This window comes from Lissotriton helveticus, chromosome 7 (genome assembly GCF_964261635.1).
Source record: "Lissotriton helveticus chromosome 7, aLisHel1.1, whole genome shotgun sequence".
Taxonomy (NCBI): domain Eukaryota; kingdom Metazoa; phylum Chordata; class Amphibia; order Caudata; family Salamandridae; genus Lissotriton; species Lissotriton helveticus.
The window spans coordinates 1,262,935,804-1,264,048,102 of NC_136068.1; the positions used below are offsets into that span (position 1 = coordinate 1,262,935,804).

At 46.2% G+C, this 1,112,299-nt stretch overlaps 2 protein-coding genes and 1 long non-coding RNA gene across 4 annotated transcripts; 2 read left to right on the forward strand and 1 right to left on the reverse strand.

The window, feature by feature from the left end:
• The first annotated feature begins 69,228 nt into the window (after positions 1-69,228).
• Positions 69,229-95,010, forward strand: LOC144767324 (uncharacterized). Its single transcript, XR_013598150.1, has 4 exons — positions 69,229-69,267; positions 73,006-73,110; positions 81,452-81,507; positions 94,600-95,010. It is a non-coding gene; the product is annotated as an uncharacterized LOC144767324 (long non-coding RNA).
• Positions 95,011-130,372: 35,362 nt separating this feature from the next.
• Positions 130,373-925,499, reverse strand: ACSF2 (acyl-CoA synthetase family member 2). The gene is made up of 16 exons (XM_078654457.1): positions 924,630-925,499; positions 706,014-706,209; positions 669,537-669,665; positions 663,842-663,895; positions 646,317-646,435; positions 586,755-586,917; positions 585,735-585,833; positions 569,115-569,263; positions 462,450-462,541; positions 403,994-404,070; positions 261,104-261,211; positions 198,579-198,730; positions 186,777-186,918; positions 177,965-178,075; positions 137,999-138,067; positions 130,373-132,720 (listed from the first exon to the last, which is right to left on the reverse strand). Exons 1-16 carry the CDS (start codon positions 924,710-924,712, stop codon positions 132,670-132,672), a joined length of 1,794 nt encoding a protein of 597 aa, XP_078510583.1. The 5' UTR covers positions 924,713-925,499; the 3' UTR covers positions 130,373-132,669.
• On the forward strand, positions 319,287-381,446 carry CHAD (chondroadherin). Of its 2 annotated transcripts, XR_013598814.1 has the most exons (5): positions 319,287-320,076; positions 351,742-351,905; positions 352,235-352,380; positions 370,268-370,326; positions 381,320-381,446. XR_013598814.1 is itself a non-coding variant. In XM_078654458.1 (3 exons), exons 1-3 carry the CDS (start codon positions 319,300-319,302, stop codon positions 352,374-352,376), a joined length of 1,083 nt encoding a protein of 360 aa, XP_078510584.1. In that variant the 5' UTR covers positions 319,287-319,299; the 3' UTR covers positions 352,377-352,383. The 2 variants fall into 2 exon arrangements, 1 of the variants encoding a protein (XP_078510584.1); XM_078654458.1 differs by lacking the exons at positions 370,268-370,326; positions 381,320-381,446 and having other exon boundaries at positions 352,235-352,383.
• Positions 925,500-1,112,299: the final 186,800 nt, after the last annotated feature.

The window sequence follows — 1,112,299 nt, forward strand, 5'->3', positions numbered from 1 at the left end:
TCGAAGTCCCTCGTCAGTGCTTGTTTTTTTTTTGCTTTCACTACGTTCTTTCATTTTATTATGGCGCACTTGCACCTTTCTGTTGTGCACTGGGCACCCAAACATCGTTTTTAGGTTTCGCCTGGCGAAAACTTTTGTAAACAAGTATGGAGCTTTCTCCCGCCTCTGTCTTCCATTGGCTAGCTCCATAAATGGAGGCTAGCCATTGGAAGACAGATGTGCCCGTCATTGCCGGAGCAGATTCGTGGGCGTTCCCGCGATTTTTACTCATCCCACCACTTTCCCTACGTCATGCGGCGGTGGGCGGTGTTTTTTTCTTTTCTTTTTCAAGCCATGTTTTTGTCATTTGGTTGCCTGTGGTCTCCGTGTTATGTCGTGCTTGGCTCGAGGCTGTCTCCGTCTTCCGTCAAGGCCCGAGATTTAGCTTGTTGCCTCCTCTTACATTAATCACACTCAGACCTTTAGAACCTCTAAGGATATGAACTAGAAACAAAATCTGAAGAATTGAATTGCTACATTAGCTTGCTTAGGAGGAAAAACTGAAGCATTGAAAATGTTTTGCTTACGAAATCGTGACGTCGTGGCTTTAATGCGGCATGTAAGCAAAACGCTCCTCCCGGCTCCGCTGTCAGCTTTTGGAGACCACACCTTCGTCGTCGGCTGGCCCGCCGATCTGCCTGCAATAGATGCGCCGCGGCCGCCATTTTGAAAGATGGCAGCTCGGCGGTCGCTTCTCCACCGCCAGCGGCACGTCACAGCAGCCTCCGAGCCCCGCGCCTCCCTCTCAATGTGTTTGTGATGCCGCCCCTCTCCGCTTGCCGACACTCCAGCCCAGCCTGCCTTTTCCACGCCGCAGAGGACCCTGCGAGATCTCCGCACCCACAAGAGGCAGGTGAGGGAGGGGCCGCGAGGGAAGGGGGGAATTATATGGGGGTGGGGGCTGTTTCGTGCTGTTCTCCATTACTGCCAAAGTACGGGATAAACAACCGTACAGGACGGTGGCTCTTTCGTTCGGGGGCCTACTACTCATTTCTGCGAGTGTAAGTGCACCTAGGTTTATGCGCGAGTCCGGTTTACTCGACTCTGCTGGAAATATGTAGATTACTGGGGCTCACACATCATCCCCTGTTCTTTTCCCCTTCCCCAAGGGGTGTTACAGTGTGGGGATGGTGCAAGTACGGGACACGGGGCGGGGCTAACTCTCAATGGTTATAGGTAACTTTCTAGGTTTAATGTGCTCGAGGCATCATCCTTCGTGACCACACAATGTTCAGTGCAGGCACTTGTCCACTGGATTTCTATTGAGGTGACCGGCTGCCATGCTCGTACCAGAGAGTTATCGCATTTGCTTGTGGGATATAGTGACTAGAAATTGACAGTGGTAGAATTTCTCGATAGGTATTACTTGTAGACCACACTTATGTTTCTTATCAGACCTGATGTACTATGGTTGACAGCGCAGCATTTTTAAGCAGGTATACGCATGGACAGTGCCTGCGTTTCTTAACTGGGGTGCTATACTTCTCAGAATGAGTGGTATTAATTACAAGAGATGGTACATCAAGTGGCCAGATGCTAGACGTACTAACAAACACAGTGTAAGCACAGCTCACTATACTCTGTACAAGTAATGGGCAAACAATGTGGTAACGAGGGGCAGTCAGCATCACTCCACTGACCTTCATTAGCTCGGTGGGTTACTGGAGGGGCGCGCTGTGCGGGGTAGGGGGGTGCATGACAAGCTGCCGCCTGCTGTCTGTCATATGGTTAAGAGACGCGCATGTGCGCACTGCTCCAGAGTGTGTGCTCCAGAGTGTGTGTGTTTGACTGCTCCTGGGTGTGTGTGTGACTGTTCCAGGGTGTGTGTGTATGTGACTGCTCCAGAGTGTGTGCGTGTGTATGTGACTGCTCCAGAGTGTGTGTGTGTGTATGTGACTGCTCCAGTGTGTGTGTGTATGTGACTGCTCCAGTGTGTGTGTGTGTGACTGCTCCAGTGTGTGTGTGTGTGTGACTGCTCCAGTGGGTGTGTGTATGTGACTGCTCTGGTTGTGTGTGTGTGTGGGGCTCTGGGTGTGTGTGTGTGGCTCTGGGTGTGGCGGCACTGGGTGTGTGTGGCTGGCTCTGGGTGTGTGGGGCTGGCTATGGGTGTTTGTGTGTGGCTCTGGGTGTGTGTGTGTGTGGTAGTAATTGCTGTCTGCTGAGCTCGTCCGTAGGGTACAATAGTTCTCACATTTGTGAGAGATTAAGCTATTGGCAATGTAAATGACAATGCCATTTATTTATCTGTTTTCAAAACCAACACATAAATACAAATTGTGTCATTTACAATGCCAATAGCTCTAACTTCTCCAAAGGCGAAACCGTTGCATTGTAAATGCTTGTTTATATTTAAATTAACAACACTGCACGCTATTTAAATTAACAACACTGAACGCTCGACAATGGCGCCTGCCTCCTGCAGCCCCCTCTCGCCCCAGATGCTGCTCTTACAAGTACAGTCAAATATTTTAGTATTTTGCTTCCACTTTATAATGGCGCCCTCGCGCCTTTCCTTTGTTGTGCACCTCATAGTTGTCTTTTTTATTTATTTAAATTAGCACGGTGCATGCTTAACAATAGTGCCTGCAGTCTGTGTGCGCCCCCTCTCTCTCCCGGGCGCCAAGCTTTAGATTACATATCAGTATTAAAGAAAACTCTACTCCCGAAGAGTTTGAGATCAAGGAGAAAGGTCATAGTAAAGTTGTGCTGCTTTTCCTTCTAATCGTTCCAAACCAGACGAGACCGCTATTTAAGGGTAGTGCAGCGGGCCTAACGTAGCAGCCTGCAAAGTGAGCTTGTAGTCAGCAAATATCATGCTATAATATTACGAAAATAGCTTGACTGATAAAATACTTGTTACGTATGGCTGTGGTTAAGCTGTGCTCAAAGGTCAAAATCATAATGACCCAGAGTGTTTAAGTGTTTTCTGCAGAGCATCGCGTGTGATGTGCAAATCTGTGTAAGATGGTTCAGTGGAATAATGTATTTGTTGCGTGAAGGACACACATTCACACGCTAGTAAAATAGCACAGTGTGTTATGTTCCCGTTGTGACCATCTGAGTGATATCTGTAAGGCGTACGTTTGGAACCTTGCATGTTTAGCTCAATGGTTTGATAACATGTGTTCTATTGATTTGGGTAAAAGTAAACGTACTTTATTATGTTCTAAAAATAGCATGTATTGTGTTCTAGATAAATAGTAATGATTAGCGTAATTACACATACTGCTTTACCTTCCCACTTTTCTTACCTCTCGTCTGACTTGCACCAGGTGCTAGGCTCGAGTGGCAAACTCTGTTCCCTTACTTTTGAAACTTACTCTCAACGAACATATAATAAAGTTACACTTCAGACAAAGAGAATTTCTTGACAAGTGAGGCATTTAGATATGGGTGTTGGCGAGAGAAATATTCTTTAATCCCTCCACAGGATTGCTGAATGTGCGCCTCATGTTTTCTGGTGTCGGAACACTGCACCAGGACACAGTGGTTATGGGTCTCTGAGAGTGGCAAGAACCTGGTTTACCCTTATAAATAGCTGCTGTACCAGAATCCGCATGTGCATACTAAAGCATGTTGGCCCTTCTAATGTACTAAACAATCAGTGGCCTATATGGAAGTTGAGTCTTGTAGATTGACCCTTCTAGGAAATAAGAAAAGAATGGTAAACTTTGTGCCAGCTCTAGTTATTTGCTCTTACATATAAAAGTCAAAAGTGAGGTATCAGCCTCTCATTGAATAATTATTAAAAACTAGCATTTTGTCATAATTGCGAAGGGAAAATTAAATGCAAATTTGATGACCAATGTTTCAACAAACGTACGTCAGGAAGAGCTGTGTGAAGACTACTAGGCCATGGGCTCTGATATGTATTCTGACTTGACCTGCTGTGTGTCGTGAGCAGCAAGTCAATTCAGTTCAGATTACTGCCCCGACTCACCAGATCCATTTCTCCCTTTCTTTTAGTACCTAGGTTTGAGTGCAGTAGGGGCAGGACCCCAGCTTGAAAGGTGTAACATGCCACTCCATGTGAAGACACTGTTGCTATTGGCATTGTAATTATTTGTTAATTTTCTAAACAGATACATGAAAGGTATTGTCATTTACAACGACAATAGCTTAAACTCTTCCAAATACAAGAACTATTGCATTTCAAATGCTTGTTAGTTTGGGGGTGGGAACGCCTTCTTCAAAGGGAAAGGAGAAAGGTCCAGAGAGGGATTTAAAAGGAAACAGGGAACGGCATAGTTCCTTTCCCAATATCGCTGCCACTATCTCGAGTTTAAGGACTGATTTGCAATGGCAACAGCCCCAGGCATTTTGGGTGCCTCTGATCCGATCCCAGAGGTGATATGTCCTTCATGTGAGAAGTTGGCCTGATATATGATGCTCACTAGTTCTAGTGATCACCTTGTATCAGTCCAAACAACCCTTATGGTGATTGGTTGTAAGTCAACCTTATAGACCAGCTATCCTAATGGTAGCATGGACAAAGCAGTCTTAGGCTAAACTCTTTTGGCATGTGAAGCCAGCTGTTTTACCACAATATAACCCCTTGAATACCAGATGAAAGGACACCACACAGGTTGTTATGAAAATAAACAGTATATTTATTAATAACAAACACCTCTGAACTCTTTATGAGGTCAGAGGGCTAAGCACATGACAATCTCTTAGGAAAAATACGTTAAGTTGCACGAAATTACAATGGTGCCCTAGAGGCACGGCAAACCATATACTAAGTAAGTGGAATGTGGAAGTCGATAGAAGAAATGGAGCTGTCCAGAGACTGTAAGATCGTTGTGACCACACTACACTAACTTTAGGTAAGTAATAGGAGGCCCACGGAACGCGTGTGGAGAGTGTGAACTCACACGCGAGATGCGTAACAACGTCTATGGACAGTACAGTTCAAGTTAAAGGTAAGTACGGACAATCCTGACTAGTTAGGACTAAAACGACTGTGGAACTGGACACTAGGACAGTTAAACTACCCTTGAGCACCGAAATGCTCTCGTTACCTCACCCACGGGCTGCGGGTGCATAGGTGTCAAAGTGTGTCGGGTTCTCGCGTTAAAGTCTATGGAGCCTGGAAGAAAAGATGCTGCAGGCGACCAGGAGGAAGATGTCCGGTGCGATCCAAGGGTGGACCGGTGAAGAAGAGGACCTGAAAGCAGAGGGGACAGTGTTCAAAGTCACTAGCCAGTGACCGGTGTGGAACCAGGAAGGAACCAGATGTCGTCGTCGCGATCAGGTGAAGAGTGGACGCTTGACTCTGCAGCTACGTGGACCAGGAGGTGTCTTCGATGACCAGGATGGAGGCACGAGCTGTCCCACGTAGGCTCTCGCTGTCGGCGGTGTCGGATCTGGGATTGGAGTCAACAGGCCTTGGCAAAAGCAACCCACGCGGTGAGTGGAAAAGGCGTCTGGTACGGACTAGGAGAATCCGGGGTGCCCCTCTTTTGGAAGGGAGCAAGGGCCAGTCTGGAGCAACCAGACCAGCAGTGAAGATTTCAAGGTTCGTCGTCTAGGAGGCCACTAGCCAGCCGGCAAGTGACCAGACAACACGTCGAGCAGCAAACAAGCAGAAGGGCCCCACGCAGATCTCGTGGAGGCTGGAGGGCTGATCTTCGGTGCAGGAGCTGCTCGGGGCTGGGGATTCTCAATCCCCAAAGCACTTGGTCGAGTTTACCTCGGGAGTCGTGCTGGAAGCGAAGTGCAGTTTCTTTCAAGATGGCCGGTCCCACGTGTCTCGTCGCACCCACGGGTCTCAGCTTTGCTGCAGATGTGAGTTGAGGTCAGAGAGGTCTGGGAATCCGGGTCTCGTCGGGCTCTGAAGTCTGGATCCTCGAGGGAAGACGACAAAGTGAAGCCGCTGGACGCTTGATGGTGCCTGCAGTTGCAGGGTGGACACTCCTTGCCCACAAGGGAGATTCCTTCAGTCTTCTGTGGAGCAGAACGTCGAAGTCCAGAGTTTCTTCTTGTAGAGTAGTTCAGGATTAATCTAATTTGGAATGGCACCAGCTCCTATCTTTATTCTCCTAAAGGGGGCTGCACCATTGACTAGGTCCCTCCCCTGGGTGGGACCAGGAATGGGGGTTGCTACACCCCCTATCCTTTGTCCGGTTTCCCGCCAGAGCTGGGGCCGGGATTCCCCAGTAACTGGTTTGAACCGGTGTATGCACAGGACACCTTGTGTGCCCCAGGCATGTCTCATTCCTACCTCAATACACAAAATCCTGTCTGGGGTGGTGCTAGCACCTCCCAAGGCAGGAAACCCTTTTTCCAGGCCTCCCTCACTGGAAGGACTCCCAGCAGCAGGAGGTCAGACTTGTGTCTGTGGTGGCAGCATCCATTTTGTGATTCCAAGGCTCGAGTTAACTTTAACCGGGGTTCTCAGGTACATACATGTCGTGCCCCTCTAGAAGGGTGGAATGCTACCCCCGTTGCCAGAATTGGCGAGGGGGTAGTATTCCAATTCGTTTGACACCTTACTCGACATGTTTTGATAATGTTATACCAGAGTTAGCATTTAACCGCGAGGTTGAAAATGCACTTAAGAGTATATGGTATAGCGTTATCATGGAACAGCTATTAGGACTTGGTTCCGCAAGCTGCAGACGGGCTCAGCTCATGCCAGAGCACCATCTCACATAATTCCAAGCACTCTACCTTCAGGATTGTTAAGGCCTGCCATAGGAGTGACTGATAGGAATATACGTGTCCATTTTAGGGTTAGATATAGGTATACTATATCTACAGCAAAGGGTGTTTACACCACCTTGCCCCAGCTGTCGTGCAGCCAGTTGTGTCAGTTTTAGATGGCCAGCCAGGGGTGGCATAATACATGCTTCAGCCCCTGGTAGGCCCTGGGTACGCCTATGCCCTGGGCACCTAAGGTGCACTGTACAGGGACTGATAAGGTGGCCCAGTACCAATTGGCAAATGCACCTAAAGTACATGGTTGTCAATTTAGAAAGAGAACAGCTAGGCTGTGGGTCTGATTAGCAGGCCCACAGCCAGGGAAAGTCGTAAACCAGTGAAGCAAAAAGCAAAAGATCTGGGGTGACCATAGGATTGCAGACCCCACTCTCCTACATAACCCCCCCCCCCAAACTTAGGGACATTAAACTAACCTTGACCAGGTGAGTCTTCCTGTTCTAAGTGGAAATACCTGGAGAGACCATCTGCATTGCCATGGTCAGTCCCTGGTCTGTGCTCCACTGTAAGTCCATCCCCTGTAGGGAAATGGACCACCTAAGAAGTTTGGGGTTTTCACCCTTCATCTGATTTAGCCATAAGAGGGGCTTATGGTCGGTCTGAATCTTGAAGTGAGTTCCAAACAAGTATGGCCTCAGCTTCTTCAGGGCCCAAACCACAGCAAAGGCCTCCCTCTCAATAGCTGACTAACGTTTCTCTCTAGGGGTCAGCCTTCTGCTTATAAAAGCAATAGGCTGGTCCTGACCATCAATATTCAGTTGAGATAGAACAGCTCCCACACCCAACTCAGATGCATCTGTTTGGACAATGAAGGTTTTGGAGTAGTCAGGACTCTTGAGAATAGGTGCAGTACACATGGCCTGCTTTAGGTCATCGAATGCCTTCTGACAGCTAACTGTCCACTGAACTTTCTTTAGCATTGTCTTGCTTGTCAGGTCATTAAGTGGTGTCACAATGGACCCATAATTCTTGACAAACTTCCTATAGTAACCAGACAGGCCCAAGAAAGCTCTGACCTGTGTCTGGGTGGTTGGAGGAGCCCAGTCCTTTATGGCCTGTATATTGCTCTCCAAGGGTTGAACCTGGCCTCCACCTACAAGGTGGCCCAGGTACACAACCTGACTCTGCCCTATCTGGCACTTGGCGGCCTTGATAGTGAGCCTGCCTTTTGCAGGGCCTCCAAAACTTTCCTCAGGTGGATCAGGTGATCCTCCCAGGTGGAGCTAAAGACAGCAATATCATCTAGATATGCTGCACAGAAGTCATCCAACCCAGTGAGAACTTGGTTCACCAACCTTTGAAAAGTGGCAGGTGCATTTTTCAAACCAAAGGGCATCACCGCAAATTGGTAATGACCTCCTGGGGTAGAAAATGCTGTTTTGGCCTTGGCATCCTCAGCTAACCTGATCTGCCAATAACCAGCTGTTAGGGCAAATGTACTTAAGAAAGTTGCAGAAGCCAACTTGTCTATCAGTTCATCGGCCCTAGGTATTGGATGGGCATCTGTCTTAGTGACAGCATTGAGACCCCTGTAGTCTACACAAAACCTCATCTCTCTCTTACCATCCTGGGTGTGAGGTTTTGGCACTAGAACTACAGGACTAACCCAAGGGCTCTCTGAGGGTTCAATGACTCCCAATTCCAACATCTTTTGAACTTCTTTCTTAATGCAGTCCCTGACGTGGTCAGGTTGCCTGTAGATTTTACTCTTGACAGGCAGACTGTCACCAGTGTCCACCTCATGGGTGCACCAGTTTGTCTGACTGGGGGTCAGTGAGAACATTTGTCTAAAGTATTGAAGAACCTGTTTGCAATACTCTTGTTGATGCTCAGAGAGGCTGTCAGAAAAGACTACACCATCTACTGACCCATCATCAGGGTTCTGAGTGAGCAGGTCTGGGAGAGGGTCACTCTCTTCCTCCTGCCCCTCATCTGTGGCCATGAGCAAGCCCATGTCCTCCCTGTAGACAAAAACCTTGAGCCTGTTTACATGAAGCACCCTGTGGGGGCTCCTGGGAGTTCCCATGTCTACCAAGTAGGTGACCTCTCCCTTTTGCTCAATGATTGATTGATTGAATAAAATTTATATAGCGCAAAACAATAACCCGAAGGCATCAAGGCACCTATGGTATGGGGTATGGTATGGGGTCCAGACTATTTGTCTTGGAGAGCAGCTGGGGCCACTGGCTCCAACACCCACACCTTCTGTCCTGCATGATACACAGTTAGGACAGCCTTTTGGTCATGCCAAGCTTTTTGAAGTTCTTGGCTGGCCTCAAGGTTTTTGGATGCCTTCTCCATGTACTCTGCCATCCTGGAGCGGAGACCAAGTACATAGTCCACTATGTCAAGTTTAGGCTTTTTGAGAGGTAACTCCCATCGTTCCTTCACAAGACATAGGGGTCCTCTTACAGGATGCCCAAACAGAAGCTCAAAAGGGCTGTAACCAACCCCCTTCTGTGGGACCTCTCTGTAAGCAAACAGGAGGCAGAGTAAAAGGATGTCCCATCTTCGCCTAGGCTTTTCAGGTAACCCTTTTATCATCCCTTTGAGGGTCTTGTTGAATCTCTCAACAAGCCCATTGCACTGTGGGTGATAGGGTGTGGTGAATTTGTAATTCACACCACACTCCTTCCACATTGCAGTCAAGTATCCTGACATGAGGTTTGCACCTCTGTCAGAGACAACCTCCTTAGGAAACCCCACTCTAGTAAAAACTGCAAGTAGGGCCCTGGCCACAACAGGAGCTGTAGATGGTCCTAAGGGGAATAGCTTCTGGGTACCTGGTGGCATGATCCACTATCACCAGTATAAATCTGTGCCCAGATGCTGTTGGGGGGTCCATTGGTCCAACAATGTCTATCCCCACTCTTTCAAAGGGCACCCCCACCACAGGTAGTGGTATGAGGGGGGCCTTTGTTGTGCCACCTGATTTGCCACTGGCGTGACAGGTGACACATGAGCGACAAAACTCTTTAGTGTCCTCAGACATATGAGGCCAGTGAAAGTGTGGGGCAAGCCTGTCCCAAGTCTTGTTCTGGCCTAAGTGACCTGCAAGGGGAATCTCATGGGCTAAGATGAGGAGGAAACCTCTAAGAGACAAGGGGATGACCAGCCTCCTGGTAGCACCAGGCTTGGGGTCTCTTGCCTCAGAGTATAGGAGTCCATCATCCCAATATACCTTATGGGCACCCACCTGTAGCATTCCCTGCAGCCTCAGCAGCAGCCTGCTGTCTGAGGGGTTCAAGAGAGGAGCAGTCGAATTGGGCCTGTCTCAAGTCTGCCCTGGAAGGTCCCCCTGTCCCAAGAAACTCAACCTGTTCAGGTTCAAGCTCTTCTAGGACAGTTCCTTCTGGGGTCTTTGGGTCAGCCTCCTGAGAGGGCTGATCTTCCACCTGAGGCAGGGGGGAAGGCTCTGCCTTAACCCTACCATTCCCTCTCTTGGGTAGTGTCTGGTCCATTCTTCCAGGATCCAGCACTTGTTCAGCTGGGCATTTCTTGGCCTGTGACCTAGTCACAGCAAGGACATGTGAGGAGAGACCTAGCATTTCTACATGAGTCCTGTACTCCACATCTGACCACAGTGAGGATTCCAAATCATTGCCCAAAAGACAATCTACTGGGAGGTCTGAACTAACTACAACCCTTTTGAGGCCAGTTACCCCTCCCCAGGAGAAATTAACAACTGCCATACTGTGATTGGTAGTGACATTGCTAGCATTGATCACTAGGTAATCTGAACCTAGCATGATCTGGTCAGGGTCCACAAATGTTGGTGTCACCATAGTGACACTGGCACATGTGTCCCTGTAGGCCTGAGCCATCTTTCCATTAATTAAAGGCGTTTGCCTGTATTTGCCCAGAGTACTAGGACTTACAGTAGGGGTCATATCCATGTCCCCAGTACAAACAAGAACTGCCTGAGTAGGTATTCTGACTAAGTCAGAATCCACCTCAGTTCCCAGGGTTAACCAACTATAGCCTTGGGAGGTACACTACCACTACTAACTGTACTAGGGGGTGCAGGTGTCTTAGGGACAGTAGTGGTAGGAGTTTGGCCTTTCTCGGTGCACTCACTAAACCAGTGAGTCTTATTTTTACAGTATTGGCACCATGGTTTCTTAGGACCATCATTCTTCTTCTGTTGGGAATTTTGGGACCCACCCTCCTTAGGTTGTTGGGGCCCTGTTGAAGACTTCTGGTCATTTTGCTTATTCTCATTACCCTTCTGGTCTGCTTTCTTCTGGCCACCACCCTGGTTCTGGTTCTGCTGCTTGACCCTTGTCCTGACCCATCTGTCTGCCTTCTTTCCCAATTCTTGGGAAGAGGTCAGATCTGAGTCAATCAAGTGCTGATGCAACAACTGGTTCTGACAATTATTTAAGATTTGCTCTCTCATAATTAGATTATACAATCCTGTGTAATCAGTAACTTTACTACCCAGTAACCAGCCTTCCAAAGCCTTAGTGGCACAATCAACAAAGTCAGTCCAATCTTGAGCCTGAGTTTTCTAGGTGTCTCTGAACATTAACCTGTACTGTTCAGTGGTTAAGCCAAACCCATCAATCAGAGCAGTTTTCAAGACTTGGTAATCATTAGCATCCTCATCTCTAACAGTGAGGAGCTTGTCTCTACCTTTACCTTCAAAGGAGAGCCACAATATAGCTGCCCACTGACTCTGGGGTACCTGCTGTACTTTGCAGGCTCTCTCCAAAGCAGTTATCCACTTGTGGATATCATCTCCTGTCTGATAGGAGGGCACTTTTTTACTCAGGTTTCTAGTATCAAAACCCCTTTCTCTAGCCCTAGGGATATTGCTGCCACCAGTGGGGACTACCCCACTCAACTGTTGCTCTCTAGCAAAGGCAAGCTTCTCTTTGGCAAGGGCAAGTTCTTCCCTTTGGATCCTCAGATTAGCTTCCTTCATCTTTGCTTCATGCTCTCTCCTCTGAGGGGAAGTCATTCTCCTCTGAGAAGATGCATGAGAGTGCACAGATCTATTGGAGTCCCTAAAAGGAGATCTATCTCTCCTAACCCCAAAGTTAGGCCTGCTAAGGGTCAGCACTGGGGGTCCCCCAGTTCCTTCCCATTGCATGTCTAAGTTGGCCCTGGTTAGTCTGCTGACTACTACAGGACCTTTGTCTGCCTCATCCCCAGAGGGTTCCTCCTCCTCCTCCTCCTCATCTACATCTTCTGTTTCAGGGAGGTCTGGATCACCACGAGTACCTTCTAAGGGGGGCATGCTCCTATCTGGATTTGAGGGGTCTGTGTCAGCAGCCCTTCTTGCATCATATGTCTCTAAGAGACCTAACAGAAAAGGAGTGGTAGGGTTAGAACCCTGTTTCAATTTCTTGGAGGTACACAATTGTCTCATCTCCTGGAAACTGAGAGCTGCATATCTGGAAAGGACCTGTGGAGGGTCACTAACCACTAGGGGAGTCTCTGAAGTCTCTCCATGGGTAGACATGCTTTCTAGTGAGGTGTAAGTGATGCACCTACCTACACTATGGGTTTTCCTACTGATCCCTTGCTAAGAGTTGTAGTCAGGGTGTGCTAGGCCCTTTCTACTACAACAGCTGGTTCAGTAGAACTCAGAGTATTTCTAAGCTTGTTATATGTACCTATAGTACCTTATGTGATCTTTCAAATGATATTTCAAGATTATATTTGATAAAAACAACAGCAAGCTCAAATCCCAACCGCTGCACACCAATGTGAGAAGTTGGCCTGATATATGATGCTCACTAGTTCTAGTGATCACCTTGTATCAGTCCAAACAACCCTTATGGTGATTGGTTGTAAGTCAACCTTATAGACCAGCTATCCTAATGGTAGCATGCTCAAAGCAGTCTTAGGCTAAACTCTTTTGGCATGTGAAGCCAGCTGTTTTACCACAATAGAACCCCTTGAATACTAGATGAAAGGACACCACACAGGTTGTTATGAAAATAAACAGTATATTTATTAATAACAAACACCGCTGAACTCTTTATGAGGTCAGAGGGCTAAGCACATGGCAATCTCTTAGGAAAAATACGTTAAGTTGCACGAAATTACAATGGTGCCCTAGAGGCACGGCAAACCATATACTAAGTAAGTGGAATGTGGAAGTCGATAGAAGAAATGGAGCTCTGCAGAGGCTGTAGGATCGTTGGGACCACGCTACACTAACTTTAGGTAAGTAATAGGAGGCCCACGGAACGCGTGTGCAGAGTGTGAACTCACACGCGAGATGCGTAACAACGTCTATGGACAGTACAGTTCAAGTTAAAGGTAAGTACGGACAATCCTGACTAGTTAGGACTAAAACGACTGTGGAACTGGACACTAGGACAGTTAAACTACCCTTGAGCACCGAAATGCTCTCGTTACCTCACCCACGGGCTGCGGGTGCATAGGTGTCAAAGTGTGTCGGGTTCTCGCGTTGAAGTCTATGGAGCCTGGAAGAAAAGATGCTGCAGGCGACCAGGAGGAAGATGTCCGGTGCGATCCAAGGGTGGACCGGTGAAGAAGAGGACCTGAAAGCAGAGGGGACAGTGTTCAAAGTCATTAGCCAGTGACCGGTGTGGAACCAGGAAAGAACCAGATGTCGTCGTCGCGATCAGGTGAAGAGTGGACGCTTGACTCCGCAGCTACGTGGACCAAGAGGTGTCTTCGACAACCAGGATGGAGGCACGAGGTGTCCCACGCAGGCTCTCGCTGTCGGCGGTGTCGGATCCGGGATTGGAGTCAACAGGCCTTGGCAAAGGCAACCCACACGGTGAGTGTAAAAGGCGTCTGGTGCGGACTAGGAGAGTCCGGGGTGCCCCTCTTTTGGAAGGGAGCAAGGGCCAGTCTGGAGCAACCAGACCAGCAGTGAAGATTTCAAGGTTCGTCGTCTAGGAGGCCACTAGCCAGCCGGCAAGTGACCAGACAACGCGTCAAGCAGCAAACAAGCAGAAGGGCCCCACGCAGATCTCGTGGATACTGGAGGGCTGATCTTCGGTGCAGGAGCTGCTCGGGGCTGGGGCTTCTCAATCCCCAAAGCACTTGGTCGAGTTTACCTCGGGAGTCGTGCTGGAAGCGAAGTGCAGTTTCTTTCAAGATGGCCGGTCCCACGTGTCTCGTCGCACCCACGGGTCTCAGCTTTGCTGCAGATGTGAGTTGAGGTCGGAGAGGTCTGGGAATCCGGGTCTCGTCGGGCTCTGAAGTCTGGATCCTCGAGGGAAGACGACAAAGTGAAGCCGCTGGACGCTTGATGGTGCCTGCAGTTGCAGGGTGGACACTCCTTGCCCACAAGGGAGATTTCTTCAGTCTTCTGTGGAGCAGAACGTCGAAGTCCAGAGTTTCTTCTTGTAGAGTAGTTCAGGATTAATCTAATTTGGAATGGGACCAGCTCCTACCTTTATTCTCCTAAAGGGGGCTGCACTACTGACTAGGTCCCTCCCCTGGGTGGGACCAGGAAGGGGGGTGGCTACACCCCCTATCCTTTGTCCGGTTTCCCGCCAGAGCTGGGGCAGGGATGCCCCAGCAACTGGTTTGAACCGGTATATGTATGTAAATAACTTAAGATTTACTGCTCAATATAGTACTGAAAAAGTGTAATTCCTAGATCTTCTAATAAAAAATCAGAACGATGGCCTAGAGGTTGATTTATATGTGAAGCCTACGGCACGCAATACGCTATTACATTTTCAAAGCTTCCACCCGAAAAGTCAGCGTGAAAGCATCCCCTTCTCTCAATTTTTGACGGTCCGTAGAAATTGTACCAACCTCATTGACTACGATAGGCAGGCATCGGTTATGAGTAAAAAGTTTCTGGATCGTGGTTATCCACATCGACTTGTGAGAAATTCTTATAAAAGAGCGCGATTTTATGATTGCGATGCCTTACTAAGAACAAAAAAACCAACTTGTCTGTGTTACAAGACATTCAACCCTGGATGAACGCATTAGACAACTGATTAATGCCAATTGGCATATTCTGAATTGCAATCCAACATCTAAAAATAATTTGGCCAAGCCCCTTTTTGCACATAAAAGGAATAAGAATATTAAAGACTATATTGTCCATTCTAAATTTGGTAAGAAATCGACCTCCCTTGGATCCAATCAACGATCCTTGACAGATAATCTTCCAGTACGTGGAACTGTTAAGTGCTCAACATGTAAGTCCTGCACCAATATACTTGTTGGTGAACATTTTTCACATAATGGCTTTGCGACCAAAGCATGTGAAATATGGAAGTGTAAAACAGCGAATGTTGTGTATTTTCTAAAATGCCCTTGTGGGCTAGGCTACATTGGGGAAACTTGTAGACCTATCCAGATACGACTCACAGAACATCGATCTGCAATCAGAACGAAAAAACTTTCAGCACCTCTAGTAAAGCATTTCTCAGAGAATAATCATAAAGCAGAAGACTTCCAATGGCGCATCCTTGAAAGGATTAGGACACCTGAGAGTAAGGGTGGATGCGCCATCCGAAAAAAGAAAGAAGTCTACTGGATTTTTGTACTTAACACTTTTAAACAGGGTCTGAACGGAGAGATTCCGTGGGAAAATGCGATATTTAAAAAAATATATATGACATATCATTATGTCATATGAAGTCTAACATGCGACATTGTTATGATATTACACACAGCAATTAGAGCTCTTGATGTATTATATCAATTTATGTTCATGTTATTCACTGTCTTGGTTTATTTTTGGAATTCCCAAGTTACTCTGATATACTAACAATAATATTAAATACTAAAAGATGTAAACATGAAGTGACTGGTAATTCGATTATAAATTGGATTTATTAACACCATTATTTTAATGTTGGATGTTGGTCGGAATATGGTGGTATTGAACCCCTGGACGGCTGAGTGTAGTTCGAGCACGGAGGGGCTGCGCCGGCTCCTCTACTCTAACGTAGGGCGGCTTTGAAGCTGCTGTAAGTTGAACGTTATAAAGTTATTTAACTGACCCCGGCTCCTTTAAATCCGCATATCTTAATCTAATGATCGCAGCTGTTCGTAATTAGCTCGATAAGATGTAAAGTCAATTCTGTCCCTTTAAACTTTGAGGTGGGGAATAACACGTGATCGCTGAGAAAAGTACATTTAAAGCCGGTCGGGTTTAAGATAGTTGTTGCCATTTTAAACCGCCAAGAGGACGCTGTCAGCTATCTTCTGTCCAGGCTCGCTGAGGGTCTCATCTCGGTAAGTGACAAACAACGCGGGGCTAGGATTAGACGCCCTATTCTTGGGATAGGAGGGGGCGTTGATTAGAAATCATGAGCGGTTTCCTATTTTCTGTTTATTCTTGTTACACAGACTCGTCCACTTCGAACCTGCGTAACAGCGACCAGCTCTAACGGACGAAGTCCAATTTTAATATACATCGATGCCATCTTTCTATGGAGTAACTTGAGTGCATTATCTTTAACCTGAGAATTATCGTTCACGGTTAGTAAATATTGTATGGCCATTACGAAATAGGCATCTGTAGTAGACATGTAGAGCTATATTCATGAATCTGTGTCATTGTTCTTAGGTACCTGAATTAAAGTGAATCGTTTGACTCCATTGAATAGAGCGTTACCGGCCGCCTTGTTGAAAACATAAGGATTATTACTATATCAGTGTGAGGATTACTAAAAAAGGTAAACTGGGCATATATCCCCATTCAATTAACCTTGGCAAGCGATTTTGTAGTCCATGATTTATACATATATCTGTTGTCTATCTATCTGTCCCCTAGATATAATACGAGCAGGAGACAAAACACAATATCGTGAGGAAAATTTATTTATAATCGCTACCGCTTTAGTCCTGCTGAATATGATTAAGGAAACAATGACTGACTAATTTTAAATTGGTGAGTGCAATAGAATAGCCCCCCTTTTTTGAAAGGATCAATATACAATCTTCATCTTTAGACTCTACAATTCAACTTCTTTGCCTTTAGAAACATCATAATTATTTCTATGTTTGCTTCATCCATTAGGTGCAGATTGGAATAGCTACAATAAGGCTGTGCAGTTTCGTTTTATAAAGTTAGACCATCACTATATCGTTGGATGGTCATTAAAGGCAACATCTGCTATTTTTAAAGTAAGTTTTCTATAGGAATGACGAGTACGTCGGTATAAGTTAAAATGGTAGGACATAGTAACCTGACTCCTATATGTACCTTATAGTAATGGATTCTTTAGAAATGTTGTTTCTAGCGGTAAGCCAGGCATCAGTCATCCAGATGCCATACCGTTTTGAAATTTAGTTGGGGGTGTCCTACGGGATTAGATAGCCTCCGCTTCAACAGTACATCCTGTTACGATACATTGCCTGTATAGATTTTTTCATCATTTGATTATGGTAATGATTCACAATAAGAGAATTAAGATCTCTGAGGAATCATCAAATGCAAATGCTCATTCAATCGATTTTGGTTTAATATTGTGTATATATTATAAACTTTGTATGTTATGATTGCTAGATCACAAAGAGAAAAAGGATGCATTGTAAAGAGATGGGAACAGTCATTTAGATAAAGAGGTATATAACTAGTTTGCAACTGATTAAATTATTTTACTGTAAATAGAAAAATAGTTATAATTTTTATGTTTTCTTTCAGAAATATTCGTGGCTCCTGAAGAAGGCGTTTGTTCAACGCCGAAACGCGCGTAGACACTTATTAATGCCACTAGTTGATTTTAAATTGATTGTTTTGTTTAAGTTGTTCTTGATTTTATGTAACTAATTGTGTATTATTGATTTTGTGTTGTATTTGTATGATATGAATTCTCCTTTTTATACATGTCTAAATTAAAAACAATATAATTTTTTAACGGGTTTGTGCCTCTGTTGTTCTCCCTTATTGCAATCCTGATTCCCTCTATGTTGTTATAGAATGCCTAGGTTTTATACACACATTTTGAACCGGTGTATGCACAGGACACCTTGTGTGCCGCAGGCATGTCTCATTCCTTTCAGGCCTCCCTACCTCAATACACAAAATCCTGTCTGGGGTGGTGCTAGCACCTCCCAAGGCAGGAAACCCTTTGTCCAGGCCTCCCTCGCTGGAAGGACTCCCAGCAGCAGGAGGTCAGACTTGTGTCTGTGGTGGCAGCATCCATTTTGTGATGCCAAGGCTCGAGTTAACTTTAACCGGGGTTCTCAGTTAGATACATGGCGTGCCCCTCTAGAAGGGTGGAATGCTACCCCCGTCGCCAGAATTGGCGAGGGGGTAGCATTCCAATTCGTATGACACCTTACTCGACATGTTTTGATAAGGTTATACCAGAGTTAGCATTTAACCGCGAGGTTCATAATGCACTTAAGAGTATATGGTATAGCGTTATCATGGAACAGCTATTAGGACTTGGTTCCGCAAGCTGCAGACGGGCTCAGCTCATGCCAGAGCACCATCTCACATAATTCCAAGCACTCCGCCTTCAGGATTGTTAAGGCCTGCCACAGGAGTGACTGATAGGAATATATGTGTCCATTTTAGGGTTAGATATAGGTATACTATATCTACAGCAAAGGGTGTTTACACCACCTTGCCCCAGCTGTCGTGCAGCCAGTTGTGTCAGTTTTAGATGACCAGCCAGGGGTGGCATAATACATGCTTCAGCCCCTGGTAGGCCCTGGGTACACCTATGCCCTGGGCACCTAAGGTGCACTGTACAGGGACTGATAAGGTGGCCCAGTACCAATTGGTAAATGCACCTAAAGTACATGGTTGTCAATTTAGAGAGAGAACAGCTAGGCTGTGGGTCTGATTAGCAGGCCCACAGCCAGGGAAAGTCGTAAACCAGTGAAGCAAAAAGCAAAAGATCTGGGGTGACCATAGGATTGCAGACCCCACTCTCCTACACTTCAGACCACTTTAGTCCACACCCCCGTCCAACATCCCACCTAACAGCCCCCCAATGTGGGGCAGGGAGTAGGACTGGGTCTTCCTGCCTGGTCCTTTTGTATGTATATTTGTGCGAGTGTGTATATACTGTATGTGTAAGCATATCAGTGTGATATGTGGGTGCTTGTGTCTATATGTGGGTATATGTATATATGCTGCGTGTGTGTGTTTGTGTACATTGCGGGGGCATAAGTTATTGTTAGTTTAGGTAACTATAACTGCTGAATTTCAATGGTTTTGTACAAGTGAAATTTGAGACTCATTATAATTTCCCTGATGCTTTTGGTTTTGTCAGTGAATAGATAAGGTTTTTTTTAATTATATTTCAAAACTATAACGTCCCTGTAACCTTTGTCTTTTTTCAGTGAATTTCTATGGTTTTTCAATGTTATTTCATGACTATAACGTCACTGAAACCTTTGTTTTTAAGTGAATTTCTAAGGATTTTTAAATTTTATTTCCTGACAGTAACCTGTAACCTTTGAGAGTGAGTGTTTGAGTGAGTGTCTTATTTGCTACTGTGATTAGGTGTGAGAGTATCTGAGCGGGTCTGTCAGTGGGCGCGTGAGTGTCAGAGTAGGTCTGGGAATGGCTACATGAGTGTGCCACTGGGTGTGTGAGTGGGTGTGTGAGTGTCTGGCTGGGTATGTGAGTGTCTGAGTGGGTGCATGAGTGTATGAGTCAGTATGTGACTGGGTGTCAGCGTGTCTGAGTGGGTTTGTGATTGCCTCCATGAGTGTGTGAGTCAGTCTGTGAGTGGGTGCATGGGCCACCCCTACCTGAGCCTTAATTTGCCCTAGGAACCCATCCCCTGGGGCTAGTTCCTATAAAAAGGGGATGGAGAAGCGTGGCCTCCCTCACCAAGCCATAAAATGCCCCATTCACCTGGGCCAAACGCAATTAAATAGGGGAGGGGGCATGCAGTACCCCTTCCAGAACCTTCTTGGGCCAAGGGGACCCCAACACTGAGGCCAAAATCTAAGGGGAGGGGACGTTCAGCCACCCTCCCTGCACCTTAATAAGTCCTGGGGACCCCATCCCCAGAGCCAAATACAATAAAAAAGGGCAAGACGCGCCATGGCCCCCCGAGCATTCTTGGGCTCTGTGGACCCCATCCCACGGGGCCAAAAATCTAAGGGACTGGGGGCTTACAGCCCCCTCCATAAGCCTTATTAGGCCCCAGGAACCCCATACTCTGGGGCTGTGAGTTTTCTTTTTCTAAAGGAGATCGGGCCGTGCAGCAACCCCTCCCCGAGTCTTCTCAGGCCCCGGGTGTGGTAATTTAGCAATGATTAGGTTAAGCATTAGCAGAAGTCATCTTGTATTTAGAGACTATCTTGTCCGTTTTACGGAATCCATTTCGTATTTCTGTCGGACATTTTGTTTGCCATGTGCTCTGTCCTACTTTCCTGTTAACTGCTCTTGAAATCTGCCTAGAGACAAGATATATTTATGCTCTTCTGCTTTGCACATGCTCAGTTGAGCATGCAGCTGTCTCCAATTTGTAACTGTCAAGATGTGTCCACCAGAATTAGCTAACTGTCAGCCCTTCCCACTTGTTGCTAGCACACTCTCTGTATGACCTTATATGTATTTGAAACCAACACTCTTTGCCTTGTACCGCCTTCATTTCAGCACCTGTGTGGGTAAAAAAGGACCAAGCTCCTTCCAGTCAGTGTGCTACCTCATACTATACCGAAGGGTGTTGTGTGAATGTAGTTCCACCTCATGAGGTTTAATAAACTCTGTCTTTTCTATTCCAGTTTCTGTGCCAACTTCTTATTATTGGTCTAAGGACTCTAAGCAGAGAAGGGCGAATCCCTTGCACTAGTAGGCCTGGCTGAGGCTTGCCTCCACAAATTGGCGCTTCCAATGTGGGGCTCATCGGCGACTTGGATGCCCGAAGGACTGGTCGAGATGAAGGATTGGACTCTCGCTTTGGACGTGATCACTGCCGGAGGAGACCCGAGTCTTGGCATCCACTGCGTTTTCCCTTTATTTCTGATCTGACCATCCAGGTGTCGCCGGTCCTCGACTGAGATCTCTTCTGTTGATTTGCCGTGCAGTGACCGTTTGGTAGAATTGAAAACTTGGCAGTAGGAACCTGGAAACCATTTGATTGGTAAGAGCCGTTTTGCCGCACTTGCTGTAAATTTGATGCCTTGGATTAGCAAGATAGTTTAGAAACGCTTACTGTGGCATTGGTATATGGAATTGTCCAAATATTGAACTCGTCCTATGAATATATATATATATATGTGTTGCAATACATATAGGCAGGTAATGAGGAGATTTTTCTCTACTTCTAAGAATATTTGAACGGTGCAAGGTACGAAGAGTACTTTAAGCGCTACTTTTGATTATAATACTGCATATTTTGCACTATTTTTGGCATGCCTGTTTCCAGCACACTTCGTAAGATGTGTTGCTTTTGTAGTGGTACCAATTTGAGAATCGATGAAGCACAACCGCCCCCTCCCCCAGAGGGGACGCCTAATAGAGACATGCATATTAAATATGGTATTTCATCCATAATGTACAGCACATTGTGGAATAAATACACCCGCAAGGATCCTGAGTTGCGTTGGCCTATGCATGGGTCATTTGACTTGCGAAAGATTCAGTATGTGGAGCAACGGATGTTTAAATAACATCATATTATGTCAATCGACGGATTTTGAATATAACTTTGTAAATATATTTGTATGTTCCTCTTTCTTCCTTGTCTCTACTAAGCACTTTACATTCCTCACCTTATGCACGCTCTCTTTGGGCAACCTATAAACTCTTTTATATAGAGATAGTGATGAATGCAATGAATTAAAATTGCTCCTGAATTTGTAATGATTGCTGTTGCTTTCTCTTTATTCCGTATGAATTATAATACATTGATTGTACAGGGTTGATCTGTGAGACATATCCCATAACTAAGTGAATTTTTTAGGATGTTTTGATTTATTCGATTCTAATGAAAATATTGGTTGAAGACCATTGTATTTGAATATTGTTGAAAACCCAGGTCTTTGACTTTTTGGGTCACCCCATTTCTGATAATGGTTAAGCGAAAGGCTAGGCAAGCCATGTTTGACTGTGTGCGAAAGTGGGATAAAGAAGTGCGTGAGCGAATGAAGCGTGAACAGGCCTTTATTGAAAAAGAACAGCGTAAAAGTGTGCATGCGAAAGCATTAGAAATGAAAAATAAAGAGATTAAAGAAATTAAAGAAAGGGAAGATAGGGAGCGTCAGTTACAGGTAAATGGCCAATACGCTATTCGTAGGCCTCTTAATCCTATTCTTAATAGACCCCAAGATGATTCTCTCTTATTAGATCGTTGTCCACCTCCGTATACTCTTCCCTCTGCTCCTGATGAGTCAGATGAGGACTCTACTACGAAGCAGGATAAAGCCCGAGACACTCGCTCAATGTTACATACCGAACGTTCCTCTCAGATTAGATCTGCGGCGCGTTAAGCCGATCGTAGTACTAATACTGCTTCTGAAATCTTAGATACTATTCAGAATTGATCGGAAAGGGAACAAAAATATTTCACCGAGATATTTGCTGGAGAGGTTCTTGAGCGATTTAGGAAATATTCGGTGGAAGTAGAGCCAGATGATATAGCAGCTGATTGTAAGCAATTACGTGAAGGTTCTTTTGTCTTCTCCCAGGTGGCTGACACAATCAGATGCTTGGTTAAACTACGTGATGAAGCAGTCCGTTAGCGGGAGGAGAAAAAGGAAGCAGATGCAGCTGAACAAACATCTCGAATCAACATGGCACGAGCTCCGACGCTTGAAACAGATAAGAATGTTGTTACTGTGAAACCCATGCGGGAAGCCGCACCTTTATATGTTCCTCCTAAAGGAACAGGCACAAGTGATGATAAGACTTCTATTGACGCAAAAGGGTATTTTATTTATAATTGGGTTTACACTCCTTGGAATAGAGCAGATGTCATGGCTCTTAAAAATGCATTGCCTGATCCGCGAAAGAATCCAACAGCTTTTTATGAAGAAATTGAGGGTGCCATTAGCTCTTGTACTATGACTTTGTCTGACATTGATTTGTTTTTTTGATTAATATTACCACCTGATATGTGGAGAACTGTGCGTAAAGTTGATGATCGTGTGGTATTTGGGGCATCATGGCCAGATATAGAACAATTAGATAAAGATAGAGAACCTGCACAAAAACCGTGTCAGCTAATTTGAGATCTTCCAGCAGCTATCTTGGTTAAATTAAAGACAATTATCCCCCCTAAAAAGATAGATTGGACTATGTTAGCGTCTTGTAAGCAAAAGATAGATGAATCAGTTTCAGACTTCTTCACACGCTTTGAAGAAGCATTCCACGATTTTAGTGGTCAGTCATTGACAGATGACACGGGTAGGCATCTGTTTGTCGATAAATATGTCACAAACCTTTTGCCAGAAACAGCTAGTCGCCTAAAGGCGAGTGAAAGTTCATGGACTACCTCCTCTCCGGTTTCTCTCTTAACTATGGCTCAGTATTATGAACGACAAGAATTAGAAGTGAAAAGTAAGGAGGGTAAAAAATCTAAAGAGTTAAAAACGAAGGTTATGATGGTTCAAGCTTATGGCCCACCTTCTAGAGGTAATAATAGAGGTGGACGTGGATCTTATGGTTCGTCTTTTCCTCCCTATCCTCGTGTAGATTTGTCTGTTGATCAGTGTGCGTATTGCAGACAATTCGGACATTGGATTTCTAATTGCCCAGTGCTACGTGCTCAGCAGGGTTCACGTGGTCGGGGACAAATGAGAAATCGTTCAGGATATTCAGGGCCTAGAGGAAATACAAATGATTGTGCTAGGTTTGATGCTAATACACGTGGACAAGAGGGGGCAAATACTTTTGACAGACGGAATCAATATCAAATGTCCGACTATGAGCCGTCTAATTTGCAAGATTCTGCTTATGCATAGGATTGCCTAGGATGGGGTAAGGAATCAGTTGAAGTTCCAGTAGATCAGAAGGGTCCCTACTGATCAGTTTCTGGTTGATAAACACTTGATTCCAAGGGCTCCCCTGTCTGGCTTGACTATTACATCAATAGGTTTTGATGGAACATCCACTCTTAGCCCATTGTCACACCCACTTGCACTCCATGTTGATAAGTTTACTGCTCCATGTCCATTTTTGCTTTCTCCAAATACACCAGATAACATTGTGGGTCTTGACATGCTCAAATATTTTAGGGCCACAATATGATGTTCTCCGTAAGGAGTACGGGTTATTTTCAATGACAACCTCCCCATGATTGAGAGATCTTGTATTGTTAAAGAGGACATTGCCCTAGCTTCACTCCCTAGTACTTTGTGGGCTACTTCAGACACTGATGTAGGACAAATGATTATTCCACCAGTACATATTAGTGTCAAGGAGGGTGCTATACTGCCGAGATTGCCTCAGTATAACATTTCTCGAGAAGGAGAAGAAGCACTTACACGTATTGTACAAAATTTGATTAAGGTGGGAGTGGTGGAAGAAGTTCCTTATAATGTCTGCAATAGTCCGATTCTTCCCATTTTGAAAAAAGATACTGACACTAAGATTTATAGATTTATCATTGATTTGAGAGAAGTCAACAAGATTGTAGTACCACAGTACCCTGTAGTGTATGACATAACGACATTGCTTACCCTGGTCCCTCCAACAGCAACTACATTTTCAGTAGTGGATTTGAAGAACGCTTTCTTATCGATTCCTATTCATCCTGATAGCCGATATTTGTTCGGTTTCACTTTGAATAACAGATCATACAGATTTTGTAGGATTCCTCAAGGGTACACTGAGAGTCTGAGTATTTATAGTCAAGCCTTAAAAAGACAACTCGATTCCTTTATTTTGCCTGAAGGAGTGGCTCTCATACAATATGTCGATGACATCTTGTTGGCAGCTGATACACCTGAGCAGTGTGAAAAATCTACTTTGTCCTTACTTTCTTTTCTTGCGACACATCACCATAAAGTATCATGGAAGAAATTGAAATATTGTAGACCGAAGGTGACCTATTTAGGACACCTTCTGTCTAAGAAAGGCTGTGTACTGACATCAGATCGCATTCAAGCAATTCTAGACACTCCAGTACCTTCCACACAGAAAGAGTTTCGTGCATTTATTGGTTTAACTTCATTTTGTAGGCAATAGATATTGGGTTTTTCAAACATTGTTAAACCATTGCTAGCACTTTTGACTAAGAACACTCCGATTCCTCTTCCTTGGACAGATGAATGTCAAAATGCCTTTCGCCAGTTGAAACAAGCTCTTTGCTCTGCACCAGTGTTAGGCCCACCAGATTACACGAAGGCCTTTACACTCTTTGTACACAAGATAGATTGATGTGCATTGTCAGTTTTAGTACAGACACACGGTGACAAGCAGGGTCACTGTGCATATTTTTCTGCAATTCTTGATCCCGTTGCTCGTGCGTTGCCTGGATGTTTTCGTTCAGTTGCAGCAACAGCTGTGTCCATACGTCAGAGTGAAGGGATAGTTTTGTCACACAAACTGTTGGTGCTAGTACCCCATGCAGTAGATGCCCTTTTGAATCAGACTAAAACTCAGCATTTAACTAGTGCAGGATACGACTTGACACTGTTAGCACCTCATATTACATTGAAGAGGTGTGCCACACTAAACCCAGCCACTTTGTTGCCTTATCCTGCGACTCAGTCTCAATTAAAGGAGCCTCATGCTTGTATATTCCTTACTGAGGAACAGACAAAGGGTCGCATTGATTTGCAAGATATGCCCCTTCCAGATATTGATGGGGAGCTGTGGGTTGATGGGTCCTGTTTAAAGTTACCGGATGGCACAACCTCAGTTGCATATGCAATCACCACACTTGAAACAGTAGTAGAAACAGCTCGCATACCACAGAAGTCGGCTCAAGCAGCTGAACTAATAGCTTTGACACAAGAGTGTGAGCTTAGTACTGACTTATGTGTGAACATTTACACAGATAGCCGCTATGCTTTTGGAGTGGTTCTAGATTTTGGCCTACTCTGGAAGGAAAGAGGCTTTCTTACATCCCACGGGATGCAGATAATGCACGGAGAATTAGTACATAATCTCTTGACTGCACTTACACATCCGAAGAAAGTTGCCATTATGAAGTGAAGCCCACACAAGAAGATCACTGACAAAATAGGACAAGGAAATGCCTTTGCAGATCGTGTAGCTCGTGAAACTGCAATACAGCGAAGCACTACACCTATGTACGTAGTAAAATCTCAAGCTGAACGTTGGCATGATGCTAGAGAGGAAGTATTGGATATACAGAGATCTGCCTCTGTGGAAGAACTTGAGCAGTGGTCCAAAGAAGGAATGTTAGACGATGAGGGTTGTTGGCGTAACAAAGAAATGAATACATGGAAATTGCCTGCAGCCTATTTACAACCTATGGTTCAAATGGCACATGGGCTGGCACATGTTGGAGCTCTAGCAATAACTAAATTGCTTACACAATATTGGACATCGGTTCTAGAGGTCTTGGCGAAGGTCTCGGGTGGGTACTAGATCTGGACTTGAGCTCTTGTCTCCTGGGATTAATCCCCAGAGACCCCAAACGGAAGGTATGCAGGCGATTCCTTGTGCTGGGCCTGGTTACGGCCCGACGTCGTATTGCAATCCACAGGCTGTCCCCGCAGGGCCCGAGGTTGCAGAAGTGGAGGGAGGACCTCCGGGAGTGGGCATTGACAGAAGAAGCGCACATGAGGCACACTAGAAGAGATGGGAAGCTACCTGAGGTCCTACAGGATTGGGGTGTGATGTTTCAGGAATTGGTGGGACTAGATGCCCCATTGACACAACACAGCCAAGATTCCACGAACACGGGACGGGAGGGAGACCGGACCCAGGGTGGCGGGACACACGATGACCCAGCATTGTAAAGACATGGCATTGACCCAATCTTTTTCCTTTTCTTTTGTTGACATCTTTCCTGCGTTCCTAGACCCGGCAGCGGAAGGGGGGGAATTTGGGGAGGGATTAGGGGTTGGGAGTGTGGGGGGGCAAGGACGAGCTCCTACGTTATCCACTATTGTTTTTCTGGATGAGGTAATTGGACAAGTGGTGGATGCTGCACACTTCATTATACCCGCCATTGTTATAGGTGGATTTTCATGCATAAGGCGACTCTAATGTAAGTAGTCGGTTTCAAATGTGTGCACTTCTTTGGTGCTCTGAATTGATATAAGAATGTAACCTTGCCATGTTATCTTTGTTCAATAAAGGTTTTGAAAACTTTACAAAAAATGCTTACACAAGTCTGGGAGCATCCTGAAATTGCCAGCACAGCTAAAAGAGTGGTACAGTCCTCTTTGATCTGTTGGCAGTACAATCCTGGAAAAGGGACACAAACTCCTACAGGAGGGTTTGCTACACCAACCGCACCTTTTGAAGTTTTGCAGATGGATTACATCCAACTTGAACGCTGCAATAATCTAAAATATGTCCTAGTGGTGGTATTTGCCTTCAGTAAATGGATAGAGGCGTACCCTACAAAGGATAATACTGCTCTTACCACAGCATAGGTGCTTCTGAAGAAATTTTTTCCTAGGTATGGTGTTTGTAAAATTTTGTGGAGTGACAACAGACCTCATTTTATTGGGCAAGTTGTTGAGTATGTCCTGAAAGGGTTAGGGATCAAACAGAAATTCCATACAGTCTTCCACCCACAATCAGCATGATTGATGGAAATGTATAATGCTACCTTAAAATTGAAGCTGGCGAAAATACTGGCTTCCACGTCCCTAAAGTGGCCGGGTGCATTGCCTTTGGCACCGTTGTCCTTAAGATCAGTACCACACTCACGATCAGGTCTTACACCGTATGAGGTAGTATTTGGAAGACCTATGAACATTTGGGGAGTTCCTAAGCCACGCCCCATACATGATGTACCTTGTGTTCTGTTGAATGATCATTTGGCACAATTAACTGACAGTTTGACCTCTATTCATCAACAGGTCCGGGAAGTTCTACCTGACAGATCTACAGGTGAGACCCATGACCTTCGTCCCGGTGATCACGTGATGATAAAGGCATTCGACAGATCGAACAGCTTGGAGCCGAGGTGGCGAGGTCCGGAGCAGGTGCTGTGGGCTACAAGGAAAGCAGTTCGAGTGACGAACCAAAAGAATTGGCTCCACACCACGCACTGCAAGCGTGTATCGCCTACCTTGGCGGAACCTGCTGCGCTGACTGACGATCGAGAAATTCTGGAGACGGAGAAAGGTCAAGCTATCTCATCTGACAAGTCTATGGAAGTCTTCCCGGACCACACGATTCCTGGAACATCGCGATACAATTTGAGACCGAGGAAAGAATCTGCAGTTTTGAACGTGACTGGTTGAGCTACCGCCCTGGGTTTGTGAAACAGAGAGCCAATGAGGCGGGGGGGGGGATCAGCCCTGCATTATTATTATTATTATTAAAAATTATTTATAACGCGCACTATCACCATCGGTTTCTTGGCGCTCAATTAGTGTAGCTGCATTAGTGTAGTGACACCAGTCTTGGCCCGTGGTGAAGAAATCAATGGCTACCCAAGGGATAACAGAGCTCCAGTGATTGTTTTCATCAGGTTCTTAGAAAGATCGAGCATCGTTGTCATTGAAATGAATAATAGGGAAATTATTTGTGCTGTAGGGTTTGTTGTTGCCCTGGTGGTTCTGGCAATAACCACTTGGTTCATTGAGAAAGCAGTTCCTGCTCGACAGCTTTTTGTTGCAACTACTCCAGCTCCACTGGAGCATCAATACTACACTCTTCCTTATCATGAGCAGAAACATCGACAGTCCTATCTGAATAACACATTCATTCAGATGTTGCATCATACCCATAATGCTACAAATACTACCAATTGTTGGATATGTGGCAGTGGCGGTGCGTCCATTGGGGCGTTGGGGCGTTGCCCCACTAGCCATGGACGACCGCCACTGTCACGCATTGGTTTTCGTGCGATTATCAATTTAAGAATTAAAATTATGAGCGCACTCGTAGTGTGTACTAGAGCCCAACAGAATCATGATCGGACGGGACATCATTGCGGAAGGGTGTGGGGGCGCGCCTGCGGCGGCAGTGAGGGAAAGCGTGTGCGCTATGACAGCGCACTGAGCCAGCTGAGCAGAGCAGAAGGAAATAGTGCAGCAGGCAAGTCATTTTTATGACTTGCCCAGGCATGCGCACACACGCAGGAGTACCTTCTCTCCTCCTCCTCCCCTAGCAGTCAGACAGGCAGGGACCCGGGTCTCATTATGGGTAGTATTAGCCCTGCTCTTAGCCAATCCTGGCGCAGTTGCGCTGTTAATGCTGCGCCAGGATTGGCTGAGTTACCGCGCAGACTTCAGGATGGTGCCGCGCGTGGGTGGTGGCTGTGCTCAGTGCTGCCGCACTGTATGGCCAATCACATATGGCCGCTCCCCCACCGCTCCAGCGCTCCCTGCTAGTGCTGTACCCTCTGCCTGCTGCCCCTGCCGCTGCTGGAAGTTCGAGGCCCTCCTCCACCCGCAGGCTCCCGCGTGCGCCTCATCCCTGGTGGCCCAGTGGAGGGCGTGCCCGTCTCTCCCTGCCTTTTTCTCCCCCTCCCACACCCCACATCCCTTTCCCGCCGCTGCGTCCCCTGCGGCCCCGCCCCCATCCTCTCCCATTCGCCTCCCGCCACCCGCCTCCCGCCTCCCAGCTGCTCCTCCCTCCCTCCACCCTTCTTAATGCAGGCCGCTGCGCGACGAGGGTGCGAACCTTGACCTGTTCTCAGGCCAGGTCGCTCTCCCCCACCGCTCCAGCGTTTCCTGCTAGTGCTGTACCCTCCGCCTGCTGCCCCTCGCCGCTGCTGGAAGTTCGAGGCCCTCCTCCACCCGCAGGCTCCCGCCTGCGCCTCATCCCTGGTGGCACAGTGGTGGGCGGTAAGTATTTAGTCTGACCTTTTTCCTCCGTCTGTTTTCTTTCTCCTTGATTTCCTTTTGTATCTTACCACCTGCTTTTCTGCCTGTACTGTAGCTGTATTCTGCCTTTAGTCTTTGCGTTGTGTTTCTCTTTGCCTTGTTTTTCTCACTGCCTGTTTGTTTTCTAGTGCCCGTCTCTCCCTGCCCCCCCCCTCCGCCCCCGCATCCCTTTCCCGCCGCTGCGTCCCCTGCGGCCCTGCCCCCATCCTCTCCCATTCACCTCCCGCCATCCACCTCCCAGCTGCTCCTCCCACCCTCCACCCTTCTTAATGCAGGCCGCTGCGCGACGAGGGTGCGAACCATGACCTGTTCTCAGGTCAGGTCGCTCCCCCACCGCTCCAGCACTCCCTGCTAGTGCTGTACCCTCCGCCTGCTGCCCCTCGCCGCTGCTGGAAGTTTGAGGCCCTCCTCCACCCGCAGGCTCCCGCCTGCGCCTCATCCCTGGTGGCCCAGTGGTGGGCGGTAAGTATTTAGTCTTACCTTTTTCCTCCGTCTGTTTTCTTTCTCCTTGATTTCCTTTTGTATCTTGCCACCTGCTTTTTTGCCTGTACTGTAGCTGTATTCTGCCTTTAGTCTTTGCTTTGTGTTTCTCTTTGCCTTGTTTTTCTCACTGTCTGTTTGTTTTCTAGTGCCCGTCTCTCCCTGCCTTTTTCTCCCCCCTCCCATCCCCCGCATCCCTCTCCCGCCACTGCGTCCCCTGCGGCCCGGCCCCCATCCTCTCCCATTCGCCTCCCGCCACCCGCTTCCCAGCTGCTCCTCCCTCCCTCCACCCTTCTTAATGCAGGCCGCTGCATGGCCGCGCCCGTCTGCTCCTGGACCGCGCCCAGCGCCAGAACCCCTGGCCCCCGCGCACCCCACCGCACCAGACCCAAACACAGCTATGACGCCGACTCGCTCCACACTCTCAACACCGGCCGAGACCAACAATGCATCCAGGCCGCCCCGAAACGCACCCACGGACCCTTCTCCTGCCGCAAATGCAGCTTCACCTGCAACAGAGCCACCAAACCATCAAGGACCAGACCTAATCACCTCCGCTGCATACTCCTCAACACCCGCTCCGCACGCAAACACGCGGTCGAACTCTGGGCCCTAGTCATCAACACCACCCCGGACGTAGCCTTCCTGACTGAGACGTGGTGGAACGACTCCTCGGCTCCAGACATCACCATTGCCATCCCAGACGGGTACAAGATCACCCGCAGGGACCGCGCCAATGGCATCGGAGGAGGAATTGCTATCGTCCACAAATCCACCCTCAAGGTCACCACCCACGCAGACGACACCCTCCACACTGCCGAACACCTGCACTTCCAGATCCACACCGACCCCAACACCATCCTCAGAGGGACGCTCGTCTACAGACCCCCCGGACCCCGGGCCCAGTTCAGCGACTCCATCGCCGACCTCGCCAGCACCCACGCTCTCGCCTCCACGGACTACATCCTCCTCGGTGATCTGAACTTCCACCTCGAGAACAACAACGACGCCAACTCCGCCACACTGATCGACAACCTCGCCAACCTATGCCTCAGACAACTCGTCACCACACCCACCCAAGCCGCCAGCCACACGCTGGACGCCGTCTTCACCACAAGCACCCACGTCTCCTTCAACCACACCACCGAACCCCACTGGACAGACCACCGCTGCATTCACTTCACCTTCAAAAAACCCGCCACGCACCACTGCACCCAACAGCTGCCTCGCCGCTGCTGGAGCAAAATCACCGAAGACCAGAGGACCACCACCCTCTCCCTGAACCAACCCACCGAGCCCACCAACCCGGACGCCGCAGCCCGCAACCTGAGACAGTGGATCGAAGACTGTGCCAACACCCTCGCCCCACTGAAGAAACTCCCCAACAACCACGCCAGCAAGAGAGCCTCCTGGTTCACCGACGAGCTCCTGGCCTCCAAGCGCGCATGCCGGAAACTGGAGAAGAGATGGCTCCACTCCCGCACACCGGACAACCACGCAGCCCACAAGGACGCCACCCGCAGACACCACCACCTCATCAGATCAGCCAAGAGGTCCTCCTTCAAAGAACGACTGGACAACAACACACACGACTGCAAAGAGCTCTTCCGCATCGTAAAAGAACTCCCCAACTCCAGCGCCAACGCCAACGACATCCCGCCCTCACAGAAACTGCGCGACTCCCTCGCCAACTTCTTCCACCGAAAGATCGCTGACATCCACGACAGCTTCAACACCACGACCGACCTGACCGCACCAGACCCCACCCCTCCTGCGAACACCATCAGCACCAACCTCCTGACCTCCTGGTCCAACGTCTGCGATGACGAGACACGCAAGGTCATGAACTCCATCCACTCAGGATCTCCGACGGACCCGTGCCCGCACCACATATTCAACAAGGCAGGCGCAGCCATCGCACCCCAACTACGGAAGGTCATCAACATCTCCTTCGAAACCGCGACTTTCCCGGAAAGCTGGAAGCACGCCGAAATCATTGCCCTCCTCAAGAAGCCCAAGGCGGACCCCAAGGACCTCAAAAACTTCCGGCCCATCTCCCTGCTCCCGTTCCCGGCGAAGGTCATCGAGAAAATCATCAACATGCAACTGACCCACCACCTAGAAGACAACAACATCCTGGACCCATCCCAATCCGGATTCAGACGAAATCACAGCACCGAGACAGCCCTCATCGCCGCCACTCCAGCGCATCCAAAATGCCTCCGCCCGACTGATCGTCAACACACCCCGCCGCTGCCACATCACCCCCCACCTGAGGAACCTACACTGGCTCCCCGTCGACAAGAGGATCACCTTCAAACTCCTCACCCACGCACACAAAGCACTTCACAACGCCGGACCAGCCTACCTGAATAGCCGACTCAACTTCCACACCCCCATCAGCCAGCTCCGCTCCGCCAGCTTCGCCCTCGCCATCGTCCCCCGCATCCAACGAACTACCTCCGGCGGCAGATCCTTCTCCTACCTCGCCGCCAAGACCTGGAACACCCTTCCTACCCACCTACGTCAGACCAAAGACCTACTCGCCTTCAGAAAACTCCTCAAGACCTGGCTCTTCGAACAGTAGCGTGCCCTCCGCCCCCCTCAGCGCCTTGAGACCCAAACGGGTAAGTAGCGCGCTTTACAAATCCCCCTGATTGATATGGCCATGACAAGCCATGAAGAGGTGATTGGCCGCTGTGGGCACGTCACCGCGCCTGGCGTCGCCCACAACAAAACAACAACTACGAGTCACGAGGAGAGTGAGCGCGTAGAGACCTCGTGACTCAGACCTCGTGACTGCTGCAGTCAGGGTCCTTCGTCATGATCTATCCCCTGTGAGTCGTGACGCCGGAATGATGAGAGTGACACAACAATTCTCTGTCTTCCTAAAAACATAAGTTTTTTTGTGTACAGTGGATGTGCGGTGTGCGTGTGTGTGGTGTGTGGGTGGCACTGCGGCATCTGGCATGTCATGATGACTTGATGCGGAGCAAGCCGCTTACTAGGCCTTCCTGAAGTGCCTTACATAAGTTACGCTTGTGCCCGGGTTCTAAGATCGGGAGGGAGCATACAAATTAAACACAACAACAACTAAACTTCGGAACCCCCGCATACATGCTCATAAAGTGACTGAGGAAAGTATATAGAATGGGTATTATCCAACGCCCGGAGGGCCGAAGGAGACCGCTGCTTCTTGTAGGGGGGAGGGGGAGGGGGGTGAGAAGGACTGGCTGAACATGAGAGGGGACGTGTTAGCCGAAGGGCCCCAGCTCCTGGGGCGGGGGGCTAGGGATCAGGACCGGGTCCAGATCTGTTATTTCTAGAAGAGGTGACGTGACCCCATGCGCATTATTACAGCTTCCGTTCAGGTTTTTTCCAGCCAAACGTGTATATAAACGTGCAGTTTTCATGATTAATAGGTACATGTTACATGTACCTTTGAATACATGCAGGCCCGGCTCCAGGAATTTTTATTTGGGTGGGCCAATGATGCATTAGGGTGGGCCACTGCGGCAGTCCTGGCCGGCATGACTCGCGGGGCAAGGGAGAGGGGGTTCATCCAGGGCGGGGTCACGCGGGGTGGTGTTTAATTTAATAATAATTATTATTAAAAATAGTAGCTTACCTTTCTGCTGGCTGGGTCCCACGTCTTCTCGGCTCCTGCTCTTCTGCCTCTGGCAGGAACAAGATGCAGGCAGCCTGGCTCCCTCCCCAAAGACAATCACAAGGCTGCAAGCAGTGTTGTGATTGGTCAGGACACCACCCAGCCAGGGGCTTATGTGGAGGCCATGTTCTCTATGCAGGCTGCATTGCAGCCAATGCAGCCTGTATGGAGAAGGACAGAGTGGGCATGACTAGTTTGGGCAGCCCCAGAGGGCCGACCAAACAGTTTTTGTGCACTCGTGACCTGACCGTTAATTAAAAAAACAAAAACCGAAAGGGCATGACAGGGCCGGCTTTAGCACTAATGCGAAAGTCTTGTTTGGCGCCCCACCAATGACCTCTTCATCCGTAGATACCATTACTACCACCCTCCAACAGTGCCCTTCATCCCTCTGTAGCCCCTCTCTCATATGCATTTCATTTGTTGTATAGCGCTACTCATATCAGTGTAGGGTGTCACTGTACTTCACATCACACACACATTATACAGAGATAATGAATGATGCAAGTAGGCAAATCAGTCTATAAGGAATGTCACATAAGCCAATGAGGATTAGAAAGTGTAGGACTCACGTCATCCATACTGGTGGGCAGTATATTCTAAGAGGGTATGGTCTGGAGAAGCACAAACTCAGGATTTAAAGTATACCCTAATGGTTGGTGGGTTAGCTTTACTAATAAAAATGTATATCCGCCCAAGCTAACTCTTTTTAGCAACATTAGAATAATGAAAGACTGAGGAATTTCTAACTATATCGCAACACAAACAAAATGTGAAGTTCTAACTAAACCATTCAGGTTTGTATGCAGCTCTTTGATGACAGTTCTTAGGTCACTGTCCTATGTTAGGATCGTAACTTCTGAACTGCAAGTAAAACAAGAATCACTGTGACAAAGACAGTAACCCACTGAGCTATCCACATAAAATACAGTTTATCTGCAATTCAAAACTACCAACAAAGGATTGCTCTCCAGTAGGATCAGTAATCATCAGTTATCTGGACATTTTTATTGTTTCCTTGCATCCATGGTCAATATAATGATATAAACAATTTAAATGAAGCATACACAAAGTATGTGCCCTGCTCGACCTTTGCAGATTTTAAAAATAAGAACAAATAGTCACACATTTTCTTTCCTACTTTGTGCATAGAACTCTGCCTCACCGTTGGATCTGATAAGCAGCTGCAGGGGCCACGAAAGGTGAATTAGGATAAACAAACTTTTTTTCTCCAGCACAGAATAGAAAAGGAAATATCCAAGTTACCAGTGTCATAAAAATAATTTGTCCCCTTGGCCATACCCCTATTGTGCCTGCACGACACAGCCCACCTTACTGAAAGGAGATGAGTTATTGGGGGTGCCTGTGAGAGAACAGAACAGGAAGAAATTAACGTGGCCATTTTCTATCGGCCTTCAAGCCATCACTGCGAGGGCCAAGAGTTGGATTGGGACCAGAAATACGCCCGGGCACCCAATAAAAAAGTGGCCCACATTTGCAAATTGCAACCTTTTGAGAAGCATTGACTTTTTAGTATGAGGGGGGTAATTTTATGAGAATGTTATGGTAAAGAAAGACTTCTATTGTTTATGTGGCCAGTGACATTGGTCAGGACTGAAAAGTCCATTCCGCTGAAACTCACTCACTCTTCTCCTGACGCTCATCTTGAGGTCCATGAATCACCCGTATCCCATGCTCCCCTTCATATCTCTTAGCCCCCTCCTGTCTATTAGGCCATTATTCGTATACACCCTGATGAAGGCAACAGATGATGAGCCAAAACGTTGTGTAGGAGGAGGAAGGAGTACATGATCAAACATTTGGTCTCTCAGAAAAACCATAATAGTTTCTGTGGTGGTCCTCCTTTGACTGAGGTAATTTAAAAGCTGCACTGCGGTGTCACTAGGGCCCAGGAAACTCGCTGCCAAGGTAATCTGCTGTCAAAGCCTCTAAATTATGTGCCACATCTCAAAGACCAGCGAGGAGGCAAGGAGATCGGGTGTAGGCGTAGAGGAGGGAGCACTCCTTAATTACATGCTTGACCAAAGGGGTCTCTCCTCCGAACTCTCCTATGGGGCTAGTAGGTCCCATCAGTTAGGGCGTTAATTTTAACCACACACACGGCGGACTGTGAAAGTGTTCACCCCACCCAGTGGAACCCTCACCAGCGTAGCACGGTAAGGGCGGAGCCCGTTTTTCAGCATAGGTCCTGATGAATGCCACAGACCCTTAGGGACCAGCAGGCAGAAACATGTTGACCTTCCATAACACGGTGGGGGGACAATGGAATCCCCAACACACCAACCACTGATTTTAATCACCATATAGCTGCTAGTTACATTAAAATAAGTATGGCATCTATAATAGATTTTTAATCTCACTGTTCTGTAAGGGCCCCCACTTAGTTTAGAAGTGCATCCCTGTCTCCAGGTGTATGCCCGCCCTCTATCACACCAAGTTTTTAGAGGGCGAGGACTGGTCAATGATGAAGCATGACACAAGGTGGTGTGTGAGACCAGTCCTTCACTTTTTGTGAGATACCCACACTCACAAATTGATTGTTACACACCTTAGCACTTAGGTCATCGCACTGGGAGCGGCTCTTTTTGTGTTAAACAGTATACGTTGGAGGCTGCCTAGTCCTAGCACCCGTGCCTCTAATTCCCCCCCTCAGGTATCCCCTGAGGTTTTGTGGTTAACCACATCTCAAAGAGACAGGTAAGCGGGGTTGGGTTCTGGTTAAATTCTGAGTTTGAGTTGGGAGGTTGGTAGAGCACTGAGGATGCCATGCCTGGCCAGCATGAATTGGAGTCGGGCCATCCATCCACTGCGAGGAGGGATGGAGGGAGCAGAACCCTGTTTTTTGCCCCCAACACTTCCTGTTCCAAGGGGAGTGAAAACTCTGGCCCGCAGTAGCAGCACTTCCCGTGGTGAGGCCTCACTGTCATACCCTAAGGCAGAGGTCTTCAAGCTTTTTTGCTCTGAGCCCCCCTTACCCAGAATATTTTGAAGTCGCGCCCCCCTCCAAAACATTATGCAAAGTCTTGGGTAATTGTGAGGGTTGGGGCTGAATGATGGGTCTCTTCCCGTGTATCCTCTCAATTCACCTGAAAGTACATCTGCATGTAAACAGAGGCCACGTTGGCTGGGGTATGGGGACTAAGGCGCCCATTTTGCAAAGACTTCCCCTACCCTTTGGTAAAAAACAACCATCCCAGATGTGTTGATGGGTACCTGGAGGTACCTCTCTGTGAGAGTTTAAGGAGGGGGTCTAATGTGATTTAATTTATGGAATGACTTGAAGCATCATGATGACAACAAAAGAATTCTTTTTTAGAGGCAATGTAAGGTTGTTGAGTTTGAAAAATTGTAGTTTTAATGGTCATAAAAATGTATGCAATAGGTACAGTCTGGTTAACTATTACTGCTATGTATTCTTTGAAAGTACTTGTTTTATCTTATATAGGGCTGCTGGAATTATGAGACTCTGCAGCCGTCATATTTTTCACATAATTATGTATTTGCCACATAATCCACCACGTGCTGCATAACATGCAGATTTAAAAAACAATTGTTTGAAGCTCCAATGGATCAAAAGTTACTAAAAAACACGGTGACGTGTTTGCGCGCATTGGAAGCCATTTTCAAAGGGTAACTGGCCAACTTTCAGTGGCTTATTTCTGTATTTGGCTCTTAAATTGGTACCAATGGGGTAAAATCTTTGCCCAAACAGTACTACCAAGTAAAAAAAGTCAAAATAATTAGCTTATACTAGTAAAAAAAATGTGCTGCATTATACTGCATAATTTGTCTATTGTGCTCCCCTTCCACATAATTCCATTGGCCCTTATCACATAATCGTTGTGTGGCAACCTATGTTATACAGTGTTTATTACACGTTTAGAATAATGCCCTACATATTCACATTGCTTTCTGTTACATGCTGGAACCGCAAAACTATATAAATACTCATGTCACTATTATGCACTGCACAATCCTGGATTTAATTTTGTGACAGTTCTCAAACAGACATCTTCGGGGATCACATTAACCAAGTTTCATGATGTGCGTGTCCCATCAATTAGTTTAATGTGCATTTAACACCTCATTACTCACTTGTAGGCGTGAGCATTATTTTAAGTGCAGTTGCTGAACGTGTAAATAGAACAAAATACTTATCAAATATTGTGTTTTTAGAAAAGCTGTTGACTTTAAATGAAGACAGCCTAGAAACGCAAAAAAAAAAGTTGCTCTTCGAAGGCCATCTTCATTCTTCAGTACTTAAAAAGGCATTTACGCCCTCCTTGGACTGCCGCCACTGACCCACAGTTTGAAGACCTCCGCCCTAAGGCCAGGGCAGGAGCTTCCACCACAAGCTGCGACTGCTGGGTTTGGCCCATTGTCATTCTATATGTGATAATGGGCCGCGATAATCTGTGCTGGGCTGCGCAGAGGCTGCAGCTGCATCTTGAATCGGATCAGGAGAGCCAGCCCGAACACTGATGGGGGAAAAAATGGCTCACATGTTTGGGTGGGCCAGGCTCATATTTGGGTGGGCCTGGCCCACCCGGCCCACCCTCTAGAACCGGGCCTGAATACATGCAGTGCACATACACAATCTGAAATGAGCGACAGGCACAGGTGGTGGCTGTAATCTATTACAGAAAGGCTACATGTCCATTCCCATAAACAGTGCGTGCTGCTGCTGCTCTGGGCATTGTTTACACAAATAGTAGCCTAGCCCCCTCCTCCCCCAGCTGCAGAAGGTTGAACAAGCCCCCACCTGACATGAACCCGACGGTCGACCCATCATGCTAGCCCAGGTCTTTGCATGTCCCGGTTGCACTCGCCCGCCCCTGTGCCTGCAGCGGTGCCGATCTGAGCACATTCCTTTAGGTTAAGTTAAGTCAATGGAAAAGATTCGGACCAGGCCTCGGCTCGGGGCGCCGGCCCGGGCGGCATTGAACAGCGATGGGGAGGCGAGGCGGCGCGGCGGCAGGAGTCTGACTGGTTAAGCGCCTGGGCCTAGCCCGCTGGAGACAAATCACGACACGACGACACTCCACACATAAAAATAACATGTTGTTGGAGGCGCACAGCTAGGTGAAATAATTCGCAAGTCCAGAAGTTACTGCAGCAGAACAGGTGCCCCGCCCGCAACATGCATCCGGTGGACGGGGAGCAGTAGACAGGAGTGGAGGAAGGATACAGGCCTCTCCACAGTAGGGTGACCAACTGGCATTGGTGCAAATTCAGGACGGTGAGTGTAAAAATTCAGGACAAAGGGTCAAAATTCAGGACACAAATTCAGGACAGGAGGTCAAAATTCAGGACAAAAGGTTAGTTTTACAGACACATCAGAGGTCGCGCAATAGTATATAAGTAAGCCCAGCCATTTCCAAACATATTCAACCATTTGCAAACCTATCCATCATGTATCCTTCCATCTATCATTTCACTCATCCATCCCTTCATCCATCCCCTCATCCATCCTTTCACTCATCCTCCATTATCCATCCATCCATCCACCCTTTTACCCTACCCATCTGTACACTTATCCATCCACTCTTCAGCCCATCCATCCATTCACTCATCCATTCAGCCATTTACCCTTTCACCAATCCAGCCATCCTTTCACTTACTAATCCTTCCACCCATCCACTCTTTTAGTCATCCATACATCCGCCCTTTCTCTCTCCATCGACCCTTTCACTTAGCCATCCTTCCTTCCATCCATCCATCCATCCATCCATCCATCCATCCACCCACCCATCCATCCATTTACTCATCCACTCATGAATCCATCCATTGACCCTATCACTCATCCATCATTTCACTCCTTCACACATCTATTCATCCTTTTGTCCATCTACCCTCCCTTTCACTCACTCATCCATCCTTACATCCACCCTTTCACTCATACGTCCATTCATTCACCCTTGCACTTATCAATCCATCAATCCATGCATCATTTCACTCATCCACCTACCCACCCATCATCCACCCACCATCCACCCACCATCCACCCACCCACTCATCCATCCTTTCACCCACCCCCTCATCATCCATCCATCCACCCTTCCCCTTATCATCCATCCATCCTTCCCCTCATCATCCATCCTTCCCCTCATCATCCATCCATCCATCCATCCATCCTTTCACCCACCCATCCATCCATCTTTCCCATCCATCCATCCCCTCATCCATCCATCTATCCCCTCATCCATCCAACCTTCCCCTCATCCATCCTTCCTTCCTTCCCCTCATCCATCCATCCCCTCATCCATCCATCCTTCCCCTCATCCATCCATCCCCTCATCCATCCATCCTTCCCCTCATCCATCCATCCTTCCTTCCCCTCATACATCCATCCCCTCATCCATCCATCCTTCCCCTCATCCATCCATCCTTCCCCTCGTCCATCCATCCTTCCCCTCATCCATCCTTCCTTTCATCCATCCTTCCCCTCACCCACCCATCCATCCAGTTATCCTTCCCCTCATCCATCCATCCTTCCCCTCCATCCATCCATCCATCCTTCTCCTCATCCATCATCTTTCCCCTCATCCATCATCCAACTACCCTTCCACCCATACATCCAGCTATTTACATTTTCTCTCCATCCTTCCCCTCACTCATCAATCCATCCATCCTCTCTCATTATCCATGTATTCAATCTTTCATTCATCCATTCACCCTTTCACTAATTCATCCAGCCATTCACCCATCCCTTCACTTACTTACTCGCCCACCTTTCCATATTAATTTTGAGCTGAGCCCTTTTGAGAAGAGGCCCATCAAGAACTTCACCCTCGCTGCAGGGGCCGTTCCAGGACTGGGACAGAAGCCACCCAGGGCGGAGACAGGATCCACCACAGTGGGGGGACAAGAGCCATCACATGCGGGGGTGGACTGGAGCCACAACATGGGGGGACAGTAGCCATCACAGACGCTGTGGACTGAAGCCACAACATGGGGGGACAGGAGTCATCACTGAGGGGAGGGCAGGAGCCATCACAGGAGAGGGAACTTGATCCACCAGGGTGGGCACAGGGGTGGGCATGCAGTATTCTAGTATCATCTTGGGCTCCTCGCCCCCTCCTGCACAAGACAACGAGAAGACAGGCTCTCTGTTCAAAATGCCTTCCCCCACTGTGATGTACAGTACTTACAGGAGATACTCTAAGAGAACTGATTGAACTGATTGTCCTCCATACTTTGTTAATCAGTGTGGGTGCGATTGTGCCATTTCTTTATTGTATTACATTATAGACTGCATGTTTGAAGAACCGAGGTTTGCTTACAATTTAGTGACAGCAATTAAGCTCGGTGAAGAGAAGCACATGCTGCCTCGGTGTAATCAGGGGTGTAATCTGGCCGAGTCTAGGATGTTTGGGGCCCTGGGTAGAAATGGAATGTGTGAGCCCCCCTCTAAATAGCAGAGACATGATGCATTCAGGGCTGGTTGCATGTGAATAGATGTCGCTGCTCCTGAACCTGCAGCCCCTCCCTCTCAGTCACCTTCGAAGCACCTCTTAACAGGTCATCAAGGGCTAGAGGTGTGAGGGTTGCCATCCCGCTGTGCCTCTCCAATGCTGCTGAGTATCTGAGGAGCTTTGGTGCAGCATCGGAGTGAAGAAGGGAGGTGGGTGCAAGCTGTGCCGGCTTTAGGGTGAACAAAGCGATACAAAAGGGGATGATGGACGGAGCGTTTGAGCAAATCAAACACTCACCCCCAGTCAACTGATCTGGGTTTAATCCATCACCATTCTTTAGCCCACTCAGCCATCCCATTTCAGACATGGCTATATGCAAATCAGTCTGACCCTGTGCCTCATGGGAACAGTCCAGCCCGAACTGCCAAGCCATGTCTTCCCTGGACCGGAAACAAGCTTCCGAGGACCGGTTTCTGGCATTCCAGCCGTCTTCAGCCCGGCTTGCTTGAATCCAGTGGCAAAGTGAGCAAGGGACTCACGTCTGAGCATACCCTGTCACACTTATGGCGGCCAAAAGCGGTACAAAAGGGGGTGGTGATGAACGGAGATGTTTGATTGATTCAGATGCTCCGTTCATCACCACCCCCTTTTGTACCGCTTTTGGCCGCCATAAGTGTGGCAGGGTATGCTCAGACGTGAGTCCCTTGCTCACTTTGCCACTGGATTCAAGCAAGCCGGGCTGAAGACGGCTGGAATGCCAGAAACCGGTCCTCGGAAGCTTGTTTCCGGTCCAGGGAAGACATGGCTTGGCAGTTCGGGCTGGACTGTTCCCATGAGGCACAGGGTCAGACTGATTTGCATATAAAGGAAGAGGTGTGGCGCCGCGGCCAGGGCGACTGACTCCGGAAGCTGGGGATCACGGTTCGATCCCTGGCACCGGCGGCAGATTAGCCCAGCACCCTGTGACTCTGGGCAATAGCTTGCTTAATCTTCCCGACGGCCCCCAGCGCCTAGAGACCCTAACGGGTGATTGTGCGCTTTACAAATGTGGATTATTATTATTATATAGCCATGTCTGAACTGGGGTGGCAGAGTGGGCTAAGGAACGGTGATGGATTAAACCCAGATCTTTAGACTGGGTGTGAGTGTTTGATTGCTTCAGATGCTCCGTTCATCACCACCCCCTTTTGTACGGCTTTAGGGTGAGGCAACCGGTGCCCTGTTAAAATGACGGACAAATGGCGTTGAAATTACTAACTGTCCGTGAAATTTACGGACGGTTGGTCACCCTACTCCACAGGAGGGGTGAAAGGCGGGTTAGGTTACAGTCAGGTAGATGTAGAGAGTCAGGGAGTACACTGCTTTGAGGTGGAGGGCCGGCAATGATTTGCACAGAAGAGGGTGCTGTTGTTGTTGATGACAGCTGAAAGGATGGGGCCAGTTCATGTGGAGAGAAGGGTGCTGGAACTGGTGACAACTGAGAAAGCATGTGGACTGGTTTAAGTAGAGAGAAGGGAGTTGGGAATGCTGACAGCTGGGAGGGTGTGGACCTGTCTAAGTGGAGAGGAGGGTGAAGGGACAGATGACAGCTCTGTGAGGATATGGACCGGTTCAAGAGGGTAGAAGGGTACTGACACTGGTGACAGCCGAGAGGGCAGGAAGCAGGTTAAGTAGAGAGAAGAGTGCTGACACTGGTGACAGCTGAGAGAGGGCAGGGGACAGTTGACGCAGAGAGGAGGGTGCCGACACTGGTGAGCAGTCTCTCTTCAGTCGCATTAATCGGAGTAGCAGTCCCTTTGTAGAATCAAAGCTAAAGGATGGGTATACGCGACACTAATTTATGCCTGTGCACTAAAAATTATGTATATATTGCTCACAATTAGCTATATATGTGAACTGAGGTCTGCATTATGTGCGCGCCGAATGTTGATGTATATTGAAGTATAGTGTACAGCAGCCCTCTTATTAACAATAAACATCTGTTATTCAGCTCCAAGATACCATTGGCTGAATTTGCGCTTTTCAAATATACGTTATGCTACTTTATGAGTGCAGTGAGACATAGTATATGTTGCCTACGACCAACATTCTGAAAATAAGATTGCCTGTTCGACTTTGTCCGCTCTCACACTTGTACAACTACTTATGCTTTTTTAATGCCATTACCACAGGAGACAACAGTAGAAAAAAGAGCACCACACCAGGGCACAGGTAATTGTCACCACTGTCCTCTTTTAAGTCTGCCACTAAGGCAGCATTCAAGGGAAGCCCTTTCTCTCGTCTTGACTTTAGGACTCTCCGACGGGATAACAGAGGTTATGAGGGGTCATGGGAGGAGGCACCCAGCTGATTTATGGTGAGACCCGGCTAAGGGTGAGATCCCGTTTGTCCTAGGCCAGACTTGGCAGAGGACTCTGCTGTGGGTGCACATATCGCAGCTTGCTGGATGCATGCTATGGGTTCAATTTGGGCTGGTCTGGGAATAAAAGCTATCTTGCAAGGCTAGCCTATGATCCAGGAGATCAGTCAGTGCTATGTTGTGGGTTGTGTAGAGGCTGCACAAACTTTAATATCAGGGAGATTGGGTGTGTTTTTATAGGCTTGCTCAGGACCTAAGTAAGCAGACATGTTGTTCTGGGATACTGTCCCGAGATCCGTGAGACCTGGCTGCCTGTATGCTACAGGTCGTGTAAGGGCTGCAACCACCAGACTGCCCCAGAAATGGGGAAACCTAGTATGCTTTCGGGGACTAGCTAGGCAGATTGCCTTATTTGAGAGACTGCCACAAGAACAGGGAGACCGGGCTCTGTTAATGGGTGTGTATCGGTCGCATCCAACAGTGAATGGTGAGTCTTTGTGAGCGCAGAGTGAGTTGTGTGGCTGAATGAGTACACTGGATAAGATGTATGCCCTCATGAGTGAGGGTTGAGTGGTGTGAATACACCGGATGAGTGGTATGCCCTTATGAGTGCAGGGTGAGCAGCCTACTTTTGTGAGTGTAGGGAGAGCGAAACAGTGTGCATCTTTGAGTGCAGTGAGGGGTGAGTGATTTTTGTGTGAGTGCAGGTTGAGCAGTGTGCCTGTGTGAGTTTAGGGTGAGTGATGTAGATGGGTGAATGAAGGCTTAGTGATGTGTCAAGGAAGGGTGAGTAATGGGTCTATGAGTGCTGGGTGAGTAATGTGGCTATGTGAATGCAGGGAGCGTGATGTATCTGTGCAGGTGCAAAGAGACATGTCTGGCTACTCCCAGAGATGTGTTCTCCAAGCCACCTCTTTCTCAAATTTGCTTGAAAATGCACCATTTGCCCACTTTTTTTCCCAAAATGCTCTTGAGGGGGGAACCCCCCCGAACCCCTGTAGGTGGTTCGGGCTCGCCTCAGTGCAGTATTTACGCCCACCACTTTCAAATGTCACCAGCCACCACTGGTATGTGGGATGATACCTGCACACCAGAAGAAAGGAGGAACACCTTTTATTCTTCTACCTTTTTCCCATAATTATTCATGCCAAGCTTGGTATGCCCTTTTGTTTGCTTATGGAAAGCCTTCAGTAGGTGGAATCATTTTTCAATTAAATAAAGAATGTTACCAAGATGAAAATGGTTATCCTCAAGCTAAAGGGACTAAATGGGAATGGGATGAATACCAACCGGACAATATTTCAACACCATATGTCTTCACAAATGTGAGGAATATGAAGAACATTGGACCCTTTGTGATTTCTGTAACCAGAGCAAAAGCAGATTTATGTATTGGCAGTGCTGGGAGAATTCCCGTAGGACGAAGTGAATGTATAACTACGCAGAACATTGAGGGTGTTAACAATAGTAGTTATATTATCGTCACACAAAACCTCAATTGTGTGTGGTAATAAAGGATATTATCAATTACCTGTTGAATGGTCAGGGGTATGCTACATATGATTTTTGTTACCACCTGTGTTTTTAGCACCTGCATCATATCATCTTGACCTGAAACTATACAATGATATTTCTAAGAATAGATATAAACGGACAACAAGTACTGACGAGGTTGACCAGACAGACACCCCTTTGCAACAATATGTCGATTTCAATTTGGGTTTGTTTTTCTTTGTGGGTGCTGCCTTGAATAGCAGAAAGATCAGACAATTGACTCGTGCTGTGGAAGCTGTAACCAATCAGACAGCTATGGCACTTGGGAACATTACGGAAGAACTGCAAATTGCAAGAATTGTAGCACTCCAAAATAGGATGGTGCTCAACATGATTTTGGCTGATCGAGACATCATCGGTAGCAGTTGCTACGTCTTTATACCTGACCACTCACCTTCAGTTTATGACGCAATCTCTAAACTGCATAAGATTGCTGTAGACATTCACCCAGACACTGGTACATGGACATTTTCAAACTGGATATGGACACTTTTTGTTACTTGGGGCTGGAAGCTACTGACTATTCTATGTGTACTACTGGTGATACTATTTACATGCTGTACTTGTATACAATGTGGTCCCGTGATTTGCTCCATGTGCACCACTGCTTGTACACCTGCCAAAAGAAATATTACAAAAGAACAACAAATGCTAAATAGTGAAGTTACTGAGATGATGAACATCAATGGACAGAATGCAGATCCAGATTACCCTAGACAGACGAATGTCTTCAGCAAATGCTAAAAGGGTCGTCTGTGGTAATGTGCTCTGTCCTACCTTCCTGTTAACTGCTCTTGAAATCTGCCTAGAGACAAGATATATTTATCCTCTTCTGCTTTGCACATGCTCAGTTGAGCATGCAGCTGTCTCCAATTTTTAACTGTCAAGATGTGTCCACCAGAATTAGCTATATGGCAGCCCTTCCCACTTGTTGCTAACACACTCTCTGTATGACCTTATATGTATTTGAAACCAACACTCTGTGCCTTGTACCGCCTTCATTTCAGCCCCTGTGTGGGTATAAAAGGACCAAGCTCCTTCTAGTCAGTGTGCTACCTCATACTATACCGAAGGGTGTTGTGTGAATGTAGTTCCACCTCACGAGGTTTAATAAAGTCTGTCTTTTCTATTCCAGTTTCTGTGCCAACTTCTTATTTTTGGTCTAAGGACTCTAAGCAGAGAAGGGCGAATCCCTTGCACTAGTAGGCCTGGCTGAGGCTTGCTTCCACACGGGGACTCCATCACCCAGGGCTGTCCGTTTTTTAAAAGTGGAGGGGGGCCACCTTATTAGGTCTATGTGATCCCACCCTAGGGCCGCATTAAATTATAAAGCAGAAGGGGGCAAGCTTACCCAAGCCATATTATGCCCCACGGAGCCCATTTCCCAGGGCCTTATTTTATCAAAAAGGGGAGGGGGGGCTGCATGACCCCCTCCCAGAACCGTCATAGGCTCCAGGGACCTCAGTCTGTTTTTTGAAATGTGGAAGGGGCTCGCGGTCTGGCTCCCCAAGCCTATTCTGTCCCCATACCCTGGGTCCTCCATTATTTATAGGTGGGTGCCGCAGTGTCCTTCCGGGTCACCCACCAAGCACAACATTTGGGGCAGCAGGGGGAGCCCCAGGGCCCCCACAGCCCCAGCCTGCTTCCCGCATGATGCAGGCGCCAACTTTGCTACAGTCCAGAGGGAGCAGGTATTTATGCTGCTCCTTCCAAGAGGGAGCCTTATGTTTTTCTGTTTCCTGCCTGCATCAGTGCAGGTAGGGAAATAGAACACAAGTCTGCTTCCAGATGGCGGGAGCATTTTTAATGCTCCCATTGGCTGAGAAAAGTCTTAGTGTTTGGAGCACACACAGGTTTCCCTGCCCACAGAAGTGCGGGCAGGAAAACATCTGTGTGCTGGCGATGGGCTTCTCAAGAAACAGTAAGTGAGTCAGACCCCACAGATGGGGTTCCCGGAGCCATTAAAGGGTCAGGAAAGGCGGGGTGCGTGACCCCCCTACCTTTTAATTTTAATGACAGTCATAGGTCCCCAGGGCCTTTTTAAGGCTCTGTGAGGGGGGACATGAGCATCCACTCCTTATTATATACATTGGATCCCGGCATAATGTCCTCAGGCCAAAAACGGCTTGTGGTGGGAGGCATTGCACCTCTACCCTTATTAAATATATTGAGCCCCATGGGATTTAGTCACTGGGCCAAAAACATCTTGAGGAGGGGTGCAAAGCACCCCCCCCCTTATTAAATACATTAGGCCACGGTGATGGGGTCCCCTGGGCTGGAAATGGCTCGGGAGGGGGGCGTGTCTCCTCTCCTTAAATATACCCGGCCCGAGCAGATGGGGTACCCGGGCCCTAAAGAGGTTGGGGGAGGGGGGTACTTAATGACGCCCACCTCCCCATATATGTTATAAAAGGGCAACCGCCATAGGACTACTGTGCGATTGCAGTGAAATTGTTTTTTTCTTTTCATATTGGCCCTGGGGGCGGAGGGGGTCCCTCTGAATCCCCCATGGGACCTGGAGGGGCAGGATAGACCTACCCTGTCCCCTTATATCCGTTTACTTTAACCTTTAATGGTCTTTAAGTCCTATAATGGCTGCCAGCAACATTCTCCTTCCCACGATAGTCTGACTCCTGCAGGAGCTATTTGTCCCAATGGGAAAAAAGCTCCCCGGGCCATTCAGGATGCTCTATTTTTAAACTGACTCTCCCTCAAAACTCTTGAAAGACTCTCGTAGACCCAATAGTATGGATATACAATTATTTTTGAACCTTAAATCAATCTGCGGACCAGGATCTAGCTTCCCTCCAATTTTGGTGTAGTTCCGTTCAGCAGTTTTTGCCTTAGTGCTGCCTGTAGAAGTTTATGGAAAATTAACTTTTTTTACCTCACCTTTTTTCTTGGCCGATCATCCTGAAATGTTGCTGAGGTGAGCTTCCTAATTTTTGGAAACCTCGCAAAAGTTCATAAAAAACACCTTCTCTATAGAAATCGCAGCTGGGTAATATAGTAATATATTGCCTTACATATACTTGCCATGCGTGGTTGCGTGGTGAAGGCACCTGTGTGGTAAAGGATTGCATTGTAACTTCATACATTATAATTTGGAGAGTGCAAGGTTCGATTTGGAGTTATGGTCCATTTGCTATTGTGTTGATGTGGACTTAAAGACTGCTACTGTTGTCCAGCTGAAAACATTGGATTTCAGCACTATCAGTGAAATCGGTGGCAAGTGGGAGTGCAAAACATGACATTGAGGGTATTAACCCATGATTGCACCAGTGCCCAGCAAGTGTGTATCTAGATCACTAAGAATTCAGTTATGGAAGGATTTAGTTTGAGGTGGTGGTAAGTCATCTATGATTGAAATCCAAGACTTTTGCAAGGATTTTAATGTCAGTTGGAGAGTATGCTTTCATATATAGCTGTATGCTGTCTGTGTAGAAGTCATATGAAAGGTCAGAGTTTTGTACCAAGTGGCTTCATGTAAAGGTCAATGAAGGTGGATGAGAACATAGATCCTTGTGGGACAACTTGTTAGATTAGTGAAGAGTTTGAGGTGGAGGTCAAGATTTTTAGAGATTTATGGGCATATTTATTATAGGTGTTGCATTGCACTGCGCCACGCGAAAAGATGCAAGGCATCACAAAAGCTACACTGAGATTTATCAAGCCTCCCAAGGTCACATTGCACAGGCCTGTGTGGCTTGGTAAATTTAGTGTAATGCAAGGCAGCGCAAGTCAATGCCTTGTGTTACACTGCATGGTGAGGGTGTTACATGGATGGAGCATGGGTGTTCCGACACACCCACCCATGTATTCTGATGAATTCCCAGATTTACCAAAAGTGGTAGACCAGGGAATGCGTCTGAATTTTACCCCTTCCCCCAAAAGGTGCAATGTGGAGAAATATCTTTATTTCTCCTCATTGTTTCCTCTTCAACAGTGTGCTGCAGTTTGTAGTACACTGAGAAATTGGAAAATGCTTGTGAGGCCTACAACGCAGGTACCCTTGCATCATGGTGCAAGGGTGCCTGCGTTGGTGCTAGGCAGCACATTGTGCGCCAGCGCAGGCAGAGAGCAGGAATGCGCCATATAATGTTAAATACGGTGCATTCCTGCCCTCTCCCTTTCACTCAGCAGAGCAAGGTGGCTTACTCTGCAAAGGTTTGCTAAATATGCCCCTTAGAGTGGCTAACAAGGAATGAGAATCATCTCAATACCACCCCTCTGATGCCCATTCTTTAACCAAGGATCTTTAGAAGTGTAGGGTACTTGACGAGAGCGAGAAGGCAGGAATCATCTTTGTCTAGGATAAAGACCAGGTTGTCTACAATTTGAAGCATTCCAGTCTCAGTGCTACAACCGGTCCTGAAACCTGCTTGGGAGATATTTAAGAGATTGTCATTGTCAATTCATTCTTTCATTTGGCTTTCACTACAACTTTCTACTGCCTTGGCTAGGAAATGTAAGTTGGATACGGGCGGGATAGTTATTAAAATGTTATGTGTCAATTCCCAGCTTTTTCACAAGGGAGGGACATGATCAGTTTTGAAGATATCAGGCATTGCCCCCTACGATAAAGAAGATTTGATTAGTTTAGTCCAGATTGGTATCAGAAGGGTGCTATTCTCTTTGATGAAGGTGGCATGTATTGGATCTTTGACGCAGGAGTAGGATCTCAGTTTAGCAAAGGTTTTGCTGAGGTATGATTCTTAAATCTCTTTGAATTTAATGTAGGTAGTGGAGTATTTCACAATTGGTTTTCCCGTATCACAAGTAAAAGGTGACGGTGAAAGAGAAAGTTTTATTTTGTCAATTGTGTCTCTAAAGAAGGGGGCCTAATTTTCACAGTTTGTGTCTGGTTATTATTGGGGAGGGAGTAAGTTGAAGGATTTGTGGAATACCTTTCCCTCTCAACTAGTACTGCACCATTTCCTACAGCTGAATCCTAATATGGTTTTGCTCAACTACATCTCTTTCACATGCTGTTCTCTAAGATGTTAGTTAGTCTCTAGTTAAATTAATTGTATATGTCAGTGGTTATCACAAGGATCAATCTTGTAGAGTATATCTTCCAATTTCTCTGTGTACATTTGTGTGCCTATTCAGTATGGCGCGCTACACCCCTAGAAAATCTGCGTGCCAGTGGTGGCCCGAAATGTTGGATAGATCGGGGCAGTGTTAAGCTCAATGTCTATGAAGTAATGTGTCCCTAGAGACAATATTCAAAACACCATTTCAAAGTACATGCAATGAGAATGGATTGACTCAAAAAGGGAGTTTGAGATTAGGATTTGGAAAAAACATGTAGGTTAATTAAAGGTTAAAGTGTAATACAGAAATTTGAAAAATGCAAATGCAGTAGCAATCTCATTAAATTACATGGAAAGCATTTGCCATAAAGACTCTCAATAGTAGTAAAAGTACAAAATAATAGGCAAAATCAAAATAGACAAATTCTCAAATGAGTAGAAAATTCATTAAGAAATCAGACAGCATCCCTAGTAGAGACCAAAAGAATCAAGTGTTTATATATAGTTTCCTCTCATAGAGAATCACTAAAACTGTCAGCATAGTATGTTCATTGTTCCAACAAATCATACTTTCTCATTTTTAAACATTACGTAACCTTATCACCTTAGCACTAACCAACTACATGAATATTGATTGCCCCTTCTGACGTCTGAGGTGTTGGAACAAACTAGTTACATAATCAACAGAGAACCATTGTGAATGTATGCAATACTGTGTGTTAGCAGGAAAAAACTTAGAAGATGCTACAAAAAGCTACCTCTAGCGAGTTCTCCGAGAGCAGGTTGTCATACAAAAATAAACAATTCACACCTTGCTGCATGTACTGTCAATTGAGAAATATAAACACAGAATGAACATCCTGATTCGGCGTCCTCATTAAATAAGATGACTTCCAGCCCTGAATGACGTCTAGTTAAATCGAATCCTGAAAAGCACGCGTGAACACATCATAATGATTTTGTTTTAACTGCATAGCGTCATGTCAGGATTCATGTGTGAATGTGTAGCGCAACTGATATGAATGCCCGTTTTAGTTCATACACACAAACACTCCCTCACTAGTAATTCATTTATCATAAATCTTGTTTTCTTTATGATGTGATGTGGTCTACGCTATGGAAAACCTCAAATAAATAAGGAACAGATGTACTAAAAAATTGGTTAGAAAAGCTGATTGCAAATTGTGTACTGACTTTCTCAAATAGCCCCAAGTTCCTAGCACTGGTTCCCAAAAGGAGTGGGTATGATTGGTTTTGTCAGTCCTCAGCTCAGGGCTGAGAAAGTAGGTGGATGGAACATTTCTTTAAAAGATACATTCTTCAGCTCTCAGCCTTGGGCTCAAGAGGTGGATGGGTAGGACAGTCACGTATTTTATTAATTGTTCTGAGTTCTCCATTAGCACCCAGGAGATTGGTGCATGCAGCAGTTTCTGTACCAGATGAGTTCTGCAGTCCTCAGCACAGGCCAGCACTGGGTGGACTGGCCTGAAATATACATGTATGAGACAAGTTTTAAGTCCTGATCTCTGGGCCTGAAGAGGGTGTGGTGGAACATGTATTTATGCTTTAACGTTCAGTGCTCAGGTGTAGTGTTCATTCAGGAGCTGGTGTTTACACCGGTTTATGTATGGCTCAGCTGCAGCTCGGTTTTATATATTAGGCCAATTCTTCAATTCTCACCTTAGGCTTCTGGGCGGGCTGGTTAATTAGTTGATATCTGAGATGTGGGCTTGGACTGGGATTCCATACCATAGGAATATTCTAGACGTGCTTGACTAAAAAGCCAGTAGGTGATATTTGTTGTGCGGGATGCACTGCCAGCAAAGCAGGCTTGTGGAAAGAGGCATGCATTCACACACACACACACTGCCTCTCTCTCTTGCACTTCGATCTCTCACCCCATTCAATAATTCAATTCAGAATTCTTTAGTGGACAATCCTGGAAAGACATGCATGAGTCTTGAATTGTGATTTGTGAATATGGCAAATAGTCATTCCATCACTCACACACACGTAATTTCACTAGAGATTAATATCCAATTAAATATTTTATCATTCTACCTGCAAGCACACTTTAGACTTGATATTTATACAAGCCAGGAAAATGTTGCTGTTAACCAATAAAACTGCGGATGCATGGAATTAATTAGCTTAATGGGCTCCTCAAAAGGAATTTGGGGCCATATTATCAAGAAAGTGTGATACATTATCGCCGCTTTTATCGGCAGGAAACTGCCGCTAAAGCAGCGATAATGGGCTTGATAATAGGCCCTTGTGAATTCCCATAGAAGCCCAGGTTCTGGTGTTAACCTGGGCTTCTATGGGAATTCACAAGGGCATATTATCAAGCCATTATCACCGCTTTAGATGCAGTTTCCTGCCGATAAAAGCAGCGATAATGTATCACCCTTTCTTGATAATATGTCCCATAGTTTCCACATTATTTCAGCTGATTCATGTCAAGAACGGAGGCGAGGATTATTCTTTTCTTTCTCCTCTAATTTCTCCAGTAGCCATGGGATTTTCAAACAGTTAGCAACTACATTTACCAAGAACCACAGGGAAAACAAGTCAGCAACATTCCCACCCTGAGGCGGCTGGCATGCAACGGGGGTAGTAGGGGTGAGAAAAACCAGGCAAAGAAAACAAAAAACAGTTACCGCTTCTGACAGCCGCGTCTCTCCTCCACTTTTCTGCCGACGTTCCACAAAGGACATAGGCACCCGCCCATGATCCAATCACAGGTCTGAGCGCCATGGTTCGGCACTCAGACAGGGGATGGGAGTCTGGTCATGTTCCTCACGAGGTTGTGTAAAGCAGCCTAGTGGGGCACATGCAAAGTGCGCATGCACAGTTAGGGTGTGCACACCACTCTTCCCCCTTGTGATCCCAGCCCTACCCTGCCCTAATCCAGCCCCACAGCTAACAAAAATAAAATGATAACAGGTATTCTCATTTCATTTTTTATTTTTTTCACTGCTTTGAAAGCAGTGGGGCAAAGCTCCCCCGCCTTAGCGGAGGAGCCGCTCCTGTTCCCGACAATCACGTTCATGGAATGTCCATAAAGTCCCCTTTCTCTCCTCATGCCCCCTCTTCCTTTTGCTGCCGCAGATAAGTGCTCACGGTCACCTCACGTGGGGAACTGAGTCTTTATCTTCTTTATTACTAAGGGTGTGTGTAATCGCATTACTGTTTTTTCAGCTACTAAGCGCTCTCTTTCACGACGGCGGGAACACTTCGGCGCTCCTTATGTGGCCAAGATTTATTTCCAGAAGTCTCGGTGAGACCGAGCGCGGAACGGTCATCTAACTGCTAGAGGGTGCCCACGTTCCGCATCGTAGCATGCTGGGATGTACACTACTCTCTGCAGCCGGCGTGGTTGTCTCCACACTATTTACTTTCCTCAGCATTGGACCACAGCACCGCAGTGTCTTTGAGCTTGTCCCGACTACACCTCTCGGCCCCTATTATTCTGCTGGTCACCCAGACCTCAATTGTGCCCTCATTATGCAAGGTTCACACAAGTCTGAAATAGATGAGGAATCCCTTTCAAAGTCTTCTCTGGGCTGACAATTTGTTCGAGGCTGTAGATGCCTCGATCTATAAGGCAGTAGCCTGGGTGATGGCCCCCTTGAGATATGATCATGGTGTTGATGTTGATAGTTTTGCCAAGCTCAGAAGTGCTTTCTTGGCACAACGAGTTTCTGTAGAAGGACAGAGCTTGGAATCCAGAGACACCTGATGCCTAGGGGCTCCCCGCCCACTACCAGATCCTCTCAATGGGGATGACTGCCCAGCAAACTCTGATGGTGGCACTGGGCACAATAGGCCCTGGTGCCCTTCCCCAATCGCTCCTCCCAAAGATCCCGGCAATGGCACCCAGGCTACGATCTCCGATATGTCTGAGCCTGATGATATCCTCCATCCCTATTCCTCGGATTGGGGAGATAGTGCCAGACTATGTGGTGGGGTGACCCATAAGCTGCTGGATAAGGAAGTGCCCTGGCAGAATTTCCTCATCCATCGCTGCATGTCAAAATGGTGCTCACGCCCGAGATCAATGCACAAATGGCCTCCTTCTAGACAAAATGCATTCAAGGCTTGAAGAAGGGCATTGACCGTTCCTGGCTGTCAAGCCAAGATAAGCTTTTCCATATAACTGGTCCCCTTACAAAGATTCTTAACACAGCTGAGAAGGCCAAGGAAATGAGCTCCTTGATACCTCCTGATATCCTCTCGGGTTGGGCCCAAAAGGCAATTATCTTCCTTGGCAACAATAACTGTGCCCTCTCTAATGAAGGATGTTGCTCACTCCTTATCAATGTTCCTTCAAAATTAGGAGACCTCTCAACATTAGACGCCGAACCAGTGTCGCAAGGGGGTCTTTTAGGGGATTCCTTCATCAAGGAGCTAGGGAAGTTTGTAGCCACATTCACTTCTCTTGACAAAGCGTAAACCTCTATGAAAAGGATTTTTAACCCAAAAGATTTTGCAGGGGTCAGCCATGGTAGAAAGGGTGCTTAGCCAACCGCTTTTCCCCTCGAGCCCCCACCAGAGGTCAAGGTGCTAAACAGGACCAATGGCAAGACTTGTCCAGCTTTGGGGGGTTCTTCCCCTCTGTCTAGAGGCTTCCAGAGACAGAGGTGTGATAGAGGCCACCTCAAGAGAGTCTTCTTCATTCTTACTGGTTAAAGGTGGGAGGCACACTGGCAAATTTTGTCCACAACTGGCAGGCCCTTACATCAGATGCCTGTCTTCTCCAGACAGTGCAATGGTTCCAAAGAGAATTCTTCAGCTCACCCGTAATGAGTTTACGGCCTTGACCTCTTTCCTTTTTTGCCACCCTCGTACAAGACGAGATTTCAGCCCTTTTTGTAAAAGGTGGAATCATTTCCACCTCTGTCCATCAATGCGGTAATAAACCTAAGGGAATTCAATGAGTGGCAGTTATTCCGCCACTTCAAGATGGAGGGTATTCACCTTCTCAGGAACCTCCTGAGGTCGGGTGACTAGGCCTGGTGACTAAATGACTCAATTGGACCTAAGAGACGTGTACCTCACCATTCTCATCTAGTCTCTGAACCACAGATTCCTGCAATTCATTTGAGGACTTCCGACCATGCAAAACTCTCACCAAAAAAGAAACTTCCCTGTGTCAGATCACACGACTGGTCCCACCCTGTCACCATCAATACAAGCCATATTCCCAGGACCCCTCCACTGCAGGGCCCTTTAACGCCTCAAAGAACACCACCTCAGGAAGGGACTCACATACTCATAGAAGGTCCTCTCCAGGGTAAACAGAAGAGATAGGCTGGTGTTTGTAAGTGGAGGTGTGAAATGGGAGACCCACCTTCGTCTCAGCCTGGACCTCATCATCGAGTCCGATGCCAGCAGAGAGATCAGGAGCACTCAGTGTGGTGATTTTTCCACAGGACGAAAGTGGGCTTCTTCAGAATGACACCTACATTTCAACTGTCTTGAGCTCTTAGCCGGCTCTTTCACAGTTCAGTGCTATACCAGGGACAGAGTCCAATCCAAAGTACGTTTGAAGGTGCACAATGTCGCAGTGGTGCGATATGACAATCATTTAGGGGGAACGGATCCACAGCCCACGTAAAACTTGCCAGAACCTTCTAGGAATTCAGCCTGGAGAAGAATATCACAGTAACTATAGAGCATTTGCTGGACAGATCCAACGCAATCATAGACTGGCAATTTTGAGACTTTCAGGATACAAGCATGTGGAGCTACACCAAGCAATTTTCAACCAGCTCTCAAACTTTTGAGGCCCATTCACGGCAGGACTCTTTGCCTCCAGACAAGATCATCAACCTCACAGTTGCTTAAGCTGGAGGCCAGATCTGAGCACAACTGTGACGGATGCCTTCCTACATTATTGGACCAAAGAACATGGCAACGCCTTTCCTCCCTTCTCTGTGCTGATATGCCTATAGACACAAGTGAGGAGGCAGCTGGTTGGTGTTGTGGTGATGACTCTGACTTGGAGATCTCAGGTATGGTATCTAGTTCTGATGGAACTTACCCAGGATTCTCCAATCCTTCTGCCATCTTGCCCAGATTTTCTTCGGGATCCCCTTGGGGAATCCTCACCTCCTGGAGATGTATGGCAGTTTACATTTAATGGCCTGGAGAAGTACGGGGTATGGATGTAAAGTTCCTGGCCTTTTGCGGCAAGCTCAAGCTCTCCTTCCCAGAGCACGGGCAAACAGGACGGTTAAAAGATATAAATCTGCATGGTCATGATGGCAGGATTGGTGAATGTAGAGGAACTTGGATCCAGTGGAGTCGGAGTTTGTCAGTATCCTGAATATCCTTGTAACCATCTCGGAACAAGGTATTCTTTTTCACTCTGACATGTCACCTGGACACACCCTTATTGACGGTCACCCAGTGGGTGAACACCCACTTCACCACAAAATTGAGGAGCACAAAGTTTAGAAAGTCAAGAGACATTTTTCAGAATGTATTCATTATTCATAACAAACCATACGACACCAAAACCATTAGTTAAAGTGCAATACTCAATTTCTTCCACATGCAGGTTGTTTTTTCATCGTCTTTATTCGCACAAATCTTCAAAATGTTTGGATAAAACAAGATGACATATCCAAAACAAACAGCCTATGCGTTTCGTCCTGATTCACATGGGACTTCTTCAGGGCTGTCAAACATAAACAGACACAAATATAGACAAGACATTAGGAAAACAACCAAACTAAGTACACTTAATATAAGCACAACTTCATGCTGAATAGAGTTGTTATTCCATACAGACATTTTAGACCATTAGTTGATTAGTGGTCATTCTTTCAATTAATACATCAGAAGACAAAATTGAATTCTATACACAAAACACAAACAAAACATAAACACACTTGTCCTAATAAGTACACCTTGTACATGGACAGATTATTTTAAAACAACAACGTGCATGTACATATATATCTGTGACGGGGAGGCGGGTCCCTCGGATATCGACACGGATGTTGCCTTGGACTGGTGGTCCGCAGTACCGTTGACCCCCCTTTCTGTCCCCCTTGCACAGACTGATGCTTCAGACCCAGGGGAGTAGTTTCCAACAGAAGGCGAACATGCGTGGTACCGCCCGGAGGAAAAGGAGCAGGGTCCCTTTAACCCTGGACTACAGGACGTCATGGCCCCGCCCCCTGAGAGCGACGTTGAGCCAAAAGGCGGAAGAACCTGCAAGAGAGCGGACGGCGTTTCCCCGGAGGCGGAAGGAGTGTTGCAGTGGAGACGGAGAGCGGACCAGACGAGCGTTGGAGAAGAAGAGGAAGGAGACGAGCGGAGCCCAGCTGATTACATCAAGCCAGGAGGCCATCGACTCGGCGACTCGTCCTGCCACGTTCCCTCGGGAGGAGCGTGGCTGACAAATGTACGGGGCAAAGTAGCGGGCTGGGTGGGGCGTAGCGGCCAGCCGAACTCCCTATAGCCTGTGTAAATATTGTACAGCCTCTGTGCCCCCTCCCCCTCACGAGCACTGCAGGTTTTGTAAATAACAGGGCACTTGGTTTCCCTCACTCCCGGCCCCAACAGTCCTGTCAAGGACGCCCCAGTGATTTCCTTTTTCTTTTTTCCAACGGTCCGGACGGAGAGCGGAGCCAGACCCCGACGACCCAACCCGCTGCCAAGACCGGTCAGACGGACCCAGTAGAACATCGGGACGGCTTCAGTCTGGAGTACTCAGTTTTCCCAAGAGGAGTCAGGACGGAGCCAAACGAGTTCGCCAAATTAAGAGTGACTAGCAAAAGGCGGAAAGCCTATTTAAAAATAAAACCCTCTTTACGTGCACTATTTCCTGACTCTGTCTCGGTTGCTACTACTCCCCCTGACCCTGACCCTTTACAATATCCTTATTCCCCCAAAAATGTCCTACACCCTTTGTTATAGTGCACTAAGATCTGCACAAGGTTCCTACCAGACACCTCCCTCAACTCTAAATTCCTTCAAGTTCACCTAACCATTGTTTCGCTGTCTCTTATTCCAATTGTTAATAAAAAGCAATGAGATTGTACTTGTATCTCATGTTACACAGTGGGTGAATCAATAAACTCCACCATTGTTATAATTACATCCTCTCTGTAGCACCATAGTTCAAGCAGAAATTACCACCCACCTCAAAGCATGAAGACAAAGCAACTTACCAGCACCTATTATTGCAGAAATTCTAACCTCAAAGATCACGTGCATGTTTAGCCCTCTGCGTGGAGCTTGTGGAGCTATTATTATCTCCAGATGAAATCAAAGGGGATACACTTATATTCCACTCAGCAGTCCAATCCAACATAACCATAGTTCTATACACACACCAAGATCCGCCACCAGAAAAACCTTTTACCTCATATGCTTGCTCTATGCGTTTAGCACATATTAGCCAAACCAAAGACGTTGCCAATTTTGTTTGCGGTGGCCTATTCACTTTCCCGCTGTCAATAAAATACAACCATGTTACCCTCATATCATTCAATAAAATGAAGGCCTGGGCTTATTTTATAAACACTCACCGTTCCTTAAATTCTAAAATCCAGGCAGTCCATATGTCTTAAAATTCAATTTCCATCCGGCATCAATTTAAACGGCCCCTTCTCGCGCACATCTGCTCCCCAAGAAGCGTGTGTTGCCTCCTTAAGGAAAAAACATGCCAACAGTCTCTACTATCTACGTAAATGCTCAGGTTAAATACACCATTGGTAAAAAAAACAAATTCTCTAATCCGTACATTCTTTGGACACTGCAGCCACTACCATTAATTAGTAACTTCACTCCACAAGAGTTAATCCATCCTTTATAACCTTATTCCAAACACGGGGTGAGAGCAAGTCATTTTCTCTATCAACGCAAGACGCATCCTGCATTCTAAAATCAAGACGCTCCTAGAGTTAAATTCACATCTTGATCCCACCGGTGTGTCCAACAACACACAAAACGATATAGCCGTGGCACCCTCCATTTCAATAAGGGCGCTCACGTCAGTGCGTTTATAACACTTCAAGGCAATGTAAGGATTATCCAAATACATTTTTTGCATCGTGCCAGCCCACCAGTCTCTGCATGTCTGTCTTAATGTAAACACAACCCTTCCTGGCCATCTAAAAGCTTTTAACTATGTCGGGCGCCAGTAGTTCCATATTAACGACCACTATTGCTTACGTTCATGTTCCACACCCCGCAGATACGCACTTTCATCTTGTGTCCATTACACTATGTCTGCGTCTGTCTACGGCTTCTCAGTATCCCTTAAAACATAACAGCGTGTCATTACTCTACACCGTCAGTAGTTGTAACTCACAACACGCTCAAATCATCGTGTGGTCAATAGAATTCACCCATTCTTTAGCCATACTCCCAGCACTCCCTCAGCTAAATCCGGCACCATTCATCAAGACTTTCCATCCAACTCACCTATTCCTCTCAAAGAGCAGCAGTCAGTGGTATCCTGGTCCAAACACCCACTAGTCAGGAAACTACTCAGAGGCATCGGTCTCTCATTAGCTCCGGAATCTAGGTACTTCTCTCTTTGGGATGTAAACAAAGTCCTAAATGTTTTCCTTTCCTGGTAAAGAAATAAGTATATGTTGAGGAAGGAACTATTAGCAATGCTCCTCTGCTTAGTACCCTGCAGGAGGTTTTCGGATGTCAGAGACCTCGATATAACAGGTAGAGTATTTTCTCCAGAGGGGTTACGTTTAACATTTATAGACAGACAAGCAGCAGGCCTTTGCTCAGCAAAGCCAGAGACAACTGCTAATTTCCATCGATAAGCATCACAAATGAGTTTCTTCCCAAACCGTAGCCAGATGGGTATGATGGATCATGCAGGTTTCGACACAAATATTTTTTGAGTGCACCCTGCCAAAGGGGCCATGGCTTCCAAGACTTTTTCTTAAGGCGCCAGACTAGAGGATATCCTGAATGTGGTGGATTGGCCCTCTGACTCGACTTTCATGAGGTTTTATTTCAAACCAGTGGTCGATGTTGCCACATTGGTAGTCAGTAAGCTCTAAACGAGCATAATCCTCACCTCTGGTCCTGGCATGGAATGAAAAAGTTCCTAGATATCAGAATGGAATGTTTCAATTCTATTAAGGACATGAAGTCATGGATTATCCATTCTAACGAGCCAAGACGATCACCCCACCGTGTACACTCCTGGAGTATATGGGCAGAACTTGTTGCCAGTAAGTAATTTGTGTTGCTATATGCCTCTTCCGTTGCACTTTGTCAAACCATGCTTATGACAAGCTATTGCATGTTGAGCTCATACATATTTGTTCTTTGTGGATGCTTTGAATCCTGATTTCCTATGAGATGCTGACGGGAAGAAGTCCCATTCTATAACGTCTTCTATGTCCTTCATAGGAAACAAGTTGGCTAAGCAAGAGAAATACCGGCACACTGAGCGACATTTGAGGGGCAGGAGAAGAGAAAAGGGACTTTATGAACATTACATGAATGGGATTGGCTGGAATTTTGTTCATTTGTTTTCTCTATGGTTCGTGGGAAATGTAGTTGTTAACTGTTTGAACAATCCAGGGCTGCTGGGTAAATTAAAGGAGAAAGAAAAGCTGTTGTTGTATAAGCTTTATTCGAAACAATTTTCATAAAAGCACATGACATTTAAAACAGTTACACAATAATACATAATAACAGTAAAAAGACATTAAACTTACAATGCAGCTCATACAATATTGCATACAAAAACCATTGATAAAATATATTACATTAACCGTTGTTAAAAGAAATCCCTAATTACATAATTTTCCCCAGTGCCCGTCGTCTAATTGCCCAGGCCCAGCCTAGGTATTTGGCCACCCCTATGACTATCGAATCCTGGGTAGTTGTACATAAGATTCTTAAAGCCACAGTACTATCGCGTGTCCCCAGGTTTTTGCATACCGGCGTAAGCCATTTAGCCCTTGGTTTAATATAGGCTTGACATACGAATAGGAAGTGGCCTATGCTCTCTTCGTCAGTTTCACATGCAGGGCATAAGTTGTTCGTCGATTTATTCCAGCCAGCTGTCATTTTCTTCAGGGGGATGGATCCTGATCTTAACTGGAAAACCAATTTCCTATCCGTTGGTACCGTGATATTATCCCAATAATTTTCTAGGGCAGGTAAAATTTTTGACTCCAGAAAGCGGCCAGACATAGAGTCGGTCCTTGTGTCTTTCAGCAATTTAACACCCACCCAATCCCAGTACTGTTTTTTTAGGTTTTCCTTGCTAGGGAAGATCTCTCCCACGGGATTGTTCCAAAGATTTGAGAACCCTAGGTTGACTAGCATAGACTTCAGATGTTTTAACCATTTTATCTTGTGGAAGGTATCTTCCTGGATTATCCACAGAAAGCCCTCCGCATATTGTCTGATTTCTGGGGTCGTCCAGAGGCGCCTCCAATAAAGGACTGGGCGCAATCGGGCTCTATCTATGATAGAGCGCCTACCCAGTTCCAGAAACAATGGAGTTAGCGGGGTGCTCTGTGGAAGTCCTGTGATCCCTCGCAGAAACTTATTCTCAGAAGTCTGTAATGCCGCAATACTTTCCCAGGCCCATAACTCTGCGCCGTATAATGTGGCACCCAAGACCTTTGCGTCATACACCATAAGTGCGGGTTTTATAGGCTTTGTCTTAGATTTACGGTGCTCGCCCCTAAGGGCACCTGAGAGCTGCTGGTGTCTAAGGACCACTTTGTCCACGTGATGTGCCCAGCCAGTACCCTCTGCAATCTGAACCCCCAAATACGTGAATTCCGCAACAGTATCTAGCCTGCTGTTATTCAAGGTTACTTTGGGGTGATTCCTACGGCCAGATGAAAAGGCCATTAATTTTGTTTTTCCCACGTTCACCTCTAGGCCATGTTCAACGCAAAAAGCATCGAAAATGTTCAATGCGCGCTGCAGCCCCATAGGGGTCTTAGGTAAGATAAGAGTGTCGTCAGCGAACATCAGGATAGGAACCCTGGTGTCCGCTAACGATGGGGCATCAACGCTAGCCTCCAACATTCTCTCAACAATCCCGTTGATAAATAACGAGAACAATAAGGGGGCCATGGAACAGCCCTGCCGGACGCCCCTTTCCACTGGGAAGTCCGTAGTTGTTTCCCCGCTTCCTCCCCACTGGACTCTTGCAAAGTTGGACTCGTGCAGTCGCATGATTAATGTAAGCAGATCTGCGGGAATCCCCATCTTTTGCAGAACCGACCATAGCTTGCACCGGGGGACTAGGTCGAATGCCGCCCGTAGGTCGACAAACGCGACGTACAGGCAGCCCCTTCCCAGTACAACAGTCTTCCACCGCAGTATGGTGAACCGAAAGACCTGGTCAATGGTACTGGTTGCTCGCCTAAATCCAGCTTGGTATGGAGAAAGGGCGTTGTTGTTATCAACCCAGTCCATAAGCTGGTTTGTTATCATCCTCCCAACTACTTTCTGCATAGTAGCTATTAAGCTTATAGGCCTATAATTAGCAGGCAGCGAACGGTCGCCCTTCTTGTGTATAGGGATAATGGTTGCGCCTTTCCAAAGGTCTGGGACCACTTCCCCCTTTGCCAGGGCATTTGCTACGAGGAAGGTGTACCTCGCCCATCTTGTCACATCATATTTAAAAATGTCAGAGGGAATCCCATCTGGGCCTGGGGCCCTCCCACACTTCACAGTCTTGATGGCAATTTCCGCCTCTCTAAGAGAAAACAGATTATCAGTTGCGTAAACAGGTATTATACTGCTCGCCACCGTAGGATGATTATCATTGGCATACTGTGGTCTAAAGTAATCGACCCAAGCGTCTTCTGCCACGTTGTTATCAGGCTTTCCGGGACCAGCTCCTCTACCCCACTTAATGATTTCCCAGAACCTTCTGGAGTCTTTATTACCCGAGGCCTCTTTCAGTTCTGCCCAGTGGTCTTCATCCCATTTCTTTTTCGCTAAATGGATGGCCCTCTTGTACAGTTTCCTTTTCTCTGTTACTGCTTCACGGTCCCTACTCCTTATGGCTTGTCCCAGTTCAAGTCGTGCCAATCTACACTGACTATCAAACCACCTACCCACCTCTTTAGCTTTCTTCACTTTCCTATTTTTGGTGAAGAAGCACGGTCTTAAGAGGGAAAATAACTCATTATGAATTTCCGCGATGCCACTATCTCCTGGTACCACTGGGGCCGCTGCTTCCATTGCAGAAATTGCACTGTCGACCACATTGTTAATGAAAATCATAGTAACCTCATTTGCCACTATTTTTGGCCATTTTAACCTGCGTTCGTCATTACTCATGACCGGGATGTCATCATTAGTTTCGGAAGAATTTCCCACCCCTGCATTCCACCACCTGTGAATCACACAGAGGGGGTTGTGATCACTTTCAACCCTAGGCCTAATGGTCATATCAACAACTCCCTCCCACAGTCGGAGACTACACAATATGTAGTCAATTCTGCTCCTGTTAATACCATTATCGTAGGTGTACCCACCCTCCTTGTCCCCTTGTGTCCTCCCATTGAGTGCTCTTAAACCATGTTCCATACAAATACCATTTAGTATTAAAATCTCTTTTGTCCATCTCTTAACAGGTTTTAAACATAGAGAGGGTACTCCCCAAAGCTTATCCTCTTCGCTCCCTAAAGGATCCTTTGTACAGTCCAACGGTTCAAAAGTCCTGTTGAGGTCTCCTGCTATTATCAACATACTTTCTTGTGACATAGCCTCTATGGCAGCAGATAACAGCTCTAAGGTGGGTGTATTAATTTCATTATTACCTCTCACATAGACATTATACAAATCTATTGGGGGACCCTTGCCTGTAGAGATTCTTAGTAATTGTAAATCACAACTACCCAGGTCCAACATTTTGATATTAATATGCAAATCTTGTTTAACCCATACAGTAAGGCCTCCCTTTGGCCGCCCTCTTCCACCTTTTTGGGCTGGTATGCAATAGTTTAGATAACCAAAACAAAAAAGAGAATCGCAAGCCCAGGTTTCTTGGAAACAGCAGATATCGTACCCATTTATAAAATTCACCCAAAATTGGGAATCCATCTTACTGCCCAACCCTGCAATATTCCAGGATAAAAGGGTACCAATACTAGCCACAGAACCATCAAAGTTGTTGGTATTAAGGGATGCTCGAAGTGGCGTTAGACTTCCAATAGAATTGATCGGCCTTTCCCCTACATCCATGCGATCTACAATCATGTTATCATTCTTTAGCGGTGGTACATTTACATTAGAGTTTGAAATTACTAAACTGGAACCACTTTCTTCAACCAAATTCCCCGTCACCATATTATCAGACATTTCGTTTACACTCATAATATCAACATTAACGTCCCCAGCCATTGTTGGCACATTATAACTCTCCCACTTCCCAGATGTACTGGTATGTCAATATCCCCATCCGGGGTCCTGCCATCCTACACAAGAGTTGTGATTTGTGTATTTGTTATAGTTGTGACCAACTAAAGGAGGTAATGGAAAATTGGCTGGCCATGGTACAGTTGGGAGTATTAGGGGTTCGCTAAGCAGGCTAGTTGTTACACTACTGGATCGGGGGTAAAAAAAGGTAAGGTCTACAATTCCAATACCTCCCTTATTTATTCCCCATCCCTGCCTAGTTATCCATCCCGCCACCCTAGGGTCTTGGAAATTGACCACTATACAGTCTCCACCCAAGGTTTTCGCTGTGTATCCCATCCAGTCTATTCTCCTTACCCCTATGATTAGCCCATCGATGTCACCAGGCAGAGGACGATTGTCCTTTAACCAGTGCATGGTCTTGTTTTTAAGCGTCTGGAAAGTTTCTCTCTGCCCTGGCGCTAATGATGGTACATTTATAAGGACTGCTACATAGGGGAAGGAATCAGGTGTGAGATTAATCGGGGGTTTTCTGTAAGTTGGCTTTACTAAGGGAGGCGGGATAGATGTAGGAAATTGAGGGACAGGTTGGGAGGAGAGCTTCAACGCCTGTTGCTTATTATTTTGTTGAATTGGTACTAAAATATTATCTACCGCAGGGCGGGCATTAGCCCTATTCCCTCCCACCTGAGTGTTTGAGGCAACTTGTATGCTAGTGGTTGCTTCTGCAGTTGGCAGTGCTTTGTCCACACTCGTAACAATTGGGGGATTTAGTACCTGCTGTGTTGAGGACTGTGTATGATGTATTATGGTCGGCTGAGTTGAAGCAGAGCCGACTTTCGATTTGTCCGATTTTTCTGACGGTTTTGTAACTACTGCAACTAAGGATTTACCTTGCTTTGGGGGTAAAGGAGAGTTATTTTGAGGCCTTCTTCCCTTTTCCTGGTTAACAGGGTTATTAAAAGCCTGGGGATTTATCCTTGCATCCACCCCAACATTCGCTTTAATCAGCGATTTTGTAGAATAGAAATTGTCTAATATAGACTGCTCAAAATGATTAAGCCTTTCTGTGAGCTTATTAATTCTATCCTCAATAGGGTTAAGCAAGGATCTTAATAATTTTTCCAACTCAGGGAGCACATTTACGATTGAGAACACATTATCATTATTTGGTACGGTGGAATCGGTACCAGAGTTGACTTCTGTATCTTGCCTGTCCAAGAGGGCAAGATTAGTGTGTAAAACATTTTCTACACTCTCAGTTTCTTTAATGACAACCTCTCCAGTGTTCACGAATTTATATAACTTCCTGTGCTTTTGCGGTGGTTTCGCCGCCGTTTTACATCTCCTAGCTGGTGCTGATCTTTTCCTTTTAGACCCCAGCTTGGATTGGGCCAATATTGCCTGTGCACCAGAGTCAGGGAGCATAGTAGACTGAATGTTACTCCCGCAAGAGTTATTTGATTCTGTTGCAGCATCCTTATTTCTTGTTTGAGCTTGGCCCTCGAAGAATTCAGTTGCAATAGGAAGGTTCAATGATGACAAGGGGGTCACCAGGGTGGGGTACGCCAGATTTGGGAGTTTGTCAACAGAATTCTTAAGTAACTCTATGGACAATCTGCGCTCTGCGCGCTTCTCAGCTAGTGACAGCTCCTTGTCAATTGATAATGAACGGCTAAAAAAGAATTTATCTAGGGGGCCAATTGCTGATGGGGCATCCTCGACCGGGCTAGTTATCAAGTGGCTAGATACAGGACTTATCGATGTAGACGTTGCCATAGTCAGCATCAAGCTCAACCACAATGACACTTACTGTAGAAGATACGGTCCGTCAGGAATAAGGGGGGTGGCCCAGCCCGGCCTCCTGCGGCCCCGGACGGCCACAGACGGTCCCGCCCTTGTCCCGGGCTTCTCCCGGCGCCCTCCCGCGACGCGGGTGTCTCGGTCCGTATTATTTCTTATCAGTGCCAGTCATTGGTCAGTGGACAGGAGGGGTGTGGCCAGCGGGGAGAGCAGCCCAGGTGTGAGCAATGGGCGCGCAGGGGCTCCTGGATACTGGAGTCCCTACCTGTGCTCGCAGCCCCGCCGGCTCCTCTGCCTGCCCGCTCCTCAGCCGTGTACCTCTACAACCAGCAGCCCCAGATGGCCAGGCGCTGCGGGACCCGCGAAGCGGGTCCGGCGAGGTGAAGTCACAAAAGCGGTGAAGCGGTGAAGTCCCAAAAGCGTCTCAAGCGTCCCTGGAGAGGCACACCCACGGTCAGCAGCACGGTCAGCAGCACGAGCGACTGCAGAGAAGGATTAAAAAGGGATTCCACAGGTTAATGGACTCAGCCCGATTTTCTACTCCAAGGCGGGGGGCGTGGCCAGCGGGGAGAGCAGCCCAGGTGTGAGCAATGGGCGCGCAGGGGCTCCTGGATACTGGAGTCCCTGCCTGTGCTCGCAGCCCCGCCGGCTCCTCTGCCTGCCCGCTCCTCAGCCGTGTACCTCTACAACCAGCAGCCCCAGATGGCCAGGCGCTGCGGGACCCGCGAAGCGGGTCCGGCGAGGTGAAGTCACAAAAGCGGTGAAGTCCCAAAAGCGTCTCAAGCGTCCCTGGAGAGGCACACCCACGGTCAGCAGCACGGTCAGCAGCACGAGCGACTGCAGAGAAGGATTAAAAAGGGATTCCACAGGTTAATGGACTCAGCCCGATTTTCTACTCCAAGGCGGGGGGCGTGGCCAGCGGGGAGAGCAGCCCAGGTGTGAGCAATGGGCGCGCAGGGGCTCCTGGATACTGGAGTCCCTGCCTGTGCTCGCAGCCCCGCTGGCTCCTCTGCCTGCCCGCTCCTCAGCCGTGTACCTCTACAACCAGCAGCCCCAGATGGCCAGGCGCTGCGGGACCCGCGAAGCGGGTCCGGCGAGGTGAAGTCACAAAAGCGGTGAAGCGGTGAAGTCCCAAAAGCGTCTCAAGCGTCCCTGGAGAGGCACACCCACGGTCAGCAGCACGGTCAGCAGCACGAGCGACTGCAGAGAAGGATTAAAAAGGGATAAAGAAAAGCATAATCTTCACCTTCATGTCCTTAATAGAGTTGAAACTTTAAGTGACGATAGCTAGATATTTTTTAATTTGTGCACACATCTTTGAGGTTGTTCTTTGCAGGCAAAATGTACCTGATTTGTGAATGTGGCCCACTTTGTGCAGTTTCTCGACAGACAGCTTCAGCTGCATACAGTACTACATAGAGTGGACTTTGGGACAGCCCATTACTCATGACTGGAAGCCTTTCTTCTGTACCTCCATTCCCTGCTCTTTAATGGATCCCTTTTATCTATATTCGTGTGTTTGGCCCAAATTTTAACCCGTTTCTTCTTTACCCTGAGTCTTGATTGGATGAGGTGTATCTTTCCACTACTGACATCATGGAACAACGGTTTTCATTTTCACATGTGTTCTCTTATTTAGCACTCTATGTTAGTGCATGTTCTTGCTGTCTCTTCTATATTGTGAGCACTTAGTGTGCTTGCACTCTTTCCTTTTCTTCTCAAACTCCCGCATCCTGTATCTCCCTTCCATCCTCCCGCCGCATACCGGCTAGAGATGGCCTTCACTCCTCCATTGTGTGCCAGATGCTGGATGGAAGTCTTGTTGAAGTGCTGAATGTTGTCTCACAGCACTTTCCTGCAACTCTTTATGCCCCAGTTCCCTAGTTCACCCCCTCTTCCACTGGCCGGCCCTCACAGCTAGCTCACCACCTCTATTGGCTCTGCCAGAGCCAATAGAGGACACTTATTGTGAAGGCCAGCCAGCATGAAAATGTATTCTTATGCATGTGATGCAACGGTGTGTGGGACGCGATGCAGAAGCCATTTTGAATGTTAGTTGCTACTCTGCATGCTACAATGTGACATGACGCTTGCAAGTTTGAAAACGTTGGGGCTTATTTACAAGCCCCTTGCGCCTCAGTTACGTCACTTTTCCCCGTGTTAAAAGTGACGCATCTGGAGCGTAAGGGGCTTGTAAATAAGCCCCTTTGTTTTCTATATTTTCACACTACATTGTTTTACACAATGTGGCACCCATCTTCAAAATATATGAAAGAGACTTTTAATGTGGCTAGTTGCCTCTTCTGTACGGAACACTTTAAAAGCACCCAGCACTGAGAAGACCAATGTTGGCGACCACAAAGCGCTGACAGTGGGAGGCCGGCTTTGCCAATGCTTGTATTTTTTTGGTTTCAAATCCTGTTTTTTGTTCAAGTTTGATGAGATGAATCACGGTGGGGAGGATTATGGAGCAATTTCAGAAAATATGTATGATATGAAGTGTGGCTCCACAGAACAGGACCCCAGAACGAGAGAAGCGCAAAGGGGAAGTGAATTCAAACGGAGGTGGTGCTGGCATGGTGGATGGGGTAGGAACTAATAACTAAGCAAGGGTGTAGCTGGCACCCATCTGAGTCCTGAGAGAGCTCGAGGCACAAAATGGTTCTGCTTTGAATTGGCAGCTGGCGCTGTGCGACACTGACTAGACACAAACTTTGAGGTTTTACTCAGTGATGGTCGTGGGAATTCCTTCTTATAAGAGGAAGAAGTACAGGATGTTTCAACATCCCGGGCGATACGGGCCTCGGTTTTGTGACGCAGGCCAGCATCTCTACGTCTGTGGGGACTCCACTCTCAGAACCCGCGTGCCCTTATAATAAAGGAGCGCGAGAAGCAAGACAGCAGAGCGGAACTCACACTTGGAAGGTAAGAAAGAGACTTATTTTTTCAAAGGGGTTCAAGTGTGTCATTTACGGGGTTCTAAACAGTAAAAACAAGCAAATGGGAATTATAGATAGAGGCAGCAACAGTAAATGTGACCCAGTTGGTATCATAATACTTTACTTCAACCATTTTTGGCAGCTACTGGAACTGAAGAACATGCAGCTAAGGGCATTCTCCTATCGGCACAGTACTTGACTGTAGCAATGCGATAACTTGCTTGCTTAACTTTTGGAATGATCAATTCTGCTTCATGGTAGCAAAAATCAATGTTTGCATTTTGCTTACGTCTGCATATATGCCAACATGCATGAACAATGAAGAGGGAAACTTTGAAACAAATTAGGAGATTTTTTTTTTATTTCAAAGTATTTTACAGGAATCAAAGAAGTTTTAGGTGGAAGAAAGCTACAATATTATAGGCTTCGTGGTGCAAAACCAAAGTGTTGGCATATGCTATATAAATGCAATTACAATACAATACAATGTGTATTTGTCGGTTTAGACAGAATGATTGATTGTCACTGGCATAAAATACCACTTACCGTTGCACAAAAAAGAGCAAGGCTGCTCACCTCTGCAAATATGCGGTGTGGTAATAAGTACAACAAGGCTAGGCGCTAATCTGCACAGATAGGTGTTTAATTCGCAAACAGACTCGGAAAGTTAATAACGGGTCCTGGCATGAGGGCACTCAGAGCAGAACGACAAGGCAGGGGGCCTTGGGGCCCAGGGGGGAGGGCAGTGAAAGGGGAGGGCAGGAAGGGAATGTGGGGGAAAATACGAACTGGTCCTGACACTGCGAGTGCTTTAACTGGGGCGCCTGCACTTAACCCTGGCAATGACAACAAACGAGTGGGGAGTGTGATATGCTATTTATTGCCATTATTAGGTATCTGTCGGGCTCTATAGATAGTGTATATGAAAATGTGCAATGTGATATGCTTTTAGCACCGTGGTTGAGTGTGAGGAGGAGCCATGATTCACGAGAGAGGGGCAGCCTCCCTCCTCTCGGACCCTCCCTCAACGATGTTAATAAATAGCATATCCCACAAAGTGGACCTGCGTGTATGGTTTCTGCAAGCTGTGTTTTTTCATGTGCAGCCGTTATAAAAAAAAGATAAGTAATCATATACAGAGCATATGGGATTAAATTGTGTAGTGAGACAGAATTACACAAAACCTAAGATTCGTGAATAGGACCCCAGATGTTTCCCTCCGTCAAAGAGTTTTAAAATGGAACCTGTGATACAATAAGCTTTGTTTCCTCATGTTAAGCTGTGCTTTGGCAATAACTTGGAATTTGACCATTGCTCTAGAGTAATAAATGAGTGAAAGTATGTTTATTAGTACACTTTATGAGGCACAACTCTACGTAATAATAATAATACCAGCATTTGTAAAGCGCGCAGCTATCTCCGGAGAGGTGTCCCAGCGCTGGAGGCAGTTGGGAAGATTAAGCGAGCTATTGCCCCGAGTCACATGGTGCTGGGCTTACCTGCCGCCGGTGCCGGGGATCAAACCGTGAACCCCGTGGTCCGGACTCGGGTACCCTGGCCGCTGCGCCACACCACTTACCAAGGTTTTAGTGGGGTATTTGTTTTAGTGGGTGTGTGGGAAGCATGGGGGTGATCACACTGTGAAGAGTGTTTAAGTGAATTGTCATGATAGGATGCTGGGTTGATTTTGTGATCCTAGAGTAACAGTTTTAGGTCCTCATTTAAAAGAGGGCTGCGCTGCCAGAGCTTCACTTTTAATGACGCTCCGTGGCACAGGCCTCTCTCTCCATCATATCTATGAGACAACGCAAAGCCCCCTTGCATGGTTTTGCATGGCATCATAGATATGGAATAAGGCAAGGCAGCGCAAATCCCTGCCTGGCCTTACTCTACATCAAGGAGGCGTTCCATGGGCGCCGCAGTGGGTTTTCCCATGCAACACCCATGGGTTTTGACACATTCACAGATTTACAAGGATAAGTAAACCTGGAAAATGTGTCAAACTATGCACCTCACCAGGGGAGGCGTAACAAGGAGAAATAACTATTTCTCCTCATTTTTTCCTCTTTCTATGTGTGTTGCATTGTGCAGCCCACACAGAAAGAGGAAAACGTCATGGTGCTGGGGTACTTGCGTTGGTGCTTGGCTGCAAATTGTGTGCTGACTGATAGTACAGGAATGCACCGTATCTTGTAAATACGGCGCATTCCTGCCCTTTCGAATTGGCATAGGGCAGTGAAGCAAGAAGCCTTGCAGCGCTGTCCCACGCCAATTTCTTGTAAATGAGGCCCATGGTTTATTGTTTTGATTGGTCTTAATTTGTCAGTCTTTCTATAGTTCTGATTTGCCCAGGTCAGAAGAAAGGATAATTAAACGGAAAAAGAAAGTAAGAAAGAAGGATAAAGAGGTAAAAGAGCCTACCAAAAGACAGAGAAAGGTTAGCAGATGAGACAGAAAGAGAAGGGAAGGGAGAAAAAGAAAGAGAAGGGAGAAAAGGAAAAAGGAAGAGAAAAGTTGAAGAGAGGACTGATAAAGAGAAGGGGTATGAGAGAAAGAAAGAACATTGGAGAAAAAAGACAAAGTAGGGAATGAAAGAAAATGTAGATGTTTGGGGATGTGGAAAACGAATGAAGGAAAAAAAGAGAATGACGAATGAAAAGTGAGAATTTAAAATAAAAGAAAATAAATGAAAGAGAAAAGAGCAAAAAGAATGGGTGGAAGACACACTAGCAGAGGTAAAGGAATACAGGAGTGGGGAAAGTCAAAGAAAGGGAGAAAAGAAACAAAAGGGGGAAGGTAGGAGAAATGGGAGAAGAAATAATTCGGAGAAGAAAGTAAAGAGAGAAGACAAATTTGAGAAGACAGAAAGGTGAGAAAAACAGGAGAAGAAAGAAAAAGAACAAAAGATATGGAAAATGAAAAGTGAGGGGAAAAGGACAACAGATAGGGAAAGAAAGGAAGGAGGAAAGAAAGAGAAGAACAAATGAAAGAAATAGAATAAATGAGAGAAAGAAAGGGAGAGGGAAGTGACATGTAGGACACTAAAAAGAAAGAATACTTTGAAAGAAAGGCTCATATTGTAAAAGGAACAAAGAATATGAATAGGTTGGAGAAAGAAGGAATATGAAGGAATTATGATATTGGGAAGAGAAAGGGAGGACATGAAAACTTAAACAGAAAAAAGAAAAGAAAAATTAGGAATGAACCGAAGAGGTAAGAAACAGTTTAAGAATAAAAAAGTAAAAATGAAAGAAAGTGAAATAGATAAGGAAAGAAACAAGTATGAGAAAGAAAGAGGGAAAGGCATGGAAAAATAAAGAAAGAGAAAAGGCAAAGTAGAGATAGAAAGGCCAAGTGGAACAGGAAGAAAGAGGAGATGTACAATGGAATAAGGGTAGAACGGGAAAGGAATATACAATTTTCAAGAAATATAAAAGTAGAGAGGGCAATAGAAGGGTAGGGATAAAGACAAACAAGTGTGCAAGAAGGAGGATGCAAACTGTGTGAGAAACAGTTTAGTGTGAAAATAGTGAAATAGAGAGAGAAGAGAGATAGAGATTCAGATGAGGGAAGTTGGGAAAAAAAGAAGCAATTAGGTAGAGAGTGACTTACTTACTGCCCGTCTTTCTGACTGGTACCAATGGCAGCAATTAAGTTGTGTCTTGGGCAAGTTTCTGTATTCTGCCACAGCTGTGGTTCAGGGTCTTCATTTCTGTTTCCACAGTTCACCTCCAGATGTTCTTTGGCCTGCTTCTCTTCTGTTTGCCTTCTGGGGTCCAGTGGAGTGCTGTCCTTGTGACGGAGTCTTGTTCTCTTCTGAAGGCTGAAGGTGCGTCCAATAAACCTCCATCTTTTTCTGATAATGAAGGTGTCCATGCTCTCTTGCTTCCATCTGGTGAATATGTCCCAGTTGGAGATGGGTCACAGCCAGAAAATGCACAAGATTCTTCTTAGGCTACTGATATGGAAGGCAGCCAGTTTGGGGACATCGATTTTCATCATCAGCCAGCAGCATTCTGATCCATATAAGAGTGTGCACAGAACACAGCTCTGTTAAACCTCTAGCTTGGCATTGGTGGTGTAATGAGCTGACCTTCATACAACATTCAACATTCTGAAGGCATTCCTGGCCTTGTCCAGTCTGCTCTTGATGTAATTTCCTACCTTTCCATCATGTCTGATAGTACTGCCACGTTAGGTGAACTCTTCACTCAGGACGAGGTCTTCTCCATTTACCTTGATTGGTGAAGAGTTTGGGATGTTGAGTGGCACAACCTCTGATTTATTTGTGTTGAAGTGAGAGTTGGAAATGAGAGGGAAATCCCAAGACTGAGATGACTGTTTCACTGATACAGATTGTGATGGCCATTCTAGGCATTATGGTAGCCTTGGCTTAAGCTGTGCCTGACTGGCACATTGTGGTAATATTATGTATCATCCTGGACATATTTGCCATGATGATGTCAATGGCATAAGATCACCCTCTTTGGCATTTGTGAACAGTCAAGTCATCAAGATTTCCCCTTCTTGCATAATGTTGGCATTCAGGTGATATGGTGGCCAAGACATAAAGTTGTTTTGTTTGGCATAATGTGGGTCTTAAGGGCACTTAAGAGACTCTGACATAAGGCAGCGTGTCTGGGGATACTGTGTGGTGTTTATATACTGGAGGACCGGCTTAATTTTTCTATGCATTATGGTGGCCCTGGCATGAGGTACACCTCACTGGTACATTGTAAGCATAATCCTGGCCACTCCTAGCATAATGATGTCCCTGGCATAAGGTGGCTTTCCTTGTCAATATTGTGTCACCAAAGACAACAGATAGTCACCCATGCCTTCTGATAGGCCTCTTGTCTGATAGGCATCTTGACATAAGCTGGGTATCTCTGAAACTGGCGGGTAATATAAGCATCTCTACATTCTTTTGAGGTAGAATATTTCTATGTCAGACGGTGGTCCACATAAGTACGTGATGAAAATTACCAGATGGTATTTGGGAAGCGTACTTGTAGATTTACTACAAATGGAAATCATGTTTTTCTGTGTAGGGCTGGAACTATTTAGCCAATACCTTAGAAATATGTATGTCTCAGGAAGTGTCAAGTTGATTTTTGAGGAATTAATTATTTTGTATGACTGCCATAACATTACAGATGAATCAGAAAGCTTTTTGTAGCCTCAACAATAGCTCAAATGTCTGAGGATATCAGACCTGTCTGTTTTGAGTGACAGGAGTGGTGTTTACTGACATAGATTACAATGCATCTTTTTATATTTTTAACCTGCCTACTTTCAATTTACTTTTATCGGGACGGGATGGGAACATGCAAGAATATGGAAGGTGGAAATAGTGAGAAATGCCATATACATCTTTAAACCTATACCAATCCTTATGAAATTGCATACCATCATTACTTGAATTTCCTCTACAGCCTACTACTTTTAGGACACGTTGACGTGAAAGTGAAATGGAAAATTCTCTGTATTGCAACCATTATTACTAAGTTTTTAAGAGGGTGGCGAGGGAGACAAACTTCCCTTTAATGACAGACCTCATTTGTCCCTATTTTTGGATAAATATTTTCTGGAGAATCCCAGTGCCAAATGATTGTAGCAAAGTTTGGGCACAATTGCTTTGGGCCATTAATGGATTCACAATTGCACATATCTTTCCAGCCATGTCTAGACAAGAGGTCACTGCAAGTAAGGTTCAGATCAAACTGTAATAAACAAACCGTCCCCTCCCTTCTCTCTGCCCCTGGACGTGCCGTGGCTTAGTGGGTCTTTTATTGTCAACTTAGGAAATGGTACATACTAATGATGGAGGATAGCGACCTATGCCGATACACATTGTCTAAGATTTTAGACTCCCCTCCAGCGTCTCATGCAAGGGAATCTGCGTGTCGTTAGAGTGAAGTTCCTCACAGCAGGTGGATGCGTCACATACGTTCCCAGGGGGTATGTGGGGTCTCCTCAAAGGAGGGGGAATCTGGGTGTTTCAACTCTGTCACCAACGCTTCCCATGCCATCTTTAGAGCCTGGTTGAGGGTATTCTGAGTGACACAAGATCCATCAGCATAGCACTGTGGCCTTTTTCCCTGCCCAGTGCTCTGTAGTGTGCATGCCCCCTAGCAAAACCAGACCGAAAACCAATAGCAGCCCTTGTAGAATGTTCAAGCCAGTCCCACACTTCAAGTGGCTTCTACTAGAATGAGGTCTTGTAGCCATTATGGGGTTATGGCTGGCCAAACCATTTCAAAAGTCATCTACCCTGTTGGCAAATGGTTAAATGCTGGAGTGGTCATATGACCAGTCCGGCACTGCCCTCTAATTTGAAAATGGTACCCGTTCGGAATATTTTGACTACCAACCTCTGTTATATTCCGCATAGATACCATAATATGGGCCCCGGTAACTTCATTTCCCTTCACCTATATTCTTTCCTCAATTACACTTGTCACGGTTTACAGGGACTGACCTTTTACCTAGATACAACACTGCATTCAGAACACGGTGATCTCTTACATTATGCATGAGGATTCTTGGAAGCACAGCAGGATGACCATCTCCTGTGTAATATCTATGTATAAAGTTAATGCCCAACGTCATCGTTAAGCCGACACAGTAATAAAGCGAGGTAGGACGACTGGGGAGACGTATGGGTATATATACATCACATCTTGCTAAGATAAGGCAGAGGAGACCGAGACTTCCCGGTCGACACACTGACCACAGACGCTGAGGTTCCTGCATGCAGATACTCCAGCTCGCAGTGGAATAACATCCCTCGCGGGGTGTCCAGCTCGAGACCTGAACACGGTCCCATAGTCTCTCACCCCAGGTAATGGGGTTGACTAAATCCTAGAGGGATTCTTGGCTTAACACACACATGCTAGGTACATTTAGGTACATCTAGTTAGGGAGGCATCGTAGGAGTACGCATCTTTTTATCATGTGTTTTATATACTTGTATGTATTCATGATTATTGTAAGATGGTAGAGTTATACCATCCCTTTACCTTTTTAGTACTGCTAATCATTTATATCTTATACTGTCTAACGGTTGTTGCAGCTCCTCTGTTCTACACCAGAATAACAACTGTTCAATAAATACTTTTTGAAAACGCACAGCCTGTTATCCTGTGTATATCGCTGAGACAGACTAAGTAAGCACGAGTGACTGAGCGAAAAATAGTATATTCTTTCGGCTGTCCTGAGGGATCAGGGTTGTCATGTTCAATGGTTGCCAGGAACTATTCTCTCCTTGGTAAGAGGAGATTCTTGTGGCACTGTGAGCTAGTTGGTGCAAGAGGCCAACATACCCGGTTGGGGTGTTTAGAGTCAGTCTGCCACCAATCATACAATGTATGCTGTCCATACAATGTATGCTGATCCTGTATAATTATTATAGGAACTATACAACAGCTCATCCATGAGCTTTGGGCTCATTCATTCCCAATCCCTGTTAGACAAGTAGCACTTAATGCTGCACAAAGACAGTTGAATGTTTGGCTTTGGTGGTTACGCTCTGCATTAAATAATCAATATTAAGCTCAGCATTTTCTTTTTTAGTGGACTGTTGGATTGCACATGTCCCTTGGCAAATTTATTATTGCTAATGACTCAGGATAAGGGTGCGAAATGAAATGCTAAATATCAGTTTGCTTGCCAGTTTCTGTACTTCTCTATGTAAAGACTAGCTTTGTGCTTTTTAATCATTTGATATTAGCCCACAGGTATTGTGCTTTGTCCTTAATTAATAGCCCACTCCTCTGATAAAGTGTTGTAATTCTTCTTAGGTCATGCCCATGCATAGACAGTCAACATTTTTCCTCCTACTGTCCAATGATAAACACATCCTTTCACTGAGACTCGGTATTAGCAACAGAGACCGGGTACTCTAAAAAACTGGATCATTAATTGGGTTGGTAACTACCCACTTCAAGTAATAATTATAAGTCTTGTCAGAATGAACCCTCAAAGTGCAAAAGTATTTATGAACTGCCAAAACAGTTATAAAGTTGAAATACAAAACAATAAAAATCCCAAACTGAATTAGAAAAATAGAGTACATTTTAATGCGAAAAATGACACCAAAATGACAAAACTCCAATAAGGGGAACTGGAGAAATTAATTTTTAACGTTTTAAGTAGAAATAGCAACAAAAAGCACAAACTGTTAATGTTAGTCAATGCTCGCGGTAGACTGAGACCTAGGTGCAATATGAGGATTATTGCAATGAATATAATAAATAAATAATAAATAATTAATGTAATCAACTAGAGAGAAAGGGTCAGAAGGACACTCTTGTACCCCTCGATATCAACATTAGAAAACAACATAAGAGTGACCACATCAGTAAAAGCAGAAATAAGTCATGGATTAGTGACAATGCATACCACCAAGACAAGTACAGAAACCAAATAGGGGTAGGTTACGTGAACATGCAAGGTGAAAAGAAAAGAACCCTCAGGCACCCACAAATGTTGGTAGCCATTGTCTTCATTGGGTTCTTTTTTTGAAGGAAAAGTATCAAATAGTGTGATATAGAATAGTGAGTTTAAAAAGAGTATGGACTACACCTCGATCAAAACTTTATTACGAAGGTAGTTCTAACTCTGTTAAAACAAGTGAAGAAAAGCGGACTTATATGTGGTTTGGTTAATTTGAACCGTCAAGTCCTAAAAAGAAGGTCAACATGTTTCTGCTGGTGAGCCAATAGTCAGCTCCGCATTCGTCAGGACCAAAAGAATTACGTCCTCACTCCATGGTTGGCACACACTAAGGTGCCAATACCATATGGAGTGGGCAGATATACAACCTTGACTGTGCCACTTGCACGAATGTTGTCTACTACAGCCTCTCCGAAACATGAGAGACAGGAAAATACTCCTCAGACAGGGCGCGCCCCTTGGGCTAGTGGCAGGGGGAAACCTTCACGTCCAGGCCCTTCGCTCCTGGACGACCGCCCGCCTTCAGACCTATACTGGCCACGTCCACTGCCCGGATCTTTATTGCGATGAAGCACGGGTCAGATACAGCAGCCAGGTTTGTCTTGGTCAAAGATTTTGCCTTCTGCCTTAGTCCTGTAAGTCCCAATCCAGCTCAGGTCTACTATTCTAAACCCCATCCCCAGGACCTTACAGGAAGCATATATAGACTCACAGAGTGTGAGGTAGGGGCCAACAGAAGGGCCAAGTCGAGGTCCAGTTTCCTCTGGTCAGCTGGGTCATTCCAGGAAAAGGCCTCTGGCCGCTTTTTGTCTCATTATATCCCATTAGGAGGGCAGCCAAATGAACCTTGAAGTCCACTTCTTTGCCCTGGGTACAAGAGGAAGGGGTCCAGTCCTTCAGGGCTCCTGTCAGGTCACAGACAACAGGTACCCTCCTCTTCTGATTGTCAGCATATTCAGCAAGTGTTCTAAAGTGGGTGTCCGGGTGCCACATGTATGCCTGACACCAGTTAGTAGGTGGGAATGACTTCTGGGCAAGCCCTATCAAATGGGGTAAACATTTTCAGGGCCAGCCTTACCCATTGTGTTGTTTTTTTTAGCTAGCAAAAGTCATCAGTCATATTGAACTTGGGCTCTGATGGCTGGGTGTGTGGGGAGTGTACTATAGTTATCCGAGTGTCCTCCCAAAGCTAAAAGTACAATCCTATTTGAGGCAGCCACTGTACCCCCAAAAACCAAACCCAGTGGCAGACGTCTGGCAGGTCAAAAGCAGAGTCCTTCAGCACCCAAACAGTGAACCCACAAGAATTTTCTTGGCATTCTGTTCTCTCCCCTTCCAAGTGTGCCTCAAGAGTTATATGTGAACACAGCAGACATTTCAAGCAGGATTTTAGAATCAAGCTGGATTTGACACTAGTGGTAAATTTCCAACAGTTAAAGTAGTTAGTCACTGTAAGGAAATGTTAACATTACGTTTCTACATGCCCTATTTTTTAAATACCGGTGCACTGCATTGTGAGTGACTTTTTAACATTTAAAAGGATAGTTTTGACCTATCAAAAGGGTTTGTTTTGACAAGTCGGATTGCAGTTTCTACAATGCTGCAGTTAGGCTGCAATGGTAGACCTGTAGCCACATTTGTAGTGCTACTGTAGTGGATGGCACAATAAGTGTTGCAGTCCACTAGTGACATTTAACTTACAGGCCCTGGCTACACTTTGTACCATATACTATGGACTCATAAGCAAGTTAAATATGTTTAAAGGGGAGCACAGGGATTTTACTATTGATTAGCAGCGTTCTAAAGCCAGCAAAATTATAGGAACCAGCAAAAGGCAAAAAATACAGGCTGATCGTTCAGAAAAGGCGTATTTCCTACAACTCCCCTATAGAAACAGCCTGAGTACCAGAAGTTGTGAGTGCCAGTCTCTCCCATTAAGGAACCCGTGCTCCCAGTGAGTGCAACTTGATTTCAGTAAATGAGGCTTCCAGTGACAGGAGTACGGATTAAGGAGATTTTTACTCTGTCACATCACTAACAGTAATTAGGTGAACCATGAGCAGATAGTGTTTCTGACAAAAACTATTAAAGATCATTTGTTACGAAGGTATCAAGTCTAGATGCAATACAGCATGAGTTCTCTGTCACAAAGGGTTGATCAAGTGTTATTTTCAGTGACTTGGGTACTATCTTCAGCAGATAAGAAACCGTCATCAAAATAGTGTAATCTAATTTATTAGCTGATTCCACTCCATTACAAAGTGAGAGAAGTGAATTAGGTCTACACTGAGTACAAAGACTTATTAGTCTCCCACAATTCATGTACAGATCTCCTTGCAAAGTCAATTCAAAAGGATTCTAGAGAAGATATTAAAATTCACATCAAGCAATAAAATTGAACAAAAGGAGCCACAATCCATATTGTCTTTTTCCTTCTTCCACAAAAATCAACGAAACAAAGATCCTCTCGGACTGCCAATGGTGTCTTTCAACTTGTGCTATAGGGATCTTCCAATTCTGTACTGATGCACAGCAGGCCCTTCTGAGCAGGCCCTTCTTACTCACTGTGGAAGTAGAGCTGGCATTTCCGGTCTGTACTGAAGCAGAGCAGGTCCTTCTAACTTTCCTTGAATGCCCAGGGGGACACGTTTGTGGTAAAGTAGTCATTTTCTAGTGCTGCTTCGAAGCAGAGCAGCCCCCTGTGTCTTGGTAGTGTGACAGAGCAGGCCAATTGGGCACCCTTTTGAGGTAGAGTGGCCCCTTTGGTTCTGTATTGCAGTAGACTGTTACGAAGAGACACTCTGGTAAGTTTAGATAGTTTTATTTTCTATCAATGAACAGCCCCCAATTCCAGCTGCTGTCTTGTCAGTTCTCCAGGAAGTAACAGATCTTCTACCAAAGCATATTCCCACTCAGATTCTTGGATAGCAGATTCATTGACCCAACAAACATTAACAGTATCAGAGTCTGCTGCATCTCCACAACACTCAATAGGCAATCTTGATAAACACACTCGTCACCAGTGTTACAAAGAGACACTCTGGTAAGTTTAGATAGTTTTATTTTCTATCAATGAACAGCCACCAACTCCAGCTGCTGTATTGTTAGTTCTCCAGGTACAGCTATCTCACACAAGACTATACCATGGAGATAGAACAGACAAATACATGCAGCCTCTTTGAATCATTACAACATAGAGCTGACCCATTTGACCATAAACTGAGATACAGTAGGCTCCTCCGGCTCGGTATTGTGGTTTATCATAGGACAGCAGGTTGCTCTGGCTTGGTATTGTGGCATAGATGGTCCATTTGGCTCCTTATTAAGGTAGAGTGGATTCTCTTGGATCTGTTGTGCTGCAGAAAGGGACCTTCTGCCTTTAATTGTGGTAGGGTGGGCACATTTGGCTATAAAACAGGTCCTTTCGTACCTATTGTTCAGTAGAGTGGTCATTGTGGTACGTTCTGGAAGTAATAGCTGCTCCTTTAGGTATGTGAGGCCTTATTAAAGGCCCTAATGGATCAGCGTAGCTTCCCTAGGTATGGCTGGAGCCAGAAAAGCAACTGAAGCTCTTTAGCAAGAAAGAGAAGGCTTGGTTGAGTGTGAAAACCAGATTACATACCTGTGTTAGTGATAGTCGCCGCGTTGCATTGGCTGTGATCTGTAGAATGTTGCTCTGATAGTAATCTAAATCTATTACCAATCTTTTTCAGATGAAAAATTACTCCAGGAAACACTGCAACATTTTAAGGAGGCGAAACATCCAACAGTGAGTATATACTTACTGCTACCTTATTAACACATACCCCTACAGCATAGTGCCCTGACTAACATATCATGCACTTTACTGCGTCAAATAAAACACACCCTGTAACCTACTGCACCATGTAACATACAATGGGGAAGTAGTACTCTAAGAAACAAACACCTTACAGTATCAAACCTGAGTAGGACACTGTAGGAAGTACTGCCAGAGTAACACACAGTGGGTACAGTACTGCCTGCCTAACATTTAGCATAATTCAAAGTACTTTCAAAGTAGTGCACATTAGGATGAATACAGCTCAAGTGCCAAAAAGTTTGCAATGCAATGGCAAGAGTAGTACAACTGCTGCAAAGTGCTGTGTAATCGCGAGAGTAGTACAAATGCTACAAAGGACTGTGCAATGGCAAGAGCTGTACAAATACTACAAAGAACACACCATTCAAACTACTAACATGAGTAAAGTGCTTAACTCAAAAAACTGCCTGAGCCATTGTTCAAAACATCAAAACATCAAAACACTGCTCAAAAATATGTTAGATTACCTACTATTTGCAAAGAACACAAATTCCACTAGTGTGGCATCATAGTGCTCAAACTACCAAGAGCAGTCACTGGCAGGTTTGTGTGTGTGAATGTGGCATGACTGATGTGGGAAGACCTGGGTGTGACGCGGGAAGTCCTGACAGTTGGTCTGGCCCTGTCACGGCGAGTGCGCTGCTGGTGTTATGCATGTCAATGTTTTAGTATGTGAGAAGGGATAGAGTGCTCTTCATGCAGTTCTATGGACCTGATCGATCAATCGTCATACGGTGGGTGTGCTATCCAGTTGTTCTGACAAGATCTTGGCATCCGGCATCAAAGTACACGAGATCTGCCTGGAAAGCACACAGAACCCTCAGTACAGACACATATAAAAAAACACAGGTCAAAACACATCAGGGCACGTAGCTCAACATACCATTCATGTAATATCCTAATAGTGCAACGTGCTGTCAGGAAACACACCATTTAAAATACTGCCCCAGTAACAAAAACGGTTTCAGGATCCAATATGCCCCATTGAAAGTACTGTTCCATGAATTGCTCAAGAAACATTTTGGAACACTGAGGGTCAGGTTTAACACTTATTCATGCAGCGCAGTGTGCAGCGGCCACAAATGCTGTGCTGAGTGAAAAGGAGAGAGGAGAAGAGCACCATATTGTCAGAAATATGGCACTCTCCTCCCCTTTCCCTAGCACTGGTGCTGAAATCAGCTGCTGTGCTCCTCAGAGACACCTGTGCGCCATAGTGCGAGGGTGTCACTGTGAGTCAAGCATAAGATAGCCTTCTGGTACAAAATACCATGCTTAGACACCTATTCCCTCTTTGTGTGTGTGTGTGCTGTAAAGTGCGGCACACATGCAAAGTCAGAAAAGTAAGGAGAAATGAAAGCTTCTCGTTCCTTGCAACTACTTCAAAAGGGCGCAGTTTTCTGATGCTAAACCCTGTATACTTTATTCAGTAAACAGGGTTTAGAGTCAGAAACTTGGGTGGTTGCATCGGAACGCCTATGCACCACCCATGGTATGCCCCTTGGCACTAAGTAATGCAAAGCAGCACTATGTGTTACTTCTCGTTACTTTCACATTATTTCCAGCACTAAACAAGTTTAGTGCTGGAAAGTAAATCGGAAAAAAATATTTTGTGGCAATTCACTTTACTTTTGTGATGCAAACACGGCATAAAATCTTAGTAACTCTCACCCTGAAAGAGCAATATACACAGTGTTCATTTACATACATATGGCACACAATTAAAAGTACTGCCAGAGTAACACACAGTTCAAAGTACTAGAAAAACAATTCACTCTTCCAATGCACTGTTCAAGTAACATACACATGTCTTGAGGTACTGTGATGTGCACACACTGATAATGGCAAAGTAACACAAACTATTTAAAATACTGCACATAGGTACTTTGCAAAGTACTTTACATACTGTACAAAGTAGTTCAGTAATTGAAATAGCAATCTCAATTTATATATAATACATTATTTAACTATTAAAATAGAAATCATTGAACCATTTTATATTAATCAATCCCAGCAAAACAATATTAGAATCTAGCAGAGAAATGTAAGTATATGCAGAACTTAAAGATGTATGAATTTTGATTTATAGCTCCAGACACATAAAACATGACTGTAGGGTCCACTATTACCCTTTCCATTTTAGCCTCGCCGACCCGCTGCATTCCGTGAGGTACATTATAATAATGAACTTTCATTTCTGAACACAAGTGCCACCTTTACATAGGGGACTGATGCAACATTTATTTTCTCATCTACTACTTGGTACCCCTTATTTATAGCTGAATGAAAAATGCCTTTGCTCTCTTCACTTGAATTATACGATTCCATGATGGCTGCTGTATTTTGAGTATAATTATGTAATTACCACTCCTGCCACATAATCCTCTATCTGCTGCATAATTTGCAGATTTCAACAAAAAAATTTGATTTTAGCTCGAATGGATAAAAAGTCAGTAAAATATACACCATATCTGGTGCATCACAGTTGCAGACCCTTTGCAATGGTTAACTGATCACCTATAGTTGCTCATTGCTGTATTCAGGTGTTAATCAATGTACACAAAACAATGATGGATGGATAGATTGGACCCAGTCATATGCAAATCAGTCCAGCCTAAACTGCCAAGCCAGGTCCTCCCTGGAAATGAAACAAATATCCTGGGACCGGTTTCGGGGTATCACCCATAATCAGCCAGGCTAGCTGGAATCCAGTGGCACAGTGAGCACGGGACCCATGTCTGGGCATACCCGTCTCACTTAGGGCAACTTTAGCAACACAAAAGGGTGATGTACCCTACCCACTTAGGGCGCCTATAGCAACACAAAGGGATGATGGACAGAATGCTGAACATTGTCATACATTCACCCCCAGTGAAGAGATCTGGGTTAAATCCATAGTTTGTTGGCTCATCATTCCACCCCGATTTGGACCCAGCCATACGCACATCAGTCTTGACCCTGTTCCCCCCTGGAACGGTCCAGGCCGAACTGCCAGGACAGGTCCTCCCTGGACCTAAAATTTGCATTCCAGGACCGGTTTTGGGGTAACACCAAGATCAGCCATATCCAAATCCATACTCCCTTTACTACATAACTCTACCTCACCTGTCTCCCTTTGCACATCACTTCTCTACTTCCACTGCACCCCCTTTATCATTCTACCATCTACTTCTACTTTCTTTTGATCTGGTTTCTCTCTTTACTTTACGACTCCTCTCTCTTTCACTCTGTCTCTGTACTTCACCTCTCTCAGCCCTCTCTTTACCTTATCACCCTCTAACTCACCACATTCTCTCATTCCACTCTCTACTGCACGTCTCTTTTATTACCTCATCTCTCTCTTACTAACTAACCTCTCAATTTACCTCGCCTTTTGTCACTTCACCCTCCACACCCCTTTCTAACCGTGTCTCCTCTAACTCATCTCTAATTACCTGATGCCTTTGTTACCTTTCTATTTCTACCTCTTTTCTCTATTATTGCTTCGTTTTTCTCTCTCATCTCTTTGAACTTCTTATTATGCAACTCATCCTCTTTACCTCTACCTTTTTGCCCCTCTTCTATATCTTCCCTTTCTCTAACTCACCTCTATCTCTCTCTTACTTCAGTTCTCTCTATAACTCATCTCTCTCTACCCTTCAGCCCCTCTACCTTTCGCTCTGCCTCACCATTCTCTCTCCCTGATCTGTTTTTCTTCCACAGCAGGGCTTGGTTCCTAACCTGTGGTCCAGGGGCCCAAGGGCTTCTGCTATGCATACAGAGCGAGTCCGTGACTACTTAGAACATTAAATAATATTCACAGACTCATAAAGTGCATTTAAATGAAAAGCAAAATTGAAAATTTGAAGTGTTAAAATGTCCTGTAACTGTGAAGGAATTTGAAATTGGAGGCTAAACATTAAGTTGGCATATCTCATTCTTTCTCTTTCCACCTCCTTTTTCTCTCTTTACCCCATGCCGCTCTCTGCCTCCTTTATCTTTGTGCCTCATCTCTATCTTTACCTCCCATACCCCCATCCTTTACCTACCTCACCACATTGCTCTTTTCCTCCAGCTTACTCAGAAGAGCTGGAAATGACTACCTAGTCAGGGAAGTGTACACCTAGGAAGAGGAGAGGAAAAGCAAGGGAATAGAAGAGATGTAAGGAAGAAGAATCAGATTTGGCTCGATGGAAAAGGGTGAACATCGTCTGATTTTTCACTCTTGCAGCAACAAGGTCAATTGTGATGTGGTCTTTATTCATGATTCCAAGTATCCGTCAATAGAACCTACATTCCAAGCGCTTTGTGCCTTGTTCTTATTATGCACTAATCCACTAAACATTCACAAAGTCACCCTTCTCAGACACTTCCTAAAGTGGGAGGAAAAGCTGGTTAGACATTGGATTGCATGCAAACTATTGCTTCGGCAAGCCCAAAAAACAAATGGCTTTATCAACGCGTGTTCAAATGTCTTTTTGGCGCAGTTTGGGTGATCGATGGGGCAGCTTGAAGGTTTAGCTCTTTGTGCACGACCCGGTTTCCGAAATAACGTTTAAGGTGTAATGCAATATTACTTGGCATCACGAGGGCTTGGACTAGCTGAAAAATAATGTTGTACTGAACAGGACCCCCAAAATAAGTCTTGCCCGGGGCCCCAATCATTTTTACGATGGCACGGGTTGAAGCTTAGGGACACACATACAAGACAGGAAAACTGTCATAAGGGACAATTCCATACGTTTTTATAAGACCCATGCACAGGTTACTGGGTCAACTAGTAAACGGAATAAAGAAGTAAGGGACGAAAGTATAGAGGGGTAAGTGACCAAAGAAAACACAGAAGAAGCGTCATCGGTCCTCCCGTCTGGAAATTGTACTTTAAATTCAACGACCTTTTACTGATCTTGCCACTAGGGGGCAGACGTTCCTAAGAGTTATGAATAGAATACTCCGGAAATATAAAGGGAGCATAAACACATTGTCCAGGTGCGAGTGGAGGATGGGGCATTTACCCTATGGATGACAACCCGTCCAAGTATTCTCAGATAACCTGTTGAGGGAAACTAAGCTGCAGCATGCGCATTATGAAAGAACCGTGCTCTCTCACAAGTCGACCATCTCATGTGAGAACCATTTGTGAGGGGCGCGCGAGAAAATATACTATGTCAGTCTTAAAAGTGGAAGAATGTCCGACACGGCCTTGGTATATATTTTTTTACTTTGTAACTTCCCTTTTCACGTGGACATTCATACTTTGTCACTAAGTGGCTTCGGACAGCTCTTTTTTTTTTTTTTTTTTTTTTTTAATAAACATCATATTAGGCATTTCAACAAAGTAAAACATACAATAACAAAGGAATAGGGCAGACGGGAAGCAAAATGCCTTACAGTAAGTTCCAGTTATCACGTTTCAGTCTGACAGATGGAAGAAGTACTCCTCCCGTTCAAGTGTTATGAAGCAACGTATGGTGTGGCCCGTCAGAGGAATAGTGTACTTTAATATTCCAAATTCAGATGAGGTGGTCAGTTATCAGTTTTTTTTTTAGTTTGGATGTGAGCATCTGGTGACCATAAAAGTCTTGATTTATCATGGGCGAAATTTTGGTAAAGAATAATGTTGTCTGCGTTCTTAAGGAAGCGAACCCATGCCCCCCAGGTGTGGGTTAGATATAGGTTTGAAATCTTTCCAATCACAAAGGATCGTTTTTAACACCCAGTGTGAGTAACAACTCAAATAGAAGTAGTGCAGTTGTGTTGAGTGGAGTGGGGTTGGGGAGAGCCCAGGCGCCTACCGCGATTAACACTGGGTCCAGCGATACCCCGCAGTGGAAGATGTCTTTGATAGGTTTGTTGATGTCTTCCCCATATGACTTGAGCAGGGGGCAATAAAAGATCATGTTCTCAAGGTCGCCCACTTCTGATGAGCAGTTCCCACATTTATATTAGTTAGAGCTTAGCTGGAGTCCAAAATGTTCCATGTCGTAACCCGTCTTTGCCTTGGAGTCTGATTTGAGATGTCTTACTCTTGGTGGCATGTTTCCAAATCAGCCACCAAATGTTATCAGTTAGGTGGGAAAAGCCTTCCCTATGGCAAGAGTCTGACCACCTCTTTTGATATTGATGAATGAGGTCAGTGCTTTATTCCTGGAAAATCCTGTAGATGTTTGAGGCTTGATGAGTTTGGGTGGGTAGAGAGGCAGATTTTGTGAAGATACTTGGGGGTTGAGAGTTTCGGAAGGGTTGCAATTGATCGCTACTTTGAGTTGTAGGAAGTTCCAAAATTCTTTATTGGGAATGCCTGAAGATACTTGAAGCAGGGAGAACGGGATGGGTTTGTCTTTTTTTTTTTGTTTTTTAATAACACATTTTATTGTTTTTTCGTGATACCAGCTGGGCAGACGCCCTACATACATACACTGGCACCAACATAATCCGGATGTATACAGTTGGTATATATTATTAACTGCAGTAGACACATAAAACGGCAGTTCCCAAACCCATACATTGGGACCATATTTTCCTGTTTTTCCGGAGGTAGCCTCGCGCCTGGAACACTGCCAGCTCAGCGCCCATACACCGGTCTAGGTCTGTTCTCCATTTCCCCACCGTCGGGGAGGGGGGGGGGGGGACACACATTTCCATAACTGAGTGATGTCTCATTTAGCGATTGTGAAGGTCAGGAAGAGCTAGTGCTGTTTATACCGGCTCCCCACTATCCCGTCAGTGCTATTTAATAGGAACAGTTTTGGGTCGTATGGGAGATCCCAAGCTAATACCCTGCCCAAACATGCAGAGACATTACCCCAGAAGGGCTGTATAACTGTGCAGCTCCACACTGCGTGTATAAAGGTTCCCTGGGCCCTCTCACAGTGTAGACATTGGGGAGACTGAAGAACCCCCATCTTATAGAGACGGAGTCTTGAATAGTATACCCGGTGTACATATTTGAATTGGATGAGTCGATATCGGGAGGACACCGCTGCTCCCCAGGGGCTAGCTATGGGCTCGGCCCAGTCATTGTGCGTTAGGTCTGGTATGTCGTCCTGCCACGCCCTTCTAGTTTTATGCAGTATTGTTTTTAATTGTGTTGTTAAAGTCTAGTAGACCTGTCTGATTTTATGTGCATCCAGGTCCTCCATGAGGAGATGACCTTCAAGAGGATGAAACTGTAGCAAGTTATCCAGAGTGAGGATGGTGGGGGTCAGGGCATGGCGCAATTGAAGGTATTTATAAAACTGTGACTTGCGCAGCTGGAATTCCGCCTGCAGCTGCTGGAGGGGTTGTCTTTTTTTATCAAATCCTTTATGTATAGAATATTGCACTCAATTTTTATTAGTGTGTTGGGCCAGATAGAAACACATGAGGAATGTTTCGTTCAAATTGAGCAGAGCTTGTGTAGGTGTTTTACAGCAAGAATTGTGTCTCTAAGAATGTTTAATGAATGTTGTGTTTTAAAGTGGTCCATTGAGACCATCGAGAGTGCCGCAAATGGTCAAAAGAGGTATTTCTTATATTCTGACCACAGGGGAGGCGGGAGTAGGGGCGTTGGACTGAATTAATGTGTTGAGTGTTCAAGTAGGAAAGCCATTTGCATTCTACTGATGTTGGGTAGACCCATTCCTCCTTTCTCTTTACTAAGTAATAGGACTGTGGATGCCATTCTGGGTTGTTTATTACGCCAGATGAATTGAGTAGTATACGCGTTTAGAGTTTTGAAGAAAGAATCTGCTAATTGGATGGGGAGCATACTGATGATAAACTTCACTTGTGGGGTAGTTAGCATTTTGGTGCATTCTAGTCTGCCTCACCACATCATGTGTTTGGGGGACCAAGTTTCAATCAGGTCCTGGATCCTTTGCAGTAAGATGTTTTCAGTACGTGTGCAGGAATCTGAGAGAGGTTTACCTAGATGTAAGCCTAAGTATTTCAAGTGGAGCTTTTGCCATTTGAGATCTGTGTTTTTGATAATTGTGGGCGTGCAGAAGGTGTTGAGCATGAACAATTCTGTTTTCTCTTTGTTGAGTGTGTAGTTAAAGGTATGGAAGTAGGCATTGATTAGATTGAGGATTTTGGCCATAGCCATTTCTGCTTCCTCAGAAAAGATGAGGACGCTGCCCGTCTAGGCTGCTACATTATGAGTTGTGGAGCCAAATGGGATGTCTGTGATGATGGGGTTGTGACGAATTTCCAAGAGGAGATGTTCTGTGGCCAGGAGGAATAGCAGTGGTGAAAGAGGGCACCCTTGCCTAGTTCCCTGTGAGAGACAACATTTTTCAGAGAGGGAGCAATTGGCCCTGACTTTGGCTGAGGGGTTGTCATATAATACGAACACCATTTGTTCAACGGAGGGTTGAAGGTTACATTTTGGAATAACTGCTCTTAAGAAAGGCCAGGAGACATCATCGAAAGCCTTTTCAGCATCCATGGCCATCGCCGAGGATATATTTCAAACATGTGCAAATAATCTTATGTTGTCACCGGCCAATCTCCCTTTTACGAAGCCCGTTTGAGAGGGGTGGATTAGAGATGAGAGGACTTTTTCCAAACTTGTGGCAAGGATTTTTTCCTATATTTTACAATCTACGTTGAGTAGAGAGATTGGTCTGTAGTTTTTGGTGTCTGACTTGTCTTTACTATTTTTGTGGTCGCTACTTTGAATTTGTGGACAGCTTCTTTGATTTATTTTGTAAGAATTTCAAAATGTGCCGTGAAATGAGAGTAAAGCCATTGTGATCATGGAGGGGAGCTGCAAGACCATGCACTGTTAGTAGCAGTAGAGCAACCCTTGACTAGGTGTATGTAGCTCAGTCTCACACTCAACTTTAATGAAATGTGTGCAGGTCATCTGGCTTCAAGGTACAGTGTCATTTTCATAGGCCAGTATTAAGACACTTGCCTCGTATACAAAACCCAAGCGTTGATGTGCCTCAAGTTATTGGAACGTGTACTGTTTTGGAAAGCAAACGTGGGGTATGATTACATTATTTCTGCTGGCGACAAAAAAATGGACAACTCTTTGTCAAGTACTTCAAGAATTCCTCTTAAAAATTGCTTTTTGATCCTAGTGCTTTTGTAAAAAAAATCTTTAAAAAAATCATAAAAGGTACCTTTGCGTCTTCTGTGTTTCAATTTTTGGGGAAAAAAAGCCCCTGAAAATCTCCTTGGAAGAGTAGGGCTTGCTTGTTTTGTTTCATACTATTCAAGGCAGTGGTTTACGTCCCACAACCCTTTAATTTCAGTAGCGCCATCACTTAATTTATGGGAGGGCTGCTGCTTGTTTCCGCCTGAGCTCAACCAGACTTCTGTTATACGTTTCCTGCCTGTGTTCTCTCTGACGAAACCTGCTTTGTTGCACTTCAGGGAGTTTATAGGTATTTTCTTAGGCACTATATGCACACCATGCACCCCGGCACCTTTAAAGCATCAGGAGCAGAGCCAGAGGTGTAGACTCAGGCCCATGAGTGACCCAGTGCGGATACCTTGTTTATTAGCACCGATAAATACCGATACCTTGATGGCTGGTATTTACCGGTTTTCAGCATCCATATGAAGAATAGCATCTGGATTTTCGTACACTCCTCCACAAAATCCTCGAAGTTTTCGGCATTTAGTACTTCTTAAACTTTGCTGGGTTTGAGCTGGAAAAATTTAACCTGGGGAGTCGCCCCAGGGGCGTAACTCAAGCGCCTTCAGGGCAGGAGAGAGTCCCCAATCTTTCAGGCCACCCAACACTTCAAGCAGCCCCCATTCGATCGTAGGCTGATGGACAGCAGTGAGATGCGGGAGACCAAGCGACCCCTCTTCATTATTTCCAAGGGGTCGCCATTATTTTGCGGCATGCCACGAGTTGTACAATCGGAGCAGGTAACTAGATTGTCGTAAAATCAGGCACACTTAGATCTGTGACACCCCCAGAAATAGGAGTATGCACCGAGGTGGCAATTTATTAGGTCACTCATAATAAGGGCCCTAGTAGAGTGTAAGAGGCTGCAGCAGGCAGACTGATGGGGACTATAGATGGATGCCCCTGGCTTCACCTGACCTTAAATATCGGTGTGGCCACGCCTCTCTAAAGAGTGCAATAATAGTGCCTGAGCAACGGTGGAGGTGGTGACTGCAGACAGAGCTGCAGATGACAGGAACATGGGCAGAATATGTTGGCCTACTGGTTACAAACACACAAGCACACACGCGTCAGGTTATAAAGTGTAAATATGTCATGACAAAGACTGAGCTTGAGACTGCAGATAGTGGGCAGATGGCAGGAACATCGCTAGATTTGGTGGACACATAACACACACACGTTTGTCTATAAGGTATAACTACAGTATTGTAGCAAAGACAGACGTGGAGACTAAGTAGAGTCTATGAGGGATGTATGACATTACAACGCATGCTTTTACCACGCATGCCTTTACATCGCAGTTTTTACAACGCATGCTGTTACAACGCATAGCGCTAAGGGGTGCTGGATAGTGAATAGTTTAATTTACTATTCCAGCTCCAGTCCCCGTGGATAGTAGGGAAGGTGTTGGATAGTAAATTAAATCTATTCCCTATCCTAGAGCGCCCCCCAGCGCAATGCGTTGTAATGACATGCGTTGTAATAGTTGCGTCGTAAAGGCACTGCGTGGTAAAAGTTACGTTGTAAAGGATGTTCCCCGTCTATGAGTATAGCAGAGACGTAAATGTGAAAACTAGGTCGGCATTTTGACTCTTATTTTTGTCTCATGTATATTTAGCGTTATGCATGTATATATATCATCAACACACAAGCACAAAGGCAGATTTAACACACTGTATCCCCTGAGAGCTGTAAAGCACCAGGAGCAAAGCCAGAGGTGGAAACTAAATAGAGCCCCTAAGGTTCCAAGAGACAGAAAGATGGCCAGATGAGAGGCGTCCAGAGGTCCTCATGCCCCATGACTCACCATGCAATACGTTTCATGCAATAGTGTGTTCAGAGTTAGAGCAGAAAGCTAACAAACTATGGAGATGGGTATATGTACAAACAGAAAATCCTACTACACCTAAACCCAAAATGAAAGCAGTAAGAGTGTAACTTGATATAAGGGCATCGCAGTGCTGCTTACCCAAGTACATCCATGCATACACTCGGGCACCCTCTCTTCATTATTGGTAACCTGCCCAATTGTTTCCTTTGGCTTCTTGTGGGCCTCCTAAAAAACATTTCTAGTGATGCTTTGACAGGTGGCCAGCCCATGAAGTACACTGTGTGCTACCCGTGACCCTGTGTCAAAGACATGCGAAGAATCCCTCCATGTAACAATGACACTGTGAAAAGTCCACCATGCATCGCTCAGGCTTTGAGAGCTCTCAAGTTTCCCAGTCCATGCGGTAGTAGCTCATCCAGTCCATTTCTTCTGTGTAGTCTGGGTTTTGCAGTCCTGTTCATCCCAGAGGCGCAACGAAACTTGAGGGGACCCCACCTGCACAGTACATAGAGGGGACCACCACGCTCCAGAACAAGTCAGGAGCTCTCAGCTGCCACCCTTGCACAGTGCCAGAGGGGTCCCCCTAGAGAGCGGATCCCCCCGCACCGCAGGGGCTGCTCGGGCTATTGTTCCGCCACTGGGTTATCCCTACAAGTTCTAGAATGCAAAGAAACCATCTGATCTTGATGACCTACACACTTGTGGGAAACTTGAGTGCTCTGGAATTTGCCAAGTGATGCATGAGTAACATACAAGTACGAGTGCATTGAGGCAGCAGGCCCCTGTAAAGCACCACATACACACGGTCATCACATTTAATAAACAAAAAACCGAAACATTCCACAAACTTATAAGTGGGACTATAATTTTGTATTGATTCAACTGAGGGGCACAGAAGGACTTGTTTGACAGCACTGACCAACAGAAGGAAGACAGTCAAGATGGCACTAGAAGGAATTAAGTGCAACCCTTACACAATGTATGAGCTGTTTTAACTAAATTGCTTTCTGATAAGGTCTAATAATTAATTCTGCACCAAAAAACATGAAAACCTGCCTCCCTATGTAATGAGTTTGCCCACCAGGCAAGTTGTTAAAACTTGCCAAGAAATTTGGTGAAAGAACAGGACTGTCCTACTGAACCTAAGACACCAGGTCATGCTCACTTTGACTGCCCTTACTGGTATTAAGAGACTAAATTGGCACATTCCACAAAGCTATGAGACAGACTAAATGTTAGACAACCAAAATCGGAGTTATGGAGCTTACGCCATTTCGTTAAGACTACCTAGCTAGAGGAAGACATTACTGACATCTCAAGCTGCATATGAGTAGCTCATTTAGCTTTTTTGCATTTTGGAACGCGAGTTTTGCCTCTATAAAGTTAAAAGCAGAGCTGAAAATGCTAAAAGGAAATTATAAAATAAAGACTTGATAAGAGTACATATGTGCCTGCAAGATAGAAAGAGGAGAGATGTACAAGGATCCATAAATGAATATTTGCCTTTGCTAGAATATAGAAGCAAAAAAAAATATACAGAGCCTCTTTTTGAAACATGATGTTAAAGTTTTGCCAACTCAACATCAAAAGAAAATAGTGAAAACAGTGTTTTCATTAAATATCCCTCGCTTCTCTAGCACGAGTGGAGGGTCAGCTGAGGGTCTTCTCAGATGGTAATTAGCTCCTCTTTACATCCTGCTGTGCTACTTCAATGAGACATTTCATAACTGCAGGGGAGTCTTTAAAAACTGTACAATACCATTATAAGGAACAGACACTATGCAAAAGAGTCCCGTCATTTAACAAAGATACTTTGCAAAGTGCTGCTTTGAGTGGTAACAGAAGTGCGGGTCTTAGAACAATAGCAATGTGTTTATTTCCGCTACTACATTATGTGAATGCCAGGGTATTGCTGCTTGCACCTTTCACCCTTGATGAGAGTAGGGAGTAGCTGGGGAGGTGATGGGCCTAGGAGTTTGACAGGGAGATGTAGGAGTGGGGAGAAGACTAGTTCTTGGGGGAACCAAGGGTATGCACCTCAGTAAGTAACTAACTCTTGTGTCTTTGTTTCCATCTCTTCCATTAGCCAATGGGCCTACGAACTGTATGCCGAGAAAAGGGCTCTGCGTTCTACTTCCATGGGTAGAACCCCATGACCCTGAGCAGAGTTCTGATACCTCTCATGCTGGAGCGGACTATGCCAACAACTGCCTGCCGCCCCCAACGCGACTGCTAAGACCCCACGGCAACCGGAAGCCAAAGAGGGGCCTGTTGCGTCCACCAAACTGGAAGAGCATGGGGCGGGGACCTGTGGGTGGAAGAGACGGTATCTGGACAGCAATCAGGGCGTGGAGCTGTGGAGGATGAGGGATGAAGCCACAACCACCAGCCCCCCTTACAGCACCTCATGGTTGGGAGGCTCCCGCCAGTTGACTCCTGTAAAATGCAATCCCAGTGATTGGATAGTTGGCCTCCTCTGCAATGTTTATTATCACAATAAAATAAGCATGAATAATCTCTGTGCCCTAATGCTTCCAGGGGACCTGTTAAAACATTTTTTTACATTCTTTTAAAAAATATTTTATTTGTTTTTTTAGTTTTACATGTAGAACAATATAACAAGCAGCGAAAAAGACCATATTTCACATCGAAGTTTATCAACAGTCTCCAGTGAGAAGTGTCTCTGAACATGGTACGGTATCATAGCATGAGGATACATTGTGAGGAATACAGTGCAACATAGTCCAAGTCACAAAGCTAGTCTAGTGCATATAAATCATAGCCACACTTGGCTGCCACAACTCCTGCACAAATCAACACGAAACACACAATTGTTACTCCTCCGCGCCGAACTCAGAGTCAGGGTCCTGAGTCCTCACCACCATTACATCTGTCTAGTAGGAGCCCCCACGCTGTCACATCAGCAGCAGCTTTTTCATCAGTGCAAGATAGGCGCAGGTGATGCTCTTCTGCCAGCCCCTACTCAAGCACATCTTTAAGCCAGAACGACACCTGCGGTGCTGAAGACCCTAACCACCCAATGGCCACTCGCCGCTCAGCCAGGAGGAGGGCAAGCTGGGAAATCCTGTATGGAATCTTCCGCCCTTTGGGTCTTGCCAATATACCCAGGAAACAGGCTGTGGGAGTAAGAGGGATTATGAGGCTGTAGCCTCCTCAATCTTGGGCACCACTCCCCTCCAAAACCCCTGAACTACAGCGCAGGCGCAGGCAAGATGTAAACATTGTATGTATGTATGTATTTAGGATTTGTATAGCGCGCAACTCACCCTGGGGCATCATGGTGCTGGCTAGAGACTGGACCACTGCTGTCGGAAGATTATTAAGACCGGATTTTTTAAACAGAAATGTCTTCGGGTGTTTCTTAAAAGTGCCATACTGCAGGATGGAACGGAGAGCCAGAGGTAGCCCGTTCCAATATCTGGGAGCTAGATAGGAGAAGGATCTCCCTCCAGTCCGAGTCCTCCGGAATCGTGGGATTTGTAACAAGTTCAGCGAAGACGATCTCTGTGTCCTACTGGGACAATATTTGACCAGTTTAAGTTGAAGATAGCGAGGACCTTTGTTATAGAGAGCCTTATGGGTTAGGCAACAGACCTTAAAGAAGGATCTCTTTTTAATACTGAGCCAGTGCAGCTCTCTGAGCAGCGGAGCTGATGGCGAGCCAGTCGGGCGATTTAAAATCATTCTAGCGGCTGTATTCTGGACAATTTGCAATTATGCCCGCAGAGTCTCCCCTGCTTCTGCCAGCAGGGCGTATCTGTAGTCCAGCCGGCTAGTTATCATAGCCTGTACTAGCGTCTTGCGATGGGAAATGGGTATAAACTGAAGGATTTTCCGAAGAAGGCGGAGACCATAAAAGCATGTGCTGGTTGCACCCTCAGCCTCCCAATGCGCACACTTCGCTGCTTTAGTGGGATCCTTCTTATTTAGTTGAAAAAGGGTCACATACATGTGGTGTAGGTAGTTAAAGTGCAGCAGTTTAAACCTGCTATTACAGGAGACAGTCCTTACCAGGTCACAGGGACACACACCCAATCTGAATCCGCGATGGGCTCCTCCAGCTCAGTCTCCCACGCCCGCCGTGCCTTATAGGGATGCTTTATCGTGTCCGCCCCTTAAGAGCCGTATGCAAGAGGGTGATCTGGTGTCTGCCCTCCCCCCATCAAAGCAGGCCACCCAACACCTGGGAAGGCTGCAGCACCACTGGGAAGATGCTGCACATCTCCCTCACCATGCTTTCCAGCTTAACATAGTGCAGTAAGTGTCCCAGGACTATTTTGAAAGCCTCCTGTGCATCTGGGAAGGTAAAGAAATCCTTGGCTGGATAAAGGTCTCCGGCCAAACAACAACCACGCACCCTCCATTGGTACATCGACATAGCCAAATCGATTGCATGAAATGGTGCCAGATCCCTGAGACCCAGTTCTCTGTCATAGGTAGCCCTGCAAAGCACCTTCTTAACCACCATTTTCCAAATCGTGGCTTTGTGCCTCCCTAGATACGGTATGGAATGCTCTGAACGCCCCACTCGCATTAGCAAACATGCCAATGTGCCTTCCCCAGGCATGTCTCGGAAAAGCCTTTTTCCCCCCAATTGTCAAGCTCTGCAAGCCGTCGAGCGGCATCCTGTAGATGCACCGTGAAGTTATTGAGTTGTTTTCAGGGAGCACCAAGGTGTTGTCCTCCATGTCCCTTTTAAGGACCAACATAGCTACCCCGCTCCATCGTCCGGCCCAAATTAATGAGACCAACTGGCTGTTTAGCTTGTGGAAAACCTGTGGTCCAAGCGGAAACAGCGAATTGTGTCCTAGATAGAGACAGCTTGGAAGGAAAACCATTTTGGTGACTGCCTCCCTACCCATCACCCACAAGGGCAATTTTTCCAGAACCCGATCGATCCTGTGAGGCCCCCCATGACCCTAACCACACTCATGTACTGGTGAGTGGCCTCTGTGTGCATAACCATGATGCCCAGGTATCAGAAACTCTCAGTCTCCCAACGAATCGCTAGGTGAGTAAGCTGCTTATGAGGAGTCACCTAAAGCCTTCCCAGGGGGAAATAATAGCATCTTCCGGACATTGACCTTGAAGCCGGAGACCACGTCACAGTCAGGCAGCAACCCTATCAGGAGCAGCACTGCCGCTCCAGGAGAATGATTGTAAATCAGGGTGTCATCCGCATATTGCAAGATGATATGGTTGGAGCTGCCCACCCAAATGCCCCATGGTTTCAGCTCCCTGCATAACAATAACGTCAAAGGTTCAATTGCAAGAGCGAAGAGGAGCGGGGAGAGAGGACAGCCCTGCTGAGTACCCCTTCCCACTTCTCCAAGCTCCGAAAGTGCACCCCTACTTTGATGCGAACCCCTGGGTCTGTGTAAAGTAATCGCACTCAGTCTCGAAAAACAGGCCTGAAACCCATTCCCTGCAACACCGCCATTAGATAACCCTGGTATTGAAGGCTTTCTCCAAGTCTATCGATACAAGGACCAGTTCCCAATCGTCCTCCATAGTCTCATGTAACACATGGGTAAGCCGACGGATGCTGAATGCTGTACTGCGAGCTTGCATAAACCTGCCTTGTTCTTCATGTACCAGTCTCCCCCTTCCAACCATAACTCCTTCCAACCTCAGCGCCAGCAGTTTACAGATAATCTTAACATCTGAATTAAGCACAGTAAGTGGCCTATACGAGGATGAGTCCACAAGATCCCCACCTGTTTTTTTCATGCATGGTGGGCAGAAAGATCCCTTCTTTCTGAGCTTCAATAAGGACCTAGCACCTTTTCTCTGAGTTCCCCAAAATAGGTCTGAAAAAAATTCTACACAGAAGCAATTTCGGCCAGGGGCTTTGAATTCATTAAGGTAACCCTGGGCCACTCCCAACTCCACCAAAGTGACCGCCCCATCCAACTCTCACACACAATCGGTCGTTAGGCGTGGTAAATCCACTCTGCAAGATCCTTCTCCGCCACACTCAGACGACCAACCGCACCAGCTTGATACACAGCACAGAAATGCGCCCCATGGGTATGCAGGATGTTCTGCTGACTCATCACCAGGCTGCCATCTGACGCGTGAAGATGCACAATGGGGCTTCCAGTTCATGCGCAGAATCCAATCCCGCTGCCTGTGCAAACATTGGTGATACGTCTTTAGAGTACATTTGTCCTGGGTGTCGCAGAGTTCCTGGACGGCAAGCTGAGTTCGCATCATCTCGGCGGGCGGCTCTGCAGAGCCCTCTTTTGACTTATGAAGATCAACTAAGAACTGCTCCTGCACCTTGATATCTGCCTCCAATTGCCTCCGGACACCGCATGTGGTGCCTATGCATGCCTTTCTCATGACCGCCTAGAGAGACTTCCACTTAGTAGCTCTAGCGATTGTGGTTCCCCAATTAATAACTGAAATAATTAGTGAGTCTGGTCGCTAGTGATTCCCTACAGACTGCATCAGTCAGGAGCTCTAGAGGCATGCACGACCTCCAACCAAAGTAGAGGCTTCCGCCCCATCGCAAGCAGAGCAGCACCGACACATGATCAGAGAGTAACCGCCCCAAGTAAGTGACCGTGCGCAGCCACAATGGGTCCACCCCAGCCATCAGTAGGTGGTCCAGGAGGCTATAACTGCTGTGTGCAAAGGAAGGCAAGTGCATTCAAGGCACCTCCGATTACAGCATGCACCACCCTTGCAGGAATCTCAGATTCTGCATAACCAAGGCATGCGATCTAGTCATCAGTGTCTTTGTCCCTTATTTTGGTGGTTGCTGATCCCTTCCTCCATCCAGAACACAACATGACTGGGGACCCCATATTGCCCTCAAGGACTTCCGGCATCCCCTCATAGAAGTTCATGTCTTCCACATTAGGGGCATAAGTATTTAGAATTGTGATAGCCTTACCATCTAGAGTGCCTTGGAGCAGGAGGGAACGCCCCTCAGTATATGCTTCACTGTATGTGTGATGAAAGGGAAAACCAGGTGCTATCCAAATTGCTACTGCCCGGTATATGAGGAGTAAGTTGTCAAGAAGAGCTGCCCCCTCCACTTGTTTCCCAGCTTTCGAGATTCACTACCAAGAAGATGGGTTTCCTAAAGGCAGGCTATCTGCACCGTGTTACGACTTAGATACCAGTGTACCCTATACCGCTTGAAGTAGCCCTTCAATCCCCTTACATTTCACATGACAATATTCTTACATTCAGCCATCAGGAGAAGTAATCCATCCCCCAGAATCTGGTTGCACCCCCCCGACCCCCACAGGGTGAGCCAATCCATAGACCCCATCAAAAGAGACTTAGCATTATAGCATTTCATTTGCACTGCAACTAGAAATGCACCCTCCACAAAACACAGAGTACAAATCAAAAAGGCATGCCCAACTCCCCCCACCTGGTATAAACAGTAAACCATACTGCTCATCCATTCGTATCAATGCTGTCAGGTCCCGCAGCCTAAACCCACCACACGCAACCATGGCCTACCACTACTCGTAGAAAGGTCTCCCTGAAGCCCCAAACTAGGTGCAATGCTATACCAATTGACACATTGAAGAAAAAAAACATCTTTAGAATGCAAGTAGGAGTCTGATAGAACTCCATCCACACTCCTGACAGGATGCCTTCACCTCCCTCCCCCTCAGGAGGAAAAAAGGAGAGGTAGACATAAAGCAACACTGAATCCTCATTCAGGTAGCAGAGTCACCAATGACCACGGCCGCCGCAGAGTTAGTCAGGTCTCCCTCCGGGCTCAGTGCATCCTTACGGGAAGCCAATGCCATGGTACCATCACCCTGACTGACAATCCTTAAAGGACCCTGACTGCCGGGGCCCGAGTCTCACTGGGCACAGGCTCTTCAAGCTATCTTCAGCTCTGGATGTGCGCCCCTTTGTCAGTACGAGATCCAGTTCTCAATGAGCCCACTTTGTCTCGTGGGATCTTGTCCCACATCTCCAACCACAGTCAAACGTCTTCTGGTTAGTCGATGAAATTAGACTTGCCCTCCAAGAGTACCCACAGTCTGGCAGTATATAAAAGCATGTACCGGAGACCCATGGATCTCAGCTTACTCTTAACCTCCACAAAGCTTTTCGATTCCTCTGTGCTATGTTCGTGCAGTTGAGGTTAACAGATATCTTGTGATTTTTTTAAATGGGCATTAGCAGTTTCCCGGGCCAAGTGCAGGACACTCTCTCTATCCTTATAGTACAGGACACACTAAATGATGGCCCGTGATGGCACCCTCAGCCAGGGGGAGGGGGAGCAGGAGTCACCAACGCCCGATGCGGCCTTTTGATGAGAAAGAATGAGGACAGCCCAGTGGGCTTCAGTGTGTCCTGGAACCAGCGTTATATCTCCGCCTTATTCCCCTCGGCCTGCTCAGGGAACCCCAGGAGTCGGAAATTGTTGCGACAGGACTTCCCGTCTGCATCCTCTACCTGCACCTCCGGGACCCCAGTTTTGGATGTGATAGTAGCCTCTTGCCTTATGAGCGAATCCACCTCAGACTGAAGTTCGTCAATGGACCCTTCAGTGAACGAAACCTTATCGGATACCTTTCGGAGATCTCTACAGAGGAGGTTCACCTCAAAGGCCACAGTTTTGATGTTATCTTCGAACACCATGCAGGAGCCCTGAATGGCTGCAAGGGTTTCCGCGTGTAAGGGCTCTGCAGCGGGCAAGTCTGGCACCCGGTCACCATGGACACCACCTTGTCGCATCTGCTGCACCGAGGAGGGTACCTGTGTAGTATTGTGTTCCATAGTGTTTCCCTGATGGGGGCCAGACTGTTTGTTTCTTCCCATGTGGAGGGCCAGGGAGACCCGACATGGAAGTTGCTGGGCCAGCTGATGCAGACTCTCCCAAGGCCACAGCACCTTCTACTACACTTGTCTCTGTACCAGTCCCTTCATCAAGTCCAACACAGGCACCAGCTTCCTTCGGGGCCCTCACTACTACCACAAGGGATATGAGCAGGGGACCAGGGTCCAGGGGAAAGAGTAGAATGTATACAAACACCCCAACATGTCAGGCATGTCTCCCGGTGGGAGAAGGCAGTAGGCTAGAGTGACACCAGAAGCCCCCTTAGTCCAAGCGCAGGCCCCCACGAGCAGCGCTGTGTACATTTTGTCACCCCAGCCAGTTTCAGGGGGGAAGGAGAGAGGAGAGGGGCCACCAAGCCTGAGTCCATTGGAATACGACCCCTGCAGCGACATCAGTTAGATCCTACCCCCCCCCCCACCCAGGGCTGCACTCTCCAGAAGTCAAGTATGGCACAGCATTACCCATGGGCCCCACGGACAGGATCAGGAAGATAGAGGGCTTCCAATCCACCCAATTTGTGGCGGTCAGTGGACCCCGATGTATGGAAGCCCTAGCGACACAGTCCAGGCCCTCCTGGCTGCTCCACTAGTCCGTGAAGTAGAAGGGGGGACTGTACCACAGACGCACCCCGAAATGGCCCGTCTTCCAGGCAAGAAGATCAGGGGCCTCAGACCGCGGCCGCAGGCAGCGCTGCTCACCCGCCCCTCTCCCGGTCACCAGGAGCTCTGCAAGCTCACTCAGACCGCAACCGATGATCATCAGGCCCGCTAAACGCCAAGGCAATCCCCACTCCTGGAGCAATGACACCGGGTGAAGTACAGCAGCCCAGGGGTGTGGGAGTGCACCGGCAACAAATCCTGAAGCTGCTACCCCGTTTGTGTAGCAGCAAACGGCAGGATTATGAAGGATTCAGTTGGGTCGATGAGGAGCCATTTAGGAACGCGTCCTGTCAGCCATCTTGTGCGGCCACTGCTGTTAGGGATGAAGAGTGAGCAAGTGAGGCAGAAGGATGGGTCACTGGAAAGAGAGAGAGTGTGAGGAGGCCTTAGAATGGGAGACAAGAGTGACTGTTGGATTGAGAGGAACAACAAAGAACATAACAGACTAAAAGACTGAGGGACAAGAAGTGAAAGCTATGGAGCAAGATGATTCAAGTTAGAGTGACAGAGCAGTTAGGCTGCTGGAAACAGCTTTTTTTTGCAGTTGTGCCATTTTGCTACATTTCGTATCAGCTCATTTTTGACTAGAAAGATATTTTTAACACTGTTGTATCTGCGTGAACCCTGGAAGGGTAATTTCGCATCTGGTTACCCTGTTGCGTGTGAGACGGCAGAAAGCAAAAGTAAGAACGTGATAAAAAGCTGAATAATAATAATACAGCATGAATTCCTTGCAGGCCCACCACTACCAGGCAGTCTAGGCAATCAAAATGAGTAACATTATATAATATACTGAACGGATATCCCAAAGTGCATTCCCACAGACAGCCCAGCAAGCAAGCATTCCAGCTTAACTATAATTAAATGAAGAGAACAATACAAAATCAGCTACTCAAACTCTCCCACAAGACCTTTCTAGTCACAGTTTCAAGCCTGATACAAAATACCCAGACCTATGCATCTAAACTAATATTCTCCACTCTGGAACAATCCGCATATGCTCAATCTGCAATCGCTCATTCCCAAACTCACACACATTGCAGGACAAACTTAGATGTCATTTTTGGAAACCCTGATCTAGTCACATGCCAAAGGGTTACAAATCGCAAAGCTTCCTGGTGCAGAACAAACAACCCTCAGACAAAATTCGCCTACACAGACATATCAGAATGTTCAAGTCAACAATCAAAAAAGCTAAAAAGCAAACAAGCTACCACTCAAGCAGAATCCACAATGCCCCCAAAAATACTTTTTTAAAATACTGAAAGAATTAAAAAATTCAGATGCTCTGAAGGAACCCATCTTGCAGGAATTTTGTCTCAAATTGGAAACACATTACCCAGCAAAAGCAAACATATTGGATTCGTATTTGTCACACAAAATCCTTTCCCTATAAGCACCTCCAGGAGAGGGTTAACACACCCTCTACACTCCTTCTAAGGACTACAACCAACTCCTACCAACTTCAGCGGCCATTCCAGGCAGAACATTAATCAATAATCCCTTAAAGTAGGGAGTTTTCCAGAAGACTTAAAAATGGAATACATACAGCTATTATTAAAGAAAACAAACCTGGACCCTCAAGACTCCAACAATTACAGACCTATATCAAATGGACTAATCCTAGGCAAATTTATTATGGGAGTATCCTTCACTCACATGAAACAATTCATTGACGAAAACTCCCTATTTTCTGACTTCCAAACAGAATTCCATCCAGGAAGAGACACTGATTCAGCCCTAATCTTCATCCAGAACAACCTTAAAACAGTAGACAGGAATGGGGTTGCACCACTACTTTTCTAGGACCTATCAGGTGCCTTAAAACACAGTGGATCCCTAATCCGAAGAATAGAGGAAACTGGCATAGAGGGTGTAAATGTAAATGTATTGCGATTTATATAGCGCACGTATCACCCGAAGGCATCAAGGCGCTTGCCTTGGGAACCCGTCCTGGTATTCCCCTGTGAGATAACCCCAGCAATGTATGCACAAGGTGAAAGCCAGGCATCCCGCCGCGAGGGGCCGTAGTGGAGATTAAGCAAGCTATTGCCCAGAGTCGCAGAGTGTGAACCCGTGAGTCGAGTAGGCACCGAGAATTATCGAGTCCGTGGAATTTTTGAGCCCAAGACCCGCCGAGGCGGGGAATTGAACCCTGGTCCAGGACCGATCTCTGCTTCCGGGTCTGCCGCCTCTAACCCCTGAGCCCCACTTCTCCACGAGAGGGTATCACTCTCACTTGAATCTCATCTTACCTACACAATAGAGCAACTATTATCCATAGTACTCCTATCACATCTAAACCACAGAGCTTAAAAGCATGAGTCCTTCAAGACTGATCAAGGTCTTTAAGTTCACCTGCTGAAACTACGCAGATACTTTGTAAAATGGATAGCACAAACAACATTGCAAACTATAAAATCTTCAGTTGCCTCAGTCCCATTGTCCAGTGGTTGACATGGAGCCACTTCAAACTGAATGCCTCCAAAAGTAAAATACTCTCCTGCCAGGGGATAGGGATTGAGGGACAAAGTAACATGTGAAAGCCTCTCTCGACACTTAATAGGAGACACAAGACTAAAATGCTGGGGAAGATGCTGTAACCGCCAGAAGCTGTCAGTTGTATCATGAAGTATAGTTATCACATTGGGGAAAAAATGGTTAAATGACAAGTGGGCAGAAATTGTTAAATTGAATACTCCGAAAGACACAAAAATAAAAAGGAAAAAAGACTAGATAAAAAGGGCAGCTGCGGAACAGCCCGATGACTCCACTGGGCATAGGTACAGGCGAACGCACCTCCACAGCAGGTGGTGGCAGAATGGATAATGCAAGAAGGAGATCACTCCTTTGGGTGTAGCAGAAGAGTTGTAACTAGAGGGGGGAGAATAATATTGCACTGTATAAGTGATAAGTCAAAAATTCGCTAATTTGTAAATATAAGAGATGTACACGTGGTGCCCTGGCGGGGTGATGACGTTGCTATGTGTGCCTTTAAAATAGTATTACAATGATCCTATTTTACCTACTGTCAATAAAAAAAATTAAAAAAATACTCTCCTGTGGCGACTGGAAAACCTATGGTCCTCTCTGTGCTCGGCCTGATGATCTAGGACCACCACCAAAAATATCCAAGGAGGTAAGAAACCTTGAAATTACCGGGGGCTTCAAGCTGTCCATGAATGCCCAAGTGGATAAGCTATCCAGATCAACATTTCTTACTACAACAACAATCTCTCTTGTCCTATCAAAACTAGATTACACTAATGGGCTAAATCATAGCTTACCTTTATTAATCATGACAAGATTATATAGAATTCAGACCTCTGCTGCCAGACTGATACTACATGTAAACCACAAGACATGTCTCCCCTGCTTTAAGGGCCCTCCACTGGTTACCAGTTGCCAGAAGATCCTCGTTCAAGCTGCTTTGTATCACCCACTTGGCAATATATGGCAAATGACCACTTTTCAATAGGAAAAAAAATCACAAAATGCATCCAACAAAGGAATCAACACTCTAGACTGGCTCCTGCTCTCAAAACCCAACATACAAGAAAAAAATACAAGGACGTTACATCTTTCTCTGTGCAAGAGAACCATCTCAGTTTCAAGTAATAAAGAGTTGGTTCTTCCCCACATGATTACATTATGCTCAACAATGTACAGCAATGGTCAGAACAAGACTCTAAAACAGTAAATGACATAAACATAACATAACACATAAATATGCAAGGCATATAAGCAGCGCATGGTGGGGGTGCAAGTTATAGTTCTTTCAGTAAACTATAACTGGTGTTTGTCAGTGTTTTTTTGCATTGAAAACATGACTTCATGACAGCCATTTTCACCTAACTATAACTTCATTTTAACCTTAGGGTTATCTGAGTGAATGCTATTTTTTTAATGGCAAATAAGAACTTATTACCTTTCCTACTATAACGTTACTTTAACCTTTGATTTTTCATTTTTTTTGCTAAAGTAAAATCTTATTACTATACTAGTTCCTGTGGGCAGCTAAACCCGCCCACACAGTGGTTGGCCGTGCGTGGCGTGGGGTGGGGAGCAGGTAGGGCACTGTAGCCCTCAGAGCCAGACCTCAATTATTATTATTATTATTGTAGCTTATAGAGCGCACAGCTACCTCCAAAGGAGGTGTCCCGGCGCTAGCAGCATATGACAGGGGGAATGGCTGGTCATCTAATGCTAGGTGAGACCAAAAAGCCAGGTCTTCAGACTCTTCCTAAATTCAGTTTCTGGCTTGGCTTTCCGAATGTGCTCAGGCATGGAGTTCCAAAGAGAGGTAGTTCTGACAAGGAACGAGCGGCTGCCCAGCCTAGCTTTTGCAAAGCGTGAGTGACTAAACATTCTCGATGATTTGACCTTAAGACCCTCATCTGCTGGTATTTTTGGAGTCTCTCCCTGAGGTATTGAGGGCCAGTGTCCCTGGCTGCTCTACAGGCGAGAGTCAGTGTCTTAAATTCTATCCTCATTTTGACAGGTAGCCAGTGCAGGCTGCGGAGGTGGGGGGAGATGTGGTGGTGGAGTGGTACATTTCTGATAAGCCTTGCTGCCGCATTCTGGATCATTTGTAATTTCCTTATTAGGTGGGCTGGGAGACCCAAATACAGGCTGTTAGCATAGTCCAGCTGGTACGTGATCAATGCATGAACCAACGTCTTCCTACAGTCCATAGATAGGAAATGAAGGAATCTTCGCAGGGACTTAAGGCGACTTGACCTATCTGGGCCTTGCATGAGGGGGTGGAGTCAAATTTGAACCCCAGATTCCTAGCAGAAAAAACTGGAAGTAGGGCAGGGTTGAGTTCTGATGCCCACCAGAGGTCAGCTTGTTGAAAGGGACGGCTGATTAAAAAACAGGACCTCTGTTTTATCAGTGCTCAGCCTCAAGCAATTGGCAGTCATCCATGATGAAATATCAACCAGAACATTGTTTGAAGTTGGTAAATGCTGTCTCAGAGTGATCCCTGAAAGAGAACACAAGCGGAGTGTCATCGACATACGAGACAACACTCACACCGTACTGCTCAACTCGTGAGGCAAGGGGTGTGAGGTAAACATTAAAAAGAGCCGGGTTCAGAGCCGAGGCCTGTGGAACTCCGCAAACAAGCGGGCAGGGGGAGGAGATATGGGGCAGAGAAATATTTTCAGGGACCAGCCTTCAAGAAAGGAGCGGAACCAAGTTAAAGTGGTACCCGACACTCCCAGATGAGTGAGCCTCTATAAAATGATCTGTTGTGATACCATGTCAAAAGCTGCGGATAAGTCTAGCAGCACTAGCATTACACAGCTGCCCTTATCCAGGGTATCCCTTATCGTTTCCGATACTTCAAGCAGAGCTGTCTCTGTGCTGTAGCCTGACCTAAGGTCAGACTGGGAGTCATGTAGAAGTTTGTTAGACTCTAAGAACTCTGATAGTTGTTTCTGCACTTCTTTCTCAAGGATCTTGGCCGGTGCTGGCAAGAGATTGGCCTAACGTTCTTCAGTTCTGCAGGATCTGCGTCCTCCTCATTGAGGATTGACTGGACCAGTGCTGTTTTCCAGATGGAAGGGTAGGTGCCTGATACCAGAGACGAGTTCCAAAGCAAGTTTAAAGAGGGATTGAGTAGTAGGGCCAGCAGTTTAAAAAACCTAGCTGGGGAGGGGTCAAAAGGAGACCCGGATTTAGTTTTATACAATTCAATGAGGGAAGATTCAGGACTGAACGGGCGAAATTCAGACCATACACCTGGATGGCGGGGATAGAAAGTGGTGATGCTGCCAGCCCAGTCAAGGGAAATGAAGAGTAGATAGTCTGGATTTTCTCCTGAAAAAAAGATGAAGAGTTCTTCACATAAGGTAGAAGAAGGAGCTATGGTACTTTTCAAAGTCCCTGGATTAATGAAGCCCTGAACAATCCTAAAAACTTTTTTAGTCGAGTTGTCAGAGGATTTAATTTGATTAGCGACATAATCCCTGATGGTGTTACACTTTAGTCTTTGAAATCTTTTAAGTGCTAGTCTCTATGCACTCTTGGCATCAGCGTTATATGTTTTCCGCCAAACCCGATCAAGTTTCTTGCAGAGGCTTTTCTCCAAACTCAGTTCAGTTGTGAACCAGGGGACAGAGGGTTTGTTTCTAGCCAGTTTCATGGATTTAATAGGGGCTACTCTGTCTACAGCTGACATAACCCATTGATTAAAAGTGAGGGCTTCACAACTAGGTTCTCCCGTGAGCAGCAAAGGGGGGTTTAATAGTGCTGGGCCCATTACTTCAACGGATACTTTCCTCCAATTTCTTCTGTCTTCGTATTCTGGTCTCACAGAACTCTTACAAGTGGTAGTGGTCAAGTTAAAAGGAATAAGGCTGTGATACGACCAAGTAAGGGGGACCGGGTCATCAGTTTTTAGGGTATGAATATTGGAAACATGAGATTTAACATATGACCGGCCACATGGGTAGGCATAGAAACTATTTGATTGAGGTTAAACCCCTTAAGGGGATTGGCCAGCTGGGAGGCCAGGGTGCAGCGATCGTTGTCCATATGGACATTGAAGTCGCCCTGGACTATAAGGTTTGCATGCTTCAATTAGAAGTCTGCGATCAAATCGCACAACTCTAGCAGCTCTGTGGATATAGAGTTAGGGGGTCTATATACCAGTATACCAGCAATAGAGTAGGTAGGGGAGATTTTAATATTGAAGGACATGGCTTCAATCCTTCCAGTGTGTTCAAAACGTTTATGTGATATCCCCCAGCTGTTTCTCATGATCACAGCAAGCCCACCCCCATGTCTATTGTCAGCCCGATTAACTGTGGTTATTTTTTAGCCCTCTGGAATGGCCAGCATTATGTCGGGGTTAGAGCTATCTCTTAACTATGTTTCTGTAAGAAATAATGAGATCCCAAGAGTTTGATTCCAGTGAAAGCCAGACATCATCTGCATGTTTGGGAAGAGATCTGCAGTTAATTAAACAGACTTTGATGTTGCACTCTGTAGTTGAGATCTGAGTTATAGAAGGTGCTGCCATGTGAGTGCCCTTACCAGCGCTTCTCAAGATCCCAGTCCTATCAGACGCGAAGGAGCATGACTCACAACGCAGTTTCTGGCCATGTAACTCGTGTTCCAATGCACAGAGGTCCCAGCGCGTGGGCGTAGCACAATCAGCTGGAACCATCTCATAGAGTTGCTCCCTAAACCATACGATTCTTGTACCAGTGTTGGGCCGGGCAGCATGGCTGGCGCTGGACGCGGATGGGCACAGACGGGCTTGCCTTAGGCGCGTCCGCTGGCCCATCTGCTCGTGTAGGAGAGCGTGCGGCAAAGTAGCTACGCCCACTCCAGGAAGCAAGTGGTGTCAGCTGAGGAATTGGTTGTCAGACCCACACACCACACAAATGGCACCCGCCGCAGTGGACCAGGACGAGGAAACAGGAATTGAAAACGAGGAAACAGAGATATCACTGTGCAAAGTGACAATGACCACAAGCCAGCTATTCAAGCCCAAGAAGGGCAGCAGCCAGAAACCTGGACAGCAATAAGTGCAGCTGAGACCTCCACAAACTACAAATCAAAAGAAGAATTTTGATTAACTAAAAATATGTGCAACAAAAACAAGTACAGTGGAATTTCGTTTGGCCAAATATTACCGCTCTAGATCAGCAGATCCATTTCACACAATACAAAACATGGCAGGCCAGTTTTTGCACGTTTCTCGAAAATATATTGCCCACGGAGCAGGACCAAAGAGTGGAAACATATGGAAAACCCAATATCTGAGGCAAAAAATGTACACACAATTACAGGCACACAACTTAACCACCCCATATTCATTATAGATCACCTTCGACACAAGGCTTTAATAATACAAATACTTTCCTACCGTCACATCTGAGCAAGCTGATTAACAAGCTGATTAACAATACAAGGTAAAATAAAAATGGCAAAATCCTTTTTTGAAGAACATGGTTATTGGAAATCCACCATTCATGGGGCCACCGACGCTTGAGCAGATATGTTTTTTTTAAAGCGAGAATCGGTCCTCGGCTTAGCAGTGGCAACCTTTTACAGTCTTTCATATATGCTGGGTAGATTTCTAGTTTCAGGTGGTGGCAGTTTACTAACAGCATATCACACACACACACGCACACACCACACAATACCAAAGGACATATAACAGTATATATGTCCTGCCTTTAATTAGTTGGTCCCAAAGAGGCTGCATTTTAAAAAATATTACCAGGTTAATACACTTGCTGCAGAGATAATTTTGTGTCCAGCAATTTTAAGGGGATAATAAAAATGGCAAGAAAACTTTGATGGTTAATGCTCTTGTTGGTGTGATCTATGTCTAGTCATAATTTCCACTCCTAAAGTAGTATAGAGGATTGATGCGCCTGTTGTAAAGCACATTGTATAACAAGCAGATCACATAATTGTATTTTATGTACATGGGTAAGTTGGTTACTGCTTTTGACACAGAGATCATTTTGTTACTCGCAGTTCATAAGTTGCAGTCCTTCTAGTGTAGCACAGTGATCAATTTACCGGCATCAAAGGAGTTGCAAACTCCAAGCCCGGGTTTAGAACCTTATTGTTTTTTTCACAATTTGTAGTTTCATATGGTTGCTAAAATTGGTTGCTTTGTGTAGCAATAAAGTGTTACTCGTAAAGAGAACCCCAACCACTGTATTACGTTTTATAGCTTGACTTTTTGTTTTTCCCCGACCATGCACTTTTAAAAATGTAATGCCTACCAGATCAGTGAGATGTTAAGAATTTGTGAGGCCCTCGGCAATACATATTTTGGGACTCCTGTTTAAAACAATATAAACATTTATAACCCCCTTTCGGCTCTTTCAAGCCCCCGTGATGGCAAACCATAACAAACAACATATTAAACATTCAGTGACAGATATAAGCAAAAACAGCCGAAACCACAGGCTGCTTGATAGCCGCCAGTCAAACAGTATCAAAAGAAAACTTGAACAATGCATTGATAAAGCCAATCCATCTTTAATTTGTATCTGCATACTTCTACTTGCTACAACATTTTATGTGGAATTCATTGTATAACTAGCTTATTGTTCCCACTGTAGGAAACATGCTAAAGGTAACCTGTTAGATAGTTAGTCGACTATTGCATAATACTGAAATGCTACTGGCAGTCTTGTGCAATTGTTAAAATCACAGCGGTGCTTTGAAAATGTTCACCATTCCATGTGTTAAAATGTAATAACATCCTTCTAATTTCTCTTTTCCTCCCTTATCACTTTTCTCCTCTGTGGATGTGTGCTGTTCTATGGCCATGCAGTTACCTATGAGCTTGATTAGTAAGAGACATGGGATGGGTCAGTATACAGGAGATGGACAGAGACATAAAGAGAACAGCAGAGTGAGGGACATGAAGTAGAGGGAGAAGGGACTAGAGATAGAGATGATGGAGAAAGAAATGTGAGTTAGGGAGAGAAATAAGGCAAACAGAGACAGGTGAGGTAGCCAGAAGGAAAGATAAAGTTCAGTAAAAAGAGGAAGATATCCAAGAAAGAAGGTTAATGAAGCACACCCTAATTTCAGTTATACAAGATCTTGACAGCCACAAGAATGTGAGATCAAATTGATTTATGTTACACATATATGTACACAATGTAGTTAATGACATGAATTGATCCAAAATTCCACCAGGAGAAGATGACCAGGTCACGATGCTTAGATGCATAATTTTCTTTATTTCTTGTTCTTTTGAAACTTATATTCAGATGTAAGATGCAGCCAACACGTGTTTCGTCTGTACACAATTAGTACTTAGACTTTCTCAAGGCTATGATGCGATCCTTTAAAGATTCATTAATCATGTTGTAGTTAAAACATCAAGAAGAAGTGTAATGGGAGAAAATCCACACAGCAGACAATCTATAACTGGAGCAATCTGGTCCAGAACAACCAATATTGCAGCGTGCAGGTATAAGGGACCGATCCTTGTTTAGTCGTGATCTTCAGAAGTACGAGGCATAAATGCATGACAACACGGCTCCCTGAGCACCCCGCTGTATTTACAGCAACCTTATACCTAATACGCGCCTAACTTTTGTGATTTTAGACTTATCCTTGTTTTGATGTGTGGTTTTCCCTATTAGGGAACACTACAACAAGTCTGCTCTTGTGTAAAAAGAGGAAGATGTAGGTAGAGAAAGCGAATAAGATAACTAGGAAGGTTTTAGAGACAGAGATGGGGAGGGGAGGCTGAGGAGAATAGTACTCCAAAGGGTAAGGTAGAGAGAGAGGTAATGTAGAAAAAAAGATGAATTAGAAAGAGCTAAAGGCAACGTGAGGTAAACAGAGAGATGAGGTAAAAAAAGAGATGCAATGTAAAGAGAAAATATAGAAACGGTATAGAAAACGTTGCAGATAAAGAAAGGGAGAGAAAGAAGGAGAATGGTAGTAAGAGAAATATGATGTGGAGCAAAACAAGATAGCCAAGAGACGTGAAATAGACAAAGAGATGAGGTTTATATACAAATGAAGAAATGTGAGAGGAAGAGATGGAGAGGTAAAGTCATCTAAGTCATGAGGTTGATAGAGTTAACTGGGATGGAGGGGATGAGTTGAAATAGAGAAGGATGTGCAAAAAGACATATGTGTATGAGTGAGAAATAGACAGTGAAAGAGAGAGAGGAGTTGGTGATGGAGATAAAGGGGTAGAGTTAGAGAAACAGAGATAGCCAGATAGTAGTAAGACATTTAGCAAGTCGAAGGAAAGGAAACAAAGGGAGAGTGAGAGATAGGGGAGGTGTAGAGGCAAAGGAGTGGACTAATGATGTGATAAATTGAGAAGTTAGATAGTGAGAGAGAGTGTAGCGGAGTGGAAAGAAGGGAGGTAGTGAGGTTTAGAGAGAAACAGGTTAGAGAAGTGAGGGGAGTGGGGGAGTAGAGAAATGGCTGAGAGAGAGGTAGACACACGGAGAGAGAGCGATAGGTGGATAAAGATAGAGATGAAGTTACATGAGAAGTGAAGTTGATAGAAGAGAGATACAGGGAGGTCAGGTGGAAAAAGCAGTGAGCAAACAGAGAGAAAAGCGTTAGATAGAGGGGATCGAGAGTAGTAGATACAGATTAGGCACACAGAGTGATAGAGAAGGGCATGGTCTAGAGAGGTAAATGAAGATGATGCCGAGCGATGTATATTGAGTCTATTTAATAGACGTCTGGTGGACAAAGGTGAGGTAGACAGCGATGAGCTAGGGAGAGAGGATGAAGCACATAAAGTAGGAGTGCTGGAGAGATTAAGAGAGAGGTAAAAGAATTGAGGTGAAGTAAGGAGAGCGAAATAAAACTGAAAGATTCAATGTAATTGCCATTACCTGCTTGTGAGTGTGCAGGTGAAGGCTGGGCAGACCAGGCCAGCCATGAATACCAAGAGGCAGATTTATCATTTGTTAGCGCAACCACCAAAGCTGTTCTGCTACTTTGCACAAGTTGGAGAAGGTATTGCAGAGTCACATTTATTAAAAAACGGGCCTGCTGTTGTTTACTACTTCTCTGCCTGGCGCACAAACAGGCTGCCTTATGTTTGGCACAATCTTTGCATCATGGTGCAGAGGTGTGAGTGTATGCTATATAACATTGGATTTGTACTGGAAGCATACTCTTATAATCCTATACTATTTTTAAACATTCCACATGTTAGAAGTGTGCTGTACAGTGCGGTACACAAGCAATGTGTGGAATATTTGGAGAAATTAAAACATAATTCATGTTAGAGCTTCTTTCAAGGAGGCTACTATTTTACGCAAAGCCCAATGTGTCTGTGTTAGTGGTTTGGGTTTTGTATCAAACAGTATTTGTGCTTGAGCTAATCTGCACAACTTACATCCGGGTAATGCCCCCTTGACTCAAAGTCGTGAAAAGTTAATGCCAAACTTAATTTGTAGTGATAAAAGGGCACCTTTCCAGTGCAATTTATTTTTGCAAGAGTTTGTCCTGCTTTGCATCACTTTGTGTGACTTTGCCCTGGCCCAAACTCTTGGTAAATCTGGCTGAAGTAGCTGTTAAGAAAGTTAAACAAGTCAAGTTCGAAAAAGAAGCTTTTTTTAAGAGCAACGCTATTATAGCAGGAATTCTACTGTCGTGTTCCCCGACCCAGGAACACACAGGAGACGGTAGGACGTTCCAATGTAATCTTTATTAGATCATTACATATATGCTTGCTGTCCGTCGTTGCCCTCCGACCTCTTGCTCCGAAGTCCTGATCCTAACTGACCCTTGGTCCCCTCCCCTGACCGGATGTGGTATCCGGTGTCCCTTGTCCCCACCTTGTGTCCCAGGGTCCTAGTGCCATTCCCCACGGCACGACATCTCCCCCCTTGTTGTGAACAAAGGAAAGAAAGAAAGAGAGAGAGAGAGAGAGGGAGAGAGGGAGAGAGAGAGAGAGAGAGAGAGAGAGAGAGAGAGAGAGAGAGAGAGAGAGAGAGAGAGAGAGAGAGAGAGAGAGAGAGAGAGAGAGAGAGAGAGAGAGAGAGAGCTGGATATGTGCGAACAGAGTTCCATCCTTCCTACATGTGCTTGTCCAACTATCGTCTCTCGTTACATCTCCGCAATCAGTCTCTTTGTCTTCTTGCACTCTCTTCTTGGTCGTTGTTCTGTGATGTCCGTTGATGATTCTGTTGGTGCAGTGTCTTCACTCTGCTCTTGCTTTGGTGTCTCTTCCTCCTTTATTTTTAGTTCTCTGAAGTGGGAGCTGTTTCGCGTGATGTGATATTTGCCCACTGATGCTGTGATCATGGGTCCTTTGACTTCAGTCACTTTCAGAGGTTCCTTTGCAAATGCGCTGTCCGACTTTTTTCACTTGTCTCTGTCTCACTAGCACGGGGTCTCCTTCTTTAATCGTTGTGCCCTTCGCGTGTCTTCTCTGGTCAGCATACGCCTTCATTTTCGCTTTCTGTTCCTTGTCTCTTGTCGCGATGTCCTTTTGTTCTGGATGCTCTGCCTCCTTTAGCTGTGGCAATCTTGTTCTGCTTGAGCGCCCTAGTACCAGGTCTGCAGGGCCTTTTCCCGTGGAGCTGTGTGGTGTGTTGCGATAGTCCCTTAGCACCTGGCAGAGGGCCTGTCCATTTGATATTTGCATCAACTTTGCTCTCTGTATTGCCTTCTTGATTGTTCCCATGAACCTCTCTGCCATGCCGTTTGCCTGCTGCCACAGCGGCGTTATTCTTCGGTGATTTATTCCCAGGTATGCCATGAACTTCTTGAATTCCTCGCCAGAGAATGTCGGGCCATGGTCTGTCTTTAGTGAGTGGGGTGAGCCCCACGCTGCGAATACGTCATCTAGCACAGGCAGGGTCGCATTTGCTGACGTTGATGCTACTGGTCTCACTATTGGAAATCTTGAGTACTCATCTATGATCACCAGCAGATAGCTCCTGTTTCTAGGGGCCCATAAAAGTCTGCTGCCAGCTCTGTCCATACTGCTTTTGGTAGTGGAGACATTTGTAGTGGTTCGTGCTTTGATGGCGGCCCTGTTATTTGGCAGATGTGGCAGCGCGTCACCGTTTCTTCCACCATGTTGTCTAGTCCCGGAAACCATACTTTTTCCCGCAGCATCTTCTTTGTTGCTACGATTCCTCTGTGTGATTCATGTGCCAGCTCCACGGTCCTTTTTCTCAGTGTCCTGGGCATCACTATCCGTGTGCCTCTCATTATTATTCCATTTCCGCATTCCGATAGTTCTTCACTTACTCTTTTGAAAGCTAACAGTTCTTTTTCTACCCCTTTTTCCACATGACTGTTGCTGTTTACATGTCTCCATCGTTGCTGTTTGGTGATCTTCATTGATTCCTGCATGGTGTGGTCTTGTTTTGTCTCTTCTTGCAGTTCTTCCAATGTGAATGTTGTAGGGGTGTTCAGTTTTAGTGCAAAGTTGAGGTATTCTTCTGCCATTGTTGTTGCTTGAGATGCCTGTGGCAGAGGGTGCCGCGACACATAGTCAGCCGGGTTGTGCTCTTTTCCTGGCTTGTGAATAATCTTGAAATTGTAGTCCATGAGTCTGATCCCCCATCGTTCTATCCTGGGCGGTATTTTTGCATTTGGATTTCCATAAATTGTTGTGAGCGCCTGGTGGTCTGTTATGATTGTAAATGGCTTCCCGTAGATGAACATGTGGTAGTGTTCGCAGGCCCATACCACTGCCAGACTCTCTTTTTCTGGTTGCGAGTATCCTTTTTCAACTTCTGACAAACTCTTGCTTCCGTATGCCACTATTTGCCTTGGGGAGTCCCGTCCTTGTTGGTGCTGCGCCAGTATTGCTCCTAGTCCCACTGGGCTGGCGTCTACCGTTAGTTCGGTGCATAGTCTTGGGTCAAAATAGGCCAGATGATCCACTGCTGTGACGGCTTGTCTTATTTCCTCGAATGCTTTGCTGCATTTGTCAGTCCACAGGAAACTTTGTCCTTGTTTTGTCAACTCTCTTAGTGGTGCGCTTACAGTGGCAAAGTCTCTTATGTACCTTGCGCAGTAACTTGCTAGACCAAGAAATTACCTTACTTCCGCTACATCCGTTGGTTGTTTTGCTTTTTCCAGTGTTTCCACCTTGCTGTGGTCCAGCCGCATTCCTTTCCTAGAGAAGATGTGGCCGAAGAAGACTAGTTCATTCCGCCCTAGTTCGCACTTGTCTTCATTTAGCGTTAAGCCGGATTGCTCCAGGTGTGAGCACACTTCTCTTAGAGCTTTGTCATGCTCTTCATCTGACTTGCCGAACACTAAAATGTCATCGCTGTAATTTAAACTGTTCTTTATTGGCCTTATTATCTGTCTTATCGTTTCTTGAAATATCTCTGCCGCTGATGAGATTCCAAAGCTCAACCGTTTGTACCTAACCAGACCTAGGTGGGTGGAGAACGTTGTGATATACCGAGACTGAGGATCCAGTTCCAGTTGGTGGTACCCTTTACACAGGTCCAGTTTGGAAAAACGCCTTGTGCCTGTGAGACAGCTGATCATGTCGTCTAAGTGTGGCCCAGGATGTCGTTCACGTTCAAAGGCCTTGTTCGGTATCCTCATGTCTACACATATTCTTATCTTTGAGGTGTCTTTCTTTGGAACAGCCACGATTGGCGATACCCAGGGTGTCGGTCCTTCTGCTGGTTCTATTATGTCTTGTTTTAGTAGTGTTTCTAGCTCTTCTGCTACCTGTGGCTGCAGATGTATTGGCACTCTTCTGTGGTGCTGGGCGACTGGCCTCACTGTCTCGTCAATGTGCAGTGTTATTTGTCGGTCTTTCAGCTTTCCTAGCCCTCTTAGTAGCTTGGGGTATTCCTTCAGAATGTTTTTCTTTTCCAACATGTTGTAAGTCATTGCCATGAGACCCATCACTTGAGCCATGACGTTAGTCAGTAGACATGGTGCTGGGATGTCTCCTTTCAGTACGTGTATCTCTTCAGTTGTTTTTTGATCTTCGTATGTCAGCTCTTCTTTGAATTTTCCCATGTTTGTCACTGGTCTTTTGGCCCCCCACGTGAATACTCTGACTCGAGATGGTTTTAAAATCGGCTTCTTTTCCATCTTGTCATATTCAGAGACACACATAATGTTGCATGTTGCACCACTGTCCAAGACAAATTCGGCTGCATGTGGCCCGACCTTGATGTTCACTGACTCTGTTTTCTTTATTTTCTTCTTGTCTATCAGGCATATTCTTTCATCATCATCTTCCTCGTCTGTTTCTGACTCTGCGGTCATGAGGTATAGTCGTTCTGTTTTTTCTTCTTCTTCCTCTTCTTCAGATTCTCCTGATGAGCTTCTTGCCCCTGTCTCGACATGTCTGATGTGCCTGTTGGTTGGCATTCGTGCTCTTCCCGGTCTTCCTCGGTCATTTCTGAATTGCCTCCCTTGGCACACACTGGCATAGTGATCTCTTCCATTGCATTTTCTGCAGGTCTGGCCGAAAGCCGGGCATGGGCCTCTGTGCGGGAACTCTAGTCCGCATCTGTAGCAAGTTCCTTCCGTCTGTTTTCTCGCCGTCTGGTCATTTTTGTATTTTCTCCAGCTTCCTGAGCGGTTATTCGTCATTCGCTGAATCCGTTCTGTGCCTCGTCCTTTGCCTCGTTCCATTTCGTTTGCGTGTTCTGTCGCCCTGGCTTCAGCCCGCCCTAGTGCCAGAATGTTTTCTAGTGAGATCGGCTCCTTTAGGATCCTTGTGCGAAATTCGATGTCACGACAGCCTTCGATGATGCGCAACCTTATTGCCTGTTCATTGTCGAATTTGTCGAAGGCTCAGTGAGTCACCAGCTTCCGCTATCTGGTTGCGAAATCATCCAGAGACTCTTCCGCTTGTTGGAAGGCAATCATGAAGGTGTATCGTTCAAAGTCAACGTTTATTTGCGGATCAAACTTATCCGTTAAGCACTTCTTTAGTTGGTCATAGGTGGCAATCTCTTCTTTCGGCAGAGTTACCATTAGGTCCTCCACTTCATCTCCTACTAGGTTTACAAACAGGCGTCTCATCTTTGCTTTTTCCTACATCCGTAGCTTCCGCGTAGTTTTCGAATCGTCTGATCCACTTTTCCCATCTAATTCCTGTTTGTGGTTCAGAGAGGCTGAATGGTAGTAGTCTTCTGTATTGTGCACTTGGTTTTGGGTCTGCCATTCTTTTTCTTTATTTGCTCTTTATTCTTTGTGTCCCCTTTAATGTATTTCTTCTTTCTTTTCACTTTACTTTTATCACCATTTATTTTCCCTTTATCCTTTCTTTCCACCTCTTTTGTCCTTTCAGGTCACTTCTGTGACTTGTTTTGCCTTTAATCCTCTCTTGTGTTACTCTTTTGCACCTTTTCGTGCTTCCTCGCGCTTTGCCTGGCCTCAAAATGGCCGCCGCGCTGTTCCTCGCTTTCTATTGGCTCTTGCGCATGACTTAAAGATGGCCGCCGTTGTTCTCGCGTTGTTTCCTGTCCAATCGGGACGCTGCCTGACTTGAAAATGGCCGCCCGTCTATTCTCTGTTCCTATTGGCTCTCGCGCCTGTTCCTAAGATGGCCGCCGAGACTCTCGCAAGAGCTCGCGCCGATTCCTTTTAGTCTTCGCGCTTTTTCTCGGCGCTTACCGGTTTACTTGGTCTTCTCTCTGCAGCGCTTGGGGTGGGCTCCCACGTCGCTGCACGTCTTTGCACAGCACTTCCTTCTTCTTCTCGTCACGATGCGATCCAGGGTGGGCTCCTAGTTTAAAATCGCGATCTTTCTTCGTCGGTGGGTCCCGAATCCCGTCTTCGTCGCCAGATGTCGTGTTCCCCGACCCAGGAACACACAGGAGACCGTAGGACGTTCCAATGTAATCTTTATTAGATCATTACATATATGCTTGCTGTCCGTTGTTGCCCTCCGACCTCTTGCTCCGAGGTCCTGATCCTAACTGACCCTTGGTCCCCCCCCCTGACCGGATGTGGTATCCGGTGTCCCTTGTCCCCACCTGGTGTCCCAGGGTCCTAGTGCCATTTCCAACGGCACAACATCTACTTTCCCAACTGCTTTAACAGAGGCCCCTTGGAAGGTGGGGGACCTGGTCAAAATCCCACTTTGCCCATGCCTTAAAACATCTCTGGTACTGAAGATATGCAACTCCTACACCTTGTAAGCCTCATTTCCTGTATATTGATTGAAAGGCTCATTGAAAGACTCATTGAAAGGCCTCTCACTCCCAGCAAAGAGCCCTCTCATTTCTTACTTTTAGGCAACTTATGTCACCATAGCTTGTGCTGACAGTCCTGCCTGGTGATCTTGTAGCCAGTGGGGATCGCTGTAGTGATGTCGGGCACAGAGGTTGAGTTTAACCATGTTTCCATGAGGCAGATCAGGTCCAGAGCATGATTGTGCAGTAGGTCACATATCTTCATGGCGTGCTTGGTGACCAAGCTGGTGTTGAGGAGCATGCATGTGAGTGTGGCATGTTTTATGGGTGGTGTTTGGTCTGTGTGAGCATGAGTGGGTGACTGGTTTATTTTGATGTGAGCGAGTGGGGTGCTATTGGTGAAGGGGTGGTGTTAGGGTGTGGGAGAATGCATTACAATTTGCAGGAGGTACATGTAAATGCTCCTTCAAACCGAATATGTATGAGTCATAGATCAATCTAACAAGAACAGAAGCAAAAAGAATAAAAAAAAGAAGAATATAGAAACAAAAGAGACAGGTCCTTAGCGAGTTGCCCATACTTCACCGAAAACGTGAAACTAAAACAGTACTGGGTACAAATTCAATGATTCTCCAGTGAAGAACTAGACTGGTTCTGAAGGTATGTACAAGGCGGTTTCCAGTGTTCATACAGCCTTGAAAAAGTCACTGCGTGCCGAAACACGTGTCAGCTGTTATTCAATATCAAGAACTGAAGAACGTGAATTTTGTGAAACATACATGTACTGAAGATCATTGTAAACAAAAGGGTATCCCCTACTAAGCTCAATCTAATTCTAGTCACTACCTTCAAGCAACTCTTGCGGACACTCATTTACTCACTGTTCTCAAATCACTGAACTCATATATATGCAAAAATAGTCCACAATTTATTATGTTGATTCCCAATGCATGTACAAAAATACTTAAAAACAGTTGAAAAGGATAAATGCTATATATACCATCATTACACATATTCTCACCTTGCCATTTTCTTTACATTGCTATACTGGTTCAATATGACCTAAAAAACATATCACACAGGTATTCTTTGTTATAATGAGATCTTTGATTTAACAAAAATACAGGTAAGCATAAAGAGAAGAACACAGTTGTATCCAGTTATTGTGGATATTTTCATTTTAGTTATACACTCCTTGAGAGTGCATGTTTTTCTCTTCTTCCTCTGCACATTGCTGTTGCCCTTTTGTCGTTTCCCCGTCGTTGCTTCCCCCGTCATTGTTGTTCCATCATTGCTTGCCATGTTAGTTTATCCCTATCTCCTGTGTTTTGCTTGCCCTCACCCACATCACATCCCCTTCCAAGGCTTATCTGATTCCTGACAGGGCGTGGGCCTAGTAAGTGTGCTCTGTCAGGGTTAAGGTATAGCTTGGCAATAACTACTTTCTGTGTGCTGGCTGTGTCCGCGTGGTCTCTGGTTGCCGACTGTATCCAGGTAGGCAGTGGGTTTCCTGTGGTAGTCTTGCCCTGCCACATTGCTGTTCATGGAGGCTGGTGAGTCGCCCCGTATGCAGCAGGACTCCACACTGTCCTTCACAATTGTTCACCTTCCTTTTCTTTCACTTCCCCCTCCTGCACTCTTTCCGGGGCCGTGTCACACTTATTCTTACAATTCCCACACTGTGCTGCTGAAGGTTTAGGACTGAGCATGTACTTCCTCTGTGTGTAATCTGCCCCCTCCCCCGTAGTTCCAAGTTTTAGTTCTATTATGTCTTCTTAAAAAAACATTTTTCTAAATGCATTTTGAGTCATTGCAGATATAAGTACAGGTCAACTCCCTTCGCTCGAGTGTCTGCCTAAGTGAATACAATAGTCCTACATTATAATTCACATGACGTCGCTGGACGAAGGACAGAGGAACTGACGTCACTCCTCTGTTTTCCAATTTAAAACACCACGCACAGTCACGTAGCACAAATGGGTATGTTTATACCGCTCTTTTCTTCCAGAGATTCATGTGTTAGATCTTAGCACTGAAGCTATTCAAACAAAACATCAGTGGGTTGAGCACTTACTGCTGACATCTTTCTGACAGGTGGGTTCACAAGGTTCAGAGCCTGCCATTGTCTTCTCAGCCATCTTGAGCTTTACGAGGCTACTGAGAGTACCAGATTAGATTGAATTGGGGAGATTTTTATCTGGCAGCCTCCCTACTCCAGTTACTGACCCCATGTAAACTTTTTGCAACGTAGTTCAGTCATGTTGCTTAACTTTGACTCACTGCTCCTTGACCTGGACTGAAACAAAACTCGAGTTTCACTTACAAATATAAAACCCCAAATTCACTGACCAGATAGAATAGCCCTATATCTGATCTCAACATTCAAACAAACATATAACATTCTTGTTAGGTTTTGCTTGCATAGTGCTTGCGCTGTGCTTGTTTGGTTTGTCTTCCACCTTTTACCTACTCTCCCCGTGGCTGCACCGATTTCAAATGTGCCTGGACACTGCACGTTTTTTTTCTTTGTTCTCCACCCTTTAGCTAATATCCCTGCATTATATTACCACCAATGTCTGTATGATTCAATAAACAAGTCATAATGCTTTTATAAGGTTTTAGTAATTTAAATTGCATAACTGCTCCCCAAGCTAAAACTTACAATAAAAAAGTATATTAATCATAGAAGCAAAACCTATTGCAGTTATCAATGCTTGTTTGATGTGTGTTATGGGGTGTATATGGAGAAAATAAAAGATTTAATAAAATGACTAAACAAAATGTTCTCTGGACTCGGCGAGAGTACCTCATTGCTGGAAAAGGGCTAATGTGGTCCCTCTTGAGAAAAATAAATAAATAAGCTGTCTGCTAACTTTGAGGTCTTGTTCAACTTCTGTTCCATTTCACTGCTGCCTACAGCCTCTAAAATTGTGGGGAAATTAGTTAATGCTCAACCGTCCTCTTATCTGGAAGATCACTCCCTCTTTCATTTCACTCAGTCAGGCTTCAGTCAATGTCACAGAGCGGAAACAGCTCTTATGGAGATCACAGAGACTATTAAAATCATGTTGGACAAAAGGGAAAGTGCCGCCCTCATTTTACTTGATATAGCGGCAGAATTTGATAAGGTGTCACATCTCATTTTATTACAACATTTCTCGGAGGTTGGCATAAGTGGGACTGCTTTGAGATGGCTAAAATCTTTGCTAGTGGGAGGGAACAAAAAGTGTGGCTTGCCACTTGTTTGTCATCAGCAAAGAAGCTGGTCTTTGGGGTGCCCCAGGGCTCTTCTTTCAGCTCCACGTTGTTAAATATCTTCTTAGCACCCCAGGCCAAATTAATAGAATCCGACAGCTTCAAGACGATCTCTTATGCTGATGACATTCAGCTGCTTTTGACAGTGGATCCCTCTTCATCCACTGCATCTGATGAGTTTAAAGCTTGCCTCTGTCCTTCTCTGCAATGGCTAGTAGGGAGCCACCTGCTGTGTGATGCTGACAAAACCGAGATTCCCCTGTTTAGCCATGTGAAAGAGCAATGGTTGCATAGCTGCTGGCCTAAGGATCTGCCTCCTTTCCCTGGTCCCTCTTCACTAGCCAGGAATCTGGGTGTAAAAGCAGAAAACAATCCCCTCTGTTGCTGGCACCTGTTTTTCCCTCAGGAAGTTCCTGGATCTCTTGTCATTAAAAACCCATGAGATAGTGGTCCATGCTCTTAGAACTTCCGAAATGGACTACGCTAACAGCCGGTATTAGGGTCCCACCATCAGTCTTCTAAATCCCTATGTTTGCCCACAACTTTGCTGGTTACCATCCCAAGGTTTTGCCAGGTAAGAATTGGTAGTCAGTCTTTCGTGGTATTGGCTAGTGGGGAATTAAACCAGCTACCACTTTCTTTCCGGCAGGGTCGTCGGACTGGGACAGAAAATAGGACAGGGCACTAGAATAAAAGTGACGTTCATTATCGAATCAAGTGGCCCATATTTGCAAACAGGGCAGTTTTGAATTTGTAATGACACTGTCTATAGGTGTTTCGCAAGGTATGGGAGGCTGGATGCATTTATGTTTGCTGCAGGCGATGTTTTTGGTAATACTGGGGAAATCAACAGTAAAAAACGGTCTACCAGACCATAAAACAGGCCCACAAACTTGAAAAACAAGCATTGGCATAGCCAATAGATCTCGCCTTTGGGACCTTGTAAGTAAAAAACAAAAAACTGAAGTGAAAGACTTCACGTTTACATTTACTTCGTATTTAGGATGCAGTAAATGTAAACGTGAAGTCTTACACTTCAATTTTTCTTTTTTACTTACAAGGTACCAAAGGTGAGACTTATTTGCTAAGCCAATGCTTGTTCCTTTTGGCAGCCTGCCTCCGGGAAACTATGTTGCTATATTGGATTAGTGGATTGTCTCCTGGGGGCAAAATAAATGGAGGGACACCAGCATCTACAAACACTTCCACGCCGGGACAGGGCTTCACATGATAGCATCTGCTTCGCCGATAACGCGATCGAGTGCGCATGAATATCGATTGGAAATTATTACCCATCTGAACACAAATGCAGCACACAGTACAGTACAGCGCATGAAAACATTTACAGCTGGGAGGACTGCACAGAGGAAAATGATGAATAATTAGAGGGCAGAAGAAAAAGCATTCTTGTGGAGGGTGAGGTGTTTCGTGGTGCATTACTCAGAGTACGCTGCTGGCATTTTGCAGTTTACTCACACTGGAAAGCACTTAAATGATTCATCATGATTATTTATGAGAAATAAGTAAATCATGCTTTTAAAAAACAACCTATTAGCGAGACTATGTAAGACCAAACTTTCATTCCATTCCCACGTTCTTAAATACATGAGCCAGCCTTTGTGGAGTCCATTACACCCTAGGAGTCATGTTCCTGTCCCAGGGGGGAGGAGGGCAGATGGCGGCAGCTTCCCAGCTCAGGGAGAAGAGTGGGAGGGGGACGGCCAGCGCGCGCAGGAGTAGCCCTCGGCCATCTCCCGGGACCGGAGAAGAGGGAGCGAGGAGTGCAACAGTGGAGCAGTGATTGGAGGGTGAGAGTACGGGAAGGACCCTTTGAGCAGGGAGAGGGCACGAGCATGTAGGGGGGTGGAGTGACCTGCCAGCAGAAGCAGCAGAAAGAACCTGCTCAGGAGAGAAGGGTTGGCAGCTCCCTGGCAGGACAGCGTGGGTTTGCCTATAGAGAACCAAAAAGCTGCAGGAGCTTCAACGAGAGAGGGGGCATGGAGGAGGGAGGGAAAGTAGAAGACAGCCGCAAGAAAGGACAAGCCTGTCACACGCTCGAGTTGCTGGTAAATGCATGGAAAGAACAAGCCCGGGAGTGGTGCATGCACGCGCAGACTGGTCATTTTCAAGCACTGCACTCGTGCTTGTGGCGCGCCCCTGCTTGCTCCCGCAAGGTGAATGCCGCCACAAGCATGAGTATGTGCTTAAAAATGAGCAGAGCGACGGCTAAAGGTCCTCCTATGCAGCGCATGCACGCTGCGTAAGCGAGACCTAAAAACTTCCCACACATTGATCTTTCAGACCAGCACCTCGGGCACTGCCTGATTGCCCTATAGGCCAGGCTGACCCTGCTTTACAGCCTATTTCACATGAGCCGTCTTTTGGTAAAGTTCTAAACCCTCATTTCTTTTCAGCATATGAGCACTGTTGCACCTATCCTTATGTTAAACCTATTAGTGCTGGTACATTCCTTGGAGTAGCTGTGTGCTTTATAAATTCCTTCAGTCATTTACTCATTCAAATGCACGTAAAGCCTGCAAACACAACATCAAACACTTTTATTGTCAAGACCCATTACTATTAACAACAAAAGCACAAAAAAAACCACCACAATCAATACACAATAACAAATCGACCACCATGGAGAACTAATGTTCCACATCATGCCCAGACATCCCACTACAATACACGAAAACCAGTCATTCCATATTACAAAACTCCTCACGTTCAACACAACCGGCCATCTTCAACTCACTAGCTACCTACCACTTTTGTAACACACAATCCTTTGGACAATCATCAACCAACAATACACTTTCATCAGACAGCTTCAAGTGTCAGTGACTTTAGTGAGATTTCAGTCTATAGGCACCTAGTAACTTATAAGGAAAAAAGCAACAGAAGGTCGAATTTTCAACAAAGTAATCAATAAAAACACAATCTAGATCAGAACTCTATAAAGCACATCAAATCACTATCAACACATAATCCACATTACGCCATTATCCAAGCACAATCCTGTAAAAAATGTGTCAGTCTTTGAAATTCCAGAGATTTAGGGCCACGGTTTCTTCATCGGAAAGTAAGAAATGTCTGAAAAGTCCCTCCGGGGCATGGCGCACACTTCCAGTACCGGCCTTCTGGATCTCCAGGCTACCCATCTGCACAAAGCCCCAAAACTGAAAAAAGGCAAAAGTACTAGATTTCGAGGTTATTCGTTTATTACAAAACCTGCCCATGTTCTGAATGGTGTCCTAAGGGTAGCATGCCTCCATTAAAATATTTAATTATACAATCCATTCTTTTACAAAATACATTTTATTTGGAAACATGGCACATTTATTTTGGCAAAAATCATGTCTTATTTAAGGTTATGTTTGCAAAGGAATTTGACAGTCCACTCCATAAAGCGAAATAAACAAGTGCAGGGTTGAGGGGGAAATCGATGTAAAACTAAGAGAAAAAGGGAATTAGAGAATGAAAGACAGAGGCCAAAGGAGAACTAAATAAAGAGATTTAAAGGGATATTGGAAGAGAGAGCTAGAGTGCGGTCTTTGGTTGTAGCAGATGCATTCACTACAAGGACCACAGTTTAACCTTTTAACCGCGGCAGAAATTCCGCAGCGGTGCGGGTGCTTTATAGCGTGGGCGTGGTTCGGACGGCCCCCGTCCATCCTCCGCCCACGCCCACCGTGACGTCGGATGGCCAGATGCACGCAAGGGGTTAAAGGCATGCATACAGGTTTGAATCTCACTCAGCAGGTCAACTCAGCCTTTCAACCTCCTGACATCCAAACAGCGAGCAACATTAGTTGGGAAACAACCATCTGTTAAAAGCACAAAGCGACCTTAAGCGGTCATTGTGTGCTTTGCAAGTAGACTGTAATGCATAGGTCTTCAAACTGTGGGGCGCGCCCCCCTGGGGGGGGGCGCGCCCCCCTGGGGGGGGGCGCGCATTTACCTTCTATTATTGCTTTCAAGCGCCAGTCGTCTCTTTCAGCCCGAGCTGCTGCAGCCCCAGCTGCTAGGGGCTCGGCTGAGAGTGTATGGAATCACAGTTCTTTAACCCCTTCCACGCTCATGACGAGCTGGGCTCGTCATGCAGTAGCCTCCTGCTACGCTGATGACGAGCCCAGCTCGTCATGAATAATGGTGTTCATGATTTCCCAGCACAGGGGAAAAATCCCCATAGCATTCAAGGTGTTAAAGGCCAATGGCGCAACGATTTTGGAGGTGGTGGGGAGTGGGAGGGGGGCTAATTCTTCCAGCAATAGGAAGAGTGGAGATTCAGGGGCTCTAAGAAGGGGATGAAAACAAGGTCTCATTAACACGTAAATGGTCTTTTAAAGACCTGTGAAGTACTCGGGTGCGCTGGCAGCTCCAAAACTGTCTAGCTGTCTCAGCCAGGACTTGGGAGTTACACCATCAGTGTTGCCTTTGGAGCCTGGCAAGTGAGAAAAGAGTAGAGCCGGGAGTTGCAATTCTTTCACTTTGGTTTACGGTCGACATCGAATTACAGTGCAGTGAAGAATGGGCTCGGTTTCAGGTAATTTTTGTGCATGACATGCAATGTACTTCAGCATGTTTTAAACCCACACACCGCTGATTTTATATGTTTTTTCAGCGTATAGTTCAGAAGTTGGTTGTTACATCAAGCTGTCCCCAGCAGTTTGACATTGCCGTCACTGCTCCACTCGTAAGTCATTTTTTCAGGTTCTTTTTAATCCATAACTGAAATAAGGTGCCAATGGTGACACACACACAAGGATTTCATATTTTTTCCACAGATTAATTTTTTCCTGTAGTTGTGTCGCCTACATTTTTTACTTGAGTTTCACCATTTGTTACAGCCCTCCAGTAAGTTGTTAAGTGAGGTGCACACGGGTTTTGTGCCGGTTCGCATGCAGTCTCAGTGGCTTATGACTTACTTGTTCACAGGGTTTTAGATAGAGGGCATGCTCGCTGCTTCTTTTCACAAATTCGGGCATGGTGCACAAAATCACAGCTCTATTTTCTTGGTATTGCCTTGGGTTAAATACATACAGGGTCTGTGCTGGCACTGCTGGACATGTTAAACGATCCATCTTAAAGAATTCAAATGATATCAGCATTCTATATATGGTATGTTTATGTATGTTTCTTTATTCCTACAGTGTCCCCTGAAGAAGGGATTTGAGTTTAATCCCAAAATGCATTGGGCATGGCTATGTAACTTCGGAACACCAGTGAAGTCATATTATTTGTTGAAGTTTTTGATTTTGTACAGCATTTAGTTAAATGCAATGATCTTATTTTGCACATGTTGACAATTTTTATTTAAATGAACAACAAAAAAACATTTCTGTGATGCTGGAATAAGTATTTTCAGATAAATGTGAGGTTTAAATTGAGTTTTTTAGCACTGGTGATTTCATTGTTGATTAAGAATGTGAAATATAAATACATTTAATCCACGCTGTGCATCCAGCACACTGGTGGTTTTCCACCAGAATTCTGCTCAGACGGGGCTGACACACACGACGGGTGGGTTTGGGGGGGGCAGGGGGTTGAGAGCGCTGAAGCCCTTTGAGCCCCTGGGGCGTTGCGCACCTGATGTGAAGGCAATTGTATCCCCAGGTCTTAGTCAGAAGCCCCTTTATGGGCGGCACCCTTCTCTGGTCAAAATACACCACTGAGTCCAGCAGCTACCTCATCCCTCTGGCCTTCGCAACTGCAACTTGTCAACAGAGTATGCCTTTGTCCCGGATTTCTCTTAACTCTGATCCACACTTTATTGAGTAGCTGCGCGCTTTACAAATACAAATACGCAATCCCATAACACTTTGGGGACCCACCTGCACCCACAGGGTGAGTCCGAACTGCGACCCTTTGCAGGTCGAAACTGGTCAGACAGGCGGTCCTGTATGCTTAAGGACTTTGACATGGCTGCCGCCACCGATTCAGATACTGTCAATTCACACATGATAAAATCCGTGCCAATAACATATCTTACTGTTGTGTCTTGTCTCAGTACCCATGCTCTTCAGCCATGTCTGTTTGGATGTGAGTGACAAAGGAGGACTATGGATTATCAGTGTTCAGCAATGCAATCAGACCCCACAGCCCAAGCTGCTGTTGAAACTTGCAGGGAGGGCTGAGATTGAAACGGGACAGCTCAAAGGGGAGAGTGCCCACTGGAGCTCTCCTCAATCCATGTGACGTCTAAAACCGGAAGTGGTCCCTTCTGCTGCAACATGTGCTGAAGCGATCAGTGTTAGGGTTAGCCCTGGCTGGGAGCCTTAGCCCCCCCAAAGTTCAGGTCTAGTTGAACCCCATGTTGCTTCCCACGTCGGAAGTGCGTTTCACTGCAAGGAGTTTACAATGGTTGTATCCTTCCTGAAGATTCCATTCTCTGGCAGGTAAGAGTGAAGAGCTGTTTGTATTATTTTTTTAAAGCCTCGGTCCTTTCCCCTTCGTCCCAATACTAGTGGGAACGTTGGATGTTTCAAGGAGGAGCGGATTTTGCATTATTGCCGTAGGTGCTGACTTTGGTTTTGGGGACCCGGGTTCGAGTCCTGGTATCGGCTCAACATCTTGTGATCCTGGGCAAAATCACTTAATTTACCAGTGACTTACGAAAAAGGAATTCGACCTTGATTAAAGTCACTGATGCTTTTTTAACATGTTCCAATCCCTAGAGCTGAGTCCACAAACCTAATATAACAAATATTGTCAAGTATGCCTATCATCTGTCCTCGCTTCTTTGTAGACCAAATTTAAATGTTTTCTTGTGCAGCTATTTCAGCTTTGGAAGGCAATCTTCTTTATAAGCCAACTCTGCCAACAAATTGACTCTTGATGCTGCTAGAGAATAAAGATGTATATATCCTCTTGAATCACTTATATCACATGTGTATGATGTAAATGTCCCCAAGGCCTTCTTGGAAAACTGTGGCTGGCCTCCTACTGACATGGCAACACCTGGCCATACTCCACATAATCATGGATTTTTTAATTGTGTCAGAAAGCATGTTTTGTGGAACTTCTTTTTCTGATATCTTGTTTAGGGGCAAGGATGTGGCACAACAGCCAGAGCTGATGACTGTAGAGCTGGGAAACCAGGTTAAATGTTTGATGTCTGCTCAACATCCTGTGATTCTGGGCAAATCACTAAATCTCCCTGTGCTTACAAAAAATGAATGTGTGCTTGTGTAATGTAAAAGATGCTCCTGTAAAGCGCTCCAATACCTTTGGGTCATGTTCGCGCTATATAAAACTGAACAAAAATACATTACAACATTTTGTGAGCACTCCTGTTTCCAGGCACTGCTCAAGAATGGAAGTGGAGCACAACCTAAGGATGGCAGAAGCAAGAATCCATCCACACATTGTCTCTGTGGAGAAAAACATGCACTCCCACACCTGTATTTTGGGATTGTTTTTGCTAATCTATCCTAAATGTTGTGTTTTATGTGAAAAATAAAGCACCAATCAATTTTTTTATGCTAATTGTTTTCTTTTCATTTGAACTTTAAAATAAGCACAAGCATTACAAAAACTTCAGTTTACGAAAGACTCTTACTTTATTTAATATTATTTGCCCTATACAACCTGGGCTCTGTATGAGGGAATGGCCATCAATGATGCAGAGTACCAGCTTCCAGAACTTTTTTATCAGGTGGTGGTGGGGCTCGACTTGTAAAAAGGTTTGATGGGGTGGCTCGGCCGACAAAAGTTTGAAGACCTCTGCTGTAATGTGTTGAAGCTCAAATAATGCCTACAGCCTCTGTGAAGCCTGTCGCCAGGTGCTGTTGCACCTTCATCGTTGTGTCATTCAAAGGTACTGTGCATCCAGTAGTGTGACTGACGGTGACGGGACAAGAACTGTAGGTTCTTGGGGTTGTCAGTCAATCAACTTCACTAAAATGATTCCACTACAAGCCTTGCTATTTGCTTTTCATCTGAAAGTTTTCATAATGGGACACAATATTATTGTTTTTACTAGTCATGGCTGGGCTGCAGCTATGTATTCATGATGGGATAGAGATGTTGTTTCTGAAAGAGCAACGACACACAGCACGATGGGTTAGAAGTCCAGTGTTCATGATGCGCACAATAACTCATGTTCTGCCATTAGATACTAAAGAAGTACACGTGATAAATGCAGTGCATTATGAAGCTTTACTCTCAAGTGGTCCATCTGGGATGACAAGCACGTCAAATTCTGAAAGGCCATTACTGAAGACTTGAAATGTGATCGTTAGCATGTCCATTGCTTGGAGGGAATTGACCCAATCAGAGTAGGAAAGGGAGAGGTGGACCGAAAAGCATTTGATGGGATGGGAAGCTATAATCTGCACAGCATCTGAATCAGAAGACATCCTTTGTATGGATGGGGGCAGAAAAGTATAGAAAGGGTCATGGGAAAGCAGGAAAGGAAGGGATAACAGGATGAGGTTGTCAAATGGGGATTTTAAAAGAGGAGTGAATGTAGTAAAAATGGGTGAAAATAAGGTTGGGAGAATGATAGTTTATGGTTGCGAGTAGGCATTGGTGGTAAATTCTTGATTATTCTGGCAGCAAGATGTTGGTACTACAATGAAGGGTTGGTTAAAGAGATTGGGCTTCTGGTCTCTACATAAGTGTTAAAGAGATGGGACCTACATCATCAGGACAGGATGAGGGTTCCGTAACCTTGGAGTGGAAGTCCAATGACTACAGAAATTCATAGATCTGGTGACTAAGGAGGAGAGCTGGTTGTAGTTAATCAAACCGAGAAGGATGGCTGGTGCTATGACCACTGACCACAGGAAAAAGAAGACCGAGGGTACCCAGCTCAATAAGGGGAGCAGAAATGAGACCTCACACCAAAGGGTCACAACAGAAGCTAGGACTTGATATAACTGTTGATGGATGGATGGATGCCAGACCAATGTGGATGGCAGATATTACAATCACTGGACAATAAAAAGGGCGGATAGAGGAACCTCGGTTCATTGAGGATGGTAGATGACATGATTCTATATGTATTCGGTATTTCTATAGTGCGAACCATGCCAAAGGCAGCGGAGCAAAACATGATCAAAGGCAAGCTTAAAGCCAACGAGTAAGTGGACAGGAAGCGGAGTTGTGGATGAGTCATACATTGTAATGTAGTTTTCTTTTATAGAGGTGAGTCTTCAACTCTTTCCTAAATTGGAGCGGCATTCGAGTGGTGCTTATGGATACGGGGATGCTGTTCCAAAGAAAATTGCAGACTGTGAGTACTTGGAGTAATGAGGAAGAAGTGGCATGTGCGCCAAAGAGGATGTCAAAAATTGGGGGCACTGATCAAGGGTGTGGCAGTTTATTGTATTTCAGATAAAAAATGGACAATAGTAGGTGAAGCCTTTGACTAAAAGGGATGGCATACTGTGGCCCCTGAGACTGAAGAGGACAGCAGTCATATAGCTTCTGCCCAATGGGTAATGCAGATAGTTGAATTTCAGAAGCACACATACCAGTACCGAAGGCTAGAGGACTTGGGAGATACCCTGCATGTGGTCACTCCACCCTCTCCTGAGGTTATCCTCCAATGTTAACTTGTCTGAAATGTGTGCCTATTTTTGTTGTCCAGAGAAAGCGCTCTCCACAGGAGACCTTTTTATTGCATACTGGCTCTGGGTAAGGAACAGCCTATTTCATTGAGTTAAGAAAGTCTTAATGGTGGTTTGGGGCCCACACAAAATAAGTGAAGCCAACCAAATTGACAGGAGCACGGGGGCAACCAGACTCCATAATGTCCTCTAAATAGCATCATTAAACATCCCTCAGAGATTCAGTGTCTTCTTTGCAATCTCCTTCAGTTCATACTTCTTCACCTGGAACAAAGGAAGAAAGAGTCAGGGTGCAAGGAATAGAATTCTGTGACATACCCCACTCCCCACACCAGAAAATTAATGCAGACTATCTCAAGATCCCCAATATTCCTCTTCTAGCATGAGGAAGGAAGCTATCTGTGCTACTACTCGAATTGTCATTATTGGATGCAGGCAATACTGTTAGAAGACCTCTGCCTTTTCTGTTCAAGATTCAAGCTTACCCTGTTGCTGGCACTACTGTTGTGTGCGCGCTTGAGCGGGGATAACTGCATTGCATTCTTATGAGTTTCACTTGTTGTGTCTGAGGAACGCTTTTACCACAGATGTATATATTTTGCAGAAGTGAAGCTGTTTCACTGCTGGTGTCTGTGATGCACCTGTGATTTGCACGGAAAGCTCAAAATACTCGTAGGGCCTGCTTTACTCTTCTGCTGTGAAGGACGTTTGCAATGCTGCTGCCTGTGCAGGTTTTTTGTATGTGAGACGAAAGGCCTCACTGTTCTACCCCTACTGTACTTGTTGTGTTAGGGAAGCCTCACTGCCCTTGCCCCTGCCTTACTGATCTGCATACAAGGAAGACTCGCACTTGTAGGGCCACTTCTGTAATTACTCTGGGAGAAGGAATGGCCATGCTGCTGCTCTAAAGCATAGACATGTGGGGAGCGTGTATGAACACACTCCACTCCCAGGTGCACTGCTCATAAGGATATCAAATCCAACGTCATTTTAAACCATTTCACCTCTTCACAATTTAGACATTATTCTTCATTATTATTTTAACATTATGTTCTTGTCGCTTTTGGCCAATCCACATAATACTCGTACTGTATTTAAGAAACTTCTCGTATTTCCATGTGTCCATCCGGACCTCTTTTGAAAATAAGATCTTAATACACTAGATTGTTCAGAGCAGCAATCTTTTATTTCATTTAGAACCCAATGCATTTCGGGCTATGGTCCAGCCCTTCGTCAGGGGTAGCTGAAAATGGACAATTTTAAGCAATGTATTATTTTTGGATGGTATCAATATTATTTACAGCCATTTTTTAAAAAAACATCTTAAAATAACATTTTCAATACAAGCGATCTTATACCCAGTGTTACTTAATATTACATACATCAATGCTACGTGAATATATGAAGCACATCCTTGTCCCAATCCTAAATTACGTGCATAAACAATGAATTTAACTAAACTTACATCACCCTAAAATATCTATTCTGTCACACATCGGGGAGTTTTCTTTACCAGGCGCTTAAAAACTTGTTTGACATTACGTTGGAAACTCAACATTAAACGGTTGCTTTCACAAATTATTTCTACTCGCTTGTGCACTTATCAAGGACTACAATCATTTTGCCTTTCATGCTCGCTAGTACCGTACACATTAATCTTTTACCCTCTTAGTGTGTCTTAACATTAAAAAGCAACCCCGTTCTCGTGCCTGTCATACCTGCTAATTTTCTCGTCTCTTTCAGCTCGCGCTTCAGATGTTTTTTTTAAAAATGGCTGTAAATAATATTGATACCATCCAAAAATAATACATTGCTTAAAATTGTCCATTTTCAGCTACCCCTGACGAAGGGCTGGACCATAGCCCAAAATGCATTGGGTTCTAAATGAAATAAAAGATTGCTGCTCTGAACAATCTAGTGTATTAAGATCTTATTTTCAAAAGAGGTCCGGATGGACACATGGAAATACGAGAAGTTTCTTAAATACAGTACGAGTATTATGTGGATTGGCCAAAAGCGACAAGAACATAATGTTAAAATAATAATGAAGAATAATGTCTAAATTGTGAAGAGGTGAAATGGTTTAAAATGACGTTGGATTTGATATCCTTATGAGCAGTGCACCTGGGAGTGGAGTGTGTTCATACACGCTCCCCACATGTCTATGCTTTAAAGTAGTGTATTCGGGCTTGCACAACCCAGGGACGCACGCATCTGGTTGAAATTTTCTAGTTTAAAGAAAACGGACTGAAACGGATGAATAACGGAGTGCGGACCACCTACAATGTTCATGCTGCTGCTCTAACCACACATCTGAGTGGGCAGGTGCAAGGGAAACTTGTCTTGTTGCTTCCCACTCCATATCTGTTGTGTGTGAGAGAGTAGCTTGCACTGCTAGTGGATGAGCTCCACCTATTCAATGTGTGACAGAAGCTCATGGGTATAGAGTGGGTTGTGTCTCTCCCTCTTTACCATCCCTCACTTCCCCTGCTGTGTTTAAAGCTTGCAGTGCTGCTGCAGAGGCTGTACCATGGTAACATGGCATGCGTGCAACCTGGCACAGATGCTACTGTCTGTGAGGGAAGCTTGCACTGCTGCTGCAGAGGCTGCACCATGTTAACATGGCATCCGTGCAACCTGGCACAGCTGCTAATGTCTGTGAGGGAAGCTTGCACTGCTGCTGCAGCGGCTGCACCATGGTAACATGGCATGCCTGCAACCTGGCACAACTGCTACTGTCTGTGAGGGAAGCTTGCACTGCTGCTGCAACGGCCGCACCATGGTAACATGGCACACGTGCAACCCAGCACAGCTGCTACTGTCAGCGAGGGAAGCTTGCACTGCTGCTGCAGCACCATGGTAACATGGCATGCGTGCAACCCGGCACAGCTGCTACTGTAAGCGAGGGAAGCTTGCACTGCTGCTGCAGAGGCTGTACCATGGTAACATGGCATGCGTGCAACTTTGCACAGCTGCTGCAGAGGCTGTACATCTTCGGTTGTTTATTGTGTCTTGCAGACTGTCTGTGAGGGAAGCTTGCACCGTAGCTGGCTATGCTTTAAGAGTGAAATACATGTGTCCCTGTTGGTGCCACAGCTGATGTATATGTGAGTGAAATGTGTCCTGCAGCTGCTTTCTGATGCACATGCGTCACATGCCTGAGCCGCTCTCGCTCCGTGTGTGACAGAAGTTTACATTACTGCTGCCTGAGCCGCTCTCGCTCTGTGTGTGACAGAAGTTTGCATTACTGCTGCCTGTGCCGCTCACGATCTGTGTGTGACAGAAGTTTGCATTACTGCTGCCTGAGCCGCTCTCGCTCTGTGTGTGACAGAAGTTTGCATTACTGCTGCCTGGGCCGCTCTCGCTCCGTGTGTGACAGAAGTTTGCATTACTGCTGTCTGTGCCGCTCACAATCTGTGTGTGACAGAAGTTTACATTACTGCTGCCTGAGCCGCTCTCGCTCTGTGTGTGACAGAAGTTTACATTACTGCTGCCTGAGCCGCTCTCGCTCTGTGTGTGACAGAAGTTTGCATTACTGCTGCCTGTGCTGCTCACGATCTGTGTGTGACAGAAGTTTACATTACTGCTGCCTGAGCCGCTCTCGCTCTGTGTGTGACAGAAGTTTGCATTACTGCTGCCTGGGCCGCTCTCGCTCCGTGTGTGACAGAAGTTTGCATTACTGCTGTCTGTGCCGCTCACAATCTGTGTGTGACAGAAGTTTACATTACTGCTGCCTGAGCCGCTCTCGCTCTGTGTGTGACAGAAGTTTGCATTACTGCTGCCTGAGCCGCTCTCGCTCTGTGTGTGACAGAAGTTTGCATTACTGCTGCCTGAGCCGCTCTCGCACTGTGTGTGACAGAGGTTTGCATTACTGCTGCCTGAGCCGCTCTCGCTCTGTGTGTGACAGAAGTTTGCATTACTGCTGCCTGGGCCGCTCTCGCTCCGTGTGTGACAGAAGTTTGCATTACTGCTGCCTGAGCCGCTCTCGCTCTGTGTGTGACAGAAGTTTGCATTACTGCTGCCTGGGCCGCTCTCGCTCCGTGTGTGACAGAAGTTTGCATTACTGCTGTCTGTGCCGCTCACAATCGGTGTGTGACAGAAGTTTGCATTACTGCTGTCTGTGCTGCTCACGATCTGTGTGTGACAGAGGTTTGCATTACTGCTGCCCGAGCCGCTCTCGCTCTGTGTGTGACAGAAGTTTGCATTACTGCTGCCTGAGCCGCTCTCGCTCTGTGTGTGACAGAAGTTTGCATTACTGCTGCCTGGGCCGCTCTCGCTCCGTGTGTGACAGAAGTTTGCATTACTGCTGTCTGTGCCGCTCACAATCGGTGTGTGACAGAAGTTTGCATTAATGCTGCCTGTGCTGCTCACGATCTGTGTGTGACAGAGGTTTGCATTACTGCTGCCCGAGCCGCTCTCGCTCTGTGTGTGACAGAAGTTTGCATTACTGCTGCCTGGGCCGCTCTCGCTCCGTGTGTGACAGAAGTTTGCATTACTGCTGTCTGTGCCGCTCACAATCGGTGTGTGACAGAAGTTTGCATTACTGCTGCCTGTGCTGCTCACGATCTGTGTGTGACAGAGGTTTGCATTACTGCTGCCCGAGCCGCTCTCGCTCCGTGTGTGACAGAAGTTTGCTTTACTGCTGCCGCTCACGATCTGTGTGTGACAGAGGTTTGCATTACTGCTGCCTGAGCCGCTCACGATCTGTGTGTGACAGACGTTTGCATTACTGCTGCCCGAGCCGCTCTCGCTCCGTGTGTGACAGAAGTTTGCTTTACTGCTGCCGCTCACGATCTGTGTGTGACAGACGTTTGCATTACTGCTGCCCGAGCCGCTCTCGATCCGTGTGTGACAGAGGTTTGCACTACTTTTGCCTATGCTTAGCCTAATTGTGGCGGATGCTTGGGTGACTGCTGCCCATGTTGTACTCATCCTGTGTGTGCAATGGCAGCATGCTCCATAGTCCCAGGGCTCCCATTGTGACAGATGTTTCAATGTTGCTCTGCAGCTGTGTGTATTTAGAAACACTAAAAGTGTGCTTGTGGGAGTGAGAAAGAGAGAGTGAGCACCAGAGAGAGATGCCTCAATGCTCTTAATTTTGCCACTGCTGCGCCTACTCTGCGTGTAACGATTGTTTCCCCTACTGCCTGTGCTGTGACTATTCTATGCAAAAGGTACCTGTTTTGAGGGTGATGGTTTGTTTGCCCTGATGTCTGTGATAGACCTGTCCTGTATGTGACAGAAGCCTGCTGACATGATGCTGCTGCCGTACAGTGTTTGTGAGGGAGGTCTGTGCTAATGCTGCCGGTGTGCATCTCTCCTTTGCGTGTTTGTGAGTGAAGCTTTCCTCGGTGCTGCCTGTGCTATGCCTGGCAGTGCGTGTGGAAGAAAGCTTGAGCCTGCCTCTGCTGCCTGTTTGTTCCACCTGTGAGGGGAGCTGGCCCTGCTGACGCCTGCGGTGCTCGTGTTCCTGACGGCTGCCCACCTTGCTACTCCCCCTCCCAAGCATAGGCCTTCCCCTCCTCCCTTTGGTCATTCTTACCTTTCCAGACACGGTGAGTGGAAACGAATCAAAAAATAACACATATCGAGGGGTCTTGAAGTGTGCGATCTAGAAAAGAGAAAAAAACAGCTCAGTATTTCCCTGGAAGCACACACAAGCAGTTATAAAGCACCCACCAGGACCAGCCCTAGGATTGTTGACGCCCTTTGCAAAACGGAAGACAAGAGTCTCTTCTAATTTGCATGTGAAGGAACATCACAGGAAAATACATCATAGGAAGTGACATCACAGGCCCACTAATATTCTTTTGCATCATTGAAGTGAGGCAACTGCTTGCGTGTAGATATCAGTAGAATGAATGAGAATATAACATCCCAACTAAAACAAGTCCATATATTTTAAAGCTCTGTTGGTAGATTACATTTGTGAAATTGGATGGAAGCGCTGGGCACAGGTTTCACGAAAATGGGTACTTTACTCCGATGTTCATTGTTGTTCAATGTTAGCTGATTACACGCACCTCTCTGTAGGCAATCTAAGCTGCACAGAGGTGACCTACTGAAGAAACACATTCTTGAAGTGCCTCAATGAAGTGGTAGTGGGCACTCAGGAGCATGCGCCAGATCTCAGTGAGCAGGGCACACAACAAACAACTTGGCACAGGCTTGTTTTCTGCAGAACACCTTATAGTGGTTATGTATTGAAAAACAGACCCAGCAGGCCCAGGAATGTGATGCTGAAAGGCGACATGGACAAATACGACTACTGGCTGGTACAGGATGAAGCGATAGGAAAGCTTGCATGGTGTAGGGATGGGGCAAGCATGAAGATTGCGTGTTGTAGGGATGGAGCAGGCAGAGAGTGGGTGGTGTACGGATTGAGCAGGGAGATGTCAGTGTAGTGATATCGCTAAGGTTGCTTTAGTGGAGGAGCAGCTAGAACTGCCTAGGATTGTAAAAGGCAGGCAGTCTTGGGTTTCCTGGCATCAAGCAGCAGGGTTGCAAATGAAAAAGAACCGCTACCAGTGCATGACTGCCCCTACCCTGCGGCCTTGTAGCCATGGCAGACCCCTATGAAGCCCAGGCAAGGGAGGCTACTCCCCAGACCCTCCTAGCCATGATCTTGCAGTGCAAGTCCAAGGGGAGGGGGCCACCCCTCCCGAATATCACTCATCGGAGGATAAACAAATGCATGTTTTAGTCTTCATCGTACTTCTGCATTGAAACAATTTGTCGTAAAATTCGTGAACTAATGTAGCTCTGCAGCAGTTCACGATTTGCACCACAAATGAGAGGTAATTTGTCAGTTTGAGCTCGGATAAGACTGGCGGCACTTAACTATTACTAGTGCGTGGAGCCTGGCTAGATGGTCGTGGGTTGAGGAAAGGTGGGCGCTGTGCCAAGTGGCGCACAAACAAGGAGGCATGTAGTAACTGAGGGACTCCATTTAAAGGAGGTGTGTTGGTGCAGAGATGAAGTGTTGTGCTGCAAAGAATGGATGTGGCAGAGAGGAGGGCACGCCACAAAGAGAAAGGCTAACTCAATCAATTCACTTAGCAATCTGGTACTTATAGTTCTGCAAAATTAGACTTGGTGCGCTACTCATGCTTGATGGAAGGTATCTCAAGAGCTCTATTCACATCAACACACAGCATCATTATCAGACCGTTAAGTAGTTTAATCAATGAAAGTTTTACTCCACAAACATTAAAAGTTCTATTCTGCGGACTCTTGTGGTTATTTCCTACTTCACTGGGCAGCCCAGGTAGGTACCAGGGTTCTCAGGTGTGGCATGAGCGAGGGCTCATTCTATGAGGAAAAGTATATGTTGGGTACAGCTGCCCCACAGGCAACCTATCACACCCAAATAGCAGAGGGTGTGCAACCTTAGGATAAAACGTTACACCCAAAATATGTAGCAGCTTAGTTCATAGCATGTCAACGTTTTTCAGTTTAACTATTTGAAAAGTCAGCAGTTTGGAAACTACCATTTCGATGTGTTGATGTTTTATAGAACTTTACATTGTTCAAAAGGTGTGCCTCTCTGGAACTAGCAACAATGCCAAGAAGAAATTTGTAGGACCATTCACAACATGTCAATCATTTGACATATAGATATCATCCATAGGCCGCTACAATCCTGGAAGTGAAACACATGCAGCTTGAAACCTAGTGGGCCCTTCGTCTGGACATAGCAGCCATGACCACGTGCTGTGCGCCCAGAAGAGCCCCCCCCTTTCTGCAGGGCTCCCAGAAATGGTGTAGGATTGCCACCTGACTGCTATTTTACCAGCATGGCCTGTGTTTTTTATATCCATACTTGCAAATAACTCAAAACGTTTTCACCAAAGAACCCTAATATTATCAATTGGGACTTCTCACCCGCCTTGCGAGGAACACCCTTCACACACTGATAGGCTGCTGGTTGTAAGAGAGGGGGAGATTCCTTTGATCAGGATGGTCTCCTAGACTTTGCACACATTCAGTCGAACTATGATATTCCCTCTACTGCGCATTGGCAATACCTTGCCATTAAGCATTGGGTCACACAACCCCACATCAGACCATATGCCTGCCGACCGCTTACGCCTTTTGAGAAGTGTCTTTTAACCCGTGTATCAGATAAAAGCCTACTGGCAGAGATCTATGCCTTTCTTAACACCCCAGGAAATAAACCTATCTCATCAGCGCAGCTGCGATGGGAACTAAGTGTGAATGTCCCTTCACCCCCATGGAGTGGGCATACATTATGCACGAGCGCGCTCATCTGCCTGTTGTGTTGGATGTAAAGAAACGCTCTTAAAAATCACCCACTATTGGTATTATAGCCATGCCACACCGGCTACATGAAGACCAGATAGGGATGGTCAATGTTGGAGACACTGTGGTCAACGAGGGACAGTGACCACATTTTATGGCACTGCTCAATACTCCAACCCTTCTGGTCTGAAGTACTCTCTCACTGCTATCAATGAAATGTAAAGCACAGATATACCTCATTTCCCCAATTACATCCTGCTGACATGGCTGGACTGGCCGTAGCAGGTAGCGGGCACCGGGCGTTTTCCCCGGTGGGCCGGAAGGGTGGGGGCCAGTTTTGGACCCGTGGGGGCTCTTTTTGTTAACGGGGCCAGTTATGTAGCAGTGCTGCAAAATCAGCCCCTTGTAACAAAAGCACAGCAGCAGTGTACACCTACCCCCCCTCACCCCGGGCCAGTCAGACGTAATTGCCTGGTTTGCGATCCCAGACAGACCCTGCCTGCTTGGAATTTCCAACGCGTTAACTTACCCGCTACGCTCAGCGAGTGGCTGGGCTATCACCCTGGCTCTTTGCGCCGCCAAACAAGTCATCTTGGCCAAATGGGGGAAGGATACTATTCAACGAAGCTAGAGTGGTTGCATAAACTTTAGACTCTCTTGGGTATGGAGAAACATAAAACATGGGGTACCCCGAGGAAGCCTTGGAATTAACTGAGCTACAGGGACGGTTATGAACACCCCATCTAGGGGAAGAACTTCATTCACAAAAAATGAAGAAAATCAATAAGTAAAAGACGCCTCCCTAAGTGTCCAATACAAGTACAAGTTCAAAGACAGATACACTGCATTGGCAGCGGCAGCGAGCCGAGGAATAAATGCAAGAGTGGATGACTTTAGGAGAACAGCAGATGGAAATCCAGAATTCTACGCCGATAGGCACAACGCCTACAAGAGGAACACCAAATGCCCTGCCTACGTGACCCCAAGAACTGCAGGTGAACTGTAAGAGAGAAATAAGACACTGTACAAGCTGGCTGATGCAGGTATTATACTTTCAGCATTAAGCACCTGGAACTTTGAAGCCAGCACATAGATAATAAAGCTGCCAAGACTGTGATCACCAAGGAATATAGGGATTATTTGTGATTGACCTTTTATTACTTATGAAATCAAATGTGTTATTCTGTTGTTTAAGCTTTACTATGCTCAAAGGCCTATGCCAAAAGCTTTAATAGAGAGCTCAACTGAGCACAGATATGCAAGTGTATAAATAGACAGATGGGTAAGCAAGCAGACAGAAGAGCACCTGGATGGATGGGCGTGTGAGTGGCTGGGTGAATAAGCAAGCAATGAGAAAAGGGTGAGCAGATGAACAGGAGAGTGAGATGCATGGATGAGTAAGAAATTTGTGAGTGAGGACTTTTAAGGATAGATAGTAAGGGAGTGGATGTGTGAATGGTCGGATGAATGAGAGAGGATAAGCTGTTTACATGTAATCCTAGTTCTCCTTCAGGGGAATCCCTGTTGAAAAGGTACACACTAAATTGACCAGGTCATGTGAGGGATCCTGTAGCATTTTACTAAATACAAATGTATAGCTTTCTGCTAGAAAAGGTAAATTGCCTCTTAAAAATAAAACAATTTTCCTCATTTAAAAAAATAAGTTATTTTTAGAACTAATTAAATATCTCAAAAAGATAAAGAGCTTGTACCATCATCATCATCAAAATATGTTTGTTTTGGATTAAAAATCCATCATAACACAAACGTCAGATCAACGATTCATAATCAGATAAATATGTTAAAAACAACAAAAAAGGAAAATAAGATAAAACTACATCATTCGTTATAGCCACAGTTCTTACCCGATATCTAGAAGGGGCTCACTTAAAATAGATCTAAAAAGGTTCCCAAGGCTTTCCTCATCCACAACGCTGGTTTGTCCGCTGCACCTACATAGATATGTTTTTGTCCACTAAGCCTACATGGATACATATTTTACAAGCAGTAAGCAGGCACATTGCTAAGCTGATCACTTCCCTTGTGCCAGTTTTTAAAATCCTCAGTGCTAGCTGGGAAGGTCTTAAGCCCAACAGTTGGCACACAGGGAGGATCCATTTCTTCTGAGGCCATCTAAAGGTAGGGTACATGACGACAAGGTGCTCAATAGAGTCACGCCCAACATTACCCGTTGGGCAAAGGTGGTTCAGATTACTTAAATTCCTGCAACTCCTTACAAAGGCAGCCACTGGGAGGGTTGCATAATGAACCTTCAAATAAAGCTGTCTAGGGAAAGAGGCTTGTATGGAATTTAAGGAGTCCTCGTAAAAAGGGATAATCTTGTGGTCTAAGAACTTATCTGTTTGGTTCCTGAGGAACATTTCCAAATATACTCTCCCCAGAAATAATCCCTTCACCTGTTTCTGATTGACTGCTTCGATATATTAGCAGCCTCGTCGGGATTAGCCAACAAGGTTTCGAAAGCAAGGGTTTTAAACATGTTCTTTAAGTATGAAAATCGATGGGATTCTCAATGATCTGGGGAGGATAGTAATTCTCCAACAGAAGACCTATACATGTCCAATTTGGGTGTAGTCAAAGCCTTTACCCAAACAAGAGGGTTCTAGACTGGCTTGTAAAAGATATTGGATCCAATCCCATGTCCAGCAACAAGGGGAGAATTGGTGTGCTGTGTGTCCATCATCCCCTTTTGTATCGCTTTGTTCGCCCTAAGTGTGGCAGGGTATGCTCAGACGTGAGTCCCTTGCTCACTTGGCCACTGGATTCAAGATAGCCTGGCTGATGAGGATTATGAATCCGAAACCGGTCCCAGGATGCTTGTTTCCGGTCCATGGAAGACATGGCTTGGCAGTTCGGGCTGGACTGTTCCCATGAGGCACAGGGTCAGACTGATTTGCATATGGCCATGTCTGAAATGGGGTGGCTGAGTGGGCTAAAGAATGGTGATGGATTAAACCCAGATCAGTTGACTGGGGGTGAGTGTTTGATTTGCTCAAACGCTCCGTCCATCATCCCCTTTTGTATCGCTTTGTTCGCCCTAAGTGTGGCAGGGTATGCTCAGACGTGAGTCCCTTGCTCACTTGGCCACTGGATTCAAGATAGCCTGGCTGATGAGGATTATGAATCCGAAACCGGTCCCAGGATGCTTGTTTCCGGTCCATGGAAGACATGGCTTGGCAGTTCGGGCTGGACTGTTCCCATGAGGCACAGGGTCAGACTGATTTGCATATGGCCATGTCTGAAATGGGGTGGCTGAGTGGGCTAAAGAATGGTGATGGATTAAACCCAGATCAGTTGACTGGGGGTGAGTGTTTGATTTGCTCAAATGCTCCGTCCATCATCCCCTTTTGTATCGCTTTGTTCGCCCTAAGTGTGGCAGGGTATGCTCAGACGTGAGTCCCTTGCTCACTTTGCCACTGGATTCAAGATAGCCTGGCTGATGAGGATTATGAATCCGAAACCGGTCCCAGGATGCTTGTTTCCGGTCCATGGAAGACATGGCTTGGCAGTTCGGGCTGGACTGTTCCCATGAGGCACAGGGTCAGACTGATTTGCATATGGCCATGTCTGAAATGGGGTGGCTGAGTGGGCTAAAGAATGGTGATGGATTAAACCCAGATCAGTTGACTGGGGGTGAGTGTTTGATTTGCTCAAACGCTCAGTCCATCATCCCCTTTTGTATCGCTTTGTTCGCCCTAAGTGTGGCAGGGTATGCTCAGACGTGAGTCCCTTGCTCACTTGGCCACTGGATTCAAGATAGCCTGGCTGATGAGGATTATGAATCCGAAACCGGTCCCAGGATGCTTGTTTCCGGTCCATGGAAGACATGGCTTGGCAGTTCGGGCTGGACTGTTCCCATGAGGCACAGGGTCAGACTGATTTGCATATGGCCATGTCTGAAATGGGGTGGCTGAGTGGGCTAAAGAATGGTGATGGATTAAACCCAGATCAGTTGACTGGGGGTGAGTGTTTGATTTGCTCAAACGCTCCGTCCATCATCCCCTTTTGTATCGCTTTGTTCGCCCTAAGTGTGGCAGGGTATGCTCAGACGTGAGTCCCTTGCTCACTTGGCCACTGGATTCAAGATAGCCTGGCTGATGAGGATTATGAATCCGAAACCGGTCCCAGGATGCTTGTTTCCGGTCCATGGAAGACATGGCTTGGCAGTTCGGGCTGGACTGTTCCCATGAGGCACAGGGTCAGACTGATTTGCATATGGCCATGTCTGAAATGGGGTGGCTGAGTGGGCTAAAGAATGGTGATGGATTAAACCCAGATCAGTTGACTGGGGGTGAGTGTTTGATTTGCTCAAACGCTCCGTCCATCATCCCCTTTTGTATTGCTTTGTTCGCCCTAAGTGTGGCAGGGTATGCTCAGATGTGAGTCCCTTGCTCACTTGGCCACTGGATTCAAGATAGCCTGGCTGATGAGGATTATGAATCCGAAACCGGTCCCAGGATGCTTGTTTCCGGTCCATGGAAGACATGGCTTGGCAGTTCGGGCTGGACTGTTCCCATGAGGCACAGGGTCAGACTGATTTGCATATGGCCATGTCTGAAATGGGGTGGCTGAGTGGGCTAAAGAATGGTGATGGATTAAACCCAGATCAATTGACTGGGGGTGAGTGTTTGATTTGCTCAAACGCTCCGTTCATCATCCCCTTTTGTATCGCTTTGTTCGCCCTAAGTGTGGCAGGGTATGCTCAGACGTGAGTCCCTTGCTCACTTGGCCACTGGATTCAAGATAGCCTGGCTGATGAGGATTATGAATCCGAAACAGGTCCCAGGATGCTTGTTTCCGGTCCATGGAAGACATGGCTTGGCAGTTCGGGCTGGACTGTTCCCATGAGGCACAGGGTCAGACTGATTTGCATATGGCCATGTCTGAAATGGGGTGGCTGAGTGGGCTAAAGAATGGTGATGGATTAAACCCAGATCAGTTGACTGGGGGTGAGTGTTTGATTTGCTCAAACGCTCCGTCCATCATCCCATTTTGTATAGCGGTGTGGTAGGTTGAGCAGCTGTCTCGTAAATGATTCTCTGCCACAGATACCTCCTGAATACAGGAGTGACCCCACAATTCAGCTCTATGTAAAGTAGCACCCTTTGCTTTTTATTTATAGAGTTCTAAAGCTGGAGTTGAGTTCCTAGACTTAATTTTCCTAGCCATTTTAAGGATTGACCCCGACTCTTGCTGGATTTAAAGTGTACTCTTGCTTATCTCTGCTTTCCAGCTAGAATTTTGGGACAAGGTCCACCCCAATAGACAAAGTTGCGCACACGCTCAAGGGGGGAATTACTGGCCACAAATCTTACAAAGGTAGGCCTTCATGCATTTAATTTCATACATTTCGTTTTAGATATATTTAACTTGAGGTCTCACTCTGAACAAAACAATATATAGCAATTTAAGATCTCTTGCACTTTGAGTTTAGGAGATAAGCAAATTATCGTCTACAAATAGCAAGGTTTAGATTTTTATAGGGCCATCGTTGTATGGAAAGTGTATCGCTTTTGCTAGGTCAATTCTAGGGATGATAGGTATAGTCTAGTGGCAATGGCGCTTCCCTTGATTATCGGTGTATCTGTACTGCAATATTAGTGTGTTATGGTGCTTAGGGAGAGGTCATCATCCACAACCCCATCAACCAGATCTCCGCAAGAAATCCTATAAGCTTGTGACAGTATCCTAGCACACATAGGCCTCTTTCATTCTGTTTATGACATATATACACAAAAGACAGCAGTAATCTTTCTTCCCATTCTTTTTCTTTTTCTTGATTCCAGTTGTTGTTGCCAACGCGTGTTTCATCGCTAACAGGGTTGGTCACCCGCGACTTCGTCAGGGCTGTGTGACTGGAATATAGAGTATCTGGCCTCCCGGCAGGTTGTAATTCCGTCCCGGCCAATGTAGTAGCCTGGGTGAAGATTAGGTTGTCCTATGTAGGTTATTCAATACTCTTGAGTATATCTTCACTGAGTCTTTAAAGAGCAAAATGGGAGTCAGCGGTACGCTGTTAATTTCGTCGTCCTCCCCAGTTAATCACACTGGTTAATTAAAAATCCTTATTCCAATTCCGGTGGCGTCCTTGATCCCGAGTACGGATATCGCGGCTCGTATGAGTGGCCAGGTCATTTATACACAGCGTGAAAGGTAATGGGGCTTGTACGCACCATTGTCGCACACCCTTCTCTATCTCAAACGCTTCCGTCAATTCCCCTTTCGGCCCCTATCTGACACAAGCAGAATTAATCTCACGATCCTTATGATGTTATCTTGGATATTAGCTGGGATGCCTAGTCTGACTAGAACTTCATTTAGCTTCCTTTCTGGGAGCCATGTAGAATGCAGATTTAAAATCTACGAAGATTATGTGGAGATTATCGTCATCAAACTCTACTGTTTTCCAATATAGGGTAAGAAATTTCAAAATTTGATTCAGGGTGGTACATTTTGGCCTAAAGCCTGCTTGTAGATACACAAGTATATTGTTAAATCATTGTACCCAGTCATTCAGCTTGCCTAGCAAAAAAGATAAAAGATTTTCTGAAGTCCATTTAGGAGACTGATAGGCCTAGAGTTCCCTGGATTATTCCATGACCCCTTCTTAAAAATTGGCACAATCTTAGCATTGCGCCACGATTTGGGCAGCAAATGGGATTAAGCAGTCCTATACTGTGTATTAAACCACAGATTTGGGTTGGTACGACCCCTCCCTCCACATGTCGGGGCTCTAGATATCCGGTTTCTCAACCCAGCAAACAAATCTTCATGCATTTTTATTATTAGGTTTGGGTCTGTTATATCATCTGATAGCTAGGTCTTCTTTTCAATAGCATCTGTCCCCATCAAGTACACCGGCTTCTAGAGATCCAAGTGTGTTTCCACAAATGACCATTAGGGTTTTTTTAATGATTGGAGGGGACTGCATTTCCTGATAGAGTTGGTTTTGTTACAGTTTTACCAGGCTCAACCAGCCCATTTAGTTGTAATACCAGGGCATTATGGTCAGTGTCCTCATAGTCTTTCTAAGACCACCATATCAGACATACATGGCCAAGTGTGTAGGGATAATAAAATGTATTCAATTCTACTTGAATTCAATTCTACTTGAGCTACTTGATTGTTTGAAGGTCATAGAACCGTTCTGATTGGAATGGGATCTACCACTGCAGGCTCTTAGCCCTTATCTTAATGTGATGCCCAACAACTGAAGAGCCAAGGTGGAGATTTTCCTTTAGGGAGGGAATGTCTAACTGGGATCTGCCATTGGGCGTCTTCCTCATCTTTTAAAGACTGAGCACAATTACCCAAGGTTCGTATACCACATTAAAATCACCTGCAACAATCATGTACGTATCAGGATGCAAGGAGCTTATTTAGTTTTCTAAAAGTGCTAGAGTAGGGTATTCTCTAATTACACTCTGGGGTAAATTATACACGTTTATTTAAAGAAAGGCCAAGTATTTCCGGAAAGAAGACTAGCAGCCTGTTGATGGTGCAATTTAACACATTTTACCCAAATTACTAAACCCCCTTTCGGCTGGGACAAAGCTGGACAATATCAATTAGAATAGCCACAACTAAAACAAGGTTCCAGGGCCCAAGTTTCTTAGAAAACCCACATTTTGTGTTGATCGACAAAAAGGCCCCAATAGACATCATTTAATTTCGTTTTTAAACCAGCAAAGTTCCATAAAAGAATACAACATGAGTCACTTGCTAAAGCCTTCAGTGTAGAAGTAGTAGGGATTCCTTGGCCATCAATGTCTGACATATTTGAGTGCCCGAAACTGGGCGTTAAAGAGGCAAGGTTACTAGAAGAGAGTGATGGGGTTCCAGTCAGTCAATCAATTTCTTTGAGTGGAGATGAAGGAGGTCCATGTGCCTCTGTTGGATCTACATGGGGGATGGCTCCCTGATGTCTATTTCCATGGTCGGAGCATGTTCTGTTTGTGAAAGCCTGCAAGATTACGTTTTCTGAGGGGTCATGTAGTGCACTTGTGAAATCATTTGCAGCTTTTGCCATGGAAAGTTGGTCACTACTATTTTGGAATGGTGGTTGAATAATGTTAAATGGATTGACACTACTGCATGTATTCACAAGAACTTGACCAGTTTAAATTGGATCCCAGAGTCAGAGGGTGGCAATGGTCGAGTTTCCATGGCAAAAGACCATTTACAATGGCCTGGTCTCACAATCATCTTGATGTTGTCATAGCTGCAAGAGTTTTTGGACAAGCATTCTGCAAAAATAATATCTGATCGAATCAGAGAAAGACATTTTAGTTTGCGGTGTATCCCATGTATCACCTTGTTCAGTGGCGATTCCGGGCTTTCCTTCGGCAGGAAGTCAATCTAGGGGTCACTGTCATATAAAGAGCAATTACCAGGCTGGTATGTGCGAAATGCCAGCAAGACCATCTTTGGACGGAGCAGTGGAGCACTCACTGTTGGGCCATGGCTTAAGGCACAGACGTGTTGCTGGATATCGGGTTGAGTACCTAGCTGGATGCTGGTTGAGGGTGGGAAAAAGATCTGGGAATTAACATTTATTGGCATATTTTGTTGAAATCACTTAACAATTCCAATACTGGCCCTATCATGGATATTTTGGAGTTGGTAATTTTGGCTTGCTGCCTCTATGGAATAACTGGGGTGCGGGAGGGGGTTCTTTAGACTGAGAGTTAGATTTGGGCTAATTTGGGTAATTTTTTCTGGGGTCCAAGGTGCTTGTAGGCCCTTGACGAACCCGTTCCCCTGAGATTGCCCCAAACTAGGGCATCCACAAAACTGGGAAGCTTGATTTTTGGCCTCACTGTTAGACCTCACATCATTGGTGTGAGCCTCCCTTCCATTTTTGACGGATTGCCTCCTCTGTTTTGACCTATTTTTGCTGGTTGTATGTTTTGGGCCCTGTGCCACAGTGCAAGTGCTCCCTATGTTAAATTGATATACCGATTGGATTCCATGATTGGCTTATTTGATCTACTGTCAGCCCCTAGTACAGTGCACCGTGTGTGTCCAGGGCTTGTAGAGCAAATGCTGCTGGTGGGCTTGCAGCACTGGTTGTGTCACCCACAGAAGCAGCTTGTAAAGTATGTCTCAGGCCTGACATTGCAAGGCCTGTGTGTAGTCTGTGACTACCATGTCGACTTGGCCAAGTGCACCCACTTGCCAGTCCCTAAACCTTCCCATATTAGACACCCCTATGGTAGGCCCAAGGGCAGGGTGCATTGTAAGTATAAGGTAGGACATGCTCTGATATGTGTAGCATGTTCTAGTCGTGAATTACAGCCATTTTCGTTTTTCACTATTGAAGGCTACCTGTTCTTATAGACTAGAATGGGCAGTGAAGATTGTACATCCCTACAATCCTAACTGACTCAGGGAACATGGTAGAAATTCGAGTTTAGTATGCATGAACTCAGAATAATAGAATACATCTTTTAGTAAAGTTTATTTTAATATTCTGTGTTTGCAAATACCACTTTTAGAAAGTAATTATTTGCTTGCCTAACCATTTGAGCCCGCCTCTGCTGACTTGTGTATTCCTTGTCTGGGTTTGTGTGTGACAGGGCTGGGGAAATTCCAGGAGACAGTCTGGGACAGCCCAGTGGTGAATAGGGAGATTTACCTCCAGTTGGGAGGGGGAGAGTGCACCTGGGACCTGAATAGGGCTGGGCCTTCCCTCCACAATGCTGGCTCCACCCCCTGTGGCTTGTCTGATGTCTCTGCCCTGCACAGTGAAAGGAGAAGGGGAATCCTGTCAACAGAGTGCTCCAGAGCTGCATCTTCCCTCCCCTGTGCTGGCTCCACCTCCTGTGTGGCGTCTGATGTTTCTGCCCTGCACAGTGAAAGGAAGAGAAGAGTCATGTAAACACAGTGCTCAGGAACTGGTTTGAACTAGGCAGAGGCCTCTCTGCCTTCAGAGAACAAAGGATTTTGGGGTATAAATATTGGGACCCAGTCCCACAGACTTTAGATCACTTCTGGAACAAGAAACCTTTCTGCCAAGGAGAAGAACCAAGGAAGCTGCAGGAGTTTGGACTGCCCCTCTGCCAGTGTGCTGTTTGCTGGGTTGGCCTGCAGTGGTTACTTCATTGCCAAGGGAAAGGAGAAGGAACTTTGTAAGGAACTTTCATCTACAGAATATTCTCCAAGGGCTTGAACTGTGCTTGCCTCCTGCTGAAGTCTCAGGGCCAAAAGACTTCACCCCCAGCTCCCTCCTGAATTTCCTTGCTGGGAATTCGGACTCCAGTCACTTGCGTGCAGCTGGAAGCTGGAAGCGCGACGCATCGAGAAGAAGCGTGTCGCCGCCGCAGCTGAAATCATCGCAACGCCGGAGAAGCGAGAGTTCGTCGCATCTCCCTGGAAGCGTGTGTTCATCGAAGCTGTCTGCTGTCGCATCGCCGGAGAAGCGCGACGCATCAAGAAAGCTGTCATCGCATCACCGGAGAAGCGCATTGCAGGGCCTGTCGCGGCTCCAAAGTACAGAGTCGTTGCAAGGCTGCCAGGGCGTCATCGCATCGACGCATCAAGGGCGCCATCTTCTCGCATCGCATCGCATCAAGGCGCCATATTGCGCACCACAACAGGTCGAGAATCTACGCATCATCTCCACACCGGTAAGGCTCACGACGAGTACCCTACTCTGCGCAAGCATTGAGGAAGGACGCAACCGTTCCCCCGGGTCACGTAACCGACGCATCTCCCCTTCTGCGAGCCTTTTGTTTACTTTGCGTGCCGCATCCAAGCACTTTGTTGAGAACTTTGTCGCATTTACCAACAACTTGAACTAAGAGACTTGTATCATCCTTTAAGTAACCTTTAGTATAGTATTGTGGATTTTTGTCATCTGTGGTCTTGTGTTTAAGTCTATATAAAGAATACCTATTTTTATAAAACCTGTGTTGTGTCCATCTGTAGTGCTATGACTGTATTACTGTGTATATTCACAAATGCTTAACACACTGCCTCTGAGATAAGCCTGTCTGCAAGTGCCAAGCTAACACGGGGGTGAGCAGGGGTTATTGAGGAGAGTAATCCCCTTGTCCTGACTTAGAAGTAAGGGTGCCTATTTGGACAAAGGTGATAACCATTGCCAACTAGAGACCCCAAGATCTAACACTCACCCATCCACAGTTCTCTCAAAAGGGCTTCATAATTTACTACCAGTTCTTGATTGAGTCTATAGATTTCCTTGACCCCACATCCAAGTGCTTACACAGCCTTCCTCAAACTTCCACCTCTGCTTTAATAGACTCAGGGCTTTCTAAAGCTGGAGTCCGAGTGGAGCCTTTGCCCTCAGCGTAATGGAGCGTGAGGGTTTTCTCGACCAGGGTAGCGAGAGGGGTGTAACGATTAGAACAGTTAATATTGGGCACATGGCACTCCTCTTTTTTTGGCATGTTTGCATATTCCCCTGAGGGGGTATTCACCATGGGGTAGATGGATCGCCTGGTTCAATAAAACTGGAAAGGCCTGATTTGCCTAACGCAGTACTTGCACTTTTCTTTTGGCCAATTGAAGCTTCCTTGTTTTCCGTATTTCCCTTCCTAATCTCTCCTTTTAAATAATGAGTAATTTTTGGATTTGCACCATTCTCTTTAGGTCGAGTCGAATCGTTACCCAAGATGCCCTCCACCTTCTCTATCAGTTTGTCGACAGCATCAAGGGTACAATTGCCTGCTGCATGTCACTTGGCGTTCTTCACTGTATGACTTAGCCCTGAAGAGTTCAGCCGCTTTCCTTTTCCCCATTAATCAGAAACTTAGATGTACTCACAGGAATGATCAAGAATGAAGTCTTAGGGTCTGGTGGCAGAAGAAGAAACCAAGAGAGGTGGTCCCGCCTCTTCCTGTCAATGATGGGCGCAAGATGCACTCGCACTTGGCTCGGGCTTGGCCCGGGACAGCCCCCACGCGGTAGCGCTTTATAGCGCGTCAGTCGGCAGCAGGAGGTAACTGCGGGAAGCCCCTCCTCATGAGGCAAAGATTGTCCCTAATGAAGTTCTCCAGTGTCAGGCGGGCAGGGACCCCCAGGACTCTGTATACCATGCCGCGGGAATCATGGTATCGATTTATAGCATGTCACACGGCAGCAGGAAGCAGCTGTGGACAAGCCCCTCCTCACAGGGCAAGGTACTGTGGCCAATGAAGTCCTCCAGTGCCAGGCAGGCAAGAACCCACAGCAGTCTGTGTCCTGCATCGCAGGAGTAGTGGTAGCGCTTTATAGCGCATCAGACAGCATCAGGAGGTGGCTGTGGGCAAGCCCTTCCTCATGGGATAAAGTATTGTGGCCAATAAAGTCTTCCAGTGTCAGGCAGGAAGGAACCTCCAAAACTCTGCATACCGCTTGTACCGATATTAACCATCTTTGTTAAGGGAGCAGAAAAATTAAATCAGACATAAATGATAAGAATAAGGTAAGTTAAACATGTAGCTTATAGTGGCTTTATAGTAGATAGTATGTTAATTAAAAACTACTACAGTGACATCTGATTATATTTAGAGTAGAGTACAGTGTCACAGATTGGAGTGTTGTCGAGTGGAGTGTCAGAGTGGAATATGGTGGAGTTGAGTGAAGTGGGGTAGAGTAGAGTGGAGTGGCGTAGAGCAGAGTGGTGTAGAGGGGGGAGTGGCATAGTGTGCCATGTCAAAGGAGAGTGGAGTGGTGGGTCATAGAGTAGAGTGGAGTGGCATGTTATAGAGTAATGTGTCATAGAGTGAGAGTGGAGGGGAGTGGAGTGCCGTACAGTGGAGTGCTATGTCGTAGAGTGGAGTGGCATGTCGTAAAGAGAGGCGCTGAGTGGAGTGGCATCAAGTAGAGTGGCATAGAGTGGAGTAAAGTGCTTTAGAGTGAAGTGGCATAGAATGGATTAGAGTGGAATAGAGAGTCGAAGAGTGGAGTGGTGCCCAGTAGAGCCGAGGAGAGTGTTGTAAAGTGGAGTGCCATACAGTGGATTGTGGTAGAGTGGAGTGCTGTAGAGTGTGGTAGAGAGGAGTGGCATAGAGTGCAGTAGAGTGTTTTAGAGTGAAGCGCGGTAGAGTAGAGCACAGTCTGGTAGAGTGTAATAGAGTGGAGCAGAGTGGAGTGATGTATAGTGGAGCAGAGTGTGATACAGTGAAGTGGCACAGAGTGACGTAGAATGCAGTGGCGTAGAGTGGAGTCGCATAGAGTGAGATAGAGTAGTGTGTCAGAGTAGAGTGAAGTAAAGTTGCATAGAGGGAGTTGGGCAGAGTGTCGTAGAGGGTTGTAGGGAGGTGTAGAGTTAAGTGGCATAGAGGGGAGGGGAGTGTATCATGGAGTGTCATGGGTCAGAATTGAGTGACGTGGAGTGGCGTACAGTGAAGTGATGTCTCAGAGTGTCTTAAGTTAGAATGGAGTGGCGTAGAGTGAAGTGGCATATCGTAGAGTACAGTGGAGTTGCGTTTCATAGAGTGATGTGTTGTAGAGTGTCTTAGAGTGGAGGTGCTCAGAATGGAGTAGGATAGAGTGGAGTGGCATGTCAGAGTGAAATGGCGTTTCATAGAGTGGCGTGTTGTACAGTGGAGTGGCATCAACTGAAGTGCGTCAAGTAGAGTGTCACAGAGTCGTACAGAGTGAATTAGAGTGTCACAGAGTGGAGAGTCATCGAGCCTCATAGTGTAGAGTGTAGTAAAGTGAGTGCCATTGAGGGATGTGTTGTAGAATAGAGTGATGTGTTGCACAGTGAAGGGCATCTACTGAAATGCGTTGAGTAGAGTGGCTGAGAGCAAAGTAGAGTGTCATCGAGTGAAGTGTTGTCGAGTGGAGTGTCGTCGAGTAGAGGAGAGTGTCGTACAGTGTAGTGTCAGAGTAGAGTGTCATGTTAGAGTCTAGGGCGTAATATAGAGTGGAGGGGTGTGTCATCCAGTGCAGTGGAGTGGCGTGTTATAGAGTGGTATATAGTGGAGTGGCATGTTGTAGAGTGGCGTGTTGTACAGTAGAGTGGAATGGCATGAGTGGAGTGGCATGTTGTAGACTGGAGTGGCGTATCCTAGATCTGGGTGTCAGTGTGTCTTAGAGTGGAGTGGCATAGATTGGAGTGCCATGTAGTACAATGAAGTACCCAGTTGTAGAGTGGTGAGGCGTATCGTACAGTGGAGTGGCATGCCGTACAGTGGAGTGGTATAATGTACAGTGGAGTGGTATGGCGTACAGTGGAGTGGAGTGCTGTAGAGTGGCTTCTAGTAGAGTGCAGTGGGGCGTCAGAGTGAAGTGGCATGTCGTAGAGTGGTGTAGAGAGGAGTGGCATAGAACGTAGCTAGGTGCGCACCGCATAGATCATATAGATGCTGCATACCATTAAAGCTTTATCCAACAAGAAGAAAATGCACAGTTACCCAGAGTAAAAATTATATTGTTAAGACAGTTGACATTAAAGATGAGTGAAGGCACACCAGAGGGAAATACTCCTTTTCGGAATTTAAAGGGCTCATACACCCAGCAAGCTAGGTGTCATGCTTCATCATATGGCCTTTGCCCCTCGTTGGGTCGGCGGTGCAACACCCAACAGACACCCATAAAGGGGCTCTTTGCCGGGGATCTTTTATTCCTGCCGTATGGTGTAGTGGGGGTGAGGGCCCTAGGGAGTAGGGGTGAGTTAGGTAGACGTGCTCAAGTGATGTTTAAAACAGGTTGGATAGTCCACAAAAACCTTTAATGAAGTGGTAACCCACCTGGGTTAAAAACAAACAAAGGCTTGATGCGGCCCAAGGGTCCGCTAAAGCAGTCACCTACTCTACTATATGGTCGACATGTTTCATGCTTGGGAGATCAAACTGATACTCTGCAATTCTTCAGGACCAAAAATGGTGGAAACTATCTACACTACTAGAAGTCCAAGGGTTAATCTAGTTCAAAAATGCGCCTAGTTCCGTCATGTGGAAACCCGCCTAGTGTTGGAGCGAGTCCTGTCACCATTGCCCTCGGCGATGAGACATCATGTTGCTGATGTCCTCCTTGCTCCACGAGCCACACCAACCTCCTAATCGCGCTCCCGCCGGGGATTCGGTGCTTGTCATATTTTGGTTCTGAACATGAGCTACCAAAGCAGAGAGGCATTAGAAAACAGCAAACAAATAAGCTCTGGTCATCAGTAACGAAAAAAGCCCAAGCATGCTACTGTTTCTACTAATTAAATTTATAAAGACCAAAGAGAGAACTATTAAAAGAACAGTATGGTGAACATAACTAGGATTCAAGCACATTTCTAACTAGCCAGCCTAGACCAAGGCACTCATGTCCAACGTAGCTGCATCCTACGTAGGCCCGCTTCTATAAAGCAATATCAACCTTTGGGGACATAAATAAAAATTGGAATGAAAACACTGAATTTATGTAGGGAAATGTTACAGCATACAGCACTAAAAAGAACATAAGAGAACTTTTGAGTGATATGGTAACCGTTGCAAAAAAACAAAAAAGAAAACCTTGCAAAAGCTCCTTAGAATTAAACACGTTGGCTGATGGAAGGCAGCAATTTAAAACCAACTCTAGTAACTAGGTACCACTTCACAATGCCATTATGTTAAAAAAGAATGGTTAGCCACCAATAGGAAACGGATCTCGAAATTCCTTAAACAGCATCAAACCTATCTTTTAAGCTTTTTAGCCGGGACAGTTTAGAATTCAATAAACAGGATTACCTTTTCACATTTTATTTTCTCACGTTAATGATCCGCTCTTCACAAGAAAATTCAGTAGTGACGTGACATATCTATCTTTATGGCTCAAAGTGTCTAATTTCAAAATTGTCTGATTTTAGGTGGAAAATCCAGGTGCTTTATCCGACTCACCTAAATGACACTTGTTGAAACTTAATGAAACTCAAGCCAAGCATCCACAGAGCATTAAGAATTGCCTCTCAGCAAACCAGGTAACACACAAAAACGCAGGGCAATAAAACAGGAAATCAAATTAATAAATGGAGCATGTTTACTTCATTTTTTGACTTCTCCACGAGTAATCAAAATCTGAAGCTACTACACCAACACTAGGTTTATGTACGTTTTTAAAGCACTTCTGAACTGACCAGGCAAATTCTTTCTTGCCTTCCCGGACACTTGAAACAGAACAGAATGTTGGAAGTACATCAAAAACAGGCCAGGTAAACAAACTCTGGCATGCAACTTTGAAATGTTTTCTTCAGCACTGGATCTTTCATAGATCCAAATGTTTGAACTATCCCCTGATGTCAGACTGGCAGCTTTTAGCAAACAATGTTAACACAGCAGCATTCACTTACTATCATACCACACTGAGACCGCCAAAAACTATAGGTAGTCTATCCACTTTATTTTATAATTTGAAGTTCAGCCAATCAGATGAACAGACTTCCATTCCGTCTCGGTGCTCAACTGCTCAGATTTTCTACGGCCCATCTAATAAATAACTCCGTCATGGCTGGTCACAATCCCAGCTGCGAAAGGAGGAGGGTTATGCCTGGGGCTAGCTATCATCTTATATTTGGATAGTAATCCTCTGTTCTTCTCCAGAAATGCTTTTTTCGACCTAAATTCTAATTGTTGTGTCTGTTTTGTTTATCCTCCGCCAACCTAAGCTCCTTTTTTGTGGTTAGGTAGGCTGATCCCAGAGACCGACTTTTCAGCCCTTGTGATTCTTAGGCAGCCAGCAAAGAGTATTTAGATTATACTAAAGCAAGACATTCTACAATAGAAAAGGAAAGCTATTAGCCTTATAGCTGCTACCGTGGGCCGCTGAACGTTCGGAGCAACGCGGCCCCGCCCACTCTTTGGAACGCCCAGCACTGCCCCGAAATAACGGCCGCAGCTAAGGAGTTAATAGCACCGAAGGCACCTGGTGCTGAATCTGTCAAGCGTGCTCCCGTATAGACCACTGCCAAGAGCAAGAAGTGAACATTGGATCCTGCCTCCTAAGTTCCTGCCAAGTCATTCTCAATCAGTAAGGTGCCTTTTAGCTGTGCCTTTGAGGACCAACTTTTGGTGAAGATGACAAGCCTCCTAACACAACCAAGATCCGAAATACCAGCGATGGACCATGCAAGGCTCTTTCGGAGTGGTCTCTCAACCCTTCTTCAACAGCAACATCCCCTTCATCCACACACTGATGATCAAGAACACTTCATCATCAACAGTCTTGTCAGAAAAGACTTATTGCCAGCATCACTGTTGTTGACAAACAAGCTTCTTTGTTCAGAGAATAAGACTCTGTTGACAACAAGAAATATGGCGTCAATGACAAAGACCACATCCACTATAATCAAGACCACTTGGACTACGAGCAAGAAATTTACAGCGACCCGAATGCTGATGATGGCAATCCTCATCAACAACTCACTTTTGACATATACATTGTTGATCACAGTGGCACCAGGTATCACATCTGCACCATCAACTCCACCGTTGGTGATATATCTGACAACTGTAACTTCCTCAACAAGAATGAGTATGACACCTTCAACAATACTTACTGTACCCTTGCACATCAGTTTTGTAGAGTGAGCCATTCCTGTACAATTGTTTATTTCACTGATTTGAATAATACGGGATTATCCACCAAGGCTACTAAATAATGAGTTCCTTTTCACTATATTCACCAAGGAAAGACAGGAGCAGGATTTAATGCAAGAAAACTCTGATGAAGATGATGAGAGTCAGTATGATGTATTTTGAACAGTGGAAAGACACTTTTGAAGCATATTTAGAGGCCATCGATGGTGACACGTTTACCTCTACAAAGAAAAAAGCTCTTTTAATTTACAATCTTGGCACAGAAGGTAGAAACATTTTGAAAACCTTGACTCTTGAAGTTGTCAGCACTACTGTTAGTGGTGGCGATACCGGTGATTCTCTTCTGATTGATGACTATGCCTCTTTGATAAAAACTCTTGATAAAAGATTTTCTCCCAAAAGGAATGTGGTGCTTGAGCGTCATAAGTTTCTTCAACGTGCTCAATCTCCTGGTGAATCTATCGATGACTTTGTGGCAGCCCTTCGCATACTTGCCATTAACTGTAATTATAGGGAGTTTAGGGATGAAATCATACGGGATCAGCTTATCGAGAGAACCTCTAACAAAAAGATTCAAGAGAAACTACTTGCTTCTGGTGATCCTGACTTGGAGACTGCTCTTACTCTGGCCAAAAGTATAGAGCATTCTCAATTTTGTGTTAAAGAAATGAGTTCATCCTCTTCATCTGCATCCTCTTCAACTGCGGAGGTGAAACTTTTGAACTCCAAACCTCCTCCTAAACTCAAAGCTAGTGTACCCGCGCCTAACGTTACTTGTCCTGCTACAACTGGTGTTCCATCCAGAGCTAAATCTGTGCAAAATGAATTGGTATGTTTTTGTTGTGGCAGTAGGTCGCATTTGGTTTCTAACAAATTTTGTTTTGCCCTTAACCAAACCTGCTACAAATGTGGGAATGAAGGTCATTACTCTAGGATGTGCAAAGCGAATCCTGCAAAAAAAAAACATTCAAACGGTGAAAACTATTTCTGGAGAATCTGATGAAGAATGCTATGAATTATTGATGTTGTCTTCTTCTTCTCATGAGGCTGGTGTGGTTGAACTATCTTCTTTGTCTGGCCTCCGGAAAAGAAAATCCCCTTCTTGCCTTATAACTGTGAATGGGGTTGTCTGCAAGTTTTGGCAGATTCTGGATCTCCGTTCACCTCGTTAAACCATGCGGATTTTAGAAAAAATTCTGGTGTGCTTTTGGAACCCTCCAACATTAAGATTTTTGCTTATGGTGGGAAAAAGGTGGAAGTGCTGGGAAAGTGTTCAGCCGAATTGAACTTTCATGCTGACCATACCACTGGTGTGGTATTTGTAGTCAAGGAGGGTGCGAATTTGTTGGGGTGGGACGAGCAAGGTGTTTTAAATATCATTGTGGATCCCAACCATCCTGATATGGTAGTATCCCGCAGTGCATTAGGTGAGTTTTACTCTTCCTCGTCTGCAGCACCAAAGGCACTGACTGTCTCTCAAGTATCGAACAATAGGGGGGCGGAGCTAGCGAGCGAAGAAAATGGCCGCATAGTTCCCGGGCTCCGCCGGCATCATCACCGATCCTGCGAATATCCTGCACAAACCTAACTCTTTGTACCCCCCTGACACCCTCGAGGGGATCGGAGCAGAAGCGGACCTGTGGGGTCTGCTCAAAATTTGAATCTGACCGATAAAAGGGACGGGAGCCGGCTTGCTTCCAAGAGCGTGTAGTGGGCCTCAGACCGCGGACTCTGGTGCGCAGAGCATCCGTGGTGCGGACAGTGGCGTGCGGCGGCAGAACGCGATAACGGCCCCTCCGGCGGATTACACCTCGACCGGCGGCACCTCCGGACTAAGCGGTAGTTGGTAGCGGACATCAAGGGCCAGCGGAGACCCCGGACACAGCAGCTGGGACGGGAGGAGAGCGGAGGTGAGCCAGTCCAACGGAACGGGGAGGACTCAGGCTGCGCCATTACACCAAGGCAAGTGTGTGGAGCTGAGGAGGCGGCGGCAGCGCTGCGGCGCGGAGTGCGGCACCTGATACGGCTCCGGAGAGAGATATTACACAGCGGCCCTCTCTCACACACGCACTACGCTTGGAGCAACAATTTTGGTGCTCTTATGCACATTGATCGCCAGTGATTTAGTGGATGTCGGTTCTAGTGCCTACTCGTCACGGGCCATACCTGTACCTCCCCTGTCAGCGGTGGCTGCCCTGAGTACATTATACACCCGTTCTCTGCCCACGAGGACTTGATCGCCCGCCATATTGGGGGCGCACACACACGCAGGCCTCATAGCACCGCAGCCTAGCAGAGCGGACCGAGTGTGGGGTTGGCGCGCCGAACTCAGACACTGTGCGTATTGGGCACCGAGTGGCTAGCAGGCCCAGGGATTGGCGCCGAAGAGGACTCGATTAAGAAGTCATCACAAAACGCTGCTGACCATGGGAAAAGGCGACAGAACCCAAAGTAAGCTTCCCTTCTCGCAGAGGCGAGCTCCAGTGCAAAGTACTCCGACGCAGCGAGATGATGAGGTACGCACAGCGACTCCCCAAGATGAAAACTCGGACATTAAAACGATGCTCCGCTCTATGGAACACAACATCCAAACAGACATAGCGGCGCTAGGGTCCAAAATGGACGCCATGTCATACCGAATGGACCGCATGGCGGAGCGTTTGGACAAACACTCGGAAAGGCATGATATGGCCGAACGGCGACTTACAGAGGTGGAGGAGGCACAAACGGACCTGGACACGGCGAGGCGGAGGGCGGACCACCTCATAAAGACTCTGCAGGACAAAACGGAGGATTTGGAGGTGCGGTCGAGGCGCTGCAACCTCCGCATTACAGGGCTGCCAGAGACAACACAGACTGGGAGGATGGAACTGTTCATTGAACGGCTGCTCACTACGCTACTGGGTGACGGAGTGTTCTCATCTATGTTCGTTGTGGAACGCGCACACCGCACACTGGGCCCGAAGCCTAATCCGGGCCTACCACCACGCCCAATTATAGCTAAACTATTGAATTATAGGGACAGAGACACTGCACTGAGGCTGGCAAGAGATAAAGGAGAACTGCAATTTGAGGGTTCAAACATCTCCATATTCCCAGACTTTACGGCGAGGGTACAGGAAGCACGCAAACACTTCGCCCGCACAAGAAACGTCTTAGGGAACTGGGCCTAGACTACGCAATGTTATACCCAGCCAAATTACGGGTGAACAGACAAGGCCACTCGCATATTTTCACGGACCCAGCAGTCCTACAGAAAGCTTTGAAGACGTGGACGCGAGAGAAGACGGATGGACAAGCTGAGCAACGGCAAGAAGCGGAATCGAGCCGCCTTGAAGAGCAAGAGTGATCCGAATCTATGTTGACTGGAGCACAGTGAACTCATGGGAGTGATCCTTCGTGTCCAAGACCACGGCAGTTTACCTCGGATGCGAGACTCACTGATGAGCAGGGACAGATAAGTGGGGCTGGGGACTGGACATAGGGAATGATTAAAACTGGAGTGCTCGCGGGTCCCAAGCACTGGGGAGGTCTTGGACGGGTGTGGTGCGGGCGGGGTAAGGGGATGTTTATAGCAATGAGAGGGCAAGGGGCCCAACACAAGGATTGCGAGGGACTTACACTCATTGTCCTGAGGTTTGGTGCATTTACACGTTCCTGATGGTGCAGGGCGGAGGGAAGGAGGCCGGGCAACAGAGTCGGAAGTTGGTCGTTTGGGTCGTGCCGGCTGGCTACCTTTACCTCTGAGCGTTACGCACATGGGAATGATTTACTTGTTGCTGGGGAGGGCTGGGTGGGATGGGATTCTGCTAGGCCAAATTGGGGCGGGTCTGCTGTGGGTGGTGGGGGGAATGTTGGGGTTTGTGGTATTCGAGTTGTTATTATGGTTGATTGATAATGTGCTTTGCCGAGTTTTACGGAGAAATCCCATTGTGTATGCTGCTGTTGCTGCCTCGCCGAGCCAATTGCTTGAATGTGCCCCTACAGTTCGCCTGAGTCCATCACATACTTTACTTACAACTCATCCTGGCAGATAGGAATGAGACTGATGAACTCGCATCATTGAAGAGGTCGGAGCCGGCCCAATTGAGAGTTCTGACATGGAATGTGAGAGGCTTAAACGACTTCAGGAAGCTGCGTAAGGTCCTTAGCTATTTGCGTAGACATCATATAGACCTCGCTCTCTTACAGGAAACCCACTTACCGCTGACCAGCAAGATGCTCACTCACAAAGGTTTGGTGGATTGTAGTGTAGCGTCGGGCTTCACCACACACTCAAGGGGGACACTCACTTGGGTTAATCCTGGCTCCAAACTCACGTTAACGACCTTGGAGACCGACACTAAGGGTAGATATGTACTCTGCAGGTGCAAGGGTAGGGGGCTAGATTTCATGGTGGTGAATGTGTAAGGCCCCAACTTTGACTCCCCGGAATTTTACGCAACGCTAGCCCAGAAGTGCAGGATGTATGATTGTTCTGGAATGCTCTGGGGTGGGGATTTCAATCTGGTGCTCGACCCGACTCTAGATAGATCAGCGGGGCCCCACAGGAGCCCGTCGGCGGCTGCCACGGTGCTACAGACTGAAATGGTGCGCTTGGATTTAATAGACGTTTGGCGCAGCAGACACCACACTAGAGGGGGGTACACGCATTATTCCGCCTATCATGAGATATACACAAGAATCGATTATTGGCTCACAACACAGCTCCTATCAAATAGGGTGAGGGATTGTCGGATTCTGCCACGAACGCTGTCTGATCATTCTCCTCTCCTCCTGATTCTTGAGCTACCGACGCTCAGGCTCCCCCCCTTCACGTGGCGCTTCCCCCCGTATTCCTTACTAGACGAGGTGTTCAGGGGTGAACTCGCAGATGAGATTGAACATTTCTTTGACACTAACGTGGGCTCCGTGGAAAGCTTTCAAACATTGTGGGAGACGTTTAAGGTATATGTGCGCGGTGTGGCGATGGCCAGACACTCCAGTGTCCTTAAATCTATCAGACAGAGGCTTCAGCATCTAGAAACACAGCTGACAGAGCTTGAGCGGACACAGCAGGCTGACCCTGAGGGGGATGCGCTAGAACGGATTAAACAACTGGTGTCAGAATATAATTCGGAAGCAGACAGGGAGGTCCAACACATGGGTAAATACGCCACAGCACGCACTTATGGTGAGGGTGAGAGGCCTGGCTCCTTACTGGCTAATTTGGTCCGCAGCGAACAACGGCAGCTTATTGTTGGTGAATTAATATCGAGCGCGGGAGAGGTCCTCACCGACGAAGAGCAGATAATTGAAGAGTTTCGACAATACTACTCCACTCTTTACGAATCCAAATCTACCGGGATGGAGGGGGCGATCGACGATTATTTAGGCTTTATCAAAATGCCACAGCTGTCTAACGCACAGAGAGAATTCCTGATGATGCCTATTCAGAAGGAAGAAATTGTGGACGCGCTAGATAGCATGAGATCTGGAAGTGCCCCGGGGGCTGACGGGCTGACTGTAGGCTTCTACAAGGCCTTCAAAGATCAGTTGATACCCTTCCTCTCGACACTGTTTGACGACATATGCCTGGAAGGTAGTATGCCCCCATCCATGCGGGAGGCACTCATTGTCACTCTCCTCAAACCAGGGAAGCCCTCGAATGAACGGGGATCGTACAGACCCCTCTCATTGATAAATGTCGATGCGAAACTGTATGCAAAGGTGCTGGCGACGCGCCTCGCTCTCTTGGCCCCGGAACTGGTTGCTCCAGAACAGGCCGGCTTCATTCCTGCTAGGAATCTCACATATAACATACGTACGGTGCTGGGGACAATGCAGCACGTGAAGCCAGAGAATAAGGCGTTGGCAGTATTTTTAGACATGGAGAAGGCGTTCGATTCTGTCGAGTGGCCCTTCATGTCGAGAGTGCTGGGGAAGCTGGGCTTGGGTGAACCCTTTTTACAAATGATAGGAGCATTGTACTATAAACCATCGGCCAGAATTCGACTGGGTAACAGAGTAACGGAGGCGTTTGCAATAAGCAGAGGCACCAGACAGGGCTGCCCCCTCTCCCCATTGCTATATGCACTAGTAGCGGAACCTCTGGCGTGTGCTCTGCGAGAATACCATAGCCATGAGGGTATCAGCTTCCCTACTTACAAGATCTGCATATCCACGTATGCAGACGACACCCTCTTATACATCAGAGACCCGGAGCTCAACCTTTCCCCGGTACTAAGGGAAGTAGTACAGTTTGGAGCACTGTCGGGACTTAAGGTGAACTGGAATAAATCAGTGGCATTCCCGCTGACCCCAGTGACGAGCAAGTTTGGGATGGATTATCCGCTACAGTGGTCAGAGGACCCGGTTCAATACTTGGGTATACAATTGCATCCGGATCCGGATATTCTGGTGAGGGAAAATTATGGGGTGGCATATACTAGATTGTCCGAAGATGTGGATAGATGGTGCAAATTGCCGTTGTCCCTGTCGGGTCGCATCGCACTGATGAAAATGGTTGTCCTCCCGCGGTTCCTATTCCTGTTTAATAACATTCCGGTGACCCTCTCGAAGGCCTTCTTCAAGACACTGACGCAGGTCCTCACACGGTTGGCATGGGGGGGCAAGCAACCGCGAGTGCAGTGGTGAGTTCTAATGCTCCCGTATGAACAAGGAGGTTTAGGGGCCCCGGATCTAGAAAGATACTATAGGGTCGCCCAGGCATCACATTTGCATACTTGGACACACGGGGATCGCAATATCCCCCATGTGATTCTGGAGACTCTATTTACTGACCCCCTCCCTCCGCCGGCTACGGTGTTTGAACCGGCTCCACGACGGATAGGCACGTTGGACTTCATCACCGCGACAAACCACGCCTGGCATTCGCTGGCCAGGGGACATGGACACGAAATACTGTACTCCCCGCTTGTCCCGATAGAATGGGCTGTCTGGCTCTCGCCACTGCGAGAGAAGGGGGTCATACGCGCGCTTCAACAATTAGGCATATTCAAGCTGGGGGATCTGTTCAAGGACGGGACGGCAATCACCTGGATCCAGTTGGTCCCTCCTCAGACACCAGCCTCGCTGCTGCAGCGTTTCCACTTTCACAGGGTACGTGCGGCGTTACAAGCCCTGCTGGGCTCGAACATGCAGGAGCCTCCTGAATTGCCAGAACTTACATACGTTATTAAAACCCCGTCCTCCGGCCATCTCATCTCCCGACTGTATAGGGCCGGCCAACTCGGCGGGAAACAGACTCCTTCCAAAGCCCGATCGGCATGGCAGCGAGATCTGCAGGCGGAAATAAGCGATTCAATGTGGGAGTACTGCTGCCGCAACACTAAAGGAGTGTCACTTAATGCTCGGCATCGACTCATTCCGACAATCATCGGAATGCGAGCGCTGCCACGCCCCGGTGGCGGACTTCATGCATCTCGCGTGGTCCTGCCCGGGCATCAACAAATTCTGGGCAGACGTTTTTGAGGAGCTGGGTCACATACTGGAGACCGAGCTCCCAGTTGATCCAGCGTTGGCGTTGCTGGGATATTCCAGGAGTCTCCCCCCGGCGATGCGTCGCCTGGCAGATATGGGGCTGATTATGGCCCGACGTGCAGTAGCGCGGTGCTGGATGCGGGGACCGCTCCCGACAAAAGGAGGTTGGACCAGAGACATGCTGTATGGTTGCACCCAGTCACAGCTATATAGCGAGCTCCTGCCCCCTGCCAGTAGACCAAAAAATTTCTGGGATCTGTATCTGACCTATGTTGCCAATAAAGATACCGCGGAGCCGGAACAGGAGGAGACGGAGGAGAGGCAGGAAGGGGCAGAGAGCACTGAGGATTAGGGGTACAACACAGTTGGATTGAGTGACTCGTGAGGGCCTGGGTGGGATGATAGATGAGACTCCAGGGGCTTTGAGGGGGCTAGTGGACACGCGACACTTGAGAACTCTTACTAATGGTCCGCATGCAGAGCGGGGCGATCAGGCGGGGGAAGGAATTGTGGAGGGGGGCGGGCGGTGGATGGGGTGTTCATTGGGTGGGCGGGGAGGTGAGGCGCTATGGCAATGGGTGTGAAGTAGAGGCAAGCACTGGGGCAGTTAAGGAGGGAGGGGCGGGGTTAGGAGGGGTGTTTGTATGAGGGGTTACAAGACAGGGATTAGTTGACGGACAGGCACACTACACTGACATACCCCCGTCCACATAGTGACGTTGAGAACGCACCACCTGAGGGAAGCGGGGACGGGGCGGGGAGGCTACAATACCTTTGGAACGTTAATAATGTAGTGGTATAGAGGGACTGTGGCTACCTAAACTTGGGGTGATGATATACTGCTTGATTATCTGGTTCTAATGTGATAGGCATTGATGTTCCTTTCCATTGCTGCCGGCCTCAGGGTTGTAGGCGCAGAGCTGTGTGTGTGCACTGAAAGCAAATAAAAGTTTATAACCCAAAAAAAAAAAAAAAAAAAAAGTATCGAACAATAAGTGGGCGCTGATGTTCCCAGAAGTATTTAGTCGGGAGTTGGGTAAACTCAAGGGTTTTCAACATCGGATAGTTTTGAAAGAAAATGCCAAGCCCGTTGCCCACAAGGTACATAAGGTGCCTTTGAGTTTACGTCCAGAGTTTAAGAAAGAGTTGGAACGTCTGTGTGCTGCAGGGGTGATCGAGCCAATTGAGGGTTCTGAGTGGCTTGCCCCCATAGTTTTGGCACGGAAATCTGATAAATGCTTGAGGATGTGTGTTGACTTGCGCAATCTCAATGCAAACATCTTCCGAACATCAACGAGATGTTAGCTACTCTAGAAGGTGCTAGATTTTTTGCTTCTCTCGACATTTCATCTGCGTACCACCAGATCGAGCTGTGCCCAGATTCTAGACACCTCACTTCTTTTGTAACCCCAGAGGGTGCTTATCGTTATATCCGCATGCCATTTGGTTTGGCTTCAGCCTCGGCTGTTTTCCAGAGGCTGATGAACAACTTATTTAAGGATATCCCCGGTGTTGTCTTTTTCCAGGATGACATTTTGGTCCATGGCAAAACCAAATTTGAGCATGATGAATGTGTCAAACTGATTCTGAGCATTCTAAGGTCCAGTGGCCTAACTCTGAGGGAGGATAAGTGCAAATTCCTCCAGGACGGCGTGGACTATCTGGGCCACCACATTTCCCATAACGGTGTTGAACCTAAGGTCAAGATCATTGATGCTATTCAGAATGCTCCTATTCCCGTGAACAAGGATCAGCTTCGTTCATACCTTGGTTTGGTGGAGTATTACTCGAAATTCGTCAAAAACTTTTCCTCCAAGATTGCTGCCATGCGTAGTTTACTTAAGAAGAATGTTAAGTTCGTTTGGGACGATGATTGCAGTAGCAATTTCAATGTTATCAAGCAAGAAATTGTTGGTGCTCGCCCACTGAAACTGTTTAACATTAATGATTTATGTGTTCTTTCCACAGATGCTAGTAATGTGGGCTTGGTGGCTGTTCTCATGCAGAGAAGGAGTGATGGCCATGAGGAAACCATTGCTTTTGCCTCCAGAACTTTGAGGGGTGCTGAGGGGATGTATTCCACCATAGAGAAGGAGGCTTTGGCAATGTGGTGGGGTGTTTTACATTTCAAGAATTTTCTCTTGGGAAACAGATTCATCTTAAGAACTGACCACAAGCCTTTAGTTGACTTAGTCACGACTAAGGGTGGTGGTGGGGCTACCCCACGCATCTCTAAATGGCAGTTTAGGTTGCAGGAATTTCAGTATCAACTTGAATATGTAGCTGGGGCGAAGAACTTAGTCGCTGATTGCTTATCCAGACTTCCCCTTTCCAACAATGATGACAGTTTTAAGTGCGATGACTTTGTGGTGGTTTGTGCTGTTGGTTCTTTGAATGACTCTGTAGGTTGTGCTCTTTCTGAGCGTGAGTGGTTGGAGGGGATTGCTTCGGATGCGGACATGAAGGTGGTCATTGACCTTTTGTGCATGGTGTGGCCGTGTGATAAGGATTGTCCTCCTGAAATTATTCCTTACAAGAGAGTTAAGGATGAGTTATCCCTGGTGGATGGTATATTATGAAGAGGGGGGTTATTGGTCGTTCCTTCTTCTATTTGTTGTAAAATTCTATGTTTAGCTCATGAAGGTCATCCCAGTATTCGTTCCATGAAACGCAGAGTGAGGCAAGACTTTTGGTGGCCGTCTGTTGACAGGGATGTTGAGCATTTTGTTCACGATTGTTGTGAATGCATAGTTAGCGACAAATCACAGGTTACTCATCCTTCGCCTGTTGAACCCATTGTAGTGAACAACATTCCCTGGTCCAAGTTGGCTTTGGACATTGCTGGACCCTATGGTCTCATTGGTACCACTCCTAAGTATGTTCTGGCGTTAGTTGACTATATGACTAAGTGGCCTGAGGTGAGGTTCGTGTACTCTATCAGTTCATCTGTAGTGATTAGGTTTTTACAGGACATTTTTTCCAGAGAGGGTTTTCCTGAGGAAATAGTATCCGATAATGGTACGCAATTTTCAAGGAAGTTGGGATCAAACATATTTGTACGTCACTTTATCATCCCCGCAGCAACAGTTCGGTTGAGTGTTTCAACTGTGGAGTCAAGAAGCACCTTCAACTAGCCTTGGTAAATGGTTTACATTGGAGTCAAGCGGTTGGTGATATGTTGTGGGCTGTGAGGACTACTCCACATGTTTCGACTGGTGTTGCTCCTTTTACATTGTTGCGGTGAAGGGTTGCTGGTTCCAAATTAAACAAGGAATCGATGTCTAGGAAAGTTGTGGATGATGCATGCTTAGGTGCTGTAGCTGATGTCAGAGCTTTGGTCCAGAAAAAGAATGACACTAGATCGGTTGTGGTGTCTCCATCCAAGGTGAAGGGGGGTGATTGGGTAAGGATAAAGAAACCTGGTTTTCTCCGCAAAGGTGAGTCGCGGTTTTCTTCTCCCAAGAGGGTGTCTGTGGTGAAGGATAGTGTTGTGGTGTTGGATGATGGTAAGGTTTGGAATAAGAATACGGTTTCTATTGTGCCTAGTTCCATGATCGAGAGTGTCAACAAGCGGTTAGGGGTTAATGTTTCTTCCACTTCTCCTAGTGTGGGTGGAAGGGTTGTGTGCGTTCTGCTGTTCCTGCCTCAAACCCACTGAGGACAACCTCCTCTAGAGCCAGATCTGTTCCTGCAAGGTTTCATGATTATATGATGGGGTAATGTTGTCCTTATCGCTGTGCTATTGTTGTCTTTATTTGTTATTTCCCTTGTTGTTTTTTCCTTTTGCTTCTGTTTCTCTTTCCTCCTTGTAGCTTGCTTCCATCTTTTCCTTTGTTTTCCTTTGTGTAGAAAGGGAGGTGTGTTGGGATTTGTCTGGTGTTTGTTTTTTCTTGTGCGCGCTCTGCATTCTCCATTGGAATGTTCCCTGCGTGGAACACACATGGAGGTTCTGGTCTCGGCAGTTGCTGCCGGGGAGACGCTGTGGCTGGATGCTAATTAATGCCCTCCAACTTACCTGACGTTTGGGCTTACATCATTTCAAAACTCATAAGGATATGTACATTCAATTAATTCATGATGATGACTTTCAGCATGAGGAAACCTATATATACCAGCATGGCAATAGATGGAGCTACAGACCCCCTATTGATGGTATCTGCTCCACCATACGTCCAAGTGCCAGCCGAGCTTTTGGACTTATTGAAGAGTATGTTTAAAAGATAACGGCTCCATGGTACCTCACCCATCAGTGCCAATGGTACTGTCACCTGTGACTCCTCAGTTTCCATCGTCTTCTACACAATATAACCCAGTCATTGTTCCTCTGCAAAGGTTCATTTCTAGTTGGCCCATTGTATGAACATCCTTAAGACACAGATGACTACTTTCCAGATTCCAAAGGTGATATTAGTAAGGAAAAGAGTACTGATGATGATCAGGGTGATAGCAACATGTCCTTTCTGGATGACCATATGCGTATGTGGGCTGCATATACCCCTTAAGAAATAACTCATCACGATTCAGTTCCTCACAATTCTCCACTTGAGATTAAGGATGAAAGTAAAGACAATTGTGATTTATATTTTAAAGATAAAGCTAAGAAATCCATCAGATCTATTCATATCGTAGACTACTGTTAGGAAGAAAGTCTAACTTATACGAGGAATCCAGCCACAATCTCAACATTTGGAGCTCCAGTAGAGAAAAAGTATAAGCTACCTGATACAACTGCTGCCAGTTTCTATAATCAAATTATGAATTATTCAGACAGCTCAACTGCGGTGCAACATCATTCACTCAACACTACAGATCCATGCACAGTATTCCCAGACAGGAAAGGGCACCAAGTGGACACCATAGGCAAGCATGTTAAAGTATTTGCAGCAACACTGACAAAGATTGCTAATGCCTGAACCATTGTATAATACTATATTAGAGAACTAAGGCACTACAACTCTGTTCTCATGGACAGATTGCCAGATGACTCCCAGTCTCAGGAAAAGGTTATCTTGAAGGAATGAGAATCTGAACCGTCCGCTCTTATTGATACCTTATTAAATGTCTCCAAAAGTGCCTTTTGCCAGTTGTCAACAGAAGCATGTCTATTAGCTTTGCAGCACATCGCTTAGATCTGAGGTGCAATCTAAGGCCCTAGTAATGCCCCCTGATGGGGAGCACCTCTTTCTTAAATGTGCAGTGAACGCCTTACAAGTCATCAAGGTCAATACTGACACAACGTTTCTTTGGGCGCTTTTCAAAATTACCAATGAACGGAATACTATGGCCAAAAAGATGGTATTATTAATAGTCTAATCCAATTAAAAATAATGTTACTATGGGCATAATGGAGAACATTACTCACAGTAAGGAAAGCACCATAAATCATCCAGTAAACAACAATGGAAAGAGCAGAGAGCCTCTAATAGCTAAGGCTAAGATTAAGCTTGTCAAACTTAACTCCTTGGCTTGCTGCCCCTTTGGACATCTATACTGTTGGGGGAAAGATACTGGTGTGTCTCCTGACCTGGCCAACACCACTTCATATTCTGGTATCCCCTTCCAATAGATTTTCTTTCAAGGCCATGTCCTCAACCCTTAAAGAAAGGAAACAATCTTGACCTAGAAGCTTTGCATGGAGAAATCTTACATTTCCTCTACAACAATGCAGCACAGTTAGTTGCGAAGGCCCTGCGAAATCGAGGGTTGTATTCAAGAATCTTCCTTTTCAAGAAAAAAAACAATCAGGAAATGGGGAACTATTTTAGAATAAGAGCGATCCACAAAATTCATCAAGAATGAAGGCTTCAAGATGGTGAGGACGTTGGATATACTTTAATCCAAGAATGGAGGGGATCATTTTGCACTCATACACCTAGAGGATATATATTCCTTGTTTGTCATAGAAAATATCTAAGGTTTAATGGTCAATGGTCAGATTTATAAGGTCAAGATATCAAAAGGCCCTGCTGTGGATGGGATTGCTTGTGGTCAAGCTGGACGTTGCAAGGGAGTGGAAAAGGGATGGGGCCCGACCTTGGATTTAAGATTTGGAAAGACTGGGCAGAGCATCAGTGGATTTACAAAAAACCCTGCACACCCAGCCCATGGACACAACAAATTGCACTCCAGTGAGCCTACATTGCATTTAGGTCTACAGGAAAGATCATTCTGCACTCCACCTTTTTAGGTCGAGCCTAGAGCCGTGCTCATGCGCTGCTTGCGAGACTTTTAGTAAGGTACTTTAGAAAGCTCACCAAGCTCACCACACGCTCGTGTGTTTTTTTTTCCCCGCACAGGCTATTGGGCTTTGCCAGGGTCTTTCCAAGAAAGACAGCACGCAATTGGGCAAAGGCGGGTGCATGTCCCGTCTTTGCTCCGCTCACCGGCTATTGCTTGCGGTTACCCGCACGGCCGACATCTGTTTTGAATTATTGTGCACAGGCGCGATAATTGAAAACAGAGAGGTCGCTGTGGGGCGTGCGCGCGCGCCACTCGCATGCTTGTTTTCTTTTGCTTCCATCATTACGTTACAGTTCTTATTTTTGAGTCCACTAAATGTGTCAAGGAAGGCGGCAGGAAACCTCACGTTCTCACGTTGATGTACCCGTGTACTGTTTGCTCTCTGCTTTTGTGTGCAATCTAATCTGCCTGCTCGGTAATTTAGTTCACCTGCTGTGCTTGATTGCGCTGTTTATTTATGAAATGCAACAGTCCTAACAACAGACCCGGAGGCATCGGGGTGCTTTCATAGCACTGTCCAGGCCTTGTACAAGAAGGGGGGATGCAGGGTGGGATGTTGGATGGCGTACAGTAAGGGTATGGTCCACCAGATTCAGGGCTGTCACCTGCCCACCTCTCTCACCTTCCCCCCATTCCCGTCTTTCCAGCTGACCCATTGAGTCGTTTCTCCGATCTGTTTTTTTGCACTAGCACCACGCCTGATCCCGAATTTGTCTCTCGTACCCCTTGCCACAATTTCTCTGTCATGTCTATCAATTTTTCTACAGTTGGTGCAAACATTGGCATTTTATGGTGCAGGTCGGAGGTGGGAGTTGATTATGTCAATCAAATGGCCCTAAATCCTTAAATCCCGTTGCCTGCTTTGGTTGAAAACGTGTTAATCATTTGCTGTATTCGTCCAGTGTAATGACCATATGTGGCTTCACTATGGTTACCGAGCACAATGAACCATCTCTCGTTGCCTGACTCGCGTAGATGCTAATTATCAAGTTCTTGTAGGCGTTATCCCTAAAATGTATATATTAAAATGCGCCTGGACGTGCATATAAAGAAACGGGCGCAGAGGCAAACTGTCACCCTTTGTCTGCCTCCCAAGTCTGTTTGGCAGCAGAAACAGAATACGTGCAAGCGGAATATTTGAAATATGATCTTTCTGCCTACAGAGAAGCCTCCGAACATATCCACCATCCATTGTCAACAATGAGGGCCAGCCAAGGCTGTGTAGTGACTGGGTAGCTGGGGGGGCATGGACAGTGGGGTGCTCATTAAAAAAAATCTGGTTGTTCTCATTTAACATGGTAGGCAGAAACATGTGCTTTTGTTGTTGTCTGCATTCAAAACAGAGGAGGGAAACACGCCATGAGATGAGGGACACAGCAGAAAGGAATGATTTCGCGCCATTGTGATCAGAGGCTGTACGGCCTTTGTCCGTACTTGTCAAAGGATGGACACACATAGGACATGTTGGGTTTGGAAAATTGGGCACGTATAAAGTAGAGATAAATAGATGTACAGTTAAATAAAAAATGTTATCAACACAAAGGGCAAAAGAGAGCGATATTTCATGAAATATATGTTGTATCCATTAAATACATAAAAGATTCTGAAGGCTTCGTTTTTCGTGTCCTCCTTTTAGCAGACCGTACAATGGTGCGGCGCTGTCCTACAAAAAGAGCATGGGACAGGAGCGCGGTACCTAGAGCCTTCGATACAAACATCACCAATTTGAAGGTGCAGCAGCTGTTGGCGTGCGACATAAAGATGGTGGACCCCCGCCCAGACGCCCGTCTTTCCTTAGTGAACAAAGAAAAAAAATGCTCTTCACCCCAACATAGCCTACGATGTTAAGCGTGAAATAAGGGAACTCGAGCATTACTGACTAAAAAAATACGAAAAAAACAAACGTATTTAATTTATAAGCTTAGGTGCATACCCTTGGGCCAGAGTTGTGGATCCGAAGCGAAGACCTACTGTATTATCAATTTATTTTCTTATATTTATCATGTAGCGCTTCACAAAGCGAGTTGTCATTGCGCAGTACAGCGTTTTACAGACGCACACCAGATGTATGCCTGCAACGCCATCATTCCAACTGAATAACTGCGCAGCCCAGTGCATCTTACAAACATTGTTTAGGTGTTCTTGGCTGCACGGCATCCAGAGGCAAACTGAAGGACTCCTGGACAATCCAGACACATTCATGCAAACATATATTCATTTTTAGGTCTCGCCTGAGACAGCCAATGCGCTGTCTCTTCGAGAGACGTTTAGTAAGTGGCTTTTAAAAGTGCCACCTGAGGCTTTTCTTGGCCTCAAGCTTGCGTTCACGAGCGCGTGCACGCGCGCAGCCGCCATCTGTCTTTCCTCCATCTCGCCGTCATGGCTCATAAAGCACAGCGCTCTCCCAAGCGCCTCGCTCTGCCCTTCCCCACCTCCTTGTCAGCTTCTCTTAGTACAAGCTTCGCGCGTCGCGTGGTCTATGCTTGTTTTATCTAACCAGCGCACTCCATCTCCTAATGTTACAACCTCACCGACCTAACAAATACACTGCAGTTTCAGTCCCTGAGCCCTGTGCTCGCTCTTCAGAGTGCAGAATGTAAAAGATATTTTAACGACGCGTAGGATTTTATATTAAAATAATGATGTCACTCAACACCACAAAGCCCACCTTGATCACCCTGCTTTAAGGTGGTAACCCGAGAGGCAGTGCAGGCAGCGGGCCAGAATAAAGAGACCCTTCTTCGGCTGTTACTAAAGTAAGGGCAGGTGGGAAGGTCACAGTTGTTAGAATACCTTTATTATGACCCAACAAACGTCAAAAGAAACTGCGCAGATTGCGTTTTTTTCATGAGCAAAAGTCTACTACATCCACATGCCCCTAAAAAAAAAAAACTCTTGTTGCAGAGAATCTCAGATTTTTTTGCATTTACTTATCCTCTGCAAATTTGTAATTCTGAAAGCAGTTTGGCGTTGAACTTAATGTCAAACGTTCTGTTCTTAAACCGCCACAAAATGTTGTATTGAATTAAAGGGGACACCCAGGTCTTGATAAAGCTGCCTCAAAATTAAATAAAAAGATGGCAACTTTTGGGGACATTTTGTGCAAATCCACAGTGTATGCAAGACTTTCCATGAAGAAAGCTGTGTGACAATGGCTGTGCATTCCCATGGCAGGCAGTAAATGTGTGCACTCACAAGTCTCCTCGAAGCGCTAGCCACCCTTTGACGGTGCCTCATGCAGACGCAGGGACTCGGTGTTTAGTGTACTTCGCTCAAGCACTAACACAGCCCCTCTCTGATAGTCGTTGTTTTCTCTGTTGAGTTGTTTGTTGTGTTTTCTTCCCACGCGGGTGCTGGCCTCGCTCTGACAACTGCTTTTTCACATGAGTTGCGCTCCTCCGGGCCTGGAATTCTCTAGACCCTTCGAGTAGAATAGAGGCCCGCCTGCATGGTTTGTGCCCGGGAGCCCCTCCAAGTCGAGGTGGGTAAAGCGCGGGCCCTGTTGAGCGTTTTAGGTGGAGATCTCATTATATACTCTTTTACCTTGTTAATAGGTCTGGGGATCATTGTTTAGCACTTGAAGGTAATCAAACTATGCTTTGCTTGAGAAAGTTTAGTCAGCTTTTTAGGCGCCTCCTTTTGATGTTTCTCTGCTTTTGTCGTGACACATTGCCTGCTGAGCTGCTTTCGGTTGTGTATTTGATCACTCTAGTTTGTTACTTGGTGATCATTATTGCTGCCCTAAGTACAGTATCCAAAATTGGAGAAAAATCGACTATTCATATATAATTCGAAGAAATGGAAACAAATGTGCCCTTTTTGCACTGCTGCCCATGTTCACTGTTGCCCCCTGTATAGTGTCCCTTTTCACGTGGTGATTTATTTAATTGGTAACCCAGGGTGTTTCCTAACATAAGGTATTTTTTTGTTGTTGCAGTTTTATATAGCGCAAACTCTACCCGAAGGTATTGGAGCGCGTTACATGAGTACACATTCATTTTTGGTAGGCACAGGGAGATTAAGTGATTCGCCCAGAATTATAGGATGTTGAGCTGATGCGTGGTATCAATTGCCTTTCGCACCAAGGACATTGTGCTGCATAACTAAATACTTATAAGGTCCCAAAAGCGAGACCAATTAGCTATGCCAATGCTTGTTTATTATTTTCAAGAAGCCATAGCGTTGAATAAAAGCTGGAGGTTCATACCGTGCTTAGATGACTGAAGCATCCCCCAGACTGTGTTTTTCGCAGCTAACTGTAAGTAGAAGGGGCCTTCTTGATGAAGATTACATACTGATTAGGAAACAATCAAGTTATTCGGCTAATCAGTTTTAAACCAATTAGATGCACACATGGCCGTTTGAAATGGAGCCCCAGTGTGTTTGACAGGCCAAGTGGAAAATCTGCCTGCTTCAGGGTCAGGCTGGTGACAGTATGTAAACACGGGCATGAGAAGGCACTATGCCACTCCAGTAGAATAACTCTCACTAAATCAGTGGTGGCAGCTGAACATGTGCACAGAGGTGGCAGCTGAACATGTGCACGCACACAGATAATTATTTGCAAATAACTAAGAAAGATAGTGTGAGCAGTTTGGAGGAAAAACACGTCTAAGATTAGGGTAAAAGAATGAGGGATATAGAGTACATGATAAAGGGAAGTACGAAACATGGTGTTATGGGTTCGTTCGTTGGCTAGGATTATGGTTATTTAAACGTTTGGAAAGTGGTAACACTTAGGGTTACACCTTAGGTTTTGCGATTTATTGGAGAAAAAATACTATGGGTATTCACACCTGTAGAGAAAAAGAACACTAAAATGTTTTATTACTTTTCCATTTCCCTATTAAAATATATTCTCATTAAACGCTTCTCGATTTGTACTTACTACTTAAAATCTTCCCCCTTTTTTTAGTTTTGGTAGCCATGTTTTCAAAACTTCCCACTGTCCCATCGTTTTTAATCCGTTGCTTTTAATTCCTCTCTTCCTCCCAGTGTTGCTTTCAGTTCTCTCCCACCCTCCCATCGTTGCTTTTAATTTCCAAATGCCACCCAGGAAGAAGAAGCGTGCAGCTGAGCCAAACATGTATTCTTGAATCACACTGCATGGCCCAGTATGTAGTAATTGTAGTTAATCCATAGCAGCACATGGTCCAGGATAGTGTGCTGCATGGCTAAACAGTTATAAGGTCCCAAAGGCGAGACCTATTGGCTATGCCAATGCTTGTTGTACATGCAAGTACATTGCTCAGAGTGTAATTATGTGATGATAATGATGATTTATATGCATGTCCTGTATCCTATGTGTCTGACCTAGCCTTGGTTTTGTTCTGTTTTGTTCAAAAACATAATAACATATTTTTTCAAAAAAAAGAATTATCAGTTCAATACCCTTGCATTGGGCCTCTACACAAGTCCATGAGTCTTTACAAAACAGGCATATCACCTGTAGCAGCACATGCATGCCATCTTGGGGTGCAAGTCTTCCATTATTTGGCAACCCGCACATCTAGGTACCCAACAAATCAGACTGACATTGGACATGGTGACATCAGTTTTTATCCCTGCAACTGAGATGTTGTTTCTAGGAGCACAGATTTATTTTGGATAGTTGGAAAGTGTTTCCCTCACAAGAAAGAGGCTTGTGATGGATGAACCAAGCCCGGATACTGATGCAAAAATCCAAATTGCAGCAGGCAAATTCAGGATACTACTACGAATGATGTATTATAGCTTTTCTTTAACTACCTCTAGGATGCTTGTGAGTACATTCAGATTTTCAAAATCCACAACTGCATTTCACAAAAGATGCCAATCTGATTTGCTGAATGATTACTGAGGATGCAGGGAATAATTCAAGCATGCAACTCTATGAAAGATACCAATGCCGGAGGAGTGTAGTTACAGGAAAGCAACTATTTTCTTACGTGGCTTTTCAAGAAAAGATTTAGCTGTATATGGGATGCTGGAGAAGTTCAAATGCTTACATTGTCTTTGCAGAAAGCCTTGACTTCCTCAGCAGTGCACTCCTGGCCGCCTTTCAGCCTTAAACAGGCACAGACCTCTTCTCCCATCCGCTCATCGTCTATGCCAACCACCTTGGGAGGAAGAGACAGTTGTCAGTCAAGGACTTCACAGACAACTCCATCCACAAATAATTATTTCTTTCAAATATACATCAGCACAAATGCAGGTTGTCCTTCCATCAACATTACATCTACAAGCAGCTCCTTTGATGTCTGTAATGTCTGCCTGTTTTGTACCTACATTTGTGTACAGTACTCTGACACCAGTGACGCCTGGCTTGCACTATACAAATAAATACAGCATACCGGTGTACAGTCATAATATCGAGTCAATTATTTCGACTGGACAGAATATCGAGTAAAAAATATAGAATGGACATAATATCGACTAGACATAATATAGACAACAAAAATATCGACTAGAGAAAATTAATATCGAATAGAATGGACATAATATCGAATCAAAAATATAGAATGGACATAATATCGACTAGACATAATATAGACAACAAAAATATCGAATTTAAGGTAAGTTAATAATAATTTTTATTTTTTGTGTAATATAAGTCTGTAGCGGGTTGTGGGTTTATAGGGGAATAGGGTGGGAAGTAATTTAATTCTAATTAATTAAATATGTTAATTTATTTATTGATATATATTTAGAATTAATTGTTAATTAATTATTAATTGGTAATTAATTAAAATATAATTGGTAATTAATTATAATTGATTAATTGATAAATATTTTAATTTTAGTAATTTATTTTCTGTAGCGGGTTGTGGGTTTATAGGGGAATAGGGTGGGAAGTAATTTAATTATAATTAATTAAATATGTTAATTTATTTATTGATAATAATTTAGAATTAATTGTTAATTAATTATTAATTGGTAATTAATTAAAATATAATTGGTAATTAATTATAATTGATTAATTGATAAATATTTTAATTTTAGTAATTTATTTTCTGTAGCGGGTTGTGGGTTTATAGGGGAATAGGGTGGGAAGTAATTTAATTATAATTAATTAAATATGTTAATTTATTTATTGATATTTTTTAAAAATTAATTGCTAATTAATTATTAATTGGTAATTAATTAAAATATAATTGGTAATTAATTATAATTGATTAATTGATAAATATTTTAATTTTAGGGTTCAGGGTCAGTTTTCAGTTTTTGGGTAAAGGGGTATTTTTAGGGTTCAGGGTCAGTTTTCAGTTTTTGGGTAAAGGGGTATTTTTAGGGTTCAGGGTCAGTTTTCAGTTTTTGGGGTAAAGGGGTATTTTTAGGGTTCAGGGTCAGTTTTCAGTTTGTAGGTAAAGGGGTATTTTTAGGGTTCAGGGTCAGTTTTCAGTTTTTGGGTAAAGGGGTATTTTTAGGGTTCAGGGTCAGTTTTCAGTTTTTGGGTAAAGGGGTATTTTTAGGGTTCAGGGTCAGTTTTCAGTTTTTGGGGTAAAGGGGTATTTTTAGGGTTCAGGGTCAGTTTTCAGTTTGTAGGTAAAGGGGTATTTTTAGGGTTCAGGGTCAGTTTTCAGTTTTTGGGTAAAGGGGTATTTTTAGGGTTCAGGGTCAGTTTTCAGTTTTTGGGGTAAAGGGGTATTTTTAGGGTTCAGGGTCAGTTTTCAGTTTGTAGGTAAAGGGGTATTTTTAGGGTTCAGGGTCAGTTTTCAGTTTTTGGGTAAAGGGGTATTTTTAGGGTTCAGGGTCAGTTTTCAGTTTTCGGGTAAAGGGGTATTTTTAGGGTTCAGGGTCAGTTTTCAGTTTATGGGTAAAGGGGTATTTTTAGGGTTCAGGGTCAGTTTTGGGTTTTTGGGGTACAGGGGTACTTTGTAAAAATAAAGTAAAATTACATTTAAATTACATTTATTTAATAAAATTAAATTATATTAAATTATATTATAATATTTTTTATTAATTTATATTCAAAAAATTATTATATACTTACCAATACTTATGTTGTAATGGTATGCGTTGTAAAGGTATATGCGTTGTAAAATCTTGCGTTGTAAATGTATGCGTTGTAAAAGTTTTTGCGCTGTAAAAGTTTTGTTGTAATGGTAGGCGTTGTAAAAGTATGCGTTGTAACGTCATACATCCCTGGAGTGGGAATAGTAATTTTAACCTCTACGCTATCCAGCGCTTTCCCTACTGTTGCACCCACTGGAGTGGGAGTAGTAAATTTTACCTCTACGCTATCCAACACTTTTGCTAATGTTGAACTTACTATAGTTGTAACAATAAATTTTAAACATTTTCTAAAATGTTATATATGTTTATTTAATAATATGTTTAAATATATATATATATATATATATATACATATATATATATATATATATGTGTGTGTGTAATTTTTGGTGATATAATTTTTTTAATTATATAAATTATTTATTAAAATTATATTTTTTTAATAATTATTTCTAAGTTTATATTAAATATATTTATTACTATATTAGTTTTAACTTACTTTTAAGACATTTTAAAAAATCGATATTTTGACAGTCTATATTTTTGTAAGTCGATATTTTGGAGTCGATATTTTGGTACTTACCTGTTTGAAGATAGGGAGTCGATATTTTGTCAATCGATATTTTTGACTCGATATTTGTGTATCTCGATATTTGTGTCGTCGATATTATGTCAGTGATCCCAGCATACCATACAAAGAACTCCTGGTGCATTGCGTCTGTTCTAAAACCATAACATACAATGGACTGAGCCGAGCAGAATAGCATAAATTAAAAATAATTCCTGGTGTACTGGTCATATCTGCATGCAAACAACAAAATAAACTCTTGGAGAAATATGTATGTTCCTAATTACATGGAATATATCCAAAAAAATGGGAGGTACCCCTGTGATCTGTGGCAGGGAAGGGGGTGCAGTAATAGGACAACAACGAGATCCCTGGCTTTACGTGATCACTGTCACCAATAACCGAGAGTTTTCCTAGTGGACCAGATGTATTTTCAGGCAAACAATAATATATGTTTTTCAAATATTGGACTATTTAGGCAAAATGTAAACAGTTAGACCCATAAAATTATTTCTACACAGACGAAAATATCAATCAAACAATTTTTTAGATAATATAAAAAAGTTTTCAAATTTTATTATTCCACTCCCAAATTGGGTTACAATCTAACATATAAAAAAACCATCATGTAATTTATGCATCAAAATTAGAATTTAAAACAGTAGTCAAAGTTAAAACAGTAGTCGACGCAGCGTTTCGGTGCTTTTTTTCTTTTTGTCACCTTCTTCAGGACGTTTTAAAAAAACAATTGACTCCAATAGCTCTATGAATAAAATAAAAATATTTCAATTTCATTTCTGTGCAAAAAGAATTTCACCTATTTGCCTAGTCTCAAATGTCAATTGATTCTATAAGTATAATCTATTCGGCCACACTCATCAAAATTAAAACTCTCACTTTATCTTTAGGAGCATCCATTTACACATTTCTTGTGAATGCCCTATGTTCAGTAGTACTTATATAAAGATTCAATCACACACTCTTCTATTGTGCTTTATAATACATATTTAAGGCCTGACTATATGGCCTGTTCACTCTACCTGTTTTTGTGTCAGCGATTGGTTGCAAAAGAATTACTTTCTGCGAAGTTTCAGCACATATTGTTAGTGGCTCAGGCACCTCAGGTTTCCTTGAGCTCTGGAAATTAATCAATATAGAATAATGGCTCAGTAATAGTATTCTAAATGTCTTATCTAGTGTTACTCATGACCGAATCTATATTAGTACCCTATTACCTTTCTTTTGGAACAATGTGCTCTTCTGATTACACGGAGGAGCCACCGTACAATAACGAGAAGTAATGTAGTTTTTATGGTTTATGAGCCTGGAAAATACAAAGGATGTTTGTTAATTAAATAAAATAACCAGTCTGAGTGATTGTTATTCTACTCAGTGCTAGATACAATATACTAACCTTTTTTGTAGATAAAGGTTACTTCATTAGCAGAGCTTAACTCCTGCACGTTTGGTCTATAGAGGTTTCTTCATATTTTGTTGTGGAAGCCACTCTATACTGGAGATAAAAAGGACCATTTATGCTTTCACTTTTTTAATTTTTTAAGCTTTTAAACTTTTAAACATGATGATGTACACATCTCGATTCATTCCATTAACATTGCCCAAGTGCGCAGATTGTTATTCAGTGCATGTAAACACTGGGTCGAATTAATGTTGTTACAGCGTGTGCGTCTTTTTTCTATTCAGTCCGATTTTGTAAGCTCGCTTATTCCCTTTCATGTAGGCTCCACGAGTTTAAAGGTTAAGGGTTTAGATACTCGATCCCTGCTTCCTACTCGATTCCCAAGATTGGGGTCTATTAATTATAATTCCCTATCACTGGGTTTGTTCTTACCTTTGGGTCGGATTTCGGCCTCCCTGCTCCTCCGTGTTCGCGTCTTCTTTAGGATTTCGAAGAGTCCCGTTTGGACGCTCTACCTGTGCTTTTAAGGTCTATGGTTACTATTGACCCGGAAGTGCTTTTTTATCAATGGTATCGAGTTTTCTAAAATAATCAAAAATAATATATTAATTGTCGACATTGTTAAAGATCAAGTCGACGACCTTTTTTTTGTATATATGTAGTGGTGGTTGCCACTGAAACGAGCGCGAGGGAAACCGGAAGTTGGTATCACTCGGTATTTTCATCAGTATCTATTCGGAGATAGTGTCCCCCAATTCTTTAAATTTAAGTATATATATAGGGACCGCAACGTTTGATATTCGTTTTTAATTTTAACCAAGCTCTATATTCGTTTATCTATGGTATTAATGAATACATTTTTAGTGTCGGCCATCTTGGAATGGGCTAATTTTACGAGTAAATCTCGAGGTGTCAGTTTAAGTTCAGTTTTTGACTAGCGATCTATATGCTGTGAGTCCTAATCATATTTCCACTCATATGTAAACCATACAAATCCACCATTGAATAAACAGTTTTTTACAAATTGATTTTACCCATATTGACATTTGTCGATCATAATGGTTTTACAGTGTCTGTTGCTGATACACGTAATTAATTTCCAAGTCTCAGGAAAGAAATACAATCACTACAATATATTTCTACTCATTTAAAAACCATACAAATAATCAAATGAATAAACATTATGTTAAAAGAGTGATTTTATCCGTATTAACATTTATAGGTCTTAATATTCTTAGAATATCTGTTACTGGTACACGTAATTCATTTCCGAGTCTCAGGGAAGTCCATATCTAACTTTGTGTAATGGCTCCCTATTGTATTGCGACATCATATGCTTCAATGTTTAACCAATGACATACAGATTTCTCCCATCCTGGGATATATTCCCTGGGGATAAAAACCCTCACAATCTACATTCAAAGACTAGCCCTGTGTTGGTCATAACAGAGAGTGGAAAACAAACAAGATCTGATGCCAATACAGAGGTTCTGAATGCCCACAGGATCGATATCTAATTTATAGAATTAATCTCTCCCATTCGTCCCTATTATTTAAACCGGTGCGAAAGGAGTTGAATAGGGACATGTAGAACTGCTCTCTCTTTTTTCTTTTATTGTCTACATTACCACCTCGGGTGTTCTGTGTGATGGCCTCTAATACACACCATTTCAGATCTTCTAATTTGTGGTTGTGTGTTAACCAATGTTCTACCAGGGGGGCCGATTTCTTTTGGGTTCGGATGGCAGATTTATGTTCAGTAATTCTTGTTCTCACTTCTCTCGCAGTTTCACCTATGTATACTTTGTTACATGGGCATATGATCATGTAAATGAGGTTTTTAGTTCTACAGTTCACAAAGGTTTTAATTTTGTGTTCTACTCCATTGTGCCGAACGGTATTGTCTTTAATCAACGATTCACAGTTTGAACACATATTACAGGCAAAGTTCCCAGTGGGGAACGGAGTATTATTGATGGTATTTTGATGATTTCGGGTCTGTTCTTTGAACGTATGGACCAAGCTATTTCTGATTGTTTTGTTTCTTCTGAAACTAAACATAGGTTTAGGGATCTTTTCCCCTGGTCTATTATTCAGTAACGTCCAGTTACGATTAATAATGTTTTTAATTTTGTTGCTGGCTGAACTGTAATTAGTTACAAAAATAAGTTTATCTCGAGTTTTCTCTTTGATGTTTTTGTCATCATGTTTTTCAAACAGTGAATCTCTATTGAAATATTTTGCGCGCTTGTATGCTCTTTTGATCAGATTCTTTGGATAGCCTCTCTGTCTGAGTTTGTCTGATAAGACATCTGCATGTTTATTAAAATCTCGCATACTTGTGCAGTTTCTTCTGATGCGTAAGTACTGCCCAAAGGGTATATTGTCCTTTTGGCTACTAGGGTGGTTACTTCTATAATGTAATAGTGTATTTCGATCGGTCGGTTTTGTATAGAGGTCAACTTCTAAGATACCACCATTTGATCTTATATTGATGTCCAAAAATTCTATTACTTCTTTGTTATAATTAGATGTAAACTTCAGATTTTTATCCCCTAGATTTAACCATGTAATGAACTCATTGAGCAGCTCTATCGTGCCAGACCAGATAAAAAAAATATCATCGATGAATCTTGACCAGTGTGTAATATTTTCGCTAAATGGAGCCAGTTCATTAAAAATATGTTTGTCTTCGAATGCCGCTACATAAAGGCAAGCTAGACTTGGGGCACAGGTGGCCCCCATGCTGGTGCCTTTGGTTTGTTTATAAAAATCATTTTTAAATAAAAAAATATTATTTTTTAAAATAATTTTGGCACAGTCTATAATGAATGTAGCGTGATGATTTAAATCTGCCGAATCTGTTTTTAGGAGGCCCTCTAACATCTCAATGGTGTCGTCTTGCGGGATGTTTGTATAGAGGGCCTCGATATCTAGAGTCACCAGCCATTGTGTGGTCACATCGTATACTAAGCCTTCAACTTTCTGAATCATACAGGTTGTATCTTTTATATAAGCTTTCTGCTTAGTTACGATAGGTTGCAAAAATCTATCAATATATTTGCTCAAAGGTTCGGTTACAGAATTTATTGATGACACTATGGGTCTCATGGGTGGATTGGTCATACTCTTATGAACTTTTGGAAGTCCGTAAAGGGCAGGAATTATTGGTGCTTCATTCTTTAAAAATTTGTATTCATCTGTGCAGATGACCTCATCTTCTCTGGCGTAATCAAGGAGAGTATTAACCTTCTTCACCAAGGCGTTCCATTCTGATCTACTTGAGGAACAATAGTGTTCTTTATTATTAAGTAAGGCCCTCATTCTATTGTCATAATCGTCAGAGTTCATAAGGACAATACTTCCCCCTTTGTCCCCTGGTTTAACTGTCAGGAGATCATTCTTTTCTAGGTTTTTTAAAGCCGTTCTTTCAAGGGGACTTAAATTATTTACGTCCCTTAAGGGGTGAGTTAAAAGTTCTGCAATGTTGCTTTCAACTACTTTTTCAAAAAGGTCTACCTGTTTATTGACCATCCCAATGTTGGGAGTCCAAGTAGATTTTGCTTTCAGCCCAGATTTATTATGTACAGTTTCTTGGGGAGATTTGTCTCTAAAAAAGTCCTGTAATCTGATTTTCCTAAAAAACCCTTGAAGGTCTCTCTCTAGGTTATATTTATTGATTTTGCTGCTGATTGCGAAACCTAAGCCCTTTTCTAAGACTTTTTTTTCTGTTTCTGTCAGGACAGTGTCAGAGAGGTTTATAATCGCGGCCTTATGATTTAGTCCCATTTTGGTTGGCTCCTGGTGTAGTACCTCTTCTGTTGTTGAGGTTGAGGGAAGGACTTCCCTCTCCCCCTGCCTCTCGATTGGTTGTGCTGATTTTGGTGGTTCCCTCGACCACGTTGCCCTAAAAAAGATAGCGAGTCTCTACTTGGTGTTGATGTGGACTCACCTCCTTTTGTTCTATCTGTTGTTTTGTCTTGTTCAGAGTCTGTACTTGTGTACGAAGAGTCTGACCAAGTTACACGTTTTTTTGGGTATGTACGCCAAGCTTGTTGCCCCTGGTTTCTATATGGGTAATACCACTAGGAAAACTCTCGGTTATTGGTGACAGTGATCACGTAAAGCCAGGGATCTCGTTGTTGTCCTAATTACATGGTACACCATTGAAAAAGTTATGGAGTCTGTTTCTGACTGCCTGACATGGTATACAACAAACTACTGGTGCTTTGATTCTGTCCTTTCTGCATAGCACGCCGTACAAACACCTGGTACATTAAGTCGGGCCATAACAGCAGGACATACAGTGCATAGAACTTGTGGGGCAACAAGTGTGCTCCTAAATGCTTGGCATACTATACTAAGAATTCCTTATGCAGCTAGCATGCTCCTAAATAGATGACACACCAAACAAAATACTCCTGTCACACCGAGTCTCTTCCTGGCTGCGTGGTTTATGATAGAAAAAACGTCTGGTGCACCAAGTCTGTTCTTACCACTATGGTTTACCATGTAATGAGCTTGTGATGCACGAAGACTGTTCCTAACTGCACGGCATGCTCTACAGAAATCTACAGTCGCATAGAATTTGCCCCCGACTGAATGTACAATACAAGGAAAGTGGCGTGCATGAATCTGCTCCATTCTCCGTGGTGTATCTTACACCGTACTACTGGTGAACCGAGCATATTCCTATCTGTGTGTCATTCAACTTTGTATCATGAAACTGTCATTTCAAATGGCCATCAGGCCAGCATCAGAACATAAATGAGGAAATGTGCAAAGAAGCTGAAGGAATCCCCTCGCTTTTCCAGACCTGTGCTTCATCGATCTTAGGGTGCGTGTGTAGAAACTGCTCGATCTCTGCTGGATAGATGTTCTCGCCACCTCGAATAATCAGGTCCTTAATACGCCCGACAATTTGACAGTAACCATACTTATCCAAGGTGGCAATGTCCCTGAAAAACAAACAACAGCATGAGTAAAGGTGGACTGCACCACTGTATTCTCAAAGAAACACATTACCAGTAGAACCATCATATTCACCAATGAACACATCCAAACATGGTAAACTATATCAAGTTTGCAAGCACAGCAAGGGATAACTCATTGTTACCACAGATTACATCACTCTTCCATACACCATCACACTTATAGCATGACCATACAAGATTCTGTTTAACATACACCACGAATATGATCCTATGAAGCCAATACAGGGTCCTCGTCAAAGCAACTGAGCCCCAACCCATTGCCTGCCATGGTCTAGAGAGAGGGGACTGCTGGGATTACTGTGCTGTGCAGCAGAGGGCCTGCTGAATCTTCTTGGTGGAAGACCACTTGCCTGTGAGCACTGGGCAGTCAGCGATGCCTGTGCTGGACCGCTGGACCCAGAGCCCATTTGCCGAGTGTCGCAAGCGATTCAGATTCATGAATCTCCAACACTTGATTCAGCCCATCCATTTGCACATCCGGCCACCGCCTGGACCTCTGCTTCCCTATATGTCTGGGTTGCCACAGATGTTCCACAATTTTTCTGTTGAAACTTTCTAGACACTTTAATCCAGCTCGGATGCATCTTGATAGGACTTCCTGGTTGGAGGTCACTGAGGGTCTCAAGAGGTGACGTTATCACTCAGGACAGAAAGGTAGGTGCTCCTCTGTGGACCTCACCCCTCCCTTAATCTCCAACACCACATGCTGAGGTCTGTCCCACCTCTGGGCTGGCACTATGGGAAACCATTTTCAAAGGCTCTGTTCCTCTTCACCGTCAAGCTCCTGTCCAAGTTCGCCATTGACACAGGCTAGTTAATATAATATTGTGTGTTCTTGGTCTCCTGGGCCCCCTCTCTTGTGATTCTCCCAGTTCCCAGTACAGATTACTGGGTACTGATGATTTTCATGCAGTTACATGCAGAGTTTCCTCCATTCTGTAGAGCAAATGCACTTTTCTGCATCACTGAAAAAACATCTCATTCTCTTTTCATGTGCACTGAATTTTCAAACAAACGATTGATGAAATCGTCTACTACAACTGCCAACCATTATTGGAATCTTTGCTGCAACGAGAACCCTTCTGTGGGAATACGCAAAATGCTTGCAAAATGTTTCTTACGTCTTTAGAAGACCACTGTCCGAGTTGTGACTTCTACTTTTGGAAAGCCAGCAGATTGCTAGAAATGAAACTAACACTCCCACAGCAACTTCTCTGCTAATTTTTTAATTTGCAAATGTGTTTCTATCATCAATTCTTGTATACATCGCACACCACAACCCCAAAGCATTAGACTGTATGCACTCTTCTCATAATAGATGTCAAATATTTTTTTCAGTCATGATTTGTCTTGTTTTTTAACTGCATAATGCTTCAAAAAGTAATTGACTTTTGCACGAAAATCATCATGCTATGTCTTTTAAAAAACAACCAATGCAATTACAGTCTTTGTCATTATTGCTGTTCACTGGGGTAATTGCACATTATCCATTTATACGTTCTAAATTCTCTATACGTTATTACAAGTCTCGAAAATCAGCCCTCTTTTAAAAGTCCTTATGTCTTATTTCAGCAATACAAACCTTAAATCATTCTGGCTTATGCATGTTTGGGACTATATAATACAAATTAAAAAAAAGATATATGCTCTGGCTGTAGGCGTCTTCAAAATGACCCCACAGTACATTATGGAGACGCTCAGGAAGACACAGACAGACTCTACAACAAGCATTTGCAATGCAATACGTCTCGCATTCATGTGAGATTGAGCTATTGGCATTGTAAATGACAATGCCTTTTATTTATGTTTTGCGTTTTAAAACATAAATAAAAGGCATTGTTACTTACAATACTAATAGCTTATACTCTCGCAAATGCAAGACCTATTGCATTGCAATCCAATAAAATCCAGTCAAAAGCAATATCCTAAACTTGGTACTAGATACAACAATCACTTTTATACAACTAGAAGATCCTTTAAGAAAGTTTTTTCTTTGGCTCTATTTTCGGAGAATATACCATATCCATCTTCGAAATCAGCAACCCCTACGGCAAACCAGCCCGTATACAGCGGGGTTGTCCCAAAAGCCTGCATGCATGCATTCCTTCTCAAGCCTAAACCAGCAGCATGGTCCCCAGTATGCCTCGTGCTTTGGTATGACATGCATGTTCACAGAGCAACATTTTTCGTTGCTTTAAATTATTATTTTTTTATTTGGAAATAAAAATATATATGACAGCTGCAGATCCAAATTTGAAGGAATGCTTTGCTTTAACACAAAAAAAAAAAATGAAAATGCTTTCCGAAACACTGTGTGTGTGAATGCCTTTTAGATCGAGCTTGTGTTAAAACCGAAGAGGAACAAACTGTGTATTAAATGCAAGGGGCACTATTTTAGAAACGTTCAGAAGTGTCCAAATAGGTCTGCAAGACTGCCTGCAACCACAGAGGCAACATCAAAAGGAATTAAGAGAGTGCAGGTTTTATTTTTGAATACATGCCTTTAGCCATAAGATGGCTTTCCCATACAAGACATGGCATTGTTTGTAGTGCCCCAATTCTCTTCCTGAATGTCGCACACACTTACTTCTCAAGGACGTCATGCCTGCCTTGCCGCTGCTCATCTTTCTGTTGTGCACTTCCAAGCCCACGATCTGGTGGCATGTGCTGATGGCAAGAAAAGGTGCAGCCTCCCCCACCAAAAAATAGAGCCCTACCTCATACGATTGGGATCTGGAACAATTAACTTTTGGTGAAGAAAGAAAGTAAGAAACAGAGGAAAGAGCAGACAGAACAACGAGAGCACATAAGCATTATAGATTAGTCATCAGCTAGGCTGGATAAAGAGACAGAACTCATGTGAGTAGAGGCAGAAAGTAAAGTACCAGACATAAAAAAGAAAGAGCAGATAGGAAGAGGAGAGACAGCAGCCAAGAAAGGGACAAGTCATATAAAGGAAACCGCCTATTATGAAGATGGAGAAAGCAGCCAAGCAGGTAAGAGAGACATCCAATGGACAGATAAACCACGCATGCAAACTCCTAGAATAGCCTTTGCCAGGCTATACTCAAAGGGACTGAGGGATGCCGCTTCCCGCGAGACACTGCATTAAAACGTCCAGCGCTTGAAATGAAAACATATGCACTTCTTAAAGTAGTGTAAACAGAGAGACGCCTGACAGCACTGACCGGACAAAAGCTGCCTCAGCCACCAACTTTAGAAACCATGTTATAACGGTGGGCATTTCAGAAAGAACTGAAACTTAATGATGTTATTGCTAACAACCGCCTCGTATTTGGTATCCATAAATGTGACTGATGAGTTTCCCCCAAACAACACTATGTGCAAAGCGGAATCCTGAGCTTCCACCTGCCACATGCTCTCGACCACTGTCTGTGCAAACGCAACAGTGCCTTGGCTGAAACACGCCTTAAAAGTAAGCTTCAGATTTACTACAGGGAAAGCGTGAAACAAAGCAAATACGAGCCGGGCATACCTGCACAAACGGCTCCTTGCCCGCCCCAGCACAGTAGATAATTTTAAGGTTGATGGGCATTGTCCGACTCCTCATGGCTGCAACGGAAGCGTTGCTGTCTGCACTACGTTCCTGGTTGTCTGCAGACATATGTTCACCGTGCGCGCGGTTTCCTCATTTTCTGAAAGCACTTTATAGGATGCAAACTGTGTTTAACCAGGCCTGAGGCGCCACACGAAAACAAGCAAAAAATAAATAAAACGAGACACGGCCTGCCGGCCGTGAAAGTGAAAGTACGGCCGGCCGGCCGTGAATAATTAGGGGAGGAGCAGCCAGGAGAGAGCAGGAGCGGAGGCGCCAAGCTGGGGAACAGATGGCTGGCGATTTGATGATGTGCACGCGCATTTTAGCTCAATGCGCATGCGCATTGACCTAAAAGCGCACGGGCACAGCATCAAATCGCCAGTCGAGTTAAACTCTTGTTTAGGTCCCTATAGTCTCGCTCCGCTCAATGCGCATGCGCATTGACAGGCGAGACCTAAAAAGGACTTAGAAGTAACGAAGGCGCAGGCGGAAGGCCGCAGTCGGACCACCAGACCCCAGGAAGAAAAGCATGAGAAGGAGAAGGATAAAAGGAGGATGTGGCTGAGGAACAGTAATGGGACAAGAGGGTTTCTCCCTTTAAAAGACCCCAGATTGAAAAATGAGCATTCATCAGGTTAAATTTATCAACATTGGCGATGCGATGTAAAAAAACCCCCAAAAACAGTGACATTGATCCTTAGGTTTAGGGTTGCTGGGCAAGATTCGGCCTGAGAACAGACTACATAAATCCTTAATTTACACCTACGTAATGGTAAACCTACCCTCACATCCTTCATTACTGCTCCAGCCTGTTTTTCTCAAACTACATCTATGCACTTCCTGGGTTTACACCTTCATTACAGATCACCCGGTTAGAATACCGCATTCCTCAAACTCTTTGTAGAGCTTATCATGCCAATCAATGTTATTCCACCACAATTCAAACATCCATCTAAAGGATTTCACTATTAAGTAAAAGGAGAGAAATGCCACAAAAGGAACATTATCATTGTATAGCCACTGGTTTGAGCATTAGGCTATCCCTTTCTCAGCCACTGCTTTTGCTCTTCTATTTGGATAATCAACATAATCTCGAAACACCTAAAACCTCTCTAAACGACATTCCACTCTGCTTCATGTGACCAGCACTCAAGGTTCAACTTTTGAGAAGCTACTCAATTATCTAATGTGAACTCTCCACGACAAACAAATCAATCTTAGAGCCTTCATAAAATTAAACCTACTCGACCTTAAAGCACTCACATTCAACATACAAGCACCTTGGTAGCCCAACAAACTCGATCTCCTCAAAAGATAGGGGCGACATCTTCAGAAGAGTTGGCAGCAGCTATGAAGATTGAATCTATAGCACCCGTCATCTCCATACATAAAAGAAAAAGTTACTTACCTATAACTACAGTTCGCCAGCATTGGTATTTTTAATAGATTCAGATACTTGAATTATTTCTCAGTGTCATGACGGGAATCCCCTGAAGTCAATGCTAACAGAACAGTATTCCAATACAGCAACAAACATTTAAAACAAATTGAAAACCACTACAGACTACAAGTTGCTCTTCCACCTCATTTTATAACCTGGGGATTGGACAACCAGGAGAGGGGTCCAGAGTACCAACTGTCACAATTTCATTGCTTGTATCTGGAAGGTATTGGTAGCTTCAAGAATGTTGGCAGCTCTCAGATTCTCTTCTGGTCAGTCAGTCTGTGTTTCAATGTGAATCAAGACAGGTAGGTCTAAGTTTTTTTAAATTCTGTCGCATCTTGTAGCCATCCTGTTTCTCCAACATTGATTAATCTAACTGCACAGTTCTTGAAGGCTGTCCTTGGCAAGACCCTCTATTTTAGATAGACTTTAGCCCATAGAAACTATTGTGGTCTCAATGGCGATCACCTAATTTTTCATGTTGGCAGTCTACTGTAAATCCAAAAGGCCGCCAAACTCAGTGTTGCCTCATGAAGCATGCCTTCCACACAGCAGTCAGCTGAATCAGAGATCAATGTTTCCTTATCGCCTGAATGCAATGACTGGCAAATGCCTTTTTGGAGTCGTGGGTGACTAATTTTTTTTCTCTGGGAGCCACACATTATCAGGAGACAGGATCTGGTCATGTGGGAAGCCAGTGCCCTTCTTGTAGAAATCCTGTAAGCATTTACTTCAAGAGCAAGAGTTAATACTTTTTCTAGTCTCTACATGGCCGGGTACCTTTGTTTAGGAAGGACAGGAAGCCTCCCCAGTGGTGCTGGTGCTCTACTACAAAGTCTATTCAAGCCTCCTGCCAAGCAGGGCTCCCTGTTATCATACGATCAGCACTGTAAAGCAGTATTCACCAAGCTGACAGCAACCCCTCCTTCTAAGGCCGGTACCCCACGAAACAGGCCTTCCTCTGAATTTCTTCACTCACCAATCTTCTTTTTCAACATCTCATCATGAGCCCTAAGGATGTTGCGTGCCGGGCTGCACAGGGAAGATCTAGGCCAGGGGGCTAACTCATCCATTGCAAAATCCAGAAGGGTCCTTTTAACTGCAGTGTATGAAAGGCCAGACTGCTTTGCTCTCATTAAAGGCAAGGGCTGCAATGCTTACACATCCTGTTGAGTTTATTGTGGTTCAAGGCATGGGGTGCTCCAGTCGCATTAGGCCCTCCAGAGCTTGCAAGTCTGCTCCAGCCATGGAACCAGACTTTCTCATTCTCACTGCCAATGGACCCTCCTCACTCGCGGAGCTGGGAGCGGCTTGAAATTCTCCGTTTAACCGGTCCCGCAATTTTGCCTGCTCCCATTACAGCACTCCATTTGTGTTGCCAGTCACAGCTCCCTGCAGTTGCAGCAGCGTTGGGCAACTCCCCTCTGCATACGGAGACTCTTTTCTTGTCTGTGCTCAACTTCAGGGGCACTGAGCACAGTGCAGCAGTCCTCACCCTGGATCTGGGTGACACTCCTGAGCAGCCAGCGATGAAGTCTCCTAGCCAGCACTTGTGTCATCCACCACCACAGGTACAGACGACAGAGTCACCCATCACAGCACTGTAGGAATAGGCAAGCTGCGCAGTCACAACTTTTCACTCAATGGCCCAGCACTTAGTAGTTCCATCGGTACGCCTCTGCCCATAGCCTCCCCAAAACCCAAATGACACACAGACAAGTATATTGGGATGAAGAAGTTGCAGGTCTATTTGTAATACAAATAACATGATGGGTTAACTGACAGGCGACCCCCTAGACCCCGCAACCCCTTGTTGCAGGGAGCCTGAAGTTGAGCCAAAGAAACAGACACCAGCGGCAATAGCCCGGTGTGGTACCTGGGAGGATAGCTCCTCCCACCGATGGACCTATCGTCCACCCACCCCACCCTCCGGACAAGGGAGAGTTAACTCACACCTTCCCCATCCAGGCGGGGCGCTATCGGCAAGCCCTGGGTTGGTCAGGCTTACAACCGCCCTAAGGACTAACGGGGCGCCGTCGAAACCAAGTCCCCAAGAAGGGCCCCTTGGATTATGTATGACTCTGCACGGTGCATTTCGCACTGGGGCTTCAGGTCCTGTTCTTGCGCCTGTCCTGTATGGGGATCGCCTTGTACCTCATCCACAGCCCTGGGCGTGGCAACCGCTGCGCCCAGAGCCCCCACTACCTAGCTCCCTATTCTCCTCTACTTGCATCCTTCTGTTTCCAGCGCTTCCCCTAAATCTAGTAGGAATATTGCCATGCCTACCTTGGACAAATGGAGCCCGTCAGATTCCCAGCAACCAATGGACTTAGCATGCAGCAGGCCGTGCCTGATGAAACCCACCCCTCGCATTTCTGCAAATTTCGCATAGCTGCGTTTACGCGCCTGCTGGTAACTTCCAGCGCATCATGCGAAATCGCTCCATGCCATAAGGGTCTGGGAGTTATTTCCGACCACCATACACTGCACGATCCCAGCTCACTGCTCAAGATGCTCAGGTCCTTCCTCATTGCATCCAACAGACGCCTCTTGCCTAATGCAACCAGATCATTCCCCCCTAGGTGCACCACTAAGATGTTTGGCGGCCGCCTATTCTCCTTCAATGTCCTACGCAGCGTTGTTAAGAGCGCAGACCAATGCATTCCGGGGAGGCCAAACCATGATATACTAGTGTTGGTGAAGCCATGCTTCCAAGTGACTGCATTCACCCATCTTGCCAGTCTTGCGACATAAGAGTACCCCATCACCCACACCTCTGTTCCTGCAATGAAACACAATGGTTTGCAAGATTATAGTTTATTTGACACTTACAACTACTGCAAAGTAAAACAACCACCAAAACGTGGCAACTGTAATCTAAAATTCAAACTGTACAATAAACCAAAAAAGGCCACATAAACCGTGGCATATGTAAACATGTTCTTTCGTCGCCTACTTGTTCCCTACCGCAGTTCTGATCAAAGGGCGTATTGCACCCACTGGTCTCACATATCTTTTGTAGCAGTTGGAGTCCCACCACCCTACCCTCTTTATAGCCTCAGCCGGCATACCTTCCTTGAAGGCTGTGGTGGCAGCCCCTATCCTAAAAGAGTGGGAGCTGTACTTGGCCCCCCTATTTGAATAGCCTGCCAAGAATAGGCACCCCTGCATCACATGCTCCACATGGTATTTTGTGACCGGGGAGCCGTCTGAATGTATCAATAGCAGCCCTTCTGTACATGGGCGGCAGGACAAGAAGGCGGCTAGCAGAGCCACCGGGCAGTAGCTGTCGTTGCCCAGGCGATGCAAGGAGGTGTTCCTACCCCTGCCTAACTGGTCTGTCTTCGAGAATTGTAAGTATATTTCCACTGATTCGGCTGTAAGACGCACATCCTTCATCTGCAGGGCCCTAGAGTTCTTCTCCTTTTTGGAGTGAGCCACCAACTCCCCTATTCTAAAGGCTCCAAAGAACGCTAGGCTGAATGTCACTTCGTAGGCTGAGTGGGTGACCGTGGGGAGGGCGTCTAGCATATTTTTTAATGTCTCATAATCAATGGGGGCCCTTTGGTCTACTGATTTAGGCATCACTCTCGCCCAACCTTTGAGCGCTGCCTTGGTCGTAAACAATGTGGTGGGGTCCTTCTGACCTAACAGCCTGGCATGGTGCCCAATGGCCGACAGGTGACCAGCCATCCACGAGCGGCTCTTCCCCTCATCTTTCGCCCAAATCATAAATGCTTGCACCCTGTCAACCTGTATTGAAGCCTCCTGCTCACAAGGGCCCATAATTTCACAAAATGTTTTTACGTAAGTCTGATATCTTCTCATAGTCTGGGGTGCCAGGGACAGCTCGCCTAGCTCTCTAATGCGCTGCGCCACCGCAGCAGGTGCCAGAGCTGAGCCGGGAAAGGTGTCATCTCCTCCCTCGCTCTTGGCCAAGCCTCTCGAAACCGCTGCCAATGAAAACGTGAGAGAGCGTCACCAGCCGTGTTCTGGACTCCTGGGATGTGTCTAGCTCTACATTCCACGTTATTGTACAGACATACTTTGACTAACTCCCTAAGTAAGCATAATACAAGCGCGCAGGAGGCTGACTGGGTGTTGATGGCTTGGACCACAGCCATGTTGTCAGACCAGAGGACCACCCTTTTCGCAGTTAGCAAGGCAGGCCAAAGATGGAAAGCAACTACAATCGGGAAAAGTTCTAATACCGTTATGTTGGCAGTTATCTTTTTCTTCCTCCATGCGTTGGGCCATTTCGCTGCGCACCATTCCCTGTCGAGGATAGCGCCAAAACCTACCCTGTCTGACACGTCTGTAAACAGCGTCATCTCCTGGCTGCTGGTCCAGGGGTCCCTCCATATGACAGAGCCATTGAACTACTCAAGGAAATCCCCTCACATCTTGAGATTCTCCTTAACCCCCATGCTCAGCCTCACTTGATGATGTCTGCGTTTTATTTTGGCAGCTGTCCTGGCTAACCTGCGCGCAAAGGCTCTGCCCGCTGGAATCACCTTGGTGGCGAAGTTTAATTTGCCATGCAAGCTTTGTATATCGTCCAGTGACACCTTATCTTGCCCCAGTATTGTACGGATCTGAGCTGCCAGTTCGGTGACTTTGTCTGCTGGAAGCCTAGCCTCCCCTGCCCTAGTGTCAATCTCTACGCCTAGGAAAACTAATACCTGCGCTGGCCCCACTGTCTTCCCCGGGGCAAGTGGTACCCCCAGGTGTTCAGTCACTTCTTGGAATTTTGCTAGTGCCTCTGCGCAGTTTTGTGTCTCTGCTCTACCAACAAACAGGAGGTCATTTAGATAATGAGTCACGCTCTCAACCCCTTCTATCTCTTGGAGTACCCACTGGAGGAAAGTGCTAAAGGCCTCAGTGTTGGCTGCTGGGATGGACTGGCAGGAGGCGGAACGCCGACTCTATGTCAGCTTTAGCCAGCCAGGCCCCTTTGCCAGCCCTGCGTACCAGGTCCATGGCCACATCGAATGAGCAGTACGAAACAGAGCACACCCCTTCTTCCAAGTTGTGGTTGACCGAGTCGCCTTCAGGGTATGACAGGTGGTGTATCAGTCTGAATGCCCCAGGCTCTTTTTTGGGCACTATCCCCAGGGGGGAAGACTATGAAATTGGCGAGCGGGGGCTGTGAGAAAGGACCCGCAACCCTCCCCAGTTCCAGTTCCTTGAAAACTTTCGCTCTCACTACCTCAGGATTATTTTTAGCTGATTTCAAGTTTTCTGCATCCCGTGCCATTGGAGCCCCTCTGTAAGGTATGACAAAACCTTCAGCAAACCCTCCCAGGAGCAGTCTCCCATCTAGTCTGTTCGGGTATTTATTCAGCAGGGTGATTAAACGATCCAGTTTTATAGGTGAGGGCTCATTCACTGCATTGATCTGTTTGGCTAACCGGCTGGGGGGGGCAGTACTTGTGCAGTTCGGAGCTGGTGAAGGCCTAGTGGGCAGCGGTTGTGAGGGGGAGGGGGGCCGGGGGGTTTCAGGCGCGCCTATGCTACTTGTTCTGCCAAGACCCGCCCCTCCCCCCGTACTGACTACCTTGCTTTTGTCCTTTGGATGTCCTGCATGCTCCTGCCTGATGTTGCCCTCCACAGTTGCTACATGTGTGTGTGAACTTACAGGATTTCCCCCAATGGCAATGCCCACTATTGAACAATCTGCATGACCCTGCGGGAGACTTCCCACTTCCCCTTCTTTGACCTCTCCCCCTTTGGCCACCCCGAAAGGGCGGAGTGCTGTGCTCAGCGTGAAGCGTTGTGTTGCTCCTTTCAGGTGCCGCTACCTGCGTTTCCTGCCCCTTGCTGTTTGTCGCCACGCCTTGCAGCGCCCTGGACCCCATATGGTCCATCCACAGTTGCACTTCCTTATGATCCCAGCGCATGTTAGGCGATTTGGACATTTTCTTCCTGAACTCCCTGTCATAATTCAGCCAACCTATGCCCCCCCACTTCTTCGCCTCGTTATGGATTAATCTACCGTACTGGACCGTCACCCAGCACTGTAGGAATAGGCAAGCTGCGCAGTCACAACTTTTCACTCAATGGCCCAGCACTGAGTCCCATGGACTGCTGAAGTTCACCTCTGTCGCAGCAGCTGTAGATATTTCCTTTGTGTGGCCGGCCGCAGTTTCCGGGTTCATTTCGGGGGGTGAGGTCCTCAAAAACGGAATGGAGCACCACAATCCATCTCACTCCATGCCCCAGTAGGCCACGTGCCGATCACCTGTTAATCAGTTTATATTCCAACACTGCCTGCTGCTTGTCAAATTTCTGCTTAGCAGCAATTCGCTTTGAATAGTAATGAACATGTAATTCACTACATTAAAATAAAAACCCTTGTTAATTACATTTCTGTCTCATGTATATCATTTTTGGCCACACACACCTAACCCCATTCCCATTAGCATCTACATTTGTGCATTCATCCTATGAGTGTGCATAATCATATCCAAGGAGTAGCAAACATTAGCAGAACAGACCCACTATTAGTTTATATCTGAAATGCTTGAACATTTTACATATTTCATTTTGCAACTAATATTTTAGAAGATTGTAAAGCAGGGATTTGCTTTTTCTATTTTGCATTGGGGCAGTTCTACTTACCCAGTTTTATACCAGTTTCCTGGGGTGAATGTTTCTTTAGTTTTCTCCTCATCGTCCCAGTATCCCAACATGTTGCAGTAGCCTCGGATCAGGATCTCTCCAGGGGCGTTCAAGGGTACGATACGACCCGTATTTGTGCACACAACCTTCGCCTGGAGAAAGAAAATGTCTGAGTCCAAGGCTAATGATTTGCACAGATCATTCCATCGCCGGCTGTATCAACCACCCCAATCCCACATAGTCAAAGTAAGGCCTGCTCAAAAGAGGTAACCCTAGACGAATGGCGTCAGGGTTCCTCGTACCCTGATCATCTTAGTAGATTACAGTAAGTTTTCTGACTCTCTGATAACTGCAGGGGATCACTGTCAGGCTTTCTGGATCACTAATGACAACAAGAACTTCCTCCGTGGTCGCCCTCACAGGCAAAACGTTCGCATTGAAAGAAGTTGCAACATACACTATTCCATAAGAACACTTTATTGAAGAAGAGACAGACCAACTGAGGGAGTGACAGAAGCAGCATCTGCATAACACCAAGCTTCTTCACTTTTAAGCGCACACACAATCCATTCTCACTCCACCCATGCACTCTACGTTCACACATTCCACACGCACACATCACCGTGTAGCCTAAACCTAGACGATCCCACTACAGAAGCTTTAATTAGGAATGACATCAAAAAAAACCTGCTCCTCGGTGGTGGGGAGAAGCCAGAGGTAATCTTTTCATTATCATGTAGCATTTCAAGGGTCGAATAAGATAGCAAGGTTGTATAACCACTGACATCCTCAAAAAGGAAGGGGAAAACAGACGACCTCAATACAGCTTTCATCTCTCCTTAAAAACTGGGTACCCGAGAGCCAGCCCAGTAGACCAACAAAGAGATACCTTCACATGGGTGCAACCCTCTAGTAAATACATGGTTACTCCAATGAGTTTAGTGTAATCAGTGATGGTGAGGATTGCTGGCGGTAAGTCTCAAACTACAAGATCTGAGGGTCACTAGAAGTTGCCACTCTGATGTCAGTTCAATAAGCTTGAAAAAGTATAGTTTGAAACCGACCACAATTTGTGCAATCTGCTGCATGGTTGACACACCAGCAACAGGGACATCTTAAGGATTTTGGGGGCCCTGGGCCAAGCATATTTTGGGGCCCCTGTTCAGAACAGCTTTGAATTTAGGATCCAATTTCAGCTCTTTCATGCACTCCTTCACCTTGTCACTGACAGCGCACTGGCACTCTTACCCACGTTCTTAGTGTGTATACAATACATCTAGTAGTCCGGGATAGTGATGTGTGTTTTCAAAATTGTAACATAGCAGCAGCTCACTTACATTACTGTAAACAATCTCCGTGACACCCTCCCTCTCATTTCTTATATGTGAGGTCCTGTTTTGATCTAAAAGAAACTTTTTTATGGATGTTGCATGAATCAAACACATGATTATGCAAAGTGTCTGTAATACATTCTCACACATCACCCACATTAACAATAAACTAAAGGAAAATGATATTTAAAACAAGTTTAATAATTATTTTAAGGTCATCAGGACAAGACTCTGCAGAACGCAGCTGGCTCTATCAGGGAACCCCTTGAAATGCTGGGACCCAGGCCCATTGGCCACTTCACCCATGCTTTAAAACTTCTCTGAGCCAGGAAACAAGATTACCAATCTGCTTGTGAAAAGGCAGTGGCTGGTTAATTGTTCTGTTTAAGAAGGGTATAAGTGAAGGTACTCTGAAAGATATCACCCGATGGAGCTCCTTATTGTGGGTATAGGTGTCCTGGACAGGCCACATACTCCGAGGGAACATACTAGTTCATTAGACTTAGGATGCCTGACAGGGTGAGGGAGAGGTGTGGCGCAGCGGCCAGGGTGGCTGACTCCGGAGTGTGGGACTCAGGGTTCGATCCCCAGCGCCAGAGGCAGATCAGCTCAGCATCGTGTCACTCTGGGCAATAGCTCACTTAATCTCCCCGACTGTCCCCGGCGCCTTGAGACCTTTACGGGTCATTAGTTTGTGCTTTACAAATACAAGGTTACCTCACGCCAAGGGGACAGGGAGCAACTGGAGGGTGATAATGTGAGAGGAGCAAGACAGGCTAGATTTAAGAGCGATGAGTGGGAGATCCCTAAACTCTTGCCTTGTTTCATAGGATTTTCCCATTCCTCTTCAGTGCTGTTAGACTGGCAAGATAAGTGCATCCATGCAGGACAAGAAGGTCTACATGGATTCCAGTTAGAGTGAGGTGAACTGTTTAAAGCACCACTACAAACTACACAGCCTCTTGGTGCTGGTCTGATTCTATTCTATTCCCTTCCAAGCCAAGGTTATTAGGAGAAATAATGATGCATTAACAGCTTACTATGAAAGGGTGGGGCAGAGGCGTTTACTAAAGAGCAGTTCAAGGGACATTACATAAAGTAGGTCATGACGAGCATTGTTTTATGATATGGTCCCTGTGGCTGCTCGACGCACAGGGAATGGGATATAGAAGGTTACAATCTGATTAAGGTGGCTGGGAATACTAAAAACAGGGATGTGCATACCAAATATACACATTGCAGAGTCATCATATGTATCGGTGAAGACAGATATCTGGGGGAATTTGGCACAAGTCCATAGCCATGAATTGTACAATAGGGTTGATCTAGCAAAGGCCAACATTATTCCCCAACTCATGATAGTTGCTACGTCTCCCACCAATCCGGATATTAACATTACATATCACGCAAAAATGTAGAGTAATGGAAACCACCAACGGAGCAGAAATGTGCCTTGTTGAGGATCTAATCTTATCTAGACGATTTGTATAGCGCATGGCTATCGCGGCTTCCTAGGTTTTGCAAATGTGAGAGTCAGGGTGGGTCACCCTCTGTGTTGGAGGGGGACATCACCCACAAATCTGAAGCCCTTAGTGTCTTGGGCATAGTTAGGTGTATTCCTCCCGTTCTATGTTGTCATTGTATGTAAGTGGTAAATGGATTACATGTTGAAAGAAATTTGGCCACCCAGTCCCTGATGATGGCTGTGAAATGTTCCATGGCATAGGGGTTCTATACCTTTCCCCACCACATATTTAGCAAGGGTGCCTGAGGTTGCTTTCACATCTGTGCTATGCACAGTTGTGCTGCTAGGAGTAGGTGAAAAAAAAGTCGCCCTTGCGAAGCCGACTTGGGCAAGAGCCTATCTGCTACTGGATCGCTGTGCTGGCACTTTTTTAGCAGGATTGCAGTTTGTCTCCTTTCCGATTGAGTTGATGGAGGCTATTTAACCAATACTCAAACAACCAAGCAGGTCTCGCTGCCAGTGCTGCCGCTCTTCTCCCATCCGATTTAATCAAAGTAGCTTATTTAAATACAACCCAAACAATCAAGCAATTATATATTTATTTGCATTTTTGGGTTAATGCAAATCTCCTATAACCATTATGGTCCTGATGATGGTCTGATGCACTGCTGACATTTGAGACTGAAACGTTGACAGCGTTTTCACTTCTTACATGTAAATTCTTGGATTATAGCCCCTCAATCAATTTTTATCTACTTTATGTATACTTGATTGATGTATGAAGGTTTTGCTTTTAATGTATCCTATGCTTTCCGTTACTTGCAGCATAAAGAATATTTTATTTTCATAAATTTGATATTGGTATGCCTGTTCCCTTTTCTGATTGATTCATATTATTACTAGGGCTCCCGGTTTTATGGTATTTTAGTTATTTTACATTTCCGTCTGTATTTATCCATTTTTATGTTGTGTTTTCTTTAACAATGAAGCTGCAATGGGTATTTTTCCACATTTATTTAACTAATAAATGCACACTTACATTTGAATATCCAAAGGATTTCAGCAGTATACAGTTCAATAGCTTTTTCTGAAAACACTTTCATTGTAGAATAGCATAAATAACTGTAGATCTGCACTTAAGTAAGCTTAATTAGGAAATATATTGTCTTTTTTCATCTCCTCTACCTCTCAATCTCTACACCTAGTAACCTGGCACTCATAGCTGACAGTAGAAAACAAGCATTTACAATGCAATGGGGTTCGCCTTTGGAAAAGTTAGAGCTATTGGCATTGTAAATGACAAAATTTGTATTTATGTGTTGGTTTTGAAAACAGATAAATAAATGGCATTGTCATTTACATTGCCAATAGCCTCTGCAGTCACTCTGCAGTCCATAGCACTCCATAGCACTCCCTAGTCACTCTGCACTCCCTAGCACTCCCTAGTCACTCTGCACTCCCTAGCCCTCCCTAGTCACTCTGCACTCCCTAGCACTCTGCACTCCCTAGCACTCTGCACTCCCTAGCACTCCCTAGTCAATCTGCACTCCCTAGCACTCCCTAGTCACTCTGCACTCCCTAGTCACTCTGCACTCCCTCGCACTCCCTTGCACTCTGCACTCTGCACTCCCTTGCACTCTGCACTCCCTTGCACTCTGCACTCCCTAGCACTCCCTAGTCACTCTGCACTCCCTAGTCACTCTGCACTCCCTAGCACTCCCTAGTCACTCTGCACTCCCTAGCACTCCCTAGCATTCTGCAGTCACTCTGCACTCCCTAGCACTCTGCAGTCACTCTCCACTCCCTAGCACTCCCTAGCACTCTGTAGTCACTCTGCACTCCCTAGCACTCTGCAGTCACTCTCCACTCCCTAGCACTCCCTAGTCACTCGCCACTCCCTAGCACTCCCTAGTCACTCTGCACTCCCTAGTCACTCTGCACTCCCTAGCACTCCCTAGTCACTCTGCACTCCCTAGTCACTCTGCACTCCCTAGCACTCCCTAGTCACTCGCCACTCCCTAGCACTCCCTAGTCACTCTGCACTCCCTAGTCACTCTGCACTCCCTAGCACTCCCTAGTCACTCTGCACTCCCTAGTCACTCTGCACTCCCTCGCACTCCCTTGCACTCTGCACTCTGCACTCCCTAGTCACTCTGCACTCCCTTACACTCTGCACTCCCTAGCACTCCCTAGTCACTCTGCACTCCCTAGTCACTCTGCACTCCCTAGCACTCCCTAGTCACTCTGCACTCCCTAGCACTCCCTAGCATTCTGCAGTCACTCTGCACTCCCTAGCACTCTGCAGTCACTCTCCACTCCCTAGCACTCCCTAGCACTCTGTAGTCACTCTGCACTCCCTAGCACTCTGCAGTCACTCTCCACTCCCTAGCACTCCCTAGTCACTCGCCACTCCCTAGCACTCCCTAGTCACTCTGCACTCCCTAGTCACTCTGCACTCCCTAGCACTCCCTAGCATTCTGCATCTCTGCACTCCCTAGCACTCCCTAGCACTCCCTAGTCACTCTGCACTCCCTAGCACTCCCTAGTCACTCTGCACTCCCTAGTCACTCTGCACTCCCTAGTCACTCTGCACTCCCTAGCACTCTGCAGTCACTCTACACTCTCTAGCACTCCCTAGTCACTCTGCACTCCCTAGCACTCTGCAGTCACTCTGCACTCCCTAGCACTCCCAAGCACTCTGCAGTCACTCTGCACTCCCTAGCACTCTGCAGTCACTCTGCACTCCCTAGCACTCTGCAGTCACTCTGCACTCCTTAGCACTCCCTAGCACACCCTAGCACTCTGCACTCCCTAGTCACTCTGCACTCCCTAGCTCTCTCTAGCACTCTGCAGTCACTCTGCACTCCCTAGCACTCCCTACCACTCCCTAGTCACTCTGCACTCCCTAGCACTGCCTAGTCACTCTGCACACCCTAGCACTCCCTAGCACTCCCTAGTCACTCTGCACTCTGCACTCACTACTCTGCGGGTGACAGTGCTCGCCATGTCGGCCGCGTCAAAGGGGTGATTGTGGTCGCCATGCAACTCATGTCACAGCGGCGGGTGACAGTGCTCGCCATGTCGGCTGTGTCAAAGGGGTGACAATGGTCGCCATGCTGGCCGTTGCACAGGTGGGGACAGTGGTCGCCATGCCGGCCGTTGCACAGCTGGTGACAGTGGTCGCCATGCTGGCCGTTGCACAGCCGGTGACAGTGGTCGCCATGTTGGCCGTTGCACGGCTAGTGACAGTGGTTGCCAAGCCGGCTGTGTCACAGGGGTGACAGTGGTCGCCATGACGGCTGTGTCACAGCTGATGACAGTGGTTTGAATGCCGGTTGTGTCGCGGCGGGTGGCAGTGCACCCCATGCCGGCCGTGTCACGGGGTAACAGTGGTCTGTGACAGTGGGCGCCATGCCTCCCGTGTCACAGCAGCAGGTGACAGAGCTCGCTATGTCGGCCGTGTCAAAGGGGTGACAGTGGTCGCCATGCTGGCCGTTGCACAGCTGGTGACAGTGGTCGCCATGCTGGCCGTTGCACAGCTGGTGACAGTGGTCGCCATGCTGGACGTTGCACAGCTGGTGACAGTGGTCGCCGTGCGGCTGTGTCACAGCGGCGGGTGACAGTGCTCACCATGTCGGCCGTGTCACAGCTGGTGACAGTGGTCGCCATACTGTCCGTGTCACAGCGGGTGACAGTGGTTGCCATGCCGACCGTTGCACAGCTGGTGACAATGGTCGCCATGCTGGCCGTGTCACAGCGGATGACAGTGGTCGCCATGCTGGCCGTTGCACAGCTGGTTTCAGTGGTTGCTATGCTGGCCGTTGCACAGCGGGTGACAGTGGTCGCCGTGCTGGCCGTTGCACAGCGGGTGACAGTGGTCGCCATGCCGTCCGTGTCACAGGGGTGACAGTGGTCGCCATGATGGCCGTCTCACAGCTGAGGACAGTGGTTGCAATGCCGGCTGTGTCACGGGGTGACAGTGGTCCGTGACAGTGGGCGCCATGCCTCCCGTGTCACAGCTGGTGACAGTGGGCGCCATGCCTCCCGTGTCACAGCTGGTGACAGTGGGCGCCATGCCAACCGTGTCACACCTTGCGTACCCCGTTCTTCTGTTTCTGGATGTGTACTGTTTTTGGCCGAGATTGTAAACAGATCCGACACTCGCTATAGAAAGCTCTTTAGCGGATCAGCCTGTGTAATGAATTACCGCCAAAAAGCAGGTTTTGTGACATTAAAACAACAAAAAACGGAGCAGGATTTTCAAGGAATTCAGGCCCTAGACAAGGAGAAGAAGAGATAAGCTGTGCAAACAGGCAGGCATGTCTTGTAAGACGCAGGCCCCTTTAAAGTGCCCAAGAGCAAACATGCTGGGGGTATTGTGAAGACACAAAGCACACAGGAAGGCCGGCTCCTGCCTGAGCCCGGCTGCCATTAGTCATCACAGGGGCCAGTGCTCGGAGCTCGGGGCCCCCCCCTGACAATGACTTCTGCAGCTGAGGTCAGCCCCCGGCCCCCTGTTTGTTCACCAGGGCAGGCCGAGCCGCAGGGAGGCTCATTTAACGCGTCCCCCCAGGGTGGGACACAAAGGCCCGAGATTGGAGGGGAGGGTGTGTGTGCAGGGTGTGGGGGGCGGTGTGGGGTGGGGGGGCACTCACCTGGTTCTGCTGCTCTCTGACAATGTACTGGGGTCACCGTCTCAAAAGACGGGGTGAGGGCGGCGGCCCTGCCTGGGTGGCATACTTACAGTTCCCCTCTAGCGCTTGTTAACACAGTATGTTTTTCCCAGGCACTATAAATAGCTGATAATGTTTCTCTCCTTTTTAATGACACTCTGGTTGCAAAAGCTTAATAAATGGAAACCTGGGGCGAGAAACACGGCCCTTTTATCAGTTATTTATAGTGCCTGGAAAAAATACTGAGGTTGCAAGCGCTATAGTAACACAATTTATGTTTATAATACTTAGTATACATTTTTTTTTATTACAATCTTTATTGTCTGTATTAGTTGTAATCCTGGCTCACATCTATTGGCCTGACTGGGCAGAAGCATCAGAACACACGGTTTGTGAGGGGAAAGCTCAGGAGTGGATGGGCACGTGGGATCTCGGAGGGCGGGGGGGGCAAAGGATTCCGCTGGTAATCAAAGCCCTAGGGTTTCAATAGAAGCCGCTCCAGTCCAGTCCATATGACGAGAGATGGAGGCCTAGGGAGGAGAGAGGGGCAGATAAACAAAGAGGCCAAACAGTGAATGTGCATAAGATTGACGGGCACATGGACAGCGGGAGGGGGGACGGGCACAAGGACAGCGGGAGGGGGGGCGGGAACAAGCTCACGGACAGCGGGAGGGGGTGGGAGCGGACAGCGGGACATCGCGCAACCCACCCCTGCAAAGGACACTTCCGAAATGGCGAAAACAAAGCTTAAAAAAAAAAACACGCCCACAGCCGCATGACGTGGGCAAAATGCAAAAAACTGTCGGGAACGCCCACGAATCTGGTCCGGCCATGACGGACAGATCACTGTTCCAATGGCTAGCCTCCATTTATGGAGCTAGCCAATGGAACAGAGAGGCGGCACAAACATCCATACTGTAACTCATAAGATTTTGCCTGCGCGAAAGTCTGCTGCGCAGCTTTCGGCGAGGCGAAACCTAAAAATCAACCAGTGTAGGCTATTTTCTGTCAATTTCTGTAGATGAAAATAAATACAGACAGGAAAATTAATAGTTTTCTGTCTGTATTTGCCCTAAAAAATCAGAAAAACGGATGACTGGGAGCCCTAATTATTATCTTATTATTAACTTGCACTTTAAGATGTATTCTGCTTATCACCATATTGGGATATACAATGTATTTCTCTTTAGATATTAACCTTTTGTTTGAATGAATCCCTTAGTTTTTTAAATCTAGTTGATACCCAAGCTTGCAAGGAGTGACTGGGTTGCCCTTTGGTCTGTTGTCCAAGTAAAAATACCATGCAACATTTCAGACTGATATCGAAGGCTGCCTTTGGAGATTAAGTGCATAATATTAACGAAAAGAAAGAAGTTGCTATACTAGCTACACGCCCTAGTGTGTAGCAAAACTCGCAGTTAAATGCATTTACCAGGTGTGTCCACTTACGCATATCTTGGACGGATGTTAAGGAAACATGATGGGCAGTAATCAGCATCAAAAAAATTCCAGAACGTTACTTTATTTGTTAATGTCCATTTGGATTTTGTTACTTATTTTTACATTATTCACCAGACAGCCTATTCAAAATATGTTTGGCTCCGTGGTTAATTAATATAGTAACCCAAAATGAATCCATATGCGGTCCACAAGCCATGCCACTGGCCTTTGTGAATTTACGTGTAATAATCTTTTATCCATGTGATGTCTGGCATTAACACAATGACAAGGTTTCAGAAGTACTAAGTATATTTGAGAAATAAGGGATAACATTAAGGGCAAAGGCGTATTGATTTGGGCAAGATAAAAGATAGTATTTAGGGCACACAATTACTGGACGAGGCATAAAACAAAAAGAAGATATGGTGAACACTTTATATAAAGTTCAGACACCTGTCAATAAAGAGGCATTGTGTTTCTTTTTAAGAATGGCTGAATTTTAAGAAAATTTGTGGACCGTGTCAGTGAAGGCTCATGCCATGAGGGTTCAACTAAAGAAAGGGTAGGAGTTTGAGTGGAAAGATGAATGTGAGAAAAGTTTCCAAAGGATCAAGGAGGTACTGGAAGAGTGCACCCTCTTTAAAAGCATTTGTGCATGGACAGAAATGTATTGTTACTATAGCTGTCAGTGCTAAAGATTTAGTGGCAGTGTTGTCTCAACTTCAAGTCAACGATATGAAAGAATTTAACGCTCCTTCTCAGGAATGGCACCCAGGACCTGGAATGCACTCCCCCCTGAAACCAGGCTTATCTCCTCCACTGCCTTCTTCAAGAAAGAGGTGAAAGCCATCCTTATGGCCAAGTTCACCTGAACTTTATTGCTGTTGGATCAGAGACTTTACACCGCTTGTGTAACACTGGCTACCTCATTGTCTAACGTCTAATGATATCATTTTCTGTCTTGATTGCGAGCCTCCTATACTACTCACCCACTACCTATTACCATATTGTACACGTTAGTTTGTTGAAACTGGATGTCCCTACCCATGGTCTCTCAGTAACTATTAGAAAGTGGTATAAGCCAACCTTATAGCCTAGCTCGCCTGATCTCTTTTATAGTTGGACCAAAGACTCTGTACTGTCTTATATTAACGTTTATTTGACTGTTTATTGTTACTTTATCAGCACATGAAAGCTATGTTGAATATTATACTGTACCTAATATTAAGCTTAGTCACCCTCCGGTTCACCCCCTGCCTCTGTGAAGCGCTCTGATATCTGCAAAGATCTTGTTCGCGCTATATAAAACTCTGAATAAATAAATAAATAAATAATTTACCATAGCATTTGCCTCCAGAGCACTAAAAGGGCATGAATGCAATTATTCCGTCATAGAGAGGGAGGCTTGGCAGTATACTGGGCCATTTACGAATTTAGAAACATTTTATGTGCTCATGGGTCATCAACCCCTTCGCAATTGTTTTTATTTTTTAAAGAAATGCGTAGATGTGATTTCGACTAGAAAACATAAATAGGTTTTCAGCTGCCAAAAGTATACGTTTAACGTTCATTATCTTCCAGGGGTGGAAAATACGACAGCTGGTACTATGTGAAGATACCAAAGAACTGAATAAAGACGAAGCTGGTGAAAGAGGACCTGTCAGAAAAGAATGCTTGGCTCTTCCGTGATTCAAGACTGATTCCTACAACAGGTCTGAGAAAATCTTTATTTGAGCGTATGCGCATCCTCAGGCACAAGCTCCTTGTGCACCAGTCAGTGGTCACAAATCCATCCAAACTTGTGATCAATTATATATGACACAACAGTCCCCATCCGACATTCTTGCTGTGGTTGGTTGCATTGTAGTGTACATGTCTGCGCTTTTATTGCAGAGACAGCATACATTTGTGCCAGTCTTGTTTCCTATGAAGAAATGTTATCACTATAAGTCTCCTGACCACCAGCAAGAGTAATGCGACCGGGCATCACGCCTATTTCAAGATTTTTGCCACAAATCCCAATAAGAGAGTCTACAGTGAGAGGTCTATAGTGTCATCCAGAGTTTTAAATACAGTGTCAATGACTTCCTGCCAAAAGGTGTTAATGTCTGGGCAGAGCCACGGAAAAGTATGTGTGCAGGTACCAACACCGTTGACATGCAGGGCTTTTCGTGTCGTCAAACCTACGCATTCGTACCAGAGGGAAGTACAAGCAGTTTGCAGTGCAACAATACTGTGCCAATTTGCATATAACAGTACTGCCATATACCAATGTCTATTTCCATCTCCAAATCTTTCTCCCAAGGTCTTTGTGCATGATGTGTTTGTCTTCCAAACATTTAGGAATGCAGTGTATAATTTGTAAAACCCATCTCCTGCAGTCAGGGGAAGAACTCAGTTGAGTGAGTGATAAATAATTGGATGGCTCCACTGGGAAAGCTTGAAAGGCCATTTACAGAGCCTGTATCAGTCTCTAGTGTATGAAAATATTTAGTGTTGTGCTTCTGTTGGTAAGGATTCAGAGTCAGGAATTTCCCTTCTACTTACAAATGACCTAACAATGTTATACCTCTACCCCTTACTGCATTAACTTCTCCCTTTTCCATGGTAGGGGGGCAGAGGGACCTTGGAATATTTCAAAGTGGGATGGCTGAAAAATAGAACTGCACATTACCCGCTTTCTCGCTCATTTCTTTCCAAGTCCAGGTGGTACACCGGACCGTTTGTGACTTGAGAGCAGGCTGAGAAGTACACTTGAACGAGAACCACCCCAAACTGTTTGTGAAGTTTGAGACAGTGGATCCACATCCCCGGTCTAGAAAATGTACAAAAAGTAGGATTTAAACCATTCAACTTTGTCCCAGTTACAAGTTATTCACCAAACAAGGGGGTGCTCTGAAGAGTCCAGGAAGGACTGCAGTATTACCAGGGCTGATGTCTGCCTGACAGCCAGTCTTCTGAAGTCTGCTCTGCTCTCACTTTCTGGTGAAGATGTGGAGGGTCTGTCTAGCGCCTTGAGGCCTGTTGAGAGCCAGAACAAGACTCTCAGGATCCGCAAAAGGAGAGACTGAGAAGGAAGAGAAGCTCAGTGTGTCCCTAATTTGGGGAATAGCTGTAGAAAGTGGACTGTGTGAAAGTTCCCCATGGGAAACCTTTGCAGCAAGTGGGAGTTCTGGACTCCATACGTGGCTTCAGTTCATCAAAAACGACACCAAAGGATGTGTGTGTGCCGTTGCAGCCACCGTGGAAGACAATTCAGGACTGCCACTTTCGACAGCATGTGGCTGCTTAGGGGAGATCCGATAGGCCTAAGTAGGCCTCAACTGCAAGGAGCACACACCTGCAGACACTTCTGCAGAGAGAGCACCTAACCTGCCGTGGAATTTGTCTGCACTGAACCAGAAAAGGGCCACAACTGCCTTGCCTTAGAATCCACGTACATCAGCATCACTACACAAAAGTCTACTGAGCTGCATTTGTGTGTTCCATCAAGAGGCCACGGCATGACTTTGTACTGCAACTGTAAAAGAGACAACGTGTGAGTACTGCAGATCCCTACTAATGACCTTAACAGATTATTGCAACTAGCTGATGCAAGCACTAGCACTTGAAACTAATTCTGAACACTAACCAATATAGGGATAAGATCAAAGTGACTGAATGAACATTTATCCTTTTAGGTTTAAATGGTCAGTCACTTTGATCTTATCCTAATAGGGCCTAATACACGCCTCTGCTAGAGACTGCTGGAGGATTGTAATGAATAGGATCACCCAAAGGGAAAGAGAGCTGAGGAGGGGGAGTGGCACCCACAGGAGGGGGAGAACCATGATCAGGAGGGAAACCAATATTTTCAATTGGATAATGTAGTATTCTGCTCTGCTGTGAGATTAAAAGTACCTTCTTTCACAAAAAGATGAGCACTGGGAGGGGCATTGAGTTATGGTGTCTGTTGGTTAATTGTTGAGCTCTGAGCTCTTCCCCCACACTCTACCTCCCTGGTGACACTGGCTGCTCTCTCTTGCTACCCTGAAAGGCAAGTGCACAAGAGGGTTGCATGTGGCCACGTTTGCAGAGCCACAGCAGGACAGGCTCCTGGACAATAGTGACAAATGACCCCAATCACATCTGCTGGGGCGCAAGTGACCCCTGTCTGCATTGTGGCCCCTAAACAGGGTCTGAGTATTGGCTGCAAGTGGCGCGAGATCTGCCAAAGCCATTTGTTCCAACTTTCTTGAATAGAATGATCTGATCAGCTTAAGCACCGCATTACCTGCACAGTGCAATGGCAGATAGAAGGTTGATTTGACACAATATCCCTAGAACAGTTAAGATCTCTGTGTTTAGAGAGATGATGGAAGGCTCCCAGAAACGACGATTGGTAGATCCTTGTTAGTTATGTTAAAGAGCAGTTCAAGAAACTTGGCAACAGGGAAGAAACTATGATAAACTCTGCAGAGGGTGTCTTGTTAAGAAACTTCAGTAGCAGCTTCCCTCCCCTCAGCGCCTTGAGCCCCTACGGGTAAGTAGCCGCTTTATAAGTATAATGATTGAAGGAGGAAGTGCTGGCCACTTAGCACAGATTTTCCGAAGACGCTGCCCACACCCCTAGAATATCTCCACATTTGTTTTCCAGTATTTCTCGAGGACATCTTCTCCCCTACTGCCCCTCCCGGATTTCAAGGGTATCCCTGTCACCGACTTCTAAAGTTGTGCCCTTGGGTAGGTTAACTCTAACAGAGACCCTGAGCTTGCAGTTGGCTCTACAGAAAGCTGTGGTGGAGGAAGAGAAGGACGAAGAGTTCAAGGGGGAGAAATTGAGATCAGCTCAAGAGGAAAGGAGGTGGGAGAAACAGGAGAGATCGGTCTATGAGGAAAGGGAGTGAGAGGAAAAGGAATGGGGAGAAAAATAAATAAACATTCTTAAATGGACTAGGTTTCCCCTATGTGATTAATAATAAGCTGTTTTTGTTGTAAGTTGTAGCTTGCAGAGTAGTTGTACAATATAAGTTACAGAAAGTCTGTTAAAGTGTTATGACTTGTTTATGTTCAAAAAGACAATGCATTGTGCTGTTACTAGAGGTATAGTGCAGGTACAGTGCAGGTAAGTAATAGCAAAAGATTGAAAAATGAAATTAAAGAGGGAAATAATAGAGTTCATTGATGTAATAGCAATATTATGTGTTTAGAGGAGTTCTGACAACTTTTGGGTCTGATGCCACTGCACCTGTTGCACCATTAAATCATGCCCCTAGTGCCTGCAAGATAACTGCATCTGTGACTGCCTGTTTAATAGTGCGATTTAGCAATATTTGGTGTTTAGAGAAGTTATGACAACGTTTGGTCCCGGTGCCACTGCATCTGCTGAACCATTCAAATCATGACCCTATTGCCTGTAACATAACTACACTTGTGATTGCCTGTTTAGTAGTAAAATATTGCAATATTTAGCTTTAGAGTGGTGTCTAGAGCTTTGGGCCCCGGTGTCACAGTACCTGCTTCACCATTGAAATAACTGCACTTGTGACTGCTTATTTAATAGTTAAATATAGCAATATTGGGTGTTTAGAGGAGGTTTGACAACATTTGCCCTGGTGCCACTGCACCTGCAGCACGATTGAAATAATGGCCCTAGTGTCTGCTAGATAAATGCACTCATGACTGCCTGTTTAGAAGAACAATTTAGCAATATTCTGCATCTAGTGGGTGTGCCTAGAACTTTTGTCCTAGTGCTACTGCACATGATGCACCATTCAAATCATGACCCTATTTCCCGCTAGATAAATGCACTTGTGGCTGCCTATTTAGTTGTCAAATATAGCAAAAATAGGTGTTTAGAGGAGTTCTGACAGCGTTTTAGCCCTGTCCCACTGCACCTGTTGCAACATTCAAATCATGACCCTGTTGTCTGAAGTAACTGCACTTGTGGTTGCCTGTTTAGGAATACAATATAGTGTTATTAGGTGTTTAGTGGGGTGCCTGGAGCTTTTGGTCCTGGTGTCACTGCACCTGATGCACTATTGAAATCATTAACCTAGTGCTTGCTAGATAACTGCACTTATGACTGCCTGTTTAGTAGTAAAAATATATATAAGAAACAAAAGGATCCACCCTAAGACCGATGTATGACCGTGTTCTCCCCGACTACGTGTGTTTCCTACAGTGGTGGAAAGCACACAGCTTTGTTTAAATACCACTCACACACCAAAAGGACCCTACCGGAGTACTTTCCAAATATGCAAAAGAACCTGTGCACATTTATGTGGACAGCCAGCATATTTTGGAATAAGATCACTTGTTGTGCGCAGACACTGAATGAGGTGTCAAAGGCAGGAACTTGGAGCTGTTTGCTCACAGAAAGTAAAGCAGTCATAGGAAGCATGTCTGTAACTGATCAAACAAACTGAGTGGATGAAGGAAGCTCTGATCAGATGGTTTGAGCTGAAACCATCTTGGTATTGTCACATATTCAAAGAAAATAAGAGAGCGGGTGGTGTTGCATTTGAAACTCGGATTCATGATGTGCTGAGTGAATGGAATTAGCAGGTGAGAGGGATGGAGTCCAAGCTTGTTCATATCCTAAACCAGTTAATTGCAATTGCGTGACTCAGGCAGACAAGCTCTGCCCACTTAAGCAATATCGGTCACATTTCAAAAAGAAGGACCCAGAGACACTTGCAGTGTTAGCTAACCAGATTAAAAACCGGCTGAAGCAGCATGGGTGTAAGCCAAAGGAAGGAAGAAACTCCCAACAGCTTGGTTCCAAACCAAAGGATAAGGACAAGGTAGGAACACAAGGAGAAGGGAGGGTGGGAAGGTTCTTCCAAGCCCTAAGTAATTACTTGACACGAGATGGAAAATTACAAAAGATACTGTCAGGTTAAAGGCCCTGTTCCAGCTTCACCAAAATAGCAAGTGTGTTGACTGTGAGTTAAGGGCCCTGAGAGCTCTGTTACACTCAACATAGTAACAATGGACATTTGGGAGACGGACTATGATGCCCTTAAGAAAATTCAGGCTTGTATCACTGGGAGGAAGGTTTCTGACCTGAGGAATACAAAGGCTTATGTGACTATAGGTGTGAGGCAGTTTCTCAAACCAGAGGATATTTTCCCTGGTGCCAGTGGTACAAGCTTGGTAGCCATGGGGATGACACTGAGTGCCACCTGCTCAATTTGAGGTAGAATTCCACGGCATGATGCCCATAATCAGTGTAGAGGTGTGAGAGATGCAAGATGGTGGATATCTGGTAAGCAATGATTTGATTGTCCCTGGTTTAGTACCAGGAGCCTATATGGCTTGGACCACGTCTGCAGGGTTGACCAGTACATAAACTAGACATCAGTCTCAGGTAGAGACTGAGACTGCTCTGCTTTTGCAATCACCAGAGAAACATAGTGAGCAGATCAGGGCAGACTGTGAAGGCACAAGCCGTGGCACCCATCACCTCTGTTGAAAGGATAATAAGACACCTGAAACAGACCAGGCGTTGGAGCCTGGGTCACTTTCAGAGACTCTGGGTCTGTTAGCTCCTGGAGGACCCATCTAGGAGGTGTTCTACCAGGAGCAAGCTAAGTGTCCTATGGGGACCCAGGAACAGGTCATTAAGGGAGTGGTTTATAGGCATTGTATTGGATAGGAGGATAGAATGTTTCACAGTGATTCCACGAATCCTGGGCCAGAAGTCAGCAAGCAGTTAGTGGGTTCTTTAGTGCACTATCATTGGCCCACCTACTGTCCTTACTTGGGCATAGGAAAGATCCAGGATAGGTGGCTGAACTCTGTTTTACTGGACAAGGATGTGCAGATATAACGAGAATTGATTCCAAGCCAAAGCGGTGGTTGGGATACGCACTCTTGATTTAAGAAGTTTGCTCCGGATTTTTTGTTGGTGGGTGGTGCCCGTGGGGTTAGACCCCCTGTACCAGGGTTTGAAAACAATTGATTTGATTGCACTGCTCCCTCGAGAACAGTGTCTCCCCAGAGCACTCTGTGTTTAGTTCAATGATGTTTCAATACACGTATATGAAGTTCATTGCGTTTTTATTATCGTTTTTATCTTTTCCTTTATATCATGATATTTTTCTGATACCATATTAGCTCATTTGGCCCAATGCATTTCGGGCTGTAGCCCTTCCTCAGGGGCCATGTACATTCCTGTAAAGTAAGCAAGTACAGTTTCATTTCACTGTCACATCTTAATATGTAATACATTCAGCTTTCAACATTTATAAACATGCAGTTTGAGAGAGATCACGTATTAATAATTTCATTTCTAAAGAAAATGTTCAAAACGATATGTCCTGACACATTGGTTGTGCTCGTTAATGTCCATGGGCGTGCTGTGCAAGCAAGTTGTGCGATGGTCACACCTATGGACCATATTAAAAAGTGGTGTTATTGTGAACAAACGTGACTATTGTTAAGGATAATTCAAACCTTGTCTGACGTCTGGGCTGTCCGTTCGATGACAGTTACCGCGGGTGAAAAAACGAGTCTGCACGGAGAAATGAGAACAGAATGAGAGAATCGTTCTGCAATGCGACTTGCTGATCAGTACGTTACACTTTCAAGCATTCTCTGAGATTGTCCGGCCCAGTAACGGGACTTACCAAGAAGAATTCTATCGCGCGTTCTATGTTCCTCGTTCAACGGCGTTGAACACATTCAAGATTACCGCGTTCTAAATGGACGTTCTTAAGTCACCTGGTTCATGAAAATGAATTACGGCATGTGATAGGTCTATTTCGTTTGATGCGGTCAGTTGTATGCGTCAAGGTTTCTAATGGGTGGTGTCTTGGTCACGTGTGTAAACACAGAAACTGGAACGGTATGGGTCTATTGGAGAATGTTAATGTACGGAGTGTAATCGATCACCCTAGTGACACACATTATTCGAAACTGTTTTCAATAGGCACATGAAACGTACTACGAGTGAACACAATGTTACTGTTTTTTGCCAGTGACTTTTTAGGACATATTTCAAAACATCAAAATTAAATAAAATTGCCGAGAGGGCTTAATGAACGATTGGAATATAGTTGTCATTTATAGACCCTTGGAAGAGTCTTATCATCAGCAAATGAAAAACACATATGTGTAATTTTATTTATTCAATTTTATTTAATTTTGATGTTTTGAAATATGTCCTAAAAAGTCACTGGCAAAAAACAGTAACATTGTGTTCACTCGTAGTACGTTTCATGTGCCTATTGAAAACAGTTTCGAATAATGTGTGTCACTAGGGTGATCGATTACACTCCGTACATTAACATTCTCCAATAGACGCATACGTTCCAGTTTCTGTGTTTACACACGTGACCAAGACACCACCCATTAGAAACCTTGACGCATACAACTGACCGCATCAAACGAAATAGACCTATCACACGCCGTAATTCATTTTCATGAACCACGTTACTTAAGAACGTCCATTTAGAACGCGGTAATCTTGAATGTGTTCAACGCCGTTGAACGAGGAACATAGAACGCGCGATAGAATTCTTCTCGGTAAGTCCCGTTACTGGGCCGGACAATCTCAGAGAATGCTTGACAGTGTAACGTACTGATCAGCAAGTCGCATTGCAGAACGATTCTCTCATTCTGTTCTCATTTCTCCGTGCAGACTCGTTTTTTCACCCGCGGTAACTGTCATCGAACGGACAGCCCAGACGTCAGACAAGGTTTGAATTATCCTTAACAATAGTCACGTTTGTTCACAATAACACCACTTTTTAATATGGTCCATAGGTGTGACCATCACACAACTTGCTTGCACAGCACGCCCATGGACATTAACGAGCACAACCAATGTGTCAGGACATATCGTTTTGAACAGTTTCTTTAGAAATGAAATTATTAATACGTGATCTCTCTCAAACTGCATGTTTATAAATGTTGAAAGCTGAATGTATTACATATTAAGATGTGACAGTGAAATGAAACTGTACTTGCTTACTTTACAGGAATGTACATGGCCCCTGAGGAAGGGCTACAGCCCGAAATGCATTGGGCCAAATGAGCTAATATGGTATCAGAAAAATATCATGATATAAAGGAAAAGATAAAAACGATAATAAAAACGCAATGAACTTCATATACGTGTATTGAAACATCATTGAACTAAACACAGAGTGCTCTGGGGAGACACTGTTCTCGAGGGAGCAGTGCAATCAAATCAGATATAACGAGAGACATGTCCCACTGTCCAAATGAGTTGTAAGAAATCATAAACTTTTCTGTAACTCTAGTTCTCCAGAGTTGGTTTCTTTCATTAATTCACATGTTTGAATAATTTCCCAACATCAGGTCGGAGAATCACTGATAGCTTTAAATAGAAGTAAACAGTGTTAACATGGGCCTAGCCCCAACAACAGTGATTGTTTAGTAGCACATTCGCTTAGTTGAAATAATCTAAGCTTCAGTGAATGAGGTTCAAGCACTGAGCTCACAATCTCAAGAAGCCACCATAGGTCACATTTCATAGCACAAGTGTGAATAATACAAGTAATAGATAGTGAGTCTCTGAATGGGAATATATGTAAGTAGCATTGGATCTTCCATAGATTCCATAGTTTGAATCAAAACAGCAAGCAGCACACTGAATTTGAAGAAAGTGGAAGCAGGCTCTCTTTTACTGAAACAGGTTGCATAAAACTGCTTGACCCACTGATGAGTTGGTAGCTACACTGATATCAAGGCAATAGCGCTTGGTGGAAATATACCTGCTTTTCCACATCGCTGTGTGGTAAATATGTTAAAAAGGTACTTTAGGGGGCGTGGGTTGGCGCCCGAGGGTGATGGTGGCAGCCGAGTGACGCTCCGCGGCTCACCCGGGAGAACCACAGCTGCAAGCTGCTCTTTTCCTGTTCCGAAACCAGAGAAGACGTCGGAAGATGCCGAGTCTAATCTGGGGCGCTTATTGACTTCTTCGACGAACTTTGAAACTTCAAATTGATGAAGTGAGTTATCGCGCTTCCGTTTTTGTTACGGCCGTCATTTTAAATCACTCATGCAGCGTTATTTTTGCTCCTGAGAGCTTCTCCACAACTTTTCTGCTTATGGAAATATTTTATCAGCAGGGCACTTTCGCTACACAAGAACTCTTTCTGCAGTCACTATGCTTTTCAACACTTGTTTAAATTGAAGTGCTATATTCACCATTCTCATTATTTCCTGAGGAGCGGCCATTTTGAAGCACTACCATTATCTGGTATATTCCACCAAGTTACATATGTTGCAGAGAGGTATCATAATAACCGCATGCTTCATTTTTTGCATACCAAGGTCTGAGATATTTCTATAATTCCATTTTTTGGTTCCCTTCAAGTTGGAATTTCCCATTTTACTGCTGCCTTTCATTATCTGATTCCTGTTTCAACGCTGATGTGGCACGCTTTTGAACAGCCATTTTACCTTCATTGAGCTTAATTTTTCTATGCATTCAGTGCACTGAAGGAGTATACTACGTTTTTCCCCATTACTACATCGCTATTTGTGAATCTCTCACTGTACTGTGTTATCCTCTAATTTAGTGAGTACCAACGAGGAGTGTGGAATAGTTTTATGGGCAGAACAAAGGCATTGTATCCTTCATCGTCTAAACCAAGGCGCATTTTTGTAAAAAACTTCAAAGATCTTTTCTGAATTTTCTAAAGTTGGGGACTCTTTGACGCCACCTGTGCAGGATTCAGATTTTACAATGGAACCTGCTCTTACTTCAGGGAAATCTAACACCAAGCAACTGAAGAAGGATCCTCCATCGCCTCCTAAACAAGCGTCGCTTGTCTCCAAGGAGTTATTACTGGAGGAAATTAGAGCTCTACGTCCTTTTATGGAAGAGACTAATACTAAACTCCAAGTCTTAACTGATAACTGGTCACAACTTGAAATGAGACTTTCTTCAGTTGAGCAAACGGTCACTTCTTTGAAAGAATCCTGTGCTAGCGTCTCTCATCTTCATTCCCAAGTTGCGTGGCTCCAAAAGCAGGTTGAAGATTTAGAAAATCGCAACAGACGGAACAATCTATGTATTTACGGACCAGGAGAAGGAATAGAAGGATCTGACTCGCTCACTTTCTTTAAATCCTTCCTTCCTAAAATTCTTCACATGCCAGAAGGCACAGTTTTTAATATTCAGCGGGCTGATGGAGCACATTTCATCTGCAGTCAGGCATTGTTTTATTTTTGTGCTACAGACAGACTGCATTTAAATTGCCACGCACATTTTGGTGCAAGTTAAAAACATGGCACATGAAAAACATGAAAGTGAGGCCTATTCAGTCTGAGATGCTTTTGCTGAATTAACATGTGTTTTTTGCAATGTAGAGAAAAGTGGCCTTTTTACCTTTGAAGATTAATAGAATGTGTTTCTCTCTTCCCAGCTCATTCCTTGCAATCTAAATTCACTATTTCTGTCTTAAAAGACTTTGACTTGTTGCATATTTAGATAAATATTTTCAGTTAATAACACCTCTTTTTATAATGTGTGTGAATTAATAATGCACCAAACACTACACAGGGGCTAAATGTTTTTTTGCATTAAAAGCTATCTAAAACACTAAAGCATGTGGCTGTGTGCGCTGTATTGACAGAGTGCACTGTATTAACTGTGTGTGCTTTTAAAATTTACACTAAAGCATGAAAATGCTATTTTGCACATTGCACATTTTTGCATGTTGTACACAAATTAGAAAAAGCAGCTTTATACTAATAGCTTGGCTAGGTAAACATTTATAAGGGGTATTAGTATGGAGTTGGGAAACATAATGGGCTGATTTACATGAAATTAATATTCTCTTTGTGGTTCTTTTATTTTTGGGGCCTAAGAAAAATGGCTGCCTGTGAATCCAGCAAGGCTATGACATGCAATTTTACTGAAAAGGGAGCATGCGCAGACTGAGCCAGCTCTCCTCATGACAAGAAGAAGTCAAGGACATTTTAAACTGTACATTCTTGTGATTGTGCCAATGTACCAGTTAGTTAAAAGTGTCCATCTTACTGCGCTGTGAAAGGAAGGAAGGAAGGAAGAATTAGAATGAAACATTTTTCCTAGTAAATGTTGCAAACATTTATAAATGTATTTTAATAATTTGCGCTTCTTTTGTTAAAACTGGTAAAGTCAGGTTTTTAGAATGAGTCAGGGTAGTGAGACCTAATGCCATCATGACTGACCAATCACGTACACGTTTTCCTGAAAATGAAACATCTTTGTGTAGTCTGCCAAGAATTAGAGTATAAAATAATGACCTCTCTGAAGGAGGGGCTGGCTTTCTCAGCTCAGCTGGCTTCTAGGCTCATTAGGGGGGTGTCTGAGCTCTTGAGAGAAGGAACAGATTAGGCCAGACATCCTATGGGTTAGGTACGAGAAACATCCCGGGAGATTGCTGAAGGGCGGAGTTTGCGTCCGAGGAGAGTCAGGGGGAGGTTTCTTGCTTCCACGTCATATTTTGGCACTGCAGGCCACATTCCTTTGAGGCCTTGTGAAGGGCGGGCTGTCTCACTCTTTGCTTGCTCTTTAGACACAGACAGTAGCAGAGAGTGCAGTGGATCAGGATAGAATTAGATGCTAAACTTTAAGTTTATGCTTTGACTAATTAATTAGGTCTAAAAAGATTTAATTGATTTATGCATTTATTTCTCTTAATGGGAGATTTTTGCAAACTATTAAATTATTGATTAGCTTTGCAAGACTATTTTTCTTAGAAACTCTTTAAGAATTTTGACTGATATTTTGCGCCACATTTTCTTTCCTACATGTTATGCTTATATGCAGACTGTAATGTGTTCTTTATTAATGCTATTTTTCCTGTTCTCCAAATTCTGTAACCTGATTGATATTTTACTAATGAATAAAGGGTCAGAGACAAACTTAACTTTTGACTAGAAAATAAAACCCTTTAAAATACTCAACAACTCTCTTTATTGGCTTGAATAATAATTGCAGTTTTTACTGTTCATGATTATTTAAAATCTCCTGAAGGTAATACATGGTGTGAAGGGCCCAACACCTTTTCAGCGGTAAATTAGAGGTAGCATGAGGGTTTTACATTGAGAAAATACCAGAAGAAATTACCGCTCCATCCGTTTTTGGTAAGCAGAGGATGGTCATTATTGATTAGTTTGGTGATTAATGATTATTGATTTCACCATCAACTATTCAACTAATGGATCATTGACCTTAAGAAGGGAAGTAAAATAATTGCCCAAGTTAGATAAATGTCCAAGTCCTGATTCCTGACTCCCATGCTCAGAACCTGAAGACTGGCAAAGCAGTACTGGAAGGTGATGCAAGAAGTGGTGTGAGTATCAATAGGGTTGTGAAATGTTGTTAATATGCTAGCATGTATTTTTGAAGTGTTGAAAATATTACGTTTTTTATTGTTAGTTAAATTTTGCTCATTTTGAATTGATGGTGTTATTGATTATATTGGTAATTTCACAAGACATACTTTTTTGGTTATTGATTACATGTTTTAACTCTTCATGTTAAGTTAGTGTCTTGTTCTATGTTGTCTGGAACACGTAGGCATGCACACCTGTGGAATCCCAGGAAGGAATAGCGGGTGGTAAATGGAAGCCACACTGCACTGAGGTTACTCGTCTGTTGGAATAACACTGAAAAGCTAGGTAGGGCTGGCAGTGTTAAATTTGGGACTATTTTCTGTGTGAGTGATTGATAGCAAAGAGTTCGCTGGTGAAACTTTGGCCTAAGATATATCCTGAAGGATAAGTCCAAAGGAGTAGCAGGTTCTTCTGAGCTTGAGTGACAGCAAAAGGGTTCGCTGGTGAAACTTTGGACTAAGATATATCCTGAAGGATAAGTCCAAAGGAGTAGCAGGTTCTTCTGAGCTTGAGTGAAAGGTAAGCGGAAGGGATTTACCTGCAGTGTTTGAAGAGTAAACGGAAAGTCTTACTTTGTGAAGGGTAAGCGGAATGTGTTACTCGCAGTGAATATAAATCTATCCTTTATTTAGCACAACAGACAGAGTAGTGAATGTATTTATGTTGTTACTAACAGAGTTATTGATTAAGAGAAATATTGCAGTAAGATTTTGTGGAGGGTCAGTGGAAGGAGTAAAACTGACTAAAATTGAGACTGACAGCTTTGGAGAAAAGAAATTGCATTGAACTATTGCAAAAATGAAAATGTTTGAAGGTTTAAAGAAGCTGTTAGGAGGTAAAGTGAAAAATTCGTTTTTTATTGGTGATGCTCCTGAAGGAACACCTGTGCATTTTATGTCTACCAATTTGGGACAAAACACATGTATGTGGGTTCACCAATCGTGCAAGATTACTGAAAAAGAAGATGCTTTGAGGTTTCCAAAGGATGGTACTTTTGAATTGCAAATTATTGACAAATTAAGGGAAGTGTTATGTGAAATAAAGACACAATCTAAAGCTGCACAATTTGAGGCCTTAAGCCTGTGGGAAAAGACAGCAAGAGAGAAAGCAAGTGAGGATAAAAAGGTAAAGCACCAGATGCAGGAGAAGAAAATTAGTGATGAAAAAGAGCTTCAAATAAATAATGATTCAGGGGATGAAAAAATGGATGCATTGTTAACTGAGTGTCCACCACTTTATGTGGTTCCCATGAAAAATACTGAAAATAGTGCACCAGTAAATACTACAGGGGTTACTGCTTCTGTTGAACAGAGAGAAATACAGACTGAGAGAACTGTGCAGACATTTTATATTGACCCATTACCTGTTAATTTAGCACTGACAGTGATACCTCCAGGTGTAACTGCTTCAAATGTGACTGATTCAGTTTAAGAATTACAAACTGCAGATGCACAGATAATGCCTAGAAAAATTATGACTGTCCCAATTAATATGGTCCCTACTGAAAAGGTTCAAGGAGCTGCAGAATCAGTGATTTTGCCAGGGTTTATTTCACAAACTCAGAATTCACAGATTAGTGAACAGAAATTACCCCAAGCACTGAAAGGTGAGGGAACAATGGTATTTACAACTTCTGCAGCCCAGGATAAAATAAATATATTTTAAAATGGGATTTTTCAAACCTGCTTTGAGGAAGCAGCAGTAATTAAAAAGATAGAGAACATGAGGAGGAGCCAAGACGGCGGCCAAAATGGCCGCATAGAAGCCCGGCTCCGCCGCTCGCCCTCGCCTTCCGCCCCATCCTGGCACCGATCCTGCATCCCGATTGCGGCCGAATGCGGCTGAACATCTGTGGAGTGCGGCGATATCACTCCGGCACGAAACCTATTCCTGACGGCCGAGATCCATCGCCCCAAACTTTCCGGCCCTGGCAATGACTGGGCCGGGACCTTGCGTGACGCTGCAGCCGGTGCACGGCTGAACAACATCGGCCCCGAGAGACCATCTTCGCCCGGTGAACCGGACCGGGACTTTCGATTGGAGCGGCCTGAGACGGCTGATCGGGGATTGGCGCTGGCACCCCAGAGCAGCCCAACAACGAATTGCGCCGTCGCCTGCCATTAATCGCGCGCTCGGCTGCACCTACCGACATACGAACCGGCTTCGCCCCACCCCATGGACTGCCGGCGACCGATGGATATCCCTACGGTGTTGCTCTGAGTGAACACTCGGTTATGCCCGGCGAGTGCTTTGCAACGCGGTGGGTGTTTTCTGTTCCCGTATGTGCCTGTAGAGATCTGCTAGTGCGTAGTGGACGGCGATTGATTTCCTGGCTGCCGGTGGGGCTTGCTTCTTTTCCTGCTCTGGGGTCCCTTGCATGAGCGGCGCACCACTCTGACCGGTGCGGGGGCGATGGATGGGGCTATTGTTACATTTGTGCTACAAATTGATTTTGAGGCCGGCCAGGAAGGTTGTAGGCCCGTGTCTGTATGCTTTTGTTATTCAATAAAGGTTTTAAAAAAAAAAAAAAAAAAAAAAAAATGATAGAGAACATGGGAGAACATATTAACACAGGTCCTGAAAAAGAGAAACAGCTTAGTGTTTTAAATTCAGCATTTGAACATGGGGAAAATAACAGTCCTTGCTGTTTAAATAATGAAAATGTGAACCAGTGTCAGGAAAAAGAATTAATTTCCCTGAGTAAGGAAACAGCTGCATGTGCATTAACTACACATAATGGACTGACAGATTTGGCTCAAAAATATGAAACTGATGTTTCAGGAAGTTTTCCATTTCAGAAAAGTTTCAGGGTACACATGGATGATGAAGCAAATGAGAACATGTGTTCTTCAGAAATGCAATTGCACATTGCAAAAATAAAATATCTTTTTAAATGCAATGGCTTTGAGAAATTAGGAGACAAGTGGGCAAGAAAACATGAGAAGAAAAAGAAACCACCAGACCTAGCAAGGAAAATGGATAAGGAAAAGAAGCCACCAGATTTAGTTGAGAAAAATAATATTCAGAATGAGGGAGAAGCTTTTGCTTACTCATTGAGAGAAAAGGTGGGAGAAATGTATGTGCATATGCCACAGAATAAAAGTGAATTTGCAGCATTTCTGAACATAATCCCACAATTGAGAGACAAACCTATGCTGTGGTACCCACAAATTGATGGATTTGATGAAATATTAAAAGAGTTGTGCATTAATTTGGAAATGTTCTTTTACATTGCCTTGCAAACTAAATTGTGGTTTGAATCTAATGTTGTTAAAAAGCCAGATGAAGAGACAATAGAAAGGGTTTGCATGAATGTACCATCATTTTCTGTTACGGAGGAAAATATAGCAGTGATTTATTTCCTAAAGGGCAGAGTGCCAGCAAAGGATGTTGATTGGGTACAGATTAAAAGAACACAGGATGGAAGTAAAGGTGTTTTGGTTTGTGCAAATTTAGGTATGGGTGTTGTACTGCTGGAAAATGTGTCCTTTTGCCATCTTCATAACAGATTTGAGCATTGGATGAAGAAAAATAAATTTAAAAATGATGCACAAAAACATGGAGAAATGCAGATTTAAAATGTGCCAGCTAAGCAAATGCAAATGTCAGTTCAGAAACAGGTACCAATGGCAGGAAGTTTTCAAGCACAAATGGTCCCACAAAATATGGAAAATGCTAAAATTAATTCAAATAGGTTGTCCAGAGCAAATGTGTATTATTTCCAGAGACAAAATCAGAACCCAGTCCAACAGGTTGCTCTGTTTGCAAATGAGAGTTTTAATACTCATAATTCTGAATTTACCAAGTCCATTGTGAAGGCAGTGGAAAGTACAGATTTAGTTACAGGAGTTTTAAAGAAAGAAAATACAAACCCAGAATTAGAAAAATGTGCACCAAAATTAGGCCCATTTGAGAAAAATTGCAAAGTTGTTGTCTGTGACTCAGGCCTAGCAGGAAAACAATTATATTGCAAATTAAGCAGCACAGATTACTGTACATCAGATAATGTTCATTTTCAGATTCCTGAAGAGGATGTACATTTTAAAATGGCCCAACAAGAGACAGCTGTACCATTATTTTCAGAAAAGACAGTTGAAAAATTACCTTCTGCTTTGGAAAAAATAAAAAACACAGAAATAAGAGAGTTCAAAGAGAAGGATGCCAGATTAATAAAATGTACAGAACATGTCTTATTAAAATTAGAACCAGATGGCATGTATTCAGGAATACCATCAGTTGCAGGAATTTTACCAATAAAATGATTTTTGATGCAATTGATTGGAAATTTGTGTAACTTTCTGATCACAGGTTCACAGAAAATAAATGGAAATAACAGAATAGTGCAGGAGATTAAAAGCATATTTTTCCATGTTGTCCTGTGGTACCGAATCCAGCCAATACATTTTTTCACATTTCATGTGCTGAAGAATGGCTTACTTTTATTGATGTTTGCAAAGCTCATGTCACAGTGCCATTGCATGACAATAGTCATTGTGGGTATACAGTACGACCGGTTTTTCAACCCCGATGACACCTTTCTATGATCACAACCGTTTTATTTGTTTAAACGGACTGGATGGTGTAGACTGACTGCCCCCAGCACTAGATCCCAATCTTCCCTCCTCTGACAATGGGTCTATTGCAACATCTGTCGGTAGTTCCACTCCTATCCCTAGCCTTGCTACGTCCTTTATTGTCCCGGCGTACCTACCCCCCCAGGGATTAGGTACCCTAAATATTAACCCAGCTACAGATTTGGGCCAAGGTTCGATAGTTGTATTACCCCCCACTCTTTCTCAGGTGCATATAATTCCGCAGGGTGCTCTAACAAAGGCCTCTGCTGTTTCTCCTGTTTCATTGGTTCCCCTAGTTGTCAACAAACCTCTAATTATCACTGCACCAGCGCCCATTAAACTTTCCCCTTGTTTATCTGGTTTTAAGTATGTTAGTTGGAATATTGCAGGATGGAGTCGGCAAATGTCATCCTTAGGCTGGAGTGAAACCCTCTCTGACTTTGACATCTTATGTTTGCAAGAGACCTGGGCAACTACTGACATTAACCTGGATGGGTTTGTGTCATATAACAATTTGGCACTAAGGTCAGGTATGGGTAGGGCTAAAGGGGGGTTAGTGATTTTATTGTCTGTGAACCTCCCAGTCTGTATGAAATCACACCAGCCTGTGGGTCACCACTCCCAAATCTTAATATTAGAAAATGTAAAGGGCCATGTAATAATGGTGATTAATCACTATAATAACTTGTTTGATGCTTCTAATACTGCAGTGGTGGAGGAGTTGGGTTCCGCCTTGAGCAAACTCCGAAGAGATATTCACAAACCTATTGATATCATATGGGGTGGGGATTTCAACCTACGTACCTGTCCCCATTCATTTACTAGAATTTGTGGATACGACGGGGACAATGGGGAAAATCGGTCACATTTTGTTCACTCACCTTATGGTGATTCTCTTAATTCCCTTATGTTAAGTATGGACCTTATGATTCATCCCCCGGCTGTAGATGCTGATGGCAAACCTGCTCCAACTTTTGTAGGACTAAATTCGGCTTCTGTTATTGACCACCTATTGGCCTCTACGCACCTTGTCCCTTTTTGTACGGTCCCCATTGTCGCCGACCTTGGAAGTAGCGACCACAATGCTATTACCATGTCCATTTCTGCTTGGGGTCACCAGATATTAGTCATCACCTGTTAATTGAAGATGTCACTCCTTGTAGACGGAATGGTATCCGTATAAAGTGGTGCTTGGACAATTCTGAGAAGTTGCAAGCTAAAATCCTAGAAGCTGGGTTTGCCGAAATTTACAAATGCTTAGATTCTGAGGCCTTTTGTGGGTGTATCATAGCTAATTTTGTCGAACTCGGCATTGTTATAAAAAGGTGTCTTACTATTACCAAAGCCCGAATTAAGAAGCAAAATGTGGGTTGGTTTGATGGCATGTGTACCAAATCCCTGCGGGAACTCAAGCAGGCTTTAACTAAACATCCCAGAGACAGGGAGGCTATTAAATCCCTTAGACTTACCTACAAAAACAATCTTGTACGTAGGAAGCAAGAGCTTAGGGAATTAGCCTGGGATGCCCTGAATCAAGCATCGGTATTACGTGACAGTAGGCTATTTTGGTCTACGGTCAACAGCCCCTTTCTTGCTAATGAAGAGGTCCCTTTACTGTCAGCCCAGGTTAGTGAAGCAAATTGGGTTGCCCATTTTTCTGGAATTTTTAATCCGCCCAGGGAGGACTTTGTCAGCTCCCCTATCCCGATGTCTGAAAAGAGGGTCCCGGTTGACCTGTATAAATCCAACCCGACTCTTTGGAGCCCACTCCTGACGCAGGTGTTTAATGCTTCAGTTTTGGAGAGCACACCACCTACCTGGAGTGAATCTATAATTCTACCTATCTACAAGAAGGGAGATAGAGGAGAGGCTAAGAACTACCGCCCTATCTCCCTTCTTGATTCCTCCCTGAAGATCATGAGTAGGGTTCTCCTGATGAGGCTGGAGGAATGGGCAGAGGAAAATAAAATTCTGAATCCCAATATGGCTTCCGCAAAGGACTGGGGACAACAGAGCAGTGCATTAATCTTGACCTTCTTATTGGAAAGTACACGAGAGCGAAACAGGGCTCTTTATTTCTCTGTTTCGCTGATCTTTCGAGTGCCTTTGACCTTGTGGACCATAACTTGTTATGGTCCACATTATTGGGTATGGGTGCTCCCCCAGCAATTATTCACTTCCTGGCCAGACTTTACAATAAGTTATCAGCCCAGATCCGTTTTGGCCGGGCAGGTGAATGTACAGAGAAAATTAAGGTTAAATCAGGCATAAGGCAGGGCTGCGTGCTGGCCCCCCTGCTATTCTCCCTCTTCATTAATTCTATAGAATCTGAACTGAAGATGGTACAGGCTGACTCTCCCCAGGTTGGTGGCCGCTCTGTACCAGTCCTGCTTTATGCCGATGACACGGTATTGCTCTCGCGCACTCCAAATGGGCTTCAAAAATTAATGAATATCTTTTATAATTTTATTAATGAGCGAAAACTGAAAGTTAATAACTCCAAGTCTTTTATTATGGCTTGTGGTAAACGGATGAAATCTTTAATGCCGTTCCATTTTAATAATCATAAAATTGAGGTGGTGGACAGATTCTGCTATCTTGGAGTTACTTTTAATAATAAAGGGACTTGGGCACAAGAGATTTTAAATGTTAACGGTAGGATGGCTAAAAGCTCCTCCGGAGTTTTTCAATTCGCAGCCAAGCTTGGTAGTCGCCGCATGTTAGATATCTATAGGCATAGGTGTGTATCTATTGCACTTTATGGTTCTGGTATCTGGGGCTACTGTCAGCATAGGGAACTGCAAGTCACCGAGAATGGGTTCCTTAACCCCTTCAGCGCTAATGACAAGGGTAACTCGTCATGGACTTTCCATTGATTTCAATGGAAAGTCAATGGAGCTCGTTGAAGACCCTTAGCAGCCAAGTGGTTAAAAGACTCCTTTGTTTACCCCCCTCGGCATCCATTGAACTGTGTCATAGCGAGGTGTGCATGAATTATCTAACGGACTTGATGGGATTGAGACCTCTAATGGTTTGGAGGTCAATTTGGGCTAAAGACGAGACTGACTTTACCAGGCAGATCATTCTAGATTGCCTTAAATTGGACAAAGCCCACAAGATTCCCTGGCTAAATTATGTCTCTTCTTCCTATAGTGATGTTTTTAACCTGGACATCGTTAACGACCCCCATTGTGCTGTTTCTGTATCCAAAAGGGAACTCAAAAATGTCTTTATTGGGACTACATCTGACTTACGCAGAGCAAAGTGCAGCTCCATGTCTACTTATGTATTTTATTATTCTTATATGTTGGAAGACAAGGGCATGCCTATGTACCTTAAATTTATAACCAAGCAGTCACATCAATTTGTTCTTACGAGGTTTAGACTTGGTATTGTACATAACTTAGTGGCCTTCCCAGTGATGAAACTACATAGTCAATCCCCCTGCCCCTGTGATGGCCAATCTAGGCAAAGCACTTTGCACTTTATGCTTATTTGCCCACTTTACATGCACCTTCGCCGTTACTACCTTAGACCTGTGTTTTTAAAACACTCTGTGTATACTACAGCCCAAGCCCTGAAATTGTTATTTGCACTTGATTCTGCAGATATCTGTTTTTTTACCGCTACCTTCTTACTCAAAGCTGTTTCGTATAGGAAAAGTCTGGTGTTTTAATACTTTTTAAATTCTCACACTTCTGAGTTATTGTCTTCACTGTAATGTTTGTATCGTGTGTTTTTATATTGTATGCTTTTGTGATTGTTTTTAATAATTGAATAAAGCTTTGAAATTGAATTGACAATAGTCAGGAGTACTGTCAAAAAGAAGATGAATACTTGGGACCCAAAATTGGAAAGGGAGGTAGAAAGGTGTCACCAGAGAGGGTGGAAATGATTTCCAAGAAAAATCCACCTCAAATTCAGAAAGAAGCCAGGACATTTTTGGGAATGGTTAGCTGCTGTAGAGAGTGGTTACTACACCTTTCCCTAGTGGCTAAGCCTTTACTGAGGCTGACACACTCAGGTGTGTCTGATCCGCTTCCATTGGACAACAATTGCACAACAGCATTCCTAGAGTTGAAAGAGAAAAAATGTCGCGCCCCAGCACTAGGAATGAAAGTTTATTTTAAAGAAAATACACTAATTTGCAGTGAGAGGGAGGGCTGCGCTCTCTCATTGCCTATTGGAAAAGATGACTGTATTCAAAGGTCTGTGATGTATTGCCCAATGACCTTTGACCCTAACTTCACAGAAATGTCAGCAAATGAATTGGAGTGTGATGAAACTGAATATGAGTGTCTAAATATCATGAAAATATGCATAAAGCCAAATTCAGACTTTAAGGATGAACGTCTGAGTCAGCCCAACAATGTCCATTTTGTAGATGGCCCATGTTTGAAAGGTGACACATTAAAAGCAGCACATGCTGTGCTCCTTATACATTATGTTGTCAAAGCTTCATGGCTTTTAGTCATTACCCCAGTCCAAAATTCAAAATTGATTGCCCTTACCATAACATGCAGTATATCTGATCAATTGGGAGTCACTGTTGTCATGGGAGAGAGAAATGCTAATTCAGTTGCACAAATTTGTGTTCCGTTAGCATATACATTCAATGGAATCTTCCCAGTTGAATTAAAAGAGGCTCTAGAAAATGTTTTTGAAGCAGCACAACAGAGTTGTATCAGAACTGTTTTTGAGAAAAATGACAACTGCATAGTGGCAAATGTGTTATTGCAAAGACTGATGCCCAGGTATAGATTGCCAGTTTCTCTGAAATCAGATCATAATGAGCTTTCAAAGATAATGAGTGCAGAACAACAGATTGGACATGGAATGGATTGTAGCTATCTGCTCGAAGTGTCAAGCATAATAAAGAAACACAATGGCAGCACAGAGTTACCTTTTGCAAAAGACTGTGTTTCAGCATCACCAAAGTGGCTTGAAAATACATATGCAAATGCACTTGTGGAAAACACTGATGAGAACACTAGCCATTGCTGTGTAGGTCTGGTTGATGTACAGTGTGCAGTTTCTCACCAGATTGCCACTGCAACACAAGATCTGCATAATGGATGGGGCAACGGGTTTGGTCTGAGAGATGCTGTTATGAAACATCTGAATCTGATCAAAGTGAAAATAAGAGTGAAAGGCCTTGGTTGAAAAAGTGCTAAGGATTGATGGTGCTCTGTCAGAGTTTCTCAGCATCTAAGTAGTCTAATTTGCATGGAAAAATGTACAGAATGCCACGCTGTATGAGCCATACTGATGGCAAGCTGATGACAATGAGCAAAGAAATGCTGAAACTGTCTTGTTGAATTACTTTTTTATTATTTTAGTTACTTATTTTAAAGAAGACTAACTGTTCCAAGAAGCTACTTATAGATCTCTGCACTAAAACATTTGAGCTTAGCTATGTATGATCTGATTACAGACCAAACTTGTGTTTGCCTTAGAAATAGAAGTAACATTGTTATATGCTCAGCTTTTGCAATTAAAAAAAATAGATATATATTGTCACTTGTGAAATGAAATATGTGTGATGAAGTATAAATCATATTATTATGATTTGAATCATCAGAAGGGTGGATTGATGGAGCAGATTTCATCTGCAGTCAGGCATTGTTTTATTTTTGTGCTACAGACAGACTGCATTTAAATTGCCATGCACATTTTGGTGCAAGTTAAAAACATGGCACATGAAAGTGAGGCCTATTCAGTCTGAGATGCTTTTGCTGAATTAACATCTGTTTTTTGCAATGTAGAGAAAAGTGGCCTTTTTACCTTTGAAGATTAATAGAATGTGTTTCTCTCTTCCCAGCTCATTCCTTGCAATCTAAATTCACTATTTCTGTCTTAAAAGACTTTGACTTGTTGCATATTTAGATAAATATTTTCAGTTAATAACACCTCTTTTTGTAATGTGTGTGAATTAATAATGCACCAAACACTACACAGGGGCTAAATGTTTTTTTGCATTAAAAGCTATCTAAAACACTAAAGAATGTTGCTGTGTGCGCTGTATTGACAGAGTGCGCTGTATTAACTGTGTGTGCTTTTAAAATTTACACTAAAGCATGAAAATGCTATTTTGCACATTTTTGCATGTTGTACACAAATTAGAAAAAGCAGCTTCATACTAATAGCTTGGCTAGGTAAACATTTAGGGGTATTAGTATGGAGTTGGGAAACATAATGGGCTGATTTACATGAAATTAATATTCTCTTTGTGGTTCTTTTATTTTTGGGGCCTAAGAAAAATGGCTGCCTGTGAATCCAGCAAGGCTATGACATGCAATTTTACTGAAAAGGGAGCATGCGCAGACTGAGCCAGCTCTCCTCATGAAAAGAAGAAGTCAAGGACATTTTAAACTGTACATTCTTGTGATTGTGCCAATGTACCAGTTAGTTAAAAGTGTCCATCTGACTGCGCTGTGAACGGAAGGAAGGAAAAATTAGAATGAAACATTTTTCCTAGTAAATGTTGCAAACGTTTATAAATGTATTAAATCATTTGCGCTTCTTTTGTTAAAACTGGTAAAGTCAGGTTTTTAGAATGAGTCAGGGTAGTGAGACCTAATGCCATCATGACTGACCAATCACGTACAAGTTTTACTGAAAATGAAACATCTTTGTGTAGTCTGCCAAGAATTAGAGTACAAAATAATGACCTCTCTGGAGGAGGGGCTGGCTTTCTCAGCTCAGCTGGCTTCTAGGCTCATTAGGGGGGTGTGTGAGCTCTTGAGAGAAGGAACAGATTAAGACATCCTATGGGTTAGGTACGAGAAACGTCCCGGGAGATTGCTGAAGGGCGGAGTTTGCGTCCGAGGAGAGTCAGGGGGAGGTTTCTTGCTTCCACGTCATATTTTGGCACTGCAGGCCACATTCCTTTGAGGCCTTGTGAAGGGCGGGCTGTCTCACTCCTTCCTTGCTCTTTAGACACAGACAGTAGCAGAGAGTGCAGTGGATCAGGCTAGAATTAGATGCTAAACTTTAAGTTTATGCTTTGACTAATTAATTAGGTCTAAAAAGATTTATTTGATTTATGCATTTATTTCTCTTAATGGGAGATTTTTGGAAACTATTAAATTATTGATTAGCTTTGCAAGACTATTTTTCTTAGAAACTCTTTAAGAATTTTGACTGATATTTTGCGCCACATTTTCTTTCCTACATGTTATGCTTATATGCAGACTGTAATGTGTTCTTTATTAATGCTATTTTTCCTGTTCTCCAAATTCTGTAACCTGATTGATATTTTACTAATGAATAAAGGGTTAGAGAAAAACTTAATTTTTGACTAGAAAATAAAACCCTTTAAAATACTCAACAACTCTCTTTATTGGCTTGAATAATAATTGCAGTTTTTACTGTTCATGATTATTTAAAATCTCCTGAAGGTAATACATGGTGTGAAGGGCCCAACACCTTTTCAGCAGTAAATTAGAGGTAGCATGAGGGTTTTACATTGAGAAAATACCAGAAGAAATTACTGCTCCATCAGGGCACATCGGCTTGGTCGTCTACCATCCCTTGCTTCATCTTCGCAAAAAAACGAGAGGAGTCATCCTATATTTTCTAGAATATACGGATTTACTGAAAGTACTAGCAGCTGTTAAATCCTCCCCGAAAATCAAATGGTCAGGTTCCTCTCTGTTTTTTGTCCAGGATTATGCCAAAGCCAAGGCTAATCGACGCAAGGCTTTTCTAAACATGAGAGCTGAGCTTCGCTCGATGGGAGCCAGATATGGACTTTTTCATCCATGTTTATTCAAAGTCACATATAACAACAGAACAACTACGTACGAAGACCCGCTGCGATTGCAAAGTTTCATAAACTCTCATAAAACATCTGCGATGGATTCTTCTGGATCGTCTTCTTCATTTACTGGTTGAACTTTATCGCTGTTTCTTTTTAATATGTTATCTGAATTCTTTGGTTCATCTTGTTTAGCATTTTATTTTTAAAAGGTTTGCTGCTCACAGTTTATGTTCATATCTATTTGTTAACTATCATTGTCATCATTATTCACTGCTATCGTTGTTTTTGTTTACTCCGTTACGTCTTCCTAACTTTTTATTCATCTCCTTCACATCCACAAGTTTCTTGTCTTATGCTGTCTCCCTGGTTTCCCGGTTAGCCGTCCCTGGATGTGTCGTCCATCCCATGTGGTTTCATCCCCCCTCCTTGTTTACATGTTCTTTCCTCATGTAAGTACATCTTACTCCGGACCTTACACCTCACTTTCACTCCCAATTCTACCTTTATTTCTTCTCTCCATTGCTATCCTTCTTTTCCTTTCAGGTGTCGGTGATATCCTCTTTCTTTGTGATGCTTCCATTCACATCAACTCGTATTCCCGATTTGCATATGCCATTGTTGTTGATACTTCCCAAATTCTCTTGTTCAACTCTTCTCATAACTTTGCTCCTACTCGCTTTCCTTTCTTATATGAATATTTGTTTTATCTTATACTATCTTCCCTATACTCTTCGTTTCCTTTTCCAGCTATGATTATTACCTATATGATACTTTCTCATGTATGTTTTCATGGTTTGAATGTTATGGTTCTTTATTGTAGGTTCTTGTTATTTTTTTTTTGTTTTCCTTAATCTTATATGCCGTTAAAGTTAGTTTCATGGAATGCTAGAGGTCTCCACTCTCCCATTAAGCGACAAAGAGTACTTTCTCATCTAGCAAAATTGAAGGCAGATATAGTCTTTCTGCAAGAAACCCATCTTACAGCAGATGAATCATTAAAATTAAAAAAAGGTTGGGTTGGTGACTTATTATATTCTAGCGGGGATGGTAAACGAAATGGGGTTATGATGTTATGTCGCGAATCCCTTTCCTTTAAACTCATCTCACAAGACTCTGATACAGACGGCAGATGGCTCAATGTCAAATTATTGCTTACGGATGTTCCAGTCTCTTTTTTCATTGTCTATGCCCCTACTGGTGGTGACGCTTCATTTTGGCTGTCATTAGCCAAGCAAATTACACTCCATATGGAAGATAATTTTATATTGGTGGGTGACTGCAATCAGGTTTTTGACCCTTTTATAGATCGGAATTCTAAAGTTTCATTTATCCCTAACAAAACACATAAATGCTTTGATCATACGGTAATGCAACACAAACTTTCGGATGCCTGGAGATTATGTAATCGACCACGAGGGAATACACTTTCTATTTCCTGATGCATCATTCTCAGTCACGACTTGATTATTTTTTTTATCTCACATAACCTTTCTCAAGCACTCACCTTTGCGGAAATTGGCCCTATCTTATTATCTGATCATGCCCCTATATCGATTGAATTGGACATTCTACCTAAAATTAACGGTCCCAGGAGATGGCGTTTTAACAACTCTCTCCTTTCAGATCCTCAATTCTCCTTATCTTTTAAAACATTTTTTGACGACTACTTTCTCCTAAACCAAGATGATTCCTTATCTCCCTCAACTATTTGGGATGCTTTTAAAACCTCCGCAAGAGACTTTATTATATCTTTTGTGACAAAGAGATGACTGCTGCCCGTACTATCACGCATTCTTTATTTCAGAGAATTAAGACTGGAGCATTCTTTTTACACATCTAATTCGAAGGATGTTCTCAACTCCCTTATAAAAGCTAAATTGCAGTTTAATAAGGAGTCTACAGACAATGCATAGTTATATTTACTGAAATCGAGTTCAAATTGTTATCGTGGTAGGAACAAAGCAGGTAAACTTCTGGCTAATTATTTAAAAACTAAACAGAACAAAGTAAATATTGATTCTATTTTTGATGATAATTCCACTTTAAAGTTCAAAGACGTAGAAATCTTAAATGAATTTGCTTTATTTTTTTAAAAACTGTATTCCTCTGAAATAGACCCCACAGATCACACACTTTCACACTTCTTCACAACCATTCAAACACCTCGACAGTTATCTAAAGACCTAGCGCCACTGGAAACTAAGTTAACTCAACAAGAACTCTTGAATGCACTCAAACATTTAAAAAAAGTCAAGGCCCCTGGTCTAGATGGATTTACTGTTGAGTTCTTTCTACAGTTCTCTCAGTTATTATTGCCCAAATTACATCTCTTAAATAAATCATTCCAATCTTCGGGACAATCTAGTAGTACATTCGCAGATGCCCATATATGTTTAATTCCTAAAGAGGGAAAAGATCTGAAGTATTGTACACATTTCAGACCTATCTCGCTTCTTAACATAGATTACAAAATTTTCTCCAAAGCATTGGCACTCCGATTGGACCATTACCTTCCAAACATATTAGGCAAGGAACAGTCTGGTTTTGTGAAGGGACGGGTCATACAAGACAATACTAGACTCTTCTTCAGCATCCTTTCCAAAGCTCCGTATTTGAAACATTCCCTCGCAGCCATAGCATTAGATGCAGAAAAAGCATTTGACAGAGTTGAATGGCACTACTTATTTTATACCCTTAAATGGTTCGGTTTTGGGACACATTTTATTTCCCTAATTTCATTGTTATACTCTAACACTCATACTGCAGTCTCTGCTAATGGTTTACTCTCATCTTTTTTTTTTTTTTTTATTGTCGCAAGAACAAATATAGACAATATCCACAAAGTGCTTGTATTTGTGCCTACAACCCTGAGGTCGGCATAACGAAAGCTGCATAATTACAATCGTTCAGTATAAATTCCGCCCCACTCAGGCATGTAGCAAAGTAATGATGAGGTATTGTGTGTGAACCTCGCGAATACAGTAGTCAAGTATGTGCTGAAATCTTGCATTTTGTATACAACTTACAACTTGTAAAAAACTTAAATCGTGACTCAGTTGTATCCCACAGGACTCGCATCCTTCAGTGCGCTCTATACGCTACTCCAGAGTGGGTCCCTCCCACCAGTCAACAAATACCAGAGCCTCCACCCAACCTCCCCTCCCCGTTGCTCCCGTTGCATTGGAAGAGGTCTGTGCCCAATGTGCATGGCCTCAGATACAATCTCTGGTCATCACTCAATGTCTTCCTCCCCTTCTGAACTATCAATTTCATCCTCCGGCAAAGGATCACAAATGTCCCCTCTGTAGGTGTTCCAGGGCTGCCAGAGACCATTCCATTTACGCGGGCTGGCTCTTGATTGGTATACCGCCCTCTCCGTCAGCATAAGCATGTCCATATTTCTACTCCATTGTGCCAGGGTGGGGAGTTCAGCTGACCCCCATTTCTGTGCGATATCCCGCTTGGCAGTCATGAGGCCTATCGTGACCCACAACTTCCCGTAAAGAGGCAAATCAGTAGGTCCCCACACATTAAGCAGGCATACCCGTGAGTCTAGTGTTAGTGAGGTGTTAAGTGTTTGTGCAATGGTGCGGAGCACTCGCTGCCAATAACCTACGATGCTGGTGCAGTGCCAGAGTGTATGGATAAAAGTACCTTCCTCCCCGCATCCCCGTAAACAATATGGGTGATCCGCCCTCTGTAACTTATGTAGAGCGATTCTCGTGTAATATATCCTATGTAGGATTTTCAACTGTACCAGGCGGAACCTAGCTGATATTCCAGCCTCCCGTGGGGAGGCAATAGCAGCGTTCCATTCAGTGTCGTCGAAATCGCCGACGTCCTCCATCCATTTCTCTTTTAGTTTCTCCAAGGGGTCAGGCATGTTATTAAGTAGCTTACGGTAAGTCAATGAAGTCGCTTTCTCTTGCATAAAGTCTGTAAGCAGGCGGTCTTCGAGTGGTGAAGATTCTGGTGGTGTAGAGTCCTGAGGGATCGCTGTTAGGAGGGCATGCCTAATTTGAATGTATCGAAAGAGTTCATTGTTTCCCAATTCATATTGGTCCTGAAGGGATGCAAATGAAATTACCCCCCCTCTGGACCACATGTCTCCCACCGTAGAAATCCCGATGTTATCCCATTGGGTAAAGCCCTTTGTGTGCCTCAGGTGCGCCAGTGCTTTGGAGTCCCACAGTGGAGTAAGTTTCGTAATGATCCCTCCCCATCGTAGTCTTGCGTGTGCCTTGTACCAGAGCTGCACGGTATGTTTAGTAGGCCCAATCAATTTCGTTGCTACCCCTTTGTGATACAGTGGTGCCAGTAGGGTGTGGGTGCCTAGTTGTACCCTGTCCGCCTTAAACGCCGGATCATTTTGTGGGGCGTGTATCCACTGATTAATAACCTTTAGTTGGGCCGCCCAGTAATATATTTGTACATTAGGCAGTGCTATCCCGCCATCGAACCAGCCCCTGTTAAGCTTTACGTGAGCTATTCGCGCTGGGCGATTCCCCCACAACAGAGTCGATATCAGCGCCGTCACCTTCTGAAAGAAGCTGGCGGGCACGAGCATTGGAGTATTTTCAAGTATGTATAAAAAACGAGGCAATGCCATCATTTTGAATAATGCTGCTCTGCCGAGCAATGTTAAGGGTAGCTCCTTCCAGTGTTGTACGTCGTTACGCAGCCTCACGAGAGGGGGCTGTAGATTAAGAGTAATGAAGTCTGTGGTCTCTCGGGTGACATGTATCCCTAGATATTTAAAGGAAGCGCCCGCCAGTGCCAGAGGACAAGTCTCCGGTAGGCCCGGGAGCGGTCCCCTAAGCTCGTAGAGTGTCGATTTCGACCAATTGATAGTGTAGCCGGACAGTCGCCCATGTGAGTTGCACAACGTGAGGAGGTTCGGAAGGCTATATTCCAGGTCGGTGAGGTAAATCAACATGTCGTCCGCGTACAAGGACACCCTATCTTCCCAACTATCTTCCCATTTAATCTCCTTCAATAGTGGCGTCTCTCGAATTGCAACTGCCAGTGGTTCGAGGACCAACGCGAAAAGGAGGGGTGAGAGCGGGCAACCCTGTCTCGTCCCTCGCGCCAAACTGATCTCCCGTGATATATGCCCATTAGCCACCACCCGTGCCACTGGGTCTTTATACAATAGTTTGATCCATGCGATAAAGGTGGGCCCAAATCCCTTGCGGGAGAGTACTGCGAACAGGTAGTTCCATTCCACCATATCAAATGCCATTTTGGCATCTAAGGACAGTATGGCTGCCGGTTCCTGCAGCAGTGGGGCTCTGGCCAATATTCCCTGCACTCTACGAAGATTCAATGCCGTGCTCCGGTGTGGCATAAATCCAGACTGGTCCGGATGGATCAGCTGGGTTAAGCACGACACTCTCATCTTTTTTTAACCTTGGTAGAGGAGTACGTCAGGGATGTCCCTTATCTCCCTTTCTTTTCAATTTAGCCCTCGAACCGTTCCTCTCAAGAATTCATCAAAACACAAAGATAACTGGCTTCCATTCTACCACGTCTGATGTTAAATTGGCAGCTTACGCTGATGACATTTTACTTTTTATCTCTAACCCTAATGAATCGATCCCAGCCTTTTTAGAAAAAGTTCGATCTTTTTCATTAATATCAGGTTACAAGTTAAACAATAATAAATGTGAGATCCTACCCTTAACTAAATATACCTATATTGCTGACTTCTCCACTACTAATTTCACCTGGAAACCATCTTCAATTAAATATTTAGGCCTTCATTTCCAGCGACTATAAAAGGTACAGTCACGCTGTGCATGAATAACTGCATCCGAAAACTTACAGAGCTCACTAATAAATGGCATCCTCTCTATCCCTCTTGGTGGGGTCGTTTAGACACCATTAAAATATACTATTTCCAATATCCCAGTTTCTATTTCTAATAAGTTTTTTAAATCCATCTCTTCAGTATTATCCTCCTTTTTATGGAATAAAAAGAAACCACGCATGTCCACCTCTAGGTTATCACGACCTAAGGCTGAAGGTGGAGTCAACTATCCAAACTTTCCCGCTTATCATACAGCTTTCCTATTACGACAAGCTTCATATTGGATGAATGATTCTGAAAGAGATTATTCCCTTTGGGCTTTAGTTGAACTCTCATTCCTTTCTCCTTTCTCATTTCGAGAATACCTTTCTTTCTCTCGCAAGCCCCAAACACTTTCTACTCCATTATTTAAGCTTACCTCGAAATTGCTAAGTCTTATTTTTCCCTTACTATACGACACTCCTGAATCATTTCTGAACGTACCCATTTGGCACAACAAAACTCTACTAATCCATGACAAACCCTTTTATAGGAAAACCTGGAGACAAGGAGGCATAATATGGATACATCAATTATTTTCGAACTGAGAATTCATTCCATTTTCTTCGTTAAAACAGCTATATGCTTTACCCACTGCATTCTTGTCCAAATATCAGATACTTCGTATAGCTGTGCTTGATATGTACATGCAACTACAGAATAAACCCCATCGCGTTCCTTCTACCCCCATGCACACGGAATTATCCACTCTTTTACATACTAAACCCAAGGCATCTACTTTGTATACTTTTGTACGCTCCTTTCCCACTCTACGACAAAAATCGAACGCTGAAGAGATGTGGGAAAAAGATTTCAATACAGTTTGGCCTCTCTCTCTATGGAACAGTTTGTGGATTAAAATACGCAAATCTTCAAGATCAGCCAGCCTAACGCAAACTATGTTTTATGTCTCCTCAGACTTTGCACAAAAGATTTCCTAGCACACCAGATACTTGTTGATCCTGCACCTCTCCAAACGCGGATCTACTTCATATCTTGTTCATTTGTCCGTCAGTTTATAGTTTTTGGAAGCAAGTCTGGCCCCAAATCAACCGAATTTTTGACGCACATATCCCATTTTCCTTACTGAACATTTTCTTAGGTAGCCTTTCCTCAGATTGGAATACTATTTTTAAATAATTGACTTGTTAATTGTGGTTGCTTTTCAACAAATTACAAGGAATTGGAAAGACTTGATGAACATTTCTTTCAAGGCCTGGTGGTATGATGTCTGCCATAATCACAGAATGGATACATTTTCCAATACACCCACATCAATTGCTACGAAAAGACTTCAACTATGGTTACCAGTCACCATTTTCTTTGATACCTCTGCAAAAGAAACAGTACTTGCTGACACCTTCTCAACAAGAAGTACTCAAACCTCCTTGATTCCTCTAATTGTTTTTCCATTATTTTAGTATCATATTTTTTTATATTCTCCTGTTCATTCTCTGTAATGTAATAATTGTATCATTAATTTTTACTCAAATATTTATGTTGGAATATTGATGTACTTTGCTTCTTTCATGTTAATTCACATGCATTGTATAATGACACCTCTTTATCACTAAAAAAAGCCATATTTCAAAACAAAAAGAAAAAAAAAAGAAAAAAAAAGGTGCTTTAGTGTAGAACACAACTGCTGCCTCCCTTTATCTGCCTTGATGAAGAGGGGTAGCCCTACGGTGGCAAAATTGTATCATGGATGACAATCAATGGGCGATTTCCGGTTTGGACATTAGACGGCCTCTGACTGGATGGGCAAAGCAGACAAATAATACAAAAGTATTTAGTTCTTTCCATGTAGAGACTGGCGCACCTATAGATATCCAGCAATTGCAAAGACTTTTCAGCTAATGTGGATGGGTTGGGGAAAAGGATTGAAGAATTAAGTTTCTTAAAGTGAAAGTCAAATGGGACTTCGGGTATGAATTTTGGTTTGGTGCGCAAGATGACTGTTTGTCATAAAAAGGAGGTAAAGGCTTGTAATTCGGCAGGTCTCTTTGCAGAAGTGAGAGCCAGCAACTGCACAATCTTCCACAGGATGCATTTCAGTAGTGCTGTATTAATTGGCTCAAGAGGAGGCAGCATCAACTGACTAAGCCCCGTGTTTAACAACCATGGCACAGAATGGCACTTAAGATGAGTGACCCTAAAATGTATCTTTGTGAATCCTATGACGATTCTGTGGGAGACTGTTAGACCTGTCTGCCCTTTGGGTGGTCCCTCCTATTTTTTATTTATTTTGTCCCCTTTTTGCCTCCAAGTATTTCTATTTTTTATTTTATGACCACCAGAATTTTTCTTTGCTCTTGTCCAGGCGGGCTAGGTGTCCCTTGATACTTTCATCCCATTTGCTCTGTGGGCCTAGTTTCCCTCAGGAAAATCACAGTTCATAGAGACCTAAAATGGTGGCTGGCAACTGACAAAACTGTCACTTCAGTGAGGCTGAACCATTGGAATGTATGTAGAAAGTTCTGGAATCTTCCAGCACCTTCCAGAGGTCAGGGTCCAACCTATAAATAGTCCAGATCTAGGGCGGCCATTTTGTGATGACCAGAGGGAGCTTGAGGGGAACCTGAGTAGGAGTGAGGCGATAGAGTAGAGAGATAGGCGCACTGAGAAGGGCTAGATTGACCCCTGGGTCGGCTGTTCTACTTTGAGGACGTCATCCCCTGTCTACCGACCGAGCCCTACCGGGATTTATCTCCCTCAGTTCCCAGAACCTTTTTGGTGAAACACTTGAGAAATTCGTAAGGAAGCCTCTGGTTTAGGATAGACTGTCTAATTTGATCTACCTTAACCTTTTTCCCCCTCCCCCCCCGCCTTAGTGATCCTACCTGAACTGTTGCTTTGGAAGAAGGTAAGGGCTGGCCTGGTAAATCACTGTACTTCTCCCCTGGGGTTCGTGACGCTGAAACGAACACCGGAAGAAATCTGCCGGTAGTGGCAGCCCACCGAAGTCCCTGTGGTCAGACCGCTACTGTTGTGACAGGGTCCCCCGCTTAAGAGACCCAGCGAGGAGAGCCCGGGTTGAGGACAGCAGGATAGCGGGGCTGGAGAGAGGCAGCGGGTGCAGCGTGTGACGGCCGGAGTGAATTTAGAAGAAGAAGGAGGCCGGCCGGCGTGAGCACACACCCCTCTGACGCCTGCAGTGAGGGCGGGCCGGGTGACTGAAATGAACGCGGAAGCAGAGCAGCGGAGCTCCGACGCAGCCGGCTGTAGGAGGCTTGAGGCGTGGGAGCCGGAGCGGTCGTAGCGCTTCTGACTTGTGACTGAAGGAAGTCGGTGACCGAAGGACTGGCCGGGACGAGATCCAGAGTACCCGGTAAGCCGGTGAGGTGACGAGTGGGGCCCCAGAGCCTGAGTGGGCCTCACCAGTACCCCCGGAACTGTGGTGGGAGGAAAGAGACTAGAAGCCCCATTTACCGGCGATAAAGAGTCCAACAGACTATCGTCAGCAGTTCAGAGTGAGCAGGGCTATTACCGTAGGCAGGAAGGTGCGAGACGCCAGGATACCTCAGCTGGGTTTGAGGAGTGAGAGTTTCTGGCATATATTGAGCAAACTGAAAGACGAGAGACTAGGAGAACGGCAATATAAACAGAGCTGATCAAGTGAGACTGAGTAAACTGGCAAGACGTTCATACACGCTTCCTGGGCAGTTTAGATAGGTTGGGCCAGAACGATTAAGAAAACACTTTAGAGACAAAGGTTTACATGCATCTGTAAGAACATCTTGCCTGCCTAGTTACCCGAACTGTGAGACCCCGGTGAACCAGTAAATATACTTTGAGAGGGGCCATTGAGACTTTGAAAGTATTGGATACCCTTGAATGTAATACAGAAGACAAACTGATTTACTGCTAAAGATAAAAATTGTGCTAGAGTGTGTAAGTTAGCCTATGTAAGAACGTTTCTATCTTCCACAGGTTATTGTACTGTAACTGGTAATGCTGAAAGAAATGTTTTAACTGAGCCACATTTGCCTGGGAACCAAAAGTCTAGGAATACTGGGGAAGTGTACAAAGCTGGTAATCTAAAAAGTGATCTTAACTGTAAATGTGATACCGAATTTGAACCTCTGCTAAGAGTCATAAGTGAACCAAAATCTTTTATAAAAGGAACCGGTATTTTTCAAATTTGGTGTGGTGTCCTTATTTTGCTGGTAAAGCGCTGGGTTACTGTGGGTGAGATTGTAAGCACTACACAATTGCCTTGGAGTTCAGCTAGAACCGCTTTTTGCCAGGCTACCCTATGTAGTCTAGAAAATCTAGGTCTAACATAATTGGTGTCCAGCGGTGGGATGACAACTGTGCTTGCGTCCACTCAATAGTAACTTAGTATACGCCACAGACCTACACCTGAAGTTTTCTCCTGGCGGACTCCCTAATTATATTTTTGTTTTTCCAAATTTACTCCTGGTGGTGGGTGGAGGTAGCTTCTAATTACCCTCTAAACCAATTCCTTTCAAGTGGCTGTCCCGAACTCTCATTGGCAAAATGGAATTTGCTCTGGAAGAGTTAGAGACCTACACTGTGGCTCAACTCCGAGAGTTTTGTCAAAATATGGGAGTGTTCTTTAAGCGTGGTGCTAAGAAGGGGGAACTTCAGACCAGCTTGAGGGCGTGGGTGGCAGCGCACCCAGAGGGGAAGGAGGAGGAAGAGGAGACAGACCGGGACACTGTCATCGGGGTAGATGGATTGTTCCAACCTAAAGTGGGGAACCTATTACCGGGTCCTAGGACACTTTCAAGGGAGGGCAGCAGTGTCTCTGGAAGAAGCTTAACCGAAGCTGAATTAGCTGACCGGAGGGAGAAAAGACAGCTGAAGTGGGAGTTAGCCCGGTTAGAAAAGGAGAGGGAGGAGCAGAGGATGGCTCATGAGTTGAAACTCAGAGAGTTAGATCTCAAGGCCCTGCAAGTAGGGACTTCCAATTCTCCAAATGGTGGCAGCGAATCCAAGGATTTGACCAGGGAACCCAGACCTTATCTACCTAAGGACGTAGTCACCAGCTACAGCGCAGGGGATGACATTGCCAAGTGGCTGGCCGCCTATAAGGTCTCCTTAAGAGCCCATGGGATACTGGAAAAACACTGGGGGGTGGCTTGTACAAATACATGCCTCCTGCAGGAAGGGATACACTATTGGCCCTGGAGCAGGGAGAGCAGACCCACTACCCCACCATGAAAGTGGCGCTGATCAAGAAGTTTGGACTGACCCCAGAGAAGTATCGGCAGAAGTTCAGGGGTAGTCACAAATTAGGCACACAGAATTGGGTGGATTTCTTGGACTACACAAAGAAGGCATTAGAGGGTTGGGTACAAGACAGCGAGGTGAGGGACTATGAGGGGTTGTATGACCTTATTCTCAAGGAGCACCTACTCGAGAAATGCTTTCCCGAGCTGCGTCAACACCTGGTGGACAGCAAGCTGACCAACCCCCGGAAGCTTGCTGAGGAGGCGGACATCCGGGCAAGTACCCGGGTGTCCTCAAAGGGGACTGGAGGGGATTCCCAAAGGACCGGACAGGGCGCCCCCCCAGAAGAAAGAGGGGGGGAGATAAAAAGCGGGAGTTCTCAAAAGGCCCCCAAAACAGTTTCCAGGGAAAGGGAACAGGATTCACCCCTAAGGCTAACCCGCCCAGAAACCCTCATCCTGGCCAACGTCAGCAGCCAAGGGTTGTCCACTGCTTTGAGTGTGGTGGTGTTGGACATTATAAGGGAGATGTCAAGTGCCCAAAGAGACCTCCCACTCCCACTGGAGGAAAAGCCCGGGGAGTAGCTAGTGTAGTGCTCGGGGAGGAGTTGCACTTAGATAAGGGGGGGAGTGGGCGGGTGTCACGTTAGTGTCCCTGGGAGATCGGGAGATGGTTCCTAAGATCCAGGTGCCCTCCAATACTACAAAGTATGAGCAATGGGTCACCATCAATGGCCAAAGAGGGGAGGCTCTGAGAGACACAGGAGCCAGTATGACTATGGTAAGGAGTCAACTGGTGTCTCCGGAGCAAGTGATTCCACATGTACTCCACCCCGCCGCGATGGCTGACGGTAGATTGGGCCACTACCCTGTGGTCGAGGTTCCCTTTGAGTGGGAAGGGGTTGCAGGTTCACTTCGAGTTGCCGTAAGCCCTGCCGTGCCAGTCGATTGTCTGTTGGGAAATGACATGGAGCACAATACTTGGAAGGAGGTGGAATACCGGACTCATTCGGAGATGCTGGGTACACCTGACTGGGCCTGTGCTAGCACAAGGTCCGCGACTACCCGGAGGGGGAGTTCGCTTGGGCTGGAGCCTGGAACAAGGGCCCAGCCAGCTGCCAAAAAGGGAAAGAACCGAGGGCAGGAGAAGCCTGCCTCGGCTTCCACGCCCCATGAGACAGATCAGCTACCTGCGGTGGTGGATCAGGAGTCCGTGGAGGGGGGACCACCAGCTTAGCTAGGGGATGCATGGGGGGCGGTCCGCCCCAGGCGGCACTATTGTGAGTGCGGCCGCCGCGCGGCACTGGCCAGTTGATGCGCCCTTATAATTTACAAATAAATTATAAAGGCCACCGAAGTGCAAGCGCTGCGCCTGCTTGCCAAAATCGACCCTGCCCCGAGGACCCTCAGTTTTGTGCGGTGCGCGTCACATTCAAGAGCCAAAATTGTGAAACAGAAGAGGGAGGGCGGCTTCGTCCTGTGGGGATCATTAAAAGGGTTTACTTTTCACTGTTCTGAAAGTTTGAAACCGAAACTGAAGCAGGGACGACTTCTTCGTACTGACGTCACAGGGACCGGTCTGTGTCAAGAGACAGGGGAGGAAAGAGGGTGAGTAAGCGCCGGCGGCAGTTATTGGTAGTTTGGTCAAAGTTTGGTCAAGTTAGGCTGGAATGGAGGAGCTCGCTGCTGCTAGAACCGCCGACCAGGAGGGTGAGTGCAGCCTGCAGCCTCTCATCAGGGGCTGCTCGAGTCCAAACCGGAGTTTGACCGAGGCCGCTGCAGTGCCAGACTAAGAGTAAACTGGTGCCTGCAGCCAGCAGCCTCCCATCACTGTACCACGGGCGTCTGGACCGGACCACAGCCGTGGCTGCCAGAGTCGAATTTGGGGCCTGCAGCTTCTCATATATGCCGCATACCGCCCTGCCTAGCTGCCACTGTGTCCGGTAATGTAAATCTCAATTATATTTAATTTCTACGCCGTCATTATTTTCACTGCTGAGATTCTGCTCTGCGACCCGTACTGTGCTCGGCTTCAGAGCTTTAAGTTCAAAGGTCTCGAGGCAGTACGGGCGGGCGTGTGACCTTGCCAATGTCAACTGACATTGGTCAATAATCAATGTGACCTCCTCTTCCTCGGCGAGTGAAATGTTCTTGTCTGGCATTCCATTCACAGGGTCAGTGTTTTAAATGAGGAGGGATTCATTCTTTACTTGCACTTCTTAAATTTAAAAGAGAGTACCTGCACTTTTTTATCAGGGTCCAATAATTTTAAAAGGAGAGTCCGGCTCTTCTTAGTAGCACACAGGTACGCTGGAATAGTGAGCACATACATTTTTGTATTTGCATTGGAAAATCATCCTGGTAACTCAGACCTCTGTGTGGTGCCAGAGAAGTGTTCAGCTTCACTGCCGTGTTACACGTCATGGACACCCAGTGGAAATGACATAAATCTGTAGAATTTGTGCCAGCTTTTGATAGCATAAAACGTTTAATTCTAAAGACCAGCATAATACCATTTGACACTCTAATGATAAATGAGCTATTTGCCTCGTCATTATACAAAAAAATGGGTCAAATGGAGCACGAAAGAATTGTATCATATTACTGAAAGGGACAACAAAGTCCATGTTGAGGCTCTGCTTCTAGTAGCTGAATATCAATGGGCAATATATTATAAGGCAAGCTGTTTTCTTATCGAAAATAAACGCTAAGCGCCAAAGCTGAGACGGTGAGTTGCAGTCAATTCTAGACTACGGGAACACTGCCAGCAAGCTCTCTTGCACTCCTGTCCAAAAACACTCGCTAAAGAAGCTCTCTGCCTCAGCCTGGCACTGCAGGGAGGACTTTCTGATCTGTGCAATGGGGCATTTTCTTTGAGACAGTGAGCAGGGCTAAGATACCTTTAGAACTTCTCATGTCTCAAAAGGGTCTAATTTTTAATATTTTGAGTCAAATGGCAGTTGAATGTGACTCATAAGACTGGGACCTTGTAGCACTAAACGTACACAATTCACTATTCGCCACTGCACCGACTAGGATTCAGTTCTGTGGCTCTCTGGTGCAGTGCTTTAACTAATAGAGGTCCCAAGTGGAGAGCCCGGACAGGCCCCCAATTGTACCATTCCATTTCTGGTGTTTAACGACAGTTTAAAGATCTTCTTATAATTTATTATTGCTCCAATGGGGGTAATTTGTGATATTTATATGTTTTCTTCGTCTTCATTGCTTGATTATGCTCACGAGAAAGTGTCACTGATAGTTGTTGAATTTCACTCATAATTACACTGAATGTATGAAAATGTCACACATAAGCAAACTGAAACCTTGGCAGCTATGTCACATTCCTGAATTAAGTGCACACATGAGCAGGATAGAGGTTTGTAAAAGCTCTGAATGGATATAGTGACTGTTTTCTATTTCCCCTTTTAAAGCGTGGCAAGGGAAAATGCAAAAATCATCGGGCTATTCTCTTCATGTTATTGTGATCGAGGTTAAAGCAAATAATGCTGCCTGCAGCGCACGCACCACGGTGTGCGACGTACCTCAACGTTTGTGGTGCGTTTGTCAGGCAGTTATTACTGGGTTATGGCTGTAACTTTAGTAATCATGGCAAAGTCTCTTGCCTCGTTTCTCTTAGCTGCCAAAAGCGGAATTCCTTTTAAAGCACTAAGTTATTAAGCACAAAAAGGATTGAGATGTAACGCAAATCACCCCGACATGGCACGCGCACCCCTCAGCACATTGAATCCCCTGGTAGCGCGTGCATGAAAGTTTTTGCCCAAGTTAATTTTCTCTATGGGCACACGTCTTTCCCTTGGGCTGTTAAGCAGCATGCATGCCATGCCACCAGTCTGCATGTTCCAATATGAAGACATCTGCTCTGACGTCAGCCTGTGCCCACCTTGACCTGTGCTCCTTCCTGTCCAGCACACGGGTAGGCACTCACTGACGCAGGCGCGCACTGACGTGTTCAATCCTCAACATGGAGCTTGATCTGTTAGGAGCCTGCCAACAGGCTAGGGTACAAGTCAACAGCACATGAACTCTACCACGTGACTAGTGTACAGACATGTGCCTTGAATCAAAGTATTTGGGGGAAACTATTTACTAAATATCCTCCGTTTCATGCTTGAGAGTCACTTTCAAGCCATTCTGTCTATTTCAGAGGGGATGAACACACAGATGATGAAAAAAAGTATTGAGGTGCGGTGCAGATTTCAGTAGCCAACACCGTCCCCCATTAGGTTCTTTTGAACACCGCATCCTTCTTTGTCCCATGCTATGTCTAGTTTTGCTTCCACATCCCAAGTGTCTCTGGGGCACAGTTGGGGAACATCAGATCTTGTTATCCTCTCAAACTCTTTTTCAAATAATTATTCTCTATTGCAGATGAGGGCGTGTTGGTAAAACAGAACACCCCCATGAGGAGCTTGACACCCTCTCTGCTCCTCCTCTTACATACTACCACAGGCCTCACTGCCCCAAGCAGAAGCCTCCACTGCTCCTCTTTGGGGATGGCTGCCTATGGGGGTGGTGAGCAGAGACGAAACAGACAGAACAACAGGGACATAAACAGTGCCACAACAGGTCAGAATGCTTCCAAAGATCTCAGTGCTCTCTCAGTAGAATTTACCTTTTCGGTAAAGCTTGCATAGAGAGTGAGGCAATGATATTGTATACTGGCACTGACTGAATGGTGCCGGAGGCAGAGCCATTCTTCGTTGGAAACTCAAAGATTCTACAGATTAAGTTCTTTTTTTATAAGAACATTTTATTGGCATTTCGCTTGACAAGACCATACAATAAAAGGGACAACAGTTACTCCACAAACAGCAGAATAAAACCATGTCAGGCTTATATTACGGCGTCTCCCACTCCTCCCCACTTCTGACAGACTAACAAAGCAGCTGAGCTGCTATTTGATGGATAGTGAAGACTAAAGTAGACCTGAGTGTACCCACTTTGCTTAGCACTTGTGTTTTAGGCAGGCTTCAGTGCTTTAAATGGGCAGGTACTGAGTACCATAACTTTTTTATTTTGAGACAGAGAGTACATGCACTTCTCAAGAGTTACGTAATACGTTTAATTGGAGAGTACCGGCACTTCTCAAGAGTGACGTAATATGTTTAATTGGAGAGTACCGGCACTTCTCAAGAGTGACGTAATACGTTTTATTGGAGAGTACCAGCACTTCTCAAGAGTGACGTAGTACCAGCACTTCTCAGAAACAAGCATTTACTCTGGTACAGGGTGCCTGCTCTTCAATTTTTCCATTTCTAGCTTTGGAAGGCATAGGTAGGTAACATGCCTCAAGCTACTGTACATTTTCCAAGGACGAGCACAGGAAGTGATTAGTTTTTGCTTGTTTCGTCCTAAGTTCTTTCATACCCAATTCCAGAGCCAGAGCTCAGCTTAGCAGGGGGCTGCCTGTGAAGGAGAAGTTGTGAGCTTCACCTGACTATTAGCGGCAATACCACGTGTCTCTCAGACCTCTTTCAGGTGCTTGCTGTCCTTTTTCCCCAGCACCCCCTAGGGGGCGGCAATCTGAAGGATAGCCCCGGGCGCCACAAGCTCTAGCTACGCCCCTGGGGGGGACTTGTCTCCCTGGAGGACCTACGCATCCCTGCTGAGTGGCATGCGGAGGGAGGGCCTAGCAGGGAGGAGTTTTGTAAGGGCCAGAAGGAGTGCCCTACCCTTGAGGGACTGAGGCGACAGGCCGAAGCCCAGGCAGCAGGGAACGTTGTTGGAAACTACCAAATTTACTGGGAGGACGGACTCCTCTACAGTGAACCTAAGGCACCTGTGCACGGTTCGTCACGGGCCTTGGTTGTCCCTCAACGTTACAGAGCCTTTCTTTTAGAATTGGCTCATGAAATTCCCTTGGCAGGACACTTAGGTCAGGACAAGACCTTTGCCCGGCTTGTCCCCCACTTTTACTGGCCTCAGATGAAAGTGGAATCCGACACATACTGTCGGACATGTGTATCCTGCCAAGCCAGTGGGAAGACAGGGGTGAAGCTGAAAGCTCCCCTGGAACCACTTCCTGTCGTTAGCACCCCCTTTGAAAGGGTGGGCATCGACAATGTGGGGCCACTGGATCCACCAACTACAGCTGGTCACAGGGTTATCCTGGTTCTGGTGGATCACGCCACACGGTACCCAGAGGCAATTCCTCTGAGAACTGTTACTGCACCTGTAGTGGCTAGGGCCCTGATGGGGATCTTTACCCGAGTGGGTTTCCCCAAGGAGGTTGTGTCCGACAGGGGGACCAACTTCATGTCAGCGTACATGCGGGCTATGTGGAAGGAGTGTGGAGTTACCTACCGGTTTACCACTCCTTATCACCCCCAGACCAATGGTCTGATGGAAAGGTTCAACAAGACCATGAAAGGCATGATAAGAAGTCTGCCTGAGAGCCTACGGAGGAAATGGGACGTCCTCCTGCCCTGTTTGCTGTTTTCCTACAGGGAAGTGCCACAGAAAGGAGTGGGCTTCAGCCCCTTCGAGCTTCTCTATGGGCACCCTGTGCGTGGACCTCTCAGCCTGGTGAAGGACGGATGGGAGAAGTCTCCCAGGAAGCTTCCCCAGGATGTGGTGAGCTACATGCTGGCCTTCCGGAGCCAAATGGCAAAGTTGTGGAAGCAAGCTTCTGACAACTTGGAAGCCAGCCAAGCAGTGATGAAAGAGTGGTATGACCACAACGCTCACCCTGTGGAGTTAAAGCCTGGCCAGAAAGTGTGGGTGATAGAACCTGGAGAGCTAAGTGCCCTCCAAGATCGCTGGACAGGCCCCTTTGAGGTGATGGAAAAGAAGGGTAAGGCCACCTACCTGGTGGATCTTAAGACCCCTCGACAGCCCCTATGGGTGCTGCATGCCAATCGCCTCAAACCCCACCATGAGAGGCCCGAGGTCATCTTGATGATGGTGACTGATGGAGCAGAGGAAGCGGAAAGTGAGCCCCTCCCTGATCTCTTTTCGTCTCAGGAAAAGGATGGGTCGGTGGAGGGAGTGATTCTCTCCCCATCCCTAACTCCTGAGCAGCGAGACGACTGCCGCCAGGTCTTGGAGCAGTACTCCTCGTTGTTCTCCCTTGTCCCGGGAAGGACCCACCTGTGTACCCATGATGTGGACACAGTAGACAGCCCACCAGTGAAGTCTAAGACCTACCGGCTGTCAGACAAGGTGAAGGCCAGCATCCACAGTGAAGTTACAAAGATGCTGGAGCTAGGAGTCATTGAACCTTCTAGTAGTCCCTGGTCCAGTCCAGTGGTTCTGGTACCAAAAGCTGCCCCACCGGGCACCACTCCAGAACTAAGGTTCTGTGTGGATTACCGGGGACTGAACTCAGTGACCAAGACTGATGCACATCCGATCCCCAGGGCGGATGAACTTATTGACCGGCTGGGAGCTGCCCAATACCTAAGTACCTTTGACCTTACTTCAGGGTACTGGCAGATCTCCCTTACAGATGGAGCAAAGGAAAGGTCAGCCTTCTCTACGCCTGAGGGCCACTACCAGTTCTGTGTGATGCCCTTTGGGCTCAGGAATGCCCCTGCCACTTTTCAGCGGCTGGTGAATCAGGTCCTCTCTGGAATGGAGGCCTTCTCCGCTGCTTATCTGGATGACATTGCCGTCTTCAGCAGCAGTTGAGAGGACCATTTGTGTCACTTACAAGCTGTTCTCCAGGCCCTGAAACAGGCTGGCTTGACAATCAAGGCCAGTAAATGTCAGATCGGGCAGGGGTCGGTTGTGTACCTAGGCCACTTGGTGGGCAGGGGAGCGGTGCAGCCCCTCCAGGCAAAGATTGAGGCAATCATGGCCTGGGAGTCCCCCAAGACCCAAACTGAGGTCCGAGCTTTCCTGGGCCTCACAGGTTACTACCGTCGCTTCGTGAAGGGGTATGGCACTATTGTAGCACCCCTCACTGAGCTCACATCCAAGAAACAACCTCGACGGGTAGTCTGGACGGAGGCTTGTCAGCAAGCCTTTGAGAAGCTGAAACAAGCGATGTGTGCAGCACCGGTATTGAGGGCCCCGGATTTCCCCAAGGAGTTCATTGTCCAGACAGACGCATCAGAGCATGGCATTGGGGCAGTGTTATCGCAACTCAATGAAGAGGGTCTGGATCAGCCTGTTGTCTTCCTGTCTAGGAGACTGCTTCCCCGGGAACAGAAGTGGAGTGCAATAGAGGGGGAAGCCTTTGCGGTGGTATGGGCTTTGAAGAAGTTGCGGCCATACCTGTTTGGCTCGCACTTCCTGGTTCAGACCGACCACCGACCCCTTCATTGGCTGATGCAAATGAAGGGAGAGAATCCCAAGCTGTTGAGATGGTCTATCTCCCTACAGGGAATGGACTTCCGGGTGGAACATCGGCATGGAGTGGACCATGCCAATGCAGACGGTCTCTCTAGGTATTTCCGCCTTAGTGATGAGGACTCCCAAGGGGTTGGGCAGCTCTCCCCACTTTCAGCTGGGGGGGACGCGTGTTAGACCTGTCTGCCCTTTGGGTGGTCCCTCCTATTTTTTATTTATTTTGTCCCCTTTTTGCCTCCAAGTGTTTCTATTTTTTATTTTATGACCAACAGAATTTTTCTTTGCTGTTGTCCTGGGGGGCTAGGTGTCCCTTGATACTGTCATCCCATTTGCTCTGTGGGCCTAGTTTCCCTCAGGAAAATCACAGTTCATAGAGACCTAAAATGGTGGCTGGCAACTGACAAAACTGTCACTTCAGTGAGGCTGAACCATTGGAATGTATGTAGAAAGTTCTGGAATCTTCCAGCACCTTCCAGAGGTCAGGGTCCAGCCTATAAATAGTCCAGATCTAGGGCGGCCATTTTGTGATGACCAGAGGGAGCTTGAGGGGAACCTGAGTAGGAGTGAGGCGATAGAGTAGAGAGATAGGCGCACTGAGAAGGGCTAGATTGACCCATGGGTCGGCTGTTCTACTTTGAGGACGTCATCCCCTGTCTACCGACCGAGCCCTACCGGGATTTATCTCCCTCAGTTCCCAGAACCTTTTTGGTGAAACACTTGAGAAATTCGTAAGGAAGCCTCTGGTTTAGGATAGACTGTCTAATTTGATCTACCTTAACCTTTTTCCCCCTCCCCCCCCCGCCTTAGTGATCCTACCTGAACTGTTGCTTTGGAAGAAGGTGAGGGCTGGCCTGGGAAATCACTGTACTTCTCCCCTGGGGTTCGTGATGCTGAAACGAACACCGGAAGAAATCTGCCAGTAGTGGCAGCCCACCGAAGTCCCTGTGGTCAGACCGCTACTGTTGTGACAGGGGCCCCCGCTTAAGAGACCCAGCGAGGAGAGCCCGGTTTGAGGACAGCAGGATAGCGGGGCTGGAGAGAGGCAGCGGGTGCAGCGTGTGACGGCCGGAGTGAATCCGAAGAAGAAGGAGGCCGGCCGGCGTGAGCACACACCCCTCTGACGCCTGCAGTGAGGGCGGGCCGGGTGACTGAAAAGAACGCGGAAGCAGAGCAGCGGAGCTCCGACGCAGCCGGCTGTAGGAGGCTTGAGGCGTGGGAGCCGGAGCGGTCGTAGCGCTTCTGACTTGTGACTGAAGGAAGTCGGTGACCGAAGGACTGGCCGGGACGAGATCCAGAGTACCCGGTAAGACGGTGAGGTGACGAGTGGGGCCACAGAGCCTGAGTGGGCCTCACCAGTACCCCCGGAACTGTGGTGGGAGGAAAGAGACTGGAAGCCCCATTTACCGGCGATAAAGAGTCCAACAGACTATCGTCAGCAGTTCAGAGTGAGCAGGGCTATTACCGTAGGCATTAAGGTGCGAGACGCCAGGATACCTCAGCTGGGTTTGAGGAGTGAGAGTTTCTGGCATATATTGAGCAAACTGAAAGACGAGAGACTAGGAGAACGGCAATATAAACAGAGCTGATCAAGTGAGACTGAGTAAACTGGCAAGACGTACATACTCGTATCTGGGCAGTTTAGATAGGTGGGGCCAGAACGATTAAGAAAACACTTCAGAGACAAAGGTTTACATGCATCTGTAAGAACATCTTGCCTGCCTAGTTACCCGAACTGTGAGACCCCGGTGAACCAGTAAATATACTTCTAGAGGGGCCATTGAGAGTTTGAAAGTATTGGATACCCTTGAATGTAATACAGAAGACAAACTGATTTACTGCTAAAGATAAAAATTGTGCTAGAGTGTGTAATTTAGCCTATGTAAGAACGCTTCTATCTTCCACAGGTTATTGTACTGTAACTGGTAATGCTGAAAGAAATGTTTTAACTGAGCAACATTTGCCTGGGAACCAAAAGTCTTGGAATACTGGGGAAGTGTACAAAGCTGGTAATCTAAAAAGTGATCTTAACTGTAAATGTGATACAGAATTTGAAACTCTGCTAAGAGTCATAAGTGAACCAAAATCTTTTATAAAAGGAACCGGTATTTTTCCAATTTGGTGTGGTGTCCTTATTTTGGTGGTAAAGCGCTGGGTTACTGTGGGTGAGATTGTAAGCACTACACAATTGCCTTGGAGTTCAGCTAGAACCGCTCTGTGCCAGGCTAGCCTATGTAGTCTAGAAAATCTAGGTCTAACAGAGACTAACAATGATGATTTGTTAATTCTTCTAAACAGCGACATGGTGTCAAAATGAACTCCACTGGTGAGCATCTGAGACCATTTTTGGCCAGGTAAGGTAAGCATGGCAGCATTTAATGGGGTTGCATCAACATCTGATTGAGTTCTTTGTCCTTGTACCACATACAGAAGTTCTTCCACTATAATTTTTTGTTGGATTTACATAAATCATCAAGTAGATAATATGGAGGCTTTTCTATGAATTCCAGAGTGTGTCCAGACTGCACTATTTAGAGCATCCAGTGATCTGTGGAGAGCAATGAGGATCCATCACTGTGTACTCTAAATAGTGCTGTCTGGATGCACCCTAGAGATGCTGCATTTCAGGAATCAGCTTTTGGAATGTTTGAATCCTTTGTTGTCACCGTTGATGAGGGCCTGACTATTGAATGTGTCACCATCAGTAGTGTCATTGAATGGATCTTCTATGACAACAACTGGTACTGCCCGAATGCTTTGCAGGCGAGGTGGTCATTTATGACGGGTGCTTCTATGATTATGTTGTGTAGACTTTGTTGATGAGGATTTAGGAGGAACTTCTGACCGGATGTCAGGGAAGTTGGATTTCCATGCTATTTTCAACAGTTTGTTTCTGGCCTTTTTTCAATGCCATCTCTGACAAAGGCATGCTCTTGTCCTTGGGAGGAAATGGATGCAGGCACTTTTTATATAAATTCCAGATAAGGACGCTCCCATGTATCGTTTTTTACATCACCATCATATAAGAGCTTGGAGAAACCACTTTGCACTGACTCACTCCCAGATGAGGGGGTATCCTTTCGGGAAGGGCTAAATGATTTTTTCCAGTAGATGTGGAGTTAAGCTCTTTTCCCTTCCTTAAGAGTTTTGGGAAGGGGGAAGTGTTAAAGATGTAACAGTGAGACACCTTATGAGACAGATAAAGACAATAAATGGATTGATTTTCTGGATCATCTGTGTAAATGTGAGCAGGACTCTGTCATCGTGACAGCGCCCCTCTAGACGGGAAGATGAAAAACTCTACTAAACTCCATAAAATAACTCACAGTTAGTGAAAGTCGAAGTTAGGTCTGGCTGAAGTCCAGGGAAAATCAAAGTAGAAGGCATGATGCAGCCAATGTAAGGTACGAGCAGTGCTCTCCTCTGTAAATCCCTCAAACACAACATCCAGTAAAAGTCTGAGTTTTGGTGATTTCTAGGTAGAGCAGACAGCTCAGCACTAACACCTCACTGGCTAAAATTTCAGGTGTTTTAAAAAAGGTGAATATACTACTAAACGTTGTTGGGACTAGGGCCTTTTTTGAACCAGTTTACTGCTATTTAAAGTTTTCAGAGATTCCCAATCCGATAGTCATGTGAATCTATGAAAGATACAATGCTGGAGAAGTCCAAAGGTAAGACCAAGGTACCATTAGTGCCAGAGTCAGTTGTAGATGTTTCTTTTGAGTGGCTAAGAATTGACACTGTTGGTCCATTTGGCCCACCTCTGCATCAGGCACCAAGTATATCTTGGTTGGCAGGTATCTGGAGGCAATACCTCTGACAATGTCCCTGGTTTGGCATGGCACAAGATGGAGGATGAGGACAGCTTCCCCAAACACTGGAACTGCATTGCCTGCCTTTCTGTGGCTTGAGGGTGGGGAGCCAGACACTGAAGTTAGGTGAATGTAGTAAGTTTTAACGGGGTGGCCCCAAATGAAACTATCCGACCTGGGTCATATCATAGGTACAAAAAGTGAAATGGTCGGTGTAGTGATTGAATTAGAAGCACAACTTGACGGTGGACCAATAATTAAATCAAAAAATACATATGCATTCCTGTGTATGGACCGTGAATTTAATTCATTCAGTAAAACATCTCTATACATACTTCTGTATCAAAAGACAAGTTCAACATATTAAAAAATCCACAGTAGTATCTTGTGCAATATTTAACAGTGCTCATACGTGCAAGAGAAGAAGGGGTAATTAGGATAGGATGGAGGTGGTTAGGTCAGTGAGGGACAGGGTAAAGGCGTTGTGGTAGAGACACATTACAGTGACATGTAATGGAACCTTTACAGTCTAGAGTTGATCAAAAAGTTCCCATATTAAAACATTACACATAGGGCACTAATGAATTATTTCGCAATCCTATGGTGTATGTTGTTAAAGAAGTGTTGTCGACGTTTCGACCCCTATTTCCAAAGGGTTAATTGGTCCTCATTCTGGGGTCTTCCTCAGGACAAGTGTAGGTGTATGGGCACTAGGAATAGAAGGCTCTATGGGGTCCAATCTTGACTGATGGCCGCCGTGGTATGTCATCTTCAAATGTACAGGAGACCTTCCTTTTTACGACGTGTCGAGTAGTATGTTGCTTGTTCCAATGGACAGGGGTTCGTAGTTAATCAGAGCCTTAATCCGTCCTTGACCGCTAATTAGTCGCTATCAGCATCTGTGAGCATCAGCCGATCGCTCTACAGCTGTCAAGGGTCTTGACCCTTGACAGCTGTAGAGCCATCGGATGCGTCGGATGCGATCGGATGTGGAATTCAGGTTCCATCACAGGAATACATATGTATTTTTTGATTTAATTGTTGGTCCACCGTCAAGTTGTGCTTCTAATTCAATCACTACACCGACCATTTCACTTTTTGTACCTATGTTAGGTGAATGTAGGCAAGCCTACCTTTAGAAACATACACTTTATCTTAGTTGATGACGTTTGAGGCCAGGCTGGTCTACTGACAGGATGTCAAGGAAGCTGGAGTTTCATGCTCTTTTCAGCACACTTTGTTTCTTGCCCTTTTTCAATGCCATTTCTAGCCACTGCTTGATCTTGTCCTTGGGAGGAACTGGATTTATTTATTTGTTTATTTATTTATTTATGAAATTTTTTAAGCGCAAGCAAATGCCCAAAGGCGTCTCGGCGCTATAGACAGAAACTGAACAGAGAGAGGTGGTGGCAATTATTGGTTAAATAACCAGGTTTTTATTTTTCTTCTGAAAACAGTAAGAGTGGGGCAGGATCTGATGTCTATATCAAGGGAGTTCCACAGTTTAGCTGTAGCAACAGTGAAACGGCGGTCACCCCACGAGGTTGTTCTGGTCCGGGGCACGGTCATCAGAAAAGCGTTGGTAGAACGTAGTGTTCTGTTGGGGGCATAGAATGCCAAGGATTTCATGAGAAAACGGGGCCCTAATTTACGGAAGGCTTTATAGGCTATGCAAAGTGCCTTGAATTTAATTCGATTCTTCACCGTCAGCCAGTGGTAGTTTTTAATCACGTGGGTGATTGAATTGAATTTTGGGGTACCAGAAAGCATTCTCGCCGCTGCATTTTGTACAGACTGTAACTTGTGAATGACTTTCTGTTGAGCATTGATAAAAAGTCCATTGCAGTAGTCAAGTGATGACATGACAAAAGCAGTGACCAGAGTTTTACCCGAGTTAGGGGGGAGGAAGGGAAGAATTTTTTTGATTGATTTAAGTTTGTAGAACGCGGTTGAGACAATGGAATTTGCATGTGCAGCAAATGTTAGTTTGTCATCGAACAATATTCCCAGATTTTTTACTTTGGTAACTGGTGTGGGTGGAGGGCCTAGTTCATTGGGCCACCATACTCCTGGCCAATTAGGGGAGAGGTTTCCGAATATCATTACTTCCGTTTTACTGGAATTCAACTTGAGACAGTTAGTTGCCATCCAGTTGCTAATGGTCATCATGCCGTGATGAAAATTGGCCGCAATTGTATCTCCGTTGTTTTTTATTGCTAAAATCAACTGGGTATCATCCGCGTAAGATGTTAGGCTCATCCCAGAGTCCTTGATGACCCTTGCTAGCTCTGTCACATAGACATTAAATAGCGTTGGGCTTAGGGATGAGCCTTGGGGGACGCCGCAGGGGAGTGTCATCCGAGCGGAGCTGAAGTTACCCAGTTGTACTGTTTGGGTGCGGTTGGAGAGGAAGGAAGAGAGAAGATCTTTGGCCTTATCCTGGATACCTATGGCATTGACACGGTCGATCAAGATGTTATGGTCGACCGTGTCAAATGCAGCAGATAGGTCGAGCAGGATAAGTACTGCCGTCCCTTGTTGGTCGAGGATAGTTCTTATTTCATCAGTGGCTTTGATAAGTGCTGTCTCCGTGCTATGGTGTTTACGAAAGCCAAACTGGGTATCGTCCAATAGGAAGTGATCTTCGATATGTTGAGATAGTTGTATATTCATCAATTTTTCCGCTAATTCTGATGCAGGAGCTTCAGATGGAAATTCCAAATGTGTATGCTCCCAATGTTTAATTTTTTTTGCTTTGCCACCATGGGAAGTTGATTAGTTCGTCCTAAACACTACCATTTGGCTGATGGTAGGGGTGAGGGGTAAGACTATAGTTCCTCTGTTTCGTTAAGGTCAAGACGTTTCTAGGTCAACCCTGCCCTTTTGCATACACCCGATTACTGCTTTAGGAAGGCTGATGTCAGAAACTCACTTCATTGTGCCTATATACTGGGTGCTCCAGCTTGGAAACTTCAGTGCATCACTTTACATAAAGGCTATGTCTGGCGATCAGCCTAAGAAGGACACTTGAAACTGAAGGACCCCAAATTGGTTCAGAAATATGAGACAGTGGATCCACATGTCCTACCTAAAATATATGTATAAAATTGAAATCTAAACCACCCACTTAGTTCCGCTTAGAAGATCTACATGACCATGAAAGGACGCATTTCGCAAGGTACCTGAAAGACGGGTGTGTTATTAGGGTTGATGACTGCCAGTCTCCCAAAAGTGAGGAGACTTTGCTTAACTCCTGCATTTTGTGTACGAGGAGTGGAGAGTCTGTATATTGTCTAGAAATGGGCATGCCTGCTGACAGAGGGAAGGAGTCTGCCTGGCCCTGCAAGTAGAAAGATGTCCAGCAGGAGAAGCCCAGTGTGTTCTTAGCATGGGGTACACAAGAGAGTCCTGCAAGTGGGTTCCTAGTACTCCCTGTGCAGTCCCACTTGAGAACTGCACCAAAAGGCCAGCCATGGTTAACCATCTGTGTGCCCCCTTATGACCGTTGTGGGCCGTGATTCAATGCTCCCAACACCAACGTCATGACACGCAGCGCTGCTGCTGAGAGGCTATAAGTGAATCAGCCTTTCCTCGGCTGGCGGGGCTCGGGCTGATCCGGAAGAAGTGAGTACTTGTTTTGGTGGCGCTTGCATAAGTATTACAGATGTTAGGGCACAGGGAAACAAGGAAGCAAGCTGGCCGTGCAAGGCAGTCAAAAAGTGCACAGCACTGCACCATAAACGGGAAGCCTGGAAAGCAGCGTTACCTCTGTGTGGGGCGCGATGGCGCCAACAGTCTGTGTTTTCCGGAAGAAATCATCATATGGAAATCCCAGGAAGGTGACAGGGCTGTTTTCTGTGCTCCCATAGGCAACCTGTGGCGGAAAATGGAAAGACGTCATAAACGAGTCGACATCAAACGAATCAAAGCAAAAAAACTTGAAAGAGAAGAGAAAGTGTCCTGAGACAAGTGAAAAGGGTGACCTACACTTACCTCTGAACCCTCAAAGAAAGTATGCACCTTTATACCCTCAAAGAAAGTATGCACCAGTCTAAGACGAAGGTACAAGCAGAACTAGGCCCACCTTTATACAGGGGCAGTTGCACAGGGGGGCCAAGGACCCCAAGGGGCCCATTGAGCCCTGATAATTGTTGTATTTTACTATGCTGACAGCAGTCAAAGGGGCAGTTTTTACTGATTGCACCAGGGCCCTGGCATCCTCGCTACGCTGCTGCATCTATTCCCAAAGAGTGTGTGGATCATTCCAAAGCCAGGTAATACAAAAACAATATGTTTCTATGCCATTGAAAATAGAGTGAAATAACCTAAGCTATGAGGAAAGTCCAAGTACATCTTTAAGAAGGCTTGGGCTAATCTAAAGCCAGGGCAAAGCAGAGCTCAATCCATCTGTATGACTTCAAGAGACTATAGGACAACCGAAGCAATGAAGGAGAAATGCAGCTAGATTCAACTCCTTAGCCTCAGGAAAAGCATGAACCACTCCAAAGCCAAAGGAAAAAGCTCAATCTGTCTTTGTTACATTAGAGAGCCATGGTCCAGCAAAAATATTGGGTGCTAGCCTTTTCTCCAATCCTGCAGACTAGAAACTGAGGATTGCTTTTTTAAGGCATTACTTTTGTAGTCTAAATGAGTTTGATATATTTTATTCCATATAAGTAACATGCCATCAAAAAGAAACAAGACAAATTTGCCATAGTAATTTCACAATGAGAACTCAGATTTTTTTTAAACCAATTAATTAATTATGCAAAGTGAAGTCTGATGACAATAAAAAGTACAAAAATATAAACAGATTTTTTTAGCAGGTGATAAAGGAGAATAGGGAGAAAAAGAGGAGAGAGATTATAGAATGAGGAGAGAAATGAATTGTTAGGAAAAAAAAATTCCAAACAAAAATATACAGCGCTTGAATTTCTTAGAGAATGCTATGAATTTAGGGAGGTTTAGAATCATTTACATCATCAATGAATCTTTGTTTACAATTAATATAGGTTCTACATGAGTAAAACGTGAAAGAAAACCAACCAATGTCTCTCTTGTCTAAAGGATCCAATTTATCTAACTTAATTCTATCTACTTCATGGTTGAAATATGCACCATTTCACTAGGCAATGTGTGATATTTACATATTACGCTTCCAATTCACCGTAATTTGCTGAATTCGAATAGCAATATGTATATCAACATGTTTTCCTTTAACTGTGAGAGTTTTCCAGTTATTTAATAAATCACTAAATAAAACATTATTCACCAAGCACGTACTCACATACAGCTCTCAAATGCACCAACAAAGCAGTAAAAACAAAAGATTCAATGACTCAAACCTCAAGTACATATACAAGAAATGACAGTCTGCTCAAATTATATGTCTGGTCATTTGGCTAGCTATTCTGATAGCTAGACAAATCCACAAATCATGTAAAATGTCTACACACCTGTTGACAGGATTACAGGTTAGCTTTGGTTATCTAATTAAAAGAATTCCAAGGTTTTGTATCTCCAGCGTCAGACCACAATGGGGCAGTCAAGACAGAACTTTAATAGGCAGGGATCACTCTTCTGTTTGCTGTCTGGTATCCAGGACGTCACAGCTTGCGTTTTAACCAGAAGAGTTTATAACCCTTTATGGCAGGTAGTCCATTCTCTCACTTCCATTGACGCCGACAGAGTTCTATATGGAAAATGGTTCATGTTGGTGTAAATGGATTTTGTTTTACTCAACCAAAGAAGCAAGCAAATAAACGTGTTCCATTAGCCCTATTGTAGATTTATCTGGATTGTCGCACATGGGAACTACAACACTAGCAGGTACTTTGAAGTACTGTCATCGTCTCACAAGCAACAGAATTAAAAACATTTCCAACATGTTCTTGGTGTTCAGGACATCGGAAGTGGTGTTTTTCTTCCTTCTGGTTCAGCTTCGAGCTCTGCTTTAAGGTACTGCCCAGATTTCCTGTCAGGGGGCGGAGAAAAGGGCCTGGCTTTGGCCTAACCACCCCCACAGTCTGTTTTAGCTGCTGCATCAGCTTTTTCCTTGAAGCAATTTTTGCTGCATTTATCTAATTTTCCTGTACTTAGCATTTATTTACACCTTTCAGTTTTATAATAAAAATGGAGAATAAAATTGCGCAAAATCCTAATAATAAGAGGAAACAACAGATTTCTCCTCCTCCAGTAAGATATAAAGCGGTGGAATCTAGTGAGCCTTCCTTGGCAGTAAATCTTGACGAGCTTCATGCACTTCGTGCCAACACTGATACCATTGCGTCAGAGATTAAAAGACTGTGCAAAGATATGGCTAGTATGTCAATGAAAGTTTCCGATAATTCAATTAAAATACAAGATAACAAAGTTAAAATGTATGCTTTTAGACCACTTGTGGCAAAAATTTCACCTATGTCTGCTCTTCTTCTGGACATGGAAAATCGTAATAGGCAATACAATTTGCGTATTTTTAATTTACCAGAGGATGTTGAAGGTTCTAATTGCAGACTATACTTGGAGATTTTGATACCTGGTCTTTTAAACATTAAAGTTTGAAATCGATTAAAGTGCATAGGATTCCTTCTCATCGTAATCCTCATCACACTTAGCCAAGACGAATGATTTTTAAGGTTTTACATCACCATCATTTGGCCTTCAGGAAGGCAGCACGGGAAATCGCATTCTTAATGGTTAATAGTAATACAATTTTTATTCACCAAGACTTTGGCAAAGATACTGTTAAGATTCTTTAAAAAAAATTTTTTTATTGAAATATTAAAGGCATGAATACGGTAAATACACGGTCATGGGTCCATGCGGTCAGCACTCCAGCGCTGCATAATATATAATACATTCGATATCCGTAGTGGGGGTGGGGGGGTAGCGAGGAAACCGTCAGAAATACAGTCAAATTTAACACCTGGAATGACAATTAGGGGGACATGGTAACATCGGGAAGCAAATCATGTGGGGGGGGTGCATATATTTCCACGATATGAGTTCCATTGTGACCAAATTCTACTCCATTTCTTGGGCCTGCCCCTCGACAGATACACAGTTTTCTCCCTAAACATGCACCAATCCATGTTCTCCTCCCATAATGATACAGTAGGCGGCCTATGGGAACCCCAGAGCTGTGCAATATCCCTTTTTGCGATCATATTACCAAGGGTCGCCCAGTTGATCTGCGCCGTATTGTAATCATTGGGTTCCCAGACATTCAGGAGACAGCGCCTGGCTTCGGGCAGTAGCGCCACACCAGTGACCCTTTCCATTACGACATGCACACAGGACCAAAACTCAACCACCTCCGGGCATTCCCATAGAATGTGGAGGAAGGTGCCAGTCATGCCACAACCACGCTTACACAAATCATCCAAGGAGTAACCCATGCGAACCAGACTCGGACCAGTGATGTACACACGATGGAGGATCTTAAGTTGAACAAATCTAAGGCGAGCGGGTATGGCGACCTCCTTGGGCGAGGACAGGGCGGTTTGCCAGTCCTCATCATCCAATTCTAGACCGCCGGCGGTCCACGAAACCCTTAGGCGTACAAGCAGATCAGCCCTATTGTTTATCAGCTTCTTGTAAATCAATGAAATCATGCTATCGGGCACATGTCCATCCAGGATATGATCCTCAAGAGGTGAGGACTCAGGAATATCTGTACCCACAGCAAAAACCGACAATAGGGCATGACGGACCTGGGCGTACCTGAAGAATTCCCTGTCACTGAGTTCGTATTCCGCCTCTAGCACCGAAAAGGTCTTAATATCGCCCTTAGACCAGAGATCCCCCACCTTGCTAATACTAATCATATCCCATTTATCAAAACCTTTAGTTCGCCACAAATTACCCAAACCTTCAGACTCATACAAAGGGGTCGCGCGAGTAAGTCTATCACTCCATCCAAGAGCCGCATTCGCGGCGTGCCACACACGTACAGCAATTTTAGTGGGACCGGCCAGGGTTTTACAGAGCCTCTTGGAATACAACGCCCTGTTGAAGTTCCCCCCGGCAGAAGGTGTTTATCCATTGCAAAGGCCGGAGCAGGACCGGGAGCATATGTTGCGTGATTAACCGCACTTAATTGAGAAGCCCAGTAGTAACGCCTGATGTCAGGAAGGGCAATGCCCCCGTCATACCACGGAAGCGTGAGTTTAGACCAGACCATCCCAGACCAGTCGCCTTTGTAAACTCTCCACCTCCCGAAAGTAACCCGAAGGAACGGGGTCAAATGAGTTCTGGAGAGCGTACACAAATCTAGGCAGCGACATCATTTTAAAAAGAGCCGCACGACCGAGCGGCGACAGTGGAAGCTGACGCCAACGTGCAACATCAAGCTTCAGCCTCTGGAGAGGGGGTAGCAAGTTACGCTCATAGCGAACGGTGGAATCCAAGGAGACATAGATCCCCAGGTATTTAAAACCAGTCTCAGTTATTTGAATTGAAAATCTACAAGGCAATTGGGGGAGACCACCAGCCAAGACGTAGACACAGGATTTAGTCCAATTAATAATGAGACCCGAGTTATTTCCGAAGGAAGTCAGAACATCGAAGAGCACATTAAGGGATTTCTGAGGGGAGGTAAGATATAGGAGGATGTCATCTGCGTATAGCGAGATACGATCCTCGAAATCGGGAGCCCACCGAATGCCCTTTATATAAGGCTCCCAACAGAGCCATTCAGCCAACGGTTCTAAAGCGAGGGCGAAGAGCAGCGGAGACAGCGGGCAGCCCTGTCGAGTGCCTCGCCCGAGTGTAAAAACACAGGACACCTTCCCGTTAACCACCACCTGAGCAAGGGGCTTCTCATAAAGAAGTTTCACCCAAGCGATAAACACCGGGCCGAATCCAAACTTTGAGCGGGCCGCCCAAAGGTAGGGCCATTCGATGGTGTTGAAAGCCATGGTAGCGTCAAGGGAAGCTAAAATGGCCGGCTCAGTGAGTGTCTCAGCTCTCGCGAGAACTCCGTGGAGTCTCCGAAGATTAAGGGCGGTGTTTCGATGTGGGATGAAAACCGACTGATCCGGATGGATCAAGTCTCCGATCACCCTAATCAAGCGATTAGCTAACAATTTAGCTAGAGTTTTGGGTTCGGCGTTAAGCAGTGAAATGGGTCTGTACGAGGCACAGCGATCACGCGGCTTGCCCTCCTTATGGATGACCACGATGGTGGCGAGTCGCTGGTCGGCAGGAAGGGAACCAGAGTCCAAAGCCTCAAGGAACATCCTCCTCAAGTAGGGCGCCATTTTGTCGGGTCGCGGTTTATACAGTTCAATGGGTAGGCCATTGGGGCCCATTGCTTTGCCAGAGCGGAGAGAACGTATGGCCACCGCGACTTCGTCCACCGTAAGGGGTGCGTCCATAAGGTCTCTGTCATTGTCGGAAAGGCAGGGCAACGCAATGTCCCGAAGCAACAACCGGGAGTCATCCTCGTCTCTATCCCAGACCGAGGCATACACGGTTTTAAAGTGGTCAACAAAGCACTCAACAATCCCGACTGGGTCAGTAACACTCTCACCATCAGGCCTCACAATCACAGGGACAACACGATTCACTCTTTCTTTCTTATCCAGCCACGCAATCAGTTTACCAGCCTTGTCCCCCACGTCATACAACCTGCCCTGTTGCTCTCTGCTCATCACCTTCGCGGCGTCAGTGACGAGGGCTCTGTAATCAGCCTGTTTCAAACTGAGGGAATGCAGTTTTAAACGTGTTACTCCAGAATCAAGATCATTCTCAAGTGCAGTAATGTCAGTTTCAAGGCACACAAGTTCCTCATCTCTAGCATTCTTGGCAGCAGCAATCAGTGACAGAGAATGCCCACGAATAACCGTCTTGAAAGCTTCCCACAGTGAAACAGAAGAAACAGACCCCACATTGTCATTGAAGTAATGGTCCATAGCTTTCACAAGTTCAGAACGGGTTTTAGGATTACGAAAATACCAGGGGTTAATGGGAGCCACTCTACCCGCAGTGCCTACCCCAACCTCAAACCGAAGCCACAAGGGGGAATGATCAGAGATACCCCTAGGAAAATGACGAACCTCACTGATGGAGGGGGATTGGGCCGATGGCATTAAAAAATAGTCTAGCCTGGAGAGACTACCATGTGCCCCAGAATGGAAGATGTATTGAAGCTGTGTAGGGTGCATCAACCTCCAGTTATCTATCAGCCCAAAAGTTTCCTGTAGGTCACTCAGCCACATATGAGATCTAGCCAGATCCCTGGGGGGGAAACGGTCAGCAGTGCCAGAAACAACGGAGTTAAAGTCCCCACCAAGGATAAGGAGACCCTCAGGCAGCCCTAGTATAACCCTACCCAGATCAGCATAGGTGTAGGCCTGTAGGCCCGGAGGGATATATATCGCGAGTATGGACAGTGTTTTTCCCTCCCATCTACCCGTGAGCGCCGCATAGCGCCCTCTGTCGTCAAGTATTACTTCATCAATTTCAAAGGGGAGAGAAGCCCGGATGAGAATGCCAACCCCCCTGGAACCAGAAGTGAAACCAGAATGAGCGACTAGTCGGTATCCACGCCTGTTCATGGCTTGACACGTATTACCTATCAGATGCGTTTCCTGCAGAAGAACAATATCGGGGAATGGCGTCTGAGGAACTGCAACACTACCCCTCGCTTTATCCTGTCTCCCAGCCCATTAACATTCCAGGATAGCAGTCTCAACTCACCACCCCCCATCCCCGAGAAGGAAGCAGAGCACCCCACACACGAAACCCAGAGAATGCCTTGTGAAAAGAAACAATCACACACCCCCCCACAAACCCCCAACTGAAACCCGTTACAACGCCCCCCACCCTGCACCCCTGCGTACGACTCAAAAGCCACCCCAACTTGCAGTGTGCCTGTCGCCCCGTCATAAAACTACTCTACACAAAGAACCCAGGAGGAGGAAGAGTCCCCATTCACCCCCGCCACCCTCAGGCCAATCTAAAATAACAACAAAAGAACCATTGTCCAGACTCAGCTGAATAGTTGGAAAGTTCAGACGTCAGGGCCCACAATGTCACTCCTGCTCCAGCGAGCCGCCGTCGGCTCCGCCGGGGTGCTCAGTTGGATCCTCCCTTTTTGGCAAAGAATCAAGCCAGTCACTGACACTGTCCGGGCGGTCAAAGAAAAACGTTTGTTCCTCATACTCGATACGAAGTCTGGTCGGAAACAACAGGGCGTACTTGAGGCCCAGGGCCCGTAGCCGTCTCTTGACTCCCTGAAACCCCATTCTCTGCCTTTGAACAAGCGGGGTAAAGTCAGGGTAAAAGTTCACGGTGGTATTTTCAAACTCCACAGGGCCCTTGTCCCGGGAGGCTTGCAGGATAGCGTCTCTATCCCTAAAATGGAATAGTCTAGCAATAAGGGTCTCAGGGGGGCACCCGGCTTAACCTTCCCGCCTGGAACTCGATGTGCCCGCTCAACCGCGAAGAATTTAGTAAGTCCGGCGGGAGCAAGATAGTTCGAGACCAGATCTTCCACAAGGAGGTCGGTTGCAGAGGTTGCGGGATTTTCAGGGACCCCGATAATGCGCACGTTGTTACGACGGGCCCTATTTTCATAAACCTCCAGACGACGGGCCATCATGTCATGAGAAGAACGCAAGTTCCCGATCTCAGTCTGAACGTCCGTAACATCTGTAGTCAGGCTGGAAGTCTTCAAATCCAACGCCTTGACCCTCTCGTTGGTCTTTGCCAGGTCCGCTCTAATCAGCGTAACATCAACGGCCACTGTATCGATCTTGGAGGCAAGTGCCTCATATTGCTGTCCCATGGAGGCCTTCATACTGGCGATGGCGGTCATGACATCTTGCAACGATACTTCCGAGGTCGCATCAGAAACAGCCTTAGGATCGACAGGCATACGGCCAGCAGCACTGGGGGACCCCTTGAAGTGGGAGTAGTGATCCATAATATTCGTCTGGGTTTGTCCCCCACGGAGAGGTGTCTTAGTCTTGCATTTCTCCGCATCGGGTTTGGTGGCCATATTAGAAAAAGGACCCCGGAGGGGCCCGCGCGACCTGATGAAAATGGCCGGTCGTGACGTGACCAAAGAACAACGAAACTGGGCCAAATTAGCGAAAATGACAATAATGCTGAGAACAAGGCGATCCGCTGGGAAGGCACACAGCAGTGTGGTAACACCGAGCAGGATCAAGGGTAGATCCGAGCAGCGTTTCAGTCGATTCGGGCCGGGAGTAGGAAAGCGAAACTGAAAGTTAGGCAGAGGCCGTCTGGGGGAGAAACCCCTCCGGCCGTTGTTGTTCAACTACTCCTCGGCCTGCAGAGCAACCGGGCCCCCGGTCTCGTCTCGGGACGGGCCGCAAAAGTTTAAGACGATGTAAAAGTGGATCCCAACGTCCGAATTCGATTCTTCAAAGACTATTGGGATCAGCCCGAGTCTGTCTTCAAAAGCCCATCTTCAAAATCAGGATGTAGTAAGGATATGTGCGAAGGGCGGCGCGGGTCTCGGGAGCTCTGTGCTCACGCGACCATCATGGATGATCGCGAAGCTCCTCCTCTGTTAAGATTCTTAAAGATTTCACTGACATTCGTCTTCAATTGAGAAGTTTTGGATTTAAATATGGCCTATTTGATCCTTCAACAATACGAATCTGGAAAGATAATTTTTCAAAGTCCTTCCAGCGTCCGGAAGATTTAAAATGATTCCTGGAAAAGCATTCACAGCATTCTATGGATAAGCATATTTCTAATACTTGAATATTGTTTTAACATGTATTTCTGACTAATTTTAATTGCTCTATCCACGCTGGGCTCCTACGGGTCGGTCATGCTTGCAAAGCGCGTGTGCGTTTCAAATCTGTTATTAATGTTTATTTAGGTAGTTTTTTTTATATTTGTTTGTCTTTTGTCTTTTCTCTCCTTTTCCTTATACCATTTTCTAGAACTACTATTTTCCATATCTTTCTTCAACTTTTTCTCTTCGTCTTAAATCTTATTTCTTTTTACTCTCTGTTTTATTATGGCTAATGTTCATAATGTTAAAATAACCTCTTTAAATGGCAAGGTTTTGAGACATCCTGTAAAACGTACAAGATTTTAGAATATTTAGGACATTGTAAAGCAGATATATGTTTTATTCAGGGAAACACATATTGAAGATAAAGTATTAGATTATATGAAAAAAAATGGGTTGATACTATTGACTCTTCTCCTGCTAAAGGTAGGAAAAATGGTGTTGCTATTCTTTTTGCTATAAGACTACATTGTCAAATTTTAAGTAAATCATCAGATTTAGAAGGTAGATATGTCATTATTAAAATTAAAATGTATGATTCTGTTATGTTTTTACTTAATGTTTATGGTTCAACTGCTGATGATCCTATGTTTTGGTCTAATTTAACTACTGAAGTACTCAAGTTAGGTAACGTTCCTCTTATCGTTGGAGGAGACTTCAACCTTATTTCTAATCCTGTATTGGATAGATCTTCTCTCACTAAATTTCAACCTCCAAAAGCTTTTCTAACTTTTAAATCTTTCCTTAAAGCTACAAAATTAATTGATATTTGGCGATTACATTTTCCTACAATTTTTTTTTATTTTTTTTCTCTAAACCCACATAACTCACATTCGACACTTTATTATTTACTAATTTAAAGACAATTAATTAATTCTGTGGTTACGCCTACTATTGGTAATATTGATATATCGGATCATGCATTAATATCTTTTGTTTTGCAATTTAATAAAAAATTTAAAACAGTCCAGATGGAGAATGAATACTTGTATTGTTCTCAATAAACAAAACAAACTGAAAATCTTAGATGCTCTTCAGGATTACTTTTGTCTTAACCCAGAAGGTTCTACATCCCTGGTGAATAGATGGGACACTTTTAAAGCTTATATTAGAGGTGCTTCTATTTCTCTCATGGCATATGAAAATAAAACTTTTAATGTAAGAATTAAAGAATTGGATAGGCAAATTGCAAAATTTAAAAGGCTTTTTATTACTTCTAATGACCCTCAATATAGGTTGAAATTACAAAAACTTATATATGAATTTAATTTCATTCTTAGCTGAAGAGCCGGTATTCAACTCTCCAAATCTAAAGCCAAATTTTGTTTTAATGCTAACAGATCTGAACGGCTTTTAGCCAATTATCTACTCATTAAAAAAGATAAAACTCAAATAAATTCAATTCATGGCCCCAGTGGGAAAATTGCCCTATCGCAAAATGATATTGTTAATCAATTTCTAAATTATTACGCTACTTTATATAATAAACCTAACTTTGATGATTCTTCTTTAATTGATTCTTTTTTGTCTACATGTGGATTCCCTAAAATTTCACACTTCACATTTAACTAAAAATTAATTAGATCTGCCCATTACTGAAGATGAAATTCGATTAGCCATTAAATCTCTTAAACAAAATAAATCCCCAGGACAAGATGGCATTCCAGCAGAATTGTACAAGGAATTCCAAATACAAACTTGTTCCTCATTTATTTAAATTATTTACCTAATTGTTGTATTACCCAAACCTAATAAAGACCCCTCACGTGTTTCAAATTACCATCCTATTTCCTTATTAAATCAAGATTGTAAGCTCTAAGCCAAAATACTTCCAAGTAGGTTAACCTCTGTTTTAGATTCTATCATTCATCCAGATCAATCCGGGTTTATGAGCAATAGATATTCTGCAAATAATACAAGAACATTATTACATGTTATAGAACAAGAGTCCAATTTACCTTTACCATCAGGAGTGTTAGCATTGGATGCTGAAAGAGCCTTTGATAAAGTTCATTGGTAGTTTTTATTTCATACTTTATTTCCATTTAATTTTGGTGACATATGTATTCGTATGATATCTGCTCTTTATTCTACTCCTACAGCTCGCATATTTATTAATGCCCAAACTTCAAACCAATTTTCTCTTTTAAGAGGAACCAGACGGGGTTGCATCCGCCTCCGATCCTATTTCTTCTTGTTATTGAACCTTTGCTTGTTTCAATTAGGAAATGTAATAGTATTAATATTAAGGAGGTTAAAGTTAAAACGTTGGCATATGCAGATGATGTACTCTTATTTATTAGCAATCCTATCTCTTCACTCCCTCCTTTATTTGAGATTATTTCATCTTATTCCAAACTTTCTGGTTATTACTTAAATAATAATATGTTTTTTTCCCTATAAATTTTCATTGCAACCCAGATATGTTACCCATGAAGGATAGAATTTGGCAAAGAAAAAAATGTAAATACCTAGGTATTTTATTGTCATCTTGTATGAAAACTACAATATCATTACATTGTGATTCTATTTTAAGTTACATTACGGATAAAATATCTAAATGGTCTTCACTTCATCTTTTGTGGTGGGGAAAAATGGACTCCATAAAAATGACTAAAGCACCAAAACATTTTTTACTCCTTAGCCATGATTCCTACCCAATTTCCTATGAAGTTTTATAAAGATGTATATCGAATGCTTTCTAAATTTCTTTGGAGCAATAAAACACCCAGCATTAGTTATAAAAAACGAAAATTGTCTAAATGTAATGGAGGTTTTACTGTACCAGATTTTTTTGTTATCACAAAGCGTTTATATTAAAGCAAAGTTCTCTTTGGTTTAATCATTCTCATTTGATTAATCAACCTACATGACTCTCTATAGAAAAGAGTATAATAGATCTGTTTCCTTTATCTTCTTTGTTAACTATGTCCAATACATCAATATTTTTTAAATAAATCTCTTATTTTATACTCCACTAAGTTAATATTACATGATTTCGATTTAATTTTTCAATCACCCATGTCCATTACTGAAGATATGTCATTATGGTATAATTCAAGCATAATACTCACTAAAAATGTTAGATTTTGGCATTTGGCATATCTATTATAACAATGCTTTTATCTCTTTGGATGTTGTTCAGGAAAAATTAAATTTTCCTTCCTCTGATTTACTCAAATATGAATTTTTATGCAATTCTATTTTAGATTAATTTCCTCATTATATACCTTCTAATGCTAAATCAGATTTATCAATTTATATTCAAACTCTGTCCACTTTGCCTCATGGTGTTTCAATATTGTATAAAAGGATGAATACATTTAAAGGTAACAATATTAATGTACTTTTGAGATTTTGGAATATCGAGCTGTCTCTATCTTTATCTTATGAAACTTGGAAAACAATTTGGCTTAATAGTATTTCAGGATGTTTACCTGTTTCGCTTTATCAAACAAACTCATATATTTTATATAATTGTCTATGGTCTCCACTGAGACTGTTTCAAGCTAAACTCCTTCCGACTTCAAAGTGTTGGCATTGTAATTTGCATACTGGTTCGTTAAAACATATGCTTTTTGAATGTCCTATATTTAAATTTTGGACTGAAGTTTGGGATGTTATTAAAAAATTACTTAATATTCATGATGATTTATCATTTAACTTGCTAATTTGTAAATCTGTTCTTTTTAAAAAATTATTTGACTTAGAAGGTAAACTTTTTAATTTTCTGTTATCAGCAGCTTTAAAATCCATTACCTCATGTTGGAAAGACGTTTCATTGTTATCTGTTCATGTTTGGTGGCCATGGGTTGTTTTTACTAGAAGAGGAGCCCAGTTCTCCTTGAATGGTGTTATTCATAATTGTAATTCGTATAATTTATTTTGGAAACATATTGATAATTATTGATTGTCTTAAAATTAATTTTTCTATAAATTAAGTACTTATCGATAATCTTGCATAGTTTTAATTTGATAGTAGTTCTGTCTTAATGATTATTAATAACACATGTATAATTGTTTTTTATCTCCCTCCCTTTTTAATTTTCTGTAACAATATATTATATCATAATGTACCTTTTAACATTTTATTGATGTTGAAAATCTTCATATATTCTCATTGGGTACTTTCATTGTACTATTTTATGTAATGTCTGTTTGTTAACTTAAAATTTAATAAACTATTCTGAACACAAAAACATTTCCAACACAGAAGACTAAAGGGATTTGGATGACAAACTCCAACTACTTCCTTTCTACAGAATTCATACACAGTGATAAATATCAGATGAAAAATGAGAGTTTAGAAATACAACTGAGTAAGCTGAATGCTCAAAGACTCCTCTGAGAAACCATCATTCACAAACAATATATGAACCCCCTATATATAGTTAGCAGGTATTATATGGACTGCACTACTGGAGGATCATCTTCTTTGCATATTCCCTTCAAAGAAACACCCCGTGTAAAACAAAAACAGTTCTCTTTACCCTGTCCTGCCCCACTAACAATTACCAACAAAGGTCGTTCTAAAATGTTGCTTTGCTTCATGATGTCCCCATTAAGTATAATGGGGTAACCCTGTAACCCTCAGAACCTGGGCGGGTAATTAAACAAACAACAATGGTTCTGTCGGAAACAATTCAATTGAACATAGTACTTAATACATAAATGTACCTATATATCCCATGAAGGATATATACGAACAATAAACACTGACCACACAAAGGAAAAAGTAAATCTTTAGTATTCAACTTTTTCATAGATTTGAATTTCTATCAAGAATTAGGCATGCTGTCCAATACACACAAAACACATGAACTGTGAATACATAAGGGATATGGGTCGGGATTGGTGACAGTGTTACACGTGATAACACATATATACATAAAATGAAAACTTTTTCAAAGTATCCACTGTAAATCACAATAGTCTCAGGAGATTAAATTGTTTCTTTTGTTCGTTGGGACTTTGGGCAGACGGATATATAGCATAGAACGTCGATGTTTCGACCCTAGGGGCAATGTGCTGATTTATGTGCATCTAAAGCCGGTCTTCATCAGGACTGGAATATGGTTGGACAGCCTATAAATGTAAATAACATAAGGTCAGGGCCTTCTGTGTGTCAGTGTTAAAAAACGAAGAAGGGGGACAACCTTACTAGGCTCACCTTATTGTTAGGTGTGTGATTTGTCTGGTCTTCTACTGTTGATGGTGCTTGTCAGCCGACAAGCACTTGTCGCACTGTTTGACTCACTGGTTCTATAATCAATGTATGATAGAGACCTTAGCGCATAGATAATAAAAAGTGGTTTACTGTTATTGAGCCCACAATGATTTGGTCTCATCATACCTTTTACTTCATGTTGATTCTTCTACACCAGCCGGTGGGAAGATGTAAGGGTCTGGGCCGCCTTGGCGATTGCCTGAGGAAATGATGGTTCAGATTTCAGTTATTATGCACACGTGTTAGCCTTGTTATGCTCTCAGTTATTACGTACACGTGCTAGCCTAATTATTGGGTGACTGGTTGTGCATTAGGTGATACTAAACACACGCCTTCTTCTGGTACTTCCGGTGCGCCTTAGACACCCAATACGTGTTGATAATTACAACTATGGACATAGTCGTCCTGTGGAATTCCATGCAATTCAGTACTGAGGTTGTAAATTTTTGAGTTAAAACAACCCACGTATTTGGAAGTGTCTGTGTTGATTCTGCCATTAAAAGTATTGTGGAATGGTGGGCTATGTGAACTAAAACCTCCCGGATAGTAATTAAATTGTGAATGATATGCTCACTGGTACCGTTTTAGTTAAAAGAAGGCCATTGTGACGCGGGTATTTCGGGAATGATGTGCTCGCTGGTGCCTTTTGGTAAAAAGAAGGCCATTGTGACGCGAGAACTGCGGGATGTGATCTGAATAGAGAGGAATCTAATCGTCGTTATAGCTATGCGGTGAACTCGTCCTCGTGTCATCCTTTACTACACGATGGAAATTATTTCAAAACCGTGTGAGCATTGGCAAGCGATCAATATGCATGCGGGTCATCGCTCGGTGTCCGGGTTATAATTTGGAAAGCTTAAAGTGTGTCGGTGATCGTGCCAGAGTGTTATTTCTAAAAAAAAAAAAAGGATGTTTATTAAAAGAGGAAGAATACAACGCGCAATGGTGGTTTTAACAGTCACTCCTTCTAAAGCGGATAAGTCAAAGTGAAAAGGGCGGGGTGGAAATTTGTACTTACTCGAGAGTGCAGGCAAGAACGTCTGTCTCCGTCGGATCGTTGTAATGAATGCCGACACGGGCTCTCAAGCACATCCTAATTGACATGCGCTGAGAATGGCGTGGGTGTGAAACGTGATTATCAGGACAGGTGTATTTTCCGGGATTTGTCCGGGATTCTAATACACGATCAGTCAGCGCGCAAGGACTATGAAGTATTCATGTGGCAACGAGTGGAGGCATTGAAATTTGTGTGGCTTCAAGAATATTTACCCGTATTGCACATCTATGTGAAACTGAATAGGGACCTCAATGTGCGCGCGGTTACTATTCGACATAGTGGAGGCCAACTATGGCTGGTATGAGCTCTTACAACCGTATGCTTTTACATATGTTGACACATGATGAAATTCTGTTTCTAAGCCGGTCAGTCATAATCATTTTCACGTATATAAGGATTTGGGATCGCATTCCTATACATAGTCATATATAGATATTTTCTGGAGACACATGGTATGTATCTGTTTCTAGGTCCATCGGTCATATTCATACTGACATGTATAAATAATAAGTTTGCATTCATGTGAACAGTGATATACATACATATTTCCTGAGGACACATATGGTTATGTGTTACATCCCTCATAGGCATAAATGGCATATACATGGTTAGTACAATTGCAGTTATTTAGATGGTCATATATATCGATACTATAGATATATTTTGTCAATAAGCTAGTGGTCATACAGCAAGTATGCACTCGGGGTATAGTCATTTAAATTGTGTCAGACACGATTTGTATATAAGCTAGATAGCCTAGCTAGACTGACCTCTTGGGGCATTTATGTGATGACCGTATTTGTGTCTGGTTGTTGAGTGATGTAATTTAGCAAGACCAGGTGATGGTGAAAGTTACAGTCTAGTCATTTGGACATAGGTTTCCTCCTGTTCGTTCAGGCCATAGGTTGTGGCTTCAGTGGTATGTATCCAATGGCATTCCTTAAAATTGAGTTGGTTTGCGATATTGCCACCTCTTTGGTGAAGGGTCACCTTTTCCAGTACTGTCCATTCCATCTGTTCGGATGTGTGACCCAGTGTAGAGTAGTGGTCTACCAATGGTGCTCCCTGTACTTTGCATTTTATTCTGCTTTGGTGCTGTAAAATTCTGTTCTTAATTTTCTGAGTGGTCTGGCCAATGTAGATAAATTGGCATGGGCATTTTATCGCATAAATGACATTTTGGCTGTTGCAATTTGTGAAGTGGTTAAGTGTATATGTCTTTCCCCGATGCATGATCTTATTGCCTGTTATTGCATATTTGCATGCTTTACAGCTGCCACATCTTTGATGTCCGGTGATAGGTGGAAGGCCTAACTGTGACCTTGTGTCTGGTGGCGGTATTAGGTCTAAGAATGAAGACACAACGTGGTCCTTAACATTCTTTGCCCTCTTGAAGGCGAACATGGGGACTTCTGGTATCTCGACCTCTGTGCTTTCCAGGATCCAGTATTTTCTGATTATTTTGTTGATTTCATGGCTTCTTGTATTAAAGATAGTTACACAGATCAGCATGTCCATTTCTCTGTTTTTAGGTTATATTTCTAGTAGAGTCTCTCGTGGACTGTATCAGGCCCTTTTCCTGGCTCTGTTGAGGAGCCCTTTAGGGTATCCTCTATCTCTGAGTTTGGAGATAAGTAGATCGCTTTCCTTGAAATAATCATTTCTTCTTGTACAGTTTCTACGGACCCGCAGGAATTGTCCGTATGGTAGATTGTCCTTCAAGTTCCTGGGATGGTAGGAGTTGTATCTTAATAGTGTCTTCCAGTCCGTTGGTTTCTTAAATAGGTTCATTACGATTTTCCCATCCTCTACTTCCAGAGTGAGATCAAGAAATGGGATGGACTCTTTGCTGTGTGCCATAGTGAACTGAATGTCTGTTGAGCAAGCATTTAGCCATATAAGAAACGGCTGGAGTGTTTCCTCTGTTCCTGTCCAGATCATCACAATATCATCGATGTATCGATTCCAAGATGTTATATTGTCTTTATATGGATTGTGGTCTGGATATATGTGCTAGTTTTCAAAATCGTCCATGTACAGATTAGCTAGATTGGGGGCAAATCCAGCCCCCATATCTACTCCTTTACATTGATAGAAAAACATGTTTTGGAATATGAAATAGTTTTTGGTCATGGCGATGGTTAGCAATTGGATCAAGAATTCAGTTGGAATCCAATGCTGTGTAGGACAAGTGTCTAGAACTTTCCTCATGACTGTAATGGCTTCCTCCTGTGGTATGCTCGTATATAGTGAGCACACGTCCAGTGTGACAAAGAGTTGTTTAGATTTGTCAAACAGCTGGTCCTCTAAAATTTGAATAGTGTCTTGTATAAATTATCTGGTTTCCCACATAAATGGCTGTAAGAAGTTGTCCAAGTATTGATTGACAGGTTCTAGGATAGAACAGCAGCCTGAGACTATCGGTCTCCCCGGTGGTTGCTGCAGGTTTTTGTGGACTTTCGGAATCGTGTAGATTGTAGGGAACCTCGGGGTCTCATTATTCAGGAATTTGGATTCGGGTTCTGAGAGGAATCCTTCTTCTACTCCTTGTTCAGTGAGTTCCTTTATGAGTTTGGCAATTTCCTTTGTTGGGTCCCTTGGTATGCGGATGTAGCTGTTTTCGCAATCAAGTTGTTGTGTGATCTCTGTGATGTAGTCCTCTCTATTCTGGATAACTACTGCTCCCCCTTTGTCTGCGTTCCCTATGACAATAGATTTGTTGTTTTTTAGTGAACGTAAGGCCTCTCTTTCTTCTTTAGTGATGTTGTGCTTGATGTATTTTGTGCTCTGTAGAAGGTTAATGACTTCTGACATCACAACTTTTTCATGAGCAAGTATTCTTTCGTTCATAAGGTTGCTGGCCGGATTGAAGGTGGATGGAGGGCGAAAGTGAGAAGCAGCAGCTTTTCTTGTGTATTCATCTCTTTTGGCAAAGAAGTATTTCAGGCGTATTTTCCTAAAGAACTGTTGGAGCTCCAGTTTGACATTGAAGGAGTCCGGGGGTACTGTGGGTACAAATGAAAAGCCTCTGGCCAAGATCCCCTGCTCTGCTGGGCTCAGAATGTAATTCAAGATATTTAAGATGGGGTCTTTATTGTTAGCATCATTTCCTTGGCCTGTGTTGGTTGCATGTGGTGGGGCGTTCCTGCTTGGTACCGCTGTTGTGGTTACCAGCGGTAAGTTTGGCGTCTTGTGCTGATTTCTCCATGATTCTGTTGTGGTTGGAATCGGACTCTGGTGTTTGCCCCGGCGGTTGCCTCTTCCTTGGTTCCAACTGGGTGGACGACCCCAGTTGGGGTCTCTGTTGTTCCAAGTAGGGTCCCCTAAAAAAGAAGAATTTTGGGGGCCAAATGAATCTTGGTATTGTAACCCACTTGTGGTGGTGCTCCACTGACACACAGAAGGCCCTGACCTTATGGTATTTACATTTATAGGCCGTCCAACCATATTCCAGTCCTGATGAAGACCCGCTTTAGATGCACATAAATCAGTGCATCGCCCCTAGGGTCGAGACGTCGACGTTCTATGCTATATATCCGTCTGCACAAAGTCCCAACGAACAAAATAAGCAATTTAATCTCATGAGACTATTGTGATTCACAGTGGATACTTTGAAAAAGTTTTCATTTTATGTATATATGTTTTATCACGTGTAACACTCAGTCTCGACCCATACCCCTTTTGTATTCACAGTCCATGTGTTTTGTGTGTATTGTACAGCATGCCTAATTCTTGATAGAAATTCAAATCTATGAAAAAGTTGAATACTAAAGATTTACTTTTTCCTTTGTGTGGTCAGTGTTTATTGTTCATATATATCCTTCATGGGATATATGGTTACATTTATGTATTAATTACTATGTTCAATTGAAGTGTTTCCGACAGAACCATTGTTGTTTGCTTCATGATGTCAGCTGGAGTTTTCGAGATCTCCTGTTCCAACAAATGGCCCCTTCAATTGTTAAATATCGCAAGGTGGACTACCCAATAACTCCCTGAAAGCTTGGATAACGACTTTACTGAACAAGGGGACCACTCAAAAAATAAAACCAAAGTAAATCTAGATAGTACATCCCAGAATGGATACCGTATAAAATTGAACTAGAGGCAGAAATGCCTGTGACTCATCATATGAATTCATCAGGAAGGGGACAGGCGTACGCAATATTTGATTTCACTAAGTCATATACATTCTTTGTATTCAAAGATAATACAAAATATAGAGTACATAAGATATAAACCCTGCAAACACTGCAAATACTCTTGCAAATAGAGTAAAGTCAACAAATATCATTAATGGATAGTGTTGGAAATTGTCTCAACAGAAAGTATCTGGGACCTCTTCAACTTTAAATGCCTACCCTAATATGTGACAAAATATCTGGCAGCACATGCCTGTTCACCCATTTTAATTTCTGCTGATCAGGCATTGGAGGAGCCTTCATTTCTTCATTTTTAGAACTTGAACAATAATCATAAAAGATTGCTACAGGTATTATCTACGGAAACCTGCCATTTTTCAAATCTGAAATAATCTCTAATAAGTGTCTCATACCTCCACACCCCACACCGCGAGGGTTTCCCTCAGAGGAAGAGGAAGTGGTTTTCATATAATGTGCTTTTTCTGGTATGTCTCCCCATCTTCCTAACTCCCTCAGAGGAAGAGGAAGTGGTTTCCATTTAATGTGCTTTTTCTGGTATGTCTCCCCATCTTCCTAACTCCCAGGGGTTAAAAAGCACCTTCTCCACTCAAAAAAGTATATTGTAAAGGACAAAATCATCAGATAAACAATTACACTCCTTTCAAAACATCCCACCTTTACCGATGTGGGGAACCCCTAAAATGTTATACCCCAAATATGACCTCAACAGCACGCCCATGGATTGATGAATCGGAAACAGTGTTAAGCCGCAATTTCAAGAGGGAATGTGTTCCCGAGATAAGGCACCATTCAACTATACAGTTAATTAAGCTAGGACAGACTTAACTGAGTTCCAAGGTAGAAATACATTTTAAGGATTTATTAAAAAAAATTCAAAAGGTGCAGTTCGGAAATCATAATTGCAAATGCATAAAGTCATTGCCATGAAGGCTCTCCATAAATAGGTCATTCAGATGAAGTGTAAAATCTAAATTATTTTAAATCCTAAATGAGCAGCAAAATCAATAGAGAAACGGACAGCATCCCTATTAGTATAGGACGGTCTTCAGGAACGTTCTGGCTCATCCACAAAATTGAGTGTTTTTATACAATTTCTTGCATAGAATATCATCAAATTCTGCTAAAACATCATGGTGTGGCATGGAATCAATTCTCTCTTTATCTTAGTCAAAGAGATGCTACTCTCTTTTTCAGGGAGCAGTTAAAGGTCTACCTGTTTACCTAATAATCAAAACAAATCAAGGGCCATGTTTGCCAAGGAGTTACGTAACAGGGAGCAAGAATGAAGCAACTCACAAGAAAGATTTATCAAGATACTCAAGGCCGCCTTGCGAGGCTCGGAGTGGCTTGATAAATATAGAGTAATGCAATACAGCGCAAATCGCTGCATTGTGTTACTTTGTCCCAGGGAAGCGTTCAATGGGTGGTACATGCGTGTGTCCACGCATGGACACATTCCCAGATTTATTATGACTGGTAGACCAAGGAATGCGTCAAAACGCTTTACATCCGAGTGGAGGCGCAACGAGGAGAAATATGTTAAAAAGCAGCACACACAGAAAGAGGAAAATGCAGCAGGGGATTGCTCTTGTGCAGGAAGATGCCCCTTTCAGCACAAAAACAATCCTACTTACAGTGCAGGGACCGTCTGTGTTGGTGCTAGGTAGTACAGTGTGCGACAGGGCAAGGAAACGTCAGGAATGCACCATATTATGTTAAACACAGTGCATTCCTGCCCTTTCCCTGTCACGCAAAGCAGCAAGGTGGTTTGATGATCAACTTTGTAATGAATATACCCCAAAGGCTCTTCTTCATTTACCAATATCTGCGCAGTCTTAGCACCAGGACACCTGTGCAGGGAACTATTACCTTGCACTGGTTTTCAAGCAATCATTCAAAAGATATGAGGGGCCCACCTTACTCCTCCCACATTACTGCCGTCTTTCATGGCATCTCAGGGGCAGATTACAGAGATGAAGGAACAACACAGTTAATACATTTCAGATCAGAGTGACCTCTGTTACAAATAAAACTTACCCAAGAGAATGTCAAAGCACGAGGGGGCGGGCATTAAGTCTATAGCAAAGACTGTCTTTGAACAAGGGCACTGTTCGAGTAAATGTTAGTTTAGAGTGCAGTACAGTAAATGTAAACTCCACTCCTTATCAATGCCCTTAGTTTGTTTAATGTTATGACTGCATAGCCTATATAGTTTTCCAATAAACGGGCAGTAGTATGTACCCTTTTTAATTTTTGCATGTATGTTGTGATGATATTAAATGTATAATAAAGAATGAATTTGAATGTGCCTTTAGCTGTAAAGTCACTACACTGCCCTAGATATTGATTCAATGATGCTCCATGCCTCTGTACCTGGCATACAGCATGCTTACACCACTCGCTCAAGCGGGCCCTCTCAGTTACCAGAGAAGTACTGGTGGGAAGAGAGAGATGCCAGGATTTGATACCTATGAGAGAGAGACCCAGATGAACAACTGCTGTGTACAGGACAGGCGATGTAGGCAGAATTGTACAACACCGTAGGTTGCAGCCCGAGTGCTGTAGGGTTCACATATGTGTAGTGCCAAGGCTGTGTGGGCAGTGGGCACCTTGCAGATGCAGTGCAACATGCAGTGAGAGCAATGTGCTGAAGCAGTGTGATGAAGGAGGGATATATTTGGATGGCGGTTGGCGCAGAGCTAATGATGCTGTTGGTGCGGAGGTGGTGAATAGGTCTTGGGCCGAGTGGGGACCCATGATGACTGTGTGACTACTGAAAAGATTAGAGTCCTGGGTCGAGGACAATAATGTCCTGTCACCAATTCAGTACGGGTTCCGTAGGGGCATAGGAACCATGGAGCAGTGTGTGAACCTTGAGCTTATCATCGGCAAGTACACAAAAGCAAAGGAAGGGAATTTGTTCATGTGCTTTGCCGATCTAAGCTCAGCATTCGATCTAGTGGAACACACACTGCTCTGGCCAACATTACTTGCTATGGGCGCACCCCCCGAAATCATTCATTTGCTGGCCAGAATGTATAGCAGCTTATCAAGTAAAGTTAGATTCGGACCAAACGGAGAATGCACCCCCCTTTTTAAAATAGGTAGAGGGATTAGGCAAGGGTGTGTTCTCGCACCCTTGCTGTTCTCCCTTTTTATAAACCAGGTCGATCAGTCCCTACAAGAGTCTTTTGCTGATGCCCCTATGATAAATGGTAAACAAATACCCGTCCTCTTATACGCGGACGACGCGGTCCTGATTTCCAGGACCGCGAACGGTCTCCAAAAGCTAATCGACAAATTTAATGTTTTTATTAAGGGCAGAAAACTTAAAATTAATAAGGGCAAGACTATGACTATGACCTGTGGGAAGAAATTAAAGAAAAGTAAGCCATTCTTCCTTGATGGGGATAAACTTGAGTCTGTGCAACATTTCTGTTACTTAGGCATTACTTTCTCAGGGGATGGGAGATGGGTAAACGAGCAATCCTGTATAGGCATGAAGATGATTAGAAATACAAACTGCATCTTCAGATTCGCTTCCAAACTAGGGGGGCGTAGAATAAGGGAGATGATTTCTATTTATAACTCCAGGTGCATGTCCTCTGCTCTATACGGAGCAGGGATATGGGGATATAACTCGCAGATCGCCCTCTCCATTCAGCAGGAAGAAAACAAGTACCTTAAACGCTTATTATGTCTTCCTGCTTCAGCCTCCAACTAAATCATTCATAGGGAGCTGGGCATACACCAAGCCACAGACTTGATTGCACTACGCCCCCTCTCCCTCTGGCGATCCATTTGGACCAAAGATGAAACCAAGTTTACCCAGGGAATAATTTTAGACTGCATTAAATTGGACCAGCACTTAAAAATCCCTTGGCTAAAACACATTTTTCACTGGTATAATTCCCTTTTTGGTCAAGATATTTTTAAAGACACCCCAACAGAATCAGTTTTAACGAAGCGTGACCTTAAATCCATCTACATGGATCATGCAAAAGGGATTAGAATGAAGGGGTACGCTACACAAAGTACTTTTAAATTGTACCTGGAATATAATTTAAGCACAGGATTCCCATCATACCTTACATTTGTCAGTACTAACTCCCATCGCTTCGTTCTGGCACGCCTGAGGCTGGGTATAGTCCACCATCTGGTGGCCTTCCCTACTGTAAAGAAGCCGGGGTCTTGCCCGTGCCCATGCGATGGGAAATCGAAACAGAGTATCTGCCACTTTTTACTACTTTGTAACTTTTATACTGGTTTTAGAAAGTTTTACCTAAAGCAACTATTTTTAGAATACAGTACGTGTGACATAAGAGCTGCAATGCAACTGTTGTTTGACCTGTCGTCCCCAAATGTGTGTTACCGTGTAGCCACCTATGTTCTTAAATGCATCGGGCACAGGAAATCAATCATTATATGATCTCCGTTGGGAAAGACACCTATTGACCAACTGTGAGCTACTGCCAAACCTTTTGCATTTCTCTTATACATGAACTTTGGTTATTATTATGTTTTTAGATCCGGGTATCGATTGTTCCCTCGGTTCTGTACCTCTCTGGACTTATACTTTTTAAACTTTTTGTACATAATTGCTGCTAAAATACGTAAGAGATTTTATAGACATTGCACTTTAGTTACCCTTGCATATTTTTGCACATACTATTGCACTTTATGCCCAGCTTAGGCCTCTCTTCGACTTGTACTACCTCACTTGGCATGTTTTGCACTAGACTTTAAAATTGCTGCTAAATACAACGTTCAATTTTTGCATATTTTGCACATACTATTGCACTTTATGCCCAGCATAGGCCTTTTGTCTAGTACCATCTTACTTGTATGCTCTGCATCAAACGTTTAAAACGGCTGCTACATATAAGTGATTATTCTACGGTATATTAATGTGATATGCTTTGCACTAATTTGCTAAATTGCTGCTAAATACTATGTCCAATTTTTGCATTTTGCACATATTACTGCACTTTACGTCCAGCATAGGCTTCTTGTTTAGTACTATCCCACTTGGCATGCCTTGCACCTTACGTTTAAATTGACGCTACATTTAGTGATTATTTTCTATTTTAGGTTTTTAACTTGATTGGCTGAATTAATGTAATTGTTTTAGCAAGTTTCATCATTCTTTAATCTTTTATAAAAGTGACTTCTATTGTATCCATGAATGTTGCTATATGGTTGTACTTGTACAAACCGAATAAAGCATTTTGAAACTGAAACTGAAACTGACTACTGACCACATTTCCCTCTGGAGATCCCTACTGTGTATGTATGTGGCATTGCATGATTTCCTTAAAAAGTGCTCACTGGCATGAAAAGTGGTTGCAGCGCTCCCCGACCCTCAGAGGGTTGGGGAGAACTTGATGATGAAGCATGCCACTGTATAACATTCAATGAGTGAGAGTTCACTTTAAGAAAAAGGTCTGTACCCTATATCCATTGGGCCCACCCTACATGACTCGAGGCGGATTCGCTCTTGGTTGTAACACTGTATATGAGGAGAGTGAGTCACAACCTCCGTTTACCTTTTCCTTCCCTCCCTTGATTTGTACAAATACATATAACGCGTTAGTGAGGACATACTTGTCACAATAAACTGAATTTTAAAAGCAATGGGTGTTCGAGCTAACCTTGATGTTTGGATATTGTGCTGTGATATTTAGGCAACGAGAGCCCAACTTAGACGACGCATTATTAGCCCCTGACCTCTGGCTCTTGATATTGTTTTACGTTGCAAGCTCTGGGTCCTACACTCACGTGTTCGTGTCCACCCACACTGCTGGGGGGGCTCCAACAAGGGACCACATAGCTACTGTTGGAGCCTGGACACGGGATACTAAACAATACCACACTGTCTGGGTGTATGCCGTAGGGAGAGGACTCCCTCGCTATATTTAAGTGCAGGATAAAGCAGCGGGACGAGGAGCCACTTTCACACAGAGAGATAACAGCAGAGTTGGAGGACATGGCTGGGACTCGGCCCTGTGGCTTGGTGAGTACTCTTGTCTTGCTGTCTCCATACTGGGTATTGGGGCTGTACTGTACACCCGTGAAGGGACGTAGCGGGGCTAGGAAGTGATGGTGCGCTTGTTTTCCCAGCAGCATTTGGATTTAGGAATCTGTGACACATCTTCAGCCCTTCCAGTATGGCCTCAACTTCAGAAGCAAAGAGGGAGGAGTTATGTGCACATACCATTGCCAGCCGAAATGTCCCCAGCACCAGCAGTAGTATAAGGGAGGGCAAGAGAGTCCAAATACCACAAGAAAAACTACATAAAAAAGAGATAGCCAAGTGGTGGGAAGCTGAGTCCCTACTAAAATATATAGATGCTTAATGGGTCCCCAGGGGTCTAAGAATATTTACAGTGTCAACCTATCTGGAGATTCTGGATGAGCAGGCCAACAACTCCAAAGAATGCTGACTAACAATAATGAAGATTTTCGTCAAATACGCATTGAAAGATTGCAAAGAAGTACATGACGGGATTGACAGACTCAGCAAAGAATTTAGGGGGCTGATCTCCAAAGAGGCATTCGACAAGTTCTCTTCCAAACTAATGAGTGTGGTCAGCCTTTCCAAACGTAAGTATTTTAGGAAATCAGACTTATAGCTTGGACTATCCTTTTGTCCATCCAGCAACTTGAAATATATACAAACTAGAATTGACTTAACAAAATGGTTTTATCTTAAACCTTAAAAAAGCTTACAGCAATGCTCCCTCACAAGTATTAAGTAAGCTCAGTATTGATATTGAAACATCTCACTCTCTAGCCACACTTGATGGTGGTATTGTCAGTCATGAGGATCCCTTTTTGAATCTTGACAATCTCAATATTGAGGTAGACATACCATGCCCTAACATTTTCAAACCCAAGTCCACCTTTATACCATCCATCCACTGTGATGTTATTGAGTTTGAAAGAAGTGTCATTATGGAGTTTAAAAGTATGAGGTACAAAGCTTGGGGCAATACTAAGAGCAACCTTCCACATGTCCACTATGTAGCTCTTGAGGACCTTCAAAGGGACCGCTCCATTGTTATATTCCAATCTGACAAGGGTGGGAAAGTTGTGGTGCTCTCTAAATCTGGATATTTGTGGGAGGAAACACATAGGGAACTCCACTTGTTATGCCCCATCCAACACTTCTGAAATAACATCTTCCAACCACAAATACTGAGAATTACTTGGGGCCTGAGGAGACAAAGTCCTCCTTGAGCTGGATGAACACCTCTATCTTAAGTGTGATTGCCACACAATTCTGTTCTTCTACCTCCTACCCAAGCTCCACAAGGATGCTGTGAAGCCTCCGAGTAAGCCCATTGTGTCTGCCATTGGGTCTTTCTTGGAAAACACTTCTAAGTACATATATCACTATGCACTTCCATCTCACATTGAGGATACCTCACATTTTCGGACTCTGAGAATGTACATTGGGAAGATGATTATACATTGCTGATCTTTGATGCAAGTAGCCTCTATACAATCATTAAGCAAGATTTAGGCCTTTAGACACTTCTTGAGAGCTAGATCCAATTCACTTCTGCTCCACACTGAGTTGTTATTGGATGTAGTATTATTTACTGCTTCATGAACAACTTCTTTATGTTTGACAAACATCTGTACAGACAGCTGCAGGGGACCATGATGGGCACCGGTTTCGCCCCCGGCTATGCAAATTTGTTCATGGGCTGGTGGGAGGAACAGGTGTCCATGTAGCTTGAGAGCTTTGACAACCAGGTGATTATGTGGACCAGGTTCATTGATGACATTTTTATCATTTGGAAAGGGAATGAGAGATTGGCTACTGACTTTGTCTCTAATCTCAACAATAATTTATGTAACATTCAGCTTACAGCCCAAACCTGTAGAACTTGCAAAATATAATATTCCTGGATGTGGAGGTGGTAGTCAGTAACTGGCAATTGCATACTAAGCTACACCAGAAGCCCACTGCAGGTAACAGTATCCTCGATGCAACCAGTGCCCATCCATCTAGTCTGATCTACAGCATCCCTTATGGAATACTCCTGCGGCTGAAACATAAGTGCTGCAGGATTGATGTATTTGAGAAAGAAAAAGTCATCATGAAAGACCGATTCAGAGACAGAGGGTATAGCAATAAGGTTATCATACAAGCTTGTGTCTAAGTTGATAAAGTCTCCAGACCATGTCTTTTACACCCCAGGATGGATTCTGATGGGAACAAGCCTGACCAGGTGAGATTCATCACTACTTTCTCTACCCCGGCATACAAGGTAAGAAAGGTGTTCAACGAGAATGGGCACATACTAAAGACAGACCCGTTATTTAATCAATACCTAGATGAAACTCAGCATTTCACTTTCATAAAAAGCAAATCCCTAAGGGACAAGTTGAGTTTCAACATGGTCAACCAAGCTACAGCTAACTTTAGACACATTGGTGGTAGCAAAGGCTTCTTCTGTTGCATAAGGTGCATAACCTGTAGCAACAGTTCTAATTGCATGAGGGTCAAAATCCCTTACAGCATCAACACCCACACTGTCATGGGCAACTGTGGTTACAACCCAGATTAATGCGTGACACTAGAATATAAACGTGCCATTCGACAAAATGATTAAAAGTACCCAGTAGCTAGACATTTCATGGAGGGACATTTTCACAATGAAAACCTCTTAAAATTTGTGGTAATTGCTGCTGTCTCCCCTGGTGTTAGATGGGGCAACCGGGTACACAAATTAAGGATACTAGAATCTAAATACATTTTGGATATCGAGACACTGGCACCAGGGAGTCTGAACTCCAGTGAGGAGATGTATGTACATTTAGGATGAACATAATTTGTACATTTCTGTCTGTTGCCCTCTCTTGCTTCTTTAGGTACTTCAGTACACTGAACTGATTTTAACCAGCGTATCTTCCTTTTTAAAAAATCTTTCCTACACAGGTACATACACAGAATGTATCCGAGGGTAGCCAGCTGGGCACTGCACTGTACTTATCTTATTCACGTCACTTTTGCAGAGATCACACCACAAAAGTTTGTGTGCAAGCCCACATGGGCGGAATTGAGACTGATCTCTGTAGACTTCAAAACACAATTGAAAGGCACAGTAGTCCAGCAGGGAAGGGTTTCTCCATGTTACTTATACGGGGTCTAACATTGTGTTCTGTGACACTAGTTAGGGTAGATAAGACCAGCTTGTTTGCATAGGGATACAATATATAATTATATTCTGCCAGCATTTCCCAGTACAAGGCCGCTCATGTCATGGGCACCGACACAGTTATTTTTAATCTCTATGCGTGTTTTCTCTGCCACAGTCGGTTCCTATTGTTTTTAGCTATATTCGGGGGGGACTAACATGCTGAGGTGCATCCACTGCGCACCCAGGATCATGCACCACTTGACCCCTCAGTTAAGAGATGGGGCTGGTGGACGCAGCATACATTAAGCATACTACTTTGTGGGCTCTAGTGAGGAACCATAACTTAAATCGTTTAGCTATCAAACCCACCACTCTGTTTACATTATTCTACTCTCTTTGATTTCCTTTACCTTTTACTAGACTACAAATCCCACAAGCCCATGAGTGATCAGTATACTGCACAGTGAGATGTCTCACACTGTATATAATACCTTATCTGGTGTTACTTTGATTTGCTTCAAAGTAGCATGCCCCCCAAGGGGAATGTCCCCCAAGGCACCAAGAAGATCCTCAACCGAGGATTTAAATTCCTTTAGAATCCTTTTTAGAAAAAATGACAGGAATCCAATTTTGAATTCATTCATTTGGTGTATTGATTATGCTGTTGTCACATGAATTAACTTCATTCATGAAGCATACAGGTTCCAGAATGCATTGTAATAATTGCTTTGATCAGTCATAATATTTCTACATTCTTAGTCTTTGCTTAATCTTCCCAATGCATTTCGGGCTAACTGCCCTTCAACAGGGGGTAGGTTAGAGTTCGGGAACTGCCGTGTGTGTAGCTTCCGTGCGTGTAGCTTGGATCTCTTTCAAGGTTAAAGAGATCCAAGATACACGCATGGAAGTTCACAAATTCTGCCCCTCCCCGATGAAGGGCATGAGCCTGGCCCACCCAAACATGAGCCTTGGCCCTCGCAGTGAGGGCTTGAAGGCAGGCGCACAACAGCATTGGGCTCAAAGGGCTGTCTGTGTGTGTGCGCCGGGGCTGAGACAGCTTCCCGGGCGAATACACACACACACACACACAGTTTTAGAGATTATCGCAGCCGTCCCCAAGTACTTGCAGGTCTTTCAAAAGACCATTGATATATTAACGAGGCTTTGTTTCGTTTTTCACCCCTTCATATCCACACAGCGAAAGGCGACAAATCCTTTATTTGACAAGGGAAACCTTTGCCTGTTCTGCTGCGTGGATATTTCTTTTTCTATGCAGTTCTGGAGAAAAGAAGTTTGTTTATTTCTATTCACCTTTCCTGGCCCCTGCAGCAGCTTATCACATCAGGCTGTGACACAAAATGTGTTTTATGGAGTAGGTAAGAGAATGTGTTACTATTTGTTTTTCTTTTTTAAATCTGCACAGGCCCAGCAGGACACATACTTTGTGTGTACTTCATTTGAACAGTTTTTATCATTATCACGGCTGATGCAGGACAACAATAAGACAATACAAAATGCCCAGATAATGCTGGTGATTAATGATCCTGCTGGAGAGCAATCATTTGTCTGTTAGTAGTTTTTAAAGGCAGATGAACTATATTTTATGTGGAAGCTCGGTGGGTTACTTCCTTTGTCACAGAGATCCTTGTGTTACCTGCAGTTCAGAAGTTACAATCCTAACAGAGGACAGTGACCAATGAAGTGGGTGACCCGCTCACTCTCAGGCTTCCTGGAGAACATCGGGTGGTTCGATGAGACCCAGTTTGGCTTCCGCCCCGGACACGGGACGGAGTCCGCGCTGGTGACCGTGTTGGACAACCTTCGTTTGCGTGTCGACAGTGGTCGGGCAGCCTTTTTAGTGCTGCTCGACATGTTGGCCGCGTTCGACACGGTCTGCCATCGGACCCTGGTCAGGCGGCTGGAGGAGTGTGGGGTCACTGGGGGGGCTAGAGATTGGCTGATATCCTATCTTGGTGGCAGGCAACAGTTGGTTTCACTTCCGCCATTTAGCTCTGAGCCAAGGAGTATAGGACAGGGGGTTCCACAGGGCTCGGCCATCAGCCCTATATTGTTCAACCTGTACCTTCGCCCTTTAGTCCAGCTAATTAAATCTTTCGGTGTCTCGGCATTTAATTATGCCGATGACACCCAGCTGGTCTTCTCCCTGGAAGGGAACAATGCGGTCTCGCTGGACACTTTCCATCGCTGCATGGCAGCTACAGCGGACTGGTTGCGAGCTAACTCTCTGCAATTTAATAGCTCAAAGACGGAGGTGCTCCATTTTTCCACTGACCGATTCCACGGGCGCTCCCTGAGAATTTTTGGCCCAGTACCTTCCTTGAACCAGTGCTGGCAGCGGAATCAGCTCGTAACCTGGGGGTAATGTTTGGCCCTAACTTACAACTTGACATACATGTCAATAAAACCACTGCAACATGTATGATGCTGCTACGCATGTTACGCAAAGTCCTGCCCCTTCTCCCCGCCCAAGCAAGGCCGGAAGTAGTCCGTGGGACCATACTAAGTCGTCTTGACTACTGCAACGGGCTTCTTATGGAGGCTCCAAAAAATCTGTTGGGGAAGCTACAGCGGGTGCAGAACATGGCCGCCAAGCTGGCTCTCTCCTGCCCTAGGTCCAGCTCTTCCACTCTTGCTCTACGAGACCTACACTGGCTCCCGGTAGGTTTGCGGGTACAGTTCAAAGCTGCATGCTTGGTGTTTAAAGCTGTACACCTTTTGGGCCCCATTCCTTTGCAAAACATGTTCGCGTGGTATTCGGCTCCACGGCTCCTTCGTTCTTCATCGGCCCACCTCCTGGTGGTTCCAAGGTTTCAAAGAGTGAGGATGGGTGGTCGCTCCTTTAGCGTGGCAGCGGCCAAATTTTGGAACTCCCTCCCACTTTCTTTGAGGAGCTGTAAGGATTATTTTCCGTTTAGGAAAGCATTAAAAACTTACTTATTCCCAAAAACGGCCTGAGTGGTTAAAGTGCATGGTTCCTTGATCAAAGCGCCAGGATGCCCTTTGGGTGACAGGTTTTGCGCTCTATAAATATATTAAATAAATAAATAAATAAATGAACTGTCAGCAAAGAGCTACATACAAAAATTAATGGTATAGTTAGAACTTCGCTTTTTTTGTTTTGTGATGTAGTTAGAACTTCCTCAGTCTTTCTTTATTCTAATGTTGCTAAAATGAGTATTTTTGGGCAGATAGACATTTTTATCAGTAAAGCTGACCCCCATGGAATACTCTTTAAATCCTAAGGTTGTGTTTCCCCATACCAAACCTTCTTAAAATATACTGCCCACCAGTATGGATGACATGTGATTCATACACCTTGTAATCCTCATTGGCTAATGTGACATTCACTGTAGACTGATTTACGTACTTGTACGATTCATTGTCTCTGTATAATGTGTGCGTACTGACACACACTACACTGATATGAGTAGCGCTATACAACAAATGAAATGCAAATGAGATAGGGGCTACGTAAACATGAGGCGCACTGTTGGAGGGTGGCAGTGAGGGAATCCGAGGAGGAGGTAGTGGGAGGGGCTATGGTGGAGGGGGACAGTGAGGGAATCCATGGAAGCGGTCATGGTGTGGAGGGGGAGCTAGGTAGAGATGAGGGGCACTGGTGGAGGGTGGTAGTGAGGGAGTCTGAGGAGGAGGTCATGAGGGATAGGGGCTACAGAGAGATGAGGGGCACTGGTGGAGGGTGGCAGTGAGGGAATCCGAGGAAAAGGTCATGGGGTGGAGGGGGAGCTAGGGAGAGATGAGGGGCACTGGTGGAGGGTGATAGTGAGGGAGTCTGAGGAGGAGGGCATGAGGGGGAGAGGCTAAGGAGAGATGAGGGGCACTGGTGGAGGGTGCTAGTGAGGGAGTCTGAGGAGGAGGTCATGAGTGGGAGGGGCTACAGAGAGATGAGGGGCACTGGTTGAGGGTGGCAGTGAGGGAATCCGAAGAGGATGTCATGAGGGGGAGGGGCTATGGGGAGATGAGGGGCACTTGTGGCTTGTGGCAGTGAGGGAATCCGAGGAGGAGGTCAATAGGGGGACCATGGAGGGATGAGGGGCACTGTTGGAAGGTGTTAGTAAAGGTATTTACGGAGAATGAGGTAATTGGTGTGGCACCAAAAAAGACTTTCGCATCCGCGCTAAAGCCGGCCCTGTCATGGCCTTTCTGTTTTTGTTTATTTAATTAGCAGTTGGGCCATAAGGGCTACTGTGGAACATATTTTAAAGTGTGTGCTAATTATATTTACTGCTATATTCAACGTTATAAGTTTGAAAGTGATTTTAGTAAAGTTTCCGGCAGAGTAGTGAAGACGGCAGGAAGAGGTTTGCACTTTTTGATTGAAAGGTAGGGAATACCAGTGTGAACCTGTTTGACACGCACACATACTTGTGTCCCTGTGGAACCACTGATGTCGTTGCTGTACTACCTACTGATGACGGACCCTTCGGAAGTGTAATGTGCCACTTTTGCTTCACTTACATTCCTATACCGATGCTCTCTCTGCGGGATTCATTCCTCGGCTGCAGCCCAGGAGACCAACGTGGCTGAGAGCAGGAAGCAAATTGTTTGTCCTGAAGAAGGTGGAGATCATTCTACAACCGCCGCCACTGCCGAGAGTCAGACCCACTTACCGCTCTCACGCTTGAGGAAGGGGGAAGTCATTGCCCACGCCGCCGCCACCGCCAAGAGTCAAGGGACATCAGACTCCGCGCCGCCGCTCCGGGAGACTCCAAATCCCGGCAGGCACCGCGGCGGCGCGTCTGAGTGACGCGGCTGCGACCAGGGAGCGCCAACAGAGGCGCTGAAAAGGAGGAGCACCCCCGCGTCGTGGGACGCGAGCGGGACGCCCGGGGCTAAGCCCGGGCAAAGGGCGGGCCGTCTGAGGCCGTCCGAGGTCGGCCAAGGTCGGGTCGGGCCAGGGACTCTGCACAACTTTCCATAGGCCTGCCAAGGTTTGTTGCAATTCGGATTCATTGACTCACAGGTACATTTTTTTTTACCCCTCAATTTGTTTTGAGCCTTGACCCTGCACTACCTCTGCATATTGTTGTACACATGCCTGGTAGAAAGTTAACCCCTGTTACAAACACCATGGAGAACTACCTAGTCCAAAAAGTGACTAAGATAAATAGTGACAGAAGGTCCTCTTTGGGCTTAGATTCATCCACGCTCTCTCCATCATTAGATAAAGAGCCCGAGGATCCCTTCGATCTGCTAAATAGTAGTCTCTCTGGGGAGGCGCACGCTTCTGTTCAGGATTCTGTTATTATCCAGCCCAGTGGTATAGTAGCCAGTACTGCTGACAACAATGTTCATGAAGTAGTGACTGTGACCCCTTCAACCAGTGAGTCCAGCACTGTAAAGTCTGTTCCTGTTCCAGCACCGAGGGCTACAAGGGCCAAGAGGAAAGTTATACAGAAACGGGGGGGACTAAGGTCAGCCAAAAACAAAATAGCTTCGCCACCAAGGACAAATTCTGATGAGGAGGCGGACGACTCGTCTGATGAAACTTATGTGTCCTTCTCTAATGCCCAATTTCAGAAATTTTGCAGTATGATGGATACAAAAATCAAAGGGATAGTTAAACCTTTGATAAGTAAAATCGATAAACTATCCGCTGAGGTATCTAAACTGGAAGGCTTACTTGGAAAAACCCTGGGAGAGGTGGGAAAACTCCCAGAAGCTATCACCTCTAGTGTTCAAACCTTGGTGAGCGAAATTCAACTGACTAAATCTACCGAACTGATTTCTACTGTCGCCCCAAACCTCCCAATGGCCCCATTGATAAATCTAACGGATGATACCCCTGGTGCTGTACCCTCTGCCTCTCTTCTTGGTGAGCCTAATACTGCGCAAGGGTCTTTTGAGCTGGTGGTGGAAGCCTCACCATTAGTTCTAGTACTGGCTAATGTGCCTCCTTTAGTCTCTGGGGAAGTTGAATCAACATCATCACTCCTTAATAAATCCTTATCTTGGCTATCTGATAATATGTCCATATCACCATGGGGCAAACAGCAACTAGCTGAGGAGCTGGTTAACGCAAGAAGAGTTGAGTGGATCGGGAACAAGGAAAAGAAGTTCAAGGGTGATTGTGTAGTCCTCAATCTCTCTGACCCTGAGGTTCTACCGAACATCTTGCCTCATATTTTTCCGCCGCAGAGACGATCTACCTCTATTGTACCATTGACTCTTGACTTTTTCTATCCTCGAAAAGGCAGAGGCCTCAATCCAAGCACTCTAAGAACAAAATGGAATGTTATACCCAAAAGGGGCAGTAAGAATTTTGGCTCCGTTGGGTGGGGTCTAGGTTTGGAAAATAGATTTTCTGCCCTTTCTAATTTAGATGCTTGTGATTGACATACAATGTGCTGTTTACCTCTGCTAGAAACTTGTTCAGATGCTTGCATAACTGAGGGGCACAGTCGAGTTACAGGTGGGCTAAATGATCTATGTAACCTTGATGTCGCTGGGGGACTACTTCCTGTAAGTAGTAATGTTAATGTTACAGCTGATGCAGAGCTGAATGGGTCTGATCACAGTCCTGTATTAAGCGTGGTACGAGCCTCTGAAAATCTATTATCATGGAACATAGCTGGGCTTAGTTCCAAAATGGACTGTGGAGAATGGTTTGGGTTTGTCAGCAAGTACGATGTTTGCATTTTCCAAGAAACATGGGCCTGTGATCCTGTCTTCGCTTTGGGGTACTTGAACTTTTATGTACCAGCTTCCAAGGGCCCCAAAGGGAGACCGATGGGGGGTCTCACTATTTGGGTCCGCCAGTCCCTGAGGATTGTAGTAAAAAATCTGGTGCTCAACCTCAAAGATATACAGCTTATTAGACTTACGAGGGACTCTTCCACTTCCATTGACATTTATAATGTATATGCTAGGGGAGGAAGTGGAGGTAAATCTGCAGTCCTATCGTCACTGTATAGTCTTCTAGACACTCACTCCTCTGGGAATAATATTATACTGGCAGGAGACCTAAATCGTACTTTTGAACCCCTTGATACTGGAGAGGCTTACCTAGGTGCGGAGGAAGATAAGATCTGGGATATCCCCGCACTTGATTCAATCCCAATAACTCGTTGGACTGAGGATGTTCTAGGTTTAAATGCTATGTGCCTTGAACACGGGTTAAGGGCTTTGAATGGTCGTACTAAGTCAGACAGAGTGCCAGCCATGACTTTTAATAATGGCAGATCCAAGAGCCGCATTGACTATGTCATTTGTAGTATGTCCTTATGGTCATCTATTATTGATATGGAGGTCAAGGAAAGGCCAGAGAGTGACCATAACCCCCTATGTGTTCGTCACAAACTGTGCCTGTTTGATGTTATTGCACCTAGTACTTTTGCTGATCCTTTACCCCCATTGATTGTGCCAACTAATGATTTACGCAGGCTCAGGTGGATTACTGTTAAAACAGACCAGCTGGTTCTAGAAAAAATAAGTATGGCAACTGACAAGGCTATCATGGCCCTTGAGGGTGCGGTTGCGCTCCCCCTGAGCAAAAATAATGTTATCAATGTCCATGAAGCTCTTTTCAACGAAATCAAATGCCATTTTCTGAAACCGGTAAATAAAAGGCGGAGCTGCACCTATAGAGCAGCAAGATGGTACAATCATGAATGTAGGGTGGCAAGAACATTTTTGGGTGACGCAATTAAAAACAAAAATCTAGAGGTTATTAGATTAGCCAGGAAGCAATACAAACAGTGCATAGCAAAAGCGAAAAAAGATTGGGACGAGGCGCATTGGAATAACTTAAAAAATGCAAGCGACCGTAAAGATTCTAGGCTATTTTGGCATATAGTCAAATGGGGACAAGACAGATTAGAAGAGGCTAGCTCTAATAATGTCCCTCAGGATGCTTGGGTCAAGTTTTTTTGTGATCAGTATGCTTGCAGAGAACAGCCAGAAGATAGAAGATGTATGCCCGCGCAACCAGCAGAGGAGGACATGTTCACTCAGAGTGAAATAGTCACTGCTCTCAAAACTGTTCGAAGTGGGCGGGCTCCTTGAATTGACGGGGTTCCGGCAGATGTTTTTTTGAATGACATTGAAAAATGGTGCAAATACATTTACCTGTTAATAAATTTTATCAGCAGAGATGCAGACATCCCAGTAACCTGGCGGGGTGCTGTAATTATCCCTATATATAAGAAGGGAGATCGAGCCCAGCCTGGTAACTATCGCCCCATCAGTTTAATTGACACTATTCAGAAGGTAGTGGGGCGAGTAATTGTCAACAGGTTGCTAGATTGGATTGAGGACAACAATATCCTATCCCCTTTTCAGGCCGGATTTCGCAGGGCAACCAGCACTGTGGATCAGGTCTTTCGTTTCCAACTGATACAGTGGAAGACCGTGGTGCTAGGCGGAGGCAGCCTGTATGCAGCATTTGTTGACCTGCGGGCTGCCTTCGACCTGGTACCTAGGGCTAAACTGTGGGAAGTGCTAGAGACACTAGGTGTCCCTGGGGACCTGTTGACTTTAATTATGCGTTTGCATGAGGGCACCTATGCCAAGATACGTTGGGGAGGGTATGGGAATGACACTGTCGAATTTCCCGTAGAGCGCGGGGTTCGCCAGGGTTGTTCAATGGCCCCTACATTGTTTACCCTTTTTATCAATGGTGTAGTTGCCCGCATGCAAACTCGGGCTGTGGATGCCCCTTCTTTGGCAGGCGAGAAAGTACCTATTTTAATGTTCGCCGATGATACTTTAATTTTATCAAAAACACCAAGTGGTCTGCAAAAGGCATTGGCAATATTTGACGAGTTTTGTGTCGATCACGGTCTGGAAGTGAATGCGTCCAAGACAAAACTCATGGCTTTTAATCCACATAGAAATTTTAAATCAAATATTTCCATGAGTGGTCGCACTCTGGAACTTGTAAAATCTTTTACCTATCTGGGGATTCTTATCTCCAATGATAATAAGTGGCAACAACATCTAAATACTGCTATACTGAGGCACAAGCAGCTAGCTGGCACTATTATCAAGGAGTATAGGAAATCACTGACAAAACCCATTAAACCTCCCTTGATAATATACGAGGCAAAAGCAATTGGGTCTGCCTTGTATGGGGCGGAGCTTTGGGGGAATGAAAACCTCCAAGAGCTCCAAATATCAGAAAATAAATTTCTTAGGCTGCTAACAGGTATCCCGCAGAGCAGTCCACTTTTGCCCCTGCGCTATGAGTTAGGAAGGAGAGAAATTTCGGAAAAGGCTAAATTACGTCCGATTTTATTCTGGCGTAGACTTTGGACTACGCCAGAGCTCTCTCACTACGCGGACGGGTTTATTGATGTTATTAAATCTGACCATTACCATAAAATTAGATGGTTTAAAACATTGAAAACTGCATTGTTTAACCTAGGACTAAATGCTCTATGGACCGATCCTGCTGGGGCTTTATTCCCCACTAAGATCGCTTTAAAAAATGTTTTTTGGGAACATGTTGCCAATAGGAGCATGCTTAGTACCAATAATGGGACCTTGACTACCAGTTTCTTAGAAATCAAGATGTATCCCAATTATGAAAAGTATTGGGATTACATCACAATCCCCATGGACAGAAAATTGTTATTCCAACTGAGGGCAGGCTCGCTCCCTCTTCGTAAATTAACATCTAAATGGAAATCTGGGGGCACGGCCACTTGCCCAGTCTGTGGGGTAGGAAATGAAACTCTAGGTCACTTTTTGTTTTGTTGCCCAGTATATTCTGTTCCAAGGCGTGTCTGGTTGGCTCCTATGTGTAGGAACCTAGGCACAAAAAGTAGTATGGTGACACTGCGTATTGCAAAATCCACTACTGAAGATTGGATCAATATTGCCATTGCAAAATATTTGGGGTGGGCATGGGTCTTAAGGCAGAGACTGTTGGTAAATTAATTACCCTCTACCAAATTGCCTAAGGACTGCTAGACAAATGTCTATTCTCTGTATCTGTTTAATAATAGTCCAGAGATTGCTAAACTATCGTTTACTCTCTGTAATTGTTGATCAGAGACTGCTAGATCTTTGTCTATTTTATGCTAAGGATTATTTAATGTATCATCGGTTAGAACTTTTAACGTTATGGATGTTAGAGGATTCTCATATTGTCATTACGATTGTTACTCCTCTGGCTTTTTGATGGAAATGATTTTTGCACCTGTATATATGATGTGTCAGTATTTTATTAATTGTTTAATTTTTGTAGATGTTATGTTTTTTAAACGCTTATATTGTATATGTGCTTTGTCTAAATTGACTTTGTAAATTTAATCGCTTTTTATTATATGTTTGTATGTCTTGCTTTTATGAGTAAAACTCGAATAAAGCACTTTGAACTGAACTGTAAAGTTTTTACTGGGAAAAATGAAAGAGGAGCTCGATGGTGCCTGATATGGGTCTGGGCCCAAGGCCCAAGGTCAGCTGTGAGATAAGGTGCACTGGAGAGGAGTAGTGGATAATCAAGCCTGTAAGGGAGTGCGTGGCAGAGTCTGGGGTCAGGTGGAGGTAGTAATGAAGAGGGATTCTCCCTGAAGGCTCGCACAGAGGGAGCCCGAGAAGTGTCACTTGCCCGATACTCCCACCTCAGAAACCGCCTCTTCCCATCAAAGGAACATTACATGGAAAAAGCACTTTTTGAGAGTGATATTTAGAAACAGATTTGGAAAAGAGTGCGTTTTACTGGGCCTTGTGAGACTAAGAAGAGGTAAAGGAGGGCCCTGAAGCAGGCCTGACTAGACATATATGTGACAAATCGAGCCCGCAGTGGCCCACCCGAATGCACCCTTGGCCCACCCAAATAAAAATTCCTGGAGCCGGGCCTGATTAAGAAGCATCCACGAGTGATGTGTTACGCTGGAAAAAAATACTTTAAAAAAAACAACGTCCTGTAAATAGCTAACACTCTTAGAAGATCGAAGATTAAATAGGGAATGTTAACTATTACCAGTAACAACGGGTATTACTTTATTACCTTCATTGTTCAGAAATCAATCGCTGTTTTTAACCAGTAGGGAGATAAATATAGGGCCTTATAGGGACCCGCTTCAAAGTCAATTTTTAATGACTATCGGGCCTTGGACCCGGCACACTCAAAGCCCTGAACAGCTATAATATAGAAAGAAGCAACGACATATGAAGTCCAAACACGAGTAACCATGTGCAGACAAACACCCACACACTCCCTCCTCGGAGAAGCAGCCTTCGACCCTCCAGAGAGTGCAGGCCCTGACCCAGCGCTCCGGCGGCAACGGAGGACACACAGGCTCTTTGTGAGCGGTTCTTGCCCTGTCTGAGTGCCACCACCGGAGCTGGCATGGAAAATCTGCATGGCAGCTCCTGCGAGCATCGCTGTGCCCAGCACTGACTCATACCAAACTGTGAAATCCAGAGCGCAAACAACCGTCGCCGCCGCCTGGCAATGACCGACGAACAGCTACAGCCAAGAGAAACCGGATCAACAGCGCCGGTCAGAGGTGCGGGCAGCGTGCCAGCCAACGCTCCGCCGCCAGGATGAACACATGGTCACGCCCAGCGGCAAGGATAGGGGCCAGAGGCACCAGGAATGCCAGCACAGGAGTCCTGCCAAGGCTGACACACTTTAAAGCCTGCTGTATGGAAGGCGGTTCAAAGTATGCAGATGAAGGGGTTGTGAATGCGACTACAAAACTCCCTGTGCTGTTAATCTGAAGCGCGGTCCATTCGTATCAACCTATTTGCAGGAACACGTCCTGTCGCGGGTGGGAGGGGGGGGGGGGGGGGTAAGAGAAGCCAGCGCCTCAGCCTCTGCAACTTCCTGCCCACCAAAGACTTCCGTTTCTAGGCACCCACTCTCTCACAACGAGTATTTGACTGCTGCCTCCTCACCATCGACATTCTCTCACCTCTCCATCCTCTCACAGGGAAGACTGCTCTCTCTCTTTCTAACTTTCCCTTCTGCTTCCAACTCACCTTTCCTCTCTCCTCAACCTTCTCTCTCTGCCTCACTCTCCTGCTTACCAATTCACCCCCGTCTATCCAGCTCACTGTCCCCTCTATCCTCCTTTCTCTGCCTCGTACTCCTCACTGTCGCCTCTTCCCAGCTCTCCCTCCTCCCTCTCCTCGCCTCACCCTCGACTCTCCCTCCTCTCTTTCTCTCCTCTTCCTCGACTCTCCCTCCTCCGTTCACCCTCGCCTGTCCCTCCTCTCTTTCTCTCCTCACCCTCGACTCTCCCTCCTCACCTCACTATCGCCACTCCCTCCTCTCTCTCTCTCCTCACCCTCGAATCTCCCCCCTCTCGCTCCTCAGCTCAGCCTCGACTCTCCCTCCTCTCTCTTCACCTCAGCCTCGACTCTCTTCAGCTCACCAGCTTCCATCAGCCTCAGCTTCACTGCTCCTGTATGTAAGGTGATGAGGTTGTATATAAAGGAAGCTTGCATTGCTGCGCTGCTCCTTGCACGTGTGGCAGCGTGTGCGCTTCGGTGCCTACGCATGTGTGTATAACGGGACCTTGCACTCTTGCTGCCCTGAACCGGTTCTTCCTGGAAACTTTCAACATTTTTAACAGACACAGCATCCAACAAACATGGTCTGTTTCTGCCTCCAGTCACCCACTGTTCCGAAATGATATCTTCTGAGATGGATTACTGGGTTTAAAATTCGGTGGCGAGTTCCTCAAAAACATTTTGTCTGTCAGTCCTTTATGCAAAATGTATTTTAAGAATAACAAAAAGGAAACGCACAGATCATTTGAGTGCCTCAAAACTGAAATGCCTCTCCTAAAGAGTGACCACATGTTCCCTTCTCTTGTTCTCAACTACTCTCTCATTGGTCTCCCCCATTCACATCAACCACTCTTTCTAAATCACCCTCTTCTTTCTTTTTTACGACTCTACTCTAGTCTCTTCACACTCACTCTGTGGCCCTCTCCTCAACTACTTTTAATTTTCTCATCTCCTCCTCTCCGACCACCTTCTTTTCAAATTATTCTAATTTTCTGTCTTCATCTGTGCCCTCCACTTCCTTTACTCTTATTTCATTCAACTTTCTGTACTATTTTTTTTATTATCCTTCCTTTTCTTTTTCATTACCCTCATCTTTTATATAATCATCCCCTCCTTTAACCACCCTCCATCTCTGTACCCCATCACATTTTCCCCGAGTCACAAGTCTCAATTTTTTTTACTGCGTTCACTACCCTTTGGAACTAAAGTTGGGAAAACTGTGATCCTTGCTTTTTTTCAAGAATACCGATGAGAAGACGCTGCAGCATACACAGCTCAAATGAATCCATAGCAAATACCACTCATGCCTTTCAAAATGCCCCAAAACATCACATTTATTTGAGGCTCAAATACACGCTTGCTGCCCCAATCTTCAACAGGAATGATAGCAAGATTTCAATTTGTGAAGCCCCAGATTGCAGGAATATCTTGGCAGCAGGTGCATTAGCCCACTATATTATCTTACCAATTTAGGACCGAAGGTGTTAGAGGAGCGCAACAACTCTTTTCTATCTATCCATGTGACAAAGAGAGAAGGATCGTGCAGTCACTGGTGCCACACAGTTTGGTGGCTGTTCCTTATGTTCCTTTTAAATCTATGACCATGCTCAGCTTTGAGAAAGCATCTCGGGAGATTGTTATTAGGCTGGACAGTGGCAGCATGAGGTGTCAGTGTCAATGGAATTTCACAAGTATTGTTCTTGGTATATAATTGGAACTTGCACTTCTCCTTTACATGCAGTATCTGTGTTTTGTTAGTGAAACTTGGCATACAACTCTTCTCTTCAGAAAACTCAAAATGCTTGGCACTGGCAGTGTTTTTTTTCATGTAGTGCCACAAGTTAGGAGTTGAAGACGGCCCTTACTGTATGCCAGGAAGGCATGGCAGCTCGAAAATTAAATCCAATACATGTGCTGACCATTTTAAATTTAAAACCAATAAAATCAAGCCTGATGTGGAGGCTCGGAAGGTGAGGTGGCTTGATTAATAGAATGGAAAATTACTTCTCATTTTACACGTTTCCTGTGTATTTCGCTTCACCACCATAAATACCACATTTTGGCGATGAACGACCCAGCAAGCCCACCATCACTGGTATGTGCTGAGACCCTGGTCATACACTGTTTCTGAGGAACCCACTGTCACATTCTCATTGCTCCCAGTTTGTATCTTTGCAGAGCTCATAGCCGGCTGATTGGTGGATGGAGGTGACCATTTGAGGTTATTTCCAGAATCCAGACTTCTAACAACACCGGCTGGGAGGACGAGTATTCTTGTTTGTGGAAGTCTCATGCATTTACTGGCTGATACCAGAGTGAGACTTTCATCAGCATTTTTTGGGGAATTCGCCATATACGTTTTGGTTAGTTTCCTAACAGCTCCCAGATGGGCGAGTGCCCTCGAGCTCCCCGGCCGATAATGCACCCCACTTTTCTTTGCAGTAACAGATGAAACAAGCATTGATGGTGCAAACGGCTACAGCTTAACTTTAATCACATATTAACTTAAGAAAACACAATCCAAGTTCAAACATGCATCACATCCTCATTGCTTCAAATTGCCTGTAAGTCAAGTCCAGTAGTACTTAGTCCATAACAGCACCTTGTGACAGCGCCCTGCACAAATGCCACTTCCCAGCCAGGGTCTAGCACCTCTCCTGCAGCTTCCAGGCTACACCTTGCTGCCACCTGGTGTGAGTGGCCCTCATGCCTGACCCAGGCTGCAAGTGCTGTGACCGCCCTCTGCTGACACCAAGCCTGCTCACCCGTATCCCTCCGTAAGGCATCCCAAGGGCACATGTTTGAGCTGCTCCCCCATTGGCTATTGCACTCCTTCTGCTGTCCCTTTGTGCTGTCCCCGCCTTGCTTGAGCCACCATAATCCGCGGCTGCGACGTCCGCGTTCTCGGTGTGGGTGGGTGGGTCAACGGCGAAGGCACATGCCTTTGGGGGGCCTCCCATTCCCTTTTATAATTAAGGCACGGCTGGGGGGTCCCCTGCCGATTGGAGGCTTCAAACCAAGCCTGACCAATTGGTGCCTGGCATTTTCCCAGGCTCAGCTGCTGCCCGCTCTCATATCCGCCCCTCAGTAGGGGTTTGTTGCAGGCCCTCACTGGTCCGGCTGCGCCTCCCCGGCCCGCGTGCTTTCCTCACCCTAGCACAATTTGTTATTTTGGGGATCATTAACTGCTTTTGAACCATCTTGCATGAGGTGCTCAACAAAGCAGCCTCTGCACTTTCTCAACAATGTAATCAGTTGCGCACACTTGCATGAGTAGCATACAAAAGCACGTTGTTGAGGTAAACCACCTGGCTCCTATGTTGAAAATGTGGCAGCCATCTTGAATTCTAGCCAGATTTCATGGAGCAACGCATATGAAATGAAAGGGAAACAGCCACTACAACGAAACCGTTTCCACGAATGCACTAACCACGCATGTTTTACAACGCATGCGTGGTTACCACTATAACCTTTACCATGCATTCCTATACTACGAAATACGTAGTAAAGGAATGTGAGTTGAAGGTTAAAAAAAACGAGAGGGTTTAAAAAAAAAAAAAAAGAAAGAAAACGTACCTTAAACACGCTCTCCTGTGCCTCTGTCCTTCATGGAAAGAGCCTCCCTAACAGACGTGATTACGTACGTGCGTCTACGTACTGCATCAAAAATAGAGAAAGGACCATTTAAGGAGTTAGAAGAAGGAGAATACCGTCGAAAGAAAATGTAAATATATTTCTTAATTATAATATTTTATTAGGTTAGGCATAATTAAAAAAACATATATAGATTTGAATATTCAATCATGCAGTGGGTTTAACATGAAAATGCAAATATCATGCATAGTTAAACAACGAAAAACGTTGTTAAACTACGTGTGGTAAAGGCATTTTCGTGGTAAACCATATGCGTGGTAAAGGCATTCCGTTGTAACGCATGCGTGGAAAAGGCATGCGTTGCAACGGAATGCGTTGTAACATCATATATTTAAATGAAATGAAGGTTTTATAGAGCGCGTGTTTGACGAGCTTAGATCTATACAAGAGGGGAATGGTGTAGGAAATGGGACCCCCGGCCCGCCAGGGCTTGCGCCACAGCCAGTCAGAGACCGCCACTCCTATATAAAGTCGACCCCTGCTCGCCCTCTAGGTAACGCGGCGCGGGCAGTCAGGCCTATCTCGGAGAACATGTGTGAAGCATTTGCGCACGCACCCACCAACAGCAACATCCCCGGCCTCCCACAAAAGGAACTCCACACAAAGTATATATGAAAATAGTCTGTGTATTAGGAAGGACACATAGGGACGTACAGTTTACAATGTGCTCCAGGCACGGCAGGGGTTACCAGGGAACAGGTACAGGGCAGGGCCAAGGGACCACTGCCAGGAAGGTGCACATGAGGGAGTTGGCATTTAGAATATATATCTCCTGGGAGCTTCCTAGAACTAGCAGTAGACCTCACTCTGACCAGGGATCACCTACATGAGACATCGGGTATTTAGGAGGGAAAGGACAAGATACATAACACTACAGAGGCCCCCCTCAGCAGGGCAACACATAATAATTCTCAGCATCACATTGATATTAGTCCGTAGCACCCCCTAGGCCAGATGACCTTCCTGGGGCAAGGGCGCCTTAGAGTCTCGATGTCCAAAGTGGCCTGGAAGGGGCCCGGGGCAAACCTAAACGTGGCAGCGGCCCACGAAGTGCTGGGCCGCTGAGGGACTTGGACGGAGCCTTGCAGGCTCAGGGGGACAGGGGGTGCGATGGTGGAGCCTCTCGCAGGCTCCGCAGGGTCAGGGACACGTGGTGGAGCCTCTCGGGGCTCAGGGACTACAGCTGGAGCCTCTCGGGCTCAGGAAGACAGGGGCGCACATGGTGGAGCCTCTCGGGGCTCAGAGAGACAGGGGCGCGCATGGTGGAGCCTCTCGGGGCTCAGAGAGAGAACTGTGGGCAGGCGGGGCCCCCCCCTCGGGGGACCCGCCCCCCCCCCTCGGGGGACCCGGCATCACTGGGGGCCCCCTGGGCCTCGAGGCACAACAGGCGGGTTGTTGGAGGGGCGGGGCGAGCACCGACAATGTGCCCCGACGCCCCCTCCCTTCCGCTGCACTCACCGGGTCTGTTGCGCCGGTCTCCTTGGCTGCGCCAGCCTCCGTTGGGTGCTCCGGGGCTCTCTCTCTCTCGGGGGCCCCGGGGGGGGGGGGAATCAGCAGCTTCACGGGGGTCTTGCAGGAGCGCGGAGTAGGCTCCCGCCGCTCCTGCTTCGTCGCTCTTCCTCGGCCGGCCTCTCTCCTTCCCTCGGGCCAGCAGCCAATCACGGCGCGGCCTGGGGGACCACGTGACAGGGGAATCCCGGGCCGGCGCCCAATACCAGCGCCCAATACCCGGGGATGACGTCACGAGAGTCCCGGGCGGCGGCGGTGAGCTCGGGGGGGGGGAAATCGACGAGGAGCAGGCTTCCTCGTAAGGCACAAGGGCAGGACATAAAGCGAGGTAGGCACTCGCTGGGGTTGCAGACCCTCGGTAGCACGGGGCAGACGCCGGTCCGGTTGAATATAGCGCTCCCAGCGCGAGGGCATGAATGAAGCGCCCCAAGGCGCTAGGCCAGCAGGAGAGCGCTCCCGAGCGCTAGGAGCATCGATGAAGCGCCCTAGGGCGCTAGGACCGCAGGGAAGCGATCCCCCGGGCGAGTGGCATGGAAAGCAGAATCCATAGGAGCTCCAGGTAGTCTGTAGTTCAGGAGCAGAGCAGGGCCCAGGGAGGCACGCCCTTCCCTGAGCCCAAGCAGCAGCACGACCCAGGCAGGGTCCCAAGCAGGAAGAAGAAGAGAGAGAGAAGAGGGCCCACCCTCCTTTTATACAGGAGCTCCCTTTGTCTCCAAAAGGGGCAGGCAGGGAGAGAACCAGCTGGAACTGGTTATAAGGAATTTCTTGGTACTGGCCAGGCCAGGGACACTGGACGCACCCCAGGGGGGTGGGGCCAGCCTGGTGGGGGAAGGCCCAGCCGGCTTCAGCCAATCAGGCGCCAGCACACCTACTGCACACACACACCAAGGTCTAGAAGTGGCCCTTCCCTTCTAGTCACACGCATGCCGCATACATCATCTTGTAGCATTCAACCTCACGAGCGCACACATACCAAACACGGCCCGGCACGCCCCACGCATCAGGAACTACCAGAGCCACACACATCCCCCATGCATTCCTATGGGAGGCAGGTCTCTCTCACCACACACACACTCAGAAGGGGAATCACCATCCCCCGGACACATATAATAAGCACAAAACTTCAGGGGTGGACCTGCCAGACGGGCCACGTCCAACAAATGGTGAACAACTTTGGTTTTGACGCAAAAAGCCATGTTTTTAATGATTTCCTAAATAATTGTCTCAGGGTTTGATTTCTAAGACTGATGGCCAGTGTGTTCCATATTTGCAGGATTAAAGCACCCATTCTCTTCCTGAAAAGTAAATTCATCACCAGTACTTCAACTGCTGTGCAGTACTACTGTATGTTTACTAAAAAGACACGGCAGGTAAAACTAACATAAATTCCTAGTTCAACAAAAGATAATGCTTACCTTTTCAAAGGTTTACACGCAGCAAATACCATCATCCCATGATATGTACATACATTTTAAATAATATGATAATCGTCTTTGGCAAAGGCATCAGCACAAATTGGCAAGAAACAAAAACAAATACATGAGTAGAGGACCATATACAGCATCAACAGAAGGAAAAAAGTCCCCATCCCAGGAGGGCGCCTCGCTAGGCAGCGTTCCCACCATAGTCCTGCTAAGGAGGAATCCAACAGCTAACACCTTCACACCCGCACGCTAGCCCAGCAGCACCGGGCCCATGCCACCGTTCCCCCATACATCAGGACACGCTCAGGTCCCAACAGTCATCCGTGAATACCCCCAGTAAGGGGCCCCACACTTTCTCAAATACATGCAAGTTATCTTGAAGCTATACACTTGCAACTCCTATGTGGCCAACCCATACAATCTCACGGACCATTACTGGGGAGTGGCAATTTGGGGGAAAGGTCAATGCCGGAGTATGCAGATCTTGGCCAACATGAAGACCGCCGACAGCCATCGTCGTTAAAGTAAGGACATGTCATCTATGCCCGTAAATTCGTGTAACAGAGCCATCTTGGCAGAGCCCCGAAAGGGAATGGAGCTAGTGGAGTGTATGCCACACAGAACACCAAGAAGGCATCAGAACTGAACAGGATCAAAAACATGAAACAAGTCACATGTAGCAGAGGAGCAGCACCGACAGATGTCCGTCGGCAGGAGCCGGGCTCTATACCGTTTAGGAGGCGCCCAGTAGCAAATATGGAGAAACTTGGCATAGAAAGTCTTCAGAACTGCCTCCCTGAGAGATCAATTGTGGCAATCCAAGACCTCCCTCCAATCCTTGTCTGAGTATTAGAAACCCAAACGCTCCTGTCAGTAGACCTGAGATGAGGTGCGCATGTCCTGAGAGTAGATATTGTATATAAGGATTTGACATAAATTAGAGTCGGCCGCCCTAGAGAGACCGCACATCCTGAGGTAATCCAGCCCCATAGAGGGCCTCAAAGAAACAAAATTAGTCTCCTTCCAGCAGCTCCCCCACCTATCGAATCCCCTCATCCACCCAGATTTCCCAGGTAAACAGGCACCTGGCAACAGCAATGGGCACAATAGACAACAACGGCGCCCCCTTTTGGACTGCAGATAGAACTCCCAGTAGCCGATGTGCCTCCTTCCACGTCAGACAAGCAGCCTGCAGGGTCGGGGGCAATGTGGGGACTCCACCGCCTGTGCATTCTATAGGAGCTCAAGACCCTCAGGGGCGTGTGTCATGGTGCGTTTCCAGGAGGTCTACTGTGGAAAGGAATTCATGTGGGCCAGGAGGCAAGCCATCCGAGAAAGATGGAGCACAAGATAGTACAGTTGCATATTCGGCAGGCCCTAGTATTAACATACAGCCTCGTGAGCTTGAATCAAGGCTTCCCGCTCGCCCACACAAACAACTTGATACATACGTTAATTCTGCGCGGGCAGTGTAGCTGAGATCTGGAGCTGCAGTATGCTAATAACATAATTGAACCAGGGAGCCGTTACCTATCTTTACTATCTGGACTCTCTCCCGCAGAGAGACCTTCAGAGCAGATCAACGAGTACAGTCATGCTCCATTCGGGCTATAAGGGGCTGGATGTTCTCCCGCAGCACATTAGAGAGACCCCTGTTGATCAAGAGGCCAAAATACTTCAAACCATTCGGGCTCCAGGTGAAGCCAAATGTGGTCAAAGAGGGCAGGGGTGCACAGAGTGTGAATGGGAGCACCTCACCCTTGATCCAACTGATCTTGTACCCTGAAAATATGTAACAATCATAAATCAAGGAGATAAGATGTGGAACAGATGCCCCAGGGTCCCTCCACGGCAATAAAATGCCACCAGCGTAAAGTAGGATCTTTCATTCACCTGCTGGGGTATCGATGCCCCTGATGGGGGGAGATTGGCGGATGGCGGCTGCTAAGGGCTCCAATGCCAAGGAAAACAGGAGAGGGGCCCAATGGACACCCCTGCGTCATCCCCCGCACTATAGGGAAGGTTTGAGACAATAGGCCGCCGCAATAAGCCTGTGTGGTGGGGCCACTTGAACTTGGCCAAAAAAGTTGGACCCATGTCAGCCCTGTCTAGGATGCGGAATAAGTACCCTCACTCCACCCTGTGAAAAAGCTTCTTGGATTCTGATGGCAGGAGAAGCTTGTGGTCCCTATCATCAAAGACATCTCAAAGAACGTTAACCAGGAGGCGCAAGTGGTTGCGAGAGGAGTGGCTGGGCATGAAACCCACTTGGGAGTCATGGATAAGGTTCAGGATAGCTTACTTGAGACTAGTCGCTAAGACCTTCGCAAGCACCTTCATGTCCATATTGAGAAGTGGAATGGGGCGGTAGCTCATGCAAATAGTAGGATCTTTGTTGGGCTTCAAAATGAGACTAATGAGTGCTTTGTTATATTCTGGGTGCAGGCGTTGGGGCCTTCCAACTCTTTAAATAGTTTGCAGAGTAGGAGGACCACCTGGTCCTTATATTTCTTATAAAATGGTATCTGGAACCCGTTGTTCCTGGGGCTTTATAATTGGACATGGACCCAATGGCATCCACTATCATATCCTCCATTATTTTGCCATCTGGGAGCTGAGGGCCTGCCTCTTACAAGGTGGGCAATCGGATGGCCTGGAACAAATCCTGCTCCAAGATTTGATCAGCAGGAGTTTCAGCAATAAACTGCATCAAGGAAGCAGACAAGTGCCTCCGTGATCCGCACCGGGTGCGTCAGGAGCTTCCCAGTCTCTCCGCGGTGTGTTGTATAACAAGACACTCTGCAGTGACAGCAAGGTAACGTGATAATCCATTGCCAATGTAGAAATTGAAGGGGGAGGAAGGGAGAGCGAGGCTATTTCAGTTATGACAAAGGGTGCACATTGATTCAGGAACAAATCACTGGAAAGGGGCTGGGGCACATCTCAGGAAGGAGATGTGGCTGATAAGAGAATCATACAGAGTAAGGCCCTTGGATAACCTTTTGATACGCATCATTGTGGCTGACATCCAGGTGTGAACCTCTAATCAGTCCCACGGCCTGTTCTGTGGGGCTATCAGATTTGGAGTCAATCAACTGTGACAGACTGCACCAATAGTGCTGTAGCCCTTTAGCAAAGTGAAATAGGTAAGCATGTGTGCCAGGCGGGCCACCATGAAGATTGCTGCTGGGCCATTGCCCCTGTGCGGAGTGAGGAGAGTAAACCCGTTTGCGGGGAGAGGGGGCTGGCACCAGGACAAAGCAAGGAGCGTGGTTGAGACTGTTATTGTGAGCAGGAGGCTGCTGTTGTGACCTGATCGGTGTCAATCCCTGACTGAGGTTCGCTCCCCCCCCCTCCATGTGGGAAAGATCACAAGAAATTTACCAGAATTGGAGGCGCATCGAGAAGGCCCCCGCCACCCCTCTGAAGGTCTGCATTTAAGGAGCTTGGGGACACTCAACCGGTGCCACTCCTGGGCCCGGTGAGAGTAACCTACAGGAGACAGCTGCTGCAGCTTTAATGAAGGAGGCATGCTTGGAGGATCCGGCCATTCACATCCTGCTGGTAAGACTGGTTTATGGGCCAAACAGCCACAGGGGAACTTGCCTGCTGCATGGAGAATTCTGCGTTGGTAACACTTTTGACTTTAATACATAGTCGAGTGGGACCCTTAAGGCTTGGACTACTAGTGGAGCTTAACCTGAATATAATGAATGGGGAATAACCACTACTGCTAGCTGGAGGGGAGTGGGACACAGGACGCCGCCTGTTACAACTCTAAAACCCCAACCTCAAGAGACGATGTGTATTGTTTGTGAATGCAGTATTTTACTCCGTGTTTGTATATAAATACTCATTTTTTCATAAAAGCAAGTATTTGACTGGACAATCGGTTATTGCTGCCAAAGTATTTTGAGTTGGGAGCCTGTGTACACCTTCCTGGGTCTACCTCCCCTCGCGAGAAGCCTTGGACTGTTCGATCTGCGCTACCACTGCCAGTCAAGTGCTGAAGAAGTACTTGGCCCAGTTGCTCAGGATCCATAGTAGGTCGGGCCCCAGGACATCAGTAATAAAAGGCCTCAGTGCCCACAGTTGGGCCCAGTAGCTCCTGATCCCCAAAATAAGTATCACGTGGGTTCCCAAAATACTTAAGATGTTCTTGCAGGTAAAGAGGGCATAGGAGCTCTGTGGCTTCCTAGCAGTGTTTCCATCTTACTGTTGCCTCTACTCTCCTAGAAGTGAAGGAGGGGTAGTTCTCACATCATGCATTTCTTAATGACAGAAGCTAGACTAACACTGTTCCACCTAGTGTTGTAATGAGAGATCAATGCAGAATGATGCACTAACCTTCGATTTCTACATTGGCAATGGATTATCATGCTACCTTGCTGTCACTTCAGAGCGTCTCTTTATACAGTACAACATTTATTTTCTCTCCAGGCTAGCCGTTGGATCTAAGCCTGGTTTTAAGGCTTTAATGTGCTACCACAGGCAGGCACAAATGCTGTTTATCACAGTAAAGCCAGATCTATTAGGTTTGCCAATACTGGTAAAACAAAGCCAACAGCTCTCACCTTTGAGACCTATACGCTTTGCCAATACCGTTTGGTAATGCTCTACAGAGTTTGGCTTTTTTCCCCGAAGCTGTGCAGCATGGTTAAAAAAACAGTAAACAAACAAAAAGTGTGATGACAGAATCAATGCTGGAATCATTCCACTGGCACCGGTATGCATGATGATGTATGTGTGCGCTCAAGTCAGAACGCTTACGTGCACAAGTGAAATGACACATGTGACATTTGCTTTCATTTTTTATTTACCAATCCAAGATGGTGGACACATCTCACCAAATTGATAACACAGTCGCTAACAAAGGTTTAGTTACTGATGATCTGTGCCGCGCCTGCCTAAGTGCCTCCTTCCTGCCTTTCAGGCCATCAGGACATGCTGCATTAAAGGCTTCAGGGATAGGCTCCTGCTAGTTTAGGGCTACCTCTCATTTCTCCTAATCAGCAATAATACAAGTATTGTTAAAAGGTTGCCATTCATAACATCTTTGTGCTGCAACACCTAACCCAGCCTCCTGTGAACGAGGATGGCTGCTCCAAAGACTCACTCCTTATGTTCACAGAGTCCAGGCTGAGCGAGGGGTATCCTGCATGACAACAGCTGACCTTTTCACAAACAGTAACAAATGCAGAGCCCACACCTCCCACTGCAATGGACAATAATCCCTCTGCAGAGTGTTTTCATTAGAAGTGGTAGAAACCATACGTCACATAAGGGAAAACCAGCGCAATAGATATAAATTGGTACCCTGCCTTCATTTTCACGTAAGAGTATTTTTCTTATAACTTTTTAAAGATAACGTGTCAGTTTTATTTAACTTGATGAGTTTGACCGATGGCATCATTGACAGGGTACAGCAGTGTTCTTGAATATTTCTAAGTTTATGTTTGAAAAGGAATACTTTCAATAAAGCTCACTCAATACAGTGATATCATCTATGGCAGTAGTTCTTAACCAGTGGTCCAGAGACCCCTGGGGGTCGACAAAGCCTACCCAGGGTGTCAGCAACTGCTTAGAAAATTAAATAATATTACAAGATTAATAAAGTGTATCCAAATAAAGTAGTAGAATGAAAAATGTAAAACATTCTGTAAATGTGAAGGGAATTGAAATTGGAGGCTAAAAAAGAAGTTAGTTCTTGATTCGTAGGAGAAGTGCAAGTGCATCAAACAGAAATCTATCAATCACATTTAGAACGGCTTCAATCTTCCCATTAAAGTAAAATTTGCTTCTTCTACATTTGTTTACAAATTAGAAACAATATTTAATAATTTGTACATTTGTTTGATGAATTCATGTTTCTGTATTTTTTGTGTATTATTTTGTGGCTCAAATCATTAAAAATGCTTAGGCCCGGGTACACTGCTTCCACTAATGACTCAGTGGGCGGGGGGTCCCCTGATTCCAATAATGATTGAGTGGGTGTCCATGGGCTCAAGTAACGATTAATAAGGGGTCCACAGAAGTCAAAAGGTTAAGAACCACTGCTATTGTATTAAATGTAAAGGTTTTTAAATGCTGAAGAAATATATTTTTTAATTTTAAAGAATCTTTATCATATTTATACATTATGTTTGTGATGTAATTTGCATGCTACTTCTTTAGATGGCTCAGCTAATACTTTCGTGTTCAAAAGACCAGGAAACCCTACTCACTATGGAGTAGTGTGGCTCACTGGTTAGAGGCGGCAGGCCTGAGAGCAGAAGTCAGCCTGGGACCAGGGTTCAATTCCCGACGCGGCAGGGTCGTGGACCTTGGTCAGCGGACTCCATAATTCTCGTTTCGGTGCTTACTCTAATCAGGGGTTCCACTCGGCAACTCTGGGCATTAGCTTGCCTAATCTCCACAACAGCCCCACCAATTCCGGGGATGCCTGGCTCCACCTTGGGGACTCCCAGCAAGGGACCATCCCACAGGGAAAGCCAGGATGGGTTCCCCAGAGTTATACAGCGCCGGGACGCCCCGTTGCTGGGGCAGCTGTGCGCTTTACAAGTATACTACATTTACATTTACTAGGAACCAGGGTATATACTATATTAGGAAGAGACAGTGATTCCTGTGGATAATAGAATGGATATTTGGTAATACCAATGTACAATGGGAATTACTGCTGGTACAGGGATGCTGAAAGAGAAGATGTTCATAAACAATGCAAATAGACGACCAAGCACTGGTGAACGTAGAACTAACACATATTGGGTGACAAATTAGGACATATAACTCGGTACATCGAAACAATCATTATGCGATACAGAATGTTTAGTTAGAACTTTATGGTTATACAACAGAGAATAGAAATGATTCGTTTACAATGCGAGTCAACTGCGTTTCAATCTCGTGAGCAATGGGATGGTCTCATCAGGACCTAAGGATAGGGGACACTTGAAACGTAATGCGATTAAGCCAGACTGATTTTAGTGCTCAACAACCAAGTGAGGAAAAGGAATTCATTGGTACTCACATAGGGTCCAGCTGGGCACCCAGTGAGGGGGGAAAGGGGAAACACTGGCAGATATCCGGAGCGTGTAATGATGGACACGTCATGGAAAACAATATGGAGAGGTGCGGGCATGTTATGTCACTGCGCAAAGTAGAAGTTCGCCGTGTCTGTTCTCAAGCGGAAGTGTGGGCCATCCACATCACCCGCAACTCGTGATCAGTAGATTTGCATCCAGTCTTCAAAGAGAACCGCCCTGGTGGGTCTCTTGCTGCTGGATGACAAAGGTCTATGTTCACTTGAGACACTGAGCACGCCGAAGTTGTATTTTCAAATATATTTTCAAAATTTGCTTAAATAGTATTTGGTCTTCTATTTGAATTGTGTATGAACGTCTTCTCTTTCAGCATCCCCGAACCAGCAGTAATTGCCAATGTGAATTGGTATTACCATATATCCTTTATATTATCCACTGGAATCACTATCTCTTCCTAATCAGCGAATACTATTGCTCTTAGGGCCAAGGCATACCCATGGTCTGGCTCACTTTAAGAATTTTCTGGCTTGCCCACCTTTAATACATCACTACATATAATCAAACCAAACATAATTGCCTACATGCCTTGGATTAATCTTTATATAAGTTGGAGAGCAGCCCGCCTGAATAAATATATTTTGCATTCTCTTGACAACTGATGTTGCAAAGGAACATGCAACAAACCTTGTGGCGCATGTCTCAATTGCAGTACTCTATTTTCCAAGCCATTCTTGTACAACGCTCATAGTTACTACGATTTTATTTTGATAAATTAAGGTCTGTCATAAAATGTCTACTTTAGTCTCACAAGTGTCAGATAGTGCTCTGTACCAGATATCCACGGACCAAGTAGGTGGTCAACCAGGTGATTCTATGGCCACCGAAGACTTCCATCACAATCTTTCAACCGGTGCTAGATCTCCGTCACAGACCAACCCAACTCATGATAAGGATTTGCACAATCACTTATTGATCAATTCCAGGAGTTGCTCTTTGTTCTGCTGTTCTCTGGGTGTCGGAATTGGTATTGTTCAGGGAGTTTCTACTGATTTTGAAATGTAAACGCCGTTGAGTTGGTGCAAAGGCTTTTAAGATCCACCTCACCCGATTACCTGGATCAGTGTTGCATGGACGTAATTCCAAACTGCTCTTCTACAATATCTTTTCAGAGGTTCAGCTCTTTAATTTGGGTAACGAGGTAATAATTCGTTTTTGATATGTAGTGCTATATACAAGACAACTGCTATTCCCAAGTGCTGTAAGTAACACATATGATTAATACTCAGTTTTATGATACTCGATGTCTTGCCCTTGCACGGATAGAAGGCTAAGTCAGCTTTGCTCTAGATGAAAACTCCTGACCTGCGATTCAACATTTATGTGAGCAGCAACTGTTTAACTCACTGCGTGATACTGGGATTTTTTTTTTAAAGACCTTTATTCGCATTTCACAGCAATACAAGTATGGGCCTACAACCATCCCGGCCGGCCGCTAAGCAAGTCGCAAGGTAAGCATAGCAATGTAAAAGAAACAGCGGTCGATAAGCCGGGGCAGGCAAGTATACAGGATATAACTCGTATGAAGCGTACATCGTAAAATACAGGATTGAAGAAAGTCAATTTCACAATGAAGAAAAAAAAAATTTAAATCGTAAAAACATCAGAAGAAGTGCCAGACAGTCACACACGGTCCTACAATAGCAACATGATACAGAACCCCGGAATGAGTGCGAACACAATGAAGGACACGGGGGCAAGGCATACGAATCAGGATCAAAGTAAACCACACATACACGGCATGGCGAGTCGGCACCCCAACCCTTAAAAACAAAACAGATTGTAGGAAACATGAAGACGACGACACCGAGATAAAGACGAAGCAAAGGGCCATAGAGACAAAGAAAGGACAAAGAAACAACCCACTTCCCCCCTACCCCCCACCCTGCACCCCTGCAGAAGGCTACGGCCTACCCCCCCCAGCAGCGTGCCTATCGCCCTAAAAGAGACCCGAAATATAGAAGAAAGAGGAAGAAAAAGAAAGGAAAAAATACGGAGAAGGGCCATCGAGCAGACCACCCGGCCCCCCCCTCCCCCATCGCGCACTGTATACAGCAGAAGCAAAGTCAGAAGAGCCACAGTAGTAAGAATCATATAGTCAATCGGTATCATCCCCGTGGAGTGTCCCACCAAAACACCGGCAGCCGACAATGTGTTCCATCATATCCCAGACGATATCATCCCTGGCCTCCTCTATCAATAGCACCCACATATGGCCATTCGGCAATCGGCAGACAGTACAATATGGCGGGTCCAGCCGAACCGGGCGGTCCGAGAGGCGCCAATACTCCATGGGACCGTAACCCCACTCCCCGCACTCGAGACCCCGGACCCAGCTCCACGAAGGCCTCAAAACTGTCAGGGACACTCCAACGGGTCCGCAGCAAGCAGAAGCCTCAGGAGCAAGCGGTAAGTGAAAGCGACTCTTCGCCTACATGTAGATGCCGTTGCAGCTCAGGATAAGTGCCAGGATGTGTGCGCGGGGTGAGGAGGCTCACGGAGCCGAGCGGTTACGCAGCCATCCCGATCGCCATCTTGGCTCCTCCCCCCGTGATATTGGGATTTATTTAACTCCAAAGTGTTTTTGCAACAGTTTTCCCACTGTAATTAAGCATACAGCGTGCACCTTCACTGTTTGCGCCATGGCTCACCTTCAAATTGGTGCGTCAGGCGCAAACAGGGAAAGTGCACTCTCCAAAGTTGAATGCGCTGTGCATAGAGTAGCCGCGATCTTGTGCTGCCCTGGGGGCAGCGCATTCAAGTGCAATACCGAGCGGCTTTGAAGCATCTGCTCCGTGTTTCACTGTGAAGGTGGCACCCACCTGCACTTTTAAGAGGGGGGAAGAGATCCCCTTTGCAGGAGGGTGCAAAGAGTGACTGCACCCACGTGCAAAGGGATGTATGGAGGACCATGGGCCCCCGACACCCACCAGGGGGCTGCATCAGAGGTGCACTGGCAGTGTGCCACGTTTTTATGGCGCACTGTCAGTGAACCTCCTGACAGCTTCTTTGCCTCTGTGGCCACATCCATAATGCGGCGCGGGCACAGAGGTAAAGAGATTCCCTCCTTTGCATGGGGCCACACCCTCATTCAAATGAGGGAATGCCATCTTGAGATAGCGCTGGCGCTACATGTGTGCCAGCGCTATCGCTATTTGTATTCCAGAAGGGGCAGCACACGCGTCTGCGGCCCCTTCTGTAATACCAAAGTGCCCCGGGATGCACATAGAGGGCAAACATGCCCATTGGACCCCCGGGTACTTCTGTAATCCGGCCCCTGGTTGTTACTGTTACTTGACATTTGTGTAGTATTTTAATGAGTTCTGTATGGCCTCACAGCACTCCTACAACCTTCAGACGTGACAGCACACTCACCACGGTCACTAGCACAGTAGTTCATCACTCCCTTACATTGCACACACAGACGAGAAAAGCATGCACAGATATGTTCTGGTACCACACACAGAGCAAAATAATTTAAGAGAACACTGCTGAAGGCCGAAGACGAAATTGCAGCAACTATAATACATTTGCACTGACTGCAAGACTATATTCAAATACAAAGGGCTGGCTGGAGGTGAAGTCCAGACTCCCAGGTGTACATCAGTCCCTCCCTCCTGCTCTCTCTCTACCCTGTTACATGACCCTGACTCCCCAGCCTTTCCCTCCTCCTCCCAATATAACTGGTCTCCGGTCCAGAACATCTCTATTTGGTTGCACTGGGGTTAATTTCACACTCTGCTCCCAAAATGTGCCGCCTGCACGCAGGAGTCTGGCTGCTGCTTGTGGTTTTTGGATTGGGTCTGCTCTGAAATGCGATTATAAATAGCCCTGTGTTCACAGCTCAGCACACTTTCCCTCTCTTCTCCCTCTGCAGCTCCTCTCAGTGCTGACCATGGACTGCACCAGCTTCCTCCTCAAGCTCACTCTGCTGTCATGGGCCATCCCCATCTTGCAGGCGTGCCCCCAAAACTGCAACTGCCCTGTGGGGGGACAGCAGCACGTCATATGCAATGGAGCAGGGCTGAAGAAGGTCCCCAAGGTGTCTGACCAGACCCTGCTCGTGAGCCTGCAGAGGAACAGCTTCCCAGTGCTGGCCACCAACACCTTCAAGGAGATGAAAGGGGTGGTGAGTCTCCACCTGCAGCACAGCCAGATCAAAGAGATCGCCAGCGGGGCTTTCCGGGGCTTGAACAAGCTGGTCTATCTTTACCTGTCCAACAATGAGATCAGCACGCTCAAGCAAGGGGCTTTCGATGACTTGTCCGAGCTCACGTACCTGTACATGGATCACAACAAGATGGTGGAGCTTCCCAAAGGCATCTTCTCCCCGCTCATCAACCTCTTCGTACTGCAGCTGAGCAGCAACAAGATCCGTGAGCTGAAGCCTGGCACCTTTGCCGGAGCCAAGGACCTTCGCTGGCTGTACCTCTCCAACAATGAGATCACCGCCATGCAGCCCGGCTCCCTGGATGAGGTGGAGAACCTGGCCATCTTCCACCTCGAAGGTAACCAGCTTAGCAGCTACCCGGTGGCAGCCATGAGCAAGCTGAGGGTGGTGGAGGACCTGAAGATATCCCACAACCCTCTCAGATCGCTCCCCGACTTCGCCTTTCAGTCCTTTGGACGTTACATGGAATCGCTCTTCATGGACAACATGGGCCTAGAGAAGGTAAGTGCTGCCCGTCCCTGCTCCTTGATCCCACATGCGCCTCCATAAAGTGTGTACGCCATCTGCCTTTCACAGCTCCTCAGAGATCAGATCAAGAGGAATGAGTGCCCTTTGTCCATCACAGCTCATCTGCGATTACTAATTGTGCATGTGCCACCAGTGCCCACAGCCAATCCCAGCTCTTCGCAAAATGATTATCTAGACCAGAAGGTATCTGTGATCTCCACCCATCCGAGCTCCTCAGGGGACAATTATTGGACCCTGGACGGACCTGCTGTTCCCTACCCATCCCAGAAATCAAGGGCTGGTGTTGGAGTTCGAACGGTGGTCGCAGGTGATTAATAGTTCAATCCCTCCTAGGAGAAAGCCGAGACGAATGCCTTGTTAAATGTGGAGGCTACCCTCTTTCCCTGAATTAGGGTTATTCAAATCTGTGTAAATGCTGAGGCACCCTTCAGGGGACCCTTACTGCAGATTTATTAAGATACTTGAAGATTCAGTGTGTGCCTAAGGCAATGCCCCGCAGCAGACTCCCTGGCACTGGGGTGGGAGCTGGGGCTTGACATTCTGCCAGCTTGGTAATAATGTTATGCTTGGGGATCTCCGGAGCTGCAGCCTCACCCAGCTCGGATACGGTTTGACGTTTCCAATGAGCTCATGGTTGTCCTAATAATATTGGGGGGCCCTGTGCAGAAAATATTTAGGGGGCCCCTGTTTCAGACAACATTGAATTTTATTACCTATTGTGTACTAATTCAAGCCGTATGATTGCAAACACAATTGAATGAGAAGTAAAAAATTGATAAAGTAAAATAGAGAAAAAGTCACGTTCCCAATGGCCCCTCAGAAGGCGGGGGCCACCGGCAATCGCTCACTCCTACCTGTACCTTAAACGTCTCCGGAGGGCCTGCTGAGCTACAATCGCAGCCAGCTCATACCTGACCAATGTGGCTTCTCATGAATTCTGCAATATTCGGGGTGGTAAAACCCGGTGCCTGCGGATAGGGTGGGGGTGCCTGCGGATAGGGTGAGGTGCCTGCGGATAGGGTGAGGTGCCTGCGGATAGGGTGGGGGTGCCTGCGGATAGGGTGGGGGTGCCTGCGGATTGGGTGGGGGTGCCTTGCGGATAGGGTGGGGAGTGGCGTTTTCTAGTTGTTCTAAATTCCTGACCTCGAAATGAGGTATGATGTGAGAGTCTGATATGATTTCCTCCATTCCGAGCTGCACCATTTTCCCTGCATAAACATCACGAAGTTTTACCAGGAGAAACGTGTGCTTGGTATACAGTGAAATATTTCTTTAAAAGCTGCAGCTCTGATCAAAGTGCAGGGTCCCATTGACGCCTTAATCAGGATTACTGACCCCCATGAAATGAGCGCTTGTATCGGAGGAGGAGTGCCAGAGAGGCTCCTCACTTGCACACTTAAGCCCAGACATCACTTTGAGTGCCAGAGAAGCTCAGTGCCAGAGAGGCTCCTCACTTGCACACTTAAGCCCAGACATCACTGTGAGTGCCAGAGAGGCTCCTCACTTGCACACTAAAGCCCAGACATCACTTTGAGTGCCAGAGAAGCTCAGTGCCAGAGAGGCTCCTTACTTGCACACTTAAGCCCAGACATCACTGTGAGTGCCAGAGAGGCTCCTCACTTGCACACTAAAGCCCAGACATCACTTTGAGTGCCAGAGAAACTCAGTGCCAGAGAGGCTCCTTACTTGCACACTTAAACCCAGACATCACTGTGAGTGCCAGAGAGGCTCCTCACTTGCACACTAAAGCCCAGACATCACTTTGAGTGCCAGAGAAGCTCAGTGCCAGAGAGGCTCCTCACTCTTGCACACTTAAGCCCAGACATCACTGGCTCCTCACTTGCACACTAAAGCCCAGACATCACTTTGAGTGCCAGAGAAGCTCAGTGCCAGAGAGGCTCCTTACTTGCACACTTAAGCCCAGACATCATTGTGAGTGCCAGCGAGGCTCCTCACTTGCACACTTAAGCCCAGACATCACTGTGAGTGCCAGAGAGGCTCCTCACTTGCACACTTAAGCCAGACATCACTTTGAGTGCCAGAGAAGCTCAGTGCCAGAGAGGCTCCTCACTTGCACACTTAAGCCCAGACATCACTGTGAGTGCCAGAGAGGCTCCTCACTTGCACACTTAAGCCCAGACATCACTGTGAGTGCCAAAGAGGCTCCTGACTTTCATACTTAAGCCCAGACATCACTGTGAGTGCCAGAGAGGCTCCTGACTTGCACACTTAAGCCCAGACATCACTGTGAGTGCCAGAGAGGCTCCTGACTTGCACACTTAACCCCCGACATCACTTTGAGTGCCAGAGAAGCTCAGTGCCAGAGAGGCTCCTCACTTGCACACTTAAGCCCAGACATCACTTTGAGTGCCAGAGAAGCTCAGTGCCAGAGAGGCTCCTCACTTGCACACTCACTTAAGCCCAGACATCACTGTGAGTGCTAGAGAGGCTCCTCACTTGCAAACTTAAGCCCAGACATAACTGTGAGTGCCAGAGAGGCTCCTGACATGCACACTTAAGCCCAGACATCACTGTGAGTGCAGAGAGGCTCCTCACTTGCACACTTAAGCCCAGACGTCACTGTGAGTGCCAGAGAGGCTCCTCCATTGCACACTCATTAATCCCAGACATCATAGTGAGTGCCAGAGAAGCTCCTCACTTGCACACTCAAGCCCACACATCACTGTGAGTGCCAGAGAGGCTCCTCACTTGCACACTTAAGCCCAGACATCACTGTGAGTGCCAGAGAGGCTCCTCACTTGCACACTCATTAAGCCCAGACACCACTGTGAGCGCCAGAGAGGCTCCTCACTTGCACACTCATTAAGCCCAGACACCAGTGTGAGTGCCAGAGAGGCTCCTCACTTGTACACTTAAGCCCAGACATCACTGTGAGTGCCAGAGAGGCTCCTCACTTGCACACTTAAGCCCAGACATCACTGTGAGTGCCAGAGAGGCTCCTGACTTTCATACTTAAGCCCAGACATCACTGTGAGTGCCAGAGAGGCTCCTGACTTGCACACTTAAGCCCAGACATCACTGTGAGTGCCAGAGAGGCTCCTGACTTGCACACTTAACCCCCGACATCACTTTGAGTGCCAGAGAAGCTCAGTGCCAGAGAGGCTCCTCACTTGCACACTTAAGCCCAGACATCACTTTGAGTGCCAGAGAAGCTCAGTGCCAGAGAGGCTCCTCACTTGCACACTCACTTAAGCCCAGACATCACTGTGAGTGCTAGAGAGGCTCCTCACTTGCAAACTTAAGCCCAGACATAACTGTGAGTGCCAGAGAGGCTCCTGACGTGCACACTTAAGCCCAGACATCACTGTGAGTGCAGAGAGGCTCCTCACTTGCACACTTAAGCCCAGACGTCACTGTGAGTGCCAGAGAGGCTCCTCCATTGCACACTCATTAATCCCAGACATCATAGTGAGTGCCAGAGAAGCTCCTCACTTGCACACTCAAGCCCACACATCACTGTGAGTGCCAGAGAGGCTCCTCACTTGCACACTTAAGCCCAGACATCACTGTGAGTGCCAGAGAGGCTCCTCACTTGCACACTCATTAAGCCCAGACACCACTGTGAGCGCCAGAGAGGCTCCTCACTTGCACACTCATTAAGCCCAGACACCAGTGTGAGTGCCAGAGAGGCTCCTCACTTGTACACTTAAGCCCAGACATCACTGTGAGTGCCAGGGAGGCTCCTCACTTGCACACTCATTAAGCCCAGACATCATAGTGAGTGCCAGAGAAGCTCCTCACTTGCACACTCAAGCCCACACATCACTGTGAGTGCCAGAGAGGCTCCTCACTTACACACTTAAGCCCAGACATCACTGTGAGTGCCAGAGAGACTCCTCACTTGCACACTCATTAAGCCCAGACACCACTGTGAGTGCAAGAGAGGCTTGTCACCTTCACACTTAAGCCTAGACACAACTGCGAGTGCCAGAGAGGCTCCTCACTTGCACACTTAAGGCTAGACATCACTGTGAGTGCCAGAGAGGCTCCTCACTTGCACACTCATTAAGCCCAGACACCACTGTGAGCGCCAGAGAGGCTCCTCACTTGGACACTCATTAATCCCAGACATCATTGTGAGTCCCAGAGAAGCTCCTCACTTGCACACTTAAGCCCAGACACCACTGTGAGTGCCAGAGAGGCTCCTCACTTGCACACTCATTAAGCCCAGTCATCATTGTGAGTGCCAAAGAGGCTCCTCGCTTGCACACTTAAGCACAAACATCACTGTGAGTGCCAAGAATCTCCTCACTTGCACACTCATTAAGCCCAGACATCATTGTGAGTGCCAGAGAAGCTCCTTGCTTGCACGCTTAAGCCCAGACATCCCTGAGAGTGCCAGAGAGGCTCCTCACTTGCACATTCACGAAGCCCAGACATTACTGTGAGTGCCAGAGAAGCTCCTCACTGGCAAACTTACGCCCAAACACCACTGTGAGTGCCAGAGAGTCTCCTCACTTGCACACTTAAGCCTAGACGCCACTGTGAGTGCAAGAGAGGCTCGTCACCTTCACACTTAAGCCTAGACACCACTGCGAGTGCCAGAGAGGCTCCTCACTTGCACACTTAAGCCTAGACACCACTGTGAGTGCAAGGGAGGCTTGTCACCTTCACACGTAAGCCTAGACACCACTGCGAGTGCCAGAGAGGCTCCTCACTTGCACACTTAAGCCTAGACACCACTGCGAGTGCAGAGAGGCTCCTCACTTGCAAACTTAAGCCCAGACACCACTGCGAGTGCCAGAGAGGCTCCTCACTTGCACACTTAAGCCTAGACACCACTGTGAGTACAAGAGAGGCTTGTCACCTTCACACTTAAGCCTAGACACCACTGCGAGTGCAGAGAGGCTCCTCACTTGCACACTTAAGTCCAGACACTACTGAGAGTGCCAGAGAGGCTCCTCACTTGCACACTTCAGCCCAGACATCACAGTGAGTGCCAAGAAGCTCCTCACTTGCACACTCATTAAGCCCAGACATCATAGTGAGTGCCAGAGAAGCTCCTCACATGCACACTCAAGCCCACACATCACTGTGAGTGCCAGAGAGGCTCCTCACTTACACACTTAAGCCCAGACATCACTGTGAGTGCCAGAGAGACTCCTCACTTGCACACTCATTAAGCCCAGACACCACTGTGAGTGCCAGAGAGGCTCCTCACTTGTACACTTAAGCCCAGACACCACTGTGAGTGCCAGAGAGGCTCCTCACTTGCACACTCATTAAGCCCAGACACGACTGTGAGTGCCAGAGAGGCTCCTCACTTGTACACTTAAGCCCAGACATCACTGTGAGTGCCAGAGAGGCTCCTCACTTGCACACATAAGCCCAGACACCACTGTGAGCGCCAGAGAGGCTCCTCACTTGCACACTTAAGCCCAGACACCACTGTGAGTGCCAGAGAGGCTCCTCACTTGCACACTCATTAAGCCCAGACACCACTGTGAGTGCCAGAGAGGCTCCTCACTTGTACACTTAAGCCCAGACATCACTGTGAGTGCCAGAGAGGCTCCTCACTTGCACACTCATTAAGCCCAGACATCATAGTGAGTGCCAGAGAGGCTCCTCGCTTGCACACTTAAGCCCAGACATCACTATGAGTGCCAGAGGCTCCTCACTTGCACACTCATTAAGCCCAGACATCATTGTGAATGCCAGAGAAGCTCCTCACTTGCACACTTAAGCCCAGACATCACTGTGCGTGCCAGAGAAGCTCCTCACTTGCACACTTAAGCCCAGACATCACTATGAGTACCAGAGGCTCTTCACTTGCACACTCATTAAGCCCAGACATCATTGTGAGAGCCAGAGAGGCTCCTCACTTGCACATTTACGAAGCCTAGACATCACTGTGGGTGCCAGAGAAGCTCCTCACTTGCACACTTAAGCCCAGACATCACTGTGAGTGCCAGAGAGGCTCCTCACTTGTACACTTAAGCCCAGACATCCCTGTGAGAGCCAGAGAGGCTCCTCACTTGCACATTTACGAAGCCTAGACATCACTGTACGTGCCTGAGAAGCTCCTCGCTTGCACACTTAAGCCCAGACATTACTGTGAGTGCCAGAGAGGCTCCTCACTTGCACACGTAAGCACAAACATCACTGTGAGTGCCAAGAATCTCCTCACTTGCACACTCATTAAGTTCAGACATCATTGTGAGTGCCAGAGAAGCTCCTCGCTTGCACGCTTAAGCCCAGACATCCCTGAGAGTGCCAGAGAGGCTCCTCACTTGCACATTCACGAAGCCCAGATATTACTGTGAGTGCCAGAGAAGCTCTTCACTGGCAAACTTACGCCCAAACACCACTGTGAGTGCCAGAGAGTCTACTCACTTGCACACGTAAGCCTAGACACCACTGTGAGTGCAAGAGAGGCTTGTCACCTTCACACTTAAGCCTAGACACAACTGCGAGTGCCAGAGAGGCTCCTCACTTGCACACTTAAGGCTAGACACCACTGTGAGTGCAAGAGAGGCTTGTCACCTTCACACTTAAGCCTAGACACCACTGCGAGTGCCAGAGAGGCTCCTCACTTGCACACTAAGCCCAGACACCACTGCGAGTGCAGAGAGGCTCCTCAGTTGCAAACTTAAGCCCAGACATCACTGTGAGTGCCAGAGAGCCTCCTCACTTGCACACTTAAGCCTAGACACCACTGTGAGTACAAGAGAGGCTTGTCACCTTCACACTTAAGCCTAGACACCACTGCGAGTGCCAGAGAGGCTCCTCACTTGCGCACTTAAGTCCAGACACTACTGAGAGTGCCAGAGAGGCTCCTCACTTGCACACTTCAGCCCAGACATCACAGTGAGTGCCAAGAAGCTCCTCACTTGCACACTCATTAATCCCAGACATCATTGTGAGTCCCAGAGAAGCTCCTCACTTGCACACTTAAGCCCAGACCCCACTGTGAGTGCCAGAGAGGCTCCTCACTTGCACACTCATTAAGCCCAGTCATCATTGTGAGTGCCAGAGACGCTCCTCACTTGCACACTCACTAATCCCAGACATCATTGTGAGTCCCAGAGAAGCTCCTCACTTGCACACTTAAGCCCAGACACCACTGTGAGTGCCAGAGAGGCTCCTCACTTGCACACTCATTAAGCCCAGTCATCCTTGTGAGTGCCAGAGAAGCTCCTCACTTGGACACTCATTAATCCCAGACATCATTGTGAGTCCCAGAGAAGCTCCTCACTTGCACACTTAAGCCCAGACACCACTGTGAGTGCCAGAGAGGCTCCTCACTTGCACACTCATTAAGCCCAGTCATCATTGTGAGTGCCAAAGAGGCTCCTCGCTTGCACACTTAAGCACAAACATCACTTTGAGTGCCAAGAATCTCCTCACTTGCACACTCATTAAGCCCAGACATCATTGTGAGTGCCAGAGAAGCTCCTTGCTTGCACGCTTAAGCCCAGACATCCCTGAAAGTGCCAGAGAGGCTCCTCACTTGTCTATTCACGAAGCCCAGACATTACTGTGAGTGCCAGAGAAGCTCCTCACTGGCAAACTTACGCCCAAACACCACTGTGAGTGCCAGAGAGTCTCCTCACTTGCACACTTAAGCGTAGACGCCACTGTGAGTGCAAGAGAGGCTCGTCACCTTCACACTTAAGCCTAGACATCACTGCGAGTGCCAGAGAGGCTCCTCACTTGCACACTTAAGCCTAGACACCACTGTGAGTGCAAGGGAGGCTTGTCACCTTCACACTTAAGCCTAGACACCACTGCGAGTGCCAGAGAGGCTCCTCACTTGCACACTTAAGCCTAGACACCACTGCGAGTGCAGAGAGGCTCCTCACTTGCAAACTTAAGCCCAGACACCACTGCGAGTGCCAGAGAGGCTCCTCACTTGCACACTTAAGCCTAGACACCACTGTGAGTACAAGAGAGGCTTGTCACCTTCACACTTAAGCCTAGACACCATTGCGAGTGCAGAGAGGCTCCTCACTTGCACACTTAAGTCCAGACCCTACTGAGAGTGCCAGAGAGGCTCCTCACTTGCACACTTCAGCCCAGACATCACAGTGAGTGCCAAGAAGCTCCTCACTTGCACACTCATTAATCCCAGACATCATTGTGAGTGCCAGAGAAGCTCCTCACTTGCACACTCATGAAGCCCACACATCATTGTGAGTGCCAGAGAAGCTCTTCACTTGTACACGTAATCCCAGACACCACTGTGAGTGCCAGAGAGGCTCCTCACTTGCACACTTAAGCCCAGACATCCCTGTGAGAGCCAGAGAGGCTCCTCACTTGCACATTTACGAAGCCTAGACATCACTGTGGGTGCCAGAGAAGCTCCTCGCTTGCACACTCATTAATCCCAGACATCATTGTGAGTGCCAGAGAAGCTCCTCACTTGCACACTCATGAAGCCCACACATCATTGTGAGTGCCAGAGAACCTCTTCACTTGCACACGTAATCCCAGACACCACTGTGAGTGCCAGAGAGGCTCCTCACTTGCACACTTAAGCCCAGACATCCCTGTGAGAGCCAGAGAGGCTCCTCACTTGCACATTTACGAAGCCTAGACATCACTGTGGGTGCCAGAGAAGCTCCTCACTTTCACACTTAAGTTCAGACACTACTGAGAGTACCAGAGAGGCTCCTCACTTGCACACTTCAGCTTAGACACCACTGCGAGTGCCAGAGAGGCTCCTCACTTGCACACTCATTAATCCCAGACATCATTGTGAGTCCCAGAGAAGCTCCTCACTTGCACACTTAAGCCCAGACACCACTGTGAGTGCCAGAGAGGCTCCTCACTTGTACACTGAAGCCCAGACCTCCCTGTGAGAGCCAGAGAGGCTCCTCACTTGTACACTGAAGCCCAGACCTCCCTGTGAGAGCCAGAGAGGCTCCTCACTTGCACACTCATTAAGCCCAGACACCACTGTGAGTGCCAGAGAGGCTCCTCACTTGTACACTTAAGCCCAGACATCACTGTGAGTGCCAGAGAGGCTCCTCACTTGCACACTTAAGCCCAGACATCATAGTGAGTGCCAGAGAGGCTCCTGACTTGCACACTTAAGCCCAGACATCACTGTGCGTGCCAGAGAGGCTCCTCACTTGCACACTTAAGCCCAGACATCAATGTGCGTGCCAGAGAGGCTCCTCACTTGTACACTTAAGCCCAGACATCACTGTGAGTGCCAGAGAGGCTCCTCACTTGCACATTTACGAAGCCTAGACATTACTGTGCGTGCCAGAGAAGCTCATCACTTGCACAATAAGTCCAGACATCAACGTGAGTGCCAAGAAGCTCCTCCCTTGCTCACTCATTAAGCCCAGACACCACTGTGAGTGCCAGAGGAGCTTCTCATCTACAGACTCATCCAGATCACAGCAGATGTGTTTGGAGATGCAGCTCCTCAGTTGAATCCTCGTGCAGTTTAGTGATGGTTGTGTGTGCCCTAGATGGCTCTGCGTGGAATCAGAGCTCCTCAGCTGCACACTCATCTAGCTCAAAAATGGTTCTGAGTCCGAACGGAGCTCCTCGGCTTCAGGCTGATCCAGGTCGGTGATGCTTCTGTGTCCCAGCTGAGCACCTATGCTGCAGAGGTTCCAGCTCAGAGAAGGTGATGTATCCAGACTTAACTCAGCTGACCAAAAGTTCAGTGTGCCCGGGGAGCTGTTAAGCTGCATACCCCCTCGCCCCCCCGCCCCCCCCTCGCACCCACAGAAGAGACTCCTTGTTGTTGAGAAAAACAATGCATGGTCTGAGGTCTAACACCAGAGGACAAAGTGAGCAGAAACTACTGGGAACGCATTCCCCATTTTTGGTTTTGTAATAGGGAGCAGTTTCTTTACCTTTCGCGCACTTAAAAATGGGTCAGTCATTTCTCGGTGAACAAGAGAGTTTGGCTGTCTGGTTCAGAGCTAAAGGGGATTCGAGGCGCTTAACCTGCTCAGGTTATCTTCAGGCCTACCATCACTTCTCTTCATCACGGCACTAACACGATTACTAATGAGTGCGTCACCCTGGAAGGCAGCGTGGTATGGCAACTGGCTGTCACCTCACTGGTGGCACAGCCGGGGCGGGGTGGGGGCTTGTCACCACATACCCCAGGGCTCCATTTCTGCCTAGGGAGGGGATAACAACGAAATGCTTTTATTATTACTTTTTAATTCATTTTCATAGCTACCTGCAGCCCTCACGTGGCCCCTTACTAAGAACGAGGGTCTGTGTGTTTTTTTTCTGTGAGAAGACTTCATCGGGGCCGGGGTGGAGTCAAGGATTCGAACAGCTGAATGGAAGGTCGTGCTGCACTCTGTCTGACTGTTTCCCTCGTCCGGTCACCCCCAGTGGCCATATTACTGCTGCTGGCCAGGTTAGAAAAGGCGGCTTTTCTCCTCGGACAGTTGTTAGTAGCTCAACTTTTGTTGTCCATCAGAGTGAGGTTTACTGCAGCCTGTTATGTGGATGCGTCACCTTCACCCTCGGGTACCACCGGCATCATCCCTGGAGCTGACGTCTAGGCCCGCCACGTGAGCTGGTGCTGCTGCCTGGCCAGGTAGAGGCTGGGCGTTGAGTCAATGCCACACCAATAGATAGCCTTTTTTGCTAAGGCCAGACCCCAGGGGTCGAAATCAACGTGGGAGGGGGGGCCACAAGGCCCTCCTTCCCGTTTTGAACATCGGCCGGGCTCTGGGGGATAGGATCCCTGGGGCCAAAAGCGGCCCGGCAGAGGGGTCGCATATGGCTCCTCCCCATTATATGATAATATAATTCCCCCCTTGGATCTGGCTGACCCTGGGGTCTAGTGAAAAAAAGCACAGGAAAACATGCTTTTTTTTTTTTTTTTTTACTTTCCACCGGATTCATGGTAAAATGTAAAAAATAAAAAAAAATTGTCCCAGGGACTCTTGGGGATTAGGGTATTCCTACCCTGCCCTCTTGTCATTTTTATGTTTTTTTCTTGAAACTCGGCCAAGTTTGAGTCCCAAGATGGCTGCCACTATTTCCTGATCATTTTGAGATCTGCCGGATTAGTGGACCCTCCTTGTCTCTAGATATACATCCTTTTTCTTTAATAACTCCAAAATTACAGAGTGAATTCACACCAAATCACAAATAGAGTTCTTTCTAGACCAAGATCTAGCTTTCTGCCAAATTTGGTGTAATTCTATTCAGTGGTTCGGTCTGTAGTTGCATCTAAAATCCCAAGAGAAATTGCATGGGGAAAACATGTTTTGGGATCCTCTTTTTTTCAGCCCCCGCTTGACAAATCGCCCAAAGTTTTCCAGGCAGCAGCTAAAGTGAGTGGAAAACTAGTTTAGAAAATTTTGTGAAGATTAGTCAAACGGTGCCATAGTTATTAGCATAACAAAAATGCTTTTCCTATGGAAACTAGGTCCTAACTATAAGTATATACTGGCGACTGCCAGTAGGTAGTTATACATATGTGTGTGTGTGTGTGTGTGTGTGTATATTTTAAGTTGAAACAGTGATAACATGCCAGTGAAGTGACCATATTTGCTACTACTTACACTGCTCCTCAATTTCTACCCACTGGTTATGGTGTGGACCAAAAAGATGGACATACAGACTCTGGAGCCTTTCCACCACACTTGAGAACACCCACACTCGCATCAGGCCTATAGAAGTTCTTGATTGGCAGCGAGGTGGGCTTAAGCTGCCGCACTGTGACAGTCAAGGGAAGCCATAGACAAGCCCCAAAGTATGACACTTGCATCTCTGACTTTAGTGCAGAAGCACAGCCAGCGTCGGACTGGGACAAGACATAGGCCAGGCACCACATTAATTAAAGTGGCCCCTATTAGCAAAGCAGATGGGTAAAAAAGTGGCAATTTCAGGGAAATCAACAGTAAAAATGGGTCCAACTGGACCCCAACTGCTAAAAAACTGGCCAACACACTGATTTTCCAGACCAGCCCATCTGCCACTGCCTGATTAGCCTATAGGCCAGTCCGACCCTGAGCACAGCCAGGGCAATCATCTGTCCAAAGAGAGTCTCTTAGGAGACTGGGGTGCATGTATTAAAATTAGTACAGTCCTGATAAACCAGGACATCTGGTCATCCTATGCAGAAGAAGCTAGGTCGGAATGTGAAGATTAGAGAGCTGCTTCTGCTGAATGCTTTATATCATTACAGCTCCACATTAGACTGAATGAAGAAAAAAAAAACAATTATACCCCAGTTAGCTTCCTGCCTTTGTTTTGGGATGACAGTAATGGGACATATAAGTACTCTACTACCCATGGGTAATCTCAATTCTCAAAGTTTAGGGGAAAGATATATGCTGTAAATGGTAACAATGACATATTTAACAACTTTAGTTCTGCAAAATGCAAAGCCTTTAGCTGAGCTTCTGAAACCTGGTTTAAAATACATTATCAGTATAATTGTTTGTTTTAGACCGAGGGTCAAATCAGGTCACAGAGGTCAAGCAATTTTTTAACTGCACCAGAACCATCAAATATTTACCAGCTAGCTTTCTTGTTCTCTCTCACCCTCCCACGGTCCCAGTTTTCACACCAAATAGCCTCATCAGCCAGGGTAGCTTAACTCCAGTGGCATGGAGAGCACGAGACCCACGTCTAGGCATACCCGTCCCTCTCGGGGTGACAAATGCAAAAAGAACAATTGATGGACAGAATGCAGAACAATGTCATACATTCACCCCAGTTCAGAGATCTGGGCCTGAATCCATCGTTTATTTGCTCACCTTGCCATTCCAGTTTGGACCCAGCCATATGCAAAACAGTTTTGACCCTGTGCCCAATCTGAACATTCCAGCCCGAACTGCCAGGCTAGATCCTCTCTGGACTTGAAACAATCATCCTAGGCCTGGTTTCGGGCTTTCAGCCCTCATCAGCCAGGATAGCTTGACTCCAGTGACATGGAGAGCACGGGATCCACGTCTGGACAAACCTGTCCCACTCAGGGTGACAAATGCAAAAAGAACAATTGATGGACAGAATGCAGAACAATGTCATACATTCACCCCAGTACAGAGATCTTGGCCTGAATCCATCGTTTATTTGCTCACCATGCCATTCCAGTTTGGACCCAGCCATATGCAAAACAGTTTTGACCCTGTGCCCAATCTGAACATTCCAGCCCGAACTGCCAGGCCAGATCCTCTCTGGACTTGAAGCAAGCATCCTCAGACTGGTTTCGGGCTTTCAGCCCTCATCAGCCAGGGTAGCTTGACTCCAGTGGCATGGAGAGCACGAGACCCACGTCTAGGCATACCCGTCCCACTTGGGGTGACAAATGCAAAAAGAACAATTGATGGACAGAATGCTGAACAATGTCATACATTCACCCCAGTTCAGAGATCTGGGCTTGAATCCATCGTTTTTCTGCTCACCATGCCATTCCAGTTTCGACCCAGCCATATGCAAATCAGTCTTGACCCTGTGCCCAATGGGAACAGTCCAGCCCGAACTGCCAGGCCAGGTCCTCTCTATTTGTGTGCGTAGCACCTTTCGCCCTAAGTGGGATGGATATGCCCAGACATGGGTCTCTTGCTCACTCTGCCACTGGATTCAAGCTAGCCTGGCTGATGAAGGGTAATACCCTGAAACTGGTCCCAGGATGCTTGTTTCCAGTCCAGGGAGGACCTGGCTTGGCAGTTTGGTCTGGACTGTTGTAAACCAAAAGAGAGTATGCAGTTCCCCAGTAGGAAAAGAGCGGATGAACCAACGTGAGTGGAGGCACAAAGGAGGGGAATCCTCCTTGTCGGAATTAGAGTCCTCACAGACCCAGCACGTTAGGTGTCATGCTTCATCATATGGGCTCGCTCCTCGTCAGGTCGGCAGTGCAATACCCGATGGACACCCATAAAGGGGCTCTTTAGCAGAGATCTTCTGTTCCTGCCGTATGGTGCCGTGGGTGTGAGGGCCCTAGGGGAGGGAGTGTGTAGATGTAAGTGGGTGGTTTAAAAAAAGGTCGGATAGTGCACAAAGTAGCTTTAATAGAGTGGTAACTCACCTTGTTAAAAAAACAAAAGAGAGGCTGCTCTCTGGCCCTAGGGTCCAGGGGAGCAAAGCTCTACTCTACTTTAATGGTCGACATGTTTCACGCAGTATGTTCAGAGTGATACAGTGCATTTCATCAGGACCAAGAACTATCTACACTAAGTGGTCTGGAGGAAAAGGTCTTACCTCCCACTGATCTAGTGTGCGAGCACGTAGTCCTGCCAAATCTAGTGGAACCTAGACAGGGATAACATAAAAATAAAGGAAAAGTGGTCAGAGAAGTCATCATTACTGTCCCACAACGCGCGGTTCATCTATCAAGAGCAAGGGTCAGAAGTATGTGCTCTTAACTATAAGTGTGTATAAAAGGAAAATTAAAAACTAAATGACTGGAGGAGTAAGCAAACAAAGTTGATGAGACACAAAAACATCACATGTCTCAACCAACTAGATGGAAGCGCTTGCTTCAGTGGTCTTACCGGCAAATGGCACCTTTTATTCAGGTGCCCTGTGGAGGTAGGGAATAAAAACACTCTGTGTAACAAAAGAGGGAGGGGGTCAGGGGACCGCAGTACCCATCACATCCGCGTCTGGGTCTGTAGAGACACACTCAAAGAGGTAGCCTGAGGGTAGTTGATCATCCACCAATAAACCCTGTGTAAGGGGCCCTCTGATGTTGTGAAAGTAAGGGCGCAAAGCTTGATGCCGAAAGGGAAGCGAGGAGGCAGTGTGCAGCACCACCGGGCCAAGGGCCTGCGGTCTGGACTGTTCCCATGAGTCAAGACTGATTTGCATATGGCTGGGTCTAAACTGGGGTGGCATGGTGAGCAAACGAACAATGGATTTAACACATATCTCTTGACTGGGGGTGAATGTATGATTCATTCAGCATTCCGTCCATCATTTGTTTGCCTCAAACTCTTAAGAAGGTGCACAACTACTTAGCAGATGGTTAACACACACTCTATGATGCGCTTGGTTGGCAGGGTGTGGGTTTGTGGTGTTTCTGAGTCATGCTTGATGACCATATATATGTAACTAAAATATGCATAATTTATAAAGATAGGGCCTGGATCGGTAATCCCTAAAGAATCTGTCACTGTTTCTGGTTCAAAACCCTGCCTCCACCACCGCATCACACCTCACATGGCAGGACAAACAGGAATAGATTGTGATTAAACGAAAAGTGAAGGCAGTTAAATACAGAAGCATTCTTTATCAAGCTGTGTGGTCTGCAGTCCAAGAAAGGATTCGGTACTAAATAAAACGAGACTAAAACTGAAGTAAACTATGAGAGCAAAACAGGTGCTACATCCTTTCATTAGGTTAAATTATGAAGTCATCTTAATCAGAGCTATACAATGAAAATGGGATGGTTGCATGTGTGTGTATAAATTAGCATGGAGGGTAAATGCAACTCACTTTTGCTGAGAATGAAGTTTGGCCCCTTGTTGCTTTGGGCAACTGTTGACATAGCACAGTTAGAGTAGGGGACTGCTAGGCTTTCTCAGTTGCTTCAAAAGCCCACATGGATTTCAATGAGTGGAGGGTCTAAAGGACATTAATTCCAGCAGATGTGGCATAAACAGAGATGACTGAGCCTCGTGCCTCTGTTTGTATCACCTGTAAAGGCAGAGATGGTGGAGGAAGAAGCGAAGTAATGATTTTGTAAAGTTCTGCTTAGGAAGCAGGGGCCTTGACTGTCAAATTCTCAGGGAATTACACACAAACCGTCTTCAATGGATCCGGTGTGGGGAATTTAATACAGGTGAGACATGATCAATGCGGGAGAAGATACGATCAAAGTGAAAGGGATATTACCGATGTGGATGAGATCAGATCAAGGCAGCTGGGCTATTCTTAAAGTGGGTGATAACAGTCAATGAGAGCAGGATGCTACCCAATGCAGGCGAGAAGCTGATTAACATGGGAGAGCAAACATGACCAATAAAGGAGAACAATTATCAATATGGGCAAGACCATGGCAGGTGACACTAGATCAGGGCGGGAGAGGAGACATGATAAATGTAGAAGGAACATGATCCTGCTAGCTCTTGCCAAAGATGGGACCCGGAGGCTGCCAGTTGCATTTGGGAGTCATCGTCATCTGTTCTAAAGATATTCGGACAAGCGTATGGACACTATTTGTAAAGTTCAGGTGGGAAACCACTGGAGTCAACCTGCCTTCACTGTTTGTGAGAGGAGTAGGAGGTAAAATTCTAAGGAGCAGCTTCAGTGCTAGGAAATCTGTCTAAGCTGTTATAATGTTTTGGCACTATATACAGAAGTGGTTCTGTCGGGTACGACAAATGATTTGTGCATAGTATTCACTACATAACGGGTATTTTTTAGAGAAAAAACAACATGTATATTGGGTTTGGCTGTCGTGTGACAAAATACACAAACAACAATATTACATACGGTTCAAGTGTACAGTAAGTGGCTAATTGTGATAAGTGACAATAGTGCTGTACAAGGGTGACATGGTTTACATATGAATACACAAGGGGGAAAACATATATTTATAGTCAAGTCCCAAATGCTAACATAACCCTCTGATAGGGATTATAATTTCCTGTTTAATTCAGTGGGATTGTGTGGGTTTAATAATGACTGTTTTGGGCCATCAAAGGGAGCGTGGAGTCGATATGGACTCCAAAGTTCATCACCAAGTTCACCAGTGCAGGCAGGCACCATGAAGGTCCACTGGTCATGTTTTCAAAGGGCAGCTTGCACTACCTGTGATTCCACCATGATCTTGGTTTTTGCGCCTTTCAACTTGAATTTTCTATTGGTCATCCAGTGATCAATGGTGACCAGGCACACAGTAACGTGCCTTTGGAAGAGAACTGTGCACAGCCAGAAAAACAGCAGTTCGAAAAACAATGGGGTTAGCTCAGTATTTCGCCCTTCAGTGCTGTCACGGCTGGTGTCGAGGCAAAGAGGCGGGGGGACAAAACAAAAAAACTAAAGTACCTGAATGCATGCCACATCGCCGCTCTTCTGGCTCCACTGTAGGCACAGGCTCTCTGACTACCCTGCGGCCAATCCTAAACCTGCTCTCATGCATGAGAGCAGCGTCAGGATTGGCCTTAGAGGCTTGGATTAGCACTTACACAGACAATGGGAGCCTGTGCCTCCTGCAGTGGCGGCTGGTGAACTTTGAAATTGGTAGGGTGTAAGACCAATTAAGTCCTGAATTATCCTGAATTGTGCGAGGAAGCGCACCAAGTTGGTATACACAAAGAGAAAGGAGTAAAGGGATTCATCCTGGTGTGATTGAAAAGGGTGTAGGAGACAGGGCCACCTTCCCTGTTCAGTGTCCTTTACGCTCTTCTCTTTTGTTCCTTCCCTTCCTCAATACCTCTCTTTCTCTATATGCCCACGCCTCTCCCTACTAGGTACGTGCATTCCTTTTCGTCTGCATCAACATGCCTCCCTCTTCCCTCCATTTTCCTTGCCCAGTATGTTCCCTCTCGCACCCACTGCTTTATAAAGTGTACGGCGGACATGGATAATAACGGCTTGTTGAAAACATAATTCACTGCCCTGAGGCTTCCCTGCAAGCCCCAGCTGCCCCCAGCCACTCACAATTAAGTTATCAGGGCATTTGCAGAGGAGTACTCTATGTTTTTGTTGTCGTAGCACGGAATCGAACCGAAGGCATTAGAGAGCTTTAGATAGAAACCAGCAACATTACTCACCGTGACACCGAAGCAATGGTTTAGGGGGTCTTGACCAGTAAATCCAGTCCTGCGTAACACTACAGCATGACAAACACCAGCATAAGCATACTAACAGTCGCGGCCGGCATTATGGGCGGGGGGGGGGGTTGGAACGTCATCAGGAAGGCGGCGTGGCAGGCAACCTCCCTCTCCACCGCCGCGTTTTTGATTGGTGCGGCCGGCTGCCCCAGGCTACGTCATTTTCTGATGCAGCATACAGAGAGAACAGGGAGAGTGAGTGGGTGGTGTTACTCGACGGCAGGGGGGAGTGGCTTGGGGGAGTGGCTTTCCCACTGTTGTTAATACTGTCTGTTTGGGCGGCCTCAGGCTGCCCAAACAGTCAGTATTAACAACAGTGGGCAAGCCACTCCCCCAAGCCACTCCCCCCTGCCCTCGAGTAACACCCCCACTCTAAACCAGGAAGTTCTGCTTTCTCGCCGTGCGAGAAGGCAGAAACAAATGGTAGTTATATTACGGCAATAACTACACTACCATTTGTTTCTGCTTTCTCGCACGGTGAGAAAGCAGGGGGGGCGGCGCCCAAACGCCCCCATGGAGGAACCGCCACTGGCCTCCTGTCTCCAACCCGGCAATGCACCTTGGGTTGGAGACAGCTTCAGTGCGCACGTCGGTTTGCCGGTCGTGAGACGTCCGGCCGAACCCACAGGCTCACTGATAGATGTGCACCTACCACTCCCCCTCGTGTTTGTCATCCTCATGGCCACTGCCCCTATAATGGACACTAAGGAGAAGAATAAAATGATAATAAACATGCTTTATTATCATTTTATTTTTCAAGTTTTGCAGCTACTGCTGCTGGTGGGGGGGGGGGGAAGTGGGGGAGAAAACGCCTCCACCATTGCTGGGGAGCCGGAACCAGAGACGTTTTAATGCATGGGCAAAGTGGGCTCTGGCCCAGGGTCCCAGCCTTTTAGGGGCCCCCCTGACAGAGTCAGCTCCTTTCTCCAGAGTTTTGCCCCAATGACCTTGAGTATTTCTTAAACAGATTGTTTTAAATACTGTTTTCCTTTAATTTATTTTTGATGTACCTGATGTGTGAGAGTTTAGTAGAGCCATTTTGCAGAGAAATGTTGTGTTTATGTTTCATGCAATATACATTAAAAAAGTTTCTTTTAAATCAAAACAAGGCCTAACATATAAGAAATGGGGGGCGTCACAGAGAGTATTTGCAGTAATATTGGTGAACTTCTGCTGTGTTACAATATTGAAAACACACGTAACTATCCCTGAATATTAGATTTTAACACATTTAGGTCCTTATTTATGAGAAGTGATGCATCGATGTGTGAAAACAGGGATGCGTCACTTCTTAGTGCGCCCTCCTTCCGACATAGTGGATGAATCATATTTACTATATGACGCATCATGTCGCAAGGAGTTACAGATACGTCAGTATTTCTGACATATCTATAGGCGCAAAAGTGATGCATTGCTGGGATGTGTCTGAAAATAGACGCAACTCCAGCAATGTGTCCTTTGACGTGGGGTAAGCCCCATGTGAAAGGGCCTGCATCAGCGTTACACCTGCTGTGAGGCAGGTGTAAGATATTGACGCAATGGTGTCCTAGAAGTGGCGCACTTAGTTCTCATAGATTTGAATGCACCACTTCTGCGAGGTTTTTTATGTGCGAACACCCACCCTGCATACGTTATACCTAGTGCAGGTATAATGTGGTGCAGGGGTTTACAAAGTGACGCATCTGTCTAGATGTGTCACTTTGTAAATAGGGAGCAACATGGCACTTTTTTTAGGCTGCCGGTGCATCACAAAAAGTGACGCACTGGCGGCATAAAAGTGAAGCAAGGCCTCATAAATAAGCCCTTAGAATTTGGACGAGTGTTCCTTTGTACTGTCATGTACCTAATGAAATGAAATAGTGTATTTAATAAAGCGCACAGCTACTCAGACTAGAGTGTCCTGGCGCGTGACAGTGGGGAGAAAACGTGCGTAATAGACCCATCAGTTATTAAAAAGCCAGGTTTTTAAGTTCTTCCTGAAAGAGAGTAGGTCTGTGGTTAGTCTCAGACTCAAGGAGTCTATTTCACAATTTTGCGCCTAAAAAGCCAAGGGATCTGCCTCCAGTGCGGGCATGGCATATTTTAGGCATGATGGCCAGGTTGGCATTGGAAGATCTTAGGGGGTCTAGATGTTGTGTAGCGAATAGCGTACTTATTTAGGTAGCCAGCTCCTAAGCCGTGGAAAGCTTTAAAGAAGATGGTCATCACTTTGAATTCGATCCGTTCTTTTATGCGGAGCCAGTGTAGAGGCTTAAGAATGGGGGTCACACTAGATCTGGGTGTAGGTCTCAGGATGGCTATGGCTGCCACGTTTTGATAGATAAGGGATTTGGGGAGACTGCGGTACAAACTGTTGACATAGTCAAGCTTTGATGTCACCAGAGCCTGCACCACGATGTTTCTGCTCTCATGGGGTAACAGTGGCAGGAATTTCTTTAGCATCCTGAGTATGCCAAAGCAAGCACCAGTTAGATTGTTGATTTGAAAGCACATGTAGAGTGTCTTATCTATGACAATTCCTACATGTTTTACTTTCTCCTTTTCCGCGGGCAGGGGAGGCAGATTTTTTGGCCACCATGAGCTCCAGTCAGGCGTTTCTGGATTACCAAAGAAAACAACTTCAGTTTTGTCAGGATTGCACTTCAGCTGATTGATCTTAAGCCAGTTAAAACCCTGTGTGAGGCAGGACCTAATCATTGCCCTATCAAAGTCGGTTGCTTTTTCACATGTAAAAATCAGCTTAGTGTCATGAGCATAGGAAACAATTATGGGCCTCTTCCGCTACCAGAAATGCAAGCGGGGATAGATATATATTAAAAAGGATAGGACTGAGAATGGAGCCCTGAGGGACACCTACATTGATGTCCGGAACCGGGGATGAGAAAGGAGGGAGCCAGATGTCCTGAGATCTATTTGCCAAGAAGGATGACATCCATGTTAAGGCGGTCCCCCCAGGCCGATTTATTTATGTATTTATTTATAAAGTGTTAGCAAGTCTCTCCAGGAGCCTCTCATGTGGGACCGTGTCGATGGCCGCCGACAGATCGAGCAGTATCAAAACAGCCTTGCCTCCCTGGTCGAGCTTACCCTTGAGAAATTCAGTCACTTCCAGCAGAGGAGGTTCGCACCTTCAATGTGTTTTTTGAGGGCCTTGTTTAGATGCTTCTCTAATACTTTGGAGAGGGCCGGAAGAAGGGAGATTGGCCTGTAGTTGGCAGGGTCTGTTGGTTTGGTATTAGCCTTTTTTATCAGTGGAAGAATCTTAGTATTCTTCCATAATTTCGGCATGTTGCCTGAGGAGAGGGAAGCATTAAAGAGCTGGTTTACTGTGGGGTTTATGGTGGGAGCTAATAGGTTCAGGATATTCGCTGGACATGGGTCGGTAGGAGAGCTAGACTTAATGCTTTGGAGAAGGGTCACTGACTCTTCAAGCTGAAACTCAGGGAAAGCTAGTAAAGATGGAGAATCCAAGAGCTGAAATTTGCTATTAGAACTAAGGTAGATGGTCAGTTCTTCCTCTGAGATGTTAGTGAAGGCTTGTTGGATCACAGAGATATTTTTGTGAAAGAATTGAGCTATTTGCTTAGACCATTCTTCCGTGCATGGCCCTTCCTTTGTGCTGGCTTTCGGGGCGGTAAAGGATTTACCTATGCTAAATATTTCCTTACTCTTATTTTGGGCATTTCTATCTTGGTTTGAAATATGTTTTTCCTGCCTGCCTTCAAGAGAATGTAATGAGCTTTTAAGGTGTCTTTATACACCTTCCTAACCTCAGGTAGATAGGATTTACACCATTTCCATTCAATTTTTCTACAATTGCTTTTGCTAGATCTGGGGGAATCGTTAAACCATGGAGCTGGTAGGGCCGAGCTCTTTGAGAAGCGGGAAACAACCGGTACCGTTGCATCAATGTAGGTTCGGAGCCATGAATCTATTGAGAGGGTGTCCGAGTCGGGACAGCCAGACAGCTCCGGTGAGGAACGACCGAGGGCATCTGCTAACATTGGGATGGATATTTCATGGAACATCCTGTAATTAGGAACCCTCTGCCCTGCATTAGCCCGAGGGACTTTGGCAGAGTTGGGAATGACGAATTTTAATAGGAGGTGGTCAGACCAAGAAATTGGAAGAGGTAGGCTTACTGATATGCCAAAGTTGTGAAAGATTTGTTCTAGGGTATGGCCTTCTCATGGATGGCTGAAGAAATAGATGGAAACATGTTGCCGGCCTGCATCATCTCCAACAAGGAAATTGTTTGAGGATTTTTTCCATTGTCCATATGTATATTGAAATCTCCCAGAATAAGGTAGTTGTTGTATTTCAAGGCAAGGGAGGAGGTGGCTGTATTAAGCGTAGTAATAACATTTTCAGTTGCACAGGGAGGTCTGTAAATCAGAAAAACAGCTATTCTATGATGGGGGATAAGGTACAGCTGTAGCCTAAGGACTCTGCGTCCTCAATGTTTTCCATCGGGATGGGAGAGCAGTCTAGTTTTTGATTGTAAATGATCTCGACACCGCCCCCCTTCCCACTCGGTCGGTCCCTCCTAAGGATTTTATAACCCATAGGGATGGACAAGGTGATAGTAGGGTTGGAGGCTTTGGACAGCCAGGTCTCAGTGAGAAATAAAAGATCAGGCTGTTCGTCTAAAAGTAGTTCATAAATGTATGGTTCATGCTTTTGCATAGCGGCAATTTAAAAGGGTGGCCTTTAAGTCCATGGTTTTCTTATTGTTTTTGCGCTTATTGTTGTGTGGGAGGATCTTGGGTGCGAGTTTCCAGGGCAGGAGGAGAGATCAGTTGCACTTATTGCATCGAAAGTCTACCTCCAAGCTTGGATCAGCCGCTGTACCCGGATATAATAGTAGCCGCCTAAGGCTAAGCAGTTTTTCTCTATTGTAATATAGTGGAAGAAACTCACAGGAGGGGAACTGGGCAGCATGATCGGCACTGGACGCCTCCGGGCGCAGACTACCTTGCCTTTAGCGTGCCTTTGGTGCGCCAGCGGCGCACGTCTGTTTGCATCGGGAATATATATAAACTGGACTGCTAACGGAGCTGAGGAAGCAGAAACTGATTGGGCGGAAGTGAGGAGCCTGATAGTAGCCCCAGCCCTCCGCACACTAGACGTATCAGCTGTGGTGGACCAGGAATGGAGGAAAAGCAAGATGCAAATCAGAGCAGCTAAGGAGGTGTAGGCAAACAAAATCAAGTAAAGTGCAAGTGCGCGTAGGTAGGAGAAATTGTTAAAAAGCAGAGTATTTCAGCCACACATATACAATTTAAAAAGTATTAAAAACCTAATAGCAGGACAGGAAACACTTAATACTACAGCTGCAGCTGCGCACATCAGTTTACATCGGGAATATATAGGCTAATGCCTTTGATGCAAACTGGATCGCTAACGCAGCTGAGGAAGTGAAAACTGCGTGGGAAACAGGGGCTCAAATTGGATCATAAATTCAAAGCTGTTCTGAAAAGGGGCCCCCAAAATATGTTTGGCCCAGGGCCCCCAAAATCCTTAAGATGTCCCTGGCCGGAACTGCTTCAGCTGAGGAAATAAGTACAATTTGCACTACCTGATATTAAATGGAGGGGTGAGTAAAGTTGGAAAGGCAAACAAGCTAACGGAGAGAAGTGATGAGCAGAGTCACATATCAAGACATAGCCAATCATGGGAAGAGAGACAAGGGAGAGAAATGTTTTGCTTATGCTGCTGGGTGGGAGGGGGGTGGAATCAGTAGCGTGGCAAGGACGCCATGGTTCCTCGCGCAGGCAAGAAAAATGGTCCCTTTGACTGCTGTAGGTGAAATCAAATTCAACAATTGTCAGGATTCAACGGGCCCCTTAGGACCAATGGTAGCTACATCCCTGGGTGGAATGCTGAAGAGAGGCACGACCTGCCTGTGCTAGGAAAAGTTCCACTCACCCCAATGAGTTGTTTACCATGGGGTGCTGCTTTGCAACCTAGAGCACGGCTGTCTCGCTTGCCCCGCCTACTCCCGACGCCCCGCCTACTCACGATACCCCTTCCTAGCCTTGAGGGAGGCCTTGAGACGCGCACCAGAGCTCTTTCCAACCAAGACCACGGTCCCTTCCACTACTCCGACCACTGTCAACAAAAACATTGTGTCATGCAATGGGTAAAAGGCTGGGCTGTGCAGCAAAGCAAACATGAGCTCAGGAAGGAAGCAGAGACCAGGAGCCCTGGTACACAGACACTCACCACAAGCAGAGCAAGACCACAGGCACATTCGGAGAGCACAGGTAAACAGCTGTATGTCTATCTAGCGACCTTTTCCAGGCCCTCTTCCCCTCTGCCCTCGCGCCTCCTGCTGACGCCACCTCCTGTCCCTCTCTGCACTACCCCCTCTCTCTCCCACCCTCCTCTCTTACAACCCATAAAGGGAGGTGTGTTTATTGATGGGCTCTCCACACAGCCTACAAAGAGGCTCCTGTTCCACCGGAGTGCAGTGCACGGAAGAACCTTCAGATCACGGCCACATACCAACATTCAGAGACAGCCCGGCAGGCACCGCGTGCTGCCAGCAGGACAGGGCCAGCGGAAGCCAGAAGACACAGGTCCCTGGGCATGAAGGGAAGCGCCCCTAGAGCCTGGGCCACTGGAATTATGCGGCAGGGGAGCACCAAATTATGCGGCGGGTTGGCTAATAATGCGGCACATTGTTTGAGAGTATTACTTCATTATTTTCTAATTTGGAAATGTTGTCTGGGCAAAAATTTCACCTCATTAGCACCAGTTTAACAACCAAATACATGAATAAGCAACTGGAAGATGATCAGTTATCCTTTGCGAGGGTCTTTCATCGGACACAAACAGATATGGCCACATTTTTAGTAACCTTAGATCCTTTAATCTGTTTGACCTAGAAACAAATTTGCTTTTGTAGAACTATGCGAAAAAAGTTGCAGACGCAGAATCGCATATTTCCAGTGGCCCTGCCCTGAATTTTGGAGACATAAGCTAGGAAATGTTTATGTCCCCTATTTTTCCGCTCTGGCTTTTCCCCAGCATGCCCTCAGCCCCCCCCCTGCACCTTCACCACTGCCCCAGCTCACTCGATTTGCCAAGGGGAGAAGAAGAACCACTCACCATTTTGGTATTATACAATACTGCCGTACTACGTGATGTTTGTGGTCCCACAGCACGGTGCACCATGAATGTGATCGCATAAGCGCCGAAAACAAACATGCCTTGTGTCCAGGGTATGATGAAAGCGCGCCCGGTAGCAAAACCAAGACTGCAGGAGCTGGGGCATTTCAATGTATGATGACAACACAATGAGTCAACATGCCTATGACCCTGCTGGGATACAGGGAATGGAGCATTTTCAGAGTAAAGAAAAACACACTAGAACAAGAGTAGCCCAAACACCACGCCGTGAGGCAAGAGGAACCCATGGCAGAACAGACTAGGAGGGGACATCTTCCAGGGCATCAGAGAAGAGCAGAAGAGAAGGAATGTCTTGTATGGCCCAAGAGTAGGCAAACATATTTCAAAGACTAAAAGACTATAAACCCCATCTAGAGTCCAACCATAGAGACGGCTCTTCTTGAGGCTTTGCGGAGAGAGGATCTTTCCCAGAGCGTAGGAGGAAGAAACCCTCTAACAGAGCCCAGGAGGCACAGAACATCTAAACCTGAAAGGAGCGAAACCTCTTCTCTAACATACTGGGAATGAAACCTCTCCTAGAAAGGAGCACCTACTAATGACCAAAGGAGGAAGAACCTGCCACAGAGTGTGAAAAGAAAATAAACCTTTTTTACAAGATCCTCTTCCAGCACAGGATATCAAGGTATTTGCTTCCTGTGATCAAAGGGAGAGGAACCTATTCTAGAATATGAAATACAGGTTCCTCTTCCCTGGGACAAGAAGAAAGGCACCTCTCTCAGGCAAACCTAAGATAGGACCCTCAGGCAGAGCGCAAGAACAGAGGAACCACTCCCAGAGAGGAAAATAAACCTTCAGATCCTCAATGTAGAAGAACCCTTTCCAAAGCCCAAGATGCAAGGAACCTCTACCAGAGCTTGAGAAAACAAACATCTTCCAAAGCCTGAGAAGCTGGAACCACGTTAAGAGGTGAGGAAAAGGACCTCTTCCTGAATCTGTGAGGAACTGGCTTCTGAAATACAACAGGGATACTCCTACAGAGGCTGTCATGAGGCAATGATTTTCCTGTGACCCAGAGCAGAAGACATTCTTCCAGAGACTAAGGAAAGTCTGTGCCAGAGCTGAAGGACAGCCTCTTCCAGAAATTAAAAGAAATGGAAGCTCTTCATGAAAGGAATACTCTTACTATTCTTGCATGAGGCTCAGAGTGTTCCAGATTTCAGGCCTTTCTGGTGATTGACCCATTTCCCCAACTATGCAGCGGGATCCGGTTGGGCGATAAAAGAAGTCCTGAAAAATATGGTATTATAACTTCTATACTTTACAAAATGGCTATGCGCAGATAGCAAATCCCACACTCACTAGGGACCTAAGACAAGAGAGAGTTCTCTCTCCTGCATGTTTTAAAAAAATGATCAAAGGATACATTTTTACAACACGGTTTTGCAACTGTTTAGCTAATACCTGTTGTTAAACTTCTGATGAGAAACTCTTTAAATATTCAAATTTCTGATGGTCTGACACATTATTCAGGTGCATTATCTATCCTCAGCAGCAAATGAGGAGTCATTTAGGACAGAAAGGATAAGCAGTGACTTATGCACTCGCTGCTGATAATCAACATAACCTGTAGGTTACGAAATTAAATCTAAATGGGATAACTCAGCCATTTACCATTCTAAAGTCATTAAGTCATTTTTTTGTAATCAATACATTTTATTGGCATTTGAATAACCAAAGTACAGTATAAAAATTCATGGGCCTTGCGCCATACAGGATGCATATCATAGTACAAAGTAATTCAGGTATTACAGTACTTAGAATAAAATATGCATAATAGTACATCATCTTACTAAAAGACAGCATAATGCGGAAAACATGTATGGCACAGAAAAATATATTAAGTATTCCCGTAAGGCAATAAGGGATAGGGCTGCGTGCCTTTATTAATTCCTTCTAATAGAGCTAATTGAAGTAAGACAAGAGAAAATCTGAGAACATGTCTAAGTATGGCAAGGAACGAAGCAAGGTGTAGCACCCGGCCTTGTAACGCAATGAATGTAATGAAAGGGAAAAGGGGAAGGGGTACAGCTAAGTTTATGCAGAGTAAAGATAAATGCAAGTGTATAGACCATGTTTACAATATCCTTCTAATGACGCAAACTCGTCTAAGGTGCGCCAGATAGTAGTGGATATCTGAGGAAAGGACCTTCTTTTTTAGGGTGAATTATGAGCACCCCTTAAAAATGAGGACCACGCCCACCAAGTACTTTTGCACCATGTAACAGACACAACTGTTTTTTGCAGAGCCTATAAATGGCAAAAAATAAGCGCTATATAAAAATATGCTATTACTATAATCACGTTACCCCAAAAGCGTCCACGTGTTCTCCACCGCACCTGCGAAGGGGTGGGGGTCCCTGAGGCCCGGGGAGGCAGCCCTTTACTCATCTGGAGACGTGCCAGGGTTTGACACTATCCCTCCTCTGACACAGTGACCCCTGCAAGACCTCTGCAGAGAAAGCCCAGCTGCACTAACAATCTGCAGCACTGTGGCGAGGGTCACTGGAGAGTGCTAAAACTGTCAGCACGGACTCCGTGATCTCTCTCCCTCACCAGTGACGAGGATTCTTACATAAGGCACTAGAACATGGAACACAGGGCTGTGGAAACCGACTACAGGCATCACAGCACTGCTAGGGAAGCAAACTCGCGGCAGTGTACAGTCGCAATAAAACTATTCTTCCATGCATACCGAGACAGAAAGGAAACGCTGGTCACATAAATCAGCACTTAAGGAAGAGAAACTATAAATAAAATATGTTTCTCGATGTAAGATAAAACAATATATGCATACGCCAGGTTTTGAACACTTCGAACACCAAGTGTAGGGGGGGGAGGGTTTAAAACACTACAGTGGTATGTGATATGCCAAAACAACATTTAAATGTCACTTGCACGCATCTTACGCCAGCCATTTCCAAATTCATTGTTAAACTCACACACACCGGGAGTCCCAAAACCAAACCATCAGTTCGGGGGAAAAATACAAAGCATTCACTAATGCCCCCACCGGTTGCGTTTTTATAAACCCTCCTGTGTAGTGTGCCATCCTGCTTGGCTATAGTGTTGTTGATGAATATTTTTGGATGTAAAACATTACTTCTAGGTACGCCAAAGAAACCTATCAAACTGAGGAAGGAGAGAGAGGTGAAGCAGAGAGTGTGGAGGTGTGTGTGTCTGTATCAGTGGCGTAGCTAGGCCTTACTTAGAAGTAAGGGGTGATTACACCACCTTACCCAAGCTGAGTGATCAGCCTGTGGTGTCAGTTTGGATGGCCAGCCAGGGGTGGCATAATACATGCTGCAGTTCCTGGTAGGCCTTGGATGCACATATGCCCTGGGTACCTATGGTACACTATACAGGGGCTCACAAAGGTGACCCAATTCCCAATTAGGTATGTACTTAAAGTACATGGTATCAATTTAGAGAGAGAACAGCTGGGCTGTGGGTCTGAATAGCAGACCCACAGCCACATTAAAGTCGAAAAACCAGAAAATCATAGCAAAAAGTGGAGGTGACCATAGGAAGCAGACCCTACTGCCCTACACATACTGCTGTACGATCGGGGCTAGTAACCCTGCTACCAGCTCCTCAGGAATCAAGAAGTCTACAATGTTACCTCAGATCTGTCATCTTTACCCCAGATATTCCAGCTGTTGAAATTTTCAGGGAAAACTGCAGGCAAGAATGAGGTATTACTTGGAATCAGACCCAGAATTATATTATTGATTTCTTTAGCAATTCCTATTAACTTCAGAGTTTATGGGTCATCCAGAATCTATAACACTATGGGTGTGGAGGGTGAGGAATCAACCCCCCTCACACCAACACATCCCACTGGGGTACTTGTAAGAAAGCTGAATAAATATACCTTTGTAGTTACACACATTCCATTTAGATGGGAGACTTCCGTTTTTTAGGCTAAAACGGATTTCTTTTGGCTGCTTTCTGTCTGAAATTACCTCTGCTTCAATAGAAGTCAACGAAGGAAATGCATTCTCCGATTATCATTTTAAAATCTTCCACTTTCCTCTTCTAAAATGTTGGCATGTATGTAGTTATCAAATATTCTTACAGTTAACTTTTGGGCCATAAGAAAATTATGGGATAAGGAAACTAAAACCCCTGGCACGCTGTCTGGAGTCCCCACATGGAGTCAGGGGCATATCAGATTTGCCAGATGAAGACATGGTAAATCCAAATAAGAGGCCCTTGCAGTTAGGCCTATATACCAATGCTCCAGAACCCATCAGAAGAGGAGTGTCTTCCCATGCATAAGAGTTGAGAGGTGCAACAGACCTAAGCAGTAAAAAAAGAATAGGAGTGAATGAAAATGTCAGAAAAATAGAAAGTACACAAAGTAAAGGAATGTAAACACAAGGAAGTTTGAAGCCCAAAGTAAAAGAGGGAGGGAGGGGTAGGGGTTGGGGCAGTGGCAAGAGAAGCTGAGAGGAAGGATTTCCCCCCGTGGTGCTCTCTCTGATATTGAAAGGGAAACACTAGTGTGCGAGTGGCTGAACCCCAGCACGAGTAGCTAAAAATAACCGCTGCTTCAGACTGCAGCCAGGACTGAGATCTGCTTGAGCGGGAAATGCAGACATACAAACACTGAACAGAAAACCGCCTGAGAGCGAGCCCTCAGCTGTAGCCAGAAAACGTTTCCTTTGGACACTGAGCAGGGGGAGGGCCGGTAGAAAAGAGAGACCTCTTCAGAGAGCTACTGCTAAAATTAACCACCTGAAGAAGACGTCTGTATTACATCGCCTGTATTCATAGGAACATATCCAGTATAAAGGAAGCTCTGGTGATGTAGCAGAGGAGAGGCCGGGATGAGAGGGGAAGAGCTGGGAAAAGAGGGTAGCTAGGAGAGGCTAGGGAGGGATAACAGAGCTATTCTGGGTGCAAGGAGAGAAGAGAAATAAGAAAAAGAACAGATGGGGGAAGAAGGAGCTTAGAGAAAGTAGTAGTGCAAGTGACGGAGAGGGGAAAATAGCAAAGGAATGGGGAGATGATGGGGGGGTAACAGCCAGAGCTGCCGACTTTGGAACTGGGGAACAAGGTTTGAATCTTGGCGTCGTCTCAACATCCTGCGATGCTGGGCAAATCACTTAATGTCCATGTGCCCATAAAAAATGAATGTATACTTGAATGTGCTCATGTAAAATGCCCCAATACCTTCGGGTCGAGTTTGCTCTATATAAAAATTGCAACCAAAAAAAGAACAACAAACTAGAGGAAGGCTGGAGAGGGAGCGATCAGTGACAAGGCAAATGAAGGGGAGCGGAGGGAACAAAGGTAGAGAAGGGCGAGCCAACAAATTAACTGGGAAGCCGAGCCAGAACTGGATCTAAGTGTTTCCTAAAAGTTTTAGAACCATGACCCAATTTTTAGAACTTCAAACTTTAGCAACATACCTATCTTTAATGAACAAGAGGTGGACAATTTTAGATGTAACTAAAGCATTGTGTGGTAACGCATTGTCATTTAAGAACAGCATATTTTCCATTGAAATGGCCACTAAATTTGCACAGACATACAATTTTACTGTTAAAACTATATTGCACACAAATGATAATGTTTGGAAATCGAGTTTCGGTGAATATTCATAACTTGTACATCACCAAGTAGAGTTCATTTATTTTGATCCTATTAAAATCTCTTAACATTGCACTTCACAATTACTAGAAAATGCGCTTCATTTTTGTTTTCCTAAGTGCTGAACGTGTACAATTCATTTACAATTATTTACATGTTGTTCTGTGTTTCAAAAAATTAGATCCTACAGCCTTCCCCTTCACACACCCAGTACACAAGCAAGATTGTCACATAATTCACTTTACTTTTTTTCTCTGGCTGAAAAGTGAGTTTGTAAATACTAACCCCCATGTCAAAAATAGAAGGAGCAATTCGTCAGAGGACATAGCCTAACTTCTAAAGTCTGTCTTTGAAGTGTAGCAAATGTGACAAGATAAATACAGAATTTTAAGGCATTTTTTATAGCTGGGAAACACTGCTTTAAAGCAAAGTGAGCTTTTCCAGTATATTTCAATCACTGGGAAAGCACCCCAGCAAATTTAGAGACTCAGAGTAGTCTTTTACCTGAGCATAGGTCTTCTCAAAGTCTCTAGTACATTTCAAAATACACAATATTGTTCTCTTAGGGATACATTATCCAAAATAACTTTTCTGATCAACAACAATGCAGAAGTCAGCACTAGTTATAACTATTAGTCTATGTAATATTTTCATTATTTAAAATCTGGTAAATTTCAAAGCACTCATGATCATCCCAGGGCCTGTGTGAGATTCCTCTTAACGTGATTACAAGGAGTCACTTATTTCCCGGGTCCTATCAGAATTATCAGATGTGTGGGAACACCGCAGATCTGGAATGGTTCACTTGGAACAGAAAAAAGGAAGAATTACTGAGAGAATCAGACCCCGAATTAAAATGTCTTCAGTAATTCTTAATTTATCTGGGGAACCTCGGGGCTACACTTGGAATCACTGGTAACATCACCCCCATAGTTACCAGGACCCCAGGTCTCGGTAACACTGGTAAATTGGCCCCTTGGAGTTTTTGAGATGAAGCATCAAAGCAAGACCTTTCAAATTCCCTCCCCAAAGACCAAAAACAGATATGTGTGTGAAACGGATAAATATGGACTCGCTGACTCAAATGACAAAGGATTCACTTCTATTTCAGATTTCCGATAAAGCCTTCACGGGGGTCACGACCTTGAAATCTGCCCACATAGAGAACAACAGGCTGAGCAACCTGCCGAAAAACTTCCCGTATGGCACCCTGGAAAACCTGACCCTGGCCAACAACCCTTGGCACTGCACCTGTCAGCTGACATCACTGCGCAGGTAAGAGGCACAATGTCTTCAAAATCAACTTGTGCCGAGTCTTAACACCACACTAGAGAGGCTGACACTTTGTGGCACACCAGTCCACCATGGCACAGGCAAGAGCCACTGATCCCGCCCGATATATCACCGTAAAAGGCAGAGACTGAGTATGTACTCTCAGTTGCAGTGCACCCCAAGAGAGACGCCGAGTCAGTGCTTCACCATGCACATCAGCCTTGTCAGTTGTACTTCGCATTATCAGAGGATTGTGGACAGGGTTCTCCACTCTGCTGTCAGCGGCCTAGGAGGCCCACAAGACCTGCCTCACCCCTCTCTGTCTATTGCAGGTGGTTGGAGTCCAGCCGCGCGCGCCCGGATGCCGCCTGCGCCAGCCCCGCTCAGTACAAAGGCCAGCAGCTGAAAGACACGGCCGCCTTCCGCGCCTGCAAAGCACCCAGCAAGAAGCCGCGGAGGATCAGCCGCCATTAGCAAGGTAAAGAGGTCAGTACTACTCCGCTCAGCAACAGCGCTTGAGAACTACCTTTCCTATGGATACCGATCCAGCTGCAGAGTGATTTACCCAACACAGCCAGACAGCAGAATGTTTTTACCTCTTGTATCCACTCCTCCTCAGGGCCGGACAGAGAACTAAAAGCAGCCCGGGCAAATTTTGCCAGCCCAGCCCCAGCCCAGCACGTAGCAAGCGAGCGCAGCGAGCGAGCCCGACCACTACTAGGGAGGTTTGTGGGGGTTCTCCCCCCCCAAGAAAATTTTGGAAAACAACAGATCAGAATGGTGAATTTTACAGCACATTACTCATTACATTTTCAAATTGTATCAACTTTCAAAGCACAGTAAACAGTAGATGATGACCTTGAAGAACATCAGGTTACCCACCCAGTCTTATGTACCCATAGACATTCTTTCAGAGAGCATAAAAAATAGACACAAGTAGTGAATCAGGGAGAACAAAGTAAAAGTGAGACCAGCCCCCACATGGTGTGTAGCGAGCAAGCGCAGTGAGCAACTATTAATATCGGGAGTTTGGGTGGTTGAACTTCTCCCCCCCAAGAAAATTTGGGAGACAGAAACACCAAAACAAAGCATTTTTCAACACATTTTTTCATTACATATTAGATTGTATTAACTTTTAAAGCATAGTAAATTAAATTGCTTACAATGCTGCCCAGGACTCTAAGGGGCTGTCCAGTGATGATCACAACACCCTTCGGGCCACTCTTGTCTTTTCAACAAAAAGTGATTTGCGTTTAAGGCTTTTTTTTTTTAAGACTGTTTTAACGTCATAACTTTACAGCATAAAAACTACATTCTGATATTCTTTTTTGTATTTTCAATAAATTGTCACTCACGTTGTCACACATTAAGATGTGAAGTCACACAGGCCACCGAGGCCAGAAACTGGGGAAATGTCACTCATAAGAACCTAGGCACTGAGGGCAGAAACTGTGGAAATGTCACACATAAGCATCTGATAACTAGCACCTAGGGCACAGTGGCCAGAAACTATGGAAACATCACAGCCATGCAGTGTAACTCTTAATAATGATTACAATTAGTCCTCTGAATTTAGGCAGTTTGTGCAAGATCAGTTGTTCTGGGTACACGTGTTCTGAATAGTGATGAGGCTCCCTGCCCCCACTACCCCAACCCTCAGGCGGATTCGCCAAGAGGTCTGAACACTCATGAGAAACAAATGAAGATGTCTGCATAATACATTCATTGACAAAAAATATTGTATAGAAACGCTGGGAGGAGCGTGAACAAGCACTGACTGCGGCAATAGGTCTGGCTATCTTTTGACGTAGGGAGGAGAGAGAGGGGGGAAGGAATGGGGCGAAAGGAAGACAAGAAGAGAAAGGGAGAAGAAGAGGGAGAAAAAGAGGAAGAGAATGAGAGATAGAGGAAGGAGAGGATAGAGAGAAAGACGGGGAGAGGGATGGAAAGACTAGAGAGAGGGAGCGATAGAGAAAGGGACGAGAGAGAGGGAGGGAGGGAAGGAGAGAGAGGGAGGGGTGGGAGAGAGAGAGAGGGAGTGAGAGAGAGGGAGAGAAATACAGGAATAGAAAAGAGAGAGGGAGGGATAGAGCAAGAGAGGGAGAGAGAGAAAAGGCTAGAGAGCAAGGGATAGAGAGCGAGAGCGATATGGGGATAGAGTGAGAGAGCGAGAGAGGGATAGGCATAGAGAGAAAGATTGAGAGGGAGAGAGGGATAAATAGAGAGCTTGTGAGGGAGCGAGAGAGAGGGATATAGCGAGAGAGAGAGAGAGAGAGAGAGAGAGAGAGAGAGTCTCTCTCTCTATCCCTCTCAGAGAGAGAGAAAGGGAGAGGGAGAGACCCCTTAATATGGAGCATTGTCCACCAAGTCTTTAAAGGTTGCCATATACTAGTCAAGTTATGCCTATTATCTGATCCATTCAATATATCAGCTTCCACTTTGAAGTTGTTCATTAACCGTATCACTATTGCCTATTACTGTTAAGGGGTCTATCCATATCCAAACTGTGTTTAACTATGCCCAGTCTTACAATCACCACACCTGTGAACACCATAACTTTATGTTCCATTGCCATGATTGACTCCTCTAACCCCAAACAAATCTAACAATAGGATGGTATTATCCACCGACTCTAGAGTGTTCTTGACATGTTTTAAAAATGCTCCTCGGAACCCCACCAAGTCTTGACATAGGGCAAATGTGTGCATAACATCTGGATCATCTATGGCACAACAGCAGAGCAATGAAAGCTTGCGACTATACTAAGACAACAGTAGCAAAGTGCAGGCTATGAAGTTTTATAAGGAAAACTTGAGTTTGCAACCTGTCATGTGCTACAGGGAAAAACGAGACAGTGCGAGCTTTCTTATACTAAAGAGAGAAACCCAGGATTTCAACCTCTCACGCAACCCGTCAAGTGAGAAAGGAGAGTGCACGTTTTTTAGGTCTCGCGCAGCGAAGACCTTATGTCGCCCGTTTTCGGGAATGTGGACAGGAGAGGGTGCACGAGCGCAGAGCTGCTCAGTTTTGACCTCGTGAGCGCGCACGGCGCCGTGCCCCTCTCCTGCCTCATTCCCTTGCGCAAACACTCACTCACGCATGCGCACATACACACACTGCATACACACACGCACCCTCCCTTAAACAAACACACGCGCACACAGACAGACACACGCACGCACAGACACACTCAAACAGACACACACGCGTACACCCCACCCCCACTCACCCCTCCTCTCCCTCAACACACTTACCTGTTCTGGCGGTGCTCGGCGGCGGTTCTGCCTCTCGGGCGGGCGGCGGTAGCGCTTCCCGGCCGCTCTTCACCCGGTCCCCCATCTCGGGACCGGGACTGAATCCGGAGACTTCGTGGCTCTCTCCGCGATGGGGCGGGACTTCCGGTTGGGTCTGCGATGGGATTCGCCGGCTGCCCAACCGCTTCCGGGTCGTCGCAGGCAGCGCGGCGGCCCGGCGGGGACTTTTTCCATCTTCTCCCCCATTTCGCCATCGACCTAATGCCATTGGAACGCTTTACACGAGCACCAGGTACGTTAAAAGGACACATTCATTTTTTAGTATCTATGCCGACTTTTTTCTATCCTTTCAGGCCTTGGAACTCTTGGGTGCACCCCTGCTCTTCTGTTTGTGTTCATGTTTTTTCTTTGTAGCCCTTCACCCCATATCGGAGACATTTTCGGGCTCCCCGTCGGTTCGGCAGTCTTGAGCAGCTGCCGTTTTTTACCATCTTTTCTAAATAAAAGCGCGGGCTGACACACACGAGAGAGGGGAGGGGCTGAATCCTTTGAGCCCTATGGGTATTGCGCGCCTGCTGTATATGCATGCTTCACTAATGGGTGTGCTCCGGCCTCTCTAAAAGGAAAAGTTTGCCTTAGTTTTTGAGTACAAGTTTTTCCAGTTGCTACTGCTGTGTTTTGTGTATGTTTCCTTTCTTGTACCAGCCCGTCTCACGAGTTAAAAAGGCCCGAAGGAAGGAAGCACCTCAGACTTCCTGGATTATGCCTGACACTGCAGCAATACTAGTGTTGCTAGTTTTGGCTTCCCTCTATCTCCGGCATGGTCTCTAGAGTGATGTTTCACATCCTACAGCCTCGTCCACTGTCCCTCGCTTATGCCTCAGAGAATGACCAGCCCTGGGGCACGCACATACCGCATCCTTCTATTAAGTGAGCCTGGCTCAGATTAAGGGGCAGATTTACAACCCCCTTGCACCACTTTTGCATCACTTTTAACATGGGAAAAGTGACGCAAAGGTGGTGCAAGGGGCTTGCAAATCTGCCCCTAAGTGTTTGGCGCTGCCCTGGTTCTGTAGGACTTCTGAGGCATTGCGGAGCCGATCTTGGATACTGCTTGGCCTCCTCTTCCCTTTCTAATACAGATTTGTTTAGAGAAGATGTAGCATTCTCCTAATGAAATAACAGTAGGCAGGTATGTTATGCTATGACTGAAATCTAGTCAGAAATATGATTTTTCCTAAACCGCTTTCATTTAAATTGGCTTTTATACGAAGAACAAGCAAGTGAAGGCACTTCCGCAGGATGGAGCTGCATTTCAACTGTGTCAGATTGAAGGCTTGTATATATCGTTAAAGGATGCTCAATGAGATTCCTGTCCTTTGATTGGTTTATTTATTTAACTGAATTTGATTTACTTAAATAAAACGCTGGGCTTACATAATGTTTTTTTGAGTGGCGGCGGCCGTTGATGTTGCCACATAGAGTGCTCTGCCCCATACTTAAGTATGCATTGTGGACCAGAACACTGATGCAGTTTTAGTATGTGTAGTTAGCTGGATTGTTTTTTTCAAGTTTCAATATTCATCCTGTTTTACCTTTCTGTATTTACAAATATTTCTTAAAGTCTGATTGATTTATCATGCATTTTATATCTTGACTTTATTGAACAGTGTTCACTTGTTACTTTTTGTTACTCCTTATTCACCGCCTTCCCACCCCTTATCCACTCACCCGCCATTCACCCCTTTCCTGCCCATTCACCACCCTCCATTCACCACCGTCCTGCCAAGTCACCCCTCTCCCCCATTCACCACCGTCCTGCCAAGTCACCCCTCTCCCCCATTCACCCCTCTCATCCCCATTCACCCCTCTCCTGCCCATTTCAGTGCTCATGTCCATTAACCGCTCTCCTGCCCATTCATCGCTCTCCTGCCCATTCACCGTTCCACTGCCCATTCACCGCTCTCCTGCCCATTCACCGCTCTCCTGCCCAACCACCCCTCTCCTGCCCAACACCTCTCTCCTGCCCAACACCCCTCTCCTGCCCAACACCCCTCTCCTGCCCAACACCCCTCTCCTGCCCAGTCACCCCTCTCCTGCCCAGTCACCCCTCTCCTGCCCAGTCACCCCTCTCCTGCCCAGTCACCCCTCTCCTGCCCAACACCCCTCTCCTGCCCAATACCCCTCCCCTGCCCAGTCACCCCTCTCCCCCATTCACCCCTCTCATCCCCATTCACCCCTCTCCTGCCCATTTCAGTGCTCATGTCCATTAACCGCTCTCCTGCCCATTCACCGCTCTCCTGCCCATTCACCGCTCTCCTGCCCATTCACCGCTCTCCTGCCCATTCACCGCTCTCCTGCACAACCACCCCTCTCCTGCCCAACACCCCTCTCCTGCCCAACACCCCTCTCCTGCCTAACACCCCTCTCCTGCCCAACACCCCTCTCCTGCCCAGTCACCCCTCTCCTGCCCAGTCACCCCTCTCCTGCCCAGTCACCCCTCTCCTGCCCAGTCACCCCTCTCCTGCCCAGTCACCCCTCTCCTGCCCAACACCCCTCTCCTGCCCAACAACAACTGGTTCAAATATGTTCTCTCAATGTTTCAAGGTTTATTACAAATGTCACAAAAGAATGTTATTTTACTTCTGTTCTTGGATTTTCGTCACAATAAAATACAATGAACTTAATCTTCAAAAAAGTTATTTACAAAAGCTATTGCCATTATAAATTAAAATAACTTTTATTTAAGTATTAATGATTAAAAAAATGAAAAGGCATTGTTATTTGTAATAACAATACATCAAAGTCATGTAAATGCAACACATATTGCATTACAAATGCTATAGGTGTCACATTTGCAAAGTTAAAACTATTGGCATTATAAATGTCAAAGCTATTAATTTGGCTATTTTCAAAACCAACACATAAATAAAAAAATTGTCATTTACAATACCAATAGCTCAAACTTTCCTAATGCGAGACCTATTGCATTGCAAATGCTTGTTCTATTTATAGGGGGGGAACTGAGACAGCAAACTGTCACTTATTACAGAGGGAAATAGGCGTTTGCACACCGGCACTTTTATATTCAGGAAAGTAAAGGTGCACGCTGTCACTGAACATGCTTCCTTTATTATTGAGAACTCTGACAAACCACACTTCTTTTCACAAAGTCCTCAGAACATGTATTTTAGCTGCTAAATGGGTTGGACCTTCTCCTTCTGTCCTATGCTCCCTAGCTCGAGGATGCCCGTCTCTGTGTGCTTTATACATCTACAATGAATTATTCCATTCATCCATGGGGAGAAACAGATGAGCGCGCCTTGAAGTCTGATAGGGACACAATGGGTGTTTGCATCCTCTTACACGTAGAGTAAAAGAAGAGGAATACATGCTTACACTTTAAACAGAGAGAGGATGTCGATAAGCATGTAGAAAAATCCATCCTGATGATTACATTTCAATTTCCGCTGATTGCTGTGTTTTTCCTAGTTCCGTCTTTCACACCCACCTGCTAAAAATGTCTTTTTAGCACAGTAGTGCTGTGCTGCCCACCACCCATAAATCAGATCTGGCCCCTGACCACTGCAAACAAACAAATACTTCACTCACCTGCGCTGCGGGCGGCAGACAGGGGAGATTAAATTACGGGGTGCAGATCTCTTTCCTGGCTGTCCTGCTCTGAATTCCTGCCTCGACCTCGCCTCAGTCACGTTCACTTCCCAATGCGCATGAGCATCACTGCAGACCCCATCCTAAAAAAAACAGCGGCACCGCGGAGGCGGTGACATATGCGCGCTGCGGGCGTCTTCAACAACAAAACATGTTCATCATGGTCAGGAGACAGGAGGCGAGGTCAGGTGGTGACGTAGTGTGTAAGTGTAATACATTAATGAGTAGGGCCTCTAGGCCGGGCGCCTCCGCGGTGGCCTGGCTGCTGCATGATCAAAATTAAATAATTTATGTGAAATCGGCGCGGCACTGCAACTCACAATAGGCCTCTCACACAGCAGCCAGGCGGCATGATTGTGATGTGCTTAATGTACTGCTGTTGTAAGCACTGTCTGTGTTCTGTTGTTGGGGCCGATTTGGACCGACCGTGACTCATGGTCGATCCAAATCGGCCCCAACAACATAACCGCCCCCTGTCACGAAACTGGCCCCCACCCCATCCAGCCTACCGAGGGGATTGCCCGGTGCCCGGAATGACCAGTCTGGCCCTGCTCCTCCTCCCTCACAGAGGAGCAACAGTTCACCACAAACACTATCCTTCTGCTATCCTTCCGAATCCAAATAACTGACCACTTAAAATTTACTTGCATATTTCTCTATACTAATTCAACACTAATCCTCTATGGGTCCCGGAGTAGCGTGCTACTCGCCAAAAAGCGCTTTGATGCCTCGTCAGGGGTAGTAAGCGCTATACAAATGCAATTTACAATACAATACAATCTCCATCAAAATACCTCAACAAATACAGGACGGCAGTCTCTCTTTCTCTCTTGAAAATATTTTGTGTTCACCCTTTAAGAATCTCCCCTTTAACAACTTCAAAAAGAAATGGCAAAACCTATTATTCCACCACCACTTTCAGACTTGGAAGCCTCTCTCTGCATCACTGTAAAGTTCATTAAGGACTTTCTGTTGAATAAAATAATGCTCACCCTCACTCACTAGTTACTATCTTCGCCCCCTATTATTAGTTAGATGTTGAGATTTGCTATTATTCCCATTTAATACTGTTAATTTCTTCTCTCTGTACATATGTAAATACGCACATAATCAGAGAGAGGATGGATAACTTGTCCTGTTTTTTAACCACAGTCATTGTGAAATTCACTAGTTCCATATTATTCTCCAGGAAATCACCCCTGCTGTTAAGAGCCCTCTCGGTAAAGGGGCTCATTCACAAGAGGAGTTGGCAATATCTCTAGTTCAGGTTCCTGTAGTCCTCTGATACCTGCACATAGTTTAACCCCTCTCCATCTATTTTCCAGACTATCGTTTAAGAGCAAAACATTAGGTCAAACGGATGAGGTATGTCCATTCCCTAGTAAAACTTTGTTAAATTCCCTTCCTTCTCCATTGTAACATGTGAAGCAATCAGCATCTTATTACTGATAGGTCAAGTCCTACGCGGGCTCAAATGAGCAGCTGAGAAGCACCACTCCTTAAAAAACCTCAAGCAAATCCAACAGATATATCAAAATTCAGGCCTATCACTAACTCTCAAATCATTGATCAGCTTCTTCAAATAGCTCTGATGGAGCAACTAAACCCATTCTTCTGTGGTTACAAACTCTTTGATAAAGGACAGGCCGGCTTTAGACCAGCACCAAGGCAATGAGTCAGTCGTTAAATCCTCTAAGTCAGTCTCATTGTATAGTCAGATGATAACCATGGTGTTCCCTTTATGCTATTAGTTATTCGATGTCATAAGGCACTATCACTCATAAAACTCCACTAGGTACATTGTGCGACATGGGACCCTCCTGACAGGCCTCAATGGAAGCTATGACCCGAGTTTCAATAGAGGCCTCAGCCCTATACCCCTTTTTCTTTGATGCTTATTGTCCCCTTCATGGAAGAATTATTTTGGTGCCCAGTCATATTTAATTCATTTTATTACCCGAAGAGTTCACACCAGTCTGTGGATCACCCCACAGGGCAGTGATTGTAAGCTTTTGATGTTCAACAAGCTTCTTATGTGGTTCTGGCATATCATCATGGAGGGAGGTGAAATTTGGGACAGGTCTGTGGAGACGACAGGGACATGGTTGCCTGGATGATAGACAGCTTTAGGAAGACTTCCTTGTAGAGGAGTGTCAAAGCAAGCATGCTCGCGTATTTCATAGATGAGATACTGTCCTGACATAGTTTTCCTACTGTTTATTTATTTTATTTTGAAAGTTTTATATAGCGCGAACAAGATCTTTGCAGATATCAGAGCGCTTTACAAGGCATAGAATAACACCAGTAGAGTGAATAACAGGCCATTAGGTACAGCATAGTTGTAGGTATAGGTGGGGTGGGGTATGTACATGGGGGGGCATAGTAAAACAGGTACATCAATAATGCAGATCGTAAAAATAGGTGTAAGCAATTCAACAATTTAACAATCCAATAATGCAAGTAATACGAATAATCGAGGGATCGTAGATAATACAGATCGGTGAAGAGACTTTAAAAATCCACGTTAATAGATCAAGTGTGTTTAGCCATGAGGATAGCTTTTACTTCTTTCCCAAACAGTGTGATGGAGGGGATGAGTCTAGTTTCAGGAGGGAGTGAGTTCCAGATCCTGGGTGCCATTCCTGAGAAGGAGCGTTTATAAGTTTTTTCCTTCCGGAATCTTCGAGGTTTTAGCAGAAGATTGTTTGTGCCTCTGGTGTTTCTAGGGCCGCCAGAGATTGTCAGCTTCTGGGTGAGGTAACCGGGTGAGCTCAGGTGTACAGCCTTGTGTGTAATGCAGGCGATTTTCAGATGTATTCTGGCTTCAAAAGGCAGCCAGTTCAGGGATTTCAAGTCAGGGGAGATATGCAAGTGTTTTTTTGACCCAGTGATGAGTCTCGCTGCCGCGTTTAGAGAAGCTCTTAGGGGTGCCGTAGTAGTTAGAGGGAGACCGCAGAGGGCGATGCTGCCGTATTCTATTCGAGGGATGACTAGTGCTTGTACTGCAGTTTGGAAGTCTTTGGCAGGGAGGAAGGGTTTGAGTTTCCTCAGTGTATTAATTTGGTAGTTCGCACCCTTAGTTGCCTTGTTGATGTGTTGCTGCATGTTGAGATTGGTGTCGAGTGTTATGCCCAAAGATTTTGCTGAATTCACGATGGTTGGTTGGACATTGAGTGCAGTTAGGTGTTTAAGCCAAGTTTGAGTGGTAGAGATCTTCGCGGGAGGTGAGATCAGAAGGAACTCTGTTTTCGAAGCATTGAGTTTGAGATGATTATCGGCAAGCCAGGATTGGGTGCTTCTGATTGTTGAGTTCAGGAGTACAATGTCTTTGGGGGATTGCAATTTGAGATATAGTTGGGTGTCATCTGTGTACATGTGAAAGAGTACATTGGATGTTTGTAACAAGGTGGTGAGAGGTTCTATAACTAGGTTGAACAAGGTTGGGGATAAGGAGGATCCTTGGGGGACGCCTAACGATACAGGTATTGGCGAGGACATAAGGTTGTTGCACTTGAATTTCTGCGACCTGTTGTGTAGAAAGGAAGGGAACCACTTGAGGACATTCCCAGATAGACCCATTCTTGTGTTTAATAGTTCGCGTAAATTCTCATGTTTAACGGTGTCGAATGCTGAGGAGAGATCAAGAAGGATGAGGAGGCAGGTATCATTTTGGTCAAGGATTTGAAGGGCGTCGTCAATTATGTGAGTCATAGCGGTTTCTGTACTGTGTCCTGCTCGGAAGCCTGATTGATGAGAGTTGAGGAGATCGAACTGATCAATGTGTTTGGTCAGTTGTAGTTGTGCACATTTTTCCAGGAGTTTGGCGAGAGTGGGAGTATTGGTAATGGGACGGTAATTGTTTAGATCGGATGGGTCGGCTGTAGGTTTCTTTAGTAAAGGTGTGACTTGTCCGACTTTGAGGGAGTCAGGGATGGTTCCTTGTTGGAGTGAGCTGTTGATAATTTTAGTCCAGAGTGGAAGGAGTAACGGGATGAAGTCTTTGACAGCGTTAGCAAGGTGGGGGTCCGTGAGGTGATTGGATGGTTTCAAGGTGCTGAGCAGTTTGCCAATTTCCTCTTCAGTGTAGGTGTCAAAGGATGACCATGTGGCATTGTTTTTTGGTTCAGTGGGTGCTATGCAGTGGGGTTTGGGGTAAAGGCTTGCGTCAATGAGGAGATCACTCTTTATGTTGTCAGTTTTTTGGGTAAAGAAAGCAGCGAAGTCTTCACAGGACGGTGCTTTACGCACAGTGATGGGTAGTTGGGGTTGTTCCTTAGATTGTGTTCTGATTAGCTCGAAAAGTTTTCTCGGGCGGTTTTTTGCTTGGTCGAGCTGGAGGCTGAAGAAGGCTGATTTTGAGCGCTTTATTTTCCTGAAGTAGGCGTTTCTCTTTTCCTTCACAGTTTTTAGGTGCAGTGTAGAGGGGGCTGATCTCCAGGTGCACTCTGCCAATCGCATGGTTCGTCTATCCTCATTAAGACTCCCGTCATACCATGGATTGGAGATTTTGGCGGAGACTCTTTTTAGCTGCATGGGTGCAGCCTCATCAATTATTGATGTCATGGCGTTGAGATAGTGGTCAGTCAAGGATTGGATGTCCGTAACGTCAGTCGGGGGGAGTAGGAGGTCGTGACTGTTTGGGGGTAGGGAGTTTGGGTTGAGTTTTTTCAGGTCTCTTTTCCAGACTTTAGGCTTGGAGAATTGAACCGTGTTGAATTTGACTTTCTCCTTGATGAAGAATGTAACAATATGATGATCTGACCAGTCACAGGGTTGAATAGACTCAAGTTGGATAGTGTCCTCTTTGGAGATAATAAGGTCGAGGATAGAGCCTTTCTCGTGGGTCGGGCTGTTGCATAATTGTGTGAGGTCAAGGGCATTGAGGACGTTTTTAAAACTGTTTACCACTCCATCATTGTGATCGTTCCAGTGGAGGTTGAAGTCGCCAAGGTAAATTTGAGTGACCTGTCGTCTGGAATTGGTAGAGATCAAATCCATGATTTGTTGGGCGAAGGTGAGGTTTCCCTGGGTGGGTGGTAGATGCCGTGAAGAGAGCATATCGGTTTACCCTCACTGATAATATCGAGGCAGATGTATTCATAGGAAGTTGGGGAGGGTAGGGAAGGTGCGGTGACTTTCAGAACGGAAAGATTGTTCCTGTATATGCATGCGATTCCACCACCTATCTTGCCAGACCTGTCAAGTCTAATGATGTGGTAGCTGGGGGGCACCAAAATGTCCATTATAGGTGTAGAAGATTCGGTTAGCCAGGTTTCAGTCAAGATGATTAGGTCAAGGTCCAATGTTAGGATGAGATCAGCGATGGCGGAGGAGTGTCTAGAGGCCGATCTGCAGTTGAGGAGAGTGCACTTGAGACGGGGTGTGTCAGGGGAGGTAGAGGGTTCTAGGGTGAGGGGGACTTTTCTAAGGTTATTAGGGACGGAGATTCTGTTGTTTAGTGTGGGGGGTCTACGGGGATTTGAGTGTATCGTGGGAATGGAGAGGGGTGTGGAGGTTGTGTTGTTTAGGAGAGCTGGGTCATAGGAGCGGAGGAGGGTGAGTGTGTCGAGGTCCGAAAGAGGGTTGCATGGGTGATGGGGGCGGTTGTTGCGATTGTGGACAGGGATCGCGGTCCAGAGTGAGGGGTGCAGAGTGGGAGAGTCATCCGGAAGGGTGGGGCGCAGCTTGGGAGGGGGGGTGGTGGTGTGTGAGGCTCGTCTGGGGTGTGTGAGGAGTAGTTCTTTGATGGTGTGAGTGTCTTCTTTGATGGTGTGAATGTCTTCTTTGAGCTGGAGGAGGGTGGAAATAATCTTGTCCAGCGTGGGATAAATGTTGGTGTTTGGGATGGAAATTATGGGTGAGTGACTGACCTGAGAATTAGCGTGCGGGTGGGGGGGTGGGTTGGTGTTCGTGCAAGGCTCCGTGGTGGCGGTGTACGGGTTGGTGTTAGATAGGAGAGAGGGGTTGGGAGGGATGGGTGTGGATGAGGTAGGGAGGAGGTTGGTGGTGTGGATGAGGGCATAAGTGGCAGGCGGAGAGAGCCGAGTGGGGGTTGAGTGTATGTTAGTGGTGGTGGGGGAGCAGGCAGGGTAGTAGGGGCTGAGAGTGGGGGGGAAATGAGATTGGGGAGGGTCCTGTTGTGGAGAGGGGGAGTTAAATTAATGGATGTGGTGTGTTCTGCATGGTTGGTTAGAGGGTGGTAGTGGGGACTGAGGATGGGAGGGGATAGAGGGTGGGATTTGTCGTTATGCGTGTCGTTCTGGTGCTGAACTATGCTAGAGGGGTTGTGAGTGGGAGCTGTGAAGTCAGGGGAGAGAGGAATGGGAGAGGTATGAATGGGGGTCCAAGAGTTGGTGGTAGTGGGGCGGCTGATGTATGAAGGGGAGAGATTTGTGTCTGTGATTGAGGAGTGAGGGGTGGTTACAGCAGGTTGGTGGTTGACTAGGGTGCTGGGGGTAGAGGTGAGGTGCGCTTCGTTCTGGTGCGGAGCTAGGTTAGAAGGGTTGTGGGTGGGGGCTGTGAATTCAGGGGTGATAGTACTGGAGGACATATAAGTGGAGGTCCGAGGATTAGAGAGGTGCTCTTTGAAAGTGGGGAACAGGTTGTCTAGTAGTTCCAAGTTCCTGTCTGTGGATTGAATTAGGACAATCCCGTTGTTGTATATAGTAATGGTGGATCTACCTGGGAAGAGTTGTGATGGTGTGATGGAGAGAGTTAGGCCATGAGCGGATTTCCTGGAGGTGGAGACGGTGAGTAAGGTGAGGAACGCTTTTCTCCATTGAGCTCTGCATGTGGTGTAGAAGATGATATCAATGTTCAGGGATCCATTGACCGGTGAGAAGTATGTGTCGGGGATGTATGACGTTAAAACGCATACTTTTACAACGCATACCGTTACAACGGGACTTTTACAACGCAAATACTATTACAACGCATGTATTTACAACGCATTTTTTTACAACGCAGGTACCTTTACAACGCATACCATTACAACGTAAGTATTGGTAAGTATATATAATTTTTTTAATTGTATATTATTTAAAATTATTTTTATTTAATGTAATTGTATTTAATTTAATTTAATTAAATTTTATTTTATTTAATTAATTTAATTTATATTTATTTTTATTTTATTTTTTTCTTGTACCCCTTTATCTAAAATTCCCAAAACTGACCCTGAACCCTAAAAATACCCCTTTACCCAAAAACCCAAAACTGACCCTGAACCCTAAAAATACCCTTTTACCCAAAAACCCAAAACTGACCCTGAACCCAAAAAATACCCCTTTACCCAAAAGCTGAAAACTGACCCTAAACCCTAAAAATACCCCTTTACCCGAAAACTGACCCTGAACCCTAAAAATACCCCTTCACCCAAAAACTGAAAACTGACCCTGAACCCTAAAAATACCCCTTTACCCAAAAACTGAAAACTGACCCTAAACCCTAAAAATACCCCTTTACCCAAAAACTGAAAACTGACCCTGAACCCTAAAAATACCCCTTTACCCAAAAACTGAAAACTGACCCTAAACCCTAAAAATACCCCTTTACCCAAAAACTGAAAACTGACCCTGAACCCTAAAAATACCCCTTTACCCAAAAACCCAAAACTGACCCTGAACCCTAAAAATACCCCTTTACCCAAAAACCCAAAACTGACCCTGAACCCTAAAAATACCCTTTTACCCAAAAACCCAAAACTGACCCTGAACCCTAAAAATACCCCTTTACCCAAAAACCCAAAACTGACCCTGAACCCTAAAAATACCCCTTTACCCAAAAACCCAAAACTGACCCTGAACCCTAAAAATACCCCTTTAAAAAAAACCTAACATATAACATTTTAAATATAATTATATACTTACCAATACTTACGTTGTAATGGTATGCGTTGTAAAAGTACCTGCGTTGTAAAAACATGCGTTGTAAATAAATGCGTTGTAATAGTATTTGCGTTGTAAAAGTTCCGTTGTAATGGTAGTGCGTTGTAAAAAATGCGTTGTAATGGGTGTTTACCATGTGTCGGCAAAGGGGGTTTCTGGGTGGGACCTCAGGAAGTTGTGTTTAAAGCGTTTAGCGGCTTTTTTGGTGAGTGAGGAAGGGTAGTTGATTTTATATGTGTGCTTGCCGATGGGATCCATGTTGGGATGGCGGTATAGGTGGGTATGGGAGGGTGGACGATAGTGATACACATGTGCAAAAAACAAATGCAAACAGTAAGTTACATGGAACAAGAGTGACACTAGTGAGTAGCCAAAATAGCCAAACAATAAAAGGTAGCAGTCGGTGCAATCCAGGAATAAAAAGTAAAATGGATGCAGCTTACAAAAATGTACAAAGAATATATGAGGTAGCAATCAGTGCACCATAAGCATAAAAGTGAACTGGGTGCAGCCCACCGAGATGCACAGTATGCAAACAGAGGTACAATACTGGTGATTACAGAAATGTACCGTATACAGGTAGAAGTATAATACTAAGCTGTACTGGAACAGAATAACGGTGCAACAAAATCTAAATGAGTAAAAAATGACACTAGTGAGCAGCCAGAAATATATGAGGTAGCGATCAATGCATCACAGACGAAGCAAAAGTGAAATGGGTGCAGGTTACAAACAATGTACAAAATACAAATAGAGGTATAATACTGCAGCAGTGAGTTACCAGAATCAAAGTGACACTAGTGAGCAACCAAAAATAAGTGAGGTAGTAATCGGTACTTTACAGGGGATATATACAGAAGTATAAAACTAGTGGTATACTAGAGCAAGATACAGCTGCAAACCAGAAGTTACAAGAGTCTGGATCAAAATACAACTGCAAACTGGGAGTTACATGAGTCAAAAGTGACACTGGTGAGCAGCCAGAAATATAAGATGTAGCGATCTGTGCATTACAGCTGAAGGAAAAGTGAAATGGGTGCAAGTTACATAAAATGTGTAGAATCCGATTATAAATAGTCTAAAAAGTCCAATTCTTAGGTCAGATAATGAGAGATGACTAGTCCATGATGGTCGCCAAGGATAGACCAGTCTAAAATGGCCGAACCAAAAGGGGAGATATAGACATTAGTCCTCTGTCTGTTGTCATTACTTTGAGGGAAGGGCAGTTTCACTTTCTATCTGAGCAAGCTTAGCTCCTAGCTTGCTGGGGGAGAGTCTTATCTCTATTTTTGGAGGTCTTGTGTGGAGGAGTTAAGTTGAGGAGCCTCGCGGGCAGCAGAGTTACCAGAGGGGATTTATTGCTACAGTTTTATGGCCCCAGCCATTTTGAACAAAGGAGGTGGTTAAAAATGTGAGCCAGCGAGTGGGGTGGGGTGGAATAAATACCTTTTGTTATTTCTGCACACAAAGCATGTTGATTTTGATTTTGCCAGCGTTGTCATGCAGTTGTCTGTCAATGGTCTGGCCAGAATGTGCACAGCTGCGGTTGTTCATCGACTCCTGGCACCTTTGACTTCTTGCGCAGCTGAGTTACAGCCCCTTCCGTCTCGATAGGCGATATTTTAGGTATTTGCCGGTGGATCGTGCTCTTCTCCCTTCTGATGGGTCCTCGACCTCCCAGGCACAACACACGTCCCGAAGCACAGGCTCGCCGACTGTAATAATGCCCTTGCGTGCACCCCAGGCTGGCCGACTGCAATAATGCCCTCGCAATAATGTCCTTCTGGTGGGTCCTCGACCTCCCAGGCACAAAACACGTCCCCAGGCACAGGTTCGCCGACTGCAATAATGCCCTCGGGTGCACCCAGGCAGGATCAGTGGGGGGGCTCCCGTGCGAGCAGCACCGACAGCGCAGCACACCCCGGGAGTCTGCCCGCCACGGCCAGGCAGCCAGCCTTAGGGATCGCACATCGGGTATCGGGTAACCGGAGCCAGGGCTTGCTGTTCCCGGTGAGCGCCTCACGGCAGGGGGGTCTTGCTGTTCCGTTCCACAGGGCACCGGGGCAGCTCCGACACCAAGCCTCTGCCCTCCCTTGTATTGCGCAGCAATTGATCGGTCGCCGAGGACGCACAGGCTCCGGACCTCCGACCCGATCCTGCAATGCCCCACCGCAGCCCGGCGGGACTCTCCGCAGCAGGGTGGATCCCAGTGCCTACCCTCAGCGCAGCTCCGCGTCTACGCCTCTGACCTCCTCCGACTTGAGTCTTGTGCAGTGCTCGACCTCGAGTGGGCTCCGGACCTCCGACCCTGGTCCGGCAGTGAGCTGCAGCAGCCTAGCGACGCGGGGCAGACTCCAGCCACTGCCGCCCAGGTGTGTGTTGAACCCTCAGCAGTCCCAGCAGGCAGACTCCGACCTTCCGTCTTGTCTTATCAGGTCCCGTCTGTCCCGGAGCTCCAGCCGCTCAGTCCCGGCGAAGCGATGGGGGTGCCTGAAGGCGAGCGTCCAGGAGCAGCCCAACGAAGATGAGGGGTGATCGCAGGGCTTTGCAGGCTCCAGTCCTCCGTCAATCCGGTAAGCGTGCAGTCCAGTTACAATCCAGTTACTTTTGATCCAGTTACATGGGTGCTAACAGGGATAAAGCCCGAAGTGGGATCCCAAGCACTGGGAGCTCTTAACAGGAGCTCCTACCAGGCGGCCATCTTGGCTTGTCATCTGTGTACTGTGTTTCTTATTTTCGAAGGAGGAAGGACTGATGCATTTTGAGCTGCTAGATTTGAGTTTATCCATTAGTATGTGGTAAAATGCCAGTATCTGAAGGTATTCAGAGCAATTGCTCCAGTGTCTGGTGGGGAACACAGAAAGTATTAAATATGATTCTTTCGCCTACGCTCAGTGCTGGCATGATATGCTGAGATTTTTCATGCTTTAACCAAAGCCTACCCTACCAATTATGCAGTCTTTGAAGTTTATAATTACTTTTAAAAATGTTTTTGGCACATGCAATATCACGGTAATGTAGTCAAGAGATGTGTTAGTGCACTCATCAACGCTATACCATGATTTGCTTGTAATAGTAATTACGTTACTGGAAGGGAGTTGAAGTAAAACTCATCTCTAGTGGTAAAAATGTTGGCTTGCATTAAAGCTTTTTCTAGTCATTGTGACGTTGGCCATACACTCATGGATGGATAGAAGCTATCTCTCTCCCATATTAAGATGCTTGGAAGAAACGTAGACATTTTGTTAGGATGATTTAAGAAGTTACATACATTTTGAAATTAACTAGGCACCCTCGCTGTTTTCGATACATGTCAAAAGTGATAGTGGAGGGGACTGACCCTTTGTTTCATCCGTCTTTGGTCTTCTTCTCTTAGATGAGTCTATTGTAGAAACACACTATATAAATTGTGTTCTCGTCAATAATGTCAGTCCCTCTGCAGCGTATTTGGAAAAATCAGACTTCTCACAATCATTGACAATAGATTGAAAATATCTTACTTAATGATTGGTTATTGGTTATACTAATTTCATGCCGCTCATAATGCCCTCAGGTGTGTGTGGACCCCCCTCCCCTCCTCTTTGAACTGCTACCATTAACAACTCTACAAAGGTAAGAGAACAGCTATAAACTAAACAGTTGTTTTATATGTCTGACTCACCAGTGTGTCCCATCACAGGGGCACAGAAGGGCTCCCAGCAAAGATCTCTCTCTTTTTTTTATTAAATCTTTTTATTAAATGGTTGCTCAGTGCACATGAGATGATACAATCTTTTACAGATAGCGTGACACTTTGTGATGGAAAAGCTTAACATAATTACAGTTATCAGACATAACATAACAGAGATTGCGTAGGTGTAATTGTAGGTACATGCAATCATCATCAATCGTCCTTCGGACACCAATCTCGCCCTCCCCAGCCTCTCCAAACTGGACCTTCATGTTTCCCAGTATGTGCTCCATTTATCCCAAACTTTCTCGAATTTTGTTGGACACCCTAACTTTGATAAATCACTCGCTCCGCTTGTCGGCACCAGTCTAAATCACTTTACCAATCTTGGAACTTGGGGATCCACCACCCCATGCCTTTGCAATGTGTTTTTTTGCCACCCCGGCCGCCAACATTAACTAAATCTTTGAGTCAATGAGCCTGGTATCCTCTCCTGTTATGCATAATGATTGCAATCTTGCCTCATACGGGACAGCGAGACCCGTAACTTTGGCCATGATTTGTACCACCCCTTACCAGTACGGCTAGATTACAGGACATCCCCAGAGGATATAAAAAAAGGAGCCCACCATACCACATCCTATTGCACATACGGCCATATCATACTGAACCAGGTGGTGTAATAGCGATCTGGCATAATAGGACCTGTGTAATATCAATAGCTGTATTAGACGGAAGTGAGCTCTTATGGCTACTTCTCTGGAGTGCCTCCACCCAGTCGACAATTATTCCTATATCCCTTTGCCACGGTTCTCGCAGAGAGCACAGAGGTCCAGGAAATGTGTTCATTATTTTCTAATAGATCAAGGAGATCACCTTGGCTGGCATAGGATCAAGTAACAAATGTACTTCCAGTGGAGTGGACTCCGGCAATTGCTTGCTCTCTGGCACATGGCACCATTATGCATGTCTCAACTGCAAGTATCTAAACGGTTCTGCTGCCCCCATTTCATACTCCCTCTGTAGGTCTTCAAAAGCCAGTAGTGCACCCCCTCTCCAAATGTCACCAAGGTATTCTATACCTATCAGACCTCATTTATGGAAACCTTCAGGTACCCAACTTCCTGTAATACCTTGCTTTCCCATAGTGGGGTCCTATCTGTCAGCCTGCCTTCGCGGCCCATGTGTTGGTTGGCCTCTCTCCACCGCCTAACAACTGTCCGTTGTACTAGCAAAATTTCTCTCCAGGCACACAGGAGTCCTTGCCAACACGTGTTTCATCTCAAGCTGTTGTTGTCACAGCAGACTTCTTCAGGGCCTGTGTCCCTAGTCTTAAAACGCATCAAGATGCCAAATTTTGACAACACTTAGAGAGTTTAAGGAGACCTCAGCATCATAATACCACATGGCCCAGGTGGTGGGTCTTTCACAACTCTTTTGTTTCTCTGCAACAGTTAAAATAAACTGGATACCAAGTTTGGATTATGATTTTGTTATAGAAAACCTGCCCTGAAGAAGTCTGCTGTGACAACAACAGCATAAGATGAAACACGTGTTGGCAAGTGCTCGTATTTACGATTGAAACAATAAAAAAGAACTTTGAAACCTCTATCTCAACTCACTTCTGTGTGCCTGGAGACAAACTTTGCTAATTCCTGAACCTTTTCAGATCAAGGAAGAATGGATGGCTTTTCCTTCTCTGGAGCACCAGATTACTCTTGGATGTTGGCTCAAAATTGTCCTTTTATAAATACTTTTCTTCTTACTTTTTGTGGAGTGCGCCCATCTCCCAGCCATCACTTCATTCTTTCATTGTTTATATCAACCGTCTGAGGATGTAGAGGCAGAAATCTCACTTGTTTCCTTTTATATAGGATTGATGGATAACCTTGGCTTCCCAGGACTTCTCAATCAACTCGGTAGGCTGGGTCCTCTATGTCCCCGAACACACAGTCATTAACTGCAACTAGCTACGCAGCCCAACAGTAGGTGCGAATGTCAGGAATCGCTAGCCCCCTCTCCAAGCACCCCCTGCTGTAGCTTACCGAGGGAGACCCGTGAGCTACCCCCATTCCATAGGATTTTACGCATTTCACTGTTCACTTTGCAGAAGTCAGACGGCACCCTGTATGGAGTATTCTGACGGACATATAGCAGACGGAGGGGATAGGGGGCATCATCTTAAAGAGTATGGCCCCTCCCATCAGGGACATCGGAAATGCCTTTCAGTGTTCCACATCTTCCCTAACACACTCCAATAGAGGAAACAGGTTTCTCTGCATAAAGTGCTCAGCATCTCTGGTCACATAAATGCCTAAGAATTGAAAACCCTGTGTTGATTCCAGGGCCACACATGTGGGCCGCAAAACTGGGCGTGCTCTGGCCTAAGCATAAATAAGAGACTTGTCCCAGTTGATCTGGTAACCAGAATAACTCACAGAGTTGAAAAATATGGAGAATTCAGACTGTGAGACAAAGCCGTGTATCATATAACAGGATATTATCAGCGTACAAGGAGATCCATTCCTCCCAGACGCCACTCCCCCGGGCATCGCACAGGAGAGGGTTTGAGAAGTTGAACATAGTCATGTCCAGATTGGGTAGTCGTGGAGGAGTACGTGTGTTCATAGTATGTGGCTAAGGCCCCTGCTATGGCTGTTCCTGTGGTGTGGGTCATCCCCGCAGAGTCCTGGATTTCTACGACTCACCCAGTTCCTATCCCTGTCTCTCCTTTCTAACCAAGGAATGAGCTTGTTTGTTGGCCTCATCGCCGACATTGTACAGTCACCTCTGAGTGGCCTATGTGTACCCTGGCTTTATTCTCTGCCAGGTCTCTCACCTCCTGTTGTCCAAGCCAAAAATGATGGCACAAGTGGGTGTCGGGCACCTCCCCCTCAGTATCTCTAATTCCAAGGAGGTAATCTCCCTCTCTAGCATTTCATGTTTGATAGCCTGTTCCTTTCTCTGTGCTCCTATGAGGGCTTGAGTATGGCCACACAGCACTATCTTTATGGCTTCCCATGAGGTACAAGCTGAGTCGACCGATTCCACATTGTCGTATAAGTATTGATCTGTTCACTCTCGTATTTGGAATTGCCTGTCTTTTAAATGCGAAGAGGCTATCCCTGAGGGCATCACGGAATCCCCAACAGGACCTGAAATTGTCACCACCACTGGGGAGAGGTCAGAAATGCCACGGTCCAAGTGGCATGCATCGAGGAACTAATTCACACTCAAGTGATGAGTAAATATAGAATTCAAATGGGAAAAACTACCATGACATGCCGATGGGCATGTAAACTGATTCGTGGTTGGGTTATGCTCACGCCAGGGGTCTACAATCCCCATTGCATCTGCAAAGTATTTGAGCAGGCTCCCAACGGTGTCTCTCTCTCTATACTGATTCAAAAAGGGGGGAGGTGATGGACAGAGTATCTGAATTAAGCAGAACACTCCTACCCAGTCAAAAGATCAGGGCTTGTTCCATCACCGTTTTTTAGCTCACTGCACCATCCCAGTTCAGAACCTGGCTACATGCAAATTAGTCTGTCCCTGGCCCAGTGCATCATGGGAACAGGGCAGACCAAACTACCAAGCCAATTCTTTACTGGAAAGGAAACAAGCTTCCGGAGGCCGGTTTCTGGCATTACAGCCGTCTTCGGCCCGGCTTGCTTGAATCCTGATGGTGCAGTGAGCAAGGGACTCACATCTGAGCATACCCTTCCACACTTGTGGTGGCCAAAACGATTTAAAAAGGGGGGTGGTGATGGACAGAGTATCTGAATTAAGCAGAACACTCCTACCCAGTAAATGATCAGGGCTTGATCCATCACCGTTTTTTAGCTCACTGCACCATCCCAGTTCAGAACCTGGCTACATGCAAATTAGTCTGTCCCTGGCCCAGTGCATCATGGGAACAGGGCAGACCAAACTACCAAGCCAATTCTTTACTGGAAAGGAAACAAGCTTCCGGGGACCGGTTTCTGGCATTACAGCCGTCTTCGGCCCGGCTTGCTTGAATCCTGATGGTGCAGTGAGCAAGGGACTCACATCTGAGCATACCCTTCCACACTTGTGGTGGCCAAAACGATTCAAAAAGGGGGGTGGTGATGGACAGAGTATCTGAATTAAGCAGAACACTCCTACTAATTCACACTCAAGTGATGAGTAAATATAGAATTCAAATGGGAAAAACTACCATGACATGCCGATGGGCATGTAAACTGATTCGTGGTTGGGTTATGCTCACGCCAGGGGTCTACAATCCCCATTGCATCTGCAAAGTATTTGAGCAGGCTCCCAACGGTGTCTGCAAATTAGTCTGATCCTGGCCCAGTGCATCATGGGAACAGGGCAGACCAAACTACCAAGCCAATTCGGCTTGGTAGTTTGGTCTGCCCATGTAGCCAGGTTCTGAACTGGGATGGTGCAGTGAGCTAAAAAACGGTGATGGATCAAGCCCTGATCTTTTGACTGGGTATGAGTGTTCTGTTTAATTCAGATGCTCTGTCCATCACCACCCCCTTTTCTGAATCGTTTTGGCCACTATAGGAGTGGAAGGGTATGCTCAGACATGAGTCCCTTGCTCACCGCACCATCAGGATTCAAGCAAGCCGGGCCGAAGACGGCTGCAATGCCAGAAACCGGTCCCCGGAAGCTTGTTTCCTTTCCAGTAAAGAATTGGCTTGGTAGTTTGGTCTGCCCTGTTCCCATGATGCACTGGGCCAGGGACAGACTAATTTGCATGTAGCCAGGTTCTGAACTGGGATGGTGCAGTGAGCTAAAAAACGGTGATGGATCAAGCCCTGATCTTTTGACTGGGTATGAGTGTTCTGTTTAATTCAGATGCTTTGTCCATCACCACCCCCTTTTCTGAATCGTTTTGGCCACTATAGGAGTGGAAGGGTATGCTCAAACATGAGTCCCTTGCTCACTGCACCATCAGGATTCAAGCAAGCCGTGCCGAAGACGGCTGCAATGCCAGAAACCGGTCCCCGGAAGCTTGTTTCCTTTCCAGTAAAGAATTGGCTTGGTAGTTTGGTCTGCCCTGTTCCCATGATGCACTGGGCCAGGGACAGACTAATTTGCATGTAGCCAGGTTCTGAACTGGGCTGGTGCAGTGAGCTAAAAAACGGTGATGGATCAAGCCCTGATCTTTTGACTGGGTATGAGTGTTCTGTTTAATTCAGATGATCTTTCCATCACCACCCCCTTTTCTGAATTGTTTTGGCCACTATAGGAGTGGAAGGGTATGCTCAGACATGAGTCCCTTGCTCACCGCACCATCAGGATTCAAGCAAGCCGGGCCGAAGACGGCTGCAATGCCAGAAACCGGTCCCCGGAAGCTTTTTTCCTTTCCAGTAAAGAATTGGCTTAGTAGTTAGGTCTGCCCTGTTCCCATGATGCACTGGGCCAGGGACAGACTAATTTGCATGTAGCCAGGTTCTGAACTGGGATGGTGCAGTGAGCTAAAAAACGGTGATGGATCAAGCCCTGATCTTTTGACTGGGTATGAGTGTTCTGTTTAATTCAGATGCTCTGTCCATCACCACCCCCTTTTCTGAATCTCTCTCTATACTGGACATCATATCCTTCCCTGGATCCATCATGGCATTCATACCCCCCCTCCCGAGTATCAAAGTACCCACCGGCATATTCAATAGCGAAGCACCAAGTGCCGAAAGGTTTTCCGCCTGTAGTCTGGGCAGTGCATAAACAGAGCAAAGGTTAAATGTAGGGCCTCCCAAGTACCCGTTTGTGTAAAAAAATCCACTCATGGGGTCATTCCATGTCTGACCTGGCGTATATGGTACAGATGATTTGAAGAGGATACCCGCGCCCCTACAGTTGGAGGTGAATCTTGTGTGCGCTACCAGGGAGTAGCCTCAGTGGTTTAGGGCTTTATCAGCAGAGCTTGATTGACACATGTTCGGATCTATACCCCTTCCACCCCTGCAGAATGGAATGTGGAAATAGTCAAGATAGATTGGTGGTGTTGTAACAGACTCCGTGCTTACTATTTATGAATTAGTGGGATGCAATAAATCTTGGTAGAACAACATCAGTGTTTTGGCTAGGGAAATACCAGGACTTTTTTTTATGGGTCTGCATTTGTTTTCTGGAGTAGTGTTTCAGGTTAAGGATCCTAATATTATTTCTCCTGGACACCTTTGTAAGGTTTTTACACTTTTCTTTGCAAGACTTAATCTGAGATTCCAGCGAGACAGAGGCTGTCACCACTTGGATTGGGTCAGCCATAGACTAAATCATTTAGTCAGCTGCTTTCAAACCAGTCTAGTGAGGCCCTCTGACAGTGAGTTGTTAAAATCTTTTTTCAAGCCTAGTACGCTTGTAGACCGTTTGTTCGGGAGGTGGCATTTCACCTTTCTCTGTTTGACACTCTTTCTTGGCTTTGGGGAACCCCTTCTTTGCTCTGTACAAATAAGTTGGTCATGCTTTTCTTGGAAGTTTTAGCTGCCTGAGGCATGAACTATTGTTTCCCTAGCCGGAACAGATCCAACTCCATGGCTCAGATTCCTTGGGCAGACGGGCATTTTAGGACATGGGCCAATCCTGACAAGGAGAACGCAGTTCTTGTTGGACCCATTGATGGCCCATTGAGGCTTCTTCAGCCAAATGGCAGGCTACCTGCTCAGACCCTTAATGTTGGCCCTTCTTCCTCGAGGAATGAATGAATGAATGAAAGATTTATAAAGCGCAAACTCCTGCCCAAGGGCGACTTGGCACTATAAAGAAGGTTACAGCTACAAAATTGGTAGTCCTTGCAGATACTCTGATATCTTACAGGACAGAACCCCGGTTTTAATCCTGAGAGAAGATGTAGGTTTCATGGCCTTTATGAAAATATGTAGCGAGAGAGCAGCTTTGAGTTCAAAGGGTAAGCTATTCTAGATCAGAGCTGTAGTCCTGAAAAAGCTCTTCCCGCCCCCAGTTGTTCTCCTGAAATGAGGAACTACAAGGTTCATTGCTGATCCTGTTTGTAGCGTCCTCCCTAGGATGTACCATTTGAGCTTATCCTTGAACTGAGATAGCCCTGGTCCCTGAAATGATTTGTAGGCCAGGCAGAGTGCATTAAACCTAATAAATATTTGACTGGGAGCTGGTGAAGTTTCCTGATGGCTCCTCTGACTAAATTAAATTTAGGGATTTTAAAAAGAAATTGAGCTGCCGCATTCTGCAATGTCTGAAGCTTATTAAAAGATCCATCTTCGAGGTACTTTGCCACTTTAACTCTTTGAGAGAGGCCCCAATTCCCAAACACTTTCTGTGGGCAGAGGGTCTGCCAAGGGAGTTGGACAATCCTGGTAGGGGACAGGCAGCTCTTGCCTGACTCCTTAACGGAAGTGCCAAGACCTCCTAGAGTCTTACTGGAGAAGAAGCTATTGCAGGGCACAGAAGAAATCTTTGTAACTGGTAAGGATAGTCATACTGCCGGGTCCCTCAGCCTAAAATGTGTACCATGAAGGTCGGCTCTAGGTTTAGGATGGTGATGCGTAACCAGTGTGCAACAAGTGTTATGAGCCTGAAGGATAGCTCAGAGTTGCATTGCACTAACTCTGTTGTCTGAGACATTAGAAAGAACCGTGTAAAATAAGGAATGGCTCTTTTGAATACAGCCTTGAACCTTGTGACAGAGATGTGTGCTATTTCAGGCAACAGTGCTTTGAACGTCTGCCATTGCTGCTACCTAAAGCACGGACAGTCAAGCATTGGAGACCAATCTTCTACCTGAGACATTTATGAGAGTCATGTAATGTGAAAGATAGCTCTGCTGTTGCTAACGCTGTGCAGGAAAACGTTACTCATGTGTAAAATTGCTTGAGCAGCTTTATGTGTGATTGATGCACATGCTGTGCACCATTCTATCATTGTATGTTTCCCTCCTTAATTGTCCTTGAAAGTTTTGCGAATAGTTTGATACTGGATGTTAACTTGAGGGCGAGTCTACAATCATACCCTCTGGATGAAGTTCAGAATGCCATAATGCAACCCAAGTCTGAGACCTGTTTTGATTCTTATATTGTGCTAGAGTTAAACTTTAGCACCCCTCTCGCCTCACTACTTGGTCACATGATATTCTGACAGATATTGACAGGCAGAGCCATTGTTACTGGTATGTTATATTTTCTTGTACAGCAGGAATCTGTTGTGTATTCACATCTTTGTACCAAGCAGCTGGTTGTACCCTCTTAACATATGCCTCCACACTCACCATCAGTGAACTAGACACCCACCTTCAACACAAGACCACACATTTACCATCATACTACCACACACCTACCATTACATACCCACTTTATATAGCACTACACAAACAATAGTGGAGGCCCCAACATCTATCATTACACCAGAACATCACTATCACACACCTAGCATCAAAGGACCAATTACACACCATGATGTGTTAAAAAGCCACTATAAAAAACACAAACACACCAAATGTTTATGCCAATGCATCTACCGTCATAGGACCCATACAACCAGCTCATGTATCTATGCACCCACCACCATGTAGCACACAGTCGCCACCATATGCGATAGCACAAACCAATACCAATTCAGCCACCAACAAGCACCTGCACACCTCATCATACATTCACTGCCACACACCAAGACATTTGATCATAAAGCCATGCAGCCACTATCACACAACACACTTGTTACAAACTTTGACTGTGCAAACAGCAACATATGCCCACCAGAGGTGGTTGGCACATTTTGATAGTGGTAAGGAGTGTAACACTTAAACATGCTTATAACGGATGGTAAATTCTTTATAAATAGAATGTGCCCCGATGACCTCTGCAATATGAATTTCATTTTGTAGCAATAGGTGCAGAACGAAATTGTTATTGCATAGGTGATCGGGGAACATTCTATTTATAAAGCATTTACCGTCTATTATAAGCATGGAGTACTTACAAAAATAAACATAATTCTTACCTTGTCATCTGGATTCTCATGTGTCGCACTACTTGGCTGTTAACGTGCGTGTGCTGGTCTCACACAAGATAAGCCCCAAGAGTCCCAGCCAATCCAAGCACTGCTCTCATGTTGCTTAGAATACTAAACAGCATAAGAGCAGTGCCAGGATTGGCTGGGTCAGGCAAAGACACCACTCCGTCGGAGGCTGAAGGGACTGTGTCTCTGTTGTGGCATCTACCTGGTAACATTGCTTCTGGAAGCCTGAGCTTCACATGTTAGGCTGCCCACAGCAAAAACACCTGTCAATCTGACATGCACAGTTCAGTTTATGCCGAATTAGCTTGTAGTGCTCGACCCAGTCTATCCTTGCTGGGGAAGAGATCACGGTAGCTCCACCCCTAATAGAAAATAAGAATGTCAGTTCAGGGGGAAATATTTAACGGAAAGAAATGGGCTGTCTCAAGTGTGGTGGCTCACAGTAGGGGTCAAAACCCCACTGCCCCCATACAGGAACTGTCCCCACACCTTCCATGAAGCACAACCGCCGACACAGTTGCTGTTGCAGACCCAACACACCGTACACATCCGTAACAACTCTCTTCAGTAGGTTCGGGAAATGGTGTGACAAGGACAGTAATTATATAATAAAAGTGTTGAGAAAGGAGCACATTTTGTTGTTACCAATGATGTCACTGGTGATGCCATTAGTGGTGTGATCAATCATGTCATTTATGAAGTCATCAGTGAAATCATGAGCACTGCACGGAAGGGTTGCGACTTATGGTACAACAATTATCAAATTTCAAGATTTGAAAATGGAACCATAACATCACATTAACTGTTTTTTGCAGTAAAAGTTATTTTCTTATGGGATGGTATAAGTTATTGCGTTACATAAGTCACAATTTACTTTGAATTTAGTTTTTCTGGTAATTTTCAGAGAATTATTTTTAAAATCAACATTTTCATGAGTTATTCCCACAGTTTTACCAGTGGTTGTGCTCATTTATGTGATGGGTGCGGTGAATGATAATGGCTCTATATGATTTCCAGTCAGCCCCTCGTTGTGAATAGCCGCCAGGAATGTGCAGTGGAGTCCGATAGTAGGGAGTGGTCATGTGCCAAGCTGTATGACAAACCCACCTTGTGGCCAAGCCCCTCTGCGTGTAGCCTTCGGCCAGCTGTAATGGGGGTTTGCAGCAGGTAACAAACCAATCAGGATGGCAACCCCCTGCTGCGCACACAGTTAGCAAGTTAAGTTCAATTCTGGTTTTTCAACTTTTGTTCAGGTTTATTAAATGGTGCCAACATTATTAGCAAATTAAAGTGTTTTGATCCCCACTTTTCCTTTGTTTATTCTTATATGATCTACGCAAATCTTGGGATAACTGCACTGGGCTTACCATCCAAAATGCTTTGTCACTTTTTGACCCTTGATTGGTAGTGCAGAAACTCATCAGTTCAAAAGTAAATTCTACATTCTAAGAATCAGTTAAATGTTGTGTAGATGTGTCTGTCAAATGATCTCAAAGTTATAAGTTATAAGAAAATCAAAGATGTTTCGAACCCTTCCCTATCACTCCCCATCATGCATTGGGTCAGTATGAACCATGATATTCCCACACTAGGCTTAATTTACTAACAAGCCACTCATATTTCATGCAGATTAGTTTAACAGATCCAATGTTATTAGCAAATGAAAACATGTTTGCCCTCCTTCACTTAATTGCCCTTTCCACCTGAAACCTGACACACCAACAAAAAGTATATGTGAGGATGAGACAGATCCATAAAGTGTCTCCCAGACCTGCAATTGTCTAGTCCTTTCAGCCCCCCAGCATACACACAGTACAATACTTTTCCAACACACGAAGAAACGTAACATACCGAACTGCAACACACGCCGTTCATGTAACAAACACACCCCTCCACCAACAGGCTCTTGCATTTACAACAAATCATATACTCATGTCTGTTTTATTTTCCCAGGATGCATTGCGGCGATAGCTCCCGGTGAATGTCTGCATCATTCAGCAAACTACTGACATCTTCCAAGCCCGTCTGCAAGTTCCTCCCATCTGCCGGAAAGAAATCTGACAAGTCCATTGATCGCGCACACTTTTGGAAATCTGCTTACCTGTGAGACTGAACCAAACTGTTACAAATAAACCGCAACTGGATAGAGAATGCTATGAAAACTTAAAAAATTGAAGGTTGAGTTCAGCAAAACGTTTAGCCAACGGGCACGCCTGACTTCTGCAGCCCCAGAGCATATGCAAGAAAACATCTTACAAGTATTGCAAATCACCTTACTGAACATTGCGTGAACTGAAGGCGTCATCTCAGTTGGGTTACAGAAGTTGAAGAGTTTAGCATAGACTGAAGACACAAATGTATCCATTGTTACAGTCCCTTAAGACACTACATGACTGGATGCAACTAGGACAATAGATGCAACCCTGCAAACTGAGAGGTTACTATCTTGCACAGTGTACATGGACTGAAAGCCAGTCTGCTGAAAGTAATACAGAGGGAGGAAACAATCTGATCCTACTATGTTGCATTACCTGAATATACTATCCTATTGTCTGTCCCATAAATTGAAAGCATCATCCACGAACTGTTAGATGGACTGAAAACACAATCATGCAGCGGACCACGACAGAGGCTAAAGACAGCAACCTACACAACGTTGAATAAAGTGAATAAAGAATCCTACCAGCTTCAAATGTAACCTAAGTCACTATCTAACTAGTTGTTGCAGATTGAAGACACTATCCCACCAAGTGCTAAAGACGCAGAAGACACCAAATGGCTGATTAACCCCTTCGACGCTGATGACGAGCTGGGCTCGTCATGAGGTAGCCTCCTCGCACGCTCATGACGAGCCCAGCTCGTCACGTAACATGCGATTTAAAAAATCTCAGCGTGCGAGCGGAATTCCGCCCGCACGCATGCGGTTAAGCATGGGGTTTAAACAGCTTCTTCATGACTGCTACACTAACTAAAGACATCGTACTACTGACTGTTACCCGGACTAAAAACACTATCATGCGAGTGTACTAACCCTTCGATTTACAGAGGTAGAAGACAATCAGGCCTGATTTAGATCTTGGCTGATGGGCTACTCTGCCACAGCGGTGACTGATATCCCATCCGCTGAAATATACATCCCATAGGTCAAAATGGATATTATATTTTGGCGAATGGGATATCCGTCACCGTTGTGATGGAGTAACCCGTCTGCCAAGATCTAAATCAGGCCCGAAAATACTAATCGTATCACAAGCAGCACTTCTGACCTGACCCTTCCCACCCAGCATGCCACTGTCGTGCAGCTGTGAGGCTGGTCCTTGGGGAAGAGTCAACCCTTTTAATTAACATGAAACTTGTGCTGATGGTACCAGTGTGACATCAATTTAACAAGCCTCAGATCTTCCTTTGCATCTCTCTTTCTCCTCTATCATACATCTTTTCTGTATCCCACTTTGCTCCTCAAATGTGTAAACACATATACTGAACTATGATCTATCATCCTATGACCTTGTCACTCTGCAGGGCTACCTCCATCTTCTCACATCTCCACTTCATTTCACATATCTCTGCTCTTCACGAAGTTACTGTCTATCATGCCCTGCACCCCAAGCGCAGACAGTCAGAAGTTACTAGCAAGATTCCACACCACATTCGCTGGCAAAGTCGCTGTATTTATCAGATGTCTACAGCTATATTTATTCCTTACACTTGGTAGGAATTATTTTGAAGCAAATAAGACTCTTCGTTTCTTCCTTCTTTGGAGTAATAAAGTATCTATTTTCTTATGTAAATCGCTGTGTATAATAAATCCATTATATCAAAGCAGACATGAACTGACTCAGAGTATGTATCACGTCGAGTTCAGGTGGGCATAGGCAGAGAGAACGGCAGAAAAGGAGGCTAAAATCATCCAAAGATGACTGAGAACAGTCATAACAAACACTGGCAAAGCCAATGGTCTTTGGAAATGTGTTTTGACAATGTTGTACACCAACATACCTAAAAGGTTGTGGCGAAAAGGAGAGTGGCAAGGGGAGTGATGTACAGTGGAGTGTTATACAGTGGAATAAAGTGGCGTAGAGTAGAGTGGCATAGAGCGTTGTGGAGTGGCGTAAGGTGGAGTGCCGTTGAGTGTTGTAGAGTGGCATTGAGTGCCATACAGTGGAGTGTCCTAGACTGGAATGGAGTGTCGTGGATTAGAGTGTAGTGGATTAGAGTGGAGTGTAGTGGAATAGAGTGGAGTGGAGTGAAGTGAAGTGGAGTGGAGTGGATTAATGCAGAGTGTCGTGGATTAGAATGCGTGTCATGGATTAGAGTGAAGTGTTATGGATTAGAGTGGTGTGTCATGGCTTAGAGTGGAGGCTCATGAAGTAGAGTGAAGTGGTGTAGAGTTTAGTGATGTAGAGTGTAGCAGGGCAGAGGGGCGAAGCAAAGAGGGGGTAGCATGGAGTAGAGGGGCATAGAGTAAAGGGCATAGAGGGTTGTAGAGTGGAATAAAGTGCTGCATAGTGCAGTAGAGTGTCAAAATGGAGTAGTGTAGAGTGGAGTGTCAGAGTAGAGGGTTATAGTATGTCGTGAAAGGATGTAGAGTGTCATGGAGGGTCATAGTGTACTGTGGTGTGATGCAGAATGGCAGAGAGTGGAGTAGAGCATTGTAGAGTGGAGTAGACTGTTGTAGAGTGGAGGGCCATAGAGTGGTGTGGAATAGAGTGGCGTAGCATGAATGGCAATAGAGTGGCATAGCACGGAGTGGAGTAAAGTGTCAAAGTGGAGGATCATAGATTGGATTGGTTTAACATGGAGTACCATAGAGTTGAGAAAACGTGGCATAGAGTGTCGTAGAGTTTTGTAGAGTGTCTTGGAGTAGACTGTTGTAGAATAGAGTGCCAGTGTGCTGTGGAGGGTCAAAGAGTGGGGGAGTCTTAGAGTGGAGGGTCATAGAGTGGAGTAGAGTTTCGTGCAGTGGAGTAAAGTGTCATAGAGTGGACTGAAATCGTGTTGCGTAAAATGAAGTAAAGTGTTGTAGAGTGGAGTAAAGTGATGTAGTGACGTAGAAGGGCTTAGGGTGCAGTGGCTAGAGTTGGATAGAGTGAAGTGGTGTAAAGTGGCATAGAGTGGACTGACGTAGCGGAGAGGGTAGTAGAGTGTCAGAGTGTCATGGAGTGTTGCAGAGTAGACTAGTGTAGAGCAGAGTGTTGTACAGTGGAGTTGGGTAGAGGGGAGTATGCATGGTGTGATATTTGCACAGTTAGTTTATTTACAAACATTTCAATTTTGTTGTGTGCTAAAAAAAAATCCCACAACCTTTCATCTCAGAAGGCAGGATTGTCAGATAAAGCCTCTCACTTTGAAGTCAGAGAAAGAAAAGTAAACACCAAGCTCGATCGCAGACAGAGTCTGCCATTTGACCTCCATCTTTGAATGCACAGCAAAGGTGTGGAAGTATACAGTAGACAGGGTATGCTCCAAGGAATGGATTAACTCAAGTTGAAAAGCCTATAACAAACAAAGTCAGCAAATAGAAAACAGACAATCAATCAGGGAAATGAAAAGCACGCTACTCACCTGTGAGGGTCTCAAGGCACTAAGGGGGTGGTTGTGGGGGACGGGGGGGAGGGGGGGGGGGAGAAAGCAGGTGAAGAGCCCGGTCTTGAGAGTCTTCCTGAAGATTTTCAGAGAGACTCTGTTGTCGACTGGGAGCTCGTTCCATGTCTTGGCTGCGCTGTAGGAGAAAGCACTTTAGCCCGTTCTGGCTCTGCATATGCGAGGGGTTTCGGCGAGGGCAAGGTCAGCGGATCAGAGGTTTCTCTTGGGTACGTGGAAGGAGGTTCTCTTGAGGTATTGGGGTCCGGTGTTTACAGACCACAAAGCCAATGGTAAGTAATGGGTGAAATGCACTCCCAGGGAAGCTTTCTGAATGTCCCCAAAATGTCTTCAGCAAACCAGACAGCCGTGCTGTCTGGTAGGCTTCGACCTAAACAGGAAAGGAAATCAGGGCTGTCATGGAATACAAAGGGGCTAGAGTGTAATCTCAAGGAACCAACAGCAGTGGAGGCAGTGAGGGGATGTGGACATCCACTGGAGACAACAGGCAGCAGAGGGAAAAAACAGGCTAGACAAAGAGTGGATGCAGGAGAGTGAGGGCAACCTTAGGGAGGAGACACATTGGCAGCCACTGAACGGAGAGAGAGCAACCTTGTTACTGTCAAACCAAAATTTTCACTTTTGAAGGCAGGGTATATATATAATTGGGTCACATTTCTTTGTCAAAGGCAAGAGGCTGGCAGTCAATGGCATAACGTTTGGCTTTTTTAAGGTCTTGGTTAACAAAGACCTACTGATTTTACTAAATTATGTGTATGACATAGTTAATTATAGGGTTTTTTAAACATACTTCATCCATTTATATGTGGTTGTGTCACTCACATATTTCTACAACCCACCTGAGAATGCATCAAGGGGCAACGCATCACCCCACTTCAGTCATTGGCGGACTTCACTATAAGTTACAGCATCATTAGTCAATGTCTTTTTCTTTTTTAGATTGACAAAGTCCCAGCAATTTCCCAAACAATTAATTTTTGCAAAAGCTATGACAAAACAAAACAAGAATTGCCAAAAGGCTGGCGGACGACACCAGACTATTGGCTTTGCCAATGCTTGTTTAATGATAGTCAGTAGGGAAAATAAATTCCCTTGACTTTTTCCAATTTTCACTCTCTTTCGAAATGTTGGCATGTAATATACAGAGCATCTCTTTCTTCGTGCTCAACCTACATATTTTGTATTGTATTGCAGCGTTTCTATAGTGCTTAATGTAGGGTGTTTAAATGGCATGTATGTCACAAAAGCAAACAGCAACAACATCTCACAATATTGTCTTTTCACTAAAATAACAATAAATATGTTGATTGTCCTCACCGGCATTAAATGTATTGCCTGAGGCTGCTCTGTCACTCTGTCAGGAAAGTTTAAGATTGATAAATAAATACATCATGCACCTTCCTTATGTAGCTCACTGGAAGAGAAAAACTCTACTTCTGCATGGGAGAGCCTTGCGTTGTACAGGTACGAGTTTAAAAAATTTCAAAACACACCACGGCCGTGTCTCACACAGCCCAACAAAGTGGGCACAGATAACCAGTGTCAACGGATCATGTGCCAGATTGTTCCTAAATTTGATTGATCAAACTCTCCATAGACCAATACCGTACCCGACTGCCAAAAAAGGATCATTCCTAAAGTCATCCATTAGGGCTCTTGCTGCTGTAATTGAAATGCTGATCTCTGTATTTTACCAGCACGGGTCACTCGGCTCTTGACAATGACTCAAACACAGGAAACCCTCATCTCTGATCTGTACTACACTACAATCTCACTACAGAGGGGTGCCTTTCCATTTGCTGCCTGTTGTGAGCCACCCGGCGCATAGATATGACACCTTACCTCATGGCTGGGTATGGTTTGCAAGGTATAAATAGAGGACCGGGACCCACTGAGGCCCATCCCATTAAGTATTACCACCTGTTGGGGTGTACTACTATTTGTGCAACCACCAAGGCCCTAGTAAGGTGGTAAGCTGGCCAGGTGAGGCTCATTACACTGGCGACGAGGGAAGAACACCCCCACCGCACCTGTCCTGCAGCGGGTGCAGCAGTCAAGGAACGACCATGCCCTGTCACCCTGCTCCCAATCAGGATTTCAGGCTTGGGAGAGCCACATAGTATGATGTATTGGGCGGCCTGCCATGGCGCACTTTGCCCTGCGATTGTTCTGGCGCACCTACACTGCCTTGTGGCGTCTTTGAACATGGTGGCCTAGCAACTCAAGTAGGCCACCTCCTAGGGCAATTTACAAATTTATTTCAAGGGCTGGATACCTCAAAGGACCCCCTGGAAAGCTACATATAAAGAGGTCGGTGAAGCCCATGGCCTTTGGGCACCGCAGTGGGCCTTTCCACCTGTGGCTGCTATTGGAACAAGAACTCAAGAAGCTCAAACATTTCTATGTCATTGAGACAATATCCAGTCCCACTTCCTGGGTGTCCCTGATTTTCATCGCAGAGAAGCCTAAACAACCTGGAACAATAGGGCTCTGCATTAACATGCGTTACCCTAACGGAGCAATCAAAAGGGAGAGGCACATCACCCCTACAATGAACGACTTCACTGCCGACCTAAAGGGAGAAGAATGGTTCTCGAAATTGGATCTTAACTCATAATTCTATCAGCTACTGCTAGACTAGGAGAGCTGGAATATCATAACCTTCTTGACACATCTAGGTCTACGACACTACAAGTAGCTGAACATTGGCATATCCTTCACAGCAGAGATGTTTTAGAACGCCATCCCTGAAACACTCTCTGGCCTGCAAAGGTCATAAATATCGGTGAAGATATTATTTTATATCAAGCAATCCTTGAAGTTCATATCCACCGGCTGCAGGCTACATTGCAATGATTCTGAGACCATGGTCTCAAGTTATGCCACGAAAGTGTTCATTCTTTGAGTCACAGATTGAGTTCTTTGGCTACACATCCACAAAGGATGGACTAAAGTTAAATCCCAGGAAGTCAGAAGCGATCCAACAAGTACCCGCCCCTCGAATCGCCACTGAGGAGCGCAGTTGTCTGGGAACGGCCATATACTCTGTCTGTTTCATCCCCAGTCGGGCAACACTGCTGGAGCAGCTCTGAGCACAAACGAAGACAGGCGTGAATTGGGGCTGGAGTCATAAAGAAGCCATGGCATTTGAAAATGTAAAATAAGCCCTGCGTGAAAATGCTTCAATGACTTATTTTGACTCTAAAAATATATATATAACTTGTTGTGGATAGTAGCTTGTTGTAAGGATGAATGATACGTAGGCCGAGTTATGTAAAACAGGATAGTAGATTTATTAATCAAGTTACTTCCTTGTTGGTTGGTTACAGCAAACAAGATAGATACATATTAGGCCCCACCAGGAGCAGCCTCCTTGCTGCTCAGCCAATCCACACCAACTGATTCCTTCTTCCACTCAAACACACTCAACATTCTGATGACATCACGTAGACTGAGCAGCAAGGCAAAAGGCAACAATAGAGAGGATGCATTAATCACTTGCGAGATTATAACATAGCTCCATGGGTCTTGGAGCAATTTTGACACAAGAAAGAGACCCATGACAATTGAGAGGGAAGCCCTAGCAATCAAATGGCGCTGCAGGCACTTTCATCCCTACCTGCACAGACGTGAGTTCAAAGTAATTACTGGATCATCAGCCCACTGTTTCCCCGTATGGAGTGACTGCTCCTCACGAACCCCCTCATATCGAATGATGGATGGTGCAACTACAGCAGTATCAATTCACTTTTGTATACAGGCCTGGGGCGAAGAACCCTGCAGATTTTCTGTCTCTGCACCCAACAGCCCAGGAAGCGAACCGAGCCAATGCGGACTCAGTGACCAAAGACTACATGCATATGGTGAGCAAAACCTCATGCCCGAAGGAATTGACCAGCCAAGAAATAAACCAAACCACGCTCAAGGATGAAGTGCTCTAGAAAGTAATCCTCACCCTTCAACAGGGCAGGTGAAAGTCATTCTTGCCAACCAGTGAACTCCTGACAAAGAACAACTATCTCAGCAGTGGAGAGTTTGGAATGAGCTCGGTGTAATCATGGATTGGCTGCTACTACGAGGGCACCACATTATTGTGCCAGTGACAATTTGCAAGAGAGTAAATGAGTTAGTACACACTAGTGATCCGGTTGCAGCAAAAATGAAAGCATGCCTAAGAGGGAAAGTGTGGTTCAAAGGACTCAACACTACAATCGACTACATGGCAAAAGTCTGATGCCATGCATTCCAACTAACAAGTGCAGCCAAGGCCCTGGCACCAGTAGCCATGGAGGAACGCTGCGAGACACCATAAACCAATGTCAGCCTCGACTTTGGCAGCTACCTAGATGGGCACGTGACAATGGTGATGGTCGATGGGAATTCCAAGAACTGAGTGGCAGAGAACTCCTAGAGAAAATCTTTACTCGGTTCGGCATCACGGAAAAAAAATAACAGAAGGACAATGGATCACAATTCCTCGGGGCCAAATTCAAGAAGCTTATGGAGCACCTCAGAGTTCGACCCAGCATGATAACACCATAATGGCCACAAGCTAACAGACTTGTCAAATAATTTATGAGTACTTTAAATAAGACACAGCACTTGCCAGTGGATGAAGAATCAGAACTGATGGCCAGTTTACACAGGTTTCTGCGAGCATATAAGAGCACCCCTCACTGCAAGATGAGAATTTCCTCATGGGAGGTGATGCAGAAAGGAGGTGGATGGGACACAATGCCCACCACCCCAGGATGGGAAGTGCCTGTGCATGACCCTGCACAGACGCAGAGTTGAAGAAAAAAAAGCAACGCAAGCTAACACCGGGTGGCACTCATCCCAAACCTGGCACCAGAAGACAAAGTGGTAATCTGAAACTGGCACCCAGGGTGGAAATTTGTCACCCACTTCGAGAGAACACTGTGACTGCAGTAAATGATACTCTCGAATAAGCCTGGCGAGGCGCTGAGACAGTAGTCCGAAATTTCTCATGTTTCAAAAAAGGCAAGGACACCCAAAGGGGGGGAGGCAGTAATACCGATGGAGAGACTGAATGGAACATCTATGAACCCTGGGGAGAGGTCCAGAATGAACCAAAAGCCACAATAACCAACTTGGGGACAAAGCACAACACCTTATCTGGCCCAAATCTCAATTTCAGCTGAGAGGAGGCCAAACCAAGAGACCGGGGTAGCTGCAGAGGGAACTTGAAGCTGCCTGTACAACTTACACCCTAATCCAACACAAAGCCAGCAACTCTATGACTTTGTGTGTCTAGCCAGACTAAAATAAACAAGCATTTACAATGCAACAGTTTCGCCTTTGGAGAAGTTAGAGCTATTGGCATTGTAAATGACAAAATGTGTATTTATGTGTTAGTTTTGAAAACAGATAAATAAATGGCATTGTCATTTACATTGCCAATAGCTTAATCTCTCGCAAATGTGAGAACTATTGTACCCTACGGACGAGCTCAGCAGACAGCAATTACTACCTCACACACACACGCCCAGAGCCACACACACACACCCAGAGCCAGCCCCACACACCCAGAGCCAGCCACACACACACAGTGCCAGTCACACCCAGAGCCACACACACACACCCAGAGCCCCACACACACACACAACCAGAGCAGTCACATACACACACCCACTGGAGCAGTCACACACACACACACACACTGGAGCAGTCACACACACACACACACTGGAGCAGTCACACACACACACACTGGAGCAGTCACATACACACACACACTGGAGCAGTCACATACACACACACACACTCTGGAGCAGTCACATACACACACACACACACCCTGGAGCAGTCACATACACACACACACACTCTGGAGCAGTCACATACACACACACCCTGGAACAGTCACACACACACACCCAGGAGCAGTCACACACACACACTCTGGAGCAGTCACATGCACGCACACACTGGAGCAGTCACAAATGCACACACTCTGGAGCAGTGCGCACATGCGCGGCTCTTAACCATATGTCAGACAGCAGGCGGCAGCTTGTCATGCACCCACCTACCCCGCACAGCGCGCCCCTCCAGTAACCCACCGACCTAATGAAGGTCAGTGGAGTGACGCTGACCGCCCCTCGTTACCACATTGTTTGCCCATTACTTGTACAGAGTCTAGTGAGCTGTGCTTACACTGTGTTTGTTAGTACGCCTAGCATCTGGCCACTTGATGTACCATCTCTTGTAATTAATACCACTCATTCTGAGAAGTATAGCACCCCAGTTAAGAAACGCAGGCACTGTCCATGCGTATACCTGCTTAAAAATGCTGCGCTGTCAACCATAGTACATCAGGTCTGATAAGAAACGTAAGTGTGGTCCACAAGTAATACCTATCGAGAAATTCTACCACTGTCAATTTCTAGTCACTAAATCCCACAAGCAAATGCGATAACTCTCTGGTACGAGCATGGCAGCTGGTCACCTCAATAGAAATCCAGTCGACAATGCCTGCACTGAACATTGTGTGGTCACGAAGGATGATGCCTCGAGCACATGAAACCTAGAAAGTTACCTATAACCATTGAGAGTTAGCCCCGCCCTGTGTCCCGTACTTGCATCCATCCTCACACTGTAATACCCCTTGGGGAAGGGGAAAAAAACAGGGGATGATGTGTGAGCCACAGTAATCTACATATTTCCAGCAGAGTCGAGTAAACCGGACTCGCGCATGATCCTAGGCGCACTTACACTCGCAGAAATGAGTAGTAGGCCCCCGAACGAAAGAGCCACCGTCCTGTACGGTTGTTTATCCCGTACTTTGGCAGTAACGGAGAACAGCACGAAACAGCCCCCACCCCCCATATAATTCCCCCCTTCCCTCGCGGCCCCTCCCTCACCTGCCTCTTGTGGGTGCGGAGATCTCGCAGGGTCCTCTGCGGCGTGGAAAAGGCAGGCTGGGCTGGAGTGTCGGCAAGCGGAGAGGGGCGGCATCACGGACACAAAGAGAGGGAGGCGCGGGGCTCGGAGGCTGCTGTGACGTGCCGCTGGCGGTGGAGAAGCGACCGCCGAGCTGCCATCTTTCAAAATGGCGGCTGCGGCGCATCTATTGCAGGCAGTTCGGCGGGCCGGCCGACGACGATGGTGCGGTCTCCCAAAGCTGACAGCGGAGCCGGGAGGAGCGTTTTGCTTACATGCCGCATTAAAGCCACGACGTCACGATTCCGTAAGCAATTTTCAATGCTTCAGTTTTTCCTCCTAAGCAAGCTAATGTAGCAATTCAATTCTTCAGATTTTGTTTCTAGTTCATATCCTTAGAGGTTCTAAAGGTCTGAGTGTGATTAATGTAAGAGGAGGCAACAAGCTAAATCTCGGGCCTTGACGGAAGACGGACACGACAGCCACGAGCCAAGCACAACATAACACGGAGACCACAGGCAACCAAATCACAAAAACATGGCTTGAAAAAGAAAAAAAAAACACCGCCCACCGCCGCATGACGTAGGGAAAGGGGTGGGATGAGTAAAAATCGCGGGAACGCCCACGAATCTGCTCCGGCAATGACAGGCAGATCTGTCTTCCAATGGCTAGCCTCCATTTATGGAGCTAGCTAATGGAAGACAGAGGCGGGAGAAAGCTCCATACTTGTTTACAAAAGTTTTCGCCTGCGCGATACTGCTTGCGCAGTAAACACCAGGCGAAACCTAAAAAGGGAGTAGATACAGATTATCATTAGATAGGACGTATTGAGACACCCAGCTTGTAGATATGACCGCTGACCTCACGGCTGTGCCGCACACAACCCTATGGCTAGGTACGACCACGAGGTATAAATAAAGGAGACTGGGACAGTTCGAGGTCCATCTCATAAAGAACTACTACCTGTCTGTGAGTGCTTCTATTTGCTCAATCACCAGGACCTCAGTAAGGTGGTAAGATGGCCTGGCTCATAACATTTACCAGTGACACCAGTCTCAAGAATTCCAGTAAATCACTAGTGTGTTCACCATAAATGATCCTCATACTTAACAAGTATTGCCAAAGACAATATGTCTCACTTTTCTGACTTTTTGGTTTTGCCAATATTTTTGGTTGATGCGGTTTAGAATCATCGAAAAGAAAAAAAACATTATTTGCCAATGTAGCACAGCATCAGCAAAAAAAAAAAAAGAAATTCTACAGGAGTATAATGACATGCACACAAGCAGGCACCACCATGCACGCACAGATATGCATGATGCCTCACAATTAAAAAAAGTCTATTAAGTTACAGTTGGATAGAGGAAGCCTATCGTGGACTAAAAAATAAAGAAAATAGACTCCAAACTTGTGATTTCTGTATCCACCTCCACACTCTGTCCCTCCTAAAAAGAAGAGAGGCTGTGGCCAAGTTCTTGTTTTCAGACACTGTAGAACTCTGTGGAAAAAACCTGCAACAGCCTGCCATCCTATGCATCCCAAGTGAAAGCTGCCCAGAAGGAACTCCACCAGCCTTTCCCATAGTGTTACATAGGAACAGAGGATAATTCTCACCTGTAACACTGGCTAGGGTGTTGCACGCTCCTGTGAAGGCATCCCAGGCTCTGTTTCAACCACCTCTGGAGGGGAAGAAGGTTTTAAACATGGCCTGTTCCTGGAACTGGTCAAATCCTCTGAAAGGCTGCACTCAGGGAGCCCAGCATAAATGGGAGGCTGGCCGAGCACCCTCTACTTCTGCCGGCCAAGGTAAAGCACTTCGGCAAAGACCCACTTCAATGCACACCAGGGAAGTGAAAGCCGTGGAGAATCTGCTCGGTTCCTTACAGAAAGGCTCCTTGAAAAAGCTATTATGCCAGCCTCTATAGGTGAGAGCTCCACCAGTGTTCAATCAATATGGGCCAGTTGACATTGCAGAGAAACCAAATAGCCCTCTATGCCCAATCAGGAAAGATTTCGGGGGAAATTACATCTCCCGATTTCTTGGCCTCTTCAACCATGTTAAAGATTTTAGCATGAGGACCCAATATGTCAAACCTATTCCCTTAGCATAAGGTGACAGAAGTATGACATGGTCTAAGCTTAACCAGGATAGCTGGAGATACACTCTGAGCCTAACATCACCTGATCAAGACTCAAACCCTAAGTTGCCAATAATATGATCTCAGAATGGTGGTCCCAAAAAACGTAATTCACAAACCCAAGAACAAGTATTCATTATGGCACACCCCTCATTTTAGAAAGTTAAAAAAAGTTGCAAGATTGCAGAAAAAGCATGGAGAACAAATTATGGAGAAAATAAAAAAACATTTTATCGAGACAGAGTAAGGATATATCACAATAAAATTCGACAAGCTCGGGCCTCATATTTTGAAGTGAGAATTAACGAAGCCCTTAATTCTCCGACATAAATGTACAAAATGTCAAAAATCCTGTTGGAACCCAACATTAGATGCAATATGTTAAGGAGACAGACACTGGGTAATCTTTTTAAGACGTTTATTGGCTTCAGGTAGCACCACTTACTTTCTCTGTCAGCCTGTCAGCTCTCCAGTCTCCAACTGCCTCACACAAGACATTACCATGGAGACCAGAATCCACATGCATAAGCAGTTGTACATAGCACAATGAATCATTATAACACAATACTTTAGCCACCTACTTCAATACTACAATTCATGACATTTATTGTTAGTTTAATGTGCTCAATGAAAGTGGTAACATTTTGTTAAATAAAGTAAGGAGAGACATCTCCCTATGCTCTCCCAGTTTACTTCCCTTTCCCTGTATGAGTTCACCACCCTGTTCAGGAAATCAAGTCAGGATCCCCGATGGATCCGGCATCCCTGAGAATCCTTGCTCTGGAGCCTGAAATCATCTTCCCCACTTTGCTAGACACGATTAATCTTTCCTTGGAAATGGGTACTGTGGCCCTATCCTGGAACCATGAGATGGTTAGAGCTGACCTAAAAGAAGCACACCCGAGACCCCGATTGTTTAGGAAATTATCACCCTATCTCACTGCTCCCTGTTCTTAGCAAAGTGGCAGAAAAATATGTCAACAAATGTATATCAGATTTCCTGGAAGCTAACTACATTTTGCACCAAATGTTCAATGCAAGATCCTTAGTAAAACATAGTTTGGTTTGCGCGATCCTGGAGGATTGTAACATCAAACTGGCCTTTATCACCGAGACCTGGACCGACAGTAGCTCTGGCCCTGATCTGGTGAAAGCCACACCGCCAGGTTTTTTCTGTCATACACTGGATCGGCCTAACAAAAAGGGTCGAGGGCTTGCTATTATATATCATGAATCACTGTCTCCCAAGTTTGCCCCAGCCTCCAATCTGGCTTGTGAGGCCCTAGCATTTGACTTTTACTCTGGTTCTCATAGACCCTTTAAAGGGTTTCTCATATATCATCCTCCGGGCTCTAGAGGTGGCTTTCTGGAGTCCCTGGATATGTTGTTGGAAGAAGGACCGTTTTTTGAAAACCTTCTCGGTGCTGGGGGATTTCAACTTCTATCTCGAAAACCCCAATGACGCTGACACGTCTAGGTTGAACCGAACTGTTACAAAGAAAGAATCTTCAGGTCATGGGCGCTGGAGGCCTGGAACAATTGGTAAGGGTGCCGACTCATGAAAAAGGTCACACCTTAAATGGTATTTACTCTAATAAGAAAGATATAGATGAAATCGTGGTTCATCCGATCTCGTGGTCTAATCATTGAGCAATCAAATTTTAACTAAAGTGTTCACTGATTTCCCTGGTCAGAGATCGATTCAAGAGATCGAAACTAGATCTTGGGGCAATCTGGATGTGGAGAGGCTGGGAACTGTCCTGAAAAATTAACTTTGTCTGTTGCCCCCGGATGTGGAGGAGGCCACGGCCACCTATAACAAGTGGCTTTCGGATGCTTGTGATCAGCTTGTTCCTCTTAAGAAATGGACTCCGAAGCGGGAAGCCCCAACTGCCCCCTGGTATTCAGAGGAGCTTAGGGCCAAGAAGTTGGTCTGTAAACATGCAGAAAGGAACTGGCGGAAATTTTACGCCGAAGCCGAGAAGGAAAATTATAAAATTTGTATTGCTAGGTATAAAAAAAAAAGAGTACTTCTCGGTTCAAATAACCATGGCCGAATCCAATTCTAAAGAACTGTTTAAAACCATTTCCAAATTAGCTAAACCTACTACTCCGAAAAAACAGGGTGATGTGGAGTTTTGTAATATAATAGCGTTTTTTTTTTAAACGAGATAGAAACGATCTTTAACTCACTTGTTAGTCGGCTCAATGGTAATCAGAATGATTTTAAGTTAATAGTAGCAGGAAACTCAGATGCGACGGCAGAAGTATTGGATCACTTCACCTCAATGGAGGAAGTTGATGTGGTCAAACTGCTGCATACTATTAAATCAGGTGCCCCTAGTGACCCGTGTCCTGCTGAAATTGTTAAGCAAATTCCTGAAATTGTGGGAACGGCACTGACCCTTTTTCTCAATGCGGTTTTCCAAAAAATTGGAAAAAGGCTTCCGAGCTTCCTCTTCTTAAGAAGCAATCCTTGGACCCTAAGGACCCGAATAATATTTGGCCTATTTCCAGGCTCCCATTACCAGCTAAACTACTGGAAAAAGAATTAAACAGCCAACTTAGCGACTTCATCTCTGTTAATAATGCGCTGGACCCATCACAATATGGGTTTAGAGCTTTTCACAGCACGGAGCTGGCTCTAATTAAATCAACTGAGGAAATCAGAGAAGCCGTGGATAGGGGAGGAAACGCCTCCTTGACCTATCCACAGCCTTTGATACGGTCCACCACAACGTTTTGTTGAACCGACTCTCTGATATTGGCATGAAGGGATCAGCATGGGAATTGTTACATTCTTTTCTGTCTGACAGGTCTCAGTCGGTAGACCTAGATGGCAACATCTCTGAACCCTTCACGCTTCCATGTGGGGTGTCCCAGGGCTCAGCCTTGAGCCCTACGCTTTTTAATATCTATGTGGCACCCCTGGCCAATGTCATCCGGTCATTTGGGTTCCAGCTCACCTCCTATTCTGATGACACACAAATTGTGTTATCGCTGACGGAGGGAGCGGAAAGGGAAGCGGGAGACCGGTTCCATAACTGCATGTGCTCCATTTCCACCTGGATGTCGTCCAATTGTTCCCAGGTCTGGACACCGGATAGGTGTCCGGTGGATCTGGGACCGTGCCCTACACCCTCCAGGAAAGCCAAGAATTTAGGAGTCATGATAGATAACAAACTTACCATGGGGGACCAAGTGTATCAGGTGACGTCATCATGTTTCATGGTCCTTAGAATAATTAAAAAAAATAAGTTCTTTCTGTCGGCAAGCAACCTAAGGACGGCCGTCACTGCACTCATTATGTCCCGCCCGGACTATTGTAACAGTCTCTACCTTAATGTTCAGAAACAACATATGAACAAGTTGCAATTAGTCCAGAAAGCTGCAGCGAGATTGCTGACGGGAACACCCAGGTTTGCTTCGGTCAGGGAAGAACTTAAGAAACTGCACTGGCTCCCAGTCCCACTTAGATCACGCTTTAAAGCTCTATGTGCTGTCTTCAAGGTGCTAAATGGGATTGGTCCGGAGTTTTTAAAAACCAGACTGTCATGGTACATCCCAAGTAGAACCTTGCGTTCCTCAAGCTCTAAACTAATTCAAACTTCCATCTTAAAGAAAACTAACTGGGGAAGTAGAAGTTTTATTCACTGCTCCTCCAGGGCTTGGAATGAACTCCCGTTCCACCTTAGAAATGCTCCAGACCTCCTTTCTTTTCGGAGGGGCTTAAAAACATGTTTTTTTTCTCACTAAGCGGCTCGATGCTTCCCAGGTCACCAGTACTCAGCGCCAGGACACCTCAGGGTAGCAGTGCACTTTATAAGTATAAATAACATAACATAACATAACCACACACAAATGGGCTTCTTGCCCAAACACAGCACAGAAAGTGGTCTTCTGGCTGTGTTTGATGAGGCTAAAAGGAGATGGGATTGAGAAGCTATGGTGGCTATCATATTTTTGGATCTTAGTGCAACCTTTGACACTGTTGACCACAGGTTGGCAAGGCCACAATTGCTAGAAAAGCCCTGGACTCGGTGAGTTCCTTTCTGAAGGAACAAACAATCCAGGTCCTTGATAAAGATTACTCATTGGAAACTTTGTCTGTCATTTGTGGTGTCCGTCAGGGGTCCTCACTCAGTTCAACACTTTCTAATATATACCTGCCCTATGGAATCTCTATAGTTTCCTATGCAGATGACAGCCAGCTGGTCTTCTCCCTTGCCCCAGACTCCGATCCTTTTCTCTTCCACCCTTGGACCTAGCCTGGAGCAGGTGGCCAGCTGGATGAACAAGTTGTGCTTTAAGCTTAATGGAGCTAACACAGAATTAATGATTCTTGGAAACAACCTCACCACTCAACAAGTCCTGGGCTGGCATTCTAGCCTTGGCCCCCCCCGCCGTTTCTAAGGTGGTCATAAACAATCTAGGGATGTGACTAGAAACACTTTAACAATGGAAGCCCAGGCCACCAAAATATCTGCGAGCTGCTTTGGAGGGTTGAAGATGTTACGTAAGATTCGGCTTTTGCTTCCACAGAACTCAAGACGGGCAGTGGTACAGGCCCTTGTTCTTTCCCACTTAGACTATGGCAACTCAATGTAGTTGGGGTCTCCCAAAGGAGTGATTCAGAAACTTCAAGTCGTGCTAAATGCAGTCGAATGCGCGCTACTTCGACTCCCAAGATCACCGTCAGTTAGACGGGACTTGAGAGACCTGCACTTGCTCCCCTTCATCCAAAGAATAGAATTCAAGTCACTATGGATTTCCCCCATGCTTTACATGGACAAGGCCCACCAATTTTAGGTCAGTTTGCCACTCCCTGCATGCCCAATAGACCACTTCGATCTTCAAACCTCCAATTGGGGACTGCCCCAATTGTGAAAAGAGTTAGAAGTGGAGGACGGTCCTTCAGTTTCAATGCAGCTAAGCTGTGGAATTCCCTCCCTCTAGATATCCGAGTGACAAAAAAGCTCTTAAAACTTGGCTCTTTAATCAGTAACTGCCCCTAGATATCTTCCCTGTTCTGTATGATGCATCCTCTTTGAACTAGAGCTGGGATCCCTTCGGGTTTTCATGCGCTTTACAAATTCTATAGTATAGTATGTCAACACATCCACCTGTTGATCCCTTGCTTGGGATCCTTGAAGAACATGAAGAGAAAAGTCTGTATCTTGCCATCAATTTCAGGAGTGGCCAGAACCTGCCCCTTTAGAGAAGGTCAATGGCACATTGACCGTAGGCCGCCCTAAGCACCTTATGGAGAGGTTTCCTCAATTTGCGTGCCCTGTATTGGGTGAAGTTTCTCTCTGGAGGGGTGCGGAGACAACCTAAGATTGGAATAGGTCTTCTCACTCCAATATATTGGAATCCTTGGCAGGATTAGCATCTGGGTTCACTAGTCTAGGATGCTTACAGGGCAAATAAGGCTGCAAGTGGTGTTCTGAGGCCAGATTCTTCATCAGAGGCCCCTGTGTCTTAACCTGCGAGTTGGAAATTGAGTTTTCTGCAGGTTCACCCCCAAACCTTTTGCCTTTCTCCTCCCCTTTTTTCTGACCTCATTTGTGTTGGCTTTGGGAATCTGGGCACTTTACCACTGCTAACCAGTGCTAAAGTGCTTGTGCTCTATACTTTAAACATGGTATATTGGTTTACAAGCGTTTGGCATATTTGCCTTACTTATAAGCCCCTAGTAAAATGCAGTCTAGGTGCCCAGGGCCTGTAAATTAAATGCTACTAGTGGGCCTGTAGTACGGATTGTGCCACCCACTTCAGTAACCCTGTAAACATGTCTCAAGCCTGCCACTGCATAGCCTGTTTGTGTAGTTTTAAACTTCATTTCGACATGGCAAGTTAACCTACTTGCCAGGCCCAACCCTTCCCTTTTTTTACACACAAGTCATCCCTAAAGTAGGTCCTAGACAGCCCTATGTGCACAGTGCAGTGTATTTAAAAGGTGGGACATGTACTGGTAGCAAAGAAAGTTACATTCGTTTTTCACTACTGCAAGGCCTAGCACTCCCATATGTTAACATTGGGTTTGCCTTAAAACCTCTTTAAAGTGTAATTTCCAATTGGGAAAAGATAGAGATTTGGAGTTTGGTGTCTCTGTCAATTTAAAATCACAACTCATGGTGAAATAGGATTTTAAATTGTAAGTCTGAAAATGCCACTTTCGGAAAACTTATCATTTTCTTACTATAACTATTCTGTGCCTCTGAATACGCATCTGGGTTGGGTGATAGCTGGGCTTTGTGCTATCCCCCTAGACAGTCACACCAAGGGAGCTAGGGTGTGACATTTGCATCCTGATCGCCCATCACCAGGCTGATGGGCCTTCCTGATACAGATTGGAAGGGAGGAGCTGACACTTGCACCTGAATAGGACTGTGCGTGTCCCCACAAGGAAAACACCTAGGTCAGCTCTTCTCGAGACCAACCAGAAATCAGAAACCAATTTATTGATATGTGTCACAACATACAATTCATCATCAAATGAGATTAAAAAGATCATTAATAAGAAATGTCCTATCCTAACTTCAAACACATTAACTTTTGCGAAACAAATGTTCTCCTTTAAGAGAAACAGAAGCTTGCGCGATTCCTTGGTACATACGGATGAGTTCAGACCAAAACCCAATTCCCTTTTAATACTGTGTAACCAACCTCCTGCTAGGGGCCACTACCCCTGTGGGAATTGTGTGGTATGCCCTTACACCAAACATACAAAAGAAATTGACCTAGGCTTAGGTTATCCGTGGGAACAAAGAGCACACACAAATTGTAACTCACAACATGTGATGTATGTCATTACTTGCCCATGCAAATTGATGTACGTGGGAATGACCAACAGAAAAAGCAAGGTCCGCATGAGCGAGTACCGCCATACAATCAGGCGGGCAATGACATCAACAAAACTCACGTCCCATTATCTGGAAAAGAACCATTCAGATAATGAGCTTAGCTGGACAGTGATTGAACAGATAAATGGAGGTGGCAATCTGGGTAAGAGACTTCTCGTACACAAACAATAGTGGGATTACCGCTTGAGAACCCAAGAGAAGGGCTAAAATGATTCAATACCTTGGAATTATTTAAATCACACATAGTATATAAATGGCATGAATCATGAAATAACAATTTCATAGCGCGCGCTGCATCGCATTTTGCGATGCAGGGCATGCTACGAAATTTGTTTTATTAATTAAATTGTTTACTTACCTCTAATTATCCATATGCCGTTTTTAGCACCAGCCACCCTACCCCTCCCCGCCTCTCTGCCCCACCGCAACTAACTCCACGGGCCGCGGCTGACATAAAGTATGCATGCACAATGGATTTTAGTGTTTTAACTTTGGCGTGGGTAGAAGTGAAAGGCATGCCGATATTTTTCAAGCACTTATTTGTACACTAGTACTGAATAAGGATAGAATGCGATGTATATTGCCACTACACGGTATACATCACAAACTTATCACAATACTGATATTGACACAAGATAACAGGAAGGAGTGTGCAGCTGACACTTTTTAGGACTGATGGCTTAAATCACCCAGAAAAACGGATGAGCATGGGTGAATTTTGTAAGCACCGTGAGGATACAACGATGATTGCAAAAAAAAGTTGTTGTGTTTTGTTTTGTCTTTTTTCTCCGCTTTTGTCTTTGTAGATGGAGAAGAACGAACAAGATCCTTAACATTAAAGATAAGTGTATCTTTATTTATTCAAAAGGAGCAGCTAGGATTTTTTTCCTTTTCCACAACCCAGTGGGTAACATCTAGGTCACTTCATCAATCATCTCCCTAGGGTTATTTAATGTTATCTCAACATATAGTTGGGTACCTTTTGTGATTACAAGTTCACCCAGGGAGGGCGTACTCCCACCAGAGAGTTCCTCTCTGCCCTTCGGACATGTGAGGAGCAACCCTCCTCTTAGTGCCTTAAGTTTTTCGCATATATTCTGCCAACCAGGAACCTCAATTTTCAACACTGTTTTCAACACTGTGTCAACCCATTGGTCCACAGTGATAAGGGGAAGGGAATTCCCAGCGGTCTCCAAAACTTGGTTTGCAAACACTAAAAGCATTATGGTGGCCTTCTTTTGCCCTCTAGGCCTTTGTTTCAGCCAACAGAGGAGTTCAGAATGGTATGTTGACAGGAGTATTAGTAGCCTGCCCTGGGATTGTAGGGCCTCAATCAGGAGGCAAGGGCCGCTGGGAGAGTCTTATCAGAGTAATAAAAACCATCATCATGGAATCCAGTTAAGCTGATATCAAGCAGAAAAAGGAGGAGTTTTACCAACAGTACACCCCTCAGACAAGTAGCATCAGGCCAGAAGAGGAGTAGGAGAGGTGTGTGCCACTGGTCACTAAGTCTGTATTGCACTAAACTATCTAAGGCCTTCCATTTTATAGAATAGAAAGAAAATTGAAACTATTACTAAAGTTCTCTATGGAGAAATGTGGGTGCACAGCAACACTCTGAGCCATCTGCCAACTCTATGCCTCATGCATCAGTGGCACATAGAAGGTCCTGCTCGACGGTGCCCTATGGTGCTTGGAGAACCATTCCTCCCACAAAGAATAAACACCATGCTCACGTGGCGCTGCAGGGAAAGACTTGTGACACGCAGGTCATGGAACCAGAAACCAAAGCAGGTTAACAGACAAAATGCAATAACAACCAGACCTCCCAGAACTAATTAACTGCCACCAAAGCAAGAAGAAAAGAAAACCACTCAGAGAAAAGACCAAGGTTATGGAGGAAAATTGATGAACATAGTGGAGGGCGCTCATGTCTCAGTGACTTGTAGTTCTTTCATGTTGTCTTGAGTTTTTTTAAATCTGCTGGTAACGCTACTTGAATATGGAAGTAAAGAACTCAAATGCAAATCCCTCCAACCGGTCCTGTCATAGAGTTACATTTTTGCATGAGGAATTATTCAAACATACTTTTGCTTATGGTAAAATCGGTTGAGTGAATGCTAATTCACTGTCCCTTCACTTTCTCTAAGCCCACTTATTTCCCCACCCTGGAAAAAGTTTTATTTCTGCCCTTGTCCAGAGTAAAATTCAAACATTTTCTACTTTTGAGGAGTTGGTAAATATACCTAAATATTTAAGTTTGTGGGTATGCACACAGTCACAAGGCATTCCAACGCTGGAACTACAGCTTCCTTCATACTTACAGTCTTATATGTATATTTGTGTAAAGGTAGCAACATCAGAGTCTTGACAGATATAATATGAGCTCTGGCGTAATAAGCTCTCAGAGAGAGCATACTGTCAGTGTTTTCACATAATGAAAATGTTGCCATAATTTGTCACCTTACTGCATGTCACCAAAAGGCATACATTGACTTTTTACAGGATGAGTACATTTTTTAATCATTCCGTCCTTTGGACAAGTAGATATTTAATCAAATTCAATACCCTTGTGCTCATCAATTAAGTTCGGTGCTCTTTACACTTCAACAACAGTGGTACATCTTTAAGGTTGTTTTTTATAGCACTGTGTTGTAGTTTCCCCTCTCTCTTTTGCCTCTTTTGATTTTGAGTGTAGTCTTTTTTTAACAGTCTCTCTTATCTCAGTGTCCAGTTTAACTTTAACATTTATGGCATAATATGTGCCAATTCTAGGAACACGCTGGTACATTGCTGGTTTAGGGTTTAATGTAAGTAAAGTATAGACAGGAAAGAGACGTCTGAGAATGCTATGATTGACTCCATCAGGAGATGATGTTTTCTCTGCTGAGACATAGCCACTCTAGCTAATCACCACTTAAGAAACCTCTTTCATCATCACAGAAGAATTATATGCACTTAGTTGGACTACAGACGTTCTACATAAAAGACTTATCTACATGATAGAAATAGTATAAAACCTGTTGAAGATCATTTTTGCAAAACTGAACTTCTTAGAAGTACAATAAAAAAGTAAGAAGCCCACAGACAGATGCAAACCATAGATATCAGAGACTTACCACAATCTCTTTCATGTGGAGACTGTTTATCACCTTCTTCATGACTTCAGGAGGACATACCGATCCTGCCATAACTCCTTAAAGAAGGAAACATAAACAGGAATTGCCAGATAAATATACAAAGAACAGGGAGAGAAAGGACAGTTTAATTTCTCTTGTTCCTGCTGGGTTTTACCTTACTTTTATGCCTCTTTCTGCATTAAAACATAGTCAAATATATTTTGTCAGCTACCACAACAAGAACTTTAAGGTTATGTACAATCAAAATTGGGAGAATTTGAATTTATAAGAATTTGTAGAGCGCACGTACACTATGCAGTTTCTTGGCACTGGGGGTTATATTACTGGGCAAGAAAGGCACAGCAGACTAGGAGCTGAACGTTTGCTGAAACAAAAAAGTTTTAAGGGCCTTGCGAAACTCCATGTAGGAGGATGAAAGTCTAACAGGGGACGGGAGTGCGTTCCAGAAGGTAGGAGCAAGGACCGAAAATTTCTGACCTCCCGATCTTAGTTTCTTAAAACGAGGGATTACCAGAAAAGATTTGGTGGACGAGCAGAGGTCTCTAGGAGGGCAGTAGTTAGTAATGGCCGAATTTATAAAGGCGGGAGCCGTGCCCGCACGGGCCTGAAAAGTAAGGCATCCCAGTTTAAACAGGGCCCGTTGTTTGATAGGGAGCCAGTGTAGAGCAATAAGCAAGGGAGAGGAATGGTGGGATTTGGATAGGCCGTATACCAGGCGTGCTGCTTGGTACTGCACCAGTTGGAGGCGTTGGAGTGCGTAAGCGGGGACACCATTATAAATGATATTTCCATAATCGATCTTAGATAGGACCATAGCCATTAGGATCAGTTTAAGTGCAGAGGAAAAAAAAACCGAGATATTTTCCTAATGGTACGCAGGGTAAAGAAACAGGAGGAGACAACAGAACTAATGTGGGAGTGAAGTGTCAAATGATGATTGAGTATAATGCCAAGGGTTTTGACTGAGTGTGATGGGGTGGGGGGTAAACCTAGAGAAGGGGGCCAAAACGAGGGGGACCAAGGGTTACCACTGCCACCAGTCAAAACCAGCTCTGTTTTATCCGGGTTGAGTTTAAGGTGGTTTGCATTTATCCAATCCCGGATAAACAGCATAATGAACTGGAAGCTAGTGATACCTGATGTAAGGGGGGACAGATTAAAAATGAGTTGGAGGTCATCAGCGTAGTTATACACTGTGACCTCCATTTGTTGCAGCGCAAAAATAAGGGGAAAAATATAAAGGTTGAACAAAAGAGGGGAGAGGGAGGAACCCTGAGGGACACCGCATTGCACCCTGCGAGGCGAGGCAGAGAACTCGGCCAGATGGACAGCTTGCGTACGGTCAGACAGGAAGGAGCCGAGCCAGGCCAATATCGGTCCCCCTATGCCCGCCGCCTCGACACAGGATAAGAGAATGGAATGGTCAACCGTGTCAAAGGCGGCGGACAAGTCCAGGAGGACAAGGGCCTGGGGGGTGTTGGTCTCGAACCCCTCCCTGAGTTGATCCATGACCGAAATGACCACCTTTTCGGTGGAATGCCGAGGACGGAAACCCGCCTGGCAGGGTGCAAGGTAGTTACTATCTTCTATAAAAGAGCTGAGCACCTGGGTGACATGGGACTCAGCAACCTTTCCCAGAAACGGGAGAAGGGATATAGGGCGATAGTTTGCCAGGGAGGCTGGGTCCGCCCCGTTTTTTTTAAATATGGGAATGATTGTAGCGGTTTTGAAAGGGACAGGGACAATGCCATGCGTGAGGGAATCATTCAGGAGAGTGAGGACAGGAGATGAGCAGTCTGAAAAAATCTGACAGAGAATGCGCGCCGGGCAAATGTCAGCTGGGGAACCTGACTTGACAAGCTTAAGTAGGGGGAGAAGGGATTCTCTAGTCAGTGCAGGGATGTGTGTAAGAAACAGGTTATTGCCTGGCGGTTGGGGATCAGTGTAGGTGGACGAGGGGGGAGGGATATTAGCCTTAATGTGAACTACTTTCTCAATAAAAAACGCATTGAGTGAGTCACATAGGGCCTGAGAAGGGGGGATCTTAGGCAGAGTTCTATCCGATGAGGCCAGCTCGTGGACGGTGGCAAAAATCTCACGCGGCTGGCTTTCCGCAGCTAGAATACGCCCCGAGAAGTACTCTGTCTTGGCTATTAAGATGTCTTTTTTGTATTCACTAAGGATGGTAATATAGTGTTGTCTGTGGGTCGGGCAGTATGCTAGCCTCCAGGCTCGTTCAGCCTGTCGCACCTCCAGTATCTTGGCTTTGAGGCCATTGTTGAACCACTTGTTGGCATTATGGGTGCGGTTGATGGTAACCCGCTTCAGAGGGGCCACCAGGTCGCAGGTTCTGGTAAACCAGCGCTCTAAGGTGGTTACTTGAGAGTGTAGAGCCAAACCCGACAGATCTGGGCAGGTGGTAGTTAATGAGCCACACAGAGACGGAATATCGACTCGATTCCAGCTCCTTGCCCAGGTGTTTTTGGGGAAAAGAGGTGTTTTTGTGATACTAAGATCCAAGGAGAAGGCAAGCAGGGAATGGTCAGACCATGTGCAGGGTGCAATGATAGGAGCGGAAATCGGAATATTTAATGTCCATATCTGATCAAGAGTGTGGCCCCGGTTGTGAGTGGGCACATGGACGTGCTGAGTAAAATTAAGACTGAGCAGCAATTGGGTAAAGTCTTTGGATATTGTATCTTCGGCAGGATCATTAGGCCAAAAATTAAAATCTCCCAAGACTAGGACTGAGGCACTGTTAACTGCCATGGTGGCCAGCAAGTCCTGAATGGCAGGAAGAAAACCAGGGGATAGCTGAGGTGGCCGGTACATTAACACACATGTAATTGGAATCTTAAAGGAGACAGAACGCACTACAAGGCTGTCTGCTGCTGGTATCGCGGGCGATGCAAGTGTCTGAAAGTGGAGTCCCTCGCGAGCAATCAGGGCGACCCCGCCACCGCCTTCCCCTCCGGTCGGTCAGCACGGAGTACAAAGTAGTGGGGCGGGAGGGCCGCCAGGACGCTGGGTAAGGAGTCCGGGCGATACCATGTTTCAGTTAAGAACAACAGATCTGGTGAGTTAGAATCCAAAAGGCTGAATATTTCAAGTTGGTGCTTTACAGCGGACCTTGTGTTCAAAAGGAGAACAGAGGTGGTGGGAGAGGAAGTGGGGATGGAGGGACACGGAAAATACACCATCGTGAAAGGGTGAGGGGCCTTTGTGAGGGACAGGGGAGGCAAGGGGTGAGCAATACCAAGGGCCTGAACACGAGACAGTGTCTCAGAATTGAGCAACCAGTAATTTTGGAGAGAACGCAATTGCGCTGAAGAGTATGTTAAAAGACGAGCGTGGTGATGTGCCCCTAGCCCCGGTCGGCCACGGACGGGCGCAGACGGGCTTAACTTTGGCGCAAATTCGGTGCGCCTTCGGCACGCCTGCTGCACTCGTCCGCTGCGCTTCTGGAAACACATGTGCGCTTTATGCGGGAGAGCCTCGGACAACTAGACCGCCTAGTCTGGTCTCCGTGTCCTTCAGGCTCTCCCAAGATGGCACCCGCTTTCCGCCCGAGCGGCACAGAGAGCCGTGGGGGAAGAGCCGCCCTCCAAGCAACGGCAGAGGAGCCGCGATGGACCGGGGCGTGTGCAGCCACAAGAGATGGTAAGCCCACAGTAATGCAGAGTGTCAAAGGATAACAGCAATTTAAAAAAATACAAGGCGCCTGCACCTGATCGTACAGCGCGCCAGGATCAGCATATGCAGAATGTTAAAAATAACAGCAATATAAAAAGTACAAGGCGCCTGCACCTAATCGTGCAGCGCGCCAGGATCAGCAGATGCAGCATACAGAAGTAGCGAGTGGGAAGAGCCAACACAGAGCTCACTGTAGTTCCTTAGCCTCGTAAGCGCCCAGTGACGCCAGGAGCTGCCACCACCCTGACGAAAACACGAGAAGTGTCTGTGTTTACAAATATACTATTGTGATTTCTCCAATAGATCAGAGCTTTGGAAGAAATGCAGAACAGGAACCTTCCACATCAGTTTGTACATACCTCCAGAACATTCTGAAACATTTACTAGCTCTCCCTGTAGAGTACTGACTAGGTCTTCAATCAAACTCTAGTTAAGTAGGCATTCTGGGGCTATCATAGTGAAGATGCAAACAGATGTCTGCGCTCAAGCACAAGGAATAGGGCTGACTTGGAGTGCTCTTGATCATTCCGCACACCATCAATTTTTCCCAAGCCACCTCTAAATTAAAAATGTTTACACTCTTGAAAACTCACAAAGTTTATAGGGAAATTAGGGGGCTACACAAGGGTTCCCCTGCAGAGCTTCAGTCTCCAAACCTCCTTACCTTGTATCAACTAGTAACAGACAATCACATCACAGGCAGCTGTGACCAATGGTGCAGGAGTGAATTTTCACCCTGCTTCTCTACTCCTGAAAGGACAGATTAATGATGTACATAAAAAAGGGAGAATCCTCATTGCGCAAACTAAATGCTTGTCCAACGGCTCTTTGTAGAAGAACTGATTTCAGAGAGTATCAATTCCCATGAATCATGGCTTTGCTAATTCACAGCTAACACCCTTAACAGAGAGTAATATTTTTCAGCTTTGTAAGCATTAGCACACACCTACATAATGCCCAATTACATACAAGTAATAATCATTAAATTGAGTCAGCTCTTCTTTCATCCCACTCCTAACATTATGAAAGGAACCCTCATTGAGACAGGCACCCTCTGACGTGCCAACAAAATACTGAACTCCTCTCAATGGAACAGTAGATTTAGTGCCATCATCTGTCTCTGAACTCCCTGTATAGCTGCCCAAGTACAGATCTGATCAAATTCTGAGTGACATCCCAGGAGAAAGTCAAGCATAGAGAACAAAGCACACCGGCAATAGGTATGGTAGAAAAGAGGTCCTGCCTCCAGGAGGTCTATGATTAACGGTGAAGGATAAGGAAGCAACACCTGGAAACAGGAGAGGATGGAAATGCCAGTGAAGAGTATGGCATAGATAGCAGAATGAATGATGGCACGCAGCAGCAGCAGTCACGCACAACAGTGCGCGGATGCAGCTGGATAACCTTAAACCCAATGTCAACCTCCCAACCAAGGTGAAAAATGGATCACTGGTTAACATTTACAAACACCTAAAAGGACACATTTGCTGAGGAGAGATAGACAATGAGTCCCTGCATGTTGTGATTCAAGGAAAGGACTGAGACCTCATGAAATGGTGGTGGTGGGGGGGGAATGGTGGTGGTAGGGGGGTGAGTGATAATGCTAGCAGCTCGGGTGCGCTGTCTAGCACTATGGTACCCAATGGTGTAAGAAACTGCTTGTATTTTAATATAACATTATTGGTACTGATTTGTGCATTAGGGATGAGGTGAAGTCATAAACCATGAGATAAACAGCAGCTAAACCTAGTGAGATTCTCCAAAGATAATGGAAAGTCACCTGGAAGGTCATAAAAGCGACGCCAGAGAAAAAGAACCACAAATCTTAACGTTTTGTGACATATTCAAAGTGTTACAATATTGTTTTGGCTTTTATTGCTTTGTAATAACTTACTAAAATCTGTCTTTCATCCCTCATAATGTGGGTACACTTTTCTGACTGGTAATCTATGACAGCTTCTGAAATGAAAGTGTAACCCACTGGCTTGGTTGTGCAAGTGGAAAATATGTGGCACAAAGATCCTGGATTACAAACCTCCATGAACTACAAACTACTGCAAGTATCTGTATCATCTGTACTATCTGCCATTGGAGGTCCTGGACAGCTCTTGGAAAGGATAATGTCTTTCTGCATAAAAACCTAACCTGTCCATGAAGCTGCATTTTATGTGCTGCCAAACACCCCTCTGGACGGTGGCAGAGATGAAAGCAACAGAAAATAGATCATTTGAAAAACACATCTTATTCAAGAACAGTCAGCCACCCTTCTAGGTAAAGGCATCAAGGTGAATAGTGTGTCTGAAAAAAAGACTATTCTGAAGCCTCCGAGATGGACACACCTCCAGGAGAGATCCCCAGTCTCTATTGGCAACTGTTGGCTTTCAGCTATCTACGCGCCTTTCACCAGCATCTTAATCATTCTATTACATGCCTGGTGACACTGATGGCATGGAAAACAGCTACTTCCTATGAAGTCCCATGGTTCAGTCAGTCAACTGACATCTGCGGATTCTCTTATGTAAGAAATGGCGAAGGGGAGTCAGTGAAGCAGTTGCTGTTGAGAGGTGGTACTAAGAGATGAAGCCTTTATAGCCTACAAGTGGGATGTAGAGAAGGCTAAGGGCTCAAAGATCATCCCTCTGAATCATAACTTTAAATTCAGAAAGAAACATCAACACTTTACCCCACATGTTGAAGAGGTGGTATGGTGTGATTGTCTGGTATGCTGGAGTAGCTCTGGGACGTATCTGAACACTTTCAAACAGGCATTCCATTTACAAATTCCTACCAGAGCTACAGTGTCTGTAGTGTCTGTAGAGAAGCATCAGACAACTACAGGATTCGTACAGCAATACATTACATCTGGGCAGCGGAAAAAAGAAGTATATCGGGATCTCCCTTGAAATATATATGAAAGGTGTTCTGTTCGTAAGAGAAATTGCATTCTGTTGAAACCTTCTCAAGCTGATACTCTACAGGAGCACATAGTACTGCTTTGATTGGCTCGATTACAGTCCTTTGAATGGGAAGGTCCGTTGTGAAGCCTCTGTCCTTGGGCAGCTAATGAAAATGTCCTAAAATCCTTGGCCTGTAGCTAAGGAGTGAAGCTGCAGCATATTGGCATGTTGGAATATTACATTTTAATAAAGAGACACTTACTCCAGGTTGCGAGACACTCTTTGCAATTGCCCCTGGCTGGCCCTGATGAAGGTGGTTTCCATTGCAGTTTTTCCACTGAAACGCGTTGGCCCTCTCTTCTAATTAGATCTAACCTTTGGTTGTACAGTGGACAAACTGGTGTAAAACAACGGGGTGTTTTTTCAGTTGTAGTAGAGTGATGTATGACTAGTTTGTGTGATAGAGTGGATGTGTCGTGTTTGTGCTTCTCGTCCTGGGTTATAACTACTGTTTCGTTATTTAAAAAAAAAGATATGTCTATTTATTCTGATTTTGTATTTACAATATGAATTTTTGTATATGTATTTAAAGAAAATCACATGAAATACAGTGAAGAACTACCTGTTTTCAAATAAGAAAAAAGAAAATATGAATTTTTGAATAACAAAAAAAACTTTAAAAATAAAAATGAATAAAAAACGTATATAGTTGAAGATGTGGTTTATGTATGCCCGTGTTATTGGAGGCTTTCCCCAATGATAAAGTGGATATAGGTCAAGAGGGAGTTCCTTCCTTGTTTCTGGTTATTTTACCTCTCAACTCTCTGACCTTAAAGTATATTTGGGAGGGGGTCCCTATTCTTATTCATGTGATTGTCTGAGACAGCATAAAGCTAATCTGAAGTCAGCCGGCATCATGCTAGAAACTAGTAGCCAGTATGCCTTACCAACATTGGAGGTGGAAGAAACCAAGTTATTTTAAGTGCATTTATATGGTGCACCCTTAAATGCAGTATCTTGGTACTGTAGGAAAAAAGAGAGATATTATACATGAATAGCCAGGTGCCATGCCCTAAACTGCTACATTTTCAGGAATCTATCATTTCAGAAGCCAGCAGACCTCTGCTTTTTGCGTTTTTTTGCTCCTTCTTTTGTAAAGACGTTTTTCTAACCGAAAGAGAGCCTTAGGCTTGAAATAGTTCAAGAGGGGCCTGGCATTTGTGGTTGCCACATTGGAATGGCAAGTGCTTGGCTTGCATTGGAGTTTTAGTAAAACACTCTCTTGGTTTAGATCAGTATTGTTCTGAGGTGGCTGAAATCCCATTCAAACAAGCATTTGCAATGCAATAGGTCTCGCATTTGCAAGAGTTTGAGCTATTGGCATTGTAAATACCAATGCTTTTACTTATGTATTTTACAAACCTGCAAGCAGTGCGTAAATACGCACTTTGTACTTACAGTTGTTGCTTACAAGAAGCAACACTGGCAGTAACTATTCCTCTTTTACTGCCAGCCTTCCTTTTTGTAAGCAAGGACTAAAAGTACAAAGGGCATGTTTATACACCGCTTGCAGCTTTTCCAACCACATAAATAAAAGGCATTGTCATTTACGACATACGGCTGAAACATGTCGACCTCACTCTTTTCCAGGAGATAGTTAATTTTTTCAATACTATGGGGAAACTCTGTGGAGGGGAGCGCCCTACGGACTGTCTGAGGCCCCTACCTGTTGCTGCTGATCTCCGTGGGACCTCGTGGGACCTTTGAAAAATCGAACTCCTTGCCTCTGTGGGGCTCTTTGTGATTGACCAAAACTGTGCTTCTTTGCACCGGCAGGGCTGCGAGCAGCTTGGCAGGGACTCAATTGACCAGGAGTCCCTGCTCGTAACAGCTGAGGCCGCTCTCCCTGCCGGTCACGCCCCCGCCCTGTTATAATCTGCCCTGCCTGCTTTGACAACGGGAAACTCTGTGGAGGGGAGCGCCCTACGGACTGTCTGAGGCCCCTACCTGTTGCTGCTGATCTCCGTGGGACCTCGTGGGACCTTTGAAAAATCGAACTCCTTGCCTCTGTGGGGCTCTTTGTGATTGACCAAAACTGTGCTTCTTTGCACCGGCAGGGCTGCGAGCAGCTTGGCAGGGACTCAATTGACCAGGAGTCCCTGCTCGTAACAGCTGAGGCCGCTCTCCCTGCCGGTCACGCCCCCGCCCTGTTATAATCTGCCCTGCCTGCTTTGACAACGGGAAACTCTGTGGAGGGGAGCGCCCTACGGACTGTCTGAGGCCCCTACCTGTTGCTGCTGATCTCCGTGGGACCTCGTGGGACCTTTGAAAAATCGAACTCCTTGCCTCTGTGGGGCTCTTTGTGATTGACCAAAACTGTGCTTCTTTGCACCGGCAGGGCTGCGAGCAGCTTGGCAGGGACTCAATTGACCAGGAGTCCCTGCTCGTAACAGCTGAGGCCGCTCTCCCTGCCGGTCACGCCCCCGCCCTACCTCTACTTAACTCTTTGGGGAGACCGCTGCGCGGTAGCACGCGGGAGCGAAGCCCGGGCAAAGGGCGGGCCCTCTGTGGCCCTCGGCGGACCTGAGGAGGACGGGACGGGGCCCCCCCCCCTGATTTCGTGACTATATGCTTGGATGAGGTAAAGAACACCTACGTGGTGTTTTATCTACTGATCTTGACTCTGACCCAGGCCTTAAAATTATTACAATGCCATCTGAGACCTCACAATCAGTAGACGCTGACCAAGCATTCTCATGGTTAGATGAGCTAAATTTTCTATGTAAAACCTCACACGTTTTAGTGGATTCACCGCTTCCTGTTGTAAGCTTCTGCGCATTATCCGACACTCCCAGTTCTCTGCAACCCCTCCCACCATCTAAACAAGATGTTATCCAAAATACCCAAAGGCTCGCCAATTCTGATCCCTCATTCGTTATAAGGAAATGTAACGAGGTTAACAACATAGGGAATCAACCTAAACCTCAAACACTGTGCCTAAGCCCTACACTTCCTGTCAGCAACCCCTCTTCGATATCTGAGTTTGCTGACAAACAAGTTGTCCTACCATCCTCTACACAGGTAGAGCTATTATCTTTGATCGAACAATTGGTCACCTCTATCATAACACCACTGCTAGATAAAATTACTTTACTAGGGGACAGGCTGAAGGGTTTAGAAGAAACCATAAAGTCCACCAAGCCCACCTTGCCAGCTAGTTCAAATACTGTAGCATCCAAATGTTCCGATCCATCTACCTTTTCGAAGTACCCAAAGCCAACTATTCATGGTAAAAGGGTCTTAACCCAACCAATAGTCCCCAATGTACCAGTCCAAATACTTCGCAGAACCCCCCCTACACCTACCTTCTCGCACCTTGAAGTTCCTAGAGAACACTATAACAAAGTCACTCCCATCCAACTTCCCCCGGAGGCAGCTCCTTTCGTGTGTGTCCTCGCGGGAGTACCAGCACTTCCTTTAGGGAAAATTGAGAGACAACTTGACTTGTTGAACAAGGTCAAATTTTGGTTGACCAACAATAGACCCCTGCCACCCAATCTTCTGGGTACAATAATGAGTGTAAGAAGGGTGAGTTGGCTGGGTTCCCTCCATAAAGATATCGCTGGCGATTTGGTGCTTGTAAGATTTAGGCAAAGATATATTGTCCCGTACCTGCGCACTTGCGCACCTCAAGTGGGAGACAGTCCAATCTCCGTTTGGGATTTGCATGACTTTTATCCTAGAATGTCTCGGTCCCCCACAACCACTCTAAAGGCAGGGTGTAACATGTTGACAGACAGAAGTTTTCCTACTTATACCCGTCAAGACTTATTTCTCCACAGCTCTAAGTACTGGAACCCTTATTAAATTGATGGTTGATCAAATTCTGAACTGTGCATGGTATATTACAATTAAGACACTTACTCGCATGGGCTGGCAAAAGTTTCTCTTCTTAATATGCAGATATTATGTATTATTGTATGTATGTTTTATTTAACAACTGCTTTTTAATCTGTATGCTTTTATGATTTTTTGCACTAAAATCGAATAAAGCTAAATTGAATTGAATACTATCAGGCGGTTTTTATTTATGGCATTAGGACAATACTTAATAAACATATTTTTGTCCTTTTAGTCATTTTTATTGCACATACACTTTTCATTTGCACTGCACTCCATCAGTGGTCTCATATTTTGAACAAATACTGTGGCTGAGAACCTCTGAGAGTATGTGGTCAAGTTTCCATACGTGTTAGCCCTAGAGCAACATTGGCTATACCTGACCCCTCTCTCGTAGTGTTCCAGATGACGAAGCTCTGCCAAATGGGTGGGCTGATGGAGACTTTCCTCATGCCAGTGTTTGGGCAAGCTATCCTGACCTGATGAGCAGTTTATTTTGAACATTTTTTTTTTTTTTGGTCAATTCATTAGACTGACTTCCTCCCCGTAGTTATATAAATAGCTCAAAGTATCTGAAATGTGAGACATAGTGCACTGCAAATGCTTGTTTTTATCAGGATTACATATAAAGAGCAGTTCAATCAATGTATAAAACTTAAGAAAGAGCAAAGCAAATCTCAGAAATTGTGCTTGGGTTGGTGTGAGAAAATAAAGCTTTCGCTGTAAGTAGTGAATTGAACGGGAAGCCACCCTAATGGAGAGCGCTACCGAGGCCTGCAAGTCCAGAAATACCAGACACTAAAGAAGCCATGCTTGGGCAGACTGTGACATAAAATGGAGGATAGCCGTTAAGATAATTGCGTCCACCGGTCCATGGAGTCATTGAAAGACGAGCAGGGCTGTGACTAACGAAGGTAACAAGCGCTTTGGTCAGCAGTTCTGTGCTCTCTCCCTCTCTAGCACAAGGCTCCCTTACACTGGCTTCTTCCTAACCAGTAGGCAACATAAAAAGAAACCACGTGCAGCATATTCATCCGTTTTTGCTGATGTCTGAAACAATTTCTTTCAGGATGCAACTTAAGCTATGAATGTGGTTAGCATATTGTTTGGTGTTAGTTCAGCCAAGAAGAATTTGCTGTTAAAGCGTGAACAAGCTGATTGTGTGCTACACAAAACTGCCACTTTTACTTTCCGCAATTTAAGGGAGACCCAACAGGTGTTCCTCGTGTATTTGCTCAGCCAGTCTGCAGTGACTTTTTGCAAGCCCCTTGTCCGGTTTTGGTCAGAAACTCTCGGCAGACGTCAGCGTAAGCGCTTTGTCGGAGCGGTGAAGGCGGCTAAGGGGGCTTGTAGCTTATCCAGTTCAGAACTTGTTCAGCTCCAAAAACTCCCCGGAATGAGTAAGAGCAAACCAGCGCAACTATCTTGTCAGTTTCAGTCGAGATCAAGTTAATTACCCTCCTCGGTGCCCAGAGTTCAGCCTGACAGCTTTAGTCTGTGACCAAGTGTGGTATCTTCCAGGAAAAGTGATGTGGGAGGTAGCAACCGTCCAATTGTTAGGAGGCCGTTGCCAGTCTCACACCCTGTTGGTAGGTCTAACAGGAGAGTGACCAGACCCCCCAGACATTTGGATCAATATGTCATGATATGATTTCTTGTATGTTACATTCAGGCTCATGCAATGATATGTTTCACTCTATGCTTTTATCTTCTGTTCATTCCCATTGTTCTTCCCACAAGGGAGGGGGATGTGTGGTATCTTCCACCTCCGTTGTTCCCCCCCGGCGGCTCCGCATGTAATGGAGCTGCTCGCGGTGACATCACTTAGAATGTCACCGCGACCAGCGTTCCAAGGCGAGCGCCGGGGACAGTTTGAAGCCGACCTTGAGACGAGCTGTGGCTGAGGTCTTTAGGTCACGTACTTGATTAATAAAGCTCATGAGTTATTCCCCCTACAAGCGTCTGTGTATGATTAGGCGCTTTTCACACCAAGGCAATTAAATGAAGCCTGTGATGAAGTCCGTGCCACCTGCCTCTTTTCTGCTATCTTCAGCTTCTACTCTCCAGCTGGAAACAGGCCAGCGTGAGTAAAACTCTTCGAGTCTCAGTGTAAGCAAGATCCCCACAGCAGCACATGCGACCAAGCTAGGCGTAGGTGTGCCTTGTGGACACAGGTGCGTCCTTGGGTGCCCCTCCATAATTTTAACTTTGATATCCAGTTGGCATTTGGCATCTAGCAACAATGACTGCTCAAACAACATTGGAAGGTTTCACGGCTTTCTTGATGCCAGCTAATGAAAAAGGCAGGTGTATTCTACACAACTGAGGGGATGCCTTCAGCAGCCCAGGGTGTGGCAGCCTCAGGTGTACAGGTAGATCAGGTCGGAGGGGAGGGGGGGGCGTTGTCCCATGCTTGGAAATTGAGGCTGAGCAGAGGGACCTCGAATCGAGGATACACGACCTAAGCAGGACGATCACAGATGTTGTCTCGAGGAGGGACTGTCACCCCCTCAAAAACAGTCTACTGTTATTGACGAGCTTCTCCAAGAAATATGCCAGGTATGGTAGGAGGGAAGCAGGGCTGTAGTTGGTGAGCATGAATGGGTCAATTGATGGTTTCTTGAACAGGAGAGCGATATGGCATGTTTCCAAGTGTTCGGGAAAGTGTATGAATCAATGGAGGGGTTGAGGATGCGTGTCAGTGCTTCACTGATTGACAGGAATCCTTTGGTGAAGGTGTAGTGGGGCAGGGGTCCGATGGGACCCTAAGTGGGTGGATGGACTTCATGGTAGCTGCAGTCTTATCAGTGGTGATGAGAAGCTACATGGTCATCATTCATTTTTCAGCTGCGATGGGAAGCTGAGGTGTGAGGAAGGCGGGGTCCAGTTCAGAATTGAAGTTGCCATGTATGGAGGAGATTTCTTTACAGAAGAATTTTGAGAGTTAGTTGTAGGTGTCTCATAAGGTGATGATGTTGCTGGGGGTGTCTGGAGGTGTGATGAAAATTTTGACGATCGCAAAGATTTGCTTGCTTCTGTTTGTGCCGGCTTTGATGCGATCTGCAAGGCTGTCCCTTGGTGTTCCGGATCTGCTGGTGGTAATGTCTCAGAGTTGATTTGTAAATGTTTTTGTTCCGACCCCTGTCATGGTACAAAACTGCACCCTTGAGAATCTTTGGTAAGCCCATCTAGGGTTTTATTTTTAGTAGGAGGAATTGTGATTAACCTATTAACATGTAATATAAAAATTAAATGGTGTGTTATTTAATATTTACATATTGACAATAGCTATTAAGTGATTGATGCATTAAATGAGAACTTTACAGAAAACAGAATTTCATGCCATTGAGCATTTATGATTGATGGACGTGCTAATATGGCGGCCGTAAAAACATGAGTATTTGACTATTAAGGCTAGTTCCTCTTCCATTGCCTAATGTTGCACCTCCATCGGAGAGCAGCTTGATGAAATTTATAAGAAACTGCAATGGCATGTGTCTTTTTACCATGAGCATTGAGGAAGGCAAAGTCATTGAAACGCGTCTGCTCATTTAACATCAATAATTTCCAGTTATTGACCCAGTGAGTGCCCTTCCTCCTGCTGTAGGGTCTACGGTATAAATAAGTGAGTTCCATCCCTCACGAATGGAGCACCTGTGAGCAATTCTCCAATACAAAGTGACCACATACTTTTAAAGACAGACTACCATGTGACTCTGTAGTCCTTAGGTGATACACATCCCAGAGAGCACGTTGAAAATATATTGCACGTTTCTTCAGACTGCAGTGTGAAATGTAAATCATAGTTAGATGCACCAAAACCCCGCAGTCACCAATTCAAATCATCAAATTTCCAATGCACTTATGATAATTTGAATTAGTGACTGCAGTATTTTGGTGCAACTGTCTAGATTTACATTTTGCACTGCAGTCCGGAACAAGCGTGCAATATATTTTCAACGCTTTGAGATTTGTATGACCTGAGGACTCACAGTCCAACTCATAGACCCACACAGGCACTCACAGACCCACTCACAGACACACACTGGCACTCACACACCCACTCACACAGGTACTAACAAACCCACTCACAGACCCTCACACACCCACTCTTAAGAGTGACAGGTTACACTTGGGATAAAAAGTTTAAAAAACCATAGAAATCTACTGAAAAAACAAAGATTACAGGAATGCTATAGTTAGGAAATAGAATTAAAAATATACCTTAGAAATTCACTGAAAAAGCAAAGGTTACAGGGACATAATAGTTTAGGCTCAGATTTCGCTCGTACAAAACTATTGAAATCCAGCAGTTCTAGTTACCTGAGCTAAATATAACTTATGTCCCTGCAATGCACTGCTTATGATCTCACATATTACATCACTCATGACATGGTCCGTCACATACACTCACCTTATATATACTTACAGTATATACAGAAAAGGCAGCAATGGATGATTAAAGCAGTAACAACTTTCAAGCCACCTAGTAATACTCAACAATCTCCCCCAAAATTTTTGTCTGGATGCCCACCTCCAGGATCCTCTGCCAAGAGACCCAAAAAAGTTTTAAGTAACACAAATAAACAAAGTTCGGAGAGGCAAGCCCAAATGACAGGTAAGTAAACAACAATTGTGATTCCACAGAAAGAGATCAGGGGTCTTCAGTATCTCTGTTGTTTCTTTTTTATTTTCAAATTATTGAAGTAAAACACCAACTCGTGCAGCCAACGCGTTTCACCCTGAGTAGGCTTCATCAGGCAAAGTATCAAGTAGTAGTAACACAACAACTTCTAAGCGGTGTTAAAATTGGCTCAAATAGTAGGCGTAGTGCCTATCCATAAGAGGTTGTGCGTCCTCAACAAATATGGGAGCTTACGTCTGAATATAAGGCCACCGCTTCACTTATCACAGTGAAATCTTACCCGTTTACATACGGTAGCTTCAATTTTTACCACAACATGGTCATGAGTTATAATGTGTGCGAAAGTAAGTAGAGCATGGCAAAAGTGCAATATAGTTAACTACAAGATATGTGTAATGTATGAAGAAGAAGGACTACAATTATATTTCAAGCGAGCGCACAGAATGACAGTGCTCCTCAGCACAGAGTTACAGAACAGGCAGTTAGAACTTACATAAAATGCAATTTTTAAGCCTGTATTTTGCCTGTTAATTAAATTACTTTCTTGAAAGAACTGGTAACTATCCCTGCTTTGTAAAACATAAAAAAGCAGCTCCCGCCATCCAATTAATTGGAGCTTCATCGCATTACTTTGATATGTGTGTGTGTGTGTATATATATATATATAAGGTGGAGTCCAGTTGTTGTGGGACTTGGTAATGGCAGAATGAACGGCTTGCCATCTCACTCAACCCACATGGGTAAGACGACATTTAATTTAACGAAGACGGCAATACTGACTTGTGGATACATTCAAGTTCCATAATGCAATGGGGCACACGCCCACTGGGGTGGGACTTGGATACTTTTTAATGAGTTCCACAAAGGCTGCTGTTATTTCGTTTTGCCAGTGAACAAGAACACAGTGGTGGTCGAAATGCGTTTGGCCATGCTTGCATGAATTTGAAGGAGAGAGGAAAAGCTGTTTAATCTGCATTCCACAATAAACAAGGAGTATAACTTTACCTGAGTGGCGTTTCCATCGGGGGCAATCTCTATGTTGGAATGTTTTAGCGGCAGGTCCAGCCGCGGAAACGCCCCGCCGCTGGAGTGCGGATCTACGGCGCTTGAAATTTAGGACGCCGAGAGAAGGTGGAGTCCAGTTGTTGTGGGACTTGGTAATGGCAGAATGAACGGCTTGCCATCTCACTCAACCCACATGGGTAAGACAACATTTAATTTCACGAAGACGGAAATACTGACTTGTGGATACATCAAGTTCCATAATGCAATGGGGCACACGCCCACTGGGGCAGGACTTGGAGACTTTTTAATGAGTTTCACAAAGGCTGCTGTTATTTCGTTTTGCCAGTGAACAAGAACACAGTGGTGTTCGAAACGCGTTTGGCCATGCTTGCATGAATTTGAAGGAGAGAGGAAAAGCTGTTTAATCTGCATTCCACAATAAACAAGGAGTATAACTTTACCTGAGTGGCGTTTCCATCAGGGGCAATCTCTATGTTGGAATATATATATATATATATATATATATATATATATATATATATATATATATATATATCAAAATAATGCGATGAAGCTCCAATTTCAAGGATTACCAAGTGCTTTATTGAGCAGTAAAACTGGCAGTCTGCTCTCCTTCCTGACACATTTCGGCTCTTCTAATCAGCCAATATATATACATATGTGAACAAGGAAGGTATGCCGAAACGCGTCATGCTATTTTAAACAATAAAACCCTGTACGGGATAGCTAATTCTGCTCCTGTGTTGGTGTCCCATTTTTGAGCAAAGAAATCGGGTTTGGTTGGAATATATATATATATATATATATATATATATATATATATATATATATATATATATATATATATATATATATATATATATATCTGCCACCCAGGGTTCCACAAGTTACTGCCAACACTGTCCATCAAAACATACAGCTCAACATGTTTCGGGTTGCCCCTTGATCACGAGCCACACAGCATTGAGGAATCACGGCAACTAAGTTGGGAACACCTGCTTTATTTAAACAGAACCGCCTACCTGGGAGTGTCTTAGCGCCTCACTCGGCGTGTGCATAATGATGCATTATGGTATTAGCTGTCCCAACTGTTATCACACTCAAGTGAGTGGTGCCACTGGTTCCTATTGCCAACAAAATTAAAATCCACAGTGGGTGATGTAAAGTACAAAGTCAGCATCTTTTGGAATACGTCACCCCTGGGTATTGAAGACCTCAGCTCCATTTTACGGCACACGATGATTCGCTGCCAGGATCCGCAACCATGCGGCGGGCTCTCCTCGCAACCAGCACCGACCGCCTTTTAAATCCACAGAGAAAGGTTGCCCTTGAAAGGAGGCCGCAGCGGAGGACACCTTCTGCCACCCAGGGTTCCGCAAGTTACTGCCAGCACTGTCCATCAAAACATACAGCTCAACATGTTTCGGGTTGCCCCTTCATCACGAGCCACACAGCATTGAGGGAACACAGCAACCGTAAGTTGGGAACACCTGCTTTATTTAAACAGAACCGCCCACCTGGGCGTGTCTTAGCACCTCAGTCAGCGTGTGCATAATGTTGCATTATGGTATTAGCAGTCCCAACTGTTCTCATACTCAAGTGAGTGGTGCCACTGGTTCCTATTGCCAACAAAATTAAAATCCACAGTGGGTTATGTAAAGTACAAAGTCAGCATCTATTGGAATACGCGACCCCTGGGTATTGAAGACCTCAGCTCCATTTCACGGCGCACGATGATTCAGTGGCACCACTCACTTGAGTATGATAACAGTTGGGACTGCTAATACCATAGGTTCGGGCTGGACTGTTGCTCACTTTGCCACTGGATTCAAGCTAGCCTGGCTAATGAAGGGTGTTACCCAGAAACTGGTCCCAGGAAGCTTGTTTCCATTTTAGGGAAGACCTGGCTTGGCAGTTCGGGCTGGACTGTTCCCATGAGGCACAGGGTCAAGACTGATTTGCATATAGCTGGGTCTGAACTGAAGTGGCGAAATGAGCTAAAGAATGATGATGGATTCAACCCAGATCTGTGACTGGGGGTGAGTGTCTGAAAAGATTCAGCCCTTAGTTCATCATCACCTTGTGTTTGCTTTGTTTGACCTAAGTTGGCAGGGTATGCGCAGATGTGGGTCCCTTGCTCACTTTGCCACTGGATTCAAGCTAGACTGGCTGATGAAGGGCGTTACCTAGAAACCAGTCCCAGGATGCTTGTTTCCAGTTCGGGGAAGATCTGGCATGGGGAGGTCGCTCCCCAAGCCGCACAGCTAGCTCCACCTGTCTGTGCCGTGCCTCCTCACCACTGCTGCCGCGAGTTCGAGCCTCATGTGGCCGCTCTCATTCGCTTTTATTTTATTTTTCACTGTAAGTTGCCCGCTCACTGGGCTTTTGTACTGCCTTCCTTTTTGCTGCATTTTGCTTTTCTCTCCATTTACTATTCGGTCCTCTCTCTCTCCCAGTAGCCCCCCTGGTTCCAATTTACCCACTGCTGCATCCCCTGCGGCCCCCGTCCCCCTCGCTCTCCCATTCCACATTCCACCTGCCTCCCAGCTGCCCCTACCTCTCACCTCCCCTTCTTAATGGCGCGCCTAAGGCAAGCACGCATGTGCCCATCCGCGCCTGGACCGCGCCCAGTGGCAGACCCCCTGGCCCCCCATGGCCACCACAACACCAGACGCCGCTATTACGCCAACCTCCTCCATGCACTCAACGCAGGCCGATCTACCGCCTGCTTCCAGGCCACCCGAAGCGCACCCACGTACCCTTCACCTGCTGAAACTGCAGCTTCACCAGACAGTGTACACCAGCATGTTCTGACCCCCCCCCCCCCCCCCCCCAAGGCAGGCCACAGCCATCTCAGATGTATACTGCTCAACACCTGTTCCATCCACAGGCATGCGGTCAAACTCTGGGACCTGCTCAACTCATCCTCCCCGGATGCCGCTTTACTGATGGACACCTGGATGAACACCTCATCGGCACCCGACGTTGCCATAGCCATCCCGGATGGCTACAAGATCAACCGCAGGTAAAGCACCAACGGTGCAGGAGGAGGAATCCCCATCATCCACAGGAACACCCTCAGAATTTCGACCAGCACAGAAGACACCCTCAGCACTACCAAACACCTGCACTTCCAGTTCCACACCGATCCCAACACCACCCTCAGAGGAACCCTCGTGTACAGGCCACCCGGACCCCAGCCACAGTTCAGTGACTCCATCACAGACGTCATCAGCTCGCATGCCTTGGCCTCCACAGACTACATCCTCCTCGGAGACCTGAACTTCTGCCTCGAGAATGCCAACAACAGCAACTCCATCACACTGCTGGACAACCTTGCCAACCTTGGTCTCAAACAGCTCGTCACGACACCCACCCACTCCGCCGGACACACGCTCGTCCCTATCTTCTCCGCCAGAACCACGGCACCTTCAGCCACACCACCAAACTCCACTGGACCGACAACCATTGCATCCACTTCTCCTTCAGGAAAAACACTGCACACAACCACCCGCAACGAATACCCCACCGCAGATGGAACAGGATCACCGAAGATCAGCTAATCACCACCCTTGCCCGAGAATCACCAACCGACCACACCGACACAGCCGCCCGCAACCTCAGGCAATGGATCGACGACTGTGCCAACACTCTCGCCTGATCAAGAAATCCTCAAACAGACGAACCGACAGAAGGGCCATCTGGTTCACCGACGACCTTCAGACATCCAAGCAGACCTGCTGAAGACTCGAGAAGAAATGGCGCCTCAAGCAAACACCAGACAACCACACAGCCCTCAATAATGCCTGCCGCAGGCACCACCAACTCATTCGAACCTCCTTCAAAGAACGCATCGACAACAATACGCACAACAGCAAAGAGATCTTCAATATTGTGAAGAAACTCGCCAACCCCAGCTCCAACAACATCCCGCCGTCAGAAGACCTCTGCGACTCTCTAGCCACCTTCTTCCACCGCAAGATCATAGACATCCACAACAGCTTCAACACTCAGACCCCCCTTACAGCCCCCGACACCGCAGACTCACCGCCCCCTAGTCACACCGGCCTCCTTGAACCACGTCAACGACAAAGACATCCTCAAAACAAAGAACACTATCCACCCCAGCGCACCGTCAGACCCCTGCCACCCCCACCTCTTCAACAAAGCGAGCTCCATCATCACACACCATCTTCGAACGATCCTCAACAGCTCATTCAAGACCGCCACCTTCCCGGAAAGCTGGAAACACGCAGAGATCAACGCCCTACTCAAGAAACCCAAGGCAGACCCTAACGACTTCAAGAACTTATGGCCTATTTCCCTCCTACCATTCCCGGCGAAAGTCATCGAGAAGATCGTCAACAGACAACTGACTCGATTCCTCAAAGAGAACAACACCCTGGACTCATCCCAATCCGGATTCCGCAGCAACCACAGCACCAAAACCGCCATCATCGCTGCCACCCACGACATCAGGATCCTGCTGGACAACGGCGAAACAGCGGCCCTCATCCTCCTAGACCTCTCGGCCACCTTTGACACAGTCTGCCACCACACCCTATGCACACCCCTCCACACCGCAAGGATCCGCGACATTGCCCTGGAATGGATCACTTCCTTCCTCAACGACAGAACCCAGAGAGTCCGCCTCTGTCCATTCCGAACCGAAGCCACCAAGTTCATCTGCGGCGTACCCCAGGGATCATCCCTCAGTCCGACCCTCTTTAACGTCTACATGACACCACTCGCCAACATCGTCCGATCACAAAAACAACAACAAGAGAGGAAGGGTTCAGGGACACTCCTATACCCCAGTCAAAATATCAATACAACAACGAAGGAGTAATAAGTATTGGCTGGTTCTTACATGTTCTCTATCCACCTGCTGTCTCACAGAACGCCACCATAGTACACTCACATGATGAGCTCCCAGTACACTTAGAGAACAGAAGAAATGAATTTAAGAACAATACTTTCATCACCCTTTTACAACAGCAGCAACTGGCCATAAACACATCCAACTGCTGGGTGTGCGGTCTTCTTCCCCATACAGTTGCCAAAGGCATGCCTTTCATCACTCTCCCTTTTTCTTATGAAGGCTCTTGTACCGGTTGGTGGGAAACAAACAAAGCTTCCTATATGGCCAATACGGATACAAAAGAGCAGTCTCAGCTCAGATATCACCTATACATTTTATGTTGGCGAGGTGAAAAGAACAGGGCATGTGGTACCCCACTAGAGCAGGAAGCCTATGCTGACCACGGTAACAGATCTAATAAGTTATATTATCAGTATATGGACAGGAGAAAAAGATCCGTTTCAGCTGTTTTTGTGGCATCAACGAAAGCCCCTTTTTGTGTCCAAAGTAAAGGAAAGATACGTATGGGTGATAGCATCTGCAATCACACAGTCAATTTGAATGGAACAAACAATACACGGCTTATAGCCGCACAGGGCACCTACTTCATATGTGGGGATAAAGGTTATACATGGCTCCCGCAGGGCTGGTCCGGCACTTGTTACATTGCTTTTCTCCTTCCCCCCACCTACACTGCCCCTGCGGACTATCATGAAATTGAGCCTCTGACTGTCTATAACAGACGGCGAAGGGGGGTCATAGATACAGAAAATACAGCAGGGCAGGAGGCGGGAGACTTCTTTGCCGGAGTCATTCCATTTTGGGGTCCAATGGTAAACAGCAGGAACATCCGCCACCTCACACGAGTCATGCAAAATACGATAGATGCAACGGCAGGTGCCCTCTCTAATCTCACAGCCGAGGTGGTCGCGGATAGACTCATGACCCTACAAAGTGGCATTGTTTTAGACATCGTTCTGGCTGACCGTGGTGGTGTATGCAGATTGATCTCCACGAGTTGTTGTGTGTTTATTCCAAATAACGCACCTACGGTATACCAGGCCATTGCCAAGCTACACAAGATGTCAAGTCAGCTAGACATGGATAAAGGAGAATGGTCCTTAAGCAGCTGGTTGTGGGGATTAGTATCAACATGGGGATGGAAAGTGTTGACTGTAGTAGGATCAATACTGTTTATCATCTTCAGTTGTTGCCTCTGCATCCAATGCGGCCCGGCCATCTGCGGTCTGTGCGCCACTGCCTGCATTCCCCTTCCACATGTGCAGAGCAGAAAAAATGAAAAGATCATGTTGCAAGAACACATTAACGGCCTGATGAAAATAGAGGTGTATTAGAGGGGTGTGCTTGGGGACAAGGAGGGAATGAAGAAAATTACATATTTATATGTATTTGTGCCCCCAAGCGCTACCCTCTCACCATCTGCCATGTTGAATAAAAACCCCTGCATTACTTCACATTCAGAGGCCTTATTTCTCTGTCACCAGGCCCCTCCATGCCAGACCCTGAAAAAGGCACACGTTACATTTCTCTGCAGCACATTAGATATTTTTTTGAGCAGTCACGGAGAATAGGCCCAGCCCGGGGTGTCTTAACAGTGTCAAACAAGGGTCGACTTGATAAAGCTGCATTCCGGCCCCGAGCAGGAGGCGATCAGAAGCCCCTCTGCAGAGATAAGGCCCAGTTTTGCTGTCGGCTCTCAGAGATAAGTGGGGCCCATGTCAAGGGAAACCTCCATGACAGTTACACAAGGGGTGGACAGGAAGGGCCAAACCAACTGCTAGTATGAAGCAGCAACACTTCTACAGATGAGAGCAATCTGCATGCTGCCCCGAGCTAGAGATAAGACCAGACATGCTAGTCACTCTGACACCCAGGGCCCTCCCTGGCCAACAGAAAGGAAACAGCCTTCATGGAGAAGTCTGATAAAGTTACACAAACAGGCATTGCGAGTTTTAGCTGACCTTGCTGCCCCCTCTATGCACCCACCCACCTATGACTCATTACAGTGAACGCCTACATGCTCATATCTTTTTCTTTCCTTCTGCTTGGAGGGCTCCTCCCTATGTATGCAAAGAATGTATAAATATTGTACTCTGTGAATAAAGCTCAGAACTCTCCTGTGCCCGCTTGGCGCTGGAGCTCTCCCTTAACTCGAGTTAATGCAATAAAGCCCATTGACTCTAATACCACGGACTCTGCTCCTCATTTATGCTTGACCCTTTTGATATGTATTTATTTATAGAAATTATGATAGTGTAAATAATGTATTTATGACAGTATGAGACGATGTTGAGTTTTTGTGTCGTTGTTGTATTGATATTTTGACTGGGGTATAGGAGTGTCCCTGAACCCTTCCTCTCTTGTTGTTGTTACATACCTTCAGCAGCGCACAGCTGCGAGAGTTTAAGTATCACTTTCACAAGTGAATTTGTGCACCACTCACACGCCGTACCATGGAGGACCTGGGCCTTTCGTATTCTAAGGAGGAAATAGATGCACTTATGTCCGACCCCTCCCTGTTCGCTGACCCACAAGTAGCCCAAACTATATCTCAAACTACCGAATGGGACAAATTGACAGAACAAAAGAGGAGTCGAATTCGTACGATACTACATGGTACGATCCTCAAAGAATATTTACTGAACAATGCTGCACCAAAAGGTTTACTTGTCACGAATGCCCCCAGGATCTTTTTAGAAGATGCCCAATTCCGAAAAGAATGGGCACAAATTGCCTGGCGATGCACCCGTGACTGGGCCATATTAATTATGAAAACCTCTCTACGACTATCGGAAGCACTGGTGATAGAAATTCAGAAAACAGAAACTCACTTTCGTACAACCCTAACGGGATATAAAAAGAAATTAGATGAGTTAAATAAGGAAGTAACAGAATATAGAGACAACTTGGCTCAATCTAAGACACAAAAACTCCAAAAAGATCTGAAACGTTGGTCTTATACCAAGGTGTATCCCTACTCATCAGCGGAGTATGTACCGCCGAGTCGTAAGAATGAGGACTTGGATACATCTGGAGATAATGATTCCAATAGTAGTGGGTCTAGTAATGGAAGCCAAAATACTAGACAAAGGGGCAGAGGTAGAGCCAGAAGGGCCCATGTACAACAACCTTGGTACCCCTTCCCACAACATGGAGCGTATCCCATGCCATTCCAACCACCCTTTTCCCCCATGATGGGCTGGAACCCACCAAATATGGGTTTCCCTCAATACCCACAAAACATGCACCAACAGCCTTTTTTAGGGCAAGGTCGCGGGAACAGGGGCAGAAGAAGAGGGACCAATCAGGTCCACTGGGCTCAGAACGAGACAGTGGGGGACAATACCCGCAGCAAGACAACAGAACCGCGGGCGGGCCCAAGCAACCTGAAAGCCTGATCACCAATCTATCAACAGTGCTTCTGAAACCGGAAGAGATAGCTGTATTGGAAAAAGGGTTAGGATTCATCCCAACAGCACGACTAGATCGCTTTAAACTACACTGCGAATTGTCAGATTTTTTTCGTAAATTGCGCCTAAAAAATTTCTGGGTAAAACACAACGATAGTGACTCACCACGTGCACAAGATGACACGGGGTTGCGAGCTAAATCTACTTTTATTCCTCCCTCCCATATGACTCCACCAGAAATAATTGCTTTTGAGCAGGCAGTATTTAATGAGGTTGACCAGCTACAAGAACCAGCACCCTTTAAAAACATGAAAGCCACTGAGTACCAGGCTATACAGTCCTTACAATCTAACACCAACATTGTAATAAAACCTGCGGACAAGGGGGGAGGGATAGTCATACTTGACGCAGTGGCCTATGACACAGAATGTAAACGGCTTCTGGATAACAGAACTAACTATCTACCTCTAAATACAGATCCTACAGACTCCCTGAGGGATGAAATCACTGAATTGGTGTCGGAAGCTGAACACAGGGAATGGATCTCGCAAAATGAGGCGAATTTCCTGACAAAATCTGAGGGTAAAACACCGTATTTTTACATCCTACCCAAGACACACAAAAATAAGGTCCCCCCTCCAGGAAGACCCATTGTGTCTGGGATCGGGTCGCTCTTAGAGCCCCTATCCCAGTACTGTGATTTTTTTCTTAAGCCAATTATACAACAAACGGCTACCTATCTGAGAGACACGAAAAGTCTCCTAGCGATGCTCAATGGAATCACTTTACCAGAGGGTCCCATTTTTCTAGTCTCTTTAGACATAGAGAGTCTTTACACCTGCATCCCGCAGGATGATACATTGACGGTCCTCACAGAGGCATTGAATGACTCAGAATGGGGTTATATAACTCCCCCCTCTTTTGTGGTGGACTGCGCAGTCCTGGTTTTGAAAAGGAATTTTTTCCAATATCAAAGTGATCTGTTCCTACAAATAACGGGGACCTCGATGGGCAGCACCTGCGCCCCTAGTGTGGCCGGGCTATATGTTCATCATTTTGAGAACAGCCATATCCTCCATGTTTCCAATCCTTTTCTAAACCACATAACCTTTTGGCGTCGTTACATCGACGACGTCTTGGTGATTTGGAATGGCACCGAGGCGGCTCTTCTAGAGTTCCTGACGTGGATCAATACCTGTAATACCCACCTCAAGTTCACAAGTAACTATCATCCCAATACAATGGTGTTCCTGGATGTGACTATCACCAGAGTGGGTAACCATCTCAAAACAGAAAACTATCAAAAACCCACATCTAAGAATAATCTTTTACATTTCAACAGTTTCCACCCTCGACCACTTAGGGAGAATCTCCCATATGGGCAGTTTTTACGCTTGAGGCGTAACTGCAGCGAGACTGTAGATTTTAATCATCAAGCGGGACAACTATCAGAGAAACTCCGGGCACGGGGTTATCCTAAAAAAATTCTGACAAAAAGCTGCAAACGGGCCAAAAATCAACAACGTGAGGCCCTACTTGAGGAATATCCCAAGCCTGAAAATAATGAAATTCCCCTGACATGCGTCACAACGTATAACAGTCTGTCCAACACTGTTAGCAGATGCATCAACAGACATTGGTCGATCCTCACGAGTAACAATCATAAGTGGGAAAAACCCCTCTTCTCCTATCAGAGAGCAAGAAGCTTGAGGGACTCGTTAGTCCACACACGACCGACCAAGACAATGTCACAATCGGCAAATACACTGCTTAATGCGTGGGGGCTCCCACCAATCTTAGGCCACTATCCTTGTGGGGGGTGTAGTGTATGTCACCTAACATCGGCCACCAAAACCCTGTCTCTAGAACCTAATAAAACGTGGCATTTAAGACAGCACACCAATTGTAACTCCGCAAACGTGGTCTACCTCATAACCTGTCCCTGCGGACTACGTTATGTGGGAATGACCACAAGACGGATAAAACTAAGAATTACTGAACATCGCAGTAATGTCAGGTGTCAAAAGGAGATGACAAAACTTACAACACACTACAAAGCAATGAATCATAGCCCAGATGACATTAGATGGAATGTAGTGGAACAAATAGGGACTGCCATGATGACACAGGAATCACTATTTGAGAAGGAGCAACGATGGGTGTATCGCCTTTCGACACATCTACAGGGACTGAACGATAATATCCCCTGGGGTAGTGTAAGGCATCGTTAGCCCATATGAAATGATGTTTCCCTCCCTTCTTTATCATACTGAATGGGCTCCAGCAATTTACGAGTGCTCCACTACTCATGATTACTGAGAATATAGTGTTGGGTGTCGCTCTGTTACTGAGAGGTTGGGGCGCGATACTGTAACCAACTTCCTCAGTGACAGATTGATATTATAACTAATTGTGAGCATGGAAGACTGTCCAGGCATTGGTAACTGATAAAGTTTTCATGCCCCGGTCCTGGCGAACACTTCCCCTTTAAATCCTGCAATAAACAAACCCATACGCCTGACGTCATCCAGGACGCTAGCAACCATTTGGCGGAATGGTCACGTGGGTTAGGTACCGCGATAACACCCGATCAGAGTCTGACTGCCTTTACTATTCAGGCGGTGGCAGAGCCTTGTAGAGGTTGATATGCGGGGAGTCTCCGGAATGCAGGTGAGTGGAAAATAGACCTTGTTTATAGCCATCGCTTATCCACTCTACCAGTATAGACGGCTCATAACAACGCCGTTCGTTTCCCTCCATTAGTTTTTTCCGGAGTGAAGAAATCCCGCCCCACCGACCTATGAAGTGAAGTCACTGCACTTTCACGTAATTATGAATAGTTTTGTGTTTCCTCCTTTTTGTAAACTCCTCCCAGGCTTTCTGCGCGAGTGATGTGGTTTGAAATATGTAGATATATTTTTAACTTTGCACAATTCCTTGTAAACCCAATGTGGTGTTAGTGTTACTTTATTCAGTCACACTGTGTGGTAAAGATTGTTACTAACACAGTTTTAAAAAAAGCGTTCATGTTGACGCACTATAAAAAGGTTGGTTGGTGAGAGTGAAGAGGGAACTTTCCTTGGTAACCCGACCAAAATATACAAACTAACCCTACTTGATGTGAGTTTTTTTAAATATATAAAAAAATAGACAAAGATCTTCCTGATGAGCACGTAACTTGGTGGTGTGTGATAAATTAAAGTTGTGGGAAAAAGGAACCTATGCATTATTTCATGTATGTGATCATATGTTTGGTCCGATTTTCTTTGTCTCCCCACCACACAGATTACAACACCCTTGAAACTCCAGGGTAATCCGGTGAATAACCGTGAGTTCTTTCTATTTTTGAGTACACTGAGGTTAGGGTACGCCTTAGCGTGCGTATACCGCCCAGTGTCACAGGTTGGTCCTGAAGAATGCTCGGCTAAAAGGCCACCATGAGCAGAAACATGTTGACCACATGACCGATTAAAACAGGACACTTTGATTCAAATTTATTATCAAACTTGTCCGCCACTTCTTTTTATCTTGTGCATGCTTCAACCTTTATTAAAATTGGGTACAGGTTGGAACACGCATTTTTACTCTGATTTTGACACCTTATTTTCACTATCACTTTTTGCACTGCTTTTATTCTAGTCACCAGCTCCACTGCAGTCGCAGGTGTAGTAGCACACCGGGCATGCACTTGGCATACCCGGTGAACAACCCGATGATGAAGCATGTCACCCAATAGTTGGGTGAGTGAGGGTTTTATAAAAAATCACTGTGATTTTCTTTTCCTTTTCTACACATCCACGTGCTTTGTCTATGTCCCATTTTGTTTGGTTTAAGTCACTCCTTCGTTGTTGTATTGATATTTTTATTACCACAATGCTCATAAAAAGTACAATAATCAGAGACACTATACATCTGCTGTGTAATAGCTTGCAGTATTTCTTTCTCATATTAGTCCTTTTTTCTTTACTGTTCACTAGTTTATTCAAGTCAGACATCATGTTCAACCGCTTCACCACCGGGTGGACTTAGACAATCAAACGTCGACTGACCTTCTAGATCTCAGTTTGGAAGTGTACTCTTGCTGGGGAGTCTTTTCCAAAAAGGGGGGCTCAAAGTCTGTACTGTCTTTGTTTTTAGCAAATGTTCCGGTAGTCCCAAAGTATTTTTTACAGTGACTGGCATGCAGCCACCCCTTTCTTCCCTCGACTGTAATGGCAGTCCTCGTCGTCAGCAGGACTAATTTTGGTGCCTTCCACCTGGGGTCCAGAGGGCTCGTCCGGTCGAAATTTCTTATCAGCACCCAGTCCCCTGGGGCTATGGCATGGTCCTCGACCTGGGTGTTGTCAGGGAAGGCAGCGGCAACCTGCGAACGGCAAGAGAGTAGTGCAGACATCAAGGAAGCCAGGTAATCTGTGAGCATAGTACTGTCAACATCAGTTATTCTTTTAGGTATTGGTGTACCCCACATATTCGGTGGTCTTCCAAAGACCACCTCATATGGGGATAGGCCGGTTCTAGAATGAGCATGTAAAAGAGGGCAACCGGTAAGGCTACCATCCAATCCACGCCCTTTTCTGCACAGACTTTAGCTAATTTTGTTTTGAGGGTCTGGTTATGTCTCTCTACTAGACCTGCTGCTTGGGGATGCCTTACACAATGGAACTTCCAGGTATATCCCAACAGAAGGGACACCTGTTTCATGAGCTCAGAGGAGAAGGGCTGGCCATTGTCTGAGTAAATGACACGTGGCAACCCGTATCTAGGGAAGAACTCCCTCACTAACTGTTTGGCTGTTGTAACTGCAGTATAATCTGGGACTGGGTAAGCTTCTGTCCATCTGGTTAGGGCACACACCACTACCAGGACGTACTTGTGACCTCTACATCTGTCCATTTGAATATAATCCATTTGGAGAACCTCAAAAGGATGATCAGGGGGATGAAATCCACCCTGTTCCACTGAGATGCCTTTTCCAGGGTTAAATTGGCAACAAATCATGCAAGTCTTCACTTTCTGCTTTGCTGCCGCTCGCAAGTGTTTGTTAAACCAGATATTCTGCAGGCCATCCAACATTCCCTTCTCTCCCAAGTGTGCCGGGCTATGTGCTGTCTCTATTATCACCTGTACCATAGAGTCTGGGAGGAACCATGTCTTTTTGTTTTTAGTCATCCAACCCTGGTCAGTCTGGACCCCTCCTTGTTCAGTCCATTTCTTTATTTCATCTGGAGTGGCCTGGGTCTGCATATCTTGTACATCTTTGGAGGGATCCCTGACTGTCATAGTCCTTGTCAGTGGTAATACCTGTGAGTTTGTTATGTCAATTGGAGTCTGAGCTGTCTGTTTAGCAGTTCGGTCTGCCAGGTCATTACCTTGGGAAATGACATCTGTGGCCTTGGTGTGTGCTTTGCATTTCAGGATCGCTATGGCTGTAGGTAGGTGTATTGCTTCTAACAAGGCCTGTATGAGAGGGCCATGCTGTATCTTGGCCCCGTGTGAGGTCAGAAAACCTCTCTCCCTCCATAGTACCCCAAAGTCATGAACTACCCCAAACGCATATTGTGAATCAGTGTAGATGTTAACCCTTAACTGTTTTGCTCGTTTACAGGCTTGCGTCAAAGCAATGAGCTCTGCTGCTTGTGCTGACAGGATATCTATTCTTTGTGTCTCTATGATCTCATGGTCAGTAGTTACGGCGTATGCTGCCACTAATTCTCCTGCCCCTGTTCTCATGCATGATCCATCTACATAAAACGTTATGTCAGGGTCTGGGAGTGCAACATCTGTCAAGTCTTGTCTTGGCTTCGTCACTACATTTATTACTTCCACACAGTCATGGGGTGTGGTGTCATCTGTGCTTGAGGGTAAAAGAGTGGCAGGGTTGAGTATGTTACATCTTTTAATCTCTATGTGGGGTTGAAATAGTGTCAGCTCCTATCCTGTCAATCTTGCTACAGTCAGGTGTTGTGTCTGTGTCCTATTCAGGAGAACTTCCACTGCGCGGGGTACTTGTACTGTCAGGGAGTGTCCCAGCACTATCGAGTCACTTTGTCTTATGGCCAAAGCTGTGGCCGCAACATATATGGCGACCGTGCGACGCAGGTGAGTGTGACCTAGTTTAGGTCACCCCCCGCGCCGCACGGCCACCAGCTGCTGCGTGCGCTTCCCGCCTGCCTGCCTCGTCTGCCCCGGCCGCCGCCGTGTGACCACGCCCCCTACCACCGAGCGGCGTGGTCTCGCTGTGCTCGCCTGACCTGCTGCCGTTTTTTGCTGTGTCCCCCTCTGCTTAAGAGCCTTTGCTCATTTGTATTGCTTGCTTGTGAAATTGTATAATTGTTTACTGTTTAACTGTTTCTGTCGCCTGATTCTCGCTCCCCCCGGTCTCCTCCCACCCGCTCCCCGCTTCCCGCCACCGCCGCTAACCACGCCCCCTTTCTTTCTGTACCCTCCCCGCTCCCGCCTCCCAGCTGCTCCGCCCTCCCTCGCACTTGGCCATATATGGCGACCGTGCGACGCAGGTGAGTGTGACCTAGTTTAGGTCACCCCCCGCGCCGCACGGCCACCAGCTGCTGCGTGCGCTTCCCGCCTGCCTGCCTCGTCTGCCCCGGCCGCCGCCGTGTGACCACGCCCCCTACCACCGAGCGGCGTGGTCTCGCTGTGCTCGCCTGACCTGCTGCCGTTTTTTGCTGTGTCCCCCTCTGCTTAAGAGCCTTTGCTCATTTGTATTGCTTGCTTGTGAAATTGTATAATTGTTGACTGTTTAACTGTTTCTGTCGCCTGATTCTCGCTCCCCCCGGTCTCCTCCCACCCGCTCCCCGCTTCCCGCCACCGCCGCTAACCACGCCCCCTTTCTTTCTGTACCCTCCCCCTCCCGCCTCCCAGCTGCTCCGCCCTCCCTCGCACTTCGCCATATATGGCGACCGTGCGAACGCGCAGCGGTCACGCGCAGCGGTCACGCGCAGCGGGCGCGCCGATTGTGCGCCGAAGGCGCGCCAAAGGTAAGCCCGTCTGCGCCCGTCCGCGCCTGGACCGCGCCCAGCGCCAGGACCCCTGGCCCCCACCGACGGAAGACGACCCGACTGTCCTACGACGCCGCAACACTCATCGCACTCAACTCCGGCGGGACCCACGGATGCTACCGAGCCACTCCGAAGCACACCCACGGACCCTTCAGCTGCCACGCCTGCAAGTTCACCTGCATCCGGACCTGCCTCGCACCAGCACCCGCCAAGCCGAACACCAGCAGCAACCACCTCAAGTGCATCCTGCTCAACACCCGCTCCGTCCACAGACACGCCATCGAACTCTGGAACCTCCTCGACACCACAGCTCCTGACGTTGCCTTCCTCACGGAAACATGGATGAACGACTCCTCAGCACCCGACATCGCCATTGCCATCCTGGACGGATACAAGATCACCCGCAGAGACCGCATCAAACAGACGGGAGGAGGCATCGCCATCATCCACAGGGACACCATCCACATCACGACCAACACCGACGACACCCTGACAACCGCCGAACACCTGCACTTCCAGATCCGGACCAACCCGAACACCACCCTCCAAGGCACCCTGATCTACCGACCCCCGGGACCACGCACCCAATTCAGCGAGGACATCGCCGACTTCGTCAGCCCGCATGCCCTCCCCTCCGCTGACTACATCCTCCTGGGGGACCTCAACTTCCACCTGGAGAACAACAACGACCGAAACACCATCACCCTGCTCGACAACCTCGCCAACCTCGGACTCAAGCAGCTGGTGTCCACCCCCACCCACCTCGCCGGACACACACTCTACGCCGTCTTCTCATCCAGCAAAGACATCGCCTTCAGCCACGCCACTGGACTCCACTGGACGGACCACAGCTGCGTCCACTTCACCATAAAAAAAACGACGATCCACCACCACCAGCAACCGGTTGCTCGAAGAAGCTGGAACAAGATCACAGCCGACCAGCTCACCGCCTCCCTGAGCCAGCACCCTCCCGCCAGCTCAGCGAACCCCAGCCAGGCCGCCGACAACCTCACGAAGTGGATCAGCAGCTGCGCGGACGAACTCGCCCCACTAAGGACCCCGCCCAGCAGACCCGGCAGCAAGAAGGCCCCATGGTTCACCGACGAACTCAAGACTTCCAAGAAGAACTGCCGAGCCCTCGAGAAAGCCTGGAGAAGGGAACCAACACCGGACAACATGACCACCCTCAAGCTTGCCACCCGGAAACACCACCAACTGATCCGCGCCACCAAGAAAACTGCATTCAAGGACCGGCTGGACAACAACGCACACAATTGCAAGGAACTCTTCAACATCGTGAAAGAGCTCTCCAACCCCAACGCCGGAAACAACGACGTCACCCCATCGCAAGACCTCTGCAACTCCCTCGCCTCCTACTTCCACAACAAGATCGCGGACATACACAACAGCTTCAGCGCTCAACCGACGCTCGCCACGACCGAACCACCGCCCCCCACCACCACCATCCGCGCCTGGACTCCGATCAGCACCGAAGACACCGTCCGCATGATGAACTCCATCCACTCCGGATCTCCAACCGACCCCTGCCCTCACCACGTCTTCAACAAGGCCAACGCTGTCATCGCACCCCACCTGCGGGACATCATCAACACCTCCTTCGACACCGCCACCTTCCCAGAGAGCTGGAAGCACGCAGAACTCAGCGCCCTGCTAAAGAAACCTACAGCGGACCCCACCGAACTCAAGAATTACCGCCCCATCTCGCTCCTCCCGTTCCCAGCCAAAGTCATCGAGAAGACCGTCAACAAGCAACTGACAGCCTTCCTCGAGACGACTGGATCCCTCGACCCATCTCAGTCAGGCTTCCGGGCCAACCACAGCACCGAGACCGCCCTCATCGCTTCCACCGACGACATCCGAGCCCTGATGGACAACGGAGAAACAGCGGCCCTCATCCTCCTAGACCTCTCCGCGGCATTCGACACTGTCTGCCACCGCACCCTAGTGCAGCGCCTCAACAACGTCGGAATCCAGGAGAAGGCTCTGGAATGGATCGTCTCCTTCCTCGACGGAAGAACACAGAGAGTCCGCCTACCACCATACAAGTCAGAGGCCACCGAAGTCATCTGCGGCGTCCCTCAAGGATCATCACTGAGCCCCACCCTGTTCAACGTCTACATGAGCCCCCTCGCGGCCATCGCACGCCAACACAACCTCAACATCATCTCCTACGCTGACGACACCCAGCTGATCCTCTCCCTGACCAACGACCCCACCGCCGCCAGAGCCAACCTTCACGAAGGGATGAAAGACGTAGCCGAGTGGATGACGACCAGCCGCCTGAAACTGAACTCAGACAAGACGGAAGTCCTCATCCTGGGATCCTCACCCTCCGCCTGGGACGACTCCTGGTGGCCCCCCGCCCTGGGCAACGCACCCAAACCGACAGACCACGCACGCAACCTGGGCTTCATCTTGGACTCCTCCCTCACCATGACCAGACAAGTCAACGCCGTCTCCTCGTCATGCTTCAACATCCTGCGCATGCTACGGAAGATCTTCCGGTGGATCCCCACCGAGACCAGGATGACGATCACCCAGGCCCTCGTCACCAGCCGACTGGACTACGGCAACGCCCTCTACGCCGGAACCACCGCGAAGCTCCAGAAGAGACTCCAGTGGATCCAGAACGCCTCAGCCAGACTCATCCTCGACATCCCACGACACAGCCACATCTCCGGACATCTGAGAGACCTGCATTGGCTCCCCGTCAACAAAAGAATCACCTTCCGTCTCCTCACCCACGCACACAAAGCCCTACACGATCAAGGCCCGAGCTACCTCAACAACCGCGTCAACTTCTACGCTCCCAAACGCCATCTCCGATCAGCCAGCCACGCCCTCGCTGCCGTCCCCCGCATCCGAAGAACGACAACAGGAGGAAGGTCCTTCTCATACCTGGCCGCCAAGACCTGGAACTCCCTCCCTCCCAACCTGCGCCTGACCCAAGACCACCTCTCCTTCAGGAAGAAGCTGAAGACCTGGCTCTTCGAGCAGTAGCAGCACACCCCCCCCCCCCCCCCCCCCCCAGCGCCTTGAGACCCTCCGGGTAAGTAGTGCGCTCTATAAATATCCTTGATTGATTGATTGATTTCAAGCATGCTGGCAGAGCCTGTGCTACAGGGTCCAGTGTACTAGAAAAATAAGCACATGGCTTGTGTTTCCCTGCTTGGTCTTGTGTGAGAACAGATAGTGCTGCTCCATCCCGCTCTGTCACGAACAGGGTGAAGTGTTTCTTGTAATCAGGAGTGGCTAAAACTGGTGCTTGACATAACGCCCGTTTTAGTTCCTCAAATGCTAAGGTGTGCTCTGATGTCCAAGGGAGGACGTTAGAGGTGGCCGCCTCCAATGTAGTCAATTGTATGAGTGGCTTGACTATGTGGGCATACTGGGGAATCCATTGTCTGCAATAGGAAGTAAGGCCAATGAATGCACGTACTTCTTTCTGTGTTTTGGGTTGTGAAATGTTGGAAATCAATTGAATTCGTTCTTGTGTCAGCTGCCTACCCTCCTTGGACAGCAAGTGCCCTAAGTAAGCCACTTGCTGTTCACAGAATTGCAACTTTGAGGGGGACACTTTGTGCCCCTTGTCAGCCAGAAAATGAAGGACCGTGAGGGAAGCCTCTTCACAGTCAGTTTCTGATCTTGCTGTGATGAGAATGTCATCCACGTACTGTATTAATGCTGTGTTAGTAGGCATACTAATACTGTCAAGTTGTCTCTTTAATGCCTGACTGTAAACACTTGGGCTTTCTGTAAAGCCTTGGGGAGCTCTTGTAAATTTAAAGCTGCGTCCTTTTAAACTGAATCCAAAAAGATATTGACTGTCAGGATGTATTGGAATGCTGAAGAATGCATTCTTCAGGTCAATGACCGTGAAAAATGTTGCCTCAGAATCAATGGCAGTAAATAATGAGGAAATGTCTGGGACCACTGGATATTGTGGGACCACACATTTGTTCAGTTCTCGAAGGTCAACTACTAGTCTGTAAACTGGGGGTGCTTGAGGGTCTGTGCGTTTAAGAACAGGGAGGACGGGGGAGTTACACACATTCGAGTCTGTCTCCACCACCACCCCCTGTTCAATGAGTTCTTGAATTATTTTTAATAAGGCTGTTTCAGCCTCAGGTGGAATCCTGTACTGTCGTATTCGGGGTAGGATTACTCCTTCCTTAAGAGTGACCTCGTGTGGTGTTATATCCATGTAACCTACGTCAGTCGAACCTTGTGCCCATAGATACTGTGGGACATCCTGAAGTCTGGGATCAAAATCTCTAACCGTGAAATGCCCTTTGAAATCACGCAAAAACAGTCTTACTCCTTCTGGTGAGCAACAGATAACTGCTCCCAGTTCTTTTAGGGTCTTTATACCTAGTAAATTTTCTGGACCTGTCTTAGTGAGTAGTAGGTCTGTGGTGCGTGTCAGTGGACCCACCCCTAAAGAGACTGGTTCTGATACTTTGTTGACAATTGGCTTTCCAGAAAATCCCAGGGATATATTCTGTGAGCCCGAGAGAGGTGCCCCTGGGACCTCGTCATGACTGATGGTAGTCCTGCTTGCCCCTGTGTCAATCAGAAACTTTCTATCTTGCCCCAGCAAACGAGCATGTACATAAGGACCCTCTTGGTCCACAGGAACTGGGATAAGGGGCAAGCAATCTTTCCTCTCGAGGCTGTTTCATGAAAAAGATTGGTATTCTGGGTAGTCTGACTGCGTATACTGATACATTTGAGGTGCAGCGGCAGCGGGCGTCTGGACCTGCCGCGGGGTGGGGGCTTGTGTCTGCTGAGTGTTGTACTGTCTAGGTGTATAGGGCCGTTCCTTTGTTTTACCTGTGGCTATACTGTGCTTTAGGACGGGGCATTCCCTTACAAAGTGACCCTGTTGTTTACAATAATTGCAGGTCCCTTTAGTGGGTGCGGTACCATTCTTGTTCGTGTTTGCAGGTACTGTTTGGGCAACTAGCACCTTCATTTTTGTATCCTTCATGCGCTTCTTTTCTTGTTCTTGCTCTTCCCTTATTCTATTTTGGTGGTATTGCAACATCTGTAACATTTGTGAGGGGCTATTTGCTTGCCAAGTGCTCTCAACCTTCAGCACTCTATTCCTAATCTGAGGAAGGGTGTTATCTACCAGTTTGGTCACAAAAAGGTGGGGATAGGCCTCACTACTGTGTTTTAAACCACTGTTGACAGCGAAGCATTTTTCCAACCTAGTGTAGTAATCGCTCGTGTCTCCCTCTTGTTTCTGTTTACAGGCTGAAATTGCATCCCAGTCTTCCTTTTTAGTCGTCAATAGTCTTGGTAAAATTTGTATAAGGAGTTCGGGGAGCCCCTTAATTTTTTCACCAAGGCCGTCCCCCGGGGCCCTACCTGCATCTTCAGCTTGCAACTCTGCCCACTTCAACATTTTATCTCCCACATCCCAGTCTTTCTCTTTAAGTTTCTCGTAAATGCCTGCTGGTAACAAGACCTTTAGTAACCTTAGGATATCAGGGTAAGTATAGTCTCCTATGCGGAGTATATCTTTTATTTCTCTGTGAAACCCCCCGGGTCTTTATCATGGGAAGGTAACAACCTCTTCATTTCCAGTATTTTTAGCTTGGTGAGAGGGGTATAGACATATACCCGCTGGACAGAGCCATCTTGTTTTGTTATGGGGTGGACCTCTCGCAGAGGGTACTGTCCTCTGGGGCGAGGATCGGGTGTCATTGAGGCGGACAGGAATTGTTCATATTGGAGACGCAAGTCTAAAATGGTGTTAATCAGTTCTGGGCCCTGTTCCATCCATCTATCTAGTATTACCTTTTCCAGTATTTTATATAATTTGCCAGGGTGGTGATATTGGCTCTCATACAACGTGATCAAGTGTTGGACCATATAGATGCTGGCCAGGCGTTGTTCGAGTGGTGGGAGGCTCAGGAACATCTGGGCCACTATGTCGGGATTATATACATGATGTTGGGACACCCACTGGGTGGCCGACCGAGCCAACTCCCTCTCATGTGGCGTGAGGGGTGGCTCGTCGTCCATCCAATGGTCTAGGGCTTTTTCAGTTGTTTGGAACAAATCCTCAGGAGAGATGTTTGTTTCCTTGTTAACCCTTGTTTTCTGAGGTCGATGGTGTTTGGCGCCATTACAGTGCCGTGCTATGCCCAGAAAATTAATTTTGTCTGGCGTCTCGTTATTATCCCCTTCCTCTGACACACTATCCCTGCCTTCCTTCTCGGCGTTACGTATTGCTAGTATTTTCTTTTTAATCTTATTCGTCATTGCTTCTGTCTGCGCTACCTTATCATGTTTACCGTCATTGATGCTGTCGCTCCACTCTATTAAACTAACCTCCACGTCCCCATCACCCTCATCACGTTCCCTGATCAGACAGTTGACAATAAAACGGAGGATGTTGTTCTTAGCTTTTACTTTTCTATTTTCCATAGCTTGAGCTACGCATTCATGGTTCCGTCCTGTTCTGATGAACTCATACAAGGCATCTAAATATGTATTCATATTAGGCAGTCCATCTAGCTCTGCGATGGCTTGCCTTACTCGTATTGATATGGCGCGCATTGGACCAGTAATACCTGGCTGTAAATCATATATACATCTAGGGAGTTCAACATCATCCTTTATTTCCTTATCCCCCCCCACTTCCGCACCCCCGGAAACCTGTTGTTGGTCCTGGACTGGCTGGGGCGCGGCCTCTGGAGGGAGCGGGGGAAATGGTGCGTCTATGTAGGCTGGGGGTGGCTCTGCTAGGTAGGCGGAAAGGAACGCCTCTGGTGCCGTCGGTTTAATTTTAAGGGGTACATTTTGGGGAACTTCCTCTGCAATCTCCTCTGAGAGTACAGGGTAGATACCAGCAACAAGAGCATTTCTTTCCCTATCCATTTGTTCCACTCGAACCTGTTCACCCTCTTCTAGTAACTCTTTTTCTTTTGCCTGTTCTGACATTTGCCTGCTTTTCTCGGCTTTGTTAAGTTCTTTCAGGGCCCTCCTATTAGCCTCTTTGCGCCATAATTCAATGGCCTCTTTCTGCGAGGGCCTCGACTTCCTTTTCCATAGTTGTTCCTCTACTCTCATAATACATTCTGAATCCCATGTGCCGGTCGCAGGCCATCTATGCACCGTCTCTAGATCCTTTGTGTAATCTACCCAGAGGTCTAAATAGAGAATAGCGCTGATGCCATGTTTGTTATACATAAAATGGCCGGGAGTATCTCTTGGCGGGACATTAACTGCCTCTTCTAATATTCCCTTTTTAGTGCCTATTTTACGCAATTTTGAAAACAACGGCATGCTGGAACCTAACTAAAACAATTTCAAACTCAAAACATATACAACATATACTTATGTACTGGAGTACAGTACAACCATACCGGTCTCGTGAAGGAGACACGTCTTTACCGTGTTCATTAAATGAACCCGTCTTTATGCGTTCTCAGTGGTACTCACCGGGAAGCAGAACTTGAAGACCTGGTCATCGGACACTTGACGCTTGCGCAGGAATGGCGGACCTCTGAAGACCTCGGACTCGGCTCTCTCACGGGTTGGGCTCTGGGTCAGGACGCTCCGCAATCTTCCTCACCGCCTCGTGTGGATGTCTGGTCGTAGTCCGCCTCCTCCGTGGGCCTGAGGGAGTTGGCGGGAAGTCCCGCTGGCGTGTACACTTGAAGTCCGTCTAGGCTGTAGAAGGGGGCAGGGGCCGGACCTACATCGCCGGCGCGTGGGGAAGGGGATGCGTCCCAGTTCGGGGCGCCAGATTATGTCGTAAATAAATTATTTACACTATCATAATTTCTATAAATAAATAAATATCAAAAGGGTCAAGCATAAATGAGGAGCAGAGTCCGTGGTATTAGAGTCAATGGGCTTTATTGCATTAACTCGAGTTAAGGGAGAGCTCCAGCGCCAAGCGGGCACAGGAGAGTTCTGAGCTTGATTCACAGAGTACAATATTTATACATTCTTTGCATACATAGGGAGGAGCCCTCCAAGCAGAAGGAAAGAAAAAGATATGAGCATGTAGGCGTTCACTGTAATGAGTCATAGGTGGGTGGGTGCATAGAGGGGGCAGCAAGGTCAGCTAAAACTCGCAATGCCTGTTTGCGTAACTTTATCAGACTTCTCCATGAAGGCTGTTTCCTTTCTGTTGGCCAGGGAGGGCCCTGGGTGTCAGAGTGACTAGCATGTCTGGTCTTATCTCTAGCTCGGGGCAGCATGCAGATTGCTCTCATCTGTAGAAGTGTTGCTGCTTCATACTAGCAGTTGGTTTGGCCCTTCCTGTCCACCCCTTGTGTAACTGTCTTGGAGGTTTCCCTTGACATGGGCCCCACTTATCTCTGAGAGCCGACAGCAAAACTGGGCCTTATCTCTGCAGAGGGGCTTCTGCTCGCCTCCTGCTCGGGGCCGGAATGCAGCTTTATCAGGTCGACCCTTGTTTGACACTGTTAAGACACCCCGGGCTGGGCCTATTCTCCGTGACTGCTCGAAAAAATATCTAATGTGCTGCAGAGAAATGTAACGTGTGCCTTTTTCAGGGTCTGGCATGGAGGGGCCTGGTGACAGAGAAATAAGGCCTCTGAATGTGAAGTAATGCAGGGGTTTTTATTCAACATGGCAGATGGTGAGAGGGTAGCGCTTGGGGGCACAAATACATATAAATATGTAATTTTCTTCAATACGCCGATGACACCCAGCTGATCCTGTCCCTCACCAAAGACCCCGCCACCGCCAAAACCAACTTCCAAGAAGGAATGAAGTCCATTGTGGAATGGATGAAGAACAGTCGCCGGAAGCTGATGGAGGTCCTCATCCTTGGATCCACCCCCTCCGCCTGGGACGACTCCTGGTGGCCGGCCTCGCTGAGAGCTGCACCAACACCCATCAACCACGCACGCAACCTGGGGTTCATCCTGGACTCATCACTGTCAATGACCCAGCAAGTCAATACCCTCTGCATGCTTTGCAAGATCTACAGATGGATCCCCACCGGAACCAGAAGTACGGTCACCCAGGCACGTGTCACCAGCAGGCTGGACTACGGCAACACCCTCTACGCTGGAACCGTAGCCAATCTTCAGAAGAGACTCCAATGCATACAGAATGCCTCCGCACGCCTCATTCTCGACATCCCCGCCACAGTCACATCACTGCCCAACTGAGGGACCTGCACTGGCTCCCCGTCAACAAGAGAATCACCTTCAAGCTCCTCACCCACGCCAACAAAGCACTCCACGACGCCGGACCAGCATACCTCAACAAGCGACTCACCTTCTACACTCCCAACCAACAGCTTTGCTCCGCTGACCTCGCCCTCGCCACCATTCTACGCATCCACGGAATGACCACCGGTGGCTGATCCTTCTCCCACCTCGCCGCCAAGTCATGGAACACCTTCCCCATCCACCTGCGACAGACCCGAGACCTGCTGACCTTCAGGAGACTTCTCAAGACCTGGTTGTTCGAGCAGCAGCAGCCCCCGCCCCCCAGCGCCTTGAGACCCTCACGGGTGAGTAGTGCGCTCTACAAATGATTGATTGATTGATTGGTAAAGGCTGTTTTTTGATTAGACAAAATGTTTGTCTATCCAGAGATCCTTTTTGGTGCATATAGAACAAAGTCAAAAAGTTTTCTCTATGAGAAAAACTCAACTTGAGCATGCGAAGCAATGCTAAATTACAAAACAACATGCACATGTTCAGGTGATCTGTCCATTTGCAAAGTTTAGAAAAAGGCACAGTTTTCCATATACTTGGGCCACTCTGAATATTTTCTTGCAACTTTTCAAAGTAAAAAAAATAAATCTTTTCATTAAGCACCTTTGTTAAATAAGTCTATCAGGGTAAAAAGAGACAAGCCTCCAAATGGATGTCCGATCTGTACATATTATTAATACTAGAAACTATTCTCAATTTAACGGCTAGAAAGTTTTAATTCACAGCTTAGCGAAAACATAGATCTGTAACTTTGGTTCTCCATCTATCACATTTTCTTTCGGCCAAGGACACACAGAATCCTGCATGTGTTTGGAGTTCTAGACCCAAAAGGACGAGACCCTGTCCTAGCTGTGAGGTCAGGAAGGGCGCTAAAAAGTGTAGTCTCTAGTACAGGATTCTCCAACGAACAGCCCATGAACAAATGGTAGCTCTCCAGCTATGTGTAAGTAGGTCTCCTGTGTCCAGCCCAGCTCGCTAAATTAGATGCTTGGCTGACTTTGTATATGCATACCAAATTGAAAAGTATGTATTCAATTAAAAATGTGTGTATTTTCCGAACAAATAAGCTGCTGTTTGGATAAAAATAGCTGAAACTCCAAAATATGCGCCATTGGGGAGACTCAGTGCCAGGGGGATTGCAGCTGTAACAGTGTATTATCCATGTAGAGGTATTCCAATCTGAAAAAGCTTTTTTGCATCATTACTGGCATCCCTGCAGGATGTATTGAAATGAACACTTCTAGTAATCTTGTCTCCAATTTAATCTCGTCTGATGGGATCCCCATTACTACACTAATAATAATAGTAGCTTGGGATATTTTTCATTGAAGATAAGCAGCTGGTAAGGTTGGAGACCCTGGCGGCAGTAGACACAATCCCTAAATGCCTGGATCTGTGTCATTTGAGATATCTGCTGTCTGCAGTGGTGACATCATACTGTTTTGGATCCACAGTATTGGAGAGGCCTTATCACCCGTTCAAAGTGAGAATGTGATGCATACAGGACCACTCAAGTAAAGTTCCACTTACATATTCCACGGGCCATGCCCTGCTCTGACAACCTTAGTTGCACACATCCCACTTTGTTGCAGTTCCAAGCTTCTTCACTGACCAACTCCACACAGTACTTAGAGGTCCTGTGATCTAGGGCTGGTATTGCGTCTCAGAGGTAGGGGACATTAACTCAAGGCTGCGCATCACGCTGGAGAGCTGTGAGTCTGCCTAAGACCTGAGAGCCTAACCGCGGAGAGAGAAGAAGGGGTGACTTGTACAGCATGAGCTGCCTATTGAGGAAAGGCACAGCCGTTGAATCCAGAGAGAGGAGATGCTCAGGAGATAAAAACTGCTACGGGAGTTTGCCTGACGGTGTCCAGGCCACCTTGGATACCCAAGATACACTAACGTGAAGCCGTGACTCGCCTCTGTGCCTGCTCTAGTGCCTGCCACAAAGAAAGATCAGAGGATCTTTGCCTTTGCTGCGCCACAGACCGGAAGAAGGGATCCCTCGGCAATGTGTGCCGCTGTAGTTTCCATCCTCCTGACATGCAGGAGAGTCAGAGGCCCACAACTAGCCCCTGAAACCTCTAGTGCTATTGCTCACACCGTGAGATTGACAACTGCACATCTACTCTTCACTTCAGGTAACGTTAATGCCTGAATAAAACACTGACTGAGAACTTGACCAACACATTTTGAGGGATTTGTTGAGGTTATTGCAATCAGCTTAAGATAACTGCCTATTCAACAGGACAGCCGACAGGCCACAGGAAATCTGCCCCATTTCACCACTGTCAGACTGCACCTGTGCCTAAATCAAAGCTTCCGAGTGTGGTAACTTCTGTGGCATCTGAAAAATACAGTCCTTATAGTGCTGCATATTTCTTATGCACAGCATTTAGTCATGGTGGGAGTGAACTACGTTTTTTCTTAAAGGAACTGGACATTATGCTATTGTGTTTATTAGTTGTCTGCTTGAGTTTTGACGCTACCTGACACACTTGGAATGCTCGCCCTCTCTACCCTAAGATTTAAGTGTGGAAAGGGTGTGCTTGGCCCAGTGTGCTGCTCCGCAGTGCAATGGACTCTACCACCAGAGGCAAAAGATCCCAATCCAAGCAGTTGTGCCCTGTGGCACCTTGAACAAGCAACAGGACTCTGAAACGATGTACACGTCATTGTAAAGGGCGGACACTGTCTGTGGGAGTTGAAAATCTCCATCTAAGGGCAGCAGATCTCCGGCCTGGCAGAGTTGTAGCAAAATGCCTATACCGTGATTACGCTGAAATACCTATAACTTGCGCCCCGCCATGCAGTGTTTCATCAATGATGTCATTTCAGATGTTGCACTGATGTTATTAATGAGGTCATAGAACATGTCATGAGTTATAATATGTGCGATAGTAAGCAGTGCATGGCAAACGTGAATATAGTTAACTTCAAAATATGTGTAATGTATGTACCAATCATGCGTCCCTTTATTTCAAATATTTATCCTGACTTTAGATCATTTAAAAGCTGAATTATCCATGAGGGTTTTTCTTATATTAAATGATTTTGCAGTTAATCAACATTAACACACAAAGACCCAAATGTTAATTGAAGAGAACTGTGTTTATTCACGTTTAGGTTGACCATAGATAATGTAGGTCTGCAATTTCAAATGGATCATGTAGTGTGATATCATCCTTTGTGACGTGAACATTTTATTTCTTAGGAAATCTGAAATCTTAATAAAAAAACGATTTTGTGTGCTTTCTTTCCCATATGAAAAGTGTTTTTTTCATTATGATAACCATGGAATGTTATAATGGGTAGTATGCTCACTGAAACACTTCACAGTCTACAGACTGGGGCATGTATCTAATTTTACTACAGATATTGCAAGTGTGAAGGAGTCTGAAAAAAGCTGTATTGTGAAAGATTCTGAGAAGATAATGATGTCGCGATTGCATCATTTCGTTCTAACCCAATGAAGTCCCTTTATGGGAACTATGTGCAGGTGTGCAAATGTTAGAACTGTGTTATTTGAGCTAGTGCAGAGTACATTACACTTCGGAGAACGCAGAGTCCACTTTTCGATGCGCTTTACAGCAGATTAGGAGATTTCAAGGGACTCTCTATATGGAAGAAATGACTTTTCTTAATCTTTCTCTTTGAGGCGAATCAGTGCTAGTTCGTTCTCTTTGTTTTATAACTTTGATCTGAATTACATATTATTTGATTTATTCATTTATTGATCGATACCAACTTGATGAGTTTGCCTTCCATGAACTTTTAACCTTTAAAAACCTAAATGGTTTGAAAATAATAATTCTTTGTTTTCACTGTGAAGCCTAATGTGCTTTACGTTTAATAAATGTATTGATTTGGTGACCAGTCTCAGTTGTGAACTTCGATTTAGCAGATAGTACTTTATATGCCCTGACATTTGAACAAAAAAGCGCTAATATCCCTAAGTATCTGAAAAAATACATGCAACTCAAAAATAGGTAAGATATGGGCAAATTTGTATGCGTGGTAATATAAATTTTATGTATTTGTGTAGCACTCACGCAGTCAAATGGTTACTTCACAGCACCTATTAAAACAAATCCTGACCACAAACCTCTGCGATTCCAGGATGGGAAGCTGCACTCAAACCCAATGGCGCACTCTCTTTAATGTATCACTTATGGTTGCTACAGGCTTCAGACCAGGTTTTAGCATACAATAAGCAACAGTAAATGTCCTACATGGTGCTTATCAAACAGTAGATGAAGGAAACTCTTGTCTACAGCTCTTTGTAGACCTCTCAGCAGCCAATGACGCCACTGTCCATGACAGGCTGCTGAATGTACCAAACGACAAAATGGACCTCAGAAATCAGAGAGTGGGGACGAATTTCAAGTCAGGTGATCCTATTACAGACTATGGGATGCATTCTTTGGAGGATGAGGATGAGTTCAAAGATGTGGACACAGTTAATGTATTATCCTTTAAAAGCTGTTTTAGAATGTGATGCAAAGATGCACCATTTCCCCCCATTTTGTAGGGCAGTGCAGGGGGAGTGGGAGGGAGCACCCTCATCTTTCCCTCTTGCAGTAGAAGGGCTTGTGCATTGTGCTTGCTTGCTCCAGACTAGTATGACTACATTTTTAGGGCTGGGTTTGGCTCCCAGTCCAACCCTATGTGACTACAATGTTAACGTTATAGTTGTGAAACCATCGTGCATCACTTAAGGATTTTTTGGCTTTGAACAAAATGTTGTTCTGTGTTTCCTACATGGACATTGTTGTTTATGTTAGCCAAACTATGCACGTAGCATGCCACCTTCTGCTTTGCACATGTTATCAAAGTACAAGCTTGTGTTTGTGGCCCATTGTGTTTTCACATATAGTTAGCACATGTTTTAGTATTTTGTTCTTTTCCTGGTATTTGGTCTGCACAGCCTATGCAAGGCCAAACAACGTTGTTTTTTGTTATTCTCTGTGGTCAGACACTAGCACCTAGACATAATAGATACATTCAGCTGCTGTTTTTGAAAGCACATGTTTTGTCATATAACCCCAGACATGTCATTCTAAACAAACACATAGAGAGTGGAGACGGGCAGACAGGACAAAGGTCCTGAGACAAGAGAGCTGAGGCAGCTGGGATGTAGAACAACTATCTATGAATGCTAAGGTATAGGGTCCACTCATAAGCCCAGTGATCTGTAATCTACAATCATTTAGCTTATGTAGTGATGGTGGCTTTAGGCAAATCTGTTAGATAATATGACAGGGTTTTTAATTGTATATGGTCTAATAGCTATGCTAATGAGGTTACTGACCTGTATTTTTCTGCTAGTTAGGGTGCAACAATTGCACATTAGAGCTCGATAGTTTAAATACATATTATAAACTTTCCTCATGTCTCTTTTTTATTTATTGTGGACAAGTACGAATGAGAGAACGAAATGGAGTGACCTGCTATTGCGACCCTGAGAGGGTTGGGAGTGTTGTGTACTGAGGTGCCAAATCACCGGTCTCTCTGGAATGGTTAGGAGGGCAAGTGAGGCACGATGAGCTAGTCTGATTCTGGTACATAAATGCTGACAGGGTATGATGACTCAGTCTCGTCATGCTGATGTTCTATGGTCCCAAACATAGTTCCGTTACTGAGCAGAATCCCTGCAACATTGTAAGGGAGGTGACATACTAGGCCACCTTGTCAGTGTGTGTAGGTAAAGCAGGTAGCATAAGGAAATGAAAATGTTGAAGGAAGAAGCGGTCTATGTGGATGCTGTGCAGCATGAACCAGGAAGGTACACATGCAAGAGGGTGTGTGTCAAATGGTGCTCGCTGTGAAACAGATAATCATTGCTGAACAAGCTCATGGCTTCACAAAGGTGACTGAGTAATAGGCAATTTCAAATTCTATGGCAGGACCGGAGGCTTCGGATTATGCCTTCTTCCTTCCCTTTATTTTTTACAGCAGCAACTCAAAACATCACAAAACGACATTTCCCATGAACACTTGGGAAATCAAAAAAGTCTTAACAGGAGTCCTTCCTCTTTGTCCGCACTCCAACCAGCCACCATAGTCCATATACGCTGTTTCCTCTTCATTCGCTGCTCAGCAGCAAGTTAAGTCGTTTTTTCTTTATCTCCTTTCTTTTGGGGGTTTATGATGTTATTTGCTGGTAGCGCTTGTGCTTATCTGTTTCTTCACAGATTTCCTTGTGGTCGTGGGATGCTTAGAGCATGTCTAACGTGATTTTTTTCCCAGAGATTGGTGCGGTGTGGTCCTCCCGCCACTAGGGGGCATACATCCCTCTCTGTGGGCAGCGCGAGTTTCAAAACTCGGATCACAGAGTTTTCCAACGAGCGCTGCCCTCAGGGAGGTGCCTGCCTCTTGCCACCCGGTGTGACGCCCTTTGGGGTCGGTAATGCCCTATTTTATCTGTGAACGCCGTCTGTGGCTCTGTATTGAGTGCTGCTTCTGACACCTTGCCGGATCGCAATTCGCACCAGGTGCTGTGGGACACGTCATGGGTGGCTTGCTCTGTGACAGGAAAGGGCTGGAGTGTCCCCAGGGCTTTGCCCGTTTATCCTGCGCCTTTGGCCACCTGCATTCGCCTGGGCTCCCTCCCAGCTCCAAATCTTGTACCTTTTCAGGGCTCTTCATTAGTGCTACTGCACGCACGCTGCCTGAAGCTCCTTAAGTCCCTGCGGAGCCTAACTTACCTCAGCATGCAGGGGGAGCAAGATCAGTACCAGGAGGAGGATCCCCTGGGATGATGATTTTTATCAGGCAGTAGATGATTCTATATATAAGGCTGTAGATCAGGCCATGGGGCCCCTTGAGCAGCGACTGTCAGAGTGATTGGACGAAGCTTATGCGAAGTTGGCTGCTCTTATTCCTACTTCTGCTGCCACCCCTGTCCCCCCTTCCTCTTCTCCACCTAGCAAGAAGTGGTTGATACAGATGCTTTTGCACGCTTAAAGGGTGCCTTTTTGGCACAGGCGGCCCCTCCACCTGTTCAGTTACCCCCTACTTAGGGTACCCCACCAACCCCGCGGACCTCCTCTCCTGATCGCCTTGACAATGGGAACTCCCCCCATCCTGATGGGGAGGCGAGTTCCTCTAGGTCCTGGCTCCCGGCCCCGGCCACTGCCCCAGCGGGGTCTTCGGACATGGTAGATCCGGACGATATCGTTCATCCGAGGTCTTCAGACTGGGCCCATGGGGACAAGGTGGCCCAATATGTGGCGAGTCGTCTGTGTAAGCCCATGGATAAAGACGCTTGCAGCTTCCGGGCGGAGTGTCCCCACCCCAGTTTGGAAGGGAAGGTGGCGTTGACTCCGGAGATAGACCCAAAGATAGCGACAATTCTAGCGAAGTTTGATAGGGACCCTAAGAAGGGTCTCTGTGGTCAGACACTAGCATCTAGACATAATAGATACATTCAGCTGCTGTTTTTGGCGCACCTGTCAAGACAAGCTGCTGGATGCAGTAGGGCCTGTTACCAAGATATTAGACATGGCTAAGGAGGCCAAGGTGTCAGGGGCCCTAATCTCCCCGGAGGTTCTCTCCAATTGGGCGCAGCTTGCGATCGTGTTCATAGGGAATGCGAACTGCGCGCTCTCCACAGAGAGACGGAGGTCCGTTCTTATTAAGGTAGACCCCAAGTTGGGTAACCTCGCCTCCTCGGAGGCAGGTGCTGTGGCCCAGGGTGGCCTATTTGGAGACCCCTTCGTCAAGGAGTTGGGGAAATTCCTTGCAACGTTCACCTCTCTTGACAGGGGGCAATCCAACATTCGGAAAGTGGTTACCCCTTGGGTTTTTAAGAGGGCCGGACATGGCAGAGGCCGCAAGTTCAGCCGCTTCACCAGCTCCGATCGGGTGCAAGGCTCCGGTCGTGGGAAATTCCAGGACAACGCCCGCTTCAATAACTTCTATCCACCAAGAGGGCAGAAGTTCAGTGGTCGTGGAAGCCATAGAGGCCAGCAGCAAGGTGCTGGAAGAGAAGAGTGTGCTGTCATCAGGGAGCTTACAAGTGGGGGGGGGGGCGCTTGGCACAGTTCTTCCCGGCATGGGTTTCCCTCACAAGCAATGCTTGGGTGCTGCAGACGGTCCAGGGCTTCCAGCTGGAGTTTTATGGCCGTCCACATCAGCTATATCGCCCCGTCTCATTACTTTCTTGCAGCTCGATGCAGGTTTGGTGCACAAAGAGGTGTTCGCCCTCCTCCAAAAAGGGGTGATTTGTCACACGCTAGAGCATCCAGGTGGTTTTCTTAGCAATCTGTTTTTAGTCGGCAATGTCGATGGCGACCGACGTCCGTCATCAATTTAAAGGACTTCAACGAGTGGCTGGTGTACCGCCACTTCAAAATGGAGGGCATTCGCCTCCTCCGGGATGTCTTGCGTCCACTCAATTTGATGGTCAGGCTCGACCTGAAGGAATGCGTACCTGACGGTGCCTATTTTTCCCCCTCATCTGCGTTTTCTGCAGTTCAAGTAGGAAGGTCAGGTTTACGAGTTCACCACACTCCCTTTCGGTCTATCCTCTGCTCCGTGGTGCTTCACGAAGGTCCTTCGGCCAGTAGTGGAGTTCCTGCGGGCTCGGGGAGTGCGGATGATCGTCTACTTGGACGACATGTTGTTTCTGGACCAGTGACCCAAGTGGCTGTCAACCCAATTGCAGACCGCGGTCAACCTCCTTCAGGGTTTGGGGTTCGTTATAAATGAGAAAAAGTCCCTGCTGGTCCCAGTCCAATGCGCAGCCTTTTTGGGTTTCAATATCGACTCCCTGAGTTTCACTCTGAGTCTTTCCGCCAGAAAGATGGCAAAGATCAGACATGAGCTAAGTCAGACCTTGGCGAAACTGCAGATCTCTTTATGCCAGTTGGCGCGGTTGGTCGTCGTCTCGCTTCGTCGATTAAGGCCATATTTCCCGCGCCTTTGCATTATCGGACCATGCAGCGCCTGAAGGCATTTCACCTCAGACAGGGGTTGACGTATTCACAGTTGATTCCCCTGTTGGACGAGGTGAGGGACGAGATGAAATGGTGGCTCACGCACATGGAGTCCTGGAATGGCCGTGCGATATTCGGTTCAGCCCCAGATATATTTATCGAGTCTGACGACAGTCGCTCCGGGTGGGGGGCCAGGTGCAGAGAGTTTTCCACAGGTGAAGCCTGGTCCACTCATGAGCAGTCGCTACACATCAACTGCTCGGAGTTACTAGCGGGTTCATTTGCAGTTCAATGCTGGACGAAGGACAGAGTGCAGTTGTGTGTCCTCCTCAGGATGGACAATGTCTCAGCGGTACGGTACATCAACCACCTGGGGGGTACCAGGCCCAGGATGTTGGCAGATCTAGCCAAGAATTTTTGGCACTTTTGCCTAGACAACTGGGTTTCAGTGACAGCGGAGTACCTGCCGGGGCGGGAGAATGAGGTGGCCCATTGGCACTCCCGTCACCTACTGGATGCCAGCGTTTGGAAGCTGGACCCTCAGGTTTTTTCCCTCCTGTTGGAAACGTGGGGCCCCTTCTCGGTAGACCTGTTTGCGTCGCGACTGGATCATCAGTTACTGAGATTTTTTAGCTGGCGACCGGATCCTCTGATGGAGGCGACCGATGCTTTCCTCCAGGACTGGCAGGGAGAACAGGGTTATGCCTTCCCTCCGTTTTCCATGATCACGCGAGTGTCAGTGCTGCTGGGCCATCAACAGGCAGAGGTGGGCTTGATCTCGCCTTGGTGGAGGTCTCAAGTTTGGTTTTTGGTTCTACTGGAACTTTCTTGGGATTTTCCAATCTGACTCCCCCCACTCTCCTCACATTCTTCTCAATCCCGACCTCGTTCCTCATCGACTAGTCCAAGAAGGAATGCTGAGGTTGATGGCCTGGAGGATCTCCGGTGTCGCTGGACGCTCCCAGGCCTTTCGGGAAAAGCTGAGGGCTTGCTCTCCAAGGCGTGGGCAAATAGCACGACCAAGAGATATCGATCAGCCTGGCACCAATGGTGTCGTTGGTGTATGCGACGGAGTGTTGATCCCGTGGGGGCAGATGTAGTCCATGTCCTTAATTTTTTGGCAGGTTTGGCAGAGGATGGGCTGGCCTATCGGTCAATTAACACCTTCCGTTCAGCGATCTCTGCTGGTCACATGGTGGTACAGGGATCCCCTGTACCGGCGAACATTCCCCCAGAACCACGGTACTCCATCCTCTGGGACGTGAACAGGATTTTGAACCTTTTTCTGTCTTGGCAACCGAATAGGTTTCTCTCTCGTAAAGAGGTGACAGCCAAGTTGGCAATGTTGTAATGTCTGGTTTCCTGCAGGCGTGTCTCAGACATAAGAGCCTTGGACATTTCTGCCAGAGTCTTTTTACCGGAAGGGGTATCTTTCACAGTAGGTAGAAGAACTAAGTCCAACACAAGGGTTATTTCATACCCAGCTTTTCCGGACTCACCTAAACTGTGTGTAGTGTAGTGACTCTGTGCCCATGAAGAGATGACTGATGAATCTTGCCCGCCAGGTGAGAGACAACTGCTCATTGCTCTACGCAAGCCGTACAAGGCAGTCCCATCCCCGACCATCGCCAGATGGGTGCGTTGGGTAATGCCGGAGGCGGGATCGATGCTAAAAAGTATGGCTGTAAGTAATCCATTTATGGGTCTCTCTAAGTTTAGCCATGAGTTGATGATGTTGTTGCACAATTGATGTTTTCTATGTTACATTGGCTTTCGGTTCCGCCTCTGACACTGCCTCTTCTGCAGGAAATGATGGTGCCAAACAGGATGCATGACATTCGACAGGACATGCTCTGAGCGAAGAGGAAGAGGAAACAGTGTAGATGGACTATGGTGGCTGGTCGGAGTGCGGACAGAGAGGAAGGACTCCTGTTAAGACTTTTCTGATTTCCCAAGTGTTCATGGGAAATGTGGTTTTGTGATGTTTTAAATTGCTGCTGTAAAAAATAAAGCGAAGGAAGAATGCATAATCCTCGCCTCCGTGTCCTTAATAGAATTGAAACTTACCAGCACGAAGGCTAGGCAAATTTTCATTCTAGTGGACATTCACTTAACATACTCCTTTCTCCCGAAGTATATATTTGCTACTAACAGATTAGCAGAGAGGCTGCAAAATATAAGGTTCATAAATGAATCTTAGAGAGTGGTTGAATCTCAAGTTCTGAATATTTTGAGGCAGCTCACAATTTTAGAGGAAGGACCACAAAGAAAGATGTTCGAATTCTAGGACATTAGGAACATTCTGCATTAAATTAGGCGTGTTGAGATTCACTGTAATCAGGGAAAGTTCAGGTAGAACTGATCAGAGAAAATGTAAGACAAGTCATATAGTAGAAAACAGGGAGAGTGAACTATGAGTGAGACAAAGACTGCTACCATTGTTTTAACAAGCTGATAAACGCCAGGTGTCTGTGTTGCATACTCTGGGTTTATTTGTAGTATTAGAAGAATAACCTACCTCCCTTTGTATATAATTTGACGCTTGCAGATGTGCAAAAATATAAAACAAAGCGTTGTCTTCGCGGCGGCAGTTATGGCATGAAAACCATCTTATGTATCATATGAGTTACGGTGAGGAGAGCGGAGGGAGGATTGGATCCTTTAAAAAAATAAATATATATGGATTTAAATTTGAAAGATTAAAGATCGAAAATTTGCGCATGAGCTAGGCGCGTGTTGGTGATGACGCGAAGCTTGGATGCTAACGTAAGCTTTCCCTGCGTCCCACGTTGCGTTCCAGCGTAATTGAAGACTTGACGTTGCGGTCCAACCTAACGCTGCACTTCACACTCTGTGCTTGCACATGCACGCAGCGTTCCAGTCTCTTTGATGGACATGATCATTATGACGTGTTCATTATTTTAAACGTTCCTAAAACGAAGGGAAAAACATCCGCGCAGATTCGACATTACCTCATAATAGAAGGAAAAGATCATATTTTTTCTGCATTAAGGGAAAGAAAGGATTCAGAACATTCTCGACAAGGGATATAAAGGAAAAAGTAAACACATGATTATTTCCTAAGTGAAAGTACTCAGTGAATTTATAATAGAATGAGGAGACATTATAAATAAACTATAATCCATCATTTTACAAGTTACAATTTTAATACAAGAGATACAGTGATATAAAAAAATAAAAATAAAAAAAAGTTTAAATGTTTTTTAAATTTTTTTTGGGTACAAATATTTAAATATTTTTTTTTTAAAAACAAAGAAGGATAATAAGTAAAAAAAAAATGCAGAATGTTACTCAACCTGCGTTTTTTCTAACTAGCCCAGGAGAACAAAATGTGAAATGGAAAAAATGGAAAAAAATCTTTGCAAACTATGCAAGGGTTTGTGGAACGAATTTAAGTGCTGAAAGGAAGCATTCTCTACTCCTGCATTGTCTTGGTGGAGAAGGACAAGATGTATTAGAGCATTTACCTGACTTATCTGCAGCGGAACAAAGAAATTTAAATGAATATGAGATTGCCATTCTTCAACTAGATCGTCATTATTTGCCTAGACTCAGCACTATAATGGAGAGATATCACTTTGGTTTAAGAGAACAAAAAAAAGACGAAACAGTAGAAGAATATGTATCTTCTTTAAGGAAACTAGCATCTTCGTGTCATTTTGGACAGACCTTAGATGAAAGAATTCGTGATCAGTTTGTCCTGAGGTGTGCGCATGATGACATAAGGAAGGAACTCTGGCTTAAAGATGAACCTCCTCTTGAAGAAGTTTTGGTCATTGCAAAACAGGTTGAACACATGACAAAGTTATGTTATGTTATGTTATAACAATTTATAGTGCGCTCAGCGACCCCAGCAAAGGGGCATCCCGGCGCAAAAGACAACGGAGCAACACAACATAACAGAAAACAGTGCCACGGAGGGGAAGCTAGAACAAGAAAGTCTTAATGGCTCTACGAAAGGACAACAAGTCCTCAAGCAACCGGATTTCCACTGGGAGGGAGTTCCAAACAAGTGCTGCTTTCACCCTGAAAGAGCGACCTCCCATCCTGCTGAGCCTAAACCTAGGAACAACGGCAAGGGCCTGACCTTGAGACCGAAGGTTACGGGTAGGGACATAGAAGGAGATGGTGAATTGATTAAGGAGAAAGAGAAACCATCTTGTTCAGATACAAAAGAAGAAACAAAAGTAGAGGAAACTGTATGTCAAGTTAAGAAACAGGAGAGTATAGGAGTACAGGAGAAACAAAACATTTTTCCTGGCACTTCAAATGTTAGTTTGAATAACAAGTTTTCTTGTTTTAGATGTGGACAAGTCAGTCATATAGCTAACTCACCTATATGTCCCGCCCTAAAAGTAGTATGCAATCAATGTGGTAAGAGAGGGCATTATGCAAAATTTTGTAGAACGAAAATGTATAAGGGTGATAGTTCTAAGAAGAAATGGTCTCAACCACTAGTAAGATCTGTATGTTTTGAAATGTCTGCTAACAAGTCAGATCATCCTTCTCATTTAGTTTCTGTTGAAAATTCAATGATAAATTTTAAATTTGATTCATGTTCAAAAATAACGATAATTGATGAGAAGTTGTTTAATGAAAATTTATGTAAAAAGGTGAAATTGATGAAATGTGATATTTCCCCTTTAGGTTATAGTGACAAGCCGATTAAAATGTTAGGCTACTTTATAGCCGAGATTGAGTTGGGTAGTCACATCATTGTTGGTAAAGTCTATGTAGCGAAAAAGGGTGATGCACTGTTAGGGTGGCTTCATCAACGTCAACTTGGGGTAAAACTTGATCCTAATGCTTCTCCACAAGTACAAATTCAAGAAGTTATTGATTCTGATCCAGTTAAGAGTAATGATAATTTGGCGAATGCCTTAGCAGTGGAATTTCCAAATGTGTTTAAAGAAGGATTAGGATGTTTACGTGGTTACAAACACCACATTAAGTTAAAAATTGATGCTGTTCCTGTGACAGCAAAGGTAAGGAGGATTCCGTTAATGGAGCAAACAAAAGTTCAGGAAGAATTAGGGAAACTTGTAAAGAATGAGATAATTGTGCCTGTTGAAGCAACAGAGTGGCTCGCTCCTGTTGTAATTGCTAAGAAACCGACAGGAGAAATTCGTCTATGCATAGATTTAAGATCTTTAAATAGAGAGGTTGTAGTGGATAGATTTCCCCTTCCCAACATTGATGAGATGGTTAGTACACTTGAAGGGGCGAAGTATTTCACCACTCTTGATCTAGCTTCCGCTTACCACCAGGTGGAGCTAGATGAGTCCTCTCAAGATTTGACTGCCTTCATAACACCTATGAGCACTTTTAAATTTAAGAGGATGCCCTTTGGTCTAGTTTCAGCGGCCTCGGTCTTTCAAAGGATTATGTCAAGAATTTTGAAAGGGTTGATGGGTGTAAAGTGTTATCAAGACGATCTTTTAATTTATGGAAGAGATGTTCAAGAGTATGATAACCGTGTGCGTTCTGTGTTGAAACGTTTGGATGAAGCAGGAATGATTCTTAAAAAGGCTAAGAGTAAGTTTAGAGTAGAGGAAGTAAATTACTTAGGACATCGCATTACTGGTAGAGGTGTCTTTCCAAAAAAGGAATTAGTTGAATCTATTGACAAAGTAAAAGAACCAGTTAATAAGGAGGAACTACTCTCTTTTCTTGGTAAGTTTGAGTTTTATGGGAAATGTATAAAAAAAATTGCTGACAAAACTCATAATTTGAGAAAGTTGACAGCTAAAAATGTTGTTTTGGAATGGTCACCTGAGCGCATGTGTGAATTTGTTAGTATCAAGAAAGAGTTAAGCAAGGCTCCCTCTCTTCATGCCTTTGTTCCTGGTCTTCCCACTGTTTCATTTACAGATGCAAGTGACAAAGGTCTTGGTGCCGTGTTGGTACAAAGAAAAGATGGAAGAGATTCTCTTATCTGTTGCTCATCAAGGTGTCTTAAAGGCTCTGAACTCAATTACTCTGTAATAGAGAAAGAGTCTCTTGCAATTTTTTGGGCATTAAGAAAGTTTAAAAACTTGATTTGGGGTTCAAAGGTTTGTATTCTATCTGATCATAAGCCTTTAGGAGAGGTGTTTTTGAAGAAAGGTTTGGATGCTATATCTTCGAGAATTAGAAGATGGGTTGTTTCTTTACAGGAATTTGATTTTGAAGTTGAGTATATTCCTGGTCTTGCTAATAAGTATGCAGATTGTTTATCTAGATTGGTTGATAAAGACAATTTTCAAGAGGATGATGCTGTTGGTTCTGATGAAAACATTAATGTATGTGAGGTTACTGATGGGGCAATTGAGGAATCAGAGTGGATGAAGGAGATGGAGAAGGATGAAGAAATATGTTGTGTTATTTCTTTGTTGAAGAGTAATTCTCGGTTGGAAAAACCTTGGTTATTAGTTTCAGATGAATTTTCGGTTACGGAGGGTTTATTAACTCGTGGAACCAAACTTGTTCTTCCTCTTGGGATAAGGAAGAAATTATTGTCGCATGCTCATTCTGGTCACTTGGGTATTGTGAAAACCAAGGAGATACTTTGTTTGCAATTTTGGTGGCCTGGTATGGATCTTGAAATAGAAAGGTTAGTCAGGGATTGTGTAGAGTGCTGTGCTAGTGACAAGATCCTTAAGACGAGACAAATGCCCATGGTTAAAAGAGTACTACCGTATCACCCTTGGGATGAGGTTGCCATTGATATTTTAGGTCCATTGTCTGGGGTTTCAGATACCCCCTATCTGATTGTCCTAATAGACCTTTATTCAAGGTGGATAGAAGTTTCTGCAGTAAGTGAGATTACCTCTAGTTCTGTGATTAGGTTTTTAGAAGGTGTGTTCAACAAGGAAAGTTTTCAAATAGCTTATTGTCCGATAATGGTCCTCAATTTTGTTCTTCTCTGTTTTCTGAATTTTTAAAAAAATGTGGTATTGTGCATAAAAGGTGTTCCTTATACCATCCTGAAACCAATGGTGCTGTTGAAAGAGTCAACAGAACTCTTAAAGAGTCTATTCAGTTGGCTCGGTCTTCTGGTTTGAATTGGAAAGCAACTCTTCAAGACAGGATTTATGTTTATCGAGTTGCTCCCCATTCTTCCACTGGGAGGTCTCCTTTTGAGTTGTTCAAGGGGAGGGTTCCTAATACTTTGTGGTGTCCAGGATGGATGAAAAACAATAAGGGTTTGGTGGATAATGACATTGGTGAATGGAGAAATAAGGAGTTGAACAAACAATGTGCTCGTAAAGAATATTTTGACAACCGTAAAAGTGTTATTTTTCAAGATGTTAAAGTTGGTGACTTTGTCAAAATTAAGGCACCTGTAGGATGCAAACCATGGTCCAAATATACAGACTTTAGAGCTGTTGTTAAGGTTTTTAGAAATGCCATCAAGACAGAAGATAGGAGAATGTGGAATAAGAGTCGTGTTGTTGTGGTTGACCCTACTTTATTTGTTCATGATGCTTCTCTTCACAGCAATCCGTCATCTAACAAGTATCTTCGTGTCAACAACAGTTCTTCTTATGGATCTGAGTTGTTATTATCTCACAAGAGGAGTCAAAGAATATGCAGAGCTCCCATTTATTTGAAAGACTATGTTTAATTATATGACCTGTTTTTATCTTACATGAAGAGTCATAGAAAATGTAAGGCTTCCATCCATTTGTAGGACCATGTTATTTATTTAGATCTGTTTTGTTAGGAAGGAAGATGTGTAATAAGCTTCTCTCCCTGTTCTCTTTAAGAATAATACCCTTTCCCCTTTAAGATTGTAGAACTTCCTACCTGGATTCTACATTGGAACTGGATGTTGTCATCTGGCAGTTAGCTGTTGTCTGTTTGTGGATGAGGTTAATAAACCCACCTTCACATCTCGTTGTTTTCCGTTTACTTCATTTATGTGGAAAACACCACAACAAGTAGTTTGTGAAAGGTGCTGTGGTTGAAAATGCCATCTCCTCTGTAGAAAAGGTGTTTACCATTGGAGACTTGTATGCGGTTTTGTCGGTTTGTGGGTTTTACCCAAATGTCTATTGAGATGCTTTTGGAAGGGACAATGCGTGAGGTGTACTAGGAGGGGAGGGGGTGGATATATGCGTGAATGTTTGGATGCCTTGTATGAAGTTAGAAATTTCAATGGTGAGGAATGTCGGGGAGCTTCGGCCAAACGAGTTTGAGTTGTACAGTTTCACATAGCAGTCAGTCTATAAAGAGGACAAGCTTCAGAAGGTTATTTCATGAGGAGGTGAATCATCTGGTTGTTGCTACAGAATTGTTGACAGAATGAGGTTTTGACTTTTGTTTTCTCCTTGTTTCATTTCAACACTAGGTTATCATTATGCTGGGTCTGGTGGTTCAGTGAACTAATGCACCCACTTCCACTATCATGTTTGACCTCACGGTCAAAGGTTTGAGCCCTGGTGGGTCCACTTAGCCTTTCATCCTTCCAATGCAGATAAAGTAAATACTATTGAGTTGGGTAACAATAAGCTACCTCATGAGCAGAATATGTGCTTCACAGATACATATTGTATTTTTAATTTTGGTGGCGAGATCAAGATGAGATGAACACAGTATGCAAATCTCGTGGATCAGCCCCATGAAGCAAACAAGAACAATAAGTACTCTACAGACTTTTGGATTTTGAAACCAACTGAGCTGGCTGAAAATCTGTCTTTTTTTCTATCAGATCAGATTATGCCTAATTAGAGCTGGATGGTGGATTAGTGGGATAAGTATCCTTTCGATGACCATGAATACTCACCTCCAACAAGGCTGGAAACGTCATAGCTGAAGAAGTCTGGTTGGCTCAATATGTCAATAAACATGGTCGGTGTGCCATACAGGTGTGTGCATCTGGATGGTAAACAAGACAATAGGTTAATCTTTAGCAAAGGCATTCCCTCTTACAGCCCCTATAGGCGAGCATCACCACTTCCACGCATCTAAACTTTTTGCACTTATTCACCCTTCATATGGAAAACATATCATTTGATGATGTTGCATTTCTTGAAAATTGCCAAGATCAGTTCAAGTAATGGATCCCTCGATTCAAACAGAGCCTAAGTCCATCCAAAAGGGAATAATTATTATCTCCACCTCCTGATGACTCCACAATACTAATTATCTTGCCTTCCTTACTCCACTTAAAATTCTTGGTAGTCAGGTAAAAATAAGCAAAACCCTTGTGATTCATCCTAGATAAGATCTTAGTCTCCAACTAGAGAATAATATTAAACATATGGTGAAGGGGACCTGTCTCCTATTGAGGGTGTTAAGAAAAGGAAAATATTTCACTCCCAAATAGACATGAACAATGTTGTAGAAGCACTAAGACTTAAAGTTGACCCTATTGGTGGTCCTTACTAAATCCAGGGTAAGTCTCTTAAAAGCAATAATCCATGCAGCTGTACCCCTTGTCACTGGCACCAGCAGTGAGGACCACATTGCCCTAGTGCTCAGGGATCTTGGCTGCCACATGAAGCAAAGTGTTTCTACAAATTAGCATGCATTATGTTCACCTCAAACTATCTTGCTTTCTGAAATAAAAGTGTTCTAAGACTAGAAAGCCCGGAAAGCTTTGAAGCACAAAATCCCGAAACAAGCCTTTGCTGGTGGCAAGTTATAGGATATGGCAGGACAGATGTGGTGACTGAGGCGGTTATAGATCCTGAGGTAATTTTGCAGGGATGACACCTACACCCGTTTACAGCTGAAACACAGACATGAGAACTGCATCAGTATCTTAGAATAAAATATACAGTGACACATAGGAGCAGATCTACAATGTGCAATGGTATTGTACATAGTGTATCATTGTTATAAGGTTTAAATATGGCTAACAAGTGTAGGAGTATTGTGTTAGTGAGTAAAACAATGACTATGCATTATACCATTTCCAGATGCACACTCAGTAAACATCGCATGTGGTGGCCATCTTGAAATGGTAAAACAGTGTCTCACTCTGAACACTACACGTTGGCTATCTGGTTTAGAAGCAGTGGCCATACAGAATGTAGTGCACAGCAGATAAAATGAGCTGCAGGAGCCCTGTAGCACTGTCTTGTGAGTTACAGGGTGTTCTAAAATTGCAATATAAGAAAAGGAAGAAAGAATGAAAAGGGACCAATGTGAGGAGAAAAAAGAAAACCATGGCACTTAAACACTAATTTTCAGATAGATGTGCATATGTGAGCAGGCAAAAAGCTGTAATTCACAGGGCATTAGAGCCCACAGCTGAAGAGGGCTGACAAATGGTGTCATGCTTTCTGCATTGAAAGAAGCAGAACACGAGGGACACTTAAATAGACAACTGTCAGAAAATGTCTGATCTAGAGCTCCTCTATGTACGTATATCTATGTGTCCGACCCCATTTGGGGACACAGGCAGAAGGGCTACTGTGCCCTAACCCTTGTGGTTAGGTTGTTTGCCCCTGGTGTTAACATTGCAATTGCTCTGCATACAAGGCCAAATACAATCCTTTCTGCACAGAACTCTGAAGTACAGAGTGGCAAGACCTCAGAGATCAACAGTAAAGCAACAGGTGCAATTACATTATGGACATAATGTCCACTCAGTGTGCATCTTTTATGTAAAAATTAAGCACTGTAATCACACAGCAGAGCTAAATACTACATAATTCAATTAAAATGACACACAGGGTTGCAAACTAAGTTGAGTTAAACGTGAGGCGATACACCCTCCTCGTAATGGTATTCCCTTCCTCCAGCTATGGTCAAGATCCCAGATCTACAGTCCCCAATAAACTACAGGTTTAGACCTGATTAGGTGCAGATAGCTTGGATACTCTCACAGGTCAACTGTGCATCTCAGTTCAATGGCTTTACCCCTTTGTCAATAGGTTTTAGCATGCAAAGCAGGCTGGTCTACGCACGTTAAAGTGTATTTTCCTTAGTGTAGACTAAGCCCCGTATTTTACCTGCTAGTTATTGCAGCAGTCTGAGCTGCACAACGGATGCAGTGAGCTTCACTCATAGCATTGGCTCGTCTCATGCAGGGACTGTGGGACAATGTTTGCAGGAAAGATAAGTGGGGTAGATTTGAGCAGCAGCATTCACTCATCTTCAGACCAGTGTTCTGGTGTAGCTGCTACGGCCTCTAGGCCAAATCCTTTGCAGTGGTATCTTTCTGGCAGCTGTAGCCTCTGGGCCAATCAGGGCTTCCTGCTTCAGGGGAAACACGGCCTTCCCTCACAGCAGTAGCAGAAACAGCACCAGTCTCTCACTCTTTTTGGAAATTGCCGGGCGCACATGACACATTTCTGGTGTAGCCTTATGGAACTCACATGGAAATTCTGCAGAGCAACCAGGGGACTAACCACAAATTGGGTCACTCGTGGCTTTGCTCTCTGGGCAAGCCACCTTTCTCTGGGTTTGTTGCACCCAGGAACATGCCACACTTTTCCACCTTCACGGTCTCATCCTGCAGAGCCAGGCACACTCCTTGCCTCTCTAAGCAGGCACCCAGACTTTTAGGGACTTCATGCAGACCCTTAGCTCTTCCAGCAGAAAGGACAGACTTCAGGTAACGTCCCATCACCTCTGGGAGACTAGCTGTCAGCCAGGTACCAGTCCTTTTTGTCCAGAAGTTCTCTGAGTGTTCTGCACAGCACTCCCTTCCTTGGCTAAGAAGAACCTCGGACTGGAACTAAGTGGGGTGGTTATTTTTCAAATGTCATTCTCAGGCTGCTCTCCAGACACAACCATTGCCCAAACTGCTGGCTCTTACAACAGGCGGCAATAGGGGTGGCTCTAAGCAGGAACATCCAAAACATGGGCACAATAATTTGCAAGGTTTCTGTATCAATCAGTCATCAACATAACTACTCATCTGAACAACAGAAACAGCAGTCCCACCCCTCACCCTAACCATCTACCAAATGAGATTGCTCAGGAGGATTTAATCAGCAGTCATTTGCTAACAAGGTCCTCACTGAATTTCTAAACATTATCCTGTCTAGTCCTCCATCACCTCAGTGTCTGGGTCTCCACCCTCCAGCTACAGAAATGCAGCAATACATGTAGACTCTGTGGGAGAAGCTAGTACCATCCTCCATCATGTGCCATGTTAAAAATAGGGGCATCCAAAACAGAAACCACTGGCCCAGCACTCAGACTCATGCAATACACAGTTCTACTACCAGACATGTTCTACACACTCACTGCACATACATGGACAGACATGGGATGCCAACACCAAGTTATGAGTTGCACGTAAAAGCATAACCTTACACGAGAGGAGCCAGTAAGCTGCTCTCTCCTTAACACAGCAAAACGTCAGCTACATTATCACATTGAAGAACAAGGTGTGCTGCCACCACTGCTTTATACGATGATATCCGAGCATGGACAGCACTTTGGTGCACCCCTCCAAGTCACAGAAAAGGTTCATGACCTTGCACTACTAGTGATAGGCACAGGCCTCTGTCCGTTTTTGTTTTTTCTGTCTCTCTCTCTCTCTATATATATATATTTATATATATATATATATATATATATATATATATATATATATACACACACAATTTATGATACTAGTTTAACATGCAGGCAGGCACACAGGGCAGATGTACACACGTTCTCGTCCCAGCAGTAGGTATGCATTTTAAACCCCTCAGTTCCTCCTAATAAGGTCTAACAAGGATTTTCACTCAGCAAATCATCTACGCCCTGGTTTTGTCGAAAGGGGGTAAACAACACCAAAACCTTTAACTATCCATGTAATCTCTGAGATTTCATTAACAAGATTATTAACACGGTGCAATAGCAATCCACCCTTTAAGGCCAATTGGCCCGAACATAAGCTTTGCACTCACAATTCCTATGTCTAGTCAGCTCTATTTTTCATAACGTTTCATGATTAAACTGAACAGACCTATACACTCTGGCATAATATTTCCCATATAAAGTAATATGACATACAGCATTTACCACTCACTCGTCATAACCAACTCAAACTTCCTGTGTTAAATATAAACTCCCCCACAAGGCAATCAGAAGTATTACAATATTAGCATTAAAATTATGTACTAAACGGCAGTTGGCAAAATATATGCAACCCTTCTTAAGAGGGCCTAAATCCACAGTGAAAATCTGCTACCCCCAGAGTTTGTCAGAAAGGTTGCCAGCATCAAATCTGTGGGATCCCATGTAGCACAATACATACCTCTTTACAGCCTAGAATACATGTAAAAGTAATTTACTATTAAACACCTACTACATTTAGCATAAACTTTGCCAAAAGCAATCATTAGGTATACAGTCATAAAATTACAAAGATGTACAAACTACTCTTAGCAAAACAAGGTATAACCACTATTAAGACGGTCGAAAATGTACCTTATTTGTACCCTCACACCGTGTATCTCAGGGACGGGTAACCCGTATAACGACTATTTTGCTTTATCTATATATATATATATATAAAATCACAAAAATAAAATAAAAAAAAGGATAGAAAGGACAGTCACAGAGCAAATACCTGGTCAAAAGGGGTAACCAACAAAAAAACATCACCTACTACTGTAATTTGTGGGTTCCATGATTGCAAAATGTCTGTCTATAATCTTCTAGTCAGTGTAACAAATTTCCCTCCCGGCATTAACATATGCTTTTCACGATTCCACTATAAGAGGCCTCCTGGCATTAACATATGCTTTTCACGATAAATGAGTCAAGCATACTGCCTCTGTCGTAACATTTCCCGATAAATAGATCAGGCTTATGACATCTGACATAAAATTTCAAAATGAACTAATCAAGCCCACATCCTTTACCTTTGGATAGTCATCATCCTTAGCGGAGGCTTACTGTGCTGAGCATAACGTACCCACAAGGCAACAATGCATACCCTCTTCCACAAAATAACACGTGCAATGCAATCACTCTTGTAGTGGAAAGGCACAACTTGTTCCCAATCAGTTGCTGTACTCGAGGTAATCACAATGAGGGTGGAGTCAAAAAACTTCTCTCAGTAGTGCTAAGCATCCTAAAGCTCTTTTTCTGTTGATCACAAAGTCTAACAACAGCTGACCTATCAAGGTGTACCTAAACATACAGGGAAACATAAAAACAGTCAACGTCCTTGGGAAATAGGAAAGCACAAAGGAAGGGATATGGAAACAGAAAAGCAGCAGCAAAAAGCATAAAACAGGACCATGTATATTTTTTAAAGATACACTTTTCTTCATGGTGACTCTGTAACACCTACTTGAAAGATCTCTATTTCTAGCAAATGGGTACATTGCCCCCTAGAGGCAAGAACTGAAAATGTGTGCGCACAGTATTCAGCCATTTTTCCATGTCGGTGGAGACTGGAACCCTATCCATTCCCACATTAGGGAGTTTATTATCACTGTAATTATTTGGACTAATGGAAGATGGAAAATATGAGGGTGATGGGACTAGACATATATGGCCTACAACTGATAACCACCCCAAAGGTAATTCTGTACCATTCCCTATGAAGGGGTAGACTGCATTGCAAGAGACGACAAGCAGGAGGAGGAGAAAGGCGGCATTGTTTTAAGCAAAAGATTTTGTAAGAAATCTGGTCTGACAAAAAGGAGGAAACACTGTAGGACTGTGCCACCCGTGCCATCTCTAATACCTTCCTTTATTTATTTATTTTTGAAAAAATATTTTATTGATTTATACGGTCATCTTACAATCAATAGAAACACGTACCACGATATCCATGTCAATCAAATACGCCCCCATATTAACACCCAACTCACCCCTCAACACCCTCCCCCCCCTACATACTCGGTGGTGTGGGCCCATACAGATTCTCATACCCCACTGTGGTATCAGTTGTCCAAAGAGCTTGCAAAGCAGGGTTCCTTGTTTGGCAATCACATGGACATGTATCGCTCATTCCTCACCCTTTTCCATCAGCGAGTCCCTTAGCGCCTGCACCAGGGCCTCCTACGCTCTAGCTACCTCCAGGGCCTTATCGTTTACCTACACGCGTAGCCTGCCTGAGCCTCACAACACTCTCACAGTTCGCCCATTTACAGAATTCCTTGCGCCAGCGCTTGCTCGAAGGCCCCTCCCTCGCCTTCCAGTGCCAAGTTATTTCTCTTTTGGCCAACAAGAGACCCAAATCAATAAATTTGCTGGTTACTTTAGTTTTAGCTGTGTGCGGGAACCAGTGCAACAAACAAGTGGCCATATCGTACTCTAGTTGTCTATCTGTAACTGCATTCAAAAGGTCGCCTACTTCCACCCAGTAACCCTCTATACGTGGGCACAGCCATAGCATATGTTTCAGTTCGACATCCTCCTCTAAACACCTGGGGCACGCCGCGCCTCGGACCTGGAAGTATTTCCGGATCTTGCCCGGGGTCAAGTAGGCCCGATGTAGAATGAAAAGCTGAATCTGCTGGAGTCGAGCGTTCCTGCTCCCCTTCCATGCCCTCTTGAGAATGTGTTCCCACGTAGTATCCGGGATCGGACGGCCTATACCCTGCTTCCCATTGCACTTTGAGGTCCGTCAATGGGCGTAAGCCTTCATGCAACATCCGAGATTGGAGGCATGTGACCGCTTTTACCGTCCCCGCTGCCATCACGACATATTGGCATGCCAACGTGGTCACAGGTTCCGTCCGCTCCTCTCTCCAGTGTTTCCGAAGTGCGGTCGTGACCGCTGCGTGAATCAGAAAGTCACCCTCCGGTAGCCCATACATGTCTTGTAGTGCTGGAAAGGGCAGCAGTTCCCCATTCAATTACAGGTCTCCCACCATTTGGATACCGAGTTGTTCCCAGTTCGCTAGCGGAGTCCAGTCCCCCCCCGTGCGGAAGCGCCATCAACATCCCCAGCGGAATCTCCGGTGCATATGGGTGGGGAACCCCCGCCCTACGCTGGGTTCTATTCCAACAAATCCTCAGGGTCCGCTCTTCCCCGGTCAGATCCCTCAGATCAAGCCTCTGTTTAAGGACTATGTAAGCCAGGATATGGCGCTGTATCCCCTGACCTCGCCCATACTCAGGGCCCCGGAATTCTTGCGCTATGTTTTGCGTTAGGACCTGCAGCTGTGCCGCTAAATAATAGAGCTCAAAGTCGGGTACCGCTAGTCCTCCATCGAGCCTAGGCCTCATCAAAGTCGTCAGCGCCACTCGCCTTCTGCCACTGCCCCATAGGAAGCCGACAGTCAGTGATCGCAACTCTTTAAATACTCGTGGCGGAATCCAGATCGGCAAAGTACAGAAATAGTAAAGAAGCCTGGGGAGTGCTACCATCTTAAGCAAAGCTATTCTGCCCATCACCGATAGGGGGAGTGTTGACCAAAACTCCATGCAGCCCTTCAAGGCCCTGACACAGCGCCCCACATTCCCCTCCAATAGATCTACGTTGTCATGATAGATCCGAACCCCCAAATAGGTAAGGCAAGTCGGTTCCCAGGTGATCTCACCAAGTGACGTTGGCGGACTCAATCCTCGCCGGGTCGGGAAGATGCATGTCTTATTTCAGTTCACTTTGAGTCCCGAGACCGCTCCAAATTGTAACAGCAAGGAGGTTGCTCCACGCAGATCTTCTTCAGCATCCCTCAGAAAGAGAAGCAAATCATCCGCGTATAATGAGATATAGTGTGGCATATCGCGGAGCAGTAACCCTCGATAGATTAGCCCCGACTGCGCCTGAACCGCAAGCGGTTCTATCGCCAATGCGAAAAGGAGCGGTGACAATGAGCAACCCTGCCTCGTTCCCCTCATTACTGGATACTGGTCAGAGATCACCTCACCCAGTCGCACTCTGGCTATGGCCGATGAGTACAACACCCTCGTCCATTTCACAAACTGATCGCCCAGTCCGAATCGGCCCAGGACTTTTTGTAGGAAAGCCCATTCCAGGCTATCGAACGCCTTCTCTATGTCCACCGAGAGGACCGCCGGAGATCGCAGGTCAGCATGGCCCTCTGCAATAACTCGTAAGAAGCGACGTATGTTCGACGCCGTACACCTAGTCGGTATAAAACCCGCTTGGTCTTTGTGGACCAGCGAAGTCATGTGCGGCAGGAGTCGGGATGCTAGTATCCAGCTCAAGATTTTGTAGTCCACCGTTAACATGGATAATGGTAGATAAGAAGCCACATCCACATCCGCTCGTCCAGGTTACAATAGTGGAATAATCAATGCCTCACGCATTGACCCAGGTAGGCGACCTTCCTTCCCTGCCTCCTGATAGACCTCTAATAAGCGGGGAGCTAGTGCATCAATATACTGGGCATAAAATTAAATGGGTAGCCCATCAGGTCCCGGCGTCTTGTTCCGGGCCATGTGTTTAACTGCACTGCGTATCTCAGCCAGAGTTATATCCTGCCCTAACAGTTTAGCCTGATCTGTGGCCAGTTGTGGCAACGGGATCCCCTTCAGGTAGTCCTCTATGTCTGCCTCCAGCTTACTGCAATATACGGATTCGTAATAGGTAAGGAACCGGGACATCACCAGTGCTTGCGAGTGAGCCAGTAGGCCAGTGTCCAATTCTATTCGCATGACCGGGCCACTCCTCGGCACCGGATCAGCCAGCTTGGCCAATAGTGTGCCAACTTTATCTACCTCTGCATGAACTTTTGCCATGTATCCTTTGTGGTCAAAGCATCGCAACCTCTCGATTTCAACTGCAAGCCGTTCCTTCGCGTCAAGTAACTGCGCCTGCAGCGTCGGCTGTTCCGGCCTCCTCTGCTCCAGGCCCCTCAGTGCCTTCTCCGCTTTCGTCACATCTGTTAGGACTGTCTTTCTAGTTCCCGAGTATTTACTAATACAGAGCCCTCTAATGACTATTTAAAGGCGTCCCACTCAACCGCCCTCGTCAAAGCCGTTCCCTGGTTCTCCTGGAAATAACGGTCAATACCCTCCCCCACTTCCGTTCGAAAGACCTGGTCCTCTAGAGTTTCAGGGCGCAAACGCCAAGTCGGAATTGCGGACCGCGCTCGCTTCCAGTTGATCGACATCAACAAAGGGTTGTGGTCAGAGATAGTTCTGGCAAGGTACTCAGTATGTACCGCCACGTGGGCAACCGAATGGGAACAAAGGATTGCGTCAATTCGGACATGGAGCTCGTGAATAGAAGAAAAGAAAGAATAGTCCCTATCATAAGGATACTGTACCCGCCATACGTCAAGCAGCCTCCATCTTTCCTGCCACTCAGATCTAGTTTTAGCCAGTTTCCGAACCGGGGCGGCAGCTAGAGGAGGATGCGATATGTCCAATTCCACAACTCCGATGGCATTAAAATCACCTCCCACCACAGCCGGGCCTGCCAGGTAGGGAGCCAGCACGCCCGATAAGTTGTTCAGGAAGTGGGCTTGATCGACATTAGGGGCATATATACTACAGAACACAATGTCCCTGCCATATAACCTACCTTCTACAGCAGCATATCTGCCCTCCGGATCCAACACTTGTCTCGTGGCCTGAAACGGGACACCCGCCCTTACCCATATTAGCACTCCCCTAGCAAACGCAGAATACCCTGTGCTGAATACCTGTCCCCTCCACCTACGCTGCAGCGCTTGGCCCTCCGCCCTAGTAAGATGTGTCTCCTGTAACAGAGCTATGTGGATTCCTCGCCTCAATAAATAAGCATGAACCTTGTGGCACCTGGTCATTGTGTGTAAGCCTCTCACATCCCATGTGATGCATTTCAAATCAGGTAACGTCCCCATCGCAGTTGCCATGCCATCTCACCCAGGATATAACATGCCCGCCCACACCACCATCAGATCCCCAAACAGCAACACCCCACAAAACCCCCCTCTACCCACCCCACCAGAACAGGACCCAATAACAAGCTATCAGCCCCCATCCAAACTTTACAACAATGCACACAACACTATCCTGTGGTAGTCACCACAGTTGGCCTTAAGGGCAATGGAAGGGTAGCCTGGCCCAACAGGGAGCAGCGCTCGCCCAAGCCCTCCCGCCGGAGACCCCAAAGGATACCCTTCTGCTATTATATGTGCCCAGGTGTCTCCAGGCGCAACAACATTAGTGAGCTGTTCATGACGACCATTCAGTCCCCAGAGGCCCCCTAGATATGTTATTCGTCCAATATTCCCTCCGCTGTACTCGGTGTAACCGCAGGTCCTTTATTGCTGTCTGTTTCCGAGAACTCCGCCTCCGATCTCTTTCCATCTTCATCCGAATCCGTCCCCTCTGCTAACTCCGTTTTCTGCGATCTCGTTATTGCCGCTGTTGCTGCCAACGCCCCCTGTCTGTCCAGCGCCATGCGAGCCAGCTGTCGTTTCTGTAGATTCTTATTCGGTTTCCGGAGACGTTGGGATTGACGCATCTGAGAAAGCTTAGGCGGAGCGACATGTTCCTGGACTCGGCGATCCGTGCCCGCTCTATACGTTTCAAGCCACGTCCATGCATCCTCAGGTGTCTGGAAGATCTGCGTCGTGCCGTCCAGAATCACTCTCAATTTCGCCGGGAAGATCAGAGAGTATTGGATCCCCTCTTCCCGCAGTTCTTTTTTAATCGCGAGGTAGGAAGCCCTCCGTCTCTGTATGTCCTGGGTGTAATCCGGGAATATTGTGACCCTTGCGTTTCCGACTTTAAAGGGTCCTGCTGTACGTGCTTTTTGGATCAGTACGTCCCTATCTTTATAGTGAAGCAGCCTGGCCACCACTGGACGGGGAGGGCGACCAAGCAGCAGCTGCCGAGCTGGTACCCTGTGTGCCCTTTCTAATGTGAAGAAGGAGGACAGGCCCTCCGGAGCAACCTCTGATTTGAGCCAGGTCTCTAGGTAGGCAATCATGTCGGTCCCGTCCGTTTTTTCGGGCAGGCCCACCACGCGTATGTTATTGCGCCGGTTCCTACTTTCTGAGTCTTCAGCCCTTTTTTCTAACACCGCTAAGCATTCAAGAGCATCTCCCAACTTAGCTTCCATTGTGGTTTGTGCTGGTTTCAGTTCCTGGATGATTAATTCGGTCTCCTTGACCCTATCTGCCAGCTTTGAATGGCCCGCACGCAGGAGCCCTAGTCCCATCGTCACTTGCGCAATGTCCTGTTGGAGGGCGTCTTTTGTTGCCGCTATTGCTTCTAGTATCTTATCCAAATGTTGGCGCAGCCCTATGTCTGATAGCGCTTCTTCTGATCCGCCTCCTGCCCCCTGAGTATAATCCTGCTCGCCAGCCTCTTCCTTCTTGTTCTTGGGCTACATCTTGCTATGGTGGCCGTTGTTCTGTCCAGTGGAAGTATACCTCCCTGCCCAGACTCCCCTTACAAGTCAGCCCGCAGTACCAGAGGTCGGGTATTGATGTTCCGGTTGGGCCCAGTTCCCGTAGCTGCTGTCCTTGCAGAAGCCCGCACCACCTTGGACGCGATATTTTAATGAACCATCAGCAGTTAGCCTCGTACAGCAGTGAAAGAACCCCTCGATCAGTCCTGGGCAAATCTGGCGCCCCCTATGCAGCCCACGGAGCCAAGCCGACTCCTCTATTCCCTTCTGGCCGTGCCACCACTTTTCACCCAATGCGCTCCCAGGCAGACCGTTGAGCCGTCCGTGACCTGTACTAAAATGTATACAGTGCAGCCCCCACAAATGTTTTTCCTCTGCGCCAGTTCACTGCGGGCCCCTGTGTCTCTAATACTTGCCAGTTGCCCCTCCACAGACCTCCAATCTCCCCGGCGGTGGCCGCAGATCCCGGAAATGCCCGACCTTCGCTCCTGGGGTGTGTCCTAGGCCTGGTCCTCTGTTTCGTAGCGCGCTGCACCTCTTCCTATTTGGGCCTGTGGGCACGACCCGGTTCCGCTGGACACTCGCCCCCGCTAATGCGATGGCGCAGACCTGCCCCCTGCCCCACCTCCGCAGCGCCGGGTGCAGGTCCTCACCACCACACTTACCGGGGACTGTAACTGGGCGCCGCCTGCAGAGATGCACCTCTCCCATCAGTCGGTGAAGTCCGGAGCACTCTTCCGCCCCCACGGCGTTATGCAGAGGCGCCTGGTGTCGCTGTTGCCCCACTATCAGCTCCGCACTCGCCGCGTCGTTCAGGGATGCCACTCGATGCCCCGCTGATCTCAGTGCCCAACGATCTCGCTGACAGCCAGGCGCCCCTCTCTGCTACATCCAGGCAGCCGCACCGTTGGTAGATCTCCGCATTGCTCTCTCTCGGGCACATGGGCCGGAATCTCATTGGGCCCCGGTCGCCATCTTGGGCTCAAACACGCCGTTGAGCCCGGTAATCAAGGCGTTCCGCTGGTCCGCACTGCCGCTCAGTCGTCCAATAGGGCTGGTTGCATGCTCCGGGTGGCAGAGCCCTCCGTGCGCACACCTGTAGCTTGTGTCCGCTACCTCGCTCACTCAGGTCCCTCTCGTCCGCGGTCCCCAGCCGCCATATTGCTTCTCCCCTCCGGACTCAGCCAGCAGCAAAATCTGCGCCTGGAGCGCTCTCGGGCCATCAGGAGTCGAGATATCGGTCGGGTTTGCACACCCTGGTATTCCGACACCCCCCACGCCGAACACAGCTGGTCACAGGAGTTTATTGGCAGGATAATTTTGGGATCGGGCGCGGAGCTATCGGCTCACGCTGCCTCTCCCATCGGCGCTCAAGCCACGCCCCCCTAAGACCTTCCTTTATCAAGTGTATTGTCAGTGTTACGTAGTCTGCAAAAACCATCAGTAGCACACTTAGCCACCATGCAAGTTTCTCTGACAGGCAGTACGTGTCTGGAGAACACCACTGAGGTTGCCGTGGCTCGGATAGTGTGTGTATCAGGCCAGGTTCTAGCAGGTGGGCCTGGCCCACCCGTCCCGCCCAAACATGACCTTTGGCCCTCCCGGTCACAGCAGAAGAGGCCACAGATTAAGTACCTTCATGTCGAGGGTCAAAGGTTGTAATTTATTTTCACTTTTACTTTAATTATTAGTCAGGGGTCATCAAGGAACCTCTAGAGCACATTTTAATAATAGCTGTTTTAATTATGTACTGAGAAAAATACCGGCTTTAGATGATTTTCTCTATTTTTGTAGTTTATTACGTTAAAATACTGGTCATGCTGGTAAAAACAAAATAGCCCGGTGACAACCCTAGCTCATATCTGAGGCAAGCTACAGTGGGGAGGTTTGCATTGGTTAAGCGGAGACATGGGTTTTACCTGCCAATGATGTAGCAGGTGTCGTGGAACCAGGGCCCAGGGCAATGAATGGCCTTCTGCACCTCAATTATAGCTGTTTCTGTGTGGAGGTTCCGAGAGTGTAATGTAATTTAGTCTTTATAGGATACGCACTGTACAGGGCCGATATTGCAACTATGCTGTAAAAACGGCCCGGTAACAAAAATGGCCGACCATGGGCCCAAAACCGCCCCCTCCTTGGTGGCCCACCGGGGAAATACCCGTGCCCGCTATGGCCAGTCTGGCCATGGCGCTTTAATGCAACTGTTGGAAGGGGTATGCATTATACAACTCAGATAGCAGTAGTTCATTCCTCATTGAATGAGCAGCCATTAAGTGGAATTACAAGGCCTATTAGGATATGTTTGTTTGTCTGTTGTCTGCCAGATGCTGTGGCAAAGTAAATAACCGTTTTATCTCAAGTAAGACATTGTGCTGGGCTGATTTTATTCTCAACAGTGCGGCAGATATTCTGATATCTTGTCACAGTACACTGCACATTCCCAGGTTGTAGTTGGGCCACTGAAATTATGCAATTTTGAGTCGATGGTACTTTTTGCATAATTATGGATTTGCTACATAATCCATAACCTGCCTTATCATCTTTTAAAGAATGTTTCTAAAAAAAATTTCTAGCTCAAATGGATCCCAAATTGCCACAAATATTGCAACACGTGTTGCTGCAAAGTAAACGGCCCTTCGCAAAGGCTGACTGGTCACTTTTCTTTTCCTTATTGCTAAACTTGGGTGGTAAACTTGTACTACTAAGGAGCAACCTATGCCCAATAGTGGCAACAAGAGTAAAAAGCAATGACTAAGTCATGAAGCAATACCATCACAAAGTATACCACAATATGCAGCATTATTTATTTCTTTACTGCATAATTTAGTTAACCTGCCACATAATTTGGTTCTCCGCTGCCACATAATTTCAGTCGTCCTGTTTTTAGTGATCTTACTTTTCACATGTACTAGCATGATATAAACATGGTGGCATTAAGGCTAATCATCCAAACTTTACTGAAAAAGGGAACCCCCCCTCTAAGGAATTGTAAGGTCTGGGAGAAACTCACAAAAAACAAACTATCAAAATACCTCCCACTTGACCTCTATTTCTTTATACCAGGGCAATAACTGCTCCAAAAGGGCTATTACATAAATATTTCTAAAGCATGTTGTTTTTCAAAACAGCTTTCTTTTATTTCAAATATGTACTTATTTCTTTTATTTTGTCAATATAAAAAAAACTCTTAATTTTTTTAAAACAATCATTTTTCAACAACAATTATATAGTTTGTGTACATATTTTATTTTTCCTTTTTAAACACATTTCGTGAAACATACTAAAGTTTTATACAATAGCATATAATAATCAAAAGTAAACCCCTATCTACACAGTGACAATACAACATTTAGACTAAAAAATAGCTAACATGCATACAAAACCACAACATTCAAACTAACAATCAACCCACATACACAATCCGGTCAGAAGGGAAAAAGAGGTTTTTTGGTCTCCTTGACACTGTCGTGGGCTGGGCACATACAACGTGGTCAACTTACCTCATAGCTAAATAATTATATCCAGAGGTATATTGTAAAATTAATATCACTAAACTTTGCGACAAAGTATGATTTTCAGATAAATGAATATTCTCGGCATACATCTCAGTACATATTTCATACAGCTATATTAAAACTAAATATGTATCATTTTTTAGCCAAAATGTAATCTGTTCTACTTGGACACATTTGCTAAATAGTGTTTGGTTACCTTTTACATTTCACTGCATACCACAAGGTTTGATAAGGTTCACTGTTACAGTGAGAGGCCGCATGATGATTCATTCACAGAAGCTGCAGAGCGTGTGATCATTCGACCTTCAGGATCTAAAGCTACTTCACATACACATTCAGAAAATATATGCTGTCTGCTTGCTTCAAATAAGTTATTGTCATTTTATCAACATCATTATGCACACTAATCAAATGTTCAATGAATGCAAAAAACACCAAATACAAGCACCCACCACATGCATAAACACCATGTGCACACCCATACACACAACACATAAGCACATTCACACCAGCTCAAATAAACGCTGCACACAGAATGGCCTTGCCACACACATGCACAAAAACACCACTGGCACACTCACATTTACAATATTCCCTCAAACTTCACATGTACATATGTAGATCCCATATGCCAGAGATATACTAGCACAAACAGGGCCTTAAACACTGCAAGGCCCACAAGCGTTCAGTGCTTCTCTCCCTTCAGCTGAATTTACCTAGAATATATATCACAGCGAGCAATGAATGATGTCCAATTGCCTGAAATCAAACACTGGATAGAATGAAGTTGTGATCTTTGGGGAGAGCTCTTCTCCATGCGACTACACTGGTGAAAACCAGAGCCAGGACCTACTCTTACCACCCCCATCGCCCATGCCAAGACCCTTGGGATGATCATCACTAACTGCACCCTCTAAACAGGTGCACAGACAGGGACAGTGCACCCTGTTACAATTAATGTGCTGCTCTCAGGACACCCGAAAACCTGCGCCTACTCTGGGAGCAGCGCTTTCATTTAAATACGAAATGGCTGTTTATTAGTATGGAAACTATGTGTTTCACAATGCAGGCGGCCTGTTGCCTGCAATTTAAAGAGGTGAGAAAGATACCTGTGGTATCTTCCACACAATAACCCCCCGGCGCCTCGCATGTAATGGAGCTGCCCTCGCGGTGACATCACTTAGAATGTCTCCGCGACCGGCGTTCCAAGGCGAGCGCCGGGGACTTCGTGAGAGATGAGGCTGTGGCTGAGGTCGCAGGAGATGTAACGTGGTGAATAAAGACTCTCACTTCTAATTCCTTTTGAGTCTTTCATTATTCGTAAGCGGATTCTACAATACCCTTGCAGGCAGGTGCAGTCAGTGACGGCACATACCTGCATGGCGTTATCTGGGGCATCCATGGTAGCCCCTTGGCACCCTGTAGAAGCCTGGCTTAAAGAGGCACGCAGACTGTGCACCACCTTTTTGTGGCATAATGTCAGTGTGCATCCTGAGGATCTTTTTGCACCTGCGCCGACATCTATGGTATGGGGTGAGTGCAGAGGCAAAGTAATTTCCTCATTTGAATGAGACCATGCTCCCATGAAAATGAGGGAATGCGCTCTGAAGATAGCGCTGGTTCTACATGTGCACCTACGCCATCAGTATTACAAAAGGGACTGCACAAGGGGCCTCCTTCTGCAATACCATAGTGCCTTGGTGCGCACAAAGTGGGTCATGGTGCCTCTAGGGCTTCAGTATGATACGCCCCAGAAGGTTCCCTCTTTGACGGCAATCGCAAGTTTGACAATTGCCAGGCATGAAAACTACTCATGAAAGTAAAAAAAATGACTTGAAAATAAACAGTTATTAAGATTGCAATGAGGAACGAAATAGGTGTTGGGCAAATTGCAGGGAATAAATAGCCAGTCTTCCTAGTGCAAAGATGCAAAAGCTCGGGTGTTGGTACAGGGACATCCTTAAACTTGAACTGCTGTTCATCCAGATGCTTTTATCGATTAGGCTGCTGGAAATTACAAGGTTTGGGCCCGATGCGTACAGCCATCACCTTTATTCTCAAATAACTCTCCTCATGCTCTGTATGACTGTTTGGAAGAAAACATAATGTAAATCTAGCGCTTGCAGGAAACCTCCAAAATTGTCAAAAACTGGTACACATTGGCCCACTGGAACGCTTCCCTGTCCCATCCAGATATAAATTCCTGGAGCTGGGTCTGGTGTGCATAGACAAAGAGGAGGGGAGAGGACTTTCACAAGGATTCATTCTACATCCACGCAAGAGGCCAGGAGGTAATTTATTGCAGGTGGGGAAATCAAGGACGTTGGGACCAATGATCTGCAGCGGGTGCAAGGAAAACAAGAGGTGCGGCGGGGTCTGCATGATGCCGCTGGGGGCGTTTGCTGTTTGGTCCACTCCTGTCACAATGAGCCCAGACAGACCCGACCCACACGAATGTCTCCCAGAGAGGCCGGGCCACCGGAGCACAGATTGATTTTTATTGATGCATTCAGTTGAAAAAGAAATGCGGGCAGCACCCAGAAGCTGATGAAAAACAAGCATTGGCAAAGCCAACAGGTCTCGCCTTTGTTAGAGGACTATATGGTTTTGGCAATGCCACTCATTGGTATGTCATTCAATGATAAACCCTTCCCACATCCCGGAAGGGGTTCGATGGGGGCAGAGCAAACTCTCCTTCACGCCTCAACAGTGAAATGTTGACACCAGGCAGGTCTCATGCACAATTGAGCGAGGAGGCGGCAGTGGGGGTGGCACATCAGAAGCTGGCAGACGGGCACACTGCACACACAGAGGAGGCAGTAGTCATCTCTGAAGCAGCCAGTAACAAGCAGAAGGGAAAGGGGGATGGGAGGGCCCTGGCTTCTCCAAAACACATTACAGTGTCACACTCTCTCATAACACAAACTGACAATGTAAACAAGATTACGGCAAAGAAAAGGGACTATTTAAACTTTTCACTGGTAATGTATGACAGAAAACCGGTTTAGCTTTTAATTAAGGACTAGGCACCACGTGAAAAACCTTTGCTGGATATTTTGCTAATATCAATTGAAATTAATTTAATAAAAATAAAAAGCAACTGAACTTACCTCAAACGTCCATATTTAGCTAGCGCCAATTTAACACCTTGGCTGCGTAGGAACGTTCAGCTCCAGTGCTGAACGTTCGAAAAACGGGTGGGGCACCGTCGCCCAACGGATGTTCGCAGCACTACCAAGGTAGTGCACGCGACGACCGTTGGCCGACGGCAGCAGCCAAGGGGTTAACTGGTATAGTGTAAACATGCGAATTTGCAACTGTTTGCATTGCTATAAACTTTTTTGGAGTCAAAGTTTTTCAGGTCGAGCCTGTCAATGCGCTTGCGCATTGAGCTTGCTAGAGATATTGGGGCTTAACCAGAGCTTAACCATCGGGCGATTTGATGCTGTGCCCGTGAAAAGCAAGGCTTAATGCGCAAGCGCATTGACCTAAAAAGCGCGTGCACATCAAAGCCACCAGCCTCCCTCCCACAGGCATCCCCCAGCGTGCGCTGTGCCTCAGGAATTTCTCCTCCCCTAATTTATTCACTGCCCACGGCTTTCACTTTGACGGCCGCCAGGCCGTCTCTCGCCTCACGCTTATCACCCCCCCTTCTCTCTAGTTCTACTTAGTAAGCATGCGCAGGAGGCGCAGCCTATTCCTACTGCTGCAGGGGCCCAGTGTTGGTGCCATGTCTCCCCTCTTCTCTGCAACATGGGACAGAAAAGTGAACATTTGACTTGTGTATGTACGTTTAGTTTAAAAGAGAGTGTAGTGTTACTTGTAGAAATAGAGTGCACTGGACAGTAATGGAGGTATCACTTCTCTTTAACTCTGCCTCAGGTTCCGTCTTCTTCACAGGTTCGCTTTCGGGTTGCAGACTGCAAAACTATCACCAACAATGGCAAAGTGTGTAGGACGCGGTTATCTGCCTCACTTCTCTTTAACTCTGCCTCAGGTTCCGTCTTCTTCACAGGTTCGTTTTCGGGTTGCAGACTGCAAAACTATCACCAACAATGCCAAAGTGGGTAGGACGCGGTTATCTGCCTCTGAAATCAGCAAGAGTTTCTGGTAGATTAGGAGGGATTGGCTTGTTTCTTTTAAGGTTCTGTTGGGGAAACTTGAGGGTGGGAGCTTCATGGGATTTGTTTTTTTTAGTTTAGTTTTGTTTTGATTAAAACTTTGTTGCTTCATCAGCGCAGCACAGCGTTTTATTATTATAGTTGTAATAAATGTGGTCAAACAATTGGTACGACTCCTCTTCTGAAGAGGCTGCCCGTCTCCCCCCCTTGTTCCTTCGCTACTGGTATGTTACAAAAAGACCCCGATGCCTAGCAGTCACAGATGGTGGAAATCGGCCATGGTAGCAGTCACGGGCCCTTTCACGTTAATATGGTCTGTCGCTCTTGGCGTGTCAGTGGTGTTCCCCTTAGTTTCACTTTGTTTTTGGCTGACATCATATGTCCAAATATGACATAGGCGGACTGGCGCCAGCCCTGGCTTTCCTGGAAACCTCGTCTACATCTAAACGCCTCTTACAGTCATTATTCCCCCCCCCCCTACCCCCATGGTATGCACAGGCAGAGGTGAAAATGAGGTGGTCATTTTATGAAGGAGCACTCCTCTCCTGTAAGCAGTAAAACCCGGGCCGCCTGCCTATGCGTCCCCCGAGTTTCTCTATTCTTCCGTCCCTGCCTGACACTCTCCCTCTTCAATTTGTAATCATAAATAATGTGCATTATTCACAGCTCCCGGCTTGGACAACTGCTAATTAAAGGAAGTGGGCCTTGTAAATTACACAATTGTAGCAGTGCAATGGTTAGTATTTGTGTTGTTACGATCATTGGCAGCGTGCCAGGGGCAATGTGTTGTTCAAGCTGCTGTGGCCTCCTGACGAGAGACCGGGTACTTTTTTTTTACAAATTGAGCACTCCCTTCGTTACTTTATGAAACAAAAGATTGTGTATAAATTACGCTCGTCAGTGCCGCTAGCCACTTTACCAGACCATGTCTTTGGTGGTTTTAACCTGCTGACTATGAAAACAGTGGATGTTGACTTTTGCATTAATTCTCAGATCTTGGTCTGATCATTAGAAAGGTAGCTACATATTTAATTCCAGTATTAGAATAGTAATGGCTTTTAAAAGAATTATATATGAAATATTTTATGTATTTTGATTTTTTTCAGTTTACTATGGTTATTGATGTACAGTAAAATCAATCAGTGGGTTTATAAGTGATTTGTCTACGGACTTTGTACGCACGTTTTCCTTCATTCATGAGTTGCCTTGGTTCTCATATTCCATTGTCCCCTTTTTTATGTTTTCATATGGTGCGGGCATTGTAGACTTAAGAGGTATTCTTTACTGGGACTTTGGTAATTTATTTCATATATTCGGATCTTCAATTGCATATATGTTCATTCCCTAGCTAAGTCAATGAGAGTGATTGACAAATATGTTCCGCGCTTTGCAATATTGCATGTTTGGCTAAACATGCATTTTGTCTATGCACTAATTAACAATATTAATCTTAAATTGTGCAAAACGTGCTGCATGTGCATGCATATTTATAGTTTTGCAAATATCGCAGTAGTTTGCATGCACGTGATCTGCATCTGATGCATTCCCGTTCCCCTACAGCAAACCTGACCTGGAGAGAGTTATATTAAATGAGTGAATTAATAAGGATTTACCTTCACATGGTTTTTTTTGTTGCAGTTTTATATAGTGCAAACTCGACCCAAAGGTATTGGAGCGCTTTATATGAACACCATTTACGTTACACAAGAATACATACATTTTGTTTTTATTGTTGAGGGCTCTGCAGCTTCTTCAAAACGGTTTTGCAAAAACCATGACAAAATTAGCACTGACCAAACCAAAAGGCTGGCAACCACCAATAGAACTATTCGCTTTGACAATGTTTGTTCAGAAACATGAGGCGACAATGCCACAAAAAATATGGTATCACACCATTTTAGTGGCAAATTGTAGGCTCACACAGCAGTCACTCTGTAGAAGAGACAATCATGTCCTCTACTTTTGAAAAGTGCAGCGACCCGGCATGTTCAGATTGTAAAAAAGAATCGAGTCTGCACTGGAACTAAAAGTCAGCTTTTAATACACACATAATTACACTCTACTGAATGCAACACACACTCCACACAATACCACTCAGTGCCACATAATTATATGCTACATAATTACAGTGCACTCAATACAACATACTCTCCAGACAATACCACTCAGTTCCACATAATTATATGCTACATATTTACACTGTGCTCAACGCAACATACACTCCAAATACCTCTCAGTGCCACATAATTAGACACCACATAATTACACTGCACTCAATGCAACATACACTCCAAATACCACTCAGTGCCACATAATTACATGCCACATAATCACACTGCACTCAATGCAACATACACTCCAAACAATACCACTCAGTGCCACACAATTACACGCCACATAATTACACTCTACTGAATACAACATACATATTTACACTGCACTCAACGCAATATACACTCCAAATACCACTCAGTGCCACATAATTACACGCCACATAATTACACTGCACTCAATGCGACATACACTCCAAATACCACTCAGTGCCACATAATTACCCGGCACATAATTACACTGCGCTCAACGCAACATATACTCCAAATACCACTCAGTGCCACATAATTATACGCCACATAATTACACTGCACTCAATGCAACATACAGTCCAAATACCACTCAGTGCCACATAATTACACGCCATATAATTACACTGCACTCAATGCGACATACACTCCAAATACCACTCAGTGCCACATAATTACACGCCACATATTTACACTGCACTCAATGCAACATACACTCCAAATACCACTCAGTGCCACATAATTACACTGCACTCAATGCAACATACACTCCAAATACCACTCAGTGCCACATAATTACACGCCACATAATTACACTGCACTCAATGCAACATACACTCCAAATACCACTCAGTCACACATAATTACACGCCACATATTTACACTGCACTCAATGCAACATACACTCCAAATACCACTCAGTGCCACATAATTACACTGCGCTCAACGCAACATACACTCCAAATACCACTCAGTGCCACATAATTACCCGCCACATAATTACACTGCGCTCAACGCAACATACACTCCAAATACCACTCAGTGCCACATAAGTATATGCTACATATTTACACTGCGCTCAACGCAACATACACTCCAAATACCACTCAGTGCCACATAATTACATGCCACATAATTATACTGCACTCAATGCAACATACACTCCAAATACTACTCCGTGCCACATAGTTACACACCACATAATTACACTCTATCTATTGCATCACCACAGCATCACTCAGCACCACCACAGCATCACTCAGGGCACCACAACATCACTAAGCGCTACCACAGCATCACTGAACGCCACAGCATCACTCGTCGCCACCACAACATCACTCAGCGCCACCATAGCATCAATCTGTGCAACCATTCAACAACAATTGGTTCAAATATGTTCTACCAATGTTTAAAGCTTTATTACAAATGTCACAAAAAGATGTGAATATTTCACTTCTGTTCTTGGATTTTCGTCACAATAAAATACACTGAACATAATCTTCACAAAAGTTATTTACAAAAGTTTAAGCTATTGCCATTATAAATTACAATAACTTTTATTTAAGTACTAATTATTTAAAAAAATTAAAAGCAATTGTTATTTATAATATAAATACATCTAAGTCACGTAAATACAACACATATTGCATTACAAATGCTATAGGTGTCACATTTGCGAAAGTTAAAAGTATTAGCATTGTAAATGACAAAGCTATTAATTTCGCTATTTTCAAAACCAACACAAATAAAACAAGCATTTACAATGCAATGGTTTCGCCTTTGGAAAAGTTAGAGCTATTGGCATTGTAAATGACAACATTTGTATTTATGTGTTGGTTTTGAAAACAGATAAATAGTAGTACACAGTACAGGTGGGTGAGCCACTGAGAGGTCGAGCCTGATGCACTGATCTGGCTCAGTTCAAGGTCCAATTCGACCCTCAAGTCTAAAGCAAGCTGAACTTTCATGTAGCGCCTACCTTAATGCGCCAAGAAGTATGTGCAAACCAGTAGCTTTCAATACGAAAAGGGTAAGACAAAGAGACCTCTTCTATGGATTAAACTATGCACTTAGGAACTAGAAAATCTGCGATCAAGTTCAGCTTTCCTACTTTATAAAAGTGTGATCCTTGGCAAGTATTTTATTTTACGGAACCTCGTTTTTTAATCATTACATATGAGAACACCTTTAAATATGCAAGAGTAAGATGTGGCTGTACGAAAAATTATTGGGTTTGATTTAATAGATTAGAATGCTGCTTTGTCTAAGAATGTAAGCACATACACATGACCAGTGACTCGCCCCTTAATTTACCGATGGCATTGTCAAGGTGCCAAGAATGGTTAAATATGAAAACTTTTAACAAACGCCTGTCGATGCAGTGTTCGGATCAGATGTCCAGGGACGAAACGCTTATGCATTTAAACATATACACTTGTTTTTTTAATGTGAAGAAAGGTTCTCGTATTTTTGCAAGATGTTTTATAATGTGCATGCCGATTGCCAAATACTTTCAGGGCTCGGCTTGTGCACAGGCTCGTAGAGTTTAGACAGACCCATAGCTCGTTTCTCCCTGTTAGATTGCTAGCTGCTGACCCACCTCTGTCACAGTGCTAGAAATTTGCTTGTGAATGTTTGTGTGTCACAGCAGTGCTCCACTACAGTAACGTGTGGCATTGGGTTGGGTAAAGTCGGACGGGTCATGGGTGTGTAGTTTATGGGCGCAGTCTGGGGTGTGTGGGAGTGTCACCTCAACTCTCATAAGCCCCTTTTATGTTGTGTGCCAGCTAGGTCCCATGAATAAAGCACCAAAGCGGGGACCACCTATAATCCATTCCTTGGATGGGTGTGTCTGAGCTGCTGCACAGCGGAATGGTTGTAGATAGCCATGTGTTCATCAGGCAGATACGTAGAGCAGAAGGGGGGCTCAAATGTGTAGGTAACTTGCACCGGTCAGAAGGAGGGACTGCTACCAAGAGCAGACAGTTTTCCGTGGGTAGACAGCTGTGACTACAGGTATGGTGAGGTGGGCAGAGGGGTGCCCCGGACAGCAGGCACCTTTATAGGGGGTATTCACCAGCAGGAATGGGGGGCTAAGAGGGCGCAGGAGACTTCACAAGGGACACAGATGGATGCTGCGAAGGGCAGGCAGGCTCCCATGGGGAAGAAGGGTGGTACACCCAGTAGCTTTAGGGGGCAGAGCGGTGGATGCGGGAGCCGGCAGCTGTACAGGAGGCAATCCCAGCAGCAGGCAGGTTTACAAGGGACACGGGATGCCACTGATCCCATGCACGGGGGGAAGTGAAACCACAAGACCAACAAAAAGGCACAGTTTGACCAGTGAGGGAACGGGCTGCAGCAGCCCTCTCTACAGACCTAAGACACGCATCATGCACCCCACTAACAGCACACGGGCAAGAAATACAAACAAGGATCAGTAAATTAACTTTTTTACCTTTCCTTGCCGGTGACTGTTCTTGAAACCAGACTTGCAGTGGAAAGTTCGACTTAGCGACCCCTTGTGGCTGAGTCGTCCCAGCGTCACTGGGTGCCCAAGAATGGCTCTGCTTGTGGTCGCAAGAGCACATTGCCTCCCCGGGTAATTGAGCAGCAGCTGGGTCTGGGCGCGGCCCTCGACACCTGGTGGATGCGGAGCGCCTCTGATGTATCCCGGGAGCTCCTCACCCTGCAGCCTGTAGCCCGGAGTGCAACGGGATAAATAAAGGGATTCGTCACCGCTTGTGCCCAGTCCAGATATTGACCCAGTGCGTGCATCTCAATAGGTCAGCGCCAAATATTTAGGGACTGCTTCACCACTGTTACGGGTGCTTTTCTACATACCTGAACACTTCCTAACAGGCTGCAGTAGACCGCAATGAGGTCCGTAGAAAAATACAACCACTCAATAGATTTGGCTTTCTGATGCTTACCTGTGTGGTGAAATGTAAGTAATATTGCTTAATAAGGTTTCACTCCACAGGTAATTCTTTCTGGTATGGGTACATGGTTTCCACGAACAGCTCGAAGAAGATCGGCACGCTGCTGTTCAGAAACACACCAAGCAAGATGCAGGATGTGTACAGCGTGGCTAGAATCAAATAAACGGAAAAGCGAATAGCATTTACTTTTTGCTGATTTAGACGACGCTCAAGTAATTATTTCTAAGTGCCACATCTTAATTAGAACACAATGGGAAGGGACTGAACATTTCGATGCTACTGTAATGGGCACATTTCCTTTTGACTACTGATGAAGGGACCGAGCCTTGGGACGATTAGAACAAGATCCTCGCTCTTCGGGAGCGATTTGTGTCTAGAAACAGATGACGCCATGAAAATGCAGATGAAGAGGCAGCGGCTAAGAGCACAGCTTTCAACTTTATTCGTCGCAGTAAAAAACAAGTCAGGTCCCGGGCCGGCAGCCAATCACGGCGCGGCCGAGAAATGACGTCACCGGGGTGTCCCGGGCCGGCAGCCAATCACAGCGCGGCCCGGGAAATGACGTCACGGGGGTGTCCTGGGCCGGCAGCCAATCACAGCGCGGCCCAGGACAAAGGGGCGGGACTTAAAAAAAGACCGAGAAACGCCCCCGAATCGCGTTTTCAGGGGAAAGCGTGATTGACAGCCTCTGTCTCCTAATGGCTAGCCTCCATTTATGGAGCTAGCCAATGGGAGACAGAGGCGGGACCAAAGCCCATATGTAGGATCATCAGATTTCGCCGTGGGCGGAGCAACTGTTACGCAGTTGCAACGCCCAGGGCGAAACCTAAAAATTGTCATTTACAATACCAATAGCTCAAACTTTCCTAATGCGAGACCTATTGCATTGCAAATGCTTGTTTGAGATTATATTTGTTCAACAAAAAAGGGAAACAAGCATTTACAATGCAATGGTTTCACCTTTGGAGAAGTTAGAGCTATTGGCATTGTAAAAGACAACATTTTTATTTATGTGTTGGTTTTGAAAACAGATAAATAAATAGCATTGTCATTTACATTACCTGCTCCACAGCCTTCCTCAGCGGGCTTTACATGCTCTTTTGCAGGGAGGGCCCCTACGAACTTAGAAGGTGCACAGGGCCTGCACCTGCCCAAACATCTAGTCCGCACTGCTGTTCTGCAGTTACAGCTCCTAGGTTTTCGGAAAGGGTATGGCTGTCCCCCCGCTGTTGGGAGGTTACAACCCTCGCATTTGTGTCTGCATCTAGTATTAGATTGTAAGGAACCCACCATTTCACGCAGCAGAAGTCTGTAATCCACACTCTCGGCACTTGATATTACGTGGGAAACGAACGCCCAAACAGATCTGTGAGGGGAGTAGTGCCTTTGTTCACTGTTCAGGTGAAGCCGGCCTGAGGAAGTGGGCATGTGCCTGGTGTTCAGTGATAGGTAGCAATCCCACCGTCCCGATCGGGTCTGAACCTGTTGAGTATATATTGACCTGAATCTGCTGCTCAGTGGTCAGCAATACCTCCTCTTGTACGGGACTGCATACTGACCCGAGACTGACCCGAGGCTAACACTCGGCCCTGGGCAGATGCGGATATTTGAAACTGGGGCTGTGCTGAGTGCTAATCAGCAGGGGCACACACTGGTCTGTGTCTAATCTTCAGGCGTAGGTAGCAATCCTACTCTATATGGGTCTGTGTTGAGTGGTAATCAGCTGGGTCATAGACGGACCTAGGACTGTGCTGAGTGCTAATTGGCAGGGGCACACACTGGCCTGTGTCTAATGCTCAGTGGTAGTTAGCAGTCCTAGTGTATATGGGTCTGTGGTGGGGGTAATCAGCAGGGGCACGCACTGGTCTGTGTCTAATAGGCAGGCGTAGGTAGCAATCCTGCTGTACTACGGTCCGTGTTCAGAGGCTTTCTGCAGAGCATACAATGGCCTGTGTCTAATGGTCAAGGATTGGTAGCTGACCCCCGCTGTATTTGGGTCTGTGTTGAATGGTAACCAGCAAAAGCATATACATACTTGTGCCAGACGAAAACACTATATGCGTTTTGCAGGATATGGTGGTCTGCATACCCTGCAAAACACTTATACAGTGTCTCTTAAGGCTGCAAGCAATGTGTGAGGTAATCTTAGGGGGATAGATTATGACAACCTGGGACTGTCCTAGCCATTGAGAGAGCGCAAACTGACTTAAATGTATGAGTACATCACACTTACCTGTAGTAAGCACAAATCATGAGGAGAAATGCCATGAGTGCTAATAGTATCTGTAATTATATTCTGAATGTATAGCTAAAGTAGAGATTTAAGTAGAAGTGGAACTAATACAGAAATGTGTGGCATTATATGATTTTAGTAGATGTGATTATTTCTGAATCTATGTCGTGTAGCTGTTAAAATGTAAGATGGTATGTGGTTAAACGCAGAATGTGTTAGGCCTCAGGGCCAGAGCTAAAAGGGAAGGTGTTTCTTTTCACGACACAGATTGTATTAATGTTTGGTCATTGCATTAAATGGGCCATGATTTATAGAGATGTTTACTGAATAATAGAATAAGAATATTAACATGCTTTAATTAATGAAGAAGTTGAATGCTATAATCATGATGAGAAATATTGTAGGCCTGAAATGTTTTAACATTGATTTACACGTACATGTCTGGGCTGAGAAATGTTGCAAGCCTTTTTAGAAGTCTATGAGAGTTGGGTTCTTGGCTGCAGATATCTGTCTGCACAGGAAAAGGGGGGATCCAATTATAAATGAATGAATAGAGGTCTGTTCAGTAGACGGCCCAGACATGGAGGAGGGTTCCGGAATGTTTAAGGGGTATCAGCGGGCCGGAGAAGAGTCTGAGAAGCAAGGTCAACTCTAACGTATGAGGCCCAATACAAAGCATCATGGAAAAAGCCAGAAGCTACACCACGTGAGGGGCGTCTCGCAAGGGGCGTCTCAAATGTTGTTGACTGTTTTGTATTAGGGACAGCACCCCTGGGTGGAGTTAGAACAGATGCCTGAGGACCCTTTAGAGAGCGGATGGGTAGGCAGAGAGGGGTCATGACTGGAGAACTATAGGTTTTCACCAAGAGACTTAGAGTGGGTGACTTCCCTTGGGGGTCATTCACTGCTGACACCTTTGTTAGGTTGGGACTTGGTTAAGTAGGGATACCATCTAGAGCAGGGTAGGGACAGCCTAACCTGTGCGTTTTCCTCCAACCTAAATGAAGGAGAGATATGCGTCAATGCTGATAGCTTTATTATTCTTAGAACTTGTGTTAGTGATTTCCGTTGCTCGTCTGAGGGCTTTCCGAGAGCACATGTATGTAATTGGACCTGTGTATCTCGTGAATCTCATTCTGAGATGCCTGTATTTGCAGCTTATCATATCTTTACAATAAACTTTTGAAAGCTAGAAGTTGTTTGTGATCTTTGGGAGCAGAGTCCTTTATTGGGTGAACTAACTTGGAAATGGATGTACTGTTATCCTCAAAGACAGGCAACAAAGGTTCAGTCGACCAGATCGAGGTTTAGATCAATAGATATAAGGTATCGATCAAAATCTCGCCCTTTCAGTTGGTAGCAGAGGATGGTTGCCTTCTTGAGGACGGTGACCTAGGCCAGGTTAGCTTACCCCAAGGCCCCTAGAGATCGATGATCGGAAGAACAGCCCGCTGAAGAAGATCCGGATGACGTGAGACAGAAAAGGCAGCAGTATCGGTCGAGAGTGAGTATAAAGGGTTATGCGTGTTAGATTGCGGTGTTTTGTATTGTATCTATGTTGTAATGTCTGGCGGAGTTGAATGTCTGTAGAGTGACTGTGGAACAGGTTGTGAGCGCGCGCAACCGGTGGAAATCTTAAGTTCAAGGAGAGCTTAAGTGGTTCGGGTGTATCGGACACCCAGAGTAATTGTCAACTAGTGTGAAGGGGGTCATGAGGTACCATTGATCACCCGAAGGACCGAGATAGGGGGACCGTAAGAGTGAGTGCGTGAGTAACGGACGCTGGTCGGAAGTTACTGTGTGTGTAAGCAACCTATCAGAGAGACGATAGACATTTCGTCAGTTGTGTTGACAATTACATATAGACTGTGGACGTACAGTCGAGAGAAGTGACCGCTTGGTCGGAAGTAGTCATTTTTCGGTGTATGAATGGGACGCATGCATAACCGGGAGACGAGTTGAGAAAGGAGGGGTGCTGCTGCGAAGCGGAGAAAAGTGACGTCAGAAAGGGTCGCGACGTGATTGGCCGACCGGAGAAAGACCGCGCTGCGATAGGCCAAGCTAGCAAAGCCGCGACAGGATTGGTGGATTGTCATCAGGAAGTAAACAGAGTAGCGAGGCTGGATATTGTGCGCATAATTATGAAGTGTTTTAAATGGCTGAAAGCGGCGTTTAAAAAAGAGAAGCGGGGATCGTATGAAGGGGAAGAAGCCCCGCCGGAGGGTACGCCAGCTCGTTATATGGCAGTGAATGTTGGGCTGCATACGATCCTTTGGATATCAGAGTGGAGTAAGATTACTGAAGGAAATGAGGAACTGACGTTCCCGAAGTACGGGACGTTCAGATTAGAGGTGTTACATCGATTAAAATCAGTCATGACCTCAATGAGACCCTTACCTAGACCAACCCAGTTTGAAGCTCTTGATGCATGGATTAGGGCAGCGCATGAAAAGAATATGAACAGACGACAAGAAAGGGTGAAACGATCGGTAAGGGCAGTGCAGGATGCCAGGTGGGATGCGGATGCTAAAAGATGGAGAGTGCATAACATGGAAGTAAATAAACTGTACCCAGTGTTAGAGGTGCCCGTAAATAAAAGTCCCCTAGAAGAAGATGATGAGAGCGAAACAGAGGACAGCCTGATAAACAGATTATTGACAGACAGGCCACCCCCGTATAATAGAGCAGGGGGAGAGGTCGAGCATACAGAAGGAGAAAAGGGGGGCAATGCAGGAGAGCATAGACCGCTTCCCAGTTCAGAGTGGGATCCTGAGGCAAAGAAAGAGCTGTCCCAGCCTAGTCAGGTGCAACAGGTAGTCGGGAGGTTTGTGGTACAAAGAGCGCCGGAAACGGAAAGCGCCACATCCTACCCATTACCAGATGCACTACAGGTACCTGTTACCATAGGTCCTATAATATCGATATATGACCAAGAGAGAGCAAGAGGGGAATAACGGGTACGGAAAGACAGAGAAAGAGCAGAGAAGGCAAGGAGGAACGATACGATTAATTCCCCAAGTCAGATGCCGATACCCAGAGAGTGGAGCACCCCGATGCACACAGCAGGGGACCCAGGAGGAGATCCTGGGGGCCCTAGATGGCCAGTGGATCTGAGGGGATCTGGACGAAAATCCTTTCAAGAGCTAAATGAGTACATGAAGCAGTGGGATGAGGCAGTGAAGGCTCAAAAGTGCATCATAGCTGCGGAAGCTGAAAGGGAAAGTCAGGACAGCCGAGCTCGGACTCACTGCGGGGCTGGGGAGAGCAGCCCGGAGTGGGACTGTAGAGAGAGAGAGAGTAGGGGAGTCACCCATTGGGCCCGGAGAGGAGATAGAACAGACCTGGAAAACGGGGGCCCCGGGAGAGGAGGGGTGGCGCGCCCAATACTCAGTGAAGGGGAGAGGAGAGCGCAAGAGTACAGAAACAGCTTTAAGTGTCCACACTGTGTGCCCGGCACCAGAGAACTGAATGGGAGTTGTGAGAGGTCGCACCATAGTCCCTGTGATGACGGGAATGAGCGCAGCCCAGGGAATATGGGGAACCAGGAAGGAGCGTATCGGATACTGAGCGATACTAGGCAAAGGGAGAGTAGCGACCAGAGGGAAAATAACAGAGAGGCGCACGGTGAAAGGAGAGAAGAAGAAGAGAGTGGGCAGAGAAAGAGTGGGGGTAACAGGCCCGTGTTCCATCACCTTCCAAGATCGGATGGCCGAGCATGGGACCTGGAGAGATGGGAGCAAGGGAGGGCACCCATTAACTCTCCCGAGCCCAAACGTAGAGCTCGAAGTTGGGATGGTAGGGAGACCAGTGAGCCCCCTTCGAAAGACATATTGCGAGCTGAGATAAAAGCCAAGAGACTCGATGTCGCCAGTTTAAGGTCAGACCTGGATGACATGGTAGATGGTACCCTGCCTTTAGAAAGAATGGAAATGTATGAACAGGATGAAATACTGTATATGGCAAAGGACATTACTCGAAAAGCGAGAGCAGTCCATGAGAAGTTAGTCGAACTAGCAGGCAAATATATGGTGGACTTGTCAAGAACCAAAGCATTACAGGGTAACCACAGGCTACATTATACAGATCGAGACCTAGATGAGAGGAGAACGATTGGGCTGAAAACGCACATAAGGGAACTGATCGCTGGAATAAGGACATGGAGGGCACTAGATAAGTGGGAAGAGAGGTGGTCCAAGAAAGGGACCGGCAGGAGAAGCACGCTTGGTATGACACCAGGAGGACAGCAGGGAATAGAAGCTTACCCTTTGCGTGAAGTTGCAAATGGGAACTATGTACATGTCCCTTGGAGTAGGGGAGATTTAGCTGCTTTTACCACCTCCTTCCCCAAATTGCGGGAAAACCCAGTGGAGTGGTACAAGCAAGTGGAGAGATTTGTAAAAATCTCAAAGGTCCTATGGATAGATTTGAACACGCTGTTTGACATTGTAGTACCAGGCGATCTGTGGACAGCATGCAAGGTTAGCGCTGAGTGGCCCACAACGGAGCCAGAGAGAGATGCTAAGACTAATGGGCCGTCCGAGATTGTGATGGCAAAATTCGAGAGAGTGATGACTTGGCTGAAAGAGAAAGTGCCAATGCAAGACATAGATTGGGTCAGAATAGACCGAACAAGACAGGAACCCAAAGAGACAGTTCACGAATATTACGAGAGATTGCTGAAGGCGTTTAAACAGTATAGCGGCTTGGATGTAATGGATCCAAAAGACATAGGGCAATTCGTGTCCAAGTTCGTCCTGGGACTGAGACCGGATATTAGTTTAATGATTCAGCAACACTCGATTTGTTGGCAAAGTAAACCCCTAGACGAAATACTGAGATATGCCAGGTACTGCTGTGATGAGATAGACTCCAAGGCTAAGAAACTAAAAGAAAAGTTGATGGTGGTACAGATGCAGGCAGCAGGGAAGGGGGGACAACAGCAACAGCAGCAAGGAACAGGTACAGGAGGAAAGAAGCAGTACAGTCAGAACAAGGGCAATGAGGAGAGTTCCACCTTTAGACCCAGAATAGATATAGCTGCCTTGAAGAAAACGACTAGGTGCCACCAGTGTAACGAGGTGGGGCATTGGAAACGCGAGTGTCCCTACAATGTAGAGATAGGAGAACAAGAGATAGAGGAGGAAGAGGTCCAGAGCGCGCCTACAAGAGGGGTGACGCCATACCAAGGAAAGGTGCTCAAAGGGGGGGGGGCTCCTCCCCGAGCCCAGTTCCCGCAACCTCCTCGAGTAGGGACTATGGGTAAGACCTATAGACAAATGCCCCTGTTTGTAGAAGGGGAAGAGTGCTATTATGTGGACCCATTAACCGGACAGAGAGTGGAAAGAGAAGACTGCACCCTCGGGGCAGCCTTGGAGGTGGACCAGAGGGGACCCTATGTGGAAGCAGAAGTAGCAGGGTGCCCTACGACATTTCTGGTGGACACAGGAGCCACTAGATCCACGATCAGATCAGCTGCAGTTCCAGACCTGCCCATGTCTGGAGAGACCATACAAGTGGTAGGGGTCGCAAACAGGAGAATAACCAGCCAATTGACAGAACCGGTACAGGTGAAAATAGGGAAGTACAGCGATGAGCACCAGTTTGTGGTTTGCGATTCAAGTCCTGTGTGTCTGCTAGGGAGAGACCTGTTGTGTAAATTGAATTGTACTATATACTGTACACCTCAGGGAGTGGAGGTATTGACCAATGATGATGACGCAGATTTCAAAGTTGCAAACTCAAGAATATGCGTGGAGCTGTACCCTACTTTGACAGTAGATGAGCTCCCTTGGGACTTGAGAGAGACAGTGGCACCAGAAGTATGGGATTTCACTGGGGAAGAGATTGGATTGGTCAAAGGGGTGGACCCAGTGAAAATTGTAGTGAAACCGCATGCTGAGTTCCCAAGAACACCCCAATATAAATTGACTCCAGAAACGATTGCAGGCATAAAACCCGTGATCGAGTCCATGATTAAACAGGGAATACTGAAAGAAATCGTGGGTAGTCCATGCAACTCCCCGATTATGGGTCTGCAGAAACCAAATGGGAAATTTCGGATAGTGCAGGACCTTCGAAAGATTAATAACATAGTCGTTTCGTGTTGTCCAGTGGTACCGAATCCATCAGTGATACTGTTTCAGATTCCATTCCAAGCTGAGTGGTTCACTGTGATCGATCTTTGTCAGGCTTTCTTTTCGATCCCTCTGGACGAAGAAAGCCATTTTCTTTTCGCATTTAAGCTGGAAAATCGCGTCCTAACATGGTGTCGTATCCCTCAGGGGTATACAGAGAGCCCATCGATCTTTAACCAGCTTTTGAAGAAAAATCTTGAAAGTCTAGTGCTGCCCCAGAAGTCAGTTCTGGTCCAGTACATAGACGACCTCCTTGTGGCGTCAGAAACAGAAGAAGCTTGCAGGGAGGACTCCATTGCTTTGTTAAATCACCTAGCTGCAAATGGGCACAAGGTGTCCCCGGGAAAATTGCAGTACTGCCTGACAGAAGTGCAGTACTTGGGACACAGAATAGAGAAAGGCAAACGAAAGGTGTCAGCAGACAGGATAGAGGCGATCATGAAAATGAATGCGCCTAAGACACAGAGAGAGGTCAGGATGTTCCTAGGGATGGTGGGTTATTGCCGACAGTGGATCGTGAACTTTTCACTGAAAGCAAAGCCCTTGCAAAAACTGACGCACAAAGAGGTGAGCGATCCGGTACCATGGGACAAAGACTGTTTGATGGCGTTCCTACAGCTGCGAGAGGACCTGTGTCGTGCTCCGGCATTGGGAATGCCTGATTACAATAAACAATTTTTTCTTTACTGTTGTGAGAGAGAAGGTTGCGCGTTGTCTGTGTTAGTCCAAATCCATGGGAATGCCCGTAGACCAGTTGCTTATTTCTCGGCTACTTTAGACCCAGTAGCCGCAGCGTTGCCCGGATGTCTCAAATCCGTTGCTGCAACGGGTGTCAGCATTGAGAGATGTGAAAATATCGTCATGGGGCACCCGTTAGAGGTGTGCGTGCCCCATTCTGTTGAATTGTTGATGACCAGGACCAAAACACAGCATCTGACCAACAGCAGGCTCACGCGCTATGAGCAAGTTATTCTTGCTGCAGAGAATGTGACCCTCAAGAGATGCTCTGTTTTGAACCCTGCCACCTTGATGCCACTTCCAAATGATATCGAGGATGATGATGAATGTACAGACCATGACTGCCTTGATGTGACTGAACTATGCACCAAACCCAGACCCGACATCGTAGATGAGCCACTGACCGACCCAGACGAAATTTTCTTTGTCGATGGCTCATGTGTAAGAGACGAAGTTGGGCAGTTGAGAGCAGCTTATGCTGTTTGTACAATTACTGGAGTTGTGGAAGCTGGGTGCCTGGAAGGAGTACACTCCGCTCAGGTAGCCGAGATTATTGCCCTGACACGTGCTTGCTTGGCAAGCAATCAAATTCGAGTCACCATATACACCGACAGCCAATATGGGTATGGGGTAGTTCATGATTACGGGCAGTTATGGTCTCAAAGAGGGTTCATGACCTCTTCAGGCTCTCCCATTCGCAATGGAGAGTTTGTGCGCCTGTTGTTAGAGGCGTTGCAATGCCCAGCAGGTATCGCAGTTGTAAAGTGCACCGCACATACCAGAAATGAGGACTTCGTTTCGAAAGGCAATAGATATGCTGATGAAGTTGCGCGGTATTGCGCAGAACAAGGGTACTCTTTCACAGAGGTGGAAGTGGGCGGAATAAATGTAAGAACTGAATTAGCCATGATACTGGAAACTGTTGATACTTGGGATGAACTGTCAAACATGCAAGAAAACGCTCCTGATTCTGAAAAAGAAACATGGGAAAAGGCAGGATGTGTAATGGGTGAGTCCCATTTTTGGGTCTCAGCAGACGGCAGAGCAGTGTTGCCCAATGAGATGGTGAGTCCAATGGCTAGACTCATACATGGTCCCGTACACTTAGGGAGAGATGCTATGCTGAGAGTGTTTAGACAAACTTGGTACAATCCTAAGTTTAGAATAGCAGCAGAAGCAGTGTGCCAGCGTTGTGTGACCTGCCAGCAGCTGAACGTAGGAAAAAGAACACCAGTTGCACTAAGTCACATAGGAAGGTCTGGAGGTCCATTCAATCGAATGCAGATAGATTTCATTGAAATGCCAAGGTGCAACCGCCTCCGCTATGTCCTGGTGGTTGTTTGTGTGTTCTCCAGATGGGTTGAGGCATACCCTACACGTAGGTGCGACACCCTCACAGTGGCCAAGTTACTGCTCAGGGAACTCATTCCGCGCTTCGGGGTGCCGGCCTTTTTGGAATCAGATAGGGGAACACATTTTAACAGCGAGCTTGTGAAGATGATTTGTGTAGCGTTAAATATCGATCAGAAGCTGCATTGCAGTTACCGACCAGAAGCCTCAGGAATTGTGGAGCAGATCAATGGCACGATCAAGGCCAGAATAGCCAAAGTTTGTTCCTCAACGACCCTGAGTTGGCCTGATGCCCTGCCATTGGTTCTCATGAGCCTTCGTAGTACCCCAGACAGAAGAACGGGGTTATCACCACATGAGGTGTTAATGGGGAGAGCAATGAGGCTGCCATCTGTCCCAGCTACTGCACTGTTAAATATCACAGATGATATGATCCTGGACTATTGTAAGGGGCTGTCTGACGCCATTCGTTCTGTGTCCCTTCAGGTGCAGGCTGCCGAGGTTCCAGCGTGCCAGGGCCTGTGCCATGACCTGTACCCTGGGGACTGGGTCCTGGTGAAAAAACATGTGAGAAGAAGCTGCTTGGATATTCGTTGGCGTGGGCCCTTCCAGATCATCCTGATCACGAACACAGCTGTGAAGGTGGGAGGCCTGCCCAATTGGATCCACGCGTCACATACGCGAAGGGTTCCAGCACCTCGAGAAGAAACAGCTCCTCTCTCGGATAGACGTCCAGAAGAGGACCGAGAAGCCATAGAGGGGGCTAGCCAAGCTGTAGAGGTGCCAGCGGAAGCAGGGGACGAGTCTGACCAAGCTGAGGACGGTCAGTACAACAGCGAAACGGAGGACGCTACAGAAGGAGAAAGTAGCTGGGAGTACGAGTCAGACCCTGACAGGTCTGACAGAGAGCGAGAACAGACAAGAAGAAGAAGGAGTAGAAGGGCACGTGGAGAAGCTAATTGGCCGCAAAGAAGGAGCTCTAGCCTGAGGTCAACTCCAGAGGTAACCCTTCCTCCGATATCAGAAGACTCAGACCCAGAAGAAGGTGCTCAGGGCGCTGAAGCACCCGACCGAAGAAGGTCAAGAAGAGTGCGTGTGCCTAACAGAAGATACTCCACACCTGAGTGGACATATCTGGCGACAAATGTCTGTGAAACCGGAGACAGGGAGGATCCGAGCGGTGGTGGTGTCCAGTTCTGAGCCCATTGTCACCGTGGAAATACGACTGTTGGTACCCGGAGTCGAACAAGAAGGGTCACTAACATTCATGCTCCCCAGACCTCCCCGCCTCAGCAAGTTAAAACACATGTTCCTTTCAGAATTGCAATTCCCCGACTTTGGTACAACGATAACAGCACATGAAGAGCACAATCTTCGTTTGGAAATACTGAACTATGCTATTGAAGCTACAGGCACAAACCTAATAGTAGACTGTTAAAAGACTTTGTAAATAAAACAAGCAGAAAAAGAAGATTACCTAGCGCCCAGGAAGCAGAGAATTTTAGGGAACTTCCCTTGAGTTGATGGAGAAGGGCTAGGGTTGTCTTTATTGAACTGTTAAAGGACTTTTGCGAAGAAGGTTGTCAGCTTCCAGTTGTGTGGACTCTAAAGACAAAAGGATTAAAAAGAGACTGCAAAGGAACGAGAGGAAAAGAACTTTTTGCTAAAGATAAGAGAGAGCCATATTGTCTGACAAAATGGAGGCCGGCACCCAGAACCGCAGAGCTAAATGTATAATAGGTACACTAATAGTAGGAGTGATAATATTAATAGCTTTAGTGGTAACAATTTCTTATGTAAAGGGACATGAGGAAGAGGCAAAGGTAACTGATGTGAATTCTGTAGAAACGCTTACACCTACTGTTGCTGGTGAGAAAAGGGAAAACACTCAAGAGAAAGCGTTATTAGCTGCAGAAGCCCGCAGGTTACACGTAGATGAGTCCCAAGGAGACTTTAGGTCAAATGCTTATGCTAAACTCTTATATGAATACGTGGATGCCATGGAGGTTAAGGATTGCTACGTCTGCATGCAGTTGCCGGCGTCTGTAGATGAGGGTATTAGATACCATCACCTCCCTCTGACATATGGCATTACATGTAGCTTATTGCTTAGTATATTTTATGAGAGAGATAGTTTTGAATACTATTTCTCCAATTATGATTCAGTGTTGCCAGAAGTCCCAAATTATAAGCAGATGAACAAATGGGACTACTGGAAGAGTGAAGACAGATTGGCCAAGTTCTTCATTCCTTGGATTACCTTAGATACTTCACATGCCCGTAGAAATAACCTGACATGCAAGGTGTCAGAAGTCGAGAAGAAGTTCATAGGGCAGGTGGATGATCGTTACAGAAGACAAAAGATTTTGAAAAAATCAGGACAATGGAAAACAGATTGGACCGAGGAAGAGAAGGCACACAAGAGAAAGGGTAGTAGTGGTCCAATAGCTTTAGATAAGACGCAGAGAGGAAAGCTATGTCTTCACCGAGCCAAAACGTATTATGAAAATGTATACGTTGGAGAAGTTGACTGTGAACATGCTTTCAATATAGAGTACTATACTAAGGATTTCCTGAAGGGAATGCAAGTGATTCCAAATGTGTATTTTGTATGTGGAAGAAATGCCTACGTGAGACTACCTGACAACTGGTATGGATCATGTTACTTAGCAATTGTCTTCCCCAAAATATATCATGCACAAGACTTAGTGATCATTGAGGGCAAGACATCAGAGAGGGGAAAGAGGGATGTAGGCGATGCAGAAATGGTTGGAGATGTCTTTGGAGCTATGTTCCCTCTTTTAGGTCTAATCCTTAATGATGTTAAAATTAGACGGCTGGCAACAGTCGTCGACAGGTTGTCTGCCAGCACTGCTCAGTCCTTAATGCTGGTAGAAGGAGAGATGCAATCGATAAGGGCTATGGTTCTTCAGAACCGTCTTGCGTTAGATGTCCTACTAGCAAAAGAGGGCGGAGTCTGTAAGGCTTTGAAGGTCCAGGAATGTTGTACTTACATTCCAGACAATTCGAAGCCCCTTGAGAAAGTTATTAGGAACATAACTAATATTCACAAGGAGATCGAAGACTTGAGTAGAGAAAATGTCTGGGAAAAGGTGGGCCACGGAATGAGTGAAGTTGGAGGGTGGATTTCCACCTTAGGCAAAAGCTTTGTTTGGTATATACTAAAACCTATCATCATAATATTGATCTGTGGGATTATATTGTGGGGATTGGTGAGGGTATTTAAATGGTACAGAGCAAGAAGGTCAGAAAGGGCCCAAAGAGAACAGCTGCAGAGATTGGCTGCCATACAAGATAATCAGTACAGGAGCCTGAGGGCTCTGGAAGCGCAGAGAATGCCAGCAATAACTGCAGTCTAAATGTTAGTGATGACCCCGAGAGGTCATCAAAGGGGGGAACTGAGAGAGCGCAAACTGACTTAAATGTATGAGTACATCACACTTACCTGTAGTAAGCACAAATCATGAGGAGAAATGCCATGAGTGCTAATAGTATCTGTAATTATATTCTGAATGTATAGCTAAAGTAGAGATTTAAGTAGAAGTGGAACTAATACAGAAATGTGTGGCATTATATGATTTTAGTAGATGTGATTATTTCTGAATCTATGTCGTGTAGCTGTTAAAATGTAAGATGGTATGTGGTTAAACGCAGAATGTGTTAGGCCTCAGGGCCAGAGCTAAAAGGGAAGGTGTTTCTTTTCACGACACAGATTGTATTAATGTTTGGTCATTGCATTAAATGGGCCATGATTTATAGAGATGTTTACTGAATAATAGAATAAGAATATTAACATGCTTTAATTAATGAAGAAGTTGAATGCTATAATCATGATGAGAAATATTGTAGGCCTGAAATGTTTTAACATTGATTTACACGTACATGTCTGGGCTGAGAAATGTTGCAAGCCTTTTTAGAAGTCTATGAGAGTTGGGTTCTTGGCTGCAGATATCTGTCTGCACAGGAAAAGGGGGGATCCAATTATAAATGAATGAATAGAGGTCTGTTCAGTAGACGGCCCAGACATGGAGGAGGGTTCCGGAATGTTTAAGGGGTATCAGCGGGCCGGAGAAGAGTCTGAGAAGCAAGGTCAACTCTAACGTATGAGGCCCAATACAAAGCATCATGGAAAAAGCCAGAAGCTACACCACGTGAGGGGCGTCTCGCAAGGGGCGTCTCAAATGTTGTTGACTGTTTTGTATTAGGGACAGCACCCCTGGGTGGAGTTAGAACAGATGCCTGAGGACCCTTTAGAGAGCGGATGGGTAGGCAGAGAGGGGTCATGACTGGAGAACTATAGGTTTTCACCAAGAGACTTAGAGTGGGTGACTTCCCTTGGGGGTCATTCACTGCTGACACCTTTGTTAGGTTGGGACTTGGTTAAGTAGGGATACCATCTAGAGCAGGGTAGGGACAGCCTAACCTGTGCGTTTTCCTCCAACCTAAATGAAGGAGAGATATGCGTCAATGCTGATAGCTTTATTATTCTTAGAACTTGTGTTAGTGATTTCCGTTGCTCGTCTGAGGGCTTTCCGAGAGCACATGTATGTAATTGGACCTGTGTATCTCGTGAATCTCATTCTGAGATGCCTGTATTTGCAGCTTATCATATCTTTACAATAAACTTTTGAAAGCTAGAAGTTGTTTGTGATCTTTGGGAGCAGAGTCCTTTATTGGGTGAACTAACTTGGAAATGGATGTACTGTTATCCTCAAAGACAGGCAACAAAGGTTCAGTCGACCAGATCGAGGTTTAGATCAATAGATATAAGGTATCGATCAAAATCTCGCCCTTTCACCATTCCAGGACGAACATACACCCTATTTTGGCAGCCTTGGCAATTCATCGCTCCGGCTCCATGCAGCACCGCTAGCGGGCTCTCGAAAAATACTTTGGAGCCACGCACTCAATGTGTAATAAATTAGGCCCAGACCAATGGAGCAGAAGTGTTTTACTAGAGTGCTCTCCGTAGACTAGGCCGGAGAGCAGAGAAAGCGCTTCATGCCAGCGTCCCGTCCACTCGAAAGACGCTGGCAGGGGCTCACAGACTGAGAAGTGCGGAGTCAGCACTCTGGCGGTGCCGGTAACGAGCTCTTGTAAAAGGAGCTCTTTCCTGCGTGTGGTTGCACCCCCCCCCCCCCCACCCCCCAGCCCGCCAACAATGTTTGCACTTGCAGAGGCCCCCAGGGGTCACTAGCAGGCCTCGGAGTGGGTTACTCTGGATAAGGCTCTTTGGAGTGTGTGTCAGAAATCTTTAAAAAATAATAGACTGTAGCTCAACGCTTTCTTTCCAAAGTCGTGGACGTTCTCTGGCTGTTGCTGTTGGAGAATACATTTGGAGTGTTTGTCTTACGAGGGTTATTGCTCACCCACCCCCTCCCACACGGAGGGACTCTATTTTCATATTATCTGACCCATGAATCCACTTCCCACATGAGTTTGTCCTGCTGTTGTAGCGCTATATACAAGCGTTCAGTCATGTTTAAGTAGTTACAATTGTTCGAAGTAAAGGTAGTTGGGCGTGGGGAGCTGACGTGATGAGCACATGGGGTGATACCTACTCCTCAAGCTCCACAGATGGTCATTCTCCCAGCAGGCAGCGTCTGGTAACACCGCCCTGGCTTGTCACGGGGAGTCGGTCGGAGCTGGCAGGGGCCCCTCTTATCTGCCTCTTACCTGTGGTTCAAGTCTCGGCTAACCGCAAGCACTTTTCTCGCCCCTCCACTAAAGGGAGTTTGTGGGACTGCCTCCTTGCCTGTACTGTTGGTCTGTACACGAAATGGTGCTCCACTTGAGGCACGTTCTAAGATATATGTTTAAAATAGGCAAGATGCGAGCGAGGGCTCTTCCATCAATATTAAAATTACAGTTCCACTCTGAAATTATGAATATCCTAGTATGTTGTTAATAGGGCGAATACAATTGATTACTTTTCTAACCTGCAAGGAGGAGTTAAGACTGCGAATGTGAGGGTGGGCATAGTTGGGAGGGGGGGTCCTCTGTACACAAATGGGCAGTGCGGGGCACCAGAAGATGAAATTCGACGCTACCTGTGAGAACAGCCCCGTGTTCCACAGCCTTCCAAGTCCAGCCTGTTCTCAGTAACCCCCTGCCCGGGAAACACCAATTACAGCGATGTTACTACATCGCGGTGCGATATTACATCACATCATCCTTTACATCGCAGGCTTTTACTACGGATGCTACAACGGCACAATGCCTTTAACATCGCACGCATGCGATCGATGTTACCCGATGTTGGGAGGATGTATTTTTGACGTAAAGAAAAATAAGGATGTGCCAGCAATTAGGCAGTTGGGGGGCTGTGCAAGAACATTGGAGGATAATAAAGATGTGGCAGCAATTAATTGCACGCCTTTTGAATGATGCGATCTTTTTATTGCACACTGACGGAATAAATACATATTTTTGGGGGAGAATGGACGGAATAAAGAAATATATTGCACGCCTTTTGAATGATGCAATGTTTTTATTGCAGACTGTCAATATGTGGTATGACGGATAGCTCTGAATAAAGATGTGCCAGCAATTAATTGCACGCCTTCCATCAGTGAACTTGAACTTTTTATATACAATTTTGAAAAGAAAGTGCCTACCACTAGTGTGGTGAGTGGCTGGGTGGATGGATGGATGAATGGATGCATGGATGGGTGGATGATTATGTGTGTGTGGTAAGTGGGTGGGTGGGTGGATGGATGCATGGTGGATGCATGGATGGGTGCTGGGTGGGGGGTGGATGGATGGATGGATGGCGGGTGGAGAAATGGATGGGTGTCTGGATGGATGCATGGATGGGGGCTGGGTGGGGGGTGGATGGATGGTGGATGCATGTGGTGTGCTTGAGCTGTAGTCCCGTAGGCTTGGTGTGATAGGAGGGAGTGGGAGCTGTAGTCCCCTAGGCTCGGTGTGTGATAGGAGGGAGTGGGAGCTGTAGTCCCCTAGGCTCGGTGTGTGGTAGGAGGGAGTGGGAGCTGTAGTCCCCTAGGCTCGGTGTGTGATAGGAGGGAGTGGAAGCTGTAGTCCCCTAGGCTCGGTGTGTGATAGGAGGGAGTGGGAGCTGTAGTCCCCTAGGCTCGGTGTGTGATAGGAGGGAGTGGGAGCTGTAGTCCCCTAGGCTCGGTGTGTGATAGGAGGGAGTGGGAGCTGTAGTCCCCTAGGCTCGGTGTGTGATAGGAGGGAGTGGAAGCTGTAGTCCCCTAGGCTCGGTGTGTGATAGGAGGGAGTGGGAGCTGTAGTCCCCTAGGCTCGGTGTGTGGTAGGAGGGAGTGGGAGCTGTAGTCCCCTAGGCTCCGGATGTGATAGGAGGGAGTGGGAGCTGTAGTCCCCTAGGCTCGGTGTGTGGTAGGAGGGAGTGGGAGCTGTAGTCCCCTAGGCTCGGTGTGTGATAGGAGGGAGTGGGAGCTGTAGTCCCCTAGGCTCAGTGTGTGATAGGAGGGAGTGGGAGCTGTAGTCCCCTAGGCTCGGTGTGTGGTAGGAGGGAGTGGGAGCTGTAGTCCCCTAGGCTCCGGATGTGATAGGAGGGAGTGGGAGCTGTAGTCCCCTAGGCTCGGTGTGTGGTAGGAGGGAGTGGGAGCTGTAGTCCCCTAGGCTCGGTGTGTGATAGGAGGGAGTGGGAGCTGTAGTCCCCTAGGCTCGGTGTGTGATAGGAGGGAGTGGGAGCTGTAGTCCCCTAGGCTCGGTGTGTGATAGGAGGGAGTGGGAGCTGTAGTCCCCTAGGCTCGGTGTGTGATAGGAGGGAGTGGGAGCTGTAGTCCCCTAGGCTCGGTGTGTGGTAGGAGGGAGTGGGAGCTGTAGTCCCCTTGGCTCGGTGTGTGATAGGAGGGAGTGGGAGCTGTAGTCCCCTAGGCTCGGTGTGTGATAGGAGGGAGTGGGAGCTGTAGTCCCCTAGGCTCGGTGTGTGATAGGAGGGAGTGGGAGCTGTAGTCCCGTAGGCTCGGTGTGTGATAGGAGGGAGTGGGAGCTGTAGTCCCCTAGGCTCGGTGTGTGATAGGAGGGAGTGGGAGCTGTAGTCCCCTAGGCTCGGTGTGTGATAGGAGGGAGTGGGAGCTGTAGTCCCCTAGGCTCGGTGTGTGATAGGAGGGAGTGGGAGCTGTAGTCCCCTAGGCTCGGTGTGTGGTAGGAGGGAGTGGGAGCTGTAGTCCCCTTGGCTCGGTGTGTGATAGGAGGGAGTGGGAGCTGTAGTCCCCTAGGCTCGGTGTGTGGTAGGAGGGAGTGGGAGCTGTAGTCCCCTAGGCTCGGTGTGTGGTAGGAGGGAGTGGGAGCTGTAGTCCCCTAGGCTCGGTGTGTGGTAGGAGGGAGTGGGAGCTGTAGTCCCCTTGGCTCGGTGTGGGTGCAAGGCTTCTCCCGTCCGTCTCTTCTCCCGGCCGCTGTCTCTCTCTTCCCCCGGCCTCTGTCTTTCTTTTCTCCGGTCTCTCTGGGCCTGTCCAGCGGCCGGTCTCACTTTCCCGCCGCGGTTTGGAAGAGGCAGCGGCCCCGGTCTCCTCTTTCTTGCAGACCGATGAGGTCGGAGTCGGCTGTTTCCTCTCTTTCCGAAATAACGAGGCTCCTGCGGGACCACGAGAGGGGTCGGCCGTCTGTCCTGTCAGGTTGCGGGAGTTAGAGGCCCCCGATGGGCAGGGGCAGGTGTGCTGCGGTCTGGAGCTGGGGGCCCGGAAGTCACTCTAGGAACTCGCTTCTCATGGAGACGATAATGAGTGTCTGGGACAGAGGCCCAGCAAGAAAGGCTTCAATGACAGAGAGCAAGAGCGCTGAGAAGCCAGAGGCCATCTACTGCATGCGCTACAGCGCCTCGCCACAGGGCACTAGGCGCTATATGAATGCAATTACAATACAGTGGAACCCAAAGGGTGCCAGTCCAGACTTGAGAACTGCTGTAGCATTTTTCAACCATCATTCCGTTAGTGTAGCCTGTAGTGCCGCTAATAAAACAATTAGTTTCCTCTTCCAGGGCCTAGATGACACGCCTCTTATAGAATCACAATATTATCAGTGCAAGATTACCAACGTTTACACAAGGACACGAGTGCTCTCAGATCGAAGGCTTAGAGTCGCAATGGGTCTTTTTCTTAACGAAGGTTTACCATAACAATACGTGCTTGTATAGCACAAGTCACTTCTGCTGAATTATCTAGGCACTACACAACGTTTTGAGCAAGTCATACCAACCAGACGTGGCAGTCATGTCACTGACCTGAAGCAGATGAAAGGCTGAGTCAGGCCCACCATGTTTTCAAGCAGGTGATTTTGGTGTGTCTGCACAGATCCGCACTAATGTCAGTAATACTTTCTTATTGTATAGCGCTTCTTACCGCATTTCTGTCGTTTCAACGGCTGGAGAGAACAGTTTACTATTATCTACAGTATTAGTAATCAATATGTTTGAGGCAAGCCTTTGACTCGCGGCGCCATTCTGGCAGCATGTGCGGCAGGGTTGTTAACGCACTGAGCTACCTTACCGCACTGAAACTGAGCTGTTCACCTTTCTCCTGGCCTGCAGCATTTATCCCGCGCTGGCTTCCAGCGCTGTGTGATCTACAGCTTGTTCTTCCATACTAGACATTACCCAGGTTTATTGACCTATATCCTTGTCACTTAAATGAACACAGCTGTGTTAAACTTCACGAATGCCCTGCGAGTTTACCTCTGGCAATGAACCATTATCCACTCCAAGACGGCCAACATGCTTTGCCCACTCTCACTAGCATGTACCAATAAGTCACATGTTAAGCGCACTCACAGCTGGCTCCGATCAGCTTCCCGCCACCCCCGTACGGAGAACGGCTCGGCGTTTAAAAGCGGCTTTGACTGGCCGCTCAGCCCCATCCCGGCTTCAGCAGGAAGGGGTAGGTGAGCTGCGCGGCTTCCAACAGAAGAGGATAAGTATTTCCAAGCTTCAGAGAGACACCCAGCACTCTGCGTTAGTAACTGAGCCCACCCCCTGGGTCCCAAGTCAGTGGCCCTTTACTCTTTGTACCCCAACCCGGGGCGGGTGATGGTGCGGGCCGGTTACACACACTGAACCAGTGACAGGACCCCTGTGAGTGTTTGGGACTGGTAGGTAAGCATGGGCGTAAAATCCGTTACGCTCGCGGATTTTTCGTATTTTCGGTAAATCCGCAATCCGCGAACTCTCGCGGATGTGGCGAAAATACGCAAATCCGTGCGAAGCGGATGTTTTGCTTGTGTTCGCACTGCTCGCGGGCCGCGGCGCGGGCAGCAACAATCTCGCACTCGCGAAAGTACAAAAATTACAATTGGGGAGGGGTGAAGGTAGTGGCCCAGTCTCCAACTTCCTGTTCCTGTCCAGCAAGCTCCTCCCATAGGGGTGGTGTGAAGGAAGTGCCCCAGTCTCCAACTTCCTGTTCCTGTCCAGCAAGCTCCTCCCATTGCTTAGTCCATTTCCTGGCCACTTTGATTTCGATCTTGACTGGGAAGGATTACTTTTTGTGGATGCTGCTGGATATTTGGATTTGAGGCCTTTTGGATTACTTTTGGATTCGAAATTTTATTTTACAAGGAAGTAAGTTGATGTTGTTTGTTTGTGGTGATTTTTGTGTGTGTTGCTTGTTTTTCGACTTTTTGGGGGGGAAAATCTGCAAGTTCGCGAGCTGAGGATTTTTTTGCTTGTGTTCGCACTGCTCGCGTCCCGCGCAGCAACAATCTCGCACTCGCGAAATTGTAAAAATTACAATTCTGCACATGAATTGAAAACCACCAGGCTTAGTTATGGGTGCATGGCTGCATGCATGTATAACTGTTTTGTTGAATTTTATTTTTAACATGATTCTGGCCAGGGCATGGATGGCATTGGATTGTGGTGATTTTTGTGTGTTTTACGACTTTTTGGGGTGGTGTTGGGGGCTTGTTATGTGGGGGGGGGGCATTTTATTGCCTGGTCCCGTGTGGGTGGGGGTCTATGGGCCATTTTTAAGCCAGTTTGTGTGCTTTGTGCCATAGGCCTGCACCCAGTGTGCTCTGATTTCATCCATTATGGCCAGGGGGCCCAGAATCGGTCTGTTCGCGGATTTTGCTGGTTTTTCGGCACGTTCGCGCCGTGAAGCAACAATCTCGCACTCGCGAAATTGTAAAAATTGCAATTTTGCACCAGAAAACCACCAGCAGGCAGCATAAGCCTTCTGAAACTTGATGGATGGCATTGGATTGTGGTGATTTGATTTGTGTTGTGTTTTTTGACTTTTTGGAGTAGGGGTTGGGGGCTGGCTATGTTGGTGGTGGCCATTTTGAGGCATGGTCCTGGCCATGTGGATGGTGGTCAAGCGGCCATTTTGAAGGCAGGCAGTGAGCTTTGTGCCATAGGCCTGCACCCATTTTGCCTTGCTTTCACCCATTGTGCCCAGGGGGAGTCAGTGGTACATGAAACTATAACCCTCTCTATGTGTGCTCTCTTGGATCAATGTTAAATTCCTGTTTCCCAAAAATGTAGCAATTCTTAATTTTGAAATTTCCATATTGGTGTGCACGAGTGTATTCATAAATGCCTACTTGCAAACTAATTATTGAAGTGCTACATATGCAACATATATTTACTGATGTTCCTCTGTCTTCGTTTGCTTGTAGGTGCATAAAGTCAATAAATCCGCATCATCGTTGAGCATCAGTGCCAGGAAGAAGTCCTGCTGCGGCCTGTTGTTCCGACATCTGAAGAAGATGGCTCCAAAAAGAGGTGCCCGTAGGTCCTCTAGCAAGAAAGATGTCTCTACTAAGGAGAAGAAGAAGCAAGTGGCACCACTTACCAAGGAGACTGGTGGCACCACCACTAAATTTTTGTGGGTAAAACAAAGGCCCACCATGAGTGCTGCACAGGTAGCCTGTTTAATGGTTAAATCACCAACAACCAGTGATGTTGGCTCATCGCAAGAAAGTAGCAGCACACCATCAACACAGGTTGTAACTCATCTCACAAGTACTATTCAACAACCAAAGCCGCAACAACAACTGTATGGGCTACTAGTACAAGCACAAGTACATGCGCAAGGAGCTGTCCGAGAAGGAGCTGTCCGAGAAGGAGCTGTCCGAGAAGGAGCTGTCCGAGAAGGAGCTGTCCGAGAAGGAGCTGGCCGAGAAGGAGAAGGCTGAGAAGGAGAAGGCCGAGAAGGAGAAGGCCGAGAAGGAGAGGTCCATGGAGAGTTGCAAGTAGCGATCAATGAAGAGGCCCATGTAGCGGCGCATGGAGCGGTGCAAGTGCCCACAATGGTTGTTCTTCCAGAAGTAGGGGCACAGGAGGAAATTGACTTTGGAGCCGGGGTATCATGTCAGGAAGACGAAGGCACTCCTCCTGATGATTCATTTTCTCCCAGCTCCCCACCAAAGAAAAGATCAAGGAGTGTGTGTAGAAGTTCCTCTTCAAGCCCCGCTCCATCAGATGATGATCTGGATCTAGATTGGCAACCATCTCCGACGTCTGAGAGGGAGGCACACCATGAGCTGCGAAAGGTATCAAATGTTAAAACGAAGGGCCCCGGAAAGCTCATACTTATGGATCCGAACGTCGGACTTGATGAAGTGGTTCATTCTGATGTTGATGAACAGGATGACAGCAATGACCTAGTCATCACACACGTCATTCCAGCCACACCGGCCATGCAGCAGACAGACATTTATACCCTATCCCGACGTCAGGCTGAGCGTGACCCTGGCGACGTGCCACTGGTAGCACCACCAATGCAGTCAAGTAGTACAACAAGTTCAACAAAACCTACAGCTCCCATATTTTCTCCCCAGAGGGGGACTCCATCCAGCTCGACTCCCTCAAGTAGGGTTGCTGAAATAATTGCACAACCCAGTAGATGTCTGCAAGGCTCATCCACCACTGCTTCATCTGGCATTGGCAGTATCATCTCGTGCGCCAAAACCAGAGGTTTCAAGTCCCCAGTTTGGAACTTTTTTAGTGTCCATGCAAAGTATGATAACATAGCCGTTTGTTGCATTTGTAAGACTAGCGTTAGCCGTGGTAAGACTGGTACCAACTATGGAACCGGAGGCCAGATAGGTCATCTTGAAAGAAGGCACGCTGTCGAATGGTTTGCGCACCTAGCAAACATCAAGGGAAAGCAATCCCAAAGGGCAAGTGGCCAAAATATACCCATACTAGGTGTTTCATCTGAAGATGACGGGGAGGTAGAAGAAGCGTCAGACATGTGTCCGGTTGCACCCAGTACCCCTGGCAGCACCACACCCTCCGGAACACATAGGAGGCACACTGAGAGTCTGGGAGACACACCAATGCGGAAAATGTCAACACTGATCATAAGTGGGTCGAAGAAGGCATCAGCATCATCCCGTAAATTTGTCCAGCACACCATTTCAGCCATGTTCTCCTCAGATGTGCAATTTCAACGCAACCACCCAATTGTACGCCTGTATACCACTAAGCTGGCTAAAATGCTAGCGGTGGACCTTCTCCCTTTTTCGTTTGTCGAAGGTGTGGGTTTCCTTGAACTCGTGGCAACACTGGCCCCTAAATGGAAGGTTCCTAGCCGGTTCTATTTTGCCAGGGTTGCTGTTCCAGCACTATATAAAGAGGTGCTTGAGTTGGTTGGGGCAGCTTTGCAGAAGAGTGCAGTTCACACTATACACCTGACAACAGACATGTGGACCAGTTGCCAAGCCCTTGATTACATGTGCATCACTGCACACTGGGTCTCCTTTTCAGGGGTTGCACAACAGATAAATGCAGGTGGTGACTTGGTCGAGATTTTTAAGGGTGCTCGTAAACATGCAACATTAGCCATGTTTGGCATGGAGAAAAGTCATACTGCAGCCAACATTTTGGATGACTATAACAAAAAGGTCTCGCAATGGCTGCCCCCAAGAAAATGCAAGGTTGGTTATGTTTCTACTGATAATGGCAGCAATGTAGTTAGGGCCATGGAGGACGGTTTCTATTTCAGAGTGCCGTGTTTGGCGCACTGTATGAACCTTGTCGTGCAAAAGTTCTTGAAAAAAGAACTTGCAGTCGACAAAATACTGACCATCTGCAGAAGAATATGCACACATTTTAACCATTCGTTTAAGGCCCGGAAGGAGCTGAGGCGCAAGCAAAATGAACGTAGTATGCCAGTGAAAGCACTTATCCAGGAGGTGGCAACACGTTGGAACTCAACCTTCTACATGCTTGAGCGTCTGCATGAGCTGTTTCCAGTAGTCAATGAGTATTTCTACAACCTGGGTGGTGATACGACAGAAATGATGCTAGCGGTGGAGCAATGGCAGCTAGTTAAAAGCCTGACAGACATGCTTCGTCCTTTTGAGGTCTTCACGCGTGACGTCAGCAGGGAGGACTGTTCTTTGAGCAAAGCTATCCCATTGTTGCTGAAGCTCGAGCACCAAGTCAAGGTGGTGTCTTCACAATTAAAAGATGCTGGAAAGAATGAAGCATATGAGTTGGCGCAGAGATTATTACAACGCCTAGTTAGCAATAAACGGCTTGTAAATATCAAGAAACAACAGCACTACATTTGTGCTACTATTCTGGATCCACGTTACAAAAAGCCATTGTTTGGCAAAGTAATAATTCCTTTTGAAACATCAGATGTTACAGAGTACAAAGGTTGGCTAGCTCAGTCCGCCATTCGTTTTGAAAGAGAGCGGAAGGAAACTGTAGGAGAAGACAGTACTACTAGTGAATCAGCAGGCCATCAGGCGTCCCAAAAAAGCACTTCTGCATCTGTGCCTCTGGCAGAAGTGAGTGACTTTTCCACTAAGCCGTTAACCACACCAGCAACCGTATCATCTGCACCAGGCCCAGGCGATATGTCTGAAGCGGATTGGCTAAGTGAGCTAGGGTTTCCTTGTCCCAGAAAGGACACAGAAGTGCAAAGTACAGGAATGCGGGAGGACATTCTTTCAATGGTGCAGGCCTATCTGGATGACTCCACAGCGGTCAATATTACTGAGGACCCATTGGCCTATTGGCATGGGAAAAGAAAAATATGGCGAGAGCTCACCAACCTGGCTATCAATTACTTGTCTTGCCCACTCGCAAGCGTGTCTTCAGAACGTGTTTTTAGTTCTGCTGGTGGCATTGTGACTTGCAAAAGGTCCCGCCTCTTGCCCGCAAATGTGGAGCGGCTCACCGTGATAAAGATGAACCAGCACTTCATACCACCAGATTACAAAGTACGAGAATGCACGAAGGAAGAAGAGGACACCGACCTACCTGAGGAAAGTTCTCCTCAGTTACCAGAAGTACAACCGACTGATGAATTAGCAGAGTATGAAGACGAGTTCTGCTTCCCTGACAGCGAGTTCTGAAAATGAGTCAATGACTCATTAACTGTAAATTTAGTCCTCCTTATTCACTTTTATTCCTGTGTGTCTGTCTTTCTTTGTTTAGCAAGTGCTTCATCACATTCACAACACAACTGTAATCACCCCATCACAAGCAACAACAAGCCCATCAGCAGAACTGTCTTGATTTTGATGCCGCAGCATTGCTCATGTTCACAACAGTTAGTTGACAAGAACTCAGTCCTGGTCGTCTATCCTCCTCCTCCACTCATCCTATCCATTTCCCGTAATGCTGATGCCTGGATTCTGCACAATGAAGAAACTTACGTTGAGTCCCCTAAAGAGGGACTGGAAGTAGTGAGTCCTCATTTAAATACATTTTGCTAAGTGTGACTTTTTTTCCCCGATTTGCATTTTTGGCTGTTTGGGGGTGTCAACTGTCAAACTTGTTTGCGCTTGGGTTTACGGGTCTTGGCTGCAGAACGCTTTAGGACTCTGTGAATTCCAGGTGGAGCCAGCCCTCAAACACAAATTACAGGTAAGATAAGCGTTTGGATGGGAGGTAGTATAATGGAGTGTTCGGAGAGGCGAGAGAGTGACAGTGGTACTAGTAGTAAAGTCCTAGGGCTCTTGAATTAACAAACTCTGTGACAGGCATTTACTTTGGAAAACATTTGGCCTATTGCACGTGAACGTTTAGGCGTTATTATTGCTCGCTTGCCTGTCTTAGGGGTGCTGTCTGTGGGGCTTCTAGGTTTTTGTGGTGTGTGAGCACCGCTGCCACATTTCTAATGTTGATTGCTTTTGTTTTGCAGAAAATCCACGCCGGGAAACTCCAGTTGTGGCCCTGCTGCAGAACGCTTTAGGACTCTGTGAATTCCAGGTGGAGCCAGCCCTCAAACACAAATTACAGGTAAGATAAGCGTTTGGATGGGAGGTAGTATAATGGAGTGTTCGGAGAGGCGAGAGAGTGACAGTGGTACTAGTAGTAAAGTCCTAGGGCTCTTGAATTAACAAACTTTGTGACAGGCATTTACTTTGGAAAACATTTGGCCTATTGCACGTGAACGTTTAGGCGTTATTATTGCTCGCTTGCCTGTCTTAGGGGTGCTGTCTGTGGGGCTTCTAGGTTTTTGTGGTGTGTGAGCACCGCTGCCACATTTCTAATGTTGATTGCTTTTGTTTTGCAGAAAATCCACGCCGGGAAACTCCAGTTGTAGCCCTGCTGCAGAACGCTTTAGGACTCTGTGACTTCCAGGTGGAGCCAGCCCTCAAACACAAATTACAGGTAAGATAAGCGTTTGGATGGGAGGTAGTATAATGGAGTGTTCGGAGAGGCGAGAGAGTGACAGTGGTACTAGTAGTAAAGTCCTAGGGCTCTTGAATTAACAAACTTTGTGACAGGCATTTACTTTGGAAAACATTTGGCCTATTGCACGTTAACGTTTAGGCGTTATTATTGCTCGCTTGCCTGTCTTAGGGGTGCTGTCTGTGGGGCTTCTAGGTTTTTGTGGTGTGTGAGCACCGCTGCCACATTTCTAATGTTGATTGCTTTTGTTTTGCAGAAAATCCACGCCGGGAAACTCCAGTTGTGGCCCTGCTGCAGAACGCTTTAGGACTCTGTGAATTCCAGGTGGAGCCAGCCCTCAAACACAAATTACAGGTAAGATAAGCGTTTGGATGGGAGGTAGTATAATGGAGTGTTCGGAGAGGCGAGAGAGTGACAGTGTTACTAGTAGTAAAGTCCTAGGGCTCTTGAATTAACAAACTCTGTGACAGGCATTTACTTTGGAAAACATTTGGCCTATTGCACGTGAACCAACACGATGACAGTGTTCAGTTAAATGAACTTACTGCAAAACCACCACCCACCAAGCTTAAAAGTAGTAAAAAACAGGTATGCTCAGATAAAGTTTGAAAAAGTATATTTATATCCCTAACAAAATAATCTCCCGCAAGACCCTCCCTAACCCCAAGAAATAAATAGTCCTTCAAAAGTCCCCAAAAAACCCAACTCCCAATTTCCACCCCCCAAAAGTCTCTAAAAAAGGGGCAAGGGACACTCTAGGGATGCAAGCTGTTAAGTTTGGCCTCCAGGGCATCATGCCTTAGGGCCAGGGCATCATACTTCTCCTGGAGGGTGGCGTGATCTAGGCGGAGGCCCTCCACCACATTCTGATACTCGTTCCATTTCTGGACCTCCGCCTCTAGGTCGGACACTCTGCGGAGTGCACGGCGCAAGCGAGCCTTAACAGTACTGTGAGGTGCAGCCTTTGCTGCTCGGCGGTGGCGTCTTCCAGCACGGCTCCGGTTCGCTGGAGCACTGCGCTTACCGGCAGAACATGGGGTCACGGAGGAGGATGTAGATGTTAGATTTGATGCACTGGAGTGCGTGTCGTCCCCCTCCAGTTCCACCAGCCGCCGATATTCGGCAACAGTTGCTTCCAGCCTCCGTTGCCGGGCCAGTACAGCCAGCATACTCCTCGTCGGTTTTGAGGTTTTAGTATTGCCAACTATATGAAGAAAGAAAGACATAATATGTAACCAATGCTCTTTAAGAATATGATTAACACAAAATAATTCAGCAGGAAGTTGTGTCAAAGTACAACTAGCAACTAGCCAGCGCAGTACAAAACTATTCAGGCCAGTATCATGGGCGTCCGCAGGGAGGGGCAAGGGGGGGCGCTTGAATCACCATTTCCCTTCCCACAACTCACTTGTATCCTTGGTTTGATATGAAAGAGATCTGGCAGAAGCCCAGGCGATATGTCTGTTTCCCTCTCTCTCTCTCTCTCTCTGTCTCCCTCTTTATGTCTCCCTGTGTCTCCCTCTACCTCGCTGTCTCTCTCTCTCTGTCTCCCTCCCTCACCCTCCCTCTGGCTCCCTCCCTCTCTCTCTCTCCTTCTGTCTTCCTCTCTCTCTGTCTCTGCCTCTATCTGTCTGTCGGTCCCAGCCTGCTGTAATTACCATATTGTAATTTGTCACTGGGCCACCACTGGATACACATCATATCCTATATAAGAGTCAGATAGTACCATGATCCAGCTTACCTGTACTCGCCACCGCCACTGTCTCCTTCCTCACAGTCTGTACTTCTTGGTCCGACTCCTCTAGCGCCGCCTCCTCCCCAGAGTGATCCTCGGACTCAGAGTCAATGATCACCACCACATCCGAGCTGGCCCCGCCACCAGATGTTCCACCTACAAAGTAGATTTAAGAATGTTAGATTACACCACTCACTAGTATTTGGTCTATGAATGAAAAAATGTGAAAACAACAGAAAAATTAATTGACTGTCTACTCTAGTCTAAAGTAAAAATGTCCCTCCTTCCAGGGAAGGCTGTTGTCTTGCTTCATTTTTTTGTCACAATTGTTGAATGCTTGCTTAATTTTAACACACACCATTTTTCTCTGAACAGACAGAAACTGGACTTCTAAGGACAAGAGCAACATCAACTTCAAACCAGGTGAAAGCTCGGCTCGACCACAAGAAATGTGTTCCATTACTCATCAACTCAGCACCAAGCACTTTTCCATTTCCAACTAACTTTATTTTAATATATGTGTTTACTTAAACTTTTAATAAAGCTTTTAAACTTGAATAGACTCTGTGGTTTTTGGTCCTCCAGACAAGAGTGACTGAGCGAAAAGTTTTGCAATTTTTGCAAGGAGGAGTCCGTGCTGCTGACACTACCAGGTTTATTTATACAGTGTGCCAAACACGCCACTCTGAAATATTATTACTCTGGTCTTTGGTGTCCATAGTTCGGTTTGTGGAGAATTGTCCCTGCAACAGTAGGATTATTGATTTTGCTCCTATCTAAACACTATTTCGAAACAATTAAATTAGGAACGCTTGGACAACAATAGGTCCTCTATATTTAAATGAAAACTTACTGGGGCCAGCAAAGGAGCACTCGCCGCCCTGGCCTGCATCCTCCTCCTTTGGAGCCACTGCATCCGATTTTTCGGTCCGCTTGCCCCTGGGCGGACCTGACGTACAACATGAAAGAATTAACAGAAAACATTGATGATTGCTGCTTGCCGATGTCCTTGTCAACCAAATCAAACATTTAGAAAGAACAAGAACCAACTATTTCATCCAAAATGAGGGCTACAAAGGAAGGACTGCACCTGAGCCTCTACTCTAGGGTCAGATTTACAAGCCCCTTGCAGCTCTTTTGCTCCATTCTTGCGTCAATTTTGTGACGCAGCGCCACAACAAGAGAGGCGCCATGGTGTGGCGTATATTAACAACGTGACGCATATGGGAGATGCATCCCATTCTAAAGCCCTGCGCCATTAGGGAGCGTTCCAGCGCAAGGGAGGGCGTTCCTGCGCAGGAACGCATGCTAAAAGTGGCTATGGGGAATATATAAAATTTCAATCAGTCATTTAGGACAATGATGCGTCACTGAAACCCTGTGCCTGCATGAAGCAGACTTACGGCTTGACGCAGCATTGCTGGAGCTGCGCCATCGTTGCAACGCAACTCCATCAATGAGCCGCCTTTACGGCACCGATGCGTAACGCTTCGGTGACGTTTTGGGACCATGGTGTGCAGCATTGTAAATACGGCGCACCATGGGTGGTGCTGGCGTGCCGCACACTTTGCAGGGATGCGCAGGTAATTGCTAATCTGACACTTAGGGGCATACTTACGAGTTCTGAGCTGGACACCTCCAGATGTGCACCAGAACAAATGCGTAACGCAAAACTAACCTTGCGTCACGGCAGATGCGCCGCTATTACAATGCGGCAAACCCTGGCGCAAGGGTAGGCAGATGCGTGACGCATCTCGTGACGAAAGAGGGGCGCATCTCTAGAGTCGCGTCGCGGGCGCGATGCAACTATAGCAATACTCAGGGCTGCCCAATACTCAACATACCGCATCAGTCCTTACGCCTGCTTCAAGCAAGCAGGCATAAAGAATTGACATAGCAGCGTCGCGAAAGTGCCTGCGTTAAATCTTGTAGATTTCACGCAGGCACTTTTGCGAGGCGCACAGCTGCCTGACCGCCACCCCCCCCCCCCCCCCCCTTGCGTGGGAACGCACCCATTGTGGCGCAGGCCCAGGCCTTCACGTGACGCATCTCCTTAGATGGATCACGTTGTACATGACTCGCAGGGATGCGCCACGTTTACGTCGCTGTGCGTCAGGTAAGGCAGCGTAAACGTGGAACAAGGGGCTTGTAAATCTGCCCCTTTGTGTCTAGCATTACGCAGTTCTGTAAAATACACTCATACATTACTCAGCCCAATTAAATGAACACAAAATAGAAAACAAATAAGCAGTGGCACCGCCACAGAGAAGGAGAACAGTGCACCTGAAATGCACAGAAGATTTTGAAATATTAATTTACCTCTCTTATCAATGTAATCAGCAGCATTATTGCTCTTTGTAAAAAAATTAAAGCAAACATTTGCAATATAACACAGTCACAAAGAGCAGGAGAAAAAACAGAGTAGTGAGTGATGAAAAAATTGCTACTACTACTCACCAAGCCCGGGGACCTCCACTCCCAGCACGTCTAGCAGGTCACGCTCTCGGTCCAGGATATCGGTCCAGCGGTGGGTGACTTGATTGTAGGTGCGCTGGACCCCCGTGATCTTAAAAAGGGCCCGGCACACCTGCCCCCACCGCTTCCGTCGCTCCTGGCTGTTGGTGTAACCAGCAGCGATCCTGCCGCCTGCCGCGATGGTCCTGGGGAGACGGCGCTGCACATAAAAAACAAGTGCGCCCACCTCCTCAGGGCTGAAGATCTCCCGGGGCACCACCATTTCCGCCCTCAAGCGACCACACGGGAGCCGGGCACGGGGTGCGGTGCCCGTCTTGGGCAGCTTGACAGCTGTCTTGACCATGTTCTGGGCAGGTGTTAGCAGTAAAGAAGAGACAAAATGAAAAAGAATAAGAGTAGGGAAGAAGGAAATAAAAGTTTAAAAAAGTAGTTGAAAAGTAAACAAAAGTAGCCTAAAACACAAAAATATAGATCTAGAAAAATAGAGGGATAGAAAAAAAGTTAAATAGATCAAAAAAATATTAAAACAAGCAAAGGATGGCAGAGATATACAGAGGATAGAAACACCATACCCAGACACATAGGAATGAATGAAAAACAAGATGGCCGCCCGATCACGTGCGCGTAAGTAAGTTCGCACGCGATTTCTCTCGCGAACTCGTGCGAACTTGCATTCGCAAGGCGCTCATTGCGCGAGATTACACATAGCGGGCGGAAACGGAAATACGTCACGCAAACAAAATGGCGGCGCCCATACTCAACCTTGGGGTAACTCGCACGAGTTCGCGGTTTCCACGGTCGAGTTCGCACGACGCCGTGCCTCGCGAATAGGGCGAAATTACCTAAAAACTAGTTTTGCGAAAGCAAAACCAACGAGCAGGTGCAAAAGTTCGAGCTCATCATTTGTAACCATTTACCTGTAGTGCTTCCTGAAGGGGCCCTCCAGAATCCGGTTGCCTACTTGCAACTATTGTGTGACCCTGCTCTGACAGTCACAGAATAGTTACAAGTATGCCATTGCATCCTGTTATTGCAACAAAAAGGAAAGGGAGCAGACAAGCAGGTGCCAGCCTTCATTAATGTCAGTTGGGGCAGGGCAGGGCAGGTGGTGTTGTTTGCAAAACTTAGTGCAGGTGTGCTTGGCTTTGCCACAATAATGTACACTCACTAGTCAATCAGAGGGTGCTGTGATGACACAGAGGGTGGCATGGGTGTGCCAGCCAGAGGGTGGCATGGGTGAACCAGAGTGCCAGTGTTGACAGAGGATGGCAGTGCTTTGCCCCAATAATGTACACTGGTGAACCAGAGGGTGCTGTGATGACACAGAGGGTGACATGGGTGAGCCAGAGGGTGGCATGGGTGACCAAAGAGAGTGCCAGTGGTGACAGAGGGTGGCAGTGATGAAGAAAGCCTTGCAAACAGGCTGGGCACGTAGAAACAACAAGTTCGCAAAACTGGCGACCCGACAAGTAAGTTCGCAATTTGCGAAATTGTACAAAACCCTCGCGAACTAGCAGAAACCTGTGCGAACACACCCCCCCAAAAAAATACGCAAATCCGCGAGAATTCACGGATTTTGCGTATTTTCGCAATCCGCAAATATGCAAATCCGCAAATTCGCGGATTGCGAATCCGCAAAATCCGCCCATGCTTACTGGTAGGTGGAGCCGAGGACCCGCACCACTTCTACACCTCGGCACGGGGTTTAGGAGGAAGTCCAGGGGTAGGCTCCGTAACTGCCCCGGCACACTACCTTATCTCACTCCTTACCGATCATGGTCCTTGCGAGGTGGGTCTGCTTTTCTGTGAGTAGTTAATACAGGACGTGCTTCATGAGGTTTCAGCATGTCTCACATACGCTTTATTCTAATGTCAAATGGACATCCTAATATAGATGTCATAAGTAGTGCTGAAGCAGATGGGGCGCTATCTTTACCAATATTAGGTGAGTCTTGGAGTCTAAGTTCACCACCCCTCACTACGGCACGATTGGTAGCATACTCTGGATATTAAGTCACTACGATATTTCACCTCTGCTGCCATTTGTTTCCTATTGTGTGTTGCTACTTGTTACGTCTCGGGCGGACAGAGACTGGAGAGGGGGAAACGAAGAGCAATGGGTCGCCTAGAGTAACGAGACAAAAACAACAACAAACAAGCATTAAGCACGGACAGCGGGAGGGGGGGGCGGGAACGGGCATACGGACAGCGGGAGGGGGGAGGGCGGGAACGGGCACTCACCTGGACTTCTTCCGGCGGCGGTCGGCCGTGGAATGGGAAGAAAACAAACGGACGACAAAAAAAAATAAACCCCGATGACGATCGGAGAGGGAAGAAATCGCGGGAACGCCCACGAATCTGGTCCGGCCATGATGGACAGATCTCTGTTCCAATGGCTAGCCTCCATTTATGGAGCTAGCCAATGGAACAGAGGGCGTATTCCAAAGCCACATATTATTCTCATTAGTTTTCACCTGCGTGAAAAGCCTGCGCAGTGCGCAGGCTTTCACTTAGGCGAAACCTAAAAAAACATATCTATGATGAAAATCACCAGAAGTGGACTGGCTTACTAAGGAACCCTCGCTTTTTTCCTATGTGTGAATGGCTCTTTTCCAGCTACCAGTCATTCAGGCACTGGCCAGGCTGCCCTTACAAAGTACTGTGAAGACAATGGTGTTTGTTTACCAAGCTCATATATATGTATTTAAGCAGGACTTTAACTGGGCCGGCTCCTGCTGGTGTTCAGCACCGGCGGTTCTAAAAACCAGGTGCTGAGACTGGTCCCTATCGGGTTCTCCATTTTTGCCCTCACCCACAGGGTGAAAAAGAAATCTTAACTCTGGAACGGTACCACTGTGCAAAGCCTTTGATATAACTCTAAAGAGACTCGTTATAGTAATTTCAGTCTCAATTTCAGAACTGAAACATTTTCAATATTATATACAACAAAGCCATAGTTGGTACTTATTTATCTTATGCAACTAACAACTATTGACAAAGTCAATAGCCCTGGCTTGTTGTAGGTATAATGTTACTTGCTGTATTATATATCTGGATGCAGTAACAAACAGCAAAATACCACACTATGCTAAGGACAGGTTTTTGGTCTAGATGTTTTAAGCCACGCCCTAATTGCATAGGCCACGCCCCTTGAGAGATCCCGATCCCACTTAAAGCCCTGTGTATAAGCCTGGTCAGTAAAATACTGAAAAGGTTGGAGACCATCCAGAATTGATCAATTGCAGACAGCAGGAAATTCTCACCAAACGGGGTGGGTGTGGAGGGGCCTGGGAAGCAGCTCTGGAAGAGATAACACGCAGGGCAGGCGTGTGCATGAAGGAAAACATTTCACACTGCAACAATGCAAATTGAAACGAAATAATGGTGGACTGGTACAGCGCAACGAAATTTCACGTTGCAAATCTCACCGTTTTCCAGGAACATTCTTGGAATCCCAGCTGTGAAAATTGTCGGTTTCAAATTCTTTTCATTTTATTCACTTTATATAATAAAAAAAAGTTCAATACTCCAAAAGGTCGGGGTGGAGTAAATGCACCTGTGTTGATAGGCATAAGACAGAAAGAGCACTTGGTCAATAAGTGAACGATCTGGGGGGAGGGGACATGACAATGTAGGATGCAAGCTCTTCCAGGAGGTGAGAACTGAAAGAATTAGGGCTCGTATATTACCCAGTTCCTTGCATGCCTCGCCCATCTAGTCCAGTGTTTTTTCATGGCATACTGAAAGTTGTGGTCCTATTTAACCTATTAGAAAATCAGGCCAACATGTACCACAATCAAAATAAAAATCCTGATCTACATGACCCCCGCGCATGGAACTTAAACTTTTATGTTCTGAAATATACATATTGTAAAAAATAATAATAATAATAAAGACCTGATTGCGAAACACCTCAATACAAAATCAGTAATCCTCTAACAAGCGTCCACGAACTTTGAAATGGAAGTTGTCCTTACACCTGAAAACCAGGATGCAACACAAAACCTCTCTTGACCCCTCTGCTCCACTACCTGGACACAAAGAGTGCTATTTCCAACTGAACAATGTTCATTTTGCAATTGACAAATATGACGGAGGAGTCTGTGTAGCAAGAAGCCGGCAGCGTGTACCTCTCAGCAGGCTAATTAAAAGATTGTTAAACCTAATTGTTTATTTCCTCAAAAGGTAGAAGCGCACTGCATTTGCTTGAAACCTTTCAAGCAAATAAACAAAAGCGCTCTCCAAAGCACGCACACGCTCCCCAATGATGAAAAACAAAGTTGGTGTACCTTTGCCAACAGCACTCACTTTCCAAAATAAAACAAAATTAGAAACAAGGAGATTCTCGAAGCCTTTAATGTGCCACAAAACCTCTAGCAACATAAAACGAATAAAATCTTCACCAACACTACAAAGGACGAAAAGAAGACCTACCTGAAACAGACAGAAGCCCAACAAAACAAGTAACTAGCGCGGTCGCGAAAGACATAGCGCCCGTGCTGGGGAAATTAGTACAAGTAACCTGATACTGGAATGCAGCCTGCCGTGCAGCTGGCACACTGCACACCGCTAATCACTGCGCTCGCTCCCGCGACACATAGGCTATGGAAGGGAACATTTATATATAAGGCGGGACATACCCACGCCTTTGGTCATTTGCGTGCTTTCTTTTGTGAAAGCCTTATGCAATGACCAATCAAATGCGTGGGCGTGAAAAAAAACAACACGGGTAAAAGCTCTAGGGAGTTGGGAGAGCTTACAAGAAGCCTCCCTTAGAACGGTGCATGCGCGCTGCGCATGGCTGGACCTAACAAATGTGACAAATTTTCTCTGAAGCCACTAGATGGCAGTGCACAACTGTAAATGCTGAAAGCGATAATTACAATAGTTGGTGCTTGATGACAAAGGGTCAGATGTATCAAGCCTTTTTCCCGTTCGCAAATCTGCGAACAGGAAAAAGCCTTTTGGGATGCGTTCATCCCAAAAGGCTATGGCAAAATAAGGAATCGCAAAATGTGCAATTCCCTATTATGTTAATGCATTTAAGGAATCGAATTTTACGATTCCTTAAATGAAATGCAGAAAGCAAAAAAATATTTGTGACCTGGCCTTAAGGAATCGCAAATTACCACTTATTCGAAGTTGGTGATAATATGCGAATTCCATGAAAAATGCACTTTTTGCATTTTTCAAGGTGCCATGTGACGTACATACATGCCCTTAGGGCATGAATATGCGCCACATGTGCACGCTTACCTTTTAGGGGGTGCAACAAGGTGGCCTTTTGGCCCCACTATCACCTTTTAAATTGCATTTGCAATTTGCAAATTGCAAATGTTTTCCCATTCATTCCTGTGGGCCTCCAGGCCTATAGGAATGAATGGGAATGTATTCCTTAATTGTGAATCACAATTTGAGATTCGCAATTAAGGAATATGTATGAATCGCAATTATTATTGGGAAACCTATATACATTGCATTTTGCGATTCCAGAATAGTGAATCGGAAATATTCGCTTTTATGGAATAGCAAAATCCAATATTGGTACATCTGGCTTAAAGAGCCTTGGAAACTACTTTTCAAAACTGAAATGGTGCCTGTTGCGCCAAAGTTCGTACACAAGCTACTACTATTAATATGTATTCCTGCAAGAGCGGAGGGCCTCCTGATGCACACTTTGTCCAGGAGACAGAGTTCTCTAAATAAACAATGCCTTTTTGTGTGCTGCTGCGGACATCAGCACTACAATGTGTTAGACTAACAATTGCTTAATTTGTAACAAAATTTCCAGGGCCCTCATCAGGAGGCCACTGCATCTTGCACCAACCATGCCAGGGTCGGATTGGGGCAGCAAAGGGCATTGGGCGATGGTATTTGTATAGAGCAAGCAGTTGGGGTCTAGTGGACAGCACTACCAGATATAGTCACAATCTTATTAGCCTATATTGCCCACCTCAAATGATCTGCTGCTAGTAGATCATAAAATAAATACAACAATTTGTGGATGAGAGGCAACATAAAAAGGACAAATCAAATGTACATATTTAAGTTGACGAAATGGTTCTTGTGTTGATATTTTTCTTTTATTTGTCAGATGTATTCGTAGGATGCACAGGAATGAAATCAGCCAACGCGTTAAGCCCAGAAAGAGGGCTTCTTCAGGGCTGTAATGGCATACAATTATAAGCATACATCAGTATGTTTCAAAAGACAGCAAATACCGAGATATTAAAAGTGATAGCGATGAAAGAGAGAGAAAGAATGCTAATGCATTAAAGTTTGAGGGGTGCTCGTATGGTGAAAGAAAGAGGTGTGCAAAATTTCAGAGAGAAAAGGGGTGCGTGACCACACGTGACGGCCCTAAGATGTAACGGATGGGCACGTGGGTGGAAAGAAGATTTAGAGAGCGATATGGAGCATGAATGGGATCCCCAAAGAAAGCAAGGACAAGTAGAGACAACCGTGCTGTTTCTTATATGAGGTAGTGAACACCTAAAGCTAAAGAGTGAGAGTGAACTGCACACATATTAAAACACAGTGCTAGTGGATTCCACAAGAGATAAAATGACACAAAGGTGTCATTTTCTTAGAGTGCTAAGTGACCCATGCCGTCTGCAAAACTACCCAGCTAATGAGCGCTAGAGTAGCTTACTAGAAATTGTATATAAGAAGGTAGTTCCTAGGAATATTTCAAAGAAGCACGTCGATAGTAAAATCTGAAAGATATATTAATTAGGGAAGCTGCTCAGCAAACTGGCATTTAGAGGGATGTCTAATATGACTCAAGTAGATGCGTGACATACCTGGTCCAGAGTTGAGAGTGTCCCGTGTAAGGGAAAACTCTTTGAGGAAAGCACAAGGACCTAAAATGAAAGGAGCGATGTATAATTAACCTGTTACCAAGTAAAAGTGACTTAAAAAGCAGGAGGACGCAAATAACTCAACTCTTAAAGGACGTGCAGCGTATGACTAAATGGAGCAATAGGAGAGTGACTGGCTCAACTTGTGATGTGATGTCTCAACAAGAACAAAAGAAGGTTTTGCTTGGTGTTGACAGAGCAGTTAACAGGACCCCCTTAGGAGTGGACCTCTATTTATCGTGTAACTTTGTTTCGGGCAGTGGTCTCTGTTATTAAAATAGAAACCGCATTTATGTCTATTACTAAAATAGAAACAGCATTTATGTCGGTGTAGGTATGCATAAGCTCGTGATAAGGTATTAGCACTGGCCCGTGGCTCACAACAATACTTATAACGGAGAACTCAAAAATAAATGTAAAAGTGCTAAGAATTTGAACAAAACGCGCAGTGGTGCGTTTTGACAGGAGCACAATTAAATAGCAAACGAGATCCTCGGGAATACCCAGAACGATTGGCGTGCTGCTTTGGATACCGCACTGTGATGTCGCTTTAGTCGCGACATCTTAAGGCGCTATGTATCGAGTAACTGTGTCCAGAGTCCCTTGATAGCTTTCTGGCACGTTCTCTATTGACGTAACGTGGTGCTATGTATTGAGCTACTGTTCCCAGTGCCCCGTAATAGCTTTTTGACACGTTGTCTTTTCACGTAAAGATAGTACCAGGTTTACATACCCTTAGGTACCAATCGTTCCGGGTATTCCCGAGGATCTCGTTTTCTATTTAATGGTGCTCCTGCCAAAACGCACCACTGCGCGTTTTGTTTAAATTCTTAGTACTTTTACATTTATTTTTGAGTTCTCCGTTATAAGTATTGTTGTGAGCCACAGGCCAGTGCTAATACCTTATCACAAGCTTATGCATACCTACTCCGACATAAATGCTGTTTCTATTTTAGTAATAGACATAAATGCGGTTTCTATTTTAATAACAGAGACCACTGCCCGAAACAAAGTTACACGATAAATAGAGGTCCACTCCTAAGGGGGTCCTGTTAACTGCAATGTCAACACCAAGCAAAGCCTTCTTTTGTTCTCGTTGAGACATCACATCACAAGTTGAGCCAGTCATTCTCCTATTGCTCCATTTAGTCATACGCTGCACATCCTTTAAGAGTTGAGTCATTTGCGTCCTCCTGCTTTTTAAGTCACTTTTACTTGGTAACAGGTTAATTATACATCGCTCCCTTCATTTTAGGTCCTTGTGCTTTCCTCAGAGTTTTCCCTAAAAGGGACACTCTCAAATCTGGACTAGGTAAGTCACGCATCTACTTGAGTCATATTAGACATCCCTCTGAATGCCAGTTTGCTGAACAGCTTCCCTAAATAATATATCTTTCAGATTTTACTATTGACGCGCTTTTTTGAAATATTCCTAGGAACTACCTTCTTATATACAATTTCTGGTAAGCTACTCTAGCGCTCATTAGCTGGGTAGTTTTGCAGACGGCATGGGTCACTTAGCACTCTAAAAAAATGACACCTTTGTGCCATTTTATCTCATGTGGTATCCACTAGCACTGTGTTTTAATATGTGTGCAGTTCACTCACACTCTTTAGCTTTAGGTGTTCACTACCTCAAATAAGAAACAGCACGGTTGTCTCTACTTGTCCTTGCTTTCTTTGGGGATCCCATTCACGCTCCATATCACTCTCTAAATCTTTTTTCCACCCATGTGCCCATCCGCTACATATTAAGGCCATCACGTGTGGTCATGCACCCCTTTTCTCTCTGAAATTTTGCACACCTCTTTCTTTCACCACACGAGCACCCCTCAAACTTTAATGCATTAGCATTCTTTCTCTCTCTTTCATCGCTATCACTTTCAATATCTCTGTATTTTCTGTCTTTTGAAACATACTGATGTATGCTTATAATTGTATGCCATTACAGCCCTGAAGAACCCCTCTTTCTGGGCGAAACGCATTGGCTGATTTCGTTCCTGGGCATTGGGTGATGGGCTGGTGCCTAAGGGTGACATGTAGGGCGTTTTTTTTCTAAAGAGCCTCTGCTTCATTCATGTCCTGCCAGGACATTGCACTTCAGGCTCAGCGGGCGGGCGAGGGTGGGAAGTGTGACAATCGGCCTCACTGGGGGCCAGGTGTTGCTCCATTTGTTGGGCCATTCTTACCTCGGCCCCCCTGTGGGGCTGGCTCTGCCCAGAAGCAGGGCGCAGTGTCTTGCCCTGACCCATCACCTGCCAGGCCATCAAATTCAGGTGAGGGAGGGTGGGAGTATGCTGGGTCCTCGCTGGGGGCCAGTGTTTTTCTGGCTATGGGCGATCTACAACTCAGCCCCCACTGGAGCAGCAGTAGCATGACCTTTTTCTTGACCCCTTCACAGTGAGGCCATCTCCCAGAGGCTATGGAGGCCTGGGAAGGGAGTGAAATAAAAGAAGCTTTCCTGGAATAAGAGGAGGAGGGGAGGGAGAGAAAGGGGGAGGGAGAGAGATGGGGAGAGAGCGAGGGAGAGGGGGTGAGGGTGGGAGAGAGAGGGAGAGAGAGGGAGAGGAAGATGGAGAGAGAGGAAGAGGGGGAGAGGGTGAGAGGGAGACGGGGTGGGAGAGAGTTTTTTGCACAAGACTTGCTGTGAGACTACCTTTAGTAAGCTTTAATTAAACTAGAGAGGAGCTGGTGTTACAGCCAAACCCGCTGACTTTGGAAGTGAGAATCCAGTTTCTGGCCCTAGCGTCTGCTCAACAACCTGTGATTGCGGGCAAATCACTTAATCTCCCAACACCTGAAGAAAAAAATTAATTTGATCTTGTGTAGTGTAACTGGAGCTCATGTAAATCACTCCAATGCCCTAGCGCCGAATTCACCCAATGAGAAACTATAAGAAAGCAATTTGAAAAAAATGGCAATTTATTCATGTTATCAGATTCTGCAAGGGCCAGAGCACGATAATTAGAGAGCACTCTTTATTATAAAAATATCCATATTCTTTTTTAACATGGCTTTTCTGTCTTTGTTTCGCTTAGCTATTACTCACAGATGAGTAAAGCAGCCGTAGAACATATTTTAAGGTGCTTTCACCTTACGATGACTGTTTGAAATACATATTGATCAGAGATAATGCTTTTGACTGTCGGTGGTTTTCTTTATTTCTGCACCGGCCCGGATATTAAAATAAGGTCATGTCGGTAAAAAAACGGCCAGATGGCAACCCTAGCCACATCAGGTATTGTGGTCCTTGGGACATTTTATTTCACCTCGCCCGCCTGGCCAAAATGTAGTGCTTCTCGTTTTCATTAATTCTACTGATTCTATAGGCTTTAAAATGCTTAGGTTACCAAACATTTCTCTAAAAATGAGTCCAATGAGACTAACCAAATGATGTTTCGTGAAAGGGCAGGATCCACGAATGTGGGTAATTTTTTTTGGTGCTGCCCGGGCATAATTTCAATCCCAATCAGACCCTGCCTCTTGCTCCTGCCAGTGCAGCCAATGACCGTACTAACACAACTACAAACTATCACGCAACTAAAAGTGTGACAGTTTAAACTATTCCAGGACCCCAAAGCTATAAGAATTGCTTGGGTGGTAAGTATGAGTAATTTTACTGAATATTGAATTCATAAACAATTGTTTCTGTGCTCATCTCTTAATTAGACAACCACCACTGACATGTGGCAGACTGTCATAAGTGCCGGTGTTGACAATTCAGTGCCGGTGCTGAGCACCAGAAACAACCGGCTCAATTTAAGCACTGGACTAAACCCTGATGCGTGGTACTTGGCAGGGCTAGGTCTGACATCACAATGCCTGCTGCCAGAGACAGCATGAAACAAACCCACAAGATTTTGTAGCCAGGGATGGCAAATTTTGTGACAAAAAAAGCTAAACTTGTGATGCCAAACGCAAAAAATGTGGGATATCTTTGCAGCAGGCAAAACATGTGCCTGTCACAAAAATACTACTCAGTTCTTAGGCTGTCCCTGCTAGAGATTTTAACAAATCACAGTCTGTGACTTGGCACAGTGTCCTGGCACAAAAGGGTGTCTGAAGCCAAAGAGATCATATATAAAATTTAAAAATATGCTCTCTCTAGATTCCGACAACCAATACTCCTAAGGTGCAAGTGATGGTAGGAGGCGAACGGAGTGGTAGGGACACCAGAGACTCAGGAGTGGGGGGAGCATTGGGGTGAGGAGAGGGTGTGATGAGTGTCCTGGGGTTGTTGGGGGAAGGATGCTTTGTTTACAGGAAAATAGAGGCACAGGAGGGGGTGGAGGCATAGAAGAGAGGATGTGACAGCATTCAGACCTGAGCTTCTGACTTTGGAACCTGTGGAACCAAGTTCGAGTCCCGGCGTCAGCTTAACATCCTGTCACTCTGGGCAAATCACTTAATGTATTTCTGCTCGTATTTGCCTCTTCTCAGTCCTTTGTTTATAGTGATGTACTCGAATATTAATGGCATTGTCACAGTTAATCAGTTGTTTAATTTAAATAGTTTTTTCTCTGGGATAAAATCACACCAGGAGACCTGCCAATTTACACAAACTCTTACTGTGTGAAGAGGGGTGGGGCCGGGGAGGGCCTTTATCCAAGAAGTACCTAGGGGGCACTTTTGCCCCCACCCTGCCTCCAAGACCTCTCCAAAAACAAGCATTGGAAATGCAATAGGTCTCGCATTAGAAAAGTTGGAGCTATTGGTCTTGTAAATGACAAATATTTTATTTATGTGTTGGTTTTTAAAATAGCTAAATTGATAGCTTTGTCATTTACAATGCCAATAGTTATAACTTTCGCGAATGTGACACCTATAGCATTTGTAATGCAACATGTTTTGTATATACGTGACTTAGATGGCAGCTCTGGTCGTTAGGCCACATCTCTAGAGAGATGTACAAAGTACTGAGGAAGACAAGATAAACTGCACTTCAATAATGATGTCGAAATTAAGTTAGTACCTCTTTGATCGTTTTACTGCAAAATTGTGAAAATTATGAGACTAGTTCAGAACAGTTCGAATTTGAGTTCGTGAGCAACAGGGAGGCGACGAAAGGCAGCAACACGGAGAAGTGGTAGGTTGGAGATGAAAGAAGAAATGTGTGCAACTTTCTTAATTAGCTACTGAAAACACGAGCGCCACAAACAAAACATTTAAAGTAAATTTAAAAAAAATCATAAATCAGTGTGAACATATGAATAATAGTTAGAACGACGGGCGGGAGGTGGTCAGTGAAATGAAGGCATGCGTTCTGGCAAGACAGATTGGGAAACTCCATACTTGGGTTTCAAACGTACAAGCACAACAATGTTAATAAATAAAACGCCGAAAGGAGCCTACTTTTTAAACCAGCGTTAACGGTGGGGAGAGGTGTGGGGCGGGGGCAGCAAGACAGAAACATGCTGGGTGGGAGGAGAAAGGGAGCGAGTGAAAGCACGAGTCCAGTGATGACAGTATGGAGGGGTGTGGGGCGGGGGCAGCAAAGGAAGTGTTTAAAGATGGAGGAGGGGTGGGGACAAGCTCTCGGCATTGCGGGGTGCGTGAGCAACAGGGAGGCGACAAAAGGCAGCAACACGGAGAAGTGGTAGGTTGGAGATGAAAGAAGAAATGTGAGCAACTTTCTTTATTAGCTACTGAAAACACGAGCGCCAAAAACAAAACATTTCAAGTAAATTTTAAAAAAATCGTAAATCAGTGTGAACATATGAATATCAGAGCGACGGGCGGGAGGTGGTGGTTGAAATGAAGGCATGCGTTCTGGCAAGACAGATTGGCAAACTCCATACTTGGGTTAAAACCAAGCATTGCCGAAATGATATAATTAAAAGCAAGCTCTCGGCATTGTGTGTGTGTGTGTGGGGGGGGAGGAGGAGCAGGGGAGCGGCGACGGATTAACAAGTTAAACAAGTTAAATGGCGTGAAACTGAAACCACGGCCGGCCGTGAAAGCTTTTGATCAGGCAGGGGGTGGAGCGGCACCAAGCTGGGCAACAGATGGCTGGCGATTTGATGCTGTGCACGTGCATTTTAGGTCAATGTGCTTGCGCATTGACCTAAAAGCGCACGGGCACAGCATCAAATCACCAGTCTAGGTAAGGACTGTTTAAGCCCCTATAGTCTCGCTCCGCTCAATGCGCATGCGCATTGAGAGGCGAGACCTAAAAAGGTTTGCTTAGGCTGGTGCTGATGTCCTGGGGTGTTTTCACACCCCTTAATGGATGTCGGCAGTCAGTTCAAAGCCTCTGAAAACGATCTGGAAATCCAGTTTTTACTGTGCTTGTCAGCTCGTTTTCCCTGCCACTGTGTGATAACGGCTACTCACTGGGGGACCTTGCCAAAGGAGCCGACATTGTGTGTCACACGGTGGCAGCATGTGAGTTGGCAGGTCTGCACCAGTTGCACTTTGCTCACTGATCTGCTGTGCATTCCAGTATAGAAGTAACACATTCTGTTATTTAAATAACTGGTATAATATTAACAAGTGTAGATTCAGTGCTAAGGCACATTTTCTTTATCAACCGAGTGCAGCAAGACACCTGTTTCTAGTCAGCCTATTGATGCCGGTGAGTATTACTTGGATTTACATCTTAAGAAACTACCTGTCAGCTGTTTCAGCGGTGCTCTCCCAAGGAAATAACACAGGGTTTATCATTCAAATGATCTAACACATATAAATGGGAAAGTGAGAATATATTTAACGTCTTTAACCCCCCTCTTTCTCCTTCATAGTGTAACTGGTTCTCATGTAAAGCGCTCCAATTTGGGTCAAGTTTGCGCTATATATAACAGCAAAATAAAGAAAGTAAGAAACTAAGAGTCAAGGTACCACAAAGCATAGGGGAGTAACCAGTAGGTAAGCAGAGAATCAGGGCAGGAGGGGGTCCCTGTGCATTACCAATGGATTAACAGGAAGGTGACAGAGGAATTTAATAACTCTGCCCGCCAGGTAGCCTGTTATTTGACCTTCTTATTTGGCTATGCACAGTGCAGAGCCAATAAAAGGGGCGCCAGCATTTATAATAATAGAATGGCAATTTTTGTAGGCACGTCTGTAAAAATTGAGGTATTTTTACAAAAGTGATGATTTTGCAATTATTTTGTTAATCGTAAAATCCCAATTATACTAGGGAGTCTGGTGAAAGGCAGGTCGGGAAGCATAATTACTGCTGCAGGTTAAAGAAGGAAAACTGGAATAGCATTTTCCTTCTTCTGGGCTATTTTTTTAAAAAGGAGATATTTATGGCATCAGGTTTATTTTTTTCCATTTTATAGGTCAGTGTGGGCGTGGGAGGGGAGGAGGAGATGGGCGCGGTAACAGTAACAGGCTGAAGACCAGAGGATTTCTTCAAACTGGGTTTTATTTTTAAGGTTCGACGGGTTCGCAAGGTGAGTCTCTCTCTTGCAAAGTCTAGTTTGTCCGTGGTGGTGGTTTTGTCTGGCCGATGTAGCTCCTGGCGGATTTCTTCTCCTCCCGCTCGGGTACGCCGTCTCCGGACCGTAAGGGAAAAGAGACCAACAGAGGGAAGCCGTTAGTTCGCCGTCTGATACCGGCTTGCCCGATTTGGGACCGAGTGGTTGTGAGGGAGCACCCGTGTTTTATACAAGAAGAACGTGCTCGTGCTTAGGGAGGAGGAGTGGCGTGAGGAACGTGGGAAGGGTAAGGTAGGGTGAAGGGTATGGGAAAGAACACGGGAAAGTCACACACAGGGGTATTTACAATAATTACAAAGGGGCGCTCTTTTTCCCCACCCAGGCTGCCCAACGCCGCCGTACCTGAGAAAGCCACACTCCTGCCTCGGGAGTGTGGCACGGCGGTTCACGGGGTCGTTGGCCTCCTGGCCCTCCTCCGCTCTCGTTTCTCCCGTCCTCTCCGTCTTCTCCTCGCTTTTCCTTCGGTTCCTCTTCTCCGCCTCCTTCTCCAACCTCCGGGGTGATGTCACACCTCGCATACAGGACTTCCTGCCCTTTCACCAATCTGGAGCATCCGACGTCAGCAGGGGTCGGAGTCTCGTCTTGGTCGTAATAAGCCCAGTTAAAGGCGCCGGAGTCATATTCATCGTCCTGTTCAAGAAGGCTTTCCCATTCTGCCCTCGGAGAGTCAGTCTGCAGGGAAGGAGGGGAGTTAGGGTCAGGGGTCCACCAGTCCTCAAGACCTCCCGCCCCGACCCTGTTACAGTCAGGAAAGATAGAATCTCTGCATGTTTCAACACAGCATTGTTTTAATCTGATTAACATAAACAGAGCCTAATAACTTTTCGTAGCATAGGAGGAGTTGGCCTAACGGCTAGGGCAGTCGATCTCGAATCTGGGGAACTCGTTTCGAGTCTTGGCAATGACACTTCACATCCTGTGATTCTGGGCAAATCACTTAATCTCCCCGTGCCTAACAAAAATGAATCTGTCCTCATGTAATGCAACTGGTGCTATGTAAGGAGCTCTGATACCCGATTTGGGTCAAGTTTGCTATATAAAACTCTGTAAAATAAATTAAAATAAAATATAGATTCTGTGACTGCAATTTGGGAACGGTGATTATGTGAACATGTATTATAAAGGATATTGAAAGGCACTTCAGAGTTCCATCCATGATCATGGAACTCCTCTGTGACTTGCAATATCGTTATAATGTACGATCGGGTACTTTATCCCATATAATACAGTGAGCGGTGGTGTAATTTCTTTATTACGTGCAACTAGTCACAGGTTGCATATAATAAGGAAATTAGAGACAGGTTTTTATACATGAATTGTAGGATCCCATGTGTTATGAGAAAATCTTACTGTGCAGAAATTGCAGGAGGCATGTTAAAATGGAATCAAGCCACGATGCCTCATGTATGGGGGTAGATTGATTCCCTGCATCATAACAGACGTGGAAGAGCTGTAGGCCTTTCTGTGTATAGTATGAATGAACTTCAGGATGTCACAGTAGTTTCACTTCTCCCTTTTTCCAGTCTTTGCTGTTGAGTCGCTTCTCTTAATCTGCCTTGTTTAAATAGTTCTAAGAAACCCCTCTGACACCAGCGGCAGAAACAAATGTATCTAAAATGAGTCGGGCTCCCTAAACAGTGCACTGTGGTTCAGAGTAAATTATCCAGTGATTCCACAAATGCCCAAAAACGAAAAAAAGTTGCAATAATCCAAAAACAACAATAGAGGACAGGAAAGACCACAGCATGTGCGTCTGTGCTACCTTCATTTATCCGAGGAAGTAATTCGGATTCCCTGTTCTTTTACAATCTTACTATCCCCTACAATAAGGAAATAATCAAAGCTGTAGAGAGTCAAATCTTGAGCTGCGAAGTAGCTTTTTTAAGCCATGTGCAAATATATAATATCAGGTGAAAATAATGTTTGGAAATTGGTGGATTAATTCTGCATAGTCATAATTGATGAATTAATGACGTTGCACTTGAAACTCATTTACTGAGTGACTTTGAAATCTAACAAATACTGGGAAGTAGTTATGCCACATTTTCATGAAATGCCAATTATTTTATTATAGATGCAGTTTCTGGTGTTCTGCTCATCTCAGTCTTGCTTAACCCCCTCCCAATCAGTGTCCCGCTGCAAACCATCTCTCCTCTTGTTTCCGCAGAGCACCAAATGAATGACATCAAGGATACAAAGATGAACAATTATGTTAGGAAGTGTATATTGTTGAATGAACGTACAATTGTGTACCCAAAGTATCATATTCATAGAATTGCGCATGGAAGTTCCATTGAAGGTTTGTTCATTCTATGAGCCATTGTGTAAGAAATGTTTTCTTTTTTGCGGAACATCTCCGGAGTGCTGCTGCTGAGAGAGTATGTGAAAGATTTCTCTTACATTAGGAAATGGATTAGTGCTAAAGATTTAAAATATTGCATTGCTATTTCTGATTTGTCAATGCGACACAAACCACTACCCACCAAGCTGAATTTGTAGAATTTATTAATAGGTTGTGTTAATAAAAACTCTTAGGCTTTAAAATCGTGGGGGATACGGGGAACATATTTATAGTTGTCTATAGAGCTGTTGCTGCTTAGGAAATTTTTCATTATTATGTCCATTTGACTTAGGTATGCCTATGGTGATGATGTCAGTATTTTTAGGTCTCGGACCTAAAGGCAGCGCTTGCGCAGTCTTTGGTCGGAGATTTAATGATTTTTAGACGGGGCTTGGAACCCGCCTCTCTCCACCACCTCTTTTCCATTGGCTGGCTTCCTAAACGGAGGCCAGCCATTGGAGGAGAGGGGAGTCACTCCAATGAAGCCCCGTCTCTTTCGGATTCGGGGGCGTGTTTTTGGCGTTCTTTCGCCCTGTGACATCACCTGTCACTCTGAATGCCAAAACACGCCCCCGATTCCGAAAATTTTCAGAGCTTTGGCAGCCATTTTGTTTGTTTGTTTTTGGTTTGCACAGTCCCAGGCTGGCTGCGGGCCCCGTTGGGCTCCCCTGTATTTTTATATCCATGGACAGACCCCTCACGAACCCCCACCCCTGGCTAACCCGAAGAAAACACTAGCAGTGGCTGACTCTTTGTCTGTCTGTGCCACCCCCCCCCCCAGCAGCCCGCCATGCTTCCCCCGCCCCGGAGGATGAGGACGCGGGAGCCGTGTGGAGCGGAGTGTACAGGTGAGTTGCCTTCTTTTTCTACGCTTTTGCACTGTTCTTTTACCAAATGATGGCAGTGGAGCCATCGGACTACACTTCACAGAGCGCCACTAGTGGGCTTGCGCAGGCGCGGAGAGCCCTGTTTGTGTGCAGGCAGTGACGGTGGCAGAAGGGACGGTCGGCGGCCCAGAGTTCCGCCGGGGCCCAAGAGGAACACCCGGCCCCCCTGAGACCACAACAAGACGTCTGCGAGCCCCGGCCTCTCCCGAGCGCCACCGCCGGGGAACGTAAGAGCTGCGCCCGTACAATGTTGAAGGCAGGGCAGGCACGGACCCGAGTGCGGGGTCGCAAGCCTGCATCTCGGGCGGGGGGAGGATGTATAGAGACGCGAGCGATGCAGGCAGGTGACAATTAATTTCAAAGGCAGCCCGTTTCGTCGTCTGCGTGCTTCCGCTGTAGCGGGGGACAGTAGGACGGAAATGTGTGTATTGGGGGAGGCTTTGTGTCACTTGTGAACTTTGGGTCACATCACACTCAGGAGAGCATCTTTCACGAGGCAGGCAACCCTGGCAATTCTTCCTGAAGCAACCCGGCCACGGAATCTGAAGGCGCTTGGATCACACCGCCTTATCATCACTCCGTGCTGAACACCGTCCGTAAATTTTACCGCTTATTTGGATCACACAGCCCCGCTGGGATCTAACGTTTATTTTTGACACCTTCACCAACTTCAGGTTACCCTTGAGCCCATTCTCACCTGCCCGACAAGGGAGAGGCTTATCTGTTAACACGTCTGTGCAAGGTCAACCCGCGCGTCTTACCTGCCCCGCTGTGGGAATGCCGAAGACGCCCTCGGCCGGCGGGCCTGGCGATGCGTCCATGGGCTGAGGCGGGCGTGTGGGTCCGGTGAGGGGAGGGTCCGGTGACAGGTCATGCCGAGCAGCTCTGGACCCGAGCAGGGGCGGGCGCACCGGTGATGGGACCGTGGCTGTGACAACCCGGCTGCACCGTGTATATTTGTGTTTTGATTTGCTCTCTGTGGAGTCCCACTCGCAGTCATGGCTTCCGAGATGATGTGCGGTCTGATCTTCAGACTGCTTCTTCCAATGTGTCTTGTGGCTGGTTTCGTTCCACACAGAGTTGATAGAAGTGCCTGTGGCTGCGACTCTATGTCTCCACAGGATAACTGTGGTAGATGATCACCGGCGAACACGAGGAGCATACACGCTGTACACGTGCAGGCGGTGTCCGGGCTTAGGGCGGGTGAGATGATGATGTTCGGAGACCGAATGTATGTATGCACGTCACAAAGAACTATAAATAGACATTTACATATGGGAACACCTGTACTGCGACAGTACTTTCCGTGCACTGACCAGACCCAGAACAGGCACTTGTTCCAGGGTGTAACTTTGACATCTTAACTAGACTCCTCTTTGGCGCCTGTAAAATAGCTTAGCGGGTTGAGTGCGCGTTGCTAGAGCTGTAAATTCGAATTACTGCGAGATTGACCAAGTCCTTTCTCCTCCCATTGTGATACGTGTACCGGTATTCCACTAGATTATATTTTTTGTATCTAAAATGTACACAACAGAGGAGTGGGCCGAAGGCGTGTGGGGGAGGGGAGGGGCTGTGGTCCAATCCCATGCCCCCTCGGGGTGATGCATTCTGCTGCGTGGTGCTGTGTACTCTGCCTGGCAGCACGACTCACTGTGTGATCCAGTCTCTCCAGACCTCAAGGATGACCTCAAGGCGCTGGAGGACGAGGGGCAGACAAAGAGCAAGCAGCGGAGGAGCCGCACTAACTTCACCCTGAAGCAGCTCAACGTGCTGGAGCGGCTGTTCGACGAGACGCACTACCCGGACGCCTTCATGCTGGAGGAGCTGAGCCAGCGGCTGGGGCTGTCCGAGGCCCGGGTGCAGGTACTGACCGCGGGGAGAGGCGAAGGGGGTCTGCCGCACACTCTCCATCTGACTCTAGCTCACACCCCAAGTGCCAATCTCGCCCTAATATCACCCACCCCTTCTCTGGCCTTGCACTGCGGCACCTCAGCAACCCTTTGTCTACCTCCAGTCCACTCTCTCACTGAGTCCTTCTGCTACCAACCCATGTCACAACCTCACACCCACACCTCACCCTACAAATGAATAACAGCTAATCAAAACCACAGCCGCTCTCCTAACTGCAGAGGCCACATCACCGGATCACAAACATCCCATCTCCCAGTCCCAATCACCAACCAACACCCCAACTCCCAATATCTTTACCTGCCTTTACGGTGATTTGTGTGTGTGTGTGTTCATGCATATATGCTTGTTTTTATCTCCGACCATGACCTTTAGCAGTGAATTGTATCCCACAGCTAAATGCCTGATCACAATTAATTACAACACAATAATTAGTTTAAGGCTCCTGCAGCTACCTATCACATTTACATGTTTACCTGCAGCATCCGGTTAACCAGGATACTGTATATGTTTCCCATTCTGTACCTGATACACATATGTACAAAGTGAAAGTGAATAGTATAAATGTGCATTTAATAGATGCTTGCGTGCTCTTGCACAGCTCACCAGCACAGGCACTAGACTAGAGTGTTTAACCTGCAGGTGGACAATCATTCACTTCTGTGAGACATGCACCGGAGCAGGTACAGTTCACGAGAAAGTCCATTGGGCTTAAGCGCCCACTACTGAGATCTGCGCACAGGTCTCCGAAGCACTACAGGCCGATACGAAGAGGAGTCAACGCTATAACTGGTGCTAAAATCTGTGCAGTCCTCAAGACAAACAATTAACATTTAACTGAAACAAAATAAAACCCCTTTCCTCCAACAAACAGTTCCGGCTACGAAAACTTAAAAAACATAATCTAAATTATTTTCCTGTCAATATTAATATTATCATGATATTAATAAAATAGCGCCAAGGAGACCCATATCATGTATGATTTGAAAGTAATGTTCTGATTTCTCCGTACAAGAATTATTATTATCTGTACTTACACAGCACTTAATTCCACTGAGTTGCAATTAACTAAGAGTAGCAAATGACGTGTTATTGCTACGCATTTTAAAGGTACTGGGTTTGAAATTTGCGACTTTCTGCTCACACTGTGACTCTTTTAAAAATACGAACTGGATTTAATCTTCATGACCCCTTAACGTAGGTTGCTTAGCGAGCGTAGACCCGTGGACGGTGCTATTTTATTTACAGGGATGACGGACGTGGTTGTATTGATCATGCAGCAGTAGCTGTAAAATAGTAGATGCTGCAGTGCATTAAGCAGATCTGGGCGGAGATTCGGAGTGTGACAACTGTACCTTTCAGGTTAGGGTGTAGGATGAACAGAATAGTGGGGTGGTGGCTACACCCTTTCAATAGTACTGATGAGAGGTTGGGAGTTGCTTTGGGCAATTCGTTAGCCCAACATAAGCGGGGCCTTTTGAAGCTCGAATGGATCTTACCGGAAAGCCATATTTAGAAGCCCACAGCTCAGTGATGTCAAGATCAGGTTAATGCATAATACATTCTACAGTTATTCATTTGGCCAGCCACGCAACATGCAGTGTACACCAAAAGTATGTAGTGGACTAGCAAGTACCCACAGATTTTAATGGCAGAAACATCATTTTGAGCCTAAGTTATCCGCCTCTTTGTTGCAGCTGTGGTGGAAGAGTAGAGTACAATTGAGGCTTTAGTATCTTATAGGACTTTTTCAGATATTCTAAGGAAGACCTTATTATAGATTCTATATCTGCCATGAAAGAATTGTTTAACACTTTCATAGCTGTGATCGTTTTCCCAAAATAAGCGAATTACTAGTTCCAGGTCAAATCCAAGCTAGGTAGACGTGATAGCAACTTAATCGTACTATTCGTTACATATAGACACTTGAAGACCCCACTTAAGTATGGTTATAATGGTGTGCATCTTGCATTGTTTACAGAGGAGAGTATCTTAAACTAGGTGGAAAATCATCACCCAGATCAGGTGTGTATAAACAAAATACAAAGTGGCTAGGGCCCAGGTTTTTTTAAGGCTTCTATTTGTTATAATATGTTCTGTGTAGTCTCTTGATCTATACCTGAACATTTACCCATATATTTGTACGGAGCTCAATAATAGTCCCTAGAAGATGCGAGAAGGCTTGCACTTTTGTAACAGGTAGCACATATTTATACTGTTGAATGTCGGCATGAAGTAAATGAAATGTGTATAAGGATGCCTGTTGCCTAAAGACAATGCCATTTATTTAACGATTAAGCTATTGGCAATGTAAATGACAATGCCATTTATTTATGATAAAAAAAACCAATGTCATGAGCAATGCCAATAGCTCTACCTTTAATAATGCCGAGACCATTGCATTGTAAATGCTTGTTTATGAGTTTGACTTGGGATTTTACTTCTCTATTTGTGGCTGAGTTTTATGACTCTGTATTACTATATTTTTGGCCTTCATGACAATCCATATTTGTTTTGTGTGTACAGCATTTACTAATAATTCTGTAATAAATGTATTCTGCCTTAGTTTTGATCCAAAACTCAGACTCAGTTATAAATGGTTCCTCATTTATTTTGCTTTATTCTGCTGAAATGTATATTGTTGTATGAGGAGTGTAGTCTCTATTAGAGGTTCTGGAGCAGAATTAATTGGGTGAAACTTGGGTTGTTCAAAATATTGAGGAACTTATGATTATTGGAGTTCGGCTCTCACAGCTGCATTATGTGAAGTGTAATGGTTCAGACTGTAAAATTGAAAGTTAGCCTCTTAGGTCAGAAGGTTATCAGATGAAAGTGTAGGTAGAAGAAAGAGCATACCTGTGTCTGATAAGCGGGCTGATGTATTAGTTTATGAAAGTTGCTCTCCCAGTGGCAATGCATTTCTTGTGTTCATGAAGCAATATTCCATTGTGCGACAGGCACACAAGTTACTGCAGTTAAGTTTCTCCTATGACCAGTAATAAAGGCAAGGGCGCCCACACACATGCATTTTGAACTATTAATCATCTTGTCAGACAGATTTCTTAGGTAATAAGTGCCCACGCCATGTATCTTCTGCTGTTGTGGAGGGATCGGTTTACATACTGCATGCAATTTAGGTGCTGTGTGTAAATGAATGTAAACTATATGAAAAGTAGTTCTGCACAGACATAAACGGTGCAAAGGTACACAAGGTTAAAGGAGAGTGAATAGTGGAAGGAGAGCACATGCGGGGGGGGGGGGTTGCAAGTGCCTAGGAACATGCAAAGGTGGGACACCCCCCAGTATCATCATTTGCATGTATTGTGCTTCACTCTGGACAATTTGGACACTGAGAGTGTCTCATACCAAGCACTAAAGACAATCTCATGCTTTGCTTATGGTGTGACGGTGAGAGCTGCATGACTTGGCCAAGCTGGTACATGCAAGGATAAAGTACAAAAAACAGCTGCATCACTTAGGAGTGTCTGAAAATGCGTCCAATACTTAACTACTTGATTAGCTTTATCATGTTAGAGCACTTCAACACACCTGTAGCCCAGCATCCTCATCTGCCAGATTCCCTTGTACGTAATACCCTGATCATACTCAGCACACTGAGCAGGATACACAACACATAATGCAACCAACCACATATCTTCAGTTAACTATCAGTGATTGTAATTGTATTTAAATAGCGCTAACTACCCCTGACAAGACATTGAAGCACTTTACACTACTCTGGAACCTAAGGTTAGCAGTAAATCCAGTAGTTATCATGATTAGGCATAGGCTCTAAAGAAACAAGCATTAGAAATGCAATCGGGCTCGGATTTATTTGAGTTTGAGCTAATGGCATTGTAAATGCCAATGTATTGTTGCTATGTGTTATGGAGTGTGTTCATGTGGTGTGTACTGCCAGTCATCTCATTGTGAGTGTGAGAATATTGCACCGTTACTGCCTGTGATGTCCTTCTTGTGAGTGTGAGAAGCTTGCACCTCTGCTGCCTGTGGTCTCCTTGTGAGTGTAAGAAGCTTGCACTGCTGCTGCCTGTGATGTCGTTCTTGTGAGTGGGAGAAGATTGCACCTCAGCTGCCTGTGGTCTCCTTGTGAGTGTAAGAAGCTTGCACAGCTGCTGCCTGTGATGTCCTACTCACTACTCTACTCTACTCACTACTCTACTCACTACTCTGCACTCACTACTCACTACTCTACTCACTACTCTACTCACTACTCTGCACTCTCTACTCACTACTCTGCACTCTCTACTCACTACTCTGCACTCTCTACTCACTACTCTGCACTCTCTACTCACTACTCTGCACTCTCTACTCACTACTCTACTCACTACTCTACTCACTACTCTACTCACTACTCTGCACTCACTACTCTGCACTCACTACTCTGCACTCACTACTCTGCACTCACTACTCTGCAGTCACTACTCTGCACTCACTACTCTGCACTCACTACTCACTACTCACTACTCTACTCACTACTCTGCACTCACTACTCTACACTCTACTCACTACTCTACTCACTACTCTACTCACTACTCTACTCCACTACTCACTACTCTACTCACTACTCACTACACTACTTACTACACTACTCTACTCACTACTCACTACACTACTCACTACACTACTCACTACTCTGCACTCACTACTCACTACACTACTCACTACTCTGCACTCACTACTCACTACTCACTACTCTACTCACTACTCTACTCACTACTCTACACTCTACTCTACACTCTACTCACTACTCTACTCACTACTCTGCACTCACTACTCTGCACTCACTACTCTGCACTCACTACTCTGCACTCACTACTCTGCACTCACTACTCTGCACTCACTACTCTACTCACTACTCTACTCACTACTCTACTCACTACTCTACTCACTACTCACTACTCTGCACTCACTACTCTACACTCACTACTCTGCACTCACTACTCTACACTCTGCACTCTGCACTCACTACTCTGCACTCTGCACTCACTACTCTGCACTCACTACTCTACACTCTGCACTCACTACTCTACACTCTGCACTCACTACTCTACACTCTACACTCTGCACTCACTACTCTACACTCTACACTCTGCACTCACTACTCTACACTCTGCACTCTGCACTCACTACTCTGCGCTCTGCACTCACTACTCTGCACTCACTACTCTGCACTCACTACTCTGCACTCTGCACTCACTACTCTGCACTCACTACTCTGCACTCACTACTCTGCACTCACTACTCTACTCACTACACTACTCACTACACTACTCACTACTCTACTCACTACTCACTACACTACTCACTACTCTGCACTCACTACTCTGCACTCACTACTCTGCACTCACTACTCTGCACTCACTACTCTGCACTCACTACTCTACACTCACTGCTCTGCACTCACTACTCTGCACTCACTACTCTGCACTCACTACTCTACACTCTACTCACTACTCAACTCACTACTCACTACTCTACTCACTACTCAACTCACTACTCACTACTCTACTCACTACTCTACTCACTACTCACTACTCTACTCACTACTCTACTCACTACTCACTACTCTACTCACTACACTACTCACTACACTACTCACTACTCTGCACTCACTACTCTACACTCTACTCACTACTCTACTCACTACTCTGCACTCACTACTCTACACTCTACTCACTACTCTACTCACTACTCTACTCACTACTCTACTCACTACTCTACTCACTACTCTACTCACTACTCTGCACTACCACTCTGCACTCTGCACTACCACTCTGCACTACCACTCTGCACTACCACTCTGCACTACCACTCTGCACTCTGCACTACCACTCTGCACTACCACTCTGCACTACCACTCTGCACTCTGCACTACCACTCTGCACTCTGCACTACCACTCTGCACTCTGCACTACCACTCTGCACTACCACTCTGCACTACCACTCTGCACTACCACTCTGCACTACCACTCTGCACTCTGCACTACCACTCTGCACTCTGCACTCTCAAACTGCACTCTGCACTACCACTCTGCACTACCACTCTGCACTACCACTCTGCACTACCTCTCTGCACTCTGCACTACCACTCTGCACTCTGCACTACCACTCTGCATTACCACTCTGCACTACCACTCTGCACTACCACTCTGCACTACCACTCTGCACTCTGCAATACCACTCTGCACTCTGCACTACCAATCTGCACTCTGCACTACCAATCTGCACTCTGCACTACCAAACTGCACTCTGCACTCTCACTCTGCACTCTGCACTACCACTCTGCACTACCACTTGCACTCTCACTCTGCACTACCACTCTGCACTACCACTCTGCCCTCTGCACTACCACTCTGCACTCTGTACTACCACTCTGCACTCTGCACTACCACTCTGCACTCTGCACTCTGCACTACCACTCTGCACTCTGCACTACCACTCTGCACTCTGCACTACCACTCTGCACTACCAATCTGCACTACCAATCTGCACTCTGCACTCTCAATCTGCACTACCACTACCACTCGCACTCTCAAACTGCACTCTCACTCTGCACTACCACTCTGCACTCTGCACTACCACTCTGCACTCTGCACTACCACTCTGCACTACCACTCTGCACTCTGCACTACCACTCTGCACTCTGCACTACCACTCTGCACTACCACTCTGCACTACCACTCTGCACTACCACTCTGCACTCTGCACTACCACTCTGCACTCTGCACTACCACTCTGCACTACCACTCTGCACTCTGCACTACCACTCTGCACTACCACTTTGCACTACCACTCTGCACTCTGCACTACCAATCTGCACTACCACTCTGCACTACCACTCTGCACTACCGCTCTGCACTACCACTCTGCACTACCACTCTGCACTCTGCACTACCACCCTGCACTCTGCACTACCACTCTGCATTACCACTCTGCACTCTGCACTACCACTCTGCACTACCACTCTGCACTACCACTCTGCACTCTGCACTACCACTCTGCACTCTGCACTACCAATCTGCACTCTGCACTCTCACGCTGCACTACCACTCTGCACTCTGCACTACCACTCTGCACGCTGCACTACCACTCTGCACTCTGCACTACCACTCTGCACTCTGCACTACCACTCTGCACTCTGCACTACCACTCTGCACTACCACTCTGCACTCTGCACTACCACTCTGCACTCTGCACTACCAAACTGCACTACCACTCTGCACTACCACTCTGCACTCTGCACTACCACTCTGCACTCTGCACTACCAATCTGCACTCTGCACTCTCACGCTGCACTACCACTCTGCACTCTGCACTACCACTCTGCACTCTGCACTACCACTCTGCACTACCACTCTGCACTCTGCACTACCACTCTGCACTACCACTCTGCACTACCACTCTGCACTCTGCACTACCACTCTGCACTCTGCACTACCACTCTGCACTACCACTCTGCACTCTGCACTACCACTCTGCACTACCACTTTGCACTACCACTCTGCACTCTGCACTACCAATCTGCACTACCACTCTGCACTCTGCACTACCGCTCTGCACTACCGCTCTGCACTACCACTCTGCACTACCACTCTGCACTCTGCACTACCACTCTGCACTCTGCACTACCAAACTGCACTACCACTCTGCACTACCACTCTGCACTACCACTCTGCACTCTGCACTCTGCACTACCAATCTGCACTCTGCACTCTCACGCTGCACTACCACTCTGCACTCTGCACAACCACTCTGCACTCTGCACTACCACTCTGCACTCTGCACTACCAATCTGCACTCGCCAACAGACACGGCGGACTCGTGGAAAATTAATGAAGTGACCTAGAGGGTGAGGATGGGATACTCCGCTACCATCGAGTTCGTAGAAGAACTCGCACTACCACTCTGCACTCTGCACTACCACTCTGCACTCTGCACTACCACTCTGCACTACCACTCTGCACTACCACTCTGCACTACCACTCTGCACTCTGCACTACCACTCTGCACTCTGCACTACCACTCTGCACTACCACTCTGCACTCTGCACTACCACTCTGCACTACCACTTTGCACTACCACTCTGCACTCTGCACTACCAATCTGCACTACCACTCTGCACTACCACTCTGCACTACCGCTCTGCACTACCACTCTGCACTACCACTCTGCACTCTGCACTACCACCCTGCACTCTGCACTACCACTCTGCATTACCACTCTGCACTCTGCACTACCACTCTGCACTACCACTCTGCACTACCACTCTGCACTCTGCACTACCACTCTGCACTCTGCACTACCAATCTGCACTCTGCACTCTCACGCTGCACTACCACTCTGCACTCTGCACTACCACTCTACCACTCTGCACGCTGCACTACCACTCTGCACTCTGCACTACCACTCTGCACTCTGCACTACCACTCTGCACTCTGCACTACCACTCTGCACTACCACTCTGCACTACCACTCTGCACTCTGCACTACCACTCTGCACTCTGCACTACCAAACTGCACTACCACTCTGCACTACCACTCTGCACTCTGCACTACCACTCTGCACTCTGCACTACCAATCTGCACTCTGCACTCTCACGCTGCACTACCACTCTGCACTCTGCACTACCACTCTGCACTCTGCACTACCACTCTGCACTACCACTCTGCACTCTGCACTACCACTCTGCACTACCACTCTGCACTACCACTCTGCACTCTGCACTACCACTCTGCACTCTGCACTACCACTCTGCACTACCACTCTGCACTCTGCACTACCACTCTGCACTACCACTTTGCACTACCACTCTGCACTCTGCACTACCAATCTGCACTACCACTCTGCACTCTGCACTACCGCTCTGCACTACCGCTCTGCACTACCACTCTGCACTACCACTCTGCACTCTGCACTACCACTCTGCACTCTGCACTACCAAACTGCACTACCACTCTGCACTACCACTCTGCACTACCACTCTGCACTCTGCACTCTGCACTACCAATCTGCACTCTGCACTCTCACGCTGCACTACCACTCTGCACTCTGCACAACCACTCTGCACTCTGCACTACCACTCTGCACTCTGCACTACCAATCTGCACTCGCCAACAGACACGGCGGACTCGTGGAAAATTAATGAAGTGACCTAGAGGGTGAGGATGGGATACTCCGCTACCATCGAGTTCGTAGAAGAACAAGATTACATACGAAAAACAAGCAGCACAGAAAGCATCACTTTCGCGATCGCAATTGTTTAAACAAGCAGCACAGAAAGCATCACTTTTGCGATCGCAATTGTTTAAACAAGCAGCACAGAATGAGATCACTTTCGCGATCGCAATTGTTTAAAAAAACCAGATCTGATGCATGTGATTCTCTACATTGTGGCCCGGCTGTTCATGCGCGCACACAGAGCTGAAGGGAAAAAAAACACAGCAGTGCACACGCTCCCAGCACCGTCTGCCTTCAATTACCGGCACCTCGGACAGCTGGTAATTGAGGATTTATGTATTCTTCTGCGCGTGTCCGAACACTTTATGCAGGAAGTGGACATGGACAAATTCCTAAGTCCTATGGCGTGCTGCCTTACTTAAACACAGCCTTGCCTGGACCAATTACCATGCACATGGCAAAATACCACACGCAAAAAACGCGCGCTTTCTGGAATGTGGCAGCCCGGACCCCTTTCAGAATTCTTTTTTTTTCTAATACATAAGAGCTCGGAAACTCCGCCCCCACTTCGTGGTGACGTAGGCCCGAGCCCTAAAAATGGCATGCATTTACTCCAGTGACTTAGTGATAGATTATATTAATGCTAGTATTTTATATGGATGTGTTTTCAGGTGAATGACTGGTGAGGTAGACAGGCAATGTTAGGTAGATAGATAATGCTAGGTTACAGGAGCAGAGTTTTAAAGAGGAGAAATTGTGATCTATGAAATGTGGTATCAGCCAACTACAGAATTACAATAAGAAGGATTAAGGCAGACAGGCATGGGACTGAGATGAGGCTGTACTCAGACATCGAAGCCATGTGGTGGGTGGAAGGTAAGAAGAGGATCACTCAGAAAATAGAAAGAAGAGGAATCAATCAGAGGTAAGTCACGCTCATTTGTTCAGGCAGGGTATTAGGAGTATAGTGGAAGAAGGCTTTCTGAGATGGCAAATAATCAGAGGATTTAAACTGTAGAAAGAAACATACATAGTTCCCCATATCTGGGGCAGACAGCTTAAACCCAGTGCTTAATTTGAGCCGGGGCTTTCCGGTGCTAAGCACTGGCACTTAATTGGTGTCCGGTGCTTGGCACCTAATTGTCAACAACATGCCCAGAACAGTCTACCGCATGGTGGCCCTGCTCATCTAATTTAGAGATGAGCAGAACAATGCATTTACATGCGAGAGAGATGATTAGTAGTTGTTTTGGCAGCGATGACAAGGGAGATGGGTAGAGCAAGCTGCAGTGGCCTCCTGGTCAGAACCCTGGCACTTAATAGTTTACAAATTAAGCACTGCTTAAACCTGCAATTCTGAAGTGTATACATCATGTAAACTTTCAAAGTCCTAGCCTGCCAAGCTTTGGACAGCACTATGACACATTGTCTGCTTTATCTCAACCTTAGTACAGAGTTTGTATGATGCTCCGTCCATCCACCCCCTTTTGTACCAGCACAAGAGGAGTTGGCACTGAAAAACAAAAATGTTTCTGTTAGCGGGTCTAAATGACTGGATACAATGCTTAGGTAGTTTAGTTATGTATTTATTAATAGTTGTCACAGACGTCCTTTTTCTTTATGACAGTCTGTCTTTAGAGTTGCAATATTGAAATAATATTCTCAGTAAAAGTAAGGAAATATTAATAAGAGTCCTCCTTTATGTTCGTTTTCATGCACTGCTGGGTTTGACTCTTCTTCTGAATATCCGGGTCTCCTTCCTGGTCTCTCTTCTTTCTCTACTCCTTTGCGTATGGCTCGGATGATGGAGAGAGAGAGAGAGCTTTAAATATTGGGTCCAATTAAGTGCCCGAGGGGAAAGGGAGTGAGGGGTCACCAGTTCGTGACGATAGCGGTTTACGGGGCGGTGAGTGAGAGAAAAAAAAAGAAAAAAAAGACATGTGAGCAGGGTCGGATTGGGATCACAATTCGGCCCGGGCACTGACGAAAAAAGTGGCCCACATTCAAGAGGCGTGGCCCATATTTAAGGGGCTTGGCCCACATTCAAGGGGCGTGCCCATTCATGAAACACCATTTGCACAGACAAGGAATGAAAGTGGGAGGATACTGTTCTTGCACAGGACACAGGGCCAAGGTGACAATGGCCTACATGCTGAGCAACTAAAAAAAAATAGCAAGTCCCCTTTTTGTCACCAAATTATTCCAGCCCTCCAGCACAGGAGCACCTGAAAGGCAGCAAAGCCCCTGCTATTACTAACCTACTTAGCCCTCCCCAGACCTTCAGCTCAGGAGCACATGAACAGAGGTAAGGCCCCTGCAATTAGTAAATTAATCAGCCCTCCAGGCCTCGGGAAAATGTCCTGGCAGGGGAGCACAAAACGCAGCTTTCTGGGTCATCCAAGGTAGCCAGGTAGCCAGGGGGAGGCTGAGGTGAAGCTGGTGCATGGGAAGTGCCTTCCCAGTGTGTTCTGGCAGTTTGAATGTTTACCATTTACTGTAGTATTACCCTTGTACCTGTGTATGGTACCCTTTTGTAACTTGCACACGTCACTTTTCTCTGGTATCACACTGTATGCTACCTCTCACTTTTGTTTGCTTTAGATACTTGTACAAGTGCCACCATTGCCTACGTAACGTTTGTTCTTGTGCTGGAGTGTCTGCCATTTATTGCAGTATTATACCTCTACTTGTACTTTGTACGCTTTTGTAACCTGCACACATATCACTTTTTCCTCCTGTAATGTACCGATTGCTACCTCATGTATTTTGGTTGCTCACTATTGTCACTTTTGATTCATGTAACTTAACGTTTGCTTTTGTAATTTGTCCACTTGTAATTTTTCTCCTCATGTATTATTGCTGTTCCTAGTGTGAAGCGCTCTGACACCTTCGGGTAAAGTCCGCGCTATATAAAATCGCATAAATAAATAAATAAAATAAAAAAATTCCAAACATCACCTGGCCCCCAAAGAAAGACCCATTCTTCCTCGCCCACTATGCCCTGAATGTGAAGGGCTGTGGGCGAGGTGTTAAGACTAACACCGTTTCTGGGCTGCATGAGCCCCAGGGGGGCCGAGGTGAAAATGGCTCAAAGGCCTGAGAAACACCTGGCCCCCAGGGAGGCCGATTCTTGCAAACAATCACCGCTCCCCAGCCCAGCCTCAGCTTGATTGCTTGGCAGGGCAGAGGTGAAGGAGAGGCCACAGCTGACAATCGCTGTCTGGCCGCACAGCGAGGCTGCTTTCATTTTCTCTGTCTGTCTCCGTGCACTCTGTGGGCCGTTTTTTTTCTCCCCTTTCCTAGTACACTCTCTGTGGACTGGGACAGGGGAGAAAAAAACGGCCCACAGAGGGCACGGAGGCACCGGCCCTTCGGCCCATGCCCGAATGCCCGCCTTGCCAATCCGCCCCTGCATGTGAGGGAAGGAGACTTAAACGTCTGATGTACACCGCCTCCCTACCCAACCGAGGAACCTTTTCCTGCCTGGGTTAGCCACGCTCCTCCTGGAGCGTGGCGGGATGACGCGCGTTGCTGGTCCTCCTTCGGTTCCTTCACTTCCTTTGCGTTCTCGGCGTCCTCTTGGCCCGTTGTTGTCTGCTCTTCTCCTTCTCTTCTAGGCGTCCCGTCCTCTTGGCGTTCTCCCCCTTGCTTCTGTGTATCGGAGTAGAGACACACCTCCTTCCGGGGCTCGTCCTCTTTAATTGGAAGGGAGAGAGTGACGTTCTGTTCGGGGGCGTGGCTGGCATTCGCTGAGAACTCCCAGTAAAAGGGACAGTAAGAAAAGTCTCAGTGATTTTCGTCGTTGGACATGCGCCAATCGTCCTGCTGAGTATGGAAATAAGGTGAAGAATCATTTCGGGGATCCCACCAGTCTGTAGTCCTTTGTTTCTCTACCCCTGTACCCTCGACCCTGTGACACACCTCCTCCCCTGGTTTCTCCAGTTCGGGAGAGGAAACATCCGTGACAAGTAATCAGTGTTACCGTTCTCTGTACCTTTCCTGTGTTTTACTACAAACTGAAAAGGTTGTAGGGATAAAAACCAGCGGAGTATTCGGGGATTCTGCGTGTGGTTACGACTCATCCACTGAAGTGGTGCATGATCTGTATACAGGGTGAATGGCTGACCTTCTAGATAATACATAGCGTGTCAATGGCCCATTTCACGGCCAGGCATTCTTTTTCTATTGTGGAATACTTTTTTCCCTGGGAAACAATTTTCGGCTCACGTACACTATTGGATGTTCTTCCCCTTCTGCTGTCTGTTGTGATAGAACAGCCCCTATCCCTTGGTTGGAGGCATCAGTGTGCAATATAAAGGGTTTTGAGAAGTCAGGGGATATTAATACTGGTGTAGTGGTTATGGTCCTTTTTAGAGTGTAAAAGGCTTTTCTCATGGAGTCAGTGGGATAGGATAAGACCTGGGTTTTAACCTCTTTTCAAAGGACATCTGTCAAAGGGGCTGCTGTTTCTGCAAACTGGGGAATGAACCTCCTATAATACCCAATTAACCCAAGGAAGGCCCTTAATTCACGTTTGGTGGTAGGGAATGGAGTCTCAGAGATGGCTGTAACTTTTTACGCCTGAGGGGCTATGAGACTGTCGCCAAGGACATAACCTAGGTAGTTCACCTTTCTATATCCGACCCGTGATTTCTTCGCGTTCACATGTAGTCCTGTGTTTTGTAGGGCAGCAAGTATCTTCTGTAGATGTTGAAGGTGGGTATCCCAGTCGGGACTGAATACTATGATGTCATCAAGATAGGCTGATGAAAAGCCATAGTATTCTCTCAGTACAGTATTCATCAACCTTTGAAATGTCGCCGGGGCACCGTGTAGTCCAAACGAGAGTACTGTGAACTCATAGAGACCGTCTGGGGTGGAGAAGGCTGTCTTCTTTTGGTCTTCTTGTCTTAATGGCACTTGCCAGTATCCTTTTGTTAAATCCAATGTAGTGATGTAACTGGTGTCACCCATATTCTCATTCAGCTCATCAATGCGGGGAATGGGGTATGCATCGAATGACGAGATTTCGTTACATTTACGAAAGTCCATACAAAAAGGGCTACTGCCATCGGGTTTAGGGAACATTACAATGGGTGAAGACCATTCACTCGGCGATGGTTGGATAACCCCTAATTTTAACATATCTTGCACCTCTTTTTGAATGGTCATTCTTCTGGCTGCAGGTATTCGATACGGCTTTTGTTTGATCACTTGTCCAGGCGGGGCGTCAATTTTATCTTCTACCAAATGCGTAATCCCTGGCTTGTCTGAAAAGATGGCAGTGAATGGGCAGAGGGCGGATTGGAGGGATTCTTTTTTCTTTTTGACCCAGTTCATCGTTAACGTGCAGTTGGTTAAAGGGGTAGAGTGGTTTTCTTCTCTAGTGGGTAAGGTAAATGCAAGGTGAGTAGAGGAGGGTAAAGGCCCTAACCATTTCTTAAGCATGTTGATGTGAAATGTCTGGCTTCGGCAATGTGATAGTTGTAGTCTACAGGTGGTGTTTCCTATCACCTTGGTTGCTTTGTACGGTCCTTTCCATTCTGTTTGGAATTTTTTTGTGGATGAAGGTAATAATACCAAGGCCCAATCCCCGATGGACAGTTTTCTCCATCTCTTTCCCTTGTCATAGGAAGCCTTCTGTCGTTTTTGGTTTTCTTCTCAGTTGGAATAGGCCAAATCACGCAGCTTTCCTATTTTGGCTTTTAGCTGTTGAGTATACTCCAACATGTCCCTTGTTTCTTGTATCTCTTCTTTCTCCCATGCATTCTTTGTTATTTCGAGCAGACTTCTGGGTTGTCGCCCGTATAGAAGCTCGAAAGACGAGCAGCCTAAGGAGCTTTGTATTTGTCCTCTGATGACATATAGGGCTAAAGGCAGGAGTCGGTCCCAGTCTTGTTCATTTGCGGACAGCATTTTCTTCAGAGTGGTTTTTAAGATTCCGTTATATCGCTGCACTAATCCATCGGATTGTGGGTGATATACCGATGTCTTGATGTGTCGTAAGTCAAGTAAGCGACAAACCTCTTTCATGATCCGTGACATAAATGGTGTACCTTGATCGGTCAGGATCTCTTTAGGAAGGCCCACCCTTGAAAAGAGTTCCAGGAACTTTTCTGTGATGGTTCGGGTAGTGGGAGTCCTGATGGGGAAAGCCTCTGGGTAACGGGTAGCGTAGTCCACTATTACTAAAACATAAGAGTGTCCCTTTTTAGTTTGTGGTAAGGGGCCAATCAGGTCCATCCCAACCCTCTCAAAGGGGTTTCCTATAATAGGTGATGGTGATAAGGGAACGGCCGGACGCTTATGTGCTTTTCTTCACTGGCATATTTCACAGGACTGACAATACTCTTTAACGTCTCTATATATACTGGGCCAAAAAAAAATGTCTGAGGAGGTTCTGAGTAGTTTTCTCTGCCCCAATATGTCCGGCTGTAAGGTGTGAATGGGAGAAGAATAACAGTTGTTCTCTAAAGGACTTTGGTACCAGGAGTTGGGGGGGATCAGTAGATGTACTCTGTCTATACAACAACCCTTCTCGTATGAGGAACCTAGGAAAGGTAGGGACTTGGGTGTCTAGTGTTGCATGCGCCTGATCCCAAGCGTTTACTAGAGAGGCATCATTTGCTTGGGCGAATTTAAAGCTTCTATCATGTAACCAGGGTTCAGGGGTAGTTAAGGCTCACAAACGGTTTTCAGAGGTCTTCCCTGTTTCGGTCTTTTCTCTCTGTTCCCTCACTACTTACATAAAGAGCTTTAAAAACTCTGGGTTAACTGTCCCTATGATTATTTCCTCAGGGAGATTTTCCAACACCCCAACCTTAATTGAACAGGTTACCCCATTTTCTAGTGTGAGAGTTATAGTTGCTACCGGATATGATATAACGTCCCCGTGCACAAACCTAATGATGCACGTTGGTCTTACTCATGATTTGATTCGGTTGTACTAAGTGCACCTGGACAACAGATTGTCTACAACTCGAATCTAAGAGGGCTTTAACTGGTCTCCCATTCACCCTCGCACTCATGTGGAAAGCGCTCCCCATTTCCGCTGTGTGTATATCCTACTTCCATCGGCTCTTCCGTTGTTTTCTTCCTGGGACACAGACGAGCAATATGCCCCCATTCTCCGCAGTCATAACATTGCGGCCACTTGAAGCTAGGCAGTTCAGGTTTTGGTACCTTGGGTTTCACCACATCAATAGCACCCTTCTGTCTTTTGTCATATTTTATGAGGGTATGTCGGCTCAATTTCTCTGTTTCCCACATCAGGGCTTTGGGTTGTGCTCATGAGTATGTGGTGGCCATCTCAACAGCCTGTTCTACTGTGAGGTGTGTATGTTGCCTCAACCACCTCTGTGTGTTCTAAGGAAGAGATTATAAATATTGTTCTGTCGTAATTTAGCAGCGATTAGATTAAGCATTAGCAGAAGACATCCTGTATTTAGAGACTATGTTGTCTTTTTATGGAATCCATTTTGTATTTGGCAGCCATTTTAGATGGCCATGTGCTCACCATGTACTCAGTCCTATCTTGCTGTTCTCTGCTCGGTATATTTAGCCTCTTCCTACTACTTTGCACATGCTCAGTTGTGCTTGCAGCTGCTAATATTCTGTAACTGTCAGGATGTGCTTGCTAGCATTGGCAAAACTGTTAGCTCCTCCTACTTGTCGACTGTGCATTTTCTGTATGACCATCTATGTGTGTAACTCTTCTTATGTGCACTTGTACTGCCCCTTTTTGGCCCCTGTGAGGGTATATAAGAGATACTGTGGCCTTCAGTCCTCAGACCATCTCATACAGAGTGCTGCGGCTTCTGTGTGACATGGCCTCACTTGTTGTAATTTAATAAATATGTTTCTCTTGATTACAGATTCTGTGCCAACTTTTTCATGCTGCTTTAAAGGATCAGGTGTTAGTGCACACCCCTGAGATGGGATTTTTGATTTCCCTCATTTGGCGCGCCAACTTGGGGCTCATCAGAGCGGTGACTATCTGCAGGAGCGATTTTTGGTCAGGAGACAGACATTTACTGAGGAAGACAAGGCAGGATTCTACTAAAGGAGGTACCAATTCTGGGGGTTCTTAGTCTCTGTAGCCCAGTCTACTTCTGATCTTACTGATTTTTGATCCTCCACATGATGGCACCCCTGACTGAGAACATTTCTGGCGTGAATATTTTAAAAGAAAAGACTGTTAGGTCATTCAAAACTTGGCAGATAGAATCTGGACGCTCGTGCTTGGTAAGAACCATTGTATGGTAATTACTGTGAGCTTATGGTAGCCAGTGACTCGCAAGGCAGTTTTAGGATACGCTTGCTGTGGCTTATGGATATGGATATGGATATGGATATGTATGGATGATCGATCATATTTATGATATGGATTATGTGATATATGCGTTGCAACACATGTAGGCAGGTAATGTGGAGATGTTTCTCCATTTATGGTTATGAGCGGCGCAATGATTAAGTGCCATTTTAGATTATGATAATGCATATTTTGCATTATGTTTGTTTGCATGCCTGTTCCAAACTCACATGTAAAATGTGTAGTTTTATGAGAGGTACCATAGTGAGATATGAATTGAATTAGCCGTCTTCCCCTAGAGGGAAAACTTAAAATAGGTTTTAGGTATGAAAACATATTTCTTCCTTGGTGAAATTTTTCCCCAGGGAATTTAAATATGCCCATAATACACATGAGGATCCTTTGTTCTGTGCAATTTTATGTATGAAGATATGCAGAGCGGTTTTTGGTGTTCTGCCAGCCTGAATTAGTGAATTGAGAGTATTTCTACTTCAGTTTTTAGAATACTGTTGAGAATAGGGTTTCTCCTTGTAAATATGACTTACAACTGGAATTTACATAGGTGGTTTGGATGCAGTCTGCAGGCTGTCTTTTGTTTCTGGCTTTAGTGTTGATCCATGGTTTAAAAGGTGTGTTTAAATGTCTAGCTGGTTTGTGGGTTTTTTCCATTCATGTAACTTTTGCTTGTACATTGCGTCGTCGCTATTTACGAAACATGGCTAAAGCGCGCTGTATTGTGTGTCTTTTGTGTTTTACCCCTTTCTGTTTATGTCTGTACTGAGCTCAAATGCATTTTTGTGGTTATTTTTGATGTTTTCAGTCTGTTAAACATAATGTTAGATTAATTAATATTAGGGAAAAATTCGATAGAAATTCAGGAATGACCTATGTGATGTGCTAAACATAACTATATGTTTCTCCTTAAAGTTATAGGGTAAGGAATAGCGCACATGTACAATTGTTAAATGTTTAAGGGATAAACTTAAAATTCTTATTCACTAGGAATATTAAAGGCCTACAGCAGAAAAATGAAATGGTGTGTTTTTGTAGACGACACTCTCATAACATGTTTACTCCTATACATCGCATTAGATGTTAACGGACAAAACAGTTTAGCTGGAGTGAAATTTTCTGAACTCGAAATGTGTATTCTTGCACACGCATTTCAAAGCTTGGAATGTCTGTTTTTAGTAAGGCTGCCACCAGGAAATTCAACACTGGGTAGGGCCTGCCGTCAAGGACACAGCTGTTGTTTTCGCAGGCCATGTTTATTTAGCCAGGATTTCTTCCTTAGTTAAACGTGCAACTTTGCATTTCAGAGTGTTATTTTGAAAGCAAGGTTTACAAAAATAAGGTTAATTATTTGTATCACAGACAGACATTTTAATTGCGATTTCCCTTCTCTTTTAGCATTTATGGCTCTGTTGCTAAAATCATTGTCCTTTTCAAACAAAAGTGGCGCGAAGTTGACGTGTATTTAAAATTGAGATTATATGCTTAGGCGAATGACTGCTCTAAAAAGATAAGCAAGGGGCAGATTTATAATAGGGATGCAGCTTGGTTTTAAGATATAGGATTATTACAAAAACGAAATATGGAGAGTAATTTTTTTAATTATGACATAAAAAAAATATTTTTGAAAAAATAAGGGCTTTTTAAAATCGTTTTTTGATATTCATAAAGCTTAATACTCATACTGTGACCTCCTAGCATTATAATTTAATTTAAGTTGTGCAGTACTGCATAATGAGGACATTTATGTATGGGACCTTCACTTGGCGCAGGCGTAAGAAGTCATTTTTTTTAAAGATTTACATGAGATATGTCTAAGTCCGATTTCTGCAATCTCTAAAGAACATTTTGAGGATGATTAATATGTAACACAATTATAGGTTATTTATTTCTAAGTGCCTCAAATTGCAAAGTCGATATTGTGTTAAATAGACCATTTTTAAAGGCTTTCTTGCCATTTAAACTAGTTTTATAATGCCTTAGGCTTCAGTGAATGCATACATTCAAGTATAATACAAATGTGCACGTTTGCTTTTTCATAGCTTAGTGAGTTAATGTGCCCAGCGCAGAGGCTTATGTTTAATATCAGGGTTGAAAGTTTTGACTTCAGCGGGGCCTACTGAGCCATTTATTTATTTAAGGTTGATACAATATTGCATGGGATAGTGACACACATTTATTATGAAGCTGGTATGGTGTGTTGTTATGTTCCATAAATTATTCACAGGCTCTGAAAATAAATAAATTGTAGTTCTCTAAAAGAAGTAATATATTTAAAATGTCTTTTTTTAAATAGGGTTGATTATTGCACAGACTTGCAGAGACTTATTGTCTTTGTCAGTTTCACAGTGAGGTTACAAGAAAGCTTGGTGCTCCAGCCAGATTTTGACCTTTAGGTCAGTGTGGTGGGGGCTTAGGAGTATGTGACAACAAATGGTGAAATGATTGCTTGGAAAAGCGTCACGCAAAGAAGCCATTCACGTCGACATTTGAAGAGTGCATTCCTGACACGGCTTTTTATAAACAGCAGGGCCTAAACTGGGGGGTTGGTGTAAGGGACACGCAGAGGCTGTGAAAGAGTTTTTGCTTAAGAGATTTTGTACATTTACAAAAACTGGGTGGTTCTACTTGAAATTTTGCGTGTTATGTGAAGTATTGGCTGTATGATGAAACAAAGATGTGTTTTTATGACTTCTTTGAAATGAATTATCTGTGCATTTTTATGTTTTTTGCATTTCTTCTATGAATTTTCCCTGCTTTTCCTGTGTGTCTGACGCGACACAGTAAGTTATATTTGACAGCTGATCTTCACTGACTGCTTGATCTGCTGTCAAAAGGGTGAGGATGGATTAAAAGAAGGTGTTATTTAGGTATAAGTCTGACAAAATTAAAATGGGCCCGAATGGTTTTTTTTTATGTTATTGGAGTGTTTATTGTGCAGAAAGTGCATGAAATGGTGTTGCATGCTATTGTGTTTTTCTGTGCTTAGGTATACAGCAAAGTATATCTGATGGCTTGGCATGACATGTCCTATATTATGTATGTTTGTGATCCATGTTGGTGCTTTTGTAAGTTTTGCTGTGTTGTGAAGGGATGACATGACTATGTATATCCTTTGAGCAACAGTGGTTAAAACTTGTTAAGTGGTAAAACTTGCTGATACTAAATTATGATATATGATATTGTTATATTGTGAGCAAGAACAGACAGCACTTCACCAAGTGCATGCCTATGTGGTTATAATATATACAGCAAAGTGTGTCACCTTTACTCACGTTACTGCTCTTTTCCCTTAAGGAAAAGGCAGCCTCACATTTATATTTCCTTGATTGGACCTAAGGAAGCAATTATAGATCTGTGACTCTTATGCAAGGTGACCTAATTTCTATATAGTATTAGTTAAATGATGTTCTGTCTTAAAAGGAAACCAGGTTTCATTTTCCCCGAGAAAGGAAGGAATGGGATCACTAGCTGAGATTACCGTAGATGGTGTAGTGGCCAGCGGTAGAGTTATTATATGTGTACTATTTTTGACTTTTCTGTATCACCCATGCTCTTGGCATTATGTCACAAACTTGATTGTCACCCAAGTCATTTTTTGTCCTTCCTATGGATTTTTCTTTTGCTGCTTCTCCCCTGATTGATGTCACATTGTGCCTAGTTTTTGGGGATTTTAGCTGTGTTCTAGTCCTATTTTCTTTTTCGTTTTTCTTTCACCATTTAGAGGTTTACATTTCCAGACTACAGTGATGTATCAGGTTCCTCTATAATATGTGTAATTCCCTTTTGTATGACCAAACTGGTTTTCAAAATTTCTTCAGGCCTACTCTGATGTTTTCTAGTCTGACTGTTAGGGTAGTGATAGATTATAGTAAGATCAGTTGTCCACCTCAATAGGAGATACTTTCACGAGTATTTAGTATGACAAATTCAAATGCCTATTCTAATTTGGTTTTTAGTTCTTTTTCCCTGCTGCTTTAATTTTTGGTGGGATCAGATGTGTCCTAATCATAGAAATACCAGGACTCTAGTTCTTGTCTGTTGTTTCTACATTGCTATTAGCTTTTGTATTGTATAGTCCACCTGACGCACAATTAGTCTACATGTCCCTGATAATCTGTATTATGTGATTTCTCTTTTTGAGGTGTTCTAGATAAGGAATTTAGGAACACCTGCACTTAATAATTGAGGAAAGTTTGTTTACCCCCTTAGACAATGTCACTATGTGTGAAAACATCCACTCAAACAGAATTTGTATGTAGCTGTTTTCCTTTAGATGGTAGAGGGTATGCTCTCACATGGAAACCCAATTGAAGAGGCTAGAGGTGCTGTTTTACCTACTACCTTTTGTCTTTGTACTCTATGACAATGACAGTATTTTGTTTTAGATCACTATAGTCCCATGGTGTATGGCCACTCCTTTGAAGATTGCAGGCCACCTGCTTGCAAATCCCCTGCAATGAATTGTTTTTTGTATACTTCCCAATAGGTCCAGCCTGTGTTTTTCTTTACTCTCACATAGATAGATGGAAGTGGTTCTTGGGTGCCTTGCTAATATATGGGGCATCCCAAGACTAGGAAGTATTTTCTAACACTCTGTTGATAGACTGTTTCTGTGCCTTGTCTAAAGACAATTTGTTCTGTCCACCAATAGATATTTGCTGCTGTACAAACCACTACCAGAGGGGCCCGGACATCAGATTCAGCCTGGGGAGTCAGCGTCAGCACCAGTGCAGCTTGAAGCCAAAGTGAAGGTAACCAGCACAAGCATTGCTGGCAACTAGGACCTCAGTGAAGGCGGAAGCCCTGTGATTAAGTGTGTACCCCTGCCACTGTTTTGAGCGAAAGACGGGGTCACAAATCAGAAAGGAGAAATCGTGGATCATGCCTAGCTGAGAGTCACAGACCGACCAGAATGGCAAGGAGGTTTTGCTTGAGGTGACCCCTTCTGAAACAAGGGTTGCTTCAGAGATCCTAGAATCAGGCCTCTGATTTCTGGTCCTAAAGTGAATACAAGTTTGCACCTTTGTTTGTTGGTCAAGAGATACCTGGGTACACTGGATGCAAATGTGTAGCCCCAACGAATGAGCGGTGCGCCAGCAGAGCAATATAGGAGATAGGGAAGGACTTGAGATTAGGGTTCAAGTTCTGTGTCGCTGGTGCCTGTTAGATTGAAGTGAAGAAAAGTGGTGCACTGTTTGAGACACTGGACAGGATCGCTAAGAGCATTTGCCTGTTGGGTGACTGCCCTATCCTGAAAGAAGAGACGTTTTTTCCTTGAAACTGGACTGTGATTCTTGAGTTGCGAGTTGTGCAGCTCCACCGTGGAAACAACAAAGAGCCTGCCTGTGAGGCTCAAACGGACACAGGGAGAAGACTCCCCCTCTGGTTGGTTGTACAGCAGATTCAATTTCCCCAAGGACTTCCTCTTTTTGTTAATAATGTATCCCTTTAGTTGTCCCATTTTTGAAGAGCAGCCCTTTGCAGCTCTTGGTCCTAATTCCTATGGCCCTGTGTGGTCCTCCTGGTCCCAGATATGCTTGATGTTCTAGCCCTCATAAAAGGAAAATGTAACAGTCAATTGGAAAATGTTTTTATTAGATATGAGCTGTTAGCTATTCTGAAATTTAAAATGAATAGTCACTGAAATGCATAGGAGCCCTGAAAATGTCTACTAGATGATTTTAGGATTTGCTTTAGCTTAGGCCAAGAAAAATGATAATTCTGTTTATAATAGTGGCCATTGCTTTCCCCTACTGTCTGTATGTTTATTATGATCCAATGTCCGTTTTTCTTGGATTCCTGCTGATACCCTTAGTGAAATGTTTAGACTGGAAAATGCTCCCCTAGCAATACATTAGGATATTGATAAATTGTGAAATTGAATGTACAAATATTTTCTATGTTCTTACTGGATCATGGGAATGTCTTCAGCTAATGCTGAAAGGGTCGTCTGTCGTAATTTAGCAGCGATTAGATTAAGCATTAGCAGAAGACATCCTGTATTTAGAGACTATGTTGTCTTTTTATGGAATCCATTTTGTATTTGGCAGCCATTTTAGATGGCCATGTGCTCACCATGTACTCAGTCCTATCTTGCTGTTCTCTGCTCGGTATATTTAGCCTCTTCCTACTACTTTGCACATGCTCAGTTGTGCTTGCAGCTGCTAATATTCTGTAACTGTCAGGATGTGCTTGCTAGCATTGGCAAAACTGTTAGCTCCTCCTACTTGTCGACTGTGCATTTTCTGTATGACCATCTATGTGTGTAACTCTTCTTATGTGCACTTGTACTGCCCCTTTTTGGCCCCTGTGAGGGTATATAAGAGATACTGTGGCCTTCAGTCCTCAGACCATCTCATACAGAGTGCTGCGGCTTCTGTGTGACATGGCCTCACTTGTTGTAATTTAATAAATATGTTTCTCTTGATTACAGATTCTGTGCCAACTTTTTCATGCTGCTTTAAAGGATCAGGTGTTAGTGCACACCCCTGAGATGGGATTTTTGATTTCCCTCAGTTCCAGATAAATCTTATTCATAATCTCCTCCTTTGTGCTGGTTTCGGGGGATAGCCATTTGTCGGCCGCCATCTTTAAACAGAAAAATAGAGTCTTAGGATTTTCATCAGGGGTCCCTTTTCCTTTTCGAAATTGTATTCTATAGGCCTCTGCATCTAGGCCTAAATGATCCAAGATTATTTTCTTGATTTCATTATATGGGGTATCTCCTCCCGCGTTAGCCACCTGAAAGGCCGCCTGCGCCTCGCCTGTTAGTAGAGGTGCCAAAAAATGCGGCCACCTATCCATTGGCCATCCACATGCTCTCGCCACTCTCTCGAAATTCAAGAGGAAGGCGTCGGTACATACTTCTGAAGCGAAATTCCTGAAGGATGAGGTGTGACACTGCGAGGAGGGATTGTAGGCTGTCCTTCAGTAAACATCTTTTGTAGACCTTCCATGTGGGCCGCCATTGTGCTCTTCAAAATGTCGCGGTCAGCCTGGGCTGACGTCATTTGACGCTCCACGGCCCATTCCAATTTTTCTTGTCCCTTCACTATTTGCTGTATCAGGGACTCCATCTTTTATATACATATGGACGTACTTATGCCCGCATTCTCCACCAAGTGTTAGCGGGTCTGAATGACTGGATACAATGCTTAGGCAGTTTAGTTATGTATTTATTAATAGTTGTCACAGACATCCTTTTTCTTTATGACAGTCTGTCTTTAGAGTTGCAATATTGAAATAATATTCTCAGTAAAAGTAAGGAAATAATAATAAGAGTCCTCCTTTATGTTCGTTTTCATGCACTCTGCTGGGTTTGACTCGTCTTCCGAATATCCGGGTCTCCTTCCTGGTCTCTCTTCTTTCTCTACTCCTTTGCGTATGGCTCGGATGATGGAGAGAGAGAGAGAGAGCTTTAAATATTGGGTCCAATTAAGTAACCGAGGGGAAAGGGAGTGAGGGGTCACCAGTTCGTGACGATAGCGGTTTACGGGCCGGTGAGAGTGAGAGAAAAAAAAGAAAAAAAAAAGACATGAGGAAAGGAGACTTAAACGTCCAATGTAGACCGCCTCCCTACCCAACCGAGGAACCTTTTCCGTGCTCGAGTTGACGCGCGTTGCTTGTCCTCCTTCGGTTCCTTCACTTCCTTCGCGTTCTCGGCGTCCTCTTGGCCCGTTGTCATCAATCAATCAATCAATCAATCACTGACACTTATAGAGCGCGCTACCTACCCATAGGGTCTCAAGGCGCTTAGGGGAAGGGGGGGGGTGCCGCTACTGCTCGAACAGCCAGGTCTTCAGCTTCTTCCTGAAGGAGAGGTGGTCTTGGGTCAGGCGCAGGTCGGTCGGGAGGGAGTTCCAGGTCTTGGCGGCCAGGTAGGAGAAGGACCTTCCTCCTGTGGTTGCTCTTCGGATGCGGGGGACGGCGGCGAGGGCGTGGTTGGCTGAGCGGAGGTGGCGTTTGGGAGCGTAGAAGTTGATCCGGCTGTTGAGGTAGTCCGGGCCTTGGTCGTGTAGGGCTTTGTGTGCGTGGGTGAGGAGGCGGAAGGTGATTCTTTTGTTGACGGGGAGCCAGTGAAGGTCTCTCAGATGTCCGGAGATGTGGCTGTGTCGTGGGATGTCGAGGATGAGTCTGGCTGAGGCGTTCTGGATCCGCTGGAGTCTCTTCTGAAGCTTGGCGGTGGTACCGGCGTAGAGGGCGTTGCCGTAGTCCAGTCGGCTAGTGACGAGGGCCTGGGTGACGGTCTTCCTGGTCTCGGTGGGGATCCACCAGAAGATCTTCCGTAGCATGCGTAGGATGTTGAAGCACGCTGAGGAGACGGCGTTGACTTGCCTGGTCATGGAGAGGGAGGAGTCCAGGATGAAGCCCAGGTTGCGTGCATGGTCTGTCGGTTTGGGTGCGGTGCCCAGGGCGGGAGGCCACCAGGAGTCGTTCCAGGCAGAGGGTGAAGAGCCCAGGATGAGGACCTCCGTCTTGTCCGAGTTCAGTTTCAGGCGGCTGGTCGTCATCCACTCGGCTACCTCTTTCATCCCTTCGTGTAGGTTGGCTCTGGCGGTGGCGGGGTCGTTGGTCAGGGAGAGGATCAGCTGGGTGTCGTCGGCGTAGGAGATTATGCTGAGGTTGTGTTGGCGTGCGATGGCCGCGAGGGGGCTCATGTAGACGTTGAAGAGGGTGGGGCTCAGAGAGGATCCTTGAGGGACGCCGCAGATGACTTCGGAGGCCTCTGACTTGTACGGTGGTAGGCGGACTCTCTGTGTTCTTCCGTCGAGGAAGGAGATGATCCATTCCAGCGCCTTGTCCCGGATTCCGACGTTGCTGAGGCGCTGTACTAGGGTGCGGTGGCAGACCGTGTCGAATGCCGCGGAGAGGTCTAGGAGGATGAGGGCCGCTGTTTCTCCGTTGTCCATCAGGGCTCGGATGTCATCGGTGGCGGCGATGAGGGCGGTCTCGGTGCTGTGATTGGCTCGGAAGCCGGACTGTGAGGGGTCGAGGGATCCATTCGTCTCGAGGAAGGCGGCCAGCTGTTTGTTGACGGTCTTCTCGATGACTTTGGCTGGGAACGGGAGGAGTGAGATGGGGCGGTAGTTCTTGAGTTCGGTGGGGTCCGCTGTTGGTTTCTTGAGTAGAGCGCTGAGTTCGGCGTGCTTCCAGCTCTCAGGGAAGGTGGCGGTGTTGAAGGATGTGTTGATGATGTCTCGCAGGTGGGGTGCTCTTCTCCTTCTCTTCTAAGCGTCCCGTCCTCTTGGCATTCTCCCCCTTGCTTCCATGTATCGGAGTAGAGACACACCTCCTTCCGGGGCTCGTCTTCTTTAATTGGCAGGGAGAGAGTGACGTTCTGTTCGGGGGCGTAGCTGGCATTCGCTGAGAACTCCCAGTAAAAGGGACCGTAAGAAAAGTCTCCGTGGTCTTCGTCGTTGGACATGCGCCAATCGTCCTGCTGAGTATGGAAATAAGGTGAAGAATCATTTTGGGGTTCCCACCAGTCTGTAGTCCTTTGTTTCTCTACCCCTGTACCCTCGACCCTCTGACAGTTTCATTTAAGGGCTATGCTCACTATCCTATAATTAAAGGTTTTTCACTCACAAAACAATGAGTTATTTGGCACTGGCTGACAGTATGTCACCAGTGTTCAATCAGATGTATACCCTGTCATCTAATCCAATCCAGTGTATGTTATGCGATTTGTGTCTGTGGCTATTGTATATACAGTGTATGTATAAGCAAAGCGGAGTGATGGAAGTCGGTGGGTTCCTTTGTGAAAGCCCCTGGGCAGAAGATGGGGGTGATGTTGTTTCCACAAACAGTGGAAGCGGATCAGGAGCGATGGACTGGGGAGGAGACTTAGGCAGCAAAGTGAGGACAAATGCTTCTACAGAAATTCGATTAGGGGCTTGAGACTAGTCTTCCTGTAGCACTGCCACTTCATGGACAGTGGGGGCAAAGGAGGCTGCAGTCTCTGAGGTCCAGAGTGAGAAGGATCTTTTAGGTAAAACTACCCTTTTGTCTCCTTCCTTGTAATGGTGTTTACGGCTGTCCACAGCCAGGCGCAGATAGCTCACACCTCTTTGTACCTGTCTTGGTGGGTGGCTCGAGGCTGAAGACGACCTTCTGTGAGGAGTATCGCCCCACACAGAGGCTGTGTCTGCAGAAAAGGGTAGACAGTCAATTGAAAACATAATCCAACCAAAACCACTCCCCCTGCCTGCAGATTTCTGAGAAAAAAAAATAGCACTTCCCGATTTTCAGAGAATTTGTAAGTGAAAAACTACAAGAGAGTTATTACAGCACTCTGGCTGCAAGACCAACGCTTGCGGCTGGTCTCCTGGTCACTCTGGATAGTTAATGCCTACTGTTTACATAGTGTAAGCACCAAACAGTAGGTATGAAGGTGACAGAGGGGCATTGAGGGCAGTAATGTATTAGAACAGCTAAACCCTTCAGGGCCTTTACATTGTTTACAAATGCATGCATCTGCACTCAAGCAGTTCTGTTGGGATACTGGCAAATAAGAATACAACATGAATCAGCAGGCATGGTGCAGTGTGCAAACAGCTGTTCTATCTAGAAATGTGAGGGCAGAGGGAACTTTAGTGGCATTAAGATTAGGAACAGATGGTTATGTAAATACATATGTAAACATTTAACATCATGACGACATCATAACCGGAGACCACGAGTTCCCACTCTCAGCCTAGGCTATTGAACTAACACATCCCCTGTAAATACAGCACTGCACTGCACTGCACAGCTGACATGCAGTCTTTAAACTTCCAATTGAGTGGCTGATGAGATCTTGCCAGAATCTGGGGATGAAGGCAGGGGGTTGATGCTTCTGGCATGTTCGTACCTCGAGACAGCAAAAGTATGGCTCAGAAGAAATTCAGTGTAAGGTATACACAGAACCCTCCTTCCTCTATGCAAGTGGCACCACAAGAGACACCTTAGATGAGAGCTTTATTATCCCCCTCTTGGCCCACGATTGGGGTTGTGATGCGAGGGTTACAGACAGACAACTCGGGTACAAAGAGCGGCATGGCGTGCCGTGCACGAACACCAAACTAAGCCACTGGTAACACAAATGTCCTGCATTTTATTGATCCCCACCCAACTCAGAGAGAGGGATGCCGGGCCATCAAGGGGGATATATCTCAGAGAAGTGCTTTAGGCAATGAGACCCTCAATCTACATGCCCGAACATACACATTCAATGCAGTGGCATCCTGTCCCAAGTGGAGTAGGGTCTAGAAACCTGCAAGCTTCACCCCCATCTCTGTCCACACCAGGCACAAAGGAAGGAGAAGAACCAACAACCTGGACGTCCATACCCCAGTGCCAGCTCCTCTGTTAAATACTACATACCCTCATCGGATCCTCAGCAGGGACCCACCGAGCAACCACCGTGCTCTAAGAACGTACAGGGGAGGTTTGTGTCTCTGCCTTCCACACTAATACCATGCATCTATCCTGTGCACCTTACTTTTAAAGGAATTCCCCACTGCAGCCCCTGAGCTGGCACCCATCCACCCTCCCAGGCCCAAAAGGCCACCCACAGCCTCATCGAGTGGTACAAGAATGTAAAGACCCATTTAACTCGCCATGCCCCACACCTCTCCTTAGCTCTGCCATGCCACTCTCCAGTGGCGTGCGGTGCACAGTCTCCATTGTACGACAAACAAGGCAGGTAACATATGAGAAAAGCACTGAATTGGCGGGGTGGAACATTATAATTGTTACCCATTGCAGGCCTTGGCTTTGGAGCAGGGAATCAATGCAGCCATAGAGATGGAGGTGTCAAATGGATTGGATACAGCCTTATGAAACTCGACCCTTTAATATCAATACATTGACCTATAAGCGATCCATCAACATTCACTTCATGAACTGTACAGCTCTGGGCTGCTATTGAAATCAATTAAATTCATAGAATGTGATTTCGTACCTATATTGTGGTATAACTGTCCTCCTTGGAGAATCCAAATGAGCAGGACATTCCTATTCTCCTTGCTAAAGTCTCCTCTTTACAGCAATTACGCACTGTATCCATTCCTCCCTGTCGACCATCTCTCCTTATTGTCCAGCTAAACGCACTGTCATTCTCCAGTGAGATAAACCCCCCTGCGTCCTCCCTGACCACCACAAGACATTCACAATCTCACCCCACTCAAATCTGATGTCTCTTCACTAATCCCGACTCACTGCTGACTTGCATGTCCCAAAACTACCCTAGTTATCCGAATACTAAAAAGATACCCATCTGTTGACCCTTCTAGACCAACAAGTACCATATCTCTCTTCCTACTCCATACATCAGTAAAGCCATTCGAAAGCTTACCTAGAACAAACCTGGAGCAACAGTACCAACTACCCTCCCACGACCCTCTACTTGGGATTCTCCTCAATACACTACAACAAGAGAATACTCACCCACATTTACAAGCTCATAATCCCTGCCCACCTCAATCATTCATCTTCCATGCTCATCACTCTTGGTCTCGCCACCTTGACACAAGGTCACTAGCAGTGCACCCTCCTGGCTCTTCTCTGACCATGAATATTATCTTTACACCTGATGATCCTCCAGGTCCATGCCCACCTTACTGCATGTGGGCTTCCACAGCACTGGAGCACCGGTGATGCCTTCCAGTATATCAGTGGCGTCTCAATGCTTGGTGGTTCGAGTCTGGTATTTCCTGTTATCTTTTAATTAAAAACAAGTCAATTTATCTTCTCTGCAGTTACAAACCAACTCCAAGCTTTACTCTCTGCCAGAAGATACAGGATGGAAGTTTAATTCTGAACATTTCCAAGACCAAGATCATTTTTGCCCACGCCTCCACTGGACCCACCTAATTCCGCCCCTCCCTATCCTGTTGGACCTAAATAGTGGGTTTCATTTTGGTAACAAAATGGAACTCCTCAACGTTTTCACCTCCGTCACCTGCTCAACATCACCTATTCTGTGCCACTTCTCCATTCATTCTGCCAGATCAAACAAACCATTCTGTTCATCACATTGTGCTGTGGAGGATAAAGAGAGCAGTTCCACAACATCATATTCCAAACAGGTCCTCACTGGGAGCCCTTTCCTTATGTAGCAAAAGATGGCAGGATCCCACTTATGATAAGACTGCAGTATGGGTGGACTGGCATTCAAGGGAGATCAAATGCAGTTGTAGCCCTTAACCCTAAGGGGCACCCAAGTCATCAAGGAGGTAGATATCTACATCTAACTGGACACTTCAGCATAATGGGCATTCACCAGTTACCATGTCTCAATATGCAGCTCGTAGCTCTGGCCTCTAACATACCGGCAAAAATCACATGGTGAGAGAAGGACTCACTTTTCCTTTACAATGGCCTCCAGCGTGGCTTTGCTCTCGAAGGTTGGAGATGGAAAGACCATGGTGGCGCCATGAACGGCCATCACCATGGTACCGCCCACAGATGCCAAGCAATGGTACAGCGGGGGAGGTATGACGCACCGGACATCCTAAAGAACAAAGTATTTAAAAAAAGAAGAAACATTAGATAGACACAGTTGTAGTGAGAGCTGGGTTTAAGTAAAGAAAGTGTATGAAGTACTGGACAGAGAAGAAGGGAAGTTGTAATAAAAATGAGGAACGAATATTGAGATGAGAATGGGAGAGGGGTGATTTGAGAGGGAAGAAAGGATAACTGCTGATCTGGGGATTGAAAATAAGCTGACATTTATAGAGGAAAGGTGGGTATGGAGAGAGGAGAAATAAATGAAAGGAAGGAAAGAGTGGAGAAAAGGATATCAGTCACGACGAACATACACAACATGGGGTGGTCAGAAATAAACTGTAAGACTGGGACAGAAAGAAGGAGGATGGAGGGGAGATAAAGTGAAGAAAGAGGTATACAGAAAAACAGCAGATTATAGACCATAGGAAAAGATGGTAGCCAGTGCATCCATTTTTGTGAAGCGTTGATAATGAGGAGCTCCCTAGAATTGTGCTCTATTGATTCATTTTTCTGCTTGTTCAAAGCATTCTCTTCTCCTAATTTCTACTCATACTGGACATGGCAATATGTCTGAAGTTATTCTAAAAATATGAAGCCAAGTTTCCCCATCCCTTAATGATTATGCTGCAATGAGTTTACGCGCCCTTCATTGTCATTCCAACTTTCTATTTGGGCCTGGATTCCCTTATGTTGCCCCATCTCCTTCCTACAGTGGCAGTGATGTTGACTGACAGAGTAGGTGCTATCACAAACAAATGAGGCATTACCAGATCCCGTATGGAGCCCTCCCACCTGAGCCTGACACTACACTGTAAGGCCCTGATTCAGAGTTGCACGGCACTGGGGTCATGGTAACATTGAATCAGATTTTACCCTTATCATCCAGTAAATCCACCTCAGTACTGTGCAATTACAAGTGAAAACCCCACGGAATTAGGAGTTACCATGTGGGACTAATTATTCATGATGTAAAACCGCACAAAATTCGGAATTCTGTGAGGTTTCACACATATTATATTTACCACCTGCTCTGAATAGGCGGTAAATGTACGTGGGGACTTGGGGGGGGATTAGGGTGAGTGACTGGGGTGGGGAAAAGTGTGGCTGGGAAGGGAAAGGTGTTTTCTGGCAGAGGGAGCACTGTATAGCCCCCTTGCCAGAATAAGAAGGGGGAATGAGGCCTGGTAGCCAAATCCTCATGCTGTTCTACTGCAGGGCATTACCACACTGTAAAATTTGGCCTGGTTCTCCCACAGCTAGAAAACCCGACCCACCTGGTATCGGCGAGAGCTCATTTTCGTTAGATAATTCAGCTCTGTCTGACTCTCATAATGAGGGACGAAGAGTGGTGAGACGTGGAAGAACAGTGGAGGGAAGCCAACTAGCATGAGACAATTCATTAGCAAAAGAGACGCCTCAGGCGCATTCAGTAGCAGCTTAACATAAATGTCTTTTGCTGACTCAGTACAGCACAATATGACGAGAGGCACAGCCTTGTAACTCTTCAGTACAAAAGGCTAAGCTAGCCATTGGATGTCGGTCCAGCAGAGAGTTGACCCCCTGGCTCTGGTCGCCACCGCTTTCCGCAGACTACAAGACTCCGGTAGGGAAAGGATTCCACCTTTGGGTTATTTCTGTGGATCATAGAACACTTACGAATACGATTTCAACGCACATTGGGTTTTAAAATGTATAAAAATGAAGAAAGAAAATGCAGTTTGATTTTTTTCTAAACAATCTACAAGCTGACGAAAGAAGGTGCTGCCCTTGGGACGTCACTAGTTTTGCTTCATTGGCAATAACCAGCCCCTCAGTTCTGGTTGAAGCTCCATAGATATCCTTCACATGAGCCGGCAGAACATCTCGTGTCTGATGTCAATGCTCTTGGTGAGAACGACTATCACCTCACCTTCTCCATCATGGAATCACAATCAAGATGTCTAAGAAAGAAGAGCAAAGACAAGCCCTCAAAGGGGGGGAGGTAAATGTACATGAGATAACAGAACAGATTCCTGAGATTAGCTGGCTCTATCTAAGAACGCTGATTTGCACCCAGACTATATTCTATAGAGCTCAGACAGAGTGGACTGCAGTGTGGCAACTTTCCAAGAGTAGAATGTGTCCAACAGGGTAGCTGTTGCTGCCTTTCCAGTTTCCACTACTAGAGTAAGGTCTAGGATTTCCTAGAATAGGCAGTTAAAATTTGGGAATATAGGCAACTTCAGGAAACGATTCCCCTGAGACACTAGAGCAGCGTGAAGTACGGTACAAAGTAGTTTATTAAATAGCACGTTTAGTCTTGTCTAAATTGTAACTCAACACTTGTTAATCCTTCAAAGTCTGCCTGAACTGTTCTGCTGGGGCAGCAGCATTACCTAAGAAAATTAAATACTGTCGGATTTAAATGGAAATCAGAAATAACCTTATTGAGAACAGCGAGTGCGAGGTAAACCCCTTACCCATTTGGAAAATAAAGAGACCTCATTAACAGAAAAAGAATGCAGAGAGGAGAGAGGAGTTGGCCTAATGGCTAGGGCGGTCGACCTCGAATCTGGGGAACTGGGTTCAAGTCACTGCAATGACGCAGAACATCTGGTGATTCTGGGCAAATCACTTAATCTCCCCATGCCTAACAAAAATGAATGCGTCCTCATGTAACCCAACAGGTGCTATGTAAAGTGCTCTGATTGATACCTTCGGGTCAAGTTCGCGCTATATACAACTTCATAAAATTACATTTTTTTAAAATAATTTCGATAACATTTATACCTAAAGTTGTAGCTATTAAAAAATGATATGGCAGTTTTCACATCATATGGTTCAAGTTTGACTCACACATGAGTTTGACATAGGGGCATATAGTCATTTATAAAGTAAAGACGTCAGAACTCGACTATTAGAAAGTTATTACAGTCAAGTTCTGACGTCACAATGCCCACTGCCAGAGCCAGAAACCCATGTGAAAGGCAGGTCAGGGCAGGGAACTAACTGTAGCAGCTGTTAAGCAACGAAAAGGGAGGGTTGATTTTCTTTCTTCAATTCTATTTTACCATGACAAGCTGAGAGAAAATGTTTATTTTGTTCCGAGCTACTGCAGCTTTTGTTTTTTTACCGGACATATTGAACTTTGTTTAATATAAGGACACTGCAAGTCACTTTGAAGTTCCATAACCTTATAAAGGAACTTAACCTTTGGCCTCGTTCCACTATTTAGTTATGGAGCTCCTCAGTGACTCGCAATATCCTTAAAATGAACGGCGGGGGTGCTTTTTCGCTTATATTATAACCTTACACTCCAATGAAGGTGTTGTTAATATGTGTCCCATGCCAAACTATGATGCATTCCATGTTTTTTGCAACTTTTATAGACAGGCTTGAATTCAGTTTCTTGCCCCGGTACTAAAACCTGAAATTGTACAAGCTGTGCCATGGCTTTTTCATATGTGTAGATATTACTTTCAATCTGGGGTTTGAGTTGCTGTAGTATATCTTACAACTAGAGCAGTTAAATTGAAATCTCCTTTAAGAGACTGATGCATATTTGTATACTGTATCATTGCTTTGCAATTGTTTACATTGTCTGTGGTATAACATACCACAATAAACGAAATTATTTTGACGAGGATGTAAAAAGTCATACAGTCATGGATAGCAGAACTCATTTCAGAATAGGGTTCTTTCTAAGGACAGTGATGACAGATCAGGGTACCAAAAAAGCAAATGTTAGAGCCTCACCTTGAACGATGTAGCAGATACATGGAGACGGTTTGCTGTGGAGATTTAAGCAGGGTATTTTTTTTTTATGGACTAGAAGCAGCACCTCTGCTTCTAGAAGGCTTGACTCGTCACCATTAAAGACAGCGTTGAATTCTTCAGGCGATAAACGCAGACAGGAATTCAGGTTTAGGTGCATGTGCTGAAGGCTCCAGATGCCAGTTCTTCAAGCTAGATTGTTACTGAATATCTTGCCTTACCAACCTGGAAGGCATGCCATGTCTTGTGAGGATCTGGAGAACTCTCGAAGATTGTTGTCGGCTCTGTGGGGGCTGTCTCCCTAACTTTAAGACTCCAGATGCAACCTTTTTGAAGGCGCGAGAGGAGTGGAACCAGGGAGGACGACAAACCCTGCCTGGTGCAAGGATGCAAAAACCAACATGACTCCTTTTCTTTTCTCAGCTGCAGCAGGAGCAGGAGGTCTGGCTAAGCCCCCCCTGCATATGTTTACCACTCTGCATTATGGAGGTCAGACAACCAAAAGAGCCCTGTGTACTGTCCCTCTGCCTCACACACTCAGGACAACTTTTGAAAAACGCAGAAAGGTGTCGTAATTAGACAAAAACACGTTATTTAAAGACTAGCCTTAAAGCAGGAGCCTTTGTGTTTTGGATTGACCTCAGGTTGATCGAGAAGTGAGGGTGCAGGACTGATGCAGGGCACTGTGGTAGCTACAAGCCCAGGGGGCTCAAAGTAACCATAAAATAAAGTTGAAATGTATTTCTTTATTTTTTACATTTTAAAACATTGTCCATTTCTAAATATTATTTGTAGTAGTCTGCTGGGAGCCCTTATGATTACCCTTAATGTTATGTTTGACGAAGATTCCACGATTGAGAACTTACAATGCTCATGTGTTTTTATTTTTGCATATAAAGAGCATATTTCATTTTGTGTCTCACTTTAGGGATTTCATAAATAAAGATATTTTTGCAAGGTGCTAAAGGTCTACCTCTGTCACGTGTTACTAACTTTTACACTAGCAAGAACAGTGTGAGTGGAGGGAACTCTTGCAAAACCAGAGCACCTCTGTTTTTTCACTGAGTAGTAATCCGCTAGCGGACTTTAATACTTTTTTTTTTAACTACAAATGGTCATGATATTCTATTTCACGCCGAACATAATGGCAATGCATGTGTGTGGTTTGTAGATAGAAGGGACGGAAGCATGGGTACACACATGTTTGTGCACTCCTATAAGTTTTGTTAAGATGAGCGTAGCTGGAAAAGAGAATAAGAGTGAGTGGCTTCGTGAGATCTATGTCCCAGGGTTTCTGAATCAAGCTTTTGGGTACTTTTTTTTCAGTTAAGAGTTAGAATTTCCTTAGCGCTCATAGTGACCACACTCCCAGCGCTTACTCCACTTTGCGCCCCATAACACTTACATACCAAGGAAACTCATGAGACAGGTTTGTGGGAAAGCAGTGGTGCAGGTTTATTTTGCACAACAAGTAGCAATAAGGTGGGTCATCTTACGGGCGATCCAATGCGGCAGCCCCTCGCTGACCCGCATGCCTAATGAGCCATTCTTGCACGGCGAGTCGATGCTCTGACGGTGCAGTCCATTATCACTTTCCTTCGTTCACTCCCGCCCCCCCTGTCAGGGCGGAGCGATGAGGCACACCCCCGGTCGGTTCAGGCCCCCCGACCGCCCGAAGGACTAACGGGGCGCCGACGCTGTTTCCTGGAACCCCCTCGGCTCCAGGTTCTTGGCTCAGGCACCCCTACTGTGCCCGGCAGAGGTATTGACTGTATCCTTCTGCCGCAGAGGTACACCTACTGTCCATCTGCTTCCAGATCGCCCTGTGACTCCGCCTGCAACACAAAACAGACCGTTAACAGTTCAAAACATGCCTGCCGCTCTGCCGCTGGGTCTGGGCCAGGGAGGGAACAGCGCAGAGCAGCCAGGAACGCGACGGCAGGAAAGACCGAGCCTTGCTGCCGCGCACACTTTAACCCCCTAAGGGCCGCCCCTCTCACCTGGTGACCCGCACCCATTGGACGCGCATAAACAGGGGGCGGCCAGGAGCTGACGCGCACCGTTTTGCTCACGCGGAATGTGGGACTAAGATGCTGTCTCGCTTAGCTCCCCTTCGCGTCGCGCGGCCAGCGGCATAGTGCCCACACTCCCAGTGCTTACTCCACTTTGCGCCCCATAACACTTACATACCAAGGAAACTCATGAGACAGGTTTGTGGGAAAGCAGTGGTGCAGGTTTATTTTGCACAACAAGTAGCAATAAGGTGGGTCATCGTACGGGCGATCCAATGCGGCAGCCCCTCGCTGACCCGCATGCCTAATGAGCCATTCTTGCACGGCGAGTCGATGCTCTGACGGTGCAGTCCATTATCACTTTCCTTCGTTCACTCCCGCACCCCCTGTCAGGGCGGAGCGATGAGGCACACCCCCGGTCGGTTCAGGCCCCCCGACCGCCCGAAGGACTAACGGGGCGCCGACGCTGTTTCCTGGAACCCCCTCGGCTCCAGGTTCTTGGCTCAGGCACCCCTACTGTGCCCGGCAGAGGTATTGACTGTATCCTTCTGCCGCAGAGGTACCCCTACTGTCCATCTGCTTCCAGATCGCCCTGTAATCCGCCACAGCTCTGGAGGAGGCCCCCGTCGATGACAGAGCCCCCCACCCACCTAGCTACTTTCGGCCGCTGTTTAGTGCACCCCTATCATAGTATCCTCCACCACACCCTTTCGGATATTTATTAGGACCGTTCCTAGGACTCGCCCTTTGTTACCTAGGCCGCACCTCAATGGGATTGCTTAGATACTGTTCTTAGGCCACGCCCTTAGTTACATAAGCCGCACCTCATATGAGGACTGCGTGGACACGCCCTTAGCTACGCGAGCCGCGCCTCTAATGGGGATTGCGTAGGTCTCACAGGCTAGTTACCACAACATTGATCTTGCCACCTTGGGACCTGAATAACCCCTAATTCACTGCTCGGGGCGCCCTGCCTTCTTACTAGTGTACCTGGCCCAGGGCCCTCCACCTCTTGTGAATCCTGCCGTTTTTTCACTGGGCTGTTTACCTGCCAATATCTACGAGAGGAGCCGCACATCCTTGCTTAGCCCAGCTTCTCGTTGCATTCTGCATGTTATTTGCAATCTTTTATGGATGCTACTGGAAGACCGGTGATATTGGTCCCAGGAACCAAAGGGATGGGTATGGCATGTATACGTTAATGTCTGCAGTGAAAAGCCCTCATGTATCATGCAGAAGACTGATCAGTAATTGTTGTAGCTTTTTACTTGCAGCTCATAAAACTAGAATCCTTCTAACGCCCCACCCTGGACTGTGAAGGATATGGGACTCCTGTACCTTGTGACCCTCGCCGTCCCCTGGAAACAGACTGATCAGTAATTGTTGTAGCTTTTTACTTGCAGCTCATAAAACTAGAATCCTTCTAACGCCCCACCGTGGACTGTGAAGGATATGGGACTCCTGTACCTTGTGACCCTTGCCGTCCCCTGGAAACACCATGTATACCGCTGTCATTGCCCACTTATGCAGCACACCAACTGGAATCCTTTCTAATATAGCACTGTGGACTCAGAAGGATATGGGACTCTTGTACCTGTATCCTGACGCTCTTGTAACCTGCACACTTATCACTTGCCCCTTCTGTAATGCACTGTTTGCTACCTCATGTATTTTGTTTGCCTCACCATCACTTTACCTCATGTAACTTAGCGTCTGCTTTTGTGCCCTATTACTTGTCATTTCCTGTACTTATCGAGAAGAGCTCACGCCCTCGGGTAACGTCCGTGCTATGGCCCACTGGGTTGTTTGTATACCCCTCCACTGGCAGTGTTCCACATGTCACTGGCGCCTTACACTAAGAGCCTGAGTTTCGAATGTATTGCCCCTTCCCACATCTGACACACATGCATTTGCCCTATTACCAATGCATTATATCCTAGACGGCTTACAATAAGGTGTATTGGATGTTCGTCACTTTCGTTACACCGTAACCTGACTGAGTCTACCTCCTACGGCCATCTGAGGTCGTAACTTACCGACTGCTATCTCGGGCGATACTTGGAACCGTGTGGGTAGGGTCGTTTCCCAGTGCGGTTCCTGCCTGGGGACAGAAAGCATTCATTAGCAGCCCTGCCCCCTTTTGTATACCAATCCTGTTCTCTGCAATGAAACAGGGATCACAATGCCCCACTCGCTACCCTGGTAAAGCCTGTTTGGAGCCAGATGCAGTATTGCCGCATTTGGACTAGGTCACTTATTAACATGCCGCATCTCGCCAATGGCAATTGTAGTTTGTCGAGCCCTATTTAGTGTCACCGCTCAACTCGTCCCCTTATTCTTCATCACATACACCCACAGTTTCTACAGTCGTAATAGACCAACATGCCATTGTTCCCACCTTTCATGTGGACGCCAGTCGAGCTGATTGACCCGATGACGATGACTATCTTACATGCCTTGTGCTAGCACGCTAGGCATCACACAATGTTGGAGATATCGCTGGCATGACGTTATTGCTTCCCATGAAAGCGCTTCAATACTGTGCCGATGGCTGATTAGTATTAGTTGTAGCTTGTTACTTGCCACTCACAAACTGGAATCCTTCTAATATAGCCCTGTGGACTATGAAGGCTATGGGACTCCTATACCTTGTAACCTTCCCCGTCACTGTAACCCATCACGTATACTGCTTTAATTACTAATTGCTCACTTACGCCTGCATTGTCCATGTATAAATGCATAGTACTTAAAGGCACTCTATCTTCCGCTTGGGAAGAGTAGTGCAGTAAGAATAACCCTAGTACTAATCAAATTGTTAATTGGGTAAGTACGTGACAGGCAACGGCCTCCGGCAATCTTACAGTGCCCGCGCCTATATGTAGAGTGAACAAAGTCAAAGGCATGCCTTCTTAAGTCCCTGTGGCGTGTTTGCCATTTATTGCAGTATTATCTTTGTACCTGCGTTTCGTACTCCTTTGTGACCTGCCCATGCCACTTTTCTCTTTTAACCCACTGTTTGCTGCTTCTCACCTGTTGTTTGCCTTTGATACTTGCACAGTGCCAGTTAGGTCCCTATCGCGCGATTTGGATATGTTTGTAAATGAACCTTAGCCAATGTAGGCTCCGCGGTTGTGACTGCTTCCACTTGTCAACACCTCATGCTACTGTACAACAGATAGGGGCTTTGGGCTTTGAAAGAATTCAATGCAAGTGGATTTGAAGATGATAGCACATCTGTCCAATGGCCTCAGTATAGCACCTCGTTCTGCCATGTTGCGTGTTAAAGAGCCTTAATAAGTTTAAAGGTAGCATCTTACGTCCATTTATTATAAAGGTAGCATCTTACATCACTTTGTGCAGTCCACCTGTAAAGTAAGGAGGAAAACTTTCTAAACTGGGTTTCCCTCAGACAGCCTCTTTAATGAGCTATCTATTATATTATAAAAGAGTTTTATCCGCAGGAAAAGAATATGGCGTTATTCTATGACTACGATCTTGCAATTTAATTATGGCTAGCTAATCTTTCAGCAATTGTGCCGTCGTTTCCATGTTCAGTTGAGTTATGAAAGATGCGTTTAGCATGAGAAATTGTTTTTTAGCTTGATCGCTAAAACATTACCACGACAACCGGAACGGTGCGGTAAAGATGCCAATGCAGAGGTCTGCCATGCATCAAGAGAGAGACCGCCGCTTGTGGCCCATTTTTTGCATTTACCTAGCGCTTATGTTTCTTGGCCAGCCATTGAAGCGCTTACGCAAGTAGTACTCTACCAAGGGACCGCTAGCCCTTCCCGAACAGAGGCTTGCCAAAGGCAGCCCAGAGCGAACTGCCTAGGCAACAATGGCATGCATTCGCAGACAATTCCGCCGAATGAAAGCCCGGTCCCCTCACTCAATGATACATTTAAAATTACGCGGCAGTGTCCGTTTTACGCTATAGCGAAATCGCCACGTTCTATAATTTGGCATGAATTAGCTGCCTGTACCATGTACAAACGTGCATGTATTCATTGCCCAATAACCGTACCACTACCTTACGCTTTGACTGTACTAATTCTATGCAGACTGACAAATAGGTGGACTTTATCCCATGGTGTTAATATTCCGAATAATTGTTGTCTATTCCCCCAAGTGAATGAATTCAACAGACTAGCACCCTGCCGACTTCCTTATTTTTTAGCACAATTCTTAATGTATCCTATTCTTGCTAAAACATAACATCCGACTCCACCGAGTGCGTATGCAACCAGGCTAAATAAATAATGTAGTAGGTGCACATATGCAACTTGTTCCTCAGAACACGAGTCTTAAAAGAACAGCAGGAAAAATTCACCATCACCTACATCCGAACAAAGGCGCAGCCCCGCACATTTTATTTACTGCTCGTAGGACATGTGGAGCATTTGTTAAGTTAAAATGAGCTCCACATCAATAAATAGGAAAATCAGCAAAGAGCCTGTAGTCATGCCGGCTATAGACAGCGACACGTGTAGACTACCCCCTGGAGAACCTCGACTCAACCATTTTGGTCCCTAATTTGCGGACATATAATTAATGGTGATCTGACAAGTGGCAAGGCCTCGTCTTTGTACATGTATCAAAATTAAGGGAAACAATATTGCTGTGAAGTTCGTAAGGCTTCACTTCAAAAACTGTATACCGCGCCTAGGAGTCTGTAAGCGCAGGACAGGGCCCTGGCATAGCTGTTCCTACAGTAGACCCAACCACCATGCGGCCTGTCCAACTGGAATCAATGTGCAAGTTCTCCTGTGTTAGCAAAAATTGGGTGCAGGACAAACATAATAGCCGGGAGAGAAAACAGCCACAAAACACGGGGTCTGTGCAGCTGGGACTTGAGGGCGGCTCCTGCAGGACAGAGACCCCTCAGCGCAGGAAAAACATGTCTCTCAACACAACCCGCTAAGGAGAGACAGCCTACACGCAAGGAAGGCCTGGCACACAACGCACTATGACCCGCGCGTGTCACCGAGCACAGATGCCACTTCTACAATTTGTTCGCTTTCTTCTTAGCCCCATTCTCATGTATCCTTCCGTACCTGCTGTACTAAAATTGCTTTACATAATTAAAATCCCAACCTTAATCCTTATTCATTGCAATCGTTCTTTCAACGCGCTCAACCCCCCTCGGGTCATGTTTGCGCTATATAAAACCGCGTTAAATACTTAGTATAGAACCTTGCATTGTATCATAGTCTGCTAAACCTCCTCGTATGTCTCCCCTGTTGAGTGAAAGCGCGCTGTACGAACGTATCGCTTAAGGAACGCACGAGTCGCAGAGCCTGCCGAGCGCTCCGAAGAAGTTTTGTGGCTCCCTTCAAGAAAAGCCACGTAATCACCCTCGACTGTCTCCTCTTTTGACTGAAAGAGCACTTTACGAGCCCGGGAATGTCTTTATATTTAAAGTTTAAACAATGGCCAGGAACATTTTGGAAACATGTTAGTCTGTACAATGCGCTTCCAGAACAGAGTGAGTGGTAGGAGCATTGGCACCTCATTTGCATAATGTAAGAAATTAATGCACCGCTCTAGGGCCTTTTTATTTCTTCCAAACGGAATATTTTACGACCACGCGGTATCTCAGAAGCACGCCCACGCGCATACAACGCCGGCCAGCAGTTGTCACCCCAGCATTCTTTGAACGCACGGTAAACATGCGGTTAGTCACTGCTCATTTCTAAAATTGTGCCAAGAGCTAATTCAGGAACTGAAAGGGGTCTGTTGCCATAAGCCTGAGCTAGGCGGGAGCACGCCATTGATTATGAAAAAACGCCTGAGCACACGAGGCGCGGGTTAATGCCCCCTGGCGCTGTGCATCGGGGCTTACATTGTAAGAAGGTTATTACTGTGTTATGGGAGAAATTCGTAACTAAAACCTAACGAACCCATTACCGCAGGAAAGAACCAGAAAGCATGGCCTCGAATCTACAGAGTGAAAATTGGAAAATAAAATCATTACCGCACAGGAGGTGTACGAAACTAACTTCGTGAAATAGTAACATGCATGCATCTGAAAATGCAAAACCATGAATGTTATATCCCGAATTTTGTCGTTGCTTAGTTATCGTAATCTTTGGACACACGGTAAACATGCAACACACGGTAAACATGCGGCTGGTCACTGCTTATTTCCACAAACATTATAGCAAAATTCACAAACAACAATAACAAGAGCGACAGAAGTAATAAACAAGAGCGACCGGAGTAACAATATTGTACAAATCAGGGACAGAAAACACAATTCAATGGACAGTTACGATTACGTGACGTCAGACCCATTAGTCTCTAAAAACTCAAACTAGTTTGTGGACGGAAAACAATTTGTGAGATCGCCGTGACGAAACTTAAAACACTTATACTGCGCTTTTTTACAAGGAAATCGGTGTCACTTTCCTTATGTATTTATAATACACCCGGAAATCTTCACATTGTTAATGTAGTGGAAGCCAGCTTCGACAAACTGCATGACGTCAGACCCATTAGTCTCTGAAAGCGCAAACTAGTTTGTGGACGGAAAACAATTTGTGAGATCGCCGTGCCGAAACTTAAAACACTTCATACTGCGCTTTTTACAAGGAAATCGGTGTCACTTTCCTTATGTATTTATAATGCACCCGGAAATCTTCACATTGTTAATGTAGTGGAAGCCAGCTTCGACAAAATGCTGGTGTTTACTTTAAAGCCATAAAGCATTTGATTGGGTGGAGAAGCTACAAATTTGACATAAAAGTGTTTGAAAATATGGAACTTTACAAGTCTCTCTCCGGCGAGCCTGGCTTCCCCTCTCTCCGCAGAGGTCTAAAGTGAAGCAGCCTGTTTGAGCTCTCTGCCTGCACTTCTTTTTCCCGAGTTCCCACATAAATCAGTAACTCCACATTCTATGCAAAAACAGCATTTTACATCCTAAACTGGGGCAACAATATAGTACAAATCGTTTTTCATCCTAAACTGGGGCAACAATATAGTACAAATCGTTTTTCATCCTAAACTGGGGCAACAATAAATGGAATATGATCGGCAAACATTATATCACGGGGCCCGTCCGGAGCTGGAGGCCTCTATTTCACACGAGGGCTGCCTAGAAGAGACTGCCCCGCGTGAGCGCCCAAGCATCTCTCCAACACCCTGTCCTCCCGCATCCCCACCCGATGCAAGAGCGGGAAACAAAACGGGAAACTCGACCGGCTCCATCCAATGTCCGTGAAAATCATTCACGATCTCTGCACGCAGAGAATGCAGGACAAAATATATGAAAGCGTCAATCAATGCACCAAAACACGAACTCTGACGAAACCTTCAAACGGCCACCACCATATCTCACAACCTCTGCCCCTTTGTCTCCACGGCACCCCACCTCTGATTTCCGAGGCACAGCCACACCGCATCACAATCCGTCCACCACGCACACTTCATCTCCTCAGGGGCCCAGTGGCATCCATTCTAACCCTTCCCGCTCAGGGGCGGGAGGCAAAGACCGCTCTCGGCAACAGGAACAAACTCACCAAACATCAAAGAGCGCTAAACATTCTATCACGGGGCCGTCCGGAGATGGCGCACGCTCTCCCTCGGCCCCCAGACCTCACAAACCGCTGCTCAGCATCAGGGACAACACGTCCCAAAAAACCTCCGCTCATCGCCTCTTCCCGCTCAGAGCCCCACCATCGCCGAACCTGCACAATTTCTTAAAGCAGTTCCCCTTCTGCCGCATTGCTAATAATGAGGCCGCCCGCAATTAAGTTAAGGCCATACCAGGTCCACTCCCTCGAACCTACACAATTTAAAAGCAGTTCCCCTTCAGCAGCATTGCTAATAATGAGGCCGCTCGCAATTAAATTAAGGCCATACCAGGTCCACTCCCTCCATTAGGGCACTGCCCCGCACGCTCCCCCTCCCCCCAGGCCACACAAACCGCTGCTCGGCATCGAGGACAACAACGTCCAAAAACCGTCCGCTCCTTGTCTTCTCCCGCTCTGAGCCCCTCCGACACAGAACCCCCGCACGCGGACCCCCAACACAAAACTCACAGCTATTCCGACGAAGAAAATTCGACGCATTACCCACGAGACAGCTAAGGCCGAACAGGAACAACAAAGTCGCGGGAAGCCTAAACAGCGCTTAACAGCGCAGAACAGCGCAGAGCAGCCAGGAACGCGACGGCAGGAAAGACCGAGCCTTGCTGCCGCGCACACTTTAACCCCCTAAGGGCCGCCCCTCTCACCTGGTGACCCGCACCCATTGGACGCGCATAAACAGGGGGCGGCCAGGAGCTGACGCGCACCGTTTTGCTCGCGCGGAATGTGGGACTAAGATGCTGTCTCGCTTAGCTCCCCTTCGCGTCTCGCGGCCAGCGGCATTTTCATTGTCAGCTCAAGATTCGGTTGTTGTCTCCTCAAAATCTAAATTCTGGTAAAGATTTTATCCAAGCTATCCTTTGGGGGCAAGCACATTCGGGTACGGCGTTAGTAGGATCTCATTTGTAGTACGCAAACTATCTCAACTAGGACTTCTTTCAGCCTTGTTCCGTAAACTTCAAGTGGTCCAAAATAAGCAGCTCAGATACTGGTAGGTGTGCCTCGTTTTGCTCGAGCAAGCCCAATATTGCAGAAAGCGCACTGGCTCCCATTGATTCAAGGTGCACGCTTCAAGGCCAGGTGTATGGAGCATAGATCAGGAGAGGCCCGGCCTCTGTCAAAAGCAGCAGACAGAACTACTCTCCTAGAAGTCTTCACTCCTCTTCAGCTAACTCACTTGTGTTCCCACACTTCGTAAATCTGATTTTCGCATTGAAAAAACTTTCATTCAGTCCAGATGAGAGTGAATGATCTAGTTATTAAACAAGCCTTTAGAGATTTATGAGGGGTGTGCTTTCTATTCTTGCACCCACATTTTTACACACAGCAGAGCCTAGAGATCTTTGGTGACAGTGTGCTTTATTAATGCAGAGTAACACAACAGAAGAGAAGATGACATTACGTGAAGCGGGAGTACCTCTGCCTGATTCCCTTAGGAATGATGATGCGTTGGAGTGCATACGTGTGTGCATGTTGCACTCCTGAAAGTGTGTGCACACGTGGTAATTGTGAGGTATGTGTTACTCATTCTACTTATAGACGAGGAACACCGGTATGCAAATGTGTGTTTGTGTGAAATCTGAATTTTTGACCATAAAAGTGTTTTTTTAAGTGATGTTGAAGTAGGTATGTACGGTGTCTACATGTGTTTGTGAGGGAGAACGTTTTTTAGTACAGTTGGAGAGTGTGTATGTGTAGGAGGCAGAATTCTTCACAGCCACTTTGACACTCTGATAAAACATCAACAACAAAATGGCCTTCACCCCCACACACCCATGGCTCACCCAGGACCAGGGCGTGTTCTAAACACATGCTGGCCATGTGGCTTTGGTATACATGCTGGTCGTGTGGTTACGGTACACAGGCTGATATTGTGGCTACAGTGTAAAAACAAATTCTCCTCGCCCTTGCAAGGAAAAGAAAATGTTGTGTACAACATTCCACGGTAAGGTATTTAGTTGCGCTAATTATGCTGGGACTACCCTTGCTGTGTCCAAAACAATATCCATTTGTGGTTTCCCTTGGCCAGGCCTTACTACTCAGAATGTCCTTAAGAAATAAGAGTCCGGGAGTAAGCTCACTGTCAACCCACAGAACCACTTATGGGAAATGATCCAATCTAAAACAGTTGTGACCTTAGTATATAACAGGACCCCTAATGTATCTCACATAACAATACTGTCATACAACTCAGGCTAATATGTGAGCAACCTGGAGAGAATGCTGAGGGTACTTCTAACGGGGACATTCCAATAAGTCCCCTCTTGCAAAACTGCGCAGGACTGTCTTGTTGAGACCATTGCAGGTCATCCTGTTGAGAGAACCAGGGTCCCTAGAAAATCTGAACATTACACAGGGGAGGGGCTCATTAGCCCTCTCAAATCACTCTTAGGAGACTGGCCCACGCCAAGTTCTTTAGATGGGAGCCAACTTTAGCATTAGAATGAGATCACATGAACGCATTACTCCTAAAGGACTTTTGGGTGATACTACTGCTTGATACACCTGCCATAAGAGATAACAGCTGGGACCCCCACTCAGGGCACTAGGATGAGGTACCCCATTTGATATCCCTCGGATAATGTCCTCAATCATGGAATTCTGAAGAGGTCTCACTTGTCTATGGTGAGGGGCCGCCCTCTTTTGGGAATTCAGATAAGAGGCCCCCTTGTGAAATGCAGATGAGACACACCTGAGGGCATTCGTATGAGAATCCCTCCACCAAAGGCATTTGCTTGAATCCGCCACAAACAATTCATTTGAGGAGTCTAAGGGCAATTGTTCAAGGTCCACCTCAAGTCATTCAGATAAAGCCTCTCCCCGTAGACCTTTCAAGGGTACATCCAATCAGGACATTGGGGGAAACCCCTTCAAGAATTCAAATGAGAACCCTCAGATCATCCTAATGAGATCTCTCCTGGCAGCCTAATGAGATGACTCAGGGAATCCTCTGAGAACCCTTATGTATTTGAATGAGACATGGCAAATTCTGGGGTTATCTTCCTGTCAATTCATAAATCCCTCTGCTTGCGAGTGCGTCTCCCAGCTAGTTTCCTATTGAACTCGTTCCACAACAAAATTAAGTACACAGTACGTTGGGTGACGAAAACTCCATGCTTACCTCTTTCCAGGAAAAGCCAACCCGATGTCCAATCATATTGGCATTATTTACAATGTTGTGGTGGGACAATGTGACCCCCTTCGGTTGACCTGTTGTTCCCTTGAAAAGAAAAAAAGATCATAGTTAGGGACGCATATTCAACAGTGCTTTCTAGGCACATCCAAGGAACACCTGCTAAGAAAATCAGGCTACATTGAATTGCTGGGATGGCTCATTAATAATCAACTATTCAAGGAACCCAGCAGGGGCTTACTACCAGAGGCACACTGCGACCAGGGATTAGCTGCAAATACATTCGGCAAGCTCCTAATGCTCTGGACGGAGGAGAGACTGCGACAACACCGAGCAAAGGCAGATTGCTAGGCATACCAAATGAAGGCGCAGTACTAGGGACACCCTACAAGAGTAGAGCATTAGGCACACTCAGGGAGGATACATTCTAGAGACACCTAGAGAGGACATGGTGCTCAAGGCACCGAGGAAGAGGTGAGTGTTAGGGATACCAACAGAAGATCATGTTCAAGTGTTTGAGGGCTGAGTGCTAGGAACCTCCTGTGAGGATGGAGTACTTGCAACACCAATTGAGGGCTGAGAGAAAGGGACAACCTTTCAGGATTCAGTCCTATAACTACCCAGCCAGAGTAAGAGGAAGGGCTCACTGCTACAAACCCTAGCAAGGATTAAGTGCTCAATAAACTGAGTGAGGATTAGTGGCTGCAAACACCCAATGAGAATGAAGTATTTCACTTAATGGTCAGAACACCCAGTGAGAGTCTACGAGCTAGGGACACCAGCAAGGGGTTTTACTACAGACTACAAGTGAGAGGTGAATGCGGGGATGGACATCTTCTAAATTTCATTTCAAACAGAATTACAGCTGCAGACGGGCTGAAAGGACATCCCTTAAAAACGTACAGGGCACATATCCTGCAATTGTGTCAATGTATGTGTTAATGTGCCACGAACAAATATGGGACTGAGAACATGAGGGCCTTCTAGAGACCGAGTTGAAACACTTACAGATGTAAACTGGATGTTAATGGGATCATCACAGTCTAATTCTCGCGCCGTTTTGTACAACTGCTCCACATGGCACGTGCTCCCCGCCTGAAGCACCTCACTCAGCTGGAACGTCCCTGCCATCTTGGTGTCAGTGACAATAACGGTCCTCAGGTTCGGAAGCCTGAAAGAAAATGTATGTTTGAGCAAACTCATCCACCCACTGGGTGAAGTTACCCCAACAATCTCCAACCCGCATGTCCAACAGGTTATTCTGTCTGAATATCCTAGGTCTCATCTGCATGGTGAGTCTCTTTAGTTTTTCACTTAAAAGTTCTATTCTGCGCTATAGTCTATGTGAAGATATAGGTTCCTTCGTTTGAAATGAAATTGTGCCCTTTTCCTGCCAATAGTGTGCAACAGTTACTTATATACTTGTGTGACCCAGTGTCTCACAGCGCACCAAATGAAAACCATACTAGGACTATTGACTGTGCAACCCTACATGCAAAATGGAAAAGTAAAAGAGATGCAAAGAGCGTGAGTAAAATGACAGCTGTGAGGTTACTGGATCAAACCCGACCGGAACATGCCAAGATAACCATTGCATTGTTGAGAACCAAGAACAAAAAATGCTACTACAAAGTGAGAAAACTGCTCTTCGAGGAAATCAGAAAATGGTTAGGGCAGCATGTACAAAGCGATTTTATGGTTATGTATTAATGTTTTGCGACCAAAATCCAGTTACAAATCATTCACATTTTACCACATCATCAAAGGAGGTGGTTAACATTCGCAAATGGGAAGGGGGACTCTTTCTCCTTTGTGAATGTGGATAAAACCATTTTTTAGGAGCAGGCAATGGTGCCTGGGACCAGTTTTTTCTCCTAAACATTTTTTTTAAAAGCACATCCCTTTTTCCCTCTAGGAAAATGGAATGGGTTTTAAAAAACTGTTTTCATTAAAAGAAGTCACAGAGATGGTGGTCTGCTGACCCCAGCAGGCCACCATGCCAGTGACTCGAGCTAATCGTGGTAGGTCATAATTTGTGACCTACCTCATGCATATTAATGAGTTGAGTGAAATTGTGACCCACTACGATTCAGCAATTTGTGACCCAACCAATTAATACCAAAATTTTGTTTGCAAAATAACAACCCATTCGGTGGAAGTTGGTATGCAAATTGCAACCACTTCTACTGAATCCATTAAAATACATTTCAAATAATAAATCACAAATTGCAAATCGATATTTGGTGCAATTTAGGATTTCTTATTTAGAATATTAGTACATGAAGCCCTGAGCTCCATAATAAATGATCTACTAAAGCGACTAATGAAGAACTTGCACCATGTGCCACCCTTTAAAGTACATGATGACTAGGGGCTAACGCAGAAGGTGCAAGTGATCCGACAAAAGCACTCCATACGAGTGCTTGTGTTTTCATTCTGTCTCCCATGTCCACAACCGTATAGCTTCTATTCCCTTTCACCCATCCCCCTTCCATGTTGCTTTTTTCCTGCCACCCACTACCTTGAACTCTATGCCACTGCACTCTAAGACAATGCACTCTGCTCTACTGCACTGTATGCCACTGCACTCTACGCTACTGCACATCACACCACTCTGCTCTTCTCATTGCACACCACTCTACACCACTGCACTTTATGCCACTGCTCTCTATGGCACTCTACTTTGCATCACTGTACTCTATGCCGCTGCACTACTCTACTCTAGGCCATTGCACTCTACACCATTTTCCTCTATTCCAGTCCATACTACTGCACTTTATGCCATTGCACTCTACACCACTTTACTCTAGACCACTGCATTTTACGACACACCACTCTACACCACTGCACTCTACACCACTGCACTCTATACAACTCTATACCACTGCACTCTACTCTGCACCACTGCACTCTAATCTGCACCACTCTACTCCACTGCATTCTGCGTAAAGTGCCACTGCACTTTAGGCCATTGCATTCTACTGTAGGCCACTGCACTCTATGCCATTCTACTCTATGCTAGTGCACTATACGCCATTGAACTCTCTGCCACTCTTCTTTGCACCACTCTACTCTGTGCCACTGAACTCTACACCACTAGTCTCTACTCTGCACCACTCTACTCTACGCCACTGCACTCTACGACATTTCATTTGAAAATGTGTTGTCTGTAATGGCAGTGCACCACCACACCATGCATACTTCACTCTAAACCATGCCACTGTACGAAACTTCACTCTATGCCTCTCCACTTTACGTTATTCCACTCTCACACTCTACTCCATGACATTCTACTTCACTCTATGGCACTCTGCCACTTTACTCTAAACCACTCTACTCAATGTTATTACAGTTTACTCCACTCTACATTATGGCACACCAATCTATTCTACGACACTATACTCCACTCTACACCCCTGCACTCTAGTACACTCAACACTGCTCTGATCTACGACACTCCAGTCTATGACACTCCAGTCTAAGCTCCTCCACTCTACGACACCCCATTCCACTCTACTCTACAATACTTTACTCCACTTCTCTTTACGTCCCTCCATTCTACGCCCCTTCACTCCAAGACACTCTACGACACTCCACTCTATCCAGTGGTTAATTTGTAAAAAAACAAGTGCCGGGTCTCTCGTCTGGAGGCAGCTTTGACCAGCCCATTTCTCCTGTTAGCACGGACTAACACAGAACCAACATACTGTACTGTCGTGTAGTTCCTATATAAGTTATACAGGATCTGCACGTTTAGACAACATACACTGTAGGATTGGTGTCAGACGAGCTCTGATCACCCCCACCGGTTATGTTAGCCTTTCTGTATCATCTAGCTCACAGTGCCGCTATAATCTCCTCTTACCAAGGAGAGAATAGTTTCTGGTAACCTCAGACCATGACAACCCTGATCACTCAGGACCATGGAAACAATATACTACTTTTCGCTCAGTCACTCGTGCTTACTTAGTTTCTCTCAGAGAGATATACCCAATAAAACTTACAGAGCGTTTTCGAAAATAATTTATTGAACAGATGTTATTTTGGTGTAGAATAGATGTGCTGCAACAACCTTTAGACTGTATAGGATATAATGATTAACAGTACTATGCAAGTAAAAGGATGGTATAGTTCTACCATCTTACTAAAATCATGAATACATTCAAGTATATAAAAAAATGATAATAAAAGGTGCATACTCCTACGGTTATTTTGAAAAGAGCAGTAGTGAAAAACTATAATCCAAGTGCCAAAACCTAGGGAGTGCAATAAAAAACATTCATAGTGACATATGACAATGATTACACGAGACCAAACATGGATTATATGTCAAAATACTTTTTTAGATTTATTTATATTTTCCTTATTTTCTTTCGTTTTTCTTGATAAAGTTTTTTTTAAAGTTAAAATTACAAGTCAGTAAATGAATACATTCACTATGTCACTATGAATGTTTTTTATTGCACTCCCTAGGTTTTGGCACTTGGATTATAGTTTTTCACTACTGCTCTTTTCAAAATAATTGTTGTTAGTCCCTACTGGTAGTGAATACATCGTTAGTAGGGGTCCCCGTTTTTTCTAAAATGGCATACTCCTACGGTGCCTCCCTATCTAGATGTACCTAAACGTACCTAGCATGGGTGTAGGTGTTAAGCCAAGAATTCCTCTAGGATCTAGTCAACCCCATTACCTTAAGTGAGAGTGTGGGAGATCGACCAGGTCTGGAGTTGGACACCCCGCAAGGGATGTTTTAGACCACTGTGAGCTGGAGTGTCTGCATGCAGGAACCTCATCGGCTCAGGTCAGTATGTCGGCCGGGAAGTCTTGATCTCCTCTAACTATCTTAGCAAGATGTGACCCATAGGTCTCCCCAGGGGTCCTACCTTGCTGTAGGACTGTGTCGGCCTAAGGATGACGTTGGGCATGAACTTTGTAAATAGATTTTATACAGGAGATGGCAGTCCTACTGTGCTTCCGAGAACCCTCATGCATAATGTATGAGATTTTGTACTAGGGAAAACCTGCGTTCTGAATGCAGTGTAATATCTAGGTAAAAGGTCAGTCCATGTAAATCGTGGCAAGTGTAATGTAGGGACAGAATATAGGTGAAGGGTAATGAGTTTACTGAGGCCTATATTATAGTACCTATATGGAATATAACAGTACCATTAGCGCTTGCCGCATTGTGAACACGCCACCGTAAATGCCTGTGTTGGCTGGTAATACCTCGCATGCTCTTTATGTTTTTGTATTGACATAAATAAAACCGCCAATGAATAAATGTAAAAAAAGTAGTTCCTGTCTTTAATATAATTTAATCCTTCCATCACAGTAGTAGGGATATTTCACATTATCTTTCTCAAACTCAAGACTGAGGCATATTACGCTGCTTCAGTGGGACTTTGGCATCATGACCACCGGCTACTGCTTAACTTAGTACTTAATTAATTTACCTGTACTCGTGGTGGGCAGGGCGCTGGTCAGGACACAAACTGCACTGACTGGTTCCCTTGAGCCGGCCTAGTGCTGCTGCTAGTACGAACGGATGACTCTCAGTAGGGTGGGGCGCGTGCATGCGAGTATGCTGGGGTGTGGCAATTTGAAGAAAATCTGAGCTCGCTGCCTGCTGCCGCACAGCCACTGGCCCCACAGAACCAAAATTCAGCCCAATAAATCAGTGTCCCGCGGCCCGCCCACCGGGCATCAGCAACACTGAATTAAGGGCTGCGCTGCCATCAATAAACATTTCATGAATCTACTGGCTGCTCTTGGCTCAGCCTCGGCTCTGTCTCACAGCCGCAAGGCCCGCAAAACACCACTACTGACCGGGACTCACTTGGGACTGGAAATGGTCACGAGAACAACACTCTACAGCTGCACCGAGTTAAATTAAATATATTAATGCAATATGTGACCACATGCATCAGATGGGTGTAGAGTGTAGACCCGGCCCTGATAAGAAAGTGCTGGTGCTAAGCACCGGAAAGCACTGCCACAAATTAAGCACTGATTATCACACTTTAATTCACTCTACTCTACTCCACTCCACTCTACGACACTCCGTGACACCCTACAACACTCTGTGACACTCTACTCAACTCCATGACACTCTATACCCCTTTACTCTACGACACTCTACTCCACTCTATGCCACTATACAACACTCTACACCACTCCCCACTAGGACATATTATGCCACTCTATGCCACTTTACTCCACTGTACGACAATCCACTCGAAAACACACTAGTACACTACTTCATTCTACACCACTACATGCTACTCTATGCCACCTCACTCTATGACACTCTATGCCAACCCACTTTGTGACACTCTACTCCATGCCACTGTACTCCACTCTATGCCCCTCCACTGTACACTCCTTCACATTCCACTCTATGACATGATACTCCCAAGACACAATACTTCACTCAACGAAACTCCAATTAGGCCTTTAGTCTAAGTTCTAAGCCTCACATGTCGCTGGAGAAGTGATCAGTTAGCTTTTATCTTCGCCAGTACAACAGGAACCAGGTGCAAGGTCCTTGCTGGTTGTACTGCAAGTGTGCTGCCATTTCTACTTCTTGGTCCTGCTGAAGGAACCAATAGTGCCACGGACATTCAGCGGGGCAGTTGGAATCTCCAGAAGGACAATTGAGGCCCATGGACCCAAACAGTGAGAAGAGCCCACCTGGGTAGGTAAAAGTTAATAGAGCATGCATCATTTCTCTGAGACTCATGAGTTGGCTTGGCCCCTGCAATAGTCATCTTGATCTGTGTGACCACAGGCAGTAATTACACTTAGGATCTTCAGAGAAGTGCTCCTGGTTGAGGGTGATCATGGGTAGTTGGTGCAGCATGCCAGACTCAAATGGGGGATGCAAGGAGACCTCCTGCTGTACTTTTGTTGGTTCCCATGAGGTAATTCCAGCCAATTCGCTCTTCCTGGCAGTTACCTGGATGTCTCTCAAAAGAGAGTGTAGGCAAGCAGAAAGGCAATGGAGGAAAGACTATGATCCTTTGCGAAAAACTTACTACCTCACTCTATCTAAGGCCTATCATAGAGCGGTCTGTCGGACGCGTGCCGCTTACTATGCGCAGGAGTTTCAGAATTGCCCTAATCCCTCCAAATTAATCTTCAAGGTCCTAAAAGACCTGACGACTAAGAGGGCTCCTGCAGCAGAAATATGCACAGACCATCATTGTGAGAGCCTGGCCTCCTTTTTTGTTCACAAGGTACAAGCAATCTATCGTACCTTCCCTACCACCGTGCACCACTTGGACTCTGATGTCTGTCTAAGGGGAAATGCTATGACCCTGGACCAACTGGCCCCCCTTTCGGAGGAGGGCTTTGATCTTTTGAGCCAAAAAATTAAATCGGGTTCTCCTGCTGATCCCCTTTTGCCGACTCAGTTTAAAAACATGGAGGCAATCTGTCGTTCACCTTTGTTGGCCTTGATTAACGAGTCTTTGTCCTCTGGAATGATGCCCACCAAGTGGAAGCAAGCGGTAGTTACACCAATTTTAAAAAAGCCTACCCTAGATCCTAAAAAACCCGAAAACTATCGCCCCATCTCACTGCTGCCGTGGCCTGCTAAAGTTACCGAAGCCCACGTGAACAGGATCCTGGCCGATCATCTTGCCAAAGCTAACATCTTGGATCCCACGCAAAATGGATTTCGTACAGGCCACAGTACAGAGACCGCCTTGTTATACATGGTAGAACATCTGCGCTCTGTGCTGGACACCGGACGAACAGCGGCACTCCTGTTGTTAGACCTGAGTGCCGCCTTCGATACGGTGTCCCATGAGACCTTGTTGCGGCGGTTAGAGGATGCTGGGGTCGGGGGCATGGCTCTAGGGTGGTTCCGCTCCTTCCTCTCCAACAGATCTTTTCAGGTCGCGATACCACCTGGTAAATCCACCTCGCACCCGCTCACCACGGGTGTTCCACAGGGATCATCTCTGAGCCCCACTCTTTTTAATTTATATGTGAGTCCGCTGGCTGCGGTAGTCAAACGCTGGGGCCTGACAATGGTGTCCTATGCGGATGACACGCAGCTGGCGGTCACACTAAGTGAGGACTCAGCTGTGGACGCCTTTAATTTTCGTGAGGGGTTGCGTGCGGTGGCCAATTGGATGAACCACAATTGTCTCCAATTGAACACAAAGAAGACCGAGGTGATGGTGGTTGGGAAGCAACCTGGATGGTGGAACGACAATTGGTGGCCCCCCGAATTAGGAATGATTCCATCTCCCGCTATGGAGATAAAAAATCTCGGGGTGTGGTTGGATACTACATTGAGTTTTACCTGCCAAACTAAGAGGGTAGCTGCCTCTTGTTTTGGTATAATCAGGGGCGTCAGGCCGGTGCTTAAATTCTTCGATGCCCCCACTAGACAGCTCGTGGTTCAGGCATCTGTGCTGTCTAGGATAGACTATGCCAGTGCCCTCTTAGCAGGTACGAACAAGGCAGAACTCATGCGGCTGCAACGAGTGCAGAATGCTGCCGCAAGAGCGGTACTAGGGTTGCCTAAACGTTGTTCAGTATCCAGAGCATTGCAATCACTCCATTGGTTGCCTGTTGCTCGTCGGATCGAGTTTAAGGTACTCTGCCTAGCTTTTAAAATTTTGAAAGGTACGGCTCCACCTATTCTGATGAACTTATTGACCCCATATGTTCCCGCTCGACCTCTGAGATCGATGGGGCAGAGTTTATCTGTTGTCCCTCGCTTTCAGCTGAGCAGGATGGGTGGCCGCTCCTTTCGAGTAGTGGCGGCCAAATTGTGGAACTCGCTGCCCAGTGAAATCCGAGCTATGGAGGATTTATTCCTATTCAGACGTGCCATAAAAACTTTTCTTTTTAACTAACACTTCTGGATTCAGGTTTGCTCTGTGATGTTGTGTTTACCTTTCCTTGGCGCCAGGACGCCCCTTTGCTGGGGCAGCTGCGCGCGGTACAAAAACCAATAACATAACATAACATAACATAACATAACATAACATAACATAACCTCTTCCAGGTGACTGCAGCTGGGCTTCTCCTTTGGGTAAATGCCCTCCTGCAGGTGTTCCCAATGCTCTCCACTCTCAGCAGGCCAGGAAGGCTCTCTACCAAAGAAGACCCACGACTCTCCTTCAGAAAGTAGTTGCAGACTTTAAAGCGATGTCCCCTCATTTCAGGAAGACTGGCTGTCAATGACAACAGTCCTGAACTGTAAGAGTTACCTGGCCTCTCTGCAGATTGGCACCTCTTTGGTCAACGACAGATCTTGGAGACGTCCAAGGATATTTCTAGTTGTTTTTCCAAACAGGAAGTTTATTTCACTGTCATTGACCTGGAACAGGTTTGAGGTTGTTAACTCAGTATGTGTATCAACCTTTCCAGAGCAGACACAATCTGTCATCACGTGATGGTCTGCAGAAGTGAGTGATGACAGATGTCTCCAGGTAGTGCAACCAAATAGAGGGGCGCAATGAGGAGTGAAGTTCTACCACCTGACTATTATCAAGCGTTAGGAGTAGCACCCATGGGGAAGACAAATGTCAGGCCTTTCAGGCTGGCTCATCCTGCATGTGCCACTGTCTCCACATACCAATGGGAGAGCCAAATAAGGCACAATCAGGCAAGTTGCTGCTGAAAAGCCACTCCTACATCTCTATGGGGAGCCCTGCCTCCACCTTTCCACCCCTTAATGCTCAGTGCTTCACAAAAATTTTAGGAATGTCAGCAAACCTCTTTGCTTGCCTGAGCGAGGGTTACCCAGTCTCCATCTTTAGCCACGCTTTACCTGGAGAAATCCAAACTCGATCACACTGGAGTCACAACCACACTCACATGCCATACAGATTCATAACACTAGTCACCTGATATCCCTTGCATGCATACAATACACTCAGGATGTTAGCAAAGGGTCACAGCACTTTAGCAGAACACTGAAGTCCGAGGCTTGCAGGCTTCTTGCTAGCTGAGAGGAAAATGGCCTGTGTGGCACCAGTGATTCAAAAAAGGTATCCTGCATATCTGCCTCAGTCTCACTCCTATAACTAAGCATCTATAAACTGTACATGGACTGTAGTCACATGTGAAAAGGAAGGCCTGCTTGGTGCGCCCCTCCAGATCGCAGAACATCAATCTGGATCTTAAGTATTTTTACACATACAAGGCATCAGTCACCATGCATGATTATCATGGGCTGGGCACTAGAAATCAAAAATACTATTGATACTTAAAGTTAAATAACTTAGGACAAGGGGGCACTCTTGCACAACCATACGGGAGGCATTCCTATAACAACAGAAGCTCCTTCTCAGATCCAAGTACACAGATCCTTAATCCACAGATGGAATAGTCTGGTAGTTAGTTTGTATTTCAACGCTGCAGACCGGCGTTGTCCTCCACAGCAAAGTTCAACCCTGTAAAGATATGGACCAACTTAGCAACCTGGGGTTGTCAACCTTGACTGGCATCAACCACTTGAGAGCTAGTGAGTTGTTTCGATCACAAACTTTTGTGTCAAACATGTTAGGATGGAACCTACTAAGAGTAGAGACTTTAACAAGGCACTCTTTCTTAATGTTAGTTCAGTCCTGAAGTCTGTGACTGACGAATTCAACTGGATGTACCCTTCCCTGGTTATTGAGTTTAGTTAGAATGGCTCCAGTTCTCTTGTATGAGGCGTCAGTCTGACCAGCAAAGAAATATATATAATCAGGGGCACTGCGTAGTCTTGCCTCAGGGTCCTTGCAGGTCTTCTGACATTCCACAGTATTGCCTGGAAGCCAGGGCTCACAGTGAAGCAACTTTGGTCCCAAAGTTAACCATAACTTACCAGTAGTACCTGGTGAGGTCCAGAAAGTGTTGCATCTGGGTCTATGTAGTGGGGACGTCCCAAACCAATACTGAATTAACCTTGTCTTCCAATGGGTGAATATTTCCTCTACATAACCTAATATCCAAGGTAAACTTCGGAGGACTGGCCATTTGTAACTTGGTAGCCTTGATGATTGATATGCTCTCTTCACGGCATTTACCACCCACCCGGGAACAACCCCACCTTCTCCCAACAAATCATGGATATGATCTCAACCAATTCCGGACGGCAGCTCACCCAAATATACCTCGGTGACTTCAACCTCCACTGGAACGATCACAATGACGCAGTGGTAAATAGTCTTAAAAATTTCCTCAATGCCCTTGACCTCACCCAAATATGCAACAGCCCGACCCACGAGAAAGGCTCTATCCTCGACCTTATCATCTCCAAAGAAGACTCTATCCAACTCGAATCTATCCAACCCTGTGATCATCATATTGTCACATTCTTCATCAATGAAAAAGTCAAATTTAACCCGGCTCAATCCTCCAAGCCCAAAATCTGGAAAAGAGACCTGAAAAAACTCAACCCAAACTCTTTACCCTGATAGGTTTCATTTCCCTTGCCCCGCCCACTGCCTACATTATGCTTATGAGTTAGCAGAATGTGTCTAACTACTGATATATTCATTTATGCATTTACGTTTATATGCTCCTATTAGTTATCCATTCATGCGTGTGATATTATTTCAGTGTTCTTAGCTTAGCCTGTGTGCCACCATTTTGATGCATTTCCCTATTCGTGCGAGTTGCACTTGCTCATTCCCCCTCCCGTAGGAATAGGAATATTCCACATGTCAGCAGTTTTTGCTTCTCGGCCCACTGTGACTGAAACTACCAGCGAAACTCCTTATCACTCTGTTCTCATGTGCTGGAGATGCTCAAGCCTGGCTCCGTGTCCTTGGGGGCTGATAGGGGAATGTTGCAATCCCAGGTGCAGATGCCTACTGTATGAGACCATTGTTCACCATCTCAGGGGTTCAGTACTTTTCCACAAATGGGCGTGTCTTACTATGCTTTTTCGCATTATAATGTGTTACTGTAATGACGGGAGTCAGTCCTTCTCGGCGCACTCTTAGGGGTGAGGTCGAACAGGGCCCTCTCATATGGGAGTGTATGGCCTAATAAAACTAATTGTTTTTATTCTTCTTCACTGTCCGGCTGACTTATTATTGGGAATAATAGGTGAGTGCTGTAAGTCACTCGGGTGGATTTGAGCCACGCTTATCAGATGGCGCCCGAACAGGGACTCCGCGATTAGGACCTTTCTCACCCGTAAGGGGGTAGCAGAAGGCCGGGGCCCTCTGGTCGGCACGGTGGGCCCGGGTACCCATTTGATGCCGAGCTTGGTTCTCGCAGCGCTGCCCCGCCCTGCTGACCGGAAGAGGTCCCGGTCCATGATCCTACGCCGGAGTCCGGAAGGCGGAACTTTGGAGCTGACCGTGTTGGTCCAGGCAGCCGGAGGTGGAGAACGGTAGAAGTTGGTACCGCGCATAGACGGTGAGTGGTCCGACTGTTGTTTGGAAGAGCCGGAGTTCTCCGAGGGACCGGTGCGTCTCTGGTGATTGGAGGAGCCGGCGTGCTCCTGGGGCTAGTGTGCTCCGGGGAACTCAGAGTGCAAATGGCGCTCTGACAGACTTAGCGGAGATTGGGTGAACGTTGTTTTGTGGTCATCCGACTGGATAATACTGTAGGCGGCAGGTGGCTTGCCACGGAGGGATCTCGGGGCTCACCCGGACACCTAGGGTGGTGGTCCACGGAGAAGAGCGCCGAGTCTCGTGTGGTGTAGCGCATGCCGATTTGTAGTGTTGCCCAGGAGACGGATGTGTTCCTCAGTCTCGGAATAGCGGGTGTGCGCTGTTCGGTCTGCGGTAGGGTCCAGGTTCCCCAGGACTTGGTCGACGGGCCTTGTCCCATTTTGGTAACACGTGTTTTGGTACGGATTTCATGTAACGTGCATTGAAGTTGTGAGTGTGATTTACCGGTAAGCGAGTAAGTGTGTCGGTGTGAATCTGTATGTTAGTGTGTGATTGTGAGAGAGCAAGATGCCGTGTTTCAGTAAATTGCGGTGTTTGGGGTGCTGTGGTGAGGTCTCAGACGTTAGACTGGCTGAGAGTCAACCTGCACCAACGGAGGCCTCTCCAAATTTTGAAATGTACGTTAAGCACGGCTTACCCCCGATTTTGTTTTCTACTCTGTGGCATAAATATACCAAAGATAATGTGGATTTGCAGTGGCCTTTGCTCGGATCTTTTGATGGAGCAAAACTAGATTATTTACAAGACAGATTGTTTGCTAGGCGCAGCCGCCAGAGCATGTTCGATTCTTTGCGAATGTGGCAAAAGGAGGTACGAGAGCGGCAAATGAGGGAGGAGAAGGTGACTCAGAAGAGAGCGGCGCAGACTATGGCGCAGAAGGCTAGAGAACACACTAAAAAAGAGAATGAGCTGCGTATTGAGCGCGCAGATAGACGTTTTAGGCTGTTGGACAATAAGAGTTATGTGGTGAGAGAAGATGAACAGGATGAAATGGAGGACATTTTGAACGCCCGACCCCCTCCCCCATATGCCCCGCAGTCTTTGTATCCCGCGTTGGTGGATTCCACCTCATCGGCTGCGGTTTCAGTTCCTCAAATGGGTGCCCCTCCCTTGTCCGGTGCACCTGCTTCCTCCGTGGCTGAACGACCACCCCCCTCTGTCACTACGCCCCTGCTCTCTTTTTCTGCGGCAAGCCCAATTGTACCCGCTATGCTCTCCCCGGCATCTGAGCCCTCCCCGGTATTCTCTACTGACTTCGCCATTCCCGCTGTTTCAGCCAGTGCTACCCCTCAGAGCGGGCTACTGACCCCCACTAGAGGAGCGGGAGGCGGATTGTTTACTCAGGTACGGAAGTTACTTACACGTTCGGCTGTTGGGTTGGATGAGAAGACAATGGTAGCCAACCAAGCCTGCCAATGGGCCAGAAATAACATTGATTCATTGGAAGACATTTGGTCTACCATGAAAGACTACGAGCCTCTGATGCAGCAGCATGCTTTGTGGCACATGTCGACGACATTGATAACGTTGTGGGAACATAGGTATGGTGGGGAAGCGCCAGCGATTCTCCGGGATATCAAGAATAATGCCTATAGAGCCAACACTGGAATAAGAGATGTGTTCCGTAGTTTGAGGTTCCTGTTAGAATATAGAAATGAGTTGCCAGAGGCGGGGGAGCCCCATTACCCTGGGGTACACCCGATGCGGGAAGTGCATCCTATATTTCACCCTGAGATATCAGAGATAAGAGACCCTACGACACAGGTTGTGACCCGAGCTCGTATCGACGCTCATTTTCAGGAACAGTGGGTGTACACGCCCTGGAAAAGGAGCGAGGTATTGGCTTTGAAGGCTCAGTTGCCTGACTCGAGAAAGAATCCGACGGCTTATTATAAGGAATTAACAGAGGCAGCTTCCTTGACGGTCATGACTTTAGCAGATATTGAATTATTTTTCGGATTATTAGTTCCTGTGGATGTGTGGAGACAGGTGAAGGGTTCAGATCATAGAGAGGAGCTGGGCGGTACTTGGGAAGAATTTACGGATTGGGATAAGGAGAGAAAGCCAGGTGAGAAGCCGAAGGCGGAGATACTAGCGCTGCCAGGGCGCATAATAAAATACATGCACTCACTCATCCCGCCAAAGAAAGTAGACTGGGATAAGTTGACGGCATGTAGACAGAAAAAGGACGAGGCTGTTTCAGATTTCTTTACACGTTTTGAGGAAACGTTCATGGATTTTAGCGGGCAAGATATATCTCAGGATGGCGGGTTGCGACTCTTTGTTAACAGGTTCGTAACGAATTTGTTGCCAGAGATATCAGCTCGATTGCAAGCGTCCGAGAGGACGTGGACGACATCCACTCCCTCTGGGATTCTGAGTATGGCTCAGTATTACGAGCATAGGGAAAATGAAAATAAGGACAGGCAAGAAAAGAAGGCGAAGGATTTGAAGACAAAGGTGTTATTGCAGCAAGTGGCGAAGGGACGGGGACATGTAGCCCCGCCCATGGCGGCTGGTCGAGGAGGAGGTAGCTACGGACGGGGAGAGAAAAGAGAGCGTTTGGGTCAGAACCAGTGCGCCAACTGCAAACAGGAGGGGCACTGGTGGAAAGACTGTCCATTGCTCCGGTCCACTGTTGGACAGGGTAGGGGACGCGGACGGGGAGACGCGAATAAAGATAATAGACAGTCTGGAGAAGGCAGGAGACCAGGTGGGAATTACTTCGACGGAGGCAGGGATAGACAGCACTTTCAAAAGGAGGGTGACGATTATGGAGATCGGCAGTACTATAACGATGCTTATGCTATGGATAACATGACTGGTTTTTCTTATAACTAGGACAGCGTAGGGCAGAGCGAGGGACCTGTTTCTGTGGATGTTGATCAACGTGGGCCTTATGTAACGGCAGACTTGTCGGGATCCCCTCAGAAATTTTTAGTGGATACAGGTGCTACGAAAAGTTCTGTGGCACATGCCCAGGTCCCCGGGGCGGCTCTGTCTGGCAAGACTAACATTTCCGTGGGATTCTCCGGTACCCCAGTGGTTAGCCCCGTATCTAAGCCTCTTGCACTTACGATTGGCCCTTTCACTGTTGACTCTCCTTTCCTTTTAACATCGAATTGTGGTGAGAATTTATTGGGCTTGGACTTGTTGAAAAGACTGAATGCTACAATTTACTGTTCTCCAGACGGTGTGTACCTCACGTTGGGTCCTTCTGTCGCGCGTGCGCAGCAGTGTTTCTCGAAAGATGAGCCCCTCCCGGTTGAATTAGAGGGTGTTCCAGGGAGTCTGTGGGCCAGCAGCGACACTGATGTGGGGAAGATGGACATTGACCCAGTGTCCATAAAAGTTAAGATGGGAGCGAAGTTGCCTCGGATACCCCAGTATAAAATATCTAGGGATGGGGAGAGGGCTCTGCTGCACATAATACAGGACTTGATCCGGTCTGGGGTGGTAGAAGAAACAAATTCTAACTGTTGCAATAGCCCCATCCTTCCAATACTTAAGAGACCCTCAGGGGATGCAGGCGAGGGTACACCTGATGTCTATCATTTTGTGATTGATCTACGCCACATTAACAAGGTGGTTGAACCTCAGTATCCGGTGGTCTCCGATATCACCACTATTTTGACCATGATACCTTCTACAGCTAAGTATTTTTCTGTGCTGGACCTTAAGAATGCTTTCTTTAGTATACCTGTGCATCCAGATAGCATATATCTCTTCGGATTCTCATTGGCTGGCCGCAGTTTTAGATTTTGTAGAATTCCCCAAGGTTATACGGAAAGCCCCAATATTTACAGTCAAGCTCTGAAAGCACAGTTGGATGATTTGGAGCTCCCACAGGGGAATGTCTTGTTGCAATATGTCGATGATATTCTCATTGCCTCAGATACAGAAGATGGATGCCGTGAGTCTACTGTTAAATTGTTGCATCATTTGGCCTGTAAGGGACACAAGGTGTCTCTTCCTAAATTCCAATACTGTCGACAGGAGGTTACCTACCTCGGTCATCTCCTATCGAATGAGGGGAGAAGGCTGACGCCGGAGCGCATCAAGGCGATAACTAACATGGCTGTACCTAACACGCAGCGAGAGGTGCGCGCATTTTTGGGCATAACATCGTACTGTCGCCAGTGGATACCTAATTATGCTTTACTAACAAAACCCCTTCTGTATCTGACTACTAAAGAAGTGCGCGAACCCCTACCTTGGACTCCAGCATGTCAAGAAGCGTTTGAGTCATTAAAAACTGCTTTATGTTCTGCACCTGTATTGGGAACACCCGATTACCAGAAGTCTTTTGTACTTTACGTGCACGAGGCGGAAGGTTGCGCGCTGTCTGTCCTAACTCAGAGTTTTGGCGGGAAACAGAGACCTTGTGCTTACTTCTCTGCTATGCTTGACAACGTGGCAAGAGCACTGCCGAGCTGTCTAAGGGCTACAGCGGCTGCTGCGGTCTCGATAAGACAATCGGCAGGGCTCGTACTGGGCTCACCCCTCACAGTAATGGTACCACATGCCGTGGACATTTTGCTAAATAGGACACAGACGCAGCATTTAACTAGTGCTCGTCTAACGGGTTATGAGATGACATTATTTGCCCCACATGTAACGATAAAGAGATGTGCCACCCTGAACCCAGCCACGTTGTTACCTCTCCCTTCAGATGAAAAAGACGATGAGGTCCATGATTGCTTGTTTAGGACAGAAGAGGAAACAAAAGGAAGAGTAGATTTGACGGATAAGCCCCTAGACGATCCTGATGGGGAGCTGTATGTTGATGGGTCCTGTTTTAAACTAGCAGATGGTACCACAACGGCAGCGTATGCAGTCACGACTTTGAAAACAGTGGTAGAGACTTCTAGAGTCCTGTACAATTCAGCTCAGGCTGCAGAGATAATAGCATTGATGCGAGCGTGTGAATTAAGTGAAGGATTGGAGGTGAACATTTACACGGACAGTCAATACGCCTTTGGCGTGGCTCATAGTTATGGGAGGCTGTGGGCAGAGAGGGGATTTTTGACATCACATGGACAGAAAATTCAAAATGGACCATTGATATTACGACTGTTGACAGCTTTGACACTTCCCAAACGATTGGCCGTGATTAAGTGTAGTGCACACAAGGTAGTGGTGGATGATGTAGGACGAGGGAATGCATTTGCAGATCAGACGGCTAAAGAAAGTGCTAGGACAAAGCTTCCGCGAATGTTCGTGGCAGGACCAGCTAGGTGGGTACCAGACGTTAACATGTTTGAAGACACTGTACAGAGTGTGCGGAACATACAAGAGAAAGCAACTGAGGAAGAGTTGAAACAATGGAAGGATGGAGGGGGGCGGTTGGACTCGAATGAGTGTTGGACGGATGTGTCAGACAAACGACGATGGTTGCTCCCGAATGCATATGTTCTCCCAGTAGTGACGATGGCACATGGACCAGCTCATATAAGTACCAAGGGAATATGTAAATTATTAGATCCGGTGTGGAGTAATAAGAACATTTCCAGGGTGGCGACACATTTGGTGCAGCAGTGTATGGTTTGCTTAAGACATAATCCTGGGAAGGGAACACCCGTCCCTGTAGGCAATTTCGCACCTCCATCCTACCCTTTTGAAGTGATCCAGATGGATTACATTGAAATGGAGAGGGTGAACAACCTAAAATATGTCCTTGTGGTGGTATGCTCATTCAGTAGGTGGGTGGAGGCTTTTCCAACAAAGGACTGTACAGCCATATCGACAGCTAAGATGTTGATCAAAGAGTACTTCAGTAGGTTCGGTTTACCCAGGGTGATCTGGAGCGATAACGGAACGTCCTTCAATGCTGAACTGATGAAACAGATCTGTAAGGGCTTACAAATCTCTCAAAAATTCCACGTAGCCCAACATCCACAGGCGGCGGGTTTGGTTGAAAGATTCAATGGTACCTTGAAGTTAAAGATGGCCAAGATACAGGAGAGTACGGGGCTGCGTTGGCCAGACGCACTTCCCCTTGCCTTGCTTTCCACAAGAGTAACAGTGAATTCTAAGACAGGAGTTTCTCCCCATGAGGTTATATTTGGCAGGCCCGCCAATGTGTGGGGTGTCCCTAGACCCAAATGTTTCTCAGAGATTGAATATCCTTTGTTGACAGATTATCGGTATGCTTTGACTAAAGATCTTCGTTCTATTCATCAGCAGGTAGCAGACACACTGAAGCCGTTGCCTGAGGGGCCGGGCCACGACATCCACCCAGGGGACTGGGTCGTGGTGAAGAAATACCAGCGGAAGTCCTGTCTGGAGCCTAGATGGTCCGAACCAAAGTTGGTGCTCCTCACCACCCGCACCGCACTTCGAGTGGAGGGCCGGAAGGCGTGGACGCACGCCTCCCATGTGAAAAAGGTTCCTCTACCTCTACCTTATGATGCGTGGATCCGAGGTGGCGTAGCAGATCACGAGACCGAGCGTATGCCCAGATATATTCCCTTCTCTGATGCTTTACTGATAGAGGGGGAGAACAACGAGAGCGCGCAGGGGCCAGACCTGAGTACAAGTAGCGAGGCTCCTTTTGGTCGCAGTGCACAAACAACGGAAGCCACCCCTTTTGAAAGTGATTCACCAATTCTGTTCACAGATCCTGAAGTGCGAGGGAGCACTCGCTATAACTTGCGGCCCAGAAAGGAGAGGCGAAAGAGCTGAGCACTGGAAGAAGGGCTGAGATAGGGATTAGAAGTGGACTATTTTGAACAGGTTAGCTTAAGAGATAGGGATGGACTGTTGAAAGAGCCCTGGTGCACTCTTGGGACATTGCTGAGCGGGACGTTAGAGTGTTGTGTGTGGGCCCAAGTTCAGTGCTCCTGAGTTGCTGTAGTTGTGCGACTCCGTCGAGGGATTAGGGTTTGCGAGACTGAAAAGCCTGCCTATGAGGCTTTAACGGACATAGGGAGAAGAGCCCTTTGAAGGGCGAAGCACCCCTCTGGCCGGTTTTGGAGTGTCTGGAACTTTTAGTAGAGCCCCTAATGTTTTGAACTTTTAGGGTGTCACTTGGCCCGTTCATTCGGAGACATGTATCCCTTTGGTCGTCCTATTCCTGAGGAGGAACAGCCCTTTGCTGCTCCTCGCAGATCTGAACCTGATTCCCCATGGCATGCTCTGCCGCGAAAAGGAAAAATTGTGGCTATTGTGGTGTTCCTTATTATATTTTTGATAATACTTGGAATATTGTTCTTTCTAGATGAAGCTTACCCTGTCCACAAGCTTGTTCCTACTCCCACTACTTTGCCAGAGCATAATATGATCACTGTTGACTACGGTGAACAATGTATGAGAAAGGGCTATCGTGATAATGTTTTCATAAAAACTTTGCATCATGCACATGCTGTGTACAATGTGACAGACTGTTGGGTATGTGGGTTACTTCCTTCTGCGGCATATAAAAAGGACAGGTTACTGGCACTTCAATTGACTCCTGTGAATAGCTGTGTGGGCTGCTATACCCTGATAGGCATGGTAAAATTCTTTCAGCAGCCTGATTCTCTGTCCCCACGACTCCCTGGTAGGGGGTCCACACTGACAATGCGAGTACGCCCTATGCCCCCTTCATCCCTTGGACGGTTGTATACTGATGGACGTTTCGACCAAAATTTCCTCGAGACATGTTCGAAAAAGATAGAACGATTCACGATGCCTAATGACACTGACAAAGTACGAGAGAGTTTTCTACAGTTGAACTCTTCCTTAGCATATAGACATCCCCCCTCAGCGAATAGTACTAGTCATTCTCTGGTACCCCTAGCGACAGTAGGGCCCTCACCTTACTTCTGTATTCAGGGTAGAGGTCCGATTAAAGTGGGTGACAGCCTTTGCAATGTGACTGCCTCGATTCGCCTGCCCCTCAGTCCTTCAATGGTTACCCCCCCGAATATATATTTTGTATGTGGAGATAATGGGTATTTGTGGTTGCCTGAGGGTTGGGGTGGGACATGTTACTTGGCGTATTTACTCCCACCTGTTTATGTGGCACCTTCAGATTACCATAAAACTCACCGAAGGTTTGCCGTCATGGAAGGACTGCGTAAAAGGAGGGACCTCCAGGTGGAGGACGTTGATCAGACTGACACTTCTGGGCAACAATTCACAGACTTCTCGAAGGGTTTGTTACCATTCTGGGGTCCTATCTTTAATAGTAGAGCCATTAGGCGTCTGTCGAGGGTGATGGAAAAGGTGATGACTACGGAGGCTGACATTGCAGCAAATATGTCTCTTGAGATGCAGGCTATGAGATTATTCACGATACAAAATAGGATGGTGCTTGACGTCATCCTTTCAGATAGGGGTGGAGCTTGTCGCGTCATCGGGACCTCTTGCTGTGTGTACATCCCTGACTCCGCCCCGACGGTTAATTTAGCTGTACAGAAACTCCATAGGTTGGCTGCCGAACTCCATCAGGACACTGGTACCTGGTCCTTGCAGACATGGTTGTGGGGTGTTTTCTCCTCCTGGGGTTGTAAAATACTGATGGGTTTAGTAGGAGTAGTTGGTGTCCTTCTGACATGTTGCCTTTGCGTGTACTGCCTTCCTCCTTTTTGCTCTATGTGTGCCAGTAATATACGGGTTCCTAAAAGGCGGTCAAAGCAATTCCCTGTTTCCGATGATTTAGAACTTTATGATCCCCGCTGGCTAATGTTTATAGATGATGATGTTCTTGATTAATATGTTATGCTGGCCCTTAGAATTTGATGTAAAGGCTCTCCTTTTAGTTAATAAAGTTAGCCACAGTCTGCTAAAAGGAGGGTCTGATAGGTTTCATTTCCCTTGCCCCGCCCACTGCCTACATTATGCTTATGAGTTAGCAGAATGTGTCTAACTACTGATATATTCATTTATGCATTTACGTTTATATGCTCCTATTAGTTATCCATTCATGCGTGTGATATTATTTCAGTGTTCTTAGCTTAGCCTGTGTGCCACCATTTTGATGCATTTCCCTATTCGTGCGAGTTGCACTTGCTCATTCCCCCTCTCGTAGGAATAGGAATATTCCACATGTCAGCAGTTTTTGCTTCTCGGCCCACTGTGACTGAAACTACCAGCGAAACTCCTTATCACTCTGTTCTCATGTGCTGGAGATGCTCAAGCCTGGCTCCGTGTCCTTGGGGGCTGATAGGGGAATGTTGCAATCCCAGGTGCAGATGCCTACTGTATGAGACCATTGTTCACCATCTCAGGGGTTCAGTACTTTTCCACAAATGGGCGTGTCTTACTATGCTTTTTCGCATTATAATGTGTTACTGTAATGACGGGAGTCAGTCCTTCTCGGCGCACTCTTAGGGGTGAGGTCGAACAGGGCCCTCTCATATGGGAGTGTATGGCCTAATAAAACTAATTGTTTTTATTCTTCTCCACTGTCCGGCTGACTTATTATTGGGAATAATAGGTGAGTGCTGTAAGTCACTCGGGTGGATTTGAGCCACGCTTATCAACCCCCTAACAGCTGCAATCTCCTACTTCCCCCTACCGGCACTACGGACGTTCAATCCTTGACTGACCACTATCTCAACGCGATGACTTCAATAATTAATGAGGCTGCACCTATGCAACTAAAAAGAGTCTCCACTAAAATCTCCAATCCATGGTACGACGGGAGTCTCAATGAGGATAGGCGGGCCATGCGAATGGCAGAGCGCACCTGGAGATCAGCTCCCTCTGCACTGCACCTAAAAACAGTGAAGAAAAAGAGAAACGCCTACTTCAGGAAAATTAAACGCTCAAAAACAGATTTCTTCAGCCTCCAGCTTGACCAAGCAAAAAACCGTCCGAGAAAACTGTTTGAGCTAATCAGAACACAATCCAAGGAACAACCCCAGCCACTCAGCACTATGCGCGAGGCTCCCTCCTGTGAAGACTTCTCCGCTTTCTTTATCCAAAAAACTGACAACATAAAGAGCGATCTCCTCATTGACGCAAGCCTCTACTCCAAACCTCACTGCATAGCACCCACTGAACCAAAAAACAATGCTACATGGTCATCCTTTGTCACCTACTCTGAAGAAGAAATTGGCAAACTGCTCAGCACCTTGAAACCATCCAATCACCTCACGGACCCCCTTCCTGCTAACGCTGTAAAAGACTTTACCCCTTTGCTCCTCCCACTCTGGACTAAAATTATCAACAGCTCACTTCAACAAGGAACCATCCCTGACTCCCTCAAAGTTGGACAAGTCACACCTTTACTAAAGAAACCTACAGCCGACCCCTCTGATTTAAACAACTACCGTCCCATTATCAATATCCCCACTCTCGCCAAATTGTTGGAAAAATGCGCACAACTACAACTGACTAAACACATTGATCAGTTTGATCTCCTCAACCCTCATCAATCAGGCTTTCGAGCAGGACACAGTACAGAAACTGCTATGACCCACATAATTGACGACGCCCTTCAAATCCTAGATCAAAACGATACCTGCCTCCTCATCCTTCTTGATCTCTCTTCAGCATTCGACACCGTTAAACATGAGAATTTACTCGAACTATTAAACACAAGAATGGGTCTATCTGGGACTGTTCTCAAGTGGTTCACTTCCTTTCTACACAACAGGTCGCAGAAATTCAAGAGCAACAACCTGATGTCCTCGCCAATACCTGTTTCGTTAGGCGTCCCCCAAGGTTTCTTCCCTATCCCCAACTTTGTTCAACCTAGTTATGGAACCTCTCACCACCTTGTTACAAGCATCCAATGTACACTTTCACATGTACGCCGATGATACCCAACTATATCTCAAATTACAATCCCCCAAAGACATTCTGCTCCTGAACTCAACGATCAGAAGCACCCAATCCTGGCTTGCCGATAATCATCTCAAACTCAATGCTCTGAAAACAGAGTTCCTTCTTATCTCACCTCCCGCGAAGATCTCTACCACTCAAATTTGGCTTAAACACCTAACTGCAGTCAATGTCCAACCCACCATCGTGGACTCAGCAAAATCTTTAGGCATAACACTGGACACCAATCTCAACATGCAGCAACATATCAGCAAGGCAACTAAGGGAGCGAACTACCAAATCAATACCCTGAGGAAACTTAAACCCTTCCTACCTGCCAAAGACTTCCAAACTGCAGTACAAGCACTAGTCATCCCTCGAATAGAATATGGCAGCATCGCTCTCTGCGGACTCCCTCTAACTACTACCACACCCCTAAGAGCTTCTCTAAACGCTGCAGGGAGACTCATCACTGGGTCAAAAAAAGACTCACATATCTCCCCTGACTTGAAATACCTGAACTGGCTACCTTTTGAAGCCAGAATACATCTGAAAATCGCCTGCATGATGCACAAGGCTGTTCACCCGGCTATCTCACTCAGAAGCTGACAATTTCTGGCGGCTCTAGAAACACCAGAGGCACAAACAATCTTCTGCTGAAGCCTCGAAGATTCCGGAAGGAAAAAACGTATAAACGCTCCTTCTCAGGAATGGCACCCAGGATCTGGAACTCACTCCCTCCTGAAACGAGGCTCATCTCCTCCACTACACTGTTTAAGAAAGAAGTAAAAGCTATCCTCATGGCTAAATACACTTGAAATATTATTTTGGACTCTTTTAAGACTCTGCACCGACATGTACTACTTGTTCGACCCCTTTGCTTATTTGTGCTTATTTGTTTTACTTGTATTATCGACTTACGTGATTTTCTATGCTCCCACATATTTGTACTATTAGCATTACTGACGTACCTGTTTGACTATGCTCCCTCATGTTCCCCCTTTCTATGTAAAGCGCTCTGATATCTGCAAAGATCTTGTTCGCGCTATATAAAACTTTCAAAATAAATAAAAATAGTCTCCTGTATCCTCAGCAATAACTGCTTCAGAAGGTCCTTAATTGAAGAAACCACAGCCAGATAGCCATGCCAAACTCTTTCAGCCCTGACAACACATACTTGACCAGTTGCTGAAAAATTATAGGAGCATTCATCAGCCTCAAAGGCAACACCTTATTTTGATACAAGCCCTCTGGCAGTCTTCTCCTTGGGAATAGGCACAAATGTGATCTGCCAGTAGCTACTGGTCATCTCAAAGGTGCCCAATGCTTAGCAGCACACAGCCTGTCCACCACCTCAGGTGTGTGTCCATCTTGCTTACCGCATTAAGAGCCCCATAATCCATGTAAAAGTGGAGACTCGTTCACCCTGCTTTGGAATAATCAATGGTCTGACCAACAGACTATGGCAGCGCTCACACACTTCCAGGTTCAGCATTTTGGCAACCTTTGCCTTAAAATATTTCAGGCCCCAGTCTTTCATCCTAGATAGCTTGCAGTTCACATGAAAGTTTTCTCCCATGTCTATGTTGTGAACGTAGGGAGGTGTCAACACTGGGATCAGAAAGAAGAGGGCAAACTTCCCCAAAACCTCTTTGCCTTTCCCTTGATGTTAAGAAATCAATCAGGATCAATTTCCACCCCGTCTACAGGGTCATTTTCTTATTGCTGTTCAGCAGGTCACATACGGGCTCGCAATTAATAAGAATGAATGACAATAAGTGTGTGTGTGTGAGGCAGTGTAAGTGAGCATGATAGAAGAGTGTGTGTGTATGCGTGAGTGGAGCATGGGAGAAGAGTGTGTGTGCATGAGTATGTGCTTTATGCTTTTAAATCAGCCCTATGTCTTGGCTTACAGAAGGACCCACAACAACATGCTCACACAGACATATTGGAGGTAGCATGTATACATGGAGAACCCGTGGCAAGATGCAGGCCTTTTCATTCTATAGGTAATATTTGCCATCTGCGGGACCAATGGAAAAAAGTTGGAGCCAGCATACTAGAATTTTTGTTTTGCATAATGAGCACCTGCGGCATAATATTGATGCCGGCATTCTAGAGGTAATTCTTGGCATTCAGGAGCACCCATAGGAAAATAATTGTGCCTGCATATCAGGGTAATTCTTGGCAATGTGAGTACAACCACTGTATATATAAGGATATTTGGGGTATTGTGACATGACAAAACACCGGCACTGGCATACAAGAGGAAATTTTACTTAAGAATCACCCATGATATATGGGTGGCGTCAGTAGCAAAATTCTGGCTCTGGTGTACTGTAAGTAATTACTGGCATTAGGGGGCACACACTGCAAAAGGCGGGTACCCATTACAAAATGCTGACCCAGCACAATGGAGGTTACTATTGTGAAATATATGACCGTACATATTACCTCACTCATGACATGGTCTGTGATATCACTGATGACATCATCTGCAGACTCACTCACACACCTACTCACTCCCCCACATAACCTCTCACACACCCACTCCCTGATCCAGACCCATGCAGCTGCTCACACACCCACAAAACCACTCCCACTCAAAGACCCATACAGTCACTCACACACGCATACAACCTCTCACACCCATATAGCCACTCACACAACCACTCACCCACCCATACAGCCACTCAGTCACTCACTCACCCATAAAGCCACTCACACACCCCAACAGACACTCAGACACCCACTCCCAAAATTATACAGACACAGTGCCACTCAGATGACATATATTAGAAACAGTATCACTCATTAGTAGACAAAAAGAATAGTAATTTAACTTATTCATAAGCTTAGTATATATCTTTAACTCAAAGAAAATTTAATGAAACACTTACACTTACTGACTGGATGATGTAACGAGTGATGTAATTTGAGATGTCATTAATGAAGTCATCATTGATGTAACTGACCATGAGTGATGAAATATCTGAGGTCATAAGCAGTGCATTGCTGGGGCATAAGTTATAGTTAGCTCAGGTAACAGTAACTGCTGAATTTGAAGCTAACTATAACAACCTGTAACCTTTGTTTTTTTCAGTGAATTTGTAAGTTTTTTTAATATTATTTCCTCACTATAGATTCCCTGTAACCTTTGGGTTTTTAGGAAATTTCAAGGTTTAAAAAAAAATATGTATTTCCAAACTGTAACATTTGTGAGTGGCTGTGCAATTGGCTGTATGGGTCTGTGAATGGGTGTGTGAGTGGTTGTATGGGTCTGTGAGTGGCTGCATAGGTCTACGAGTGGGTGTGTGAGTGGCTATATGGGTCGGCGACTGGATGTGCAAGTGCTGTATGGGTGTGTGAGTGGTTTTGCGGGTGAGTGACTGACTGTGTGCCTGTGAGTTGCATACTACTAAGGTGGACAAAGCGGGGCCAAACGAGTGATGTGTCCAAGTGATTTTGCACTTTTGCATACTCATAGTCATTCAAAGGGAAAACCATTAGCTCTGCTCTCACCAGGAGAGGCAAAGAAAGAACCCACTCATCACAATCACTGCAGGTTGTGCTCTTATAGAACAACAATGCATTCCCTTTCACCAAGGATTTTAGATCCCTATTCAATGTGGACTGACCCAAAAACACACCTGCTTTGCCTTCGCCGAACCCAGAAAGTTAGGATCATTTGTCCTTTACAGAAGTGGAGCTTCAACTGGGGCGCCTGCAATGTTTATATTTGTAAGTGCCTCAAGTTAAGGTTTAAGTTCTGTGAAATGAGCATCAGGGCCAAAAAGGACCCTCATCTGCCTGTTTATCCAACAAGATTACATAGTTTTTCCCAAAATGTCTACCTTACTGCTCCGCAGGATCTACAAGTGGATCCCGACCGAAACAAGAAGAATGGTGACACAGTCCCTCATCAGCAGCAGACTATGGCAACGTACTCTATGCAGGAATCCCTGCCAAACACCTATGACGATCACAACGCATCCACAAAACGCCTCCGTCCGACTGATCGTCAACATCCCCCGCTGCAGCCACATCACCCCCCACCTAAGAGACCTACACTGGCTCCCCGTCGACAAGAGGATCACCTTCAATCTCCTCACCCACGCACACAAAGCACTCCACAACGCCGGACCAGCCTACCTGAACAGCAGACTCAGCTTCCACACCCCCACCCGCCAGCTCCACTCCGCCAGCCTCGCCCTCGCCACTGTCCCCTGCATCCAACAAACGACCTCCGGTGGCAGATCCTTCTCCTAACTCGCCGCCAAGACCTGGAACACCCTCCCTACCCACATACGGAAGACCCAAGACCTACTCGCCTTCAGAAGACTCCTCAAGACCTGGCTCTTCGAGCAGTAGCAGCACCCCCTCTCCCCTCAGCGCCTTGGGACCCTCACGGGTAAGTAGCATGCTTTAGAAGTACTCTGATTGATTGATTGTGTGGGGTTGCGTGTGTGGGAGGTTGTAAGTGTGGGGTGGGGTTGTGTGGGTGGGGTTGTGTAGTTGTGGGTTTGTGTGTGTGTGGGGGGTTGTGTGTGTGTGTGTTGGGGGTTGTGTGTGTGGGTGTGTGTGTGGAGTTGTGTGTGTGGGGGGTTGTGTGTGGGGGTTGTGTGTGTGTGGGGGGTTGTGTGTGTGGTTGTGTGTGGGGTTGTGTGTGGTTGTGTGTGGGGGGTTGTGGGGTTGTGTGTGTGGGGTTGTGGTTGTGTGTGTGTGGGGGGGTTGTGGTTGTGTGTGTGGGGTGTTGTGTGGTGTGGGGTTGTGTGGGGGGGTTGTGGTTGTGTGTGTGTGTGGGGTTGTGTGTGTGTGGTTGTGTGTGTGGGGTGTGTGGGGGGTTGTGTGTGTGTGGGGGGGATGTTTGTGTGACATTAATACTAAAAGCATCTCAAAATAAAGGAACACAAACATTGAGTTTGTGGAAAGAGTGAGCACATTGTAAGTCAAACTGCGCAGCAAAGCATTAACGCTGCAACGTTCTTTGATGTTTGATGTTCTTTGAACGAGAACATAAAAGGGGCGCTGTAGGAGGATGGATATCTGACTATGGTTACCCCCAACTTTTTGCCTAGTGTTTAGCTGGTTTTCGACTTAGTTGGCCTGGGATCCTGCCATTCACGGTCCCAGGCTATCTGCTCTCTCTGTAAAATGGACTTCATGTACTTTAGGTACATACCTAATTGGATGTTGGGTCACCTTTTGAGCCCCTGTATAGTGTACCATAGGTACCCAGGGCATAGGTGCATCCAAGGCCTACCAGGGGCTGCAGCACGAATTATGCCACCCCTGGCTGGCCATCCAAATTGACACAACTGGCTGATCACTCAGCTGGGGCAAGGTTGTGTAATCACCCCTTGCTTAGGTATAGTATTCCTATACCTACCATTATATATAGACACATATATACCTATAAGTCACTCCTATGGCAGGCCTTAACAATCCTGAAGGCAGAGTGCTTGGTTTTATGTGAGATGAGGCTCTAGCATGAGCTGAGCCTGTCTGCAGCTTTCGGAACCATGTCCTTATAGCTGTTCTATGATATAGCCATACCATATACTCTTAAGTACATTATAATCCTCGCTGTTAAATGCTAACTCTGGTTTGGCTTTATCAAAACATGTCGTGTAAATGTGTCATACGCTTTGGAATACTACCCCCTCTGGCGACAGGGGTAGCATTCCACCCTTCTAGAGGGAGAAGACATGTTGTTCCTGTTAATCCCAGTTAAAGTTAACCAGAGCCTCAGCATCACAAAATGGATGCTGCTGCCACAGACACGAGTCTGACCTCCTACTGCTGGGAGTCCTTCCAGCGAGGGAGGCTTGGACAATAGATTTCCTGCCTTGGGAGGTGCTAGCACCACCCCAGACAGGCCCTAGTGTATTGGGGCAGGGCGGGCTGAATGAAATGAGACACTGCCTGGGGCACACAAGGTGCTCCATGCATAGTCTGGTTCAAACCAGTTGCTGGGGCACTCCAGCCCCAGCTCTGGCGTGAAACTGGACAAAGGGAAAGGGGTGTAACCCCCCCTTCCCTGGTCCCACCCGTAGGAGGGACCTAGTAGGTAATCCAGCCCCTATGATTGGTATAAAGGTAGGAGCTGAGTCAAGAGACTTTAGATTTATCCTGAACTGAAACTTGAAACGAAACTCTGGACCTTCGACATTCTACTGCAGCTAGAAGACTGAATAATCTCCCTTGTGGTCAAGGAGTGACCACTCTGTGCAAACAGGTACCATCCAGGGATCAGCAGTTTGCTTTGTCGACGCTCCAGCCGGAGCCGGAGCCCGAGCACAGAGCCTGACAAGAACTGCCAGAGCAAAGCTGAGACCTGTGGAGGCGACGAGAGACATGGGACCGGAACATCTTGAAAAACCTGCTCCTTGCTACTTGTGCAGCTTCTGAGGCATCCTCGAAGTTGTGCATTGGGGATTGAGAAGCCCCAGCCCCGAGCACCTTTTGCACTGACGCACAGCCCCCCACACTCACCGAGTGCCGCGTGGGGCCTGCTAGTACTTTTGTGCTTGACGCGTCTGTCTGGTCACTTGCCTGTTGGCTAGTGGCCTTTGTGACGACGAACCTTTGAATTTGAACCACCTGCCTGGTTGCACCAGGTTGGCCCCTGCTTCCCTGAAAAGGAGAAGCCACCCAGACCTTGCTGGTCTGAACAGAAGACCATCTTCGATTCCTGTGTGGGTTGCATTTGCCAAGGCCTGTAGACTCCAATCCGGAAGCCGACACCGCCGACAGCGTGATCCTTCATGGGACAGTCCATATCCAGGGCCTGGTCATCGTCGACGCCTCCTGGTCCACGTGGCTGCAGAGACAAGCTTCACATCTTTACCTGATCGCACCCAACATCGCCTGGTTCCTTCCTGGTTCCTTCCTGGTCACTGGCTAGTGACCCAGACTCTGTCCCCTCTGCTTTGAGGTACTCTTCATCCTCGATCCACCCTTGGATCCAACCGGACACTTCTCTCCTGGTCGCCTGCAGCATCTTTTTACAGGTCTCCATAGGATTCAGCGACGAAACCTGACACAACTTGACACCTATTCACCCGGCTCCTGTGGGTGAGGTAACGCGGACACTCCGGTGCTCCTGTGGGTATTGACTATCCTAGTATCCTAGTTTTTAGTAGCTTTCTCCTAGTTCATCCGGAAGTGTCGTAAATCAACTAGTTTGTGACTCTTACGTTCCTATTGAATCCCTATGGTAACTCGCGTGTGTGTTTAGACACTGCACACGCATCCCATGGGCCTCCTGCTTCCTAACTCTCGTTAGCTTAGCGTAGCCCCAGCGATTCCCTAGGCCCTAGGCCTATCCTCTGTTCGTGACGTGGTTCTTATACCACTATTTTAGTATATGGTCTTCAGCGCCCCTAGGGCTCGACTGTATTTTGTGCAACTTATTGTATGATAATTGAGTAACTAGTTATGTGCTTTAGCCTCTGACCTCATAAAGAGTTCAGAGGGGTTGTGTTTATAATAAATACATATATATTTGATATATAACCTGTGCGGTGCCCTTTCATTTGGTATTCAAGGGGTTACATATGGTAAAACAGCTGGCTTCACATGCTCTCTGAAGTTTTAGCCTAAGACTGCTTTGTCTATGCTACCACTAGGACAGCTGGTCTATAAGGTTGACTTTACAACCATCACCATAAGGGTTGTTTGGACTGATACAGGGTGCCCACTAGAATAGTGGACATCACATATCAGGCCAACTTCTCACAGGCGCTGCTAAAGTTTTCGCAGGCGAATGTGACATGTTCTTTGATGTTTGATGTTATTTCAAGGAGAACATCAAAGGGGGCTGCTTAAGTGATTGCCAGCGAAAGTGATCTCGGGTGCTTAATGAGGCTGACAAATGGTGCGCGCGCCCAGCGCACATGCACTGTGCCCGATCCGCCTGCAGACTGGGGGCATTTTTGAAAGTCCCTTACTATACTCTCGCTGAACAACGCATGCGCATTGTTTCAGCGAGACCTAAAAAGGGCACTTTCTGGACCAAGAGCTACTTTATTGCCAAATTTCGTGTAAATCCGTTCAGCAGTTTCAGATGTAGTCGTGTCTAAAATCCCAAAAAGAATTAGCATGGGAAAAACACTTTTTTTACCCCCCTTTTTCTCAGCCCCCGCTTGGCCGATCACCCCAAAACGTTCAATGGAGAACTAGTACCAGCTGTGCTCTTTTTTGAGAAATGTTCGTGAAGATTCATCAACCGGTGCCAAAGTTATAGGCAAGTCAAAAAACGCTTTTCCTATGAGAACTAGGTGCTAACTATAACTACCTACTGGTGACTGACTGCAGACACACATACACACACACAGATAAAGTATGTTGCGAATAAAAAAAGCCCTGTGCAAACAGACATTTACCAATTGGAAAACCATGGCAATGGCTAGATGGATGATAAAATATCTCCACGACTCCCATGCAGACAAAGGGTTCAAGTTACATTAAAGACTACACAGTATAGTACGTAATCAACATTCATTAGCATGAATAAATAAGAACAAATGCAAACAAAGCATCATCATGAAATGCCCTTAGGAACCGATAAACGGCCAATTAGAACGTTTGTAGGGTTCTATTGGACCAACCTAGGGAGGGAGGAAGGAAGGAGGGGTAGATGAAGGAAAGAAAGAGGAATAGGATAGGATAGAACAGAACAGTTCTCTCCGAAACCATCATCACACTGTACAAATCAGTCTGTGGAGACAGCCCCACATACCTCTTAGAATAGATTCCAGAATACATGCCTGCTAAAAAGCCCAGGTGATGTTGTTGTCCCCCATCTGTCCAGGATACACTGCCTGCAGGCAATTTGGTTTGCAGTGTGCACTCACATATTGCCAGTTCTATCGATTCTGGTTATGTTTCAAGCGGTCTCAAATACTTGGGGCATATTTTTAACAAACAACTCAATATAGAAAATGTGAAGAAAGCAGCAGATCACAACACCTCCCAAGAGACAGATTAAATATGCGAGCAGATCAGCAGTGAATGGGGATAAGCCACTGATTCACTGAAAACCGAGACCACTGCTCTTAAAGGACTCTCGCCATGGTTGAAGGATGATAAATGTGAAGATTATGCACGAGGTATACACATAAAAAGGGTGCTACATTCTTATTTATTACTTTATTTAAGATTGAGTGGTTCTACTTTCTCCATTAGGGTCTGCGCAGCTTTTGCTCCACGGTCTTTTAATGTTCCTCATTCTAAATGTTCTGTATTTCACTGAGCCATCTATGCCTGTCACTTTTTCCTGTTCTATGCCCGTATTAATGCAACATTACACTATCTCTACAACTTACGTGGATTTTTGTCTCTAAAAATAAGAGGTACTAGAGTCACATTCATTCTAGTGAACACCACCCCATGGAACTGATGAGTAACGTTTCCGAAGCAGAAGAGCTCACTGTACAACTGTCTTGCAGGCTCTTAGAGGCAAAAGCTAGAATCAGGCCTTGCAGAGGACACCTGTACATCGCAGCAAGGTATCCGGATGACAGGTAGAAAACTATTTGAATATGGGAGGCAGTGGGGGGCACCTGATGTGTGGGTCTCCTGAGCGAGCTTTGCTCACCGCCATTCATTATGAAGGGATTTGTCTGGAACTACGAGTCGCAGATAACATTCCACGTCAGTTTTCCTACAACCTTCATTTTGGGAGCCGGAAAACCCTATGTAAATCAGAGGACTATGTGTAGGATGTTTTCGGGGGCATCACCAGGCAGCACTGTACTTCCCTATTTCTTCAGACATGCCCACAAACAGGAGACCCTTCCCCCTCCTCCCCAACCCTCCACACCACCAGAAAGGTCTACTGACTAAAAAGTAAAACAGAAAGAAGGCAGCCAAAAATCTACTTTGATTCCCTTGGTGTTTAGGTAAGCAAAGTTGAGTTGGTGTTCTTCCTCTCTAGCTATTTGTGCTTAATGGTGGGAAAGTAGCCGATAAGAGGGGCACCTCAGATCTGGCAGCAGTAGGCGGTTCAGGGTAGTATGGAGTCTCCTGCTTGTGGCCAGGTCTGAAGACAGAGTCTCATGGGAAGGGCAGCCAACTAATTAGGAGTGGAGGTTTATCCATGTTGTCTGCAGCCTACCCCGGCAATTGATTTATTTGAAGTCCTGGTCTCTTCTCAGTATTCCTCTCTGTCCTTACTATTAGTTCTCCACCTTGCACCACAACGCCAGCAACCCAGAATCTGAACTGTTATCAAGAAGAATTTATCTATTGTGTACAAAGAATCCAGATGTGCCCTAAGATTGCTGCCTAGCCATATGCTTCAGTCCACAATAGTAACTGTTGCACTGGAGTCCCGATTTCATGTTTACAGCTAGAACATCAAGAGACATATTTAGGTGCAGAGTTGGTTCAGAAGGAACAGTGAATGTTTTCTTAAGGTAGCATCAGGCAAAATAATGACTCGGCAGATGAAATATTTTCATCATTCTGAAGTCAATAGAGTTTTTTGAATAGCTTGAATAGCTTGATTATGAGTAGCAAATTTGGAGGCGCGTGGCGGCGGTGATCCACGCTGGCCACTCCTTAAATCGGCTCTGTGACACGGAGGAGCGTTTTTAGTATTAAATCTGATTTTATTGAGGAACAACAGCAGTGATACAACAGCTAAGTGCCTGCAACCCTGTGGCCCGGCATGGTGCGCAATAGATAAAACAGAATCGTGCCACTAGATAAAAAGCTATGCAGGTATAGCATATTTAACACAGCATGCCGCCTACAACCCAGTCGGGCCGGCCGCGTCTGAAAAGGAAGAAGGCAGGGATGGGAACTATGACTCGAGTCAAAGGTAAGTATGCGCACAAGCTGGATAGAAAGAGTCTAGTCCCGAGTCCCACTATGGTCCGTAGGCTCTGAGATATGCTCCATATTAAAACAGTAAAAAGAAAAATGACAAAACCCAAGGAAACCCCACAAAAAACCCCAACCCCCTCCACCCCTTCCCCTCGGTGAGCACTGATATAAGGAGATGCACGCGCGACAGCCCCTGAGTTATAGTGCTGAAGAAATAGGGCCCCCCGCACAGCTAGAAGGGACAGCCATGGGCAGGACTATGTCTTATGTGGTGAGTGCAGCAGTGTTGGGCACCAACCTCAAAAGGCGGAGATATTGTGCGCATGTCAACTCCCGAAATTCCGCAGACATTATAGATAGGAAAGGCGCCCAAAGTTTAGGATAGTCCTTGTCCTTCCCCACCGCTACCATGGAGAGCCTTTCCATTGCTAACAGATTCCACAGTTGATGGAGCCAATGTGTGTGGTCAGGGACTTTATCGTTTTTCCACCGTGCTAAGAGCACTCTGTGCGCAGCATTCAAAGCTAATGCCATCTGCCGTCCCCTAAGCGAGCGCAAGGGCAAAGTAACCACATTGGGAAGGTCTAGGAGCTTATACACGGGAAGGCGGGGGATGGAAGTATTGAAAGCTGAGTCAATGTCATCCAAGATGCGTTCCCAGTATCGGGTAAGGTTGGGGCAATGCCAAAGTAGGTGAACCAGTGACCCAGGACTCCCACACCCACGCCAGCAGAGACCCATGCATCGAGACTGCCACTTAGAAAGCCGTTCAGGGTTATAGTACCAGTAAGTAGGAATCTTATAAGCTGTCTCGGTGTGACAAGAGGAGTATGTTGTGTGGTGCACACAGTAGAAAACGTCCTTCTATTCCTTGTCCGACAATGCGCGCCCCAGCTCCACCTCCCAACGCTTCTGACCAGCCGTGCGCGCCCTCGGGGATACGGCATTAAGGAAGGAGTAGAGAACAGAGATCAGACTCTTATCGTCTTTCTTAGTTAGTAACCACTGCTCAAATGGTTTCATGGGCCGATGAGCTAGGGGGCGCGTCTCGGAGGCCGTGACCCAATGAATCATCTGGGAGTGTAAGTAAATGTCCGAGGCAGGCAGATTTGGAATCCCTCTGCAGTTCCTTGAAGGGAATGAAGCCCTTAATGTCGTATAAGTGGCCTATGCGCTTACAACCATCCGCCACCCAATGTGTCGCCGTTTTACTGCTCATCCCTGGTGGAAAAGCAGGGTTCGCAAATAGCGGAGTTCGGGGAGAGGGGAAAGTGGTCAAGTGGTCAAGTCTGTTCCCCTTGTGACCCTCCGAGGAGCGTTTTTCACTGAAGGGCTTGCTTTCCTGCTCGGAGCGAGGGGAAAATAATGAATTCCTCTGGCGGAAGCTGTGCTGTGTGTTGAGGCAAGTTATTTTTAGACCTCTGGGTCTTTTTTGATTACTTTTTTTCCTTTTACCTCCCTCCTCAGCCGGCCTGCGCTGCGGCCGCCATTTTGTCTTTTTCAAATATCCACTATTTGCCTCATCGGATATTATGCCGCAAAGTCACTAAGAAAGAATGTCTCTCCTCAAATTGGGTTATTTTTAGAGGACGTCACATCCAAATGATTTTTTGCTCAGATTTTTTCAACGGGCATTTATGTATTCGCCTTTTGTTGTATCCTCGGTGGAAAGACATCAGGAGCCAGGTACTATGTTCAAGACTTGTTTATTCAGTCTTCAGATCAGGTTACATATTAGATGACTCCAGCCACCAGGAGCAGCCTCCCTAGCTGCTCAGCCCATCTCCAACTGCCACATTCACCCCACTCAGACACCCAGGCATTCCACGCATCACAGGCACACCAACATTCTATTACCAAGACACACTCTGGCTGAGCAGCTAGTGGCAGCAAGGCTGGAATACATGTTAAATAATTATGTAGGATATAACATTACCTCTTTTTCTTTAAACAAAAGAAAACAATTACCTTGCAATATAATGACATTACTAATTTGAAAGAAGATGGAATCATAAAAGTAGATGAAAATTAATAATAGCACAAAATCAATAATAGAACAAATTTCTAAAATCTAAGATGCAGCGATGACAAATATACATCAGAAGAGAAAAATATACTGTAAGGAAGGATGGTTACGAAAATACAAATTAATTGCAAAATCCCCATCCTCTTTCAAAAGAGAATTATTAATTCATAGAACATTGCATTTTAACTCATATATTCTCTGTACTGTAAAGCACTATGACCAAAAAGCATAACAAAGAATAGTGCTAAAGGTAAAATTACCTAGAACATAGTCCCAAAAGTAGAGAAAACCAAACAAATGGGTCGTCACCCATACTTTTAACCATAAAGGTACTGTGCACAACTGATACAGAGATTAAATCTCGCAACAAACCCCGCGTAGAAGTTAAACTAGATACACCAGATGGGAACTAACCCATGACCCAACCCCTTTGAAGAGATTACTTACCCCGTGTAGGAGTAACTCACTGTCCCATTGAAAACATCTAAAATGGGAACTGACCCAAACCCCCACGTAGAGGTTACATACCCCAAGTAAGAGTAACACATATTCCCATAGGACAATAAGCGCAAAGTAAAACGGGAACTGACTAAAGGTCGACCACATATGACTATCCCTGAAGTAAGGGAACTGTGAAAACCACCACTGTTAACCTGTGACTTCACTACCTTAAAAGGTTGTTCAAGTAACACCTTACATTCAAATAAATATTTAAACAAGAGCATTATGAGACCTTACAATAGGCACACTGGAACACGCCGGTGAGCGATCCCTCACCCGAGTTGTGGCAGAACACATTCCCTGCAGTAAAAAAAAAACAGGACAAAGCAAAAAGCTAGACATGTATTTACCACACCTGTGAAAGGTTACATTCCATGTAAGCCCATAGGTTCTCTGTGTGAATTTTAGGCCCTCAGGTACATTTCTGCGCTAAAATGTCCTACTCACGAAACGACAATGGAAAAGGATTGCTTGCACTGTTCTTAAACACTCTGTGCTGATTCAAGTTTGAATAAAACAATCCAAGCGAAAATACATAATAAGTCCACAAGATGGCACTGTCGTGAAGGAATTCATACCAAAAACTGTCATCGAATATACCCACGAGTGCACAAAACTGCCGTGTTTAATGTTGTTGAATGATTCGTACAGATTGAATTAAACACTAGCAGTGGATATGACAACACGAGATAGTCATTCGGAATGTGTGAAACTTAATTGCAGCAGTCCAGCCATACGGGAACATTTCAACATATATATTTCATGAAGAATGTCAGAAATAGAAAACAAAATATGACTACGCTCGCGGCTCGCTTACTTACGGCATGAGCCTTGGAACGCAGCATATTCTTGCCTTTGAAAGCTCAAAATTTGCATCTAGGAACATGCGCTGTCACAAGAAAATGAGACTTGGTCTCATTTCGCAGACACGAGGAATTGCTTTGAAACATAACTCCCGGATAACCAGTCTATTACATTGCGTCAGCTCCCATAACTCCGTTGCCATGGAAGTAAAGGTACATGGTGAACACAAAATGGGTGATTTACGTCGCGCAATGACGTTTTACGTTGTGCGACAAAGCGCGATGATGCACCCAGCTTTCTTCCACACACCGCAATGACGCTGGATAGAGAACACTCCTCCACCGAGTCACACAGAGGTTCTACAACGTCATCATTAAAGAAAATGCCACGGTGAAGAGCAGGTCAGCACGGAGACAGTCATACAGTAATCACAGGCAAACGGACATTTCTCTGTGCACCCTACTCACGGTAGAACCTGAATATTGTTTCCTCTTTTCCTTTCTCCGTTTGTCTGTAATTCACTCCCCACTGGCAGTATGCGTATCCGCTTTCCCACGTGATTCCTTCATTTTTGGCAGTTTGTGTGACCGTTTTTCATGAGATTCTCACGTTTATGGCAGCAGGTGTAGCTTGAAGGTTAAAGTACTCGGCTTCAATTTGTGCCGTTCCTTAGCTCTAACATTCCAATTGTGACATTACTGGCAGAAGAAAAGACCACATTTTTTAAAGTTAAAGATTTCTTTCCATTCTTAAGAAGGGTTTCAGAGCATCGACAGGACTTTTTCCTTCTGGGTTTTGTGTAGAGCTGGTTGAAATGTAATTTGTTTGACTTTTAGTTGCGAGTGGTTTCTTAACTTTTCTAGGCGCTTAAAATACATTCCGTTGATTTCTTCATTTTCCAGGGCGAATCAAAGATTCCTGGTTACTTGACAGCTTAGTTTCTCTACCCCTTACTTCTAACCACAGTTGTTGCGCAGTGCTGCCAGGGACAAGTAATGCACTCACGGTTCTTTAGTTGCTTTCCTTTGACTTTCACTCATTCATGCAGTTTCATGCTTCTTTTGATAAAAGAACACTCCAAAATGGTTAGTAATAGTACTGCTCCTCCAACTCACAGTTACTATTGTATTCCCAGGCTGAAGTGTCAGTTGGTGGTGACACTGCTCGTTGGGGCTGTCCAAAGGAAGGACACTGGTGGGGCTGGCGCTGGCTTGCCTGGAAATACCTTCTTTTTTTTTCTAAGTTGCTTGTAGGATCTCTTGGTTACTCTCTTAGATCTTTAGTTACTTAGTTACTTAGTAGCTTAACTGAACCAAGTGTCACTGGGGTTCAAGACTGTCCTCGTCGCCAAAATTATGTTGTATCCTTAGTGGAAAGACATCAGGAACCAGGTAGTATGTTCAAGACTTGTTTATTCAGTCTTCAGATCAGGTTACATATTAGATGACTCCAGCCAGCCTAGTGTGGTACCAGCCCCACCAGGAGCAGCCTCCCTAGCTGCTCAGCCCATCTCCAACTGCCTCATTCACCCCACTCAGACACCCAGGCATTCCACGCATCACAGGCACACCAACATTCTATTACCAAGACACACTCTGGCTGAGCAGCTAGTGGCAGCAAGGCTGGAATACATGTTAAATAATTATGTAGGATATAACACCTTTCTTCTTTATTGAGGCACTAAGGCTATTCAGCAATATATAGTCAAGCTCTGCATACAGACTGTTGGTATCCTTTCTAATTGGCTGGTACTAATTACGACATTAGCTTTGTTTGCCCTACGAGTACTTATCCATGATTGTGCTGCGCACTGTGCCCCGCCATGGACTCTCCACAATCAAACAAGCCCCACAGGGCAGCTGGGTCCACCTCTGAAGGTTGCAAAGATTCTGTTGTTAGCAACAACAAGCGTGCCAAAAAAGACCCGTCCTACCCATCGAAATCACCTCTTCCTCTGACGTTCGAGGACATCATGGACGAATTGCTCCATGTTAGACCCTTCATGATGGACACTACTGCTACACTACAGAGAATTGAGGAGAAATGGTCCGGCCTTGAGTTAAGACTTTCTGACGTGGAACAAAAAATAAGTGATGCACAGGATGTTCCCGCCATAGTCGACATCCTTACTAAAGAAGATTCTCAACTTAAGAAGGTTACAGAGGATTTAGAAAATCATAATAGGTGCAACAACCTACGCATTTACGGTATTCCGGAAAGTTCTGAAGGCTCAGACATGATCTCCTTCTTGAAGACTCAAGTTCTGCAAATTGTTGGTCTGTCGAAATCTATGGACCTTAATATTCAAAGGGCGCACGGGTTAGGACCACCAAGCGCATCTTTCGCAACCAAACCAAGAGGCATCATCGCTTACTTCCTATTGTACTCTGATCTCGTGGCAATCCTCAATGCAGCCAATCAGCACAAGCAGATGCTCTGGTCCGGCCACAAAGTCTTTCAGTCAGGATGTTTCCAAGCCAACCGCCAACCGGCGAAATGAATTTCTAGATCTCAGACCATCATTGAGATCCTTGAATGCCCGTTATGGTCTTATCCATCCATGATTTTTTAAAGTGACTTATAAGGACAGAACTGTTACTTTTGAAGACCCAGTTGACCTTCGGAAATCCATCCATGTGCACAAAGGAGAAGCTATGGATCTGAGTAAGCCTAAACTGTTTTTCTTGTTTGTTCTCTTCCTTGTTTCTTAGGTATTCTCTGTGCAGTTCTCACTGCTGATGTTCATACCCCCGTTCTCCTTCTCTCTTGTTATGTATGACTCACTCTGTTGCATTGTTTCCCCAATGTCTGGTAAGTTCCCTTCCATTTTGTTTCATACGTTTACTATACTGGCTTTATTTTTTTGTCTTATCCCTTTTTTGTTCTATTATAGTAAACTTGCCCTTCCTCAGCGTCCCCCTTTTGTGGAGTGGCCACCTTGTTTTTCACACTCCCTCATTAATGTTCTTCTCGTTTTTTAATACTATGACTAAAGCCTTCTGGCTTTTTGTCAACTTTTCTTTGCTAGCTCCTACTGGGCGTCTATGCGCCCCTTTTCATTTTATCTTCTGTCCCCTTTTCCTCTACTTTCTTCCCCTCTACTTCCCTCGCCTCTTTGCTCTTGACTCCACTGCACATCTTTTCTTCCACCTTCAACTTATGGTACTTTATTGCTCTCTCCTTGGTTTGTGTTTATGGATATATCAAGCTACCTTTTCTACTTTCCTTCTGTTGGACCTGGCCCTTTTGGCAGGTTCACCCCGAGACTTTTTGCTTTTTCCTAGCCTGTTTCTGGAACCTGGGTTGGTGATTTTAGGCCTCTGCCCACTTTTTCCACTGTGGTACAGTGTAAAGTGCGTGTGCTCTTGGTGAGTGACCTGCCCTCCCATAGGAATGAATGGGGAGTATGTATGCCCATGGTAGTTCCTGATGTGTGGGGAGGGTAGGGTCGAGTTTGATATGTGTGAACTCGTGAGATTGAATGCTGCGTAATGGTGTATGCGGCATGGTTGTGTCTAGTCTAGAAGTACCACTTTTAGAAGTTGGCATATTTGTGTAGTGAGTCTGCTGGCACCTGATTGGCTGGTGAGCCTGGCCCAGGAGTGCCTGGGCCTGCTTGTGGATTGACTGTCTGGTTTGAGTGTGACAGGGGCTGCAGAGCCCCAGGAAGTTGTCTGAGTCAGCCCGTGGATGAAAGGCAGCATCTGCTGCCAGGGAAGTGGGAGGAGATTAGCACCTGATAGTGAAGGGCTATGCCTGCCTGCCACAATGCTGGCTCCACCCCCCCGCTGGGCAACTGTCACCTCTGTCCCTGATACTGAAGGGACTTCCCTCTAAACCAGTCTAGCTGGTTCTCACACTGCCTACACAAAGACTTCAAAGACTTTTCACTGTATAAGAAGGGGCTGTGTCCCCTTCCAAAATGTTCTTGTTTCTGATTTGAATCTACCAGGGGCGGGTGCTGCCCAGCCCCTGGATGCCTGGAGGACTTCTGGGGGACCCCTCTGCCCTGCCTGGGCTGATGGGGGGACTTGGCTTTGCCTTGGATTCCTGCTGTTCTCCTGGACTCTGGAGACCCTTTTGCTGGGTCCCCTTTGCTTCACCTTCCTAAAGGACTTTATGGATGACTTTTGGGGGCCTGGCGCCTGAGGAGCGCTTGGATTGTGCTTTTTGCTGGACTGGTGACCTTTGGTTGCCTTTTAGCGCTAGGAGCGCTTTATTTTTCTGTTGTAGCGCTTGACTTGCTATTCTAGCGCTTTGGAGCGCTTTATTGCCCCCAAGCACTTAAGAGCGCTTTATGTGTGCTTACAGCGCTAGGAGCGCTGTACTTTGCCCCACGCGCTTAATAAGCGCTTTTATTTTTATATTTATTTATCTTGAGGGAGCCCACTCCTCGGATAATGACTCCCCGCCTGCCTGCCTAAAGCGGGGCCGCTGCGCTGCCCGCAGCGACCCGGAAGTGGTTGGCCGGCCGGCCAATCCCAGCACGACCGGCCGGAAGTCCCGCCCCGCAGCCCGGGAAGAGGGAAGGAAGCGTGGCCTGCGGCGGGGCTCCCGTGTGCTGAGGGAGACCCGGGAAGAAGGAGAAGCCGCCGGTAATATGGAGGCTGGTACCTGCCGGTGCGGGGCTCCCATTGCTGAGGGAGAGCCCCGAAGGCACCAGCCAGTGATAGCGGAAGGCGGAGGGGGCGCGGGGCCCATTACCGGTGCCCGCCCCCGCCGCAACTGAAGGATATGGGCCGACAGATGCTGCGCTGCCGTGTGTGCTGCAGCCCGCCCAGAGACAGAGAGAAGAGTGGAGAGCCCCGCGCTGCTTGAACCAGGAGACGACGGACCGGAGGAGCTTCCCCGCCAGAGAAACGCCCGGTGAGTGTCAAAGGGCAGAGGGGGGGAAGCTCCGGTGGTGCAGCAGGGTGCCTGGGAGGCACGGAGACAGAGTTGCTAGTGAGCCGCACCGCCTGGAAGAGGGCTGTCTCCCCGTGGTGTGTGCTGTACCTAGAGTTCACGGGGCTCCGTGGGGTCACAATGATTTGAGGAGCCGGTGCGCTCCACGATGGTGGTGCAATTAGGGCGGCCCCGGTTGGCAGCGGGTCGCCCCAACGTTGTAGAGCCCCGAGAGGCTCCCGGAGGGAAGGTGTGTTTCCCGAGCCCAGATGGCTCCAACGACGGGGCCATAGTTGTTTAAGAGCCTGTGTGGCTCCAACAATCAGGAGCAGTTGTGCGAGACCCTCGAGGGTCCCGAGGGGCATTTGTAGTCTGAGCCTGAGGGCTCCATGGGGCATATTGTTTCAGAGCCTGTGTGGCTCCAACGTTCGCGACATGTGTGGTGTCCAGAGCCTGTGTGGCTCCCAGTTGGCGCAGCTTTGGTTCTAGGGGCTAGTGACAGCCCCCTGTCGCAGTTTTTCATGATTCTCCAGCTGCCCAGCAATTAGTGGGCAGTTGCACCGTTTAGGCGCAATTTCAGGAGAGAGTCCCTGTGTGGGACAGAGAGGGCGCAGTGGTGCCAGGCCTTCACAGCTGCGCAGCACTTAGTGCCAGCTGCTACGTTTAGGCTTTCTTTTCTTGAGACTGGCGCTGCATGGCAGCACGCCCTGACATTTGGACACAGGGCGTCTGAGCCCCAACCTGGCCAGTTGGCCTAGGGACTGCCACAGGTGGTGGCGTATGTAAGGTTTTGCGCAATTGTATGGTTTTTATTCCTGCACCTCTGAATGTTTTTAGACATTATGTGACTTTTGCGCTATTGTATTATTATGGTACCTCTGAATGTATTTTTATTGCATCATGTGCTTTATTCTTAACACCGCTGAAAGTGTAGGTTTATGCATCATGTGTTTCCCTTTACTACTCCTCTGAATGTATATTTATGCATCATGGGTAATGTGTTCTTTCTTAGACCCCTAAATGCTGTGTGATATTTAGGTGGTTGTTCTTTTTAGTACAGGTGGTCCTAGTGAGGTCCCGGTCCCCTGCGTGACATTCTCCTAAGGTGTTTAGGGTTGCGTAGGTGGTACTTACCTGTCCCCAGTAGTTACTGGATGTGATTTACAACTGTTATATCTTTTTGCTATACTTATTCTAAGTTCTATAAGTGCTATTTCTATATCTACAAAGTGTTGATTCTGACAGTGGCCCATGTGGCCCTGTCCTGTACATAATCCCTTATGAATGTTGTCTGTGCCAGTTGGCACAATGTACATGTGTGATTTTTATCTGATGTGTGTTTACAATACAAAAGTTATTTTAATATAACCTTGTGTGGAGTCCCTTTTGTGGTGTGCCTAGGATGTTGTTGCTGTTGTGTGCTGGCGCAAATGCTTTACACATTGCCTCCGAGTTTAGCCTTGCTGCTCGTGCCAAGCTACCAAGGGGGTGAGCAGGGGTTATCTTGGCGTGTGACTTCCTTGCCCTGACTAGAATGGTGGTTTCTGCCTGGCTTTGGCGTCAGCCTTAGCCTACCAGAAATAGCCAGTTCTAACACCTTCCTCTTTGTTATTTCCTATCTTCCGCTCCATATTGGTTTTTACAGGTCATTATTTTATCTTTCTCTGCTTTTCCCGATACTGGCATATATCTTTTTTGATTGGTCTTTTACATCTTTTTTGCTACTCATTCTTTAAGTTTTATATATTTTCATGTATAATTTTGCATACCATTTTCCGATGAATGGTCTCCGTATAATTTCATGGAATGTTAAAGGTATTCATAATCCTGTAAAAAAACAGCGGGTTTTGTCTCACCTTGCTAAACTGAAATGTCATGTAGCGTTATTACAAGAAACACACCTCAAGTTACAAGTTCTGCCTTCACTGCGCAAACAATGGGTAGGAGATGTTTTCTGCTCTCCGGCTGTGAATAATAAGAACGGTGTCGTTATTCTGTTTCATAAGTCACTAAATGTTCTTTTACAAAAGGAATTTAAAGACACTAATGGTAGATGGCTTTTTTGAACACTAGAGTTAACAACACTTAACTCTCTTTTTGTAATGTTTATGGACCTAATGGTATTGACTTATCTTTTTGGAATGATTTTTTCTACTCTTCTCTCCTTCCACGCCGCTGATAATTTGATTGTGGGTGGCGAATGCAACCAACTAATGGATTCCTTCCAAGACCAGAAATCTCAAACTATATCCCGAACAGGATGCAGAAGACTTTTCATAAGGTTATTACCTCTAGAGGACTGGTAGATACATGGAGAAGCTTGCACCCTGACGTCTTAGAATTTTCCTTTTTCTCCCTTGTTCACAGATCTCACTCCTGCATAGACTACATTTTTCTCACACAACAAGCTCTACAATTCATGACTAATGCAGAGATTGGCTCCATTCTCATCTCAGAGCACACCCCCCATCATTTTAGATATGGATTATCCTTCATCTGCCCCTACATCCCGTCAATGGCGTTTCAACAATTCCCTTCTTCTAGATTCCCAGTCAGTCAGTCAAACCACTTTATTCGATTAATAAAAATCATAAAAGTATGCTATACATGTGCCAAACAATTAAAATATTTAAAAGAAGTGTATATACAAGGTAAAAATACAGTACAAATTCATTTTAAAATCATTAACAATCGTTTACAAGTTTAAGGCCATTGAATGGTGTACTTTAGTATTATTTTAGGAGGATTGAATTTCTTGTGTGACTTTCTGTCTAGCCCTCCTATTTCTAGCAGACGCAGCAAGAAAACTGGCGACACAAAACATGGTTACAGGGGATTCCAACAGTTGTAAAAACAGTAAAGCAGGTTTACACTGGATAAAATTCATCTTTTTCAATAATGGGAGAATAAACCTTTTCCTTGCATCATGGTATAAAGGACAAAAAAACATAAAGTGCAAGGTGTCTTGGGGGGAAAAATCATCACATTTACATGGTGCAGCAACCTCAGGTCTACTCCAGCCCTGCAAGTCCCAAAGTACCGTATGTATTTGGATAAACCGGAATTTTGTCAGTACCATCTCTGAAAAGAGTTAGTCACTATAGACAGATAGGGAGACATCGTTAGTTGCAAAGTAACCAGAACATGGCCCCTAACCGATGGTTTACGTAGTTCTGCTGCTTCCCGCTCTGCCTCCCTTAGCGTAGTAAAATTAGTTTTTACCCACGCTAAATCAGCTTTACATAGAGATTCTGGGTTGTAAAAGATCTCTGGTCGCCCCAGATACACAGCTGACATTTTTATGTAAGCCAACCACTGGATTTCCTTCGTATTATCTAGGTTGATGCAATCCTTTATGATCTTGTGGTTTAAGGAAAGGTTCAACCAGATTTTGATCCATAGCAGAATAGGGGCTATATTAATTATGTCTGCTATATAACCTATCCCCAATTCAAGATGGACAGAATGGGTAGCTGTGGATTGCGGGAGGCCTAGGAGTGACCGTAAAAATGTATTTTCTTCCATTTGAATGTGGTCTGGTTTAATAAACCCCCATATTGCTGCCCCATACCTTGCAATAGATAAGGTCTTGGCTTTATAGATTGCCAGGATCGCCTCATAGGGTTTCCCCCCCAACCTTTTAGCAAAACCTAGCACTGCAGCTGAGGAGCTTCTCACAGCATTTACCTTTATCGAGAGCTGTGGGGACCACGAACCCCTATCATCAAAAACTACTCCCAAATAGGTAAATACCTTTACTCTGGTGATTTCTTCACTGCCGCAGAAAAAGGTCTTAACTTTATTTTTCGAAACACCCAGTGACATAACATGTGATTTGCCATTGTTTACTACCAGATCTAGGCTTTTCATAAAATCCCCGAATGAGTCCAGCAATCTTTGTAGGCCCAGCGGGGTCCTCGCTAATAAGACTGCGTCGTCCGCATATAGGAGCACCGAAATCGGGGTGCCTCCCATGCGGGGGATGTCGGGCGACGCTGTTAACAGATTTGCCTCCAACGAGTTTACATACAGCGTAAACAGCATGGGGGCCAAGATGCAACCCTGACGCACCCCTCTGCCAGACTTAAAACTTGATGTGCATTTCCCCTCATTTGTCATCCTAATCGAGGCATTTAAGTCTTTATGCAACTCGGCCAAAAAATACACGAGGGGCTGATCAAGACCCATCTCCAGGAGCATTGTCCACAGCCTTGACCTGTTAACAAGATCAAAGGCCGTGGACAGATCCATAAAACCCAGAAAGATAGAGCCCCTGGCCGCCTTCGTGTATTTAGCTATGATTAGGTGTAGGTTCAGACATTGGTCCTCCGTGCTCCTCCCCGCTCTAAAGCTGTATTGGGCATCGGACAGTATATTATTGTCCGAGGCCCACCCAGTTATCCTTGCTAAGATAACCTTCCCCAAGATTTTTATAGAGGAATCTAGCAAGGATATAGGCCTATAGCATCTGGGGTCACCTCTTTGACCCTTCTTAAACACTGGGATTATTATTGATCGAGACCATAGTTCAAGTTCAAGTTCTGACATTTGTAAAGCGCACTACTCACCCAGAGGGTCTCAAGGCGCTAGGGGAAGGGTTCATTATTTGTCGAAAAGCCACGTTTTAAGTTCTTTTCTGAAGGAGGTGTTGTTCTGAGTAAGGCGGAGGTGAGTGGGGAGTGAGTTCCATGTCTTGGCAGCCAGGTAGGAGAAGGATCTGCCACCCATGGTGGATTTCCGGATGCGCGGGACTGTGGCGAGGGCATGATTAGACGATCTAAGTTGACGGGTGGGTTTGTAGAAGGAGAGTCGAGTGTTGAGACATTCGGGTCCTAGATTGTGGAGTGCTTTGTGTGCGTGGGTGAGAAGGCGGAAAGTCATTCTTTTGTTAACAGGAAGCCAGTGGAGGTCCTTCAGATGTTTGGTGATGTGATCTTGGCGCGGGATGTCTAATATGAGTCTCGCCGACACGTTTTGGATGCGCTGGAGTTTTTTCTGTAATTTTGCCGTGATTCCGGCGTAGAGTGTGTTGCCGTAATCCAGTCGACTCGTGACCAGTGCGTGGGTGACAGTCTTTCTTGTCTCGAGGGGGATCCAGCGGAAGATCTTTTTGAGAATGCGAAGTGCATTAAAGCAGGAAGACGAGACGGCGTTGACTTGTCTGAACATCGAGAGAGAGGAATCTAGGATGAAGCCAAGGTTACGTGCATGGTCTGTGGGTGTTGGTGCTGTGCCCAGTGCGGAAGGCCACCAGGAGTCGTCCCAAGCTGAGGGGGAAGAGCCTAGGATGAGTACCTCCGTTTTGTCTGAATTGAGTTTTAGGCGGCTCTGTTTCATCCATTCGGCTACTTCTTTCATGCCTTCGTGAAGGTTGGCTAAATGAAACCTTACTGGCGTAACAGGAGGTTCCGAGGCTGGGGCCACAAAAATTTCCAGCGATAAGTGACTTCCATACATTTTTTCGAAGTGCTTCAACCAGTCCTCCTCTGCTATATTTACTTCTAGAACATTGTTTTGAGAACAAGAAAACAGGGGAGTATTAATAATGGACCAAAACTTTGCACTATCTTTTAGGGTTGCTTTATCCATAAGCTCAGCCCATGCATCCTGTTTAATTTCATTTTTCCTTTCTTGTACAGTTCTAGAGTACTCTCTTCTGAGCTGGGCAACCCGAGCTTTATTCCTGGGTTGCTCCTGAAGAGCTTTTTTAAGGAGGTTATGGGTTTTAGTACATTTGTGGTCGAACCAGCCCATTACCGGTTTGTTTTTTGCTGGTCCACTTTTAGTAGTAAGTTCCTTAGCCACCTGGGTACAAATGGCTTCATATGAAGTTATTACTTCCTCCCCGCTAGAGAGGACATTCCCACATATGTTTAAATCATGTGCTGCCTTAATAGTAATGGTATTGAAGAACTCCTCGGGCACAACTTTACTCCAATTTAGCCTCCTCCCCTGGTCTTTTGCCTTAACCTCCGCTACAGCCTGTGGCAGAACAGTTTTATTTAAAAGAAAAAACCCATCTACCAGCTCAATCACCACTGGATTATGGTCACTAAAAGACGAAGGTATAGCATTATAAAAGATTACATATTTTAAGAGCCCTGAAGAAAGAAATATGTAGTCAATTATTGTTTCGCAATCCCTGCCTACATACGTGGCAATACGAGTACTTTTATCAGAAAACCCTGCTTCAAACAAATCGTTTGTGGACAGGAGTCTCTCCAAAGCTTCCCCCTTGTGGGTATGCTCGAAATGCTGCGGGGATGTGAAATCTGGCCCATCATTATCAATTAAAAGACAATTCTGACTACATAAATGCACGTTAAAATCGCCCAACAAAATATATTGGCAAAAAGTGGTTTGCTTTGCATTATAAGTATTTAAAAAGTCTGTCAACCAAGCCAAATGTTCATTTGGAGAGTCCCCTTGCTGGGAGTTATAGCAATTCACAAGAATCAGTTTGGTATTATCTGTTAATCTTAATTCTAGGATAAGAAAATTGTGAGAAGCACAATCTACCCTTTTCACTTTTCCCCTCATATTCACAGATACTAATAGCACAAGGCCCCCTCTATCTCTCCCTGCTAACGATCTCAATGCAGGAACAAAATACGAGGTATAACCATCTATCCAAAAGTCACAGTCCCTATCCCATGTCTCTTGGAGAGCCACAATATCATGTTGTTTAACAAAATTTGACCAGTTGCTATCCTCTCTCTTAGAACGCAGACCAGCAACGTTCCAACTCAACATCTTAACCGTTTCCCCCTCACCATTATACTTTGTTACGGGGTTACAGTGAGGGATGACAGGAGTCAGTGTAGGGTGATCAGATACCAAAGGAACCAGGTCTGGGGGAGACTCTTCACCTGGTCCCTCACAGGCCTCTCGTCAATCACACAGATCTAAACCAGAAAGTGCGTCAAATCTGTTATTTGTGACGATATTTCGACCATATTTAAAATAATTTTCTCCTCCGGGACCCTGCAAAGAGCCTGGTGTCTGAGCCATAACAGGTGTATAAGGTCTCTTACTCGTGCTATATTGGGACGCTCTAGCGAGGTGATTATAAAAGAAGCCAAGAGGTCGCACACCAATACTATTTGCATCGTGCGTCATGGAGGCTGCCCTTAACAGAACTGTAGCCACGTGTTGTGGGTGTCTGAAATTTACGACTATGCAGTCCCCATTGCAGTTCTTTCTAGTGGGCCCGATCCAGTTTGCCCTTCTAGTTGTTATAATATCAGGGGCAAATTTTATAGGAAAACCGCACTTCCTGTTTAACCATGACACAGTTTTATTTTTGAGGGAGTCATGCGATTCCTCGGGTGTCTGGACTGGGTGCATATCGTGAGGCGGAACATTAGTTAATACAACTACATAGGGGTTACATTCAGGAGGAAGGTTTATAAATTTACTTCTCCTCACGGAGTTGTTGCTAGCTGTAACTTCAGGCCCTGTAGTTGTATGTTTGACTACATTCCTTGCAGTGGAACATGCATCTATTGCTGAATCAGTTCTTATTGTATGCGGGACAGGTTGCCGCTGGATCTCAGCTATAGCTTCCTTCTCTTTCCCTCCAGAGCCTTTTCCAACCAACTTAGTACTATCAGCCACTGTTGGTTGTTTAGATATCAATTCTCCTAGCCTCTTTAATTCGGCAGTTACACTGTCAAGTTTACACACTAGGGGTTGGACATACTGTACTAATTTTGCTTCGAACGTGGCTTCTAAGGAGCGAAGTAATTGGGCGAATTGGTCTGAACTTAATTTATTATTGGTCATAGTGCTTTCTTCCTGTACTATACTAGACTCACCAGTGTTGAGCTTTGTTGGTAACTGGGTAACTGCCCTTTTTTTTGGATGCTTACCCCCCCTTTTACTTTGTTGTTTCTGACAGGTCTAGTAATGGGCAGTACTTCTTCATTGTCATCACTTCCTATGTTTAAATCTACAGGGGGAGGCTCAGTGTGAATCTGGGCAACCACCGTGGTAGCCACTGTTTGGTCAAAATTGGGGTAGCAACGTCTGGGGAAATCTCCAGAGGGATCAAGGGATCTTGAGCAGAATTTGGTGGACTACCCCTACCTAAAGAGGCTCTCCTATCACTGTTTATTTTATTTACCATCTTCACCAGGTAATTGTCAATAGGGCCTACCCCCGATATGAATTTCTCCTTAGAAACACTTGGCATGATTTGTCCTGTTGCCTAGAGTAGTAATACAGGAGCAGAATATAATTCCGCAGCTAAACAGGGTGGTTGCAATAACAGGATATCGTGTGACCAATTTTCTGGATGCAAATACCTTAGGTCTCCAGTAGTCCCGACACAGTTTGGCCAGAGTTTATGGCCCAGCCCTGCCTCTTCCTGTCTATGACTGTCTTAGTCTGTCCCGCCCTTGTCCCGGGCGGGGAGTGGCACTGCTCTTTATGCGCCTCCTGGCGCGAAATTGCGTTTCGCGGCTTCCGGCCGCTGAGGGTGCTGGGAATTGTAGTCCCACCAATGCAGCTCTCCACGCGGCGGCGGCGGCACTCGAGACACTGTGAGTGCGGCGGCGGGAGACTGGCTGCGACGTTGGTCCTCTGGTGCACCCGGCGCTCTGGGTCCTCAGGTAAGGGCGCGGCAACACCCCCTTAGATTTAACAAACACCCCCGCTCTTCCGGGAGTGGCGCTGCTCTTTATGCGCCTCCTGGCGCGAAATTGCGTTTCGCGGCTTTCGGCCGCTGAGGGTGCTGGGAATTGTAGTCCCACCAATACAGCTCTCCACACGGCGGCGGCGGCACTCAAGAGACTGTGAGTGCGGCGGCGGGAGACTGGCTGCGACGTTGGTCCTCTGGTGCACCCGGCGCTCTGGGTCCTCAGGTAAGGGCGCGGCAACACCCCCTAGATTCTCAATTTGTCGAACAATTCACGCTTTTTATACAGGAATTCTTTAACAATAATCTCTCCTCCGCTTTTCAATACCTCTTTATTTGGGATACCTTTAAAGCTACTGCCAGGGGCTACATAATTGACTATGTGTCCCGGAAAAAAAAAGAAAGCACTCGTTGACAACATCCATCCTAAAGCAAATTAAATCTCTAGAACATAAATGCTTGACCACCAATTGCCCTGATACATTGTCAAATCTTATCAAAGCAAAAATGCAATACAATAAACAATCTTGGGATTCTGCTTGTAATAATCTCCTCAAATGCAATGCTAAAATGTATGGTGGGCAGAATAAGGCAGGTAGATCTTTGGCCAACCATCTTAAAATCAAAAAATATAAATCCAAAATTGTGGTCATTAAAGATAATTCTGGCGTTCGGCATATTACAGATGCTAAGATTCTTGATTGCTTCACTGAATACTATACTTCTCTCTCCACCCCAGAATCCACCCCTTCTCCTGATCAAACTGATTCCCAAATCCCATGAGAACCGCATTGATCTCACATCTTGAATGTTCCCAACTTGCAACAAGAAATCTCTGATGCCATCAACCTTTTGCCCAAAGATAAAACACCTGGCCCAGATGGCTTCATTGTTCGATTTTTTCTTCATTTTAAACAACTTCTGATCCCTCAGTTATTCTCATTGATAAATCAGTTTCTTACTACTGGCGAATTATGAGGATCTTTCACCCAGGCAATACTCTGTCTGATCCCTAAAAAAGATGAAGATACCTATCTTTGTAAAAATTACAGGCCTATTTCCCTGATAATTACAGATTGTAAAATTGTTGCTAAATTACTTGCTCTCTGCATTAATAAGGTAATCCCAGACCTTTTCAATATATACCAATCAGGGTTTGTCAAAGGATGATCTATCATGGATAATTCGAGAACCTTCCTTAATATTATCCACCTGACTTCTAAAATGGATTCACCTGTCACTGCCATTACATTAGATTCTGAGAAAGCATTTGAAAGGGTAAATTGGGAATTTATATTTGGTGCATTGAAATGGCATGGCTTCAGCCCTCCTATTATTAAATACATCCAGTTATACTCTGCCCCCTCTACCTCTATTTGGGTGAATGGTTGTCAATCAAAATATTTCCCACTCCTTAGGGGGGCTAGGCAGGGATGTCCTCTCTCCCCACTCTTATTTATTCTTGATTTAGAACCCTTTCTGGGGAAACTTAGACACTCACCACACTCTACAGGTCTCCAATTTAAAAATATCAACATCATATTTACTGCATATGCAGACGATATTTTGTTATATATCTCCAATCCGTCTACTTCTAACCGGCATTCTTCTCCTTGTTAAAAGATTACTCTATAGTTTCCGGCTATAGATTGAATATCGATAATCCGAAGTCATGCCTTTAAATAAGCACTGCCTTTCCTATATGTTTCACGACACAGCTTTCGAATGGAATTACAAAAGTATCAAATGCTTAAGCATTCTTTATGCTAATAACATACTGACATAAGCTGACATACTTAAAAAGCTCTCTGCTCTTACTGAAAGCTGGTCCCCACTATTCTTATCCTGGTGGGTAGATTAGCTACAATTAAAATGATGCTCCTTCCAATTATCAATTTTTATCTTTCTATGCTTCCGGTCTCCCTCCCACTTTCCTTTTTTAGTACCACCAATCGCTCCTTGACCAAATTGCTTTGGAACAATCACAAGGCAAGCATTTCACTTTCTCCTCTCCAACAACACAAAGAGTTAGAAGAAGTCAATTTTCCCAATCTCAGGCATTACCATTCTGCATTCACCCTGAAACAAATATGGACCGTTTTAACCAAATCCACACATACACCTTTAACAGTCTGGAGCTCGTTAGAAGAAGCTCAATACAAACCGTTTTCCTTTATCACAGCTTCCCACTTAGCCCAACCCCTGAAGTGTTTCTCTTCACCTACCATTACTCATTCCAAAGCACTTGCAACCTCTCTGCTTAGAACGCATCTCTCCTCTGCAGACAAACTTTCACGCACTCCAGTCTGGTATAATAAACATTCCAAGATTAACAACAGAGCTCTATTCTGGAAGGAATGGATTGACGAAGGCATCATTACACTTGACCATTTGTTGAAGGACAGGTCCTTCATGGACTTTTTGGATATCCAAAAGTCTTATGGTATTACCTTCATACATGCCCTTCATTTTTCTCTGTTTAGGGAGTCTCTGCTTCGTCTCTTTTCCCAGGGTTGGTCCTTTGATACATCTGACCAGGTCTCCTCCCCCCACATGATTATTTACCCAATTTAAAGCAGCTGCTATATACGGTAAACAACGTTTACCCCGAAACTATCTCCCCGCATGGAATCACAATGCGGTCGTTACCACGACCGCGTTGTGATTCCGCATACCATTACTCCGCAAGTTGGAACAACAACTTGCGGGGGGTGGGGAAGGTGTTAGATTTAATATCCAACACCATCCCTAGTGTCGGCACTGACTGGAGTTGGAATAGTAAATTATACTATTCCAACATCCAGCATCCCCCCTCCGCAAGCCGTAAGTAATGGTATGCGGAATCACAACCGCGTTGTGATTCCCTGCGGGAAGAAAGACTGCGGGGTAAAGAGACATATTCACTATATACAAGATATAATGCCAGTTTGTTGATGCTACAACCAAATCCAATTTAGAACTTTTATGGGAGAAGGACTTGGCCCAGGATTTTTCATTTCAAACATGGGACTCCATCTGGTCACAAATCCATACTTCCTCATGCTCAGCTAGTACAACTCAGACTTTATATTATTTTTATAATAGACTTTTTTTCACCACTACTGACCTGCACAAATTCAAATTGTTAAATTTCAAAAAATGTTGGGCTTGTTCCCACGAGAGCAGTGAATTTCTTCATATGTTCTTCCACTGCCCTTTGGTTAAATCTTTCTGGTCTCGTATATGGTTGAACTTGAATGAAATATTATCTATCAACTTTTCTTTTAATATTGTACATGTTTTTTTGGGTAGATCTACGCCTATTTGGGAAGCCCAGAGTAATGTAGGTTTATTGATTTGTTTTTAGCTATTTCCTTTCAGATTATCACCACTAATTGGATGGATACCTCTAAAATGTTGTATCAAGCTTGGTGCCATCACAGGCATGATCGTGCCCTTGCCACTTCACTACCTCTGTTGATAAAAAAAAACTTGTTGACCTGTGTTGATCAAAAATGACTTGTTGTGGTCACCACTAACCTCTTTTCTTTCCAGGTTGGCTACTTGATTTCTCTTGTATATATGATACCAATTTTTCTCTTTTATTAAAAAAAGAAGAAGAAAAAAAAATTACAATGCTAATTGTTTCTCATTGTTCTGCTTAATTGTTATACTTTCCGATGTATTCCCCTCCCCCTTTTTCTGCCCCTCACTTTTCTTACTCTTCTTTTCGTTTTCATTTAAATTTTAAAAAAAAATGCATTTACTCTATGTTTTTCCTTCACAGGGTTTTATTAGCCTTGTAGTCATATATATATTACTTCTATTTTCATGCTACATGACTTTGTACTGATGTTTTACTTTGTTTATTATCTCAATAAAGCATTCTAAACATAAACAAGCATTGGCATTGCCAATAGGTCTCGCTTGTGGGACCTTATAAGTATTTAGTTTTGCAGCACAATATGATGAGTGGCGTTGCGTGTGTGAGTGGCGTTGTGTGTGTGAGTGGCGTTGCGTGTGTGAGTGGCGTTGCGTGTGTGAGTGGCGTTGCGTGTGTGAGTGGCATTGCGTGTGTGAGTGGCGTTGCGTGTGTGAGTGGCGTTGCGTGTGTGAGTGGTGTTGCGTGTGTGAGTGGCGTTGCGTGTGTGAGTGGCGTTGCGTGGGTGAGTTGGGTTGCGTGGGTGAGTGGGGTTGCGTGGGTGAGTGGGGTTGCGTGGGTGAGTTGCGATGCGTGGGTGAGTGGCGTTGCGTGTGTGAGTGGCGTTGCGTGTGTGAGTGGCGTTGCGTGTGTGAGTGGTGTTGCGTGTGTGAGTGGCGTTGCGTGTGTGAGTGGCGTTGCGTGTGTGAGTGGCGTTGCGTGTGTGAGTGGCGTTGCGTGTGAGTGGCGTTGCGTGTGTGAGTGGCGTTGCATGTGTGAGTGGCGTTGCGTGTGTGAGTGGCGTTGTGTGTGTGAGTGGCGTTGCGTGTGTGAGTGGCGTTGCGTATGTGAGTGGCATTGCGTGTGTGAGTGGCGTTGCGTGTGGGAGTGGCATTGCGTGTGTGAGTGGCGTTGCGTGTGTGAGTGGCGTTGCATGTGTGAGTGGCGTTGCATGTGTGAGTGGCGTTGCGTGTGTGAGTGGCGTTGCGTGTGTGAGTGGGGTTGCGTGGATGAGTTGCGTGTGTGAGTGGCGTTGCGTGTGTGAGTGGCGTTGCGTGTGTGAGTGGCGTTGCGTGTGTGAGTGGCGTTGCGTGTGTGAGTGGCGTTGTGTGTGTGAGTGGCGTTGTGTGTGTGAGTGGCGTTGTGTGTGTGAGTGGCGTTGCGTGTGTGAGTGGTGTTGCGTGTGTGAGTGGCGTTGCGTGTGTGAGTGGCGTTGCGTGTGTGAGTGGCGTTGCGTGTGTGAGTGGCGTTGCGTGTGTGAGTGGCGTTGCGTGGGTGAGTGGGGTTGCGTGGGTGAGTGGGGTTGCGTGGGTGAGTGGGGTTGCGTGGGTGAGTGGCGTTGCGTGGGTGAGTGGCGTTGCGTGTGTGAGTGGCGTTGCATGTGTGAGTGGCGTTGCGTGTGTGAGTGGTGTTGCGTGTGTGAGTGGCGTTGCGTGTGTGAGTGGCGTTGCGTGTGTGAGTGGCGTTGCGTGTGTGAGTGGCGTTGCGTGTGAGTGGCGTTGCGTGTGTGAGTGGCGTTGCATGTGTGAGTGGCGTTGCGTGTGTGAGTGGCGTTGCGTGTGTGAGTGGCGTTGCGTGTGTGAGTGGCGTTGCATGTGTGAGTGGCGTTGCATGTGTGAGTGGCGTTGCATGTGTGAGTGGCGTTGCGTGTGTGAGTGGCGTTGTGTGGATGAGTGGGGTTGCGTGGATGAGTTGCGTGTGTGAGTGGCGTTGCGTGTGTGAGTGGCGTTGCGTGTGTGAGTGGCGTTGCGTGTGTGAGTGGCGTTGCGTGTGTGAGTGGCGTTGCGTGTGTGAGTGGCGTTGCGTGTCTGAGTGGCGTTGCGTGTGTGAGTGGCGTTGCGTGTGTGAGTGGCGTTGCGTGTATGAGTGGCGTTGCGTGTGTGAGTGGCGTTGCGTGTGTGAGTGGCGTTGCATGTGTGAGTGGCGTTGCGTGTGTGAGTGGCGTTGCGTGTGTGAGTGGGGTTGCGTGGGTGAGTGAGGTTGCGTGGGTGAGTGAGGTTGCGTGTGTGAGTGGCGTTGCGTGTGTGAGTGGCGTTGCGTGTGTGAGTGGCGTTGCGTGTGTGAGTGGCGTTGCGTGTGTGAGTGGCGTTGCGTGTGTGAGTGGCGTTGCGTGTGTGAGTGGCGTTGCGTGTGTGAGTGGCGTTGCGTGTGTGAGTGGCGTTGCGTGTGAGTGGCGTTGCGTGTGTGAGTGGCGTTGCGTGTGTGAGTGGCGTTGCGTGGGTGAGTGGGGTTGCGTGGGTGAGTGAGGTTGCGTGTGTGAGTGGCGTTGCGTGTGTGAGTGGCGTTGCGTGTGTGAGTGGCGTTGCGTGTGTGAGTGGCGCTGCGTGTGTGAGTGGCGTTGCGTCGTTGAGTGGGGTTGCGTCGATGAGTGGAGTTGCGTGGATGAGTGGGGTTGCGTGGATGAGTTGCGTGTGTGAGTGGCGTTGCGTGTGTGAGTGGCGTTGCGTGTGTGAGTGGCGTTGCGTGTGTGAGTGGCGTTGCGTGTGTGAGTGGCGTTGCGTGTGTGAGTGGCGTTGGGTGTGTGAGTGGCGTTGCGTGTGTGAGTGGCGTTGCGTGTGTGAGTGGCGTTGCGTGTGTGAGTGGCGTTGCGTGTGTGAGTGGCGTTGCGTGGGTGAGTGGGGTTGCGTGGGTGAGTGGGGTTGCATGGGTGAGTGGGGTTGCGTGGGTGAGTTGCGTTGCGTGGGTGAGTGGCGTTGCATGTGTGAGTGGCATTGCGTGTGTGAGTGGCATTGTGTGTGTGAGTGGCGTTGCGTGTGTGAGTGGCGTTGCGTGTGTGAGTGGCGTTGCGTGTGTGAGTGGCATTGCGTGTGTGAGTGGCGTTGCGTGTGTGAGTGGCGTTGCGTGTGTGAGTGGCGTTGCGTGTGTGAGTGGTGTTGCATGTGAGTGGTGTTGCATGTGTGAGTGGCGTTGCATGTGTGAGTGGCGTTGCGTGTGTGAGTGGCATTGCGTGTGTGCGTGGCGTTGCGTGTGTGAGTGGCGTTGCGTGTGTGAGTGGCGTTGCGTGTGTGAGTGGCGTTGCGTGTGTGAGTGGCGTTGCGTGTGTGAGTGGCGTTGCATGTGTGAGTGGCATTGCATGTGTGAGTGGCGTTGCGTGTGTGAGTGGCGTTGCGTGTGTGAGTGGCGTTGCGTGTGTGAGTGGCGTTGCGTGTGTGAGTGGCGTTGCGTGTGTGAGTGGCGTTGCATGTGTGAGTGGCATTGCATGTGTGAGTGGCGTTGCGTGTGTGAGTGGCGTTGCGTGTGTGAGCGCCGTTGCGTGTGAGTGACGTTGCGTGTGAGTGGCGTTGCATGTGTGAGTGGCGTTGTGTGTGTGAGTGGCGTTGCGTGTGTGAGTGGCGTTGCGTGTGTGAGTGGCATTGCGTGTGTGAGTGGCGTTGCGTGTGTGAGTGGCATTGTGTGTGTGAGTGGCGTTGCGTGTGTGAGTGGCGTTGCGTGTGAGTGGCGTTGCGTGTGTGAGTAGCGTTGCGTGTGTGAGTGGCGTTGCGTGTGTGAGTGGCGTTGTGTGAGTGAGTGGCGTTGCGTGTGTGAGTGGCATTGCGTGTGTGAGTGGCGTTGCTTGTGTGAGTGGCGTTGCGTGTGTGAGTGGCGTTGCGTCGATGAGTGGGGTTGCGTCGATGAGTGGGGTTGCGTGGATGAGTTGCGTTGCGTGTGTGAGTGGCGTTGCTGTGTGTGAGTGGCGTTGCTGTGTGTGAATTGCTGGTTGGGGGGATGGGGGAGCAGCAGGCAGATGCGAGTGGAGCGCGCGCTGGAGAGGGAGGGGGTGGGAGGACTAGGCAGCGGGAGAGAGGGAGAAAGGAGCGCGAGGGAGGCGATTTTAGATACATGAAGCCAAAATTACAAGTGAGCATGTTACAAAAGCAAACGTTACGTTACATGAGACAATAGTGACAGTTGTGCAAGTATCAAGAGCAACAAAATACAAGAGGTAGCAAACGATATGCAATAGCATATCTGAGGGAACACGGCCTTGAGGTAGCAAACGATATGTTCTTAGAGGAAACAAGCTTCTCGGCATTGCTGGTTGGGTGAGTGGGGGGGGGTGGGCGGGGGAGCAGCAGGCAGATGCGGGTGGAGCGCGCGCTGGAGAGGGAGGGGGTGGGAGGACTAGGCAGCGGGAGAGAGGGAGAAAGGAGCGCGAGGGAGGCGTTTTTAGATACATGAAGCCAAAATTACAAGTGAGCATGTTACAAAAGTAAATGTTACGTTACATGAGACAATAGTGACAGTTGTGCAAGTATCAAGAGCAACAAAATACAAGAGGTAGCAAACGATATGCAATAGCATATCTGAGGGAACACGGCCTGGGGGAAGCTGGCTGGGGAGGGGGAGGAGAAATGAAAGGAAGGCTGTGTTTGCGGGGAGAGAGAGGGGAGGTGCTGGTGTGGGCGGGGGGAGGTGCTGGTGTGGGAGGAGTGCTGCTACGGCAAGGCTGTGTTTGCGGGGAGAGAGAGGGGAGGTGCTGGTGTGGGAGGGGGGAGTTGCTGGTGTGGGAGGAGTGCTGCTAGGGGAGGAGAAGCCCTGGCCGTGAATGCTCGTGCATGTTCACGTGAACTGCAAGAAAACGCCGGGCTGAAACCCCTTATTTTGAAGAGGATTTTGCCGACATGAATTCGATCCTATCCATTCCTGCGGAATGGGACAGGCTCGACCTAAAAAGGAGTAGCAAATTTGCTTTGCAATGTCTTAGCGTAAAGCAACACAGTTTTTTTCGAAAACCTGTGCATTTTACATACAAATGAAGCCTACTTGTGTGGCAAACATGTCCACACTAATCCTTTAGGGAGTGTACCTAAGGTTTAGGGCCTAGGAAACTAATATTTGGAACTGTGATTATTGCTGGGTGAGCGAAATCTATATATTATTTCATAAACAGGCTGACAGTTGTACTAACAAAAAAATACGAAAATGAAGGAAAGAGAAACTTGACCTTTCTGCTGTTTAGGAAGCTGCATCCATTCATATTACATACAACATACAACATTACAAGGTTGAGAAGCTAAGCATAGAACTAGGGTGAAAAGAAGTGTGTTTTCATACAAGTGCCTAACTTTGGGATATGTCACTAACTGAGGCTTTGTTCACTCAGCAATATAACTCCCCATCCTCTCTCGATAGAGAAGCATTGAGGAATAAGGTATAAAGATACCTAAGCATTTAGGAGAAATAGACACATTGACTGGCAGCTTCGGTAGAATGTTGGAGGGTGAGAGCGGTATGCAGGGAAAATACATGGATTGGCATACTAGAGAAAAAGATCACGCTAATAATTCAAACAAAACCTTATTTCAGGGGCTGCCAATAATATAGGTAGGGTTTAGATTACTTACTAAAGAAATTAGGATTGTGCAGCATAAAATGCTTTGGGTTTTTCTAATATTCATTTTGTTTTATTTGATGGTTGCTGAAATAATAATAATAGATCTTATGATTAATGTGCACAAGGTCTGTGTGCTGATTGTACACAATAAAACCACAATAAATAACTAATCATTATAAACACCAATTGCAGTGTCGCTACTGCTTTCAGGGATCAGGGTAAGGGGCTGCCAAACTACCAACAACCCCTGCAGACAAGGACAAGTTGTCCGACTCACAACTCGCTAAATCTAGACGTGCCTAGGTCGCTACAGAGATGGGTGAGATACACCTGCCCATTTTCCTTTTCTCCGAATAGGGGAAGCTAGTAGCCCATTGAGGTTTAGGAAAGCGATCTGGGAGTGCCCACATTAAGGGCGGGGTTTAAAACAACGGTCTTGAAACAGATACACTGTGGTAGGAAGATCAATCAGTGTTTTTGTTACATCAAGTCGTGCCCACCAGCCTACCTCAGGTTCTCTGTCTATGCTAATCAGGGCGATGGCCATCATTCGACTGCGGTCTCTGATACACCAGGCCAGGCCAATAAAAGCAATCTTGAATAAACCCACTATTTACACGGTAACTACATTCCCTCTTTAGGTTTCTCATAAACTTAGATCTTGAGACTTAGCAGATTCCATAGACCACTTCCATGTTGTCGAGAACACTAGAGCCATGGCTGAAGGAGACCCCTGGGCACCGATCCCGCACCACGATGCAACCAGGCCACCATCAAGACACTTACCTTGAGCTCTTCAGTTCTCCAGCACTTGATTGCTCTAGTTCAGGGCAGAGACGCAGCAGAAGATCATAGTAATTCTTAGTTTTAAAGTGTGATTGGAACACCACACCTTTACAGCCAACCTACGAGAAGCGGGAAAAGTGTGGATAGAATGAGAATAATGGAACATAGTGAGGGAAAAGGGCAAACTCAATGCCAGCCGATGAGATGAACATGGACAGAGAAAGAACAGCTTATAAGCAACACTGCAACATATTGAGACACTGTGAGCAGACCTACATGTGACATACATGCACATTAGCGACCCTGGCAGCCTCTGTGTTTGCTAAGCAAGACTTCTGCAGTAAGTGCTGCTCAGTTGGGCCTCTGGGCTCAAGAGTCCACAGAGCCTAAATGCTGCAGTGTCTCTGACCAATGCATAGACTTTCTTCAGAAGGGTGAGGCGCACTTGCCACAGTAGAGTGGGTGTTTCTGCTTGTGTGCGTCATATGTGCAAGCACACATGCATTCATTCATTCGTGACCATCAGTTAACTAACCATCCTTCAGGCTGGCAGACTGTGACACCAGAAAACATTTGTGGCCCCTCTGCACCCAGCAGAAATCTCCCACTCAGTCAGAAGAGTCAGTCAGAGCATGCTCAGCTCTCACAGAGTGGCGTCGGCTGTAAGTAGCGTCCACACACCTTCCGTTTTCTCTCCTTTGCAATCCCGCCCATGCAGCCTTATACATATAGGTTCTCAGCGTCATCAGCCTGTGGCGAGGTGATTCACCATCCAAACAAACAGCACTCTACAAACAGCCACTTTAAGTCTTCAACTTTTCTTGAAATGTAATTGAGTGAATTTGCAACTTATATATATGTAACTCTGTATCTTATGTACTTACTGCCATTCTTTTTGAATTGAGAGTTTATCTGTTTCGTATCTCTTATGTAATTCATGTACTCTGAAGTCCTTATGTAATGTAACTGGTTCTATTGTAAAGCGCTCTGACACCTTCGGGTAAAGTCCGCGCTATATAAAAATGCATAATAAACCTGAGATTTGGAATGCTGCAGAATAGTTGTAAAGATGAGAGTTCAGGAGAGAGCTCTGGTAGGAATGAGAGAGAGAGGCAGAGAGACCAGCACCAAGTCCGACTCTGGGTCCACCTTAAATCTACTGCTAATCCTGCCCTGCAGACCTGGCAGCGGGGTGCTGTACTGGGATATAGTGCCGACATCAGCCCATACCCCAGACCGCTCACAACAACTTCCCAAATAACAGACACCACACAATGTTTTTGTTGGAGAAAGTTGTTGCAGCTTTATTTGCATAAACATTATGCCAACATGTTGGGTTATCTTACGGGCGATCCAGGATAAGGCCGCCTCTCGCCACCTGCCCACCTGATGAGCCATAAACCCCCTGTGGTGTTCACAGTGGGGTGTTGTCAATTTGGGGGAAGGGCTAGCCCCTCCCACCGGCGGACCTCCAGTGCACCCCTTACTCACGACCCTCCCCCCTAGGGAGGGGCGGAGCGTTGCAGGCAACCCCCGGTTGCTCAGGTCCACAACCGCCCGAAGGACTAACGGGGTGCCGTCACTCCTCCAGGATCCCACCGGGGATCTCGCTGGGGATAATTTGCTCCCACCGGCGGACCTCCAGTCCACCCCTTACTCACGACCCTCCCCCCTAGGGAGGGGCGGAGCGTTGCAGGCAACCCCCGGTCGCTCAGGTCCACAACCGCCCGAAGGACTAACAGGGTGCCGTCACTCCTCCAGGATCCCACCGGGGATCTCGCTGGGGATAATTTGCTCTTGCACCCTTTCGGTGCTCCTGTAGAGGGTACCCTTCTGTACCTTCCAGCGTTGGATCGCCCTGTAACTCCGCCTGCAACACAAAACAAAATTGTATTAAATAAGTCCCCCCCCCCTGCTGTCCGCCAGCCGGGTTAGCGGTAGGGAGGGAAAACAGCGTACAGGCAGAAACGGCCGTCTGGTCAAAGGGGAGAGGTTCCTGTCCGCGTGGCCGATCGAGGGGCAAAGAGGGCACCAGGCCTGCGACCCCAGGCCATATAGCCGCGGACAGCCCCTCTCCCGCCGGAAGTACGTCACTGGGGAACCCTGGTCCCCACACTAGACCGCTCAAAGGGGTCTGGGCCATCCTGTGGCACTAAGGGTGGCCGCCCTCTTAGGTGGCCCCCTTCGGTGGCCCGGGGCAGCCTGGCAGGAGAGGCAGGAAAAGAGGCCTCCCCCAAACTCAGCGACGCAGTGAACGTCATGCTTGGCAAAAACAATCTCGCAGCTGAGAATGTGATATTTCCTTCTTAATAAAGAAAGAATGCAGTATTCTATATGTGGGTTAAGTCTTTCGTATTGGTAATTAGTTTTCTTTTGAATAACATTCTTACAAGAAAGATTAAACGCACTCTGACACGTCTGACTTTGCGTCTCTAAGTTACCAATACCCTGAGGCCATGCTTGCACGGTGTGAGGTGAACAGGTTATGAATGAAGGCACCTACTTTCATTTAATAGATTGATAAATGTCCAACGGGGCACACGCAGGCATTTTCATTCCGGTGTTTAACGAGAATTGTCTGAATGCTTTTCGAGCAAGTGTGGAAAAGGGAATTCATGTTTCATATACATTTAAAACTTTCATCTTTTGCAGAATCCACTTCCCTACCTCATGGGTTTCATAATATCAAAGTAATTTCAAATTTTTAGTTATTTGGTATCTAATTCGTTTTTCTGCAAAGAGCTACAATGCACCTCATGGTAGCCTAACACTGCTTGTGGAAATAATACTAACCGGAGTGAGAAATATCAAAATAACCGGTCAACCTACCAATGAAGGCTGCAATCTGCTTGCAGAACCCCTTCTTTTGTGAACAGATAAAGAAAGTCTAAGCCAGGGGTGGATGAACCAGAGAGTTATGGAAAGTGGTCAGCAACGGGAAAGTCAACAACCAGTCTTACACATCAGACTAGATGGGACACATAATCAACCCATGAGATGATTAGAAATAACTTTGAATGTATGTATGGAAGAGGTGCAGCCATAAGGTGTGATGATGCGTTTTTAGGGTCCTGGAAGCTGAGAAAGTAATTTTAGAATACTGATTGTGGTAGTAAAGTATTTCACAAAGTGGATATGAACGGCACTATGAGGAGTTGGTTGTGGTTTGTCTATATGGACCCGCAAAAACCCCCCAAAAAAACCTTTTTTATAGATTTCTTTTTATTTGCTTTTATAACAGCATAGTTGACAATATACAGCTCAAGTAGCACATCAAGTCTTACAGAAAACATGCACAACCCAGTCCTGATCATCCCCAGTCCGGGTACATTTTGTGAAGATGGTCCCACACCTTGAGGTTTTTCTTAGGGCAACCATGAGCGGTATAGACTGATTTCTTGAGTGCTGCACATCTGTTCATCTCCGGAGTTCTTACAGCTATCTTGAAGGGGGGGTGGAGGGGGAAGCAGGTGCAATCTAGCATCGAGTAATGCCACGTTTTGTCACTATGAAGCCATTAAATACTAAGCAGCGGATGCTCATCGAGAAAGCTTCCAACTCTTCGATACCTAAAATAGCATGCTTAGGTATGGAGTCAGTGTATAACCTACTATTCTGCTAAAAATGTCATGTATAGCAATCCAATATGTGGCAATGAGGGTGCAATCCCATATCAAGTGACAGAACCCAACGTACTCTGCTTGGCAACTTGTGCAGAGGTCGTCTTTTTTCTTTCCCATCCGCCATAACTTATTTGGGTCATAATATACCCGATGGAAACATTTCAACTGGATTAGTCTTAGGTTAACAGATATCGTCAGACACCTGGAGGCCATTTTGGATTCTTGTCACTCCACTTCTGTCAGTGAACTCATATTTTGATGCCAGTTTCCTATAGGCATAAGAGAACCTGGTGTATTTACCACTAGTGTCCAATAGACACAGGAGATCCCTTTATCTCCCTGCAGTTACATCATCACCTTGCACTAAACTCTGGCACTTGTTTCAGAAGAGGGTTATATGGTGCCAGGGTGTGTCGGAGCTGTAAGTACTGGAAGAATTGAATTTTGTGTAGCTGACATTCCATGGTCAGTGTGTTGAATGCCTTGATGTGATTTGAGGACCAGACATCCCCTAATTTTGAGAAGCCAATCAATCAATCCAGAGCATTGAAACCTTCAATTTTCAACACCTAAGGAAGCCAGGAGCACCGCCACAGGGGGGCGGGGCTAATTGGTGATGGACTTATGCCATTAAATACATTTAAGGGAATTGTGCCAGAAAATCATGAGGGTTTGAGTTGGCTCTGGTACCCCCTTGTGAACCGATAAACCATAAAGCATCCCCTTCAAATCCCAGATTCATAGGGAGTCCTGATCGAGGCATTCGGACAGGTTGTCCCGGTTCACAAATATCCACTCATTGATTATCACCAGTTGTGATGCCCAGTAATACAGGTGCATGGCCAGGATCCCCAACCCACCATCGAATGCGGCTTGCATGCATTTAGTGAGCGAGACTCGGGGCTGTGCATTTAGCCAGAGGTATTTTTCAGGTAACAAATTATTTTGCTGAAGAGGGTGAGGGTATGGTGTAGGGGACATTTTGAAGCACATACAAAAATTGAGGCAAAGTCACCATTTTAAACAAATCCCTTCGACCCATAATCTATAGAGGGAGTTTATCCCACACTGTGATCTCTGCGTGTATGGTATGCAGTACATTGCAATGTTGAGATTCCAGGATTGTGGTAGGTCTGTGACTAAATGTATTCCCAGGTATTTAAAGGGTCCATCTCTCAGTGTAAGGGACCAGGTGGAAGCAACAGTGTGGTAAAGCTCTGCGACAAAGATTTAATATGGCTCTCGTGCTGGCCAGAGGCCTCTCCGTACAAACACAATAAGTCTAGGAATCTGGGGATGGATTGCTCCGGTCTCTGCACAAAGACCAAAAGGTTGTTAGAATTGAGGGACACCTGATCCTCCTGTGCGTGGGATCCCACTGGCTACCCGATAGTTGTACATTTTGACGGATCCATTCTGCTAGTGGTCCGACCACAGGTGCCAAGAGGAGAGGGGAAGAGAGTACTATCCTACCTATCTCAATTGGGAATGGAGAAGAAAGAGTGCCATTGACCTAGACCCACGTCCAGGACTTAGAGAAAAGAACTTGGATTAATTTTAAGAACCGACATCCAAAGTTCTTCCTATGGAGGATATGTAGAATGAATGGCAAATGGGTAGATTCAAAAGCTTTTTCTTTTCAAAATCCATTAAGGCCATGGTTGTTCTCTCCGGCATCTACTCAGTTTGGCAATGATGAGCTGCAGGTGACGAATGCAGTGCCTAGTCGTGCATTTTGACATAAAGCCGTTTTGGTCAGGTCTGATAAAGGAATGGACGACAAGCAGCACTCGCGTATAGATTTTAGTCTCTATATTGATCAGGGAGATCGGTTGGTAAGAAGTGCAGTCAGTGAGATATTTTTCCAGTTTGTGGATGAAAACAACAGTGGCCCCTCTCATGAACTGCGTCAAGTGTGTACAGCGAAGAGTAATATACCGCAAATCCCTCAGCAATGAAACTGGCCTCTGAGACCAGCTGACCATTGCTACAATGTACAAATGGAATCACCATGGACTGCAGGTCTAAAGTCACCAATATAGGATGCAGCCCTCATAGATACAATATTGGCCCGCCTACCAATTGTGCTTGGCTGTGTTCAATCGGATTTGTCTCAAGTCCTCCTCTGCCACAGCTAATTGTTGCAATGTGTCCTCTGTACCGCCATCGAGAGGGATGACGTTTTCTATGTTTGTGAAGTTCACTTCAAGCTCAGCTGCCGCCTGCTGCTATTCTTTTCTTATGCCGGTAATAAAAGATTTAATGTGCCTATGAGTCACTGCCTTAAATGCCTCCCCAATGGTGGCCGTGGAGTCTAATGAGCCAACATTGGTCTGAAAGAATGTAGATACTATGTCTCGGATGAAGGGCTCATCTTTGAGCCACCATGAATTCTGGCACCAATCGCCCTGGACGGCCGACCTCCCTGCCCCGAGGTGCTGTTCCACTAGGGATTAATCTGCGTGGGAGGATGGTCACCTCTCTCACACCTAGTAGCCCTGTGGCAGGAATAAAGAAGTAGTCTATGTGGGAAAAAGAGGAGTGAGAGAAGAAGGTAAATTGTTGGTTGTCTATGTGCCATTCTCTCCAATGCCTATGGGAGATGGACTCATGTCTTAAGCGGAGTCCCTTTAGTGGTTGACCTACCCATAAGGGCGTCTAGAGTCGGGTTCATCATAGCATTAAAATCACCATCGAGTATAAAAGTTTCAATGGGCAGTAGTGCAATTAGAGCTTGTAGGGCGGTCAGCGAAGAGTCAATCACCACAAAGGGAATGTATGCACTGACGATAGACCACATTTGCCCCTCTAGGGTACCAGTGAGAGTGATGAAGCGGCCCAGTGGATAAGGGGAGACTACAGATGGGACCAGGGGGAAGGAACTGTGCAGGATTATAGCGATGCCCCTTGCTCCCCCGGCATATTCCGCAGGATACACCCGAGCATAAGCATGTCGCCCAGGAACCTATTATGATTACCCATTAAGTGTGTTCCCTGTAGGAGGACATCCTTGTCTAGTTTTTTTTTGTTTTTTTTTTGTAAATTTTTTATTTTTGCATGTTTAAGTAAAACAAAGAACACAAAGGGTTAAATAGGTGTTACACATTTCGCCCTGCAAGGACATCGAATCAGAGCTGTGTCCCCACCTATGACAGAACAAGTCCACGCCATGTGATTACAGCCAGTGCCCAGTGGGTCGGTGAAGCCCGCGTCAATAGCGGTCGAGGCGGACGCCCAGGAGAAGGGTCATCAATCCAATGTGCAGTACATCACAGCCAAACGGCTGGGGACCCAGCAGGGAGCAGTAAGTACCCAGAATAACCAGAACGAGAAGGTAACAATTCCCCCCCACCCCCTCCCCCCCATGGCGGTGACCCCAACACTCATACACACACATTCGTCCTCCAAACTAAACCTGAAAGAGATGCAGCGACCATAAGGATGCAGGACACACAGCTGAGGGCAGACCTTTGGACAAGAAGGCAACCAAGGGGCCCCATTGAAACTGAAAGTTCTTAAAGTTACCCCGGAAGATGTCCGCCATTCTTTCCATGCTTAGAAGCTTCCAGAGTCGTGCGTGCCACAGAGATATTGCAGGTGCCTCTTTCCGTTTCCAAGCAGCAGCCAGCGTAAGCTTAGCAGCGCCCAGACAAAGCCATAAAATCTTCTTGTCGGCCCGGGTTTGATATTCAAGACCGGGTTCACGCAGTCCCAACAGAACAGAGGCAATATCGTCCTCTATGGGGTAGTGAAGGATGTCCCTGATATGTGAGAGAATCTCCTCCCAATATGGCCTAATCACTGGACAGTCCCACCAGATGTGGCGGAAGTCCCCGAGGAGTCCACAACCCCTCCAGCACAGGTCGGATGTAGCCGGATAGATGCGGTGAAGCCGAGTTGGGCACATATACCACTGCATGAGCGTCTTGAGGTGAGCTTCCCTCAAGTGCAGCGAGTGATTAAACGCCGTCATGTCCCGCCACAAGGCCGACCATTCCGTGTCGGAGATGTCTCTCCCTAACATGACCTCCCACTGGCCCATGTAGCGGTGTCTAGGTGTCACCGCCGATTTAAGCAAGAGCCGGTATAAGAAGGAGATGACTCCCTTCATAACAGTGGACCGCAAAATGAAAGCCTCGAAAGGCGACGGAGGTCTCGTCGCCGCCTCCATTATCCCGGGCATAGTGGCCCAGTGATGCAGTTGTAAGTGATGGAATCGTTCAGCAGGGGAGATCCCATAATCCCTCATGCAGTTAGCAAAGGTGAGGGGCGCCCGCCCATGAAACAGATGAGTCAGCGCCCTGCAGCCTCCTTCCCTCCAGGCATCAAAGGCCCCCTCCCGAAGCGCTGGCGGGAAAGCTGGATTAAAGTGTATAGGCGTAAATGGCGAGGGGAAGGTAGTCCACCGCTCATCCGCCGCTAAGGAGTCCCAAACCTTCAGTGTGGTGCCCGTAGGAGTACTGATATAGGCGTTCAACGGACGGTCCTTCTTGGGTTTCCACGCCAAGTCCCAGATCGATCTACCAGCCACGCTCCGGTCCATATGCAGCCAATGTTTCTCCGACATTTGCTGCGACCACTCCACCAGCACTCTCAATTGCGCCGCCTTATAGTAAAGCTGCAGATCAGGAAGTCCCACTCCTCCCTCGGATCTCGGTTGCCGCAACACCGTAAATGAAAGACGCGCCCGACCCCCCTGCCACACAAATCGCAATAACTGAGTCCGAAGACGCCGAAATAATTCGGTATGGAGAGGGATAGGTAAGGCTTGAAATAAGTATAGGTATTTGGGGAGGAGAACCATCTTAACGGCATGGATCCTGCCCAGCCAGGATATAAATTTAGGTTTCCACCTATCCAACTCAGCTCGGGTCTTTGCTAACAAGGGTGGGAAATTGGCCGAAAAGAGCCCGCCGACCGTCGGAGTCAGGTGAACCCCCAGGTAGACCAGTGAACCATCCGCCCAGGCCAAAGGAGTCAAAAGCCTCACTCGCTCCATTTCCTCATGAGAGAGAGTAAGATTCAAGATATGAGACTTGTCATAGTTAACCCTGAATCCTGCCACTGCCTCATAGGCCAGCAGGACCTCCCGAAGGCACGGCAGTGAGCGCTCCGGTTCCGCTACCGACAACAAAATATCATCCGCGAAGAGCGAGATTTTATGTTGCTCTCCCGTGAACGGAATACCCCGAATCCCCTCATGCTCACGTACCGCCAACGCTAAGGGTTCAATACTTAAGGCGAACAGGAGCGGGGAAAGGGGGCACCCCTGCCTGGTGCCCCGGGAGTGCGGGAAAAACTCCGACATATGCCCGTTCACTGTTACCCTAGACCTCGGGCAGCTGAAATTGGCCCTCACCATAGTGATGAATGTTTCCGAGAACCCGAAGGCTGACAGCGTGTTAAATAGGAAGCCCCAATCCACTCTGTCAAAGGCCTTTTCGGCATCCAACCCCACCAGCACAGCCGGGATGCGGAACCTGTCAGCCTTCTCAAGTAAGTGAACCACCCTGCGAGTGTTATCGTGAGTCTGGCGCCCCTTGATGAAACCGGATTGATCCGGATGTATGATCGCAGGCATCAGATCCTGCAATCTATGCGCCAGAATCGTTGAGTATAATTTAGCGTCTACATTAAGTAGTGCTATGGGGCGGAACGACGCACAATGGGCGAGATCCTTCCCCGGTTTCGGCAGAACAGTAATCACCGCCTCCGCCAGGGAGCCGGCCGAGGAGCCGGACACGGCCATGTCATTAAAAAGGGAAGTTAAGAAGTCACATAGTTCGGAGGCGTAAGTTTTATAGAAAACCGCCGTATAGCCATCCGGCCCAGGCGCCTTGTGTAACTTCAATCCCTTAATGGCCTCGAGCACTTCCTCCCTAGTAATTGGCGCATCCAGTAACCCGTTCCACTCGGTGGAAATCCGGGGGAGGGGCAGACGCTTCAGGAACTCCCTCTGGGCCTCCGCGGCGAGCCTGTCTCCCGCATAGAGGTCCGCATAGAAGCGTCCAAAAATAGCTGCCTTCGCTTCATCCCTGTGGTGTAATACACCCGCTTCATCCCGTATCCCTCCAATATATTCGCGTTCCCTCCTATCTCGCAATTGACGTGCCAAGTGCCGTCCCACCTTGTTCCCTCCGGAGTAAGACTGTCGCCCCAGCCTCAGCATCGTGAGCTCGGCCCTGTTGTTATAATGAGCCCTCAATTTCCCCCGCACCGCAGTCAGTGGTCGGAGGGTTATCCTCGAGGGATTGAGCTTATGAGCCTGTTCGAGGCGAGCCACTTCTGATTCCAGAGCCTCCCGGTCTTTACGCCGCTCCCTATTAAGATGTGCATTAAGGCCCAAACAGGTGCCCCTATTGGAAGCCTTAAATGCATCCCAGGTGTTAGCGACCGACGTATCAACAGCAGGATTAAGCTCAAAGAACTCCCTGATGGCCGCCCGCAAGGATTTATTGGAGGCATCATCCCTGATCACCGAGGCCGGAAAATACCATTTCCTCTGCCCTCCGCCCGTCGACGACCAACGGAGGCTAAGCACCAGCAAGCTGTGGTCCGATACCGAAAGCGGAAGAATGGTAGAATCCAGGACATCTCCCTTAAGGGCCTGACTGATAAAAATGTGATCCAGGCGGGAGTAGGAGTGATGTACGTGAGAGAAGTAAGTGTAATCCCTGGCAGTGGGGTGATAGAAGCGCCAACCATCCACCAATCCCAACTCCCCCACCTTCTGCTGCGTAGATGCTGAAAAAACCCCTGCCTCAGCCCTATGAATCCCAGAGCTATCCACCGACTTGTCCCATACCAAGTTGAAGTCCCCCAGGAGGAACAAGTGACCTTCAGCAAAGTCTCCCACTTTCTGTAATAATTCTTGGAGAAACTTATTCTGACCAGCATTAGGAAGATACACCACTACAAAGGAACACAGTCGCCCCTGAACAAGCCCTTTCACCATCAGCCAGCGGCCATCCTTATCATGCCGCACCTCTACGGGTTGGAAGTGCAATGCAGCGCGAAAGAGGAGCGCCACCCCTCTATGTTTCGTTGATGCCGAAGACCTATATATAAGGGGATATGCCTTATGCTTGAGACGTAGCTCGTCCCTGCGCGCCAAATGCGTCTCCTGAAGCCCCACAACATCCAGCTGATGATCCATCACATACTTCCACACCCTCTGCCGCTTCTGAGGTGAGTTGAGACCTTTAACGTTCCAAGACCCTATACTAACTGGCATGATGGAAAGGAACCCCCGAGCCCTCTACAAACACCTCTCCTGGACCCCTACCCGCACCCAGACCCCCCCCAGTCAGCGGCACAGAACCAACCCGTATCTGGGGACTAAACATGTCATAAGGAAAGGAACTTAGCGGAAGCGGGAACAGCAACGGCCAGGTCGACCTCCCCCCCCCCGGGAACCATCCCACAGCCCCCCCTCCAGCCCCAGGAGACCCATGTCAAAGTGGCCCATAGCAAGCACAGAGGCCATGATCAGACCAAAAACAGCGGCTGAGCCGGAGAGGTGGCACCAGCAGCAGAAGCCAAAGAATAACGCCTCTAGAGGAGACAACACCACACACACCCAGCAGGCACACACCACCACCATCCCACCCGACCCCTTCCCCACCCCACACAGAAAGAAAGAACAATGAAGAACGAAACCCAAAACAGTAACAATAAGAACGATACTCATCGTGACTTGAACGAAGCGTCCCAGAACAGTGCAGCGCACCATGAAGTCACTGGGAGGGGGTTGAGAGACCTCAAGATGATCTCCCAGGGCCACGGTCCGGGGTGTCTTCACCAAAGTACAATAGACCCCGGAACCTAAGAGGTCAGAGCCCCTCCGACGCCATCAGCGATAAAGGGGTCATGCCGCACCAGAGCTCTCCTGAGAGTCCACCAAGGTGGCGGAGGCCACCGACGCCACAGCAGCAACCCTCTCCTGCACCCTAGCTGTGCGATCCGGCCGCCCCCGATCCGGGGAAGGACCGACTCTGTGCCAGGAGGAAGAGCGACGCCTCCTCCTGGATGGCGAGGAGCGATTCTCCTGAGTGGACGTCACATCCTCCAGTCCCAAAAGCTCGGCCGCCGCCTGCAAAGAGCTCAGCTGCGCCAGTCGGTTCTGCCATCGGAAGATGATCCGGAATGGGTGTCCCCAAGAGTAAGAGATGTTGTTCTCCCGCAGGAAGGTGGTCACCGGACGGAACTCCCTCCGCTTCCGAAGAGTCGACGCAGCCAGATCCTGGTAAAGGAGCGGACGGTGGTCTCTAAACTGCAGGGAAGAGATGGTCCTAGCCTGCCGTAAGATACGCTCCTTCAGCTGATAGTCGTGCACACAGGCGAGAATATCCGGAGGTGGGCCCCCCCCTCGCCTGGGCAGCCCCACTCTGTGCACCCGGTCCATCCTCACTTCCTGCACGCCCTCATCATCCAGGATCTGCACGAACAGGGCCTGAACATATTCACGGAGGTCCCCCGCCTCTCCGCCCCACGGCACCGCTTTGATGCGGATGTTGTTCCGCCTGGAGCGGTTCTCCAAGTCCTCCGTGTGTGTTTGCAAGTCCAAATTCTGTTCCGTGAGGCGGATAATGTCTTGTTGCAGCTGGTGAACATCATTCGCCAAACTCAAATCGCGGTCCTCCAGCGCTGCCACACGTTCGCCGATCCCATCCACATCTCTTCTTACCTCCCGAAGGTCTGACGCCAATTGCGATCTGAGGTCAGAAATGTCCTCTTTAATGGAGGCAAAAAGCTCCGTCATGAAGGCCTTAGTAGCGGGCGCCTCGTCGTCCGACTGCTTCGAAGACCCACTAGCCCCCGGTGAGGCCGGCTGCTGAGAGTTCTTGGGGGCGCCATCCTTCCCGGGCCTCCCCTTGCGCAGCGCGTTGGACATCCCGACTGACTGATCACAGCACGTGGCCTGTAGCGCTCACCTCTCCAGAAACTCCCCGGCAGGAGCCGCAGAAGCCACAGACAGGGCCTTCAATCAACAGCGGCCACCCTCCTAAGCGGTCAGCACCAGGCCACAAGCACCCTCTCCCCAGTAGCGGTCGTTTGCAAGGGAGTGCAGCCGGTGCGGCAACCAACGTGGCCTCCAAGACAGGGAGGGGTGAGCAGCTACACCAGGACCCGTCCCCTGGACAACAGGCAAGCTCGGCGGCAACGCCCGAGGGCCCCAGTTCACAGTTCAAGCAGGAAAGCCCAGCCGGGCCGGCGCCACCAGAAAGGGCCCGAACAAAATGGCGCCGCGGCCTCCCCCGCTGATCACTGCCCTCCGGGGTCTCTCCGGCAAGGACTCGGCCTGTCCCGTCAATGCTCGTCAGTGCGGTGTTAGGACCCCCCGGCCAAGACTCAAGGTCCGGTGTCTGCTAGGCCGAAGGGTTAAGGCCAGTAGGGGCCCGTTGCGGCAAGGCCAATCCCGGGTCTGCGAATACCCAGGCAAGTCCCCGTGTCGGAGACCCAACAGCCGCGGCGATTCCTGCAGCCGTACCGCCCCCCCAGGCCCGGGGAGCGGGGACCGCCGTCCAAGAGTATCCCAGCCTCACCAGATGTCCCCGCTGCAAGGCGTCTACTCCGGGCTCGGTGCACCGCTTGCCGGACCTTCTCCGCAGCTCCAGCCCCGCACCACCGGCTCTTCACCTCAGCTCGACCCCGCCTCCAGACCTCAGCAGCTGGGCTCGACTCCCGCCGAGCGGTGGGTCGCGAGGGCGGAGCCTGTGTGCTCGCGCGGGACGCTCCTCATCCGCTCCGGCGCCACCTCCACCGTGGCCGGTCCCCTGATCACGAGAGGACGGCGCTTCACAGGCCCCAGCTCAACACCGCTCCGATAGCCGCCACAGGCACCCCGCCAGTCCGCCGAGTGCACCGGACGGTACCCCCGGCTGCCAGCGACCTCCGCCGCTCCTCGCACGCCTGTAGTGGCGTTTTGGACCCCGCTCTACGATGCTATGCAGAGTCGGCGTCGGAGAGGCTCTCAGAAGCGTCCTACTCCGACGCCATCTTGGCCACGCCCCCCCTTGTCTAGTTTTTTAACATAGTTGATGACTGCACCCCGTTTACATTTGTCATTGAGCCCAATAATGTTCAACGAAAGGATATGGTGGGACCTGTCTAGTAGTGGCTGCTACAGGGTGGTGTGTAGTGCAATGCACTGCTAAGTAGTCTAATATCAAGAACAGAACAGGGGGCTGCCATGTCAGCCAAGGAAAGCCTGAAAACAGATAGAAAGCTAAATATTGCATAGATACAAGACTAGATCAAAAACAGAAAGAAATACTAGGAAGTACAATGTAGGAAGTTGTCCTCTGCAAATATAGTCAGGAAAAACAAAGGACAACCAGAACAAATATTTTGGCACAGGAAGCACTGAGGAAGTGTCTTAAGTGAGAGATTACATAATTTTCCAAGCAGGGTCACCCTGCTAGGAATCAGTCAGCAGTTAATACATCTGAAACACATTTCCTGCACCAGCAAACTGACAATTTGACTGGACGAGTGAAGTTTATGATACACTACAATAATCATGATGTAATTATCACTTTCTCAGACTGTGCAGGAATTCGTGCAAGGAGATGCTGGTGCAATTTATGATTTCCAAATTACTATTCATAGCAAAGTCTGAAAAATGAGCAAGCATCTCTACTGTGGCTGACAATAAGATCTAGAAGAAAAAAATACTATTAGTATTACATGCTATTCAATAATAATAATAATAATAATAATAAACCACATTTGTAAAGCGCATAATCACCCGTAAGGGTCTCTAGGCGCTGGGGGCCGTCGGGAAGATTAAGCAAGCTATTGCCCAGAGTCACATGGCGCTGGGCTAATCTGCCGCCGGTGCCGGTGGATCGAACCGTGATCCCCAGATTCCGGAGTCAGTCGCCCTAGCCATAGCCGCAGCGCCACACCTCTTCCCAACCAGTTACCCCTTAAAAAACACAGTACCTACAATATTTCATCCTAGCAATCCGAACACAATACCCCCCAAAATCATCTGATATGCTAGAAGAAACCAGCCCCCAGTATCACAGACCAACTTATAGAAAGCAATATATGCGACACCACGTGTATCTGCCGGAAGACGTTTCTCATAAGTGAGCATGACTATGCAGAAGATAATATCAGCAAAATCACATGTCTGTTAATCCCTTTCTGGGCCAAACTCTGTTATCCTTTTTTGTTAGTAAGTCAAAAATGTCATTTTATCGAAAATAAAATCAATTGTAAATATTTCCACCACAACAAAAGCAAACGAGAAACTAAAATAACAAATTACAAAAATGACTATAGGTAGAAAACCAGTAGGTGACAGAAAAGCCAAAACATATGCTTAGTCACAACCATGGTCAACGAAGAATCAATAACAAGAGAATGATGAGATAATTTTATTAAAAAACAAGAATAGCAATACACACAATATGAACTGCTGATACTGATTTGAACAAGAAAGAAAACAAGTGATTAGATGTTGGGCGGTATATTTACATTTCGGTTTTGCATCTAATGCATCCCAAAGTTTTGTCACAGCCACCACTAACTGCAAGTTGTCGCCTCTTGTCACTTCTTGGTTTAGGAGTCTGATTATAAGTTTAACTTTGAGACTCTTTCTTTTCTCCAATGCCGTTCCTTCTTAAATGTAGAGGATGTGCACAATGGCTTCCACAGAGCAACCTCAGAAACAACAACATTTACAATGAATTGTGGGACTTTTTCGCAGCCACTATCTATGAAATGTGGCTGCAAAAACCTCGCCCACAGAAAAGTTGTCTGATAGTTTGTGTCAATGGACTGCTTAGACACACTTGTAGCTTATGCTCCATTTCTAAGCAGCTAAAAATCCAAGGTGTGTGAAGTCTCTCAAAGCGCGCTAGGTCTTCTAAGAGAGACTAATACTTATTATTTTTTTTTCTTTCACAGCATTTTAAGAGACTTTAGTGGGATGTTGGAAGCCCAGTCCTCTTTTACCCTTAGGTGGGATTTTGTCAAGTCAAGATGGTTTAGCCATAAATGACCAGACAGAAGTGATCCCTCTGGTGATTCTCTTAGGTGAAGTAATGTTGAATATAAAGTCGGAACTATAACCAGTACAATTTTGGGAATCGTGAACCTTAGGGCACAATGTGATGTACACTGAGATAGCAGAAATAACCGTCTTTCATTTTGAAAGTTTAAGTATCGAATATCTAAAGGGCTATACATTCTACTAGATCACACGCTCCCTGCATATGTTATGACTCGATAATTAATGTTCATAGAATTCCTTCCTTAGCAGCCCAGGCCTCCTGTAAAACATTCAGATAATTGTAGCTTGCCTAATGTTTTGGTATCCGCCCAGTACCCATACAAAGGCATAAGCCATATAATTGTACTTCTGTTCACAGTAATATTATGAAATATACACAAACACAGATATACATGTATGAACTTCGTAGGCCCTTTTGGGGTTGCGCCAATAGCAATGCATCATCAATATTTTGAAGCATGTGCTGGGTCACCAGTTTCAGAAGCAATGTTTCTCTTGATCAATTCACACCAATATTGATAGTTAACAAGCTGAACTATAGTGGAGCCATCAAACTACCCTGTCTCAAAACCAATGTGGCATACATTTTAATCAGACAACCTAGACCTGTCTCCTGCATTAACTAAAAACCACATATCTGTGCCATTCTACAAAATATCATAGTTTTGATTGTGATTTTGAATCTTCCAGTTTTCTAATTTCCTCCACAGAATATATTCACTCTGTCAAATGCTGCAGAGTAACCCAAGAAGTGAGCATACAGCAGCTTTCCTGGAGAATTGAGGGCCTGAATGTGTAAAGTGAGAATGTTGTCAATAGCGTCATTCCCCCTCTGGATGCCGATTTGGTAGCATGCTAACATATTAGGATCTTCCACCCAGGTTTTCTGGTGTTCCAACATCATTTTAGATAAGATATTTGAATCGGTATCCAACAAGCAATGAATCTATAGGTTCTGGGATTACTGGGATTGCATTTTCAAAGGTCAGATGTAAAGTTGATCCTTTCTAGGATTCAGGTGGGGTCCCTGAATTAACTATGCAGGAGTTCGATATAGTAAGTCATTTTGACCAAAAGAAGTTAAAGGAGTTCCATTCAGCCCAGTAGCGTTAAAATGATGGGCTTGGTTATGTCTGATTATTGTTAACTCCTTTTCACTTTATAGGGCAGTTATTTGTGTTGTTATCAGAACTCAAGGAACTGTGAAACAAGCTCACTGCTTCTTCAACTCACTGAGTTACCAGCACATTTTAAAGATTATCAAGAGACTTAATGAATCACCAAAACGTGTTCGAATCTTTATGTCATGTTAATGCAATTCTCTCCTGCCAACGGGAACACCTATAGATTTGTTTTGCATCATACGGAGCGTGTTTAATAATCCTTTTTTTACTATTTAATTTCAGTAATGTGGATAACTTTATAATTATATATGCATGACTACCTGAGACTTTTACATAAGTTTTCTTTTAGCATCTGCTCATAAGTAAACCATTTTGCCTTATGAAATATACCACTGTGGGGACTATGGTTCCGTTGTGTGCTTTGAGTTAACTTGGTTACTCTATCAGTTATAAACATAGTCCAATGAAGCAAGGTCATACTGGATATCAGTGTCTACCTCAGAAGCTGTGGCTAAGAGATAGTTCAATTTCCATTGCTTATAAAGGTTGTTTATTTGACATACCCATGACAGGCACGTAATTCAATGTAAGTCCTCTAACTTCCATAAAGCATAGAGTTCGTAAGGTACTGTGTGTTTTGCATGTCATTCAAAAATCACTTTAAGATTTTAAAGCTATTTTGCATTTGTAAAACTTGTGATTCTAGCACTTTAAGATATTTGTATTTCTGAATGAAGAATAGTATGATCTTACCTTCTTTAGTGCATACTCCAGCTCCATTAGCTGGTAAGCAGGATTCACAGCCACCTTGTAGCATGAAATAAATAACAAAGGCGAATATCATTACAAACAGACACCGAGCAAGCAAAGTAAATATAGGCAGCTATCAAAGGTAAGGCATTCAGCACAAAGAGCAGACCAACACCAAGCAGTAGAGTTACATAATGATTTGTATCCCCATCAGTAAACTCCTGTATTCCTTATTCTCTCCACCTGCCATATGCTCCTGGCATATTAGAGCCCGACCCTCTGGCCGCTTCTCTCATTGCACCTCCACTCTGCCCTACCTGGGGAAAGCCTTCTGGTCCCAGTCTTTCCACCTGGCTGTTGTCCCACGATGCGCTGGGACGGTATTTTCTACGTTTTTCCCATCCCAGATGGTGCTTCCCCTCAACCGTACCAGGCAGAATCCCAAGGATTTCTCAGTTTCATCAACCTCTTCTGGACCCTTGCCCATTCCCTCTCCCACCTAAGGAATCCAGGTCTCCTTGGGTTTCTGCCCACCTCCCAATTTTTCTTTCCACTACTGTATTGCTCCCTTGTCATGAAGCCTCACAATAAACCTGTTCGACCCACTGGACACCTTGGTCCACCAGAATACTCAGTAACCCACACTCTAATGAGGGAAAGACACCTGAGCGCACCACCCACTCCAACGCAGCCAGAGGCTTCATACCACCACCTAAATCATTGCAGCCTGGTATGAGGTGGAGAGTTGGCTGAGAATGAGTCGGAAAGAAGACGGTCATGGGATACTCACTGACCTCTATCATCTGCCTTTTCTACATGGAAGGGGGATGAAATTTACCATCCAGTTTTTCAGTTGGTTCTGATCCTAAATGGGCAACTGCTAAGGAACATTTGTAACCGCCAAGACTGAATCTCCTCGCTATGCTTTTGTGTACCCTTTGCTCCCTCTTTGTCTCTTTACTATAATATTTAGAAACCTCCTGACCCCACTTAACGACTCATCTTGTATACTCCACTCACTTGAAGGGACATTTTCTACATATTTGCATTATATGTCATGGTCTTAATTTACCACGTCTTGTATTATAAATCATATTACGCTGTTTAATTCAATCACAGTATATCACATTACTTTTTAGGCTTGTATGAAACTTCCTTTGTGAACCACAGCCACCCACTGGGTCTTGTTCACACTATGTAAAACTGCTGAAAAATAAATAAGTAGAATCAAAATGCAGTGGAGCTGCTCCTTTCCCTACGCCAATCTCTTTGTAAAGGGACGGCATGGCAGTAACCAGGGGAGATGTACATCAGATATTTCCATTACACATTTGACACAATACTGTCTCTAACTGGAAGAGGGTGTATCCTCCAGCAGGACACACTGAACAGTTAGAACACTTTTCCCTGTGAATTCCCTTGGCTTCACGGTGAGGGCAGCTGAACTGTGCTTCCACAGGAATTCTTGTCTTTTCAGTGTAGGGTGTCAGAGACTTGTGTAAATCAGTCTATAGGAAATGTTACATAAGACAATGAGAGTTGCAGGGTAGGAATTACATCACCCATACTAGAAGTTAGTATATTTTAAATGAGAGTCTGGTAATGATTGTAACTCATGAACTGCAAGTAGAAGGAACTCTGTGACAAAAGCAGTAACCCACAGAGCTTTCCACACAAAAAACTGTTCTGTGATCTGTTTGGTGCATGTTTTTTTGCAGCAGGTATATTAACCCTCTGCACTACTTTTTGATTTGTCAAAATTGCTACTAGACAAAACTCCATCTCTCTCCAGAGGAAACATTAATCACCAGACTTATCTTGACAATTTTATTCTTGCTTTAACACTGCTTGACACAAAAGGAACTGGCAGCAAGGGGTTTTAAACTCATACATTTCTTCAATAGAGGGCGCCCCTTAGCTCAGCGCCAGATATGGCTGCACCTGTCACACCACCCTAAAGTTGGCCCTGTCTGTGCATCTGCATATATTGTATTTTTTATGTGTATTTGTTTCAACAAAAGGTACTTAACCAAAACCTGTGAGGCAGGAAAAGGTTTTTCTCATGCTAGCTTTGCTGCACTGTGGTAATAAACTCGACTTTAACCTTTGCACTGTAGTTATAAAGGTATGAATGTTTATTATTACAGTTGCTCTAAATAGCGTGAAAATTAGGCCATATTTATTTACACCGCCATGTCACAAATATATATATATATATATATATATATATGTATATATATATATATATATATATATATATATATCAAACACACGAAGAGTTTTCCCCCTTAGAAGAGCCACACCAGCAGTTAGGTACAAATCCGTTTATTAACAGAAAGCTGCAGCAAAGCGGAGGAAAAACCACCAAAGTTATAGTTTGCCTTCAAATCTGCCTGACGCGTTTCATACTCCACGAGCATTTCTTCAGAGGCAAGGCGTCCATGCACAGTCATTCGCTAGTGTTCCTTATATTCATTACACCTGCCCAAGTGGGCGTCGGCTCTCGCAGAGCCTGATGGTGTTTGTAGTTCCACCAACTTACTCTGATGCTCCGGACAAATATTAATCCACAGTGGGTCTGGGGGTGTTCCAAGCTCACGCTGTACTGCACAATAGTCTCTCTGAAAACGACCTTTCTGCCAACTGCCGTCAGTCGTGAGCTTGGAACACCCCCAGACGGAGCATCACAGTAAGTTGGTGGAACTACAAACACCATCAGGCTCTGCGAGAGCCGACGCCCACTTGGGCAGGTGTAATGAATATAAGGAACACTAGCGAATGACTGTGCATGGACGCCTTGCCTCTGAAGAAATGCTCGTGGATTATGAAACGCGTCAGGCAGATTTAAAGGGAAACTATAACTTTGGTGGTTTTTCCTCCGCTTTGCTGCAGCTTTCTGTTAATAAACGGAATTGTACCTAACTGCTGGTGTGGCTCTTCTAAGGGGGAAAACTCTTCGTGTGTTTGATAAATACAGCTGGTCCCGGCCGTGGAAGAAGCCCTACCGCGTTGATGCGGTGTCTGCTGCAGTCACCCGACGGACGGCAGTTGGCAGAAAGGTCGTTTTCAGAGAGACTATTGTGCAGTACAGCGTGAGCTTGGAACACCCCCAGACCCACTGTGGATTAATATTTGTCCGGAGCATCACAGTAAGTTGGTGGAACTACAAACACCATCAGGCTCTGCGAGAGCCGACGCCCACTTGGGCAGGTGCAATGAATATAAGGAACACTAGCGAATGACTGTGCATGGACGCCTTTCCTCTGAAGAAATGCTCGTGGAGTATGAAACGCGTCAGGCAGATTTGAAGGCAAACTATAACTTTGGTGGTTTTTCCTCCGCTTTGCTGCAGCTTTCTGTTAATAAACGGAATTGTACCTAACTGCTGGTGTGGCTCTTCTAAGGGGGAAAACTCTTCGTGTGTTTGATAAATACGGCTGGTCCCGGCCGTGGAAGAAGCCCTACCGCGTTGATGCGGTGTCTGCTGCAGTCACCCGACTGACGGCAGTTGGCAGAAAGGTCGTTTTCAGAGAGACTATAGTGCAGTACAGCGTGAGCTTGGAACACCCCCAGACCCACTGTGGATTAGTATTTGTCCGGAGCATCACAGTAAGTTGGTGGAACTACAAACACCGACGCCCACTTGGGCAGGTGTAATGAATATAAGGAACACTAGCGAATGACTGTGCATGGACGCCTTGCCTCTGAAGAAATGCCCGTGGAGTATGAAACGCGTCAGGCAGATTTGAAGGCAAACTATAACTTTGGTGGTTTTTCCTCCGCTTTGCTGCAGCTTTCTGTTAATAAATGGAATTGTACCTAACTGCTGGTGTGGCTCTTCTAAGGGGGAAAACTCTTTGTGTGTTTGATATATATATATATATTTGTGTGTGTGTGTAAAAGTTCTGCCTTAAAACAACAAGGCCCTATTTTTAGGTCTCCCCTCAGCAGCGCGCATGCGCTGCTCTAGGAGGGCCTTTAGCCATCGGTCTTCACTTATCATGCACTGGACTCGTGCTTGTGGCGGCATCCACCTTGCAGGAGCGAGCAGCGGCGCGCCACAAGCACGAGTGCAGTGCTTTAAAAGTGAGGACTGCGCGCGCACACTCGCACCACCAGGCGGACACCTTGCTTCAGCCCCTCCGTGTACGCCGCCCTGCTTAGGTACCAGCTTGGATCTTCCTAGACAGTGCCCTACAGGTCCGCCCAGCCTTTCTCTGCTTCCATTGCCACAGTATCCACCTCTGGCTGGGACACACATACTGGCCCCCTCACGGTAGATCTAAGGGCTCGTGTGAACACAGCCCTGCTGGGAAAGAAGAGGCTTCTCATTTTAATCTGAGCCGGCAAAACGAGCATATTTTAACCCATTCGGCTGCTAAAAGAAATGAAACTCTAATTTTGTTATGTTGTTGTTTTAAACCTATACGAATTTCACTGCTTTACTGGTGTAGTTCGTTCGATTCATGGACTGAATGGAGACCACTTTAAGAAGCACTTAGATTTCTGAGTATTTAGAGCACACTCACTTCATGGTAAATATGTGTTCACAAAATGTGAGTTTCTTTAAAACTCCATGCGCAACAGGTACTCGTGAAAATGTTCCCAGCAGGTGCGTAATGTGTGTTTTTTAAAGTATCTCTTTTAGATATTATGGGCAAAAGATACCATAGCGGAAAGAGTTCCCAAATTTTGATACCGTGCATGCATTTTTCAGTATACATCAACAGTAATCGTATAACGCGTAACACATGAGTGGCATGTGCCTTTCTAAATGTGAATAGGTCATTCATAGTGTACCTGGAGGGCCCATCTTCTCGCACACATACAGTGCCAATGTGTTCATACAATACATACACGAGATGGCCACGCAGTGCAGAGGGGTCCCTTTAAGACGAGACTTTTGGGATTACAGAAAAGGGGATGACAAAGGATGCAGCTCAAGAAGCACATTTTATCCTACCTATGAGATGCAGATTAAAAAGCATCTGATCCCGTGTGTAGTAATAAATGTGCTTAGAAATATATGTGTAGTAATATATGTTTCTAATAATATATATGTGTTGTAACATATGTGTGTAGTGTATATGTGTACTATACATGTGTAGAATATGCAAGGGCCCACGGACTGTTTCGTTCTTATTCAATGCTTCACATTTAGCAGAAATACAGCATCCATTGCGTTGCTTATGTCAGTGTGTAACAATGTCTTCCCTCAGGTCATATCTACAGGGTCTCAGCGGCCCATCACAAGTGAAGCTCAACAGACAAGCAATAGGTCTCGCCTTTGAGACCTTATAAGTGTTTAGCCATGCAACAGTTACTTATAAGGTCCCAAAGGCGATACCTGTTGGCTATGCCAATGCTTGTTATGTTATTCATGCAGTTTTGAGATAACCTTGAAGTACAACCTCATCAAATCTCATGCAGTCGTCTGCCTGGCGGGGCCTAAGCACCAAAACATTTGTTCTAATCACATAATTAGAATATGAATGTATTGGTGCCAAAGTGCTGAAATTAAGCTCTTAGATCCCTTACAGGACTAAAGCAACAACTAGAGCAACATTGGCAAACTTGTGTGATGTCTGTACATAGGTGGCCTGCGTGATATAGTGATTTATTGACAGTTTATTAATAACTGCTGTACATGACTGATTGTATGTCAGTAAACAATAAAAGTGCAGCTAGTATCTCTTACCAGAATGATGCCGGCTTGGGCTGTGGCAAACTGCATCAAAACCCACTCATAGCTGTTAGGTCCCCACATCCCCAGGCGGTCACCCCGCTGAAAGCCCACGGCAAGCAGCCCTGCTGCTAACTCGCCCACCTAATAAAAAAAACACAAGATTATAAGAAAACTAGATATTGCTCACACACAGCCAGCACAGGACTCAGTTCACAGAAAATGTCAAAACGACAGCACTGGGCCCTACTAACATAAAAAGGCACACAGGCCACTGTATTATTCAGAGAGACGTCTCAAGAAGAGCATGGCACTGCCCGCAAATTCCAAAGTTTCGCTTTTGCCAAGTATGACTTGTATGCATAACCACTGCAAGCATTGTTGAACACCCAATCACAACAAGATTAGTAGTCCAGCAATATTTTAGGGCTTTATTATCTTGTTCTTTGAACATGAATATTTCATTTCTAGTTGGGTAAAAAGAAAACTGATAAGGGCTAGACCAGAGATTTTTAACCTTTTGACTTCTGGGGACCCCCACTTAATCATTACTGGAGTCTGGGAACCCTCACTCAATCATTATTGAAAGCCGGGGACCAAATTGAGTCATTATTGGCACGCAGGGACCCCGGCATAAGCAACTTTGATGCCTTAAACGGCAAAACATTAAAACAAAAATACGTAAACAAGAATTATTTATTTATTTATTTATTTATTCAAAGTTTTATATAGCGCGAACAAGATCCTTACAGATATCAGAGCGCTTCACAATGACAGGGTAGGGGACGTAGGAGTGAACAGCGATAATGGAAGCAGTATAATAGTCACTGACATAGTAGGATAAAAATAACATACATCAAGCATATCAATATACAAACCAATGACTTAGTGTAGAGAGAACACTGAGAGGGGGCATCGGGAGAGTGAATCAGTATACCAAAGTGTATCATATATTGGTCGGTATTAAGAGAGTAGCGTAATAATGTCCCCCATCAAGTAGGAGTATAGTGCCAAAGGACCAGGTGGACAGAGATACAGAGCAATGCAGAGTCTCTAATCCTGCACCTATAAAGTTCAGGAGATCTTGGCCAGAAGAATGGTTTTCACCTCTTTCTTGAAGAGTGCAGTGGAGGAGATAAGCCTGATTTCAGGAGGGAGCGCATTCCAGATCCTGGGTGCCATTCCTGAGAAGGAGCGCTTGTATGTTTTCTCTTTCCGGAATCTACGAGGTTTCAGGAGTAGATTTTTTGTACTTCTATTGGATCTCGAACCTCCTGATATAGACAACTTTTGAGCGAGGTAATTGGGTGCATTGTGGTGCACGGCCGCGTGTGTCATAACTGCAATTTTTAGCTGTATTCTAGCTTCAAAAGGCAGCCATTTTAGGGACTTTAAGTCTGGGGATATATGCGAGTGTTTTCTTGAGCCAGTAATGAGTCTCGCGGCAGCGTTCAGGGAGGCCCTTAAGGGTGCTGTTGTGGATAGCGGGAGTCCGCTGAGGGCCACCATTCCGTAGTCTATTCGAGGGATGACTATAGCTTGTACAGCAGTTTGGAAGTCTTTGGCAGGGAGGAAAGGTTTAATTTTCCTTAGTGTGTTGATTTGGAAATTAGCTCCTTTTGTGGCTTTGCTAACGTGCTGCTGCATGTTGAGCTTGGCGTCAAGTGTGATGCCTAGGGATTTCGCCGAATCCACGATGGTAGGTTGGACATTGAGTGCTGATAGATTATTGAGCCAGGTTTGGGTGGTGGAAATTTTCGCCGGGGGTGAGATGAGTAGGAACTCAGTTTTCAGAGCATTTAGTTTGAGGTGATTATCGGCCAGCCAAGATTGAGTGTTAATAAGTGTGGAGTTCAGATGATTGATATCTTCCGGGGATTGTAGCTTTAGGTAAAGTTGTGTGTCGTCGGCGTACATATGGAATTGAACATTGGATGCTTGGAGCAAGGTGGCGAGCGGTTCCATGACGAGGTTGAACAGTGTGGGGGAGAGGGAGGATCCTTGTGGAACACCTAGATCTGCAGGCACAGGTATAGATAGCACATTGTCGATCTTGAACTTCTGAGACCGGTTGTGAAGGAAGGAAGAAAACCATTTGAGAACAGTTCCAGATAGACCCATTCTAGTGCTTAGCAGCTCCAGCAAGTTCTCATGTTTGACCGTGTCAAATGCTGAAGAGAGGTCAAGAAGGATGAGGAGGCAGGACTCATTTCGATCAAGAATTTGGAGGGCGTCATCAATTATGTGTGTCATAGCTGTTTCCGTGCTATGTTTCGCTCGGAAGCCTGATTGATGAGGGTTGAGGAGGTCAAATTGATCAATGTGTTTTGTTAGTTGGAGTTGGACACATTTCTCCAGCAGTTTGGCCAGGGTGGGGATGTTGGTGATGGGTCGGTAATTGTTTAGGTCAGACGGATCAGCTGTAGGTTTCTTGAGTATAGGCGTGACTTGCCCCACCTTGAGGGAGTCTGGCATAAGGCCTTGTTGTAGGGAGCTATTGACGATTTTGGTCCAGAGAGGGAGGAGCAAGGGGATGAAGTATTTTACCGCATTAGCAGGTAGGGGGTCTGTGAGGTGATTAGAGGGCTTCAAGGTGCAGAGCAGTTTGTGTATTGCTTCTTCCGAGTAGGTATCGAAGTACAGCCAGGATGCCTTGTTTTTAGGTTGATTGTTAGACATTCTGGTGTGGTTGGGGAATCGGCTTACATCCATGATGAGGTCATTTCTTATGTTGTCAGACTTTAGCTTAAAGAAAGCAGAGAAGGCTTCACAGTGTGGGGTGTCGCTTGTTGTGCTGTTTGATTGTAAGGGTTGTGTCTTTGTTTGTGTCTTGATTAGTTCGAACAGCTTTCTTGGCCTGTTTTTTGCTTGGTCCAACTGGCGGCTAAAGAAGTCCGACTTTGTGCGCTTTATTTTCCTGAAGTAGGCATTTCTCTTGTTCTTAAGCCTTTTGAGATGCAGTGCTGAAGGGTTCGATCTCCAGGTGCGCTCTGCCATTCGCATAGTACGCCTGTCGTCATTGAGTCTATCGTCATACCAGGGGTTAGAAATTTTGGTGGAGACTCTCTTCAGTTGCAGTGGGGCGACTTCATTGACTATTGTATTCATAGAGTCAAGGTAGTGGTCGGTCAGTGATTGAACATCCGAGGCACCTGAGGGGGGAAGGAGGAGATTGCCGATGTGTGGAGGCAGGGTAGAGGGGTTAAGATTCTTCATGTCCCTTTTCCATGTTTTGGATTTGATTGGTTGAGCTGGGTTAGGTTTAACTTTTTCGTTGATAAAGAAGATGATAATGTGGTGATCTGACCAGTCGCACGGTTGTATCGCCTCCAGTTGTGTAGAGTTCTCTTTGGCGATGATGAGATCAAGTATAGAGCTTTTGTCGTGTGTTGGTCTATCGCATATTTGGGTGAGGTCAAGCGCATTAAGGAAAGTTTTGAGACTATTCACCACTGTGTCTTTCTGATCGTTCCAGTGGAGATTGAAGTCGCCCAGGTAGACTTGGGTGGTCTGCCGACCAGCATTGGAAGTGATCATGTCCATGAATTGTTGGGTGAATATGAGGTTGTCCCCAGGCGGGTGATAGATGAGATGTAAAGCACAAACTTGTTTGCCCTCGCTGGTGATGTCGAGGCAGAGGAGTTCACAGGAGGAAAGGGAGGGGGAGTTGACTTTAGTAACGGAGAGGTTGCTCCTAAAAATGCATGCAATTCCCCCGCCCGTTTTGCCAGGGGACCTGTCTAGCCTAATGATGTGATAATTAGGGGGGACTAGTATGTCCATAATCGGGGTAGAGGCTTCTGTAAGCCATGTTTCCGTTAGAATGGCTAGGTCCAGATCCATACCTGAGACGACATCAGCGATGTTGGAGGAGTGTCTCTGGGCCGATCTGCAATTGAGTAGGATGCATTTGAGTTTGGGAGAGAGAAGGGTGGTCGAGCTTTCTAGGGTGAGTGGAACTTTTCTGAGGTTGTTAGGGACGGAACCTCTGTTGTTGAGTGTTGGGAGCCTCAGAGAGTTTGTAAGAATTGTGGGTATGGGGATGTGTGTGTTGGATCTGTGTTTTACCGGACCAGGGCCATAAGAGCGTAGGAGAGAGCATATGTCGCGGTCCGACAGTGGGGTGAGGACACGACGGGGGCGCTGGGAGTTATTGCGAACGGGGATAGTCGGCCAGCGCGGGTGTCGTTGGAGGCGATGGTATGTAGGGAGGGTGCGTCGTTTGTAGGGTAGAGGGCAGGTGGGAGGTAGACTGGGCTGTGAGGAGAGAAGGTCTTTAATTGCGTGGACATCTTTTTTGATTTGTAGAATATCCTCTTTGACTTGTTGGAGGGTGGATAAAGTCAGGTCAGGAGGTGGATTGGGGATGGGGTTGGTGGTGAGAGCTATTGGTGACTGGTTGAGTAGTGAGCTGGAGAGCGGGCAGGGTATCGAGGGGGGGGATATGCTAGCGTTGCTGGGAGGTTCTGCGGTGCTAATGAGTGGGATGGCATTCAATGTGTGGGCGTGTTTGTGGGCGAGGGGTGTGGGTGACGTAGGCGGTGAAGGCGGTGGGTGGGAGGCATAGGTAGTGCCGTCAGTGAGAGACGGTGCTGGTGAGTAGAAGAGTGAGTGAAGGCTGAGGACAGTGGGGGAGACAGGAGGGTAGTGAGGGCTGAGAATAGGAGGTAGGAGAGAGGGGGATGCTAAGGTAGGGGAGGCGGTATGTTCTGTATGTTTTGTTGGGAGGGTGAGAGTGTCGTGGGTGGGAGTGGGGAGGGGGCTGGGGAGGGAGAGGTGTCCACTGTGGGGGGGATGGGGGGGGGTGGATAAGCTCCGAATGGTGGTGTGATCCGGTGGTGGCGTGTTGTGGGTGATAGTTGTTATGTCAGGTGTGACAGTGTCGTGGGTGAGAGTGGGGAGGGAGCTGGGGAGGGAGAGGGGTCTGCCGTAGGGGGGATGGGGGGGGGTGGATAAACTCCGAGCGGTGGTGTGTTCTGATGGTGGCGTGTTGTGGGTGGGGGTTGTTATGTAAGGGGGAGAGGGATGGGGGGGTATGAGTGGGGGTAAAAGGGGGCAAGTTAGTGGGGCGGTAAGTATAGGAGGTGGAGACATTAGTGACTGTTCTTGGGGAGTGTGGGGCGTTAACAGCAGGTGGGCCATTTACTGGGGTGTTGGGGGTAGAGGTGTTGTAGGTGGGGGCTGCGACGTCAGGGGTGATAGTGCTGGTGGAGTTCTGGGTGTGGGTCCGCAGCTTGGAGAGTTGCTCTTTGAACTTGGGGAACAGGTTGTCTAGTAGTTCCAGGTTCTTGTCCGTGGATTGAATTAGGACAATCCCGTTGTTGTAGATAGTAATGGTAGCCCTGCTAGGGAAGAGGTGGGAAGGTGTGATAGAGAGAGTTAGGCCATGAGTTGTTTTCCTGGTGGCGGCGACGGTGAGTAGGGTTAGGAACACTTTTCTCCATTGGGCTCTGCGTGAGGTGTGGAAGATGATATCAGTATTCTGGGCTCCATTGCCCTGTGAGAAGTAGGAGTCGGCAAAGGGTGTGTCAGGGTGCGACCTCAGGAAGTTATGTTTAAAACGTTTAGTGGCTTTTTTGGTGAGGGTGGAAGGGTAGTTAATTCTAAACGTGTGCTTGCCATTGAGTTCCATATTAGAAAGGCTGTGATGTTGGGTGTGGGAGATAGAACGACAATAACAACTGTCGGCCGTTGGCAGAGGAGTGACACTAGTGAGTGACCAAAAGTATAAGAAGTAGAAGTCAGTGCATCCAGGAACAAACAGTGCGAAGGTGCAACTTACATAATGTATCCTATATGCGAGGTAGCAGTCAGCTTACACCATGTACAAGATATGAGAGGTAGAACAGGTTAGGTGGAATCAAATTTACCCATCAGAGTGTACGAGGTAGCAGCGGTGTAGTCTAGGTGTAGAAAGTGGCTGGGTGCAGCTAACTTGAATAAACGAAGTGAATGAGGTAGAAGTGATCAGTGCAACATCGCGAAGTAGCTGACATCGAAGAACTAAATAAAAGAGGTAGCGAACATTGAATGATAGGAAAAAGTTAAATGGGTGCAGTTTACGCAGAATGTATAGAATACTCGTAGAGGTATAAACTGCAATATAGGGCGGTCACTTAATCACACGAAGATACATATACAATACAAATACAAATACTAATATAATACTAACAGAGTGTAGGTGCAGATAGAGGCTGCTTGAGTCATATATGTATAGAATACTCGTAGAGGTATAAAGCTGCAATATAGGGCGGTCACTTAATCACACGAAGATACATATACAATACAAATACAAATACTAATATAATACTAACAGAGTGTAGGTGCAGATAGAGGCTGCTTGAGTCATAAGTGACACTAGTGAGCATCCAAAAGAAATATGAGGTAGCGATCGGTGCATTACCTGTGAAGAAACAGTGTCATAGGTGCCGGGTACAAGAATTCTACCAAGTACCGGTAGGAGTATAATACTGCGATAAGAGGCAGAAACTTAATCACACCTATATGAGGTAATAATCTATGAAATTACAGGTGAAGATAAAGTGGCATGGGTACAGGGTACCAAAAGGTTCTACAAAGTACAGGTAGGAGTACAGTACTGCGATAAGAGGCAGATACTTAATCACACATATATGAGGTAGTAATCGGTGAATTACAGGTGAAGATAAAGTGACGTGGGTACAGGGTACAGCAGTGCACAGAATACCAATAGAAGTACAACAAATGTGTATGATAAAGTAGAAAACCAAAAATAGAAAAATAAAATAAAAATAAAAATACAGTACTGCAATAGAAGGCAGATACTTAATTACAGTGTTTAGATACAGAGCTATGTAGGTAGTCAGTTCTTAGGGTCTGGGCAAGAAGTGAGAGTGACTAGTCCATGATGGCCGCCGAAGAAGGAGAAATATTAGTCAAATATGGCCGCCAAATAGGGGAGATATAGCTGATAGTCCTCTGTCAGTTGTTGTTGCTTTAAGACCCAGGAAGACCAAGGAAGGGCTATTTCAGTTTCTATTTGAGCAAGCCCAGCTCTGACTTGCTGGGAGGGAGTCTTATCTCTGTTTTGGTGGTCTTGTGTGGAGGAGTCAAGCTGGGGAGCCTTGTGGGCGTCAAAGGTAAAGGAGGGAGATTTATTACTACAGCTTTATGGCCCCAGCCATTTTGAACAAAGGAAGGAAGGAAAAAGTGTACAATACCTTCTTGTAGAACTTCTCAGCCTGTATTATGATGTTGCCAGCAAAGTGGCGCAAAGTTGAAGCATTTATTAGAGGTGTAGACAATGATAACACCAAGAACAAAGCTCTAATGTGCAGCGCCTGCTGGCAGGTAGAAGTGCGTGCAAGACTGGATCAGCTGTGCTGCAACCCTTTCACATCCGTTAGGCGTTGCTTTTTATAATAGTAATGAGACCAGATTGCCTGTTTCTCCACTCCTGCCCTGTGGATCCCCTGGGCAGCGACGTGTTGTCGTGTGATTTGCTTTGATTTGTTTCCCCAACCATCTCGGGGCTCAGGCAACTCCGCCGGGCAGCGCTGCAACCTCCGGTCACCACTTTGCTGGATGTCCATTGTCCCCCCGGGTCCCGCTCGCCTCAGGCTCCACTCTTGTTGCTCCTTGTGTGGTGGCGTCCCAGCTCCGGTCTCCGGTCACCGCCCGCTCCCGTCACAGCCGGTGCAGGCTCATGTCGTGGGTCGACGTTCCTCCGGATCCTTCCCGCCTCTGGGTTCCACTCCTTCAGCTGCCGGTCCTGAAGCGGCGCATCGCGCCTCCGCTTGCCTCCCGCTTCCCGCCGGGGAATCTTACCAGTTCTTGCCGCTATCCCCCGTCACCTCGGCAGCAACAGTCTACTCACGGGCAGCCCCAACGTGCGCCTTGCACACCGGACTCGCCTCAGATACCCAGCTCTGTACGCTGTAGGCTCCGGAGCCTCCCAGAGCAAAACGCTGCCCCAAGCACTCCTGCGGGGGCACGTCGGAGCCGCTCCAGGTGCCGACTGTCCCGCTCTTGTGTGTGCATAGGAATGGGGGTCTGTCAGCCAGAACTGTTAGCGCCAGCTCCCGTCCCGTCCGCCTGCCACTCGCCCCGGCGGCTCCAGTGACCCAGATCAGTTGCCGGTGGTGTCCACAGACCAGCAGGGTAGCTCCGCTGTCAAGAGGGCACTGAGATGCCGTCTTCTGTCAGGAAGCTCCTCAGCAAGCCAGATTCCGGTCGCGTTCTCAACTCGGCTCCCGTCCTGCCGTCCTGTGTTCCGCCGAGGCTGCAGGGGGTCCAACCGTCTCTGCTGCAGGTACGTGTATTTCGGCGGTAATCCAGTTACTTTTGAATCCAGTTACTTGAAATAACTCCAGTTACTCGTTATAGTCCAGTTGTTCGTTTTCGTTTTTTTCCCGCCGGCGGTGGTGCGTGCTAACGGGGATAATTCCAGGAGAGGGGTCCCCAGCACTCGGAGCTCCGGACCAGAGCTCCTACCAGGCGGCCATCTTCATTAAGTAAGAATTGTTCCTACAAATATGTAAATACTGAAATATTTTGTCTAATTTAGAAACAAATATGAAAAGTATAATTTTAATGGGAAGGTTGAAGCTTTTCTAAATTAAGATGAGGCCACTCATCATCCATCCTATGTTCTGTTCAATACACTTGCACTGCTCCCACAAATCGGAGGACAGTAACTTAATTTTTAGCATCTCATTTCAAATTCCTTCACATTTACAGAACATTTTAAAGTTTCCAATTGTATTTCTCTTTTATGCTCACTTTAAAAATCTGTTCATATTATTTAATTTTTTTAGGCAGTCATAGACTGTCTAATTAGGCGTTGCTTTCCCGAGGGTCCCCAGAACACAGGTTAAGAACCACTGGGCTACAATATCTAGATGCTGTGGTTCTATGCTCTATTAGGAATGAAAGGTTCCTGGTGGCATATTTAGTACTATTACTACAGGTAGGATCACCTAAGCAAGTAATGAGGACCACATTTTTATAGTGCAATTCATGAAACAGCTGTTACGTCATTCACTACACGACCACCAGTTTTCATTCAGCGACCAATGGCATACCTGCAAACAAACAAATTAATTTCACAGTATGAAGAGGGATGGGCCTAAAGACAAAAGCTATTCCTCACCAAGCCCCCTTTCCTCCAAAAAAAGTTATCGAGGCAGTCGATGTCTTGGGTGGTTTTCACACCTTTTAATGGACATCCGCAGGTTACTGCCTCCTACGAGCTGGAAATTCAGTGTTTATAATGGTTTTAGCTTGTTTTCGCTGCCATCTTGTAATTTTGGCTTCTCACTGGGTGACCTTGTGAAGGGAGCCAAAATCGTGTGACACATGGTTGCACTGTGTATGTTGCAGGTCTGAAATAGGGCATAAGATAAACGTAATGTCTTAAAGAACCTACCTGAGATTTAGGATGATAGTGAGAGAGCGCAAACTGATTTAAATGTATGAGTACATCACACTTACCTGTAGTAAGCACAAATCATGAAGAGAAATGCCATGAGTGCTAATAGTATCTGCAAATATATCCTAAATGTATAGCTAATGTAGAGATTGAAGTAGAAGTGGAACTAATACAGAAATGTGTGACATTATATGATTTTATTAGACGTGATTATTTTTGAATCCATGTCGTGAAGCTGCTAAAACATAAGATGGTATGTGGTTAAAAGCAGAACGTGGTAGGCCTCAGGGCCAGAGCTGGAGGGAAAGGGAAGGTGGTTCTTTTCACGACACAGATTGCATTAAGGTTTTTGGTCATTGCATTAAATAGGCCATGATTTATAGAAATGTTTACTTAATAATAGAATAAGAGTATTAACATGCTTTAATTAAATGAAGAAGTTGAATGCTATAATCATAATGAGAAATATTGTAGGCCTGAAATGTTTTAGCATTGATTTACACGTACATGTCTGGGCTGAGAAATGTTGCAAGCCTTTTTCTTTTTAGAAGTATATGAGAGTTGGGTTCTTGGCTACAGATATCTGTCTGCAAAGGAAGAGGGGGGATCCAATTATAATTGAATGAATAGAGGTCTGTTCAGTAGACGGCCCAGACATGGAGGAGGGTTTTGGAATGTTTAAGGGGTATCAGCGGGCCGGAGAAGAGTCTGAGAAGCAAGGTCAACTCTAACGCATGAGGCCCAAGACAAAGCATCATGGAAAAAGCCAGAAGTTGCACCACGTGAGGGGCGTTCCGCAAGGGGCGTCTCAAATGTTGTTGACTGTTTTGTATTAGGGACAGCACCCCTGGGTGGAGTTAGAGCAGAGACCTGAGGACCCTTTAGAGAGCGGATGGGTAGGCAGAGAGGGGTCATGACTGGAGAACTATAGGTTTTCACCAAGAGACTTAGAGTGAGTGACTTCCCTTGGGGGTCATTCACTGCTGACACCTTTGTTAGGTTGGGATTTGGTTAAGTAGGGATACCATCTAGAACAGGGTAGGGACGCCTAACCTGTGTGTTTTTTCCTCCAACCTAAATGAAGGAGAGATATGCGTCTATGCTGATAGCTTTATTATTCTTAGAACTTGTGTTAGTGATTTCTGTTGCTCGTCTGAGGGCTTTTCGAGAGCACATGTATGTAATTGGACCTGTGTATCTCGTGAATCTCATTCTGAGATGCTTGTATTTGCAGCTTATCATTTCTTTACAATAAACTTTTGAAAGCTAGAAGTTGTTTGTGATCTTTGGGAGTAGAGTCCTTTCTTGGGTGAACTAACTTGGAAATAGGTGCACTTTCTTTCCTTACAGACAGGCAACAAAGGTTCAGTCGACCAGATCGAGGTTTGGATCAATAGATATAAGGTATCGATCAAAATCTCGCCCTTTCAGTTGGTAGCTATAGAGGATGGTTGCCTTCTTGAGGACGGTGACCTAGGCCAGGTTAGCTTACCCCAAGGCCCCTAGAGATCGATGATTGGAAGAACAGCCCGCTGGAGAAGATCCGGATGACGTGAGACAGAAAAAGCAGCAGTATCGGTCGAGAGTGAGTATAAAGGGTTATGCGTGTTAGATTGCGGTGTTTTGTATTGTATCTATGTTGTAATGTCTGGCGGAGTTGAATGTCTGTAGAGTGACTGTGGAACAGGTTGTGAGCGCGCGCAACCGGTGGAAATCTTAAGTTCAAGGAGAGCTTAAGTGGTTCGGGTGTATCGGACACCCAGAGTAATTGTCAACTAGTGTGAAGGGGGTCATGAGGTACCATTGATCACCCGAGAGACCGAGATAGGGGGAACGTAAGAGTGAGTGCGTGAGTAACGGACGCTGGTCGGAAGTTACTGTGTGTGTAAGCAACCTATCAGAGAGACGATAGACATCTCGTCAGTTGTGTTGACAATTACAGATAGACTGTGGACGTACAGTCGAGGGAAGTGACCGCTTGGTCGGAAGTAGTCATTTTTCGGTGTATGAATGGGACGCATGCATAACCGGGAGACGAGTTGAGAAAGGAGGGGTGCTGCTGCGAAGCGGAGAAAAGTGACGTCAGGTGGTGTCGCGCAGTGATTGGCCGACCGGAGAAAGACCGCGCTGTGATAGGCCAGCTAGCGAAGACGTCAGAACAGGGTCGCGACGTGATTGGCCGACAGGAGAAAGACCGCGCCGTGATAGGCCAAGCTAGCAAAGCCGCGACAGGATTGGTGGATTGTCATCAGGAAGTAAACAGAGTAGCGAGGCTGGATTTTGTGCGCATAATTATGAAGTGTTTTAAGTGGCTGAAAGCGATGTTTAAAAAAGAGAAGCGGGGATCGTATGAAGGGGAAGAAGCCCCGCCGGAGGGTACGCCAGCTCGTTACATGGCAGTAAATGTTGGGTTGCATACGATCCTTTGGATATCAGAGTGGAGTAAGATTACTGAAGGAAATGAGGAACTGACGTTCCCGAAGTACGGGACGTTCAGATTAGAGGTGTTACATCGATTAAAATCAGTCATGACCTCAATGAGACCCTTGCCTAGACCAACCCAGTTTGAAGCTCTTGAAGCATGGATTAGGGCAGCGCATGAAAAGAATATGAACAGACGACAAGAAAGGGTGAAACGATCGGTAAGGGCAGTGCAGGATGCCAGGTGGGATGCGGATGCTAAAAGATGGAGAGTGCATAATTTGGAAATAAATAAACTGTACCCAGTGTTAGAGGCGCCAGTAAATAAAAGCCCCATAGAAGAAGATGATGAGAGCGAAACAGAGGACAGCCTGATAAACAGATTATTGACAGACAGGCCACCCCCGTATAATAGAGCAGGGGGAGAGGTCGAGAATACTGAAGGAGAAAAGGGGGGCAATGCAGGAGAGCATAGACCGCTTCCCAGTTCAGAGTGGGATCCTGAGCCAAAGAAAGAGCTGTCCCAGCCTAATCAGGTGCAACAGGTAGTCGGGAGGTTTGTGGTACAAAGAGCGCCGGAAACAGAAAGCGCCACATCCTACCCATTACCAGATGCACTACAGGTACCTGTTACCATAGGTCCTATAATATCGATATATGACCAAGAGAGAGCAAGAGGGGAAGAACGGGTACGGAAAGACAGAGAAAGAGCAGAGAAGGCAAGGAGGAACGATACCACTAATTCCCCAAGTCAGATGCCGATACCCAGAGAGTGGAGTACACCGATGCACACAGCAGGGGACCCAGGAGGAGATCCTGGGGGCCCTAGATGGCCAATGGATCTGAGGGGATCTGGACGAAAATCCTTTCAAGAGCTAAATGAGTACATGAAGCAGTGGGATGAGGCAGTGAAGGCTCAAAAGAGCATCAATGCTGCGGAAGCTGAAAGGGAGAGTCAGGACAGCAGAGCACGGACTCACTGCGGGGCTGGGGAGAGTAGCCCGGAGTGGGACTGTAGAGGGAGTAGGGGAGTCACCCATTGGGCCCGGAATGGAGGTAGAACAGACCTGGAAAACGGGGGCCCCGGGAGTGAAGGGGTGGCGCGCCCAATACTCAGTGAAGGGGAGAGGAGAGCACAAGAGTACAGAAACAGCTTTAAATGTCCACACTGTGTGCCCGGCACCAGAGAACTGAATGGGAGTTGTGAGAGGTCGCACCATAGTCCCTGTAATGACGGCAATGAGCGCAGCCCAGGGAATATGGGGAACCAGGAAGGATCGTATCGGATACTGAGCGATACGAGGCAAAGGGAGTGTAGCGACCAGAGGGAAAATAACAGAGAGATGTGCGGTGAGAGGAGAGAAGAAGATGAGAGTGGGCAGAGCAAGAGTAGGGGTAACAGGCCCGTGTTCCATCACCTTCCAAGATCAGATGGCCGAGCATGGGACCTGGAGAGATGGGAGCAAGGGAGGCCACCCATTAACTCTCCCGAGCCCAAACGCAGAGCTCGAAGTTGGGATGGTAGGGAGACCAGCGAGCCCCCTTCGAAAGACATACTGCGAGCTGAGATAAAAGCCAAGAGACTCGATGTCTCCAGTTTAAGGTCAGACCTGGATGACATGGTAGATGGTACCCTGCCTCTAGAAAGAATGGAAATGTATGAACAGGATGAAATACTGTATATGGCAAAGGACATCACTCGAAAGGCGAGAGCAGTCCATGAGAAGTTAGTCGAACTAGCAGGCAAATATATGGTGGATCTGTCAAGAACCAAAGCATTACAGGGTAACCACAGGCTACATTACTCAGATCGAGACCTAGATGAGAGGAGAACGATTGGGCTGAAAACACACATAAGGGAACTGATTACTGGAATAAGGACATGGAGGGCACTAGATAAGTGGGAAGAGAGGTGGTCCAAGAAAGGGACCGGCAGGAGAAGCATGATTGGTATGACACCAGGACAGCAGGGAATAGAAGCTTACCCTTTGCGTGAAGTTGCAAATGGGAATTATGTACATGTCCCTTGGAGTAGGGGAGATTTAGCTGCTTTTACCACCTCTTTCCCCAAATTACGTGAAAGCCCAGTGGAGTGGTACAAGCAAGTGGAGAGATTTGTAAAAATCTCAAAGGTCCTTTGGATAGATCTGAACACGCTGTTTGACATTGTAGTACCAGGAGATCTGTGGACAGCATGCAAGGTTAGCGCTGAGTGGCCCACAACGGAGCCCGAGAGAGATGCCAAGACTAATGGGCCGTCCGAGATTGTGATGGCAAAATTCGAGAGAGTGATGACTTGGCTGAAAGAGAAGGTGCCAATGCAAGACATAGATTGGGTCAGAATAGACCGAACAAGACAGGAACCCAAAGAGACAGTTCATGAATATTATGAGAGATTGCTGAAGGCGTTTAAACAGTATAGCGGCTTGGATGTAATGGATCCAAAAGACATAGGGCAATTCGTGTCCAAGTTCGTCCTGGGACTGAGACCGGATATTAGTTTAATGATTCAGCAACACTCGATTTGTTGGCAAACTAAACCCCTAGATGAAATACTGAGATATGCCAGGTACTGCTGTGATGAGATAGATTCCAAGGCTAAGAAACTAAAAGAAAAGTTGATGGTGGTACAGATGCAGGCAGCAGGGAAGGGGGGACAACAGCAACAGCAGCAAGGAACAGGTACAGGAGGAAAGAAGCAGTACAGTCAGAACAAGGGCAATGAGGAGAGTTCCACCTTTAGACCCAGAATAGACATAGCTGCCTTGAAGAAAACGACTAGGTGCCACCAGTGCAACGAGGTGGGGCATTGGAAACGCGAGTGCCCCTACAATGTAGAGATAGGAGAACAAGAGATAGAGGAGGAAGAGGTCCAGAGCGCGCCTACAAGAGGGGTAACGCCATACCAAGGAAAGGTGCTCAAAGGGGGGGGGGCTCCTCCCCGAGCCCAGTTCCCGCAACCTCCTCGAGTAGGGAGTATGGGTAAGACCTATAGACAAATGCCCCTGTTTGTGGAAGGGGAAGAGTGCTATTATGTGGACCCATTAACCGGACAGAGAGTGGAAAGAGAAGACTGCACCCTCGGGGCAGCCTTGGAGGTAGATCAGAGGGGACCCTATGTGGAAGCAGAAGTAGCAGGGTGCCCTACGACATTTCTGGTGGACACAGGAGCCACTAGATCCACGATCAGATCAGCTGCAGTTCCAGACCTGCCCATGTCTGGAGAGACCATACAGGTGGTAGGGGTCGCAAACAGGAGAATAACCAGCCAATTGACAGAACCGGTACAGGTGAAAATAGGGAAGTACAGTGATGAGCACCAGTTTGTGGTTTGCGATTCTAGTCCTGTGTGTCTGCTAGGAAGAGATCTGTTGTGTAAATTGAATTGTACTATATACTGTACACCTCAGGGAGTGGAGGTATTGACCAATGATGATGATGCAGATTTCAAAGTTGCAAACTCTAGAATATGTGTGGAACTGTACCCTACTTTAACAGTAGAGGAGCTCCCCTGGGACTTGAGAGAGACAGTGGCACCAGAAGTATGGGATTTCACTGGGGAAGAGATTGGATTGGTCAAAGGGGTGGACCCAGTGAAAATTGTAGTGAAACCGCATGCTGAGTTCCCAAGAACACCCCAATATAAATTGACTCCAGAAACGATTGCAGGCATAAAACCCGTGATCGAGTCCATGATTAAACAGGGAATACTGAAAGAAATCGTGGGTAGTCCATGTAACTCCCCGATTATGGGTCTGCAGAAACCAAATGGGAAATTTCGGATAGTGCAGGACCTTCGAAAGATTAATAACATAGTCGTTTCATGTTGTCCAGTGGTACCGAATCCATCAGTGATACTGTTTCAGATTCCATTCCAAGCTGAGTGGTTCACTGTGATCGATCTTTGTCAGGCTTTCTTTTCGATCCCTCTGGACGAAGAAAGCCATTTTCTTTTCGCATTTAAGCTGGAAAATCGCGTCCTAACATGGTGTCGTATCCCTCAGGGGTATACAGAGAGCCCATCGATCTTTAATCAGCTTTTGAAGAAAAATCTTGAAAGTCTAGTGCTGCCCCAGAAGTCAGTTCTGGTCCAGTACATAGACGACCTCCTTGTGGCGTCAGAAACAGAAGAAGCTTGCAGGGAAGACTCCATTGCTTTGTTAAATCATCTAGCTGCCAATGGGCACAAGGTGTCCCCGGGAAAATTGCAGTACTGCCTGACAGAAGTGCAGTACTTGGGACACAGAATTGAGAAAGGCAAACGAAAAGTGTCACCAGACCGGATAGAGGCGATCATGAAAATGAATGCGCCTAAGACACAGAGAGAGGTCAGGATGTTCCTAGGGATGGTGGGTTATTGCCGACAGTGGATCGTGAACTTTTCACTGAAAGCAAAGCCCTTGCAAAAACTGACGCACAAAGAGGTGAGTGATCCGGTACCATGGGACAAAGACTGTTTGATGGCGTTTCTACAGCTGAGAGAGGACCTGTGTCGTGCTCCGGCATTGGGAATGCCTGATTACAATAAACAATTTTTTCTTTACTGTTGTGAGAGAGAAGGTTGCGCGTTGTCTGTGTTGGTCCAAATCCATGGGAATGCCCGTAGACCAGTTGCTTATTTCTCGGCTACTTTAGACCCAGTAGCCGCAGCGTTGCCCGGATGTCTCAAATCCGTTGCTGCAACGGGTGTCAGCATTGAGAGATGTGAAAATATCGTCATGGGGCACCCGTTAGAGGTGTGCGTGCCACATTCTGTTGAACTGTTAATGACCAGGACCAAAACACAGCATCTGACCAATAGCAGGCTCACGCGCTATGAGCAAGTTATTCTTGCTGCAGAGAACGTGACCCTCAAGAGATGCTCTGTTTTGAACCCTGCTACCTTGATGCCACTTCCAAATGATATTGAGGATGATGATGAATATACAGACCATGACTGTCTTGATGTGACTGAACTATGCACCAAACCCAGACCCGACATCGTGGATGAGCCACTGACTGACCCAGACGAAGTTTTCTTTGTCGATGGCTCATGTGTAAGAGACGAAGTTGGGCAGTTGAGAGCAGCCTATGCTGTTTGTACAATTGAAGGAGTTGTGGAAGCAGGGTGCCTGGAAGGAGTACACTCCGCTCAGGTAGCCGAGATTATTGCCCTGACACGTGCTTGCTTGGCAAGCAATCAAATTCGAGTCACCATCTATACCGACAGCCAGTATGGGTATGGGGTAGTTCATGATTACGGGCAGTTATGGTCTCAAAGAGGGTTCATGACCTCTTCAGGCTCTCCCATTCGCAATGGAGAGTTTGTGCGCCTGTTGTTAGAGGCATTGCAATGTCCAGCAAGTATCGCAGTTGTAAAGTGCACCGCACATACCAGAAATGAGGACTTTGTTTCGAAAGGCAATAGATATGCTGATGAAGTTGCGCGGTATTGCGCGGAACAAGGTTACTCTTTCACCGAGGTGGAAGTGGGTGGCATAAATGTAAGAACTGAATTAGCCATGATTCTGGAAACTGTTGATACTTGGGATGAACTGTCAACCATGCAAGAAAATGCTCCTGATTCTGAAAAAGAAACATGGGAAAAGGCAGGATGTGTAATGGGAGAGACCCATTTTTGGGTCTCAGCAGACGGCAGAGCAGTGTTGCCCAATGAGATGGTGAGTCCAATGGCTAGGCTCATACATGGTCCCGTACACTTAGGGAGAGATGCTATGCTGAGAGTGTTTAGACAGACTTGGTACAATCCTAAGTTTAGAATAGCAGCAGAAGCAGTGTGTCAGCGTTGTGTGACCTGCCAGCAGCTGAACGTAGGGAAAAGAACACCAGTTGCACTAAGTCACATAGGAAGGTCTGGAGGTCCATTCAATCGAATGCAGATAGATTTCATTGAAATGCCAAGGTGCAACCGCCTCCGCTATGTCCTGGTGGTTGTTTGTGTGTTCTCCAGATGGGTTGAGGCATACCCTACACGTAGGTGCGACACCCTCACAGTGGCCAAGTTACTGCTCAGAGAAATCATTCCTCGCTTCGGGGTGCCGGCCTTTTTGGAATCAGATAGGGGAACACATTTTAACAGCGAGCTTGTGAAGATGGTCTGTGTAGCACTAAATATTGACCAAAAGCTGCATTGCAGTTACCGACCAGAAGCCTCAGGAATTGTGGAGCAGATCAATGGTACGATCAAGTCCAGAATAGCTAAAGTCTGTTCCTCAACGACCCTGAGTTGGCCTGATGCCCTGCCATTGGTCCTCATGAGCCTTCGTAGTACCCCAGACAGAAGAACAGGGTTGTCGCCACATGAGGTGTTAATGGGGAGAGCAATGAGGCTGCCATCTATTCCAGCTACTGCACTGTTAAATATCACAGATGATATGATCCTGGACTATTGTAAGGGGCTGTCTGACGCCATGCGTTCTGTGTCTCTTCAGGTACAGGCTGCCGAGGTTCCAGCGTGCCAGGGCCCTTGCCATGACCTGTATCCTGGGGACTGGGTCCTGGTGAAGAAACATGTGAGAAGAAGCTGCTTGGATATTCGTTGGCGTGGGCCCTTCCAGGTCATCCTGATCACAAACACAGCTGTAAAGGTGGGAGGCCTGCCCAATTGGATCCACGCGTCACATACGCGAAGGGTTCCAGCACCTCTGGAAACAGCTCCTCTCTCGGATAGACGTCCAGCAGAGGACCGAGAAGCCATAGAGGGGGCTAGCCAAGCTGTAGAGGTGCCAGCGGAAGCAGGGAACGAGTCTGACCAGGCTGAGGACGGTCAGTACAACAGCGAAACAGACGACGCTACAGAAGGAGAAAGCAGCTGGGAGTACGAGTCTGACCCTGACAGGTCTGAAAGAGAGCGAGAACAGACCAGAAGGAGAAGGAGTAGAAGGGCACGTGGAGAAGCTAATTGGCCGCAAAGACGGAGCTCTAGCCTGAGGTCAACTCCAGAGATAACCCTTCCTCCGATATCAGAAGACTCAGACCCAGAAGAAGGTGCTCAGGGCGCTGAAGCACCGGACCGAAGAAGGTCAAGAAGAGTGCGTGTGCCTAACAGAAGATACTCCACACCTGAGTGGACATATCTGGCGACAAATGTCTGTGAAACCGGAGACAGGGAGGATCCGAGCGGTGGTGGTGTCCAGTTCTGAGCCCATTATCACCGTGGAAATACGACTGTTGGTACCCGGTGTCGAACAAGAAGGGTCACTAACATTCATGCTCCCCAGACCTCCTCGCCTCAGCAAGTTAAAACACATGTTCCTTACCGAATTGCAATTCCCCGACTTTGGTACAACGATAACAGCACATGAAGAGCACAATCTTCGCTTGGAAATACTGAACTATGCTATTGAAGCTGCAACCACAAATCTGATAGTAGACTGTTAAAGAACTTTGTAAATAAAACAAGCAGAAAAAGAAGATTACCTAGCGCCCAGGAAGCAGAGAATTTTAGGGAACTTCCCTTGAGTGGATGGAGAAGGGCTAGGGTTGTCTTTTTGAACTGTTAAAGGACTTTTGCGAAGAAAGGTTGTCAGCCTCCAGTTGTGCGGATTCTAAAGACAAAAGGATTGAAAAGAGACTGTAAAGGAACGAGAGGAAAAGAACTTTTTGCTAAGATAAGAGAGAGCCAGATTGTCTGACGAAATGGAGGCCGGCACCCCGAACCGCAGAGCTAAATGTATAATAGGTACACTAATAGTAGGAGTAATAATATTAATAGCTTTAGTGGTAACAATTTCTTATGTAAAGGGACATGAGGAAGAGGTAAAGGTAACTGATGTGAGTTCTGTAGTAACACTTACACCTACTATTGCTGGTGAGAAAAGGGAAAACACTCAAGAGAAGGCGTTATTAGCTGCAGAAGCCCGCAGGTTACATGTAGACGAGTCCCAAGGAGACTTTAGGTCGAATGCTTATGCTAAACTCTTGTATGAATACGTGGATGCCATGGAGGTTAAGGATTGTTATGTCTGCATGCAGTTGCCGGCATCTGTAGACGAGGGTATTAGATACCATCACCTCCCTCTGACATATGGCATTACATGTAGCTTATTGCTTAGTATATTTTATGAGAGAGATAGTTTTGAATACTATTTCTCTAATTATGATTCAGTGTTGCCAGAAGTCCCAAATTATAAGCAGATGAACAAATGGGACTACTGGAAGAGTGAAGACAGATTGGCCAAATTCTTCATTCCTTGGATTACCTTAGATACTTCACATGCCCGTAGAAATAACCTGACATGCAAGGTGTCAGAAGTCGAGAAGAAGTTCATAGGGCAGGTGGATGATCGTTACAGGAGACAAAAGATTTTGAAAAAATCAGGACAAGGGAAAATAGATTGGACCGAGGAAGAGAAGTCACACAAGAGAAAGGGTAGTAGTGGTCCAATAGCTTTAGATAAAGCGAAGAGAGGAAAGCTATGTCTTCACCGAGCCAAAACGTATTATGAAAATGTATACGTGGGTGAAGTTGACTGTGAACATGCTTTTAATTTAGAGTACTACACTAAGGATTTCCTGAAAGGAATGCAAGTGATTCCAAATGTGTATTTTGTATGTGGAAGAAATGCTTACGTGAGACTACCTGACAACTGGTATGGATCATGTTACTTGGCAATTGTCTTCCCCAAAATATATCATGCACAAGACTTAGTGATCATTGAGGGTCAGACATCATCGAGGGGAAGGAGAGATGTAGGTGATGCCGAAATGGTTGGAGATGTCTTTGGAGCTATGTTCCCTCTTTTGGGAATAATCCTTAATGATGTTAAAATTAGACGACTGGCAACAGTTGTCGACAGGTTGTCTGCCAGCACTGCTCAGTCCTTAATGCTGGTAGAAGGAGAGATGCAATCGATAAGGGCTATGGTTCTTCAAAATCGTCTTGCATTAGATGTCCTACTAGCAAAAGAGGGCGGAGTCTGTAAGGCTTTGAAGGTCCAGGAATGTTGCACTTACATTCCAGACAATTCGAAGCCCCTTGAGAAAGTTATTAAGAACATAACTAATATTCACAAGGAGATCGAAGACTTGAGTAGAGAAAATGTCTGGGAAAAGGTGGGCCACGGAATGAGTACAGTTGGAGGGTGGTTTTCCACCTTAGGCAAAAGCTTTGTATGGTATATTCTAAAGCCTATCATCATAATATTGATCTGTGGGATAATATTGTGGGGATTGGTGAGGGTATTCAAATGGTACAGAGCAAGAAGGTCAGAAAGGGCCCAAAGAGAACAGCTGCGGAGATTGGCTGCCATACAAGATAATCAGTACAGGAGCCTGAGAGCTCTGGAAGCGCAGAGAATGCCAGCAATAACTGCAGTTTAAATGTTAGTGATGACCCCGAGAGGTCATCAAAGGGGGGAACTGAGAGAGCGCAAACTGATTTAAATGTATGAGTACATCACACTTACCTGTAGTAAGCACAAATCATGAAGAGAAATGCCATGAGTGCTAATAGTATCTGCAAATATATCCTAAATGTATAGCTAATGTAGAGATTGAAGTAGAAGTGGAACTAATACAGAAATGTGTGACATTATATGATTTTATTAGACGTGATTATTTTTGAATCCATGTCGTGAAGCTGCTAAAACATAAGATGGTATGTGGTTAAAAGCAGAACGTGGTAGGCCTCAGGGCCAGAGCTGGAGGGAAAGGGAAGGTGGTTCTTTTCACGACACAGATTGCATTAAGGTTTTTGGTCATTGCATTAAATAGGCCATGATTTATAGAAATGTTTACTTAATAATAGAATAAGAGTATTAACATGCTTTAATTAAATGAAGAAGTTGAATGCTATAATCATAATGAGAAATATTGTAGGCCTGAAATGTTTTAGCATTGATTTACACGTACATGTCTGGGCTGAGAAATGTTGCAAGCCTTTTTCTTTTTAGAAGTATATGAGAGTTGGGTTCTTGGCTACAGATATCTGTCTGCAAAGGAAGAGGGGGGATCCAATTATAATTGAATGAATAGAGGTCTGTTCAGTAGACGGCCCAGACATGGAGGAGGGTTTTGGAATGTTTAAGGGGTATCAGCGGGCCGGAGAAGAGTCTGAGAAGCAAGGTCAACTCTAACGCATGAGGCCCAAGACAAAGCATCATGGAAAAAGCCAGAAGTTGCACCACGTGAGGGGCGTTCCGCAAGGGGCGTCTCAAATGTTGTTGACTGTTTTGTATTAGGGACAGCACCCCTGGGTGGAGTTAGAGCAGAGACCTGAGGACCCTTTAGAGAGCGGATGGGTAGGCAGAGAGGGGTCATGACTGGAGAACTATAGGTTTTCACCAAGAGACTTAGAGTGAGTGACTTCCCTTGGGGGTCATTCACTGCTGACACCTTTGTTAGGTTGGGATTTGGTTAAGTAGGGATACCATCTAGAACAGGGTAGGGACGCCTAACCTGTGTGTTTTTTCCTCCAACCTAAATGAAGGAGAGATATGCGTCTATGCTGATAGCTTTATTATTCTTAGAACTTGTGTTAGTGATTTCTGTTGCTCGTCTGAGGGCTTTTCGAGAGCACATGTATGTAATTGGACCTGTGTATCTCGTGAATCTCATTCTGAGATGCTTGTATTTGCAGCTTATCATTTCTTTACAATAAACTTTTGAAAGCTAGAAGTTGTTTGTGATCTTTGGGAGTAGAGTCCTTTCTTGGGTGAACTAACTTGGAAATAGGTGCACTTTCTTTCCTTACAGACAGGCAACAAAGGTTCAGTCGACCAGATCGAGGTTTGGATCAATAGATATAAGGTATCGATCAAAATCTCGCCCTTTCAATAGCAATGCGAGAAAATCATACCCTAATAAACCCTGTGTTTGGCTAAAGAGGGATCTTCCAAGAAAACAAAATATTGTTGCGTTGCTGTAAGGAAGGGTGGTTGAAGAATTCTGTACAAAGGCATAGGTTTCTTGCAAAGTACAATACATATAGTTATTCAGAGACCTACTCCGTGAGCTTTGACAATGTTTCAGGGATAAAACAAAAGACTAGCAGAGTCTAGTGCTACTCTGCTGAAGAAAACTAAGTCTTCACTTAATAAGAGATACCTATTTGGCTGAGGAAGACACATCCACACAAGGATAGGTTTGAGCTGTACACTCATGGTGGAAGGATCAGCACTGGGTATTCCTACATCGCTCTTATAGCGCGGAACGACCTGCCGCTATACATAAGAGCCTCCTCCTCACATCTTGAATTCCACAAGAAGCTGAAGACCTGCCTTCTTGAGTAGTCGGACTAGACCCTAGGTTTGGCTAGACTCACACCTTTACAGCACCAGAATACCCTCCCGGGTGGAGTGCACAAGCTCTACAAATCTGCATTACATAACATAACAATTCCCTTCGACCTGAAGAAATCCAGTGAGTTAATAAAGATTTAGCCACTGCGCACCATTTCATGCAACACATTAGTTTAACTCAGTGTGCCCTTCTTATTTTATAGCAAGAATTCTGGTTGTTTTCCTCCCAGAAAAGAGAGAACTGTGTCTCCTCAAGCATGACTGAGCTGCTATTGAACGTCTTGGGAAGTTCACCAATTTCAGCTGTTACTCTGGTGATCTGTCACATTGTAACCTCTTGCACTGGGGCTATTATTGCACAAGAGCACACATTTCTCCCAAGTACTTGTCTAAAATAACATCAGTTACTTCAGTAGTGATGCAGCCACACTGAATGCATTTGCCGAGACCGTTACAATCATTATAACATGATGTAATTATTTACGGGGGCGTGGCTAAGGAGCCGATGGGAGAGGCGGCGTGAGCCGATAGCTTCGCGCCCGATCCCGGCTGTTATCCTGCTTAAACATCCTGAATTAGGTTCACAGTACCTGACCATACGCCGGAATACCCGGGGTTGCTTCCATGACCATCGGAGCTGCAATCGGCGACCCCGTGGTGATGAGGAGGTCGTTTGAAGCATCGGAGGAGCTGAGAGGCGAGCAACAAAATGGCGGCGGCCATTGATAGACCAGTCCGCCCGGCACTCTGAAATCCGCAGTGAGGCCCCTCGGAGGCTCGGACAAGAGGACGCAGTAGGGGCGGTGCGGAGAGCTGCCGGCAGCCCTGGCGGGTTGAACGGCAGACCTGGTGAGCGGCTACGTCGTGAATGGCCTCGGCACGGAGAGGGGAACCCTGCCCGGTGCGCTAAGATGGCGGCTGTTAGGAGGTCCGGGACTGGTACCCGCCACGAATGGAGCTGCGGCTGGGCGGTGGCTTGCTGATCGGTGGAGCCTGCCGATGCTGCGGAGTGAGGTGCGACATCCGTGCGGCGCCCAGATAGTAGAAGCCTGAGGTCCGTGAGGGGCTGATGCACAGAGCGGAGCGGTGGCTGTGCTACGTCGGTCGGCAGAGCACCTGGGGGTCCCGACTGCCTACTGAGCCTCGGGGTGCACGGAGAGAGAGGGAGGACATGGCTTGGACGACGTGTGGCTGGAGGACATCTCCCCCCTGCAGCCCTGGTGAGTGTGGTGGTGTGGGCCTGCGCCCGATACTACGGAGGTGGGGGCGGGAGCAGGCCTGCAGCCCCGCACGGGCGGAGAGCGTGGAGGCATAATTGCGGGCATTGTTACGGTGACGCCTGGAGGGGATGAATGCACTGCCAAGAGGTCATCACGCCCGGCCTGATTATTGATACGAGCACGGAGTACAGGCTGCCTCATGCGTATTTATAAGGCCTACCTCTATCTGCCCATTGATAGCTCCGCCCTGAGTGGATTGTGCGCACTTTGAGTCTACCATAATCTGTTACATAGCCCCCTGGGCGGCGCAGTTTGACCAAGAGCAGGTGTACCCTGGAGGAGGAAGCTCTGTTGCCTGTTGGTCGATGAGCAGTGAGGGGTGCTCAGAAGTGTGGATGTCACCGGATGCTTGCCCGGACACCCGGATACTTTGGAGGGGCTATTGCAAAGAATGCGACAGAAGAGAAACGGTGGCTGGCGGTGTGCGTGCCAATAGGTGGAGAGCTGGGGCCTGCGACACCACTAAAGGGAGCGCAGAGAAACCAGCGCATCTGGAGACACGCTGCTGTTAGATGTGAATCATAGTGGGAGGTCAGAAGGTGTCTATTCCTGTACGTGTAACATCTGCGGTGCCGTGGGCCTAGGCTACGCTTCGCTGAGGCCTAATTAGTTGCGCACAACTCAAACGTCAGCCAGCGCGGACTTTGACAGAGAGCTTATTGCACAGAACGAGGTCTGTTTCCAGAGCAATAGACCACTGCTCCACTTACGATAAAACCCAAAGGCAGGAAAGAAGACGCTGTGGAGCACGAGGGCGCCCAAGGTGATGGGGATGGTACTGAGGGAACGCCTTCAGAGCAGAGACTGAATAAACGCCTAGACCAAATCCTGCACGCCATAGCGGCGACGAAGGACTCCCTCCACCATGACATAACACAAGTCGCAACGGGGCTGGGACTCCTGAGAGCGGACCACTCAAAGTTGGCCGACAGGGTCAAAGAGACTGAAGCGGTCATGCAAGACTTGAAACCGGCGGTGGTAACGGTGGAACGCAAGCTGGAGGATGCATTGAAGCGCTTGGCGACACTAGAGAAAAAGACCGAAGATTCTGAAAGTCGTAATAGACGTAACAACGTGCGGGTGGTAGGCCTACCTGAAAAAATTGAGGGAACAGACATGATAGCCTATTTGGAGAACTGGTTTCAGACTCGTGTTGCCCCGGAGGGTCTCTCCTCATTCTTCACGCTTGAGAGAGCGCATAGGGTTCCAGCCAAGCCGCCTTCGCCGGGCCGCCCTCCCCGACCTGTAGTGGCCAGAGTCCTTCATTACAAGGATAGGGATCTGCTGATTCAGAATGCTCACTCTGCGGGACCTTTCCAGGTAGAGAATTGTGCGGTTACGATTTTCCCGGACTACACTCAGGAGATACAAAGACGCAGGGCCTCGTACTTAACTATCAAAAAAGAGCTCAGAGATGAGGGGATTCAATATTCGCTGCTGTTTCCAGCCAAATTGAGAGTGATCATGGATGGTTCGACACAGTTTTTCACGTCACCCGAAGACGTTTGCTCCTGGCTCGAATTATACAGAGCAGGTACAGAACGCAGAGGCAAAGGAGACAGAGGACAGCCCAAACCACAGCGGATGCGCCAATCACAACGTCTCCGCAAGAAAGACAAGACCCACCAAGCTTTACTGCTAACACAACTAGCGGCTGACAAACAAGGGACCCTGGCGGCAAAGGCGGCGATAACGGGATCGCAGAAAGAGGACTCGACTAGAGGAACGGACTCCGATGACGACAAAAGACACTCGGGCGCTGAGCTATCGGACGAGGACAGCACCAAGGGTCCGGGGGTGACACCCAGGACGACCGATGATCTGTAGGTTGCTCCGCCCTCCATGAGGGTCACTATTGGAGAATTGAACCTGATGGTGCGGAAGACTCTGGTAACACTTCTGAACATTATAACGGTGCCTTATTGTTGCAGGGGATTGTAGGGCTGGGGGCTGGGGCGAGGGCTGCCACCTGTCGGGCTGGACCACCTTCCCATTGCCCTTAAGGCAGCCTGTGGTGACTACTGCAGGATAGTGTTGTGTGCTTTGTTGAGGAAGTTTGGATGGGGACTGATATTGTACTATTGGGTCCTGTTCTGGGGGGGGATCAGGGGTGTTACATGGGGAGTTGAATGTTTGGGGTTCCGTGGCTCTGGTGTGGGCGGGAGAAATTTGGAGGAGGAGACACTGAGAGAATATTCTAATGGGGACATTACCTGAATTAAAGTGTATTACATGGAACGTACGTGGATTGCATACTATGTCCAGGCGCCATAAGGTACATGCATATTTGGTTCGCCGTGGAGCCCAGATAGCGTTGCTTCAAGAGACCCACCTTGACAAGCGGGAGTGTGTTGCATTAAGGAAACGGTGGCAGGGCCAGGTGTTTGGCACTGCCTACTCTGCGTTTGCCAGGGGTGTCTTGGTGTGGGTGAGAGCGGGGATTCCTTTTCAAGCTACAAACAGTGTTATTGATCCGGAGGGCAGATATGTGGCGGTTGAGGGGGGATTGTATGGAAGGGATGTGGTATTATGCAGTATTTATGCCCCGAACACAGATCAACCCCGATTTTTTGACAGACTCTCGGGGACATTGGCACATTTTCTGGCGGGTCAGGTAATACTGGGAGGGGACTTTAATTCGACCACTGATACAATACTGGATAGATCGTAACCACCACTGGTTGACTCCCAGGTCCGCAGGATTGCAAAGCAAAGGGTTGAGTGGCAAGATAGATGGGGGTTGACTGATGTCTGGAGGGGGCACCACCCCGAGGATAGGGATTACTCTTTCTTCTCCGCGCTCCATGAACTGCATGTTAGAATTGACGCTATCGTGTGTAGCCATTCCTTGGCATCTTTTGCGACGCACTCTGAGTACTTGGCTAGAACCATCTCAGATCATAACGCTCAGCTGGTGTCCTTTCGATGGCAGCGTGAGAGGGCTGCGATCCCCACTTGGCAATTGCGCCCAGACACCCTGGAAGATCAGGTCTTTCGGTCCGAAATTCGAGACGGCCTCGAGCGCTATTTCACAGTCAATGGAGAGTCGGCTTCTACTAGAAGAATAGAATGGGACGCGTTTAAGGTAGTGGTGAGAGGGCTGTGCATCAGTAAACACTCAGGGGAAAGAAAGGTAGTACTGTCTGATGTTAATAAGGCAGAGGAGGCACTGCGGGAGATAGAGAAGCAGAGGCTAGAACAGAGGGAACTGCAAGAGCGACTCCTAGCGGCTAAGGTATTAGTGGCGGCGGAAACAGAAAGATTGCGGAGCTATGATTATAGACAATATCTGGTGAAGGTTCATGCTGAGGGGGACAAGGTGGGCACGCTTTTGGGGAGGCTAGCGAACCCGAGGTTGGGGGGCTGTCCGGTTTTGAGCGTGCGTGCAGAGACAGGAGAAATGGTCTATTCCCAGTCTGCGATCCTTTCGCGATTCTTGAACTACTACACAGCACTCTACCAAACTCACTTGGACGCGGACACGTTGGACATAGAGGGATACCTGGCAGGGGCTCAGCTACCGCGGTTGGATGAGGAAGACGCCGAAACACTGGGTCAAGCTATAACATTGGCCGAGGTTAGGGGAGCAATCAAGCAGATGGCCCGTAACAAGACCCTGGGAATGGATGGGCTCCCCATAGAATTTTATGTACAATACATTGATGTCCTGGCGCCCCGCTTATTGGAGGTCTATAATGAAGCGATGGAGCAGGGCCACCTGCCGCAGTCCATGAGGGAGGCGCTGGTCATCCCCCTATTGAAACCTGGGAGGGAGAGTACTGATGTGACCTCTTATAGACCGCTATCTATGTTGACGGTGGACTATAAAATACTGAGCCGCATATTGGCTACGAGGCTGCTACCCCACATGACTGCTTTAATCCATGAGGATCAAGCAGGATTTATCCCAACTAGGAACACCTCGTCTAATATCCGCCGCCTCATACGAGTATTGGGGAGCGACCTGGGTATGGATATGATGCCCGCCATGTTGTTCGTCGATATAGAAAAGGCGTTTGATAGCCTCGAATGGGAATACCTCGATAGAGTATTGGAGAAATTCGGCTTAGGCGTGCAATTTCGACGCTGGACAATGGTCTTGTATTCCTTAGCCACTGCTAGGGTGCGATTGGGTTCAGTAATATCATCAGAGTACCCGGTACGGAGGGGAACAAGACAGGGGTGTTCCCTTTCGCCCTTGCTGTTCGCGTTGGCGATTGAGCCATTGGCGGTCAACGCTAGGAATGGGGTAGCTTATAATGGACTTGTATGTGGTGGGATTCCGCACTACATTTCATTGTATGCAGATGATCTGCTGCTGTTCTTGGAGGACGCAACGGAGGCACTGCAAGGGGCGGTGGACATGCTCTCGGAATTTGGGACACTGTCAGTCCTTAGAGTTAATTGGACTAAAACATGCATCTTCCCTCTGAGGGCAGATATGCCCCATCTGCAACTAGCCGCTGGTTTGATCTGGGAACGATCGTGCTTCACCTATCTGGGAGTTCGGATCTATCATAGTGTTGATGACATGTTGGAGGGGAACATAGGACGCTGTATCAGAGCCCTGAGAGGCTGTATGGCGTTTTGGGCAACCCTTCCCCTTTCGGTGGTGGGCAGAGTAGCGCTGCTTAAAATGGTAGCTTTGCCCCGCTTGCTCTACTACTTCCATACATTGTCATTATGGATACCTCCACGGTTATTCCGAGAATTACGTACGCTCACCATTGACATTTTATGGGGTCATGGGAGGCGACGAGTGGCACTGGACACGCTGTTGAGACCGAAATCAGAAGGGGGACTAGCGGTCCCTAACTTCGAACTTTATTATCTCGCGGCGCAGCTGCAGATCCTTACACAGAATGTTGCTCGAGAATTTAGGGGCCCGGAACAGACCCGTGGAACGGGGATACAGAGGCATGTCCTCTCGTATATCATTATGCAGCAACAGCTTGAGGTGCAGGACTTGACCCTAGAGGAGAAGACCCAGCGGTTGTGCTGGAATAAGAGCCACAAGAGGGCGGGAGTGGTGCACCCATACGCACCCGAAATCCCTCTGAGAATGTTGACGGCACTGCCACAAGGAGGGGACTGGTCCCCACTCCTGGAGTGGGAAGAGATGGGGCTTCAAGTAATAGGCGACCTCTATGCTGACGGCGAGTTGTTACCCTTTCGGACGGTGCAGGATCAATTTGGCCTCCCTGACGGGAGTTTCCTCTTGCACATGGCTATAACGAAGGCGATCCGGAAGCATTGGAAGACTGGGCAGTCTGAACCCAAGACCACGATGGCTTGCCAATATGTGGTGATGACTGCAGGTACGTTTAAAGCGGTCACTTACCTACACTCCCGAATGTTACACAAGGGTTTGGAACCGCTTACGGCTCTCAAACAAAAATGGGAGACAAGTGTGGGGAAGCCCATTCCGGACGCAACATGGGGTAATATCCTGCGAAGGACGTGGAAGGGGTGTAGAAATGCTCGATTTCAGCAAGTACACTTCTTTATAGTGCACAGAGCTTACCTTACCCCCGGGAAGATCCGGAAATACTTCCAGGTGCAGGATGCGGCGTGCCCTAGATGCTTGCTGCCTGATGTGGAACTTGATCACATGTTCTGGGATTGTCCGAAACTCGGGCTCTATTGGTCTGAAGTGGGGGCGCTCCTTAACGAAGCTACCGATCGGCAATTAAATTATGACATGGCGACTTGTCTGCTGCTCTGGTTTCCTCACACAAAACAAACCAAAATCACTAGTAAATTCATTGATCTAGGTCTCATACTCGCCCAGAGGGAGATAACCTGGCATTGGAAATCGAAGGAAGGTCCGTCTAGTTGAAGGTGGGCGAGCGAATTCCTTAAGTGGGCCCGTAGTGAAGGGGCGGTTAGACTTTGACAGGCCACCCGTACAGCTAATGAGAAGAGTCTAGAGATGGCACGAGCATGGGAGGGACTAGTACATACGTTTAGTGACAATTAGACACAAGAAGGGGACTAAGGTGGAAGGGTCCTGAATGTAGTTCCATGGGATACACAAATAGATGAGTATGGATCCTATGGGTTTCTTCCTTTAGTAATCGACGTCAATGAACCAAGCCCACACCAGTAGCAGTTGGGGGGAGGGTATGGGTGGGGTGGTTGGGGGTCCTACTGTTGGTATAGGAGGGACTGGCCATTGTGAGTTGCGTGTGTTGAGTTTGTGTAGTACGATTGGTCAAGTATTTCCCAAATTAGGAGATGGTACACTGTGTTTGCTTGCATACGATGCTTCCTTGAAGGGATTAGCCGGTGGGAGGTGGGCCGCCTAGTTATACTGGTGGCAACTACCAGTACTCGCCATCTGAACTATGGGACATGTCCTTTGTTGGGGTTAGGGGAAGGGGTGATAAAGAAAAGCGGATACTGGATTTTCCTGTCAAGCAGATGTCCTTGTTTCTCTTGTACTGATCCACGTTTAGCAATATTTAGCTATCGCCGCCCGACCTCCGGGATGTGGGCTAAATGGCTGTGTGATGCTTAATTTATGATGTCTGAAGGATATTCGTGGTTAGCGGAACAGTTGGAACAAATGAGTGTATGTTTTCTGAATCTGCAATAAAAACAAAGTTTAAAAAAAAATAAAAAAATGATGTAATTATTTACATAGTTCAATGACCACGTTTTTAGAAACTATTGTTTGATACAGAGTTTACTATATGTTCCGTTTTCTCTTCTTTAGGACTAACATTTCCACGCAGCAAGTAAGGCAGAAATGCTTTAATGATATTTATTATTTGTTCAAACCGGTAGAGAGGAGGTGGAAGCTAGGAAAGGTACTGGTCTTATAGGAAATAAGCAGACAGTACACATAACACATGACTACTCAGCTCAATCCGCAGGCATCTGCCAGAGATGCAAAATATAAGGAGTTTCTCGACAGAGACTTTGGAAATTGTGACATTTTACAAGGTTAGTTAAATTGTATTTTACTACACAGTCTTGTACATAGATTGAAAAAAAAGCTCGGCAAACACATACTGGAATATGAAAATGTGGTCGAGACTTTGATTTTTAATGGCACCAGAATAGAAGACATACTACCCATCATGCAACTATAGTGATGTGCAGTAGTGTGGCTCCGTGCTGCTACATTCTAGGGGTTGGAAATATTTCTTGTGTTTAACAACACCATTTCTTTAGTCTAAATGGTCTGATTTCTCGCTCAAACAACATTCAAAAAGATGCATGCACACGGGGGAATGCGTTAATATTAGGTACAGACTCATTTCGAGAGGAAGGTGGGAAGAAAGTACGTTGTGTGTCTACCCGTCTTTCTTACATTTAAAGTGCGTGAAAATATAGGAAAACAAAAACACAAGCTAATCTACCCTTGGTGTGGGCCACTGTGTCGGTGAAGCGACAACGCCGCCATCTTGAAGGTTCCTTGACATCAGATCATGCAGTATTAATGCTAAATAGCATTAGTCAGATGTTGGCTGACAATACTGTCAGAGGTGCAGACCAACTATCTTGAGCAGGATATGCAAATGTAAATGATATAGGAAATCCGATATGAAGCTATGTAAAATGAACTGAGGACATTCTGACCTGCTCAAGAAATCATGTACCCATGTAGATAGGACAAAATGCAGAGGTCACGTTATCTTTGATTTAAATGCCACAAACTGCAGGACAACCCGACAGCGGGCCAGTGCTAGGCTCTCTATAATAAGTATTTATGGTGTGTGTGGTTAGGGTTGCGATACCTCTAGTCTTTACACTATCGAGCCAGTTAATGTTGCTCCATGGTGATATAAACAAACTGCAGGTTAGGCCTGGTGTCTAGAAAGATTACCACGTCATAGCAACCAGAGAGAGCTGTGCGCTCCTGCATGGGCACACAGCTTCACAGGATAGCGCGCGCTGTGGGGAGGAGTGGCTGCATTCATTTATTGAATGTGCCATTTTATTGTGCCTCTTCCAGAGGGCTTTCAGAACAAGCTTAGCCAAAATACACACACTGGAGTACTTAAGTGGGATAATAAAACCGAGAACCGGGCTTGGTAACGGGCAACTTAATAAGATTATGAGGGGAAAAGGTTTGCTTTCAGATACACGTGAAAAACAGAAAGGGGAGGGGGGTGGGGGGGGAGACAGATGTCCAGAGGGAGGAAGTGCCCCTGAAATAGCTCAAAGAGACAGGACCCACAGAAGCGAGAGGAAGTGCCCGAACCAGGGTGCGTGGTCAGTAAGGGAAGAACAAGCATTGCCAAAGCCAATAGGTCTTGCCTATGCAAGAGCTATTGGTTTTGCCAATGTAGTTTAGCCATGTTGTAAATCATCGTGGCTGCTGTTCAGAACGCCTAAAACTAGTGTCATGCAGTGGAGTGTGGTAGAGTGGAGTGTCAAACAGGGGAGTAGAGTGTCGTGGAGTGGAGTACAGTGGAGTAAAGTGGAGAGGAGTAGAGTGGAGGGGTGTAAAATGGAATATGCATACATGCTAATATTTTAGAAGAGGAAAGAGGGAGATTTGAAGAAAAAAAAAAGAATTGCAAGAATGTATTTCCCCCATTGACTTCTATTGAGGTAGAGGCAATTTCAGGCGGGAGACAGGCAAAATAAAGCCACATTTCGCTTCTAAAATGGGCATCTTGAGCCTGAATCGGGTCTATTGGCCTATATGAGTAGACTGTCACAGAGTGGAGTGGCATAGATTGACATAGATTGGAGAGGCGTAGAGTGAAGTGGTGTACAGTGGAGTAGTGTGTCGTAGAGTGGAGATTCGTTGTATTTTGGTCACCAAACTAAAGGAATTTTTCTCGTACACGCTTAGCGGTACTGTCAAAAAAACACCAAAGAATAACCCTTGGTACCCCAAAGACTGTCCTAAAGCAAAATGTATACTTATTACAGCAATAAGATTTTGTATCCTGTGTGTAATATTAACAGCTCGGTCCAATTACAAGCATACTGATTTGGGAGGAAGCACATTTGACAGACCTTATTAAGGCTAAAGCTAGAGAAACATTCTGGCATATTATGGCCAATGGCAGCAGAGAAGGTAACATCTCTAGCGACCACTTAATTTCTCTTTCTATTTGGGTCAATCATTTCGAAGACCTATATTCACGTACTACACCGTGGGCGCATAGTTAACATGGCGAAGTTATTACACAAGTGAGTGTCAACAACTAGCTACCAATTGAGCATTTGTCCTTTTCAATCTCTGACACATAGGTTGCAATAGAATCTTTAAAAAGTGAGAAGGTCTCAGGCCCTGATAAAGTCCTGGAGAATCTTTTCGTTCTGACATCAAAATATGGGCCCCTTATATTAATTTATTAGCAAATGCAATAGTGGCCTGGGCAACAATTCCAGAAAGATCAAGTGCTGCTGAAAATATTCCAATCTACAAAAAGAGGTATCTGTAGTAATTACAGGTCCATAAGTTTATTGGACAATCAGCAAAAGGTTTTCTGTAGACAGATTCACAATAAAGTTGAACAATGGTTATTGAGACAGGAGTCTTGTCCCCATTTCAGGCTGGCTTCAGGCCTAATGCCCACAGTGTTGATCAAGTCTTTGGGATTTCTCAGAGTCTCTCGAAATAAATCAAACTAAAAAAGACCATTTACTTGTAGCGTTTGTTGAACTGATGATAGCATTCAATCTGGCGTCCAGACATTTATTGTGGGAATCCCTCAGACCGATGGGGGTTCTGGAGCCTCTATGGGCCATTAGAATCAAACTACATGCTAACATCAGCAACATAATAACTTTATTTCAATCATCAAGATCATAAAAGCTGGTACATGCATACAGATACGCACAGGTGTGGTGAAGCAGCCAGGGGGAGCGTCAGAATGTATCCCTATCCGTAGAGGTGTGCAGCAAGGGTGTGTCCTTTCCCCCATCCTTTTTTGATTGTAAATTAACAATGTTGTTGAGACCCAGTTGGATAGTATACACAATGGCCCCAAACTAAATGGATTATCTGTACCGGCCCTGCTCTTCAAAGACATACTTTGCTGTTCAAGAACACCGGTAGGCCTGTAGAATCTGTTGGCCATGTGCAAATTCACTGCGATTTCAAGGGACTTGAAATTACCTTGCAAAAAACTAAGTATTTGGTATTAGTCTTCATAGGTCTTTCAGGCGCAACGTTAAATTAGGGCCCTCCTGCTTAGAAAGGGTGGACAGATTTGACTACCTGGAAATTAAAGTAGATAGGAAATTATCCTGGACTCCTCATATTGAGATTGGTAGGGCTACACTCCAGCGCAGGGCTGCAGTAGAGGTAAAATCAGTTACACCAGCATTAGAGGTTTACAAAGCGAAGGCGCAGGTCGCAGTCCAGTATGGTGGAGAGATCTGGAGATTTGAAAATTCTCCGTAAGAGAATTTCTGTAAGAGAGAATGACTGTCAGATCCTTTCTTAATTTACTACATTGTACCCCTTTGATCCTCTATAGTTTCATATCAGAAAATTGAGCACCTTGCTGCCTTAGGAACTTTGCTGTTTTGGGTTAGATTTTAGTCGTGTGCAGAATTAGCCCCCTTTGGAGACAGATTACTTTAAATAATGGGTCTTGATACGTCGGCTTCTCTTCCCTGGCTGCGACATGTTAGAAAGTGGCTAAGTACCTGGGGGCTTGGAAGATCATGGTCACATCTGGCTTCTATCTTTCCAGCTTCTAAAGCCCTTATCTCTAATGGAAACTTGTCTAAAGCCAGATGCATCACAGGGCTACTACTGAGAGTTTAACAGCACAATTCCTAGAACATAAATCATCCCATTTGTTTGAGTTGTTCCTGGATGAAATACAACCACACTGACTAAAAATATTGTCTTGAAATTTTGCTTTGGCACCTTGCGAATTAATAGTTTTATGTGAAAATGGAAAGTTTGTATGAGAGGTATTAGCTTGTGTATTTTAGGTAATGAGTGTGCTACTGAGAATGTAGAACACGTCCTATTTTTTATTCGGTATATCAGTCAGTGAGAAGGAGGTGGGTCAGCCCATTGTATCTTAATTTAGGCTTCTGGGGGCATCAAGCTCCATTGAGAGTGCGCATATCAGACGTCTCCTTATATAGTCTTTTGTACAAATAAATTCTTGCATTGCGTCTGGCTATCTAGGAAGCTCTTGGGACCCGAAACCTTGATTCATGTGTAAAGAATTATTGTTTTAATAAGTGAAAAAGTATCCTATATGTTTATGTACATGCACTATTATTACGTTTTGTATGTATTTGGTGTCATTTTAGTTTTGTTCTTTGTATCTTTTTAATGTGTTTTAATGTGTGTTTTAAGGGGAATTACCCCGAAATAAACATTGTATTACCTGGGTGGCTGAAAGGTTGTTAACATGTATGATGAATAAGGAAGAAAATGTAGTTTGAAAAAGAAAGAAGGATGAACTATACCTCCAAGGCTGCCAGCTGAAATTTGGAAAGCAGGGGAAACAGTGGGCGGCACAGATGACAGGATAATGAAGATATACAAATGACTTCACCCAAGACTAAGGAAGAGACAGGATGAGATTCAAGAGTGTAATGGATCCGTAAAAGAGAGCACATGACTTGACACTACTTAAAGAGAGACAAACTGCAAATACCAAGGCCATGACCCTGGCTCATAAAGCTCTATATGCTTCAGGAGCAAAATATCTTCAGAAAAGGCTAGCCTTTTATCATCCCGCAAGGTCGTTGAGCTCCAGATCTCTGTTTCTTGCCATGGTCCCTCGCATAAAAAGAGCACGCATTGGAGGTCGTTCCTTCAGATTGCTGGCCCCGCAGCTGTGGAACACTCTGCCAGTGATACTGCGCAGCACCTCCAATTTGTTGGCGTTCAGGAAGGGTCTTAAAACTTGGCTTTTCACCCTGTAGATATCCGCTATATTGTTAGTTAGGGTTCTCGTTCCACTTTTTTGTTTTTTCTGTCCGTTATGTTGCGATACAGGTTTACAATAAAGCGCCGGGACACTCTTTGAGTAGCCGTGCGCTATATAAGTAAAAAATAACATAACATAACATAACATACTGAACACTGCATACATGGAGAGAGACGCAAATACTGGCTTACGGAGGATTTACAGCAAGCACTGAAAACTGTTCAAAGATAGAAGAACAGAGCAAACAGTGGCAGGGTCCACTCACTTACCTCCTGCGTGAACTGAGCAAATGTTTTGCGGATTCCTGTTTTTGGGAATACAACTGCGTCCCGGTCGGGCCACCTGCTTGTTGTGTCCTGGAGACATTGGCTGACGGTCTTGGGCATGAGCGCCACATCGGAGAGACCATGGACATAGCTGGTGGCAGTCACGGGTCTGGTTGGGATTTGTTCTGCAGTCTGAACACTGAGGAATGGGATGATAGACACAAAGAGATCAATACTGAACACAGTAATAATAGACCTGTTTTGGAATAGACTTAAAATAGCAGTCTCCTCTGCTCCTAGGCAGGGAAATAACATCCCATGGTGAGCCAATGTACTGGTACTAAACGTATACATTCAGAAGGATTAAAATATGGCTAGCCCTGCTGGGATATCAACTCTTGACCTACAAATCACACTAGATGTCAGCAGCAAACCCTTAAGTCACTGAGTCATCTTACCATAGGAAGAAGACTGGAGAAGAGTAGCAAAGAGGCGAGGAGCAGGAGTGGCAGTAGCTAAAGAAGAAATGGGGGCAACATAAGAGTGAAAAGTAAGAGGCGGTGAGATTAGAACGACAGAAGCAAGAGGAGAGGAAGAAAGAGGGAGGGAGTCGAAGAGAGGGAATCAGGGAGATGGGTGGCAGAGGATAAGTTATAAGGAGATGGGCAAGAAAGACGCAAAGATCAAAGAAAGAGAAAGGGAGGTAGGACGAGAGAAAAGAAAAAGAGACAGTAAGAGAAGTTAAGAATGGGCCAGAGGGAACGCGACAGAAGAGCCGTGGAGAGGGGGTAGGAGAGAGAAGATACCTTAAGACAGAGTAGAGCGAAAAAAAGAGAGGGAATTAAAAGGAGAACAACACAATAGTGGAAGTGATGCGAAAAGTCAAGGAAGAGGTGGGGCTGTGATAAAATGGGCTACTGGAAAGGGTCAAGAATATCAAGGGGAGAGAAAAAGACAGGGCAGGAAGACACGTGGAAAGAGAGGGAATCCGAGGGTAGTACATGACAAAGAAAGAGCAATGTCTAGAAGCAGACTGAGGAGTAGATGTAGAAGAGGACATGGACAGCCAAAGATGGACCACACCATGGCCCGGATTAGGAGTCATGTGGCAAATGGTTCCCGCATGAATCTCATTTTGCTGATTCCCTCCGATACATCCATTTAATTACAAGTGTTTCTGAAACGTTATTTAGCGCACGAGGAAAACAACAACAGGTGTTATTTACAGCATGCTTTTTTTTATAAACAGGTGGTAAATAGTGACAGGTGTTAATTACCGCATGTGTTAAGTACCGCATGCAATAATTAGGTCAAAATGTGAGTCTGAATGTGAAGTACACTTAAAATTCCCACCTGCATAAAGTAGGTGGTATATGTGTGTAGTGATTATATCAACCAGGAATAAAAGTGTTTGCATGGGGTTGAAGGTGTGTAATAAAATATAAATAAAGAAACGTAAATAGAAAGCAGTAAAGAACTTTCACCTGCAAGGAGACACCTACAATTATACAGGCTCTCTGCTGAACATGGCCTTTCAGGTGCTATAATTCACTCATTGTTAAAAGCTGTCCTTGGGCACTTCATTCGAATATGTCAAATCCCCGAGCTACTACAGCAAGCCGGACAAGAAGATGCAAATTACCAGCCTGAACAGAGCATGGGCAATGATGGCCACTAGACGCCAGTGATGGCCAAACATCCAAAGAATCAGGTTGGATCCACTAATATTAACTGAAAAAGAAATCTTAAAAACACATAGGTTGGACATGTGTACTATCCAAGACATCCTAACATCACTTGATGACATGTTACTGCCTAATGTAGGCATGCACACTGCCAAACCACCTTCCTTAAAATCCTGCTGTGCCATCATTTTTAGCTCCTGGATCCCCTCAGCACACACTGGGTTGGGTATTGATCATGGTATGTATGGCACAACCAACCTTATGCAAACATTTCAAACAAGCCATTGATGTTTTGATCAAGATTACCAACCAACACATCGGGTTTCCAACAGACAGTCAAACAACGAATTCTATCAAGGCCAAATGGCATGCTTTAGCCAGATTTCCTAACGCAATAGGTTCCATAGACAGCTCTCATGTTTCGTTAGTGGTGTCCGGAGTCAAGTGCAAGGGTACAAGAATCAGAAGAACCAGCACACCATGAAGAGCATGGCTACTTGGTAAGTATGAGCACACCCTTGAAACTGTTTAAGATCTTACATTTAATATGATGTTACAAATGAGTAAAAAAATGCATAGTGGGTATTGTAGTATACTTGTGTTCTTATTATACAGGTGATGCTGGCTATGCCTTGAAGCCACAGCTCATGACTCCACTGCGTAACTCAGGGTTTGCACAGGAGCACACACACATATAGAGCACATATTCACACTAGAAACTCCAGAGAAAGGACATTTGGACTTCTTAAGGCCAGAACCCGCTTTCTGTATTGAAGTGGTGGTGCCTTGGAATACCAGCCTGACAAAGTGTGTCATTCCAGTGTAGTCTGTTCTATGCCGCACAACATTAGGATCACACAAATTGTGCCCATGCCTGAAGATGAGGAGGAGAATGCTTATGACAGTAATGATGAGGATGATCCACCAGCAGCAAACCAAAGGCTGCAAAAGGACGCGTAGACCAGTGCCATGAGAAACGCTATCATTACAACTTATTTTTCAAACCTTCAAATATGTCACAATCGCAACCATTGGTAAGAAAAGAGACTTACAAAAGATGGGATCTTTTAATGTTTATTGAAATCAAATGTAAAGGCGACTGCCAAATTGTAAACCATAACTGTTTTGTCATTTCTTATTTAAATAAAGAAAAACTATTTCCTCTTGCGGTCTTAAACGTATGATGCCAAAGTAGCAGCTCTAGCAGATCTTCTTGTTGCTCTTTATGGGGACGCCTGTGCGTCTAAGGGTGGAGATAATGTAGAAGGAAGTGAAGAAGATGTTGTGCTGTCTCTTGTAGCAAATCGAGCCATCTGGGACATTGTCATTGCCTGATGCTCCAACAATTTACCAAGGTTATCCAAGCATCACCGGCAGCCCTTTGCCCTTTCGCATTCCGCCGGCTGACAGTCAGAATGCACACAGTCAGCCTACTGAGTGCATGTGTATTGAATTTAGACTGACCTTTTTCTCTTGTTGACGTGAGTCAGCAGGGTGGACTCCATCATGAATGTGAGCTGTTGTTACTTTATGCCCTTAATGAAAGGGAGACCTGATATTGTCTGTGCTGTTTCTGAGTATTTTACAAAGAGGGCCTGCCCTGCTGGCCTGACTCCAATGAGGAAATCGTGTCTTCCAATATTTTTAGTATATCAGGATTGGCACCCAAGGATTGAATATTGTCCTCTGAGGGGACACTCTTCATCATCAGCTGTTAGATGAGGGGGGCGAAGGGCTCTTCATTCTTCTTCTTGTTGGGTGTCATAGCTCTCAATATTGGCAACTTCAACAGGTTCTAATTCAAGTGCAAATATTTCTTGTGTCTCTATGGGGGATAATAGTTTTTCAGACACATTCGGTACTACCATGGATGTTGTTTTGGCAGATTCTACGTTGGCCTCAGATGTTGCCGATTCTTAATTTCTAGTTAATAAAGAGGTCATCAAGTTTGCTCAGTTGTTTGTTCTGTTCTTGGCTTACCCCCGTTCACTAGTTATTTAGATACCAATGTTGCCAATCAAAGGAACTAAGGGAGAGTATAGTTCCTCAATCCCAATCGATGTGCCGAGCCTAGACCATGCCCACATTGTGTTGAGTACTGTATGTATTTGCTTCGAGGGCCTGCAGGGTGTTAGGAATAAATTAATGGACACTGGGCTATGTGACCAGCCAACCTAGGTTCCAGATTCTGATAAGGTGCCTGCTTTTCAGTATGGAACCAATAATGCACGGAATGCTCACGTGCAAACAAATAATATATGCCAAATTTTGTGGCTGCAAAATCCCCTTTGTCATTGGTAATCATCATCGGGTTCACCCAAACGCCTAAAGCTTTGGGGTGGGCTCAACCATCTTTCAAGGAGCTCTTTAACCCCTTGAACGCTCATGACGAGCTGAGCTCATCATGACCGTTGGAACACTCGCACGCTGAACTATGGCTGCCATTTTAAGTAAGCTGACATTTATGAAAGGCCCTGGGCCTGGAGGCGGTTCCAGATCGAGGCTGCTGGCACGGAGATGCTGTGCTTGCTCTTTGATGCAAACATTGGTCTTAAGAGTGTCTGAGAGAAATTGTAAGGACTCATTTATAAGAGGAACAGAGCGCAGGTCGCATGAGTATCTGAAGGTCAGGCATTCAGTTTTAAAAGTTGACCAGCAGGATCTCTATGGTGGAAGGCGCAAGCGAGTCTGAAGCCCCATTTTGGGCCACCGGGAGCCTGGTACAGAAGGCTCTAAGGCGAAATCTGTCCTCTGTCGATACACTTAATCGGTAGTGCTGTTCTTTATTGTTTTGGGCTATGGAACCGTGGGAGGGATCTTGCACCTTGGTCCATTAACATTCTAGCATGCTAACAAAACCATAACCTCAAAGCGTTTAACTGTGAAAGCAGTTTCCTTTCCAACAGTGCAATTACTTTTTATTTATTTATTTAAACACCCACATAGTTCGTGACAGTGCACAGTTGGTATTTATATCTTGCAAGGGTGAACCATTGTAAAGTTTTACAACTTCAGACGAATTTCACATAATCTGAGTGGATTTGGCTTTTAAAAACAAGCAATTGCCAGTGGTTCATATCACATGGCTGCCATACAATAATTTTTAGGTTTCGCCTAGACAGCGCATGAACTGTCTCTGAGAGACATATTTACATAGAGTGGGCTTACGGACCGCCCATAGCTTCCCATTTGTTAGCCTTAGCGTCACTCTCATTTGCTTCGTACCCGTTTGTACCTGCATGCAAGCGTCATGTTCTCTACATGTGTTTGGCCCTCCACTGGAGCATGGACCATTCACTGCTCCCATTTTTGAAAATACTTCATCTGTGTTCATGCACTCCATGTGAGTGCTTGTGTTTTTAGTACGTCTCTAATATCCCTGTCTATGTAGCTTCTATTCCCTCCTATCCATCCTCCTTCCATGTTGCTTCTTTTCCCTCCCACCCCTACCCTGTACTCTACACCACTGAACACTACTCTGCACCACTCTATTCTACACTACTGCACTCTAGACCCGCCACTGAGCTCTACCCAACTGTGCTCTTCTATTAATCTTTCTACACCACTGCATTCTATGCCAAAGCACTCTGCTCCACTACACTTTACACCACTTTGCTTTATGCAAATGCACTCTACTCAGCACCACTCTACTCTAGGCCACTGCACTCTACACCACTCTACTCTGCTCTGCTCCACTCCACTTCATGCCACTGCACTTTACAATACTCTACTCTGCACCACTTTACTCTACGCCATTCTACTCTACACAACTGCACTCTATGTCGCTGCACTCTACTCTGTACCACTCTATGCCACTACACGCTACACCACTGCCCTATATACTAGTCTGCTCTTCTCTGCACCACTCTACAACACTGCCCTCTACGCCACTGCACTTTACGGGAAACATCCTTACCATCGCGGTCAGTGCACCGCAATGCGGTTACATCGCGGTCGTTACAACGAACGCGATGTAACCACGCTATGCCATTACAACGCAAGATGGCGTGCTAACATTACAAATAGTGTCGTTTACTATCCCAACACCTTCCCTACTGTTAAGTGGACTGGTGTTGGAATAGTAAATTAAACTTTTCTAATGTTAGCACGCCATCTAGCTCAAGTCGATGTAATGGCTTGGGTTGTAATGGCATAGTGTGGTAACATTGCAGTCGTCGTAACGACCGCAATTTAATGGCAGGCGTTGTACTCACTCGCGTTGTAACGTCATACATCCCACTTTACACCACTCTACTTCACTGCACCACTCTGCTCTATGCCACTGCACTTTAAGCCACTGTACTCTACTCTGCACCACTGCACTCTACTCTATGCTACTACACTCTAGGCCACTACACTCTAGGCCACTACACTCTAGGCCACTACACTCTAGGCCACTACACTCTAGGCCACTCTACTTTACAACATTGAACGCTGCACCACAAAACTCTACTCTACACCACTGCACTCTATGCCACTCTATAATACTTTGCGCCACTCTACTCAATGCCACTGCAGTCTATACCACTCTACACCACTCTACTTCACTGCACTCTAGCTAGTGCACTCTATGCCACTATACTGTACACCACTGCATTCTATGCCACTGCACTCTACTTTGCACCACTCTACATCAGTCCACTCTACGCTACCCCATGCCACTCCTCTCCTCTTCTACACCACTCTCATTTTCCCCAGTACTCTACTCTATGCCAGTCCACTGTACGCCACTGTACTTTACTCCACAGCACTCAGGGTCAGTCCACTCCACGCTATGTCACTCCACTCTACCCTACGCCACTCCAAGCCACTCTATGCCACTCCAAGCCACTCTATGCCATGCCACTTAATTCCACGCTGCTGTACAACATAACTAGGAGACATTGGCAAACCCATAAGCTTTTATTTTTAATTTTTTTTATATAAAATTTATACCGCGCTCAGTAACCCGGGGGCATCCCGGCGCTGTAGACAACAGAAAGCAACACTCAACTCAGGCGCTACACCGGAAACAGATGGGTCTTCAAGAGTTTCCTAAAAAACAAGATGTTGGGCTCTGAACGAATCTTAGAGGGCAAAGAGTTCCACAGTGCCGCCACTTGCACTGAGAAGCGGCGGCCCCCAGAGCGAGCTCTTTTTACTCTGGCTGACTGTAGAAAATGTCCTTGGTCCGAACGCAGTGGGCGGGTGGGCTTGTAGGGGCGTGCCATAGTGGACAAGATAGCGGGGCCCTTGCCATATAGGATCTTATGGGCTGTGCATAACGCTTTAAATTTCACCCGCTCCTTAACCGGGAGCCAGTGAAGCGTTTTCAGAGCCGGGGCGGCTGAGTGTCTTCTCGGGACCTCCATCAGCACTCTAGCAGCTGCATTCTGCACCTGTTGAAGAGTTTTAAACGTCGCTTCGGGAGCGCCGAGAAATAGTGCATTCCCGTAATCAAGCCTTGACAAGATTAGACCACGGATAAGGAGCTTCCTAGAAGAGTTAGGGAGCAGTGGTAGAACCTTGCGCGCTGACCGCAACAGACCAAAACACACCCCCGCGGTCTTCCTGGCATGGGTCCTAAAGGACAGATCTTCCTCCAACCAAACTCCCAGGGTCTTAATCTCCTTCTTGGGAGATGGTGGGTCACCCAGAGACCGGGGCCAACAGCTAGCAATAAGTGTGGGACTGGCTTTGCCCATCAGCATCAGCTCTGTTTTTTCACCATTAAGTTTAAGGGCAGAATGGGACATCCAACGATGGACATTAGCGAGGCAGTCATGAAAGACTTCGGGTTGTTCCACCAGCTGGGTAAGGCCTACCACAAGCTGAGTATCATCAGCATAGCTGATGACTCTCACTCCTGAGGGGGAAACCACTCTTTCAAGAGGAGTCATGTAAATATTGAATAAGGTAGGGCTCAAAGATGTGCCCTGAGGTACTCCGCATTGAAGAGGGAACAAGGACGACTGCTCTGCCCCTTCCCAGACCTGATAGAAACGATTGGAGAGGAAGGATTCAAGCCATTTTAAGGCCATCCCTGTCACACCCACCCCTGACAGACGTTGGAGGAGCACCTGATGGCTTACGGTGTCAAAGGCAGCACTCAAGTCCAGGAGGATCACTGCCACTGACCCCCCTGAATCAAGAATGCTCCTTGCTTCCTCCACCACTGCCAATAAGGCTGTGTCTGTTCCTTGACCAGGGCGAAAGCCCGTCTGGGAGTCCCCCAACAAGTGGTGGGACTCTAGATGGTGGGAGAGCTGGCGGTTGACCAACTTTTCAGCGACTTTTGAGAAGCTGGGCAGAAGTGATATAGGCCTGTAGTTGGCCAAATTTGAGGAGTCTAATCCAGGCTTCTTCAATAAAGCTTTGACAACTGCATTTTTCCATCTCTGAGGCACAGTGCCCTGGGAGAGTGAGAGATTAATGAGATCTGTAAGCGGGGAGGCCAACGTATTTGCTACAAGTTTAAGATATTTCACAGGCACCGGGTCGCTAGGAGACCCACTCTTCATCCCTGTCAGGACTTTTATAACCTCCTCCTCAGAGAAAGGGCCGAAGGAGGACAGCTCAGCGGAGCATATTACTGGGCTAGGGTCCAGGAGATCTGAGGGGTCGCAGGCAACGAGGACAGGATCTTCTCTATTTTCGAATGGAAAAAGTCAGCTAGCTCTTCACATTTTTCTTGAGGATTGTCGTGCACAACAGGTGGAACCGGGGCCTTGGGACGCTCTTTAAAAATTTTGAACGATTCCCCTGGTGAGTTACTTGCCCTTTCAATCCTATCACTGAAGAAGTCCCTTTTGGCATCTTTCAAAGCGACTTTATACTTCCTCATCTCTATCTTATAGTCCTCCCGACTTTCTTCCGTTCGTTCTCTCCTCCAAGCCCGTTCTGACCTTTTACATGATGTTCTGAGACCCCTAAGCTCAGGGGTATACCAGGGCGCGGAACCGACTCTCCTTTCCCTAACGGGCCTTCTCTTTTTCGGAATCAGTGAGTCTAAAGTATTAGTCAACCAACTTCCCACATGCTGGTCGGCAACAATGGGGTCAGTGACAGGGGGAGGACAAGTTCTTGCCAACTCTGTGGCCCAGCTATCAGCTGGTAGCCTCGACCAGAGTCGTTCCATTGTATACCGTTTAGGCACAGAATCTCTCTCTTTCCCCAACAGCCATGTAAGAGGGACTAAAGAATGGTCCGTCCAGGGAAGATCCAAAGGCTGGAGGGCTTGCAGGTTCTCAAAGTTTGCAAAAGCAACATCCAGCTGATGACCCTTATTGTGGGTGACACCAACATTGACAAGGTGCAAACCAAATGCACCCAGCGTGCCTTGTAGGTCTCTCGCTACTGCATCACAAGGATCATCGAAATGTAAATTAAGGTCTACGAGCACTATAAAGTTGGAGGACGCGGCAGCCAATGGTATCACTGCCTCAATGAGGGAATCTAAGAAGTTTCCCATCGTTGCAGGAGGCCGATAAACCAGAAGGCCAGAAATAGAGTTAGTAGAAGATATGCGCAGCGAAAATTGATAGCTTTCAGAATTATTTATACCGCAGTCTGTCGCTTTGCATAAGCTCTCCCATAGGCGAAAGATATTGGTTTTGACAAAGCTGGTTAGCTCTGCCCCCATGTTATGTATTTAATACATTGCATGGTTCTCAAGTAGGAGTGCATTTTGGCTTCACATGCAAAGTTCTAATTACCAGAATTCAAAGGAGAACCCGGGATGTATTCTTGGCACACAACTAAGTGAGCTCTCCCTTCAAACCTAGACACTGAACGAAATGAAGAGTTTCATTTCACAGTCAATCTTAAGAATGAGCATGCAGTGTTATAACAATGGGTACGTTCAATATATATATATATATATATATATATATATATATATATATATATATATATATATATATATATATATATAATCTGTGCAGGTTAATAAACTGTTGTTTTATGGCTCCATGCTCCACTTCCGTCTTTTCCAAGTAGTGTAAATAACAGGTTTTAATGTTATCAACTTCAGAAGGATGATTTGACCTTGCCAGAATTCAAACATGTGGCCTGTAGATCACACAAGATGTCAGCAGTGCGTTTTAACTCTCTACTGTCCGGTCATCTGGAAGGAGGTGTGTATAGTGAAACGACTGGCCTTTGGTTTGTCACTAGGAGGTTCACAATTATAAATTTCAGGTGCCCATATGCAGATTGCCATTGTATGAGAGAGAAAAACAAACGCTGCAAAAAGTAGTATTGCCATTCAAAGAGGGTCACCCCATGAAGCTAGGTATATATGATCTGTACAAGAGAAAAGATATGAGGAAAACTCAGAGGAAGGAAAGGTGAAAAGGCAGGTTGACAGGAAGAGAAGGAGGAAAGGTATGATGACAGGGATATAATGCCAAGCAATGATAGTGACAGGACAAAGTGTGGAAGGATGGGAGCTAAGACAGATAAAGTTAGAATACCAGAGGACGTAAAGGTTAGAAAGAGTGATAGAAGTCAGAAAGAAGAGTGGTAAGAAAATACTAAAAAATAACAGAATTTGACTGAGAAGCAGAGATTGGCAGGAAAATGCTGATGTGGACAAGAGAGTGAGAACAAGAGGTTGTTTCTCTTAAGGGGAAAGTAGAGTAACTTGGACAAATGGAGAGTATGCATCAAGTACGAATACGAGAGAATAAAGCGAAAGTAGAATAGCCAATCAATCAGGATTTATAAAGCGCAGCTAATCAACCAATAGTATATCCAGGCACTTGTAGGTCCCAGAAGCTTATTTGAAAAGCCAGGTCTAGATCGCCATTCAGAATTCTGGAAGTGAGGTGATGGTCCAGAGGTGCGTGGGGAGGCTGTTCCGGGTCTTTACTGCGATGTGGGAGAAGGAGAGTCCCACTTCTGATTCAGTAGATGCGGGGAGTATGGGCAAGAGAAAGGAAGGTGAAGCATAGTCTTCTCTACAGTTGGTGGAAGTTCAGGCGGTGGTTAATGTATGTGGGCCCTTTGTTGTGTAGAGCCTCGTGTGTGTGTGTGTGTGGGTCAGCAGCTTGAATTGGAAGCATGATTGGGAGGTGTTGAGTAGCTGGTTTTGCTCCAGGCGTGTCATGAGTGGATTGTTGATGATCTTTTACAGTGCCTTCGCTGGGAATGGGAGAAGGGAGATTGACTGGTAGTTTTTTCATTTATCTGGGGTCAGCAGGGGGTTTTTGAGTAGTGGCCTGACTTCAGCGTGTTTCCAGGTGTCAGGATATGTTGCGGTGGTGATAGAGGTGTTGAGTAGGGTGGTGAGTTCCTGGCCAATTCTTTTGATTCAGAGGTTGAGGATGTGGTGCAGGCACGGGTCAGTGGGAGCTCCCAAGTGGATGGATTTCATGGTGAAGGTGGTGTCCTGGATGGAGTGGATGTTCTAGGTGGTCAGTGTGTGGTTTGTGTTGCTTATGGTGGTGGTGTATCTGTCGAGGACATACATAGGTGTGGGTTGGGAATTGAAGTTTCTGTATATTGTTGCGATCTTGTTGTGGAAGAAGTGGGCGAGGTTGTTGTACAGCTCCTGTGAGGGTATGATGTTTTCACTGGCAGCCATGGTGGAGAATTCCTTAACAATGTTGAAAAGTTCCTTGGTGTTCTTAGCACTGGCTTTGATACGTGTGGCAAGGGCTGTCTTCTTTGTTACCATCAGCAGGTGGAGATAGAGGTTGAGGGAGGTCTTCAAGGCTGCCCTGTCGGAGGTGTCCATGTTGGCGCGCCATCTCCTCTCCAGCTGTTTGCTGTCCTGTTTCGCTGTTCTAAGTTCTTGGGTGTACCGGCTGACCTTTTAGGAGGATTTTCTTTGGATGTTGCTTTTGATGGCAACAATGCTGTCTGTACAACTGGTGATCCAGGCTATGAAGTTGCTCACTTCCTGTTCGAGTTTGGTGGCGGTAGCAGGGTTAGAGGTGTTGAGGGGTGTGCGCCCAGCCAGTCTCTGAGATTTTGTTCCACCTCCGATGGGGGATGTTGGTCAACTTGGGGGTGGGGGTGCAGGGGCTGGAGATGATGAAGTGGATGATGGAGGGATTGGTCCATGTCAGTTCGGTGACATGGCTGTATTTGACGCAGTTGCTGGAGGTGAAAATTCGGACCAGCATGTGTCCTGCGGTGTGTGTAAAGTCATGGATGATCTCGGTCAATCCGCGGCTGCTCATACTGTTGAGGGGTTGTGTGGTGTTTTTGTCTTTGGTGTTGTTGATGTGGAAATTTAAGTAGTGGAGGAAGATGTAGTCCTTGGAGACTAAGGCTAGGGGCCAATGAAGTCTACGATGCTGGAACTCGGACCTGGGAGTTGGTATGCGAGGGTCCCTCTGATGCTTGTCTTGTCACCCGTGTGAGCTAGAAGTTCCGATGTTCATGGGGGGGGGCTCTTATCAGTGATGATGGTACAATGTATGGTCTCTTTGTGGATGATAGCTGTTCCTCCACCCAGCTTGTTGGTGCGGTCCTGGTGAGTGATTTTATATAAGTTGGGGATAAATGTGGCAATGTCAGGGGCAGATGTGGGGTTGAGCCGGGTCTCAGTGATGAAGACTATGTTGGGTGCGAGAGTGGTGATGCGATTCCATAATTCAGTGGAATGCTTGCATAGTGAGTGGTATTGAGAAGGGCAAATGCAAGTTGGTGTTTTTGTTCAGGTGGTGTTTCTGGTTGAGTATGGGTCTGCGCGGTGCCAGTGTTTGTTGTGGCGACTGGGGTCAAGGATGTAGAGCTCGGCAATGGTAAATCTTCGGTGGGTGGGGGTCCAAGGGTCATGACGCTGGGTGCGGTCAAAACACAGATTGACTTGCCTTTGGTGCTCTGAGCAGCGCGATTGCGCAGTGACCTGCATTAAGTAGGTATTGGGGTGGGCAGGGCTTCTGTTGGAAGGAAGAACGGTGAGTGGGAAAACCCATATGGGGAAACCCCAGTGGGAAAACCTGGGCATTCAGACAAGAAGACTAGGTTCAAAGGAGATGGTAAAGAAAATGAACTGGCTCCATGGGAAGGCCGTGACTAGCAGGACTGTACCAGCCCCTGTCTGTCTAAAACAAAAAAGAAGAGCTTCATGTGATGCAACTTTACAGAAACATTTAACCAATGCTTTCACAAGGAGTGGGCATTCTTTAAACTTGATTTGCATAGAGTGGAGAGATACTGGAGATCCAACTACGACTTGAACATGAAACAACTCATTGCAGACATTACACAAATATAAAATGAAGCATTCGTAAAGTAGACGAGGGGGTGTGGCTGGCTGAGCTGCGTAATGGCCGCTTCCTAAGCGAGCTCCGCCGGCCGGGACAAAATCCTGAATTAATCCTACAGATGGCGAGGCTGTTGCGGGTAAATAAGTCGCCCACACTGGGGAAACGCCAGGGCCCACGGTGGTAATAATTTTGTGGGATCCAATGCGGATATGCTGAAGTTATGATCGGCTGAGTGGCAGAGCGGCTGTAACGCAGAGACGGAGGCCGGGCAAATGCCGGGCTATCTCTATAATCGAGCCCGAGGCTGTGAGGGCTCACCGTGCTGGAGAAAATCGGATCGGCAGACGACGGCGCTGTGGATAGAAGAGGAGGTGCCCTGCGTGGAGATTCCAACCGCTGTGAGCGTGACTGAGGTGCCCTAAGGGATTTGAGCGGTGCCGGGGCGCAGCAGGGCAGTGAGTTACGGCGAGCGCCCAGCGCCATTTTGTGGCACTCTATTTATCCTGACATGGCGGCGCCCTGAGAGGGGGAAGGCAGGCGTCCGACTGCGCTCTGAATTACATTGAGTGCCATACCTAGGGTGCTGGGAAGTTTTGAACTACACGGTAAGCCGAGCCAGTGTCGGATGCACGCCGCTGGAGGAGGAGGTGGCTGGCGTGAGTGGTGCTGCTGTCAGACCGCTACAGCTGTGCAGGAGAGAGGTACGGAGCATGTGGCATATTAGCCCGAGATTGGGTGCATCGGCTGCGCCGAAACACGGACCTGCGGCGGTGAATGGTGTCGCTGCGGTAGGTAACTGCGGCGGCTGGTGCATTCCTGTTGGACTTTGGCCCTTAGGGCAGGTTCACCCCTAGACTTTTTGCTTGAAATGGTGACCTGGAGATGGTGATTTTTGGATTCTGCGCACTTTCACTGTGTCCCAGGGGAAAGTGCGGGCGCACTCTGAGTGCATGTGCTGAGCTAGGCCTGCCCGCCCATAGGAATGCATGGGGAATGTATGTGTCCCTGGTAGTTCCTGATGCGTGGGGTGTACAGGCTTGAGTCTGGTATGTGTGAACTCGTGTGAGTGAATGCTGCGCAACGGTGTATGCAGCATGTATGTGTCTAGTAGGGAAGCGACATTTCTAGACATGGCTGTACGTGTGCTGTGAGGGTGCTGGCGTGTGATTGGCTGGAGCTGGCTGGCATGCCAGGCTCCAGGAAGTCTGGATGGGTCTGCCCGGTGGTGAGTGGGAGATCTGCATGAGTAATGTGTGGGAGGAGTGTACCTGTGTCCTGGATGGGCTGGGTTTTCCCCACACAATGCTGGCTCCGCCCCCCTGTGGTGTGTCTAATGACCCAAGCCCTGCCAGTGAATAGAGAGGGTGGTTGAGGTAAACAGAGTACTCAAGAACCAGCTGCGACTGGTTCCGCCCCCACTCTACACCCTTGAACAAAGGAATGCACTGTATAAAAATGGGGCTGTGTCCCCACAGAGTTTGTTCTTTTTCCAGGATCCTGAGGGGGCTGTTGCTGCTGTCGCTGGGCCAGAGGACCGCCACTTGGACTGTCTCCCTGCCTGGAGACCCAGTGTGCTGGCTCTGGGCCCAGCCTTGCCCCCCCCTGCCTACCTAAGGACTTTGGGGCCTGAACTTTGCCTCTAGCGCTTGGAAGCGCTTCCTTGTGGCCCTTAGCGCTTGAGAGCGCTTTCTCTTACCCCTGAAGCGTTGGAAGCGCTTTATTTGCGGCCCTAGCGCTTAGAAGCGCTTTGCTTATCAGCTGAGCGCTGGGAGCGCTGTCGTTGTCCTTCCGCGGCTGCCCACGCCGCTTTTGCTGATTTTGGAGTCCCCTGGCAGGTGCCCACCCTGCCCGGGACATTGCCGCTGTTTTTGATTTATAATTTACCTTGAGGGAGGCCACCCCTCGGTAAATTCATCCCCCGCCTGCCTGCCTGAATCGGGCCGCCGCGCTGCCCGCGGTGACCCGGAAGTGAAGGGCCGGCCGGCCAATCCGTGCGCGGCCCCGGGGAAGCAACCGGAAGTCCCGCCTCGCCGCCGGAGAGGAGAGCCCAGCAGCGAGGAGAGGCGGCGGAAAGGTGTAGGTGGGGCCCCATTGCGGTGAGGAGAGCCCCGCCGCCCAAGAAGAGGAGACTGCCAGCGTCTTGTCCTCGGCGAGGCTCTCGAGGGTGAGAGAGCCCCGCCCGCGGCCCGGCAAGAAGGAGAGCCAAGCTCCGGCCGAGGGAGGAGACTGCCAGCGTCCCCGCAGCCTCCGAGGAGACCAGACCGGGTGAGTGCAGTGTTGCCCAGAGAAGGGGGGAGGCGTCGGGGCACATTGCCGTGCCGGTGCCCGCCCCCCCCCAGTGCTCTCTCCCCGAGGGCGGGACAGTTCCGCTTTGCGCACAGAGCGGCCCCGGTTGCCAGGGGCCGCTCCAACCAGTGGGGCCTTTCATTGTAGAGAGCCCAGGAGGGCTCAGGGGGCAATTGTTGGCAAAGAGCCCTGAGAGGCTCAGAGGGGGCATCTTCTTCCCGAGCCAGGAGGCTCAAAGGGGCCCGTCATTTGTTTAGAGCCAGAGAGGCTCTACCTTGTCGGGGCACATTGTCGGTGCTCGCGCCCCCCCCCTCCGGTGTTCAGAGCCTGCGAGGCTCAAGGGGGCAATTATTTCACGAGCCCTGAGAGGCTCAAGGCGCCCCAGTGTTAAGGAGCCCAGAGAGGCTCAGGGGCAGTCCATGTGTTTAGAGCCCAGTGAGGCTCTTTGGGTGCCATGTGTGTTTAGAGCCCAGTGAGGCTCTTTGGGTGCCATGTGTGTTTAGAGCCCAGAGGAGGCTCCAGGGGGCATTTCCTTTCGCCCCACCAGTGTTCTGAGAGCCCAGCGAGGTTCCCACATTGGCCCCCTTGTTGTTCTTGAGCCCTGGAAGGCTCAAACCTCAATTGCACCAGTTGCCCAGCACTTTGTGGGCAACTGCTACGTTTAGGACCCTGACACTGGACACAGGGCGTCCTAGCCCCAACAAGGCCAGAGGGCCTAGGGACAGTCACAGAGGGTGACTTACGTGAGTTTGGCGCAATTGTACTTTTCTATGCACCTCTGAATGTATTGTGATGCATCATGTGTTTTCCTCCCTTACACCTCTGAATGAATGTTATGCATTGCATCATGTGTTTTCCTCTTACACCCCTACAGGTATTGTAATACATAGGTGGTTGTTTTCTCCCTAGTACAGGTGGTGCTAGTGAGGTCCTGGTTACCAGTGATTACTGGTTGTGTGCTATTTTGTGCTATATTCTATTTCTGAAAGTGCTACTTCTGATTCCTGACAGTGGTCCAGGTGGCCCTGTCTTGTAAATAATCCCTTGTAAATTCTGCCCGTGCCTCTGGCACATTGTAAAGTGTGTGTTTTATCTAATGTGTTTTGGTGTAATACAAAGGCTATTTTTTATATAACCTTGTGTGGAGTTTCCTTTGTGGTGGGCCTTTGGTTGTTGTTGCTGGGGTGCGTGCGCAAATACTTAACTTACATGGCCTCCAAGTTTAGCCTTGCTGCTCGCGCCACGTTACCTAGAGGGTGAGTAGGGGTTATCTTGGCGTGTAACTCCCTTGCCCTGACTTGGGGGTGGTGGTCTCTGACTGACTTTGGCGAAAGCCCTGGCCAGCTGGGGATCCCATTTCCAACATTGGCGGCAAGCGGTGAGGATAAGGATTTGTGTTTGCCTTGTACCTTAGTAGCAGCTGGCTGCACCACAAAACTCTGCATTTTAGATGACCACATACACTGTGGGCTTGGGTAGAGGTTCACACTGACTCTGATTTTGAAGTCTTGTTTGATCTTATTGTCAAAGAGCAGGTGCTCAGTGGTTGTTCGCCAGAGTTGCGCCAACACCTGTTGCAAATTGGATTTACTGATCCAGAGTTACTGGCAAGGGAAGCAGACCGCTGGGAGAAGGCCAGAGGTTCTCTAGAGTCCCTAGTGAGTGACTCCAAAAGTAGTGGTTCAGGTATCCTCCAGCCCAGCGTGGTGGAGGAGGCTCAGTGTAGCCCAGCTAGGTCCCAGGATAGCGAGGAGGGTGTAGGGGCTCACTGCCTGGCTCAGTGGAGCAGGAGTGAGGGGGAGACCGAGGTTCCCCAGACGCCCGAAGCCCTGCCTCAGGACTTGGATGGTTTCTTGAGGGAACACCAGGTTGGGGACCTAGGCTGTCCTGTTAGTCCACTTGAGGAAGATCTCCTAGTGAGTAGAGGACCTGGAGTGTCTGTAAACAGAGCTCCTGTGGTTCTAGATGCTGGCAGTACCGCTCCGGTAGGGAGGGTACAGGAGTCCAGAGTGAGGAGTGATTGGGGGAGTTCCCCAGTGGCTGGACCAGTGGGTCAGGGACTACCCAGTTGGGCTAGGTTCCCGTGTAGTGACCATGGTGACACCACTTCTGGTCTGGGGGATCTTCGCGCACTGTCAGGTGGACAAGGAGCGGGAGATCTGCGCCAGACAGACAGTCACACAACACATGGGCCATGTGTCAGCCTCAGGGGGATTGTGTGTGAGTCCCCAGAAGTCCTGGAGTGCCAGGCAATTGTTCCACCGAAGGTTTTAGACCAGAGGTTGGAAGGCCAGGTTCAGGATCAGCCTGACCTGAAGGGTAGGACGACTGTAACCAGTGTCCTGACCGGTTCTTCTTCCAGAGGAACTTCTCCAGGTGGGAGAGGGCAGACCTCTGGAAGGGGATGCAGAGGGTGGGAGAGCCCACCTCTGACCCCGGTGCAACCTGAGTGGATGAGCCCTGGGTTGGAATGGCGTTCTAGGTGTACCCCTCGCCGGAGGAGGAGGAACCCTAGGAGAAGAGGTAAGGGGAGGAGAGCCTTCCCTGAGACTCCTGGTCCGCCTGAGGTTGTAGACCCTAGGCTGGAGAACCAGTGGCAGTCTAGTCCTGTCTTGCAGACAGGAAGAGTGGAAAATGGCTCCTATGTGCCAGGGGTTACTACCCCCCGCTCTGCGAATTGGCATGGACCAGTGGCACCTGGGTGGCCCAGGGCCTGGTCCTGGCCGCGGACAACTTGGGAGTACCAGTGGGGTAGCCCAGTTGGTCCAGACAGTGTGTTTAGAAGGAATCCCATGGGTTCACCGTGGCGTAGAACAGGAGGGTGTCCCTGCAGTTGCGGGCCTGCGTCCGTGTTCTATCGCCCCAAGCAGGGAAGTCCATCACGGTGGTGATTGGTCTCCCCTGCGTTTTGGCTGGAAGGGGGTTATGTTGGACTTTGGCCCTTAGGGCAGGTTCACCCCTAGACTTTTTGCTTGAAATGGTGACCTGGAGATGGTGATTTTTGGATTCTGCGCACTTTCACTGTGTCCCAGGGGAAAGTGCGGGCGCACTCTGAGTGCATGTGCTGAGCTAGGCCTGCCCGCCCATAGGAATGCATGGGGAATGTATGTGTCCCTGGTAGTTCCTGATGCGTGGGGTGTACAGGCTTGAGTCTGGTATGTGTGAACTCGTGTGAGTGAATGCTGCGCAACGGTGTATGCAGCATGTATGTGTCTAGTAGGGAAGCGCCATTTCTAGACATGGCTGTACGTGTGCTGTGAGGGTGCTGGCGTGTGATTGGTTGGAGCTGGCTGGCATGCCAGGCTCCAGGAAGTCTGGATGGGTCTGCCCGGTGGTGAGTGGGAGATCTGCATGAGTAATGTGTGGGAGGAGTGTACCTGTGTCCTGGATGGGCTGGGTTTTCCCCACACAATGCTGGCTCCGCCCCCCTGTGGTGTGTCTAATGACCCAAGCCCTGCCAGTGAATAGAGAGGGTGGTTGAGGTAAACAGAGTACTCAAGAACCAGCTGCGACTGGTTCCGCCCCCACTCTACACCCTTGAACAAAGGAATGCACTGTATAAAAATGGGGCTGTGTCCCCACAGAGTTTGTTCTTTTTCCAGGATCCTGAGGGGGCTGTTGCTGCTGTCGCTGGGCCAGAGGACCGCCACTTGGACTGTCTCCCTGCCTGGAGACCCAGTGTGCTGGCTCTGGGCCCAGCCTTGCCCCCCCCTGCCTACCTAAGGACTTTGGGGCCTGAACTTTGCCTCTAGCGCTTGGAAGCGCTTCCTTGTGGCCCTTAGCGCTTGAGAGCGCTTTCTCTTACCCCTGAAGCGTTGGAAGCGCTTTATTTGCGGCCCTAGCGCTTAGAAGCGCTTTGCTTATCAGCTGAGCGCTGGGAGCGCTGTCGTTGTCCTTCCGCGGCTGCCCACGCCGCTTTTGCTGATTTTGGAGTCCCCTGGCAGGTGCCCACCCTGCCCGGGACATTGCCGCTGTTTTTGATTTATAATTTACCTCGAGGGAGGCCACCCCTCGGTAAATTCATCCCCCGCCTGCCTGCCTGAATCGGGCCGCCGCGCTGCCCGCGGTGACCCGGAAGTGAAGGGCCGGCCGGCCAATCCGTGCGCGGCCCCGGGGAAGCAACCGGAAGTCCCGCCTCGCCGCCGGAGAGGAGAGCCCAGCAGCGAGGAGAGGCGGCGGAAAGGTGTAGGTGGGGCCCCATTGCGGTGAGGAGAGCCCCGCCGCCCAAGAAGAGGAGACTGCCAGCGTCTTGTCCTCGGCGAGGCTCTCGAGGGTGAGAGAGCCCCGCCCGCGGCCCGGCAAGAAGGAGAGCCAAGCTCCGGCCGAGGGAGGAGACTGCCAGCGTCCCCGCAGCCTCCGAGGAGACCAGACCGGGTGAGTGCAGTGTTGCCCAGAGAAGGGGGTAGGCGTCGGGGCACATTGCCGTGCCGGTGCCCGCCCCCCCCAGTGCTCTCTCCCCGAGGGCGGGACAGTTCCGCTTTGCGCACAGAGCGGCCCCGGTTGCCAGGGGCCGCTCCAACCAGTGGGGCCTTTCATTGTAGAGAGCCCAGGAGGGCTCAGGGGGAAATTGTTGGCAAAGAGCCCTGAGAGGCTCAGAGGGGGCATCTTCTTCCCGAGCCAGGAGGCTCAAAGGGGCCCGTCATTTGTTTAGAGCCAGAGAGGCTCTACCTTGTCGGGGCACATTGTCGGTGCTCGCGCCCCCCCCCCTCCGGTGTTCAGAGCCTGCGAGGCTCAAGGGGGCAATTATTTCACGAGCCCTGAGAGGCTCAAGGCGCCCCAGTGTTAAGGAGCCCAGAGAGGCTCAGGGGCAGTCCATGTGTTTAGAGCCCAGTGAGGCTCTTTGGGTGCCATGTGTGTCTAGAGCCCAGTGAGGCTCTTTGGGTGCCATGTGTGTTTAGAGCCCAGAGGAGGCTCCAGGGGGCATTTCCTTTTGCCCCACCAGTGTTCTGAGAGCCCAGCGAGGTTCCCACATTGGCCCCCTTGTTGTTCTTGAGCCCTGGAAGGCTCAAACCTCAATTGCACCAGTTGCCCAGCACTTTGTGGGCAACTGCTACGTTTAGGACCCTGACACTGGACACAGGGCGTCCTAGCCCCAACAAGGCCAGAGGGCCTAGGGACAGTCACAGAGGGTGACTTACGTGAGTTTGGCGCAATTGTACTTTTCTATGCACCTCTGAATGTATTGTGATGCATCATGTGTTTTCCTCCCTTACACCTCTGAATGAATGTTATGCATTGCATCATGTGTTTTCCTCTTACACCCCTACAGGTATTGTAATACATAGGTGGTTGTTTTCTCCCTAGTACAGGTGGTGCTAGTGAGGTCCTGGTTACCAGTGATTACTGGTTGTGTGCTATTTTGTGCTATATTCTATTTCTGAAAGTGCTACTTCTGATTCCTGACAGTGGTCCAGGTGGCCCTGTCTTGTAAATAATCCCTTGTAAATTCTGCCCGTGCCTCTGGCACATTGTAAAGTGTGTGTTTTATCTAATGTGTTTTGGTGTAATACAAAGGCTATTTTTTATATAACCTTGTGTGGAGTTTCCTTTGTGGTGGGCCTTTGGTTGTTGTTGCTGGGGTGCGTGCGCAAATACTTAACTTACATCGCCTCCAAGTTTAGCCTTGCTGCTCGCGCCACGTTACCTAGAGGGTGAGTAGGGGTTATCTTGGCGTGTAACTCCCTTGCCCTGACTTGGGGGTGGTGGTCTCTGACTGACTTTGGCGAAAGCCCTGGCCAGCTGGGGATCCCATTTCCAACATTGCCGGCAAGCGGTGAGGATAAGGATTTGTGTTTGCCTTGTACCTTAGTAGCAGCTGGCTGCACCACAAAACTCTGCATTTTAGATGACCACATACACTGTGGGCTTGGGTAGAGGTTCACACTGACTCTGATTTTGAAGTCTTGTTTGATCTTATTGTCAAAGAGCAGGTGCTCAGTGGTTGTTCGCCAGAGTTGCGCCAACACCTGTTGCAAATTGGATTTACTGATCCAGAGTTACTGGCAAGGGAAGCAGACCGCTGGGAGAAGGCCAGAGGTTCTCTAGAGTCCCTAGTGAGTGACTCCAAAAGTAGTGGTTCAGGTATCCTCCAGCCCAGCGTGGTGGAGGAGGCTCAGTGTAGCCCAGCTAGGTCCCAGGATAGCGAGGAGGGTGTAGGGGCTCACTGCCTGGCTCAGTGGAGCAGGAGTGAGGGGGAGACCGAGGTTCCCCAGACGCCCGAAGCCCTGCCTCAGGACTTGGATGGTTTCTTGAGGGAACACCAGGTTGGGGACCTAGGCTGTCCTGTTAGTCCACTTGAGGAAGATCTCCTAGTGAGTAGAGGACCTGGAGTGTCTGTAAACAGAGCTCCTGTGGTTCTAGATGCTGGCAGTACCGCTCCGGTAGGGAGGGTACAGGAGTCCAGAGTGAGGAGTGATTGGGGGAGTTCCCCAGTGGCTGGACCAGTGGGTCAGGGACTACCCAGTTGGGCTAGGTTCCCGTGTAGTGACCATGGTGACACCACTTCTGGTCTGGGGGATCTTCGCGCACTGTCAGGTGGACAAGGAGCGGGAGATCTGCGCCAGACAGACAGTCACACAACACATGGGCCATGTGTCAGCCTCAGGGGGATTGTGTGTGAGTCCCCAGAAGTCCTGGAGTGCCAGGCAATTGTTCCACCGAAGGTTTTAGACCAGAGGTTGGAAGGCCAGGTTCAGGATCAGCCTGACCTGAAGGGTAGGACGACTGTAACCAGTGTCCTGACCGGTTCTTCTTCCAGAGGAACTTCTCCAGGTGGGAGAGGGCAGACCTCTGGAAGGGGGTGCAGAGGGTGGGAGAGCCCACCTCTGACCCCGGTGCAACCTGAGTGGATAAGCCCTGGGTTGGAATGGCGTTCTAGGTGTACCCCTCGCCGGAGGAGGAGGAACCCTAGGAGAAGAGGTAAGGGGAGGAGAGCCTTCCCTGAGACTCCTGGTCCGCCTGAGGTTGTAGACCCTAGGCTGGAGAACCAGTGGCAGTCTAGTCCTGTCTTGCAGACAGGAAGAGTGGAAAATGGCTCCTATGTGCCAGGGGTTACTACCCCCCGCTCTGCGAATTGGCATGGACCAGTGGCACCTGGGTGGCCCAGGGCCTGGTCCTGGCCGCGGACAACTTGGGAGTACCAGTGGGGTAGCCCAATTGGTCCAGACAGTGTGTTTAGAAGGAATCCCATGGGTTCACCGTGGCGTAGAACAGGAGGGTGTCCCTGCAGTTGCGGGCCTGCGTCCGTGTTCTATCGCCCCAAGCAGGGAAGTCCATCACGGTGGTGATTGGTCTCCCCTGCGTTTTGGCTGGAAGGGGGTTATGTTGGACTTTGGCCCTTAGGGCAGGTTCACCCCTAGACTTTTTGCTTGAAATGGTGACCTGGAGATGGTGATTTTTGGATTCTGCGCACTTTCACTGTGTCCCAGGGGAAAGTGCGGGCGCACTCTGAGTGCATGTGCTGAGCTAGGCCTGCCCGCCCATAGGAATGCATGGGGAATGTATGTGTCCCTGGTAGTTCCTGATGCGTGGGGTGTACAGGCTTGAGTCTGGTATGTGTGAACTCGTGTGAGTGAATGCTGCGCAACGGTGTATGCAGCATGTATGTGTCTAGTAGGGAAGCGCCATTTCTAGACATGGCTGTACGTGTGCTGTGAGGGTGCTGGCGTGTGATTGGCTGGAGCTGGCTGGCATGCCAGGCTCCAGGAAGTCTGGATGGGTCTGCCCGGTGGTGAGTGGGAGATCTGCATGAGTAATGTGTGGGAGGAGTGTACCTGTGTCCTGGATGGGCTGGGTTTTCCCCACACAATGCTGGCTCCGCCCCCCTGTGGTGTGTCTAATGACCCAAGCCCTGCCAGTGAATAGAGAGGGTGGTTGAGGTAAACAGAGTACTCAAGAACCAGCTGCGACTGGTTCCGCCCCCACTCTACACCCTTGAACAAAGGAATGCACTGTATAAAAATGGGGCTGTGTCCCCACAGAGTTTGTTCTTTTTCCAGGATCCTGAGGGGGCTGTTGCTGCTGTCGCTGGGCCAGAGGACCGCCACTTGGACTGTCTCCCTGCCTGGAGACCCAGTGTGCTGGCTCTGGGCCCAGCCTTGCCCCCCCCTGCCTACCTAAGGACTTTGGGGCCTGAACTTTGCCTCTAGCGCTTGGAAGCGCTTCCTTGTGGCCCTTAGCGCTTGAGAGCGCTTTCTCTTACCCCTGAAGCGTTGGAAGCGCTTTATTTGCGGCCCTAGCGCTTAGAAGCGCTTTGCTTATCAGCTGAGCGCTGGGAGCGCTGTCGTTGTCCTTCCGCGGCTGCCCGCGCCGCTTTTGCTGATTTTGGAGTCCCCTGGCAGGTGCCCACCCTGCCCGGGACATTGCCGCTGTTTTTGATTTATAATTTACCTCGAGGGAGGCCACCCCTCGGTAAATTCATCCCCCGCCTGCCTGCCTGAATCGGGCCGCCGCGCTGCCCGCTGTGACCCGGAAGTGAAGGGCCGGCCGGCCAATCCGTGCGCGGCCCCGGGGAAGCAACCGGAAGTCCCGCCTCACCGCCGGAGAGGAGAGCCCAGCAGCGAGGAGAGGCGGCGGAAAGGTGTAGGTGGGGCCCCATTGCGGTGAGGAGAGCCCCGCCGCCCAAGAAGAGGAGACTGCCAGCGTCTTGTCCTCGGCGAGGCTCTCGAGGGTGAGAGAGCCCCGCCCGCGGCCCGGCAAGAAGGAGAGCCAAGCTCCGGCCGAGGGAGGAGACTGCCAGCGTCCCCGCAGCCTCCGAGGAGACCAGACCGGGTGAGTGCAGTGTTGCCCAGAGAAGGGGGGAGGCGTCGGGGCACATTGCCGTGCCGGTGCCCGCCCCCCCCAGTGCTCTCTCCCCGAGGGCGGGACAGTTCCGCTTTGCGCACAGAGCGGCCCCGGTTGCCAGGGGCCGCTCCAACCAGTGGGGCCTTTCATTGTAGAGAGCCCAGGAGGGCTCAGGGGGCAATTGTTGGCAAAGAGCCCTGAGAGGCTCAGAGGGGGCATCTTCTTCCCGAGCCAGGAGGCTCAAAGGGGCCCGTCATTTGTTTAGAGCCAGAGAGGCTCTACCTTGTCGGGGCACATTGTCGGTGCTCGCGCCCCCCCCCTCCGGTGTTCAGAGCCTGCGAGGCTCAAGGGGGCAATTATTTCACGAGCCCTGAGAGGCTCAAGGCGCCCCAGTGTTAAGGAGCCCAGAGAGGCTCAGGGGCAGTCCATGTGTTTAGAGCCCAGTGAGGCTCTTTGGGTGCCATGTGTGTTTAGAGCCCAGTGAGGCTCTTTGGGTGCCATGTGTGTTTAGAGCCCAGAGGAGGCTCCAGGGGGCATTTCCTTTCGCCCCACCAGTGTTCTGAGAGCCCAGCGAGGTTCCCACATTGGCCCCCTTGTTGTTCTTGAGCCCTGGAAGGCTCAAACCTCAATTGCACCAGTTGCCCAGCACTTTGTGGGCAACTGCTACGTTTAGGACCCTGACACTGGACACAGGGCGTCCTAGCCCCAACAAGGCCAGAGGGCCTAGGGACAGTCACAGAGGGTGACTTACGTGAGTTTGGCGCAATTGTACTTTTCTATGCACCTCTGAATGTATTGTGATGCATCATGTGTTTTCCTCCCTTACACCTCTGAATGAATGTTATGCATTGCATCATGTGTTTTCCTCTTACACCCCTACAGGTATTGTAATACATAGGTGGTTGTTTTCTCCCTAGTACAGGTGGTGCTAGTGAGGTCCTGGTTACCAGTGATTACTGGTTGTGTGCTATTTTGTGCTATATTCTATTTCTGAAAGTGCTACTTCTGATTCCTGACAGTGGTCCAGGTGGCCCTGTCTTGTAAATAATCCCTTGTAAATTCTGCCCGTGCCTCTGGCACATTGTAAAGTGTGTGTTTTATCTAATGTGTTTTGGTGTAATACAAAGGCTATTTTTTATATAACCTTGTGTGGAGTTTCCTTTGTGGTGGGCCTTTGGTTGTTGTTGCTGGGGTGCGTGCGCAAATACTTAACTTACATCGCCTCCAAGTTTAGCCTTGCTGCTCGCGCCACGTTACCTAGAGGGTGAGTAGGGGTTATCTTGGCGTGTAACTCCCTTGCCCTGACTTGGGGGTGGTGGTCTCTGACTGACTTTGGCGAAAGCCCTGGCCAGCTGGGGATCCCATTTCCAACAATTCCCCTCAACATTGCAGTAACCCACTTGATAACATCGGCTGCCTGGGGCGGGTCGCATTAGTATATGCGGTGGAACGATGGCAGACATTTTGTGACCACGGAGCCTGCATTTGCTGCACAGTGATTCTTAGGTACTACGCTAGTCAAGCGGAGCTGATCTGGAGTGGATTTGTGCCATTTCTTATTGATTCTTGCACATTGTGCTATAATTGTCTACATTGAAAATACGTTCCCGGGGGTCTCCATGCGCTCAAACAGAGATTCGAGTCTGATGGCGGGGGCGCTGGAGGTAGTGTCCAATATTGCTAAGAAGCGGGGTAAGAGGATTACCTGCGTCATACCTGAGCTTTCCTGATTGCTAAAACTGTTATACCTGAGCTGAGCGGGCAGACATCGAGTGATTGCCTTGTGATTTACACCAGAGCCCACACAACTGAGGAGGCATAGCACTGGTACCGCCACCCATGCAGACAGAGAAATAAGACATACTTCGCCCTTAGAATGGATTGGTGATAGAAAGGGATTCTGGAAACACCGATTACGCAACTGAAGAGGTGGCGCACTGGTCATTGAAGTTGTGGGTGTGCTGCGAACGTACATTCTAACACGTGGCGTACAGTGCTGCAGCGGAGTGGTGTCAGTGTGGTGCACTTTGCTGTTTTGTGGCGCCATGGGTAAGCCCGATGCAAAACAGCCCAAGATAACTTTTAAGAACAAACGTTCCACCAGACACGCGGACACTGACCCTGAGGCACAGGGAGGTCCGTCTCAAGGCTCGCAGTCAGAAGACGGTGGGGAGGATTTGCGGACATTAATGTAGAAATGCGAGCGAGTCTACGTAACATAGATACAAAACTGGACACGTTGACTACACAGCTGGAATCCGTGCAGCACCAGGTGACCATGCATTAAACCAGATTAGACAGCTTGAAAAACAGGCACACTGAATTCCATGAGATTTAAACTGAAACGAAGGAACAACTTTTGCATATAGATAAGTTATTGGGCATCATCAGAGCCAAAAACAATGATTTGGAGGCGAGGTCCAGAAGGAATAACCTCCGCATTACTGGTATTCCGGAGACTACAGCTATTTCAAAAATTGAAGTATTTGTACAGACCTCCTACATGAGCTCTTTGACCCGCATTTATCCCCAGTGTTCGTGATTGAAAGGGCTCACAGGTCTCTAGGCCCGAAACCTCCTGTAGGCGGAACACCACAACCAATACTGGCCAATCTACTAAACTACCAAGACAGAGACCTTATCCTGTGCTTGGCAAGAGAAAAGGGACAGATCAATCATAAAGGAAATAACATATCCTTCTACCCAGATTTCACCCCGGCGGTGCAGGCGGCGTGAAGAGAATTCCTCCCAGCTAAGCGTATTCTCCTGCAGGCACAGATCCCTTACTCCTTGCTCTACTCGGCTAAACTAAAGGTCTCACATGATGGCACTGCACACTATTTTACAGATGCTAAATCTGCGCTAAAATTTGCTAAGCATATTGGTAGTAAAAAGTCTAAAGAGACCATGGTTGTGGAAGGACACTCCGAAAACCGGATGAGTGACAATGATTAATATGCTGCCAAATTGCCTTATAGCTATGTTGAAGTATTTTTCGAGATGATGTGTTGCTTTAAGTTTTCAAACACGTTAGAGCTGCATGCTGTGGTGGGTTGGGTCCTGGTAATCCATGGGCGTTAACTGTAGGTGACTCTTCAATATTGCCAGATGCTGCGACTAGTCTACCCACATTACTCCTGGTCACCCTGTGAATGCAGGGTAGTACGCCGGCTTAATGTCGCCCTCTTGGGAAGTTTCCCTATATTCTGTTCGCAGGTATATATGGTTGGAATTGGAACAGGTATACTACAACCTGATTGGGGGGTTGGAGTGGGTGGAGGGTGGAATTTGGGGTTTCACTGTTTAGTTTTATGCCAGTATAAAGCTGTCGGACACTTTGAAATGCTACACAGGAATATCTATTGTACATTTGGGTCAGGTATGAGAGTTGGATGTGGGCATTTCTCATGGGAACACGCACTAACACACTGAATGTCCTCACGTTTAACGTTAGGGGCTGAACGATGGTGGATAGGCTAGGCTGGTGCACGCCTATGCGACGAGACATAACATTGACATTTGCTTTATGCAGGAGACGCACCTCGATGTGAAACCGTTGCAGTGGCTACACCAAGGCAGATGGGGAGAAACACACTCAGCTATCTATTCCAACTACGCGCGAGGTGGGACAATACTCATTAGAAAAGGAGTAGATTGGCGAGGAAACAATGCATATGCTGATCCTTGAGGGGAGAAGTGTGATTTTGAGTGGGCAGCTGTGCGGAAGAGCTGTGATACTGGCAGCTGTGTATGGCCCAAATGTTGACTCCCCTGACTTTTTTCACGACATCTTGTCTAGGATTAGGGCGCAAGGCTGTCGTACAATAATATGGGGCGGTGACTTCAATGCTATACTAAATGACGCTTCTGACAGACACGGCACAGCTCGTTCCCTGCACCCTCAAGCTAGCACAGCCTTACAAGACATCATATCTTATTAGATATTTGGAGGGTCCGTCATCCCAGGCTCAGGGAGGGGACCTGTATCTCTAGTCAGCATGCTGCCTGGTCCCGTTTAGACTTTTGGTTAGTGTCACATGATGTTGCTACCTGGACGCTGGAGGTGTCCCATCTGGCATGCTCATTATCGGATCATGCCCCCTGTTTACTTAAATTGTCCTTACCAAACGTAGCGCCCGCGCGCTTTTACCTGCCATTTACCACCTCACACATTACTAGATGAGGCCTTCAAAGAGGAGTTCAGATCTGATGTCATAGAATACTTTGCCCTAAATTCTGGATCGGTTGACACCGTCGCTTAGCTAAGGGAGGCATTTAAAGTTTTGATTAGAGGGCAATGTATAGCACAACAGGCAGGTGTACTAAAAGCCATCAGGGGAACGTTAGCTGAATTAGATGTGCGGATAAGGGAGCTAGAAGAAGAATTTTTCTCTCAGACAGACCCCGCCACAGCTGGGCTTCTGAAGTCGAAACTTTTAGAATTCGAGGAAGAATCGAAAAGGGAAGTTAAATTCTTGGGCAAATATGCCAAGGCGAGGCGATACGGAGAAGGTGACAGACCGGGCCGCAAGCTAGCGGGTATGATTCGTCAACCCAAAAAAGCCACCTTTGTGCACAAGATAAACGGCGCTAGTGGGGACACTATTACGGGCCAGTCAGAGGTTCTCAACGAATTTTACACATTCTACTCTTCCTTATACAAGGCGACCTAGTTATCGAACCCGGAAAGCATGAAGAATTTTTAGATTCTATTGCCCTGGTGTGGTTTAACAATACACATAGAGCCTATATGGACCTCCCCATCATGGTGGAGGATGTCACACAGGTGATAAAGAGCTTGCCACTCAATATAGCCCCGGGTCCAGACGGCTTGACGACCGCCTTTTACAAAGCATATGCTGAAGAACTAGCTACCAGACTGCTTGCAGTATATGAAGAAGCACTAGAGGCGGAGATCCTTCCACCGTCTATGAGAGAGGCGGGGATTATGACACTGTTCAAACCAGACAAGACGGAAAAGGAGGTTGACTCATACAGGTCATTATCCTTGATAAATGTCGATGTAAAGGTCTATGCCAAATTGCTGGCAAATCAACTCCAGCCGCTGCTTCCGATGATTGCTCTCCCAGACCAGTCCGGGTTTATCCCTGGACGATCGACTTCACACAACCTGCGTACGTTGTTCACAGTGCTACACTATCTCCACCCCAGTGTTCAAGACGCCGCCATCTTCTTAGACACGACCAAAGCATTTGACACGCTTGAGTGGCCATACTTATTTTTGATACTAACACGTATGGGATTGAGCCCTTTGTTTATTAATCGAATTAAGCTACTTTATACGAAACCAATCGCCCGAATAAGAGTTAACGGTTTATTGTCAGACTCATTCCAAATTTCGCGGGGTACGAGGCAGGGCTGGCCACTGTCACCATTACTCTTCGCTATTGCCATGGAGCCCCTGGCTGCCAGGATACAACAACACCACACCGCGAGGGGAATAGGGTTCAGTACCCGTAGCCTTCTGATTTCCCTTTATGCAGATGACGTGACTCTATACATCCTAAACCCTGAAGACAATCTAAATCCGGTCCTTCGAGAATTCATCAGGTTCGGGGGGCTGGCGGGCATCTCCATTAACTGGGCAAAGTCTGTAATTTTCCCGCTGACTGATGGCACCAAAGAGGTGACATCTGAGTTTCCGTTGCGATGGGAGGCCGGTGAGGTCAAGTATCTGGGGGTGTGGCTGAGCCGTAATCTCCAAGACATTTGGAACTTGAACTTCGGGAGGGCTTATACTTGGCTGGAAGGTAAGGTTGCAATTTGGTCTAAACAGCCCCCCTCTATAGCAGGGAAAGTGGCGCCGACAAAAAGGGTCATTCTACCAAAATTCCTCTATCTATTTGTAAATGTGCCAATCCCCCTCACACAACACTTCTTCAAAAATTTGCGATCCCAGTTGCTATCCCTGGTGTGGACGGGTGGGCAGGCCAGGGTGTCGTAAGACTTTTTGACACTTCCATTGCGACAAGGTGGACTGGACGCCCCAGACCTGCAGCTGTATGCACTATGTGCGCAGGCTCAGTTTCTCCACATTTGGGTTCACCAGACGCCATATCAACCTCATGTGGTGGTGGAGTCCGATGCGGTGGCGCCGGTGCCACTCAGAGTTGTGCTGTATCAGAAGTCGCAGCGTCCAAAGGGGGATGTAGACACGGCGGGTACCCTGCGGTGGGCGTGGCACGCGCTTCAGAGGAGGACTGATAGCCCGGTGCTGTATGCGCCCTCTATTCCACTGGCACGTAATCCAATGCTGCCTTGTATAGAAGGGGGGTTCAGTAAAGCCCTGATTGAGGAAATGCCGTTACACACTTTTGCGGACTTCTATCCAGATGGTGAATTTAGGCCTCACCCGGCCGGAACTAAAGACCGTGCTGTGCCATTTGCAGAACAGTTTCTATATCACAGATTGCGTGCTGGATGTCGTGCACTCTGGGCGGGCTTTCCCAAAGCTTCCCCAATATTTCCAGCTCTAGAGAATGTCCTGAAAACACTGTCTTCACGTAAACTAGTCACGCGCTTATATACCAGTATGCAAAACACTGCTCCGATTGTCCAGCCTAAGTCCCTGAATCAGTGGAATAGTGAACTTGACCCTCCATTGACGGAGGAACAATGGGACTTCTGCTGTAGGCAGCTGACCGAACTCTCCCCGAATTAACGACTTAGTGTAATTCATTTTAAATGTTTGCATAGATACTACCGGACACCGATTAGCCGCTACCGCATGCGTTTGAGGAAAGATGATAGGTATTGGCGCTGTGGTTCTGCGCAGGCTACTTTCTTGCATATAGCCTGGGACTGCCCGAGATTGAATGATTTTTGGCAGGAGGTATTTGCTGCGGTAAATCAGATAGTTGGCAGGAAGGTTGCACAATCCCCAGCGCTGGGCCTTCTAGGCTACTAGCGAGACACTCCGCCCAAACAGCGTAAACTGCATGCGCTCCTTTTGCTATACACAAGGTGTCAGGTAGCCATTCGCTAGGGTAGGAAAAGGGTGCCAAGGTTTAAAGACTGGTTATCCAATGTGACATATGGCCACACCCAGCTTGTAATATTATGGGACCTGATGCCCCCGACTTCAAAACCGAGAGATATATGGGAGCCATTTCTGAGCTGGGCGCACGCTAGAGCTGAATCCCCTGTGCCCAATCCAGATGCTGGCATTTAATTCTGTGTTTCCTTAATATAGTATGGATATATATATATATATATATATATATATATATATATATATATATATATATATATATATATTTTCTCCAATCCTGTCACATAGCATTTAGCAAACAGGCGCTGACTCCGTGGGGTCTTTCTTCAGAAACAAAGTTTATTTTCTTTTAGTGCACAGATCGACGCGTTTCGACGGTCACAGCCGTCTTGCTCACAATACAGATAAACATTACGTCAGTGCTTTTAACATGTCAGGTGCTCATTGGATCATATGGTGGTTTACCTGTCGTCATGACAACCAGTTTTTCAAACTCACTGGAAAAATACAGCGTTATTTTCGTTTTTAACACAATTGTTGCTTTAATCAGCTTCTCTTACATTTTCCGCTGCTAAATTTAGCATCAACTTAAATAAAAGACAATTATATTATCATTGTCGATTACTAACAAATACATAATTGTTGTTTTGGCAATTATTACCCATTTATGTATGTTACAATGTGTTCGGGTTATTCATTCAATTGCCGCATTATCGCATTATATATAATATATAAATACGGGTGGTGGTATGGTTATATAGGGTCTAGTGCCCGATTGAAATAATTAATTTGGAAACCCTCCTTTGCAAAGGATTACTATAATAAAGCCCAAGTGGGCATAAATCTATTGATTGCAGTATCGAACCCAAATGTAATACTTTCTCCTCTGTACATTTCCTTTATCTTAGTGAATGCCTGCAAAAAGAAGCTAAATCTTGGAAACCATCAATAAAAGTTTGTGAACATGTATAATATTTCTTGTGACAGCTGACATGTATTTATTAAATCACATTCATTTATACGATTCTGCTCACGGAGGAAAGGTTAGGGGAACACTTGGAAGCTATTATGTAGCCAGATTAACTTTTTGTGTTTACAAATGTACACTTAGCGCTTCGTCCGCATTCAAACCTTGTGGAGCCTTACTGTCTAAGAGAATAATATATCTCGATTCTAATCTTCGGAGGGCTAGTTGTCTATTTCCCCCTCTAATGCTTTTCTTCACATGGTCTATGACGAAGTAATTGATGTTTTCTGCTTTACCCTCATGTTTCAGATTGATGTGTCTTGCCACCGGATACGTTGGGTCATTATTTTTAATTGCCCTGAGATGCTGAAGCACTCTCACGTGGACAGGATGTATTGTGCTTCCCACGTATCTTTTTTTGCAACTACATTGCAAAACATAGACTGCAAAGTCTGTCTTGCAAGTGTAGTTTGCTCGTATCTCTAGTGGTTTTTTCCTATATGGGACATCTACCGTAGTGACATTAGTTCCATATTAGCAGGCTTTACATTTTGTACATTTGTAAAAACCATTTTTGTTTTTTAGCCATGGTGATTCTTTTTTCTTTAACACTGGGGCATTGTCTACCAATTCTTCCCTCATACTTTTGGCTTTCCTAAAAGTAAGTTGCGGTACTTTGTTGCAACTTCTTCCTATCACAGAGTCATTGCGGACTATTGGCCAATGTCTACAGATTATGTTTCTTAATTGCTTGTGATAGGCATTGTACCCTGTGATTAGACGTGGAGTCCCTGTATTCTGTTCAATTTTGGGTTTTTCAGTTTTGGCGGGAAACAATAGGTCTTTCCTCTCCCTCAGGTCACATTTCTGTTCTGCTGCTTTCAATGTGGTTTCTCGATAGTCCCTGAGTCTGAGCCTGCTGAATAGATTTGTCTTAGAATTCCTGTAGCTTGTGGTTGTGCTACAATTTCTTTTCATTCTAAGACATTCTGCATAGGGGATGTTGTCTATTAAATTAGGAGGATGGAAACTGGTGGCGTGCAAGATTGTGTTTCCCGCGGTGGGTTTACGGTAGGTATTAGTTTGTATTTTATTGTCTACCACCCGTAATTCTAAATCTAAGAAATGTATCTTGTCTTTACTGATATCGCAGGTGAACTTCAAATTCAGGCTATTTTGATTAAGTTGTTCAGCAAAATCTCTTGCACTTTCTTCACTTCCTTTCCAAATTACAAAGATGTCATCTATGTAACGACTGTAAAGTGTTACATTATGCGTCATTTCCTCCATATGTTTCACCCTGAGTACTTGCTCCTCCCACCAGCCCATATGCAAATTAGCATAGCTGGGGGCGAAGCAAGTACCCATGGCAGTCCCCTGTGTCTGTCTGTACAGCAGTTTATTAAAGGTAAAAGTATTGTTCTCCAAACACCACTCCGTCATGTGGAGCAACATTTGCGAATGTTTGTACATATCAAGGCTTCTACGTCCCAAGTAATACTTGATGGCATGTAAACCATCATGGTGTCTTATACTTGTGTACAGGCTTTGAACATCCAAAGTCATAAAAACAAAATCTGATTCCCATTTTACATCATAGATTTTTTTCAGAAAATCTCCACTGTCTCTTGTGTATGATGGTAGAGTTTTTACAAAGGGCTGTAGAAAGGAGTCCACAAATCGGCTGGTGTTTTCAAAAAGGCCCCCTATAGCGGAAATTATGGGTCTACCAGGAGGGCAGGTTGGATTTTTGTGCACCTTAGGAATTAGGTATAGGTTAGGGATAACTGGATGATTGTTCTTCAAAAATTCAAATTCGTTCTTTGAAATAGTTCCCGCACTTTTCCAGTCATACAAACTCCTATGATATCTCTCTTGGATATTGAGGATATTGGTCTCACTAATCCTTTGGTAACATTCTTTGTCAGATAATTGTGATAACGCTTCAGTATTATACATGTCCAGAGGCCAAAGGACTACGTTACCACCTTTATCTGACCAGCGCACAACTACATCGCTTCTTCCCTTTATTTTGGTCATAACTTTTTCATATGCTGATCTTTCATTAGCATGTGTCTTGAAAAAATCATTACTGCTTGTCCACGATATAGATATATATATATATCTATACTAATATAATAAAGAGAGAGCCCAAACCTTTGAGGCGGGTAATCTCAGGAACCACAGCACCAATCACAACACCCAATACAGCGTTGAAAAGGGCAGTTGCAGCAGAAGGACATGGGCAGAAGGACATGGGCTATACAGACGCCCACCATATACATTTAAAAGGTAAAAGAACCGTGCCAGCAAAGTAGTCCCTTGTAGGCGTGTCTGCGTTGTGCTGTAGGCGTGCCAAACGCTGGGGGCGTGTGGTACATTCCGCCCTTCATGCCATGTCTCATATCGTGTGCTGTGGGTGTGTGCTGGGGGCGTGGGCGGGGCGCGGGATTACGGAAAAAAGCGAGCGTTGTGCCCAATATTTCATTGTTTTTTCTTCCCAGGTTCTGTACATTCCAGCTCCGGATGTCCACCCTGCTCCCTTTAAATACCCCTGCACCCCATAATCATAACCCACCCTTACTCCTTTAAATACCCCAACACCCTTAAACACTAACCCATCTTAACCCTATAAATATACCCTGTACCCCAAAACCCAAACCTATCCCTAAACCCTAAAAATACCCCTGTACCCCAAAACCCAAACCTAGCCCTGAACCCTATAAATACCCCTGTACCTCAAAATCCAAACCTACCCCTGAACCCTAAAAATACCCGTGTACCCCAAAACCTAAACCTAGCCCTGAACCCTAAAAATTCCCCTGTACCCCAAAACCCAAACCTAGCCCTGAACCCTAAATATACCCCTGTATGCCAAAACCCAAACCTACCCCTGAACCCTAAAATACCCCTGTACCCCAAAACCCAAACCTAGCCGAGAACCCTAAAAATACCCCTGTACCCCAAAACCCAAACCTAGCCCTGAACCCTAAAAATACCCCTGTACCCCAAAACCCAAACCTAGCCCTGAACCCTTAAAATACCCCTGTACCCCAAAACCCAAACCTACCCCTGAACCCTAAAAATACCCCTATACCCCAAAACCCAAACCTAGCCCTGAACCCTAAAAATACCCCTGTACCCCAAACCCATACTTATCCCTAACCCCTAAAACTACCCCTGTACCCCATAACCCAAAACTATATCTGAACCCCTAAAATATCCAAACACCCCAAAACATATACCTCAGTACCCCAAAATATATACCCCTATACCCATACTTACCTTATCCAAACATTAAAAAAAATACATGCTTTTACCATTCATGCATTTACAGCGAATTTCGTTGTAAATGTATGCGTGGTAAAAGCATATAAAATGTAATACCATGCGTTATAATGGCATTGCGGAGTCATGGTACTTTCGCAATGAAAGTATGCGGAGTGATGGTATGCGGAAAGAAAGTTGCGGAATAATTAGTGTTTACCCTCCCCCAGTAAGTACATTGGTGGCACGGCGGCCCACATCTCCAGCAACATACTCATATTTTTTCACCACCGATTTGAAAAATGCACAGGTCTCTCTCATTGATGGCCAGCACCGACATACACTTTTAGACACACCTCCCGCCATAAGTTCTAGAATTGCAAACTTTAGAGCTGGGGAGCTACGTTCGAATCTCGGCATCAGCTCAACATCCTGTGATTCCAGGCGTTTGCAGTCCCGATTCAATCGGCGCGTACACCACGGAGTTTCCCAACCCCCGGATCACAGGCGGCACCGCCCCCAAACCGCATCTGTGACGGTGCAATCATTTTACCGAAATCTGTACTTCCTCCACCATTTCGAGGCAGTCGACACGTATCAACTATAAGAACCCTATGAGACGTCACCACGTATCTTCGTGTGATCTTTTACCTGCAGGTTGCCTGCCCCATCCTTTTGGTCCTGAAGAAGACCCCACTGCAAGGGCACAACTTATCCCTGCGTACACTAGAGGGTCGAAACGTCGACAACCACTTTTCCTTGTGTCAACTTCACGCCACCATTGTAACAGTGATTGTACTTTGTGAAGTATGCCATTTCATTTAAATGCCTGAACCTTAGGTCATTTTTGTTTTGCATTTAATTTGTCAATATAATACTGCCAACCGATTGATTTTATTGTCACCAATTCCTTCTATCCTCACATCCTCACTTGACTATCACTTCCTTTCCCTTTCCTTCCCCTGGGCACCATGCAACCGTCTTAAATGTCATGATAAATTGCTCTGTATATTGAATATACTTTATCCCATTGTGAATTAAAACAATGTGGATACATTGATTGTTTTGTGAGTTCTAGTTTGTGATTTGTGTTTATTACTTCCGGTACACACTGGGACCCCTCCTCCTAGTACTCTTAAGTGCATCAGCAGTGCACTGTGAATCGGAGCGTTTCACAGGCCTGTCACAGATAAGAAATGCTATCAAAACGAAATCCTACAAAACAATATATTACTAGCCGGCAGCAATTCATACCCGGACAACGTCGGGACGGGCTGCTAGTATATATATATACATAGATATATATATATATACACACACATATTCATACATATACAGATATTTTGCAATAAATAAGAAGAACTACTTTGTCTAGTTCTGCATGGAAAGTTTCAGGGTGATCCGTGAAGCGGGGGGGCTAAGAAAAAGGAGGGGGTTAAAAAATGTGCGTCTCCCATGCAATAACCCAGATTTATTTTGCACACGACTACAGCCTGAACTACTTAACGGAATTACTAATTTTGGCAAAGAGGTAGGGCTTGGTCCAGAGAGAGCTCCTTTGTGATTTGGTGTAAATCCATTTAGTAGTTGTGGAGTCATTAAAGAAAAAACAAAATTATATATTAGTGACAAAGGCTCTTCGCCACCAGCAAAGCCATGATTGACTGAACGCAACCTGACCAGGAGGTTGCGACCACCATTTTAGGTATCATGGAAAGGTCCAGGGGTCTTAATATGTATCTGCAAAATTATTAATGGGGTCAGAGTAGAGGTACCCTGTCTCCATGGGTTTGTTAGAGGAGAGGAGGTGGTATGAAATTGAGTTAAAGCATTTTTTCCACTTTGAGAATCCACGGATACCCTGTGAGGCTCAATGTGCCCCCTGTGTAAATCCCATGATGGATTATCAAATCTTGACGCACACAGGTAAAAACACTTTAAGACCCACTCAGATGACTACACATGTACTCTCACACCAATTCACAGACCAGCATAGGCAGTCACATACCCACTCACAGACCTACGCAGGCATTCATTCACACACCCACTCACAAAGCCATGCAGGCACTCTTAGGCCCACTAACAGACCCACACAGCCACTCACACACCCACTAACAGACCCATACAGACACTTAGACACCCACTAAGAGACCCACACATTCTGTCTCATACACCCACTCACAGACCCTCTCAGACACTCACTCACACACTCATACATCCAGATACTCATACATACACTCACAGACCCACCCAGGCACTCACAGATCAACACAATCTCTCATACACCCACCCACTCACTCACACACTCATATACCTACTCGCAGACCCACACAGACATTCACCAACCTACTCACAGATCCACACAGACACTCGTACACCTACACACAGAAACCCACACACCTACTCACAGATGCACAGACACTCACACACCCACTGAAGACCCACACACTCTTACACCCACTCACATACCCACTCACAGACCCACACACTCTTACACCCACTCATAGATCCACTCAGATACTCCCTCCCACACACACTCATACACCCACACAGACACACACACCTACTCACAGGCCCACACAGAAACTCATACACCCACTCACAGATGCACAGACACACACACCCACGCACAGACACAAACATCCAATCTCATACACCCACTCACATACCCACTCACTGCCCCATATACCCTCTCATACACCCTCTCACAGACTCACTAAGACACTCACTCGCACCTGTTAACGCGGGATTTCTAGTCTATAGTTATAGATCTAGATCCCAACTCAGGTCGACTGAACCGTTGGTACCTGTCATTGAGTAAAAGGCAATCCACTACTAGGTTAATCCGTTAAAGACTTACTCCACTCTAAAGAACCACTGAAGCTTAAAAGTTTTAAAAGTTTATTACAAAGCCAAACTTAACTGGAGATACAAACATCTCAAAATGAGATTCAAAAGATATACGGGTATCAATACAAACATGAATTTTCTGAATGCTCTCAGTCGGCAAAAGAATATCACCAAAACCAATTCTAGAATTAGCAAAGTTACGAGGATGAACACAAGCTGTAGCTTATGAGTCATTTACAGAAAGGAAAGAAATCAGGTTAGACTGTCCCTACACTAGACTAAATGACATCCCTACTTAGCAAGATCTTAACCTAAAAAGGTGTCAGCAGTGGTGACTTCCAAAGAAGATCACACTTCCCTTAGTCTTTGTTCAAAGTCGATGTCTCGCAGTTCCCTATCTGCCTACCCATCCGCTCTCTTAGGTTCCTCAGATCATCTGCCTTGCCTCCACCCAGGGGTGCTGTCCCTAATACAAAATCACATTTACATTAGAAACGCCCCTAGAGACGCCCCTCACGTGGTGTTGGTTCTGGCGGCAACTTCCATGCTGGTACTCCTTCTAGGCCCATCGTTAGCATTGACCTTGCTTCCCAGGCTCCTCTCCGGCAAGACGGTACCCCCAGGAAATTCCTGAAGACTCCTCCAGGCCTGTGCCAGGCTCTCTTGAACAAAAGTCTATTCATCACTTTCCTGATAAAACCCCCTCGCACCTGCAAAAGACACTTTTTCTGTGGGCCCCAAATTCCGGCCTCCACCATATCTCTAAGTCGTAAACCATGTAACAGGCTCTACGTCCTGTGCCTAACACGACTTTCTCTAACGAGCACATATAGATCAAAAGAAATGACTTTATCTATTCAGGCCTGATAGGATTCCATGAAACGGGCCTATGCAATTCTGTAAAACATTAAATTTCTTTAGTTTAAACAATATTCTAACTTATTACACACAGTGATTATATGAACGTCTATAAAACACATATATTAGTCCTAAGTTCAGTAATACTTGAATCATAATAACATTAAAATCCAGATCATGTGGAAATACATCAGTTTCTTGTACTCTTTGTGAACTGCCATGTGGCCTACACATTTCCACGTCTAGCAGAATTACATTTTCCCTTACAACAGCCACATAACATGAGATTTCAACATCATTCTAACATCTCTGAACACCTCTACATTTAACTTTTCACACTCTATATAAGTATTCTATTCTAATTAAACACTATTATGTACCTTCACTCTATAATTTCGACACTCTTATATACTGTTTACTAAACTAATACAACATGCTTGTAAATATGGTGCACTTCTACAGTTTTTCTTAACTTGCGCTCTCTCACACCCAATCACAGAGCCACACACCCTCTCACAGACCCATATACTCTCTCACACACCCACTCACAAACCCACAGACACTCACACACACCCATTCACAGATCTACACAGACACCCACACACCCTCTTACAGACCTACGCAGTTACTCACACACCAACTCATAGCAATACAATTACTCACACACCCACACAAGCACTCACACACTCACTTACACATCCATAAAGTGATTCATATATATACTTACATACCCACAGTTACTCACACACCTACTACCATGCCGAAACAAATAGACACCCCACTCATATACCCACAAAGCTACTTACACATTCATACAACCACTACACACCTATACAATCACTCACACAGCAACTCAAACACCATACTACCACTCACACAGCCATTGACACACCCAGTCACACACCCACTTACAAACCTATCTAGTATGTGACATACCTACTCACACATACACACAGCCAAACACCGAATCACTTACCGTCACACACTTACTTAGCGACCCATACCACCACTCACACAACCAATTAGACACCCATACAGCCTGTTATACACCCACTCACACAACATCAAAACGACTGACATATCTACTAACAGGCCTATACAGCCAATCCCACACTCTTAGATACCCAAGTAGCTGGTAATATGCCTACTGTCTTAAATATAATGTTTTACATAAATGGTTTTGGTTGAGGAAAACCCGTTGTAACTATATGTTGAATGTGCGCTTTTGGTTTGGGATCCATGATGCTCAAAACACTAAACTATGAGCCAAAATCCGCACTATGACCATTTTGAATGGAAGGAGGAGTAGAACAGAGGAGAAGGCTAAAGTAGAATGAGAGAGTCTTGAAGATGAAACAAGAGCTAAAATGTAGGACAGCAAGTAGAATATAAAAGAACATATTTGATTGGATGTTGGAGACGTGCACTAAATCTGTGATTGGTTTTGAAAAAATAAAAAATATATATATTGTTAGGAATATGCTTGAAATTGCAACCAGTCAACCACGCCTGCTATAGTTTAATTTGAAGCTAGTATGCTACTTACAGAAAGTAATGTGTACTTTTGACCTAGTGGTAGGTATAAAGTGCTGGCAACGTGGCCAAAATTGGCACGGAGCTAAAAGAATATGGGGGAGGGGAACAAAAACGACTGCACTGTGAAACTGAAAATGAGCTTGATGAAAATATTGGTAATTATGAGTGTTTGAATTTTAATTGAGTAGTTTTTACAAAGTAAAACATACATGAAAACTATTTATTGTAGATTGTTAATCTCCATGGTGATCACCGCAGAGTGACACCGGGGCCGCACTGAGGTGGATCCATGGATTCGCAGAAAAAAATCAACCAAATCAGGTTTCTTTCCAGGAAACATGGAAAGGGTTAAATTGTTACCATTTATAAGTGGTATATGAAAAATAAAGATGAAAGAAGCATGTCATTTGTTAACTACAGGAATATAAGTAAGAGCACATGCTGAAGGGTGGCCATTTTAGCTGCTTTTGTACTGAGAGTGGAGGAGGATTGCTGTAGTTTTGACGAGAGTTCCAAAGAAAATAGAAGTTAACAGAACTAGAAATTACAGTTGAAGAACAGAAAAAAGTGTTTACATGAATGTTAATTAGGTTACAGAATAAAAACGTATATTTAGATAAAACATTGTGAGTGTATGTAAGTTAAAAGAAAATGTATAGCTTCTAGACACTATACTAGAAGGCAAAATAGAAGATAGTTTAGATGAGAACTGTGAGAAGTTGGTCTGATATATGATGCTCACTAGTTCTAGTGATCACCTTGTATCAGTCCAAACAACCCTTATGGTGATTGGTTGTAAGTCAACCTTATAGACCAGCTATCCTAATGGTAGCATGGACAAAGCAGTCTTAGGCTAAACTCTTTTGGCATGTGAAGCCAGCTGTTTTACCACATATAACCCCTTGAATACCAGATGAAAGGACACCACACAGGTTGTTATGAAAATAAACAATATATTTATTAATAACAAACACCTCTGAACTCTTTATGAGATCAGAGGGCTAAGCACATGACACTCTCTTAGGAAAAATGCGATAAGTTGCACAAAATTACAATGGTGCCCTAGGGGCACGGCAAACCATATACTAAGTAAATGGTATAAGGAAATCGACAGAAGGAATGGAGCTGTCCAGAGGCTGTAGGATCGCTGGGACTACACTACCCTAACTTTAGGTAAGTAATAGGAGGCCCACGGAACGCGTGTGCAGAGTGTGAACTCACACGCGAGATGCGTAACAACGTCTATGGACAGTACAGTTCAAGAAAAAGGTGAGTACGGACAATCCTGACTGGTTAGGACTAAAACGACTTGTGAATCTGGACACTAGGAGAGTCAATCTACCCTTGAGCACCGAAATGCTCTTGTTACCTCACCCACGGGCTGCAGGTGCATAGGTGCAAAGTCGTGTCGGGTTTCTGCGTTGAAGTCTATGGAGCCTGAAGGAAAAGATGCTGCAGGCGACCAGGAGGAAGATGTCCGGTGTGATCCAAGGGTGGATCAGGAATGCTGAAGACCTGAAAGCAGAGGGGACAATGTTCAAAGTCGCTAGCCAGTGACTGGAGTGGAACCAGGAAGGAACCAGATACTGTTGTCGCGATCAGGTGAAGAGTAGACGCTTGACTCTGCAGCCACGTGGACCAGGAGGTGTCTTCGACGACCAGGATGGAGGCACGAGCTGTCCCATGCAGGCTCTCGCTGTCGGCGGTGTTGGTTCCGGATTCGGCGTCAACAGGCCTTGGCAAAGGCAACCCACGCGGTGAGTAAAAAAGGCGTCTGGTTCGAACCAGGAGGGTCCGGGGTACTTCCCCTTTGGAAGGAAGCAAGGGCCAGTCTGGAGCAACCAGACCAGCAGTGTAGTTTTCAAGGATCGTCGTCTAGGAGGTCTCTAGCCAGCCAGCAAGTGACCAGACAACGCGTCGAGCAGCAATCAAGCAAAAGGGCCCCCACGCAGATCTCGTGGATGCTGGAGGGCTGTTCTTTGTTGCAGGAGCTGCTCAGGGCTGGGGCTTCTCAATCCCCAAAGCACTTTGTCGAGGTTACCTCAGAAGTCATGCTGGAAGCAAAGTGCAGTTTCTTCAAGATGGCCGGTCCCACGTGTCTCTTAGCACCCACGGATCCCAGCTGTGCTGCAGATGTGAGTTGAGGTCGGAGAGGTCTGGGAATCTAGGTCTCGTCGGGCTCTGAAGTCTGGATCCTCGAGGGAAGACGACAAAGTGAAGCCGCTGGACGCTTGATGGTGCCTGCTGGTGCAGGGTGGACACTCCTTGCTCACAAGGGAGATTTCTTCAGTCTTCTGTGGAGCAGAACGTCGAAGTCCAGAGTTTCTTCTTGTAGAGTTTCAAGCCAAGATTAATCTAATTTGGAATGGGACCAGCTCCTACCTTTATTCTCCTAAAGGGGGCTGTACTGGTGACTAGGTCCCTCCCCTGGGTGGGACCAGGAAGGGGGGTGGTTACACCCCCTATCCTTTGTCCGGTTTCGCGCCAGAGCTGGGGCTGGAGTGCCCCAGCAACTGGTTTGAACCGGTGTATGCACAGGGCACCTTGTGTGCCCCAGGCATGTCTCAATTCTTTCAGGCCTCCCTACCTCAATAAACAAAATCCTGTCTGGGGTGGTGCTAGCACCTCCCAAGGCAGGAAACTCTTTGTCCAGGCCTCCCTCGCTGGAAGGGCTCCCAGCAGCAGGAGGTCAGACTTGTGTCTGTGGTGGCAGCATCAATTTTGTGATGCTGAGGCTCGGGTTAACTTTAACCGGGGTTCACAGTTACATACGTGTCGTGTCCCTCTAGAAGGGTGGAATGCTACCCTCGTCACCAGAATTGGCGAGGGGGTAGTATTCCAATTCGTAGGACACCTTACTCGACATGTTTTGATAATGTTATACCAGAGTTAGCATTCAACCGCGAGGATTATAATGCACTTAAGAGTATATGGTATAGCGTTATCATGGAATAGCTATAAGGACTTGGTTCCGCAAGCTGCAGACAGGCTCAGCTCATGCTAGAGCACCATCTCACAAAATTCCAAGCACTCTGCCTTCAGGATTGATAAGGCCTGCCATAGGAGTGACTGATAGGAATATATGTGTCCATTTTGGGGTTCGATATAGGTATACTATATCTACAGCAAAGGGTGATTACACCACCTTGCCCCACCTGTCTTACCAGCCAGTTGTGTCTGTTTAGATGGCCAGCCAGGGGTGGCATAATACATGCTTCAGCCCCTGGTAGGCCCTGGGTACACCTATGCCCTGGGTACCTAAGGTACACTGTACAGGGACTGATAAGGTGGCTCAGTACCAATTGGTAAATGCACCTAATGAACATGGATGTCAATTTAGAGAGAGAACAGCTAGTCTGTGGGTCTGATTAGCAGGCCCACAGCCAGGGAAAGTCGTAAACCAGTGAAGCAAAAAGCAAAAATCTGGGGTGACCATAGGATTGCAGACCCCACTCTCCTACATAACCCCCCCCACACGTAGGGACATTAAACTAACCTTGACCAGGTGAGTCTTCCTGTTCTAAGTGGAAATACCTGGAGAGACCATCTGCATTGCCATGGTCAGTCCCTGGTCTGTGCTCCACTGTAAAGTCCATCCCCTGTAGGGAAATGGACCACCTAAGAAGTTTGGGGTTTTCACCCTTCATTTGATTTAGCCATAAGAGGGGCTTATGGTCGGTCTGAATCTTGAAGTGAGTTCCAAACAAGTATGGCCTCAACTTCTTCAGGGCCCAAACCACAGCAAAGGCCTCCCTCTCAATAGCTGACCAACGTTTCTCTCTAGGGGTCAGCCTTCTACTTAACAAAGCAATGGGCTGGTCATGACCATCAATATTCAGTTGAGATAGAACAGCTCCCATCTGTTTAGACAATGAAGGTTTTGGAGTAGTCAGGACTCTTGAGAATAGGTGCAGTACACATGGCCTGCTTTAGGTCATCGAATGCCTTCTGACAGCTAACTGTCCACTGAACTTTCTTTGGCATTTTCTTGCTTGTCAAGTCATTAAGTGGTGTCACAATGGACCCATAATTTTTGACAAACTTCCTATAGTAACCAGACTGGCCCAAGAAAGCTCTGACCTCTGTCTGGGTGGTTGGAGGAGCCCAGTCCTTTATGGCCAGTATCTTGCTCTCCAAGGGTTGAACCTGGCCTCCACCTACAAGGTGGCCCAGGTACACAACCTGACTCTGCCCTATCTGGCACTTGGTGGCCTTGATAGTGAGTCCTGCCTTTTGCAGGGCCTCCAAAACTTTCCTCAGGTGGATCAGGTGATCCTCCCAGGTGGAGCTGAAGACAGCAATATCATCTAGATATGCTGCACAAAAGTCATCCAACCCAGTGAGGACTTGGTTCGCCAACCTTTGAAAAGTGGCAGGTGCATTTTTCAAACCAAAGGGCATCACCACAAATTGGTAATGACCTCCTGGGGTAGAAAATGCTGTTTTGGCCTTGGCATCCTCAGCTAACCTGATCTGCCAGGTCAAATGTACTCAAGAAGGTTGCAGAAGCCAACTTGTCTATGAGTTCATCTGCCCTAGGTATTGGATGGGCATTGTCTTAGTGACAGCATTGAGACCCCTGTCGTCTACACAAAACCTCATCTCTCTCTTACCATCCTGGGTGTGAGGTTTTGGCACTAGAACTACAGGACTAGCCCAAGGGCTCTCTGAGGGTTCAATGACTCCCAATTCCAACATATTTTGGACTTCTTTCTTTATGCAGTCCCTGACGTGGTCAGGTTGCCTGTAGATTTTACTCTTGACAGGCAGACTGTCACCAGTGTCCACCTCATGGGTGCACCAGTTTGTCTGACTGGGTGTCAGTGAGAACATTTGTCTAAAGGTTTGAAGAACTTGTTTGCAATCCTCTTGTTGATGCTCAGAGAGGCTGTCAGAAAAGACTACACCATCAACTGACCCAACATCAGGGTTCTGAGTGAGCAGGTCTGGGAGAGGGTCACTCTCTTCCTCCTGTCCCTCATCTGTTGCCATGAGCAAGCCCATGTTTTCCCTGTCGACAAATGCCTTGAGCTGTTAACATGAAGCACCCTGTGGGGGCTCCTGGGAGTTCCAAGGTCCACCAGGTAGGTGACCTCTCCCTTTTGCTCAATAATGGTATGGGGTCCAGACCATCTGTCTTGGAGAGCTGCTGGGGCCACTGGCTCCAACACCCACACCTTCTGTCCTGCATGATAAATAGTTAGGACAGCCTTTTGGTCATGCCAAGCTTTTTGAAGTTCTTGGCTGGCCTCAAGGTTTTTGGATGCCTTCTCCATGTACTCTGCCATCCTGGAGCGGAGACCAAGTACATAGTCCACTATGTCAAGTTTAGGCTTTTTGAGAGGTAACTCCCATCCTTCCTTTACAAGACATAGGGGTCCTCTTACAGGATGCCCAAACAGAAGCTCAAAAGGGCTGTAGCCAACCCCCTTCTGTGGGACCTCTCTGTAAGCAAACAGGAGGCAGGGTAAAAGGATGTCCCATCTTCGCCTAAGCTTTTCAGGTAACGCTTTTATCATCCCTTTTAGGGTCTTGTTGAATCTCTCAACAAGCCCATTGCACTGTGGGTGATAGGGTGTGGTAAATTTGTAATTTACACCACACTCCTTCCACATTGCAGTCAAGTATCCTGACATGAAGTTTGCACCTCTGTCAGAGACAACCTCCTTAGGAACCCCCACTCTGGAGAAAACTCCAAGTAGGGCCCTGGCCACAACAGGAGCTGTAGTGGTCCTAAGGGGAATAGCTTCTGGATACCTGGTGGCATGATCCACTACCACCAGTATAAATCTGTGCCCAGATGCTGTTGGGGGGGGTCCATTGGTCCAACAATGTCTATCCCCACTCTCTCAAAGGGCACCCCCATCACAGGTAGTGGTATAAGGGGGGCCTTTGTTGTGCCACCTGATTTGCCACTTGCTTGACAGGTGACACATGAGCGACAAAACTCTTTGGTGTCTTCAGACATATGAGGCCAGTGAAAGTGTAGGGCAAGCCTGTCCCAAGTCTTGTTCTGGCCTTAGTGACTTGCAAGGGGAATCTCATGGCCTAAGGTGAGAAGGAAACCTCTAAGAGACAAGGGGATGACCAGCCTCCTGGTAGCACCAGGCTTGGGGTCTCTTGCCTCAGAGTATAGGAGCCCTTCATCCCAATATACCTTGTGGGCACCTGTAGCATTCCCTGCAGCCTCAGCAGCAGCCTGCTGTCTGAGGGGTTTAAGGGAGGAACAGTCTAACTGTGCCTGTCTCAAGTCTGCCCTGGAAAGTCCCCCTGTCCCAAGAAACTCAACCTGTTCAAGTTCAAGCTCTTCTAGGACAGTTCCTTCTTGGGTCTTTGGGTCAGCCTCCTGAGAGGGCTGATCCTCAACCTGAGGCAGGAGGGAAGGCTCTGCCTTACCCCTACTGTTCTTCCTCTTGGGTAGTGTCTGGTCGATTCTTCCAGGATCCAGCACTTGTTCAGCTGGGTATTTCTTGGCCTGTGACCTGGTCACAGCAAGGACATGTGAGGAGAGACCTAACATTTCTACAGGAGTCCTGTACTCTACATCTGACCACAGTGAGGATTCCAAATCATTGTCCAAGAGACAATCTACTGGGAGGTCTGAACTAACTACAACCCTTTTGAGGCCAGTTACCCCTCCCCAGGAGAAGTTAACAACTGCCATACTGTGATTGGTAGTGACGTTGCTAGCATTGGTCACTAGGTAGTCTGAACCTAGCATGATCTGGTCAGGGTCCACAAATGTTGGTGTCACCATAGTGACACTGGCACATGTGTCCCTGTAGGCCTGAGCCATTTTTCCATTGATTAAAGGCGTTTGCCTGTATTTGCCCAGAGTACTAGGACTTACAGTAGGGGCCATATCCATGTCCCCAGTACAAACAAGAACAGCCTGAGTAGGTATTCTGACTAAGTCAGAACCCACCTCAGTTCTCAGGGTTAACCCTACTATAGCCTTGGGGGGTACACTACCACTACTAACTGTACTAGGGGGTGCAGGTGTCTTAGGGACAGTAGTGGTAGGAGTTTGGCCTTTCTCGGTGCACTCACTAAACCAGTGAGTTTTACTTTTACAGTATTGGCACCATGGTTTCTTTGGACCATCATTCTTCTTCTTTTGGGAATTCTGGGACCCACCCTCCTTAGATTGTTGGGGCCCTGTTGAAGACTTCTGGTCATTTTGCTTATTCTCAGTATTACCCTTCTGGTCTGCTTTCTTTTGGCCACCACCCTGGTTCTGGTTCTGCTGCTTGACCCTGGTTCTGACCCATCTGTCTGCCTTCTTTCCCAATTCTTGTCAATCAGGTGCTGATGCAACAACTGGTTCTGACAATTATTTAAGATTTGCTCTCTCATAATTAAATTATACAATCCTGTGTAATCAGTAACTTTACTTCCCAGTAACCTGCCTTCCAAAGCCTTAGTGGCACAATCAACAAAGTCAGTCCAATCCTGAGCCTGAGTTTTCTGGGTGACCCTGAACATCAACCTGTACTGTTCAGTTGTTAAGCCAACCCCATCAATCAGAGCAGTTTTCAGGACTTGATCATCATTAGCATCCTCATCTCTAACAGTGAGGAGCTTGTCTCTACCTTTACCTTTACCTTCAAAGGAGAGCCACAATATTGCTGCCCACTGACTCTGGGGTACCTGCTGTACTTTGCAGGCTCTCTCCAGAGCAGTTATCCACTTGTGGATATCATCTCCTGTCTTATAGGAGGGCACTATTTTACTCAGGTGTCTATTATCAAAACTCCTGTCTTTATCCTTAGGGATATTGCTGCCACCAGTGGGTGCTAACCCACTCAACTGTTGCTCTCTAGCAAAGGCAAGTTTCTCATTGGCAAGGGCAAGTTCTTCCCTTTGAATACTCAGATTAACTTCCTTCATCTTTGCCTCATGCTCTCTCCTCTGAGGGGAAGTCATCCTCCTCTGAGCAGATGCATGAGAGGCATGGGAGTGAACAGATCTGTTGGAGTCCCTAGAAGGAGATCTATCACTCCTGACCCCAAAGTTAGGCCTGCTAGTGGATGGCACTGGGACTCTCCCAGTTCCCTCCCCATGTAGGTCTAAGTTGGCCCTGGTAAGTCTACTGACTAAAGGTTGGCCATTTTCTGCCTCACCCTCAGATAAGTCCCCTTCTTCCCTGCTATCTACATTCTCTGTTTCAGGGAGGTTAGAGTCTGGATCACCTGGATCACCTTCTAAGGGGGGCATGCTCCCATCTGGATTAGAGGGGCCTGCGTTAGCAGCCCTTCTGGCATCATATGTCTCTAAGGGACTTAACAGAAAAGGAGTGGTAGGGTTAGAACCCTGTTTCAGTTTCCTGGAGGTACACAATTGTCTCATCTCCTGGAAGCTCAGGGCTGCATATCTGGAAAGGACCTGTGGAGGGTCACTAACCACAAGGGGAGTCACTGAGGCCTCTCCTGTGGTAGACATGCTTTCTAGTGAGGTGTAAGTGGTGCACTTGCCTACACTATGAGTTTTCCTTCTGATCCCTTGCTAAGAGTTGTAGTCAGGGTATGCTAGGCCCTTTCTACTACAACAGCTGGTTCAGTAGAACTCAGAGTATTTCTAAGCTTGTTATATGTACCTATGGTACCTTATGTGATCTTTCAAATGATATTTCAAGATTATATTTGGTAAAAACAACAGCAAGCTCATATCCCACCGCTGCCACCAATGTGAGAAGTTGGCCTGATATATGATGCTCACTAGTTCTAGTGATCATCTTGTATCAGTCCAAACAACCCTTATGGTGATTGGTTGTAAGTCAACTTTATAGACCAGCTATGCTAATGGTAGCATGGACAAAGCAGTCTTAGGCTAAACTCTTTTGGCATGTGAAGCCAGCTGTTTTACCACATATAACCCCTTGAATACCAGATGAAAGGACACCACACAGGTTGTTATGAAAATAAACAATATATTTATTAATAACAAACACCTTTGAACTCTTTTTGAGATCAGAGGGCTAAGCACATGACAATCTCTTAGGAAAAATACGATAAGTTGCACAAAATTACAATGGTGCCCTAGGGGCACGGCAAACCATATACTAAGTAAATGGTATAAGGAAATCGATAGAAGGAATGGAGCTGTCCAGAGGCTGTAGGATCGCTGGGACTACACTACCCTAACTTTAGGTAAGTAATAGGAGGCCCACGGAACGCATGTGCAGAGTGTGTACTCACACGTGAGATGCGTAACAACGTCTATGGACAGTACAGTTCAAGAAAAAGGTGAGTACGGACAATCCTGACTGGTTAGGACTAAAACGACTGTGAATCTGGACACTAGGAGAGTCAATCTACCCTTGAGCACTGAAATGCTCTTGTTACCTCACCCACGGGCTGCGGGTGCATAGGTGCGAAGTCGTGTCAGGTTTCTGCGTTGAAGTCTATGGAGCCTGAAAGGAAAGATGCTGCAGGCGACCAGGAGGAAGATGTCCGGTGTGATCCAAGGGTGGATCAGGAATGCTGAAGAGCTGAAAGCAGAGGGGACAATGTTCAAAGTCACTAGCCAGTGACTGGAGTTGAACCAGGAAGGAACCAGATGCTATCGTCGCGATCAGGTGAAGAGTGGGCGCTTGACTCTGCAGCCACGTGGACCAGGAGGTTTCTTCGATGACCAGGATGGAGGCACGAGCTTTCCCACGCAGGCTCTTGCTGTCGGCGGTGTTGGTTCCGGATTCGGCGTCAACAGGCCTTGGCAAAGGCAACCCACGCGGTGAGTGAAAAAGGCGTCTGGTGCGGACCAGGAGGGTCCGGGGTAATTCCCCTTTGGAAGGAAGCAATGGCCAGTCTGGAGCAACCAGACCAGCAGTGTAGTTTTCAAGGATCGTCGTCTAGGAGGTCACTTGCCAGCCGGCAAGTGACCAGACAACGTGTCGAACAGCAATCAAGCAAAAGGGCCCCACGCAGATCTCGTGGATGCTGAAGGGCTGGTCTTTGGTGCAGGAGCTGCTCAGAGTTGGGGCTTCTCAATCCCCAAAGCACTTTGTCGAGGTTACCTCAGAAGTCGTGCTGGAAGCGAAGTGCAGTTTCTCCAAGATGGCCGGTCCCACGTGTCTCGTCGCACCCACGGATCTCAGCTGTGCTGCAGATGTGAGTTGAGGTCGGAGAGGTCTGGGAATCCGGGTCTCAGCGGGCTCTGAAGTCTGGATCCTCGAGGGAAGATGACAAAGTGAAGCCGCTGGACGCTTGATGGTGCCTGCTGGTGCAGGGTGGACACTCCTTGCCCACAAGGGAGATTTCTTCAGTCTTCTGTGGAGCAGAACGTCGAAGTCCAGAGTTTCTTCTTGTAGAGTTTCAAGTAAGGATTAATCTAATTTGGAATGGGACCAGATCCTACCTTTATTCTCCTAAAGGGGGCTGTACTGGTGACTAGGTCTCCCCTGGGTGCGACCAGGAAGGGGGGTGGTTACACCCCCTATCCTTTGTCCGGTTTCGCGCCAGAGCTGGGGCTGGAGTGCCCCAGCAACTGGTTTGAACCGGTGTATGCACAGGGCACCTTGTGTGCCCCAGGCATGTCTCATTTCTTTCAGGCCTCCCTACCTCAATGCACAAAATCCTGTCTGTGGTGGTGCTAGCACCTCCCAAGGCAGGAAATCCTTTGTCCAGGCCTCCCTCGCTGGAAGGACTCCCAGCAGCATGAGGTCAGACTTGTGTCTGTGGTAGCAGCATCCATTTTGTGATGTTAAGGCTCGGGTTAACTTTAACCGGGGTTTACAGTTGCATACATGTTGTGTCCCTCTAGAAGGGTGGAATGCTACCCCTGTCGTCAGAATTGGCGAGGGGTTAGTATTCCAATTCATACGACACCTTACTCGACATGTTTTGATAATGTTATACCAGAGTTAGCATTCAACCGCGAGGATTATAATGCACTTAAGAGTATATGGTATAGCGTTATCATGGAACAGCTATAAGGACTTGGTTCCGCAAGCTGCAGACAGGCTCAGCTCATGCTAGAGCACCATCTCACATAATTCCAAGCACTCTGCCTTCAGGATTGGTAAGGCCTGCCATAGGAGTGACTGATAGGAATATATGTGTCCATTTTGGGGTTAGATATAGGTATACTTTATCTACAGCAAAGGGTGATTACACCACCTTGCCCCAGCTGTCTTACCAGCCAGTTGTGTCTGTTTAGATGGCCAGCCAGGGGTGGCATAATACATGCTTCAGCCCCTGGGTGGCCCTGGGTACACCTATGCCCTGGGTACCTGAGGTACACTGTACAGGGACTGATAAGGTGGCCCACTACCAATTGGTAAATGCACCTAAAGTACATGGATATCAATTTAGAGATAGAACAGCTAGGCTGTGGGTCTGATTAGCAGGCCCACAGCCAGGGAAAGTCGTAAACCAGTGAAGCAAAAAGCAAAAATCTGGGGTGACCATAGGATTACAGACCCCACTCTCCTACAAGAACATTAACTGAAAATAGAGTGAGTAGAAAAGGAGAAAGATAAAGTATTATACTGAAAATACAGTAATTTTATTAAGCCAGTATGAATGAATTAGAAATTAGGCGAAGTTCTTGCTCACAGTAAGTAACTTAGCAGTATGTAATTTTCACCCACTCACACAGTCAGTTAGGCACTTACACGCCCAGTTACAGTCCCATAAGCAGTGCATTGTGGGGCGTAAATTATAGTAAACTCGGGTAACTATAACTGCTGAATTTCTATGGCTTTTTATGTGTGAAATCTGAGTCTAACTATAACGTCCCTGCAACCTTGTAACAGGGACTTTTTTTTCATTTAATATATCTCTCCCCCCTAGCTGAGGCTCTTCAAAAGATGAGGTGTCCATTTCATATGTAAGCCAATGACACTTACATTTTGAGTAGACTGACCTCAAGATCTGGGAACTCTACAAATCTGGTCATCGACATTCAGGGAACCCCTAACTATCGATGGGGTTAAATGGCTGCAAATTGTCTAAAACGTAATCCCTCGAGGACTGAAGTTCGAATCACGAAGAACTGTATCGACAAATGGGATTATATCTTTTTGTCTAACAGCATAGGCCACTTACCATTCCCTGTTACATCCCAGAAGAGCGCCAACCACCTCTCACAGTGTGGTATAAGGGGTCGAAGTAAACGGCAGGAGATAAGAGAAAAGAGAAATAAAAAAACGAAAATGGGATCGAGGGTAGAATAAAGACAAGGGAAGGAAAAAAGAGGTGAGAAAACGGAATCAGTGTTTTCTGAATAGGCTATTGTCATTGATGCTTGGTGTTTGTACCCCTGCATGATATTAAATACGCGTGATAATTAACAGTGCAGCCCTGTGACCCATACAATGCCTAATTGCTGGTCATGCAAGAAGAAATGAGTGTTTCAGCATGTCAAGATTTAAGGGTAGCATTGAATAATACACAGTACACAGAACACAAGTGCTGAAGTTGCAAAGGAATACACAAACAATGTGCTCAAGTCCACAGACAAAGACTGTTGACTGGTTAAAAAAAATTCAATGCTTCACCTTTTACCAAGCTTTGGAATCAAACATTTACAGCAATTTACAGTAATTGAAGATGTGTTAGCTGCCTCAGTACACAGAGCTTGCTAGCTAGGCATCTCCTCAACACGCCCTCCCTTTCAGAGCTTTATGGCAGAGTAGAATGCCACTCATTTGTCCCAATGCACAAGTTAGAAACTGGAAGTAAGGATAAGGGATGATGAGTTATGCCTGGAAAGGCAACTCCTTGTCTTCTCATGTTCATACTTCTATTACCAGAATTAAGGGTAGTTTCACTATATCAGAACCAAAGTTGGCATAAGCTGAGTTTTTCTTGACACTTTTCCCCTTCTGGCACAAGATAGGCACACTAATAAACGACATAACAGGCACCAACCACCAACTTGAATTCCAAAGCCTAGCCATAGGGTTCATGGATCCCACAATAAAATCCAAAGAAGATAGGGATCTGGTTGACCTCCTACTATCGGCAGGGGTAAAGACAGTACTGAACAATTGGAAGGATACAGGGAAGGCGTCTTTCCAAACGTGGTTCAACTGGGTAACATTCCTCAGGGGGGCAGACAACATCACGGCCAAACACACACCGAAGACACATAAAAAGTGCGAAATGAGGCTCTCCCTTGACAACTACCCGTCCTCGCACATACCGCCGTAGCCAAGGCAGAAGAAAAGCCGCTGGAAATAGGAAGACCCTAAATAAGCCAGGGCCAAGTCACAACGAAACTGCACTCTCCCCGCACCTCTCAACTCTGTGCTTCCTCCTCTGTCTTTTTCTTCCTTCCTGTCACTGAGGGGGCGTACAACAAAACCGCGTGTGTGACACAACCGCAGACCACAAGACCGCACACAGCTGCACTCGCCAGGAGGGAGGGGGGGGGAGAAGGGCACAAAACAAAGGATATAACCACAAGAGCAAACGTACTACAGGACTCTATGTCAAGACCGCAACGCCAAAGGACAATGCTATGTTACTTATGATTACCCTCTTGTGACTCCCTCTGGAAACCCTTCCGACCTCCCCCTCCCCCCCCCCCCCCGGGGCATGTTTCTTTCACCTGTATGTTTCTTGGCTTATTGCTTCCCATGTATATGATATGCACCATGTAAATATATTTTTCAATAAAAAATTTACTGAAATAAAAAAAAATCTTTAAAAATTCAAATATCAGTGTCTCCTTATTTTATTTTTGTCATTTTTGTGTCATTTTGCTCTATTTTTATATATTGGGTATTTTAAGTGTCTTGTGTTTTTGACTTTTTAACTGTTTTATTACTTCTAAATGCTTTATATATTTTCTCTAAATTAAGACTGTCAGCTCTGGGCAATAGCTACTAGAGGTTGAACTCTTGTTTAAATAACAAACATTTGCCTAAACAGATTAGTGATTTTATTACTTGTGACTTACTACCATCCACCCGAATTAGTAATTCACATTTTTACTGCCAGAAACACTGCATTTGAGCCTTAGCTGTTTCATCAGGCTATTGTTTTTTGGTTTTTTAAGATTAAAATATTACATATGTATATAGAGGGATTTTTGGCAAATGGTCTTCATCCATTGGTCAGTTAAAAGGTCATTCATATTTTGCTTATGCCCACCACAGCATACAGAACTGGGAAACGAGCCAGCCAATATGCTCCTTTGGCACTACTCATTGTGGCTAATGACCTTTTGCTTGTGTACAATAAGCACATTGAATGCTCCCTCCTTCCAGAAAAAATATATAAATTGAGCATCAAGGCTAGGCTGCTGCTGTTAAAGCTCAATGCGATTATACCGGTCAGGATTACCATGTAGTAAAATCGAGTCCAGTGTTCTAACACGCAGGAGCACGGGCACCACTCAACAGGAAACTGGCACATGATAGTTTGTAGGCTGAGCATGTGAAGAGGACCCTGAATGTACCTTGCAGGGGGCCCTCCCATGATTTTTTTATAGCACCGCTTGCTTGCTAGTGATCCCAGCTTCCTACCCAGTGGTTGCGTAGCTTCCATACAGGTATTACCTCTATAGTGCTTTGAACAAGACGTCTCACTTTTCCCCTACACTGGGCACTAACGAATGTGCAGTGTGCCATGTATACGTTTGCTCGAGTTGCTGCTTTCTCAATATATTACAGCAATAGCAAGTGCTGGAATTGGATAAACTTTACTCAAGCAACTCATAAATTGGGGTCAAAGTGAGCATCAAAATGTGGATGGAGTCACAAGGGGCGGAGTCACGAAAAGCAGTCTGACAGTGAACTTAGACTTATTATTTTTTTAATTCTGTCACAAAGAAATTGGCACCAAGGAGAAACGGGACAGAAAATGTGTTCCGGCTTTATTGGTTGCAAAAGCTGCATTCAAAAATATTTTGTCTTCATATGTTGATTTGTATGGCACTAATTATCATCTGTGAGGGTATCCAGGTGTTGCAGCAGGAACCTTGGATGTCTAGAGCTCCTAGTTGGACAGCCAGGACGTCAGTTTCTTGCTGAGGTTGAGTAGCGAATGGGCAGTCCTGATGTGTTGAGGGAGTTCATTTCAGGTCTTGGTGGAGCACCCTCCTGACTTGCTTCTGGCCGGCGTGGTAGCCTGGCATCCAATGTTTGTATGAACATTGGATGCCACGCTACCACGCCGGCCAGAATACAGCTCAGAAAGTCACTAATGGAATTACACTGATGTTATTCTTGATATGGGACCTTATGTTATTCCCACTGATAACCTGGGACTAGAACAAAGATTAAATACTTCAATCACCCTTCAGACCAATCAAGATAACAGATAAAATGATAAATTGACTATAGAAGAAGAAACTGCACAATGCAAAAAATCCAACCAAGGATAAAAACAGAGTGTTTTGCTTTTGCCCTGAATAAGTCCGCGAGAATGAACCTCGTTGGCTACGGTTTTTACCTTGTTTGAAAAAAGAAGTCTCCAATAAAAGATTTAAAGACCAACCCTGCTGAAATGCCATTTCTGTTTTGATATTTGATCTGGGAATGAATGTTTCAGCTATACTAAGGATCACTTCTGTAATACCTTTGTCAATCAACTTGCTAATCTAAGTTAAGTGTGCTGGACCACTGTGTTGTTTTGGAATTAGGAGATTTTGAGTATCTCGGGAGACGTAGGGGTTTGAGTCTCCAGTCCCTAGCACCTTGCGCATCTAGATACAAACTACTCTACTAAAGATAGGTGCAATCTGTTTTGCATCAATCCCCTTTCAATTTGCCTTGTAGTATTTTGGGGAGTAGCTGCTTCTATCAGAGGGGCCCTGTTGTTGTTTCTATTTGCTGCTCTGGTTGGCTATGATGTTTGCTTAACTGGACTAAGGCTGTCCTGATGCACTCCTCGGCTGGTGATGTTGCCATAAGCTTTACCTTTTCGGCCGATGGGTTAGCTCTTCTAACTTTTACACATCGTGCATTCGTTTTCCTTGATTTAGGTTTGTATGAACTAAATTGCATATTTTCCTTGCAATTAACTTTTCTCTTTTGTCTCTTCTTCTTTCCACTAAGGCCAGTCACTTATTATATGTTTTTAGTAATTCATTGTTTTCTCTTATTGTGGTGAAGTCTGGTAAAGATTGTGGTAAGTCAGCTTACCATATGCGGTTCTGACATATTTCAAAAACATATATACTCGTAAGATTGCAGTCTCAAAGGCAGATTGTATAAGTCACAAAACGGGGAGGTTTGAAGGCAGAACACAGTGTATACTTAAAAAACAACAACATACAAAATTATACCATCAATGTTCACTCACCACCCAATCAAAAGAACAGCGCCAAAAATGATACACACAGAGAATAAGCAGTCGAAGAACAAGGCAGAAGAGACGTGAGACACCATGCGCGCGCACATCTCCTGTCCGTAAGCGTGTACATCTTGTGTCCTCCTTCACAAGAAAAATTGACAATAATAGATCTCACCAAGGTGAGCAGCGCATGAGCTGCATCACTAGGCGAGACCTAAAAATGAGAACAATTGTAAACAATGTTTTGCTGAGGGGCTTCTCATTTGTGAATTCCAGCCACTTAGTCAATTAGAAGAATTTGTGTATCCTGATGAACTAAAGCAATCTTGCTGTTCTCTCGCCAGGGAGAGAGAAGGGCAATCAGTGGCTGTGTGCTTTGGTAATTACAGGAGCTGGCAAAGTGAAACACTAGTTTTCACATATGTTGAGATGACTGCACAACAAGAAAGAATGCCCGTATGTATCATCCACACAGCTGTAGCAACAGAGTGAACTTCTATAACATTGAGGTGACTAGCAGATGCTTCTCTGCCTGTGTCACAGGGTCACAAATGTCATATTTAAAGTGCCCTTGGCTTCTGCGTCCGTGCTGCCAGTCTTTGGGTAGAACCTAATATACTCAAAATCACAGAACTTGGTCTAGAGAGGACCGGGAATTAGACAACAGGTCTACAAGCTCTATAGCCGACAATTTAGCCAGTAGAAGACACAAACCCTCATTTTTCCTTATTAGGGCTCGGGCCTAGCGTACACTGCGCATGCAGTGTCGCGCAGCGAGAGTCCTTTTCCCGGGGTTTGGAAAATGGACCTGGAAATTCCACGCAGCTCGTGCGTGTTATTTCCAAGGTCCATTTTCATTGGCCTTTGCGTGCGTGCTGTTTTTTAACAGAACACGCAATAGGCCATAGGCGGTCGCGTAGCTCCGCCTATGGCTTATTGGTGTCTGTTACGCACACCATAGGCCATATATCTTCAATTATCGCAGCCGTCAGGCCGTGATAATTGAAGACATATGCTCGCAGTGGTGCGCGCACCACTCACGAGCTTCTATTTGTTCTGCATCCATTTCAGTGCGAAGCAAGTAAACGCTGACGTAGAGCTAAGATATTTAACAGGTTTAGATCAAACAAGTACACTGCCAGGATTAAAGTGAACGATGGAAGAAGGATCCATGCTAAATTGGTGCCCTACTTGTTTGTTTTCTGTAGCAATGTAACTGAAATATTTTAGATGTGTAATGGCTAGGTAGGGGAGCTGGTCTCTCCTAGACTACCTATTTTTCTGCCTACTTCTTCTAGCGCCGGCAGATACAACTTGGTCTCTGACATTGCCTTGGCTTTCGACAAACTTTTTTTCACCTGAATGTGTCTTGGGCTTTTTGAAAAGTTGGTCGTAGCCCATCACTCCTTTTGGAAGACTGTTTTACGTATTGAGCACCAGAGTGCACTATATTTTAACACCTGTGTTTACCCTCCTCTTACCGAGATATTGATGGTAATGTCCGGCCGCCGCTGTTACTTTGAGCCCCCTTCGTTCCTTAAACTGCTATGCGAGCCTTCAGCTGGATGCTGCTCTGAACCTTAACTTTAATGCCACTCAGGGTTGCAAGGGTAGGGAGGGAGTTGCGATCCTCCCTGGGAACATAAATTACTTGGTCAGCCAACTCACCAGGCTTCAGATGCCAGAGCCCCAAAAAATGGTGAGACCTCAGTGGTACCCCTTTCAAATTGTTGAATGGCATATTTGTATGTTTGATACAGAAACTCATGATATTCCAGCAAATGTTTTAACTCTGACCCTTTTTGCTAATTTTCTGTACTGCCTGGGATGGATGAAGCTCATGTCACGGTTTTCAGTGACTTCCAGTCTAAACAGTCACTTAGCGCTTTTAGGGAGTGCACATAACTCCATGTCAGGGTAAGATGGAGTGTGCTCGGGAGCTGGACAGTGCTATCACTCTTTCACCAGCAGCATCTGACCATTATCACTGGGGACAAGCGAAGACAGATAGTTAGTAATGGGCTCATCCTTGGGTGACTGCAGAGTGAGAGTGACTGCAGAGTGATAGTGACAGCATGAGTGACAGCAGAGTGAAAGTGACAGCATGAGTGACTGCAGAGTGAGAGTGACTGCAGAGTGAGAGTGACTGCATGAGAGTAACTGCAGAGTGAGTGACTGCAGAGTGAGAGTGACTGCAGAGTGAGAGTGACTGCAGAGGCAGAGTGACAGTGACAGCATGAGTGACTGCAGAGTGAAAGTGACTGCATGAGAGTGACTGCAGAGTGATTGACTGCAGAGTGAGAGTGGCTGCAGAGTGAGTGACTGCTGAGTGAGTGACTGCAGAGTGAGTGACTGCAGAGTGAGAGTGACAGCATGAGTGACAGCATGAGTGAGAGTGACAGCAGAGTGAGAGTGACAACATGAGTGAGAGCAGAGTGAGAGTGACAGCAGAGTGAGTGACTGCAGAGTGAGAGTGACAGCATGAACGACAGCAGAGTGAGAGTGACCGCATGAGTGACAGCAGAGTGAGAGTGACAGCATGAGTGACAGCAGAGTGAGAGTGCCTGCAGAGTGAGAGTGACTGCAAAGTGAGAGTGACAGCATGAGTGACAGCAGAGTGAGAGTGACTGCAGAGTGAGAGTGACTGCATGAGTGACTGCAGAGTGAGAGTGACTGCATGAGAGTGACTGCAGAGTGAGAGTGACAGCATGAGTGACAGCAGAGTGGGAGTGACAGCATGAGTGACAGCAGAGTGAGAGTGACAGCATGAGTGACAACAGAGTGAGAGTGACAGCAGAGTGAGAGTGACTGCAGAGTGAGAGTGACTGCAGAGTGAGAGTGACTGGATGAGTGAGAGTGACTGCATGAGTGAGAGTGACAGCATGAGTGACTGCAGAGTGAGACTGACTGCAGAGTGAGAGTGACTGCAGAGTGAGAGTGACAGCATGAGTGACTGCAGAGTGAGAGTGACTGCAGAGGGAGAGTGACTGCAGAGGGAGAGTGACTGCAGAGGGAGAGTGACTGCAGAGGGAGAGTGACTGCAGAGTGAGAATGACTGCATGAGTGAATGCAGAGTGAGAGTGACTGCAGAGTGAGAGTGACTGCAGAGTGAGAGTGACTGCATGAGTGACTGCAGAATGAGAGTGACTGTGCTGAGTGAGAGTGACTGCAGAGTGAGAGTGACAGCATGAGTGATTGTAGAGTTTGAGAGACTGCAGAGTGAGAGTGACAGCATAAGTGACTGCAGAGTGAGAGTGACTGTGAGAGTGGCAGCATGAGTGACAGCAGAGTGAGAGTGACTGCAGAGAGTGACTGTGAGAGTGACAGCATGAGTGACAGCAGAGTGAGAGTGACAGCAGAGTGAGAGTGACTGCAGAGTGAGAGTGACAGCATGAGTGACAGCAGAGTGAGAGTGACAGCAGAGTGAGAGTGACAGCATGAGTGAGTGTGACAGCATGAGTGACAGCAGAGTGAGAGTGACAGCATGAGTGAGAGTGACAGCATGAGTGAGAGTGACAGCATGAGTGAGAGTGACAGCATGAGTAACTGCAGAGTGAGAGTGACTGCAGAGTGAGAGTGACTACAGAGTGAGAGTGACAGCATGAGTGACAGCAGAGTGAGAGTGACAGCATGAGTGACAGCAGAGTGAGAGTGACAGCATGAGTGACAGAAGAGTGAGAGTGACAGCATGAGTGACAGCAGAGTGAGAGTGACTGCAGAGTGAGAGTGACTGCAGAGTGAGAGTGACAGCATGAGTGACAGCAGAGTGAGAGTGACAGCAGAGTGAGAGTGACAGCATGAGTGACAGCAGAGTGAGAGTGACAGCATGAGAGACTGCAGAGTGAGAGAGACTGCAGAGTGAGAGAGACTGCAGAGTGAGAGTGACTGCAGAGTGAGAGTGGCTGCAGAGTGAGAGTGACTGCAGAGTGAGAGTGACAGCATGAGTGACAGCAGAGTGAGAGTGACAGCAGAGTGAGTGACAGCATGAGTGACAGCAGAGTGAGAGTGACAGCATGAGTGACAGCAGAGTGAGTGACTGCAGAGTGAGAGTGACAGCAGAGTGAGAGTGACAGCATGAGTGACAGCAGAGTGACAGCAGAGTGAGAGTGACAGCATGAGTGACAGCAGAGTGAGAGTGATAGCAAAGTGAGAGTAACTGCAGAGTGAGAGTGACTGCAGAGTGAGAGTGACTGCATGAGTGAGAGTGACAGCATGAGTGAGAGTGACAGCATGAGTGACTGCAGAGTGAGAGTGACTGCAGAGTGAGAGTGATTGCAAAGTGAGAGTGACAGCATGAGTGACTGCAGAGTGAGAGTTACTGCAGAGTGAGAGTGACTGCAGAGTGAGAGTGACTGCAGAGTGAGAGTGATTTCAGAGTGAGTGACTGCAGAGTGAGAGTGACTGCAGAGTGAGAGTGACAGCATGAGTGACAGCAGAGTGAGAGTGACAGCATGAGTGAGAGTGACAGCATGAGTGACAGCAGAGTGAGAGTGACAGCAGAGTGAGAGTGACAGCATGAGTGACAGCAGAGTGAGAGTGACTGCAGAGTGAGAGTGACAGCAGAGTGAGAGTGACTGCAGAGTGAGAGAGACTCAGCAGTGTGAGTGTTCCAGAGAGAGCAGGGTATGCTTGTGCGCTTACACGGTGCACTGACACACAGGAGCTAAAACAAAGAACAGCTAAACACGTGTCTTGGGAGCTTCATGGAGGCAGCCGGCCCTCTGTGAGGGGAGCAGCAAGGAGGGGACGCCCCAACCAATCAAGCGCAACTACGCACTACCTACTGTACGATTACAACACAGGCCAAAGAGCAGAGCTAGGTCTTTTCGCATTACGTAGGGTGAGCAGTGTGTGAGTGTGTAGGGTGAGCAGTGTGTGAGTGTGCAGGGCGAGAAGTGTGTGAGCGTGCAGGGTGAGCAGTGTGTGAGCGTGCAGGGTGAGCAGTGTGTGAGTATGCAGGGTTAACAGTGTGTGAGCGTGCAGGGTGAAAATTGTGTGAGTGTGTAGGGTGAGCAGTGTGTGAGTGTGCATGGTGAACATTGTGTGAGTGTGTAGGGTGAGCAGTGTGTGAGTGTGTAGGTTGAGCAATGTGTGAGTGTGCAGGGTGAACAGTGTGTGAGTGTGCAGGGTGAGCAGTGTGTGTGTGTGTGTGTGTGTGTGCAGGGTAAACATTGTGTGAGTGTGTAGGGTGAGAAGTGTGTGAGTGTGTAGGGGCAGTGTGTGAGTGTACAGGGTATGAAAACTCGAACTTAGTCCACCACACACACACACACACACACACACACACATTACACCACACACATAAGACCACCCACACGCACACACACCACACACACCACACACACACACACTCACCACCACACACTCACCACCACACACACAACCACAGATGCAACCACATATGCAACCACACACACAACCACACACCACCAGCCATCACTGCACACTTTCACTGGGCACAAACACCACCAGCCGTCAGTGCCCGCTTTCCCCGGGCACAAACACCACCAGCCATCAGTGCAGGCTTCCACCAGGCACACACCACCAGACATCAGTGCACGCTTCCACCAGGCACACACCAACAGCCATCAGTGCACACTTTCACCAGGCACACACAACACCAGCCGTCAGTGCATGCTTTCACCAGGCACACACACCACCAGCTGTCGGTGCACGCTTTCACCAGGCACACACACAACCAGCCGTCTGTGCACGCTTTTACCAGGCACACACACCTCCAGCCATCAGTGCACGCTTCCACCAGGCACACACACCTCCAGCCAGCAGTGCACGCTTCCACAAGGCACACACACCACCAGACATCAGTGCACAATTTCTACAGGCACACACACCACCAGCCATCAGTGCACACATCAATTGTTAACACATCCACAATTAACTATTCTAGCAATCGCAGTATGGTGCACTTTACTTTTAAACATATTCATCTAAAGCGCAGCATGCCACCATTGCTACAATTCCAATCCAACCCACATAATTCCACTACACACCACATGCATACACTCCATAACACATGGCTAAAACACATTGCCATTTACAATGCCATTAGCTCTACTCCACACACACCACACACACACACCCACACTCTCACCACCACACACTCACCACCACACACTCACCACCACACACGCAACCACACACACAAACACACACCACCAGCCGTCAGTGCACGCTTTCACTGGGCACAAACACCACCAGTCGTCAGTGCACGCTTTCACTGGGCACAAACACCACCAGCCGTCAGTGCAGGCTTCCACCAGGCACACACCACCAGACATCAGTGCACGCTTTCACCAAACACACACACACCACCAGCCATCAGTGCACACTTTCATCAGGCACACACAACACCAGCCGTCAGTGCATGCTTTCACCAGGCGCACACACCACCAGCCGTCAGTGCATGCTTTCACCAGGCACACACACCACCAGCCACCATTGCTACAATTCCAATCCAACCCACATAATTCCACTACACACCACATGCATACACTCCATAACACATGGCTAAAAGACATTGCCATTTACAATGCCATTAGCTCTAACTCAAATAAATCTGAGACCTATTGCATTTCCAATGCTTGTTAATATTGCTTGAGTCAACACTTTTGCAGCTTGGTACTGCTATAAATAAAATAAGTTACTGTTAACCAAACAAATGGTTGTCCTTTTTATCAAAATCAAATGTTTTAAAGAGTAGCACTGTCCAGCAGAGATTCGAGCCTGTGACGTATGCTTACATACACTGTTCAAAGCAGGAGCATTTACCAACTGAGCTATCTCGCCATTACATCCTTGCTACACTTGTGTAGGGTTACAGTTTTTCAAAAAGAACAACAGTTATTGTTTACATTAACTTCAAATACCAGGTATTTTTTTTGTTGACAGTCCTTTTTAAAGTGTATGTACTAAAGTGTATAAGAGAGAATGTGACATGGTTGTTGCCTTACTTGTGAGTGCTTGTTTAGAGGAGATTAATTTGCATCTTTCAAAAGGAATAATAAAATGCTTGTTGGAACTGAAAGGCTTGTTGTTTAAAAACATCATGTGCAAAACTGATGCCTTGGTGAGTTTTTTTGGTATATTATTTCAAGAATACGGCAGCATGTTTAATTTGTTGCTTGCTTTCTTTTTAGGTCGAGCCTACGCAGTGCGCATTCGTTGTCTGCAAGACCTAATGTAAATAGTATAGCAAGAGTAATCCCGCCGGCTGCTTGCAGCGGCTTGCAATTGTATCATTTATGCATCACTCTGATTTCCGGGCTTCCTATTGGTTGCTGCTCCGATACATCACTTCCGTTTTTATCGGAAGCAGCACCGACCAAGTACAGTTTTGTTGCGCTTCAACTATATGTATGTTATGTTTAGGGACTACTTGTTTTTCATCCTGGCACGTGGCATGGTGTCTGGTCTCGCAATTTTTTTGCACCATGGCGCCCGCTTCATGGGACGGCATGCACATACGCCTTTAGCTTCTGATCCTGAACATCACTCCACCTTCTTTAATTCACTTCGACCCACGAAAAATAATGCTCCTGCTTCCATGACACTAGCACAGACACTAGAGACTATTTCTTTTCAGTGGGGCAGCTTTCACACATGACCAAAGCGTAGACATTGATACTTGCCGAAGAGTGTCGAGGTCTTCGTCCGGCATGTCCTTCTTCCAGCTTTCTGTAAAGGGGATCACTTTGTTATCTCCAGTTTCTACTAGAAGCCAGTACCAGGCAGTCACCTCCTTTTTGGTTGATCTAGTGGCAAATTGTTTTATTAGGTCCCCTTTTCCTTCTAGCTCCTGTCCGCTTGATCTTGACCAGCCAAGAATTTGCACGTATTTAAATCTTGAAACGGTGTTATTTGTTAGAGCAGAAAAACACTGCCAAGGGATTAAATCTTTTTCCACCATTAGTTCTCCCCATTTAACTATTCCGGCTCAATGTAAGGGTAGGGACAAAATATCCTGCAAACATGCCGGGGTGCCCGGGAAGTCCCAGATTGGTGCTTCTTGGTTATAGTACGATATGTCCAGCAAAGTCCGTACTTGAAACCAAACTTTTAGGGCAGCAGTGAGAGTCTTCAGCCTAACTTTTTTGTAGAATTTTGGGTGGCCAAATTTTAACAGGAATGAATCGGCTTGGGGGATGTAAGGGGTAGTTAAATCTGTAAAAAGGGGAGAGTATGCCTGGGAATTGTTAAGGAGTTGGCGAACGTTTTTAAGGTAGAAGGTGCTATAATAGAGATAAAGATCCGGTGTGGCTATACAGCCCTTAGGTTTTTTTCTGCCTAAGTTTCCTTTGTGAAATTCTTGAGGTCTTCCTTCCCCAAATAAATGAGGAGAAGAGTCCTTGTGCTTTCTTGAACCATACTTTGTGGAATTCTATGGGGATGGTATCAAAGAGAAAAGTGAACCTAGGTAGGATCGACATTTTTAGTAGGTTAGACCTACCTATAATTGATAACGGAAATTTTTGCCATGCCTGCAGTTGATGTATTACGCTGGACAGGGTTTTTTCAAAATTTAAATCAGCAATTTTATCTATTTCTTTTGTTATTTGGACCCCAAGGTATCTTATTTGCATTTTTACAAGTGTGCTCTTATAGGGGGAATTCCACAACACCAGCTCTGTTTTCTTCTGATTAATGGAGTACCCGGATACCTTTCCAGAGTTACTTAACTGTGCCCAAATATCTGGGAGAGCTTTTTCCACATCTCCGGTCAGAAACATTAAATCATCTGCATAGAGCCCTATCTTTTTTTCCCAGCCCATGCAAGTGAAAGGTGGAATTGCTTGACATGATCTTAAATTACAGGCCAGGGGTTCTATGTAGAGATTAAAAAGGAGAGGCGAGAGGGGGCAGCCCTGTCTAGTTCCCAGGAAGATTCTAAATTACTTTGTTAAACTCCCATTAACCAGTATGCTTGCCGAGGGTAACTTATAGAGAGCTTTAACTACCTCCACAAAGCGGTCTCCCAAATTGAAGCGGTTAAGTACTTCTATTAAGAAGGGCCAACTGACCCTATCAAAGGCCTTGGCAGCGTTGAATGTTAATACTGCCAATTGCCTCTGGGAGGCGGTTGCCAGATCTATTGCCCCTATTAGATCTTGTGTTAGTTCTTTTAGTGCCTTCCTTTTACAAAACCCTTCTGATCCGGATGAATCATTAGGCCTGCCACTTTATCCAATCTTTTTGTAATAATTTGGGTGTAAATTTTATGATCACTATTTAACAATGAAATAGGCCAATAGGATTCACAATTTTCCGGGTTTTTATTTGGCTTCAAAATTAATGTGATATTTGCCTCATTCCAGGATGGTGGTATTTCCTGCGCTTCCTGAAACAGTGAGTTAAAAAGTTGGCATAAAAACTGTGCTAGCTCGTCTTTCAGAGCAATATAAATTTCATTTGGGATGGCGTCCCGTCTGATGCTTTCCCTTTTTTAAAGTTTTAATTGTTTGTATAACTTCCTCTATTGTAATCTGATTACTCAGTTTTTCCTTGTCTGCTGCGGATAAAATAGGAAATCGGATATCCTGAAAAAAGGTCTCCAACATATCTGGCGAGGGGTTTAAATCCTCAGGATATAAATCTGAAATGCTTCCTCAATGTCAGCATCTTTATCTAAAACTCTCTTAGAAATGGGGCATTTAAGGTTTCTCACTGTGTTTCTGACCAGGTCTGACTTTGTTTTCCATGCCAGAAATTTTCCACATCGCTCCCCATAATCATGATGGGCAAGTCTGCTTGCCTCCCATTTTTTCTTATTTATTGCTTCTAAGAAGTCTGTTAGCTCATTTTTAGCCAGGGAAAGCTGTTGCCGGGTGATCAGATCAGTTGGTACTTGTTCTACTTTCAAAGATTTTTGGGCAATTTTAGCTTCTATTTTCCCAACTTCTTCTCTTGTTTTTTTTATTATGTAAAGCAGATTGGGAAATTAGTAGTCCTCCGAGAAAGGTCTTATAAGAATCCCAAATAGTATTAAGAGCTGCTGAATTATTATTAAAAACCAGAAACTCTGCTGTGGCACCTCTTAGTGTGTCGATAATTACGGGATCAAGAAGTGTGACCCGATTCAGAGTCCATCTCCGGGGGGTAACATGCTGTGGTATCGTGATTTCTAATGAAATGGCCGAGTGGTCAGATAGGTGTTCAGGTAGGTGGATGATTTTATTTGTATCCCTACACGTAATACGATCCACCAGAAAGAAGTCAATTCTTGCTTGGTGGCCGTATTTTTTTTTATGAAAGGTGTATTTACCCCCTACCAGCCCCGAATCATGTTTTGCAAATGCTTGTTGCTACATAGCCTTTAAGTCCTACACTTGGGCAATGTGAAGTTTTTAACAGCCATGTCTAATATTTGTTTATTTTCCCCAAAACATTTTTCTCCATATGCTTTTTCTGCAGTCTTTCTTTTCTGGGCATTTTCGTTTTGGTGGCTGATGCTCTTCTGCTCAAGTTTTTGGTGACTTTGGGTGTCTTTTTCTTTGTCATATTTTTTTCGAGGTAATGTCATCCTCCGGTGGCAAGCCTCTACCATAGAACTCAGGAAGCTCTTCAGTCACGAGGTCCAGCAAAGCGAATGGCGCCGGGGCTTGCTTTCGTTCATCTATAGAGTGTAGGAAGCCCAGCACTTCGACTGAACTCTTCCCGTTGACACCAGGCAAAGGCAGATTTTCATAAAGTTATTCCCCCTTTTACAGTAGGATAATGAGCAAAACAAGCATTTACAATGCAATAGGTCTCGCATTTACGCGGGTTTAAGCTATTGGCATTGTAAATGACAATGGCTTTTTTATTTTGGTTTAAAAACCAAAACATAAATAAAAGGCATTGTCATTTACAATGCCAAATAGCTCAAACGAGCGTAAATGCGAGACCCATTGCATTGCAAATGCTTGTTTTAGATTATATGCTTTCAATGAAAAGAAAGATCCTTGGCACTAGCCTGTCCAGGCCAGACCTAATGCGTTGGCAATGCTTGTTCAATGCATGGGAGGCACCTAGGCTAAATTCCGAAATTCAAAATTCCATTTTGCATGGCTCTCTAAAAATGTTGCGGCTTTTTCTTTCTTTCTTTTCTTATGTACGGCAAACTCGGCCCTAAGGTACGAGAGCACTTTACACGAGCACCAGTTACATTGCACAAGGACATATTCATCTAATTTTATATTTAGCAAGGGAAAATTAATAAGAGATTGTCAAAAAGCACAGGCTGTTGAGCTGATGCCGAAACTAGGTTCCGCAGCGCCAAAGTCGGAAGCTCTGGTCGTTACGCCACATTTTCTACCAAACGTTTTAACACTGCTAAACTTCAGGTTTCTTTTACACCTTAAATGCCAAGGCCCGCCAAAACAAAACGTGAAAATGTCTCTGAAGCAGATGTGGTGCCTTGAGGCCTTAGAAGAGACGCATGGGCGCTAGTCTCTAGGTGAAGAATATATGTGGATGTGCCATGGAGCTTTTAGGGGACTGAACATGAATGAGCTTGTGTTGGTAGGCTGCAGTCCAGCAGAGAAGCCATGAGCGGCCTCGTGCGGTTTTTAATTTCACTCTGACGTGCAGAATGTGTCACTTCTAAAGGAAGAGCTCTAATCTTCCAGTCCAGGTTTCAGCTTCCACTCCGAAACTTTCAAAACCGTGGCAATAAATGGCCCACTTTAAAGAAGAATGCCACTGAACCATGTCATAAAAGAATGCGTTTAAAGTGATCTGAAAGGGCCATAAAGTCTGACAGAAGCCTCTTTAAAACACAGGTCAGGCGTTAGTTAGTCCTTACAAACGCGCTTTGCCAGTGACTGCATCTGCTCAGGCCCAAAGCCTTAACTTGTTTTTACTCGCCCTGGCAGATGAGCATTTGTCTGCCTCTGATAGAGCCCTGCTGTGCATTTAATGGCCCTGACCTGTCGAGCTTGACAAGTGTCTAACATTACGTCTGCCCTGCAGCTGCAGCCCTTTCAGAAGCTGCAGTCTATCTCCTAATGTTCGTGTAAGCCTCAGCCCCTTGGTCTGACCCCAAAAATATATGCATATGTCAGGGATATGTCTGCAACGGGTATAGTTGTAGAAACAGCGCTACTCTCCGAGGCCTGGGTATGTCAAATGTGCATGATCTAATAGTTTTATATGTAGTTTTAACTTAGACAGATTGTTTTCATTTTTAATGCTCAGCTGATCCACTAGGAGTCAAACCAGTGACCCCCAGGTCAAACCAGCAGGCAGCAAAAGGGAGGTCACGCTGGCTGAGCACGGGGTCCCTCTGCTGGCCAAGGCCAGAGCAGCGCCTGCAGTCTGAGAAGTAGGTTTGCAATGTGAAGGCTAAGCCTGTAAATGTCTGTAAGCACAAGGATAGCTCTGCTGTATAACAAGTACATATGTACAATGTAAGGTTCTTAAATGGAACCCCTACCACAATCTTCACTATTCTTGGGTGCACATCCCTAATGCCCAATCCTACACCTATACGTGGGGCGTTGTATTGTATGCGCCATTAGTCAGTCTCCTATACATCCATTCTGTTCAATCCATTTTGAAGAAAAGATTACATTTGTAATGGGGTCCAATGAGGTCAACAGCCAGCACTTTCACAATCATAAAATACTTTAGGGCATATAACACCCGCTGCATATCACACCACCTCCCCAACTATGACAAAAATAGTTTTGGAACATGTAAATATAAAAAAGTACTACCATCTGTTCTAATAACCGCCCCCTCCCTCAGTGCCCTCCCCGTGGCAATGCGAGATCTCCCTGGTTAGGTTACTGGATTGTAAATCGAAGCCTCTGCACCGCTGGAGGTCATGCCATGTGCTTGCTCGATTAGCTCCTATGCACATGTCTCCATGCCACGGTTCCTGCCCGTTAAGGGGGATGGAAATGATGAACATATGTGAACTGAGGGCAGCATTATATGCGTCCTAAAGATGTGTGAGATCTAAGCTATGCTATTTGGCGTCTGTATTTTCAAACCAACCTTTGCAACGTGTAACTTGCAAAATGCTGCTCGGTTATGAAGTCAGTGCAGACTACAGCCCTCCTTAGAGACCTTTGCTTGAGAGAAGAAGTAACCACCTGCCAGGAGGCCTCTGCATTATGCTTCACACAAAAAGAACTTTATATCCCGACCCGCTGCGGAAGATTTGTACCAACTATCAGGGGTGCTATGTACCCTGGCTTGGCCTCCCGACCTAGCCCTCGACCTGGCCAAATGCCGATACTGGATTATTTTAAACAAAGACCCGCGAAAGATTATTCCCCTACAGAGTCGCAAAGCACAAGCACCTGACAAGAAAAGAGCATCAGTGAATAGAACAGAAACCAAAGTAGCCTTGGTGACTTGAGGGAGCGAGGAGGGTGACACTCTTATGGGACTACCCAAAAGGCAACGCCTAATGGAAAATATGATAAGAAGCCCTTAGACAAACGCTGGCATTTAATCATTGCACTTTCCCAGATTCCTTGTTAGCTCTATGAATTGTGATGTCATTTTTTTAATGTTTTATTGTAATGCAATGGTTTTAATTAACTTATGCAACCAAATAAACAAACCTACACCCTACAGCCAGCCGTTTGTACTCCTCAAACTTGTCAAGTAAACATAATCCACCATCGGTCGTTTAGGGGGCTGGGACCCACAGCACTGCGGTACATTGTAGAATCTGCTCTACACTATGATATCTTCAAAGCAGACCCACCCTCCATTGATCCCGCCAGTCTACAGTAGTACATGCTCACCCTTCTTTCTTTTCTCTTTCTCGTGCCCCGGATATGTCGCTTTCCTGAGCAATTTCCGATCTCTGTCAATCAATCAATCAATCAATCAATACATTTGTAGAGCGCGCTACTCACCCGTGAGGGTCTCAAGGCGCTGAAGGGAGTGGTAGGTGCCGGTACTGCTCGAATAACCAGGTCTTGAGGTGTTTCCTGAAGGTGAGATGGTCCTGGGTTAGTAGTAGGTGTGCGGGGAGGGAGTTCCATGTCTTCGCTGCCAGGTAAGAGAACGATCTTCCTCTGGTGGTGGTTCTGCGAATCCGTGGGACGGTGGCGAGGGCGAGGCTGGTGGAGCGGAGCTGGCTGGTGGGGGTGTAGAACGAGAGGCGGCTGTTGAGGTATTCGGGGCCCATGTTGTGGAGCGCTTTGTGTGTGTGGGTGAGCAGCCTGAACGTGATCCTCTTGCTGACGGGGAGCCAGTGCAGGTTTCTCAGGTGGGCGGATATGTGGCTGTGGCGAGGGATGTCAAGGATGAGTCGTGTGGAGGCGTTCTGTATGCGCTGAAGGCGTTTCTGCAGTTTGGCTGTGGTTCCTGCGTATAGGGCGTTCCCGTAGTCCAGTCGGCTGGTGACGAGGCCTGGGTGACCGTCTTTCTGGTTTCGGTGGGGATCCACGGGAAGATCTTTCGGAGCATGTGCAGGGTGTTAAAACACGAGGACGAGACTGCGTTGACTTGCTTGGTCATCGTGAGGGAGGAGTCCAGGATGAAACCCAGGTTGTGCGCGTGGTCCGTGGGTGTCGATGCGGTGCCCAGCGTCGTGGGCCACCAGGAGTCGTCCCAGGCGGATGGGGATTGTCCGAGAATGAGGACCTCCGTCTTGTCAGAGTTGAGCTTCAGACGGCTGTGCTTCATCCATTCTGCGACATCTTTCATTCCGTCCTGGAAGTTGGCTTTGGCGGTGAGAGGGTCTTTGGTGAGGGAGAGTATCAGTTGGGTGTCGTCGGCATAGGAGATGATGTTGATGTTGTGTTTGCGTGCGATGGTGGCGAGGGGGCTCATGTAGATATTAAAGAGGGTTGGGCTGAGTGAGGAGCCCTGGGGTATGCCACAGATGATCTTGGTGGCTTTGGAGCAGAAGGGAGGGAGGCGGACTCACTGGGTTCTGTCGGCGAGGAACGATGTGATCCAGTCCAGAAGACATGGGTTTAATCCATCACCGTTCTTTAGCCCACTCTGCCACCCCAGTTCTGACATGGCTATATGCAAATCAGTCTGACCCTGTGCCTCATGGGAACAGTCCAGCCCGAACTGCCAAGCCATGTCTTCCCTGGACCGGAAACAAGCTTCCGAGGACCGGTTTCTGGCATTCCAGCCGTCTTCAGCCCGGCTTGCTTGAATCCAGTGGCAAAGTGAGCAAGGGACCCAGATTGATTTGCATATAGCCATGTCAGAACTGGGGTGGCAGAGTGGGCTAAAGAACGGTGATGGATTAAACCCAGATCTTTTGACTGGGTGTGAGTGTTTGATTGATTCAGATGCTCCGTCCATCACCACCCCCTTTTGTACCGAAGATATGATGAGGGCATGGGTCGGAGGGGGTGCCGGAGTGGATGGTGTTCATGACGCGGGTGGTGTCTTCAGTGCTGATGGGCGTCCAAGCGCTGAGGCTGGTTGTGGGGGTCGTTGGTTTGGTGGCTGAAGGCGGAGTCTGGGGTCTGAAGCAGTCGTGTATATCTGCGATCTTGCGGTGGAAGAATGCGGCGAGGGAGTTGCAGAGGTCTTGTGACGGTGTGATGTCGTTGTTGCTGGCGCTGGAGTTGGAGATCTCTTTGACGATGCTGAAGAGTTCCTTGCTGTTGTGGGTGTTGTTGTCCAGCTGCTCTTTGAACGATGTCCTTTTGGTGGTGCGGATCATCTGGTGGTATTCGCGGGTGGCGCTCTTGAGGGCTGTCATGTTTTCTGATGTCCGTGTGTGGCGCCAGGCTTTTTCAAGGGTTCGGCATGATTTCTTTGCGATTTTGAGGGCGTCTGTGAACCATGAGGTTTTTCTGTTGCTAGTCTTGCCTGGGGGTTTCTTCAGTGGAGCGAGGTCGTCTGCGCAGTTGGTGATCCACTGTGCGAGATTGTGTGCTGCGTCGTTGGTGTCTGGGGTGTCGACAGGTGGGTTCTGGCTCAGCGATGTGGTCAACTGGTCTGTGGTGACTTTGCTCCAGCATCTGCGGGGGATCTGTAGCGTGTGGTGGTGGGATGTGGTCTTCTTGAAGGTGAAGTGGATGCAGCTGAGGTCGGTCCAGTGTAGTCTGGTGGAGTGGCTGAAGGAGACGTTGCGTGTCTCCTCCTCTGCGACTCCGGCTCTTTCCCACCACAATAGCCATTCTAGTCATTATCTCAGCTCATCACCACGTCCTCTATGACTCCTTTATCTGGACTTCTCTGATTTTCGTGTTCTTTCCATCGTCCTTTCTTCAAATTCCTTGCATCACCCACTCTCCCTGCTCCCACTCTTTTTTTTCCTTTTAGATGCGCATGAGTGCTTAATTTCATGGATCTGGGCGAGTCTTGCACTCCGCTGGATACCTGGTAAAATTGCAGTTTTGCGAAACTTGCCAAATGTATTGCTTTTGCATTACGTGTAAGTTGCAAAGATCTGCAATAGACTGGTTTCCCCAGAAAATGCCTCCCCTGCTTCTCAAACCGGTCTCCTGCCTGGATCTCATAAGACTTTTTATGAGAGATTTGCGCTCGCATACTACACATAACGAGCAATACCGGAAAGCCACGCTCTGAAAGCCTCCTTTCTCTTCATTTCGTTACACATAGACGGAGAGTTTTGCTAAATGTTGCAAACAAAATTAACACGCTTTCACACACCCAACAGTACCCGAGTCTGCACCCATTTACACCCTGTGGTGCCCCTCTCTCCTCAGTCGCAGCCCTCGGCACTCACCCTCTCACCCAATACCAGACCCTGCTCTAAACCCGGTCTTCAGCCATCCTGCAAAGCTTTCCTGTACTTCATGGCTTTTCATTCTCACTTCAAAAGGTAACCACATAATCTTCATGGGCATTCTGCTACCAATATTAGTCCTTCGCTCCCTCCCTGCTTGTGAGTCTAGGTCGGAGTTTAGTAATCTGCTGTTATCAATGGCTATAATTAATTTTTTCATCATGTTATTTGATAGTTGGCGAGGTTTCATCATAACAAGTAATACTAGTTCTGTATTAGTTTATAAAACTAGTCAGTTTAAATTTGGAACCTTTCTTGAATGTGTTCTTTCGCAATCCTAGCCTCCTCCCCTGCCTGTCAGTGCAGAGGTGAACCTGCAGCATGCAGTGCCAGGGCAGCTCGAGGTTCACGGGTTCAAAGGCCTGCTTTCTCCGCTCCAGCCCTCTGCGTTTTCTTGGAAACGCTCGCTCTTTCCCACACACCTGCACAACGCGGCAGATTATTAACTCTACACGTGGTTGGGTGTGAGCCGCCACTGACACCAGGGTGGGGGCGAGGGCATGCTGCCAGAGCAGGCAGAAGGAGTGAGAAGTTTCACTTTCCAGTCGCCGCTCCTGAGCTCGGCTGGCACGAGTCTGTGCGCGCGGCTGACTTGTCACTGCACGCGCCCGCCTGCATTACTGAGCACTATCAAGATTCAGGTGGCCGATAGGGTGACGCGCCACTGGGGCTCGCCCAGCTCGATGACGTAAGCATCCGTCAGGGCATGAGAGGACGAGGGAGACTCCTTCCTTCCTGCGAACAGAGAACGATTGCAGCAGGTGCACAGTTTTGCTGAGTTCATGGCAGGGCATGGGCGCGTTGGGCACAGGCCCAGGGCGCCAGTATTCCGAGGGGCGCTGCAGAGAGCTGCCTGACTTAATGTCATGTAAACATCAGCTCGTCCATTCCACTTGGTCTCAATCGGGTCCGTTAAAGAATTTGGAATCAGCCCTTAAGATACCTGAGTGTAATTGTTAGCACCCCGTCAACCCCCTGCTCTCCCCCATCTTCCTCACACCGCAACCACCCCTCCACCTCCACAAAAGCACCACGTTTTCTTTCAGCCCAGGGAGCTGTGCCAGTCAATCCAATCCTGGTCCTTGGCAAGCCGCCTTTGAGAGTTGGGCCTTGGGTATCAATAGTGCAGCAGGAGCCGTGGCACGAGCCCGGGGTGTGAGGGGATGCTTGGAACACAAGTCAGAGGCCACCGAAGTCATCTGCGGCGTCCCTCAAGGATCCTCGCTGAGCCCCACCCTCTTCAACGTCTACATGAGCCCCCTCGCGGCCATCGCACGCCAACACAACCTCAACATAATCTCCTACGCCGACGACACCCAGCTGATCCTCTCCCTGACCAACGACCCCGCCACCGCCAGAGCCAACCTGCACGAAGGGATGAGAGATGTAGCCGAATGGATGACGACCAGCCGCCTGAAACTGAACTCGGACAAGACGGAGGTCCTCATCCTGGGCTCCTCGCCCTCCGCCTGGGACGACTCCTGGTGGCCCCCCGCCCTGGGCACCGCACCCAAACCGACGGACCACGCACGCAACCTGGGCTTCATCCTGGACTCCTCCCTCTCCATGACCAGACAAGTAAACGCCGTCTCCTCGTCTTGCTTCAACATCCTGCGCATGCTACGTAAGATCTTCCGGTGGATCCCCACCGAGACGAGGAAGACGGTCACCCAGGCCCTCGTCACCAGCCGACTGGACTACGGCAACGCCCTCTACGCCGGAACCACCGCCAAGCTCCAGAAGAGACTCCAGCGGATCCAGAACGCCTCGGCCAGACTCATTCTCGACATCCCCCGACGCAGCCACATCTCCGGACACCTGAGAGATCTGCATTGGCTCCCGGTCAACAAGAGAATCACCTTCCGTCTCCTCACCCACGCGCACAAAGCCCTACACGACCAAGGCCCGAGCTACCTCAACAACCGGATCAACTTCTACACTCCCAAGCGCCTCCTCAGATCAACCAGCCACGCCCTCGCCGCCGTCCCCCGCATCCGAAGAGCGACAACAGGAGGAAGGTCCTTCTCCTACCTGGCCGCCAAGACCTGGAACTCACTCCCGACCGACCTGCGCCTGACCCAAGACCACCTCTCCTTCAGGAAGAAGCTCAAGACCTGGCTGTTCGAGCAGTAACGGCACCCCCCCCCCCCCCACCCAGCGCCTTGAGACCCTACGGGTGAGTAGTGCGCTCTATAAATGACCTGATTGATTGATTGATTGAATTATGGCTGTTTTTCTCTAACAAACAATGGGGGTGGGGAACTTTTCCTTGCTTCCATTAGGGCCCCTGGCACCCTTGCTATGTCACCTTTAGGAGGACCAGGAGGAAGCACTACTTTGTATCTCCTGTCATGAAGGAAGGATGAGGTAATCTGTTGTGCCTGGACCTACCCGGAGGCGAGTGTGCCCAATGATCTGTGTGCTGCTGCAGGAGAGTGAATGAGCGGTGACTCCATGCATTCACGGTCTGGAAGCATCAAGAAGTCAGAAGGAACTTCAACTAGAGAAGGGAGAGCAATGGAGTTTGCATGCACACCGACCTCAGCCTTGGCCCTGCAAAACCTTGTGCAGGGGCAGGGCCATGCCAAAATCGCTCATAGTCTTAGGTTCAAAGGTTTGGAATAAACTTCCCTCACAACTTCGCCAGATTACATCAGAGTCACTGTTCAGGAAGGCACTGAAAACCTGGATCTTCGGTGCACCGGACACTCTCTGCAAAATGCTGATCTGATCTCCCATCCTTACAATTAGCATTAAACTAGCTCTTTTTTCCATCATGTTTTCCGTCTTAGCTTCAATAGGCTCCTCGGAGTAATAGTCGCGCTACACAAATACACTATTACATTACAATTCCCTTTGGATGACCCAACAATGATGAGGCCTGCTCCTGGGAGAAGGATCAGACCATCAGGGTCACAAGAGATGGATGACCTGGCAGGGTACATCTCTGCGGAGGTACGGGTCTTCTGACCCTCCACAAAACCAATCTCAGCTCGTGGTCTAAGCTTAGTTCGTGTCAAATCTCATGTGAGTTAATTAGTAAATTTCAGGTTGTGATGTTGCAAGGGTGAATGGGAGGATCGTGCCTAGCTTATTTTACGTTTGATGTTTATCAGGCAGTAATAACTTGGCCATCACACTCAACCCAATGCTCCCTTATTCCAGTGTTTCCATCTAGTTGCACAGTGTCCCAAATACCAGTCGCAAGTCTGTTTCCTACTGTGGTTGGTTCAGTGTAGTGATGGTCGTACCTTCTGGTTGTGGGTGGACATAATTGTCTGTTTTCCACATTGACCCAAGTAGTGGATCTGACAGCCTTGTGTTTCTAGAATATGTTAATATTGAGAAGGCTACTTCGGGTGTGTGCTTTGTGGTTGAGTTGTGTTGCCATTGGTGTGGTTGAAGAAGCACTGAATTAATGTTGGGTGTAATAGTTGGTGATGTTTAGGTTGTTTTGGTGCTGTCGGCTCTTGACTCTTTGTACTGTAATTACCACTATGCAGAAGAAACTTCATTAAGCAGTAAATGTTGGTAACCCCGCCCCTGCCATCCCCAGTAATGATGCCCTTGCTCCTGCTAACAACAATTACATCTAATTCATTATATTATTTTCCTGACTCACAAAGTTATCTTTGACCACACACCTCTCTACTTCACCAGCAGGATCTAGTGGTATCAAATACCTAATGTTGACTTTCCAAGACTCACTGACTGACATTCTGCCAACCAAAGAACAAGCTTTGTTCCTCCACCTCAGATTCAAAGAAGATTATTTAACATTAAAAAAACTCTCACATTTGGAGTCTTGCCTTAACCCAATACCTGGTCCCCACCCTTTGCACCAGCACTTTGAAGCTGCCTTCTGGTAATGTGAGAATGAACATAAATAAACGTTGAACATTATTAGGTTGTAAACAAATACTCTTCTCTGCCTGTGCCACCATGCCACCGAATGTGGAGCACTGCCCAGATGGGATGTGTGTGACCGGTCCTTCAATGCAGTGCAGCAAGGCACTACTAAAACAAGCATTGGAAATGCAATAGGGCTCGCATGAGGAAAGTTTGAGCTATTGGTCTTATAAATGAATTTTTTTTAATTTATGTGTTATTTTTTAAAATAGCTAAATTAATAGCTTTGTCATTTACAATGCCAATAGTTATAACTTTCGCAAATGTGACACCTATAGCATTTGTAATGCAACATGTTTTGTATTTACGTGACTTAGATGTATTGATATTACAAATAACAATGGCTTTTAATTTTTTAAAATAATTAATACTTAAATAATTTATTTAATTTGTAATGGCAATACCTTAAACTATTGTAAATAACTTTTGTGAAGATTATGTTCAGTGTTTTTTATTGTGAAGAAAATCCAAGAACAGAAGTGAAATATTAACATATTTTTGTGATTTGTAATAAAGCGTGAAAGCTTGAAAACAGATTGAAACATTGAAAGAACATATTTGAACCAGTGATGCTGTGGTTGCGCAGAGTGATGTTGTGGTTGCGCTGAGTGATGCTGTGGTTGAGCTGAGTGATGCTGTGGTTGCGCCGAGGGCATGAGGGCAGTAGAGTGAGGGTGGTAGAGTGGTAGAGTGAGGGCGGTAGATTGAGGGCGGTAGAGTGAGGGCAGTAGAGTGGTAGTGTGAGGGTGGTAGAGTGAGGGCAGGGTGGTAGAGTGAGGGCGTGAGGGCAGTAGAGTGGTATATTGAGGGTGGTAGAGTGAGGGTGTGAGGGCGGTAGAGTGAGGGCCTGAGGGTAGTAGAGTGGTATATTAAGGGCGGTAGAGTGAGGGTGTGAGGGCGGTAGAGTGGTAGAGTGAGGACGGTAGAGTGAGGGCATGAGGGCGGTAGAGTGAGGGCGGTAGAGTGAGGGCGGTAGAGTGGCAGAGTGAGGGCGGTAGAGTGGTAGAGTGAGGGCTGTAGAGTGGTAGAGTGAGGGCGGTAGAGTGGTAGAGTGAGGGTGGTAGAGTGAGGGCATGAGGGCAGTAGAGTGAGGGCGGTAGAGTGGTAGAGTGAGGGCGGGAGGGCGGTAGAGTGAGGGCGGTAGAGTGAGGGCATGAGAGTGGTAAAGTGAGGGCGGTAGAGTGAGGGCGGTAGAGTGGTAGAGTGAGGGCGGTAGAGTGAGGGTGGTAGAGTAGTAGAGTGAGGGCAGTAGAGTGAGGGCGTGAGGGCGGTAGAGTGAGGGTGTTAGAGTGGTAGAGTGAGGGCGGTAGAGTGGTAGGGTGAGGGCTGTAGAGTGGTAGAGTGAGGGCTGTAGAGTGGTAGAGTGAGGGCGGTGGAGTGGTAGAGGAAGAGTGGTAGAGTGAGGGCGGTAGAGTGAGGGTGGTAGAGTCCGGCCAAGGAAAACTAACAAAGGATGCTAAGCATGCATACAGAGAGGCGAGTGAGAGACTAGCGCTGCCTGCTCCATAGGCATTAGAAAGGAAAGTGCGTGGCAGAAGTACAGGCTACCTGACTCTTCCCATGCACCCATTCAGTTGTTGGCCTCTCAGCTGAGTCTGCCAACAAGACAAACAAGAAAACTGAGACAACATATTTAAATAGCTAAGAAGGGAGTCAGAATAGGGAAGGGACTCGGGGGTGATTTGTAGCTATGTTTGGCAATCCTACTCATTGCATCACTTCTGCCGAATGAAAAATAAGTGGAAATAATAAGCGAGTACAGCACAAACCACAATCACTACTAGAAACGCAACAAACTAGTTCCGAGAAAGAAGGACTGTTTCCCACTCTATATAAAGGCAGTAGCTTCTGGCACAACACAAGCCCCTGTGAAGTAGCAACATCTGGGTGTCATCTGACCGTGCTGGCAGCCTTCCAGCAAGGCAGCGCAGGAAACTCAATGAGGGAAAGCTAGAAGACATTCAACCAGGGAGCTGAAAGGCGGACCGAAACACGCAGACTGCATCTGCGGGTACACTACGAGAAATAATCAGAAAAGATCAGGGTGAAGAAAAGAGAGAGCTCGGTCTTGTTTGTTTGGTCAGCTTGCTTTCCAAGCTACAATACCAGTTAAAAAAAAAATAGTTTCAAAACGGGACCATTACTGGGTATGAAATCTTTCCACCAGCTTACGACAGCCGTTAGTGAGATGTGGCCAACAAAGTAAAATAAGAATAGTTATACATTCTTTACTGCTCGAGTATCTTGCATAAAATAGGCGTGAAAGCATTATTTGCGCTGTCATTGCACGTTCTCTGTGGAGAGCTGCGTGACTGAAGCCAGTGAAGAGCTACAGGCTGACCTACAGTCTTGGAGAGTGGCACATGTTCAACGTGTTTGTTCATGTCCCCTGTGGAGGGAGACCATGCGTTGCTTTATGAAAAAGCACCTTTCCGGTGTCTGCACTAAACGCCTCTTCGCCTAAGCAGCCACTGACGTTTTATCCTTTCATCAAAGGTAACATGCGTTGAAGACTGGCTGTGAAAAGACAACGTAGCATGCTTTTAGAGATCTCCAATGAAGGGATAATGCGTTACTATTGTAGGGGATGTCTTAATGGTACCGATAGCATTCGTGTTAACCAGCATAAAGCGAGACACGGCCTGGCGGCCGTGTAAAGTGAAAGTACGGCCGGCCTGGGCAGTGAAAGGGGAGGAGGGAGGAGAAATGCGAGTCACGGCAGCAGCAGCCTTTGATGTGCCGGCCGGCCGTGCAGTGAATAATTAGGGGAGGAGAAATGCCGGCTGGGGGAAGCTTGAGATGCCTGTGGGATGAAGGCTGGTGGCTTTGATGTGCACGCGCTTTTTGCCAATGCGCTTGCGCATTGGGCTTGTTTTTCTCGGGCACAGCAACAAATCGCCGAGATGGTTAAGCTCTCATTAAGCAACAATATAGCTCGCCAGCTATGCGCAAGCGCATTAGCAGGCGAGCCCTAAAATGTGACGCATTCAGGAAGGAGACACTGTCTTGAGGTGCTTTTGAAAAGGTGGCAAGTTAGAGCTAAAAAATGTGGCGTTGCTGCTTAACATGTCCTGCTGGAGATAAAGTGGAAACCTTTACATGTGTATGGGAACCCTTCCTGGCTCTCAGCTCCCCATCCATAAACAAGCGAGACCCCTGTAGGAATGCCTCCCCTTCTTTATTCTTACTCCCTCCACCCTCCACACACCTCGAGGCTGCCTGTAAATAGGACGGTGCTGTTTGGGCCCCGGATGGGCACTTTTGCTCCTAGACGAGTAAGAAGAACACATTGGTTAGACGTCGGAGGGTCCGCCTTTTCTCTCCTCAGGCGCTCCACGCCCGATCCACTAACTCCCAAGTCCACCATTTGGTTTTGTTATTATTATTGGTAATCTTTTTGGCACCCTCTATTGACTTCTAATGAGGCTAGCCTCTCGCTGTCCCTATGGAGCACCCCGACCCACCCGAACGGCATGTTCGGGTGCAGTGAGAGGTGTGGAGAGGTGTGGCGCCGCGGCCAGGGCGACTGATGCTGGAATCTGGGGACACGGTTCCATCCCCAGCGCCGGTGGCAGATTAGCCCAGCACCATGTGATTCTGGGCAATAGCTTGCTTAATCTTCCCGACGGCCCCCAGCGCCTGGAGACCCTTACGGGTGATTGTTCGTGCTTTACAAATGTGGATTATTATTAGTATTCCATTAGGAGGGTTGTTACATTCACCATTATCACTCACCTCCCTCGCCGCCCCTGCCTCTGTTTGCAGGGCAACACAGCACATGATAGAATGGATGAGATTTAGTACCAATTAACTTAGCTCAGTTGCTATAGGCTGTTTTGACTATGTGACTGTATTATGTGAAAGGGATACCATCACTCCCTCCATGCCCTCCTCTTACCTCTTACCATTGCTTGACGTTAGCAGAGGTGTTAATGGGCCCTCTTATGGCTCTCTTGTTGTCTTTGTTACTTAATGGACTGACCCCAGTATACTGTGGTTCTGGTGCTGTAGTGGTGTTGCCTATATGGCCCCTGGAAGGCCCCTTCTCTTGTTTTCTTGTCTGGGTATCTTTTTCTAACATTGTGATAGCAGAAAATTAATCTTTATTTGCTTGGACTGGTATTAAAACTGCTGGTAACTTGCTCTTCTGTCTTCCTCCATCTGCGGGAGGCATTTGTCCAGATATGTTGTATCGCAATAAACAACCACAACACACACAAAAAGTAAAGGTTTGCCACCTTTACTTTTTGTGTGTGTTGTGGTTGTTTATTGCGATACAACATATCTGGACAAATGCCTCCCGCAGTTGAAGGAAGACAGAAGAGCAAGTTACAGGCCGCATTAATACCAGTCCAAGCAAATAAAGAATACTTTTCTGCTATCACAATGTTAGAAAAAGATACCCAGACAAGAAAACAAGAGAAGGGGCCTTCCAGAGGGGCCTTTAAACTTTTAAACGTTAAACCTCATTCAGGTAGTGGGTTCACAGGGCAGGGACCAGCTATTGAGCCTAGTCTATCGGGGCTATGGTTGTTTGCTATTGATGTCCCGGAGCGAGACCTACTATGGCTTTTCAAACTGGCCCAAAGACAACCCCTTCCTCCCAGAGCAGCAAGGGCGAGCAGTCACAGGCTTCCCAGAGAGGTAGCATATGCGCGCTCCAGCTCGGCACTCATCAATCAACCAACAGGCTCACTGATGTTGATGTCCAGCCTAGTGCTTCGCTTTACAAGAAAGTACTTTAATTACACAATTACACTAAATACCACATAACTCAAAGGTCTGTGTCTTTGAGGGCAATCTCCCTGTCGGTGCTTCATCCACCCTACTCACTCTAGCAACTCTCTACCAGATGATCTCCCTCTAGATCTGGGGAAGTCTGAATCAGGCTCAGGTGCATTGTATGCATGCCCGCAGTCAAACGCACATTCGTTTTGGTTTCCCTTGCAGAGGGATATTTGACACTTTATTTGTCCTCTTTTTTTGCTTTGCAATGGTGGCGTCCCTCCTGCATACCCCGGCAGGGGACGTGGTGAGCCAGCAAGTCGCTGGAGTGTTGGAGCCAAGATGGAGCGTCATCTAGCAGCACGCCTGCCCCGTCTCATTCAGAGATTGTGCGGCACTGAGTCCTATGCAGATGCAGGCCCAGTCACTGCGGTCTTCGTCCGGTTATATGTCGTTACCACGAATTCCGTTGCAACGCATGCCTTTTCCACGCATGCGTTACCACGGAATTCGTTTTCCCCTCATCTTCTTTGCCACGTCGTTCTTACGTCATAAAGAGGAAGCGGAAGTTTATTCCGCTTCCTCTCTTATGACACTGTTTTTTTCGGCACGGCGGGATCGTTTTTTTATGGGGGGGGAGACCCCCCCCAACCCCCCTATTTAATCCTTCGGTTTTTTTTTTCGTGGTAAATACGATCGTTGAAGGCATACGCGTTGGAAAGACGTTTACGTGGTAAGTGCCTCGTTGTAAACGTTACGCGTAGTACTGCCTTCGTTGTTAATGATGTTTCCCCTTCGTCCGATGTAGCAATGAGGACCCTCCTGGGCTGAAACAGGTACAGCCCACGGGTCAGGTGATAGTAGTCCTCGAGATCCCAGTCCTGACTGGACCAAAAGCAGGTGCAGTCCTGGCTGGATTTACAGCAGTCACACAGTTGCAGCCCTCAAATGGGCTGATGACAATCAGGCAGTTGCAGCCCTCATTTCAGCCAATGACAGTCAGGTAGTTACAGTTCTCTTGCCGGCCACTGACAATCAGGCAGCTGCAGCTCTCACCTAGAACGACAGCCACATACTTGCAGCCCCAACTACACCTAACAAGAGCACAATGCAGCAGTTCCCACCAGCAACCATGACGAGAGACCAGGCCAGAAAGAAGGAGGGTGAGGGGACAGAGACACTGAAGTCCTACTTAGTTTGCTCTAGAACAGTACTCTCACGTCTTACAGCCACTCGAGACACACTGGCACTCACTCTTGAAAAGTGTCTCCTCCTGCAGTATCTGGCAGACTCCTTCCCTCTCTCGGCAAACAGGAAGGCTTCTAGGTGCTTCAGGGCAGGTCCACAGCTTCTCCAGTATGAAGTCCAGACTTCAGGTGATGTCCCCTTCCTTGGTCATAAAGGACCTGGAGTTGAAACAATCTGGAGTTCTTTGTGTCCTGCTTTTATGCACAACTTATAGACATGGGAGTGTTGGAGAGACTAGCAAGCTCTTACTCAGGGGCATTTGTTGACACTGAAGGCAACTAGAAGACAGCTAGAAAGAACAGGTCTCTCTGGGGTGGAATCCTTTAAGAATAAAGGGTTTCTTAATTCTCATTTGTGAAATCAATGCTTAAACTCCAGAGGCCCTCTAGAGGCTAAGATATCACTGTAGAGGTGAAGACATTTTCCCAGCAAATCATAAGGAATAATACACCGTTTGCACAAAATTAAAAAATGTGCTTTTCCAAACTCCAGGATTCGTCAATAACCAGCTGTTCCTGATATTTTTTTAGCTTACGGATGCTCAAGTACGATCTAACATTCACACAAATACAAAACAGATTAAAAACCCTTAATCATACTTTTTCCAAACTATCTAAAAATACAGGGGATTTTTTTTTTTTAAGTAGAGTAGTTAAAGATGCCAGACAATCATATCAGTTCAGATCAGAAAATGCTTAATTCAATTTTAGAAAATTGATAAAATCATAAAAGCAGAGAATACACAAAGGCAATTAATTGGATATGTACACTTAAAAACACATTAAACTAAGAAAGAAGCTGACAATTTATACTTTTTCTTTTCTTCAGTATGCTTTTTAAAAAAACAGTCATGATTCCAACACAGTACACATTACTCAATAATTGTAGAAATAAAAAGGCCGGACGGCATTGCCGCCATGTACCATGCTTTAGAAAGGGTATAATCCATCTGGCCCGTTCATTACCATAAAATTTACAAAAGAGAATCACGTGCAGTGTTGTTTGGATTGATAAATTATTGCACGGACAAAGACAAAGCTGTCTGGACCAGTCATTTGTAGTTGGAAATGAAACCAAACGATGAAAGCAATCAAACCTGAACCAAGTCAAAATATATCTATCGTAACCCCCTAAGCACCACACTAAATAAGGTTGAATGGAGGTACAGACCAGGGTAAATTGATGCTGGATCACGTTTTTTTGTTAAACTCCAATCCTATTCTTAGAATCTCAAAGTGGTTCAGAAATACAGCTTTAAGCTCTTTTCTAGATATTGTATGCAAGGAATCCGGGTTAGCATAAAACTCAGGTCTACCCAAATCTTTGGATAATTTACTGATATAATGCAACCAGGGAATTTTTCTAGCCTGTTCCAAGCCCATAGAATGTTTAATGATATCTCGATTTAACCCTAGGTTGGGTGCGGTCCAGGCTCTATGCCAAAGTAGCATAGGTTGCATTTTAATCACATCGGAGATGTGACAGATCCCCAGTTCACTATGACAGTTAAAAACAGATGCACTCTGAAGAACAGCTAATATAAATCTTAAAAAAGCATTTTCTACCACCAGTATTGGTGAAACGTCATAAAACCCCCAGACCCCTGCCCCATTTGTGGCAATACTTATGCACTTTGCATGGTAAATTTTCAATAATATCTCCGGCGGCCTTCTGCCCATCTTTTTCGCAAATATCATCACTGCCGCCGTCAACCTTTTAAATAAGAGGGCCCTACTCTTTACAGCAGAACCCCAGGAGCCTGTGTCCTCCAACAAGATGCCAAGGTAAGAGAAAGTTTTTGTCGGTTCAATTTTGCCATTCCCAGCTGCAAGAGTACAACGTTTATTCCTTCCCTTTCCACAAGACATTACAAATGTTTTCTTAACATTGAGCCTCAGTTCCCTGTTGTCCATGAAGTCAATGTAGGTGGCTACGGCCCTCTGTAGGCCAAGCTGGGTTCTGGCCATTAAAACAGCGTCGTCTGCGTAGAGGAGGGAGACTATCTGCTTGTTTTTAACTTGCGGGGAATCATTCACACTGGCCACCAGTTCCTCCTCCAAGGCGTTGGTATATAATGAGAAGAGGAACGGGGCCAGTACGCAGCTTTGTCTCACTCCCTTCTCCACGCGGAAAGACTTGGTACACTCTCCCTTTAATCCATACCTCACCTTAGCTGAGGCCCCCGCATATAATTGTCTCAGAAATAACACCAATGAGTGCTCGACCTGGAGTCCCTCTAAAATCTGCCATAACCGACTATGGTCAACGCAGCCAAAGGCAGCGGTAAGATCTACGAATACCGCAAATAAGTTTCCTGCCTTGGCCTGGGTATATTTCCCATGTAAGATGGAAAAGTTTAAACCTGCTCGACGGTACCCCTCCCCTCCCTCAACCCATATTGGACGGGACTTAAGATATTATTATCTTCAGCCCAATGTTGCAGTCTATTCAGGATGACTCTTTCTGCAAATTTCATAAATGAATCTAGGAGGGATATGGGTCGATAACGAACAGGATCTTCCCGGTCCCCTTTTTTAAAAATGGGTATTATTATTGACTCCGACCAGGATTTAATAAAACCCTTAGCAAAACTGGCTTCGAGGACTCGAGTTAACAATGGGGACCAAAGCTCGGTTGTGCATTTATACAAATCTATCGGGGTCCCATCGGGGCCCAGGGCCTTTCCACCTTTACTCTCATTTATGGCCACCAATACTTCATCATGTGTGAAGTGGATGTTAATCGGCGAAAAATGAATATAATCGCCCAGTGGTGATGATTCATTGGCTTTTGTAGTGTTATTGCCCTCTGTTTCCATAAACCGTGGAAAAAAAGTCAACCCAGGAATTCTCACTAATGGCCACCTCAACCCTTGCTCCCTCGTTATTCGAGAAAAACTGAGCCTTTACTGCCTGCCAAAAATAAGAGCAATCCTTACGAAGAGATGCCTCGTAAAGGTTGTTCCAGGCCTGGTCTTTAATTTCTTTCTTACGCTGATAACTAGCAAGATAATAGGCCTTCCTATACCCTCTGATTTCCTCATAATCCCTCTCTGTTTTGTGTAATGCAGCCTTTAACAATGAATATGCTTTAGTACATATGGTATCGTGCCAACCATTTTTCTTGTTTCTTGGCGCCTTGCAGGGACAGGTCAGACTTTTTTGTATCGCGGCTGTAATTTGGGAAAAGGCGATCAGTATGTCTTTGTGAGAGATCTCTTCTCACAGACACTCAGTAATAGAGATTATGGCCAGTAACATTATCTATGAATTCATAACCTCAGGATATTTCTTAGCCCAGCGCAGTGAGTAACCATGCTGACAATCCAACACACTACCTAGTGTCCAGGCCAAGCTCTCAACTACAGGTGGAGTACTCCTATGAGGAAATGAGATATTAATGCTTCGCGGAAGATGATCGCTCATCCTATTTGGGTGGATAATGTATTTGTTAACCCACGTTGCATATCGATTCGGAAGAATGATAAAATCTATTGAGGAGCTGAAGCCCCGATCAATAAACGTGGGACCAAACTGTACTGGTGGGGAGCACAGCATATTGGCAAATCATGAGTCGCCAGAACTTCATTAAAACTTTCACCCCTATTTGAGTGAACAAAATGGGCCACATGGCCATTGTCTTCTTCCTCAAAGTCCCCATACCCACAAGAAGGCTGAGTGCAAACACTAGTGTTAAAGTCGCCTCCCCAAATTATGATTATATCCTTCCCTTTTGATGCAATTAATTTACTTAAATCATCAGTAAGATTTTTAGGGCTCGCCCCTTTTCTATTTCGCAGAAATAGAAAACAGGGGTGAGCCCTTATGTCGCTGATCTGCTTCTTTCCCCAAAGGCTCTATTCAGGCAGCTGATTGGCTCTCTTCAAGCCAGATTCCCAACAGTTCACGAGAAATAGAATCACGTGACAAGCTCCTCGTGGACGAGCTTGCACGATCCTTCCACCTGCCAGCAGCATTTGGCACATCAAAGGCTTCGCTGCCACATCCACAATTGAAGCTACGATCAAAGGCTTCCGCTGCCCCGCCCCCCGCCGTCACTTATTCAGGGCCGCAGGCCCTGCCTCGCTTCCCGGCTCTGCTGTAACCACATGCTACTGGACGCCCGTCACTTATTCAGGGCCGCAGGCCCTGCCTCGCTTAATCCGTGCACCCTTTTATTGCCTCGCTTCCCGGCTCTGCTGTAACCACATGCTACTGGACTCCCGTCACTTATTCAGGGCCGCAGGCCCTGCCTCGCTTCCCGGCTCTGCTGTAACCACAGTGCGCACTAATGAAATGCACCTCGAGAGTCACAGTTAGTTCTTTGTCCTCCATTTGCTTCATGCACCTAAATAAAGTATTTCTTGTTCAAAAATGGCTAATATGAACAAACGCCACTCAGCCATGCAACGCCAATCTCACCCACGCATCTCTACTCACCCACGCAGCGCCACACTCACCCATGAAGCGCTACTCACCCATGCAGCTTCACTCTCACCCACGCAACCCCACTCAGCCATGCAACGCCACTCATTCACAAAACGCCACTCACTCACACAACCCAACTCATACAGCGCAACTCTCACCCATGCAGCACAATTCTCACCTACGCAGCGCAAATCACACCCACGCAAGTCCACTCAGCCACGCAACGCCACTCAGCCACGCAATGCCAATCTCACCCACGCAGCTCTACTCACCCACGCAGCGCCACTCAGCCACGCAGTGCCACTCTTAACCACAAGCATGTCTGTGTACTCCCTCCAGCTGGACCCCAGCATATCCGTGTAATCTTTAACAATTACACACACATGCAAATTTGCAACCCCACTCACCCACGCAACGCCACTCAGCCACGCAACGCCACTCAATCACAAAACGCCACTCACTCACGCAATGCAACTCATACAGCGCAACTCTCACCCACAACAGGCACACACACACACACATCAACAGCCATCAGTGTACACTTTCACCAGGCATACACACCACCGGACGACAATGCACACAAGTGTACATCAAAGTCATACAATGTACATGCTGTATTACAATGACCTGTTATCTATCAAAGGTTAACGACATGCACAGTGGTCAGACTAAAGATAAAAAGTACAAAACAATATCACAATACGTTCACGTACTGTACTTCAACATAATTTAAGGTATTCGAAAAACTAGGGAAAGGAAGCTGCCCTGTGTACTCGCAAACAGGATATGGTTTCAGTGAACAGAAACCACTTAAAAACTATGAAAAGGCAGGAAATCCGCGAACGTAGCGCTCAACCATAAGTGCAAGTTTTTGCAGCCTTCGGTGTACTGTTGAAAGATAGCTAAATAAAAAACAGTGCATTTACTGCCATCTTTAATAGGAAGCAATGTGTGCTCAAGTCCAAACAGAAGGTGTCACATTTCCACTAATTAACACTATTAGCATTGTAAATGCCAAAGTTAGAATTTTCCACAAGTTCAAATAAAAAAAAAAACTTTGTCATTTACAATAATAATCCCTCAAACTTTACTAATGCGAGCCCTATTGCATTGCAAATGCTTGTTTAATATGTTAGTAAAGTTGCCCCTATCTATGTTGTTATAAAAATGAATGACAGCTAACTCAGCTTGCATAGGAAATTGGATAACAATAATTTGATAATAGGTGGATGACTTTAAAGTTTTAACTTCAGAGCATCCAGCATGTTTGAGAAGAAGACGCAGATCCCCCCTTTGTGTCTCCCATGTGCTGCCAGCAGTGCAGGTATATGGAACGTTTTAAAACCATCGATATGTAATTCATTCAGCAGCCATGTCTCCTGCAGACACAGGATATCTAAGTTCTCAATGAAATCTATCCAAACTGGATTTTTAACCTTGCATTATGGACTGGTACTTTCCTACCAGACGGATCACTGTAAAGCCTCTTCTTTGGTTTGCAACTTCATAGCTTTGACCCATGTCACAAGAACAATATTTCATTTGAAGAGAATCTATAATCTCTGTGAATAGATGTGGGCGGGATGGCGCGCTGTGACGGAACCACTCCGTCATTAGCACAGCATGCCCGTGGCTGGTGACGGAGTAGTTTCGTCACCAGCACACAATGGGTTAAACAATGGTTTCAAATAAACAATTCTAAAATTAGAGTACAAGTCGCATAAGAGTAGAAAGTGCAAGGTGCTCTGCTTAGTATGCCCATCACATGAACACGGGGAGACTGATCACTGTTTCATTATGAGAGACGCTACTAAGTGGTAGACAAGGCCTAGTCTCTTTCTTGTTATAACAAAGCGGTGTGAGGGTCTCGTGACTAGTGTTAAATAGCTTTGGAAGCCATCAATATCTATATGCAAGTGGTAAAGCTGATACATGGTTTGCTTCCCTACTGTTTTCAACCTGCACTCCTTCTTATGGTACAAGACAGTATTCTATATCTCCTGTTTAGACAACCCTGTTACGTCATTTGGATTTTCCAGGGTAATCAGATTGAATAGATCTCTATAAGCATTAGCTATATATTTAAGCCAGGGAATCTTAAAACAATTGTCCAATCGCAGGCAGTCTTTAATCATTGATTTGGTAAATATAGTCTCCTTCTTTGACCATATTGATCTCCACAGCAGTAGGGGTCTCAGTGCAAACAAGTCTAACAGGTAATTGAGCCCCACTTTGCAATTAATTAGTTCAGAGGATGCTGAAGCAGGCAGACATAGGTGCTTTTTTTAAGAAGGAGTTTTCCTCTATTTGCAATTCTTGGCTGGGATGATGACCCCAAACCCCTGCGCCATATAGTGCAACAGAGGCGCAATCTAGCTTTATAAATATAAGTCATGTCTTTGATGCGCGATTCCCCAATTTAGATGCGAACCTAAAGACCCCATGCACACTTTTAGTCATTTTGGCCCGGACATTAGACATTTCACGCATCCATTTGCCGTCACCAGCGAAAGATAGCCCTAAATAACAAAAACGATCTACATTTTGCACTTTTTTCCTATCTATAAAAAGGATTTCATATTCCTGGGTTACATACCACAGACCATTGTATATGTTTTGGCCTTGTTGATCAGCAGCTTCCCCCCCATTGATAAAATCTGTGAACTCATCAATTAACCGCTGTAGGCCTACCGGTGTTCTAGATAAAAGCAGAGCGTCGTCCGCATAAAGCAGAACCGGGACATCCTGGCCTTCAGCTTGGGGGGCGTCCGCCTGTATCAGTTTAAGAGCTGCGTTAACTTCATTAATAAATAAAGTAAGATGCAGCCTTGGCGGATACCACGTTTTACATTACAATTCGGAGTGCATTCGCCCCTTTGGCCATACCGTACTATGGTCGATAATTTCTCTTATGCCTAGCTAAAAAGTAAATAATGGGCTCCGGGGCACCGAGTTTAAGTAAACCTGGCCAAAGAATAGCATGGTCCACTAGATCGAAGGCGCTGCTAAGATCTGCAAAACATAAAAAAAGTGGTCCTTGTTTAGCACATGTATATTTTCCAAATAAAAGCTCTAAATTAATGCACTGTTCAATCATGCCCAGCACCTTTCTAAAACCATATTGAGCCTGTGACAGTATCCCAATAACCGCAACTCACTCTTCTAGTCTTGCTAATAGAACCCTGCTCATAACCTTTACTGATGAGTCTAATAGAGAAATCGGCCGGTAATTTTTGGCTGCCGATTTATTCCCCTTTTTATTAATGGGGATAATAACGGAATCGCCCCAAGTAGTGGGAGCTCCCTCTGTTACTGCATCGTTAAAAACTCTTGTGAGTATTGGGCCCCATAGTTCCGGCACGGTTTTATAAACATCGATGGGTACACCATCCGGGCCTGGTGCTTTTCCCCCTTTGCTGCTTCTAATACCTAGCTCAACCTCATCAAGGGTGATATTTAGGGGAATGTTGGGCAATTTGCTTGGGTTAGCAAAATCCTCACTAACGTTATCACATGGGTTAAAAATGCTAGAGAAATGTGCCACCCATTTCTCACAGCTAACGTGGCACAGAAGTTCTGTGAAAGATTAATTTTTAAGAAATGTCGATTTGTCAGTTTCCCCGAACAACTTATTATTAGATGAGTCTGCAGCCAACGCAAGATTATCCCATGCCTCGTCTTGGAGTTCCCTCTTCCTCCGTTTTAAGTTTAATTTATATTCTAATCTTAGTTTTTGAACTAACACCTTATCCCTTGGTCTGCTGGAGAGTGCTAGTTTCACCTGGTTCAGTGAGTCAGTACCCGAGTTATTAAACCAGCCCCTGGTCTGCATGTGTTTCCTGCATGGTGGTGCAGTAAATAGTTTATAGATGATATCATTGATTTAACAAAAGTAAGTTAGAATCATACCTGGTTCAATCTCAATTTCTAGACTATCATAAATCTCATTACATTTCAATATTTTTAAAAATGTTACTTGAGTTGGTACCTTTCTACCTGATTCAGGTGCTGTTTGGTCTACACGGGTCAATATTACCAATAACAGTGTGTTGTGCTACAGATTTATTTCCCCACACAAACATTGGCATGATAATACAATTGTGATTGCTCAGGAACAATTTGTCAATCCATGGGGTAGAACATAAGTTTACATATTAGCAGATACTATTACATGATCAATAGTGCTAATTGCATGTCTTCCGGTAAAGGTAGGTATCTTCCTCCCATTCACATCCTGTGCCCATTGCATAATATCAAGGTCATATTTCGCCAGGACGACGTTTAGGGTATCTCCATAGGTGTTATGTGGGAAATGTATACAGTCATCCTCTTCATCGCTACTAAACCCACAGACTTATACATTTAACTGGGAAACAGTTTTTCCAAAAATGCATAGTGTTTTCCTTACTAATATACTTTTAATTCTCCTGGATTCTTCAAACACATACTCTTTCCATCCATATTATTTTTATACTTTTTGTAACAATGTTTCTGGCTCAGATGGTCTTCCATGTTGCCAGCTACCTTCCTCTGCTCATGCAAGAAATGACATCAGAGAAGGACAGACGTGAAGTCTGCTGAGCATATATAGCAACACTGGCGCAAATCAAAATGTGCCGTGTTGCTTATTAGTCTAGATATAAGAAAATCTAAGCTTTTACTTTTCACCATCAGTGCTACAATAGAGCGAGGCACTGCAGTCCTTATGCCTTTCTGATGTAATTTCCCTTATACAAGCTAGTTCAAAAACAGAGGACCGTTTGCAGAAGGCTAAGAAGCACTGGCAAAGACAACGGTCTACAAATGTATTCATGCTTCTGTTTACATAGATGACAAGGTACTTTTTCAACACATTCGTCTGGCCATCATTACCAACAACCACCTCAGTATAGTCAAATTACTGCTCGGATTCCACTAAACATTCCCAACACCCACACCTGAGCTATCCCAATAACAGTTCACACGCCCCAGATGCCACATTACACCAATGCCTTCACGTTCTCTTACTAAACGTAAAATGGTAAAAATACACAGGACACCTTGTTCACGATGACCTCACTCAATGCTTTAGTTCTTTTCACAAGATATCTTTATGACACTAATAGTCTTTAATTTCTGCACATAAAAGTACTTTCTACCCTGAAGGTATTGTGTTCATACATAGAAGCTCGCTCTCCACACGCTTAGCTCCCTCCAGAGCACAACCTCTGCATACATGAGTTCTTGCACAAGCAGTCTCCGTAACATATGTGGGGCTCGCTTTCCGCATACACTGCTGCTTTCATCTGGAATGTGTACACGTGGAGCTCATTTAAATAGTTCATCAGGCACTCATATTCCAATTCAGTGGTGGTGTAGAGTTGCTGCTTCACCTGAGAGACACTGTATAAAACAAGCATTAAAAATGCAATAGGTATCGCCTATTATTAAGTTAAAGCCATTTGCTTTGCTATACTATACCATTAGCAAAGCAAATAGCTTTAACTTAATCAAAGGCGAGACCTATTGCATTTTCAACGCTCGTTCGCTTATCTCGCGATTTTCCATTTAGCTTTTCTTAATCTGTCCAAAGGACAATGCACTCTCGTACAAAATCTGGCTTCAAGTGCGGCTCTCAGGGCCCTGGCTATTAACACTTGTGCTCAAGGAGAGTGACTGCAGCGGGAGCGGGAGGCTGAAGAAGATGTCGGTGAGGATGACGTTGTAGAGGAAGATGGTTACCGGGCAGCGCATGCCCTCTGCGTGAAGCAGATGTAGGCAGCTGCCAGGTTCCCTGCGAGGCTCAGGATGCAGACAATCCCATAGAGGCCGGTAGGAGTCGGTACTGGAATTTGGCGCCGGCAATGCACAGCTTAGGCGACACCAGTTCAGTGTCATTGTCTGTAACGTTGCTCACCCAGTGAGAAATGTTTGGGGTACCACCAAGACTCTGTCGAGGGAGTAACTGTGCTCTCCATGCTTCCAGCAACAAAGCAAACAGCAGTTCTAATGAAAAGAGGAATTCGGTGTCTGCAGGGTTTTACCGGGGAGGGGGGTTAACTGGAGGAGTCAGGGTCTTTTGACAAGCACAAAAAGTCACGGGAAATTTCACAACAGAGACAAACTGACCTGCTTCCTTGAAGCATAGCAAGCTGAAATAAAAATGTGAACATTTGAGTCATCATAAGATGCACACATTTAGGAAATATTTTAGATTGTTTTGGCAATCTTGGGCAGAACTAAATGAAGAACAAGTGAAAGCGCAAGGCAAACTGAGCTAATGGGAGGAGCGAAGAGAAGACAAGCTGTTGCGCGACCTGAGAAAGAAGTAGTGCGTCCGTCTCATGTCGCGAGTAAAGCATCCAGTCCCCGCGTGCGCATCTTCTGTCCATCCGCGTGCACATCTGGAATTCGTATGGATTCCAAAAGGTCTTCATGACGAGAGCAGCGCTGCCAACACCATGCGAGACCTAAAAAGGTAAACCTTTCGTACTGCTCCCTGTTTCACTTTCGTTGTTAAGCTGCAACACTGCACTTCTAAAGGGCTGGTGGCAAACACGCGACCAGTTCAGATGACTGGTGCCCCTCAGTGAAGCCTGCGTGAAGCCTTTGTCTCCAAGTTCTAAGTATTTCCAAAGATATCCTCAGGACTGGATCTTCGGATGCTGTTGAGGGGTCTTTACATTCTGGATGTAGTAACGTGCAAGCTTGGTTTGAAAGCTTCTGAGGCCTACAGTACATTCATGAAAATACACTCTTCTAAAATGTAAATGCAGAAGCTGTAATGCACTAAAGGCAGGAAGATTTACAGCTGCCTAATACCGTACAACGCCACTTAATGAGTTTTTTTTCATTCAGTCAGAAAAGAAGTGAGTGACGTGACAAGTATCGGTCTAGCGGAGCTATTCATCAAGGACAGCAATAGTGATTTGGTGTTTAAAACCAAAAAGCAGTTGCCATACCTCACTATGTTTCAAATCCATAGACTTTAATGTATTACATTTGGGTGCCAGTTAAAGCTATTGAGGCCCAGTGTAGTATTCATCGCCCACAGCGGTTGCCCAGACACGTCTTCGAGTTAGGGCAAGAATTGCAAAACAAATGCCCTGTTTGTGCTGTTGACCTCCAGGAAGGTGGTTCAACCTGTGAAGCAGAGCAAAGGGGGTTCATTTACTAAAGCTTTGCACAGGTGACCACGTGACTCAAAGCAGCGCAAACTTGTGCTGCAATTTACATCCATTATAGAAACCCAGAAGGAACAGTTATTAATTCAAAAGTAGTCCTTTATAGACAAGGATCTGGTGAAGCAGAGAAAGTGAAAGCCTAATCGAAGGACTCTTCCGTGTCCCTTTCCCCTGATGTCATTATTGCATCAGTTCGTAATATGTGTGTTACCAGTCTCTACCGTGCAAACATTGTTCTGGGTGGACAGGGTGCACAGTCCTGCTCGCCGCCCCTGTCCTTGAAGCCCATGGCTTGCTAGTCGCGGACTTGTCTGTGGCAGCTGCTCAGTGGATGCTGGCTGTATGTGGACTTCTGGACACAGGGCTCCTATTGGTGCAGGTTAGCTCCTGTCGAGGTTTATAGGCAGCAGTTCGTCTCGGTTTCCCTTTCACAGGGTGGCGGTATTTGGTTTTTATCACACCGAAGACTAGGACCTTTCTGAGCTTTTGATTTTATCCCAGAAGTTGGTTCATATCCCTCTGGCAGAGTTTTAATATTGTGTATAGATGTGCTTGTGCCAGATGTGCTACCAGACTGTAAGTCGGCGTCATACTAGATAGAAGCCCTACAGAGGGCGCCTTACACATGCCATATATTCAAGATAATCATTACATATGTTAATACATTCTGCTCTATGTAAATGTATGTGGATATCCTAAAACTCTGGAGTGTCTCCAGCCCTCGTGGTCGTACACTGGACACCACTGCTATAGAAGGACAGTCCAGATGATGTAGTTAGCTTCATAATCTGAACGGTGAGATGGCTAACCTCTCTTCTGTACATGTGCGTTACTGATTGCCAGGGTGCTGGCACCCCAGGACACATGGGCACGAGACAAAGATGACATTACGCAATGTTTACAGCAAAGTACAGGAGCACCCAACCCTGACATATGCTGGCGTGCACAGATGCAGCATGTGTCAGGGGCCACTTGTGCCCTCATTAACAATTGGCTGCCACTGCAGAATGTAGCCGCTTTAGTAAGTGAGCCTCTGTAGAGGGCAGCAAGCTAACAAGAGAAAGTTGGCCTGGCGGAGCAGGTCGGTCTGTCTCGCGGGAGCAGGTCGGCCTGGCTCTCAGGAACGGAGTAGGTCGGTATGGCTCGCGGGAGAAACTCCAGAATGGACAAGAGAGAAGAGGCTGTGGATAATAGGGTTTTTTGACACAAAAAGAGGGGTTTTCATAATGTAAACACTTCTGCTAGAAGCAGCTAGCACCAATTTGCAACTGCAAAGTGGTACTGGGTGGTGCAATGATGGATATGAGGAAGGCCTATCACTTTCTACTGTCTTGATAGATAGGCTAGGGATTTCTGCTGCAAACACAAGACAAGACAGAAGAGAGTAACACAGTCCTGGTGATTCGGTAACTGTTGGCACTATGACCTTTCAGCCTGTGTCAAGGATGCACAAGTTCGTCCTCATATTAGAGCTTTCTGGGACGGGGTGATAAGATTGCCTGCCTGTCCACTGTTACAGATTTCAGACCTGAAATTGAAGAGAAGATGGCATTACTGGGAGTTTGGAGTGACACTGCCATTCTTAAATCATCAAAACTCCTATGGAACATGATGTGAAGGACTGAACACTGAGATGTGCTGAATTAGCTTTGAGATTGCCAGATGAAAGGGCAACTCCTCCCGGTACCCACAGTGCAACCCTGCACGTAAATCTGAAAGGTGTCACCTGCCTCCGTAGGAAGGTCCCAAATAGAGGAGAAACCCCACAAAGAGTAAAAAAATGTAAAAAATAAAATTCTGCTGCTCTTGATTACAGATGAAGATTAAAGTAGTGCTGAATACCAAGGCACAAATCAAAGCAAGGAGGAGGAATCTGGAAAAAATCTAGAAGAATTACCAGCTACAAAAAGATTAACGCTACACATCCATCACTTGCAAATGCCTCCTTACATAGGATTAAAAAAGGACCTGGTATCACACGAAAACCCCTTCTTTGATCTAGGATTTGAAATCTCAGGTAAGTTTCATGGATCCACACCATCTTGCAAGTTATAAGGTTTGTGTATGCCTCGCTCCTGAAACTTATGGCGTCTATCAGGCATATGAAGAAGCAGCCCAAGTTGGATATCCTTTGTCTAGCATTGTGCTTCCCTACTTTCCTGCATCCTATACGATTAGCTGAACACTCCTCTGGATTACTGTGTGCAATGAGTGCCCAGTTATGCTCAGAGTATGGTGTGCAGCCCCCTACTGCCTGAGCATGCAAGCAGCATGCTGCCAACATGCCCAATATCTGGTAAGCTCCTAACCTTCTCGGCAATCTTATAGTACGAATGCAACACACAGGCGTAGCCATGGCCAAAAGAGTTGTTGTTCAACTGTGGGCAGTCATAAATGATTGCGGGTAGAAATCTGGCGTGACAATGTTAACTGATGTATGTGATCTGAAAGAATGGTCCATTGAGTAGGGTGTGTACCAAAAAACTTGAAAATGTTTGGGGATCATGGAAGAATTATTAAGGTGTTTAGTGCGAAATGGAAAGGTATATGATTTGACCTGTGTCTCCCTGACATTGACCTGGTATTTTAGCAGGATCAGAGTAGGGTGCCCAAGAAAAATGTAATTCCAGTTTTCTATAGCCCAAATGAACATCATCAACCCAGTACTTAATTTGTAAAAGAGTAAGTGTCAGGGCCCAAAAGTTTGCTCAAAAGCCTGTAGCCTGCACTATCGAAGGTCAGAGTGCCAAATACCAAGGCTATGTAGTCTTGATTCAACCTAATGCCTCTTTATCGACAACCAAACACTTACTGCCTCTTTATTTCACTCTTGCAGGTTCTTTTTCATCCCTCCTTTTTAGGTCTCGCCTGGAATAGCATACGAAGGATGCGTCCAGGCTGGAGACTTATAGCTGCCCGTCTCGGGGGAATGAGGGACAAGAGCGTGCCACGCGCTTCTCTTGTGCTGGATTTGACTGCGTGCACGCGCACCCACACTCACGCATGCGCACATACACAGCCACACGCATACACATACGCAGGCACACACACACACCCCCCATCGCCGCCGCACCTACACACACACTAGCGCACCTACACGCACACACAGAGACCCCCCACACACACACCAGCGCACCTACACACACGCACGCACACATACAAAGACCCCCCTCCCCCCGCCGCCGCCGCCATCGCACACATACACACACACACACACACACAAGCGCACCCTCCTCCCCCCTAGAACTAAGCCCCACTTACCGCCATTCGGGACTTCTGTAGCCGGGGCTCTCCCTCGGGCATGGGAGCCCCGCTCTCAGGCACTCCGTGGGCGCGTGCGCGGGACTTCCGAAGACGGAAGTCCCACCCAAAGGAACTGGCTCAAAGGCGCATACGCAGTGACCAGACGATAGCAAAATCATTTTCACTGTCACCATCATGCCCCATCGTCAGGATACCGCCCACAGATTGGGTTCAAAGGACAACCAGAACTTGCTGTCTGCCTGGCAGTCTTGGAACAACAGAGTCTCCTATTGTCAGACTGGATGCCTTCACTCGTCATTGTTGATTAGTTTATTCATTTCCTTTTGGTAATTTTCTCGTACTCCAGATCTGGCATTCAGCAGGAGTGGTGTGATATTGAGTCTCTTTCCACCCAAAGCACTGTTGACTTGGAGTTTTTCGGGTGGGACTGTGAGGTGTCTGGCGATTATTCTTTTTAGAACGGTGTATCGTTCATTCTGCATGCTAAGAATTGGCTTTTGCGATGCAGACCACCTTGACTAAGGTTTGCATAGACCATTTCCCTGCAGCCACCTGAGTGTGATTATGTGGTGTTTGATGCATTGCGACGGAAGTCGTCTGCTAATACCCGACTCTGGAATAGAAGTCCATCGGTGAGGAATTTGTGGAGTGGCCACACATGACTATTGTTTTATTTTTATTTTGGGGATCGTTTCGTCTGCTGCAGTTTTGTTCATTACCTCCAGTTATGGGTATATTGAGTAATCCTCAATTAGTACTAACACATGTTTGCTGTCAGGCAAACTCCTAAAGTCAGCACTGGTTTTGATCCAGGGGCCTTCAGGTATTGCCTCAGTGATGACGAACGTTGGAGATTCTGATTGGCTGGTGGCCTGGCACATCCTGTTCCACTTTGTCATATAGATGAGGAAACCTGTTTTTGATTTGTATGAGGCTCTTAGTCTTAACTGTACCCTGATGACCATTGTTGGCAAGGTGTACCACTCGCATTTTCATCTCGTTGTGGTTCACCAGTCAAATTCCATGGAGGAGGCATTCATCTGGTGATTCTGCAAGCTCATAAATGTTCATAAAGGAGGGACCTCTGAATTTGTTGTACTTCCCCAGTCCTCTGGAATAAGTTGTTACTAAGGGAGGCCCACCGCCCGCCTCTCACTGCATGGACGGCCACCTTTAAGCAGTCCTCAAATTCTGTGATCTGTTGAATTTCTTCTAAAGAGATTGGCAGAGGCATCAAGCTTTCCACTTAGGTACTCCTCAGTGTCCGGAGCACAGTCTTCTTCCTCAGGGCACACGACTCACCCCCCTCACCCTCACAACCCTCTCACCCTCACACACCCTCACACCCTCACACCCCCTCACACCCTCACACCCCCACCCCCTCACCCACACACACCCTCACCCTCACACCCCCTAACCCTCACACCCCCTCACCCTCTGTGCAACCATTCAACAACTGGTTCAAATATGTTCTGTCAATGTTTCAAGGTTTATTACAAATGTAACAAAAAGATGTTAAATTTTCACTTCTGTTCTTGGATTTTCGTCACAATAAAATACTCTGAACAAAATCTTCACAAAAGTTATTTACAAAAGTTTAAGCTATTGCCATTATAAATTACAATAACTTATTTAAGTATTCATTATTTGAAAAAATGAACAGCCATTGTTATTTGTAATATCAATACATCTAAGTCACGTAAATACAACACATATTGCATTAGAAATGCTATAGGGGTCGCATTTGCGAAAGTTATAACTATTAGCATTGTAAATGACATAGCTATTAATTTAGCTATTTTCAAAAACAAAACATAAATAAAAAATGTGTCATTTACAATACCAATAGCTCAAACTTTCCTAATGCAAGACCTATTGCATTGTAAATGCTTGTTTCCCTTTGCCAGTATTTTTCCATCTTTTTCATCCTCCTTCATTCCCTGTTTTGTGTTTTTCTCTGTTTGGATCAAAGTATTTTAAGGAAAAATAAGTGCTGGTCGCCAAAAATAAGTGTAAGTGAGCCTAACCTGCAACCACTGTCTCAAACTAAGCACAGTATGAATCACCCATGTTGTACAAGTGAATGTTTAGAAAGCACTGTACCATGTCAATTGGGACAATTGTGCTATACTACCTGGCCTTGTACTGTTCATTTGTGTTTTTGTCTGATAACAAGAATGATCACCTGAAAAAAGGAACTGTATGCATATGGAAAAACATGGAAAAGATCCCTTTACAATTACTTATTCTAAACTGCTACATTTTAGACTATATTGTACATTAGTTTATTTGAGGCTAGATATTAATGAAGAAATACACAAATTATTTTAATTTTAGTTGGTAGCTGGAAGGTGGAATTAACTATTAGTGGTAGGGACACTATGATAGATTCCTTTACTGGGATAACTTGGGCCAATAAATATTATTTATGTTTTGGGCTCATCGTGTTTTAGGTAGGTCAGGGCCAACCATATTTCTGTATTCTCAAGGTGCTTCCCAATGTTATCTTAAGATTTATCATGGTTGGTTGCACTCTGAGGTAGCCTTCTACCAACATCCACACTAATGTGTGAGAAGAGGAGAGAGAAATATGTTAGGAATCACAGGATACTGTTTCCCTATCTAGAATTCACTTCACAAAGACTATCATACCATGCCTATAATGTGAAAGTGTTGCTTTATTCTCCTTCTGCGAAAGATTATTTGTATTGGGAACCCTCACATAACCTATTGGTGTCATGCTTCATCATCGGGTCGCACCTTGGTACTTGAAAACCAGGTTGGGGTCTACCATATTCCAGGGACCACTTTAGATATTATTCTAAAGCTGACGGGGTTACAAACATTAAAATTAAAGAAAAGTCTCCCTTTCTTTTGGGTGCCACTGGTATGGTTAAAATCTAGTTAAATTAGGGGGGTGAATTAAAGGGGAGGGTTACAACTCCAATATCCCTCATACTACAATGACATGTTTCAACCCTTCTTCACAGATCATGAACGGTCTCAGGCTTTCAACAGGACTGTTGTTAATAACACTCGGTTCATTTTTTAATAGTGATACATCGCATCGCATGCAAGTGGACCGCTGCCCGCATGAACTGGACCTGCATAGGACCGCTGCTGCTGAGAGCGCCCTGAGCGTTTTGGAACACGAGCAGCAAGCCGAGGCTCCGGGGAAGACGCTGCGGAAGCATCGGGTTCGCGAGTGGAAGTCTCGTGGGAAATTAACCACTCACACGCCACCTCGACCTGCTAACTCACCGTCCTTGCTGGTGAGTGAATAAGTGGATAAGACGACTGGCGCAGGAGTATAGTGGGGATAATGTTATAAAGAAACAAACTTAGAAGGCATGACCCGCCCCGCCTGACTTTAAAATGGCGGCCAGCGAGGACAAATGAAGCTGGAACATTTAAATATTCGTAATCAAAAGGCTGTTGCGGACCTTCTCCCCTCCCATGCTGCTGAGGCAATGACTACAGCGGGACTGGGCATATCTATGAACTGAAAAAGGATACAAAAATTGAATTGATAAAAGCAGCAAACTGGGAAGGCAGGACCCACACCGCCTGACTCTAAAATGGCGGCCATCCCGAACAAATGATCTCGGAATAACAACAAGCGTCCTATCAAAGTCTGTGCTGACTTCTCGCCTCCCCTGCTGATGAGAAAAATTATTACCTAGGGAAAGGAGCTTAAGTAAAAAAAAAAAAACGACACTTGAACAGAACACATCAAGCTGATAATAGGACCTGCCCCGCCTGACCCTAAAATGGCGACCACAGCAGACGTCCTGACTGGGAAATAAATACAATTAAGCTCTACAAAAGTAGAATACAGGTCCCACCCCACTTGAACCCATAAAAGACACAAGAAGAAAAGAAAATCAACGGAACAACATTTAAGAGAGCGCACTCCACCCATGAGAGACCTTAACACCATTATAAGTGAATAGCAACTAGCAAGGATGGCCGATAACTTAGAATTGGTAGGCATAAATGCTCATTGCATAAAATATCCATCCTACCTATCTAAGACCGCAGTTAAAAAATACAAATACAATCTAATGAGGAAAAACCCGAACACATTGATCTCAGACCCCTCATTTAACCCAGACAAAGGCATGATTATAAACGACCTGATATTTTTCACCAGAAGAACGGCTAAATGGCGCACTGTCATTACAGAGATGCTCAACATAAAAACGGTCAGCAACATCCCACAGGGCACAAAAATACTGATCATACCATCACCAAGACTCAGAGCAGACCTTTGCATAACGATGTACAAGAATGGAATAGTGCTTATACAAGCAGCCAATAACGACTTAGAAAAATTTGACAACATATTTTTAACATTAAAAGAATGTGTAGAGAACCCAAAGGAACAACTACATCGGAATGCACAAGTGAACATCCTAGACAACACCTACTCTACCACAACAGGCTTCATGTCACCTAGAGAACCGCAGGATCAACAGCACGAAACACCACTAGGAGACACGGACATCCGACTACCGACAAAACATCAACATCATCAACACTCTACAACACTAGGAGACATAAAGGAGACTGAAGACAGCCTGGATGGACAGGACACAGAGAGCATAGAAACAGCTACAATATGTGAGTGTTCTGCCCCGGCACAAATACAGAGGGAAGAATCATCAATGCTAGACCAGGAGGCAGCTCCACAAAGATCATCAATACTAGAAGTCATTACCGAGAGTAAGGACAGTCTGGATGAAGAGGCTACAGAGAAAGTAGAAACACCCACATTGTCGGTTAATACCGCCATAGAGCAAGCACAGAGGGAAGAATCAACGCTGCTCTCTCATGAGGTGACTTATCCTACTAGTAGACCACCCAGTAAGAATCTGGGAACAATTGACTTGGAAGATACCACCCCTTGTTTAACCTCCCAGGATATGGAAGATGACACCCCTCCAACAACCTCCCCTTGTACTACACAAAGGTCAGATAGGACCTCACGTAACACCATTCACCCAAGAGTGACAGTAAGATCACACAACACAGATGGCGCATCACACGCCGAACATAATGGAGGCACCACCAACAGAACTAGGGTCACAAAGAGAAGGAACTTAGGAAAAGGAACAGACCCTAAACACTGGATCACAAACAGTGAATACAGTAATGAGAGGATGAACTCCGCTAATACATTGCCTCAGACCCGGAGAGACTTCAAAGAAATACAGGCACAAATGGACAATATATCACAAACAGTGAATACAGAAATCACAAACAGTGAATACAGAAATGAGAGGATGAACACCTCTAATACGTCGCCTCAGGCCCGGAGAGATAACAAAGGGATACAGGCACAAATTGACAATATATTACAGGTCATCCTAGCACACAGAAGACAATGGAAAAGATTCTGGAAATCAGGATAAGCACGCACTCCAAAGTCAAACACAGCCAAGAAGTAATGCATAATTCTCAAGAAAAAAGAAGGGAGATAACCATGCCATCACTAAATAGGCAGAATCGTCCAGATAGGAGTCCTAGTTATTTAACAGAAGACGAAACCCTACCCCTACTTCGGACATATGAGTTTCCAGAACATAGTAGAGGGGAAGAAATTAGAACAGTTCCGATTGACGCAAATAGAACATCCAGACATAAAGAAAGGAAACCTAACCTTAACAACTTACAACAAGTCCAATTATCCACCAACTTGTCTGAGCAGGACTCTAGTAATACAAGAAAACTTCTGAAATGCCTACTGCTCAACTGTAGGTCCGCAGTAAAACATGCGTCAGACATCGCGGCCCTTATTATTAGCCAGAAAATCGACCTTGCAATCCTAACAGAGACATGGCTGTCCGAATCATCGTCTACAGTCATGGATCTGCTAGTGCCCCCTCAATACAACATAGTGAGACTAGACAGACCAAAAAAGATAGGAGGTGGTATAGCCTGCATACACCGTTCGGACATAGAAATCAACCAAAATCAAGGTGACTCTCTCGATTCCTGTGAATACCTAGGTCTAAATATACGATCAACAGAATATCAAAGGTGCAACTTACATGCCCTGTACCACCCTCCTGGAAATAATGCTACTTTTATAGACCAGTTAATGGAGATCATCACGGAAAACTCTAACACCCACTCTGATGACATATTCCTGGGCGATTTTAACTAACACTGGGACGACAAGAAGGACAAACAGATCAGCGTTCTTAAAGACTTTTTGACCGAGCTAAATCTAACCCAAGCATGCACACAGCCGACACACGCAAAAGGAGCAACACTGGACTGGATAATATCAAAAAACAAGAACATGGTGATCCACTCAATTATGCCATGTGACTGGTCCGATCACCATGCCATAACCTTCCTAATACGCACCTTGAAAAAGAATAAGACCACGCAGCCTATTAAACTCAAAAAGTGGACCCGGGACAACAAGGATGCGAATATTGAACGGCTAGCAGAAAGCTGTGAGAAAGGTCTGAATCCGCCCGACAATGTGCAGAATGTGAATGACCTAACGGACCACTACACTACAACAATAACAAACATAGTCAACACTACAATGCCACTAAAACTGAAAAGGATCACAGAAAAGGACAAAAACCCTTGGTTCAATGGGGCACTGAATGATGATAGGCGGAAACTAAGACTTGCTGAAAGAAAGTGGAGACAACACCCTACAACACCTGAACTGAAATCACTCAGAAAAATTAGAAATGAGTACAACAAAAAGATCCTCAATTCCAAAAAAGAATATATTAGATCAGAACTAGATAACGCCAAAAACAGGCCAAGGAAGCTATTCGATATTTTAAAGCAACAATCCAACAAATTAGCCAAAACGGCCCAAGAAACCACTAAAACTCAGCTGAACTGTGAAGAATTTTCTACCTTCTTCACCAACAAGGCCAACACTTTGGAAATAGAGCTTAAGAAGGCAGCGGACAACCTGCCCTACAAACCACACAGACTGAACTACCCCATCCTGTCAATCAACCATGATGAAGCAAAAAACAAAGCGCATTGGGATACCTTCAAGCGATATAATAAGAATACTATCGCCAAAACATTATCGGATATCAAACCGAATAACCACTATAATGACCCACTACCTGCCAAATGTCTACAAAAAATCAACCACATCGTCATCCAAATTTGGACCAAAATAATAAATGCCTCGCTATCACAAGGGATACTTCCAGATTTCTTAAAAACAGGCCAAGTTGTTCCCATCATCAAAAAACCAACAGCGGACCCAGCAGATCCTAATAACTTTCGCCCAGTTACCAATATTCCAATACTTGCCAAATTAATCAAGAAATGTGTACAAAACCAACTGACCCACCACATCGATAATTTCACACTGCTAGACGACTGCCAATCTGGGTTTAGAACAGGCCACAGCACAGAAACAGCAATCCTACATATTGTCGACGATGCATTACAGGCCCTAGATCAGAAGAAAACAGGTCTACTAGTCCTTCTGGACCTGTCCTCTGCATTTGACACGGTAAATCATGAAAAATTACTAAGCAGGCTTCATAACAGGATGGGAATATCGGGAAATGTGCTGAAATGGTTTGAATCCTTCCTTCAGAATAGAACTCAAAGGTTTTTGATCAACCAGACACTATCCCCATCATGTCCTAATTTGATCGGAGTCCCTCAAGGATCTACACTATCTCCTTCACTCTTCAACCTGTATGTCGAACCTCTGACAGAAATTCTCAAAGACGCAAACATATCTTATCATATGTACGCAGACGACACGCAGATATACATCAAGATTGCATGTCTGGAAGATATCATGTCAATGAATGAGGCCTTAAAATGTCATTAAACTGGTTGACCAGCAATCATCTGAAGCTAAATGCACATAAAACGGAGTTCCTTTTAATTTCTCCACCAAAGAACGACACGGAAGTGAAAGAATGGTCTAAATTGATCACAGCACTAAACTGCACCCCTACTCTAGTGGACTCAGCGAAATCGTTAGGAATCACATTAGATAAAAACCTTGACATGAGAGCCCATATCAAATCAATGGCAAAAATGCACGCTTTCACTTGAACTATATTAGGAAAGTGAAACCATTCATTTCTGCGGCAGATCTCAAAATGGCAGTACAATCCTTAGTTATCTCAAGGATTGAATATGGATGTACAACCTTAGCAGGTCTACCAAAAATTTCCACGGCACCTCTAAAAGCATGTCTCAATTCAGCTGCAAGGCTCATCACCGGATCGAGGAAATTCGATCATATCACGCCACACCTGAAATCACTAAACTGGCTACCATACGAAGCAAGAATCCAACTTAAAATGGCATGTATCACCCACAAAGCGCTTCACTACAAAACACCAAGATACCTGGCTCAGAAGATAGAGCTATCTGGAGGAGACAGACCGGCTAGGAGTGCCAAGGAACTGCTGCCGAGACCTCCCATCTTCCGGAAAAAGAAAACATACGACAGAGCTTTTTCAGGAGCAGCCCCTAGAATCTGGAACTCACTCCCTCCAAATGTTAGGAAAATTACTAACACGGCAACATTCAAGAGAGAAGCTAAGATTTTCCTAATGAGTAAATTCCTCACTTAGGCAAGAAGGGACATCACCGCCACCGAGACATAGTGTGGCAAAGCAGAACAACAAATGGAAGTAAATAGAAAATCATTAATTGTACTGGGGATAACCTAGAGGCGCTATGCTTACCCAGAATCTGAATGAAAAATTCACAGATAAAGACAATTTGGATCTATTGCTATTATACTACATTTTACAGTACAGTAGGCAAAAAGAATAACATGTATGATAACCCTGAAGACAGACACTGGCTGAAATTATATTGGAATATGGATGCACGATGCACATGCCGAAGTCAAGTAGTAGCTTTATATACCTAGCCATTGTACATTTTTATGCTATAATGCTTTATAATCGTATACCTAACCTACCTTTTATCAGTATGATACGGTTTACTACATAACTTTATACCTACCTACCTCATTCTCTGAATGGTTATTCTATGCAAGATGTATCCCTAACCTACCTATTGAATTTTTATCTGTGAAGCGCTCTGATACCCAAGGGTCACGTTCGCGCTATACAAAACTATCTAAATAAAAATAAATAAAAATAAGATACCACTATCCAGTCAGTTGGTCTGAGAAGAAGGTGGCATAAGGCAGGTTGACATAGAGAGCTTGAATATCACTTACACGCCCCACTGATGTTATGGCAAAGAGGAACACCATCTTGAAAGTGATGATCTGCAATGTGAGTCAGCTCAATGGGAGTGCGCATCAATGTATGAGGACCGAGTTATGGTCCACTGCAGCATGGCAAAGGAAACAGATGCCTTTTAAAAAAACGCATCACTACTGGTGATTTAAATAATGAGGGCTGCTCCGGCAAAACAAAAAAGGCTGAAAGATTCCCTTTGACAGTGCCCTGAGCAAACCCTTACTGGGCGAGAGACAAAAACAACAAAACTTCAAAAAACTTTGCCTGGAGGAGGTTATTTTGGGTAAACAACCTTTACAACGCAACTTTTACATCGCAGAGCCTTTACAACGCAACCATTACAATGCAAACTATTACAACGCATTGCTCTGGGGGGCGCTATAGGATAGGGAATAGGTTAATTTACTATCCAATAACCTTCCCTAGTGTCCACGGGGACTGGAGTTGGAATAGTAAATTAAACTATTCACTATCCAGCACCCCAAAGCACTATGCGTTGTAATGGACTGCGTTGTAATACTTACGTTGTAAAGGCATGCAATGTAAAAGCATGCGTTGTAATGTCATACATCCGTTATTTTGCTGTGTGGCGCACAAAGCCAGAAATCGGTACGAATGACAGGTGTATACTGTCTTTGTCAAGGGACGCCTGGCTGCCAAGATGACACCAACCACCTCATAAAGAAGGTCAAAGATGTTCAGCTATTGCCGCTCGATTTCAAAGCATGATGGTGGAGATTGCGAAGGGCCAGGTGCAGGATGCTGCCCTGCTGCTGTGACAGCAGATCCTCTCAGAGGGGCAACCTGATCCGATGACAGATGCCAATGTCCAGAAGCTCTGCTTACCATACTCTGTGTGCAATCTGGGGCCACCAGTATGACTTTGGGCTGGCCAGTCCTGATCTTTTTCAGAACTCGGGGCAAGAGAGGTATTGGTGGAAAAGCATACAGGAGTCCCGAGTTCCACCTTAAGAGGAACGTGTCTCCTACAAGAGAGACCTCGGAAACTCCAACATGCAGAACAGCTGACATCACACAGTCTCGTCAGTGGCAAATTTATCAAGTTAATGTTCTTCCCGTTTGCGCCATGAGTACTTGTGCCACCTCCAGGTCTAACTGCCACCTGTGATCCACTAGGTATCAACCTCTGTGGTCGTCCACCTAGCATTCAAAGATCCTGTCCAGTGGTTCACCAGCAGGAAAATGTGTTGATGTCCATCCATTTCCAAAGGCACAGGGCCTCCTGGAACAGGATCCATGACACCAACCTGCCCTGTTTTTTGCAATAGGACATGACAGTTGTGTTGTAAATAAGCACCTGTACCAGCGTCCCACTGAAGGATGTAAGGTAGGCTCTCAATGCAAAGCAGAGCGCCCTCTGCTTCAGAAGGTGGATATGAAGCGAGGTCTCCATGGAGACCAAAGGCTTCTGATCTACACCTTCCCCAGGTGGCCACCTCAACCCAGAAGGGGCACATTGATCACCACAGTCAGCTCTTTTTGGGGGAATAAGGAGAGGGGGCTGCCACTGACCCAATCGTAGTCCAGTAATAACCACTGCACATCTTTTACAGTATCCTCCAAAATCTGGACATGGTTAGAGAAGTGTCTTGATGGTGGACTCACTGAGATTTCAGATTTAACTGCAGAGCCTGGTTACACTACCGGGTGTACTTGACCAGCAGGATGCAGGAGGGCGTCAGTCCCAGCAACCTCAGAGTTGACCTCACTGAAACACAGGACAGAGACTGAAAGATCAGGATCATAGCCTGAATGTCTGTTACTCTCCTTTCCAGACGAACAGCACAAAGCGAACCACGTCCAGGATGGCTCTGATGAAAGGGAGTGTCTGAGAAGGAATCAGGGGTGATTTTGGGACATTAATAGTGAACCCCAAGGATGAAAGGAACTAAATTGCGACTCAGTGGAAAACGATTGTTGCCTCGGTAGAGGTACTACTGACTCGGAGTCAGCAAGCCTTCATCTTCCGGCACCAGTAAAATTTGTATCAGCATTGATGCACCAGGAACCGGTGTGGATTGTGGAGCCGGAGGCGGAGCCAGTAGAGGCCTGTGAGGGGCTCTGAGAATCTAAGTAGCACCGAGGGTGTATCCACCTGCAGTATCTCAGATTGAAGACCTCTTAGCTCCATGGGGTCTGCAGGCATGCCAGAGGGAGTCAGAAGGGTCCGAAGAGTCAGAGTACGGCCTTGTGGAACTCTTTGATCTGCCTAAGGGTCGCAGGGAGCCCTGGAAACTTGGGTTGTGCTGGGACACGTTGTGAGATAGGCTCTGGCATCAACAATTTGGGAGCAATAATGCAAGGCATGGCAAAGCCCTCAAGCCTTCTCATGAGTGCGAGAGTGGCGGGAAGGGACTAAGCCCCACTTAGACCTTTTTATGTTTTTTTTCTTCGAAGCTTTGGAGCGTGATGATAACCAAACTCAAAATTGACTCCTACAACTTCTGTACTGGGAATGAGACTGACCCTTTGTCTTGGACCGGTCACGTTGTGGAGTCTCCCAATATTTGGCATCTTAAAGTTTCACCTAACTGGCACTTATGTACCTTGGGTTCATCGACATGCAGTCATTGCAGGCGTTGCAGTTGTGACTACACCACAGGCAAAACTGCTGATCTGTCACAGATATTTGCTTGCAAAAGTCCTTTAGGGTTTAATACCTGTTATTTTGGAAGGTGACATTTCCCTTGCACTCTGTAAAATTTGTGAATTACATGGTCTCAAAGAGTCGAGAGGTAGCTGTGGATCCATGACTGGTGGAGCAGAAAGAAAGATATTGATATTAGCGAGAAGGAGTGGTGCATATGTAGACCCACACGTCATTTCCAGTGTGTTATGATGTCAACGGCCAAGTTTCATTGCACCTGCTACTGGCACCTAGAGGTATTGCAGAAAAGTTTCCCAATCCAATCTGCTGTGTGGGGAGTATTCAAAAGGTGAGGAATCTGTGGTTAAAAGTCTCTATCAAAGTATAGTATCCCACTCCGTGATTATAGCTCCCTCTCATCTTTGTTGTTGTATGAGGTGAGTACCTGCATCTCTGCTATCACCATCTTCTGTAGATCCCGCAGCCATATGTGTACTGTAGGCACCTTGGGAGCCTTCCAGTGAATTGTGATGTTTCATTTGCCAATAAGTAAGGCCAAATCTATATATCTGGAAACATTATTGGCTTTTTGGGTCGCCAAACCTTCCCAGAAAGCAAGCTGTCATGCAGACATCTAATCCCTTTCTAGCAATATCCCGAATGACCACAGTCCACCTCAGGGTTTGAACTTGGAGTCACAGGATCTACTTCTTCTACCACTACCAGCCTGGAGGCGTAGAACACAGCTCCATGAGGTGGCTGCGTAAGCACAACTTCAACCAATCAGGAGGCCCCAGTGATGCAAAAGCATGCACACAGGCTCAGCCTTATGTAGGCTATATTGGCAAACAGTAAATGCACTGAAAGGCAGGCTCCAAAAACATAAATGACACACACTATAAATCTCTCTTCTTTGCTAGCTGCTCCTTGGTGCCAACAATGGCAATGAGAGATCTGAGAGCCATGTTATAGCGCAAATGGAAAGATGTGCCTGGGCGGTGGGGAGTCAGGCTACCAGAAAATGAGACTGCTGTGCTACCTGGATTTCCAACAGGATGGCCTCAGATTGCCCACGTGGACATGTTATACATCACTGCCCGAGGGGCAGGAGGGATTGAACACCTTTTCCCACACATTTACCATCTCAAGTTTGCTTAGGGAGAACAGGATATACAAGCTTACATTTTCATTTAGCATTGGCAAAGCTACGTGATATTTAATGGCTTTGTGAATGTTTGTTAAGCCATGGTGTATAACAGCGCAGCTGCGGAGCAGTATGGTTGAAAGTAAGAACAAAGCGCTATGACTGTGTTGACCATGCCATAGCGCTTACTTATTTTTTACTTTTAATTTACCACTCCAAGATGGCAGACACCCATTTGTGAGCAGTGACTTAGATAAAAGATAAAAGTGTGCAAAGGCACACAACAAAGAAAGGAGCAGCCAGTAGCAAACTGCAACTACTGGAACCTCCAAAAAAAGCAAAAAACACGAGAGAACATGGGGACAGGATTACAGTACACAGGGAGGAGAGGAAGAAAACACAAGCATTCCCATAGTAAAGAAAAAGAAACGAGCATTGGAAAGAACAATATGTTTGGCTTTATGGTGCTAACGTATTCAAACTGGCACTCATATACTATTTGCATGAGTTGGCGCATTTAAATAAGCTCTATTGGCTTTGGCAATGTTGGTTAAAATAGTAAACAAGGTCATTTTCATTCGGCTTCACCTATGATGCGGTCAATGCTGGCCACGTCATGGCATTTATATATATTTTTTCTTTCAGGCATGTTGTTCAGCAGCTGTGCGCTATGCAAACTGGCAAAAAAAATTATACCCAGCCTGAATGGAGGAGTATGTGGTGCTATGGCCAGAGATGCGACGGTCGAGTCTCGGCATAGCCTCAACATCCTGTGATACTGGGCAAATCACTTAATCTCCCTTGCCTAAAAAAAAGGAACTTGTGTAATGTAACTGGTACTCATATAAAGAGAGCTAATACCTTCAGGCAGAGTTTGTGATATATATAAACTGGAGAAAAAAAACAAATACAAAAATGCCAGCATAGCATATGAGAGGCCTAGTGTGATGAACAAGCCTCGGAGGAATTTTGTGTGATATGTGCAGGTTCGAAGATGCTGTCGCTAGCAGTGGTCAACGTGTTTGTGTAAGCGGACGGGGCTCCTGGTCAATAAAGTCACTTGATTGCCCGTCCTCCTCCTGATCCTCTTCTCAGTCATTCGAGCCCGCGAAAGGAGGCAAATTGTGGGTCATCGAGGCTGGTGCTCTTTTTAGGTCGAGGACCGTCGCACTGCGTAGCAGTGGGCGGAGTCCGAAGAGATTATATTTTTAGGTTAGGGGGGCTTGAACCCGCCCCTCTCCTCCATTGCCTGGCTTCCTAAACGGAGGCTAGCCATTGGAGGAGAGGGGCATCACTTCGTTGAAGCCCCGTCTTTTTCGGATTCGGGGCGTGTTTTTTGCGTTCTTTCGCCCTGTGACGTCATCCGCCACTCAGAACGCAAAAAACACGCCCCGATTCCGAAAATTTCGGACGTTTGCGGCCGTCATTTTTTTTTTTGTTGGCAGGAACAGCCTCTCTGCCACTCCAGGTAAGTTTTCTTCTGCCCCCTGATAGTTGCGTTCTTTCTTGCATTCTGCAGCCCTGCACTGCCAGAATCCACTTCACTGCCTATTCTAGTCTTTTGAATTCCTGTGTTTGTTGTTGTTTCCTTTTTTCGGTGCTCTTTTCTCTCTCCTTCTACCAACCCGATCCCGCTATTGTTCTCCTTTTCCTGGCCTCTCCACTCTCTCCCTCTCCCCAAAGTGTAGCACTCGAGGCCTGGGTGACTCTACCCCGTGCAAAGTTCTGCGCAGTTTTCAGAGGTGGAGTCATCTCTCGCTGACACAAATCTCGGCCTACAGTTCATATGAGTATCACTTTAGCCACCCCAACCGCTTTTGTTTTGTGTATTTGGTATAAAGCGGTGTGATTTAAACAGTGGTGTAGAACACTGCCCCCCCAACCCCCCCTCACCATCCGTCGCCTTAATCGGGTTCGCCACACCTATTCCACAGCAAGGCCCGGGTGCAGGCCCTGCCAGAGCCTGGGAAGCTGGGAGTGGAGGTGATGGCAAGTAACTCAAACCCACGTCCCCAGGGTGTGTGTGCCCCGTGGCATGGAAGTCACCCCTTATACATCTGGGGCATCTTTCCGGCGCTTGTGCTAGGCACTGCGGTAACTGCAGAAATACCGCCCGGTCACGAGTAATGTTGTAGTGACGAAATTTCCCCCTCAGACTCGGAAATACGAGGACAATGCGCCGTGTCTTGCAAACCCGCGGTAGCCAAGGAAACACGTGTTTTCGGAAACCGCAAAACGCTGCGAGTTCTACCTGTTCCTGTGTGATCTCTCCAAAACCTGACAAGGCTGCGGGTGCCCTCAGGGCTGTAAAGTGGTGCTGTCCGACACAGTCGATGCAAGGAAAGCGCGGAATGGCGGCAGCGTGGGAGACCCGCGCCCCTCCGAGGATGTGCGTCTGACCCCACGGCGGGACTCTGGCCAGACACCAGTCCGAGCTGCAATGACCCAAGTCCGGGGACAGGCTCCACGCCACGGGCGGTAAAGTCTTCTTCTGGGTAGAGTCACTGCGTCCCGGGTGGAAACCTGGCATCAGGACAGTGCACCACAACAAGGGTTCAAAGCGCTGCACGTTACTGCAGCGGAAAGAGTTAACTGCCCCGACGCACGCCCACAACGGGCATGGGCACAGGGTGGCAGCACATACTGGCTGGTCAGGTGCCCCAAATGTGTCTGACTCAGAACATGTCTGTCCAGGACAGAGCCTGGCATGTTAGCCAACAGCTGATATCGACCTGAAGAGCTTCGAACAAACAGACTATGGGGTGTTAGGACTTAGATTTAAAACACTCCACCCCGCAATATTACTGGAAATTTTGTGTTTGGAAGGTCGGGGTGTGTTCCATAGACTCAAGTTGAGGCCTAGTTGGTCTGACAGCTCGTGCTACCTTTCAAAAGTGAACAGTAGCCTCTAAGGTTAGCCAAGGCTGATTTAAATAGTCTTGGTATTGTATTAAAGAATTGATATAGTGCTTCATAACCCTGAAGATGTCACAAAGCACTGGGATTAGCATTGGGTTCCTGGCGCCCTTCTGGAGAGCACAACTGGACAGTGTGTTGGATGCAGTATAGCCTACATAAGAGGCAGTGGGTGAGGTGTATGATGGTCACATACGTGCTTCAAATATGGCGCAGTAAACAACCCTACACATATGAAAGGGTGCTGCAGAGTGCAAGAATAGTCGGAGTCACCATTAGCCACACTTTTTTGTTAATTTGTGTCATGCAATTATGTGAAAAGGTTGGGTGATTTTCTATTGAATCGTGTTCCATATATTAGCGTTTTACATAAAGATGAAGCTTCCACCAATGCCTGGTAAATACCAGTTAGCTCTAAAATCTACATCTCTATCCCTATTTTTGAGGGTGGAGGCACTTGTCAGCATTACTTACTCACCTGGTAATTTCCAAACCCCAGGTTGACTGAATTTACTTTTTGTGGGACCTACGTTTGCTAGTATGTGTAGCTCTATTGTGTTCTGGTGTTTGTGGCTATACATGCATGATTCATGGTGGGTGGGTGGTTCTTGTATGTGGTTCTTGTGTTGTTGTGTGTATCTATTGTTTGTGTTGATATTTGTGGTTTTGGGATGTGTGTGTTTCAGTTAGTGTGTCTGGCTCTTGAGTTTACTTTTGAGAATGACTCTTCTTTTGGTGTTTTTTTCTCCTAAGTGTGTATATGTGTGCTCTTGAATATGTATTAGTCTTGTGTATGAACAGATGTTTAAGTGTGCTTGTGTGTCTTTCAAGTGTGCCTGTCTAATGCATGACTGTATATGTGTGTCATGCTTTGCCCTGGGGATTATGAGTATGTGTGGGCCAGGCTCCTCTCTGTGCTGATGTGGATGGGTGGCTCTTGCATTTGTGTTAAAAAGTTTTTGTGTGGCTTCTCTGTGCTGGGATGTGGCTCTTTGTGCGTGTCCACCTCATTTATGTATGTTGTATGTGCATACCTTGATGCATGTATGCGTCAACATTTGGCTACAATTGAGCAATTACAAATTAACCCTTCTCCAACCGAAAACACTCAAGAATACAAAATGGGACATCTATTACGCTTCACTTGACTAGATCACCTCAAACAAAACAGCGTGGGTCAAACCTAGCCAGGTACCATCCCTAGTTTCACCCTCTCTGTGCGCACCGGAGGGGGCCAATATGGACGAGTTTGTCCCTGGATTTGATTATAAGAAAAAAGTTCCTAAAACTTTCTTCACATTCTTTTTCACTGCCGTGTGGATGGCTACCTCTGTAGCTATTATTCAGAGTCAATATATATGCAGGTGGATATTTCTGAACTGCTACTGTGGAGGTGTGCTGATGGCAGGCGCAGTGTTGGCCGTTGTAGTAGGGGACCCATGCAGTGGTGTTACATGGGGGAGGGGTGGGGCAGCTGCAATGGTAATGAATGGAAAAGGTTTTGGAAGAAGATGTTGTGATGATGAAATGGGAGAAGAAAACGTAGGAGAACTCTGCAGTGGTGATGCTAGTGTGTGCGTGGCTCTGTCTGTGTGCGTGGCTCTGTCTATGTGTGTGCGTGGCTCTGTGTGTGTGTGTGTGTGCACGGCTCTGTCTGTGTGTGTGCGTGTGCGCGGCTCTGTCTGTGTGTGTGTGCGCGGCTCTGTCTGTGTGTGTGTGCGTGGCTCTGTCTGTGTGTGTGTGTGCACGGCTCTGTGTGTGTATGTGGCTCTGTGTGTATGTGTGGCTCTGTGTGTGTGGCTCTGTGTGTGTGTGTGTGTGTCTCTGTGTGTGTTTGGCTCTCTGTGGATAGCTTTTTTTGTAGGTGGCTCTATGTGTGGGTGGCTCTCTGTGAGGGTGGCTCTGTGTAGGTGGCTCTGTGTGTGGGTGGCTCTATGTGAATGACTGTGTGGGTGGCTCTGTATGTGTGTGTGTGTGGCTCTGTGTGGGTGTAAATGCAATAGGTCATGCATATGTGAGCGATTAAGCTATTGGCATTGTAAATGACAATGCCATTTATTTAACGATTAAGCTATTGGCAATGTAAATGACAATGCTATTTATTTATGATTTTTTTTAAAAAAAGGAAAAAAATGTCATGAGCAATGCCAATAGCTCTACCTTTAATAATGCCGAGACCATTGCATTGTAAATGCTTGTTGAATATACATTAGTGTAAAATGAAGGCCTTACAACAGCTAGAGGATCCGAGCAGCTTTTTACGCTCATTTGGAAGTCCAGGCCACAAGATCACAGATCTTGAAAGGCAATGGACTGAAAGGATGGTTTGGCAAACCACAGCGGGAAAAGTATGTATTTCATGAACATTGAGCAAACATCTGCGGCATCTGCGGGTCAGATCACCAGAATTTCTCTGTAAAGAATTACCACTTTTCTGCTCTGACCCTTCAAATGAACCCTTGAGTCCAAAGCATTTCAGTGGAATGTCCAAGTGAGACGAGCACTTCCAAGTCAGAGGAGAAGACCTCATTAAAGCTTAGGAGGTGAAGGGCTATGCAGCAGGTGGCAACACATGCATAGTGAGGTATAGTGACATGGACTAAGATCCTTGGCCTGGTTCGATGCTGTAGGGTTTAACAGCCCTGGGGCAAGACCAAAGTGTTCTGTGTGTACCTTCCCAAATGTATCATTGGTTATTAGCCAATACACCATCTTAAGGGCACAGTGCCCGTTAAATATATTACTATTTTGTTCATTTTAAGTTTACTCTGTTTAAAGACTTTCTGTTGTCTGACAATAGCCAGCCATCTTACTTGCTAAGTTCTTCCCCAAAAAAAACCAACAAGAAACATATGTCATGAAAACTCTCTTGATTTTCCAGCATGGACTGCATTGATTGTCAGAACAGCATGGAGGAGTGCATGAAGGAAACATTTGTGGTCAGCACGGCGAGGCCTGCGCTAACTGCGCTTGTGCACAAGTCACAGAGAAGGCTCATCAACAGAGACCTTAGCAAGGTCGGTTTGGGACCACAAATTGGCGGTGTTTGGACAAAATATTGATTTTTTTATATCGCAAGACAAATATCGAGAAAAAAATATTGTCCTACAAAAATATTGTGACAGAGAGTCCATTTCAAATCTCAGTCTATAGACCAGTGTAAAAGAAGAAGCCCATGGTGTAGGGCAGCTTTCCTCTTCCAATTTCAGACAGCTGCTTAAAAGCCAGCTAGCTCCAGAATACATCTGGGGACCTGTGTGGCATCCTGGGTAAATTCCTCCATAGATCTCTATACCACTTCTTAGACCAGAGCAAACTGGTAGAACCTGTCTGAGAACCTCCAGCACAACACTGATCATTCAGCGAGACGCTTCAGGAATCTACCTTTGACACTGAAAGTAAAATGCACACTGCAAACCCGAAGGGCTCCAGCCCCGCACTGAAAGCAAGGGGTTCAACGGGACCAGTCTTCAGCAAATAGCTCAGTGTGGCCCTTGTCGTTACCAGAAATGGTTTTTAGTGGGGGCCATAGATAAAACTGGCAAGGCCACCCTCAACGGGCGATCATGAAGATTGTGATTAAGAGCTTTACAGATATATATATGTAAATAAATATATGCACACACACAAGTATTTTAAACTTTTTAAGCACACTATGAATTAAACAGTTCTATGGTCCGCGGAAGGGACAAGGTCTTTGGAGTGTCTCAATCACCCCCTTTCTCCTCGTCACACCACTCATTCTGCAGTCTTTGTTAGACATTTACACTCTTCTCTCTTTTCTGAAACACCCAATCTTCATATCTCACACATCTTTCCTCTTCAGCACTCTCTTTTCACTCTCTAATGCACGTACTTGCTTCAATCTCCTTCACTCCACCACTCACTCCCCTCACATACACATTATGCACCCCTTAACTGTACACTCTCCATTTCCTTTCTCTTTCCCCCGTGGGAGCGATTATTTTGACACTACGCACTCACTATACAAGAGTATTTTGCAGCATGAAAAAACCTACAGAAACGTAGCATCCTGGGAAAAGAAAATACTCCTTGAGAATACAAGAGTAATTAAAACAGGAACTGTAAACAGGAACAACATCGGTGTCCCCAGGCTAAGGGCAGTGTCTGTTTTGCTGGCTGTGATTAAGGGCGTAATGGAGGCCCCTACAGCGCCAGTGGTGCAGGGGGTCACCAACTCTTCAGGGGCCCCTGAAACAATCATAGAGGCCAATTTAGCTAAAGACCTATGAGCTTTAAGTGGGCCGGGTCTCACCTGTGCTGAGTACAGGCAGTTTTTTAAAAAGGGGCCTTGAAACGGGTCTCTATCGGGCTCTGTTTTGTGCCCTGGCACAGGCGGTCCATTTTTTTCTCGACTGCAGAAATAGCAGGCACATGGATGTGCGCTGCTCACACTTCTCACTTCTCACTAGTGCAGAAGTTACGGGCATGACGTCATGCAAGGTGAGCGTTGTAGGGGGAGTAATTTTCTCTCTGGATTTCCCTTTTCATTTTGAAACTCAGGAGCAGCAACATTGTCGTGGTGTCACCAGGGCTTTAAGTGGAACCTTTTTCAATACTCTGCAGTTTGGTCTGGATGTTCCCATGAGGCACAGGGTCAAGACTGATTTGCATATGGCTGGGTCTAAACTGGGGTGGCATGGTGAGCAAAAGAATGATGGATTTAACCCAGATCTCTTGACTGGGGGTGAATGTATGATTTATTCAGCATTCAGTCTATCATTTGTTTGCGTATCACTTTTCACCCTAAGCGGGATGGGTATGCCCAGACATGGGTCCCTTGCTCACTGTGCCACTGGATTCAAGCTAGCCTGGCTGATGAAGGGTAATAGCCAGAAACTGGTCCTCGGATGCTAGTTTCAGGTCCAGGTAGGACCTGGCTTGGCCGTTCGTTCTGGGATGTTCCCATGAGGCACAGTCAAGACTGATTTGCACATGGCTGGGTCTAAACTGGGGTGGCATGGTGAGTAAAAGAACGATGGATTTAATCCAGATCTGTTGACTAGGGGTGAATGTATGATTTATTTAGCATTCCGTCTAGTATTTATCTTATGCAACTAACAACCATTGACAAAGCCAATAGTCCTGACTTGTTGTAGGTATGATGTTACTTGTTGTATCATATATCTGGATTCAAGGAAGGAAACCGAAAATACAAGTTGGGCGGCATATTATGCTAAACACAAATTTTTAGCTTACGTGTTTTTAAGCCACAACCTTAATTACATTGGCCACGCCCCTTAGAGAGACCCTCAGTTTTTTAATTCCACTTAAGCCCTGCCTATGAGTATCTGCGATATATGGAAGACTAATGGGCCCCTCTTGGAAATGAGCGAGGGGCGTGGGGTGGCCTCATTTTGCGGTGCGTCACTGGCTGCGAATGTCGCTGGTGGGGCCAGAACATTAACAGTAGGGGCTCCACTTCACACAACAGGAGTAAATGTTGTTTGTCTTTAAATCGCATCAAAAATTCGCTGTCCCTTTTAAACAGTCCTAAACAGCGTATGGGTGCTCCCTTTCACCCCAGAATTTTCCTGACCCCCTCTGCGCCTCCGGTCTCTTCAGCAGTCTTGATGCATTGAGATTACGTGTACAGCATACCAGTCGCGTCTATGTTTTTTTCCCCTTGACTCGGGAATGCGCCTGCCCGAGGCCACCCGGTGGCCATCAGGAGGGCGGGCCCTTAGTCGCGGAGGGCCGCCCCGCCCCTAGACAGGGTCAGACACCCCCCCTCCGGGCAGAGTGCCTGGTGGAGGGGGCGGCCCAGTGACGCACGTCCGGGGGGCGGCATGCAGGAAGAAGGTATATCTTCCCCCTAGGCCACTGCGGTGGTCTCTTTGCCGCCCGGACGTTGCGTGGACTGGACACTCTTTCGCTCGTTGCTCTCGCCGGTGAGTGTTTTCGGACTGCCTGCATTGCCCCCCCTCTGCCTACTCCCTCCCTGCGGAGGTCTCGAGTTCTGGCTAGGCGGCCCGCTTAGCGTCGGGCCGCTGTGAAGGTGGGGGTTTGCAGGCTGGTTGGCGGCTATTTCGGGGGTAATTTCGGGGGTACGGGCACCTCGCCCGCAGCATCGAGTCCTGGGGCTCCTGGGCGGCTAACCCCCCCCCCCCTTTTTTGTCGGCCGTACTACCATGGGGCCAGTTTCACTGTCGCTCACTTTGTTTCTTGTGCCTTGTGCCCCGGGGCTGGGTCTGGGCCTCGGTCGGGTACTTGGGCCCCGGCCCGCCTGGCTTTCCCGCGTGGCACGTGCGTTGTGTTCGGAGTAGGTCGGGAAGGCCGTCCTTGTGCCGGGTAAGTGCTTGACCCTCCGCTTCACAGGCGCCCACGAGGAGGCGAGTAGCGGTTTAGGATCCCTGGGCGGGGGCCGCGTGGGTAAGCCCTGGCCGCGTGGTTGAGCACCGGGCCCCTTCCCCGCCTCCATGCGGTCCCCCCCCCTCCCCCTCCTTCGTTTGGCGCGCATTACGGAGGACGGGAAATTAATCGTTCCTTTGTTGCAGTGTATCCTGCTGCGATATGGCGGACGCTTATTCCAAAAGATAATGTTTGCATGTGTTTGCGCTGGCTGTTTTATCCTGTATTGTGATGATCATTTTGAGGGTGTTTGCTTACTGAGGTACAGTCTAGGGACGATAATATTATGTGCATGCGCCTGGGATGATTGCAGGTAAATGAGCTACTCCGTGAGGGGGTTTTGTTGGTTGTCCTGTGTACGGCGCTGTAACGCACTACTTCCGGAGCTGCGGAAGCTCTTTGCCGCCAGATAATGTTTCTTGTATTGTGCGGACATTGTTGCACTGTTACACGAGCTTTCCAGTGAGAAGTGTTAAAATTCATGCACAATTTTGCCAATAATAACGTTTCTTGACAATGCGCTTTTGTTTTCAGGCTTGAGCTATCCCGTGGGGGAGTTTCACGGGTCGCTTTGCTCGACCGTGTGCGCACTACATCTGCGGTCTGGCGGATGCTCATTACGACCACTTATGTTTACCGGTAACTGCGCTGTTCCGGTTGTATAGTAAATGTTTCCTTTACTAGTGGCACCACACTACTCCCTCAGGTGTCGGTGGATGCGCGAATTTCAATTGATTATGTCTGATTATGTCTTAACACGTATGCCGGGTGTCGAATTTCGTTTCTTAGCGCTGCTTATCTACCTTTCTGGCGCGACAATGTGAAATACGCATATGCTCTTTGGCTTGGCTGTGTGGTGCGCTATACGTTTCGTGGATACTTTCCTGCTAATGTTAAATAATATTCGGTATTCATTTAAAGGGAAATTTAACCTTTTTCTTTGCATTACTGTTTCCTTGTTTATACGTGGCAAGGGATTTTAGACTCGATATATGGACATGCAAATGCGTGCTTCTAATTTTCGAAGTGAATCTGTGTCTACGCACTGCATCCCCTGGTTCCGGTGGATGCACTGTCCCGCTATGTTTTAAATAATTTGCGGTATTCATTTACAGGACCTCGTGGCGCAACGGTTGCGCGTCTGACCCCAGATGAGAAGGTTGCGTGTTCATCACGGCGGGGTCATATTATTTCGAGGAAAATGTTAATCTGTTTGGTTTTGCTTAAAGAGGGAACGCACTTCATCCTCTGGTATCGGAGGCGCATTCCCGCCATGATAAAGGTTTAAATAGAAATGCTGTATTTTATTCAGAGTATTCTTTTCAGGGAGATGTCTATCGTTTTTCTTGGTAAGGGAGGGAACGTTCTACATCCTCTGTTTTAGCAGATGCTTATTTCTGGCTTGAGATGTTCGACATGTAAATGCGCGTCTACGGGTGAGGGAGTTTGTAAGTGTTCGTGTCAAGCGCTAATGTCGGGTGTACAGGCTTAGTTAATAATCTTCAGCGCATGCTGACGCTGTCTCAGCGAAGGGGTAGTCCAGTGGGGATTACTTCTAATTCGGAGCGCTTTGGCAAGACGTCGCAACACATGGGGCTGACAGAGGTTGTAAGCATTCAGCGGTGTGGTTCCGTGGTGGGCCCCTTCGCGCACTAACGTCATGCTTTGCTCTTATCAATCGTTTCAGGCCCTATTCCTTGACGCGTCCTCCAGGTCGTCTCATCAAGCAGCATCGCCAAGTGACGAAGGTATGTAGTCACGCGGTCCCGACGGTAACGCAATGGATGTAGTCGGCCCCTTGCTTTTGGATGTGCCTGTTAGAATGGTGCAGTGAGCAGGCCAGCAACAGTTTCATCCAGTCACGGGTAGCCCTCGAGGCAAACAGTGATTTATTTACAATTGTTGGGTTAGTGTCATTGTTCTTCCTTCCTGCAGAAGACGCCTGGTAGCCCTTCGAGGCAAATTGTTGTTTTAATTGCATGTGGGCTCATTGTCTTTTGTTCTTCCTTCACGCAGAAGACGCTTTGAGCTCACTCGGTGACCCCCCCCCCTTCACGGCGCACCCGAATTTCAATTTCTTGCGTGGTAAGTGCGTCAGGGAACACCAGTTGCAAGCCAACGTTTGGCGTGCTATGTTGCTCAACCTTATTTGTGTGGTGCATGTTGTTGAGACATGGACTCTTGTTTTCGCTACCTTTTCGCCTGGAATTATTGTCGTTATTCGATTGGGCCCTCACAGTTATTTTTATTTCAGGTAAAGAGTCATACATAGGCATGGAGAGCCAAGGGTCCCCCCCCCTGTTTTCACAGATGTCCCAGGTCGACGACTCAGGGTTAGGTCCCTCGCAGGACGCTCAGATGAAGGCGTTGATGGAGATGATCAAGGTTAATGGAGTGGCGTGGGCTAGCGAACTTTTGTCAGCCAACCCTCCCAGGGCCACAGCCCCATCCGCTCCCGAGCAGGACATTGTAGAAGAGACTCTTACCAGGTCCAAGCGGCTCAAGAAGCCAACTTGTAAAGACTTTCCAGCGGAGCCTCCACAGAAATCTAGGGCAGTTGAGCTTGTCAGGAATGTGATTGTACATGCCCCCGCCTCCCCCCCGGCGGCGATCGTGGAGCCCTCACCCATATTACCTTGCCCAGGGGGTTCCGCTGCAGACTTTGCCACCAAAGAGGACCTTGGTAAGCTCACTGATTCCCTCTCGGTTTTTATGTCTGAAGTCAGAGCTAGTTTGCTGTCCGCTTCTTCTCAGATTAGTCCTCCGGCAGGTCCCTCTAGTGTGGTGCCACAAGTCTTACCCACTGCCCCCACGGACACCTTGTTAGCCCAAGTGTGGGGTGGGCCTCCTGTCACAGAGGTGGTAGGCATCGCAGCACTAGGGAGCGTCCTGCCTAATCCTGTGGTTGCGGTGGCTCCGGTGCCAGTCACAGCTCCGTTGGGGCCCTCAGTCTTAGCCGCGCCCCCCGCGCCTCCGGCACCCCAGGTCTTATCCGCACCCCCCGCTGCGCCTGAAGTCCCCGTTGGGGTTTCAGTCCTCACCACCCCAGCAGTTAAGATGACCATGGCACCCTTGTTATCTGGCAAGTGTTCCCTGGCTTGGCAGGTCCCTCAGGCGGCAAAAGAATGCATTTGGCGTAGGGAATTTGTGGATATATTTTCTTTCCTTATGTTGGGGGTTCACGGGTTTGATATCAGGAAAGTGAGTGCCAAGGACGAGGAAAAGAAAGTCCGTTTTCAGACTTGGCCTGAGAAGAACATTAAGAATTGGAGGCAAGCGTTCTCAATGCTAGCAGCGGTTATAACAGAGCGCTTCCCTGAGCAGGCGCAGGCTCTTTTTCAGTATGCTAGTGTGATCGCGGATGAAGCGGATTCTACAACCGGTCTGGCATGGTACAGATATGATTGTGAGTTCCGCATGAAGATGGCGGTCTGTCCAGAGTTAGAATGGGATCAGATTGAGTTGAGATTGTGGGTTCAATACATGGGTAAGGGCAAACTATTGGAGGGTGTGGCGAAATCCGTGACTCAGGACAAGAAACCCGATACTAATAAGGTTCAGCAGTCCGGGAACAAAAGCCACTTTAAACAGTCCTTTCGTGGAGGGCGCGGCGGGGGGGGAAACAGACAGTATAGCAAAAAAGGTTTCACAGCCACATGCAGGTTGTTCAACGCAGGTAATTGCTCCTGGGGAAAGGCATGCCGGTTCTCCCACGTATGTAGTAAGTGCAGTGGGCCTCATTCCGGGTCAGCATGCGACAAGCGTGATTCCCCGAACACCTCCTCCAAAGACAAGTAATATCGTTCTGTCGCTTCCCCCCTGCCCACGCCTCTTTGTACTCCCCTCGCCAGCTATCTCCCCCCGAGACAGCGATACTGATGCTACTTGTCCTGGGGTTTGCGGGGTTTCTTTAAGCTACTCCAAGGGTCCTTCCCCCGTGGTCCTAGATAACCTTCTGCCCTTACTTAGAGAGTATCCCAATGATAAGGACAAGACAATTTTGGCGGGCGGATTCCTTGAAGGCTTCACCATCCCTTACCAGGGACCGATGGTTTCTAGGGATGCTGAAAATCAGAAGTCAGTAAGGGACCTCCCCGATGTTGTTGGCAAGAAAATAGTCAAGGAAGTGGCCTTGGGGAGGGTGGCAGGTCCTTTCCCTTCTCCTCCTCTCCAGAATTTTGTGGTGTCCCCGCTGGGGGTGGTACCAAAAAAGGAGCCGGGGGCCTTTAGGCTTATCCACAATCTGTCCTTCCCTGAGGGTAACTCGGTTAACTCTTGGCTTGCTGATGGCGTTTGCTCAGTTTCGTACTGTTCCCTGGACATGGCTATAGACTTGGTGAGGAGAGCGGGGAAAGGGGCCTGGCTAGCTAAGGCAGACATTGAAGCTGCCTTCCGTCTCCTGCCCGTGCACCCAGATAGTCAGCATCTCTTGGGCTTCAAGTGGCAAGGGGGTTACTACTTTGATAAGTGCATGCCCATGGGCTGTGCGGTGTCCTGCGCTTTCTTTGAGGCATTCAGTACCTTCTTGCAATGGGCTCTCTCCTGGAAATATGGTGTCACGGCTGTGACCCATTACCTCGACGACTTTCTTTTCATTGGTAAGGAGGGCACTCATGAATGTAGGGAGGGCCTGGATGCCTTCATTGCCTTGGCAGGACACCTGGGAGTCCCTTTGGCACCTGGTAAGACGGAGGGCCCTGCACAGATTCTGACCTTCCTTGGTATTGAACTGGATACAGTGGAAGGAGTGTCCAGACTTCCACCTGAGAAAGTGCAGGATCTCAAACGAGATATTCAGGATCTACTAGGCAAAGACAGGGCTACGTTGGGAGTCATCCAGAGTCTCCTGGGCAAACTAAATTTTGCTGCCAGGGTCATTCCTGTGGGGCGGGTGTTTGCTCGTAGATTAGCCAGGGCCACTGCTAAGGTAGTCAAGCGTCATCATTTTGTCAAGCTTTCAGCGGGCTTAAAGAAAGATCTGCTAATGTGGGCAGAGTTCCTGTCGGACTTTAATGGGACAGTCATTTGGAGGTCCCCTTGGGTGGACAGCCCCGAACTCAGTTTGTTCACGGATGCTTCTGGGAGGGAAGGTTTTGGAGCAATACTAGGTGACTTGTGGTGCGCACAGGCGTGGCCGAATGCTTGGCGTAAGCGGGGTATCACCTCCAACATAACTGTCCTGGAGCTATTCCCCATCGTTGTAGCGTTGCATTTGTGGCCGGCCCTTTTGTCCAACAGGAAGGTCCTCTTCTGGTCTGATAACATGGCTGTTGTGCAAGCGATCAATGGCCTCACTGCTAGCTGCCCGTTAGTCCTTTGTCTATTAAGGGAATTGGCGAATAGGAGCCTGCGGTGCAATCTGGAATTCAGGGCTAGGCACATCGCGGGGGTCAGTAATGTCGCGGCTGACGCTCTTTCTCGTTTGCAGTGGGACCGTTTCCGGGCGGCGTGCCCCCAGGCGAGAACAGAGATGACCCCCTTTGCACCAGGACTTTGGCGACTCTTGAAGTGGAACGAGAACTGAGGGATTTAGGGGAGAGGTCCTTAGCCCCAGGTACTAGGAAGCGTTACGCTAGTCATTTGGCAAATTTTCAGAATGCTACGTCAGATTTGATTTTGTCCGTTTTACCGCTGGAAGCCAGGGTACAAGCATTTGTGGTATGGGCCAAAAAGCAGGGTAAAACACACTCCTGGGTAGGCGGACACTTGGCGGCTATCAGTCACGATGCGAGGTTGAGAGGGGTAGGCGATCCGACCAAGTCATTCGCAATTAAGGCAGCTCTGAAGGGGTGGGCAAGAGAAGAACCTAGGATCCCTGACACCAGGTCCCCTATTGAGTTCCCCACGTTGAAAGCTATGTTGGCGGTCCTGCAGTCTGTAGTTCACTCGCAGTATGAGGCTGCCCTCTTTTCAGCGGCCTTCAGCCTAGCCTTCTTTGGGGCATTCCGAAGCAGCGAGCTGGTAGCACGCTCAAAGGTAGATGTGTCAGGGGATGCTTTAGGGGTGGCAGACTTAACGCTGGCAGTAGGCCTGTCCATCACCCTTAGACGATCTAAAACTGATCAGGCTGGGAAAGGGTCGGTGATCCTACTGGCCCCCCTGGGTGATCCGTGTTGTTGCCCGGTTGAGACACTTAAGTCCTTTCTCTCGATCCGTCCTGCTGTCCAGGGCTACCTTCTTATCCATGCTGATTTGACACCATTGACTAAGTACCAGATGGATAAAATCATGCTGGCATGCCTTGATAGAGCGGGTCTGCTGAAAGAAGGGAAAAGGTTCTCCAGTCATTCCTTCCGTATTGGGGCGGCCACCTCTGCATTCAAAGCAGGGTTGCAGCCTGAGAAAGTTCAGAAAGTAGGGCGGTGGGAGTCATCCTGTTATAAACGGTACATTCGCCCTTAATTGTTGTGTTCCTCATCAAGCCCCTTGTACATATGTTTGCTGTGTTTTGGTCATAGATGTGATGCTCACTGTTGTGCACCCTCTCGAAATAAACTTTTGATGTAGATTGCGTTTGTTTCTTGGCAGGGTCGAGAGTGTGGGTCTTGGGGCATTCCATGGTCGCCAGATTGGGTCGGTGGGCCACTATCAGGCATTGGACACAGGGCTTCACAGATATGGACTGTACGTGGTTGGGTTTCCCAGGCATGCGCTGGCATAGTCTGCTGTACAGATTACAGGTGGCGCTGACCACAGAGCGATCTCCACCACATCACTTAGTCATTCACCTGGGAGGTAATGACCTCACGAACTGGGGGAGGTCTACTTTACTCCAGAAAATGAAAGAAGATATTGGGGCCATCTGTGGAATCATGCGTGAGTGTGAGATTTGGTGGTCCGAAATTGTACCACGTAGAGTGTGGGTAGGCGCTAAGTCATGCCAGGCGATTGAGAGGACCAGGAAGAAAATAAACTGTGCCATGAAGAAGTTTACACAGCAGAGGGGGCTGGGTTTCATCAAACACGATCTTATTCAGGACAAAGTCAAAGGTTATTTTGAGGCCGATGGAATTCATCTGACGCCTGTGGGCTTAGATTTATTCCTCCTGGATTTAAAAGAGGCTCTGCAGAGCAAAGGTTGCAGGTAAAGCTATAGGTTGGTGGGGGGCCCATGCGGCGGCGGTGACCATCGCATGGGCTGTGGCGGAGTTACAGGGCAATCCGGAAACAGAGAGGTGCAACACTGTACTTCAGCGGGCACATAGGGGTGCCAGAGCCTAACCTAGAACCTCATGGGAGGTCTAGGAATCCGAGTCGGCGCCCCAGTAGTCCTTCGGGCGGTTGCGGGCCTGCGCAACTGGGGGTTGCTTAGTTACGTCCCGCAAGGGGCGTCAGTATTATTAACATAATTTCATCAGCTGGGTGGTTCGCCACGGCGCTGATTGGCTCAGCAGGCGGGCAGGTGGCGAGAATGCGGCCTGCCCTTGGATTGCCCGTAAGATAACCCACCGTGATTACATAATCTTGTATGTAATAATAAACCTGCAGCATATTTTCCCAATCTTAAACAAACGTGTCTTTGTGTTATTTGCGGGATGATGGTAATGTGGGGGCGGGGGCTTTTCATGTGGCCCTGAAGTGACTATGCGCCTGCCCGAGGCCACCCGGTGGCCATCAGGAGGGCGGGCCCTTAGTCGCGGAGGGCCGCCCCGCCCCTAGACAGGGTCAGACACCCCCCCTCCGGGCAGAGTGCCTGGTGGAGGGGGCGGCCCAGTGACGCACGTCCGGGGGGCGGCATGCAGGAAGAAGGTATATCTTCCCCCTAGGCCACTGCGGTGGTCTCTTTGCCGCCCGGACGTTGCGTGGACTGGACACTCTTTCCCTCCCTACCGCTTACCCAAGAGTGTCAGCTGAGGGGGGGGCTCCTGAGGGAGTTTTAATGTGTTTCTTTTTTCGTTGCAGGCGGAGTTACAGGGCAATCCGGAAACAGAGAGGTGCAACACTGTACTTCAGCGGGCACATAGGGGTGCCAGAGCCTAACCTAGAACCTCATGGGAGGTCTAGGAATCCGAGTCGGCGCCCCAGTAGTCCTTCGGGCGGTTGCGGGCCTGCGCAACTGGGGGTTGCTTAGTTACGTCCCGCAAGGGGCGTCAGTATTATTAACATAATTTCATCAGCTGGGTGGTTCGCCACGGCGCTGATTGGCTCAGCAGGCGGGCAGGTGGCGAGAATGCGGCCTGCCCTTGGATTGCCCGTAAGATAACCCACCGTGATTACATAATCTTGTATGTAATAATAAACCTGCAGCATATTTTCCCAATCTTAAACAAACGTGTCTTTGTGTTATTTGCGGGATGATGGTAATGTGGGGGCGGGGGCTTTTCATGTGGCCCTGAAGTGACTATGTCTTCTCCGCCTGTCACTGCTTTTTGTCTCCATCTTTCTTCAACGTCTTTTCAAACTCCTCTTACACAAAGTACAGGCATTATTTCCCAGGTGCATTATGGCTTGTCTAGGCTTACTTTGGTTTAGTAGCCTCGTACAGATGGAACGGTGTGCTGTGTCAGGATAAAGGGGCGAATAAACACAGTAACAAATCACACACTTAATCGAGCTAAGCCGGAAAACAAGCACTAACACGAGAGCGAGAACTCCCCGAAGGCCGAAGCCAATTACCGACTGACCTGAGATGAACATTAGCCACTAGAGACAGACACGCACTGCATCAAACAGAGCAGGGCTCACTGGCTGGAGCAGACAGGATGTAAGCCTATACAAACAGGGGCGAAGCTATCTTTCGTGCAGCACGTAGGGCGTCACCGAGGCACAGGGCTGTGAGGGACCCAGGGTTCTGAGGGGGCCGCTTCATCCCCATTAGTGGCTGTATTTAATACCAAACCAAATCGCCTTGCTTGCATTAGCCCCTATGGCGCCCATGCTACGTCACTGCATGTGAGAATGAGCCAACAATGGAAGAACTGAGAACCAAAGAAAATAAGAGCCGTGTGATATCCAGCTGCACACGGCAGGGCCAGCTCGAATACACACGATCACATTACAAACCCAGCTGCAGACAAGCACCGGAGACTCCCTCCCCCCAGGCTGCGCGGACGCGGACACAGCTCCAGGCTTCCCAGGTCGTGCGCGAGCCCGCTGATCACAGCAAGGGTTTCATTGGCATCGTGGCTCTTGCAGTCAATTTAATTCAATTGTAACCAGGGCTTTAAAAGTGGCACAAAAATAAGTGCAGGTACTTATCAAATTGAGGTAGGGGAGTGGCTAATGGTCGGATCTATAGGTGGGGCATCCGTCAGATATTCATTTGCACTTGCTTTGCCCTTGTTAGTCTCAAACTGACTACATGTGCAGATTCCCTCCGTACACGTGGCACAACACATGAATGGTGATTAATGGCAAGTTGCTGCTATGAGCCACTGGAATATGTATGCAGCCAGATGCATTTAACGTGATCTTGACCAATGCTGTGTATTCTTTGGCCAGAAATGCAAGGACTTGGATCAACACTGTTACTTTGAGTCATCCTTTGTCTTTGAGTCATCCTTTGTCTTTGAGTCATCCTTTGTCTTTCTTGAGCCGTGGCTGTGATTTAGGCCAGCACTGAGTTCTACTGGACCATCAATAAACTGTCTTGTGCCAGTGATGTGGGGTCTTAGCTCAGCCCTCTCTGATCTTGACTCAGTCGTTTCAGATCAGTGCTTTGTTCCCCACAGACGACACAGACTATGAAAAGATCAGGGTGGGCTTACAGAGAGCGGCACTTAGGGGCTTATTTACAAGCCTCTTGCGCCGCAGATGCATCACTTGTTGTGATGCACCGGCAGCGCAGTGCGGTGCTCCATTTTTACAAAACCACGTAAAGCCACCCTGCATGGCTTTTCGTGGCCTTGTAATACTGCTCCTTTTCACGCAGCACTTTGCATGAAAGGGGCGTTCCATGGGTGTATTCTGTATTCATGTATTCTGCTGTATTCCCAGATTTACAACATTTTATAAACCTGGGAATGCGTCAGAATCCTACGCCTCCCCAGGTGAGGCGCAACAAAGAGAAATATTTCTCCTTGATTTTCCTCTTTCTATGTGTACTGCATTTTGCAGACACCCTCGCACCATGGCGCTGGGGTGCCTGCGTTGGCACATGGCAGTCAATTGTGTGCCAGCGCAGGGGAAAGCACAGAGATGCAACATATTGTTGTAAATATGACGCATCCCTGTGCTTTGAAAGTGACGCGGCGTGGTTGAATAGCTTGCGGTGCTGCGATGATTCACTTTCTTGTAAATAATGCAACAGTAGGGAAAGTGTTGGATAGTGTTGAGGTAAAAATTACTATTCCCAGGTACCCCAAGACCCATACCCACCCTAATACTAATTAAATCTCCATTACTTACCTTATAATGCGTTGTAATGGCATAAGTGTTGGATAGTGTTGGGGTACAAAATACTATACCCACTCCAGAGAGTGCAGCAGTAGGGTAAGTGTCAAATAGTTTAGGGGTAAAAATTACCATGTGTCGGATAGTGTAGGGGTAAAATTCCTATTCCCACTCCAGTGAGTGCAACAGTAGGGAAAGTGTTGGATAGTGTTGAGGTAAAAATTACTATTCCATGTACCCCAAAACTCATACCCACCCTAATACTAAAATAATCTCCATTACTTACCTTATAATGCGTTGTAATGGCATGTGATATATTGGTATGCGCTGTAATGGCATGCGCTGTAGTGACATTTGTTGTAATGACATGCATTGTAATGGCATGCGATGTAAAGACGGTTGTGTTGTAACAGTTGCGTTGTAAAGGTAGGTTATTGTAATGACTGCGTTGTAATAGATGTTTCCTGTCGCAGCAGATACCAAAATGTTTTTCATATACATATATTAAAATAAAAACAAGTTGACTTGTTACATAAAAAACGGCCAAAGATCGTGTTATGATAATGTTTTCTAGTTTTGTGATATGTGCAGTTTCTTGATGCGAAATTGTTATTATTTGTTTCCATTGGGTACAGTACTCTTTTAGGCTTCTGGGCGCAGCCACACAAAGGCACAAGCAGACATGCACACAGAAAGCAATTCACACATTCATTTTCAAAAGTATATTCTGAGAGTGTCAAGATTCTCTCTCTTTTGCACACACAGCGCCTAGTCAGGGGTAGTAAGCTCTATATAACAAACGCACTCACAAGCAGTGAAACATTCAAACAAGCACTGAAACTTTAATCAAAAGACTCACAGAGGTTTAAAGAAATTTTTAACTCCTTACCACCCATGGTATCCTCCCCCGTGGTTTTCTTAATTCCTCTCTCAGCTGGCTGCATGGATTCCAGTGTATGCACAAATGCACACAATAGTGTTCATGTGATTGACAGTGCAGTGCGTGAATCTACCCTGTTCTGTCACACACTAACAGACAGGCCCCACTATGAAAGCCTTGTGCTTAGCAGAACTAGCAGCAATGAGCCTAACTTTCATGAGTATCAGCACTCTCCTTGGAGGAGAACTGCTGTTACTAACAGGTAAAAAAAGAAGTGTCGGTACTCAGTACCTGTGAGTACCGGCCCATTTAAAGCACTGATTGTAACTGCAGGACTTAAGATTGTAAAGAAAACACTGTCCCGGATGAGGTGAGCAGCCTGGGTAGACACTCCTGAAGGGCTAAAGGGAGACTCGCAGAAGGGGGAGCACTAGCGCCAAAAGAGAGCGAATGCGGTTCCAAGGCGCTACGAGAGTGAGGCTAAAAGACAATCCAACTAGCCCTAACAAACTAACTGTGGTAGCAGCAAACTCTGTGGTAGCAGAAAAGTCAGCACTGGTACTGCCAATCAAAATACGTAAAACAGACCTTAGCGGACAGGCAGCCCCAGAGATAATCAAAGATGTAGTAGAGGCTCCTACAGGAAATCCGAACTAGAGCAGTGAGCCTGTGTGTAAGACGCTGAACTAGTCTAAGTTCATAAGGATCCCTCACACTATTGAGAATGAACGACAACCGCCAACCATTACCTACCGGGGCACGTCACCCCCTTCTTCGCTGCCCACACCACAGTCAAACTGCACTAAAAACTAGCAAAAGCTGCACTGGGATCCAGAAAGGAAATTAATGGTATATTTTAGAAAATCTCCAGCATGCTATATGCCACTAATTGACATGTCTTTGACAAAACCTCAACCACAACTATTAGCTTTTGTGTTGAGACAAGGCTCGCATGGGCTACAATCAATGAGCTTGTGGCGCGGTACAATTGGTCTGTAACTCAGGTTCACGGCCCTTTGCTGGATAAGCACGGAAGCCTTGATGGTAGAGTTTTTTCTGTGAGATCTCAACGGGAAAGATTCATGATGCAGCCACACTCTGGGGGAGCAGGGACTACAAGGAGAGGGGAGAAATCACCCGAGGAACGAACGACCTAGGTTTCAAAAGATCTTGAGGCCACTCGAGAAATGAACTGCACGCTTCCCTGGAATGCATCATAGGAAGGGCACCCACCATCAGGCGGGCCTTCCCTACTATCTATCTACAACAGTGAATATTGTCTAGATCACCTTGTAGAGAATTCACTTCAAGTTTCTTCACAGGGTGATGTTCTTAACCTCGCCCTACCAAGGGACTTAAAGCAAATCTGCAATTTCTTCTCTAGTGCAGTGCCAACACGAACCCCACCATAGTGGTAAACTAGCAGTCTTCCACTTAAGAACAGAGAGAGAAATAAGAAATAACCCAGTTCTGCGAGTAAGATGTGTAAAGTCTACTCTTACTTTATTGACAGACATTGACATTTTTCTAGGAACCAGGAAGGAGCACTCAGCCCCAACATAAATGTGTTGGGTGCAACCGCACCCCACTCCTACACCAATATGAAGAATTGGACTACTCTGACGAGTGGCATTCAACGGGTCCACCTCTGGGCCCTCCAAGAGCAGATATTCATTGGACACTGAAAAACTCGCGGGTTTGAGGTTCAGACTCTTTATCCTGGCCCACTTGGATGCTTCAAGAAGCTATCCCAAGAAGGGCACCATGCAGATGTAGGCAAAATGGACAGACCCTGATCAATCGAGACAACTAGGAGGCAGGATACAACTTGTGCCCCTTCTGTAAATCCTGTAGCCATGACGTACTGAGAAGAGACTCATATTTCACTTAACACAGGTGCAAAGACATATGAACTTGTTTATGGGACTAACCCTCATTCAAAAGGCAGCAAACAAATAGGAACAAAGCCAATGGCAACCGCCCATTTAATCCACAGAAAAGGATCAGTTGTAGGGTTTGGGCAAGACAAAGTACTACAGGCGAGCATGCCGCAGCAGCTAGACATTAATTGAAAATTAAGCGTATCCAGGTGTAGCCTGGTTCAGCCAAGGGTAAACACATAAATGCATCGTGGTTAAACATTTTGATCTGTACAAAAAAGAAATTAAAATTTGAAAGAGTACTACACCGTGTAATAATGAGGTCTGCTGACAATTCGGTTTCCTAAAACCACGTTGCAATGTCAATCATTTGGCAAAATCCAACTACTTCTTACTGTGAAACAGAGTTCGCCTGTTCCAGTTCCACAGAGGGAGCCGGATCACACCTGTACAAGCAGCCATTATCACAGCCCCTATTCAAAATGGCTTGAGACAGAGGATGCTTTTATCCCAGTAAATATCAAGTTTTAGAAAATCCTCATTCTGGGGTACCTGGGGGATTAGGGGGTGTGGTGCGATTGCTGTTGCTAAACAGGAACACACATCCACTTTCCACACATCAGAGTAGCCATACTTGGAAAACACCATCCTAGCTTGTGAGTACCATAGGTCCACTGTGGTTAAAAATGACAACTTCTATATTATGCTCATGAGGATGATCTTCCCACTGCTCCAAGGTCTGCTCTGTATGGAAGTGACCAGATCTCTGGCTCTATTGTGACTAGACTATTGCAATATTAGCTATACCAGACTCCGCCTCAAGTTTTTTTAAAAAAAAGATCACATCTCACTGGCCGTTGACACCTCTGCTGGCTTACAGTAGAGTAGACATTAACATTCAACCTTCTCTGTGATATTTTGGGAGTTTGGGAGGTTCTTGGTCCCAAATACAAATCAATAATATTCCCACTATACACACACTGAGCTGCAACTTTCACTCAAGCAAGTCAAAGCTGAGGGCCCAAGCCAGATACAACCTCTGGAAACCATCTGTTGGGCACCTAAATCTGCAAAACTTTAGGTCAAGGCTTCGGAACACTTCCTAAAGTGGCTCTGTTCAAGAAAAACTGTAAACATGTCTCTTCAAAGCAGCTTTCCCGTCTCTTTTCAAACGTTTGAAACTACACCCTAATCAAGGGAGAGATCCTGAAGACTGCAAAGCAACCGCCACCGAGTAACCACCAGGTGACCTCTGATCCACTGATCCTGATCCCCAATGCCTGGTCCACCACAGACACTGTGACTGAGAAGTATTCAAAAGCAGCACAAACCACCTTCCATAGCAAGCCGGAGGTATAAAAAAACGGCTAAATGATCTCTCCCTAAATCAAGGTCAAAAGTGTGGCCAACATATCCAAACCCTAGTTCCATCTATTTCAATGCAGCCTCTCCTTTTTCTCCAAAGGAGTGATCAGTAGTCCTAGGATAGACCATCAACTCCCTTGTCAGGTATATAAATTCACTCTAACTTGGCATATCAACACATTCCTAGCCATACATAGAGGCCCAAAATGGGCTTCACGACATTACAACGTATGCTTTTACCTTACAGGCCTTTACCACCGTTGGTGGGCGATCCCCAAGCCTCTCTTCATAAATTACCAGTACCACCCTATAACCCTAACCACATCTAATCCATATATATATATATATATATATATATATATATATATATATATATGTATATATATATATTCAGGTTCACAAACGTAGCAGCGCTACGATCCTGCACTCCCCTCGAGAAACTGCACAAACGATTCAATATCAAGTGCGCTTTTCCAGATTCATTTATTTATATCAATGCAGCATCGTGATGAAAACAAGGAAAACAGCCCAACGCGTTTCGGCGAAGAAAACTCGCCTTGGTCACGGGTAGTTTCAAAAACAGTGAGCAAACAAAAATAAAGTTTCACGTGATTGAGTGTAGTAAAAATCAACAACAGACTCATTACTTCGAATCTCGCGGCCATCTTGGAATGGAGTGTCTCTCATAATTCAGATTGTCCACAATAAGTAAATATATGCCTTATGCGTTTCCATTTAAACATAAATAATTTTGCCCTATACATCAATATTGAAAATACTCAAATTAATGCAAAATAGTGCGTACATGGTAACATTCTTGCTTCATTGCTTAGAACAAGTTAATTTCCTAAAACTGTCAAATAATACTGCCACATTGCCACCGGTGCATTATACACAGTCATCATCACATTTGAGAAACAATTCGTTTCAATCTTGATAAATTTTGTTTAAATTTGAATTTAAATTAAATCTTAGATTTTGAGTTCTGAAATACAGCCCATGTGGGCCTCTTCTGCATTCAACCACTGTTAATCACAGTTTTAATCATCTGTCATTCAAAACAAATAATAACAATAATAGTCATACTTCCTCAAGTGAGTTATACTATACCCTTAATGACGCACTAATAGCGTATTCTAAAATCCACACCATGTGGGTTTCTTCTACATTCAAAACTGAATCACAGTTTTAATCATCTGCCATTCAAAACAATAATCATAATAGTAGTCATAGTTTCTCAAGTGAGTTATATTATGCCCTTAATGACGCACTAAATGAATATCTACATAAATTCAAAAGGTCTCAAGTGAGTAATATAAACAGTGCATAAACTCAAACCACTCCAAGCATTAGTGTCTCAGTAGAATTCCTTCCTGTGCACCTTTATACTGTCAATACCTACAAGTGAGACACAAAAGACAAAAGAGAATGGACCAATCAAAGTACTGATAAATTAGAGCATACCAAGAGGCTACCATATTTCTAATGAGTCAAAAACTAAGTGAATTAAACAGTGAAACATACATTAAAATTATTGATTAAAATAGCAGATTGCACTACGAAGACTTTGGGTCCTATTACATGACTGAGTAGAAATGGTCAAAATAACCTCCTAAACACCTCAGCATATGAACTTTGCCTTATACCCTAATCCCCCAGATGCCATTTCATTTCTTCTTCAGAGTTCAAGCCTCTGGGCATCAGGGTATCGAGCTCTAGAATGTACCTATTCTCCATTTGTCTGAGCTTGCGGATTTTATCACCACCTCTCTTCATTTCAAGGAGCTTGTCGATTACAAAGAATTTCAACAGATTCCTGTTGCTTTTGTGTAATTCTTCGAAATGACGTGCAATTGGTGAGGTTTGATCTTTATTCTCAACAGATCTCATGTGTTCTAGGACACGCTTTTTCGCAGGAAACATAGTGCTTCCCACATATTTCTTAGCACATGGGCACGTCAAGACGTACACACAATACTCCGAAAGGCATGTGAGGTGTTTGTTGATTGTTTTTTCAACTGCTTCGACAGGGAAGAAGACTCTCTTAATGTTGTGACTTTACCTGCAGGCTTTGCATTTCATGCAGGTATAGAAACCTTTGATGTCACTTGCTTTGGTTAAAGTTAGGCTCACTTCATTTTTACTTAGCTTGTCCTTCAGAGAATGAGCTTTTTTGTACGTTATCTTGGGATTCTCAGTCAACACCTCATTCAAGGTTGGTTCCGTTTTCAACACATTCCAGTGGCATTTGAAAATATTAAACACTTGCCATGATTTGGAGTGGTATGTGGAAATAAATCTAACTACCTCCTTGGTATTCCCAGGTTTTGAAACTTCACTGGAAACTAACAGAGATTGGTGGCTGATATCGCTAGCCTTTTTCCGTGCAGCCTCAATGATAGAAGGTTGATACCCTCTTTCAACAAAGCGCTCACACATGCATACACTTTCAGCCACAAAATCCTCTTCAGTGCTACAATTTCTCCGAGCCCGGAGAAATTCACCAAAGGGAATGCTCTTAATCAAGGCCCTTGGGTGTCCACTCTCTGCGTGTAATAAAGTATTCCCCGCAGTTTCTTTGCGGTATAAACTGGTAGTTAGCTTTTTATCAGACACCTTCACCTGCAGGTCCAAAAACACCATACTCTGAGTATCCATGTGGCCTTCCAATCTGATGTTCTGGTCATTATCGTTAAGGCCCACAATGAAACTTTCTGCTTCACTTTGTGTGCCCTCCCATACAATGAACAGATCATCGATGTATCGTAGCCATAGTTTCACATGGCTACGGTACATCTGATGAGTCTTCTCCACTTGCTGCTCCCAGCTTGCCATGAATAGATTCGCAAAGCTGGGAGCAAAACAAGTTCCCATCGCCGTCCCTTGTCGTTGTTTATAGTAAACATCATTAAAGACAAAGAAGTTATTTTCCAAACAAAATCTTATCATCTGGACAATCATCTCTGAATGCTTCAGATATGAAATTGATCTGGAGCTCAGAAATTTCCGACAAGCCTTTATGCCATCATCGTGTTTAATAGACGTGTACAAGCTGCACACGTCTAGTGTAATGAGTAGGTAACCATCCTGCCACTCAAAATTAGAGAGTTTATTAATGAAATCTCTACTATCCTTGAGATATGAGGGGACATTTTCAACAAATGATCTCAGAAAGAAATCAATGTATCTCGATGTGTTCTCCAGAAGAGACCCAATCGAAGATACTATTGGCCTCCCTGGAGGGATCACTGGGTCTTTGTGTAACTTAGGCAATAGGTACAGGACTGCTGTTCTCGGGTTCCGATTAAGTAAGAAAGAGTACTCATCCCATTCGATGATACCACTTTCACGCCAGATTTTTAGCATTCCATAATAGGTATTATTACTTTGTTCAATCGCCTGTAAGGAAGAAACTTCATCACATTCTCTTACATTTAATTGCCTCATACCCTCATTGATATCATTTACAGCATCCATTAATACCACGTTCCCCCCTTTGTCAGATTGTCGAATGACAATAGAGGGGTCATCTTCCAGAGACTTGATAGCTACTCTTTCGGCTTTGGTTAAGTTATCATTAGACCAACACTTTTTTTTAGCAAGATCCTTAAAGTCATTTATGACCAATGTCTCGAAGGTATCAATGCTGCAAGCTGGTAATGTCGGATTAAAAGTTGACTTGGATTTGAAGTGATTGGGACAATTCAGATCCGTTCTGTAACCCAACGAGGTAGCATCATTGGGAGTGTTGTCTGGAGTACCAAACTCTAAATCTTTCATAGCAATTAGTGTTTCTACTTCCTCAATAGTCTCACTTGCTGGTGAAACACTAGGAGCAGTCATAGCTGTATTTTTCACCTTAAGTTTATTCCATTTTTGCAGCCGCAACTTTCTAGTAAATTTGAACAAGTTTACTCGTTCCTGGGAATAGTTAAAATTGTATATATATATATATGTATATATATATATATATATATATATATATATATATATATCAGCAAACATTTCTTTCAAGAAAAGAAATCGGAGGCCAGAGGGGGTATCAGGATTTGCAGCAAGTTTTATTCACCAATTGTACAGCGCGGCGAATGCATTTCGGCTTAGTCTGCCTTCCTCAGCGCCCTGCGCTGAAGTGAGTTCTGCAAGATTGTGCTCCTCCCTGTGAAATACTGGCTCACACCCAGTGCGCCCCTCCCCTTGACGCGGTCGGCACACCTGTAGAAGTTTGTGGTAAATGAGGGAACTTCAACTCCCATCAGGCACTGTAGCGGCGAGCTGGGTAGGTGGCGTAGGGGGGTGACAATAGACAGTAGGTCTGTGTGAGCTCTCTGGAGGGCGGGGTAGATTGCCTGTGATTCAGGTGAAGTCCACCGCCGCAAACCTGAGTCCCCTCGGGCCACAGCGACCAGTTCACACAAACACGCCTTTGAGCATATATATATATATACAGATATACACACACACATTTGCTTACCCTAACTATATTTACCATGTGTAATAAAAGTATGCTTGGTAAACGTTCCAAAAACTGAATGCGTTGTAATGCTGCATGTTAAAAACTTTGCTGTAAGGGATGTTTCTCTCCAAAATGCTGCAGTCTGACAATAACAATAACCAGCATTCCATATTATTAATCCAAAGGACACTCCACTGCCTTTCCATCAACATATGGATTACACACGAAGCTCTCTACCACCCTCATGATTAAAGCTACTAGGAAAACACAAATATTTTACAACTCAACAGAGCGCAAAGTGTATCATTCATTCACCAGCCCTTGCCCAAGGTTAACAAACCTTCCCTTGCGTACAATACCCCTTGCAATATCCCCACATCCTATTCATTCTGCTCACACTGCCCCCCTCTCCCTCCTGTGTCCCATTCTCATATCACAAGCACATGCTCACACTGCCCCTTCTCACACTGCTCGGTTACTACCAGTGCTGCTGGCCTGGCCCTGAACACACAGCAACCTGTGCTTGCACTGGCCTCCTAATCTACAGCAGCCAGTAGAGTAGGGGTAGGAGAAGGAAGGTAGTGAGATCGAACCTGCCGAGGCATCTCCAGCACTAATGTTTAAATGACCCGATTGGCCTGACCGTGTTCATCTCCATTTTGGTCTTACATCTAGCACAGTCCACGTGCTGGGACACAGTGTAGCGCCACTCACATCCAAAGTACCTTGCACTCCTATACATTTACTTGCCATTTCTTGAAGTCCAGTGAATGGTGGCATGCTATAATGAAAACTGATGGACCGTCTGCAAATGGCATTTCATATGTTTCAGAGCATGTTGAGGTGATCCCTATATTTTTCAAATCTAGTGCAAGGATTTTCAGAGCGTGAGAAAAATTAACCTTTTATCTTTTAGCTGCTCCCCGTTCTTTAGCAACATTACCACTTCTGAGAGCATTTTTCCATTAGGAGCTTTTTTGGGGCCTCTAGTGTTAGAGCTCTATAGTAGCTGGATGCAGTTGCCTGATTGAAGTGTCCGCTCACAGTTTTCCTCCTGCCTTTTGGGATCCTCCTTTTAACCTTTGAGGGCCTAGAACCAGCCACTCATGTTCACTTCCAATACATTTTAATTCAGCAGGTCTGCTGCCCCACCTCCCCCAACACCGCCCAGTTCTTGCCCGGCACCAGCAGATCACCCTTCGCAGATCACTCGTCTTTAGATAATGGCTTCTGCAGCACGGGGCACCTCAGTGTTCAGGCTCCTCTGGTTGGAGGTTGTGTTTGACTTCAGGGCACTGGGAGAGTCCAAAGAAAGGCCAATCTTTCATCCTGCCTCCGTCACTTCACAGCCCAGCGACCCCCGCTCAACCGAGCATTCTTTATTCTATGTCTTCAACATAGACAGACAGCCACTTCTTGTAGACCTGAAAGCATAAACTCTATCTAGGATGGTACACTTCTTCCCGGGGAAGCAAGGCATAAACATCAGAAACTACCCATTTAAGGGCAATAATTCTGGGTGTCATTGCATTGCAATGCTTGGAGATACCACCCTGGGCTTCACCCCTTGGCATCCCAGTCTCTTGAGCCTTTCCTCATGCTGGTCTAGATGATGTTTCTATATTAATTTGTACTTCATTGTTTCTTGACGTATTTTGTGCCTTACTAAGCTTGTTCTCTCTTCTCTTAGGAGCATTTTAAAAACGTTTCTTGATCCTTTTCCCTCTTGTGACAATCTGCGCCGTATTCAATGTGTTTGCCCTTTTATTTGGCCTTATTGATGAAGGCAGCGTGGCACCGGGCCTGGGCTGCCCAGTCCACCCTTCTTCCAAGGGCAAGGGTAAAGTAAGCAACGAGGCAAACACACCTTCCCATGGCCTGGAAACTACAGCTCTGAAAGTTACAGCAAGCAGGAAAAGATCCATTGGTGGCTTTTTTTCATAGCTGGTTCTATAAGCAGCTTGCCATTCTGTTTCTTTTTTATTTTTATATAGCGCTAACTCCACCCACAGATATCAGGTATTCAAGCGCTTTATAGGAGCACCAGTTTCCTTACAGACAGACACATTCATTTATTTTATTTTTTTGTTAGGCGGGGCCGGGGGAGATTAAGTGATTTTCCCAGAATCACATGATGCTGAGCCGCGTTGCCGAGACTCGAACCCGGTTCCCCAGCTTCGAGGACGACTGCTCTAGCCGTTAGGCTACATCCTCTGGTAGAATATGACAAGTTACCCCTTAACTGGGATGAGGGTGGGGGGGGGGGGCTGAATGCACACATATCTTCTCTTCCATGCATTTTACCCTCTCCCCCTGAACCAGTTCCCCGCCCATCCTTTTCTGCGCCCCCTAGCTTGTAGATTCTACTCCTTGCTGCCGCCGCCCGTCCCTCAGCATCCAGTGTTACTTGTGCCCAGCCCCCTATCCCTTTTTCACCCCTCCCCCAAGCCCCGCACTCTCTCCGCTGTTAACACGCTTCCAGGTGTAAATAAAGGCCCCACAGATGTTGGGTCTCTGCCAGCAACTCGGGCCAAGAATGCAACACCGCGTCAGCACTAACCCTGAAGAGGCCACGACCACGAACGAGACTTGCAGCGAGAGAGAGAGACCGAGAAACAATCACCCAGATGTGACGAGAGTAAGAAACACGGAGGAGCAGTGCTTAGTATGTAAAAAAAACCAAATAAGCGCAAAATCCCTCCTCAGGAGGCCACTGCAGCTTGCACCATCTATTGCCCCAGTCATCGCCACCGGTGAAAGGACAAACATCCCTGCTACATCACACTGTACAAGTGTGGCACTTCAGACTATCCCAGGCCCACAAATCTAGAAGAATTGCTTGGGTGGCAGGTATCCATACTTGTTAATGTATATTGAATTATTAAACAACTGTTGTTGTGCTCATCTCTAAATAAAACAAACAGTGCCACCATGTGGCAGGCTGTCATAAGTGCTGGTGTTGCCAATTAAGTGCCGGTGCCGAGCAATGGAAACCAGCGGCACAATTTAAGCACTGAAGAGGAGAACACGATGGGGGATACAGGGAGAGGGCAGACAGGCATACAGAGGTTGCCATTGATAGGTTTCCTACAACGGTGAAAGCAAAAACAATGTGTGCCAAATACTGGTCACCTGCCCGCATAAATGAACATTTGTTCACATAAAGCTGCATCTACAGGTTCGAAAGTAAGAAAAAGTACACCTTAGCGTTTCCACACCGAGTCTCGTTCATTATTGCACCCCAATCATTGTTTCTACCTGCAACACAAAAGTAGACCACACCACACAGTTTTTTTGTTGGAATAAACTGTCGCAAATGTATGAATCTTATTGACACACAAGTAGGGTTAACCAGCTTGCGGGCAATGTGAGTGTTCCGGGCAGTATTAAAATTGCATTAGCAGTGCCCTGTAACCCCGCCAAGCCTCAGGGTGGCATATCGCAACCCTGAGGCCCCAAACTGTGTAGCACTAGGTCCAAGTCATAGGGAATGCTACAGTTCGCCTGTTAATGTTACCAGCTTGACCCTGCCTGAATAACCAGACTGATATGTTAATATGTATTTGCTGCCCTCATAGTACATTGATTTGAGACAAGTGGGTACTAGCAAGACTAGCCATTAGCTCTTTTGGTTGTGAAATCTTCCGTCATGGCTTATATTCTTTTCTGTGGTACAAAAGGGGGTGGTGATGGACGGAGCATCTGAACCAATCAAACGCTCACACCCAGTCAACAGATCTGGGTTTAATCCATCACCGTTCTTTAGCCCACTCTGCCACCCCAGTTCAGACATGAATCTGAAACCGGTCCCAGGATGCTTGTTTCCGGTCCAGGGAAGACATGGCTTGGCAGTTCAGGCTGGACTGTTCCCATGAGGCACATGGTCAGACTGATTTGCATATGGCCATGTCTGAACTGGGGTGGCAGAGTGAGCTAAAGGATGGTAATGAATTATTTTATTTATTTTAAAAGTTTTATATAGCGCTGGCTAGACCCGGAGGTATCAGAGCGCTTTACATGAGCATCAGATCATAGTTACAGGTTACATCGTTACAAAGGTAACACAGTTCTTAGAGCATGGCAACAAAGTTACTTGTACGGTCGAGAAAAACAATAAGCACAAATACGTAAGGGGAAAAGAAGGCATGGTGAATGATTCAGGGGGGGGTTGGAGTAGGGGAAGTAGACAGATAAAGAAGGTGGAAAAGAGGAGGGGAGGGGGAGGGTGAGAGACACAGCATGGGGAGAAGAGGGGAAGGGTGACGGGGACACAAACCGGTAGACGAGTCAAGGCAACGTCCAAAGTCGAGTAAGCTGTGATCCCAAGGGAAGTGCTATCCCTTCCCTATCTCTATTGCGAGAGGCTCCCTTTACGCAGTGGACTCTCTCAGAAAGGTCTCCGAGACTCCAAGGCCTACATACTGGAGGATCCTTCACCAAAAAGAGGAGAGGGAGTGCTTTGGCAAGCGGTGCCATACCATACCTCAAGTGTGAGTGGCTCCCTTGGCGCAGTGGACTCACTCAGCGGGTTCGCTGAGACTCCAGAGTATAAATATTGGATCTTTCCCCAACAAGGGGAGAAGGAGTGCTTAGTTAAAGGGCACAAAGGACAGGGGGTAGGCAGAGTAGCAGGCAAGGGGAGAGATTCAGAGGAGAGAGGATAGGGGCTAGGGAAGAGACAATAAGGAGAGACGAAAAGAAGTCTGCCTTAAGACCGACTGGGTAGGTGACGACCAAGGAGGGAATCCAAGGCCCATCTCCCCTATAGCTAAACCAAGTAGCTCCATCGGGCATCAGACAATGTAGTTCAGTCTCAAAACATTGAGAGAGGAGGAAGAGAGAGACATAAATAGAGTGAGGATGCAGTAGGAGACGATAGGAGAGACGACAGGAAGTGCAACAATGCGGTTCAACAATATACTAGAAGAAGATCAACAAGTAAACATTAAATCAAACAATCAGCAATACAATTAGGGGAGGAGTGAAAGGCGACAGAAAGTAGTGGGGGGTAGGGGAGGAGAGAGAGTGAGGATAAGGGAAGAGACAACCAAATTAAACCCAGATCAGTTGACTGGGGGTGAGTGTTTTTGATTTGCTCAAACGCTCCGTCCATCGTCCCCTTTTGTATCGCCTTATATTCTCTTCTACCACGCATCATTTTAAGAAAGCAAATTTGCATGCTGCAAGAAATTGGTGCAAGGATGCAATAGCAACCCTTGTCACTGACCCCTTGGTCTGATTTATAAAAAATAAAAAAAACAACATAAAAAAAACATTTTAAGTTATTGGATACAGATGGCTACAGCGTTACGTTTCCAATCTGCAGCCATCTTTGAGTCAAGATGAAACTAAAGAACACCATCAGAGATTTGAAAGTCTCACTCTATGTGGACTGTTAGTACATCACAGTTGGAGACTTCACGTGAAGCTACCATCTGGCCACTTGTGATGCAGGGTCAGGCTGACCTATAGGTCAATCAAGCAGTGCCCGAAGGGCAGGTCTGACAGATGAGTGCATGGGCTGTTTTGTGCCAGTCTGTGGGCCTGTTTTCTAGACTGATGGGCTGATTTTTACTGTTGATCTTTCTGACATAAACAATAATTGCCTGCAGCAAGCTCAAATGCATTGATCTTCTGTACCTTACAAAACACCTATACTTCTTGTCCTCACATGTTTAAAACTGGCCTGATTCGTAAACATGGCCCGTTTTCTAAGCCATCGGAATTCATAATGGAGGGAACATTTAATTTAATGTTCTTCAAATCAAGATGGGGGAGGAAGAAGCAGAGGTTCATTCAGCTTCCTATTTATATAGACCAAAGATCATGAAGGGGGATAATGAACCACATGTATCTTTATGCCAGTGTCTCTGAAAAAGGTGTCCTTGAGACCCTCAACCATGCAGTCATGGCTTGCAGAGTATGTTTATCTCTACTTGTGTGATCTGGTGAATAGTGTCTTCAACGGGTCTTTATCATTAAAGTGTACCGTTCTCAAAGTGATACTACATCCTCCACCAGGAGGGAGAATGTCTGGGTAACGACAATGGCATGTGTTTAAAATTATCTTTTGTCCAGTAAAAAAAGTTTTAATAAAAAGCTGGATACAGTTAAAAACTGTTCAGTGTTGATATGGGCGATGTATTAGTCCACAACACCTGTAAAATAGGTCGACATGTTTCTGCCAATTTAAGCCCTTGAGCTCACACTTACACAGGTCATAGAAGTACCCTAAAATGTAAGCCTTCAAAGATATGGTCCTGATGAAAGCCACGAGACCTGCAAGGGCTCAAATTGGCAGAAACATGTTGACCTAATTATTATAGTTCTCTGAACCAAATGTTTTTGCCGACCAGTCCCTTGTATGGCCCTTCCGGTGCAACAGTGAAGCTGGTAACGCAGTTCAGTCTAGTCTCCTGCATGACAATGGAAACGTATAATTACTTCGCCTACAGGCAATGTCAACAGTATGCTACTGTACTGTGTGCCCCCTCTCTATTGCCACACTTCATCTATCAATTAAGTGGTACTTGTATAGAGTGTCTTATCATCTGAGAAGGTATCCAAGTGCAGTGCTGCAGTTATCAGTCGAAGAACCAGGTCTCGAGTCCCTTCCTGAAGTGGGTCAACGAGGGTAAAGAGCATTCCAGGACTTGATGGCGACATGGGAGAAGGAGTGTCCTCCGGTGCAGCATCGACAGATGTGAGATAACTGTGCGAGGGTGAGGTGTGCAGAGAGGAGGTTCCTGGGAGGTCGGTGGAAATGCAGGCAGTGGTTCATGTAGGCGGGTTCTTGGTCATGGAGGACTTTGTAGGCATAAGTCAGAAGCTTGAATTGCCATCTCTTCTGGACAGGGAGCCAGTGTTGATCCTTCAGATGCTGAATGTTGTGGGTCATATTGGGCATGTTGAGGACAAGTCTGGCTGCTAATTTCTGGATCATCTGGAGTCTTTTCATGAGGTCAATGGTGGTTCTTGCAAGGAGTGCGTTTCTGTAATCCAGCCGGCTGGTGATGAGGGCCTGCGTACCATTCTCCTGGTGCCGATAAGAAGACACTTGAAGACGTGTGGAAGCAGGTTGAGGAGATTGCATTAACCTGACATTTCATGGATAGTTTGCTGTCCAGGTTGATGCAGAGGTAGCGGATGTGAGTCTTTTAGGGTGGTGGTGGGTCCAAGTTCTGATGGCCACCAGGAGTCATTCCAGAGGGCGGTGTGTTTTCTGAAGATCAGAACTTCAGTTTTGTCTGTGCTGAGCTTCAGGCAGTTGTTTTTCATCCAGGCTGAGACGTTCTTCATACAGTTGTGGGAGTTGGTCTTCACCAAGGTGGGGTCTGCTGAGAGCGAGAGGACGAGCTGGATATTGTTCGCTTAAGAGATAATGTTGATGTCGTGCAATCTGACTATGTCTGCGAGTGGTGTCCTGTAGATGTTGAAAAGGTTTGGACTGAGGGATGAGCCTTGAGGGACGCAGCAGATGGTGTGCTTGGGTTGTTAGGTGAAGAGAGGGAGGCAGACGCTCTGGGTGCGCCCCATGGGAAACGATGCCATCCATATGAGTGCATCATCAGTCATTCCAACCTGGCGCAGTCAATTGATGTGTGTGTGTAGTAGAAGACAGTGTTGAAGGCTGCGGAGAGCTCGAGCAGGATCAGGGGGCTAATTCTCCTCTGTCGAGTAGGGTGCGGATGTAGTCTGTTGTGGTGATCAGGGCTGTCTCTGTGATGCGGTTCGCTCTTAAGCCTGATTGGGAGGGCTCGAGTAGGTTGTTTCTCTCTAGGTATCCAGTGAGTTTGAGGTAGATGGCCTTCTCCAGAACTTTGGTGGGGGAACGGGAGCAGTGAGATGGAATGGAACTTCTGGAGCTTGCTGGAACTTCTGGAGCTTGCTGGGATCTGCACAGGGTTTCTTGAGGAGGGGTCTCCACTCTGCGCGTTTCTAGATATCGGGAAAAGTTGCTGTGGTGATGGAGGCATTGAGGATGGCGGTGAACTGGGGCAAATCTTATCTCTCTCGAGGCTGAAAAGCCAGTGGGGGCATGGGTCGGTGGGTGCTCCCGAGTAGATGGAGTTCATTAGAGTAGTTGTGCTTGCTGTGCTGAGTTGTTTCCATGCGGTGAGTGGGTGGTCGGCGGTGGCGGTCGATGGGATGCTGAGGAGGTCAGAGGGTTGGAAACTGAAGCTTCTATAGATGGTTGCTATATTGTGGAAGTGGTCAGCGAGGATGTTGCAGAGTTCCTGTGAGGAGGGCATCAACTTTTTGGTGGCTGACCGGCAGGAAAATTCTTTGAAGATGATGAAGAGTTACTTGGTTTGGTTGGTGCTGGTCTCGATCCGGTGAGTAAGGGCCTCCATTTTTTGTGGCTTTGAGTTGGCGGTGGTAGTTGTTGAGTGTCGACTTGAAGCGGTTTGGTTGGTGTGGTTCCTGCTTGTGCGCCATCCTCTTGTATCCAGTACATGTGGTGTATGCATATCACTACCATCAACACCAGTCACAATTCCAGGGAAGCAGTAGGGGACTCAGTGCACTTAGTGGCGCTGTGGCGAAGCAGACTGCTTTGCGGCACTGTCTGGCACTGACCACACCCCCACATCGCAAGTCACCAGCCATTAAACAAACGTGGCCTGTACTGCCTAGGTGAAATGCATGACCCTCAGTGGCGCTGTGTCACTCGCTGACCCAGACATAGCAAGGCAAACGCAATTATCTTGCACCATTTACAGAATCACAAGGTACATGGTCATGCCACCATCGCGCTTATGGCGTTTGGCAAGGCTTCGTTCAGCATCTGGTTGCTGCCGCTCTGTTCTTCCCCTCGACAGCCGGCAGTGGAATGTCCGGAGAGGATAAGCTTTGGAGGCATTGGAGATTTTTAAAATTATTTTAATGAATTTGTTTTTAAAAATGTATTTCTAGGGGAACTAAAGCGACCTGCCAAAGACCACAGTATGTACAGTCAAAGCTGGGACTTGAACTTGGTTAGCCAGTTTCATAGCAGGCTGTTCTACCTCTATTGCCCTGGAAAGAGGTGCCCCGTGCCAAGTCAACCGCCGGCAATTATATAACTCGCGGCATATATAATCTTTGGAATGCACGGGTATATTGTTTGGATTGTGTGGTGTTCGCACTAGTAAATCTAAATGCGCTCTTTATCATCAATGAAATCATTTTACATTCTGCAAAACACGGTGAACTTTGAACTTCTTTTAGTTGACACGTAAATGCAGCTGTCTGTCTTCTGCTTATGAGAGTCTCGTTTATGGAAGTTAATGTCGATTCATCAACCAACTCAGAAAGGGTTGAAGGTTCGAGTTCCATCGTAGGAGTTCGTACTCTGACCTCGAAGTGCGCCGAGTGTTAATTTCATTGAGCAATCCTGCGCCCCAACACTCATACCACCTGTGCACCGGAAGTGCCTGGCCTCAGCTCTTTCTCTTATTAAGGGTCAGGATGGTGGCTGCCCCTCTCAGGCCTCCCTTACCTGCCTCATGTGTTCCGTGGCGCCCACCTTACACGGGGCAGGCAAGGGAGGGGGGAGGGGGGAGCATTTATTTCTCGAATTTGAATTTTATTCAAATATGGTAAATGAATTCCCAGCCTGTTATACAAGTGGTGTTGATAAAAATCGGATGGTGGAGAACGGGTGTGCAGGCACTGGATAATCGAGGGAGTACAGCGGGTTTACTGGAGCAGAAACAAAGCCAGTTCAGAGGCGACCTAGCACAAGCCCACATGGACACATCTTATTTCTACACTTGCTAAAGGGTTGAAAATGGTCAACTTGTTGTCACGAGAAGAAAAGCAGGCTGAAATGAGAACAGACAATTAAGAAAATGTAGGTTGGCTGTGGAAACTGGACGCCTTAGAGAAGCTGCGGGCAGTCCTCCACTCATTAACCCTCTTATCAGAAGGAGAAAAAAGAGATGATAAAAGCAAAGACTCCAACAAACTGTCAGAAGCTGCTACCAGCAGAGATTAACACACTCATCTGTCCCCCGCTTCAGACACTGTAACAAGCCATTGGCGGGTTCTACGTTTCTAGACAAGAGAGGAGGGTGGAACATCGAATGGATATTGAGGAAACGTGGCACATTCTCCAGAAACTCATGTTATGGTATGTTATGTTATTTTGATTGGTCGCGCACGTATACTCAGAAGTGTGCCGACGCGAGGCAATAAGGGGCAAAAGTCTGGTATTAAACAAAGAGATGTGTTTTCAGGTTCTTCTTGAAAATCAACGGGTCCTGAATGTTCTGCGAAGAAGCGGACTAAACATATAGTTCAAGTTCAAGTTCGAGCATTTATATAGCGCACTACTCACCCAGAGGGTCTCAAGGCGCTTGGGGAGGGGGATTCATTATTTGTCGAATAGCCAGGTTTTAAGTTCTTTTCTGAATGAGATGTGGTTTTGAGTAAGGCGGAGGTGAGAGGGGAGTGAGTTCCAGGTCTTGGCAGCCAGGAAGGAGAAGGATCTGCCACCCATGGTGGATTTTCGGATGCGCGGGACTGTGGCGAGGGCTTGATTGGACGATCTTAGTTGGCGGGTGGGTTTGTAGAAGGATAGTCGAGTGTTGAGGCATTCGGGTCCTAGGTTGTAGAGGGCCTTGTGTGCGTGGGTGAGAAGACGGAACGTAATTCTTTTGTTGACGGGAAGCCAGTGGAGGTCCTTTAGGTGTTCGGTGATGTGATCTTGGCGAGGGATGTCCAATATGAGTCTCGCTGATGAGTTTTGGATGCGTTGGAGTTTTTTCTGTAATTTTGCTGTGATTCCGGCGTATAGTGTGTTACCATAATCCAGCCGACTCGTGACCAGTGCGTGGGTCACAGTCTTTCTAGTTTCGAGGGGGATCCAGTGGAAGATCTTTTTGAGGATGCGAAGTACGTTGAAGCAGGAGGATGAGACTGCGTTAACTTGTCTGGACATCGAGAGAGAGGAGTCTAGGATGAAGCCAAGGTTACGTGCGTGGTCTGTGGGAGTGGGTGCTGTGCCTAGAGCGGAAGGCCACCAAGAGTCGTCCCAGGCAGAGGGAGAGGATCCTAGGATGAGCACTTCACTTTTGTCTGAATTGAGTTTTAGGCAGCTCTGTTTCATCCATTCGGCTACTTCTTTCATGCCTTCGTGAAGATTGGTTTTGGCGGTGTTCGGGTCTTTGGTGAGGGAAAGTATTAATTGGGTGTCGTCGGCTTAAGAGATTATGTTGAGGTTGTGTTGGCGCGCGATGGATGCGAGTGGGCTCATGTAAACGTTAAAGAGGGTGGGACTGAGTGATGACCCTTGTGGTACTCCACAGATGACTTCTGTGGCTTCTGAGTTGAATGGGGGAAGTCGGACTCTTTGAGTTCTCCCGGCGAGGAATGAGATGATCCAGTCCAAGGCTTTTCCTTGTATGCCGATGTTGCTGAGGCGTTGTATAAGGGTGCTGTGGCAAACCGTGTCGAAAGCGGCGGAGAGGTCGAGTAGAATGAGGGCCGCAGTTTCTCCGTTGTCCAGTAGTGTTCGGATGTCGTCTGTCGCTGCAATGAGGGCGGTTTCGGTGCTGTGTTTGGCTCGAAATCCGGATTGAGATGGATCGAGGGAGTTGTTGTATTCAAGGAAGGCGGCGAGCTGGCTGTTGACGGCTTTCTCAATGACTTTGGCGGGGAAAGGGAGGAGGGATATGGGGCGGTAGTTTTTGAGTTCAGAGGGGTCTGCTGTGGGTTTCTTCAAGAGGGCGCTGAGTTCGGCGTGTTTCCAGCTTTCTGGAAAGGTGGCAGAGTTGAACGAGCAGTTGATGACATCACGAAGATGGGGTGCGATGATGGAGTCAGCTTTGTTGAAGATGTGGTGGGGGCAGGGGTCGGTTGGCGAGCCAGAATGGATTGAGTTCATTAGGTGGATGGTGTCTTCAGTGGTGATTGTGTTCCAGGCATATGTAGATTTCTACACAGCAAAATCGCAGGAATATAGAGCAATCACCAACAAGTGTCACATTACCAGCTAGGACTATACAATACAAATGATGTCAAATATCCATATCAGAATTACATGGAAACACTTTTCACTTTTGAGAACATCACTCGCTAGAACTATCATACCACCAGCCACTACAGCCACATTGCTAACCCAGATGATGAGAACAGGGGAACAGTGGCAAACTACACAAGCATCAATCCCATCACCGCCCAGTACATCACTATCCCAGCAGGCCAAAGAGAACACCCCACGTGTCCATCATATTGACCATCAGTACATCAGATCGATCCACAAACTTATGAGGTCAGTGGTACAAAGGCAAGGTCAATGCCCAGACTTTCGTAACCTTCTACTAGTACATTACATCAGAAACGAGAGGCGGCAGCCCAACAGTTACGCCAGCTATCAGTCGGAAAGGAGGTCGAAGGGGATTAGTTCAGTCCACTCCAACTGCGTGTAGTCAGTACATTTTGGCCATCAATGATTATGCTACTGAGTAACTGGGGACAACACAATCCGTTCTAAGTTTCACAGCACGGTGGTGGTCGCACAGTGGTGTAAAAAGGCCCCCATACTCCTGCAGTGAAGGGGGGGGGGGGCAAACTCCAGGGGCCCCCTCAGCACAGTAACCTGGCCTGAGAGATCCTAAGTGAGTCCGCCGGGGGTCCCTCCTTGTACCTTGCAGGGGGCACCCACAACTTTCGTTACAGCACTGTGGTCGCATTGAGGCAGGTGAGGTTCCCTGCACGTTGAGCCTCTCTAATACTGAGCTGGTGGCAACAGGGGAGACTTATTTTACAGTTTATTAAACATGGTTCATTATACGTTTTTGCCCGGTTACAAATTTTCCTTTCAAAAATTATTTTTGGCAGGAAAATTCTGCCACAAAATCCTAATTTGCCTTTATTACAGATTTCATGAAGTTGACATACCTTGCAGAGTTTTTGAATAGTACAAGTTAATCACCAGCCCCACCCCTTCACCCATAGTGTGGAATGTCCACGCTGAAAAGGAGGAACCCAGAATGCATTTTTGACTAGCATAAAAGGAGTTAAACATGGAATGCAGGTCTCATTAGTTGCATGGACACGTCCAGTGACAGCCAAAAGATGCCGGCCGGCCTCCATCTTGCACTCTAATTTCTTAGACTCCTCAAGTGTATTTAACAGAAAGTGAAGTTGGACAGTACATGAGTTACTGCAGCACTTCATACTTACTCTTATTTTTTTCACAGAACAGTCATTAAAAAACTCCCTGAAACCCGTTTAGAGAACGCAGCATATCTAGAGAGATTTAGACAAATCCAATGTTTGCTTTAAGTGACTTGGCCAAGAGGAGCATCTGTTCTGGAACTGTGCTTACAAAATACGCACAGAGCAGCACGTATTGTTGTTTTGAGTTTGTAGTATTCAATAGAACAAGATAGAAGCATGCCCCATGCTGCATGCTGTGGTTGGCGGAAGCAAAATTTAAATGACACCTTAGTAGACATGTGGATGAAGAGAGCTGACTGAAAGCCCCTGTAAATATGTGTAGTATATATTTTTTATTAAACACAAAAGGTCTTGACGAACCACAGACCTATAAAGGACATTCAAGACTAAACTGGTATGCATCACCATTCCAGGTGTAAAACAAAAGATAACACCTAGTCCAAGAAGCTAAGTACTGGATTCGATTTTACAAGGGCCCAGCAGCAAAATCTGAATTACATTCAATTGCACTTACATTTAAAAGATTGGTTTCTTTACATCTTCAATTTTTCTTGCAATAATACAAAATCATGGAGGTTTTACTGGCCAAAAACCAAGTCGTCAAGCTCAGAGTTAAGATGGCAGTCCCTTTACTTAAACTGTTTTCTTGGAGGTCTACTTCATGGGAGACCTTCTACACCCTCTAGAGGGGGCAACACCCAGAGTCTGCGGGGCCAAAGAAAGCCATCTGGACCCTGCGGCACCCTTGAATCCCCTTTAACATTTGAATCTTGAAAATAAAGATGTAAGTGAAAAGCATACATTAATACACTGTGAAAAGAACAATCTATCTAAATGCGAACTAGTACGTTTTGGTATCAAAGAGCCTTTCCTGCAGCACCCGAACCTACTCTATTGTCCGCTCTTGTGTATTCTGCAACTGATTATCTGTCAGTGCAGTCGGATATGTCTTAATGATATCAACTTTGGAATTCAATTGAATCCATTTCTAAGCAAATTAGATTATTGGTTAGCCTTTAAATGCACTTTGACACAACATCAGTATAAAATCATCAACAAATGGGCTGCCTCCTCTCGATTCAATTTCTGTTTGAAACCAGTAACCTCAAACGGCAAAGTCAACGCCTTACCTCACCTTTGCCCACTTTCTCAGATATCTAGATTAGAACCTACAGCATTTTTTCCACGTAGTTTTACCCAAAAGAATGCGTTGTTCATATGAAAGACGTGGGTTGTTCTTATCAAAGCAACACCTTTAGGATTCCGTCAGGGTTACAGCAGCAGCAATTGGCACAATCTAACCTACTCGGGCCATCCAGGTAAGCAAAGACACAGAAACACATTCAGTGCTGTGCGCGGCGGGGAGAGCAGTCAAGATATCAAGAACTTGTCACCAACTGTCCCCATTGTATCTGTACCAAGGTGCGATGCTGTGTCGAGATAGACTAACTTCAACCACCTCCGGCCGCACTACCAATAAATATGAACCGACTCCTTAGTTGACTTTGTGTAGTCCAATGGTTTGACTTCAACCACCTCTGGCACTACCAATAAATATCAACCGACTCCTTTGTTGACTTTGTGTAGTCCAATGGTTTGACTTCAACCACCTCTGGCACTACCAATAAATATCAACCGACTCCTTTGTTGACTTTGTGTAGTCCAATGGTTTGACTTCAACCACCTCTGGCACTACCAATAAATATCAACCGACTCCTTTGTTGACTTTGTGTAGTCCAATGGTTTGACTTCAACCACCTCTGGCACTACCAATAAATATCAACCGACTCCTTTGTTGACTTTGTGTAGTCCAATGGTTTGACTTCAACCACCTCTGGCACTACCAATAAATATCAACCGACTCCTTTGTTGACTTTGTGTAGTCCAATGGTTTGACTTCAACCACCTCTGGCACTACCAATAAATATCAACCGACTCCTTTGTTGACTTTGTGTAGTCCAATGGTTTGACTTCAACCACCTCTGGCACTACCAATAAATATCAACCGACTCCTTTGTTGACTTTGTGTAGTCCAATGGTTTGACTTCAACCACCTCTGGCACTACCAATAAATATCAACCGACTCCTTTGTTGACTTTGTGTAGTCCAATGGTTTGACTTCAACCACCTCTGGCACTACCAATAAATATCAACCGACTCCTTTGTTGACTTTGTGTAGTCCAATGGTTTGACTTCAACCACCTCTGGCACTACCAATAAATATCAACGGACTCCTTTGTTGACTTTGTGTAGTCCAATGGTTTGACTTCAACCACCTCTGGCACTACCAATAAATATCAACCGACTCCTTTGTTGACTTTGTGTAGTCCAATGGTTTGACTTCAACCACCTCTGGCACTACCAATAAATATCAACCGACTCCTTTGTTGACTTTGTGTAGTCCAATGGTTTGACTTCAACCACCTCTGGCACTACCAATAAATATCAACCGACTCCTTTGTTGACTTTGTGTAGTCCAATGGTTTGGCTCTCGTATTGATAACAGGGGATAGAATGACTGAGAACCACAGCATTTAGGGGCATTCCTACTCCTAACACCAGCACTTGCATTAATTCAGGATATGTTATGGGTTCATGGTGGGTGTAGTAACCACAGATTGAGAACCACAATTCCGGTCGGATTTTGGACAGATTTAGACTGATCACTGGCTGTTTAGATGTGTCCTTCTAGCTCTACTGCAATGCATGAGGAACTATTACAGTTCAAAACTATGGTTGAGAGGCCTAAATGCACTGGGGAGCAGGAACGGAAAAGCATCTGAAAATGGACGCTACACAAAATAAAGCAACCCTTTTTTTTGGTCAGGGCTAGAGATAGCTTTAGCGGTCACTTTAGAAGTGTGCAATAAATTCTAAAAAAACGTAATTAGAAAAACTAATATATAAGAAGGGCTCGGGCCAGACCCCTTTAACCACAGTCCATTTCATGTGTCGATCACATTTTGATTCAGCTCACAAGACAAAATACATAGAGAGGGCAAGGGGTCAGCACTCTTCAACGACTGGCTTGACTGTCAGTGTCGTTCATGTACAGAGTCAGCTCACTGGAGAGTCACTGGGTGTTTGACATGTCGGGCGGTGTGAATGACAGCATTACCGTACCTCTCCCCCTTTTAAAACCCACAGCGTTCAGGTCCTCTTCAAAGGCCCGCCCTGCTTCCAGGCACCCAAACCTTCAAGTGTTTATTTATCCGGTCTAGCATACCCCTCAACTCCTCTTGTCATGTCCTCACTCTTGTTGTCCCTACTCTCTCTCCCATTCCGTCAGGCTTCTTTCCCCTGATTCTGCTGCATACAACCTGTCCCCTATAGCCAGGGCCACTGAAATTATGCGATTGTGAGGCCGCGGCGATGTTCGCATAGTTATAGATTAGCCGTGGGTGCATATAATTTAACGTCTGTCCATTTAGGCAAGCACTTCAGTGCCGCACATAGGGGTAATAGGTGCTATACAAATACTACAATACACTACATACGTCAAAAGGCTGGGATTCGCCAGTGCTTGTTTTTCATTATTCCGGCACTCTCACGACTGAATGATTTTCTTGTGGGCGCTGTAAATTAAATTGGCGCTCAGTATGGCATTTTCCAGGCGTGAGAGAGGCAATATATCTTAGTTTAACACTACCCTGAGTGAAACGTCCATTCTATTTGGGAGGGGCGGGAATGTACTTGCTAGCAGACAGACGTTATTTATTAAGCACAAGTCCACGAGTAAAGGGTGCGCGGGAAGTTTTCAGTAGTCGTCAAGCAGTGCTCTGCGTCGGCTCACCATATAGCACTTTACGCGGGGCTTCAAGTGAAAACAAGCATTGAAAATGCAATAGGTCTCGCCTTTAATTAAGTTAAAGCCATTTGCTTTGCTATACAATACCATTAGCAAAGCAAATCGCTTTAACTTAATCAAAAGCGAGACCTATTGCATTTTCAATGCATTTTCAACTTTGGACCATAGGGACAAAAAAACTTGTGAAATTATGGTGTGCAAAAATGAAACGTATGCTTGTGTGTCCCTAGATGTCCATTCATGACTTGTAGATAGCAAGCAGTTTACACTTTTGAATCCTGGTAAGGCCAATTTAGCCTTTCATCCTTCTGAGGTCAGTGAGTTTAGTACCATTAAACTGGTTTTGGTAGTAACTTTCTTACAAGGCATAGAAACAGCAGAAGTGTGTTGAAAAAGCTACCTAAAATCTAATTAGTATTGTCCATAATTTATAATTTTTATACAGACATTTGTTTCAGGCATATTCTGTGCATATGAGCGATACGGAAGGCCAAGTTCCTTTATAAGAGCATGAAACTCAGAGGTGAATTTTTAATACCCTTTTAATGTATGGCAGAAGGTATTTTATAGCTTATCATACAAAGTCATACCATCACACTTCCCATAAACCGTATACATCCTTGTTGTCTTGTGTTGTCAGATGAAATGATAGTATGGATGCATGCATGAAGATTACAATTTTGATCTGTAGTACACAATTAAAAACACCAAAAAGCAGTTAGTAATCTGCTCCAAATATATCACAATCATCCTAATGAAAATCGGAAACCAAAAGAAAAAAATAACTTGTGAACGGGTAGAAAAATGCAAAAAGATTCTATACTTCCTGTAATCCCCCATAGAATGCAACAAAAAATAAATTGCTATGATAGTTCCCTTCACGCTGATCAATGTTTACTTTACAAAAATGAAAAGGCATTGTTATTTACAATACCAAAAGCCCCACCAGCCTACTGACGGTTCGCAGCAGTCAGTCTGGACATCTGATGAGGACTGGCTCTGTAGCACCTTGCAGAATTACACACTGGAACCCCTATCTGCCTGTCACGTGACCCACCCCTCCCGCAGTCTGCTACATGCATTAGGCTCATCACTGAGCCGCAGACCCCCCGCACTTCACCCTTCTACAATGTGTGTAGGTGTGGAGAGCCACTAATATAGCTCGAGCTATCTAGGCGCTATACAGCCAGGCATTACAGATCCTGCGAGGAGTGGATGGACAGAGAGCGACACGACAGACAGCTCGTGAACATGAGGGACGAGAGACAGAGGGCGCTATGGACAGAGGAAGAGTATGAGAAGATAGAGCATGTGATGAAAGGAGGAGACAGGGAGAGAGGAGACAGATCCCATGACGGAGAGAGGAAGAGTACGAGGAGACAGAGCATGTGATGAAAGGAGGGATTGGAAGCTGAGAGACAGAGTGCGCTTTGGAGAGAGGAAGAGTACGAGAAGATAGCGCATGTGATGAAGGGAGGAAACAGGGAGAGGAGAGATCGAGCCCGCCACGGACAGAGGAAGACTATGAGGGGACAGAGTATAGGATGAAAGGAGGGACAGGGAGACGAGAGACCAAGCCCATGTCGGAGAGAGAAGAGTATAAAAAGACGGAGTCTCCCGTTGATGGTTGAGCATGTGATGAAAGGAAGGATAGGAAGCTGAGAGACAGAGGGCGCTATGGAGAGAGGAAGAGTATGAGAAGATAACGGATGTGATGAAGGGAGGAAACAGGGAGAGGAGAGATCGAGCCCACCACGGACAGAGGAAGACTATGAGGGGACAGAGCATAGGATGAAAGGAGGGACAGAGAGACGAGAGACCAAGCCCACGGCGGAGAGAGAAGAGTATAAAAAGACGGAGTCTCCCGTTGATGGTTGTTAGGGAACCAGGATGCATGCTTGATAAGGCAGAAAGGAAGAAAGACTGTGAGACGAACAGAGAAGAAGGGATAAACTGGAATGGACAGTGGGAATCGCAAAAAAGATGAGTACAAACGGGGGAAAATGGGGAGAAAATAAATAAAGTTGAACCAGTAACTGGCACCATGTTGAATTCCAGCATGTCATGGGGACGGGGGTAAAGCCTGGGCCCGGAAGTTGCTTAAAGAAGAGACACGTGGCTACACTACTATAACAAGGGAGGATACCCGGAGAAAAAAAACGGCAAGCTCGAGGGACAGACAACACGGCATTTTAGGACAAGTAAAGCACTCCAATTACGTTGGTCGAGTTTGCGCTTAATAGGAAAGGACGAGCCCTAAAAATATAATTTGTGGCATCACTCCCAAATAAATAAGGAGAGGAGGCAGTGGTGAAAGGTTTTGGTGGTCTGGTCAACATGGCATGTTGAGGGGAAGAAGCGCTGCATAGAGGAAACCAGGATTGACGCTTGTGCTGTTTAATGGGGGGCTGACGAGACGCATGGGGAGCAGCAGCCTTTGATGTGCCGGCCGGCCGGCCATGCAGTGAATAATTAGGGGAGGAGAAATGCCGGCCTGATGCCGAGCGCAAAGCAACAGATGGCTTTGATGTGGAGGCAGGCAGCTCGGGCGAATTGAAGCGCGTTCACGAGACCTCATGCACTCGTTGAAAAAGGAGTGCATGAAGGAGGGAGGGAAGGAGAGACCAGATGGCTGGAGTGCAGACGACCCATTCACGAAATGCAGTTTGCTAAACAAATTGTGCAAATGACTTCAGAGATGATGCGCCCATCTTTAATCAAATTAGACATGCGAAGAGTATTAAAATAACAACATGAGTGAAAACAGTACAGTAGCATCTTAATGACATAGTGAAAATGATGGGAGCGTTGGACAGAGATAATGGCCAATATTGTTCGTTGTATATAGTGCTGTTGTGGTGCCTGATGGCCACTTCAAAGCACTCTGAGACAGTGTAGGTTTTATTGCTAAGGGTTGCTTGGGTGGCTTTGCGCACTTTTGCTTCATGCCCACGGGAGTTTGAAAAGGAAGTAACTTGAAGCAATGCTGTGCGTTACTTCGCTCCAGTCCGGTGCAGCTGAGTTGTGTGTGCCGAGCTTGCTTACGAACAGGTGAAGCTGGTGGGGGAAGCAGAGAAGGGGATAAAGAGAGAAGAAAACTGAGCAGGGAGGGTTTAGGAAAAAAGAGTGGAGGAGTGGGGCTGAAAAGGACGAGAGGTTGCGGTACGGAAGGAGAGGAGGGAGGTATGGTCCGACAGGAGAGGAGGAGAGCGAAAAAAAAAAGTGAAAGCAGGGGGAGAAATGTGAGACACGGCCTGGCTGCCAACATGCCCACGGGAGTTTGAGAAGGAAGTAACTTGAAGCAATGCTGTGCGTTACTTCGCGCCAGTCCGGGGCAGCTGAGTTGTGTGTGCCGAGCTTGTTTACAAACAGGAGAAGCTGGTGGGGGAAGCGGAGACGGGGAGAAAGAGAGAAGAAAGCTGAGCAGGGAGGGTTTAAGAAAACAGAGTCGAGGAGTGGGGCTGAAAAGGATGAGAGGTTGCGGTACGGAAGGAGAGGAGGGAGGCATGGTCCGACAGGAGAGGAGGAGAGCGAAAAGAAAAAGTGAAAGCAGGGGGATAAATGCGAGACACGGCCTGGCAGCCGCATCATGCCCATGGGAGTTTGAGAATGAAGTAACTTGAAGCAATGCTGTGCGTTACTTCGCGCCAGTCCGGGGCAGTTGAGTTGTGTGTGCCGAGCTTGTTTACGAACAGGAGAAGCTGGTGGGGGAAGCGGAGACGGGAAGAAAGAGAGAAGAAAGCTGAGCAGGGAAGGTTTAGGAAAACAGAGTGGAGGAGTGGGGCTGAAAAGGACGAGAGGTTGCGGTACGGAAGGAGAGGAGGGAGGCATGGTCCGACAGGAGAGGAGGAGAGCGTAAAAAACAAGGCAAGAAGGCAAGAAGGCAAGAAGAGGGAGAGGGGACATACAGCGAGAGAGAGGAGACAAAAAAGACTGCGGGAGCCCTGGCAATGGGATAGGGTGGAAGAGGGAGGGAAGCAAGAGAGAAGACGCTGAAGACGACTGAGAGGCGTTATTTGGAGGTAGAGCAGGAGGGGTGATTTTGCGAGGCTTCTGGCGGGGGGAGAAAGGAGGGGCAGCGGAATGCGTGCGAGGGGAGGAGAAGTGTGGCAGGCAGATGTGCGGCCTGGTGAGGGGGCGGGAATGCGAGCCTGGTGGGGGCAGGCGGATTAGGGAGATGCTCGTGCTTGTGTGGTCACGTGACCCGCTTTGTGGCCATGTGACCTCACATGCACTGTGAAGAAACGCCAGTGGTTTCACTAGCCGATCAAGCACTATAATTCTCCCCCATTTCCCATTGCTTCGCAATGGTAAAGGACGAGACCTAAAAAAAACCTGGGGGTGCTCTAAAAGGGGCAGGGCAAACCTCTTAAAGGGGTGTGGCCTATCCAAGTAGGGGCACGGTCTAAATAGAGATATGTATGGATAACGCCATACTCCCTCCCCAGAGGAACAAGTAGAGACAAATTTCGGGGGGGGGGGGGCTAAGAAAACATTTTGGGGGGGCTAATTCTTCATGCAATAGGCAGAGTGGAGCTGCAAGGGCTCTACAAAGAAGTAAAAAAACAAAAAAAGCCTCATTAACAAGTACTCGGGTGTGGCTGTGTGTGTTTGGAGGCTAGTTGCAGGATCGCAATCTTACGCTTACCAAAGATAAGGCACTAAATCTATGAAATTACAAGTTTTTTTATCATCCTTAGTTCTAGGAAACTTACCCAACAAACAATGCGTTACTCAGAATGACTCGGAGATAGGTGCAGTCATTAATTAAAGAGAGGACTTTCTGTCCTAAACTGTGATACTTTCCCACAGTCCCGCATCATATGATAAAAAGCTGCATGTAAGGATCTACAGCGTGCACATAGGTCAGCGGCCTCAGTATCTAGCCTGGTAATTCCAGCTAGAGCAAAATTAGTTAAGTGCAAGAAAAAAAAAAGAAAACGGACTACCTCTGCGAGGCCCAAAAATACAGCCCAATAGAGACACGTTTCGAGGCCCCCTGAAAATAACTGCCGGTGCTCAGACCCAGAAAGACCCAGCCCACTTAAAGCCCTGACTTAACCCCACTTGTATCCCACAACTTGGCCAGGTATAACTCACAGGACGAGAAGCAGTGGCGTAGCAAGGGTGCGAGGGGTGGTGGGGGCGTTCCGGCGGCACGACTTTTGGGGGCGACAGCGTCCCCCCCTTCTCTTACCTGCCAGCAAAGTGCTTGCCACGCCACTGATGAGAAGCGAACACTTTACTCAATGGCGTAAATGCCAAAAAACAGTGGAATGGTGAAGGCTGCCCTGCAGTGTCACAGAAGCAGTCCACAGTGTCCAGTACTGATGACAACTGCATGCAACAGTCAAGGTACCTGCTGCACGAGCAGCGCAGCCTCGACGCAGGCACCTGGAAAGCGTCAGCTGCACGCGCTAGCACCCTGAGGGTCAGCCTGTCCTTGAGATAAGAACGTGCTCTAAAACGGCAGAAATTAATAATGCTCCCGGGGTCGGTGACAAAGTGTTTTCTGAAGCCCCTGCCAGGCACACTTGGCAACTACAATGATTTAAGCACGGTGGGCTACCGCGGAACCCAAAGCAGCCCTGCTGAATTTTGTCACAGTGAGCGAGCCTGACCACTACAAAGGGGAGCTCTGGGGGGCTTACCCCCAAGAAAATGTTGCCAAAAATGGTGCATTCTACAACACATTTGCTATTATACATTCAAGTGTATTAGCTTTTAAAGTATAGTAAAACACGACCTTACTGTGTATCAGGAGACAACAATGTTTGGGCTCTTCAATGATTCCCTCACTATCACCCTCCAAAAGTGCTTCTCATTCCTCCTTAGCCCCTCTCTCACATGCATTTAATTTGTTCCATAGCGCCTTTACCACCAGTGTAGGGTGTCGGACCACTTTAATCACACATATAGAGACAATGAAGCATATATTGGTAAATCAGCGTATACAAATATTACATAAGGCAAAGGGACTATAAGGTGTAGGATTCAGATGTCATCCATATGGGTAGGAATTCTTTAAGAGTACTTGGTCTGGAGAAGCACAAAACATGGTGGTTAGGGTTGGCTTTAATAATAATAATAATAATAATGTATTTCTACCCAAACAAACCCTTTTTAGCAACATCAGGATAATGAAAGAAGGGGAAAAACTGAAAATCCTAGCCCAGTATGCATGCAGCTCTTTGATGGCAGTTCAAAGCTCACTAAGGAAGTCGCCGGATTGCCGCGATTAAAAGAGTACGACGGGTGACCCAGAATGAGAGCAGCCGGTTGAAAATAGGTGCAGAACACATGTAAAGAGAGTGCAGCCGACACGGAAATCTGTTACACGCCAGGCTGTGAATAAACCGGCAAGAATAACTCATTATCTCCCAAAGGAAGACATAAACAGAGGATAATTAAAAGATTCCATTCTACAATTTGAGGAGTACGCCGGATGACCCAGAACGAGAGCAGCTGGTTGAAAATAGGTGCAGAACACATGTAAAGAGAGTACAGCCGAGGCGGAAATCTGTTACACGCTAGGCTGTGAATAAACCGGCAAGAATAACTCATTACCTCCCAAAGGAGGACAGAAACAGAGGATAATTAAAAGATCCCATTCTACAATTTGAGGTCCAAAGAAATCCAGTTGAATATAAATAGAGTACTTGCGGACCGGCGAGTGCTGGAATAAAGAAAAATCCAAGAGACAGAGCCCTGAAGAGAACTCGATAATTGGATACATCGAGTTCGAAACGCGTCGGCACACAAAAAGACTAGACATCAGTTGTTTAATAGACCACAGAATTAATTTATGGTTTATATATTGTTTGAAAAACATTGGTTTCATTCACTTGCTGTTTACTTAATTTGTGAGTCGAAAGCTTGACTCTTGTCTTTCCAAGAAAATAACAGTTTGTGTATATATCCAAAAAAGATTGTGTATATATAAGTGTTGTGTTGTAAAAATGTATTGTATATTTGTATATATGAAGCACATTGGTAAATATAATAGAACGTGAAGTGTCCCTTTCATACATGAGACGTTGACAATTTGAAAACAATAAATCAAAAGGGTACGAGTGAAATATACCCAATTAACCCAGGAGTATCACTTGGTTTTTTCCTCAAAATAGAGGATTGAAAGATATTTGTAGATGGTAAATTGTTTTTCATATAATTATCCTATGGTCCAACCAACTACAAGTCCCAGGACCTGACTCCCCTTGTTTCTAAAATTAAATGCAATGCATGACACCTAAAAAAATTGCGAATTCGCAATTAGGAGGAAAAAATTACCATGAGGTGACCTCATGGTAATTTGCGAAAAATCTGAAAAATGCAATTTTGTGCATTTTTCAAACTGTCATGTTGTGCACACACATGCCCTTAGGGCATGTGTGTGCACAACATATGAGCATAGATTGATTTCAGGGGTGCAACAGGGTGTCCTTTGGACACCCCTGCACCCTTGAAATCGCAATTTGCGATTAGCTAATTGCGATTCGCAAATTGTGAATCGCAATTAAGGAAAAATAAGGATTCGCTAAAAAAATTGCGATTTTTTGATGCATTGCCGTTTGCAATTCCTTAATTGCGATTCCTTAATTTTTGCAATTAAGGAATCGCAAACGGCAACAATGATGCATGTACCTGTAAGATCCAGCAGCGCTAAGCTTCTCATGACCCCCAGATTTAAACAACTAAGGTGGGGGGGGGAAGCTTCATAGGTAACACATCAAAAATATGGAACAAGGTACCGGTTGAACTGAAAAACAGCCCCTCATTGTGGTCTTTTCGTAAGAATCTAAAGACCTGACTTTTCTCAGCTTAGGCCAGTTGGGCGTACCAGCTCTACCTTTCGGCCAGCATAATCTTCGTTAGCTCCAAGACGCCCTCGGGCAATCGCGCGCTCTATAAATCTTCCAATCAAATCAAATCAAATTTATGCATGGTACACGTTCTTTGCAGTAGGCATATTAACCCTCTGCGCTACCTTAGATACGTCAAAACTGCCACTAGACAAAACTCCCAACTCTTTCTAGCAGGTACATTAATGACCATTTATTATGAGACTTTTATTGCTGCCCGAAAACTGCTGGACATACAAAGAACTTTAAAACACCTGCACGGCCACAACACCGCCCCTCACCCTTCCAGCCTCCCAGTCCGGCCAGTCCAGCCTTCCCTGCTATCACACAATGTCACAATTCAGATCATTCACACCTCTCTCTGAGGCAGTACAGGTCACTCAAGAATGACCGTGACATGACTGAAATTCTCATTATACACGAAAACTTAACTATGCACTGAAGTAACACAGCATATTCTGACGTAGTCCAAAGCGATGCTTTGTGTTAGGGCGATATTGCGTTCTTCAGATTCTCTGTCTTAGACTTTTCATGCTCAATTCGGGAAACAGTCTAGTTTGCTCTATGCTGACTTTACAACGTGCTCCTCCTTTTCCCATCACCGCGGGAAGAGTTTAGTGAACAGGCCAAGGTCACATTGGGTGTCAGAGGTAATTCCTAAAATTAAGTGTGTTTTATGCAGTGTTTGAATTGGAAAAAATTACTGTAGGAACCCATACATTGGGGGTCAAGGTTTGGCAGAGGAAAGAACGTGGAGTCATGAGAGTCGGTGCTTGAAAGGCAGACTGACAGTCAACTTACACATTTATTTATTTTTTTAAATCTAAAAAAAAGATATTAGCAACAAGGTCAATTGTGACAACAAATCTGTTCTAGTGATTGCTTTCTTAATAGACCACAAAGAGGCTGCATTTTAAAATATCTTACAGGTTAAGAAGATACATGCTGCATTGATCTTTGTGTGCCCAGCAATATTCATAAGAATATAATAGCGGTAAAATAACTGTAGTGGTTAAGTCAGTTGTAGGAGAGTTCTGTGTTGTCCAGTCACAGTTTTGACTTATAGAGTAGCATAGAGCGTTAACGTGTCTGCTGCAAAGTACATTGTGTAACATGCAGATCACAGATCTGGATTTTATGTAGAGAGGTAAGTGGGCTACTGCTTTTGGCACCGAGATAATTTTGTTCCTTCTAGATCATAAGCTGCAATCCTTCTAATTAAGCCCAGTGATCTATTTACCAGCATCAAGGAGCTGCATGAATACTGTAAGCCATGGGTATGGATCCTTATTGTTTCTTTTTCCTCAAACTGTTGTTACTCTAAGATTGTTAGAAGGGTTCCTTTGGGAAGTAATCGTCTTGTTAGTACAGACAACCACAATCACTACATTACTGTTTTTATCCAGACTCTGCCTTTCTCCTGATCATTCACTCTTAATATATAATGGCTATCTATTTATTGGCATTTGTAGAGTGCGTAGCTACCCATAGGCATCCCAGCGTGGTTAGTGCGACATAAGCTGGACCAGATTCTCTGAAGGGGTTAGGTTTCAAAGAGGCAACCTTTTAAGAGCTCCAAAATGCCAGAACATTGTCTGTAGTCCGCAGCGTGTGAGTTCTATAATTTTGCCACTTGTAGCCAAAGGATCTTTCCCCACTTCACGCCTTTTTAATAGTGGGGACTACTACCTGTTGGGTATAAGAGGATTGAAGAGTTCTCCTAGGGTTGTAGTAGGATATCAGAGGTCGTAAAATGGGGGGTGGGGGGGGCAATGTTTGACAAGGCCTTATGGACTGTACAAAGGGCATTAAACCTAATCCACTAGTAATTTTCTTGTGACATACTTTGGGGCTCCCAGATAGAGAGCGTTTTTGTAGTCCAGTCGGGAGCATATCAGTGCCTGAACTATAAGCGTTCTGAAGAGCAGGAGGAACTTTTCAGAACATTCACAGAATGCCATGGCAGTTTTACAGTGTATGCACATCTCTTCCATATAGGGTTGAACAAAGTCAAAAACCTACCTCCAGTCAGTTTCTCTAAAGTACTTGTAAAGTGAGAGCCTGGAGGCCGGGGCTTTATCGACAGAGATTTGTCCAGCCGTACTCCCAGACTTTTTATGACCGACTTGGAAACAGTGGGTGAGCCCAGATATTCTGGCCAGACCAAACTCGAGTGGAGGTTGAGATTGTTTCCTAGAACCATTAGCTCAGTTTTTCCCCGTTTAACTTCCGGCATTATGTATTTCTCCAACTGGCAACTCTTTCCAAACAGGGGCTCAAGGAGGGGAATTGGGAATCCTGTTTGGAAGAAAGAGATAAAACCAGTTGGGCATCATCAGCATATGAGACTATGGAGATACGAATGGCAATACAATTTCTGCCATTGGGCGCATGTATAGATTAAATAACATAGGGGTTTATTGACTAACACTGAGGTACTTCACAGCTCAAAGGAAAGGTCCAGGACCCTTCAAAAATCTAAAAGGTCCTGTCTCTCGGGAAAGAGTTAAACCCTTTCAGAGCTAGTGTTGAAACTCCTGCATTGGAAACTCTTTCGATAAGGATATCATGGTCTACGCCTCTACGGTATCAAAGGCAGTGCTAAGGTCGAGGAGGATGATACCTGGTGATCCTTCCTAATCCAGCAGCCTTTTTGATTCCTTCACCACCGACAACAGGGGGGTTTCAATGCTATGTCTAGGTCAAAATCCTGTTTGGGTTACATGAAGCATGTTTTTGAATTCTAGAAATTCTGACACGGTCTGTTTAAATTTTTTCAAGTATTTTACTCAGACCAGGGAGCAGTGAGATAGGTCTTTAATTTTTGTGACTTAGAGTATCCTGTGTAGGCTTTTGATATAGTGATTTAACCATGCCTTATTTCTATGCCAACAAAATGGTTCACTTATTTGGTGAGAGATTAAGCACTACCATCAGAGTGGGGAAGATGTCATTGGCTGCTTTAGCAAGAATGCATGGAGAAGTGGGGTCCAGTGGGGAACCTGATTTTACTATATCGATGAGAGTTATAAAGCATTCTAAAGTCAAATTAGGGATTACTGGAAGGTCAGTCTTCCTTTCTACCTGCTTAATTCTCTTGTGGGGGGGGGAGGGGCTAATGTCCTTAGTCGATGACTGAAAAGTCAAGTATATATCACAGATTTCATTGGAGAAATATCTGGCCAGGTCATTACACCTGGATGCTGATGGTTCTAGCGTAAAGCCCTAACAATTTGGAATATTTCTCAAGAGAGTTTAAGGTTTGTTTACTTTTGGCATCAAAGTAGGCAATTTGAGTAATTTTAATTTCAGAAGTATACTTGCTTATAACTATACACTATTTTGATTTCTTGGTTTCACTATAGTCTTGCCTCCATTTCCTCTCAGCCTTTTTGCATTACTGCTTTAGTAATCATACTGAGGATTGTTTCCGGGAGCTGAACTTGCATTAGCGCAAGGTTTGACTTTTTATAGGCATACTATGATCAAGTTATTGTGTGATCAAGTATGGATGATATGGGATTCCTACTCCTTATAACTCTCATTGTCTTACGCAACATTTCCTGCACATTGATATACATACTTGTAGGATTTATTGTGCCTCTGTGGATGATATCAAGTGCTCCGACACTCTACACTGGGATGAGTAACGCTCAAAAAGAATTAAATAAAAAAAATTGTAGGTGCCATTTAAATACTTACTTGTGTGATTAATTACTCATACACACAGTGAAATCTAAGTATTTGTACAGTGTATGCACATGTCTTGCATAGAGAGTTGAACAAAGTCAAAAACCTGCCTCCAATCAGTGTCTCTGAAGTACTTGTGAAGTGATAAGCTTTGCGCCTTTGTTTCCTTCCTTTGCGTTGGCAACTATTTAATAGGCTCCAGATAGCTCACAACTAGGGTGATACTTGAAGGAAGGGCTAAGGGCCATTTAATGCAGGCCTTTGTTTTGGGCCCAGCTGGAAGAGAAAATAAGGAAGCCCCCTCGCTGTCTGTAGGTTCCTGCTCCAAACAGAAAGAAGACAACATGCAGGCGCAGCTGAATTATGTTTGGTGTAAAAAAAATACACTGGGACAAATTCAGCATGTTTCCTTGGGTCAGTCGGATCCTATATCTAGCACAGAAATAGCTGGCAGAACCGAGATCTGTTGGGTTACCCCTACTTTCCAGCGTTGGTCTTATGCCATGGTACTGAGAGGGCTGTGGTTGGAGATGAGCTAAGGTGTAATGACCTGGACTGGGCTCGTCGATGGACATAACAGAAAACTTAATTAGGGTTTTCAGCATACAGACAAATATTTATGCAGCAAATTAAACAATCAATTTCAGTGGATACTATTTATAGATCGCTATGAAAACCTTACTTAATTACACCATTCTGAGGGTCAAGGTGCCTTTCATGAGAACTGTGACATTTGGGTTACAATAGTAACTGTCCAAGAACACATGGCGTAAAAAGGATTTCCAAAGGGCAAATCTTCTGTATCCATGGTTTGTCAAAGGGCATAACCGCCAACAAAACCTTTGCATAATACAGTAACATCTGAGATTTCTTGTAACAAAATACTTTCTCTGCAGGCTTTCATACAGAGTAATAACAATACACCCTCAAATGAACTGACATAACATATGCTGGTCACAATAAATAAGTTAGGCCTGCTTCTTTTATCGTAACATTTCATAATAAACAGATCGGGTCTATAACCATGATCACTGGCTTGCCACCATAACCAACTGAGTCTTGTTATACTGAGTACAAGCTTTGCTAAAGCCAAAAGGGGCAATACAGACACTCTTTGCAGTGGAAGAACACGACTTCACCCTAACCTAGCCCTATGTTCAGGGAAATCAACATGAAGGTGGAGCCTAAGCCCCTATCTCAGTATTACTCTGAAAGCTCTTTTTGTTGAACACAAAGTCCCGAGACCTCTGCACTGTCAAGCCAGACCTAAAACATAAACGGGTAAAAGTGCCTTCAAGGGATTCATTTACAGAACTCAATTATATTGCTTTAATGTACTATTGGGTGCAAGGGTTTTTCATTCACCTGCTAACTAATTCCTTTGTAAAGTATAAACATATTTCTAGAATTTTCAGTTCCTCATGAAACAATAAGAACCAATGACCAAATCACAACACAAAATATATATACAAAGACACAGGTGTCTATAAAAATATAGGGTACTCCAAAATTAAACACACAATGTCACACGAGGCAAACAATCACAAATATTGAATCCTTCAATGTCGCAATTGTCCACTTTTTCTCTATCATATATTGTTATCCAGAAAAATGTGTAAAAGTCGACGTTTCGGTCTCTAGGTATGCATCCATAAGACCATCTTCAGGACTATAGTGTATAAAACTGTTGACCCCTGGCATAAATTTCAAGGAATCCAGAAGACGAACAAAATGTATGCTGTCCACTTCCGTTTGTATGCAAAAGTAATCACTATTCAACGGCTCTGTTATAGTTTATCTGAACAGTCGCCAAAGAAGGGATATATAAATCTTGAGACCGTCTCAGATGGAGCCTCACAGTTAGCTCTCCTGAAAGGATTCTCAATAGTATGTATTCAATCTGATATTTCATCATTTACAAAAACAATTGAAAGTCAGTCGTCGGATCTGCATCCTAAAACATGGCATAATTTAAATACTTCTCTACACAGGAGCTCATTGTTCTCCAAACAAGGAAGTGATCGGTACGTGGCAAAGGATCCATTCAATAGCACACTGTGCCAAACCGATTGACAACAACTGGATTAGTGTTTAAGGCAATTATAAAGATACCTTAAGCTTAGTAGGCATGCAGAGGCCTGACATTGCATCCAACATTTAATATGCACAAATAATCCTTAAGATGGAAGACATAACCGACAACACTTTAATAAGTGAAGAGGAAGAAACAGAAGCATCCTCGGCCAGAAAGAAGGCATTTAAGTACACAACAAAAACAGGAAGACACACAGAAAACATAGTGACCAAAAATTAACCTATGACCATGTTAGAGAGCTGATGCCCATCACTGAGAGAGTATTTGTTGTAATGCAGGACAGAACGCTCAAAAGAAAGAGGTTATGGGTTCGAAAGGTAAATGCAGACATTCAAAGACAGATGGAGAGCACCTCACACCAATGCTCCAATCAGAACAGTTTAATACAGACACAAGAGACAGACTTCTTTATCCACTGTAAACTACAGAAACATCACAGGCCAGAGACTGCTATCAACAACCATGTAAAATAAAACAAATACAGAAGTTAAAATACCACGGAGCCCTCCCTCCTGACCATGTGAAGAGATTCCTGCCACAAAGTTTGCCACAGTAGTAAGACAGAAACTCGCAAACATGGCTAAAGAGAGCATTAAGTTCTGAGAAAGTCCTGCACATGTAAAGGCGCTGACAAATGAAGCATTGGGGGTCCAGATAGGCAGCAAGGCAATGGAAATAGCCTCATAGCCCCCTCTGCCACAAATGCATCATTAAACATTTACAGGCCAGTTTAGACCAGCTGCCTCTGGATGCGACCGCTGCCAGAAAGAAGCTACTACTCTGGGCTTAATGTAAACATTACAAAGAGCACTTGCAACAACTCGAGAAAATAATGCTTAACGTTATCCAGACAAGCCCGAAGTCTGAAAGGAGTTTAATTTCAGCACTGACACGTACGTATGCAAAACAATATTCAGTTTAGAGACTCGAACCCTAAGGAAACTGGATACACTTGAAAGTCCATTTTGAGTGGCGTTTGTGTGCAACAGACAAATAAGATTAGTAATTGGCATATATCAAGGCTAACACAATTGTCCACAACAGGACTAGTAGTCGAATCTTGCCACTAATCTATCTGCAAGAACCACACTCGCCAGCCTGTGCCAGATTTCCTGGGACCCTGCTGAAATTGTACCAACATCCAGTGCTTCAAATGCTTTTTAATGGTGTATAATACTTTTTTTTAAACTGTATATTTATATTATCGTTCCTAAGAAAAACACTTTGTATGAAATGTTTTTATTGTTTTTCTTTGTATGACTTTGAATAAGTCGAATAAAGATATTCTGTCTGTCTGTCAGTGCTTCAAATGGTAACAAGGGTTAGAAAAGCAAACAGACCTGGCATTACCTGCCACCAGCCTTTTGGCTTTGTCAATGTTTATTCTACTTTGTCATGGTTTTTGCAATAGAGGATTGTTAGGGAAGTTGCCAGATCCTTTGATAATCTTAAAAGCATACATATCTATAGTAGAACTCTGGCTATGAAGGGAACTACTTAGTGTGTGGATGTGCACCTTGTGAAAGGGTAACATGCTGGTACTCACAGTGGGGTAAACCAAAGGATGAAATTGGCTGACCCATGCCCCGTTTGCGGTAGTGGGCACTGACACAATAACAGACCAATGAATGTCGATGTTGGTCACCATCAGCCAACACCAGTCCACTTCCTGCACTGAGGGCACTCCCGTGTCACTGTCTGCACTGTACAGGAGAAGCGTCAGAAGTGCCTGACTGCGAAGTGCTTGTGTGCCTTTAACGCTTAGGGGAGAGGATGTGGTCAGTCGGCTAGACTGCCGACTTTGGAGCTGGGAACCAAGGTTCGAGGCTCGGGGTTGTCTCCATAACCTGTGACTCTGGGCAAATGAATTGATCTCCCCGTGCCGACCAAAAAAATGAACGTGTCCTCGTGTAACGTAACTGGTGCTCATGTAAAGCGATCCAATACTTTAGGGTGGAGTTTGCACAATATAAATTTGCACCAAAAAAAACGAATGCGCAGAGGACAGTCCGATTGCAGAACCTGAAGGGGGAACGTGAAATCCTATTTCTTCTTCAGTTATGACATGTTAACTGCACACGAGGGAAGCATGAACACAGCATAACGAGCATAGATTTTCTGCATATAGTTGAAGAGACGAGCAGGGCCAGGCTAATGTGTTAGGGATGCTACAGAACAGGTAGGGTTTGGGCCATTCTGTTTAGGTCACAAGGAGACACACCACATGGGGTTCTACGAAGTGTCTGAACCTAACCCAATCATAGCTTGTGTCAGGGACACATCTGCCCCCTGGGGGCTTCTGTGTGCCCTGGTCTGCAGAAAGTTTAAATAGCAGTGTTTTGTTCTGGCGAGACAAAGTTGACAACTTGGAAGTCTGAGAAACTGTGCAATACTCTGTGAAACTGCACATCCTGCAATTATACAACCGTGCAGGCTACTTTTATTACCAAATGAGTCTTTTTGAATGTGCTTTAAGACTTTGTGTCAATTTAAAATTAAGTATCCCGTTTGAGGTTTGAGACATTACTAACTATTCATGTTCAAAACGCTGTATAGATCCCCGTGCACCCTAAAGGAGCGTATGGGTTCTATGGGTGTGATTCACAAAGGGCCTCCGCACTCATGGTGGAGGACCCGCAGTCGTGGGGAAGTCTCCGTACTCTGAATTCTCAATGTGGAGATTCCGCCCAGAGTGCGGAAACTCCCTCACAAAGAAGATTTAACAAAAACAGACAAGATACATATAGTCTATTGAAAAGGAAGTTTTAGACTCCAGTGCTCATGCTCCTGGGGATAGTCACAGGATCTGGGAGCGGCAATCAGCTCGGCTGTGTGAAAACTGAAGATAGGTTATGAATCGATTCATCGTTCAGGGAATCCAGGGCTTCAACTCAATGTTTTTGTTAATTATAGTCTGGTTTTCTAGGAACTATCCTGGAGTGTGTAACCCTGCCCTCCTCATGGATTTAGATCACCACAGAATGTCCAGGACTCTGCCCAGGTTGAGGAAGTGAGACTCATTTCACAGAATGTGGCCATTGCTGAGTCTGACTAAAGTTGAGAGAGACTTTAGGGTCACCGCTGAATGCGGCCAAAAAAGGGTTTTTGTACCCTTATATTCAAGATTAACAACCACACCAACACCGAAACCCCTACCACGAATCCTCACAAAAATATTCACAAATACTTATATAAAACACAGGACATTGAATGGAGAACCGCTGTTCATACATTCCTAAGATATTAGTGAGGTGCAACACAAAGCAGTAAAAGCAACTCATCTAATAACGGACTGAACAACAAAAGACATTAACATACGGAAAATACATTAGTATTAACAAAGGAATACTGGACTTTAAAAAACGCTCACACCTTGTTTTCACAATAGGCTAAACCACTGTGAGCAGAAATTCCCTCCTCCCACTACTGATACTGCATACATAGGGCTAGAAGCACAGTGCATCCTCGCTGGAGCTGTGTTGTGTGGCAGCACACTTTTCCAGCGTCACTGATGACTTCCCTCCAGAACTGCTCTGACGCATCCGCATGCTGCGTCTGACCACAGAAAAGTGGGAATGTGCTACATTCCAGCTGGTTGCCTTCTGCATACAAAGCAACACAACAACACGGATGAACATGGAAGCGCTCACCCTAATTTAGCCAGCTCACGAAGCGGTGGAGGGTGTTGGGTGACTATTGGGAGCCTCACAATCCACAGGGATCACATTCACTACGAGGCACTGCCTTTTACTCCACTACTGCATCTACAAAGTTCTTATTCCTTCACAAAGACCACTACCTGAACATTAAGCTTATGTTAACTGAACCGAGTCCCTAAACAAACATAACTCTCCAAGATTAAACCATGGCTGCTTCTCTCACTGTCGCCTTAGAGTTGATGCCCAAACAGTGATTTCTTGACTTTTAAATGATCTCCTCACAGGTGTACTAAAACTTTATTTTCAAAAAGGTAATATGCAATACTTGCCACAAGAGCACCCATTGTCGCCAAGCTGCTCTGAATCTTCGAGAGCGGGGCGAACCTGATATCATGAAAGAGAGTCTCTCAGTTGATCAATCCACTGGACTAAGTGTCCTTCATTGCTGTACTGGAGGTTTCAAACTTAGGTTTTGAATGGACATGAAACTTGGAACTCAATGCCAATTCAGTAACTAGTTTTAGGAACATCAGGAAGATACAATGCTTATGTAGAAGTGCGCATTCTAAATGCTACCTCCTCTGAAAGAAATCAGTACTTTTCAATTTCAGGGCATGCATCCCGGAACAATACACAGCAGCAAACTAGCTCTCACTACCTCTCTTCCAAACTGACCGACCTCTGAAATTTGTAATGTTTTACAAGGGCATGAGGAGTAGCCCACGAGTTGCTTTGACTCATAGGACACATTGAACCTCAGCCAAAGACATTGCCTTTGCTCTGGTGGTCCATCGCTGGGAAAGATAAGGCTCGCCAACACGTGCCAGAGAAACTGTTGTGTGAATTTATCAATAGCCGAGGCTTTCAATTCTAAACCAGAGGCCTCAGAAGTACCAGACTTTGAACATAGCAATGTGAATCCTCCCTAGGAGTCAGGAGCGCCCTTCACACATCTAGAAAACGCCCTCTGTTCTTCCATCAGATACTAACGCAGCTAATACCCCTTGCTTGAGAGCAATGAAACAAGGTAACAACCTAGAGGTGAAACGGAGAGTCTGTTGACAGCAACAGTGCTTCACGACAGCCCACCAAGATAGGTTCCGGTCTAGAAGAAACCGTAACTCACTTAACACCAAACTGGGGTAGAGACAATCAAGAAGGTGTCTTCATTGAGAGAAATTTACTGGCAATATCTTCAACAGCTTCAAATGTAGGTATTTGTAAATCCTGTAACATAACAGTAAATCTATGAGTGTAGAATCACTATGGCCTGGGCTGGGTAGTAGCAAATCTGTGCTAGGGGTGGGCTATCGAAGCTCCACTTCAAGGGGCAATCACCCAAGGAGGATGTATGACGTTACAACGCACACTTTTACAACGCATACCTTTACAACGCATTTTTTACACCGCAACATCCATTACAACGCACACCTTTACAACGCATACCATTACAACGAATTCTTAAAAAATACCTTTACAACGCATTCCACTACAACGCATACTACATTTACAACGCATACCATTACAACGCATTACTTTACATTGCATATAAGGTAAGTGTTGGATAGTGTAGGGGTTAAAATTACTATTCTAACTCCAGGGGGTGCAACAGTAGGGAAAGTTTTGGATAGTGTAGGGGTTAAAATTACTATTCTATTCTAACTCCAGGGGGTGCAACAGTAGGGTAAGTGTTGGATGGTAAGTTTTGCGATGTAATGGTATGCGTTGTAATGACTGCGTTGTAATGGTATGCGTTGTAGTGGTGTGCGTTGTAGTGTCATGCGTTGTAATGACTGCGTTGTAAATGGATGCGTTGTAATGGATGTTGCGTTGTAAAAGTTTCGTTGTAATGGTAGTACGTTGTAAAAGTTGCGTTGTAAACGTTGTATACCACCCAAGGATCCTGAAGCGGTTAAATGTTACCCCCTCATTGGGCCAGATCCACACACACTGCAAACTAACAGAAATGCTACAAAACACGCTAGTACAGCAGCTCTGAAAGAACTCATAACCCTTGCAGCTTTCCAAGGTGGGGGCTCTAGGTGATTGCTGCAAACACATTCTTAACTGGCCGGGATCTTTTACCACACAAGCCATCCTGATTAGCCTCCAAACCTCCTCTGCGTGCCTCACTAAATGGGCCTGGATACATCAAAGCCGGATGGTGGAGGAAACTATGAAAACTTAAATAATGGACATAATGACATCTGAACCAAAATTGCAAACCTTGATATCCCAGACTAAACTGGTGCCACTACAGTCACCTCTGCTTGGATAAAGCAGATTTTCATAATAAATGTGGGAAGGATCGAAACACATAAACAAACCATGGAGTAACCTCAGAGACAACTCCAAAAGGATCTTGGAAGCAACAATAATTACTTGCAAACTGTGAGGTCACTAAGGAAGCAACAGCTCTATTAGGATTTAAGGTGGAAAGTCTCTGATGCCATTTTGTCATTCCGGTTGAATTTGAATGCTTTTCGGCGACTTTGGTGCTGTACATGTTTCTGTATTTTGCTCATCAATAGCGTCCTAGGCTCTGTTGAACAATAGGAATACGGCTAAATAAGTACTCCTTTGACCATACAGGAATATACTCCCCATGAACAGGCTATGGCATGACTTAAAATTAGTGATAGATGATCAATGGTCCTGGTTATAGGCTTTTTTGCCAGAGAGGAACCTGCCTACTGGCTACTGCCTCTCTGCTCCAAAATCTGTAATCTGGCACAGTTTGACCAATTAGGTCTATAATGGTTAAGAAGGTGTGTGTGAAGTAGTTACTGTATATATGATGTGAGGTAGGGGTACCCCCACTTAGAGACCCCCTCCCTTGTAGAGGGTAGGGTTCTTCTTAAATCTATTGACGCCAGAAGCCTGCTGTCTCGCTGTGTTGCTCTTCTCCCCATCCATGCTGCATTGTCCGATCTCACTGCATGACTCTTGGTTGGCTTCACATCACCTTCAGCGGAGAAGGACTGGTTCTTCGTGAACATCATGTTTGGATCAAGCCAGCCCCAGTGGCCTGACAGATGAAAAACCTGAAAAAATGCCTTGGGCAAAGCTTGTCTACGGCAACTCACCCACACAAAGCAGATGGAGCGCCTTCCCATCCTCTGCATTCCATATCGTCATCTGCCCAGGAAGCTAGTGCCACACAATAGCTTCAGATTCATCAGAGTTGTCTGATGCCAGTACACACAAGCAGTGGACAACACTGGATGTCTGCTATCCCCACCAGAACCTGAGCAATAGTCCATCTTTGGCAACTGCTTTGCATGGAATACCTACAGGAAAGTCGCACCTTCAAATAATTGGTTCGCTTCAAAGGTTTGCACACAACGTTGAATCTTTGCTTTGGCCCAAATGCCAATATTGTTTGCTACGTTAGTCAGCACACAGAGTCCATCTTTTGATTTGAAGAAACTCTAGACATCTGTGCAGATAAAGGACTGGACCAGAGGGCACTCTCCTGAAGGAGCCAGGGTCAAGGAAAACACCTGCCGCTATAACATGAAAGAAGACTGTAGTAGACGGCCTGGCGTGCTGAGGATCTGTCTTAATGTAAGCCCAGAGTCCCAGTCTCAGCTCTTCCAGGTGCAGCATTGGGATCTGGGATTTAAGAAGTGGTGATGAGATCAGAGACCTGCTGCAGATGCGCAGCTCAACCTAATGTTACGGAGATCAAGGAGTAGAGCTCTCACATGTCTCTCCATGCTCTCCTGAAAGAAAATGCAACTGCACACCCAAAACCAGATGTGCGCAGAAAGAGTCAAGCCCCCAATGGACAGACCACTGCGAGAGGATGTAGACAGTCAACAACTGCTGTCTCCTCTACCTGGATCACTGTTAGCCTTTATATGCTGACCCTAGTTGTGAATTCGGTGGTTCTTTAAGGTCTTTTGTCCCACTGGCACCAGCCACCACCAAAACAAAACTCTAATGCTGCATCACTCAAGAGCCCAGCTGCCCAAGAAGTGCCTGTCCACCTGAAACCATTCTGTGGCCTCTCTGTCACTGTGCCGCCCAAAGCTGACCTCAGACTTCTTAAACTCTGCACCCATCCACCATGCCACCCGGTGTGATTGTGCCGCTAAAATCTCTTAACAATACAGCTACACACATCACTTGATCACATCTGTGATCAAAAGATTGCTTCTTCATGCATGGAATGGTGTACCAGGGAAGTGCAGGCCCTGTTTACAAGCAAGATTATGCAATGAACAGGTACAACAATCCAAGTAGGAATGCTAATAAGAATGTCTGCATCCTCCTAATGAAGTAGACACCCCGCTCTGGCTGCTCCCCCTTCACAGGACCAGCTAAGGCACACAGCCATCGTTGAACCATGAAAGGTGATGTAAAGTTCACGAAGGCCCTTAGGCAGACTGTTGTAGAAATGTATTTCCAGATTTACTGAGCATTTGTACATAACAGAAATAAAAGGATTTCTTCAATTAGAACAATATATAGTACTGCCTGGACATTAGGTTAATCTGCTATATACCTTTGTTTGGTAATGTTCTAGCACATACAACCAACTCTGAAGGCCTTGGTACCCCTGAGAGTAGAAGCCTAAAAAATAATATAATTGACAATTGAGTGAGCTTGTAGTAGTATATGGCTCATGTGGCTCCAGTGACTACATCAATACTTGTCTCAGGGATTGTCAAGTTGGTCTAGAGTTCCACAGGCCTGGGGAATTGACTTTCGTAATCTCCTGAATACGACCCGTCGCTCTGTGGAACATATATAGTTCCTGACCGTTTGAGAAGATTCTTCTCAATTCTGTCTTCAATCCCCTTATCCGTACCCTTGATGTGGACTACTGGCAAAGCGTGGAAGAGATTCTCTGCACAGTCCCAACTCCAAGGTCATCAAAACATGGAGATGGGGACCAGACACTTCCACAGTGTGGTTGACATTTGATTTTGCTACTTTGATGTCTTTTCTCACCACTGCAGACTGGTTCTGGCTTGCCTTAAAAATATATAATAAAACTCCTTCAAATTAAATAATACCCCTTGTCAATTCTTTCCATTTGAATAAGAGCCCTTGGTTCCCGCACAGACCACAGACCCTAAATGCTCTTGCCCTCCATTGTGGCAGCCCTCCACCAACTACTGACATCAGTTATCGCCTGGAGCGAGGGTGAATGAAAAGGGATTCACATTCTGCATTGAAAAGCATCCCTGCTCCAAGGAATTACCAGAATCATTGCTTTAAAATTCGGAGACGCTGGAGACCAACACTGACAAGTGTGGGAGTCTAGCATAGTTGATTGCCACACCCATCCTGAAGTCGAATTTGCAAGACAAACCATGCCACTGCAGGCACAAACTATCTGCGACCCACCAATCCAGCTAAAAAACACTAAGACATTAACATGAGCAGTACTAGAGCATCACTGCAATCTCACAAACATAGATCGGGGCTGTTAAAAATATGCAATCCTTCGAACAAATGTGATTAAGGACTGTCATAAGCAAACACCCAAACTCCCAAGCATGACTATGGCTTATTTGTAAAGACTCCTTGCCCCTTAGGCAAAATCAAGTTCTAAAAGTCACAAATCACACTTCAAGGAACCAGATAACCATAAACCAAAAATCGGAACAGCAACACTCCCACAGTCATACCAAATCCAGCTGGTACCGATATTACCAGGCGCATAGCTTTAGGGAATGTGAAAGCCCCCCCCCCCCCACCCCCTAAAATGCTTTCTTGGCTTGGTGGTTGGGTCTGGAGGCAATGAGTCGAGTCTGCTGTGTCTGTGATGGTTTTTCTCGTTATGACTAAGAGATTTTAACTTGTTCATTTTTTGGATTAATATATAATAAGATAGTGATCGGTTTGCCAAAAAAGTAGCAAATCTGAACCCAAAGCAAAACTCTTAAAATGGATGCAAATTTACTACTTTCTGGAATTCACAAACATTGGCATTAATAGTATTGCTAAGCTGCGTGTTAATAAGGGTGAAACTGGTCTTGGATGGTTTGTGTTTCGGCTTAGGGAGGACCTGTCTGGGCATTGGCAACTCAACTGTTTCTGTTGGAGCAGAGTCAAGATTGATTTGCATACCGCCGGGTCCAAACTGAGGTGCCATGGTGTGCAGAATACCTATGGACTGTAATAGAAAAAGTTATCTGACCGTCCACTCTACATAGGGAAAACAGTTGCGTGGCCTACCTCTGATGGCCCCTACTCTGATAGGCTGTCAAATTAAGTTATATGCCAACAGAGTAATGTTTACTCCATCAGTGTAAAACCTGCAGTCCACCTGACTCAAAATTGGGTGGGCAGACCTTGAGTGTGGTAGATAGGGTAGGTACTCCATAGCCACTTCACTGTAGTACCCGTCTGCTGCCAAACTCTAAATCGGCCCCAGAGACCAACCTAATGCAAATATGTACTGATCTCACTCTTCTAGGGAACAGCCCATCCCAACCTCAGTCATCTCACCAATTGGCCCACTGCTTTTTTATTTGGAAAATTTAGATTTACACCTCCCCCAACCTGAATCTCACTGACCAAGCTATGTCCCGAGATATCTCAAAGACAACACAATACAGAATAAGCATTCTAAAAATATTCAATACAGGAGATACAGATGCTCCCAGGTTGAGAACATCATTGAGTGCAAGAAGGCTGAGTTAGAGGACAGTCACGTGCATCGAATCGTTGACGTCGGTCACGAGCTGCCGATGGATAAGCAATAGGAACGACTGGTATCTAGGAGAGTAGTCCTCACGTACTGATCTCAAGCAGTACTTAATCTGTAAAAGAATAAGTGCAGGGGCGCTCTTCTGGAGACCACTGCAGCATGCACCATACATCGCCCCTTCCAGCTGCCAATGACAGTACAAACACAGCTACTAAGCATCACACTCTCACAAGTGTATGCCAGGCCCCCAAAGCTATAAGAATGGCTTGGGAGGCAGGTATTAGTCATTGTAAATGTAAATTGAACTAATAAACGCCTGTTGTTGTGATCATACCTAAATCAGCCAGACAGCGCCACCATATGGCAGACTGTCATTAGCCCCAGTGCTGGAAAATAGGTGTCAGTCGGGTTGCACCACTTTTTTGGCACAACCCAGACGCCAAATCTCATTTGTTAAATCTCATAATGTGCTAAAATGTGCTCATTATATCCCTGATAAACATGTATGAGGTCTTAATATCTGATGTCACGTCTTGTGGTGTCACATCCAGTGAGCTCACTTCCTGTTATGTGATGTGCAGTGGCGTGCGTCGTGACATCATGCGCTGTGATGGCATGCATCATGATTTCAGTAGAATACTGCCTAACCTGGTTAGTCCCACCACTTCTTTTTTTAGGACTTGTGCCCTGGCTGATTGCCTTTTTCAACCGTTTTCCAAATCTGCTTGTGTTCAGGTCCATGCACAATATTGGTTTTGTGAAGCCCGCTTGTGCGGAATGTCTGTCCATGTGCAGGACTGACTGTGCATGTGCTCTGCTCAAGTGCAGGTTAGCCCCTGCGCAGGAAGGCCAGTGAGAGCTACAGAATCGCCTGTGCCCATTGAGTGTTCATCGCGATACCAAAGGGGATGATGGACGGAGCGTTTGAGCAAATCAAACACTCACCCCCAGTCAACTGATCTGGGTTTAATCCATCACCATTCTTTAGCTCACTCCACCACCCCAGTTCAGACATGGCCATATGCAAATCAGTCTGACCCTGTGCCTCATGGGAACAGTCCAGCTCGAACTGCCAAGCCATATCTTCCCCGGACCGGAAACAAGCATCCTGGGACCGGTTTCGGGTTCACAACCCTCATCAGCCAGGCTATCTTGAATCCAGTGGCAAAGTGATCAAGGGACCCACTTCTGGGCATACCCTGCCAACTTAGGGCGAACAAAGCAATACCAAAGATCTGTGACTGGGGTTGAATGTTTTGCCAATGTGAAATATTCCGTACATCACCTTGTGTGTTTTGCTGTTTGCCCTATGTGGGAAGGGAATGCCCAGACATGGGTCCCATGCTCACTAAGCCACTGGAGTCAAGCTATCCTGGCTGATGACGGCTGATAGCTAGAAACCAGTCCTAGGATGCTTGATTCCGGTCCAGGGAAGACATGGCTTGGCAGTACGGGTTGGACTGTTCCCATGAGGCATAGGGTCAAGACTGATTTGCATATGGCCATGTCTGAACTGGGTTGGCGTGGTGAGCAAAATAACGATGGATTTAACCCAGATCTGTGACTGTGGGTGAATGTTTTGCCAATGTGCAACATTCTGCCCATCACCATGTGTGTTTTGCGTTGGGTGTTCATCAGCAGGGAAGCCTGTGCCCATTGCCTGCCAGTTCTTGAGGGTTGAGGCAGTGGTTGCAGATGGACCCTTCCCTCTGGTGGTGTTAACCATCTGACTCATAAGGTTGGTTCTGCTGGTGCAATGCCATGGAAGCCCCAAGAGATGCCATGTGATATGGCGATAGCTCTTTGTCAACACCCGCTCCTGTTCGGATGCTAGCGGGAGCCTTTAATGTGAGGCGCTGGCAAGTAGGTGAGGTTTTCAAAGGAATTTTTGAGTATGCTTACTAAAGACACAGATACTGCCTAAATGGTAAGCTTTCTTTATTCTCAAGATTACACGTGAGACAGCAGGGACAGGCACAGGGAACTTTTGACTGACAACCTTGTTGTCATTCTAATTCTACGCCCGTCGTGATGTAACGTATCGCAGACACACAGAGACACCAAACTCCGCAGCTCTCTTTAGGGTTTCATTTCTGAAGCATTGTTTGACGTGTATTGGAATTTATAAGTATGCCTAATAGAATGTCTAGCGCTTCTGCACGCCAAAAATGACTCTGGACATTTTGCTCAGCGGCCCAGAGCGATTTCTTGTTTTAATGTATCTACGATTATTAATATGGGATTTGCTGATTCCGCAGGCTTACTGGAAAAAAAATGCAAGTGTTTCTTACAGGCACGTGCCGATCTAAGAAAATAAAATATACAGTTGGTTAATTTGGAGAGGTATGTAGAAGGGGCAACCCGCGCCCACTGAGGCAGTAAAAAGCCTCACATAGGTGAAGTTGTAACAGTGAGCCCAAAAGCGAACAGCAGCCCATTCTTTTTGGATGGATGGGTTTTTATATAGCGCAATATCACCGCCAGGTCTCAAAGCGCTTTGCATTGGGAACCCGTCCTGGTTTTTCCCTGTGAGATAGCCCCTACTGGGTATCCCCAAGGTGAAAGCCAGGCATCCCGCCGCGGGGGGCCGTAGTGGAGATTAAGCAAGCTATTGCCCAGAGTTGCAGAGTGTGAACCTGTGATTCGAGTAGGCACCGAAGCGAGAATTACTGAGTCCGTGGACATTTTGGGCTCAAGACCCTGCCGCGTCGGGAATTGAACCCTGGTCCCGGGTCTGATCTCAGCGTCCGGGTCTGCCACCTCTAACCAGTGAGCCACACTTCTCCATTCTTTTTGGAAATCATAGTCTATGGTAGAGCTTCCCGTCCTTCAGACCTGGAAATAACTATTGCATACCTTCCAACTCACATGGTGCCACTGTGGAACACACAATATCCGCTCCCATCTCATAGTCTTCAGATGAGGAGCCGATATCATAAGGTGGCAGGGAAAACGAGCTGAACACCACTATACACAGTGCTTTTTATCTCATTTTCTAAGGCTTTGAAGATCCAATATCCACTAAGAGGTGTGAATCGTCCCAGGACATCGGCACCAGCCCCAACAAGCTTTATTCTGTGGGGTGGGGCTGGGGAGATGGGGTCAGTTTCAAAAGTGCCTTTTGGGTATTTCTCTGCACAAGGGTTCTCCTCAAAGGTCACAATAGCAGGTGCAGCCCTTCTTCTGTCTTTATCATGTCCATCAGTGTTCTCAAGAGGGTACCGGGGGTGACACATTTACGCCCAGTGCCAGTTTGTGGGTATGGGAAACTCCTGGCCATTTCTTAACAATTGTGGTAAAAGTTCCCAGGGCTGACCCTATCCGCTTTTGCAACACTTCCTGTGTGCTTTACTGTAATCTATCCCACAGTGCCCCACTCTACCTAATACCAACATGAGAGAACCTTTCTTTCCCTGTGTAGAGCTCCCTGTAGAGACCCAGAGATATGGCTATGATAATGGGCAAACCCTCCTTTGCGGTCACTCCAAACCAGTTCTGGGGTATCTCTCTCTCCTGCTGCGTTTGGAGACAAGTTTTCTAAGAGGACAAAAGGGAGACTAGCCTAGGAGTGAGCTTCATCTGCCAGTGATGGGTTAGGCATCCTTTGAAGTTAACTAAGTTCCTTACCACAGCCCAAATGGCCATCCTACCAGGGGAAGGGCAACCCCTTTCCCTCTGTAACAGCTCTGGGAGCCACTTCAAATCTAATCAAGGAGCTATTCAGCTCCTGGGTGACTGTGAACAGTAGCAGAAAAGCACATTTGACTCTGGAGGAAAATAGACAAATTTCTCAAAGTGTAATTTTTAAAATGATAATATACAATCCGACTTGACCATTAAGTTGGATTTTAAATTACTATTAAAATGAGAGTTTGAATAATGTTTCTAGCTACTCTCAAACTGAGGTTAAGCATAATAACATGTTATCATGTAATCAAGTGATTTCCTATGGGAGAGCCAGTCTTGCCACAGTGAAACACGACTCAAAGTGTTTCACTGCCAGGACATATAAAAACACAGATTATGCGTGACCTACTTTTTAAAAGCCACGCACCCTACCCTGTGCGCATTTAAAGCCTAACTTAGTAGTAATATATGTGTATATAGGCTTATTTTGCCAGGTCAATTTGGCAGTTTTAAAACTGCACACTTAGGCTGCAGGGGCAGGCTTAGAGAAAGGCTTTGCACTGTCCCTTTTGTGGTGGCACAAGATGTGCTGCAGTCCGCAGGTGACATTTAAATGACAGGCCTGGATGCACCTTTGTACCACATCCTTGGACTGATAGGTGAGTTAAATATGCCAATCAGGAGTGTAGCCTATTATGCAATGGTTTAGGGGTCAAAGCACAGCACTAAAGCCTGATTAACAGTGTCCCTGTCTGCAGAGTCCAAAAATCGCAGAAGCAGTCAAGAAAAAAATGAGGGGAGGGAGTGGGATTATTCCATAAAGGGCCATTTTCTTACACTGACCAAATACTTTTTCTTTAGTCTTCTCTGTGTTTGCCACCAGTTTATTCTGTGGTAGTGTACTTCTAAGATATTAAGTGCTCTTTTTAGACCAGTTCATGTCCAGGCTAGTGTTGTCTGCAGAGTGGAAACAAACTGACCTCATAATTTAGAGGAAAACTCTCTTGAATTGTCCAGGGCAAGCCTAAATCTGCTGTATAAACTTGGTGCAGCACATTGAGCCCCTATTAAGAGGTATCAAACCAGGATACTATCAAGAGCAATAGCATTATCTCTGTTCATTTGGTGTCTGTGTAGAGGCCGCCCTTGATCCAGGTCTGTTCCAAACCAAGTCTTCAGATTAGTTACTTGCCTGAGAAGTTGCACTGGTAGGCCACTGGAAATTCCATGCTCCAGGAATAGTTATCAGAGCTGCCATGAAGCATGGGCTATTCATCTCCTAGTGCCTCTCCCTGTCTGTTGCTCAACCCGGGAAACATCCTTTACAACGCAACTTTTACCACGCAGTGCTTTTACATCGCACCTTTTACAACACAAACCAATAAAACGCATTGCGCTGGGGGCGCTCTAGGATAGGGAATAGATTTAATTTACTATCCAACACCTTCCCTACTATCCACGGGGACTGGAGTTGGAATAGTAAATTAAACTATTCACCATCCAGCACCCCAAAGCGCTATGCGTTGTAATGGTATGCGTTGTAAAAACTGCGATGTAAAAGCATGCGTGGTAAAAGCATGCATTGTAATGTCATACATCCGCTCAACCCAGTTAGAAGTAGAAATCCTATGGGGGCTCAGGTCCGGGGCCCATGAGACCTGCATGGGCCCAGGGGTACAATCTGGGTTGGTGTGCCGGGGTCCTGAGTCCCGCTGGAACCATGGGCACTTTAAGAGAAGTGCATGCAGGTGGAGCTTGAGGGAGAGGCTCCCACGTCAGAAGATAGGCTCCCCCATATAACCCCAGGCATTCCTAGGAGGCGTACTCCTATACCAAGATTAAAGCCATTCTACAGTATTGCAAAAAAGTACTTTGAGGTGTTCTAAAACCAAGTTTAGGTCTCATCTGAGACAGTGCATGCGCTGTTGCTTGCAAGACTTTGTTTACATATGAGAGCTTAGAGCCCACTAATCGCTCGACATTATTTGGCTGAATCGTCACTCTCATGTCCTTGCTTCTTTTTGGTTAGCGCTGGCCTGCTTCACTTCTTTTGGTTACGTTTGCTCCTTTCCTAAAGCATGGTCCAACTACTGCTTCCTTTCCCAGTGTGTGTGTCCTTCCACTGCTCATCAGACTTTGGGTGTACTGTTTTTCAGTACATGTGACCATGACAGCACTTTTTTTTTGTTGTTACTTTGAGCCAAGCTGCACAGCAGCCACGCTGCTGTACAACATGGCTAAAAAAACATTGACAAAGCCAATAGCTTTCGCGAGGAGAGACCTATTGGCTTTGCCCATACTTATTTTGACTGGCAGTCATGAATTAGTGTGCACACAACCCCATCCTCTTCTTGTCTGAATTGCTGCTAAAGAAATGTGGGCAACACCGTCTTTGAAGAACTGCAGACATTCTTATGCGAGTCTGCTTGCGATTCAGGCAGGCTGGTAGAAACAGCCTGAGGCTGCTTTACAAATCTAGGAAATCATATTTGGCACAAAAGCTTCCATGTTAGTTAAAACCATAAAAAACAACCTATGAACCGAGATATGTGCTGTGTCTTGCTTAGGTGTGAAAAGAGTAGCACAGCCGCCAGGCCTTCCCCCTGATGCTCTCCCCTTCCGGTCTGCCAGTCTTAGCCTTATGTACTTTAGCACTTTTCTAGGAAACGCTGCCTCGCCTGTTACTGTTGTACGTGGTAATCTGTATCTCAGTGTTTATAACCATCCATAGAAATTTTACTGATGTTTTATGACTTCGTCTCTGTGTACATCTTGTTGATTTCATTATGTTATGTCCCTTGCTTATGTCCTCCTCTTGAGGACATTTTATTGAAGGTTTTGTTTCATTTGCAATCTGCCCGTAATAAACCACACAAAATAAATAAAATGAAATCCCAGGAATGCGCATCCAAGTGGCAAGGACGGTATTGTTTGACGGATTGTTCTTGAGATCAGCGCTTAATTTGAGCCGGTGGTTTCCGGCTCAAATAAGGTGCTCCTGGTAAGTTAAAGGTAAGTACCGATAAAAATAAATAAAACGAATTTCGTTGCCCACGCTGCATCATATTTGGCGATGCAGCGTGGGCAACGAAATTCGTTTTATTTATTTTTATCGGTACTTACCTCTAATGGTCCATATCCCGCATTTTACAACCCCCCACCCTGACCCTCCCCTGCCTGACGTCACCGCCCCAGTATAACGCCAGGCACGGGCCGTGCCTGGCTCTGACGCCTTGTATTGGGTTGTGTAGCACTAAAAAAGAAATAAAATAGTGCTTTTGAAATTGTTATTTATGTAAAAACTGGGTCAGACCAACACACCCGACATAGTGCCAATATCGGCCCACTCACCAGCCCGCTCGCAGCAACATGCATGTCGCAGAAATAAGCAGACAAGACAAGTAGCTGCAGGTTTATTAGCATATACACATGCCAACAAGGTGGGTTATCTTACAGATGATCCAAAGGCAAGCCACCCCTCGCGACCTACCACCTGATGGGCCAATTTGCAACGTGGCATTAGCCAATCGTTGCTTAGCGGTTGTGGTGAGGAGATAGCCCCACCCATATCCGGTGAACCATTGGTCCACCCTCCTGCTCACGCCCCCCCCCCTATGAGGGGCGGAGCGTTCAAGCGACCCCCGGTTGTACAGGTTTCCAACCGCCCGTAGGATAGCGGGGCGCCGTCGCACCCCCAGGGTCCACCGCACAGACTTCCTGGGGATATTAGGCCTCAGCATCCTATTGTGCTCCTGAAGAGGGTACTCCCGGGTACCTTTCCGCCTCTGGATCGTCCTGTAACTCCGCCTGCAACACATGTGAGAAAAGATTAGAAGACATTTCCCCCCCACCCTGAAAGCGCCGGGTATGCGGAAGGGAGGGAAACGGCATCAGGGTAAGGGGACAGCGGACAAAGAGGCCGCTCGGTGGGCGGGGGAGGAATATATACTCTCCCCCGCCCACACCAGTCTGGAAGTGACGCGCGGGACCCTCCGGGGTCTCAAAGCGCTGGGCTGCCCCGTGTGCCATCTTGTGGCACTACGGTGGCCGCCCTCTTACTTGTGTCCCCTGCGGGGACGTGTCGGTTGGCCTGCATAGTGCCAATATCGGCCCACTCACCAGCCCGCTCGCAGCAACATGCATGTCGCAGAAATAAGCAGACAAGACAACTTTTTGTTGGAGAAAAGTAGCTGCAGGTTTATTAGCATATACACATGCCAACAAGGTGGGTTATCTTACAGACGATCCAAAGGCAAGCCGCCCCTCGCACCTACCACCTGATGGGCCAATTTGTAACGTGGCATTAGCCAATCGTTGCTTAGCGGTTGTGGTGAGGAGATAGCCCCTCCCATATCCGGTGAACCATTGGTCCACCCTCCTGCTCACGCCCCCCCCTACGAGGGGCGGAGCGTTCAAGCGACCCCCGGTTGTACAGGTTTCCGACCGCCCGTAGGATAGCGGGCGCCGTCGCACCCCCAGGGTCCACCGCACAGACTTCCTGGGGATATTAGGCCTCAGCATCCTATTGTGCTCCTGAAGAGGGTACTCCCGGGTACCTTTCCACCTCTGGATCGTCCTGTAACTCCGCCACAGCCCTGGGTGTGGCGACCGTCGCAGCCAGGGCCCCCCACCAAGGCCGGCATTCCTACTTACATCCTGCTATTTCTAGGGCCTCTTCCTAAACCCGCAAGACTCGTTCCATGCTTATCCTGGGCAGATGAACCCTTCTGCCCAACACACCTGAGAATATGGCGTGTTGCACCCAGTTCTAATGGGTCAAGACTCCTCTGCCCAAAGAAATTACGCATAGCGCAGGACATCCTGCTCGCAGGCTCCAGGGCCTCCCCTGCCAAGATCCCTGCCACAGGAGCCTGGTGTGGATTCCTACCACTGACGTTTGACTGTCCCCCTGGGTGCAGCGTTGCACCGGGTGGTCATTGTGGTCTTCTACTCTGGTTCGGGCAAGTCACATTGACCAGGCAGATCCCTTGTTAAATGATCTTATACTGGTGCATATAGCAAGGTGTCCAACATGCTGGAGGGAATAAGTATCTGATGTCAGTCATTAGACCCTCCACCATAGAAATTACGCATAGCTCAGAGGAACTCCCTACGCGCTGGCTCGAACGCCTCCCCTGCTAGCACCTCGCCCACAAAAGCCGGAAGGGAGTTCCTGACTACTCAATATCTTCTGTCCCCCACGGTCGGCTACTTCCCACCCTATGGTGGTAAATTCCCGCAGATGTTCTTATTGGACTTCTCTTCTGATGCATTATTACGCCACAATGACCAGACAAATGCATAGATGCCAAATTAACCCTGCTGTATACCGCGAGGTGTCACACGGGTTTGAGGGAATAATTGTACTGTGCCCATCACAAGACACTGCACACCTTTGACAAGTCAACCTACATAGCCTAAGCTGCTTGCTGCACCTTTGACTGGTCACAGGTGCCCGGGCCCTGCTAACCGCTTGTGACCTAAGATACTTACACCCGAAATGGTGTGGAACTACAAAACTGTGTGTCACAAGTTTCCCATATTGGTCTTCTGGTAGAACCACTGGTCCCCTTCAGGGATAGAGTAAATTCTGTGACAGGATGCACCACAACACCCAAATGGCTGGCCGAGACAGCCGAGGCCTGTCTAGGCCGGGACTTAGAGTGTCTGGGGGGTTATTGGGGATCCAACTCTTGGTGCGTGCTTGTACTTAATCAACTGAATAGATGGACCGCCCACAGTTTGGCCGCTAACTTCTCCGACATGAGTCTAAGGTCAGAATAAGGTTTGATTTACTTAGGCATAGATGATCACTTGTATAATCGTCCCCCTTTGGCTGATACTGCACCCTATACAAATGTATATACAAGTTGTGTACAGGAGTGTTACTTTAACACTCGTACTTCTAGGCGTATGCAAACTGCATAAGGAAACCATAATTCGTACCTAAAACGATCAAACAACATCTTGTACAGGCAAACGCTTACCAAAGTTATGTGTGGCTGGATCAGGCCCACAGCTCCGTGTAAAGGATCCCGCACCACCCTAGCGCCAAATAGTCCTGTGTGTAAGGAAAAGGTGACGCCACATGTGTGGATGTCTCAAAATGGGCCAAAATGATACACTTACGGAAGTCCAGACTAGACGCTACAGTAGCCCCGCCCACCTGGACAGGCCCTCACCCCTGCTGTGAGCAAAACCTTATAGTGCGTCACCAGTCGGGGCCTACAGACCCCTGTGCACCCCCCTTAAAGATTAGCAACCAGTCTTATGCCAATGTACCCGTGTGGATTTGCCTCAATCCTCACGAGTTGAGGGCAGGAGTGGAATGGAGGAATGGTGTAGAGTCTCTCCTCGTGTTTGTCACTTGCACCAGTCGTCCCCCTGTGCCTGGCCTTCGTGGACCCTATGAAGTATTACCAAGCAACTAAACAACAGTATATACATGTAGTGCAACTGGGGGGGGGGGACTGTTACTTCCTCCTCTTACTCCCTGGCATGTGATTCCTGCAAAGGAAACCCTACGTTAATCCTTGAATAACCACCAAATAAATTACTGCTAGGTAAAAGCTTGCCCGTGGACTTAGTCAAGGGCCCTCCACTGCGTGTCAACACTAGCTGTTGATTTGACTGTACAAATAAATTGACTGAACAAAATGCCTGCCAACATCTGGACCCCTTCAGGTGAGGCCAGCCAAACCATACGCCTAACTGGCCAAAAAACGCACCAACCTGCGTCCAGGGAGATGGAGCCAGGTGGAGGCTTTGTTGTATCAGCCCGACCTGTTGCGGGGACAGACTCGAAAAGGTCTCAGTGGGGTCAGGCTGAAAGAGGTATGTGCGGCTAGAGCCGACCCAACTTCTGTGCAGCTTGCTCACGCATCACCTTAGTGCCGATGGGCCTGTGGATAAGAAACTGGAGAAGCTGTGCTCCACTTAAGAGTGTCTCAGCGTGAGCCATAAAAAAGGAGGTATACGTGCGGCTTATGCAGGCCCAACTAATCAGCGGGGCTAACCAGTGTGCACAGACCTGTGCTGAAAAAGCCTGGTACTTCCCAGATATACCAATACCTCACTATGATAGCTACAAAGGGAGCACAACTTCCAAAACCAGCCCCTCTTCTGGCACAGTCCATGCTATTCAGTTACATCAAAATAAGAAGCTACCAAATCGCTTCCTAGCGTAGCCCACCTAGAGCTAGCCGCCCCAAACATGGCAGCCAACTTCCCCCTGCCGTGTGAGACATATCCTATCGGTGCACTATGAATGACATGCGAAGACTATGACTGACACTTTCGTGTTAGAATGGAACAATATAGAGGAGGGAAACCTGCTATCTCTGACAATACCCTTTGACCAGCAAGGAACTCTAAGCAGAACCTGGTTTAAGGCTGCTTTAATGGGATATCCCCATCTTGAAGAGTGCATGCGTGAGACCGACATAAAACAAAATTGGGAGTCAGGTGCCTGGTATGAAAATGGACTGACGTGGCAGTTGCGTACAAGAACACGTTCCATTAGTGCACATGGGAGGTACAATAGCCCAGACACGCTTGTTGAATAAAAGACACGCATAACAAATGTGTCACAGGGGATGTGAGAAAAGCCCACACTCTTTCACTGCTTGCCAAGAGAACACCCCGTGATTGCCTAGTGGATAGCGAATGGCCCCAGGCTCAACAGTTGTTCTAAATGCGAAAACATCCCAATAATGCACAGGAGCTACCTGCCCTGCTCACGTTCGCCCGTTGACTACAACTGTATTGTTTCTATGGGGCGTAGCCTGCGCGCCCCAATCACAGGGACAGGAAAGATGCCAGGGGCGGAAATGGGTGTCCCAGACCCAGGCTCAATGCCCCCCTAGTGTGCTATGACCCTTATACCTGTTGATGGGTCAGGTGACCCCCCGATGTGGGCCGAGCGGTTCTCCAGCATGGTTCGAACATAACACATCCATTAGAAGCCCTGCCCCCTCCCCATCAATAACCTCACTATTCCCTGTAATGAGGCCGGGGCCAACAATGCTCCCCCCACGCTACCAAGGCTAACCCTCGTAGACATTTCGAGGACTAGATAGACCAATTACAATCTTGAAGGAGTTGGGTGGGCAATCACTTGCCTACCTCCAGGCACAGAGGCAGTAGTGAAGTAATGTGTCTTGACGCTACGTCAAATCGTCCAAATGCTGAGTCGGAATGACCATTGCACTTGGTTTGAGTGGAGAATCACAACAACCTCGTTCCCTAACCACCTGTTCAGGAACACATCCTAGTGCCCTTTCTAAAATGGGAAAGGGGACCCCAAAATAAAAGCAAGGTCGATACCCCTTGACTCTGGAAAATCTTCCCAGTGACTTGAGAATCGAGAGCTGCCAAAATTGCAGTCTAATCCTTCTCCTTATCATTGGTACTCATTGTACCATGCACGCTACACTTGTGTCCTGCAACACCTGTTTGCTACCTCTTACATCGTGATAGCTTCCTGTCCTATCACATGTGCCACCGATGCTGACGTAACTATAGTCCGTGTGATTGGCTGGCTGCCGTTGTAATGCAGCCCTAATCCTCTACTTATTCAAAGTATGCATATGTACTTGCACCCTTGCCCGATATTCCTCCTGTAATGCACAGTTACATAAATCATGTAGAAATGAAAGGTGTGCACTATATCGCTCCCGAGTAACAGTACTGTCCTTATTGTGAAGCGCCTGACACCTACGGGTACGGTACGCGCTAAATAAAGGCAAAATTGAAAGGGAATATGAGATAGAGAACTGCTGCGGGCTGCGAAGCGTGGAGAAGCCTCGAACCCAGTTCCCCTGCATAACTTATTAATCATGCACAACTATGGCACTTAGCAGCGATTCACAGGTATATGCAGGCCCAGGGGAAACACGTGGGCCCATGACAGTACACTATCCTACTGAATTGACACCTTGCAAAATAGTCCACCCGGTCCCTTAAATAACTGTGGCACCAATGGAGCGGCCCCTTGAACCAGCCAAGGCCGTCCGACACGAGGGTGGCCAGAAGGTGCCATACACGAGGTCACGGCAATCCTGAAAGATGCAGTCAACAAACGACCGCGGTGGCCCGCAAAAGCGAACCTGGGAAACTAGCGGTACTGCGCATGTCATCGAGCGCGCTACGGGCAGTGCCATCGACCTCGGAGACATGAAAACGTCCCCGGAAAATGCTACTTCCGTTCAGGGCATACGAAGTGCAAAAGACGAAATCTTTACCTCTAAATAATGCAGGTACTCCTGAGCGCCACAGGGCGGGAGCCTGATAGCGAGGAGAGGACGCTACGTTACATTGCGACCAAAAAAAACAACCAAGGAAGGCCGCGACTGCTTGAAAATAGCCTCCCCACATGGGAAAGCAGTAACTGCCAGGCCTGCGCAGCAAACCCTGTTCCGAATAAAGATCACAGATCCACCGCGAGACCTATTGCATTGAAATGCTGGAACTCTTGCTGCTGGCAATTCCAGGTGTGGCAGATTCCTGCATATACCCCTGCTAAATACATGATAATGTACATAACGAAGCAAACTACAAAGATATATCCGCTGCTGCAGCTCGAACCCTGTTCTCCTGCTTCAGAGTCAGCAGCCTTCTGAGTAGAGCCGCCACCACTCACCAAGAGGAAACACTCCCAGCCCGAAAAAGATGAGTCTGTAGCAATGTTCAGAAATATTGCGAGAGAACACGGCGTGCGCACCACTACGCCACCCATGTGCCAAACTGCGCAAATGGGACCGGGGAATCAAAGAAAAAGCTTTGCGCTTCTCCCTGGAGACGACCGGCAACGCGGCCCGCAGGCCGAATGGTACATCACGAGGCGATGGAATAAATACAGAGGGTGTCGAAAGGTTGCACAAATCTCTAAGACCAAAAACGTAGCCGACCTACATATGTGCCCATGTAAGCCAGCAGTCTACCTGCGCGCAGTATCGTAATGCCATGCTGCCCCTCAAAATGGCCGCACCTGGACGCCATAAACCTCATGCATCGGACTAATAATACTCCTCAAAATGGCCGCACCTGGACGCCATACCACGCGGGGCAAAAGAGAAACAATCCCAAAAACAGCACCAACTCTGTACTATGTCCCCGAGTCCATGTGTAAACCCCCTATTGGAAACTGAAACAAGCTGCCTGATGATTCCAAATCTGACTCCCGGATGTTAGGACAGGACAAGCGCGCCCCCGTATGCTCGGACACACCCGATACATAGAAGGAAGGCTAGCCCCGAAACGTACTAGCCAAGGCACTCCACGAAGTACCTGTGAAGAGATAACAAGCTGTGTGCCTTTGTTTTCCCTCCCTGGCATTTACATTGAAGTGTGAGGTTCCAGGCCACCTCTAGTCAGGATAGTCAAACAAAAGGAGGTCTGTTTTTTAGGACTTTTGCCCTGCATTAACCAACTGAACTGTCATAACCAAAACCAAGAGTGCCTTCCCATGGATTAGTTGAACTTGAGTTTATTTTAAGTTAAGGAGGGTGTGTTCCATTTTATATGTATTTCCCTGAAGGTGAAAGACCAATAAAATAGTTACAGAACATTTTACTCATTGTAACCACGTCTCGAGCTGCGATCCCACTGCATTCAAGATCGCAGTTCCTATGGTTTTCATACACTTCAACTGCTGCCTATTTCTTTATTTGCAGCTTTTATATAGCGCAACTTGGGCTTGGCCCAAGAACATTGCAGGAGTTTATGTATCAGCGCCAGATTGCATTACGATGTTTTTAGGCACGAGGAGATCAAGTGACTTGCCTTGAATCACAGGGTGTTTAGCGGACGCTGGGATTCGAACTTCTCTCCCCAATTCTAAAAGAGGCCCCTCTAATCGCCATACAACACGAACCCTGCTCAGACAAAGGCCGCAGCCACTGGGACCGGTGAGCAGGCTGCGGTGCCGGCATCCTGTGCACAGAGTGAAAGATGACGCCGTGCAGCTGCGCATTCTTGGCGGGAAAGAAAGCATTTCCTCTTCTTCTCTGTTCGCTAAAAATAAACAAACGGTGGTCTGCATTCGCAGGGGCTCTTTCTGCAGGGTATTCTCGGGAGCCTTTGATGTACTGAGGCGTCCACAACTCAGATACTCACGGTCCTCACAAGATGTAGACTCTGGGACAGCTCCGTCTGTAGACAGGCAGCCCGGCACAGCGCTCTCTACAGACAGGCCTGTTCAACAACAGGAGCCAGGCAGAGTAGATAGACTAAGGGGCAGTCCGGTGCAGAACTCTGCACAGGCACCCCAGCACAGAGACAGGAAGCCCTGCACAGGCACCCCAGCACAGAGACAGGAAGCCCTGCACAGGCACCCCCGCACAGAGACAGGAAAGCCAGAACAATGTTCTGTACTCAAGCACTACGGTAAAGACAGAGAGGCAACCGGTACAGAGATCTGCGCACAGGCACCAGTACAGAGACAGGCAGCAAGGACCACAGGCAGTCTGATGCAACGACACCCTGAGCAGAAGCAGTGCAGGCAGTCACTCCAGGAGAGAGCCCTGCCCCTACCGAAATCTCAACCAATGCACAGGCAAACAGCGCGCGCCCTCAGGCCAGCGCTAGGCACATGCAGCGCCTGGCACGTCCGCCCGGCCTTCTAGGCGAACGCACACAGCAACCCCGCCCTGTAAAACTGGAGTCAAAGTGAAGGCTGGCCGGGCGTTCCTTATACTCATGGGCGTCCGCAGGGGGGGCAAGGGGGGTCGCTTGCCCCCCCCCCCCCCCCCCGATCGCCCGTCTGTCCTGTGCTGGCCCAGTGACAATGTGGTAATTACAGCAGGCTGTGCTGTTCTCGTGCGAGAAGCCCCAGGAGTTGAAACGTTCTCTCACTTGGGGCCTCTCGCACTTCTCTCTGAACTCTAAACCCCTCCCCGACCTCGAGCAGACTGTGGCGTGGCCCATTGTCATTCTGTCAGCTCCTGATCATCACATAAAGAATGTCAATGGGCCCTCTGCCTTTAAGGTGCCTTGCAGTGCAGACATCCTACCTGTGTTTTTTTGTTAATTAAATAGTGTCAGCTGACACCAATGCAGCAGTGCTGCGATTCACAACTTAGCCCATTAACAAGTAAATGATCTTTTAAAGACTCCCTGTCTGTCTGTTTCCCTCCCTCACTCATTGTGACCTGTCGGGCCAGGTGTCACAAAGGCAGTGTTATGGGTTGAAAGGCACGAGCCACAGGTCACAGCCGCGGCCCCTGGTGATCCCAATATGACGTCCATGGTGCTGTGGCAGGATGCAGTGTGCAGAAACGCAGACCTGATGGAACAAGAGAACGCTGCAGGCGAGTCTTGAAGTGGCCATGTTACGTGCCTGCAGCAAGCGGTGGGGTGAGGGGGGATTCACTGGCATGCTTCACTGCAATGGCAGCATCCACATGGGTTCAGATGTGTGGGCAATGCACGGACCGCACAGCATACTTACACAGAAGCAGGCCAGAGCCTTCCAAGTCACCTTCCTTTTGTTCTTTCGGGCCGTTTTCTCTAATTAAAAAGACCAATTCGTTGATCAGATCTGCTCTTCTTTAACAGAAAACACTTTGATAGGTGAAGGATTATGAGAAATGCATCCAGTGATTTATTAATGTACTAGGATTATATTTTATGAATAGATCCTGAAATAAATAAATGGCTTCTGACGGAGGGAGACAGAGGGCGACAGACAGAGGGAGGGGGGCGACGAAGGGAGGGAGACAGACGGAGACAGATAGAGGGAGAGAGAGGGAGAGAGACAGATAGTGGGAGGGAGACAGAGAGAGAGGGAAAGAGAGGGAGACGGAGAGAGAGGGAGACAGGGAGGGAGACAGAGGGAGAGAGACAGAGGGAGAGAGGCACACGGAGGGAGACAGACAGAGGGAGAGAGAGGGAGGAGACAGAGAGAGGGAGACAGAGAGAGAGGGAGACAGAGACAGGGGCAGACAGGCAGAGAGAAACTGAGAGGGAGACAGAGGGAGGGAAACAGGGACAGACAGGGAGAGACAGGGACAGACAGCGGCAGGGACTAAGACAGACAGAGAGGGAGACGGAGACTGAGGGATAATTAGAGAGGGAGGGAGACAGAGGGTGATAGAGGGAGGGAGACAGAGGGTGATAGAGGGAGGGAGAGGGAGGGAGACAGAGGGAGGGAGACAGAGAGAGAGAGACAGAGAGAGACAGAGAGAGAGGGAGACAGAGAGACAGAGAGAGGGAGACAGATGGAGGGAGACGGAGACAGACAAAGAGGGAGACAGAGAGAAAGGGAGGGAGACAGAGAGAGGGAGGGAGACAGGGAGAGAGACAGAGAGAGAGATAGGGAGACAGAGAGACAGGGGGAGGGAGACAGAGAGAGGGAGAGAAGAGAGATGAATAGAGCGAGGGAGACAGATAGAGGGAGAGAAGAGAGATAGATAGAGGGAGGGAGACAGAGAGGGAGAGAGGGAGAGAGAGATAGGGAGAGGTAAAAGAGAGAGAGGGAGGAGAGAGAGAGAGATAGAGAGAGATGTGTGCATGCTTGGTCTGGTGGCTCAGTGGATGAAGGCGTCCGCTGCAGGGGCATGTGTTCAACCTCATGGTCATAGTTTTTTTGTTGCTCTAGCCCCAACCCCCTCCCCCACTGACCCCGCCCCCACCGGTGCAGCCCTCGGCCACAAACCACACTGTAAATTTGCCCCCCCCCGAGAGAAAGTTTGTGAGTACCCATGCTCTAGAACCACATCAACCTGATATAGAATTTTTTAGTTTTTTCTGGCCATTTTTAGTTTTTCCCTCTGTGTGTTATGGTAGTTGCCACGTCATCTGCTGTGGCGCCTCAGAAGATTTTTCTGTTCTCCCTATGGGTTTCTTTGTTTATTTAAGCTCTTTGTCTTATTAGATTTTTATTAAATGTATTTAATACTTGTGCTCAATCATGTCGGAGGATGGTGATGAAGTTAAAATTTTGCCCCCCCCGGAAACATTTCTGCGGATGCCCATGCTTATACTGGGGTAGCGAGAAAGCCACAGTGAGCGCCGAGGATGGGGCCTTGAGCCAGCAGCTGCAGAGAGATTACCTGCCAGAGACAGGCTCATATTGGTTCAGTCCCCTTAACAAGTGCACTTCTTCATTTTGCAAATGGAGGGCGTTTGCGTGGCAATTTCTGGGTAGTCCTAGGGAAAGACGTTGCCATAGCTCAGACTTCATGTTCATTCTGGGGTCTCCTCGGAGGGCCCCTGGAGGTATTTGTAGAGTCGGACACCATCGCCCTTACGGCACAGGCCAAGTACCTCTAGCCGCAGATGGCAACAGACTCACCAAACTAAGATCACAGTAGGGGTTACATTTGAGGGGACAGCAGGTTCTTGCAGAGAGAGGTGTAAAATGCATGTGGGAGACAGATCCTGCTCACGTGCCACAAGAACTCAAAATACAGCACTTTGATATCCCAGGGCTGGCCTCAGTGGGGCTGAGAGCGGAACTGTGGATTCAGACTTGATGTAAGCCCAAGATCCTGCTCTGGGGGTGGGAGCGGGCTTTACAAGTGCTACGGCTGCGCCTTTAGAGTGACCCGCCTCTTGTAAAAGCACCCTGCGAAGCAAGCATCCCTGGAAGCATAAAGCATGACGCGTTAAAAAAACCCGAACACAAACCACAGCCCACAATCCAGCTGATAAACCAAGTATTATTGATATCATATTGTAGGCAAACTTCCTTGACCTCGTCACCATCAAGTGGCATTCAGGCCCACTGATAAAATGCTGACAACGCGAATCCTCCCTTGCTTACTGCTATCTTCAACACCAATGCTCAGATCACCATCTCCAAGAGGCTGGTTAGTGCCACTGGCTAGTTCTCTTCCGTGAACAACTAGTGAAAAAAAGAGCCAACTGCCAACTAAATCTACCAGTCACCACTGAAGCCTTCGGGCCACCTAGTGTGTGGCTGCTGCCCCTGATAATCCTCCAACACTTTTTTTTTTATTGATTTGGACACATCTGTGGCATCCAATACCAGCTCTAATCTCAAAGTCATCAATGCAGTCATTGGTTGAGAAGCTACGAGTCAAAACTGACTCGAGCCAATGCCATGCTAGACCCAAATGCACGCTCCACTCCCCTATCTACAGTCTACTCCACCCTCTTAAATCACATCACCAAATTCTCCAACGCTGCAAAGCGACCCCAGTATGGCATAGCTAGCAAGTGATGCGGGTAAAGGAGCCTTCTTGAAGCATCGCCTGCCAGTCTCATGCTATGGTAGGGTTCATCCTGATTTTCACTCACCCAGACCATGCACGGCTCTCCAGACAGGCCTTCCAGACTGCCAGCTGGCTCAACTGAAGGGAATATATGCAGCATTTGCGCTCATCTCCAGCCTGACTGAGGTCTGTTCTTCATAATTACACTTCGACCAAAGGAAGGCCTCAAAAATCACCCCTACACACCCCTCAGACTACTCTGTTCTGGAACTACCACTTCCTCTCCAATTCTAAATATCTAAAGACGTGGGTGGAGGAGGGGGAATCTCTACACCAGTCATGCAGCTCTGGAACAGCCTGCTGTCTCGGATCACATCCCACACAACGCTGATCTTACTCTGGCACGCACTCAACAGCTCCCTCTTTACCAGTCGAGATGTTTAACACTCCTCCTCTTACTAAGGACTTCTAGTAAGACAGAGGCCGTGTGCTCCACTGCAACAAGCTAGATTGATACACTTTTATTGTTTCTAGTTATTTAAAACCATAACAATTTGGAGAACAATTAGAAATTGTTTGAAACAGAGCAGCATCATTCGCGTCACAAATAATCCATTCAAGGCATACATCTGCTGGTGCAATACATTGTGCAACTGCCTTCCAGTCAGTGTACAGTTCTGCTAAGGAATCAATCAACCACAATCAAGATATCCCATTCAACGGAGTGGGCTTTTAAAATCGTCTCGAAGTCTAATGAAATTGATAAATTAAAAAATTTATAAAAAGGAAAAGATTGAGCAGAGCAGCGCAGCACCATTGATGCCAGTACACCTGAGGTAACATTTGGATCCAAGGGCTAAAGTCGCCGATGGACCGGTTCTGGCATCTGAGCGACTGGGTGACAGTGACATCTGAGCCCTTTCATCAGGTGCAGTGCTGATCCGAGTCTAAAGATGCTAGATGCAATCACGCAGGGAGTTCCACCCCTGACTCGTGCGGGTCAAGACCTGAGTGGAATAAACATTTGCTGTGCAATGTCATTGAGCTTGCAATGCAGCCCAGGTTCAAAGGTGCCCTATGCAATGCCTAGAGGCCTATCAAGTCTGTCCTGCCCTCATCCTATGCTGAAAGCACCGCTTCCACACCGGTCCCAGCCATGGTGTCGTGGTAAGGCTGCGGGCTGGTAAATACAGTGCATAGTGTAATAAGCTTAAGGCGCTATTCTTAGGCTAGATTCTGGTGGTGGCTTTCAGACCACCCATTATCTGTCTGAAGAGCTTGTATTCAGTAACTTAAGGACCGCCCTAAGAAATGTCACGTACCTAACTGAAAGCTGCACATCGGCACCAGTCAAGCATGCGGTGATGGCCTGGTTACAATGATATATTCCAAAACAACTGAATATTAGCTTTAACCAGTAGTACCCTAGACTTTTCAGAAAGGGGCAAATACAAACAATGTGCATTAGAGTTCCTGCTTAAAATTACACATTCAACAGTTATGATTAGAGGAGCCTTTCAGGCGTCCTAATTTGAATGCTTTTACCAGTATCAGTCTGCATCCGAGCCTCATCAGGTCTTTTATGAAGACCATTATCATGTGGCTGGAAAGATCTGAGACTTTTCCCAGGTTTTTACAGAGAGGCATGCATAGGTCCGCGTGAGTCATTCATGCAGGCTCTTGACTGTCCTCCTCTGCCGATGTCATTTTTGCACTTTTAGCTAAAACATTTTAGGTTACCTTTGGCAGGACATTTTGATCCATAATGCCTTGCGCGTCGTAATGTTCTATTGAGCTCCTAACGTAGCATTCCCATTGAAGCTTGTGATCATGAATACCTTGCCAGATCAGTTCTTTGAAGAATCCTTTGGGGGCCGCCTTGAGTTCGGCCTAATAGCCCAGGAAATGTGTCTTTTACATGACTGATTGTGTGTATAGACCAAATTCCAATCGTATTTGGGATGATGGAGTGGCGTCGGGCAGATGGAACAAACGCCTGTATTTATTTTTAAAGTTTTATATAGCGCGACCATGACCCTCGTTGGTATCAGAACGCTTTACATAAGAGTTGAGAGACACAAAAGGCAATGATATCAAGCAATAACAACCAATATAATGATATATGATAAGGCAAAGATAAAAAAAGCCAGGAAAAATGACAACAAAAAGACATAAAAGAGGCAATGGGGTGATACAATTGCCAAGTAGGCCATAATCAGTCTTACATGATAGCAGATGAAAGGGCAAGAGTCTAGCGCAGGGTTTGAGCTTTGTCCAGCTCTGCTGCAATAGGTCTTTAAATATCAATGAGCGGTAGGTTAGGGTTGGCATGGACTTGGCATCAACAACTTTGCAAAGACCTGTGAGATCTGGCCCACGCATGTTTCCCACCAATGTCTCACAACTCATTATGACGGAGAAGGCTCTGGCTTTAAGACTAGAAAGCTGTGTTACATGCGAGCTATGCTGGTTAAAATGAATACCCAAGTACTTTAGGTTTGATACTAGTTACAACTGCACGTCTTCCATGACAAATTTGAATTTGTTGGAGCTCTTGATGCGTCTGGCTCCACAGGCCACTGCAATGAGGTAACCAATCAAATAACAATGTAGCTCTCCTGACTCCACCATGTGCAACAATGTTATCTCTCAACTGATTGCTATAAACTAAGATCTATGGCTATAAAGTGTCCCATGCCACTTCAGCTCAAACAAGTCATGTAGCGGGCCTGCAATAAGCAGCATTAAGTAACAAACGTACAGTCGGAAATGCAGATAGAGAAGTAGCCAAAGAAGTTATTTTCCTTCTCAGTTGCCTCTTCAAGATCTTCCGCTTCATGCAACTAAGACATCAAGCTAAATGATCCCACTCAATCGGAGTGGATCTAGTGCACTATAGTCTATTAGTGTACAGAAATCTGCCAAAAAGAATTACGCATATGTTGCAAAAAGAATTAAATAAATAAATAAAAGCAAGCACTGGCAAATCCCAAAAGGTCTGACGTACGCAGGCTGGTGCAATAGTTCATTTATTATTTAATGCAAGAATGTTCCACAAAAAAAGGAAAATAAGAACGCACGACTACCATATACTTGCATTACATTTTTCCTTTTTTTTTTTTAAATCGCTGATGAAAATAAATCACCATCTAACTGGCCACTCGGGTTGCAAGCAAAACAAACAAGCCCCATTTAAACCGAACACAAAAAATACCTAAAATAAAAAACATGGTTGCAACCAGGTCTACCACTGAAGAGAATTTTGCTTTTTATATGGATATGAACAATTGTGCACAGGTTTTGTGCACTCACTCAAAGTGAAGGGAGACAAAGGGTAAAGTGAGCTGACCCATTGCTCCATGATGTATGCTGTGGTGGGTGCAAGCAAAAGGTGAATGACAATTTAACACACCAATGGATGAAGCTTGCTAACCAAACCCCCAGTATGCATGTATGTTATGCATGTTTTTCAATGAGTCTGGTTAAACATCTGACTCTGCCACAAATCATCTTTGAGCTGAGAAGAATCAGATCATGCGTCAAATGGAAAATAAAAGCAAGAATATTTAACGTACCAAAAATAAGAGCAACATGTGGCTGGAGGATTTCTAAGTAGGCAATGCCAAGGAGAAAGCAATATCAGTAATATGAAGAAATTGATGGTAAAGCTATATAGGTGAAGGAAAAACAAAGATGGTTAATGTGTCAAAGACATATTTTGGATGGTTAACATGTTGAAGTGGTGGGCAAAGCAAGAATGGTCAACGTGGAAAAGTTGAAGGGAGGATCAGTGCAGTAACCAACCAAAATCAGATAAACCGTGGGTGCTAACAATGTGGCCAGTGCCACAGGACACATCTCCTGAAAACCTGACACAAAACACAAGGCCATATCCAAGCTAAAGGTCAGCAGATGCCTCTGCACCCACAATGGAGACATGAATGTATATTCCATTGAGGCACCAACTACCCAAATAGCCAACAGTCAGTGATTCATATACTGACAGTTCTTCGAGATCGCTTATTCAAGCAAGCATTGTCAAAGACAAGAGCTTTAACCATGGTAAGTTGCAGTGATTGTTACCTTTAAATATATTTTTAGATTCACCTACGAACACACCACATTCTTAAAAATGGTATGGCATCATCGACAAGCAATTTCAATTTTGACTATTACCTGTTAATACCCTTGGTATATGTTCGTTTTTGTGACCCTCAGAAATAGGCATTCACTACAATGTATTTCAACTGAGGACATGTCCCTAAGCTCTGTAATGGCTGCTGCAACCTGTCGCTCACCTTGTGGCTGGCCAATCAAGTCTCACATATGCCCCTATGGATCAATGTGTGCTCATCTTGCTACTGCATATGTTTATGTTTTTTTGTATTTATTTTCAGGACACAGGGACCGTGTACCTGGGCTGTGAAATGACTGTCACATCATACTGTCTAACTTTGCACAAATTTGGTGTAAATCCATTCAGATGTTTTTTATGTCTGAGAGAGCAAACTTTTGTATGGGAACTAAAGTTGGAAATCAATATTTTGTAGTCCCCTACTACCCCTTTTTCTTGGCTCTGCTTGACAGATCAATTCCAAACTTTCAATGAAGGAGCCAAGCTGAAAGAACTTTTGTGCAGATTCGTAAAACAGAGCCAAAGTTAATGAGAAAATATCATATGCATTTCGTAAGGAAAGTCGTCACTAGCTAAAATTACACTGCCGCAGACGGAGCAAATATATATCTCCTCGATAACTTGTTGCAATAGTTACTTTTAAAAAAAATACACACAAAAATAAAGGATTACAAAAAAACAACAGTCAGCCAGAGCAAAAATTTGGAATCCCATAGGATAAAATGAGTCACAAAGAAATGTAATATCTAAGGAAGAAGTGACTCCAATAGAAAGATTTACCAAAGAACAAAATTATATTTCCACTACAACCTTTTGGCTTCTGCCATCCTCAGGTAGTACAAGAGTGTCTGCTCAGTGTCTGCGCAACTGACAGTGCTGGGTTTTTGAAAAGCATCATCAGGGAAGATTCCCTTTGTAGTGCAATCGTGAAATATGTTGAGATATGCAGCAATTAGGTGGTATTGTCAGTGATGCTCCGTCCATCTAGATGCAATGATTCTAAATTATACCTCCAGATGTTTTCTGTGGAGTCCAGTAGTTCTTCCTTTAAGATAAGTTCTGGAGGTAAAATCTTAAAATCTGATAGCAAATGGTCCACAAGGTTTAATGCTGGGTTACAGGCTGGTCCAGTTTCTCATTAATTTTTGTTGATTTGTAGTTCCTGAAACATGTACTAGGTCATTAACTGTTTTGCCTATACACTGTTTTTTTTTGTTTTTTACAGCTTTGGAGACAACACTGAATGTTACCAAATTTTCTGAATGTTACAACTTTACTAAGAAAGTGTGCTTTTCATTATTTGAAGAAAATTGTTCAGTACTTTGCATCACTAATCGCATGTTAAATAACATCATTGATCACATCACTCATTAGACTTGATGAACAATATTGTTTAAATACCAAGTTCTACAGTCCCCAAGGTAATATGTGGGGTCATAAGCCGTGCATGATTACGGCACAATTTATAGTTAATTAAACAAAACAGTGATGGTGCTTCCTAGCAAGTAGGTGTACTTAGAAAGGATATAAAAATCCTTTAAAGTTTTAATGGACATCATAGAAATGTTTTTTCTAATTGGTGCAAAGAAAAAGAGCTTTTGGCTTTAAAATGCTGTACTCTACAGCAATGTGCAGTACTGTTAAGATATAAAAATCAGTCGCCTACCCAGTATAAAACATGACAATGGACTGTCTACGAACATTTAAATCATCATAAACATACACTAGACAAGTGGTAATAAGAGTCATACAACCTTTCTCACAGAGAGCAAATGAACAAAGGTCAACACAAACACCCAGCCATCTCCCATGCCTAGCGACTCTCAGCGTACGCCCCATCCATCTCATCTCAGAAGTCATGACAAACACATAACCATCTTTAATGTATAACTATGGGTTTTCTAAAAACATCCACACTATCTCACAAAAATCGAATATCCAGCTTTAAACACAAACATAAGTAATGGCCGTATGTACAAATAGGAGTGATGACAAACATATACCCTTAGGCCAGGCATTTCTATGGACTGTCAGCAAATACAGTCTTCCTTTGACAGACAAAATCTCAACCCATCACCCAAAATCACCATCTCACAGATACATTTACCTACGGACCATCAGCAACAGGTCCTCATCCTCCATTGCAGTGGTTGAAGTGGGGGGGAATCTGAAGGGCACGATGTGCCCAAAGTTTTTAAGTTTTAGAAAAAACAGTTCCCTTTCCCTTTACAGTTCACTTTTTGTGTAAAGACAATCGTCCCGAGATTGTTAATTCGGGGAGTTGAAAAGCTTCAACTGAAGTGTAAAACAGGCAGTCTCCTCCCCTGTGAAACCAAGGGAGGGGCAGACGGCTAAACAAGCCTTCCTGTCAGGGTGCCTACATCCTTGAAAAAAAATGTAAAGATGCACAACAGGTCAATATGCAAATGTAATGGGTGCTTGAAGCCACTTTTAGCTTTAACTGTTTTAATCACTTGAAGCTTCCTAATGATACACATTTATTCTTTTTGAGAGGCATTGTAAGGGAGCGACAGGCTAAGCTGTGAAGTGTTTGCTTTTAAAAGACAGTTATAACAAAGATCCTCTACATACAGTCTAGGTATTACTGAAATCTATTTTGGAAACGCTTTTTATGATCTTAAACCTTTTTGCATATTTTATGGCAGCCCTAAATTTTGTACAATGCAAGTTTAAAATAATGATATACATGTTCAGGTGCAAAAGCTGCTTCTTTCTATAAAATCAGGATCTCCAACTGACCCCTGCCCTCCCTCTATCATCCATTTAGCCCCTTAGAAGATTTGTGAAAAACTGACACCCCTTATTAATCTAGTACTGACAACAGGATCATATCCGGCTCAGTGGAAAGAAGTGGCGATCAGACCGCTACTAAAAAAAAACAACCTCAACCCGGAGATATTGAAGAATTACCGCCCGATTGCAGGATTACCCTTTGTGGCGAAGGTCATGGAGAAATCATTAAATATGGTGTTGAGCCAATATTTAAACTCTCACAAGCTACTAGACTCAACCCAGCATGGCTTTCGCGCCTGTCACTCCACAGAAACGGCCTTAGTTGTAGCAACTGAGGAAATTCGGCAGGTAGTTGATCAAGGGGGCAGGGCGGTCCTCATACTCCTAGACCTATCAGCAGCATTTGACACCGTGAATCACGCGGTGTTAGTGCAGCGGCTGAAGGATCTGGGGGTTGAGGATACTGCTCTGGCCCTGCTTGCATCCTTTTTGAAGGGGAGGGAACAAAAGTTGGTCTGGGACAGATTGGAATCCGAGAGCTTCCAGCTTCCATGTGGAGTGCCACAGGGATCGTCTTTATCCCCCACATTATTTAATATATATGTTGCCCCGTTAGCAAGGCTCATCAGAAGACATGGTTTCGTGCTAGTATCTTACGCTGATGACTCACAGCTTGTTATTTCCATCTGTAAGCAGCCAGAGACCACAGCTGTCAAATTCCACGCTTGCCTATCCGAAATCATTAACTGGATGAACCGTAATTTTCTTAAGATCAATACAGATAAAACGGAGGTGCTAGAGTTTGGAGGGGGACCCCCTGTATGGGATGATTCATGGTGGCCAGTGGAGGCAGGTAAATGTCTGGTTCCGGTCTCCAAAGTTAGGAACCTGGGGGTTATCTTCGATGATAAGCTTAACTTCTCAGCACAGGTCAATAGTCTGACATCGTCTTGTTTTTTCCTTCTAAAAACCTTAAGAAAGATCTTTCCTTTCATTTCGCGCGATCTACAGAAGACGGTGATGGTTAGTCTTTTTCTTTCTAAACTAGACTACTGCAATGCCCTGTATATGGGCATTGACATAACGCAGATGGCAAAGCTTCAGTCTCTGCAAAATGCGGCCGCCAGACTTCTTTTGAACATCCCTAGAGGCTGTTCAACCTCTGCAGGCATTAAATCACTGCATTGGTTACCTGTACGGCAGCGGGTTGATTTTAAGGTCCTGTGTTTGGTCCATAAGGCACTTTATGGAGGGGGTGCTGATGAAGTCGCTAAGTTATTTACGCCTTACGCTCCCCCACGTCTTTTGAGATCTACCAATTCAGGACTCCTTAAGATATCTAGGATTAAACGGGCCAGGTGGGGAGGCAGGACACTATCTAACAGGGCAGCACACTTGTGGAATAGACTACCTCCTAGCATGAGATCTCAATCGGATCTGAGACTGTTTAGGAAGAGTCTAAAAACAACTCTTTTTGTAGCTTAGCTTGGCATAAGCTAGGGCTCTTTGGATCTGTACTCGCCCACACTAGCGCCAAAACGCCACGGCAATCGAGCGCTTTATAAGCTTTTAAAACATTAAAACATTAAACACAGTGCTTTATGTCACAGATAGGGACCTTGTAGCACCAAACATACAAAAGTCACTATTCTCCTATGCACTAACCAGGATTTAATGCTCTGTCTCTCTGGTGGAGTGCATTAACTGATGGAGGTTTCATAATGTATGACAGTGCATTTTAAACTGATTAAAAAAAATTGCTTTTAATTTTCATTCAAGCTGTGTTATTTTATATGTAGTTACCTGAAGGTGAAAGACCGAAAAAAGTTACAGAATATTTTGGTTTTTTAGGTCTCGGCTAGAAGCGAGCGAAGCTCGCTCTCGCCAGAGACCTTATTGTTAGCGGCTCAGCTTCCCAGGAGGACAGCACTGGCCGCGCGCGGCGATTTGTTAAGGCCACGCGCACGAGAACGCGCTCGCGGCCAGGTGCTGTCCTCCTCGAAAGCTGCCTCCCTTCCCCGTGCAGGGCGGGCCGCCGCGCTGCCTGCGGCGACCCGGAAGCATTGCCGGCCAAACCGGAAGTAGGTGCTCCTCCCGGGCTGCTGCAGCCGGATGGCCATTGACGGCGGAGCGCGAGCACCAACCACCGCCCTGCAGCCAGCGCGAGCCCAAGAACTTCCAGAACTCAGGTGGCGCGCGAGCCCATCACCTGCAGCTCCGAGGGGCGCGAGCTCTGCAGTGCCAGGGGGAGCGCGTGCCGCTGCCGCGAGCCCCGGAGGGCGCAGAATGTGGCTGCTGCTGCTCTGCCTCGGGCTGCTGTGCGCCCGGGGGCGCGCCGCCATGGACGAATGCACGGCCGAGGAGGGGCTGCCGCAGCGCTGCATGCCGGAGTTCGTCAACGCCGCCTTTAATGTGACGGTGGAGGCCACCAACACGTGCGGCTCCCCGCCGGAGGAGTACTGCGTGCAGACGGGGGTCACCGGCGTCACCAAGAGCTGCCACACGTGCGACTCGCGCTCCCCGGTCCTGCGGCACAGTGCGGACTATCTGACCGACTACAACAACCCCCAGGACACCACCTGGTGGCAGAGCCAGAGCATGCTGGCAGGAGTGCAGTACCCCTCGAGCATCAACCTGAAGCTGCACCTGGGTGAGTACAGAGACATCTTAACACCCCCAAGCCCCCCTTTCACCACAAACATACTCCAAAGCTCAGAACTCCATTCGGGGAGCATCACCCTGACACTGCACCTGGTTGAGAACTCGGAAAGTACCCCCATTATCTCATGTTTGTGCCCAACCTTAACCCACCCAGACAAAGGGGTGGGGGTGCGGTGTAACAGTGAGGCATCACCCTAGCCCCCTTCCTGGGTCAATGGCACCGAAACATCAAACCACTGGGCGCAGTTCCTGGGAAACATCTGCTTGACGTTGCACCCGGGTGCAAAGGCCAGGGAGCACAATCATCCCGCTGCACCTGAATGAGTACCTACCAACTAATCTCAACACAACTAACGAATCACGGGGAGCAGTAATACTGGAGCACACTAACGTTTCACCTAGGCGAGTACCAAAGAACGACACAACTAAAACATCCAGTATCTTCGTACCGAAGATCTGTGGGTGAACATCAGTCTGAAAGTTGCTCATCGGACCCCCCCCCACACCTCCCATCTCTATTCGGGTAGCATCATCCATACGCTGCACTTGAGAGATCTAACCAGTAAACTCAAAACATAACCTCGGGTATCAATGCCAAGGGAGCGTCACCCCAACTCAGCACCGGGGCGACCACCGAGGATCTAACATCCTAACAGGACCGTGTAGCAAGCCTCCCTCTCGGAGAGCAGATGCCTCTTGTAACCGTCCTTATACTGCAGCCCTCGTTATGGGTCAAGGACTCGCCAACCAACCCAATCTTTCATTTTACACAGTCTCCCGTAACTTAAAAATACAGTCTGGAGAGGCACAAGTTCCCAGGCCCTTAAAATAAGGGGATGGGGGAGGGACGTATTCATCCCCGAACTCAAGGTGACCTTAGTTGTAGCCCCAGTCATAAGGAATGTGGATTGCGACAGTGCTTACTTACTGCATGCTTAAATACACATCGAATAACGCACTGTTGGTGGATTCATAGAGTAACAATCTAGCCACTCAGCCTGCCTTAAACTCTGCCTTTGTATTAATATTGGTGTGTGGTGAATTCGGGGTTGTGCTCAGCAAAAAACATAAACCAAATTGTAAACACTTCTAATAATAAACGCTCTTTATTTATTCTGTACCTTCCAGCTATGTTCTATATCCTTTCTTAAGTCTCTCACTTTACCTTGTGTTACACGTTTTAGGCCCCTGAGGGCATCTATTTCCACTAAGAACCCGTCTAGCAGAACGAACGGACATTTTAGATTTTAAGACTCCAGACCATAAAAAGATGCAATAAGTTGAGGTTCTTTAGCAGCACTGCTGTTTTGAGAACTATGCCCGTGATATAAACTTGAAATGCATTGCAAGTGTCTCAAGAACACTCCTCTCAGGTGTTTTAGTATTTGTTTGCAGCTGCCGACACAAATTCAACCCTCTCATTCTTTCATCGGGGTGTGGGTGGGGGGTCTTTGTAGGCTCTGGGCATAAATGACACCTATTTGAGTATATCCGTCTGAAAGATCACCCAATAAATTGTCAGGTGCTGCTTTGTACCCCACGCACAACCTGTTTAATATTTGAAGCAGCCGGGGTTATTTTGTTGGTAATATTTGCCTATATTGCACTAGTTGGAGAGTTTGAAGCAGATTCATGTTTACCTTTAAAAAGCGACTATGCACTTGCATATTTTCGATGCCCCTAGCTTTAGTCCACTTTGGACTGTGTAGCTGCAGCCGACTTTTAAGATTTGTCCTCAACCTTCATTCAGTTAAGAGCCCAGTATGACCACAAAGGCATAAGAGACCTCTGATATGCCCCTCTCAATCTCTTGACTGCCAAGCAACTCCTGCAGTCGCTGTGATTTCCTGGGTGCGTCCTGCCAACCTGCTGCATAGGACCCGGATCCCCCAGCATGCTCCCCGCTCCCCCCCCTAAACCTGATAACCCACAAGAGAATCATCAACAGAGATTTGTGTGGGTGTAAAACGGCCATGTTTAATATTTTCCATTTCATAAACATGACAAGGCATTTCAAAATTCATTATCTACAGTTATCAACATAATTTGATTCTTGACTTCTTGATCTTCTTCCGCCAGATTAAGATTCTAATCCTCCAGCACTAAGGGGGCTTCTGGCTCCCCTCTTCCATGCCGTGCATCCGCGCGAGGTGGAACCCACCTGCGCCCCATGAGGAGTGGGCTCCCAACCACTGATCCTTGTCCGCCTTCTCCAGGGGCCCACCCTCTGACCACCAGGCTGACCAGGAACCCAGGAGGCTCGTAACCTGTCGCCCTAGCCTCCCCAGCCGGGGCCCTATTTCACAGCGGAGAGCTTACCGTCTCCCCCCTCAGTGCTGGCCTAGGGAGTACGCAAGGCGGACTCCCGTCCATTCCGTCGGTCAATTGTACTGTTCCAAGGTCTTTCTACCGCAACACGCCCTTCCAATCCCCTGAGCTAAAGGGACGGGTGGGTGGGAGTTTACAACTATACAAAGGGGATGTAGGAGGGAGACGCTTCTGGGAGGCCGCCACCGATCCGGTGCAACAGAGGAAGGAGAGGCCGGGGTCCCTGCCCCTAGGACCTAAATAGGTCACCAAGCTCCGCCCACTGTCGCACCGGAAATGCGTCCACCTGCCCCGGAAGAGCTAAGCGGCCGGTCGCCCATTGGGGCAGACCGGCCGCCCCTATCTAGAAAGGTAAGGGGCGGGGGCCGGGGGGCCGGGTCCTAAGTGCGCGCTCACCGATGCTCTGCTCGCGCTTGGCATAGGACCCGGATCCCCCAGCATGCTCCCCGCTCCCCCCACTAAACCTGTTAACCCACAAGAGAATCATCAACAGAGATTTGTGTGGGTGTAAAACGGCCATGTTTAATATTTTCCATTTCATAAACATGACAAGGCATTTCAAAATTCATTATCTACAGTTATCAACATAATTTGATTCTTGACTTCTTGATCTTCTTCCGCCAGATTAAGATTCTAATCCTCCAGCACTAAGGGGGCTTCTGGCTCCCCTCTTCCATGCCGTGCATCCGCGCGAGGTGGAACCCACCTGCGCCCCATGAGGAGTGGGCTCCCAACCACTGATCCTTGTCCGCCTTCTCCAGGGGCCCACCCTCTGACCACCAGGCTGACCAGGAACCCAGGAGGCTCGTAACCTGTCGCCCTAGCCTCCCCAGCCGGGGCCCTATTTCACAGCGGAGAGCTTACCGTCTCCCCCCTCAGTGCTGGCCTAGGGAGTACGCAAGGCGGACTCCCGTCCATTCCGTCGGTCAATTGTACTGTTCCAAGGTCTTTCTACCGCCACAAAGGTGACCCGGGCTCACAAGTCCGTCACCTTCCCCACCTGCTCTCTGAAAGAAAGACCCTAATCCTGGGGCCCAGCCCTCACCGGAAAAACCATTCGGTGCCGAAAGTGAAACCAGCGGCCCTTCACTGAGCACACCTTGGTCACCTCCAACCTTGTGATACCTCCCCTTACCGGAGTTCCTTCAAGTGAATCCATTCGGTGCGGGAAGTGAAACCAGCGGCCCTTTACTGAGCACACCTTGGTCACCTCCAAACTTGTGATACCTCACCTTACCGGAGCCCCTTCAAGTGAATCCATTTGGTGCAAGAAGTGAAACCAGCGGCCCTTTACCAAGCCCACCTTGGTCACCTCTCAACTTGTGATACCTCACCTTACCGTAGCCCCTTCGAGTAGAGTGCTACCCAAGCGGCCCCACACTGAGCATGACTTGGACCATTCCTTTTTGAGCCGCCTCACCGAGACATTCCAGGCTCTCGGCTCCTTCCTGGGGCCGCCCACCTCGACACACAGAAACCCGGTTCCCTTCAGGCCTACTGGCCATGCCACTCGCCACTGCCATAGTCGCCTCGCAGCTTGACGCATGGACGAGTGCCCCGTGCCCACACCACCTTCGCGGGCACACTATTGAACAGGAGAGAAATAGAAAAGTCAAGTATGGTCATTGGCAAATCATCGGCATTTCTGACACAACCCCACACCGAAACCCTGTTCCCTTCAGGCCTACCGGCCATGCCACCCGCCACTGCCATAGTCGCTTCGCAGCTTGACGCATGGACGAGTGCCCCGTGCCCACACCACCTTCGCGGGCACACTATTGAACAGGAGAGAAATAGAAAAGTCAAGTATGGTCATTGGCAAAACATCTGCATTCCGACACAACCATTCTGGCCAAATGGGCCTCGTGCCACCGCTGGACGACCAGCGCCCTACCTATTCGCAGTGCTGTCTGGTAAGCCTGCCTCTGCCGTGAACGTTGCCCTACCTATCCTGTCCGGGAGGGCCGAGTATCCCAACACGCTCAGTCCCAGTTCCGCTAATGCTAATCCCAACAGCTTGCACTGGTACTGCTACCAACAGCCAACACACCACCAAACAACCCCTTGCCTGTTCCACTCCAGACTCCAGCTGAGCGCCTGAGGAAAATGTTCTTATGCATTCATATGGAAACGCTCAGCCCGTTTTATTCCGTGTATTCCTAAAACAAACTAAGTGAGCAAGGGTGAAAGGGGGACAGGTATTGTCCAGTTCCCATGATCTTGGGGGGCTAGGGATGTCCTGCTCCGGGGATGCTAAGAACCAGGAAATTCAAGTGACCCTGTGCGCTCGCTGGCCCGGATAGCCCAATGTATTTGAAGGGGGGGGGGGGGCGCCAGGAGGCCGTCTGTCTACCAAACCTAGTCTATGCTAACCCAACCTGACGGACCAGTATGGGGTATAAGTGAACTACCCGCCGCTTCTTATCTACCCAACTCTGGCCTCCTTCACAGGTAGTAATTATAAGCAACTGAGACTACTATGTACGGTACCCAAATGGCGCTATCCTCCTTTTTCTCACGCCCTAGCAATAAACCTCTTTACTCGATGGTAAGGGGGGGGGGGGGCACACCTGCCCTATCTAGGTCCAACAGAGCGGTAGCAGTGAAAGCCTGCCTCGGGCACTTTGCGCTAGGATAAGAATTAACCCTGCCCACAGTCGTTGCGGAGTCCCTTGTGGCTATCTGAACCTCAACTCTTGAACGTTCTGCCCCTCTTGAACCCTTTGTTTCCTAATCCATACCCAATAACGACCAATATGGACTTGCCTGCTCACGAGAATCTGTTCCCATTATGTTCCTCTCCGGTCTTATCCTGAGTCTGTACACCATCTGCACTTACCAACAGAACCCGGCCATCGGGCGCAAGATGTGAACCAGACCATTGCCCTTAATTATGTCCAGATCCGATTACCGAAATGTTTATATATACAGACACCAAGATCACTGTACTCCAGTCCAGTTTCATAAAAATTGTCAAAACCACAATTACCAAAGAGATAATTCGTCACTCCTTGCCTGTTAGCAGGAGTGTCTTCAAGGTACAGATTGTTTACAAAAACTGTAGTAAATGCGTGAGCTAAGAATGTGTAATGATGGGCTTCCTGAAACCTATGAAGCGCGTTTCACACGTGGGCAACCCAGGGTCAGTGTCTGGGAAGTGACAATGAAATCCCCAACCAACGGGGTATAAAACCATGCAGCCATAACTTTTTTGGGATTTAAACACAAAATGAGGAGCAACGGTCACACTCATGCGCACAAAATTTTCAACGCACGTACACACATTGCCTACATTGCCTGCACCACGCTGTTAGAGTAATGACTGTGTGCCCATTCAACCCTGGACCTCTCGGCTGAAACTATCCCCGAACATAGGTGCAGAGCAGAGGAAAGTGTGATGGTGGTTTTCCGCGGACCCAAGGTGTTTATTTTATTCACTTAAAACTTCTTCAGGGTCATATTTCAGTTATTAGGTACCCGGACAAATCAAAGTTGACCTTTGCGAAGGACATGTGAATTCCTTCCATTTACTCGTAAAGAGGAGAGTAGGACAGCCTCACACTGCACAGGTGGACCCGCCTCCTGGGCACCAGCCAGGCACATCGCTCTCGTGGGCCGGGCCTAGAGACAGACTTCACTATTCTTATGGCATTTTTATAATTGCATTTTTTATCATTGCATCCCAAGCCTATCCTGCGCTCTACTTCCACTTCCAGTGCCTGTACCTTTAACTCTTCATGACACCACGTGCCTCCGAGTTGTTATTGTCCTCACGAAATATGGTATTAAACCGCTTCCTGCTCAATAGGACTCTTTAAAATCGTCCATTTCTCCTAACTCGGACGCTGGATTGTTATCCGTGCCCGCCATGTTGGCCAGGCGCGCCGAGGCCGTCTGCCCCACCAACCGTGAGTTATCCCGCGGCCATGCCAAATTGGCGAGTGAAACAAGTCCCTCCCCTCGAGTTACGGGGAATTATTTAACAGGCGAGGAACTAAACTCCTCCCGGGCAAATAAAAGATGGCGTACCAGCAGCATGGCCCCCTGAATCACCGAAATTCCGCCATCTGCAACATGCGCACCTGTATACCCATACTTTAAAACTATGATTTCTCCTTCTACCTCCCTAATCGTGCCTACCTGACGGAACCTGGCAGGAGTGCGGTATACACTTAGTTCACGTGATCCACACCCGTTACCTAAAACATGGTCCCCAATTGATCGGACACATTGCCTGTGCTCATAAATCCAGACACCCCAATGATTGAAAACACACAGGTTCTAAAATTGCAACTTTCAGCATAAGAAACAGCGAATGTACACTCCAGGCCCACTGGCTCGTATACACTAGTTCACGTGATCGACACCCGTTACCTAAAACATGGTCCCCAATTGATCGGACACATTGCCTGTGCTCATAAATCCAGACACCACAATAATTGAAAACACACAGGTTCTAAAATTGCAGCTTTCAGCATAAGAAACAGCGAATGTACACTCCAGGCCCACTGGCTCGTCCGAGTATATACATGGGGGGGGGGGTTATTGCCAAAGCGACCGGTACGATCTTCCTGTAACTTGCATCACCTCAAACTTGCTCTCGATTGAGCCTTCAAATACTTCGATCGCGGCCCACGTGGACTCACCAAACCGATAGTTGCTGAATGTAGGAGTGTCGTGCCACCCTTCTAGCTACCCCCATATAGTCTGCTGCTAATTTCGTCCATGTCGCCTCCTCAGAGGGAGGGTACACCCAACACAAGGCCGCAGCAGCGCTCTCCAACGCGCCAACTCATCGCGACAAATCCCCCGGCCTCCCAGGAGCTGTTCGCCTAACCCCTCATGGTGAACACCCTCCACGCCAGCAATACCACCGAAAACACTCGCGCAAATAAATTAACCCACTATAGGCGCCATTTTTTGGACGGCCGAAGATGAAAGGCTGAGTAGGCCCCACAGAATCTCAGCTACGCATGTACACACCAAATATTTACCTCCGGCCTAATTCTCAATCCTAAGACACATGACTCACCCTCTAATACCCCTCTACTACTACTAAGAAATTAAAACAGTGACCCCGGGGCAAGACGCATCTTGGCTGTTACTGGGAGCTTGGAGGTTGAACCCTCGGGCCTTTTTACCAAGACGGCCACTACCAGGAAACGGCCTCCGCAGTTCCCCATGATCCTTCCATATAGTGCCTCTTTACGCCAACCTGATGCCATTCTAACTTGTGCCCTTAACGGGAATTACTCGCATGTGAATAACATAACCCCCATGACACGCTGAGTCAGAAAGAAGTCCACAGCGGAAGGCAGATGGACGGTATCGGGGTCTCTCCGAGAAAGCTGTATCCTGAACATTATTTAGCCCCTGTTCCACCCTGAACACACATAGCGCGCACTTTATCACGCAATACATGCGGATCGTTACCAAACCGTTCCTGTGATACCGAGCATTCCCCACTCTCCTCAGCCCGCCCACGTCGACCAAGAAGGAGCCTGCAGACCCAGGAGCCCTGTCGGCAGCCGCGGACCGCCAGAGCAGACTCACTATCATCGTCCGCCCCGGACACCACCCACGCAATCCGCGGCCGCACACAGGCCCCCCGGCACACCCGACTCCTTACCTGGCGAGATGGACGGCTGCAACCCGACGCGCTTCTCCTCCTCGTCGTCTTCCACCACGCGCTTGCTGTGCTGGACCTCCGGCCTCCCAACTCCGAACGAGGGAAAGTTTACAACTATACAAAGGGGATGTAGGAGGGAGACGCTTCTGGGAGGCCGCCACCGATCCGGTGCAACAGAGGAAGGAGAGGCCGGGGTCCCTGCCCCTAGGACCTAAATAGGTCACCAAGCTCCGCCCACTGTCGCACCGGAAATGCGTCCACCTGCCCCGGAAGAGCTAAGCGGCCGGTCGCCCATTGGGGCAGACCGGCCGCCCCTATCTAGAAAGGTAAGGGGCGGGGGCCGGGGGGCCGGGTCCTAAGTGCGCGCTCACCGATGCTCTGCTCGCGCTTGGCACTTGTAATGTTTTATGTGCTATCAAGGTTCAGACTGAGGCTGGTTCTGCACTTGTAATCATTTGTCTTGCCCGGAGCTGTCATACGTCAGGTGCTGAGTTTAACCATCTGCCATTATATAGAAGTTGCTTCACCTAACTGCTGAAGTGACCACCCCAAAGCCGTCAGACTTGATAGCCCCGCAACGATATTATATTAACTGCTGAATGGCAGAACAGCAACGCAGTATACAATCCAGAAAGACCACTGGGCTCTTGGTTCAGTCAGTGCCTTGCTGCTGTTGTCATGTACCTTGAAAGCGGATGTACCAAATGGCAAGCTAGTGCTTGCTAGCAGCTGCTGTTCCTATTTGATGTCTATGCTGGCTGCCCTATAAAGGTTGTTTTGACAGTTTGCAATCAATCTTTATAAAACAATTCAGAGTTTGATAACAAATTAATGCAACACATTGTAATATACAATGCCAATAGCTCAAACTTTAATGCTGCGAGACCTATTGCATTGTAAATGCTTGTTTAGACACGTCTTTGACCAGGCTACCCTCACTCACTCCGCCCCCGTTGTGCGCAGCATCACAGTTCCCATAATTTTTTTTATGTACTTCGACCACTGCCCATAGGTACATTTAGAAATTGTCTAAAAACACTCACACTGACTCACTCACATAACTAACGAGTCAATCAGCACCAGGCCAAAATGAGAGGTATTATTTATAATCCAGACTATCTCACAGGCGACTGAGGACTGTCATTAAACACCCACTCCATCCACTAGACATAAGTGATGTTAGTTGTTAAACACGCATTCCATACTGTAGGGGCGTCTGCAAACATCCGCCTCATCCTATAACGAAATCCAGGCAGAAACAACTCCAGTCCCATCCCGCACTCTGACGAAGACAATCGGCTGCAGCAGGAACAGTCTCAAAAGGCGCCCCATATCTTTTCATCTTGAGCACAACTTCTTCAATGTTAAGGAAACACGGAGTTTTCGAAACTAGTTTACAGCTCAGGCCTTCCCGCCAATTGCATACCACCCCACCATGCCACCCAAGCCCAATTTATTCATAGCGACTGCTCAATCCAGACTATGGCAGTGCTAGCAAGAGGGCACTGAACACAACATCTGGGGCTTGCTGAAAACAACTCATTGGGGTGTGCGGGCTCTTCCTCCTACTGGAGGGTATCCCCATCTAACAATCTGTTCCTAGACACACTATCCCCGCATTCTCCACAAGGAACTGCATACAATCTCCAGGTGTGATTAGGTGTTCGTATGCCGGACCTTAGCGTTCTTGGTCCTCCCCTCTTTTTGACATAAGTAACCCGGGTGGGTGTCATGTATCACAGCGGTTAAAAGCCACTCAAATGTACATACTGTATTTGCATTTATTTAGCGCTTACTTTCCTTGGCGAAGCATAGATGCGTTTAGATAGGTTGACATCGCTGGGCATTTTTGTGAGTTTGACAATTAGAATTATTTCTAGGCGTATAAGCTCAATTCTGCCCTTCCCGTGCCACCGTGCCCCCCGCAGCTGGTATACAACCTTCACCCCGTCACACCTGCCAGCCCTCGTTTCCAGGAGCCCCCGGCCCCTTCTGCCCTTACCTGCTGCAGTGAAAGGAGCGGGTCCGCCCGTGGCTCCAACTTCTCCGCCCAGCGCGGAGCATCCTCAGGACAGCGCAGGCCATGGCTCGGCGTCACCGGGTGATCGTCGGCAGTCACTCTCGAACTCCTGTCCCCGGGATCCTCCGCACTCCGCTGCAGCCTCCTAAGCTGCTCTGTGCTGCTGGCAGTCACCTGCGCTCTCGCTCGGTCACTTGTGAGCTCCCCAGTGCGCAGGTGAGACCCGGACTCTCCGATAGTGTCTGCGCTCTGCCGGGCACCTGCAAGCTCCCAGCCACCGCCGAGCTCCCCTGTCACCAGCGAGTGTCTGACGTCACATGCAAACTCCTTAGGGCACCTGAGGGTTCCTTAAGCCTCTGCAAGCTCCCCTTGCCACACGCGAAGTCCCCAGTCACCGCAGTACAAGATCACACGTGGAGCTGACCTATGCGCCCCTGTCCCCTGCAAAGTTTTCACTGGTGGAACATTCAGAGCAGGCGTGGGCTCCTCTCCCCTGCACTCTTGACCCCCGCTACCCCAAGTAGAGTTACCCTGAGCTAACCCCCGAGTCAGTCTGGGCAGCGCTGGTCACTTGCGGCTCCTCCCCCAGGTGCTCATTGGCTCCCACAGTAAATCACTGGCTTCTTCACTCCCTGGCTGGCTCCCCGGGGACTTCCTAAAGCGCTCGGCAGCCCCACAGGTCACCCAGATCCATAAAGTGCCCCCGCAGTGTTCACAAGAGCACACACGAGCAGGGAGTGTCTGCAAAGTGCGGACAGACACGAGGAACCGCCCCCCGTGCGGGCCACATCCACAGTGAAAGGAAAGGAAGCCGATGGTATGTGAGCCGAGCCTGCTGCGAGAGCGCCGTCTTCCGGCGTGTGCTGAGCATGAGAGGAGGAAGCATGTCTGAGGCAGGACAGATCGACTGCGAAGAAAGTGCAGAAAACAACGTTTTTTTTCTGCCTGACAGATGAAGGGACCTGATAAACTGATCATAAGTAATACGCCCACGGTCGCTCTCGCACTGCCAGACAGATGGTTGGGAGGGTTCGTAGACGACCGTCAGAGACACGCTACTACAACCAGAGTAAATACACAGTGCTATACCCCGAGTCACACTATCATGAAAGAGGGAGCCTGACAGATGAACAAACAGGAAAACCCACACCAGAAAGGAGCAAACTTTCTGATTGATGGGAGTAGCCTGTTAAAGACTGCCACAGACAGAAAGAGAGACACGTTATTAACAAAACTTCAGATGGCACACTGGCAAAGAAATAAACAAAACAAGCATTGGCAAAGAAATAGACCTCACTTATGTAAGCACTATTGCCTTTGTTGAGAATACTTGCACTTAAACATTATATACAGAACATCGTCACGGACGCTTCTATCCCACCCCTTACCATAGATATCGTAGAAAAATGTCACCATACAGACGTGGCTCTACATAAAACAACTCTGGCAATCAGGTGTGTAAAATTGCCCTGTCGTATTTAAAAAATATTCAGTGACTCGTCTTTCGAGAGCCGAACTAGTCCCCCAACCCCGACGTACAAGTTTCATAAGCTTTCACACATGCCTCTCCAAGTGCACACAAGCTCTGCAGGCCGGCCGACACGTCCCCGCAGGGGACACTCATGAGAGGGCGGCCCCTTAGTGCCACAAGATGGCACACGGGCAGCCCAGTGTTAGACGACCCTACAGGGTCCTGACGTCATTTCCGGTGTGTGGGGCCCTGGGCCAGCACGTCCGGGAATGGAGTGCAACCTTTTCTATTTACAGGACATTCGTTTCAAGTACACAGGTGCCACTCTGAGAAGAACATTTAGGGCCGTCAGAGTTTGGTAATAAAGGGGGCCAGCTTGTCGCACGATAGTACCAGGTGGTATAGTACCTTTGGCATGCACTAAGGGTTAAACTCAGCTCAAGTGGCAATATAATCTCAAGCACATGTGACTAACAGGCTATGTGTATGTAACCACTGGATAGGGTTCATAAGAGTGCATTTGATATAAGTGCAGCTTACAGAATGGTCTTATTAGCTAGTATCTTGGTTTTAAGTAACTATTGTTGAACACCTTCCACTTGCTGTGCGATAAGACACCGGGACACACTAAAGTATAATAAATGAAATCTTCTGGTCATAGCAAATACACCAGTGTCGCACAGGGTGGGGGCCCTTACAGTTCTCCTCGCATGCTTGGTTGCGGGGTAAACACACATCAAATTAGTAAAGGTTTAACCCAGCTAGGTGAGAAAGTCAAGTCTGGACTTCCGGGGGGGCGGATAGGGACCGCCTCTGCTATTTTCAGTAACGAGTACACCGGTCCTTAATTTTCCAGGGTGGTTGTGTATGGTGCGCAGCACCATCCCTCGATTGTCACTAAGTAACACTGCCTGGCTTTCAGAGAGGACCACTACAACAGGCACGGAGTAAGCCAAGATATATCAAGGGTTGCAGGCATGCACCAAGAGATGGATCCTCGAGACCATCCAGGTAAGACAAAAACTCCAGCCCTATTGCCAGGCATTGGCAGAAGCTACCACGTAGTTCGTGGGTTGGGGTGCAAAACACTGAGGGGAACATGGGGTCAGAACATAACTTGGCTATGAAGTTGGAAGAAGGAGTGTTCAGCGTTCACCTGCTCAAGAAGGGGCAAGTTATCGGCATGTCTGACCCCCCACCCCCCTCTTCTCACGGCTAGTATGCAAGGACACCAGTACTTAGGTCACATATCCCTTGGCAGGATAGTCACCAAAGGGAGGGGGAATTCGCCTTTGCTGGCCTTGCCAGGACAGGGATAGCCATTTACACTATCTGGAGCATGTAGATGAGATAAAGGTTAGAAACTCAGACTGGGGATTCTGGGCCAAGAAACCCCTCGCTAGAGCTACGGGGGGCATCAGGCTGGAAGGTGTCTTTGAGGGACGGCAAGGGCATGATAGGGCTGTAGCATTTGCGTTAACACGCATGGGTCCCAGTGGATACACCAAAAAGACTGAAGCGAAACAGGTGGCACACAATTGTGGAGTTCGACTCCGTCTTTGGTGTAGGTATCAGGGTCACAGGTGGATTCACCAGTATAAGCATGGCTCGATTCTTCCTGGTTAGGGGAGTGGCCCTAGAAATAGCAGGATGTAAGTAGGAATGCCGGTCTTGGTGGGGGCCTTGGCTGTGACGATCGCCACACCCAGGGCTGTGGCGGAGTTATAGGGCGATCCAGAGGCGGAAAGGTACTCAGGGGTACCCTCTTCAGGAGCACAAAGGGTGCTGAGGCCTAATATCCCCAGGAAGTCTGTGCGGTGGACACTGGGGTGCGACGGCGCCCGGTCTGTCCTACGGGCGGTTGGAAACCTGAACAACCGGGGGTCGCTTGGGCCACGATGCAAGTTGGCCCATCAGGTGGTAGGTCGCAAGTGGCGGCTTGTCTTTGGATCGTCTGTAAGATAACCCACCTCGTTGGCATTTGTTATGCTAATAAACCTGCAGCGATTTTATCCCAACAAAAGTTGTCTTGTCTGCTTATTTTGGTACATGCATGTTGCTGCAGGAGGGCTGGTGAGTGGGCTGATATTGGTCCTATAGCGTTGGCAACAAACGGAGAGCTCTCTTCCGCTGTCACCCACCCCATGCATCACCATCCCTCCCCTATGGCGAACCGTTCATCTCGATGTTGTAATCCTGCATATCGAGTTTTCCCTCGTGCCCCTTGTTTTACTGGTCTCCAATGCACAGGGTTTCACGAGCCTGTGAATAGTCACTAGCCTGTCACAGCAAAGGCACAGTTCTACATTGGGGCAATACCTAAAGTTTCACGGCTTCTCCGTGCTCCGAGTTCAAAGAGTTACTTCCTCCAGCCTCCGCTCACCACCGCGACACAGAACGGAAGTGATGTAAGGCTTAAGACAATGGGGCTCTGGCTGTGTCCTTACAGTTTTGAATAATCTTGGAAATTTAGCGCGGAGAGGGGGCGGGTAAAGACTTGGAATGGGCAGGGCACTAGGGAAGCAGGTAGGTCTCCTCAGCAGTAGGGTGAGTATAATGGTTAAAGTACATTCCACTTGACTTGATCAGAATTTAGGACGGTCAGACATTCGCATTAAACGTACGTGCAGTCCAAAATGGTGCTGTATACTGAGGTTTTGGGACAAACGGTTTGGTTCGCTTGAGGCTGCTGAAGGAAACAAAAGACCTCAGGTGATTTTGAACGCTTCTTGAGAGCAGTCGGTCTCCTGGAAAGAGAGGTGGTGCTCTGGTCTTGAATTTATTTTAGACACTTTACTTATTAAATCTTTTTAGCCCTTGCGCTTGAAGGCTTTTGTTTTAGTTCATTTAAAGTAGGTAACTGTCTGTATTTCTTTTGGAAGAAACCTCGACCTATAACAATTGAAAATCAGATATGTTGAATTTTTGATGATTTACCTGAAAACAAACCAATGGTGGCTGGTGATGCATTTTGGAACGCTGACGAGATAGGGCACTGCCATTTACAGACTGCACATTTTCCATTGAAATGACCTCTAAATTTGCACAGAATGCAGTTTTACTAGGAAAAGTATATAGCGCAAAAACAATAATGTGTGGAAACTAGGTTTCAGGGAATAGTTATCAGTTGCGCATCACCAAGTAAAGTTTCTTGATTTGTTTTGACCCTATTAAAATCTTTCCTCCCATCACACTTCAGAACTACCAACATGTGCTCCAGATGTGCTCTCCTAATTGCTGATATAATTGAAAATATGTGTATAGTTCATTATATTTAAACGCTGTAGTGTGTTAGCAAAAACTGACATGCTACAGCCTTTCCTTTCGTTTCCAGTACCCCATCAGGATTGACACCTAGATCACTTTTACAAAACCCTCTCACTGTGCAGTCAGAGAAATAGAAATACACTCCAGTTTCTGAATAAGCAGCAATTCGTCAGAAGACATACCCTGACATTTGACCTTGAGGTTCTGTGAATTCTGAACCCGTTTTATAAATGGCATGGTTTCGTTACGAATTTGATAATAGCAAACCGTAACTAGTGAGTTCGTCAAGTACGAGTGATCTCGTCACGCTAGACTTACAGATTCACTACGTTTGTGGAGATTGCGTTCTGAACCGTGGGTTCCATTTTATGTATGGCAGCCATTTTGTGGTTGCCCTCACATAGGCCGGTGACTACGGCCGAACGAGTCTTTAGTACACGTACACTTTAGCTGACTTCTGAATGACCTGAGTGAACTGACCCTGTTGCCTGAAGCCGACCTTGTTAGGCCAGTTCCTTTCCCAGTAGCTGATCAAGATTAAGGATCAGAGCACAGGACATCGTAAAGTTTTACTGCACACAAATATGCCTTATCCTACTCTCACCTGTTTCTGCTCCTTTCTTTATGGCCTATTTATGATTGGGTTGTGGCCTTTTTTATTATGGGTTTGTTCGACCTGTCTAAAGAAGAATGTTGGGTTTGACCGATGATTGATCATGGGCTGGGCAACTGAAAAGTGGGTTTGACTGTCATGCGATACCTCTGGTGTGGATACATGTGATTGGACAGTTTGTAAATGTTAGGTATTTGTCTGGAATGGGATTTTTGGCATAAAAAGGGATGACTTGCTTTGTAAAACTGAGCAGTCTCCTGAGAACTCATACCGTGATGATTTCTAGGACTTCTGTTTCTGGCTGCAGTCAATAAATTCGATCTTTGACGTCACCACGAAGAGTCCCGTGTCTCTGTACTCTAAGACAGGTGAACCCGAAGACTTTGGGCGTGCCCCTGGCGCCGCTGGGTCTTAAATAACCCGGTTCTTCAGTTGGCGCCCAACGTTGGGCGACATCAAGCGGTACCGGTCCAAGCCTGAAGATCGTGAGGAGCTTCGTGAGGAAATTCCGGAAGAAGGCCCCCACTTCATCGACCCCGGTATGTCGAACGTGGACTGAAGGTCTTTGCTGCGAGGTTTCCCGCTTTCTAGACGGCTACGAAGGACCGCTGCCCTGACTGTCGCCCTGTCTTGGACCCCCCTTTGTGCAGCTTTGTAAGGCGAGAAGATAGACGGGTCTTCTGGTGACGTGACTGATACCTCAGTTAAGTATAAGTGGGTCGCTCCCAGTCCTTAGTTTTTGGTTCTTGGTTCTTAGTTTGTTTGGTCCTTAGTTTTGATTTCAAATTGCATTTGCCAAAGCCGTGGAACTCGTATATTCGCGAGACTATTGTTGTAGACAATCCCTTGAAGTTTGAAGCTAGATTAGTGAGCGAAGATGCCTGGTTTTAGCAAAATTGGGAGAATATTCTGTTTTGGTTGTAATAGAGATTCCCGATTGGAGGATTCATGTCCGATACCTCCAGTTGGAACTCCGACTTATGAGCTCTATTCTAAACACGGCGTTGGCCCCATTTCATTTAATGAAGTATGGGTCCGTTACACTAGGAAAGATGGGGTTTTACGATGGCCCCAACATGGTAGTTTTGATACTGAGATTTTAGATAATCTAGAAACAAAATTGTTTAGGAAGAAAGCCCGGCCGGCAATGTTTGACTCCTTTCGCCTTTGGCGTAAAGAAGCCAGACCACGAGAAATTAAACAAGTTAAAAGAGATAAAAGAGAAAAGGATGTAGCAATAATGCAAGCTGCTAGGCAGTTTAAAGAAAACGAAGAAGATAAAGCCATTGAGGTGTCAGATAGGCAATATAATATGGCTATTGATAAATGTTATCCAGCTTTGCCATCTCTTCTTGAGAATGCAACGAAGGACCCTGAGAAGGATCCTTTGATGTCACATTTGTTGAGATTACCACCCCCTTATGCACAGAGTGCTACGGCACCTCCGCAACCCCCGGTTGTTCAACCCTTGGTTGTTCAACCTCCTGCTGTTTCTCAGCCACCTGGTACTCCACAGATGGTTTTACCTCCTCCTGCGCAACCCGCTCTAGGGTTGCCAGCTTTGCTACCAGCTTTACCTCAAACCCCTTTGCCTTCCGCTTCTGCATCTGAGACTCCTACTGTTCTTATTCCTACACCTTCTTTGCCTCAAAATACTTATTCTCCTGTTCTTATGTCTGTTTCTTCTCCTTCTGTTCGAAAACGAATGACAGAGACTGTTTCTAATCTATTGTCTCCATTGTTTGGGTCATTGAATATGACCCCTGTTTTGGAACATAGGCAGAGTCGTAGTCAGCTTCCTGGTTCCGAGGAACGGGCTGTATTGGATTTGTTAGCTCGTAAATGGATTATGAATGCCTCAAGATATAGTTTGCCAGCGGTTATGGATGTTTTCTTTCAGTGGGAACCGCCTAAGCAGAGGTATGTTTTTAATATGATGTGTATGTTTCTGCGTCAGGGATGGGAAGATAATGATTTGGGTTTGATCCCGCAGGAACTACTTGATGTTCAGTCGGATTTTGCTAAAGGGATGATAGTGGAATCTGATATTACAGATGCCGTAGAGACGATACTGGCTTTTAGATCTAGCCTTCCGCCTCAGACATTGCACGAACCTGATTCCTCTGTTAGGAGAAAAGCGAGACAGTACCCCATGAGAGAAGTTCCTCCTGTATGGAAGGAAGCCGTTCAGGCTGATGCCGTTCTTGGTATTGTTGCTGCACCGGCTCATTTTCAGCGAGTATGGGTACATGTCCTTTGGAAGAGAGTAGAGGTCTTGGCTCTTAAGCAGACCTTACCTGATCCTCGTAAGAATCCTGCTGGCTACTATAAAGAATTGTCCCAGACAGTAGAAGCGTGTATCATGAATTTAGCCGACATAGACATGTTGATGGATAATGTAGTTCCGCAACCTTTGTGGGCGAAGATTCGTCATGAGAATCATGCGGCAGAATTAGGAGATACTTGGGCGAATATTATTGCTGCAGATGGTAGACAACAGGGAGGTGCTAAACCTGAACCTTTGGTTACGGAATTACCAGGTAGAATCATTAATTTAATGAAGACGATGATGCCTGCGTTACGAGTGAATTGGGATAAGTTAACAGCATGCAAGCAAAAGAAAGATGAGAGTGTGTCTGATTTCTTCACTAGATTTGAAGAGACATTCGTAGATCATAGTGGTCAGGATATGAGTACGGAAGGTGGGCAAAGATTGTTCGTAGATAAGTTCGTCTTTAACTTACTTCCTGAACTGTGTAATAAGTTGAAAGATTCCGAAAGTTCTTGGGGTGTTTCTTCTTCGGCCCAGATATTGGCGACTGTACAGTACTATGAGAATAGGGATAAGGACGAGAAAGAGAAAGTAGAGAAGAAAACGAAAGACTTAAAGACAAAGGTTCTTTTGCAGCAGGCGTATCCGCCTCGCTCGAATCAGCAAGAGTCACAGAAACGTCCACAGTTTCAGCAACCTCCACAGTTTCAGAGAATATCACATAAGCCTGAGTATTCTCCTCCGAGACCATCCTTGGGTTTGAATCAGTGTGCATATTGTAAGGAGGAAGGTCATTATAAAAATGAGTGCCCTGTTTTATGACAACGTGCAAGTGGTATGCCGGCCAGAGAGGCCGTGGTGGTTTTCAGCAAGTGTCAAGAGGTCGAGGAAGTGGTGCATTTCCTCAGAACGAACGTTCCTTTCCCCCACAAAATTCTATGAATTGCTTTGATCAACAGAAAATTGCATCTGGCCAGTCGACTCAGTACTATGCTGATGACTATTATGTTGAGAGTGAGAATGCTGACTATAATGATTGCTAGGACAGCCACAAACAAAGAGAGGGAGTAGTGTCGGTTCCAGTAGATCAGAGTGGGCCTTATGTTGCAGTAGCCACATCGGGTGTGGTAGAGCCTTTTCTTTTGGATACTGGTGCAGCGAAGAGTTCTATCATGCACTCTAAACTCCCTGGCGCACCTTTGTCTGGCTTAACGAATGTTTCGGTAGGATTCTCTGGCGCCCCAGTTCGTAATCCAGTTTCTATTTATTTATTTTATTTTCGAAATTTTTATAGCGCAACAAATACCCTAGGGTGTCTCGGCGCTGTAGAGCTACTAGAATCAACCATCATCTTACTGGTTGAACAACCATGTTTTTAAGAGCCTGCGAAAGCTCATCTTCTAGTCCTTTGTCTCTTTCTATAGGGCCTTGTGAATTGGAAGCACCCCTCATTTTAACGACAGGTTGTGGTGAGAATTTGTTGGGTTTGGATTTGTTGAAAAGGTTGCATGCAACATTGCATTGTTCTCCTTCGGGAGTACAGCTTACATTGGGTAAGAAAGTGATCTCTCCGATGTATTTGTCTAAAGATCTGCTTCCACCGGAATTGTGTTCTCTCCCTGATACTCTTTGGGCTACTGGTCCTAATGATGTGGGTCTTTTGGAGATTCCACCTTATGTTGTAATGCTTAAAGCGAATGTTAAATTGCCGCGTATTCCCCAATATCGGATTTCTAGTGATGGTGAAAGAGCGCTTTTAGCGATCATCTATGATTTGATTGAGAAAGATGTGATTGAAGAAACGAGAGGTAATGTGTGTAACAGTCCGATTTTGCCTGTCTTGAAGCGTACTGACCCTTCTCAGCCACCTGTTTATAGGTTTGTGATCGATCTTAGAGAAGTTAATAAGATTGTCGTGCCACAGTTCCCAGTTGTTCCAGACATTACTGCTTTACTGACCATGATTCCCGCTTCAGCTGCCTGGTTTTATAGATCTGAAGAATGCTTTCTTCAGCATTCCAATTGCCGAAGAGAGTAGAGATATTTTCGGCTTCTGTTTAGGAGGAAGAAGCTTCCGGTTTAAACGCACTCCTCAAGGCTATTGTGAAAGTCCTTCCATTTATAGCCAGGCTTTGAAAACTCAGCTTGATACTCTTGTTTTGCTTTCTGGTACTGCTCTTATTCAGTATGTTGACGATTTACTAGTGGCTGCTGATGATGAGGAAACTTGCAAAAGAGCTACTCTTTCTTTGTTACGACATTTGTCTGACTTGCATCATAAAGTGTCACCTTCAAAGTTGCAGTATTGTTGCCAAGAAGTGACCTACTTAGATCATCTCTTGTCGAAGGAGGGAAGAAGGTTGACCCCAGAACGAATTCAAGCGATTGCTCGAATGACTGTGCCAAATACGCAGAGAGAGGTACGTGCTTTTCTGGGTATCGCATTGTATTGTAGACAGTGGATTCCGAATTTTTCTCTGCTGGCCAAACCTCTGTTGGCATTGACTTGTAAGGATATACCAAATCCTCTTCCTTGGTCTGACGATTGTCAGAAGAGTTTTTCTGAATTGCGTGATGCATTGTGCTCTGCTCCAGTGTTGGGTACTCCCGACTACAGTAAGTCTTTTACACTGTACGTCCACGAAAGAGAGGGTTGTGCATTGTCAGTTTTGACTCAACAATTTGGTGATAAGCAGCGTCCATGTGCGTATTTCTCATCGACTTTAGATCCGGTAGCTAGAGCGTTGCCAAGTTGCTTGAGAGCTACAGCGGCAGCGGCTGTTTCTATCCGACAGTCTGCTGGATAGGTGATGGACAATACGTTGGTTGTGATGGTTCCACATGCAGTGGATACTTTGTTAAATCGAACCAAGACTCAACACCTTACTAGTGCGAGGTTGTCGGGTTATGAGTTGACGCTTTTGGCCAGTCATGTGCACATCAAGCGGTGCAATGTATTGAATCCAGCGACATTGTTGCCGATCTCTGTGGATACAGATGATCAGGAACAGCATGATTGTTTTCTTAGGACGGAAGAGGAAACAAAGGGGAGAGTCGACTTGAAAGACACTCCTCTTTTGGATCCTGATGGTATGCTATGGGTTGATGGGTCATGCTACAAGCTCCCTAATGGTGATACGACTGCAGCATATGCCGTAACGACATTATGCACAATTGTTGAAACTGCACGAGTGAGCCATAATTCGGCGCAAGCAGCAGAGTTGATTGCATTAACGAGAGCGTGTATTTTATCTGAGGGAAAGAGAGTGAATGTGTACACCGATAGTCAGAATGCGTTTGGTGTTGCTCACAGTTTTGGACGCTTGTGGAGAGAAAGGGGATTTCTGACGTTGCATGGGACTAAGATTCAACATGGACAGTTGGTGAATGAGCTTCTGGAGTCACTTACTTTGCCGAAGCAAGTTGCGATTGTGAAGTGTAGTGCTCATCGGAAGGTTACGGATGATGTTGGTCGTGGTAATGCGTTTGCGGATGAAGTTGCGAAAGAAACAGCGAGAAATGTGATGAGTCGAATGTATGTTGCAGGCCCTGCGAGATGGATTGGTGCAGTGGGAATGTGTGAAGATACGATTGAGAGTGTGAAATCAATCCAAGCTGAAGCTACTGAAATTGAAAAGAGCGTGTGGAGAGAAACTACGGGTAGATTGGATTCGACTGGTTGTTGAGTTGAGTTATCAGAACACCAAAGATGGATGTTGCCGGATGCATATGTGCTTGCGGTGGTTACGATGGCACATGGTTTGTCTCACATTAGTGTGAAAGGAATTTGTAAGTCGTTGGCTCCAGTGTGGCAGAATGCTGGAATTCCCAAATGTGCTGAGAATGTGGTCAAGAATTGTATGGTGTGTCTGATGTATAATCCTGGCAAGGGAACTCCAACTCCAGCTGGTCACTTTGCGCCTCCGAAGTATCCGTTTGAGGTTCTGCAATTGGATTTTATCCACATGGAAAGGTGTAACAACCTGAAATACGTCCTTGTAGTTGTTTGTGCCTTTTCTAGATGGGTAGAGGCATACCCCCTAAAAGACAATACGGCCTTGTCCACAGCTAGAGTCTTGCTCAAAGAATATTTCCCTAGATTTGGATTGCCAAGGATGGTGTGGAGCGATAATGGAAGTGAGTTTGTGGGGAAGATTATGAAAAAAGTATGTGAGGGTTTGGGAATACGACAGAAGTTTCATGCTGCAAATCACCCCCAATCAGCTGGACTAGTGGAATGTTACAATGGCACTTTGAAGTTAAAGTTAGCCAAAATTCAGGCGAGTTCTGGTCTTCAATGGCCAGATGCTTTGCCGTTGGCACTTTTGTCAACTAGAACTACAGTGCATTCCCGAATTGGCCTTAGTCCTTATGAAATCGTTTTTGGCCGTCCGGCGAATGTGTGGGAAGTGCCGAGGGCAGTGAAGTTTAGTGACATCGAATACCCTGTGATGGTGGAATATTTGTATGATCTGACGGCTAAATTGCGTGTCTTGCATCAACAGGTTCATGATAACTTGCCACCGGCATCTGTGGATCCAGGTCACACCATCAATCCCGGTGACTGGGTCCTGGTGAAGAATTTTCAGCGGACCAAAAACGAGCAGCCCCGCTGGACCGGCCCCCACCAAGTGCTCCTGTCAACAAGAACTTTGGTGAAGGTCTTCGGGAAGCGAAATTGGATCCACGGCGTACATTGTAAGAGGGCGCCTTTACCTCTGCCGTACGACCAGTGGGTCCGTGATGGTATTGGTGACTCAGAGACAGAACGAGTGCCGAAGTTTATGCCATTTAGCGATGCACATCTAGTATGGACAAATTCTGAACGAGAGGACAACAACATTTTGCAAGCAGCTGTACCTCCACATCTGAGACTGGACACCACTGAGCCTGAACTCTTGTTCAAAGATCACACAGTGCCTGGTAAAGGCCGTTATAATTTGCGACCGAGAAACAATAAACAAATTAAAGCATAATTTTTCTTTTGTTTTTGGAGAACTGCACTCTCTCATCCAAGAAACTGTTTTGGCCTATTTTTCTTTTTCGAGCTGCCATCCGAGCTCAGCTGTAGGGTCGCGGTATAAAGACTTGGGATTGCAAGCTGTGTAGACACAAGGTCGACGGTTCTGGTTGGTCTCAGGGTGTTCCCTGAACTGATAGACGCATTCCTTAGCGGAAGAAAATCAACTGCCGCGAACAGCACGGTTAGAGAATGGAGTTTCCTGGGAGAGAGAGAGCTGCTGAGAAAATGAACTTTAAAATGAAACTGTATAAATGAATGTATAGCAAATGTTTTCTGATAACATGTGTCCTGATGTTTTTAAGTATGACGTTAGCATTGGTGGGTGGGATTGTTTTCGCTACCCAATTGACTTCTGCACCCACTTCCCAACCTATGTCTTTTTCTACTGCTACTTCTGTGCATTCTTTTCATATCCTACCTGAACACGAGCAAATTAGAAGGTCAGAATTTGTACATAACACATTCATACAGCTACTGCACCAACATCAGTTGGTGGTGAACATTACTAATTGTTAGGTGTGTGGTCTTATGCCACATACTACAGGTAGAGTTGTTCCTTATCTGATCTTACCGTTTAGTCAGAATGGATCGATATGGGCTTTTCAGACTATGTTCATTTACGCCCTGGAAGTTTATCCTCTACATTCCATGAGAGATAACTTGAGTAATCAAGCCTTGGTGAAGGGAGTTATGAATATGAGCACAGATATCGATACGTACAGGTCCATTCCTAAGGAAGAGTTAGCGTCTTATGTTGGATGGAACAAGACTGGATATAGTGTTAGTCTGAGTGAAAAGCAGAAACGAAAGAGGTCACCTCTGATTTGGGTCGTACCCCACCGAGGTCAATTGTGTCTGCAAGGTAATGACAAAAATCCGAAAGCTCAGCTGGGGAAGAGTGTTTGTATTCAGACGTACGTTTTTACGTCTCATTCTTCTCCGCCATTTTTGGCAGCTAAGGGCACGTATTTTGTTTGTTACAACAGAGCATATACATGGTTGCCCCCTGATTTTTCGGGAACGTGTTATGTTGGATACTTGTTGCCTCCTACGTATACTGTTGCTGCAGATTACCACAAGACAAGAGTTGTTAGAGGTGTCTTCGATCGGGAAGATACCGCTGGACAGGAAGTGGGAGACTTCTTTAAGGGTTTCTTACCGTTTTGGGGACCCATGGCTAACAGTAGAGACTTACGGCAATTGACGAGAGTGGTTGAATCCACCATAAATGAAACTGCCGGTGCCCTTAGTAATCTGACCGCTGAGCTTCAAGCGGATCGCCTTATGACATTACAGAATCGAATAGTTTTGGATGTCATACTTGCGGACCGAGGTGGGGTATGTAAAGTGATCCAATCGAGTTGCTGCGTTTTCATACCAGACAATGCTCCTACAGTATACCAGGCCATTTCTAAGTTACATAAGATCTCTGAGTCTATAAATGTGGACAAAGGAGATTGGTTGTTGATTGGATGCTTTTGGGAACTGTTATCGACCTGGGGATGGAAGATTCTGATGATCATTGGGATGGTTTTAGCGATTCTCTTCTCAGGTTGTCTCTGTGTACAGTGTGGCCCTGCCATATGTGGCCTTTGTACTACTACGTGTGTGAGAAGACCTGTCTCGAGAGAAGTCCTGAGTAATAGGATGATGCTCCAGCAGCATCTTGATGATCTGATGAATATTGACATTGACTCAGACGCAGACCGAGTGATTGCATATGTAAGGGCAAAAGGAGGGTCTGAGGTTCTGTGAATTCTGAACCCGTTTTATAAATGGCATGGTTTCGTTACGAATTTGATAATAGCAAACCGTAACTAGTGAGTTCGGCAAGTACGAGTGATCTCGTCACGCTAGACTTACAGATTCACTACGTTTGTGGAGATTTCGTTCTGAACCGTGGGTTCCATTTTATGTATGGCAGCCATTTTGTGGTTGCCCTCACATAGGCCGATGACTACGGCAGAACGAGTCTTTAGTACACGTACACTTTAGCTGACTTCTGAATGACCTGAGTGAACTGACCCTGTTGCCTGAAGCCGACCTTGTTAGGCCAGTTCCTTTCCCAGTAGCTGATCAAGATTAAGGATCAGAGCACAGGACATCGTAAAGTTTTACTGCACACAAATATGCCTTATCCTACTCTCACCTGTTTCTGCTCCTTTCTATATGGTCTATTTATGATTGGGTTGTGGCCTTTTTTATTATGGGTTCGTTCGACCTGTCTAAAGAAGAATGTTGGGTTTGACCGATGATTGATCATGGGCTGGGCAACTGAAAAGTGGGTTTTACTGTCATGCGATACCTCTGGTGTGAATACATGTGATTGAACAGTTTGTAAATGTTAGGTATTTGTCTGGAATGTGATTTTTGGCATAAAAAGGGATGACTTGCTTTGTAAAATTGAGCAGTCTCCTGAGAACTCATACCGTGATGATTTCTAGGACTTCTGTTTCTGGCTGCAGTCAATAAATTCGATCTTTGACGTCACCACGAAGAGTCCCGTGTCTCTGTACTCTAAGACAGGTGAACCCGAAGACTTTGGGCGTGCCCCTGGCGCCGCTGGGTCTTAAATAACCCGGTTCTTCAACCTTTGTCTTCATATGCCCAGCAAATGTGGCAGGATACACACACATTTTACAGGCATCTCTATTGCTCATTCATTCACATTCTGACACTCCAGCACGAATATTTCTGGGGGTGCTGCAACACCCCCAGCACCCCAGCACAGGGTCTTTCTTACTTCTTCTCTGATAGATGAGAGGCACATGTAGGTCACTGCTAGTGATAAAGATAGAGAGTGGTTAATAGACACACTGTGGCCTAGTCACAAAGGTCATTTTCGTTGTAAGTATACATTGAAAACAGAATTTACATTTTTCTATACCTGCCAAGAATTCACAAAGGGATTCCTAGTTAGTGTAAATGGTTTTCTGAGAGCAGATGTCCACACATGCCTCTGCTATGGAGAGCTCCACATAGTGGGAAAAGGAACCTCTGGGAAAGTCACCTGCCCTTCCACTGTATGGCTGCAAACCTGCATGTGGCATGGCTTTCTAGCCCCACTACCGGGAATGGTGGTGAAATGGAAATAAACATCATATACTTAAAGGTGGGGGCAGATTTTAAGTTTATCTTTGTGAACCGGCCTCTTTGTCTAGCAGAGTCGAGAGCTCTGGGTTACACTGCTAGAGAGACCGTAGGCTTTTAATTTATTCATCCTAAACAAATCACTGCATTCCTCTATGTTTACCTACAAACCACGGCCTTCCTCTCTGCCTGCTTTAACACCGAATTGTAGTTCAGTACATAGTGACTTGTTTGCACACAAGTAGTTCAATTAAGAAGCGTTCTGAGTAAATAACCCTAGGGACAGGTACACTTTAAAATAAAGAAGAAGGCAGAAAAATAAAGTTCACCATGCACCGTATCCAAACAACAAAGAACAAGTAAGTGAGCAAGCACTACCCTCCGTTCAAGGGGTTTGGGGCATTTTCACCTGTAAAGATTTAGAAAAAATACGAAACTTCCTTCTGCATTTTGCAGCACAATTCTCAAATCATTTGAATATAAAGTAGCAGATTTTCCGGGCAATTCTGAACAGACCCTCATGAAGTAATCTGAAGAATCAAAGACTAGCTATTAAGACTGGCATTCCCATTAAGCAGAGGTATGTCATCACTGCACAACACAGCTCCTTGAACATTTTGAAACAAGCATTTGCAATGCAACCGGTTTCGCATTTGGGAAAGTGAGAGCTCTTGGCTTTGAAAATGACAATGTTTTTTACTTTTTTATTTTTTGTATGCAGTGGAGTGATGATATTTGCCGCTCGTATGACCTTGTGGCGCTAGAGAACCAGAAAATGGGAAATAGGTTATGAGGGAGAGGAGAGAAGAGTAATATGCAGGCTGAAACAAATACACATTAAAACATTCTAATTTCCAGTCGGAAGCGGTGGCTTGACTTGCGCCTTGCATTTCATGATTACTCTATAGAAAGTTTTCATAAATAACTCTGTTGTACCGTAACTAAAACAGAAATAAAGCAAATCTAAAAAATAATACAGAAATTGCTATGAAAAATATCTCTTCAATGAATACAGTTGAAATTTTGAATTACACAACCCATTCATTATGTTTATGTTCATTAGGTGAAATAAGTGAGCTGCTGTGAGTTATCCGTATCTGAAGTTAAATAAAAACTTGACGGCTCTTCTGGCTGACAGCAGTGGGTATCGTATCGTATCAGTCAGCAGTGGGTATTGTGTCTTCTTGCTGACAGCAGTGGGTATCGTATCGTATCAGTCAGCAGTGGGTATTGTGTCTTCTGGCTGACAGCAGTGGGTATCGTATCGTATCAGTCAGCAGTGGGTATTGTGTCTTCTGGCTGACAGCAGTGGGTATCGTATCGTATCAGTCAGCAGTGGGTATTGTGTCTTCTGGCTGACAGCAGTGGGTATCTTATCGTATCGGTCAGCAGTGGGTATTGTGTCTTCTGGTTGACAGCAGTGGTTATCGTATCGTATCAGTCAGCAGTGGGTATTGTGTCTTCTGGCTGACAGCAGTGGGTATCGTATCGTATCAGTCAGCAGTGGGTATTGTGTCTTCTGGCTGACAGCAGTGGGTATCGTATCGTATCAGTCAGCAGTGGGTATTGTGTCTTCTGGCTGGCAGCAGTGGGTATCGTATCGTATCAGTCAGCAGTCGGTATTGTGTCTTCTGGCTGACAGCAGTGGGTATCTTATCGTATCGGTCAGCAGTGGGTATTGTGTCTTCTGGTTGACAGCAGTGGTTATCGTATCGTATCAGTCAGCAGTGGGTATTGTGTCTTCTGGCTGACAGCAGTGGGTATCGTATCGTATCAGTCAGCAGTGGGTATTGTGTCTTCTGGCTGACAGCAGTGGGTATCGTATCGTATCGGTCAGCAGTGGGTATTGTGTCATGAGTGCAGTGCATGGACTAGAAATATTTTGAGGTAAAAAAACACTTTAACCATAAATCCACAATATGTTGGATAGCAGGACTTAAACAAAAAAAGTATGGTCCATGACATGCATCTATTGGATGCAAGATTTAGATTCCTTTCTGAAGGATAATAAGAAGTACATCAGTGATGTTCTTTTCACCAATACATATTAACCCTGAAGCAAATCACCCTCCCACCTGGAAAAGTAGTAAAAGCTCCACCGATGGAAGAAATTACGTGTCTGGGGAGGTGATGATTCCGGGGTCCCCCTCAACCCAGGCAGAGGACCCAGAAGATGGTCTGAAAAATGAGAGCATGTGGTGCTGAGCAATTAGGTGGCGGTCCCATCATCCTAGGGCCACCAAAGGTGAAGATATGGGCAACATGATTTTTTAAATAAAAGGCCCTGCAAAGGATTATGGGGCACGTTTCCGTGGTGCAGGAAATCTCACAGCAGCAGCTCTTCGGCTGTGCCAAGGTTAGCTGTGAAGAGGTTTTTCTTAATTTTTTCCCTATTTTGCTACGGCTTCACGATACGGTTTCATTTTTCTTCAGGGTGTTTCAACAATATTAAAACAAAAAATAAGTATTGAAGATGAAGTGATTTGCCCAGAATGACAGGATGTTGAGCCTGGTACGCGAGGTCGGCAATGCTGGCCGTTATGCCACATCTGTTCCCCTATAAAATGTATAACAACACACACCCTGGGAAATGTAATGAAAAGAGCAGAAGCAAAGAAAGAGCCTGCCAAGATGTACAAGCAGGATTGTGACTGTTTAGTTCCATAGGCTGTCACTTGGTGTCCCTTGAGACCTCTTTTCACCATATATGGCACTGCACACTGCAACGTGGCTATGGAAAGGATATGCTCAGCAGTGAGAGGTTCTTACTGGGAAGCTGGGGATACGTGTTCGAGTCTGTTGTCAGCTTAGTGTTGAGCAGCATGTATAGGTGTGAGAGAGCGCAAACTGACTTAAATGTATGAGTACATCACACTTACCTGTAGTAAGCACAAATCATGAGGAGAAATGCCATGAGTGCTAATAGTATCTGCAATGATATTCTAAATGTATAGCTAATATAGAGATTTAAGTAGAAGTGGAACTAATACAGAAATGTGTGACATTATATGATTTTATTAGATGTGATTATTCCTGAATCCATGTCGTGTAGCTGCTAAAACATAAGATGGTATGTGGTTAAAAGCAGAACGTGGTAGGCCTCAGGGCCAGAGCTGGAGGGAAAGGGAAGGTGGTTCTTTTCACGACACAGATTGTATTAATGTTTTGGTCATTGCATTAAATAGGCCATGATATATAGAGATGTTTACTAAATAATAGAATAAGAGTATTAACATGCTTTAATTAAATGAAGAAGTTGAATGCTATAATCATAATGAGAAATATTGTAGGCCTGAAATGTTTTAGCATTGATTTATACGTACATGTCTGGGCTGAGAAATGTTGCAAGCCTTTTTAGAAGTCTATGAGAGTTGGGTTCTTGGCTGCAGATATCAGTCTGCAAAGGAAGAGGGGGGATCCAATTATAAATGAATGAATAGAGGTCTGTTCAGTAGACGGCCCAGACATGGAGGAGGGTTCTGGAATGTTTGAGGGGTATCAGCGGGCCGGAGAAGAGTCTGAGAAGCAAGGTCAACTCTAACGTATGAGGCCCAATACAAAGCATCATGGAAAAAGCCAGAAGCTACACCACGTGAGAGGCGTCTCGCAAGGGGCGTCTCAAATGTTGTTGACTGTTTTGTATTAGGGACAGCACCCCTGGGTGGAGTTAGAGCAGATACCTGAGGACCCTTTAGAGAGCGGATGGGTAGGCAGAGAGGGGTCATGACTGGAGAACTATAGGGTTTCACCAAGAGACTTAGAGTGGATGACTTCCCTTGGAGGTCATTCACTGCTGACACCTTTGTTAGGTTGGGATTTGGTTAAGTAGGGATACCATCTAGAGCAGGGTAGGGACAGCCTAACCTTTGCGTTTTCCTCCAACCTAAATGAAGGAGAGATATGCGTCAATGCTGATAGCTTTATTATTCTTAGAACTTGTGTTAGTGATTTCCGTTGCTCGTCTGAGGGCTTTCCGAGAGCACATGTATGTAATTGGACCTGTGTATCTCGTGAATCTCATTCTGAGATGCCTGTATTTGCAGCTTATCATATCTTTACAATAAACTTTTGAAAGCTAGAAGTTGTTTGTGATCTTTGGGAGTAGAGTCCTTTATTGGGTGAACTAGCTTGGAAATAGGTGCACTTTCTTTCCTCACAGACAGGCAACAAAGGTTCAGTCGACCAGATCGAGGTTTGGATCAATAGATATAAGGTATCGATCAAAATCTCGCCCTTTCAGTTGGTAGCTATAGAGGATGGTTGCCTTCTTGAGGACGGTGACCTAGGCCAGGTTAGCTTACCCCAAGGCCCCTAGAGATCGATGATCGGAAGAACAGCCCGCTGAAGAAGATCCGGATGACGTGAGACAGAAAAAGCAGCAGTATCGGTCGAGAGTGAGTATAAAGGGTTATGCGTGTTAGATTGCGGTGTTTTGTATTGTATCTATGTTGTAATGTCTGGCGGAGTTGAATGTCTGTAGAGTGACTGTGGAACAGGTTGTGAGCGCGCGCAACCGGTGGAAATCTTAAGTTCAAGGAGAGCTTAAGTGGTTCGGGTGTATCGGACACCCAGAGTAATTGTCAACTAGTGTGAAGGGGGTCATGAGGTACCATTGATCACCCGAGAGACCGAGATAGGGGGAACGTAAGAGTGAGTGCGTGAGTAACGGACGCTGGTCGGAAGTTACTGTGTGTGTAAGCAACCTATCAGAGAGACGATAGACATCTCGTCAGTTGTGTTGACAATTACAGATAGACTGTGGACGTACAGTCGAGAGAAGTGACCGCTTGGTTGGAAGTAGTCATTTTTCGGTGTATGAATGGGACGCATGCATAACCGGGAGACGAGTTGAGAAAGGAGGGGTGCTGCTGCGAAGCGGAGAAAAGTGACGTCAGGTGGTGTCGCGCAGTGATTGGCCGACCGGAGAAAGACCGCGCTGTGATAGGCCAGCTAGCGAAGACGTCAGACAGGGTCGCGACGTGATTGGCCGACTGGAGAAAGACCGCGCTGCGATAGGCCAAGCTAGCAAAGCCGCGACAGGATTGGTGGATTGTCATCAGGAAGTAAACAGAGTAGCGAGGCTGGATATTGTGCGCATAATTATGAAGTGTTTTAAATGGCTGAAAGCGGTGTTTAAAAAAGAGAAGCGGGGATCGTATGAAGGGGAAGAAGCCCCGCCGGAGGGTACGCCAGCTCGTTACATGGCAGTGAATGTTGGGCTGCATACGATCCTTTGGATATCAGAGTGGAGTAAGATTACTGAAGGAAATGAGGAACTGACGTTCCCGAAGTACGGGACGTTCAGATTAGAGGTGTTACATCGATTAAAATCAGTCATGACCTCAATGAGACCCTTGCCTAGACCAACCCAGTTTGAAGCTCTTGAAGCATGGATTAGGGCAGCGCATGAAAAGAATATGAACAGACGACAAGAAAGGGTGAAACGATCGGTAAGGGCAGTGCAGGATGCCAGGTGGGATGCGGATGCTAAAAGATGGAGAGTGCATAACTTGGAAGTAAATAAACTGTACCCAGTGTTAGAGGCGCCCGTAAATAAAACCCCCCTAGAAGAAGATGATGAGAGCGAAACAGAGGACAGCCTGATAAACAGATTACTGACAGACAGGCCACCCCCGTATAATAGAGCAGGGGGAGAGGTCGAGCATACAGAAGGAGAAAAGGGGGGCAATGCAGGAGAGCATAGACCGCTTCCCAGTTCAGAGTGGGATCCTGAGCCAAAGAAAGAGCTGTCCCAGCCTAGTCAGGTGCAACAGGTGGTCGGGAGGTTTGTGGTACAAAGAGCGCCGGAAACGGAAAGCGCCACATCCTACCCATTACCAGATGCACTACAGGTACCTGTTACCATAGGTCCTATAATATCGATATATGACCAAGAGAGAGCAAGAGGGGAAGAACGGGTACGGAAGGACAGAGAAAGAGCAGAGAAGGCAAGAAGGAACGATACGATCAATTCCCCAAGCCAGATGCCGATACCCAGAGAGTGGAGCACCCCGATGCACACAGCAGGGGACCCAGGAGGAGATCCTGGGGGCCCTAGATGGCCAGTGGATCTGAGGGGATCTGGACGAAAATCCTTTCAAGAGCTAAATGAGTACATGAAGCAGTGGGATGAGGCAGTGAAGGCTCAAAAGAACATCATAGCTGCAGAAGCAGAAAGGGAAAGTCAGGACAGCAGAGCACGGACTCACTGCGGGGCTGGGGAGAGCAGCCCGGAGTGGGACTGTAGAGGGAGTAGGGGAGTCACCCATTGGGCCCGGAGAGGAGATGGAACAGACCTGGAAAACGGGGGCCCCGGGAGTGAAGGGGTGGCGCGCCCAATACTCAGTGAAGGGGAGAGGAGAGCGCAAGAGTACAGAAACAGCTTTAAGTGTCCACACTGTGTACCCGGCACCAGAGAACTGAATGGGAGTTGTGAGAGGTCGCACCATAGTCCCTGTGATGATGAGAATGAGCGCAGCCCAGGGAATATGGGGATTCAGGAAGGAGCGTATCGGATACTGAGCGATACTAGGCAAAGGGAGAGTAGAGAGCAGAGGGAAAATAACAGAGAGGTGTGCGGTGATAGGAGAGAAGAAGAAGAGAGTGGGCAGAGAAAGAGTGGGGGTAACAGGCCCGTGTTCCATCACCTTCCAAGATCGGATGGCCGAGCATGGGACCTGGAGAGATGGGAGCAAGGGAGGGCACCCATTAACTCTCCCGAGCCCAAACGTAGAGCTCGAAGTTGGGATGGTAGGGAGACCAATGAGCCCCCTTCGAAAGACATATTGCGAGCTGAGATAAAAGCCAAGAGACTCGATGTCACCAGTTTAAGGTCAGACCTGGATGACATGGTGGATGGTACCCTGCCTTTAGAAAGAATGGAAATGTATGAACAGGATGAAATACTGTATATGGCAAAGGACATTACTCGAAAAGCGAGAGCAGTCCATGAGAAGTTAGTAGAACTAGCAGGCAAATATATGGTGGACTTGTCAAGAACCAAAGCATTACAGGGTAACCACAGGCTACATTATACAGATCGAGACCTAGATGAGAGGAGAACGATTGGGCTGAAAACGCACATAAGGGAACTGATTGCTGGAATAAGGACATGGAGGGCACTCGATAAGTGGGAAGAGAGGTGGTCCAAGAAAGGGACCGGCAGGAGAAGCACGCTTGGTAGGACACCAGGACAGCAGGGAATAGAAGCTTACCCTTTGCGTGAAGTTGCAAATGGGAACTATGTCCATGTCCCTTGGAGTAGGGGAGATTTAGCTGCTTTTACCACCTCATTCCCCAAATTACGTGAAAACCCAGTGGAGTGGTACAAGCAAGTGGAGAGATTTGTAAAAATCTCAAAGGTCCTTTGGATAGATCTGAACACGCTGTTTGACATTGTAGTACCAGGCGATCTGTGGACAGCATGCAAGGTTAGCGCTGAGTGGCCCATCACGGAGCCAGAAAGAGATGCTAAGACTAATGGGCCGTCCGAGATTGTGATGGCAAAATTCGAGAGAGTGATGACTTGGCTGAAAGAGAAAGTGCCAATGCAAGACATAGATTGGGTCAGAATAGACCGAACAAGACAGGAACCCAAAGAGACAGTTCACGAATATTACGAGAGATTGCTGAAGGCGTTTAAACAGTATAGCGGCTTGGATGTAATGGATCCAAAAGACATAGGGCAATTTGTGTCCAAGTTCGTCCTGGGACTGAGACCGGATATTAGTTTAATGATTCAGCAACACTCGATTTGTTGGCAAACTAAACCCCTAGATGAAATACTGAGATATGCCAGGTACTGCTGTGATGAGATAGACTCTAAGGCTAAGAAACTAAAAGAAAAGTTGATGGTGGTACAGATGCAGGCAGCAGGGAAGGGGGGACAACAGCAACAGCAGCAAGGAACAGGTACAGGAGGAAAGAAGCAGTACAGTCAGAACAAGGGCAATGAGGAGAGTTCCACCTTTAGACCCAGAATAGATATAGCTGCCTTGAAGAAAACGACTAGGTGCCACCAGTGTAACGAGGTGGGGCATTGGAAACGCGAGTGCCCCTACAATGTAGAGATAGGAGAGCAAGAGATAGAGGAGGAAGAGGTCCAGAGCGCGCCTACAAGAGGGGTGACGCCATACCAAGGAAAGGTGCTCAAAGGGGGGGGGGCTCCTCCCCGAGCCCAGTTCCCGCAACCTCCTCGAGTAGGGAGTATGGGTAAGACCTATAGACAAATGCCCCTGTTTGTGGAAGGGGAAGAGTGCTATTATGTGGACCCATTAACCGGACAGAGAGTGGAAAGAGAAGACTGCACCCTCGGGCAGCCTTGGAGGTGGACCAGAGGGGACCCTATGTTGAAGCAGAAGTAGCAGGGTGCCCTACGACATTTCTGGTGGACACAGGAGCCACTAGGTCCACGATCAGATCAGCTGCAGTTCCAGACCTGCCCATGTCTGGAGAGACCATACAGGTGGTAGGGGTCGCAAACAGGAGAATAACCAGCCAATTGACAGAACCGGTACAGGTGAAAATAGGGAAGTACAGCGATGAGCACCAGTTTGTAGTTTGCGATTCAAGTCCTGTGTGTCTGCTAGGAAGAGACCTGTTGTGTAAATTGAATTGTACTATATACTGTACACCTCAGGGAGTGGAGGTATTGACCAATGATGATGACGCAGATTTCAAAGTTGCAAACTCAAGAATATGCGTGGAGCTGTACCCTACTTTGACAGTAGATGAGCTCCCCTGGGACTTGAGAGAGACAGTGGCACCAGAAGTATGGGATTTCACTGGGGAAGAGATTGGATTGGTCAAAGGGGTGGACCCAGTGAAAATTGTAGTGAAACCACATGCTGAGTTCCCAAGAACACCCCAATATAAATTGACTCCAGAAACGATTGCAGGCATAAAACCCGTGATCGAGTCCATGATTAAACAGGGAATACTGAAAGAAATCGTGGGTAGTCCATGCAACTCCCCGATTATGGGTCTGCAGAAACCAAATGGGAAATTTCGGATAGTGCAGGACCTTCGAAAGATTAATAACATAGTCGTTTCATGTTGTCCAGTGGTACCGAATCCATCAGTGATACTGTTTCAGATTCCATTCCAAGCTGAGTGGTTCACTGTGATCGATCTTTGTCAGGCTTTCTTTTCGATCCCTCTGGACGAAGAAAGCCATTTTCTTTTCGCATTTAAGCTGGAAAATCGCGTCCTAACATGGTGTCGTATCCCTCAGGGGTATACAGAGAGCCCATCGATCTTTAACCAGCTTCTGAAGAAAAATCTTGAAAGTCTAGTGCTGCCCCAGAAGTCAGTTCTGGTCCAGTACATAGACGACCTCCTTGTGGCGTCAGAAACAGAAGAAGCTTGCAGGGAAGACTCCATTGCTTTGTTAAATCACCTAGCTGCCAATGGGCACAAGGTGTCCCCGGGAAAATTGCAGTACTGCCTGACAGAAGTGCAGTATTTGGGACACAGAATAGAGAAAGGCAAACGAAAAGTGTCACCAGACAGGATAGAGGCGATCATGAAAATGAATGCGCCTAAGACACAGAGAGAGGTCAGGATGTTCCTAGGGATGGTGGGTTATTGCCGACAGTGGATCGTGAACTTTTCACTGAAAGCAAAGCCCTTGCAAAAACTGACGCACAAAGAGGTGAGTGATCCGGTACCATGGGACAAAGACTGTTTGATGGCGTTCCTACAGCTGCGAGAGGACCTGTGTCGTGCTCCGGCATTGGGAATGCCTGATTACAATAAACAATTTTTTCTTTACTGTTGTGAGAGAGAAGGTTGCGCGTTGTCTGTGTTGGTCCAAATCCATGGGAATGCCCGTAGACCAGTTGCTTATTTCTCGGCTACTTTAGACCCAGTAGCCGCAGCGTTGCCCGGATGTCTCAAATCCGTTGCTGCAACAGGTGTCAGCATTGAGAGATGTGAAAATATCGTCATGGGGCACCCGTTAGAGGTGTGCGTGCCCCATTCTGTTGAACTGTTGATGACCAGGACCAAAACACAGCATCTGACCAACAGCAGGCTCACGCGCTATGAGCAAGTTATTCTTGCTGCAGAGAACGTGACCCTCAAGAGATGCTCTGTTTTGAACCCTGCTACCTTGATGCCACTTCCAAATGATATCGAAGATGATGATGAATATACAGACCATGACTGTCTTGATGTGACTGAACTATGCACCAAACCCAGACCCGACATCGTAGATGAGCCACTGACTGACCCAGACGAAATTTTCTTTGTCGATGGCTCATGTGTAAGAGACGAAGTTGGGCAGTTGAGAGCAGCTTATGCTGTTTGTACAATTACTGGAGTTGTGGAAGCTGGGTGCCTGGAAGGAGTACACTCCGCTCAGGTAGCCGAGATTATTGCCCTGACACGTGCTTGCTTGGCAAGCAATCAAATTCGAGTCACCATATACACCGACAGCCAATATGGGTATGGGGTAGTTCATGATTACGGGCAGTTATGGTCTCAAAGAGGGTTCATGACCTCTTCAGGCTCTCCCATTCGCAATGGAGAGTTTGTGCGCCTGTTGTTAGAGGCATTGCAATGCCCAGCAAGTATCGCAGTTGTAAAGTGCACCGCACATACCAGAAATGAGGACTTCGTTTCGAAAGGCAATAGATATGCTGATGAAGTTGCGCGGTATTGCGCGGAACAAGGTTACTCTTTCACAGAGGTGGAAGTGGGTGGAATAAATGTAAGAACTGAATTAGCCATGATACTGGAAACTGTTGATACTTGGGATGAACTGTCAACCATGCAAGAAAATGCTCCTGATTCTGAAAAAGAAACATGGGAAAAGGCAGGATGTGTAATGGGTGAGACCCATTTTTGGGTCTCAGCAGACGGCAGAGCAGTGTTGCCCAATGAGATGGTGAGTCCAATGGCTAGACTCATACATGGTCCCGTACACTTAGGGAGAGATGCTATGCTGAGAGTGTTTAGACAAACTTGGTACAATCCTAAGTTTAGAATAGCAGCAGAAGCAGTGTGCCAGCGTTGTGTGACCTGCCAGCAGCTGAACGTAGGGAAAAGAACACCAGTTGCACTAAGTCACATAGGAAGGTCTGGAGGTCCATTCAATCGAATGCAGATAGATTTCATTGAAATGCCAAGGTGCAACCGCCTCCGCTATGTCCTGGTGGTTGTCTGTGTGTTCTCCAGATGGGTTGAGGCATACCCTACACGTAGGTGCGACACCCTCACAGTGGCCAAGTTACTGCTCAGGGAAATCATTCCTCGCTTCGGGGTGCCGGCCTTTTTGGAATCAGATAGGGGAACACATTTTAACAGCGAGCTTGTGAAGATGGTTTGTGTAGCGCTAAATATTGACCAGAAGTTGCATTGCAGTTACCGACCAGAAGCCTCAGGAATTGTGGAGCAGATCAATGGCACTATCAAGGCCAGACTAGCCAAAGTTTGTTCCTCAACGACCCTGAGTTGGCCTGATGCCCTGCCATTGGTTCTCATGAGCCTTCGTAGTACCCCAGACAGAAGAACGGGGTTATCACCACATGAGGTGTTAATGGGGAGAGCAATGAGGCTGCCATCTGTCCCAGCTACTGCACTGTTAAATATCACAGATGATATGATCCTGGACTATTGTAAGGGGCTGTCTGACGCCATTCGTTCTGTGTCCCTTCAGGTGCAGGCTGCCGAGGTTCCAGCGTGCCAGGGCCCGTGCCATGACCTGTACCCTGGGGACTGGGTCCTGGTGAAAAAACATGTGAGAAGAAGCTGCTTGGATATTCGTTGGCGTGGGCCCTTCCAGATCATCCTGATCACGAACACAGCTGTGAAGGTGGGAGGCCTGCCCAATTGGATCCACGCGTCACATACGCGAAGGGTTCCAGCACCTCTGGAAGAAACAGCTCCTCTCTCGGATAGACGTCCAGCAGAGGACCGAGAAGCCATAGAGGGGGCTAGCCAAGCTGTAGAGGTGCCAGCGGAAGCAGGGAACGAGTCTGACCAAGCTGAGGACGGTCAGTACAACAGCGAAACAGAAGACGCTACAGAAGGAGAAAGTAGCTGGGAGTACGAGTCAGACCCTGACAGGTCTGAGAGAGAACGAGAACAGACAAGAAGGAGAAGGAGTAGAAGGGCACGTGGAGAAGCTAATTGGCCGCAAAGAAGGAGCTCTAGCCTGAGGTCAACTCCAGAGTTAACCCTTCCTCCGATATCAGAAGACTCAGACCCGGAAGAAGGTGCTCAGGGCGCTGAAGCACCGGACCGAAGAAGGTCAAGAAGAGTGCGTGTGCCTAACAGAAGATACTCCACACCTGAGTGGACATATCTGGCGACAAATGTCTGTGAAACCGGAGACAGGGAGGATCCGAGCGGTGGTGGTGTCCAGTTCTGAGCCCATTATCACCGTGGAAATAAGACTGTTGGTACCCGGTGTCGAACAAGAAGGGTCACTAACATTCATGCTCCCTAGACCTCCCCGCCTCAGCAAGTTAAAACACATGTTCCTTTCAGAATTGCAATTCCCCGACTTTGGTACAACGATAACTGCACATGAAGAGCACAATCTTCGTTTGGAAATACTGAACTATGCTATTGAAGCTGCAACCACAAACCTGATAGTAGACTGTTAAAGAACTTTGTAAATAAAGCAAGCAGAAAAAGAAGATTACCTAGCGCCCAGGAAGCAGAGAATATTAGGGAACTTCCCTTGAGTTGATGGAGAAGGGCTAGGGTTGTCTTTATTGAACTGTTAAAGAACTTTTGCGAAGAAGGTTGTCAGCCTCCAGTTGTGTGGATTCTAAAGACAAAAGGATTAAAAAGAGACTGTAAAGGAACGAGAGGAAAAGAACTTTTTTCTAAAGATAAGAGAGAGCCATATTGTCTGACGAAATGGAGGCCGGCACCCCGAACCGCAGAGCTAAATGTATAATAGGTACACTAATAGTAGGAGTGATAATATTAATAGCTTTAGTGGTAACAATTTCTTATGTAAAGGGACATGAGGAAGAGGCAAAGGTAACTGATGTGAATTCTGCAGAAACACTTACACCTACTGTTGCTGGTGAGAAAAGGGAAAACACTCAAGAGAAAGCGTTATTAGCTGCAGAAGCCCGCAGGTTACACGTAGATGAGTCCCAAGGAGACTTTAGGTCAAATGCTTATGCTAAACTCTTATATGAATACGTGGATGCCATGGAGGTTAAGGATTGTTATGTCTGCATGCAGTTGCCGGCATCTGTAGATGAGGGTATTAGATACCATCACCTCCCTCTGACATATGGCATTACATGTAGCTTATTGCTTAGTATATTTTATGAGAGAGATAGTTTTGAATACTATTTCTCCAATTATGATTCAGTGTTGCCAGAAGTCCCAAATTATAAGCAGATGAACAAATGGGACTACTGGAAGAGTGAAGACAGATTGGCCAAGTTCTTCATTCCTTGGATTACCTTAGATACTTCACATGCCCGTAGAAATAACCTGACATGCAAGGTGTCAGAAGTCGAGAAGAAGTTCATAGGGCAGGTGGATGATCGTTACAGGAGACAAAAGATTTTGAAAAAATCAGGACAAGGGAAAACAGATTGGACCGAGGAAGAGAAGTCACACCAGAGAAAGGGTAGTAGTGGTCCAATAGCTTTAGATAAAACGCAGAGAGGAAAGCTATGTCTTCACAGAGCCAAAACGTATTATGAAAATGTATACGTTGGAGAAGTTGACTGCGAACATGCTTTTAATTTAGAGTACTACACTAAGGATTTCCTAAAGGGAATGCAAGTGATTCCAAATGTGTATTTTGTATGTGGAAGAAATGCCTACGTGAGACTACCTGATAACTGGTATGGATCATGTTACCTAGCAATTGTCTTCCCCAAAATATATCATGCACAAGACTTAGTGATCATTGAGGGCAAGACATCATCGAGGGGAAGGAGGGATGTAGGCGATGCAGAAATGGTTGGAGATGTCTTTGGAGCTATGTTCCCTCTTTTAGGTCTAATCCTTAATGATGTTAAAATTAGACGACTGGCAACAGTTGTCGACAGGTTGTCTGCCAGCACTGCTCAGTCCTTAATGCTGGTAGAAGGAGAGATGCAATCGATAAGGGCTATGGTTCTTCAAAACCGTCTTGCATTAGATGTCCTACTAGCAAAAGAGGGCGGAGTCTGTAAGGCTTTGAAGGTCCAGGAATGCTGCACTTACATTCCAGACAATTCGAAGCCCCTTGAGAAAGTTATTAGGAACATAACTAATATTCACAAGGAGATCGAAGACTTGAGTAGAGAAAATGTCTGGGAAAAGGTGGGCCACGGAATGAGTACAGTTGGAGGGTGGTTTTCCACCTTAGGCAAAAGCTTTGTTTGGTATATTCTAAAGCCTATCATCATAATATTGATCTGTGGGATTATATTGTGGGGATTGGTGAGGGTATTCAAATGGTACAGAGCAAGAAGGTCAGAAAGGGCCCAAAGAGAACAGCTGCAGAGATTGGCTGCCATACAAGATAATCAGTACAGGAGCCTGAGGGCTCTGGAAGCGCAGAGAATGCCAGCAATAACTGCAGTTTAAATGTTAGTGATGACCCCGAGAGGTCATCAAAGGGGGGAACTGAGAGAGCGCAAACTGACTTAAATGTATGAGTACATCACACTTACCTGTAGTAAGCACAAATCATGAGGAGAAATGCCATGAGTGCTAATAGTATCTGCAATGATATTCTAAATGTATAGCTAATATAGAGATTTAAGTAGAAGTGGAACTAATACAGAAATGTGTGACATTATATGATTTTATTAGATGTGATTATTCCTGAATCCATGTCGTGTAGCTGCTAAAACATAAGATGGTATGTGGTTAAAAGCAGAACGTGGTAGGCCTCAGGGCCAGAGCTGGAGGGAAAGGGAAGGTGGTTCTTTTCACGACACAGATTGTATTAATGTTTTGGTCATTGCATTAAATAGGCCATGATATATAGAGATGTTTACTAAATAATAGAATAAGAGTATTAACATGCTTTAATTAAATGAAGAAGTTGAATGCTATAATCATAATGAGAAATATTGTAGGCCTGAAATGTTTTAGCATTGATTTATACGTACATGTCTGGGCTGAGAAATGTTGCAAGCCTTTTTAGAAGTCTATGAGAGTTGGGTTCTTGGCTGCAGATATCAGTCTGCAAAGGAAGAGGGGGGATCCAATTATAAATGAATGAATAGAGGTCTGTTCAGTAGACGGCCCAGACATGGAGGAGGGTTCCGGAATGTTTGAGGGGTATCAGCGGGCCGGAGAAGAGTCTGAGAAGCAAGGTCAACTCTAACGTATGAGGCCCAATACAAAGCATCATGGAAAAAGCCAGAAGCTACACCACGTGAGAGGCGTCTCGCAAGGGGCGTCTCAAATGTTGTTGACTGTTTTGTATTAGGGACAGCACCCCTGGGTGGAGTTAGAGCAGATACCTGAGGACCCTTTAGAGAGCGGATGGGTAGGCAGAGAGGGGTCATGACTGGAGAACTATAGGGTTTCACCAAGAGACTTAGAGTGGATGACTTCCCTTGGAGGTCATTCACTGCTGACACCTTTGTTAGGTTGGGATTTGGTTAAGTAGGGATACCATCTAGAGCAGGGTAGGGACAGCCTAACCTTTGCGTTTTCCTCCAACCTAAATGAAGGAGAGATATGCGTCAATGCTGATAGCTTTATTATTCTTAGAACTTGTGTTAGTGATTTCCGTTGCTCGTCTGAGGGCTTTCCGAGAGCACATGTATGTAATTGGACCTGTGTATCTCGTGAATCTCATTCTGAGATGCCTGTATTTGCAGCTTATCATATCTTTACAATAAACTTTTGAAAGCTAGAAGTTGTTTGTGATCTTTGGGAGTAGAGTCCTTTATTGGGTGAACTAGCTTGGAAATAGGTGCACTTTCTTTCCTCACAGACAGGCAACAAAGGTTCAGTCGACCAGATCGAGGTTTGGATCAATAGATATAAGGTATCGATCAAAATCTCGCCCTTTCAGTTGCACTTAATAAATAAAAGCAACTAATTTAAAATAACATAAGAATTCAAAGTAGCAACCTTGGGGACGTGCAAGGGGTGACGGTCGACTGCGTAAATTAACCAAATGAGCAAAACAGAAGTGGCCTCAGAGAGGTGGTGGGGGCCTGCAAGCAGTATTGTGGGCAAGATGAGGGGGAGGCACGCGAGTTAAGAGACTGAAGCGGTGAGGGAGAGGCAAGCAAATTAACCCCTTGGCTGCTTCTGCTTTTTTGCGGCAGTGAGCCAGTGAGCACAGTGCATCACTTTATTACAAACATGCAGCAAACAACAGGATACAGGAAATAATGTGTGATTTAATCGCAGCCACTAGTGATTCTTCAAAGTCACATTCCAGTCAATTATTTTTCATCCAAAGTGCCACTCTAGACAGATGACCAACCATGTGGTCCTGCTCCAATAGCCAGAGTCCAAACAGAAACACAAACAATCCTGTTCAATTTCAGCCTACAAAGACCTACTGAGTGCGGGACAGTCTGAATCAGTCTTGTACTTGAGCTGGACTGCACCCATTGGAGCAAGACCTAGACAATCTGCATGTGTCTGGTCTCTGTCTAGAGTAGCACTGGGTGAAAAACCCTGTATCGAGGTCATGGCCATGAAGTCAGGGCTGTGCATTGGTGTCTTTAAGAGTGAGGGAAATGTAGTTACACTAGTCTTTCTAGAAACATAGTTCCACTACACCAGTAGAACTGACATTGACATAAGGAAATTGGAGCCCACAGACGGATGACTAGTAGCGAGCCATAGAAGATATTGGTAAATGTTGTGAGAAAAGACATGCTCTAATAGTATACAAGGTTTTGTACACAGGTAGTGGTTAGAGTCCAATGCCAGATGCAATTGAGCTGCATATGCATAGTTTCTAATATAAGGGCAACCCATGCCTCCATGAGATGTATCGCAAACCCTATGAGCTTTACCAGCTACACAAAGGCGAAAAACATCCTTTGAATTGTTGTCTCAGCATAGGTTTAGAGCACTTGAGCAGTAATGTGTATGTTGCCTATAAGAGCCATGGCAAAGAAATAATTTATACAATATTAATTTAATCTATCTATGTAGTGTCTTTCTTCTCCCATCTATGTAGAACTAAATAGAGAGTTTGAAGTAAATGGGAGTGTGCACTGGAACGTGCATCAACACTTGTGTGATGATCTCTAATGAAACCCAAGTGATGGAGATTTGAGAGGGCCATTCAGCATATAGGCGCAATACTGGGATAGCAGGGAACATCTCATCATAATTTAAGAAGAACTGCTGGCAAGTATGATGCACATGATTTATGGTCCTTGTTCAGTTTAAGAAAAGGTGCAATAGTTAATTCAAGCATGCACTCTTTAACTGAACCTAAAGTCAAAAAATAATTGTACACCTTGGTGAATGGCTCAGTCATCAAGAGTATGTTTGCCATGTAAAATATGGCAGAAAAGCTGTCACTGTCTTGGGCACTCTGGCTCTGTAGACCTTTTATCGGTGCTTTAACTTGAGGTTAGAATGGAGAATTTTTTCTAAATAGTTACCTTTTTTATCAGAGTCTAATCCCTGTGAGTGATATCGTGACAAATATTTAGAGTGAAACACCCTTATAATGGCAGTAGTATCAGTGAAATATATGCCATTTTCATCTACAACAGTTTTGATGTAATTTCTTGTCTGGGTTTCTTCAATCTATAGGCAAGTAATCGATCGCCTTTTCCTTATTTCTATTTTATATACAGCAATATACTGCTCAATACTTAATACGTGTTAAGGTTTATTCCTGACAGTTTCCAGTACTCTATAGATCCCCTTGAGGCAATCTGGTTCAAGCTTCCAAGTCCATATTTTTCAGGTTTGATAGTCATAAGAAAGTGGAGATATGCACAATCAATTCTCCCTAATAACACATTTTACTTCCTCCCAGATCATGCTCCATTTAACCACCTTATTGTTGTTTCCTTCAAAGCTTATTCTTCCTATTAGTTGCTTCTAGGGTGGTTTCTCTTAACACCATTTCTTTGATGACTCTGGGTTTGCAGGGAGGTCTAACAGTCAAGAAAGCTGTGTCAATAGTTAACCAAACTGACACATGTTCACATAGGACTTGGTCCCTATGTATGTGTTAATAATCACGGGTGCTACAGAGCTATGTGCATGAAAACATCTATCCTTGTATGTGTCCTATGTGCATGTGAGACAAATGTGTAATCTTTGTCACCTGTGTGGTGTATTCTCCTTACAGCTAGTAAGTTCATGTCTGATATTCCCGCAGAAGTGGTGGAGGTGCATTACTGCAATTTGGGGCAATTTGAATTTTTCTCATCAGCTGGGTGTAGTGGAGACATAAAGTAGCCTCCTATGATTGTAAAACCTGCAATTATAGGAAACAGCTCAGAGACTGTTTTTTCTTTCTCATCATTGGTTCCATAAATAGTAAACTGTCATTGCTTCTGACCCAACATTCCCCTGATACCCACAGTCCTACCTCCTCATCTACATATTTTCCATAGTGCTGGAAGGAAAATCCACGTCGAAGTAAGTTTGTCACTCTCTTATTTTCAGTAATATTTGAGACTTCAAATTTTAATATGTACAAATAAGGTCACACATGTAGAGCGGTTGTGTGCATCTATTGCAGGTGTCACCAACCAGTTGTTTGTGAGCCAACAGTAGCTTGCAGACACCATCAGAGTAGCTCATAGCCTTGAGTTCATTTTTAAATAAGCACAGGGTCACATATGTACTATTAAAATCAAGGGAAGGCTGTGTTTATTTTACATTATTATCATCAGGCTGCAGTTAGCTGGGCCTGATAATGAGCAGTGATCAATCATATTTATGATCCAGGCTGGGGCACAGAGCTGAAGAACTGAAGCACTGAGGTATTTAAGGCTTAAATGAATGTCCTTCTCAACTCAGTATTGAGCATGAAGACAATATGATGTTTGTAAATGCTTTTAAATTAGGGAAATTAAAATGAAGTGTTAATGAATTAGTTAATTTTAATTTTCTCCTATTTCAAAGTATTGCATTTACAAACAGCAAGCCTCTTACTCCCATTGGCCAGTAGACACTAGCCCATATTTATAACTAAAAAACTACGGTCATTTTTTTAATGGGAGAAATTTAAAGTGTATTGTTTAAATCATAGTATCTGGCTCAATGGACGTTATGCTTAAAGTCAATGAAGCTAAGCTTGGGGGTGTCTGGTGACAATGAGCGTATTCCATGGCATTCAGTAACTCACAATGAAATTCACCGATCAGACTACAGAAAAGTTTGGAGAACCCTGATGTAATGGGTCCTTGTTACAAAACATTGTCCCCTGACTTCAAGTGCAGCCATTCCAATAGGGCTTTCCCCTTCACAGGGAAGGAAAGCCCCTCAGTATCAAACTATTACAAATGTTAAAGGGGTAATTGTAAAGGAGATTTGTAGTGCCCTTTAAGCATGAGTGGTACTCTGACTAGTGTGAGATAGAAGATTAGTGCTCCAAGAGATCTGCGGTAAGGACCAACAATCAGCACTCGTTCTCCCTTTTCTCTTGTATGTTATTGGATCCTGCATGTGGAGCGTTTTTAAACCTAACTGGTAACATTGATTTAACGATGGAGAAAAAAATAAAAACAAGTAGATACCATGTTTGCATCATCTGGTGTAATGTTGCAAAACTAATGTGGTCATTAAGAGTTGATGGTTTGGTAAGGGGCAATCACTGGATAGTAGGACAAGCCTACAGAAACCCGACCAGCACCAACCAAGCAAAAGCATGAGAAAGGGAACGGGATCATTGAAATATTATATAATACAACAGGTCTCCTATAAACTGAAAGTATGTAAGCAGCAAATAACACCCAGAGTTTTGGGGGCAGATTCTGATATTGACAAGCATGGAGATCTGGTAGAAAGGACTGGGCGGACAGTCAACCACTTCTCTCTACCTGATCTGTGTCACTGTTGGTCTTCTCTGAGGTCTTTGGTTTGTGATCCTTCAGTTGATCTCAACAGTTTTTTCTTTATAACTCTTTTTATTGCAAAAATAAACAGAGTAGTGTAATGACAATACAACTTATGACATAGCCTTAATTCCATGGTACGATCTGAGTAAAATAGGACAACAAATACAATCAATATTATTCCTCTCCTCTCCCACCCTCCAGTAGGTCTTCTTCTTTCTGTTGTACATCTTGGAAGCGACCCATAGGACCCCCTTGCACCACCAGCTAACAGATCATCTCACAGTATACATTCCACTTCCCCATACCATAGTCCACATATTGAGATAGCCTCAGCTCTCATAAACTGCCCTCTCCGCTAGCATGCACCAGTCCATGTCCGTTTCCCATTCATTCAATGTAGGGGTCAATGCAGCCCTCTATAATTTGGCAATGTTTCTCTTAGCAACCATAAATCCTAGGGTTATCCAAAGGTGTTCTGTGCTATTTAGATCTATCTCATCCCGTATATTCAGAAGACACCATTTTGGCAACTTGGATATTGTAATGGTACATACATTCCGAATACAGGGCATCACCCTTTCCCAGTAGTGTTGCATCGCTGGGCACTCCCACAACATGTGGAAAAATGTACCCTCCTGCTCACATCCCTTAGGGCAGAGAGCTGATTCGACCTGTCCCATTTTGACTAGTGTAGTGCAGGCAAATTATGTTATGCATAGAATTTTGAGTTGCATTAGTTCAAAACGGGATCTAATAGTCACCTCCCTTGGGGAAGCAAGAGCCTCTTGCCATTATTCATCATTCAAGTGTTCCGTGTCTCTCTGTCACTGTTCCCAGAGTGTGGACAGAAGCTCAGGGGACTTATTAAGGATTTTAAGGTAGGTGAGGAATATTGCCTTTTTATCCATGTAATCATCGAGTAGTCTATCTTCCAGGGGGGGAATATTTTGGGCGTTCCTCCCTTTTGGCACTATACTCCTCAGTGCGTGTCTGACTTCAAGATATCGGAAAACTTCAGAGTGTGCCAGTTGATAGTCTCTTTGGAGATCAGTGAAGGGAAGCAAGTCTCTCCCCCACCCACAAATTCCCAACTTTTGAGATGCCAATTAAAATCCCATTTGCTGAAGCCCTGTTGTTTCGCCAGGAGACCCAATTTTGCTGAGTCCCACAATGGGTCTCTCAAGTTATTCTATCCCGCCAACCCAATGCCGCTGATGCCTCCTCCAAGACCTGTATTGTGGTTGAAATCAGACTGGGGAGTGAGCTACTCCTGCCCCCTCCATACAGCGCCCTGAATTAGCCTCCCTGTTGCATGTTGTGACGGTCCATTCAGTAAGCCGGTTCGTCAGGGGATAAATGTACCCAGTGATTGACCACTATAAGTTGGGCTGCCCAGTAGTATTTCTGGATTGCTGGAAGCGCCATCCCACCATCATACCAGCTATTCGTCAATTCTGTGAGAGAAATCTCAGGGGACCTTCCATCCCAGAGCAAAGAACTGACTATGCCATCCACTGTTTGAAAATATGTGGCCAGTACCCGATGCAGGGTGTTCTTTAGAAGCGGGGTAGGGTCATCATCTTAAATAAGAGATGCCCTTCCCAGCAGAGGTAGTGACAGAGTTCCCCAATGATGAGCGTCACTTCTCAGGTGCTTCAGTGGGAGATCCAAATATTGATCATAAAAGAGTTTAGGGTCCATAGTAATGTATATCCCTAGGTAACGGAAACCGCCTGAGACCACCCTTATAGTGCAGCCTTGGAGAGATGCGGGGGCTTCCCCAGAGTTTATATATTAAAGATGTGTCCCAATTAATGGTGTTGCCAGAAACTTTCAGATATAGGTCGAATATGTGTAGAAGTCTGTGGAGCGTAGTGTTCGGGTTTGCAATGTACAGCAGAATATCATCTGCGGAGAGGGAGATCCTATCCTTCCCCTCCTCAGACCTTGTTACCAACTGTTGTGAGTTCCTGGATGTTCAGGATATTTTTTGCTTCATTTGGTGATCTGACAGCTTGCTGCTTGCCGAGGAAAGAGAAGATCAATTTGAATGAGAAGGCCGATATGCATGGAACTTTCTTGTGGCACCAAAGTGCTGTGATTTCTCTGAAGTCTCATTTCTTCACCAGAGTGGAAGCTGGTGCATCTTGGGAGAGGGTAAGAGAATCTCCATTAACGGTGATGGAGTTTTGTTTGTGTGCCACTGCAAAGACATCTTCTTTCCCCCTGAAGTATCCAATATGTATATATAAGTACTTCAGATACCAAAGTATTCTGCTGGTGAAGGTTGAAAATAGATGGTGGATCCAGTCCAAATGGATGCCTTTCCCTTCAGGTAGTTTTTTATTACATCTGCGCTTTATACATATGTAATGTAATGCTCTGGACTGGCTTCAGGAGCAAAACTAAAAGCTCAGCAGGTTTAATCTGTTAGTGATTCAGACCATATTGTTTCATTGTGTTATCCAGACATCAGGATCTTCTAGAAGGAAGTCAAAGCCCTTCTACTAGAAAAGCATGAGTTATAAGAGAACTCTTTCAGAAATTGGCATTTGCCCTGTATTATATTGTACCCTATTGTTTTATATCCTCCTCTTTGACTTCAATGTACAGCCTATCATAAGAAGATTCACTGAAGACAGCTGTTTTGCCTAGTATTGTGTTCTTATTGTAGTGTCAACCTTATCAGAGATATCTTTGTACAGTGCTCCGATGCCCTGGTAGACATGGTCGTGCTTTATACAATACTATAAATAAGTAAATAAAAACACATTCTTCCGTGGGTTAAGGAAGCACAGCGTTTCATCCTTTATATATTCAATGGGTCTGAAACTCTCAAGTTCATCATCAGTTCAGTACAATTTATGGGTATGGATTAAAGGATAAACAGTTTCTTCAATTAACGTACCCACTTAGAACATAAATATTATAAATAATGCGATTGCATCCCCTATTAAAATAGGACCTAATCCTGTGAAAAAATGGGAAAGTATATACCCTACTGTATGCAAAACTGACCCTAATGTCCTAGCATACGTTTTCCTGCTACTTTAAATGTATAGTTATGACTGTTGTGCTTGATGAAAGAAGTATAATGTGTGTACCTTCAACAAGAGAAGGTGGCTATGTTATTGTATAGAAACTGTGTTATTTCACTTGCACTATTCCTAACCCTTGCAGTGTAATAATAATCGCTCACTGATTTTACCACCAAATCATGTTTTGATAACAAAAAAATATGATTGCCAATTTGAATTTGTCAAGATTTGCATATGAAAGCTTGTTAGTATTTGGCCAACAAAGTGTGGTCACTACTTTTTGTTTTGGTGGATATAGAGTATAACAACAACACTCAATATACTCACTCACAGTCACTAAATATGTGTAACCTCTCTTGAGTGAATAGTAATTTTCTGTGAACTTTATATTATACATAGTTTCTAAAATTCCAGACATCTCTAGCAACCCCGCTCCTCAATGGTGTCGCCGCGGAGTGGCAAAAGCAGGGACTGCCACGGCCTGCCACAAGGCTAGCTACGACACTGCATAAAACACTGTTGATGAGGCAAACCATTTATAGGTATGGTAATAAAGCCATGAGTTAAACATGTAATTTTGAATTGTTCACTAGGAATATAAGTCAGCAATTCAAACTCCTGTATGGAAACAAACCTATATGTAGAATCTTACATTGCATACTTAGTATTTCCGAAGATAACTCAAATTGAATAGTTGAAATATTTTGTCAAAAGGAAGGGACACCCTGTATTCCCTAGAACAAGGGTAATAAAACTGTGGATAAACAAGTGCTCTACAAGGAAAAAAGTTTATAAAATGTTTAGGGGCCAAAAATGGTTTGAAAGGCATGAAAGAATATATCAAATGTTCAACCAAATTAGCAGATGTTTCATTATGTTTTTGAAGCATTGAATTCAAGACCCTGATCATCATGCTGTAGTCAAACAAAAAAGTGCTACAAGAAACGGTGCAGTGAAAAGTGAAAAACAGAGAGTACAAGGATAGGGGGCGTGGCTTGATGCCTGAGGAGTATGGCGGTGTCCGTGTGAAGCTCCGCGGTGCACCTCGGTGAATCCGCGTTATCCAGCCATCTTCTGCGAAGCTGCTTAGCACTTGCAGTGTTGGAAGGTATGCTGTGCGTAACATGAGCCCGGCTGCTCCTGCTTGCACAACAAAAGAAGCTCTTTCCTGGCAGTGAATTTCTCCCACGGCGATGCGTTATCGCGGCCGCCATTTTCTTTTACCATCGCGTTCACTTAGGTTTCTGATAATGAAGCACATCTCTTCACAGGCACCTAATTTTATTATCAAAAGGCTCACAACTTTGTAATTCCTCATTTCTCTACTCTTGAGCCTCCATTTAATGACTGAATGCCCCACTGTTGGAACTGGCCCTTCTTGCAGGGTCATCCTCAAACTTTTTGCTTTTTCCTCCCTTATTTTTCCTGACCCGTGGCTGTTGGCAATAGGACTCTGCGCACTTTACCACTGCTGATCAGTGCTAAAGTGCATATGCTCTCTGTGTAAATTGTTATTCTGATTGGATATACATGTTTGGCATATTTGTATCACCATGCAGTCCCTAGTAAAGTGCACTGGGTGTGCCAGGGCTGGTGATGACAAATGCTACTAGTGGGCCTGCAGCACTGATTGTGCCACCCACAGGAGTAGCCCTAAAATGATGTCTCAGGCCTGACACTGCAGTGCCTGTGTACAGTTTAGAACTGCCATGTCTTCCTGGTCAGTGTCCCCACTGACCAGGCCTGACCCTTCCCTTTTTGTGCACATCAGCCACCCCTATGGAAGGCCCAAGGCACCCCCCTGGGCAGGGTGCAGTGTATGTGAAAGGTAGAGCATGTACTGGTGCAGGTAACATGTTCTGGTAGTGAATTACAGCCATTTTTGTTTTTCACTATTGTAAGGCTATCTTGCTCCATAGATTAACATGGGGGATGCTGGCTACAGTGGTTAACAGCATTTCTTCCCATAGGAACAAGATAGGACATAAGTATCTAGTATCCCTGAACTCAGAATTTAATAACACATCTTTTAGGAAAGGTTGTTTTTAAATCCTGGGTTTGAGAACAGCACTTTTAGAAAGTTGCTGTTCTCTTGTCTAACCCTTCTGTGTGCCTGGGCCTGTTTGTGTATTGACTGTCTGGTTTGTGAGTGACAGGGGCTGGGGAATTCCCCAGCAGGATGGATGAGTCAGCACTGGGCTGAATGACTGCAGTTGCAACTGGAGTGGTGAGAGGAGTTAGCACCTGGGCTGAATAGGGCTGTGCCTGCCTTCCACAATGCTGGCTCCACCCCCCTGCTGGGCGGCTGAGGACCCTGCCCCTCACTCTGAAAGGAAAGATGCAGCCAGCAAAACAAAGTGCTCAGGATCCACCCAGAACTGGTTCAGACCGGGCTCAGGGCCCACATGCACCAAGAGAACAAAGACTTTAGGGGTATAAGTACAGGACCCCTGACAACAGAAAATTAGATCATCCTGGAAATCAAGAAGGAACCTCTGCCAAGGAGAAAGCTGAAACTGAAGAAGGAAGATTGTCCTGCTGTTGCTCTGCTGGACTGACCTGTTGCTTTGCTGCCAAGGAGAGGGGAAGGACTTTGCTGCTGAGCTGTGTCCCCTGTCTTGAAGGAATCTCCAAGGGCCTGAGAAGAGCTGGCTCCCTGTTTTGAAGTCCCAGGAACAAAAGGACTTCACCCCCAGCTTCCCTGAACTCTGCTGAGAGAGTTCTGTCCCTCCTAGAGTGCTTGATCCAGTTGTGGGGCCTCTGGAGGTTGTCAGAAAAGTAAGTAGAGGGTGCACTGCTGTGTGTGTTCAAGAGAATTAAATCGGAAAAGAAATCCGTTTTGTGTAGGTTGGGTGCTCTCACAGGTTGCGCCACCGTCCGTCAGGCGCATGAGTTATAAAGTGAAGATGTGCACGCTAAGAATGCGAGTGCATCCCTGGATTAGAAACCGGTCCCCGGAAGCTTGTTTCCTTTCCAGTAAAGAATTGGCTTGGTAGTTTGGTCTGCCCTGTTCCCATGATGCACTGGGCCAGGGTCAGACTAATTTGCATGTAGCCAGGTTCTGAACTGGGATGGTGCAGTGAGCTAAAAAACGGTGATGGATCAAGCCCTGATCTTTTGACTGGGTAGGAGTGTTCTGCTTAATTCAGATACTCTGTCCATCACCACCCCCTTTTGAATCGTCCCTGGATTGAGGCACTCCCTTGGTTTTTAGAAAAAATCCACACGTTTTTGATAAAGTTTGTTTTGAATTGAACTTATTATTTCATCAGGGTTCAATAAGTTGAAACAAATGATATTGATAGCATATCATGCGTTTTCGTTCCATAAATCAACAACTTTGGTGATGTTCACATGTAAACCTCCAATGCATTTCGGGCAATCCTTGCCCTTTATCAAGGAGTACTGAAAATGAGGAAAGACATAGCATATTGTCAGTGGGCTGGAAACACATAATCGAATAAAACGCGCAAAGAAAACGATGTGAAAAGGAAACAATGTAAAAAGTGCAACAGGTGCTCGTGATGTAGAGAAAATATCAGAACCCCGTAAAAAACGTCGTCTAAGGAGTGTGATGTCTAAAAGATATGTGATCGGGACGTGTTGGATTTAAAAACAATGGTGAACAAGGCTTGGCCTGGGTGCTCGGGAATATCTAGTGAGAAGGGAACGTAGGAAATGGAACTCACGGTTCGCCGGTCTCGGAGGGAGACATAGCGATCTGTAAAAAATGAGTGAAAGGAATGAGTAATGGCCACAGGATCCAACGTGGCGTGTCCTGTGCTTCGGTGATCTGAAAAAACGGAGATTCTTACTTGAGAACGCCGGTGGGCGTGTGGTGGTCACTCGCGGTTCGTCTCGAATGTGAAAGCAGTAGGCGTTTCTCACTCGAGGTAAAAGAAGGACTTGCGGGCTATGCCCCGGGAGGTGATGAAGATAAAAAGCGGACTATACTAGTTGTTGTGAGTGGAGGAAAATCAAAAATCAAAAATCAAAAATGAGTAAGGGTAGGGGAGGAATGAAAAACAAAAGGTGAGAAATGAAAAGTAGAAAAGTAGAAAATAAAACGAAGGGTGAAGAACCGAGGATCATGAAGACTGGCATAGTGTAAACGGGACGCATCTTAGGAGCGAGATACTGATCATTATTTACACAATGCAGGTGTGGCTTGAGCGCCGAGGGAGATGGCGGCGTGAGCCCGGAGCTCCGTGCTTCTTCCCCACGATACTCCTGAAAACGGGGCCGGAAAACCCGTGTGTGCCCCGGCGCCGGTAGCGGACCTGATGGTGACTGGCTGGGCAGGGTCTGAGCTGCTGGCGGTACCGCAGCGCCGAGATCGGCCGCCGATCGCAGCGGACACCGGAGCGGAGGGAGAGACGGCGGCGCGCAAGATGGCGGCCGCGACGGAGCCTTGATTGACCGAGGGCTGCACAGCGGTCCACACACCCGGAGCACACGGAAGGGGCGCGGCCGCCGTCTCGGACGTCTCCGACGGCGATACCCCCCACAGCGGGAGAAGCTCCTTGACCCTCGGCTGCGGTGCGCGGCGGCCGCGACCGCCAGAAGGAAGGGCCTCCGGGTGCGCCACTGCAGGCGGAGCCACCAGGCAGCCTCCATTGCCGGGAGGGCGGAGAGACGGACTGCGACCCAGCCCTGGGCACCGGACTTGACGGCGGGCGAGCGGGGGCAGCCCTGAGAGGTGGACCACGGGGGACGGGACGCAGTGCAACACATCCCGGCCCCCCCCCCTCCTTTTTTTTTTTTTTTTTTTCTTTTCGCCCCCCGCCGCGAAGGCTTGAGCAGTGTATGGGGACATAGCGGAGACGCCCGCAGACCAGCGGAGGACCTCCGGCAGCGCCAAACTCCCAGTAGCGCGACAAACCTGAACCGCTAGCCCAGGAGAGGGAGGACAGTCTACCACAGTCCCCGGGAGGCGAGCTGCACGGCGGGCGCTGCTTCTGGAGTGCGGTAACTGCGCAGCGAGATCCCGTAGCGCACAGGAGCCGGCCACGTGGCTGAGGCCCGAGGGAAGCAAGCACTCGGAAAGGACGAGGGAGGCGAGGCCGGCTACAATGGGGAAGCCAAAAGCCAAGGCGGAGGAGGCGGCGACGTCTAATGTGGCGGAGGGGGGCCCCGCTGAGCAGACGGACCTGCAGCGATTGCAGGATCGGATTTTGGACGCCATAACGGCCACTCGAGAAGCGCTCCACAACGACATAGCGCAGGTGGCGTCGGGGCTGGGCTTGCTCCGGGCGGACCATGACAAACTGAAGGACAGGGTCACGGAGGCGGAAACGGCGATCAAAGACCTGGCGCCAACTCACAAGGTGATGGAGGTCAAGCTGACGGAGGCCCTAGACCGCATACGCACCCTGGAAAGGCGAGCGGAGGACGCAGAAAACAGAAGTCGGCGCAGCAATGTGCGGGTCGTCGGCGTGCCAGAGACGGAGGAGACGAGGGACATGGTGGCCTACATGGAGGAATGGCTAAAAACAGTGGTGGCGCCGGAGGGGCTTTCGCCATTCTTCACTCTAGAGCGGGCACATAGGGTCGCCTCAGGACCTCCCAAGCCCGGACTCCCGCCCAGGCCGATCATAGCCAAGGTGCTCCACCACAAGGACAGAGATCTGCTCCTACGGAAAGCTCGAGAGGATGGCCCTTTCCAGATTGCGAATAGTAGGGTCACACTTTTCCCAGATTTCACCTTCGAAACGCAGAAGCAGCGAGCCTCCTTCCTTACAATCAAAAGGGAGATGCGGACTGAAGGAATTGCCTACTCCTTACTATTCCCGGCCAGACTACGAGTGGTGGTTGACGACAAGGCGATCTTCTTTAACACGTCAGCGGAAGCCTGGGACTGGTGGGAGACATACAAGGCTGGGACTGACGGCGCCAAAATACGAGAGGAGCGGGAGAGGGGGCGGGAGCGCTCGCCGGCGCGGCTGCGGAAATCGAAGAGGCTGTGGAAACGAGGACGGGGGAAGCTGGGACCGACGGCCTCCCAAACTGAGGCAGAGCGGCAGGCAGCGCTGTTGGAAGCGGGGAAGCTGGGGCGAGCGGAGGCCCCTGGATCTAGGGGGGCCACGGACTCGGACACTCATGTCTCTGCCTCAGGCTCGGAGTCGGACCACTCCGGGATTCGTCAGACAGAAGGGCCGCTGGTGACGCCGCAAACGTCGGATGAGATCCTGAATATTTGAACTGCTGGCGGAGGACAATGGGTAATGCTTAGATGGCTAGGAGGGGGTCCCGTGCCTCAGCACGTAGTGGGGGTCGGGGCGCACCGGGGTGCTCAGTACGGGGAGTCCATGGGTACTTGGGGAGGGAGCGAGGGGCTGGGCAGCGCAACCCCCCTCTGGCCGAGGCCACACTCCGTTGGCCCTTAAGGCACCCACAGCTACGGCTGTGTAGTAGAGACCTGGGTCAATCAGGTATGGGAGTTTGGATGGGGACTGATATCTCGATATTGGGGCCTGTTCTGGGGGAGGGGGGGGGCTCCACAGTTGGGGATTGTTTACTCTGTTTGAAGTTATTGACCCTGGGTTCACCATGGGTAGGACTGTTCAGTAGCTCTGTTTTGTTCAGGGGGGGCACCACCACCGTCGTAGGGCTGGAACTGGAGGGAGTGTTTCGACCGGATCACTGGGACAATGGCTGATGTGAATAGACTGAACTGTATTACCTGGAATGTGCGGGGCCTACACTCTATGCAGCGCAGACATAAAGTCCATGCCTATTTAGTGCGGAGGGGGGTACACATTGCAATGTTACAGGAGACGCATCTTACACGACAGGAGGGGGCCGCACTACAGAGGAGATGGCGGGGACAGGTTTTTCACACCAGCTACTCGGCCTATGCGAGGGGAGTACTCATATGGATTAGAGCAGGCACACCTTTCCAGCTCACGCGCCAATGGGTGGACCAGGAAGGGAGGTATGTGGTGGTAGAGGGGAAACTAGAAGGTAAAGATGTTGTGTTAGCTAGTATATATGCCCCGAACACGGACCAGTTGGCCTTCCTCGCGACACTATCAGGGACGCTGGCTCACTCCCTGGCGGGCCCGGTCCTGCTGGGGGGCGACTTTAATTCCATTGCAGACCCCTCGTTGGATAGGTCCCACCCCCCCTTACAAGATTCCCCAGTACATAGGCTGTCTAGGGGCAGGAGGGAATGGCAGGAGAGCTGGGAACTTACGGATGTATGGAGAGGACAACACCCGACAGACCGGGATTACTCGTTTTTCTCCGGACTGCACGACTTGCATGTCCGGTTGGACGCGATACTCTGCTCCCAGGGGTGCTGCCGTACGTCACTGGATCGGAGTACCTGTCGAGAACGATCTCAGACCACAATCCACTCCTAATCCGGCTAGCATGGGTAGCGGAAAAACCCAGGATCCCGATCTGGAAATTACGGCCTGAGACCCTAGAAGACCCCCTATTCGAGGCGGCCCTGGCGGAGGGGGTGGCCTTATACTTCGCGGAGAATGAAGGGACGGCGACCTCTAGGGCGACGGAATGGGACGCCTTTAAGGTAGTGGTGAGGGGTATCTGTATCAAGGAGTATGTAGGCGTAAGGAAGGTGTTGCTGGGCGATTTGGCTAAGGCGGATGCCGAGCTGAGGGAAGCGGAGAGGGAGAGGCCCGGACACCCGGAACTCCAGGAGACATTAGGCTCGGCTAGGGAGGCGGTAGCCATTGAAGTAGAGAGGCTCCGAGCCTTTGACTACAAGCGATATGTGCTGCGTTCCCATGTGGACGGTGACAAGGCGGGCACCCTCCTGGCGTGGCTTTCGAACCCCACTAGACGGTGCGCTCCCATACTCCAACTGAGGGATGCATCGGGCGCGGTGCAACACACTCAGCTGGGCATAGTCGACGGCTTCCAGAAATACTACGAGGGTCTGTACAGGAGTACCCCGGGAGACCGTACGGGGCTGGCGGAACCCTTCTTGGCTGGTCTGCCCCTCCAACGGCTGGAGGCAGAGCAGGCGAAGGACCTGGGATCGGACATTGACCTGGGGGAGATCAGGGCGGCAGTACGGCGCATGGCACGGGGCAAATCGCCGGGAATAGACGGGCTCCCCATAGAGTTCTATGGTAAATATTTGGATGTTCTGGCGCCGCGACTCCTAACCGTGTATGAAGAGGCCAAGGCGGCGGGCCGACTACCGCAATCAATGCGGGAGGCATTAGTGGTTCCGCTACTGAAGCCCGGTAGGGAGAGTAGTGATCCCGCGTCCTACCGACCACTCTCTCTGCTCACCGCAGATTATAAGATCCTGAGCTCCATTCTAGCGGCGAGGCTCCTTCCTCACATGACGGGGCTTGTTCACGAAGACCAGAACGGTTTTATACCGACGCGCAACACCACAATGAACATCAGAAGGCTTGTCCGCCTCATGGACGGGCTGGACGGAGGGGCTGGGACGGAACTGGTCCTCTCGGTCGACATTGAAAAGGCTTTCGACAGTCTAGAGTGGGACTACCTTTATGCGGTAATGGAGCGATTTGGGCTGGGTGCTGGCTATATTCATTGGACGAAGGTCCTCTATGCGGAGGCGATAGCAAGGGTGAGGGTGGGATCGACGGTGTCCCTCCGCTACCCGGTAGAACGAGGCACTCGACAGGGCTGCTCCCTATCGCCGCTTCTATTTGCATTGGCTATAGAACCACTGGCGGCTGAGGCCCGGACAGGGCGGCACTTCCATGGAGTGCGGGCCCGGGACGGGCAACATTTCATCTCGCCATATGCCGATGATTTACTGCTCTTCCTCCACGATGGTGTTGGGGACTTGCAAGGAGCGGAAGCACTGCTAGAGAGCTTCGGAGAGATATCGGGCTTGAGGGTTAACTGGCCGAAGACGAGTTTGTTCCCGCTCCTGGAGGGCGCCGTACAGCCACAGCACCAGTCGGAAGCGACCTGGGAACCTACCTGTATTAAGTACCTGGGGGTCCATATCTACCATAAGACGGATGACTTGCTTGAGGGCAACCTGGGGCGATGTGTACGAGGACTGAAGGGCTGCATGGCCTTCTGGGCCACGTTGCCGCTCTCGGTGGCGGGCCGGATCTCCCTGCTGAAGATGGTTGCCCTGCCGAGATTGCTGTATTACTTCCGGACGCTCCCAATCTGGCTGCCTGGCTCCTTCTTCAGGCTGCTTAAATCGCTGATTACGTCGTTCATATGGGGAACGGGACGGTGCAGAGTGGCGCTGGCCACGCTTTCTCGCCCGAAAGATGAGGGGGGTCTGGCGGTGCCGGACTTTGAACTTTATTATCTAGCGGCCCAACTGCAGGTTTTCACGCAAGAGGTAGCGAGAGTATTTCGAGGCCCGGAGGACGAACGCTTGCGGGGGACGCCCAGACACGTCTTGGCGTATATTACCCTTCAACAGCGGCTGGACGGTCGGGATTTATCGCTGGAACAACGCACGTACCGCCAATTCTGGAACCGGGCACAGAGGAGGGCGGGAATCCGGCGCCCATATGCGCCAGAGATTCCCCTGGGCATGCTAACAGCCTTGCCGCATGGCGGCGACTGGTCGCATCTACAAGAATGGGAAGAAGCGGGAGTTCAGGTGGTAGGGGACCTCTACGAAAATGGAGTGCTGCTCCCGTTCCAGGAGTTAATGGAGCGCTTCGATATCCCGAGAGGGGGATTTTTGCTTCATGCGGCAGTATCCAGAGCAGTGCAGGCCCACTGGGCTACGGGACTTGAGGAACCTGAGACGGCGGCGGCGTGCCAATACGCTATGATGGCGGCGGGCACGGTCAAGGCGGTAACGTGCCTTTACAACCGGATGATTAGAGAGAATATCCCTCCTCTTCTATCCCTGAAAGCCAAGTGGGAGGTGGACCTGGGTAAGGATATACCTGACACAACGTGGGCACAGCTTATCCGTAGGGCTCGCAATAGCACGAGAAACGCTAGATTTCAACTAATCCACTATTATGTATTGCACAGGGCGTACATGACCCCGGGAAGGATCAGGCGGTATTTTGGCGAGGTAACAGCGACCTGTCCCCGGTGCCCGGAAGAGGGGGCCGAATTAGTGCACATGCTATGGGCGTGTCCGGCTTTACGGGGTTACTGGCAGGACATTGGGGAGGTTTTAAACGAGGTGACTGAAAGGACCTTAGACTACGGACCAGCGGAATGTCTCTTGCACTGGTTTCCCCACACCCCCAAAAACAAACTCACGAGCAAGTTTCTTGACATGGGATTAATGGTAGCAAAGAGGGAGATCACTCGGAACTGGAAGGCGAGGGTGGGGCCAACTCCACGGAGGTGGCGACAGGAATTTCTAAAATGGGCGACGGCTGACAGCACACACAGGTACCAGCTTGCGCGCAGGACCCCTAGCCAGACAGCGGCTGACACTGCGACCTCCTGGGAAGTACTGGTACAGGCACTCAGGGACAGCGAGGCTGATGAGGAGGGGGAGGCCCCCGAGGCAGGTAGGGCGGAAGAAGCGAGTTGAGGCTCTAGGACCAGCAGATATGCAGGGAGACTGACACCAGATCACCAGGAATGATCGCTACAGGAGCCGTAGACGGGTGGTGGTGGGTGGGGTGGGACAAGGGGGGGAGTTCTAGGTTTTGCGCAGGGGGTGGGAGTTGGGGCTTGCGCGTAGTTGGGTAGGACTGAAAAAGTAGTCATGCACGTAATCCGGACACTAACCACTCCTCGATATTGAACGTCAGGCATGGAAGAGCAGAGACATCATTGCCGCCCGACCCCCGGGTTGTGGGCATGACGGCTGTGTACTGGTCAACAAATCACACTGTATACCTGCGCATTTTTCTGAAGCTGCTTATGTGTAAGAGCCTGTACAGGTATGACTACAATAAAAATTATTTACAAAAAAAAAAAAAATTATTTACACAATGCAAACACATACTCAAAAAGACTGTTAATCATGGGTTACAGATAACAGCTATACTCAATGCGATCATTGAGACCAAAAGGTTTCAATGTTTGAAGGAGGTAAATCCATTCTGTTTCGCGTTTCAGTAGGTGTTTCCGATTGTCTCTGGAGGTTGTACCTGTGCTGGGAAGCTTGAAACTAAGCTTGAGTGACTTTTGAAACTGAAAAGTGTTGCATCGCTCGCTTGCGGAGCGCATCCCCGACAGTGCGAGAAGTTTCCCGCCGCTACGAAGGTCGAGATCGTCGCAGCGCCTGACGCCGCTGCCAGAGCCGTCGCATCCTTCGTTTGCGGGACGCACCAGACCGGTGCGGGAGAAACGAACATCGCTGCGAGTATCGTCGCTGAGCCTGTCGTCGCTGGGTGAGAACGCCGCACCGCTTGCTTGCGGACCGCATCACGTCGCTGCGAGCATCGTCGCAGAATCAACGCATCGAGGAGCTGCGAGAGAGAGGATCCCCGCTGGACCGCGCATCGTCGCCCCGGAGATCGTCGCAGCCCCTACGAGATCGCCGCATCGTGCCTTTGCGAGAACAGACTTCCTACGGAACCTACGCACCGGAATCCATACAAGTGGCCTTCCTCCCCATACAGACCGGATTCGTCGCAACACGCCCGCTGCTGCAGCGGGGCTGTCGCATCGCCTCCCCAGGGTCTCAGGAGCAACGCATCGCTTGTTTTCCACCGCACCAGCTTCTGCTTTCGGAACTTTGTTGCAACTAAAAGGTACTGTGAGTAAACGTGACGCAACTGTGAACTTTTGACGCATCAGTAGAGAATTCTATCGCAACGTGGAGAATTCTAACGCAACCTTAAGAACTCTTTTTGAAACCATATTCTTGAACTGTGTATGTTGGATTTTTGTCGTTTTGGTCTTGTGTAGTTTAGATTAAAAATACCTTTATTTTTCTAAACTGTTGTGGGGTCAGTTTGTGGTGTTTTCACTGTGTTACTGTGAGTGTTGGTACAAATACTTTACGCATTGCCTCTGGTTAGCCTAGACTGCTCGTGCCAAGCTACCTAGAGGGTGAGCAGAGGTTATCTCTGAGGGTTATCTCCTTGCCCTGACTAGAAGCAAGGGTCCCTATTTGGACAGTGGTACCTACCTCTGCCAACTAGAGACCCCCAGAACTAACACCCACTTTTCAGTATTTTTCAGCATTTTGTTGTAAGGGCAGTGGAGTGACAATTATGGCTGCCATTTTGTGGCTATCTCTTCAGGGTAGTGTCACAGGCTTCATTTCGTTTTTCTAACTGACCTGAAATTCACATGTCATCTTCATTAACAATATGTTTCCTCAAGCTTTTGTAATGGTGATTTTCTCTTTAACTTTTTAAGGTGACACAGATATAATTGTTGATTTGACTCTTTTCTTCAAGGTTTTTGTCCTTGTCATGAATTAAACGTCACCTTAACTAAACATAAGCACGTTTTTACCCGACAGCTGCGCTAAACATATGCTTTATGGGCAGAACTAAGGCATCTACTTCTGCGCTCCCAAAGACAAAGCATATTTTTGTAAAGAACTCGAAAATCCTCACAGAGTTTTCCAAATTAGAAGATTCCTTATTATCCTTGCCTCAGAATCCGGAGACTAAAATGTACCTTTCATCCACACCACCTGGGAAATTCATTACTAAACGCCATAAAAAGGATCCTCCTTCTCCGCCCAAATCAGTCTCGCCTGTTTCTATGGAGATGCTACTGGAGGAAATTAGGGCCCTTTGATCCTTCATGGAAGAGACCAACGCTAAATTTCAAATCCTTACGGATAATTGGTCTCAACTCGATACAAGAGTTTCTGCAGTTGAACACTGTGTCTCCTCCCTCAAAGATACATGTGCTAATGTTTCTCAACTTCATTCCCAAGTCTCTGTGCTCCAACGACAGGTTGAGGACTTGAAAACCGAAATAGGCTGAATAACCTCCGCATTTACAGCTTGGCAGAAGGACTTGGAGGATCAGATGCTATTACTTTCTTTAAATCGTTCCTCCCCAAGTTACTTCATATGCCAGAAGGACCTATACTTAATATTCAACGAGCACACAGATTGGGCCACGTTCCTTCCATTGCTTCACCTTCACAACGACCAAGAGGAGTTATCTTATACTTCTTAGAGTACACAGATTTGCTAAAAGTTTTGTCAGCGGTCAAATCTTCTCAAAGAATCACCTGGTCAGGTTCAACCTTGTTTTTTGCACAGGATTACGCAAAAGCTACTGCCAACAGACGCAAGACTTTTCTTAATATGAGACCTGATCTTCGTTCGATGGCAGTCCGCTACGGACTTTTTCACCCTTGTCTTTTTAAGGTCACGTATAACAACACAACAACTACTTTTGCGACTACAAAGCTTCATAAATTCTTGCAAAACAGTTGTCATGGATTCTCCCAGGCCTTCATCTTCATTCAATGTTTGATTTTATGTATTCTCCTCACGGGTTCCTCACATTCTATTCTCTTCTTTGTGGCAGTTTCCCACACAAGAAATGTTACTTGTTAGATTTAGTTAAGCTTATGTTTTATTCTGGATTCAAAACATGTTAGCTTGTTTGAGGCCTTCTTACTGTTTCTCTCGTTCATAGTGCGTTTTATTAATTGCCTTAATACTTGTTCTTTGCTTCCACAGATCTTTTACCCTCATGGCGTGGTTTTCCCCTGGTCCTTCTGGATGAACCCGGAAGTTCCGTCTGTTCCATGTGGTTTAACCCCCCCAACCCCCCCTCGTGTTTCCCTGATTCTTCTTTATGTAGGTATGTTACTCTTCTACATTTTGTTCTTCTTTTTCTCTTCTTATCTTTCTTCCTCTCCTAATATTTTCCTTATACTTTTCTTTCTATCATGTCTTTTGTTCTTAGGTTTACCTTGCACTTTTTGGCTCTTTGCTCATTTGATGTCCTCATTACTTTCATTTCCTCTTATATCTTCATATCTGTTTCTTTATTTACCATTGCATATTCAATTTCTATTATCCTTCCATTCTCGCTTTTAAAGCTTCAACAAGAGATTTTTTTTTTTTTTTTTTTCCAAAACCTTTATTGCACTTTGCATAGTACACAGCGTAATGCCTACAACCCTGCGGGCCGGCCGCTAATACGTGCTCATTAGACATAAGATAGCTTCGTATAGTGTCCCAAAAATCAACATTTCCTACAATCGTCCAATAAAGCATTCTGCAAAGTAAAAGTGCATTTGCGATAGCATTGTGAACAGTCGAGATGGTTTTGATGGTATTTTTATCTTTTTAGAAAACAACAAACTCTAAAACTTCAACATTAGAAATGATAGTACGGTAAGCCGTGGGTTAAACCAATTTGAATTACAAGTGCCTCTCGGGAGAGGCCCATTCCCAGCTCATGTCCCAGCGTTCCAGCGCCCCCTCTCACGTCATGCACACATCCACCCTCGTCATGCAGCCAGCGGTCTAAAGGCAGGATTCGCTTAGCGGCTTCATTCGAACCCCCGCTCAACCATGTCACCCAGACTCACCCCCCCTCCCCCTCCCCGTCCGAGTCCTCCTGTTCATCCTCCAATAAGGGATCACAAATATCTCCCCTGTACCCATTCCATTGCAACCACACTTTGTTCCATTTCCCGGGGCAAGCTCGGCTGGAGTACACCGCCCTCTCGGTCACCATCACCGTATCCATGTGCAGACACCATTGGGACTTGGACGGGAGATCTGCCACGCCCCATCGCTGCGCTATGTCTCTCTTCGCCACCATCAACCCCACCTTGACCCAGAGTTGTTCATACCTGGTAAGGTCAGTAGGTTCCCAAATGTTAAGTAGGCACCTCCGCGGGTCGGGCAACAGGGACTGGTTTAGTGTCTGTGAAATCGTGCGGAGTATTTGCTTCCAATATTCCTGTATCCTGGGACACTCCCACATGGTATGAAAAAACGTGCCTTCCTTCCCACACCCACGAAGGCAATACGGATGGGGTGCCCGGTGTATGCGGTGTAGCATGGTCCTCGTGTAATAAACTCTGTGTAGGATCTTAAACTGCACTAAACGCATGCACGCCGAGATGGCCACTTCCCTAGGGGACACAAGTGCTTCAGACCATTCATGTTCATCCATGTCACCTACATCCCCTTCCCACTTCCCCTTCAATTGGAGTGTCGGATCCGGGGAATTATTAAGCAATGTGCGGTACGTGAGGGATGTCGCCTTCTCCAACATGTATTCAGTAAGGAGGCGATCCTCCAAGGGCGAGGACTCAGGCAGAGGCGCGTCAGGGGGCAGGACCGCGAGCAGTGCGTGCTGTATTTGAATGTATCTGTAAAGCTCCCTGTCACTCAAACCATACAGTGCCTTTAGCCGGACAAAGGGTATCACAGCATTCCTCTCCCACAAATCACCGACCGTGGAAATACCTATCGTAAAACCCAGTGCGCAAAACCCTTAGTATTCCTCATATTACCCAGGGCCCGTGAATCCCACAACGGAGTCATCCCAGTGATCTTCCCCTTCCAGCCCAGTGCCGCCGTCGCCGTGTGCCACAACTGAACAGTCAATTTGGTGGGGCCCACCAAGGCCCGCACCCTGCGGTGATCATACAAGGGACCCAGCAAAGTGTCTGTGTCCAGTTGAGCCCTATCTGACTGGAAGGCCGGTTCGGTCTGAGGGGCGTGAATCCAGGAGTTTATCGACTTTAAGTGTGCTGCCCAATAGTATAGCTTAAGGTTCGGGAGCGCAATACCCCCGTCATACCAATCTCTGTGCAGCTTTGATTGCGCCACACGTGCAGGGAGATTCCCCCATAAAAGGTTCGAAACTAAAGCAGCCACTCTCTGAAAAAACCGCGGTACCACAGGATAGGGTGTATTTTCAAGAACGTATAGGAAGCGCGGTAGCGCCATCATCTTATAAAGCGCCGCCCTGCCCAAGAGCGTCAGCGGCAAGCCAGACCAGAACGTGACATCCCGCTTCAGCCTATCCAGGTGAGGTTTAAAATTTCTATCAAAGAATTCGGTCGGGTCTTTGGTTACATGAATACCCAGGTATTTGAACGAGGAGCCCGCCAGCCTCAGTGGGCACGTGTCGGCCAGATTTGGGGCTGGACCTTGCAAAACGTACAGTTCTGATTTAGACCAGTTCAACGCGTAGCCAGAAATTCTGCCATACGTATCGCAAATGTGTAGCAAGGCCGGCACCCCATCTTCAGGGTCCGTTAAATAAAGCAACATATCGTCCGCGTATAATGACAGACGGTCCTCCCAACCCCCCTTCCACGTTATACCCCTGAGGAGCGGTGAAGTCCTCAAAAGAGTCGCAAGAGGCTCCAGGGAGATCGCAAACAGCAGGGGCGACAAAGGGCACCCCTGCCGCGTGCCCCTCCCCAATGGAAAAGTGCGGGAAATGTGGCCGTTAGCCACCACATACGCCACCGGGTCGGTGTACAGTAGTTTGACCCACGCTATAAAACGAGGTCCAAACCCCAAGCGATTCAGTGTTTCAAAGAGGTACTCCCACTCCACCAAGTCAAAAGCCATCTTGGCGTCCAATGCCAAAATTACTGCTGGTGTGCCGATGGTGTCCGCCCTAGCCAGCACTCCGTGTAGCCGCCTCAGATTCAATGATGTATTCCTATGTGGCATGAATCCGGACTGGTCCGGGTGTATAATCGACGACAGATGGGGCAGGACCCTTTGCGCTAGGAGTTTAGCCAATATCTTCACCTCGGCGTTTAACAAGGAAATGGGCCGATAAGAGGAACACTCCTCCGGCGGTTTGCCTGGCTTGGGGATGGTCACGATGGTTGCTGCCCGCTGGTTCGGCGGGAGGCAGCCTGTCTCCAAGCAATCCTTATACATCCCTAACAGGTGCACACTAAGGGTCTCGGGCATCGCCTGGTACCACTCAACGGGTATGCCGTTCGGGCCCATCGCTTTACCCGGGTTTAGCGCCTTAATTGCCAACTGGATTTCGTCGGCAGTGATATCCGCCTCCAACTCATTGGAGGCCTCAGGCGATAACATCCGGACTTCGATTGGGGCTAAGAGGGTCCTGGCCCTCTCCGCTGTGATCGCACTCTCCGGGGTGTACACCCGCTCAAAATGGGCCGCCAGTAACTCCGTGATACGCCGTGGATCAGTATGTGTGTCCCCTCTCTCATCTTTCAGGCGTTGGATCCCTCTAGAATTACCCTCCCGCTTATCAAGCCACGCCAGCATCTTCCCCGCTTTGTCACCCACCTCATAAATTCTATTTTGAGTATCGGCTATGTGTCCTTTCACCAGCTGGTGCAAGTGAGCAGTGTACAACTGTTGTTGGAGGGTGAGTGTGTGAAGGCCTGAGGGAGAGGGGTGCCGCTCATGAGTCTCAGTGTGCTCCTGCAGTGTCACCTCTAGATCCGCCAGCTCTCGGGACAGCTGCCTCCTATGCCCTGTGATGGAATTAATGGCCTGCCCTCGCAGGACCGTTTTGTAGGCTTCCCAGAGAGTCGCCGGGGAGCCCACCGAACGCACATTTTCAATGAAATATTGCTTCGTCGTGTTGGTAAGGGCCTTACGAACCTGAGGGACCTTGAAGTAGGCAGCACTAATAGGGTAGATACGTTTGCGCGCACTGGTCTGTGAAGAAAGTGTCAGAGTGAGTGGTGAGTGGTCAGAAATCCCACGAGGGAGAATCACCATAGCATCAACATGTCGGAGGCCCTCCCCCAGCGACAGAAAGTAGTCAATGCGCGAAAGGCTGCCATGCACTGCAGAGTGGAAAGTGTATTGCTGCGCGCTAGGGTGCAAGTGTCTCCAGATGTCAGTCAAGCCCATAGCTGCAGCGAAGCGCTGGAGGTATGAGCCCCCCCCCCTGTGGAGCCGGTGCAGGGTGGCGGTCCAGTTGCGTGTCCATGACCGCATTAAAGTCCCCACCCAGAATAGTATCACCCTCGGGGAGAGTCAAGAGGAATTCACCCAGCCTTGGGAGGTGGACCGAATGTAGTGCTGGCGGGATATATACGGACACTACATTAAAGAGCTTTCCCTCCCACTGCCCATGTAAGGCTGCAAAGCACCCCTGGTCATCAATCTTCGTTGACAAAGGTAGGAATCGAGAATTCTTCAGTACCAGTATGCCGGACCCCCTGGAGCCTGACGAAAACTCGGAGTGGACACACATCCTATAACCTTGCCTGTCCAAAGCCTTCGCAGCCCCCCCTACCAAATGAGTCTCCTGCAACAGGGCCACAGTAGGCCGTTGGCGTTTGATTGCAGTTAAAACCAACCCCCGCTTAACCTTATCCCCCAGGCCCCTCACATTCCAGGACATCAAACGGAAGGGAGGACAGTGTGAGTCAGTAGACCCTACATCCACTGTCGGGCCAGAGGCAACAGCCATCGGTGGTAAAGGGGCGTATGAAGTGCCTGCTGAGAAGCAGGACTAAACAATCGGCCGCGCCATTGCACTGCCCAAAACACAGGGACATCACGGGGGCCTAGTATCACTGTCCCTCCCCATCAACATGCACTGGCACACACATAATGTAAGACAGCTACCCCGACCGTTTGCATACATTCCCAATAAGAACAAGAACAGACCAAAACAAACCCCCCTCCCTGCCCCCCTGCCTAACGGACTTCGAACTGCCCGCCACCCCAACTGAGCAGAGTGCTTTACCCATCCCTCAACCAGAGTACTTGCGTGTAGGGGGGAGAGCGTCTCCCCGGGTAGGCGGCCTCCCTGTAGGCTGTCGGGGCGGCCATGCCAGAGTCGACGTGCAGCATTGTAAAGAAACAGTAAACATTGGGAACTAGCGATCCTCAGCGATGCAGAGTTCGGGGTAGGAGTCACTCGTCCCCACCCCCCCCCCTCAAATCCGTGGGAAGGAGATCGTTCCGCTCCCTCCATTCGACCAGACGCTTGGGAGCCCGTTCTGCTGCCACCTCTGCGGTCTTGATCCGGCCTGTGCGTCTTGCGTTGTCGACCAACCGTGTGCCAGCCCTCCAGCCAGTCCCGGGCCGATTCGGGGGTATCGAAGAACCAAACTTTTTTGTCCGCCACCACCCGAAGCTTAGCTGGGAATAGCATGGAATACGGCAGTTCCTTCTCCCTCAGAGTCTTTTTCACTTCCAGGAATGTCCTCCTCCTTCTGGACACTTCCGCCGTGTAATCCGGGAAGAAGGCAATCTTCGAGTTCTGGATTTGGATGGCCGGCGCCACTCTCGCAGCCTGTAGAATGGCGTCACGATCGCGGAAATTGAACAGTCTGGCCAAGATCGGTCGCGGCGCGCCACCCGACTTGGGCTTACCTCCCGGAACACGGTGTGCCCTTTCAACCGAGAAGAAGTTTGAGAGCCCCTTGGGTTGCAGCCGAGTCTTGATCAAGTCCTCCACATAGAGGTCGAGCGCCCCCTTGTCTTCCGATTCTGGCACACCTATAATGCGGACATTGTTGCGCCTGGAGCGACCTCCTGGTCATCCAGCTTGTCCCTGAGCAGCTTGTTATCAGTCTGTAGTCGTTCCACCGCCGTTTGCAGTTCGGACACGTCTTCGACCAGTGACTTAGTAACCACTTCGACCTGCTTGACCCTCTCATTTATTTTTTGGAGATCCGCCCTAATTAAGGTGACTTCGGTTGCCGTGGCACCCACTGTTGCCTGCACCTGGGCCAACGCCGCAAGTACATCATCAAGCGTGGCCTTCTTCGCCCCATCGGTCTCCGTCACCCTACCAGCATTCTTGCGCTGTTCCTGGGGCGATGACTGTTTGTCATACGCGAACTTGTCCAGCTTGGCTTGAGTTAGGGTGTTTTTAGGGCCCCTGTGTGACATGGCGCAGGCTGTAGTGGAGCTGCCAGAAGGGGGGGGTGCAAACGGACGTGACTGAAAGACGGGTCGCCCCCACGCAGTTCAGTGAGAGGTCGTGGCAATGGGTGCAGGCAAGCACTCAGCGAGGGCAGATGATGTCTTCTGCAAGGCTGTGTCCGGAGGAGGGGGGGGGGTCGCCCCTATAGACGTTGTGTCTCGGCCGCCTGCCGAATCTGCGTCGAAACCACACCCCAGCAGTGAACCCGATGGAGCCCGGCGGGGAACCGGGCGGTCACCCCCAATTACCTCCAAGAACTGGTTATGCCCCCGTGAAATGTTCCGCGGATCGCCGCACCGCAGTGCCCCCGCCCTCAACAAGGCCAGTCATCAAATGCCACTCGGCGCCCCAAGGAAGCGGTCCGCACAATGTGTGTATCCCACAGTCCGTGGGCACTGTGTAGTGAAGAAGGCCGTCGCGCAGTCCCGGCGCGCCTCCTGGGTGCTGCGGTGTAATGGCGGCACTGAGCCAAGGGTGCGCGGCGTCCTCCGCTGCTCGGAGCGGAACACGCAGGTCCGTAGATGCGTCGGGGCCACTCTCGCCCAAGCGCACAAGTAGTCCCGGCACCGGAGGGGCTCCGCGGATGTTCGGAGCCGGTCGCTCGGCTCACCGGTACTTCCGGTCTCTCCTGCTCCGACACCCGGCCGCTTCCGGCCGGTCACAAACGTTCCGTGGCTCCGCGGCTCCACCGCGGCAGGCAGGCCCAGCTCCTCCTCTGTGTTGCACGGGGAGTCCGCACCTTAGAAGGTCGCCGTCGCTCCCAGAAGTTCGGCAAAGACAGCCGCACGGACTCCGGGTCCGGTCCGCCCCACTCAGCTAGTGAGGGAAGGATTATTAGGGTCGGATTGTTGCGGGAAGCCGCTACTTCCCGGGAGCCTCCCTAAGCAGCGGCCGCCATCTCCGGCTGCTAGCCACGCCCCCTCAACAAGAGATTTTAATATTGTTTTCACTACCAAAAAACGAAAAAATGCACGCAAGCTTGCCAATGATTTCCTTCAAGACATCAAGAGATTAGAACACTCATACTACACTTCCCAATCGAAAGAAAGTTTAACCACTCTCATTGATGCCAAATTGCAATTTAATAAGAAGTCCACTGATAATGCTTCCTTATACTTATTAAAAGCTACTTCAAAATTCTACGGAGGCAAAAACAAAGCAGGGAAAATTCTAGCTAATTATTTGAAAATTCGACATGACAAGTTAAATATCGATTCCATTTACAATAAACATGGTGATTTAAAATTTAAGAACGTTGAAATACTGAGTGAATTTTCCTTTTTCTATAAAGCACTACATGCATCCGACACACAGTCCACTGATCATTCACTGACGCATTTCTTTTCCACAATTCAAAAATTCCAACAAACCCCTCTTGATTTGTCTCCTCTGGAATCAGATTTAACACAACAAGAACTTTTGAAAGCTCTTCAAGGCCTTAAAAAAGACAAAGCACCAGGTCCTGATGCTTTTACTGTTTCATTTTATCTCCACTTTTCTCAACTCTTACTACCCAAATTGCACTCTCTGATCAACTCTTTCTGTTCCTTCAATAATTATATGGGTTCACCTAGGGAATTGTCCGACTTGTCTGGTTTAGCTGACCTGTCACTGACCCATCGCACTCAATAGGTGACTGAAGATACAGAGCGCTGCGGAGCACTCTGTCCGAAATTGACCATAGACTAAGGTTTTACTAAACCTTAAAGTGCTGGCGAAGCACTTTGCTGGGAGTTCGCTGACCCAATCGGGGTCTTGATCGATAGCTGCAGAGAGGGTGGAGCGCAGGCGTTGCTTCCAAACTGCGTTTGCTGTCCTGTCCTGAGCGGTCCTGTCCTGAGGGTTTGCTGTTCTGTCCTGAGGGTCCTGTCCTGATTCCAAATCTGAGGGTATCCTGTCCTGTCCTGGGTGTCCATTCTGCACTTGCTGTCCTTTGAGGGGTATCCTTCCTTGAGGGTTTCCTGTCTTTAACTGACCCGTGGCCAGGGTTTGGTTTCCACATCAGTCTAGGTAAATACGGTTCTAAATTCTTTAAAACTTGCACCTTTCTATTTTCTGTCTTTTGCTTTAATAAAGATACACCTTTGCATATGGTGATTTTTCCATGCTTTGCCGCAACTATTGAAACATAAAGTCAATTGCATATTTTCATAACTTGTTCCTATGTTCCCCTACCTTTTAGAAATCATATTTTGCATTGCAGTTTGTCATTTTCTGATATGGTCTAGAACGGCCTTACTTAATTTGTCTAAAGAATCCTTGCCCTGAATGCATAGCGTTAGTTGTTGCATCTCATATTAGCGTTTATATGATTACCCTGACTTTATTTCTCTATAGTTATGTACTTTTCATTATCTTGGTTATTGATTGCCTTATTCTTGTAAGTTTAATGCTTGATGAAAACGAACTTTAGGTAAAGCTTTTAAAACTTCCAGTTGTCCGTGGTCATTATACAACAGTATTGAATGTCATTTGAATTTGCATTTGTTGCCTTTCCTTTTACAGCTAGGCCCCTGATCCATTGAGTTCATAGGTACCCGTGTCGGTGGATGGTAAGTCGGGTACACTGAGTAATAACAGTAGGGAACACACACAAATTGGTAGCAGCCCGTGAAGTCGCCTGGTCAATGAATAGTGTGAATTGAAAGTATATGGGCCCTGAAGCCGGAAACGGCGAAATCATTGGCTGGGTGACCTCGCGCGCTCTATCAGTTTTTCTGGTAGATCAGAGGATGGTTAGGGACTAGCTAAAGGTAAGGTAGGACTAGTTAGACTAGTTAAGTCGGTAGCTGCTAGTACGTTAATGCTGCTAAAAGAGCGGCTGTTCAGAGAGAGCTGATCATTCTCTTGTGGATACGCTGCTTTGAAATTCATGAATTGTTTCTTCATTATTATTCTTGTTCTTATATTATTGTATGTACTAATCCATGCATTTGTAAACCGTCTTATTTTGTGTTGTCCGAACTCCCCGGGGAATTGAAAGGGCAAGTGGTGAATAGAATCCATTGTCCTGAGGTCACAGGCTTAAGGAAAGTTAGGTGCAGGTTAGGAAAACCGGGAAGCACTAACTAGGGTTTTCTGAATACTTGAGTGAATAAATGTCAGTAACGAGGTTCATTGGCAAAATTCCCATAGTGGCGTAACCTAGTAAGGGTCACATCGGAAGAGTAGCAAGTTCCTCGGAGCTAGGGTGAAAGCAGAGGGGTCCGCTGGGAAAACTTAGACTCGGATATATCCCGGAGAAGTGGATGAGTTTAGGGGAATAACAGGTTCACCGATGCTAGAGTGAAGGGTAGGCGGAAGAGATCTGCCCGCAGCGCGTGAAAAGTAAATGGAAGTAGTTTACTTGCAGTAAAACAAAGCTATCCTGTCTAGACACTTGAGCACTGTGGCGAATGTGTATTTGTTGTAAAATAACCAAGCACTGAGCACTTTAGAAAGAAAGAAAGTTTCCGTTACCTTGTGAAGGGAGGGAGTCAGCCGCGAAGCGTCTCTGACGTCACTCCGTGCCGCGCTGGGATTGGTAGAAACAGCGGGCGGGTAGCGGGGCTGGAATTGTAAAGGAGGGGTGAAGCGCCGAGGAGTGAGAACTGTCTCACGAAGGGGCCGCGCACCCATTGGTCGAAACTATTTGAACGCGTGCACCCCATTGGTCGCACGGAATTGCAAGGCGCATTCTGATTGGAGGTAACTTTGTAAACAGGGTTAAGCGTAGAAATCGTATGTGGCACTCGTATTGTCCAGAGACTAGACCCGATCCGAGAAACCAAGGGTTTGAAAGGGATCAGTGGAAAGCTAATAGATACGATATCATGTACGGAGCTAAGAGAAAGATGTCCCTTGTAAGTAGGGTAAAGAATTATTTCAAAACGGACAAACCGATTAAGTCTAGAGAGGGCGTTATTGTCCCGCCACCGAATACTCCCGCCTCATTCATGATGTTTGACCGAGGGTACAATACCTGTGTGTGGTTGGAGAATTGGGTAAAATACACAAAAGATGACGGAATATTGGCTTTTCCGTTAGATGGTACTTTCAATGGTAGGATTTTATTTAATTTGAGAACCCGAATGAATGAATTGCATCCCAGACCAAGACTAACGCAGTATGAGGCATTAGAGGAATGGGAGATTGAGGCTTTCGAAAGAGAAAAACCCCGAATGGACAAAGGTCTGACCAAGTGGTACCCAAGGCTGAAACAAGAGACTAGGGATAAAAGGATGAAACAGTGGAGACAGAGCATGATTGTTGAGGGTCTGTTTCCCATGATGCCAGCAGGTAACCCTTCAGTGGGAGAGAAAAGGACAGAAAAGAGTAAGCATTGGGGAGCCCTTGGGGAGTCAGACGATGAATTATTAGATGACATCTTTACGAGAAGCCCGCCACCTTATAATGAGGGAACCCGACCTTCCAGTGCAGGAGAGAATCCCCAGCGTCCATCTATTAAGGAGGAGGACAGATCCCTATGTAGGGGGGGAGGTGGTCAGGTACTGCCTTATTTTGAGAATCCCGGACCCGCGGAGGTGCGAAATATATATCCTGGTATGCCCGTGAGCCCGGAGGAAAAATATTCCCGTGAAAGAGCCTTCTTCCCCCGACCTCTTTATGAGAACGAAGAAAAGCCAGTAAGTGCAGGAGTGCCCTTCTTGCAGCCTCAATATGGGGAAGAGCGTAGGTCATTTGGCACAGGAACTTTGTTCCCAAAACCAAATTATGGTGGGGGACCAAGTGAAACGCATCCTACTGCCCCGAGTTTTACTCCTCACCTGACACCACAGATAATGCCTGAACGAACATTAGGAAGAATACTAGATGAAAGGGAGCAAGAGGCCATAGCTAGACAGAGGACAGAAATAATTCAGAAGATCTCCCAGTTAAATACCAGTCCTGAAGCTTTGACTATTCCGGTAACAATCGGACCAGTGGTTCCATTGTATGGGAATAATCAAGGAAGTCCAAACCCTCCAGTTATGAACCCAATCATGGCCCCGCCGAGGCAGGAGCCCCTACTGATAGACGATCAGTCCAGTGAGTGCGAGTCTGAGGTTGCTTTTTTGGACCTGCCAAACAAACAGACCGGGAAGGGAGTGCAGAAGAGGCATAATCCTTTTGATGCGAAAGAAATTAAATTAGAATCAGCAACAGGTACTAGGAGTGTTTCTTTGGTAACCCTGGAAGAGATTGAAAGTTGGAGTCGTGATTTAGAAAAACAGGCTCCGCAAACGAAACCTTTAGACCTCTACAAGCTGAGGGTAGAAATAGAGGAATTGATGGCAGGAAATGTGGGGTTAGACAGATTAAACACCTATTCTGAAGAAGAATTGCTGTTTATGTGTAAAAGCCTTACCAGAAGTACCAGGGTGCTCCACGAAAAGCTGACAGACACCGCAGCTAGTATGGGGGTAGATATTTCAAGATCCAAGCCCCTACAAAAGCCTTACAGAGCTGAATTTTCAGACAAGGATTTAGAGAACCTGAATGTGTCAGGGAAGAAGGTACAGATTAAAGAATTGCTTGCAGTTTTGCAAAAATGGGGAGACGTGGAAAGATGGAGAAGCAGGTGGGCACGAAAGAAAGATGAGGCTCGATCTAGACAAGCTACCCCTGAGTTCCCTTTGAGAGAAGTAGACAAGCCCGAAACATTATGCCCCATGCGTGAAGTACCAGGGGGGAGGTATGTGCACGTTCCATGGTCCAGGCAGGATATTGTGTCCTTTACTAACGATTTTCCGAAACTGCGCGAGAAGCCGGTTGAATGGTACCGGCAAGTGGAAAGGTTCGTAAAGGTGCAAAAATGCCTGTGGAAAGACCTGGATGGGTTTTTCGACATTGTGGTCCCGGTCGATCTATGGACAGAGTGTAAAATAGCCATAGCTTGGCCTAGTGAGGAGTATACAAGAGATAAAGAAACAGGGGAACCTTCGAAGGAAGTCATGAGAAAATATGAGCAGGTAATTCAGCACTTAAAAGAAAAGGTGCCCGCAAAGGAAACTGATTGGACCAGGATAGATAGAACAACGCAGGAAAGGGATGAGACAGTGCACTCCTATTATGAAAGGCTGTTGCAGGTGTTTAAAACCTACAGTGGTATAGATAACATCGAGATGAAGGAGTTGACGCACTTTATTTACAGGTTTGTAAACGGTTTAAGACCTGAAATTTGTCAGTGGATAAAAGATAATAAAATCTGTTGGCACTCCAAAAAGGTAGACGAGGTCCTGCGGTACGCAAAGTACTGCGAGGACGAAATGGCAGAAAAGAAAAAGGCTCTTAAGGAGAAGGTGATGTGGGCTCAGGTGAAGCTCGCAGAACAGCAGGAAAAACAGTTGAGTAACATGGTCAAAAACACTCAGAACCAAGGTCCTGGGGGTGGGGGAGGAGGTAAGCCCCGGCCCAAAATGAGTAGGGAGGAGGCTATGAAGAAATTTCCCTGTCATCAGTGCGGCGAAATTGGACACTGGCGTAACGAGTGTCCTTACTTGCCGGATGATAACCCCAAAACACCTGATTTAACTCCACAGACGCAGAAAGAAAGACCAAGAAAGACTCAACCACAGGTAAAAACAGTTCAGGTGCCCGAGCACCAAAGCAAGTATACAAGGGAAAACAAGCAGAGGGAGATGAGATAGAAGTCTGGGAAAGCAATGAGAACAGAAATGCAGCAACTTCGCAGTATCTATTGAATGATACCTTCCTTTGTGATGACCAGTACTGACGGGGCCTGAGAGGGGAGGACGAGGAGTGCGTACTTGGCGCCTCCTTGCCGGTAGACCAGTCCGGACCATACATTGAAGGAAAGGTTGACGGAAATGATGTCACCTTTCTGTTGGACACTGGCGCTACCCGTTCTACTGTGAGAACAGTGGACGTTCCAAACCTACCCCTCTCGGGAGAAGCCATCCAAGTAGTGGGTGTATCTAATCAATTGATTAGTACTCCTGTTACCAAGCCCATGGAGATCTCAATTGGAAACTTTAAGGAAATGCATAGATTTGTCGTTTGTGACACCAGGCCAGTAAACTTACTGGGACGTGATTTGCTGTGCAAAAAGAACTGTACCATCTTTTGCACACCAAAAGGCGTTGAAATTCAGACCCCAGATGAAGACGGCATTTATAAATTAATGCTGATCAGACCGGACTCAGAGATTAAACGAATGACTGTACAGGATTTGCCCAAAGAACTCCAAGAAGCAGTGAAGCCAGAGGTGTGGGACTTTACTGGGAAAGATGTGGGGTTAATGAAAAATGTGGACCCCATACAGATAGCGATCAAGGACAATGCAGTATATCCCAATACTAAACCCTACAGAATGAATGCAGAAGTGAAAGCTGGTGTTACTATGGAAATACAGAAATTGCTAGAAGGAAACATCATACAGGAGGTAATGAGTAGCCCATGTAACTCCCCGATTATGGGCATCAAGAAGCCTAGTGGCAAGTACAGAGTAGTGCAGGATCTACGAAAAGTCAACAAGATAGTAGTCCCTTGCTGCCCTATTGTCCCGAACCCAGCAGTGATTCTGTATCAGATTCCCTGGGATGCTGAGTGGTTCACTGTGATAGACCTATGTCATGCATTCTTTTCCATTCCCTTGCATCCAGATAGTCAAGTCAAGTCAAAAACCACTTTATTCGATTTAGTTAAAAATCATAAAAGCATACTACATTCATATAGAAGCGACAGTATTACAGCTTGAGAAAATACAAATTCATTGAGTCAGTACTATATACAAAATCACACTGTTAAAAAGTTAAAAAGCATCAGTTAAAAACATATGAATCATAGGTTAAAAATACAGCTAGAAATAGGAGTGCAATATTACGCTTTTAGCAGATTACAAATACACAGAACTTTATCCAATTTTGCCTTCCATGCAAAAACCCAAGTATTAAATTTTAAGTCTTTTCCTCCTGATCCTGACTGCAGCAACAAGGTAATTGGCCACGCTAAACATAGCCAAAGCAGAATCCAAAAGTTGAAGATACAGGAGGGCTGGTTTAGCCTGTTGGAAGGCTTTGTCCTTCAATAGTGGAACCAAATATTTCTGCCTGGGCACAGTAAAAAAATGACAGAACAACATAAAGTGCATATTGTCTTGTGCTGAAAAGTTATCACAATTACAGACCGGGGCGTCCTCCTCCCTATACCAGCATTGACTATCACAGAGCACCATATAAATCTGATTAAACCGAAGTTTAACCAGAAGCCACCTGTGAAAGGGGATGTTAACAGTAGTAAGGTATGGTTGTATAGAGAGGGAAGTAATGGTCAGATAATGAGCTCTGACCATAGTTTTGGTCAGTTGTCGTTCCTCCCTCTCCATATTTTTGATTTTAATAAAGTTAAGCTTAACCCAATCCAAATCAGACTTCCTTAGGTCTTGGGGGGCCGTAAAAATATCGGGACGTCCAAGAACCAAAGAACATTTCTGAATATAAGTAAGCCAAGCTATTTTATTAAAATTATCCAGTTTTAGAGAGTCCACCAAAATTTTATGGTTCAGGCCTAGATTGGTGTTAATCCAGGTCCTTATCCATAACAAAATTGGGGCCATAAGAAGGGTATCAGAAATGTACCCTAGACCAAGTTCCTGGTGGACTGAAAATGTGGCTGTGGACTGTGGTAACCCTAATATTGATCGAAGGAACTTATTTTCTTCCCTCTGGATCAACTCACCATTCACATACCCCCACAGACCTGAACCATACCTGGCTATTGCCACAGATTTCGCCCTGTAGATGTTTAATAAAGCACCAGTTGGTTTTCCGCCCAGTCTCCTGGAAAAGCTTACAATGGCGTTAGCCGAACTCCTAACTGCTTTAGTTTTAGCTGTAATTTGGGGAACCCAGCTTCCTCTGGAGTCAAAAATCACACCCAAATAAGTAAAAGATTTGACGTTAGTGATCACATCGCCATTACAATAGAACTGTTTAGAGTTATTTTTAACAGTCCCAAAAGTCATGACGTGCGATTTAGAGTTATTTATCACTAAGTCCAGTGAAGACATAAAATCATTAAAACCATTTAAAAGTCTTTGTAAGCCAATGGGCGTGCGCGCTATCAAGGCTGCGTCATCCGCGTACAGTAGAACGGGAATTCTAGTCTCCCCTGCACGCGGAATGTCCAAGGTGGCATTTAAAAGGGTTTCCTCAAGTGAATTTATGTAAAGGGTGAACAGCATGGGAGCAAGAATGCAGCCCTGCCGCACCCCCCTGCTTGATTTGAACCAGGCTGTACAATTCCCCTTTTGGTCCATCCTAATAGAGGCTTTTAGATCCTTATGTAATTCAGCCAAAAAATATACAAGGGGTGGATCCAGACCCAGTTTTAATAACATGGTCCACAGCCGGGCTCTATTGACTAAATCAAAGGCTGTGGACAGGTCCATAAACGCGACAAAAATTGATCCCTTCTTAGCAATAGTGTATTTCGAGATTATCAGATGAAGATTGAGGCATTGATCCTCTGTCCCTCTGCCTGTCCGAAACCCATACTGGGTTTCTGCAAGGATGTCATTTTCTAGGGACCAGGTATTAATTCTCGCTAAGAGGACCTTGCCCAATATCTTCATTGAAGAATCCAATAAAGAAATTGGTCGAAAACACTTGGGGTCACTTCTTTGGCCCTTTTTAAAAATGGGTACTATAGTTGCACATGCCCAAGTTTTTGGGAAGCCCCCCTCATGTACACAATTGAAAACATTAGCCAGGATCTCCGCCCATAGCTCAGGTTTGCTTTTGTAGAGGTCCAGTGGAACCCCATCCGGTCCCGGAGCCTTGTTGGCAGCAGAGCCCAAAATTGCCAACTCTACTTCTGCTTTACTAAAGGTTAGCTTGGTGGGGTAGGATAAGGAGTAAGGTATTGCAAAAACCTCCACTGTATCATCAGAGCCATATATATGGGAGAAGTGGTTTATCCAGACTGCTTCCGGGATATTTATATCAAGGTCCGAGTTATTGGTGTTAGCAAACAAGGGATTATTAATTATGGCCCAGAATTTGGAGCTTTGATTGAGAGTTGTGGAATCCATTAAAGAATCCCAGGCTTCATCTTTAATGGCTTTTTTCCGTGATTTAACCGCCAAAGCATATTCTCTTCTCAGCTGTGCCACCAGAGGCCTATTTCTGGGCAATTGTTTAAGTGCCCTCAACAGAGCCGAGTGAGCCTTTGAACAAGTGTGGTCGAACCACCTAAACACTGGGGCTGGGCCCCTCCTAGGTCTTTCTGTAAGCTCTTTATCTATTCTTGTACAGATAGCTTCAAAGGCACCAACAACATCCCCCCCCCTACTCACTCCATCCCGACATTTCTCGATTTCTACTGCCATATGTTGTTCAATTTGGCCATGAAAGTCCTTCGGACATACCTTGCACCATTTCAGGCGCCTTCCCTGGTCACTACTCCTTACATCCCTAGCAGAGCTAGACATTTGTTCCCCTTTACGTAAACCAGAAAGAGTATCCAAAACCAGCAGCACCGGATTATGGTCACTGAACCCACTTACAAAAGCATTGTAAAACAAAACATAGCGTGAGAGCCCCGGGGACATAAAAAAATAATCAATGATTGTTTCGCTACTCCTCGCGTTATACGTGGGAACTCGAGTTGTATGGTCTTCGAACCCTGGCTCATATAAATCGTTGGATGATAACAGAATTTCCATTGCCATGCCCTTAGGGCTATGTTCAAAATGAGGCAATGACGTGTGATCTGGGCCGGTATCATCTACAATGTGGCAATGAAACTTACATAAGTGTACATTAAAATCACCCATCATAATTAACTGAACAAAAGTGGTTTGATTTGACATATAATTCGTTAAAAAGGCCGATAGGCCATCTAAGACAGCATTGGGGGCCCCCCCTTGGGTTGCGTTATAACCAAAAGGCGTTGAAATTCAGACCCCAGATGAAGACGGCATTTATAAATTAATGCTGATCAGACCGGACTCAGAGATTAAACGAATGACTGTACAGGATTTGCCCAAAGAACTCCAAGAAGCAGTGAAGCCAGAGGTGTGGGACTTTACTGGGAAAGATGTGGGGTTAATGAAAAATGTGGACCCCATACAGATAGCGATCAAGGACAATGCAGTATATCCCAATACTAAACCCTACAGAATGAATGCAGAAGTGAAAGCTGGTGTTACTATGGAAATACAGAAATTGCTAGAAGGAAACATCATACAGGAGGTAATGAGTAGCCCATGTAACTCCCCGATTATGGGCATCAAGAAGCCTAGTGGCAAGTACAGAGTAGTGCAGGATCTACGAAAAGTCAACAAGATAGTAGTCCCTTGCTGCCCTATTGTCCCGAACCCAGCAGTGATTCTGTATCAGATTCCCTGGGATGCTGAGTGGTTCACTGTGATAGACCTATGTCATGCATTCTTTTCCATTCCCTTGCATCCAGATAGCAAATTTATTTTCTCATTTGCCTTCAATGGTCACGTGTATTGCTGGAACAGGGTCCCTCAAGGGTACACAGAGAGCCCCTCTATCTTTAATCAGATTTTGAAAAAATGTTTGGAAACTTTGGTCTTACCTGGAAACTCTGTCTTAGTGCAATACATAGATGACCTCTTGGTGGCGTCTAAAAGTCATAGGGATTGTGTGATTGACACCATTGCCCTACTGAATCACCTGTGTGAGAAGGGACATAAAGTGGCCCCTGACAAATTACAGTTCTGTGCAAAATCGGTGAAATATCTGGGACACCAGATAGAGAAAGGTGTCAGAAAAGTGACATCGGAAAGAGTGAGGATAATTCAAAAGATGCAGTTACCCCGTACTCAGAAAGAGATCAGAATGTTCCTGGGAGTAATAGGATACTGCAGGCAGTGGATTCTGGGATTTGCAGTCCTAGCTAGGCCCTTGATAAAAATGACCAAGAGAGGAACACCTGATATTGTAGAATGGAATGATGAAAGCTTAACAGCCTTCACCAAACTGCGAGATTGTCTGTGTACAGCCCCTGCATTGGGAATGCCCGACTATTCCAAAGAATTTGCCCTATTCTGTGACACTCGCGATAATTGTGCGTTATCAGTCCTAACTCAAGAACATGGCACAACCAGAAGGCCTGTGGCATATTTCTCTGCCACCTTGGATCCAGTGGCTGCTGGATTACCGGGTTGTCTGAAAGCAGTAGCTGCTACCTGTGCCAGTTTAGAACAGAGTGAGTCAATTGTCATGGGACATCCAGTAACTGTGTATGTTCCACATGGAGTGGTAATTTTGTTGACCAGAACAAAAACTCAGTATCTCACCCCTAGTCGGCTGACTAAATACGAGAGGATTCTTGTGGGTGCTGCAAATGTAAACATTGTTAGGTGCAGTATTCTGAACCCAGCCACCTTACTCCCCGACCCAAAGGATATGGAAGGGGGGGTGGATGATGAACATGATTGCATTGATCTAACAGAATTCAATACCAAGCCACGTCCAGACATCAAAGAAACGCCATTGCCTGAGCATGACAAAGAATTATTTGTGGATGGTTCATGTCTAAGACATGAACAAGGAGGCCTGAGTGCTGCCTATGCGGTAGTCTCCTTAGACAAAATTGAAGAAGCAGGTTATCTATATCATATAAAGTCTGCACAAGTAGCCGAATTGATCGCTATGATAAAAGCCTGCCAAATTGGGAAAAACCTACGCATAACAGTGTATACTGACAGTCAGTACTGTTATGGGGTTGTGCATGACTTTGGCCAATTGTGGCTACAGAGGGAGTTCCTGACTTCATCGGGTACCCCTATTCGAAATGGAAAAGTTGTTCAAGACCTTTTAGAGGCAATCCAGTTACCAAAGGAACTGGCAGTGGTAAAATGTGTTGCTCATAAGAAGAGCATTGACCTTGTATCACTGGGAAATGATTTTGCTAATCGAGTGGCCCAGTGGTGCGCCAGAGATCGGTATATCGTAAATCCAAAACGAGGAGGGCCAGGAACCAGCTGCCAACTTCAAGTGTTTGAAGAAGTGCCTACATGGGATGAAGTGAAAGAGTGGCAGCAGGCGGCACCTTGGCAAGAAAGAGAGAAGTGGAAGGAAGATGGGTGTCGACCAAGACGTGTGGATGGTGTCATTTTGGGCCCAACTGGTATGCCTGTGTTACCTAGACACTTACTTAGCACAATGGCGAGGTTGATACATGAAGGATCACACATTGGTAGGGACGCCATGATTCTAGTGTTCCAACAGACTTGGTACAGTAAAAAGTTCAGGAAAGTAGCAGAGTCCCTCTGCCAGAGGTGCCTGTCATGTCAAAAGATGAACCCAGGAAAGAAAACTGTGGTCGAACTGGGGAAAATTGGGAGGTCAGGGGGTCCCTTTGTAAGAATACAGGTTGATTTCATCACCATGCCCCGGCGTGAAGGGAAGCGATATGTCCTTGTCATGGTCTGTTTATTTTCCAAGTGGGTGGAGGCTTTCCCTACTCCCCAAAATGACGCAATAACAGTAGCTAAGTGTTTACTAAAAGAACTGATACCTAGGTTCGGAATGCCAGTCACTATTGAATCAGATAGAGGCCGACATTTTCATAATGAAGTGATCGACGAACTCTGTAAGGCCTTTGGAATTTCACAAAAGCTTCACTGTGCCTACCGTCCAGAGGCTTCTGGAATAGTGGAACAAGTAAATGGAACTATCAAAAACAGACTAGCAAAACTGTGTGATGCATCTGGCATGAACTGGGTGAAAGCCCTGCCCCTGGTCCTGATGGGACTCAGAAGTGTTCCAGACCGCAAGACAGGCCTAAGTCCCCATGAAATCATTATGGGAAGAGTGATGAGGCAAGCATGGGTGCCAGGAAGCAAACTGTTGAGTATAACTGATGATTTGGTGCTTGAATACTGCAAGAGATTGGGTGACCAAGTGCGTTCTATCTCTCGCCAGATCGGAGAAGACGCCATCCTCAATCCAACGACTCCTCTCCACAAGCTGGTCCCGGGGGACTGGGTGAAGATAAAGAAGCATACTCGGAAAAGCTGCCTGGAGCCAAGGTGGGGAGAAAAACGTCAGGTGATCCTGGTAACTACCACAGCAGTAAAGTGTGCAGGAGTTCCATGCTGGGTACACGCCAGCCACAACCAGAAGGTACCACCAGACGAGGTGCCTGAAGCAGAAGAACGTCCAGCAGAGGACTCTGCGGGAGCCAGACCGGAAGTAGCTGACGACGTACAGCCCAGTACCAGTCGAGCTGCAGGATCAGCAGACGTTGGCCCAGGAATAGTTGATAACGAACTACCAAGAGCCCAGCCTGCTGAAGGGGTCCAAGAAGCTGAGCCGGAAATAGCTGAAGACGAGCTGCCGAGCATATGGCCAGAGGAGTGGATACCATTGATTGATCTCACTGAAGACCCCATTCGAACAAGTGAGCGACTTCGGGAAGGTAGAGAGTGGACTAGAGAGGAAAGGCAAGGCACAGGCGAAGAACCTCAGAATCTTGAGATTCACATCAAAACTGAGGAAGGAGAAGGTCAGACAGGGACAGAGCACGTGATTGATATAGAACCAGTGAATGCTGCAGAACCAGAGCCCGATACTGAACAAGTGAAGGAGGTTGAACAAGTGAGGAATACAGAGCAAGAAATTGATACTCCTCCACTGACTCCTGATATAGAGAAGGGACAGACTAGACATAGTGTAATAGTTCGAGCAGAAGAAAGTCCAGAGATCGAAGTGCTTGAACAGGATCAGATTGAATTAGAAGAACGTGTTCAGGGAACAGAGTCAGAGACACTTGAAGAGCAAACACATAATTCACCTGAACAAGGCCAGATTAGTACCCAGGCAGAAGAAATAGATGCGAGTCCTGGAATTAGACAGATAGAAGAAGAAGAAACTGAAACAGAATTGCCAACAGTTAATGAGAACAAAAGGGCAAGAGAAGGAAACGAAGTCCAAGTACCAACTAAAAGACTTAAGAAAAGAAAGCATCTTGAGCCTAGATTTGTAAAGAAATTAAGACTACGGATAAAGACGGTGGAAGAAAAACGTGCAGAAGAAAGGAGAAGTGCTCGCATAGCAGAGCAACAAGAAAGTACTTCCAAAAGAAGGAGTGATCGAATAAAAAGACAAAACAAAAAGTACAAGTCACCTGAATGGACACTTGTGTTGGAAGAACTTGAAGATCTCGATATAACTGACGTGAGCGACGGAGAGCCCGTCCCTGAGTACTCTGACGAAGAAGAAGAAGAACCACCGTGAATTTGAACATAGTAAGCTACTCGTGTAAAGTCACAAAGAGGGGTCGAGAAACTTCTTCTGAGCCAAAATGTCTGATTCAAACGTGAATGGTAGCCCTAGTTGCAGTCGTTGCAAAACATGCTGCAAGGTATGTGTCTGTAGTATAGTTGTATTGATATTACTCTGGATAGGACTAACAATTTTCATTCCCTTTGCTGTAAGTAAAGATACTAATATTGTCCCTACTGAAATTGTAAATACTGACAGTGAGGAGCTGACAACACAGAGTGTAGCAAGACATGAGAGAGCGCTGAGACAAACAAAACAAAACATAGAAACATCAGATGAGGGAGGACTACATTTTCATGGAGTTAAGAACAGGACACACTTAAATGTTTTTGCAAATTTGTTAATACACTATGTAGAGACTATGGAAATTGAAGATTGCTATGTCTGCATGAAGCTACCTACCTCTGTAGCTGAAGGCGTGACATACCATCACTTGCCGCTGACATATGGAATCTCCTGTAGCATTTTAGCTAGTTTATTTTACAAAAGAGGACCGTTACAGTATTATTACTCTAACAATGACGTGATTTTTTCTGAACTTCCTATACGTGGGAACTTGAATCCTGTACATACCAAAAGTGACACAATAAGATATATGGGAGACTACTTTCTGACTATAGGTAATATCGACATAGCTGACGCACACAGAGATAACTTGACTTGTTCTTTGCGTGAGCAGGAAAAGATGTTCCTGAACATGGCAGAGAAAAGGAGAATTAAAATACAAAAGAAGGCAAATGACGAATGTCAGAGAAAACCAAGGTGGGCAGAGAACATGGAAGGCACCTCAACTGGTGGGGCGGGTCCTGCTCTGTTGCTGGATTTTGAAAAGAAAGGCAAGCTATGTCTTCACCGCGAGAAGACTAGCTATTATAATAACATTTTCATTGGTTCCAGTGAATGCGAACATAATTACAAGGTAATTGGAGGTTGGGGTTTCAAAAATGGGTCAGAGCCTGTGTTTCCTGGAATTTATTATATTTGTGGGGACAAGGCTTATTTCAAATTGCCGGATCACTGGTATGGAAGCTGCTACTTTGGCATTGTCTTCCCGAAAATATACCATGTGAATGGAGTTGCTGGAAGCAGTGAAAATACTAATGGCTTAGTGCGTAGTAAAAGAGAAAGTATAGGTGAAATAATGGGTAGTATTTTCAGTGCATTGATACCTGGAGTGGGAGTGGTTCTGAACAGTCACAGAATTTGCAAATTGTCCACTATAGTGGATGTATTGTCTACTGAGACAGCTCATGGATTTCTGCTGGTCAATACCGAAATGGTTGCGATCAGATCAATGGTTTTGCAGAATCGACTTGCTCTTGATACCTTATTGGCAAAAGAGGGCGGAGTCTGCCGGATGTTGAAGGCGCAACATTGTTGCACTTATATTCCGGATAAAAGCGTACAGCTCAAAAGGTATGTGAAAAATATTACTAATTTGGCAAAGGAACTCAAACAACTCGAGGTTGATAGTGCCTGGAAAAGACTGGTAGATGGTCTCTCAAATGTAGGTCATTGGTTTGCTAGCTTAGGTAAAAGCATATTGTTCAAGGTACCGATGCCAATTGGAATTATAGGTCTCATCCTATTCTTCATATTTGTCTGTTGCAAATGTCGGAAGCACACCAGAAAGCATGAAGTGAATGCAAGAGGGGTGAAACGAAGTGTGGATGAGCTCGAATTGGAAGAGATGAATAATCAGATCTATAAAAAGGTGAAGAGTTCTCACCCTACCAAAACTGAAAGAGAAAAGCTAGAACGATTGTTGGAAGAGATAGAGCTGTATAAAGTGTGAAAGAAAGTTGGCATCTGGTTCCATTTATTTTGTGATGATAGTAAATATCATCAAAGAGGGGATTGATGAAGCAAAGCTTCGCATATTTTGCGACTTGCTGTATTCATGAACCTCGTCTATGTGTAACAAGGTAATAATTGTACGTCTTACTAACGTTTATTTTATGTTTGAGTAAAGTTTATGAAGCTTGCCTATGTGTATTTCTAATGCATTTAATCCGTGTACTTAAAACATGGCCGCCGCTAGTATTTAGTTACTGCGCATGCGTCAGTCACACTCACGTGTCCTGACGTGTCTGCAGAATTGGAGGGAAATTTATGCGCATGCGTAATACATAGTTTTGCCGATAACGTGGTACTGCTCGTGCCACTGCTCTTGTGACTGTTGATATGTAGCTAACATTTAGACTGCCTAAGTATGTTTCTTAGTGATAAGTTGAAAGTACAAACCCTGTGATGTGTTTTCATAAAGATATTTTTATGTATTAATTTGTTTTCGCTTACTTTTCATGTACCGCGGGGAATGGGGGTCTGACGGTACCGAAAGCCATCTTGGAGGTCCCTTCTACGCATGTGCGACTTTCTGGGGCACCGACAACCTTGGCTGATGGAACACCGCCAGTTGGCAGTGATGGGCAAGATGCTCCTGAGAACTGACCTGCAAACTCGGCTGGACGAAGTCATTTGTCCCTGTTCCGCTACATTGTACAATTGTCATTGTATTTCTGCGCAGTTTCTCATGGGAACCCCAATCTCGCTAGGCGGTACCCAGATATGTAAATGAAGCATCCAAATAGTGTGTTATGATTGGTGTGTTACCCAAAGCCTACCTTAGGACCAATCCAAATTGAGGGATTCTGACACTTTGCAACATTGGGGGGTGGTACACCGTCCCAAAAGAGTATATCTACCCTGGGTTCACTTAGGGAATTGTCCGACTTGTCTGGTTTAGCTGACCTGTCACTGACCCATCGCACTCAACAGGTGACTGAAGATACAGAGCGCTGCGGAGCACTCTGTCCGAAATTGACCATAGACTAAGGTTTTACTAAACCTTAAAGTGCTGGCGAAGCACTTTGCTGGGAGTTCGCTGACCCAATCGGGGTCTTGATCGATAGCTGCAGAGAGGGTGGAGCGCAGGCGTTGCTTCCAAACTGCGTTTGCTGTCCTGTCCTGAGCGGTCCAGTCCTGAGGGTTTGCTGTTCTGTCCTGAGGGTCCTGTCCTGATTCCAAATCTGAGGGTATCCTGTCCTGTCCTGGGTGTCCATTCTGCACTTGCTGTCCTTTGAGGGGTATCCTTCCTTGAGGGTTTCCTGTCTTTAACTGACCCGTGGCCAGGGTTTGGTTTCCACATCAGTCTAGGTAAATACGGTTCTAAATTCTTTAAAACTTGCACCTTTCTATTTTCTGTCTTTTGCTTTAATAAAGATACACCTTTGCATATGGTGATTTTTCCATGCTTTGCCGCAACTATTGAAACATAAAGTCAATTGCATATTTTCATAACTTGTTCCTATGTTCCCCTACCTTTTAGAAATCATATTTTGCATTGCAGTTTGTCATTTTCTGATATGGTCTAGAACGGCCTTACTTAATTTGTCTAAAGAATCCTTGCCCTGAATGCATAGCGTTAGTTGTTGCATCTCATATTAGCGTTTATATGATTACCCTGACTTTATTTCTCTATAGTTATGTACTTTTCATTATCTTGGTTATTGATTGCCTTATTCTTGTAAGTTTAATGCTTGATGAAAACGAACTTTAGATAAAGCTTTTAAAACTTCCAGTTGTCCGTGGTCATTATACAACAGTATTGAATGTCATTTGAATTTGCATTTGTTGCCTTTCCTTTTACAGCTAGGCCCCTGATCCATTGAGTTCATAGGTACCCGTGTCGGTGGATGGTAAGTCGGGTACACTGAGTAATAACATTAGGGAACACACACAAATTGGTAGCAGCCCGTGAAGTCGCCTGGTCAATGAATAGTGTGAATTGAAAGTATATGGGCCCTGAAGCCGGAAACGGCGAAATCATTGGCTGGGTGACCTCGCGCGCTCTATCATTACGATTAACTTCAAAATCATTGATTTGTGGATAGCAATTGCTTTTCAGCTGATCACCATTAATTGGAAAGATCGTACAACGATCTCCTATAAGGCTTGGTGGTACGCTGTTTGTCATAACCACAGGATGAACACTTCTTTTGTTTATCCTTTACAAATGGCAATGAAACTGCTAAATCTTTGGTCCCCAGTTACAAATTACTTTGATGCAAGTGCTAAAAGAAATTCACAGTTACAGCCATCTCAACAAGAAGTTCTCAAATCTCCTTGATACCCCTATATGTTCCTAAATAATTTTGTATTCTAGTGATGTTAAGTTTGCACTCATATTGTTTTACTTTTTCTAATCCTACTAATTAGTCCAATCTATTTTATTTTTTATTTATTTTTGACATTTGTACAGCGCTCTGTTACTTGTAGGTGTCCTGGCGGGATCACTGAAATATTATCGACGGTCACATTATCGACTTGCTAAAATATCGTTGATTAATTATCGACTACAAAAATATCGACTTTCTATACTTATTACAACAACTACAAAAATATTGAGTCAAAAATATCGAGTATTTAGAATATCGAGTACTTAAATATCGCCTTAATAAATATCGACTACAAATATATCGTTGTTCATGAAATTACCCCTAACACTACAAAAATATCGACTACTAAAATATAGAGTGCTAAAATATCGTTTCAAAACAAATATCGAGTTATTTTTTGTACCCTTTCATGTCTAAAATACCATATTAATAGTCTATAAAAGTCATTGTTCTATACAAAAAACCTTTTACATATAATACCTGTTACTTTTATAACGTTCCTATTTATCTACATTTACTATACATTCTATTAAATGCGTTATATCATTTGAAAAATAATCTTTACATGTAAATAACATGTTAAATATTTTTTTCCACTTACACATCTATTTTATTTAACAACTAACCTGCTTTAATGCGGAAATCACCACATACCACCATTCTCACATCAACAAACACACCAATTAAATTAAAAAAAATTCAAACTAGCCTATACAATCATTTATTTCATCCTGCAACCAATCAAATCAAAGCACACAAAATACACATACTATAAAAGGGATACATGCATTATACCATTTGCTGCTGCTAACTCTATAGAAAGAAGATGCCAACACTCTGCAGATTTTGTTCCTGAACAAACATCTTTAAAGATCCAGTTTACTACCTAATTATTCAAGTAAGTTACAATGCATTATTTAGAAATCTAAATTAGTAGTGTACTATTTTACTTATATCTCCTAACTCTTGCACTTATGTAATTTTTATCTCCTCCTACTTTTCTGATAGAAACTACTACAAATAAATTCCTAATACATGCGCCTATTTCTTCACCTAGAAAATCAGATAGTAAGTATATATTAATTCTCTGTTATACACCAACGGCTGTTTTTAAGCACTATTTCACAAGATTCATACTTTATTTTAAACATTTTTTTGACAGATAATCATATTTCAACACTACAAATGTATAAAACTACACTAATTAAACATGTAAGTATATATGTTTTCATTAGTAAACACCCAATATTAAAAATGCTATTTTCTAAACAACATATCTTGCATATTACATCTTCCCTACAGATCCAATAAAATCATCCAACATCAACTATACCAAAAGACAAGACTACCCTTGTAAAAAATGTAAGTATACTTCTAATTTGTCTTTATACTTCCGAAAAAAACGAGAACTATACTCTTAACACCATGTTTGTATTTTATATTTCCTCTACAGATATTGTGAATACATCATACATCTATTCTACCTACAGCAAACAAACCTACTTATTTAGAAGTTAGTATACTTTTAAAGATTTCCACTTTCCCAACGGTTCCAAATAATTTTTATATTATTTAACATTTATTTATTCTATCTTCTCTACAGATCTGAACTTTACTACCTTGATGTACTCCACCAAATACTACAACTCAACTATTTAAACAAGTAAGTATATGTAATGTTCACATCAAATGTACTACTAAGCAAAATTAAAAAGTGCTTTTTCCTTGGAAAAACGTTTGTTATGTGTAAACATTAACTTAGCATTTCTATATTTTCATACCAACAGTCAATAAAGATATACATACAAGACAATCCTTCAAAATACAGTTCTGCATTTGTGATTACTACTTCTAGTAACTGTAAGTATAAATACAACATTAATTATGTTTGCACCACAAAGTGAAATAGATGTTTTTTGATTTTGTTTCTTTCTACTCTTTCCTAGAACAAGTAAAACAAAATGACAGAAGGTGCAGAATTTGTTATGTCACAGAAAAATAAATTACTGTTATGTTATATGGGTTATGTTTATAAACAGGAAAGACAAAGTGGTAGAAAAGTTTTCTGGAAATGTACAAAATATTACTCAAACAAATGTTATGGAAGGGCTACGACTGAGGAAACTAATGTGTTATTTACCAGGGAACACAATCATCCCCCCAATGTCACAGAAATTGAAATAAGAGATGCTTTAGAAAGTATTAAAACTGCTAGCACACAAAGTGATAAACCAACAACACAAATCCTTAAAGAGGAACTGTTAAAAGTCCCAGCACATGCTTCAGGTCAACTACCCTCTATTGACTCCCTAAAACGCACAATTGCATACACTAAAAGACGCACTTCCACAACCCCACCCAACCCTACTACTTTTGAGGAAATTATTATTTCACCAGAAATGTCCATCACACACAATAAAGACAAATTTATCCTTTTTGACAATGAAAGCAGTACAAACAGAATCATAATGTTTGCAACTGCAAGTAATTTAAGAAAAATCCAACAGTGTCCCCAATGGATGATGGATGGAACATTTAAACCATGCCCAAAACCTTTTTATCAACTATATTCCATCCACGGGTTATACCATAACTATAACATCCCTTTCATTTACTGCTTGCTACCAAACAAACAGCAAAACACTTACACAGAAATATTAAATGTTCTCAAAAATGAAATGAATAATTATTTTCCAGAAAAAATAATTATTGATTTCGAATTAGCTATGATTAATAGCATTTTGAAAACATTTCCACACACAGCAATCCAGGGTTGCTACTATCATTTCAATCAGAGCATATGGAGACATCTCCAGAAATCAACTTTAAGTATTTTGTACTCAACAGATAGCACCTTTGCCTATCAAATTAAAAAATTGATAGCACTGGCCTACGTTCCTGTTACCGATGTAGCAGAACACTATAATTTATTAATTGACAGCACATATTACAAGAGGAATGAAGATAAACTAACACCATTACTGGACTATTTCGAAGATACTTGGGTGGGAAGGTTGCACAGATCTGGACATCGACGCCAACCCAAATTCCAAATACCTTGGTGGAATGTCTATCTTAGTACTTTAAACCAAGAGGCTAAAACAAACAACAGCGTAGAAGGCTGGCATAATGCTTTCCAACTACCACAAGCAGAACAAGACCCACATTCCATAACCTACTAGATGCTTTGATAAAAGAACAAAGCTATCAAGAACTAAGAATGGAACAATCTGTGACCCAAATTGGTCCAAAACTAAGTAAACAAACTAAACAAATGTTCTGACTACTGCAAAGTCAAGTCACACTATATCCTACAACTAGAGGATTAGAATACCTGTCATTAATAGCTAAAACCCTACTATAAAAATGTCTACAAAATATACTAATGTCTGCTTCCAATAATGCTACAAATAAAAATCATAAACATTTGTAAACAATTATAAGTAATACATATTTGTTTAACAAACTTATCATAATTTTTGACATTATTTCTGAACAAATATGCAATATTTATAATTACATCACACATACACATTACATAAAGATCGACATTTCCCACCCAATAAAAAAAGTTTTTTAAATACTTAAAATTTTTGTAGATGAAAAAGACGTAATGAAGCAAAATACAATCCATACAATCCATTACAATGTAGGACAATTCCAATATGGGAAACCATCAAAAACCCGAAAAATATGTAAAAATAAAATAAACGCTCCAGGAAATCCCGAAAACAGTAGTGTGGACACTTTAGTATTTAAAGTGATATACACACAACTTTAAAAAAACGGTCACGCATATCAATGTATCAATCCAATACGAAACCCTCCAAAAACCCGAAAAAAGGTTAAAAAAAATTAAAATCCGCTCCTGGCAAACACGAAAAATAGGAGATACACGTCAAAATATAACCATAATAAGTCATACATTATTATCTCCGAAAAAAAACACGCATCCTTCCATGTAGTTTTCATGCGAGGAACCGGAACCTGTAAAAAAACATAGATAACGAAACCCACCCACAAATAACCCATAACATATGTAATTACACTCACAATTAACATTACCCATGTAAAAAGACATTTCCCAACACTTAAAATAACACTAGAACTAAAACATACACGACGCATCTATAACGACGACATTACACCTAAACTCTACATAAACAATTCATACATACACACAAAAACACTACACAGTTCGAATATACCCTCAAACATTACCATTGACTTATAAATTGTATGTAAAATTAACCTTACCTCTCTCCACACGAAGCAACTCCCAACCGCGAGCTTCTCCAGTCCTGAATGGAGCGCAATAACCTTACGCGGGAAAAAAGTAGTCCCCTTAACCCAATTTTGAAAAGGTATCATAGAAAACACAATGTTATAGTATAAAAATATAATACATACACATTGTTATTGTAACAAATTAATACACTAGACTCATAATAATTTAAACTGTTGAAAAAATATAAATTTATTTAATATTAATTAATATATAGTAATTAATATATATTAATAATATTAAAAAAAAGTATGTAACACTTGAAATAATAAAAGTAAATATTTTCTTATAGTGTACATTTATAGGAATAACTTTGTGTTTGTTTAGAACTAAACATTATTATTTTTTATGTAATTAATTAATAATAATAAATAATAAAACTTATTTATTGTTATTAATAAAAAAATATAACCATTTACTATATAAATAATGCCCTTAAAAAATGTATATTTATTTCTCTGATGTATGTATTTCTGAAAAGAAAAGATAAATGTTTAAGTTTATTAATTAATAATAATAATAATAAATATATTTGTTATTATTTTTATTAATTATTAAAAAATGTGTATTAATAATTTCTAAGTATTATAAAAGTATATAATTGCATAAATAATCTTTTACCAATACCAGATATTATTATTAAACATAATATTCTCATTTACAGTTATAAAGTTAACAACATAATATATTCATATGTTTTTTTTTTTTTTTTTTTTTTTGCGTAAGACCTTTATTAACATAAAGCAGAATACACAGCATGAGCCTACAACCCTGAGGCCGGCTCGCCACTTCCCCATGTTAGATCAGTACAATCGTAGATAAATATGTCGAGCCACATGTTAACGATAGATAGAACCATCCGGTATTCTCCAGTCAGGGCACGCATTGTACAATCGACATGAGTCTTACAGTTTGTAATTATATCAACCGAACTCTAACTTCCCCAACTCAAGACCTTTCATTGCTCTCAGTTACATCCTATACAGTGAGCTAAGCAGTGTTCCATAATTCCTCCAAAGAATCTTCAGGGGCCACAACCCCACGGCAGTCATTCACCTCGCAGCGTCACCCGCACTTCAACTAATCCTCCCCATTCTCCTGTAAGGAATTCAGATAGTCTGTCAAAAAGCTCCACACATCCTTAGGCCTAGATTTAACAGGCAAGTCCTCCTCATACGTTTGTAGTTTATCCCTACAAGTAGACATGCTATGCATCCACACCTTTGCAGTCGGTACCTTACGGCTGTGCCAGCATTGTGCCACCTGTCTTTTGGCTAACAGGAGTGCGATAGCACAGAATTTGCGCTTCAGCGCTCTGAATTGGGGTATAATACCGAGCAGGCAGATCCGTGGCGTGCAGTGCACCTCGTCTTCCAACATGACCGATAGCGCGGCAGTGACCTCCTCCCAGTAACTCGCTACACGCTCACACTTCCATGCTAAATGTACAAAGTCCGCCCCATCCCTGTTGCAGCGCTTACATTTGTCTTCCTCTTGAAGCCCGTATCTGCGCAGTTTCACCGGTGTGTAATAGCTTTGGTGGATGAACTTGAAATGGATAATCCTCAGATTCCCGTTTGGTGTCAGTATCTGTGTCAGTGCGCATGAACTGTACCATTCTACCTCTGTCAGTGGAGCTTCCAGTAATGCATCCCATCTTTCCTTGGCTTTAAGTGCGTGGCCTGCTATGTCAGATTGTGCAGCAGTGTAAAGTTTGGATACCAAGTGAGACCGATCACTCGTGGTGATCAGCATTTGTAATGGCGCTAGTGTTTCCGGCTCCTCTGGGAATGAAGGGTAATGTCCTTTTAATGCCCTCGTCAATCTGTAATATGTGAAGCGGAACATAAGAGTCTGATTTTGTATATAATCCAACCGATCAAGTTCTATAAACGTGCCTCCCTGAAATACGTCGCTCATTTTGTCGATCCCAGCTCTGGACAGTAGCGACATCCCCACTTTCTCGCTAGTGACTGATAAAGCCTGATGGTGCCGTAGCGGCATGTTCGGTGCATATAATGGGGTCTTGTGGGCCAGTTGTCCTAGTTTATTCCATGCCTTGATCGTGGTGTCTACCGTGTTGATGTCTTTTGAATGGAGCGGAGTTCTAGTGTGTGACAATATCGCCGACAGGGGGACTGGATGGGCATCTCCCTCCTCAATGGCCACGTGTGTGACGTAAGGGACCTCATGGTACCAGTACGCTGCGTACTGTGCCTGGGCACAGAGGTAATACAGGAGAAAATCGGGCACCCCGAAACCGCCCTTTGCTACCGGGAGCGTTAGGGTCTGTAGTTCAATGCGAGCCTGTTTACCCGCCCAGATCAAGGTTAGTACTAGTGATTTTATGCGCCGAAAGACCTCCCGTGTAGGCGTGATGGGAATGTTGTTAAAGAGATATAACAACTTAGGCAAAATGTTCATTTTGACGATCGCTATTCGATCAGCTATGGATAATGGCAGGTGTATCCAGCGACGGACTTTATCTTCCAGTTTGGTGATTACCACACCATAATTCGCACGCATGACTTCGTCTGGGTCCCTATGGAACATGACTCCTAGGTAGCGTATCGGTTCCTGCTGCCACTCTAGTGGATAATCTAGTGCAAAGGAATCAGTGGAATCGGTGAGGGGTATCAGTGAGGACTTGGACCAGTTTATCGCCAACCCCGAGTGGCCCCCAAATCGGATGTACTCCCTGAGGAGCGGGTTTAAATGTGTTTCCGGATCGCGAACATAAAGCAACATGTCGTCCGCGTATAGTGATATGTGCAGTGGTCTGGGCACAAATTGCAACGCCGATTCCCTGTAATTCTGACGCACTATGCACGCCAGTGGCTCCAACGCCAGTGCGAAGAGCAGGGGTGACAGGGGGCAACCCTGTCTTGTTCCCCGACCAATGTCAAATGGGGCCGAAACGTACCCATTTATCCGAACCCTCGCACACGGTTTGGTATACAACAAGGAAATCCACTGAACAAACCTTTTAGGAAAGCCCATCCTATTAAGGACGGTCAACAGGTAACGCCATTCGATTGAATCAAACGCTTTGGCGGCGTCGAGTAGTACAGCCACAGCTTTAACCGAGGGTTTTAGATAGTGCGCCAGAGCAAACAGGGACCTTGTGTTATGTGAGGTGGATCTTGTGGGGACGAACCCTGCTTGGTCCGGGAGCACTAGGCGAGTCATCAGGGGGGACAATCTGACAGCTAGCAACTTTGCAAGTATTTTTGAGTCCACATTTATTAAGGATAGGGGCCTGTAGGAATCGCAATTGTCCGGGTCTTTGGCCGGTTTGAGGAGTGCAATGATCATAGCTTCCCGCAGAGTGGGGGGGAGCTGCGAACCCTCAAAGGAGGTACCGTACATGTCCACCAAATATGGGGCAAGTATATCCACAAACTTCTTGTAAAATTCGGACGTGTATCCATCCGGGCCTGGTGCCTTGCCATTTGGGAGCGACGCGATCACCTCAGTGACCTCTTCTACCGTGATCGGCCGAGCCAGATATTCCCGATGGGCATCTGACAGCCAGCCAATCGCCACATCATGGAGGTATTCGTAAGTTTCCTCCGCTGTAGCCGTTGGTTGAGATTGGTATAGTGTGCTGTAAGAGTCAGCAAAACATTTGACTATGTCTGCCGAGTGCGTTTGAACTACACCCGCCCCTGATTTGACCCGAAGGATAGCCGAATGCCCCCGCCCCTCACATATTTTCTGCGCCAGTACACGCCCTGGCCTGCCCCCTTCTCCAAAAGCCCTGGCTGAATGTTTGCGATCTAGATATTTGATTTCTGACGCCAGGAATTCGGCATGTTCTGTGTGTAAGTCTCGCAGTTGGGGTAATAACAGTATGTCCTGTGAGTTTTCATATTGCAGTTCAAGATCCCTCATCTGACTTTCGCAGCGGCGGATCTGGTTCCTGATGTCTTTTAGTACACCTATGGTGGTGCCAATGCAGACGCCCCTTATCGTGGCCTTAAAGGCTTCCCAGAGTAGACATGGGTCGTCCGTAGTTTGAGAGTTATTAGCGAAGTAGTCCTTGATCGCCTCAGTCAGGGTGTCGACATAGACAGGGTCTGTGAGGGCCTGGGAATTAAATCGCCAGTGAAAGGGGGGGGGGGTGTAGTGCGGAATGTCCAGCTGTAACAGAACCGGATTATGGTCCGACAATGTGCGTGGGAGCACCTTTACCATACGAGCCCATAGTGCAACATCCCTGGACCCTAGCCAGTAGTCCAGTCTGGACCAACTATTGTGTGATGCTGTGATGTGAGTAGCGCCAGGATCGTCGGTGTGCTGCAGTCTCCATATATCTGCTAACGCTAGATCGCTCATCATGTGGTCTATCATAAGCCTCGCCTGCTTGTGTTGTTCCACTGACTGGGAAGACCGGTCCAGCCCGTCCCGCAATGTTACGTTCCAGTCCCCCCCACATAAAATGTGTGTGCCAGTGTGGTCCTGCAAGTGTCCCCAGAGCTCCCGATAAAAGCCAGGTGCATCAATGTTCGGGCCATATATGTTGAGGAGTGTTATGTGTTGCCCCCTAAGCTTGCCTGACACTAGCACATATCTGCCAGCCGGGTCTTGTGCCACATGTCTCTCTTCGAAGTGTACCCCTTTCCTGACCAGGATGAGCACCCCCCGGGAATAGGAAGAATATGAGGCTCTGTAGGACGATCCCGCCCATTTCGACCCCAATGTAGCGTGAGTATGCGGTGCTAGGTGCGATTCCTGCAGGAATGCAATGTCAATATTCCATCTGGTGAGACTGGCAAACACTTGCCTGATTTTCTGTGGGCGTGAGAACCCCCGTATATTCCACGTAAGGATGTTTAGTCCGTTCCTGCTATCAGTTCTAGAGCCTGGCGCACCTATTTGATACAGTACCATTCATTCCTAAACACTCAAGCAGTCCGCCCCAGTCCCGACCCCATCCAGCTACATGATCACCACTTGCACACACAAGCCCCAGCAGGGCCAAAATGTAGAATGTACTGGTTTGCAATGCTTTCGGCCTTAGTAAACAGTTAAGCATCCCCCCTCCCCAGGACCCTCCCACTCCAGCAACCCCAATCTGCCGAAGCCTCACCCTTACAGAGCACAACTCCCCCAACAGTGTAACCAACAACTTGGTGCTCATAGCAAAACTTGTGTAGGGTTGTACCCTCGTGGAGGGCCGCTAGTGGCACAGCACTTCACCCGATATACAGGTGCAGGCGACATGAACTTGAATCAACCTAAAACGCAAAATATGTGTCCATTAAACCACAAGCCCACATTCCCATTACCACCCCTTCTCTGGGTGCAGGCAGTGAGGCAGACCTGGAGAAAACAGAACCCCATTCCGCAATGCACAGCCGCGTAGGGAAGGGGCCGTTCCCACTCAATGCAGCGTATCTCTTTCCCCGCACTGAATAATTGTCCGGCCACACCCAATCTGGACCTCAGCAGCCTGTGCGGTCAAGACACATCCATTAGTTCACATCTAGTAATGTGGGTCGGAGCACAATGTCCACTGTTCTGCGACCCTCTAGGTTGTTCCCCCTCCAGATCGGAGGGCTTGCGAGCGCAAGGCACACAAAAAGACCCAACCCAGTGCCCTCATGAGCGGCAGGAGCAGTTGCAACAGGGCCGTGGTTTCTGAACTCCCATGAGGAAGGCCTGGTAGTTTAGTACAGACATGAGTGCTTGTGATAGGTCAGGGCAGGATAGGGCTACAGTCACAGCTATGTCAGCCGCTCCCCCCTCCTACACCGCACAATGCACAATCAAAATATAAAACGCCAGCAGCTCACCTCAGGTAGTTCTTATCAACAAACCTTGCATAGACAGCCGAAAGTGGCAGTGTAGCAGTCCCTCGCGGTAATTTGAGCAGAAGTCTCTACCGCTGTGTGAAGTTTGAGTGTTTTAGGCGCCTCAGTCTGAGTCACCGTTCTGGTCTCGTCTGGCTTCCGACCTCGCCTCTTGCTGTATTTTCTTGACAAGGTCGAGGGCCGCCTTAGGAGTTGGTAGCACTATCGTCCGCTCCCTCCACACCACACGCAGCCGGGCAGGATACAACATGGAATACCCAACGTTTAATTCTCGCAGCTTGGCCTTCACCGCGGTGTATTCTCTACGTGCTTGCTGAACAGCGACCGTGTGATCGGGGTAAAATTCCAGAGTGTTGCCCTGGTGAGTGATTTTGCCCTTCTCCCTCGCAAGCCGGAGGATCACGTCTCTGTCCCTGTAATTCAGGATCCTCGCTACTATCGGTCGGGGCGTAGCACCTGATGGTGGTTTGGGGCCTAGCGATCTATGGGCTCGTTCCACAATGAAGATCTGCGAGAAGGCTTCTGCTCCAAAGATATCCCTACAGAGCCCTTCGACATACTGTTCCATGCGGCCTGTGTTGGTGGATTCTGGCAGGCCCGCTATTCGCACGTTATTTCGCCTCGAGCGCGCTTCCAAATCCTCCTCCTTTGCTTTTATTACCTCCAGTATGCGCTCCATTCCCGCGCATTTTGAGGTGGACGCGCGCGCCTCATCTTCGACCGCTGAGATCCTGGTTTCGGCCTCATCCAGTCGTTCGCCGTGCTTTTCTTGTCGGGCAGCCATGCCATCCATCCTGTACGTTAGATTGTCCAACTTCCCGTTGATGTCCTGTAGATTTGATTGAATCGCCAGCAGGATCTGCTCCATGTTGGTAGACGGTGGCGAGATCGAAGACCCGCCGGCCTCCGTTGCGTCATCCACTGGCTTAGTCCCCTTCCTATTATCGAAGGAGAGTTTTGGCTGCTGTTTGTCTGGCTTGCCCATGGTGGCGGGCGGTGAAAGCACCTTGCACAACTGGGGTCTGGTCGCCCTCGTTACTCTGGTCGACTTCGCCGTGTTTTCGTTTTGGTGGTAGTCAGCAGATGCACTCGATGGCTAGGTCGGTCCCAAGGCGGCACTATCTGGTTGTAGTACTCCAGCAGGACTATGGACGTGACGTGCACCGGCCAGCGCCGCAGCGTTGAGAGACGAGGGAGATGGTTGCTCACGTGCCTGTGTGGATAGGGCCCCCTGCAGTCAGTCCATCCGGAGCCTCTGCCTCTTGTTCGTGTGGTTCCTCGCCCCCGGTGCCTGTCCGCTCCCCAGTCCCCTGCTCCTGGATCTCCGAGTCGGCGGATGTCAGAAGGCCTCCAATACACTGTGCCCTGATGTTATGCGCGCGGTAGTGTGCCCAGTTCCACTACCCGCCGGTTCGCCGTTAGAGCACCTCATTATACGAGCAGGGGCCCGTCTGCGTCAGTCCGCCGCGATCGCCGTACCGGGAGGGGGTGCCGCCATCTTGTCAGGCAAACCGGCCGATGTGGAAGCGGACACCGCCGCTAGTGCACAGGCCTGCAGCGGTGTGGACGTGCTCCCTGGCCCTGGCGGTCCGTGAGCAATGATGGGCGCCGATGTCGGGTTAAGCGGTCTGCCTGCCACCAGTCGCGTGTTGCTCGCGACCCACCTCCGGTCGGCCGCCGGCCATCTTGTCAGGCAGTCCGGTGCGGGTTACAGCGACCTCGGTTTTTCTCCGCGATGCAGTGGAAGCGGCCGCCTCCGCAAACATCCAACTGTGCTCCACATCTTCCTGCACCTGATCTTGGTCGCGCAGGGTGGGTTGGTGGGGCTGTAGTGGCAATGAATCACATCGTGTGATATCGCCCGGCGGAGCTGCAGTTCAGGCAGCCATTCCGCTGTGCGCCCCCTAGCGCCTCTCCTATATTCATATGTTTAATTTAAAAACAACATTGTCAGAAATATGTGCCAAAAATTGTCTTAATTTGTATTTCCATAGCTTGAGCAAATATAATAATTGTCATGTTACTTTATAAAAATTTAAATTTAAAAAGTAAATATTTAATAATATTAATATATAATATTAACATTATTAAATATAAATGAAAGAAACAGAAAAGTAACTGTTATTTTATGTATTTCAATATAAATACTTGTTACTCAAAGTTGATGATAATAAATATTGTTATTGATAGAAAAATGTTGTAAAATAATTTTGTGTGACAAATTACAACATGTACATAAATGATAATGTGTTATTCTGCAAATACTACATTTCCAAAAATGTTCATGTATTTTTTGATTGTGATTGTATTGTAGTACACATTAAAAAAATAAAAAAATGTAATAAAGTTTTGTGAAAACATCCATTTTGCATTATTTTTAATATAATAACACGCTAATGTACAATTATATGCAAATGTTTTGGACACTGACCAATTAATAATTGCTATTCCTACTCCTGTCAAGCTATTATCAGAGAAGTTGCAGGACACTGACCAATTATTATTTACTATTCCTACTCAAGTGAAACTAATATCTGGAAAGGTACTGGACACTGACCATGTATAAATTAGACTAGCTACTTTAGTATAATGTTATTGTATAAAATATTGTCAAATAATCATATATATTATAATAATATTATGTACATATATTTATAGTATATTTTTTGCTGAGTAGTACCAAAACTTTGTATTAGCCTAAAAATTAGCAACTTTTAGTCACTAAAATGTTTTCAATATATTTAAATATTTTTATATTTTTGTAGCACACTTTATATACACAAAACTGACCCTGAACACTAAAAATACCCCTTTACCCAAAAACTGAAAACTGTCCCTGAACTCAAACATATACCCCTTTAGCCAAGAACTGAAAACTGACCCTGAGCCCTAAAAATACCCCTTTATCCAATAACTTAAAACTGACCCTGAACTATAAAAAATACCCCTTTATCCAAAAACCCAAAACTGACCCTGAACCCTAAAAATACCCCTTTACCCAAAAACTTAAAACTGACCCTGAACCCAAAAAATAACCCTTTACCCAAGAACAGAAAACTGACCCTGAACCCAAAAAAATACCCCTTTATCCAAAAACCCAAAACTGACCCTGAACCCTAAAAATACCCCTTTATCCAAAAACTGAAAACTGACCCTGAATCCAAATAATACCCCTTTACCCAAGAACAGAAAACTGACCCTGAACCCAAATAATACACCTTTGCCCAAGAACTGAAAACTGACCCTGAACCCAAAAAAACTCCTTAACCCAAGAACTGAAAACTGACCCTGAACCCAAATAATACACCTTTGGCCAAGAACTGAAAACTGACCCTGAACCCAAAAAAACTCCTTAACCCAAGAACTGAAAACTGACCCTGAACCTTAAAAAAAAACCTTTTCCCAAAAACTGAAAACTGACCCTGAACCCAAAAAAATACCCCTTTATCCAAAAACCCAAAACTGACCCTGAACCCTAAAAATACCCCTTTATCCAAAAACTGAAAACTGACCCTGAATCCAAATAATACCCCTTTACCCAAGAACTGAAAACTGACCCTGAACCCAAATAATACACCTTTGCCCAAGAACTGAAAACTGACCCTGAACCCAAAAAAACTCCTTAACCCAAGAACTGAAAACTGACCCTGAACCCAAATAATACACCTTTGGCCAAGAACTGAAAACTGACCCTGAACCCTAAAAAAACTCCTTAACCCAAGAACTGAAAACTGACCCTGAACCCTACAAATACTCCTTGACCCAAAAATATTTATTATTGTTTAATTACCAATTAATTATTAATTAACAATAACAATGAAGTTAATATATGAACACATTAGCTGTAATTAATTTAATGTAATAATTAATAATATATTTTCAAAAATAATTAATTAACAATAAAAAATAATAAATAAAGAAAAATGTCTCTAAATAATATAATAAACAAAATTATATAAAATAATTAACAATTAATTAATAAAAAAATATATAAAAAATATATTAAATAATTAATTTAATGATATTATTTATAGATTTAATTAACTAATTAATAAAAATTATTTACCAATTAATTAATAATTCTAAATGTTATGTTATGTTATGTTATGTTATGTTAAAAAATTTATACCGCGCACGTACACCGAGATGGTTTCTTGGCGCTCATAAATCTTTATATACATATATTATTTAATTAATTATTTTAAATTACTCCCCACCCTTATCCCCTATTAACCCAACATCCCGCTCCTAAACATTAATTAAAATTTATAACAATACCAAAAATATTTATATAGTAGCACAATACCTGTAAATAATTAAAATAAAAAATTATTATGATTTGTTCCAAATTAATTACGTAACAATAACAAAATATACTATATATAAAAATTAACTCTAAATAATTTAATTAACTTATTATTATTAAATAATTGTCAATTAAATTAAAAACATTTCATAAAAAATTATATAAATTAATTAACTAAATTATATTAATTAGTTAATTAATTAACTAATTAATATTAATTAGTTACCAAATAATTAATAATTTAAAATATGGACAATAATTATAATAATTATTTAACTAATTAATATAAATTAGTAAATTTATTAATTAATTAATAATAATTATTTACCAACTAATTCATATTTTAAAATATGTACAATAATTATAATAATTAATTAAATAATTTATATTAATTAGTAAATGTATTAAGTAATTAATAATAATTATTTACCAATTAATTAATGTTAAAAAAAATTACAAACATATAGTAATTAATTTCTTATTTTAAATTACTCCCCACCCTTATCCCCTATTAACCCAACATCCCGCTCCTAAACATTAACTACTATTTATATTACTATTACTAAAAAATAACATGTATTACCTTTTTTCTACATATTATCGATATTTTATACTTTGACTATATATCGATATTTTATCTTGTCGATGTTTTTGAGTCGATATTTTTGTACTCGATATTTTTTTAACATTATTTCATTCGATATTTTTCCCAACGATATTTTTTTTTTCGATATTTTATTATCGATATTTTTTACTCGATATTTTATCCATTCGATATTGTGGATTCGATATTATGTCTAGTTACCGTCCTGGCGCTAAGTATTGCTCCTGATATAGAGACAGGTTAGGGAATCAGATGGTAAATCCCTAGTCGCTGAGAATCTGGGGGTGAAGATGGACAAGGGCTTGTCGATGAGAGCCCAGATTTTGGGAGTGACGGGCACCTGTTTCGGTCTCCTGAAGGTACTAAGAAAGTTTCTACCCCTGTTGTCGCAAGAACACCGGAAACTGACTGTGCAGGCTCTGATCGGGTCCAGGTTGGACTACGCCAACGTCCTCTACCTGGGCCTGCCGGAGTATCTGCTACAGCGCCTCCAGGTGACGCAGAACGCTGCGGCAAGAGCCATTTATGGCTTAAATAGGCGAGCAAGGGTGGTGGGCCTCTTGCAGGCCCTACACTGGCTGCCTATTCGCAAGCGTATTATTTTCAAGACCCTGACTCTGGCCTATAAGGCCCTGCACTCTGGAGGCGCAAAGTACCTCCAAAGGAGACTGTCTTTTTACCATCCGGCCCGGTCACTCAGATCGAAGTCACAGTTTTTGGCTGTGGTACTGCGCGTTCAAAGAGCCCGCATCGGGGGTCGCTCCTTTGGGTTGCGTGCCCCCCAGCTGTGGAACGCCTTGCCGTTGACACTTCGGGGCGCTTCGAGCCTGTTGGCTTTTAGAAAAGGTCTTAAGACTTGGTTGTTTACTTTATAGGCCTTTCTTTTCTCTTTTTATTTTATCTCCCCTCTGTTTTAATCGTTGTGTTGTGTTATTCTCTCGTAGGTCTCGCTGTGAAAGCGCCGGGATACTCTTTTTGAGTCGCCGTGCGCTATACAAAAGAAACATAACATAACATAACATGTAATTTGGAATGTAATGGTTTTATTTTGCATTGATATGAGCTGGTATTATGTATTGCATAAGGACACCCCTTTTCTTCCTAATAAAATTTCTTCTTGAACTTAAAAAAGAGTACAAGGATAGATAAGTATTTACAATATGTACAAAAGGTCAAACCCGATGGAGTTTACAATTGAAACAGTTACAAACGCAATGATATGACCCTTAGAGTTTGAGTATCCAACATATATGAGTAGGCAGGTGAAATGTTGGCTTTTTAACCCCTAATTAGACAAGTCATCGGGGTCTTCATCAGGACATACATCAGGACATACATTTTGTAGTTACCTACAGAGTAAGATATACAGAAGGTCAGTCTCAACTCAGTAGAGCCTCTGACTGAGCAAAAGGAAGACACAGGGCAGAGAAAGTTGTCTTACCTAGCCCAATCAATCATGGGAAAGTTCAAATCAAGTTTCTTTCCATAGGAAAAAGGGGAACAAAAAGGAAACCCATGCAATTGGTCATGGGGGAATGAATCTCCAGATAAAAGTTTCAAAACGAAGTGTACCAAGAGGTGATGAGCATGATTGGCATTCCTTTCATCAGAGGAAACATGCACAGATCCATCCTAGGACTCCGGTTCTGTACACTCTTCTGAAGATACACAAGAACCTCACCAAACCGCCAGGCCGCCCAACTGCATCGGGTTGTCGTTCCCTATTGGAACCCAAATGCCAATTTATAGATATCTTGAAGCCAATTGTACCACTCACATGTTCCTTTGTGAGCGACAGTATGGACTTCATAAGACAGATTGAAGAGAAATAGTGTAACATCTCCACCCAGATCTTAGTCACCATTGGCATTAAGTAAATATACACAGACATTCTAGAACATGAAGCCTTGATGGTGGTAAGTAAAACTCTAGATACCAGAGAACAACCACACTGGCTACGACTACATTTTTGGCTGACTTAACTGAAAGTGCCCCGAGTAAATACTATGTTTTATTTCTTGACATCTACTACTACCAATGTGAGGGCATGGTAATTGGAGCAGGTTTTGCCCCAGTCCTTGGGAATGTTCTCATGGATGACTATGAGAGTACACGCTTAAAAAATAACACCAATCCTTATCGGTCTAACATTACCTTTTGGTGCCAATACATTGATGATGTGTTCCTTATGTGAGAGGGCACCAGTAGGGCACTCCAGGAGTTTTGGGTATGGATTAACACATGTTCCATTGCAATATTCCTTATAAACGCAATATAAATATCTTATCATGATCAATTACGTTCAATGGAACTCTATGTGATTTCAGTTCAGCTTACATTGCAAATAGATTTCAATCGCTCACATTCAAACTGATGTGATGTTCTGATGTGTGTTTCAAAACTGTTAAAAGCAATGGCAGTCATTGGTCCAATGAAATATAAATAGTTATTATCATTTTTAAATCATGATCTATTACTTTAAAAGTACACTGATTGTTTTCAGTGTCTATTTCTATAGTTTTCTGAAGAACCTCTGGTGCGGCTTTATGTATCATAGTCATTACAGCTAATGAAATTAAGCCATGTTTCATTCTTCTCAGTTGCCTTGGACCACAAAGGAAAACATAAATATTCATGTTTTCATTTAATGTTTCTGTGTGCTGTTCTACAATATGTAATGAGTATTTATTAATCCAACCCAGGCAATATATACTTACACTATCAGTGTCAACATGTATTTTATAAATAGTTTGTTTGTTAGTAGCCCTGCTATACCCTTAGCAAATCTTTTATCGCATTCATTTGTTTGTGAATCCCAAACAAAAAAAATTCTGGCTGCAGAAAACACATTCCTAAACATGCCATTAATAATTAAATGTTTACATTTCACCATTACTTAATTATCTTTCCCATTTTCAATTTAAAAAATGAGAATAATTATCTGTAGGTATTGATGGGATCGACAATTCTTTGACATTAATGAAAGCTGAAGCCATCATTTGCTGGAATATGAAATACTCTGGAAAATAACTTGCAGGAAGTATTATATCCAATCATTGAATTTCCAACTTTCCGTTCCCCATGAAGATTCATACAACCTTTTTCAGTATATTCATCTAAGAAATCAAATCAATAAATAATTTTGTGCCTTGAATTAACAGAAGTGAGATTTTTTTGCATTCTGGTTATACAAATATGCTTCAGTATTATTTTGATATCTTAATGGACACTTCAAAAAGTATATTTTGCTTTCAAATTCTGACTTAATCCCCACATTTGGAATTTGACAATGGTCCCATTGTTGATAGTGACATATTGTTCTTGTTGCATTCGATATATACAGAAACCAATCAGATTACCAATTGTAATAGAACATCTGCTTATGATTCTCCAGTTTGAGAAAAGAATCAGAGCTCGATATAGAAGCATGTGTTTGTAGTTCTGACTGTAGATTCTTCCAGTGTGTCTGTGTCATCCATTGGAAAAGGACTTGGAGGGAAGATATCATCACAATCAAGCCAAAATGTGTGCGTGATTCTGATAGTCTGTACAGGTCCAGAATGTGATACTCTCATTCCTCTCAGTGGACACTATCCCGCAGTGGGGTGGCTATCATACTTCCACAGGATACCTCTCTGGTGAATCTGTGTACTTCACTTTGCTTGTTTAACATTTTAATTGTTGTAACAGAATTCTCTATATCTGGAACATATTTGCCATGCACCATCCTCACAAGAAATACCACTATTATGATCGAAATTAGCAATGAAATTAAGACATAAGTCAACAGTGGTTTCATATAGTCCTCTGTGCTATATTTGCTTGGCAAGAAAGTATCTTAGGAAACTTTTCTCACTTCGTTAGTTACATTTTCTGGCATAATTTGATTTAATGGGATTCTCTCACATCCTGATAATTTGGCATCTATATCTCATGAGGTAAAAATACTTGAATGTTGAAAGTTTTCATCTGATTTACTTTTGAGTTCTGAAGATTAGGCAGTTGGCAACATTACATTATCTTCAAAACAATAAAGTTACATGCCTGCCCATGCACAAGTAAACCCACAGAGCCGTAGTAATATAGTGGGGTGTCTTGAACAGGGGAGGAAAAAGCTTTCCTTTTTCATACACAACGCTCACTCACTCTTGCTTCATCATCAGGTTCATCCTGGCTGCTAAAAGTCAACCATATTCCAGAAAGCTCTTTGTATATATATATATATATATATTTCTTTTTTGTGACCTGGGATTATTATTACTACTAAACATGACTCATCCATGCCCAGGTATCTCTTTATTCCCGGGGTGGATAGGCACTATAAAAGTAATTATACTTATGATAATTATGGAGAAGGAGAAAAAAAGGAGTACAATGGTTCTATGACCCTCAGCTTGCCTACATGTTTCTGCCATATTCTTACTGCCTAAATTGATACCGGGCATTCTCAAGCTTGGTGATAATGCAATTCAAGTGATAGCAGATATAAGCTAAAATACATTACTTGAAACTTGAAATTAATTTGCATTTTGGTCTAGAAAGCTTTAGCTGAATGATCTTTGCCTGTTTCTGTGAACCCATTAAAAAAATCCAGAGCACCCAAAATGGAGTGCCTTTGTCACAGAGTTTAGTTAGAGTACAATTCAAAAAAGGGGTGATCGGGCTTTCCATGATTATGTGGCTTGTGTAATGTTTGTTAGCGTATCATAGACTTAAATTGATTATTACATGTTCTGCTGTTTAGTTAAAGTGTCAACAATAATCAATGATCTGTACCAACATGTAGTCTCTTGTTACGTTTTTTGAACAACCTCAAGAATTTAACAAATCCAATATTCAGGATGATGCTTGAGGGAGCTTAAGACATTCAATAACTACATGTCTGCAAGTATGGACTTCAGGTTGATTGAGTGGTTTCCGCAAGAAGAGTGCATATGGATTATTGTTTTTTTTTACTGTGCCACATAACCTACACACTGTTGTGATCTTAGTTTCAGGGGAGAAGGTTGGTGTAGTTGTGGTTTGGGGGCAAGTACATTTATAAGTGATTGGAATTAAAATAATGGGAGTGCTGAATAGGTGCTAAAATTGTTTGTTTTTATTTTGCTGTTACTGCTCGTGTTTCAGTGAAAGGACAGAGGATTTAAGCAAAGTCACGAGGGCTTGGAGCAGTTAGTAAGCGTGAGACACAGCTGGTCGTGGGCAGGTTATTTATGTTGCACCCAAACTCCCTCCAGCATTCCTTCTCACACGTTCATTGAGGGAGTAGGAGCTCCCTGTTGCTACTCTCCATGAGAAGCCTTTGAAACTCACATTACATTTAATTATTCTCAACAGCTTATCCAGAGTTTCTGCAGACTTGTGTTATGGGCGCAGCATGTAGTCACAGGCACGTGCCCTGAAAGTAAGAACTAAGAATTATCGCTTGGAAGCTCATAAATTAACTCTAGATCCGAGAAAACAATTAAACTATTAATGGAAGTGTTATGTGTTGTTATTTGAAGTTTACACGAGTGCATCCGCGCTCGTGTCTACTTCAAATATCATTCCACGCGGGATGATATTGTTTGGAAGTGAAAGGAAAGGGGGGCCGCTCTGCCCCCTCGCACGTATGGCGGGGCAGCGGCTCCCCCCCGTATCCTCGATGGTGGGGCGTGCCCCTCCCCTCTTTTTGCCACATCTTGATGACACCAACGATTGGTGCAGGCTCACTGTTGACCCGGAAGCAATAGAAGTGGGGAGGGGCCAGGGGTTGGCGGGCCAGCTAGAACTATTCAGCCCCCCATTTCTCAAGAGGATAAAAGGCCTGGAGAGCGCGGGAGGTGCCCTCTTGCCCCCACACTCTCCACGCCCGCAACGTGCCCCTCAGCTAGGGGCTGAATAATGTTCCCACCCACCAGCCCTTGAAGCAGAATTTCAATTGTACGTTGGTCGGTATTACCGTTTATGGTGCTATGACACTGTAAATATTGTTTGGTGTGAATTTTTTCCTTAGGCCTTTTTCCCCTTTTACAGGCAGTAGTATTGGAATGTGAACAATTTTGTGTGCATTGAAGTGCTTGTACTTATTTTGTCCTTAGGCCTTTTTTCCTTTTACAGATGACATATTTGTCGTATTTATTGTAATCCTTGGTCAGGCGGTAAGGTCATGATCGGTGAGCAGCAAATTAAGGTCCTTAGGGGGCGTCACCATTCTCGAATGGGGTTGCCCAGGGGGAGGGGCAAATGGTCTCTCCTAGAACTCTATAGAAAGGATATCCGCTTGGTTGGAAGGGTTCGGGGGAGGGGAGTCACGCTTTCCTTGGGCTGTTAGCCACCCCGCACGTACACTATGATGTCATCAAATGGCACAGAGTGAAAGGGCCCTCCTTTTTGTTTAATGGAGTTTACGGAGCATATGGGGTAACCAGGAGAGGGACGTACTCTCCCGGTAACCGGGCCCTGTCGCATGCGCACTCATACGTGAGGGCGTAGCTGGATAATAAGGATCTGACACCGGTTAGCGACCTTGCCGTAGTCCCAAAAATGCTAGGATGCTAAATTCATACGTAGGATGTTAGATTCGGTTAGGAAACACGCTGTATTAGACATTTGTTAAGGTTAGCCCTTTCATACCTGTCTACATTCATGTAAATCTAATGTCAGAATTTTGCATATTAATGATTGTGTAAATAATGTTTTATTTCAACAATTTTAATTTGTTTTCATATTTTAATAAATACGGCCGGGGGGTCGTGAGACCCCCTGCCTTCCAAAGAAAACTCCTCGCATGGCTAATTACTTTAAGGGTTGATGTGGTGGTGCACAGGACAGGGAGGGGGTGGTCGGTAGTCCCAGACCATACTCCGTGGGATGTATGTGTTTGAATGGAAGCTAAAGGCACAGGAGGTGGCTGTTCACGGGATTCTTACTTGTACCTGTGAAGAGTTGGACCCAAATAAACAACACTCTGCACAGTACCTGTTTTCTCTTCTTATTTTTATTCCATGGAAATGTGAAGCTTTCATTACACTGGCGACGACCCGGGATCGTTTCCCACGCTCAAAATTGGATTATCTGCATATTTTGTTTTTTTCTATTATTTCTCCGACTATCGGCGTTCACTGAAGAGCCCGTTTTCTGAATGCGGTGCTGTCATTGGCAGCTGAAGATTTAGGCAAACCCCTTTTCAACGACGTCTGCAGTTTTAATTGGCAGGCTGGACGTGTGCTCTACAACCATACGCACACCAGCTCTCGACCAGATTCATTTTGATGTATGTAATCTAGATGAAAGTCTGGCCAAGTACAGGAAGCATCTTTTTTATGGCGCTTGGAGTGCACTCATGAAAGACTTTTTCTTTTTACAAGGTGCAGGAAATCTGCAAAGAAGGGAAGAGACATTTTGTTGGAACTTTTTATTAAGTGAAGGACTGTTATTTTGAGGAAATACTTCTGGAACTGGTTGAATACAAAGTATAGACTTTTCCTTCAGAGTCAGAAGTATTTATTGCTTAATTACGTTTTTATTGTGGATTCAGCTCATCGTATTGCCTCGTAGTTTTTTCTTAAGTGAAAAGCGATATTTAGCTTAGTGAGAAAAAACACGCTAAACTCTTTGTGTTCTAACTTGCAGTTGGTGTAAAACCAGTGACTTATGACAAGGTTTAGTTGAGACAACATGAACAAATACTTAATGAGGACAAGGGTGCACAGGAAATCATACCATTATCCAAAGTATTTAATAGCAAGTGTGAATATGAATTAATTACACATAGTCTGATGCTTGTTTACTCTTTTTTGCAAACAAACCTAGCCAATCACCACTACAGGTACCCAGGCATCTTATCAGAGGCCCCCCACCACACACCTGAGTTTAACACTATGAGGCCCATTAGGATGTCGGGCGGTGGCACCACCGCGGTGCTGGCATGGCAGAAAAACGCCTCTCTCCACCTGCGAGCAGCGGGAAACACGTCCGCCATATTAGTATTGCAAAATATAGGTCAATTCCTATCCGCCGCGCAGCGACGCGTACCGCCATCAAAGTGCACCTGCCACCCTCAGCGGTGGCAGCCAATGGAGACTCTCCGCCGTGCGTAATGACGTCCGCCCCGCTCCACAAATTAGGATGGACCAAACAAGCAGACCCACCGCAGCGGAGATACCGCCCAACCAGAGACGGCGGAAGCTTGGCAGCAGAGCGCGATACCACAGTCCCGGTACTCTCCACCTGGTCACGACCGCCATGGATCCTGCCCTACACGTGTTCCCGGTGCTGTACCTGCTACAGCACTATCATCTCATGAGCCGCCGCGGACGCCGCCGCAGGTACGGAACTACACAAATACAACACACAACACACGGGCTGACACAGGGTCCAAATCCACAACAGACACCCTGCTGGAGGCATCAACACATCCACAAGGGCACCCACACATGACCCACCTGCCACCAAGTTACCCCTCTGCATCCTGGACACACAACAACCACGAACTTGCAGCAATGTCCAGGTCACGTCACCGCAGCGGTGAATACATGCGCATAATGCAGAAGGAAGGGCCAGTCCAAGGCATGGGCAGGGCACAAACACCCCAGGGACACACCTCCCCCCACCACACATCACACCCCAGGAAGGCACAGGCCAGGTGCCCATCCTATGCACCCCCATGCACAGCAACAAGCAAGGTCAATCAACACCCTGCACTACACATCAAACAACCAGGGAGACAGCCACTGCAGGAGTGGCTGCACAGGAACACACAATACAAAGCACAGTGCCACGAAACACACACAACACAACACCACCACACACAAGGAAACATACATGAATACAAGCACCAAAGTAACACATACAAGGAAAAAACATGGACACACAGTCTGCATACTCACACATACATACCACACACCCACACACAGACACCCAAAATGTCCACCGCAATGGAGCACAACAGATTAGCAATCCAAAGTGGGATGTGCACAAATGGAAGGCCATGGGGACATACAACAAGCATGTGGACATCTCTTACAAGACCAGGTAAACAGAACACCTCCCTCAGCCCATCAAACCACACATGGCAGCTACAATCAGTGAAGTCAAACCATAGCCAACACAGTGCAACAACACAGGGTGACAGCAAGGCATACCATATACATACTCCATTACTCACAAACACAATGAGGAATTTACACACATACCCCCCTCACAACAGCAGCACACAATATCAGTGCCACACACACTGAAGGCTGCCAATACTTGCCAGTACATACACACACAAACAAACACACACCCTGGGTGTAGCCACAAACATAACACACACACACAGTGATGCCTGAACAGATGTCTGCCCAAAAACAACACACAAACACAAAACACAACAGAAACACACACAGAACCCCATCAGAAACAGATATACCCTGTCAGCAAAACTGTGGAAAGGCAATGAGAGCACAGACACAACAGGAGTACACAACCACATCACCCGGGACCAAAACACACACAACATACCACAAATCCCACAAGAAGTGCACCATCACAGAACAACACTGCCACATCAAACCAACTACAGATGCACATGAAATCAAAACTGAACAAGCACTGCAGGACATCAGGGGATGCACATCAGGCAATGCCAAGGCCACATACACACAGCACTGTATGCACAACAAGCAGTGTGTGCACACCAAGCATAACAATCACACACAGACATGACTGACACAACCTCAACACACACCACACAAATTAGCACCCCACGAACACAACAGCACACCCAGAAATTGAAGCAATACCACAGCCAACACACATACATCCAACACAGCAACAGATGCACCACTCTGGGATACAAGAGCAGAACCATCTTGACCAGAGCACTGGGCAGCACACACAGCTGAAGTGCACATGAGCAATCCTGACTGAATAATAGCACAAGAACATCAAACAGAAACCATTTGAGCAATGTCAAGAGTGGAACATTACTCTAGGCCCAAGAACTACACCACAAAGCACAGTGTCACAAATGAAGTGATGGGGAGGCACACACACATGTAAACCAAGGGGACAGCTGACATCAAAGTGAACTGTCTTGCATGTCAGTAGTCGACATGTAAGGGGTGTACCATACACAAATAGAAGGAGTGCAGACTCACAATGGGTAGACATACGTGGCCCACATAGGGGATGGCATTACGCCACACACACCATGCCATACAGGAGGATAAAAGGCACTCCGTGCCTGCAATGCATGAGAAACACAACCACAATGGCAGTGTGGAACAGCAGGGCTGCACAGTCTACACAAACACACTCAAGACACATGGATGATCAAACAAACACAACCCTGATGTGCAAGTTACACACTCACAAGTGACTAAAACAACAAGTAGGAGTCAGACAGAACAGCATGGACACACCAAAACATTGCACAGTGCACAACAGACAACTCACACATGTGCATACAACCACATCCACAGGGCAGAACAATCCAAACAACAGGCACACAACTCCTGGGTGTCACATGTGTGTCTTTCACAATCCAGGGGCACACACACATCCACACCCCCTACAAAGTCACACTCTTCACACTGCACACCTCTTGACTACCCAAGAGCACACATCTCGTATAGGCCATGGGACCAGGACTAAGGGCCATCACAAGATGACCATACACATACACAGCTGGAAACACAAAATGGAATAACACACATACATGATGACATTGCCCAGCCTGCAAGCAAACCTGTGCACAGCATCACACCCTGTGCTGGCAGTGTCCCCCAACCTGATATGTGAACAATGTAGCCAACAATAGCAAACCACGAAAAAGAGAACTGCATGACAGGTAAAATAGACACCACAGATAACACAAGTATCAGTGTCTGAATGGACTGAAGTCCCTGTCACCCCTGTTAAAAATGTGAAGGGGGTAAAGAGCTTTGTAATGTTGAAGTGACACATAGAACATGTCGCACAGTCAACCAAATGCACACACCAAAAGTACTTTAATCAGAAAGGACACTGACAAAACAGACAACATGAGTAACTGTCTTTATTCACATATTGCACACATGTGACAGTAGACACAACAGTAGACAAGAGCAAGGCACAAAATGCTGAGCAAATACAAGATAATCTGCACAGGCAAACTCTAAACAGGAAGGCCAATGGACAGCGCTGGGTGCACGGCAAATACATGAGAGGCTGCACAGGGGAGATTCCAACACAGCAGAGCAACAGGGCCAGTGTCCAGGGCAAAATTCACAGCAAGTACATGAGAGGCTGCACAGGGGAGAGTCAAACACAGCAGAGCAACAGGGCCAGTGTCCAGGGCAGGGTGCACAGCAAGGACATGAGAGGCTGCACAGGGGAGAGTCCAACACAGCAGAGCAACAGGGCCAGTGTCCATGGCAACATTCACAGCAAGTACATGAGAGGCTGCACATGGGAGAGTCCAACACAGTAGAGCAACAGGGCCAGTGTACATGGCAAAGTTCACAGCAAGTACATGAGAGGCTGCACAGGGGAGAGTACAACACAGCAACAGGGGAGAGTCCAACACAGCGGAGCAACAGGGCCAGTGTCCATGGCAGGGTGCACAGCAAGTATATGAGAGGCTGCAAGGGCAGAACAGCAGTGAATGACAAGGCCAGTGGGCATGGCAAAGTGCAGATTCAGGACATGAGACACTGCACAGGCAAGGGCAGAACAGGAAGGCCAGTGGACATGGCAAAGTGCAGAGCCAGGAAACGAGAAGCTGCACAGGCACGGGCAGAAGAGGAAGGCCAGTGGGCATCGCAAAGTGCAGAGCGAGTACATGAGAAGCTGCACAGGGAAGGGCAGAACAGCAGTGAATGACAAGGACAGTGGTCATGGCAAAGTGCAGAGTCAGGACATGAGAAGCTGCACAGGCAAGGGCAGAACAGGAAGGCCAGTGGGTATGGCAAAGTGCAGAGTCAGGACATGAGAAGCTGCACAGACAAGGGCAGAACAGCAGTGAATGACAAGGCCAGTGGGCATGGCAAAGTGCAGAGCGAGTTCATGAGAAGCTGCACAGGCAAGGGTAGAACAGCAGTGAATGACAGGGCCAGTGGGCATGCCAAAGTGCAGAGTCAGGACATGCGAAGCTGCACAGTCAGTATGTTTGTGAGTGTGTTTGACTGTTCCCTTCCATGGCCAGCAACACACTCAGGTGGTAGACAATGAGCAGGACTAGCACACCTGTATGAGGGACAGGTGTGTGAGGGGGACTAATACTCACTCTTGGCTGTCAGGCCGACATGGAGCTGACCGTGTGTCGGGGACAGCAGGACCACATGACTGGGGAGAGAGAGGCCCAGGTGATGTGGGGCTATCAGTGGCTTGGCATGCTGGAGGGCTGTTTGGACCAGGTGGTGTTGTGGCACCAGTGGTAGAGTCATGAGACCTGTGAAACAGTGTGGGTGGGAGAGGTTTGAGGGGTGCCTTTCCACTTCTTAGGAATTCGAAATGGCTTCCCTGTACTGGGGTTAATGGGAACTGGTGTGGACACACACCAACAGAGCTACATCAGGTGCAGACAATGGCACTCCCTCTGGTAAGGTGCTGGATCCTGCGGAATGCTTTGTCTGGCTACGCCTCTGGACCACCTTCCCCTGTTTGCCAGGTGTACCCCCTACAGTGCCCTCCTTTGCCTGTTTGCCATGAGCAGCCCCTACAGTGCCCTCCTGCACCTGCTTCACTGGGCTTGGAATTGGAGTCAATGTGGCGGGGGAATGTGGCCCTGAGCCCTTCCTAGGTGTACCCTTGCCATACACCACCTCATCAGTGGGCATAGACACTGCACGCCTAGCTTTGCGTGAAGTTTTAGGGACAGGAGAGTCCTTCGCTGGTGATGCTTCTGAGGCAGTTGAGCCTGATGTCTGCTTCATTGCTTTTTGGGACTTGCTTTTCCCTGAGGGGCTCTTGTCTTTGCATTCTGGGGTGGCTTTGCTCTTCTGTGAGGATGGTGTCTGTGGGCGGGCCCGCTTGGGTTCTTTCTGCTGGGTGCTTCTTGTGCTTTATCGTGACTGTGACGCATGGGAACCGTGGTCACTATCATCAGATGTGGCCACTGACTGGAGGGTGGACAAAGGCACTGGAGCAGGAATGGGACTATGTGCCTGTTGAAGGGCAGACGTCACTGTGGATGACAAAGCCTGGACAATACGATGTAGCCCACCCACGCCAGAGTGTATGCCCTCCACGTAGGCAACCAACTGGCCTAATTTTTTGTCATGGTCATTGAAGGCATTGAGCAGGGCTGTTTGGCCCAAACAAAGCTGCCGCAGGAGCTCAACAGACTCAGCACTGAGGGCAGAAAGAGGGACAGGGGCAGGGGCAGCAGTGCCAGGTGTGAATGTAACTCTTCCCCTCTTACTGACACGGACACAGGCAGCACCAGAAGAAGTGGATGGGAGGGTGGGCACTGGCCGCTGTGTGGTAGAAGATGATGCAGAGTCCCCATTCCCTGTGCCTGCCAACATGGATGCATCCCCGCTGGCATCAGATGATGTTTGACTTTGTGTCTCAGGCAGGGATTCCTCCTGCATACTACGGTCCCCCTCTGATGTGCTGGTGACATCTGTGTCACTGGGCTCCTGTGCAGCTGCAATGCTACTCTCGCCACCACTGGTGTCCGGCTCCTGTCCCTCCGTGTCCACTGGCGAATCTGCATGAGAGAGAGATGCAGGGTTGGGTTAGTATCATCAACAGGACAAAGCAATTCAATCAATGCAGTACAGAAGATCACCAAATCTACCTGTTGACCACCACACTCTGCAATCACATTGCAGCAACTCACTACATAGACCACAGCAGTCCCTGTAACCCTGAATATCTGCCATGACTGAGCCATGTTAAGGCCACACATCACAACACCTTACCCGTAGATGAAGTATACCAAACACACAACTTGCTCTGCCCACACCTAGGGACATGATGTGGGCACATCACTTATTGCCACTGACAGACCTTGAGGGAACAGGAGGGGACAACACAGACACCTATTAGGACATAACAGTCCACAATGGCAAGTAGCCCATGCCAAACACCATGTTGTACTCTGGGGCACATTGATGTCAGATGTGTGGGCCTCAACAATCATGGCGCATGCAAAGTACGCATACATGAAGTCACACTCAGATAGTGGACACTGCTGTTCACCCCCAGATAGATTCCCCACACTATCCCAATGCTGAATGACCATGTAGATCCTAACACATATGGCTATGGGAATGCACAGCAGGGAGGATCACCTTTGTTAGGCCAGTTTGGGCTAATGCATGACATTAGCACCCATCCCAGCAGCCACTCACATGACACAGCACAGCACCACCCCACGAGCATCACATAGACCAATGCTGCCACAGGCCCTGTACACATGCATCCGCTCCCTGCCAAAGTCACCCTCCCCAAATATTCACCCCTGCCTTGCTGCTGATGCTCCTTCAGACGTGCATCCAGCTCAAGATGAGTCACTGCCAAGATGCGACCCATCAGTGGTATCATGCTGGGCCGTACCAAACGCCCAGTGCGTGGTAGCAGCCCAAGGTCATCTCTGCCACGTTCTTTGCCAGCCGGCTGATGTCATCCCACCTCTTGTGGCAGTGGGTGCGTCGTCGGTTAGATAGCCCCAGGGCTCGCACCTTTGCTGCAATGGCCCTCCTCAGGGCCTTACGCTGGTGTACCTTAAGCTGCAGGCATGGGAGAAAAGAGGGGGAAATGTTCAGTGACACAGTGTCATGTACCAACACCTATCAGTACAGTAGCAAGACACAGACTCATTAGCAAATGTAATCTCTGTCCATCCCACCGTGGGGTACACCTCACACGGGCACTCTGCATGGGACAATCAGATGTGATTGCATGCATTTATGAGGGTGTACACGGTCCCAGCTAATCTCACACACATTCAGGATGACTGCACTGAACCCCCTCTGTGGCTTGCACACATCTCCAGTCCTACGCATGTCTGGCCACTACATACATCACATATCGACCTGTGTCTGTGTGTAGACTCACTGTGTGCATGGCTGGGCAGCATTCAATGAGCATGTCCTGTGAACATATCTGTATGTCATGTGTGTGGCATCAGGGTACATGGACTCACCAACAAAAATATAGATCTACACAAGTGTGGTCGTGTGCAATTATACAGGGCTAAGATGGTGCATATTTGGATTTCAGTGTGAATGAACAATTGTAAGGACACAGTAAGTGCAGTGATGGGATCTCGTCTTGGTGGGCGGGCACTGTGCAGAGCATCTAGGTTCACACAGAGTCGGACATCAGGGGCACACAGAGATATTCAGCCAAGCAATTACTGTCCTGGCACCTGCATGTCCACCGTACTGTGTCTCTGTATGGCTGACAATGTAACACACTACACTCAGACATACAACTCCAGGCAGGGAAACCCGTGACATTGGGACACACACTCCTTCTCCCTGGAAACAGCGGGGCAGATTTATGAAGGCCTTGCGCCGCCGGTGCGTCACTTTTTCCCATGTTAAAAATGACGCACCGGCGGCGCAAGGCCTTCATAAATCTGCCCCAGCATGCTTGTCAGTGTATGGCACAACCCCACACCCTCAGGCATATACTGCAGCAGTCCAACTACATGTCTGCCCACCCCTGCCCTACACCTTCCTTTACGATGACTTACAACGACATTTGGGCACCATACAGCCTTGGGTACTGTGCGAGCACCTCGTCCACCAGGACCTCCAGCTCCTCGCTTTTGAATGGACTGGCACGGATCTTCTCTGTGGACATGGAACACCTGTGGTGGAATTGGGTGGTGAGGGGTCCCAGGCAGCAGGCTCTGGAGGCAGCAGCAGATGAGGGTCTCTGGCAGCAGGCTCTGGAGGCAGTGCAGATGAGGGTCCCAGGCAGCAGGCTCTGGGGGCAGCAGCAGGTGAGGGTCTCTGGCAGAAGGCTCTGGAGGCAGCAGCAGATGAGGGTCTCTGGCAGCAGGCTCTGGAGGCAGCAGCAGATGAGGGTCTCTGGCAGCAGGCTCTGGAAGCAGCAGCAGATGAGAGTCCCAGGCAGCAGGCTCTGGAGGCAGCAGCAGATGAGGGTCTCTGGCAGCAGGCTCTGGAGGCAGCAGCAGATGAGGGTCCCAGGCAGCATGTTCTGGAGGCAGCAGCAGGTGAGGGTCTCTTGCAGCAGGATCTGGATGCAGCAGCAGATGAGGGTCTCTGGCAGCAGGCTCTGGAGGCAGCAGCAGATGAGGATCCCAGGCAGCAGTGTCTGTGAGCAGTGGAAATGTGAGGCTCACTCCCACACATACAATAGCCCCAGGGTCGTTTCTAAGGTGCCAAGCTGCAACAATTGGTTGTCCAGGTCTGCCTCTTTCAAAAGTATCCAATGTCCGCCTCCGCGGTGGTGGAGCACACCTACTGCAATTTTCAAAACTGCATCATGCCACCGCAATCATCACTCCCATTAGCTGTAGGCAATGCTCCATGGTGTTGATGCACCGCAGGGGCCTGGGGTGCGCTACCGCGATGGTGCATCTTTCAAAAGCATCCAATCTCCCCCTCCTCGGTGGCAGAGCACACCTACCGCGATTTTCAAAACTGCATCATGCCACCGCAATCATCGCTCCCATTGGCTGTAGGCAATGCCCCATGGTGGTGATGCACCTCCGGGGCCAGGCGGTAGCTACCGCGAGTTGGGTGGCGGAGCATGCCAACCGCCATTTGGGCATGTCTCAATGCCAATGAACTACTGCACTTGTGTGAATGGGGGGTGCTGGTGACAGACCACCAGGGCCAGGCAGTAGCGATCGCAATTTGTGCCACATACAATGGCAATGTCCATCGGGAACACTTCAACAGTGCACATTGGGCACATCATCTTGCACACATTTTCAATGTTCCAGTGACTCCACAGGTGCCTACATGGGCCAGGGTTGTGTATGTGTGACTTACATTGGTCTGTAGTCCCTAACATGTCACAAATGTGTTAGATGGTTGATGAGGTAGGACAGTGTTGTAGTGGACTCTACAAAATGTACACATATGGATGTGTTGTAGGGCAGTGATGACCTTGGTAAGGCTTGTCTCACTGTATGATGTTGTTACTTACTTGTGCTTATCTGTGTGCTCATACACGCAATTGTCAACTCACCGCCTACCGTGATCATTGTGTTGTGGATGTGTGCCAAGTTTGAATGATGCATTGAGGTGTGACAGGTACAGCAGATGAGTATGAGACATTTGTGTTGATTTGTTGCACAATGGCTGGATGCCACGCTCCCAGGCGTGAACATGCGGAATGTGGGCATGAAAATATGTGCATTCACATTGGCCTATGTGGTGTTGTATGCACTGGTGTATTGTAAATGGAGAGGTGTGCTGTGTGGCACAAACGTACACCTATGTAACATGGTGTGTCATTCATCCCGCAAGTCAGTGTTTGTTTATTCTGTTTTATACTGAACGTGATATGCTGTGGCCATCTCATGATGGATGTCATTGACATGTGTTGAATTTCATCACAACTAGGAGGAGGCCTAATCTGATACGTCACTTGACACTGCTGGAGGATATGGATAATATAGCGATCATTCGCAAGTTCCGTCTCAACATAGCCACCCTGTAGACCCTTTGTGATCTGTTGGAGCCCTACCTGCAGCCTCGTCGCCACTACCCAACAGCTTTCACACCAACTTACAAAGTGATGACAGCCATCCATTTTTTTGCCACTGGATCGTTCCAGGAGACCGGGGCCAGCGCTGCTGGGATGTCTCAACCCATGTTCAGCATTGTGCTGCAGGATGTTCTTGCAGCCATGATGGTCTACAAGGACAGATACATACATTTCCCCCGGGGAGCAGAATTGGCAGGTGTGAAGGGGTGTGAAGGGAGACTTCTATCCCCTTGGGCACATCCCCCATGTTGTTGGGGCCATTGATTGCACACATGTCGGTCTTGTGCCACCACAGGCGAGTGAGCACATTTTCCGTAATAGAAAACATTACCACTCGATCAATGTGCAGGTGGTGTGCCTGGCCGACAAGACCATCTCGCATGTGTGTGCCAGATTCCCCGGCTTAGCCCATGACACCTACATCCTGAGAAACAGCATTGTGCCCCGGCTGATGGCTAATCTGCTTCCCGAGCATGCTTGGATTGTGGGTGAGTATGCCTAGTCGTATGGCGTGCTGGGTGTGTGACTTTCTGCCCTCTGCCTGTGCAACATTGCAATGTGTGTTTGTCATTCCTACGTGACTCTGCATATCCCAGCCGTCCATGGCTGCTGAGCCCATGGCGTAATCACAGGACCCCAGCTGAAATCCAATACAATTAGGCCCATGGCAGAACACGTTGTGTGGTGGAGCGGACTTTTGGCCTGCTCAAGTCACGTTTCCTCTGCCTTGAAAAAACCGGAGGTGCACTGTCATACTTGCCTGGGAAGGTGTGTAAGATCATAGTGGCATGCTGCTTGCTCCACAAGCTGGCCATTCGCAAGGATATTCCCCTGCTCCTGGATGATGATGAGGACCCAAGGCCCCCGCCTGCACAAGAACCTGAGTCCAGTGATGAGGACAGTGGGGAGGAGGAAGGTGGTGACATGCGTCAACAGCTCATCACCCGCTACTTCACTTGACCATGGGTGACGAAGTACAACATGTGCATTACCTGGTGAGATTGCTGTTGTCGTGAAGGGCTATGTGCAAATGGTACAGACTGCCAGATGTAAAGTCACCTGTGTGTGGAAATGTGACAGTGACATGACATCCGTGAATGTATACGGGACATGTTTGTTGACACTTGTTGCCCATTGTGTTGTCTGCATGTTGGCTTATGTACATGGTTGGTGTAGTGTAATGTCTGTGATGCCATACTCACACCAGTGAATGTTGTTCTGTTGTGTTTCCATAGGTGCCTCAACATTATCCATGCCGACATACTGTACATCTTTCGGATAAATTATAGACATTTAGAAGACTGTAAATAATGCACTAATGACAAAGCTGACACAATTAGGGGGAGAGGGGTTGGCCTAACGGCTAAGGCGCTCGACCTCGGACCTGGGGATCTGGGTTCGAGTCTCGGTAACGACGCCAAAAACCCCCTGTGATTCTGGGCAAATCACTTAATCTCCCCGTGCCTAAAGGAACGTAACTGGTGCTATGTAAAGCGCTCTGATAACTGATTCGGTTCGGTTCTAGTTCGTGCTATATAAAACTCTGCAAAAAAAAAAAAAAATTGTGTGAGGTATTTTATTTGCAGAGTTGACATGTGACAGGTGCGGGCAGATTTCCATGAAGGTGGTGATGGAGCAGTGAGTTGACAGTCATAGTAAATGAGATGAAAGAGCAGACACCACATCGATGTGGTGACCCAGTCCAACAGACAGGTGCCATTCACAAGGCAGTGTGGGGAAAGACAGTCCAAACAGTCAAAGCAGTGGGGAAGAGGGTTGCCATCAGGGCTGGCTCCGTGACTGGCGTTTGACTGGTGCTTTGCCTCCAGAGACTCCCAGGCTCTTCTTTGGACGTCCCCTTGCTCGCTTGGCCGGCGGGGACCCTGCTGTATGGCAGCGGCATCTGAGGACTCACCCCTCTCTGTGGCCGCAGGGGAAGATGGTGCACTGTCATCCTGCAGCACAACAGAGGTGGGCGGAGGTGTTGTTTGGGACGCAGGCCTGTCCCTCAGTAACGCCAATTGCTGGCCCATGAGGTCCACCATTTGTCCAAGGCGTGTGTCGATGGACCTCATCAGCAGGATGAGCTTGCGTAATAGTTTGTCAGAATGGCCACTTTGTCCCTGGACCTGTTCGTAGGCTCCAATGACTCTGGTGAAGTGGTCCAGGGATGGGGTCCCAAACTCCTGATGTCTGGGGGTGACCCTGGCCCTCCCACCTGCCCTGCTGCCATGGACCTGTTGCCTCACCACTGTGGGTCCCTGCACACTCTCCCAGCCATCCACAGTTGTTAGAGTGGGCTGGTCATCCCCTGGCACAGGGAGGGTGCTGCAGGTGGCACTGGTGGTGGTGGTGGTAGTGGTGGTTGTGGCGGTGGTGGTGGCGGTGTCGGTGAACACACAGGCAGTAACAGCATGGCTCTGCTGTGCTGTAGTTGTTGCAGCAGACGTGGTGTTGGGGAGGATGGGCTCCTGGGACCTGGTGCTCCCTGGCACACCAGATGGGCCGGCCTCAAGCTCATCGTCCGGAAAATCCTGGGAGTCTACATCTGAGAGTCCATGTACCAGGGGTGGAGACTGGCTCTGCTGGTCATTGATGTTGTCCTCAGCAGTGAGTTCTTGGTCACCTGTGGATTAGATGGGGAATGGTCAGTGTTGTGCACTCAGCAATAATTCTGTTAGCTGTGTGTTATCCAGTGTCTGTACAGTACACAATTGACTGATCTTCACATCTTTTGCTATGTGCAATACTGTGCTTCATGACATGATGCAGAGGTACACACATTACTCGTACATGTTGTCAGATGTCGACACATTGCATGCAAATCGTGTGTGATTATGTTCACAGGGACCAGTTTCCATGTAAGGGCCAGCAGAAATTAGTTTAAAGGGTCTCTCAATGTTGATTCGTATGCCCTGGCTGACGTCACATCTGGCCATGGAGTGGCCATTGTATTGTACTGCATGAATTTTACCTGTAATGTACATATTTGGATTTATGAGCCCACACATGGTTTCTCTGATTTTACATGCTCCTTGCTGATTGGGCCACATGGCAATGCACTCATCAGTGTGTGTTGTGCATGGCTGTGCATGGTCTTCCTTGTGCATGTCCATTGGTGTGTGACTCTTTGTTATCTATGACAGTTCCCTTTGCTTAACTGTGTGCACACTGTGCGTGTCAAGCAGGGTCGGTGAGCATATTTGTGCATGGAGAGGGCTGGTGTTGGCATATGGCACATTTCATTGGTGACAGATGTGTGGCTGCACGTACATGCTACCTACCTGTTAGGTGAAGCAGAACAATGCAATAACTGCCACATGCTTGTGGGTGGGAGGGAGTGATCCATTCTGCTGGGGTGTGGGTCAGGGGACATGGTGGGAGTAGTCTTGCAGGCCTCCCACCCACATACAACCTTCCTGTGAAGATGGCTACCTACCTGTAAGTTTGATGAGGGTGATGCAATGGCTCCCAAATGCTTCTGGGTGGGGTGGGGGAGGGATCCATCCTACTGGGGTGTGGGACAGGGGGCATGGTGGGAGAAGTGGTACAGGCCTCCCTCCCCCAAACAGGCCGCCCAGGCAAGATGGCTACCTACCTGTAAGTTCGTTTGGTGTACTGCAATGGCTTCCGAGTGCTTCTGGATGAGGGAGTGATCCATCCTGCTGGGTTGTCAGGGGGCATGGTGGGAGCAGTGGTACAGGCCTCCCACCCACAAACACCCTGCCTGTGAAGATGGCTACCTACCTGTAAGTTTGTTTGGTGTACTGCAATGGCTTCCAAGTGCTTCTGGGTGAGGGAGTGATCCATCCTGCTGTGGTGTGGGACAGGGGGCATGGTGTGAGTAGTGGTACAGGCCTCCCTCCCCCAAACAGACCTCCCAGGCAAGTTGGCTACCTACCTGTTAGATGAAGGTGAACAATGCAATGGCTCCCAAGTGCTTCTGGGTGGCGTGGGGGAGGAATCCATCTTGATTATGCTCTGGGACAGGGGGCATGGTGGGAGTTGTGGTACAGGCCTCCCTCCTCCAGCCAGACCTCCCAGGCAAGATGGCTACCTACCTGTTAGGTGAAGGTGAACAATGCAATGGCTCCCAAGTGCTTCTGGGTGGGGTGGGGGAGGGATCAATCTTGATGGTGCTGTGGGACAGGGTGCATGGTGGGAGTAGTGGTACAGGCCTCCTACCCACAAACACCCTGCCTGTGAAGATGGCGACCTACCTGCAAGTTTGTTTGGTGTACTGCAATGGCTTCCAAGTGCTTCTGGGTGAGCGAGTGATCCATCCTGCTGGGGTGTGGGACAAGTGGCATGGTGGGAGTAGTGGTACAGGCCTCCCTCCCCCACACAGACCTCCCATGCAAGATGGCTACCTACCTGTTAGGTGAAGGTGAACAACACAATGGCTGCAAACTGCTTCTGAGTTGGTGTGGTATGCTACATCCTGCTTAGGGGTGGGACAGGGGGCATGGTGGAAGTAGTGGTACAGGCCTCCCAGGCAAGATGGCTACCTACCTGTTAGGTGAGGGTGTACTGCAATGGCTTCCATGTGCTTCAGGGTGAGGGAGTGATCCATCCTGCTGGGGTGTGGGACAGGGGACATGGTGGGAGTAGTAGGACAGGCCTCCCTCCCCCACACAGACCTCCCAGGCAAGATGACTACCTACCTGTTAGGTGAAGGTGAACAACACAATGGCAGCAAACTGCTTCTGGGTTGGTGTGATGTGCTACATCCTGCTTAGGGGTGGGAAAGGGAGCATTGTGGGAGTAGTAGTGCAGGCCTCCCACCCACAAACACCCTGCCTATGAAGATGGCTACCTACCTGTAAGTTTGTTTGGTGTACTGCAATGGCTTCCAAGTGCTTCTGGGTGAGGGAGTAATCCATCCTGCTGGGGTGTGGGCCAGGGGGCATGGTGGGAGAAGTGGTACAGGCCTCCCTCCCCCAAACAGGCCTCCCAGGCAAGATGGCTACCTACCTGTTAGGTGAGAGTGTAAAATACAATGGGGTTTGGGTTGTGCAAGAAAGTACATATCAGTGTGTTGGTTAACATTTGATTGTACTTACCAGCCTCCACTCCCCCGGATACTCCTATGAGACTCTCAGGATGCAGTATGGCAAGCACCTTCTCCTCCCACGGTGTGAATGGTTTTGGTGTAATGGTAGGGCTACCGCCAGTCCTGTCAGCCAGCTCCCGGTTCTTGCTTCTCCTCTCGTTGACAACCCTCTTGAGGTCATGCCACCACTTCATGATCTCCTTCTTGGATCGCGGGGTGTTCCTTTCTGCATTGACCCTTTGGACTATTCTTTGACACATTTGGGTCCTTGTGGCTAATGGTGTCTGTTGGCCCAGGCTACCAAACAGTTGTGGTTCCACTCTGACTATCTCATTTTCCATGACTGTCAACTCACTCTCTGTGAATTTGGGCATTTTCTGTGATGCCATGGTGTGTAGTAGGCTTAGTGTTTGTGGGTGGTGGGTGTGGTGTTTGTGTGTGGGGTGTGTTATGTGCTGGGGGATTGTTGGTGCGGGTGTGATGGTGGTGGTGGTGAGTGTGCTGTGTTCTCTTGCCTCTCCTGTCAGGTCTGGTGTAGGCCCTTCTCTTCTGGAGTGTTGCAAAGGATTGTGGTCAGTGAAGGGGCTGGTTTTATACTCAGCTATGTGGGTGTGCCCCAATGGAGTTTTGCTGTCAGGTGTGCTGTGGGAGTTGTCCTGGAAATTGTATGTTTCTGTTTGGCATTTATTTGTTTCATTGGGATGTGTTTGGTGTATTGGGGAGGCATGGCTAGTTTTATTTGTGCAATGTTTGCCTTTGTTGTGGTGTTTTTGCATCGTCCGTCATGTTTTGTATGGATTGTCTGCTGCGGTGGCTATGCTGCAGCTCTCCCGCAGGCTCTCCCATTCACTCCAGTGTGCAACTGCGGCGGTCGTAAACAGCGGACCATACCGCTGGACCATCAGGGATTTCCTCATTTCCCGTGCGGTGTCTCCGCTATGCTTGCGGCGGGTTGTTGCTTTTCCGCTGCGTTTCCGACCGCCGCGGTCAGTTTTTGATCATCACCGTCCGCGTCAGGCTGTTTTAATTCACCCGCTATCGCCGCGGTCGGTCTTTTTTGGCGGGTGATCCTAATTTGCCCGCCGGTTTATCCACGGTCCTGGCGGACGGTTGTTTTCCGCGTCCATGGCGGTCGGGGTGGTTTTCCGCCCGACATCCTAATGGGGCCCTAAGACTTTGTTTTCTGTTGTCCAAAGCCCCTTTCTCCTGCCTTCCTGGTTCTACCTTGCGCAGTCTACCATGGTGAATCTAGCGCGGTAGTGGAGCTAGGGAAACGCTTCTCAAATCAATTCAGCTTCATGTCGCTTCCTTTGGAGACCAACACCAGGGTAGTGTTTTGTAATTTCTGACACACATAGTACCATCTATTGGTTTTGTCTATTGGGGTAAACTGTCCAGAGCTGGCAATAGCAACGAAGCAATACTAGAAAAATTTGCTTTTCATATGGTGTACCATAATTCAATTAGGATTGCAGTCCAAAATGGACATAGTTGTTTATAATTTCACACGAATAGGAGCATTGTGCTAGGACGATTTTCTCCTTCAACATCGAAAGCCTTAGTATTTATTTATTTAACATTTTTTTTAATTCATGGCCCAAATGCGATGCCACCTAAATGTAATGTAATGTAAAATCACACTTATATAGCGCTGCTATCGCTCCAAGGAGCATCTTGGCGCTCAGCACCCAACCCTGCTGGAAAAGGTTGGTGGACAGAAGGCAACTTCAACAGTTTGCTGCTTTACACTAGTGCCCTGCAGGCCACATCTGAGAGTGAGAAGACCCAAGTCTTCAAGAGTTTCCTAAATTCACTCTCCTTAGTTATACACCGAAGTTGAACTGTCAATTTGTTCCAGGCTCTTGCTCCTAGTACAAAAAGCGATTTCCCCCCTTTGGTAGCTAATCTGAATCTAGGAATTACCAAAAGGTTTTGATTGGCAGACCTTAAGCAGCGTGCTGGTAAGTAGCGTTTGAAGCCATTAGACAGATATCTTGGTCCTTGAGCAGTTGCTTGTAATTTGTGTAGTGATGCTTCCAAATAGTTTCTGCGCGATGAGGCTAGGCTGAAAGTACTAATTTCTTGCCATATAATATAGTCCAAAGTGCCAGGAAGTGCAACTTTGAACCGGTGGCACAGGTCCAGGAAGGAGCCTTGCTTAGCCAAATTCTGTCTGAGAAGGTCCAACTCAAGGCACACTTGGGCTCAGCGTAGAACAGATGTGAAATCAGTAGGCTGCCTAATAGCGGTGGGTGCGCATTGACCATGTTCATGCCTTTTGAGAGGTCTGAGATAAACATGTTGAAAAGGAGGGGCTCTGCTTTAAGCCAGAAGAAGTGTAGCTTATTGACCTAGCTTGATACAGGAACGTGTTCGAATGCAAGGATTGTATCGCTCAGAGTAGGTTAGAGGGTATGCCCCAATTAACTAGTTTCTGCAATACGATGTATCTTGGCATGGTGTTGAAGTCAACAATGCATGAATATAATACTGATATGGTTGCAAAGTATTATGCATGAAAATGGCTTGTCATATAGATATGCATTGCCTATATGCTGTGTTAAGTTAGCATGAACTTATTAGGAGTTTAAACGCCATTTTACCTTTCTGCTGCTTCTGCACACGACACATAACTGTTATTGTAGCTTTGAGCCTAGTAGAGTGTTTTGATTCACACACGAATAATATGTTGTTACTCTGATATCCGCTTTGCTTAGTGAGCCGTGTCTGTACAGTGAGTGCTGAAGCCTTCAAGGATATCTCGACACTGTTGTTGTGAGGTCTGATCTTCGCACCTTCCTAGACATAACATACATGCAGCTGCAGCCAAATTTAGGCTTTAGGCGCGTTTTATATTGCTTTGTGCAGAGCATACACACACACTTGATGGTGCTTCGCATGCAGAGAGCTGGTGGAAGATGATGTGATCCCTTACCACTAAGATCTGAGGTATGGGCCCGCCCTGCTAAAACCCAAAGAGACCTTCTTAGATATAATATAATATGCTAGCTAGGGAGGGTGAGAATTAGGTGTTGTTTAACCCTATTCATTTTAGCATTTTAATATGCTTTCAACTTTTGTATTCTATGGACTAGTAACTATGCTGATTACTTTGTTTCTTATATTATGTTTGCTTGTATTAGCTAAGATACTGCGTTTGAGAACACTGCATTAGTAAATAAACATTTCAAATGTGCACGCGTCCTCTTTTACTCCTTGTTCTGGATTGAACTGATTGTATAACAAAAGAGTGTTCATGTGTTCCACGTTACCTGAGGTATTCTAAGTCCATGTTCTGGTTTGTCTAAGCATTGAGATTTTGTAATGACCAATGAGACACTGTAGCTAGTCTGGTAGGGAATTTTGGGTACTAAGGTGAGTTTTGGCACACCCTAACTCACTGCGGTTCCAAGTCTCTATGCACAGTTCTGTAGGAGAACAGAATCCCTGCGACATGGCGCCCAACGTTTTGGTGGTCTTATTACATGACGCTTGAGTAGTACATCATTCAGTCCTTAACCCCTTCACTATTGTTTCCGGATAACGGTGGTGTTGGATAAACCTACCTATTTTTTAAATAGGTCTTTTCAAGCTTGAATCTTTCTAAACTATTTCCTTGAATTACTACCCAGTTGTGCTAGAAAGTTTACTTTGTACCTCTTTCTTTCTGTGTCATCATGGTCGCGGTGAACATTCCGCAGCATAGTCGCATTGCGGTGCGCAATCATTTGCAGAATTATGATGTTCCCGTGGAAGGCATGGCCGTGATTATGGTGGTGAGTGCAGAGGTGGCTTACCCTTACGAAATCTTTTATTCGTGGGTGACCTTCCCAGATGTGGACGCAAATACTGGTTTGTTCCACGCGCACACTGCCACTGCTGTGCCATTGGAATATACTAATATATATAGGGCACAGGAAGTTCCTATTGATGCTTGGCAGCACCGCGTTTGGTTTGATGGCGCCCTCCCCCACTCTTTGACAGCTCCGAGGTTGGGTCCTTTGTCCCTTCCAGGTGCAAATTGGCCTGTTTTGGCTGGATTTACTCCTCATCCTCAACACGGTGCTTGTTCCGTTGTTGAACTAAGACGACTACATGTAGTCGCAATTAGCGTAATTAGGTCGTTAGTGCAATACATAACCCGTAATCTCCCGGGCGGGGCCCCAGGAGCTGCGGCGCTTCCTGCTGGACAGGGCGGTATGAAGCTCAGTCCGGTGATGGTCAACGCTGTGATGGGCAAGCGCCCCCAGGATAGGGATGATTTTCCTTTCTGGCTTGCCGAAAAGTTTGACCAGCTGGAAGCTGTATTTCCTAACACGACTCCTGGTGAGAAACACAGGATTCTGACAATTAGCATGCCGAAAGACTTGACCCCTGAAATCGGTGACTGTGAGACCTGGGGTAGAACATTTGCGGTAGTCTATGCGAGGTGTTACGGTACACCGTCTATGACTGTTTTGCCGACGGTTCTTAAGCGTGTTCAGGATGAGCACGGACCTGAGGCTGCTGTTGAATTGGGTATGCGCCTTTGTGGCTCCTTTGATGTGGTTTACGATCTCATACTTGCTAATGTCAAGGGGGATGCGGTGAACTTTCAGGTAGCCAATGCTTTGCAGGCGATACCCGAGGTTGAAAAACCCTGACAGTTAGCACGAATTATTGTGGCGGCTTATAAAACCGTGGGCCGCAATAGTAGGGGTCTCAAGCCTTTTTCTACAAAAGAGAAAAAACAACCCCAAGGGCAAAAGTCAGAAACTGACGAATAGCCCAAGACCAAAAATCAAACTTGGCCGAAAAAACAAAAACAGGGTAAGCAACAACAACAGAGACAGGAGTCTCGTCCTGCGTCTCCATTGCCTGCGCCCACAAAACGTGTTTATGACTTGCGCGATCGCGCAACGATAAAATCACCTGATCGTTTTCAGGTTTCTGATCAACGCTCTCCTCGTTCTTTTCAGGAGTCATCGGCCTCAACGACCGGTGGTGGAGGAGGCGGCAGAGGTCGGGGTGGCCAGCAAGGACGCGACCAGCCCCGCCCGAAAGACAGTAAAGGCAAGCGGGACGATTCTACACCGAAAAGACCCCAGTTTCAGAAAAAGAAAGTCGCAGCTTTAACAGGGAGATATGCCACAGATAGTGAGAACGCAGCTTCGGAATCAGACATGGGCTCTGACCTTGCTGGACAGCGCGGCAGAGATCACCATAGTGCGAGAGGCGCTCTGTCCACTACTGAAGGTGAAAGCGACTGACCGTTATGTTGTTGTGGAAACAGCTGACACTGGAATTGCTCCCCCTGACAGACTTTATGAAATAGTTCTGTTCATTGAAGGTGACATACAACGTATCATAAAAGGGGTATTTTGGGAAAATCTTACAACTACCTATGACATTTTGTTAGCGGAGGCTGACTGGCCCCCACCTTTTGTTCTCGCAGCTCCGAGAGGGGAGGAGATAATCCTCCCTAGTTTCGCGCACACGGTCTCAAAGGAGCATGCGTTGAATTTTGCAGAAGAGTGGGCTAGAGCCCTTGCGCCGGCTCTGAACCATACACACTGTGGTTGGGATAAATTTTCCCCACACCACGAAATTCCTTTGCGGTCGCAGCCACAGCCTCGACCGCAATATCCCATTAGACGTGAAGCTAAGGCTTCTGTTGCGGAAATCCTTGAACAATTGGAATATCAAGGTGTGATTGACACGTGTGTGTCACCAATGAATAACCCTCTTTTTACTGTGACCAAGCCTGACGGATCATATCGTTTGGTATTGGATTACCGGCATTTAAACTCGCATTGCCGTACCTGTGCAGTACAGAATACTCACGGCTCTGCCTTAGTGGATAGTCTTGTGCGTAAGCGGTTTAAGACCACGCTTGACATTTCCAACGGTTTTTATGCCCACCATTTGGATGATCTGAGTTCCCAATGGACCAGTTTTACATGCGGCGGCGTCAAAAAACAATTCAGGCGTTTACCGATGGGCTAAAAGAATAGTCCTGAGGTATTTGCTGCCCACATAGTCTCTCTGTTAGAGAGAATCGACCCTGATGCATGCTCGTATGTGGATGACATTTATCTCACAGACGACGAACTTTGGGAGCATCTGTGTCGCATTGACCGCTTAATTTGTACCTTTGCGGACTTTGGTTACAAGTTCAACTTTGCAAAGTCGCACATTGCAGAGTATACAGTGTTGTTCCTGGGCTATGAGCTCAACAATGAAGGTCGTGGATTAGCTCCTCACTTCTTGGAGAAATGCGCACAGTTGCATGCTCCGACAACTCTGAAAAAATTACAGTCTTTGCTGGGATTTTTAAATTTCGGACGGACATACATTCCGGAATATGCCCAGCGTATCAAGCCTTTGTATGCTTTGATACAACCTACTTTCACCAAATCATGCTGGCTGCCTGAGCACTCAGCTATACTGCAATCTTTGCAGGCTGATCTGCTCGCTTCTAAATACTTACTCACTCATGATAACCACACCAACCTGGTGATAAGAATCGTTCCTGGGGCGGTGGGTTTCACTTACCTTACTTTTAACGAAGGAGACACAGTACCTATTGCCTACAAGTCACACTTGTACACTTCGGCTGAAATTCTGTTTTCCACTGTGGAGAAAGTTTTAACGGCTGTACAGATGGCGATTCTTAAGGAACGTGCTCTGTCACAGGGAAAACGCATGTTGGTTGTTACCCCGTGTCGTGCTTTGGAAGCAGTCACAAAAGTCAGTGTACCTAATTCTAAAGCTTTGCACCCTCGGTGGATACAATGGGCTGCTTCGTTGACATCTCCGAGTGTCACATTAATTTTTGATGCCTCCTTACGGTCGCAGGAGTTTTTGCAGTATGTATTTGTTCATCCTGCGCCTTTGGCTATGCGGCCTTTGGAGGATTTCCCTTGTATCATACACACTGATGGTTCGGCACAGGTTGCGCATGGTTCTAAACACGCCTAAGTTTCCGCATGCGCCATTGTGGTAGGTGCCATGGTGAACGATGAGTTCAAGTCCAGAGTCGTGCACACGCAGACTCTAGGGGACTGCACCGCACAATTGGCAGAGCTTCGTGCTTTGATGCTTGCATTGGAGTACGCTGATCCTAGAGTGACGACTCTTATTGTGAGTGATTCTTACTACTGTGTCCAGTCTTACAATGAGAACTTGTTCTTTTGGATTCAGAATGACTTTCGTGATTCCAAGGGTAGCACAATAAAACATAAAATGATCTGGGTCCGAGTGGCTGAGCTCAAAGAGCAGTTACCACTCGTGTTTGTAATTCATACTCTTGGTCATCAGCGCGCTGAAGTCCACGCTCTTGGCAACTCGCATGCTGATGAGGCAGCGAAATCAGCGGTATCAACATATTTAGTTGCAGCTGTTGCACGGTCCAAAAGTAAGATTGATGATGATATCTTGGCGGCTGTTGCTGCCACTGAGAAGGGAGGTAAATATCCTAAGGGATTCCCTTCGAAGTACTCTTACCACTTAAGTCCCGATAAGGTTCCTTATGTGAAAATACCTGACGTTGGGGAGAGATTGATTCCTAACTCGGATCGCAGAAACACATTGATCACAGCGGCACATGAAGGTGTTGCGTCTGCGCATGCGGGCATTTCTGCCACTGTGTCTCAATTGCAACAACGTTTTTGGTGGCGGGGACTGTACAAACAGACGCGCGATTATGTCCTTCAATGTGACATTTGCCAGCAGATTAAACCTTCAACTGCTGCGCATCCGCCCCAAACACAGTTGTTCATTTCTAATAAACCACTAGGTTGTGTTTACTTAGATCACTGCGGTCCTTTTTCTTCTGATATTGCATATAAGTATGTCTTAGTAGTAGTTGATTCATGCACACGCTTTGTATGGGAGTGGCCGTACCGCAGCGCTGATTCACAGGCTGTCATAAGGCATTTGCATGTCTTTGTAGGGATTTTTGCCTGTGGTACCTTCCTTTCGGATCAGGGTCCTGCTTTTGTCTCTAAGGCGTATAAGGATGCCATGACTTCATTGGGGGTCCAAGTCAAGTTTTCGTCTCCATACAGGCCTGAGGGCAACAGTGTAGTGGAACGAATGAACCGTGACTTAAAGCAATCATTGACAGCTCGAGTTATAGGCACTGGCAGGAACTGGCTGGCCCATCTCAATGGCGTGCAGCGTGCTCTTAATAATCTCCCTAGAAGGTCTCTCGGTGGGCGGACCCCATACGAAATGCTCTTTGGTATCAAGATGTATGTCCCGGACCTTGACGGTCTAGACTCGGTGGCTGATGCTACCTCCTTTGATGTAGATAAACATTGCAATGTTTTACAGACCCTACAAAAGACGAGAGACAGTCTTGCAAGGGAACATTTGCCCTCCACTTCGGATGATGCGTTGCAGATCCCGGTAGTTGGCTGGCTACCCCAAGTTGGAGAATTGGTTCGGGAGAAGATCGAGAACAAGAAAGAATTTGGTCCCTCTTACCGTGCTCCAGTTCCTGTGCTTGGTGTGAAGGGCACAAGAACAGTCATTTTACCACCACTTCCAGGTCGTAAGGAAAACAGGTATATCTCCATTGACAATGTCAAGATACACAGAGTGGCCAATTCTTCTTAGTATGACACCGGCAGTCTCCTGTCCTTCGATTGTGAGAAATTCTGTTTTGGCCAATGCTTCTAGTCCTGAGCCGGAGGTGGCCATCGAGATGCCTACAATTTCCAGTCCTTTATTGAGTACATTGCCTGGTACTCACCTTGATGAAATTGATTACACTTACCCAACTGACTTATCGATGCCTGATTTGCAAACCCGTTTGGCCACAGAATCCAGATTTCCGTTTGACACTGTCTCACACACATCAGGAAAGCCCTCACGGATTGCAGTATATACAAGTTTATTTAAAAAACATTTTTTAATTCCGCCTTGGACATATGTTTGGCTGGTGCTTTTTTCAATTTACCTTTTTATGTCAATTGGTTTTGTGTTTTACTTTTTCCGATTCGTCAACGGACACTATGTCGAAGAGAGAACATGCATTCGACATCTCAATGGAACATTGGCACCCCTTTCCTCGTCACATTCTGCCCACAGACTGAAGAGAGACTTGGCATTTGTTAACATCACTGCTTGGCCTGTCCTAGATGGGATGCTGTTAAATTTCAAATCCATGGCCCCACTGAAGCCATTAATGTCCCTAATGTGCTTAGAGTTAACATGGGGGATGTAGTTAAACAAAACATACGTTCTGATGATTGGGATGTTCAGGCCGTAGAGGCATTGTTTTCTGATTTGGAATATTATGCTGCCTTTGATGCTGAAAATTTGTATTTAGAATCTGCTAATTATGGTGATTTATTTTGTTTCCAACATTTTGGCAATCACTACCTACATAAAACTAATTCCAGAAGGAGTGCTGTCAATTATACACAGTGGGAGCATTGCCCAGCTCCTTTGCAAGGCAGTTCGAGTACCTTTTTGAAAAAGTACACTTATTTTACCGACTTTAATCAGTCCGATCCCGCTTCTTTTTATTTTGAAAAGGTAGAAAAGTCCATGTCCAAAGTTAGACTTACCGATACTAAGTTACTGTACTTGAAGTCCTTTCTAGACCAGCTAGCTGTTGGAGGCTACGAGTTATGGAAGGAAACAGTTGACCTTAAATCAGTTTGGGGTTCTAAAAGTTGGCAGGTACAAGGTACTGAGGCTTTGCACCGTGCATGTCTCATCCCGAATCATATGTTGTTTTTGAATTCTACCATTTCACAGACAACGTGCTTTGGATTGGCTACTCCTAAAAAATGAAATACTCCTTCCTTCCCTGATTTGGAAGAATATTCAGGTTGGAGTAATTCTACAAAATTTTCGGTTAGAGAGTTGCAAACTCTATTGCAAAATTCGTCCTTTAACACATCCAGTTTGGATCCCAAGGGTTGGTTGATGTGGCACAAAAGTGCGGATTCGTGCCAACATCGTTTTCTGGGTTTAGCTGATGGTTTTACACAAGTCATGGCCGATCCCCGTTTGAGAATGACCATTCTGTCACCACTTATTCAGTAGGCAAATTATGTCAGAATTGGCTCAATCATTCTAGATTGGCATCAGTTAAACTGCATCTATCTAAGCTGACTGACGATGTTGATTTAAATGATTTCATAAAAGGCCCGGCTAGTGGTAGATCAAAGAGATGGATATATGCTGTTTATGATGAAATCTGGAAAACATCACAGATTGAGGCTGCTACACGCCTTAGAGCTATTGATCAAGCTAACTTAGAGAAAATGCTTGCAGTTGTAGATAAGAGCATTAACACGCTTTCTTCCCGCATTTACACATTGGATAATATTGTGTCATCTGTTGTTGATATTGTGCAAGATGAAGTGTCTGTATTATACCATGGTCGATTGGAGTCTTTACCATTCTCTGTGGCAGAGGCCACTGCTGCAACGTGGCTTATCCACGGATTAATAACTTTACCATTTGCTCTTTTTAAATTTGCAAATTCTGTGAAATATTTTGCCATTGGTAGATACGAGCCTCTTGGTAGTTCCTACCTTCGTGAAGCATGGTCGCTTCCTTTTACATACAGATGCCTTAGGGAAGGAAAGGAGGTTTATCTCAAAGGTGAAGAGTGCACGGAAACACCAGATCACTCATTAATGTGTAGACATATACAATTACACAGCTCTTGCAATCAAGAACGGCCTAATTTAGCCTGTGTTTTGAAAGGTACCCCCGTTCCCGCTATCGTCCCCACGTTCACATTACTGGCAAACGGCAGTTATTTACTTTTAAATAATGAGGATTTCTGTGGGTTAATAAAAGGCATTGCTTATGTGGTTACAGTCAGTGAACGGGTGGTTTGCTGTAAAAATGTTTTGTATGCACCCCCGCATGGGAATCTGGATGTTTCCATCTGGCCGAGAATTCTGACCTTGAAGGCAGAGTTCAATGGAATGAGTAGAATGAGAGCCCTATTGTCACAAAAAGAAGTTGCCCTGACTTCAGCTCATGAAACATTTGTCCTTCACGTAGCTAACACCCGCACAGAGGTGCAAGCCTTATTAAATACTGACCTACCATTACATTTCAGTGAACTGATTCATACAATCTTTAACGCATCCTCCACATCGGGGGCTGGCGCATTTTTTTAAAGTAGTTAGCAGTGGTCTTGTGACTTCATTTGAAACGATATTTGGAGTCATTCCTGCTTTCTTCCATTCAATCTTTTCCAGCGTCTTTGGTGGATTTCCCGTTTTACTGGCGCTGGCTGCAGGCATTCTGGTGCTATTTTGTTTTATTAAAAATGGATGCACGTCCTGTGTTCCAAGACGAACTGTCACTGCTGGCACTGTTTCTCAACAGGATGCTTGAATACTATGGCACACTGCCGCTCGCCACCTTAAGTGCAGCATATGGATTATTGTTTCGATTTTCCTATTTTACATGTGTCCAGCCTGTCTTTCATTGCCTGAGCTGCGATTTCGACTGGGACCTGGATTTGTGCCTCTGCAATATGGTGTCTCCTGATGTGGATTTTAATCATCTCATGAGTCCCTTAGTTGCTCATGAGTTGCTTTGTTCCGACGGAGGGATTATGGCCTTGGCAGCGATGCATGGAGTACTGGGTCGTTGGAATATATTCACAGCGGCGCAAGATTTCTTGGCACACAGCTTCATTGAAACCCCACCGAGTTGTCCTCTGATGGTGCTAGAGGCTCCGGTAATTGAAGAGCATGAATGTTCTTTCCCGCTATTGAATTGGATGACTGATTTATTTTCGGATGATAACAGTGATTTCCTTTTGGAAGCTGTTGCTGCTTATTTTGCATATTCAGTCCTGGGCTGAGACCAATCGAGGCCTTTGTTGACATTGAACTTTTTCGTTATATATTTTTTTGAAATTATGAATAACTTTTCATATCTCAGACCTATTGACTTTGATCATATTGGATGCTAAATTGTCATGATGATGAGATTTTGTTTTTTTGGGTGATGACATTTTTTTTTCTCACTTCCTCAAAATTGAACTGACTATTGTTCTTGAACTCTGCATTTCAAAAATGAGCCCCTTATCTTATCTTATCTTTTCTTATCCGTACTCGAATCATGGGGGGGTGTCATATAGATATGCTTTGCCTATATGCTGTGTTAAGTTAGCATGAGCTTATTAGGAGTTTAAACGCCATTTTACCTTTCTGCTGCTTCTGCACACGACACATAACTGTTATTGTAGCTTTGAGCCTAGTAGAGTGTTTTGATTCACACACAAATAATATGTTGTTACTCTAATATCAGCTTTGCTTAGTGAGCCGTGTCTGTACAGTGAGTGCTGAAGCCTTCAAGGATATCTCAACACAGTTGTTGTGAGGTCTGATCTTCGCACCTTCCTAGACATAACATACATGCAGCTGCGGCCAAATTCAGGTTTTAGGCACGTTTTATATTGCTTTGTACAGAGCATACGAACACATTTGATGAGACCTTCTTATATATAATATAATATGCTAGTTAGGGAGGGTGAGAATTAGGTGTTGTTTAACCCTATTCATTTTAGCATTTTAATATGCTTTCACCTTTTGTATTCTATGGACTAGTAACTATGCTGATTACTTTGTTTCTTATAATATGTTTGCTTGTATTAACTAAGATACTGCGTTTGAGAACACTGCATTAGTAAATAAACATTTCAAATGTGCACGCGTCCTCTTTTACTCTATGTTCTGGATTGAACTGATTGTATAACGAAAGAGTGTGCATGTGTTCCACGTTACCTGAGGTATTCTAAGTCCATGTTCTGGTTTGTCTAAGCATTGGGAGTTTGTAATGACCAATGAGACATTGTAGCTAGTCTGGTAGGGGATTTTGGGTACTAAGGTGAGTTTTGACACACCCTAACTCACTGAGGTTCCAAGTCTCTATGCACAGTTCTGTAGGAGAACGGAATCCCTGCGACAGGCTAATGCAAGTAGATTTAAAAGGGTGCAGGTTCCCAAACAGAACTCTGTCTGATTCCATGGGTTGAGTTTTTGGTCTATCGCCCACTTATTGAGGTCTTGAAGCAGCAGCCTCGTTGTCCAACAGGGCAATCAGTTGGTAGTTCCCTGGGTTGCATGTTCATCTCACTTAAAAGTGGTGTGTATTATTTACCTTCTCTACAATGCCTGGGATGTCACCTGTATTCAGAACTGTCTTATACAAAATACTTGGGGTCTGATTTAATATTTGATGGCTGGAGTAATCTTCGTTGGCTTGGCAGAGGAATCAACGTCCATCAGGCCAAGACTACACCGCGAGCCAAATTTAGAAATGACTGCCAAGCTGCTTCTGGTCATTTCTAAAGCATGCTTTTTTAAGCAAACTTTATTTTTTAATTTATTTATTTTATTTTTCTTTATTTATTTATTGAGTTTTGTACAATACAAACTTGTCCCGAGAGCATCAGAGTGCTTTTCTCCACATAGCCTGGGATGTCACCTGTATTCAGAACTGTCTTATACAAAGTTCTTGGGGTCTGATGTAATATTTGATGGATGGAGTAATCTTTGTTGGGTTGGCAGAGGAATTAACGTCCATCAGGCCAAGACTACACCGCCATCCAAATTTAGAAATGACTGCCAAGCCGCCGCTGGTCATTTCTAAAGCATTCTTTCTTAAGCAAACTTTATTGATTTATTTTATTTTTCTTTATTTATTTATTGAGTTTTGTACTGTAAAAACTTGCCCCAAGAGCACCAGAGCGCTTTACAGAGTTAGCACAGCAGCAATTACATGAGGTGTATATGGAGAACATAAACAAATACGTAGTGACAACATTTATAAGAAAAATATAATAGACAGTAGGATATGTGGACGATATAGTTCAGAGGTAGTTATATTAGCAGAGCAGCAATTACATGAGGTGCATAGGGAGTATATGAAAAAATACATAGTGATAGATGGGCGGACACAGAGGTCAATTTCCCTACCTCTGCACCTCAGGCAATCTCCATCACTGCCTCAATTCGGGAGAGACCTTAGCGGCTCTGCACACCCAAGATGGCTCCCCAGGCAGCGGGGAGTCAAGGATTTCTCTGCAGCAACAGTGCAGCCATCCACTCGATGATCGCAGGACCTGGCCCATTCACGTAGGCCACGCCAAGTCCGACCTCCCAGTATGGCCCTGATGCACTCACCGGCTTTCTCGGTGGCTATTGCGGCATCCTCCGCTGCAGGCGAGTTGCAGAGGTCTTCACACGGCCCCCACAGCAGACCTGTCTCGTTGAGGGTGAATTGGACGTCTTCTCGCAAGAGGCGTCCTGCAAACTACCTCTAAGCAAAGCTACAGCCATCCGTGGTCGAGCGTGTTGACTCCGATCCAGCAGGCCTTCCAATGGTCCCCACTGCAGGTAAGTGGCTCCAAAGTAGCAAAGACGTAGTCGTCGTTAGTCTTGTAGTGTAAATGTCTGTTGATGTGGGGTGGATGGCTGGGTTAGAGGAGGATATTCACAGATTTGGTGATCCCCAAACCCGAGAGCTCCTCAATTCGGGAGAGACCTCAAGACCTGGTTCTTCAACTGAACTCACAATCCCCTCCCCCCTGCGCTTTGAGACCCTTAAGGGTAAGTAGTGACACTATATAAGAACCCTGATTGATTGAGTTATTGAGTCGCCAATGGCCCTAAGTCCGTGGCCCCATGGTTACACCTATTTATTTTATTTATTTATTTGAGTTTTATATAGCTCTGGCTAGACCTGGAGGTATCAGTGTGCTTTAAATGAGGATCAGAGTTATAGGCTAACACGTTACATTTGTTCGAGAGCAATAAAAACATAGGAAACAAAGAAAAGAGCCGAGCTACAGAAAATTCATAATGGGAGGGGGAGGGATGGGAGAAAAATGGAGTCGGGGAAAACTGTGCTCAATGTCCGTCTGGGTAGGTGATTGCTGAGGGGATTAACCAGGGCCAATCTCCTTAATAGCTGAACCGAGCAGCTCCACCGGGCGTCGGACAAATTGCTCAGACTCCGCTGTTAGGATAGTGATCAGGTGAACTCAGAGAATGTCAGAGTAGCGCGGGTGGGGTTGGGGGGGTGAGAAACCATGGTCTGAATGAAATCTAGACACAATCTTGAGGTCAGGCATTGTCCTGAGAGGGTTCTGTAGGGAAAAGTTTGGCTCGGTCATGGGGCACAGTGATGGACCCCCAGCTCCGAACAGAAGCAATCTGTCCAGTTTGATGTTCATCCATGAGGGTGCCTCCAGAGCCCGGGTCGGTCTGACCTCCGCCATTATAAGGTCAGGCAAAGATTGCGCTATTGTTAAGGGGCGCTCTCAGAGCTGGCGAAGGCCGTCACCCCCGTTAGCCACCAGTTTAGTGACAGAGTTTGTCAGTGATGAGCAGAGGCTCCGCCGGGCCCGAGTAATGGGGAATTGCAGGCAAGGGGCCGCTGCACGGGACCAAGAGTCCCCCTCCAAATGCTGCAGCGGCTCCGAACACAACAATGGCCTGATGTGGCATCATCCAAACCCCCAGGGCTCCAGCAGTCCGCATCAGCACTCACCCGATCGGCCGTGGATTATTACAGGACGGCCCGCCTAGTGCACGGCCTCCCAATGTCAGGTGGCGGCAGCAGGGCGTCCCTCAGCGGCTCGGCACACCCAAGATGGCTCCCCAGGCAGCGGGGAGTCAAGGACTTCTCTGCAGCAACAGTGCAGCCATCCACTCGATGATCGCAGGCCCCGGCCCATTCGCGTAGGCCACGCCAAGTCCGACCTCCCAGTATGGCGCTGATGCACTCACCGGCTTTCTCGGTGGCTATTGCGGCATCCTCCGCTGCAGGCGAGTTGCAGAGGTCTTCACACGGCCCCCACTGCAGACCTGCCTCGTTGAGGCCGAATTGGACGTCTTCTCGCAAGAGGCGTCCTGCAAACTACCTCTAAGCAAAGCTACAGCCATCCGTGGTCGAGCGCGTTGACTTCAAACCAGCAGGCCTTCCAATGGTCCCGACTGCAGGTAAGCAGCTCCAAAGTAGCAAAGACGTAGTCGTCGTTAGTCTTGTAGTGTAAATGTCTGTTGATGTGGGGTGGATGGCTGGGTTAGAGGAGGATATTCACCAATTTGGTGATCCCCGAACCCGAGAGCTCCTAGGCTGAGATCCTACCAGGCGGCCATTTTCCTTCACCTTTCCTACATGGTCTTGTGGCTATGATCCACCTATAAGTAAAATTGGTAATTAGACCATCATCTTAGCGGTAAGGATGCTCCATCACCATGGGTAAATATGTAAATGCTAAAGGAGGTGGGAGATTATATATGCCCTGCATAGATCTAACATCAGCTTTTTGACTGTGTAGGCCATTCGAAGCTGTGGGGCACTTTAACAGCTGTTGAAAATGGCAATGTATGTGTACATAAGCGGCGTTCATTTGTGTTCACTGTACCCCTTGTTGTAAGCAGAACGAATAATTACGAAACACTGACTGTGTTATCCCGCCAGCATAAGACCCATGCACATATATACACGACAGCTATTGTATGCACCATGGCCTCTCTGACCGTTTGCTAAACCCCCGACACCCCTCCCCGCGCACACTGCTCATGCATCGGCCACAAGACCCTCTCCCTCTGCGTGACCCTGCTCTAAAAGTAGCCCTCCTGCTTGACCCACACCCCCCATTTCCTCCCAAGAACACCCTTCCCCTCAGCTGACAACCCCCCCCCCCCCCGGCTGCACTTGACCTCTCGACCCGGTCCCAAGTCCTAAGACCAAGCCTCGTGGATATACATCCCCCTTTTCCCTGCCCAGCATAACAAAGCCGTGATACACCAACCGAAGTGTCCGACCTTATCACCTGACCAACCTTTGACCTGATCATCCCCTCCTGCCCTCGTGTCCTGTAGTAATGTCCAGCTGAGAGATCACAATCTCTTGTTACATTCAGGAGGGGAGGATGACATCTGAGCGACTGGTATGGGAATTGGCCTGAAGCTGGGATTCCAAGCATGCCTTTTCCCACTTCAAAGCGTCTTTATTGTAATAAGGAATGTTTGTGCACCATAAACATGTGTATAAAAGACAAAGCCTCAGAGAACTTGTTAGAGCACCTCCTGAAGACACTATGCGAGTGTCCGAAATGACAGGCTCTCCTCATGAGAAATAAAACTCTATTCTTGTATTCCTGCTTCCAGCGCCCGTCTCTTTATTTGGTAATTGTTCAAGATGGGAACTAAGAGGCGTCCTGCGCCAGCAGCCTGGGCAAGAGGCGTCCTGCGACAGCAGCCTGGGCATCAGGTGTGTTATGGGCTGACTTTTCCACACAGCCATGGGTGTCGACCTTCCATTAGTACATTTTCTTCGTGAAATATACTCCAATGCAACTGCCAGAGTGAGGTTTGGAGTGGGAGGGGAGTTGACAGCACAGTTTAGGGTTGAGCCGGGCGTCAGACAGGGCTGCGTCCTGGCCCCCTTTCTTTTTACTCTCTATACTAATGGCCTAGAAGAAGCCATGCTGGAGGGGGGCCAAGACCTACCTCAAATTAAAAATCATCCGATCCCCGCTCTCCTCTACACGGATGACCCGGTGATTATTGCCCGCACTCCCCTGAAACTCCAACGCTCAGTTAATAGATATAACTCATTTATGTCTAATCTAGATTTAAAAATTAACATCAAAAAAACCTTCACTATGAAATCTGGGCCAAAGCATAGAAAAGGGAGAGACATTTATATTAATAATTCCAGGGTGGAGAATACAACTACCTATCCCTATCTTGGAATATTAATAGACGATAAAGGCTCATGGAGAAAAGCTATTGAGGCCAGAAAATTACTGTTTTTAAAGTCAACCATGGCTTTAGTAAACTTTACTCAGAGACTAGGAAAAAGACCCCCGGTTGAGATGATCTGCATTTATCAGGCAAAATGTATTAGTACTGCTATTTACGGAACAGGGGTGTGGGGCTCTGTTCAGGCGGACTCCCTCCAAAAAGTGGAGAACAGTTTTCTGAGGTTTCTCCTCGCTGTTCCCCCGGGTACTTTAACCTTCAGCTGCCATCTAGAATTAGGTGTGCCTTATATCACAGACACCATAAAGATGCAGCCAATCTTGTTATGGCATCGCCTTTGGTCATCAACTAAGTTAGTTTTCACTCAAAGTATTTTAAAGGACTGTCTTGCACTTGAAAACTCTGTTAAGATCAGTTGGCTTCGATACGTTAAGAAGTTTTTATATGACCTGGGCTTAGAGAAATATTACTATAACCCCCCACTAATAGCAGAGCTTCCAAGGAAAGTGTTAAAAACCCAGTGCTTTTGCCATCTAGCGGATCTTCGACGGGCCTCTGAAGCCAATAAAATCTCGGCTCAGCATTCCCTGCTGAGCCAATCCTCCCCAGTTATCCAGCCTTATTTAAACTGGAATTTAAGCACCTATGATAGATTTTTGTTAACCCGGTTTAGGCTTAACATTTTCCATCGATTAGTTACCTTTCCAACTGTTAATGACTGGTCAAAGCTGTTATCCTTTTGTCCCTGTGATGGCGTCTCGCCCCAATCTCTCATACACCTGACCCTTTTTTGTAAATTTTACATCGAACCCAGAAAGCGTTGGTTAGTTCCAACTCTAAAAGGTTTAGGCTTACGCCAATGCCGTCCTACTTTCATGGTTCTTCAATTCCTGGATTCGGATCTTTTAGCTTTAAATATTGCTTTAAATATTGCTTTAAATATTGCTACATTTAAAAAAAAAAAAAAAATTCTGCATTCGCCATAGAAGTAACGTATAACCAAAGACTGATGCATTTTAACTCTCTTGCTGTATATATTTTTAACATGAATGTTGAATGTTAAGCCATTCTGGTAACCTACTGTGTTTTTAAAAATGTGTGTATCATTTGTGATAAATGTATTTATATGACATGTATATACTTTCATGGTTTTCTCCTAATTGAAACCGAATAAAGTAAATTCTGATTCTGATTCTGATTCTGATGCTCCATCACCAATGCGACAGAGTATCCTTACCGCCAAGATTGAAATCAGTCCCTTGGCTGTTGTGCCCAGAAGTAATGGTTAGATTTAAAAAAAAAAGGCTTTTGATAGACTGTTTGCCCCTTGGCAATTATTAGATGTATGGGATAAAATACAAGCAGATAATAATGATAATAATACTGGACATCCACCTCAATAAATAAGCACCTTTAAATACAAGTAGTCAGACACAAGGAATCAAAGGAAAGCATGAAAAGATATAAAGACATATACAAAGAATACATCTGAGGAGTATGACCACTGGAGACTTGAATGTGTAAACAGACACACTCACACATCACCTTTTTCGATCAAATCGATAATTTTGCAAAACTGATTTGGCTTTTTCTTTGTGCTAGAAATCCAAAGTTATGCTGAGATTTCGCTATAGTACTGTTTCATTGCTGTTCAAACTTCTAAGTTCACCTGAGAAGTCGTATATTGAGCATTTGCTTCGTTAGTGGGGCTTGGACTATAATTGGCAACATACTCAATTTAAATTCCTTCTAATTATTTTAAGTCCCTTTGTAAACTAAGCAATCTTGCAATGCACAGCTCGTGTAGGATGGATGACAGTGGATTTGTTCGGACCGGCTGCTAAGATACTTTTGAGGAGCTGTTCCTACATTTCTTTCTGCAAGGTTATATTAGTTAAGCAGTGGAACGCATTCAACTGTTAATTCTTGGGTTTTTATTTGCGCTAACAAATCAAAGTTTTGCCCAGACATCATCAAAGTATCTTTTACTTGCCAGCCAAACATTTTGTAAGTTTGCTGAATAAGTTGTACATTGAACATTTGGCTTCAGTCATGGGAGAATTATTTAAGTACTCGCAGTATTGCAATTTGTGGATAATTATGGCTCTCAGGCCGATGATCAATACTATAGCGAACTATCTGATTGAACAGCGTTAAGCTAGCTATTGTATAATAGATTATTGAGTTTGATTTTCCAGAAATATGAGTCCACGGTGGGGGTTATCTCTACTTAAGCGGACATTCAATACTCTCAGCTCAGTGGCCTCACAAGTAATGGCCAGTTTATGCTTACGCTTGGTTTGAGGATGGACTTGATGGGGGTTATTCCATGTGGTGTGTGCATTCATCGTCATAGTCTCCAGTAGGTGTGTCTTAGCTCACTAATGATACTTTGTAATGACTGATTTTTGATTGATTCTCTCTTTAACTAAGGTTGATGTATACATTTACTGTGACCAGAGAAGATTTATGCCTTTGGGACCAGCAATCTAGTTTTGCAGCTTGTATCCATGATTCCTTTTTATCTAGTAACTTGATTTTTATGTTTAAGTTTACATGAATGGACAGTTCTAGGCCACCTTTAGGCCACACCTTTGAGTTATTTTTTTTTTGCAGGGATAAAAATTCTAAAAATCCAATAAGGGGATGGAGAGCTCAGACCGTGTTTCTTGAAGGATGATCACGTGCAAATTATGCAAATACATAATAATGTCACTCTCACTTAATTTGTGACATAGACCATCCCCATTCCAAGAACAGATGTTTAAAAGATCCGCAGTTTTAGTGGCCAAAGTTACTGGGCCATTAGGGGCTTCGAATCAGGCTGAAAGACTTGAGGCTAAAATAGCTGATAACCAGGCCCAGTATGAGTTGTCACTAGTGTTGTTCATGTGACTGGTCAGAGTGTTGGCCTTAGGTGATGCATTATTATTCAATGCTGACAAATTAGGGTTCTATATTGTGGTCAGTTCTTTACTAATTGGACTGTGCAAAATAGAACATGGTTAATTCCTTTTGAGGGTCTTTTGTGGATCTGTTGATTGTGGGGCAAAGGATGTTCCTGCACTACTGAGCAGGCGTATTATTTTCTCTCGCCTGCAAGATGCAGTAGTCTGAAAATGAAGATACTTCTTTTGGGAAAGAGGAATAGGCATTGTCAGGGTAAACCGAGATCTTGATGCCCCATTCTCTCAATTTATGTTTAATCCTATAACCCTATAAACTGAGGGTGGGGGGGGGCGGGGTGAGGGCTGGTTTTCTGGAAGCAAGTGTAACCAGGAGAGGCTCTGAGTTCTGCTTGGTGTTACAAATTCTACAGACCATAAATCGGAACATTTAGTTAAGGCCAGTCCTGGTACGCTTTTTAACAGATTCAATGGGGTGCCACGATTTTAAATATCATGGTTTTCCTGGAATTTGAATTCTGGAAATAAATAGCTTGGTTATGATCTACTTCGACAAGGACTCATGATAATTTTTTTAAATAAATTAAATTCTGATCTGAAAAAGACCAAAGGCTTGCTCGTGTGTCTATTGAACTTCTGTTCCTATGTGGATCTGATTGCCAATTTGTCACATTGGGGCAACTGCTGCCAAATTACACTTCTTATTCTATTTCAGCTTTTAATGCTGAACGCTCTGTATATTTGAAGGGTTTTTCCTGAGCAATTGTCGTTTCTGTGTAGGCTGGCCAGGGGCCTAGCTTGGTCAGTAAGATTGGAGGGGAGGGAGGGGGGGGGGGTGTCATTCCATATTTCACAACAATCATTCTGGCAACTCTTGTTAAAATACATTAGGAGAATTAGGACATGAGGGGGGCTTAAGAGGCAGTGGAAAGAGAGAGGAGTGAGGCTTGTTAGGGGTACTTAAAACACAATCCTTTTCAAACTAGCCAAGTTTTAAGGCAGAGATGAGAGAGTGTATCTGTATTTCTGTCTGTGTCTGCATATACAAATTAAGGGTGCTATGCCCCGGAGGGTGCCAGCCATCATTCTACTTTTGGTTGATTATTGATTATGTAAAGTGTATTGTAGCTGCATCTTCAGGAACGTGTGGCATTCAAAGCCCTCTGTGTCGGCCACCGTATCTTACAGGGGAAAGGACCCACTTACCTTCACAACCTGCTCACGCCGTACCACCTGACCCGTCAACTGAGATCTAGCGGGACGGGGAGGGTGCAGGTTCCTAAATTTAGCAGAGTAAGAATGGGAGGGCATTCCTTTCGTGTTTTGGCAGCTCAACAATGGAACAGACTCCCTCTGGTGCTCCGGCTGGAGAAGTCAGAGCTGGCATTCCGCAAAGAGCTGAAAACATACCTGTTTCCTTAAGACTAGGGCTGGGCATTGATATGGTTGGGTGGGCAGAATTAGCAGTTGAGTGGTTTTACTTGGCCGTCCTACAGCGCGGGGACACACTAGTACAGTGTAACCAGGCGCTTTACAAACTTAAAATAAATAAATACATCTTCATATCTGGCCTGTTGAGTCATATATTTGTTTAGCAGTAATCGAGCTAGTAACCCTGTAGTTTCTGATCTTGCATTGGATTAGCAGGAGCAAGACCTGGAGTTCTCTTCGTGGACTGTTTCTAGGTTCTTTGTGCCCTTGTTTGGGTGGTTAGCTCTTTTGTTAAAGATTGGAAACACATTCAAAGGAGATTTCCTTTTCACATGTTGGCTGTTTATACGTGCTCTTCCATCCCTAACGTAATTTCTTAGGGACTCTTTCTGCTTACTGAGAAGCGCTTCCTTTATTGGTTCCATTTGAGCACTGCTCCATGACGTTTCAGAAGAGCGAAATTCCAGGCTCAGTTTTAACTTTACTATTGACCGCCTTTAGCGGAACTGGATCAACAGATGAAGTTTCATGTGAGGGTGCTATTTACTTAATAGTGTTTGTTTGAGTTTTTACTTGTATCTCATTTGATTGGTTTGTGTCTATTACTGATGTAAGAAATGTAGATAGAGAGAGAGCAAATGGACTTGTTGGGTTTGACCAGGCTGATTGCTCATTTAACGGTGGCTTGTGTATTTCAGCTACCACTTCCTGCTGGGCTCGAACACATGTTTGTTGTTGCCTAGGGGTGACATGTCCCTTTAACACAGATTATTTCGTATGTGAGGCGAGCAAGGACAACAGATTAAATGAATGTCTGATTCAGACTGGGCACTGACAATGAGGTTGTTTACATTTTCTAGTTTTGAAGCAATACCAGAGACAAATATTGCGAAAGAGATTCTAAGGTTCACCTGGATATCGATTTTGGTGGAGAAATAGAGCCACAACCTGTGCAGGTAAGAGCGGTGTGGCTGAGGGGCCCGGTGGAGGAGGATTTCTTCAGACGACGAGGAGGGCAAATTAAATAAACAATTAATTTTCCCTTGTTGTCGTCTGTCGAAATACCCCCCAAATGCTCCCCACCGCCCCACTGCTCCTACCTGCACAGGCCGCGCTGGTGCCTTGAATGTTGCTTAAAATATGGTCAGTGGTGAGTCCCAGCACCCTTTATAGCTACCAAGGAGATTCGGTGGTGCAGCATTATATTTGGGAATACCATAGGACATAAAGCTGGGCGTGTTTTCTCCTGGTCGTAACTGTACACTGCACTCTCTGGTTGCATTGTGAGATGTTGGGTGTTGGTAGCAGTACTCTGTCCATTTCATCTGTGCTCATGATGAGGAGAATTTGGAAGGAGTCTTCCTGAACATAAAAGTAGAGGAGTAGTCATTGATGATTTGATGCATGACTGTCTCTGGTCATATGACTGGGTGTAGTTGGCAGTTGGGCTTTGTGTATTCCTCCTAGACTACCAAACACAATGGGAACCTAGGTGTGACTGAGTGGGCTATCACTGGCAGGATGTGAGAGAGGAGCTAGAAATAGCCTCACATACATCCGAATAGGCTGTGTCCTGTTCCCACACAAAGGGATGTATGCCCCCTGTACTTAGTCTGGAGCCAGGTCTGGAAGGGCAGGGGATCAGTGCACTTCAAAGGTTTGCTTTAGAGGTTTCTCCTCATTTCAAAGGCACAACTGTGTATAAAAGAGGACCTCATACACCACCACTTCAGTACACTTCTGGACCTGTGGATTGTCTGCCAGGAAGAAGGACTGCTGTGCTTCTGAAGGACGGCCACTCTGCTAGACTGCTACTCCCCTGGACTCCTGCTTTACTGTGTTTCCCTTCTGCCCTCTTGCCTGGGTGAGAAGGACTAGACTGGCATCTCTTGAGCCCAGAATCCAGAACCCAGAACGCAGAGTGATTCCAAGGGCTAGCTGGCGGACTTCCTGATTTGTGGCCTTTGGGGCATACCAGGCTTCCAACCTCCTTGCACCTCAACTCTGCCATCTGTGAGTTTAACCTACCAAGTGGTGCCACCCCAGTCCTGGACCCTTGGAATTGGGCCTAAGGTGCTTGGCAGTAAAACTGACGCACCCTCTCTGCTGAGCGACGCATCTCGGCTCATCCTGAGCAGAGCCGCCACATCGCCACAGCTGTGTGGATTGGACCCGTTGGAGAAGACCCACATCGCCCTTGCAGTCCTCGGAACAGATGTATCTCGATCGCACAACTCATCTCCAGCCCAGGTCCTCGCATCTCTTGTCAAAGGCAGCCTCAACGATGCTGCACTCTGTCAGCTGCACAAGCACAGGTCCTTTCTACGAGATCTTCAATGTCGATGCAACAGGACTTTGCACCACAGCCTTGCCACGACTTTGAGCCAATGCATCGCTCCGGCTGCGCAGTGCATCTTAGACGCGGATCCATGCTCCATCACAGTCGGCCTGAACTTGTGACTTGTTCCAGTCCAGCATGATGAGAGATCCCCGTTGGCACTATTTTCACTATAAACTTTCAAATTCAATATCTCCGGTTCTACTGATTGGATTTTTGCAGTTTTCATCTTATTTTATTTATTACACCAGTTGTAGACTCCTTTTGTGGTGTGTTGTCACTGTTTTACTGTTTGAACTGCTGCACAAATACTTTACACATTGCCTCTGAGTTAAGCCTAACTGCTCTGTGCCAAGCTACCAAGGGGGTGAGCAGAGGTTAACTTGGGGTCTACTTGTGCCTTACCCTGACAAGGATTGTGGTTCTTGACCAAGGCTTACATCCCAGTCAATCAACAACCCAATTTCTTACAGATTCCATCCGCCTCAATGTTTCTCACCAGGTACAGTTGTAATTATGTGCTAAACTAGCCCCTCATTCATGTACAAACAAACATAGCAGCCCAGCTTAGGAGACTTACCACATTCATAGTCACCACTCTATCCAGGTCCTCCGACTTGACTTCAGGCAGTGATGCAGAATTACAGTTTTCTTACTGCATCTCATGGGCCAAGGATTCTTTTCCTTCTCTTTCCTTTCTCAAATGTCATTGCGGGTTCTTAGAGTGGCGTCATCCAGCCACACTAATGACAGGGTCCCAAGGGGGGATTTCTCCACACTATCAATCTCCTTCAGTCCTGTGGTGAATCCTATGCATTAACAGACCTCTGTAACAGAGAAAAGGTTTTCAGATGCAGAGGCTGGACCCAGAGCAGTGGGAGGCGGGGAGATACGGCATCAAAAACCAATCCACTGTCCCCTGAAGATCTCAAGTACAGACACGCTGAATGGGATCTGAGCCACATCTGTGGCAGCTGGGTGCAGAGGAGGGAAAAGGTGAGGTTAAGTAAACCTTGGAGGGGAAAAGGGCCTTGCTGGTTCGAGTGTTAAGGAGGTGCACTTAAAGGTAAAATAGCTGTTAGAGTCAAGCTGAAAAGATGTAAGTACCACTACTGTGTCCAGTGCCTTTTGTGAGCTGGAGTTTTCCCTGTGCCCCAGATTGCAGTGAACCAAAGACCAAGAGGTGGTAAGGAGGGAGACTAGTGCCATCTCTCTCCTAAATTTGAAAGTGATTTCCCTACCCATGTTTGCATTATTTTTTAACTGTTTTGCTTGTGGTTGTTACAATTTAAAAATTGAAGTTTTTATCCTGTACGTAATTACATAATTTCTCAACAGTTTTGTGTAGAAACTTGTGGTTTTTAGCTGCCCATGACTGTTTCATTTAGCCTGCTGAATTGTGGGATTTGCAGTCCAAAATATGTTGGTTTTTCTCACATTTGCCCTTGACTACTTGCTTTTCCCTCCTAATTTCTCACTTGCTCTGTGCTCAGACCTGCATGTTAAGCAATAGACCCCCAGCTCCCATTTTGTGTTAATACATTTCACCTCACATGCTATAACTATGCAGATGACACACAAATACTCCTTCAACTGGAATACCCCAAAGACATTGGAAACTCGCCAATGTTCCGTTGTGTCAGAGCCGTGGATCAATGGATGACGTGGAGCCACCTCTAATTGAATGCTATCAAAACGGAAATACTCACGTGTGGAGATTGGAAACATTATGACCCGCTTGCCGCCTGGCTTGATGAACTGGGATCACTGCCTAAAGTATTGAAGGAAGTAGGAAACCTTGGAATGACCATGGACTCCAAGCTATCAATGAATGCCCAAGTGGACAAACTAGCAAGATCAAGCTTTGCTACTATAAAAACTTTGCGACAAATCTTCCCCCATATCAGCTGCCAGACTACTCTTGCATATCAAACTGCGAGATCACATCTCCCTTGCCTTGAAAGCCCTGCATTGGTTACCGGTTCAAGCTGGAATGGGACCACTCTTCATCAGGAATAAAATCACCAAACACATTCAACAAAAGAACCTCTGCTCTAGAGTGGCACCGCGACTCAAAATCCCAAGTACAAGAAAACAAAACATGGGTGGCATATCCTTCTCTGTTTTCTCAGCAAAACTATGGAACTCTTTACCCCCCAACATAATATCTATGGACACCCACCTATTCTCCAGAAAATTACTCAAGAATTGTCTCTTCCCCACATTAGCACCATACGCAAACAGAAATATACAGAATATCCCTCTCTATATAAGCATTTGTTTGTATTGTAGATATGTACCTATATATGTGTATTGCTTTGTATAAACAATTCGAATAATTATGTTTTTAAAATAAATACATATTTAAGTACAACAATACTTGAAAACCAAAGTTTATCTAATGCATCTTTAATCTACATACACTTACTTCCTTTATGCATCTAAATACCTTCCATGTACTTGGATCTATATATTTATTACTTTTCTCCTCAAAAAAGCCTACAATACACTATCCTATTTCTCACCCTATACCTCTCTCAATATATCCTCTACCTCAACTATCTGACTCATCTCAAACCTCTATCTTCTACTCTTTCCAATGCAGTACCCTATTTCTCACCCTATACCTCTATCAATATCTTTATTCTACATATACTTACTTCCTGTATACATCTATATACTTTCCATGTACTTATGGCTCTATATAGTTATTACTTTCTTTTAATTCAGCATATTCAATGCACTACCCTATTCTCACCCTATACCCCTCTCAATATATCTTCTACCTCAACTCTCTGACTCATCTCAAACCTCTTCCTACTACTCTTTCCAATGTACTACCCTATTTTTCACCCTATACCTCAATCAATATATCCTCTACATCCACTCTCTTGTTCATCCCAAACCCCACATCACTACTATGACCCCAAAATATCCCTTTCTAGACTTTCCCCTACTCTACCTGTTAGAAATAAAATAACAAGCATGAACATTGCCAGCGCCATCTTGCCTAACAAGAGCCTCTGCGTGCGCGTAAGCGGCAACCATTTTAGACATCACGGCCATTTCATACTCTGCTGGTCACCTATGTTTCACTCTGACCTCGCTATCATCCCCCAGTGCTCTGACTAAGCCTGAACCAATGTACTGGGGTCATAAAACATTGTAATCACGACAAAGCCCCGGAGCCACTTCCAGCCCTAAACCCGTTTGTCCTTTCATAGGCAAGCCCCCTTTTATAACCTCCTTCCCTGCACCTGGCCACTCAGTCCGGTCCCAGGCACTAACCGACCCCTGTGGACATTGTTTATTGCCTACACACGGCAGGGCTTCTTTCACCAACAAAGGGGCCGTACTTAATCAATAACCAAAAACCCTGTCGGAATGTCCAGCTGCGAGATAGCGATCATCTGTTACATCTGGGTAGGGGACGATTGCTGCTGGGTTTGTGTGGGAACTAGCTTAAGGCGGGGATTCCAAAGATGTTTTAACTATGCAACAAACTGATGTCAGGAATGTTTGACCATGCAATAAACGGATGTGTATAAAAGGCCATGCCACAGAGATTCAGGCAGAGCACCTCCTGACGATAGCCCCGGTGTCTGATGTGATGTGTTCTCATCCTGGAGTAATAAACCTGTTCTTCGCTTTCCAGTTCCCAGCGCCTGCCTCGTTATTTTGATAGCTAATATTAAGGTGAATTAGAGGTGGTTTGCACCGAGCGGCATCGAAAGTCTTGGGAGTCATGCTGCTTTTCATCAATTGGCGCACCAACGTTGGGCCCATCAGAGACACGTGGGTCCAGTGAGAGAGGTCCTAACGACAGAGTGAACAACTAACCGATTGGGGTTAACCTGCCTTGAGATGACCCTCGTCAACTGCTGCCAAATTACACTTCTTAATCTATTTCAGCTTTTAATGCTGAACGCTCTGTATATTTGAAGGGTTTTTCCTGAGCAATTGTCGTTTCTGTGTAGGCTGGCCAAGGGCCTAGCTTGGTCAGTAAGATTGGAGGGGGAGGGAGAGGGGGGTGTCATTCCATATTTCACAACAATCATTCTGGCATATCTTGTTAAAATACATTAGGAGAATTAGGACATGAGGGGGGCTTAAGAGGCAGTGGAAAGAGAGAGGAGTGAGGCTTGTTAGGGGTACTTAAAACACAATCCTTTTCAAACTAGCCAAGTTTTAAGGCAGAGATGAGAGAGTGTATCTGTATTTCTGTCTGTGTCTGCATATACAAATTAAGGGTGCTATGCCCCGGAGGGTGCCAGCCATCATTCTACTTTTGGTTGATTATTGATTATGTAAAGTGTATTGTAGCTGCATCTTCAGGAACGTGTGGCATTCAAAGCCCTCTGTGTCGGCCACCGTATCTTACAGGGGAAAGGACCCACTTACCTTCACAACCTGCTCACGCCGTACCACCTGACCCGTCAACTGAGATCTAGCGGGACGGGGAGGGTGCAGGTTCCTAAATTTAGCAGAGTAAAAATGGGAGGGCATTCCTTTCGTGTTTTGGCAGCTCAACAATGGAACAGACTCCCTCTGGTGCTCCGGCTGGAGAAGTCAGAGCTGGCATTCCGCAAAGAGCTGAAAACATACCTGTTTCCTTAAGACTAGGGCTGGGCATTGATATGGTTGGGTGGGCAGAATTAGCAGTTGAGTGGTTTTACTTGGCCGTCCTACAGCGCGGGGACACACTAGTACAGTGTAACCAGGCGCTTTACAAACTTAAAATAAATAAATACATCTTCATGTCTGGCCTGTTGAGTCATATATTTGTTTAGCAGTAATCGAGCTAGTAACCCTGTAGTTTCTGATCTTGCATTGGATTAGCAGGAGCAAGACCTGGAGTTCTCTTCGTGGACTGTTTCTAGGTTCTTCGTGCCCTTGTTTGGGTGGTTAGCTCTTTTGTTAAAGATTGGAAACACATTCAAAGGAGATTTCCTTTTCACATGTTGGCTGTTTATACGTGCTCTTCCATCCCTAACGTAATTTCTTAGGGACTCTTTCTGCTTAATGAGAAGCGCTTCCTTTATTGGTTCCATTTGAGCACTGCTCCATGACGTTTCAGAAGAGCGAAATTCCAGGCTCAGTTTTAACTTTACTATTGACCGCCTTTAGCGGAACTGGATCAACAGATGAAGTTTCATGTGAGGGTGCTATTTACTTAATAGTGTTTGTTTGAGTTTTTACTTGTATCTCATTTGATTGGTTTGTGTCTATTACTGATGTAAGAAATGTAGATAGAGAGAGAGCAAATGGACTCGTTGGGTTTGACCAGGCTGATTGCTCATTTAACGGTGGCTTGTGTATTTCAGCTACCACTTCCTGCTGGGCTCGAACACATGTTTGTTGTTGCCTAGGGGTGACATGTCCCTTTAACACAGATTATTTCGTATGTGAGGCGAGCAAGGACAACAGATTAAATGAATGTCTGATTCAGACTGGGCACTGACAATGAGGTTGTTTACATTTTCTAGTTTTGAAGCAATACCAGAGACAAATATTGCGAAAGAGATTCTAAGGTTCACCTGGATATCGATTTTGGTGGAGAAATAGAGCCACAACCTGTGCAGGTAAGAGCGGTGTGGCTGAGGGGCCCGGTGGAGGAGGATTTCGGCAGACGACGAGGAGGGCAAATTAAATAAACAATTAATTTTCCCTTGTTGTCGTCTGTCGAAATACCCCCCAAATGCTCCCCACCGCCCCACTGCTCCTACCTGCACAGGCCGCGCTGGTGCCTTGAATGTTGCTTAAAATATGGTCAGTGGTGAGTCCCAGCACCCTTTATAGCTACCAAGGAGATTCGGTGGTGCAGCATTATATTTGGGAATACCATAGGACATAAAGCTGGGCGTGTTTTCTCCTGGTCGTAACTGTACACTGCACTCTCTGGTTGCATTGTGAGATGTTGGGTGTTGGTAGCAGTACTCTGTCCATTTCATCTGTGCTCATGATGAGGAGAATTTGGAAGGAGTCTTCCTGAACATAAAAGTAGAGGAGTAGTCATTGATGATTTGATGCATGACTGTCTCTGGTCATATGACTGGGTGTAGTTGGCAGTTGGGCTTTGTGTATTCCTCCTAGACTACCAAACACAATGGGAACCTAGGTGTGACTGAGTGGGCTATCACTGGCAGGATGTGAGAGAGGAGCTAGAAATAGCCTCACATACATCCGAATAGGCTGTGTCCTGTTCCCACACAAAGGGATGTATGCCCCCTGTACTTAGTCTGGAGCCAGGTCTGGAAGGGCAGGGGATCAGTGCACTTCAAAGGTTTGCTTTAGAGGTTTCTCCTCATTTCAAAGGCACAACTGTGTATAAAAGAGGACCTCATACACCACCACTTCAGTACACTTCTGGACCTGTGGATTGTCTGCCAGGAAGAAGGACTGCTGTGCTTCTGAAGGACGGCCACTCTGCTAGACTGCTACTCCCCTGGACTCCTGCTTTACTGTGTTTCCCTTCTGCCCTCTTGCCTGGGTGAGAAGGACTAGACTGGCATCTCTTGAGCCCAGAATCCAGAACCCAGAACGCAGAGTGATTCCAAGGGCTAGCTGGCGGACTTCCTGATTTGTGGCCTTTGGGGCATACCAGGCTTCCAACCTCCTTGCACCTCAACTCTGCCATCTGTGAGTTTAACCTACCAAGTGGTGCCACCCCAGTCCTGGACCCTTGGAATTGGGCCTAAGGTGCTTGGCAGTAAAACTGACGCACCCTCTCTGCTGAGCGACGCATCTCGGCTCATCCTGAGCAGAGCCGCCACATCGCCACAGCTGTGTGGATTGGACCCGTTGGAGAAGACCCACATCGCCCTTGCAGTCCTCGGAACAGATGTATCTCGATCGCACAACTCATCTCCAGCCCAGGTCCTCGCATCTCTTGTCAAAGGCAGCCTCAACGACGCTGCACTCTGTCAGCTGCACAAGCACAGGTCCTTTCTACGAGATCTTCAATGTCGATGCAACAGGACCTTGCACCACAGCCTTGCCACGACTTTGAGCCAATGCATCGCTCCGGCTGCGCAGTGCATCTTAGACGCGGATCCATGCTCCATCACAGTCGGCCTGAACTTGTGACTTGTTCCAGTCCAGCATGATGAGAGATCCCCGTTGGCACTATTTTCACTATAAACTTTCAAATTCAATATCTCCGGTTCTACTGATTGGATTTTTGCAGTTTTCATCTTATTTTATTTATTACACCAGTTGTAGACTCCTTTTGTGGTGTGTTGTCACTGTTTTACTGTTTGAACTGCTGCACAAATACTTTACACATTGCCTCTGAGTTAAGCCTAACTGCTCTGTGCCAAGCTACCAAGGGGGTGAGCAGAGGTTAACTTGGGGTCTACTTGTGCCTTACCCTGACAAGGATTGTGGTTCTTGACCAAGGCTTACATCCCAGTCAATCAACAACCCAATTTCTTACAGATTCCATCCGCCTCAATGTTTCTCACCAGGTACAGTTGTAATTATGTGCTAAACTAGCCCCTCATTCATGTACAAACAAACATAGCAGCCCAGCTTAGGAGACTTACCACATTCATAGTCACCACTCTATCCAGGTCCTCCGACTTGACTTCAGGCAGTGATGCAGAATTACAGTTTTCTTACTGCATCTCATGGGCCAAGGATTCTTTTCCTTCTCTTTCCTTTCTCAAATGTCATTGCGGGTTCTTAGAGTGGCGTCATCCAGCCACACTAATGACAGGGTCCCAAGGGGGGATTTCTCCACACTATCAATCTCCTTCAGTCCTGTGGTGAATCCTATGCATTAACAGACCTCTGTAACAGAGAAAAGGTTTTCAGATGCAGAGGCTGGACCCAGAGCAGTGGGAGGCGGGGAGATACGGCATCAAAAACCAATCCACTGTCCCCTGAAGATCTCAAGTACAGACACGCTGAATGGGATCTGAGCCACATCTGTGGCAGCTGGGTGCAGAGGAGGGAAAAGGTGAGGTTAAGTAAACCTTGGAGGGGAAAAGGGCCTTGCTGGTTCGAGTGTTAAGGAGGTGCACTTAAAGGTAAAATAGCTGTTAGAGTCAAGCTGAAAAGATGTAAGTACCACTACTGTGTCCAGTGCCTTTTGTGAGCTGGAGTTTTCCCTGTGCCCCAGATTGCAGTGAACCAAAGACCAAGAGGTGGTAAGGAGGGAGACTAGTGCCATCTCTCTCCTAAATTTGAAAGTGATTTCCCTACCCATGTTTGCATTATTTTTTAACTGTTTTGCTTGTGGTTGTTACAATTTAAAAATTGAAGTTTTTATCCTGTACGTAATTACATAATTTCTCAACAGTTTTGTGTAGAAACTTGTGGTTTTTAGCTGCCCATGACTGTTTCATTTAGCCTGCTGAATTGTGGGATTTGCAGTCCAAAATATGTTGGTTTTTCTCACATTTGCCCTTGACTACTTGCTTTTCCCTCCTAATTTCTCACTTGCTCTGTGCTCAGACCTGCATGTTAAGCAATAGACCCCCAGCTCCCATTTTGTGTTAATACATTTCACCTCACATGCTATAACTATGCAGATGACACACAAATACTCCTTCAACTGGAATACCCCAAAGACATTGGAAACTCGCCAATGTTCCGTTGTGTCAGAGCCGTGGATCAATGGATGACGTGGAGCCACCTCTAATTGAATGCTATCAAAATGGAAATACTCACGTGTGGAGATTGGAAACATTATGACCCGCTTGCCGCCTGGCTTGATGAACTGGGATCACTGCCTAAAGTATTGAAGGAAGTAGGAAACCTTGGAATGACCATGGACTCCAAGCTATCAATGAATGCCCAAGTGGACAAACTAGCAAGATCAAGCTTTGCTACTATAAAAACTTTGCGACAAATCTTCCCCCATATCAGCTGCCAGACTACTCTTGCATATCAAACTGCGAGATCACATCTCCCTTGCCTTGAAAGCCCTGCATTGGTTACCGGTTCAAGCTGGAATGGGACCACTCTTCATCAGGAATAAAATCACCAAACACATTCAACAAAAGAACCTCTGCTCTAGAGTGGCACCGCGACTCAAAATCCCAAGTACAAGAAAACAAAACATGGGTGGCATATCCTTCTCTGTTTTCTCAGCAAAACTATGGAACTCTTTACCCCCCAACATAATATCTATGGACACCCACCTAATCTCCAGAAAATTACTCAAGAATTGTCTCTTCCCCACATTAGCACCATACGCAAACAGAAATATACAGAATATCCCTCTCTATATAAGCATTTATTTGTATTGTAGATATGTACCTATATATGTGTATTGCTTTGTATAAACAATTCGAATAATTATGTTTTTAAAATAAATACATATTTAAGTACAACAATACTTGAAAACCAAAGTTTATCTAATGCATCTTTAATCTACATACACTTACTTCCTTTATGCATCTAAATACCTTCCATGTACTTGGATCTATATATTTATTACTTTTCTCCTCAAAAAAGCCTACAATACACTATCCTATTTCTCACCCTATACCTCTCTCAATATATCCTCTACCTCAACTATCTGACTCATCTCAAACCTCTATCTTCTACTCTTTCCAATGCAGTACCCTATTTCTCACCCTATACCTCTATCAATATCTTTATTCTACATTGTATTGTGGTATACTTATAGAGCGCGGCCTGTCACCACCAAGGGCATCCTGGCGCTTCGAACCCTGATCTCATAACTGCTTCAGCGACTAGCCTATCCTCGGAAAAAGGTAAGTTTTCAACGCCTTTCTGAAGGCTGGAAGTGCCTCAAGGCTCCTGAGGGGTAGTGGCAGAGAGTTCCAGAGTTTGGCCGCCGCTACTCTGAATGATCGGCCACCCATCCTCACTCTCTGAAAGCGCGGGACTACTAGCAGCTTGGATGACGAGGAGCGTAAGGCTCGAGATGGATGGTACCAAGCGAACATTCTTCGCAGCGGGATTGGTCCCAGGCCGTGAATAGCTCTGAACACTATGCATGCGGCTTTGTAGCGAACGCGAAGGTGAATCGGCAGCCAATGGAGTTCCTGAAGTGCTATTGTAGACGAGCTGTAGTAGGGGCGAGAAAGAGCGAGTTTGGCAGCCAGATTCTGTACCCTTTGGAGCTTGCCCAGTAGTGTTACAGGGGCATCCAAAAGTAGTGCGTTGCAATAGTCGAGTCGACTTAAGATAGTGCTCCGCACTACTTCGGATCTGGCTTGCTCAGGAAGGAGAGGTAAGACCTTACGCAACATCCGGATAAGCATCATGCACGTGGACGTGGTCTTGTTCACGTGCAGATCCAGCTGTAAATTAGGCCCAAAAGTGACCCCCAAATTACGCGCCGAGTGTGTGGCTGACACCGTCTCAGAGAAGGACGGAGGCCAGAAGTCGTCTGGGAGGTCCCTGGGGATTCGATCACTGGAGCAATGCAAAACCTCAGTTTTAGTACCGTTGAACTGTAACGAGTTCAAACGGAGCCAGTCCGCTGTGGCCTGCATGCATCGGTGAAAGGTCTCCAGTGGGACCGCATCCTGTCCCTCCAGGGAGAAGACCAGCTGGGTGTCATCTGCATAATTAAATGCAGAGATCCCAAAGGATTTGATAAGCTGGACTAGAGGGCGGAGGTAAACATTAAAGAGTATAGGGCTGATGGCTGAGCCCTGCGGTACTCCTTGTCCAACTCTCCGCTCCTCTGAGCTGAAGGGAGGGAGCGACACACGTTGTTGACGATTATCCAAGTAGGAAATTAACCAGTCCTTAGCCTTGTCTTTGACTCCGCACTCTTCCAGCCTCGCTATCAAGGTTGGATGGCTGACCGTGTCGAACGCGGCCGACATGTCGAGCAGCACCAAAAAGGCTGCCCGACCACTGTCGACTCGCGCCCGCAGGTTGTCTAACACGGTCACTAACGCGGATTCCGTCCCGTGAGCTGGGCGGAAGCCGAATTGCGTCTCATCCAGCCAGGTGTTTTCTTCCAAGAAGCCGGATAGAGTGCGGGTAACCAACTTTTCCATGATTTTAACTGGAAAAGGAAGCAGAGAGATTGGCCGGTAATTGGAGAGACAGGCAGGGTCCAGCGTAGGTTTTTTTAGAAGCGGAGATACCACTGCCTTCTTCCAACAGCCCGGTACAATCCCTGTTTCAAATGACTGGCAGCAGATGGAATGTAAAGGCTGGAAAAGTTCCTCCTGAAACAGCCTCCAGAGTTTTGGCGGAAGAGGGTCCAAAGGCGAACCAGATGAAATCGTAAGGGCTAGGCTGCCAAACTCCTCCAAGGAGGGCAGAGGAAAGCTGCTCAGTTGGGGTCGACTGGCCTCCGTCGCCGTACATATACTTACTTCCTGTATACATCTATATACTTTCCATGTACTTATGGCTCTATATAGTTATTACTTTCTTTTAATTCAGCATATTCAATGCACTACCCTATTCTCACCCTATACCCCTCTCAATATATCTTCTACCTCAACTCTCTGACTCATCTCAAACCTCTTCCTACTACTCTTTCCAATGTACTACCCTATTTTTCACCCTATACCTCAATCAATATATCCTCTACATCCACTCTCTTGTTCATCCCAAACCCCACATCACTACTATGACCCCAAAATATCCCTTTCTAGACTTTCCCCTACTCTACCTGTTAGAAATAAAATAACAAGCATGAACATTGCCAGCGCCATCTTGCCTAACAAGAGCCTCTGCGTGCGCGTAAGCGGCAACCATTTTAGACATCACGGCCATTTCATACTCTGCTGGTCACCTATGTTTCACTCTGACCTCGCTATCATCCCCCAGTGCTCTGACTAAGCCTGAACCAATGTACTGGGGTCATAAAACATTGTAATCACGACAAAGCCCCGGAGCCACTTCCAGCCCTAAACCCGTTTGTCCTTTCATAGGCAAGCCCCCTTTTATAACCTCCTTCCCTGCACCTGGCCACTCAGTCCGGTCCCAGGCACTAACCGACCCCTGTGGACATTGTTTATTGCCTACACACGGCAGGGCTTCTTTCACCAACAAAGGGGCCGTACTTAATCAATAACCAAAAACCCTGTCGGAATGTCCAGCTGCGAGATAGCGATCATCTGTTACATCTGGGTAGGGGACGATTGCTGCTGGGTTTGTGTGGGAACTAGCTTAAGGCGGGGATTCCAAAGATGTTTTAACTATGCAACAAACTGATGTCAGGAATGTTTGACCATGCAATAAACGGATGTGTATAAAAGGCCATGCCACAGAGATTCAGGCAGAGCACCTCCTGACGATAGCCCCGGTGTCTGATGTGATGTGTTCTCATCCTGGAGTAATAAACCTGTTCTTCGCTTTCCAGTTCCCAGCGCCTGCCTCGTTATTTTGATAGCTAATATTAAAGTGAATTAGAGGTGGTTTGCACCGAGCGGCATCGAAAGTCTTGGGAGTCATGCTGCTTTTCATCAATTGGCGCACCAACGTTGGGCCCATCAGAGACACGTGGGTCCAGTGAGAGAGGTCCTAACGACAGAGTGAACAACTAACCGATTGGGGTTAACCTGCCTTGAGATGACCCTCGTCAACTGCTGCCAAATTACACTTCTTAATCTATTTCAGCTTTTAATGCTGAACGCTCTGTATATTTGAAGGGTTTTTCCTGAGCAATTGTCGTTTCTGTGTAGGCTGGCCAGGGGCCTAGCTTGGTCAGTAAGATTGGAGGGGGAGGGAGGGGGGGGGGTGTCATTCCATATTTCACAACAATCATTCTGGCATATCTTGTTAAAATACATTAGGAGAATTAGGACATGAGGGGGGCTTAAGAGGCAGTGGAAAGAGAGAGGAGTGAGGCTTGTTAGGGGTACTTAAAGCACAATCCTTTTCAAACTAGCCAAGTTTTAAGGCAGAGATGAGAGAGTGTATCTGTATTTCTGTCTGTGTCTGCATATACAAATTAAGGGTGCTATGCCCCGGAGGGTGCCAGCCATCATTCTACTTTTGGTTGATTATTGATTATGTAAAGTGTATTGTAGCTGCATCTTCAGGAACGTGTGGCATTCAAAGCCCTCTGTGTCGGCCACCGTATCTTACAGGGGAAAGGACCCACTTACCTTCACAACCTGCTCACGCCGTACCACCTGACCCGTCAACTGAGATCTAGCGGGACGGGGAGGGTGCAGGTTCCTAAATTTAGCAGAGTAAGAATGGGAGGGCATTCCTTTCGTGTTTTGGCAGCTCAACAATGGAACAGACTCCCTCTGGTGCTCCGGCTGGAGAAGTCAGAGCTGGCATTCCGCAAAGAGCTGAAAACATACCTGTTTCCTTAAGACTAGGGCTGGGCATTGATATGGTTGGGTGGGCAGAATTAGCAGTTGAGTGGTTTTACTTGGCCGTCCTACAGCGCGGGGACACACTAGTACAGTGTAACCAGGCGCTTTACAAACTTAAAATAAATAAATACATCTTCATGTCTGGCCTGTTGAGTCATATATTTGTTTAGCAGTAATCAAGCTAGTAACCCTGTAGTTTCTGATCTTGCATTGGATTAGCAGGAGCAAGACCTGGAGTTCTCTTCGTGGACTGTTTCTAGGTTCTTCGTGCCCTTGTTTGGGTGGTTAGCTCTTTTGTTAAAGATTGGAAACACATTCAAAGGAGATTTCCTTTTCACATGTTGGCTGTTTATACGTGCTCTTCCATCCCTAACGTAATTTCTTAGGGACTCTTTCTGCTTACTGAGAAGCGCTTCCTTTATTGGTTCCATTTGAGCACTGCTCCATGACGTTTCAGAAGAGCGAAATTCCAGGCTCAGTTTTAACTTTACTATTGACCGCCTTTAGCGGAACTAGATCAACAGATGAAGTTTCATGTGAGGGTGCTATTTACTTAATAGTGTTTGTTTGAGTTTTTACTTGTAACTCATTTGATTGGTTTGTGTCTATTACTGATGTAAGAAATGTAGATAGAGAGAGAGCAAATGGACTCGTTGGGTTTGACCAGGCTGATTGCTCATTTAACGGTGGCTTGTGTATTTCAGCTACCACTTCCTGCTGGGCTCGAACACATGTTTGTTGTTGCCTAGGGGTGACATGTCCCTTTAACACAGATTATTTCGTATGTGAGGCGAGCAAGGACAACAGATTAAATGAATGTCTGATTCAGACTGGGCACTGACAATGAGGTTGTTTACATTTTCTAGTTTTGAAGCAATACCAGAGACAAATATTGCGAAAGAGATTCTAAGGTTCACCTGGATATCGATTTTGGTGGAGAAATAGAGCCACAACCTGTGCAGGTAAGAGCGGTGTGGCTGAGGGGCCCGGTGGAGGAGGATTTCGGCAGACGACGAGGAGGGCAAATTAAATAAACAATTAATTTTCCCTTGTTGTCGTCTGTCGAAATACCCCCCAAATGCTCCCCACCGCCCCACTGCTCCTACCTGCACAGGCCGCGCTGGTGCCTTGAATGTTGCTTAAAATATGGTCAGTGGTGAGTCCCAGCACCCTTTATAGCTACCAAGGAGATTCGGTGGTGCAGCATTATATTTGGGAATACCATAGGACATAAAGCTGGGCGTGTTTTCTCCTGGTCGTAACTGTACACTGCACTCTCTGGTTGCATTGTGAGATGTTGGGTGTTGGTAGCAGTACTCTGTCCATTTCATCTGTGCTCATGATGAGGAGAATTTGGAAGGAGTCTTCCTGAACATAAAAGTAGAGGAGTAGTCATTGATGATTTGATGCATGACTGTCTCTGGTCATATGACTGGATGTAGTTGGCAGTTGGGCTTTGTGTATTCCTCCTAGACTACCAAACACAATGGGAACCTAGGTGTGACTGAGTGGGCTATCACTGGCAGGATGTGAGAGAGGAGCTAGAAATAGCCTCACATACATCCGAATAGGCTGTGTCCTGTTCCCACACAAAGGGATGTATGCCCCCTGTACTTAGTCTGGAGCCAGGTCTGGAAGGGCAGGGGATCAGTGCACTTCAAAGGTTTGCTTTAGAGGTTTCTCCTCATTTCAAAGGCACAACTGTGTATAAAAGAGGACCTCATACACCACCACTTCAGTACACTTCTGGACCTGTGGATTGTCTGCCAGGAAGAAGGACTGCTGTGCTTCTGAAGGACGGCCACTCTGCTAGACTGCTACTCCCCTGGACTCCTGCTTTACTGTGTTTCCCTTCTGCCCTCTTGCCTGGGTGAGAAGGACTAGACTGGCATCTCTTGAGCCCAGAATCCAGAACCCAGAACGCAGAGTGATTCCAAGGGCTAGCTGGCGGACTTCCTGATTTGTGGCCTTTGGGGCATACCAGGCTTCCAACCTCCTTGCACCTCAACTCTGCCATCTGTGAGGTTAACCTACCAAGTGGTGCCACCCCAGTCCTGGACCCTTGGAATTGGGCCTAAGGTGCTTGGCAGTAAAACTGACGCACCCTCTCTGCTGAGCGACGCATCTCGGCTCATGCTGAGCAGAGCCGCCACATCGCCACAGCTGTGTGGATTGGACCCGTTGGAGAAGACCCACATCGCCCTTGCAGTCCTCGGAACAGATGTATCTCGATCGCACAACTCATCTCCAGCCCAGGTCCTCGCATCTCTTGTCAAAGGCAGCCTCAACGACGCTGCACTCTGTCAGCTGCACAAGCACAGGTCCTTTCTACGAGATCTTCAATGTCGATGCAACAGGACCTTGCACCACAGCCTTGCCACGACTTTGAGCCAATGCATCGCTCCGGCTGCGCAGTGCATCTTAGACGCGGATCCATGCTCCATCACAGTCGGCCTGAACTTGTGACTTGTTCCAGTCCAGCATGATGAGAGATCCCCGTTGGCACTATTTTCACTATAAACTTTCAAATTCAATATCTCCGGTTCTACTGATTGGATTTTTGCAGTTTTCATCTTATTTTATTTATTACACCAGTTGTAGACTCCTTTTGTGGTGTGTTGTCACTGTTTTACTGTTTGAACTGCTGCACAAATACTTTACACATTGCCTCTGAGTTAAGCCTAACTGCTCTGTGCCAAGCTACCAAGGGGGTGAGCAGAGGTTAACTTGGGGTCTACTTGTGCCTTACCCTGACAAGGATTGTGGTTCTTGACCAAGGCTTACATCCCAGTCAATCAACAACCCAATTTCTTACAGATTCCATCCGCCTCAATGTTTCTCACCAGGTACAGTTGTAATTATGTGCTAAACTAGCCCCTCATTCATGTACAAACAAACATAGCAGCCCAGCTTAGGAGACTTACCACATTCATAGTCACCACTCTATCCAGGTCCTCCGACTTGACTTCAGGCAGTGATGCAGAATTACAGTTTTCTTACTGCATCTCATGGGCCAAGGATTCTTTTCCTTCTCTTTCCTTTCTCAAATGTCATTGCGGGTTCTTAGAGTGGCGTCATCCAGCCACACTAATGACAGGGTCCCAAGGGGGGATTTCTCCACACTATCAATCTCCTTCAGTCCTGTGGTGAATCCTATGCATTAACAGACCTCTGTAACAGAGAAAAGGTTTTCAGATGCAGAGGCTGGACCCAGAGCAGTGGGAGGCGGGGAGATACGGCATCAAAAACCAATCCACTGTCCCCTGAAGATCTCAAGTACAGACACGCTGAATGGGATCTGAGCCACATCTGTGGCAGCTGGGTGCAGAGGAGGGAAAAGGTGAGGTTAAGTAAACCTTGGAGGGGAAAAGGGCCTTGCTGGTTCGAGTGTTAAGGAGGTGCACTTAAAGGTAAAATAGCTGTTAGAGTCAAGCTGAAAAGATGTAAGTACCACTACTGTGTCCAGTGCCTTTTGTGAGCTGGAGTTTTCCCTGTGCCCCAGATTGCAGTGAACCAAAGACCAAGAGGTGGTAAGGAGGGAGACTAGTGCCATCTCTCTCCTAAATTTGAAAGTGATTTCCCTACCCATGTTTGCATTATTTTTTAACTGTTTTGCTTGTGGTTGTTACAATTTAAAAATTGAAGTTTTTATCCTGTACGTAATTACATAATTTCTCAACAGTTTTGTGTAGAAACTTGTGGTTTTTAGCTGCCCATGACTGTTTCATTTAGCCTGCTGAATTGTGAGATTTGCAGTCCAAAATATGTTGGTTTTTCTCACATTTGCCCTTGACTACTTGCTTTTCCCTCCTAATTTCTCACTTGCTCTGTGCTCAGACCTGCATGTTAAGCAATAGACCCCCAGCTCCCATTTTGTGTTAATACATTTCACCTCACATGCTATAACTATGCAGATGACACACAAATACTCCTTCAACTGGAATACCCCAAAGACATTGGAAACTCGCCAATGTTCCGTTGTGTCAGAGCCGTTGATCAATGGATGACGTGGAGCCACCTCTAATTGAATGCTATCAAAACGGAAATACTCACGTGTGGAGATTGGAAACATTATGACCCGCTTGCCGCCTGGCTTGATGAACTGGGATCACTGCCTAAAGTATTGAAGGAAGTAGGAAACCTTGGAATGACCATGGACTCCAAGCTATCAATGAATGCCCAAGTGGACAAACTAGCAAGATCAAGCTTTGCTACTATAAAAACTTTGCGACAAATCTTCCCCCATATCAGCTGCCAGACTACTCTTGCATATCAAACTGCGAGATCACATCTCCCTTGCCTTGAAAGCCCTGCATTGGTTACCGGTTCAAGCTGGAATGGGACCACTCTTCATCAGGAATAAAATCACCAAACACATTCAACAAAAGAACCTCTGCTCTAGAGTGGCACCGCGACTCAAAATCCCTAGTACAAGAAAACAAAACATGGGTGGCATATCCTTCTCTGTTTTCTCAGCAAAACTATGGAACTCTTTACCCCCCAACATAATATCTATGGACACCCACCTAATCTCCAGAAAATTACTCAAGAATTGTCTCTTCCCCACATTAGCACCATACGCAAACAGAAATATACAGAATATCCCTCTCTATATAAGCATTTATTTGTATTGTAGATATGTACCTATATATGTGTATTGCTTTGTATAAACAATTCGAATAATTATGTTTTTAAAATAAATACATATTTAAGTACAACAATACTTGAAAACCAAAGTTTATCTAATGCATCTTTAATCTACATACACTTACTTCCTTTATGCATCTAAATACCTTCCATGTACTTGGATCTATATATTTATTACTTTTCTCCTCAAAAAAGCCTACAATACACTATCCTATTTCTCACCCTATACCTCTCTCAATATATCCTCTACCTCAACTATCTGACTCATCTCAAACCTCTATCTTCTACTCTTTCCAATGCAGTACCCTATTTCTCACCCTATACCTCTATCAATATCTTTATTCTACATATACTTACTTCCTGTATACATATATATACTTTCCATGTACTTATGGCTCTATATAGTTATTACTTTCTTTTAATTCAGCATATTCAATGCACTACCCTATTCTCACCCTATACCCCTCTCAATATATCTTCTACCTCAACTCTCTGACTCATCTCAAACCTCTTCCTACTACTCTTTCCAATGTACTACCCTATTTTTCACCCTATACCTCAATCAATATATCCTCTACATCCACTCTCTTGTTCATCCCAAACCCCACATCACTACTATGACCCCAAAATATCCCTTTCTAGACTTTCCCCTACTCTACCTGTTAGAAATAAAATAACAAGCATGAACATTGCCAGCGCCATCTTGCCTAACAAGAGCCTCTGCGTGCGCGTAAGCGGCAACCATTTTAGACATCACGGCCATTTCATACTTTGCTGGTCACCTATGTTTCACTCTGACCTCGCTATCATCCCCCAGTGCTCTGACTAAGCCTGAACCAATGTACTGGGGTCATAAAACATTGTAATCACGACAAAGCCCCGGAGCCACTTCCAGCCCTAAACCCGTTTGTCCTTTCATAGGCAAGCCCCCTTTTATAACCTCCTTCCCTGCACCTGGCCACTCAGTCCGGTCCCAGGCACTAACCGACCCCTGTGGACATTGTTTATTGCCTACACACGGCAGGGCTTCTTTCACCAACAAAGGGGCCGTACTTAATCAATAACCAAAAACCCTGTCGGAATGTCCAGCTGCGAGATAGCGATCATCTGTTACATCTGGGTAGGGGACGATTGCTGCTGGGTTTGTGTGGGAACTAGCTTAAGGCGGGGATTCCAAAGATGTTTTAACTATGCAACAAACTGATGTCAGGAATGTTTGACCATGCAATAAACGGATGTGTATAAAAGGCCATGCCACAGAGATTCAGGCAGAGCACCTCCTGACGATAGCCCCGGTGTCTGATGTGATGTGTTCTCATCCTGGAGTAATAAACCTGTTCTTCGCTTTCCAGTTCCCAGCGCCTGCCTCGTTATTTTGATAGCTAATATTAAGGTGAATTAGAGGTTGTTTGCACCGAGCGGCATCGAAAGTCTTGGGAGTCATGCTGCTTTTCATCAATTGGCGCACCAACGTTGGGCCCATCAGAGACACGTGGGTCCAGTGAGAGAGGTCCTAACGACAGAGTGAACAACTAACCGATTGGGGTTAACCTGCCTTGAGATGACCCTCGTCTGGCTGCCGATCAACCGGAACTTCACCAGTTCCGAACAGACCTCTCTCTCAAGTGACCTACGGTCCAGACTGGGACCTTACAGGAACGCCGCATTGTTGGAGTGAGAAGATAAACGGGCGCTGGAAGGGGACGACGAAGAAACTGTCCACAACGGTCCGGGTAAGGTCGTGAAAGATCGATTCTTACTTGTTATTGATCAGGGCCGGCCCTAGGCATGTGCAAACTGTGCACCTGCACAGGGCCGCCAAACCCCAGGGGCCGCCACGACGAGAATTGGATCGGAAGGATCGTCGTGGCACTGGCGGCCCCCTGGCAGGATTTGCCGGCCTCCGGCTCCGACCCCGGCGGCTAGCAATGGCAGCGTTGTTGTTTAATATCAGTTTCACTTGACTTGCCCAGCCAGCCAGCAGTTTGGGTCCCAGGGCCGTCAATCTTAGCCCTAGTACCAATGACGACGTGACGGCCCTGGGACAGCCCCCGCGCCGCGTGCTGTGAGCAGTGCGCAACACTGCACCTGCTGCTCATGCTCAGTCTTAGCCGGCCGCTCTGAGTATGATGCGTCACGGTGGCTGCGGCCTGTGCGTGAGGCGCACAGGCCGCGGTCCGGCACGGGAAGCGACTGACCGTCCGTCCGGCGGCGACAGCCGTGCAGAGCCCGCAGCATGGGGGGCTTCCAGAGCCAGAAGCAGAAAGAACCCAGAGCGGTCAGCAGCCCCCTCAGGCAGCCGGCGAAGAGGGGCAGCAGCAAAGCGTGAGTGAAAACCCACGGGTCAGCGTCCGTTTATTGCAGCGAGCAGTGCCCGCTCTCTTCAGGGAGCGTTGTCACCAATGCAGTGCAGGGAGCAGTGCTCATGCACGGCAGGCAACGGTCACTACAAGAACACTGCCCCTTAACTGCGTAGTCGGTTGTCTTCTCTCTTTAGGAAGCCATGCCAAATCACTACTAGTGGCAGTGCACGTGCACTGATGATGTGAGCTCAAATGCACCTTGTGTGTCGATTTACTGCTGGGACGGCTTTATTTCACTTAAGGAAATACTGGCCATAGCAGTGCAGGGCTCAGTGTTCCTTCACAACAGGGGGCAGTGTCCGTTTACTACGAGGGGCAGTGTGAATTTATGCAGGGTGTAGTTCCAGAGTTACCGTATGCATTGTCCTAAATTGTTGACATAATACAGAATATTGACTTATACGGCCAGAAGGTGATTGTTCGGTGTCGTTGGGGTGCCAGAGAAATGTTTATACAGTCCCACAGAACGTTAGAGCAGTGCCAGAGATGGGTTTTCAGTGTCAGGGGTTTTCTGTGCTATTTGCAGATGTTTCAGCCTGGTGCTCTGTCAGAGGCTGCCTAAACGCAGCAAGGTATTTTCGTCAGAAGTTACGCTTTATCTTGCCTACAGAACTTTGCAGTTTTTATGTGAAATGCCAGATTTATTTTTACTCCATAAGCACCAACCCATTGTTTTCGGTGTAAGCAGAATCAGTGACATGTCGCTTTTGTCACCCATAACATTTTGGCGAATCGATGTCCATGAGGGTCCGGACCCCCTCTTCCGGGGCCCCCAGCTACGCTCCCTGCACAGGGCCACCATGAGCCTAGAGCCGGCCCTGTATTGATTGTTTGACTGGTTGAATAAGTTCGATCGAATACTAGTATTCCCCTTAGTTGAGACATTCCCTGTGTGCAAACAAACAGAGATTAGGAATCCTCTCTTTCTTTGCAGGCAGCAAAGGGCAGTTAGTGCGGACCTTTTTCCACGACCTATTGAGATTTTTTGTTGACCGCTTGTTACGCCATGCCTGTCTTCTCAAAAATTGATTGATTGTTTTGGCCGGACCGTTTATTAGAGGTCAGCCATCTGGCACCGCTGGAAGGCACCCCTAATAAGGACATGTATGTGAAATATGGATTAGCCACTGTAACGTATAGCGAACAATGGCATAAAACGAACTAGGAAAGACCGGGAAAAACAGTGGCCACTGACGGAATCTTTCGACCCCGATAAAATAGAAAACGCTAGGAATAGCCCTTTGCAAAAAGAGAACTACGCCAGCCATGCTTGATAGCTTTGGTCTGTGGCAGAAAGAAGCAACCCAACGAAAAGAAAAGAAACAAAGCTAGACTATATAAGGAAATACGAAAAGCAGCTCACCAAGCTTGTAAAAAGTTAGAAGAAGATATAAAAGAAGTAACAACGAACTAACAGGTATCGATAAATTAGTAAAAGCGCTCATACATAGGAAAGAGACCGAAGAGTATATAACTGACATATGCAACTCCTATGTCAAAAGCAACATAAGCACTTTGTAAGATCCTGGCGTTTAGATATGTCAATGCAGAGGATAGTAAATTCAGCCTCTTTTACTTCGCAGCTCCCTTGACGGAGCAAAAGCACACATTTTTTTGTTGAACATTTTTGTACTACTATTGTAGGGTTCCCAAAAGGAGCACGCTACCAGATATTAAGTGACTGTGAACCCCAGGTGCATTCTGGTTCTTGAGGTCCTAGACATAGAAAATTTTATTCTGCACACCATGTGTCTCACCTACCTTCCCACCCACGTTCCCAGTGCTTAATTTGTCAGTTTAAGCCCTAGGCTAGAGGGCTTAAACTGTAAGTAAATGCATAGGCATTGTAAAAAGCACGGGCACAAATTAAGCGCTGCACGTTCCACTCTAATAATATTGCCGACTTTCAAAGGAGTTTTTCCAAACGTTCCTGAGCCTTACCAGGGGTTTGCCATCCTGTCAAACATTAGACAGGGGTAAGGTGTAAATCTATTAAATGAAAAGAGAGATGCGCTTCCCTAAATTGCTTGCATTGCCAAAACCAGAGCTTGGAGAATCAGCACAAGAAAAGCGCCAACGTTTGATGTCCATGTACAAGTCACATGAACTGAATGAACATTTAAAGAAAAGTCTTGCTCTGTTTTAACAACCCACAACCTCCTAGAAAGAAAAGGTTATCTGTTTAGATTGTGACATGGAAAAGTTTTTCTAGCGATCGCATTTTAGGAGTCAGGCGCAAGACACGTATTGCTGGTTTTTAAAAGCACAGCTTATTTATGTCATATAGAGGGGTGCACCCTGCACAATCCCTTAAGGCATGTCCTAGTCAAGTGGTCACGGACCCCATGGGTAAGTCAGCCAGCCCTGGCAGTTACAAATCTGTAGCTTCCTAGCACGACTGTGCCCACACGTTTTTTTCAACTAAAATTGCACTGTTTCCCCCCATCCGCCCGAAAAACAGATCTCCATGCAAACATTAAACAAATTTTGTTAGTGGTCTTGCCACTGTAACAAAGATGCACACCCTTAAAAATAAGGATGCACCCGATGAAACTTGCCACCTCCTATAGTTTCCCTATTTTACGAAAGGGGACAGTCCCAGACCACTGTAGATTGTTTTCTTTAAATGAAAGCATTAGTACATCACCCCCCACTCTATACTGAATACATCTGGCATCCGAACTTTTCCTACAATGCGGTCTGTAATGCTACACTTTGAACAATCCATGTAGTGAACGTTCTGCCATTAGTTAACCTTGCCGCACTGAATCTTTCTGGGCTTCAATACCCAGGTGCCAAAGACTGCATCTCAGAGATGAGTCTGGTTCATGGTGGGTTAAAAATATTCATCATCACGCGTATTGATGTGTTTTAGATGCTGGCCCCTCGCATCGTTTTTCTTTAGATTATAGCGGTGTTTCATACTGAAGCTTGGAAAGGCTTAGCACACTGTCCTCTAGGCGAAAATAGGCTAGTGTTATGAAGTTGCGCTTTGTGTGTAGGGACTATCTCTGAGTACGTGAAGTGTTTGTATAGTATGTATGTGTGTAAGTGTCATGTACGTATGGGCCCATATGAGAACGCTTTTGTATGGCTGGGTTGCTAACAAAGTGACCAAATGAGATGTGAAAAACAGACCCGAACCCGGTGCCCACATGTGAAAGACAAATAGCATTTTTTTTTTAAAGACTGTGACACATTTCTTGCTGAAAGTGTGTCTCCTGGAGGCCAGTGAATGGGAAGGCAGTTTACATCAGGAGCCTGAAGGTTTATTGCAGTACAACGAGCCCGGCTCTAGCAGGTATCACAAGTATGCAACCTTTCACTTTTCCTAGGAACGCTTTCTATTCTATTTAGACCAAAGTGACGCGCATTAGTGAGAATGATGAATTTTGATTTATGAACTGACCAAATGAAGAAGTGAAGGCCCCTGGGCTTGGGTTTGTGCTATCTCCGACCAACTAGAAGTTAGAGACATTCTCATGTTTGAGATTTACCTCTTCTTCTTCCATCCACATAGAAATGTAAGAGCTGTGCCATTGCACATCTGACTGGCATCCCTACTTTACGCATATACATCAACTCGGATTATCGCTGCTAGATATTGGGAGACCCCACTGTAAGTATTAGTACGACTGTACTTGTGTCCAGCCATCAGAAGAAAAAAAAAGTAAGTATTTTCAGGTAATCTGCTTAGATCTTCTACTGTCTAAAGAGGAAGGAAGGAGCCTGGCCCCTGGGTAAATTGAAATGAATTATATGAGATGCGCGACGTGCATGAAAAAGTCCTTTTGTGTAACTAACGCTGTGTTTTTCTTCATGCTTGGTACATGTATTGTCACGTCCTATTCTGTATTGTATGTATACAAAGACCATGGGTTTTGTGTTTTTCTTTGGTTTATGTGCTTAGATATGTGAATTGTCCTGTACTGTTCTACGTGGTAAGTGCACTGGATAAACTTGTTGTAGTACACTCTCTCTCTCTCTCTTTGTGAGCCTACCTACGCTGTCCAGGAATGACCATGCTGGGATCAATTCCATAAGACAACTGGGTGGACTCACCCTTAGCCGTTCACTTCACAGAATGCTGTGAATTCACTTCTGAATAAATGACGACACTGTACCTCACCGGTACATGTGTAATTGGCTTTAACACAACAGTGTTTGAACAAATTGACAGAGACAAAATACCATATTTTGCCATGTTACTACCCCTTCTTTCTGTAAAATGATGGAATTTAATTGGCTGAAAATGAAAGGACGGGTAAGACGACTGATGTCCCCTAATCTGGCCCTTAAAAGGGAGCTATATGTTAGTGCCTTTTGTTTTAGTGCCTTAGTGGCACAACCACCATCGTTCATGTTACCACGCACATTGCACATAATTAGAGTGACCAAAACGTCCACGTTTCGCCAGGATGGTCCCAGTTTTTAACCAGCTGTCCCAGAAAATTTCAAGAAATGTAGCTCATGTTCTGGTTTTTATAGATAATCGACTAAAATTGGTGGGAGGTGTCTTTTTCGTTCTACAAAACAGGGAAAGTTAGCAGTTGTTTCAAGGAAATTTTTTTAATTAACAGGCAAGCTTCCAGGTTTAAAAATCGCAATTTATGTATGTTCTTACTGACCGTTCTGTAACTCTCTGTTAAGGAGCGCGCTCATCGCTTGAAGTAAGATTGTAGTCCTTCTTCCAATTTTGTGAAATGTCCTTGGTTGTTTTGGCTTTAAGATTCTGGTCACCCTACATATAAGTTGTATGGACATCGCAAGTCCTTCATTAACTAATGAAGTATCTAGGTTGTAAAGGATAATGCAAAAACAAGAATAATGTTTATAAAAAATTATTTGAACTAAAGTGAAAGGAATGTTGTAGTAAGCCCTGCTGAATGGGTACTAAGGTCAAGATGTTTAGTTAAAAGTAAGAAACATTGACAGGATTGGACAACGCTCAGCCTATGTACTATTATGGTGCACAATACTAGGAAGAGTACCTGTAGGCCTATGATAATAACGCAACACACTTTTTATTTGTGATTAGCAGATCTTGAAGAAAATATAGCCCTGCAGGAATTTGTTTTGTAACAACAGATTTTTGCTGGAAAAGTTAGTTTGAATTGAACAGACTATATGATTAATAATTTTAGATTTCCTGCAACAGCCATTATCGTGAACACAAAAGATAACACGTATGCTGGAAATTCCCATAGGTGTTTGTAGACCTGCACAGCAGTAAAAATTCATGAATGCACAGATGCAAAGATTCAGAGTATCCACATTATCTTCCTTTTTAGTAGATGATACGTATTTTCTTAGTTGCTTGGGAGAGAAAACTAAATTGTGTAACATCTTCCCCTGCCAGTTCTCTAAAAATTCGTTTTAAACTCACTGCTAGATTCAAGAATGCCCTCCAGTCATTGGAAGAGAGAGGTCGGACGCGATCCACAACCTGACTGCAAGGCGTGGAACACCTATGACTACGACAAAGGTGGAGCCGCGGAGCCAAGATATGCTGGACGAGGCACTAACACCGACAGAGAAAGAAAGAAAGGAAGAAAGAAAGAAAGAAGGGCTGTTCAGAAGCCCCCAGCCTGTTGGTCTACTTGTGCCTGAAGTCTCAACCCATTGGGCCCAAATGGTGGGCTCACTTGTGCGGAGTCTCTGTCCCGCTTGGTCTATCTCCAGTCTGACCCCACTCCACCCTCTCTTCCTTTGGCTCCCCCAAATCCTCCTTTTTCACATGGGGTTTTTATCAACTTGATAGAGGAACACTATACCAAGATAGGATAGGGTTAGTAGGGATGGACTTCACAGATAAAGAATAAGGTGCGGGTACCCTGTCTAAGGTACCAGCGATTAGTTAGTAAACAGGGAAAAGTGATTGTGATCACAGAGAAAGAACGACCTTGCCCTGCAACGTGGAATGTGGATCCGAGCTGGACGCATAGCTCCATCGCCGGTGCTCAACAGTGCCAACGCTAAGATGAACAATGGGAGCCTACCAGTGATGGCTCACTGTAAAAGACACTGGAACGAAGAGCTACTAATGCCCTGACCATCGATTATATTAGATTACATTTCTCTCCCAATCACCTTGTATTCGTTATGCCCCAAATGGACAAGAAAAGTTTTTTTCTGTGAAATTCTACATCACTTGCATTCATAGTGTCATTGTATTAATGATAGCATGGGAATGTCATACCATATGGAAGAAAAGGTAAACTGTGTATCACAAGGATTATACAACACCAGTTACCATCATGAATATACTTATTAGTTTTGCCCCTCCTCCCACAGTCCAGTTTTCAAAAGTGCACGCAATGGTCCCTATCCTTCGAAAAAATTAGTATGATAAAATGGTTTTAGTATTATAAATAATTTATTGCCTATACACCATCTCCCAGTTCGTTACCCTCACTGCATAAGTTATTGACAATGCTGTTTGTACTGATAACGATCTTCTTCCCCTACTGTCTGTGTATCTGCCTGCCTGTACAACCTGTATAGCACCAAAAACTACAATAATCAGCCCAACTACATGTTTAGCTATGAGACATCTCGAAGGACTGGGGTTAGAAAATATCAATGTTTCTCTTGGTCCCAGTACTGACAATATGTGGTTGTTGTTTGGATGTACACTGTACACCACCCTAGTGGTCCCTTTACACAAGTACCTTGTGCCCCGAAGATATTGGAATAGACTAGCAAGCTGGCTAAGTTATGTTCAAAGGGAGGACTGTTAGAAATAAAATGACAAGCATGAACATTGCCGGCGCCATCTTGCCTAACAAGAGCCTCTGCGTGCGCGTAAGCGGCAACCATTTTAGACATCACGGCCATTTCATACTCTGCTGGTCACCTATGTGTCACTCTGACCTCGCTATCATCCCCCAGTGCTCTGACTAAGCCTGAACCAATGTACTGGGGTCATAAAATATTGTAATCATGACAAAGCCCCGGAGCCACTTCCCGCCCTAAACCGTTTGTCCTTTCATCCTCCATGCACAGGCAAGCCCCCTTTTATAACATCCTTCCCTGCACCTGGCCACTCAGTCCGGTCCCAGGCACTAACCGACTCCTGTGGACATTGTTTATTGCCTACCCACAGCAGGGCTTGTTTCACCAACAAAGGGGCCTGACTTATTAACCCAAAACCCTTAGATCTGACCGATCCCACGTGTTTTTAGATCCTGTCGGAATGTCCAGCTGCGAGATAGCGATCATCTGTTACATCTGGGTGGGGGACGATTGCTGCTGGGTTTGTGTGGGAACTATCTTAAGGCAGGGATTCCAAAGATGTTTTAACTATGCAATAAACTGATGTCAGGAATGTTTGACCATGCAATAAATGGATGAAAATGTGTATAAAAGGCCATGCCAAAGAGATGCAGGCAGAGCACCTCCTGACGATAGCCCCGGTGTCTGATGTGATGTGTTCTCCTCCTGGAGTAATAAACCTGTGCTTCGCTTTCCAGTTCCCAGTGCCTGCCTCGTTATTTTGATAGCTCATATTAAGGTGAATTAGAGGTGGTTTGCACCGAGCAGCATAGAAAGTCTTGGGAGTCACGCTGCTTTTCATCATACCTCTCCTTGCATCATCTGACACCGCTTTTACTATACCTATCCACCAAAACAAGCCTTTCTAAACTCTTCCCTCTGACTCTTCCCCTCCACAACTCTTTTTACTCATCCCAGTCCTCCTACTACTGCTATGACCTCTAAAACAAAACAAAATACAAAAAAACTAAATCCTTCACGCTTCTATCCCTCCACTATCATTTTCAATCAAAATAACAGACTAATATGTCCACTTCTCAAATTACTTTCATATTTCACTATACTAATTCAACACTAGTCCTTTATGGGTTCCGGGTAGCGTGCTACTCACCAAAAAAAACTATTCAACACCCCATCAGGGGTAACAATCGCTATAGAATGCAAACCTTTTTCCCTCTTCTATCCCCCCGCTATCCTTCTGAATCCACATTACTGACTAACCTATCCACTACTCAAATTACTTTCATATTTCACTATACCAATTCACCACTAATCCTTTATGGGTTCTGGAGTAGCGTGCTACTCACCAAAAAAAGCTCTTAAACACCCCATCAGGGGTAACAAGCGATATATAAATGCAAACTTTCTTCGCTCTACTATCCCTCCGCTATCCTTCTGAATCCAAATAATTTATAACCTATCTACCACTCAAATTACTTTCATATTTCACTATACTAATTCAACACTAATCCTTTATGGGTTCCGGAGTAGCATGCTACTCACGCAAAAAGTGCTTTGATGCCTTATTAGGGGTAGTAAGCGCTATATAAATGCAATTACAATTACAATACAAAAGAGTTCATATATTCAGAGACTTGGTGCCTGGCTTTAAGAAGGGGCGTAATATACACTGCGTGTTTCTGACATAAGAAGTAGCTGCCGTGGTACAGAGGATCTCTTAGGAGGAATGTAAAGGTGCCTTTCCCAGTCAAACTCGTGGTGGTGGGATAGACAACATGCTGGCTCTAGAGAAGGGGAAGAGGTTGAGTTATCCCACTATAAAGGAGATCCTTGTCAGTAAGTATAAATTAACCCCAGAGAAGTGCAGGTGGAAATTCAGTCTTAGTCAGAAACTGTGTGACTACTACTGGGAGGATTTTGTGGGGTAGGTTTCAAATGTTTGTTAAGAGTGCAGTTGTTTTTTAAGATGGTGTTTTTAACAGTTTTGTACTTTTTCTTTTTCAAAGATGACTGAGAAGAAGCAACTTGAGGAACCTTTTCTTCGGACACCTATTGTAGTTCTTTTAGGTTGTTTATCTGATACAGTCCGATCGCATCCCCATAATCTAGTTTGAATGTAGTAGATGGATACAGTATTGCTTATATTTTTGTTCAGATCTACTTCTATCCCCTTTTTCAAACTTTCCAATTGTAGGCAACATTTCTTTCCTTGTGCAACTTGCATGTTAGAGAACATCTAGGGCCAGATGTAGGTTGCCCAATACCGGTCGGTAACGGCCGTAATTACCAAATATCGGCCATTACCGACCGGTATTAGGCTACTGAGATGTAGGTGGCCTAAATTGCAAATTCGGTAATTTACCGATTCGGTATTTTAAGGAATCCGTAAATTACTGATTCCTTAAAATACCGAATCGATAAATTACAGAATTTGCAATGTAGGGAGCTCTCAAATTAGTGCTTTTCCCATTTTAGGATTCGTTATTTACCACCAACTATAAGTTGGGGGTAAATAACGAATACCTTTGAAAATGCAAATCTGTGCATTTTCAACTGTGCCATGTGGCAGACATACATGCCCTTTGGGCATGTATGTCTGCCACATCTGCACACAAGCACGATTCAGGGGTGCAACAGGGTGTCAAAGTGACACCCTGGCACCCTTGAATGTGTCCCCCATTTTACCGAATCAGTATTTACCAAATCAGTAATTGCCATTCATTCCTATGGGCCTCCAGGCCCATAGGAATGAATGGCAATTACCGAATGAGTAAATACCGATTCTGTAATTTTCACCGATTCTTTAGCTACATAGCATTTACCGTTTCTAAAATACCGAATCGATAACATTCGGTATTTTAGAATCGGTAAATGTACTTTACCTACATCTGGCCCCTAGATCTTTATAGCGTACGATACAATATAGCTTTCTTTACCTTTTTACATCCACTAGTTCCTGACAGATTTTCTTTTTCCATGGGCACATCATTCACTAGAATAACAAGTGGTTCTTCCAAATCTATCTCTACACCCACAGTTTCAATATAGTATCTCACATCTAAAAAAAAAAATACACAACTGTACCTTTTAGCTCTTTCAGAAGCTCAGTGGATGATACCTTCAATGTTAGAGTTTGCTTCTCTCAGAAAGTAATGTAAGTGATCTCAGGGATATTCTGCACAATTCAGGGTTCGAAACCAAGTTAGTGTTCCTAAATTTCACAACATGTACTTAAACTCAACATGACGACGATACCAGTACTCGCTCGTCACAATATTTACAGAGGTACTAAGGTAAATAGACAGCAGCACTGCAAGTACGTGGATGGGGTCCTACTGTATCAATTTAATCCTGGCAAATAATAAAAAGCCACTAGACTCCCATTTATACACCTCCTTTGAACCTCTTCATCTAGTTCTTCTTCTACATTTCTAGGAATCATCTCTTATTTTCTCATGGTGCTACAGTTCACGTTTCAGTGTCTTTCTGTATTTGTAAATAGTTAAATACGTTTTTTTGCTTGTTTATTATTTGTTTTAAATTGTATTGTAACATGTTAAAAAAAATATGCTTGTAAAGTTATAACTATTTCTATAATTAAGTTAACACATCCATACAGATACTCATACATATACTCACATACCTACACAGTCATTCACACAGGTACAGTAGTGGGGAAAATAGAGCCACATAAATCATGTTTACAGCAGCAAACATCTGTCATTTCACACAGTGACTAATCATCTCGCTCAAATATTCACAAGCAGCTAGTATTCTGATGCCAGCAGCAGATGAATGTTCTCCCAATGGTGCTCTAGTGGTGGAATATTCTGCTGAACCTAGTTTCTCTTGCATTATTCACTTGTACACTCTCTCATGAATGGCATTTAAATGCTCCCAACTGGAACTTGTACCATGTGAATATTTCTTGGCAGTGCTGCTTGGTAACTGTATGTCGCAATTATTACACTGCACATATTTAGCTGTTACTAGGGATGGGCGTAGTTTGCGTAGCGCCACTTCGCACACTATGCAGAATTTCAGAAAAATGTGTGGAAAGTAAGGGTACGTCCTGAGGGTCCGTGTGCCCGGGACACGGGTCCCTCGTGCCTGGGCAGGCTTCCCGATCTCCCCGGCCTGGCTGGGTTGGAAAGGAGGGACCTGCGGCCTGCCAAGAGTCCATCTGCCCAGGACAAGAGTCCCTGGGGCAGAGCCCCAGAGACATGCAAGGCTCCATGGGTCCCGGGCAGTCCTGTCCCGGGCGGCTGGACCGCAGGAGCGCTTGCGGGCCTCCCCATGCCTGAGGCCCAGCGTGGGGTTTCGGAGCCCCCCTGAGCCCTGCAGCCCCGGAGCCCTGCAGCCCCCGAGTTCTGCATCCCCCGAGCCCTGCAAGGACAGGCAGGAGCCCTCCCGCAAAAGCTTGGGGCAGGCAGATTGGCGCTATTTTGGTCCCGGCCATCTGGTCGCACCTTTCCCCTCGGCCATCTGGTCATATGCAATGCTTTCCAATGGGGCGACCAGATGGCCGGGCTTCCCTGGAAGTCCCGATGAGGGGCCATTCACCTCCCCGATCCCAGCGAGGGCTCCAGGAGGTCGGGCGCCTCCGTGACCTGGGTCCCCTCTGTCACTCGGTGCGCGCCGATTCCCAGAAATAGGGATAGCCTTCCTCTGGATTACTAGGGGCAGGGTATGCCAGGACACCCCTCCCAGGCTGGTGGTTCTTTGCCAGTGACCAGATGGGCTATGCTGGGACAACACCTCTCCTCCGTCCGGGGGGCTCCGGCCCAATGCGTTTTTTTGAAACAACAATGGTCCCATGCATGAATTGATAAAAAACAACCAATAAATATAGACGAAATCAATTCTATATTTTTAGAAGGACATGTCCAGCCGGACAGAGGTCATTCAGGTTTACTGAATAAACAAATTTCTCAAGATAAAACAAGAATACCTTCCACAAAGCCCCTATGTGGTACACAAGCCTGTGCCCAACACTTACGGGGTGATTACAGTTGGAGAAAACAGGAAAGGTTCAAAGGCAAAAACAAGCGTTTTCTGTTTACATATACATTGCACAGAAAATATCAGGCTACACCATTACAGAAAATCAATCAATCTGATATTTGTATCGGGTGCATGAGCAAGTCGACGGCGTTTCGGTTCCACTAAGGAATCATAGGAACCATCATCAGGACAAACAATTAATTTTGCCTTTTACACTAGACCTCAATTTTGCCTATAAAGAGAAATAAAAGGAAAGTATACTTTAAGAACAGAATACATATAAGGAAAATTCGAAAAGTGACTATTTGTGCACCGTGCACATGCTCATTGGTCAAGTGGTGAGATCCTATTTTTAACAAGAATGTAGAAGTGGTGACCTTTATTTTGAATCTAAAGGGCATGCGTCCAGGATTGCTATATCGTGTCTATGGGATCTTAGTGGTTGCGCAGGCAATTGAACGAAGTGTCAGTGAACTATTTATGTGGTAGTTGTGTACTTAGCACTCGCCGGATTACGTGAGACCGGTCTCTAAGGGCAGTGGAGGAGCCTCTCTGCTTACCGAGGCAGTGCGTGTTAGGGCAAGGCACAAGTCGATGCTTGGTATAGCCCGGACCGACAGCCCTGTATAAAGAAAACATTCCGCATATTTAAAACGAAATTGCTCAACCAAGTCCGAGTGACAGTAAAAACGGGGCATGTAATCTTACCAGAGTCAAGGCATCAGGTTTACCTAGTTACACGATCGTAACCGGACGACGCCAGGGCAAGCCTAAACGAAACGAACAACCGTTTCAGAGAAGGAAAGCAGGCCAATACACAGGATTAATTCTTAGCCTCGCTTGTTCACTTACCGATATATTCGGTCATGGAGATGTTCCCTGGCGTGCTTGTGTGTTTGGATCAGGAAGTGAAGAAGGGGTTGGTGCATTGTGATTGGACAGTGCGCGTGAGATTGTAGGCATAAAAATAAACGAAGGACTTAAGGTACAGAGGCCATCTTGAAGTGATGTCTAAGGTGATTAACATGCATAGTGACTTATGAAATTACAATCTTTCTCAAGGAAACGTTGACTATCTAACCAAATCCTTGGTAGAATAATCGTTTTGTGCAGAGTCTGATTTAGATTAGCGCTGTCCACTCCTCTTGCAGGTTCAAGCCGGAATTCAAGCTATCCGTCTTCAGTATCCACTTTAGTTCCTCTCTGTTGAGCATACGATTAAGGTCGCCCCCTCTTGGTGGTATAATGATCTGTGTGATGACAGTCCAACGGATCTCATTTTCAGTATGTCCCTTGTCCAAAAAGTGTTCAACCAAGGGAGCGTTAGGGGTTTTACACCTAATGCGACTGCGGTGCTGGGATATCCGCAGTTTAATTTTTTGTTTTGTCTGTCCAACATATATGCATTTACAGGGGCAAAAGATCGCATAACTAAGATTACAACTGTTACAGTTAGTAAAAGTACGTAAATCATTTTTCACATTTTTGTACACAAATTCTTTTCCCTCTATTGCAAAATCACAGACTACACAAGATCCACATTTGGAATGGCCTCGTAGAGGTGGTAATGACCAAAGGTCATGTAGTGTAACACTCCTCCCGGGTGCAGGCGGTAGAGCTGCCCTTACCAATTGGTCTTTAAGACTTTTGTTTTTCTTAAAAGCAAAGAGAGGGATCTCCCAGTTAAGGGGGCCTGAAATCAGAATATGACAGTTTTTTATTATACATTGTGTTACACGGTGAGATATGGCAGAGAAAGTAGTTACACACACTGTTTTTCCATCAGTTTCTTTCCGTTTGGGTTCTAGCAAAGTGTCACGGGGACAGTACCAGGCTCTCTTCATAGAGTTCTTGACTAGGCGTTTAGGGTAACCTCTGAACCTAAGCTTCTCTGAAAGGGTATTTGCTTCTAAGAAATAGTCCTCTTTTTTATAGCAATTCCTTCTGAGCCTAAGGAACTGTGAGTAGGGAAGGCTATCCCTTAGTGCTCTCGGGTGACAGCTCCTGTAACTAAGCAGGGTATTCCTTTCTGTGGGCTTACGAAATAGGGATGTGTATAGAGTCCCTTCTTGATGTTGAATGTTCAGATCTAAGAAAGGGATACTATCTTTGTTATAGGTCAAAGTGAATGTAAGTCCATTGCAATTGTTGTTAAGCCAATGTGTCAGTCCTGTAAAGTCCTCAATAGAGCCACCCCAAATTAAAAAGATGTCGTCTATATAACGCTTCCAGATGTTTATCCCCTGGTGGAATGGGTTACTGCTAGACATAATGATGTGAGTTTCCAGCCAATCCATGTATAAAATCGCCAGGGTAGGTGCAAAAATGGCTCCCATGGAGCAGCCACGTACCTGCTGGTAAAATTCTGAATCATAAAGAAAGAAATTTTGGGTCAGACAGATCTCTAGAAGTTGTATGATGAATAGGGTGGGTACCCTATGGGGACGTATCCTGGTGTCTAGAATGTTTTTCATTACAAGTAGTGAGTCTTTCTGGGGAATATTCGTATACAGAGACTCTACGTCCAATGTACATAGAGTCTCATGCATAGGATCAAAGGGGTGGTTCTCGATCAAATTGATCATATGCATGCTATCCCTAATATAGCAAGCAGTCGTAGGCACAAAATCCCTCAAGAAGAAATTTACATAGTGGCCCAAAGGTTCCAGTACTGAACCACACCCAGAAAGTATTGGTCTTCCTGGGGGGTTATCAATCCTTTTGTGGATTTTGGGGAGTGTGTAAAGAACGGGGGTTCTCGGATTAGAAATGTTCAGGAAATTACATTCATGTTTGCTTATAATACCATTTTCCAAACCTTCCATGGTGATAGTTTTAATAAGCTTTTGAATGTCTTTAGTGGGGTTGTAAGGCAGTCTAGTGTAGTGGTCAGTGTTAGATATCTGCCTGAGAAGTTCATTTTTATAGTTGCCAATATCCTGGAGAACTATCCCTCCCCCTTTGTCTGCTGACTTGATAATTAAGTTGTTATTATTCCTGAGGGAATTAATCGCTGACTTTTCTTCCAGGGAAATATTGTAAGGTATAAAGAGATGGGACTTCTCTATATTGGAAATTTCTTTCAAAATGACCTTTTCAAAAGTTATGATCTCTTTCGGGATCATGTTGGAAGTAGGGGAAAAGGTAGACGGTGGTTGGAATGGGGTCGTGACACTCTTGGTTTCAGATGGATTAAGCTCAAAATATGAGCGTAGTCTTAACTTTGTAAAAAAGCCAAATAATTCAGATTGAAGGTTCAGAAAATTGGGGTAGGTAGTTGGAACAAAGGAAAGTCCCTTGCTTAGGATGGATAGTTCATGGGTGGATAGAGTATGGTTAGAAATATTGAAAATGGGGACAGTGTTCAGATTGGTATTATCTGTTACCACTGATAAAACTTCTGTCTGGTCTGGCGTTCCCCTGGGGGATTGTGCCATCGTTTTTGTTGTTTGACTCTTCCCCTCTTTTGGGGTTCTGGATTGCCCCTGGATAAAAAAGGAGTCTGATTGCGTGCTGGTCCACTGCCTCCCTCACCTGGTTCCGAGCTATCAGATGAGTCAGCTGAGGAGTCAGTGAAACCGACTACAGTGTTTCTATTATTGAAACGTCCCCAGGGTCTAGGAGTTTGTTGGTGATGCTGAAAATTACGATTTGCATAAAAATCTTTATGTAAATATGGGTATGCGCGTTCAAGAGTAAAGAGTTTAATGTCTTTTTTAACTTTATTAGTTTTCTTGTTTTGCTCTATACGATGGAATTCAGAGACTGTTTTCTCAATTTTCTCAAGCAAGGCCTTTGCATCCGTAATTTCTTTATCATCAGCTATTTGCTTCTCCAAATCTTTGATGATCTCCTCAAGTTTCTTGAGTTCTTCGCCCGCAGTTTCTATACCCAAGACCAGCCAATGCTTTGAACAGGTGGTTCCTATACTGCTAAAGCCTGATATATACTTTGGATTGTTTGTGAAAACCCCTGGGATATTTCTGACCTGGAGGCCGAGCGGGATAGTATTGGATTCGAGATATTGAGTCAGCATTAAAGTCATCAACTCTAATCTAACATATTTCTTCCTTTGTTTTTCTAATTCGGCAGAAAGATTGGTACTACTTGTAGTGTTGTTTTCTTCTTGATCGGAAAATAAAGAGGGTCCTGCACAGATTTTATTAATGTATTCAAGTGAATATAGAGGAGCTGTGTCAGACATCACACTAATGGAAAGAAAAGTTGAGTGATGAGCAGTGAGACCGCTCGTGCACAGGTAGGGAAGCTAATGACCACTTAGGAGAAGTGGGAGGAAAGGACAAGGCCCTTGCAATCAGTCGATTGCGCACGATTTACTTTCTTAGCAACAAGGGACCCCAATTCAGTCAGCCAGGGACCTCGGGGAACAATTTTTTGAAACAACAATGGTCCCATGCATGAATTGATAAAAAACAACCAATAAATATAGACGAAATCAATTCTATATTTTTAGAAGGACATGTCCAGCCGGACAGAGGTCATTCAGGTTTACTGAATAAACAAATTTCTCAAGATAAAACAAGAATACCTTCCACAAAGCCCCTATGTGGTACACAAGCCTGTGCCCAACACTTACGGGGTGATTACAGTTGGAGAAAACAGGAAAGGTTCAAAGGCAAAAACAAGCGTTTTCTGTTTACATATACATTGCACAGAAAATATCAGGCTACACCATTACAGAAAATCAATCAATCTGATATTTGTATCGGGTGCATGAGCAAGTCGACGGCGTTTCGGTTCCACTAAGGAATCATAGGAACCATCATCAGGACAAACAATTAATTTTGCCTTTTACACTAGACCTCAATTTTGCCTATAAAGAGAAATAAAAGGAAAGTATACTTTAAGAACAGAATACATATAAGGAAAATTCGAAAAGTGACTATTTGTGCACCGTGCACATGCTCATTGGTCAAGTGGTGAGATCCTATTTTTAACAAGAATGTAGAAGTGGTGACCTTTATTTTGAATCTAAAGGGCATGCGTCCAGGATTGCTATATCGTGTCTATGGGATCTTAGTGGTTGCGCAGGCAATTGAACGAAGTGTCAGTGAACTATTTATGTGGTAGTTGTGTACTTAGCACTCGCCGGATTACGTGAGACCGGTCTCTAAGGGCAGTGGAGGAGCCTCTCTGCTTACCGAGGCAGTGCGTGTTAGGGCAAGGCACAAGTCGATGCTTGGTATAGCCCGGACCGACAGCCCTGTATAAAGAAAACATTCCGCATATTTAAAACGAAATTGCTCAACCAAGTCCGAGTGACAGTAAAAACGGGGCATGTAATCTTACCAGAGTCAAGGCATCAGGTTTACCTAGTTACACGATCGTAACCGGACGACGCCAGGGCAAGCCTAAACGAAACGAACAACCGTTTCAGAGAAGGAAAGCAGGCCAATACACAGGATTAATTCTTAGCCTCGCTTGTTCACTTACCGATATATTCGGTCATGGAGATGTTCCCTGGCGTGCTCGTGTGTTTGGATCAGGAAGTGAAGAAGGGGTTGGTGCATTGTGATTGGACAGTGCGCGTGAGATTGTAGGCATAAAAATAAACGAAGGACTTAAGGTACAGAGGCCATCTTGAAGTGATGTCTAAGGTGATTAACATGCATAGTGACTTATGAAATTACAATCTTTCTCAAGGAAACGTTGACTATCTAACCAAATCCTTGGTAGAATAATCGTTTTGTGCAGAGTCTGATTTAGATTAGCGCTGTCCACTCCTCTTGCAGGTTCAAGCCGGAATTCAAGATATCCGTCTTCAGTATCCACTTTAGTTCCTCTCTGTTGAGCATACGATTAAGGTCGCCCCCTCTTGGTGGTATAATGATCTGTGTGATGACAGTCCAACGGATCTCATTTTCAGTATGTCCCTTGTCCAAAAAGTGTTCAACCAAGGGAGCGTTAGGGGTTTTACACCTAATGCGACTGCGGTGCTGGGATATCCGCAGTTTAATTTTTTGTTTTGTCTGTCCAACATATATGCAATTACAGGGGCAAAAGATCGCATAAATAAGATTACAACTGTTACAGTTAGTAAAAGTACGTAAATCATTTTTCACATTTTTGTACACAAATTCTTTTCCCTCTATTGCAAAATCACAGACTACACAAGATCCACATTTGGAATGGCCTCGTAGAGGTGGTAATGACCAAAGGTCATGTAGTGTAACACTCCTCCCGGGTGCAGGCGGTAGAGCTGCCCTTACCAATTGGTCTTTAAGACTTTTGTTTTTCTTAAAAGCAAAGAGAGGGATCTCCCAGTTAAGGGGGCCTGAAATCAGAATATGACAGTTTTTTATTATACATTGTGTTACACGGTGAGATATGGCAGAGAAAGTAGTTACACACACTGTTTTTCCATCAGTTTCTTTCCGTTTGGGTTCTAGCAAAGTGTCACGGGGACAGTACCAGGCTCTCTTCATAGAGTTCTTGACTAGGCGTTTAGGGTAACCTCTGAACCTAAGCTTCTCTGAAAGGGTATTTGCTTCTAAGAAATAGTCCTCTTTTTTATAGCAATTCCTTCTGAGCCTAAGGAACTGTGAGTAGGGAAGGCTATCCCTTAGTGCTCTCGGGTGACAGCTCCTGTAACTAAGCAGGGTATTCCTTTCTGTGGGCTTACGAAATAGGGATGTGTATAGAGTCCCTTCTTGATGTTGAATGTTCAGATCTAAGAAAGGGATACTATCTTTGTTATAGGTCAAAGTGAATGTAAGTCCATTGCAATTGTTGTTAAGCCAATGTGTCAGTCCTGTAAAGTCCTCAATAGAGCCACCCCAAATTAAAAAGATGTCGTCTATATAACGCTTCCAGATGTTTATCCCCTGGTGGAATGGGTTACTGCTAGACATAATGATGTGAGTTTCCAGCCAATCCATGTATAAAATCGCCAGGGTAGGTGCAAAAATGGCTCCCATGGAGCAGCCACGTACCTGCTGGTAAAATTCTGAATCATAAAGAAAGAAATTTTGGGTCAGACAGATCTCTAGAAGTTGTATGATGAATAGGGTGGGTACCCTATGGGGACGTATCCTGGTGTCTAGAATGTTTTTCATTACAAGTAGTGAGTCTTTCTGGGGAATATTCGTATACAGAGACTCTACGTCCAATGTACATAGAGTCTCATGCATAGGATCAAAGGGGTGGTTCTCGATCAAATTGATCATATGCATGCTATCCCTAATATAGCAAGCAGTCGTAGGCACAAAATCCCTCAAGAAGAAATTTACATAGTGGCCCAAAGGTTCCAGTACTGAACCACACCCAGAAAGTATTGGTCTTCCTGGGGGGTTATCAATCCTTTTGTGGATTTTGGGGAGTGTGTAAAGAACGGGGGTTCTCGGATTAGAAATGTTCAGGAAATTACATTCATGTTTGCTTATAATACCATTTTCCAAACCTTCCATGGTGATAGTTTTAATAAGCTTTTGAATGTCTTTAGTGGGGTTGTAAGGCAGTCTAGTGTAGTGGTCAGTGTTAGATATCTGCCTGAGAAGTTCATTTTTATAGTTGCCAATATCCTGGAGAACTATCCCTCCCCCTTTGTCTGCTGACTTGATAATTAAGTTGTTATTATTCCTGAGGGAATTAATCGCTGACTTTTCTTCCAGGGAAATATTGTAAGGTATAAAGAGATGGGACTTCTCTATATTGGAAATTTCTTTCAAAATGACCTTTTCAAAAGTTATGATCTCTTTCGGGATCATGTTGGAAGTAGGGGAAAAGGTAGACGGTGGTTGGAATGGGGTCGTGACACTCTTGGTTTCAGATGGATTAAGCTCAAAATATGAGCGTAGTCTTAATTTTCTAAAAAAGCCAAATAATTCAGATTGAAGGTTCAGAAAATTGGGGTAGGTAGTTGGAACAAAGGAAAGTCCCTTGCTTAGGATGGATAGTTCATGGGTGGATAGAGTATGGTTAGAAATATTGAAAATGGGGACAGTGTTCAGATTGGTATTATCTGTTACCACTGATAAAACTTCTGTCTGGTCTGGCGTTCCCCTGGGGGATTGTGCCATCGTTTTTGTTGTTTGACTCTTCCCCTCTTTTGGGGTTCTGGATTGCCCCTGGATAAAAAAGGAGTCTGATTGCGTGCTGGTCCACTGCCTCCCTCACCTGGTTCCGAGCTATCAGATGAGTCAGCTGAGGAGTCAGTGAAACCGACTACAGTGTTTCTATTATTGAAACGTCCCCAGGGTCTAGGAGTTTGTTGGTGATGCTGAAAATTACGATTTGCATAAAAATCTCTATGTAAATATGGGTATGCGCGTTCAAGAGTAAAGAGTTTAATGTCTTTTTTAACTTTATTAGTTTTCTTGTTTTGCTCTATACGATGGAATTCAGAGACTGTTTTCTCAATTTTCTCAAGCAAGGCCTTTGCATCCGTAATTTCTTTATCATCAGCTATTTGCTTCTCCAAATCTTTGATGATCTCCTCAAGTTTCTTGAGTTCTTCGCCCGCAGTTTCTATACCCAAGACCAGCCAATGCTTTGAACAGGTGGTTCCTATACTGCTAAAGCCTGATATATACTTTGGATTGTTTGTGAAAACCCCTGGGATATTTCTGACCTGGAGGCCGAGCGGGATAGTATTGGATTCGAGATATTGAGTCAGCATTAAAGTCATCAACTCTAATCTAACATATTTCTTCCTTTGTTTTTCTAATTCGGCAGAAAGATTGGTACTACTTGTAGTGTTATTTTCTTCTTGATCGGAAAATAAAGAGGGTCCTGCACAGATTTTATTAATGTATTCAAGTGAATATAGAGGAGCTGTGTCAGACATCACACTAAAGGAAAGAAAAGTTGAGTGATGAGCAGTGAGACCGCTCGTGCACAGGTAGGGAAGCTAATGACCACTTAGGAGAAGTGGGAGGAAAGGACAAGGCCCTTGCAATCAGTCGATTGCGCACGATTTACTTTCTTAGCAACAAGGGACCCCAATTCAGTCAGCCAGGGACCTCGGGGAACAATTTTTTGAAACAACAATGGTCCCATGCATGAATTGATAAAAAACAACCAATAAATATAGACGAAATCAATTCTATATTTTTAGAAGGACATGTCCAGCCGGACAGAGGTCATTCAGGTTTACTGAATAAACAAATTTCTCAAGATAAAACAAGAATACCTTCCACAAAGCCCCTATGTGGTACACAAGCCTGTGCCCAACACTTACGGGGTGATTACAGTTGGAGAAAACAGGAAAGGTTCAAAGGCAAAAACAAGCGTTTTCTGTTTACATATACATTGCACAGAAAATATCAGGCTACACCATTACAGAAAATCAATCAATCTGATATTTGTATCGGGTGCATGAGCAAGTCGACGGCGTTTCGGTTCCACTAAGGAATCATAGGAACCATCATCAGGACAAACAATTAATTTTGCCTTTTACACTAGACCTCAATTTTGCCTATAAAGAGAAATAAAAGGAAAGTATACTTTAAGAACAGAATACATATAAGGAAAATTGGAAAAGTGACTATTTGTGCACCGTGCACATGCTCATTGGTCAAGTGGTGAGATCCTATTTTTAACAAGAATGTAGAAGTGGTGACCTTTATTTTGAATCTAAAGGGCATGCGTCCAGGATTGCTATATCGTGTCTATGGGATCTTAGTGGTTGCGCAGGCAATTGAACGAAGTGTCAGTGAACTATTTATGTGGTAGTTGTGTACTTAGCACTCGCCGGATTACGTGAGACCGGTCTCTAAGGGCAGTGGAGGAGCCGCTCTGCTTACCGAGGCAGTGCGTGTTAGGGCAAGGCACAAGTCGATGCTTGGTATAGCCCGGACCGACAGCCCTGTATAAAGAAAACATTCCGCATATTTAAAACGAAATTGCTCAACCAAGTCCGAGTGACAGTAAAAACGGGGCATGTAATCTTACCAGAGTCAAGGCGTCAGGTTTACCTAGTTACACGATCGTAACCGGACGACGCCAGGGCAAGCCTAAACGAAACGAACAACCGTTTCAGAGAAGGAAAGCAGGCCAATACACAGGATTAATTCTTAGCCTCGCTTGTTCACTTACCGATATATTCGGTCATGGAGATGTTCCCTGGCGTGCTCGTGTGTTTGGATCAGGAAGTGAAGAAGGGGTTGGTGCATTGTGATTGGACAGTGCGCGTGAGATTGTAGGCATAAAAATAAACAAAGGACTTAAGGTACAGAGACCATCTTGAAGTGATGTCTAAGGTGATTAACATGCATAGTGACTTATGAAATTACAATCTTTCTCAAGGAAACGTTGACTATCTAACCAAATCCTTGGTAGAATAATCGTTTTGTGCAGAGTCTGATTTAGATTAGCGCTGTCCACTCCTCTTGCAGGTTCAAGCCGGAATTCAAGCTATCCGTCTTCAGTATCCACTTTAGTTCCTCTCTGTTGAGCATACGATTAAGGTCGCCCCCTCTTGGTGGTATAATGATCTGTGTGATGACAGTCCAACGGATCTCATTTTCAGTATGTCCCTTGTCCAAAAAGTGTTCAACCAAGGGAGCGTTAGGGGTTTTACACCGAATGCGACTGCGGTGCTGGGATATCCGCAGTTTAATTTTTTGTTTTGTCTGTCCAACATATATGCAATTACAGGGGCAAAAGATCGCATAAATAAGATTACAACTGTTACAGTTAGTAAAAGTACGTAAATCATTTTTCACATTTTTGTACACAAATTCTTTTCCCTCTATTGCAAAATCACAGACTACACAAGATCCACATTTGGAATGGCCTCGTAGAGGTGGTAATGACCAAAGGTCATGTAGTGTAACACTCCTCCCGGGTGCAGGCGGTAGAGCTGCCCTTACCAATTGGTCTTTAAGACTTTTGTTTTTCTTAAAAGCAAATAGAGGGATCTCCCAGTTAAGGGGGCCTGAATTCAGAATATGCCAGTTTTTTCTTATACATTGTGTTACACGGTGAGATATGGCAGAGAAAGTAGTTACACACACTGTTTTTCCATCAGTTTCTTTCCGTTTGGGTTCTAGCAAAGTGTCACGGGGACAGTACCAGGCTCTCTTCATAGAGTTCTTGACTAGGCGTTTAGGGTAACCTCTGAACCTAAGCTTCTCTGAAAGGGTATTTGCTTCTAAGAAATAGTCCTCTCTATGAAGAGAGCCTGGTACTGTCCCCGTGACACTTCGTTCAATTGCCTGCGCAACCACTAAGATCCCATAGACACGATATAGCAATCCTGGACGCATGCCCTTTAGATTCAAAATAAAGGTCACCACTTCTACATTCTAGTTAAAAATAGGATCTCACCACTTGACCAATGAGCATGTGCACGGTGCACAAATAGTCACTTTTCGAATTTTCCTTATATGTATTCTGTTCTTAAAGTATACTTTCCTTTTATTTCTCTTTATAGGCAAAATTGAGGTCTAGTGTAAAAGGCAAAATTAATTGTTTGTCCTGATGATGGTTCCTATGATTCCTTAGTGGAACCGAAACGCCGTCGACTTGCTCATGCACCCGATACAAATATCAGATTGATTGATTTTCTGTAATGGTGTAGCCTGATATTTTCTGTGCAATGTATATGTAAACAGAAAACGCTTGTTTTTGCCTTTGAACCTTTCCTGTTTTCTCCAACTGTAATCACCCCGTAAGTGTTGGGCACAGGCTTGTGTACCACATAGGGGCTTTGTGGAAGGTATTCTTGTTTTATCTTGAGAAATTTGTTTATTCAGTAAACCCGAATGACCTCTGTCCGGCTGGACATGTCCTTCTAAAAATATAGAATTGATTTCGTCTATATTTATTGGTTGTTTTTTATCAATTCATGCATGGGACCATTGTTGTTTCAAAAAATTGTTCCCCGAGGTCCCTGGCTGACTGAATTGGGGTCCCTTGTTGCTAAGAAAGTAAGCCGGCCCAATGCGTGGCAAAGTGCCCGGGACAGGCTCCACGGTTCCCAGGCAGTCTTCCCCCGGGTGTCTGGGGCTCCCTCCTCCAGGCCAACGGCATGGCAAAGTGCCTGGGATGGGCTCCATGGGTCCTGGGCAGTTCACCCCCGGGCGTCTGGGCGTCCCTCCTCCAGGCCAACGGCATGGCAAAGTGCCCGGGACGGGCTCCATGGGTCCCGGGCAGTCCTCCCACGGGCATCCGGGCCCGAGAGCTCCAGTGGTCCTTCCCGTGCCTGAGGCCCAGCGTTGGGTTTCAGAGCCCCCCTGAGCCCTGCAGCCCCGGAGCCCTGCAGCCCCGGAGCCCTGCAACCCGGAGCCCTGCAAGGGCAGGCGGGAGCCCTCCTGTGATGGCTCGGGGAAGACAGATTGGCGCTATTTCGGTCCTGGCCATCTGGTGGCACCTTCCCCCCTCGGCCATCTGGTCGCACGCAATGCTTTCCAATGGGGCGTCCAGATGGCCGGGCTTTCCTAGAAGTCCAGATATGGGGCCATTCGCCTCCCTGATCCCAGCGAGGGCTCCAGGAGGTCGGGCGCCTTCGCGCCTTGGGTCCCCTCTGTCACTCGGTGCGCGCGGATCCCCAGAAAGGTAGCCTTCCTTCGGATTACTAGGGGCAGGGTATGCCAGGACACCCCTCCAGAGCTGGCCGTTCTCTGCCGGTGACCAGATGTGCTATGCTGGGACAACACCTCTCCTCCGTCCGGGGGTCTCCAGACCACGGCGTCCCGGGCAGTCCTCACCCGTGCGTCTGGGGTTCCCTCCTCCAGGCCAACGGCATGGCAAAGTGCCCGGGATGGGCTCCATGGGTCCCAAGCAGTCCTTCCCCGGGTGTCCGGGTCTGCCATCTCCAGGCCAACAACGTGTCAAAGTGCCTGGGATCGGCTCCATGGGTCCCAAGCAGTCCTCCCCCGGGCATCCAGAGCTCCCTCCTCCAGGCCAACGGCATAGCAAAGTGCCCTGGACGGGCTCCATGGGTCCCCGGCAGTCCTCCGCCAAGCATCCAGGCCCGAGAGCTCTGGTGGTCCTCCTTGTGCCTGAGGCCCAGCTGGGTTCCCCGAGCCCTGGATCCCTTGCCTGCGGGAGCCCTACCGCGAAGGCTCGGGGTGGGCAGCTGGGAGTCCTTTCGGTCCCGGCCATCAGGCCGCACCTGTCCCCTCGGCCATCTGGTCGCACCTAATGCTTTCCAATGAGGCGACCAGATGGCCGTTCTTCCCTGGAAGTCCTGATGAGGTGCCATTCGCCTCCCCGATCCGAGCGAGGGCTACAGGAGGTCGGGCGCCTCCTCGCCCTGGGTCTCCTCCGTCACTCGGTGCGCGCAGGTTCCCAGAAAGAGTGGTAGCCTTTGTCCAGATTACTAGGGGAAGGGTATGCTGGGACACCCCTCCCGGGCTGGCGGTTCTCTGCCGGGGACCAGATGTGCTATGCCTGGGCAACACCTCCCTAGGCATCCAGGGCTCCCGCCTCCAGGCAAACAGCATGGCAAAGTGCCCGGGACGGGCTCCATAAGTCTCGGGCAGTCCTCCCCTGGGCGCCCGGGCCCGAGAGCTCCGGTGGTCCTCCCCGTGCCTGAGGCCCAGCCGGGTTCCCCGAGAACCCAAGTACTGCCCTGCGTGGGCAGGCGGGAGCCCTACCGCGAAGGCAGCTGGGAGTCCTTTCGGTCCCGGCCATCTGGTCGCACCTTTCCCATCGGCCATCTGGTTGCACCCAATGCTTTCCAATGAGGCGAACAGATGGCCGAACTTCCCGGGAAGTCCCGATGAGGTGTCGTTTGCCTCTCCCAATCCCAATGAGGGCTCCAGGAGGTCGGGCGCATCCGCGCCCTGGGTCCCCTCCATCACTCGGTGCGCGTGGGTTCCCAGAAAGAGGGGTAGCCTTCCTCTGGATTTCTAGGGACAAGGTACTCTGGGACCCCTCTTGGCCTAGCGGTCCTCAGCCGGCAGCTGGTTGGGTCAGGATGCCGCCCCAGCCCTGGGTCTGTCCCTGGGCCTGCCGCATGGCAGGCTGCCCTGGATGGGGTCCAGCGGGCCCGGGGAGCCTCCCCTGATGGGCTGGGTCCAGGGGCCCACCGTGAGGGTGGCCTCCCAACCCCAGGCTCCGTCCTTGGTCCTGCCGTGTGGCAGGGTGCCCCGGACAGTGCCCTGCGTGCCCGGGGAGGCTTCCCCTGTGCCTCTGGGCCTGGGAGCCCCGGCTGGGTCCAGGAGTCCGGCCGGGCCCCAGGTCGGGTGCTCCGGCCCTGGACCCTGTCTCCCAGCCTGCCGCACTGCCAACGGCCCAGGACGGGGTTCCATTGTGCCCGGGGAGCCTCCCCTTACTTTGCTAGGTTCAGGAGCTCCATCTGGGGCCCCTGAGGGCCCCAAGGAGGGTGGCCTCCCCTCCCCGGGCTCTGTTCTTGGGTCTGACGCGTGGCAGGGTGCCCGGGATGGTGTCCGGCAGGCCCGGGGAGGCTTCCCCTGCGCCTCTGGGCCCTGGCCCTGGGTCGGGTGCTCTGGGCCTGGGCCCTGTCCCCCAGCCTGCTGCACTGTCAAAGGCCCAGGGCGGGGTTCTGTTGTGCCCAGGGAGCCTCCCCTTACTTGGCTGGGGTCAGGAGCTCTGGCTTGGACCCCTGAGGGCCCCGGGGAGGGCGGCCTTCCCACCGCTTCCCACCCGGGCCCTGTCCTCGGTCCTGCTGCATGGCAGGGGGCCGAGGACGGGGCAGGAGGGGCCAGGGAGTCGTCCCCTGTGCCTCCGGGCTTGGGAGCCCAGGCTGGGTCCAGGGGCCCCGCCGGGCCCCGGGTCGGGTGCTGCAGCCCTGTGCCCCGTCCCCCGGCCTGCTGCCCCACCAAGGGCCTAGGACGGGGGCCCCTCGGTCCCGTGCAGGCCTCCCCTGCTTGTCAAGGTGTCCGCAGGCCCCAGGTCGGAGGGCCCGTCGGGTCCCCCTCGCAGCCTCCATGGCTGGGTCTCAGCTGGGGCCCTGGGCCTCCGGTCCCCCATTCCCCGGCACCCGCTCACTCTTCCGTTGGGGCACAGAGTGACCAGATGGCTTCCCTTTAGTGCCCGGCCAGCTAGTCACACTTTTCCCCTTGGCCATCTGGTCGCACCGATCCCCTCGGCCATCTGGTCGCACCGACCCCCTGGGCCATTTGGTCGCACCGATCCCCTCGGCCATCTGGTCGCACCCAATGCTTTCCTATGGGGCGACCAGTTTGCCAGACTTCCCTGGAAGTCCCGATGAGGTTCCATTTGCCTCCCAGATCCCAGCGAGGGCTCCAGGATGTCAGGTACTTTCGCGCCTTGGGTCCCCTCTGTCACCTTGTGTGCACGGATTACAAGAAAGGGGGGTCATTTTGCTCCGGATTACTAGGGAGAGGGTCAGTCAGACCTCCGTGAGGTCCAGCGATTCTCAATTAGGGGAAGGCAGAAACCTGGCCCGCCCGCTGGGGCCCCCAGGGGCCCAGGTACGCTCCTGCCTCTCAGCCCCTTGCTGATAGTCCTTTTTCTCCGAGTTTGCTCAGGCAGACCTCCGTGAGGTCCGGCGAGGCCGAGACGGGGGAAGGCAGCACCCGGGCCCGGCTGCCGGGGCCCCCGGGTGCCCGGTTATGCACCTGCCTCCCAGCCCCTTCCCAATGGTCCTTTTTTCTCCGAGTTTGCTCAGG

What these genes read in the sequence shown, in the direction of transcription:
- ACSF2 (XM_078654457.1), bottom strand. Translation starts at nt 924,712, where the DNA reads ATGGCCTGCGCTGTCCTGAGGATGCTCCGCGCTGGGCGGAGAAGTTGG. An exon ending in CGCTCCTTTCACTGCAGCAG is followed by an intron (nt 706,210 to 924,629) that starts GTAAGGGCAGAA and finishes CCCATTCCTCAG; the next exon opens with TGTTCAGACTGCAGAACAAA. An exon ending in CCCAAGCCGGCATCATTCTG is followed by an intron (nt 663,896 to 669,536) that starts GTAAGAGATACT and finishes TCATGCTACAAG; the next exon opens with GTGGCTGTGAATCCTGCTTA.
- CHAD (XM_078654458.1), top strand. Translation starts at nt 319,300, where the DNA reads ATGGACTGCACCAGCTTCCTCCTCAAGCTCACTCTGCTGTCATGGGCC. An exon ending in ACAACATGGGCCTAGAGAAG is followed by an intron (nt 320,077 to 351,741) that starts GTAAGTGCTGCC and finishes CTTCTATTTCAG; the next exon opens with ATTTCCGATAAAGCCTTCAC. An exon ending in CAGCTGACATCACTGCGCAG is followed by an intron (nt 351,906 to 352,234) that starts GTAAGAGGCACA and finishes TGTCTATTGCAG; the next exon opens with GTGGTTGGAGTCCAGCCGCG.